This window comes from Lissotriton helveticus, chromosome 5_1, assembly GCF_964261635.1.
Source record: "Lissotriton helveticus chromosome 5_1, aLisHel1.1, whole genome shotgun sequence".
Lineage (NCBI taxonomy): Eukaryota > Metazoa > Chordata > Amphibia > Caudata > Salamandridae > Lissotriton > Lissotriton helveticus.
In genome coordinates this window covers 970,251,660-971,102,398 of record NC_136065.1, presented here as the reverse complement: position 1 = coordinate 971,102,398, position 850,739 = coordinate 970,251,660, and the positions used below count along the sequence as shown (strand labels likewise).

The 850,739-nt window shown below is 43.2% G+C and overlaps 1 protein-coding gene across 1 annotated transcript; it reads left to right on the top strand.

Moving 5' to 3' along the window:
• The first annotated feature begins 37,918 nt into the window (after positions 1 to 37,918).
• JAKMIP3 (Janus kinase and microtubule interacting protein 3) lies at positions 37,919 to 809,244 on the top strand. The gene is made up of 24 exons (XM_078643479.1): positions 37,919 to 38,132; positions 333,210 to 333,446; positions 411,928 to 412,425; positions 521,723 to 521,938; positions 523,449 to 523,568; positions 601,782 to 601,928; positions 616,542 to 616,673; positions 618,051 to 618,086; positions 636,845 to 636,904; positions 650,814 to 650,930; positions 658,920 to 659,048; positions 675,647 to 675,730; positions 676,651 to 676,713; positions 685,478 to 685,576; positions 695,392 to 695,490; positions 695,590 to 695,643; positions 696,263 to 696,328; positions 700,745 to 700,813; positions 700,917 to 700,994; positions 714,088 to 714,291; positions 727,441 to 727,506; positions 738,860 to 738,901; positions 772,147 to 773,457; positions 804,903 to 809,244. Exons 2-23 carry the CDS (start codon positions 333,312 to 333,314, stop codon positions 772,201 to 772,203), a joined length of 2,571 nt encoding a protein of 856 aa, XP_078499605.1. The 5' UTR covers positions 37,919 to 38,132; positions 333,210 to 333,311; the 3' UTR covers positions 772,204 to 773,457; positions 804,903 to 809,244.
• The last annotated feature ends 41,495 nt before the right edge of the window (positions 809,245 to 850,739 follow it).

Below are 850,739 nucleotides of genomic sequence, written 5' to 3'. Positions count from 1 at the left end.
CATGGGTCTGTGACTGGGTCTGTGGTACCTATGGTGGTCTGTGAATGGGTCTGTCTGTGCCTCCATGGGTCTGTAAGTGGATGTGTGAGTGGCTCTGTGGGTCTGTGAGTGGGTGCAAGACTGCCTGCGAGGGTTTGTTAGTGGGTGGGTGAGTGGTTGTGTCAGCCTGTCAGTAGATGTGTGAGTACTTGAGTGAATCTGTGAATAGGGGTTTGAGTGCCTGCATGGGTCTGTGAGGGGGTCTATGAGTGGCTGCATGGGTCTGTGAGTGGGTTTGTAGCTGCCTGTATGTGACTCTGAGTGGGTGTGGAAATGCCAGCATAGAACGAACTGTGAGTGGATGTGTAAGTGCCTGTGAGTGGGTATATTGTTACACCTGGCATCTTTTGGTGTGTGTCCCCTGTCTTTTTGCTTTCTGACCTGCTGTTTTTGATGGTTTGCTGGACTTAGGTTTTGCTGGTTTAGTGACTTTGTGCAATTTTTCACTGCTATTCAGTGGTAAAGTGAAAGCGCTCCTACTGTAAACTGTGTTATGATTGGTTTTCCATGATTGGCACATTTGATTTACTAGTAAGTCCCTAGTACTCTGCACTGTGTGTGAACAGGGCCTGTAAATAAAAAGCTTCTATTGGGTCTGCAGCACTGGTTGTGCCACCCACACAAGTAGCCTTTCAAGGGTCTCTCAGACCTGCCACTGCAGTGTCTGCGCCCAGTGTTAACTGTCATGTTGACATGCCAAGTGCACCCACTTGTCAGGCCCTAACCTTCCCTCTTCTTACAAGTAAGTCACTCCTAAGGTCGGCCCAAGGGAGCCTCATGAGCAGGGTGCAGTTTATGTGAAAGTTAAGACGTGCTGGAATGCTTTACATGTCCTGATAGTGAAATACTAGGCATTTTGCTATTCAATATTAAAAGGCTGCCTTGTAACATTTTACAAGTGTAACTCTCACTTGGGAAAAGATAGAGAAATGGAGTTTAGGTTGCCCGAGCTCAGAATTTAATAACACATTTTCTTTTAGTAAAGGTGGCTTTTAAAATGTGGGTTTGAAAAGCCACTTTAGAAAAGGGGCACTTTCTTACTTACCATCCTTTATGCCTCTGCCTGCCTGTGGACTTAACATCTGATTTTAGGTTGACAGCGGCTGGGTTGGGCATTCACTTAGACACTCACACAAAAGGAGATGAGGGATGCCTTGCATTTGCTGATGAGCCAACCTGGGCTTTAGTACTGGGAGGAGTTGTCACTGACACTTGAATAGGCTTTGACTGCTCTGCACAATACTCTCCCCACCTCTTGTAGTGAAGCTGGACCAGGGAGGACAGACCTGATTTTTACTGAGCAAGAGGGACTTTCTGCATAAGACATCAAAGAGAAAAGTAGTATAACTTTTGGGACCCTGACCCCAGAACTTTATAACTCTTTTGGACTATGGGACCTGCCAAGAAGAAGAGTTGGAAGAGCTGCCAGGAAGAGTACTGCCCCTTTGCTGTGTGTTGCTTTGGTGGGGTGGCCTGCAGTTCCTGCTTCTGTCTTGGGCGGTAAAAGGACTGGACTTTACTTTCTACAACTTATTTCCTGAGTTTCTCCAAGGACTTGAAGTAGAGCTTTACCACTGTACAGGAAGTCTCAATACCAGCAAAGACTTCAAGATCATCTGCTTTAAGCACTGGGAACTGTCTGGTTTGTGCTGCAAACCGAAGAAAATCAACACAACACCATCACCGACGCCACTGCTGGTCCTGTGACCTGAGGGCACAGCAGTAAGCACCGCCCCGCTTTGCACCACAACCATGGTCTCACCAACAACACCACCCGAATCCTCCACCAAGCTGCTGCTTGCACCGTGACTTGAGGGGACCGCACTTCACCATGCCTTGCTTCACGTAACTGCCCTGGTATTTCCAATGACGACGCTCAATGTCGACATCGATGCCACTCCCTGCACCATAGCCTGGGTGCACCACTCATCAGTTACTCGAAGCACTGCCCCATCACACATTGCAGCTTTGGCCCACCGACGCCAGTGCCATTGACTCCAGATCATCAATCGACACCCCTGCTTGCACCACAACTGGAAGCCTCCACATGCCACATTGCCCCATCTCTCACCGCAGCCTTCAGTCTACCGACGACAGCGCTTCAGCAATGATTACTCCGCTGCCTGTGATGAGCACCGCCCCACTTCGCACCGCAGTCCTGGTCTCCCTGCCGCCGCAGGACGCCATAACCGAGCCGCTGCCTGCAAGTGACCTGAGGGTACCGCACCTGGCACCGCTCCACTTCGCCGCAGCCCTGACACCAATGGTGCTCCTGACTTCAACCTCACAGAGTTCGATCTTCAACATATGTGACTTCAAGGGCTGGACAATGCCTGCACCGACCTCCATAGCTGACTCCAATGATGCTTCTCCAGAACTTATAACCAATTCCTCGACGTCCTGAATTTCCATGGTACTGTTTGCCGGTCTTCCTGACACCGTAGCTGGCCCATGACCTCGCGGTCAGCTTAAACTGTTGGATTTGTTTGTTCACTATGCGTGATAGCCCCGGATGGGGCTATTGACTTCACGGAACTGTATTTTAAGTCTATCCTTGCAGAATTTATTTCGTTATTACTGTATGTTGGATTTTTTTCATTTTGGTCTTGTTTTACACAGATCAATATTGGTTATTTTTCTAAAACTGGTGTGGTATCCTTTTGCAGTGTTTTCACTGTATTACAGTGTGTTATGTGGAAATGCTTTACACATTGCCTCTGAGATAAGCTCATGCCAAGCTATCAAGCAGGTAGGTCAGTGCTGCACACTAGAAATCTTCCTTCACGTATTCATTTCTCTGTAGGAGTGCAATATACAGCTAATAACGCAGATTTGTGTCTATAATTTGACAGGTTCTCATTTTTTATTTACATTTTCGAAATTCTGCTGCGGTCGTTACATCCTGTACATTTTTTTCGAATAATGTTTTAATTGTAACTGGGTTTACATCATTTCTGTGCCCTTTGACAGGACCTTGTTGTCTTGTTCTGGTGTGCTTTGGAATCGCATGAGGTGTTACAGACTGGCACTGTATGTTGTTAGTATTCTATTGGCAGTAGTGCATACGGTGAATGTAGTTGCTCGCGTGGGCGTGCATACTTTGGAACAGTGCTTCCTCATTACATGCTGTCAAACGGGTCAGTGTGCGAAAGTGATTCATAGCTGTGTGAATCGTGCGTGCTTAATTGTCTGTAATTAATGCATTCCATGTTTTAGTATTATCATCCCTGTATATTTGGCTAACGCCTGGCACTTTGCAGCTATCCAAGATAAAATATTGTCATTACATGCAATGTAAATTTGTGCTCTGCCGCAAAGACACTACGGAGGCTGGAATCTGCACTTCTGGCATTTTGTGCTGTCACATATTGATGTGCTCAATTCATCAATGACAATTTGCTGTGATTCTGCAGTGCAAGGGGGCGTAAGGCACCTGTATAAATTGACCTGCACCTCTCATGGGGACAAGGCTCTCATTTTAGTTGTCACAGATAGGTGTAATAATTTATTGTAGCCCAGTTGTTAATTCTAAATAAAAGGCAAGGTATCATTTTATAGATATTTTGTTTTCCGTTCATACTCTAATTGAATATGTAATCTTGTTTTTTTTGTCAATCAGCTATTCACGAGTCAGACGTGTATTTTCCAGTTATAGACATGCAGATGCTGTTGGTGCAATTAGAAAGGATATGCATTGGTATTAATTATTCATTGATTAAGTAGCTTATTCTGAAATGATCTACTCTGAGAATATATTTATTTAGAGTGGTTGGAGAATCCACACAAAAAAGAGACCGATTCTGCTGTCAACTCCATCCTCAATAGAACAAACCTTTTCAGAATTCCTGTGAATGGGAAAATATTCCTCTGGAAACTGTTCTGACACTGCCAAAGGTCCATTAAGATGCAGCAATAAATGGCGGGTGTAAGAATCTCACCTTTAATTTCCGCAGGAACAGCATGGATGTAAAGCAAGGTCCGCAACCTCTCCAAATCACCCTATGACACCTGAGATGAAACAAGGAGGCAAATGGTAATCCGAGGAAGAAGGGAAACAAAACAAGGAAAAAGGGGGAAACTCCATGTGGTGATTCAATCAACTTCCGGACTCACCAGGATAAAGTAAGCGACTGTAAAATAGGAAAAAGTCAAGGCATAAGTGTGAGTATAAAGATATATGCTGATAAACTTATTTTTTATTTTGTTCCTTTCCCTACCTGGTAATATCCCTTCCTCTGGAAAATAAGTGATGTATTATTTTTTGGAGCTTGTATCAGGAACAAGAAAAGAAAAATGAGGTAAGTAAAGGACCAATGTGTATGGGCCAGCACTATGTGTAGAGGTCTGAATAGTGCCTACCTGATCACCCCGTGTAATTCTTGACAATATTATTCCATAAACTAAATATAATCTAAAACATTCTCTCCTAGCTTCCAAAAAGCTAAGTGGACCCCCACAGCGCCAAGAAAACTGATCCAGGTGAGTGCCAAATGAATAATCAATATTAAATGTTGGCACAATGCACTGGAGAAGTAAACTAAAAACAATAATACATCTTATTGTATCTTTTTCTCTCCAGGAGGAATATAAGTACACTGCGACTTTCACCGACGTAGTAGAGCAGGTGCCCCAACAAAGTTAGGGCACAAGATCAGGTAAGAACAAACATATAAAATAAAAAAAGGCAGCGCAAGGCGCTGTTACCGCATTTCTTAATGCTGGGATTATATCTGGATATCTTTTCTTTTCATGCAGGTACTCGAGGGGAAAAACTGGAAGCCGAGTTGCCAGGAATGAAGACCCACCACGAGAAAACGCCGGGAGAAATGCTGAGTCCGACGCCAGGAGCCCGACGACCCGTAAGAGCTTCAGGAAAGCAGGAAACTGATGACTAGAATGCAAAGCGCAGGTGACCAGGGAGGGCTGGCTTTAGCTTGCTCAACCTGTTGTAATTTGGCAGCAATTAGGTTAAGCATTAGCAGAAGACATCCTGTATTTAGAGACTATCTTGTCCGTTTTGTAGAATCCATTTTGTATTTCTGTCAGCAATTTTGTTTGCCATGTGCTCACCATGTGCTCTGTCCTACCTTTCTGTTAACTGCTCTTGAAATCTGCCTAGAGACGAGATATATTTAGCATCTTCCACCTTCGCACATGTTCAGTTGAGCTTGCAGCTGCTGAAGTCTGTAACTGTCAATATGTGTCCACCAGAATTAGCAAACTGTTAACTCCTCCCACTTGTTGCCTGTACACTTTCTGTATTACCTTATATGAACCTAAAACCAGCATTTTGTACTTGTACCGCCTTCATTTGAGCCCCTGTGTGGGTATAAAAGGACCAAGCTCCTTCCATTCAGTGTGCTACTTCATACATTACCGAAGGGTGCTGTGTGAATGTAGTTCCACCTCATTGTAATGTGGTCGCTGGTCTTACCTGAGGGAGAATGGTGCCAAAAGGGATCGCGATGTCACAGCTGATGTATATATAGTGATTGATGTTAATTGGTTTGTTGGGGGTGGGGTTTTGCTTGACCAATAAAAGGGTCCTGGTTTGGCCAGGACGATGAACAGTCGTACCTGTGTGTTTGCAGTGATTACTTCCTACTTCCTACATAACATTACTGGCGACGAAGGTCCGGATTTCGAGGCTGTTCTCCTGCCCCTGGTTCTGGCGTGGCGGTGAAGCTGCGGTGCTTCGCTGGGGCGGTTCCTGTGCTGGCGTTTTTTTCTTGTCGTACTGGTGGCGCAGGGCTCCGGTGGATTCTTCGGAGGGCGGACGGTGACCGGCTTGAGAAATTCCTTCTCCTCTGCTCGCTCCGGCTGTGTTTGGGGGCGTGGCCGGAGCCATAACTGAGCGTGAGTCAACGGACCGGCTGGCTCGCGGCCCTGACAACGCGTATGCTGTCAGTTTCTTCACGCTGAAGGATTGGAGCTGTGAGAGCGCTCCAGTGCGATACAAGGAAAGGGGAAGGAGTGATTGTCTTTGTTCTGCTGGGCTTCTCTTGGCAGGATGGCTCAGTGGCCGCTGGTATTCTTATTGGACTTCCTTCAATTTTGACTCAATTTCATAAATAATTCAAAGGTGTTAATAATGTCAACTGTCCCCCCTGTGGAACATTTTTTGTTGGATGGCCCTCCTTCTGCCCAGGCTGCTTGGTGGAAAGAGTGGGTTGATCGCTTGGAGACCTACTTTGAGGCCATTGATCTGGATGAAGAGCGGAAGCGCCCCATGTCATTACATCTTGGAGGGGCGGCAATACATCGGCTGGGGCGGTCGGAGGTGGAAGAGACTCCGCATACTTATGATACATTGAAACAGGCTCTGGCTGCGTATTTTGAACCTCTGGCAAATCCTGATTATGAGAGGTTTTTGTTACGTCAAGCAAGGCAGATGCCTAATGAGTCTGTTGATGTTTTCTTTGCTCGTTTGCGGGTATTGTAATGATGTCTTGTAATGTAATGATGTCTTGAAAAGCGCATGAATCACCCCACATGGGGTATCTCCGCGCTGTAGACCACTGGGGAACCCGTCCTGGCTTTCCCTGTGAGATGGTCCCTACTGGGTATCTCCAAGGTGAAACCAGGCATCCCCGGCGTATGTGGGGGGCCGTTGTGGAGATGAGGCAAGCTAATACCCAGAGTTGCCGAGTGTGATCCCTGGTTAAAGTAGGCACCGAGGCGAGAATTATCGAGTCCGCTGACCCTGGTCAACGACCCTGCCGCTGTCGGGAATTGAACCCTGGTCCCGGGCCGTCCTCTGCTTCCGGGTCTGCCGCCTCTAACCAGTGAGCCACACCACTCCACTAATCTACTGGCCAGTACCTGTAGATTACCTGATGCTGCAGATGAGATAGGAGCCCAATTTATACAGGGCTGTTATTCCAGCAAGCTTCATGAAGCGATACTCCAGGTGCCTAATATGCTGATGGCGGATATGTTGACCCGTGGCCGGTCTAAAGAGCTTTCGAAGGTTAGGGCGGCCCATATGGATGCTGCTCTCCAACATTCTGTGAAGGTGGAACCAGTGAACGCTGTGATGGTTCGAGGTTTTGACAAACAGAAAATGCCTCCTCGCGAGGCCGAGCGACCTCGGACATGTTAAGGTTGTGGGGGTTTGTTTCCTCATAATGGGACTTGTCCTGCGGTTGCGACGGTGTGCTGTTCTGCTCCTGTCCGTGGGTCTGTTCCTGTGTCATCGGCCCAGGTTTATGCTGATCTTCCAGAGCTGGAAGATATGAATGACAATGAAGAGGTCGTTCATGTTCTACATGCTTTACAACCTGGGGGTATAGTATGGAGGGGCTTGCCTAAATGTGATGTCCAGGTGGATGGTCATTCAGTGCCTGCTTCAATTGACACTGGGGCGTCCATTAATGTGATGGCTGAATCCATGATGATGGGACTACCAAATATACCAGTGTTGAGTGGGACATCTATTAAGGTGTTTGCTCTTGGAGCCCGTGAACCCCTTTCATTCGCTGGTGTCTTTACTGCTGTGATTTCTCATGGTTCCCATCTAGTGAAAACGCCTGTGTATGTCACCAAGGATGGTCATGGGATGTTGCTGAGCTGCCAGACAGCTGAGAGTTTACGCCTGGTGGTTTTTGCATTGGCCATCCATCAGTGGACTGTTGATGACTTATTATTACAGTACTCACAATTGTTTAATGGTATAGGTTGTCTGAAGGATCGGATCATCAAATTACATATTGACGAGCCTGTTCAACCAGTGGCGTTTCGTCATAGGCGAGTGGCTTTTCATCTTCGGCCGAAGGTGGAGGCGGAATTAGCAAAGTTGGAGGATGCTGACATTATTGAAAAGGTGGAGGGCCCAACTCCTTGGGTGTCACCGTTTGTGGTTGCCCATAAACCTAAGCAACATGGTGAAGTTCGGATTTGTGTGGACATGCGCTTACCTAACTTGGCAATCAAACGTGAACGTCACCTTACTCCTACTGTTGATGACATTGTGGTGGAAGTTAGCGGGTCTAGGTGGTTTTCCAAAATGGATCACCGTGCTGATTACCACCATTTGATGCTTGACCCTGCTTCCCGGGGAGTCACCACTTTTTCCACACATGTCGGATGATGGCGTTATAAACGTTTGAGTTTTGGCATCTCTAGTGCTGCCGAAGTGTTTCAGAATACACTTCGTGGGGTGTTGGCAGGGTTGGATGGAGTAATAAATGTCAGTGACGACATTCTAGTTCATTCCCCCACTCTGGATGGACATCTTAGTTGCCTTAAGGGCGTATTTCAACGTTTGCTGGATCATGGTTTGACCTTACATAAAGAAAAGTGTGAATTTCTAAAAACTGACATTTCATTCTTTGGTTATCACTTTTCACAAAATGGTGTGTCTCCTGATCCATTGAAGGTGTATGATGTACAGACTGCTTCTGCCCCTGTTAATGTGTCCGGTGTGAGGAGTTTCATGGGTATGGTCAATTACTGTGGTCGCTTTATCCCTGGATTGTCTAATTTGACAGCTCCTTTGCGAGAACTTACAAAATCTAATGTTCCGTGGGATTGGGGCCCTGAACAGGAATCTGTCTTCCAAGCTACTAAAGGGGCACTTTCCGCTGACACTACCTTGGCTTACTTCAATCCGGCACTGGACTCTGAACTTGCTGTGGACGCAAGTCCAGGTGGTCTGGGGGCTGTTCTGTCCCAGCGCAGATAAATGGTGAATTGGCTCCTGTGGCATATGCCAGTCGTGCTTTGACTGCTACTGAACAGCGATATTCTCACATAGAAAAGGAGGCCATTGCTGTGCATTGGGGATGTCGTCATTTCCATTTGTACTTGTATGGTCAGCCTTTCATTGTGTATACTGACCACAAACCACTCATCCCTTTGTTTATGGGGTCTTCCTCAAAGCCTCCGCCTCGAATTGAAAAATGGATTTTGCAGCTGCAGGATTATTGTTTTACTGTGGTTTTTCGTCCTGGGGCGTTAAATCCTGCTGACTATCCATCTCGGCATTACCGTCCTGCGTCTGTTGCTGAGGAAACTGCTGCTGAGGAGATTGAGGAATATGTACGGTTGGTGGTTGAGCATTCTCGGCCTCTCCCAATTTCTATGGAGGAGGTTGTGGGCGCCACTGTTCATGATGGGTGTCTCCAGCTATGCCTGTCTGCTATTGGCACTGGGAAGTGGAGTGGACTCCTGAGTGCCGCCAAGTGTCATACTGATGTTGCTCGATCTACTTTGGCATCTCTTTTTCAGGTCCGGGATGAATTAACCTGTTCTCTGGAAGGATGTCTGCTGCGGGGATCGAGGTGGGTGATCCCTGCTTGTCTACAACAGAGGGTGGTGGCTCATGTGGTCCATCAAGGGGTTGTGAAAAACAAATCCCATTTGAGATCCAAAGTGTGGTTCCCTGGTTTGGACGCTTTGGTGGAGAGCACTGTATTGGGTTGTGCGCTGTGTCAGGCTGCTGGGGGAGGGGATGCTCCTGCTCCCATCATTACGGAAGATGTTCCCTCTTTTCCTTTGCAGAGGGCTAGTGCTGACTTTGGATGTCTACCTGATGGCCGACATATGCTGGTGGTGATCGATGACTTTTCTAAGTATCTTGAGGTGGAGATCATGGATACTACCACAGCATGTCGCACGATTCCTTTGTTTGATAAAATTATGGCGACTCATGGTTTGATTTCTGAATTACGTACTGACAATGGACTTCCTTTTTCCAGCCATGAGTTTTCATCCTATTTGCAGTCCAGGGTAAAATTATGGCGACTCATGGTTTGATTTCTGAATTACGTACTGACAATGGACCTCCTTTTTCCAGCCATGAGTTTTCATCCTATTTGCAACCCAGGGGTGTGTTTCATCGTAAAGTGACTCCTTTATGGTCTCAGGCCAATGGGGAGGTTGAACGTTTTATGCGTACCCTTAATAAGACCCTCAGGATTGCTGTCACTGATCGTCAGGATTTAGATTGTGCTATATTTTTGTTTTTGAAGGAATATCGGATGACTCCACATTCGACCACGAAAGTCAGTCCTATATCTTTGTGTATGAATCGTCCTATGGGTGATTTTGTGCCTGTACTGGGGTCCCCTCCTGAAAGTTTAGCTGTCATGGCAGGGGAGCTGAAGAGTCGGCAGTTGAAGAACGAGAAAGTGGCACTTAGCCCCGGACATTTTCTGTTGGTGATGTTGTAATGATGAGAAATAGGCATCGAAAAGGGAAGTTTAGTTTGCCATTCGAGCCTGAGCCCTGGGTGGTGAAATCTGTCCATGGAACTAAGATTACAGTGGTGAGGGGTGGGGTAACTATCTCGAGGAATGTATCTTTCTTTAAATTGTTCCATAATTCTGGTGATGCTCATGCAAGTGATTATGTGATACCATCAGACACTGTTTCAGTTTCGTCAGATTATGGGGATGTTGGCCCGGCATCATTGCCTCCTTTAGTCCCGGTAGTGGGGAATGAAGCATCTGGACAATGTGATTTGCCATCTGTGTCACCTGCGGCTGTGGGGTCTGTGTCTATTCTTATGTCTCCTGCTAGTGATCTGCTTTCAGGCCCTGAATACCAACGGAGGGGCGCGGGCCGTTATCAGTTGAGGCAATCTCCTGTTCGTTCTACACGTTTGAGAGACTATGTCACATGTTTAAGATGATTCCTTTTTGTTTTGTTTTCTTGTTGTAAATTGGGGAGGAATGTAATGTGGTCGCTGGTCTTACCTGAGGGAAAATGGCGCCAAAAGGGATCGCGATGTCACAGCGGATGTATATATAGTGATTGATGTTAATTGGTTTGTTGGTGGTGGGGTTTTGCTTGACCAATAAAAGGGTCCTGGTTTGGCCAGGACGATGAATAGTCGTACCTGTGTGTTTGCAGTGATTACTTCCTACTTCCTATATAACACTCATGAGGTTTAATAAACTCTGTCTTTTCTATTCCAGTTTCTGTGAAAATTCTTCCTATTGGTCTGTGGACTCTGTGCAGAGAAGGGAAAATCCCTTGCACTGGTAGGCCTTGCTGAGGCTCACCACCACAAAATGACGCTTCCAACGCGGGCTCATCGGCGACTCGGATGCCCGAAGGACTGGTCGAGATGAAGGATTGGAATCTCGCTTAGGGCGCGCTCGCTGCCTGAGGAGACCCGAGTCTTTGCACCCACGGCGTTTTTCCTTTCTTTCTGATCTGACCATCCAGGTGGTGCCGGTCCTCGACTGAGATCTCTTCTGTTGATCCGCCGTGCAGAGACCATTTGATCGATTTGAGAACTTGGCAATTGGAACCTGGACACCATTTGATTGGTAAGAATCGTTCCGCGGCACTTGCTGTATGCCTTGGATTGGTAAGGTAGTTTAGTAACACTTACTGTGGCTTAGATTTGCGTTGGCCAACTTTTGATTAGTATGTATGAATGAATATATAAATTGCAATTTATATAGGCAGGTAATGAGGAGATTTTTCTCTGTCTGAATTTGTTTGAACGGCTTAACGCACGAAGATTACCTTAAGCGCCACTTTGATTATAATATTGCATATTTTGCACTATTTTTGGCATGCCTGTTTTCAGCACACTTTGTAGGATGTGTTGCTTTTGTAGTGGTCCCAATTTGAGACTCGACGAAGCACAACCAGCCCCCCTCAGAGGGGACGGCTAATAGGGACATGTATATTAAGTATGGTATTTCTTCCATAATGTACAGCACATTATGGAACAAATACACTCGTAAAGATCCTGAGTTGCGTTGGCCTATGCATGGGTCATTTGACTTACGAAAGATTCAGTATGTGGAGCAACGAATGTTTAAGTGAAAGGCTAGGCAAGACATGTTTGACTGTGTACGAATGTGGGAAAAAGAAGTGCGTGAGCGAATGAAGCGTGAGCAAGCCTTGATTGAAAAAGAGCATTCATGCGAAAGCATTGGAAATAAAAAATAGGGAAATGAAAGAAATTAAAGAGTGTGAAGATAGGGAAGATAGGGAGCGTCATTTACAGGTAAATGGCCAATACGCTGTTCGTAGACCTCTTTATCCTATTCTTAATAAACCCCAAGATGATTCTCCTTTATTAGATTGTTGTCAACCTCCGTATACTCTTCCTTCTGCTCCTTATGAGTCGCATGAGGACTCTCCTACAGACCAGGACAAAGATCGAGAAACTCGTTCGATGTTATCTGCTGGGCGTGGGTCTGACATTACATCTGCTGCGTGTAAAGCCGTTCATAGTACTACTCCTGCTTCTGAACTTCTAGATAGTTTAAAAAGTTGGCAGGAAAGGGAGCAGATATATTTTACTGAGGTATTTGCTGCAGAGGTTATTGAACGGTTTAGGAAATATTCGGTAGAAATGGAGCCCGATGATGTAGCAAATGATTGTAAGGAACTGCGTGAAGGTCTTTTTGTCTTCTCCCAGGTGGCTGACACGATCAGACATTTGGTTAAACTACGTGTTGAAGCAGCCCGTTTGCGAGAGGAGAAAAAGGCAGCAGACGCAGCTGCACAACATCCCAGATCAGCATGGCATGAACTTCTACTCCTGACACAGATAAGAATATTGTAATTAATGTGAAACCCATGCGGGAAGCCGCACCTTCATATGTTCCTCCTAAGGAAACGGGTACAAGTGATGATAAGACTACAGATGCTAAAGGGTATTTTATTTATAATTGGGTTTACACTCATTGGAATAGAGCAGATGTTATGGCCCTTAAAAATGCATTGTCTGATCCACAAAAGAATCCAGTAGCCTTTTATGAGGAAGTAGAGGGTGCCATTAGCTCTTGTACTATGCCTTTGCCTGATATTGATTTGTTTTTTGGACTAATATTACCGCCTGATATGCGACATTTGGAGCATTGTGGAAAGATTTAGAGCAGTTAGATGAAGATAAAGAACCTGCACAGAAACCGTGTCAGTTAATTTTAAATCTTCCGGCAACTATATCAGTTAAGTTAAAAACGATTATTCCCCCTAAATAGATAGATTGGACAGTGTTAGCGTCTTGCAAGCAAAAGGTAGATGAATCAGTTTCTGACTTCTTCACACGCTTTGAAGAAGCATTCCCCGATTTTAGTGGCAAGTCATTGACAGATGACACGGGTAGACATCTGTTTGTTGATAAATATGTTGCAAACCTTTTTCCAGGAATAGCTAGTCGCCTGAAAGCCAGTGAGAGTTCATGGACTACCTCTTCTCCGGTTTCTCACCTAACTATGGCTCAGTATTATGAACGACAAGAATTAGAAGCTAAAAGTAATGAGGATAAAAAGACTAAAGATTTGAAAACGAAGGTTATGTTGGCCCAAGCTTATGGCCCGCCTTCTAGAGGTAATGATAGAGGTGGACGTGGATCTTATGGTTCGTCCTTTCCTTCCTATACTCGTTCGAATTTGTCTGTTGATGAGTGTGCGTACAGCAAGAAATTTGGACATTGGCTTTCTGATTGTCCAGTACTGCGTGCTCAGCAGTGTCCACGTGGTCGGGGACAAATGAGAAATCGCTCAGGATATTCAGGCCCTAGAGGAAGCATGAATGATCGCACTAGGTTTGATGCTAATACAGGTGGGCAGGATTGGTTTAACACTTTTGATAGAAGGGACCAATATCAAATGACCGACTATGTGCCGCCTGATTTACAAGATTCTGCTTATGCATAGGATTGCCTACGATGGGCTAAGGAATCAGTTGAAGTTCCAGTAGATCAGAGGGGTCCCTATGTTACAGCACATATTTTGGGTTCTACTGATCAGTTTCTGGTTGATACAGGAGCTACTCGGAGCGCCTTGTCTAAACAACTGGGTCCTAGGGCTCCCCTGTCTGGCTTAACGATTACATCGATAGGTTTCGATGGAACACCTTCCCTTAGCCCATTGTCGCAACCACTTGCATTCCATGTTGATAAGTTTATTGCTTAACAACTAACAATAGTATCTGGGAGTCTAGTGGGCCTTTTTGTTGGTTTGGGCTCTAATAATCCTTCACGATTATTGTTTGATGCACGTTTCTTTGATTGTCGAACCACTTTTTTGGGGTATCCTCTTTCTATAAGTTGTTCTTCTAGCTCAGAGGCATATTTGTTAAAGCTATGTTTATCTGAACAGTTCCGTTGGATTCTTAGAAACTGGCCGAAGGGTAAATTGTTACGCAAGGACTTGGGATGGCAACTTTCATAACTCAAAAGGGAGTTACGGGCCATAGGTTTCTTATATAGCTCTGAATGGAGTCCATCTGGTTTTGCTGTAATCAGAAGATCCAGAAAAGGTAATGCTGCCTTATTGTGTTCCACAGTGAATTTCAAATATGGATTCTGAGCATTGAGCTATTGATGAAATAGTAGAAGATTGTCCAAGGTGCCATGCCAGATCACTAGTATGTCATCAATATAACGCTTCCATACTCGAAGCGATTGATGAAAGGGATTGTCAGATGTTAACACAATATTCTGTTCAAAATTGTGGACGTACAAATTCGCCAGACTTGGCGCAAAAACGCTACCCATGCTGGTTCCAGCGATTTGAAGGTACAGGGAATCTTCAAATTTGAAAAAGTTTTCTCTCATGGCTATTTCTGCCAGAGCCATGATGAAAGAGACTGGTGTTATCGAAGATGGTTCGTTTTCTACGAGTAGTTCTCTTACCACTTCTAGTGTTTCTGTTTGTGGAATTGACGTGTATAGAGATTCCACATCAAAGGAAACCAAAATATCAGTGGATTCGTCAAATTGAATTGTTGAAGACAGAACAAAAGTGAAAGTATACAGGTGATATTTTTCCTTTTTTCAAACAGTAGCCAAGAAGAACTAGGTCCTGAAGAAAGCAGTGATAAAATACATCACATATGCTGAAACATGTTGACCATACTGAATAACAGATATTTTGTTAAATCTGTTTGTTTATTCACATTTTAACGTTGGGAACTTTGAGGGAACTGAATAAATACATGCATCCACTCAATAGTTACCTGATTTTAACATTACTTTTTCTCACATTTATTTTGGCACTGTAATTGAGTTACCCGCTCAACAATATCTTGTTAGTCCCCACAACAAACTTTTGAAATTTTCAAAAGGTTCACTACCATTATCCAACAGGTAGTAACACCTTATATATTCTCCTGGGTAAGGAGAGCCCAGATGATGTAGGGCGGACACAGGCGGTAACTGATGGGCACTTTTTTCCAAAAAAGGAGAATTAGTGCACAACAAGACACATAGTCACTTCACTCCAATTACCACACAATATGGTTTTTTGGCTATTTTCAAAGTAGACTTTAGATTGGCCCACTAGACTCCCAGATACTATTGTTAGTTGTTAAGTATCACTAGGGCATGTACCTGGCGGGTCGTTAAACGAGCCCAAGGACCCCATCCTAATGTAATTGTTTTTCTGATAAGTTTATTGCTCCATGTCCGTTTTTGCTCTCTCCAAACCCACCAGATAATATTGTGGGTCTTGATATGCTCAAATATTTCAGGGCTACGATACGATATTCTCCGGAAGGAGTACGGGTTATTTTGAATGACAACTACCCTGTGATTGAGAGATCCTGTATTGTTAAAGAGGACATTTATTTATTTATTTATTTCAATTTATATAGCGCATTATCACCCGGCGGTCTCTAAGCGCTTGTACCAGGCAAACAGACAACTCCATAGAACAGGCAGCTACCCTACAACTCTCCCCAAGCTTCTCGGAACAGTATTGTTTTTAGCATCCGTCGGAATGGCAGCAACTTTGGTTCCTTACGGAGATCTGGTGGAAGTTTATTCCATGCTGCCGGGAGCAGAGTGGAGAAAGCTCGACTGCCCTGGGTCGACAGACGATAGCGTGGGTTAGTCAGGAGCGTGGCCTCTGAAGACCTCAGTGCCCTACCTGGAATGTAGCTCGATACTCTACTTTTTATGTAGTTTGGTGCGTTGCCATAAATAGCCTTATGGGAGATACACAGGCCTTTGAACAATGCCCTCTGTCTAACAGGAAGCCAATGCAGCTGGCGCAGAAGAGGAGATGCATGCGCCTTCCTGGGCTTCCTATAGATTAGTCTTGCTGCATCGTTCATCACTGTTTGAAGCCTCGACAGTTGTTGCTGAGGCAGACCCAAATACAACGCATTCCCGTAGTCCATTCGCCCCAGAATCATGGCTGTCACTGCGCTCCTTAGAGTAGAAAAGGACAGTAGATTGGAGATTTTGCGAAGTTGCCTAAGGAGGCCTATGCATGTACCCACCACTGTGGACACCTGCTTTCTCATGGTCAAATTGCCATCAATGAGGATGCCCAGGCTTTTTACCACGGTAGCTGGAACCGGCGTCCTGCCCAACTCCCTGGGCCAAAATCCATCGTGCCAGGGACTGCCTGCGGTGGTAATTGGCAGCACCTCTGTTTTGTCAGGATTGATCTTCAGGGAGTTGGCAGTCATCCAGTTTACTGTGTATCTCAGGATGTTATGCAAGCGTGCTTGAGCTCCAGGAGTGTCCTCTATTTGAATGATGATCTGTGTGTCGTCAGCGTAATTATAGATCTGACAATCCATCTGATTGAGCGCTGAGATCAGAGGCTGGAGATAAATATTAAAAAGGAGCGGAGAGAGCGCCGACCCTTGCGGCACTCCACAGGTGATGGCCGCTGCTGCTGATACTAGGTCTGAAAGCTGTACTTTTTGCGATCTATCCTGCAGGAAAGAAGTAAGCCAACCTAGTGCGGTTCCCCCGATGCCTAGATCTCTCACACGCGACAGCAGTTGACTGTGACACACAGTGTCGAATGCCGGGGGGAGATCAAGCAGCACCAGGGCCCGGGGATCTTTTTATCAGCTCTACATCTCAATTCGTCCAAAATGGAAACCATCACCAGCTCCGTACTGTGATGTACCCTAAAACCAGCTTGATTTCGCTCTAACAGATCATTGATCTCCAGGTGCTTAGAGAGGTGTGTCAATACATGCTGTTCTAGTACCTTCGCCAAGAACGGCAACTGGGAGATGGGCCCGAAGTTCTTTAAAATCTTAGCATCCGCTCCGGGCTTCTTAAGCAATGGAATCAACTGCGCCTCTTTGAGCATGGTCGGGACCCGTCCCATTTCCAGTGACTTGTTTAGGAGGTTTAGCACATCCTCCTCCATCCCTGGCATGGCTTGCTTAAACACACTAGGGGGACAGGGGTCTACCTTGGAGCCCGACTTCGCCTTCCCCACTAAGTTAAATAGCATCTCCTTCTTAACTAGGGGTATACTATTCATGGGGTCCTGAATTTTAGGCCTGCATGGAATAATTTGCAATGGGCATTCTAACACGGGGGAGCGCAAGATTTCAAGTAAGAGCTCCTCAATTTTGTTGGTGAAAAATTCAAGGAATTTATGACAGTCCTCAAGAGAAAACTCGGGCCTCTGTTCCCTGTTCTTCCTTAGTTCAGAGAGCACTTAAAAAATTTCTTTCTGGGGGTTTTGGGCTGTTGCAATCCTTGTCTCGAAGAAGTCTGCCTTGCGAACAAGGATCGCTCTCTTATATATAGCAAGCTCCTGAACATACAATGAATGTGCCGCCGCATTGTAGTCCCTTTGCCAGGCCCTCAACGCCTTCCGAAGAACTTGCATTAGCTTCACTCCCTAGTACATTGTGGGCTACTTCAGACACCGATGTAGGGCAAATGGTTATTCCGCCAGTGCATATTAGTGTCAAGGAGGGTGCTTCTTTGCCAAGAGTGCCTCAGTATAACATTTCTAAAGAAGGAGAAAAAGCACTTACACGCATTGTTCATGATTTGATTAAAGTGGGGGTTGTGGAAGAAGTTTCTTACAATGTTTGCAATAGTCCGATTCTTCCCATTTTGAAAAAAGATACTGACACCAGGATTTATAGATCCATCATTGATTTAAGAGAAGTCAACAAGATTGTAGTACCGCAGTACCCTGTGGTTTCTGACATAACGACATTACTTACCCTAGTCCCCCCAACAGCAACTACATTTTCTGTAATCGATTTGAAGAATGCTTTCTTCTCGATTCCTATTCATGCTGATAGCCGATATTTGTTCGGTTTCACTCTGAATAATCGATCATACAGATTTTGTAAAGTTCCTCAAGGGTACGCTGAGAGTCCGAGTATTTATAGTCAAGCCTTAAAACAACAACTCGATTCCTTTACTTTGTCTGAAGGAGTGGCTCTCATACAATATGTTGATGACATCTTGTTGCCAGCTGATACGCCTGAGCAGTGTGAAAAATTTACTTTTTCTTTGCTTTCTTTTCTTGCTACACACCATCATAAAGTATCACGAAAGAAATTGCAATATTATAGACCGAAGGTAACCTACTTAGGTCACCTTCTGTCTAAGGAGGGACGTGCATTGACACCAGATCGCATTCAAGCAATTTTAGACACCCCAGTACCTTCCACACAGAAAGATGTCCATGTGTTCATTAGTTTGACTTTGTTTTGTAGGCAATGGGTGTTGGGCTTTTCATACATTGTTAAACCCCTGCTAGCGCTTTTGACTAAAAACACTCCGATCCCCCTTCCATGGACAGATGAATGCCAAAACGCTTTTCGTCAGTTAAGACAAGCTCTTTGCTCTACACCAGATTACACGAAGGCTTTTATACTCTATGTACACGAGAAAGATGGTTGTGCATTGTCAGTTTTAGTACAGACACACGGGGACAAGCAGCGTCCCTGCGCATACTTTTCAGCTGTCCTTGATCCTGTTGCTCGTGCGTTGCCTGGGTGCTTCCGTTCAGTTGCAGCTACAGCTATGTCCATACATCAGAGTGAAGGGATAGTTTTGTCACACAAACTGTTGGTGCTAGTACCCCATGCAGTAGATGCCCTTTTGAATCAGACTAAGACACAACACTTAACTAGTGCTCGTCTGACAGGATACGAACTGACATTGTTAGCACCTCATATTACCTTGAAGAGATGTGCAACACTAAACCCAGCCACTTTTTTGGCATATCCTGTGACTCAGTCTCAGGCAAAGGAGCCTCACGATTGTATATTCCTTACTGAGGTACAGACAAAGGGTTGCATCGATTTGCAAGATACGGCCCTTTCAGATGTAGATGGGGAACTGTGGATTGATGGGTCCTGCTTGAAGTTACGAGATGGCACGATCTCAGCTGCATACGCAATCACAACACTAGAGACAGTAGTGGAAACAGCTCGCATACCACAGAAGTCGGCTCAAGCAGCTGAACTAATAGCTTCGACACGAGCGCGTGAACTCAGCACTGACTTGTGTGTGAACATCTACATGGATAGCCGCTATGCTTTTGGAGTGGTTCAGGATTTTGGCCTGCTTTGGAATGAAAGAGGCTTTCTTGCATCCCAAGGGATGCAGATAATGCACGAAGAAATAGTGCATAATCTCTTGACTGCACTTACATACCCAAAGAAAATTGCTATTATGAAGTGTAGTGCACACAAGAAAGTGACTGATAAGATAGGACAAGGTAATGCCTTTGCATATTGCGTAGATCGAGAGACTGCGATGCAACGGAGCACTACTTCCATGTACCTAGTGAAGTCACAAGCTGAGCGATGGCATGATGCTAGAGAGGAAGTACTAGATGTACAGAGATCAGCTTCTGTAGCAGAACTTGAGCACTGGGCCAAAGAAGGAATATTGGACGATGAGGGTTGTTGGCAAAACAAAGACATGGATAGATGGAAAATGCCTGCAGCCCATTTACAACCTATGGTTCAAATGGCACATGGGCTGGCATATGTTGGAGCTCTAGCAATAACTAAATTGCTTACGCAAGTTTGGGAGCATCCTGAAATTGCCAGCACAGCTAAAAGAGTAGTACAGTCCTGTTTGATCTGTTGGCATTATAATCCTGGAAAAGGGGCACGGACTCCTACAGGAGGGTTTGCTACACCAACCGCACCTTTTGAAGTTTTGCAGATGGATTACATCCAACTTGAACGCTGCAATAATTTGAAATATGTTCTAGTGGTGGTATGTGCCTTCAGCAAATTGATAGAGGCATACCCTACAAAGGATAATACTGCTCTCACCACAGCAAAGGTGCTTCTAAAGAAGTTTTTCCCTAGATATGGTGTTTGTAAGCTTTTGTGGAGTGACAACGGACCTCATTTTATTGGGCAAGTTGTTGAGCATGTCCTGAAAGGATTAGGGATCAAGCAGAAATTCCATGCAGTCTTCTACCCGCAATAAGCAGGATTAGTGGAGAGGTACAACGCTACTTTGAAACTAAAGTTGGCGAAAATACTGGCTTCCACATCTTTGAAGTGGCCAGATGTACTACCCTTGCCATTGTTGTCCATGAGATCAGTCCCACATTCATGATCCGGCCTTACGCCCTATGGGGTGGTACTTGGGAGACCGATGAACATTTGGGGAGTTCCTAAGCCATACATGATGTACCTTGTGTTCTGATGAATGATTATTTGGCACAGTCAACCAACAGTTTGATCTCTATCATCAACAGGTTCGAGAAGCTCTTCCTGACAGATCTACAGGTGAGACCCACGAACTCCGACCTGGTGACCAGGTTATGATAAAGGTCTTCGACAGATCGAACAGTTTGGAGCCGAGGTGGCGAGGACCCCAGAGCAAGTGCTCCTTGCAACGAGGACTGTAGTTCGAGTGGCAAACAGAAAGAACTGGATCCACAGCACACACTGCAAACGTGTGTCGCCTACCTTGGTGGAACCTGATGTGTTGACCGACCATCGAGAGATTCTGGAAACTGAGAAAGGCCAAGCTATTTCACCTGACGAATCTGAAAGAGTCTTCCCGGACCACACAATCGGTGGAGAATCCTGATATCAACTGAGACCAAGGAAAGATTCTGCTTTGCCGAAAGAGACTGGTTGAGCTACCGCCCTGGGTTAGTGAAATGTAACGCTGATATGGCAAGGGGGGAATCAGTCCTTCGTAGTGTAGTGACACCCGTCTTGACCCTCAGTGAAGAAATCAGCGGCTGCCCAGGGATGAGAGCTCCAAGGATTGTTTCAACGAGTTTGTAGAACGATCAATTATTACTGTTGCCAAAATGCATAACAAAAGAATCATTTGTGGATAGGGTTTGTTATTGCTCTGGTGGTTATGGGAATAATCACCTGGTTTGTTGAGAAAGTTACTCCTGCTCGACAGCTTTTTGTTGCAACTACTCCAGTACCAATGGAACATCACTACTTCACGCTTCCATGCCATGAGCAGAAGCATCGACAATCCTACTTGAATAATACCTTTATCCAGATGTTGCATCATACTCATAATGCCACAAATACTACCAACTGTTGGGTGTGTGGGATGATACCTGCACATCAAAAGAAAGGAGGAACACCTTTTATACCTCTTCCATTTTCTCATAATGGTTCTTGTCAAGCTTGGTATGCGCTTTTGTTTGCATCTGGAAGACGTACAGTAGGCGGGCTTCTTTTTCGCCTCAATAAAGTATGCTACCAAGATAAAGATGGTTATCATCAAGCCAAAGGGACCAAATGGGAATGGGAAGAGTATCAACCGGACAATATTTCAACACCATATGTCTTGACAAATATGAGAACTTTTACCAGTAACGTACAATTTGTGATTTCTGTTACCAGAGCTAAAGCAGACCTATGTATAAGTAGTATTGGGAGAATTCCAGTGGGGAAAAGTGAATGTACTGTAATTCTGACTATTGAATGTGTTAATAACAGTAGTTTTATAGCCTCACATAATACTTATTTTATCTGTGATAGCCAAGGATATTATCAACTACCTGCTGGGTGGTCAGGTATGTGCTATGTTTCCTTTCTATTCCCCCCTGTGTTTCTGGCACCTGCATCATATCATCGGGACCATAAATTGTTCGACGATATCTCTAGAAATAGATACAAAAGGACAATAAGTGCTGACGAAGTAGACCAAACTGAAACTACTCTGCAACAATATGTCAATTTTAATTTAGGTGTGTTCTTCTTTGTGGGTCCTGCATTAAACAGTAGGAAAATAAGACTATTGACTAGAGTTGTGGAATCTGTTACCAATCAGACAGCTATGGCACTTGGGAACATTACAGAGGAGCTGCAAATTGCAAGAATTGTAGCTCTCCAGAACCGAATGGTGCTTGATGTGATTTTGGCTGATCGAGGTGGTGCATGTCGCACCATCGGTAGCAGTTGTTGCGTATTTATACCAGATCACTCACCTTCAGTATATGATGCTATCTCAAAACTGCATGAGATTGCTGCAGAAATTCACACACAGACTGGTACATGGACATTTTCGAACTGGATATGGACACTCTTTATTATTTGGGGCTGGAAGCTACTGACTATTCTATGTACGAATCCGCCTCCGCCCGACTCATCCTGGACATCCCTCGACGCAGCCACATCTCCGGCCACCTGCGGAACCTGTACTGGCTACCCGTCAGCAAGAGGATCACGTTCAGGCTCCTCACCCACGCACACAAGTCTCTCCACGACCTGGGCCCCAAGTACCTCAACGACCGCCTGACCTTCCACACGCCCACCCGCCAGCTACGGTCCGCTAGCCTCGCCCTCGCCGCCGTACCACGCATCCGAAGAGCCACCGCCGGAGGCAGATCCTTCTCCTACCTGGCGGCCAAGACATGGAACTCCCTTCCCATCCACCTTCGGCTTACCCAGGACCACCTCGCCTTCAGGAGACAACTCAAGACCTGGCTGTTCGAGCAGTAGCGGCCCCCTTCCCCCAAGCGCCTTGAGACCCTTCCGGGTGAGTAGCGCGCTATACAAGTGTTATGATTGATTGATTGATTGATTGACTGGTGATACTATTTACATGCTGTACTTGTATACAATGTGGTCCTATGCTTTGCTCCATGTGTATCACTGCTTGTACACCTGCCAAAAGAAATATTGCAGAAATAAAAGCACAACAAATGTTAAATAAAGAAATCACTGAGATGATGAGCATCAATGTATGGGATGCGTATCTAGATTACCCCAGATAAACGAATGTCTTCAGCTAATGCTGAAAGGGTCGTCTGTTGTAATTTGGCAGCAATTAGGTTAAGCATTAGCAGAAGACATCCTGTATTTAGGGACTATCTTGTCCGTTTTGTGGAATCCATTTTGTATTTCTGTCAGCCACTTTGCTTGCCATGTGCTCGCCATGTGCTCTGTCCTACCTTTCTGTTAACTGCTCTTGAAATCTGCCTAGAGACAAACATATTTAGCATCACAGACCAGCAGCTCTGCTCCGCTCCTGCTCAGCCCACTCAGCACCATGGAGTACAGCACGGCACACCACACATGAAGAGAACGGTCAGTGGCAAACACGGGGCCAGACAAAAGGACCAGGCGTGGGGTGAGCTTCTGCGGACTCCTGTAGGCTACGGTGGGCTTCCCATCAAAGGCTAACGGCTATCGGAGCAGGTGCGGCTCTGACTGACAGAGAGCCGGCAAGCAGGAGAGCAGGTGAGCTGGGGGCCCGTTTCTGCTCAACCCGCTCGCCGCTCGGCTTTTCAGCGGGCTTCCCGGCAGACAGGGCAGACAGGGCAGGGCAGGGCAAACACGGCTTTGGGGGTCAAATAGCCGGTGCGCCGGTAGCCCATTTCTGCAGCCCGTTTTCTGCAGCGGTGGCTCGACCCGCTCACTGTTCGGCGTTCGGCGTTCTGTTCTGTCGTAGCTGATTGCTGGCGATTGCAACCCTCTGGCTCCCTCTAGCGGCTCTGTGTGCTAAGAAAAGATTGCACTCCTTCAGCATATGTTAGGTCAGTGACAGGTCTGTGACAAGTCCGACAATTCATCTAGCTAACCCTACCTTAGTTATACTATTTCCAGGACAATGTACCACGCCCAAATGTTGCAAATATGTGTATTCCCTTCAATATGATTGGTCAGAAAGACGAGGAAAGGTCATCACACCATACTAAGATGAGGTCATTTTCATTTAATGTAATGGATCAATGTTTCCACCCATGATTTACTTTCCCATGTATTTTTATTCCACCCACAATATTATTTCAATTTAATATGCAAAGTTTAATAAAGTTGCTAGTTGTCTTCCTTTCCCAGGTTATGGGTTGTGGTTCCCAGGCGTGTTGCAGAAAAGACAGTCATTGGCAGCAATTCAATGCTACTGCTCGAGTTCTCCCAGGGTTCTTAGTACATGCACAGAGGGGATTCAGTCTGGCAGTTCATGTCACCCTCCAGGCCCAAATATGAGCTATTAATAAAGTCAAAGAAAAACACATTAGAATACAAAAATAAATGAATGCACTGTATACCACTTATTTCTACTCTAACCCCATTACTTTATTTTAACTATAGCATAAATAGTTAAGCAGTACATTACAAGTTTAGTTCATTGCGATGATGGTGTCTAGTCACTATGATATGCATGGCGATAGCATATTGCAGCGAGATATAACTTTCTGTGTGCTCATTACTACGAAGCACTCGCCAGATGTGATACCTCTTGCTCTTTTGTTACGGGCACTTGTCCGTGGCTTTGTGACTTTGCACTCTTTAGGCACAGACATCAATTGGGGTACGAACTTTTACTCATATGGCAATCACTGTTTTGCCGTCGGTGTTGTATTTATCTGTTACTAACTATATGCAGTATATGCTTCACCGCATAGGTACTCCACTCTAAGATGGCGGAATATTGCAGACGATATGTAACAGGACTTGAATGTTTTCCTTTTCCTGTGTTACCTCTTTTGTGTTTACTATTTTTGTATAACATGCCCGACTTACCAGTGTGGTTCACGTGTGATCAAGACAGAAGGAGTGTCGAAACGCGTAGCGTGTAACTGAAAATAAACCATCTTTGCTGCAAAATTTCCGAGTGCGCATTTTCTTGCTTTGAAAGGAACTATAGACTAATACTAATTTTTGGCTGTGAGAGGTCCGCCGAACCTTATGCGCCACGTGACTAGGGAGAAAGGATCCCGGAAGGACCCTGTTTTGCTTCTTTGGAATATATATATATATTCAAAGAAAAAACCATAGGTTATAGACCATATATAGTTAGGAATTAGCATTTACAAAACCTTGAGATGTCATCAGTGATGTCATCAGTGATGTCACTGACCATGTCATGAATGATGTAATATGTGACATCATCAGCAGTGGAACGCGGGTGCACGATATATAGTTAGTGCAACTAACTATATATGGAGTTTCAATGGTTTTGTGTGAGTAAAATAAGGTTTTCTAAATGCTAATTCCTAACTATATATGGTCTATAACCTGTGGTTTTTTCAGTGAATTTTCAAGGTTTTGTAAATGCTAATTCCTAACTATATATGGTCTATAACCTATGGTTTTTTCTGTGAATTTCATTGGTTTTTTAACAGCTAATATCTGTAGCTGTAAAATGTATTCTTCTTTAAATCCAAAAATATATTTTATATGTTTATGAATAATATTTTTTTTTCTTCGTTCCCGCTTCGCGAATCGGGAATTTTCCCGTTAGCTGACCTTGATGCCGCGAAATAGACCGCGAGCCGGTAAACGTTTCTTTACCGCAAGTGCCGCGTTAGAAAACAACATCGTGACGCCTCCCGTCCGCATGACGTTTCACGTTGTCGCGTGATACGTCATATGACGTGCTACGTTAGCGAACTGGTACGCGAAGCGAGTCGCAAAGCGCAGGTTTCTGGAAGCAAACCGGGAGGCCCTGCAAAGCGCTTAACGTAAACACAGCAAGTCATGTGACTTGGTAATAACACTTTTCATTGGTTCATTTCACTTTTGGTTTCCTAATGATGTAAGACTAGGTCATATAATCTAAAATGAACACTTTTGATTGGTTGAGAACTCTTGTTTTTCCCAAATGATGAAAATCCCTCCTTCTTTCCTCACTCTGACTTTCATCATTGTGAGAGAAAGACCCTTTGTGATCACTGAGCAATGGCTTCTTTAGTAGCTTCAGCTGGTGCTTCCCCACCACCTCCACCACATCCAAGGAAGAGTGGACCACCTGCTCAAGTTATAATTCAACAAGAAGAAGAAGAAGAGGAACAGGACGACGAGCACGAAGAGAGGCAGTTTTTGCCTGAGCAGCCCAGGACGTCTCACCGGAAAGAAAACTTCATTTGGCAATTTTTTTAAATTCCCAAAGGTCAGAAAAAAGTAAATGCAAGATACGTAACTTGCCTTATATGTCAAGATAGACTGTCCAGAGGAACCGAGAAAAAATACAGTTTCGGAAACTACACAATGCATCGCCATATGACTAGGTGGCATCCTAACAACTACAGTGCTGCACAGTTTCGGAACGACCTAGATAATCTCCCTATTATGGCCAGAAGATCTGTTGTACCGGAAGTAACGGGACCAGAGGGCAGGGAGATGGTGCCAAATATACAAATGAAATTTGGTGAAGTAAAACACACCTGCGTATTTTGCGATGGATTCATTTCCTACGGAGAAAAAAGCATCACTCTGATCAACAGAGCTATTGACTATCATATGCAAGTTTGTACGAAACGCCCAAAATAATAAATACTTCTTTTTTTGTTTTGTTGCTCCTGTTGAGCCCTTTACAATGAATCGTTTTCATTGCCCCCTCCAAGAAAACCCCAAAAAAATATAAAACTTCAGAAAAATTCAAAAAAAGTAAAAAAATGTTCCGAAAAATAATAAAAAAAATATAAAACAACAAAAACAATTAAAAAAAAGTTATTTTCAGAACTACCTCCCCGTTAATAAAAAATTGGTACAATATTTGGAACTGTGCCAACCTCTATTTCTCTTAGTTCGCTTCCCAGTTCGCTCGCCGGTACGCGAACTAGAAGCGAACCAAAAACAGTAAGTATAAGGGAAGGAAACAGACACTTATGTTAAAAGAAAGACAGCTATAGGGGAGTAAACTAGAGATACTATTACCCGTAATCCACTGCTGATGATGTCACATATTACATCATTCATGACATGCTCAGTGACATCATCAGCAGAGGATTGCGGGTTTTTTGGCAACGTGCCTTATCCACGGTTTAATAACGCTGCCTTTTGCTTTATATAAGTTTTCAAATTGTATGAAATATATACCAATAGGTCGTTATGAACCTTTAGGTAGTGCTTTTCTTCATGAGGTCTGGTCGCTTCCATACACATACAGATGTTTCAAAGATGATCAAGAAGTTTATCTGAATGGAGAGGAATGCACTGAGACGCCAGATCATTCACTAATGTGTAGGCACATACAGTTACACGGTTCATGCAACAAACACCGACCAAATATGGCTTGCGTGTTGCAAGGCACGCCAGTTCCTGCTATCATCCCCATGTTCAAGTTGTTGGAAAATGGTAGTTATTTGATGCTCAATAATGAAGATTGTTCTGAGTTAATTGAAAAGGGTCTGCACCTCTGTACGGGTGTTCGCTATGTGAAGCACGAAAGTTTCACGGGCAGACTCAAGGCCACCTCTCTCTGAGACAAAAGAGCTCTTATTCTTGCCATGCCGTTGAAATCTGTCCCAAGGTTGGTATTTGTGGCCAGATTGAAAACTCCCTATGTTCATGTGTGGGAGGAAATAGAACATTTCTGCAGCAAATAACCCGTTCACTTACTGTTACGATAAAAGGAATACTTTTAATTCAGATTTGCCTTTCAATTTCAGCAAGATGGTTCCGACTATCTTTAACGCATCCTCCACAAAGACCCTGGCGCACTTTTTTAAAGTTGTTACCAGTGGTCTCGTGACTTCATTTGAGAAAATCTTTGGAGTCATCCCTGCTTCCTTTCATTCCATTTTCTCCACTCCGGTTCGTGGATTGGCATTTTTACTTGCATTACCAGCGGACGCTCTTGTGCTTTTTTACATTTTTAAATATGGATGTCCCTCCTATGCAACCTCCCACCCTGCAGCTGCTGACACTGTTCCGCAATCGCATGCTAGAATATTATGGCACAATGCCGTTGGCGATATTAAGCACGGCATATGGATTATCTTTTCGATTCTCCTACTTCACCTGTGTCCAGCCTGTATTTCACTGCCTGACCTGTGATTTCGATTGGGCCATTGATTTGTGTCTCTGCGGACCGGTTTCTCCTGACGTCGACTTTAATCAGCTGATGACTCCTATCATTACTCACGAGTTGGTTTGTCCTGGCGAAAGGATTATGGCTGTGGCATTGATGCATGGACTACTTGGTCCCTGGAATTTACTGGCGGCAGCACAGTCTTTCTTGGAACAGAGCTTTCTTGAAAACCCACCGAGCTGTCCTCTGATGGTGATAGAGGATCCGGTGCTGGGAGAGCACGTATGTTCTTTTCCGCTTTTAAATTGGATGGCTGAACTGTTTTCGGATGAAGACGGTGACTTCCTATTGGAGGCTGTTGCAGCTTATTTTGCATACACAGTTATGTCATAGACCTTTTTCATGTTTGATATGCTGAGTACTAGCATTTCATTGACAATTCATTGACTTATTTGTCAAGTTTTTATTATTTACCTTGCCTATTGGCTTAAGACTCGATAAAGTACTTGGCTGTTTTATTTTTCTTTAGCATTAAATTTTCCTAGTTTTTAATGCTTTACCTTGCGGACCGTCCACATATAAACTTGCAATCTGCTCTCATGAGATGGCACTTCTATTATCTTATTCAGTTCGTTTCCGGATCATGGGGAGGTGTCATCTAGGTCCTGGATATCTTTACACCGTGTTAAGTTAGCATGGGCTCATTACCGGTTTAAACGCCATTTTTCCTTTTTTGTAACTTCTGCACACGACACTTAGTTGTTGCTTTAGCTTTCCACCTAGTAGTTCATCGTGGTTTACATGAGAATAATATGTTATTGCTCTACTATCTGCTTTGCTTGTTAAACTATATCTGTACAGCGAGTGCTAAAGTTTCAAGAACAAAACGATACAGAATTGTTATGAGGTCTGATCTCCACGACTTCATACTCATAACATAAGTGCAACTTCTGCCAATTCTGGGCATGAGGCGAGTTTTATATTGCTTTGCCGAACACACATACACAACAGTTGATGCGGTTCACATGAAGAGAGAGCTGGTGTATGCTGATGTGATTCCTTCAAATCTAAGACACTAAAGTATGGGCACGCCCTAAACCAACACAAAGAGACCTTCTTAGCAAATAATATAATATGTGTATTAGGGAGGGTGAGATATAAGCAGCCGCGGGCCGTGGAGGGAGTTACGGTGAGGCAGGGAGGCGGGGAGGGGGAGAAGCAGGGTGGAGCCCTCTCTACCTTGCCCCTCCCCCTCCCCGCCTCCCTGCCCCACCGTAACTCCCTCCACGGCCCGCGGCTGCTTATAAGTGTTGCTAACTCTTATTCATTTACAGCATGTTAACATACTGTCACCATTCGCTTTTTATGTACTAGTAACTATGCTGGTAATTTTGCTACTGATAATATGTGTACTTCTATTATCTAAGATACTACGCCTGAGAAGACGGCATTAGTAAATAAACATTTCAAATACACATGTGTTCTTCTTAACTCCATGTTCTGGTTTCTAAGAACTATATAACGACCGAGTGTTCATGAGTTCCACGTATCCTGAGGTACTATAAGTTCATATTCTGGATTGTCTAAACATTGAGAGTTTGTTATATCCAATGTGACACTGTACCTAGCTTGCTAAGGAGTTTTTGATTACTAACGTGAGTTTTGGGACACCCTAATTCGCCGAGGTTCCAATCCTCTGTCCACAGTTCTGTGTGAGAACAGAAACCCTGCGACAGGGGCACCCCCGACCCTTGCTGGAGCTTCATCACACTTGCAATACAACTCCAGCAATGCGCCACCTTTACGGCACAGATACATCACGCATCTGTGCTGTTTTTGCCCCATGATGCGCCGCATTGTAAATGCAGCACACCATAGGTGACGGAACAGCGGCACAGAATGACTAACACATCCCTGGTGATGCGCCAGTCATCATAAATGTATCCCTATGCTTCTTATCTTGTTAGAGATGAACCGCCATATGTATCATCAAAGTTTTTTGCATTTCCTAAATAGCGAACTTTAAGGAATAAATAGCGATTCTTTACCATTCCTAGTTTGCGATTAGCTATTTGCTAATTACAAATTACCCATTCATTTCCTTCATTTCCATAGGGCGGTTGGACTCACTTTTAGCTCGAACGGCTGAATGGATTTCCACGAAACTTGGCAAAATTGTAGGGACTGGTAGCCCGATGTGCCTTTGCTATGTCTCAAGATATATGCTCCAGTGGTTTTTACGAAAATTAACTTTGAAAAATATATATTGGGCTACATTGGCCTATATATATGTTGGAGCCCAAATGTAGCCCAATGTAGCCCAATGAAGCCCAATGTAGCCCAATGTAGCCCAAAGATGGCCGCCAGACACACAAAAAAACAAATGTAGCCCAAATATCAGCCAGATGTAGCCCAACTATAGCCCAGTGACAGAATGACCAATCAGCTTCGCAAACCTCCGTTACGCGAAGCGGAGCGCTGTTACAGATATATATCTTTTTTTGAACGTTAATTTCTCAAAATCCACTGGAGCACATATATTGAGACCTAGCAAAGGCACATCGGGCTACCAGTCCCTAATATTTTGCCAAGTTTCGTGCAAATCCATTCAGCCGTTCGATTATTATTATTATTATTTTTTTTTGCCCCGCGGGGCCCTTTTAAAACCTCCACATCAAACCTAGGGGGTCAGCGAGGATCTACTATGCCCCCTTATAGTTATTTCCCCCTTTGTTTTGACCTCCTCTTGTCTCTCGATCCTACCGAGAGACAAGATGGCGGCCGCTACGGACTTTTTGGAATGTTGACAGACGCCGGAGAACCAATCAGCTTCGCTTCACAAAGCTCCGTTGCGCGTAAAGTACGCGAACCGGAGCGCTGCCTGGTCCGCTGTTACAGATATATATCTTTTTTTAAACGTTAATTTCTCAAAATCCACTGGAGCACATATATTGAGACCTACAAAAGGCACATCGGGCTACCAGTCCCTACAATTTTGCCAAGTTTCGTGCAAATCCATTCAGCCGTTCGGGCTAAAAGTGAGGCCAACCGCCCTATGGAAATTAACATGGGAAAAACGCGTTTTGGGACCCCCCTTTTTTCTCGCCCCCCCCTTGACGAACCCCCCCAAAATTTTCAGGGGCTGCTCAGAAACAAAATGTGCCATTTTCCTGAAAATTTCAGCCAATTCCGTCCACAAACGCCAAAGTTATTAGACATAGAATTTTCAAAAAACCCATAGAGAAAAAATCCTAACTATATATACCTACTGGCGACCGCCAGTAGGTAATATAAACATAGTATTAATAAAAAATATACAATATATTTACCATAGGATAGCGAGAGGGTTACATTTACTATTACCACTCCAGTGAGAGCAACAGTAGAAAAAACATTGGATAGCATAGCAGTAAAAATTACTATTCTCACTCCAGTGAGTGCAACAGTAAGGAAAGCATTGGATAGCGTAGGGGTAAAAATTACTATTCCCACTCCAGAGAGTGCAATAGTAGGGAAAGCGTTGGATAGCGTGGGGGTAAAAATTACTATTCCCACTCCAGAGAGTGCAACAGTAGGGAAAGCGTTGGATAGCGTAGGGGTAAAAATGACTATTCCAACTCCAGTGAGTGCAACAGTAGGGAAAACGTTGGATAGCGTAGGCATAAAATGTACTATTCCCACTCCAGTGAGTGCAACAGTAGGGAAAGCATTGGATACCGGGAAGGTAAAAATTACTATTCCCACTCCAAAGAGTGCAACAGTAGGGAAAGCGTTGGATAGCGTAGAGGTAAAAATTACTATTCCCACTCCAGAGAGTGCAACAGTAGGGAAAGCGTTGGATAGCGTAGGGGTAAAAATTACTATTCCCACTCCAGAGAGTGCAACAGTAAGGAAAGCGTTGGATAGCGTAGGGGTAAAAATTACTATTCCCACTCCAGTGAGTGCAACAGTAGGGAAAGCGTTGGATAGCGTAGGGTTAAAAATTACTATTCCCACTCCAGTGAGTGCAACAGTAGGGAAAGCGTTGGATAGCGGGAGGGTAAAAATTACTATTCCCACTCCAGAAAGTGCGACAGTAGGGAAAGCGTTGGATAGCGTAGGGGTACAAATTACTATTCCCACTCCAGTGAGTGCAACAGTAGGGAAAGCGTTGGATAGCGTGTGGGTAAAAATTACTATTCCCAATCCAAGGAGTGCAACAGTAGGGAAGCGTTGGATAGGGTAGGCATAACATTTACTATTCCCAATCCAGAGAGTGCAACAGTAGGGAAGCGTTGGATAGGGTAGGCATAACATTTACTATTCCCACTCCAGTGAGTGCAACAGTAGGGAAAGCATTGGATACCGGGAAGGTAAAAATTACTATTCCCACTCCAGAGAGTGCAACAGTAGGGAAAGCGTTGGATAGCGTAGAGGTAAAAATTACCATTCCCACTCCAGAGAGTGCAACAGTAGGGAAAGTGTAGGATAGCGTAGGGGTAAAAATTACTATTCCCACTCCAAAGAGTGCAACAGTAGGGAAAGTGTTGGATAGCGTTAGGGGTAACAATTACTATTCCCACTCCAGTGAGTAAAGTAAATACTTCATATATAAATAAAAATAAAATAAATATTAATACCAATTACAAATTAATTAAAATAATGAACACTTTTATATAATATATTAATTAATCAATTAAAAATACAAATAAAAATTAATTAATAAAAATAATTACCTACTAATACAAATTATTTACCAATTAACAATAAATTAATTAACAATTAAGAAATAATTAAAAATTAGATTGAAAAAAGAATGTAAAATGGAATTACTTACAATTAAATTACTTCCCACCCTATTCCCCTTTAAACCCACAACCCACTACAGAAAATAAATTAATAAAATTAACATAATTATCAATTAATACATTAACTAAAATTAATTACCCATTATATTTTAATTAATTACCAATACTCGTTGGACTGGATATAGCCTCGTTCCGATAATGGTCCTACAGGTGGTAACGCACCTAGATGGAGTCAGTCTGAATGCCTCGTGTTTTTGGGTTTCATCTCCCACCCAATAAAATGCTCGAGTCCTGGCAATGGATAGAGGGAACTTCTGAGTGGACCCAATGGCAATGGACTCGCTAGGTGGTTGGTATATTCCCAAACGGAGGTCAGGGCAAATGAGGACAAAAAAATAATAAAAATTAATTAACAATTAATTCAAATAAATACAAATAAATAAATTAACACATTTAATTATTTATAATTAAATAACTTCCCACCCTATTCCCCTATAAACCCACAACCCGCTACAGAAAATAAATTACTAAAATAATCAATTAATTACATTTAATTACAATTATATTTTAATTATTTACCAATTAATAATCAATTAACAATTAATTCAAAATAAATACCAATAAATAAATTAACATATTGAATTATTTATAATTAAATTACTTCACACCGTATTCCCCTATAAACCCACAACCCGCTACAGAAAATAAATTACTAGAATTAACATAATTATCAATTAATCAATTAATTAAAATTAATTACCAATTATATTTTAATTAATTAACAATTATTAATTAATTAACAATTAATTCAAAATAAATACCAATAAATAAATTAACATATTTAATGAATTATAATTAAATTACTTCCTACCCTATTCCCCTATAAAACCACAACCCGCTACAGAATTATATTACGCAAAAATTAAATACCATAAAAATAATTCATTAATATAAATAATAAAATAAATATACACTTTGCAAACATATACTAACATAAAAAACACTTTAAAAATTGATATTAACTTGCTTACCTCAAATTCGATATTTTTGTAGTCTATATTCTGTCCATTCTATATTTTTGTTGTCTATATTCTGTCCATTCTATATTTTTGTTGTCTATATTCTGTCCATTCGATATTATGTCCATTCTATACTTTTGATTCGATATTAATGCTATCCTATTCGATATTTTTGTAGTCTATATTCTGTCCAGTCGATATTGTGTCCATTCTATAGTTTTTTAATCGATAGTAATGCAAATCGATATTAAAAACTCGATATTTTGAGTGTATACCGGCCAGATGGCTTCTGTGACAATGATGGAAACAAAGGGGGTCGATAATAGAAGCACAGTGGTAAAGCACAAATCGAACCTGGACTTTGTGTGTGGTAATCCAGCCTGTGTAAACATTTGCCTACCGGGGGATTTTGAAAATGTATCACTACACAGTTTTCTCTGGAGGTCTTCGGGGAATAACCCAGCCACTGTACCATCCTAACCACCATGATATCATCTGCAAGGTTAGTGGGACAAACAGAATTTAAGTTACACCAATGAGCAGCTTTTTTCTTTAGTCTTTGCCAATTCTCGTGTCCACCCACTGGCTTGGGTGAAACACCTTCAAGAATAATGACACATGGCAAACAGTTCAAGGGAAGTTGCAAGCAATCCACACACTCCTTGGTTGTAACTGGGCTGCACCTAGAGATGGCTTTTGCATGGGAATGGTCCCCATTAGCCAGATCAGATAGACTGCAGATCTGGTAGAGTATGACCGAGGTGGGGGGGGGGGGGGGGGAGGTTGGCGGTTTGACTGGACAGAATTGGTGGGCTGCTGACTGTCACGCTCTTGAGGTGGCAGGAAATTTGTGTGTAGGGAAGACTCTGTGTGAGGCAAGGGGTGAGGCTGGAATAGTTGATAAGATGCTTTTTGAGGAGACTCACTTTGGGTTGTAAGGGCTTGCATTTTATCCCTCAATAACTCAATCTGGGAGAGGATCTCTTGCCAAAAGTCCAATATAAAGGTCTCCAGGCAAGCAAAAAAGAGTTTACAAGCCTCCATTAATGCCTCCATTAATGCAGCCTTAATATCTAAACTGATGATAGTGTTGTTAGCAGAAAGAGAGGCTTCGAACTTTGCTTGAGGCTCCTTGCTCCTACAGAATCTTTTGAGGTTGTGGCATTTGTCTTTTCCTCTTTGCCCTGTAAAGGCTTAGATGCCTGTAAAGGGACGTTGTTTGCACTAGTAATCAAGGTACTAACTGAAGATTCATGAATGATGAAGGGATTTTGAATGACCACAACAGGGTCTATTAGTCTTGCTGGGCGAGTGTTTGGTGTGACCTACTGGTTGGAGCCTAGATGATTTGGGGAGATGACCGCCTCTGCAGTGGTAGGAGACCCTGTAGGATCATTAGTTACCATTAACTTTTAAACAGCTTCTATGCGGCTTTCCACTATCTTCAATTCTGTGGAGATAGCACCCATCGCTGAAGTAAGGTATGAAGTGATTGGAGCAGTATGAATAGGACACATATGTCCAGATTTCCAGCAAATAACAAAAGTCCTTTTCCCCATTATTGAATGTAAAGGTAAGCCAGAAGAAATTAGAAGGCCTACCTTAGCCTGGGCTGCACTATAAAGAAGAGGCTAAAAATGTATTAAAGCCAAAAGCAGAGAGGGGGGCCCGCTAAGCCTCGTCCGGTTGCGAATGGGTGCAGACGGGGACACTCTTGGTCTGGTTTTTAACCAGGCGCAAGAGCGGGCACCTCCTACGCGCATCCCGTGCTGCAGGACAGCACATCACATCCCGCAGGACAGCGGGAGAGGTGTGGCTCCGCGGCCAGGGCGACTGACGCTGGAATCTGGGGATCAGGGTTCGATCCCCGGCTCCGGCGGCAGGTTAGCCCAGCACCATGTGACTCTGGGCAATAGCTCGCTTAATCTTCCCGACGGCCCCCAGCGCCTAGAGACCCTTACGGGTGATTGTGCGCTTTACAAATGTGGATTATTTGGCAGCCACATGTTGGTGAAGTTAGCAGGACTGCCTCCTGGGGCCCTGTGCATGCTGGAAGATGAGGTCCCCACAACAAGAACGATGTGTCCAGCAACCCGCGCTGTGGGACAGGAAGACGTGCTTTACATTGATTTTAGGAGGCACAGGTGGGGGAAATTAGCAGGCCTGCCTCCCGGGGCCCTGTGCACGCTGGTAGATGAGGATCCCCACAACAAGTACGATGTGTTCAGCAACCCACACTGCGGGACAGGAAGGCGCCCCTTATACAGCTTTTGGCAGCCACAGGTGGGGGTAGTTAGCAGAACCACCTCCTGGGGCCCTGTGCATGCTGGTAGAGAAAGTTCCCCACAAGAACGATGTGTCCAGCAAACAACACTGCTGGACAGGAAGACATGCTCTATAGTGCTTTTGGCAGCCCATGTGGGGGAAGTTAGCAGGGCCGCCTCCTGTGCATGCTGGTAGATGAGGTTCCTCACAACAAGAACTATGTGTGTAGCTATTTATTTAAAGTTTTTGATTAAAAAAAAAGTTAAGTGAACAAATTAAAACACCCTAGTGAAATAAGGACGAGAAAAATCAACAGACACAGCAGACACAACTTTGGGCCTCAAGACCCAACTTCCAAGCCAAATGGCTATCACGTCTGCTCATAATATTGGGGAACTGTCTACTTTACTTAGTCACCCTATTTTTCTTAGATTTGTTGAGGATGGAGTCATTTTGAGGCTTGAACAGTACCAAAGCTATAAGAATGGCTTGGGACGCAGCTATTAGTAATTTTTAATGTATAGTGAATTAATATACAACTGTTATTGTACTGAACACTAAATTTGACAAACATGGCCACCATGTGGCAGGCACATGGCAGCGTGTCATCAGTGCAGGTGTTGACAATTGCAGGTGCCGGGCACCGGAAACCACCAGCTCATATTAAGCACCGGGCTTGACCCATCTTTTATTCCAAAGTTCAACAATTCCTTTCACTCATCACAAGAGGTGGTTCTTCCTCCTATGTTGCCTTCTACGACCTCAGCGAAGGAATGTGCCTAGCATATTTTGGACGTTTAAAGAGTGATTTCTATTTATCTTAACAGATCACTGGAATTTAAGAGGTCTGCCCATCTTTTTGTGATTTTTGTTCAAGGAGAAAGAGGAAGGAAAGCCCAGAAGTTGACTTTAAGTGGGTAGATTAAATCTACAGTCATTCAGGTAACTCAGTCTGCTCAAGTTCAGGATTTGGTTCAAGCCACATCTACAACAGGCAGGAGGTCTACAGAGGTGCCATATGAGCCTCAGACAGTACTTTGGTGAGATGGTAATGTAGCTGATAATCAATCAAATGTTGGTGTCTGGGTTTTGAAGTCAGTCATTTCTTAAACATCCTTTATCATTATTAAAGACCGACTTGTCCTTCTTGGAGTCCTTGCAAACCCTCCCAACCTCCCTCATAGCCGTTGACACAGCTTGGTTATTGCAGGAGGGTTCTGGGAATGCTAGCCTATATGTAGCACTCAGGTGGGTGGGTGGGGCTTTACTTCAGAATTCTCCTGCGCTTTTTTTCTTTCTTGGTGGTAGGATAACCTAAAACGAAATGACTGTGACAAGGATGAGTAGCTAAGAGTAATAAAGGTTACCGGTAAGTAATCGTGCACTAACGTGATTGGTTTATACCACACACCTCACTGAGGGAAATCAAAAACAGCACTTTCCTGTGGCTGCTGGGCGTGTGTCGTCAGAAGGGAAGGCAAGCCTCCTTGAACGCACACTGCTACTCCGGCGGCTTCCTTCGGACGTGCCCTGTCTCTAGCGGTGCGTTCTCAAAGGGAGGGATTCGGAGCTCTCTAAGTGAGCGCTCGATGACGCGCCCGCACTCAGCTGCAAGCTGCAGTGACACCGCAATGGCCGAGGAGCGGCTCCTGGATGCGAGCGAATGAGCTCATTCTCCCCGGAGGGAGCGCGGCTTCCGCAGCATCACTGGTCCAGGGCAGCCCCGGCTCGCGCGACCCATCCCTCGCCGCCCCTCGCGGGGGCCGGCCCGCCTCGCCACTTTTGTGGGTGTGTGCATGGGGAGCCGAATGAATCCGCCGTTTGCTGGGCTATCTTCCCTATGAATGCTTGCCGGGATTGTTTTGATGAGTCATTTCTCAGCAGTTGCAGCGGCAGACTGAGGATAGACCCATAATTCTCCGCCGCCGGCATGGACTGGGGGATTTTGACAGAGCTTCGCAGAATAAATTATTGCAGCTTTTTAAAATTGTCGATGCCGTCGGACACCTTGGGACGAGCCCACAGGCTTTAGAATGAATTGCACTGCGTACAGCCACTGGTCCCACCTGCAGGTAAAGCCGGCGAGCTCTGCGCACAGTGATGGATCGAGCCTGTAAGGTCAGTCTGCCCGTATTTAGGATTTATTTCGTGTTTGCATGCTCACCTTTGCAGCAGTCTCTTTGCAGTACCTGGCACGCGCGCGTTGGGTGTGCTACATCTTTTATGTACAGTGTAGGCCGTTCACGTATTACATACAGCCTTACATTCTCTTAAGCGCACAGCTGCACCGCCCTGCTGCAGCTGTGCGCTCAATTCAGATTCCGAAGATACGATGTTGCAGCTGAAATACCTGCGCCTTTGCATTAACATGCACCACGAGATCGCGTGGGTTTTATTGCCTCTGCTGTTCAAAGAAAAAAAAACGGCTTTCGATCTCGCCTGCTCATTAAAAAGCAATGTTTAACGTTTCGCTGTGTCGCATGCGTGTGATGGATGTGCGCGTTGGTTGCAAGGTTAACTTGCGGGACTGTCTCGTTTTAACCTGTTACTGAGGGTGTGCGAAGAAGAGGCTCGTTTTGGCGCCAGGATGCTCCCTGGTTAGCCATAAATGTCATTTACAGCCATTAAAGCTCGTTTTCGGTTAATTAATGTAAGCGCCTTCTATGTTGGAGCAGCATTTAAAATGTAGATTGAAGTGGAAGGAAGAGGGCGTCAGTGGCCGGCCGCCCCTGTGCCGCACGCGCTTCTTGTGCGCTGCCTCTGAAGGGAGCAATCTTGGTCGCTGGGTAAAAGGAACCCTGCAAGTTTTGTACTGAATTAAGGTTTACTTGGTGGCTTATAATTTTTCAGAGCAACAGGGAACAGTTTGCAGTTTATATTTTTGTGTTCAACTGATGCCCCTGCCCCCCCTTGCCAAACAACCCGAAGAACCTACTATTTGATGGGTATAAAAATAGGAGATTTGCACACAATATAATACATTTTAAATAGAGTTACTCAGAATAATATAGGCCTACACACAACCCCTTGCATGCTTATTGTGTGTAGTCAGGAAGCCCGCATGCTTTATAAAACGTACATAGTGCCGGCTAACTAAACAATTCTCGTAAACTGTGGTTTTGTGGTAAATAAATCAAAGGGTTTTTGCAGCACGTAGCAAAGGGAAGGTGGAACAAGTGTTGCGTTGCTGTTTCAGGTGAAGCACAGCCGGCCTTGCATAATGCTTGAGATGCACATGTCTACAATGTGAAACGTGCCGGTGTGTAGGAAGAAGGGTGTGACTTCCTCAGAGGCATGGTTTTGGTGAAAGGTTGGTAAAGTCTTTCCGTGTAAGGCACGCCTGCTGAATGCTCCCTTGGCGATTCTTTTCATTTCAAGTGCAGAGCCACTCCCACTTTTACCCTGTACTCTACGCCTTCTGCCATGGACACAAATGCCGGGACACTGAGCGAGTGTTCTGTTAAACTTGTAGATTTATATGGCATGGATTATCACAGATGAGGAGGCTATCCAGGCGCTGTCCATAAGCACGGGGAGGAGGTTAAGTGATTTGCAGTTTGTAGAGCGACCTGCCGAGACTCGAACTCGGGTCCCCAGCCGGCAGCTTTGTCTGCTTTGCCACATCCACTGCTTGTTGAGCACATGGAGGCTGAATGAGGTGATCTTATGCAGTTGGCTTCAAAGCGAATGTCAACTTTAGGTCTCTTGTTGAAACGTGCATCTGAGGTATCTTTCAATTGTTAAGGCTCCCTTCCCTGACACTGAAATGGACATTTATTTCAGAGATCAGTCAGTGAACGTCAGCGCACAGCTGTAGTAGTGCACAGTGTGTTTTGTTCTGAGGATGGAGACCCAATGTGTCATCGATGACTTAGGAGATGGGTGTGTGCTGTGCAGCAGATGCTTCACAGGCTGCATTATTTCACATATCCTTGGCAGTCTCACCAAGCCCTCCATTTCTCATTCCACATGTAGCTGGATTTCCTTGTGTCTTGAAGAAAGTAAACACTTTACACCCCAGCCCTCCAAACAGGATCACACCTTTCTGCATAACCATACTATGCACATGGCACAATCATCATAGATATCACTCTTGATTGGCTGGCTAGAGCCACTGGGACATTTCATATTATTTTGAAATACATATACTAGCCCAAAAACGAGCATGTAGATCTTTGGAACAGTGGATATGAAGTTTGCTTGAAACACTGAAGCAATTGCTTTGGACCAGAAGTCAGATCACACTATCTCGGACCCATTTGACATACCAATAAGCTGAACTGGAAAGTATGAGTCTCAGATCATGGAAATAAAACCTGCTCTTTCACGATGGGGCTGACTATAGTGATCTGACCTTTTTTCCATGGGTGGTGAATGTGCAGCTTAGATTTGTCCAACAGTGAACACTGGGTTGGATGTCTTGCCCAAGAAATAAAGTAAATCATTTCGTTTGGATGAAGGTAACTTTGAGGGCAGTTGTAAAGACCCACATTAGTTTTAAGATAGGGGCCACCAGTAAAATTGATTTGGTTGGGCCTGAGTGCTTACTTGGTAGATCAAAACTGATCCAAGACTGGGATACATTCTTTCATAAAATGGCTCATGGCTGAATACATTTCCTCTGTGTAACCCGCAAGGCCCTGGTTGTTAAATCCAGCTCAGAGTCACAAGGTCATGGAATCCATGCAGTTGGCCCTGGCAATTCCAGACTGTGAACAACATGCACTTCCACCGCCAGAGGGTCGGTTGGGAGCACATTACTTCTGGCCCGGGATGGAAGACGCCTTGTATGAATTGCCTTGTAAACTGTCCACTGTAATTTATAACCACTTTCATGACATGGTCTCTGATAAATTGTATCTTAATGAATTTCCAAGTCCTGAATGAAAATGGAGATGTCTGATGTTCCACTTTAATATAGGTAGGTCTTGCTTTTCGGATATTGTGGAAATCTACACATGCTCCTTAAAAGTTAAATGCCTCTGTCAGCCTCGAAAAGACGGCGAACCTTTCTCCAAGGCTTATCTTCTTGCAGAGTGTTTAAGAGAAATAAGTTGCACTATTTGTTCTGCCATTTCAAACTGTGAACAATGGGCCATTGCATCTGAAATGAGCCTGTTTATAATGGCTCCCTTGAATGCAGCCCGTAGGACAGTAAAGCAGGGGTTAGATGTTTTTCTTGCTAAGTGCGCCTTGCAGATTGAATTATCTACATGTTTTATTATCAATTAGTAATGAGCCTTTTTAGGTTTCGCCCTGCGAATCGATTGCGAAGCAATCGTCGCAGCGAAACCTATTGTGATCGTTTCTGCTTTCAAGGGGTCAAGGGAGACAGGAGACAAGTGATGTGAACGCGCAACCTTCCGAACTGGGATCAGGTCGCGCGCGCTTCCTGTCTCCCATGGCTCCTTGGAAGCAGACACACACACACACACATAGAGAACCCCCCCCCCCCCCCCCCATGCACACACACATACATACAGAACCCCCAGCCCTCCGGCGCTCACACACACACACACACACATCGCCTACCTTAGCTCGGCGTGTCTTCCGGCGTGTCTTCTCATCATGCGCAGGGACAGCCAACGCGCACGAGCACGGCGACGGCGTCTCCTGCGCTACACCCGTGGTTTCGGTTAAAAAATGCCTACATAACGGTAAGGGCGTGAGCATGTATGACTTTTTCTGTATTTGTTTTTATTGCTTTAATCATGGAAATATTGCGAGCGTTCAGCAGGTAGCTGCACGCATCTCCCGCTAGGGGCACCATTGCGAGGAAAGTGAGCCTGTCTGGCGGTGTGACATCATACATCCAGGCTGGACACAAACTACGCCTCTCGCGGAAGTACGTAGAGGGCTCTCCGAAAGCTTTGCCGTTGCAGGGTTGTTCCATGTACAGCACCGGGCTGCGAGCGGAGCTGGAGGAATACCTAAAGGAGCTCAACATCGAGACCGTCTGCCTGGAACACCCCGAGGTATGTGCTCTGACCCAGGCGCTGTTGACGTGTCGGGAATCCGTCACAGGTTCCACGAAACTTATGCACAGATGTTCGTATTAAACACGTGTCCCCGAGTAATGTGCCTGGGTCTTCACGGCACTTAGAGCCTGTCGCCTTCCTTGGAGTAAGGAGCACTGCCTGCCACGCGTCTCCGTCTATGTTTTCTTTCTCTTTTGGAAGGCGCTGAATGGTTTGCTTCCTATGCTATTGTGCATGTGCTGTCCTGCACGTTTGGATTCTGGTTGAGTTACTGTTATGCTGCATTCGTGTCATGCTTCCAGTGCTATCAGCTAGGTCTTTTAAGGATAGCCCCCTGTTTCCACTAATGGAATCCCTTCTGTTTTTGTATCCGCTGACAAACAAACCACTCATGCTCTAATGGTGCCACTGCCAATCGGGGAAAGTAAAGATTACTTCGGCTGGGGACAGGCCTGCTTGATTGAGTGACAGAAAGAGCTCTAGAAAAGAGGAATGATGAGCTTATGATAATTTTACGTGTTTTTTAACTTCCCTTTTTATGGAGCTTCGTATTTATTTGATTTTATTTTATCTGCATGCTTTTATGTCAACCCTTTCTTAAAACGACTAAATATATTATACGGCTTTCAGATTCTGTTTAAATATGCCATCTACTGGTTTGTGAAACAAGCAAACTTTCAAATGAAAACCAATTATTTAACAACTACTTAAACATCTTTACACTCTGAATAACCTCTAAAAAATCAATTCGAAACGTTTCATTTTTGTTTCCCTGTATTAATATTAACTGTCCTTCAGCATGCTACAATATCCTACTATATCCTACTTCCAAATTAATTACCCTAGTGCAGTCAGTTTCCTCGTCATCAAGCCAACACATCCTTTCTCTCAGACTCCAACATGTCAAAACTTGTCTCCCTAATTCTCCCAAGCACATCTCCAACATAAAGCGTTTGTTGTTCGTCCATATGTGTTTTTGAAGCTAGACTACCCGAGGATGTATGTCGTTACCACATCTGAGGTGCTCTTCAGACCTGTAATATAAATGGCGTCATAAATATCTGTCCCTTTATTGTATTTACCAAACCTAACGGTGAGCCACCTCTGACAAGGAGATCCGTACATATATTAATTCCTATCATATTTATCATGCCCCACACATTTGTATGCAGGCTGCCACAACCAGTGTAGCAGATACCAATGTACCTTTCTACAAAACGTTAGATTGCCTTCACCTAGTCTGAGTTGTATTGCTCTAGTTGGGACTGTTGCATGTGTTTTTATGTTGATTTCCAGAGTTTTACGCCACATTATCCATCTGACTGTCTGATAATCCTGGAAAGGACAACAGGGACCCTCAATAGGCTGCCAGATTTTATTACATTCCTGAATCCATTCATTGATATCGTAATTCGATTTTTATCCTTCCAGAAAGGGGCTCCTCGTCAAACCCACATATTCAATATAACACCGTGTTATTCGCAAAAACGTAATGTCTGAAATATAAAAATAAAAAAAAATCTAGTTCATCTTTTGAACTGTAAATAAGACAGTCTTTGTTCTTCCAAGTTTACTTCTCTTTTTGCTCGTCAGTAGTATCATGTCTTTAGTACTGTGGGTCTTCTACCGCCTCTCCAAATCACTTAAGTGCTTCAGTCGGTATCAGTGGAAAGTTTATGGTGACTAGAAACAATCTTTTGACTTGCACCTCTGTCTGGCCTTTTCTCCATTTCATAAGTGTCTACAGGACAATACTCGAGGCATTTAATTATCACTGGTAACTCAAAGCCTTTACTACTTTGCACTGCTCAAAATTTCTGAAGGTTCATCGACTCTCTTCGGGTAGGGACGTCAAACCAAAAAGGCTTAAGGAGTTAAGAACTGTCGAATGACAGTCAAAAAAGGCAAATGTCCTTCCAGGGCTATAGTATGGATGTACTATAGTTTAATAAAGCATTAACATGAGGACAGAAAAGTAAACCAGATTGCTTCTGTGCCTTCTGGCACTGAAGTACAACACCAAATGTTCTCATAGTGTTACTGTCTGCGGTGGTGCAAAGTACATCTAATTTGTCCACATTAGGCTATGGGTCTGATTTATGAGTAGCTTGTTCATATATCAAACTCTTTATTTCGGTAAAATACCATAAAAGAGCCAAACATTCAGGGTAAACATCTTAAATTCCATTTTTAGACTGAACAAGCCATAATTGTTTAAAAGAGATCTAATTAAAAGGTAACACTGGGTGTCGGGCTGTGACACCGGGCAGTAGGATGCCTAAGAACAACAATTATCATATAATTCATAGCTTTCAGGCCGTCAACAAATCGAAAATAACTGGGCAAAATGGCTATGTCCCTTGTCTAAAGTGCAAATGCATTCATTCAAATGTGTGCGGTCGTCAGACTATAAAATTACATTCATGGACATTACACAGCAAGATTAAAATAGTTATTTAAAAACGTTAGTGTTCATAATAAAAACAGATTAAAAAATGGGTTTGTTATTGTTCAAAGATATAAAAAGACTATTTACATTTTGGAATTAGTGACCATTTATGACAGTTATTCTTGGTCGGGTGGGTCGTCACGTCGATAACTCTCAGGAGTGGGTCGAGAGGGTTGCAAGTGCCCTCCTTCTAATTGCCCAGGAGTGGCCCAAACATTTCGCAGTTGCGCACACGAATAAGGGTCTTCCCTCTGATTTCAGTATGTGCAGGGCCACCATAGAGTCTCGGGTTCCAAGTTGTCTGCAAACTGGGGTTAGCCATTTGCCCCTAGGCTTTGTGTATGCTGTGCAAGCAAAGAGAACATCACCTATTGATTCGTGCAGGCTGGGGCAGCAGGGGCAACCCTTCGGTTGGGCTTTATTGGTCGACCAAGAGATTGTAAATGCATTAATTGCCAGAATACCATGCCTTAATTGAAAGTAGAGCTTCCTGTCAACCAGCACCTCAATTATATATACGTAGCTTTCTAAGGAGTGGCTGACTTTGAAGTCTCTAAATTCTTCAGATAGTCTATCCTGATTGCTAATCGAGTATGTATTTTGTTCAACCCATTTCCAGTATAGTAGTTTGAGCTGTCTTCCGGTATGGTTTGGTGGACAAACAATATTATGTCCTGGTAGGCCAATGCTGGACATAAGGCTTTTAACATATTTAATCCAGCCTATTTTGTTCGTGGTGTCTAAGACACAGACCTCATTGGAAGCTGCAGCATAGGGTGTCTATTCGGTGGTTGTGACCATCCACTGCCAAAATAGCAGGAGGCGAAGGTTCGCTAGGTCACTAATAGGCTTACTATCCATATCAAGCTTTAATGGGCAGAGAGGAGTGCTTTGCAGGAGGGAGACCAGATTTTTGAGGAACTTGTTCTCCGAGACTATGAGGTCTCTTACTCTTGCCATATCCTACAACTCAGCCCCATAAAGGGCACTTCTTACAGCCTTGTAGCTATATAGTTTCAGCGCTGGTGCTATTGCTTAGTGTGAGAGAGACGATGTTCCTTCCTCAGAGCCTCGGTTACCTGGGAAAATTTGAGGTAGGCCTTATTGAGAGGATGTTTCCAGTAGCTTGTTATATTCAAACGTGCCTGAACCTCAGTTTATGCACGGGCCGAAATTAAGAGTTACAGGGTATTTAACACATCTGATAATTATTGGATGTGGTAAATACCTCAAGCTTAGTTCAATTTCGGCAAGACAACCTGCTGGAATTTAACAGGGAAAATTTGGTAATTGTGTAAGGTATTTACCGTACCATGCCGATTTTGGTGCGCTAAAACACCAAAATCTGCATGTTATTACCCCAATAACTCTTAAAGGTGCTATTTAGTGCACCTGATAAATAACGTACACCATGGTATTATTTATCAGGGGCATTAAATAGCACCTGTACTTGAAGGCCGGTTCTTAGTAGGCAGCTAGCTGTCTAAAAAGCAGTAGCATACTACCTAAAGTAGTAGCATACTCCCTTAAACAGTAGCATACAGTCGGAAGCAGTAGAAAAGGACTGCTCACAGAAACATAACATTTATTTAATTATGCAGTACAATATCCTTGGTGAAACATCAACTGTTGCAAGCCTAAACACTTATAATGTTCCAAAGGCGAGACCTATTGGCTATGCCAATGCTTGTTATATCTATGTATCCTTTTGGCAGTCGGTAAAAATGGCTATAAAAGAATGTATGCAAAAACAGGTGGCATTAAAGAGCAGATCGCACACCTCAAAAATCTAAAAGTTCTCATTAGGTAACATTCATGTGCAATAGTTTAACCATTTATGTCCACTGTACTGCCTGATGTTCAGTAATCTATTTTTGCCTCCAACACATCTCTCCAGTGCATAACAAGCTAGGCAAAGGTGTGTGCTATCTCAATTCCTGCCAGGAGGAAGCAAAAGAGGCAGATCCAGTTCCAGAGCAATCCAAAATGTGCCATGAGTAGGAAATGTGCAAAATGAACAATTGATGGACAGAATGCTGAACAATGCAAACATTCACCCCCAGTCACAAAGGTCCGGGTATAATCCATCGTTCTTTTGCTCCCCATGCCACCCCAGTTTGGACCCAGCCATATGCAAATCAGTATTGACCCTATTCCTCATGGGAAGAGTCCAGCCTGAACTGCTGAGCCGGGTCTTCCCTGGATCGGAAACAAGCATCCTGGGACCGATTTCAAGGCATCACCCCATATCAGTCAGGCTAGCTTGAATCCAGTGGTGCAGTGAGTGGCAACAGTGACACCCCCATGAATGAGAACAGTGAGATCCACATGAATGGGAACAGTGACTCCCCCAGGACTGTAAGGAGGATCCCAGAGAGGCTGATGACTTTCTTTCTTGACAGAAAAGCAGGACAAGTTGAAGGAATGGGGAGAGGAAATCATCAGACCTGCGTGTCAACACAGATCTAGTACAATGTGCTGAAGGATTAATTATTCATTGACAAGTTATCAATCCTCTCCAGACCCTCGAGCAATCACTTCATTGACAAAAACACCGCAACTAATTATATCAACCAATGTGTGAGTCATTTCGGTAATCTGATGAAAGATACCCAGGTTTATCCGAGATGTTGAAAGCCCTCTTACATAGCAAGATATCCTGAGATAGAGACATGCACTTCAGAGAAAGTACACATTGACTGTTGTTTCGACACATTTCTGACTGTTATTTTGTGTAGAAGAGTTTTTCAAACATATCAACTCTTATAAGGCATACACATTTTTGTGCTTTGATTATGTCAGATGTGGCCCCTTAAGTAATGTCTTAGCCATACCCTATATAAATGCATAGAGTTTATGGGAACACCAGAGAACATGATTCCTTTTCAGATGATCATTGAGTGAGACTGAGTTTCGTGAGTCCCCCAATTTGCCTTAAGAGGGGACCCCTACTTTGTATCTTTCTTGCACAGATTTGTGTTTCACATTCTGTCATCACTAGCCTAAGAACTCAGGAGGACCTTTGTGGCGTGAGCTACAAATATTCATTATTATTATCAGTTAAGGTCCATGTGGTCCACTAAAAACAAACAACATTACTGTTCTATTGCACATACGAAGCAGGAACGCACTCTCTCACTCGCCTTCTGTGGATTGACCACAACGGCAGAGAATTAGATGATCTTCCACACCATTGTCCTGCTGGATGGCCATCTGCAATGAGTGTATGGCTTGATATGGGATGCTGCAGAGTTTTGTGTAGTGCAACATATGTGAATTGCACAGCTTTCCTACTGTTGTTGGTGTCTTGGACTATGTCCTGGCAGTTCGTCCCCATAAATGGTGCTTCGATAAGGGCTCCGATTCAAGGTTCTTTTCTTAGAGTAATTGCTTTCCTGAACCATGTTGGATTTCTCACAGGGGTAGTGTGGTCTTTTCCATTTTGTTTGTGTATTCTTTGCATCTTTCTTGAAGAGATTTATGGCCTGTCCCATTCGCCCAGAGGCTTGCAAAATGACAAACACACTATTTTTGAGGAAAGCTGAAGTCAGTCATGGTCTCTCCAACAGCCCCCAGGCTTTTCATGGATTGTTCTAAGGGTCCATCTTTGTCTCCCACATGGTCTAGTATCAGCCATTCCCAACTTGCCTGCTGATTCACCCTGCAAGATGGAATTGTTCTTCAGCCTTTTCTTTCTTTTAGGAAGCATAGGGGAGTCAGTCAACTGACCTTTGCCGAGCGCACTCTTTCCCTTGGTGGTTTAAGTGCAAAGCTTGAGGCATCTCAGGCCTCTTCATGTGTAGATGGGGTAGGATTCTTCCTTATTCTGATTCTTCCAGGTCCAGTAGAGTTCCAGTCACCAAGTTGAGTGAAGCCAGAGATTAGTGACGTACCTTGTTGTAATCCAGTAGTACCAGCCATCTCACTTTTGCAGCATTTTCTGTCTTGCATGTCTGCAAACTACCCCAGAATCCTTTTTCCAAGATGGCTCCAATCTTTAGAGCTCCTTGTCTCATCCCATATCCCAGCCTTTGTAAATGATGAATCTCTCCTCTTCCTGAATCCCGTTACACTTCTCAAACCCTCTGCTTAGTTTCTTTTCCTTGCCTCTTAAAATACTCTTTCTCCTTGTTCTGCCTCACCGTCTGTTCCTTTCCCTCCACAACTACTTAAATCCTTACATATCTCATTGAACCTTCTTCTCAACTCAACCTTATTTCCTATCCTCTGCTTCCACTCCTTCCATTCAATGTCTCCCTTACCATCCCTATTTACAGCTCATCCTCTCCCCTGTTCTCCACCTTACACCTTTGTCGGCTCTTTTCACCCTTCACTCCTCTCTAAATGTTTCACCCATTAGTCTAATAATTTCCATCTTCCTCCGATCAATGAACTTTACTGCTGAAAATAGGATGACAGGCACAGTTAGACAACTATTCAAGATAATGGAAAGAATAACTGGATAAAATAAAGACCACAGAGTTTGCATTGATCCTGGTAACCTTAATGTTCAGATTGGTGGTTGAAACTTGTAAGCGGGCCTGAACCAAGAGCTTAAATACAAATCTCTGCTCATGAAGAATGAGGCAGGCTGATGTGAGGTGTCAGAATGAAAAAGATGACGTTATTTAGTTGTTCCTTCCTGGTTGACTAGGCCAAAGATTCAAAATGAGTTTCAAGGTTTTGCCAGTCTTCGATCAGTCTTGCAAATAATTTCCAATTGATGTACAGTTGTAGTATCCCGAAATCCCGAATATAGGCAGTCTAATTTCTTCAAAATCCAAAGGTCAGCAGGCAAGGCCCCCACATTAAAGGCCCTTTAGGGACCTTACCCTTTGTCCTCTGCACCAGCGTCAACTCGATTTTGCAAGACTCTAGCATCAGACATCAGTGGCATATGATATTGCCTCTAGGAGTCGACATCTACCTCCTCTCAGATAAGACTATATTTACTTTAATGCCGTCACCCAGGACTGCTTAGTGTCAAAGAAAATGATATTGGACTACTTCTTTAAATATCATAGTGAGAATATATTATGGATTCAACGTTAGCTGGTTGTAATTAGATTCAGGAATTGTTCTATGGTAATCATTCATCTGTCATGTTATATCAATATAAGATATTTATGGAGCTATATTGAGGTAACCAAAAAGTGATTGCAAGAATATATCATAAATTTCACTTTACTATCAGGATGCCTGTAAATGGTGTTAGTAACTAGTTTAAGGAGTGTCCTTATGTTATCGCTAATCTTCCTCACCAGATAAATATAGAACACGCATGGCCATTATAAAGGGTGGCCAAAATCTTGAGTGTTCTGACTTGTCATCCAGAAGCTGTAGCTCTCAAGTATGTGGAGCAGTTACTTAATTAATGTGGAAGGAAGTTCGTTTATTTCACTCCACCTCATTGTTATATGTCTTCCTCTCTGATTACAGATTGCAAATTCATTCTTGTTCTTTACGCAAGAGATTTTTTTTTATGTTTTGCTCATCACCTCCTTTATTTTGAAACTTTTCAGTCACTGTCAAATGCAGGTCAATAGCTGAGTGCTGCTTTTCTAAAAAGTATATGACTAGTTTTGTTGTTAGTCTATCATATTCAGTACTAAATTGGTTACAGTAATCTGTTTTACATTTTTCTTGTTTTCATTCCCACATATTTCAATTTGCAAGTACACGTCAATAAGTATGTTATGTTCTGTCTTTTGCAATAAGTGAATTATCTCTGTTCTCAAGGTCGTCTTAGTCCCATATCAAGAACTTTGGAACATATTGTAAGCATGTAAACACTGCAAAAGCCCCACAGAGACTGTCCTAACATACTGGGGAGATTCCAGAAGGTTATTTGGGATTAGGGTTCGTCCCTTTTCAGAGGTTTAATATATACCACTTCATCTCTGATATTTCTTACTGTTTCGAAGGAAAATAAAGGTTTGGGTAAGTCTGCTTCATCTATGTTAACGATGTGCCAATGTTGATGTTATTAGACAATGCAGAGAAGGTGGCGGTGTGTGCAAATCTTGATTGTGGGGCCCTCATGGGGCCTTCCTGTGACTACCTTGTAATCCTTCTGTATTACTGTTGAGACCACAAGTAGCCGTTTTCTTGAACACTTGGTGGATATCCACAGAATTCAACTTTTTTTGCGGAGGGATTCTGAATATTCGTCAGATGTGTCTAGCCAGGTCTGAGCTCCTTCTAATACCCAGGAACTGACACCCCCCCCCCCCCAGGAGATTTTCATGGAGTGATTGTGTATGGTAGCCATGGGCACTCAATAGTGGGTTATGATATGATGATTTACTGTTGACTGCTGTATGTAGTGCTTCATCTTTTGCAATGAGATTTTAGTCAAAGAATGTTAGCACCAGTCTGCTCATGTTTATTGTAAGTGGGCATTGTTGAAACTGACACTTTTTGATTTGGCTGAGGTGATGCTCTAGCCAGGCAAAACCTACCACTCCCATCAGTGGTGGGTGATTACACTCACTTTATAACCTGCACTCCCCCTTTGGTACCTTGGCACTGAACAGTCAGGCTTCTCATAGAGGCAATGTGGAAAGCACTGGCACAGCAGTTACTCACAATAAATACACCGGGAGTCACAAAAAAGACTTCAAAAGTGGTGTATGGAGGTAATGTTTGTATTTAACACATACAGTGAGTAACACAGCATGAACATTATGTCTTTCTGGGCATCAATCATACTTGTAAATATTACTAGCAGTACCAGGTCCAACTGTGTTAAAATGACATTAGTAGTATGCACACTTGGAAAAGATCCTATTTTACCCCCCAGCACTCTTATGTGGTCGAATACATTGTCAAACCTAGGCCCACCCTGGCAATTATAATAAAATGCCACAGAGTTATAGGGTGCACTCCAGATCATAATGATATCAGAAATATTTACATATAAAGAACTATAACACTTTTAAGCATCACTGCTGGCCATGGCCTCATGGGTAATGCCAATGTCAAATGCACTGTTCTTCTGGCAAGGAATCAGCTTGTAAAGCAACACTGTCGGGCAATGTCATTAATCATAGGCGGTCTGCAGGCTGTCACTCCCACACACATACACACTCACTCGGCACTGATTTGTGGTGCAAAGGATATCAGGCAGATACGTATTGAACGTACTTGCGCACACACACACACACACACGCACGCACGCACGCACACACACACACCCGTAATGCGATGCAAATGATTTCCAGCTGGTCAGTTGATAGCACACTGCTGACCCTGTGGCCTAAGTCTCCCTCCACCCTCCTATTCGCCCGACTACCTTACATTCAGAGATTGGAGATAACCAGCCTGCCCCCTGGATGCTAGGCTGCACGTTGCCTAAGTCACACTTAGTCAGGGTCCTAGGAAAGAAGGTAGTGGTAGGTAGCAGGACTAATTAGGAGGCAGCCGTCAAATGGGGGTTTAGGCACCACTCGGGAAGTTCACCCACAGTATGCAAAGTAGACCTGGGCTGAAGGCAATATTCAGTCACTCAAAAGGGTTCCACTAGGTGCCTTCTGGCACCAGCCCAGTCCCGCAAAGCACAGGGGTAGGGGGTCACACAGCCTTTTGACCCTCTTCCCATAATTCTCAGAAGCATTCCTTCAACCCAGTCAGTCACTCTCAATATCTAGGCCCGATCTAGGCAATAACACCAGGCAGCACAATGTCAGGCCTGGGTGAGGAGAGGGCAGTTGGTCCACCGCACAGAAGACCCAAAAATAACAATTGATTAATGGGGAATGGAGCAGGACAGCCTCTCGGAAGAAAGAGGCACCCTATCAGGCACAAGTAGATCAGAGTAGCACGCAGGTGATCCAGGAACAACATCTGGTGTGTGGTAAAACGAGTCACAGCAGGCAATTCTAGTTTCACACAATGAACAGTTGCAAGCTTAGTACCTCCCTAGAAATGAGGTACAAGGTCTGGTTTGTGTTGCACTGAGTCTCATCAGACAGTTCCAGTCACACCCAACGAAGAGTTGCAAATTCTGTACCTCCCTGGAAATGAGGCACAATGTCCGGTGCACATTGATATGGGTCACACCAGACAATACCGGTAACACACAACAAAGAGTTGCAAATTTCATACCTCCCTGGAAATGAGGCACTTCTGGTGCGCATTGTTACTTGTCGCACCAGACGATTACGCTCACACACCCAGGCGCAAGTTCAGCAGTGCCACACGAGATAGAATGAGGCACTACTACGGGTGCGCCCTCACCTCCAAGAGTCACAATCTGTGAATCAGATACCGCACACAATAAGCATGTAGTTGGCATTTCGTACAAGAGAGATGCGGCACGATCGATAAAGTGGGCCACGCTGGATCCCGCAACTCGCGAATCAGCCCACCATCAACAAGATGCTTATGTGGGTTGCGGTCCCCACAATGTGGGGGCCCCACTCTTTAGATTTGGTTATTGCTTTTGGGGCTCCGTACAAGGCAATCCATTCACCAGGTTCAATTCTTAGTTCCACACTCATGGAGCCCTACCAGTTGGGATCCAGTAGATAGTGGGCACTTATAAGGGCACCGCTCTCCAAAGTGTCACACATAGACAGTGTGGGTCCCTCGCGGGTGGTCTTTTATGTCTTTGAGACCTCCATAGGAGAACAGGGGCCAAGTCAGCAAGCACTTGGAGAGCACATTTCTGGGTGCCACACAGCAACAGGTAGTCAGCCAAAGCCAGCCACTATTCATGAAGGGCACAAAGTCCCTTCCAATGGCAGTAATCCTTCTTGTGCGCAACAGATTACTTTGGCAGTGTGCACCACTCAGTTCCAGGTTTCTGGTACCATGTCCCCACAAGTATATTTCTGCCCTGTTGAAGTATGGCACCAGTAGTTATACTGTAGTGTGTATCTGAAGTTAGAGATGGTTCAGAGGTTTCCCTTTGAACCACAGATGTCTCCCCTAACTTTCAGTCCTGTCTGCCATGAGGCAGTGCAATGCATATCTTAATCTTTAGTGGGGCCATGATCTGGCTCCCAGAGTCCAAGTGTCAAAGCCTCTCCCTCCAGTCTATCCAGCGAGGCCCTCAAATGGCAGACGTCAATTGTTCCAGGTGCATGCCCATTGTTTATAGCTGTCGCTGGGGAATGCATAAATGTGCTCCCCCACCTGATAGAGCATGGGCTCACCTTCTCGGGATTTTACCATACTCACCTGGGCCCATAAACACATACACACTTTGAACAGGTAAACCTATGCTAAATCAAGATTTTATTTTAACCATTTAGGACCTATACCATTGACTTACCAATCCTATTTATTTTATTAATACAGGATTTGTAATGCGCATGACTGCCTCAGCGACAAGGCGTCCCAGCGCAACCAGAAACCGGCAGAGAGAAACAGAGAGACTTACAAGTGCAGCACATTAAAGAGTATTAAAGAGTTGGGAACAACCATCAGCTAGATTCATCATAGTCACGTTTTGCGAGTCCTTAATAGCAAATATTAAGGAATCGCTATTAAGGACTTGCAAAACGGGATTCATGTAGGAATGGCACAAAATATTGCGATTCCTACATCATCCTTATTTGCGATTAGCAATTTGCTAATCGCAAATAAGGATGCGATTTCAAGGGTGCCAGGGGTGTCCAAAGGACACCCTGTAGCACCCCTGAAAAGCAAATGTACACAGGTGTTGCGCACACACATGTCCAAAGGACATGTGTGTGTGTAACATGCAACTTAGAAAAATGCACTAAAGTGCATTTTTCGAATTTTTCGCTATTTACCACGAAGTCAGACTTCGCGGTAAATAGCGGCTAAAAATTGCAAATTCGCAATTTAAAAATGGTTAATGAATTGCATTTAAGGAATCTCAAATAGAGATTCCTTAAATGCAATTCCTCGCAAATATGCGATTTCGCTATTAGCGATTTTTGCTTTTGGGATGATGAATCCCAAATGCAAAAATTGCGCTTGCAAAGGGCCAGATTCTCAGAATCTGGCCCTTTGCGAGCCGTTTTCGGCTTGATGAATCTAGCTGATAGTTTTTAGCGATTTCCGAAATGTCAGAAGATTGGGGATGGCTTAAATGCTAACTGGGAGAGAATTCTAGTCACCAGTACCTAGAGTCCTAAGAGATCAAGAGTGTTAGCATAATAGGCAGTATATATTATTTGCACTCATAAAATAACCACAGACTCGGGAAAAGGTTTAACACTTTATCTATGTAAATTCTTAAATGTCAGAGTCCATACCAATTCGATTAAAGCGCATTCAATTAGAAAGATTATAATCAAAGCAAGATGATGTGAAAATATTATAGGACCTTCTTTAAGCATTGAAACATAGGAAGGGTAAGAAAAAGGAAACAGCACAATGACATACCCACATGTATTTTATATTTACCTAGAATGGTGTGAAGACCAATCCTCGGCCACGGGCTGGGATAAAAGACAAGACTTCTTGTAGTTCAGATGCCAGTAAGACAGCACAGATGTACATCAGGACCAGTGATGACCAAATTAGGATGGATTCAGGTTGGAACCAGGTACCCTTAGCTAAGTGCAACGCCAGCGTTACACCCCTCACTGCGACTGACAGTTGGACCCCGATTGGGTTAGCGAATCTACTTCCTCAGGAACCCCGATTGGGTTATCGATTCTTCTGACAGAGTGCTCCGCCAGCACCTCTGCTCTCGAATCTTCTGACAGAGTGCTCCGCCAGCACCTCTGCTCTCGATCGCCTATTGAATGCGTTGGGTCAGTGACAGGTCAGTGACTAACTAGCTAAGCCGACCTTAGTTATACCATTTCCAGGGCAGTGTACCACCCCCCCCAATGTTGCAAATGTGTGTATTCCCTCAATTTGATTGGTCAAAGGACGAGGAGAGATCATTACACCATACCAGTTATGAGGTCACTTGATTCAATAATGCAAATTATCTTCCCGCCCATAACTTTAATTTTCGCATGCATTTTATTCCACCCAACAATGAATGCTCTGATAGTAAATACAATGTAAAACAAATTATCAACATGTCTTCCTCTAGTGAGGTCGCGGGGTGAGTTTCCCAGGCACATCTTCAGGCAAGACTGTCGTTGGCATGAATTCAATTCCATGGCTTGTGGACTCTTGAGAGCGCAAGCACATGCGCAGTCGCAGGACTCAAGATGGAGCAACATTTTACTTGATTGGTCCAAACATGACCTAATCGCAAAGTCAAAGAAGAACAGTTTTATAACAAAGAATAAATGAATGCACAGTATACCACTTTCCTCTACTCTATTCCCATTACTTTATTTTAACTACAGCTTTAAGATTTAGGCAGAACGAACAACTTAGTAAAAGCAGCAATGCAAGCGTTAGCACATGAAAACATAGAGCAGCCATCTTTAGTTCTAGTGCGCAGAAGCAAGTTTTCCCACCAAGCTAAGAATACGCCAAGTTGCGTGAGTGTGACAGACGCATGCGCAGTAAAGTTCCCGTGTTGCGGCGGCCATATTGGGTTACTTAAGTTACGATTAGTAAGAAGCACATTGTCAAGCTTCCCCGGCTTACTAGAAATGTTGTGTTCTGCATTGTTAATAAGACAAAACATGTTTTTTAGTGTATTACAATTTATTTCGAGAGGGCTGAGTACAAACAAGTTTCTTTACGAGTGAAACCTTGCTCCATCACACCCTCCAGTGTGGGATTGAGTCAAACTCAAAGGCACACAAAGAGTTTTAGAGCAGAGAGATTCCCTCTTTCTAGAAGTGGTATTTGTAAGCTAGTAATGACAAAACCACCTTTACCATCGTGAATCCAATGATAGGAAACATTAGGAGGCTGATCCACTACAATCCACTATTGCAGCCTGAAGTCATTTCAACCATTTTTCCATGTTAACATATGGGTAGAGCATAGTTCTTAGGTAGTAAAAACACACATGAGTATTCTTCACTGCCTAGGCAGGGTACACACATGAGTTCCTGCCCTGCCTTACACCTAACATGCTCTTTACTCCTCAAGACTTACTCTAGGGGTGCTCTAGTGGTAGTGAAAGGTCCCCTTGGTATGAGCTAGTGATTTAGCAAGCCAGCCTGAGCATAAGTGCAATTGAGCACACACCGGCCTGCATTGGCAGGCTAGACTTATGTTTATAACCACCATAGGTTCCAGTGCTCATACACCAGCCTGCAGTGGCAGGCTTGGCACATATTTAAAACTACCATAGGCGAAAGTGTGTCTACACTGGCCTACAATGGCAGGGCAGGACACATGGTAAAAACCACCATAGGTGTAAGGGTGAACACACTGGCCTGCAATGGCAGGCTGGTGACATGTTTTACAAACATCAGGTAAGCACCTCTCCCTAACATGTGTAGGAAGGGTGCACACACCATAACCCTGCATTTACAGTGTAAACGTGCCCAGAACCCTAAAGTCACCAACAAGAGAATCAACAAATCCCAGGAGGTTTTCTATGGGAAGAGTCAATCCCCTAGGTAGGGAAAACCCACACGGGAAGAGAACATGCCTGGGTACCTACCCGCCCTCTCACCTACCACATGCTCTTCACCCCTCTGGTCTTACCATAGGGGTGCTCTTGTAGTAGTGAAAGGAGGCCCACTCAGGGTTGATTACTGAGTGAGAAAGGCCCAGCTGAGCATGTTACATGTTTGACTGGCTATTCTGATGGGTGGCACAATCAGTGCTGCGTCCCACTACTAGTCAGTGCCCTAGGCATGTGGTGAACCTTTCTAGAGGGTACTCTCAGGTACAAGTCTTAAACCTATCAAGTAAGCACTCCTTCCTGGCATGTGTAGAAAGGGTCTATGCGCTTTCCCCCTGCAGTATAGTGGGAAAGTGCCCAGATTCCTAAGGCCAAGAAAAGAGAGTTAGCAAAAACCAGAAGGACAAAAAGCTAATGTTTTAGAGAAATCCCCTAAGAAGTACTGTGGCCAACAGGCATTCTGTGGGCTTAACCAATTGAGGAGATCAACTACCTCTTGGTCATTCCCATCTTAAATCATTAGGACATCATCAATGTATCTACATCAAATACTGATCTTGGAAGAGTATGGGTTGGATGGATGGGACACAGTATTAATTTCAAAATTATTAATTTAAATGTTGCAAAACTTCTGGTGCCAGAGCGGCCCATACTGCCCACCCCCATTTGAAAATACTAGCCTTCTTCAAACTAAAAGAGGTGCTTGTTAACATTGATGAAATGCATTGCAAAATGACTGCTACTCGTGTCTGTTATTGCCTCCTTTTAACCTCAGGAGTTCCTCAATGGTTTCCAATGTGTTAACATGAGGGATACTAGCATATAAGGTAAAGGTCTTCCAACTGGGACACCTGCATCCCTGGGGGCAGGTTTATTTCCAGGGGATTGACAGTTCCACACAAAATAATTTATTGGCTCTTACCAGTTTTTGCATTTTCTGTGAATAAACACAACTGCGTAAAGAAAGCCACAGCAAGCCTTACCTGTGCAATGGTCTGATATCTGTGCTGCTGTCAATGCGTGGGTTGTATTTATTTTGGATTTCTTTTCATAGCTGTTGTGCTTGCGCTCTGTAAAATGTCTTAGCACTCCTCGAGCACATTGCAGTGCCAGGGACTGAGTAGAAGTGAGGCCAGGGTGTAGTAGCATAGCACCTTCATACCTTGAGAATAAACAAAGACAGCACTAGGAGCTTCCGCTGGAAGCACTGTTTCTCATCTGGTGTCTAAAAGACTGTTAGCACTTGGGAAGAATCACAAACATGACAGGCTGCTTCTGCACTCACAATAATGAGTTACAAAGCCCTACCATGTTTCCAAGGTCCATGTGTTTTTATTCTGGGAGTCCCATTAGCCTTATAACGCCTGGACATCAAGTCCCAGAATGCAAAAAAAAAACCTGGGCTGCAACAGCCTGAAAAAACGTCATGCTACCAACTGATTTGCAGTGACAGTGGTGTGACACAAAAAGTGGAAGTGTGAGTGGGGTACTGATAGATAAAAACAGGAGAGGCAGTTTGTACTGTGACATACAGACAATGAAAGGAGAGAAGTGGGTAGTCATGCAACAGTAGGGCAGTGAAAGGAGAAGGGAAAGTCAGAGAAAATGGTGGTCGGTGAACGGTACTATTGACAGTGTTAGGAGCGAGGTGATATTTTAGGAGATTTGGGCAGTGACAAGAGCAGCAACAAGAAAGGGGTGCCATAATGCCAAATAAGGTTGTGTCAGTAGTCGGGTCTATTAGAGGTTTTATCAGGAGAGAAAAGTGGAAATGAGAAGAGAAGAATACAGTGGCGTGGCTAGAGCTTTTTCCCACCGGGTGGTCCTTGAGTTTCCTGCCCAGTGATAGCCGGTGCAGGTAGGAGCAGAGGGGGGGGGGGATGGGGGGATGGGGGAGTCAACAGACGATGACGAGGGAAAATAAAATGAAAAAAAGAAAAACATTTACCTTAAGCTCACCAAAATTGCTCACCTCACCTGCCGTCTCCAAAAAGTGGCGCATGGGGTGGACCGCCTCACCCCAGCTACGCCACTGGGAGAATATATAGAAAGTAAGACTGAGACACGAGGAAGTCTACATTCCTGTGCCACACATGCCCAAGTAGAGACCCGTCTGTTCAAATAATTTGTTAAACGTCCTCCCCCCTCATCATGTTCCTGAACTTTTTCTGCTCTTCCTCCTGCATGTCAAAGTTCGAGTGGGCAAAAAAATGTTTCTCAGTGGTGTGGTAAGACCCAGCAATTCCAAAGTTTGAAGACATCTTATATTAGTCCGCTACATTCAGGTATGCTACTATTTGATAGGATCAAAGTTGATATCTTTAAGAGTTTAAGGTATCTTTGTGCTTTAAAATAAGACTGCATCCTTTTCATCAGCGCTTGAGAGGAAGAAGTCTTCAAACTGAGCCAGAGGTTCCAAAAGGGACCAAATCCCTGAAACGGTTGGACTCCTGGGAGGGGGGGGGGTTGGGGGGGGGGGGGGGAGTCTTGTTCTTATGTATTTTCAGGAGGCAGTGGAAATAGGGTGTTCTAGTTTGGCAAACAATTAAGAAATTCTTATTCTTGTCGATCAGCCTGGTCAGAGATTTACACCAGCTGAGCCAGCTGAGGCTCCATTTGTATACACATAGTGCTTCCCCTGCCTCTCAATAGAGAGGGGGCATCACAAGTTGGGCAGGGCAGGCGCAATGCAAATTTTCAGCATTTGTCCCACTCAGCCAAACGCTAAATAAGATCCTTTGCTATGGAGGTAGAAGTTCCAGTATCTGCTTCTCTTACATCAATGTATTATTTGATATATCTACGTCTCACATTTTATGAGAGAAAGCTGTAATACGATTTTTGTCTTTGTCACAGAGAAACCTGTTCTCACCACAATTTTCATGAAGGATTCAAAGTATCTTTATTTCTAGTATCAACTTATACCTTAGTAACCTGTTTACTCGCTCATATATGGTAACTGTACAGTGTTTCAGTAATTCGATTTTGTCGACAATTTCAGGTGCCCGGTCCGCCAAAATTCGGTCAGTCCTATTTCACAGTACCTAAGCTGAAAGGCAGAGAAGTTACTCTTTAGAGGTGGCTTGTTTATGGTGCCTCCGATACAATATTTTCGAAACATTCGTTACAAATCCATTGTCCTGCGGTGTGAAAAAACCTCTCTGAAACTCGTAAGGCACGGATAATTTAAAAAAAAAAACACCACAAAAATGTACATAATGCACCCATCATTCCAAGCTATATACAATGTACCAAACCTACTCACACCACACATTACCACAACACACATTGCCAATAGATCCTTCTCACACCATACATCCCCCATCACCCTTGCACCTCCAACGTCTAGGAGTATGATGTGTAGATGAAAAACTCCCAGTAAAGTTACAATTTAAATGAGATACAAAATAAATACAATTTGAATTTCGGAGGAATATATTTATGTAAAGACAAGGGAACATCTATTTATGTATTTCATACTGTTGATGTAGCTTCGGATGCTTGTTCATATAACAAAAGTCATACAGTCATGTTACTCCCTTACAAATGGAGACAGGCACCATAGTCACTGATACAGTATTCGTGATTATTGAGGCCAAGAACTTTTTAGCACGTTGGAACAAAAAAGGATTCTATCTCAGTACCCTTTGTCTGCAGGCACAGTTTGAATGACAGTACATTTCTCGCCATTACAATGGGTCATAACAACATAGGGTAAACCCTATACTACTCAGGGTCGAATACTGCATCTGTCCTGGCTGCCTGAATGCATACTATTCATCTAGTGGAATCAAACAATAACATCTATGTTTCCTAGTAAACAAATCCATTAGCAACATGTACAAGGATGTCTGTGTTCCCATTCTGTAAAGCAAAGCAGTGTTATGTGTGGGTGGGATACAACAGTGAACTACCTTTCTGATAATATGTGACAGGATTAATTTGCAGCAGAGCTTTTATGTGTTGTGTGCATGCCATTAAGAAATTACCAACAGAAAAACACAAGATTATTTATTTCATGTTTTACAAGTATCTCCAGAATGTAAGCTCCAATCACAAAAATGTTTGCTAGTTCGTTCGCTTGTCAGTCATATATATTATGCCTGCAAAGATAAAATAATTATTTGGAGTTGAGTTGAGACACAGAAAATGCGACAAAAATAAGCTAAAAGTGAACCAAATACATGGCACCTTTATATATCACAATAATTCCTGTTTTATTTTGTTTTAAAACAAGAACAATATTAGGAGCAAAATAAGCTTCGAAGCATGTGGAGAAAACGGAATGTTGTAAAATGATTCTAATTTGGCCATAAGGGACAATACAGAGTCGTCTTCCTGTCATACGTAGAACCAAATCAAGCTTAGCAGGTGCCACAAGGTGACAGAGAGCGCCAGTGATCTGAGAGTCAGTACAGATAGAGTCGGCTAGGATAAAAACAGGTTTTTCCAGTTAGGGCTGCCTGTTGAAAAGTAATCTACTATTTCAGGAAGTTGATTTCACCTGATTCCCGTAGGACCTTGCCCATCTAACTCACAACCTCAAGGCGAAACTCTTGCAATGAGTGGTTGTCTCTATTCAGAGCACTTTTGTGGTGTGCACCGTCAATTAACAAGTCAGTGTTGATTGCTGTCAGAGGTAAATGCAGACAGAGGCATCTTAGACCGAGTAGACAGTCAAGCCTAGAGCAGGCATGGATTATCACAAACATTGGCTGCTTCGGCATTTGATATTTTGTGAAATATCATGGATTTTGAAAATGATGAATATTTCCAGATGGTGAATAATCAAAAAAGCAAGATAAATATAGAATAAGTATCACTCTTATTCATTATAGTGGAAAACACTTGAATAATGCAACAAGACAGGATCTCAAATTTATAGGACGACATGCTCACTCTTTTTTCACAATGGATTATCCCAAATGTATTCTATGATAAATTGGGTTGCTGGTTGAAGGGGTGAAACCCTTCTCAAGCGCCAACCACAATCCTTGACAGCGAGAGGCACAAATAAACCCCAAATTAACCTGTGCTCAACCCTATGGTAGCTGGGCACAGAGCAGTCAGGCTTAACTTAGAGGCAATGTGTAAAGTATGTTTTAAAGTGCTTAAAACTGACATAAAGTGAAAATACCACACAAGAAAAATCCCACACCAATTTACAGAAAAATAGACCAAAGTAGAACTGGAGATATGCAGGCTTGAAGATTTTAGTAAAAATAGTGCCAGAAATCACAAAGCGCCAACTGTGGCTATCTGTTATGCACCAGACAGGAACAAAGTCACGAGTTCAGGCCCACCATGATGGAGCAGAGGCCAGCTACAGGGTCCCGGGTATTCCAGCTAAATAAAAGACCTTAAATCCTGGTTGAGAAGCGTTGCGAGTCCCACGTCAAGAATGCGTTGCACAACTGAGACAATGCACCAGTACTGAGGAGCTGCGATGCGAGGTTCTGCATTGTCATCGAGGATCATGCCGATGAGGACTTGTGATGCGAAGTCCTACGTTGAGGATGTGTCGTGCAGTCAAGGTGATTTCTCAGTCCCGAAGAGCTGCATTGCGAGAAACTACATCGCTATCAAGGCTGCCATTGATGAGTGATTTGCGATGTGGGGGCCTGCATTAGTGAAGCTTCGCACAGCGATGTCTCCAATGCAGGCTGTGAGGTCAATGCTGAGTCCTTGCACTGGGAGAACCCCAGCTGAGGTGATGTGTTGGTTCTGCTGGGGATTGAGCTGTGCAGCAGAGGTGATGCATTGGTTCTGCTGGATACACGGATGGGCTGGCAGAGCACTTTCAGGTCCACTTCCAAGAGTCCATGACTAAGATGGCACCACTTGGCATGGTAGGACTCACAGACGGGAGAGTCCGAGTGCTGGGTTCAAGAACCCTGCTAACTAGACCTTTGAGTCATGTTGTGGTCCTAGGTTCAACAGATGCAGGTCCAGCCCTTCTCACCCTTCCAAGAGGGCAACAGGTTAGCACAGAAGAGCAGCAGTCCTTTAGAGCAGAAGTCTAGCTGAGTGGCAGTCCTTCCAGCCGCACACTAGTCCTAATTCCCGGTAAAGTATTCACTAGTCCGGAAGTGTACTGGTGAGTTGGTATCTGGGTTTACACTATTTTTACCTGGCCCTTCCTTTGAAGTGAGTGAAGCTTCTAGAGGTTTTCCATTGAAGTCCACAGACTTCCTGCCTTCCCTGTCCTGGCTCCAGACTAACTACAGGGTGTATGCAGCCCTTTGTGTGGAAGCAGGACACAGCCATTTAAAGTGTAAGTAGGGCTGTGTACATCTTCACCCTCCACTCCTGTCAGTGATGGCCCATCAGCCACACCTACGTTCTCTATGTTTTGTGGCTGTCAGGGAGAAATACACAAAGCACAACTGTCAGCTACACCCAGTCATGTGACCCAGAGACTGGCTGCAGGAATTAAAAGTGGCATTTTAAAAACTGGAATTTAAAATCTGGCTCACCATGTAACAGGATTTTTCATTACCATTCCAAAGACACCATACATGCACTGAATACCTGCTCCCATTTGGGAAATTATCTCTTACTAAATGATTAAATGTAATAAGGTAACTCCAATGTTATCCTATGGGAGAGATAGGCCTTGTAGTAATAAAAAACAAATTTAATATTATTTCACTTCCATGACATGTAAAACTAAAAAGTACATGTCCTACCTTTTAAATACATTGCACCCTGCACCTGGGCTGGCCAGGGCCAACCCCGGGGGTGACTTACTTGCATTAAAAAGGAAACTTTGGACTTAGCAAAATGTTTATTATACAAGGTTAAAATGGCAGTTTAAACCCTCAACACCCAGGCTGCAATGGTAGATTGCAGACATGTTTAAAGTGCTATGTATATGAGTTGCACAATCAGTGATGCAGCCCCACTAGTAGCATTTAATTTACAAGCCCTGGGCACAGGTAGTGCCACTTTACCAGGGACTTTAAAGTAAATTAAATATGCCAATTGGGTATACACCAGTTCTTCCATGTTTTAAGGAGAGAGCACATGCACTTTAGCACTAGTTAGCAGTGGTAAACTCTGCTGAGTCTTAAGCCATCAAAAACTAAGGGCCTAATTACAAGCCTGATGCTCCAAGGACTACCAGACTCACAGGGGTGCATCGGTGGTGTTCCCGCCACCCCTGCACTGGCATATCACACCTTTAGTGGTCGGACCGCTGCTGCACCACCATGCATATTACGAGTTTCAGGACCACCATCTGTTTCATGAAGGTTCTTCCTCCATGAAAAGGCTGGTGGTCCTGAAACAAAGGGGGCCCTACAGGGCTCAATGTTGCCCATTTGCATGGAGATGCATGCAGGGGGGCACAACATGTGCCCCTCTGTGTGCATGCACCCCGATTCCTGCACAGATTGGGCTTTTCGGTCCATGCCATGCAGGAACCTTTTTTTCCGTTCCCATTGCGATGCCCATTTTCAGACTCACCACCATGGGACTGCCAAAAAAAGCCTGCCAGACAGGAGGAAACTCATAATCTGGTGGGCGGTGGGCACAAGGGTTTGGCAGTGTGGGAGCAGGCCACCAGTGGCCTGCTTTCACACTGGCAAACCCGTAATCAGACCCTAAATCTTCAAAGCAGTAGGTTTGAAAGCAAAAAGTTAGGGTGAAAAGCATGCCAAGGATGGGAGGTCTAACACATTCCTAAAATGACCATGTCATGTTTTGCAGACAATATAGGATTGTTTACCATAGGCTACCTTATGTTATGTTAACAGTATTTAACAGTCAGTCAACAAGCTTTATTCGAATTCAGTAAATAATTCATAAAAGCGTACAAGATAAAAAACACAATAAAAGCAGACATCAATTATATTCATTACAAAGACACTACATATACAGAATTAGCAAAGTTATCAACAGTTCATTATACTAATAAAATCATTTTTACACTTCAACAAAAGCAGACCCTAGCAGCTTAGTTAGAGGGAATAGTCATAACATTTTCAATTGAGTCGGTCGCTAGGAAATAGGGTATATTTGCAATTTTATAATGACACATTTAAAAATAAAACAGACGAGAGCCCTCTGTAAACGGATTTAACAAGTCAGGGGACCAGGTCGGAGCCTTTAGAATAATTATAGGCGGGTAGTATGTGCTTACTAAATCCAGGACCACTCCTACCCATACCAAGGTTAATTTATTTGTATGGTTTTGCGGGGGGCAGATATGTAGTACTGGGGTAAAAGTCAAACAGTTCCCATGTTCCAATTGGGCCATCGCCCATTTGTGGCTGCCAACTTCGGAGATGTTGGATAACTCGGGAGTCCCTAAAGTTGACCAAAACCAGGTCTCCCCATATGTCCTTGGGGGTAGATCCCAACCACCCTACCCTTCTAACATTTAGAATCGTTCCATCAATATTGGGTGGTAGGGGTCGATTCTTTGTCAGCCAGAAAGACACCTTATTCAGCAAATTTGCCGGTCTTTCCGTTTTACTGTTAATAAGCTCTGGCACACCCGACAGGATACACACGAATGGAGCTGCCTCCGGCGGTAGATCTATGTGCTTAGACCTTCTTTGCGTGTTATCATGGTTGTTGGACTTCCCCGCTTTCGGTGTAAGTGGTTTGATCTGCCTTTCTCTAAGTGCAGGTTTCTGAGTTATTGGGGGGTTTGATATAGCTAATGTTTTAGATGTTTTGAGGGCAGGTGCGTGAGTTAATGTGATATTTCTTTGTACAGGGAGGATGGGAATGTCAGCAGTAATTAGGGTCTCATCTTGATTATTTCCTTCTATTCGTTTTGTGAGTGTTAGGTTTGCCCTGGTGATTTCCTCTATGGAGCAGAGCCTTTCGCCTATTGCCTCAATTCTTTTTTCCAGTGGGGAAATTAAGGACCTGATCAGGAGTTCAATCTGGGCCAATAGGTCAGGTGGTATAATAATTGCGGGCAACTCCAGATTTGAACATACCTCTGGTGTTATTAGGGTGTTGTTAATCGCCGGAGAGGGATTTTGGTGCAATCTTTGTTTTTTGGCTGATCTTCCCCTCTGATTGGGGCCTTTGCGCTTTCTATTAGGATAGGGTACCTGAGCATTTACTGGCAGTTGTATAGTATCATTAGGTGTTAACAGAGGGGGAGAATCAAGATGGCTTGAGTTTAGTTGAGGTGTGGTAATAGACTGAGGGCTAGAAATGTTCATTGCATGTGCAGAAGCATTTGTTAGGTCATTCCCATTATCAACATTGGTGTACCCGGTTTTACAGAGCATATTTAGTTCCTCCAATAAAGAAAAATTTTGAGTTCGGTACGATAACACCATAGCTGAAAGGGTACTGGATGTAAGATCTGTGGGGAGAATTTTTTCTGCTCTTTCTATGACGGACTCGATTGCCGATGTGGTCCTGATTAGGTAGTTATCCAATGTCCCCTTCCGCTGCCCCCCCGGAGGGTGTTATTTAGGTAAAGACCTTTGTCAGTCATGATTTGAATAGCTTTTCTAAAAATATATATATGATAAAACAATGACAAGGGACTGAGCAAAAGCACACGTGCACTAATTATCTGGCCACGGGAAGGTTAAAGACTAGTTCAGTGAAGGATACCGAAAATGGCAGTCACTTTGATGGAGTTAGTTAGTTCATATTACCTCCCTTTTCCAGTGAGCAAAGGGCGAAGATCGAAAGGGGGTGGCCCGTCCCGTCCTCCTCAGACCTCTGAGGGCCACAGAGGGCCCGCCCTTTGCCCGGGCTTCGCCCGGCGCTCGTCCCGCGACGCGGAGGGAGCCTCCTCTTTTTCAGCGCCTCCGGGCGCGCAGAACCAGAAAGTAGGAAGTGACCCGCTCGGCCTGCTGGGAGCTGTAGTTCTCCTCCCTGGCGGCCGTGCAGGTGGATGACAACGGCGGCGGGGGAACAGCAGCGTGTGGGCCCCAGCAGCGGCGTGTGGCGTGTGGCAGGTAAGACTGTCCCGAAGTGGCCCCCGGCTCCTCAGTGGGAGCCTCCTCTTTTTCAGCACCTCCGGGCGCGCAGAACCAGGAAGTAGGAAGTGACCCGCTCGGCCTGCTGGGAGCTGTAGTTCTCCTCCCCGGCGGCTGTGCAGGTGGATGACAACGGCGGTGGGGGGAACAGCAGCGTGTGGGCCCCAGCAGCGGCGTGTGGCGTGTGGCAGGTAAGACTGTCCCGAAGTGGCCCCCCGCTCCTCAGTGGGAGCCTCCTCTTTTTCAGCGCCTCCGGGCGCGCAGAACCAGGAAGTAGGAAGTGACCCGCTCGGCCTGCTGGGAGCTGTAGTTCTCCTCCCCGGCGGCCGTGCAGGTGGATGACAACGGCGGCGGGGGGAACAGCAGCGTGTGGGCCCCAGCAGCGGCGTGTGGCGTGTGGCAGGTAAGACTGTCCCGAAAGGGCCCCCCGCTCCTCAGTGGGAGCCTCCTCTTTTTCAGCGCCTCCAGGCGCGCAGAACCAGGAAGTAGGAAGTGACCCGCTCGGCCTGCTGGGAGCTGTAGTTCTCCTCCCCGGCGGCCGTGCAGGTGGATGACAACGGCGGCGGGGGAACAGCAGCGTGTGGGCCCCAGCAGCGGCGTGTGGCGTGTGGCAGGTAAGACTGTCCCGAAGTGGCCCCCCGCTCCTCAGTGGGAGCCTCCTCTTTTTCAGCGCCTCCGGGCGCGCAGAACCAGGAAGTAGGAAGTGACCCGCTCGGCCTGCTGGGAGCTCTAGTTCTCCTCCCCGGCGGCCGTGCAGGTGGATGACAACGGCGGTGGCGGGAACAGCAGCGTGTGGGCCCCAGCAGCGGCGTGTGGCGTGTGGCAGGTAAGACTATCCCAAAGTGGCCCCCCGCTCCTCAGGTGGGAGCCTCCTCTTTTTCAGCGCCTCCGGGCGCGCAGAACCAGGAAGTAGGAAGTGACCCGCTCGGCCTGCTGGGAGCTGTAGTTCTCCTCCCCGGCGGCCGTGCAGGTGGATGACAACGGCGGTGGGGGGAACAGCAGCGTGTGGGCCCCAGCAGCGGCGTGTGGCGTGTGGCAGGTAAGACTGTCCCGAAGTGGCCCCCCGCTCCTCAGTGGGAGCCTCCTCTTTTTCAGCGCCTCCGGGCGCGCAGAACCAGGAAGTAGGAAGTGACCCGCTCGGCCTGCTGGGAGCTGTAGTTCTCCTCCCCGGTGGCTGTGCAGGTGGATGACAACGGCGGCGGGGGGAACAGCAGCGTGTGGGCCCCAGCAGCGGCGTGTGGCGTGTGGCAGGTAAGACTGTCCCGAAGTGGCCCCCCGCTCCTCAGTCGGAGCCTCCTCTTTTTCAGCGCCTCCGGGCGCGCAGAACCAGGAAGTAGGAAGTGACCCGCTCGGCCTGCTGGGAGCTGTATTTCTCCTCCCCGGCGGCTGTGCAGGTGGATGACAATGGCGGGGGGGGGAACAGCAGCGTGTGGGCCCCAGCAGCGGCGTGTGGCGTGTGGCAGGTAAGACTGTCCCGAAGTGGCCCCCCGCTCCTCAGTGGGAGCCTCCTCTTTTTCAGCGCCTCCTGACGCGCAGAACCAGGAAGTAGGAAGTGACCCGCTCGGCCTGCTGGGAGCTGTAGTTCTCCTCCCCGGCGGCCATGCAGGTGGATGACAACGGCGGCCGGGGGAACAGCAGCGTGTGGGCCCCAGCAGCGGCGTGTGGCGTGTGGCAGGTAAGACTGTCCCGGAGTGGCCCCCCGCTCCTCAGTGGGAGCCTCCTCTTTTTCAGCGCCTCCGGGCGCGCAGAACCAGGAAGTAGGAAGTGACCCACTCGGCCTGCTGGGAGCTGTAGTTCTCCTCCCCGGCGGCCGTGCAGGTGGATGACAACGGCGGCGGGGGGAACAGCAGCGTGTGGGCCCCAGCAGCGGCGTGTGGCGTGTGGCAGGTAAGACTGTCCCGAAGTGGCCCCCCGCTCCTCAGTGGGAGCCTCCTCTTTTTCAGCGCCTCCGGGCGCGCAGAACCAGGAAGTAGGAAGTGACCCGCTCTGCCTGCTGGGAGCTGTAGTTCTCCTCCCCGGCGGCCGTGCAGGTGGATGACAACGGCGGCCGGGGGAACAGCAGCGTGTGGGCCCCAGCAGCGGCGTGTGGCGTGTGGCAGGTAAGACTGTCCTGAAGTGGCCCCCCGCTCCTCAGTGGGAGCCTCCTCTTTTTCAGCGCCTCCGGGCGCGCAGAACCAGGAAGTAGGAAGTGACCCACTCGGCCTGCTGGGAGCTGTAGTTCTCCTCCCCGGCGGCCGTGCAGGTGGATGACAACGGCGGCGGGGGGAACAGCAGCGTGTGGGCCCCAGCAGCGGCATGTGGCGTGTGGCAGGTAAGACTGTCCCGAAGTGGCCCCCCGCTCCTCAGTGGGAGCCTCCTCTTTTTCAGCGCCTCCGGGCGCGCAGAACCAGGAAGTAGGAAGTGACCTGCTCGGCCTGCTGGGAGCTGTAGTTCTCCTCCCCGGCGGCCGTGCAGGTGGATGACAACGGCGGCCGGGGGAACAGCAGCGTGTGGGCCCCAGCAGCGGCGTGTGGCGTGTGGCAGGTAAGACTGTCCTGAAGTGGCCCCCCGCTCCTCAGTGGGAGCCTCCTCTTTTTCAGCGCCTCCGGGCGCGCAGAACCAGGAAGTAGGAAGTGACCCACTCGGCCTGCTGGGAGCTGTAGTTCTCCTCCCCGGCGGCCGTGCAGGTGGATGACAACGGCGGCGGGGGGAACAGCAGCGTGTGGGCCCCAGCAGCGGCATGTGGCGTGTGGCAGGTAAGACTGTCCCGAAGTGGCCCCCCGCTCCTCAGTGGGAGCCTCCTCTTTTTCAGCGCCTCCGGGCGCGCAGAACCAGGAAGTAGGAAGTGACCTGCTCGGCCTGCTGGGAGCTGTAGTTCTCCTCCCCGGCGGCCGTGCAGGTGGATGACAACGGCGGCGGGGGGAACAGCAGTGTGTGGGCCCCAGCAGCGGCGTGTTGCGTGTGGCAGGTAAGACTGTCCCGAAGTGGCCCCCGTATTTGTATAATACATTTATACCATTTGCATGACCTCTTAGCTCTTTTGGAAGCTAGGGTCCATTTCCTCTTGGTTCTGTGATCTCTAAATTTGCAGTTCCAAAATGTTCAGAAAGCAGGAATATCTTAAACAAAATTTCCTTACTTGATAAGAATGAGTTGGAGATCTAATCGTTCTTGTGTTCTCTATGAATATCTAAAATGGGGTGTTAACATTTAGTTTTTTCCATTTTCTGTGTATTTAAATTGTTCTTTTTTGGGGCACAAAGCCATTGTTTGATCTGCAAGTGTAGTTGAAATTTAAACGTGTAATCAATCTAGGCTGAGGTCTCCAAAGTAGACAGCAGAGTTTTGTATTAATGGATTTGAAGCAGACATTCACACATGACAACAACTATTTCATTGATTGAGTGTAACCAGAGTAAGCAGCAATGCAGAAACCACTCACAGAGTACCCGACCTGGAACATCCACCAAAGGTTGTGGTTAAAGAAACTGATCAAGTGAAATCTGGAAATTGAGTTTCTAAGTGCAAGATTAAGAACTACATTCTCCTCCAAATATAAGTCCACATCAAAGGACACGCACTATTTGTTTTAGAGGTGAAAGGGGCGAAGTAATTACCTAACACTCTCAGGAGGATATGTACAATAAAGAGGCTAACGGCACGCTCCGCCACTTCGGAAACACAAGGCTGCACATTATTTAGGAGAATGTGGTGTAGCCTTGTGTTCCCCCTGTGATGGTGCTAAGTTTAACAACTTAGCGCCAACGCAAGCACCCTTGCACCAGAGTGCAAGGGTGTCTGTGTGCAGGGGAGGATTGGTTATGTGTAAGAAGGTGTCCCTTCCTGCTCATAAACAATCCTAAAATGCCATTTTGTAACTTGCATGAAGCAGCACACATGCAAGTTACAAAATGGCATTTTTTAAAAAGGTTTGTTTATGTACAGGAAGGGACACCTTCCTGTACATAAACAAACCATGGCATTTTGCTTGTTCCATGTGTGCTGCACAAGGCAGCGCACATGGAAAAAGCAAACACAAGTAGAAATAATGCATTTCTCCTCGTGTTGCCAACTTAACACCAGGATTTTCCTGGTCGCCAAAGGACCGTGAAAATCACCAAAGGAACCTCGCAAAAAGTGACGTTCCCATGGCGATAGGGGCTTGCACATATGCTCCTCAGTTCTTAGTTTACTCCACAGTTTCTCTCTTTTTTGGGCTGGAGAGGCATGCTTATGGAGGCAAAGTATATAAGCCAAAACTGGAATCTAGTGTCATTTTGATAAAAATTCTATTACATCCCAGTTTCCTATTCATTGCTATGTATTCACCAGATCACCTCATCTAGGGGCTGTGGGATTCCCGTAGGAGTGCCAGCACCAATGTTTTACCCATTCCCTGTTATATCTTGATATACTTTCATATTCCATGGACTGTAGTCTCTTGAGAAAACAAGGGAGCAATATCTTACACACTTAGTGAGCTCGATGAAATGTGGCGTGGAAATGACTATAATTCGAATCACTTGACATTATTTGTTCTCAGCATCCAATAACAAGATATGAAAAAAGGAAATTTTTCTGACACTTTCACAAGCAACTAAATAAATATGCATTTAAAAGAAAACACATTCGAAAGCAATCCACAACCGAAATATTTTCAGATGAAATGCACATTATAGTGTTAACAACCTGCCTGTTTAACCCTTCTTCTCACACAATAATCAATTATAATCAACCTGTTTAGATTGCATGTAAGAAATTGTAATTGTATGGATCATAAATTCTTCCATTTATGAGGACACATTATCCTTCCATTCATTTTACACTTTTTATTCTATGATAACCACTGGTAATTAATTGTATTCTATGTATTGACATTATTCCCTGGCACAGCTTTTCTAACAGCATCTTATGACTGTTAAATACATTTATAACAAATAGTGATTTTGTATGAGGTAAATTAAGTAAGTGCTTTAGGAAGTATTGAAAACACAAATTAACAATGCTCAGTAACATCACAGAAGCAACAGCAGTATATGTGCTTGCCTATCATAGAACCAACAGTTAACTCATGATATTATATTAGAGGACAGCAAACAAACAATGCAAAGATCACAGGCGGAAGCACACAGACCACACCATAATCCACTAGCCTTTATTCACACGCCACGCTTACATCAAATGGTATTGACAGAGATGAAATCGGCACAACTTCAAATAATACAAACGGCAACAGCAGCAACAACACAACAGACAGAGGGAACTCAAGGGCCCTTTGAATGTGCCAGTGTTGAGAAGCACATCACCACGTGTATGTCACAAGGGGAGGAATGTTGGATCACACTTAAATGAAGATGCACACAGTGACACATAACATCATTGCTTAACTTAGATAAGCGATAAGGTAGACATCCGGTCCAACTGAGCATTTTTGCATGTGCAGGGCGCGACCTGTCATCAGCAAAGCATGCCACTGGCATTCACGTAGAGATGCTGCCTATTATGCACGTGTATAAGGAGCTTTATAAGGCTTGTGCCATTTGACATGACTGAGCCCTGTTGAGTCACATTGAATGGAATTCAATTCAACCGTATAATCATTCATTGCAGACAATCTGGGCTGTCATTCATACATGAAGAGAGGTGACGACATACAGAGGTGCTTGATCGCATACAGTGAAGCGGCCTTCATCCAGCAGGAGATAGCAATGCTGCCTTAAATGCAGCCGGCCCACGGTGAAGAATGACAAGTAGGACCCCGGGGGAGAGTTTTACAACAGTAATCCCTTATATACCCGTCATATACTGGACATTCCCTGTGAGTGTGAAAAGTGAGCAATTTACACACACATCCTGTTTTAGGGAATGTAAAACCATTTTACTCTAAGCAATCGTGCCCCTGCATAAGGCTTTGAGTTTACTCCCAGATGAGTATGCGTAAGATTATAGTACTCTTGGCACCGCTGCTGCCACCAAGCTACCTTGCATAAAAAGACACTCAACATCGGTGCCTCGAAATATGGAAGATGTAAACGTGGTGTTGTTGTTTTACACAGGAGAGGACGCTTTACACATGCTCTCAAGTTTACAACCACGTGCAGTGACTCCTGTCACTGCACATGTCACATTGTGAATCATTTGTACAAAGGAGGGTTAATGTACCATCACTGTATCATTACCATCAGCAGTACATCCGGGTCCGCATGCCTCAACTTTGTTTTCACAGCCGATCCATAGTGCTATGAGGACTTTCAGTGCCAACCTAATCTTCTCTTGGATCCGAAATACTGTCCCTCTTTCCAGTATGAGGCATGTGTGCTCCAGGTTTTCTTATATCTGCAAGTATGGAAATAGATCCTTCGAGTTTGTGCTCATCCACTCTGCACAGTGACATATGTATGAATGTCAATGACTGGAGACCGGATGTCCAATAGGACTTTCTCATAATGTTGCAATAATTCCATAACTCTGACTCCATTCTTGCTTGGTGCAGTCATTAAAGCTACGAGATGAATCCTCCTCGGTCGACAGACTCCCCCTTGCTCCATTTCCTTTCCAAACTAAAAGTTTCGAAAGTTTTGATCTTTGCCCTAGCCTAATTAGGTTTCTATCACGACCACCTGACCAGCCCCCCTACTGTTTTGTTTGTCTCCTGGGCAGGCACCCCTTCTGTTGTGTCAGGACTGTGTTGTTTTCATTTTGTAATTCACAGCAGTGGTGTAACAAAACTTGAGGGGCCTCTTGCAAAGTACATGCAGCCTACCACACACATCAGACCACGTCCAGAACTCTCAGGCCAGGAACCTGCCAGTGCTGGAGCCCCCCCCCCCCCCAAAGCCTCGGGCCCCGCCACACCGCCGGGCTGTGGGGCTTTTGTTACGCCACTGATTCACAGCCCAGTGGCAAGGGTAGCTGCTTTGTTTCCCGGGCTGCCTCTCGTGTTCCACTGGGGCTTAGACCTGTGGTTGTGGTAGGTCACGGGGCACCTTCATGATAAAACAGTGAAGGAAAAAGCCAGAAGAGAAGGAAGATGCGTAAATATGCCCCATATTACGTCAGACCAGGACCAGCAGGGTGGATTGTTATTTGAGGTCAGCATGCTGAATGAATGTTCGGACTAGGTATGAATGGTGACACCGCATATCTCTGAAAAAAGTGGCCTCCTGGTGTCTGCATCTCTGTGGATGTGACAGCACGGCTGGCAGCCCGATCATGCAGTTCCTTCATTGCTGTGCCGGATCACTGCCGAGAACTTCGCTGGTTGCTTCTGTCTCTGCCCTGTCAATCTGACTTGTGACGTTTGATTGTCTCGTCGAAGCACTGAAGTAAATAATGCAGCCACATACATGTGGATGGGAGTTTCCTTTGCATGAAACTATTGCAGAGCATGCTTTCTCGTGTGTAGCTGCCTGTCACCCACCTTGACACTTTTAGTGTGCTTCTAGGCAGCACACTTGATTTGGCTCCATAAACGTTATCGATGTAAACTCAAGGCACAAGCAGGCACATGTTCTACAGGTGACAGACCACATTTAGCACATGAAGATCTCCAAGCGCGTGGTAGCGAAGTTATCGCAGCCTAGTTGCAAAGTTCCATGCTTATATTTGCCTTTTCTTAGGTCATGTCAAGCACTGTTTTAGCGATCAAAATCTGCAAAATAATCTGATTCGGAAATGCAAAATCCTATTCCCACAGTCGTACTATTTAGCTGCCCACAAACCAGCTTTTGTTTGCCCTACAGAGAAATAAGGGGCCTATTAGGATCTCAGGCGGATCTGCCCACCAAATGTTCCTGTGTCACCCCCTGCCATATTAGTATGGCGAGGGGCACCGCAACAAACGTAAAGACCGTCCGCCACCTTTCCGCCGGTTGGACTGCCAGCCAGGTGGAAAAGGCACACATTATACACCGCCATCGATATTATGATGCCTTCGGTGGAATGCCTTTCCATGGCGGAGACTCCGTCATGGAAAGGCATGCGGGAAATCACTGTGGGGGACCATTGCGGGCTCCCAGGGGGGGAGGGGGAGGTTAGGGGGTGGGTGAGTGCACTGGGGGTACCTATGGTACCCCCATCAATGCCATGCACAAGGTGGCAGGCAACGTGATGTGCCTGTCGCGTTGTGCATGGCAATGCACAACATGGACTTTAACATTGCGGCGGGTGCTGCTTATAGTACCGCCCGCCGCAATGTTAAAGTTGAGGATGCGCCCGCCAGTGTGTCGGGCGCATCCTAATTGGCCTGGAGGGACCGCCGCACCTCTAGTGGTCAGTCCCATGTTCCGTTACGGTGGCGGGCAGACAAAGTCCGCCCGCCATCATAATAGGCCCCTTAGTAATATCTCCACTTGCTGAATTGTCCACGGTGTAGTTGGGTGATTGTTGACGAAAGTCAGTTACTGTTAACCCCTTCGCTGCGGTGGCAATTCCGCCACAGCGCTAGGGGGGAGGGGGGGCCGAGTGGCGCTCGCATGCTCGTGACGGAGCCGCTCCGTCACAAGCCGTGGTTGAGCTGTGCTCATGACGGAGCGGTTCCGTCATGGCCCCGCCCGCTCAATGGAACGTCCAGCGCAGGCGCGGAATTCGCGCCGCGCAGGCGCGCCGAGCGGGCCATGACGGAACCGCTCCGTCATGAGCACAGCTCAACCGAGGCTCATGATGGAGTGGCTCCGTCTTGAGCATGGAAGCGGTTAATAAAATCCCTAACATAATGCATTTTGATTCGGGAGGTTTTTTTTTGTCTTTAAAAAACCCATAGAAGACCACACTTAAAATGCGTTTACAACCAGACAGAGAGAGACTAATTCTATATGATCAATTTAGACTATTTAGACTTTTCATGCATGTTCAATGCCGAGATCTAAGAAAACAGTCTGTTTAAATTGTATTTTACCGGTACACTGTTTTAAAGGTTTGTTGCCTACCAGTGTGAAATAGATAAAAACTCCAAATTGACTTCCACAGGGAATGAACGCAACACAACTAAACATGTCATTGCAAAAACATGTACAAATGTACATTTGCATTGTGTGCTGATAGCAAAATAGCATCAACTTTAAAATGTTATAATGACAACATTCTTCTGTTTCATTCTATAGGGATGTAGTTGTTGTGTTTGAATCAAATGTCTATAGTTTCTAAAAGAGCATGATCAGTTATCAGTTACTTACCCACCATCTAATTCTACTAAGAGGCTCTAAAATTTGAATATAACTCCTAAAGAATTGGCGAAAAAAGTTCATTTCACTTGCATAAAATACTACGCCCATTATGTTTTTTGATGCTGCAGAATTCATTTAGCCATGCCACATTATTTGTTCTTTTTTGTCACATAATTATAGTGCTCCAAATATATTGTGTCACATTGTCAGCTGCATGTCAGCAGAATGGCTGTGTGTGTGTGTGTGTGTGTGTGTGTAACCACTGTCATCGCTAATGAAGTATTACGTATTCTGTATAAATCCAAACAATAGGTCTCCTACCAACACAGTACGATTTTCTGTCTGATTGAGTTCCAACTCCCTTTTGTTTCTTCATACTCTTGCACAAACAAATAACTACACCTAAATTCCTGTATTGTATTGCAATATTTATATAGTGCCTAATATTGCAATGTGGGGCACTGAAACGCTTGCCTACATAGATAGCCCGCTACCTGCTGCGGTCCGTGCAGGTAACAGCGGTGGGGCCGTGGGGCCGTGTAAGGGGAGATTCCGAGGGAAAATTGATTATTTATTTAATTTTCCCTCTGCATCGTCCCTCGGAATCCCCCCTGACACGGCCCCATCACCCCACCGCTGTTACCTGTAGAGACCGCGGCTGCGTGGTACACCCTATAGGGTGTGTGGTTAGAAGTGTGTTGTCTTTGTTTTCATCCTGTGTGGGAAGCAGTGTCAGCCCGTACAGTTAAGTGCGGTGTGGAGGTGGGGCGGGATGGGAGTTGGGGGGTGGAGTGACAAATGACAAATAGGGAAAATAAAATAAATACATAAAAACCCACTTACCTTGCGCTCGCCACATCGCCGAGTGGTGAGCGGTTTTATTTATGTATTTATTTTATTTTCCCTATTTTGTCGTTTGTCACTTCCACCCTCCCAGCACCTGCTCCACCCCGCCCCACTGCGCTTACCTACACGGACTGCCACTGGTTGAAAGTATTTCCATGCCATGCGAGATGGCCACTGAAGTGCGCCTCCTGCACATCCTGCCCCCAGGCTGCTAGCTTTCAACCACTGTAGGTATCCAGGGTTCAGGGGCCCAGGATCCAATGCCGGAACCCAGTGGCCACAATAGATCTGCAGTTACCCTCAGCATATGTTTAGTCTCAGAACGTACTCCTGCCTGAGTAAGCTTCACTGCTCATGTACCTGTATCACATTAAACTTGGAAGGCAAGAGGCCCAGGCATCCAAGAAGATTAAGCTTTCCAATGTCCTGCAACAACCAAGAAGCTCTGTATCCAGATCTTTAGGAGATCGAGAACAAAGGCTCTGTATGAACAAGCACACAGAAATTATCAGTGAAATGTCAGATTGACGGTGACACATTCTACACACTTCCATAGGTAATTGCATAGATGAATGACAGGTAGTAGAGATGTACATTTGTCGTATCACTTTAGATATGCGAGGTTAGGCTCAAACCAAAGCTGAAACCAAAAACCAGCCTGTGTCCTCTAGCGTCCAAAACCCTGCCTGTACTTCAAGCAGGAGGATGATAAAATACAAAATTCATACAAGTTGTTTTGTTTTTCCAAGAATCTAGAGAACAATTCTCCTATATATGAACATGTACCTTTTTTCCTCAACAAATATTTTACACCGGGGGGTGGCAGTTGTGGACGCAAAAAGGTTCAAATTAGCTTCAACACTGCTAACATGCTCCATTTCCCATACCACTCACAGTAGCTGTGGACGAATTGTTGTGTATTTTAAGTGATGCGTGGCAGTGACAGTGGTCGTTGCATTAGCTGCTGTGTGTGTGATAGCTCAAATGCCTTTGTGGTCATGAATATGTGCCTTTAAGTGAAGTTCTAGTGTTTATTGCACATGGTTATGAAAAAAGCACAATGTGAGATGTGAGTGTGAGCTCCCCCATCGAATGAGTTTACAGCTGCAGAGGCCTCCACAGTCAAGTTATATACCATCCTACCAAATGTGATATTGCTCCAACCTCCATTTAGCCTCATACAATAAGTAATGGACCCACTTAAAAAGGTAAGTCTTTGGAGGAGTGCAAATATGAGGCCAATTACACAAAATACATGGCCAGGATGATAAGCACCGGCCCCAACCCTCCCCAATATCTCAGGAGTGTCAACTTGTTTAGATACCCGTTGCAGGAAGCACAACTAGTGTTGTTCAACAGTACTGCATGGTTCAGTGGGGGTGTTTTCTCTATTGGGATAACAAGCTCATTCGAGCAAGAACCTGCACTAGCCACTTTCTAAAACTATCACCTCCTACCAGCAGAAGGCACGAGTGCGATTGTCAGTGCCACTGCATTAACCTCACAAACCTCTTAGGAGAATAGGCATCACTACATAAATAAAAGGTTCCCTGGGTAGGTGTAAACTGACACTGTACAACCATGAACGACTGAACTTCCAATTTCCATTACCCTACACCTTAAAAAAGAACCTCACAGTTAATAAAGGGGAAAAAAGAAGATTGACCACAGTTTCACCATCACCATTGCAAAATTATCAGTAAAGTTGATAAATGGTAATAATGTTAATAAATTACTGCGTATGCAGTGCTTAGCAATTTGAATAAGAAGCAACTGTTACCACTCACTTTCCATCTCTGCCCCACATAAATTCTTCTGGTCCTCTACAGCTACATACATGTACCAGATAGATACCATCACAGAATATTAAACTGGTGACAGTGGCGTAGCTAGGCCGCCTTGTAGTGGCCCCTGTTTTGTGCCACCTGCGGCGTCAGAATATAAGAGCGGGAGGGTGCTGGCAGTTCCTGTGGCTCGCGCGCAGGTAAGAGTGGGTGGTGGGGAGGCCACCACACCCAAAACTCATGCCGCTCCCGCCCCTCCCTTGCCACACCACTGACTGGTGATTGGTATAGTCATTTCTCTCACATGACCTCTTTGATTGACAATTCGGAGTGACAAAAAAGAAAAAATAATGGGAGCTTGTATTAATAAGGGTGAGAGGTTAGGGTTTTATTTTGTAGGCCTTCAATATTAAGTAGTTTTGTGTTCCACACATGATCAAAGAGATTCACTTATTATTTTTGATTCCTGTCTGGATCCTGTTTGGTTCCTGCTGGAACTATGACACTAAAGTAATTTCATCACCATTTTGGGAGATGGATTTTCCTGTATACTAGATGCATCATAAATTTGGGCTTATGCTAACCTAGGTTGTGTTTACATTGTCCTCCATCTTGCATCAACGTTACCGACTGTCACTTGTTAACTGTTGCTGTTTTTCATGTTCTAAATTAAGAATTGAGAAGATTCACACTAATAAACAGAGAACGTTCCCAGAAACCTTCCTCCGCTGTACCTATCCAAGGAGATTTTAACTATCCCAGGCTAATGCAATACAATATATCAAATGAATTGCTGGATAACATTTTGAAAATGCCCCAATGCATCACTATCATGAGAGAAACTTCGAATGTACTTGGTAGTAAAATGTTTCTTCAAGCATTTTCCCATTGCTGTACATCCCGAGAACCATGCACTTGTATACAAATTTATGAATGCCTTTGGCTAAATTCCTATAAAAAGACCTGTGGATTTCTATGTACAGGAGACCCTATCGCTCACCATTAGAAGATGAATGTTTGCTGGATTTAATTCAGAACTGTAAACAGTTCTCTGTATCTATGATCTGTATGCTTTGCTACTACATTTACTCATGACATGGTGTATGTGAACTGCCTATTAATTCGCTATATAAAGCTTTGAAACAACAATCATTGTATGCCATTTCTACAAGAACGTTTATCACCTGCTACTGAGCTTAATCATTCTGATACCACATTGGCTCAAGTCTGGAGCACCAAAGTACGTATCGGGACTGCACCGCTTCCTATCCTAGCCGTCGGCGTACCCCATGAGTGGATCTTAGTACAGGTCTGCACGCTGACAGATCTGGTAGCAGAGTATGGTTCCGATTTAGCCAACTCTCAATTAACAAACTGATTGGCTGCAGAACTGAGTACAGCAACCTCATGGTCCAGAGAGTTTCCACCGAGATCTAAATTTACCCAGTCACAGTACGACCCTGGTGCGGGAGAAGATAAAGTGGCCAGGGAAGAAACAACGATTCAAGTATCAAATGGGATTGCATGCAAAATGTGGAGAAAGAAGTTACAAAATAGGTTTGAGAATAGCAGTTATGTGGCCATGATTGCTGAACTTGTCGGGACAATCAGAATTGTGATTTTTATGATATCCTTCAGTTTTTGCGAAGGATGAATGTCCGAGTTGTTATACACATATGGTATAGAGTTATAGAGAGGTACCTCACGTTGGAACATTGATTTGTTGAACTTGCCTGCTAGTTGAAGTGTGCTGTGAGGCGCTATCAGCTACACCAACAGAGAGGTATAACCTTCAAATTTGGTGGTTATTTTTCCTTAGTGCACGGGAAGAGGGCATAATGAAAATAGTGACTTTCTCAGGTCGAGGGCTCACTGTAGTATGTGAAATCGTAGCATTCATATCACCATAGAAACTTTTGTGTAGTCGAAGCAGGCAATATGTGGAAAAGTTGCAGAATCGGTTCACAAGTGGTATGGTGACATTAGAGTGTTGTGTCTTTAGGTTACCGTGCAGGCATTGGCTGGCGGATGTTGTAGCCGTGCTGTGATTGAATGATCTTTGACATAGACATGCTGGTACTCGTGAAAGCATTGTGGGGTTGTAGGTGGGGACGGAGTGAGGAATAGAAGTGAGGAGTGAGTGAGACTATGTTAGAATAGGGTGTCCTTTTCAAAGAAAAAAAAAAGACATGAATAGGGAGGAAAAGTTTCCCCCAAAAGGTACACCAGCCAGGGGAAATAATGGCAAAGAAAGTGTTACACACGTGCATGTGGCTTAGCCAAGTGCATGAATATTCATCCAAGGTTGGGGAACTTTAATTCCAATTGAGTGGCACGTTTTACATCCCTTGAATGGAGAATCTAAGGAGAAAGAAAAATGTACAATTTAAAACCACAGCCTAGGCCCACATAGTTTGAAGCTTTAAAACTTTGCAAGGAAATGGCAACCGAAAATAAATGAAAGAAATTTGAATTAAAAATCTTCAGTAGGGCTCATTCATTGAGAAGTTCGCCAGATGAGGAGAGGCAGAAGAAAAGGTGGATTGAGGAAGTAATTTAAACTGTTGGAGCCTACCCCATGCTATAGAGTGAAGAAAATGAGAAATGAAAGAGGGAAACAGACACGGATAGTGAGAAGGAGAATACCATCATAGACGAACTCCTCAGTGTAAGCATGTCCCTGTACAATGTGACAGCCGCTGATCTGAGCACCATAGCCCCAACAGTGACTGAGATCATATCATGCGAATCTTCCACAGCAGTTATTGCACCCCGAGCTATACAGAAACTACTGTCCCATCTCCTGCTCCGATCTCCATGCCCTAACTGTTAAGCAAATTCCTTTCATCAAGTACTGTAATCACTCCCTCGGTAGAAGAACTTGTCACTACCATGTTGGGTCAATCTCTCCCAAGCATACCTCAGGATATAGGACCGAAGCCTGGAGGCACTCACTTAATACCCCTGCTAGGAAGGAACTCCATCAGTGGTGGGATAGGAGGTCAAACAACTTGCACAGATTTATCAGGTGATACATCAGGCGCAGGGTAGAGCTCACAGCAGTAACACCTCTCTCAGCTGAAAAACGAGTTTGAGGAAATTGTGAAGGGAAATGTGGGGATGGATTATCTGAGACATTATGGAGAAAGTAAATTGCATTACATCAGTAAAGATGCAGAGGGAGTGGCAAGAGAGGCACACCCAAGAATGGAAAAGGTGGGGAATTGATGTGAAGTGGACATTACTTATTAATAGAAGATGCGAAATAATTCTAAGATGGTAATGGGTGAGAAGGAGCTGAGAATGTTAAAATTGAGAGGGTTGAGAACTCATGCGAGGCAGCTGATCAAAAATATTAGGGATGGAGCAATACAATAAGTTTAGAGAACTATGGTCCAAGAAGAAGAAGGTTAATATGCGCCTCCCCGAGGGGGGGGGAGGACATATGGGAATAGCCTTCACTCGACTAAATACCTCACATATTACATCACCCACGACATGCTCTATGACATAATTGATAACATCACTGCAACATCTGAAATTACCTGCATTACAACAGTACTGTGCATGGCATGGGAATGCGTTATAGTTAGTTTAGGGCACAAATTCATTGGTTTTGTTAGTTTAAAATGGTATGTGTTAATTGTCATTTTCACCTAAATGTAACTTCCCTTTATTCTTAGCATTTTGTTTAAGAATTTTGAAGGTTTTCTGTAATGTAAAGTAAAATATTATTAAAATTCCTAACTATATTGGGCAGAGGATGTGCCCTAACAGCTAGGGCGGTCGACCTCGAAGTTGGGGAACTGAGTTTGAGTGTCGGTAGGGACGCTCAACATCTTATGATTCTGGGCAAATCAATGAATCTCCCCATGCCTAGCAAAAATAAATGAATGTGTTCGTCTGTAATGTAACTGGTGCTCATGTAAAGTGCTCCGATACCTTTGGGTCTAGAGCGCACTATATAAAACTAAAGAAAATGAAATAAATAATGTCACTTTAAACCTTGTTTTTTCAGTGAATATTTACTACAGTATTTACTGTTAAAATGAGTGCTGCCAGGAAATAAAATCAGACCCATGTTTCAATTGCATTTCTGTCAAAGAGATTTCAAAACAAAACTGCTAAAATAAATGATTCTTAATTATCTACAGGGCTTCTAAGAGGTAAGAGTAATCTCTAGCCTCCCAAATCACACCCTTAAAAAAATCAATTGACCTCAATGTAGAATGTTCCAACACAGAAATTAAGCCCGGCCTGCATTGTTTTTTATCTGCACAAAAATAACAACTGAAGCCCACATTTCTTTTCTAACTTCACATACATGGAGATGAACTTGCTGCTCTATCTCAGCCCAGAAGAAGGAGGTTACATAGGCTTCTGTGACATATAGTGATGTTGCATGTTTAATACGTATTCATTAAATGGTTTGTCCAATATTTTCAAAATTTCTCACTAACAAATTCTAGGATAAAATAACATGAATAAACCCAACTCAAATCCAAATTAAACTATTTAAAAGAATGAACAAATAAAAAAGCAATTCAAATACACAATTTCAACTCTAATTCTACAAACTATGGGGAAAATTAGTACACTGTATTTGGTGGGGTCACTTTTCCTATTGTAACTTCAATTTAGCTAACATTGGGATAATATCTACATTTAATAGATCTATGACCTTAGCTCCGCTCTATCTAATACTGGGGAATATGCATTCATTGGGGGGTGGAGGCGGAGTCTGGTTCCTTATTCTAACTCTAGTCCAACAAATATTGGAGAAAGTGCATACATTGGGGTGATATTTACTATTCAAATTCTAATCTAACAAACATTAGGTCGAGTGTGTGCTTGGGGAGGGGTGCACACATTTAGTATTCTTTCTCCAGTCTGGCAAATAATGTGAAAAGTAAATACACTAGATGTCAGATGTACTATTCTTACTTCTTACTTCAGTTTAACAAACATTGAGAAAGTACATGCACTGAGGAGGGGTCTGATTTAAAATTGTAACTCTTGTCGGACAAATATTGGGAAAATGCTTACATGACTGGGTCAGATTGACTATTTTAAGGTCTTAGACAGTATTATATGTACACACACACACTATATACTTCATCCCCTCCCCTCCCAAGTGTATGCACCTCCCCTAATACATACATATATATATATGTATATACATACATATATATATGTATATACATACATATATATATATATATATATATATATATATATATATATATATATATATATATATATATATATATATATATATATATATATATATACATGGGGAAGTGCATACACATGGGAGGGGAGGGGATGAGGTTTTCTATTCTATCTGCAGTCTAGCAAACATTGGCTAAAGTGGAAATATTGAAGGAATTACATTTTGCAATTCTAACTTCATACTAACAAATATTGGGAAAGTGCATGCAGTTGGGTGTGGAGCACACTTACCTTTGTGGCACTAGTTGAACAAGTATTGCAGAAAGTACATACTTTGAGCGGGTTACCTTTTCTGTCACAACTCCAGTCCAATCAATATTAGGGAAAGTTCATACATTCGAGGAGCAGGAGAGATTTACTGATATAATTTCGATCTAACAAACTTGTGCAAAAGTGCATACATTCGATGCATTAGATTCACTAGACTCAAATAATAAAAGTACCCTTTAAAATGATTTAAATAATGAAAATAAAAACATTAATTAAAATTGAATTTTATCAAGTCACCTCAAAAATTAAAAAAGTTAATTCGGATAATTTTGCATATGTACTAATATAGCAGAAATTGTTTGAAGAATAGCTTTTTAAATGATTAAATAAACCACTTTTAAAATATATGGTAGCCCTCAACCCCCCCCCCCAAAAAAAAAAATAGACAGGCCTAAAAGAAAAGTAACATCTGTTATAGTCTGTTATACACAATTCTTTTCCATTTTAAAAAAATATATTTTTTTTTAAATGGTAAATATTTTACTTTGAAAGTAACTAGAATGCAGTTATTTATATATATATATATATATATATATATATATATATTTATATATTGTTGTCTACTACTTTGGCACAGGTCGACAAATCTTCAGGAATGTTTCCAAAAAAGGTGTCATAGTGAGTTTTGCTGTGCATGGAGTTTAGAGGTGATCCATCAAGCAAGGGCTGAGAAAAAGTGGTGTAAAAAAAAAGTCTGTTTTGCCACTCTAATTCCCATAGGACTTTTGAGCATGACTATAGCTCGAACTGCTGGACGAAATTACACCAAATTTGACAGAAAGTTAGCTTTGGTCTGCAGATTGTGTTTTTTTTATTTGGTGTAAATTCATTGAGTAGTTGTTGAGAAATGTAAGTGAGTCCAGTTAGTGATATCTAGGGCCGCGGATCTTTCGCGATTAATCGTGAAAAATTATGAGCCTGTGTGTGGAAATGCATAGCTCTGATTGGCTGCCAGCACTTCAACCAGAAAGTGTTGGTAGCCATCTTGGGACTCATCACTAAAAATAAAAAATAAAAAAAAAAACTGACAGGGTAGGAATACACTGACCCCCAAGCGTTGGTCTTGGGATCCCCCTGGAAGCCAGCAAGGCCAAAAAAGCATTAAAAAAATAACAAATTCCTGCGAAATTGTGATATCTGTGAGAAAAAAAAGAAAGCACGAGATCCCGTACGTGCTATTAAGTAATGCCCGGAAGGGCCAGTTCTGAATGCATATTATGAAAATAGGAGGGTGCACAAGGTTCCTCCCCTTCCTAGGGCATATGAAAGCCCCAGGGACCGCCACCTCCCTGAGACATTATTTGTATGTACACGGGGGTGTACTTGCAGTACCCCCTCGCGCCCCAGGGACCACCACCTTGCCCGGGCAAATGTTTTTTAAGCAATGCGGGGGGTACTTTAGAATAACTTAACAACGGGCGGGAACCATGAAATGTAGAGGAGTTCTGGGTGGATTGACTGCCTCAGCAAGGTATGCGAGGCGCTGGGCTTAATACACACATGCCTTGGAGCACTTTGAGTGATTATTATATCACGTCATCACACCCTACAATCAACTTTGACTGACATGAAAATAGTAAGGCTAAAATGCAAGAAGTACATTACTAAAAAGATAAACCTAGGAGTGATATTAAAACCATCTATCTAACGACATCTTGGAATTCACAAATGCCCTGAAGAAGTTCTGCTTACAGAACGAAAAGGGTTGGCTGGTACTTTTCTAAAAAAGAGAGAAAATAAAATCAATAAAGAAGACATCTGAACCATCTCATCAAAATGGACTGGTTATGATTTAAGTTGACTGTATGCGAATTGGAACGTGGTGCAATTTTGATATAAGTTGCATGGTACTTTAGAATATGTATGCAGAAGATTTGTGTGTGTAAAAGCAATGCTGGCTCCCGCTGCAGGCAGGGAGCCGGCAGGGACTGCAGGGCCCTTCAGGCTCCCCCAGGGTCTCAGTGCAGACTGGGGCCCTGGGGGCACCAAGAAAAACATAGCCAGGCCCTGGGGGATGGTGCCCCTGGGGCCAAAATCGGGCTGGGGAGTGGGGCTGCATGACCCCTCCTCCCCATTGCAAAAAGGCTGGACCCCAGGGGATGGGGTCCCCGGGGCTGAAATTAGGTGGGGTAGGTGCTCCACGCGGCCCCCCTCCCCTATTTTAGAAAAATAATTTAAAGGCCGATTCCAGGGGAATGTAGTCTCTGGGCCGAAATCAGCTGGTGAGGGGGGCCATGTGGCCACTCTCCCCATTGGAAGAAGGCCGGGGCACGGGTAAGGGGGTCCCCAGGGCAGATATTGGCCCGGGCAGGGGGTGCCACATTTCAATTTCTAAAGTTATCTGGTGAAGGCGCTCGAGGAACAAACACATAAGTCAGGGCGGTGATCGCAAGCAGCGGAATCTGTTAGATAAATGAAGTTTACTGTGATTTTCAGTGCCGGGTGTTTGTCCGGATTGTGCAAACATTGCAAACAGCACCATGCACGCACAAGGGGACGCTGCTTTCTTTCTGCCGCTCAAGTAGATTTTTTTACTTGAGTGGCAGCTTTCTCAACCCGAATGGATGGTTTCTCAATGTGAGCGGTTGCGAGCATGCGCGCCCACTCGCAATAAGAAATTTGACCGCCTGAGTTGAGAAATCTCAAGGGAGGTTGATTTTCCATGCTTGCGCTCGCCAACTTAATGTTGATGATCGCGAACAAGGAAAAATCTTGCCAGGAGGTGGATTTTCATCGCTCTTGTTTGAGCACTCCAACTTGACATTGACGAACTCGAGCGAGGAAAAAAACTCTGCTCCACGGCGTGGAGTTTTCAGAACCGTGCGAGCTTTGCGTAACGCCGAAATCTCCATAAACTCTGAAAACGGAACAGAGTTCACCGCCCAGGCTTAAGTTACAGACACACAAGTTCACTGGAGACATTTCATCCGCATCTTTTACCCAGCTGTAGTGAGACACACTAGACATTTACCCATCGAGTTAGCACTTACTAATTAGCCAGTAGAAAGTAGTCCACTTGGGTAGAGGTGTTGCATAAATTGGTGGCCTCTTCTTGGATAAATACGCAGGGCATGATTCATTCTGGCATTATGCTCATTCCACAGAAATTAAAACTCAGCAGGTTACAGTTAGGAAATAAAATTTGAAAAACATTTGAAATTCAGTGAAAAAAACAAAGGTTACAGGGACGTTATAGTTAGGAAATAGAATTAAAAAAAACGTAGATATTCACTGACAAAACCAAAGGTTACCGGGATGTTATAGTTATGAAATACAGTTAAAAAACCCTTAGAAATTCACTGAAAAAAACAAAGGTTACAGGGACATTGTAGTTAGGCTCACATTTCACTCGTACAAAACCAGAGAAATTCAGCAGTTTAAGTTAGCTGAGCTAACTATAATTTTTTTCATTTTTATTTTTTTGCAGTTTTTTATTGCGTGTACTCAATGTAAATATATCGGAATGCTTTACATGTGCACCAGTAACATTACAGAAGGTCACTTTTTGTTTTAAAGCAAGGTGAGATGAAGTGGTTTGCCCAGAATCACAGCATGTTGAGCTCATGCCAAGACTCGGACCTAGTTCCCCAGTTCCGAAGTCTGAAGCTGTGACTGTAATGTCACATCCTTTAATACAGTCAACAAGAAGTCAACTGATCCCATATATTGTAAAATGTACCACATCTCCATTCTATATACATGGTACAAGACGGAGATTAAATTCATAAACCCTAAACCTTCCTCTTCACCTCTAAGTTTGAACTCCTCATCTGGTGCACCTCACCTTTGTAGCACAGGGCTCTATTTTAGATTGCTATCTCTCCCATTATTGATTGTGTATTGCTTATCTTGACTACAATGTTCTATAGAAATGACAAATAGCCAAACTTTTTGTCCACAAGTTATAAGCTAATAACCGCATCAATGATCTTTATTGAAAACACACCCTAGCCGACGGGGCTGGACTAGCTATTGTGTGTTTTGATGTGCTGCCAAGCTGGGGGCTGATTTCACTGTGGTGGGGGCTGATTTCGTTGACGGGGACCTGTGTGTGCTTCTAAATAAACAAAGCAAAGCGCAGGTAGACATCAACAAAATCAGCCCCAGCTTGGCAGCACACCAAAACGCCTGGTAGCCAGTACGGCCCTGCTAGCCGATGTCAGTCTTCGATCTCTGTTTTTCCATACTGTAGAAGCTCTTGAAGGTTCGGAACACGCGTATCAAAATAACTAAATAATCTTTATTTCATCCAGCTAAACTTCAGTGTTTAGTATATAAGCTTTGTTTTAGAGATTGTAAATTTATACAGGAGTCTTATCACCGGAAACTGTGTACAATACTGCAAGGTCTTGATGTGTCCTGCTAAGTGTCTATTATTCAGTACTCTTCATTTATTCTGAGCCCACCACAGAGTCTGAAGTCTATATTTCATTTTTGGGTTTGCTCTGGGATAGATATACTATATGATGAATAATATATCAAGAGTCCATGATCCTTCTTAGTGTAAGTAGTCTTAACATTTTCATCATGGTATTAATTAACATTCTGATTGTTATATATATAGAACTATCCAACAAAACAATTTGAAACATGACAGACCATAAATCAATACCCAAAATCAAAGCATACAAAGTGATAATTTCGTATAACATCATCATTCATTGTTGGAAGTGGGGGTCCTCATCCTTCACTGCCGCCACCAAATGCTGGAGGTGGGAGTCCCTGCACCACACCGTTGTTGCCAGGTGCTAGATCCGGACCCCTTGTTTCAACATAATTCTAAGTAAGGACACATTCTTGGATAGCCCTGCTCACCCCTTAAGTAGCTTGGCACGAGCAGCCAGGCTTATCTCCAAGGCACGAGTGTACAGTATGTGCAACCACACTCATAGCAACCCAATGATGTCACCACAAATAGACTCCACACAAGTTTTTTTTAAAACAAGTATTATTATCTTTATATAAGAAGATATACAATATGACCACACAATACAAAACCAACATATAAGAAAAGGTAGTATTCCTTCCGGTGGATTGGTAGGTTCTAATCCCAACCACTGCTTTTAACTAACAGTTAAGCTCACTTCTAACCATTTCCAAAAGGTTAGGCAAGTTGTATTGCTAGAATCACACATGTTGCAAATGAAAAGAAATACTGCAATGCGCAACTATATTCACCTGTACTGTGCAATAGAGAAACAATGCCATACGTACCGCCACAGTCATGTACTTTGCAATAGAAGGAATAATGCATTGCGTATCACTACCAGCATGCCCTGTGCAAGGAAGAAACAAAGCAATGTGTCACGCTACAATCATGAACTGTGCAAGGAAGAAATAATGCACTGCACCACGCTATAATCAGATACTGTGCGATGAAGAAATAATGCATTGCGCCACGCTACAATCATGTACTCTGCAAGGGAAAAATAACTCAGTGTGTAGTGCACCCAGCATGTAGTTCATCAGGCGCAAATAAGGTCAGGCGTCATAAGACAGTTTGATAGTTCGTTAGCAGCAATAATCCAAAGTGTGATACAACAGTTTAGGTGCTCCGTTAACACTGCCCAGAATATGGATCAATGATGACACAAAAGTACCGCTACTCACTCCGGCCCCAGTACTGCCCCTCCGTGGGCCAGCACAGGCCTAGATCCAAGCCAAAGCAACAGGCTCACGCAGCTGACAGAAGCGAGAGGCAGAGAGAGTGTCCCTCCGGGCCCGCACCCCACCCCAGGTGGTGGTCCACGTTACCTGGAGGGGCGCGACCACACTCTCCTCTTCTCCTTCTCCTTCAGCAAGTCGGGTCTTGATCCAGCACTCCGTCAATGGGCATGGGAGCTCGGGCCGGCGGCTCAGCTCCTCCGGGGCTGCCGGTCCGGGCAGCTGCTGTTTCACTCCAAGGGCCCAATGACCTGGCCCTCCTTCCAGCAGTCTGAGACCTGCCCTCAGCACTGTGGAGACTTACTTCGAATTCAGTGCACACACCACCCAGGCACTCCTCACCAGCGTCTCTGGTTGCAACTCGACACGCACTCTGTGTGTCCAAGACTCACCTCTTCTCTGTGCTCATGAAGACCAGGCGCTCTTCACCAATGCCTCTGCTTGCACCACGACATGCACCCTGTGCATCTGAGACTCACCTCTTCGCTCGGTCCACACCACGACCAGGTGCTCTTCACCAATGCGCTGCGCGTCTGAGTCTCAACTTTTCTCTTGGTGCACACAACGACCAGCCGCTCTTCATCAATGCCCTGGCTTGCACCACAACACGCACCCTGCGCATCTGAGACTCACTTCTTCGCTCGGTGCACACCACGACCAGGTGCTCTTCACCAATGCCTTGGCTGCACCACGACATGCACCCTGCGCGTCCAAGTCTCACCTCGTCTCCCTGTGGACACAACAACCAGGCGCTCCCCACCAATGCCTTGGCTTGCACCATGACATGCACCCTGCACGTCCGAGACTTCTCCCGGAAACTTTTATGTTCCTGTGTTTCCAAATAGGGAGCCAGCTCACCTCGTGCCCTTGGGGTTCAAGACACAGCACAATGCACAGTCTTTTCGAGCAGGGGGACCCAGCGCCTGAAAGTACAGTCCCAACAGCCTCTTCCTTGGTTAGAACAGCAAACTGCAGACCAGCCACAGATCATGAAGCAAGGATTGGTATTTCCACAGCAATCTCTTCAGTTGCTCCATCTTTAGCAGTCTCTTCAGTTGCTCCATCTTTAGTGGTTTCTTGACCACAGAATGGGTCCAAGCCTATTCAGTCTCAATCCATTTCTGTTTCATTCCAACGTTCAGTGGTTTCAGCTCTCATAGTTATACCCCTCAATGACTTTGAAGTTCATTTGTGCTCAGGGGTCCCTGCCCCCTCCCTAAATCAGTTCTGGGTTTTTCCCTCCCAGTGTCACCTTTCTCCCTTTGATACTGGGGGTCTGGATCCTTAATCACTCAGCAGGATATGGGTCAATTGGTTGATAACACCAGGCCTTTTCACCTCCTGGGATTCTCACCTCCCTACTCTCCAGATGTAGGTCAGCCTGGTGCCATCTCAACCCCTCCCTGGGTCAAGACCTCCCCCAGCTCCTCTCGCCTTCCAGATCCAGACAGTCAATCCACATTTCAGCAGAGACACACAGAAATGTGTAAAGCACAAAACTCAGCTACTTTCTAAAAGAGTGGTTTCTGAACACACAGTGACAAAAGCACCTTCACAGAAAGATGTGTTATGACACTGTGTGTTCACACATACTAACCTTTAAAACGGACCAGCGGAATAGCAATCAGCCACATGCATCATCGTGAGTGTTTGCGATTCCTTATTTGCGATTTTTAGGGAATCGCAAATAAGGAATCGCAATTTAGGATGCATCATGAAATTCGCATATTTTATGCGAATCGGTAAAAATCGCAATTTTTACCGAATCGCATAAAATATGCGAATTCTCAATTGCGAATTCGCATTTTGCAATATCGCAAATTGCGATATTGCACACATGATGCATCTCAATGAAGGTGCTGCCAGTGAGCCAGGAAAACAATTAAGTACACCTGATGCACCATTTCAAATGCTTCAGAGTGTACTGGCTGTTGGAGCTGTGGTTGTTGGAGGTGGAGGAGCCTGTCTTTTTGTTCCACTGCAATGGATCCTGTGAATGCTTCTGAGGAAAGTAACTCTAGGAAAAGAAAGGTCAAATTCAGTGACCTAGAGTTGGAGATCCTAATAGAGGAGGTCACAGCTAGGCAATATCAACTTTTTGGCAAAATGTCCCTTAAAGTGCCATAAGGAGTGACAAGGAAGCTGTGGCTGGCAATCCAAGCCAAAGTCAACGCAGTAGGAGTGGCACATAGGGACATTACAAATTTGCAGAAAAGGTGGTATGATCTGCGCAGTCGCGCAAAAGAAAGACCTGCGACGCGAATGAAGACGGCCAAGAAGACTGGTGGCGGACCTCCAAAAGACAAGCCAAACACACCCCTGGATGATCTTGTGGAAGGGACACTTACTACAGAGGCAGTCATTGACTTATTAGATATTGACACTTCTGACCTACCAGGAACCTCTCAAGGTAAAAATGACTCATGTTATTTTTATTTACCTCTTTGTCCATTAAAGACAATAGTAAATAAATTACAGTTTTCCCTCCCCTAAAATCTTTCAAAGTAAAGTAAATACTGGTGTTTTTTTATAGAAGCAGCAATGCATTGTGGTACTTGTCGTTTTTGTGAATTGTTTTTTTAAAAAAGTCTCTTGTTCAAAATTCTGAAATCACCTAGTCATATAGTTTTGAAAGACACAATTTTAAAAAGTCGGAAACTTGTCTTTCTTTTTCAGGAGTTCTTTATTTAAGTAATTTAATAAATTGTTTCAAATACACAAAGTAAAGTAAATTCTCTACATTCTATTCTTAATAGATGCTGATCTGGATACCCATTTTATAGACTTTGCAGAGTCATTCACAGATGATTTACTAAATTCTATTGATAATAACTCAGAGGCATCCTCACCAACAGTGCAGAGAGTTAATGCACGTCAAAGAATACGCCAGCTGCCAGATTCAGACAGTGAAGTTTCTCAAAATGAAAATATAGTAGTCCAAGAGGCTCCCCAAAAACAACTCCACTTCAAACACAAGGTCACAGACGCCATAGACTGCAGCAGTTTTTCAGGCGCAGGAGACGTCAGGGTCAGCGTAGATCCAATAATGAGGAGGACATCAGTGCCAGTGCTGTTGAACTTAAACTCCTCAAAATTCACCGTCTACAAGGAAAGGATATTCGCGTTATCAAAAGGAAATTAAGTAGCATGACTGATGATGTGAGTGGCATTAACAGAAGTTTAATGGAGATATCTGCACACATGGATAATGCAAATGAAATGACTGCTCAAAAGTTTGACAAAATTGCAGCATCCATGGACAAAATGTGTGCAAACATGCATGCTCAATCTTTACTGCACTTAAGAAGGGCACATCAGACAGTTTTGGCTTTTCAAACTTGTAGTAGGGTGATGAATAAAATGTGCTTGCAGACTGCACAGCTGATTAGAAATGCAGTAACTATGCAGAAGGGCCTCAGAAAATGTTGTACTAACATTTCAAAAGGTATGTCATCACTCATGTCTTCAACAGAAAAACTGCAGAATGTGTCAATCTTGGACATGTCTGTTGAGGAGGACTGTACTCCAAGTAATGATGATGTACCAATGGAAGGGAGTTCTGGTAAAAATGTAGAACGCCGTAGTATGAGGAAAAATGTGAAAGGTACAATAAAGAACATGGCAAAAGAAAATGTAACAAATAAAGCCTTAAGGGTCAGAGGTAGAAAGAAGTAGGTTGCTTTTGAAATTGAGTATTGTCCTTTTCATTGAACATGTATTTGAGTTTCTGCTTATTATTAAAGTTACAATAACAAATATATTGATGCCACCATGACTTATAATGGTGTTGACATAGATGTTACTTTCACTTCATTTTAAAACATTAATAAAAGCAATTGCAAAATTATCACATTGTCTTTGGCATACCTGTATTAAAAGTAATGTTGTGTGATCTCAGCCCTCCTTCTCCTTCCCTCTGCAGCGTCTGGACCATGTACTCTGGCTTGGGGTTGTGGGGGTTGATTGTCATTTTTGGGCATTCCTTCTTCAAAATCCAATTCTAGGCCTCTCTTAGTTGCAACGTTGTGCAGCATGGCACAAGCAGCAACAATTTTACAGCAAACTTCAGGGCGATATTGTAAGGAGCCTCCTGTTTTGTGAAGTAAGCGAAATCTTGATTTCATCACTCCAAAAGTTCTTTCAATTACATTACGTGTTGATATATGGGCTTGGTTAAACAGTTGCTCTTTACGAGTAGTTGGAGTCAGATAGGGAGTAAGTATGAATGATCTTATTCCATAAGCACTGTCACCTATAGGTCATGATAAGACAGAATAGAAATTAGTACTTTAAATGTAAGAATATTCCTCAACCATTGAAAAGAATTCAATAATGAATTTCTTACCTAGCAAATAACCATCACCAAAATCTCCTGCCAACAGCCTTCCATGAATGGCACTTTGCTTGAAAATGTAGGAATCATGGGCACTACCAGGAAAGCTGGCTACCAGGTCAGTAATGATAGTTTTGGCATTACATATGGCTTGAATATTCAGGGAATGGTAACATTTTCTATTGCGAAAAATGTACTCATTGTGTGAAGGAGGACAAATAGGAATATGTGTGCCATCTATGCAGCCAATGACGTGGAAAATGTGCCAAATTATAAAAATCTAACTTGGTTTGGAGTAAATCTTGTGCAGTAGCTGGAAATGTGATGTAATGCCTTATCCTATGAAGCAAAGCATCTAGAAAATGATTGAAAAATCTAGACAGTGAACTCTGGGACACACCACCAGCAATGGCTATGACACCTTGGAATGAACCTGAGGCAAGAAGGTGAAGTGAACAAAGCACCTGAACATGTGTGGGAATGGCTTGGGTCCTACGAGTATGCTTTTGTAAATATGGGTCCAGATCAGCTATCAATTCCATGATGGAATCACCATTGAGCCTATACTTGTCATATATCTCTGGATCACTCTGCCCCAATAAAGTGATGCGCAGCCTAAATATCCTATCACTGATCATTCTCCTCCTAGCTGCAGCTCTCAATCTCCGCCCAAATATAATGACTGCAGCCATGGCAAATGCTTCTGACATCCATTGGTGTTCCCCTTATATGCCTTTGGAATCACTGTCACCTGTTGTCCTTTTGCAAAAAAAAAATACTACCACCTCAGACCACTTCTTATTTTAAGAAATGCAATTTGCGATTTTTACGAAAATTGCAAATTGCGATTTTTGATGCATGCAATTTTTTCGGAAAAAAATGCGATTTCCACTTTATGCGAAATATTTTAAGAATTTGCACATGACATAGCGATTCCTAAATTTGCGAAAATTGTAAAATGTTTGATGCATCCCAAAACACATTTTTGCATTCGCAAACGGCCGAATTCTGCGATTCGCACCGTTTGCGATTGCAAAAACCAATGATGCATGTGCACGTAAATGTTTAGGGAACTTTGGCCAAAAAGGCCAAGTCTTAAAATCATCATCTTTATTTCGGTTTACAGAACCATAAAAGCAGACAAGAACAAATACAATAATTACAGAAACGCACATTGAAGTTGCAAGCTCAATTCGCTACAATATGCTTACTGGTGTAAGTTCCAACCTAGATTAAATCCTTTAGCACAAATGGTTGATGAATCTAACAGAATACCCTCAATAACATATCTGCATAATAAAATAGAGTGTCAGGAAGCACAAACCTAAAAAGAATCCCTAAGTAGCACCAGCTGGTTCTGTAATGCCATCTGACAAACCAATAGGAGGGGACTCTTGTACATTAATTATCACCAATGAGTTACAGTGCATAGTGCAGATTGCTAAGCAACACAATAGATAAAAGAGATTTAAAAGTTTGTTAGAAATGTTATGCTAAAACAATATTTAAGATAACTAAAAGCAATATAAAACAATAGGTAAAACACCATTTATAAAAAAGAGCATAACAATCTGTTTCTCAATCCCCTGGGCTGAGCAGGTCTGGCCTTACACATTTGGAGACCTCTGGCACCCTTTAATACTTCTGCTTAGGTGTACGAACAACAGTGGCACAAATGCACTTGGACGACCATATTGTATTGTATTATATGAGACACTTATATAGCGCAGCTGCCACCCAACGGGTATCCTGGCGCTGGGATTACCATTAAGAATGCACTGTGCATAGCTGAAAGTCGAAGAATACCTCCAGGCTGCCTGGAGGTATCTTGCAAACAAAAACACCACCAGCCTAGAGCTGTCAGATCTTCAGAGCCTGGTGGCAACCAAGTAACTCCTCACACCCTGGGATCTACACAACGGTAATAGCCATTTTGTCTGCTGCGCATCATATGCTGGGCAGAAGAATAAAAAGTGAGGTAGGTCTACTATAGGCCCCTTAAATGCCAGGCATCTGTACTCTGGTAGATCACATTTGCCCACTAATACCCATAGCTGGGTGACAACTTAAACTCCAGAAAATCCAGAGTCAAAGAACCTCTACTGTTACCTATGACCGTTTGGTGCATCATCTGCCAATAGGCCGAATTAATTAATTAACATTTTGGTACCAGGAGTGAGTTCCTCTGGTGCTTCCCAGAAACTTCTGAGACTCAACTTCCGAGACAAGGACCTAATCTGCAGGAGCCACGATGTCTGATGGATGTCGGGAAGGACTAAAATATCTTGAAGGGTATATCTATAGGCATCCAAGGCAGGTGAGGTTCAAATCCTATGCCAATACAGTAATAGATGAAGATACATTTTCCAAGAAATGTTCTTGAATGCCAGATCTAAGTATAGTGGGACCAATGAAGTGCTCTTTTGGAAAGGAAATAGATTCCTGATAAACCTATTCTCGGAGTAGGAGAGGGCGCTACAGTTAGCATAGCCAAAATCTCTGCTCCGTATAAAGCTGTTTTAAGAGCTTTGCTTTATAAATCTCAATTGCTGGAACAGCTTTCTTTGAAAAAGTTTTATTGTATGTCTTTAGCAGTTGAGACGAATAATGCAATAATGAACAATCAGCTTTGTGGACCTGCATGGACCAATCTAGGTTTGACGTTAGCCTTATCCCTAACTGATCAAAGTATGATACCTGCTCTATTACAGTTGTATCAACAGAGCCTGCAGCTGTAAGATTTAGATCTAGGAGGGATAAAGACCCTACATTTTGTTTTTGCACTACTGAGTTCTAATCCCAGCTCTAGACAGAAAATGTTAAAATAATTGAGCAATTGTTGCAGAACTCGTAATGATTTGGAAATCAGGAGAGTGTTGTCTGCAAAATGCAGGGCAGGCACTCTCCTAGCCCCTACCCTAGGAGCATCACATACATCCCTGTCCAACCCAACCTTCTCACAAGATTGGTTATGTAGAGGGAGAACATGTTGGGGGCCAGTACGCATCTCTGCCTGACTCCCTTCCGGATACTTATGGGTGGGGTGACCTGTCCCCTATCCCCCATCTTACACGGGCATAGTTCTCCTCATGCAACCTTACCAAAATAGCCAGTATATTTGGTGGAATTCTCATCCTATCAAATATTGTCCAAAGCATGACCGTAGGTACTAGGGCGAAAGCTGTGTGTAGGTCAACAAAGGTGACAAACAGTCGTCCCCTGATAATCGTCACAGTCTTCCAAACAAGGCAGGTGAAGTGGTAAATCTGGTCTAATGTACTAGTTCTGCTCTTAAATCCAGCCTAGAACTCGGATAGGACATTTTTCTCCCCTCTCCATTCAAAAATATGGTTAAAAATGTGTTTACAAAAGATTTTCTGGGAGACATCAGTAAGACTAATCGGTCTATAGTTGCTAGTGACTCTATGCTGCCCCTTCTTATAGATTGGGATAATTTCTGCCTGCCTCCAAGTAGCAGGGGTTGGCATGCCTTTCAAGATGGCACTTGAGGGATGGTGCCTGTAACAGCCCCAGATACCTCAGTTTACTTTGTAGATCTCGTTAGAGATCTGGTCTGGACCATGTGTCTACCCTAATGATGTAGACCTAATAGCCTCTTCTGTCTCCACGAGGGTTACTTCTAAGTTTACTTGAACCTTCAGATTTTCCACCAGCTGGTGATGCGCCTCAACCAAGCCCTTGTCAGCCAAACAAGAATATAAGTTACTAAAATGGGTAACCCAATCCTGATATTGTGCAAAGTATTCCACATGTGTCTAATTACCATGAGAACACAAAGCTAATTTGGCCCAAAATTTAACGTTGTCCTTGGTTGTCAGAGGATGTGCCATCTCATCCCAGAGAGAGTATTCCCAGTACCTCATGGGCCTTTCCACCTCTTTCTTATAACTAGCCCTACAAGCCACAAGTTGCGACCTATACCTAGTCTTAATGGCTTGCAGTAGTAGAATTTTGGCTACCCTACATGCCTTAGTATACGAGGTGATTCTTTCTGGCTTGTGTGTGAGTAGTTAATGTCTTGGGCTAACAGCTCTCTTATGTAGTCAAAAAAAGGCTTGTGGGCATTTGCCAAAAACAACACTCTCTCCTCTGTTCAATTAGTCTACATGCTCTGTGGCCATAGAATTTACTACTTCCATGAGCCCGGAATGCCTTTCAACCCAACCCCATTTGATGGCCTTACCATCATTGGAGAGTTACACATTTCCTATTGTGGGACAACCCTGGGCTATTGGGGTGTTAGCTAGGGAGCCCAGCAGGGTCAGATTAAGAGCATTATGGTCGCTGCCCACCCTTTCAAGGGCTATCATATCTTGGACATGAAACCAACTCTTCAGGATGATTAAAAAATAATCAATGTGGCTGGTGTTGCCAGGCCTATTAAAGGTGTATTTGCCATCAATATCAGATATGGTCTGGCCATTTGAGGGTCTTAAGTCGAACATTTAGGGTAAGGGCAAATATCTTGTCTGCCATTGGGGACCACTTTACTGGGGGAAGATCTAAGGTCGGGACTGTACATTTCTGCTCTTACTCTGCCAATAGATCCTTGTCTAGTGAGAAAAGTGGTACAAAAGTAGCATTTAGACCACCTGCTAAATTGAGCTCCCTATGTTCTATAAGAAAGTCCTCCAGAGTATTCAACACTTGGGTTCCTGCATTCCTCCCTCCAACCCTATTGTAAACATTTACCAGCAACAGAGTACTGCTGCTACTAAAATCAAGTCTGACGGCCAGCATATCTGGTGAGAAAGAAGGTAGGTGCCCCACTACACATTGAAGGTGTGCAAATCCATATTGCCAGGCCCCCTGAGGGTCTGCCTCTGAAAGATTTAAGTGCATGCGTGTAAAGAGAAATATACCTATTCCTGATAGCAGACACGTTGCACCAGGTTTCCTGAAAGAGGCAGATATCATAGTTTTCGTTAACAATGTTTTCTCCCATTCTCCTTACAACACAGGCACACAACTTACATGCACTTAATATTGTCATGCTGTACAGGAAAAGAGTCTTTTTTGTAGCCCTTCACCATGTATTGACCAGCACACATTTCCTGTTGTGTTTGCTTTATCTTCTGCCTCTCCCCTTCCCACTCATTCCTGATTTCAGTCTCAAGTATGCATCTAAGGAACCTTTATTTCTCTTTAAATTAAATGAGAACATTTCTAGAGCACACACAGGTCCAGGAAGGAGTGTTATGTTACTCATTAATGTAAAGTACTATTTTGTCACATCATTAGTTACTGATGCTGACACTATAGTAATTTTGGAAAACCGGTTGGGTCCTCTTTTAAACTTCAAAAAACCTGTTGCAACCCAGAAAAGAAGAGGAATGGAGTTTTAAATCTAGGGTGCTTTACAAGACAAGGTATGGCTGCCCTTACAGCTGTATGCCTAGTGTGCACTCGGCACAGGGAAAGGTGCATGGGTTAACTGGTAATCAAGGCATGGGGGTCCTACTGTGTAATGTGTACAACAAATGTCAAACATTACAACAGAGAAACAAATGAGTCAGAGATGGGAGGAGAGCAAAGACGTGTCTCTGGACTCCAGTAAAGGAATGATGACCTTAACTAGAGATCCCAGTCTGCTTGACTGAGATCTCTAAGCCTTTAGTGCATCTGCAGGTGCAGCGGATACATGTAAGGCTTAAAATTCTCAGCATGTGCAATGTTTTAATACTCCACTAAGGACTCTTTTTTCATACACAATCCAAAAGCAGGAGTTTCTTTGAGAAAAACAAAACTAAAGCCGCCCTTGTGTCCTAATCCTACAATATGCGGATGACAGTGTAATACTGGATCATACAAGAGTGGACCTCCAGAGAGCCCTCAGTGCACTCCATGGCTTCAATCAGGGTAACCACCTGTTAGTCAACTACAATAAAAACAAGATAATTGTGGTTGGAAAATACTCAATAAAGAAGCTGCCACATTGGCAGCTGGGTGATTATCAAATTGGGACAACCATAGCTTATAATTACCTGGGGGTATGGTTTTCCCAGAATGCAAGAGGTGGCACTCATCTAAAACACCTATTGGGAAAGGCAGGCCAAACCATCCACTCATTGAGGCAACTGGAACAACGACTGTAAAGTCCAACAGCTGATCCAAAAGAGACAGTCCTGAAAGCAAAACTTACCCGGGCAATTAGCTATGGTCATCTGGCCTTCCCAGATGCGTTGAACAGTTTTATACCAGCAGTACAGGCCAACGCCTACAAATTAGTGTTGCTGGCCCTGTGGCAAGCTAGAAGAGCAAGGATAACACTGGAACCAGGCCTTGGCAGGCCTGAGTTGGAGCTCCAGGGGGATTTAATTAAGTTTGACATCAGAATTTCACGAGCTCCAGACCACTCACTCAAACATCACTTGGGAACTATCTTTAAGGAAGAACATTCCCAGTGGCATCTCAAGCAAAAAATCGGCTGCCTGAGGATACAATCTGAAAGCCTGAAATCAGCATGAAAAAAGTGGTGAAGAGTCAGGCACAGATGATTTCGGCTGAAATGGCTATGACAACAACTCAGTTCAATCCCATCACTGCAGCACTGGACACAACATATATTCCGGGGAAAGCCCAGCCCTATTTACGTGAAGCATTATCAGTTCAGGCACTCAGGAAAATTCTCTTCATGCAGATCATTGCTTTAAGAATCACAGATTTTAACGCAGCATGGGTGCATCAGGGTAAAAAATGCCTCATGCAGGTTATGCTCATACAGAAAAGAATTGTGGTTGCATTTGCTGTGTTGCTGCCCTACCCTGGCCAAGGATAGCCAATGGTTGCGTCACCCAATCTTTAAGGCCAAGGGACTAAGAACTTACAAGGAGGCCTCAGATTTCAATTTCACCGAAGCTGACACAACCAATGCAAGAATAGTAAAGTTAATGCACGTACACAAACTGGCACTTGACGAGCAGTCTTGGGCCCAATACGTTTGGGAATGGGCTAAGACACTGCATGTACTAACTAGCACCAAGCACTTTAATTTATTTGCGTATACCACGAAACATGGCAAAGCCCATAAATAAGACCTAACAATGCACCTAGAACCTGGCCACCAGTCACTACATACTCACAAAAGTCAAGGAATGAATTCTAACAATAGAGAGGTAAATCACGTATTTCAGCAATTAGGTACCATCCCAAGAAAGCTTTTAACAAACGTAGATAGGGGCATTCGCAACCATTTACCCTCCTACGTGCTTGAAGCACTTTACATTACTCTCCTGGTGTCTGTAGCATGCTTTAACAAACCAAAACTTGCGAAATTGCACTTTAGAAGTTTCCTACTTGCTTGAAGTACTTTATGTTTCCCTTTTGGTCTCAGTTGAATTCTTTTAATAAACTTGTTTTTATGGTGGGACAATTTTAATCTAAGAAAAATATTACAAGATCAATTGAGGATGAAACTAATAAGGATTTTGGAAGGTAACAAAAACCTTGTTTTTCCTTCTATGCTTGTGTTACTGTAATGATTTTAATTATTCGAACAGTTAATAACATGTACTTTACTTTGGAGACCATCACATATTATTCCGCACTTTGGGCCACTTTTTGTTTCCCTACATGAGACCATCATACTTTGTATGGCATTCTGCTTTACGCAAATCCAATAGTGTTTGACCCAAGGATTTCAACTCTGGGATCCAGTACTCCTGTGGCAGACACACCACGGGTCAAGGATTTCTCCTGGCTGAGCTGGATGAGGCTCCACTAAAAGAAATACTGTGTTTCCTCTATCCTTAAATCATACGTCCCAATTGTATTGTGGTGGACAGGCTATCCACCATTTCTGGGAGCTGCAAGCCATACGCCAGCCTTTGAATGTCCCCCGTGCCTTTCACTTGTCTGTAAGCACTCTTTTCAATGCAGTATTTGCTACTACGTTTTCTCTACCGTTAGTAGTTCGGGAATTTTGTTACCTTTACATATTTAAGACGACCTTGTTTCTGGGCTCAACATTTGCCTATTGAAATTCAGTTATTTTACATGTCGCAATGGCAAAGGTTTGCCATCAGGCCGGTTAGTTTACTTATTTATGCATTTTAATAATGTACTGTACAAACAGCATATAAAATGCAAACACCTCTCAACAGGAAGTGAGGCACACAATTCAGCAATGCACCAGGAACTAACTTGAGTCATTACAAATATGCCACAGAATACAATTATCAGTTCTGTGAAAGTTGTGAAATGAGAAATAATTAGAGAGAAAAAAGTGGTGAAGGTACAAGCGGAATTAGAAACAAGTGTCATGTGATGCATAGACTTTTGCCAAGGAAGGAGATATAATGGGAGAGGCAGTGTAGGGTGTGTAAGAGGTCAGAGGAGTGAAAGATGAAGGGAGACATATGGAGGGATGAAGGAGGTGGTATCCAAGTAGAAACCACCAAAGAGAGAAAATATCAGAGAAAGAGGTTCATACAATTTGAACAGATGTGCCATCATCAGGCAAATCTCAGGTCTACGGAGAAGGTGCTGTGCCGGAGAAGCATTGAGTTTCCAGTTAATGTGGTCTGTTTTTTTGTTTCTAGACTCAGTTGTATAAACGTCCTGGATGGTTGTTAGCCCCAGATAAATTTAAGAAGAATGCAGGCCTATCTGGACATTTTTGTGGCTATCTGAGGAAACTTTGTAACTGACAAGAAATTGCTGTAACTCATTGAGACAGAAATAAGCCTTGTCAGTGAGTAGTGAACATATTTGAATGGGGTAGTATGATCAGAGGTTCGACATGCACGGACTTGCACTTGTCTTTATATGTTCAATCATTAGATTTTCTCCACCCTTTCGTAAGACAATGGGGGTGTAGAGCGGTTTGATTGCTATTCCTAGTATTGGTTTTCTAAGCAGTGGTATTTGTTAGATATACAAGTTTTTGGGTTATGATACACTAGCTCCTTGAGGGGTCCATTTTTCAAGAAGTTTCTTCTGTGTGTACAAAGTACCTTCTTTCTCCACGCCAGTTTCTCTACTGAAGACATTGATGTTTTCACACTAAAGTTTGTGAGCTGGTCTTTCAAATTGCTTTAAGGTAACAGCATGTGAATGCACTGTGTGTCATTATCATTAATTTGATTGATCTAAATAGTTTATTGAGTGGGAAGGAGACAGACAACACGTTAAATTAGACGATGTGGAATCTTCAGCGCTGACACTGTAGGTCTGGATAATAATATTTAAATAAATACACCCCTTTGAACAGTAGGGATGTTGGTGCACATGAGGTTCATCAGACAGGTATCAAGACTGTGCGAGGCCTGCGAAGAATTCAATTCAATTATAACACCAAGAAAACGGAAAGCAGACCTCGCCATTCTTTACTATGGTCATCATGATTGGGGTTTCTAATCGGTTTGCTACAAATTAATTAAAGAAAATCAATGAAGCGTAGGTCAGAGGTTCAGATGAGTGCAGTAGAAACTCAAATAAGGTACAAATTCAATGGAAAAAAAACAGAACACATATTATGGCAGCCACTGGATCTGCTAAAATATTAACCCTGGTCTTTCCAACACAAGAATATTGCATTTCAAGACTGATATAAGTTTTTAATATTTTATTACATTATTCTTGGTTGTAAGGCCAGTTTTCAAATGCAGACAATAGACTTCTGTTATAATTAGCTCAACAGACTTTTGCTATAAGGTTAGTTACATCAATGCATATATTGAAAGACCTTTGCATAGGTAGGGTCCATTTAAATACAGCCAACTCAGGATTGATTTGATGTGTTGTTCGTACTACTCATTTTCAGAGGCAGTTGTAACAGGGGGTCCTGTTAGGTTTGATAGAATGGATAATCTCCCAGGTTGAGTCCTATACATGTGATATGAATATGTTTCTTTTTTAGAGATCGTTTTCTAACATACTTAAATTTAAAATAGACATTTCACATGACAAAATATTGCTTATTTGGTACAAATCCTGTAATGTGATGTTGGCTTTTTTCTGATATGATTAGTTTCATATTCAAATTAAACCTATTAGGTAAAGAAAATATGTAGCAACTGTTATAGTACATATGAGAATCCAGGTGTCTAATTTAATTTTTTAATGATATGTCCTCAGTCTCACTCTGAAAGAGACCAGTTACTTTTACCTGTATGCAGGAAATATGTGTCTTGCACTGAATTATGCAAAAACAATAGTTGATGGACAGAATGCAGAACAATGTCATACATTCACCCCAGTTCAGAGATCTGGGGCTAAATCCATTGTTTTTTTGCTCACCATGCCATTCCAGTTTGAACCCAGCCATATGCAAATCAGTCTTGACCCTGTGCCCCTTAGGAACAGTCCAGCCCGAATTGCCAAGCCAGGTCCTCCCTGGAACTGGAAACAAGCATCCTAGGACTGGTTTCGGGCTTTCAGCCCTGATCAGCCAGCATAGCTTGATTCCAGTGGCATGGAGAGCACGGGACTCACGTCTGAGCATACCCGTTCCCACTCCGGGTGACAAATGCAAAAACAACAGTTGATGGACAGAATGCAGAACAATGTCATACATTCACCCCAGTTCAGAGATCTAGGCCTAAATCCACCGTTTTTTGTGCTCACCATGCCATTCCAGTTTGAACCCAGCCATATGAAAATCAGTCTTGACCCTGTGCCCCATGGGAACAGTCCAGCCCGAACTGTCAAGCCAGGTCCTCCCTGGAACTGGAAACAAGCATCCTAGGACCGGTTGTGCAACATTCTGCCCATCAATTTTTGTTTTTGCATTTGTCACCCCGAGTGGGATGGGTATGCTCAGACGTGAGTCCCGTGCTCTCCATGCCACTGCAATCAAGCTATCCTGGCTGATGACGGCTGAGAGCCAGAAACCGGTCCTAGGATGCTTGATTCCGGTCCAGGGAAGACATGGCTTGGCAGTTCGGGCTGGACTGTTCCCATGAGGCACAGGGTCAAGGCTGATTTGCATATGGCCATGTCTGAACTGGGGTGGTGTGGTGAGCAAAATAACAATGGATTAAACCCAGATCTATGACTGGGGTGAATGTTTTGCCATTGTGCAACATTCTGTCCATCAATTTTTGTTTTTGCAATTGTCACCCCAAGTGGGACGGGTATGCCCAGACGTGAGTCCCGTGCTCTCCATGCCACTGGAATGAAGCTATCTTGGCTGATGGCGGCTGATAGCCAGAAATCGGTCCTAGGATGCTTGATTCCGGTCCAGGGAAGACATGGCTTGGCAGTTCGGGCTGGAGTGTTCCCATGAGGCACAGGGTCAAGGCTGATTTGCATATGGCCATGTCTGAACTGGGGTGGTGTGGTGAGCACAATAACGATGGATTAAACCCAGATCTGTGACTGGGGGTGTATGTTTTGCCATTGTGCAACATTTCGTCCATCAATTGTTGTTTTTGCATTTATAATGAAATTAGGCGGTTCAATTTTTTCTTCAGGCTGCCACATTGATCTAGAGATTCCTTTACGACTGTTACTAATGGTAGTAAATAAGTAAGGGTTAACATGTATTGTTTTACTTACATTTTATATATTATATTTATGGTAATATGTGTATATCTGTAAATATTGTTAGTGCTTTTAAATTACTAAATAAACTTCAGTCAACCCCCTCCAGCCAAGCTACTCCATACCACGTGGAGCCTGGGGCAGGCGGAAAGTTGGCGGCATGACCTGGCAGGCAGTCAGGCCCTCCGACCAACCACCCACGGGCAGCCAACCTTCACTGTTAACTGCGTTTGCCCATGATCGGTGTGCGGTTGGATGCAGGGCCTGGCCTGTGTTCCCCAGATCTGCATCAAACCCCCACAGGAAGCCATGCCCTGCTAGGGAGGGGTGTTATTAAGCTCTCCCTCCCAAAGCCACTATTGGACCCTGGGGACCCCATCTCCGTGATCTTTGTTGTTAAAGAGGGAGGGGGTGCACACAGCCTCCCCCGAGCCTCTAGCGGCTCTGGGACCCGATCCCCCAAAGCCCATTTCAGATAGAGGAAAGGGGCCACGAGCCTCCTTCCCCTAAAAGTGCCCACATTAGCCCCAGGGCATGGGTTCTCCAGGACCTCCGGTGGCTCTCAGAGAGGATCCAAGCACTCCATTCCCTTTTTAATCACATTGCCCCAGGGGATGAGGTTCTTAGGGTGTAAAAGTAATATTACATTTGTGAGTTTGGAGGGGCATTCTTAGAAGAGGCTCCGACGCCCCCAGTAGAGGCACTGTAAATGATATCCTTAGTACCTGAGGAGAGTGAGTTATGATCTATTGCAGGGCCTGACTAGTTTTGCTAGAAGGCCTGTTATTGCGGAAATGTTATTACTTTCCGGATTTCTTCATTATTCAAGTACGCCCTCAAACACACACATATTCCCCCTGGACATTGGCAGCACATTTCCTCGAACAGGTTCACTCTTTCTGAACTCTTATCGGATCTCGGAGTGGAGATAAAAAATAGAGGGGTATATTCTCAAGAACGTGTGATAACCATCGCAAAAGTAACTCAACGCAACACTCAAGTCCATCACGGGACATTTACGCTGTGTTAACCAAGTATTCACAACACGGGGGTACCATGCGATAGTCCCCAGATAATACGTTAACTGACCAAGTTAAAATCAACCCCGCACCACAAAAATGCGAAACACAAATGCAAAAAAAGTTGCGATGCCAATCGCAAAACAAAAAGCACCGAAAACCAGCGAAAGGCCTGCAAATCCCACACGTCTTGCAGGAAAATGCACCATAAAAGCAGAGGCAATAAACGGTGAGATGACATCGTGCGAGCACAACCCCACAGCTGTGACGCAGAGCAAATGACCATTGTCCAAATCAGATAGGCATTTCCCCACAAACCAGCCACAATGTACATTGATATGCATTCAGTATGTAGCCTGCGCCAATGTGGAAACAAACATGGAACACACTGTGAACCACATCCCCCCATTGCATTGCAGAGGGACAAACAACACCCCCTGCACACCGACGTGCCATGTCCATGATCAAACACGAATGAAAGCATGGTCTAATGAAGGGGCAGTGACTCCCCCTTACGTACATGTCGCCCATGTAATGGGACCTGAGTCACAGGGTGCATCCCTGCATCATGGCGGCACAAATCAGAGCGCAAAATAATCCCTGCTGTCACTTGTAGGCCACAAATGACAGACAAAAGGGAAGGAATTGGGACACATGCCGAATAGTGGGATACGTGACACCATAAAGAGCCTCGCTGCACAGAGGTGACACACCCACCATCAATTAACAAATTCCTAAATTCATAGCCCAACATGTCGCACCCACACTTGTCTGAGTGAAGTGCCTGTACAGATGAGTGACATGCACGCAAGGAATGCGTTTCGGAATGCTTTTATTAGCAATTGCTGTTCTTGTGGTCAGTCAACGTACTGTGCCGTTACTGCTAAGGGCCCACACAAGGTGACGTCAACCAGAGAAGAAATTGTCAATGATGTAGTCCCTATGGGCTATTCCTGCTGCGGCTGAAATGGGGTGTGGTCCACCTGCCTCATTTTCATCATCATCGTCTGGTGCATCTGGCACTCGTATCCATGGTGCTTTGCTGCGTACACGTATGTTGTGCAGCACAAAACATGCAACAATCATCTTGCACACGAGGTCTGGGCTGTACAGGAGCTTACCACCTATGACGCCCAGGCACCTGAAACGTTACTTCAACACGCCCAATGTGCGCTCCACGATGCCCCTGGTGCGTTTGTGGGCAAATTGTACTGCCTCCGGGCCTGTTCAGGGCTCAGAGGGGCGTCATCATCCAAGCGCAGAGTGCATATCCTTGGTCACCTGTGACAGTGCAGAGAGACATGAGTCAAGACTACGTACTGCATGATGTGTTGGCAGGCTCACTGGTTCATTGGTGTGTGATATATGTGACTTAGTGATACCTGTGTGGCATGTACTGCGTGTTGCAAATTAGCATCATCACTGTGTATTACGTAGCCTCACTGCTGCACCCCCCAGCACATTCACTAGTGTGCGCAGCACGATTTCATCACATGCACCCCTACGGCACACCATTGACATGCCTGTCTGTGCATGTCCACATGACTACGCCACAGTGATGATGCTGGGCAGAATTTGGCCAGCCACGTGTGTGTAGGCCCATTGCAAGGACAGGGCTGACACAGATGAAGACTACATGCCTGGCTGAACTCGAAATGCAGTTGAGGGTACATCTTTGGCTCATGCCTCATGCTGCGCCAATAGCTACACAAACAACAGTTGGCATGTGTGATCCCTGACCCCGAGTGGGCATGCCCTCCCCAGTGTACCCCTTCGGCCGACCAGGCACACTGGGGGCATGCCACATAGCAACTTTGTCAATTGCATGATGGGTGGCGCAGACACTACAACAGAGACACACGCATCAGCCACATCCTTGGCAAGGTCCACACTGAACCACACCCAGATTCACATGTGGAGGAGCCACTCCCCTACGCAGTACTGTCGTATGTCTGTCCACCCCGCTTACGCTCACATGGAGATATGACAGGGTTACATGTCCCAGGTCTACATCACTGCCTGCGGTGACATGGTTGCACATGCTGCATACAGCACAATTTAATGTGGAATGTCCCCTGTCCCACATGCATACATAATGACCACTCGGATACACTGAGTGAGTTTGTGGGACTGGCTACGGCCACGTGCGCCGGCCCCTTTTATTGCCACGGTCACATCTCCAGGGACTCCTGTGCTGGATGGGTGTTGGGTAGTGTAAGCCACCACTCAGGGGTTAATTGGTGCTGGCAAAAACCACAATAGTGAACAGACAATCGGCAGTACAAGGTACGGACATCAAGGGTCCCTGACTTGAGCAGCACAGAGTTTGTGGCCCCGGATGCACAGCGGCCAGCACAGGCACACCGCCATGGAACGGTGACTTGCGGTGCACTGAGGTAGGGCCACACGAGCTGAGCATGTACTCTTCAATGTCCAAGGGGAATGTTGCAAAAGGGTTGCGGGGGACAGTGGAAGGTGTCCTTCCAGGGCATGATGTAGAGGGCAGAGGCAAGCAGAAACAGGTAAATGGCGGAGTTGAATGCGACAGAGTCCACCTTGTCAGTATCAGCTACTTGTAGATAAAGACAACCTCCAGCTCAGGGGCTCAGACGCCTGAGGTACAAACAGAGATCGCCCATGAATTTCAGTACACACACTCAGGGGTAACAGAGCTGGAAGGGGAGGCAGTCTGTGATGAGGCTTGTACAATGACATGTCCTTTGCCATGTAGAGAGCAAGACTCAGTTCAAATTGTGTGACCCACTCCACCCCAGTGTGTGCCGGAGGCAGCGTTCAGCAGGGGCCCTCAGCTATGTGTGGTAGGCATGCGCTGCACAGAGTCAGTGGCACCAGTGCAGTTGTTGGTAGTGTCCCATCACCTCCGTAAAGGTGAGTCTTTTCACCTCCAGACTGTAGTGCGTCTTACTCTTACTCCTCTCCTTGCGAACTGTGAAATGTACATTGCCATGAATAAATCAAGCCTTGAATCCAAAAGTGCGACCTAGTTGGCCACAGTGTCGAACGGAGGCTGCGGTCAGCGCGGGTTAACCGCTGTCCAGCCATCTCCTCCTGGAGCTCTACCACACGGTGTTGGAATGGCATCTGGATTCGTTTTGTGGCTGACGGAGGTAGTGGCACCAGAGCTGAGCGGGTGTGCAGCCGGTGATGATGGCGTGTCCTGCCTGTGACAGACTTCATTGGATTGGTGTGAGGCCTGCAGGACCACAGTGTAGGCCGAAGTCAGCAAGGGTCCACAGACACGATTGGTGGGAGTGCTATGCACAGCCTTGGTGGCACCACATTGAAGGGAGTATAGTGACATAACCTCAGCCTTAAATAATGTACTCTGCCATGGTGTAATCAAGACTCAGTTCCAAATGTGTATCCTACTTGTCCGCTGTGTATGCCGTTGGAGTACGTCAACAAGAATGGAGTTCAGCGGGCCTGTGTTGCGGAGGCCATGATGGTCCGAGGAGGCTGCCATGGTCGTGGGCCTCGGGTTTGCAGCTTGCACCGGCACGTGGTGGGCCCTCTTCGACACACGCCGGTGTCGGCATTTGGGCATTGCGGCCTGGGTGCGCAAGGGTGGGAAAGCGGGTTTGGGACCAGTGACCCGGGATGCATCAGGCCCACAGGATCGCAGTCAACACCGCTCATGGCGACAGCACCGGCCTCGTGGCGGGATGAGAGGCGCCACCCTGGCAGAGACTTTGGGCATTCCAGAAGAGGACCACGCCCAGAGTTATGTGCCTTTTATTTGCACCCCTACGCTGGCCTGGCGTACGCCATGCCAGACCACTTTGCTCACGCTTACGGGGGATGTAAAAAGCTACATTTCCTTGATCTCCCCCACTGGCTGGGGTGACATGGTTGGATCCACTGTCTACTACACTCCAAACACCAGCGGTGTGTGTCGACATGGATATTGGTGTGGTCTGCATACTGCAGTCTGGCAAGCACATCCATGCCAAACTTGGCATTGTGGTGTACATTCTCATTCATGGGTCACTTGCCTCCTTCGCACATGCCCAGTTCCCACCTCTCCCCACAATCTGCTATTGTGTGGCTGAGGTGCCATGCGATTGATGGCTTGTGTACATGGCTAGCCCAGCTTACCACAGTAAGTTGTGATGTTGTGTCTGGTGGGTGGGCATGTTGTTTGGCATGTTGTATGTGAGTATGTAACATGTGCATTCCCAGAGTTGTAAGTTGCATGATTGTGAAGTTGAGGTGTGTGGTGTGTTCATTTGGTACTTACCAATGAACAATGCATTTCCGTAGGTGCCAGCCTCAAAATGCTGGTTGATGATGGACTGTTGAAAGATGAAGGAATCATGCACACTGCCTGGGCAGTTGGCGACGAAATTGGTGAAGAGTCCCCGGTGGTCCACTATTGCCTGCACATTGATGGAATGCGTGTGCTTTGTGTTGCGGTAATTGTGTGCAGTGTCGGCAGGGGGCTCAAGTAGGACATTCGTGCAGTCTATTTCCCCCAAGATGTGTGGGAATCCAGCTATGGCGTAGACCCCTTGCTTGGTCTCCAGCTGTTCCTCCGCAGTGTGGGGAAAGTATAGGTACGGGGGTACCAAATCTGATGATGGCATCCAGGACAGGTTTGAGGAACTTTGAAAGGGCTGGCTGTGAGGATCCTCCGACTCCGGCCGGTGTTGGTTGGAAGGTACTAGAGGCCAACAGGTGCAGCACAGCCAGAAGCTTTGTCTGAGGTGGGATGCTGGTTGTGCACTGTGTTGGTACCCTCAGCCTGTGGGCAATGATGTTCAGGATGCAGAGAATGGTTTTCCTTTTGAGCCTGTATTGGGCAATGACATTCTCTGGTGTTAAGTCTGTGAGGCTGGTGCATTTTCTGAAGGTCTGCGGTCTGTGTCTGCACTGCCTCTGTGGTGGTCTGGGGTGGTGGTGGTCAGGGAGGGCCCGGGGGTTGGTGGCGGGTCTGGGGGTGGTGGCGGTGGGTGTTGTGGTCCTTTTGGGGCTCCCAGCTGCATGATCAGTAGCTCCATGGCATCTGTTGTTCTTCTGGTGTGGTTCTGAGCTCGGCTCCCTTTTGTGGTGCAGGCTGCGGTCCAACTTTACAGCATGTCAGAGCAGGTGTTAATTTCCTGCTGCTAACACGCCTTATCACATGTTCTGTGGTCGTATCGCTGATCTGGCTGGTCGTTGAGAATGTTACGGAGTGGTGTTTTTCCGGCTTTTGGCACGGGAATGCCTACTCTGCATCTCATTAGCGATAGGTGCGGGGTTTTTGCGGCTGCTATCGCAGGTAAACTGGTGCTATGGGCTGTTAGCACCAGCTTTTGAATGGGGTGTTAGGTTTATTGCGACTTTGGCTGCAATATAGTGCAGTTAACTCAGCGATAACTCCTGGAGAATATACCCCAGAGAGTCTGACTCTACAACTCTTGAGTCAATAACATTGTGAAAAGCTTGTTTATGGAGAGACGCTGCACTGAAAGGAATAGCTTAGAATTAAATAAACCACTTGTATGGAACTATTCCCTTCTTAAAAACTAGCCCTGGTCCAGAACCTTATTTTATGTATGTAACTAATAACTGGGAAAGAGGCCTACTGTTAAAGGTTAGGGCGGGCAACATATGTTTTATGCTATGTTTTCTGCTTGGTTATTACGGGAATTTTGCAGATAAGAAATGTGCTTTTTTCAATGTTTCTTCACAATTATTCTTTTAGTTTTTGATATATTGCAAGTTGTACAAATCTTTAAGGGGGCATCATGTATTACCTTTACTTCTTATTAAAGCTTACAATTTTAAGCAGTTCCTAGGTTGCCCTCGGATTCTTACAATTTTTGCCCAGCATTGATGCATGTTTAGAGTGGGTAGTTTTCTTAAGGCATCTGTGTCATATCGTAAAAACCTTGATTTCTAAATTGTGTTATTTTTGTATTTTATAGATTTTCAAGAGTGATTCTACATTTTGATATTTATCTTTTATGATTGCAAACGACTTTCGAATAAAAAGAATTGACTGACTGAGTAAGTCAACATTGAGGGTCACATAAAACTGTTATTAACTAGAATGGCAAACACATAATACATTTGTAGAGGGCCCTGTTGAAGTTTTACAAAACTGCAACTAACATGCGGCAGGAAGTAAATAGATTATTCTTTAGGGAACTTCCTGTTACCTATTTACAAATATTATAATGGCATATAAAGAACTGCTTCAGAGAAGATTCCAGATGCATCCTGTACTGCTAATTTGTGTCAGAAGGTTTCTCTGGTTTTCATTTGCTATTGTTCATTTTTTACTGGTGGGCACATATAGGGCATATGACCCAACTGGATTAGTAGAAGCAACAGGCCTACATAAAATTCCACTGACTTTTCATCTGTTTGTCATCACTAAATATTTTAATGAATGCCACTCAAGAAAGATTGCTCCCAAACAACAAACTTCATGTTTGCATTTATTTCTTCATCTAAACCTAAATTCCTACTGTGCCAATTCACTTTTAGGTGACTCACTCTTGATGTCAAAGTGCTGTACTAGGGCACGCTGGTATCTTGCCGCATTACTGGTTCAAGCACTAAATCATATATTATAAACAATATTTGTAGCGTGCGAGATCTTTACTTTATTTGCTTCCCAAATCTTAACCATGTGAACTCGGTGACGGTTCACAAACAGCCAAGTTCACATCCTTGCTGGAGTCAGTGCTTAATTCTATCTGGTGGTTGTAGGTGGGGCTGAAAAGCACTCATTTGTGGGGACCAGCACTTATGTTATTCTCATCAGACTTTGACACAGAGCAAAAAAGAGAAATACATACACGGGTGAAAGAAGGACAAAGGGACAGACAGAAAACTGTGAAAAAGGGAGAAGACTAAGATGAAAAAGAACCAGTTTAGATAAAGAGCCTGGTGGAAGGTGAAGGAGGCATGAGGTGGAATCACAATTAGGCGGCCTTGACATTCAGAAGCCTGATATTTGGTACCCCAACTGTAGACTTCCGAACAAAACGTTTGGCCCGGCATGTATTCTTTTACAAATTAAGCACAGCTGCAGCACTTGTATATAGGTCATGATGTGTGTCTAATACAGGCTTGCATATAAAATGAGCCCTCATAGAGAGTTTAAATCCAAAAGTTGTCTTGTCCTCATTGAACACGTGGGTTAAATAGCTATCAGAATGCAGATCAGAAGTCCCTAAATAGAGGATTACGAATGGCTTTCATTGTTAATTGGGAAAACATTTTGAATATTTTGTTCTGCAAAGACTGCTCATTGGAGAACATTTGCCAATATCACTGATGCCATTCAACTTTAAATCCCAATGAAATGAAATGAATGAAATGAAATTAGGATTTGTAACGCACACTAATACCCGGAGGTGTCTTGGCGTATTCTGCCTCTGCATCCGCATTTTGGGCTCTCATTCTGTTGCCCATAGAGTTAGATTATCATTAGGTTTCTCTATTGAGGGACCCTCATGAAGGAAGTCTTGCAATGTTTCAGCTGGTTTGATACCTGGTTATTCAGATTCTGGTCTCAAGCTGTTTCTCCTTTTTGTATGTGTTTATTTGAATAATTTCTGTAACCAGATGAGCTTCAAAATAGATTGGGAAACACAAGGAAGTCCATGAATACCACTGAGGATCACAGTGAAGTGGTCAAACTTCCCGGTTCTGCCAATTTTGTTGGGTACTTTATGTATTATATCATTTAATGAATGCAGAAGTGGGAATGAACTTCCTGCAAATAAGACATTTTCTGCCAATTCTGTTTGGTACTTCATGCATTATATCATTTAATGAATGCAGGAGTGGGAATGAACTTCCTGCAAATAAGACTTTTTTCCATCAAGAAGAGAAACAACCGTGAATTGGGTGAGAGTGAGACAATCTTGAGAAGCAATGTTGAATTTGAATTAATGAAGAATTGTGGGTAGTACAAGCATCTGGCAAATTTGGCAATTTACATTTTTGGGAAAATAAGAAAGTCTAAAATATACCCTAGATTTTCACTGCTAGCCCACAATTCACAGTTAAAGTATTAGAAGATTTGTGTATCATTCATGGAGAGATAAATGGGAGAATGGGAAGTAAATATTAGGAATCAGTTATTAGCAGAGCAACTACTGGGCATTTTTGATAAATGAGACATGGTGTTATGTAAAACAAACTGGTGAAAATGTTCCTAGAAACTACCTTACAGTAGATCTGATTTCAGGAACACATAAGTTGATCAAACATTAAGTGTACACATAGGGCCTCTATATGAGATTCCTGGATGCAGAGATGTTAACTTGGGATCCTGGCATTAACCATGCCAGGGTCCAGATGTTGTATTCACAGGGGTTTTGGGTTGAACCATGGGTTTTCCAAGAGGCATTAGGAACGGCTAGGAACATTGGTAATTCCAGGCCCAGTTTCTGTGCTGAATCATTATTATCTCTCCCCGCTGCCCCCACCCAGACTTTTCCCAACAGTAGAAATCTCTAGTGGAATCGAGTGTTCTGCAGTAACTCGGGAGTTCTTAATTTCAGATGGGGCCAGTACTCAGGAATTGCAGGCCTCTTGTAATAAGGGCCCAGACGAGAACTTAAGAGCCTTGAAACAGGGAAAAATTAAACACGAGACAATATAGTGTGTGAAAAATGCTAATCATGCAATTCAGATTTTTAAAATTCATTAATAGAACAATTAGTTTGTAGAATCAAGATGCATCTTATTTTTACCCAGTGACATTGCAAATCCTCAATTGATTAAATGCTTGTGTGCAACAGAAGTGCTAATTAGCGACAACAGTAAGCAAAACCAATAGGTAACCTGTCGAAATTCAGGCTGCTATTGACGCTGACATGGAGCACAGATTGACAGAATAGGGACTCGATGAGGATAATGTATGATGGATTGGCATTAGCAATGCCACAGTTAGAAGAGAGAATCTATTAAATTGTTCTACACATCACGGATGACACTTTCCTGGGACATGCAGTGAACAAGCAAGTAGAGGCTGGAGCAATACCAAATGATACAGACTGAGAAACTGAGCAGTGACGGACAGTGACATGTGCAAACAGGGCCGGTGCTAAGCATGGGCAGTGTGGGCAGCTGCTCAGGGCCTCGCACTACCAGCATGGGGCCCTGCACCAGTTCAACACACCAACAGCCCTCTTCAACTCTTGCCGATTCAGTTGAAAGAGAGGCGTCTCTTTGCAATTGGTCCCATGAGAGGGAGAGAGAGGAGGCGACCCTCCCTAGGCCTCCTAGGCATGGTGTCCCAGTTGCAAGGAGACACATTTTGAAGGTTTGTCCTGCAATAAGGCCTCCTGCCCGGCTGCCATTCAGCGACACTGCGGGACGCCAATTGTCCAGCACTTTGGCGTCCCCACAGTTTTACCTCTCAACCCCAAGCAATTCTCACACCTTCAGCCCGAAATGTGCTGTAAAAGAGGTGCTTGTAGGTGGCTAAGAGGAGGAGCTGTGGCCCAGGAGGGTCTGGACACAGCTTCCGGAGCCCTAAATGTGTCACTTATGAAAATTAGAGGGGTCTCGCACCTTCCGTTTTGGTTCAGGATCCCAGAAATCCTGGAACTGGCCCTGTGTGCAACGGTTATGTTGCTCTGGCATGAGTGCAAACTCTAGTACCCACTCTGTGTGTATGTTAAAAAAGGTACCCTCTATGTAAACTATAAGGTCCAAGAGCGAGGGGGAAATAACTATTATTAAGGGGTACTCTTGTCTGAGCAATATTGCTTTCTAAGTGGCCTCCAATAGGCTCATACTCAAGGCAGAAACACAGCACAGCACGTAAACAGACTGATTACTCAAAAATACATTTATTTTCTTTAGTGTACACAATGCTGTGAGTTATACGCCAGGTCCTAAGGGGCGTGCATGAGCATCAAAGCACGACATCAAATGTGCTGATCAGTAACTATAAAACGCATTACTAATACAGTCGCTGCAGTGCTGCTGCCAAGAAGGGGAAAGGGATCTGTGGCCTGGTAGCAAACTCTCTCGCCAGGCCACTGAACGTCTAAGACCATAAAACAATTGCCTTCTGGCTGGAGTCTGTGAACTCATTCTAATCTAGTGCAACACAATAGTTTCAGCACTTCACATTCCAATGGTTGCATCACAAGATACAGCCCTTGTATCGTCCCTGTCGCTGAGTCAAACTGATACATTCTCAGCTCTCCCGGCTTCCCTCAACATTGTAACCACTAAAAGCCTTCAAACGTTTCACTTCCCTCCCATTGTTGCAAGGTTTGGGGTCCAACCGAAGCAAAAAAAATCAAACTTGTAAAGTTCTTAAGGCGAGAAAACAGCTTTGATGACTTCTGTGACAGCCAGTGTGCGCGTGCAGTCAGATGTATGAGTGGGTACCTATACGTAATAAGTGGCATAGTTAGTAAGCTTTTTAATTGGTGAGGAGATGTGGTCTAGTGGCTAACTTGTCTGCTCCTGAACCCGGGTCCAGTGTCAAAATCCTGGCTTCGGCATTTGATCAACAATTTTGTGATTCTGTTTAAATCGCTTTGTTTCCCTCTGTTGTGGTTCTAGACATGTGTAATGTAAGACCATGTAGAGTACATTACCTACACTGCACTGTTCATGCACAGTGCCTCTCAAGGATGGCTTGAGGGAGGTATTTTAGCTCAACGCCAGGACGCCTGTTAGTTTTGGTTCTAAAAGTATAATATAGTAATGCATTAATGAAATATATCTGCAGCTATCCGTGGCTCCTTTCTGTGTAACTATTCTTCTGCAAATAACCAAATGTACCTCCATGTTACTGTGCTCATAGCTTGAATTAGAAGTGCTTTGTTTAAAGTTAAATATACGGAATAAACAACTCCATGTCCGTTCGGATGAATTTACATCAAGGCTGCAAAGGTCCAATGTAATACAGAAATGAACAAGATCAGCAGTGACAGAATGATAGAAATGTGCCTTGTCCAGTGTCTGCACAGAATGTACGTTTCCGGATTGCTGGCTTCTGGGAGTTTTAGAGAATATATCCGGAAGGTTTTTCTTTAACTAAATCAGTCCAGTGTGTGCTTTTAATCCTAGCTATATTCCTAGCTGTCCTGTTGTTTAGACTCCAGCTCACCAGCCTCGGAGCTCGTATGCAGAGCAGGGAGCGGATCCCCTCTCTACAGCCGCGGCCTGTAGTTGGAGTACTGGCCGGGCGGTGACGTGGGGAGGGGGAGGGTCAGGGTGGGGGGTAGTAATGTATGAATTACGGACTTTAAAAGGTAAATAAACATAAAAATAAATAAAACGAATTTCGTTACACACACTGCATTGCATTTGGTGATGCAGTGTGCGCAACGAAATTCGTTTTATTTATTTTTATGTTTACTTACCTTTTAAAGTCTGTAATCCATACATTACTACCCCCCACCCTGCCCCTCCCCCTCCCCACATCACTGCCCGGCCGGTACTCCCACTACCGGCCGCAGCTGCCTCTCTACATGTATTTAAGATAAAATACGTTTATTAGCCATAGCTAATATCAGTGGCGTCACTAGGGTTGGTGTCACCCGGTGCGGGTAACTCATGGTGTCACCCCCTCACGACTTACCGCATGGGGTAAGTGGGCATGTGGGCACTTGAAAGGCGCAGCATGAATGCTCTATTTTCTAACTAGTAACCCCATAACACCGATTTTACCTCCAACAGACCAGAAACCCAAAGGAGAAATGGCACAGCCAGTGTGTACCCAGAGAAGCAGGGCCCCTAACCGAGGGAATCACCAAAATAACAAATCACAAGTCAGCAGAAACACAAATCCACAGCCAAAAGCACAGGGACATAAAAGCTGCCACTGCCTGGATGGACAATAAGGCAGCAGGATGAAGACCGGCCAGCAAAGCAGGCATATTTCAGCCAAAGTAGTTCACTTCATAGTATACGTATGAAGTGAACTAACTGTGAAGTGAACCACCTGCAAGTGAAGTGACGAGTTCAAGGAAAGGCATGGCCTGCTACCTGCCTTGAGCAATGAATCATGCAGCCGGCCTTGAGCAACTGCAAGCACAATGCACTGCCTGGGTCAGGACTAGCCTAGGAGGCTGGAAGGGCGGGGCCGGACAGGGTCTTCCGGTCTTCTATTTATTTATGCGTTTTTATTTAGCGCAGACTTCACCCAAAGGCGTCAGAGCGCTTCACAATAGGAACAGTAATGAAACACGAGGAGAAAATTACGAATGAACAAATTACAAAAGCAAACGTTAAGTTACAAGAGGCAAAAGTGACAATTGTGAGCAAACAAAATACATGAGGTTGCATTACAGGAGGAAAAAGTGACATGTGTGCAGGTTACAAGTGCTTAAAAGTCTGCTCGAGATAACAATTAGAAGAGGTATAATACTGCAGTATATGGTAGACAGTAGTGACACTCAAGCACAAGAACAAACGTTACGTAGGCAATGGTGGCACACTTGTGCAAGTATGTAAAGCAAACAAAATGTAGGAGGTAGCAAACAGAGTGTTATAACAAGAGAAAAGTGACGAGTGCATGTTACAAAGGAATACCAGACGCAGGTAGAAGGAAGGATAATACTGCAATGGCAGACACACACTCAAACACAAAAACAAACGTTACGTTCGTAGGCAATGGTGGCACTTGTGCAATGATCATGTGCAAGTATTAGAGTGACCAGACGTCCCGGTTTTCCCCGGACGGTCCGGGGTTTTGGAGAAGTGTCCCGACACTTTTCTCCAACTTGGAGAAATGTCCGGGTTTTTGGGTAGTGCCTGGGTTATTAAAAGAAATGTCCCGGTTTTTAAGCAAGGGTCGGGTGAACCTGCAAGTTAATTATGTTATGCAGGCTCACATTGCGTCCCGCCCTCCAGGAAACGGCGGCAGAAGTTCAGTTCTTTACCTCTCCTGCTGTGCTGCTTCGCCTCACTTGAGCAGCACAGCAGGATTTAATGAGGTGTGAATCAGGGCTGCAGAGGCCACAGGGCAAGGCCAGGCCCAGCAGTAGCTGGACAAGGGGAGGTAATGTGAAAATACATTTCTTTAAAAGAGCACAACTACATATGTTTGTGTTCTTAAAAAAAAAAAATATATATATATATATATATATATATATATATATATATCCCCGAACTCCTTGACATGTAGGCACTGTCTCTTAACACCACTACCAGACTCCTGACGTCTCCCCGGGGAGGGTGTGACTCGGTGTGACACCTTGACATGTAGACACTGTCTCTTAACACCATTGCCAGACTCAAGACATCTCCCCGGGGAGGGTGTGACACCTTGAGATCGACTCTCTGCTAGTCGCACAGTCTCTTTTCACTGCTGACTCTCTCTGCCAGTCACAGTGCTCTTTCCTTTTGACTCCAATGGAGTTTCACATGTCAATGTTCTTTTCATTTTCCCCCAAACATTTCTCTTTTCATCATATCATATCATTTCTCTTTTCATCATATCTGTCAAATCTCTCCGTCTCACTTGACACAAAAGCCTCTGGCATGCACCTGAAGGCAGCCCCCACACTCTCAAACAACCCCTGCCTCTCTCCCACACCATCCGTGGTGTTTATTTACATAAGTGCAGTCAACGCTTGGAGCAGATGGCGGCCAGACTTTTTGATGGGCATACCCCCCCCACACACACACACACACAGGTACTCATACACACATGCACTTCACCCCCTCCCATCTGAGAGGTTTGGTGACCTTGTCACACATGTACATGGAAAAGGGGCTAGCAGAGTAGTCGGGTGACCATTCCTTTAAGGGTGAAAATTGATGTGAGAAAACACTATGTTTTCGGCTGAAGCTCCCATAAAGCATTCCACCCACTCGCCGGTAAATTGTGCTAAAATAACCCCTATACGTTTTTGTGCAATGCTCACACAAAGGGGGCTACTCAGACACGGAGACAATACAACAGCTGGGAGCGGGAGATCTAATGAGAGGTAACGAGACTCTCTCTTTATAGCGCTTAGAGTACAGTGTTCTCCTAAGCGCTGTACTTAAATTTGATGGTATTTCTACTCGACGCTACTCATTTAACCATCCCAAACGGATGACAAGCTGGCCCGTCGATGACCGACAAATCTCTGCATTTAAGCGCTTATTTGTTTATTCAGTAATGTAAATTATGTTATTTCTCTCTCACCGTCCCAAATTTGAAGGGGAGAGAGATCAAGGTGCAGACAGTCTCTGATGTCGTCGTATTAATTCACCACCGCGCACGCACTCTGGTCTCTCCGACCTCCCTGGTGGGCGCGTGACCGCGCCGTGATGCGTCAGCAGGTGCGCACAGCGCGCGGGTGCTGTCCCAGGGCCGTCATTGGTAGAGCTAAGATTGACGGCCCTGGGACCAAAGTGCTGGGTACGTCGCGGCCGCGCCCGCGCCGCACGCATTCGCATAGCACCACCAGGCAGTGACGAACACGAACATCACAATAATACATCTGGTGCGGTGCGTGCGTGCGTGGTGCGGTGGCATGCGCTTGCTCACTAAAGCAGTGAGTGCACTACACTACACTAGTGGCCAGGCAGACAGGCAGCTGAGCTAACTAACTAGATTGGTGTCACCCCGACACGGGGTGACACCCGGTGCGGTCTGCACCCCCCCGCACCCCCCTAGTGACGCCACTGGCTAATATGGCTAACATGGCTAACAATGGCTTATTATGGCTTTAGGGAGAGGAGTTGGCCTAACGGCTAGGGAGGTCGACCTCAAATATTCCTCAAACACTGTTACTAGATATACCTATTCATGTGATGTATATATTCAATTTGGGCTTCTCTTTCTTATTTGTCTTTTAGAAACTGGGGATTCACATTCACAGTTTTTTTAATCCGATTCAAGTTCTTGTGACTTTTCATTAATTATTGGCTTTAGTCTCTCATTTCTCTTGCTGACAATGCTTTCTTTTGCAGTTTTTTTTAAAATTACTTGTTTTCTTCAGCTTTTTCTTTTGTACCTGTAATCACTTCTGATTGTTCTCCTTTTACTGATGAATTTGAACTTTAGGATTCACTGTGAACTGCTTTCTTCCTCTAGGGTGTTCTTGTGACTCAAATTTTCATCAGAAGTCTTTTATTTTTAAACCAGAGACTACTTCTTGCTGCCAATCATGCCTCTGACCGCAACATTGCAACAGCTCTTCACTCGGATTCTCACTTTAAAATAGGACAACACCACTGATAGAAGTGCCAACATCTTCACCAGCACTTTCACTGATTTGGACTTTTATGACTTCATTTTCTTTCCCAGTTTCATATTCATAATTTTCACCCCTTGTGATCACACATAGCATAACAATACATTTCACAATACGAAACTCAACAGTATAATAACACTCCAGAATCACTCTAAATCATCAAAATCATTTAACCTTATCCATACTTACACTCCAAATCATTCGGGAATAGCACTGCAAATCAGTTTTCTCTGTACAGTCTCCATGATAATCCACAATGGAAAATCCACCAACTCTACGCACTGGGAAAAAGAGGTTTTGGCACTACAAGGAAACCTAGAGGTGTATTCCAACAAAAGGAGGTACTCAGTAACATACAGCCATTCCCTGCTAGCAAACTTGGTGGGATCAAAATGTTACCTGAATCAAATATCCAACATTTACTGTATTGGAAATTATGTTAAACCTCAATTTCACGAGGCAAAGCACTTCCCTAACATCAAAAAGCAGAATTAAAAAAATCATTAGATAATGTATTCCACTCAATAAATGTATTATAAATCAATGAAAAGTTATAGTGTTTTACTACAAAAAATCTAAATAAGCAGTACAGAGGCAATGCCTCGAAGACTCTCAGATGCAAAGTTATAAAGAGTATGTAAAAATCAGAAAATATTCAACGTCCCAAATGATCAACAAAATCAGAAGGAAATTGGGTAACATCCCTAGTAGAATAGGAACGTTTTGTTGTGCCTCCCCAAAATCAAGGTTTTTTTTATACAGAATTATTGCATGTTAAATCAACAGTTCTGAAGATTCATTGTGCTATGAGCAAATATATAATTTCTTCAGCAAATGAGGACACAGAAAATAAACATCATACTTCCCTAGCATCATAGTACAAAAACATTTCTTAAAAACTATTTAGCACCCTCTATGCTAATTTCATCCAGAGATGTACGAACAAAATATGACAATAAGATTTTCTTCAAGTGAATATATCCAGAGTAGGAGGGGAAGATGTGGTTACAATGATCAATTTCACATCCTTACTATGGAAAATTCATCATGAGCAAAACAATACAGGAAAAAAATAAATATGACCTCAACTTGACTGTGTGCTGCTGAGCATATGGGGAGAGGATGTGAGCGAGGGAGAAGCATAAGTGAGTGATGGAGATGTGTTCCGTCTTGTTCAAAATGGTGCTATACATAGAAATGTGGCATAACTAAGACACATTATTAAACACACATGCACATCATGGGAAACTCGTTTGAAAGGCAATTACACTTTATCATTCTGTAGATGTAAAATCATGTGTGAAAATACATGTAACACATTGTTAATGATACACAATAATATATATCCTTAAAATACTACCTCAAATGCATCCTTTAACAACCTACAGCTATATATTCTAATTCCACTTTAGGTGCAGATTGTCTAATCAAGGATAAGATTGCGTATGGTTCAAAACCTGTCCCGAAAAATGGCTCCTGTTGGGCTATGCACCGTAAAGTAGAGATGTGTACTTTGGCAACATTGTCTCAAAGGATAAAACCCATGGAGGTGATCATGGACTATACACACCTAACATTCCTCAGTTCAGCCCAGTGCCTGAGTCCTGGACTCACTTGAGTTGTAGCTCATTGACAGATTCCAATATGCAATCACTCATTGACCTGGTCCATACATTGTAAAGCAGATGCTTTATTACATTTGAAATGTAAACCCTAATACTCCAGATCCCGTATCTATGCTGGTTTCACCAAATGTTAAATCTGCTTTTCAAAACCCTTTTTGGGAAGAATATGTGAAACATTCTAGTAATTGGTTGAATATGACACAATTCGAGTGGACAACTCAAACATGTACTTAGGACCTTAGAATTTACTGAATTGACAAGAAAATTGAGGAAAACATTGTGGTCATGTTCAGCAGGGCCAGACTGGGAACCACAACCGGCCCTGGCAAAGGGCTCGGCCGGCACCCCCTCCCCACTCGGGAGGGGGGTGGGGGTTGGAGGTGGTGCCGCCGAGCTCTTTGCCGGGGCCGGTTTTCGGCCGATTTTGGTACAGGGCCGATTTTGCAAAAACTACCCTTTACCAAAAACGGCCCACAGGGGCCCAAAACCGGCCCCCCACCCGTGCGGCGCACCGAGGGGTTTGCCCGGTGCCCGCTATGGCCAGTCCGGGCCTGATGTTCAGCATTGTTTCTTCATCACATATACCAAGTCCATGGATTACCTGAGACAGACATTACAGATCGTTACCAACCCCCAAGACATCCTAGATACATATCTCTCAGCATTTAAATTTAAAATGAACGGACAGACCAAGTGACCCAACAAAATATTAGAAGCAAAGGTATCAAAACTTAGACAGATGACTGAAGATGACAGCTGAGTGAATCTACAGGATGCTGCAGCTTCCTGGCATCCAATTGAAATAAAGAACTTGTCTTGAAACCATAATTAGTCCCTGCAAAAAAAAATTCAAATCAGCTCAGTGCACGAGAACATGACTAGAATGTGGCCCTCGGGGCTTTTTTGGATGGGTCATGGCAGTCCACCCATCTCTAAAAGCAGCCCTTTAACCTGCAACTCACCGGCGAAACGCCTGTGTGCCATTCCGGCCCTGATCAAGAGAATTACAATGTATTATCATATTCTGGAGATCCAAGCCGCTGTGCAAAAGCCCCTGGCAGCACTCATGCAGTTTAATCCGCGAATTAGCTCATGCAAATCTGCTAAACTCCATGTTTGAATGCCTGCCTTGCCTTTTTCCGCTGCGAATATTCCCATTCAACACTCTTTTCGTTTTTTGTACATTTTACAAAGCACGCTCAATAAGAGGCTTATCGCGGTACCACTTTAACACTCTTTTGCAAACTGTATCCAATTCTAATTTCATACTGCAGCATGTGCAAGGGGGTGCGCAAAATATCATTTGCATTTATTTGCTTTAATTAAGAGCATCCTCATCGGTAAAAGGTCTCTGGGATACACACTTTATGGAGGTGGAGAACGACATAACAAATATGTCGAAGGTGAAATCCAAAGTCCATGAGAGGTGCCGCAAAAGAATACTTTTTAAGAATGCCTGTCACCTTTCCGCACCTCCACATGAGGCGCCTCTTTTCCTGTGTTTGTTCAGTCCGTCTTCGAAGGGTCTATTAGTGTTTCTTCTGCTAACTATCACTGCTTATCCTCAGGGCCGGACTGGGAACCACAACCGTCCCTGGCAAAGTGCTCGGCCGGCCCCCCCTCCCCACTGGGGGGGTTGAAGGGGCCGCCGAGCTCTTTGCCGGAGTCGGTTTTCGGCCGATTTTGTTGCAGGGTAAATTTTGCAGCTATGCTGCAAAAAACGGCCCTGTAACAAAAATGGGCCCCAGGGGCCCAAAACCGGCCCCCACCCGTGCGGCGCACCGGGGGATTGCCCGGTGCTCGCTATTGCCAGTCCGGGCCTGCTTATCCTGCAGGGGACAAGGATTCTTCGTGCCAGGAATGTCTTCTCATAAACTGATGCTCCCCCACTTAAAAGTTAAGTAACAACAAGACAATGTTCCACAGTTGTTGATTTTCTGCTAGTTTTGGTGTAAGAATAATCGTGATAATTTATTTATAGTACATGTGTACATAAGTAGTAGTAAAAGAATAATGAAATTGGCTACAAAATCTTAGTATGACGGAAGGGAAGAGGTAGGAGAGGAGATCCTGGTCTCTGTCCCAGTCTGAAGGCTGCAGCTTCAGTACCCAAATTCTCATAGAGTTTTGACCCTGAGAAACAGGCAGCCAACAGCTGTTCTGTATAACCCTCTAGAGCCTGGGCTACCATGAAATGTAAAATAAACCAAAGGAAGCTCTAGCTGGATGGATTATGAAACATTCATTCTCAACAATAACACTCTGTTATTGGCTTTATTGTAACCTTCAAACATATATTATTTCAACGATATTACTTTTGATGAGGATATCATGCTTCTAGGCACCCTTTAACATAAACACTAGGACACTTTTTTGTGCAGACGTAAGTCTTTTAGCATAAATACAAATCTCAAAGATCAACTAAAATTGTGCAGCATGACTCTTGTATACATGTACCTATGAATGATGATGGTAATTTGTAGAATTGTCCATTATGACCCGCTGTTAGAAATGGGGGTCTCTAGTTGGTAGAGGTAGGTACCTTTTGTCCAAATAGGGACCCCTGCTTCTAGTCAAGGTAAGGGGGAGACACACTTTCGATAACCCCTGCTCACCCCCTCGGTAGCTTGGCATGAGCAGACAGGCTTATCCCAAAGGCAATCTGTAAAGTATTTGTATCAACACTCACAGGAACACAGTGAAAACACCACAAATGGACACCACACCAGTTTAGAAAAATAAAGTATCTTTAACTAAACTAAACAAGACCAAAACGACAAAAATCCAACATACACAGTTAAAAATATGACTTTGAAAAGATTTCAAGAACTTGAACCATAGAAAACTATGGATGTGTGACATTTACACAAAGTACCTGAAGATGCGTCAAAAATCACAAGGCCAAACAGCCGCAGAGAAAGGAAGCGTTGGAAAACACAGTGATGCGTCAGTTCCTGAGTCCTTGGGGAGGAGAGCCGACAATTCTGCTGCAAAGACGAGAAGTGATTTGTCGAATCCGGACTGTTGGGGGAAGTGAGGCATCAAAATCCAAAACAGTTCTCGTCTGCAGGTGATGCGTGGAAGATTTCGTGCACAGGTACAATGTGTGACACACCGGAGGTGAGGCGTTGCTCTGCGAGGCATTCGCCGTCTGGCGTCGGTGCTGGGGACTGCGCGGCGAAACTTTGCGTCGCCCGGAGAAACTCGTCAAGGCTTCACGTCATCCGGCACTGGTTCCGATAGACTTTGCATGGCTTCGTGATGCTTCGCGCTGGTACTAGCAGAGATTAGCTGCAAAACCCACCTCTGATGTCCTATAACTGGAAAAAGGAACCTCATGCAAGGGTAGGACTCATAGATGGCAGAGTCCAGTAGCACCAGCAGATTTGCAGTAAGACTTTTGTGTCCCTGAGACTTCAGAACAGGAGGCCAGCACACTTCAGGCCCTTGGAGATCACAAATCAATATATGAGGCAATAGGCTAGAGTAGTGGTCCGCCTCCTGAAATGATGGGGCAGCCTAGAGGGCTGGGCAAACATTTGTGGATCTTTGGTAACACATAAATGACTGGACCTTGTGGGTGTTTTATTCTATGTTGCTGATCCACTCGTTTGTTAGCGCCTTTCCTGTAATAGACCAAAATGTATGTTTTAACTCCAGAGTCGGTTTAGTGGAATGTGGTCGATAGTGTTCGTTATTATTGAATTGCCTCAATACCTCTCTATCATATTTGCAGCTGTCCATTATTACAATCCCCCGCATTTGTCCGTGGGTTTGATTATGATCTGGGAGTTTTGTTATAAGGATTGTAACACTTGTAATGCGTCACTTGAGAGGTTCTGTGGAACTAACACATTTTTTTTTCTGCAACTGATCTAATTCACGGAAGAAAGTTGTTAGACCTGTCATCCTTGGCGTGGTTTGCCCCTATCTTTTTGCCTCTACCTCCTGTATTTTTGATGCTGTGCTGTTTTCGTGTTTGCTGGTTTAGATGCTTTGGGCACTCTGCCACTGCTGATCAGTGTCAGAGTGCAAGTGCTCCCTGTGTAGATTGTTATTGTGATTGGATATACATGATTGGCATATTTGTATCACCAAGAGGTCCCTAGTAAAGTGCACTGGGTGGGCCAGAGCTGGTGATTCCAATGCTACTAGTGGGCCTGCAGCACTGATTGTGCCACCCACATGAGTAGCCCTAAAACAGTGTCTTAGGCCTGCCACCGCAGTGCCTGTGTGCAGTCTGTGAACTGCCATGTCAACCTGGTCAGTGTCCCCACTGTCCAGGCCTAACCCTTCCCTTTCTGTGCACATTGGACACCCCTATGGAAGGCCCAATGTACCCCCTTGGGCAGGGTGCAGTGTATGTGAAAGGTAGAGCATGTACTTGTGCAGGTGACATGCTCTGGTAGTGAATTTCAGCCATTTTCAATTTTCACTATTGTAAGGCTATCTTGCCCCATAGGCTATCATGGGGGATGCTGGCTACAGTGGCTACCAGCATATCTTCCCATAGGAGCAAGATAGGACATAAAAGTCTGGTATCCTTGAACTCAGAATTAATAACACATCTTTTCGGAAAGGTTGTTTTTAAATCCTGTGTTTGAGAACAGCACTTTTTAGAAAGTAGCTGTTCTCTTGTCTGACCTTTCTGTGTGCCTTGGCCTGTTTGTGAATTGACTGTCTGGTTTGCGTGTGACAGGGGCTGGGGAGCCCCCAGGAGGCTGGCTGAGTCAGCCCTAGGCTGAATGACTGCATCTGCATCTTGAGTGGTGGGAGGGGATATCACCTGGGCCTGAATAGGGCTGTGCCTGCCTTCCACAATGCTGACTCCACCTCCTGCTGGGTGGCTGGCGACCCTGCCCCTCTCCCCGAAAGGAAAGGAGAGGCCAGGAAAACAAAGTGCTCAATGAACACCCAGAACTGGATCAGACCGGGCTCAGAGCCCTCCTGCACAAAGGGAACAAAGACTTTTAGGGGTATAAGTACAGGACCCCTGACTACAGAAAATTAGATCATCCTGGAACCAAGAAGGAACCTCTGCCAAGTAGAAAGCTGGAAGACTGCAGAAAGAAGGACTGTCCTGCTGTGTAATGATGGACTGACCTGCAGTTGCTTTGCTGCCAAGGAGAGGGGAAGGACTTTGCTTTGTGCTGTGTCCCCTTGCTTGAAGGAATCTCCAAGGGCCTGATAAGAGCTGGCTCCCTGTTTTGAAGTCCCAGGAACAAAAGGACTTCACCCCAGCTTCCCTGAGCTCTGCTGAGAGAGCTCTGTCCTTCCTAGAGTGCTTGGGCCAGTTGTGATGCCTCTGGAAGTTGTACCTGTGTTGGGGAGCTGGAAAATCACGCTTTTAAAGAACTTTCTGCAAGTTTGGTCACAAACCCGGCCAAGCGAGAAAATTCCCACCGCTACGAAGACCGAGATCGTCGCGGTGCCTGTCGCCGCTGCCCGAAGACGTCTCACCCTTCGTTAGCGGGAAAATTTCCGTTGCTGCGAACCTCATCGCAGAGCCTGTTTCCGCTGGGTGAGATCACCGCATCACGTCGCTGCGAGAATCATCGCAAGGCCATCGCATCGAGGAGCTGCGAGAGGAAGATCGCCACTGTACCATGCATCGTCGCCCTGGAGATCGTCGCAGCCCCCGAGAATCATCGCATCGCGCCTTTGCGGGAGAAAACTTCCTACGGAACCTACACACCGGAATCCATACAAGTCATCGCCTTCCTCCCCATACAGAACGGATTCGTCGCAACACGTCCGCTGTTGCAGCGGGGCTGTAGCTAACGCCTCCCCAGGGTCTCAGGAGCAATGCATTGCTTGTTTTCCACCACTACAGCTTCTGTGCTTGGAACTTTTTATCGCTAACAAAGGTACTGTGGCTAAACGTGATGCAACTGTGAACTTTTCACGCAACTGTGGATTATTTCAACGCTAACATTAAGAACTGTTTTGCAACCATATTCTTGAACTGTGTAGGTTGGATTTTTGTCGTTTTGGTCTTGTGTAGTTTAGATTAAATACCTTTATTTTTCTATACTGTTGTGGAGTCAGTTTGTGGTGTTTTCACTGTGTTACTGTGAGTTTTGGAACAAATACTTTACACATTGCCTTTGATAAGCCTGACTGCTTGTGCCAAGCTACCAAGGGGTGAGCAGAGGTTATCTAAAGAGTGTTTCCTCCTCATACTGACTAGAAGCAAGGGTCCCTATTTGGACAGTGGTGCCTACCTCTGCCAACTAGAGACCCCAGTTCTAACAATAGTTTATTAAAAAATTATCATGGAGGATATCTGCAGAGGGGGGAGAGTAGTTGGATTTGTTTTTGAGGCCTGTCCTACTTTCCTGGCTTCTGTCTTCCTTATTGGAAAAAAAGACAACTGTTTTTTTATCCGTCCTTCTAAAATTTATGTTGCTTTATTTTAACAGTGCAGAACTCAGCCATCGTTTTGTGAAAGGTATCTCAAGATTCAAACATACCCATCCTATTCTTTCTTAGTTACATTGGCTGCGGATTAAACAGAGGATCCAGTTTTAAGACTTCACTTCTTGTCCACAAATCTTTACATATTAATGCCCCTACCTTTATTAGGGAAAGGATGACGCATCATCTTCCTGTGTGAACATTGATACCTACAAACCTCCATTTGTTAAAGGTTCCTAGATTTTGGAAAGTTAGAGTAGGGCTGCGTTACTTTTCTGAGGGCATGCCTTAGCAATGGAATGCAGTACCTGTCCATCTACGCAGTGAACCCTCCTAGATGAGATTTAAATGGGGCAGCAAAACATGTTTGTTCAAACTGGGACACCAGTGTGGTCTAGGGGTCGGTCTCTGCCTTTCTAGAGACTGTGGTGATTGACCAATATATACATTTCAGGGAACAATAAACAAAGCATGTTCCTCCTGAAAACACAGGCATTTTTCTCAACTGCCTGTTTGTTGTTACTGGATGAGGGCGTCACTCTATACATTCAATGAAGGTCACACAACTGGCACCAGTCAAACAATGGGGAAAAACCTGCCACACACTATTAGGGATAGGTCAATAAGAAAGGAGAAAATAAAAAGGCGGCCAATTACTTGATTTAGAACATGGTCAGAAACGTAGCAGGGTGTAGCCTAGTCAGCAATGACATAATCCTAATATTTTAATGTGACCTGACACGTTCACCCTTTGCTACAAGGTCATCTTCCAAAATGTATTGAAGCATATTCATGACAGGAGTTGCATTGCACGTGCACCACGCAACATAGTGCATGCGCGAGGCAACTCCAAAATGCACTTTATGAAGCCCGCAAGGCCACTTTGCCTGGCCCTGAGTGGCTTCATAAATCTGGAGTAAGGCAACGCTGTGCAAATCGCTGATTTGCATTACTGTACCCTGGGAAGGCGTGCCATGGGCCTTGTGTGGGTGTTCCCACGCAATTCCCATGGGTTTTGATGCAGTCTCAGATTTACCATCACTGGTAGACCTGGGATTGCGCCAACAAGATACGGATGTATGTCGTTACAACGCATGCTTTTTCCACGCATGCCTTTACAACGCAGGTTTTACAACGCAAGTCGTTACAAAGACTTGCGTTGGGGGCGTTGGATAGTGAATAGTTTAATTTACTATTCCAACTCCAGTCCCCGTGGATAGTAGGAAAGGTTTTGGATAGTAAATTAAACTATTCCCTATCCTACAACGCCCTCCAGTGCAAGTCGTTGTAACGGCTTGCGTTGTAATTCCTGCGTTGTAAAGGTACTGCGTGGAGAAAGTTTTGTTGTAAAGGATGTTTACCACAAGATACGCCACCTCAGGAGGTGTTACAGGGAAGAATATATTTATATCTCAACGGAGGCACCCTTGCAGTATGGGTGCCTGCGTCGGCGCTAGGCAGCCCATTGGGCGCCAGCGCTGGGGAAAGGAATGCACTGTATTGTAATAAATACGGCACATTCCCGCCCTTTCCCTGTAACGCAGATTATTCTTTACCTTGTGGCAAAGATCACTGCAAATTCATGAACCAGGAGTCTTCCATTGTAGAAGATAGCAGCAGTCCTAAGGTAAAGATTCTAAACCATATTATACCACACCATACCATAACCCAGTTTTTAAACCACATCTATTTTCAAACTCTCGACTTTGGTTTAAAACCCCGTCTTTTGTAACCATCCTCCAGTAAGAATCTGCTTCCGATTCATGTCACGTAACTAAAGCTGACAGCGAGACTAAAGCGAGAAACCTTTCCTTGCTGTTAGCAGATTTAACACAGGGCTCCATGTAAGAAAGATGCTGACACCTTACCTCTGCCAGAGGCAAACCCCTCCAGACGTTCCCAAGTCACTGCAACTCATCTCACAGAACTCAGCACCCAGAGTCAGACAAAAGAAACAAATCATTCCTGCCATCAGGAGCACTCAGCAATGAATGGCGTGTAGCTCTTACTGGCAGAGTCTGAACGGACACGCAAGCATCATTCTTGGACAAGCCTCAGAATTCGAATAAACTACAGCAGTGCCAGTCAACCCACCAATGAACTGAAAAGATGAAAGACTTGAATGTGAATTCAAATTAAATGAAACCAACTCCAAAGACAAACAAAGCAGTGATAAAACATGGGCGTGGACAAGCACTACATAACCACGATAAAGTAAACGCATCTCCCGCTGCTTTAAATACAAATATTTAAAAAAATAAAAAATAAAAAAAGCATGTATAAAATGTATAAACAGGAAGTATGTAAATGTCTGACTCTCTTAAAAAATACCCACCAGCCCTTTTGCGGAAAAATTGTGTGCTATAAAGCAACCATCAAACTACTCGCCGATACATAATTCAATGATATTTATTCTTCAGCCTGGGAAGAAAATTGAAGCTCACACTCACGGGTCTAACAAATAATAAACAGCCAGAGTAACATTTGGGAGTCTTCATAAAGATTTGAGGCGGAAAAACCATCTGTGGAGACCTAATCAGTCATTGTCCACCTTTTCGATGACATCTAAATTAGTCTAACTTGTTTATTCCCCTTCACAATATTTCCATCACAAATACTAACATCCATAAGTGGATTTTTCTCTTACTTTCACGATACACTAATGCTGATTTTAAATCATACATGGGAACTTAACGCGCACTTGCTTAACTCAGCTCCACCTCTCTTTACTTCCGAACACATACTCGAATTTTCAACCGGTGTACAGATCTTCAGTCCAGTTATTGTTTTGATTTGTATTATTATCTGTATGTAACTGCATCATTTATTTATGGCTTCGCAATTGTTTTTATCATTTGTTCCTCGTTATAGTTGTGTAACATCACCACTCTACAAGAAAATGTGTATCTCTTATTCTTTTTTTCTGTCCACTGTTTGTTTTCTGAAAATGTATAATAAAATCTTTTGACCTGGAAATCTAACTTAGAATTCAATTTGCAAAATGAGTTCCAAAGAGAACACTGGCACAAAGTACGCAGATGTAGACATTGTGCAAACCACGGACAATAATGAAGAAAGAATATTTATTGACAAAAATCATGCAATAATATTCAATTCTCAGGGTATTAATATGTGCTAGAAAATGACCGATAAAATAAATTCTCAGAAGAAACAGTATCGAAATCCTGTTTGGATTTCTTTCTATGTGAGTTAGAGAAAGAGAGTAAAAACCCTTGTCCAACACATGGTGTAGAGTAGCTTTTAATATGCTTTCCTCGAGAGGGACATTATAGAAGAGTTTTAGCAATAAGACGGCAAGGACTATGGGGCATATTTACAAGCCCTCATCGTCACCGGAGCATCACTTTTTTTTTGATGCTCCAGTGGTGCAGCCCAATTTTCCATATTTAGAAGGTAGCACTAAGCCTCTGTGTCTGGCTTAACGCCACCTTGTAAATATACCTCTTTCTACCACAATTCTCTGGGGAAAGGGGTGTTGATGTGGGCATTCCCCTGCAATACCCATTGCTTTTTGACGCTGTCCCATGTTAACAAGGCTGAGGCAGAGCCAATGCCATGTAATACCAGACATTAGAGTGGCCGAACGAGGAAAAATTATTAATTTCTCCGTATAGAAGGTGCAAATCGCCATTATTGATTGTTTATGTGCAGGAAGGTCTCCCATATGTGTGTCAACATTTCAAGACCAGACAAGCAATTGTGACTAAATTCTCTAGGCCACTGAAACCAATGCCGCATGCTCTAGGCCTCTGAGGCATAATCATGCTTCTTTATGGACTACTAGATAATCGTAAAGTATGAGAGTAAGCCAGCAGTGAGACTGCGCACCCTGGGTGTCTCTCTCTGTCAAAAGGGACTGGCAGGAGGTTCATTCATGTTGCCATTAGCTCGCCTATGTTGGAGTCAGTCAGTTATCTACTATCTTCTTTTACCCCACCTCATACTCTGTGAACATGTTTGGGGCTTTTTTGGGAAACATCCTTTACAACGAAACTTTTACAACGCACTACCATTACGACGCAACTTTTACAACGCAAACTATTACAACGCATAGCGCTTGGGGGCGCTCTAGGATAGGGAATAGGTTAATTTACTATCCAATAACCTTCCCTAGTGTCCACGGGGACTGGAGTTGAAATAGTAAATTAAACTATTCACTATCCAGCACCCAAAAGCATTATGCGTTGTAATGGTATGCGTTGTAAAACTTGCGATGTAAAGGTAGGCGTTGTAAAAGTATGCGTTGTAACGTCATACATCCGGCTTTTTTACATCACTCTGGGGCACCCTTTGTCCAACTCCAGTTTCTTTGCAGCCTATATGGGTTTCTGGCCTGACGGTGAGGGGGGGCCACAAATTAGGCTGTACCAATGGGCCCATATGGGGTGTCATATCATCTTCTGAATATTGCTCCTCTGCTTTTCTGAAAGATATTGTCGCATGCAATGAAAGTAAACAATCTTAGTGCAATTTGGCATATTGACTTTAAGTATTATATTATATTTCAAAACCCCAATAACTTCACCAGCATTATCAAGTTGCCAAATTTGAAAATATTGGGTGAGACATTTGCAAACATCTGATGAGGCAGATGAGGGTGCTGCCTATAACCAAAATCAATAACTTGCCTTAGTGAGAGAGACAGGCATTGAGTAGTACTGGCATCCGGTATGTGCTGCAACTGCTGCTGTACCTTGATGCAAGTACGTGAGAAAAGGATGTTTCGATGAGTGAACAGGAATAGAGGAGGTGGGAAAAAGTATCAGGTTGGTATGAAGGTAGATGGAACTGAATGCATGTGTGTCTCGTGTGTGTAAGAAAGTAAGATAGCGTTTTGAGATGCAGGAGGGGTAAAAGTGAGTGAATGGAACGAGCAGAGTCAGAGTGATTAGGCTTTGAGGTTGGAGAAGTTGTGGGAGAGAGAGGTCCAGTAAAAGGAGAATTTAGGTGACGATGGAGGAAAGGAGAGAGAAGATTGCATGAGAGGGAATGAGTACTGAAATAGGAAGATGTGAGTGAATACATTGCTTCTATCAAGCCATTTAAAATGTTTATTTCCTAAAAAGGACTATATACTATATGAGCTAAGAAGTCAAAGTATGTTAGAGGCAGCACTGTGTATGAAAACGACTTCCAGTCTTGCTGCCTTGGAAGCATTCTTAACTGTTTGGCTACTTAAAGGGATGCCCCTTAAATATCTCCCTGAACCGCTCCCTTAATGGCATCAGTTAATGTAGGAACTCTTCCAAATCCCATTAACTGCTTTTCTTCACTTTTCATCTCAGAATTAACAAGCATACGTGAGAAGAACGTGGTCTGACACAACACCTGACACATCAAGTCTGACCAACTTCCATTATTTGTGTCATGGAAGTCAGTTATTCCCAGGATATATGAATTGAAGTATTTCGACATCCCAAAAAGTATCCCCAACTGTAGGTATGGAACTTCATGACTTGCCTGTTTGTGTGGGGTGGGTCATGGGTTGGTTGGGGCTGTGAGAAAAATACAATCTTAGTGACAGTAAGATAAGGTATATGAAATAAATTTGTGAGAGGAGAGTATGAGAGAAGATGCTGAGAGGTGGCTGAGATATAGAGAAAGATTTGTGACGTGGGCTACAAAACGTGAGATGGGAGAGCGTGGGGAGGCAGAGAAAGAAACAGACATGAAAGATGAAGGAGTAAGGTAGGCACATAGGGGAAGATTTGTGCTCGAGAGAGAGAAAGAGAGAGAGAGGGAGACCGAGAGGCAGATAGACTGATAGAGACATTATGGAGAGTCTAGAAAGAACATAGGAGGGCGGAAAATAAGGGCGAGGAAAGCTCATTTTAATGTTTGTCTTGTGAAGCATTGTTTCCTTGAATTAACCAAGCGTGGTACAGGGCTCCCCTTTTCTGTCCCTTTCTCATCCTCTACAAGTGATGTTCTCTCCACAGGAGTAACAAAGGCTCCAGACTTTCAGATCTTATGCTAATTTTGTGTAACATTAACGTGACTGTGCTGGCCATGTGAGTCCCTGTACAGTGATAGTGTCACCATGCTTCAGGTTTGCAGTATATTGACAGAACTGTCTGGGAAACCCTTTATTGACACCCGAGATCATGGATACATTTAATCAATGTGCATCCATTCTAGCCAGCCCCATGTGCTGATCTCCTGGGGCTGAGGCGCATGATATATCTTGATACCGATATCTTAGTAGTGCGAAATTCCTAGCACTTGATTTCCACCATACACCACTATCCAACTCCTGAGACAACCACTGAGTCATGATAAGTTCTCTTAAAAAGCACCTCTACCCCAATGTCTCATACACGGCTGTCTAAGTAGTGAGGCATCCACAGAGCTGTTACAAAGAAACACCTCTGTTCTAACAGCTGGCATTAAAATAGCGTCGCGATTTAAGATCCTTCCTGCAATGGTGTGTGTTTGTCTGTGAAACCTCTAGACTTTTTGTTAATTTATGTTAATTTTTTAATAGAGTGTGAACTTTCAATGGGGTGTGAAACTAACTCGGATGAGGACTGCACGCTTTACAGGGAACATCTGTGTGTCTGAAGGAGCTTCGCATGCGTGAGATGCTATACATAGAAATCTGGTGTGTATATAGGATTATTCTCAGAGATTTCTCCAGAACACTCTTTCTTCCAAAGAAACTTTGCGCAAGTAACAGTGTAAATAATGTTTCCCCCAATTATTTCCTAAATTAACAGGGTCAGATAGGAATAGTGAGAAAAGCCTGCTGGTAATTCACCAACACACTATAATGCAGAATTGGGGTTGCAATGGTACCAAGGATTCTGCTGAAGGTGAGAAAAATGGGCCTCCTGCCCCGACTTTGTTATTAAAAGACAACCATAATCGGGGTGTGGTTGCCCCGCGTCTGTTACATCTGCAGCAGTACCGAAAGCTAAGCACTTCTAATGCAGGAAGAACCATGGGTAGCTCAAACCCATGCATTGAGGGCAGGGTCTCATGAAACAGGTTGGAGGAAGGAAGTAGTAGGTTCTCTGAGCCTGTGCCAGACATTCTTCATTCTGTGCCCTTCCTTGGTAGGACGACTGTTAAGGGGGTCCTTGGTGTCTTTCTTATATACGCTTTCTAAAATATTTGACAACTAATTTCACTAATATCTAGCATATTTAGAAATGGCACTCTATGTGTGTCTTTTCATCCATCAGTCATTGGATCTGAGTCGCCCACCTCAGAGTATAGCAGTCTCACTCTCGACTGGTCTCCGCGAAGGTTGACCTAAATGGATACTTTAAACTCTGGACTTCATTTGGTTTGTCTGATGTTGTAAATTTTGGTCTGAACTTCTGATATCTCATTGCCTTGGTCCACGAACTTAGGAGACAATTTAGTAACTTTTCACAAATCACAACACTGCATCCAAAGTTGCCGTGCTGTGGGAAAGAGAGAACACAGTTGAATGAGATATCTACTGAGATATGGAGCTACTTTGTACTACCCCTGCTCTAGTACACTTTGGGCTGCCATGCTCCATAGTGCAAGGGTGTGTACATTCTCTCACGCATCGGTGTTGTAATTGAAGGGGACACTTCCAGTACACAAACTATGTTTTTGTACATTCCCCACTTTGTTTGTGTGAGGTACAGAGCAGTACACATGCAAAAGTGGAAAAATTTAGAGAGTTTGAATACATGGTCAGTACTTATGGCTCCCTCGAGGAGGCATAAGGTGTAGGCGCAAATCCCTGTCTACAACTATTAGTAGATAGGGATTTGCCTCAAATCCCATGGTTGGTTGATCTGGAGCGTTAATTTACCCCAAATGAATCACCCCCTTGACACAAAGTGCTATTTTGTATTACTTTGACCAACTTTACAATGCAACAGAATTTGGCACAATAACTTACAAAAAAGCAGTATAACAACACACACCATAGGGGACAACATAAAATAAAATTCAGATCAGAATGCAATACAACAATGGCAGTACAACAGAATACATTCACATTGCAATAATACAGCACAAATGTGTAGTGACACAAAAACCAACATACCACGTCTCCAGCACAACAAAATGCCACACAACAAATATTTACCGACGAAGCCAAAAGCAATGATCTCCCTTTCCTGGACCTTTCATTACAGGTTCAAGATGAAAAAATGGGTACATCCCTATTTTGCAAACTCATGGAACAAAACATATTACTCCTATATACCAGCAACCACCCAATGGGAATCAGAGGCAGCCTAACCTATGGACAATTCCAGCATATTTGCAGAAATTGCAAATGGAAAAAAGATTACTATAGATAGGCAGCGATACTATAAGAGCAACTGGTCTCCCAGGGTTATCCTAGATGGTTGGAATCAAGCTCAATCAGACACACATGGTTCTGCCCCAGGGAAACACTTCTCACACTCAAAACCAGAACTGAAAACAAACAGATACCTTTTTATCCCCCTTCTGTCCTGCTAGTAACAAGATCAGTAAAATAAATAATCAATTTTTTTGGAACCACAATTATTTTCCTATAAGAGGGGCAGTATCCATAGTGACCACATGTCTCACACCTTTACATGGACACCTAAATCAAAAACTAATTGATTATGACTGCTTGGGGTCTCCTCCGCGGTGATATGTCATTTCAAATGGCAACATTGTACAGTGTGTCCATAGACTTAAAATACCAAAACAAAAAATTTGACACAGGTATTAACACATACACTTTGCAAAAATGTGAATTAAATGGCAATTTGAGAATGCTCAGCTGGTTTCCCTCTTTAAGGCACCTAACCACACAGAAAATGATTTCACAAGGTCAACTGGTGGACCAACCCACTTTACCAACCCTCATAGGTGACCGCTCACAACTGCTGTTATGCTGTGAATGCTGTTGGATCTTCTGAAGTAATTATGTGGGCAATGGTCTAAACACTACAGATGAATGAAACAGTACGGTCTCTACTTGAACCCTGGAAACTGGACTGCCCATTTTATACTGAGACGCCTGGGACCTTGATACCTCTAACCTAATGTGTGCCCCCCTCTTGGACAATATTGAATATGGTGCACATTAACTGACATATTTTGTATATAATGATTTTTGGTATCTTTTACAAGTCCCTTAAAAAATGTTGTACCGGCTTCATTCTGTACTTCAGCTTTTATATAATTTGTCCATCTCTCCCGTAAGGCAGTAATCTTCTCACCTTTGTCACCATTGCCATGATGATGACCTCAAGTCATGAAGGTTGAAATGCCGTCAACTTGTACCAGCTCAATTTGGAGTCTATACTATGACATGATTCTGCATTATTTCTGTATTGCATGCATAAGATCTAGAATATTTCCAATCGTATCGTATTTTTCATTGTTCACGTGTTTCACTTGTGCTGTTAAATTATTTCTTCATGAGCACATCGTGCTCACTTTGCACTTAGTGCACAATTGTAAAGCATTGCTGCAGCTGCCTTGTAATTTATGAAACATATTTTGTATGCCTTTACTGATAATACAGCTACATCTCATCTTCAAATTGAGACCATGTGATATTGTTTCCTTTGTAATTGATTTATTTGTAATTTTATATCCCCCCCCCTTGATTCCCATTGAGACATTGTTGCATGATACTACAAAACAAATATGGACAGACAATCCTGTAACACAATACCATCAGGGCCGGACTGGCTACCGGGCAGTTGTGTGTGCTGCCGAGCATGGGGATGATTTTGTTGATGGGGACCTGTGTGTGCAAAACGAAATTCGTTTTGCGTTTTTTATTTCAAAGCGCACGCAGGTCCCCATCAACGAAATAAGCCCACACCACGGAGAAATCATCCCCCTGCTCGGCAGCACACACAACTGCCCGGTAGCCAGTCCGGCCCTGAATACCATCCCCAGATTCATGTTTTTATAATATTGTGCTACAACTTAGCACCAAGGACATGAAACAGCACTAGTCAAAAATGTTTTGTGATCTGTCCTTAAGTTTTCAGGTGCATCATGCTGGCTGTCCCTTGTGAATTGTGTGGTCTCGCTGGATCTTGGAAGCCAGTCATTGTACCTGCTGGTTTTTCAAATGGAACATGTGTACAACATTCTCCTTCTTTGCGGCAATGACCTAGTATGGCTGTAGGAAAGTGGGTTATTAGTTGGTGGAGGTATGCACCTTCAGCTAGTAATAATAATACCACAAGCACTAAGAAGGTCCACTCAAGTTTCCATAAATGAATCTTTGCTCAACCCCTGGTAGCTTGGCCATGAGCAGTAAGGCTTAACTTAGGAAACAGGCAAGTAAAAACACAATTAATATAACCAAAATGTACATAAGTAAAAGGAACAAGACAATAAAAACCCAACACCAATTTATAAACATCAAGAATATTTATATCTTTAATATGACACCAAAACAACAGAAATTCAATGTAGGGAACCAGAGATATGAATTTTTAAAGATGACATCGAGAAATATTCATTCTAGCACCAAAAAGCTTAAATTGGCACTCATGGCTATCTGTTTGCATTGGACAGGGACAAAGTCAAAGTTTGAAGCTGACCGTGATGGAGTGCGGGTCGGATAAGTTGAGCAGTAGGTCCAGCTCAAGATTTTACCTTTTCACTTATTCTCTATTTTGAGCATTTCTCTCGACATCAAGCCCTCAGGTTCCTCGGATCTGTATTTTGCATTAACAAAGACGGCCTACCAAAGCACAGGCATTGGTGGACCCTGGAAGTCTTTGCCCTCGGCGTCAATGGCGAGGAGCTCTGGAGCTTTGAATACAAACTAGCGCGGTCAGGCCCATTCATGAATCGATGACAACGGCTGAATTCTCAGTGTTCAGACATTCTTTTTCTGGAGCTTTCCACCAAAACTTTGCAAAAAGTTTCCAAACTTTCAGAAGTTATTCTCTGATGGATCCTTTGTGCAGGAAAGTGTCCAGCAGCACCAGCAACGGTTTCAGAAGCTCTCAATTTCTTCTTGGTATCTGGGATTCAGTTTTCCGCAATGCATCTGGGCATTCCAGGAAAATTCAGTCATAGCTGGTCCGCTGGAGGAGTTCTCTCTTGGGCTGCGGCAGGTGGATTCTTCCAGCACTATTCTACCTGTTGCTGCTCAGATAGTCCAGTCCTTCTTGGGACGGCATTTGGAGGTAGTCAAGGGTCGCAGCTGTGACCTATAGCTTGCTCCCTGCTACTCCTGACATTTCCTTTCTGACCCCTGGGCTTAGAGAAGTCAAATGTTTGCCCCCTCTGAGGCCATAGTTCATAACACTCCCTTTTGTACTGTAGTTCACTGAACACATCCAATGCATAAGATCTATTCTAAGTTTGTCTAGGTATAGGAATTTGTACTGGAAGGGTATGCTTGAAAGCACAAGTATAAATGTTATGCTAGACAGCGCACGCTCACCTCTGCAATGCTGTGCTTTAGAGCAGAAGCACAGGGGAGATAGCAACAGCAAGACAATCATAATAAATATATGACTTTGCGCTGTATTTTCACCTTTGCTTAATACAGAGCAGCACATCTGGTTGCTGCATTGTATTAAAATGTGTTAACTCTGCTCCTAAGTGCATAGACCCCTGAGATGAAGTGATGAAGTGACAAAGAGAGAGGGTGCCCATTGACAATTTCCTTAAATTGTAGTGAGATGTACCAACTCAATCTGGCACATCAGTCTACACATTTCTGAAAGAACAATGAGCATCTCTTCAGAGCATCTCATTGTGTCCTGGTTGATGCAGCACAAGTTCATGGCGGTCCCACATCTACTCAACAATCATAAGTACGCAAAAAAGAACAACTGGGATGGTATGCCCTATTAACTGCTGCTCTGATGCAGGGAAGGTGCCCACCTCAAGGTGGTGGAAGCAAGGTAACCCATTCATGCTCTCAAAGTAAGGTAGTATAGTGTTCACAAAATGGAAGGATCACGTCCCAGGATGTATACCTTGCTTGCTAAAAGTGTATAATTAGCAGCATCCTATTAAGGGGATTGTGTCCGAAAAAGGCCGTTTTGTAGAAATTGTAGTATTCTGGTACAACTAGAATCTGTCATATCAGATTACAAGGAGAAGAAGAGTGCCATAGTGGGGTTGTAATTGCATGGGCAACGTTCTGCAAATGTGTTGGAGGTAAAAAAACAGTTACAACTTTTATATTAAAAAAACATATGGACAAACAGAGCAGGGAAATAATGGGTAATGCTGTTTGGTACTCTGAGTATGTGGCAAATGACTTTAGCATGGAAATGGGATCTCAGTATGGGTCTCACGTGCACTATGTGCTCTCTAATTATTTATTCCTGGAACATTTACATTTTGCAGTTGCAATAAAAAGTGACATTTACGATGTAATTACATGCCATGAACCCATTTGACCCCACTTCCTCTTTCTCACACTTACATCAGGTGACTCCACAAATACAATACTTTCTGTGGCACAAACCCCGGTAGTTGTTAATAATGCATGGCCTGCACGCAGTGCTTAAATATTAAAAAGAAGCATCTTGTAAAATTCCTCTGCTAAGCGTCCAGAGTGACCTTCATTCCATCCTGATTATGGATTCAAAACATGTAAAACTCTGACTCGTGCCTTCCAATGTTTTCACATAAATTCTCTCTGTTCCATATGAGGAGGCCAGAGATCAGTTTCAAATATAGATCTCACAGACATTGACATTACTGGAGCAAAGATCATGCAGAAGAGGGCATATGATACTCCACGGGGAGCCATTTTCACACCACCCATGTAACACTTTAAGTAAACAGTATTGGAAGCTCACATCGACTGACGGTACCAACACAGAGGCATTGATTGGGTTCTTGCTAAAGTGCCCTGGGAAATGATGTCTTTAAGACATTCTCTCTGTGAGAGAGAAACAGGACACCTGGATCAGTGAATAGACAGAGCCCATAGAGAGAATATAAGCATTAGGCATAGCAAACAGCTGGATCTAAAATGTAAAGGCCTTCAAAGGCGAGTGTAAAAAACATAAAGGTATCCAGTATTACGGAATGCATTTTTTTTTTTTTTAGTTCAGTAAGACTATATTGAAATTTTAAGAATGATGAATCACATAAATACATACAAAAAAGTGAAGAAGGATTTCATTAAAATACAAAGAAGCGAAAAGAACTAATCATAAAATATACAGTCTTCAATAAAATACATCGCAAGAAAAAATTAGACATTCTAAGGAGAAAAAAGGAGGGGAAGGGCGCAGGGAAAGGGGAAGGGAAATATATAATTCATAGCATAAATACTTATACAAGTAGAGTTACCAATACAATACAGTAGTAAGGAAGAACAACAATAGTTATAACTGTACATATGAATCTATAGGAGACCAGAACGATTGAAAAGTAGAAGAATTATGATGAATACCTTGTAGTGACAATTGAGCACCTCTTCTTGTAAAGATAATCCAAGACCACCAAGCATGGACTGAAAGGGAAGTAACATCCTTCCAACAAAATGTGATGGATTTCAATGCAGCCGATACCAAAAAGTTAAATAGTTTAGCTTCATTATCTTCAAGGGGTACACTCAAAACAACAGATTTGCATATGATTAAAGTATAAGAGGGTGAATCTGAAATAGGTAGAATTTTCTGTATTACAGTCCATACTTCAGACCAAAATTTCAAAATAAGCGGACATTCAAATAACATATGACGTAAGGAACCAGGCTGCAAATTGCAATGCCAGCATACATTAGATGGTAATAAATGAGCTTTAAATAAACGCAGTGGTGTCCATAAGGAATTAAATAAAATATAAGCATTAGTTTGATAAATTGACACTGGTAAGCAACCAGAAATAGAAAGAGTCCATATTAATGACCAAGAATCACTTGGCAAAGATAAAGATAGCTCATTGTTCCAAAAGGTAGAGAGTGTATCAATATTGGAACCTAAGGATATAGTGAGCTTCTTATAAAATACAGACACCGCTTTAGGGGATAAAGACACAGTATTAACATATAGCATAAAATCAGCTGTCATTTTAGAAGGAATGCCATGTGGGAAAGAATCTAAAATAGAATTACAAAGGAATTGATATTTAGAAAGATCAGTTAAAGGCAGATTAAATTTTGATTGGAGTTGATTAAATGGAATAAACGCTCCATCCATGAAAACATCTCCAAGATAAAAAATACCTTTAGCAATCCATGAAGACCAAAACGAAATATTCTTATTTAATTTTAACAAGGCACTATGCCATAAGGACAAATGTACCGTGGAAAGTAGAGGGGATTCAAAATTGGAGTCTAAATCGTTAAAAATTAATCTTGACGATTTAATTATGGAGGACGAGTGTACAATTTTAGATACGGGAGACATGGTTAATAGGGATAATAAAGGAAAAGGTTTAACAAGGGAAGTCTCTATATGATACCAAATAGGGGGTGTAAGCATAGGAGATATATTAAACCATAACGAACTCTGTTTAAGGATAAATGCCTTATGATATAGAAGAAAGTCAGGTAGGGCAAAACCAATATTACATTTGGGAACTTTTAATTTTTTATAAGCTATACGGGGAGGCTTGTTATTCCATAAAAATTTTGATAGAAGTTTGTCAACATCTTTATAAAATTTGAGTGGAAATTGAGTTGGGATCATTGCAAGGGAATAGAATATTTTAGGTGCAATAGTCATTTTAATAGATTCCATTCTCCCCCACCAGGAAAGATGAAGGGAGGACCATTTGGAAGTTTTTTGTTTGATATGTTCTAGAATGAAGTCAGAATTTAATTTTAGGGTAGCATGAAGGGATGATGAAAATAAAATACCAAGGTATTTCAATTTATTCTTTTGCCAAACTATATCTGGTGAGGGTAGCATATCAGGAGTACACAACATATTGAGTGGAAAAAATTCAGTTTTAGTAACATTTAACTTATAACCTGACACAATAGAGTATTTAGAGATAATATCAAGCAGAAAAGGAACAGAGGAATCAGGATTGCTAATAAATAATAACACATCATCAGCATATGCTAGAGTTTTAACAGTAATATCACAAACAGTAATCCCTTGAATGTTTTCGCATTTACGAATGTAATTAAGAAATGGTTCTATACCAAGTAAAAACAAAAGAGGGGAAAGGGGACAACCCTGTCGAGTGCCTCTGAAAAGAGAAAATTGGTTAGAAATCTGACCATTAATAAATAGTCGAGCAGTGGGAGCATAGTATAAAGCAGAAATCATACGAATAAAGGAAGGCCCAAAATTAAAGGATAACAAAGTTTTAAACAAAAATTGCCAATGGATTTTGTCAAAAGCTTTTTCAGCATCTAATGCCATAACACCAGCAGGGTTAAGGATAGAGGAGCTTTGCTCAATAACATGTAGCAACGTTCTCGTATTGTTAGCAGAATATCGATTTTTCATAAAACCAGATTGATCAGGGTGAATAATTGAATGAAGGATAGGGGCTAACCTGGAAGCGAGAATTTTAGCATATAGTTTACAATCTTGATTGATTAAGGAAATGGGACGGTAATTAGCAACAAGGGTAGGGTCCTTATCAGGTTTGGGAAGTACAACAATTAAGGCTTCAGAAAAAGAACCTGAAATAGTACCTGATGAGGAAAAATGAGAAAAAATCTGATTCAAAAAAGGTAAAAGGTGATGTTGGAACTCTTTATAAAATTCTGCGGGGATACCATCAGGACCAGGGGATTTTTTCTTCGGAAGCAATTTAATGGCTGAAAGAATTTCCTCATTAGTAATGGGTAAATCTAATTTAATTTTGTCAGAGGCAGAAATGTGAGGTAAATCAGAGTGTTGTAAAAAGGAATCAATTAAAGAAACATCACAATAATCAGGTTTATTATATAAAGTAGAATAAAAATTCAAAAACTCATTGACGATCTCATTATGAGAAAAAGCAATTTTACCTTGAGGACATTTGATAGATGTAATCTGAGTTTTATCTCGTTTAATACGCAAATAATTAGCCAGAAGTCTACCAGACCTATTGGTATTAAAACGAAATTTGGCATTGGATTTAGAGAGTTGGACTCCAGCTCTAGTACTGAGGATTGCATTGAATTCATACCGCAGCTTTTGCAATTTTACTTTATATTGGGGATCACTAGATGAAACAAATAAACGTTCAAAATGAGCAATTTGTTTTTCTAGAGATTTGATATGTGAATTAAACTTCTTATTTTCATGAGCCATAATAGAAATAGTAGTACCCCTAATATAAGCTTTAAATGCATCCCAGCGAGTGGTAATGGAGGTAGACCCTTCCGAATTAAAAGTAAAATATTCTTGAATAGCTTGGAGTAACTTAGGCTTATGAGTATCGTTAAGGACAATGTCAGAATTCATGCGCCATCTTGACTGCTTAGAAAATGAAGATGATACATTTAATACAAAGGAAATCATAGCATGATCTGAAATGTCGATGGTACCAATGATAGGATCATTAGCAAATTGAATAAGGGAAGGGGAAAGGAAAAAATAGTCTATTCTGGAATGGGAATTGTGTGGGTTGGAAAAAAAAGAAAAATCTTTACCAGTTGGATAGTGCAATCGCCAAATGTCAGCTATTTTAGTAGTTTGAAGAAAGGTCTTAAAGGCATGAAAAGTCTTGGACGGTCTAAATCGAGATGTAGACAATCTATCTAACAAGGGGTCCACAAACATATTTAGATCACCACCAAAAATCAATGGAGCATTTCCCAACTTTAAAACTTCTGACGTAACAGATGTCCAAAAAACAGGATCCTCTGACGTAGGACCATAAACATTCATCAAATAGAAAATAGAATCATGAATTTTAACTTTAGCTATAATATATCTACCATCAGAGTCGGAGATCTTATGCAAGACCTGACAATGTAACCTTTTGGCAAAGAAAATAGCGACCCCATTTTTTTTACCTGCAGCAGGTGAAGAAACAATAGAATCCACCCACTTTTTGTTCATATAACTTAAAACTTTATCATCAATATGAGTCTCTTGGACAAAACAGATGTCAGCCTTAGAATTACCTAAATAATCCAAAATTTTTAAACGTTTCACCGGATGTCGTAAACCTTTCACATTAAGAGAAACAATTTTTATATTATGAATGTTAGCCATTAGGATATAAGAGAAGAAAAAGACAGGAATAGGAACAAGAAGAAGGTAGGATAAGACAGATTAATAGAGTAACTCTGATCGAAAGATAGGAAAGGGAGAAACAAAAAAGAGAGAGTAAGGTACGAACATGCCACATAAATAAAGACAAGGAAACGCACACCCGTTCACCAAGCATGGCCAGTTACCGTTGGAGCCCATGAAGAAATTTAGTAATAGACCTGTCACAAGAAACCAGCGATATGAAGTCAAGAATTAGGGTCTTGTGTATCCATTGATGGAGGAGCCTGCTGTTCAAGGAAAAGACGAAGATCTTCAGGACGTTGAAAAGATTTAGAGACATTGTCCTTCCAGATTCGCATTGTAGAAGGATCAAATAGTCCATACTTGAAGCCAAGACTCCTCAGATGCGGACGAAGAGATGAAAATTCTTTACGAATAGCCACTGTTTCTTTCGCAAAATCCTGATGGATGAAGATTTTGGTTCCATTCACCACTAAAGATGGTATTTCACGAACAGCTTTCCGGATAAGGACCAGGTGGTGATGGCGCAGGACCTTAAATATCATCTGCCTTGGCTTAGAATGACGAGGATTACGATGTGACGGAACTCTATGAGCTTTATCAATTTCAAATTTTTCTGCAAACTTAATATTCAGGAGACCAGGCAAAAGAGATTCAAGATAAAGGCGACAATTGGTCCCTTCAATTTCTTCAGGCAAATTAAAGATGCGCAGATTGTATTGCCTATTGCGATTTTCTAAGTCCAGCAGCTGAGTATGCATTGGCATAATTCTAGTCATTAAAGGTGTAAAAGCATCCAATTTATTCTTATTATCTTGGATTTTAATGGTATTGTCTGACACCTTCATGGACATAGAAGCCATATCTTTACGAACATTTTTAACCTCTGAAGCAATGGAGTCAGTATTCAAACGCAAGGCTTTAATTTCCTCCAAAATCAAAGACAAAGAAGGCTCTGAGGATTCCACCACTTTGGATTTTGTGGGAGGAGGAGAAACCTGCTGCTTCCTTTTATTAGCGGAAGGATTTTTTGAATCCATTTTGAGGTAAAAAAAATATGACTTAATGTGAAGAAAAATAGAGTGAGACAAATAACCTCAAAATATGAGGAAAGGTATTGTAAATAACGACAATTGCTTAAATAACACTGATAAATCCCAGGTGCAGCAGCTAAACAGGACTGTAGGCGGAGCTAGGCCCAAGCCAGCCTCTTTCTTAAATGACACTCCGCCCCCAGGCTCACATTCTCGGCAGTACCTCGATGGAGAGCTTGAAGCAGAAGTCTGTGAGGTGAAGAAAAATAACTCCGTCGTCAAAAACGCTCCAAAACGGACTCACAGGTAGGTGGAAGGTTCATGAGGCAAGCGCCGGTATTTTCGCTGGGTTTTTTGCCGGTATATCGTCGTAATTAGGGCTGAAAGCTCTGGGAATCACGGAGCTCCGGTGGCGGCGGCCATCTTAGGTAACGCGCTCGCGCGTCTCCACGGAATGCATTTTTAATGCTTCACGGTCAGTGTGAAACTTCTCTCAGTAATTTAATTCTGTAGTTCACCTTCGCATCTATAATTAGATATGCATGAAATATGCTTGGGTTGTATTTTGTTTGTGTGTGACCTTCCAAGATTTCCTATGCTCACAGACGCTCTTTAATGACTGTCACTCAAGCTGCTCGCTATTTATCATTTCTCATAGAGCTTGATTGATTGATACAGGTCAACCTATGCATCACCGTACTTCTGAAGGTTTTCAATAAACCATTTGCTGAAGTTGAAGAAATTGCTGTATTCCGGGTCGTACGTTCAGGTTTGGAGGGGCGACGCGAGCAAGCGTTTAACCTCTGCTGTGAGATAGCTCACTTAGGGCCATATGTATGAAGCCAAATTGACTTCGCAAACGCCGAAATTCGCAGAATTTCGGCGTTTGCGAATGCAATTTGGCCTAATAGTATGTATCAAGGGAATTTGCTAGCAAAATAAGGAATCGCAAATTTTGCAATTCCTTATTTTGCGATTGCATTTAAGGAATCGCAAATTCTGCGATTCCATAAATGCAATGTAAGAAGCCAAAAATATTCGCAAATTGGCCTTAAGGAATCGCATATTACCACCAACTTCTAATTGGTGGTAAGTTGCGAATTCCTTACAAAATAATTTTTTTTCATTTTTCAAAGTGCCATGTGATGCACAGACATGCCCTTAGGGCATGTATGTGCGCCACATGTGCACCCATGCAGATTTCAGGGGTGCAACAGGGTGTACTTTGGACACCCCTGCACCCTTGAAAATATTCACAATTTGCGATTAGCAAATTGCGAATTGCAAATTTCCCCTTCATTCCTATGGGCCTCCTGGCCCATAGAAATGAATGGGAAATTATTCCTTAATTGCGATTAGCAATTTGCTAATCGCAATTAAGGAATTTTAAGGAATGACCAAAAAATTGCTAATTTCTTGATACATACCATTTTGCGATTTCTAAATAGCGATTCCTTAAAAATCGCTATTAAGGAATCGCAAAAGGGTATGTTGATACATATGGCCCTTAGTTTGCTATAACGACCTAGACCTTGTAAGGGGTACATGTGGGTTGTCAAAACACCAATTTCCAGCCTGGATCTTGAGATATGAGCGTCACCTGAAAGCCCGGCGCTCACATCTGGGTAGGGAATAGTTTGTCATTTATCCTTCTGAAGTGGAGAAAATTAATACGTCTAGGTTTGTTATTAGTAAGTTGAGGCATTTTAAAGGGAAGTTCAACCAACTTTGACCGTAGTCGTGCATGGATGGTTAATTGCAGCTGGAAATGTTTAAAGTGAAGTTGTAATGATAGGCTAGTAACTCTGGACGACCTGTTGGATTGGGATATATCCCTTCTCATGCCACATGTGGTTCACTCAGCCTTCCTTTCTAATGTTGATAACATGAGAGCAGTTCAGTTGGATAATTCTAAATTATGCGAGTTATTTTTCATGCAGCAGTTCATCTCTTAGTTTTTCTGTATCTCAGTGCTGTAAGAAACGTCTCTACAGAACCTGGGCCTTCGGTGGCTAGTAGAGGTCTGTACACAGAGCACAGACCAGCTAGGCGCAGCTCAGCCAAGCAAGACCCAGAAAAACCGAGCTCAACCTACCTAAAGCAAGGACAAAAACAACAAAAATCCAATAAGTAGAACTTGTGATATGATTTTTTAAAGATTAAATCAAAAACAGTGCTTAGAAGTCAATAGCGCTAAAAGATTACTTGAGGTTGTGCTAGAACGGGCAAATCCAAAATTCCAGGCTTACCACAATGAAGAGCAGGCCAACAACAGGGACCGCTGAAAAAGTACCTTGAATGGATGCGTCAGTTCCACTTCCTACCCTGCCCTCTTATGTCCTTTTTTGCTTTTATTTAGGACTTGGGATTGAGTCTCGACTCCTATGATGGCTGCCACTACTTCCTGGTTGCGGTGGTGGCAGCTAATCAGATATCACTTTGAAATCTGTAAGGATCCACTGAGCCTCCGGGTCCCTATATATACAAAGTTTTTTCCATTAATTATTCAAAAACTACTGAACAGATTTACACTAAATTCAAAGAGCACTCTTTCTGGATCTATGGGGAAAGCTTGTTTTGGATCCCCTTTCTTCTCGACCACGCTTGACTGATCATCCCGAAACCTTTCAACCACAAGATAGCCAAAACAGAGCACTTTTTTTGAAAGTTTCATGGAGATTCGTCAAATGGCACCAAAGGTATTAGCAACACAAAAAATGAATTTCATATGGAAGCACAATCTTACTATACCCATCCGGGGGCGACCGCCATAGAAATTCAGCAGTTATAGTTACAATTATCTCAAGGAACTATAACTCATGCCCTAAAGTAACCTTAACTCACGCCCCCTCCATGAACAGTTCTCTCATCAAGAATTTTGCACCAAATGTAGAAGTGATTTTATAAATGATCTCATTGGAGATGTTATGAGTGATGTAATAAGTGGGATAATTATCAGTGCATGGCGAGGGCTTGAGTTATAGTTACCTTAGGAAATGAGTTATAGTTGCTGAATATAACTGTAGCTATGAATGCTGAATTTCCATGGTTTTGTGTGTATAAAATCCAATGTCCGCTGTTGGAGTTGGAAAGTGGTGGGGTGAAAGAAAAGGCCATTGATCCAAGTTAGTGAGTGAAGTGAATAAGCCCCATGTCCTTGAAACTTGGGGCCCTTGCCAAGCCCTGACCTGTTCTCAGGCCGCACGTTCAGCAGATAGTTGCAGCTGTCAGGTCGGACCATGGGTCCCACGACCTCCTCTGCTGGGCCCTCCGTGCTGTTAGTGGACGGATGTCTGCCAGGGGCTGGAGCCCGCTTCATTACTCTGCAGGTGCAATCTCAGGAGCCCCTCCCTCTCTTTACTATTCAATGCTGTGCACCCCGCATCCTGGACCTTACCCAGCTCCTTGCCCAGGCTTCCACAGCAGCAGATATACTAGTATTAAAGAGCCCTCATTTCACTCTTGTGTGCCAACTGAGAACTGGTAGTGGGTGGGGGTTGTGGGTATTTATTTTTAGCGCAGCTCTCCAGCTGGGAACACATGTCCTGTCAGAGGAAAGCAGCCCATGTCCTCCCTGCACCTACTCACCGGTCATGATAAATACATCTAGAGGCCGGCCATTAGTAGGTCCTACACTGCACCTATTCTTAGAAGTGTCAGAAGGTTGAGTCGCGAGTCCCAAGATGTCAGCCACCTTCCTGGTTGAAGTGGAGGCAACCAATCAGATCTCGTCTTGAGATCTACCCGATCTGAAGCTCTGTGACCCTAGATATACATAAATCTTTTTCCTTTAATAACTCCAAACTATTGAACGGATTTACACCAAATTGCAAAAAGCACTCTTTCTGGATTAAGATTTAGGGGCATATTACCAAGCAATAGCGATAATTATCGCTATTGCTTGGTTAGAGACAAAATTTTAACGCTGAGCTGCGGCGATTTTTATCGCAGATAAACCTTGGCATTACCAAGGTTTATCGCGAATGCGATAAAAAACGGCCGCAATGCATGAATATCGCTGAAAAGTCAGCGATATTCATGCATTACCAAGCTAATGCTTTTAGCCATGTTATCCACCTCCCATTGGATAACATGGCTAAGAACTGCTCAGGGCAGGTGTTAGCTTGTGGAGATATTCGCGCTTAGCGTGAATATCTCCAAAAGTTGGTAATAGGAGATAGCGATGTTAGCGACTGTTTCCAGTCGCTAACATCTTGGCACGCCCACTTTGCATATCATCAGTGATAAATATCACTGACATGCAAAGTGGGGCCCAAGATGGTCGCTATCTCCTACTAGCTGTCGCTAACTGGTGTTAGCGACAGCTAGGTAATAGGGAGATAATTTTATCTCAGCTTTCTTGGCTTTTAAAGCCAAAAAAGCGGAGATAAACCCCCTTGATAATATGCCCCTTAGTTCTCTGCCAAATTAGGTAAAATTCCGTTAGGCGGTTGCATGTGATAAATGTGTTTTGCCACGCCCCCTTTTTCTTGGACCCCACTAGACGAATTACCCTGAAACTTTCTAAACAGCAGCTGAAATGAGTGTCATACTAGTTTTGAAAATTTCGTGAGGATTCATCAGACAGGGCCAAAGATGACGGGGTTTGAAAATATATTAAAAAAACACACTTACCTTTTCTTATAGCTGCATCTCTCACCTGCTTCTCTGCTCTTCCTGACTCCAGTCCGGATGAAGATGCAGGAAGCACCCGGGCACACAGGCTTATTGAGCCAATCACAATGCTGAGTGAGGGATGTAAATGTTTGTAGTAGCCAGTGACCACAAGTCTTCTATGAGTTTACATCATGGTAACATTTTTTATTCTTGTATCGATATTTCGTCTTTCATATCAAATACAGATGCATCAAAAATTAATAATTACATTTCTCGTCATTAGAAACTTGTCTCCCACTGGCGGTCGTGTAACTAGTTAGCATGGCCATTCTTAGTTGGTCGAGCGATTTGTCTGGTTAATTCCGATAACGAATGAGACTCCTCCATGCTAACTAGTTACACGACCCCCAGGGAGAGACACGTTTCTAATGACAAGAGATTTAATTATTCATTTTTGATGCATCTGTATTTGATATGAAAGACGAAATATCGATACAAGAATTAAAAATATCACCATGATGTAAAGTAAACTCACAGAAGACTTGTGGTCACTGGCTACTACAAACGTTTAGATCCCTCACTCAGCTGACTGGGGGTCCTAGGCGGTGCTCAGGGGGACGCCCCCTAATCCAGGGGACGCTACCTATACTCATAATTCATCTCATTCAATGATCAGAGGGTGATACACCTGAAGCACTCAACAACGCTTTAACTTTGAAGAACATACCTCGCTGTGCGTGTTCTACTATATTATTGCAATCACAATGCTGCAAAGTACGCATGTCTGCTTGGCCAGCCAAAATGGACAGCCAAGCAGTCATGTGCATTTAGTGTGCATAGTCCACTCCTCGTCCTTGAGCCACCATCCTGCCCTAACTCAGCCCCACAGCAACGACAAATAAAATACTAATAAGATTCAGTTATTATCATTTTATTTTTCCCTCTTTCACTGCTCTAAGAGCAGTGGGGCGACGTTCCTCCGTCTTAGCGGAGTATCCACCACTGATGTTGCTGTATTTCTATTCCTGCACTTGCGGCTCTAAGCAAGAAATTATCAATAAAACAAAGCAAAGTGTGCATTACAATAAATTACATTGATTGTGATAACATGAAAGGGTATAATTCTGTCAAAAAATTTCATTGGCTTACTAAGCCATAATTGCTATCAATTTCTCAAATAATATTAATGGAGCGGAAAGAGCTCAAGCAGCCAGGGCATTTAAAAAAAACACGTCTGCCAGACTGTTCTTCAGGAGAGACTTTGCTTCTCTCTGAAGAGAGTAGACCAGGGGCCATAGTTATCCCAGTATTGGGTAGAGAGCTCGAAAGGGGTTGTCAGTGGAAGTTGCCAGTGAGCCAAACAGCAGGACATGGCAGTCCAAAAAAGGAGGGCCACTTTCCAGGGAAGCCATCCTTCTTATGGCTCTTCTTATGGCTCTGAAAATTCTATTCATGCTAGTAGCCAATTATACCATGGATGATTCCCAGCTGTGATCAAGCTAAAGTGAAGTCTTGGAGGAGGTTGCTGTCAGAGGTAGCAAAGCAGTAAAGAACACATCTACACTAAGCTCTCGAGTTCCACTCTCATTTATAAAGAGTTGAAAGGTGATGGGAGAGCAGGAAGGAGCTTTGCTTACATACGATCAGCTCATGCCACCACACCCCCACACAAAGAAACTTGCCTTAGTTCTCGGCATATAGTCGATGTATCGGTTAATTTATACATTGGAATCCTGGTATGTGGAAAAAACTAATTATCCCTTAATTCACTCAATCAACAAGAACCACCTATCAATACTGGAATTCTTAATTCATATAAAACACATAGATAAACTAAAAAAAGATCTCACTCAAAGTCCCTGAAACACTCAAACAATGATACTACTATAAAATGCAGTGCAAACAAGTCAATTTATTTCTTTAGTACATGTAAATATTATTAAAACACAAATGTTATAAAAACACCTATATTAAAACACAATGCATCATTTCAGCATAATTCGAAACAATACAATTCATCAGATCAGGACATAACATAACATCTTATGACACTTTTACCACATAGAACCCTAAAAATTAGGGAGGACGAACAATGATAGATAGTATGCTTTGTCTTTTAGCTCAACAATTCCTTGGGAATAATTTTAGCAAGATTAGCCTGGATACATATACTCTGTTTTGTATCTACAGGTCCAACTTGTCCTCGGGATAATGTATAGAAATACGTTGATGCGTTTCGATGGGTATCTGGTTTTCCATCTTTATCAAGACAGTCATTATGTTCACTTTTCTTTGTGGTATATTTGATTTTTATACCCTGAATGAAAGGGAGTTGATATTTGCACTTATTCCTGTACTTCTTTTGCAGAGTCGAAGAATGGTTTATTTACTGGACCCCCTTCTTAAACCGACTTGAATAATCCCTGTTTCCCAACTGCTGTATATTCTTGAATGGTTCAATCCGGAACCCCAGATTTCTAGTTTTGTGACCAAGGGGTCTGCATATGAGGTCCAAGGTAGAGGGGCTTTTAGTACATGCACCTCTTCAACTGCCGATGCGCTTACGTTGTGCTCATATTAGCTCAGGGATTCCACAGGTACAATGCCTGCAAGGTCCGCAGGCTGCCAAGAAAGGCTTGCCGGGCCGCTGGCGGCCCGCGGGCCATACTAAGAGTACCCGTGCTTTAGATATATACCTCTGTTTCTCCAGTGTCCAACTAAAGATGTGCTTTTGTAACGCCAGCAGTTTATAGTAATACACATCTGATTGGTCTGGAGCAGTCTGAAAAATGGCTTTAATCTTGTTTTGTTAATCCTGATATTCAGGGTCTCTTTTATCCCAGTCATTAATCCATGGCTCGAATCGACCTGTTAGTCATAAACCCCAGCTGGAGTGCCTCAACGTCAGACTCCATATACTCCCACAGCCCTGCTACAGTTGTAAACACTGAAGATTGAAAAAGTGCCTTTTAAATGCACAACAAAGCAATGCAGAATTTGCATCTGCAGCAACTATTCATCACTTTGTTGCATGTAGCTGCATTCATTGGAATGACTTCCCTTTTCATGTTTTGCTGTGTTAGCCAAGGTAAAGTCTACGAAGGAAATCATAATAAATGGGGCACACATGTGGCGCTCTCATGTTAATGCAGTCTGACACGTGTCCGTGCATGTCAATCTATGTTTTCATGGGCATCGCTACCAAATTGGAGACTGAGATTCATTAATACCAGCGCCAAACATTGTAGCAGATGTGAAAAAGCTGAACCACTAAACACCCACTGAAAATATCCACTGTGCGGAAGCATGTCTAGGGTCTCCCACAGAGGCGCATAAGCTGCAGTGTTCAGCAGTGATCATGATGGACGGCCTCTGTCTTCAAATGTATTGATCTTTTTAAATAAATTAGATTTTGCTTTCCCTGGTTCCTGTTGAAGAAAATGAGCATAATTGTTGTTTGTCGTGAGCAATGAGGGAACAGGTTTCCTTCGTAAATAAACATAAGAATTGAATTCATCAGGAGCAGGAAGCAATGCAAAAGACTTGGGAAAAACCAGATTCTTTAGGGTGTAAGAGGACAAATCATTCTCCTGGTCATTCGAGTAGAAAAAGCATCAACATTCTAAGTATTTCATTGTACAGTGACAAAGTCGTCCTATGTTAGTGTTGACTAATTCTTGGCCTCGGTGTCCTTCCTGGATGTCTGCCATTAGCAATGCCATTGTCTATTCAGATGAAAGGAGCTTGCAGAAACAAGAACATCAGACTTGTAAAATAACACCCGGTACTTCTGTTTATTGCATCAGTTCCTTAGGAATGTGACAGGAGGGCATCTCACAATACTATGTAACACAAATCACCTCACAATCATACATATCACAAGCATAGGTTGAGTAACAAAAAAAAGTGCAATTGAAGCTGCTGTTACATCCATCATCACACTGAAAGGACAGGGTGAAAGTCAAACAGACCTACAAGGCCACATATTAGAGAATGAATGAATGAATGAAAATGCTTATAAAGTGTAACATCTACACACCTAGGGCTTCTCAGCTTGGTTGCTGCCTCCTTAAAAAGTAATTTGGAGGACCAGTCAAAAGCTGGCCTGGTATGAAAAACATAAAGGAGATGTGGAGGAAACGAGAAGGCGTGAAGAAGTCACAGGAGTGTATTGACTTTCGACTTTGAACATATGTGCTGCCTTCAGATATGCTTCCTTGTTTAGTGGGTGTGGGAAGCCTATTGATTATGTATTTTCTGAGAAATGTTGGGATTGGCTAGCCTGTGGCCTTGCCATATCATCAGAAGAGACGGTGGATTGATATTTTCTTTAAATAGAACTTGTTAGCGTCTCCCAGCAATATGGTTAAAATAATTCCTCCGATGCAACCCTCCAACTCCTCGCTGTTTAGCCTTTTTCTGATGAGCAGCATAATTTCAAAGATACAGTATAGCAGGTTATCATAGTAGGTAGTACAAGGAATAGTGTTAATCCTGGACTGAGGATGGACTGGATATTTCATCAACTTGGATTTATGCAGAAGATGGATTGTAAAGTCACGTATGTGACTATAGGGTACTAAAGAAGGATCATTCCAGGGCCAGGCTAGTTGTCATGTTACCAGTGGTTTGCAGGTCTGATCTCTAAGACTTAATAAAGTGTCTTTAGAGAGCGGGAGGACGTAGTCTAGAAGAGTGGGACAAAGTTATCATTGACAATCGGGAGTGGCCATTCTTAAGTAATAAAAGGTACAACATTGGCATTGAGACCAGAGACGTTAGTGACTGAGACTTACCACACAGATATCTGGACCTCTGTTGGAGATCCAGAATCAAGACTAGGTGCCAAACTCGTGACCTTGGACTTATATTCAATGTCTTGTAAATAGGATTTACTGAGATGAAGGGTCATGCTTTTTAATTCTTGCAGTTCCATTTTGGATCAGTTATCCATGATGTAGTTCATGAACATTCATTGCTTCATTTACAAGAGAAAGTTCTCTTTGTTTAAATATTGGTAAGTCTTAAATATTTAAATATCTTTGTGTCAGTGTTTGTGTGATACTGCAGTTTGTGATTGTTAACACTCTCTTTTTTTAGAAGCAGAGGCAAAGGTGAGCCTTGATGGAGGCCACACATCACCTAAAGTGAAGCAGAAATGAATGTGTTTAGTTTGATTTTTTGGGACTGGTTACCAGGAGTGAGGCGTACGATCATTAAGTCAACAATGTGGTGAAAAAGAGGCTCAAATGTATTCCTACATTCTAGTAGAATCATAAGTGAATTTTACTGACTTTTAGGTAGCTTTTCCTGTTCAATGATCTGAATTGAATCCTCACTTTAGGGAGTAGATTTAGGATTTACAAGTAAGTAGTATGATTTGTATTAGCCATTGGGGTGTAATGGCAAAGGAATGAGCTACAATAACATTTATCATCCTAGATCTGTAGTACCCTGGGGATTATTAATCTCTGAAAGAGTACTGTTGATCTCTTATCAAAAAATAGATTACAGATAGATATAGTCTCTTCATCAAAAGTAATTTTAGAGAAAACAATGCACAGAAAAGTGCATATCAACTGTAGAAGTATCACAAATTGGGCACATTCCAGCTCTCATAATTGATCAAGATGAAGGACAGAATACCACTCATTGTTACTCTTAAACAGTAGCTATATATGTTGGCTCTGATCTGAGAGCTGAAGCACTATTGCATATTTGAATTTTACTAAGATGTTTTAGCTCCCCTAAGAAACTATATTGAACAGGAATATGAGCATAAAACCGGCTTAATGTTGTACGGCTTTGGTTTTTGATAGACTACCACCGCGTGAAGATGTCCCGCGCTGCCTTTTCCGACGGGGCATGATTCCGCCTCGAATGCGGTGGGTGTACTCATATTTTTCTAAACTTTGTAGGGGGGTTACCTTGACTACCCATGGTGATTGATATTCTCCACTTATGAGTCTCATAAATATAAATACCATCCTAAGCACTGCAATTTGTCCAACCACATCGTTTTATAATGGTAAAACGCACTACTCGCCATGATTGACACAATCGAGGTAGTGAGATATGCTCGCCACATCGTGTGGACGGGCAGTCTATCTCATTCAGGTACAATTAAACTCTCGATTTGGGGCAACACCCCGTGTCCTGGCCCGATACTACTTAATTTTGACGCCATAAACTGTAATCAACAGTGATCAGATGTGCGTCTGACAAAAGAAAATTATTGGCTAATTTCTTTTCATGTATGTTTGTCTGTCTGTCTCCTTTTCATTTACAGGTTTTTGTATTTTTCACTACTGAATTTGTAGTGAGTAAATCAAGAAAATTTCTTGATCCTCATCACTGTAAATATTTTTTCACACTTCGAGCCTGCAGGGAGGGTGCGCCTTAGCGCGCGCACACCACCGGAGGACTTTGGTTAAGGTCCTGACGAATGCTGAGCAAAAAGCAACTGACAGCAGAAACATGTTGACCATTGTTTATTATTGACCAGGATCCCGGTTCCTTAATTCAGAACCCGCTGGAATCTGCCCACTCTGTTTTTATGCGATGCAGGTTGGTCTATATTAAAGACTTTTGTAAAGGCACAACCTTGCATTTTTTAATACACTCACACCTTCACTATTAGTCACCTCCTAATTTCGGCACTGGTACACTCACCACATCCTGCTCCGCTGTAATCAGGCGTTGTAGCACGCTGGGGGGACATTCGGTCACCCCAGCGGGGACCCGATGATGAAGCATGTCACCAACTAGTGGTGAGTGAGGGTCCTTCTAAACAAATAAGGATACTCTTTGTTTTGAGCACATGGTGACTTTCAGGCCCTTTTGGTTTCTTCCTTCAAATAGGAGCCATCGGGCATACAAAGGGAGACAGCTTGTTTTCTCCTGCTGGGTGCCAGCATGCAAGTGTGAGTTTTGACCACATCTGCGACACTAAGCGAGACAACATCACTTTTATGTTTGCTATATATCTCAGTCACTCCTTTGTTGCTAATACATAAAACTGACTTGTCATGCTGATTTATAACAGGGATTTTTTTTACAGTAATTCATTGTTTGTGATGTTTACAATGTAGTACAAATATCAACATGGTTAATGTTTGTGGAAGCATGTTAACCCGTTGGCTGCTTCCGCTTTTTTGCGGCAGTGCAGCGGTCGCGTGGGCCATTGGCCGACGGCAGCAACAGCGAGGTAGTGCTGCTGTCGGCCGATGGCCAACGGCAGCAGCCAACGGGTTAAATGAGTTGATATAAATGAATACAGCAGGTAGTTCATATTGAATTATGTACATTGACAGTTCTTAATGCCAGAAAGAAATGAAATGGTGGAAGAACAATACTTGTGTTTAGCATCATGGCCAAGTGGCTGTGTGGGTGTGTGACTGTGTGTTTAAGTGGTGTACTGAGTCCCTGAGTTAGTGTGTGAGTGGCTGTGTGGGTCTGTGAGTGTGTGTGGGAATGGCTGTATGGGTGTGCACATGTGTGTGAGTGGGCTTATGAGTGCCTTTGTGGGTCTGTGAGTGGGTGGGTGAGTGGTTCTCTGGGTCTCCGAGTGGGTGTGTGAGGGGCTGTATGGGACTGTGAGTGGTTTTCTGGGTCTCAGAGTGGGTGTGTTAGTGGTTGTGTTGGTGGGTGAGTGGTCCTGTGGATGTGTGAGTGAGTGTGTGCGAGCGCATGTGCAACTGGCTGTTTGGATCTGTTAGTAGGTGTGTGAGTGGTTTTCTGGGTCTCTGAGTGGGTGTGTGAGTGGCTGTACAGGTGTGTGAATGGGCATGTGAGTGCCTGTATAAGTCTCTGAGTGGATGTGTGAGTGGTTGTATGGAAATTGCATCAGGAAAATACGTTTTGTGACCCTCCGAACTATAACTAGTCAGTAGGTAGTATATATATATATATATATATATATTACCTACTGGCGGTCGCCAGTAGGTAGTTATAGTTAGGATTGTTTTCCATAGGGAAATCGCAACATTCTATTGGGAATAACTTTGGCGCTGGTTGAGGAATCTGCCTGAAATTTTCTTCAAATTTGCCTCGCGGCTCTCCGCTCCATCCCTGAAAGTTTGGGGGGGATTCGTCCATCGGGGGCCGAGGTAAAAGGGGGGTCCCAAAACGTGTTTTCCCCATGTTAATTTCCATAGGGCGGTTGGACTCACTTTTAGCTCGAACGGCTGAATGGATTTTCACCAAACTCGGCAAAATTGTGGGGTCTGGTAGCCCGATGTGCCTTTGCTATGTCTCAAGATATATGCTCCAGAGGATTTTGAGTAATTTGGGTTTAAAAAAAAATATATATATCTATAGCCGCGCACCGGGGAGCGCATCGGGCGCGCTACGCGAGTTCGCGCGCAGAAAGCTGATTGGCTCTCGGGTGTCTGTAAACATTCCAAACAGTCCGGAGCGGCCGCCATCTTGTGTCTCGGTAGGATCGAGACACAAGAGGTGGCAAAAAACAAAGGGGGAAATGACCAAAAGGGGGCAGGGTACACCCCCCTGACCCCCTAGGTTTGATGTGGGGGCCATAAAAGGCTCCGCGGGGCAAAAAAAAAAATTCTGTTTTTTTCGATTTTCGCGGGGGGAGTGCCCGATACGCGCACCGGGGACCGTACCAAGGGGAAAACCCAGTGAAACAGTAAAATAATAATTTAAAGTGCTTAGAGGTAGGGTAGCTCTGCATAGAGTTGTTGTGTTGTTTGGGTGTTTTAAGTACCAACATGTATGTACCAATGCAGAGTCTTAAATTCAATGTAGACCGTCCCCTCTGTAGATAATTTGCATGTTGTTACAGAAGTTATTGTGGTATATAGAATCCATATCATAGTCTGTCAGGAAAGCAGAAACAACATGGAGGCAGGAGATGAAAATGAGATGTCAAATACACATTGGAGATAATAAAGTGGGAGAAAGGAAGTAACTATGAGCAAAATTACTATGTAACACAAAAAAGTTGCACAGTATACTATAAGTCTGACTTTATATTATAATCAATTTGGTACTAGTTTATGAATTACATATAAAAATGAATACTGTCTCGAACAATTTTTGATTATTAAATATACATTTATTTTTCTGATTCTTTTTCAAAATTTAATAAAACTTCTAACAATATATTGTCTGGAATGTCCTCATTTTCATTCTGTGATTCTATTGCTTCCACACACTGAACTAATTCATGGTCCAGTGACTCATCCATAAAATCAAAGTCATCATTCTCATCAATAATTTCTTCAGGGTTGTTCTCCAGAACAATTTTGAAATAAATATTCTGTTCTCCTTCCATTTTTTTGCTGTAAATTGAATAAAAAATATATATATCAGTAGAGATAGGGCACTGTTGGGTTTAAGTTCAGACAGGTAGTTTTGATTTTTTAACAGTGAAGTTATCTTTGGGCAGTATATGGTATGAGGCTGGAAGTAGAAATATAAAAAAGTGTATGTGATAAAGCCTAAGTAAATTCATAATTATACCAGAGAAGCCTAACTCCATCCATAACTATAACAGAGAAGCCTATCTCAATCTATAACAATTACAGAGGGATAGTATATAACTATCAGAACATGTTTTCCAAATTAACTTAAAGTGCACAACATACTTCACTTTCCAAAATAACAACTTACCTTTGAGAAAGCAGTTGAAGTTCTCAGTGAAAATCCTTTTCAAATGTACTTCAGGAAGTAGTAGTCAAAATGGCTGTGTTTCCCTCTCTTTTTTTTATATATATTCATGTACATAACCAATCAAATGTCAGGAAATAATAGTAGAAAATGAAAGTAACATTTTAATTGGTTGTAAATTCTAACACTTCAGATGTGTTTTTGTCATGTAATTTACCTCAGGATATTTAGACAGGGCTACAGGCCAAATGGCTCAATGGAATTCCACCAAATTTGGGAAAATGTTAGGGACTGGTATGTAGTATTGCCTATTCTATATTTGGTGAACATCTCTACAGAGGTTTTTATGTAAATTAACCTTTAAATTTTTTTGGGAGTGCTTACCGGTGCGCGCCCCGGTACGCGTACCGGCAGCGCAACGGGAGTCCTCCATTTTGTGTTTCGGTAGATTTGAGACAGAAAATGGAGGACAAACAACGTTGGGAATGGGTATAAGGGGGCACGATAGGCACCCCCTGACCCCCTAGGTTTTCTGAGGGGGTCTTAGGAGGCCCATATAGGCCAAAAAAAAAATGTTACATTTTTTGCAGGGTGAGCGCCCGGTACGCGCACTGGGAAGCGTACCGGGGAGCGTACTTTGGTGAAAAATAGTGAAAAAAGTTAGAAAAAGATAATCATTTGGAGTGATCAGAGGTAGGGTAGCCCTGAAAAGAGCTTTTGAGTTGTGTGGCTGATTTAGGCACCTACAAGTAGGTACCAATGCAGAGTCTTAAATTCAGGAGGAATATTCTATTCCCCTCATCTGAGAAGTGTACACCATCTCCTCTGTAGATATCTTGCATGTTGTAACGCAAGTTATTGTTGTATATTGAACCCATTCCATAGTCTCTCATGTAAGCAGAAACAGATTTATTCACATGTTTCCGTGCTTTCTCAAATTGTGGACAAAATTGGTTGGACCACTTCCATTTCTGTGTTTGGCATATATTGGAATATACCAAGGCAGTTTGAGGAAAAAGTGCCATCAATTGCTCAATGGTGTCCTTTAAAAGCATTTCCAGACCTACCCCAGTCAAAGTGCCTAAGTCATTTCCACCGCAGTGCAGAATTATGAGGTGAGGGTGTGGCAGATGCAAAAAGGTTTTCACCAATGGTATCAATTGATGACATCTCAATCCTCTTTGGCCAATCCATTTTATGTCTACATTTGGTAAGTCAAGGTTGTGAAAATTTTTGGTAGCTGCATACCTTTGAGCCCAGTGGATATAGCTATGTCCAATAATCCAGACAGAATACATGGTGAGAGGAGGTTCTGGTGCAGTCAGATGAAGTGTAGGAATAAAATGGCAGTTGGAACAGTAGGAGTTTGCAAAAAAAACTGTGGAGTTTCAGTGCTCTTGAATCATAAGCAATGATTGGTGGATTCAGAAAGTTGAAAACTGAAAGTTAGGGTGCATGGTTCTGTTCTGTGAAAGCAGTAATTTGAATGTTTAAGAAAAAGTCATTTAAAGAAACATTGCATCTCATAAGCTGGGGTATTGAGATGTCAAACATCCTAGCTGATTTCATTTGCAACATTGTAGAATAAACTTTTAACCCTGAGAGCTCAGTGAGGAGGGAGTTGCTATGGTAACAGGTAGAAAGGGCTGAGGGGGGGAAGGGTGTTGGTTTGAAAATAGAGAGGGAAGAGTTTTAATTGGTTAACAAAAAGGGATATGTGTGTAGAATTAGAGGTTTTCTGTGCCATTAATGGTTGCAGTGCCTGGAGAACATACCTTTTGCTCTGCTAAAGAAATATTGGTGTGTGTGTCTGACACTGTTTTCAATCTCCTAAAGCATTTGCAAAGGTAAGTAATGATTTATTTAATATAGATAGAGAGATGTATACTGTATGGAGAATGTTTGGAAGCATATTGTGGTTTTTAAATGTTGTTTGTGTCATACTTTTTCATAATGGTTGGTAAAAAGTTTGTACTGCATAGAGGAATTGTATTTTGTAAAATTGTGAAGTTTCAGTAGTGACAGTACATAGGACCTGTGCTGTGTTTCTTAAATGTGAGGTCAAAAACGATTTTGGGGAAAATGAATGGCTTTTATATTTTTGAGAAGGAATAAATAGTGTCTGCATGCTGAAAGAAATAAATTTGACCTTTTCACAATGATGTTACCTGTGTTAACTCAGTGTAGGAAGCACACTGAGTTTCTTTGCATAGAGGAATTGTATTTTGTAAAATTGTGAAGTTTTAGTACTGACATGGAATGCTTGTACATAGGACCTGTGCTGTGTTTCTTAGATGTGATGTCAAAAACGATTTTGGGGAAAATTAATGGCTTTTACATTTTTGAAAAGGAATAAAAAGTGTCTGCAGGCTTAAAGAAATACATTTGACCCTTTCACAATGATGTTACTTGTGTTAACTCAGAGTAGGAAGCACATTGAGTTTCTTTGCTGTTGGTTTGTGTCATGTTTTTGAGAATGGTTGAATTTCAGTAGTGAAATTGAATGCTTGTACATAGGACCTGTGCCCTGTTTCTTAAATGTGATGTGAAAAAAGATTTTGGGGAAAATGAATGGCTTTTACATTTTTGAGAAGGAATAAATAGTGTCTGCATGATTAAAGAAATATATTTCAACCTTTCACAATAATGTCACCTGTGTTACCTTAGATTAGGAAGTAGATTGTGCAGATGAGGTGAGGCATGTCCAGAGTGACAGAGGAGGTGAGGCCTGTGTTCAAGACTGTAGTGGGAGAGAGGCCATACCTGGGGAGCGTAGGTGGTGAGGCCTGTGTCTAAGAGTGCAGTGGACTAGGCGTCATGAATCCTATCCCCCACTGCAGTCTTAGACACAGGCCTCACCTTCTTTATACCCCTGGACAGACCTCTCTTCCACTGGACTCTTCAATATAGGCCTCATCTCTTCTGCACCCCTCATGCCTCACCTCATCTGCAACCCTGAATAGACTTCAACTAATCTGCATCCTTAGACAGGCCTCAGCTTATTTACACCCTTGGACATGCGTCACCTCCTCTGCACCTAGTTACCATCAATTATACTCAATACATTGAGGCCTGTCCAGCGGACACAGATGAGGTAAGGCTTGTCCAAGGGTGAGAGGAGGTCAGTCCTCTCCACTGTACTCATGGACACTGAATGCTTGTACATAGGACCTGCACTGTGTGTCTAAAATGTTATTTAAAAAACGATTTTGGTGAAAATTAATGACTTTTAGATTTTTGAGAAGGAATAAATAGTGTCTGCATGATTAAATACATATATTTCATCCCTTCACAATAATGTCACCTGTGTTACCTCAGATTAGGAAGTAGATTGTGCAGATGAGGTGAGGCATGTCCAGAGGGACAGAGGAGGTGAGGCCTGTGTTCAAGACTGTAGTGGGAGAGAGGCCTTTCCTGGAGAGCGTAGGTGGTGAGGCCTGTGTCTAAGAGTGCAGTGGACTAGGCTTCATGAAGCCTATCCCCCACTGCACTCTTAGACACAGGTCTCATGTTCTTTGCACCCGTGGACAGACCTTTCTTCCACTACACTCTTCAATACAGGCCATACCTCTTCTGCACCCCTAGACAATCCTCACCTCATCTGCAACCCTGAATAGACTTCAACTAATCTGCATCCTTAGACAGGCCTCAGCTTATTTACACCCTTGGACATGCGTCACCTCATCTGCACCTAGTTACCATCAATTATACTCAATACATTGAGGCCTGTCCAGAGGACACAGATGAGGTAAGGCTTGTCCAAGGGTGAGAGGAGGTCAGTCCTCTCCACTGTACTCATGGACACTGAATGCTTGTACATAGGACCTGCACTGTGTGTCTAAAATGTTATTTAAAAAACGATTTTGGTGAAAATTAATGACTTTTAGATTTTTGAGAAGGAATAAATAGTGTCTGCATGATTAAATACATATATTTCATCCTTTCACAATAATGTCACCTGTGTTACCTCAGATTAGGAAGTAGATTGTGCAGATGAGGTGAGGCATGTCCAGAGGGACAGAGGAGGTGAGGCCTGTGTTCAAGACTGTAGTGGGAGAGAGGCCTTTCCTGGAGAGCGTAGGTGGTGAGGCCTGTGTCTAAGAGTGCAGTGGACTAGGCTTCATGAAGCCTATCCCCACTGCACTCTTAGACACAGGTCTCATGTTCTTTGCACCCGTGGACAGACCTTTATTCCACTACACTCTTCAATACAGGCCATACCTCTTCTGCACCCCTAGACAATCCTCACCTCATCTGCAACCCTGAATAGACTTCAACTAATCTGCATCCTTAGACAGGCCTCAGCTCATTTACACCCTTGGACATGCATCACTTCATCTGCACCTAGTTACCATCAATTATACTCAATACATTGAGGCCTGTCCAGAGGACACAGATGAGGTAAGGCTTGTCCAAGGGTGAGAGGAGGTCAGTCCTCTCCACTGTACTCATGGACACTGAATGCTTGTACATAGGACCTGCACTGTGTGTCTAAAATGTTAGTTAAAAAACGTTTTTGGTGCAAATCAATGACTTTTATATTTTTGAGAAGGAATAAATAGTGTCTGCATGATTAAATAAATATATTTCAACCTTTTACAATAATGTCACCTGTGTTACCTTAGATTAGGAAGTAGATTGTGCAGATGAGGTGAGGCATGTCCAGAGTGACAGAGGAGGTGAGGCCTGTGTTCAAGACTGTAGTGGGAGAGAGGCCTTTCCTGGGGAGCGTCGGTGGTGAGGCCTGTGTCTAAGAGTGCAGTGGACTAGGCTTCATGAATCCTATCCCCCACTGCAGTCTTAGACACAGGCCTCACCTTCTTTATACCCCTGGACAGACCTCTCTTCCACTACACTCTTCAATACAGGCCTCATCTCTTCTGCACCCCTAGACAATCCTCACCTCATCTGCAACCCTGAATAGACTTCAACTAATCTGCATCCTTAGACAGGCCTTAGCTTATTTACACCCTTGGACATGCGTCACCTCATCTGCACCCAGTTACCATCAATTATAGTCAATACATTGAGGCCTGTCCAGAGGACACAGATGAGGTAAGGCTTGTCCAAGGGTGAGAGGAGGTCGGTCCTCTCCACTGTACTCATGGACACTGAATGCTTGTACATAGGACCTGCACTGTGTGTCAAAAATGTTATTTAAAAAACGATTTTGGTGAAAATCAATGACTTTTAGATTTTTTAGAAGGAATAAATAGTGTCTGCATGATTAAATACATATATTTCATCCTTTCACAATAATGTCACCTGTGTTACCTCAGATTAGGAAGTAGATTGTGCAGATGAGGTGAGGCATGTCCAGAGGGACAGAAGAGGTGAGGCCTGTGTTCAAGAGTGTAGTGGGAGAGAGGCCTTTCCTGGAGAGCGTAGGTGGTGAGGCCTGTGTCTAAGAGTGCAGTGGACTAGGCTTCATGAAGCCTATCCCCCACTGCACTCTTAGACACAGGTCTCATCTTCTTTGCACCTGTGGACAGACCTCTCTTCCACTACACTCTTCAATACAGGCCATACCTCTTCTGCACCCCTAGACAATCCTCACCCCATCTGCAACCCTGAATAGACTTCAACTAATCTGCATGCTTAGATAGGCCTCAGCTTATTTACACCCTTGGACATGCGTCACCTCATCTGCACCTAGTTACCATCAATTATACTCAATGCATTGAGGTCTGTCCAGAGGACAGAGATGAGGTAAGGCTTGTCCAAGGGTGAGAGGAGGTCAGTCCTCTCCACTTTAGTCATGGACACTGAATGCTTGTACATAGGACCTGCACTGTGTGTCTAAAATGTTATTTAAAAAACGATTTTGGGGCAAATTAATGACTTTTAGATTTTTGAGAAGGAATAAATAGTGTCTGCATGATTAAATAAATATATTTCATCCTTTCACAATAATGTCACCTGTGTTACCTCAGATTAGGAAGTAGATTGTGCAGATGAGGTGAGGCATGTCCAGAGGTACAGAGGAGATGAGGCCTATGTTCAAGACTATAGTGGGAGAGAGGCCTTTCCTGGGAAGCATAGGTGGTAAAGCCTGTGTGTAAGAGTGCAGTGGACTAGACTTCATGAAGCCTATCCCCTACTGCACTCTTAGACACAGGTCTCACTTTCTTTGTGCCTGTGGACAGACCTCTCTTCCACTACACTCTTCAATACAGGTCTCACCTCTTCTGCACCCCTGGAGAATCCTCACCTGATCTGTAACCCTGAATAGACCGTTTGCCATTGCTTTGTTGTTTGGTAATAGTGGTCTATAATGTGCTATTTTTTTCTTTAACACAGATTGAAATCAAGATTTCAAGAGAAAGGAAAGATGCCCTCAAGGCAAAGAAGAAGGAAAGATGATAAGCGGAAAAAATCAAAAACAGCAACGGAATTACAGCACTCCTCCACAACAAATACTTCAAAAAACAGGAAAAAAGCTCCTGGTAAGACAACTAAGTCTTTCTTACGGAACATATGTAGATAAAAAAAAATGTTGGACAGCATGTAGAAAAAGAGAAGGAGAGAGTAAATGTGAAAAGGAAGAAGAGGCCCTCAAAAAATCTTACTACTGGAGCAGGAGAGAATAATATGTATAGGAATAGAAGGCAGAATCAATTTAGGGACATTCGTAAACGAATGTTTCGCAATAGGGTGGTTTTAAATTTGTTAAAAAACATTAGGAAAGGTAAAAAGAGAGCTGCTTTTTATAAGAAAAAGAAAAGTGTAGAGAAGATTGTTGATCAGGCTTTTGAAGTTAAGAAAAAATTATTTATTTTAATAATCAATAGAATTAGGACACTTAACAAGACAATTGATGTTTTCAAATCAAACAGTAGATGGAAAAGAGTAATTAATCGGACTAATTTTTGTAAAAAATTTTCAGGAGAATGGATGCACAGTTCAAGTTGTGAGCCATTTTTTAATGAGGAGAGTTACTTCCAGGAGAGTGATTTAGTGCATGCAGTTGACACCAGGGGTCGAGCATATGAGGTGAAAGACGGTTGTCTGATTGAAAAAGAGAAACTTGTGCCTAGAGAACCAGAAGAGGTGTTAACTGATGAAGTTTTAGGGAGACGTACTAAGGGTCCAGTGTACACTTGGAAGTGCAGTAGTATTTGTACTGTGCGACAGGAATCAATTGATTTGTTTTGTAATTTCTTACGTACATATAGTAAGAAAAGTCTAAAACAAAAAATGAAGTTGTTGCAAGACTTAGATCCTTGCAGAGTGAGAGAAAACACAGGTTTTCAAGGGCATTCACTGGCTTGTCTTTCTAGAAAAGTCTGTCAGAGTGTTTTTCATCATTTTAGGATGTTAGCAGTGCATCATACCAAAATGAGAAAATTAGTGAGAATGTTGTATTATGCAAAAAGTCCAGCACTTAAGCTTAAACAATTAAACAGTGCTCTTTTGCATGGAACTGAATTAGATGTGAAGAAGATTTGTGAAGAAATTGAGATTTCTTATTTTGGTGAAAAAGAAGACAGTGTAGAAATTGACACAGAAATTCAAGGTAATGTGGAAGACAATGTACAGATTTCAAGTACAGAAAAGTTTGACCAGGAAATTACCAGGTTTAAGGTGAAATCAAGTGAAAGGCCGAATTTTACTTGTGTGTGTTGTTGATGAACTCATTATAAGCATCAAACTAGATTAGTTGATTTATACGTAAAAAGTGAAAAGATAAATAATTATGAGTGGAAGAATTTTGCAATTTATTTGTGGGTGGAGAATTGTTTTGATTTGAGTTCTGATCAGCGTATTTGTAAATATTGTTATGATAAATTAAATCAAAACTGAATGCCTGCTAGAGCTGCTCATAATAATCTGGAGTTGGTAGACATTCCTCCTGAATTGATGGATTTAAATACATATGAGTCTATTTTGATTCAATGTGTCCATCCTTTTCAGGCTATTGTTCGCATGGAGCCTAAGATAGGGAAATTGCCTCCTTCAGATTTACAGAGAGTATTAAAGGGAAGAGTTGTTTATTTGCCTCTAGATTTCAAGAAAAATATTGATACAATTGGTGTAGAGAAAGTGGAAGAGGAACCTCTGGTTATTCTAGTTAATGGGGTTCCGACAAAGAGTAAGAAAATCTGGCAAGATTTAGTGGATGTTAGGAAAGTCAAAAAGGCAATGTTGTATTTGGTCAAAAACAATGAGTACTACAAACATGTATGTGTTGAAGCAGAGGAAACAGCTGCAGATGAAGACAGTGATTGTTCAGCTGGCCAAATTGAAAAAGTTGATGTATCAAGAAGTGAAGAAATATATGAACATTATACTGTTCATCCTTTGCATTCCAAAGAAGTGATGGGGAATGCAATTGACTTGTTTCAAATGTAAGCAGCAAAAGGAAGTCCCATTAGTGTATGGGAAGAAAGTTTGGAAGCTCGTTGTTTTCCACATTTATTTCCAACAGGTCGAGGTGGACGAAATGACGATCGACCACTTCAAATTCATGCATCTGAATATCGAACTGTAAGATTATATGCTGAAGATCCAAGGTTTCGTCAATGCATTCCCTATTTGTTTCATCTACTGTATGAAAGTGACTTGTCTGGGCTTTCTTATGCAGTAAACCACATACTGAAAAGTGGAGCACATCTGCAAAATGTTTCGGCGAGGGACTTTATGGAGAAAGTGAATCTGCAAGATAATATTTTGGAATCTCATTTAATCAATCTCATGGGATGTCAGCGTGGTACAAATGAGTATTGGTACCGTCGTCATGGGGAATTGAAATGTATGCTAAGAAACTTAGGAATTCCTACATGGTTCCTCACTCTTAGCTGTGCTGAGTATGCATGGGACGACTTACTTCAATTTCTAATATACAAAATATAGAATTCAAAACTGCTGGAGAACTGTGTTCTTTGGATCCAGTGAATGTATGCAGATATTTCAATCATAGATTTGAAGCTATGATGTCTTTTATTACCAACAAAAAAAATCCTCCCCTTGGAGAGGTTTTGGATTTCTTTTGGAGAAAGGAGTATCAAACGAGAGGTGCTCCTCATATACATATGTTGTTGTGGATTAAAGATGCACCCAAATTTGGAACAGATTCGGATGAGACAGTGATGAGCTTCATTGAAGAGTATTCAACATGTGCTGTTCCGAAAACTACCGAAGAAAACAGTTTAAGGCAACAAGTTTTACGCTTTCAATCCCATCGTTGTGGAAAGTACTGTCGGCGAAAATTCAGAAACAAGGACAAGTTCTACACAAAATGTCGTTTCGGCTTTCCATGACCAGTGATTTCTAAAGGAAGAGTAAATAATTTGATGTCTTCTTTGCGACATACTGTGACGAGGAAATCACCAAAAAATACATACAATTTAAAAAGAAACGAAGAGTCCAAGTACATCAACGACTACAACCGAGTGATTTTGTCCATGTGGAATGCTAACATGGATATTCAATTCATTGCTGACAACTCTATTGCTGTGGCTCGATATGTGACGTCTTACATCACAAAAAAAGAAAAGACAGAGCTGAAGGAAATGTGGGAGGACATTTCACATGAAAAGAGTCTAAGCAAGAAATTATATAGTTACAGTCTGAAGATGTTGTCGCATCGAGAAATTGGAGCATATGAATGTTCTGATCGATTGTCATCAGCAAGTCTCTATGCCAAATCTAGAGCCAAGTCTAGGACTTGCTGCAACACGAAACCGAGTTTTGAAATCTGTACAAGAGATAGAGTATTTGGCGGAGAAAGAACCAGAAAGTACAGATATTTTGAAGACAAACATGTTGGATACATACTATCCAAATAGAAGTCCTCACCTTGAGAACGCTTGTCTCTAAGAAGTTCTGCAAAGATATATTTATAAGAGGAACATCAGAGAAGATATCAATAATGGAATATATGCTGTCATTGGATGTGAAGGATGTCTAGTGAAACAGAGAAAAGGTCATTTGATTAATCATCGAAAATTGAGTTGTGAACATCCAGACAAAAGAGAATTTTACTATTTGGCTCTTTTGCAACTCTTTAAACCATGGCGTACAGAAGAGGAACTACTTGGAGATTTTCTCTGTTATGAAGACTCTTTTAATGCAACCAAGGATACCATAGAATGTCCTGTTTTTCCAAATTATCTGCAAATGTTGAATGAAGAAATAGAGCAAGAAGCAACAATTGCTGCAGAGATTGCGAGAGACAGTTCTCAAGACAGTCAGAGTTCTGCTTCATTGAGTCAGGATCCACTAGGATGACCAATTATCCAAAATGAAGCTGCCACTGCCATGGATGAGGTGGAAAGAGCTATGGAGCAAGCTCAAGAGGATGTAATTAATTTAGAAGATTTGGTGAAACAATTAAACCTTGAGCAGAAACAGATATATGACGAAGTCACAGAACAGGTTGAACATGGATTCAGTCATGAGAAGAAAGAGTGCTCATGTACATCATTTAAGCCTGTCCAACTGTACGTGAGTGGAGAAGCGGGAACTGGAAAAAGTTTTCTGATTAAAGCAATTGCAACTTATCTGCAGAAAAGGACTGAATCACCGCTGTCTTGTGTTGTTATCGCTCCAACTGGGCTGGCAGCACATAATATTAAAGGGATTACTTTACATCGTTTACTGATGCTGCCAGTGGAGCATGATAACAAATTGCAATACCACAAGCTATCTGGAGATGCGTGTTCCGAAGTTTCCAGAGTCCTGAAGAAAATGAAACTTCTTATCATTGATGAAGTAAGCATGGTCTCAAATCTAATGCTTGCTTTTGTGCATTTGAGAATGCAAGAAATTCTTAGAACAGACTATGATGTCTTATTTGGAGGAAAACACATTATTGTTTTTGGAGATCTACTGCAGTTGACTCCAGTGAAAGGACAACCAGTGTTTAAAATGGTCACGCATGAAGATACCAGGAAGTGCCTAGGAAGCATTGGAAACGTTAATATATGGTTACATTTCAAATATGCAGAACTACTCCAAAATATGCGGCAGGCAAAGGATGAAGATTATAAAAATATTCTACAAGATGTAAGAATTGGAAAAATATGTCAGCATGGGAAAGAAGCTTTACATGGACGATTAATTTCAAATTTGTACCCAAATGAAAACATTCTTCCAGAGAATATTTTTAAGAAAATTAACGAGAAGAAATCTGGCATATGTTTGATGCCTACTCTGAAAGAATGTTCCATGTTCAACAACAAAATGTTAAAGTTAGAAAATGAAGAGCTAGTGAAACTGGAAGCTATAGATAAAATAGAGCATATGGGAGCAACAATTATTTTGTCGGAAAATTTGAAATCAAAATTGGATTCATTAGAGAAGACTATATCTAAAACTGCTGGTTTTGAAAAGACTCTGAATGTGTGTTTAAATTGTTGTATCATTTTGAGAAGGAATTTAAATGCTGAAAGAGGTCTGGTAAATGGAGCAATGGGTCATGTTGTTGGTTTTGTGAATTACAAAAATAGAGATGGAATTGAAATTTTAAAAATTAAATTTGATGGCATTGACGAAATAGAACAAATTTGTCGTTGTTCAGCTAGATTTTTGCTTGTGAAAGACTTATATGTTCGCCGAAAACAGTTTCCTGTTTGATTGGCATATGCAGTGACAATTCATAAATCTCAAGGTTTAAGTGTAGATAGGGCTTTGGTGAACATTGGAAGTTCTGTGTTTAAAGAGGGTATGGCATATGTGGCATTATCACGAGTCAGAACTTTATCAGGGTTGTACTTGATTGAGTGTGATGAAAAAAAGATTTGTGCTGATCTAGATTGTGTTAAAGAATACAATAGGTTAAGAAGAGAGTATGCTCCACATTTGCCTCAATATCCTCTGTTGGAAAAACGTGTGGTAGGCCGAAAAAGAAGAAATGAGAATAATTGCAGTGAGGTACTAGCAAAAAGACAAAAAGTAGATGAAACTGTAATTGTAAGCAGAAAGAAAAAGGATTCTGTTGAAGATGTTATTGGATTTCAGTTTGAAAACAGTTCTGGTGTCAACTGCTATGCTAATGTAGTAGTTAATGTTGTTTTTTTTCTTCAAAATTTACAAGAACAGATTGTTGAAAATCGGGATCAAACATTCTGCTGTTTATTGAATTCTGTGTTTGAGAAATGTAGCAGTGATAGAGCAAAAATAGAAAGTGTTTCAGAAATTAGAAATCTTCTAGACATATGTTCTGGTCAAAATCAATTTTCACAGATTATTCAGCAGGATTGTCAGGAATTTTTAATGTATATGTTTGATGTATTGGAAGATGAAGGAGTAGATATAAAAAATCTTTTTAGCCTTTCTTATCAATGGCAGCATGACTGTGACAACTGTACTTTATCAAGTAGTACTATAATAGACCTGAAAGATTTATATATTTGAGTTTCCCAGACTGCAAATCAGTGCCTTTTAATAATCGCGTTAAAGCAGCGGATCACAATATGGTGTGTACCCAATGTAAGTCTGCAATGCTGTCCACATTATTTTTACAAACTTATGGTAAATATGTGATTTTAATGTTCCAACGATGTAGACCTGATGGAAGTAAATTGTCAACTTCTATTAAAAATTTTGTGGCTTCTCAGTTATCAATTTCAGGAAGAACCTTTGCAATTGTAGCTATTATTTATCATGACGGTCCTTCAACAACATCAGGGCATTACACATGCTATTTAAAAAGTTGTAAAGGTTGGACCCTTTGTAACGACACTCATTTGAATTTCAAACAACGTTTACCTTTTGACTTAAAAAATTCATATCTAGTGTTTTAGAACCAAAATGTAAGTAAAGGTAATTGGCCTATGAAGACAGAAGTAGTTAATAAAGGTTAGTTTGCTGTTTAAAATTATATTTTGAGTTAAAGAGATCAAGATAATATAAAAAATTGAGTTGTCATATAGGTACTGTAAGTGGATCTCATAGTGAGTGATATCAGTATTATAGGAAATGATAAACATGAGTGAGTCCGAGATGGAATTACGAAAATTTAAATATTGTGAAAATGTTGTTTGAGCCTTTCTTTCAGAACGTCGGAAAAACGGTAATTTTAGAGTTTGTTTTAATTATTTTGAAAATATACTGATACATCTGACACTATTTGGCCTTAAGGAATAGTGAAGGAATGAGCAAAGAGTTGTGACTGAACAGAAGGAGTATATGAAAATATTTCAGATGTTCTTCAAGGTTTTCTTCTAGAAAGTCGATGAAATGGAATTTTTAGAGAACAGCAGAGTACTTTCCAACGAAAAGGACCTTCATGATATACTATTTGGCCTAAAGGAAAAGTAAGTGAATCAAAGATTAGTGTACATTTGTTATTTTTAAGTTTAGATGTTTTTTTTAAAAACACAATCTTTTTGATTGTGTTTTTTTCCCCGCTGTAATATGATGAGTAGTTTGAACTCACTTTTTTAAGTAAAATTCAATATATTCTGAGAACAGAAAAAATATACTATGTAACATGTTGTACAAGTTAATCTATAGTTTGTATTCGGTAATTAAAATATATTCCCATTGTCTCACACTCACTTTCCTTTTTCCACCCTCTTTCAGCTCTTTTTACTCACTTATAATGTCTTTCTTTCCCTCTCTTTCAACCCCGTTATTTTACTCCACTTCTTTCACAACCCCTCATTCTCATTTCAACTGTCTGCATCCCCTCTCTCCCTTGCATAACTTTTCAGCTTTCAGTCTCTCTGCTTTACTTCCCTTTTCCGTATTTTCCTCCTTTGCTCTTTTAGTAATTCCTCTTTACTCAGCAGTATTGTCGCACTCTATCACTATAAATCACCCACTCTCCCTCGCTTATCTTTGTTTGCTCCTTTCTTTTGACCTCTTCTCTCAATTTTTCGTTCACTACCTCTATGTCCTCAGTGCCTCACTCTCCTTGTGTTATGTTCACTTGTGTTTATCTACCTTCTATCATTTCTTTTACAACAACTTCACTGCTCCTCTGTCATCGCTCTTCATCCCATTTCTTTTACTCTGGTTCCATTCCTATCCCTCATTTCCTTTCTTTCAATGTCCTTCTCTTTACTTTCATCACCAAATTATTTTCTCTCAGTACCACTGTTTTAGTCGTCTTCTCCTCTCTTTCCTTTTTTTGCTCCCTTACTCATTTCCTTTGCTCACTCATTGTACTCCACCTCACTCAGTTTTTCTCTTAGTGTGTCTGTCTACTAAATTCCTCACTCCATTTCCCTCAATCGTTGTATATTATCCTCTTTCCCTTCATCCCTTCACTCTATGACTGTTCTTCACATACTCTCAGTTATCTTCTATTCCTCATTCTTCTAAATGCATCCTTAATTAGACTCTTTTCCGTCTCTGTCATTATCTTTTTACTTACTACTGTTTCCTGATTTAGTTTTGCTAACTCACATTGTTTTAGTATCTTTCTTACCTTCAGTTCATTTCTCTGTTCTTCTCTTCCTCTCTGTCAGTGAATCTATATGCCTTACTCTTAGTAATTTGCTCTCCTTCTATTTCTTTTTCTCTCTTTTTGTCCTTTTACCTTACTTTATTTCCCTTTCTGTGTCCTTCACTCTTACTTTATTTTTAAATACATTGTTATGATTTTTAACCTCTTCATTTGTATGTTTTAATTTAAAATACATATTTTACTAATTATAACTTATTTTTTCTTCTCTCTTTCACAGATACAAAGTGTAGTAAAAAAATTTAATTAAAGTTACATTTATTATATGGTAAGTGTGACTAAAAAAATGTAGTTTGTCATCACCCTTTGCTTTAACCTCACTAATATTTTCTCAACCAACCTCACTCCTGTTTCTTTACTCTGCTTCCCTCACTTATTCGTATTCTCCATGTTTACTCCCCTTTCCCTATTTCCCCTCTCATATTCAACTTCTTTCAGTCCCCATTCTTTACTTCACTTACCCTCTGTTCCCTTCCTTTGCTTCTTCACTCATTCTCTTTTTCTTAATTATTTACTTCACTCCTACACACACACCTCATCCCCCTCCCAACACATACACACACCTCTGACATACGCCCCATACACACACCACACACACACCTCATACACACACACACACACACCCCCACACACACTCCTCACACACACACACACATTCCATACACACACATACATCCCACACACATACCCCCCACACCCACACACCCCTCACACATATCTCACACACCCTCACCTCCACCCACACCGAAACACCCCACACACCCACACTCACAGACACACCTTACACACCCACACTCCGACCTACACCCACTGACTCCCTATAAGTCACACACACTGCATTACTTACCTTTCTTTGCTGTTTCACTCAGACCCATTCAGGCACTATTTCCTTTACTCTTTCTGTCCTTTCTCTTTGTCACTCCCCATATCTTATCCTAATTCAATTTTTCACCCTCTTTCACCCCTCTTTACTTACACTAACTGCTCTTTTCTCACCCTCCCTCACCGTTGTTCATTTATCCCGGTTCTGCCACTACCCTTCATTCCCCATTTTTTACTGTCCTTTCTTTTTCTTTCAACACCCACTCACATTCTCCCACTATCTCTACTTTAGTCTTCTTCCTCTCTCTTCCCTTCTTTCGCTCCCTTATTCATTTTACTTTTCTCACTTTCACCCTATTACACCTTCTCTGTTTTTTACTATGTAATAAACAATTCCTCTGTGTTTCTCCCTCTAGCTCTCTTTCTCTTAACATTACTCTCTTTGTGTTCTTCCCTCATGCTAACTCCTTCATTAATTTTTTCTTTCTTTTTTTTGGGTGCGCGTCCCGGTGCGCGTACCCTAAGGAAAAAAATTGACAGAGATTCTTTAAAAATATAGGTTTCTTTTTATAAATTGAAGGTAGTTCTAAAAAGAACTGTTTTTTTTCTTCTTTTTGTTGTTTTATATTTTTTTTAATGTTTTTTTGAACATTTTGTACTTTTTTTGGCTTTTCTGAACAGTTTTATATTTTTTTGTATTTTTTATGGGGAGAAACAAAAAAAAAAAGGGAATTGACAATGGCTCAACTGGAGCAAAAAACAAAAAACTGAAAAAATGTGGGTTTTTTGGGGCAATTGTGGTTGTCACCAGCAAGGACGATGAGCTTTACGCTCTTTTCACCATAGGAGATGAGTTTACCACAATGAATACATGTTATGTTATGTTATGTTATGTTATGTTATGTTATTTTTGTGCTTGTATAGCGCACGGCCACTCCAGTTGGAGCATCCCGGCGCTTTTTCGAAGGTACCCACTAAAAGAGGGAGAAACATAACACTGAAGGGAATTGTAACACACGCATGAAAGAAAAAAGAACAGCAGCGGTCTAAGGGAAAAGCCATGTTTTAAGGGCCTTTCGGAAGACATCAGGCTAGAAGCCTGTCTTAGAGAAATCGGAAGGTCATTCCAGGCACGAGGAGCTAGATAACGAAAGGACCGACCTCCTGCTCTGGCGCGCTTAATAATGGGAACCCTCACTTTGGATAGCGCAGCAGATCTAAGAGATCTGGAAGGCTGGTACCAAGACACACGATTGGAAATATATTTTGGACCGATGCCATGTAAGGCCTTGTAGGTCGTAGTCAAAGTTTTAAAAAGAATCCTTTTATCAACCGGGAGCCAATGTAAGGTCGAAAGAAGAGCAGTGGCTCTAGCTCTTCTTGAGAGACCAAAGACCGCTCGGGCTGCAGAATTCTGAGCGACTTGAAGACGCCTGACCAGGTATTTAGGAAGCCCCAGAAATAAGACATTGGCGTAATCCAGTCTGGATCCCACCAGTGCCTGGACAATAATTTTCCTGTGCTCAATGGATACTAAAGGTAGAAATTTACGTAGCATCCGTAGGATGCCAAAACATTTCCCAGTGAGAGAGGAAATATGTGGTCCAAAAGAAAGATCATTGTCAATGATCACTCCCAAATTTTTGGCCTTCTGGGATGAGCTAACTGGGGGAGACATCTCCTGCGGCCACCAGGGTTTCCAGTCCGGCTCGGAGGTGCACCCGAAAAAGAGCAGCTCCGACTTGTCGGAGTTGCATTTCAGTCCATGGTGTCCTAACCACTCGAAAACCGCACTCAGACAACCTCTGATCTGCTCGTCGTTAAACAGACCGTTCCTGTTGCTCACAAACAGGAGCTGGGTATCGTCAGCGTAGGTGACAATCCGGGCACCAAAAGACTCCGCGACCGCTGCCAGAGGAGCCATAAAGATGTTGAAAAGGAGGGGGCTCAAGATGGACCCTTGAGGAACCCCCACTTCTAGCAGCGGCATCTCAGCGGAGTACGGAGGAGCCCAGATTGTCTGTCGGCGGTCGGCTAAGAAGGATTGAAGCCACCTCCACACCGTTCCCTGCAAGCCAAAATCCCAGAGTCTAGCAAGGAGAAGCGCATGGGGAACGGTGTCGAATGCCGCCGACAGATCAAGCATGACCAATACCGCCTTTCTTCCAGCATCCAGCTCCTCCCGGATAGCGTCTGTGACTTCGAGGAGCGCAGTTTCCGTGCTGAAATTCGCACGGAAACCGGATTGGGTGTTATGTAACAGATCGTTTTCCTCGATGAAGTTAGATATCGATCTGTGAACAAACCTCTCAGTCACTTTCGCTAGAGCCGGGAGTAAGGAGATAGGTCTGTAGTTGGCATGGACCAGAGGGTCGAGTGCTGGTTTTTTCAGGAGTGGCAGGATCATGGCGCTCTTCCAAGCCTTAGGAACTACCCCAGATAGGAGTGACATGTTTAAAATGGGGTTGACCAAGTCATTTAGCACAGGTGCCAAGTTCGCTAAACACTTGGCCGGGCACGGATCCTGTGGAGATCCAGATTTAAGGTTGGACAGAATGGCAAGAGAACTTGCATTGTCCAATGGAGGAAACTCACACAACAGAGGACCATGATCGGACATGGGACACCCCAGACTCACCGGTTGCTGCTGGAAAGAGGAAGAGAGGGAGTCTTGAATAGTAATAATTTTCTGTACAAAGTATACAGCCAGATCCCTCAACCAGGATTCAGAGTGCGTGTGGATGGGGGTGTACGCAGAGGGAGAAGTAAAGTCTTTTACCACCCTAAAAAGTTCTTTACTGGAATGCTCCGCCTCATTTATTCTGGATTCTAAATAGGCTTTTTTCCCCGCCCAGATTGACTTATGGTAAACTCTCGTCAGAGTCTTAAAATTCTGTTTTTCCGAAAGATCATAAGATCGTCTCCAAGCTCTTTCAGCTTTTTGATGTAATTCGGAAATCCTCAAACCGTGGTTGAATGCAAGGGATCGCCTCCCTTGTCTCTGGTCCCGATGGAGTGGGTTGCTTTCTTTTGGAGGTGGTACTTGAAGATTGGGGGAGGTTACTGGCCAGTTCCCTCATCTCTGCAGCAGAATAATTATTCGGATGTTTGCGGTTCATGTGTCTAATCATGGTATTATTACCAAAATAATATTTCTTGTTAGGGTTCCCCCTTGAAAGTTCCATGCCACAGATTAGGCAAGTCACCTTGGACGCGTTGACTTTTTTCTTGCCCTCTGGGATAGAAAAAAACTCCCATACAATGTGTGGCCTTGGCTTGTATGGGGTATTGTCTTCATGCAGCCATCTTCTTCCCTCCTCCTCTTCCTCTTCCTCCTTCTCCTCTTCTTGACCACCAATGTAATGTTGTGGTGGTCCTCTTGGTGGAGGTGGTGGTGGTGGTGGTGCAGATGTTCCAGCTGCTGCTGCTACTGTAGCCATTTTAAAGTACAAAATATTTCTCTAAGTTGTTCAAACAGGTCTTCCTCAGTCAAAGGACAAAGTCAGAATAAGGAAAAAAGGTGGGGTCTTTCATCATTTGGAAAAAAAAACTGTCCTGAACCAATGAAAAGTGTTATTTTCAGGTCACATAACCCGGGCTTTCATCATTTGGAAACCAAAACTGTTCTGCACCAATAGAAAGTGTTATTTTCAGGTCACATGACCCGTCGCACTTACGCTACGCGCCCCGGGGCGCGCCCGTAGTCTCGTACCGGGGCGCGCCCTGGGGCGCGTAGCGTAAGCGCATCAGGACGTCGCGCGATCGTATGCGCTCGCGTGCTTCCGGGTGCGCTTGCGCTGTGCGTCATATGACGCATCACCCGGCTACGCGATACGTCACGATGTTGTTTTCGTTCGCGGGAATAGCGCTACCGGGACGCTCACCGGTACGCGCCCCGGGGCGCGCCGTATTATTGCGCTTACCTGTGCGTTCACCGGTACGTGCCCCGGTAGTGCCCCGGGGCAAAAAAATAAATAAATAAATAATAATAATATTTTACATAATTATAAAATATAAAATTGGTTTTAAATTTTTTTACTTTTTATACCTACAGAGATTTGCTATTAAAAAACCATTGAAATTCACTGAAAAAACCATAGGTTTTACACCAGTTATAGTTAGGAATTAGCATTTAAAAAACCTATTAAATTCACTGAAAAAACCATAGTTTTCACACCAGTTATAGTTAGCTGGAAGTTTTACTCGCATAAAACCATTGAAATTCCCACGTTATAGTTAGTTGGACTCCCTATAACTTGTGCGTGCAATGCACTGCTGATGACGTCACATATTACATCACTCATGACGCAATTTCTTTTCAAAATGAATCCTGGGTAAGTATAGCATTAGAGTTAAACTGTTACATTATTAAATTTTGAAAATTAGCATTTCTAGATATTGCAATACGGCCCATGTGGGCTTTCTCTTGCAAACATAATAATCGCAGTTATAAGCAATTGTCACTCGAAACAACTCATCAAAGTGATAATCATAATTCCTCAAGCGAATTTCATTTGCCCTCTCAAACCGCACTAGATAAATGTCTACATGATTCCAAAAAGTCTCAAGTGAGTAGTATATACAGTGCATAAACTCAGACCGCTCCAGGTTTAAATATCTCAGTAGAATTTCTTCCTGTGCACCATAAACCTTTCAATACCTTCAAGTGAGACATAAAAGACAGAGAAAGTGGACTAATCAAAATACTGATAAATTAAAGCATACCAAGCTGCCACCATCATTGAAATGAGTCAAAAATTGAGTCAAAAAATGAGTGAATTAAACAGTGAAACATACAATTAAGATATTGGTTAAAATCACAGACTGCGCTACGAAGACTAAGGGTCCTAATACATATCTCAATGGGTAGGATTATCTCCTGAGGAACTCAGTGTATGCAGGTTGCCTATACCCTAATCCCCCAGGTGCCATTTCATCTCTTCTTCAGAGTTCAGGCCTCTGGGTATACCGAGGAAAAGGCAGAGGAAGAGGCAATCCTGGAGGAAATACACCAAAAAACAACAACCAGTCAGGAGGGGTGGCTGGAATAAGCGGAAGCACGACAACCCCAGTGGGGGTGGAAACACGGGGTCAAAAGAAAATACGAGGAAAATGAATCAAAGTAACGTGGTAAATCTTTCCTCTCATATTTTGTCTAAAATAGAATATGATGTATTGCAATTTGGCCTCTCCTTCTGCCCTTCGGCAAACTTTAATTATTCCCAGGAACGAGTAAACTTGTTCAAATTTACTAGAAAATTGCGGCTGCAAAAATGGAATAAACTTAAGGTGAAAAATACAGCCAACATTGCTCCTAGTGTCATACCAGCTAAAGAGACCATTGAGGAAGTAGAAACATTAATTGCCATGAAAGACTTAGAGTTTGGTACTCCTGACAATACTCCCAATGATGCCACTTCATTGGGTTATAGAACGGATCTCAATTGTCCTAATCATTTTAAATCCAAATCTACATTTAACCCGACATTACCTGCTTGCAGCATTGATACCTTTGAGACATTGGTTATAAATGACTTTAAAGATCTTGCTAAAAGAAAATGTTGGTCTAATGATAACTTAACTAAAGCAGAAAGATCAGCTATTAAGTCCCTGGAAAACGACCCCTCTATTGTTATTCGACAGTCGGACAAAGGGGGGAACGTGGTATTAATGGATGCTGGTAACTATATCAATGAGGGCATGAAGCAATTAAATGTAAAGGAATGTTATGAACTTTCCTCCTTACAGGCGATTGAACAAAGTAACATTACCTATTATGAAATGCTAAAAAATTGGCGTGAAAGTGGCATCATTGAATGGGATGAGTACTCTTTCTTATTAAATCGGAACCCAAGAGTAGCTGTCCTATACTTACTACCTAAGTTACACAAAGACCCAGTAACTCCTCCTGGGAGGCCAATAGTATCTTCTATTGGGTCTCTTCTGGAAAATACATCGAGGTACATCGATTTCTTTTTGAGATCCTTTGTTGAGAATGTTCCCTCATATCTCAGGGACAGCAGAGACTTCATTAATAAAATCTCCAATTTTGAGTGGAAGGAAGGTTACCTACTTATCACGTTAGACGTGTGCAGTTTGTACACGTCTATCAAACATGAAGACGGCATAAGAGCTTGTCGGAAATTTTTGAGCTCCAGATCAATCTCTTATCTAAAGCATTCTGATATGATTGTTCAGATGATGAGATTTTGTTTGGAAAATAACTTCTTTGTCTTTAATGATGTTTATTACAAACAACGACAAGGGACGGCGATGGGAACTTGTTTTGCTCCCAGCTTTGCAAATTTATTCATGGCAAGCTGGGAGCAGCAAGTGGAGAAGACTCACGAGATGTACCGTAGCCATGTGAAACTATGGCTACGATACATCGACGATCTGTTCATTATATGGGAGGGTACACAATGAGAAGCAGAAAGTTTCTTAGTGGGCCTTAACAATAATGACCAGAACATCAAACTGGAGGGCCACATGGATACTCAGAGTATGGTGTTTTTGGATCTGCATGTGAAGGTGTCAAAAAAGAAGTTAGTGACCAGTCTATACCGCAAAGAAACTGCGGGGAACACCTTACTACACGCGGAAAGTGGACATCCGAGGGCCCTGATCAAAAGCATTCCCTGTGGTGAATTTCTCCGGGCTCGGAGAAATTGTAGCACTGAAGAGGACTTTGTGGCTGAGAGTGCATGCATGGAAAAACGCTTTGTTGATAGAGGGTATCAACCTTCAATCATAGAAGCTGCACGGACTAAGGCCAGTGAAATCAGTCACCAATCTCTGCTAGTTTCCAGTGAAGTCCTAAAACCAGGAAATACTAAAGAGGTAGTTAGATTCATCTCTACTTACCATTCCAGATCTTGGCAAGTGTTTAACATTTTCAAATGTCACTGGAATGTGTTGAAAACTGAACCTACCCTGATTGAGGTGTTGCCTGAAAACCCTAAGGTAACTTATAGGAAAGCTCATTCTCTGAAGGACAGGTTAAGTAAGAATGAAGTAAGTCTGACTGCAACGAAAACGAGTGACATCAAAGGTTTTTACACCTGCATGAAATGCAAAGCCTGCAGGCATAGTCACAACATTAAGAGAGTCTTCTTCCCTGTCGAAGCAACCGAAAAGACAATCAATAAACACCTTACATGTCTTTCAGAGTACTGTGTGTACGTCTTGACGTGCCCATGTGCTAAAAAATATGTGGGAAGCACTATGTTTCCTGCGAAAAAACGTGTTTTAGAACACATGAGATCTGTTGAGAATAAAGACCAAACCTCACCAATCGCACGTCATTTCGAAGAATTTCATAAAAGCAACAGGAATCTGTTGAAATTCTTTGTAATCGACAAACTGCCTGACATGAAAAGAGGAGGCGATAAAATTCGCAAATTAAGACAAATGGAGAACAGGTACATTCTGGAGCTAGATACCCTAATACCCAGAGGCCTGAACTCTGAAGAAGAGATGAAATGGCACCTGGGGGATTAGGGTATAGGCAACCTGCATACACTGAGTTCCTCAGGAGATAATCCTACCCATTGAGATATGTATTAGGACCCTTAGTCTTCGTAGCGCAGTCTGTGATTTTAACCAATATCTTAATTGTATGTTTCACTGTTTAATTCACTCATTTTTTGACTCAATTTTTGACTCATTTCAATGATGGTGGCAGCTTGGTATGCTTTAATTTATCAGTATTTTGATTAGTCCACTTTCTCTGTCTTTTATGTCTCACTTGAAGGTATTGAAAGGTTTATGGTGCACAGGAAGAAATTCTACTGAGATACTTAAACCTGGAGCGGTCTGAGTTTATGCACTGTATATACTACTCACTTGAGACTTTTTGGAATCATGTAGACATTTATCTAGTGCGGTTTGAGAGGGCAAATGAAATTCGCTTGAGGAATTATGATTATCACTTTGATGAGTTGTTTCGAGTGACAATTGCTTATAACTGCGATTATTATGTTTGCAAGAGAAAGCCCACATGGGCCGTATTGCAATATCTAGAAATGCTAATTTTCAAAATTTAATAATGTAACAGTTTAACTCTAATGCTATACTTACCCAGGATTCATTTTGAAAAGAAATTGCGTTTCAAATTTCAGTATGATTTTGTTTAATAACTGGGGTTATTATTTCTTCATTATTTAACAATACTGTTTCTAGTAACAATGAAGTGAATTATTACCAGAATCGCACTTGATTGCATCAAGTTGAGTAATGGCAAATTGATGCTTTAGGAAAGTTATGTGGAAGGCATAAGGCAGAGATTTATTGTCTGTGGACTATCTGATTTATGAGAAACATACTCCTTTCCAAGATGGCCACGTTATTGATGCAATGTTTTGAGTCCTTTTTTGATTTTCGTTACACTCAATCACGTGAAACTTTATTTAATGTTTGTTCACTGTTTTGAAACTACCCGTGACCAAGGCGAGTTGTCTCGCCGAAACGCGTTGGGCTGTTTTCATTGTTTCATCACGTTGCTGCTTTGAAATAAACCAATGAATCTGGAAGAGCGCACTTGATATTGAATCATTTCGGGAGTTTCTCAAGGGGAGTGCAGGACCGTAGCGTTGCTACGTTTGTGGACCTGAGTATTGTACAGGGTTTCCTTTGCCCCTGAGCTGCACCGCTGTCTTGGTGTCCTGGCGCCGCGAAGGATGTGGACCCGAAGAATATATATATATATATATATATATATATATATATATATATATATATATATTTGCTCCTTCTGCACCTTTCTCAGCAACGGGGCACTCCCAGGCGGGTGCCGAGAACACGGTGGTGCTCCGTGTCAATATTACTGCTCCAAAAGTCCCCTCTCCCAGCCGGGAAAGAAGCACGGCACTCGCGGGGTGATTGTCAGTTACTTCTTTATTTACAACGCTTGCACAGACGCGTTTCGGGAAACTCCCTTCCTCAGTGTGTTCACAGAATGTGAACCGAGGAAGCATGTATTTATAAAACACTGTCAATCAGGAAGTCACAAAAATAGAGGCAGGACTGGTCACCATTGATGTTTGGTGAGCGCCATCTTGAAATGTGCAAATTTGACATTATAGATTCTAAAACAATGTCCAATTCTCATCAAAAATTATTAATTCCAATAATATTATTATATACACAAGGATTATAATCAATCATTACATTGCACATAAATAAAAACACAACTTGCCGTGGATCGGCGTTTGGCGGTTCCATGTTTTGGAGCCGCCATATACCCTCTACCATTAAGCCGTGTATCGGCATGTTCTAAAATACTTCACAATTGATTACTGTTAAACATTTAATTTACAGGTTCTCAATCTAAAAGGATGGACTAGTTTCCTAGGTGGACTGCGAGTTCTTCTCCACTATTCAGACCCCTAGGATTTTTTGTTTGCAAGTCAATAATGAACCTGGATTCCAGCCTTCTGAGTTTTAATGTCATATCCCCACCTCTTATATGTGCCGGGATGTGGTCCAGTCCAAAGTATTGGAGCAGATCTCTGTTACTTTGATGTTTAATTGCGAAGTGCCTCGCCACTGGGTATGTTAGATCTTTATTGGCAATGGCACGCATATGCTCCAAAATTCTCAATTTGACAGCATTTATCGTGCTCCCTATATATTTTAACTTGCAGGGACACAGTAGACAGTAAACCACGTGTGTTGTTTGGCATGTTATAAATTTGTTTATTGGCCTTCTATCTTTTAGGCCTGGAACCTCGTAACCCAATACTCTTTTGCTACATGTACATGCTTTGCATCTTCCACAAGGGAAGAAGCCTTTCATTGCCGCAAGTGAGTTTGATTTAGCTGGGAGAGTGTCTAGATGGCTATGGACCAACTTGTCTTTAAGGGATTTTGCTCTCTTGAAGGTCACTAAGGGTCCTGATGGAATGTCCATACCGATAATGGGGACAGTCTTCAGTATGTGCCAGTTTTTGCGTAATGTATTTTTCAAAAAATTAGTGTCTTGATTACTGTTAAACATACTGTTAAACATTTACGCGACGCGAGTGCCGTGCTTCTTTCCCGGCTGGAAGATGGGACTTTTGGAGCGGTAATATATATATATATATATCTATATATAGCGTGATCAAGGCTTAATCGCCGAAACGTGTTGTTGTTGCCAATAAACTACTATTTGTAATTGCACAAGAAAGGTGTCCGAGCAGTCTGTCTTGAGAAACGAAGCTGAGTGTGGAAATTGTGTTCGGGACTTCCGGTGCCCTTGCTCGGACCGCCCGCCGACAGCAAGTCCGACCTTACGGGTAATCGCGGAGAGAATATATATATATATATATATATATATTCTCACAAGAATTGACCTCTTCAAGTTGATCCGCAAACTAAAGTTCCAGAAGATATTTGCAATGAAACCGGCAATGACTACAAACATAAGTCCTACTAACAGTAACAACGAGGAGACGGAACTCAGAGATAATGATCTAGAAACTCTCATGACGACGCACAATCTAGCTGGCATATTGATATCCCTAATTTTATGAATACTCTGAGGAGGGAAGAAATAAACCAGAAACGCGATGCAAGCAACTTACAGAGGAAGTCACGGGTCCTTCCACATGCCACATATGGTGCAGTAGATGTATTCAACGATGCAGTTCTACAAGATCTTCAGAGAATGGCAAATAACACTGTGGACATAACTAGGAAAAACTCTAATATTTCAAGGAAGGAGTGGGAAGCTATACAAATCGGACACCACAATCGAAATAAAACCCTCCAATAAGGGTGGCAACGTGGAGATTTTCAATAAGCAGAAATATAAAAGGGAAGCCATGAACCAACTGATGAACAGAGACTGCTACATGACGATTACGAAAACTGACTATATACAATGCACCCTTGAGTACCAATCACTACTAGAAGGTTGGAGAGATGAGGGAATGATAAATACAAATGAATTTGATTACCTACAGTGTGAGAATCCTGTCATCCCCACTTTCTATCACCTTCCCAAGGTGCATAAGGACATCAAAAATCCTCCTGGGAGACCAATAGTCTCTTCCATTGGCAGCCAGCCAGAAAACACTTCCAGATTCATCGATACCTTTTTAGCTCCCTTTGTTAGAGACCTTTCATCTTATGTAAAGGATACCCAGGACTTTCTTAGGCGAATTGACGGCATCGAGTGGCGAGCAGATATGCTCCTGATCACACTCGATGTTTCCCCAATTTGTACACTTGTATAAATCACGAGGATGGCATCCACGCAGTACAATGGTTTCTAGGCAAGAAGCCGTTGAAATTTCACCAACACAATCGCATGCTTTTGTAAATGACTAGATTCTGTCTCGAGAATAATATCTTCCTATTTGCGGGTACATTGTACCGTCAGATTAGAGGGACAGCGATGGGCACGTGCTTCGCCCCCAGCTATGCGAACTTATTCATTGGCTGGTGGGAGAAGCACGTGGCCTGTGGCGGGAACAATGAAAAGTGGCTTGACCAGATCATGATCTGGGCCAGATACATCGATGACCTGTTTATTGTCTGGCGCGGCGACAGGACCTTGGCTGAGGACTATGTGGCCGCCCTAAACAGTAACGGTCTAAATCTAAGATTCACCAGTACCATCAGTGAGAGCTCAGTACATTATCTGGACCTAGAGGTTTATGTAGTTGGAAATACTCTACAGATGAAACTCTACGGAAAGCCCACAGCAGACAATACTGTGCTGCATGCAGCCAGCCATCACCCTAAAAGCATGATCCGCAACATTCCGTTCGGAGAGCTGCTTCGCCTGAAGAGGAACTGCTCAGACATGATAGATTTCGTACAAGCAAGAGATGACGCAATAGGTAGATTTCAAATAAGAGGCTATTCCAGATCTTTGCTTACCAGTACAGCAAGCAGAGTACACCTGATTGACAGGAAGGACCTCCTGAAAGAGAAACAGAAAAAAGACTCAGGGGGGGTCACACGGATGATCACCAGATACAATATGAGATCGAACAAACTGATTCAGATATTTAACAACAACTGGCACATCTTACAAACTGATGCCGTTCTGAAAAATATCATACCACCACGCCCATCTATAACCTACAGGCGCTGTCAATCATTGAATGATCATTTATTGCAGAGCCACTTCAAGGACCAGCCCAAACCAACTAAGACCAATCCCATCAAAGGCTTCTTTCCCTGCATGCATTGCAAAGTTTGCAAGTATAGCAGGAAAAGAACGAAATATGAAGGAAGGCCTAATGATCCCCACCCATCTAGAGAAATTCTGAAATTCCTAAACTGTAATTCTGATTTTGCAATCTATTGTTTAGAATGCCCATGCCATAAACGATACATTGGCAGTACAATCATCCCGGCGAAAAAAACGCATATTGGAACATATGCGGGCGATAACGAACCACGATATGAGTTACCCAGTGGCACGCCACTTTGAGACCCACCACAATAGTAATCGTGATCTACTTACCTTCTTCTGCCTAGACCAGAGAGATAGAAAGGAGAGGGGTGGAGACCGGGTTAAGGCGCTTAGAGTGCTGGAATCAAAATACATTATCGACCTGCAGAGCAAACATCCTATAGGGTTGAATAATGACGAGGAACTATGGGTTCATCAAGAATGAGTCAAGGAGACAGGGTCAAATAAGAGTAAGCTATCCGGTACCCCTCTCAGACATCCAGATACTAAAGTAGGACATGAGATATAGGCCCATAGAGGGCACAATGAGTAACACTCATAAACACAAAAGATAGTTAGGAAAGGAGTCGAAATTGCCCATTCAGGGCCTAATTAGTTCAAATATACCATTACACTAAAAAGTTATTGATGGAACGAAAGGGCGATGAAAATAACAGCGCAAACCATAGACTGCACAAATAATGACAGTGCACCACACAACCAATAAGGTACACATAAGGACAAGATGTGTCCGGTATTAAGGTACAACCTCTCATGGCCTTCAATGTTCATTGCAGTGGAAAATGTTGAATTGTAAATATTTTTCATAACCGAAAAGGGTAACAACACTGCTTTAAATAATGGATATGGTATACACAAAAATAATTGTATGAAATGATTTGCGAAATGCTTTTAACCATGCACTTGCACTTTTCGAAGCCATAGTTTTTAATGAAAATGCTATTTGTAAATTTCTACCCACCGCTCCATTGTAAGATGGCCACTGCTAAAACGTACGGTGGGTCAGTCCATTCTCACTTTCTATGGATAATGTCGACGTTATAATGGTTTCCTTTTCACACACTCACTGACACTGACGAAGCCCAAAGGCGAAACACGTCTGTCGGATGGGGCAGGGGGCCTGCCAATAAATCTTTTCCACGAACACGACCTTGGTGTGCTGTCTGTTTTCGTTTGGAGGAACGGAAGTGTGGAAGAATATATATATATATATATATATATATATACATATATATACATATATATACATATATATATATATATATATATATATATATATATATATATATATATATATATATATATATATATATATATATATATATATATATATATATTCACTGAAAAAACCATAGGTTATAGACCATATATAGTTAGGAATTAGCATTTACAAAACCTTGAAAATTCACTGAAAAAACCATAGGTTATAGACCATATATAGTTAGGAATTAGCATTTAAAAAACCTTATTTTACTCACACAAAACCATTGAAATTCCATATATAGTTAGTTGCACTAACTATATATCGCGCACCCGCAATCCACTGCTGATCATGTCACATATTACATCATTCATGACATGGTCAGTGACATCACTGATGACACCACTGATGACATCTCAAATGACATCACTGATGACATCTCACATGACATCACTGATGACATCATCTAGTGTCTGTGTGTTTTTGTAAAGTTTAAATATGTTTTACATATTGAAGAATGAGTGGATGTATAAGTGTCTGGATGAAGGATTTAGTAGGTGCGTGACTGACTGTATGAGTGAGTGATTAAATGTGTCTCACTGAATGCATGGGTTAGTGACTAAACTGTCTTAATTTGTGCATCATTATGTCTGTTGTTCTGTAAACTGCTGCATGTGTTGATCATTAGCTATACGAGAGGCTATATGTGTTATTAATTGGTTGCCCAAGTATTTCTATGGGAGATTGAGTTTGTGTAGGGGTGGCTGGAAGGTGTGTGACTCTATGCATAGATGTGTGAGCAGTTTATTCACTAGGTGTATGAGTTCAAGAGTGCATGTGGAAACAGCTACATGGGCAGTTGACTGTGTGCATGAGTGTATTGATGAGTGAATGGATATCTCAATGCTACATGTCATAGTAAGTACATATGTAAAACACAGTACATGTGAGAGTTGGCATATATAAATAACTGTGCATGAGAGCCACTGAATGAGTGAGTAGTTGTATCGATCATTGTGAACTTGTATCAGGGATTGTATAAGAGAGTAAATATGTGTTAGTATATGTTTCAATAAGTAAGGTGTGTTTAACTGTATAGTTGAAGAAATGGAGGTGAGATTGTTTCTTTGCATGACTGACTGGGTGTGTGAGTAACTCCATGGATGAGTGGCAGTGTGTGAGTGTCTGTATACACTGAGTGTATCTAAGGTTATATTAGAGTCTGAAGAGGTTTATCGTATTAGCACAAGAATGATGTCAAATGAGATGTCATCAGTGATGTCATCAGTGATGTCATTTGAGATGTCATCAGTGATGTCATCAGTGATGTCACTGACCATGTCATGAATGATGTAATATGTGACATGATCAGCAGTGGATTGCGGGGGCGCGATATATAGTTAGTGCAACTAACTATATATGGAATTTCAATGGTTTTGTGTGAGTAAAATAAGGTTTTTTAAATGCTAATTCCTAACTATATATGGTCTATAACCTATGGTTTTTTCAGTGAATTTTCAAGGTTTTGTAAATGCTAATTCCTAACTATATATGGTCTATAACCTATGGTTTTTTCAGTGAATTTCAATGGTTTTTTAATAGCAAATATCATAAGCTGTCGAATGTCAAGTACGTGGTAAGTGAAAACATTTTCGTGTTTATGCACACTGATCTGCTTTGAATGGTGCCCCCCCCCCTCATTTCTATTAGGAGTACTCTCTCTTTGCAGATAGTGAAAGGTAGTTAACGCAGGCCTTTGCCCCCATTGTAATCCGTCGTGCCTGCTTCTCTCTCCATTTGATTGATTGTTATCCAAGTATTTACTGTTTTAGAATTAGTTCTCTTTGGTTCATTCTCTATTTACAAACAAACACAGAGTCGCAATACTCTGTTTAGTCTTTGCAGATAACGAAAAATCGTGTAAAAAAAAAGAAAAGGAATCGAGCAAAATCAGTAGGCCACTAATGGGATCTCTTTTTGACCTCGCTAAAATAGAAACATTAGGAACAACCCCTCATGACAAATACAAAACTAGTGAGATGAACTGAACTCCACACAATGATGGCTGCAAAACAGCTCGGCTCCGCCACCCACCCCGCCCAAAATAACGATAAAGAACGGCTGCCATGATTGGTTGCGGAATGACCACGACGGAGCTACGAAATTGTGCTGCTCTCATGCTAACCCCAGCTTCAGTCTGAAACATCCAGAAACACTGTAGACTACCAATTCGATCAGTTCCGGTAGCGCCCCAATGTAACCCGGTAGAGAAGAACTAGCCCTCCCCTCTTTGACTGATGGTTCTTGTTGCCTGTCCCTTCTGTTGTCATTTAACAGAACTATTTAGCCTGCTGAAAGGGGTTGTGTTCCGACCGCTGGTTGGTGGAGACATTTTGACTATATTCTGTACCTGCGTTGTCGCGTAATGCGTCATATGACGCGCCGCGTTAGCGCATCCGGAAGTCATCCGGGGCGCGCAGCGCGTAACGTAAGCATAACAAGTCATGTGACTTGTTAATAAAACTTTTCATTGGTTCATTTTACTTTTCTTATTGTAATGATGAAAGGCTTGGTCATATGACCTAAAAATTACGCTTTTCATTACTTCCGAACATTATTTTTTCTTAAATATATGTTATAATGTTCCAGGCTAATGTACTTTCCCAGAAATTTTACAACTGTCCTGCAAGTAAAATATATTCTTTTTTCGAGAAAAAGAGCGTTTCTTCGTCCCATGACGGAGCCGTTGAGCAAAAGAGGGTCGACCTGCTGTCTTAGTCGCCGATACGCCTGAATATGAGATTCTTATCGATCACTTTATGTTGCAGGAATAGAAAACACAACAGCCCTTGACCATTTATCTTTACTGCGTTCCTTCGTATTATACCTTTTACCCTTCATGTAATTGGTCTGCTTTATTTCACTTGCCTTTTAATGATTCTAAAACAGTCACTATTATTAAAAACTTTACCAATGTATATACTACTACCATGTTTTCTTTTAAAAACCTTTATTGTGAAAATTTCATTATACAAATACGAGCCTATAACCACGTGGGCCTGCCACAGAGCAAACTGTAATCGTATATGATGAATAGACATTTACACTGTAGAGGAACGTAACGGGCGGGCCATTAGGTTGCAAGAACTAAGGTGTCTAACAGTTACGGAATCGGTGGACGTACATTTTATAATTAAAATACGACAGGGCCAGTTACAATAAAATTATCTAGATATACATTTGCGGGCAAGTACCATGGGTGACGTTAATTCGAACTTTCAATAGTACAGTAATCAATAACACATCAGAACTTAATATCAATAGGGATGTCGAAATATTCAATCAATTCTCGTCCCCGCCCGCCATGTGCTTCAAAACTGCATACGTATCTCGTGATTTCAAGGTTCTGCAACCAGTACACAACAAGGAGTTACGAGTCCCATTTATTCCGGCGCCATTTTGGGCGAGGACGGGCAGGTCCAGGATATAGTCAAAATGTCTCTACCAACCATCGACTATGATGATGTTCATATGCTGTATTTATTAGAGTAACACTCATCTGTCCACATGAAATTAATTTGCCACAATCTAAACATGTCATTTTAATCTTTCCAAAGTTCTTCTAAATATTTGGGACCGTTTCCCTTGCCTCTGAAGCTCTCAGTGCCACTTCTTTGATGAATGTACTAGCAGGTCAGGGGTTCTCCTCCAAATCTCTCTTTTATGCAGCACTATAATTAATTGGTGCCACCTCTCCATATGACGATGCATGGTATAGTTACCACAACTATATTTTTTTTCGGTTCCTCTGGAGAGTTCATCGTGGCAGATGAAGCGTGTAACGTACCGGGCATTTACCTTTTTTTGCATGTACAGGAAAGGAAAAAAAAATCGAGCGTCCGAGTTCTAAGGTGTCCCAGGGCCATTTTAGTGGACCAGGCCCAAATCCAAAGAACAGGCCGCCATTTTGAGAGTCCTCTTGCAGCCGCCTGTTGCTGTAGCATCAAGAGCAGCCGAAACTCAGCTGAATGGCAACTGAAACGGTAAAGGGGCGCCCCACTACAGCAGACGAGCCTCCACCTAGGAAGGCCCATTCACGCCGGCTCCCCCCCCCTTCGGGCACCCCACGCCGTTATTCGGAGCAGTATTGTAGGATGGCCACACCAGTGCGGCAACTTGCTAGACATCACCTCGGTGGTAACCGAATCTCAACGCCTTGTGGTGTCTCCTATTCAGAAAACATTGTTATGCTGCCTTCGACCTATTCGCCGCAAGTGCGCACACAACTCAACTGCATAGCTTGCTAGACACCACCTCGGTGCCATCCGGATCTTGGAATGTCAGCACCTTTTGGTGTCTTCTCTTCAGAAAATATTGTTGCGCTGCCTTTGGCCCCATTCGCACATCGGTCCGCTACTGACGCCATCTCACAGGCTAATGGGGCGCCCCACGCCGAGTTTCAGCATTGTAGAATAACCACACCAGTACAGCAACTTGCTAGACATCACCTCGGTGCCATCCGGATCTCGGCGCCCCACTGCAGATGAAGTGCCTCTCAACTATGAAACCACCACGGTGACATCCGGATCTTGGCGCGTTGTGCTGCCTTCGGCCTATTCGCACATCGGTCCGCTACTGACGCCATCTCACAGGCTAATGGGGCGACCCACGCCGAGGTTCAGCATTGTAGGATGACCACACCAGTACAGCAACTTGCTAGACATCACCTCGGTGCCATCCGGATCTCGGCGCCCCACTGCAGATGAAGTGCCTCTCAACTATGAAACCACCACGGTGACATCCGGATCTTGGCGCGTTGTGCTGCCTTCGGCCTATTCGCACATCGGTCCGCTACTGACGCCATCTCACAGGCTAATGGGGCGACCCACGCCGAGTTTCAGCATTGTAGGATGACCACACCAACTTGCTAGACATCACCTCAGTGCCATCCGAATCTTGGCATCTCAACGCCTAGTGGTATCTTCCATACAAAAAATATTGTTACGCTGCCTTTGGCCCCATTCGCACATCAGTCCGCAACTTAGACATCACCTCGGTGCCATCCGGATCTTGGCATCTCAGCGCCTTGTGGTGTCAGTCAGAAAATATTGTTGCGCTGCCTTTGGCCCCATTCGCACATCGGTCCGCTACTGACGCCATCTCACAGGCCAACGGGGCGCCCCACGCCGACTTTCAACATTGTAGGATGGCCACAGAAGTGCGACAACTTACTAGACACCACCTCGGTGCCATCCGGATCTTGGCGCGTTGTGCTGCCTTCGGCCTATTCGCACATCGGTCCGCTACTGACGCAAACTCACAGGCCAACGGGGCGCCCCACGCCGACTTTCAGCATTGTAGGATGGCCACACCAGTGCTGCAACTTGCTGGACACCACCTCGGTGCCATCCGGATCTTGGCGCGTTGTATTGCCTTCGGCCTATTCGCACATCGGTCCGCTACTGACGCCGCCTCACGTGCCAACGTATTTTCTCCGCATTTTATACCCTATGCCGCATAACAGGTCATGTGACTTGTTTATAAAACTTTTCATTGGTTCATTTTACTTTTGGTTTCCTAATGATGGAAGGCTTGATCATATGACCTAAAAACAACACTTTTCATTGGATGAAAACTTTTTTTTTCCCCCAAACGATGAAAGCCCCACCTCGTTTCTGGATGTTTCAGACTAAACTGGCGTCAGCATGAGAGCACCACCATCTCGTAGCTCCGTCGTGGTCATTCCGCGAGCAATCATGGCAGCCGCTCCCCACCAGAAGCCTGCAGGAGTCGGGGCCCCCAAAACTTTTGATGAATTCTCAAGGCGGAGGGGACGCTTTCGAGAATGGGGTCCAAGACCTAGCAGACAAGCGTCCGATTTCCAAGGTGTCCCAGGGCCATTTCAGTGGACCACGCCCAAAAAGGAAAGAGCCTGCCGCCATTTTGAGAGTCCTGTGGCAGCCGCCTATCGCTGCACCACAAGAGTGGGCGCAACTCAGCTGAATGGCGGATTTTGACACAGTGGACCAAAAGCGGACGGAATGGCAACTGAAACGGTAAAGGGGCGCCCCACTAAAACAGATGAGACTCCACCTGGAGAGGCCCGTTCACGCCGCCTCCCCCGGGGCGCCCCACGCCGTTATTCGGAGCAGCATTGTAGGATACCAAAACCAGTGCGGCAACTTACTGGACATCACCTTGGTGCCATCGTTCTGCTGCCTTGGAACTATTCGCACAACAGTTTGCTACTGATGACCCACCCCCCGCGACGCCCCACGCCGTGATTTGCTGGGTGGCAACTTACTAGACATCACTTTCGTGTCATCTAGATTTCGGCGCGTTCTGCTGCCTTGGAACTATTCGCACAACAGTTTGCTACTGATGACCCACCCCCCGCGACGCCCCACGCCGGAAATCTGGACGTTGTGCTGCGTTGGGACTATTCGCACAGCCGACCGCTACTTCGTTGTTTTTCCCTAAAAATGTTTATATGTTATTACTATTTTTGTTTTCTTGTATATATTTATAAATTATTAAAGTTTTATAATCTTACTACTTTGTCGGAGTGCTATATATTTTTAATGTGACACATAATTGTAAAAACTTTGATGTACAAAGAGTCATCCCTGGAATCTTCCGCTTCACGCTCGGTCCCCTCCCCAATCACAATACAGGATGGTTTTCAGATAATAGCAACGCTTCTGCTGTGACGGATCTCATCGAGTGTGGGCCTTGATCTACTATAACTCCTTTGAAGAGGGGTGATTCTTTACAGCTGTGGCCATAAACTACATCTGCAGGGCTAGCTGATAGCCTAGGACCGGCCTGGACAATCGGACACAGAGGAAAAGGAGTGTCAGAGGGTGCGGTAGTGAATAGGGCGAAAGGGAGGTGTCGGGCGGGCACAGGGTGTGATTCTCAGGGAAGAGCAGCGCAGATGGGGGGAGGTTTATTACCCATGCATAAGACAGAGAGCGGGGGTGACCACTGCCTGGGTGAGATGCTTGCGAGGGTGGGGAGCCATGCTAAGGATCGACAGCGTGCACAGAGTGGGTCTGGTCAAGGCATCTAAAATGGCTGCCGTGCACGACAAAAGTGTGGCATTTGAAAAAAGACAAGATGGCGCACACAATGTTTTTCAACAATTCCTGATTTCCTTCGAATCGAACATTAACAGACGTTGGGGCATATTACCAAAGTTAAGCGATATTTATCCCTAACGATGCATTGCAAAGATTTTTTTACCGTCAGAAATTATCGCAGATAAACCTTGCTATTATCAAGGTTTATCGCAAATACGATAAAAAACGACCGCAATGCATTAATATCGCTGAAAACTCAGCGATATTCATGCATTACCGAGCTAATGCTCTTAGCCATGTTATCCACCTCCCATTGGATAACATGGCTAAGAACTGCTCAGGGCAGCTGTTACTTTTTGGAGATATTCGCGCTTATCTCGAATATTTCCAAAAGTTGATAATAGGAGATAGCGATGTTAGCGACTGTTTCCAGTCGCTAACATCTTGGCATGCCCACTTTGCATGTCATTAGTGATAAATATCACTCACATGGAAAGTGGGACCCAAGATGGTCGCTATCTCCTACTAGCCGTCGCTAACTGGTGTTAGCAACAGCTAGGTAATACAGATATAATTTTATCTCCGCGAAGCGGAGCGCTGTTACAGATATATATCTTGTTTTTGAACGTTAATTTCTCAAAATGCACTGAAGCACATATATTGAGACATAGCAAAGGCACATCGGGCTACCAGTCCCTAGGAGATAGCGATGTTAGCGACTGTTTCCAGTCGCTAACATCTTGGCATGCCCACTTTGCATGTCATTAGTGATAAATATCACTCACATGCAAAGTGGGACCCAAGATGGTCGCTATCTCCTACTAGCCGTCGCTAACTGGTGTTAGCAACAGCTAGGTAATACAGATATAATTTTATCTCCGCGAAGCGGAGCGCTGTTACAGATATATATCTTGTTTTTGAACGTTAATTTCTCAAAATGCACTGAAGCACATATATTGAGACATAGCAAAGGCACATCGGGCTACCAGTCCCTAATATTTTACCAAGTTTCGTGCAAATCCATTCAGCCGTTCGATTATTATTATTATTTTTTTTTTTTGCCCCGCGGGGCCCTTTTAAAACCTCCACATCAAACCTAGGGGGTCAGCGAGGATCTACTATGCCCCCTTATGGTCATTTGCCCCTTCGCTTTGGCCTCCTCTTGTCTCTCGATCCTACCGAGAGACAAGATGGCGGCCGCTACGTACTGTTTGGAATGTTTACAGACACCGGAGAGCCAATCAGCTTCGCTTCGCAAAGCTCCGTAACGCGAAAAGTACGCGAAGCGGTGCGCTGTTACAGATATATATCTTTTTTTGAACGTTAATTTCTCAAAATCCACTGAAGCACATATATTGAGACCTAGCAAAGGCACATCGGGCTACCAGTCCCTACAATTTTGCCAAGTTTCGTGCAAATCCATTCAGCCGTTCGATTATTATTATTATTTTTTTTTTTTGCCCCGCGGGGCCCTTTTAAAACCTCCACATCAAACCTAGGGGGTCAGCGAGGATCTACTATGCCCCCTTATAGTTATTTCCCCCTTTGTTTTGACCTCCTCTTGTCTCTCGATCCTACCGAGAGACAATATGGCGGCCGCTACGGACTGTTTGGAATGTTGACAGACGCCGGAGAACCAATCAGCTTCGCTTCACAAAGCTCCGTTGCGCGAAAAGTACGCGTCCTGGGCCGCTGCCCAGTCCGCTGTTACAGATATATATCTTTTTTTAAACGTTAATTTCTCAAAATCCACTGGAGCACATATATTGAGACCTACAAAAGGCACATCGGGCTACCAGTCCCTACAATTTTGCCAAGTTTCGTGCAAATCCATTCAGCCGTTCGGGCTAAAAGTGAGGCCAACCGCCCTATGGAAATTAACATGGGAAAAACGCGTTTTGGGACCCCCTTTTTTCTCGGCCCCCACTGGACGAACCCCCCCCAAATTTTCAAGGGCTGCTCAGAAACAAAATGTGCCATTTTCCTGAAAATTTCAGCCAATTCCGTCCACAAACGCCAAAGTTATTAGACATAGAATTTTCAAAAAACCCATAGAGAAAAAATCCTAACTATATATACCTACTGGCGACCGCCAGTAGGTAATATATATATATATATATATATATTACAATCCAGCCGGTAACCGCGCCAACGTTCCAAGCGCAGAATCCAGCGCGTGGACACAGAAATACGCCAAAGCCAGTCTTTAGATGTTTGCTGCTTTTATTAAATCATAAAGTGCAGGGTGAAAAATGCCGAACAGACGCGTTTCTTTCCCCCGTGGGGCGTGTTTTCCTCGCGCACTCTCCAGTAAATAATAAAACGATGTCCAAATAATATATCCAGTTTCAATTTCACTCTTTATTAACAGCGACCAGCAACAACCCTACGCGTTTCGGTCTGTACGGAGACCTTGCTCACGGAACTGGTTATCATCAGTCCCGTGAGCAAGGTTGAGTAGTGTAGGGGGTCATGCTAGTGGTAGTGTTTTAGGTTTTAGGGTAGTGCAGTGGTGTTTGGGTAGTGTAGGCGGTCGTGCTAGGGTAGATTTAGGGTGTAAGGTAGTGCAGTGGTGTTTGGGTAGTGTAGGGAGTCGTGCTGGGGTAGTGTTTTAAGGTTTAAGGGAGTCGCTACGGTTGGGAGGGGTAAGGGGTAGTGCTGGGGATAGTGTTTTAGGGTTTAGTGTAGTGCAGTGGTGTATAATATTTACAATAGAGCGATGAGAAGCACTAGGGAAACCCCTACCCTGAAGCAGTTTATGTCACACCAAGGATACTTCGACACACACGATCCCCTGATTGTTGCAGGGTATTTTAACACAACGTTTGCACCACTAGACTCTAATGGTGAGTCCCCTAAGGAGGCAGAGAATGGTGACTGGGGTATCCCTGCCATAGCCATCCCTCCAGTGAAGCAGCGCACCGATACGGCATACCAATTGATGTCCTTGTCTTTGCTTTATGAGCTTAGGGCCTGCAATGGCTACATGAGATCTGACCCCCAAGCCATACATTTAACCGCCCAGGACACTCTAATAGAATAGATTATGTCTTTGTCGCTTTGCCCTTGTGGAGGTTTGTAAAAGATATGACGGTGATTGAAATGCAATATTGTGACCATAATGCCTTACACTGTTCAGTGGGGGATTTTATAGCACGCTTGGAAGCTGCCCCAAAATCATTAAGTAGGGATATAAGGTCAGACAACAATTGGGGCACTCTGAACTGGGGTAGAGTGCCCTTTAAACCTGATAACCTGACGTCTACAAAAAGGGCACTAAACATTTCCCTAGAGAACATAGACGGTCTAGACAATATCGAGACCAGAAACCTTGTCATCCCTGATATCCATAGTGCTCTTTTCCATGAAGTGAGCGAATGTTTTCACCAAGATGCCAGGAAGGCCCATTCCTATACCAAACAAAGTTCCTCATGGTGCAATAAAGAGTGCAGGGATGTAATAACCAAAGTGCTTAATGCGCTTAAAACCCCACATAGGTGATCTTAGAAGGCTAAATAGGGCACAATAGAAAACAACCTAGGTGTAGGCTTGCCAGGCCTGGGATTCCAAACATTGGTATCAAATATCTGACAACATAAAGAAATAAGAATGCGAAAAAAATTCTGGATGTTAGTGGCCGATGGAGGCCAGTGTAGAAATACAATTTTAAACAATTTTATTCAGCCCAATGTATGGTGGAAACACGTCTCTGACCTATACGACACAGCAGGAGAGGATCCCTCTGACACTCATGGCTGGATAGAGATAAGGTGCTCCCAACCAAACCTGAAATATTTATAGACCTTGCAGCCACTAGGACCGCCATCAATAATATCATGCCAAACAAAGTGGTAGGACCGGAAGGGATACCAGGGGATCTCTTTAAAGCTGACATAGCTAGATGGACCTTATATTTTAACAAACTTGAAAATTCAATAGCAGAAGGTGCTCAGATCCCCTCCTCCTGGAAAGCAGTGGAAATCATACCTATCCACAAAAAGGACCCAAAAGACTCACTTCTGAACTATAGACCAATCAGTATTATAGATGTATCACAAAAGATGTCCTGTAGGCGGATTCTAATCGCCCTAGAAACTTGGATCGAAGATGTAGCTGTTTTGTCGGACCTGCAAGCTGGGTTCAGAAAACGTGACAGCACCATAGACCAGGTGTTCATATCTCTGTCTATACTCTGGAAAACTATGGTCATCCAGAAAGCCCACTTACATGTAATCTTTGTGGATTTGAAAACTGCTGTTGGCTTAGTCCCCCGTTGCAAGCTCTGAGAGACGCTAAGTCAGATGTGGACCCCCCCCTATCAATACTTGACATTTTAATCCACCTACATTTAGACATATGCACAAGTGAGCTAGGGGCAGCAAGGTGAGCTCACAGAGTGCATTAGAGTTGAGAGGGAGGTGAGACAGGGGTGTGTGCTTGCGCCTATCCTGTTTGCCTTGTACCTGAATGAAGTAGCGGCAGAAATGGTATAGAGCAGGATTGATGGTCCAGTGATCGCAGGTTATAAAACATCAATACTCCTTTTTGCGTATGACACTCTGTTAGTCTCCAAGACTATGTTAGGTCTTCAGACCCTGAGGGATAAATTTGCTGCTTTTTGTTAAGATGGGGGAAAACTAAGTTAATGTGTATAAACCCAACCAAACAATTCAGAGGATCTATCAAAATCATTGGTCAGTGCCTGTAGAGGGTGGACGATTTCAATTGTCTGGGCATTAGATTGACTTCCAACATGTTAAGGTCTCCCCAAATTAGGAAGAGTGGCCTAAACATGTATTAAGCCCTCCCATGCTGGTGACGGAACCGCTCCGTCACCAGCCACGGACGCGCTGTGCTGATGACGGAGCGGTCCCGTCACGGCCCGCTCGGCGCACCTGCGCGGCTAGGATTCCATGCCTGCGTTGGACGTTCTGTTGAGCGGGCGGGGCCGTGACGGAACCGCTCCGTCATCAGCACAGCGCACCCGAGGCTCGTGACAGAGCAGTTGCATCACGAGCACGGGAGCGCCGCGCGGCCCCCCACCCCCCTAGCACTGCGGCGGAATTGCCGCCGCAGCGAAAGGGTTAACATGCATCTTGTTTGTGCAACCTTTCTAACTCCTCATACACTAGACAGATATCCCCAGCCCTCAATATCTAGCTGATAAAGGCAGTAGCAAGCATTCTACATGGAGCCGAGCTTTGGGGTTCCACTGGGATCACACCATTGGCAACTGCTGAAAATAAATTCTTAAGATTCCCTACTGGAGCTCTCCCTGAGTATCCCCACGCTGCTTTTTATGTAAGACATGGGCATGAACCCAATCATGAACAGGGTCAAGTTACATCCCATCTTATACTGGCGGAGACTGAAGAAACGCCCCAGCCCTGGAATACTACCTATGTGCCTTTAGGAAAATTGTTGATTTGGACAAGGGCAGGAAAATTAAGTGGGTAGCGAGCCTAAAGGCCTCTCTTATATCTCTGGCTCTTGATGAGTACTGCGGCACAGAGCCCCAATCAGTTCCTTTAAGCAGAGCACAACTGAAAGAAGCCTAATGGGAGCACACTTGGACTTCGGAAGTGAGAAGACCAAATTTGGTTTCTATTACCTCAGGTTTTATAGATATTAAAAAATGTAGCAGATTTGAGGATTTTCTGGACTATATTACGGTCCCTTTAGCCAAACAGCTATACATAAAGTTTCACTATGAAATCCTTCCTGTCAAGAGTTCCACCAAAAAATGGAAGGGCACTAATGAGCATAGCATTGATTCCCCAGTTTGCCTCAAAGCTGATGAATCCCTTACACACTTATTTTTCTTTTGCCCGGGTTATGATGAACCAAGCAAATGATGAATAATTCCAGTTTGTAGGCACACAGGTTTCTGCATGCAGATACCACTGAAATGTATGGTTGTGTGGTTACTACATTTTTACATCAAAGCTGGTTTATAAGATCAAATGCTATGACCCAATCATAACAGGCCTTGTGGCCCTATGTGGTGATTTACTTAGCATACAAACCCAAATAGGTCCTTTTGCCATTTGGCCCGCTTCCTTTGCGCTTCCTCCTGTACACCACTATGGGTAGCTACTGATAAAGGTCTCGACTGGCTATGCAGGCCATGATGAGGGGTATATTATATCCCTAAACACTCTACAGCCTTGGTAGTCCCTCCGCTAGTATTCCATTCATTGTGTGTCTGTATAATGAAACTTTCATTACGCACATTTATTTACTGCTAGATGTTGCATGCACATCAAAAAATTACATGTATTGGACTTATTTTATCAGTACTTTTATGTTTTTGCGGACTCAAGTCTATTATGATGAAACCATACCCAAACAAGAACAGTAGGAGATTCTGGGACCATGGGGGTAGTCTGACCCCTTAAACATCACAACCGCCTTGCCGGGTGGCTACGAGATCATTCACAAGGACCACATCAACAAATCGGGTGGAGGCATCACCATGGTACACAAAAGAATCCTCCGCCTCACCACCCACACGGACGACCACTTGACCAACAAGGAGAACCTCCACTTCGAGGTCCAGACCACCCCAAACACCACCCTCCATGTCACCCTCATCTACAGACCCCCGGACCCTGTCCACCCTTCAGCGACTCCATCATCAACTTCATCACACCCCATGCTTTCGCCTCCACAGACTACATCCTCCTCTGCGACCTCAACTTTCACCTGGACAACCCCATTGACAAGAACACCTCATCCCTGCTGGAGACTCCTCCGTTGAACTCAAGCAACTGGTCACCCACTCAGCAGGACACACAGTCCACCCCATCTCTCTACCAGTGACAACATCACCTTCAGCCACATCTCCAAGCTCCTTTGGACAGACCACTGCTGCGTCTACTTCTCCTTCACCAAACGCACCATACAGCACCATGTCCACTGCTATCCTCAGAGAAGTTAGAACAAGATCACAGAAGAACAGCTCACCAACTCTCTCAGCAAAATCCCACCATGACTTCTGCAGATGCTAATACCTCAGCATGCAACTTCCACCGATGGATCTCCAACTGCCCTGACACACTGGCTCCCCTCAAGAAAGTCCCGGGCAAGTTACACTCCATGAAAGCCAGCTGGTTCTTCCCCCGTCCTTCATGAGTCCAGATGCACCTGTAGACAGCTTGATAAGAGATGGAGGAGAAGCAAGACCCCGGGAGACCACTCAGCCTTCAAAACCAATGTCACCACACACCACAAACACATTAGAACAACAAAGAAAGTGGCCCTACAAGAAAGGATCAGCATCAATACATTCATTAGCAAAGACATTTTACCATGGTCAAAGAATTCACAAAACCCAGCACAGCAACAGCAGGCATCCCACCCTCCCAAGACCTCTGCAACAACCTCAGCACCTTCTTGCAAAGCAAGATTAAGGAGATCTGTGATTGCTTTGACTGCCTTGATACGAAGACCCTCTTACCCTACCGCAAACCACTGCACCCAATAACACTGGATGCCAGCAGACCCTACTCAGCTGGACTCCTCTTACCGCTGATGACAACCTCAAGGTAATGAAGAGCATCTACTCCAGAGCATCCTCTGACTCATGGCAGCACCACATATTCACATAACATAACCTCCATCACCCCCGAACTCCGCCGCATCATCAACTGATCCATCAACTGCACCACCTTCCCAGAAGACTGGAAACACGCAGAGATCAACGCCTTGTTGAAGAAACCCTCTGTCAACCCAACAGACCTTAAGAACTTCAGAACTATTTCTCTGCTCCCCCCCCCCAGGCCAAGGTCATTGAGAAGGCCATCAACCCCCAACTTTCCAAATTCATTGAAGTGAACCACATCTTGGATCTCTCCCAATCCGGCTTCCGAAGCAACCACAGCACTGCGACTGGCCTCTTCTCTGCCACAGATGACATCTGCACCCTCCACCACCGAGGCGAAACTGCAGCCCTCATCCTCCTGGAACTCTTGGCTGACTTCAGTACCATCTCCCACCGCAACCTATGCACAGGACTCCATGCCGCCGGTATCTGCGACAAAGCCCTGAAATGGATCTGCTCCTTCCTCACTAGCTGAACACAGACAGTCGGACTTCCACCATTCTACACCAAACCCACTGAGATGAGCTGTAGAGTGCCTCGGCTCCTCCCTGATCCCCACTCTATTCAATATCTACATGGCCCGCTCACTGCCAACCACAGACTCAACGTCGTCTCCTACGCCAACAACTCCAGGCTGATTCTCTCCCTCACCCACGAACCCACAGTAGTCAAGAACAACTTTCATGACGGGATGAAGGCTGTAACTACCTGGATAAAGGACAGCTGCCTCAAGCTTAACTCAGACAAGACCAAAGTGATCATCCTGGACTCCATCCTCTCTGCCTGGGATGCCTCTCCATGGCCTGCAGCACTTGGAACCCCCCCACACCCACAGACCATGCATAATACCTCAGCATCATCCTGGACTCCTCGCTCACCATGAACTGACAGATCAATGCCGCCTTATCATCCTGCTTCTACATGCTACGTCTGCTCCGAAAGACCTTCAGGTGGATCCCCACCGACTCCAGAAAGATGGTCACCCATGCACTCATCAGCAGCAGACTAGACTACGGCAATGCAATCTGCGCCGGCATCACCCAGAAACTCCTCAAGAAACTGCAGAACATTCAGAACGCCTCTGCCAGACTCATCCTCAATATACCCTGCCACAGTCACATCACCCGCTACTTGAAAGACTTTCACTGGCTTCCAGTCAATGAAAGAATCAACTTCAAGCTCCTCACACATTTCTACAAAGCCCTACATGAGGTGGGACCTGCGTACCTCAACCACGGCCTCTCATTTCACTCAGCCACCAGAGACCTCTTCTTCGACCTGCTGGCCTTGGCCACCATCCCACGAACCCACAAGACCACGCCGGAGGAAGAACCTTCTCCTGCCTCAGATCAAAAGCCTGCAACACCCTGCGTCTCCACCTCAGACAATCACCGTCACTGCCCCAATTCAGGCAGGACCTCCAGACCTGGCTCTTCAACTGAACCACAGTGCCTTCAACAGATCAGCATGTTACCCCTCCCCCAGCGCCTTGAGTCCCTTACGAGTGAGTAGTCGCACTGTACGAGACACTTGATTGATTGATTCATTGGACCATGTGGGGCAGGCCCAGAGGGCCCCCTCATTTTTCAAATACAAAAAAAAATTGGATAACCGCGATAGTGGGAGCTTCATGGGACCTGTGCATAGCACTTTACAGAAAGTGCACTCCCAATATATTGAGCAGCTCCGTTACCTGTGCAAGCCTCTACTACATACAGCCTGTGACCAAAACTTTTTTTTTTTAATTGCCACGAATTTGGGTGCATTTCCAGCCCCCCCACCAGCAATCTATTGAGCTGTACATTTGTCATTATTCATATTTTGATTCTGCCCACTCCTTGCAGCAGATTGCGCAAGGGGGCAGCCAACTTTGCCATTAGTTCTCTCGTATCTCTTGTACTGTGAGCGATGAAACCTTCTCTTTTCACAGGTGTAAATCTGACTAAAAAACTGCCCTTAACGGCCAGGCCTGGGTGGCCATAGTTCGCTTTGTCAATGTTCCTTTTCTTTAACCTTTTGTATTTTTTCTGTAAATGCTTTTGTGATTAAGCCATGTCTTTAGGTAGAACAAAGTTATCAACGTATTGAGCCCATAAGAATCACATTTTATAGTGCCAGACGTTAAATCTAAAAAGGGACTTACTATTTCCAAGAATACCTGCCTGCTTGTAATCTTTAAACCTCTGAATTAACATAATATGCAATGGTTGTTTTTTAAATTTTACCTTTCCATTGCAAGGATGTGGCCACAAGGTTTAGGCTGCATGCTTTCTTATTTTCTTCTTTTTATTTTTGTGGCCTTTACTTGCAATAAAAAACAAAGACCACATGGATTTCTGATTGATTGTTTAGAGAGTATTTATAATATTTTATGTAGTGTTTTAAGCTTATGTCCCTTTGGATATGACATTTTGTATAAGGTAAAAGTATTTTGTAAACTCTTACCTTCTTGTCTTGACTTTGCCTGCAATGCAAGTATTTATAGGGAATGAGCAGGTCTTCAATCTATTAAGGGGAACGCAGCGCAGCCCCCCGCGAGACTGTGCTGCATTGCACTACAGGAAGGGAGCAGGGGCGCTCCATATCTTCAAAGATATGACTCTCTCCTCCCCTTTCCCTTGCGCCAGCGCTGATTTCAACTGCCGTAGCGCTAGGGTGTGTGCATGAGTGTAGCATAGGTTTTGTACAGAAAGGGTACCCTTTCTGTACAAAATACTATGCTAGACACGAGAGAAAGATTTTCCCACTTTGTATGCGTACTGCACAGTTTAGCACGTATGCAAAGTCGGAAAAGGAAGGAGAAGCATTTCTCCTTCCTTGCTCCTAGTTGAAAAGAATGCAGTTTTCTCACACTAAACTCAATCTACTGTTTTTAGTAATTTGGGTTTAGCGTGAAAACCTTGGGTGGTTGCATGGGGACGCCCATACACCACCCTTGGCACGCCCCATTGAGCAAAGTAATGCGACGCAGCGCAATGCATTGCTTTGCATTACTTTTACGTTATTTCCAGCGCTAAAGTTAATTAGGAAAAAAAAGAATTTGCGCCGTTTTGCGTCACTTTTGTGACGCAAACACAGTGCAACATCTTAGTAAATCTCCCCCTAGTGTTCCTTTATCAGAGATTGCTGGGTGCAATGAAATCAGGAATATGCACCCTAACAAAAGCATATTGATAACAGTTCAGGTTCACCTTCAGCTACTTTTAAGATCAAACTTTCACCCATATACATGTACTGCACAGTGGCGAGCGCTTTCCATAACAGCGTCAGCATGACATGAAAGACAGGGACAAGGGCACAATGAGGAACACATTAACCAGACTACTACTATGTGGAGTGGTGTGGCTCACTGGTTAGAGGCGGCAGACCCGTAAGCAGAAAACGGCCCGGGACCAGGGTTCAATTCCCGACGTGGCAGGGTTGTGGACCAGGGTCAAAACGGACTCGATAATTCTCGCCTCGGTGCCTACTCTAACCAGGGAACACACTTGGCAACTCTGGGCATTAAGCTTGCCTCATCTCTACAACGGCCCCCCACAGACGCCGGGGATCCCTGGTTTCACCTTGGAGATACCCAGAAAGGCAACATCTCACAGGGAAAACCAGGACGGGTTCCGCAGTGGTCTTCAGCGCCAGGATACTACATGGAGTCGCAGTGCGCTTTACAAGTACACCCACATTTACATTTACATCACAGGTGAGCTGCTATTCTTGGTAGCAATATGGATGTCGTTTATCATTTCAAAGATTTTATCGAATGCCACATGTTTTGTTCTACTTTTTTTTTTGTACTACAGATGTTTTAGTGTTGCTTGAAATGGACATAAAGCTCACAAAAGAATCTTTTGCAATAATATTAGTTGCTAGGCGACATTCAGATATCTTGAATTGGGGCGTCATTGACTTCGTTATGTGCAAGTTAGTGCTCTCTAGTCTGGAAGGGCTACGGCTACAGATATTTAAAGGGCTATCCGTGAATTATATCATAATAGTTTTCCAAGAATAAGCTGACATCAAACAATGCAACAATCTAGAACTCCTGTTGTTGGTGATTATTAGTGATGAACGACTTGATAAAGAGAAATTTTCTACACCAGATGGCTTCTTTAAACCACATATTTGTATGAGGTGGCAAAGATTCTTTGTTGGGCCGAAACGTTAGGTCTCTGCCACAACGGCGTTCCCTAAAATGGGACATTAACCTCTTTAAGAAGTTCTTAAAACATGGGTGGATCACAAGGTATTTAAGTTACAAATTGATATTTTAATACAAACTGTACGAACCTTTTTGATAATTATTACAAAATAAAATAGTCTATAAAAAATATAAAACGACGTGTGCAGTCTCTGTGATTTGTTGTTTGATTTGACATAGGTGCAATTGCACATTAAACTCATATGATCCTTAGAGTAGAAAAGGGTATTTCCTGCACAAGGTGGCCATATTTGAAACAGTAAATAGGTGCAAACTCACATAGAGGACGCCTGTTTTCTCCTTCAAGCATTCCTTGCATTTCCCACGCTGTTAATAATCCGGAGATGCATTTGGAGAAAACACTTTTAAATAACATCAGAAATGCCCATTTGGCATGCCTTTTTAAGATAAAGCAGCAGGCATTAAATTGTTTCTTCAAATACATGTGATCCAATTAATTTTGAATCCACTCAAAATATCTCCCTTTTCAGACGACTGTAGTGTAAGCATTCAAAGGATGGAGCCAACGCAATCCGTTGATAACCAGCTTAGCATCTCATTTGCATGAACGGAAGGCCTGGGTCACAAATGAGACTTCCTTAATGACGCTGCCACGTGCTCCAATTCGGAGCATGTCGCGCGGCACAGGGCCTTCCCATCTCTGCCGCGTTGCTTCCTAATATGTAGGATTAAGGAGCGGGATTTACAGTGGAGACAAATGCGTGCACAGATGACATTTGGTTTTGTGAAATATTCATGACCTCTAATGTGGCCTGCTGCTGGGGGAACAGCTGGCGAAGGCTTAAGCAGGCGATTATGATCTCACACTGAAATGTCAAGTCACCCTCAGCAGTGGTGTGCTCCGTGTCGAGACCTCAGCGGCCTCGAACTGGGCGTTTACCTGTGCGACTCGAGAGTGAAAAGGATCAAGGATTCAATATGAAATTCGACAATTGCTTCTGATAGAAGAGTGTTTAAGGGAGGGATGACCTGGCGTTCTGATTTAGCTGGGACAGTCTCAAGATTTTTTTTACCATACGTCACAGCTGAACATAGAGCAAGCTAGGTTTTCATTTATTCCAGTAGAGGGTTAGCCCTTAGAAAACAATTTAGTTAGGCACAGATTGGATGTATGTCACTACAACGCACACTTTTACAACGCATACCTTTACAACGCATTTTTTAGAATGCAACATTCATTACAACGCATTCCATTACAATGCATGCCATTACAACTAAAATGTAAAAACTACATTTACAACGCATTCCATTACAACACACAATACCTTTACAACACATACCATTACAACGCATAACATTACATTGCATGATTTGGTAAGTTTTGGATAGTGTAGGGGTAAAATTTACTATTCTAACTCCAGGGGTGCAACAGTAGGGTAAGTGTTGGATAGTGTAGGGGTAAAAATTACTATTCTAACTCCAGGGGGTGCAACAGTAGGGTAAGTGTTGGATAGTGTAGGGGTAAAAATTACTATTCTAACTCCAGGGGGTGCAACAGTAGGTTAAGTGTTGGATGGTAATGGTATGCGTTGTAATGGTATGCGTTGTAATGACTGCGTTGTAAAGACATGCGTTGTAGTGTCATGCGTTGTAATGGTTGCATTGTAATGGCATGCGTTGTAATGGATGTTGCGTTGTAAAAGTTTCGTTGTAATGGTAGTGCGTTGTAAAAGTTGCGTTGTAAAGGTTGTTTCCCCACAGATTATATTGTTTGTTCTCAATATAGGTGAGAGTTTTCTATTGTCATTATGTGCCCCAAGGTAAACATTTTAGTCCAACTTCTATGTGTGTGGAATGTCCTGGGCCGCTCATTGTGACAACCACTAAAATAGCCTTTTAAAACATGTCTTAGGGCTTCCATTACAGACTGTAGAGCAGTTTTAATGTATAATTTTGACCTGGCAAAATAACCTTTTGTCAGGCCTAAATCTTTCTTTTTAATACTTATAATTCACACTTAAGGTAGGCCTTAAAGGCTCATATGGCAGTGAGCAATGTATTTCAAAAATAGGCAATGGGTGGTTATGTTCCACATGCCCTGGAAGTGAAACACTTGTAAACTCGTTTTTCACTGTTGCCAGGCCTATCTCTCCCAGTGACTAACAGTGGGTTGCCCTATAACATTTAATAGGTGATAACTTTAGATTGGGAGCAGTTAGAAATATACAGTTTACACTCAAATGAACTGTAACTTAAAACCATCTTTAATGGTGAAGCCAGATTTTAAGTCACATTTCTAGAAAGTTTGTATTTTCTTGTCTTAACAATGCGTGCCTTCTGCCAGTGTCCTGGGTCACATGACTCTCAATGACTCTACTGTTGGGGTTTATGTATTGCTCTCAGACAGTAACACAAAGGTGTGGACAGCATGGGACATCCTGCCAGGATGACTGGGAGAGGTTGTACCCAACCCCACTTTCATTTCAAGGGCTTTGCCTCCTACCTACTCAAAGAAATATGACACAAGGCATGCCTGCCTTTTGTCACCTCAGACAGTTTGGAGCCTTGAGAGGGGAAAGGGAAGAACTTTCTAGGACCAGATGTGGGAGTAGGACAGGTGTACCCCAACCCAAATGCTGGTACCTGTTATAAATAATGGACCTCCAAAGCCACTCATCAGAGGTTGTATGACGTTATAACACATTCTGTTGCAACGCATGCCTTTACTACGCATGTGTTACAACGCAAATGCTTTTACCACGCATAACCTTGACCACGAATATGCCTTAACCATGCATGCCTTTACAACAATTTTCATTGTAAAATCATGAATGTTATAGGCATATTCGTAGTAAACGTTTTCCCTGCCCTCTGTTCTAAAAACAGACCCAGTCCTTCTAAAAACTACCCCTGCCCCAAGCCCTAAAAGCGGACCCCTGCACGAAGCACCCAGCCCTTCTAAAAACGACCCCTGCCCTAAGCCCTAAACGAGGACCCCTGCACAACACCCTCAGCCCTTCTAAAAGGATTCCTCTCCAGCTCTAAACTGTAAACCCATAGCCCCTGTGTGGAGGACCAGGACATCACCCTGCCGGTAGCCCATTCCAAACCCCTTAACGTATCAAGAATGCCTGTTGCTAGCGCAGGTGCAGTTCGGAAAAGGTTAACTCCTCTCGACTCCTCTTGTGTACAGGACCAGGAACGCCCCTTTCGATACGACGCCCAATCACAGCAGACTCCAGAGGTGGAGACTCGCTGAAAACCCGGAAGATGACGAAAGGAGGGCGCGCGAAGGAAGAACGCCGTAGGAAGGAGTTTGGGGTTTTGCTGACAGGACGGAAAGCCGTGGCTAGCCAGGACGAGAAGCAGACGCGGAAAGCCATGTCCAGCCAGGACGAGAAGCAGACGTGGAACACATTGGCCTGCCAGGACGAGAAGCAGACGTGGACTTCTCGCTGAATGGAGAGAGAGACAACGTAGAACAGGAGGAGTGGTCCGAAGAGTGGTGGACACCCCCGGAGCACGCCTCAATGCCGCCGCAGCTCAGGAGAACTGCGGCCACTGCGGTACGTATACAGGGTAGGGGACGTTGCGATCAGGGGAGGGGGAGGTGAGTCGGAGAGACTCAGGGGACACGGGGTAGTGCGTCTGACACAATCTTTCACGGACCCTTCACCAAACCCTCACACCCCTTTCACTACTCCACACTCAACATAGAATTGTATAGCACTTGCACTGGCCTATTAAAAGGACAATACTTGCTACGCGTCAGTGGTACGAGACTATGTCAGTAACCTTTTTGGACATTGACGTGCTCCTACTTCATTAAGGAGGCTTGAGATAAGGAAGACCCGGATAAAAAGAGGTCACTCCCTTTTGTTTTGCCGTATCATAGAAATCCTTCTTTTCCTATAAGTTTCACCTGTTCTCCATGATCTTCCTCCAATTCACTCCCTTCGTGGTTCCATTAGACTAAGGTGGTTGAATGTGCGTTGTCTCACGTTAGTCTTTGCTCAGGGGACAGATTCATTGACTGCCTTTTCTCCTTTTTGTTCCCACCGAACACTCCGGGGTTGTGCCATATCATCGCCCTGCAAAGAAGAGAGAATCCCCCATCACATCAAGGAAAGAGGAAGTTGTCAGAATCCCATCATACTGGACTTTTCTGTTGAATTGTTTTCTGTCTTTGGATATATTCTAATAAATGAAGTCATCATTCAGCCACAAATAAGACCTCCTCGCTTTATTTTCCGCCCATCCCTCTCACAGCCCCCACCCCAGGCCCAATTCACCTTACCTCTCAATGATTATACCTCCTCTGCAGCTCTTCTTTGGCACGTCGTACGTTGCAAAGAGGAAGGGCTAGGGTTTCCTCTAACGATGCCGAGTGGCGGATGGGGGACTGGAATTCCACTCCAAGGTAAGATTTCCCATTTCATGTGCTTTAAGCATACATGCTGCCACACATATACCTTTCCCATACATACCTTTAGAACATAATTCGATGTAAAGACATGCGTGGTAAAGGCTACTCGTGGTAACGATGTTTGGTTTGTAAAGCATGAAGCAGTGCCATTGTAATGGCTGTTTCCCCTCATCAGAACACTCCTGGACATGTGGACTTTGACAAAGAACGACTGCTCTGTTGCCAGAGGACTGCCCTGCCTTGCTGTCTGAGAAGGAAGACTGGACGTGCTTGCCTTCATTCCTATCTAATTTGAGTGACTACAAGGTTCAGTTGGTTGACCTTATGTGTGAGCTACAGGGACATAACAGGCTCAAGGGACCTATCTGCAACTGCCCACCTGACCTGTTGCAATTAAACCAGCTGGACCTGCAGCTTGACCTGCCTGAGCCCTGCTGTCCTCTGCTGCAGTGAGTTCCATGATCACCAAGAGGTGCCACCCCAAATCCTGAACCCTTGGCAGCCATCAGATGGAGCTCCTCTAAAAAGAAAAGGTGAATTCCTGAAGTTTGGGCTCTGGCAACAGCAAATATACATCTTCTCTTCGAGACTCTGCCACCCACGATGGCCGCCAACCTGAAGCTCCATTAAGACCTGCTCTTCACTGACAGCGACAGCCAGCCACATAAGGCAATGCAACATCTGGACTCTGCACTACAGCAACACCTGTCCGCAGTGACCACCAACATGAAACTCCAGAAAAACCAGTCAGGATGCCTGACAGGCTACTCCACAGCAAGCTGAACTCTTCACGACAGACTCAGAAGGCAACTCTTCAGGGAAACTGACTTTGTCCCTGTTCTAACCTGCAGTCAGCTTCAACTTGTGACTTTTCCAGGTCTAGCATGGCTAGATTACCGCAGGTGGCGCTTGTTTTTAGGTGCTATTTTCACTAAAAACATTAAAATTGAATATCTTCGGTTCTACTGATTGGAGGTTTGTCATTCTGGTATCTGCTATAATCTGCTATGTTTGTGATGCATTTTGTGCACACTTCCATTGTTCTCTGCTATGCTAAGCCAGTGCATGATGTCATGGAATGTTGGCACATGACTGGAGGTTGGTTGGCAGTTATATAGAGTGGGCTCAGCAGAGAGGATGCTGCACCTGCTGGAGTACAATACTATGTAACCTGTATGCTTTTCAATAAACTTGCAACCTGTTAACTTCCATGAACAGGCTACCTGACTCCTAATTACAAAGAGAGATCCTTTAATTACAACAGTATAATTTTAGTTCTTAAAATGTATGCTACTTTTCAAAATTGGTTTGGGAATTTTCTTGTGTTGCGTTTTCACTTGATTATGGATTGTGTGCTGCTTAAATACTTTACACATTGCCCCAAAGGTAAGCCTGATTGCTTTGGTGCAAGCTAGCAAAGGGTTAAATATAGGTTAATTTAACGAAGTTTGTGGCTCACCCTGCCAAAGGTGGGGTTATTGCCTGAGTGAGACATCCAACCCCCCAACCAATAACGAAATTTCTTACCTTAGTAAGCAGAAAACAACTGACTACAGCTCAACTCTAGATTATATTTAACGGCATAACTCATTACTATGAATGGCCTCTGAATGTCAGCAGTGAGGCATAGTATGATGTAAAAGGTTTTGGTACATCATTGTCTCTAGGTTCAATGGCAAAGCACTCTACTTTGCTCCCTTTTCTTACCCTGAAAATCTGCTTTGAAAATTATTTGGAATGTATACAATCTGGGATTTACAACAGTGAGCTGTGAAATGTCAATAAGGTAGGAATAAATCGTACAGCTGCAGCTAGCATGAAACAACAAGGAGCTGAAAATCAATATAAAAGTCTTGCTATGAGAAAAAGGAAAAACAGCAAAAGGAGAGAATTGTACTCTGTGGAGCCCAGCCTATTTAAAAAAGGTTAAGAAAAAACGCTGCCGGACATTCAATCCTGTCCCCACTTGTGTAATTTCAACATTTTATGTTTCATTTCATCATATGGAGGTCAAAAAAGATTTATAAGAAAAATATTCCCTTTCCCATTTGTATGTGCCCTCAGATTATCTTCCCTATTTATTTTCCCTCATGGTTAAACTGTTGAAATTGTAGTCTAAAGATAAATGTTATTTATTAAATAGGCTTTTATTGCTCCCCTTCCACTGCAAGTTATTGGCATTTTGCTTTCAGTATTAAAATATTTCCCATGTTGTCTGACACAAAATGATTTTCCTTGTCACAAGTACACCACTGCACATGCTTGACAGAACAGTTTACTTGTATTCATTTATTTTTCATTCATGTATTAATTTATTATTGAGTATTATAATGCACTGTGTGGCTCCTTATGGTCGGCCCATAGCACTGAAGCTTTGGTGAAAGGTCTTCTTTGAATGAGATGGTAGAAGTTACAGTACCATCAGGTAAGGTGCCTTTATCACATCACGCAATGCCTTTACCACACCTTGCCTTTACCATACACACCTTTATAACAAAAAAGTAAGTATATGACATAAGTGAAAAAGTGAAATCCATATATATATATATTTTCCCCTATTGACCCCTAACCCATAAACTCACTCACCCCTAAACCCTAAAAAACCCTTACCACCCAAATACCCTTACCCGCCCTAAACTCTAAAAACACCCTTATCTCTCAAATACCCTCTACCACCCTAAAGCCTAAAACACAGTTAATACCCAAATACCTTTATCCATCCTAAAAACACCTTTACCACCCATATACCCTTATCCACCCATAACCCAAAACAGCCTTACCACTTAATACCCTTACCCACCCTAAGCCCTAAAAACATCCTTGCCTCCAAAAATTACCTTACCCACCCAATACCCTTAAAAATACTCTAACCCACCCTAACCCTAAAAGTACACTGACTACTCAAATACTCTTACCGACCCTAAACCCTAAAAATACCCTTACCACCCTAATACCCTTATATACAAACTGGTGTTGGGCATAATAAATCTTTAGAAACACCACGAATTGGGTCTCGTCTCGTCCTTGTCAGAATTTGGCTGTTGGCGCTACGTACCGCATATATATATATATATATATATATATATATATATATATATATATATATATATATATATATATATATATATATATATATATTCACTGAAAAAACCATAGGTTATAGACCATATATAGTTAGGAATTAGCATTTAAAAAACCTTATTTTACTCACACAAAACCATTGAAATTCCATATATAGTTAGTTGCACTAACTATATATCGCGCACCCGCAATCCACTGCTGATCATGTCACATATTACATCATTCATGACATGGTCAGTGACATCACTGATGACATCACTGATGACATCTCAAATGACATCACTGATGACATCACTGATGACAACATCCAGTGACTGTATGTTCCTGTAAAGTTAAAATATGTCTTACATATTGAAGAATGAGTGGATGTATAAGTGTCTGGATGAAGGATTTAGTAGGTGCGTGACTGACTGTATGAGTGAGTGATTAAATGTGTCTCACTGAATGCATGGGTCAGTGACTAAACTGTCTTAATTTGTGCATCATTATGTCTGTTGTTCTGTAAACTGCTGCATGTGTTGATCATTAGCTATACGAGAGGCTATATGTGTTATTAATTGGTTGCCCAAGTATTTCTATGGGAGATTGAGTTTGTGTGGGGGTGGCTGGAAGGTGTGTGACTCTATGCATAGATGTGTGAGCAGTTTATTCACTAGGTGTATGAGTTCAAGAGTGCATGTGGAAACAGCTACATGGGCAGTTGACTGTGTGCATGAGTGTATTGATGAGTGAATGGATATCTCAATGCTACATGTCATAGTAAGTACATATGTAAAACACAGTACATGTGAGAGTTGGCATATATAAATAACTGTGCATGAGAGCCACTGAATGAGTGAGTGGTTGTATCGATCATTGTGAACTTGTATCAGGGATTGTATAAGAGAGTAAATATGTGTTAGTGTTTCAATAAGTAAGGTGTGTTTAACTGTATAGTTGAAGAAATGGAGGTGAGATTGTTTCTTTGCATGACTGACTGGGTGTGTGAGTAACTCCATGGATGAGTGGCAGTGTGTGAGTGTCTGTATACACTGAGTGTATCTAAGGTTATATTAGAGTCTGAAGAGATTTATCGTATTAGCACAAGAATGATGTCAAATGAGATGTCATCAGTGATGTCATCAGTGATGTCATTTGAGATGTCATCAGTGATGTCATCAGTGATGTCACTGACCATGTCATGAATGATGTAATATGTGACATGATCAGCAGTGGATTGCGGGTGCGCGATATATAGTTAGTGCAACTAACTATATATGGAATTTCAATGGTTTTGTGTGAGTAAAATAAGGTTTTTTAAATGCTAATTCCTAACTATATATGGTCTATAACCTATGGTTTTTTCAGTGAATTTTCAAGGTTTTGTAAATGCTAATTCCTAACTATCTATGGTCTATAACCTATGGTTTTTTCAGTGAATTTCAATGGTTTTTTAATAGCAAATATCATAAGCTGTCGAATGTCAAGTACGTGGTAAGTGAAAACATTTTCGTGTTTATGCACACTGATCTGCTTTGAATGGTGCCCCCCCCCTCATTTCTATTAGGAGTACTCTCTCTTTGCAGATAGTGAAAGGTAGTTAACGCAGGCCTTTGCCCCCGTTGTAATCCGTCGTGCCTGCTTCTCTCTCCATTTGATTGATTGTTATCCAAGTATTTACTGTTTTAGAATTAGTTCTCTTTGGTTCATTCTCTATTTACAAACAAACACAGAGTCGCAATACTCTGTTTAGTCTTTGCAGATAACGAAAAATCGTGTAAAAAAAAAGAAAAGGAATCGAGCAAAATCAGTAGGCCACTAATGGGATCTCTTTTTGACCTCGCTAAAATAGAAACATTAGGAACAACCCCTCATTACAAATACAAAACTAGTGAGATGAACTGAACTCCACACAATGATGGCTGCAAAACAGCTCGGCTCCGCCACCCACCCCGCCCAAAATAACGATAAAGAACGGCTGCCATGATTGGTTGCGGAATGACCACGACGGAGCTACGAAATGGTGCTGCTCTCATGCTAACCCCAGCTTCAGTCTGAAACATCCAGAAACACTGTAGACTACCAATTCGACCAGTTCCGGTAGCGCCCCAATGTAACCCGGTAGAGAAGAACTAGCCCTCCCCTCTTTGACTGATGGTTCTTGTTGCCTGTCCCTTCTGTTGTCATTTAACAGAACTATTTAGCCTGCTGAAAGGGGTTGTGTTCCGACCGCTGGTTGGTGGAGACATTTTGACTATATTCTGTACCTGCGTTGTCGCGTAATGCGTCATATGACGTGCCGCGTTAGCGCATCCGGAAGTCATCCGGGGCGCGCAGCGCGTAACGTAAGCATAACAAGTCATGTGACTTGTTAATAAAACTTTTCATTGGTTCATTTTACTTTTCTTATTGTAATGATGAAAGGCTTGGTCATATGACCTAAAAATTACGCTTTTCATTACTTCCGAACATTATTTTTTCTTAAATATATGTTATAATGTTCCAGGCTAATGTACTTTCCCGGAAATTTTACAACTGTCCTGCAAGTAAAATATATTCTTTTTTCGAGAAAAAGAGCGTTTCTTCGTCCCATGACGGAGCCGTTGAGCAAAAGAGGGTCGACCTGCTGTCTTAGTCGCCGATACGCCTGAATATGAGATTCTTATCGATCACTTTATGTTGCAGGAATAGAAAACACAACAGCCCTTGACCATTTATCTTTACTGCGTTCCTTCGTATTATACCTTTTACCCTTCATGTAATTGGTCTGCTTTATTTCACTTGCCTTTTAATGATTCTAAAACAGTCACTATTATTAAAAACTTTACCAATGTATATACTACTACCATGTTTTCTTTTAAAAACCTTTATTGTGAAAATTTCATTATACAAATACGAGCCTATAACCACGTGGGCCTGCCACAGAGCAAACTGTAATCGTATATGATGAGTAGACATTTACACTGTAGAGGAACGTAACGGGCGGGCCATTAGGTTGCAAGAACTAAGGTGTCTAACAGTTACTGAATCGGTGGACGTACATTTTATAATTAAAATACGACAGGGCCAGTTACAATAAAATTATCTAGATATACATTTGCGGGCAAGTACCATGGGTGACGTTAATTCGAACTTTCAATAGTACAGTAATCAATAACACATCAGAACTTAATATCAATAGGGATGTCGAAATATTCAATCAATTCTCGTCCCCGCCCGCCATGTGCTTCAAAACTGCATACGTATCTCGTGATTTCAAGGTTCTGCAACCAGTACACAACAAGGAGTTACGAGTCCCATTTATTCCGGCGCCATTTTGGGCGAGGACGGGCAGGTCCAGGATATAGTCAAAATGTCTCTACCAACCATCGACTATGATGATGTTCATATGCTGTATTTATTAGAGTAACACTCATCTGTCCACATGAAATTAATTTGCCACAATCTAAACATGTCATTTTAATCTTTCCAAAGTTCTTCTAAATATTTGGGACCGTTTCCCTTGCCTCTGAAGCTCTCAGTGCCACTTCTTTGATGAATGTACTAGCAGGTCAGGGGTTCTCCTCCAAATCTCTCTTTTATGCAGCACTATAATTAATTGGTGCCACCTCTCCATATGACGATGCATGGTATAGTTACCACAACTATATTTTTTTTCGGTTCCTCTGGAGAGTTCATCGTGGCAGATGAAGCGTGTAACGTACCGGGCATTTACCTTTTTTTGCATGTACAGGAAAGGAAAAAAAAATCGAGCGTCCGAGTTCTAAGGTGTCCCAGGGCCATTTTAGTGGACCAGGCCCAAATCCAAAGAACAGCCATCTCACAGGCTAATGGGGCGACCCACGCCGACTTTCAGCATTGTAGAATGACCACACCAGTACAGCAACTTGCTAGACATCACCTCGGTGCCATCCGGATCTCGGCGCCCCACTGCAGATGAAGTGCCTCTCAACTATGAAACCACCACGGTGACATCCGGATCTTGGCGCGTTGTGCTGCCTTCGGCCTATTCGCACATCGGTCCGCTACTGACGCCATCTCACAGGCTAATGGGGCGACCCACGCCGAGTTTCAGCATTGTAGGATGACCACACCAGTACAGCAACTTGCTAGACATCACCTCGGTGCCATCCGAATCTTGGCATCTCAACGCCTAGTGGTATCTTCCATACAAAAAATATTGTTACGCTGCCTTTGGCCCCATTCGCACATCAGTCCGCAACTTAGACATCACCTCGGTGCCATCCGGATCTTGGCATCTCAGCGCCTTGTGGTGTCAGTCAGAAAATATTGTTGCGCTGCCTTTGGCCCCATTCGCACATCGGTCCGCTACTGACGCCATCTCACAGGCCAACGGGGCGCCCCACGCCGACTTTCAACATTGTAGGATGGCCACAGAAGTGCGACAACTTACTAGACACCACCTCGGTGCCATCCGGATCTTGGCGCGTTGTGCTGCCTTCGGCCTATTCGCACATCGGTCCGCTACTGACGCCATCTCACAGGCCAACGGGGCGCCCCACGCCGACTTTCAGCATTGTTGGATGGCCACACCAGTGCGGCAACTTACTAGACACCACCTCGGTGCCATCCGGATCTTGGCGCGTAGTGAAGCTGCAGCAGCTGCAAATAAGCTTCAGACAGTGTTACAACCGCTGCTCAGAACTCTCAACTATGACACCACCTCGGTGCCATCCGGATCTTGGCGCGTTGTGCTGCCTTCGGCCTATTCGCACATCGGTCCGCTACTGACGCCATCTCACAGGCCAACGGGGCGCCCCACGCCGACTTTCAGCATTGTTGGATGGCCACACCAGTGCGGCAACTTACTAGACACCACCTCGGTGCCATCCGGATCTTGGCGCGTTGTGCTGCCTTCGGCCTATTCGCACATCGGTCCGCTACTGACGCAAACTCACAGGCCAACGGGGCGCCCCACGCCGACTTTCAGCATTGTAGGATGGCCACACCAGTGCTGCAACTTGCTGGACACCACCTCGGTGCCATCCGGATCTTGGCGCGTTGTATTGCCTTCGGCCTATTCGCACATCGGTCCGCTACTGACGCCGCCTCACGTGCCAACGTATTTTCTCCGCATTTTATACCCTATGCCGCATAACAGGCCATGTGACTTGTTTATAAAACTTTTCATTGGTTCATTTTACTTTTGGTTTCCTAATGATGGAAGGCTTGATCATATGACCTAAAAACAACACTTTTCATTGGATGAAAACTTTTTTTTTTCCCAAACGATGAAAGCCCCACCTTGTTTCTGGATGTTTCAGACTAAACTGGCGTCAGCATGAGAGCACCACCATCTCGTAGCTCCATCGTGGTCATTCCGCGAGCAATCATGGCAGCCGCTCCCCACCAGAAGCCTGCAGGAGTCGGGGCCCCCAAAACTTTTGATGAATTCTCAAGGCGGAGGGGACGCTTTCGAGAATGGGGTCCAAGACCTAGCAGACAAGCGTCCGATTTCCAAGGTGTCCCAGGGCCATTTCAGTGGACCAGGCCCAAAAAGGAAAGAGCCTGCCGCCATTTTGAGAGTCCTGTGACAGCCGCCTATCGCTGCACCGCAAGAGTGGGCGCAACTCAGCTGAATTGCGGCTTTTGACACAGTGGACCAAAAACGGACGGAATGGCAACTGAAACGGTAAAGGGGCGCCCCACTACAACAGATGACACTCCACCTGGAGAGGCCCGTTCACGCCGCCTCCCCCGGGGCGCCCCACGCCGTTATTCGGAGCAGCATTGTAGGATACCAAAACCAGTGCGGCAACTTACTGGACATCACCTTGGTGCCATCGTTCTGCTGCCTTGGAACTATTCGCACAACAGTTTGCTACTGATGACCCACCCCCCGCGACGCCCCACGCCGTTATTTGCTGGGTGGCAACTTACTAGACATCACTTTCGTGTCATCTAGATTTCGGCGCGTTCTGCTGCCTTGGAACTATTCGCACAACAGTTTGCTACTGATGACCCACCCCCCGCGACGCCCCACGCCGGAAATCTGGACGTTGTGCTGCGTTGGGACTATTCGCACAGCCGACCGCTACTTCGTTGTTTTTCCCTAAAAATGTTTATATGTTATTACTATTTTTGTTTTCTTGTATATATTTATAAATTATTAAAGTTTTATAATCTTACTACTTTGTCGGAGTGCTATATATTTTTAATATGACACATAATTGTAAAAACTTTGATGTACAAAGAGTCATCCCTGGAATCTTCCGCTTCACGCTCGGTCCCCTCCCCAATCACAATACAGGATGGTTTTCAGATAATAGCAACGCTTCTGCTGTGACGGATCTCATCGAGTGTGGGCCTTGATCTACTATAACTCCTTTGAAGAGGGGTGATTCTTTACAGCTGTGGCCATAAACTACATCTGCAGGGCTAGCTGATAGCCTAGGACCGGCCTGGACAATCGGACACAGAGGAAAAGGAGTGTCAGAGGGTGCGGTAGTGAATAGGGCGAAAGGGAGGTGTCGGGCGGGCACAGGGTGTGATTCTCAGGGAAGAGCAGCGCAGATGGGGGGAGGTTTATTACCCATGCATAAGACAGAGAGCGGGGGTGACCACTGCCTGGGTGAGATGCTTGCGAGGGTGGGGAGCCATGCTAAGGATCGACAGCGTGCACAGAGTGGGTCTGGTCAAGGCATCTAAAATGGCTGCCGTGCACGACAAAAGTGTGGCATTTGAAAAAAGACAAGATGGCGCAGACAATGTTTTTCAACACTTCCTGATTTCCTTCGAATCGAACGTTAACAGACGTTGGGGCATATTACCAAAGTTAAGCGATATTTATCCCTAACGATGCATTGCAAAGATTTTTTTACCGTCAGAAATTATCGCAGATAAACCTTGCTATTATCAAGGTTTATCGCAAATACGATAAAAAACGACCGCAATGCATTAATATCGCTGAAAACTCAGCGATATTCATGCATTACCGAGCTAATGCTCTTAGCCATGTTATCCACCTCCCATTGGATAACATGGCTAAGAACTGCTCAGGGCAGCTGTTACTTTTTGGAGATATTCGCGCTTATCTCGAATATTTCCAAAAGTTGATAATAGGAGATAGCGATGTTAGCGACTGTTTCCAGTCGCTAACATCTTGGCATGCCCACTTTGCATGTCATTAGTGATAAATATCACTCACATGCAAAGTGGGGCCCAAGATGGTCGCTATCTCCTACTAGCCGTCGCTAACTGGTGTTAGCAACAGCTAGGTAATACAGATATAATTTTATCTCCGCGAAGCGGAGCGCTGTTACAGATATATATCTTGTTTTTGAACGTTAATTTCTCAAAATGCACTGAAGCACATATATTGAGACCTAGCAAAGGCACATCGGGCTACCAGTCCCTAATATTTTACCAAGTTTCGTGCAAATCCATTCAGCCGTTCGATTATTATTATGATTTTTTTTTTTTGCCCCGCGGGGCCCTTTTAAAACCTCCACATCAAACCTAGGGGGTCAGCGAGGATCTACTATGCCCCCTTATGGTCATTTGCCCCTTCGCTTTGGCCTCCTCTTGTCTCTCGATCCTACCGACAGACAAGATGGCGGCCGCTACGTACTGTTTGGAATGTTTACAGACACCGGAGAGCCAATCAGCTTCGCTTCGCAAAGCTCCGTAACGCGAAAAGTACGCGAAGCGGAGCGCTGTTACAGATATATATCTTTTTTTGAACGTTAATTTCTCAAAATCCACTGGAGCACATATATTGAGACCTAGCAAAGGCACATCGGGCTACCAGTCCCTAATATTTTGCCAAGTTTCGTGCAAATCCATTCAGCCGTTCGATTATTATTATTATTTTTTTTTTTTGCCCCGCGGGGCCCTTTTAAAACCTCCACATCAAACCTAGGGGGTCAGCGAGGATCTACTATTCCCCCTTATGGTCATTTGCCCCTTTGCTTTGGCCTCCTCTTGTCTCTCGATCCTACCGAGAGACAAGATGGCGGCCGCTACGGACTGTTTGGAATGTTGACAGACGCCGGAGAACCAATCAGCTTCGCTTCACAAAGCTCCGTTGCGCGAAAAGTACGCGTCCTGGAGCGCTGCCCGGTCCGCTGTTACAGATATATATCTTTTTTTAAACGTTAATTTCTCAAAATCCACTGTAGCACATATATTGAGACCTACAAAAGGCACATCGGGCTACCAGTCCCTACAATTTTGCCAAGTTTCGTGCAAATCCATTCAGCCGTTCGGGCTAAAAGTGAGGCCAACCGCCCTATGGAAAACTCAATGTTAAAAACACGTTTTGGGACCCCCCTTTTTTCTCGACCCCCCCTGGACGAACCCCCCCCCAATTTTCAGGGGCTGCTCAGAAACAAAATGTGCCATTTTCCTGAAAATTTCAGCCAATTCCGTCCACAAACGCCAAAGTTATTAGACATAGAATTTTCAAAAAACCCATAGAGAAAAAATCCTAACTATATATACCTACTGGCGACCGCCAGTAGGTAATATATATATATATATATATATCCAGTAGGAAAGCGTTTTTTGACTTGTCTATATGTTTGGCACATTTTGAAGAATCTTCACAAAATTTTGCAAAAGAAAGTGTGCTGGTTATTTTTTTTGCATATGGAAGGTTTCGGGGCAATCCATCAAACAGGGGTCGAGCAAAAGGGGGGGCAAAAAAAGTGTTTTCCCCATGTTAATTCCCATAGAGACTTATGTGGTAACTACAGCCTGACCCTTTGAACGGGATTACACCACATTTGGAAAAAAGGTTGCTCTTGGTCCAGAAAGAACCCTTTTTATTATTTGGTGTAAATCCATTCAGTACTTTTTCAGAGATAGAAGAAAAACCCAGGGCTAGATATAGGTAATTGAAATTTACCGAATTTTACCGATTCGGTATTTTAGAATCGGTAAATGCAATGTAGCTAAAAATTCTGTATTTTTTATCGATTCGGTAAAATTCGGAATCTGCCATTCGGAATTTACCGAATCGGTAATGATTGAATCGGTATTTACCGAATCGCTATTTACCGAATCCGTATTTCTCATTCATTCCTATTTTGGCCCATAGGAATGAATGGTAAATACCGATTCGGTAAATACCGAATCGATAAATACCGAATCGGTAAATACTAAATCGGAAAGCAAATAAAAGTGAAACTGAATCTGGCAGCCAATCAGGTGCTACCACCCTCCCCCTCTCTACCAGGAAGTGGCTACACAGGCAGCTGCAAGTAAGTAGAAGCTTCTGGAGAGGCAGTTGGAGCTGAGCTGAGTCCCAGAGCCACAGAAAAAGTTTTGTGCTTTTAAACTGTGAAAATGGCAAGCAGCAGTGAAAAGGAACAGCCAGAGAGGAAGAGTAAAATAAAATTTAGCACCATGGAGCTGCAGGTCCTTGTGGAGGAGGTTGTGAAGGAACACCAGAAATTGTTTAGCAAGCTGTCCCTGACTGTGGCTGAATCTGCCAAAAGGAAGAGTTGGCTGGACATTCAAGCAAAGGTGAATGCTGTAGGAGTGACTCCAAGGGACATAGATGACCCGAAAAGGAGGTGATATGACCTCAGGAGCCTGACCAAGAAAGAAATTGCTGAGCAACACAAACAGGCATACAAAACTGGAGGAGGGAAGAACCGTGCACCCCCCTGACTGACCTGGAGGAGCTGGTGGGATCCACCATTGAACCAGAGAGCCCCTGTGGACTGGGAGATGCAGACAGCTCAGCCAGAGCTGCCGCCAGAAAAGGTAAGATGCATGCACAGCATTCATCCCCACCCCATCAGCCTTCCCTTTTCCCTATGTGGCAAATTTAACCCCAGTCCAGTAGAGGTAGCACTATACAAGAGCAATGCATTATGGAACATGTAGTAAGTAAATGAAAGACCATGTCATACAGCACAGCAAGCAACAAGTTCGGCAAATCATGTCAGACATAATCAAGCCCAGGCGACATGTACAGTGTTTGAGTGAGAATTATTTAATTGTAGTGGCTGTGAGGCAGTAGCACCGAGCTAATGTACGCTTATATGTCCACAGGCAAGACATCTTGCAGGCGTACCAGGGAGATGGAAGGCACTGCACCAAAGAGGGATGACAGCCAGGAGCCAGGAGCCAGGCCCAAGTGCAGAAAATGTCACAGAGGACACAGGTGCACCAACTACACAGCCACCATCCCAAGACCCAGAAATGTCTCCACATCTGCAGGCATCCCCAGAACGTTCAGGATCCCCTCTGCTACTGTCCTCACCTGAACTGCCTGCATCACTGCCTTTAACAACACCTGCATCACAAAAGAGCAGGAGGCATGTAGTTGCCCCACTAGTCCAAATGGAGTCATCAGCAGGTGACATGGAGGGGGATGACACACAAACCTTGGCTGGGGAAGGTAGCTCTGCCACACAAGCAGTCCAGTGCAGAGGTTGGCCGTACAGGTACCAGATGCCGCAGGCACAGAGAAAGCATTGTAGCAGCACGTGTGGAGGGTCCCAGTGTCTTCTGTGGGCTTGAGGGTAGCATGGTGAAAATCCAAAGGATGCAAGGGAAGGCCATCCAGTCTGTGCAACGCCAGATGAGTAATCTAAACACAAACATGGAAGATATAGGGAAGGGCATCAGAGAACTGGTTGATGTGAACAAGGAGATGGCTGCAGGGATGCGGGACATGACACAATCGTTGCAGCTTCTGTGCAGCAAACTTGACCAGGACATGTTAGCAAGGCGCAAGGAGAGGCAGCGTGCACAGCAGCAAAGTAAAGCAATAAACCGCCTGCCGCAGCCACTTCCCTGCTATGCAGACGATGCATTAACATGCAAGAGGGACTCACACACAACACCATTGAGGTGTCTAGTGGCATTGCTAGGATGACCAGTGCTGTAGAGGTGCTGATAAATGCACAGACAGCACAAACTGCGGTCCTCGATGTACCAGAAAGTGAGGAAAGCACCAGTAAGAGCAGCATGACAAGCCCCCTTGTTGTTGAGACACAGAGGAGCAGCAGGCGCCATGGTGAGCCAACAGCCCAAACGCACAGTGAAGAAAACCAGCCATTTACATCTGGCACTGGTAGGCATGGGCGGAAATGACTTGTTCAGTAAGTGGGGAAGTGACCCAGGACTACCATTATTAGATGGATGACATTTGTTTTGCACATTTGTGCTTTTGAATACCTGCGTAGTGCCAAATATTAAACTATGTTGGGTGCAAACTCCACCTGTCTGTGTCTCTTTACTTACTTAAAGGTAGTTGCGTGTGATCTCTGCCCGTCTGTGTCTGCCATCTGTTGGTGTCACAACTCCTGCTGTGTTGGGTTCAGGCAGTGCATGTTCATCATCATGGTCCTCATAGTCGCTCAATTCCACCTCGGTGCCCTTCTTAGTGGCAAGGTTGTGCAACATTGCACAAGTTGCAATTATCTTACAGCAGGTGATTGGTGTATACTGGCGTGCCCCTCCACTTTTGTGTAGGCAGCGGAACCTGCTTTTTAATAGCCCAAAGGTGCGCTCCACAATGTTTCTAGTAGATTTGTGTGCCTTGTTGTATCGCCTCTGGCTGGGGGTTGAAGGGTTGAGGTAGGGTGTCAGGATGAAAGAGCAGACGGCATATGCACTATCCCCTATTTGAAAAGGAGAAAGACATTACTCACATGCACACATACACATACATCTGCAATATCTATGAAGGCAGTGTCACAAAGTGTTTTACATAGCAGGTACCCTTCGCCAAATTCCCCAGCTATCAGGCGTGTGTAGATCCCACTGTTCTGAAAGATGTAGGAGTTGTGGGTACTTCCTGGGAGCTTGGCCACTATGTCCGTGATAATGTAGTTTGCATCACAGATTACCTGTACATTGATTGTGTGAGTTGACTTCCTGTTTCTGTAAATGTATTCTGTGGCAGCAGGTGGGCATATTGGGATGTGGGTGGCATCAATACAGCCGATGACGAGTGGGAAATGTGCAATTTGATAAAAGTCAGTCTTGGTCTTGAGCAGTTCTGCGTGAGCTTCAGGGAAGCTGATGTAATGATGCATTCTCTGCATCATGGCCTCTAGGAACTTCCTCAAGAAACGGGACAGGCAGCTCTGGGACACCCCACCTATCACAGCAATCACACTCTGCTAGCTCCCAGAGGCAAGCAGGTGTAGGCTACACAGCACCTGTACATGGGGTGGGATGGCGTGCGCCCTTGGGGTTGGGTGCTCCAAAAGTGGGTGGAGGTCCCTGATCAAGTCCAGGATGGTGTGGGGGTGTAGCCTGTACCTTTGCAGGATCTCTGCCTCAGTTAGTTGAAATAGCGTGATCCTCTGCCTGTACACTTGCTCCTCCCTTCTCCAGACCCTCTCTCCTGCTGCCTGTAGCCGTAGCCGCCCCGCTATCACGTAGAATGCTGCCATTCTGCTCACACTGTTGCATTTTGGGCCCTTTTTTATAGCCTGCACCTGGTTACCACCTGCTTTCAATCCGTGGTAAATACCGACTCTAAAAATACCGAATTTCATGCAAATTTGGTATTTTAGAGGTTACCTACATCTCAAAAGTAATTTTTTTCCATTTCTTATTTACCGAATCTGTAAATTTACCGATTCGGTATATTTACCGATTCAGTAAATTTACCATTCAGTAGTTTTTTTGGCCCCTACCTCTCAATATCCAAATACCGGTATTTTTGGCTGTTACCGACCGGTATTTGGCTACCTACATCTGCCCCCAAATTTGTACATATAGGGGCTCACAGGCTTCGCAAACTCTCCTGATCTAGTGCTGACATCTGATTGGCTGCCAACACTTCAACCAGGAGGTATATCCCTGGCAATGTTCATCTGTGATGTAATATGTGATGCCATAGGCAGTGCATTGTGGGGGGCGTAAGGTATAGTTAGCTCAGGTAACTATAACTTCTGAATTTCACTGGTTTTGTACGAATGAAATCTTAGCCTACCTATAACATCACTGTAACCTTTTTTTCAGTGAATTTAAATGTTTTTTTCAATTATATTTCCTAATTATAACATCCCTCTAACCTTCGGGTTTTTTCACAGCCAGTCCATGCCGGGTTTAGTGCAGTCCGCTGCGAGAGTGAATTAAGTAATTAAACATGTGTACACCATGTGACATCCCAACACTGCTGGCTATGATAATTACACTTACAAGGCAACTCACTATGGGAAACCTTGCTGGTAAGTGTCTGTTCACCTTTCGCAGTAAAATACTGTGACCTCTCTTCCCAAGTCACAGTAAGATCACAGTGAGCATTCCATCATGTCATGGGAGGGGCGACACGCTCTATTTCCATACACAGTCTAAAAAAGTACAGCCCAACCGCGCGTTGCTCCAGACAGAGAGTGTGTGCCGGTAAACAGTGTCTGCCACCGGTAACACATCAGGTCCAGCACAGCCAGGTGAAGAAAACAGACTTTATTGCCATAATGACAGGCATATTACATGCAGATGATACAACGGTGAAACGCCAGGCAGATGCGTTTCAGCCTTACGGCTTTCCTCAGGGCCGGTTCCACCTTGCGCCAAGATGTTATCACCCGGAGAAAGGGTTAAATCCAGAAGGATCCACTCCCATTGGAGTACGTTGTTCTGCCCATCCTCCAAACTCGTGGGTTGGCGCTCCTCCCACAGCCAGTCCATGCTGGGTTTAGTGCAGTCCGGTGCGAGTGTGAATGAAGTAATTAAACACTCGTACGCCATGTGACAACCCAACATTGCTGGCTACGGTAATTACACTTACACGATAACTCGCTATGGGGAACCTTGCTGGTAAGTCTCTGTTTGTTCACCTTTCACGGTATATATATATATTTATGTATGTATTTATTTATTTATATTCACTACCTACTGGCAGTCACCAGAAGGTTCCCCATCAATTTCCAATATGGATTTTAGGCATGATTACATCTTGAACCGCTGAACAGAATGACACCAAATTTGGAAGAAATCTAGAGCTTGGCCCAGAAAGAGTGCTTTTTGTAATTTGGTTTAATCTGTTCAGTAGTTTTGGAGTTATTAAGGAAAAAATATTTAGTATACAGATCCATCTCAGTGGATATTCTGATCCACACGCCAACAGCAATGTTGTGATTGACTGCCACCACTTCATCCAGGAAATGGTGGCAGCCATCTTGGGACTCAGACAAAGTTGAGTCCCAAGAAAAAAGGGGAAAAAACCACAAGGGAGCAGGGTAGGAATACCTGATCCTCTATGCCTGGTGGTGGGTCCCCACCCTATTTGGGGCTAAAGACCTTTTTTTAATTAAAAGAAATTCTGTGAATTCACAGAAAATCTGTGACAAAATAAAACAAGCATTGGCATAGCCAATAGGTCTCGCTTTTGGGACCTTAAAGTATTTAGTTATGCAGCACAATATCCTTGGTGCAACAACATCAACTGTTGCATGGCTAAACACTTATAAGGTCCCAACGGCGAGACCTATTGGCTATGCCAATGGTTGTTTGCTATCTAATTCACTACTGGAGGCCACGTTATTTTGGTGGACTGGTCTATTTTCTATCCGAGACCATCCCTGAAAGCAAATCTTAGGGTACTATCTAAATATCACTCTTTCTGAGACAAGTACGCACTTATTCAGTAACTGCTGACATTAAGGTATCATAGGATCATAGACTTTAAAAACCTTTCCCAAAACTATCTCTTGCTAACATGCCCTAATTTCCTTATAACAATGTTCATCCCATCTGAATACTGTTCTTTTATGCAATAACTTTGTTATTACCAGGTTTACACATGATTCCCTTTAAAGAGCCTTGAGCAAAGCACTGGCACACCTGTTTCTCAGCCTTTAAAGGAATAGCTGGCTTTGCTATTACAAAGCCTCTTGGAGGTCGAAGCCTTTTATGAGTTATGCAGAGAGTACTAAAGATGCCTTAGGAAGTGCTACCACTGTCCTGTTCAGGAATGGCAATGAAGTACTAGTGTTACCTTGTACAACGTTTGCAGTGACGTCAATGAAGTGCAGGCACTGCTCCTTAAAGTTCCTGCAAGTGCAGCTCTGTCCTTTACTTTTCATGCAATTATGTCACTGAACTGCCTTTCAAAAGTCATATCTGGCGCTGCCTTTATAAAATTCCTTCAGTGTAGGAACTGCCCTATAAAGAGTTTACGTTGAAGTGCTGGCACTTTCTAAAAGAGACTCCTGAGAGGGTTTCTAGTGATACTCTTTAAAAGCCCCCAGAACTATACTGACATTGGCTCTTCAAGAATGGGGTAGGAGTGGGGAGGGAGGCACGCCTCTCTTCATTATGTCAATTATAGAGCAAAAGAGGCAAATATGTTTATTTAAACTAATTGTGCAAGACCGCTTATTTTCAAACCATACAATGAGGCAAAAAACAAGAGGAAAAAATGTAAGTTAGAAACACAGAAAATAAACACAAGAAATTAAAAATTGAATCGGATATGATGCAGTATCGATTATCAGTATAAGAAATAGTGTAATTAAAACACATTTCAAAACATTTTGCGTAAACTGGGTGCCAAAGAAAATGTTGCATGCTTTGTGTGTGTTTTCGGGGAAACCCATATTTTCTTTATGGTGCACTTTCACCAGCGGCTTTAATGGAGATAAACCACCGGCCCTATTTAGAGGCTGAAAATGCGAAAGGGCTTGTAAATTTCTAAAATCAGTTCCTCGCGCAAGTATGTGAAGTGATGTTTTACGGCGGCGGTGACCTCAGAGATGTCAGCATAATTCCGGGCTTGACTGAACCACCGCAGACGGAGGGAGGGTGGAGACGCTTCATATATGGCTTCAAAAGGCGCTCGGGTGGTGGACAGTAGGAAGGGAAGCAAAGCTTTGACGTGCCCCAGCGACAGCTTAGAAAGTAGAAAGGGACCTATAAGAGAATCAGGAGAGGGACACTAACCAAAAGGAGCTATGTATTCACTACGTACATCAATGAGGAGAGCTGAGGGGCTCAACTCCACTAATATCTGGCATTTCAGCGAGCGACCTCTGTTTATGTCCTGGGAAGCTGTAAAACGGGACGATCACTCAGGGGCAAGTATGTGTCTTAATATCGTTTTTGTCTAGCGTGCACAGTAAACCTAGAGCCCAGTGTAATCTATTCTAAGCCTAGTTGCGCTTATGTCAGGCAGCCAATGCGCACGTGCTTTTATGTGACAAAACTCGTCTGGGGTTGTTTGTGTTCAGCGGCCGAAGTGCGTAAAAAGTTTTGCCATGGCACTGTGATCCTGTGTGCAGGGAGGGCAGGGTCACTGAGTGTCGGGTGGGACCTGGCAGGACAGGGGACTAAAAAGAAAGTAATATTCTGTAACTATTATGTTGGCCTGCTTTCACCTACAGGGAACTTTATATAAAATGTAATACCCAGATCTTGCATTTAACAAGCGCGTTTCCTTGCGGGAGCAAGCAGGGGCACCAACTGTTTCACGATAATTGCAAACAGATGGTGCTGCTGCTCGCTCCTTCAAGGGAAACGCCAAACGTGCATGAGTGGCAATAGAAACCAATGAAAAACATGCATGAGATTCAAGCAAAGTCCTGAGCGATTCCAAAAGGTCCCCTCCTAAACAGCGCTTGCGCGCTGCGTAAGCGAGGCCAAAAAAAGCAAGCACTGTCTCCTGTGCTTGTTTTTTTAAATACTTTTTTTCGCCCCTTGTTGGGTCAGGTCCCAGGAGGAAAATAGATATATTTGGGGTAGGGGGCATGTGTGGTCCCCCTACTCAGGCTGATTTGGGCCCGGGGACCCATTCTCTGGTGCCTGGCTGATTTTCAGAAGGGGTGAATTTGGCCTCAGGGCCCAACCTTATTAAAAATGGGGATGGGGCATGTGTCCCCCTCCCCGGGCCAATTTTGGCCCCAGGGACAGCATCCTCTGAGTCCCAGATGCTAAATAATGGGGGAGGGGGGCACATGGCCCCCCTCCCCAGGCCACTGTCAGCCCCAGAGATCCCTGCCCCGGGGTCCAGCTGCACTAAGAAAGGGGGGCACATGGCCCCCTTCCTCAGGCCAATTTTGTCCCTGGGGTCCCCATCTCTCAGAGCCCAGCCATGCATTAAATGGGGAAGGTGCCGTGCAGCCACCTAGCTATTAATAGCCCTGAGAATCCCATCCCCCATGTATTGGTCAGGCTAAGTCCCGGGAAGTCCACCCCGCGACATAGTAATTTTACTGCCGGCTCTGTCATGGGTATGGAAACCTGTGCTTACTCTCCCTTGGTGGAAGCAATTTTAAAATTCCTGCCAAGCGGGAGCAAACACTGTGTCAGCTCCCAGCGGGTTGAGCATGAAAATTGCTCCAACCTACAGGGAGTGGACTTTTCATCTGTTTCCCTGCCCACAGTGAAGTTGGCAAGGAAAAAGATTAAGCAATTACTCCTGCTTGAGGCAGGGACTGGCTGGGGCTGAGGGGCCTTGGAGCTCCCCCCATGGTTCCCAAACATAATGGGTGGGTGCCATGGGTGGGCACTAGAGTACCCACCTTTGTTGGCCAGTCCGGGGATGATGGGTCCCTGAGGGCATAATCAGCCTTTTATCGGGGGTTGCGTGTCCCCCCCCCCTTTCTTATTGCGGCTAAGCCCCAGATGATGGGGTCCCCGGGGCCCCCACCCCTTTTTCAGCAGCCCTGGCACTGGGGGATGGGGTCGATGGGACCGAATTCGGCCCGCAGATGGCAGCCATCTGCCCACACCCCCTTTCATATTATAGCCAGGCCTGGGGAAAATTCACAAGGCTGCAGATTATGGAGTCCCCGGGGTCAAAAGAGGCCCAGGGAGGGGACCTGCGAGTGGGCTGCTTATGATAGGTTGGCCATAGGTGTGGCTCTCCCCACACTTATGCACTCCCAAAGGATTGGCTGCCAACGGACGTGCATGGCATGAGGTTGGCTGCATGTGGGGTATTAACTGCTGGGTAGGCTCAGTGGCCAACCCCCTGTGGCAGCAGTTGGATTAGCTTATGGTATTTAATTACTTTCCTTTAAAAATAACCTAGCAATTCACTGAAAAATCCATGGTTACAGGGACATTATAATTAGGAAACAGAATTAAAGAAAACATGGAAATTTACTAAAAACAAAGTTTACAGCGAGGTTATATAAAATTTCAGATTTTACACACACAAAACCATAAACATTCAGCAGTTATAGTTATCTCAAGTAACTATAACTCATGCCCTAATGTGACTATAATTTGCACCCTCGCCATGCACTGCTAATTACCCTACATATTAAATTACTCATGACATTTTCTATGAAACCATTGCTAATATCACTGCAACATTGACAGGGAAATTATTGATGAGACAACTGCATGGCGGGGGCGCGAGTTATAGTTACTTGAGATAACTATAACAATAACTGCTGATTTTCTATGGTTTTGTGTGTGTGAAACCTGAACCTAACTATAACATCCCTGTAAGCTTAGTTTCAGCAGTTTTAGTTACTTGAGCTAACTATAAGTTATGCCTCCGCAATGCACTGCCTATGACCTCACATATTACATCACCATTATATTGTCTGACTATTGCATTGCCCAGCATGGTCAGGAGGACCTCCATAGGGGACTTGTGGACACTGTTCCCGAAGGCAGTCAGATGGCTGATCATGAGACGATGCTCCCACCATGCTGGGTGGAGGAGCCACTGAGCATTGGTGATATTGCAGGGGATGAAGCCCCACAGTCACAAAGGTTCATTTGGCGATGCAGTCTGGCACACTCAAAGACAGTATTTGCCCTGGGAGTCAACTCATCTTTCATTTAGCCACTGGTGAGAGGCTGATGGGTACTTTGGAACCACTATAGTTGTCTACTTGGGCTGAATAGACTCCTAGACAAAACTTCAAGACTGTTAGTTCCAGCTGTTCTATTAACACATTTTTTGCTTTTACTTACTGAAGTTCTACTGTACTTTTTAGGTTTTGTTGTGTTTGAATGACTCTTTCTTCCAAGAGCCACCTCCTGCGCTTTCCAGTGGCATACTTGGTGCCCATTGGAACATTTTGACCCCCAAAAGAATTCCAGCCATTTGCTCTCAAAGGGAGTACCTTTTAGGACACCTTTGTTGCAAAATATTGCTAACATGTAGCCTCTGATAATAAAGTCCAGTGAATTCCAAGATTGCTGGCCCCTGCACTCTTCACCCCGAATGCATGGCATTAGCACAACTTTGTGTGTGTAAAATGGAAGATGGCTGAATACCCACAGAAATGACAAGCACAAAACATCCTTCGAAGATGCTGTCTGTGTTGAATACAGAAATTGCCCTGCTACAGTAGCTTGCTGAAAATGTTGCCTGCATAAATGCACATAGCTACGGGAATAGCAATAAATGTTGGGAGCAGGACAGGCTTGCTTGCCTGTCAGCAACTCTGCACTTTCAACTTTCTGGGTGGCAGCTGAGAATCCACATTTCAATATTTTTGGCTTTTAGGCGGCAATGGCAATTTTAGGGTTTAGGGTGGGTTTGGGTTTTTGGGTGGCAAGGGTAATTTTAGGGTTTAGGGTGGTTAAGACTTTTGTGTGGCAAGGGAATTTTAAGGAATAAGGGTGGGTTTTGGTTTTTGGGGGGCAAGGGTACATTTTTTGTGTAGGGTGAGTACGGGTTTTTGGGTTGCAAGGGTAATTTTAAGGTGGGTTTGAATTTATTGCTGGCAAGGGTAATTTTGGGGTAAGAGGTCCACCGCAATGCACAGAGGGGGGATATGGATGCAGGTCACGGCCTGGCATTGTGCTGACTCCACCCAATCTTTCTGCTCCTGCCCCCCTCCTTTTCATCTATTGTCCAAGTCTATGCCCTTGCTTCCTGTATAGGCCATTGTTCAGACAGCCCTAAACTGTTAGCTTGCTGCCCCATTCACCTCCTCCCTACCCTCTGTTGTCTGAGTCATGCACCAGCCCCCTCCTTGCTGCCCTGCATGGTCTGAAGTGCTGCTACTGCCCTCCATTTAACTTGATATCCCTGCCCACTCTTCCTGCCCTCCATTGCCCAATTCTATACCCGATCATTGCCCGCCTGCTTAGCCTCTGTGTTTAGCTTCCTGCCCAAACTCTACCCCCTTCTCTCCGATGTCTGTGTGCATGTCCCTGCGTTCTCCTTTATGACCACCATGTTACATGGCCCTGCCACTGCCCCTTCTATCTACTATGAGTGTTCTATTGAGCTGCCACTGTCCCTCCCACATGCCTAGCATGGGCAGATGGCCCCAACCTTCCATTGGCACTTCCACCCTACCTCTCCAAGTTCCATGCCCTTAACTCCTCCCTCCTGTCCTTCATGGTTCATTTTGCTCCCACTCCCATCTGTCCTTCATGCTCTGTTGTGCTGCAACTGCTCCTCCTGCCTGCCCTGCGTGGTCTATTGTGAAGCCCCTTTCCCTGCCCACTCTCATTAGTGTCCAGCCTCTACCCCTCCCTTGTGTCCTCCTTGGTCCTTTATGCATGCTGCTGCCCCTCCCTCTTTCCCACCATGGCCATTGTGCTGCCACTAACCCTCCCACTGCATGCTCTTCTATGATGCCACAGCCCCTCCCATCTAAACTGTGTAGTCAGCTTGCTGTCTCTGGCCTCTCCCACCTTTCCTCCGTTGTCTATGTATATGCCATTATAGCCTCACAGTTGCCCTCCATGGTATATTGTGCTTCCAGTGCCCATCCCACCTGCCCTCCATTGTCAGATTGCTGCTACTGCCCTCTTGCCCCCTGCCCTCCGTTATCCAGGTGCAGGACCCTATCCACTCCCTCTTATCTTTTCTGGTCCATTGTCGTGCCCCTCCCCCTTTTCTCCAACCCTTCACGGTCCATTATGCTGCAACTGTCCCGCTGGTCTGTCCGGTAAGGTCAGCTTGCTGCCCTTGCCTATTTCCCCCCTGCTCTGTGTTGTCCATGTGCATGGTCCTATCCCCTCCCTATTGCTTCCCATGGTCCATTATGCTGTACTGCCATCCTGCTTGCCCAGTGTGGTGTATTGTGTTGCTGAAACCCCTGGGAACTGTCCTGTAAGGTCAGTTTGGTGCCCCTGCCCATCTCCCTCCTGTCCTCTGTTATTCAAGTCCATGTCCTAACCCCATTCCTCCCGCCCTCTGTTATCCAGTATACCATACGTGCCAACATTTTGAACTTGGTAAGAGGGAGTTTCTGAAAAAAAAATCTGGGGAATTAATTTTCCCCTTTGATTTGCATTTAAAAAGAGGGGGAGATTTTAGGCAGAAGAAAGATAAAATAAAACCCTTTTGGGTTTAAAAACCTCCTGCCTGAATCGGTGTTGTTGGTATGTATGTTTGCACTGACACTTTCTCTTCTTTCTGCCCTCAATGATCTGTTATGCTGCCACAACCTCTCTTGCCTGTCCTGTGTGGTTGGTTTGCTGCCCCTGTACCCTTTTCCTCTGCCCTTCATGGTCCGTTGTGCTGCCACTGCCCCTCACGCCTGCTCAGTGTGGTTAACTTATTGCCTTTGCACCCTCCTCCCTGCCCTCAATTATCCAAGTCTATGGCCCTAATCTCTGCCTCCCCAGAGTATTCGCATGAACAACTAGATTGCTAGCATTCAACGTTTATTACAAAAGTGCTGCATGCCTGATGTCATCTCTAAAGCATTTGCTTTAGAAATAGTAAACATGAGAGGGTCTTATTCCTATAGAAATTATGGTAAGTGCTCTAAAAACGCTAAAATTAGGACATATTTTCTGAGTTCTCAAACAGCGACAATGGACTTTTAAATCATTTGCTATCTTCATGTTTTTTATCCACGTGATCACTTGATTATATGTTACACAGAGAATGTGGCGTTCCGGCAAGAGCTGCAGACTTTGGAGCCTGGGAACCGGCTTCAAGTTTCGGCTTCAGCTCAACATCCTGCAATTCTGGGCAAATCACTTAATCTCCCCATGCCTAAAACCAAAATGAATGTGTCCTTGTGTAATGTAACTGTTGCTCATGCAAAGCACTCCAATACCTTTGGCTCAAGTATGCACCATATAAAACTGCAAAAAAAACAATGAAGTGGGCTATACTTGTGCTACATTTGAGTTACATTTGGATTACATTTGTGCTACATTTAGTCTCTTTTTTCTCTGGTGACAACCTTGGGAGACTTATTTGTTATGAAACTCCCTAATTTTCTCATTTATTTCAGTATCCTCAGTAGAAAATGCTTTCAGTTTTCTACTTCGATTCGATCAAGATGGCGTTCAGATGTGCCACACTTTTGGCAGTAATTCAGAATACAAGCATTCTAGTTGCTCATTAGAACACAGTTGTAAAGCTGTTGATCACCAGGGGAATTACTGACAGTCTGCTGCTGGTGTTTAAATTGCATGTTTGAAATAGAAGAGGAAGATATTTGAGAACTCAAGATGTGTCCCAATTTTTCTTTCTACATCACCGATCATAATTACTATGACAAAATGTACCCCCTTGTTTTGTTACTTTCTAAATTAAATGTTCTTTCCAGTTTGATTCAATCAACATGGCTTCAGGTATGTAATGCTTTTATCATACGGAAAACTACTCTAGTTGTTCTTTAGAGCACTATGGGAGTTGGCAGTAGAACACAAGGGAATCAACTGACAGACTACTCCTGTTGGAAGTGCATGTTTTAATGAGAATGTCAGACTTAATTTTCATATGGCTGGGAAAGATAGTGGAATTCACAGAAAATATGCTCTCAATTTAGCTTCTGGAGCACCTTCCATAACCTCTATGGGAAAAGCATGATTAAACAGTTTTCTTTCAAACATGATTCATGAAATCCCAGTAGAAGGTTTTTACAGAATATAGGTAATTCTATTTTACCGACTCATAAATACCGAATTTTACCGATTCGGTATTTATGAATCGGTAAAATAGAAGGAGGGAGATTTAGGTAAATTCGGTAATTGAATTACCGAATCTGTAAAAATCGGTATTTACCGAAAATGCCCATTGATTCCTTTGGGCCTTGAAGCCCATAGGAATCAATGGGCAATACCGAATCGGTATTTACTGATTCGGTAAATACCGAATCCTGCAAGATTGCAGGGGGTGTCACTTTGACACCCTCTAGCACCCCAAATACAGGCATGTGTGCCATGTGGCACACAAACATGCCCTAAGGGCATGTCTGTCTGTCACATGGCATAGGTGTGCATGCACACATGTGCATGCACACCTGGTTTCGGTATTTCACCACCCAATTGGATTGGGTGGTAAAATACCGAATCTGTAAGGCCTTTGGGACTCAGAAGGGTCCCACCTACATCTTGAAGTTACCGAATCGATAAAAATAGCGATTCGGTATTTTGCCGAATCGTTAAAATAGGGCCCCTACATGCCAATTCCTAAATACCGGTCGGTAACGGCCTAAATCGGCTGTTACCGACTGGTATTTGGGCTCCTACATCTGGCCCAAAATCACCTCAGCATGCACCACAATTCCTGAAATTAGTATGATACCATCAACAAATGATTTGTATTGTAACTAAAATCAGTTTTCTCCTCTTTTTTGTGGCCCTCAAAACCTGCCCTTCACTATAATGCAATTCTAAGGGTTGCTATCACTTATTTTGCTCCCAAGATGGCTGCCTGCACTTCCTGGTTGAAGTTCTGACAGACAATTAGATCTCAGCATGAGATCTGTTCTTAGGCTCTGTCCACATATACAAATTTAGATTTCCTTTATTATCTTGAAAACTACTGAACAACCTTTCTGCCAAATTTGGTGTAATTCCATCCAGCGGTTCGGGCTGTAGTGGTGTCCAAACTCTCTATTAGAATTAACATGAGAAACACAGTTTTTTCCCCCCATGTTCTCTTGGCCCTTGCTTGCCGGTCACCCTGAAACTTTCTATGTACTTCTAGAGTCACTGGCACACTTTTTTTTTTAGAAAACTTCGTAAGGATTTGTCAAACCGCGACAAAGATATAAGCAAGTCCAGAAATGCTTTTCCTCTGGAAACACAGTCCTCACTATGACTGCTACTGATGACTGCCAGTAGGTAATATATATATGGCATATACTATACTTATAATATACTTACTTTTTCATTGTAAACGCATGTGCTGTAAAGCTTATGCATGGTAAAGGCTTGTGTGGTAAAGGCTAAGCGTGGTAAAGGCATTTCGTAGAAATGGATGCATGGCCAAGGCCTTGCATAGTAAACACCTCATAGTAAATGTTGTTTCCCGTCATGAGTGATGTCATTAGTGATGTCATCAATGACGTCATTTGAGATATTATCAGTGATGTCATAAATTATGTCATAGAACATGGCATGAGTGATATCATATGTGAGGTCATAAGCAGTGCATGGCGGGACACATGTTATAGGTAATGCTGCTAACTATAACTAGTGAATTTTTGTGTTTTTTGAATATATGAGATATCTACGCAAACCATTTCTTAGCATGTTTTTAGTGCGATGTTTTTACATCGCAATACCATTACTTCGCATGTTTTTACTGCAAATGCTTTTACGTCGCAATTGTATAGTAATCTGATGAAAATGTTTTTTTCCACAGAAGATTAATACGCATACCACTACAACTACTTCCTTTCACGTGTTTATTTAACTTATTTTTTAAACTATACCTGATGCTAAATTCACATGTACGTACTTCTTTTTGCAACCTTACTTTTTTCTTTTTTTCTCTAATTACAATATGCTACTTTTCAAATCTACACTTATGAAAATATCCTCGCATTACTCTTCATCTACTGATAAGTACCTCTACCAACAAATAATATACACATCTTAAACGTCTTACCTGTAGAACGTTCCTTCCATACTTCTCGTCCATTGCCCCTCTATTCTCTAAATGACGTAATTACATTTCACATCACATATTGACGTTGATGCTTGTACGCATGTACATTTGGATCTTTCCCAGAAATTCAAAACTGACAATTGTTTCCATTTTAAGGCGGTGAGTCTGCCTCACATTGTATGCTCGCATAGCGGGGCTGTGGCAGCTAGCCATGTCCGCCTAGTAGAGCTGGGGAAAAGTCCGTCACCTCCATAGCGCTGGAAAGCCACATCCTGTCATTTGTAAGTCCGATCGCCAGGCCTGGTGCTTCCTCAGACAATAGCAACAGGCGATATTGGTATATTGTACGTTTATTTATATAGCTGTTTCCATAGCGCAAGTTACTGTGAAGCCTCGATATTGTATGTTTATTTATATAGCTGTTCCGTAGCGCAAGTTACCGTGAAGCCTCCCTCTCAATTAATACTCACACATTTGTAAGTAATACTCCATTACTTACAATGTATTTGCGAAGTAACGGTAAGCGTACTAGAAGCATGCGAAGTAAAAGCATGCATTATAATAGTTCCTGCGAAGTAAACCTATGTGTTATAAAAGTTAATGCGCTGTAAAAGATGCGTAGAAATGTAAATTCGTTGAAGTGGGCGCGTAGTAATGGTAGATTATCGCTTTTTTAGTTCAAAACCTTAATGTTGTAATTGACAAATTCACCCAACTGTAACATTACTTTAACCTTTGGTTTTTCAGTGTATTTCTACATTAAAAAAATTAAAAAAGATCTTTTATCACACCTAACTTTAACATTACTTTAACCTTTGTTTTTTCCAGTGAATTTCTAGTTTTTTTAACGAAAAGTAATATTTTATTGCAGAGGTTGGCAACAACAGGTTGAAAACAAAATAACACACTGCATTTGATCATGCAAGTAATACTGAGAAGAATAACAAATGTGTTGTGCTAATTGGTGTAAAACAAGATCACATTTAAAGCAAAAATAATTTATTAATTTCAAAATCCTTATCCATAACAATAATGAGGAGGCTGCAAAGGGTGGCGAGGTCAATAAAATGTTCATTGGCTTATAACTTTGGCATTGTTTGGTGAATCTGCATCATTGTTACAACCAGTTAACAAGCTACCCCCCAGAGAAGGTATGTCATGGTTTGTGAAGTTCCAATGGGGAGGTAAAGTTAAAGGGAGGGAATCAAAATAGTTTGATTCACTAAAACCTTTGCTCCTTTTTAATGGATTTGCATGAAATATGGCAGAGACTTACTACATTTAATCTCTTGCTATTGTTAATTGGCTAATAACATTGTGTGAAGAATCTGTAAACAATTTGACAGAAGTTGCAAAGGACTGGTTTTTATGACTGTGTTTTATTGTTATGTCAAGTTTGATGTCAGTCCATCAAGGTGGGGGGCAAAGCTAAAGAGGTTAAACTAAATGTTCAATTGTGTATAACTGTAGTGCTCTTTGATGATTCTGCACCAAATGTGGCTGGCAGTGAGGAAGGCACACCCATTGTAGGTAGTTTAGGTTTTCTGCTTATCAAATGAGTGGGTGAGTTCATCTTTGATTTATAAATAACTTTGGCACTGTTTGCTGGAAATGGCACCTATCAATTAAGCCCAGTTCAAGTCCAGTCAGGTTCTGTGACTAACCCTTGCTGCACACTGCAAAATGATGGATAAGTGCTGGGCCTAGCTGAAGTTGATACACAGCATATAAAGGGTACATAGTAGGTGACTATGGTATATCATAAAAAGTCCAGGAAATCTATTGAAATAGACCTATACTAAAAGTTAAGTTAAGGCTCAGAGAATGCAAAACAGAAAAAGCCCTAACATGTGATAATTATGGTATGCAATGCACTATGCACAGCATACGTTACACCTCCACCATACTCAATACCCCTTAGCTGATGGCAAGTTATAAAAAAGCTGTTGACAAAGAGCAAAACACAAGGCAGGGGCATGAGTCATGGTGTGCTTTTCTGAAGATATTGCCCTTAGACCGTTACTCCACTGGCGCCGCTCATGGGCAACCCCGGAATTGGCTGTCTACTGGGATGAGTTAAAGGCGGTTCTGACAAGGTGTTGGGAAAATGCTATGGTTAGCTTATATTAGGGACATCCTCCAGAATATACTCAGATCGAGCCTATGGCACAGCCCAGAGGAAGCACGTGTCTTAGTTTCTCGCAAGGAACTGGCGCATGGATACAGGGAAGATAGACTAGCCAAAACACGGGGGTGTTCGGTGGCAGGCTCCTTGGCAACCTCGTTCATGAGGGTCAAAGATCAATATAGCCTAGAACCTGCCCTGGATGAGATACAACCTGCGCTAGCGAGAAAACTCTATGTCCAATTTAGGCATGGGTCCCTCCCACTTCACGCCTTCAAAAACAAATAGGCAGGTGAACCTGTTCCAGGCAGTGCTGCCTGTGACCATGCAGAGAAATCAGAGCTACATGTCTTCTTTTTTTGCCCTGGTTATAGTAATTCCAGGCGCCGGTGGCTGATCCAATTATGCAGAAATTTGGGCACCAGACGTTGTGTGGAGGCTTTTATACTGTTGAAGAACAATACTCGAACTCCCATTGTATTTGGGGTATCACGCTTTTTTATTATGTATGTGGTGTGTGCGCAGGTCGCTTTTAAAATAATTTCATCACCCCTCTTTCCTCTCTGAGTTGCCCCCCAGGTGGTTTTTATTTATGTTCATTTCATGTTGTAGATTGTGAAACTTACCTACACTGTAGTGTACATACTTTTTATATAGTTTTATCTACAAGCTTTACTGAATTTTGCTGTTGTATTTGGGGAGTGGATAACTGCAGAATTTCGGAGTTGTAACCATTGGGCCTTCGGGGTTTTAAGATTATCTATCTGGGAATATTTTTTTTATCAACATGTTGCTTATTTTGCACTTTTATGGTCTATTGACCACAATAAAGTTGTCTTTGATTAATTGATTGGTGTGCTTTATAGGTTTATTTTATTCATGGAACCACTGATCAATAACCATGGTTTTTCCGGTGAAGGAATATCTCTTATACAAGATATTTTAAAGTCAGAAAAATACTGAAATTCAAAAGCTATAGTTAACTGTAGTAACTATAAATTGCACCCTCATCATCAACAGTAAAGTCATTAACAATGTCCATTCATATTAATGTAATCCATTAAATCATATAACATATCATAGGTGATCTACTATATGAGTTCAAAAGCAGAGCGTGGACAGGGCACAAGTTATAGTTACTTCAGTTAAATATAACTGGTGATGTTTGCTTTTGGAGTTTAAAATGTTATGTTTTAACTGACATTTTCACCTAACTATAATGTCACTTTAACCTGTGTTTTTTTCTGTGAATTTTCGAGGTTTTTAATAAATGTTAAGAAAGATATTAATACCAGACCTAACTATAATGACACTTTAAGTGTTGTTTTTTTCAGTGAATTCCAAAGGTTTTTATAATGTACAGTTAGGTATTATTACCAGAGCTAACAAAAACATTGCTTTAACCTTCAGTGAATTTCTGAGGTCTTTTTTCGAGAATGCAAACATATAACAGGTGTTATTTTAAGTAGCACAGACCTCATGGCTTTGTCAAAGGGTCAGAACACCTTAATATAAAAGGCAGACCTACTGGCTTTATCAGGGGGTCAGCACAACAACAACCAAACCACAAAGGATCTATGCACTCCTGAGCTGTAGATAAAAAGCTCCAACTTTTGAGTGCTTTGAAAATAATTAAGAACTCTCGTGGGTCATGAATTTAGTGACCAAGAATACTTTTCAGTAGTTTCTTAATGAGGTGGCTGCTGGGCCATCTGTAGCCTGAACAACACTTCAGAGGTACCTTTGTAATGCCTTTGTCACTCCATGGGGTACCACAACAAGATAGAAATTAACCAACAAGCCCTTGCAGGGCTTTTTGGGGCACTCCCTCATCACAGCAGTGAATTTTAGAGCAGCGGGCTTGTCCTGTTGCTCTTTACAAATGCGGCTTTGTCCAGTATGCACTTTTTAATTTTTTTTATTGGGGTGCTCTGCACCCACACTAGCACAAAGTCCTCATGTTGGGGCACCGTGGGGAGCCCACTCTTGTGCTACTTTGCTGGCTTCCAGCCTGACTGGCAATGCTGTTTGCTGGCCCAGGAGCCAACAAGTCCATTCAATCTGCCAACTACATATGGGCAGGGTTTCTTTATTACTGTAAGATATTACGTTACTAGTTGAGGGAGGGTGCAGCCCTACTCAAGAAGGAACCACATACCTTATCAGGGTGAAGTTACTGGCAACCCTACATTAACCTGTTGTCAACTATCTGGTGACTTGACACAGAGCATACAGGTTAGGCAATGTGTAATGTATTGGTGCAACATTTCAAACAGTAACGCAGTGAAAGTACAACACAAAGGATGCCACACCAGTTTAGAAAAATAGAGTAATGTTTAATAAATAAAGCAGCGCCAAAACCAACAAAAATCCAATCAGTAAAACCAGAGATATACAGGTTTGAAAAGTGGTGAAAATATCACCAAAAAGCACAAAGGATCAGCTATAGAGATCGGTTTGCACCAGACCAGGGCAAAGTCACAATTTCAGGCCAGCCATGATGGAGTGTGGGTCGGATTCAGGAAACCAGTCACGCCGCAGAACAATAGTACCTTAAATCTTGGTTTGCAGAGCGTTGTGAGGTGATGCAGAGCTGCAGTACAAGGTCCTGTATCATTATCAAGGATCCTGTCAATGAGAGCTTGCAATGTGGAGCACGGTGTCGAAGATTTATCAATATACTGAGGAGCTGTGAGGCTGTGGTGCAAGAATCAATCAATCAATCAATCAATCAGGAAACTTGTAAAGGGAACTACATACCCGTGAGGGTCTCAAGGCGCTGGGGGGGGGGTGGAGCAAATCAAATATGCCAATCATGGAATCACCAATCCATAAACACAAGTTACAGGGAGAGCATATGCAATTTAGCACTGATCAGCAGTGGTAAAGTGCCCAGAGTCCTAAAACCAACAAAACAAGGTCCAAAGCAGGAGTCAAAAAGCAAAAAGTCTGGGGATAAACCCGCTGAAATGCCAGGTCCACCACACACATATATATATAGTTTTAATAGTGCATACAGTTAAGACTAGTAAATCTGTATTACCTATACATCTATATATGATTACTGTTATGATATTCTGGTACTCAATATACTGTGCACAATATTTTGGCAGGTTGATATGTTTGTGTTATTCTCCATATTCTGACATACATTTTGACACACAACCAAATGCACATATCTGGTGGCCATTATTGCCAAGTCCCGCAGCAGGCCTAAAGAACCTCACCTTTTCAAGTAATCCCCTCTTTCTCAAGAATATTGCTCAAGTATTACCCAGAATATAAAATTGTGAAAAGCATGTCATTGGTTAAAATAAATTATGGTAAATGCTACATTACTAGAACGAACGCAGATAAATTGGCTTAACAATAACCAGTTGGGCTCCCTTGCAGATCTGAGAATGTAGCATTCTGTTCAAATACTAGAGGTTGAATGCGCCCCTCAAGCGTGGTAAGTATGTTTTAAACTCAGAAAGTATCAGCTCGCATCCGGAAGAATGTCTGGGGAGGAGATGACTCCAATACTGCTTACCACTCTGCAAAGCCCAAGTGCATAAAAGCGCAAAAAAAGCCACATTTTTGCAAAAATCGTATAGTGAAACCTTACTGAATATTAAAGACTAATATTGGTTGGTTTTCTTGTCAATCTCACTTTATTGTGTCTTATTTAGTGGCTTTCCTTCTTCATAATGTGGTTGCCCATCTCCTGGGGCACAACGTCTTTACTGTCCTTTCGATAGAATGACTTGCATCCTTTTATTACTTACATGTGAGGACATACTTTTATCTTCCAGATCTCCATGGCAGTTTATGTGTATCATTGCTCTCTCCCTCTTGTACTGTTTCCACCCTTAAATATCCTTAACCCACACATAGTCTGTTTTGCTTCCTCCACCACCTCCATAGCTCATCCGTTGTATCCCCAATCTGCTGGGCATATTTATTGGTACATAATATTTTTATTTTTCTCCCTCCCAGCATAAGCTCCTCTGTTGTTCCCTCGACCACCCCACTTCTTTTTTCTCCCCGAGCATTGACTTCTTCCAAACCTGCCTCTCCTCTGTTGCCCTCTTTTCTCTCCTGTAGAGGTTGTCTAAAACAAATATATGAGAGCCAAAACATCAAAAATTGGCTGACAATTAATACAGCATTATTTCTTCTAGTTACACTCATGCCCACCTCAGGCTGGCTGCAAAGTGTTGACGTCTGAATGGGAGTCCATGTATGGTACTTTAATTTTTAAAGAATACTGCAATCTACCCGAAGTACTTTACTTCAGGGTGTACCTCTTGTTCATTTAAAGTCACACAAAGGGCATCATCTACTTCACCTTAAGGTGTGAAATCTGGGAGTCCCTCTCAGTAATTAGCTGAAAGGAGTGCATGATTCCTTTGCAATAATGAATCTGCATCTTCAGCATCTTTTCAATTTTCAGCCTCAGGAAATGGGATCTTGTGAAATCCAACTGCAGCTGATCTGCATCTACCTTTTCTTCCAGCTCACTAATGCAACACTTTCAACCAAAGAGCATTAAGCATAACCATAACATAATCTACCTGAGCCCTCGGAGATGACACATGCTCAACTGATTGATTTAACCTAGCCTTCATAACTTGAACACTGTCCTGCTATTAAAATAAAGAATATTCAGCAATTAGTCCTCCTTAGTAGGGTAATGCTCAATTAAACCACAAAAGCTATTTGGTAGTAGTCACCATGTCATATCAGCAGACTTTATGTATATGGTTACTGTATTCTGGCTGAAAGGCTGGGAAAAAATCATTTTGATTTTGAGTTTATCAATTTAACATGCAAACCTCATATAAGGGTCAAGGAGTTAGCTTGATATATGCTTAACTCTAAGCAATTCTTTTAACCCCAAAACTCTAAATGATTCCTATAAAATCAATTAGCAATGAAGAACATCAGACAGATATCTTCAAGGAAAACTCACTCCTGGAATTTACTGTGGTAATCGAGAAGTAACTGTGTAACTTTTTTTTAATTTCTGTATTGATTTGGCATTTGAACAAAGCTTGGACAAGCCAAAAGGTGTCAGTGTGCTTTACATTGGAGTGTTTTCCCATGTTAACATTGAAAGTTACTAATCTCACAAAGGATTAGACAACTTTGTCCACGGTTAATGGGAAATAAAATGTAACACATAGGATTGTGCTGGTCTTTAACCATGCAGATGATTTGCAATTAATTTTCAATCTACACTCCTCCAGTTCATCTGAATCCCACCTATGTGATACCATGACTTATATTAGCAACTGGATGAACCTGAACCATCTCAAGCTAAACCCGAACAAAACAGAGTTGATTTTGACTGGTGGTAACAACAGTCCTTGGAACTCCAACTTTTGGCCTTTCCACCTGGGATATCCCCCCGCCCCGGCATCAGCGGCGAAGAGCTTGGGGACCACGATAGGCAAGGATTTATCTATGAACCCTCAAATCAACTCAGTGGTTTCGGCTTGCTTCTTTACGCTGCGGAAAATAAAGAAGATGATAAGATTCCTCTCGAAAGAAGCAGCCACTTTGGTAGTTTAGGCGCTAATTATTTCCAGACTGGATTATGCAAATTCCCTGTATGCCGGCTTCCCAGCCTATCAAGTGCAACGCTTACAACTGATACAGAATCATGCAGCCAGGCTTATCTTCCAACTTTCTTCTCGCCACCATGTCAAACCCCTGCTGCAACAATTACACTGGCTCCCTGTGAGCCAACGTTGTGCATTTAAATTAGGCTGTATTGTCCACAAAGCTTTGATGGTCACCGGCCCGGCATTCATATCCAGCAAAATTAAGAAATACAGTCCCTCCCGCACCCTTCGATCGTCCTGCCACTGCCTCCTGAGCGCCCCAGGATATAAACGAAACAAACATGGCGGGCTGTGTTTCTCAACGCTGGCTCTCCAGTTCTGGAACTTTCTTCCTATTTCCTTACGTCTAATTGACGAATGTCTGACAAAATATCGAGATTCACAATATCGACGTACAAAAATATCGGAGCAAAAATATAGAAATCAAAAATATCGGGTTCCTATACTTAACTAGATATATACACAAATATCGATTTTTTAATATCGATATACAAAAACATCGTTTACTTTTATATCGACTACATTAACATCGGAAAACAAAAATATCGCTATCTACAAAAAATAATGACATTAACTATAATATCGACATTAAAAATATCGTGCACTTCAATATCGGATTATCAGCTATATCGACTTTTTATATGCATCTGTTTGCATAATTAATTAACGTTTTATATGTTTTCACATCTAAATAAACACACAATACTTAAATTAATACTATAGACACACTATTAATTTGTCAAAAATATCCTATTGGTATAATTATATCACCTACACATATAAAAATATTCTATACTACTTTGTATAATTTTATACTTTGTTTTTGTTTTTCACTTCTATTACAAAGTAATCACAACTGAAATTCAAATATACTAACTAACCAATCACAAACCTAATTTTTTAAATGAACCAATAGCAAAGTAATTACTACTGACACTCCCCTATATAAACAATTAAAATCTAAGCACAAACTACTTGCCAAAAGTCACTGAAGGAGATTCATCTCTATCCGAATTGCTGCACAACAACTAGAAGAACCAGACTATCAACCTACTATCACATCTTCTAAGTAAGTAAATAAAATAGAAAGTGCATTATTTGCTAATACTACTTACTTACCTGCTAAATACGCAGTGCCCCTTTGCTATTCATACTACTTAACATGCTAAATAATTATATGAAACTATTTTTTTTAGATACAACGAGTACTGAATATTCTACTCAAAATAACTGTGAACAAACCCTAGGAATACAGATTCTAATAACTATGTAAGTAATTTCACATTGTTTCATTATGTGCACATAAATCTAAACACACAGAAATAATGACTTTTGCCCCACATATTTCTTTTTTTCTGTAGATTATACTACTGAAAACTGCACTACTAATGAACTAAGGACATCAGTACTATTTCTCCAATACATTTTACTAAGTAAGTATTATGCAACTGAAATAAATGTGGAAAAACAATACAAACATTTAGAACTGTTCTAATTATGTTCTATTATATATTGTTTATTTACAGAGCAAACACAACGAATAGATATACAGACATAATACAGAACTCCACATTCTGAATAATACAGATAATAATCACAAAGTAAGTATATTAAAGAACATAATTACCAGATAATCTATTAAAAAACATACCAACATGGTGATTATTCTAATACATATGTTCCTTTTTTATTTAAGATAACACTACAAACTACTCTCCAGAAGCTGAAGAAACAACTATACTGGCAAAGACCAACCTAAAAAAATATGTAAGTATCTTCACAATGTGAATCATGAAGATACACTTTTGTAGTAGAAATGAGCTCTAACATTGCAAATGTACCGAAACATTAATTAATAATATACTACTTTCATGTTTTTCATAACAGCTACAACAACATCACAAACAATTATCCCCAACTAAAGAAGCAAGCAGCTCCTAATTTTGCTGTAAATTCTAAAACACGTAAGTATAAACATTCCTACTTATCACTAACATAGATTATTTATCACATTTAATTTGACATTAACTATTATATATACATTTTATAGATATACAAAGTACAAAATGACCGAAGGAGCCGAATTTGTGACCAGCCAGAAAGGAAAACTATTACTATGCTACATGGGTTACACTTATACACAAGAAAAGCAATATGGCATGCAAGTTAATTGGAAATGTTGTAAATATTATTCTAACAAGTGCTATGGCAGAGCAACAACTAAAGAAGCTACAGTACTGTATACTAGGGAACACAATCATCCACCTAATGTTACTGAAATAGAAGTTAGAACAGCTTTGGAAAATATAAAAGAAGCTAGTACAGGTTCCCAAAAGCAAACAAATGTCATTTTAAAAGAAGCCATTCCTAAAATCCCAAAAACTGCCACAACTCAAATGCCAAATATCCTCTCCTTAAAAAGAACTATAGCACGAACTAAAAAAGCTACTACTTCTACAACACCATCTCCCAGAACATATAAGGATATAAATTTAACTGCTAACCAAATAATAACTTTAAATAAACAACCATTTATAGTTTACGACAACGAAAACAATGACAAAAGGCTTATAATTTTTGGTACCAGTATGAATTTAGTTAAACTGCAGCAAAGCCAATATTGGATGATGGATGGAACATTTAACATCTGTCCCAAACCATTTTTCCAATTATACACAATACATGGCCTCTACCACAACTGCAACATACCTTTGCTATATGCACTATTACCAAACAAAAATAATTCCACATATATGGAATTAATAAATATAATTAAACAAAAAACTAATGATTTTTCTCCTGAAAGTATCATTCTTGATTTTGAGCAAGCAATGCTCTCAACTATCATAAAAATCCACCCCCATACCTGCATTCAAGGCTGCTATTATCATTTAAACCAGTGTTTATGGAGACACCTTCAAAAAACTACCCTAAGTGTCGAATATGCTACAAACTCATCTTTTGCTTTCCAAATTAAAAAACTCATTGCACTTGCTTATGTACCTGAAACAGACGTAGCTGAACACTACAACATTCTTATAGACAGCCCCTTCTACAAACAAAATGAAGCTAAATTAAGTCCATTTCTCGACTACTTTGAAGACACCTGGGTAGGCAGACTCCACAGATCTGGCCACAGACGAAATCCCAAATTCCTCATACCCTGGTGGAACATTTACAGAAGTACCCTTAACGGAGATTCAAAAACTAACAATGCAGTGGAAGGTTGGCACAATGCATTTGTACAATCAACTGGCAGAACCAAACCTACTCTAGAACATTTCATTAAACGCCTACAGAAAGAACAGAGCTACCAGGAATTTAGAATGGACCAATCTGTAACTGAACTTGTCCCTAAAACATCAAAGCAAAATAAACAAATGCACAAGTACCTGGAAGAACAAGTTAAACTTTACCCTAGTACAAAAGGCATAGATTACCTAAATATCATTGCCAAAACACTACTCTAATTAATTCCCAAAATGTTATAAAACACTAAAAGTATCACCTAAGTATGGAAAAATATGTAACGTGAGCTTCTAAAGTATTTAATGTATGCAATATATAGAGATATTATTATAATATATGCACACATTAAAACTAAATAACAAGTAAAAAACTATTCCATAATAAAAATAACATTACCCACCCACACAAAATAAGAAAGCAAGGACTTACCAATCATGTTGTCAATCCAATAACCTCCTTGTCCACCAAAGTAATCCAGGTAGTGCAAAATTAACCCAAAAACAAATGTAAAAATACAACTGTTCCAAAATTAAGACATCCACGTTGTCCAGAGCCATCGAATAAGCATAAAAAACCCGAAAAATTGGAAAAATAGAAAGAATCGCTCCAGCAAAACCGAAAAATGTAAAGAAGTGTTTGTAAAGCAGTGTTGAATTAAACAAACAAACACTTCCTTTAAAAAAAAACGGAACTTCCGATGTAGCGTACACTTATGATAAAAACATAGAAAACAGACATTCCCACCCACATTAATTAGCTAGTAATTAGGTACAGACATATTAAAATAGATGATTTCACTTGTAGATATACCGTAAAAGACTAAAATTCACTCTATATATAATGAGTTAACTAACTAACACTACGTGTATATAACATAAGTAATTATCTGTTTTCGAAATCTAAAACATACCTCCCTCACATTCAACAACACAAAATATAAGGTCAGTAGTCTCAAAACGACCTAACCCGGTTACAAAATAAAGCACCCAAATGCAATAAAATAGTCCCAAGTATAAAATATAATATATATACTTCACTAAATATGCAAAAATTAACATTAAGTTTCTATTATTGTAAAGAAATATTTACTTTAATCCTACAGTGATTTGATTAACAAATATGTAAATGAATGCAATAAATACATATTATGAAAAGAATAAAATTTATATTAACAATGTCTAGAAATATAAGTACATTGTCAAAAATTATAATAATAGAAAAATGTGTTAAAAATATGTGACTTATATAATAAATATTTTATGTGTTGAACTATTTGTATCATTATCTTACTATAATGTAACAATCTTATCAGAAATTTTGCACTGTATATTAAATGTGAGTATATGTTGGTCTCTAATAATTTAATTATTACTATACCAAATCCAGCGTACATTAAATTAAAACTGACCCTGAACCCAAAAAATACCCCTTTACCCAAAAAACTGAAAACTGACCCTGAACCCTAAAAATACCCCTTTACCCAAAAACCCAAAACTGACCCTGAACCCTAAAAATACCCCTTAACCCAAAAACAGAAAACTGACCCTGAACCCAAAAAATACCCCTTTACCCAAAAACTGAAAACTGACCCTGAACCCTAAAAATACCCCTTTACCCAAAAACTAAAAACTGAGGTCCCTGACAGCCGACTTGGGCGCTGCCTTGGGGAATCCTCCCTCGCTGCCGCCATCCATCGCGAGCGAGTAAGCTCCGCCCACCTTGCAGGCCACGCCCCCCCCTTTTTTTCTCCCCTCTTTCCCTTGGATCCTTGTATAAAAATATGTGTTTAGGCCGGAGGCGCAGCGGACGGGCGCAGCGGGCGCGACGATGGCGCGCCGAAGGCGCGCCAAAGGCAAGCCCGTCTGCGCCCGTCCGCGACAGTCCGGGGCTAGGGGCATGTCACTCTGCCCCCCACATCATCTATACCCCTGACCAACTCTACCACCTTCAGGGACCGTGGCCCATCCCAGCCCTCACCTATTCTCATATTTCCCTTCTTGGTCTTTCCCTAGCTTCTGCCCCTCTTATTTCCTCATCCACAGTTGACCCCCTATACTCGCTTGAAGATACGAACCCATCGACAACTCCCAAAGCCCTTACGGCACTCTATCTTAATACCAGATCCGCTGTCGCCCATGCGCATGAACTCTCGGTCCTGTTGGACCTCCATGCCCCAGATCTCCTTTTTCTAACGGAGACCTGGTTTTGTGATGACTCTCTCCCCGCCCTTTTAGCCACCCTACCGGCCCAATATTATGCCTTACGAGCAGACCGCTCTACTGGCAGAGCCGGGGGCGGCGTAGCGGTCATCGCTCGTACTGACCTCCCCTTCCAAATTTTATCTCTTCCTGGCATCACGACCTCTGAATACTTGATCATTCGCACTACCGCTACTACTCCCTCTTTGACTTGTTTCCTTACTTATCGCCCTCCCCAATCCCCGCTACAGTTTCTTCCTGATTTCTTGGAAGTGCTGGCCACCATCACTGTTAATAATTCCTCTATTTTACTCCTTGGTGACTTTAATTTTTGGCCTTCTGACCCTGCCGAGTGCCCTTCCTCAAAAGAGTTTTCTGAAACCCTTCAATCCCTTAGTTTCGTTTCACATGTTCATTCCCCCACCCACATTAAAGGTCATGTACTTGACCAGATCTGGTCATTGAACTGCCCTGTGGAATCTCTCTTAATCTCCCCTTGCACTTGGTCCGATCACTATATTGTTTCATTCTCTCTCCCTGTGCACCCCCCTGCCAAACCCCCTCGCCCTAAAAACATCTGGGTTCGAGCTTGGGGCCGAGCCAACCTGGAAGATCTCTCCTCCTTGCTTACCGCCTCCCTCCCCTCGTTGCAGGGTTTATCCACCTTCTCACAGGTTAAGGCCATAGAACAGTGGCTGTCTTCAGGTTGTGACTCTGTGGCACCGCTCAAATGTATCACTTCTAAGCGCGACAAAGACGCTAACCGTTGGTTCAGTAAAGAGCTTAAGGCCACCAAGTTAGCGGTACGGCGCGCCGAGCGGACCTGGAGGAGAAACTACAGCCCCACTTTTCGTCTGGAGTATGTTACCATCTTGACCCAGTACAAAAAAGACATCCTGGAGGCCAAAACCACCTATTTCTCCTCCAAAATACTGGCTGCTGAAAATCAGTCTAAAGAAATATTTGCCATTGTTCACAACCTGGCGTTCTCGGACAGATCCTCCCTTAAGCCTGCCCCGTCCGAGGAACTCTGTCGTTCCCTTAACAATTACTTTATTCATAAAATTGTGACCATCAAGGCCAATATTCCCCCTCCTTCCCCCTCTTTTGTTGACCCCCAATGTCCCCTTCCCAAGGGCAAACTTACTTCTTTCCCCCTCATGACTAGGGAAACCTTGTCCGCCGTAGTTCCCTTGGTTAAGTCCGGCTCTCCACGGGATCCTTGTCCCGCCCATGTTCTCCGTCACATTTTCACCTCCTGCCCTGATCCTCCACTTCACCTCCTAAATAGTTCACTTGCTCAAGGTGTGGTACCTGACCCTTTGAAATCTGCGGTTATCGTGCCTATCTTGAAAAAACCTGGCTCGGACCCCTCTGTGCCTGCCAATTTCCGCCCCATCTCCCTCTTGCCATTTTTGGCAAAGGTGCTCGAGCGCCACGTCACCTGCGCTCTGAGCTCCTTTGTGGAGATGCATGGAGCCCTTGCCCCCCGTCAGGCCGGTTTTCGCCCCGCACACTCTACGGAGTCCGTTGTCATTTCGGTCTTGGACAGCCTCAGGGAGGGTATGGATACTAACCAACGCCAGGCCCTGGTGCTCCTCGATCTCTCAGCCGCTTTTGACACGGTGGATCATACCATCTTACTCTCCCGTGTCAGGGCGGCGGGGATCGGGGGGACGGCCTTGGTCTGGCTTTCCTCCTTCCTGAGTGACCGCACCCAGGCTGTTCGCCTGGGTGAATTTACAGCGGACGTCCGGAAAGTTCAGTGCGGGGTCCCACAGGGCTCTTCCCTTTCTCCCCTTTTATTTAACCTTTATATTGCTCCCCTTATTTTCTCCCTGCAACAAATGGAGGTCGCCGTGTTTAATTACGCGGACGATCTCCAGCTGGTTTTTGATTTGTCTTCTTCTCCCTCCTCTGCTCTCAACTTTCAATCTATCATGCTTCATATCCGGGACTGGATGAGCCACAACCACCTTAAACTCAACCCTGACAAGACCGAGTTGGTGTTGACAGGTGGTTCATCCAGCCCCTGGACTCCTCTGTTTTGTCCCCCTTCTCTTGGTCCCTCTCCGACTCCTGCTACCTCAGTCAAAACCCTTGGCATAAAAATTAATTCCCAATTGTCCCTTCACTCCCAAGTTAGCTCTGTGGTTTCTGCTTCCTTTCTTGCACTGCGTATTATACGCAGGGTGTCCCGTTTTGTTTCCTTTTCTGCCCTCAAACTTATCATCCTGGCCATGGTGGTGTCCCGCCTGGACTACGGTAACGCCCTATATGCGGGCATCCCTGAATATAGTTTACGGCGTCTCCAACTCATACAGAACCAGGCGGCCCGCCTGGTCTTTAATCTCCCGAAGTTTCACCACTCCACCCCCCTCCTGAAGTCTCTACACTGGCTGCCTGTACGAGCCCGGGTCCAATTTAAGATCGCTTCTATCGCCTTCCTTGCTCGCCTAGGTTCAGCCCCAGCTTTCATCTCTTCTGAGATTACCTCTTATGTTCCGTGTAGAGAACTCCGTTCATCCTCCCAGGCCCTTCTCATGATTCCACGTTTCCGAAGAAAGAAGTGGGGAGGCTCTAAATTTGCCACTCTGGCCCCGTCCCGGTGGAACTCTCTTCCTCTGGAAATTCGATCCCTCACTTTGTACCCACAATTCCGGAAACAACTCAAGGCCCATTTATTCAAGAAGTCCTTTGAATAATCCCCCACGGCCCCCTGCCTCCTTTCTTCCTCGGTAGTTTGTTAGTTGTAGCGCCAAGAAACCGCTGGTGTACGAGCGCTTTTACAAATAATTTTAAACTCAAACTCAAACTCAAACCCAAAAAATACCCCTTTACCTAAAAACTGAAAAACTGACCCTGAACCCTAAAAATACCCCTTTACCCAAAAACTGAAAACTGACCCTGAACCCTAAAAATACCCCTTTACCCAAAAACTGAAAACTGACCCTGAACCCAAAAAATACCCCTTTACCCAAAAACTGAAAACTGACCCTGAACCCAAAAAATACCCCTTTACCCAAAAACTGAAAACTGTCCCTGAACCCAAGAAATACCCCTTTAACCAAGAACTGAAAACTGACCCTGAACTCTAACAATACTCCTTTACCCAAAAATAATTATTATTATGTAATTACAAATTAATTATTAATTAACAATAAAGTTAATATATTAGCACATTAGCTGTAAAGAAATAAATTTAATTATTAATATTATTTTTTCCAAATTAATTTACAATAAGTAAAAAATATATATTAAACTAAATGAAGCTAATTAATATAATTAACTAATTTATATTAATTAATTACCAATTAATTATTATTTAAAAATATGTAAAAAATTATATTAATTAATTAACTAATTAATAATAATTAATTAACAATTATTTATTATTTAAAAATATATACAAAATTATATTAATTAATTAACTAGTTAATATTAATTAATTACCAATTAATTATTATTTAATTACCAATTATTTATTATTTAAAATTATGTCCAAAATTATATTAATTAATTAACTAATTAATAATAATTAATTACCAATTATTAATTTTGTACAATTATGTACGATATTATATTAATTAATTAACTAATTAATATTCATTAATTACCAATTAATTATTATATGAAATAATGTACATAATTATATTAATTAATTAACTAATTAATATTAATTATTTACCAATTAATTATTAATAATTTTTTTTTACAAATATATATTAATTTATTAATTATTTTTAAATTACTTCCCACCCTTATCCCCTATAAACCCAATAACCCGCTCCTAAAACTATATATGTTTTTTTAAAATATTTTTATATTAAATATATTGTAATTTTTTAATATAGACCTTTTTATCAAATTTTTATTTACAATTATTATATTTTTTCCTATACTATTTATTTTTTCCATTACTACACGATATTTTGTATTGTCGATATTTTGTCATACGATATTATTTTTTTCGATATTTCTACTTACTTACCTATTACGATATTTTTGTATCCGATATATTTGCTTCCCAATATTTTTTACCTTCGATATTTTAACTTCGATATTTTGTCTTTCCGATATTTTATTTTCGATATTTTGTCTGTGTACCCTAATGGACAACCATCTTCAATTTAGGAAGCAGCTTAAAACCTGGCTTTTCACGTCTGCCTACTCCATCTAAACCGCCTTTGTGCTGCGCCCTGTCCCTTAGCGCCAAGAAACCTATCCGGTGTATGTTGCCCTATAGAAATAATTTTTAACATAACATAACATAACATCGTACAGGAACAGTACCAGTTACAAAGTAAGGATTCTAAAAGTTTGTGTGTACTGTATAGACTTAGAACACTGTATAGACTTAGAACCTATCAAAGTGATCAGTCTGGAACACCGTTTTTGAAGAATTGAGATAGCTATATGTATAGGTGGTGTTGGAAGAACAGGTGTTTCAATTCCAATTGAAATGGCTCTAATATTGTGTGCAAATCTCATTTGTACCCTGAAAAAGCCCCATTGAAATGAGAAGCTAGATTTTTGTCAAACGATTTAGCAGAGTAATGTTAATGAAACCTTAGAATCTTATGCTACCCTAAAATAGAATAAAATAGCCATGTATAATTTAACCGAGCAAAAGCTGATAATCGCACCTAGGGTTATGACTTATCTTTTCAGTTCAAAATAAGCTTTATTGAAAGTTTTGAAAAAGTCATATACACAATTTAAATACACGAAAGCATGAACTTGATACAGAAAGAATAAATGAAACACATGAGAACAAGAATCAAAAATCAAAAATAGATAAGAAAAAACAGTTCATATGAGATAAGTACAAAAAGAAAAAAGAAAAATACCAGCTACGAGATAAAGAGTAATACATTACTTTTAATGTTTAGAGACCCCCGGGTTATAACGCGCTATATTAAATCGAAATAAATAAATAAATAAATAAATAAATACTTTGATATATAATAAGAAACAACATAGCAATATGACTTATCTTTAGTTCATTACGAACACTGCCTCTAGTTCTGAAATTTGATGTGATAAAGTAGTGAATTATGGACTTTTGGTTGTTTTAGTCTTGTTTTGTTTCCTTTGAATTTATTAGATTACCACACCTGAAACCCATGGTTTGCAGGTGAAAAGTTCAGGACTGAAGACAGTGTCTCTAAAAACCCTGAGTGTAATGATTACCTTAATTGTGCCTGATGCTATTTTCTATACAGTATTCAAAGGCAAAGTGGCCTATATAATATTTAAACACTGACATGTGTTTATTGTTAATAAGGAATACAGTGGGTGCCATGATTGCTTATATTCTTAAACCAGACATGTATCACTATTTTTACAGTTACACACCCACCCCATTGATAAACATATATTGTAAATTCCTTGTAAAACTTGTAGCACAACACATTGACCATTTTCCTCACTCTGTAATAAGGTCAGGTAGGCCTACTTTCATGAAGACTGAGGTCTTCCCGTCCTAACACTCCAACATATTTGTCAAAATCCTGTAATATTTTTCTGAGTTAGTAGTCACTTCTACTATGTTTCAGTTTAATGCTTCAAAAGGTAATATTTTGCAAATTAAATAATTACTCCTTCGATGTTCTTGTTTAGTGCTTCAAAAAGGACATTGTCACAATTCTTAAATTCACAAATATTTCCTATGGACTGACTCTTCCAACCACAATATGGAAAATACGTTTGGTAGGACTTCATCTTTGGTGTCCTGCCAAAATTGAGATCTTGTTCAAGCCTCACTCAAACTAATTTTGTATTTTGGCAAACAATAAGAGCTGTGCTTTCTGTGTACTCATTTGACAGCGAGAAAAGTATGTCTGCCCTTCACTCTGATACATATACTATCATGAAGCCTCACAATCTAAATATGTTAAAACTGACTGCATAGTATTGTCTAAAACATGTTCCACCAATTTTCCTCACCCAGTCATGGTTTCTATAACCCTCTGTCAACTTGGGCACCCACTATCTAAAACTCATGTTCAACATGCTATAACAATATTGTTCTCTGTAATGTGCTTCACAGCTCTTTGAGCTAGGCCTTAAGAGCTAAATATTCAAATAAACTGAGATCAATAGCTGAATAAAAATCTTCAATGGAAGATCCATTAGTGCAACTATTTCTAGGAGACTTGCATTAGATGAACTAAAATGAAAATATTTAAGTTTGGTTAGCGATGACTTTAGCTGTCAGGCTTATGCAAGCACAAAACGCAATTAAATGCAGTAAACAGATTTGAGCTTTGTATCCTTTTTTTGTTCATTTTCTTATTTATTGACACTTGTTTGGGTAACAGTTATGTTAGACCAGCTATGAAATTGATTCTTTCTTCATAACTGATAGAGACATTGGGAAAACAGACCTATGTTAAATATAGTAGGAAGGGGCTTGGCAATCCACAGATGTGTCGTATGCTTAGGAGTATATTTACAAGAAGATTGCACCACTTTTTTTGATGCACCAGGGGCGCTTTCTTTGCTCCATATTTTCAAATTGACGCATCTAGGCAGATGCTTCACTTTTCGTCAGAATGCTTAGTTTTTTCCTTCATCGGAATCGGCAGCATCATGTTAGAATTAAAATATGAAGGTAGGCGTTCCTTCATAAAATCCCCCGTAAAACTGACGCAGTGGTATTTATGGCTTTGTCCAAAAGTTGCGCATAGTTGGGAAGTGGGCTGCTGCACTTGAGATGCGTCAAAATTCCTACTCCTCTAAAACCCCGGCGTAGGTATGAGGCATTGGCTGTTGCAGAGAAATTTGACCAGCTGAATTGACTTGAAACAGTGTAATCTACAAGCAAGTCACATCCCCTCAACAGATAAGTGCACACATTAGGTAGGTAACACAGTAAATCACACATTACACACCATTAATGACTTATGCTACACATACGTAGGCATAGTGAGTGGTACACATAAGTAAAGTAAGCCCACTTATATGCATGACATGCAGGACCAATGTAATAGGTGCAAGTGAGTCACTTTTTGACACTCTATTACAAGGATCTATACTAGCATTACTGAAGTCACAGTAATTCCTATTTACCAAATGACAAGTAACGAAAATGCTCACTTTATTTTCTATTGATGCCATCTCATCAAATTAAATACTCACTGCTGATCTTGGTGTACTCTTCGGTCTGAGTGTGAATCCTCATAAATCCGAGCTATCCTTTTATCCAACGATAACACGATTATCATTAAATTGAGTAATACTCACACGTTATGTACAAAGCTTAGAAATGGCTGAACTATGATGTATCCTTACCTAAAAATAAAATAATAATTTAATTTTTAATTGATGGCTCCGACTACTACAAGTTATGAATAAATTAGATGCATTTCTTTTAATTTACAGGTCATGACAGAAACGATATTTGACACAGTAACTTTAATCAAAGATAATATAAATTTTCCTTTTGGATCAAGCAGAGGCAATTAAATCCTAACCGGCTACTTTTTAAAGGTACTTTGTCAATGTTTGAAAGCCAGATTTGATCAATAATGCAGTCATCAACTGTTGTGCTGTTTCATGTCAACCACACTTTCAGTTTGTTGTGGCAACAGTTGGGGCACTAGGCAGTACTCTCTCTATGGATCTTCGTAATTGATTATGGTTTAGAATGTTTGTAGGTTTAAAATGCCTCAGCTACTTTCTTTTTCAGCGGTGTTCACTCCTAAAAACAGAGAGGCTTTTTGAAGAGTGACTGCGTGGTACTTGCATTGGTTAGTAGTGCCCTGTTTTCTGATATGTAATATTATACAACGTTGAGGGGACAACTAGGTGATTCTTATTGTGGAGGATCCAAGGGGTCCAAGTCGAAACAAAGGACCTTTTCCATCTCTTGCATTGGAAATGTTGTTATTGTAAATCAGAACTTTTAAATTTGATAGTAATCCAAAATAATTTGTGTAGCCTATTTTTTTCATTGATCTATTCAGCAGGAAGGATATATAAGGGTACCTGCATATTTACTAGTGATAAAGCATTACATTTTTCCTGGAGAAACATGAACTTTTCTTTGAAATCCATTGGAGTGGATAACTATTTTTAAGGGTCATAAAAAGATGAAGTATATAATGTCGCAATTGTGATATGTATGCACAATACGAATAATTTCTGGTGGTGTTACAATGATTTTAGGTATATTAGATATTTTGAATTTTAAAGTGATTTCATTATGTCAAAAATTTTGATCTCCATCATGGATTCATGCGTGAACATTCCTTTGTGAAAAACATATTTCTTGCAATATAGTTTTATTGAAAGTACGAATTGTGGTCCAGTAGGTGGATGCTTATTCAATTTAATAATTTCAGTTTTATTTGTGCAGTATTTTCTAGAACATTTTATTATTTTCGCTTTTAGGCTAGGATGTGCAGGTAAAGGAAAACACAATTTTTTAATACATTTTAATACTAGACTATAACGCAACAAACGACTGCTCTGAGCCTTGTAGCAGCAAAACCAGAAGACCAGACATATCATTGACTTCACTAGATTGTTCATTGTGATATAGGTCATATCGCTGTAAAGGATGAATGTTTTGCTTATGCATTAAAAAATATTTCAAATGTACAGAAGTAACAAGACAATATGTTGTAATTTTATGGAAGCATTGCTTGGAAATTAAAATTGGTTCCCTCATCCGAATTCTTATCTATCAGCCACTCAAACAGAAACTCTCCCCATGCTTTGAAATGGATCTACTGAATTTGGGTTTATCTCTATCGTATGAATTTTCTTTGCTTGAGGGTGTTAGTTTTGGGCATGGCATATGAGAAAAAAGGGGGCAGAAAGTCTGAGTGCTTCATGGTACGCACTCCACCCTACACACTTTTGAGTGGACCGACAGCAAAGGTTATCATTTAGACTGTATTTATTTCATAGTACACCATCTCACTGCATATCACAATTTAATTATGTCCACAATACATTTATGACTCTAAATAGTTTTTGTCTCTAATAAATACCCTTGTTCTTACAGCATTCGTGTTAAATGATATCTACTAAAGCTACCTTCGAGGTCATCATAATGATCTTTTATTCAGCTCCATTCTTCCAGTTCATAACGTTGTGATATTTCTTATAGTGCAACCTTTTGATACCTCAGACTCCTGCCACCTCTTTCTTGCTATTTTAGAGCAAAACAAAATAGAGAATTGTTTACTATGGAATATCCGACCCTTCATGAGGGACCACTGCATGCTTCCTTTAGAAATCACAGCTAAGGGTAAGGTTCTCTCTAGAGGTGACATTCTGGGCTCTAATAAAGTAATCCTTTGGAGCATTATTCTTGATTCAGATATTCACACAAAAAGAAGTCTTTGACTTACTGAAATGAATACAAAGTCAGAACTAAGCATTGCACCACCCACTAAAGATCAATGAAGCAAGCTTCACACATTTTACATTATCAAAAATTACGTTTAGAAACGTTAGCCTTCAAGTGCTTGAGTGCTAGTTAACAAGCCTTCGATAGGCCACTACACTTTCAGTTTTCTAGCAAAATACAATGTAGCTGAGTGGCAGCAAGAACCTCACCAGTTGCTCATACGTTCAAGTTTTTATAACTTCCTGTGTTGAGCATTTTATCTCCTATTCTTTTAGGAAATTCTGCATGTTTCTATTAAAGTGGGCATGCCAAAAGTATAATTCCAATAATCCAGTCATAATTAGGTCTTGGAGAACTTTGGAAGATTAATATCTGAACAGCGTGAGACTATAAATCTATGGGCCCGATTCACAAAGGTAAAGTGAGATGAAAGTTTAACTTTACGAATTTCGGTATTCACAAAGGACATTTACTACTCGTAAATGCCCTTTGTGAATACTGAAAAACGTAAAGATAGACCTTTGGTATTCACAAAGGGCATTTATGAGTAGTAAATGCCCTTTGTGAACAGTGAAAGTCGTAATGTAAGACTTTCATCTAATTTTACCTTTGTGAATTTATACTGATGTAATCAAACCTTGGAAGACTGGCTGCCATATATTTTAACTGGAAATAATGAAGAAAGTTTAACCAGCCAAGTTGGTCTGTCTAGAGCAGGCTTTTCAAACAAATAGCTACTTGTAAGTGGCTCTCCTGTGTGCATTCCAGTCTACTATATAGGAACCTTTTCTTTGTTGAATTAATGTATGTATGCCAAACTTGTGTATTCAAGACAAACATGTATTTTCAGAGCTCATAAGCTGATGTTTGGAGAAAAATGGGTAGATTCCAAAAATATATTTAAATCTGATTTGGTTGGGATAAATCATATGAGACTACTTTCATTACTTTCATGCCAGTGGCTCTGCATCTCTGGCAGTTCTGTATTACCCTTGTAGAGGCATTCCAAATTGACAACGTTTTTTTACGTTGCTGCTGGCAACCCTCCTGATGGACTGAGGTGATCAATGCTAGTACGTTTACGTATTGTAGCCACTAACGCAAGATTGTCTGTTGTGGTCACTATTACAACATTAAAAATATTAGTAGCTCACAATAATTTTTATTTAACAGAAGTAGCTGTTATTACACAAAAGGTTGGATACTTCTGTTCTAGACATTTTGAAATCCCTCTGCAATTGGAATTATAGACCATACAAATGGGGTAAGATTTTGGGTCAGACATCACTTATTTCCTTAGTGAAAACATTCCCTTACCAAGTATGACATTGACTGATTCAGTGGCCTGTAGTCCATATCATAAAATAATTACAGCAATTGATTTTTATGAAAAAGAGACACTGCATTTGTTAAACAAGTTCTAACAATGTAGTTATTCCAGTTGTTTCAAGATCTCTCCTAAGAGCAATATCACACATCTCTTTGCTATTAATCTCATTCACTTCCTAGTGTAAGAACATTTACAGGACTCCTCTACATTAATCACCCACTACCTTTAGTACTTAGAATGGTCTTGGGTATTCATATAAATGGAGACCAAAAAGGTTGATGCACATTCCACTACTCATGTATAGATTAATCATCATTGGGACATACCCTATACTACAGGAATATGTTCTATAGAATGTTCCTTGTTTTAAGAGTGCATTATACACTTCTGTCACAGTGATTCTATGTATGAAATATGTTCACAAGATATGCTGGGTAGATATATGTTGTTCATAGAGGCCCTTAATAGCTCATTTTAATACAAGTCAACTGTTTGCAATTACATTGCTGGTACAACTGTTTCTTCATTACTGCTTATTTGTCTGTGAAGATCCGTAACATTAAAGATTTGATTGATACTTATTAATGCCAATAATTGCAATATAGGTCACTAAATGCATAGAGATTCAAATTATAGTATTTTGCTATGTAAATAATCCTCTTTCTGTCCATTTACTCTAGTCTTTGCCAGTAACGCAGGCTCACGAGGATTATTTGGTTGCCCTCCTCTTTCCTTATTAACATCCCCTATGGGGTCCCTAGAAAAACATATACTGTGTAGTAGAAATGGGGTTTCCCCGGTGTATGCTGCCAAGACCACAGCACAATTGACAAATTGTCCAATAAAATAATCTACATTCAAATAATGACTAGAGAGAAACAAGATATTCAAAGTTGAGGCCAGGCTACACAAAAACACGCTCATATAGTGTCCTATGACATGCATATTGGAGGGTAAGTTATACATTGGAGTGTTTGGCAAGAAGTATGGATGAATACTATTAGTCAAATAATTACAGACTAGAGCCCTGAACCTATCCCCTTTGCAAGAGGAATTTTAATTGCAGGAGTCTCAGAGGCAGAAATGCAGGCAGCTAAGTCATTGCCTCTGCTATAGATTCCGCACACCTCCCTGGGAGGTACTAGATTCTCTAGTCCCACACTGCACAATGCACAATAAGTACCTTCAGGGAGTTATGTTAGGCTTTTTCAGTGTTTAGTGAGTCTCTCCTGCTCAAGAACACTACAGGAACATTTGTGGATCAAATAGCTGACAAAGCTTAATCATGATTATGGAAATGATAATTGGTCACAGGTACTGGAGTTACATGACATGAGTATTAGAGAAGGTCAATTAAAATGTATTAATCTTATTATACTCAAAGACTAGTATTGATCCGTGCATAAACTGAAATAGGGGTGTCTCCTGACACACTCTATGTGCTGGCAATGGACCTATGGACCTGCCAAAAGGTGTCTGACATTTGAGCAGTTGTTTGGGCTGCATTGAGTGAGTCAACTTGGTGTCTTGTCATACCATCTAATGGGCCGGAAATCTTGCACATCACTAGAGACATACCTGTTAACTCATGACATAGCACATGCTGGCTTTCAATAGCATTAGCAACAGCTAACATATGCATCTTGAGACATTGGCATGCACTACTCCTCTCTTAGTAGAGGAATGAATAAAAGAAATGTACAAGGTGCACATTGTCTACAGATTTCAGGACCAGGTGACTGTGTTTCTGGAGTTAATATCCCTATCTCTTGATTGTGAGCAGAACAATGACAACATCCACTGATTTGGGCCCACCTGGTTGGAGTATGCACACATGATCAAGAGTCATGATCTAGTTTACAGCTTTATTGAGATAACTGCACTTGTTGGGATAAATCCAAGTTCTAATTTTCCTACTCCCACTACACTCCTCACCCTCCTGATACTACATTTCCCTTAATACGCTGCCTTAGCCCATCTGCAGTCATTCTGATGGGTCTATCCTTTTATGTTGGGAGTTGCACTTTATGAGATGACAGACAACGTTTTCCTGTTTTCAAACATTCACAACTTGAATCTATAAGTTCTTGATTATCCATATCTACTTAGCATAGAATTAGGCAAAGTTGTACAGGTTGAAAATGGCTACTTCATGAGACTTGCTTGATCCTATATGATGTGTGTTGATATGCTTTCTTTCTCTTCCTTGTGTTCTATGTACTTTAATCTTTTTAATTTGTCTTTGTCCTTTTGCTTTTTTCCATGTTATGAAGGCATTTCTGTTTTGATGTAATTTACACTGATTTATGACGGAGCACATGTTGGTGCCAGTAGCCAATTCTGTGTAGTGGACTGTTAGAATGATGTTGGTGTTGTAATGTGTATGAAATGTTGTCAGTGACCAAGATAAAATGTCATAAAGTTTTGAATCCCAAAGAAAATGTTTATGTTACACATACCGAATGGCAACTTGGAGGAACTCAAAAGGTTTATCCCTGGCAAAATGCAAATCAGAATGCAATGTATCAATGGGTTGTGTCCCCAATTCCATGGTGCAGTTACAGACACCTCAAAGGTGGTAGTTAATGATTCAGAAGAGAAGTAGGAATTCCTTAGGGTCCCAACAAACAATTACCATTTATATTCAAACTAGACTTGGTCCTGCTTCAATAGGAACAGTCGAGCTTGAAATCCTAGACCAAATGTCCTTTCAATGTGAACACAAGATCCCCAGACCAGTTTTAGGTATTTTTGGATCTCGTGAGTGAGGTACAACTTAAACCCATTGTCACAGTAAGTATGGGGTCTATGTCAGGGCATATTATTCACACTTTAGACATCTCACTGGAGTAGTGATGACTGTAATACTTGTATTTATGTAGCTGACTAGTAATTCCTCTGGCTGAATTTTCTTTTGACTTTTTTGCTCATTGTGTCACTACAGGTAAGAATCGACCATATACAAATAAGTCTTGGTCCTACCCAAGCTCCTTGGCCACATGACCACTGAATGGGAACATAAGTAGTACTGGACTCGGGAAACAAAAGCAGCCATGGCACAAATACTCAACCCATCCTCTCTGACGTTCTCTCCTTATGCAGACTCTCTCTTTCCATCCATTCTATCACTCTCTTTCTCTTCTGTCGCCCTTCTCCCTCTCTGATTGCTTTCTCTTTACCTTCCCCCTCCCTGTTTCTCTTCTTCTCTCCTGAAGCCTCCCTGTTTCTGTTGTATTTAACATTGGGGAGTTGGGGAAAGTGTCAGAAGCACCAGGATTGAACCTCAGCTTTAAAAATTAACCTCCAAGGGCTCCATCCCACTGGGAAAATGTCCAGTGGAATAAATGGCCTGTCTGGCATTGGAAAAAAAACATCTATGGACAATGTTGGCCTTGTTTACCTAATCAGTGAGGTGCAGCTTGAGTCCTGTGGAACAATGAGCATGAGACCCACATGTGGGTAAAGCCTTTGCACCTAGTGCATCATACAAAGTAGAATGCTTGAATCAGTCTCAGCCACAAGTAATTAGTCTGATCCATATTTCAGTCCGTCACTTTTTTGTCCATTGTGAAACAGAGATACTTGAGAACACTCTAATATAAAATTGTGCGTCTTTTGGGAACCATATCAGGGTTTGACCTTGCTAAAGCTGCAGTAAGCACTCTTGTCACTGAGTTTAATAATATTTAAGATGTGTAGCTAGGAGGTGAGAAGAGACACTATTCTCACAAGAGCCAGATTAGCAACAGCACATGATCATATGTTTAACATTTGAAAAAGTAGTGTAGTTTATGTAAGTGTGTCTACTGAAGCTCAACAACATATGGGGCATATTACTATCTTCTAAACCCCATTGGTCCAGTCACTTTCCCATTTATCCTTGTGGGTATACACCACCTGATGTCATTCAAAGGTATGTTTGGTTTGGGATTCTCCACATTTATCAGACCCATCACGAACCACTCAAAGTGAAAAACTCTTACATTCGTTTTTCACTACTGCAAGGCCTGCTTTACCCCATTGGATAACATTTGGTTAACTTCTTACTGCATTTTATAAGTGATAACTTTCAATTGGGAGCAGGTAGGAATATTGAGTTTGGCGTCTAAGGAATTAAAATGTAAATCCCTCCTTAATAGGAAAGTCAGAATTAAAGCCACACATCTGAAAATGCCACTATTAGAAAGCTGACATTTTCTTGCTCTAACATGGGGTGCCTACAGCCTGTATCCTTGGTCACATGACTAGGTGTATCTGGCAGTTGGTCTTTGTGCATTGCTCCCAAACAGTGAGACAAGGGGGGGATAGCTGTTGGCAGGATGGGCCATCGTTGAATTGATAGGGGGTGGAGCTGTCACCACCATGCTTACATAACACAAAAGCTCTGCCTCAGAATACTCACAAAGGATTTCACACTAGTCATTTGTGCCCCCAGACAAGCTTAGGAAGGGCAAGGAGGCAGAAAATTCCAGACACCTCTGGGGGGGGGGGCAACTCCAGATCCATTCCTTCTTCAAAGTGGGCTCGAGGTATAAATAGTGGACCTTCAGCCCCAATTCTTCAGTACACCTCTGGACCTGTGTAAGACTCAGAAGGACTGCTGCACTGCTTCCGGAGTGAGAAGGACTGGACCTGCATGTTGAACCCAGGACCAGTTGGCTGGCCTTCTGATCTGAGATTCAGGGACAGAAAAGGCTCCAACCGTCTTGAGTCCACACCTGGGCTCTGCCTGAGTCTTGCCCCCAAGTGAGATCATCCCAGTTCAGCACCCTTGAAAGTGGGCCTGAAGTGCTTATCCACCCAATGACACAGTGCAATGCACTGCCCTGCAGCTCCTCATAACTGCCTCTGTGGCACGCATCTTATTGCAGGACCTTGCAGCCCAGCCACGCAGCTCCTCGCAACTATCACTGCCCAGCATATCTTGACACAGGGCCTCACATTACAGCCCTTTGCCCATTGGAACCACCGGGGCAGGACACATCCTTTGCGCAGGACCTCACAACGCTCCACAAACCAGATTTAAGGTACTTTGTTCAGCTGGCCTAAAGGGGTCCCTGTCCCTGGCCTATGCTCCATAATGGTCAGCCAAAACGTGTGAATTTTCTCTGGTCTTGATTGACCAGATAACCATTAACCATTTGTGCTTCTAAGCACTGCTTTCACTTACATCTTTAAAACTGCATAACTCCGGTTCTTCTAATTGGAATTTTGTCATTTTGGTCTGAAATAATTTATTACATTTTACTCTATTTTTCTAAACTGGTGTTGACTTTTTCTTGTGTTGTGTTTTCACTTCATTACTGTTTGAAGTGCTACATAAATACTTTACACAGTGCCTCTAAATTAAGCCTGCCTGATTTTGAGGCAAGCTACAGCGGATTAAGCACAGGTTTATTTGAGGTTTGCTTGTATTTCACCTTTCTAATTGTGGTTGCTGCTTGAGTAGGTTTTCACACTGGCACACTGAACTTCCTTTTTATTCTCAGTTATTAGTGAAATAGTGCGCTATACTTGCCACTGTCTGATATGTTGGCTAATCTATCCTACACTTTGAATGCTGTTAGATTATGTATGTAACCATGTTCTTAGAAGAAAGTCAGTACCCTTGTACCTAAAATGGAAAGGACAGGTATTGTTTTTGGACTTCCTTGATCTTGACTCAGGATGATAGGACTAATATAGAGTTTTCTGTCGGGTAAAGGGGTACTTTTGTTTGCTGTTCTATTGTTATAAAGGTACCTTTATAATCCGTGCTTAGTTTGAGCCAGTGGTTTTGTGGCACACATTTTTGGGGACGGGCACTTATTTTATACATTTACCGGGTACAAGAGAGGAAAAACCATACAAAAAAAGAAAGTAGGAGAAAGCGAAAGACGGAAAACCCGTCACACTGGCAGAATGGAGTCAGCTGCCCCGGCTAGATACAGTGGCAGGCAGTGTCTGGTAGTGGTTTATAGAGGCCTGAGGTGGATTGGTGATTATACAGCCTAGGTATTCTGCATGATAATGTTTAATAGTACGCCAGCGGGATTCTGGGAGAACGTTTCGGTCACTGCCACTCATTCTTTCACAAATTAAGCACCGTTAACTAATCCCAACTCGTCAATGGTACCATTTGCTTGTTATTTATTGTGGATTTACCTATTGCAATTTGCCTTTCAGGTTTCACATGCTCACTGCTAGATGCAGACATACAACCTCCAATTTTGCTAGAGATCCATATGAAACGCCTCTCTACATACTATTGGGCCCTTTGAAAGATCGGCTCCTCAGTGTGTTACAGACAGTTTTTAGATGGCGAACACAGCATCAAGTAACTTAGCACCGGGATTACTTTTTGTTGTTGGGGCAGCCCGAGGTATCCTGTCAGTATTTTGGTCACGAGGCATTTCCATGTACTTGTTGGGATGTTACCTAATATGCTTTCAAGTCCGTGCATTGATGAAATTAGTTTTTACATCTCTTCTGGGGCTGGCTTGGGAATGTTACCAGAGCGGTTCTGTTTGTAACTGGGCGTTAATTTTGCTGTAATTTATTATTTTCAGCAATACTCTTTCAGAGTTACACATGTTACCAGAAATGTGCTTTCACACACTGCATTGTGTGAGCTACTAAACAGCGTGGCAGTTGTATTTTTAGTTTGTTGGCACTCCTTCCCGAGTTCTTCTGCCATGTACAAGGGTAGGGTGGCTCACTAGGAGGTCTTCTGCCTTAGTGCAGCTGTCCTAAGCACTCCTGGTTGCTGTCTCCCCAGCATGAGCTGAAGTACGAACGCAAAGCACTGCCAGAGGGAATATACACTGTACCTCCCCAACACCCCTAAATCAACACCTACTGACCCCTTCTGCTATTGCATGTCAACTTTTAAGGTACTACAGTCAGATATGTGTAAACAACATTTTCTGGGGGCGTTCTATTCCAACCCAAAACCTGTGTTAGTGTGGAGGTTATGACGAGCATTGAAAATTTGCTAATCCCTTTCAGGCAAATAAGTGGAAATTGTTAGCACGCCTGTGGCTCACATATTTGCAATCTGAGTAAGTGCAGAAAATGGCATAAATGTAGAACATATTCGGAACGTACCTTCATAAAAAGCCACATAGGAGCAGCCTTTAACATTTTCATAGCAACCATTTTCTATATTTTCCTTTTGACATTTTAAGTTGCCAGGGTTTCTTTACTGCCATTTCCTCTTAGAATGATTACTCACATCTTCCCCGCGGTGGTGGTCCTTGGTTCTGAAAGGGTGTATAACAGCTGGATTCCCGGCACCAGGTTGCTCCCTGCACATAACCCATTTATGAAGTGGTGTGTGACACAGTTATTATGGTCTGCGCGACCTACTTTGCACGTTTCAAATGGGCACATGGAAATTAGCGTAGAAAAGTTAGTATTCACATATCTCTATGACATTCTATGAACATCTGCTTTGTTCAGAAAATTTAAGGTCTCTTAAGCACACAATACCATTGTTTTTAACAAAGTCACTAATGTTAAAGCAAATTTAATAATTTCCAATTTTAATCTGGAAAATACATTTCAACTGTGAGGTGCAGCTGACTATGCATTTTCCATGGAACCTTAGCTCCATGGTATAACTTAGTTGCATATGCTTAGTTCTTAACTGAATATTTTATTTTCTTTATTACATTTTATCGAGTTGCATTTATATACCAAAAGATACATCACTATAATCTTACATACGTATATATAAGGTAACGAACACTATATGGTCATCATCATCATAAATAACTTTATTCGATTCGAAAAGAATCATAAAAGTATACATTTTTAACATACAAATTCACAGATGGTATTTCATATCCAAAGGTTCAGACGTACAACATACAGGGAATCATAAGCACATTATCAATAAACATTATATTCTGTGTAGAAAAGCAAAAAACTCTTAAAAATCATTGCAATAGATCTGAAGATAAAATTACATTAAAAAAGGGAAAAGACAATTTATGATTATCTATTACTCCAAATTTACTGAGATCTTCAAATATCAAATATACCTCCAGAAACATTTAAAAGTTCTGTTAGACATAATCTAACAAATATAGAGTGTGCTGTGCAATTTCAGACTGTAATATTGCATATATAAGTTGGTTAGCCTCTCACGCCAACCAGCTTAATTTTCATATGGATTATCAGTTCCATAGATTTCAGTAGCTTTCACTAGAATAGGCAAAAATATCAGGAAAAGGGTACATACTAATAAAAAGCATCTAAAAACACAATCTAACAGGTATAAAGTGCACTGTGCATTTCTAAATTACAATATCACATATATAAGTTGGTTAGCCTCTCACACCAACCTACTTAGTTTTACAAACTTTAGTTGCATATTTGCCAATTTTGTGAACTAAAGAGACTGATGTAAAACGTAATATTCATTATCAAACTACGGCATTACATATGTCAGAGGGTTAGCCTCTCACACCAACCCACTTAGTTTTTGTAAAGTAGCTGCCAAAGCTGAGTGCAAATAGAGTAAATGTATTCATATAAATTATCAATTTCATGAATTTCAATTTCTTTCAGTTTAAGACACAGGGTATCAAAATAGATAACATACTATCAGTAATGATTCCTAATTAAAAGTGCCAATCTAATGAAACTAAGCATAGCGCTACATATGGCAGAAGTTTGTAACAGTCTTAAATACTCAAAACCTTCATTAAAATTACAAGGTCTAATTTCCCTTAGAATGGGTTTAATAAATCGATCTCTTGGAGTTTTATAAAGAGTGCAAAAAAGCACAAAGTGCAAAGTGCATTGTTGGGCTTCATTATCACATGGGCAGGGGGGTAGCCTCTCACACCAACGCCCTTGCTTTGGGAAAGCAACTAGAAAGTGCAGTGCCTTTAATCGAAATCTGGTCAAATAAAAACGCCATTGCGTATGTGTAGTAAACAATAAATAAAATTGGTGCTGTGATTTAACTGCCTGGTGAAATGGTTGTTCATCATTTTTTGGCGATCCCAAGATATTACGGTATGCATTCTTAATCACCATCTTTGTATCTAAATTAATAGAGTCTGGGTTATCATAAAAATTTCCAAGGCCAATTTCACAAAAAGTTTCCTTCACATAACGCAACCATGGGATCTGCATAGCATGATCCAAATGTACACAATCTTTTCGGATTTATTTTGAAAGCTGCAAATCCTCTGAGGACCACATTTTTCCCCATAGGAGTAATGGGGACACATGAATGATGTCACTCACGAAATCTAAACCCAACTCGGTGTGACAAAAAATGTTTGGAGAGCTATTCGGAACTGATAAAATACGCTTTAAAAACTTGTTCTCCATAGCTTGTAATTGAGCGCATTTATGGTATCCCCATACCCCCGCTCCATAGGTCACGACAGGGAGGCACATGGATTTATACAATGTCTTCAGTTCGGCAATAGGTTTTTGGCCTAGTTTACTTGCAAAACGAAAAAGGGCCTCTATTGATCTTGTGGTCTTCTGTACTTGTGTTGTTATTAGTGGATCCCAACTCAGAGTTTTGTTAAAAAGATTTCCCAAGTAATTAAAATTAGGGACTTTTTTTCAATGATCAAATTATCTACAACAAATCTACGAGTTTTTGTCCCACTTGGACCGCAGGCCATTGTGAATGATTTTGTAAAATTGACCTTAAGGTCTAAACCCAGCATAAATTCATTAAAAGCATTCAAACATATTTGCATACTGTTCGCAGTTAGGGTCATTAACACAGTATCGTCAGCATAGGACAATAAAGGTATTTGTTTGCCGTTTATTTTGGGAAAGTCTGAACCTTTTTCCAATAAAAAAAATTCTAAACCATTTGTGTAAACTAAAAACAAAAAAGGGACCAGGATACAGCCTTGACGGACACCTTTGGTTGATGAGATAGGCCTTGTCTTTTCGCCCCCAGGGCCATATCTAATGGCCACAGAAGTAGCAGCATGTAGTCTGCGCAGCAGGGTGACCAAGGATTCCTCAAACCCCATAGCCTCCATTAGCAACCACAGTTTCCCCCTACACACAGTGTCGAAGGCACTGGATAAGTCCATGAAGGCCAGGTGTATAGAAACACCCCTGGCCTTCATGTACTTACCCATAATCAGGGCCAAATTGAGACATTGCTCCGTTGTCCCCCTACCCTTTCTAAACCCATACTGTGAGTTCACTATAAGGCCAGAGGAATTTGCCCATGTCTCCAGACGGGCCAATATTACTCTCCCCATTAACTTGCAATAGGAGTCTATTAAGGAAATTGGCCTATAACAGCTAGGGTCGCTTTTTCCACCTTTTTTGAAAATTGACACAACTACTGCCTCTTTCCAGGATGACGGGATACACCCAACAATAATTGCCTTAAAGACATTAAGCAGCAATGGTGCCCATACATCCAAATTATTTTTAAAAAGATCCAATGGTACAGCATCAGAACCTGATGCCTTAAGGGGAATACCTTTTCTCAGTGCCTCCTCCACTTCACCCAGAGAAAGTGAGAGACTGAGTTGTTGTGCAGTTTCAATATTAAAATCAATTTCATCCTCACCTTCATTTGTCATAGTGGCTCCCGTTGGGTTAAAAATCCTAGAGTAGTGGGTCTTCCAAGTCTCCCCGGTTATATGGGCAATCATGTTTCTTTTTTCATTACTAAGAAAAGGACGATTTATTACTTCCCAAAATAATCTACTATCCCTCAAATCAGAGGCTTTCTCAAGGTCATCCCAGGCTTGCTTTTTTTATTCCAATTTCCGTTTATCAATGGTTTCCTTATAAGTTCTTCTTGCCTTTTTAACCAATTCTTTATCCCGAGGGACTCGGTGTAGTACCTTCTTCAATAATGTTTGTGCGGCGGAGCATTCAGCATCAAACCATTTGTGCTCCCGGGTGTCGCCCTTCCCAGCAGGTTTAAGAAGGTATGTAGCCACATTCTCACAAAGGGCTTCAAAATTCTGAACTATCAGTTCAGTCTCACAGGTACTCGTTAGGCAAGTATCCACTTGTAAATGATTAGCACTAAGAATGGTTTCCTCCAATTTTTTGGAATCAACCCTATCCCATTTTAATCTAATACCATGGTTTTGACTGTATTTCATCGATTGTTCAGAGGACTGCTTCCTGTCAACAACAGAACTCAACATTAAAACAAGAGGATTATGATCACTAGCAGGATTTACTTCTATTCTGAAGTCATCAATAAGATGAACATACCTACTAGAAATCAGTACAAAATCAATTACACTCATTTGACCCCCAGTCCCTTGGAAAGTTGGTATCGGCACCGATGGGGTACTAGTCGACATATCTAGCATACAAAGATTGTTTATCACGATATTGTTATTCAGTGCGTCTCCCTGTGTGGTGTGCTTAAAATGTGCGAGTGGTTGCTCATTTGTATCTAGTAAGCCACATGCCTTAGTACCACTTTGATGGCATGAGGTGCAGTTAAAGTCCCCTAACCACATAATACACAGGGGTGAAAAGCTTTCGGTCACTTTGGCTTTATGAACCTGTAAACCGTCCATAACAGATGTAGTATGAGTGTCAAAAATGTTATAATACCAATTTATTAAAATCAGAGGGACAGGAAGCAAGTTTGCGATCAAGATCAATTGATACCATGGGGAGACCACTATTTTATGTGTTTTCAGTAAATTATATTTTACTGAAATAGAGGTAATTAGGCCACCTTTTGCCCTCCCTGCCAATGAAGGTTCAGCATAAACAGGAAATGAATAGTATCCATCCAAATTTTGGTCATTTCTGCTCCAGGTTTCTTGGAGGCAGATGATGTCAAAAGTTTTTATATATTTCATCCATACCTCAACCCGCAATCTTCGTGAGATGCCTGCCACATTCCACGAGATTAGACGGAAAGTACATCTATCAGGTTTATTGCTTATTATTTCTGGATATTTACTTTGTTTACTTATGCTAAACCCTTCCCCCAGTTGATCAACATCTATCATATTATGATTATCCTTAGAAACAACAGTCAATACCCGCATATTGTCTATATTATGGGACAACTGTAGATCTCCATCTTCCCCCAAAGTGTCAGTAAATAGTGTGCACTCCTTAATGTCCTCATGATGTACTGTCATGTCTTTTACATCATTTCTTATTGGGGTCCCAATTTGTAGTCAGTCAACCTCAGCTAATGTGCTCAGAGGGCCAAAACGATTTACGTGATACCATGATGGACACTCTGGTTGCTGGTTTACTTTATTTTGGCACTCTGTTCTTATTGGGTTGGATTGCCAGTTGGGGGGCTGAAAAAAGAATCCCAATGGTAGGATCATAGCTTTTGATTTCTCCATGATTTGACCGTACATTCTGTCAATTATGGCTCTCACTAACCCTGGGGTTCTAAAAGTTAGAACTATGCAATCCCCCTCCAATGATTTCTTACTTGGTCCAACCCATCCGACCCTTCGAGCCATGATAAGTTCAGGAAACAAGACGTTACAATTTATTCCTGTCTTGGCAATAATGAGGTGCAACTGTTTTTCAAGGACAGCCAGTCTTCCCCTTCCCCTGATGTTAATGGGCATACGTTTGCTAAGACAACAATATAGGGTGTAGTTTGGGGTGGCACTATATGGTCCAATCTGACAGCATTACAATCCCAGACTTTCGTACCTTAGCTTGATCAACAAATCCCTGTACTGTCATATCCTTCCCCCGCCTCTTTTGTCGTGGCTTGGCGAATAAGGTACGTCTGGTATGGACCCCAGATGTTTTTGGGCTTGCAATGTGTAGGTATCAGAGCATTAAAATGATCTGATTGTGTATTGCAATAGGACAAATCAGTGCACCATTCCTTTATTGTGAGTGTAGGGCCCTTCATCCACTTAAAGCAATCCTCTGTTTTGCTAGCAATATGCCCAGTGCTAATAACTTACATGTTCCTTCTTTAACATATCCCAGAAGGGCCACTAAAGGGGTCATAGTCAGCCTCACTCCTTCAATATCCTGTAGCGCAGCATTTACAGCATTTCAAAATTTCTGGATTCCAGGGCAGTCCCACGCAAGATGTATAAAGTTTGCCTCAGTAGCCACACATCTTACGCATCTATCATCTTCCCTAAGCCCACATCTATATAAGCGAGCAGGGGTGTAGTACACTTTTTGTTGAAATTTAAAATGTGTCAGACGAGGCCTGCCATTTTGTGAGATGGATTTCATGCCTGCACAGCAGTATATCCATTGTTCTTCTGTGATGTCTATATCTAATTCAGTGCACCATTCTTGCAATACTTTCTTATTAAGGGAGCTAATGCCCGCTTTTGAAAGCGTGCACAATATCGAGATTACACGCTGTGGGAATTGGGCACGTAGTAAGTACGTTAAGGGAGTGTATTCGCGTGGTTCAAGTATTTCCTCTTCCAGAGTCACTCGTAACGCTTGCCTAGCACGATGAAAATGGAATTTTGCAAGCATGGGAGCCTCTAATGAATCTGTTTGCACCAGGTCCCACTGCTTGACCACCCCCTCATGGAATTAATTACCCATAGTGCTAATACCCAGTGAATGCATAGTGAGGACAAATGCCTTCTCGGTTACATTGTCAACCACAGTTCTAGTGGTAATTTTGGGAATTAGAGTTGGGTAATTCCCTGCATACCAGCGTCCCTCCAAAGCAGGCTTCCAATGCTCCAGACTGGATCTATTGTGTGGTATCGTCTCTAGATTACTGAGGAGGTACAGCGACAGAGATGAGGGACACACTGACTCGCTTTCAATGTGCAAGTGTGGGAAACCCTGAGCACCATGTAGCCAATAGTATGCATACATCTATTGCTTTGTTTAATAGTACATCTCAAAAGACCCCCTGAGAAATATGGTTTGGTCAATGTTTCCCATTGAACACAAGATTGTTTCCCGGCCCAAGCGAGCCGGATCAGAAGGGACCTCAATGTGCGAAAGAATGATTTTGGTAATAATATGGGTATATTAACAAACAGAAAGAGAAAGCGTGGGGGCACTATCATCTTCATGAAAGAAATACGCCCCAGCAATGGTAACTGCAGACAGATCCATTTCTCAATGGTCTTCGAGAGCTTCTGTATAGCACTCCTGTAGTTCTTGCAGACCACCACGTCGGGATCAATATGTATCTGCACACCCAAATAGTGCGCGGGATCTGTTGTCCATGCAATAGCGTAATCTATCTTGAATGGGACGGTATTGGAGGTGAGGGGGAATGCGAGCGATTTACACTAGTTGATACGCAAGCCAGAGTGTCGTCCGAAACGCACTACCTCCTGTAGAATTGGCGTTAGATTGTGCGCTGGGTCATGGACATATAATAGCGTGTGATCTGCATATGCCCTAATTATCAGATTATACTGGGTGAAACATATTCCACGATGCCCATGATATTCCCACAGAGTGTACACCAGAGGTTCAGCAGACAGCGCTTACAACAAGGGGGACAGATGGTACCCCTGCCTTGTACCTCTCGTGATCGGAATTGGTTATGATAACCACCCATTCATGCAATATACCCACCAACTTAATGAAAATCTCCCCAACCCCCACACGTCTCAACACTGCCCTCTAAAAACGCCACTCAACAGAATCAAAATCCTTTTTGGCATCAAGAAAGATTGCCGTGGCACACACCTCTGGGTCGATTCCGGCGCTCATACCGAAAAGCGTACGGAGGTTATATGCCAGTGAGCGGGTGGGCACGATTCCAGACCGCTTTCGGGGCCACCACTATCGGGAGTAAGGGAGTGAGCCGATTCACCAGAATTTTGGCAAATATCTTGTGGGGGCTTATCCATCTTTAGCAGAGTAATCAGAGTGGCCTCACGCATACTGGGAGCATTATGCCATCTGTTGCCATTTCCTCAAATAGGTTGACTAGATGCAGAACTAGCTGATGCTGATAGGCTTTATAGAATGCTACAGTTAACCCATCAGATTCAGAGGCTTTGTGATTGGACATGGTTTTCAAAGCTGCAAATGTCTCAGTAGGGCACAGGTGCACCATCAAGTGCTCCCTATGGGAGTTTGACAGTCACTTCATTGCTATTTATGCTAGATAGTCTTCATCAGATTCCTCTGAATCCGAAGACCATGAGGTATAGAGCTCTGTGCAATAATTACAAAATCTGTCTGCTATCTGCACTGCACCATTTAGTATGGTACAGTCATCGTCACACAGCTCCAGCACTTCACTTGACCCTCCCGCCGGCTGGGTCAATGCAGCCAACGTAGCCCTGGGTCCAGTGGTGGCTGGTGACATATGAAAGTAGTGAGGCGTAACACAATTGTCGCACTTCACTGCGGCAAGCTGAACCTCCTATGGGGGGTTCAGGGGGTTCGACCCCCGAGAACATTTTTAAAAAAAAGAATAGGCAAATGGTGCATTTTCAAGCAAATCAGAAGGTGTGATAACACACATACATTACCGATTTTTCTTTGGAATACTTGAAATACGAGGTATTTGTCACACTCACCCTACAAAAAGGCTAAAAATATTTTCCAGGTGCAATATATAACTCACACCATCACCCCATCAGCCCTCAAAGTCTCATGATTATAAAGGATAAGCTATACTGCAAGCACAGGAAGACAAAAAATGACCAAGGACTGGATCAACTGCTCATGTTTGGAACAGGACTGGGCATTCAAGATTACACATACTCCAGCACCTGAACCCCCAACACTCTTACTCAATAGAGCTATCCAATACCTATGAAAAACACCCAGAATGGACATAGACAAAACAATGAAATGGACAAACCCACCCTGCATTAAAAAACAGAATCAATGCAGGTATGGATTGCACATTTGATTTTTGTATATTAGTAGTTCTCATTATGAATGCGTAACTTGTTTTAATTTTAAATGTAGTAATAAAAAAAGGAGATTGCAAAGGACTAAAAAACCAGGGTGGCCTCACACCTGACAGCAGCATCAAACATCAACATTTTGAAAGCAACATTGATTTCCCTCTTTGCCAAGAAGGTATACTTGTACTTTTTAATGTTGTTAAGACAACGCAAACGTCAGTAGTATAAATAGTTCTCCCAACACCTCGGCCCCTAGTATCTGTACTCAAGCGCCTTAGCTTAGGCCAGCAGTGTATTTAATGCTGCCCGTTCCCTCAGTTTCCTTCCGGAGCATCCCATCACTCAGCATTACAGCACCTCATCCCCTTAGCATTGATAACTCCACTATCGCCCCCTAGGCCTACCGCAACCTCCATATTAGAAGCAGCTTCTTATTTTTTGCCTCCCCCCCCCCACACACACACATGCATACATACAAGCAACGGTGTTCTCACACTTATAATCTGCAGTCTGGTATTAGTCACACACCATGCAGACTTGCATTTCTTACATAGGACTGCCCCATAACACAGGCATGCAGACTGACCCAGTCGTCATGCTTATATAGTATGCATTCCGGTATTCGTCACTCAGCCGTGCAGGCTAACAGCACTTACTCCCATAACATGCAGTCTAGATCCTACCTATAATATGCTAGCGCGCGATGCCCAGTCCCACATATCATGCGAGGTTGCTTTCTTTATTCACAAAAATATAACACGCAGGCCGGTTTATTTTACACAGGCTGGCACTACCATTAGGGTGACCAACTGGCATGAGTGCAAATTCAGGACAGTGAGTGTAAAAATTCAGGACAAAGGGTCAAAATTCAGGACAAAAATTCAGGACAGATGGTCAGAATTCAGAACAAAAATTCGGGACAAAGGGTACGTTTTGCAGACACATCAGAGGAGGTCGCGCAATAATACATAAGTAAATAGACAACCAACACAAGTACAAGTCAAAATAAGTTTATATTAGGCTGAGAGAACTTTGGACTGCTTCTGTAGTGTGCTGGAGTGAAACTTAAATACCAGAGCTTGCATATTCAAAACAAAAAAATGAAGAAAGCGATCAAAGCTGAAGGCTTCTCAGATCTTACATGCCCCCTCTTCCCCACTGGAAAAAAAACACCTGATCTGATCAATGATCCCAGGGAAATGTGATGTGTAAACGCTAAAAGGGCTCGGAGGGCCGGGGTAAACATGAAAATAATAACAGCACAAAAGCAGAAACTTTGCACTGTTGGAGAAAAATAAATAAATAATAAAGGACAATTGTATTTGTACCATTATCATTGCTTGTGTGACAGTTTAAGAGGGTAACAGTGGATGCACCTGGGTAACATGCACCTAAATGAAACCTCCACCTTCCCAGAGCTTGGGCCCTAGTGAGGTGACAGGAGCCCCTAAACCAAAGCAGTTTGCCATGCTCTGGGCTCTGGCAGGAGGAGGCCCAGCAAATGCTGTCACTGATATGGCTCGCACAACACGTGCACACTCTCATCACAATGCTTCCCCCTTTCCAGGGTGTCTAACCTCATACCAGCGCCAGCCTTCTGCGGCCCCGCAGAGATGCTTGTACCAACAGATGCCACCAGGACTGTACTGCATGTGTGATCTTCGGCACCAGGCGCTCACGATCCCAGGCTGGTTCTCTCCATTGTTGTGTTTCAGAGCTGCGAGATAACAATGTCCTCCCAAACCACCCGCCCTGTCAGGTGACCTCTGACCTTAAGCTCCTCTGTGTAGGAGTAGGCCCGGCTCCAAGGTTCTGACTCTGGGAGGGCCATGAAGAAACATGGGTGAGCCAAGATGATGGATGTGGTGCAGGCAAAAAATAAAAGCATTCAGGAAGATTGTGAGCATTGGGGAGAGAATGTAGCCAAACGGCTAGGGTGGTCGACCTCTGAGCTGGGTAACCGGTTTCGAGTTTCTGCAGGGACGCTCAACACTCTGGGCAAATCACTTAATTTCCCTGTGCCTACTAAAATGAATGTGTTCATCTGTAACATAACTGGCGCTCATGTAAAGCGCTCTGATACCTCCAAGGCGTAGTTCGCGCTATATAAAACTCCATACAAAAAAAGATCTGCTGTTTTAGACACTGACAACCTAGGCCCACTTTTCACAAGTCTGCAAAGTGAAAGATGCATATGTTTACTAATGTTTGGCCTAATTGAACAGAACATTGGCCCTTCTCAGTACCCAAATTGTACTGTTTGCAGCGGTACTGGGCATAAGGCATGGCTGCAAACCATACCCTCTGAGCACTGCTGCAGGAAGTACCAGTTTGGATGCTCATGACACTTGTTAGAGGGCAAGGGTAGTGACCATGCTCAAGGTCAACTAAGCATAGCCAAGCCTAGACATAATAGTAGGGAACATATTTTTGGCTACATTGCATGACTAAAATGTATGGGTTGCAAAGGTGGAGGTTCTCTGTTACCATAACTGACCATACTCTTTGTGAAAGGCAATGTTTTTAGATTGTGGATCATTAGTTGAATATCCTTTTAGCAGCAATTTCAAAACTCATATTTCACAGAAATAATGTCATAGTGATTAATTAATTATTTTATTATCTATATTATTATTTATTACAGTATCAACCAATAATAAGACCAGAAATGAGTGTAATGTGGTATACTAAAGTGGTGAAATGTAGTGTTTTCTAGGCATATTTTAATGTTTTAAAAACATGTGATGTTAAAAGTACATAACGTAAATTTATAGAGTTCTAGTGAGATTTACAAATCACTCTTTCATAGTTGAATATCATGTAAGTATGTATAAAAATGCAGCAATACAAATTATGATCTTGCTGTTCCTTTTGCATCACACCCATCCTTTGCCCGAAGATGTGCAGGGAACGGTTTTTCCTGCGGCCATTAAGTGCTGAGAGCCAGCAGGGAAATGAATAGCATATCTCACCTTAACTTACACTGCACGGCAAGGCCTGCCCTGGACCACCAGTACTCAGGAAAGGGAAGTAAGCATCTCATCAGAACCAGTTAGATAGGGTTGCCTAATGATATGATTACGGCCCCGTACAACAAAGGGATCATTTTGAAATGCTTTGTCAGCTTCATACTTCACAAATCTCGAGAAGTTTAAAAAACATATATGCAAAGGACTGAGATTTCCAACTCTATGGATCCCTTTATGGAACCATAATACCTAATTGTTGAGTATTTATACTCTATATATAAACTTATAGGGCTGTATTCTCAAAAGATACATTCTGTCATAAACATAGGTTTATGACTAAATGTACCTTTTTTACACCTGCAAGGAATTCATAAAGGAACTCCTGACAGGTGGCTATGCATTTAATACTGTGGATTATTTCTCCACCAAGAGTGCATAGAAATCCCTTATAGTAAATCTCACTTAAGGTGTGAGAATTGAGTGTTGTAAGGTGTGATTCACCTTAGTACTTTTGCTCCAATATTAGCTGGTGCTCGCGTGCCCGTCCTCATGTTTGCGGATGACACGCTAATACTTTCACGCACCCCGTGTGGTTTACAAAAGGCAGTCAATGCATTTGGCGAATTCTGTGAGATGCGTGGACTAGAATTGAATGCTTCCAAGACAAAATTTATGTGCATGAACCAACGGACTATATTTAAAGGTGTAATTACTTATAATGGCACTCCCTTGGAACAAGTAGAAGCTTTTACCTATCTAGGTGTGACTCTGCAGGGCAACATGAGATGGAATACCCATATTGATATGGCAGTTCTAAAGTTTAATCAGTTAGCAGGCGTAGTAGCACTTAAACATCGTGCCTCTCTGACTAAACCAGTAAATTGTGCCCTGGAGATTTACAACATGAAGGTAATTAGCGCATCCCTTTATGGCTCAGAACTATGGGGGTTTTCAAAACTAAAGGATCTTTCACTAGCGGAGAATAGATTTCTACGGCGGCTAGTGATGGTACCCAAAAGTACTCCTATAGTCCCTTTACTGCTTGACCTGGGAAGGAAAAGTATAGAGGACCTGGCTCGACTGCTTCCTCTGTTATATTGGAGACGTTTAATGGTGACTCCTGAACTAGCCCATTATGCTGCAGCACTGTTTGATGTCATCACTATGGACCGATTTCATACAATCCCGTGGTTAAAAGAACTTCGGGGCTTGCTGGTTAAGCTGAAGTTAGATCACCTTTGGGGAAATCTGGATATGTCATGCTTTCCCACAAAGGCAATTTTGAAGAAAATATATTGGGAGATGGTCTATTCCACAGCTTTTCATTCTGGATGCAGTTCCAACCTAACTGGTCGCTTTTTAGATACAAAAATGGTCCCACTGTGTGAAACATATTGGGACATTATTGAGAAGCCACACGACAGAAAATTATATTTCCAATTTAGGATTGGAACGCTTCCAGTTAATGCATTCACGAAACATTGGTCAGTTACAAGGGATGAATATTGTCATCATTGTAAAGATCAAACTGAGAATGTCTCTCATTTGTTGTTTGTTTGCCCCATATATGCAGGCCCACGCCGGAAATGGCTAAAACCAGTGTGTCGTAATCTTGGGACTCGTAGGCAAATAGTTGCAGTTAGAATATTAGAATCAGATTGTACACCCTATTTTGCAATTGCAGTTGCAAAATTTCTTGGCTGGGCATGGTCAATTCGTACACGCACGCTATTGGGCAAAGCAACTTAATGATTTATGATAACCAGGCTTCTGTTTTTTGCTAAGATTTTTCTACAGATTATAAAGGAATGTTTTTATATTCACATATGAAATTCGTCAGCATCAATTGTTTAATACTTGTCTTATCAAAAATTCATGGATTGTAAAGGAGTGTTTTTAAATCCTTATATCAATCGCGTAGCGCTAATTGTTTGAAATTGTTTTTTATGTAACCATTTTAGATCTAGTATTTATTGTATAGGGTTAGGGTGAAAATGCTTTTATGACTGCTGTCGAATAAAGCTTTGAAAAATGAAAAAAAAAAAAAAGAAATGCCTTGTCAGCTTCATACTTCACAAATCTCGAGAAGTTTAAAAAACATATATGCAAAGGACTGAGATTTCCAACTCTATGGATTCCTTTATGGAACCATAATACCTAATTGTTGAGTATTTGTACTCTATATATAAACTTATAGGGCTGTATTCTCAAAAGATACATTCTGTCATAAACATAGGTTTATGACTAAATGTACCTTTTTTACACCTGCAAGGAATTCATAAAGGAACTCCTGACAGGTGGCTATGCATTTATTACTGTGGATTATTTCTCCACCAAGAGTGCATAGAAATCCCTTATAGTAAATCTCACTTAAGATGTGAGAATTGAGTGTTGTAAGGTGTGATTCACCTTAGTACTTTTTAGGTACACCCACAAGCATATACATTTGTGGGCACCTTCAAATTCTTCTTGGTAGCAATTCCACTCTGAAGATATTGTGAGTAACAGTACTTCCAGGAAATGATGGGAAACAGATCCTCTGAAATTTTCTCCTCACAGTAATAAAGGTGAAAACAGTGCATTTGCACAGGAGCCTCCATCCCCCCTCCTCTGATAGCATTCCTCTCGTCCACCTGAAAACCTCTGCCTGGTTCACTATCAGCCATACTATTGGGATTGTTTATTAATTGATTTGGGAATCAATGGCTGATAAACTTGACTAAGGCAATCAGGATTTAAGATTTAGCAGCTGATTCTGTCAACGGGGAAAATTCCAAGCCTGTACCTCATGCTATTAGCATGGGTAAAAATGACTGCCCCATTCTGTTTTTCAAAGGCTAAAGTAAGGATCTGTATTGTTCAGGCTTGTGCACAGTATTAATCTTTGGACTGTGGTATTACCATTTTACTCGGATTACCAAGATCAGGCGCATTGTTCAAGGTCAACTACTTACAAGGGCCTTGGTCACTGGGATAATTCAATGCATAGTTTTTAACAGGAGTTCAGGGTGAAATCTGTGCAGGCTACAACACAAAAATGTACCTCAAAGGAATTGGCATACATACATTGTATAGTGACAAAAACACACAGTGATATACAGAAGTACTCATCAATAAGCAGAGACTTCCTGCAATAATCACAAATAGATACAATAGTTGTTTATACTAAGATGTTTTAAATCTTCAATTATGTGATTTAGTACTTTTGAGACTTGTTCTTTTTTGTGTTGCAGTTTACATTAAATTTTACCTTCAACTCACACTGAAACTTTTATTTTTTTATTGAACAAATATACAAATGTGTCTGATAGTGCTTGATATAATATATTCCGTCATAAAATATATTTAGCCACATTGTACCATTATAAAGCATCCTAAATAGCAAGAATTTGTATTTGTCTAACCAGTGACTTCCATTTCATCAACTTCAGAAGGATGAAATGCTGAGAAATCCATATTGGTATTCAAAACAGAGTCCCGCAGGTTACACATGACTTCAGCAAAAGTCACAAAAATGCACTTATAACTATCTAAATTCACATGCATATTATGTGCACTACGCGGAATGGTCCATAAAATGTTCTTTTATTAACTGTCACAAAGCAACATTTTTCTCATTTTGGAAAGGCCCTACTATAGAAAAAAAAAGAAAACAAACCACTACTAAAATATATATTCTCTAAGTTTTTTCCCTGAGAGAGTGTGTGTGTTTGTGTGTGTATACACTTGTGACATTTCGCTGCCTCATTCCCAGTTGCTATGACCGCTTCCAATCTCTGTATTTTGCTGTTGTGGGAGTGTCAGACACTCTTGTGTTCTTTTGTGTGTGGGAGACTTCGACATCCATGCCTGCTGACTTTCACACCTTTGCATGCTGATACTTTTAGGAGCCTAAATCACCATCATACAAGTGAGGTGATTAAATAAAGTGTAAGGGCACACAGACACCTGGGGGGGGGACGAATTGACACTATTTGCTTGAGTACAGACCTAGAAAAAACACAAAAACACCTGATCTGATCAATCATCCCCTGGGAATGTGATGTGTAAACGCTAAGGGGGCATAAACAAAAGCAGTTTGCCATGCCCTGGTCTCTGACAGGAGGTGGCCCAGCAAATGATGTCACTGTGCAGAGGCCCATTATCATTCTGTATGTGATAATTAGTCCGACATACAGAATGATAATGGGCCTGATAGCAGTCTTTTACTACGTCAGGGAGGGGCGGTTACAGCCCATTGATCACAGGAGAAGCCGAGCTGGACCCTGCAGTGAGAGTTACAGAACTCTCAGACTGCTTGCAGGGGGCAGCTCACTTCAATGCCTGAAATTACGGACAAAAGTCGTCCGTGAAAGAAACCCTCACAGACAACGGACAAGAGGCCCAAATTACAGGCAGTCCGTGTAATTTTCGGACGCTTGATCACCCTAACTACCATCACAAGCACACAAACCCCGTACTGCATACTTTCTGGTACTGCCATTCACACACAACAGGTAACATGTTGGTTGGCACTTCCCCAAAAAATTATGGACTTCCCCCTCATACGGACATGCCATCAAGTCTGCCACGAAGCTGCATTTACACAATAAAATGCAGGAGGTACCCTTTCACACACTAACACCATGAATGCTGCCGCCTAGTACGCTCACTTATGCTATACGTGGTACCACCCTACAAAACATACACCCGCTACAGAAGACAAGCAAACTCATCTTTCGACCAGTCACAGCTCGCAATACTCGAGGATGGGTCGCACTGTTTGTTTTTTTTAAAGTTTAAAAAAGAAAACGTACGTCATCGCCCGGGTCCGCATGGTTTCTAGTATGCGGCGCAACATGGTCTTGGACTGCCGGCCACCTCCCCCCTTAAACACTGACTGAATTACCCAATTCAACCAGTCAACACATGGGGGTCTTTGGAAGTCAAGGGGGGGTACGGGCCCCCCCCCCCGGCCGTATTTATTAAAATATAAAACAAATCAAAAATTTTAATCAAATAAACATTTCTGACAATTATTAAAATGCACACTTTTCAGAAGATTAGATTGACATCCGTTTCGACATGGTATGATGGGCTAACCTTAACAAATAGCTAGTACAGCGTGTTTCCTAACGTAATCTAATCATCCTGAAAATTAAACTGCATTCTAATATTTTTTAATAAAGTCCTACGGCAAGGTCGCCAACCGGTGTCAGATCCTTTTACAGCTGCGCTCTCACGTTGAAGATGCGCATGCGCAACCCAGGGCACGTTACACCCACGTGCGCTCCCTGAACTCCATTTAACCATAACAGGAGGGCCCAGACACTCGCGCACCTTAGTGACGTCATAGTGTTGTGAGGGGTGGCTACCAGCCTGAGGAAAGCGTAGACTCCCTCCCCCGCACCCTTTAAATTACTGGATATCATATCCTGCCCCTGAAGTTCTGAGAGAGACCAATGGCCCCTCCCGCGGGCGGCCCCTTTCGTGAATGGGTCCGCCCCCCCGTAAGGACCTTAAAATGCTGCTCACCGATTAATGACCTTACCGCCAGACACACATAATAAATACGACATTGCTATTCTAAAAGGAAAAAAGGCCTAAGGAGAAAATTGTTAATACACAGCAAAGCACAAAACATATACATATACAGATACTCCTGTAAGCGGGAAAAAAGGCCTAAGGAGAGAATTAGTTAAATATCACGGCACTGCACAAAATGTTTACATCTGTTCTACCTTCCAGTAAACGGGAAATTCAGGGCCTACTGGATCAAGCACCCTAAACCTATAGTCCGGCACATTGACAAACCTGATACTTACCATTTGCCAGGCCCCAAAGTCTGCTAACAAGGGATGGAGGGTGGGGAAAATTACACGGCCCCACGGTGGGGCGAGGAGCGAGCCTGGGAGCGCGGGCACAAAGAGGCCGCTTCCCGCGCTCCCCAGGCTTTTAACCCTTTCGCCGCCGCGACCCCGCCCCCTCGCCCCGGAAGCACACCAGTACTTCCGGGGCGAGGGCGCGGTGCAAGCGGCCCCGAAAGGGGACGGGGTGTGGGAGGGGCCGGGCCCCGCCATGCTTGCGTGGGGGCCTATTGGCCCCCCCTTGTATCATGGTCTTGGACTGCCGGCCACCTCCCCCCTTAAACACTGACTGAATTACCCAATTCAACCAGTCAACACATGGGGGTCTTTGGAAGTCAAGGGGGGTACGGGGCCCCCCCCCTGGCCGTATTTATTAAAATATAAAACAAATCAAAAATTTTAATCAAATAAACATTTCTGACAATTATTAAAATGCACACTTTTCAGAAGATTAGATTGACATCCGTTTCGACATGGTATGATGGGCTAACCTTAACAAATAGCTAGTACAGCGTGTTTCCTAACGTAATCTAATCATTCTGAAAATTAAACTGCATTCTAATATTTTTTAATGAAGTCCTACGGCAAGGTCGCCAACCGGTGTCAGATCCTTTTACAGCTGCGCTCTCACGTTGAAGATGCGCATGCGCAACCCAGGGCACGTTACACCCACGTGCGCTCCCTGAACTCCATTTAACCATAACAGGAGGGCCCAGACACTCGCGCACCTTAGTGACGTCATAGTGTTGTGAGGGGTGGCTACCAGCCTGAGGAAAGCGTAGACTCCCTCCCCCGCACCCTTTAAATTACTGGATATCATATCCTGCCCCTGAAGTTCTGAGAGAGACCAATGGCCCCTCCCGCGGGCGGCCCCTTTCGTGAATGGGTCCGCCCCCCCGTAAGGACCTTAAAATGCTGCTCACCGATTAATGACCTTACCGCCACAGGCCAGGTAGTTAACCGACTATCTGGCCCCCCCCCAGAACACCCCCTTCTAGAAAGATCATACTCTCCCTGCAAAAACTTCCACCCATGCCAGGATGTTTCTTATAAACAGGGCATTCCCCTCCTCTGTTAAGTGAACCCCGTCCCGCAGGTAGAAGTGCTCCCCCCAGATGCAACCATGAGGAATGGTCTGTAAGACCGGAGTTCTAAATAACTTGTCCAGCTTGTTGTTGACCCTCTTTAACGAGCTATTCAACGCGCTGACTGAGATTCCCCCTCTCAATTGCATTCTTGGTATCAGTTGTGACCATACTACAACACTACCTGGTAACCGCTTCGCTAGCCAACCCGCTGCTGATATAATTTCTTCCAGGAGGACCCTTCTACCCAGACCTGCCAGATCATTCCCCCCTAAATGAAGGATCACCGCCGAGGGAGGTGTAGTATGTCGTGCTAGTAAGTCCGACATATAGTCCCTGAACTGATTGAGGCGGAGCCCCCCCCTGCCATGGAAGGAGACCGTGCACCCCCTACTCTCCACCCTCTGTTTGCCTGATCCTGCAAGAAAAATTTGGTTAGCACGCTTGACATATGAATGCCCCACTACCCAGATGACCACTGTCTTCTGTCTGTCCTCCTGGTTCCTCCATGATGTCGATAAGTTGCCTTGATGATCCATGGGTAGTTTCCGTCCTGCGTCACAGGCCCGTGAAACTGTAAATAACCAGAAAAGCAGCAGGTATTAGCAATACTCAACATGGCGGCAGCTCTCACAACATGTGCAACCGCACGTAGCGTTTATAAGCGCTTGAGGACCATCTCCCAATCCTTTGCACACTAGTTGTGGTCAAACCCCTGGCTGTTGCTTCCGTGGCTGCCCCTATCCGGAAGGAGTGCGTCCCAAACTCTTTGTGGTTATAACCAGCTCTTGCCATACTCATGGCTAGTACCCTCTGGAACTTAAATCTGGTCAAAGGAGTCCCATCCCCATGCCTTAGCAGTGACCCCACAGACTCCTGCGCCCGCTGTCTTATCAGTTCCTCAACATGGGTCACCGGGCAGCAGGGATTGTTCCTCGCCCGATGTAACGCCAGGCTTTGGCCCCTAGCTTCCTGATCAGTTTTAGATTTCCTGATGGTGATCCACATAGTGTCGCCCTTTATGCTGATATCCCGCAGCTGAAGGCCGCCTATCCTATCACCTTTGTTGGCCGCCACGAGTTCACCTACCCTGAATGCCCCATAAAAAGCTAAAGAGAAAGCAGCTTTAAAGAGGCCCACCTCAGACGTCGAGCTGCATGTGTCCGGTAGCGCGAGGAGAACAGCTGATAGACGTTCAAAACCTATAGGTTTCCTAGAATCTGTGGAGGGGGGCTGCATGCGCCGCCATCCTTTTAATGCCTTCTGGGCCTGGAAGCTGTTCGTAGGGTCCCTGCCCCCTTTTGCACGTGCGAAAAGGGAGATAGCGGCCTTGTGCCTGTTGGCTGTCGCCACCGTGCGCCCTTCCCTGTGTAAGTTGCCTAAGTACCCATTGAAGCTAGCCTCCATAGTCCACCTACTCTCCCAGCCCTGTCCCAGAAAGTGACAGTAAGACCTGAACGCCCCTTCGTATGCCGTCCTGGTCTTGGGTGCTAGGCTGGCTGCCACGAGGTCATGTAGTTGGGGGCACCAATTTGCCAAAGAGTCGCCGGGAAGTGGGCCGGCGTTGTCTCCGCCTCCGGCAAGTGATCCCTGAACACCTGCATCTTAAAGCGAGAAAGGGCATCAGCTGCATTGTTTAACACCCCTGGGACATGTTTTGCTCTGAAAAGTACATTCCCTGTCATGCAACACAGCACAATCTCTTTGATCAGGCGTAAAATGAATGGACACCTTGCAGCTTGCTGGTTGATGCATTCAACCACTGTCATATTGTCTGACCAGAATATTACCGATCTGTTGGCCAACTCCTCGGGCCAGACTTTCAGTGCCACCCAGATTGGGAAGAGCTCGAGGAAACCAATGTTCACCGTCAGCCCGCTCTCCTCCCACCAGGCGGGCCACTTCTGTGCCACCCATTTCTTGCCAAGGATGGCACCAAACCCAACACTGCCTGCCGCATCAGTCCATAAACCAATGTCCTCCGAGGACACCGTGGGTGCACCCCACAGCACTCTGCCATTGAAATCCGCCAGGAATGCAATCCATATCCGCATGTCCTGGCGCACCTCAGCAGATAGCCGTGTCCGGTGATGTTTTTCACGAAGACCCCTCATGGCCTGTGCAATTGAGCGTGAAAAGGGGCGTGCCACGGGAATTACTCTTAATGCAAAATTCAACTGCCCCACTGTCTGCTGCAACAGTCCTAAATTCACTTTCTTCGCTTGCAAGCACAGTTCTAGTGTCTGTTTGAATTTCTGGATCTTTTCCACTGGTAACCTAAAACAACCCTCAACAGAATCCAGCTCAATGCCTAAGAATTCGAGGCATGTTACAGGTCCAACTGTCTTCCCCTGCGCCAACGGGACCCCGAAAGAGCGCATGAGCACGCAAAATTCCTGCAATGCTGACGCACACTCCCGTGAACCTGCCGGACCCAGAAAAAGAAAATCATCCAGGTAGTGCATAACCCACTGGTGACCCGTACGCTGTCTTAATGCCCATTCCAGAAAAGAGCTGAACTGTTCAAAATATGCACATGAAATTGAACAACCCATGGGCATACACTTATCCATGTAGTACTTCCCCTTGAAGGAGAAACCTAGAAGGTGCTGGTCCTCTGGGTGAACCGGGAGTAGTCTAAAGGCTGACTCAATGTCTGACTTAGCCATCAGTGTTCCCACGCCCAACCTCCTCAGCATGTCCGCTGCCTGATCGAAGGACGCATACTTCACACTGCAAACTGCATCATCAATAGCATCATTCAATGATGTACCCCTAGGTGCAGACAAGTTGTGGATGAGCCTAAATTCCCCTTGTTCCTTCTTAGGCACCACCCCCAGAGGAGAGCACACAAACTTCTGCGTGGGAATAACATGAAATGGTCCCGCTACCCTACCCAAACGCACCTCTTTACCTATTTTTGTCGCCACCAGTGTCGGATTGGCAAGAACTGATAGCTGATTTCTGCACTGTGGTCTCCCGACATACCCCCCAGCAGGAATTCTGAAACCATGTGTGAAACCCTCTTGCAATAACCTAGCAGAAGTGTGATTAGGGTACCTGTTCAGCCAGGGGATCATAGCTGACAACTGAATGGGTGAATGCGCTATTATGGGGTGGATCTTACTATTCAGGTTTCTTCCTACCCCTGTTTCCTGAACCACTGTTCTTATTGCGGCATGTTGTTTCTGGGTGGGAAGGGTGCCCACATATGTTGCACGCGTGCCTGAACTTACAGGTACCTGGTGCCCTGTGGCATGTCCGCCTGTTGAAGTCCCAGCATACCCCCTTCGCCCCTCCATTTGTTCTCTGTTTTTGGGCCGTCTCCCCACCTGGTGCTGATCGAAAGGGCTGTTGGAACGGCTGTTGCGGCCTGGGGGAATAACTTTTATTCGCAGTAGCGCTAGTGCTTGCTCCCTGACCCTTCTCAAATTGATTGTGCCATGAGATAGAATCCACCTTGTCCCATGACAAAGTCTTATCAAATTCTTTGGATTTTCTGAAAGCGACATCATATTCCTTCCATACATCCCCTGCATGATTCTCATGGTACATTGTTATTCTACTCTGATAGCAGTTCATGGCAGGTTGCATTCCCTTAAAGCGTTCGCCCATTACTGCGCCGTACACTGCAAAAGCCCTCACCCAGTTGATGATGTTTTCCTCCACCCTAAATTTGTACAACTTCGCTCTCCATTCGCTGGGCAACAACATATCCTTCTGTGATTTTGCATATTCCCATTCCCTGTTATCTATCAGCAATGAAAAAATATTCACATACTTGTCAGCCCATATCATTTCCTTCACACTTTGTGACACATGCTGTGCTAAGCACTCTCCCCTAGAGGGCAATGTTCCCTCGCCCAGCAGTGGCTGGGCAATCTCCTTACCATTGTTGTTGGGTAACGTTGCTTCCGCGGTCTTGGCACCGCCTCCATCATTCGCTGGACCTGTTTGGGGAGAAACTGGTGCAGGCGGCGTGGCGCCCCTACCACTAGCCAACAATATCTGAGTCACTAATGTTTGCTGCTCCGTTGTAAGGGCCGTATTGACCGGCAACGCACCCCCCCCTAACCACGGGAGGACAGCCGCCACCTGAGCTGCCAGGTCTATGGGCATTGGCCCCGACGCGGGGATGGGAGTAGGGGCCGCACCCAGGGGCACCGGAGCATTTGGTGGCACGGCGGGTGGCGCCGGTGCTGCCACCGGAATTACTGGCACAATTGGTACTGCCACTGGCATCTGGGGCACCGGGCCTGGGACGGCCAACGGGACCTGGGGTGGCGGGATTGGGGCAGCAGGGGGTACCTGGGGTGGCGGGATTGGTGCAGCAGGAGGTAAACTGGGGGTAGTACTCTGTGGCTGACCCCCCACCCTCTTATTTCTTGCCCGCCTGGGTGGTGTCACAAAGACGCCCCTTGGCTTGGGCGGTACTATCGTCCGCTTAGGTCTTCCAGATGGGCCGGCCTGGGCATCCACCTTAGCCCCCAACTCCGCTACAGTCTTATTCAATTTATCAAACTTCCCCCATCGCTTATCCATTGCAGACATTCTGCGCATCATTTTTTGGAACATTAACCCCACATTCGCATGGCCCCTTCTTTGAGACATATTGATGAGCACACCGTGCTCCGTACCTGACCCAGTTGAAGGTGCCCGAGCTGGATCACACGGACCTAGGTCCTAGGCTTGCTTCCCTGAAATTAGAAAGTACGTTATATCCTAGTCAAGCAAGCAATACAAGCAATCAGATCACCCTTGTCAGCAGCACAACCAAACTTAACTGCTTTGCTTAAGGACACTTTGTAATGAGAAAGGTAAACACAAAATACCTCAGAAGTGCCTCTTTTTCTATGATACTTCACCCCTCAGAGTATCTTACTATTTGATCACAAACAATAAACTTGCAATTACCTGTTTAAGCTGTCCCTGAGACTTACAGATCACTTATAGATCAAATTGCCACATTCCCCCCGCACTCAAAGAGGTGTATACTTCTTTCACATGTAACTCAGTAGAATGCCACTACAACAGTTAAATATCACCAAAACAATTTAAATATTGCTCGTTGTAACATTTGTTAATATTGAAACATTTCCCGCCACACTGAAAGGGGTATCTCCTCCTTTCACCTGTAATTCATTAGCATGCCACTAAACAGTTGAATAGCTCTAAAGTAACACTTTCGATATATGTCAGTTATAACCCTCTCAATCTCGCCTATTGTCAGAGTGAAGACCATTCAGTGTTTTTTATCTTAAACATACGCTTTATTAGCCCGAAAAACGTCTCCCTTTAGCCAGACCCTCTTTGGTCTCCCATCCACCCTGTGCCCCAGCTGTCCCTGCTTCGCTTCGCGTTAGACCCAGCGTCAGCTTCACACAAAGCAGGTTATGAAAATCGATCGCGTTTCCACACAATCACACAGCGCTTCACTAACGATCTAAACGGCACAAAGCAGGTTATGAAAATCGATCGCGTTTACCCACAATTACACAGCGCTTCACTAACAATTTAAACGGCAGGCAATATATACGGGCTCACGTCCACGCTACCTGAAGCGCTCCTCCTTGCTGCCTTACCTAGCTTACTATCACCGATCGTAGGTGACTGGCCGCCCGCCCGCCCCGAAAAATACCTTGTGCTCCGGTGCCTCACTCGAGCGCAGCAACTGTCGGTCGGCGGTCTGATGCTTTCCCGGGTCCGCTTCTATCGCGTTACCGCTCTCCCTGTGCCGGCTCCGTTATGCGTTGTCCAGGGATCCCCGAGCTCGCCGAGAGCAGTCCTCTACCGCGATCCGTCCTCCGCAGCTAGGGCTCCACAGCGCGTCGGGGTCAGCAAAACGCAGGCAATCCGTTCTCCGCAGCTAGGGATCCACAGCGCGTCGAGGTCAGCTACACCGCTACCGCAACCACACCTGAAATAAAAACAAAGAGAAAATTACACGGCCCCACGGTGGGGCGAGGAGCGAGCCTGGGAGCGCGGGCACAAAGAGGCCGCTTCCCGCGCTCCCCAGGCTTTTAACCCTTTCGCCGCCGCGACCCCGCCCCCTCGCCCCGGAAGCACACCAGTACTTCCGGGGCGAGGGCGCGGTGCAAGCGGCCCCGAAAGGGGACGGGGTGTGGGAGGGGCCGGGCCCCGCCATGCTTGCGTGGGGGCCTATTGGCCCCCCCTTGTATGTCTCCTCCCAGCTCTGTCCCAGAGGCGCCCGCCTCCCCCGGATCAGTATTTGCCCCATCCTCCCTCAACCTGGATGATTTGCTCTGGTCAAAGTGCAATTCTGATTGCGTTTTATCTGGCTTTCCCATGGTGTTGTCGTAGGCAACTTGTTTGCTCAGCACCTGGAATTGGCAGACTTCTAGGTCGTGCTTAAAGGAAAGTCTTTGCCCCAAGCGCCTCAATCGATCACTCTTAGCTATGAGCCACTGGGGTTGGTGCCGCCACCACTCAGAACCACAGTCCTTGAATTGATGCCAGCAGAGCTGCCCCCCCCCCCACCTAACAGGCTCCGGTGGCGCTACACATGTCTTGATATTGCTCAAATGGCTCCACTCACCTGTTCCAATGTGCAAATTCGGAGCTCCCCGTACTTTGTGCAGGTAAATCACCACAGGGGCACCAATGGCATCAGACCAGCTGCCCAGCCAAGGCCCCTCGCATTGCAGCCAGCCCCCCCCCCCCCAGTAGCATGGATGCCAACAGCAGATTGAAGCAAATCAGGTGCATTCGACCAGTGCCTGCCCGCCAAGATTGAGCTATTCCGGCAAGACCCAGTGTTTCAATGCTTAAACATCACTGGCCAGGTGACGGGCCAAGTAATCTCCCCCCGTGCCCCTGGGTACAGTAATTGGGGAGAAAGCCCCATGCAGGCTGGCTTCATCCCGCCGATGCAGCTCGACTCAGCCCCTCGATCTGGTGAAGCTCGGGCGCAGTCAGGCAACGGGCCTCCGCTCACTCACCGCGATCTCCCTCGCACATGTATGTGGTCCAGGCCCGCCTTCGTCCGGGAGGCAGTCTCCTCCAGCAATGCAGCAGCGCTGCAGTACCCCAGGACCCGACAAAAAGGGGCCGCCCGCCCCCAGGGCCACCGCTGAAACAGAGACCTCCGCACGCCGAGCTCACTCCAACGGGGCCTTTCAAGAGATGACGGACACTCCAGACGCCAAGCAGGCCTCACCACCACCTCCAGATCGAGTCCACGATCCGCACCGTCTGTGTGCCCACCACGGATTTACAGATATCGTTCGGATGCTGGTGCCCAGTGCTGTCTGTTACACCCTTGCAACGCCGTCTACAGCCACGGATTCAGCAAGAATATTCAGGATTGCCACAATGTCGGCGGGAACACTATTACATTGTGGCCATCTTGAGGCCAGACAAGCTCCACCCTCTCCTGTGGAGGCAAGTTCCATTGGTACTCTCTGCCAGTACTCATGATTATGTGATGTTGGGTTGGGGGTGTTAGTGCTTGGCATCTGACAGCTGGGACCCTTGGGGGCATAGGTTCCAATGGGTAGGAGGACAGAGCCAATTAAAAAACTAAAGGGAGGAAGGGCTAGATCCAAATGATATTCAAGGGCAACAAGTTTTGACACAGTTGTGAAACAGAGGAGTATCTGTCTCGATGTGTGGGTCTATTCACACATGTAAGGACAGGGACGAGCTAAATGGAACAAGGGGCATTGTGATGCCAGGCTTTGGGACAGTTTCCTGCTGGAATGTGCCATCCGCGTTGGCTTCAGTGCAGGGACCAGGCCCTGTTTCGAACCCTCTGTTGCACATAGCTGAAGGCCGTTAGGTGATGAAAATAGATAAAAAAATACCATTTAAAACACAAATAAACACTCAAATGTAGTGACAACAGTAGTACTGAGCTAACTATACCGTTGATCCCCACCATGCACTGCTTATGACATCACATATTACATCACACATGATATGTTAAATGGCATCATTAATGACAAGCATGCAATTTGTGGATTTGGTAAAAATAAATCTGATTAATAAATATGCCCAGAATCATCACATTTGAGTTGACTGCTGCTCTTGCTTTCCTCTCTTGTTATTTCCATGCAAAATATGGGAACAGGACTGGCAAACAATTCCAGATCCTCTTTTTATTTCCACATTATTTTAGAGGCACTCCTGTTTGCAAATCAGAATAAATACCGGTGTGCCAGCTCTACTTCACATTTCTCTGGCATTGTGGGTATTCCATAACTGTACGCACTTTTCAGAAAGGTGTTTTCTTATTCCTGTCAAGGTAGTTTTTTAAAATAATTTCTCACCATGACAGTCAAAGGATTTCATCCAAACCATCAGCCACACAAGCTATGCGTGGAAGCCATAGAAAAACATTCATAGGTTATGATCACATGTGCAAGCAAAGGTTTACCACTTAATTGATCTATGTCCCCCGTAGATAATTATTTTGAGCAACTTCAGTGGGAGGAGTATGACAATTAAGTCTTCCCCTCCGCTAAGATCTAAATTAAGCTCCAAGTTACTCTAGTTCAATATGTTCATTAGGTGTGACCTCAGACACATCATGGATCTACAAAGAAATCTTAACCCTCAGTTCTCAAGAACCCAGTGTTATGGAGATTAAGGGATCAATGTACACAGCTATTTTCAGGTTGTAAATAATGTGATTTGAAAAATCATGTGCTTTGCGACTCGGAATGAGATTTTTTGGGAAGTGTACCAAGTTACTCTGATCTGGCAAACTCATTTTTGTAACCACTTCACAATTGCAAATATGAGCGGGCATGAAAGGAGCGATCTCCTCTGATTTTCAAAGGAGTATGTCATTGTATGTGCTTTGTTAGCACAATTATGGCCGCAAACCATTGATCAGTTACAGGCCCCTGAGTTGGAGTGGCAACTGATTCACAAAGGAGACGTGTCCCCTTGTGATAGCTTCCCCTTTGAGAATAGTATCGTACAGGGTTGTACGGCTTTACACCGCGTGCTTTTACACCGCGTGCCGTTACAACGTGTTTTTTTCAACGCAATTCGTTACCACGACTTGCGTTGGAGGGGTGCGGACGTAGGAATTTTTTTATTTACTATTTTAATACCAGCCTACGTACAGTAGGGAAGGTGTTGGATAGTAAACTAAAAAATTCCTTGTCCTGCAGCGCCCTCCAGCGCAAGTCGTTGTAACGGCACGCGGTGTAATAGCCGCGTCGTAAAGGCTGTTCCCCATCGTAGAGCCTCGTTAGGAGCAGAGATCCACAAGATGACTTTGTGTTCCCCAAAGTCAATCATTCCAAGCGAATTTAAAACCTGGCTGTTATTTGAAGGGATATGGAATGAGGTAAAACAAAGGTTCACATGGAATGAATGGAAATGTAGAAAGGGACATCTGCTGTCCTTTACAGGCTTGCTTGCCTGCATTCACAGTTATTTGCAGGGATTCTTAACCTGAGTTCGTTTTCCATTTTAATAAGGCATACATAGCATCTCAGAGTATTTTGACTATTTTGATATTTAACCTGTCAATCAACAGATTGCCCTTTTAATAGGCAGTTACTGAGATAATGAACTATTTGTCATTTCACCTTCAGTGCTACACTGCATGAGATGCCCTTTCTTATATCTGTCTCTTTTCTGAGGAGATGCTCTCTGCTTGGTCTACTATCATGAGCAGACCTTCTTGGTACCTGTAAAGGTGCATCGGTTACACATGCTTCTGATCTGCCTGCATCAGATCACGTCATATGTCCTTCATAGAGCAGACCCTCAATCCTGTACAGTTCTTTTTCATGTGGATGAAACAAATCATCACATCAGTTACAAGATTTAAATAACAGCGGCATTGCAATAAAAAAAATCATTGTCCATTTCATATGAAAACGAGACCCCAAAAACTCACCATCCCTTATCTGCCCATCTTATGCTGACAAGATCGTAGAGTGTGTCTGCTTATTATTTATAAAACTCATTACTGATGTTTGAATATTGATATGAAAAGTGTGTTGTAAGCGGTTGTCATTCTGTGGAGGTGGGGGGAAGGGAAAGCTGACCTATTAGGGTTTTACCCAAAAGTGTTTTTTTTTGCAGTTGCCACATAATGCTCATGCTCATCCAGGTCATTCTGAAGAATAAAACATAAGAAACCAAACTGGACAAAATAGTTATTTTAATGGCGTTGGAGAGAATAGATCTGAATAGCTCTCCAAAGAGCCATCAGCTCCCTCCAAGTGGATGGCCGTTTCATCTCTAGCATAGTAAAGCTCTGTCGGTCCTTCTCCCTCAGCTCTGGAATGAGCTTCCCGCCTTCCTGCAAGGAGACCCAGGGCTCTTGTCTTTCAGAAAACAGTTGAAAACTCATCTGTTTAGAAAGACATTCCCCGCAATATAATGGTCAGGCGGTGAGGAGCTCTTAGTGGCAGGGTGTTCTGTTCCCTCTGGAATGCGCTTAGAGACCAGTGATGATTTGCGCTATACAAAAACAAGGTAACATAACATAACATACACCACATTCCTTGAATAGCTTGACTTTCCATACCAGACCCTCACCCTACACTGATGGCATCTGCATTAACACTGGATTGGTATAATTGAGCATAGTCCCATTTATTAGAGAAGATAGAGGTATCCACCACTGTAGACTGTCATTGACAGTGGATTACAGGAATTAGGTGTTCATGGTCCTGTAGGTGAGGGTCCCAATAGTTCAGAATATGATGAAGCATGTTTCCCAGGTACCGGTGTGCCCAGGTAATGATGTTGAAAGTTGTTGCCTAGAACAAAGAAGTAAAGTAGACAGAACTCAGTACAATAAAAGGGCTCCTGAGATCTAGGTAGTTAGAAGAGCACAAGGAAAACAATGAGGACAATATTTGCCTTGTCCCCCTGGACTCATAACCATTCACTCGCTGGAGTCTCCTAACTGGACAGCATATCTGCTAGTTAAATCTGTAACTTCATCCTTTTGACTTTTGGCAAAAGGGGTGTTGAATACTTCTCCTATGTCCTCCGGGTTCTGGCATGGCACTAAATGGGACTGAGTCCAGTTGAAAACCCAAAACTCTGGAGTGTTTGATATGTAGTATCTATATCCTTCAACACATGCTCCAGAGTTGGAGCCTAGGTGAATAGGTTGTCGAGGTAAGGATGGACCATGATCCCCTGAGAATGTAACACTCTTGGTACTGCAACCAGAACCTTTGTAAAGACCCTTGAAGATGTGTCAGGCCAAATGGTAGAAGCTGGAATTACCAATTCTGGTGATTGAGAGAGAATCTGAGACCCCTTTGATTTAAGGACATGATAGAGATGTGAAGATGCACACACTGGAGGTCTATCTTTCACACATAGTCCCCTTTGAAAAATAGTGGAACTACATGTTGGAGGGTATTCATCTTGAAGTGAATCTTTGAAATAAAGGTATTGAGGAACCTCAGATCTATTATCTTCCTATAGTCCACGGTGGCCTTTTGGATTAGAAAGGCACAAGAGTAGCATCCCTTCCTACTCTCCTTTGTGGGAACTGGAATGATGGAAATGTTTCTGGCTAGAAAAGAGAGAGTGCTGGAAAGATATTTTGTCTCTTCCATGTTCTGATGCCACCGAGTCCTTACAAAAGGCTGTTCCTGGAAGAGGGGTAATACTTTCATGAAATAACGTTCTGAAATAATTTTCCCATTTATCCAAGATCAACTCTTTCTTTCTGCCTTGTAAACAAAATTGCGACCTCCAACCAAGATTGTGGTCATCTAGGCAGAGTCAGGAACCCTGCTTATGTGTATCCTTGCCTCCTGACTGATGAGAAGAGGTATTCGAATGATCTCTTCTGGGTTGAAATCTTTAACGATGGTGATCAAAATTAGTTTTCTCACTGTTGTAATTGACATACTTCTTTTTGCCCCCTCGTCTGTTTTGGGGATTTTAAAGACTTTTCTAATACTTCTTTCAATTCTTCCCCAAACACTCTATTATCAGAGTAAGGTATATATAAAAGGCAATTTGATGCCTCTGCCTTCCAGCTCCTCAGATATAAATGATGCCTGGCAGCCACTGCTCCCACAGATGATTTAACATTAACTCAGAAAGGTTTTGACCTGAATCTCCATTCTTCGCAGGAGCTGAGAGAAATCATCTTCGTGGATGGTTAAAGAGAGAGTCTGAAAAGCCCTTAACACGAGATTGAGAGGTATACACTGCATATATCTCAGATCTCATGGCAAAGCCTAAGCTGGCATTTGATCTTCTGAGTGCATTCTCAATCTTCTTGTCTACTGGTTCCAACAAGGCTAAGTCTTCTGACAATGGAGAAGGTTTGCCATTCAGGCTTGGTAATAGACGGTCAACTGTTATATTTGAAGGCAGCTCAGTTTCATCCTTAGCTAATGTATAAAGACTACCAATGAACCTTGGAATGGAGACTCGATGCTTTCACTCTCTCCTTAAAAGTTGGAATAAAAGGGACCTTGGGAACAAGAGGTTTATTGAATTGAAGAAATCAGTCACTGCAAGTTCCCTGTTGATCTTCCTCCATGGGCAATTGGAAATTAGATGATATGTAAGTTGTTATTGGTTTAAGATCCTCCTTTCGTATATACTTTCCCCTAGGAGTCGGAGGATTGGCCACAAACTCTGCCTCTTCATCATAGTAAGTAGAAGCCCAGGAAGAGGCAGATGTTGGAGAGGAAACTAAAAACATTGACCCTCAAGACGAAGCATGAGAAATGGGAAAAGAAGGAGAGAATCTGTGCCAATTATATGCCTCAGTAACACATTCATAAACACCCATAAACCAGCGGAAGAGTCATTGTAGCTCTTCAGGAAAGCCCAGACACTCGATGGGCACAAAGAAAAACAGGAAGCGGGCTAGTGTATGTGGAGTATTTAGAGCAAAGCCTCTATGAGGCTATAGAAAGTGAAGAAAGCTTTGGACGCGGTGAGCAAGTGTCAGTAATACTCCAATATGTGAGGAATGGGTGAGGAAGGTGATGAGAAGGTAATGCAGAGTTCGCTTTGTAAGTCAGGATTTTTATTTTCAGTGCCTTCACATTTACAATCACAAATGGGATTAAAGTTATTTTAATGTTGTGGAATCAAAGATCTCTATCATGGTGTATTTTGTTACTGATTTTGTCCACCTGGGAGACACATAATAGCTCGGGACTATTTCCCTAATTCACTCCTCCCAAAGGTCTGCTTTCAGAATTAGTTATTTTCATGCTTACTTTTTAGCTCTACTAATAACGTGCCCATAATCTGATTGTGGAAGAATATGAAACAAACACATATACCGGTTACGTTTTTCAGTGTTCAGAAAACGCTGCTTACTTTATTTAAAAAAAACGAATACTGAGAGCACTCAAAAACAGTTTCTTTTATATCCCTAAACACCATATGTTGCACAGTTCCAAACCATTCCCTCGTTGAACAGTTGATAGAAAATATGCTTGACTTTCATTTTTAATTCCTACAGCACTGAATGTTCAGGTCAAAAGAACGTGTCTTCTTTATGACATGCCCTTGATCTACTGACAACTACATTTCTACAGAACAATTGCATGACATATATAGGCTTGAAATGCCTTTCTGATCAGATCTTCAAAATGGTGCCTACATTTAATATCCCAAGGTTGTGTGGAAGAGTTTAACTTATGTAATTATTATTCAGGAAAGCTAGACGTGTTGTTGACAGATGCTATATTTTTGTCTGTTTTTGGTAGATTTAAAAGACCTATCCCCCATTTGATTGGATTCAGAATCTCATCCTTGTTTATTGCGTTTCTTATGCGAATCAATAATATGTAATCTTCCGTGAACAGAATTAACGGTCTGCCCATAAAAAGCTGACATGAAATTATGTTAGAGTTATCGTTTTCCATTGGTTATTATAGTCACATCAATTTAGGGACATCTATATTTACGTGATTATCACTGTGAAAATCGAAATGCTTCAATTAGATTTGTGTCTGTGAAATTAATTGCCCTCGGATTAATTGCAATCTGCATGTGTGACCATGCTTAAAATAAATAGTGTGACTGGAAGAGCACTCCTCTTTTCAAATTTAGAGAATCACGGCCACTAGCTATCTATCTAGAAGAAAGTACCAGAATATGGTAGGTTAAGCATCAGATTTTTATCGATCCCATTTCTATCTTCAATGGCTTATGGCGCTGCCTGTATAAGCAAATAAGATCCAAATTACTTACTTCCATAAAATCAGGAGTAAATCACACTCACAGTGGAACAAGCTTTTGAATGGTGCCTTGTGTGGTTAGGGTTGACTAGGTTATTTGGGGATCAGCGATTTTTTAAGCTGCTTTTTATCCTGGTTTAGGGAGGTAGAGAGTCCCACTGGGCAATGGGGAGCACAGTGACAAGCAGCATCCATGCCAATCGGGTTTTAGGAATTGTCAGAAGCAAAGCGCTCCAAGATCACAGGAGCAACCTGAGGAGACAGGTAAAGAGTTTAATATAGTGGTGTGAAGAAATTGAAGGCTTACTATGCTAAAAAAGAGAGTGTACCCGGAAGCCAATGCAGAGAGTTAGGGTCCCGATGATGTTCATCCATCACAAAGCATGGTGTTGAAAATGGTAGCTTCTGTATAAAGCGGAATAGATCTTTAGGAAGCCCATACAGTCCAAAAGGTCATAAGGCATTATTGCGAAGTTAGGAGATATGGGCACTGCCTATCAATGACAACTGCTCTAACTGCCAATCGTGTGGTTCCTTTTTCTCATTTAGAGATGGAAGACCAGCAATTTTTTTTCTGGTGAAGCTTCAGCTGCTTTATCTATAGAAACTCTTGACATGGCACGCCACCATCACTGGCTTACCAAGGCACAGTAATGCGGCCCTATTCTACTTAGGGCTGGACAACCATAACAGATTTTCCCAGCCCAGGTCGGCCATCGGAAGCATGGCTCTTCCTGGTAGTGATAACTAACAATGACCCTGAAACAAAGGAAGAAACCCCCTTGAACATCTCACTTTTTTGTTTTAATGAAACAAGTTCCCCTTTTGGGAGTTTGCTTGAATAGCACAAAAAATATGCCTAGCAGGTCAAAAAACGTGCTGCTTGTTAAGCATACATCTCTATCTGCAGTGCATTCACCACAAATTAGCAAATGCCTGGGAGTCAGCGTGATCCCCGCAAAGCACATAGGGAATTGAAAATGCAGTAGACGATAGTCAGGGTGGCTGTAGCCAGGGGCTTTGTCAGCCTGCAGGGGGGTGGGATGGCAGTCCACCTGCCAGGATCTAAAACGGGCCCACCGTAATTATACCTGTTATGTCATGCAAGGAGTTGCTTTCATCAAATTCAGCAGCAGGGACATCTTAAGGATTTTGGGGGTTCTAGGCCGAAGGTATTTTGTAGGCCCCTCCAGAACAGCTTTGAAATTATGATCACATTTCTGCTCTTTCATGTCTTCTTTGGTCAGGTCACTGACTGTGCACAGACATACTCTCCAAATGCTAAGTGTGTTTACGCCTAATATTCAGGGATAGCGAAGTGTGTTTTCAATATTGTACCACAGCGGCAGCTCACTAATATTATTGCAAATAATCTATGTGAGACCTCCCATTTCTCATATCTGAGGTTCTGTTTTTTTCTAAAAGAACCTTTTTTTATAAATGTTACATGAAACATAAACACAACACTTCTCTACAAAATGTATGCAATAGACTTTCAAATATAACCCACATTAAAAATAAAATGAAAGGAAAACAGTATTTAAAAAATCTGTTCAAGAATCATTCAAGATCATCAGGGCAAGACACTGCAGACCAGAGCTGGTGGGGGTGGGGGGGTGGGGGGGCAGGGGGCTGAAAGACTGGGGCCCTGGGCCAGAGTCCACTTTGCCCATGCATTAACACATCTCGGCTACTCAACGTGGGCTGACCTGTGCTGTGGGTCGTTTCTCTTGCCTCGGCTTCTGCTGCCGAGGCGCTGGGACTTTGTTTGCTGTGCTGCCTTGGGACGCGGCTCTTGACCCCGAGCTGCCATCGTTTCCATCAGGACCCGCCCTCCGCCCACACCGCTGCGGGACTGCGAGGCACTCCAACACCTGAAGCCTCTTCCCACAGCGGCTCCGCCCCCCGCCCGGTGTGTCTGTATAATTTTCGCAGCACCCGCTGCGCGGGTGCTACTCAACGTGGGCTGACCTGTGCTGTGGGTCGTTTCTCTTGCCTCGGCTTCTGCTGCCGAGGCGCTGGGACTTTGTTTGCTGTGCTGCCTTGGGACGCGGCTCTTGACCCCGAGCTGCCATCGTTTCCATCAGGACCCACCCTCCGCCCACACCGCTGCGGGACTGCGAGGCACTCCAACACCTGAAGCCTCTTCCCGCAGCGGCTCCGCCCCCGCCCGGTGTGTCTGTATAATTTTCGCAGCACCCGCTGCGTGGGTGCTACTCAACGTGGGCTGACCTGTGCTGTGGGTCGTTTCTCTTGCCTCGGCTTCTGCTGCCGAGGCGCTGGGACTTTGTTTGCTGTGCTGCCTTGGGACGCGGCTCTTGACCCCGAGCTGCCATCGTTTCCATCAGGACCCGCCCTCCGCCCACACCGCTGCGGGACTGCGAGGCACTCCAACACCTGAAGCCTCTTCCCGCAGCGGCTCCGCCCCCCGCCCGGTGTGTCTGTATAATTTTCGCAGCACCCGCTGCGCGGGTGCTACTCAACGTGGGCTGACTTGTGCTGTGGGTCGTTTCTCTTGCCTCGGCTTCTGCTGCCGAGGCGCTGGGACTTTGTTTGCTGTGCTGCCTTGGGACGCGGCTCTTGACCCCAAGCTGCCATCGTTTCCATCAGGACCCGCCCACACCGCTGCGGGACTGCGAGGCACTCCAACACCTGAAGCCTCTTCCCGCAGCGGCTCCGCCCCCCGCCCGGTGTGTCTGTATAATTTTCGCAGCACCCGCTGTGCGGGTGCTACTCAACGTGGGCTGACCTGTGCTGTGGGTCGTTTCTCTTGCCTCGGCTTCTGCTGCCGAGGCGCTGGGACTTTGTTTGCTGTGCTGCCTTGGGACGCGGCTCTTGACCCTGAGCTGCCATCGTTTCCATCAGGACCCGCCCTCCGCCCACACCGCTGCGGGACTGCGAGGCACTCCAACACCTGAAGCCTCTTCCCGCAGCGGCTCCGCCCCCCTCGTCTAGGAGGTTATAATCAGTCTACTTGTCTCGCGCAGCGGGACGCGCGCGGGACGTAGCTCGGAGCGAAGCCCGGGCAAAGGGTGGGCCCTCTGAGGCCCTCGTAGGCCAGAGCAGGCTGGGCTGGGCCCACCCCCTAATATCTGCTGTTTAGTAGCCTGTGCCCTGCCACGTAGAATATGTCTACAGAAGAGGAAACCCCTGGAAAAAAAGGAAGGTTACGCAATGGGTCATTGGATAATTATTTCTCCAAGGTTCAGAGTGAGGGTGAAAAGGACTCTATTTTAGCCGAGCGTAGGGCCGAGCGGCGCCGCTCAATTGAGAGCATGAAACACACACCCCTTAGTGACAGCTCCCTGATTGTTGTGACCCGGGAGGAAGGCTCTGTAGATTTGAGTGGGGACAATGCTAGTCAGGAAGGTGTTCCTCTTTTGTTTCGTGATTTTGTATCCACACCTTGCTTGCCCTCGGATAACATCATAACTGTTTCTCCTACCCCTAGTCCTAGTCGCATCACTGCCATAACTAAGCCTAGGAAACAGAAACCTAAGCATTTAGTTGCTGCCCAGATTCATTGCCCGCCACCTAGTAAAAAAAGGAGGAAACTAAGGGTGGCACCAGGTAAAGCTAAAATCTCGCATACTGAATTTGGTAAAGGGGCAAAAACCCTCAATACAACTAAGATTACCCTAGCAGAGGAGTCGGACTCTACACCAGCAGTAGTTCCACCACTTGTAAATAGTTCACTAGAAACAGTTGCACAGGCTGTGGTTCCTGTCAGCAATGCTGGAGCCACAGTACCAGCTACTCCCCCTCCCCAAACATTAATAGGGAATTTGGAGTTTTTGCTGAGATCACTCCTATTACCTATTAACCCCTTCGCTGCTAGGCCTTTTCCCCCTCCTGTGCTAAGGCTTTTTTTGGTGTTTTGGGGTAGTGCGCGCTTAGGCCCTTGTAACTTTTTGACCACATAAGGGATCCGCGCCAAATTTGCGTCCTTTTCTTCCAACATCATGGGGATTCTAAAGGCGCCCAGGGTTTGTGGATTCCCTTGGAGGGGTCCCAGAAATTAACCAAAATATAGTGTTTTTTTTGTTTTTTTCAGAAAAATGGGAAAAACGGGCTGCAAATGAAAGCCTCTGGCTTTTTCCCTGAATATGGTATCAAAAAAGGGTTTGTGGGGCTGAATTCTCCATTTTCTCAGCTTTTAGGGAATGACAGTGTTTTGTCAGAGAACCGAAATTTTTCACTCAGTTTTGGCATTTTTCTGGGACAAAGCCTATTTTTGCTATTTTTGGAGCTTTCCACCTCCTTCCAGTTAATGGTAGAAATGAGTTTGAAAGCAATAATGGATCCTGGAAAGCTTTACATTTCCGAAAAATAGACAAAATTCTGAATTCAGAAAGGGGTCATTTGTCTAAATCCATGAAGGTTTCGTTATAGAAACTAACAGTTAGATATTGGAATATTTGAAAATGTGTTGAAAACAACGGCCTTTTGTCTCAACGTTTTCACCTATAACTTTCTCTAATTTTGACAGCTCTTGGAAAGCAATATACCGTTACATCCGTTAGACCTTCCTGGTTGTGGGGATATATGGGACTTGTAGTTTCACCAAGAACCCGACGAACCCAGATCCAAAAACTGAGCAGCAACTTGCAATGGTATTTTTTCATTTACTGGGTATAGTGCACTTTGTCTTGGAAAATGTACACATGGAATAATCTGCATGAAAGACACCTATGTATGTATGAATTGGGTACAAATTATAGAGTTCAGAAACAGTATATAATTGCACATTTTCAAAGTTGGGAATACTCATACTAGCATGAGAATTATTGGTCATTTTTCATAAAGTTTTTTTTTCTACACAATATCTTTCATTCAAAGGGAGAAATGCAAGAAAGCTCAATTGGTAATAACAGTTGATTTACAAATCTGAATTACCCCAAGTGTCCCGATAAAAACGGTACCTCACTTGTGTGGGTCGGCCTTGTGCCTGCGACAGGAAACGGCGCAAAATGCAACGTGCTCACACCTAAATTTTGCAGTTACAAATTGACCCTTTTTTGGCAAAGTGCCTACCTGTAGTTTTTGCACCCTAGTTCTTCCGGCACCTAGGGAAACCTAGCAAACCTATACATTTTTGAAAAGTAGACACCCAGGGGAATTCAGGATGGGATGACTCGACTGCCTACCACCAGGTTTTGTTACCCAGAATCCCTTGCAAAGCTCAGATTTTGACAAAAAAACCACATTTTCCTCACATTTCTGTGGTGGAAAGTTCTGGAATCTGCGTGGATCAACAAATTTCCACCCACCCAGCGTGCCCCCAGGTCTCCCGAAAAAAATGGTACCTCACTTGTGTGGGTCGGCCTTGTGCCTACGACGGGAAACGGCACAAAATGCAACGTGGTCGCTCCTCAATTTCCCAGTGAAATCTTAAGCTCTTTGGACAAAGAGACTACCTTTTGTTTTTGAGCCGTAGCTCAACCAGCACCTAGGGAAACCTAGCAAACCTATACATTTTTGAAAACTAGACACCCAGGGCAATTCAGGATGGGGTGACTCGTCTGCCTACCCCCAGGTTTTGTTACCCAGAATCCCTTGCAAACATAAATATTTGACCAAAAAAACACATTTTCCTCACATTTCTGTGGTGGAAAGTTCTGGAATCTGCGTGGATCAACAAATTTCCACCCACCCAGCGTGCCCCTAGGTCTCCCGAAAAAAATGGTACCTCACTTGCGTGGGTAGGCATAGTGGCTGCGACATGAAACCGCGCAAAACGCAGCATGGTCGCATCTCAATTTCCCAGTGAAATTTAGCACGATTCGGACAAAAAGACTACCTTTTGTTTTTGCGCCGTAGCTCTGCCAGCACCTAGGGAAACCTAGCAACCCTATACATTTTTGAAAACTAGACAACCAGGGCAATTCAGGATGGGGTGACTCGTCTGCCTACCCCCAGGTTTTGTTACCCAGAATCCCTTTCAAACAAAAAAATTTGACCAAAAAAACACATTTTCCTCACATTTCTGTGGGGGAAAGTTCTGGAATCTGCGTGGATCAACAAATTTCCACCCACCCTGCGTGCCCCCAGGTCTCCCGAAAAAAATGGTACCCCACTTGCGTGGGTAGGCATAGTGGCTGCGACATGAAACAGCGCAAAACGCAGCATGGTCGCACCTCAATTTCCCAGTGAAATTTTGCACAATTTGGACAAAAAGACTACCTTTTGTTTTTGCGCCGTAGCTCTGCCAGCACCTAGGGAAACCTAGCAAACCTATACATTTCTGAAAACTAGACACCCAGGGCAATTCAGGATGGGGTGACTCGTCTGCCTACCCCCAGGTTTTGTTACCCAGAATCCCTTTCAAACAAAAAAATTTGACCAAAAAAACACATTTTCCTCACATTTCTGTGGTGGAAAGTTCTGGAATCTACGTGGATCAACAAATTTCCATCCATCCAGTGTGCCCCCAGGTCTCCCGAAAAAAATGGTACCTCACTTGCGTGGGTAGGCATAGTGGCTGCGACATGAAACAGCGCAAAACGCAGCATGGTCGCACCTCAATTTCCCAGTGAAATTTAGCACGATTCGGACAAAAAGACTACCTTTTGTTTTTGCGCCGTAGCTCTGCCAGCACCTAGGGAAACCTAGCAAACCTATACATTTCTGAAAACTAGACACCCAGGGCAATTCAGGATGGGGTGACTCGTCTGCCTACCCCCAGGTTTTGTTACCCAGAATCCCTTTCAAACAAAAAAATTTAACCAAAAAAACACATTTTCCTCACATTTCTGTGGTGGAAAGTTCTGGAATCTGCGTGGATCAACAAATTTCCATCCACCCAGTGTGCCCCCAGGTCTCCCGAAAAAAATGGTACCTCACTTGCGTGGGTAGGCATAGTGGCTGCGACATGAAACAGCGCAAAACGCAGCATGGTCGCACCTCAATTTCCCAGTGAAATTTTGCATGATTCGGACAAAAAGACAACCTTTTGTTTTTGCGCCGTAGCTCTGCCAGCACCTAGGGAAACCTAGCAAACCTATACATTTCTGAAAACTAGACACCCAGGGCAATTCAGGATGGGGTGACTCGTCTGCCTACCCCCAGGTTTTGTTACCCAGAATCCCTTTCAAACAAAAAAATTTGACCAAAAAAACACATTTTCCTCACATTTCTGTGGTGGAAAGTTCTGGAATCTGCGTGGATCAACAAATTTCCATGCACCCAGTGTGCCCCCAGGTCTCCCGAAAAAAATGGTACCTCACTTGCGTGGGTAGGCATAGTGGCTGCGACATGAAACAGCGCAAAACGCAGCATGGTCGCACCTCAATTTCCCAGTGAAATTTAGCACGATTCGGACAAAAAGACTACCTTTTGTTTTTACGCCGTAGCTCTGCCAGCACCTAGGGAAACCTAGCAAACCTATACATTTCTGAAAACTAGACACCCAGGGCAATTCAGGATGGGGTGACTCGTCTGCCTACCCCCAGGTTTTGTTACCCAGAATCCCTTACAAACATAAAAATTTGACCAAAAAAACACATTTTCCTCACATTTCTGTGGTGGAAAGTTCTGGAATCTGCGTGGATCAACAAATTTCCACCCACCCAGCGTGCCCCCAGGTCTACCGAAAAAAATGGTACCTCACTTGCGTGGGTAGGCATAGTGGCTGCGACATGAAACAGCGCAAAACGCAGCATGGTCGCACCTCAATTTCCCAGTGAAATTTAGCACGATTCGGACAAAAAGACTACCTTTTGTTTTTGCGCCGTAGCTCTGCCAGCACCTAGGGAAACCTAGCAAACCTATACATTTCTGAAAACTAGACACCCAGGGCAATTCAGGATGGGGTGACTCGTCTGCCTACCCCCAGGTTTTGTTACCCAGAATCCCTTACAAACATAAAAATTTGACCAAAAAAACACATTTTCCTCACATTTCTGTGGTGGAAAGTTCTGGAATCTGCGTGGATCAACAAATTACCACCCACCCAGCGTGCCCCCAGGTCTCCCGAAAAAAATGGTACCTCACTTGCGTGGGTAGGCATAGTGGCTGCGACATGAAACAGCGCAAAACGCAGCATGGTCGCACCTCAATTTCCCAGTGAAATTTTGCACGATTCGGACAAAAAGACTACCTTTTGTTTTTGCGCCGTAGCTCTGCCAGCACCGAGGGAAACCTAGCAAACCTATACATTTCTGAAAACTAGACACCCAGGGCAATTCAGGATGGGGTGACTCGTCTGCCTACCCCCAGGTTTTGTTACCCAGAATCCCTTACAAACATAAAAAGTTGACCAAAAAAACACATTTTCCTCACATTTCTGTGGTGGAAAGTTCTGGAATCTGCGTGGATCAACAAATTTCCACCCACCCAGCGTGCCCCCAGGTCTCCCGAAAAAAATGGTACCTCACTTGCGTGGGTAGGCATAGTGGCTGCGACATGAAACAGCGCAAAACGCAGCATGGTCGCACCTCAATTTCCCAGTGAAATTTTGCACGATTCGGACAAAAAGACTACCTTTTGTTTTTGCGCCGTAGTTCTGCCAGCACCTAAGGAAACCTAGCAAACCTATACATTTTTGAAAACTAGACACCCAGGGGAATTCAGGATGGGGTGACTCGTCTGCCTACCCCCAGGTTTTGTTACCCAGAATCCCTTACAAACATAAAAATTTGACCAAAAAAACACATTTTTCTCACATTTCTGTGGTGGAAAGTTCTGGAATCTGCGTGGATCAACAAATTTCCACTCACCCAGCGTGCCCCCAGGTCTCCCGAAAAAAATGGTACCTCACTTGCGTGGGTAGGCATAGTGGCTGCGACATGAAACAGCGCAAAACGCAGCATGGTCGCACCTCAATTTCCCAGTGAAATTTAGCACGATTCGGACAAAAAGACTACCTTTTGTTTTTGCGCCGTAGCTCTGCCAGCACCTAGGGAAACCTAGCAAACCTATACATTTTTAAAAACTAGACACCCAGGGGAATTCAGGATGGGGTGACTCGTCTGCCTACCCCCAGGTTTTGTTACCCAGAATCCCTTACAAACATAAAAATTTGACCAAAAAAACACATTTTCCTCACATTTCTGTGGTGGAAAGTTCTGGAATCTGCGTGGAGCATCAAATTTCCACCCACCCAACGTGCCCCCAGGTCTCCCAAAAAAAATGGTACCTCACTTGCGTGGGTAGGCATAGTGGCTGCGACATGAAACAGCGCAAAACGCAGCATGGTCGCACCTCAATTTCCCAGTGAAATTTAGCACGATTCGGACAAAAAGACTACCTTTTGTTTTTGCGCCGTAGCTCTGCCAGCACCTAGGGAAACCTAGCAAACCTATACATTTCTGAAAACTAGACAACCAGGGCAATTCAGGATGGGGTGACTCGTCTGCCTACCCCCAGGTTTTGGTACCCAGAATCCCTTTCAAACAAAAAAATGTGACCAAAAAAACACATTTTCCTCACATTTCTGTGGGGGAAAGTTCTGGAATCTGCGTGGATCAACAAATTTCCACCCACCCTGCGTGCCCCCAGGTCTCCCGAAAAAAATGGTACCCCACTTGCGTGGGTAGGCATAGTGGCTGCGACATGAAACAGCGCAAAACGCAGCATGGTCGCACCTCAATTTCCCAGTGAAATTTTGCACAATTTGGACAAAAAGACTACCTTTTGTTTTTGCGCCGTAGCTCTGCCAGCACCTAGGGAAACCTAGCAAACCTATACATTTCTGAAAACTAGACACCCAGGGCAATTCAGGATGGGGTGACTCGTCTGCCTACCCCCAGGTTTTGTTACCCAGAATCCCTTTCAAACAAAAAAATTTGACCAAAAAAACACATTTTCCTCACATTTCTGTGGTGGAAAGTTCTGGAATCTACGTGGATCAACAAATTTCCATCCATCCAGTGTGCCCCCAGGTCTCCCGAAAAAAATGGTACCTCACTTGCGTGGGTAGGCATAGTGGCTGCGACATGAAACAGCGCAAAACGCAGCATGGTCGCACCTCAATTTCCCAGTGAAATTTAGCACGATTCGGACAAAAAGACTACCTTTTGTTTTTGCGCCGTAGCTCTGCCAGCACCTAGGGAAACCTAGCAAACCTATACATTTCTGAAAACTAGACACCCAGGGCAATTCAGGATGGGGTGACTCGTCTGCCTACCCCCAGGTTTTGTTACCCAGAATCCCTTTCAAACAAAAAAATTTGACCAAAAAAACACATTTTTCTCACATTTCTGTGGTGAAAAGTTCTGGAATCTGCGTGGATCAACAAATTACCACCCACCCAGCGTGCCCCCAGGTCTCCCGAAAAAAATGGTACCTCACTTGCGTGGGTAGGCATAGTGGCTGCGACATGAAACAGCGCAAAACGCAGCATGGTCGCACCTCAATTTCCCAGTGAAATTTTGCACGATTCGGACAAAAAGACTACCTTTTGTTTTTGCGCCGTAGCTCTGCCAGCACCTAGGGAAACCTAGCAAACCTATACATTTCTGAAAACTAGACACCCAGGGCAATTCAGGATGGGGTGACTCGTCTGCCTACCCCCAGGTTTTGTTACCCAGAATCCCTTACAAACATAAAAAGTTGACCAAAAAAACACATTTTCCTCACATTTCTGTGGTGGAAAGTTCTGGAATCTGCGTGGATCAACAAATTTCCACCCACCCAGCGTGCCCCCAGGTCTCCCGAAAAAAATGGTACCTCACTTGCGTGGGTAGGCATAGTGGCTGCGACATGAAACAGCGCAAAACGCAGCATGGTCGCACCTCAATTTCCCAGTGAAATTTTGCACGATTCGGACAAAAAGACTACCTTTTGTTTTTGCGCCGTAGCTCTGCCAGCACCTAAGGAAACCTAGCAAACCTATACATTTTTGAAAACTAGACACCCAGGGAAATTCAGGATGGGGTGACTCGTCTGCCTACCCCCAGGTTTTGTTACCCAGAATCCCTTACAAACATAAAAATTTGACCAAAAAAACACATTTTCCTCACATTTCTGTGGTGGAAAGTTCTGGAATCTGCGTGGAGCAACAAATTTCCACTCACCCAGCGTGCCCCCAGGTCTCCCGAAAAAAATGGTACCTCACTTGCGTGGGTAGGCATAGTGGCTGCGACATGAAACAGCGCAAAACGCAGCATGGGCGCACCTCAATTTCCCAGTGAAATTTAGCACGATTCGGACAAAAAGACTACCTTTTGTTTTTGCGCCGTAGCTCTGCCAGCACCTAGGGAAACCTAGCAAACCTATACATTTTTAAAAACTAGACACCCAGGGGAATTCAGGATGGGGTGACTCGTCTGCCTACCCCCAGGTTTTGTTACCCAGAATCCCTTACAAACATAAAAATTTGACCAAAAAAACACATTTTCCTCACATTTCTGTGGTGGAAAGTTCTGGAATCTGCGTGGAGCATCAAATTTCCACCCACCCAACGTGCCCCCAGGTCTCCCAAAAAAAATGGTACCTCACTTGCGTGGGTAGGCATAGTGGCTGCGACATGAAACAGCGCAAAACGCAGCATGGTCGCACCTCAATTTCCCAGTGAAATTTAGCACGATTCGGACAAAAAGACTACCTTTTGTTTTTGCGCCGTAGCTCTGCCAGCACCTAGGGAAACCTAGCAAACCTATACATTTCTGAAAACTAGACACCCAGGGCAATTCAGGATGGGGTGACTCGTCTGCCTACCCCCAGGTTTTGTTACCCAGAATCCCTTACAAACATAAAAATTTGACCAAAAAAACACATTTTTCTCACATTTCTGTGGTGGAAAGTTCTGGAATCTGCGTGGATCAACAAATTTCCACCCACCCAGCGTGCCCCCAGGTCTCCCGAAAAAAATGGTACCTCACTTGCGTGGGTAGGCATAGTGGCTGCGACATGAAACAGCGCAAAACGCAGCATGGTCGCACCTCAATTTCCCAGTGAAATTTAGCACGATTCGGACAAAAAGACTACCTTTTGTTTTTGCGCCGTAGCTCTGCCAGCACCTAGGGAAACCTAGCAAACATATACATTTTTGAAAACTAGACACCCAGGGGAATTCAGGATGGGGTGACTCGTCTGCCTACCCCCAGGTTTTGTTACCCAGAATCCCTTACAAACATAAAATTTTGACCAAAAAAACACATTTTCCTCACATTTCTGTGGTGGAAAGTTCTGGAATCTGCGTGGAGCAACAAATTTCCACTCACCCAGCGTGCCCCCAGGTCTCCCGAAAAAAAACGGTACCTCACTTGCGTGGATAGACATAGTGGCTGCAACAGGAAACGGTTCAAATCGTACGGTGGTGAATTTACATTACCTTATTGCAAAACTACCTTGATTTTGGGGGGGGGGATCTGAATTTGTGGCCCGGGGCTCGGTGGTATTCTTTGCAAAGTAGCAAACCCAAACAGTTCTGAAAACTAGACACCTGGGGGAGTCCAGGGAGGTATGGCATGCATGGGTCCCCCAATGTTTTCCTACCCAGAACTCTCTGCAAACCTTAAAATTAGGTAAAAATTGCCCTTTTCCAAACTTTTTGGCGTGGGATCGCCGTGCCGGCAAAAAAGTCGTACCACCCTGCGTTCCCCTTGTTCTCCCGAGTAAAAGGATACCTCACTTGTGTGGGTGCCCCAAAGCAGAACACCCCAAAAATGAATTGTGAAAAAAGTAGTTTTTACTCACATTTACGTTTTACAAATTAAGCACCCCAGCCTAAGTCACTTGCCTTTGGCCCACCCACACAAGTGAGGTATCATTTTACTCGGGAGAACAAGGGAAACGCTGGGTGGTAGGACATTTGTTCCGGCAGCGAGATCCCACCCAAAAAAGTATGGAAAAGTGGGTTTTTGGACCAAAATTTCAGGTTTGCAGGGGTTTCTGGGTAGCAAAACATTGGGGGACCCACGCATGCCATACCACCCTGGACTCCCCCGGGTGTCTAGTTCTCAGAACTGTTTGGGTTTGGTAGTTTCCAAAGATGCCTGCCAAGCCCCGGGCCAAAAGCTCAGGTAACCCCCTCAAAAAATAAGATTATTTGGCTAAAGGTAATGTTTTCGTCTCCACAGTATGAATTGGGCCTTTTCCTAAAGCAGCCGCTATGCCTAACCACGCAAGTGAGGTACCATTTTTATCGGGAGACCTTGGGGAACGCTGGGTGGGAGGTAATTTGTGTGAGCCCAGTGATGCCACGCTTGCCCACACTAAAACGTGTGAAAAAACTGATTTTTTCCAAGCAAAAAATGAGGTTTGCAAGGGATTCTGTGTAAAGGAACGTTGGAGGATCCACGCAAGCCATACCTCCTTGGAAGCCCCCGGGTGTCTACTTTTCAGAAATGTGTGGGTTTGGTAGGTTTCCCTAGATGGCTGTCTCGCACGGGGCCAAAAACCCGGGTAACCCCTCTTGCAAAAGCTGGTGGACATGAATTCTCCAGCTTTTGCAAGAGGGGTTACCTGGGTTTCTGGCCCCGTGCGAGACAGCCATCTAGGGAAACCTACCAAACCCACACATTTCTGAAAAGTAGACACCCGGGGGAGTCCAGGGAGGTATGGCATGCATGGGTCCCCCAATGTTTTCCTACCCAGAACTCCTTGCAAACCTTAATTAGGTAAAAATAGCACTTTTCCAAAAATTTTGCCGTGGGATCGCCGTGCCGGCAAAAATGTCCTACCACCCAGCGTTCCCCTTGTTCTCCCGAGTAAAAGGGTACCTCACCTTAACAGAGTTACTCAAAAGTCAAACATTCAAGCACGGCTATCTATTCCTCAAAGACACACACATACAGGTTGGATTTGGCACGAGGGCGAGTGATGGTTCAGTATATAAAATTTTATTAACAAGATATTTCAAAAAAATGAAATGCTCTGTCAATAAATAAATGCATAAAAACCGAACCAGTGACTCGCAACTCGTGAGCTGTAAAGCCACGACAAGGCACCAACCGTTTTACAGGCCATTCACGCACCTTTCATACCTGATACAAACAAGACCACTGACACCATCTGGAATAAAAGCAACACATTACAACAATCACAATAAGGGACAAGGTACACCCTAATGCAGAAAGAGAAAAAAAAACAATTATTACTGCACACCCATCTAATCCGCAAGCACACACACATACTGGTTGGATTTGGCACGAGGGTGAGTGATGATTCAGTACATACAATTGTATACGCAAGTAATTTCACAAAAATGAAATACACTGTGTATAATTGCAAGTATGATAAACTGAACCACTGACTCACAGCTCGTGAGCTGTAAAGCCACGTCAAGGCACCAACCTCTTTACAGGCCATTCATACACCTTTCGTACGTGTGACACATTCAAAACATTCACAACGCCAGCCGCGGACCCATCACATTTCAACACTCACACCAGCAAACAGCGCCATTCAAGGGCCCATCACTTTCACACGCCCACATTTCTGACACTGGAACTACACAAATTGATGGACTGCGTGGAGTGTCACTCAACAAGCAGTGTGTGCAGTGACCAACAGAAAGTAACTACTCACACACCGCCAGCCGAGCGCCAGTCCACCCACACCAACAGCCAAGCACCAGACCATGCACACCGCCAGCCAAACACTCAGCGCACACCACCAGCCAAGCGCCTCTCCACGCACACCGCCAGCCAAGCACCACTCCGTGCACAGACAGCTAAACACCGCTCCACGCACACCCTCCAGCCAAGTACCACTCCACAAACACCACCAGCCAAGCGCCACTCCACACACACTGCCAGCCAAGCACCATTCCACACACACTGCCAGCCAAGCACCACTCCACACACACCGCCAGCCAAGCAGCACTCCACACACACCGCCAGCCAAGCACCACTCCATGCACACCGCCAGCCAAGCACCACTCCATGCACAGACAGCCAAGCACCACTCCACGAACACCACCAGCCAAGCGCCACTCCACACACACCGCCAGCAAAGCACCACTCCACACACACCGCCAGCCAAGCACCACTCCACACACACCGCCAGCCAAGCACCACTCCACACACACCGCCAGCCAAGCACCACTCCACACACACCGCCAGCCAAGCACCACTCCATGCACAGACAGCCAAGTACCACTCCACGAACACCACCAGCCAAGCGCCACTCCACACACACCGCCAGCCAAGCACCAGCCGGCACAAACCACAAACACATTTAGAATTCTTTTTTTGAAAATAACACTAAACAAATGGAAATACCTACAAATCAGGTAACACAAATTCTTAAAATAAAAACTTTGCACTAATGCCAATCCTTGAAACAAACTAAAAATGTTTTACAGAATGCAGACCAAGCAATTCACTTTACAGCTCAATCAAACTCCCAATAGTTCTTTTGCGTGTGGTACGATTTAAAACAAGCTGACATACACAATGCAGGCTTAGAAGGACAGTCAGGACAGTATATACGAGACTCCTTCCGCACGCCTCTTCGCCAACAGACTCTGCATCTTCTAGTCGGAAAGTCTCTAGCAGTAGTGGAAGGAATAGATTCAGGAAAGTGGCGATCTTGCAATCTAGCCACTTCCTCCACCACTCCAAATCTAGGAACACTTGCCTGCTGCACAAGTACAAGGCTGCCTATTATAGACTCCTGAAACTTAAGAAAAGTCATCTTCGTCCCAGGACAAGACTTCTGGTACACAACGAAAGCATTAAATGATGCCAAGTGGAACAGATGGATAGCCAACTTCTTGTACCAAACGTAAGCCTTTCGAAGAGCAGCATAAGGTTCCAACCTCTGATCTACTCTGTCAACACCACCCATGAACTTATTGTAAGCTACAATGCACACAGGTTTGCGCACTTCAGCACCCTGACCCCAAACAGGCACAGGTACAGTACTTTCATCGTGGATAGTAGTCAGCATGTACACATCTCTCTTGTCTGAATACTTCACAGCTAAAAGCTCCCCACATCGCAATGCCGTAGACTGTCCCCGCACAAGCCTTTTGCAAACAAGTTCCTTTGGGAAACCTTTACGGTTACTGCGCATTGTGCCACAAGCAACAGTGCCCACTTTGGCCAACTCCTTGAACAACTGCACACCAGTGTAGAAGTTATCTACATATAAATGATGGCCTTTGTTAAATAATCCTCTACCTAGTTCCCACACAATTTTCTCAGTTACTCCAAAAGTAGAAGGACAACCAGGAGGGTTAATGCGGGACTCCTTACCAGTGTACACCCTGAAATTGTAGACATATCCAGTCTCACTGTCACACAGCATATACAGTTTGATTCCATAGCGTGACCTCTTACTAGGAATGTATTGCCTAAAAACCAAGCGGCCCTTGAACAACACCAAAGACTCATCCACTGCAATTTCTTTACCAGGGACAAAAATCTCAGAAAAACGATCAACAAAGTGATCAAGGACAGGCCGAATTTTAAACAAACGGTCACAATCAGGGTGATCGCGTGACAACGCTAAACTATTATCAGCAAAATGCATCATCCGAAGAAGAAGCGTATACCGATCACGACTTATGACTGCTGGAAATACAGCTGTTACCATCAAGGGACTAGTGGACCAATATGAAGTAATTGATGACTTCCTTATCAAGCCCATCAAAAAAGTTAATCCCAGAAACTTCTTCATCTCTTCAACATTGGTGGGAGTCCACCGGATTGCTCTACAATAGGGCTTAAGGCTGGCACTGTTGGCCCTCAAATATTGTTCTGCATATAAATTGGTTTGCTCAACAATCTTTTGCAAAAACACATCGTCAAAAAACAACTGAAAAAAATTAATTGGCAGAAAATTCTCTGTATTCACTCTACACCCAGGAACACCAGTGAACTCTGGCAATGCCGGCTGCACCAAGCCAGGGGGAACCCAGAGGCCATCCCTATCAACGGGGGGAGCAGCCACCCCAGCCTGCAGCACCGAAACATCTTGCTGCTGTTCTCCAACAGGAAGCCTAACAGCCACAGATACTTCTGGCTGCACAACACCAACAGAAGACGTAGCATCCCCAGAGGGCTCTTCCTGCACTACACCAACGGGAAGCCCAGCAGCCTGAGATGCTTCTTGCTGCACTACACCACCGGGAAACCCAGCAGGCCCAGATGCCTCTTGCCGCTCTACACCAATGGGAAGCCTAACAGCCCCAGATGCCTCTTGCTGCACTACACGAGCAGGAAGACGAAAAGCACCAGATGCCCCTTTGCGCACCACAGCAATGTGAAGCCTTTTGGGTGCAGGCTCCAGCCCACATGCCTCTTGCCGATGTAAAAAGAAAGGAAACCTTGCGGCCCTAGGCAGCAGCACAGGTGCCTCTTGGCCCACTACCGGCAACACAATGTCCTCCTGTACCATAGGCCCTTCATCAGCACTAGAAGAAGAGTCATCATCCGATGATGATGATTCCATGCGAAGAGAAAACTCACTGCCTGAATCTTCTGCCACTTCCTGGGAGTCCGAATCGGACTCAGACTCTGAACCATGGTCCGAGGAAGACTCAAAAAGCAAACCAAGAACCTGCTGAGCAGTAATCCTGCGACTAGCCATTATCCTTACAAAGCAAGAAGACTGCACACACAAGTGAACAACAACCTACACTGTGCAAAGTAAGAAGTAAACAAGGTAAGGCTTTCACTAAAAGATAAATACAATCCAAAACAATTTCACTCTTACAAAATATAGCTACACTCACCAGCACCTACTCTGTTGAGACACAGCGAAAAGAAATGAAATCCCACTAGAAAGAAAAAAAGAAATGACATTAGAAAACAAAGTGCACATCAAACACTAATGCTGAAAAAAAAACACAGAGCCACACAAACTGCTAGAAGTACAACCTTTTTCAAAAAGACAAACATCAAGGAGAAGTAGTACAAAATACATTCACTTACCAAGCACAAGCAACTACACAAGCTGCAAACAGACACGCAACCTACAACAATCCAAACAGCAAAAGCCTGGAACAAGACAAAAATAGAGAAGAAAAAAAAATTACTACCACATTTCACAAACAATATAACAATTAAAAAAACAACACACAAATTTGCCCCCCAAATTAAAATTCGGCCAGATGGGCCATCAATTAGGGCTTAGACCAAATGAGATTAGATGAGGTTTAACATCAAGACACTGGATAATTTTTTGAATTTTTGTAAAGTGCCTGACCACTTTGGTGCCAGTCAGTCTTTTGCTACTACCAGTACCCATATCACACAGGGGCAGTAAGGACATTCATACACCTTTTGTACGTGTGACACATACAAAACATTCACACCGCCAGCCGCCCATCACTTTCACACGCCCACATATCTGACATAGCAACTACAGAAAATGATGGACTGCGTAGAGTGTCACTCAACTAGCAGTGTGTGTAGTGACCAACAGAAAGTAACTACTCACACACCGCCAGCAGAGTTCCAGTCCACCCACACCACCATCCAAGCACCAGACCATGCACACCGCCAGCCAAACCCCACTCAGCGCACACCGACAGCCAAGTACCACTCCACGCACACCATCCAGCCAAGTACCACTCCCCACACACCGCCAGCCAAACACCACTCCCCACACACCGCCAGCCAAACACCACTCCACACACACCGCCAGCCAAGCAGCACTCCGTTCACAGACAGCAAAGTAGCACTCCAGCACACCACCAGCCAAGCGCCACTCCACACACACCGCCAGCCAAGCAGCACTCCGTGCACAGACAGCAAAGTAGCACTCCACGCACACCACCAGCCAAGCGCCACTCCACACACACCGCCAGCCAAGCAGCACTCCGTGCACAGACAGCAAAGTAGCACTCCACGCACACCACCAGCCAAGCGCCACTCAACACACACCTCCAGCCAAGCAGCACTCCACGCACACCACCAGCCAAGCGCCACTCAACACACACCTCCAGCCAAGCAGCACTCCGTGCACAGACAGCAAAGTAGCACTCCACGCACACCACCAGCCAAGCGCCACTCCACACACACCGCCAGCCAAGCAGCACTCCGTGCACAGACAGCAAAGTAGCACTCCACGCACACCACCAGCCAAGCGCCACTCCACACACACCGCCAGCCAAGCAGCACTCCACACACACCGCCAGCCAAGCAGCACTCCGTGCAGACAGCAAAGTAGCACTCCACGCACACCACCAGCCAAGCGCCACTCCACACACACCGCCAGCCAAGCAGCACTCCGTGCACAGACAGCAAAGTAGCACTCCACGCACACCACCAGCCAAGCGCCACTCCACACACACCGCCAGCCAAGCAGCACTCCGTGCACAGACAGCAAAGTAGCACTCCACGCACACCACCAGCCAAGCGCCACTCCACACACACCGCCAGCCAAGCAGCACTCCGTGCACAGACAGCAAAGTAGCACTCCACGCACACCACCAGCCAAGCGCCACTCCACACACACCGCCAGCCAAGCAGCACTCCGTGCACAGACAGCAAAGTAGCACTCCACGCACACCACCAGCCAAGCGCCACTCCACACACACCGCCAGCCAAGCAGCACTCCGTGCACAGACAGCAAAGTAGCACTCCACGCACACTAACAGCCAAGCGCCACTCCACACACACCGCCAGCCAAGCACCACTCCGTGCACAGACAGCAAAGTAGCACTCCACGCACACCACCTGCCAGGCGCCACTCCACAAGCACCACCAGCCAAGCACCACTCACCGCCAGCCAAGCACCATCCAGCCAAGCGCCACTCCACACACACCGCCAGCCAAGCAGCACTCCGTGCACAGACAGCAAAGTAGCACTCCACGCACACCACCAGCCAAGCGCCACTCCACACACACCGCCAGCCAAGCAGCACTCCGTGCACAGACAGCAAAGTAGCACTCCACGCACACCACCAGCCAAGCGCCACTCCACACACACCGCCAGCCAAGCAGCACTCCGTGCACAGACAGCAAAGTAGCACTCCACGCACACTAACAGCCAAGCGCCACTCCACACACACCGCCAGCAAAGCACCACTCCGTGCACAGACAGCAAAGTAGCACTCCACGCACACCACCTGCCAAGCGCCACTCCACAAGCACCACCAGCCAAGCACCACTCACCGCCAGCCAAGCACCATCCAGCCAAGCGCCACTCCACACACACCGCCAGCCAAGCGCCACTCCACACACACCGCCAGCCAAGCAGCACTCCGTGCACAGACAGCAAAGTAGCACTCCACGCACACCACCAGCCAAGCGCCACTCCACACACACCGCCAGCCAAGCAGCACTCCGTGCACAGACAGCAAAGTAGCACTCCACGCACACCACCAGCCAAGCGCCACTCCACACACACCGCCAGCCAAGCAGCACTCCGTGCACAGACAGCAAAGTAGCACTCCACGCACAACACCAGCCAAGCGCCACTCCACACACACCACCAGCCAAGCAGCACTCCGTGCACAGACAGCAAAGTAGCACTCCACGCACACCACCAGCCAAGCGCCACTCCACACACACCGCCAGCCAAGCACCACTCCGTGCACAGACAGCCAAGTACCACTCTACACACACCACCAGCCAAGCGCCACTCCACACACACCGCCAGCCAAGCACCACTCTGTGCATAGATAGCCAAGTACCCCTCCACGCACACCGCCAGCCAAACACCACTCAGCGCACACCGACAGCCAAGTACCACTCCACACACACCGCCAGCCAAGCACCGCTCCACGCACACCATCCAGCCAAGTACCACTCCCCACACACACCACCAGCAAACATGCCCAAGGGGTCGCTTCCTAAAAACTTTGTGTTAGTGGGCATTTTCCGCCCCCCCTGGGGGCAAAACGGCAAAAAAAACAGGCCGATTTGCCCCCAGGGTGGACAGAAAAACAAAAACACAATCATGTCCACCTGGAAGCGACCCTTACCCAAGGGGTCGCTTCCCAAAACAAACACATTGCCCCAACAAAAATCCCTGGTTCTAGTGGGTAATTTCTGCCCCCCCTGGGGGCAAAACGGCCGAAAAACGGGCCGATTTCCCCCCAGGGGGGGCAGAAAAACGAAAACATACTCAGACCCCACCTGGAAGCGACCCTTGCCCAAGGGGTCGCTTCCTAAAAACTAAAATTACATCCCTGGTGTCTAGTGGGCATTTTCTGTCCCCCCTGGGGGCAAAACGGCAAAAAAAAAACGGGCCGATTTGCCCCCAGGGGGGACAGAAAAACGTAAACAAAATCAATGGCCGCCATCTTTGTAGAAATCTATATCCCTGGTGCTAGTGGGGAATTTCTGCCCCCCCTGGGGGCAAAACGGCCGAAAAAACGGGCCGATTTCCCCCCAGGGGGGGCAGAAAAACGAAAACATATTGCCAGCCAGCCTGGAAGCGACCCTTGCCCAAGGGGTCACTTCCTAAAAACTAAAAGTATATCCCTGGTGTCTAGTGGGGGCATTTCCGCCGCACAATCGCGACGCTGTGCGCGATCGTGAGGCAGAAATGCCCTGCAAAGAGACATCAGGGGAAAGGAAAATCTCTTTCCTCTCCCCTGATGCCTCTTCGCTGCCCCCAAACCCCCGCCAGCCTCGAGAAACCTACCTTCTTTCCCAGCGCGCAGGAAGCAAATGGCTTCCCGAGCGCTGGGAATCCCTGATGATGTCAGCGCGCGCTGTGCGCGCTGACGTCATCAGGGATTACCATGGGGGGGGCGGGGGCGGCAGCGGAAGCTCTTCCACTGCCGCCCCCAGCAAAACAACGACGATCAGAGAGCCTCGGGGGGAGCGCCAGCGCTTCCCCCGAGGGTGGGGCTGATGACGAGCTGGCCTTGTCATCCGCGCAGGACAGGTAAGCGCGATGACGAGCCCAGCTCGTCATTAGCCCCGAAGGGGTTAATGAGTCCATTAAAAAGGTGGAAATCAGACTGACCATACTGGAAACTGCCATATCTAGTATGGTTACTATGACTAAAACTCAGGGGAATGGGAATGGGGTGGAACACCCTACACCTATAGCCAGGCCCCCTTCTACCACCGTTCCAAAAAATCCAACTGTATCAGCTCAGGCGGCCAAAAACACCACGCATCAACAGGGTAGGGTTGATTCCCCCTCTCAAAACCCATTTCCTCCAAAACAGTTAAATGCACCTGTAATTGAAAAGGGAGGTGACCCAAAAAAACCAGGCCTAAAGGCCCCGTTAACTAAAAACAACCAGAACGACCATGGGGTAGGTAGCTTTAATAGAATACCACGGAAAAAGGTGCCACAAGTGGAGATTCCCCCAGAAGCAGTGCCCTATGTGGTAGTTTTGACTGGGGTCCCGCCGTTAGCAGAAAACAAGAAGGAGGGATACGCAGAACTCAAAAATAAAATTATCCATTGGTTGAGGACTTACAGGCCGATAGCGCCCAATATAGATGGGGATATAGTGCACGTCAGACGGCTTAACTGGCTGGGGAGTAGAATTAAAGATATAGAGGGAGACCTAGTGGTGGTCACACTTCAGAGACCCCAGAGCATCAGACTATATCTTAAACTGGCCACCTGGAAATGGGGAAACTTGTATTATCCCTCGGGCCCTAACTTATTTCTATCCCAGGACTGAGGCTATTCCTCCCAAATATCCAATTAAGTTTCAAACATACAGGCCACCCCTCACCGTGCCATACAGCAACAATTATCCCCAGTATGGCCAACATTTTGCTCCGGTGCCTGAACAGCACTCCGCCTGGTCTACGGTGCCTTATAGACACAGGTTGAACCATGACAGCAGGATGGAACATCTAAGACCCTTCACTCCCCTGGACACTTACAATCGGTTTTCGCAGCTCTCAGGGCTGGAAAATTGCGATTGAAGTTTAGTGCCCATGGGGGTGATTTGCGAACATCTTGGGGAGGAGGCCCCACGTCTTTGTGGCAGTATAGATGCAGGGCAAGTTAGTCCACCTCTAGTACAATTTGCCATTACTAACAACATTACTGAGGCTCCCATGATAGTCGAGTCTATGGCCAGCACTTCTAGCTGTCCTGTAGACCCTACTCCTTTGGCCCAAGACGGGGACTGCTGTATGACCATGGTGGACAATGAGGGTGCGAATAAGGGGGAACACACCATAATGCCCAAGAGTCGGCGGGTAATAAACCTCCTATCCTGGAATGTTGCGGGGTTAAAAAGGAAGTTAGACTTACCAGAGTGGCACACGTTCATTGAGAGGTTCGATGTGTGCCTATTTCAGGAAACCTGGAGCCTATTACCCTTATATAAATCAGGGTATAACACCTACTTTTTACCTGCAGTAAGTAAAGGAAAGGGTAGACCAGCGGGTGGCCTCATGGTTTGGATTAAAATAGAGCTGGACTGGGCGGTAACACACCACAACTTGGAGTGTAGGGACATACTCCACCTCTCTTCTAGAGGGAATGCGGAGAGTGGTAGGCTAGACCTCTTTAATGTTTATGCCAGAGGGTCATCAGGGGACATCGCCTCCTTAACTTTAACAGCTCTGGACTCTGCCCTAGCTAACTGCCCCCTCTCTGCAAAAATTATCGTGGGGGGAGACTTCAATTGTACGTTTGAACCTCTCCTCGGGGACGACCCCCTGGGTATTGAAGATGAAGATTCAAACTGGTCCATCCCAACTCTATCCCTGCCCCCCATCAGGAAATGGTCAGCTAGGGCAATTCAAATTAATGCATTAACTAGGGACCACAAGTTAAGAGCCCTTAATGGCAGGACTATATCTGACCAGGCAGGTGCACTGACCTTCAACAGACTTACTGGGCCATCCCGAATTGACTACATCCTAATGGATGTTAGTTTTTGGGCAGACCTTATTGATATGGAAGTGCTACCAAGTCAGGATAGTGACCATAATCCCCTGTGTTGCAAGTTTAATTGGGGCATCCTTAAAGATAGTGGTGTGAATGCCCCACTAAAAACAACTAAAGAGTTTATCCCATATAACAACAATCGTAGATTGAAATGGGATAAGGCTAACCTGAAGGAGGATGACCTAGGGGCAATTAAATTCCTGGTAGAGGGCCTGTCCTCTGATCTGGAAGCCTGGGTCTGTGAAAATGAGATTAGTACGTCGCCGCACTCTTCCCTCGACTCAGCTTACAAGGCTACAATAGATCATGTCAGCCAATTCTTTATCGCGAATGGTAAAAGTCACAGGAAACTGATTACACCTCCCACTTCTAAAAAACCCTGGTATACATATCAATGTAAGGGCAAGAGGAAAAATCTGACAAAAGCCCTGCTTTCTGGGGATCCTTTGCTGGTTAGAGCGGCCAGGAAGGAATACCTAAAAGTACTATCGCTGGCTAAACGTGAGTGGGAGGAACAGCATTGGCAGGACCTAGCCAACGCCGTGAACAGAAGGAACCCGAATCTTTTTTGGGATCTGATTAATAGAACAAGGCAGAGGAAAATGCAACCATTAGCAGCACACATAACCAGCCAGCAATGGTTTAATCATTTTTCATCCCTATATGGAGGCAATGATGAACTAATCAGCCCCGGGGTAACTGGCTTTGGAGCTGGGGATATCCTAGGGGTGGATGCCCCCGATTTTTCGACCACCGAGGTAGAGAGGGCGATTAAACATCTAACCCCAAAGAAGGCGGCCGGGCCGGACGGGATCCCTGGGGACCTGTTGATCGCTGAGCCGCAGGCTTGGGCCAAGCTAATTGCCACAATTATGAATTTGATAACTAGGGGTCATCAGGTGCCAGACTCATGGAAGGGGGCTGAGGTGGTAACCGTTTTCAAGAAGGGGGCTAGAGATGATCCTGCGAACTATAGACCTATCAGTTTGATAGATATAATTCAGAAAGTGGTCGGCAGGGTCATCATCTTAAGGGTAGGCGATTGGATGGAGGAAGCCAGCATTCTCTCCCATCTTCAAGCTGGCTTTAGAAGGAAGGTAGGCACGATGGGCCAGGTCTTTCGCTTTTTTGTCATCTATTGGAAGGCAGTTACCATCAAGAAAGGCAGTTTATACTTGGCCTTCATAGATCTCAAAACGGCTTTTGACCTGGTCCCTCGGGCAAAAGTATGGGAGATCTTAGGTGAGATGGGATTTCCCAGTAGGCTCCTGAGTCTGATCGTAAAGCTCCATGAGGGGAATTATGCGAGGGTCAGATGGGGATCCCAGGGACAGTTAACAGATAGGGTCCCTGTGAGGAGAGGAGTACGCTAGGGCTGTGTTATGGCTCCGACCCTTTTCTCCCTATTCGTGAATGGAGTGGTGGACCATCTGAAAGGGGAGGAGACGGATGCCCCATCCCTGGCGGGGGAAAGAGTTCCGACTCTACTCTTCGCCGACGACACCTTACTGATCTCCAAATCCCCAGCGGGACTGCAAAAACTCTTGAACCGGTTTAGTTCTTTTTGTACCAACCGAGGCTTAATCATCAACACCTCGAAAACTAAACTGATGGCATTTTCCCCCTCTAAAAGATTTAAAAACAACTTTTTGCTTAATGGTGCGCCCCTGGAGATGGTCAACTCATTTGATTATCTTGGTGTCCGGGTAAATAGTCGAATGACATGGAAGGACCACTTGGCCAAAATGTTACTCAGTCACCAAAGAGCATCCGGGGTGACTCTGAGAGAGCTCCGTGAGTCAAGCAGCAAACCAGTTTCCCCTGTTATGGCGATTTATGAGGGCCAGATTCTCCCGTCGGCACTATATGGCTCCGAACTCTGGGGGTTTGAAAACGTCTCAGATCTATCGTCAGCGGAAAATATTTTCTTAAGGAAGGTGGTGGCCCTTCCTGCTTCCACCCCGCTGATCCCCCTGAGATTAGATCTGGGCAGAAGATCTCTAAAGGACTTGGTAAGGTTACGCCCATTGCTCTTTTGGACTCGTCTAAGAAGAACTGAGGAGCTCGCAAAATATGCTGAAGGGTTGGACGATCTTCTTTTGATGGACACGGGGGGAAAAATAGGATGGTTGAAGAAATTGAGAGACCTGGTTCTTAACTTGGGTCTAAGGGATGCTTGGGAGTCACAAACGCCGCCACCCAAGGAAGTGTTTAAAAAGTTATATTGGGATTGGGTTCAGAGTATTGCACTGAGGGTCTTGGATGGGGGTTCACTCACGGACCAATTTCTGTTAATCAAATGGGTAAAAAAACTGGAACCCTTCCTTGACCTGATAACCAAACCCTTAGATCGAGCGCTATATCTAAAATTGAGATATGGGACGCTTCCGGTGCATGACTTCACGGCGAGGTGGTCTAACTCTGGTGCCGCCCAGTATTCGTGCCCTGGATGTGCAGCTCCAAAGGAATCTGTGGCCCACCTATTCTTTGCCTGCCCCGCATACAAAGTGGCGCGGAAAGTCTGGCTGAAACCAGTGTGTAGGGAATTGGGGCTGAGGTGTCATAGCCAGGCATTACGTATACTCTCTACTGACTCTTCTTCCTCCTTCATGATTTGCGGGGTGGCAAAATTTCTGGGCAGTGCGTGGGTGACGCGCTCCCGTCTACTGAAATTGCACATGAGGGGACCGACGGCCTGATGCTTGAACAGCCTGTAGTAAATTATTACTGCGGAGTATTTCTTCCTTTTTATCTGTATTTTTAAAGTTTTACCGGTGAATTAAAATGTTATGTATATGTATGCTTTTATGGTGATCAAATTGCCGAATAAAGATATTTACTACATCTCTGCAGCAGTGATCCTCAAGTAAGGTACAGTGCAATAAACACTGAATCCAGCATTGATTTCAGGTTCCGTAAAAGTGGTATCCATAGTTGATCTGCACATTGCTATAGGCCTGATTCACATTTCTTGTTAGTAACTTTTGATTTATGTGTGATTTATTTCTCAATTTCTGGGAGTAAGCCAAGGAAAAAAGCGTTGTGACTCTTGTAGCAATCTGTGTGAAGTATACTAAAATATCCAGATCTCTTCATCATTTCTCTGCCGCATGTATATACCATATTAACGATTATAAAGAGCACCCATGAGGGTGTTACTGGAACTGTGTCTCGTTTCCACAGGGCACCTAAATGCTTCATGTACATCATTTAGGCTGATGGCCAAATGGGTCTGATCTTGGCTGTAGTAAGCCATAAATGTACAAAAAAGCAAATATTTTCCTAAACCAGCTCTTCCTGACACTAGTGCCAAGCACTAAGGACTCTGTTCTGATTCTCAGTTTATTTTATGAGTTCCTAGTGAGTGTGGACATGATGGTCAAAGAGAAACATATATGTACATTTCTATGTTGTAGTGCATCGTATCATATAAAAAGGAATTGCCATATAAAGCTTATGGTTAAAATTACATGACTGATAGTGGAAAAGAGGTATCTCTGCTGTGTATATCTGCTGTGAACCGCACACAGTTGTCATTGACAGTGATTACGTCACCACTCACTGAATATACAAGTAGCTCCTATGTATTTAAGAGTTGACCAACAACATTTTTCAAAACTACGTACATTTTCTGTCCAGGATCTGATTTACTTTCTGTCAATCTCTTTTACACTTTTTTTTTTAAATGTTAAAACGTACAAACCAATGGTATAGGTATTTAGCATGTATTTGAAAAAGCTGATCTCAGACACTCAGGTCTCAAAGGAAATGTCATTTACCTCTTTTTCAGATGAGCAAGAAAATGTAGCAGGAAGGTGCCCGCCAGGAGGAGCCTTGAACCGGGAGGATCTCTCTGCTTGGGAGTCTGCTCTGCCAGCCTCACCTTCTCACAATGTCCAAGAAGGGTGCCAGCAGCCGAGCCAAGGGAGACAAACCTGATGCTTTAGCTTCTCTGCAGGCCGCCAACGAGGAGCTCAGGGCGAAACTAACAGACATTCAAATTGAGCTGCAGCAGGAAAAGAGTAAGGTGGGAACCCTTCCTTTCATATATTTAAAATGTTATTAGTGCTATAATCAAGCCCTGAGTGTTGTCATATATTATTGCCTTATGGCCCACTACCCAGGGCTACATTGGTTGTTATGGCTCTAAAACTGAGTTATGGGCCTGCGGTGCAGGCAAGGGCCTAGAACCAAGGAGATAGCATTTAACGACCAGTATATGACATTCGTCCCACGAAGGACAAGATGTACAATATTAAAAATGGAGAAACAGATTGACAAATATTGGAATTTTGGTGAAGAAGGAATGTTCCAGACATTATTAGCCCTGAGCAACTCCATTGTCTTCAGCAAAACTCCTAACATGCGAATGTTCTAATAAATGTGATTGCTTGGATGTGGATGCTCATAAATTAAAATGCGAGGGTTAGTGGAAGTGACACCATGCACCACCCTTGACCCCAGAGGGTTGACTCCTTACACTGCTCTTCATCCCCTACTCTCTCTTATCTGCTACCGAGGGGCTATGATTGGGGCAAGGAGTGTAAACTATAGAAGTTAACATGGCTCCATGGACACTGTGTATCTTAGGGTCCTATGACTTCCTTCATGCCCCCCTGAGACCAGGGGGAGCGGCTGCTACTCCTGGCTACGCTTAAAAGGCATGTGTGTGTTTATGGTCAGCCTTGACAGTGCAGTTTTCACCAGACAATTATGTGAGCATCACCAGAGAGGGGCTTTGGCTCTGCCCTCATGTTGAGGGCCATAAGTACATAATATTATTGGGCAGAAGCTGTGTGCTTCCACAAAAAAAGTGCTTTCCCTCCACGCAACTGTGATCATTTGTTTATTTATCCTGCTGCTCAGCGTACACTTTTAGGGGCACACGCATGCATTTGTAATGCTATTAAAGTGTCCTAGATAACCAGATATTTTTGTTGCTTTTCTCTAGCAGCAGCACAGATGGGAGGAGGGCAGTCATGAACCTACATAGATTTTTAGGTGTGGCTTGACAGTGCAACTATTACCTGACCTTTTAACCTACACCAATCTTGTTCTAAGTTATTTGTTTCCACACACATACATATCCAATCCTTTGCTATCTATGTGTAACGTTTCACGTTACTATATAACATTCCTTTAAGCCAGACCTCTTGACATTACCAATGGTTGTTGTAATTTTTAAATTAATTGGCAAAGAAATCCAATGAAATTGTTAAAAATGTCAAATTTCGTATTTAGATGCATACATATTATTTTGCTATGAACAGCTTATGGGCCTGTCTTTATGCATAGTACAAGAAAGGATCATAACTCTAAAAGACAACTAAATCTTCCTCGTGGCTTCTGTGTTTCATTGGCCATCGGGGATCACAGACAGGTCTGTCTGCCTTAACTACCATTGCAGAAATTGCTTCTTAGCCCCAGCCATGCTCATTGGCTAAAGAGGTGCAGCAGCTTCAACAGGTATGGTGATATAGACCAGTAGCAGTAACAAGTGACATGCATGTTACATAACCCTCCCGCAGAGCATACAATGTGAATGGATGTATGACGTTTCAACACATGCTTTTACAACGCATGCCATTACGACGCAGGTTTTACAACGCAAGTCGTTACAACGACTTGCGTTGGGGGGCGTTGGATAGTGAATAGTTTCATTTACTATTCCAACTCTAGTCCCCGTGGATAGTAGGGAAGGTGTTGGATAGTATATTAAACTATTCCCTATCCTAGAGCGCCCCCCAGCGCAATGCGTTGTTATAACTTGTGTTGTAAAAGTTGCGTCGTAATGGTAGTGCGTTGTAAAAGTTGCGTTGTAAAGGATGTTCCCCAATGTGCATGCCTACTTATGGCACTTTGCTTGACCATTTAGAGCTTTTTCATCCCACCGAATCGAACATTTTGCAATCAATACAACACTCTTTCGCTTTCCTTTTATAATGAATTACCAGAGCCCATTACTGGCACTGTTCAGATCCGTGGGTTAGGTTTTCATTTTTATGTTCTTTCAGTTGTTTAACATAAAGAAAACGTTATGCTCATTTTAACTCAAATGGTTCATTATTCCATGTTCACCCAGGTAATATATTTGTCCATAGATTTTGTTCTTTTGAATGAGATGCCCTCAAAAGAGGAAATTGGCAATAAAACATGAAACACAAACCAGGGTATTTATGGCCTGACCTTCAGAGCAGAATTGTTTTGCTGGAATTAGGAAGATGGAAAGCTACACATCAGTTTTTAAAATTAGAACAGTATTTTCAAAGCCTCAGCCAGGCCGGAGGAAACAAGATTCTTGTCGAGGGTGACTCAGTCCAGCTCTCACAGTTCATTTTGTGAGGCGTGATGGAGAAAGAGGGACGAATGAAGCAGGGTCAGCATCACTTAGAGCAGATCAGCATTGACAAAATGTTATATAATGTAAATGGTATATGGTTTCAAAAGTTGGAGCAGTAAATATTTTTAAAATTCAAATGTGCCTGCAGCAAGGGTGCCATGAGGTCTGATGAAAGCAAGAATACTGTTCTGTCTCAGTTGGATGGACAATTCATCAACCATTAGGGTCCAGAGTGCCTGTCACACCCTTGGGGACTGATGCCATACCAATTTCTGCGCTATATCCCTATAGCTGAGTTTTATTAAATGAGTCGAGCACCAGGCAAAATTTGGTGAGAACCCAATCCAGAAAATTATATAGGCTCGCACCACCACAAAACCTCACAGAAATGCAAAGCACCGTGGACCTCTGAAGAGTTGGGACCTGCCCTGCACAGTATATGTTATGTCCCTGCCCGCATTTCACAGGGACCCAGCTCGAAAGCTCCCCTGGTTCCTTAACTGACTAAAGATATTGGCAGCAGGCTATCAGGCCACTGCAATTAAAAAGCAACGAGGGCCCAATTCACAAAGGTAAACATAGACCTGAAGTCTAAGGGCCCAATTCACAAAGGTAAACTTAATCTGATGTTTAAGGTCCCAATTCACAAAGGTAAACGTAGACCTGAAGTATAAGTTTTCCTTTGTGAATAGGAGAGACCAGTTGCAAGATGCAAGCCAGTGCTACACTCATGTTTTGGGATAGTGATGTGTGGTTGAGCAGTTATGCCACGCTTGGCTGCAATCTCAAGGGCCATGTCCATTTTTCATAAATGAGTGAGGCCACTATCAGCCCTAAGCACTAGCTAATGTTAATGAGACGGCCTGTAGTGTAGTTCCTATATTCCCAATAGGCTCTGCACATTGGAATAATATAAACAGCAGTGTAGACGTAGGACTGAGGTCATCTAGGTCTCTACTGACTATATTAGACTTAATTAGTTTTGCCAGCTAGCTCAGAGGTCACTAGAAACTTTCTCGAATGTTCAGAAAAGAGTTAACTCTCCTGATTTAGACAAGAAGGGATTAGCTTCTGACAACCGCATAAACATGACAACATTGCTCCCTCAGAATAAAGAGTATATCTCTAGAGTCGTTTGAAAACAATAGACAACTATTTCACTCAGTCAATCGTGCATAGTTAGTTTCACCAGAGTGCAGAGAAATAGAGAGACAGGTGTTTTCAATAAAAGGTGTTATTTATTGAGCAGTCTTCTTTCTCATGCGAGAGAAATGAATTGCCACATTTGCAATACTTATCCTGAAGTAAAGTGCGTACAGTAAAAGGAGTATTATGAAATACTACTGTAAAAGCATTGATATGGTTTCTTAGCCATATGAAACTTTAAAATGGATAAAATATATACATACATAAAAACATTGACTAACGTACTCAACTGGTGCTTCTAAGATACGCCTACCAAGGTGTACCTGACCTAAGCCTAATACGTGGGAAGGAGTAAGTAAGTTGCAGTTTAAGTTAAGTTGTTTTTTTGCCAAGAATCTGAATCAAGAAATCTCTTAAGGGTTTAGTCAGCTCCGTACCTTGGTTCTAGAATGAAGGAGGTCTTGTATCTCGTGTCTCAGGACTCGATCTCCCAGCAACCCGCAAGGGTGACTGGAAACACCGGAGCTGGATTTCTCGGCAAGAGAAAAGACAGCGTCTCTCTCAGTGCGTCAAGGGTGAGTCGGCTTCCTTCGGCTCCCGCATCAGCTGGGCTTCGGGCAAGTAGATAGCCGCTCTGCTCCAAACCACCACTGTGTGTTTGCTTAAGGCAACGTTGGTATATTTATACCTGAAAAGTGCCGTGTTTGACGTAAGGTTGGACATAAGACACCAGGACTCCAGGAGTTCTTGTGCAAATCAAAACAAAAGCAGGGGGAATTCCCGGAATGCTGGAGCTTGGTTTGTTTAAAGAACGCGTTGTACTTTCTAGGAGTCTATGGGAGTAGCCTTGCCGTATTTGGACTGCATGGGCTATGACTAGATATGGGCATGATTCCTATGCCTTTATAAGGATATGTTTTATTATAACCACATAAGGGCATGAATCTGGGATATCTAATTAGGGTCCTAGATAGATTCACAACAAGCCAGCTTGTCACCATATTTTTCCAGTGTTGGAACACTGGAAAAATATGGTGACAAGCTGTCGGGAGGCGGGAAAGCAATGAGGATGTAACAAGGTCCTAGGAATGATGATAGTTGCATTTTTAAATAGTTTGGAATAATCATGCCTAGACTGATAGTGACTGGATCTGCTACCACACACTTCATAGTTCATGCTTGAATCCTTGAGATAGGATTCCAACGAAGCTCGATAATTTTTTTCAAGAGATCTTTTGATCAGATTAAAGAAAGAAATATTAATCTTGGAGCCTTGAGGAAGCGCTGCTGGGCGAAACACGCGTCGGCTGCTGTGTGAATCTGGAATAAAGCTTAACTATTGAAATCTAGACGTGGATTTGGACCATTGCTTGGAGCTCTCTATTATTTGGCACAGTTGTTGAATGGACGCAATAACATTGAACAAAAAATGTCTTCATATTGATCAAGATCTAAATATTTGAATAACTCCGATGGTGACTTTGCTCTGGTGTGCTACAGTGCTTATTAGGTAACTATGTTGAATGTTGGGTGGCAGCAGAATCTCTGTAAAAAGATGAAGGTTACTTTGTAGGGGATCCAGTACATCTTCTGCTTTGGCCCCTGATGATGCTGGGTACATCTGCCTTTAGCAAAAACTGGGACTCTTCAAATGCCCCACTGACTAAAAAGAATTCCCTCTCTCTTGTTTCCCCTCCTCTGCATTCATGAGTGTACACGTTGATGTAACAAAATTTGACTTTGTCACGGATCTATCCATATTTTTGGGTCAATAGTGGCAGAAAACCGTAAAGATGAAAATCTGAAAACTATCAATTCTCCTGAATGTTTTTCAGATTAGTAGACAACCCTCTCTACACTCATTGGGCTTTATTATGCAAACATTGCTATCTAATTATTAATAAATGCCTGAGCTGTGACTTATGTGATCGCTGCTGAGATCTTATGCCACAAGTTGGATTCCAATCGCATTAGACTTTAATCAAACTACTTTCAATAAATCCATTATCAATAAATTGTGGAATTTTACAAAATGTGATTTAAAGTAATTATAAATGACAAAACTGTGGTGTTAAGGACTAACTAAATAGATTATTTTTTATAAATGATTAAACAATTTATTGGAAATAATGAATTACCTGCAACCATTTAAATTCAAAGCATCATTAACGTTTAACAGTACATCAGGAGAAAAGTTGTGAAAAGTGACTTTCAATGCAATTGCGAACCATATTTCTATGCCAAGCACCATTTGTTGGACGTGGATCTCTGTAAATGAAGAAAATTATATGGATGGAGCATCGACTTATAGGAATGTCCCTACTCCATTATGGCTATTGATGTCCTTTATTTATGATATCTATTTCTTTTTGTGTAAATTGGTCTGAGGAACTTCTCAGCTACTTCTAACTGCTTAGAAAGTGGCAGGGTAAGAGGACAAGCTAAACAAGAGAAATATGAGAGATGTGAAGAAAAATGACTCTACACTTCATCAGTGATGACTGGACTGTCTGAATATCCAAACTTAGAGGTAGACTCCATTTCAAATTCATAAGGTACGCTGGGTGTTAAATATAACAGCCCTTATGATAGTCTTCTCCCAAATGTGTTGCTTTCTCTCCTCCTGTTCAATTAAATTTGCTTTTGTTAGCCTTGGGGCTTTGTGCACTTTACCACTAGTAACCAGTGCTAAAGTGCTCATGTTCATGCTCAGTCCTCTACACATGGTAAAATTGGCTTATAACCAATTTGCACAATTAATTTACTTATAGGTCCCTAGTAAAGAGATACAACATGTACCCAGGGCTTGTACATTAAAAAATTACTAGTGGGTCCGCAGCACTTGTTGTAACACCAATTTAATTAGCCTTTTAACCACATCGATGCTATGCATTTTCCCCTCCTGTGCTGAGATTTACTTATTCCCATGTTTCATGACGAGCTGGGCTCGTCATGAGCGTGCGAGGAGGCTACCTCATGACGAGCCCAGCTCGTCATGAGCGTGGAAGGGGTTAAAACGTACCTCAGGACTGCCATCATAGCCTGTGTGCAGTTTTAAACTTGAAATTCGACCTAGCAAAATAATCCTTTTTCCAGGCCTAAACCTCCTTTTTTATTACCCCTAGGGTAGGAGGGTAGGCTCTAAACAGCCCATTAGACAGGGTGCCTTGTATTTAAAAAGTTGGGCATGTACTTTTAAGTTGTAAATGTCCTGGTAGTGAAAAGCTACTAAATTAATTTGTTCACAATTGTTATGTTAAGCAGATTTGTAGAGCACACTATCACCTGGGAGGGTATACTAGTTCTGCACATGTGTAAGTCTGGCAACACCTAGGGCCTTGTGGGACTACTTCAAAAGCGAGGTCTTCAGCTTCTTGCAGAATTCAAGAAGAGCGAAGGAGGCTTTTATGTGCACGTGCACGTCATTCCACGCCTGAGGAGCAATGTAGGAGAAGGCTTGACCGATGGATCTCCTTTTCCAAAGCAGATGTGATTGCTGAGGTATGCTGGGCCAGTGTTCTATGGTGGCTTGAATATGTGGATGAGGAGTTTTTAATTTTGATAGTTTGTGAACGGAAAGCCGGTGAAGCTACTTCAGGTGTGGTGTGAGTATGGCGTGGGAGGCTGAAAATGATTCTGGCCTCGGAGTTCTGAATGGTCTGCATGCTTCCGGTGAGTTTTTTGGGGCTCACTGCATAGAGGGTGTTCTAGTAGTCCAGCTTGCTTGTGACCTGAACATGCATGATGGTTTTCTGGGTGCTGATTAGGAGGCATTTGAAAATCTTCCTAAGCATCTTTAGGGTATGGAAGTATGAGGCGGTGATAGCATTGACTTGAGCGGTCATGTCAAGTTTGCTGTTGATGATGATTGCGAGGTTCTTCGCATTGACGGTGGCTGTTGGCCACCAGGTGGAGTCCCACGGTGATGCGCTTTTCGCAAAGGTCACAATTTTGGTTTTGTAAGTGTTCTGCTTGAGACAGTTGGTCTTCATCAAGTGGGTGATTTCAGTTATGCAGGCATTGAATTTGATCCTACCCCTGCTCATCTTGTCCATGAGGGAGAGAATGAGTTGTCGGTCATTGACATAGGAGTGGACTCTAATATTGTGAGAGTAGATAATGCTGGCTAGAGGGATCATGTATGCTTTGAAAAGGGTCAGGCTCAGGGAGGATCCTAGAGAAACGCCGGCGATGAGGTTGCAATTGCCTGAGGTATATGGTGCCAGGTTGACTGACTGGGTCCTTACTGTCAGGAGAGAAACAGATCCATCAGAATGTGTGACCTTGGATTCCAATGTTGTGTAGGCATTGAAAGAGGATGGGGTTGGAGACTGTGTCAATGCTGCAGAGAGGTCCAGGAGACTATGAGGCCTACTTGTCCCATAGGATAACATTGGGTTACCTTATTACATTTAATAAGTGATAACCTTTGTTTGGGAACAGGGAGAAATATCATGTTTACCCCCAAAATAATTGCAGGTTATAATCTCTTTAATGGTAAAGTTGGATTTTAAGTCACTCTTCTCAAAATGCAACTCTGGCATTTTCTTATCCTAACCATTTGGTGCCTGCATCCCGTGTCCTGGGTCACATGACTGTGATTTGCATGGTAGTTGGCCTTTGTGTATTCCTCTCAGACAGTGAGACAAAGGGGGACGAGGTGTGGGAAAGATGGGCCACCCTGTCAGAATGTGGTGCAGAGCTGTTCCCATTCCCACTAACATTTCAAAGGAGCTGCCTTAGCACACTTGTAAAGAACTTGATACTAGCCTTTTGTCACCCTTGACCTCTTGGAGCTTGGGCAGGAAGGCAGGAAATTCCAAAACCATATGGGAGGAAAACTATAAAAGTTTTTCGGACTTCAAAGCAGGCAAAAAGTATAAAAATAGGATCCTCAGACAGACTCTCCAGAACACTCCTTAAAGACCGCCTGGTACTTCAGAGGATTGCCCTGCTGCTACCAGCTGACTTCCCTGCTGCATGAAGCCCACCTTGCACCCTCAGAGGGCTGCTCTGCTGCTTCGGCCTGCCTTGCTGCTTGCTGCCAGGGTTAGTAGAGTGACACCAAAGGCTAGTTGGCTAGCCTCCTGATCTGAGCTACCTGGTCATAAAAAGCTCCAAAAACATTGAGCCTGTCTTTAGACCCTGCCTAAATTGAGTCCTAACATCCAAGTGGTGCTCACCCCATCCTGGACCTCTGGAAGTTGTACTAACTGTGCAAAAACAGCCTAAAAACAAAACTTTGAAATTAGAAAATTTTCCATCAGAAGTGCGCTGAGAACCGACAGGAGACAGGGATCTACTTGCTTCCCTATCTGTGAAAGCTGCATGGCCGGTGAGCCTAACTTTGCAGTGGCTCCAACTGTGTTCTAGACAGCAGCAAATCTTGCTCTCAGCTCCTTCTTTTTTGAAAGAACATCAGGCCTTGTTGAGCCCTCAGTGGCTGCAGCCTGCAGCTTCATCCTGCTGAAGATTTTCAACTTCCAAAAAAGTGAAGCCCAAACGTAGAAATCTTTACCACAAATTCATTGAGTGGTTTCCCGACGATGACGCCTCCTCCTCAAATACTGTCAGCTGCCTTCCTCTGCTGAACTTTACCTTCTCAGACTTTTTCTCTGAATTTTCTTCTAAGTAAGTGGAACCCAGGCACAATCCACCTTGTGTAATCCAACCGCGCTCTATGGCCTTTGTCCATAACTTTCGGCTTTTCCCCTGTCTCGCGTGACTAGATGTCCGTAGTTGGCACATTGATCATTTTTACTGAACTCTAATTACCTCCAGTTCTACTGATTGCATTTTTGTCATTCTGGTATCAAATATTTTATTAAAAATGTCTCTATTTTTAAATTGATGTGTTTTTTTTTGTGATGTGTGTTCACTTTATTGCTGTTTGAGTACTGCATAAAAACTTAACACATTGCCTTTAAGTTAAGCCTGAATGCTTTTGTGCCAAGCTACCAGAGAGTTATGCACAGGATTGTGGTTTCTGCTTGAGGGGTTCTCATCTCCTTAACAAAAAATCAAATTTCCTTCACTAGAGAAGCATCACTCTTGTGGAAGGAGGCTCCTATCCAGTGGTGTCACACTAGGGATAGATTGGGTCTGGTCAAAAGCATTTGCCAGGCACCAATTTATGATGTAGGCCTATTAAGATAAATATTATTCTACCGTCAAACCATGAATGATCCAAAAAAGTTGGTCATTAGTGGCCTACAATATCTAAGGATTTGTGCTCTACTTTTACTTTCTCTTTATAGGATCTTCTGATATTTTAAGCCTTGTAAGAGAGTAATCTATCTCTAGATTGCCTGCATTTGATCATGAAATTTAATAGGAGAGTGGGGCTAAAAAACATTGGATAAGAGTTTTAAGAACAACCTACAGACTACTTTCAGTTACACACATGGAATTGCCACCATAGTTTTATACTGTATGGTGAAGGTAATTCTACTCTAGCATCAGCTTTAGAAACACTCTAAAAACACAAAACATTTTTGTTCCCAAGCATTAGCTTTATGTTAGTTGAACTCACTTGTATTTTGGTCATGTAATACGGAGCTCCAGCTGGCCGAGAACTCCAAGATGGGCCCCAATGTACGCCCGGCAGCTGTAGCGGTCGGCGAACGAGATGTGCCATCTCCGTCAGCAATGATATCAGACGTGGAGCAGGCCGATGGGGAGAAAAGGGAAGCTAGGAAAAGCGAGGGGGTTGAAGACGGAGAATGAGACCGGCGAGGAATCCGAAGGAGCAGCAAAGAAGAGGAAATGGAGAAGGTGAAGCGGACCAGCTGAAAAGTCGGAGAAACATGGAGAGGAGGCGAGACTGGTTACAGGGAAGACGCTCAAGTATCCAGACGTCCCAGAGGAACTCAGGACGCCACGATACCCCTTGCTGCGGTCCTGGAGGACCGTGGCTCCAGGCAAGTGCCTTAGTTGCAATATTTTAAGAGGTTGGCAGGGAGGGGGGAAAGGGGGACACAGTGTGACCGAGGGCACGGGCAATAGACACGAAGGTCCTCACCCCCTTTCCCTCACCTTTGGTGCCATGTAGCATGTTGGTGATGGGTAGCACACTGGCGAAGTGAAACAGGAGACTGGCCACATTTTTGTTCTTACTTTCTTTCAACCCCACCCCGCTCCCTGGACGACTGGAGTATCCCTGGAGCCCAGAATGTGAGATGCCCCAGGAGAACAGAAGGACCTGACAAGGCCCCCTCAGCAGGAACTGGGGCCCCTAAAGACTTTTATGATAACCCTGACACTCCGCAGAGACTAAGACCGCAGGGACCCTTATCCCTTGTCTTTTCCCTTTTTTGCCAGTAGTTGTGTTGATGTGAACCAGCAGGAAAGACTGACTGTTCTGTCAACATTCCAATTAAACAAGTTAGACCTGAAAAAGCCTCTTATCCCTAACCTCGGGTTTCATTGTGTCTTCATACTGAGACTTGTAAGTCCCTTGCAAAACCCCCTCTCTCAAGGGCCGGAACTTACAACAGGTCACAAATAGTTGCTTTTCATTTTGATAAAGTAAATGTAATTCATCCAAATTCGTGCCATTTTTGGAAAATATTGTCCAAATTTTTTATTTTTTATTTTGATAAAAAAGACACATTTGCTGTCTAAACATCTCTTTGCCAATGTCATCAAGTAATTATGTACAACTTCCCTACATGGGCAGAATCTGCCAATTTTATAATATGATTGGCCACTATATTTAAAATCAAGTCCCTCAGTATGCCAGGCATGGACACCTTAAACAAGGGTATACAAAAATGTGATGGATAGAAGGCTTGAATTAATCTCAGCCACTGGTAATTACTCGCACTTCATCCTAGGCCATCATTATTTTGCACACCATGCCAACTCAGTTTGGACCCAGCCACATGCAAGTTAGTCTTGACCCTTCTCGAATGGGAACAATCCTGCCCATACTGCCAGGCCAAGTACTCCCAGAATCAGAACAGAAACAACCCAGGACCAGTATCACCCTAGTTAGGGCTCACCTATAACTTGGTTAAAGTGTCACAGTGACCACAGAACGTCTGGGCATATCCGTCTCACTTAGGGGGACACACTAAAGTATATAAAAAAGTGATGGATAGCCTGCATGAATTAATCTGAGCCACTGGTAATTACTCAGGCCGAATCCCAGTCTATCATTATTTTGTACACCTCAATTTGGCCCAGTCTTTTGCAAATCAGTCTTGATAGTGGGCCAATGGAAACAGTCCAGCACCTTGCGCTAAGGCCACCACTGTGCCTCAGACCAATGGTTGCACAAAATAGTTCAAAGAGGGCCGTATTATATAAGAACCTGCCTTATTCCAGGTATATCTCAAAAGGAGAGAGAGGGGCCACAATAATTCAAAAAATGCCCACAACATGACTCGGAGGCCCCAATGATGTCAATGACATACACCTAACCTTTACAGAGAGCCATCTATTGCCAAGCATGTCTACAATATGTTAAGGAGGGCTATCAATTTGCCAAGAATACTCAACATAAGGTCTGGGAGACTTACGTCATGGTAGAGAAGGGCATCTTATGACAGGGCCACATGATATTAGATGAATAAGGCAAAATGGTCTGCCTTATGCTAGGGAAAGTATTATGGCAGGGATGACAATACATTTAAGGCAATGTAGAGGAGTCCCCCACGTGCATACATTACACAAATATATGCAAATACGCACACAGAGACAGTTGCTTGTGCACACAGACATGCACAAACAAATTTGCCCCCATTAGGATTGAAGAAAACAGATATTCAGTTTTTACTTTCTGTTATTGTTTCTAGTAGTACCATATATAATCAAGGGGTGCACTCAATCAGTGGAAATTCTGTGTTCATTATGATAGGTGTGTGTGTGTGTGCCTGTGTGTCCGTGTGTGTGTGTCACGGACAGTGTGGATGGAGCCTGAAGTGCCAACCACACACACAGTGTGAGTAAATTCTTACCAACCTCCCAATCTTGCTGGCCTTTTGTGCATGACAGGTCAATCTCATGCTACTGAATCACTGCCTGTGATACCACTCCCACCTTTCTGACAGAGCCTGAGTGGCCCCACCTCCAAAAAGAATAATCTGCATATATGTGACAGTAGTGTCAGCATTAAGACTGGCACTGTCAGTCAGAGGTGTTTGAGCTGCATTTCATCGCTTTCACCACTGTTCTGAAGGCATTTGAAGCACCCCTTATTGACACCATTCTGCGTCAAGTGGAGCTCCACGCAAATGCACTCAATCAGGAGCTTCCAGTTATGAGCAGTCATTGTGCCATTGACAGACGCCATTTTGGTGTATCCAGTCTGGAATGGGCTTCAGACATACCACCACTTGATGAATCTGTTTTCTTCAGAGATGCAATATCCGATGAGATATGTACAGTTTAGACTTTAGATGCCTCTCTGTCTTTCACTCATAAAATTAACCTTTCTCTCTCACCTCTATCTATTCCTAACTCTAAGTCCCAATCTCAAGCGACCCCCCATTCTGCACCTATTCTATTAGTACTAATGCAACTTGACAAACTATTTGGCTACATATAATACTACTGTGCTTGCAGACAGAGTACAGTAGACGTTGTATCAAAAACATATGGTACTTGAATAGGTGTTGGCTCTATAGGGCCATATGTATGAACACATTTTCCCATAGACACAGAATGGGTAAAACTCTTTGATACATCTGGCCCATATGTCTTAGCTGATGGCTGATTTACTTAAACATACCCACACATGTATATGCCACCACGTTGCCACTCTGCACATCACATTCTTCGGAAATTGGTCACATAAGGAAGGCAACAAGTTAGAGCTGGCAGCAAGTTGTGTGTGTGTTCATTGGTGACGACACTTGGTGAAATGATCAGAGATCTGATAGGCCGTGTAGCCTGTTTCTGCTGTCACATCCTATATATCTCTGGTCTCAATAAGTGGGCGCATATCAGATTTGGAACATGCTTGGTACGGATGTGCAACCTGTGCTGTCACATTCATTTTACTGACAGTACTGTGGGTGCCTTAGACCCTGGATGCATCCGAGTGGAGCAGAGAGAGGCTGTCATGAGTGATTCCCATCTGTGTACCGAGCAGGGAGGGCACATGTACCGACCTGAAATAGCTCAGCACATTTTCCTCCGAGTGTTTCAAATGTTCTTTTTTTGTTATTTATCCATTTAGTGCATTTAGGGCTAGAAACATAATGTCAATCTCTGAAGAATGTTCAAATCACATTCACAATTTGTTTTATATATTACTTAATACAGTGGTTTTCTCAGTCTTCTCAATGCTGATGCTATTACGTGTCAGTATACCCAATTCAGTGGAGATTAGTATATTCACCTCTTAAAAATGAAAGGCCTAGATTCAAAGTCACGACATCTCTCTGGTGCGGTAGCAATACTGCCACGGGGTTAAAATGGGTGATCCTTTCCAAATGAACAATTCCGTTTCCAAATGCACAAGAGTGTTCTAAAGTAGCCACTAGGTGATGTGTAGAAAATGCTTGAAATAAATAAACATCATTAAAGTTCACGTCATTAACCACTGCATTTCAGTTTAACACTTATTACATAACAATGTATGAAGAAAACCCTAACAAGATGTAGTGTAATAATACAAATATTAACAAATAGCGCAAAGCTTGATAAAGGTTCACCAAGATAAGTCTACTTTCAATTGAGAAAAATTGAATAAATGAGCTCGTGATCAGTCGTAGGTGGATGGAAATCATTTCCCCTTTGAGTGGGTGCAAGCACGCTTCACAATTAGGGGTGACTATTTGAAAAATGTTTACCATGTTCACATTTGTGTTCCACTTCTTTCACAGCAAAACGAGTCACCTAGGAAAAATGTATTACATATGAATAACCCCAAACAGAGGATTTATTAACCCTTGGATTAAAGAAAACGAGGTTATGTAAACACATTGGGCCCGATTCACAAAGGTAAAGTGAGACGAAAGTCTAACTTTTCGACTATCGGAGCGCGGTTCACAGAACTAACTTAAGACAAAATCCTAAACTTACTACCATTTTGGTATTCACAGAAGACACTCCTTTTGGTATTCACAAAAGGCACTTACTCATTTTGATATTCACAGAAGGCACTTACTCATTGATGAGTAAGTGCCTTCTGTGAATACCAAAATGAGTAACTTACTCATTTTGGGTAACTTACTCATTTTGGTATTCACAGAAGCACAATGAGTAAGTGCCTTCTGTGAATACCAAAATGAGTAAGTGCCTTCTGTGAATGCCAAAATGGTAGTAAGTTTAGGATTTTGTCTTAAGATATTTCTGTGAATCGGGCCCTCGGTATTCACAAATGGCATTTACTACTCGTAAGCGTCCTTTGTGAACACTGAAAGTCGTAAAGTTCGACTTTCGTCTCACTTTACCTTTGTGAATCGAGCCCTTAAACTGCTGCTGAACTCAGACTCAACGGGTCACCGGCAAAGATGAAACCACAACCTCTTCAGTTTTCATATCTCATAATTTTGGTAAAAGATGGAGTGCAGTAGGTTAAGAGGCCCATACAAAAAGTATTTTTAGACAATGCCCTTATTTTAAGATATGATCTGTGCTACGGGTTGGGCTGATTAACATATAAAGTTGTAGAACTAGATTGGTGGTATTTTGGCATCCTTGGGGCAGGGGGTGATAATTGTTTGCTTGCACTGCCTTTCAAATGTTTGTAAGGAAAACTTGATAACACAACGTAGTAGAACACAACAGCACAGTAACACGACACAAAACACAACAAAAGAAAAAGGCACAAGTTCGTAGCACAATACAAAAACAATGCAGCAGAAACCCACCACACTACACCGTAAAAAAATAACAGAATAGGGATGAACTATTTGAACCCTAATTTTGAAAAAGTTCACAGTCTCTTTGCAAGGAATTCAATGGGAGGAGCTTTGGGATCCGGGCCGCATAGACAGGAGTGTCTTTTTGTAAGAATCAATTATTTCTCCCCTGGAAAAGAAATACCTTTGTATTTGGATACCTAGGTATTATGAGCTGTCTTCCAAAATGCTACTCACACAAGATTTAGCAAGAACACAGGCGTAATATTGCAGACTGAATCAATCACGGGAAATTTGGTCGGGAGACAAGTTCTGTTTTCACTCGACCTAGTTGGCAACTTGGCTTGGTCTTCAGAAAAAAAAACACCTACCTCAGGAGCTGCTCTTCAAAACTTTCTGTTTAATTTTTTGAGCTACCATTCGCAGGATGACATGGACATGTTGAGAAGGATTGCTTCTTTGAGCCATGCTTTGAGAAACTGGCCTCTTGAGGCATCTATCACATTTCAGTCCTGAGAGGTAAAGAGGTGGGATAATCTTTGGTATAAATCCTCAGAGAATATGCCTGTGGTGCTGCGTGTAACAATACAACCAAACAGAAATGCAATTAGGATATATACAATGTAAAGGCCCAAACAATCTTTAGGTAAATGGACAAGAATTTACAAAATGGTTGGATGGCACCCAACAACCAGCCAACCTTGAAACACAGAAGGACTTCCCTTATCATCATCTGACTCTTTGGATCCAAGTCCACAGCTCTTTTTAAGACTACATTTTCATCAGGTGGTCCACTAAGTGAAGCATTCTCTGGTTTAGCACCCATTATTATCTCAAGAACCTTTACACAGCTCCTTGAAGCAGAGTCCTTTTAGAGAGTAGGTTTGCCAGAGGAGAAAGGTCCAAATTGACACATAGATAACTTCAGGAAACTACTTTTTACAATCCTGTAAACACATTTTTTGCCAATAGAGGTAATGCATAGATCCACTTTTTCTCTAGTCTCCTGTTAAACATTTGAGGGTCCCTAAGTAGTCAGCTGGTGGATGTGGATTCAGTACAAATGGTATGTTTAGCCAGGAAATCCATAGCCATTGATTTTGTATATTTAATATTTAGAAAATGATATTATTAGCAGTTCCCCTCGCACAGGATGTTAACACATGGGAACAAGGACCCAGAATGACAAATGCTGTTATCCTGTACTCCTCCTGCTAGCCTTTCTATGCTTTTTTTTATTACTCTCACATTCAGATTTCCCCTCCAGACAAATCTTGCCAGCTGCTAGCTTTCCCTAATACCATGCAAATATGTCCAGATTTCTATAGGGTGGGCTATTCTACAACTAGTCAACAGAAGATACATATTGCCGTCTGGGGAGCGGACCCATTATTTCCAGTTGTCACGTATATCACAACAGATTGTTTACAAATTTTCTCAGTTGGGTCAAAGGAGCAGGCTAATGCAGATTTAATAAAAACAGGGACACCGTTAGTAAGTCAGCCACTCAGACATTTTGCCACATTAGTTGTAAACGCAGCAAAACCAGGAAAGGACATGGGTTCAACCAGCCAAGTCTATAGGAACATTAGAATTGAGTAAGCTGCCACACTTTCATCCACTGGATTCAAGCAAGCCAGGCTGAAGACGGCTGGAATGCCAGAAACCGGTCCTCGGAAGCTTGTTTCCGGTCCAGGGAAGGCATGGCTTGGCAGTTCGGGCTGGACTATTCCCATGAGGCACAGAGTCAGACTGATTTGCATATGGCCATGTCTGAACTGGGGTGGCAGAGTGGGCTAAAGAACGGTGATGGATTATACCCAGATCTGTTGACTGAGTGTGAGTATTTGATTGGTTCAGATGCTCCGTCCATCACCACCCCCTTTTGTAACACTTTCATCAAAGCACAATATTTTATCCAAAGAGCTAATGTTCCAGTAGACCATACTCCAGCTTCCAATCCCCACATTCTTTCTAGGAATAATATGGAATGCCCAAGGGGAAATAAACATCTGTCACCTCCCCAACTGCTACCCTCAGCTGGGCCCTAAAAGTGAGCTAAAAGTAACTTGGTTGATTTTAACTTCACCAGAAATTTTTGAAAACACAACAGGTTCTAGATCAACTATTGACTGGGCGGGCGTAAGGAGTGTGCGCTGGGGAGTGGCGTGCATTTTCTGGGAGCATTTTCTGGGAGCATTTTCTGATTTTAATAACAGTAACCATGCGAGGAGACATATTGGCAGAAAAGAGCTTTGCTTTTGGTCTGGCACTTGGGTATCTCCATTTTCTGAAACTAGCTTTTTTTTTTAGGTATGGCAAATTAAGGAAGTGCTTGAATGTGAATGTGAGTATGCACCATTCAAAATTTGCATAAACCCTGTTCTGGTCCAATCTGGGGTTAATATCCTCAAGAAAGAACTATACCTGGGCAAGGATTAGGTTTTCATAAGAAGTTTTAGAGGTGACATATTTTCGGAATATATTCAACTGCTGCTCGTCATAAAATATATAACTGTGCTATATTGGTTCATGCGAAAATGGTGTAACTTCATTCTCAGGAAAATATTAGAAAAAAGGAGAAACTGATTTATTGAGCATGCTTGCAGTTGTGTCTTACTTTTAAAACATGATTAACCTTTGATTCACACTCTTCCAATAATGTAACATTATCATTCAAGTCGTAGCTCCTAGGTCAATATTACGCCCATGTGCTAGTGCTAAAATCGTGCAAACACAAAGTTTGGACCATTTTTAGCTAGTGCAAGCAATGTTTGTTTACATTTGCATCTATCAGAAATTGAGTGCACATCGTATTTACTCCTCTATCTGCATAGCCCTCCAATGCAAACAATGGCAGTTGAAATGGGGTATAAACAGCTGCAGGCAGTGCAGGTAAGGGTCGTGGGACGGGGTTGGAGGAGGCGACAGATGACAGAATATAGGAATTTAAATAAATATTTCAATCCTATTCCGTCGCCTGTCGACTGCCCCCCCGCCTCACCGCGCTTACCTGCACCGGCCGCGGCTGGGTACAAAGCAAACTTCTACTAATTACATTGGTGCCTGTTGCTCCCAATGTTATCTCACACAAATTACAAATCATGGCTCATAATCGGCAATATCAAATGAATACAATAAATATGTCTCACCTTGTAGACATTATTCATTAAGATTTTTTCTGAAGCCCTAAACTCCAATTTTACGATAACTTTGAGACACCATGATGTTCAACAATAAGAGAGCAAGGCATATATTGGAAGACATTTATAGACAGGTAGTTAGAATCTAGTCAGTAAGAGTTTTCTGTTTCTACGTTTTTCACTGAGGCATTAGAAATGTGATTTGCTCGTGAGTGTACCCCCAGGGAGGACTGGGTGATACCTAGCCGCACAAACACAAGTATAAGTTTGGTTGGTTCTCAACTCCTCATAGGCTCTTGTTCTAAAAGGGACACAGATCACCTTTTCACCTAGTTTGTTATGAGTATGTGCATCTACATGACCTTATAATCTGGTATTAGTAAAACCTAACAAGGCTTAATCCTACCTTACGAAATACTTTATTACATACCAGTCGCGGTCGGCACAGGTAAGAGTGGTGGGGCAGGGTGGAGTGGGGGTCGAGGAAGTCAACATATGACAGGATAAGTTAAATTAAATTTAAAAAAGAAATAAAACCACTTACCTTGCGCTCGCCGTATCGCTGAATTGGCAATGCGGCGAGCACAAGGTAAGTGGCTTTATATAAAAAAAAAACATTTAACTTATCCTGTCGTATGTTGACTTCTCTGATCCCCACCCCGCCCCACCGCTCTTAGTTGTGCTGGCCATCATTGTTACATACAAGCTGGACCACTGGAGTTATGTGACAAGGGAGGGCCAAATTATGTGACAGGGCTGACTAAATTTTGTGTCAAAAAAGGGCATTTTATGCAGTTTAACGCAGCACATTTTGCGATAGTCTTACTTCAATACTTTGTCAGTTTCCCCAAAAATGTAAATACATTCTGGGTAAATATTTCACCTCATAAGTACCCGTTTAGCACCTAAATCCAGCATTAATCGAAAGAAAATTGAGCAGTCAACATTTGCACAGGGACTTCCACAATGCGGCAACACGAGTTTCTAGTAAGTTTTGATCCGTTTGCGCTAGAAACATTATTATTGGAAATAATCTGCAGATTATGCAGAAAGTGGTGGATTATGTGGCAAACGTGACAAATCCACAGTTATGTGGAGAGTGCTGCAGCCGCAAAATTGCATTATTCCAGTGACCCTGCATATGTTACTGTTATGATACTAGGCTTTGTGTTTCATATTTTTCCCAGATGCCATTCTCAATGTTATTTCTCATATATACTTGCCACTCATTTGTGTAATGCATGTTGTTTTGGCTTGTTAGATACATTCAGAATTAATATCCCTAACTACACCAGTGTGTGGGTCACCTCACATCAGTACTGTGGTACTGAGCGTCTTCTAAATCTACCCATTGGTGTGCTTGTCTCTTTGTCATCAGATGGACTGTTTCTGCCTGCAGATGTAGCCGTGCTCTGTTAAACGTGCTGACGTTAAAGAGGCTCATTGGTTGTGCATAATGCAATCACCACCTCAATTAAATATTGGAAACCACAGGAGTGTTCACAAGAGAGAGCACTTTACCCTTTGTTAGTAACAGTAGCAAGATATTGCGTTGATATAATGGGATAGTTTGCATAGAAATTATAATTTACGCCTTTGTAGCTCAAATAATAGGGTATTGCTTCATCAGCCACTATCCAATGCTAAGATTGTACGCGGGAAGAGTATTTAATTTTACTTAGACATGTGTGAAGCACGTTGACCCAAATGAAGCGCATTGTGAATTCTGAACTTTAATTAAATGTCTTTTTCACATATAGATGTACCAAATTTGAGGCTGGGGATTTGGGTAATAGTATTCTCTAAATATTATAGGCCGGGCACAAGATGGGGGTAAACGCAGGTAGACACCGACTACCCACTATTTTTACAGGGTGGATGCTATCCTCCTGGTAAGAAGTTGGGCCTCAGTGAAGTAAGCCGAATTTGTCGACGGGACACATTCAGTTGTGCCTGCACTGTTGGCTGCCGCTGACCAACAACCTTCAGTCGGTGGAGGAGCTGTTTTATTTTCCCCTCAAGCTGGGCCCAAGACAAAGGGCTGATTTAGAGGCCATCTACTCACCTTTTGTGCGAGTACAATCCTTTCTGGGAACTATCTGCAGCCTCACACCTAGGTGCTAGAGCAGTGGAGGGGAAACAAAGGCACACTGCTTGTTATCACTTAACCAGCAATTAAGAAAAAATATGATTTGGAAGCAAGCTTTGACTTTGTTCAATTCTCATACAGTGCGATATTTACAAGAATGGCCAATTAAATACCTATTTTTTATTTTATTCTTTTACAGATGTCACGTATTGTGATGCTACGTGCAATGTCATTGGTAGTGATGTCACGCATCGTGATTTCACTTGCATACTGTCTAACTTAGTTAGCCCCCTGCTTCTGATTTATTGGGGACTTGTCCTCTGATTATAGGTTTTAGTTCCTCACAAACAGGATGGCATATATGCTCTTGCAATACCTGCCACCTTGAACAAACATCTCACTCTGTGAGGAGGGGGCAGGGCCTTGGAGGTGGCGGGGCCTTGTGCAGTGAAGTATCTAAGCGATACAAAAGGGGGTGATGATGGACGGAGCATCTGTATCTAAGAGCCCTTTTGATCCCACCCTGCCTCAAGCCCCTTCTCCCCCCCAAAAAAAGCAAAGCTTGCTAAAGCTGGTGCCGATGTCCTGGGCTGTTTTCATACCCCTTAATGGATGTCGGCAGTTTGAAGCCTTGGGAGATGAGCTGGAAATTCAGTAATTACAGTGGTTTTCAGCTCGCTTTTCCTACCAACGTGTGATATCGGCTCCTCACCAGATGACTGTGTGGTGGGAAAAATATTTTGTGTCATACGGTGACACCTTGTGAGTTGGCAGGTCTGTCTTCTTTTATCTTTGAGGTGAATATGAGAGTTGCCACAAGGTTTTATGCAGTGTGGCATTGTATCCTCCCACCATCCAGCAAAGGCTGTAGTGAGCATGCAGTGTATCATCTGCACAAATCACGAGGTAACAAGCTGTTCTCTATTTTGTGTACTTTGCTCATTGGTGGCTCCTCCCTTAAGGTGGAGAGGAGTCGCCTCACTGCTCTCTGATAATAACACACTGGTATTATCATTTTATTTTTCAGTGCTGAGCAAGGACGGGGCTGGGCTGTGCTATTCTGATGAACAGCAGCAGCCAGCAGGGAGGAAGAGTGGCGAGCACCATAAGCATGCATGATTGTTTTGGCTGCTGTCTTGGGACGGCCAAACCATCATGCGCACTTAGCATTTCTCCACAACACTGTGTGGCACAGCCGGTTGGAGAACAGTCCCAGGCTCTCAGGCTCCTGAGTGGCAAACCAGGCCACTCGGGTCAATCACAACTGCTGTCATGCTGGTAATAGAGAGGAGAGGCTGCGGCCGTACTCAAGTAGGGGGACTTTTATTTTTTACTCCCCCCACTCCCCGCTGCCTCACCACTTCTGGTCGCCAGCAGCCGCCACTGACTCTACTGTCTCCTCTCCTGTACTCTGGTGTGCGGCTAAACACAGTGACAGCACCCACCTTTAAAGCAGACTGTTACTTTGCAATATGGTGCATGACAAGGTATCACAAACTGTGGAGCCTTGTGCCATGTGCACACCGATCCTGTATGTCAGCTTGCGGATTCAGGTTTCTGGCAGGTATTTTGTGCATCTAATGTAAAACCCACTTTTTTCTCATTAGTACCAGTCCTAGCAAATATATCCTAATAATTATGCCTATGGTTTTTGTTAAAGACAAACAGATGATGGGAGGAATGCAGAGCAAATCAAACATGCACCCCCAGTCAATAGAACTGAGTTAAATCCATTGTTCTTTTGCTCACCGTGCCACCCCAGTTTAGACCAAGCCATATGCAAATCAGTCTCGACTCTGTGCCTCATGGGAACAGTCCAGCCCAAACTACCAAGCCAGGTCCTCCCTGGACCGGAAACAAGCATCCTGCAACCGGTTTTGGGCTATCACCCCATATCAGCCAGGCCAGCTTGGTTTTTGTTAGGCTCTCTAATGCACTTTAGAGCACTGGCAAACGTTCCAATGAAATAAGATACATTTTTGACACATAGGCAAGGGCGATCTCTCCTCTCTCCCTGCCCGTCCCTTTCCTTATCAGCCTTATCATCTGCTTTCCTTACCAACCCTTGCTAACAAATATCTAAACCAGAGAAACATCAAATTTAGAAAAAAAGTTAAAGGGGGAGAACAACCAGGTGACAGTGATCCCTAGGGCCTCTTAGAAGGTCATGGCAATAGATCAGCATTCACAGGGATGATTAAACACAGGCATTTATTTCCAGCAGTAAGCGTCTGCAATAAAGCACAGCGCCGCATCTGCCAATACTTATTGGCAGGTGTATCCGATCTCAGTGCAGAGTTTACTGCTAAATATAAAACTGTACATGAAAGCACCCTGATGCTCGTGAAGTGATGAGATTGTGATCCTAGTAGCCTCAGGGGGGGCATGACTACTCTATTTTTAATTCGCATAATTGTCCTAGGAGGAAAGTGTCTTGAAGCTGATTTTCTCTTTTGACATGTGTGCTTGACGGGTGTTATTTGTGGAAATTTTTGTACGATGCATAAAATATTAAGGTGTTATTGTGTACCTTTTTAGTACTGCAAAATAATTAATTCAACTGTTAGCGGGATTAAAATACATTAGAAAACAGATTTTGGGCATCCGATAACTAATTACAGAAATGACATGCTCGGCATCGGACTGAATGTAAATAAAGAACGTGTTTGTGGCATTCCGACTAATTATGTAAAACATATATATATATATTTCCCTTAGTGCTCTTTTGTTTGGGTACATTCCTCTGAACACACCAGTATTTTTCCTTGAAGTATTTCTTACAACTAAGAACACGTGTTACCCATACTTTAGAGAGGCACACCTACCTCGTGGGGTATACTTATCTCTATATAAAAAAGAATGTATTATTGACATGCTGCTCCAAAACATGAACCCCTGATTGGATAAAAACATAAATGGATATTAAAAAAGGACTCAGTGTCTGAGTCTGAAGGATTTTAGTGAAGTTCATAGCAATGCTGGCTGTCTGAGCCAAGACCACCTGAATTTTTCACTCGGAACTGGGATCACAACACCTTCCATTGTGACTTCCCTAAAATTTGAAGCATCTTTTTCATTTTCATGTTCACAAGAGTTCAGTTTCATACAGGACTCCGTATCCTGACAGGCCACAGATTCTCCCATCTAACTATTTGTAAGCCTTGCTCTTAGCAAGGCCGGATGCAACACCTAAGGAATGCACACTGTAAGTTGTGTTTGATTATCAATGAGTCCTCCTTGTGGCCCAAACCCTTTTAGATCCACAGTGAGTACAGCAATGAAGCTCGATTTGTGCGCTGCGAGCAAACAAGAAAACATTGGGATTTATTTCTGAACCATCCAATAATACTTTAGCCGTCTCCAACAGCATACCTTCTTTTCCTACCACATAATCGCAGGGTATTAGGAGCATTATGATGGTGTCACCTGTAAATATTTACGTATTTATTCATGAAGTGATTTTTATAGCACGTGGGCGTCACCAACGTCACTTCAGAGTGTTAGCCTATTTGCACAAAATGATCTGGTGTGAAAGAAGTCTAGAATGGGCTTAGTAGTAAGGCCCAGAGTAGAGGTGCTGCTGGCATTGCTGTATAAATAACATCCACTGACTTTAAAAAACTTTTGCTACATAATTGAGACCTATCCTCACTCACCTCTACAATTCCCTTGGTGAAACTGGCACATTTACTGATACCATGCGGGAGGCCACTGCCACAGTAATCCCTAAGACTGGAAAGGACCCCACCCTTTGCTCCTCGTACAAGCCTATCTTGCTTCTTAATATTGAAGCTAAGATCTTTACCTGCATCCTAGAGGCCTTCCTGAGCCCCTATATGCAAGGGTTGGTTGATCCAGACCAGGCACGATTCATTCCTGAAAGGGGCTTAAGCAACAATACAACACAAATTCTGCATTGCACTGATAAGATGCGATACTCTTGGATTCTAGCCATTCTTCTATTGATATACTCTGAGAAAACATTTTACCGTGTACATTGGTCCTTCCTCCAACTTGTATTAACTAAAGCAGGATTTGGCACCTGTTTCCGAAAATAGATATGGTGTAACTACGCAAACTTCATAGGCACAGTATGGGATAATAGAAAACCTCACAAGCCCTCCAGATTGCACAGGGGACAACACAGGGCTGCTCCTTATCTCCACTCTTATTTGCCCAGTATATGAAACTCATTGCTGAACAGGTCTGCCTGCATTCCCACATTACTGATATCACCATGGGTAGCCAGGAAAATAAAATTGCATTGCACGCAGATGATGTAATGCTTGCACTCACGCAACTCCAAACCTCCATACCCCCCTACACACTTTAGGAGCTATAGGCCTTTGTCACAGCTTCAGGCTTCAAGGTTAATTTACACAACTCCCAGGCCCTTAATCTTAACATCCCTCAAAATGATAAGTGTTAGATCTGGCATCTTTGGCATGGTTTCCCCTGTTTTTTGGCCTCTGCCTCCTGTATTCTTGACGCTGTGCTGGATTTCGTTGTTGCTGGTTTAGATGCTTTGGGCACTTTGCCACTGCTGATCAGTGTCACAAGTGCAAGTGTTCCCTGTGTAAATTGTTATTGTAATTGGGTATCCATGATTGGCATATTTTTATCACCAAGAAGTCCCTAGTAAAGTGCACTGAGTGTGCCACTGGTGATCCAAATGCTACTAGTGGGCCTGCAGCACTGATTGTGCCACCCACAATTGTAGCCCTAAAATGGTGTCTCAGGCCTGCCACCGCAGTGCCTGTGTGCAGTCTGTGAACTGTCATGTCCTCCTGGTCAGTGTCCCCACTGACCAGGCCTAACACTTCCCTTTTTGTGCACATTGGTCACCCCTATGGAAGGCCCAAGGTACCCCCTTGGGCAGGGTGCAGTGTATGTGAAAGGTAGAGCATGTATTAGGGCAGGTGACATGCTCTGGTAGTGAATGACAGCCATTTTCGTTTTTCACTATTGTAAGGCTACCTTGCCAATAGGCTATCATGGGGAATGCTGGCTACAGTGGCTACCATCATATCTTCCCATAGGAGCAAGGTAGGACATAAAAGTCTGGTATCCATGAACTCAGAATTTAATAACACATCTTTTAGGAAAGGTGTTTTTTAAATCATGTGTTTGAGAACAACACTTTTAGAAAGTTGCTGTTCTCTTGTCTGACCTTTCTGTGTGCCTTGGCCTGTTTGTGAATTGACTGTCTAGTTTGAGAGTGACAGAGCCTGGGGAGCCCCCAGGAGGCTGGCTGGGTCAGCCCTAGGCTGAATGACTGCATCTGCATCTTGAGTGGTGGGAGGGAATAGCACCTGGGCCTGAATAGGGGTGTGCCTGCCTCCCACAATGCTGGCTCCACCTCCTGCTGGGCGGCTGACGACCCTGCCCCTCTCTCTGAAAGGAAAAGTGAAGCCAGGAAAACAAAGTGCTCAGGGAACACCCAGACCTGATTCAGACCGGGCTGAGAGCTCTCCTGCACAAAGGGAACAAAGACTTTTAGGGGTATAAGTACAGGACCCCTGACTACAGAAAATTTGATTATCCTGGAATCAATAAGGAACCTCTGCCAAGGAGAAAGCTGAAACTGAAGAAGGAAGACTGTCCTGCTGTTGCTCTTCTGTACTGACCTGCTGTTGCTTTGCTGCCAAGGAGAGGGGAATGACTTTGCTTTGTGATGTGTCCCCTTGCTGGCAGGAATCTCCAAAGGCCTCAGAAGAGCTGGCTCCCTGTTAAGAAGTCCCAGGAACAAAAGAACTTCACCCCCAGCTTCGCTGAACTCTGCTGAGAGAGTTCTGTCCTTCCGAGAGTGCTTGGGTCAGTTGTGGGGGGGGGGAACATGCTTTACAACGCAACTTTTACCACGCAGTGCCTTTACGACGCAACTTTTACAACGCAAACCATTACAACGCATTGCACTGAGGGGCGCTCTAGGATAGGGAATACGTTTAATTTACTATCCAACACCTTCCCTAGTGTCCACGGGGACTGGAGTTGGAATAGTAAATTAAACTATTCACTATCCAGCACCCCAAAGCGCTATGCGTTGTAAAGGTTTGTGTTGTAAAAACTGCGTTGTAAAGGCATGCGATGTAAAAGCATGCGTTGTAATGTCATACATCCGTTGTGGGGCCTCTGGAAGTTGTACCTGTGTTGGGAAGCTGGAAACCAAGATTTTAAAGACTTTCTGCAAGTTCTATCGCATCGTTCGCTTGCGGAGCGCATCCCCGTCATTGTGAGGAAATTTCCGCCGCTACGAAGGCCGAGATCATCACAGCGCCTGTTGCCGCTACCAGAGTCGTCGCATCCTTCATTTGAGGGACGGATCAGTCCGGTGTGGGAAGTTTACCATCACTGCGAGTATCGTCGCAGAGCCTTTCGTCACTGGGTGAGATCGTCACACCGCTTGCTTGCGGGCCGCATCACGTCGCTGCGAGAGTCGTCGCAGAGCCATCGCATCGAGGGGCTGTGAGAGGAGAAGATCGACGCTGAGCTGCGCATCGTTGCCGCATCGGAGATCGTCGCCGCCCCGAAGATCATCGGATCGTACCTTTTGCGAGCCGCTTTCACCTAAAGCTGTGCACCGGAATCCACCCAAGGTATTGCATCCCTCCCCATATAGAGCGGAGTCACCACAACATGCCCGCTGCGTCCAGAGGGGTTGTCACATCGCCTCCCCAGGGTCTCAGGAGTGACGCATCGCTTGCTTTTCAACGCTAAGCTTTCACTTGGAACTTTTGTCGCATCTAAAGGTACTGTTGGCTAAAATGTGACACAACTGTGGATTATTTTAACGCAACCTTAAGAACTCATTTGAAACCATATTCTTGAACTGTGTATGTTGGATTTTTGTTGTTTTGGTCTTGTGTAGTTTAGATTAAAATACCTTTATTTTTCTAAACTGTTGTGGAGTCAGTTTGTGGTGTTTTCACTGTGTTACTGTGAGTGTTGGCACAAATACTTTACACATTGCCTTTGATAAGCCTGACTGCTCGTGCCAAGCTACCAAGGGGGTTTGCAGGGGTTATTTAAAGAGTGTATCCTCCTTACCCTGACTAGAAGCAGAAATCCCTATTTGGACAGTGGTACCTACCTCTGCCAACTAGAGAGTTCTAAAAATAAGCATCAGCTAGAGCATCTCATCCCCTTCCCATGGTCTATGCTGGGGGTCCAAAACCTAGGGCTTCACATCTACACTACAGTAGAAAATACTGCAGAGCCCAATTATGCTGCCTGCTGACACCAACTTGCTCTGACATACAATCCTTTTTTTTTTTTTATTATATTTTATTTTAGATTTCAAAAGAAAGCACACATTACAAAACAATGCAAATACCAAATATTGCCTCCTACATATGTTTGCCCAAATATTGCCGGAAGCTTTAAATCAACTACACTTAAGCATCATATTATAACATTTCTAAGAAACACAATCATGAAAAATAAAGAAAAACCCCAGCAAAAAAGAAAAGACAAATTAGCAAATTGGCAAAATGGATCATCCTATTCCTGTTCTCCATTTCTCCAAAGGTCCCCATATCTTAATACCTCGAGCTCTCCCTACCCTACCCTTCCTTGCATATATATATTTCTCTAAGTTATGTATAGCAATAAGATTTGATAACCACACTTGCAAGGTTGGGGGATTCTTATCTAACCATACCCTTGCTAACATTAATCTGAAGACAGCTGCTGCCATAAACATAAACATTACATCACCTGAATCCATTTGGACATTTCCTGCGTCTACTCCCAACATAATTAAGCTTACTGTAAAGGTTGTCCTTATCTTTAATGAGTTGACTAAAAATTGTTCGATGTCCTTAATTAACGTATAAAGTTGGGGACATGTAGCAAACATGTGAACGATATCTGCCTCTGTAGAATTGCATCTCAATCAATCAATCAATCAATCAGGTCATTTGTAGAGCGCACTACTCACCCGTAGGGTCTCAAGGCGCTGGGAGGGGGGGGGTGCCGCTACTGCTCGAACAGCCAGGTCTTGAGCTTCTTCCTGAAGGAGAGGTGGTCTTGGGTCAGGCGCAGATTGGTCGGAAGTGAGTTCCAGGTCTTGGCGGCCAGGTAGGAGAAGGATCTTCCTCCTGTTGTCGCTCTTCGGATGCGGGGGACGGCGGCGAGGGCGTGGTTGGTTGATCTGAGGAGGCGCTTGGGAGTGTAGAAGTTGATCCGGTTGTTGAGGTAGCTCGGGCCTTGGTCGTGTAGGGCTTTGTGCGCGTGGGTGAGGAGCCGGAAGGTGATTCTCTTGTTGACCGGGAGCCAGTGCAGATCTCTCAGGTGTCCGGAGATGTGGCTGCGTCGGGGGACGTCGAGGATGAGTCTCGCCGAGGCGTTCTGGATCCGCTGGAGTCTCTTCTGGAGTTTGGCAGTGGTTCCGGCGTAGAGGGCGTTGCCGTAGTCCAGTCGGCTGGTGACGAGGGCTTGGGTGACCGTCTTCCTCGTCTCGGTGGGGATCCACCGGAAGATCTTACGTAGCATGCGCAGGATGTTGAAGCATGACGAGGAGACGGCGTTGACTTGTCTGGTCATGGAGAGGGAGGAGTCCAGGATGAAGCCCAGGTTGCGTGCGTGGTCCGTCGGTTTGGGTGCGGTGCCCAGGGCGGGGGGCCACCAGGAGTCGTCCCAGGCGGAGGGCGTGGAGCCCAGGATGAGGACCTCCGTCTTGTCTGAGTTCAGTTTCAGGCGGCTGGTCGTCATCCATTCGGCTACGTCTCTCATCCCTTCGTGCAGGTTGGCTCTGGCGGTGGCGGGGTCGTTGGTCAGGGAGAGGATCAGCTGGGTGTCGTCGGCGTAGGAGATGATGTTCAGGTTGTGTTGGCGTGCGATGGCCGCGAGGGGGCTCATGTAGACGTTGAAGAGGGTTGGGCTCAGCGAGGATCCTTGGGGTACGCCGCAGATGACTTTGGTGGCCTCTGACTTGTACGGTGGTAGGCGGACTCTTTGTGTTCTTCCGTCGAGGAAGGAGGTGATCCATTCCAGTGCCTTCTCCTGGATTCCGATGTTGCTGAGGCGCTGTACTAGGGTGCGGTGGCAGACAGTGTCGAAAGCCGCGGAGAGGTCCAGGAGGATGAGGGCCGCTGTTTCTCCGTTGTCCATCAGAGTTCGAAGGTCGTCGGTGGCGGCGATGAGGGCGGTCTCGGTGCTGTGGTTCGCTCGGAAGCCGGACTGTGAGGGGTCGAGGGATCCATTCGTCTCGAGGAAGGCGGCCAGCTGTTTGTTGACGGTCTTCTCGATGACTTTGGCCGGGAACGGGAGGAGCGAGATGGGACGGTAGTTCTTGAGGTCGGTGGGGTCTGCTGTGGGTTTCTTGAGGAGAGCGCTGAGTTCGGCGTGCTTCCAGCTCTCAGGGAAGGTGGCGGAGTCGAAGGAGGTGTTGATGATGTCCCGCAGGTGGGGTGCGAGGACAGCGTCGGCCTTGTTGAAGACGTGGTGAGGGCAGGGGTCAGTCGGAGATCCGGAGTGGATGGAGTTCATGGTGCGGATGGTGTCTTCGGTGCTGATCGGGGTCCAGGTGCGGAGGGTGGTGGATGGTGGCGTCGTTGCGGTTGTGGCTTGCGTTGGTTGGTTGTTGAAGCTGTTGTGTATGTCCGTGATCTTGTTGTGGAAGTAGGACGCGAGGGAGTTGCAGAGGTCTTGCGACGGTGTGATGTCGTTGTTTCCGGCGTTGGGGTTGGAGAGCTCTTTCACGATGTTGAAGAGTTCCTTGCAGTTGTGTGCGTTGTTGTCCAGCCGGTCCTTGTATGCATTTTTCTTGGTGGCGCGGATCAGTTGGTGGTGTTTCCGGGTGGCGAGCTTGAGGGTGGTCATGTTGTCCATCTGGGACATATAATACCCTCTGTACCCCCCCATTTCGCAATCCTGGCTGGAGTATGGTACAGCGAGAATAATGTTTTGTAGTGCTGGGATTGCAAGGGGGCAGAACATAGCATGGACCGCCCTAATTCCATTGATTCGTTGAATGATTCAGGAGCAGCCTCTATCCTATCCTCCCATTTGGCCCTATGCTTATCCAAATCATCTGCACTAGTTTTTGTCAGTGCAGCATATATTAGCCTAATGGAGTATTCCTCCCCAGTACTTAGCCCTTCCATCAAGTCATTTGTGTGAAAGCCCAACGGCCCCCCTTGTTTATTCCTAAGAAAACTCCTAATCTGAAGGTATTTGAAGAAGTCCCTTCTATTTATTTTATATTTTCTAACCAGTTCCTCAAATTGTACAATCCCCTCTGAGTTTAATAAATCCCCAATTTGATGTATCCCTTTATTTTCCCAGCTCGCCATCACTGAATCCGCAAAAATCTCTTCCGGGAAGGATTTATTTTTATAAACTTTCGTGTACCTGTTGAATCTACCCATACCTATCTTTTTCTGAAAAGTACTCCAGATTTTAAGTGCGGCCCTAAGAGTCTTATATGCCTGCCTTCTAAGATAGCCCAAATCCGTAAAGTACAGGAAGCAGTTTGCGGAATTTGGTCCTAGTACCACTGAGTAGGCTTCGATTGACATAGTGACGGCCTTTGATGACCCCACACCTCCTCCTATTATTCCCTGCATATACTGGAGAGCGGCAGCCAAATAATATAATCTGAAATCTGGAGCACCCCAGCCCCCTCTATCCCTTGGCAGAGAGATAAATTTGTAAGCCCTACGGGTTTTTCCTCGTGCCCAGATAAATCTATTAGCTACGCTCTCCAGCCTATTGAACCATTTGTTCTCAAAACTTAAAGGTATTGATCTGAATAAGTACAAAAATTTAGGCAAAACCATCATCTTCAACACATTTGTGCAACCGACCAAAGACAGATGTAGATTGTTTATCCTTTCCAGATCGCTATTAACCTTTGCTACCAGTGGTTCCATATTGCGCTCAACTAACTCCTCCAGTTTTACAGATATATCAATCCCTAGGTATGTTGCATTGTTAACCACCCTACTATCTGAGCTTGTAGCAAACCTATTAATGATAATCTGGGTTTTAGTTTTATTCAAACAATATCCTGAAATCAGCCCGAATGCCTGTGCTTCTGCTTCTACTCCCACCATGGCTATATCCGGATTTGGGGTCAATATAGCGACATCGTCCGCATAGGCGAGAGTTTTCACAGTACAATTGTTTAGTACCATAGGTTGGATATCCCGGTTTCCCTCTAACTTGCGTAATAGTGGCTCTATATACAGGGCAAATAGCAGTGGGGAGGACGGGCAGCCCTGGCGAGTCCCCCTTTGTATATGTATTAACTCAGTATGCCCTCCATTTACTCTAATTTTAACAACCGGGTCTCTATACAGGGCTTGTATTGCTCCTATATACCCTGGACCAATACCACACCACTTCATAACTTCCCATAGATATTCCCAGGCGACCCTATCAAAGGCTTTCTCAGCGTCTAGAAACAGTGCTGAAATAGGGTCGCCTGTGACTTCTGCCGCATCAATCATGGTGATCAGAGTTCTGACGTGCTGTGCCGTGCCCTTCCCAGGTATGAAACCATGCTGAGATGGACTCACCAAGTGTTCTATACAGCCTGTTAATCTCTTTGCCAACATCCTAGAATAAACCTTGCTGTCTGAATTCATTAGTGTAATGGGTCTGTAGGAACCAGGAAGGGTTGCGGGCTTCCCTTTTTTAGCTATAACAATTATATCAGCCCCACGCCATGAATCTGGTGACTGCCCCCCTTGTTGTACAAATAACATAACCTCAAACATATAAATTAACAGATAATCACGAAACACTTTATAAAATTCAACCGGAATTTGATCGGGTCCGGTCGCCTTCCCTGATGGTAAACTATTTAGTGCATCGATACATTCCTCCAGCCTTAAGGTAGATTCTAACATTTCTCCTTCTTCCCTTGTGACAGAGGGTGAGCACATACCTCTAAGGTAATTCCTTATTTCAACTATTCCCTCTGTATCTTCCTGTGTATACAATTTCTCATAAAAACTTCTAAAGACATCTCTGATCTTATCTGAGTCTGTGACAATGACACCCATTGGATCCATTATCTCTTTTATCTCCGCAGCTGCCCTCTGTTGTCTAACTTTAACCGCAAGTATGTGGCCCACTTTCTCACTACACTCAAAGGCCTCTTCCTTCTTAGCCAGGTATTTTTCTGCGAGTTTTTTCGAGAAACTTTCTACTGCGTCTGCCCTCAATGCTACTAGTGCTAATAGTATGTTTTCCAAGCTAGATTTGGATTGTACTGCAGTAACTAGTTTTGCTTCCTCAGTAATTATCCTTTGTCGGATAGCTTCATTCTTTACCCTCTCTTTCTTGTGTCTGGTCAGCACATAACTCAATGTCTCCCCTCTGACACCTGCTTTAAAGCAATCCCAGGTTTGCCCTACAGAGGCAGTTCCGTGATTGATCTCCCAATAGGACCTGATCCACCCTTCCATGTATTTCCTATACTCGAGGTCTTGAAGAAGACTCCTCTCAAATGTCCAAGTGGGCCTCTTACTCTGTACTTGTGGGACCTTAACTGTCAGAATTAGTGGACTGTGGTCAGAGATAATCCTTGGCTGTTTTTCAATCTGTGTCCCCAGAATCAAAGACCTTGAAACTAAAAAATAATCTAATCTCACCAACACCCGATGAGGTGCCGAAAAGAAAGTGCTTCCATCTAACAGTGGGTGCTGCATTATCCAAGGGTCTTCCAGGAGATTGTTTTTAACCATGTTTGCAATAGCCCTATTTACTTTTCTTTTTCTACCATTATATGCCACTCCTATACCCGTAAATGAGCTTGTAGGGTCATGCATGTTAAAATCACCACAACATATTACTGATTCGGGCCATTGTGGTAGTTCAGTATCTAAAAACTGCCATATCTCTGGATCATCCTCGGTGGAACCATATACATTTACTAATGTTACATTGAGGCCTTTAATGCTTAACTCCACAATAGCCCACCTCCCCCACCGGTCTTCTTTCTTTCTTCTAACCCTCACATCCCTTCTCCTCCCCAGTATCGCAACACCTCTTGTCCTAGATCCTTGCCTGCTGGCAGCAAGTACATCAAACCCTAACTGATTCATCAGATAAATCTGCTTTTCCTCTATATGGGTTTCTTGTAGGCATACTAGGTCCACTTGTAGGGTTTTTATATAAGCTGCTACATTCGCCCTTTTCCTTGAATCATTCAGCCCACATACATTTATAGAGACTAACCTACATGACATTGTGTATTAAAGAAAACAAAACCATCCCTTCCTAACCCAGCTGTTCCTTCGCTCCTTCTCTCCCCCGCTCCAAACTTTCTCCCTCTCCCTCTTCCTTTACTCAAAAATGTAGTCAATGAAAAAAATAGATAATCAATGTGTGCTATCTGCCATATCCAAACCATGCATTTCAGCTGCTTTTTGGTTCCCCCCTTCCCCCTCTCCCCCCTCCCCTGTCTCCCCTCCCCCCCCCTTCCCCCTGCAGGCAAATAGGTCAGCAATGACCTATGTGTGGACGCTTCCTGGTTGTGTTAGCCGCACCCCTCTCCCATCATCTCCAGTGTGCCCCCCCTCTCTACAGTCTAATAACTATCAAGTCCCAAAGTCCCATAGCGATGCCTTTCCCCTCAGTGCCCCTCTTTCTTCGCCCTTCTTAATTCCTGAATAAACTCCTGTGCTTTCACTTCTGACATAAACATCCTGACCCTGCCCTTTGTAACAACCTTCAGCCTGGCTGGGAATAGCAAATACGCCTCAGATCCTAAAGCCTGAAACTCTGAAATCATTTTCCTCAGCCTCCACCTCCTTTCTACTGTAACGTGGCAAAAGTCAGGCCTTGTAAAGAAAGTAACACCCTCCGCCGTTCTTCTGCTGTCTGGTCTGGCTTTCTGGATAAGTTCCTCTCGGAGTAGAAAGTTGCCAACGTTCACTAATATTGCGCGGGGGAGTGGCGCTTTTGACCCTCCTTCAGCTCCATATGGTTTTCGCTGGACAAAGGGGAACCTATGTGCCCTCTGTACCTCTGCCTCCCACTGCCACTGGGACTCCGGGAAAGCACCCCTTAGTAGCTTGACCACAAAACCCCTTGGATCTTGCCCCTCCAGCCCTTCTGCCACACCCAAAATTCGAACGTTATTGCGCCGCTGGCGGTTTTCAAAATCCTCCATCTTCCAGAGGATATCATCCGCCTTTTTTTCCTGTTGTATTTTGAATTCGCTAAAACTGCGAAAGTCATCCTCGATCTTGCCTGTTCTCTCCTCCACCTCAGAAACTCTCCCAGCCAGCCCTTCATACAGTTTATTTGTCTTCCTAAGCGTCGTTTGAATTTTCTTGAAGTCTTGTCTCGTTTTACGACTTGTGGATCTTGCTTCGGATTGTATTTGTTTCAGCATACTAAATACTTTCCCCAAAGCATCATCCTGATCTAGACCTGGTTCTGACTCCTCTTGATATGTCTGTGATGTCGCCGAATAATCCCAGTCCAGCTTCCTCTCAGCACCTCTTTCGTGCCTTCGTCGCAGAGACTGCTTCTTTTTTAATGTAGATTCTTTGTCTTTGTCTATGTCGGTCTCAGAAGAGGTAGAGGCCACCCAGGATTCATCCTCCTCCTCTTCTTCAACCTCCTCCTTCTCCACCTCTCCTTCCTCCTCTGAATCTGACATCTCCCTCTCCTGCTGAGTGGAGTCAGAGTCCTCGCCCACTGAAAAGAAGTGTTCCCCCTCCACCGAGCATAGATCCTCCCTCTCTTTCTCCGTGTGGTGTCCAAATGTTAGGTTGTCAGCCACCAAGCTAACCGAGCTCCCCCATGTGGGATTAGGGTTTTTAGCACTTAGTTCTGCCTCCACCTGCATTATAGCCTGTAGCATGTCGGCGTTTTCCTGCCCTTTCACACCACTTGCTTTTTGCACATTCTTACCGTTTTCACTGTCCGCGGTAGTCTTTTCTGTGGGGAGACCCCTCATGGACATTTCCTTTAATCCCCTCTTTCCAGCGCCCATCTCCGCTCCGTCTGCTGCCTCCTGGTTGCTCCTGCTGGCGTCCTGCATGGGGCTCGTGGGAAGCGGAGAAGTCAGCCCAGCCGGTCGCTTGGCAACCGATGCCTCAGCGTCTCTCGCGCTCTCAGCTCCTGTCTCCGCTGCTGGCGCTGCTGTTGCGTCCACGAGGACGTTCTGCTGCCATCCTACACCCTCGGGCTCCCCCTCTGCTCCTGTAACACCGCGGGCACCGGAGACGCATAGACTTCTGCTGGCGGATCCTTCTGGGTTGCCTGGATTACCCGGGCGGGCGAAAGATTCTGGTAAGGTGGGCTGTCTAGAAGGGGTCCCTTTGTTTTTATTCATCCCAGGCTTTTCGTTCCTTTTGGTGCGCTCTCTCGCCGTAGCGCTCTCCACTCTGCCGAGCTGATCTCCTTTTAGATCCGTCTTTTTTCTGACAGCGGGCTCGATCACCTTCCTTATGGCACCAGGGTTCTTTGCCGGTAACTGTGATTTCTGCATGTTAGAAGTCGCTGCAGCGGCGGGAGTTAGATTGCTCGCCTCGCTGGGATCTTTCGCTTTCTTCTTATCAGACTTTACAGGTTTTACAGGTTTTGGCGGCATTGTGTACCAAACGTTCCGCTCTTTAACTGTCAGTGCTGCTCTGTTCACCGCACTATTCACTGCACTGTTCACTGCTCGCTTGAGCAGGCTGGCTGCGAAAACTCTCAATCTCCACGTTAATCTCCTGGCCAACCTCCCAAGCTCAGCAACCACCAGGTCTCCGAGGTCATCCGAGTACCTGATATCTGTCCATGCCGTCTCTAGCATCTCATCGCCTTGATTAATGGGACCCAGTCTTGCATTCCTGTCCGTGCAGAGTTAGGAGCAAAGTCTAAGAATCAGAGCCATCCGAGGGGGCTAATACTGTCGTTCCAGCGCCAGCTTTCTCAAGCTAGCATGTCAGATAGGAGAGAGGTTCTGGTGCGACTGCTCACCACAACTCACCCGCGGCCATCTTGCCTCCCGGGAATCGTTCTCTGACATACAATCCTAGTGGAGAGGCACCATCTCATGAATGGGAAGGATGATGGCTATTAAGATGACATTTCTTCCAAAGATTTTTGACATTATGCAAACGCTTCCCCTCCCATCCCACTAGTTATCATTGAGACACTCCAGACACTGAATGAAACTTATATTTGGGATGGTAGAAATGCTCAAATGGCCAAGAAGCAGGCTTATTTATCAAGAGGATGGTCTAGGTGTTCCCCATCTGATCTGTTTTTCCTAAGCAGCCCAACTTAGATATATGGTGGAATGGAGCAGGATACGCAGCGAAAAACAATGGTGCTTTATTGACCAAACGATTGCTGGCATACATGTATAGAAAACCCCCAGGCAGCTTAAAAAACACATTCCGCCTGGGATCTATTTTTCTCCAGTAGTTTAGGCAACCATAGGGTTTAATTGGCAAAGAAGCTCTCATACCCATGTTAGAAATTGGGTCTGAAGTTGGCAAAGGTGTGCACCCTGTACAAGGAGGGACCACAAACCTAGTCAAGGTAAGCTAGATACACCCTAAAAGATAACCTGTGCTCACCCTCTGGTAGCTTGGCACAGAGCAGTCAGGCGTATCTAAAGAGGCATTGTCTAAAGTACCGGTGAGCTCCTGTCCAAGCACCATAGGTTCTAGCGGAAGCTATCCTAGACGAAGGTCTGATTACGGCCACTCCCTCTTTTGGCAGGATCAGTAGGTCCACATGCCTCTGAGTTAAAATGCTCACTGTGAAGGGTCAGTAAGTAAACGATCCCACCACACTCACAGCGCACTTTAGGACGTGCACTGATACTTATACCTTGAGCGGCCGCTCCACTTTTTAGCAACTTTCACATTCTTGGTCCTGAAGAAAGCCTCACAAATAGGGTAGAAGGATGAAACCAGTTGACCTACACTTTGTAGGGATATTGAGGCACAACTTTTCACCTCTATTGTATACCGCCTATGTTTTTAATCAAGTCCTAAGACCCTTTCATTAAAACTCATTCAAGGGCATTTCTTAGAGACATTTTTATCATTTAGTCACATCTCACATAGCACTTCACGTCATCACAAAAAACCTGCTCCGCTGTAAATCAGGCGTTGAAGGACAGCTGGATTGCATTCAGCAATCAAGCTGGGACACCAATGATGAAGCATGCCACCAACTAAATAGGTGGTCGAGGGGGTCTTCTAAAACAACCACTGGCTGTCTGTGGTCCTTCTCAAAAAGGGCACAGATCATTAACTATGACTATACCCCTCTACGGATTTGTCCTTGTTGTTTATTGCATAAAGTATTTGTGCAACACACACACACAATGAAATTGCCACAAACATACTCTGCACATGTTTAGAAAAATAGAGATTAATGTTATGAGTAAAACAAGACCAAAATGCCAAAAATCCAATAGGTAGAACCTGAGTTATGAATTTTTGGAGATCAAACCAGATTGGTGCTTAGAAGTCAATAGCGCTAAGCGGTTATTTGAGGTTGTGCTAGACCGGGGTAAATCCAAAATTCATGCCCACCATGATGGAGTGCAGGTCACAGGACTCACGCAGGTCCAGTGGACAAAGTACCTTGGATGGAGCTAGCGTCAATATTGATGACTGCTGAAGTCGAGGAGGTGCTGCATTGTTGGCGATTCCATGGATGGAGGCGAAGTGTCTGCGTCTATCCACAGACTCGATGAAGACTTCAATGTCGAACCCTTTTACGATGTAGGTGCTGCGTCGATGATGAGCTGTGCTGGCCCTTGGCGTCGACCCGCGCAGTCCGTCGAGGCAATATCGTCGATCGGCTACTACATCGACGTCAAAGGGCAATCTGTCAGTTCTGATCAATGCAAAGTTGTCACTGCATCGATTTTGATGGTTCTGGACAACAGAAATAAACTTTAAAGGCCTAGGACTGGATTGGAATCAACTGGCAGGGTAGGACTCAAAGATGGGAGAGTCCAGGTGTGGTTGTAAAACTGAAGGAAGTATTTGATGGCCCTGATACTTCAGAACAGGGGGCAAGCCAGTAAGCGCTTTGGTCACTCACGGTTCAAGGAAGATGGGTCCAGTCCTTGTCTTCAGCAGAGAAGAGATCAGCAGAAAGCAGTTTTTTAAGAGCAGCAGTCAGGCAAAGTTTCAATCCTTGAAGCACAGCAGTCTTTACTCCTGGCAGGGTTCTTCACAGGTCCAGTAATGTGCTGTCTTGGTTGGGTCAGAGCCCCAGTACGTATACCCAAATGTGCCTTTGAAATGGGGGTGATTTAAATTTCTGGCACTTGAGGTGCACAGGTCCCCTTACATACCATTCCTGTCTGTCAGGCTATTTGTGTGTGTGTGTGTGTGTGTGGGGGGATGGGTAATCAGATCTTTGTGTAGGAACATGACAATGCCTATTTAGGTGTAAGGGTCAACTCCCACGCCCTCTTCCTGCCCAGCAAGATCTATCAGAATGTACATGAATGCAGATGAGTTCTCTGTCACATCCACCCTTCCTGTGTTTGTTGCTGTTTATATGGAATGCACAAAGTGTAGCTGTCACCAACTACAGGCGTGCATTGGAGACAGGCTGCAGGCACACAAAGCTAAGTTAAGAGTAGGGTAATGTCGACTTTCTAAAAGTGTCATTTCTAAAATAGTAATGTTAAATCCATATTTACCACTAAAGAGGATTTCTCATTACTGTTCCAAAGATGTGACACATGATGTAGCTACTCCTATCTAATCAGGAATTATGGCATAAAAGTGTTTTAAGGATGTCCCAGTGCTAGACTATGAGACGAGTAGGCATCACAGTAATGAAAAACGAATTTGGATGTTTGTCACTACCAGAAAATATAAAACTTAACAGAATATGGCCTACCTTTTAGTTATTAACTAAAATACAGTGAGAGGAGCCCCCCGGAATCAAAAAGTGACAGGGCGTCGCATATGACTCAATGTCAAGTGTATAATTCCCTTTGGGTGCATAAATTAACAAACACTCCACATCTAGTAACATACATCCAACTAGAAGCAACAGGTGCAGAAATTGAAACACTTATAGATTCAATTTAATAAACAAAGTTCTTTATCACAAGTACATCAAATTAAGAAGTGCTAAAGACATGGATCTTACATGTTTCATAGTATAAAAATGTAAAAATCGGAAAGGACTACTAAGAGACAATCACATTTGTCATCAATGCATTAATTTGTAAAAATACATAAACTCAACATAATGCAAACAACCAATTCTTTGTCAGAATGTAGTTCCATACAATACAAATTTAACAACAACAGAAGGCATCAACGCGTTTTGGTGGGTTTCAAACAATGGAACCACCTTCCTCAGGACAAACACTTATATCTTGTCCTCTCCTATTTTAATCATAAAACCGGTCAACCACTCATTGAGGTACCGTTTTTCGTCATGCGTGAATTGGCCGCAAAGTCATCTATGACCTGTTTCGTAAGTTTCTAGAGGACGATTTTTATTGCGTGCAATACGATATGTATAGATGCCAAATGTCATCAGCCCCTTATCCTACAGTTCTCAGTAGTCTTGTTCTTTTTAATCAAGGCCTGCTGTTAAAGTAGATCAACATGGACTTGTTCAGGGAGTTAAACAACTTCCCAGAATTATTTCAAGTTCGGCAGGGGACTTGTGACCGTTAGTCATTTAGAATGGCCCTTCGCTTCTGGGTCAGGCGTGTATGCGGTTGTCGGGATTCTGCAAACCTTTATATTTTTATACTATGAATTATGTATGATACATGTTTTTAACAATTCTTAATTTGATGTACTTGTGATAAAGAACGTTTTTATTAAATTGAATCTATGAATGTTTCGATATCCTGTCAATTTCTGCACCTGTTGCTTCTACCTTTTAGTTACACAGCACCCTGCCCTTAGGGCTACTTAGGGCCTACCATAGGGGGTGACTTATGTGTAATAAAGGGGGGGTTTAAGGCTTGGCAAGTGGTTTTAACTGCTAAGTCGATGTGGCAATAAACTGCACATACAGGCCTTGTAATGACAGGTCTGAGACAGGTTTGAAAGTCTACTTGTGTGAGTGGCCCAACCAGTGCAGCAGGCCCACTAGTAGCATTCAGATTACATCCTAACAGACAGGGGCAACTCCCCCGCTAACATAAAGGAGCGTCTCCCCACTGCTCTGTGAGCAGGTGAAAAGAAAAAAAGAAAATGATAATAACGCATTGTTATTATCATTTTATTTTCCCGTCTTTGCTCTGCTGGATAGGGGCTGGGTGGGGCCGGCCTGTGTCAGAGGAACGGGAGAGGAGTGGTGGAACTCTCCTAAGTGCGCATGAATGTCTGGCCGGCCACCTCTGGCTCGTCAAACAGTCATGCGCACTTTGCATGTTCTCCATCCAGGCTGCATTACACACTGGAGAAAATGCCCAGGCTCCCACTCCCTCTCTGAGCACCGAACCACGGTGCTCAGACCAATCACGACGCTGATATTGGCAGCGTCGTGATTGGCTAGGGAAGTCTGGAAGCCTAGGTGTTTCCTGTTCCTGCTTCCTGCCCCTAGAGTCCTCGAAGTGGGTGAAGAGGACCGAGAGGCAGATGCGGCACACAGGTAGTGTTTTTCATTTTTTCCTTTCATTCCCTCCCCCACCAGTGTTAACAGACCACTTAAACCATTTAAAAATGTCTCCTCAGCCGCCGCAATGACAAGAGCATTCTCTTTGATATCTATAACTTTCTGAATAGCACTGTGGCCACCAATAAATTCCTGCCCAGAGGAGATTGGAGTATGAATATAAGTGCAGATTTACTCCCAAAGAATGGTCCAACTTTTTACGCAGAACCAGCACTTCCACCACTAGTGCTACTGGGAAAGAGAGTCTTCTTAAATTGACACATTATTGATACTACACCCCAGCAAGGGTTGTCAAATGGAAACATAGTGCGACTGATAACTGTTGGTGCAATTGCGGCCACCCAGACATGTTAACCCACTTTCTCTGTCACTGCCCTAAACTACTCCTCTATTGGACAGGGGTACTAGCTGATATTAAATATATGTACGACACAGACTTCCCTATGTTTTCCCAGCTACATCCTGTTAGGGGACCCTAATGCCTAACTTACCCTCTGCGATCACTGACAGGGAGAGCGATAACCTTAGCCCTCTGTGTGACTAAGCAAGTCCTCTTGTCCAAGTGGGCACAGAGACAGTACATATGCACACCGATTGGCAGCATAATCTATAGGACTTATTAGGTATGGAAAAACTGTCAGCAGTGGTGGTTCACAAACTTCCACAATTTGACAAGATATGGGGCCCATGGATATTATTCCTTTCCGGAGTTCACCTCTCTGGCACACCTCCACATACTTTGACTCATGACGACAGAGACTCTCCATGCGTGACTGAGAAAGAGCGCACTGAAACTACTAAGATCTCCCTGCCACCTAATGCTGTTGTCTACTCAAACCAGCTTGTCCTTTCAGCTTTTTTCCCTCTCTTCCACTGTTTCACAGTCCAATGTCCTTTTCCCTTCCCCATTACAATGGACTGTACTCACCTGTTTCCACTAAGGTTTTTCCCATCCTCTGCCCCTCCCTGATTTATCGCTTTGTCCTCACCTTCAAATAATCCTCATTGGCCGATGGATGTAGATGAGGTATATGTTTGATTTTCTACACTTCTTTGGAATCAATTAAAGAGATTTCAACCTAAATTGCATCCAAAAGGTCTGGACCCAAGCTTGGATGTGCCCATCAGAAATACCTACAATGCCTTGCTTGCACAGAATGGCCAGCCACTGGATTTCTTTTCTGTCAGCTGTTCATATGCCAGAAGCGAGCTAACACCTTAGCCTTGGGGATCACCTAGACTTTGTCCCAGAGCGATATGGTAGCAACCAGAAGTGATGGTGTCATATGCTGCAAAGTCTATCATCGACGTTCAGCCTGTGAAGGCCTGCGGAGTAGCCTGAAGGGAGGCTGTGAGGGTGTAGTCACTTTTTTCCCTAACCGCGTTCTGGTTTCAAATACCTCACTTCATCGATTTTTTTTGTCAGTGTTGCGATATGTCTGACAGAATGTATTGGAAGTCACATAGATGGATGAAGCCACACCTTGCCTTCAGACTCAGCAGCACAGCAGGTAGACAGATATATACAAGATGCACCTTGTGAGTCACTTGTCAAGTTGGCCAAGAGATGAACAAAGATGTGAAATGTCTTACTTGATAAAGTGCACAGTGGAAACGGAATTCATTTTTAATATTAGGTACTCAAAGGTGATGATTTTTGTTCATCAAACTTTGAAAAACAAAGACATAAAACATGTCTTGGAAGTTACATGCACATAGCCCACTGACCCGTTTTCCTAGGAGTGGAACTTGCATTTTCTGAATGAATAAAGTTAGAATTATTTTGATGGTGTTGTAATGGAGAAGGAAGTGCAAGTTGTAGTTTTCAATGAAGACTTATTCAAATGTTGTCATAACCTGAGAGCCACAGCAACTGCCATGACAGCAATCACATTTCAACCGTTCTGGCTATGGAATGTTCTAAACCCACAAAGAGGGAGGGGGAATATGAGGGGAAGAACCAAGTGAAACATTTGATACAACAATGAATTGATCGCGCATTGTTTTCTGATACAGATATAATAAATACAGGTGCAAGAATATGCCATATAATATAAGCATACAAAGATAATCATAGCAGATGTCAAGCTATGCTTTTTGCTGCCTGTCAATTTAGGCATCGTTATTTCCCTTTTCCTCGTTTAAAATGTATTTTTTGTCCTGAAAAGCATATAGGAATTTTTACTCTGTACTTTAAATGATCCTGGAATATGCCCCGAGGCTCACATAAGGACTTCAGTTGCTTTCAAATGACTGCGGTGTTTTTTTAGCTGCAGCAGCAGTGTTTGTGCCACTTGCAGTGAGAAATTAATCAAAAGAGGCTCAGCAGTTTCTACCAACTGCAAAGCAAATAATTAGCGTGGATCTATCTAGGCCACACCGCTGCACTACAACAGACTCGGAGCACCGTCTGAGACAAGCCCTGTTACGTAACTCACCCTGTAAAATCAACGCTTCCGGGGAAACGGAAACAACACTTACCAATTAGAGACTCTGCCTTCTGGCTTACAATACATGGCACTCCATATCAGAAAAAGTACCAAGAAAATTGAATGATCTTTCTAGAGAACGGCCTTCTTACTGAAAAGGAAACTGCATGCAAGGAGTTCTCAGCAATACAAGATTTATTTCAGTAGGTTGAAATAAGTCGTGGGAGTCTGGTTCCAAACAAAACCCATCTGTCAGTTTAGGTGTCTCATCCTGGTCTCTTTTCTTTATTTCTTTATTTACAGTCTTGGATCTTTGAGTGTAGCAGGTAACCTTGACATGACTTTGGTCCACTAGTTGTGTGTACAGGGAGCGTAGGTCCAACACAATTTACCAATACGAGCCGAGGGAAAAGAGGTAGCATGGCCTACTTTCTGGAACGTTTGAAGGCTAGAAGGAGAGCTCTAGATGATTTGTAATCCTGCCAGTAGTAGTTGGTGAGCTTGTGGGACAGGCAGGGCCTGGTGTATTCCCATGAAGCAAGGTGGCAGAGCCTGAACTTTAGATCTAGGCACCCGCAGGTTATCTCAAAAGAAAGTATTTCAGTTCCTTCCTGGTTGCTCAGGGCCGGTCAGGTCTTTTATTGGAATGGGTCGGCTTTCCCCCGGTGGGCTAGGGCCCTTGGAAACCGATTTCGAAAGCCCAAGGGTGCTCTTGGTGTCTATATACCTTTCCACAGCACCCCGAGGTTAACTGTAACAGGCAGGGAGGCCTAAAGAGAGAGGGCGGGAAGGTAAAGATATAGAGAAAGCAATCAGAGACATAAGAGAGGGAACAGAGAGAAACAACGTGTGGATGGAAAGGGAGTGATTGCACTAGAAGGCGAAGGGAGTGGGGGTGTGGGTGGTTTACTCGGTTTTGCCATGGCTGCTTCTGGTTCCCCAGTCCGGCTCTGTGAGTGCAATGTGAATATTTTGGGATCTGGGAGCAAAAACTGGATTTACATAAAGGAAGCACAGGAATAACCTGATGACACATTCTGGTTTTTAGAGCATAATCATGTTCTGCAACTTGAAAGAACTTCCCATCATGGCAGACCCGTTGGCATAATGTAACATGCAGGTTACTTTTGAAAAATACAGTGATGGGTCCTAGAGATTCCCACCAGCCACAGTATACCTCCGTAACCATAAGTCTGGTTCCACCTCAACCATAAAATAAGCATCATCGAGCACCTTCTAATGTAAAGAGCCATCTTTCATAGAGTCCCAGCAACAGGTTCACAACCCTCCCTTATTTGCAATTATACATGCTATTTTGCGCAGGGTGAACCCCTTTTAATATTTTAATGAGCATCACTGCTCAGTAGCAGTCTGTTGTTCTTTATTGATTCATACACTGAGTGTTGCATTGCAAATGTATGCCCCCTTCTGAAAACGCGTTAAGAGATCTACCGTTCTGTGAGTAACGTCCAAACTGACACACTAAAAACTCAGGGCCTAGAGGTAAAACCAGTCTGTGTCTTTCGTACACCAACAGGTTTGTGACCTAGATTTTATTTTGTGATGTGACTGCTGTAGTAATAGGTAACATTGCAAAGGGCAAATTTACAGGATTGCACATAACCTCTTTTTTGTTGCAATTGTTTATTGAGGGTTTTAAGTCATTAAGTAATGAAACCGTGTATACCAAGCAATGGTTACAGAGGCACTCGGAGTGGTTAGTGGTAATGCACATATGGTAATGAACAGGTTTACAATGCATAAATCAAGTTTGCGAGAGAAAATGGGAGGAGCAAAAGAAAATAAGCATGAAGAAACAGCCTAGTGGCTCCAACAGCACCAGTAGAGGGTACTGGAGAGACCCTAGTGCATGCTAGGTTTTTGGAAAATCTTTAATCCACAAAGAAAACAAAATACAGTGCCCAAGAAGACTGTCCATGCGAGGGCCAGATGGAGCCCTAGCGAGTTGCCTTGGCACCCACGATCCGTTATATAGATATCCATCATTGGTTTGGCTGGACTGCTGCCCGAGGGTGGGCTACAGCTAGGTGTGTACTGGGGGGAGGTTGGAGGTAAGTAAGGGGGAGTGAGAAGAGAGGAAGAGAACAGTGCAGTGTCGACAAGCAGTTCCTTTCCAGACATCCCTTTCAGGTGTGCATGGCACCTGCACGTAGCTCATAGAGGAGGTTGGCTCACTCCATCCCGTCTGATCCAAGTAGGTAACACGGTCAGAGTCGGGTGATTTCCTTTGGTTGTGCGGGATGGAATGCAGGATAATGAAATATTAAGGGCTATGAGGAAATGGCGGGAAGGTGAGGCCGAGTGAAGTAGACTGATAGGCTGGGGGTCAGAATAAAATCGGGTGGGTCATCCCTGTTCACGGGCTGTCTTGAAAGAAAGGTGAGCATGTGTGATATGTTATGTTAGAAGCTATTTCTAAAGTGCATCATTCACTCAAAGGTTTTTTGGCATCTAACAGGTCACAAAAGTAGCAAGCGAGAGGAAAAAGAAACTAAAGCTCTCTGGAGGAAGACCTGAGCCTTATCTTGCAGATTGTAGAGAAACTTCTCATAGGAAGCCATTTGGTACATCTTTGTGTGCCATTATTCATGTGTGGGTGGGTGCATGGAGCACCAGTAGCATAGAATGCAGAATTTAGCCACGGTGAGGGCTGTGTAGAGTAGACAACGTTTATAGTTGCACAATGAGGGGGGACCTACTATGTCACGGAGCATTCTCAGATGGTTTGATATCGGGTGGGGATCTGCTTAAGATAAGTCCCACAGCATCCCTAAGGGTGCACACTGTGGGGCAGGCATGGAGCATGTTCATCCTTGTTGCAAGTTTTGTCGTAGCAGCACCAGCAGTCAGAATGGTAAAGGATGGCCACCATTTTAAGTTTTGCGGGCGTTCAGTGCTTGTCTTTGAGCATTTTGAAAAGGCAGAATTTCAACATGTATGTCGACCCAGTCTTCCAGCACATATTCCACCTGGAGTCAATTTTGCAATTTGGTACGTATCCTCTCAATATGTGTTCAGGAGTACAAGTGTCTTATCGAGAGATTATGCAGGCCTGATATTACTGCTTTTAAGCACCCCAGGTGTTGAGATAAGTCATCACCTGGGATGCCGGAAGTACACATGGCATAGCCCCCAACCTATGGTAGAGGCAGTGACGTAGCTGCATATATCTCCACCTCTGGTTTAGTCATACTCGAAATTCCTTACAGAGCATTGTTAGAAATGGGGGTCTCCAGTTGGCAGAGGAGGGTGCCTTTGTCCAAATAGGAACGCTTGCTTCTAGTCAGGGTAAAGGGGATACACACTTTAGATAACCCTTGCTCACCTCCTGGGTAGCTTGGCATGAGCAGACAGGCTTAATCCCAAAGGCAATGTGTAAAGTATTTGTACCAACACTCACAGTAACACAGTGATAACACCGCAAATGGACACCACACCGGTTTAGAAAAATAAAGTATCTTTATCTAAACTTAGCAAGACCAAAGTGACAACAATCTGACATACAAGTATTAAGAAAAATGACTTTCAAAAGGTTTTAGTAAACTGAGGACATATAAAACTATTGATGCGTGGTAACTTGCAAAGTGCCTGTGGTTGGGTCAAAATTCACAGAGCCAAACAGCTACAGCAAAAGGAAGCGTCAAAAAACAAAGAGATTTGTTGGTTCCTGAGACCGTCGTGGATGTGGTAGCGATGCCTCAGGTCCGGTCTGTAGGGGGAAGTGATGCACCGATTTTGGGACGACTCCGATCCTCGGGTGATTCGTCGGGGAAAACATTTCGCACAGGGAGGATGTATGGATATCCGGGATGGGTCGGTGAACAATGCGCGGCGGCGAGTGTCGCTGCTTTGACCTTTTCAGCCGTGATACCTCGATGCATCGATTGTTGCTGTGGTGACAGGCGCTTCATCGGTTTTGGCAGAGGCGCAGCGATGCTGGGAGATTCTTCTCGCACCACAATGTTGCGCTGGAAAACTGTCACAAGAAGAGGGATGCATCGATTTCCTTGTTGTTGCGTTGCTTTTCCAGCTCCCAACAGCAGAAACAAACTCCAGAGGCCCAGCATCCTCACAGGCACCTCTTGGCAGCCCAGAACTCCCAGCAAGGAAGTCCAGGGGAGCTGAGGGTGAAGTCTTTGTGTTTCTGAGACTCCAAAACAGGAGGAAAGCTCTACTCAAGCCCCTTGGAGACTATCCTCAAGCAGGGGACACAGCACACAGCAAAGTCCTATTCCTTTCCTTGGCAGAAACAGCAACTGCAGGCCAATCCCAGACACACAGCAAGGGCAGTATGTCTCCTCAGTTTCTCTAGCTCTTCTCCTTGGCAAAGGTTCCTCTTGATTCCAGAAGTAGTCTAAAGTTCAGGGGTTTTAGGTATAATACTTATACCCCAGAAATATCTTTGTTTTCTTTTTGCAAGGGTCTCTGAGCCCAGTCCAAACCAGTTCTTTCCTCTCTTGTGCAGCTTCCTGGCAGGAGATGTATAAGGCAGACAGGCCCTATTCAGGTGCAAGGGAAATCTCCTCCCACCATTCTAAATGCAGACCGGGCCTATTCAGGTGCCAGCGAGAACTCATCTCGAGAACCAAGAGAAAATGGGATATAAGTATCAGACCGTAAACCCCTGAGAATGATATGACTTATGGACTCAAGAGGAATCTCTGCCAAGGAGAAGAGCTGAAGAGCTGTAAGGAGGAGTACTTCCCTTTTGCTGTGCGTGCTTTGCTGTGTTGGCCTGCAGTTGCTGCTTCTACCAAGGAGACAACAAAGACTGAAACTCCTGTTCTGAAGTCTCAGGGCCATAAAGTCTGCTCCCCACGCCGCACAGCACCACCTGTGTGTCCGTGCCCCACTGCTGCCGTTTCTGTAAGTTCGTCGCTCCCCTCGGCTCTGCCAATTTTCTGCCTGCACCTGTTTATTGTTACCTCTGTAATTTGTTACCTGCTAATTGTATTTTTTGACTTTTTGCCACTTCTATTTTTGCTGCCTTTTCTTCCCTCTTTGCTTTTTGTAACTTGTTTTTCCCACCGTTGCTCCCCTGTGGCCCCTCTCTCTGCTCGCCCTCTTGCCGCCCGCCTCCCAGCCGCTCCTCCCTCCCACCTCCCCTTATATGGCGGCACGCAGCGGACTCGCGCAGCGGGCACGCCGCTGGCACGCCAAAGGCGCACCAAACAAGCCCATTTGTGCCCATCCGCTCATGGACCGTGCCCAGCGCCAGAACCCCTGGCCCCCGCTAACACCACGACACCCGTCTCCGTTACGACTCCAGCACCCTCCACGCACTCAACGCCGGAAGATCACGCACCTGCTGCTTGGCCGCCTGAAGCGCACCCAAAGACCCTTCTCCTGCCGGAACTGCAACTTCACCAGCTTCCGGCCCGCCAAGCCACCGACCAGAAAAGAACCCAACTACCTCAGATGCATTCTATTCAACACCCGCTGCGCCCGCAAACACGCCGTTGAACTCTGGGACCTACTCGACTCAATCTCCCCAGTCGTCGTCTTTCTGACGGAGACCTGGCTGAACCCCTCCTCGGCACCTGACATCGCCATATCTACCCCAAAACGCTACAAGATCACCCGCCGGGACCGCACCAACGGAGTAGGAGGAGGAATCGCCATCGTCCACAGGAACTCTCTCAGAGTCTCGACCAACACCGACGATACCCTTAGCACCGCCGAACACCTGCACTTCCAGATCCACACCGACCCCAACAATACCCTCAGAGGAACCCTCGTCTACAGACCCCCCGGACCCCGACCACTGTTCAGCGACTCCATCACCGACTTCGTCAGCACCCCCGCCCTCGCCTTCATGGACTACATCCTCCTCGGGGACCTGAACTTCCACCTCAAGAACAACAACACCACCAACTCCACTACCCTTATCGACAATTTCGCCAACCTTGGACTCAGACAACTCATCACTACACCCACCCACTTCGCTGGCCAAACACTTAGCCCCATCTTCTCCCCAAGCCTCCACCTCTCCTTCAGCCACACCACAGAACTCCACTAGATTGACCATCGCTGCATCCACTTCACCTTCCGAAAACCCACCATGCATCACCGCACCTAACAGGTCCCTCACCGCTGATGGAGCAAAGTCACCGAAGACCAGCTAACCACCAGCCTTGCCCGAAGCTCCCCGCCGACCCCACCGACCCCGACACCGCTGCCCGCAACCTCAGACAGTGGATCAACAACTGCGCCAACACCCTCACCCGGGTCAAGAAACCCTCCAACAGCCACACCAGCAAGAAAGCCAGCTGGTTCACTGAAGACCTCCAGGCCTCCAAGCAAACCTGCCGAAAGCTAGAGAAGAACTGGCACCATGAACGAACACCGGACAACTATGCAGCCCACAAGAACGCCACCCGGAGACACCACTACCTCATCAGAGCCACTAAAAGGGCCTCCTTCAAAGACCGCCTAGACAACAACGCACACAACAGCAAGGAACTCTCCAACCCCAGCTCCAACAGCAACGCCATCCAACCCTCGCACGACCCGTGCGACTCGCTTGCCACCTTCTTCCATCACAAGATCGCTGGCATCCACAACAGCTTCAATGCCACAGCCGCCCGACAACCACGGAGACCTCCACCCCCACAACCAACATCCGCACCAACCACCTGCTCTCCTGGGCCAACATAAACGACAACTACACCATCAAGACCATGAACACCATCCACTCCGGATCTCCGTCAGACCCTTGCCCACACCACATCTACAACAAAGCCAGAACTGCCATTGCACCCCACCTCCGGAAAGCCATCAACATTTCCTTCGAGACTTCAACCTTCCCGGAGAGCTGGAAGCACTCCGAGATGAACGCCTTACTCAAGAAACCCAAGGCGGACCATAAGGACCTCAAGAACTTCCAGCCCATCTCCCTGCTTCCGTTCCCGGTGAAGGTCATCAAGAAGATCGTTAACAAACAACTGACCATTACCTCGAGGAGAACAGCATCCTGGACCCATCCCAGTCCGTGTTCCGCAGAAACCACAGCACCGAAACTGCCCTCATTGCCACCACCGATGACATCAGGACCCTGCTAGACAACGGAGAAACCACGGCCCTCATCCTCTTGGACCTGTCAGCCATCTTCGACACGGTCTGCCACCACACACTATGCACACGACTCCAGGACGCCGGGATCCAAGAGAAGGCCCTGGACTGGACCACCTTCCTTCCTCTACGGCAGAACACAAAGCGTCTGCCTCCCCCCCTTCTACTCCAAAGCCACCGAGATCATCTTCGGCGTACCCTAAGGTTCATCCCTCAACCGAACGCTGTTCAACATCTACATGCACCGCTCGCCCACGTCGCCCGACTGCACGACCTCAACATCATCTCTTACGCCAGTTACACCCAGCTGATTCTCTCTCCCTCATCAAGGACCCGCACACCACCAAAAGCAACCTCCACGAAGGAATGAAGGCCGTCACCGAATGGATGAGGAAGAGCCAACTGAAGCTGAACTCGTACAAGATGGAGATCCTCATCCTCGGACCCACCCCCTCGGCCTGGGCCGATTCCTGGTGGCTGACCACACTTGGAACAGCTCCAACACCCACCGCCCACGCATCCACATCACACCCCACCTGAGAGACCTGCACTGGCTCCCCGTCAACAAGAGGATAAACTTCAAGCTCCTCACCCGCGCACACAAGGCACTCCACAACACCGGACCAGCGTACCTCAACAGACGACTCAGCTTCTACACTCCCACCCGCCAGCTCCGCTCTGCCAACCTTGCCCTCACCACAGTCGCCCGCATCCGAAGAGCGACCTCTGGCGGCAGATCGTTCTCCCACCTCGCCACCAAGACCTGGAACACCCCTCCCCCCATACAGCTATGGCAGACCCAAGACATGCTGACCTTTAGAAGACTCCTCAAGACCTGGCTTTTCGAGCAGTAGCAGCATTCCCCCTCCCCCCCTCCCAGCCCCTTGAGACCCTCGTGGGTAACTAGTGCGCTTTACAAATGCTATGATTGATTGATTGGTTGAAAGAAAGTGGTAACAGGGTCCAAAAAGGAAATGTTATAAACTATACAAATTAAATGCTGGCTAGGAAAATATTTGAATGGTAATGATCGAAATGGCAGAGAAAAAATTGAAAAAAGCAAAATGAGAAAAATTAAAGAAAGCAGAAGGGACAAAAAAGTCAAATTACAGAAAAATACATGAAAAGCAAAAGAAAAAGAAGAACAAAAGGAAATGAGAGAAAGGAAAGGAGGTAGAAGGGAATGAATGATGGAGTAAGATAAAGATGGAAGATTGTGGGAGAAGGTATGAGAAATGGGACGGAGAAGGAAGCTGTCAGAGAGCGGGCAGACAGTAAAAGATGGAGTGAACCACTCCCTGCAAGGTTTAGGAGAAACAGATGGTAGACCAATGTCCAGCATCGTGGGCCCTCAACATTTCACCACAGATTGCTTCTCCGTGTTTAAGTAGATATTTCAAGCCCAGAATATTGAGGCTAGTTGCACCATTATATATTTGATTGTAAAAGTATCTGAATAAGGTGCTTTGTCATAACCTTAAACAACATTAGGTGCATGTTGTAGCATTGTGGCAAAATGGATAGAGAACAATTGGTAGTATTTGTGGTATTGGGTGACAGGGTACTCAGTCAAAACGTGGCACAAGTTTAGGATAGTTTGGGATTTATGATAGTGTATTAAGATGCTTGTTTGCATATGTATCATGCGTATATCATATATAACTTTTTATACCGTTACTATGTAGTGTAATTGCTGCTGTGCTAACTCTGTAAAGCACTCTGATGCCTTCGGTCAACTTCGCTCTTTACAAATTCGATGAATAAGTAAATAAATAAATAAACATGTTGCGTCATTGCTAGTGAGTGGTAAAGACAAATGTTCCTGGAACTAGGGTGACAAAAAATTATTGTGCTGTCCCTAGATAGTGTAGAGCGAGAAAGAAGAAGAGTTGAGGGGGTATGAGGATGAGGGGGTGAGAGACAAGAATTAAAGAGTGAGGAAAAACAGAAGGGTGTGACAGAAGTTGTGTGCTCTAGATGGGAAACATCCATAATAACTCAGGCATTACCCCGCACTGCTATTACAACGCTGCTATTACAACGCGCTGGAGGGCGCTGTAGGATAGGGAATAGTTTAATTTTCTATCCAACACCTTCCCCACTATCAACGTGGGCTGGGGTTGGAATAGAAAATTAAACTATTCCACTATCCATCGCTCCCCAACGCAAGTCGTTGTAACGACTTGCGTTGTAAAAACTGTGTTGTAATGGCATGCGGGGTAAAAGCCAGCGTTGTAATGACGTATAACCCTATAGATTAAGGTGGATTAGAAGAGGGTGAGAGATCGGCAGATGTGAATGAAGGAAAATGAGATTGAGAAGAGAGAGAAGTGTAAGCTAAAGAGGTGGACAGGGAGGGAGGGAGAGAAAGAGAGACATAGAGGAAGGGAGAGAATATATAAAACTAGAGACTGAGTGAGAAAGAAGGAGAATATCCAATTGAGAGGGTGGTATACAGACAAAAGGGGCAATGAAAGGGGTGAAAAGAGTAGCAGAGATGTGATATTTTTTTGTGGTTTTTGCCATTTTGTCCTTAAATGGCCATATTGGGAACATGCCTCCATCCCTCCATCCCATTTACCACTTCGAGTAGGGGAGGACTCTGTATTCGCATAGCAAGGACCCAGCCTTTGAGATCTAGTGGTGGTATTCTTTCAAAAATGTTATCGCTTATGATGTTATCGTGTGTACATTTGATCTAAGGAAATGTGAACGTATTATATTTATTTTATTAGAATTGTAGTTTTATCACTCTCTGTTCTTAATCTATTTTGTATTGCAATGGTTTTAAGTAACTATGCCAAATAAAATTACTTACTTACTTACTTAATGGTGACACAGGTGAAGATGAATGGAAGCAGTTTGTTCTACATGAAGTGTTAGCAGAAGACTGCAGGGTATGATAACAGGAGTTACACAAGTGTCAACAGGACTCCGAATAAGAGCAGAAATGTAGGCAATGAGGCGACATACCACCTAAGCAAAAATTGAGTCAGAACTCACATAGTCACTTTCTCATCCACCTGTACATTACTTTCCTAGAGTTAAGCCCCACTGGCAGAGATCTGTCTGTGATGCAATTGTAATTGTCACTCTCATGCCTTGACTGCACACATTCTGTGAGTGATTAAAGCTTGCACTAGTCTGCCCTGCTGAATCTGGTCTACGGGGAATGGAAGACTGCACTTTTGAGAGAGAAGGAGGCTTGCTTTACTACTGCCAGGCACATCGATCTTTGCTCGTGCTATTGTGCAGTGATGTGCTTCTGATTATTGCAAAATGTGGTTAGATGTATTATCACTGAAAGAAACTACAAGGCTTTGTCTGTGTTCCACTTTGCCCTTTTTTCCAAAATCTATAATTACTGGTTTCTATAGTGATGGAAAAGCCTCAATGCTTGGAGGTGGAGATAATGATGTAGCCTGTCTACCATGGTTGAGTCAATTACAGTGATTAAAAATTATTTCTGAATTGGGAGCTTCTTTCGCACTCTTTGTGAATGAAATGAATTCATGCCATTAGATGTTTTCGTTGCCCCCCCCAATAAAGCCTTTGCATTGCAGTGGAGAATATGTTAATTGAGCCGTGCAGAAATTCAATCTAGAATGCACATCAGCTGTATTTGAGGAGCTTATTCATTGCTGCTTGAGGTCATAAGTGTTGTTTCCAATCAAGGGTTCCAGAGACTCGTAAGAGACACCAGTGTAGTGCTTATTGGGACGGCTTTAGGGCGGTGGGGTCGGTGTCACACTGAGCTCCAGGCGCTGTGTTTTGAAATATATTAAGGGTTTAAAACCACCTGCTGCAGAGTTCCTTGTGTGTCCTGCACATTTCAAGCAAAAATACAAATGTCAAGATAACTCTGGTGATATCAGAGTTTTGCACAGTGGCGGTTTTGACTATTTGTAAAGTAGCACAGAGCCATGTCATCTGTGCGTAATATACGTGCTGCAAATCACGTGTACCATGCAGATTACAGAAATGTATATTACTGATGTAGCTCAGTAGGTTACTGCTTTTGTAACAGAGATTCTTTTGTTACTCACTGTTCCAATCCTAATGTAGCATAGTGGGCTATGAACTGTCATGCATACAAACTGCAAGGTATAGCTTAGAACATTATATTTCCCCCCGTCTTTCATGAATCTAATTCTGCTACAAATGGTTTGTTTGGGTATAAAAAAATGATTATCAATAAAGCCAAGAAGTGTTTTATTTTAAATCTTGAGTTTGTGCTTCTCCGGACCAATTTCTCTTAAAGTATACTGTCTATCAGTATGGAAGACACATACTCCTACTCCTTGTAGTCCTCTTTGTCTTACTATACCCAGATTTACAAACGTATGATTCATTGCCTCTGTGTAGTGTGTGTGGTGTGACGTGCTCTGACACCTACACTGGTATTAGTGCTAATAAACAAAAGAAATCCATGTGAGAGAGGGGCTATGGAGGGGCACTGTTGGAGGATGGTAGTGAGGGAAACCGTATAGAAGGAGGTCACTGGGGGGAGGGCCCAACAAAGAATGTTGCTCCGGGCACCATCAGCACTAAAGCCGACCTAGAGTGTTTACTTCAAGACTTGAGCCTAAAACCCGACCATGTTAGGAAAGCGAAATCACATGGTCAAATTTTGGAGAGGAATAGGGCATGATTGTCTGGGAGTGAAAGTCAGGGTGCCCTGTGCACCAATCTTTTTTGGTGCCCCCAATAACCTTGTGTTCCACATATTTCATCACAACTCCCCTTGAACGGCGCCTCTCATGTCTCCATGGCCCTCCTCTCACATTTATTTGATATTCTTATACTGCTGCTTATACCAATATAGGGTATCAGAATGTTCTATATATATCACAAAACTATTATACAGAAACAATTAACTATACATGTACGAAAATCAATGTGTTTCACTCAGAATGTCTCAAGCTACCAGCCCGCGGGTATCGCCAGTCTGGCAGCCTATTTTACACTGTGTGAAGCCTTGTACTGTATGTAACATAAACTAATGATATACAAATTCACAGTGCTTTCTGTCACAGACTGGGCCCTCATAGCACTATACATTTGTATCACTATCCACCAGGGAACCAATCAGAGACCCTGTGGCAACACACACAGACATCTGAAGGGACAATGACCACATTAACCATCTGAGCTTTCCTAGCAGAACAATGCATTGGCCACTGATAAGTCTAACTTTCATTTAAGGTGTACATTACACACAGTTGTCTGTTGGTGAAAGACAAAAAAAATGGTTACAGAATCTTTTCTTCTTTTTAGCAACGTCTGAGCCCCTCACCACACTCACTGAACCTGGCCTATTGTACTGATGATCACAGGTCTCAAACGTTTTATGCTCTTCCGCCACTGCTGACAAGTCAATAAACTGCTCTAAAAAAATGGGACTTTTTCAAATCTATGCAGCAAATTCCAATGAGTGGCTGAGATAGGCTGCACCTAGAAGACGAGCCATACCCTGAGTCCTCGCACTTTCCTCACTGACAATTTACCAGGGCGCTGAAGGTCTGGCAAATAGTGTCTCCAGGGATTTGTGCCTGGAACAGTGATGTTTTCAGCAAAATCATAGACGGAAGGGAAGTGACTTCAGATGTCCTTTGACATCTGGCAACATCACTGAGAATGTCATTGAAGGGTCTTAGATGGGATTCAAGGTCCAGCGTACAGTTATCTTGTAAACATTATTTTATACATTGAAAATGTGACCTTCTACCTTCTTATTAAACAATGATTGATTTAAATCTCTCAACCACCTTCTTTTGGAGAGTGGACCTCCACCAGGAAATCCGTTTCATCTCCTGAACAGGCCAGATGCTTTCAATAGACGATACTGTGGTCACCTGACCTCCAAACCTTCCTCACCTTCCAAATAATTATTCTCCATTTACGTCAATGACCCTACCCGCACTAGAAGCCTAACTTCACTCTTCCTGGAGACTGAATAGGTTGAGCGGTGTGGGTGAATAACAGGTAAAAGCAACCAGTCACTAAACCTGGCAACATCTAATTGAATTGCTCCCTTAAAAAAAAAAAAACCTTATAGGGCAAAACACATGTTGGTTGTATTTACAAGGCAGAACCTTCTGACAGGTTCAATTTGCCAAGGCTTTTGATGATGAATAAAATCATTACCGACTGACCTTGAAGATACTGTATTTTGTTGTGGGTCGCAAATTGTCTACTGATGCTTAAACTGCCCAACACAAATGAAATCCCAGTTCGACCTTCGTGACGTCACACTTCATTTAGTTCTTTTTACTGCCATTGCCGGGGAAGTAGGCCCACCCCTCCCAGGTAGTGTGTATTATAGTACCAGACCCTACAATTAGCTAATGCATTGTGGGATTCAGGGGCTGGGGCCTTTGTACATATGAGTTCAGGTCCAGTGGCAATCTGAGGAAGATGAGATACTGATGAGTATTTTCCAAGTATTTATGAAAATAGATAAACATTTGGACATAAGAAAGGATAAATGTTTGAAATATTTTTAGCAGTCGTACCCAGAATGGTTCAGGTATGTTCAATTGTACTCTCTAGTATGGACACTTGGCTCTCAGCTCTGTCATCTGTGTGCTACAACATTTGGGGTTGCATCCTGAGGAGCCTGTACTGCCTCAATGCAGAGCCAAGCATGGCTTTGTATGCCCTTGCTGTGTTTAAACTTCTCGAGGTAGTGCATGAAAAGGAGAGAGAACAAGTTCTGTCGAAAGTCATGTATTAGTCAGAGAAGTTCCGAGTTATATGTATGATCATTAGACATCTCAAAGGCACAAACAGGCACTCGGCCCTGCACTGGGCCAATGCTCTGCCTGCGTAATTAAGAGTAATTAGCATTTTCTTCTTGCCACGAGGCCAAAAAACCCCAATCTATTTTCTTTTCTTTTATCGCTCCCTCACTTGGTCTTCCGACGGATCTTGCTCATTGCATTGAGGAGTGAAGGAAACTAGGGTATCAATCTTGGCCACTCAAGGAGGACCAGAAATTGGTAACCAACTTATAGAGTTGTAAGCAAATTCAGATACATTACTCTCAGTACCGTACTGTAACTGTACAGGATGGCAAAAGGAAGTCTGAATCTTCTGAAGAAACTTAAACGGGCCTGGATCACACAGACTACTAACTCTGGTGTTGCTATTCAAAACAATAATAACAGAACCTGGTGTTCTTTAAACTGTTTATAACTATTTCTGTTATAAATTTAAAATGTAAATACCTCAAGCACAATCCCTGTGGAAATAATGGTTATGTGACTTAAAATACTCAGGGCAGGAGGTACGACCCTTCCAACTTGCAAGTCGCAAATTGCATCATTTTGCAACTCGCAAATAGGAATTTACAACAGTGTTTCAGACACTGTTTGCGTCCTAATGGGGTTGCAAATTGCCTGCCTCCTTAATATTCATGAGGAAGGTCACAATTTGTGACCCATTGGGCTTGGCCACCACTCACAGGGTTGGTGCCCTGATGAGGTCAGCAGAGCACCATATCTGTGACTGCTTTTCAATAAACAGCTTTTTTTTTTTTAAATGCAGCCCGTTTTCCTTTAAGAAAAATGGGATGCATTTAAAAAAGAAAAATGAAACATTACTGTTTAATTTCTTAAGAGTAGGCAAGGGTCTGTGGGACCACTGCCTGCTCTTAAAAAAATATTTTCAATGCCAGTCATAAAGGTGAAGGGGTCCCCTGGGACCCCTTCCTGTTTGCGAGTGGCATACCACCCATTTGAAATGGGTGGTAAACTATGAGTGTTTTGTGGCTGCAATTGCGGCTTCAAAACAATCTTATATTCAAGTGCGAATCGCTATTAGGAAGGGACAGTCGAGTCATAAACCCTATTTTGCAGGTTGGTAATAGGTTACCTACTCTCAAAATAGGGTTTGTAAATAGCGCAGACCTATTTTGCAGTCGCAAACCAGCCGATTTGCCGTTTGCGTTCGCAAAAAACGGTTGTACTTCTGGCCCCCAGTCATTTAAAGATTTCAATTAACGTTTATTATTTTAACAAATGTAATCAATGCATCAAAAATCATTTAAATAGTTAATTTATGAGTCTCAAATAAGTCACTTACAGGTGTATTTTAAAACTACACATTAATACAGAGTCTAATGATAAAGTTCTCAAAGTCCCTAGTAAAGGATAGATAAAATGTTCATAGTAAAGGAGTCTACAAAATAAGCAAGTTCAGAAGAATTCTGGACAGGGCATTTCGAAATATGGTTTGGCCAGGAGTCCAAGGCAAGTCCGCTAGGCAGGAGGTTCCTGCCTTTGTAAGGGCAAGAAAGAGTCTGCATAGTTCCCTGCATCCCTAAAGCAGGACAACCAGCAAGCCAGCAAACCAACCCGCCCAAACATCAGCAACAGAAGAGAGAGACCCCATTCCTTCACGGATCATTTGATAAAATAGTTCATCATTCCAGATGTAACACCCTTTGTCACACCACCATCGGCCGACATCCATGAGGTAGTCTTCCACTCATAAGGTGCAAAAGTGGTAACAAGAAGGAATCCTCGCATACCAGACATGGGAAATGATTGTCTGTATCAGGCACACCGGTTAAAGACAAAAGGCCATTCATTGCTAGATTTTTCTCGTGTACTAGTCACAAATGTTTGCTTCACATGGATGTATCAACATTTCATATAAAAAGTAATAAGACTCCCAGCTTCTCATGGGAAAATACAAGAATATTGCATGAACATGTGTTATCATAGAATTCATTCTGACTAGCCTCATGAGAAAATAGAGGCCTAAAGAATGAAGCCAAGGTAATTCACATTAAAGGCAGTACCACAGAATTAACACGTTTTCATTTGAAATAAGCAAATAATTTCATTAATGCAATTGTCTATGCAGTCAAGTGTCAAAGATTCTCATAAAGCGTGTTAAATAGCAAATATAGCCTGCTGCTACGAACTAGAAAATATATACACGTAATATATGAGCATACATTTAGTAACCATTATCGTTTTAGGAAATTTGAGACTCCACTTTTATGAGGCAACATGTCGAAGCATAGCAGATATACACCAAAATTCGGTAGTACATTTCAGAAAGAGTAGAAGAATAGCTTTGCGAGTATTTCAATTTTAAAATCAGCATGTAAATCATTATAGTTGTGAGAAATGCAAATTATGTTTTTATAACTGTATCTTACATACATCAATTCTTGTTAACTATTTAATTACGAAAGGTTCAGTTTGAAAAGTAAATGCACAGCTGTTTTAGAATTTTTAGCATACTTCAGACTTATTGGAGAATCAAGTGTTAGACATTTTAGATACACATCATATATTTTTCCACTAATTCTACAATCTGAGCACTATTTTGCAGTGCATGTACCTACATTTTCTCATAATCATTGGCATGTTCTAATATGTGTGCAAGGTGCACATTCAGTTTATTTGGCTGTCATCGTTCTCATTGTAGATGTAGGTATCGTGTAAAGGATGATCAGTTTTTACACTGCATCAGCAACACTTCACTGTATGGCCCAGTAGCCCAGACGTTCTTACTGTAATAAAAACATACCTCTGTGAAGTTAAAGAGGGATTCCTTTCATGGGCAGAAACGTCTAGTTTACTGATTTTGATTAGCAATAGAATATATCTTTTATGGAAATAACCACTGATAGTGCAAATAGGTGTGGCTTATAATTGAAATCAACTATTCGGTCAATGGTGTGCTTAGGCACTCAACACATTCTCATAAATTAATTCTGATCAGCATCTTTGCACCCAGGCACTCATCAATCCACCGTCTGACTCATTGTAATGCTCATCACCGCCCCCTCCACTGTAAAACACACACAAATTAACAAGCATATCAAAGATACATTAGAAGAATTAAAATAGGAAAAATGCTATATATTATACATAGTGTATTATTGTTTTACACTTTTAATATGCTGCCCACGTTTGGAAGCAATGTGCTGGCCATCTTAGAATGATAAACAGTTTCCACGATGGACAAAAAATGCCAAGTTGGCAACCCAGTTCAGAAGCAATGGCCACATGGGATGCGGCAGATTAAATGAGCTGCAAGAGGGAGTCTCCTGTCCAATGAGTTGTATGTACAGAAATAATAATAATATAATGAAAAAGGAGAAGTAGAGACAATTATGAGGACCTATAAAAAGAGAGAACGGGAAACTAAATGACTAGGCCGCCAGCCGTTGTTAGGATGCACACACATTTTCAGGCAGAAGTGCACATATGATCAGGTAAACTGTCTTTACTTATAGGAAAATAGAGCCAGTGGATGAAGCTAACCACTGTACCACTGCTATCATGGAAGGAATGAGATTGACACTCAGATCGACCAATATCAGAAGAGGGCTGAAGCAAAGTCGCTGTATATATGTATGTATAAATCGATGTACATGCATGTGTGTATGTATGCATGTATGTATGTGTGTGTATGGATGCATGTGTACAATAATGGATGGATGGATGGATGGAGGAATTACCCTACATTCTCTGTGATAACTCATGGGGCTGATGTGTGCATGAAGTGTGAGATGTGTAAATGCAGGATGTATGGTGTGCATGTATACTTACAGCTGGAGAGGTGTGAAGGGAGAGTGGTGTCAATGCGAGTGTAGCTGAGTGGTGTCTGTGTGAGTGAAAGAGGGTGGTGTCTGTGAGACTGTAAGGTGCATGGTGTCGGTGTGCGTATGCTGTCTTTGTTAGCCCAGCGTGAGCTGTATGCTTGTGTGAATGCAAGAGGAGAGATGTCTGTATGAGTGTAGAGTAAGTTATGCCTGTATGAGTGCCGGGTTGGGGGAAGTCTATTGCAAGTGCAGGAGTAGTGGTATGGCATGAGTGCCAGTGAGCAGTCCACTAACCCTGTCTGCATACAGGGTTATTGGACTGCCTGTTTGCTTGTTTGCAGCCACAAAGATAGGCATAGTGAGAGGTGTTGTCTGTGTGAGTGTAGGGTAAAAGATGTGTCTATGCGAGTGGTGTATCTGTGTTTGTGTGCAGGGTGACTGGTGTGTCTGTGTGAGACGTGTGTCTTTATCAGCGTAGGGTGAGAGATGTGCCTGCGTGAGTCCAGTGTGCCTGTGTGATTCCAGGGTGTATGGGTGGAAGGGAAGAGGTATCTGTATGAGTGTATGAGTGTAGAGTGGGTGATACGTGTATGCGTGCAGGGTAGGGTGTCAGGTTAAGGTGTGTAGCTGTATGTGTGCATGCTGAGAAGTGTGCTTGTATGATTGCAGTCGAAGAGGTGGGCAGGGTGACTGGTGTGTTTACGTGAGTGCAGGATGCAAGGTGTGCCTGTTTGAGTGAAGGTTGTGTAATGAGTCTGGAATGTCTATGTGAGTCCAGCATGAGTAGTTTGCCTGTTTGAGTGCAAGAGGGAGTAATTTGGATGAGTGTATTGTGAGTTTTGTCTACATGAGTGCAGCCCCTGTGAGAGTGGTGGGTGCCGAAGTGAGGAGAGGTCCTTTGGGTGTTCGCTTGTTCCTATGTGCATGCTGGGTGAGTGGTGTGTATGCCTGTGTGAGTGCAAGGGGTGAGGTGAGTTTTTAAGTGCAGAGTGGGTTATTCCTGTATGTGTGCACGATACCAGGGTTAGGGGAGTTCCTAGGTAAGTGCAGGATATTTCATTGTTAATGCAGTGTGAGTGGTGTGCCTGTTTGCATACAAGCTGAGCGGTATGCTTGTATTAGTGCACTGTGAGTAGTGTAGGTATGCTTCTCTGGGCGCAGAGGTAGTGTGTGCCTGTGAGAGCAGGGGAGGGGTCAACCTCTATGAGTGTAGCATGAGTTGTGCCTTTGTGAATTGATGGGTAGTAGTGTCATTGAAAGCGAGTTGCGTGCCTGTGTAAGTTCACGGTGAGGAGTGTACCAGCGTGCATGGATGGTGGGGGGGGGGGGTCTGGCTTTGTGAGTCAAGGGTGCAGCACAATAAAGTCAGACCTATGGGCATTACCAATGCTTATTCTGTCTGATGGACTACAACTGTGTCGCACTGCTTGTTTGCAGAGGTGCTGCACCCCCTCAAATGTCCACGTGGGCAAGCCCACGCATCAATCACCAGCCTTCTTCCTTGTTATTCGTCACTTCTAAAGTTAAGGAAGGGGGGGGACGCCTACACCCATTTAGTTTTCTCCTTTAATTCTTTGTTTGGCAGTTAAAATCAACTTACATAGCTAGAAGTGTAACTAGAAATGCATCCTTAGACGTTTTAGATATTATTATATTCTGGCTGATTTTCCCTTTTGGGTGGCAGCTTAATTTCTCTATTTTTAGTCAGCAATACTTCTTTAGTCATTTAATGTAACGTAGCATAAGATGACATATCATAACACCTATTCTGTTACCAAAAATGATAAGGCCCACGGCATCTTGCCCTATTATCAATGAGAAAAAATGTATTTAAGGTCCTCTTCTCCTTCAAGGTCACTTCCGCATTTACTTTAAAAATGCCCTTTGATTAGGCAGTTTCTGCAGCATGTGTTGAGCCTTGTTCATGATGGCTTATAACTTATCTCAGGATTTATATGATGTCTTAAGCGATAGGTGGAGAACAAATGGCTAGCTTTCAAAGCAGCAAAGTCAGAGTGGCATTGAAAATCCGTCATAAGTCTTACAACATGACATCCAATCTCTTAAGAAAAAAACGCAGTTCTGTGAAAGAGGTCGTCACATTGAAAACAAATTGGGATATTGGACAATTTCGAGCCTTACGCATATTTTGAAAGCAATTCTATCTAAAACCCGTTCATCTGTTTGAAAAATAAAAGTTTCTCTGGGGCGTTTGATAATGTTGATATTCCGTCGAGGTTTATATATCTCCCCTTTTGCTAACCTTTTTTTTAAATATACATATGTTCCCATCTAATACTCTTTATTTATAGATAGGTCAACTTCTAATCTCCACCAAGAACCTCATATCTAGAGGAACACTGCCTGATTAAACTGCTCTTTTTAAAATTATCACTGACATAGTTTCTCCTCACACTGTTGCCCTTTGCAGAGTACACTGTGTTCATTTGCTACACGTTAACTGGCTTTTTCTGAAAGCGGTTATTTCCCTACGCCAGTAAACACATGCTGTCAAGTTCACAAGAGAACAAGGCCTAACTGATTTATTGCACATTCTATGGTCAAAGTCAAAGCTTGCATTAATAGGCAATAGAAAGCACAAAAGAGGGTCCTAAAAACACTTTATTATTTAATTCCATAGCACTTAGTTTCAGGGTAGTAAAGCTATGCTATTTAGGTGCATATTTCGATGTCGGACACCGTTGCAGAAACAGGACTGACCGACCTCCGGTAAGAGGTCCCGACCACCTAATCACGATGCATGGTGCGGTTGCATACTCCCATTCCTCTATGGGAGCCTGTGTTATGGCCATAAACCGTCTCTAACACAAACTCCCATTGAGGAATAGGATTCTGTGTTCATCCTTGCACCCCGTGACAGGCATCTCAAGGTGCCTGCCACAGGGTGCAGGGATCAACAAGGGGACACCTTTGGCGTCCCCTCGGCCCCCAACCAGATGCCGAAAACAGAAAGAAGCCCTGCTTGGGCCCCCAAAGATGCTTTCCGACAAGATTTTATGTCGGAAAGGCCAGCATGGACATCCTGCTGAAAACCGTGCATCGTAATCCAGAAGGCAGAAACACCTTCCATTTGGATTACAGGCCGGTCTCTGGCTGGCAGACTGGCTCCTGGAGCCCGTCGGGAGCAAGCCAGAATGACCGGCCAGTTTCAATTCGGACCGGCTGTAACATAATCCGCCGGTCGGAATTTAAACCGATGATGAGTGTTGGAAAGCCTCCGACATGAGGTCGGAGGCTTTCAGATACTCATCGTAATCAGCCCCTTAATGTTGGTATGATAATGTATTTTAATGTTGTTTTGGAAAGTAATGTTATGTATTTTATCTAATTTTATTATTATTTACTGTTGCTTTGTTATATAAATTTGCTATTTTGGGGAGGAGCTACGCTAGCAACCAAGATGGCCGCATAAGCTCCCGGCTCCGCCGACCTCCGCCAGTTGCTCATAAATCCTGACGATTATCCTGATCGCTCACCGGACTCCCGGGCAGCTGAAGTGTTCCTGACTCTAAAGGTGGAATCCCGGAATTTCTAGCTGCTTGAATAATGAAGATACGCCGTGTTCCATTCTCGGCCTAACCCAGAGTTGAAGCCGGGGACTCGATTTCTAACCCAGCCGGGTTGGAGTTGAATAACATCGGCCGTGGGACGTGGGTGGCGTAAGTCTCCTGAAGTGGAGTGTTTCTTGTCCGTTTTGGATGGTGGTTCGGTGGCAGTTTTATCTCGCAGCTATGGCGGCGTGTCGCATCGTTTGCTGTGGTCAGGGATCCGCTGCTCGGAGGCCCCGTTGAGCTCCCGGGGTCGCTGGGCTTGGTTCCTCGCTGGCGGCGACGGTGTTGAGATCGCGCTTTTGAGAGTGCCCACAGTTGTCATCGGCTCTGCTTGTGCCTGGTGCCCCGGAGTAGTCGAGCTGCGGGGTTCAGAGACCTGCTCGGTCGCTTCGTGAGGGGCGATGGAGCGGGTGGAATGTATACCGTCGCTGCATACTGTCCTGGCCGCCATTGGGGAGCTCCATTCACGAGTCACCGACATCGTCCAGAGGATGGTCGTAACGGTCGCTATCATCTGTCGGAGACCGGACTCCGACCCTTTGTTGGTTCTGGAACAAGCTGCTTTACCCGCGGGGCAAGCTCCGACTGTTACAGAGGGCCCCGCGCTGAAGTCGGACTTTGTATTCTTCTTCGACTCCCGAACTGCAGCATGCGAGCCCGGGACTATCACAGGTGCATCCTGCCCTACGCCGAGACCGCCCAAGATGGATATGGACCATCTTTTATTTCAGAGTGAGTTCTCCAGTGACTGTTGGATTGATACCTCGCCCTTTTTCTCCCAGATGGTTCAAACACGCTCTGGCGACCTATTTCTGGGTGGCAGTGAACTCCGTTTGACTTTTGGATTTCGTGTACCGCTATCCTGGTCTCAATCCTTCCGTACTGACTTTGAACTTTTTCTATATTTTGATTCTCCTATTGAGATGGCGGTTCGAGTGGACAGGGCTCGCATAAAGAATCGTAGCGGCCAGGGTTGACTTTCACTTTTACTGGATGGGTTTGCAAAATGACTTCATTTGACACGGGATTTGTATCTCATAATGGCGCGGGAGAGGGGTGGTTCTTACGAGCTTCCCCCCGTTGGATTTTACTCGTTACATTCTATTATTCTGGAGATGTGTGGGGTGGGTTGCTGCTGGCGGGGGGTAAGGGAGACCGGGGGCCTGTTTGATATGCCCTCCTCCACTCTTTTTTCCTACTTTTAGGTCTAGTTCCGGGGCGACAGGCACACTGCTAGTGGGGATGGGCCGTAGCCATTGCAGGGGTGCAGGGTGGGGGGAATGGGGAGGGGTTTGTTATTTTACCTTTGTTTAGTTCTATGGCCTTTTTTTTTCTCTTTCCTTTCTTCTTTCACAAGAGATGGGTCGCTTCTCCTGCACCGATTTTCTTACTTAATCGGGTGTCTAATTTGGTCTTCATTATCCTGAATCATGGGTGGGCGAACTTTGCAGGCTGTTGTTTTGTCCGATTGCTGATCGTTTCTCCTCTTTAATGTATATATCGTTGCTACAGCTACATACTTCTGCGAATTGATTTCTATGCATTGGTATACTCGCTCACCTATCGTTATATTGTATTCTGTGTATGACACCCGATTTATGTAAATTCTCTTGTCTTCTTCAATAAAACCCTTAAAAAAAAAAAAAAAAAAAAATTTGCTATTTTGTAGCCCTTGCTTTCTTTGTGCCGCCTGTGTTATTTTTGCACCTCTTTGAACCTTGCCCTCCCTTTGTGTGGCATTTGCAGCTGTACAAGGAGAGTATATATTTGTTTTGCCACTTCTATCACAAACACAACCAGGTTATTTTTACAAAACTGATATGATTTTGGATTTAGTGGATTTCCAAAGGATGCCCTTGGTGGGCGTAAGCGCCCAGAAGGCCCTTCCTGTTACTCTGACTTACCACTGTCTTGGATAGATTGGGGCAGGAAGAAGGAGGGCAAAGGCTAACTGAAGGTATTTCATTGGTTTGCTGATTGTTCCTGAGAACAGGGATCCATTAACATCATATACCTACTGGGTGAAGGAGAGTGACTTTATCTGGACATGCTTTTCCACGGTAGAACAGTGGCAGTCAGCAAGAATTGAGGATATGCGGGTTTGTATTGATGGTATAACAATATCCCTGGATGCTGCATATTGAAGTTTATTCAGCTACTTTAAGAGGAATTATGAACAGATGACACATGGGGATGGGTCGACATATTGGGTATTCAGTTCAGCAAAGTAAGAACTGCATGCACAAAGTAGGGGAAGGGATAGTATGTGAACATTCTACTGATGACCTTTAGTCAAATAATGTATGTCTTCAACACCGAGGTAATGTAAGGTGCTTGTGACGTCTTTGCAGACAACATTTTTTACACTGTCTTAAATAGTGTGGGGCAATGTAGTCTCCTGACCCCACGGCTTGGGGTGTCTCAGCTGAGTCAGGCACTGTAGACCTCTGCTTTTTGCTAGGATTAACTGTAATCTGTTGATTAGCCTCCACTTATCGACTACTTAGTATATGCCTCAGAGCTTTTTAAAGATGTCCTTGGCTGGGTATTTGATATGAAGTGTGACTGCGTGTTATCCTTATGATTGTGTTAAACCAGTCCAAAGGAGCTAATGCAACTGATCAATGAGATCGGATACTGAAGCTAGGGCAGGGTGTTGTGATCCCCAGAGCATCATTCTTTGGCATGAAAGCAGAAGGTGACATTGCCTTCTTGACAGAAGGGAATGAATCAGAGCCAAAGTGGAACCTTGAGTCCCAGTCACGTAGAGCCTCTGTAAAAAGACTCAGTGACTAACAGTGCCGAAAGCCTCTGACTTATAGAGTCTGTAAGGGTCCCAACACTATCCTTGTGACCATTGTTCCAACTCAGTCAGCAACACTTTCTGTTTTTTTCTAAATGGGTGGAGACCTGCTTGAGAATTGTCCATGTCATTGCCACCTTACAAGAATTTAGTCAACTCCTCTGAAACAACTCACCTCACTAAAGACAATGGAAATGTCATGTTTGATATGGGAATGTGGTTTCCTGGATCAAGTTGATCGCGGTTTGTTTTTTCTAACACTAGGGTTTCAGCTTCGGACGTAAGGTTTTCAGTTACCAATCTGAATGATAGGAAATATTTAAGAGTGATTCCTGAACAACTCTCCACAAGACTCATTTGCAAGGTTTTTAAACGAGATGTGGACAAGGTCTAGATGACCATGCCGTGTACTGATATTTACCAGAATAAGGTGTTCTTTTAAACGTAATATTTGGTACTGCAAAGGAGGTCAGTTGGTGCAGGCACCACGAGTTAAAGGCAAGCCAGTAACCCAGCAATTTGATGGCGTCTTCCTATGGTGAGCTCCAAATCTGATAGCAGTGGCACAGCAGATCACTGGTATTTTAAATGAAGTATATTAAAAATGTATCAGTTAAACATTTTAACATCTGGCTTCATTTTTGGATCATTCAACTCTCTAAAATGTCAGATTATAATTCATTTATTTTAGACGGGTATGTATCCTGCAGACCTTGTTGTTGAAGTGTTATGTATTATTGTTGCTGGTATATACTTTGTAATAAGGTACATGTAACATACACAAAAGGTGACAGGAGGAATGCTTGCAATATGTCCAACCACTGTTAATCACTTGGAGACTCATTCCAACTTTTTGTTCTTTTGCCGACCATGCCACCTCAGTTTGGACCCAGCCATTTGCAAGTCAGTATTGACCCTGCTTCAAAAGGAACAGTCCAGCCCAAACTGCCAGGACAGATCCTCCCTGAACCACAACACAATCAACCCAAGACCTGTTTCACCCTGATTGGGGCTCATCAGTCTGGGGTAGAATGGTTGCATTGGCACATGAGCAATGGACACACGCCTGGGTATGCCCTTGGGGTGTTACAAAAAGCACGTAAAGGATCATGGGAGAAATTCTTGTAATTTGTCTTTTGGTGGGAAAAAGAAGGATGAATTGAAATGCTACCCCTAGCAATTGCCAATGGTTGGCAATCTGCAAGCATTCCTCCCATCATTTTTTGTTTATACGATATATGTGATATTAAATAATGTTTGTCTTCAAGATAGTAATTAAGCCACCATTTTGGTTCTAGTTGGTGTCTCTATTTACTGTTTGTTTCAGCTGCTTTTGAAAAAAATGATGTGTCAGGATGTTCTGAATCTGTTTTATGGCTTGTATTCATAGGCAATACAATATCAAACATATCTTTCATGGACTTCTTCCGACTGAGACGCTGTATGTTGGGTGTGGGTTAGATTTTGTCAGGCATGCCAATGACGATATTTATGCTATCACCCTTACATGAGTTTTAGTTTGGAATTTGCGAAAATATTTTGATTTTACTAAAATTATACTGATAATATACATTAGTATTGGACTTTCAGCCATCCCTCTTCGTCTATCGCTCTGTTATTGTGCCATTCACATTTTTACTCCTGCCACTACTTCAAACAACATGGGGCAATGGGCCAGCCCATGTAAGCCATTGGCTTACTTCACTTGAGTTATGGCATTCTCCCTTTGACAAGGAGCACATCCACTATAGGAAGGTCACTGTTTTTGTCCTGATCACCTCTTTGTGTCACTGATGTGGTGGTTACTGACTCTGAAAGAATCCTGGGCTCTGCTAACCGAGCCCAGGGCCAGTGCTCTGTCCTCTAAAGGTATATGCTAATTGGCAAAGACAATAAACCTGAAAGTCCTTCGTATATGGTAGGGCATGTAAACATAGAGACCATAGGCGACTTAATGCACTTAAGTGTCCACTGCTGTGGTGTCTTGTATCATTTTAAAGCCAGGCCTGCCCTGCAGGCTGGTTTTAAAATAAAACAATGTTCAAATCCAAAGTGGGAATTAAAAGTATTTCCAAAGTCCCAAAACTACCCTTTTATTATATTTAAGTCACCCCTAAGGTTTGACCTAGGTGCCCCAAGGGTAGGGTGCATTGTTATTAAAGCATGGACAATATAAAATATGTTTTATATGCCCTGATAGATAAAAGTAGCCAAAGTAGTTTTCCCTATTGTAATGCTGATAGCCCCATAGGTTAACATAGAAAGGCTTTATTATACTTAATAATGTCTAACTTTTGATTGGAGCTTTCTAGATATATCATTCAAAGTATCAAAATTATGATTACAAAAAGTCCAACAACTTACCAAGGTCAGATTCATTATAACTATTACAGGAAAGTATCTTTAGAACCTGCAATCCTGAATTACCTAAAGCAGCCCTGTAGCAGTCTTTTCTGATTGGTCAGCATTTTACAGCCTGAGCCAAGCTGCTACCTGAGTAGGTGTGAGGAGGCCTGGGGCTGAAACAATACAGCCATTTGTTTGGAGGAGATTTGCTTCCTGGAAAAGCCAGGGAGAGAATGGGGCTGGGAAGATTAGCTGACATCAAAGGCAGGAGATCAGATGTCATAGTGTTAGGATCTGAGTGTAGTCCTATGTTTGTGGCTATGTATGAGTATCAGGTGACCGGCCAGGACAGGGATAAAGGTTAGTCCTACCTTGATATCAGTGCTTGATATCGATAGTGTGTGGGTTCCTGTTTCCTGGTGATGTTCCTGAGATGGCTGTTTTTTCCTTGCTTTTTGGTTGCTCACGGGCTCGTGAGTAACTCTAGTCCCCTTATAGGATTTTTTCCTTCCCTGATTATTGTGTTTCCCGATTATCAGTCTCCCGTTCTTTCCAGAAGTATCAGTGGGTCCCTTATTCCGCCCTTTCCTTCCCAACTTGTTTAGGCTGAGTTTAGTTCCCCCCTCCCCACCCCGTCTTCCGTTTTAGCAAAAGCATTCCTATGGGAAGTTCATTCTGAAAACATTGCAGTGTTCGGAAAGACGCTGAGGACACGAACTTTCGGGTCGTTTCCTTGCGCGTCTTTCGTTTGCCTATTCCTGTCGTTTTGTGCGGAAATGACGTTTCAGGTCATTCCGCGAGTCCGCTTTTGAGCTTCCAACAGTGGGGTTACGAGTCTCCTTGGCCCCGGGTTGTTTTGGTCCTGATCTTTTAATACCACAAGCAATTGCAGTTTTTTTTTGTATTGGCCTGACTTTAAGGCATTCTTTTTCCCCTAATCACGAAGGAGACACTTTTTGGACAAATTAACATGCTCCGTGATACTCCGTATACAAGAGGAGTTATCTTGTTTTGGAGTGTGGTCATTGGTTGTATGCCACCTGAAGATTTCCCGAAGCTAACCCTGCATTGTTGAATGGTAGGAGTGATTACCATCACAGCTTTACGATACTTTCTTTGTTGTGACTCTGTTGGATGTTTTTCTGAAGTGTGCTTTTGTTTATGTAGGTGCAGAAGCGTGGAAGAGGGTGCTGTGTCCATATTGCTCTAGCAAGGGTGAAAGCGGACTTGGTGTCTCCTAAAAATTCTTCCACCCCCTTTTCTGGCTCATGTGCTTACTCATAGTTACCTCTTGTGAGTGGTACAGGAGTTGGGGAAGTGGATTGGTTTGTGCTTCGTTCCTGCAGTGTTTGGGCTGAGTGGACGGAATCCAACACATAGGACCCAGGCCAGCCCCGACTTCATTGATCCCCAGCCAGATGGTAGCCCCACCCAATTAAATTATGATCGCTAGAAGGGGAATGTAGTCAGATGTTAGCCGCACCTCTTGGTTGGGTTACACAGACACACACACACCAAGGAGATAATTTCTATGTTTATATTTTTGGGTCAAAAATATGCCAAACAATGCAGGAAGTGGTCATAGCATAGAGGGATAGCTTTACCCCTAATTGTGGGGGTATTCCACCTCTTGCCAGCCCAAAATGGTGGATATATATGGGAGAGCTGCAGGAGCTCCTCAGATCACTGCGTGTAATATCAAAAGAAGAAGAAGGACTGCCCTGTTGGACCCTTGGACTGCATCACAGTAGGCTTGCTCACAGAAGGACTGTACTTACTGCACTCACAAGGCTCCACAAATAAAAGACTGTGCCTGACTCAAATTAAAGAGAGTGGATTCTCTGATCAGCCACAGATACAGCAGAGCTGGAAGAAGTCACCTGCAAGAAAAAGAGAAGATCACCCCAGCTGACCAGTTGCAACTGGATTTTTTCTGGACTGTGCAGGTGCATTGTGGCAAACTGAGTTCTAGCCCCAAGACGCAATCCAGAGCCTCTGAACCCATAACTGGTGGTACCGGACTTCAGTTTTCCACAAAGGAAAAAAGAAACTCCAGGATTTAAAAGTTTGGAAACTTTCTGCAACGTTTTGCAGAGAAGCTCCAGAATGATATTGGCTCAACGTTGTGAGGCCAGACACCGACCTCAACTTGCCGATCGGCTCGACCTTGCTGGTTTGTCACGCTGAAAAGCTCCAGGCGGAGCCCAACTCAACTTCGAGAGGGAAGCCGTCGACGACCACTTCGAAACCCCTCTCGCAGTCGAGGATTCAACACCCATCTGTGACTTGACCTTCAGATCTGAGAAACTCGAGGACCTGCCAATAAGCCCTTCGTTGAGAGAAAAGCCCCAAGAAAAAGACCATGTCCAAAGGTAAACTTTTGACCGGGACCTACCCCTCTGAATATCTGACCATGCTTCATCATGGTTGCCCTAAAACCTTGACTTTGCCCCGGTCCAGCATGACCAGATAGTCGTGAATGGTGCTTTAAGCTTTTTGATGCAAGAATGCACAATCTTTGGTTTATTCTTTGAAAAATTAACTCTCTGATTTCCTACATTGGATTTTTGCCATTTTGGTGTCACTTTAAAGATAACATTTTTAAAAATGTTGTAGATTGGTGTTGGATTTTCATTGTGTTGTGTCTTACTTACTTGTGTCTTACTTATTTATTGTTTTGGTGGTATTAAATGCTTTACACATACTTGCCTCCTAAGCTAAGCCTGACTGTTCATGTGCTAAGCTACCCAGAGTTGAGCAGGGTTTAATTTACTGAGACTTGACTGAACCTATTAGTAATTGTGGTATTATTACTAGATGAAAGTGTTATAACTGCTCACATAGGAATTTGGTCAAGTTTCTTGTATACAAAAGCATATTAAGCTGTGAAAATTCGCTTTAAAGAGGGATCTCATGTGTAGGTTATTATGCAGATTGGCATAGGTTTAATGTGTGCATTTTACATACAATATTAGGTGTTTAATGATGAGTGTATCCAGATAGCTAACACTGAAGGCCAATTGAGTAGTGCAGGGCGCTGAAGCAAGGATTTTAGTGTGTTGATGTTACTCCAAAATTGTGTCTGCAAAAGAATCACAGCAGGGCTTAGTGAACAATGAACTAGAAGAAAGTGCTAAGTATGTAATGGCACAGACTTTAGTCCACCGATATCGATTCACCATTGTTAAAATTGTGAATTGTTTGGTTAGAGATATGTGAATTGTACACTAATTAAGTTGAGACTGTCATAGCATCAAAAGTGTTTTATTAGGATTGTTCTGTTTGTTTTGGGGAAAGGCATGAAATTCTGAGAAATCAACCAACTAATATATGAGATTGCAATAAATGACATCTTGGTATTTTGCCTTGTAAGAGTGTCATAGCTCTCACTTTTACATTTTACCAATGCCTGGCTATTAAACATTGTACACTAATTATGCCTTTGTTATGTTTCCAAAGTGGTTCTAAAACATGTTCTGGGTGGAGGGGATGTCTTTTTCTGAACTAACTTGGGGAATATTTTGTGGAAATGCCCAAAGATTAAATATGCTGATTGCCTAAAGTGACTAAAAAACAATGGATTAAACCCAGATCTGTGACTGGGGGTGAAGGTTTGATTTGTTCAGCAATCCGTCTATCATTTGCTCTTTTTGCTTTTGTCACCCTAAGTGGGAAGGGTATGCTCAGATGTGGGACCGTGCTCTCTGTGTTACTGGAATCAAGCTAGCCTGGCTGATGAGGGCTGCTACCCTGAAACCGGTCCCAGGATGATTGACTCTGGTTCTGGGATGACTTGGTCTGGCTTTTGGGGCTGGACTGTTCCCATGGGGAGCAGGGTCAAGACTGATTTGCATATGGCTGGGTCCAAACTAGGGTGGCATGGTGAGCAATAAAACGATGGACTAAACCCAGATCTGTGACTAGGGGTGAATGTTTTGTTTGTTCAGCAATCCGTCCATCATCTGTTCTTTTTGCTTTTGTTACCCTAAGTGGGAAGGGTATGCTCAGATGTGGGACCGTGCTCTCTGCGTTACTGGATTCAAGCTAACCTGGCTGATATGGGGTGATACCCTGAAACCGGTCCCAGGATGATTGATTCCGGTTCTGGGAGGACTTGGCCTGGCAGTTGTGGCTGGACTGTTCCCATGGGGAGCAGGGTCAAGACTGATTTGCATGTGGCTGGGTCCAAACTGAGTTGGCCAGGCGAGTGAATTAATGATGGATTAAACCTAGATCTGTGACTGGGGTGAATGTTTGACTTGTTTACCATTTCGTCCATCATCTGTTCTTTTTGCGTTTGCCTCAGTTGACTAGGAGCACTATGTTGTACTAAATGAGACTGCCTTAAAGGTATCTCCAACCCTGGTCTGGGTGTGGGAGAAGTGAATCTTCACCGGGCGGCATGACTTTGGCATGCTAACTGAATGCATGTGCAAAAATGGACTGTTAGACATTACATATGGTATGAAGCCACCTTCTCCTCCCTTCACTTGTCACCCACCTCCTGACCAATGATCAGTGAAAACAAAGTATTAGACGAAACTAGTGGAAAAAGTTCATGAGTCTGCAAAAGGAAAAAAGTAACTTAACTAAAATTGGCAGCTTCAAAAAATTGAAGCCTGTATCAAGATTACCCGAGAAACATTAAGGAACTCCAAAGGTACCTGCATGTCTGACCGTAGAATCTTGTTGATCTACCTTGCAAAAAAGTAAGCAGAAATATCAAATATTCATCTGCACTTGATTGAATGAATGCAGTCTGTATACAGTTCTGCAATAACCATCCTGTGTGGTTGATACAGTTGGACCTTGTACTCGCATGCCTCAGGTTAGTGTGCTTCTCATACTGGCTATGTGATTACTACTTAAGTAGCTGATGAAAGCACCATCATTGGTTAGTCCATTGTACTATGTTAACCCTCTAGAGATAGCCTGATGCTACAACCTATCCATCACATCCATGCGCTAATTCTGACAGTTCTCTGCTTTCATCTTCCTGGACTGAAGGTGGAAGAGCAAAGTTTTCCAAGCTTCAAATTGTTGACTTGTTGGCAAACACCAAGTCTAGTATTGGTGGTCTTGCTGTTTGTTATGCTCAACTAGGAGCCTCTTCACATGAACTTCCTTGTCTGACCCTCTCTGCAGGCTGAGTGGGTGTGTCTGAAATGTTGCTCGTCATTTTTCTTTGTATTTCTACCTACAGGTTGAAGTGGTATTGCCTTTGCTCTATCTATAGTTTTATCATTTGTTTGTTTCTAGGTGGTCCAGGTGAATCTATGCCTACCCATGACTCTGCCCATGACACTTGTGTGTGCCTTGCACTTGACAGGCAAGCTTGCTCCTGTGTCAGCGCTGAGGATACATCAAGGCATCAGATTTGGTGTCAAAGAAACCAACTCAAAAAAGCACCCTAACAGGGACTTAAACTTCGCTAGTTGCTGGGATTTCAGATAGGGAGATTTGAATGCCCTTGAAGAAGCGCCCTTGCTCAATCCCTATAGCATTTCAGATAGATACTCACTCTCTTTTTCTTCCTTATCTGAAGTGATAAGGAGTACTATGAGTTCCTTTTGCTGATGGTAGAGTTTGGCCCACTTTTACATGGAACATGACATGGGGGTCCGTAGTGGCCCTGATATGAAGTATATCATTGGCATCATTGATTTTTTTGAAGAGTTTAGGTACCAGTCCATTTCTCTTCTGAAGCATGTCTCTTTATAGGCTCCATGGGGAACATTACTGGCATTCCATATACACACTCAGAGTTTCCTTTTGATCCTACAAATCCATGCTGAACCCCTGTCTTGCTTGATATTAGTCTTGGCTTTATGCACAAGCTGGACTATTATCTTTCAAAATCCCACCATAATCAACCACTGCACCTGTGGGAGATCTTGGATTGCCTTCTTAATCCTCATTAAAAAGAGTGAGGAGACCTCAAACATTGTGACCAAAATTCAATTTATAGGTGCTGATCTCATCGCTATCTCGTGCCACCTCCCTGTTTGTAAAAGCAGACATAGAAAGAGGATGTCTCGCTTCCTCCTTAATGGGGTTTCCAGATTTCCTATTATGCTCCGAGCATTTTGTTCAAATGTGCCATAAATTCAGTCGTTCATGGGTGGTAGGAGATGGAGAACCTGTAATTCTCCCCACACTCCTTTTATAAGGCCTTCATGGATGTGGACATCAATATTGTTCTTTGGTCTAAAAGGTCTTCTTGTCGCAAACTGACCAGGTTAATGATCCCCAACTAGCAAGGTCCAGCAAAGGAATGGTAATGCTTCACGGAATGTCTCATGGCATGGTAAAACATAACAAGCATGTACTTGATAGAGATCAATGAACAAACATTTCCCCTTAAAAAACACAGGTACAGTGATCACTGTTTTCTGACCTTGAGACTTTCCAGATTAACAAGTGGGGAAAGTGCAGTAAAAAATCACCAGATTCACGCCAGTGCTGAGCTAGTAGAAGATCAAAGAGAGCCTTTATTTGTTCATTTTAAGGTCAAAGTGCGAGCAAGAATTACCTCATATGCCAGCCTCATCACAAACTTCTTGTGACACACTGGCACAATCAGCCTCTTGCTAGTTCCAGGTTCATAATGGACGCCATGTGATGAAGCTGAGGAAAAGGGAAGGTTTGGGACAGGCAAGCTGCACTGCTTAGTACTGCTCAGACATAACCTCTGCATCAGAAAAAATATTCAACTTTCTTCAAACAGGATGTAGATTATATTCATGCCACATCAGGTGTCAACACTGTCTTAATGTTTTGAAAAAGTCTCCCAAAAACTATTCATTTAATATTTGTTTATTTTTGGAAGCGGGAGTTTCATAGATTGTCATATACACTTTGGAATTGTAGCTTCGACTATTCGATGAATAAGTGAGTACACACAGTAATTTAGTGAACAAAGAGCACCCCTCGCCAGTCTAATACAGTAAAGATGAAACATCAGCATGCAAAAATGTTTTGTATTATGCAGGCTATTGGAAACAATTGTTGCCTTCCTCTAGCTAATGCCTGTGTTACCTGTGATAAATTAACTAGACCCCCCCTAAAAAGGGAACTACACAAAATAATGAGCAAAAGTGGGAGGCAAACAAAGGTTTCCACAGTACTTGTCCGATTACTTTCAAGACGGACCCGTATATAAAGCTCCTGCAACAAATAATTGAAGACGGAAATCAATAATCATGTCCTATTGATTGCTTAGTATTTCCCTTTGTTTGAATAATGCATGAAGGGTGCATTGCAATGAAGTTGCTTGCAACGTACATCAAAAGAGAAAGAAAATGATCTCACTGCTATGATTTATGTTGTAAGGTTTTTCATGGCTAAGTGTCCATAAAACTATTCCATAAAACCATAATAATAATAAAACACTTGTGAAGCAATTGTGTACGTGAGAGACAGTGTCCCCGCCCACTTCTTGAATGGAACCTGGACTACTCCCTTGCACTGACAATGCTGGTTAAATAATTACAAAGACCATGAATTTCTGAGCAAATAAAAGGCTACGAGGCCCAGGCTCTAGTTACTTACACGGACTCATACTTAGGAAAATAATTAGGTAATTTTATTAAGGTGAGAAGAAGAGACTGCATTCCCTTCCCATTTCCGTAAAAAAAGAATCTAATCTGCTTAAATTCAAGAAGGCCCTGAAAACCTGGCTATTTTGGTTCACCTCTTCCATAGCACTGCACCTCTGCCTGTACACTTATTTTCAGCGCCTAGACACCTTTGGGTATATGTAGCGCTATATAAATCCTTCATTTCATTAAGTTCTTTATCCTGATTTAGTGTTTCGCAGAAGGGTACTCCATCACAGAGGTGGGAGATATCCTCTCTATCTTACTAAAAGTGTTATAGAATGTAATGCACGTGAATTAATGCGGACGACAGTCCTATTGCGTTTGTAATGGAGTAACCTGTCCGCTAAACCTTCATTGAGGCCCTTTGTGTCATTGCGGGACAACCTTTCAGCTTTAGAGATAGTGTGGTGGTGCCCAGATTACAAATAATATTTCACAGAACTTAGAAACAAATATGTACCTCAAACATGTACCAAATGTGGGTGTGTCCCATGAGGGCAGTTGATGAAATATTTATTAAGAATGGGTCATTAACTTGGCTCCAGAGTATTCTGATAGCTGCACTTCATCATTTTCATTCCTTGCAGTTATTGTTAACAATGTATGCAGTTGTTACCTACATACTGTGAAATCACCATCATTTTTGGTTTATTTGCAATCGTTTCTAATAACATTTCCAGGCATTGTTTTTATCTTGTGAAATCTCTTAACACCAGTATTTACTGCTCATCCAAAGAGTGTATCTCTTTACTTTCAACAAGGGAGCACCCTTTAGACACTTCCTTCATCCAGGTGCCAGCACACTGTGCAGTAATTGTTGATATCTTAAATATGTTCACTTTTTCTTTTCTTTGCATTAAAGTATGGACACCCTCTTTATTATACTGTTTTACAGAATAAGTCACTGGGACACATGGCTACAATTTAACAGATTTGTACAACAACCATATTGCTCATACGAATAATTATCTTCACTTGTTGTTTTAGGCCACCAAGTTGGAAAGGGACAAAAACCAGGAAGTTAAGCAGATCAAAGAGCACGAGCAGCACAAAAATATTGTGTTGGTGACAGAACTTAAGGCAAAACTCCATGAAGAGAAAATGAAGGAGCTGCAAGTTGTAAGAGAAACCCTGTTGAGGCAACACGAAGCCGAGCTTCTGCGGGTCATAAAAATTAAAGACAATGAAAATCAAAGGTTGCAGACCGTGGTGAGTGCCTTGCGTGATGGTGCACCTGAGAAGGTCAAGACTGTGCTTTACAGCGAAGCCAGAGAGGAAGCCAAGAAAACCTTCGAATTAGAGAAAGTCAAAATGCAGCAAGAAATTTCTGAGCTAAAGGGTGCCAAAAAGCAGGTGGAAGAGGCCTTGACTGTGGTTGCTCAGGCTGATAAAATGAAGGCCGCAGAGATCAGGAGTGTGTATCACCTGCATCAGGAGGAAATCAGTCGGATCAAGCGGGAATGTGAACGAGAAATACGCAGACTGGTATGTGCTCAAATTATTACCTTTTTGATAGCAAGATATTTGTTTTCATTTCTTTAATACATTGCAAAATTAATTTTCTTAACACCTACTGAAACATATCACATTATTAATTCATGCCCTCTGTCTGTTATAGTAAACTAAAAGATTCGTGTTATTCTCCAAATATTTTAAACCAGTTATAGACTCTAAAATGCAGCATAATGTGTATATTCATCTGTTTTCGGGTGTCTGGATTCAATGAATTTGACCAATGGCTTGATGTAGCATTACCTCAAAAGTAAAAGTAAATGAGAATCTCACAAATATTCTCACATTCGTAAGTGTGCTGTGATGAGGGGTTGGGACAATAAATACGAAAAGTGTTGGGATGAAAGATTGTTTCAGATCCGAATCACTACAACAGTCCTAAATATTGAGGTGTAGGCGGGTGCACTCGGATGTATTTTTATTTTCTCAACGAACAAGTGACAAAGTCAGTTTTAAAAATAAAGGGGCATATTACCAACAAGTAGCGATATTTATCGCTAAATAGGCTTAGAGACGATTTTTTTATCGCGATAGCGGCGAAATGCGTGAATATTGCTGAGAATACAGCGATATTCACGCATTAGCGACGAAATGCTCTTAGCCATGTTATCCACCTCCCATTGGATAACATGGCTAAGAACTGGTCTGGGCAGGTGTTAGTATTTGGGGATATTCACGCTTAGCGCGAATATTTCCATCACTACGCCTGCCTTGCTAATAGGCGATAGCGATGTTAGCAACTGTTTTTAGTCGCTAACAGTTTGGGTACGCCCACTTTGAATGTCATTAGCGATAAATATCGCTAACATGCAAAGCAGGCCCCAAACCGCTCGCTATCACCTAATAGCTGTCGCTAACTGCTGTTGGCGACAGCTTGCTAATAGGTCAATAGAATTATCGCCGCGTAGCGGCCGAAAACGGCCTCTAAAGCGGCGAAAATTCCCTTTCGCCACCCTTGATAATATGCCCCAAAGTTTGCAATTTAGAGCTGTTTGCTGGGATAGAGGGTAAAGTTGGAAGAAAAGCAATAGAATTAAAACCTTTTAGTGCGGACTGAAACGTTATTGTAGCGCTAATTTTCGACGTATATTGTGGACCCCATCCCTGCCTGAAAGCATTTTAGACAGCACTTTTATTTTTTTATATTAATTGGATCATATGTAATTTTATGCCAAAATTGCAAATTTGTGTACAGAAAACTGAAAAAAATATTTCTTCATGATTTGACATTTGAATAAATTATACACACCATCTATAAGCCAAACAAAAACTGTCATTGGTTACTAGACAAACTTAACAAAATACAAATGTTGTGCATACGTACACGGCAACACTGATCAAGACCCTTCACTGATCATCCTGTGGACCATAAAACCGACTGCTAGAGATGCAATGGCAAGTACCATTTACCTCCTAAAAAAGAAACCAACCTCCCCATAACAGACATGGGCCACAGATCAGCATACACTAAATTCTACCATAAACACAAGACTAAACTATTGAATAATGGTGGAATGGGTAAGTGGGAAACAATAGTTGTTGTGGGCAGCGCCGATAATGCCATTGGCAGCAAGAAGAATAAAGGGAAAATTGAAGCCTAGTTGCAGATCTTTTACTTTGCTCCTTGCCCACCTCCCAGAAAGTCACTACACCATCCGAGTCGCTTCCAGCCACGTCATCGCTGACCCAAAGTGCTGTATGTCGTTGGTAGAAGCTATTAATGTTCCTGAAAAATTGTGGTCAAGTGTTCTTGGGCCAACAGGTTCAGCATAATCACGCTGTCCTTATCAGGAGTCTGCTCTCATTGACTATGAACCTGGCAGGATTCCAAGCTCCATTTCTGCTTCAAATATTTGAGACCATGCTCATATTGTTAGCTGTCATTGGGCAGTATTTTCTACAATCTAGAATTGATAAACCAGATAAAGAAAATTGAGTTAAATAATGTCATGATTAGCATTAAAATGTCATGAAATATTGAAGAAACTCTGTACACCAGAGAAAATCCTCGGTTTTTATATGGACTAAAATAATAAATGCATCCACCTTTAGCATTCAAGAGCCCATAAACTTCCCAAACATCCATTTAGACGATGGTCCTTGCCAGCCATTCAATGTCGGACACAGGCCCAGACCTGTCCTTTCTGTTCTACAAACTGAAAAAGCCTCAGTCAGGGATGAAGGAGTCTGGGCCCCACTACCCCGTCAAAGGAAAGGCTAAATCACGTGTGAAGGAATGGAAAAGTTACTCATCTTCTCCAAATATTGACTGCCATGTTTAATAAAAACAAAGGAAGATAATAGAGGTCTTCTACATTGCTACAAAGACATGCATGCTGTCCGCCATTTATCATCCACACCCAGCAAGAGATATATTTTTTATTCCATGAGTGACTGACATAGTACCCCAGCTACGACAAATATTAGCATAAATTGCCCTGAAATATTCATGTTTACAAAACAAGTGATGATGTATGCCCCTACTGACTTGTCCTTGGGTCAAGCAAGAACTGCATACAAAGCATCCGGAAGCACTCCTTGGCAAGGCGCCATTTCAGGCTCCTAGACCTGTCACTGCTCAAGAGAGGCTAAGCCAAGGCATGGACCACACCCACACTAGTGTGACTTGAGTCATAAGGCCTCTATGTATTATTGTACTTTAAATACTATATGGACCTCGTAATAAGCTAGCCTTGTCACTCTTATTTGTACAGTTAAAATGCTAAAGTAAATGGTACATGCGCGGGCCCCAAAAAGCAGACTAGATTTTATTCTTTTAATGAAGTAGCTCATATAAGTATACTTGATTGCCATGTTTTAAAATCATCTTAACGAAGCAGTGAATGAAAATCTCCATTCTCTGATGCATACGCTAAGAATATAAGATGATACAACGCATTCCATTCCTACGCGGTGTGTTACATCGCGGTTTTTACTTGGCAAGTCGTTACAACGACTTGCGCTTCGGGCGCAGGACTTTGAAATAGTATGATTTACTATTCCAACTCCAGTCTGTGCGGACAGTAGGGAAGGTGTTGGAATAGTATATCATACTATTCCTTAGTGTACAGTGCCATCCAACGCAAGTCGTTGTAACAACTTGCGTTGTGAAAACAGTGATGTAAAAGTATCACGTTGTAAATGTTGCGTGGTAAAGGATGTCTCCCATAAGCTACAAATGAACACGGCCTTTACGAATGAACACAGCCGGTGAAATATGGCTACAAGAAGAGATGACTTTGTGTGCTCCTTGATGGAAGAAAAGTAGCTGTAAGCTTCTGGGAAACACTTTATTTTGAACAAGAAGCCTTGTTGAACATCTTATGTAACGATGCAGGAGCCCCGTATGAGCAAACCCATCCCCTCCAGTATATAAGATAGCGGTGTAGAGGTGGGGTTAGATACATGGACCAGCTGCTGCAGGGGATGTTGAAATATGGAGCTCTGACTTCAGATCTGATAGCACAATAAGGTACGTGGGGATGCTTTACATGTTGACACATTAGGAGAGCAATCATGCTGTTGGATGGTTGGGTATAATTTAGACAGGTTTTAGACTAATAGGATAGGGAAGCGTGATGAAATATGATTGAGGCCTATGTAGCCTTTGCCTCAATTAGAACAACATCTACCGAACTGTTTATACAATGTAAAGCAGTTCTAATATGAATCATTCACAGTTCATAGTGTATAATAAATAGTGCTGAATACTGATTTTGGGTACGGATGGGTTTATGTACATATTGACTACAGATGAGAGATTCTATAACAAGTATGTCTGACCTCTGACAGAGACACCTACCAGTTTATTTTCTTCAAAATGGTTACATTTTCCTTAGACGTTTACATTTTGGAGTAACACGACAGGTGGGCCATGATCAGATGTTGTTCTTAAAAAAACTCATTCATGTGGTCTCAAAGTGGCACTTTGGAAGGCACTTCCCAACAGATGACTCCATCAGGTATACAGAAAGAGAATCTTTAACGCACAGTTTAAAGCTAAAGTGTTGGTACAAGGATGCATGTGGGAAAGATGAGAAGATCAATGATGATGTGTACACACACAGCCTGTGTTGTATCCTAGTTTTATCACTGTTGTGTGTGCTCTCAGGGTATGTACTCCATAGTACACGTCACACTGATAAATATAAGCGTGCACCTACTTGGGGAACGTCCCCTGGGCCTTACGATGTCCCCAGCCTGGGTTGATCCTCCCCGGCTGGGGACATCGTAGTGCCCAGGGGACGTTCCCCAAGTAGGGGCACGCTTATATTTATCAGTGGAAAGAAGAGAAGGGCATAGAGGACCATTTCTCAAATGAGAAAGATTCACTAAATATTCAAAGAGTGTATCAATATTCAACCTACATACGTAGAGTTAACTTTTTGCCGTATTTTGAAATTTGTTCAATTTGCATTTCTTACATAAGAACTTTCTAACTGCTGGTCCATATTGCATTGCTTTTGTACTCACCCTACATCCTTCCTCCTGGTTTCTGCAATAAAGTACTATAAACAATCCTGCATACTTTTGATGTCACTTTAAGGCTGCTATTGCTTTCTTTTGGAGTATCAATATTAAATATAAACTGAGTGACTATAATTTGTTGGTGATTGGGAGTGTATTTTCGAATGTAATTGAAAGAGATCACCATCTTCATCAGGGCTCAGGTTTGAGATAATCTAAATATTAGGACAACTTCTGTGTCTGGCAGACCACTGATAAGCATTTTTGTTGTAGTAGTGTTAAGTTGTGATTTTTGGTCTGAAGTAACCTTTAAATACAGCATCTGCCATTAGTAAAGTGTGACTGTAATTCATTTGCAGAGCAAACAGTTGTTTATTTTCTAATGAAAGAGCATTGTTAAGCGTGTTTGGAAGTGCTATATCCTGGTACTACACTGTATAGAACTTATGCAGTCAAGTTGCTACATGTGTAGTTGACCATTTACAAAGTGGTGAAGATTTCTAAATGATGTGTGTAACGTCCCCTTCCAACACGACAGGACACTCATGTAGGTTGAGAAGTATTTGGTAGAGGAAAGCAAGAATGCACGTCTGCTTCTTCTCCCCTTCCACTCAGTCTGGCTAACTGACAGTTCACATTCCAGAACCCCCCATGTCCTTGGTAACAATTACTAGGGCAACCTAGCTGCATTAAGTGAAATACAGATCCCACCGTGTGTTATACTGCTGTAAACGAAATGATATTCCTTAAAATAGTGCACCATAGCTCGTATTTAATTAAACCTCACATGGATAGCTTGCTTGAAATCATCACCCAACACTGTTAATGTAGTGGTATGGTTTATACATTGAATATCTTTATTTTGGTGCCAGATAATAAGGCTAAGAAGGTATGAAGAGACACCTGTATTTTCTAGTTTTAATTTAGGGATTCAGAATAAATGGATGGAGTCTGCTGTTGCTTTACAGACTTCCGGTAGGAAAGTGATCGTGTCTGCAAAGTATTGAGACTGGGTTATGGGGAGTCTGGTATGTGTTTCAAATTTACTTGACGTGTGCATAATTAGCCACATAATTCTGTGAAATACAGCTGTAGATCAATGAGGACATGAACAGCAACCTGTCCTCATCTCTCTCTTTAGGAGGTCACCAAGAGGTGTTCCAATGCTCTCAGCGGTCTTAAATGTTATCCACATGTATCACTAAGATTTTTCTTGAATACAAATGACTGGAATTAGGTCTATTTTTCTCCATCAATTATAAAAACGGGCAAGTAATTAGCTGTGCGCGTCTGCTGTGAGGTTGGTTTTAGAGCGGTAGTATTTACGAGGGCTTTGTTACTGATATAGTCAAGCGGCCTATTTCAAGATACTAATTGACTGTAGCGGCTGTGTGTTGGCTGGTTGGTGGACTATAGATTTTCTTTTGTGGTAGGCAGCCCTAAGTTCCTAATTTCTTTTACAGTGTCCTCCGGGATGACTTGAATGAAGATGTTATGTCAGGCAAACGTTGTTTCTGATGAAGAGACAACACTAAAATGTTACATTGTATCGTTCCAATTTTAGGCATGATGAATGTAAGAACATGAGGTTTTTTTTGGTGAAAAGTGTGGTATCTTTTCGTTTTTCAAGCACTCTTTGACTATATGATCATCTTAAAAAGGCACATTTTAATTTTATATGAGAACTGGAGTTTGTTGAATTGAAGGTGGACTTGGCCGTGGCTCTTTATCAGAGAGAACAACTTACTGTTTTACTATGTCTCTTTTCTAGGGGTTCTTGACTTAGAAAGCATTTAGTTGGTTATTTTATGAAGTTGTTTTCTCCTCTGAGCATTTATCAAGGCGAAACTGAAATGTTTTGTAGGATACTGCTAAAAATGGCAGAAGTTAGCGTGTATTGTTTTTTGGCATGTGCTGACTTTTGGGTTGGGGTAAGGCATTGTCAGGGTATATTGAAGATTACGTGTGAGGCTGAAGTCTGTGTCAGTTAAAATGGCTAGATTGGGGTTCAGTCAAGTTGAGACTGATGCTGACGAATTTGCCAGCTATGTCAGTCTTGTGTTTTTGCAGATATAGGTCTTTCGCAGAAGTTTGATGTGAATTAGCAAACCAAATGTTTAGGCCTCAAAAACGGAGGCCATTGGATGTCTTTAGCATTAGCAAAGTGCTGTATTTAAGGAAGAGTGGGCAAAAGGTCATAAGGTGGTCATGTTGCCTGTCTGGGTTGAGAGTACTGATGAAGGAGGGAAGAGACAACTTTCAGGTTGCTGGAATGTGTTCAAATAAGGTAGCAGCCTCCATCTGAAAATGCTTGTTCCTCTACTGGAATAAGTCATTGTAATCAATATACTGATTACAGATGGGTGCTTTGATCTAAGGCCAATAGCAAGTCTATTTGGAAGTCCAAGGGCTTGCTTTGACAGAGCATATTGAGGTGTTGTGTTCCTACATGACCTTCTACCTTCTGCTAAATGACATTAGAAGATGTACACTTGGAGTGGAATTGCGGGCTTCAGCAGCATTAAAGAAAGAGGAGTGGAATAATTGTTGGGTGTGTCTGTGTATTTTGTATATCTTGCAGAGGGAGTGTAAGCAATTGTTTTTGAAGGTTGTAGTGGGGCACAAACTTGATACATATGTACTGGTCATGGGCATGGTACCGGTATTTTTTGGTTTTAAATATCATGTTATAAAAATATGGTGGCAAAAATATCAATAACGTAAGTATGTATAGGTAAGCATAGATTTGCTATACATTTCCACATATATGTACCATGATAATATATATCTTCAGGTAAGGTAGATCTGGTGCTAAGAATAGTAAATCTATATATTTGAATATATAATCACCTCCACTATATATTGATTATTGATAGGCTTGCTGCAATATTCCAGGAGCAAGATATTTTAGTAGTCAATATTGTGACATATAGCTCAATAATATGTATTGTGTCTAGCTGTGTTGGTGAGGAGCTTGACCATTTAGCATAGAAGTTTTTAGTGGTACCTGAATGATTTCACTGAGGCTGTTGAGATCAATTAAAGTAGACGAGACGCAAACCTTGACTTTGATAAACATGTTATTGTAAAGGTGAATCTATTAATATCATTACCATTGCCAGTTTTCCCTTTGTCATCAGAAGTATCCACAGCCAGATGCAGGTTTTTATCTAGCAGCACTCTGCATTAAGGACATTGTAGTTCTAGTTTTACAAGTAAAAGTATGAAGACACAAGTCTCTGCTTGTAGATTGCTGCTGGAAATATCAAACAGAACTAGCTAAGAGAGATATTGAATAAATTGGAAATTTCTGCAATACTCTGATATTCATTTAAGACTAATGCCTTTCTTTAGAATGTAGATATCCATCATGTTTCAAATTTCCACAGATACAGTTTTTCCGCATTCATTTGTGCTCTTGAACATTTGTGCACACCTATTAAATGTCCATTGAATTGTTTTTACATATTATGGTGACGATACCACCTGATATCAAAGACTTTACTGCCTGGTTTATGGTCTTTATGTGTGGGAAATTGTAAAATCAAAAGGTCTTGGCTAATACTAGACCTAAAAATGCATACATGCCTACATATATACATCGCAGAGGTTTGGGTCAGCCATCTTCATATATTGATCTGTTCAGTTGCCATTCATATTTTGCTGCTACCCATCACAGCATACAGTTTATTGCAACAGATCTCCCACTTCTTACTTGATCACATATGCGCAACTACCTTAAAAGAAGTAAACTTCAATGTCAGGTCTGTTGGGACAATAATTAAACTTGCCAATTCATTTTCATTCCAGCCTTCATTCAATTTTTTATTATATTATTTTGATCATCCGTGTCTGTTGAAACTGTGTATGCAGAAATTCAAAGGCAATAGAATATTTTCTTTGAACAAAGAATTATATTTCTTCTGATGCGCGTTCAAACTAACAATTCCTGCTAGAAAGAGCCCAGCTGTTTTATTATAATTTTAAATTTGTTTTATGAACCAAATGAAAAGCTAGTTGGGTTTATTAGAGTCTGAAATATATTTGGTCATCCAATGCACTGCCTATGAACCTTCAGCTTATGAACTGTCCTTCTGAAAATACGTCCCCAAGCATTTTTTAATGTAGTTTGGGCATAGTTTTATACAACAAACATTTGGATGCAATATAATAAATACGAAATATCAAACAGAAATATCAGATTGATTCAAGCTAACCAGATTCATAGGAAGCTTGTACTTACGATGACATCCCTGATTACCCCAGAGTTGTGATAGAAAAGAAGTTACATCTTTGTTTTAGTCTTTGAATTCCAGCTCAGTTTTAACAATTCTGCTGGATTGTTTGCCACTTGCCCTGTACGAAGGCTATCTGGGGGGTGATTTAAGATCTGCAGACATCCCTTTAATATCTGGGTCAGATGTATTGTGTGCTTGAGATCGTTTCACAGACTACAAAACATATGTGAGGCCTCCATGATAGGGTTCCCACTATTTTAAGATGCCTTTAATTGTTATTTAGCATTCTGCCACATTGATGGGTACAAGAGTAAACAGACCACTGTTGGAATACAGCAGCCTCCACAAAGTGTTGATAGCGCATTTTAAATATTGCTGGACCTATAGCACATTTCAGGAATAGTGTCCCACAGAGTTTAAACAATGCTACCATGATAGTCAGTACTGGTAGGATGTGCCAGTGATAGCAGTTGCTGTGAGGGTGAATAGGTATGTTGTCAGGAATTATGTATATCTTAGAACCCATTCAAGTAACATTCAGCACAGACCTATATTGACCAATCATATCCACACTGTCAGCTCACCATCTATCACCTGACATATTCAATCACAAGCTGATAGTTGAGACTGGCAGTGATATTTCCAATAGTCCACAGAAAAAAATATCTTTGGGCCCCTACTCTAGCTTCTCCTCCTACTGTATTACATACTATTGCGTGTGCCTTGGACTTGTCAAAGGCTTGGATGCTGATGGGATCTCAGGCAGTCTGTCACACCCGGGACTATCAGCACAATGGAACTGTAAGGGAACCCCATCAACTGATACACGAGTATGGTCATGGGAGCATAGGGGTGCATTTCCTGCAGACTATTGCCATACACCAAGTCCTCTCAAGATCTAGCTGGATTGCACCTAGGGCCACAAAAATTACATATCAGTGCTAGTCCTCGGGAACTAAAGGTGTCTGGAAACACAACAGCTAACAAGATAACGGCTGCCCTGGTGGTAATGAGCAAAATGTCTGTCTTTATATCTACCAGATGCTTAGCTCTTTCTCAAAGTCTTTAATTTCTGGGATAGGTAACCCTCCAGGCCTGGTCATCTGCCAATCTCAGTCACTGTAATGTCATATGGACCTATGTCGTCAAGTATCAATCAATGCAGAGAATCCTCTTATGACATGTGATACAGTCGCAGCCGGCATAAGTAATAACGGTGGAGAGGTGGGATGAAGGTGGGCGGTGGGGGGAGTGGACAGACGACGGAATAGGGAAAGTAAAATTTAAAAAACTTTAAAAAACCACTTACCTTGCACTCGCCGCATTGCCAACTCAGCAATGCAGCAAGTACAAGGTAAGTGCTTTTATTTTTTTTTTCATTTTACTTTTCCTATCCCGTCATCTGTCCACTCCCCCCAAATGCCCTTCCCCACCGCTGTTACCTGTGCCGGCGGCGCCCGATGCAATATGAAAAGCAGGAACTGTTTTTTTTACCCCAGATGTTACTTAGATTTGGAATCTTAAAATGTCAACCGGCTGATGGATTATGATCTCCCCATCGGTGATCTAGAAACTCAGCTAATGTCCAGCCAGTTTTCTGCCAGACACTTGTTCTTCCCAGAGAGTTTAATTTTGACTTTTGGCTGGGAGCATATTGTTTCTTATCAGCATTGTGCATGTTATGAGCATTTTAAAGAAATTTTAATTGCTATAGTGACAGTGTTTTTAAATAAAATGACTGTTAATATAGAAAGGGTAGAAGGTGCAACCATGAACATGGGGTACAAGTAAAAGATGCTCAAAAAGACCTAGGAATATCAGTGTAATAAATGCGTCAACTTCAAAACCAACTATCCAGACCGGAGATCTCAAAGCTATAATATCTGACTAACTAGCGTGGGAAATAAGATATACAGGTGGGAAAAGATGCGACTTTAAATTAGTGAAAAATTTCAAAACACCATAATAGCCATAAGAAAATACCTGCATTTTCATGTAACTCTAAGAATCTCAAAATGCTGGACTACAAGAGAAGGCTAATTCAACAAGATCCAAGACAGGAAATGCAAACATAAAGGAAAGGTCTTCTGAAAGTTGAAATAAGAATGAAAATCAGGCATCCAAATCCTTCCGTAACTGCACGGGAGAGTGTTACAAACATGAAATTAACCTCAATACCAACATGCCCAGACAAATAAAACCTCAATATTCAGGGGGGACATGTCTATCTATGTAAGATTGAGGTAGAAGCTAGTGGCAGCTGCAAGACACAAAACAGACTAGTACTAAGCACCTAGATACATGCAGCAGATATAATGTTACCTTAAGTCTAATTATGTAAAGTCTATTTGCTGATTAATCAAGCCAGTCTGCATCCCAGTGTAAACCACAGATGAAGCCGAGTTCTGAAAGTCAATGAAGTGCATGACCTTAATAGCCAGGTCCTCTTACATGTACCACCAATTGAAAAATTGCTGTAGATAACTATCAAAAATACTTGCAAGATAAAAATCAAAAGAACCAGGTTGCAAATTCATCTTGATGAGCAATAATCATGGTGTAAGGAATATTATCAAGGGATATGTTTTTTCAAGAATTGATCCAAAACAGTTGTTTTGACATGAAACATGGCTCTGCAACTATAGAAGCTCATTGCTCTTTTTTCCACATGTTTCTAATATTTGAAGAAAAGGAGAAGGAGGATATCCTCAGGTCTTCAGATCACCATGGTACTCAATGCCTGCAAATGTTTTTCTAGGGACAGTAGTACAACAGTGAACCTCATTTACATCGACAACATCAAGATGAGAAAATGGAGAGGAAAGGTAGAGGAATATTTGCAAATTAGCGTGGTTGCTCACATATAGATCCAGGAACAAACTTTTTCTCAAATATATATTAATTGGTTAATTAGCAGATATCTGTGCCAAGGTAGACCATTTCTCATTCTCCAACACAGTCACTAGGGAAAAGGGATTCCACATCCATACAATGCATAGAGATTGTGTGAAGAAAAATATATATAGGAAGTGCCTCACACGACAACCATGAGCCTGTTGGCTGATACACACCAACTGGCATGCTTTCTCATCATTGGCAGTTTTCCTATAAAATGCCGGAGGGACCAACATGAAGACTTGATCTAATAGCGCTATTTGTGTGTACCTCTGTCAAGTCAAACACAAACATCAGCCTCCTAAGTTCCTCATAAAGGAAAAAAATGACTGGCCTATTGTCCTCACAAAAATGTGTATATTACAAATGAATTAAATGTGGCATCTAGCATATGTATTTATTCCCTGCCCATACTCATGATTAAAACCAAGTCAGATGTTTAGACCATTTTATTGTGAAAGGCCAACATGTTTCATTGCCATTCAACAATTTACTGGCTAATTCATCAGGTCACGAGGACCAATAATCACCCAGTTATGCACCAGACCATATGGCCCCAGGTTGAATGCCTATCAGTCGGCAATAGGAAGAGCGTATCTGGACTCAAAATTGTGGTTGTCGCCAGTGCCTCAATCTCTCTGTAGAACCACCGCTTGCAAAGCACGAGTTAAAATCCTGGCAAGCCAAGCAGGCATTTTTATCCCATCATTCTTATGTCTGTTAAGATTTAAAATAATAGAGGTGAGCCTTACTGTGGTACCACAAGAAAAATGTAAGTATGTTTGACTTCTGAAGTTAAAACACTAGTTCCATTAATTTATTGTGCAGAGTAAAAGATCACCCTTGCTGCCTGTTCCCCTCTTTGGATGCGGATAGAGGAAGCTGTTAGGCAGCGTCTTTTAATGCATCCTCCAAGATAACAAGGAAGGCAAATTGCTGACTAAATTGAAACAGGGAATAAATAATATGCTGTCCAAAGAAAGACTGATACACAAGGGGAAACATTGAAGTTCATCATGGGTGAAAAGTCCTACATAGATCACAAATTGTGGTGCAATCCATAGGGAAATAGATAAAGTATCTCCATTCGACGAAAGTCAAGTCATTGTAAGCTTGACATTGACGATGGCCTTCATGCATCTCCCAACCAGAACAAACAAGGCAAATATTAATTCTACCTGTGAACAGAAAGGAACATTTATTACATGTATTTTGGCAAAGCTGGATCATTAACAATGTTCATCCTAAAGGACTCACATAAATGATGAAAACAAAAAAAATCAAATTTTTATATCGGCCTGCACTCCACATCAGCTGTTCAATATAGACTACCAAAACACTGTCAAGGTAAGTAGTTGGGCAGTTGAGAAGAGTAGATCTAACTCCCTAGGCATGTTTACTTTGATAATCTGTTAGTGTCCTATATTTTGTGTCAATACAAGTTAATTTCGAAATTACCGACCTGGATATTTTGATACGCAACCCTAACAAGGTTCCAATTCAAATTCACATACTTTTTTTGCAACAATTCTTTATTGGTATTTCAGTGGCGCCATGTGCCTGATACAATTTACAAAGAGTATCAGAAGTAAAGCACACGGTGCAGAATAATATATAACAAAACCCCAGACACTCGGTCCACCCAGACAGAAGCAAATACAACATTTCTATAGAGTAACACTACGCAGGGCAGTCCAAAAGGAAACGGACAGGACAAGGCTGTCTCCTATTATTTGGTGGTGATAGCTGTAAGATGTATGGTGAAACCCACTCCCATTCCTTAAACGTTACTGAGCTCCCTCATCCGTCAGGGTGTCTGAGGGTGCCCCTATGAGTAATAGGGTTCCCATACCTGGTCATATGCTTCCATGTGGTTGTTTCTCTTATAAAAAATGTTTTTGCTTTCCACAAACTTGGACAATTTGGAGAGGCAGTATGTTCCACTAGGCACCGTAGGTTTCCGCCAATGGCATAAAGTGCAGAGCTCAGCTGAAGCCAGGCCTGCTGCTAGCCAGTGTTTCCCATGTTTTGTAGGGATTTCTCAGTCAGACTTATCATGTAAAAGAGCCAGCTTGGCCAACAATGTCAGACCAACTTTTTCCGAGCCACGAAGAGTCATCCACACCACCGACCAGTAACCAGAGAACATAGGACAAGACTACAAAATTAGCTCAATGTCACATCCCCCTGTCCACAATACCAGCAGTCTTGATGTGTTATCAGGCCTGCCCAAGGATCAGTTCCTGGGAAGGGTGGCAAATGATTTGAATGAGGATCCAGAAATCAACTGACATGAGTATGCTGCACTCTCTCCAGGATGGCCATTCGACTACCTGGCTAACCGATTCATATGCTTCCATTGTTCCAGATAGAGGATGCTGTATGAAACCTTAGGTCCAGCTTGAGAGTCTTGTGGACCTGTTTACAGCTAAGGAAAATATGTACAATGATAGGGTTGGTGATCGCCCGCATCCCTGGGTGTGCAGCATACAGGGCATCCAAGGTAGCACCACATTGTGGTATGGCACTCTCAATCTTACATCAAATCAGCGGGTCTGTAATTCTCCCCAACCAGCTGGTAGCTGTGACAAGTGGTGAGCTGTGTAATATGTGCTAACATGGGGAGGCATAACCTACCCCCCTCCGTATGTGCATATAGCTTGGACATGCAAAGGCTGGGTTTATCCATCCCCCATATGAAGCCCTCAATCACCGAAGCCAAGAGTGAACGGGTACACAGAGCAGTAACTTCCCCAGTACAAATTTAAACCATGGCGCCGTCACCATCATCGTGGCCTGTATATAGCCTCATTGAGACAAACGGAGATGGGTCAATTTTGCAAAATCCAAACTAGTAGAGGCCAATAAAAGGGACAGTGTGTCTTGTGCTAGGTGTAGCAACCCTTGGGATACATAAATGCCTAAGTATTTTGGACCCATCTGCACCCATTTCCCTCCCACTCTCTGAATGCAGGCTTGCGTGTTAACTATGGACATCGGCATTGCCTCACATTACCCCCAATTCACTCTGTATCCAGAGAAGACTGAAAACATTTTTTACCACGGCCACCAGAGTCGGGATAGATGTTCATGAGTGGGAGACTATCATTAAGATGTTTTCCACATAGAAGAATGATTTAATGGACCCCTCTGCTGTGGGTAGGCCCTGTATGAGAGATAATGTCTGATCACCAGTAGCTCCAATGCCAGGAGAAAGAGTAAGGGGAGAGCGGGAAACCCTGGTGAGTGCCTTGCCTAATCCGAATCATACAGGCTCAATGACCCCCACATTTGACTTACACTGTGGCTTGTTTTATATGCATTTGACTTTGCTGATAAAATCCTGGCCCGACCAAAGTTTTCCAAAACTCAGAATAGATAAGACCATTCGCTGTGGCTGAATGCTTTCTCTGCATTCAAGCACAGTGCCAGTCATTTGTCATCCACAGTTTGTGAATCCCACAAAAGGTGGGCCACTGTGCTCATATGGTTGCAAGAAGAATGCCCACGCACAAAGCCTACCTGTGATGGGTCACTGTCTTGATACTATTGACAAGGATTTTGGCTATAATCTTCATATTCACATTCAGTAAGGAGATCGAGCAATAAATAGCATCCACATTCAAGGGGGTCCTTCCCATTCTTAAGGAGGACTGTAATAATGGCTTTATTTAAAAGAGGGCCCAGGTTCACTGTTGTGATCTCCTCCTGAAAGGCACAGTGTATGAGTTGCACCAGTTGTGATTTACAAGCCTTATAAACTTTCCGAGGGGTGCCGTCTTCACCTGCCGATTTATGCCTTGGCGGATTGGCTTGGCCTCCTCAATTTCATCATAGGAAATATCTCCAGCCAACAAAGCTCACCCTTTGATAAAACAAGGAAGTGAAAGGAGGACATAAACTGGTCTTCAGGACGGATGAGGTCACTGCCATCAGACTCATAGAGTTGTTCATAAATGAAGGCAAATGCCTCTGTGATGTCTGTGGGATGTGTAAGAAGGCAGCCAGTGAGGGGTCGGATAGCCAGTATAGAGAGCTGAGCCTAATGTTGTCGAAGCTGGAAGGCTAAAAGGTCACCAACTGTTTCACCCCTCTCATGGGGCCACATGTACGGCACGTTTTAGCGGTCACAAACGGAGAATTTGTCATGTACCAACCTTATTTTGCGAGTCGGTAGCCTTATACCAACTCACAAAATAGGGTTTGGGAGTCAATATTAGGATGGGGTGTTTCAAGGGGGTCCCTTTCTAATAGTGAGTTGCAGAGGCATATATGAATGTTTTGTGACCAGAATGTGGTGGCAGAACATTCATATTATACTGACTCCGTAAAGGAGGTGGTAACACATTTACAAACGGGAAGCGGTCAAAAGGACCCCTTCCCCTTTGTGAAAGTAGGTGCCAACATTTTTTAAGAGCAGGCAGTGGTTCCACGGACCACTGCTTACTCATATAAAATGAAAAGGTAGCTTTTCATATTTCTTTTTTAAATGCATCCTATTTTCCTTTAAGGAAAACAGGCTGCATTTCAATAAAAACATATGTTTTATTTAAAAAGCAATCACAGACTTGGTGGTCTGCTGACACCAGCATGCCACCATCCCTGTGAGTACAGGCCAGTCTCAATGGGTCGCAAATTGTGACTGGCCTCATGACTATTAATGAGGCAGGTCAATTGCATTCACCATTGGGAATTGCAAACGGTATCTGAAACACTGTTTTACATAGCATTTTGCAAGTTCCTAATTGGAAGTCGCAAAAAGACGCAATTAGGAACTCACAAAATTTTTCTATCGTACATATGGCCCTAGGTGTCTCCATTTAAGCTTTCAGAGAGCCTTTTCCACAGCAGTATGAAGTGCATTTTAGTCCAGTTTGGCAACTTGCAGTTTATAGTGATTAGCTAGTGCGCATACACATGTTTGTATTTGAGCACAAAAATCACTCCCCTTGTATTTATCTCTTTTTTTAGTATTTTTAAGTTAAGGAAGCAGATCAGCACAGAACGGGCTTTGTTTGGGCCCTAGTCACTTAAAAAGTAGTAAATCGGCACCCGTAGATTTACTTCCACTTGTGAATGCAAATTACTACTTTCTGGATTCACCTATTCTGATTGGAATCAGCATTTCAAGATGTGCCTGGCATAGTATTCCATACAGATTCTAATGGTATTAATGTGTTTCATTTTTTTTTACATTCTCTCTCAACATAGTTTTACCTGATGGAGAACACCTTTACAAGGGGAATGGATTCCCTCATGCAAATGCACTTTAACATTTTTTTTTTCCATGGGGAAAATATATTACCCCCATAAATGTTCTCCTCGCCATAGCCATGACCTATGAGGTCGACTCGCCTCCTGACAGGGAAACACTACCCAAGCTTTCCTTTATTTCAATTAAATTGAACCCACCAAGCATGTAAAATGCACCTCCCCTTAACCACTTTCTGTCCCTTTATCTTCATGACAGAGAACTCTACGGTATATGGCAGTAAGGTAAACCGTAATTCTTCTTCATTTATGCATTAATTTAGCGGTTACTTGTTTCCTACCATTTTTGGTGCTGCCGATAGGACACATGCTTCCCATTCAGGTGCTTGAGCTGGGGTGGGGAGCTTTTCCACAGCATGTTCTGTCAAGAATAGTGCGGGATGGGAAGTAGATTGCACTCCGGCTCACTGGTCTCAGTGCTCCCATGCAAGCGTGCATGGATTATAGAGCACAGGCACCAGTGCATTCTTGAGGAATTTGATCTCGCGAGGTAAGATTCGGTTGCTTAGCAACCTATTTATACAGAAAGGCACTGCTACAGTGTGTCTTTCTGACACAATGGAGCTGGTTCCCAGTACTTCTGCGGCAGGGCACTCTGCTAATGAAGAAGGCTTGTCTGTCTCATAGAGTTGCAAACTTCAATTGATGAAGCTGTTCCCTCAGCATTGGTTCAATTAGTGCCCAAATAGCAAAATCTGTCTCCTGAGGAAAGTGAGGATTCCGAAGTCGCCCGCAGGAGCAGATATGTGCAAGGTCCTCAGTTTCAGATGTGTTGAAATATGTGAGAGAGATGTTGGGTTTCCAAGAGAAACAGCTTGTGGAGGACTAATTCCTCTCACAATACAGAACCCCAGCAGTGTGTGACTTTCCCATTCATGAAGTCAGTGAATGTGTGTTCCTAAAGGACTGAAAAGACATTGACAAAGCTGGCTTTCCACACTCTTTGGCAAAAAGATATGTTATGCAGTCATTCCAGGAGAAGGTCCCACAGCAGCCTAAAGTATATTAGATTTTTTTAAGCGTCTTTGGCCTCTGAAGGGGCATCTTTGGTAGATACTAATCATACAAAAGTGGAAACCTCATTGAAGAGGGCTTACACTGCCTCTAATTTTTCTATTTGGGCTGCCACCTATGCAGCCTAATGTTCTCAAACTTTACTAAAGGATTTCATGCTTTTGTTTGATGTGCTTCAGGAGCAGAGGGACACTACACAAATTCTAGCTAATATAGAAATATTTGCGCAGTTTTTACCAGATACCTCTTTTGGTCTTCTGCTACAGCAGCAGCAGCCTCTATTGATGCACAACGTCATTTGTGGCTCAAGTTTTGGAAAGTAGATCAATCCCAAAAAGTGCTTATTCTGCGGCTGCCTTTTACAGGGAATAAATTATATTCTGCGAAATTCAAAGATGGTAAGGAAGGATGCTAAGGACATAAAGATTCTACAACCATTTCGTCCTTACAATGTGAAGAAATCTTCTATCCAAAAGATACATAATCAAGATCTTCGAAATAAGCATCCCTTTCAAGGCTGCGCTCGTGTTTGGAGAGCTGCGATGGGAGGAAAACCCCGGCTGCAGCAGAAGTCCCAACGCCAGCATCAAGCAAACAAATGACAATCAATCAGATATGGTGGGAGGAAGAATAGCCCACTTGTTTCCAAGTTGGCAAAACCTAACTTCATACAAGTGGGTACTCAACATTTTCCAGTATGGTTATCAAATACTTTTTCAAACTCCCCCAGTGGAACCATTCTTTGTACAGACACAGCTGCCAAGAATCAACTGAAACTTCAGCAATTCATCTAGTGGTGATGAACATGCTTCGAAAGTGTGCAATAATTCCAGTTCCACACCACCAACATCAGTAATGGTACTATTCAATTTCGAAAGATTCTGACCTATCCTAGTTTTGAAACAGCTCAACGCTTTTGTACAATACCTTCCATACAAAATGTTGACACTGCAGCAGACCATCCCGGCTATACATCCAAGATCTCAGAAATTCCTTTGTTTCACAGTCAGAGGCAATGATTTCCATTTCAGAGTGTTGCCTTTTGGCCTCTCCCCCTCACTGAGAATCTTCATGATGTTACTAGCTCCAGTAGTAGCGCACATGAATTTGCTTGGGGTGCAATTGTTTCCATATTTGGAGGATTGGTTAATTGTCGCATCTTCTTTTTCCAAGGCTCAGGAAGATATACAGTGGACCATTCAATTGCCGTAATCTCTAGAACTGGTTCTGAACCAGGAAAAATCACATCTAATCCCAGTGTGTCAAAGACAATAATGTGATTAAAAAAAGTGAATGTTTCTCTGCCCTAAGACAGAATGGAGAATCTCAAGTCCAAACTCCAAAAATTGTTAAAGCAGACAACAGCTACAGTCAGACAATGATTACAACCCCAGTGTCTGACGTCCCTATGCACAGCTTTTGTTCCATTGTCAACGCTTCACCTCAAACCATTGGAGCAACGTGTTCTAGCTTACTGGTCTCCGATTTCCCTAGATTACAATGCACAAATCCCGATTACACCCATAATTATTCAAGTACTCCGGTGGTGGCTGTCACAACAGAACTTTCTGCAAGGACGCACATGACAAATTCCCCTCCTTTGATCTTTATGACAGACACTAGTCAATGTGGTTGGTGGAGGACCCTAGGTTCTCAGGAGGTACAACGGCAGTAGTTGGAGTCAGAAAGCCTCAACTCCTAAAAATAGAGGGAGTTAGCAGCAACAAGCAGGGCATTGTTGACTTTGAGAATGTTCAGAGGAGGGAACCTGTCTTAGTCAGACCAGACAACCAGGTGGCAACGGCTTATATAAACAGACAGGAAGAGACATGATGCCTGACTCTTGCATCCCTGGCCAGGGAAATCTTGACTTGGGGCGATAAGAACATGTACTCTATCAAAGCAGTATATATTAAAGGGTCATCCAATGTCCAAGCAGACAGTTTCATCCTGAATTCCATCCTCCATAGACCTCCACCTATTTCGCCAATCCTTCCAGCTGGTGACAAACTAGTTCGGTCTTCTTGTCTTGGACCTCTTTGCATCCCCTTTGAATGCTCTTCTCAGGTTGTTCTGTAGAGAGACTGCATGACCACAGGGTTGTGGCACAGATGCTCGGACTCTTCCAAGGCCATTGCATTTACTTAATTTCCCCTCCTCTAGAGGCTGCTTCAGAGGATTCGGAGGGAGACTGTCACAGTTTTTCTTGTGGCTCCATTCTGACCACGTCGCTATAGCTTCCAATTCCGATTCAGCTTTCTCTAGAACCCTGCCTTTACTTTCCTCTTCCTTTTCAATTCCCGGACCTACCATTAGCCAAAATCCATCGGATACATTTGCCGGCTTGGAAGTTGAGTGGTCTTGAGAGGTCTGGATTGCAAAACCCTGGTTGCTCTAGAGAAGTAGCATGTGATAGCCAATCAGCAAATAGATTCCATATTGAAATCATATGCAAAACACAGGAGACACTTTTCTTTCTGCTGTTCTGTAATGGGCCTGGATCCAGTGTTAGAGGATCCATTTAAATTGCTAAAGGCTTCTCTCCTTCTGCCTTAGCCTCCCAATGGGTGGCCATAGCATCCTGCAGGGAAACTAGAGGAAATATTGTGATATTCTCCCTCTAGTTACAAAACTTTTTCGGGGCAAGAAAACCTTTCATGTCCCCTCCCTTGCCTTTCTGGGATCTTTTGGTGGTTTTGAAAGGATTACAGAAGGAACAGTATGACCCATTGGAGCAAGCTGAAATGCGTTGGTTGTCTGCAAAAATAGACTTTTTGTTGGCAATTACTTTGGCTTAAAGTTTCATTGAGCAGTCACCTCATATAATTACTTATCCATACTTAAAATTCTGTCTGGACAAGGTTGTTTTACATACAGTTCCAGCACTGTAGCCAAACATCCTATCAACTTTCTATACAGATCAGGAAATAATTATTCCTGTCTTCACTTCTGATCAGGATTTCCCATCTTCACTGTATGTGCAAAGGACCAACCACATTTATTTGGATAAGACTAAACATTTCAGATCCTCCCATTCCCTGTTTGTCTTTTATGTGTTGGCTTCAAAACGGAAAAAGGCTTCTTGGACAACCATTAGTAGATGGCTCTGCTAGGCCGTACAAAAGGATTATGAAAATCTGGGTCTGACACTACAAGGAAAAGTATTGGCCAGGTCTTCTAGGACAGAAGCGGCTTCATGGGCTGGAGCAGGCAGTGTTACCCTTGAGTAAATGTGTTGAGCAGCAATCTGAGCTATATCGCATACTTTTCTCTCTCAATATAAATTGGACATTTTGTCTGCAGACACTAATAATTGTGGTTTTTCTGTGCTAAAATCCGCAGTGCATTCATTTCTTTGAATAAATATTTCAATTTTTGCATCATATATTTGTGTCTGTTATTTATAGCTTTGGTCGATACTCATGGGTCATGGCTATGATGAGAAGGACATACATGGGTTAATGTATAGATTACTTACTGGTGATCTTCATTACCCTTAGGATAGTCCTTCTCATCGTAGCAGAAGCCCACTCCTGTCCGTTCCTGAGACACATTTATGTTTGGCCTAATAACATACAGAAAGTGATTAGGGGGAGCCGCCTTTTACCAGATAGATGGGTGCAATGTCATAGAAAGAAAGGACACTTGGGAATCATTTCTTTGTCAGGAGGCGAGGCAGCCTCATGGGACCTGGCTATGATGAGGAGCACTGGTCTAAGGGTGACGTAGTTCACCGGTAAGTAATCTGTTCATTCTCCTGGAGAAAAAGCATTTCCCCTACATTCCTACCTAAAGTGGGGTGATACATTCTAATTCTTACCTTGGAAGGAAAGTTAGCCCAGCCCTTTGATGGATTAAATCTCCAATCATTTCCAGGGTATTAAAGAGTTGGACTGTAATTTGAGAATGCAAACAAACTTCTATGCTTGTCAGTGTAACAAAACTTTCAAGACAATCCATGTTGTGAGATGCCCATGTTCCTACCCCTCTAGTAGATTTATGACTGCGGTGATATCCACTCCACCCTCGTAAATAGCCTGCCCTGAAACCCATTGTGAATCATTCACAGGAGTAGAAAAGGTACATTTACCTTTGTGATTAGGGCCCTCAGTCTTAAATGACTTGATTGTAAATGTGATATGTGTTCTTTGATGGCCTCGTTCAAACATCAAGGACTTGCTGAACTGATCTTTGAGCTTAAACTTGCAAGGCAGAGTTGCCTATGTTGCTTTTATTTGTAAGTAATTATAGGGCGTCACATGTCACACTGAGATGTATGAGCTTACTTAACGTAGATGTTACAATAGAGCTAAAAACCACACAGACCTTTGTGCCAGTAATCCGGTGTGTTTGTGCACCTAATCAACAGAGTGAGGTCAAAGGAATTGAGTAATGTTTACAAATTTGTTTCATATTGTGGATAACAAAGCCCTCCATTTGGAATGCTCCCATAAGACTAAATATAGTTTTGGAGAAATGTTCCAACATTTTAGGACTCAAAACGAATCCCAGGAACACTGGAAATCTACACCAGTTGTGAATTGTCCACGCATAAAATTCGTGAATCTGGAATTTCTCCAAAAAGTAAATTCCACATGTTTGAACTTGCAAAAAAAAGAGCATTTCTCTTGTATCTTTTGTACTACATATTAGAGTTTTCTTTTTTTTAAATACTAACCATATATATCTAATCCGCACAGCTCTCCACAGTAGCAGTGATTTACAGCGTCACAGACTCTGGGCCTCACTAGGAGAGATCCCTTAATTGCCGAGATAATCCTGCACTCAGTAAATACAGATACACAGATTCCACAGAGTGCAGTATTTACCAGGTGTGATATTACATTGCCTTACAAGCATCAGGATGGTGAAAACCCCTCTAATTTCATATTTCTACCCAAACTCTGAGCTGACCTATTCCACCAGGCATTAGCTTCCTAAATTTGAAGGGAGTCAAATGTGTGAAATGTCTGCACGCCTTGTAATCGCTGCACAGGCGCAATATCTTATTTACCACCTACTTTGAATTACTGGTCCTCCTTAAATTAGGTCCATTTGAAGCATTTACAGTAAAAGTAAAGTTAACTTTGTGATTACAATTAACTGATTTATGTGGAATGCCTGTTAAAAAGCATATGATCCTGTCCCACGGATGCCAAAGATTCGCTTGACAGTGTGTGCCAAAAAAGACGTTAGTAACTTATAAAAAAGCCATGAATTTGCAATAGCTATTTCGCCTTACCTGTGATTAATGCTATTGTGAAATACAGCGTTTCACAGTACTTTCATTTATTCTTCAAATTATTTCTATTTATGTTCAGGAAAATTACATCTTTAAATAAAATTGCAACTCCCACCACAATCCAGCTTTCTCTTGGTTGAAACATATTGACATTTGTATGCATGTGTAATAACTTTTGCTCAAAGGGACATTCTGTTTTCAGAATCCGTTATAAAAATAGTCGTGCATCTGAAAAAGAATTTCTTACATTTACTTACTTCGCCTATTTGCTTTTTAAAAAAGTTTACTCCCCAAACTAAACATGAGAGCACAACAGATATAAATATAATAAGATGCCATAATATTATTTAATCACTTTTAATTTTGAAGAGATATTTAAACAGGAATTGAATTGTGAAACAGCAATAGAATAATTCTAAAAACAAAGTAACACATTAAGATGATAGGTAAATATCCTAGTTCTCGTCCATGGACTCTATTAAGCAATTTTACACCAAGATATTCAAGTTATGAATGGAAGAACAAAACCAATCAAAATTTTAGCATACAAAGTGTCCCATGTAGAAAGTCCTTTGTGGTCAGAAACTCTCAGGTGTTGTGACCACAAAAGGGCATTTTACTATGTACAAAGGTCCTTTTATGAGTCTACCAATTCATAAAAGGGCTAAAATGACCATGCCCAAGTTGTAAATGATAGGGGCCATGAAAGGCGCATCTACAAGTTACAAAAGTTTGTATCAGTGGTTTGTCACTGCAATTGTATTGCAATCCATTAGTCAGTTTAGACCATCTAGTTGGGGTTGTAAGTGATTTGCAAAAGTAAAGCTGTCCTGCAGATGCAGTTTTCCTTTGAGAATTGTGTTATGCATGCTCAGAGACAACAGGCAGTGAACTAGAGGGCCCTTGCCAGCTCCCCCACAATGTCTTCCTAAGTGGGATTTTCTTTAAAGCAGCTCCTGTTCCCTTTTGGAATGCTGACAGAAGAACAGAGGTTTGCTGTCCATTCCAGACCACCATCCATGCGCTCGTACCCAATAGTTATATCTAATATAGTGACTTGCTTAAATAATATTCATCAGACAGGTTATTCTGTGAATGGCCATTTTGTGAAGTGACCTATTAATGCAATGACAGACAGGTTTCAAAGAGTTGATGCTCAATTTGAACCTACTATTTACACCTGCCGAAATCTTCTTTTAATTTGTGACTAGGAGCCTTTAGTAATAATAATCCACATTTGTATAGCGCACAATCACCCGTTAGGGTCTCTAGGCGCTGGGGGCCGTCGGGAAGATTAAGCAAGCTATTGCCCAGAGTCACATGGTGCTGGGCTAACCTGCCGCCGGAGCCGGGGATCGAACCCTGATCCCCAGATTCCAGCGTCAGTCGCCCTGGCCGCGGCGCCACACCTCTCCCAACCTAAGAGAGTTGTGATGCAGTCTTTATTTACCAAGCTACATTTTGTACACAAAATATACATTTATTGATTTAGATGATAGAAGTTTTCACTTATGTTCGTTTTCCTTGTTTGACAGGATTTACTAGCCCTTGCTAACAGTATTTTCTGCAAAGTAGATATTAAGCAAACTTGCTTAAAAATGGATGCAAAACACAAATGTGAAGACTGCCCAGAAGAAAGATAAGACACTGTTAAACAAAAAGATTCCAGCCACTGGTGCATTTTCAGGGGTTCAGTTATCTTCATTCACCCACTAAAGCAATCAACTATATGAATAAGCAAATTAGCATCAGCATTGGTTCAAAGTCTGGCTTATCTAAAAATGTAAATACCTTACTTAAGTCAAAGAAAGTGATTAATAATAAAGAAGGATGGAAATTTGAAGATTTAGAGCATGATTAAAAGTCACATTTCTATTGCAGTGGGACCGTAATAAAGGATTCTTCCAAATTCCCCTTTTCAATTATTTGTCTTAGAATGGAAGCCAAAGAAAAGCTACTAAAAGTATAATAGAAAGAAACTTTATTGCATGATTTGTTAAAACCCTTGCAAACACTACAAATAAAAATTTTACAATATGTAAAATTAATAATAAATCGCAAGTTCCTGTAGATATAAAACACCCGACTTCCTAACATGTAAAACTCTATTACAAGTGCCCTATCCATAACTCCTATAGTAGTGTTCCCATAAGGAGACGGCAGACCTAATTTAAAATAGCATTTGAAACCCAGGTCAGCTAGTCAATGAACTACTCCCCTTCTGATGACAATTTCATTTTATGTCCAAAAACAGTAAGCGTGTCGCAAAAGGAGTTAGTTCAGCAGCTGATACAGGTTAGTAAGGGGTCTAGGTCTCAGGCCGAGGAAGCGTTGAGCATCTCACCTCCGCTAGTTTTTTGCAAAGCAATCCATGAACCTAACCAAGGCACAATTTACGATGGTATTCCTGGGATCAAAGCAGGCCAACGCTGCACCTCTACATGATCTGGCCTCCTTGTCGATCCAACCTCTTCGTAGTAGGGCCCTTCTTTTCTTCACGAGGTTAGGACACAAACACAGTACATGCAAAAGATCTTCCCTGTGTTGGCCGTAAAGCTTACATGTTTCCAGGGCACAATCTCTTTTCCATTTGGGAAGATGGCAAATCATTGGAATCACCCCCATTCTCAGTTTTAAGAAGTGGAGCTTGGTGCGTGCACTGAAGATGAGAGTTAGATAACTTAGAGGTTTCAACTGTGCATAAGTGCTGAGAGTCATCCAACCGTGACTTCTAGCAGAGAGGCCAGACCTGTCTTCTGCTGAGGAAAGTCTTTTCGCGCTTAGTTTTGCTAGCCTCTTGAATTCATTTTGGCTTGCATGTAAGTCCCAGAGCTTGTCGTGCAGGCCTCAGCCAGACCCGCTAGTGCAAGGGGTTCGCCCTTCTCTGCACATAGTCCTCAGACTCACTTGGAAGAAGTTGGCACAGAAACTGGAAAATACAAAACATAACGTTTATTACACCTCATGAGGTGGTGCTACAATTCAAACAGTACCCTTCGGCATTGCAAGAAGTAGCAAAAAGGGCTACTGACGCATGGTTTATTTATACCCACACAGGGGCTCAAAAGAAGGCGGTACAAAGCACAAGAGCACATTTTATGTCCATATAAGGCAATATTGAGAAGCACGATCGATCAGTGGGAGGAGCTAACAGTCTTGGGGTCTCGGCTAACACATTCCAATCTAGGGCTAATCACTAACAGATGCGGACCCTAACGGTCAGCGGCAAAACAAGGGAACACTATTAATAGCCTGTTGCCGGGCAGATTCAAAGGCCATGAGCAGAAAGATAGGACAACGCACATGGCCGACACGAGGTAGCGTGTGGAAGACAAAATGGCTGCCGCGAATCCAAAATGGATGCCGCTAAATGTCAAGATAGCGGCTAAGACTAATATGTCTTTCGCTAACGCTCAACCTAATCGCTGCTAAATTACAACAGACAACCCTTTTAGCGTTAGCTAAAGACATACGCTCTTTTAGGGTAATCTGTGCACTCATCCTGTACATCTATGCACATTATACTAGTCACTTCTTTGTCCAACATGTGTTGTGCTTTCATGGCATTCCATTTAGACGGTATACAGGCAGTTATGCACATAGAACATAGCATTGGGCCACAGTGGATGCACATACAACAGGTGAAAATCACTGCAATTGCAATACATAGAACAGTCTGTAATTTCCAACCCCAAGCAGAAACTAGAGCCCAAAACCATCTAGCAAAAGTCCAGGTGCCATTTTTAACATGAATATCTGCAGCGATTTTATGCAGTTTAAGAATTGCTTCATATACTGAAGGCAAATTATCTGGGATAAAAACACAACAACTACTTCCGATAACTTTACATGCTCCTCCTCTGTCTGCTAACATGACGTTTAATACCATCCTGTTTTGGAGAGTTACAATTCTAGCAACTTGCAACTCTTCATTAATATTTCCAAGGGCTACAGCAGTTTCATTAGTGATAGCCTCCACAACTCTAGTCAATCGTCGTATTTTCCTACTATTCAATGCAGCACCCACAAAAGTAAACAGGCCTAAATTAAAATCAACATATTCCTGCAGACTAGTGTCTGTTTGGTCTACATCATCAATTCGTATTGTCCTTTTATAGCGGTTCATAGAAATGTCTCTAAACAATTTAAAATCACGGTGATACGAAGCAGGTGCTAGGAAAACAGGAGGAAATAGGAAAGAAACATAACATATACTAGACCACCCTACTGGTAGTCTATGATACCCATGACTTCCACATACTAGATATGTGTTATGCGAAGCCAAGAACGTACTGTCATTTATTCCATCTATATTTAATACAACAACACAATCACTAGTTCCAACTAGAATTCGTCCAGTACTTTGTACACAAAGGTCTGCTTTTGTCCGTGTAACAGTAATGACAGATTCATTGCTTGTGGTAGAGTCTCTCGTATGGGTGAAAACATATGGCGTAGAAGCATTGTCCGGTCGGTATTCTTCCCATTCCCATATAGTTCCATTTGCTTGGGGATACCCATGTTCATCTTGATAACACTCTATATTCAGACGAAAGAGAAGTCCACCTACTGCAGGTTTTCTGTTCGCAAAAAGAAGAGTGTACCAGGCTCGACAAGAACCATTATGCGAAAAAGGAAGTGGAATAAACGGTGTTCCACCTTTCTTTTGATGTGCTGGAAGCATACCACATATCCAGCAATTTGTGGTATTGGTTGCGTTGTGGGTATGGTGGAGCATCTGAACAAACGTATTATTCAAATAGGACTCTCGATGCTTATACTCATGATACGGAAGAGTGAAATGCTGATGCTCTTCTGGGGCTGGAGTAGTAGGAACCACAAAAAACTCATGAGCAGGAATCATCATTTCAACAGACCAGGTGATCACTGCTATAATTGTCAAGGCAACAAAAACACCTAACACTCCTAAAATCTTTTTCTTAGTGGTCATCATAGTCACAGAGTCAATTCTCTTCAATCTAAAAAATAGAAAAAACAAAATAGTCAATGAGCTCTTCACCCTGGGCAGACGTTGTTTTCTTCACCAGGGATCAAGACAGGTGTCACTACACTACGCAGGGCTGATCCCCCTCCCTTGTTATATTGGCATTCCGTTTCCACTACCCAGGGCGGTTGCTCAACCTGTCTCTCAAGAAAAAACTGTGGATCACTTCCTCGATCTCAAATTGTATCGCGTTGCTCCAGGGGTCGTCTGGTCCGGGAAGAATTCCGCAGATCCGTCAGGTGATACAGCAGGGCCTTTCTCCGTAGTCAGGATGTCTCGATGATCGGTCAGCACAGCAGGTTCCACCAAGGTCAACAATACCTTCCGACAGTGAGTGCTATGCAGCCAATTCTTTTTGTTGGTGACTCGAACTGCCGTTCTCGTGGCAAGGAGCACTTGTTCTGGTCCCCGCCATCTCGGCTCCAAGCTGCTTGATCTCTCAAAAACTTTCACCATCACGAAGTCACCAGTACAGAGTTCATGGCCCTCACCTTGTGATTTATCGGGGAGCGCTTCTCGAACCTGTTGATGAATAGAAACCAAGCTATCAGTTAATTGTGCCAAATAGTCATTCATTAAAACACAAGGTACATCATACACAGAACTCGGTTTCGGAACTCCCCAAATGTTCATTGGTCGTCCGAATACCACCTCATACGGGGTGAGACCCGTTCTAGAATGTGGTACTGATCTGATGGACAACAGTGCCAATGGCAACGCATCTGGCCAAGTCAAATTCGTGGAAGCTTGGATTTTCGCAATTTTCAGCTTCAGAATAGCGTTATACCTTTCCACCAATCCTGCTGATTGTGGATGGAACACAGCATGAAATTTCTGCTTGATTCCTAATCCCTTCAGGACATACTTGATAACTTCCCCAACAAAATGAGGTCCGTTATCATTCCATAAAAGTCTGCAAACACCAAACCTCGGGAAAAACTCCTTCAGTAGCACCTTAGCACTAGTAATAGCAGTATTGTCTTTTGTGGGGTATGCCTCAATCCATTTACTGAAGGCGCAAACCACCACTAAAACATACTTCAAATTATTACACCGCTCGAGCTGAATGTAGCCCATTTGCAGGACTTCAAAAGGTGCAGTTCGTGTAGCAAAACCTCGAGATGGAACTCGCGTCCCTTTTCCAGGATTGTATTGTAAACAAATCAAGCAAGACTGTACTACTCTCTTAGCTGTGCTAGCAATTTCTGGATGCTCCCAAACTTGCATAAGCATTCTCGTTATTGCGGAAGCTCCAACATGTGCTAGCCCATGTGCCATCTGACCCATAGGTTGTACGAAAGCTATACGTAGCTTCCATCTATCCATCTGCCTGTTTCTCCAACAACCTTCGTCATCTAACTCTCCTTCTTCAGACCACTGTTCACGTTCTTTGTCAGAGGCTGTCCTCTGTACCTCTCGCACTTCCTGCCTACCATCGTGCCATCTCTCAGCTTGTGACTTCACTACGTACATAGGAGTGGTATTTCTCTGCATCGCAGCTTCATGTGCCACGTGGTCTACAAAGGTATTTCCCTGTCCAATCTTGTCACTTTCTTGTGTGCACTGCACTTCACTATGGCTACTTTCTTGGGACATGTCAATGCAGTCAAGAGATTATGCACTAATTCTCCATGCATTATCTGTATTCCATGAGATGTAAGAAAGCCTCTTTCCTTCCAGAGTAGGCCAAAATCATGCGCTACTCCAAAAGCATAGCGGCTATCTGTGTAAATGTTCACACACAAACCAGCACTAAGTTCACATGCTCGTGTCAAAGCTATCAATTCAGCTGCTTGGGCCGATTTCTGTGGTATGCGAGCTGTCTCCACTATTGTCTCAAGCGTGGTAATTGCATATGCAGCTGAGGTCGTACCATCTGGTAATTTCAAACAAGACCCATCAACCCACAATTCACCATCCACATCTGGAAGGGGCGTATCCTGCAAATCAATGCAACCCTTTGTCTGTTCCTCAGTCAAAAATATACAATCATGCATTTCTTGTGACTGAGGCTGAGTCACCGGATATGGCAACAAAGTAGCTGGGTTCAAAGTTGTACATCTCTTCAATGTAATGTGGGGGGCTAGCAATGTCAGTTCATATACTGTAAGACGAGCGCTAGTTAAGTGCTGCGTCTTTGTCTGATTCAAAAGGGCATCAACAGCATGAGGTACTAATACTAACAATTTGTGTGACAAAACTATTCCCTCACTCTGTCGTATTGACACAGCTGTTGCTGCAAGTGAGCGAAAGCACCCAGGTAATGCTCTAGCAACAGGATCAAGAACTGCTGAAAAATATGCACAAGGACGTTGCTTATCGCCATGTAACTGAACTAAAACTGACAATTCACATCCATCTTTCTCGTGTACGTAAAGTGTAAAAAGCTTTGTATAATCTGGTGTGCCTAACACTGGTGCTGAACAAAGGGCTTGTCGTAACTGTCGAAAAGCACTTTCACATTCATCTGTCCATGGACGGGGTACTGGAGTATCTTTAGTCAGAAGCGCTAACAAAGGCTTAACAATGTGTGAAAATCCCAAAATCCACTGTCTACAAAAGGAAGTAAGACTCAAAAATGCACGTACTCCCTTCTGTGTGGTAAGAACTGGTGTGTCTAAAATTGCTCGTATGTGATCTGATGTCAATGCACGTCCCTCCTTAGACACAAGGTGACCTAGGTAGGTTACCTTTGGTCTACAATATTGTAGCTTCTTTCGAGAGACTTTGTGATGGTGGGAAGCAAGGAAAGAAAGCAAAGACAGAGTAAATTTTTCGCACTGTTCTGGGGTGTCGGCTGCCAGCAAGATGTCGTCGACATATTGTATGAGAGCCACACCCTCGGGCAATACAAAAGAATCAAGCTCCCTTTTTAATGCTTGACTATAAATACTCGGACTCTCAGTATAGCCTTGAGGAACTCTACAAAATCGATACGATTGATTATTCAAAGTGAAACCGAACAAATATCGGCTATCAGGATGAATAGGGATCGTAAAGAAAGCGTTCTTCAAGTCTATCACAGAAAGTGTAGTGGCAGTCGGAGGAACCAAAGTAAGAAGTGTTGTGATGTCAGAAACCACGGGATACTGTGGTACGACAATCTTGTTCACCTCCCTCAAATCAATATTAAACCTGTAAACTCGTGTATCAGTGTCTCTTTTCAGAATCGGAAGAATCGGGCTATTGCAAACATTAAATGGGACTTCCTCAACAACCCCAACTTGGATCAAATCATGTACAATTCGTATGAGTGCTTCTTCTCCCTCCTGTGAGATCCTATACTGTGGCAAATTGGGTAACACAGCTCCCTCCTTGACACTAATCTGAACCGGAGGAATGACCATCTGACCCACATCAGTGTCTGAGGTAGCCCATAGAGATTCAGGAAGTGAGGCTAGTGCAATATCTTCCTTAACAAGGCAAATTTTTGCAGGCTCGGAATAATTATCATTTAAAATGACACGCACCCCTTCAGGAGAAGATCGTATCGTGGCTCTAAAATACTTCAGCATGTCAAGAACCACAATACTGTCTGGTGTGTTCGGAGAAAGCAAAAATGGACATGGAGCACTAAATTTATCAACATAAAATGGAAGTGGTTGTGACAATGGGCTATGGGAAGGTGTTCCATCGAAACCTATCGAAGTAATAGTCGTGCCAGACAGGGGAGCCCTCGGAACCAATTGTTTAGACAGAGCGCTACGAGTAGCTCCTGTATCAACCACAAACCGATCAGTAGAACCCAAAACATGTGCCGTAACATAGGGACACGTCTGATCTACTGGAACTTCAACTGATTCCTTACCCCATCCTAGGCAATCCTATGCATGAGCAGAATCGTAAAGATCAGGCTGGACATAATCAGACATCTGATATTGGTTTTGTCTATCAAAAGTGTTCTGGCTATTCTGTGGTCGTACATTTGCGTCAAATTGGGCATGATCATTCACATTTCCCCTAGGTCCTGAAAACCCTGAACCATTTCTCAGTTGGCCCCGCCCCCTTGAATCCTGTTGGGCGCGCAACAATGGGCAATTAAGCATCCAATGGCCAAACTGCTTACAATATGCACATTGATTGATGAACACATTCGTACGAGGGTAAGGGGTATTGAAAGATTCTCGTCCTCCTCTATCATAATTTCTATCACAGCCTCTATCATCACCTCTAGAAGGCGGACCGTAAACCTGGGCCAACATAACTTTCGTTTTTAACTCTTTAGATTTCTTGTCCTCATTCCCCTTCGCCTCTAATTCTTGATGCTCATAATATTGATTTAAACTCACACAACAGAGAAGTACTAATACAAAGAAAAGACAATAAGTCCTACTTCTTTAAGAGAAAGAGGGTCAATATAACATTACATCTAGGCCCACATAGACACAGTGTTTTTGATCTTTTAACACCTTGAGGGTTGACAACACATGTCTTAATACTGCCCTCACACACTTTGCAGTGTCATGCTTCAGCACTGGGCCGCATCATACACCCAGGTGCAGACCAACACACTGAGTGGAGCGCTAGATATTTTTAGATGAAGAGCAAGTGGTGAAATTCAGGGAAGTAGAAATGTGGTGAAAACACATACAACACGAACAATAAAGTGACGTACTAGACAAACATCAAGGTCAGAGGGCGGGATAATATTGAGCCATCGTTAAAGCAGAGGCCGGAGAGGACGTAGTCCAAGAACTTTCACTAGCTTTTAGACGGCTGGCTATCCCTGGTAACAGATTCGTAACATATTTATCGACAAACAAATGCCTGCCGGTATCATCTGTTAAAGACTGGCCGCTAAAGTCATGAAAAGCTTCCTCAAAGCGTGTAAAGAAATCAGAAACTGATTCATCTGTCTTCTGTTTACACGATGCTAAAACAGTCCAATCAATCTTTTTAGGGGGAATAACTGTTTTAAGTTTAGTCAAAATTGCTGCAGTAAGATCTAATATCAACCGATGCAGCTTTTGGGCGGGCTCTCTATCCGCATCTATTTGTTCCAAATTTTTCCATTCGGCACCAGAAATAGCACGATCATCAATTTTACGAACAGTCCTCCACATATCTGGGGGCAAAATTAAGCCGAAAAATAAATCTTTATCACATAAGGTCATAGTACAGGAATTTAGAGAGCCTCCAACTTCCTCATAAAAGGCGGCTGGATTTTTACGCGGATCAGGCAATGCTGCTTTAAGCGCCATTACATCTGCTCTATTCCAAGGAGTGTACAACCAATTATAAATAAAATATCCTGTAGCATTAGCAGAATTTTTATCATCCTCATCACCCGTTCCTTTAGGAGGAACATACAAGGGCGCGGCTTCCCGCATAGGTCTCATGTCAGCAGGTTTTATCTTATCTGTTTCGAAGACAGGAGACTGCGAATCTCCGGGCAGATTGGACTGTGGAACGTTGTCCGCAATCTTTTTCTGCTCCTGCAGGTGGAACGCCTAATTTCGTAATTTAATCAATCGTCTAATCTCGTTGTCTACCTGGGAAAAAACAAAAGAACCATCACGTAGCTGTTTACGATCATTTGCTATATCATTAGGTTCTAAAACTGGAGAGTGTTTTCGAAACTTTTCTACAACTTCATCAGCAAATGTCGCGGTAAAATATAACTGTTCCTTTTCCGGCCAATCCTTCATAATAGCGAAAAGAGCAGGGACAGAATCATTATTACGTAATGCTTTACGAGCAGCTTTTCTAATTTCGGCTGAACGCTCAGCAGTCAACATGGATTGAGTGTCCCGCGCTTTTCGTTGGTCCGAGTCAGAATCCTCGTCTTCCCCGGACAGAGCGGACGGAACGGCATACAGAGGTGGAGGTCGATCAAATAACAAAAAATCATCTTGCTGTTTATTAAGGACAGGATAGAGAGGCTGATGGACAGGATATTGGCCAGATACCTGCAATCTACATTCTTTCTCCTCTCGTTCCTGCAACTCTTTCGCTTCTTTCTTTCTCAATTCCAGCGCTTTCTCATACACATTCTTTCGCTGTTCTTTTTCAATCAACGCTTGCTCACGCTTCTCTTGCTGTCGTACTTCTTTCTCCCACATTCGCAAACTTTCAAACATATCTCGCCTAGACCTTCGCTCAAACAAACATCGTTCCACATACTCAACCTTTCGTGCATCAAATGACCCATGCAGTGGCCACCGTAATTCAGGATCCTTTTTAGTGTATTTGTGCCACAACGTGCTGTACATTATGGCAGAAAGACCAAACTTCACATACATATCTCTATTAGGCGTCCCTTCTGGGGAAGCCGGCTGCGATTCCTCAAGTCGTAAACTGGTACCATTACAAAAGCAGCACAACCTTCGAAGTGCGCTAGAAACAGGCATGCCAAAAATAATGCAAAATATACACTATTATACGTAAAGTAGCGCTTAAAGTACTTTCTTAATACGTTGCGCCGTTCAAATCAAATAGTTGAGGAAAAATCCTCGCATTACCCGCCTATATGAGTTGCAACACATATATTCAAAATTCAAATGCAAAATTCAAATGCAAAATTCAAATACAAATACCAAAGTAGACTAGTCTATTCCAAATACAAATATGCCACAGTTAGTGTTCCTAAAACTACCTTACCATACAAGGGCATCCAAAACCTACAATAGGTGCCGCAAACCAGCTCTTACCAATCATAGGCTGTCCAGGTTCCAACTGCCAAGTTCTAAATTCGACCAAACGGTCACTGCACGGCAGACCAACAGAAGAGATCTCAGTCGGGGACCGGCGCCGCCTGGATGGTCAGATCGGAAAGAAGGGAAGAACCGCCTCGGGTGACAAGACTCGGGTCTCCTCTGGCAGCGATCGCGTCCTCAGCGAGGTTCCAAACCTTCGTCACGACCAATCCTTCGGGCATCCAAGTCGCCGATGATCCCCACGTGTCGGTCGCCAATTTGTCGTGCAGGCCTCAGCCAGACCCGCTAGTGCAAGGGGTTCGCCCTTCTCTGCACATAGTCCTCAGACTCACTTGGAAGAAGTTGGCACAGAAACTTGAAAATACAAAACATAACGATTATTACACCTCATGAGGTGGTGCTACAATTCAGACAGTACCCTTCGGCATTGCAAGAAGTAGCACAAAGGGCTACTGATGCATGGTTTATTTATACCCACACAGGGGCTCAAAAGAAGGCGGTACAAAGCACAAGAGCACATTTTATGTCCATATAAGGCAAATTTGAGAAGCACGATCGATCAGTGGGAGGAGCTAACAGTCTTGGGGTCTCGGCTAACACATTCCAATCTAGGGCTAATCACTAACAGATGCGGACCCTAACGGTCAGCGGCAAAACAAGGCAACACTATTAATAGCCTGTTGCCGGGCAGATTCAAAGGCCATGAGCAGAAAGATAGGACAACGCACATGGTCGACACAAGGTAGCGCGTGGAAGACAAAAAATGGCTGCCGCGAATCCCAAATGGATGCCGCTAAATGTCAAGATAACGGCTAAGACTAAGATATCTTTCGCTAACGCTCAACCTAATCGCTGTTAAATTACAACAAGCTCACTCAGGCCAAGAATGCTAAGCCCACAGGACAAGTAGCGGTGCCCCTCTGGCTATCATCTTGTGTTCAGCTGGGCCCATAAGCGGTGAGCCAAACTACCTTCCTTTGACGCCCTCAGCTTGTGACAGCTCATTAGAAAAGTCGCCATTCGGCCCATTGATTGTCTGCAGATGCCGAATTTCAGCTTAATTTGGGCCTGTGAAGTGTGGGAAGGTAGCTGGAAGGTTGTTCTAAAAAATTTTGCGACTAATTTGTCTAGTTGCCCACTGTCTAACCCTTTTAGCACCTCACTTCCGTAGGTTAAAGTTGGAATAACCTTTGCCTGGACCCCCTGAAGGGTTGGAGCGAAAGTTGGGCCAAATAATTTCTTGCGAATGGAGCTGAGTGCAAATGTTTACGCAGTTCCTTTCTTTTTTGTTCACCCAATTGGCTCTTGTATCTGCCATTATTATTAAAGAAGACTCCTAAATACTTGTGGCAGCTGGTTTCTTCTAGTCTTTCCAAGTTTAAAACCCATGCCAGCTTCTTGGGCCTTCCTGAGTGAACTGCCAGGATTTTAGTTTTCTTGCTATTAATCTGAAGCCCATTCCTTGAATATGCAGCGGTTGCATCCAGGAGATGTTGTAGTCCTATCTTTGTGTGGCTTAAAAGAACCACGTCATCAGCATACATTAGGTTTGACAGGTGGAGACTACCTATTTTGGGTGGGTGCGAGTTAGCTAGATTCAAGGCTTCCGGAAGATCAGATAAAAATAAATTAAAAAGTGTGGGAGCCAGAACGCACCCTTGCTTGAGGCCTTGCGTTGTCAAAATTGGTTGTGACAGTCTTGAGCATGCTTCGGCCCATGCCCAAAGGGAGTTTAGCAGTATCCCTGCAAAGTACTTTGTTTCGTTATCAATTAAGGCGACCAACCGATAGTTGCGTGGGGATTTTTTATCTCCTCCTTTAAAGATTGCTACGTGGATTGATCCTTGCCAAGAGGGCGGAATTATGTTCTTTTCTAAGATGGTAGAATGGAGCGGAGCTAGCTGAGTAGCCCAGAAAGCAGGGTCCTCCTTAAAGAGGGCTGAAGGAATGCCTCCTGGGATTGGGGCCCCATCTCTTAGTCCCTTTTCAATCTGCTTTTGGATTATTGGTGCTGTATGGAAGTGCTCAAGAGGTAAGTTGCCCTCAATCCAAGGTTGAACCTCTGGAGCTTTGCTGCCCTCTGTACCAGTAACCTGATTGTAGTTATGTTCTTGTAGGTCATTGAAATGACTGTGCAGGAAGAGGTACCACTCGGATTCCAGTATGTTAGATGAGGCAACTTTGGGTACTCTGCCCCCTAAACTATTTATAGTGCACCAAAACTTTGCAGAGTTGTTTGACCTTATATCGTGGTATAGTCTGGCCCAGAAGGAATTCCAGTAAGTCCTTCATTGTTCCCGTTTGGCAGCCTTCAAATATCTTCGGCCTCTCTTAATTTGGTTATAATTAGTGGGTCCTTTGGCTTCCTTTTACGTTTCCTCCATAGCCGATTCATGTAACGCTTGGCAGACCATATCATAGGATCCCAGGGGGTCGGCTGTTGGGACCCAGTCACTTGTGTGTACTTTATTGGTTTTACGTGCCTGGCTATCAAGTTTTCGGAGAAAATTATCCAGTTTACGATTGGTTCCTAAGTTGGCCTGAAGGCGTTCCTGATTATATGCTTTGCTTCTGTCGCCAGGAGCTATAGATTACTGACTGAACACTTGATGGGTTTTAAGTTGATAGTGGAGCTTTCGAAGGCTTGGGCCACTGCCTGATCATGTTGCATCAGCCTAATGCTGAGGGAAATTTCTTGAGGGCTGTGATCGCTGTCCAATCTATTGCCAAACCCCAAACCAGAGACATAATTCAATAGGGAAAGGCTGACAAAGAGTAGTTGATCAGAGACATGCTGGTTTTAGATAGAAATGAGAGGCAGGCGGCTTATCAGGAAGAAAACTCCAGTTAGGTGCTCTAAGGCCAAGATGTTCCAAATTACCCTGGAGGGCTCAGCCCTTTGGGTCCTCCTTGCTCCACCCAGGATGATCCTGCGGTGGTATGGCCCAGTTGCCTTCCTGCAGCTTTTTTACCTCGATCTTTGTGAAAGTGTGTATAATCATGCAGTACGAAACTCCACATAAGGGGTGGAGGGGGAGATCAAAGCATGATTTGGCTTATAAATTTGTAAATACCCTCAAATTCAGTGGCGGCTCCTTAGAATGGTATAATGTTACTCATTGGGGGAAATGTTTTGATTTTTGATTCCTAAAACTAATATGAACACAAATATATGCATCTCCACACACCCGTTCAGAATCAAAAACAGGTCCCAACTCTCTCAGGTTCACTCCACCAGTTTATTGTGGCTTGAGGTAATGTATAATATATAACACATGCATGCACGCATGCGCACACACACACACACACACATATCACCTCCAGATAGATAGAGATATGGCCCGAACAAGAATTGTTAGAACATTAATGAAAATGGGTATGATGACAACGAATACCTGTTGCAGATTACTAGTTAAAGATGAGCATATACAGACAATAAAAAGGAATTGGTTTATTATGAAAACATGGACAGGATTTCATATCTGTCTCTGTTAATAATCCTGTGGAAACTTTCTACCACTGTTCATAATTTGGGTCCGGTAAAATATTTTCTGGTACAATTTTAGCAAGAGAAATTCCTTAATGCTATTTCCAGATAAAAAAAAATGGACTAATTACTGTTACTTATGAGGTCCTGACCACCTGAACTTGGACAATGTGGCATTCTCGGATGGAATTCTTCACTGCCCAATTATAACAGGCCAGGGGCCGTATTACATAAAGTACGCAGCGGGCATTGGGGCTGTTTGGTATTACAGAAAGGGCAGCAGATGTGTTTGCGGCCCCTTTTGTAATACCGATAGCGCTGGTGCACATAAAGCGCCAGCGAAATCTGCGGGGGGCATTCCCTCATTTGTATGGAGGCATGCTCCACGCAAATGAGGGAATCCCTTTGCCTCTGAGCCCATGTCATATTACCGACGCAGGCATAGAGGCAAAGAAGCCTGATTCGCACTGATGGTGTACCATCTAAAAGGTGGCGCACTACCAACGTGCCCCCTGATGGCAGCCCTCTGGAGGGGGGAAATGAGGTCCCATGAACCACCAGACATCCCCTTGCAGGCGGGTTCATTCATTGACTGCATCCACCTGTAAGGGGATCTCTAATGTCCTTTAAAGTGCAGGCGGGTTGCCGCCTGCACTGTGAAAATATGGATGGGCTGTAAAGCAATCACTCCATTTTCCACAGGAATGCGCTGCCTCCAGGATGAGTTTGTGGCTGTCCTGGGGCCAGTGCATTAATGGCAATAGGGCTCTTTTTCACTGTTGGCACCCAGCGCGCCTTTTCAAAGATGCGCCCTGCACAAACAAGGAAAATGCGCATTTACCATAATAAGAGCCCTGGTGTCCCAGCTCCCAGATTTCCCAGGTGTATGAAAACCAGATCTAGTTTTGCCAGCTGGAAAATCCAGTCAGTTTATTCACATGAAGTTTGGGCTGCAAGCGAAGGTAATTGAGGCCCCGCTCTGTCCGCAGTAACCCTGGCAGGAACCAAACCGATGGAAGCGGGGCCTCAATTACCGAGCAGTTGCCGGGTGAGGTGAGGCGTACTCCCACACAAAGCTGGGAAAGAAAATGCACCTCCAGTGAAAATGAAAATTAATGTGCATCTGCGAAAAACAGGTTCTGGTAGGGTGTAGCGTAACAACTATTTCCATAATTTCCTATTATATTTATGTTTTTTCTCACACAATTCTGTAGAATTTTTGGCAGTAGCGTTCCCTCCTCTTGGTCCTGACGAAAGCCAGGTTAGTGACACCTAAAAGACTGAAACATGTCGACCTATGTCCTATTGCTATAGATAGTTATTTTTTCAAACTATCAGCTTGTGTTTTTAATCTTGACACTAGGATAGCTTCTATTAAATTCTTTTTTTGTGTCCCAGTAGTCATTTTTATCTTCTCACTTTTACTTTTCCTTTGCACTGCAAATCATCAGCACCACTGTCTGAGATTTCAATTTCAATTTGGCCGGATCGTTCACTGGTTGTGAATTAAGTGCAGCTTGGTTCCCCCTGGAGAGGTGTGGGCTGTACTAATTTGTATAACTATGTTCATTCCCAGATGACGATGCTCCGCCAGTGTGGTGGGCTGACGGGATTCATCTCAATACAGTGTGACTGAATGTGTATTGCTTGTGTCCTACGATTTTCAGTGTCAGTTGGGGATCAGAGACTATTGGGTCGTTAAATATAATATCCCTAGGACCCTCTCTTGTAAATATGTGTTTTGGCTTGTACATATGCCCCAAAGTTCTCCCAGTAAAGTCTAAAGTGTATTCAGTAAAAGAGTAGAGAACTACCCGATATGCTTTACAATTTTGCTTCATGCAGTAAAGCGTATCTTCCTTGAGCACAGAGCACGAAATCTTAGCCTGCAGTTGTGAAAAGTTCCAGCTTATTCATGGCTAATATTTGCGTTCACAGAAATTGAACCATCGGGCGAAAAATAAAATTCCTCTTTGTTCTTTATTCCACGCAGTGTATCTGCTTGTAAAAAAATTAATAAAATACTTTGAAATCAAAAACAAATCACTATATCGTTTGCAAGTATCAAAACATTGCAATAAATATCATATCTTTAAAATGCATGTTTCTTGAGTCCAAACTAGTTCAATTGAAGGCAACACTCATTCATTCTCCCTTCTTACGGATTTAAAGGCTTGTAACGTTTCTGTTTGGTCGGTCCCAAAGGATTCAGTTGGGGGAGTTGGTGTCAGATAAAGGCATGCTTAGTTGTGGAGTCCCTCAATGCTCAGCCCTGTCCCCACTCATTTTTAATGTCTACCTGAACCTTTGGTAGCCGCTTAAGCCGACATGGGCTGTAAAATCTTCAACTACGCAGATGACACCCATCTTCTCCTGTGTGGAGTGCAAAAAAACGATGGATTTAGTCCCAGATCTCTGTACTGGGGTGAATGTATGACATTGTTCTGCATTCTGTCCATCAATTGTTGTTTTTGCATTTGTCACCCAACTTCTCCTCAGCATTGATAACACCCCTCATGCTCAGGACCTGGCACAAAATGTCCTTAGATTTGCAGTGAGTTGGATGACATCAAACTCACTGAACATCAATCCAGACAAGACAGAGGACCTGGTTATCCCCACAACAGACTTCCCTTGGAGTGACCATTTCTGTCCCCAAGAGCTAGGCCCCACCCCCGACCCATGCCGGTCGTAAAGAGCCTCGGCATAAAAATTGGTTCTGAGCTCTCCATGGCCAACCAAATTTCTTCTGTGGTCAGTACATGCACCGGCCTGATTAGGCAATTTTTGAAACTTGTCCCCCTTCTCTCCACCACCTCACTCCAAATGATAGTGTGGCCACTATCGTCTCGAGGCTTGACTACGGCAATGCTTTATACATTGGCCTCCCACAGAACCTGGCTAACAGACTGCAGGTGGTCCTGAATGATGCAGCCAGGCTGATCTTCAGGCTCCCTAGAAGGTCTCATGCCACCCCTTTGAGGCACAAAATTCACTGGCTCCCTATTAGGCAAAGAGCTAAGTTCAAGGGCCTCTGCATCACCCACAAAGCGATCTATGGCCAAGCCCCAACCTACATAAAAGAACGCCTTGAGGCCTACGTTGCGGGTCGCACACTGCGGTCCTCCGAGACCTGCCACGTTACAAGACTGTATCAAAAGGGGGCAGAGGTTTCTCTGTCTCAGTCCCCAAGCTCTGGAACCAGCTACCTAAGCAACTCTGAAAGGAATCCAATCTACTCCAGTTCAGGAAACGCCTCAAAACAATCCTGTTCAGGGAGGCCCTAAGCACAGTTTAACACTGTTCCATGCTCGATTTTGGTTGTCTTCTATGCAGCTACGCCCACTCCCTCCCGAGCGCTAAGAGACCTGACGGTGATTTAGCGCTATATAAATATCAATTAACAATAACAATAAGAATATTGCTTCAGATCTTGTCAAGAACAATGTGGTCTTATGTCTCCCTTTTTTAAAGAATTCTCTGCTTTGAAATTTGGTATGGCTAGTGTCAGAATCCTTTGGAATTAAATGGTGTAAAGCCAGTTCTCCGGATAGGGTTCATACATCATTCAAATACGATTGGTCATACTGGCCCGATAATAGAGATGCCAGTCAGGGAGTGCCCATCCACCTTCGGTTATTGGAAGTTTTCAACTATTTAAAAACCTCTGCTCTTTCTTCCTCTTCCAAATAAATCTTGACACTGTAGAATCTACCATTTGAACATATCCATGAGGGACTTAAAGAGGCAGTGACCGAAAAAGATACAGTAGTTTGGGAAAGATATTCATTTTAAGTATGTTAATTTGCCTTATTAGGGAAATAGGTAAATGCATCCATTTGTCCAACAGTAACCTAATATGCCGTAGCTGTGTAGTATAGTTATACTCAAAGCATTCCTTAATGGTAGGTGCCAAAATAAATGCACAAATATCTCCCTCTGATCGCAGCTGACTGCTCCCCCTGTAGAATGAGTTGTGTTTTATGGGCATTTAGTCTATACCCTGAAACTTGGCCAACATGTGATGCTAACCATTTGACACATTGGACTGTAGGTTCTGAACAGTGGGAGAATATTAATACATCACCTGCATAGCCTGCCAGGGTGGGAGCAAGCATTAGGATGGATTGCTGGGCTTGCTTTTATGAAAGAGCCTGATGTACGGCTCCATACATAGAGCATAGAAAGCAGGAGAGAGTGGGCAACCTTGTTGATTGCCATGTAAAATAGGAGTAGAAGATGTTAGTTTCTGATTTATGCTGATCTGAGCTCTCTGGATCTTATGAATAGCCTTAGCTGGATTAATAAATCTGGATTCTAAAATTGAATTTGGCAAGTATTTCCCAGAGACATTTCCAGGAAAACTGGACAAATGCTTTCTCAGCTTCGAGTAGCATGATATTTAGAGGTTACTGGAGAATCTTGTCATGTTATATTAGAGGAGAAATTAAGTTAGTATGAGAGGGCGTATCCTTCCCTGGAATAAAGCCATGTTCGGGTGATACAAGCTAAGCGATAATCTTATTAACCATATTTGCCAAATTTGGTAAATATTTTTGAATTGGCGTTGAGAAGTGAGATCGGCAGAAAGGAACTACACTCTTAGGTTTTTGTGTTTTTAAGAAATATTGAGATGACATCTTTATTCCAGGAGGATTGAACCCCACTGGTATTCCGAATCTCTTTTAGCACTTCCAAAATAAGTGGGATGATTGTGGGTGCTAGAATTTTATATACTTCTGATGGAATAGCATCTGACCTTGGTGCTTTTCCTGATGGTAAACTAGTGATAACCTGTCTTAGCTCACTCGCTGAGAATTCCATATCCAACATATCCTTATCACTTGTAGCTAGTTTAGGCAGGTCTAAAGGGCCCAGATCATTTCTAATATTGGCAATATTGCATTCCATCTCCTCCTGGTACAGCTTAGAATAATAGGCCATAAAATTAAAAGGGTTCTCAGAGTGAGTAGAGCAAACCTTGCCTGCGAGGTCCTGAATTTTTTCAATCACAGTTTTTGGCGTGTCGACCCAGCATAGGCAGGCCAAGAATCTCTCTGATTTCTCTCCCAATTTACAGTTCCTGGCTTGTTCTTAAAAGGCTTTTTTGTTTGTACGAGCCATTATTAAGGCAGAGATATGACCTCATAGGTGTGTTGCTTGAGCGGCTACTGAGCGGGTTGAGGCCTTTGCCATATGTAGTCAGATTAAATTATTCAATTAGCCCCCAAGGGCCAGATGTAGGAGCCTAAATACCGGTTGGTAACGGCCGATTTTGGCCGTTACCGACCGGTATTTAAGAATCGGCATGTAGGGGCATATTTTTACAGAATCGGTAAATTTACCGATTCGGTAAATTTACCGATTCTGTAAAATACCGAATCAGTATTTTTACCGATTCGGTAAATCTCAGATGTAGGTGGGACTCTTCTGAGTCCCAAAGGCCCTTCAAATTCGGTATTTTACCACCCAATCCAATTGGGTGTTAAAATACAGAATCCAGGTGTGCATGCACATGTGTGCATGCACACCTAGCCATGTGACAGACAGACATGCCCTTAGGGCATGTCTGTGTGCCACATGGCGCACATGCCTATTTTTGGGGTGCCAGAGGGTGTCAAAGTGACACCCCCTGCACCCTTGCTGGAATTTGGTATTTACCGATTCGGTAATTACCGAATCGGTATTTCTCATTGATTCCTATGGGCTTCACAGCCCATAGGAATCAATAGGAAATACCGATTCGGTATTTACCGAATCGGTAAATACCGAATTTTAACGATTCGGTATTTCCACATCTGGAAATACCTACATCTCCCCCCTTCATATTTACCGATTCATAAATACCGAATCGGTAAAATTCGGTATTTATGAATCGGTAAATATCATTTACCTACATCTAGCCCTTAAGTGCATTATTCACTTCACTATCTGCTTCAGAGATCTGCATAGTAAATGATTGAGAAAATTCCCCTAATATAGGCTTTCAGGGTGCCCCCGGCCACAAAGGGATGAACTGTTCCCAGATAAATCGTAAGAAATTTCTATCCATTTTTGTTCAATCGCGGAGTGGTCCGAGTGAGGCAGATGTAAAATCTCCGCATTACAGCTCAAGAGGATTGAGGCACTGGTCAGACAGAAATCCATATCCCAGTATTGTCTACGAGGTCTAGAAAAAATACATATAATTCCAATGATCGGGGTTAGTCTCTCTCCAAATATCAAACAAATTCTGTTCTGATCCTACCCTGCCGAGAACTATTAGTCTGTAAAGCGCTGGGTTCTGAATAAAATTAAAATTGCCAAATATAATGATAGATAGATGAACATCACTCAATTTGAACATCATATTAGTGAAAAATGTGGTTCTGGTTATTGGGTGCAGATAGGTTTACCAAAAGAGAATTACTTTTGCTTTGCTGATCGACTATTTCAACTCTAGTCCATCAGCCCTCACAATCTACTTCAGGTCGTAGGGCCTTAAAAGTTTAATAATCATGATAGAAAAGACTCCCTGTTGACCTGAGCAGTATGTGTCATTAACTAGATTGTATATTCCAAGAGCAGTATAACCTTGGCAGCATTTAGATATACAATGAACATCAGCTTCTTTTTTGGTGAGATGTGTTTCTTGAAGGACTCAGATATCCAGTTTAATCGGCAGGTTTCCAAAAATATCTTAGCTTTCATCTTTCTGCCTTTCAAACAATTAACATTCTATGATATAAAATTAAGCATCTTTCTCTTTTTTTTAGGTCAACACTTCAACAAAGTATGTGGCAAATAGTTTCGAATGTAGTCCAAGAATTTCTATTTAAGCAAGCAACTATTGTTAAAACCTTGTCAGGATAGGCCATAGGATACTCACTTAGCAACAGAACATAACCATTAATTGTTCTCATCCTGGCTTAACAGGGACAAGCCAAACTCATGTAGACAGCCAGCACAAAGTTTAAGGGAGTGTGCTAGGAAGATGTGCTGTGGACTAGATCATTTTCGAGAAGGGAAAATATTTCAGTCTTCTTCTTGACTCATAGTATGAAGCATATATCTGTACTTGACTTTTAGAGGTAAATGTGTAAGAATTGTTTGTCTTACCAGCAGTCTGTGTATCTTCATGCCTGCAACTAAAAAGGAGCACTGCTCTTAGCTGATGATGGAGGAAAGGAGGGACAATAAACTTTATAAATAAATATATATACATTATCCTAGTATCATACTGGTCTTCTATATCTTTTTTATTAACAGACGTGCACCTGCATGGGTGCTCCAAAAGTGTCTTTTGGGGTTAGTCTTTCAATATGTTTATTTCTTCTGCAAATAGTGCGAAGGCCTTATGTCAAGCCTCCTCAGACACTTCTTGATAGCCCATATGAGTGATTGGGTTGACCTGTTTTCAGACTGTTACATGGTACCATGGAGTTGCAAGCCTTCAGATTGCAAAGAAACTTGATATAGTTCAAGTTTCTCCAGAAAATTATACTTTTAGTGGACAGACAAGCTTAATATATTTCAATCCTCTCAACAAGCTTACTAGACTTGGTAAATAATAGGTTGCTTTTCACATTAATCTGGCTTTAACCTACTTCAACAAGTAATAATGCAGTTGTACTTCACACCTTAATTTGGTACAAGGGATGCAATTCACCCAAAGTTCCCCACCTACCCAGCACGCAAGTGGCATGCGCAAAGTCCTGAATATTTATTCAACAATGTCTCTCCACCACATGAACAATACAGTCTAATTTTACTAACCTCTCTCATCTGGTACTATTCACTGTCAGCATACACAAGAGTCTGGGAGTCGAGGGAGCTAGAATATTCCTCCAGCGCTGGTTTCTGCTGCTATTTCAAACAGATATTGCTGTTGACCAGAGGTGCCAAATAGCAGGAAACACTTAACATGGCTGCAACTTGCCGCATACGTGTGCTCAAGCAAGATCCAAGGTGGCCTCTATTCTGCAAGGCGCAAAATTCAATCCAAAGAAGACACTGCATGGGTAATTTCCAACCAATGAGGAAAAGAACAGAGGAGGGCTCTGACAGACCTGTCCAAGGATCTTCTGTTACATAACAGTGGTGCTACATCTGTATGTCACATATAGACAGTGAAACTCATAAATATCTCTGTTGTTTTTTTATATCACATATTTCGGAATTTAGACATGGATAGTGATTTACCAAATTACCAGGAGTAGTAAAATTGACATCACACACCCTTTGATACCTAATGATATACCTGAGTTGACCCATAGTCCTATGACTCGTGCCTGGACAACCTCTTATTTGCTACTAATGTGCTAAAGTAAGCACAAAGAATATATTCAACAGAGTGTAAACAGGAATCTTACAGCCCTGTTTACTTTTTCTTCTTCTGTTGCCCTCATCACCCCTGAGACTTGTGGTGGCAGGAACAGCCCTAAAGGCATGGTAGGGGCAGCAGCTGCGATACTTTGCTAATTGACAACCATGTACACAGAGAGAGAATATCGTATTCCTTACCCCATGAATGCGTTGCTTTTTTGGGCAGGATTTAAACTAACTGCTTGTATAACCTCACATAAACTTGGACTTATAAAGGTCTATAATCATCGGGTAGTAAAAAGATACATTCTAATACATATTATTTACTAAACCTCTCATAACTAATTCCCTGGATTTAGATGCTGATATCACTGCATCTAATTCTGGGGATAACAAGTTATGTTCCCCAGACGGAGGTATGACATGCATATCTAGTGATACTCCTTCAATTTATTTACGCGTTCCCTATTTCGGGAAAATAACATGCCTAAGTTTGTATCTATTTATCAACTGGTTAGAGCAGGTGATAAATCGATGTGGGAGGGATGAGATGCGGGCTGTGGGGGAGGCCCGAGTAGCTGAGGGGAGGGCTGGTGGGAGTGTTTGCTCCATTCCCATTGTTCAGGAGGAGGGTGTATTTGGGTGAGGTGCAGCAGTTGCCCAATGCCTCCACAGTACTACACAATGCTTTGGGTTCAGTGTGTCCAAGCCTGGGATTTCCTGTTGCGGTATTTGTGAACCTGGTTGACAAGAGGCACGGGGAAATCAGGAAAGTTTAAATAGTCCAGTGCCCTACTCAGAGCCACTAGTACTGTCTCCTGTAAACCACTGTTGAACTTAATTTAGTGAATTCTCAAATGTTTCATTTAAGATGCCATCTTAGTAATTAAGAAGCATTGAGTGGATTTTGCCATGTACAACATAATGGCAAGATTTAGTTGGAAATCTAGTCTCAAGAGTGGTTATGAAAATGCATGGAGGTTTGTGGATGTTCACAGAAATATTGCATTGCTATTCAAATGCTGGAAATGCTTGAAATGCTCACCCCAAAAAGGCTGGAGGAATTGTGAATCTGAGTCGGGTATAGCAATGGAACATCCCATATATCATTGCTGGGAAAGAGAATCCAATTCTGCACAGTACTATATTTTGCCTGTGTGACTGATATTCTTCCAGTGAAGAACACACCACAGTAAAAGTACCATATGTAAATGTACATTTCTGCCATTTTTATGTACTCCTGGAAATCTGTGACTATCATATACTTATTAAATGTGTGTGAACCCTTTAAAGGCAACATTCCACACCAAATGTTGAAGGCAATTTTTGAATGTAGATTCGTAACTTCTTTCTTTTTTTTATTGGCATTTTTAACTACGGAAATAATATTTTTTTTAAACCCGGACCACCCACCCAACCCCTCTGACCGTATACATTTACAAGAGAAATTTAGCCAAATATTAATAGGCTAGTAACTTAATATTTGCTTTTCGAATAAAACGGTCACAAAAATGACATCCATTCATTACGGTGACATAATAATTCCACATATAAAAGGCCCAATATATATCTTAAAGTGACCGGTGATTTAGAATACCACAATAGTTTGTTCTAATAACATATAGATCATACCGGAAAGTTGACCCCCCTACCCATTAAAGTCACAAGTGCATTTCTAGCCGAGTACAAACTAGGGACACCCCTAATATTCTCTACTTCGCCAATTGATTAACCCACTTAGTCAGACATTTTCAAATTTCCTGTCCCTTTTTCCTAGCTCGAGGGCCTTTTCTTGCATAAACCGCTTTTTCCAGGTTGTACACTAATTAAAGCCGGGCCAGCCATTGCTGAAAAGAGGGAGGATTAACATCGAGCCAGGCTGAGGCGAAACATAATCTAAAAATAGCCATAGAGACACGAAGCAAAACCCCTCCTCAATCTGATCTTTCTTGAACTCCCAACAATATCAAGGGGGGTTAAAGTTACATGCAGGAACAATTGATCTCTTAATTGCATCAATCACAGAGAAAGGGAGCCGCAAGTAGCGAAAAAATGGACAATATCAGCTCCATACAGAGCGCATCGTGGACAATTACTTCCTTTACCTTTCCCCATTTAGCAATCCTGTATAGAGTGTAATATAAAAAGAAGCAGGTCTACATTCTATTCACATCCTCATAAGAAGTTGGTTAGATTAGATTATTTTTTTGCAACAGAGACTATATTGGGTGGGGCTACAATAAAAACTTACCCTAGGATTACATCTGACCATTCTCCTATAGTGCTGGAATTACAGGGGGGTGTGAATAATTCTAAGTGCTTTAATTTTACGTATGACCGGAAGCTGGGTTTGAATAAGGAATATAAGGTGCATATGGATAGTTGGATTCAGTCTTTTTTGAGCTATAACAAGGGGACGGCTAACGTTTGCACAGTATGGGATACATTTAAAGCGGAATTCCGCGGTGAATGCATGATTTTTTTATTCTGGCAGCAAAAGACATTTGAAAAAGAGCTCGCTATGCTATATGACCAGCTAGCAGAGGCAGAGACCTTATTAACGAGGGAAGTAGTTAGCGGCCGGAAAGAGTTATGGGAGTTAGAGAATAAGGTGGCTAAGGCCAGGGCTAATGTTCTTGGGTTTTGGAGTACTGAGATTGCCAGAAAGTTCTTAACATCTAAAATGCAAAGTCATGAGTTTGGGGAAAAAATTGGGAGAAGGCTCGCGGTTCGAGTGCGGATGAAGGAGTCAGCTAGGAATATTCAAGCAATGAGGGGTGGTGAGGGGGCATTACATTCGGAGCCACAGCAGATTCTTAATATATTTCAGAAGTTTTACTCTGAATTATATACCCAGCATGATGGGGATGGTGTGGGCTCTGATTGGTACGAAATGTTGGAAGTGGGGTTGAAGGTACTCGAGCCTACGCTAGTAAGTCATTTGGATTCTCCTATAACGATGTCTGAACTGGAAGTTGCCGTTAAGAGTCTGGCAATTGGAAAGGCGGCTGGCCCTGACAGAATTCCTGGGGAGGTATATAGACAGTTTTTTTATAACATTAAGGAAGAACTGTTAAGTGTAATGCAGATGGCCCAGCTGGGAAATCCCCCTAGTACTTGGTCGGACGCGACTATTGCGGTATTTTGCAAGAAAGGCAAAGCCCTGACTTGGTGGGATCTTATCGGCCTATATCCCTACTAAACGCCGACAATAAAATGTATTCAAAGATTCTGGCCAATCGCTTATCTGAAGTTATGGCATCTTTAGTATCTCAGCAACAGCACGGTTTTATACCTAAAAGAGGTACGGTAGATCAGATAAATAAAGTTATTACTCTATTTGATACTGCTGCTGAGAATAATAGAGAATTAGCGCTTATTTTACTTGACGAGGAAAACGCGTTTGACCGGGTGCATTGGGGCTATACGTGGAGACTTATGGCCAAAATGGGATTCGGTCAGAAATTTATTGTATCAGTACAATCCCTTTATTCTTCACCCAAGGCTAGGATATCTGCCATGGGATTACTCTCAGACTCTTTGAATATTACCAGAGGGACTCGCCAAGGTTGCCCTTGTTCCCCGTTATTATTTGCCCTGTATATTAATCCTTTTATAGACCAATTAAGCCGGAACATACTTATCCCCCATATCATGTTTTTGATTATTCCTTTTCTGTTTTCGCGTATGCGGACGACATCGCTGTCGTAACAGTTAATCCGGGAACAGCCATTGTAGAGATTGAGAGGCTTGCTAAGGAGTTTGGATCTGTAACAGGGTACAAACTCAATGAATCAAAGACCCAGATCTTGTGTTCAGAAGCCTTAGCATGGGAAGATGAAAGGGTGGTTAAAGAAGTCATCTATTTGGGGATAGTGATGAAAGTTAATATGACGGAGTTAGTTGATGCTAATTGGGACGATTTGTACGTTAAAATTAAGATGTCTCTTGATAGGTGGGAACGACTGTATTTTACTATTGTTGGTCGGACTAACATTATTAAAATGAATGTCCTACCTAAGGTTTTATACTTGTTTAGGTCGATACCTTTGGAATTCCCCAAACACAGGATACAGGCCCTGCAATCTTTATGTGGCAAATTCATCTGGAGTCCTAGAAAGCATAGGCGGGCGATGAAGTATATGACGCTACCACTAGAGAGGGGGGGGCTGGCGGTCCCGGATTTTTTTCTTTACTATGTGACTTGCTTTTTATTGAAAATGAGGGTATTGCTTACAGGGGAGACAGTCACTGATACTTTCAACAACCCATCTATTTTTGAAATTGTACTAGGTTCAAGTGCGAAGCAGAGTTTATTTATTGAAATAGATGGAAGCTATTATAAACGCACACGCTTCAAGGTCCTGCTGGGTGCATATAAGGTCTGGAGATGGCTTGCCAGAATAATGGATATAGGGAAAATATCGTATTATACACCTTTTAAAGCACCTGGGATACTGCCTACGATATTGTCAGATGGAATGTCACAAAACTGGCAGAGGATAGGGGTGAGGTGGTTGGGGGATATTTGTTTGGAAGATGGCACGTGTAAATAATTTGATCAGTTAAGGAACAGTTTTCTTTTCCTAGAGCTTATTTTTTCAAATTTCTGCAAATACGGGATTTTTTCCATAGACAGAAGTTAACTCTGCAAATTAACAAAGTAGTAGAAGGGGTTAACAAACAGCTTAAAATAGTTTTTTTGTATCAGATATTGTTAAGGGAAAAACTGATGATCTTGAGAAAGTAAGGGCAAAGTGGGTTAATGCTCTAGGAGATTCAGATATTGTGGTGGAAGATCTACTTACGCTGTCAAAAGAGGCATTAATGTCTGCGAATTTAAAAGCCCAATTTTTTAAGACGATGTTCGATTTATATTATACACCCGAACGCATGGCTAAGTGGGGCGAGGGATATGATGGTAAATGTTTTCGATGTAAGGCTGACCATGCAGATAGTATTCATATTTATTTCTCTTGTCCCAGGTTACATTGCTTTATAGGAGGAATTGAAAAATTAATTTCATTAGTTATTAATATCCCTTTAACTATCACACCTGCTATGATGCTTTTGGGGAAAATACCCATAAATAGTTCCTTGGAGAGTTTATACCCACACCGCTACTTTATTTTTTTTTCTATGACAGTGGCACAATTATGTATAGCTAGTGAGTGGCAGGTCTTATAAAACTGAGCTTGGAAATTTGTGGACATTAACACGGATTGTGCCAATGAGAAGACTTGATAAAATACTGAATCCGTTATACCTAATTTAACTTGCCACTTTGCAGAGTAGATCATGTTTCAAAAAATATTCAGATGATTGTATATTGTACCGATTTGGGAAAATTCAAATCTGTAAATTTCTCTATTAGTAAAACATGTTTTAAACCTGCCAGCCAACCCCCTTTGCATTGCAAAAAAATCCTGATTTGATGGTACTTAAAAAATTCCTCATGATTAAGATCAAATTCTATTCTGAGATCGGCCAGTTGAAGAATAAAAAGTCCTTAATTTATTTATTCTGGCATTTATCCATGTGGTCATATGAAAGATCTCTGGTAAAATTCTTATTACTTTGAAGGGTCTTATAAAAGTTCAGTCTGCCTATACACAACAGTCTGCGATCTGATGTCCAAACCTTAAAGGCACAAAAAAGTGTTTTAAAACACACCCTTTTATAATACCGTCTGGAGCGTTCCTGCAGAATAGTGGTGCAGTGTAGTAGGATGGTAGCCCAGTAATATAACTTAAGGTTAGGAAAAGCCTACCCTCCCCCCATATCTTTTGGAAGTGACAACATTTTTATAGATGTTCTGGGTCTTGAATAGGCCCATAGGAATCGAGAAAAATGGCTGCCAAATTTCTTCAAGCACTGATTGGAAAATTCTAGTGGTATGATTGTAATTAGGTACAAATGTTTAGGGAAAAATATGATCTAAACTACAGTACATCTACCCACCAGGGATAGATGTAAGTTGTTAAGCCTACCAAGTGCTTTTTTAGTCTTATCAGCCAGGTGGGATAAGTTTTCTTTAATGATTTCATCTATGTTAGCAGTTAAGCTAACACCCAAGTACACAGCGTTTTTCACAACTCTATAATCCCCCACGGGTATCTTCTCATTGATAATGATTTGTGTCTTATCTTTATTAAAAGAATACCCTGAGATGTCTCCATACCTTTGGGCCTCTTCTTCAACTGTCTTAATAGACATATCTGGAGGGAGGGACCAGAGCTATGTAATCGAGATCTTAAATTGTTCTGTCATTTCCCCAGTCATGGATATGCTAGCATCGGGTGGAACATAAAGTGCTTTTACTGCTCGGGTGAAGCCTAACCCTATCTACATTCTCTGCATGATCACCCTGTGATAGTGCCAGGCAAATGTTTTTCCGCATCAAGCAAAATCAAGGCCATAAGGTCTCCTGTCAATTGCGCAGCATCAAAAAGAGAAATAACGCTTCTAATGTGGACTGTTGTGCCTCTCCTAGGAATAAATCTGTGCTGCCATTTAGAAACTATATTGTAATTCACTTGTGATGAGCGTGTAGCTAAAACCTTTGAGTACATTTTCAAATCCCCATTGATTAGGATGATCAGGCGATAGGATCCAAGCTCTCGAATAGGTTTGTTCTTCTTAAGGAAAACAATCATTTAGCCAAAGACCATGAACTAGGGAGAGCTACGCCTTTGAAAGTTTGCTTGAAAAGCGTTGTAATAATATTCTTGAGTAGACCCGAGAATATTTTATAAAATTAGGTAGGTATAGAATCTGTACCGGCGGCCTTCCCATCAGGTAAGCTAGACATAGCCAGAAGAATCTCTTCCCAGGATAGGGGCCCATGTAGTAACTCTTGTTCCTCCCTAGTCAGTTGGTTCAACGGGGTGGAATCTAGATATTTGGAGATACACTTCTGTATCAAATGGGCCTCCCTTTCTGGGCCCTCGGAATATAATACTGAATGGTAATTCTGAAAGGAAGCCCTTATCTTAGTTGGATCAGATACCAATCCGTATGTTGGGTCCCTTATCATGCGTTTTCATTATAAATGGTTTCCTGTCTTGTTCTCATTGCTAGATGATGTCCTATTTTTTTCACTGCATACATAGGCTTTATCCCTGTGTGCGGCTAATTTAACTGCTGCTTTTAAGGCAAATATTTCCCCTATCACGGCGTTGGCCATCATCACCTCCATCTGGGCCTCCTCCACCTCAGTCGCCTGGTGCACAGCTGCTACTGACTTCTCTTTTGCCCGAGCCACGTTATTGTGATGATCTTGCAGAATGCGTTTTTCCTTTTTCCCCACTTCAGAGAGAACTGTATGTTTTCCCCCAGGATACAAGACTTCAGGGTATCCCACACAAGTCCTGTTGGCGCACTACCGACATTCCGTCTAAAAAACTCAGGGATCCACTATTTCATATGTTCACAATATTCATCATTGTGTAACAGAACCCTTTCAAAGCTCCAGTGAGAAGCCGTTTTGTAAACCCCTCCCCCTGAATCTCAAATATTAAAGGATTATGATCGGATGAAAACCAGGGGGGGGTAATGCTCAATCTGACCATCCTGTATTAGGGACGAAGATACAAGAAAATAATCCAGTTGGGCATGAGACTGGTGTGGGGCAGAACAAGATGTATATCCGGCGTTCCACAGGTTTTAAACTAGACCATTGATCCATTAGCCTATGATCCCAACATAAATTCTTCAAAGATTGAAATACTTTTGGCTTTCTCCCCGTGTACCTCTGGTTTCCTTCTATGACCGAATTGCCAAGTAAATTAATATTCATATCCCCACACAAAGGATCAGCCTGCAGAGTCTCGGTCCAGCCTGGAAGGAATTCTCCTCTGTGTCTGAAAGGAGGAGTGAGGGTCTTTTATATTAAAGTGGTCAATCCAAAGTTTTTCTAGAATTGATATGTGCTGAAAACATTTTCTAATCCCCTGCTAATCCTTTTCTAAACAAACATGATCATGCACAGCTCGCTGTTGGCCATGGATGAAAAAAAGTGGTGACCCTTATACACAATAAATCTACCGTGCATGCTTATGTACGTCAGGTACAGGGATTAAGATATGGTACCAAGAGCCTGATGTTAGAGAGACAGAAGTAAGCTACTAGGTAAAAGATCACGTGTGTAAGACCGATTTGTCATGCGGCTGGGACACAATGTATGTAATTCGGTATGTACACGATGGGACTAACCAAAAGGACATGGCAGTTGCCCAGTAGTACAGCTGGGAGCGACCATCCACCTTTATTCTTTGGGAGAGATAAAAACTTTATAGATCTTCTAGGCTGAAAATAGGTCCACAGAAACTGTACAAAGAGATTATCAAATTCCTTTGTATTTGGTTCAAAAATTGTAAAGGGATAGCTCTAAAAAAAGTATACAATTTTCACAAAAAATATAATTTTTAAAACATTGCATCTACCCACTACAGAGAGATGCAAATGATTTAGCCTATGTAATGACCTCTTCGTCTCCATGGCTAGAAGAGCTAGATTTTCTTACACAATCATGTTGATATTATACAAAATGTTCACCCCGAGATATCTATCCTTGTTTACAACTCTAGGGTCAGCCCATTCAATCTTCTCATTCAAAATAAACGGTGTCTTTTCTTTATTTAAAGCATAACCCGAGACATCCCCAAAGCATTGAGCCTCTAATTCAATTGCAACAATTGACCTTGCCGGAACAGGAGTTACAAGCACTATATCATCGGCATAAGCCATAATTTTTGTGTTGTATCCATACCTATGTATTGGGCGGATACAAAGATTTCTTTCTAGTTTCTTGATAAACGTGTCAATATACATAGCAAAAAGCAAAGGAGAGCAAGGGCACCTTTGGTGAGTCCCCAGTGCTATTGGAAATCGCTCTGGCAGTACCCCATTTGTCAAGACACTAGCCATAGGTTTAAGGTATAGTGCCTTTATAGCCTGAATAAATCCTGGCCCGATCCCCATTTTCTCCATTATGGTCCACAGGAAGAGCCAGGAGACTCGATCAAAGGCCTTCTCAGCATCAAGCAGAATCAGCGCCATAGGGTACCTGTGACCTGCGTTGCATCAAACAGTGTGATGGACCTCCTTATATGAGCAGTGGTGCCTCTTTTAGGTATAAACCTGTGCTGCCATTTAGAAACCAGTCTGTCGATTACTTGCGATAGGCAAGAGGCTAGTATTTTAGAATACATTTTGGAGTTCCCATTAATTAAAGTAATCGGGGCGATATGGGCCCAATACCTGGAGTGGTTTATCTTTTTTAGGGAAAATAATAATTTTTGCAAATGACAACAAAAGAGGAGGAGCAGTGCCACTAAAGATTTGCTCTAACTTGGGGGCCGATTATGATGGCGGTTTTCCCGCATCCTCCGGGCCGGCGTAAGCCACCGCCGGCCCGGAGGATGCGGGAAAACCGCTGCGGACTGAAAAAGACCCCCGCCAGATTAGGATGGCTGGGGGATCATTTTTCAGTCCACATCTTTTCCGACCGCGGCGGAAAAGCTATAACATGGCTGGCGGTGTCTATCAGACACCGCGAGCCATATTATGATGGAGTAGAATGTATGCTTTTCCACAGCGGCTTTTCCGCTGTGGTAAAGCATACGGACCTTCACTTCGGGGGCCCGTTGTGGGCCCCCTGGGTGAAGGGGGTGGGGGTGCACATGGGGGGTACCTGTGGTACCCCCCAGCATTTGCATGAACAAAGCAGCAGGCACCGCGCGGTGCCTGCCGCTTTGTGCACGCAAATGCGGTGCATGCATTTTTAACATTGCGGCGGGTGCAGCTTGAAGCTGCACCCGCCGCAATGTTAAAAATACAGGATGTAACCGCCAGCGTGGCGGTCACATCCTAATTTGCACAGAGGGACTGCCGCTGCCCCTGCGGACGGTCCCTCCTACTCTATGGTGGCGGACGGACTCAGGTCCGTCCGCCATCATAATCGGCCCCATAGTTTTTAATATCTCCTTCATTTGGTAAAAAAAGACTTCATAAAATTCGACCGGTATAAGATCAGAACCAGCGGCTTTCTCATCTGGTAGACTAGTCAATGCAGTAACAATCTCGTCCTTTGATGGGGGCCTTCTAAAAGTTTGCAGTCCTCCTCATTCAGTCTGGTCATCAAAATCGCGTCTAAATACTTATCAATACTTTGTCTGGTCGTTACATCACCGAACCCTTTCTCTGTATACAATGCTAGATAGAAGTGAAGGAAAGCAGCTCTAATTTTGTCCGACTCTGTTACTACCCCAGCAATCAGAACTTTAATTGACCGTATCTCATTATTGGTAACTTGTTGTCTAGTTCTCAGAGCCAGGTGATGACCAATTTGTTTGCTGAACTCAAAAAACGTTTCCCTGGAGGTGGCCCACTTGGAGGCAGCTTTCTCAGCTAAGATTTCTCCAATTGCTAGCCTTAGCAGTCGCAACCTCCAACTGTGCCGAATCCACTTCTTTCTTTTGCCGGACTGCCCAAATAAGCTTTTCTTTGGACCTCGCTTATTTGTTATGAAGCTCTTGTAACACATGTTTGCTTTCTTTGCTCTTCCTTAATTAGAACTGAAGCGTTTCACCCCTTTTGTATGCCTTTAAAGTGTTCCACACCACCCCTATTTGTGCAGAGCCTGTATTTCTTCCCAGAAACTCCAAAATCCACACTTTCACGTGGTCACAATATTCCTTATTAAATAGTAAGGCTCTCTCGAAGCTCCAGGAGGAGGTCTTTTTGTTAATGAAGACCCCCTTGACCCCTTGAATTAAAGGGTTGTGATCAAACATGAACCGGGGAACAAGCTCGATATTAACATCCTGGACCAAGAGGAAGCTACTAAAAATATAATCTAGCTGGGCATGTGACTGATGTGGAGCAGAATAATAAGTATACCCATAATTAAATGGTCTTAAACGAGACCATATGTCAATATGCCCATGGACATGACATAGGGTTCTAAGAGCCTGCAGAACTTTGGGTTTCAGATTTGTAAAAAACAGTTGACCATCCATAGCCCAGCCTCATGGTAGATTAATATTCATGTCTCCGCAAATTGTGATAAGTAGGGGCCAGTGTGCCAACTCGCCTGTGATCCAGTCCAAAACCCCTGGGTCATCTGCGGTGCTACCATACATTGAACATAGACTTGGATAAAGGCCTACATTCAGTTAGAACCCATCTCCCGAGGGGGTCCAGCTTGGTTTGAATAGATTGAAGTGAATTACTTCGAGTTAAAATTGCTACCCCTTCGATATGTGCACACTGTGAGGTCCGCCCTCTCAAGGTATAATCCAACATGTTTAACAGACCCAGCTGTGCCCCTTCAATGTGTGTCTCTTGGAGGCAGACTAAATCTGCCCCCTACAGTCGCAATCCCAGTGAAACTTTCAGTCTTTTCCACAAATAGTTTAATCCACATACATTAAGGGTGGCAATTCTAAGATTCTCTATATTTAACATTCTGACCTATCTGGGTTTCTCCCTGCCATGCAGAGAATAAAATTCAAAAAGCTTCCTCTTGTCGCCGAAAAAAAACAACATAACCGAAACAAAAAAAGAAGACCTACTACATAGGTATACCTTCTTCATTGTGGGCCCCTCCATCTAGCCCCCTGCCCTCCCTGATGCCCTTATCCCCCAGGTTCCCCCCACACACACCCAACAGAACTCACCTGAGTGTTGGACGCCTAACTAGTGACCCCGCCACCCAACCCCATAGGGTTACTCAAAGAAAAACATTACATCTTTTGACATAACAAGACTGCTTTCAAATTGACCTGGATGTTTTAAACTCTTTTTTCTTTTCCTCCACCCCCCCCCAAGAACATAGAACATGTTAAAATAAAAAGAAACCATAGAGCCTACAACATCAGAATTGAAATCTCCGAGGGGGGGGGGGGTTTAACATTGCCCCGTTTTTTTACTTAATTTCATTGAGATATACCTGAGGCTTGGTTTCAGAAGTAAAACTACAAGAGAGGCCATTTAGATTATTTTAAGCTTTGGCACATTCATCAGATAAACTGGGGCCCCAATCTTGTGAAAAGGGACAAACATCTGGCAGAGGCGCCATCTGCGTTCAACTATTGCATGACTGTCGTCTGGTTTAACAAAAAATGACACCGCTTCAAATGTTTTTTTTTAGTTCGGTCGAGTATGCTCATAAATCAACTGTCTTAGTGAAAAGTTTTCAAAATAGACCAAGATGACTCTAGGTTTCTTCCCTTCATTTGATGGATGCTTCTTGATCATGAAAGGAAATTGATGTGCCCGTTTTATCTCTTTATTCGAATTTCAGTTTGGGTGGTCGGGGAATGCACCTTTCAAGAGATTCACCATAAACTGTTGGGGGTTGTCCCCTCCTGCCCCTTCGGGGATTGCAAGGAATCTGATGTTATTCCAGCACTTCCTGTTCTCCTGATCCTCCAACTTCCACATGACGTCAGTCATACAGGCTCCTTGGGAGATACTGTGCGCTTTTAAAGTGCTGACTTCTGCTCGAAGACTCTCAGTGCGATCTTCTATCTTAGTGACACATTCGGCAATGTCTGAGCAAGTTTTGTTCAGCTTCCTGATCCCCCTGTAGTTTCTTGGCCGTACCTTTTGCTTGGCTATTGTCACTCTGCACTTCTTCTTGAAACTGTTTGATTCAGTGAAAACTACTGGACAGAGAGGTTTCTTCCGTGTCCATCCATAGCTTGCTTCTGTCTGGTCCAGATTGTCTAAATGGCTCATCCCCATTGGGAAAGGTAAGCTATGTGCCGGAGAAGTCCCATTTTAGATGGCTGAGGCTCTTTCCCCGTTTGTGTATTCTGGGCTGATTTCCTTCGTTGGTGGTACCTGCCTCATTCGTGGTGCGGCTACAGTTTGAGTCTGAAAGTGCATTGTCGCTTGAAGACGGATTCCCCACTGTGGAAGAGTCAGCTCCGTCAGTTTAGGAATATACATTTTCTCCAGCTAGCTCAGGAGAGGGGGCTGCTCGTAGTTGCAACCCCCCAGCTTTAATCCCATTTTCATGTGCTCGAGTTATAAGGGTATCTTCTTCCCGCCTGCCTTTTTTGGAGATCCTTCAGCTGCATCCTGGATCTTAACCCTGTCTGACACAGTCACCCTAGCTTTAGGGGCCTCCTGTGTCTGGGCCACCATATCCTCCATAGACAGATCCAACTGCCTTTCCAGGTCATGGCTTGGCAGAGGTTCCCATCTAACGGCATAATTAGTGGGTATCCCAATGGCAACCCCAGCAGTGCGAGAATCATCTGCTTTCCGCCCTTCGGAGCTAGCAACAGAAGAGGAGGGAACAAGTTCACAAAAGAAAGTTGGCAGCCTCCCCCTTCTGTGTGCACGGCCCAACAGTCCTGCATTATACTGCTTTCTTTCCCCCTCCTCCAACATTCCTTTTACCAGATTCATTGCATGTGTCCGCGGGGCAGTGGAAGCCGCACCAACAAATCCCTGTAGTTGTAGGGGGTTGTCGCATCTTAGTGCCCTGTGCCCCTCTCATTGCCATAGCGATTCTTTGTGGTGCGCCCGCAGCAGCAACCTGCCCAGATTAGTGGGCCATGAAGAAGCACAGAAATGATGCCGCGGCAGCCACCACCAAACAATCTAGCGAGGTCGGGCTGCGGCACACTGACTCGCAGCCACGGAAAGAGCTACAGCTACCGCCCAGTGTGAAGTGCAGCAACTTTCTCAGCCGAGATGAAACCTCAAACTGTATAGCTGATGGCTGATTCACAGAGCAAGACGGTGTGGGCGGCGAGCAGCACAGTGAAATACTCAGCCGTCATTTGGTCCTAACGAACACCCCCATTGGTTCAGTTTTAAAGGAAATGTTTTATAGTTTACATCTTTGATTCAATCAAGATGGCATCAGGACTACCACACTTTTGTCATAAGTAAAAATGTAAGTGCTCTAGTAGTTCATCGGAAACCTCTGCTGCTGTTGGAAGTACGTTTTTCTCAGTCTGTCAGATGTTATTCTTACATGGCTGAGGAAGCTAATGTGAATTCTATTAGATTCTGTAGCAACTTTCATAACCTCGATGAGAATATCAGGAGAGAAATTTTTCCTCTCCAATGCGTTTCATCAAATCTCACCGAAGGATCAACATTTTACAGAGAAGAAAATCAGCTTTGAATATACCACAATACCTAAAATGAGTATTGTACCATCAACACATGATGTATATTATGAATAATATCTGTTGTCAAATGTGTGCTCCCTATTTTGACCCTCAGAACCCGCTGTTCAATACAATGTATGTCAGTATGGACCATGTCTCAGAATCCTGTAATGGCTGTCACAAAGTGCCACAAAAATTTCTTTGTACATATGGCCCCTAGCTTTCTGACAATTTGGTGTAATTCCATTCAGCCATTTACACCGCTTGATGAAGCACCCTGTAACTTTTCACAAAGGAGCAGAGGTAGATGAAACTTTTTTTGTAAAGTTTTGTGAAGATTCATCAAACTGTGCCCTAAAACTTGCCCTCCCGCTTCCAAACTGCTGAAAATGTGAAATTCATACCATTTTTAAAGAGGTCTATGAATAAAATTCCACAACAACGTGCATCTGCTGCTTTCATTACTTTTAAAAGCCAATAGTTAGTTGCCCGTGAAGGTGTGATAATTCAGGCAGCTGTTTTATCGTTAGGAGGGTTGTACCAGTCCACTTAACATTCAGCTGCAGTTCTTTTCCCAGTGAATATTCTTTATTTAATGAGCCACTTACCGTAACAACTACTTGCGTTAAGGAATTAGGGAAGAGGGAAAAAAAGAGCTGTGCAAGAGTTGATCTATATTTTGATAAACTGTCCTGTCAGCATTATATACATGAATGTGTCAGAATCTAAATTATTCTATTTAATATGCAACATTTTGATTTCTGAACTTAGAGAGTGATCCACTGGACTACTTTAAGATACGAGAAATTAAAGTGAATTTCAATACACAAGTCCCTCAGTAAGAGGGGCCTCTTAATAACAAGTTTTGGGAAATTGGGTTGTTGGTTGAATGCAGGGTGACCCCTGTTTAAGCAACAGCCACAATCTTGTCAGGGTGAAAAAAAAAAAGTCACAAAATTAACCTGTGATTAACCATCTGGTAGCTTAACACAAATGAAGTCAGGCTTAACTTAGAGGCAATGTGTAACATATTTATTCAGTACAGAAATAGTAATAAAGTGAAAACCCAATAATATAATACATTGTAATAAATAATTTGACACCTAAGCAACAGAAATCCAATCAGTAGAACCAGAGTTATGAATTTGTAACGTTTTTTTTGTAAAATCTAGTCATAAAAGTTCAAAGTGCCAATGGCGTACATCTAGTCGCCCAAGAAAAATATAACCTACTGTGATGGGGCAAGGGTGGGATATGAGAAGTAGATTGGGCCCAGTTGATGCATTCCTTCGGACTTAGAAGACATTTTGAAGAAAATGTTCTGAGAAGGTAAAGTTCAGTGGGGCAAGGGGGCAAGCGGTGTCAGTGGGGGCCTGGCACAAAGCCGTGGTAAAGATTTCTATGTTCGGACTTAGTGTCTTTTTGGAAGTCAAAAATCGTCAGAGTGCTGAACTGGAAGCTGTAGCCAACAAGAGTTCCAGGAGGCCTGATGCCCCTTCGTCAAGGCACCATTTGGACAGGATTTGATGCTGCAGGGAAAAATGTAGTGCGAGCTACCATGAAGTCAGGCCGACCTGCGATGCACCCCAGGCACATCGACAAACAGGTTGGAGCAGGTCTTCTCTCAGTTCACAAAGCCATTTTCAGCCCAACAATGTTTAAGTCCCAATTTCTGAATTTTGACTATCTGGGCACCTTTACCACCACCAATGGACCAAGACTAGATGGGCACCACTTGGGGGTTCAGGACTTACTCAGGCTGGGTCCAGATGCGGGCACAAGTTGATGGGGGCCTTTTATGTCCCTGAGGTTCTGATGAGGAGGCCAGCAAACTATCCCTTGGATTCACTCTGGTAGTCCTGGGTTCAAGTGATGAAGCAGGACTCAATCTACAGGGAAGGCCTCTGATGGTTCAAGGCAGACTCCAGGTAGCAAAGCTGTCATTCTAGGTGCAGCAAAGCAGTTTTGTGGAGCACACAGCAGGCCACAACAGCAGGCAGTGTTCTGAGTGTTCTTCCATAGGTCCGGAAAGTGAACTGAAGAGTGGGTTTATGGGTTCTATTTTTATACATGGTGCCTTCTTTGAAGTAGGTGAAATTTCCTGAGCATTCCCTTTGAAGTGCGTGAAATGACCTCCCTCCTCTGCCCTGGTTCCAAGCTGGCTGCAGATACAATGCAGGTGTGAGAAGTCCTTTGTGAAAGCAGAGCACAGCCTATTCTGTTGCAAAGGGTGCTGTGCCCAGCTCTGACCCTTTCCTAATTGTGCCAGTTGATGGCCCATCCAGGCACACCTAAGCTCTCTATTGTGTGTGGCTGTCTAGGAGGAATATACAAAAGTTCAAATGTTAGTGACACCAAGTCATATGGCCCAGAGACAGGCTACAGGCATTAAATGACTACGGACGGAAAATGCTAACTTTCTGAAAGTGCAAATAACAAACCCGGGTTTGCCCTTAATCAGTAAGGCTCGACCAATATGTTATGTTATGTTATGTTATATTTGTTTTTGTATAGCGCGCGGCGACTCAAAAAGAGTATCCCGGCGCTTTAGCAGCGAGACCTAAGATGAAATAACACAACACAGCAGTAAAACAAAAGGGGAGGTTCAACATAAAAAGGAAACAGAGCCTATAAAGTAAACAACCAGGTCTTCAGACCCTTCCTAAAAGCAAGTAAACTAGTGGCGCCCCGAAGTGTCAGCGGCAGAGAGTTCCACAACTGTGGTGCCAACAGTCCAAAGGAGCGACCTCCAATGCGGGCTTTTTTCACACGTGGCACCACCGCCAAGAACTGTAACTCCGATCTGAGAGCACGGGCCGGATGATAAAAGGCCAGTCTCCTTTGGAGGTACTTGGCACCCCCGGCATGGAGGGCTTTGTAAGCCAGAGTCAGCGCTTTGAAAATGATCCGCTTGCGGATAGGCAGCCAGTGTAAGGCCTGCAGGAGACCCGCGACACTGGCACGCCTATTTAAGCCATAGATGGCCCTCGCCGCGGCGTTCTGCACGACCTGGAGCCGTTGCAGCAAATACTCTGGCAGGCCCAGGTAGAGGACATTGGCATAATCCAACCTGGACCCGATCAAAGCCTGCACGGTCAGTTTCCGATGTTCTTCCGATAGAAGGGGAAGGAACTTCCTCAGCACCTTGAGGAGGCCAAAGCAGGTACCCGTCACCCCCAAGATCTGGGCTCTCATCGTCAGACCCATATCGATCTTGACCCCCAAGTTCTTAGCCACCAACGATGGGCGAGATGGAGGAAACATGTTGGTAGGCCACCAGGTTTGCCAGTCAGGATCCGACGCACACCCGAAGAAGAGGACTTCAGACTTCTCAGAGTTGCACTTGAGGCCACTCAAATGAAACCATCTAAAGACAGCCTCAAGGCAATCCCGGATGCCCTCTCCATTAAAATCTCCTCCACTCTTACAAGAGAAGAGGTATGCAAGAAAAAAAACACAAAGAATGCCAGTACAGATAATCATTCATTCATCCTTTCGTACCATGATCAAACAGACCTAATGAATTTGATCTACAAATGCTTTTTATTTTGTTTATTTTTAATTAATTTCGGTCTTTTTACCTTATTATGAGAAAAAAGATTTTTTTTTTAAATTTTTATAACATAAACATTTATGAAAATTAAGCATACACTAAAGACACAACAACATAAGACTTTGTGTGACACAAAAGTGTTGTCAGTATACAAAAAAAATCATAACACCTTACAAACATATACTATACATTTTTTGCTCTGGTTCTGTCTAATTTTTAACGACAATTTTCATAAACCAAAATGCCTCTGAGTGTTTTCTATATTAATTGTCTTTCAAATTATTTCAGAGGCCAAGGCCAAACGGTGTCCCTACTCTGCTCACTTTGTATTTATAACAATTAGAAAGTACAGTATTTGGTGAGAATGAGTGGTATCCTATTTACATGAACACCGATTTGGTCTGATAGTAAAACAGTCGACGCGTTTCGAACCCACTGAAATTATTTGCCGGGTTCTCCTCTGGACACAGAACAAAAAGAGCTCGGTCTCTTTAAGTAATGCTTCAATCTCCTTTTTTCACCATCCGGTGACGCTTGCCACCAAGGGCAACATTGTGTAATGGAAATGGAGACCTCAGTCTCACTCTCGCCTTATCTTGTTCAATTTTCTCACCACTTTTCCTTTCTTTCCACTTAATTCGCGCACGACGCTGTTACTCCAAACAATTCCAGATTGCGAGTCATAGGACGAATGAATGAGTATCAGTACTGGCATCCTTTGTGGTTTTTTTCTTTTTCACAACTTTCTAAAAGTAGCATTTTTAAAATTCTAATTTAAAGTCCAACTTCACCATAAGTTAGGATTTTTCATTACAATTCCAAATACACCAAACATGAACTGGTTACCTACTCTCATTTGGAAGTTACAACTTATTAAAGGTAATAAGGCAACTCCAATGTTTTCCTGTGGGAGACGTAGGTCTTGCAGGGCTATCAGTGCTCCAGGCCCACTAGCCATTTAATTTACAGGCCCAGGGCACCGGTAGTGTGTCTTTACTAGGGACTTTGATGCAGATTAAATATGCAGATTGAGGATATGTCAATGTTACCATGTTTTAAGGAGGGAGCACATGCACCTTAGCACTAGTTTGCACTGTTAAAGACGAAGAATCCTTTGGCCAGCAAAAACGAGATCAGCAAAAATAGAGGAGGAAGGCAAAAGGTTTTGGGGAAGACCACCCTGAGACTGACAAGTCACAGCATAGATTTACTCCTTTCAATCTTACATTCTGTCCTTTTGAAATTAGCTACAACAAAGCGTCAGACACATAGGAGAGTATAAACTTGGAATTTCAGAAAGGCATGTCAGAAGGAAACGGTCTATCTTAGTTCTGTTTTGAGAGTACCTAACATTGTCAGCATATCCAACCCACCCAATGATTTAGAACAGGATTACCCTAAGAAATCCAAACAGAACAGGGTCAATTATAAACGGACGAATACAAATAATACAACAGCGTTTACATAGTATTTGCGTCAACATTTTGTAAGGCAGCCAGGGTGGAAGGAATTACCCATGGCAATCGTACGTATAGGTCAATGTCTAATCAATGACAATTGAATATTATGGAACATGGCGGTTGCCATGAAAACAACAGTATAGCAGTGAAACAAATCCGATCTGTGCAGTTTGAGCATTCAAGTCACATATATGAGACCGTCTGCAGCGCGGCACATTACTAAGGTAATGCAATTGTTCCCAAAGAGCTGAGTTGCATTTTTAACATCTTGCTCTGATATTTTGTCAGTAAAAGCCGGCCAGTACAGCCTGTAAAGCAATTCACTGCTGATGAATTCGAGGGATAAACAGATTATTTCTCTCGGATTGCTATCGCAGTGATTTGTGGCTCACAAAAGCTTCCCTTATTATTGAACCCCCTGGATTTATTGACTCTATGCAAATCAAGGAGAAATGCGAGTTGCAGTACAATTGATTGATCAGCTAAGGCAGTTTATCCCTAGATGAAGCATAACTGAGATCAATCATCAATATATTCTCCTGGGAACTTCCTCTCATCAGAAACTCTGCCAGGTTCTAAAAGTCTGGTGTCAGAATGTAGAGCCCCAGCAGGACATCAGCACACAATACATCAATCCGCTCAGTCATCACTTCTAAGCTGTTAAAATGTATGTGTTCATGCAATTTCCAGTTGAAAAAAAATTAACTTGACAATTTCAAGACGTAGTTTCTGTTTTGCTTATACTGTACTTAACTCCTTCATACTAGAGGTGTTTTATCGGCAGGCCCCGTATGGGGAGAGGGGGAGTGGGGGATGGACACTGGGACAGATTCTATCACAAGTGTGCACACATATCAAATTACAAAGATGAATCTACTTGATATATACATTTGTAACTACATAAGGCTGCATGTAGCCAGCATAGGAGCGGTGAGGAGGAACTATGCAACAAGCCCTTGTGTGTCTCAGGAAGCAGGTGGGCTTCCTGTTCGGCAGGCATGGTGAGGAGAAGTTGAAGGTAAATGTACTAGCAAAAGGTGCATAGGGAGTTAAGCCCGCCAAATTGGACAAAAACTTTATATGGTGTCGAACCTTTATTGCAAAATATACTGCAGGTCTCCAATAAGTGTGTATTGGTAAATTTCCCGTAATAAAGGGAATTTGCAAGCATATTAGACCAGTGACATCGTTGAAAACGTTTATAGGATTAAAAGGGCACTTTACAGGATAGTTTTGAGGGATCTCTGCCAATGCTTTTGTGAGAATTTAGAAACAAACTGCGATTGAATGCCTGTTACACCAATAAGACTCGTTAAATGTCAATCGGTTTATTTATGTACACATTTATTTGAGCAAAATGAGCATTTTTGACCACAAATGCTATACTTACCAACAGCTGCAATTTGGGTTGTAGCCCTATAGAGTTTGTGCAATTTATTCATTCTGTGTAATGGTTGAGTGACAATATACAGACATCAGTAACGTATTGTTTTTATATCCAGATTAGCATCAGAAACAATTGGAAAGGCAGAGGATTGCGAAATTGAGACATCTTAATTTAGTGTTGACTATTTCCCGGGGTTAGCAACAATTTGACTGGGAGGTAGTTCCAAGGGTGTGGTCCGAGCCGCAAAAGGCAGATCCGCGAGGCAGTGCAGGAAGTGTTAGGAATGGTAATAAAGTTTACATTTGACATGTGAAAGTTGCGTGAGGACACGTATCATGTTAACATTTGATACGGGTAGGTAGACAATAGTTTGTTTATGACTTTAGAAACAAGAGTTAGCAGTCAGTACTTTGCTCTGTGTTTTTGCTGAGAGGCAGGCCATTTGCAACTAATGGTAGGATGTTGGGGGTACTTAGGAGCATTGTAAAGAGTCCTACTGGCAACGTTTAGACATTCATCCAGTGGTAAGAATGAATAAATGTGGAAGACCAACGAATACGCCGGTGCAATATCTCAGGATGACTGGAGAGAATAGTGGTTTACCAGTTTGAAAGGTGGTGAGAGAATAGATTGGTGTCTGGTCACCTTAGCTGTGGTTGAAGTCAGGATTCGAAGCTCATGGTTAGTTGACATTTGCAACAATGTTTTGGGACGCAGGTGTGCGGATGGAAGTGCCTGGGGATACAATTAGGAATCTGAAGATGTAGCAAGAAAATAAATTATGTCAACTTTAGAAGATTTTCTCACGGCGAAACAGATTCCATCCAGTGTAAAATGACTGCGAGTCACACAAAAACTTTGGTTTGGATATCAGGAATGAATGTTAGAAGACACTGACCTGCATGAATCTTGCTGCTGTTTGTGTTTACAACAGGTGAAGCTGAGTTCTGGCTATTTCCTGCTACTGTGAACAAACCCAAAGACCCTGCCGAAACAATCTTGGCCTGCCCTGCTGACGACCTTTCCTGTACAGAGACCCACAGTCAGAACAAGATCGTTAAAGATGCTGACTCACTGAAACCCTCACTACCCCAGATAAAGATTGCACCTGAAATGGCACCTATTTATTCAGCTGAGAGGTGACTCTTCTTGTTGTTTTGTTTTTCATAGACCCAGAACTTTGTTTGGGTCCCTGCACCCAGGTGTCCAGCTTTCTTACGAGATGGTGAGGCTTCTGCATGGTCCAATCTGACATCTTGGTGCCTGTGACCTTTTACTTTATTGCAGATCAGAGTGCCGTCTGCTCTCAGGTAGTGTGACAGTCCAATTTTAAGGGACTACACCACTTAATCCTCACTCAGGTGATGGGGTTACCTTTATGCTCCAGCAGCTAATTTCCCTGCACTATGGGATATGGTTAATTGTGTTTGCTGGTGCATTATATTTGCACTGTGTTTTTATGTGTCACTGTCGTGCTGTTTGTTTAAAGAGTGATCCAGTGTGTGAGATCAGTAAGTGAACTCGAACTGTATTGCTTATTAAAAGGGCCTTGGTTTTATTTCTGTATTGTTAGGCATTACCCTTTTAATTTGTATAATGTTTTCTGTGCTTTATACCATTGATCCCAGTTTTTACTACAAATATATTTATATATTTGAGATGTTACTGAAGGGCTCTGTGCTAATAACAATTCAAAACTGCATCAAAACGTTACCATCCTCTCTGCAACTGTTATAATTATGTTATACTGTACCTGGCACAACCCTTCACCACCCCATTGAATTATGGGCAACATGTCTCAACATTTGTAATAGTGATTACAGTATTGCAATTTTCAGCGAATCGCCATTAGGATATCGCTATTACAACTCCAAGAGTTTCATATAGTGATTTGTAGGAGGTTGCAAATCGAGCTACCTCTTAATATTAATGAGGTAGGTCACAATTTGCGATCCTCTAAGAAACGCTAAAATCCAGGGGATTGTGGCCTCCTGGGGTCAGCAAACCACCCTGTCCATGATTGCTTTTAAATAAAGCAATCTTTTTTTTTAATTGCAGCCCGTTTTGCGTGGCAAAATGTGAATGTTTTGCGACCCCATTCACGGTCACAGAACATTCATAGATACCGTTACGATTTGGTATTTGGAACAGATGCCCTAAACATGCCCCTTCCAAATACTGAATCACAACCCCATTTTGTGATTCAGTAACAGGTTACCAAATCACAAAATAGGGTTTGATACATGTGAAAAGCATTTTTTGCGTTCCCAAAGGGGTTGACTCTGAGAATTGGCCCATTTGCGAACGCAAAAATGCTTGATACATGTGGACCTTTGTCTCGACTGTTTATTTACATCCATCTGGAAAGTCGAGGTGGCTTGGGAGGCCAGTTCTCAATGCAGACTGAGTACGTAATGTCTGGGTTAATAGAGAACTCACCTTTGATAGTGAATTACTGTCCCTGCAACAGTAAAAGCAAGGGTTGGGAAAAACTTACAAAGTTGCATACCCATTCAAACATTCCACCTACAAAGCTAATGTGGCAATTAGAAATCGAAAGAAAGGTGAAAACCTTCCCCTACTTTAAAGTAGGCACCAGGTATAAATAATGGTCCCTCAAACCCAACTCTTCAGTCCAGCTCTGGACCTGTGGAAGACTCAGAAGGACTGCTGTGCTGCTCTGCAAGAAGGATTCTTACTCTGTTGCCCTATTGTCCTGCTGCCTGCTGCCTCAGTGAGAAGGACTGGATCTGTATTTTGAACCCAGGAAATCAGAGTAACTCCAATGGCTAATTGGCTGGCCTCCTAATCAGAGCCTCATGAGCAGGAAAGTCTCAAACCACCTTGATCAGCACCTGGACTCTGTCGGGTGTGAGTCCTACCACTCAAGTGGAGCCACTCCAGTCCTGGGTCCTTGGATGTGGGCCTGAAGATGCTCTGCCAGTCCAGCTGTGGTCCTGTAAGAAGAACCAAAGCAGAGTGACACAACTCCTCACAGCCGCATTGGAACTACCGCAGCTCCACATATCCCCGACGTCGGACCTCGCATTGCAGCCAACAGTCTCCTCAGAATGGCTGCTACACAACACATCCTTGATGCAGATATTCGCATTGCAGGTCCCTGGTCAATGGCATCCTCAATGAACACAGGACTTATATTCGCAACCCTGCAGCTTCTCCAGAACCGCTGTTGTGCGACACATTTTCAACACAAGACTTCTCATCTCAAGACACTCATGAACGGCATCCTCAACAATATGGCAGGACTTTGTATCGCAGTCCAGTACCTTTCTCGAACCGGAGCTGCACGATGCATCCTAGATGTAGGATCCCATAATGTTCTGCAACCAGGATTTAAGGTACTTTGCTCCACAGGCCCAACTTAGTCCAGGGCCGGCACGACCAGATAACCATAGTTGGTGCTTTGTGCTTCTAAGCACTATTTTCATGTAAATCTTTCAAATTGCATATCTTTATTTCATCTGTTTGGATTTTTGTTGTTTTGTTCTGAAATACTTTATCAAATTGTACTCTATTTTTCTAAATTGGTGTGGGATTTTTCTTGTGTTGTTTTTCACATTATTACTGTTTGAAGTGCAACATAAATACTTTAATCATTGCCTCTAAGTTAAGCCTGATAGCTTTGTGCTAAGCTATCAGAGTGTTAAGCACGGGTTAATCTGGGGTTTGCGTGTGACTTCACCCTAATAGAAACTGTGGTTGCTGCTTGAGTAGGGTGTTACCCCCACCAACCAGTAACTCAATTTCCTGCAAATATCATATTGACGACATGAAATAATTTCCTATTATTATTATTTCATGTATTTAAACATATAGATTGTCGTAATAATAGCACACATGTATTATTAAAATTTAGAAAACAATGCTGCAATATTTCTCTAAAACAGTAGTCTTTAAACCCACTTCTGGGTACAGAAATCATGCCCATTAGAACTACAACACCCCCCACTAGAAACATTAGATTGCAAACAAAATATTTTCAGTACCAGTCTACTTTCCAAGGATTGGTCTGAAGAAACCTGCAATGGTTTTTAATGATGTCACAATTTTAGCAAAATATTGAACTTAGTAGATGTAGAATGTGTTTAGAACTGGTAAATATTACAAAGTAAACTAAACATAACATCATTACGGCCTAAAATATGCTGTCACTGCAGTGGGTATGTTCCTGTTGTTAAAGAAGAAATAATGCCAACTGAGGCAGCTCCATGATTATAACTGAACAAGATTCAGGATATGTAGAGTTGGTCTATCATGAGGGATGGGAATGTAATGTGTTCCCTTGAGTTTGTGGTAGGTAGGAGCTTGTCACTCTACCTCGATGTCGGTTTGCCGTTTCACTCAGCCGTGACTGACCGCTTTCCTTTGTCAGTGGAACAAATGTCAATATTTACTTGTGGGCTTCATATTGTGAATCAGAAAGAGTAAGGGCGACCTGTATGTACCTTTTTTAAGGTCACAACCAAACCGATTCGCAGAATCTGGCCTTTTGCGACTGGAAAAAAGGCTTTTCCTATGTACCAAACCCTATTTGCGAATTATCTATTACCGAATCGCAAATTGGGTTTATAATTCGGTATTAGGAAGGGCGTGTTTAGGGCATCCTTTCCAAATTCTAAATCGGAGCAGTATGTAAGAATGTTCTGCAGCCGAAATGCGGTCGCAAAACATTTGCATTATACCATCAACTTAAAGTTACTGGTAACCCTCCACAAATGGTAAGGGGTCCCCAAAAGACCCTTTGCCCTTTGTGAATGGTAGTAAAACATTTTTTAAGGGCATGCAGTAGTGCCATGGACTACTGCCTGGTCTTAAAGAATGAAAAGAAAACTTAACATTTTTCTTTTTTAAATGCAACCCATTTTCCTTTAAGGAAAACGGGCTGCATTTAAAACCAATTAGCGCATTATTTAAAAGCAATCACGGACATGGTGGTCTGCTGACCCCAGCAGGCCCCCACCCAGTGATTTTAGCGATTCCTAATGGGTCACAAATTGCGACCTACCTTGTTAATATTCATGAGGTAGGTTGATTTGCGACCCCCTAGGAATTGCTAAATGAAACTCATGGAGTTTCATACATTCGGACGAGCGTTCACCTAATTTCGATTCACAGAAAATTGCAATTAGGTAATCACTATTCCAAATATTGATACATGTGGCCTTAAGTGAATTATTTATACACTTAAGGTGCCTGAAGTCATTTGCCTCTCTGTGAAAAAAACATAACGGTATTTCAAATTAAAATTGAGTATAAGTTTCTTGTCGTGCCATGTAGTCTTAAAGGCAACTTCAACAAAGAACGCAAAAGGGCAGAGTAGGAAGAAAGTGGAGGGTGGTACTATTTTCTGCCTTCTAATTAATTGGTACGTAACCACTATTTAATGTGGATCAGTCGCTTTCCATAATGGAAAAACTTGCGTTAGTTATATATGTACAATTTAAAACACATTGAGACACCTCCCAACTTCCTCTCAGTTTTGATGATATCAATGGGCAGAAAAGGATCTCCAGACTCTTGATGGCAGAAGACCAAGATCAACCCAGACATGGTGATCTCAATGCCAAAACTCTACAGACACCACCTTTAAGGAGGAGGATTTCCTCTGCAACCATATGTCTTGTGGGGTTCTCTCACTGCGCTTGAGGAAAGAGCTCAAATGCACAAACAACAATTGATGGACAGAATGCAGAACAATGTCATACATTCCCTCCAGTACAGAGTTCTGGGCCTAAATCCATCGGTTTTTTGATCACCATGCCAATCCAGTTTGAACTCAGCCATATGCAAATCAGTCTTGACCCTGTGCCCAATGGGAACAGTCCAGCCTGAACTGCCAGGCCAGGTCCTCTCTGGACTGGAAACAAGCATCCCAGGACCGGTTTCGGGGTTTCACCTCTCATCAGCCAGGATAGCTTGACTCCAATGGCATGGAGAGCATGGGTCCCACGTCTGGGCATACCCGTCCCACTCAGTGTGACAAATGCAAAAGCAAGAATTGATGGACAGAATGCAGAACAATGTCATACATTCACCCCAGTACAGTGATCTGCACCTAAATCCATTGTTTGTTTGCTCACCATGCCATTCCAGTTTGAACCCAGACATGTGCAAATCAGTCTTGACCTTGTGCCCAATGGGAACAGTCCAGCCCGAACTGCCAGGCCAGGTCCTCCATGGACTGAAAACAAGCATCCCAGGACCAGGGCCAGCCTTAGGCATGTGCAAGCTGTGCACCTGCACAGGGCCACCACACCCCAGGGGCCACCACGCCAATATATATCCTTAATATATTAATCCTCTGAGGATGGATACATATTTGCGTGGTGGCCCCTGGCAGGGATTTGGCGGCCTCTGGCTCTGTTCTACTTCTAAACACCCTGACCCCCTCCCCTCTTTACTGGCCTGCGCGCTTCGCCCCGCCCGGACCCCCTCTTCCGGGCCCCCTACCTACGCTCCCTGCCCAGGGCCACCATTAGCCTAGAGCCGGCCCTGCCAGGACCGGTTTTGGGGTTTCACCCCTCATCAGCCAGGATAGCTTGACTCCAGTGGCATGGAGAGCACGGGAACCACGTCTGGGCATACCCGTCCCACTCGCGGTGACAAATGCAAAAACAACAATTGATGGACAGAATGCAGAACAATGTCATACATTCACCCCAGTTCAGAGATCTGTGCCTAAATCTATATTGTTTTGCTCACCATGCCATTCCAGCATGAACCCAGCCATATGGAAATCAGTCTTGACCCTGTGCCCAATGGGAACAGTCCAGCCCGAACTGGCAGGTCACTCGATTCAAGCTAGCCTGGCTGATGAAGGGTGTTACCCAGAAACCGGTCCCAGGATGCTTGTTTCCGGTTTAGGGAAGACTTGGCTTGGCAGTTCGGGCTGGACTGTTCCCATGAGGCACGGGGTTAAGACGGATTTGCTTATAGCTGGGTCTGAACTGAGGTGGTGAAGTTAGCTAAAGAATGATTATGGATTCATCCTAGATCTGTGACTGGGGGTGAGTGTCTGAAAGGTTTCTGCGCTACGTCCATCTCATTCTTGTGTTTGCTTTGAGGAAAGAACTCAGCCTGTTCCAACTCAAAAACAAACTAACGACCAGTCACTTCCACCTAGCATTTGATATGTCTCCAACTCAATATCCTTAAACATTTCTGATATGTGAGCCATTTGAACTCCTCCCTCAACAAACCCTGTGTGATGCTGCCCACCCTACACCATCAATATCTTCCTTTTCCCTCCCATTTTCCCCTTCCACTGGCCACTGCCCATTGGTCTGTCCCTGCTCTTACCCTACCCTCCCCTTCTCCTCCCCTCCACACACCATCCGCTCCCCTTTAGTTCTCTTCCCTCACCTTCCCTTTGCCTCAGCTATCCTCCCATCCCCTCCTGTTTTCTCTAAACGAAGTCTGTAACACAGGCCATTGCAGGGGGCCCCCAAGCCTTCAGGTGATCCAGTCCTTCAACCCAAGGCCAATGAATATCCGTGTGATATGGGAGACTCAGGGGCCCTTTTTCACATTCTTCAGGGTGCCCTAGCATTTTGCATTAATGTCACTGCTCTGAGCTCACATTTCTACAAACACAGGGTGCCACAACTGATCTATAGACAACCAAAGAGATGATAAGTCAATAAAATAACAGCATGTGCTAGTCGTTACAAATTAAGTGCCACATGCATGAAGTAATTTTCCTATTGCAAATGGCCCAATTCGCAGAATCAGCCCATTTACAACAGGGGAAAAGCATATGGGATGTACAAAGCACAGACTGCGATTCAGTAACTTGTTACCGAATCGCAATTTTGGTTCTGCGATTCAGTATTAGGAAAGTGCATGTTAAGTGCGCTCCTTCCTAATACCAAATCTCAAGGGAATGTACAATGTTTTGTGACCTGAAAAGAGTTGCAAAACATTCGCTTTTTACCACGAATTTCATTTTGGTAGTAGCCCATTCGCAAACAGGAATGCGTCCCCAGGGGACCACTTTCCCTTTATGAATGCATGCAACAAAACGTTTTGTCCACTGCCTACTCTTAAAATGTGAAATTGAAATGTTTCATTTTTAATTTTTAAATGCATCCTGTTTTCCTTTAATGAAAACGTGCTGCATGTATTAAAAATTGTTGCTTTATTTAAAAGCAAGCACAGACATGGTGATCTTCGGCCACCATCCCTGTGTTTTTAGCGATTTCCAATGGTTCGCAAATTGCGACTTACCTCATGTATATTATTGAGGTAGGTCTATTTGTGACCAACTGGGAGGTGCAAATGAAGCTCTAAAGAGTTTCATACATTTGAAATTGCAATTTCCTAATTTCGATTCACATGGTATCGTAATTAAGGACACGTAATTTCAAACGTTCGTACATTGGTCCCTAAAGCTCTTAAAGATAAAACATATCACCTTGGTGTTCTGTTATTTGATCTGAAAACAATATCACATTCTGAAGGGAACTTGTGCATAAATTGTCCAAAGTTACCGGAGTTCTTGTGATCTATAGGGCTGTGAGCTTTGGGTAGAAATAACAGGGTAAATAAATAAAACAACAAGCAGTTGAAAAGAAAACGATAACAATAGCTGCAAGAGGGATGTTTAAACGAGACATGGCAAGAGAGGAAACCAACTAGTTCGGAAAGGATTGTTCAAGGAAGAAATACATGTACTCTGTTCTGATTTGCATCAAGTAGGAGCACGCGAAATAGGGCTGAGACCAAAAGTAAGCAGGAAACTGGGCAGACAGCAAGCTCATTGATGCACAGACTTGGTACTGCTACCCCTATAACACGTTTAATAATAACTGTTCAGCCGGCCCCAAGCGCATATCGCTCTGCATGTGTTAATGTGGTTCTTCGTGATTCTGCTGTCAGTGCGCGCGCGCTTTGAACACTTCTGAGAGCTGGCAGCTTGGCAGTGAGGAGGACGCGCCCCACTGACAGACGAAGGAATACCTGGAAAGAGCGGGAAATGAGCCTGGCTGGAGCAGGGAGACGGCGCGTGAGAGAAAGGGCGGAGATGAAAGTGAGGAAAAGAATAATGGGGCGAGAAGGAAGTGTAGATGAAGGTTGACATTTTCCCTTCCTGCGTTTAATCCCTCGGGACCCAGAGAGGTTTAAATCTTTTCACCAAAAATATACGGAGAGTCCTTTTCTTATAAAACTACCCACCTATCAACAGGACTAATGTTGTTAAAATCCTAATTATAGGAATCTATCGATGTCGTGAATTATGTTCTTCTCAGACAAATTAATGACATTCTGGTACTCAATATTCTAGACATGATCTTATGCAGGTAAAATGTTTTGTCAGTCCAGATACTGTGATAAAGAACGGGTTGCATTGGGTTCGGTTGTGTGTCTGTTTTACTTCCTTTGTTCCCTTGTGGTTGGATGCACCATCACTGGCGTAACGAAAATTGAGGGGGCCTCCCTGCAAGGTATGTTAGGAGCTCTCCGGACAGAGTGCAGTGTCGATGGGGCCCCCTGGAGCTTCAGGCCCCCCCGCACCGCGTGGGCTGCGGGTGCCTGTGTTACGCCCCTGTACACCATGACTCCAAGAGGTCGCTGCAGTCACATTTAGGTTGAGTTGTAGAGACACAAAGGATTTGAGTAGAGGACAGGGGTTCTTTGTCGTGAGGCTGCGTGCACCTCTCACCTCAAAGGGCACGGTTCCTGTATCTGGGTCTCTCCATCTGAGCTGGAACACTGCAGGTGAACAGTACACCTGCATCATGGCAGGAACAGGGAAACAATTTTGAGAATGCAGTCATGGATATTTGGGCGTCCAATACTGCTTGTTACTAAGGCTGGTGCACACTTTACTGTTGCTGGAAATGAACAATATGGATTGATCATGTGGAACGCTGGTTCCAGTCTAGTACTACTTGTAAAGCCACAAGCCCACATCTCCCCTGCCTTGAGAGCCCTATATTGGTTACCGGTTGCCAGTAGATCCACTTTAAACCTGCTTTGTATCACACATAAAGGAATACATGGACAGGACCACTTTTCATCAGGAATAAAATCACTAAATACATTCAACAAAGGAACCTACGATCCAGATTGGCACCTTTCCTCAAAATCCCCCCATACAAGAAAAAACCCATAGGTGGCACATCCTTCTCTGTTCAAGCATCCACACTATGGAATTCATTACCCCTATACACAAGAACCTTGGATAACTATCTTACCTGCAGAAGACTACTCAAGAGTTGGCTCTTCCCTACATAACCAATGTACTCAAACACAAATACACAGTATATACCTGTGTGTATAAGCATTTAACCCCTTCCGTGCCGACGGGAGCACTCCCTTCCCAGTGCTGCCGACGGCCAACAGCCGACGCAGCCCCGCCCACTCTTTAGAACGCCCGCACCGCGGCAGAAAAACCTCCGCAGTTAAGGCGTTAATTTGATTATATGTGTGTATTTAGAGATATGTATTTCTTTGAATAAATATGTATAATAATAATGTTTATAAATATAGAGATATTCTTTAAGTCTGATTAACAAATGTACATAATACTTATATTATTCTATGCTTGAACTGTATATTGTATTTAACAACAAGGGGTGGTGATGGACAGAGTTTCTGAATTAAGCAGAATACTCTCACCCAGTCAAGAGATCAGGGCTAGATCCAACACCGTTTAGCTCACTGCACCATCCCAGTTCAGAACCTGGCTATATGCAAATTAGTCTGTTCCTGTCCCAGTGCATGATGGGAACAGGGCAAACCAAACTACCAAGCCAATTCTTACACTGGGAAGGAAACAAGCTTCCGGGGACCGGTTTCTGGCATTTCAGCCGTCGTCGGCCCGGCTTGCTTGAATCCTGATGGTGCAATGAGCAAGGGACTCACATCTGAGTATACCCTTCCACGCTTAGGGTGGACAAAATATTTATCAACAAGGGGTGGTGATGGACAGAGTTTCTGAATTAAGCAGAATACTCTCACCCAGTCAAGAGATCAGGGCTAGATCCAACACCGTTTTTTAGCTCACTGCACCATCCCAGTTCAGAACCTGGCTATATGCAAATTAGTCTGTTCCTGTCCCAGTGCATGATGGGAACAGGGCAAACCAAACTACCAAGCCAATTCTTACACTGGGAAGGAAACAAGCTTCCGGGGACCGGTTTCTGGCATTTCAGCCGTCGTCGGCCCGGCTTGCTTGAATCCTGATGGTGCAATGAGCAAGGGACTCACATCTGAGTATACCCTTCCACGCTTAGGGTGGACAAAATATTTAACAACAAGGGGTGGTGATGGACAGAGTTTCTGAATTAAGCAGAATACTCTCACCCAGTCAAGAGATCAGGGCTAGATCCAACACCGTTTTTTAGCTCACTGCACCATCCCAGTTCAGAACCTGGCTATATGCAAATTAGTCTGTTCCTGTCCCAGTGCATGATGGGAACAGGGCAAACCAAACTACCAAGCCAATTCTTACACTGGGAAGGAAACAAGCTTCCGGGGACCTAAATAACGGTGATGGATCAAGCCCTGATCTTTGGACTGGGTAAGAGTGGTCTGCTTAATTCAGACACTCTGTTCATCACCACCCCCTTTTCTGAATAGTTTTTGGCCACTATAGGTGTGGCAGGGTATACTCAGACATGAGTCCCTTGCTCACTGCTCCATCAGGATTCAAGCAAGCCGGGCTGATGACGCCTGAAATGGCAGAAACCGGTCCCCGGAAGCTTGTCTCCTTTCTGGTGAAGAATTGGCTTGGTAGTTTGGTCTGCCCTGTTCCCATGATGCACTGGGCCAGGGACAGACTAATTTGCATATAGCCAGGTTCTGAGCTGGGATGGGGCAGTGAGCTAAATAACGGTGATGGATCAAGCCCTGATCTTTGGACTGGGTAAGAGTGGTCTGCTTAATTCAGACACTCTGTTCATCACCACCCCCTTTTCTGAATCGTTTTTGGCCACTATAGGTGTGGCAGGGTATACTCAGACATGAGTCCCTTTCTCACTGCTCCATCAGGATTCAAGCAAGCCGGGCCGACAACGCCTGAAATGGCAGAAACCGGTCCCCGGAAGCTTGTCTCCTTTCTGGTGAAGAATTGGCTTGGTAGTTTGGTCTGCCCTGTTCCCATGATGCACTGGGCCAGGGACAGACTAATTTGCATATAGCCAGGTTCTGAGCTGGGATGGGGCAGTGAGCTAAATAACGGTGATGGATCAAGCCCTGATCTTTGGACTGGGTAAGAGTGGTCTGCTTAATTCAGACACTCTGTTCATCACCACCCCCTTTTCTGAACTGTATATTGGTCACTGCATAGTTTTCATATACGTTATTTGCTTAGATACTTATGGTTCTCCATTTATCTAGCTATTACCATATGCAAATTCTATCATAACTATTTATCTACAATTACTTCACTATTGAATTATTGAAAAAAAACATGCACACAAATAAATTAGCTTAACATACAGCAACACTTGAAAGTCTGAGTTTAATAAATACAACCTGGATCTTGATATATTACCTTCCTTATACATGTATACCTTCAATTTACTTATGTATCTATACATTTATTGCTTTACACCTACTGTTAAAAAAACAACAAAAAACTCATTTGTGTCTCTCCAATGCACTACCCTAGGTTTTACCCTATCCCTCTAGGTATATCCACTACCTCCACTCTCTGACTCATCCCAAACCTCATTCTGCTACTATGAGCTCCAAAAATAACCCATTCCACTACTATGATCTCAAAAATAACCTTTTCTGGACTCATCCCTCCTCTGTCTTTCCCCAAATCTCATTTTGCTACTAAGATCTCCCAAACAATCCTTTCTAAATTCCTCCCTCATGTATTCCTCCTTAGACTCATCTGAGGCCTCATTTTACTAGTAGGACCTCACTAATTAATTTCTAGAGTTTTCCCTCCTCCATCTCTCCTTTTCTCACCCCAAACCTCCTCCTACTACTATGATCTCCCAATAAACACTTTGTAAACTCTTCCCTCTTCTATCCCTCCATTATCCTTTTCAATCCAACTAACAAATTCACATGTCCCACACTCAAATGAATTCATATTTTCCTATACTAATTCACTGCTAATCCTTTTTGGGTTCCGTAGTAGCATGCTACTAGCTGAAAAGCGCTTCAACGCCTCACAAGGGGTAGTAAGCACTATATCAATACACTTACAATAACAATGTCACTGGGTTTGTTATTTTTTGGCTTTGTTACCTATTGCCAATTATCAGTTTTTCCCTAATATTGGGAAATATGTAGCATTTGGTGCCGTTTGCCCTAAAAGACCTGTAGAAAATAGCGAGGGTTCAATATTTATCGCACCTCGTAATTACCCCACACATTTTCTCTGAATTCCTCTTAATTCCAATATGTGCAGTGACAGAATCAACCACACACATTGGATTTCACTGAGTCACACATAATGAAGGCTGTAATGAAAGGGGTGTTCAGAAAATATCTCAGACTGAATGCTCTTTAAAGCAGGGCCACAATGGAAACCAAAATTATTAATGTTCTTACCAGCTCCATATAGCAGGAGGCTACAACTAGAATGGGGCTACGGGGACAATAGGTATTTCATGGTAGCCAATCCTGCTTTGAAAACAGATCCCTAACCTATCACCTAGCAATGAGGTTACAGAGCAGTAGAACGGCTAGTCCAACACTACTTTGAATCTGTTTGTATAGGACAAAAATGTTCATCCTCTTGGGAACAAACTGCTCTGAAAGTAGATGCTTAAAGACTCAAAAGCAGACCTGGAAGATTGATTGATTGATTAAAGCCATTTGTAAAGTGCAAACAGCTACTTTCAATGAAGTATCCTGACGCTACATGGGAAACTTTCATAAAAATCGAACAAAGCCAAGAAATCTCAAAATTTAACAAAGAGGAAACCCCCACTGAGTATGCCAGTCCAAGGCTGGAATAAAAGTAAGCTATAATTGTGTGTAAACAAAAAGGTTTTAACTTTTTTCCTTAAAATAAAAAGATTTGATTGTGACCGAACGGCTAGAGGAAAAGAATGAAAAAAAACAAAAAGGAGGGAGTGAAGAGGTAGCATCCTAAACGGGCACTGGAGGTGGTTACGTCCTCCCCTAGAAACATATGCTAAACAAAAGGATCAACCTATAGATTGGGTTCTATCAGTGGGAATGCTCGGTAACATAGCTAGTACAGAATGGATCAGTTACAGTCCTGATAAAGAAGCCCCAGAGCTTCGAAACATGTTGACTTAGTTAGGAGTATCCACACATTACACGCAGGAAACCTCTGACCCACTGCTTTTAACAGGACCAGCTCCAGGGAATATTAAAGTTTCATAGTCCACAGGGGTCAGGTTCTTTTTGAACTTCACTTGTCTCACTCAACCTAGACCCTTCCTCTCACGACTCCTACCCCACACATAGTACTAAAGATCAGTAGTCGCAGAACGTAGCATGCCCCGTCCCGCAGCGGGTCGAGAAGACCCCCATGATGAAGCATGACAACAAGGGCCCTTTTGATTTGTAAGGTGTATTTAAGCAAACACTGTGTGCTTCCAACCAATGTAGGAAATACACCTTTGACAAAGAGAGCATTCCCACTAAAAGAACCCAATCTACAGGTGGATCCTTTTGTTTAGCATAGAGGAAAAGAACTACGTGCCCTCGATATAATCACCCCCGATGAGCGGCCACCTTGTCTGACTTTCCTAAATCTGTGAGTTTTAACCAGTAAAATAAGTTTAGATCATAGGTCTCTGAAAGGAATCTGTCTGGCAACTCTCTTTTGGAGCAGCTGTAAACGCTGAGCAACATGCTTCTCTTGTCCAACAAATAGGGAGTTACAACAATCCATACTATATGTAATAAGTGCTGGGCCTAAGACTTTCTTTGGCAGAAGAAGTTATACATGTGGGGATTTATCTGATTTTATGTAGAAGATGAAAAACAGTGGTGTAAATGGAATTGACGTGTTCTGAGAAAGTCAATTCATTGTCAACCCTCAGATCATGTGCAGAGAGCGATGATGAGGGCTCAGTTCCCAGAGTTTCAAGACACGACTCCTTGGCAATGCTGTATTCGCCCTCAAGACTATTGGCCAGATGTATGAACATTTCATTTTGCAAGTCTGTAATTGTGATTTTTTGTGACTCGCAATTAGAGACTCGCAAAATTAAATGTACAACTGGGTCGCAAGGGGCCTGCCTCATCACTATTCACGAGGCCTGTTGCAATTTCCGGCCCATTGGAAATGGGCAGTAATACAAGGGTGGAGGCCTGCTGGGGACAGCAGACATCATCTCTGCGTTTGCTTTTTAGTAAAGCAACTTAAAAAAAATGCTGCCTGTTTCTCTTAACGGAAATGGGATGTGTTTCAAAAAAGTAAAATCAAAGTTTTAGTTTCATTTTTTAAGGGTTGGCAGTGGTCTGCAGACTGTGGGACCACTGCCTGCTCTTAAAAATTATTTTGCTATCATTCACAAAGGGAATGGGGTCCCATGGGGATCCCTTCACGTTTGCAACTGGCTTACCAACTACTTGACGTAGGTGGTAAGCTGCAATTGTTTTGCCACTGCATTCTTATTGTACATCCCCCAGGGGTTAGTACATAGAAAAATGCATTTTAATGATCTCAAACTGCCCAATGGGCCATTTGTGACAGGTAACATTTGTCGTACATCTGACCATATGACTTTTGTCTTCTCCGCACTCAAATACAGGGAGTTGACGTCCATTCACAGACCACTTCTTGAAGACAAGCAATCTCAGATTGAAAGCCGCTTTAGTTGTTTCATGATCAAGTCTGACAATCAACATAGGGCCTGAATACGATGTTGGGCAGTGGGACCCACGGTCCTTCGGTCGGCGGTCCCGACCGGCTAATCACAATGCGACCGAGCACTGTTCGGTCGCATACTCCCATTTCTGAATGGGAGCTCATGACACAAGCTCCCATTGAGAAATGGGAGGTGTTGTTCATCCCTGCACCCCGTGGCAGGCACCTCAAGGTGCCTGCCACAAGGTGCAAGGATCAACAGGGGGTGCTGCGCGCACAAGGAAGCCCTGCTGGGGGCCCTCAAACATGCTTTCCAACATGGTTTCAATGTCAGACAGGCAGGCATGGAAACTATGTCAGAAACCATGCTGTCGTGATCCCAAGGGCGGAAAGGCTTGCGCTTTGGGATCATGACCCACCTCCAATTGCGACGGCGTAAGTCAGCAAAAATGACCGCCGCATCATAATGTGGCGGTCAGAAAGTAAACCGACCGGCCCATTATGATGCGGCCAGGAAGGCTATGACTGTCGGTCAGTGCCTTTATGGGCAGCATCATAATCGGCCCCTGAGTGTCTTTGGCATAGGTGAACAAAGAGATGCAGAAAGTTTCAATCAGTGAGGCGAGGGGGTATAAGTTAAGACTGGGACTCAGGAGAGGTTCCTGTGGAACTCCAGAGATGATCAACTTGGGCGCGATAGTGTAGTCCGCCTGTGCAGCAATTTGGGTTGGATCTTGAAGGAATGACGCAAACCACTTTGCCCGAATATCCTGATTGCCTTTAATCGGTTGAGAAAGATGGAGTGGGAGATGGTATTGAATGCTGCTGATAGTGCTAAAAAAATCAGTGACCATGCCAGGATCATTTCTGAACACCTTTTCGAAAGCCTGACTTGGCCTAGTGCAGATCCTGATTCCATTCTACAAAGTTAGTCAATTGTTTGCTAAAGAAGGGAGGAGGTGAAATGACATTAATGAGTCTTGGTGAGGATATCAGGAGGGCAGAAAGCCGCTGAAGATCAGGTGAGAGCGCATTTGGAACTCATAGCCCATGATACACTTGTTGAAAATGAAGCTCATTGACTAAAAAGTGCTCGGGCTAAGACTAATGAAATTCAAACATTTCTCATTTAAATAAAAACATATCTTGTCACGTTACTTTATTTTTGAGTCTCTTTGGTGATACATTTTGAGCTAGGCAAATTTAAGAAACACCTGCGACTTAGGAACATATAAAAACTGTTCAAGTGACTATGAATTATTTGTGTATCCAGGGAGATCCATTATTAATCTGCCACTGCTTCACTACCACATTTTGCCTGACTTATAGCACCCTTGCGACCACAGCTCAACTGTGCACGCCGTGAATGGCGCTGACCAGCAGTGTTTCTATTTGTTTCATATTACATCGAAATTGAAGTGGTAAATCAGGCCTACTTGTCAGGAAGTGAGAGTAAACAAAGGAGACAAATGACACCTTGAATGTCACAAAGGTGCAATTGCCAGACGTGAGCGAGACAAATGGATTAATAATAGTTTCACCATCTCAAGGATTACAGGTATTTGGTAGAACGTTGTGAGAGATGGGTCTGGGCTAGAGATAGTTATATAGACAGCAAGGAATTATACCTTATTTCCGCCGTAAATCCTGAAGTATAGGATACCCAATTTAAAAGACTTTTATGTCCATTGAACAAATGAGGCAGTTGTTTTGTAGCAAGAAGAAAATGTAACAATATGTCATTGTTTTGGGGGTTTGTATTTTGCCTCTTCATGGTCAGACAGCAGAGACAGGCCATGAGAAAGCACACCTTCAGGCACAGAGAATAGACTATGCAGAGATTCGCATGCAGAGTGGTCAATGCTAAGCAGGCTCTACTGAGTATTTTATTCAACAAAAAGGTTAACCAAATAGGGTGTTAAGTCAGAAGTCAACACACAATTTACGAATAGTGGACTTTACTCATATGCTCCTTCATCAGCTACGTGGTAAGTTTAAAAATGTAACAACTCCTATCATTCATAAAGTCATCCAATTGAGCTTCGCCTTTGAACTGCTCAGTCCAAGATATCCGTGTCTACTGCAGCGGCCATGTTGAGGGGATAGAGGAAAAAAGGAGAAGCACGGTAATGCACTAAAATGCACTAAAAACAATGACAAAGTGCTCAACGTAAACAATTCTTAGAGTAAAAATGTTTTGTTCTTTGTTTAGTATTTGAAGGTTAGGATAGTAAGTCAAAATAAGAGAAAGAACAATATTTACTTACTTGGGTAGTGTAGGAACATAGTAGTTGGGAGTAGAAATATAAAACATGCTTTTATGAGTGGAAATGTCAAAGTTCTGTCTTCCTTCTATTTTATTTGATGGGCAGCAGTATGTTTTAAGAAACACTTTTCTTTTTTGATAACCCAGTTCTGCCAATAGGAAGACTGCACGTTCTGTGTTGTCCATGAAGTTGTTCATGAAGTCATATTTCTAAAATAAATATTGATTTGAGGCTTCCCCAAAAATGTTACATCATTTATTTCTTAAGTGGTGCCATCCCTGATTTTATCAACTGAGAATTCAGCTGTTAAAGATAGAGCCACCAATATGTGCTAAAGGTTTTACCTGTGGTGTTTTAAATGGCTATGAACATTGCATTTGCCCAAAAATAAATACTAATGGGGGTGGGGGTCTTTTGAGACCTGTTGGGATGGGAGTGTTATTTGCATGGTGCTGCCCTTGATGCCTTACTGTGAGTGTCTGGCGAGTGTCTGGCGAGTGTCTGGTGAGCTGGGACTGCAGTTTCTAATGGGAAGACAGAGTCCAGGTGCTGTTGAAGGAAGTCTTTGATGGCCCTGAGACTTCAGAAGAGCGGACAAGCCAGCAAGCCCTTGGAGTCACTCTGGGTTGAAGTGAGATGGGTCCAATCTTTATCCTCAGCAGGGCAGGTAGCAGGATAGCGCAGCAAAGCAGAAAGACAGTTATTCCAGAGCAGCAGTCAAGTAGAGTGGCAATCCTTGTAGCACAGCAGTCTTTACTCCTGGCAGAATTCTTCACAGGTCCAGTAGTGTACTGTCTTGATAGGGTCAGAGCCCCAGTGCTTATACCCAGTTGTGCCTTTGAAATGGGGGTGACTTTAAAGCAGGCTCTTGAAGTGCACAGGTCCCCTTCCATCCCAGCCCTGGCTCCAGACTATCAGTATGGCGTAATATTTGTGTGGGAAACAGGACAATGCCTGTTCAGGTGTAAGTGTCAGCCTCCCCTCTTTCTTCCTGCCCAGGAAGAGCTATCAGAATGCAGATGAATGCAGATGAGTTCTCTGTCATACCCAACCTTGCTGTTGTTGTGGCTGTCTTGTGGGAATGCACAAAGTGTAGTTCCTACCCACCCCAGAAATGTATTGGAGACAGGCTGCAAGGCACAGAGGGCAGCGAGAGCAGAGAAATGACCAGTGGCTTTTCTAAAATAGCAATGTTAAATCCAACTTTACCATCAAAGAGATTTTCTCATTACCATTCCAAAGACATAAACCATGATGTAGCTGCTCTTTTCTGATCAGGAATTACAGCTTAAAGGTGTTTTAAGGAATTCCCAATGCAAGCCTATGAGTGGATAAGGCCTCACAGTAGAAAAAACGAATGTGGGTATTTGTCACTACCAGAAAATGTCAAACTTAAAAGTACATGTCCTACCTTTTAGTTGCACAGCACCCTGCCTTTAGGGCTACCTAGGGCCTACCTTAGGGGAGATTTATGTGTAATAAATGGAGAGTTTAAGGCTTGGCAAGTAATTTTAAATGCTAAGTCGAGGTGGCTGTAAGGTGTACACAGAAGCCTTGCAATCGCAGGCCTGAGACAGGTTTGAAAGGGTGGCACAACCAGTGCTGCAGGCCCACTGGTAGTTTTAGATTGTAGTCCCTAGGTATATGGTATACCACTCTACAAGGGATGTATAAGTAAACTAAATATGCCAATTGTGCATACATCAGTGTTACCATGTTTAGGGGAGAAGTCCATGCACTTAAGCAATAGTTAGCAGTGGTAAAGTGTTCAGAGTCCAATGGTCAACAAAAAGATACAGCAAAAATTGGATGTAAGCAGGCAGATGGTTCGGTTGCAAACCACCCTAAGGATGACAGGTCTAACAAGGACTGCTCTGTCGAGGCCTGGAAACATCCAGGTCAGCTGGGTGCTCAACCTAATGTCCCTAAGGTTTCTGTTACTATATGACTAGTTTTGAAATAATATTTACAGAGGTCTAACAAGGACCCACTACAGGCGTAACATAATGAGAGGGTGTCACCAAAGGGATAACAATACCCAGTATATTATTATTCTGATGTACACATATATCATTTAGTAGTGTGTGTTTAATAAAGTAGTTTTCCTTTTTTAAAGAAAAGGCACTGACAGGACAATGGTTGAGGTTTGTTGCTGCATATCAGTTATTAGCTCATACCGCCTTCCCTGAGTAGGCCACATTTCTGCAGTGAGATTGGTCAAGTGCTACACGGTGGTACTTGGTTTCCAATAAAAAGGCAGTTGCACATATATTATTTGTGAAGAACTCAAATCATTCACAACTAATAACCAATTTCTTACAGTTATGGACAGGTGTGGGCACACTTCTTTGGTCACAGTGTCGCGGACAGCTGCAGGTGCTACTCTCTGGTTACAGCAGCATTGGCAGATGCAAATCTGCTATTCCAGCCCCTGAAACACCATCTAAATGAGTTCAATGTCCACCAACCCCTGGTCAAGCAATTGCTCTCCTCCATCCTCATTCCACTGGAAAACCCCACCCGCACAGCAGTCTGACTGCTTCTGGGTCTTCCTAGATAGTCACACCTCCTGAAGGGTTGGCTGGCTCCTTCACCCTCTCAGCAGGCAGGTTGTGGTCTAGGATCGTCAGATCAGAAGAACAGCTTATTCCACCAAGGCAAGACTTCAGATAATGTCTCCTCGCCCCTGGGAAGCTGGCTATCAGGATAACACCAACTCTTGTTGCAAAACAGTAATCTGAGTACTCTGTGGAGCATTCCTTTCCTTAGCCATAGGCAACATGAAAGTGAAATAAAAAGTAGGTCACCAGCTCTCAATTTTAAACAGTGAAAGCAGGCAGGAGATGTGGCTCAACTGTCTCCACTTTCAAAACCCGTTTAGAGTGGTTCATCTTTAAAGTGCCCTTTCCAGGCTGCTCTACAGGCAACGATTTTGTGTAGAGTGAAGCTCCTCACAGGAGGATAGTCTCCAGCCTGGACCACCTACAATAGAGGTACAAGGAAGAGTGAGCTGATCTTTCTGCACTTGCCTGTCACCTGCCTCACTGAACAGTGATCAGGGGAAAGACAAAAGGCTGGCTTCACCTAAGGGTACTGGTATTGGTATTGACAACCACTATGAGACAAGGTGGATGGTGGAGGGTCAAGGTGAGCTCAGACACGTCAATTTTCCAGGACATAGTGTAAATTCTGGGGTGGTCTTCAGGTGCATGCATGGGACAGCGCCTTCGAACCAGGGGGCAGATTTACTACTCCTGGCGCATCTCTGCTAATCAGCAGGGATGCGCCAGAAGAGTTGCAGTGCATCTGCCCACCCGTGCGCCACCACAATGCGGCGCACCATGGCGCACAGTGGGGCAGATTCGTGTCACATCCCCCGTCGGAAAGGAGGCGCATTGCTGGAGTTGCGTCACAAGCGCGACACAGCTCCAGCAAGGCTCACCTTTCCGACGGGGCATTGCTCCAGCAAGAATTGTTGCTGCGTCAATCCTTAGGACTGCTTCAAGCAGGTGCAGGGTTTTCACGCAGCATGGCCTTAAAATTGACTGAGTGAAATCAGTGCACATAAACATGCACTGAATTTGCTAATGAGTGCTGTAATGTGTTCATCAATTTAATTGTTCCATTTTAAGTTGGTGGGTGTTTACATATCATATGTTTTATATTGTATGTGTAGTTTATGTATGGTGCAAATGATTTGCACAAACAGGAATAATGCTTTATGTTATTGCATACACTGCTGTACTAGGCACGCATAGGGGCCTTTCTGAGTTTGAAAGCATTGCATATAGTGAAGCGATGATAAGGTTTTCAAATCATAAATACGGGTAACAGGATGTGCTTGAATGTTGCACTGCTTGACAGTCACCCAGAAAAGGGTCTAAACAAGCACTGGGCTTTTTTTTCGTTGCGAGAAGTATCTTTGCCCCCTCTTAGGTAGCTCTGCAGGATTCTAAAAGCTACTTTCTTTTAGAGCAGAATTTAAAACTTTCTTTCATCGGGTTTACATCCACAAATTGCATGCAAGAGATCTCCAATTTCTAAATTTCTTAAAATCCAGCATGAAAAATTGACCGTCAATGGAACTTTTTACTTACTTCGATCCCTTAGTTTTTAAAAGATGCTCCTCTACTTCCCTTCTACCCTCCGCATGCCTCTTCTGCATATAAACTACTCTACATCTGATGCTTGTTTGTCTTAGCTCTTTTTGGGAACCATAACAATATCTATATATTCCACCAAACATTTGCTTCTCCCATAGCCCCTCTAATGATCACATTACACAAAAACGTTGAGAACATTTACAGAGGTCTACTGTCCTCAACATGAGCTGTAGTGGTCATAACAATATGCCTTACGATATTAATTCAAATATGTTTAAATAAGTAATATTCGTTGAAAGGACTTAGTGATAAAGTAGAAAATAAATAACTCCCCGATAAAGTCCTTTCAATTGCATTTTAGACAACAGTAAATGGAATAATATGGCTTTTTATGAGAATCTAAGCCTTTTTATCACTTTCTTTTGTGTTGCTTCTGTGCTGTAGTATGCCTAAAGCTTCATTTACTTGCATTCATTACTGACTTTTTTTTTAACATAGTCTAATTTTATGCACAGACATTACGCCTATGGGGAAATGTATATGCCGTGTAGCACTTGCAGACTGGCACAGAACTTCTCATTTGCAATTTAATGCTGTCTCCGGGGATGGCGTCTGCTTCCTTAACACGAAGATTATTGGTTTCACGGTCAGCATTTGCTCGTGGGTTGAACGGTACGAACTATATTACTTTTTTGTATCATGTAACCATGCTAATACTCGCATTTGATGAAGGCATTATGCAAATTAACCATTTGCCAACAGACAAAAAGAGACATTTAAACATTATTGAATCTTTTTCTTGCATTCGATTTTTTTCCCCAATCAATGCTGAAACAATTTAGTGAAGGAAAAAAATAAAAGCAATAAATACTTTTCATTTCCAGTTCAGAGGAAAAGAGAGAGTCTAAACTTTTGATGTCAGCACCTTTACCGTAATTGGTAGAGTGTGAGCTCCTGGTTGTGCTCCCGGGTAGCTTATTCATTAGCACTATAACATGAAAGTGCACTTTCTTGGGAGACAGACAGCCAGCAGTGACATGAATATCCACACTCCTGCGCAGCGCTCTTCGCGGTTGCTGATTGGATACTCTGCTCATACATATTCATTGCTCATATTCCACCAGCCTCGCATCCATTCTCTCGCGTAACAAGACACAAACAACAGACGCGGTATAGTAGCCATACTCATGCAAGTAATGCGCGCGTGCATCGTAAATGCTATAGCTGCTGTTTAAACAGCGATTCTTTTTATGAAGGCACAGCAGGAAATTGGAGCAGATTCATAAGTAAGTTGTTTTATAAATATCACGTGCCTCTGTTGAGTGTTAGACGTTTTTGTGCGATGTATGTTGTATATAAAGTTAGTGATTTTTTTCTGTAACAAATGTATGAGTTGATCCACATATTATATCTCAGGATCTAAGTCAGAATATAAATTAATCATAATTGCTACTTGAAGAAAGAGTAAATACGACCCAGGGCTGCATGCGTGTGTTATTTTCAGGGGTTGGCTCTGTCCATATGCATCTCAATTTCGAGAAAAATTGAAATGATATGTTTTCAATTTCCAATATTTGTAACATGGTTGATACAAAAAAGATTTACGTGAAAGTATAATATGCCCCCCCGTCCATGACATTCCTTGTAGGGCAGTCCTTTGCATCTTTCCTGCAGGTACATTCTACTCTCTGCTACACTCTTCTCTTATTTCACCCATTTTAAAAATTAGAGTGAACAAAAGGAATCCTTCTGCAGGGAGTAGCTTCCATTGCTGCAGCAGGAGCAGTGGCACCGGAGCACAGAGGCTTAAGTGGCCCATTGTACCCTAATGATGGCTATATTTTATCATTCAAACTGCAGCCAGGGGCCCATTTGCTTCCTTGGACCAGGGCCCATGGCACACTGGTTATGCTACTACCCTTCAGGCGTTCTAATGAATGATCACTGCTAACCTCTGGGCACCTCTATGCCTTTTACCCAACAGCAGGAAAACAAGGGAGGGGATCTAATGTTAACATTATTTAGACCTAGAAGGGGTGACTGGGCTGCCCAGAGAGTCACGTGGTAACATTAGCAGCAGCAGCATTTCACTGAACACACCATCCTAATAAATTGTAGCACAAAACGAAGGCACTGGTTCTCTTTGGTACCGGGAGCTATGTAGAAGGGGAAGTGCACTGAAGTAAATTTTGAATAACGCAGTAAAAGTAACGTTTCACACTGCTTAAAAACCAAGGAAAGATACTCATAAATGTAAAAGAAATGATGGTTACATAGCAGTACCAGACATATTCTACCTTCATTGCAGCCTAAGGCTTTGAAATATAATGAATGGTGTATGCAAATAAAGCACAGCAAATTAATTAAAATGCATACATTTCATTTCTTTATATTAACAATGGACACATATATAAAAATATGGTATCATATACTAATATATGAAGTTTTGTGAGCATATCTACACACAGTGAAGTGTGCTCTACTGCATGCAAGATGAAAGGTGCCAGGCCACCTCTTTAGTTCCAATGATCAATATATGACTCAAACTAGCCCCTCTACATGTCGTCTGATTCACATCAGCCTTAGTTTCTTCATCAGATTAGGACTGGCTGAACATAGGCACCCCGCATCACGCATGAAGCTATCATGCATGACATTTATTTGCAGAGAACTGAGCCCAGTACTTTAATCGAGAGTTTAACTTCAATCATATTTTTCTTGTGCATCTTAATCCCTGTCATTCCAGAAATGCATCCATGCTAGGGGTCGAGGTGTAAGGGGAATTTGGATATTGCAAGAGGGAAGTAGACAGCCTTCACAAACTCATGTCATGGCCTAGATGGCCTAGATTGCACAAACAATTTAGACATCGGTTTCGGAAAGATCAAGTGCTCTCAACTAGCAATGTATTTTAGTATTCTTTTTTTTATATATATTTTTTTATTGAGAGTTTATAAACATTACAGCATACACAAATATCATATATAGCTACGTATTACAACATTTCAAAAGAAAAGAAGATTAGATTAAGTCTACAGTACAGAATATTACAGTATTTTAGTATTCTTGTGAGATATTAATGGAAATCCAAATTTGTATGCCTACGACCGGGATGCCTTCGCAAATAATGAGGAAATTGAGCAGAGATCACCGAGCTCTGATTGGCTGGGATTCATCTTCAGTCAAGTCCACGGTAGTTTCCTACTAATAAACAGGATAGGGTGTTCTAGATTATCATCCCCTATTTGTGATAGTACAGCTCCCAGGCCGGTGTTGGAGGCATCAGTGGCCAAAACAAAAGGTTGGGGGCGATCAAAACGGGACTGGTAGTTATGGCAGTCTTAAGGTTCTGGAATGCCTGTACTGTCTCGTCTGAGGGTTTCTGCAGGTGTGGCGGTTTTTTCTCCTTTTTTAACAGGTCGGTGAGGGGGCTGGCTATCTCAGCGAAATTGTGTAAAAATCTCCTATAATAGCCTATTAGCCCTAAAAATGCCCTCAAGTCCCTTTTAGAAGTTGGGAAGGGAGTGTTCAGGATGGCTTTTATCTTTTCGTTTTGGGGGGCTATAACTCCCTCGCCTAGCATGAAACCCAGATACTTGACTTTGGCAAATGCGGCTCTTGATTTTTTTGAGTTGATATGAAGCCCTGCTGTCCTCAAAGCTGATAGGATCATCCTAATATGTTCTAGATGTTCGGTCCAGTTGTTGCTGAAAATAACTATGTCGTCCAAATACACGGAACAGAATTTAGTATGTGGTTGTAGAACGTCATTCATGAGACGCTGAAATGTTGCTGGTGCTCCATGAAGGCCAAATGCTAGCACGTTGAACTCGTATAGTCCATCATCCGTGGAAAAGGCTGTTTTGCACTTGTCTTCTTCTCTTATGCAAATAGCCCTTGGTCAGGTCAAGGTTTGTGATAAATCGTGCTTCCCCTATTCTTTCAATTAGTTCGTCCACCCTAGGAATGGGGAAGGCGTCGAAGGATGATATGGCATTGAGAGCGCGGAAGTCCATACAGAATCTGGTCGACCCGTCCGGTTTTGGTACCATAACGATTGGCGACGACCATTGGCTTCTAGAGGGACGAATTACTCCTATGCGTAACATTTCCTGTACCTCTCGTTTTACGTCTTGTCTCTTGGCGGCCGGAATTCTTTAGGGCTTCTGCTTGACACATTTCCCCTTCTCTGTTTCTATCGTGTGTTCAATTAAATTAGTTCTCCCGGGAATGTCGGAAAACATTTCTGTGAAGGGTTGTATGGTCTCCACCAGTTCCTTCTTCATTTCCGTAGTAAGTTCCTCATTTATTGGTAGCAGGTTAAGCGTAGAGGTATTGGAACCCACTGGAAGTACACACTGCGCCGACTTGGGAATGGGGCCAAGCCACTTCTTCAAAAGATTTATGTGGAAGCATTGCTGTCGGGAAGGCAGCATTTGCAGTCTATAGGTACATTTACCCAAGGTTTCAACAATGGGGTATGGTCCCAGCCATTCACTCTGGATTTTTTTTGTTGATGAAGGGAGCAATACTAAAGCCCAGTCTCCCACTGACAAAGTCCTCCACCTCTTTCCTTGATTGTAGTATTTCTCTTGGCGTTGTTGACTTATCTCCAAGTTGGAGTAAGCCAGGTTTCTCAATTTCCCTGGTCTACTTTTCAGTTGCTGTGTGTATTCCAGGAGAGACCTTTGTTCGTTCTCTTCCTCTCTTTCCCAGGCTTCTTTCGTTATCTCAAGAAGACTACGGGGCTGGCGTCCATATAGTAGTTCAAACGCTGAGTATCTCAAGCTACTCTGTACCTGTGCTCTCAATACATACAATGCTAAGGGTAGTAAACGATCCCAATCTTTGTTTTCCACGGATAAAATTTTTTTAAGGGCGGTCTTGAATGTACGATTGTATCGTTCCACTAAGCCATCCGTTTGGGGGTGGTAAGCTGATGTGCGTATGTGGTGCATATCCAACGTTTTGCAGACTTCTTTCATAAGGCGTGATACGAAGGGTGTTCCCTGGTCGGTTAAAATTTCTTTGGGAAATCCGACTCTTAAAAATAGTTCCAGCAATTTCTCTGCGACGTTTTTCGTGGAGGGGGTTCTCAGTGCAAAGGCTGCAGGGAAGCGGGTGCTGTAATATACAATTACAAGGGCATAGGTGATTCCTTTAGTGGTGCGGGGAAGTGGCCCTATTAGGTCCCTACCCACCCTCTCAAATGGAGTCCCGATTATAGGGAGGGGCTGGAGGGGTACTGCTGGGGGTTTGTACAGATTCCTCTTTTGGCAAATTTCGCAAGTGCTACAATACACACTGGCCTCTTTATATATACCTGACCAGTAAAAGTGTTTAAGGATGTTTTGTGTGGTTTTCTCGGGCCCTGAATGTCCTGCAGTCAGATGGGTGTGGGCATAAAAAGAATTTGTTCCCTGAAGACCTTGGGCACTAATAGTTGTCTAGGCTCATTGACTCTCCCTTCTCTATACAGTAAATCTTTCTCGATCACAAATCTCGGATATGTGTTGGTAGGGGTTGTTAGTGCTATGTGGGCCATTTCCCATGCATTAAAGAGGTTTGGATCGTTAGATTTGGAAAATCTAAAATTGCGGTGTAATGTCCATGGCTCAGCTGTTACTAAGTCTGCCCGGGGAGTAATCTTTTTAGACTCTGACTGTTTCACTCCAGTTTGGAACAAAGACAGAAAGTCCGGATTGTCTACCCCAATGATTAAATCTTTAGGTAGGGATTCTACTGCTCCTACCTGTACAGTACATGGAGGTCTACCTACGGGGTGTATTGTTACTAGGACTAGTGGGTAAGGTTTCACGTCCCCATGGACGCATCTTACGTATACAGTCTTTTTTGGGAGTATTTGTTGAGAATGGTTCAGTCTTTTCTGTATGACGGACTGCCTACATCCTGAATCTAGCAAGGCCCTTATACTCTTACAATTGACAGTAACACATACGTAGAATGAAGGTCCCATTTCGGAGGTATACATCACTGCTTTCGGGATGTATCCCACCTCCATTGTTTCTTCCGTTGATTTCTTACGAGGGCACAGGCGGGCAAGGTGGCCCCATTCTCCACAATCGAAGCACTGCAGTCCCCTCATGAGAGGCGGTTCAGGGCGGAGGGGCCTATACTTTGTTGGCTCAGTCCCACCTTTGTTCTTTTTTTCTTGTTTAGGGGGTGGAGTGGATTTAGATGTCTTGTCCGTCTCCCATATTAGAGCACGAGGTTGAGCCCGCGTATAATTAGCAGCCATTTCTATTGCTTGAGCAGGTGTCAGACCCGAATGTTGCTTGAGCCATCTTTGAGTCCCATAGAGGAGAGCCTCCATAAACTGCTCTAGTTATATACAATTCATAATGTCCTCTTTGCTACTATTCTCCGGTCTTAGCCATTTGTCTGCGGCAGCTTTCAAGCGGAAGAACAGGGTTTTTGGGTTCTCTCCTTGTATCCCTTTCTCCCTTTTGAATCTAACCTGATACGCTTCTGCGTCGAGTCCTAAGTGGTCAAGGATTATGGCTTTTATATCCTGGTAAGGTGTATCCCCAGCTGCGTTAGCGACCTGGTTGGCCGCTTGAGCCTCGTTTGACAACAATGGGGCGAGAAAGAAAGGCCACTTTTCCTCGGGCCATCCGCAGGCCCTCGCTGCCCTTTCAAAATTAGTCATGAAAGCGTCCGGGTCTTCCCAACCTACATATTTTTGCAGGGACACTCCTGATGGGTGAGGTACTGGTGCTCTTTTTTCTACCAAAGGAGGAGCCCCAGAAACCTGTATCGCTTTTTGTAGCCCCTCTATTTGTGCTGCTATGGTGTTTTTGAAGACTTCTCGGTCTGCATCGGCGTACTATGGCCCATTCCAACTTCTCCTGCCCCTTTATTAAATGTTGAATGATCTGGTCCATCTTGAGTGACGGGATGGAAGTGGCAGATCCCACTTCTAACACCAGTTGTGGCAGGGTTGAAGAGAGGGCTTGGAGACTAGATCTTGCTAAGTAAGGTTTTATTTTGGTAAAGGTTCTTTTGCTCCTTGAGGAGAGTCTCTCCCGGGAAAAGGCAGCGGGATCCGTGGTGAGAGGTTCCCCCTTCTGGGCGTCTTCCTTGGCCTTGCTCTGGTCTTGGTGAAGTCCTCTTCCACTTCGTCCCGATAGAGCATGCGGAAACAAAACAATTCAATGGGTCAGGACACCGTCCTCTGTGTATTATTGCCCGTGGGGAACCAGGGGGTGAGAGGAGCACCGCTGACTTAGTGTTTTGTACAACTTTTATCTACACGGGCGGTGCAAGGGGAGAAGTAGTGAGGAAAGCCTGTTTTGAGGAAGGTATAGGGGTAGGCCGGAAAGGGTATTTACAAGGTAGTCAGAGGTTATAACAGTCGGGTATCTACTAGCGAGACGAGTTTCCCCGCCTCCCCACTTAACCTGTAACCCGCTGACGTACCTGCTGAAGCCACACTCCTCCAGCAGCGTGGCCCAGCGGCTCGTGGTGACGTTGGCCTCCTGGCACTCCAACACTCTCGCCCAAGCAGCTCGTCTCTCGGTTCGGCAACCCTTCTCCTTCCGCCTCCTGGATTCCGCTTGCCTCACGGCTCCGGTAATCTTCGTACTCTCTTTCTACTACGCTATTCACGACCAACTCCTCCGGGGTGATCTCACACGCCAGGCCTTCTCCTTCCTCCTTTTTGGCCAATCTGACCAGCAGCGCGTCCTTCGGGGGCGGACCTTCCTCTTCGGCACCGTACGCCCAATTAAAGGAGCCTAGTCCTAAATCTTCCTCTTGTGTGGTCCATAGGTGTCGTTTATCGTCTCTCCATTCGCTCTGGTTAGGTTGTGGAGAGGGGGCATCATCAGAATCAACGGTCCAGCATTCGAGAGGAGGGGGTCCCTTACGTACCCGTTCATCCACCCCGCTACATCCACCCTATGCCACTCCAATATAAATTACTATACTTCACTCTATGCCACTGTACAACACTTTACTCAACTCTTTGCTGCTCTACGCCACCCTGCTTCACTCTACGACACTCTATACATCTGCCATTCCACACCCTTTTACTCCTCTCTACTCTATGACATATTACTCCACTCTGCTCTATTGTACTCCACTATTCCACTTTTCCCCACACCACTTTGTGCCACTCTATAACTTTCCATTCTATGCCACTCCGCTCTACCACATTCTATGACACTCCACTCTGCAAAGCTCTCCACTGCTTTATGCCATTCTACAACACTCTACTCGATGACACTTTTCTCAATGACACTCCACTCAACGACACTCTGCTCTATGACACTCCACCATACTCTATGCCACTTCACTCGACAACACTGTACTCCACTCGACGACACAGTACTCCACTCTAAATAAAATATGGTATCACTTTAGTTGTCTATTATTAACTTACCATCTACTGTGAAGCCACCATAAGGCACATGTTTAACTTACCTTACTCTTAACATTTTTCTCTATATTAAATACAATTTTGTACCTCTGATACCTGAAAATATATGGTTAATATTGGTTACACTTGCTAAAAGATCTTATCTTCAAGATGTTTTGTTAATTCTGAAAATAACTTTATTTTCTTCTTTTCTTTTTGTAAAATTGTTCTGGAAGTTTATTTTTTTCAAAGATCAACATGATCAACCTACTAAAAAAAAGTTTTGAAAGCAAACAGGAGGACAACAAAACAAACAATTAATTAAAGATGTTGGGGAGGACACTGGTGAGCCATGACCAGCTCCAGGTTTATGGTCATATCCCTCTCTCCCACAGCAATGACACTATGGTAGAGGAGACAGTATGCTGTGGTAGGGCCATACTTCTTGATAATTTTTCTATTCTGCCCTAACAAATGGATTGGATCTGCAGTAGAACGAGCAAGAACTGATGCAGGGACAGATGCACTGGATGGTGGTGGTGGGGGAGATATAGCAGAAGAAGTCCAAGGTCCTACTAGAGGGACAGATGCAGCAGGTGGTTGTTGAGATACTGAGGAAGCGGAAGAAGTTAAAGGTGTTGAAGTAGCTGAAGAAGTGGCTGCAGCCAATGTTTGTGCTTCAAGCTCTTCAATCTCCTTCTGACGCCTTCTTTCAGCAACCTGGTTGAATGCATTGCCTGTAGGCTTTTTCTCAATCCTGTGGTACCAAATGAGTACTACTTTGCATTCCCACAGGAGATTACATTGTTGCATAGGTTCCAGGTTACCAGTTTTGGACTTCACCTTTTGCCATCCAGATTTCAATGAGGAAAAGACCTGCACAATTGGGTCCATATTTTGAATAGAACATAATTCTACATTGCAAATATTAGGTTAAAATGTTCCAGAGGTACCACTGTACTATCAAGGAACTGCCATTGAAGTTCATATTGAACTTTGACCAATCTCAAAAGTATTGCTCTAACACAAAACAAGTAAATAGAAACAATAGCATAATAAACAAGATTATATGATTAGAAACACATTTAAAAACACCAAAGGTTGAGGATAAGTTATAGTGGGAAAACTTGATTATTTATTTGTATACAAAAAACAACTTAAAACAACACAATCCATAGAAATTCAAAAGTTATAGTTAAAATGTAAAGTTATAATTCGTGCACCATCCAAAATTTAGCGTGACCAATGTACACATTGTTATGAACTAGCTAGGCAGGTTAAATAAACTATAGCGTGTGCATTCTCCAAGCACCGCTATCATGTTGAAAGGAACTGCGGTCACAGCAGTTCCCTTCATGGTGTAAAAAGGTTGTTAGATGGCTACAATTGGTTTTGACGGCAATTCACCACATTTTTTACTTTATTTTTAGAAGCAAACTCCCAAAGCAGGAGTTTGTTTCTGAAAAGCAAAAAAAACTAATGACCCCAAAACCCTGGGTGTTTTCTCCTAGAACCTGGGGGTCATTATTTTATTTTCTGTGCCTTACTTACTAGGTGTGGTGGTCAGAAAAAACATTACACCATTTGTTCTAAACAGACCAGGCTGTGTAATGGCTTTACTCAGCTGACCCCTGCTCTGTCGGCCCCTGGAATAATCTTACAGTCAATGGACTCAAAAGGGGCTCTGCCTACAGAAAGATTATGGTCCACTGGGTTTCCCATTGCGTTTGTGACAGTGTGCCCTGTTGACCAAGCTCTAAATATGCCATTTGGTTACTTTTCCAGAGTAAAAACTTCAGCAGTGGTATGGGTTAAGAAGTTACATCCAATGAGGGTTCTACAAAAAAAGCATACTGATTTGAAAATCACAGTAAAAAGGAAAACACAAGTTGGAAAGACTTCACTGGTGGTTCATTAGCTTTGTACTTTTGTCTTACCATTCAGGGTTATTACCAGTATTGCTGAGCAGACAAAAAAAGTTATCCATCTACACAAATAAGAGTCACTGAAGTACTCAGAAATTCAACCTGCCCCAAAAAAGAAGAAGCAATCTGTTAGGTCTGCTTTCATCTCACTGGTACCTGTCACATCCTGGAAGACATTAAAGTGTAGGAAGTAGAAAGGACCATGGGCAAGTAGAGTAACCCACTGGTCATGGAATAAAATTGGAATTTGTTGTTCCAGCAGCCGTTGTCAGTATCAGGACAGCTGATCTCTGGAGAAATAATATATTTCCATATGTGGACAATGAGGGCCTCAATTATGGGCATGTGGCTTAGGGCAGCGCAATAAGTCACCTTGTTGCGTAGCCCTCCATCAAAGTAAAAGGGCAGGAATGAACCATATTTATCTAATATGGTGCATTCCTGTCCTTTCCCCCAGTGCCGTTGATGTTTCGGCAACCTAGCACCAACGCAAGCACCCTTGCACCATGGTGCATGGGTGCCTGTGTTTTCGGCAGGATTGTTTTTGTGCTACGTATCTTAAATGAGTAAACTGCGCATAGCCACAATTAATATCTGTGGCCTAAATGACCCCAAAAAAGACAGAAAACTGCATTTGGACTCCATTTATTGAAGGCCGAAATAATCTGAATGCAGGAAACACACATCGAAAGGGATCAGATACACTAATTGGAAACACTCAAGTACACATTGGTGGGGGGCACAACACAAAACTCAAGGACAGGCAGGGTTGCAATTCTGACATCTAATTTTTCCCTACAATTCAGGCGTACATCAGTGGATTAGCTTGGGAGATGGGTAATCACTGAATGCCGCTATAATAACGGAGACCTACTCACCATATGCTCGATTTATGGTAGCACCTTAGACGATCCAGCAGTGTTTCTCCATATAAATAACAAACTAGCTGCCTGGCCACTCCGTATAATTATTTGCGGGGATATTAACATAAACATACCTGCTGATAAGAATATAAGCTTAGAAACCAGCTTGGTATATAATGGCAAGAAACCGAAGGTTTTTCCGGCATTAAGGGCATTAGGTCTAGAACAGTCGCTTTCCGACCTTTGGAATTGGCAAAACGCTTCGTATCCTGGTTTTACAAATTTTTGTTACCCCCACCATAAACATGCAAGATTGGATTTTATATTTGTATCTCACACTCTTCTTCATGAATGCTCTATTGAGAAAGCCCCACATACACTGGCTGATCACAACCCACTAACGGTAGAGATTAAGGGGAAAGCGCCAAAAGGTGGTGGTGCTATTACATGGAGTTTTGAACAAGCTCTCCTTGTCAATAAAGAATATTGTGATCATATAAGGGAGTGGATCCCTTAATTTCTTAAGGAAAATTTAGGCAGTGCAGAAATCGAAGTTGTGTGGGATACATTGAAAGCAGCAATACAGGGGGAAACCCTTAGATTTTCACTATCTCTGAACAAACAAAAAAAGCGCTCTTTGATAAACGATATACAAGACACACTGGCCGTTGCTGAAGAGGAACTGATAACAGTGCTCCAGACTGGGGGCGACCCCGCAGAAGCACAGGTAAAAGTGATAGTTGCTAAGTCAGCAATTATCGAGATAACAGCAAAAAGCGCTGCAGTTAAACTTGCAGTCTGGCGGGAGGAAGCACACGAGTGTAGCAAGCAGGTCAGGCATCACCTGGCAATCAGAGCTAGACAAAAAGCGACTTGGAATATAATACTAGAAATTAAAGATCCCGAGCAAGGGATGATCACAAACCCAGATGGAATCTGAAATGTGTTTTACACATACTACCAAGAGTTATATCGTGAAGATACATCTATAAATCTGGGAGATGTTGTGGCATATCTTAACTCCATTCCAACGGAGGAATTTTCTCAGGGAGACCATCTACATCTGGATGAACGTCTGCAATGGATAGAGATGTTCTTAATCATCAACAGTCTCCCCAACGGTAAGGCCACAGGTGTAGATAGTATACCCCTTGAGTTCTAGAAGAAATTCTCCCCGCATCTGAAAGATTGTATGACACAGCTATTCAAGGATGGAAGATCACCTGAATCCTGGTCACAGACCAAAATTGTAGTCTTTCTTTAAAAGCATAAAACATCATCTGAACCCGCCTCATACCGCCCTAGAACATTAATCAATAGTGATAGTAAGATTTAGTCTAAAATCCTTGCTAATCGGTTGGCCTCTGTAATTCACACAGTTATTTCTATCAGGCAACATGGGTTCATACCAGGGTGGAGGACGATGTATCATATTAGATGGATTATCTCACTTCTGGATGCTGCAAACATCTCCATGGACCCAAAGGCACTAATTTTGCTAGATGCAGAAAAGGCCTTTGACAGGGTCTCCTGGCTTTTCTTATCAGAGACCCTGTGAAGGGTTGGAACTGGAAAAGGACTCCTACAGGCCTTCAAAATGCTTTACTTTCACCCTACTGCAAGACTTTTTGTAAACGGAGCACTCACGGATACTTTTAAAATAACTAAAGGTACCCAGCAGGGATGCCCAAGCTCGTCGCTGCTATTCGCAATCTATATAGACCCCTTCTTACGCCAAATGAAAAGCAACAAGGTTATTAGGCCTATCCTAACCCATGGTTGGGAATCCAAGTTTTTGGCATATGCAGATGATATTGCTCTAGTGTCTTCCGACCCCGAAACTGCTATAGCCGAAATCGAAGTGGAATCGGTGAGATTTGGGACACTCTTAGGGTACTCCCTTAATCGTAGCAAAACAAAAATTGTGAGCAATGAGAACTTAACGATCAATGATACTCGAGCAGTTAAAAATGCAACACATCTCGGTGTTGATATCTCTGCAAATATTGACAACATTGTTTAAGATAATATCGAGCCACTAATCGCTTAAACTAAACCGGACCTGCTGAGGCTACATAATTTACATCTATCTATTATCAGCAGATGTAATATCACTAAAACTATATTTTTCCCTAAGTCTTTATATTTTTTGCGTGCAGTCCCACTGGAATTTACCACTGATTGTCTAAAAAGAATTGAATAACTATTTTCTCGATTTAACTGGGCATATATAAAGCCAAGAAGGGCATATAAATATTTCTCTTTATCTAGGGAAAAGGGAGGACTGGCTCTACCAACTATAAAACTCTATTATTGGGCCACAACACTACTATAAAACCTAGGGCTATATTATCAAGAAAGGGCGATACATTATCGCTGCTTTCATCGGCAGGAAACTGCCTCTAAAGAGGCGATAATGGGCTTGATAATATGCCGTTGTGAATTCCCATAGAAGCCCAGGTTAACACCAGAAGGATCAGGATATCCATCGAAGATTAAAACATAAAACCAACGAGCAACATCCAATCCATACTCTGTAAATGCAGCCAAAAATAAGGATCACTTCAATGGAATCACTCTTGCGATAAATGTCATTCAGCACGCCCCATGAATCTCCTGTTTTTTGCTATTTTTCAATGTTCATCTGTGGCATAACTCTTCAGTCCCAGTAAAAGCTCTAAATATTCGGCAGTGACAATTAAATCTGATAATGAAGCCCACATCACTTCGTGCCTACCTTACATGTTCTATTGAATGAAGGACAGTCTTTCTAAACAGAAATAAAACCTTCATTTGGTAATGGGAGGAGCATAATCCAACTCACTGTCCTTCTTCTGGCCATGAGGCCTCAAATAACATCTTTAACTTGACCACGGTCCTTTAAAGGTAACCTAGAAACTCTTTTTGACTTCTTGCTCTCCTCTGACCACAAATCAAAGCAGTGGATAGTGATATCAACATGCTTCTCTCACTCCTCCAGAAAAGCCTCCCTCTAGTACTGAGTGGAACTCAAGAAAGCCTTGGCATTCCTCCATTACTGTCATAAGCAGAACTCAAGAAAGCCCTAGCCTTGGCATTCCTCCATTACTAACATCAGCGGACCTCGAGAAAGCCCTAGCCTTGGCATTCCTCCATTACTAACATCAGCGGACCTCGAGAAAGCCCTAGCCTTGGCATTCCTCCTTTACTATCATGATAACTGGAGTTTAATTATTCATTTGCATTTGTTACATAATTATGGTTACATAATGTGATACCGTTAATTGATTGCAGACTATAGGGAAGGGATAGAATGTTATGTTTAACATACTTTCTGTACTCATCAAATGGTAGAAGGATGAAGATAAGGATACACGTTGTTTATTGCCTGCTACTTGTGAAGAATACATTCACCTTCTGCTTCTTAATTTTTAAATGTGTATGACATACATATCTTAGTTTGCTAAAGACTTACCTACACTATAACTTTAAAGAACCTCGTCAATAACCTGCAGAGTTTAAAAAGTCAGGCTTCTAGACTGTGCTTGAAAATAATGAAGCTGCAGGTGACTTCTAGAATTGCTTCTGGCACATGGGCCCAGAATACCTCCACAATTGGGTCTCCCGTTCCATGCCAACTTACACGTGACGTGCACATTTAATGAACACACAAACCTTCAGATGACTGTAAAACCTTTCAGGTTCTTGGATATGCAGAGCCCAAACATGTGGAATGGATGGAACCCACAACAGATAAATAAATCAAGCTACGTGCTGTTCAGAAATCACCTAAAAATAACTTTTGTGCAAGAACTCGCAACAGTAGTAAGGAGCCCTCTGCAAGGGAATAGTGTCAAAGTACGGTAGACTTGTTGACACTTGCTCCTCGCATACACATGTGCAGCAGAGGCGCTGGGGCATGATAGATGAGAAGCTAGTTACTGCCCACTGTGCTCATCTGGGGCATTGCAGCAGCACAAGCTGGGGTGAACAGATGCAGATTTCAAGCCAGGCGCAGAAAGACAGTTCTTTGCAGACTCATTCTAACATGCCATATTACTATAAAATTATCACACTAACAGGCATTTTCAAACTTTTCATGTTAGTATCAATTATTCTTTAATAAACAGAAAAAACTAGCATATTGGGCAGGTGCTCTACTTTTTAGTAGTCTCATGAGGGTGAAATATGATCAAACATGATTCTTTAGTCACCACCTGCGTGATTTTGAAGCAGTGCTGTGGGTCCTTAGTACAGAGGACTGCACTGTGGAGCTGTAAGCTCTGGGCGGAACAGAGCAATTCTGATAGTATTCTGCACTCTTTCCTGTCACTAGAGGTTGCATTTGACAACTTTCTGTTTCAGTATTTGATTCACTGCAGAAGTAAAGCCCCCACGTGACTCAGAAATGGGTTGCTCCTTTGAGTTTGTGGCGCCAAACCCTGTGAGTACAAGGTATGATGTAGTACTGTAGTGTATACAGGGCCGGATTGGCTACCGAGCGTTTTGACATGCTACCGAGCTGAGGGCTGATTTCAATGCGGTGGGGGCTGATTTCGTTGATGGGGACCTGCATGTGCTTCAAAATAAACAAAGCAGAACAAATGTTTTTCAGCACACGCAGGTCCCCATCAACGAAATCAGTCCCCAGCTCAGCGGCATGCCAAAACACCCGGTATCCAGTCCGGCCCTGAGCAAATAGCAAGACAGAATTATTACTAACAAGAATGTGCTTTGAGTTAAGCTCATAGCCCAGCTCTGACTTGCAGCAGAGCTGCTCTGCTTAGTCAACTCTGATGTCTATCCTACGTGAGAAGTTGTCTGTTTCTAGGCCTGGGTAGAGTTCGCGGAGTTCTGCAAAGTGACCAAAAAACTAGTCTGTGCTTCGCGGAGTTTGGCAAGTGGTGGGGTCCGTTAGAAAGCTCAGTTCACACTGATTTTGTCAAAGCTGAAAAATCAGCAAGAATGGGGTACACGGAAGCTCTCAGACTAGAGGAAACATAGGCCCTCGTTTACAATATTTTGGCGCACAGCAGCACTGCAAGGCCCCTTGCTGCTCTGCCCTGCGTCAAAAGAAAAGGGCTGAATGCTCCATATCTATGAGATACAGTGCATTTGTGTCCTTTTAAAAATGCTGGTGCAGAAATGGCTGCCATGCAGCAACACAGGCACCCTAGCACCATGGCACAAGGGTGTCTGCGTTGAAATCAGGTTGTTTTGTGCAGAAAGGGACACCTTACTTAACAAAAACAACCCTTAAGCCACCCCACAGCAGGCGCAGGGCTTTGACACATTCCCAGTATTATACTTTGCTGTAAATCTGTGAATGCGTCAAAAACCATGGGCCTTGAGTGGGAACACCCACCACAGCGCACATGGCACGCCCTCCAGAGGCACTTGCAACATATCTACGAGGCCATGAAAAGATACCCAGGGTGGTTTTGGCTTTCCGTGGCCTCGTGGATATGATTGAGAAGCCTGTGCCATTGAAGCATCATTAAAACTGATGCTTCAGCAGCGCAGGCCTCTTGTAAATGAGGCCCTTAGTATACAGCTGAAGAAGCTTAAGGGGCGCAGTTGAAACTGAAGGGTAGGATCCCCCACTGATAGGTCCACACCATCTAGAGGAAGAGAAGCATTGAAAATAAACTATTGATTATTACATTTTTTATTATTGTTTCAAAGTAATATTGGACGATGTTTCTACTTGCTAGTAGGAAATGTGGTCTAGCAGCCAGAGCTGCCAGCATTAGAACTGAATACCGAGGTTCGAGTCCTGGACAAATCACTTAATCTGACATTGTCTTAAAAATAAATAAATAAAACTGACCTTGTGTAATGTAACGTGGTGCTTATGTAAAGTGCCCTTATGTATTTGGGGAAAGTTTGTGATACATTGAACTTTAAAAAAATTGCAAACATATATTTTGATATATCAATTTTCTTTTTGTGAATAAAAAACACAATGTTTGTACTCCAGTAACAAATCCTAAAGCATGATTTATTTTATTTATAGTAATGCATTCTCTTGCCTTAGTGGGTATTTTTTAGTGGATACTCTTCATTTATCTACCCTTGCTGTATCAAGTCTAGGAGGTTGGGCGAGGAGGGTCTTCATCTTCTAAGTGCTCAGCATCTCAAATGATGGGAAAGCCTTTTGGGGGGTCTTTTTGAGAAGTACAACAGGCGATCATTTTGCATAATCTTTGAGGGGTACATGTAGACCTCCTTCACATATATCTGCTCTTCTCTTTTAGTAAATTGAATTGGGTTTTAAATCCATCAAAAACTAAAGAAAACACAAATAAAATACAGTTGAACATTTTTTACCAACAGGTTACATGTGTCTGTACTTTCATGAAATCCCAACCAGTCCCAGTTCATAATGAAACCCATAAAATGGTAGATATATCTCACAGTTTGTCCATTTCCCCCAGCTCTCATTGTGTGTAATACCACAGCAAAGTGTAACAACAAAATCATCGATGCACACTAGACGCTTCATGGTAGTCGATTATTCGGGGGAATCTATCAGTTTAGTGAGCATTGCTTCCCATTCCTCCAAATCCTCTGTCAAACGATTATCCCTCCTTGAGCTCCTCACATGTTGCTCATCTACCACCATCAATTCAAGTAGATCTTTCTTTTCTGGTGTGTGCCCTTGTGGATGCCCAATGGAAATCGATTCTGCACTTATTCAAGATGGTACCAAGAGCTACCATGAACGTCTTAATTTTTTAGGAGCGAATGGAAGGAAAAATACACATCAAGCATTGTGTCATTGAGTGCACCGGTAGGCTGCTGCTGATAGTCTGTAAGTATTCCACCACCAATTCCCAGAATGGTACCACCCGGGGCAGCTCCAAATCATGTGAAAAAAGTGAGCCCTCAGCTTATCGCACCTTGGACACGCTGAGGACCTGCCGGGATACATTTTAGCTAATTTTCTCAGGGGTGAAATCGATCATAAGGAGGAAGTGAAATTGAATACGCTTAAAGTGAACATTAGGGGAAATGGTTTTTCCCACGCCTTCGCCCAGTCTGCATCTGACCGTGCAAAGTCAGAAAAGAAATGAGAAATAAAAACATTTCTCCTGTTAGCGCCTCCTTTGAAGTGGCGTTAACGTTTGGTGCAAAACCCTGTCTACAATTCTTTGTAGATAGGGTTCTGCATCAAAATTCATGGGTGGTTGCTTGGGAACGCCCATGTACCACCCATGTAACGCCCCCTTGGTGCTAAGTGACGCAAAGCAGTGCTTCATTCTGCTTTGCGCTACTTTTAGTACTAAGAGGAAGGGGTCCCAGTGTGAACCACAAGGAATAAACACAAATCATAAAATAATCATTCACAAAACAATTAATATCCACACTGTTTTAATTCACAACGGGATAGAGTGTATTCAATACACATGCAAATTATCATGAAATATACGGCGGTTGCAAGGTGCCCAGGAGGGGGAGGGGCACCACATGGTGCCTGCCAGGTAGTGCATGGCAATGCTGTGCACAGTCCTTTTACGTTGCGAGTGGGTCTGCAGCCAGAAGATCCACCCGCAATGTAAAAGGCCCAGAATGCGCCCGCGAGTGTGGCGGGCGCATCCTAATACACATCGCGGGACCGCCGCAACTTCACATTCATTATGCAGTGAAGATACAAAGAGATGCCAGCCCACCCCATCCTAAAAATACTAGACGGGACATCTTGCTGATTAGAGTTCCCATTTTTCGTTACCAAATGTTGTTTAAAGTTTAATTTCTGTTGTAACTCCCTGATAAGAGAATATGCCAGTGGGACAATTTGACTCAGGGAATCGTTTTCATGACTGCAGAGCATAAGTAAATGACATATATGGGGTTGCCTAGAGATTTTGAATTTCTATTGCTAATCTTAGACTCTCAAATAATACAATGTTAATGATTCATGTTGATTCAGACAGGCATTGCACTAGTTTATTTGCATGTACAGTTGACTAGTGGTACCAATACCTACCGTGTATCAGTTATGATTCTCGTGAATATCACTTGATCTGATATGTTTATACTTGGGTTGTGTTGACATATGAACTCAGAGCTGTAAATAAACTTAGCTAATCATAAACCTTTCTAATTCCACTTACATTGATGAATCCTTAGACTGTTAGTGGGAATCCCTTATCATCTAAAACTGAGTGAATGGTAAAGAGGTCTCTTATTCTCACTAGCTTCCCTCTTACACGATCATTTAAATGATTCAGGAAATGTACTCAGTATATTCTAGATGTTGAGTCAAAAACCTGTAGGGCAGAATCCTGTCTGGGTGGGTTAATTTCCATATGTTTATTATTGTCTTTGAGTTATCTATTACCATGTTATGTAAGACCATCATATCCATAAAACTGCATCACAAAGAGAGGTTGAAAGGAAGTTTTTTTGGGAAATAAAATATTTATTGTTTTTCTATACAAAATGAGGTTGCCAATGTTAGCGAGATTGGCTGGAAAATTAAGGTAGTGGACCATGGTTTTCTGTTGTCATTTCGCTTTGCTTTAACCTACATCACACTCAACCCTGAAGCCATGTTTTGTTACAACATTGCAGGTACATTGTGACAATGCTCTTGTCTTGTATAGTTTTGTGAAAAAAACATTTTCACTGCATTTCTGCTTTAAGAAAGACAACATGCAAGCTTGACAATTAGTTTTGAAGAGCACAGTTGTTGCTTCATTTACAGGTGCAAAATCTTAGTATTCATGCATTTTAAGAGCTGTTCTTCCAAGTAAAATGATTGTGAATCTGTTGTCTCGTCTAGATGCTTCAGCTTCAATAGAACCTCAGACTTGTGTACAAATGCATGCCTGTGTGACTGTGTTTTGTTCTCCTTATAGATGGAGGAGATCAAATTAAAAGACAGAACAGTCTACGTGCTGGAAAGAGAGTTAGGGGTGCAAGCCGGGCATGCTCAAAGACTTCAGCTCCAAAAGGAAGCTTTAGATGAACAGCTTTCCCAGGTCAAAGAATCTGAGCGGCATCTGAGTAGCCCCAAACGGGAACTTCCCTTTGCAAGTGGTGCAGGAGACACTTCAGATCACTCAGGAAGCCCTGTAAGCACTTTCACCTGGTATTCAACTTAAAAACCACAAACGTTTGATGAGTGTGCAAGCAGGAGCTTTCCCTGAGCAGAATCTGGAAAATGGCACACATGCCTTTGGTTGCATATCAACCATACTGATTGTTATTTTCAAATTTACCAATACAAAGCGTTGGCTTGTTTTGTTTTGATGGTAGGGTGAAAACTGCATAATATTAAAACACTACTATTGTTTTATTTCGCTTTGGCAAAGACTCTCTGCTTACAAATCTTAAGACGTTTTATAAACAGAAGTTGATGTGTATGCTCTAGGGTCCAAATGATAATGGCAATTAAAAAAGTGTATTTGTGAACATCTAATAAAGTACTTTTCGAGTGCAATGAAGTGGTCAAGCACCATTATTGCACATTAGCGGAGTACTGCTTGAACTTGTTTTTTTACTTCACATTGTATATGCTAAGTGCTTTCAATATATTGATCTAAGTGCTTCTGATTGATTTAAGTTGAAATACTTTTGCCATAGTAGTCTTCAATACTCTATAATGTTAAATCCCAAATCTGTTGGAAATTCAGTTTTTTTAATATAAAACTGACATTAAATTTTGTCAGATTTTTACCTTATTTTTAACTTTTTTGTTCATTTGGTTCCATCAAGATTGCCTTTGAAGAGGGGCTTGAATGTGTTTTATTTTTGCCTTAGAGATTAATACACTGTGCACACTTTAAAAGAAGCCTCTCCTGCACCTTTTGATTGTGGAATCCCAAAAATGTCTTGATAGCTATAGGATCAAAATTATTAATTTGTTTTGTAGTTTGAAATTTCTTCTAGAAGAAACTATAAAGATAAGCTAGTGTAGTCAATATTTATAAGAAAACATTCTTAATTGAAAATGACGTCCTTTGAGTGAAGAGTTAAAGTGATTTTTATTACTGTGCACTTTATCTCAGGATAAAGTTTAACAAAATCTAAAGGGATTTTCCACAACAAAGCACTTAGTATGAAGGTACATATTTTAAACACTCAATTCAATGGTAGCATCTTTCAGCTGGAACATTGTTTTGTTTGACTACTTTACTACAATTTAGGAGGTATAACATTCATACACTGTTCTGTTAATTTCATACTTAACAGTAGAGCATTTAGAAGATGATCATTTTGTTGCTAAAAGAGAATGACACCCATGTGCATTATTTTGAGTATCACTGCTTTTGAGAAAGTCAAAGCAGAAAGCTACTTACAGATTTACAATGTGAAGTTCTCAGAACAGCTTTGTCCACGCTAAGCTTGCATATTTGAGATGTATGCAATCCAGTTCTATTTTACATTGAATTTATTCGTTAAGTTTGTTCCATCCCATCTCTTGGTTATATCATCCCGTTTGCTGTGTTTTCATTGATTTCAGCTTCCAGAGTCTTCATGTGGGCAAGGGTTTTCTTAATATTAGGGGTGCTTTTCTGATGCATGACTGTTGTGTTTGAATATTTCTGATGTACAGTTATTTGCAGTTAATTTTTGTTTTAGGAACAGCAGTTAGATGAAAAAGATGCACGTCGCTTCCAACTAAAAATTGCTGAACTGAGTGCAATCATCAGAAAACTGGAAGATCGCAATGCCCTGCTCTCTGAGGAAAGGAACGAGCTTGTAAGTGCAGAAACTTAAATGATCAATGTTTATTTTAGAATAAAAGCTTTTCAAAAATTATATTAGTTAAATATTTGATTTGTGTGCATTTTTAATGACTACCACCTGCCTTTAGCAGAATACAAAAATTAAATATTCAGCGAGATAAAGGGAATAATTTGCAATGGGAATTCTCAGATCCATGGTTCATTACTCCTGTAGCAAGGAGTAACTTGCACTAGTGTAAGGCACACTGCATTTAGAAAAGAGTACTGGCATAAGATATTGAAATAAAAGTACATACCTTGCTTATGTATATGTAAATTATGCGCACTCACATTTTCTCTTAGGTTTCATTAGATTGTCAGATGCTTGCTGCACATCTATTCAACTGTAACTGTTTCAATGTTTATGAACTATTTGAAAGTGCTGTTCCCCTTCTAACCTGACCACTTCAGTTACAACTGAGAGATCATGACAATACGTCATCAGAAATGTGGAAAGAAGAAGCAATCCCTCTAGTTTTCACTCAGGGGATTAGAGGAAGAATGGAGAAAAATTAGTTTAAGTTAGAACAGAAGATGAGTGCAAAATATCCTAGGTTTTCTAAAGAAGCAACTGTTACTTGGTAACAGATGCAACCATGGCTTTTAAGTAAGTCCAATGAATCTAAGACTTTTCCTTATGGAAGTGGCAAGTTATGTCTATTTAGCAAAGGATGTTTCCTTAATACTTTCCTTAAGGAGGTGTAACTTAAGAACAGACAAGGAAAAAAAATGTATGAGAGTTAAAGCAGGTGTAACGTAAGAACAGACGAAGCAAAAACATGGGGACATGTAATTATATAATATGAACTCCGTGGAAATACGTTTTTTAAAATTTCATGCAATTCACCATGGGCAACTTGCACTTTTGTTTACATAATTGCCATATCTTATATTTTTTTCTGCTTATATATATGTCCATATACATTACATAATTTGCCTAATTCCTGAGTTTCAAACTGACAAACATTTTTTATTTTGGAAGCGAAATGTATTCCGGTATCATTCCTCGATATGCTTCACTTTGGGTTTATCACTTTTTTCTTGAAAATCATTAGTTAACTCCAATGCCCAGGTCCTGTTCATATGGCTGGAATACACTTTGAGGTGTTTTAAAGAACCTAGGTGTTAAACATGTGAGTTGTAGTCACAGATGTTCAAAATAAACATCGTAGTTAACTCAGCCATTGAGGTTCTCAAAGATTTCTTAGTCACCACCTCAGATGTGGATACCCTGGAGAAAAGTACTTTTGTGCATGGAGCTCAATCTATGAATCATTGAAAAAATCAAGAACCATCTTTGGTGAAAGAGTAAGTATATAGTTGCATATTTTTATAAATTCTAAATTCTGTTACTGTTATTGGGAAGATACTATTCACTTGTTACAATTATATTGAAACTAATACTTCTGGAAATGTCTTGAGCGAATAATGCTTTATTGTAATGTTGGAACTAAATGCATGATGTTGAACCATCATTTTAGGAATCTTCGTTGTAATGATATCATCTGCATTATCTTCTCTTTCAAAGTTGGTGCACTCTAAAACATGCTTACATAAAGTTCCCTATCGTGATCTCAAATTATGTTTTGTTCACTGTATGAAGCATCTGTCCCTGAAATACATTGCTAAGTTATTAATGTTCAGAAACATCCAAAATACCATTAAACTCTACATTCTCCATGCATTCAGCTGTTTTGCTGTGATAGTTTAACTCACCATTTGCTTTTGAGAAGAGGGTAGCATAGAAAAAGCATAGCATAGAAAGGAGCAGATGATTTGAATGTAAGTTTTCTCAGGGAAAATAACTTTGATTGTCTACTCTATTTACACATTTCACCCTTAAGATCATCTGTTAGATGTGTCAAGTTGCACGAAAATACTCGTCTAGCCTTGGATTTATTCTGGAGGAAGGATCACGTATACTGTATAGAAATGTACTTTAGTCTTTCTAAGACATTATCTCTGGAGAAAATTTATGAGAGTTTCAACAACCAACGTTTACGGTTAGATTTTGTGATCTAAATTGTTGTCTGCTGAGATATTTGAAAGTGCCCAATTAAGAAGTATGGTCCTTCTGTCTCATTTCTCCAGAATGAAAGTAAGTCAAACGGTATGTTATAACCTGGAAATGCCTTTTATTGGGAGTCACATGTATATATAAAAACAAAAAGATACATTTAAAAAATAAGGAAAGCATTCAGGGTCATAATGTTATTGCAAAAGTGTAAGATCCTAATGGTTTATTAATTATCTTAAGTAATGTTAATTGGTGAAAATAGGGCTGTAAACAGTGCTGATGTCCTGAGTGAAAGAAGAGTGAAAACAGATTCCAATAATTTTCATGAAGTCATTACTCAATTTCGTAAAAATCCACAAACAAGGAATTTTGTTTAACTGTTTGTGATGAGAACAGTTGACATTGTCAAAGTTGGTTCATAGACATCCTCCTTTAACTCTTGAAAGCAGTATTTTATGGAGGAAATGGGTCACAATGCCATGGACCTAGGTGAAAATGCCATCCATGCCTGTGAAGCAAAGGTGCTAGAAACTGAAAATAAACATTTAATAAAAGATGAAGAAAGCCTGCATCTTGTGAGGTTTTGAGGAACTAGGAGGGACGTATATTTGAAAAGGAGAATATTCTGCATGTTGCTCTTTGATAGCTAGCAGTGATTCTTAGCAAATGCTTATTGCCTTAGGTATTAGAGGAACGTTAGATGGTCACAGAATCAAAAGTCACTAACAACTCTAAAGTATTACTGTCCTGAAAATGCATTGATCAACACCCACCAACTGACATCAAGCACAGGTGTTAACATGGACTCTGTGCTCATATTAGGGCAAATCCAAACTGCAAATACTATGGTCCAGATTAACTATTATTTGACATGAAGCAGCACCCAAAGTTGATGCACTACCTTGCTTCAATTGGAAAGCAAACCAGTGCACAATGTCTACTAAGTTATGGTCCATTTTTTTCTCTTCCCCAGCACTGGTGTTGTGTCATAGTGCAAGGGTGGGTTCATTCTCTAAATCATATATTTTGTAATGGAAAGGGAGCATTCCAGTTATAAGCTATCCTTTCAGACCATTCCCTCTTTGTATGTGTGCTGCACAATGCAGCACACATGCACTATTCGAAAATATGGAGAAATAGAAACAATTCTCCTTGTTATGCCTGCTTCGAGGAGGCATTATGTTTTTGCACAAATCCCTGTCAAGGGATGCCCTTAGATAAGGCTTTGATCGCAACCCATGGGTGGTTGCATGGAAACCCTCATTTCCCACCTATGAGATGGTCCCTTGATGCAAAGTAGAGCAAAATAGCGCAGAGCGCAACTGTGTGTTACTTTGGGGAGCTGATATTGTTGTATTGTAAATTCCACCCCAACATTTTGCGTTGGAATTGCGTCAGTTAAGTGATGCAAACCCAGCGCAAACTGGTAGTAACTCTGGGACTGAGGCTTAGGAGGTGACATTCAGCAGCAATTGCTGTGCTGATTTAACTGGATGAAGACTGTTAAATAATTGACTGGATACAGGCCTTTCAAATAAAGTCTGTTTAAAACTAGATGTACCATTCTCAAGACAAAGCCTCTTTTATTAAGTAGTTTACGTTTGAGCTACATTGTGCGTTTTCTTTACCAGCCAGGCAATGTACTGTTTCCCAGTGCGGTCCTGTGTGTCTGAAGTGGTTATTTTCTTGGCCAAATATGTTGGGTCATTGTTTTTTAAAAAATATCTTCCAGGTGATTCATATAGTTTTGAATATGATGCAGGCCTACAGAAGTAGCAAATCCAATTCCTTTGGTGTTCAGGTGGCAAGGGCAACTTTTTTCAAGCCCTTGTTAAGGCATTCCACTAAAATACGATGACTTAAAAAAAAGCAACAGAATGGTGTCGGATAGACTATTGCAAGCAGCATAGCTGCTGTATATTTCGTGTGTAAGAAAATCAAAACTTGCCCTGTTATTCTCATATCACATCAGAAAGAAGGGCTTGATTTGTATCTGTCCTCTAGTTGGTAAGAGCTATGAGGATTTTTTGAATTCAGTTTGGCTTTCTAGAAGGAGAATTGTCTTTCTAGCTGTGTGCATTTTAGTTTATCATTTTACGACTATAAGATGATTTGTTATTGGTGTGATTTGGCTTATGATACTCTGTTGCTTTGGTAGGAACATTGATGCCTAAGGGAGGATAGAGGTTTTTGTTTTTAGAAAAAAGGTAAGAGACAACGGAAGATTTTGAGATGCTGACACACCTTCTAAACTGACTGTCTGCAGCGGACTGTCTGCAGCGATTCATGCTTCAGCTGAGATCAGCCTTCAACTATGAGTAGGGTGCTTTGTCTGTGATACCCTTGTGGCAGTTGGAGATAAACAATATTTCACATTGATGCCAATTCCTCAAAGACAAGGCCCAGTTAATGGTTTAGAGGTCTCGAGTCAATCTAGTTCAGATGAAGGAAAACGAGGCCCAGGATAGGTACCCAATACCTTTCACTTTCAGAACATTTTAAATTGATTCGGAGCAGAAAGAGATACTCAGTGACATTAGTTGAATGAACTGGATGGATATCAAATAGGGCAAAACACAAAAATCTAGATCTCAAAATCTGCAGTGTTCCTGATATAAGAGGAGTTATGAGACATACATTATGCTACGTAGTACAGAAACAGTGTAAACTAGATTACATGAAACCAATTTGCCTGCCAATATTCAGTGGCTTTTAGTCTTTCACGGTTCTTTCAACTGGTCTTTTTTCAGATACATGCATACAAGGCACAAAGTGAAATTAGCTCTTTGAGGAAAGAGCAACTCACTGTAAGATGCTATTTGAATTTGTTAATATTCCACTTCTCATCTACATAATTTCTGTCAATTATCATGATCCATTGCTGCTTTGACAGTTGGAATACTCCATCCTTCTAAAACTGATAATGAGTCCTATTTAAAAAATGGTAATGGATTTAAACAATGGGGTTCATACATGCATAATTTAAAAAGCAATGCAAAGTCAGACAGATTAGTAAAACATTAAATGTGCTTGCAAGAGAATGCAACGTGGAATTCCTTTAAACCCTCAGGACTTATTTTTGGTGTGCTGACAGTCGACTAGTGAGTGTGGGCTCTTCTGCCATGCTTTGGGTGCAAGTCTTGTATTGGGCCAAGCAGTCTCTGCACAGTCAGATATAAGCCACAAAAGTATCTCCGGGGCTGGCTATAGTAGAGTGCCATTTTGGCGTGCACCAATACCAAACCAAGGTGAGACCAACACCTTCAGAAGACTGCCTCCCTGCCACCGACCACATTTGCTCCCTGTGACTACATGGTCCACTCTGAAAGGAAGTAGTGCATGCAAGTACATGAGAGTAGGGACCGCGGTAGAAGGTTGTGGAGATTTTAGAACTCCCAAGTTTCAGAGAACAATATTTGACCAATGTAAAACATTGAGCCAATCACAGTAGATAGTGGTTTTCGTACTGTTTTACACCCTGATGTTTGTGGCACACCACACAGGCAGTAGTTTCATATAGTCTAAAGGATTCAAGGAATTTCTACACCATTCACTAGCTCAAGAGGGACCAGAGAGCCTTAGTGTGCATTGTGTAGTTTTGTAATTGTATGTGTTGCATTTTGCTGTGTGTGACTTCAAGTATTTTTTATTTTTCCAAAGTAAAAGAACCGACTTAATTTTCCGTATTATTATTAGAACTGTGTTGGCTGAGTTCTCAGTGTAAGCCTTAGAACTACTCTGCCTCACTAGCATGAGGATCAAGTCCAAACTGATAGTGAACCACTTCTTGTTCTCATTAGGTTCAATAGTACAGTGGCACCTGGACACTGGATATAAAATACTCCAGTTGTCACATTTGGAACCTAATAACTCCTGATAGTCCTGGGATCCCTCAAGCCTATTACTTGAATCAACTTGTAAGATTCTGGGCTAGAGTTTGATTAATCCACAAAGATAACGTAGGTTCAACATTCTGCCAGTTAGGAAAATAAAAACCCTCCACTTCATGTCATACTAAACAGCAACATATATGGTCATTCCTTTCTACAAATAATTCCATGACAAATAGGACTCTTTTTTGATGTGTGCCAGTGGGAAGGAGGAAAGACAGGATTAAGCCAAATGTGTCACTTACTTCACTCCACTCTTTATTTTGTCGCTAATGTGTGTGTCAGGAGATCTATTAATCCAGGGAAACTTTTTCAAAGCAGTTCGAAGGCTTTATTTTTAATTTATAAAGGTAAATGTTTCTAAAATTCTAAGTAAAAAAAAACATCAGCACACAAGTAATTGCAGTGACAGATTAAATATATTAAAGACTACCCAACCTTTCCACCAATACATTTGATGGTGGTAGGGATTTAGATTTAGAAAACATACCAGGAATACTGTCCTCAGACAACAAACTGTAAAAAAAATTAAAATCCTCAAACTACAATGAAAGTGTTAATCAAAGTAATTGGCAAAAAAGCTTTATAAACAGATCAAGGACCAACACTCTATCACATATTGTCACATATTTGCCAATATCAATATTAGTGTTAAAAACCAGAATTGCAGAATTGGTCACCCGCCAATAAATGTAGAAAAGCCCTTTAGGGATGATGAGCAAAGAACTTGCACATTATACAGGAAGATATTTCAACAAGGATTTTGAAATTATAATAGTGTTGTACGTCCTAAAAGCCACTGACTCCATTTTAACATTTCAGTCATTGTGACCTGTATGCGATGCAATTGGACTAACTCTATTTTTTAATAACTCAACTTGGGTATTACTACTGGTAGGCCTGTGCTTGATGGGTATAGAACACGGTAACTTGAATCAACATGTTCTCAGACCACTTTTTTGACAGCAAACTCATTCATTAGAATTTTGAAATATGTAGGCTGAGTCTGGCTGACCAGTCAACTAAACATGGTGAAAGGGGAGGCGGACTATCTATTGACTGAGAAATAGATTCATAGTTCAGGCTTGAACTTTGAACCACTGTGCCAGACAATCAAGCAGTCATTGAACTGAAAAAAGTAAAGAATTCTGCTGCGAAGAATGAAGAGTGCCACATTGAAGAAATCAAAACTCCTTCTCAGGGGTCTCACTAATAATTGGTCCTTTTAACAAAAAGAAGTTGTCACAGAACTGAAATACAATTGAACATCTTTATTTAAACTCAAATGAGTGTGACTACGTCACACAGAAGCCGTAGCAATTGAATGAGGTAGTCCAAAGAGTACAGAACACTGGGGCCTTGTATATGTGAGGGTTACAAACTCAGCATAAAAGTAAGGGGCAGTCCTAGCTCATGCAAGCATGCAAAATGCCTAATATGGACATGCAAGATCTGCCAAATATTAGCCAATAGGAAAACATTCAAAACAAGTCATCATGTAACCAGAACGTCCCCCTTGAGTCGTGTTTTTGCCCAACCCCATAAGTCAATCTATGACAGCACCTATAGGTCTATCAGTAATGGCAGGACATGTTTGTGTGCTTCAAAGGACAACTTGCAAAATAGGATAATGCGGGGAAGGAATACCGAAGGCCAACAGATAGTTGGGACAAGGATTAGTCAGTCTAGACAAGGATTAGTCAGTTTGGCTAGTTCCTGGAATTGGCTTCACAACAAGGAAGGGGAGGTTATTTGACACGTGGCAGTACAAAGGGCAAAAACACTTGGTTTACCAAGCTGCCTGAGTGAGGGCAACACAGAATGGCGACGGGATACAAAATGGAGTTGAAACTGAATTACCTCAACATGAAGAATATCTTCGAGAAAGTGACATCATAAATGTGCTACAATTCTTTTTCCAATTCGGATAGTTGATTTATCCTGTTATCCCTATTCAAGCATATACTTTACTTTTTTACTAAAGTGAGATCCACATATCGAGTCAATATTGACTCCAAAAATGTATTGGATGCCGCTCCAATTTCGTGCATTGGCAACGCCAATAGTCCTGGTCTAAGGTGCTAGCACATACAAGCAGCATATGGGCATGCCTGTTTTTGCATGTGTTAGAACATTAAAGCTTGGCCTTTTGACTTTACCAGTGCTTGCTATACTGTTTAAGTGCAGCTGGCACTGAGAACGTACAGCATTAGGGGTGTGTTTGTCCATATCTATTGTAGAAGGGATACACTTTAAGGTGAAAGGTCGCTTCTTGAAATAAACATACCTTCACTTTAAATTATCTGTGCAGGTGATGGTGGATATGTGAAAACTTCCATCACACATAGAGCATGCATAGGCACAGCCTAGATAAGAAAAGATATCTGGTCACATCAAAAAAATGTTCCCCAAATGCCCATGCCTTAATATGTCTCTGAATGCAACTAAAAACATAGGTGGAACCATGGATGCTCTGATGCAACAAGGCATTCGCTTTATTGATTAATGGACTGTCTTCCACTACTTAAATGTATACACAAAGTCGAGGGAGTACAAGATTGTTTGGAATAAAAAGGGTCTTGGTGGTTGACCATTGGGGAAGATATTGGGTATTTGAAGGTTTGAGAAGTGGCGAGTAGAGGGAGTGAGGGCACAGGGAGTCAGGTGGGAAAAGCATCACAACGTGCTTTAGGTCTAAATTCCTCTTGATCTGCCACAGATTAGACTGTACATTTGCATGTGATAACATTTTGACAACCTGGCCCAACCAGCTATATAACTACACCATTGTGGACTGACAGTACCATCGACCCTTGCAACAGTACCCGCATAACTTCCACAAAGCCGCACATGTACAGAACTTCAAAACTGTTTGAAACAGTTGCACGAACTAGGGACTGATCCAAAAGAAGAACGGCCACCTTAGAAGAAGTATTTCACGTCTGAATGCAACTTAGGAACATGAAGGAATTGAAGTCTTCTAGCTTTGCTATAAAAAGTAACAATGTTTTGCTATTGCCAGCATTTTCACAAGATCTGTTATAGATGGACAAAAGTGAAAAACGCTTCCAATGTATAATGTTTACTTTTCCACTCAAAAAATCCATTTGTCCTTTATAACTTTATTATAGTTCGTTTTTTTAAAATTCAATTCTAATCAACTGAATTAAATATAACTCACTCCAAAATACGAGAGTGTACAAACTTGGCTCAAGGAGTACCTTTCTGTTTACCTTATCCATTTTATGTTATGTAATATTGCTAAGACCCAGATGCACAAAGCCATTTGGCATTTCTTACCGGGCCAAATCGCTATTTTGACCTGTTAAGAAATTCTAAATTTCCTTTTTAGATATACAAAGGGCCAAAACAGGTTGCAATTTGCGATATATACACTGTAGAAATTGCATATTACGACTGCGATTTAGGAGTCGCAAATAGGAATTACCTAGTTGCGATTCCTAAAGCACATGTACAGCGCATTTCCTAAATGTGAATTGAATATTTAGGAAATGCAATTTCGATCGAATTCAAATTGATGGTAACCATGTGCAAAATAAAAAAATACATTGAAAATGCTCTTTTTTTATTGTGACATGAGCATATGTGAGCCTACATGTGCACTAGGAAAGCCGAGATGCTTCCAGGGGGACCTTAAGTCCAGAGGCACCCTTGGCTTCCTATTTTGCCCATATGCTGGAATTTGATAGCATTTCCTATTTGTGATTCCCTAATAGCAATTCCTAATCTGTAGGAATAACTATAAGGGATTCGCACATTTTTTACATATCCTTTTGCATTCCTTAAATAGCGATTCCGATAGAGTCGCTATTTAAGAAAATGCAAATGAGAACCTTGGTACATCTGTGCAGCATACACAAATTGTTGGCATGCTGTGTAGAGATAGACCTTAGGTTGCGAGTCATTCAGTGGACTCCAGTAGGGCATTTTGTTCCTGATAAAAACATCAATGTCATTAGAAGGAGTGGGTTAGCCTCAACAAGGTGCTCTGTAGGGGTGCAGAGAAAGATGTCTAGAGGGCTGTGATTCTGGATGGGATGACAGGACAGGAGGGAGGCAGCAAAGCTAGAAACGGGAGCAGGAATGGAGACGATGGAAGCTGGAGACAAAAGAAAGACAGGGTGCTGGCCTGGAATAGCTATTGTACCACTTTGAATTCAAAGGAGATGAGATGCACACCATTTTAATCCAATTTCTCCAACGATTTCGACCAAGTTTATCTTTCAAACAATTCTGGCGTGCAATACTTTCTAAGCGCTTAGTCCCGTTGGGCTGCAACCATAACTCCACCACGAAGGGAACCAACTTTGGTTCCACAAAGCTGCACAGCCCTGTAGTAGCTTGAATCCAATGAATTAAGTTCATATACTTTTTTAATGCTTTTTCACAATTTTATCTGTTCATTTTTTATCTCTTTTTTGTTCAATTAATTTTTATTCAATCCGTTTTGACATCCATTTTCAAAAATAGCTCAAGAGCATATGGTGAATTTCATGCCATGATTTATTTTCCAAAGCCCAATGCATTTCGGGAAATAACACTCCCTATGTCAGGGGCATCTAGGAGTACAAACAAAATATTTCATTTAATTCGAATATTCCAACAAAATATGTCATAGTCACTTAACAAAGCGCGAATATCAGCAAAAACAAATATGATTAAACTTTGTATAAAACTCTCAAAGCTGACGACTGTTTGCATTCCTGAGGTTTACCACCATTAATATTCTAACAATATCCATTAATGCTAACTAACTCTGTATTGCTAAAACTGGGTACACCCCTTAACTCTGTTACAAGTACTGCTTAACAAAAATAAACAACCAACTCTAAAATGTGATTTGCTTACCATGACATACTAATAGATCTTAAAACTTCAGGTAAACGTGTTCCGTAAAACCTCAGCCATCTGAGAACAGTGACTTTGTGTTTCCATTTCATAACCAGCCATCGCACGTCTATTTCGTTTGCTTACAAAAATATTCTACTTTCCTTAACTCAGTGTTTTATAACTATCACCGCCCTAGATAAGGATTTACAGGTGACTGGTTCGATCTATTAGTGACGTGAACGGTTGTATGTTAAAGCTGCAGAACAAGTGTGCTGTGTGATTAAGTGGAGGCTACTCAATATCCCAGAATGCACTGCCATAAGTAATTATTTGCCTGGAGGATAACCGTTACTGCTATTTACTTTCCAAGCAGGTCTGTTCTAACTTCGAGATCACTATGTCACCCCCTATGAGGGTCACCTGGTCTGACCATGCCTTACTTCGATTCACCTGGCCCTTGGGTCCTAAAGTGCTGAAGGATTTGCCTGCCCCTCAAGCCCACGCCCAGAGAATAAATGTAACCACCTTTTCTGATTCACTTGTGGCTAATCGGCCAATGTTGCCGTTTAACCTAGAATCTGCAGTGGATGGATTCAATGCCTGGGTTAAACATAGTGCTGCTGTGCCCACCAACAAAGGGGGCTGCAAACGGGTTAGGTCATCACCCTCTAAACCCTGGTTTTCTCACGCTCTCAGGGAACTCAAAGCCGGTTGCAAAAAACTGGAGCGAGCCTGGCGTCGTGAGTTCCGCTCTGATCTGAAGATCGATCTGCGGAGGGCGCAGAAGGTTTACTACGCAGAAATTAAAGCTGCCAAAAGTAGGTACTTCTCTGACAGGATAGAGAGGGCGGACAACAATGGCAGAGAAGTCTTTGCCATCGTTCAGAGTTTTCTCTCTCCCTGTGCTGCCTCCCCAGTTTTTCCGGTTTCTGATCTCTGGTGCGAAGAACTGTCCTGTTTCTTTGACAACAAAATCATCAAAATCCAAGAGGAACTTCGGAATTCCTGCGGTCTTCTGCAGCCCGCGCTACCCTTCGCCAGTTCTGGGGTGAAACAAACTACTAGCCAACTGTCCACTTTTGAGCCAGCTACGCAAGCGGACGTGCTGGCCATCTTGGAGTCACTAAAGTCGGGCTCACCCTCTGACCCGTGCCCCGCTAGGGTTCTGGGGGGAGCTGCGAGCTTGGTCTACCAGGAGGCCACTCATGTGGTCAATCTGTCTCTGGCCTCTGCCTCTGTGCCCCTCTGCTGGAAACAGGCGAAATTGCTGCCCCTCCTTAAGAAGTCCGGCCTGGACCCCCTTGCCACGTCCAGCTATCGTCCGATATCGCTGCTCCCGGCACTGGCGAAGGTCTGTGAAAAGGTGGTCTTTAGGCAGCTGAATAATTTTATTGAGTCCTCCCAGGCCCTGCACCCGGCTCAATCGGGCTTCAGGGCGGCTTTCAGCACCGAGACGGCTCTGTTGGAAGTCTCGGAGGCCATCAGGGAGTGTCTGGACGGAGGCGGCAGAGCGGTCCTGGTTTTGTTGGACCTGTCTGCCGCCTTCGATACGGTACCCCATGCTTTGCTGCTGAACCGGCTGGCTGAGGTTGGACTGTCAGGCGTGGTTCTGGCCTGGCTGTCCTCATTTTTGTCGGAACGGACGCAGCAAGTTTGGATGCCTCCCTACGCCTCGTCTCCCAAGAAGCTCAGTACAGGGGTCCCTCAGGGGTCGACGTTGAGCCCCCTGCTGTTTAACGTTTATATGACCCCGTTGATCCATCTGGCTGAGCAGTGGGGGGCTAAAATAATGGCCTATGCCGACGACACACAGCTGCTGTTTACCTGGCCTAAGAATAGCTTAGATGCCAGTGTCGTCGGCTCCTGTCTATCCAACGTCTTCCGGTGGCTACTTTTAGCCCAACTTAAATGCAACGAGGACAAGACTGAGCTGTTGTTCTATGGCAACTTTCCGGCCAACTTTAAAGATCTTATTTGGCCGTCTGATTTTGCCTGTCCCAGCTCTTTTGGAGGCCTGGCAAAAAACTTGGGGGTCTGGTTCGGACAGGATCTTAAGTTTGAAGCACACCTAAAAAAACTAACGGCGACCTGTTTCTTGACCCTCAAGTCACTAAAAAGGTTCCTTCCACTGCTCCACAGGGAAGCAAAAGAGACGGTCCTGCGTGCTCTGATCCTTTCAAGGCTGGATTATGCCAATGCTCTTTTTAGCGGTCTCCCTAAATATCTCATCAACCGAATGCAGATTATTCAGAATGCGGCGGTCCGACTTCTTTTCCATCTTCCAAGAAGAACTAGTGCATCTGTCCATCTCCGAAAACTCCACTGGCTTCCTGTGGCCCATCGCATTGTGTTCAAATCTTTGGTCCTGGCCTTTCGTGCCTTGCACCAACAGGGACCACAATATTTGCACAAAAGGTTCATGTTCTATACCCCTCGCCGTGCACTTCGATCAGCTAATCTCCTCCTCATGGACATGCCGAAATTCAGGTTTGTGAGATTGGGTGGTCAGTCCATTTCTGTCCAAACAGCCCGCTCTTGGAACACCTTGCCGCTCTCTTTGCGAGCGTCAGCGACACTGACAGAATTTAAAAAAGGGTTAAAAACTCACCTTTTTAAACTCAGTATTTAGTTGCTCTTTTTTTCCCCTCTAGTCAGGCCCTGTTCTAGCTCACATATCGCGCCAGGATACTCTGTAGTAGCAGAGCGCGTAATAAAATATTTTATACATACATACATACATACATACAAGCAGTGAACGTTAAAAACGAGGTAAACCCACTATATTAAAAGGACACGCTCTATCTAATATATGGTACAAAAGGGGGTGGTGATGGACGGAGCATCTGAAACAATCAAACACTCACACCCAGTCAACAGATCTGGGTTTAATCCATCACCGTTCTTTAGCCCACTCTGCCACCCCAGTTCAGACATGGCCATATGCAAATCAGTCTGACCCTGTGCCTCATGGGAACAGTCCAGCCCAAACTGCCAAGCCATGCCTTCCCTGTACCGGAAACAAGCTTCCGATCAGTGGCGGTTTTACCATTAGGGCGTTTGGGCGTTGCCCCACCTATAATTATCAGGCAATTTATTCGAGCGGCGCGTTAATAAAAGTTTTATAAATTAACGCGCCGCTCGAATAAATTGCCCGATAATTATTGCCCTGCGGCCGTGGTGTGTGTCATGGACATGGACAGTATGCACTGTCTGACACTGGGTGGCGCTGGACTGACTCTGTGCCGGCAAAACGGATTGAATAAAATGAATTGAACAAAAAAGAGAGAAAAAATTAACAGATAAAAATGTGAATAAGCATTAAAAAAGTATGTGCACTTAATTAATTGGATTCAAGCTACTACAGGGATGTGCAGCTTTGTGGAACCAAAGTTGGTTCCCTTCGTGGTGGAATTATTGTACCACTTTGGCATTTTCCTAGTGATCTGAAGGATGGGGGGGGGCTGCTTCAATATTAGGGTTGGCTACTATGACCCCACCAAGCAAAAAATTATTTTGGTTTCAGTCCATCCATGCCGGGCACATTAAGTCCGTAGAGGGGTAAGGCAGTGGAGCTGTAGAGAATTCATATTTCATATTTAATTATTAATTGCATAGTTACTTAAACCCTGTTAAATAAAATGCAGTGACGTAAAACACAAAATACTGATTCTTATTATGGCTACACGTAACCTCAGTAGATGAATTAATCTTAGTTAAAAGCCTGATACATAGTAAACAGGCCCCATAATTATAATTAGCAGTACAAGGCCTAAATATCATACTACTGATTATAAAATACTTAAACATTAAACTGTAGATATGTGCTCCACAATCAATAAGTTAAAAGTGGTTAGCCTGTCATGAGGGATCTAGTCAAATTAAAGCTGAGACCGCGTGTGCAGCCAGTGTAGTGAGATGGCAGTAGACCAAGACGCCCCCTCAAGTAAAGTGCATAGTGCAAAGACAGAAGGAAAGCACCTAGGGGTCCAACAATGTGTGAAAGGGAGGTCAGGCCTCTGAGGATCACCCTCACCCAGTGTCCAAAGCCAAGCAAACCTTCCCCCTTGATCACAGCAGAACAGTGTACATAATTTGGTTACTGCTAGCCCCGACAGGGCCATCCTCATGAGAGATATCATTCTTATCTAGCTTAAGTCATTGTTGGCACCCGTGTAGCAATGTGAATAGGTGTATTGTGAGGCATCTTTCTTCCCACCTTCAGCAAGAATTTAACTAAACAGCAGTTCATCTGTGGGTCCCCTGGATCAAAGCAGGGCAGCACAACCTGCCTCCAAATATGTATGCCTCTTTGATTAAAGGGGAATTTCAACGGCTGTCTCCTTTTGCCCAGCAGTGCTTCATAAGAGCAGACAATGGGGAGTAAGTCTTCATTCCAGAGCCACATAATCTGCAAGTGCCAGGTAGGCCCTCCCACAGCCGGGGGGGGGGGGATTAAATTTTGAGGGCAACAACCCCAACCAGTACCTCAGAAACTGCTCTTTGACAAAGGCAGGGTACCCAGTGTTAAACTATTTTTGTGGCGCAAAATTCTTGCAGTTATTTAGTATCGTCCATCTGTGGGCTCTGCACGTCAGTGAAGCCTTATCTTCGGCGAGCAAGCAGATTTATTATGCTTTCCAAGCTAGCTCCTTGAAGACCTGATGGCTAGTAGGCATATCCCAAAGCCGTGCAAGCCCAATGATTGCTAGTGATTCCTGAAGATACATTCTTGCTGGTGACTTGTCCCTGCCCTGCATCTCCTTCCATAGGAGGTAGTCCAGTGTGCTGGACTCCGCTTCTCTGATTTTGTGCCAGCATTTTATGTAGGCTTCTTGCCTGGCCAGGGGCTGTTTTAGCAGGCCAAACTCCAACTCAATCTGTGCCGGGAGGTAAAGCACGGAAGATGATTCTGTATGAGTGCAAGTTTACGTTGTCCAAATCTCCAGCATCTCTGTATCTTAGTAGTTCGCTCTGGTAAGAAATCATCGGTATAAGATTAGCTTGTACTACTCCAAGAAGGGGTGCAGGGGAAGGCCCTGCCAATTTCCTTTAGACAAGTCTTTCCGCTTGACAATGGAAACTGTCAAGAGCTGGAGAGAATAAAGCACATGAATGGTGAATCAAAGTTAAAAGGTAGCACTGCAGGAGAGCAGGTGAGGCCAAAAAGTTGTGAAGGTGCCAGGTCCTCAGAAGAGAGAAGCACAATAGGAGAAATGCATTGGAATGGGTTACTGGAGAGGTGAGGCTGAGGGGCTGTAAGAGATGAAGGGGTGGACTTTGGATGCAGCAGGGCTGGTGAGGAGAGTTGCAGCAGACAGGGACAGGTGGCAGCAGGGAGGTAGTAAACAAAGTTTGAGGGTCAAGGCTTAAGAGAGGTAGGTCAGTGGAAATTGGTTAAGGGGTGCAGCAAGCTATGATGCAAAAAATGAGCACAACAGAAAAAGTATGATCAACCAGAATGTTACAAAAATATATGGTTTTATAGTGTGAAGATATTGCAAAGGGGTCCTCAGAAACACCACTTTACTGGGATAAGACACATGCTCATTCGAATATTCCGTTAAAGTGAAGGGAAATTGTGTGTCCAATCAATTAGCAGAGGGTCATATATGCACTACAATTTGTTGATCCCTCATTACAAATTACTCGCTTACTCAAGATTCCAATGCCTTACTGGTTCAGAAATGTGTTGGACCGTTTTCATATGTATTTGCCAGCTCAACTCTGATATTGGCCTTCTTCCACATCTGGCTGCAGAATACATATCTTAACTCTCATAGTAGAGCCCACTAAAGTCAGATGTGCATTGAAAAACAGTTTACAGCACATAACCCAGTGCTCTGGGTATGTCTGAATGGCACTACACGTAAGCAGAGCTCATGCCTTGTTTCTAGCTGTCAGTCCAAGAAAGAATTGTGTGTTAGGTAGCAATATATTAATGTACTCTCAAATTTCAACATTACTATCACTGTGCCACCGTATAGGAACCTCCACGAAAGTCGATCGAAAATAAATCAATACAGTGGTGGTTTACCTGGGACATGCTTTGCATATCACTTCTGAAAGCGAACGTGAGAGTATGTGTCCAGAGCAGACGTTCTCTGGGGTAGTACTGAGTTCTCTTCAGAGAGCGGTGAATCAGGCAATGAGGTGCTTTCCATCAATTTCTTGCCTAATATAGGGGCTTCATCAAAATAATCATCTATTACTTTGTAGTTACGCCTAATTGTCAGGAATTTACTGTAATTAAGATCTGGGATGGTAACTTGAGTCCTGCATTAGGGTGTTTCTTTCTGTCAGTTCCTATATAAAGTTGCATATAATAGATTATTACCCATCTTGATGGTCAAGTCAAGGAAGTTAAAAGTATCTCTTCTATAATGTGAAGTGAATTGTAAGCCTGATGCAAGTTGAATGAAGCCAGTACAGAAAATCAGTAAAATTGGATTCAGTACCCCGCCATATCATAAACATATCATCCATATAGCGATTCCATAAGACTTCTTACAATTCCACAATAACAATTTCTCTTCACTATGTAAGGACATCTCAGTGCTCACTATAAATGTAATTTTCTCCAAATAAAATCACCTTTATCTTTAAGCACCGTTGACCATGCGTAAGCCCTTCCTAATGTTTCCTACAGATTTTGTTGCAACGATTCAGGACAATAACGGTTATCTTCATTTTTAGTTAATTTTCAACTCAGCTGCTCAATATTGTTCAACAACTATTGAGTTCTGTTTCATAGCAAGTTCATACTGCAATAGCTATGCTTGCAATTAATTCTAATTAGTATTCTCTCTTACTCATTATGCATATTTGAGCTATTCTGTAAATATCTCTACAAAATGCCTCAATTCACAGAGTGTCCACTTCACGTGCAACTCTCACCTTACCCTAACCTATTGTTCTTCCACTTTTTTCCGCATGAGGGACCCTTGGCCTTCTATGTGAGCGGCTTGGTGGTAAACCTGTGGCAGTTCCACATTTTATGTACCAAAAGTAATTTTCTCTCCTTATTGCTGTTCCTCGGGTCATCCTTCTATCTGTTTAGTCCAGGTTGTTGCTTATATATATATATATTTAACCTCAGTATCCTGGATAGCATTGAGCACACTCTTATAGACATAACACTACAAATACAGTGCAACCTTATTACCAATAAACCTACATATTGTGTGCTTGTAAACGCACCAAGGAAAACAGTATAGAAATAAGAAGTCAAGGTAAAAAATATAAAATTCTTGCCACACAGAACTTACTTATCCCATTGTGGACTGAATTGTTTCTCTAGTGGTGTGATGTTAATCATGATTTGTACATGGAGAGAATGACATATCTTTATTTTATGGACTTCGAGTGGGCCAGAGTCATCATTGACACATCTCCGGTCAACTTTAATTGCTGAATACACAGACCCTCATTAGAAGTTGGACTCAATTAGGTGGGGTATTTACCATCCATGGTAAATACAATTTCTCCAGGTTAAAGTATTTACTGTGTGAAGTAAATAACTCCCACGGCAGGTTTTGTACACGAAAATGGGGAAAACCTGCAGAATCGGTTACCGGCACACTGAATTCTGAAAGTTTTACCTGTGTTCCTAGTCTTTTTCCCCTATACATTTCAGCAGTTTGACCTGCTGGAATCTATCTGGTGAAACTTGTCAGAGTGCAATAAATACCCTACAACTTGTTACTCTTGTTTGCACACGGGACAGACTATAGCCCTGCACTTGGATTGCGGGTCTTGAAATACATCCCCGGCTTTACTGTAATTGCACTGTCATATTTCACACATCTCCATGACCCATACAAGGCACTGCTTAATTGGGTGTGCATCACAAGACATGGCATGTGGCATAGGGTGAAGGAAAACATGGCGGCTGCAGGCTAGCGCAGTACGCACGTCTCTCCCATCGCTCCTACTCTGCGGCACCTGATTGCGTGTTGAGCCGGCAGAGACATATCTGAGTACAGCCGATTATGGCTGAGTAACACGGATACTTCGAGTGGCAAAAAAACTGCAAGAATCCTTTCTGAAAAGTGACCCCGGCAGACCAGTAGCTTGAAGAGCGAGACATACCTTTTGAAGGGGCGACTTCACTTTCAGCAGCCCGGCACCTAGGATTTCGGAATTCGGCCGATTTCTGACCCCGCTCCGCTTGGACTTAGTGGCGTTTTTTTCAGCGAACTCTGAAGCGGGAGCCGATGTGCCTGGCTCCAGCTGAGAGACCCCACCCCCCCGCCTACCTTCCGAAGTGGAGACAAGCAGGCGTGGAGCTAAGGCGAGGTCGCAGGGCGGCGGCTGCGGGCTCCTACATAGAGGTTTGGCGGGAAGAGGGAGGGGGGGAGACCGTTACGGTGGACGGCTAAGGTAATGCGGGGGACCCCACAGCGCTTGCATTTGATAGGGGGAGCGGAGGGGGTCTGTGTGAGACAGAAGGAGACAGAGAGGATGGGGGAGAACCGGTGGAGGGGGAGGCAGCCACAAAGCTGATTCCAAGTCAACAAATACCGAAGGATACACCCCCGAAAAGCAAGGCTAAAAGACAGGGAAGAGGGAAGGGCATAAGAAGCACAAAAGGTGGCCAAAAAACCATAGCCCCTGGGGGGAAAGGAGAGGTGGAGAAACCATTGAAGATAGCTAGCGTGGTTAAAGATAAGGCTGAGGCAGGTTGGGTTTCAGATAATCCCGGGGATAGTGAGAACGATAGGGGGGGACATGTGAGTAAGAGGTTGGAAAAAAAAGAAAGTGCAAAGACAAGAGTATACAAAATAGCGCGGTGTGTGTTACCCCGTCACTCCGTTCCTTTTTCAAAGTGCGTTCCCAGGTCCTGGCAATCAGCCCTGTAAAATCCGGTGACCCAATAAATCAGTTGAGTATGACTGAGGTTAATCAGCCCGAACCAATTGTGAGTCTAAAGGAAGGGGGGCCAACAAGTAAGCCTCTTACCCCCGCACCACCCCCGTCTTTACAGGCTCCCTCTCCGGGGACATCGGCCTCTTCTCTCCCCTCTCCTCTTATCTCTCTTATTCCTCTTACCTCTACCTCTACCACTACTACTACCTCTGCCCCTCCTGGCACGAGTAATGTAAACCATGTTCAGGACAAGGGGGGTAAAAATCCTACGACGGACACCGGCACGGAGGAGGAAGCAGGTGGGGGAGGGGAGGGGGAGTCAAATAACTCTCTAGAAACTATTTTGATTGCTATGTCAACTATGAGGGAGGAGATCAGGAGCGATTTCGCAGTATCCAAGGCAAACCAAAACGACATAAGAGCGGCCTGCGAAATTCTGGATAGAAAGGTGGATGGATTGTATGAGAGAACGGAGAGTTTGGAGGGGGGAGGTGGGGTCTATAAAAGCGAATTTGGAGGTGACTGAGTCCAAGATCCAAACTTTACGGCGGGAAGGAGAAGCTATGAAGGGGAGGGTTGAGTCGTTGGAAAACTTTTCATGAAGGAATAATTTGCGGATTTTGAAAGTTCCTGAGGCAAAAGAAGAGGATGATATAAAAGCTTTTGTGGTTGCGCTTTTGAAGGTCTCTCTAAATTTGGATGAAACAGTCGAGTTACTTGATAGAGATATCCAGCGGATCCATCGAGACCCCTTCCTCCTCAACCCTGGGAGAACCAAACCACGAAAAATGTTGGTAAATTTTCAGACATGTACACTAAAAGAGAAGATCCTAAACCTCGCACTGAAGGCCAAGACACTGAAGGGTACCGATTTTTTGTGTGAAGTCAGGTCAGACCTCTCAAAAGCTACATTAGACCGGCAATGGGAGTTGGGTCAGAGGATGGAAAAGCTCAGGGCAGCTGGGGCCACGGTCCAGATGCGATTTCCCGCCTTACTGCGAATAATGTACAATAATAAAATGTACAATATCCGATCCCCCTTTGAGGTGGATGAGTTCTTGGAGAAAATGGGGGAGAGATCAAGGGGGGGGGGCTAAAAGGATGGGTCAGCTGGATGCTTTTGCTTTCTTAGTAGAAATATAGTAAGGCACCGGGTGGGTTAAGGGGTTTAAGTACTACCTATTCAAAAAAACAAAAAAAAAGGAGACAAAGAAAAAAAGGAGATGATAAAAAAAGGGGGTATAGAAGCATGGTATTAAGGTGATTAAAGAGAGACAGTGATATATTACATATCCTATACTGTACCAGCTGACTTAATAGGTACACACTGACATCTGCATATAATAGTAGGGGAGTTTCTCCTTAGTTTTTTTGTCTTTCAGCAGTCTCTATAGAGGGATGAAGGATCAAGGGATGAGGGATTAAACCGGCATCTATTATTCACTATTATCAACTATTTAGAAAACAGGTTGCACTGTAGGGTAGGAGGGTGTGGGATGGGGGGGACGTAAATCTGGCCATACACCTGGCTAGCGTAAGGAAGGAGGGGTTTTCCAGGAGTGGGAGGGAAGTAGGGGGGGCACAGGGGGGAAGTGGGAAAAACAATAACATTCCTCAGGAGTCAGACCTCACAAAGGTTAGAAGGTTAGTTTGCCTTACAAGCCTCTATCACCAGATAGTTGTTATATTTCAGATTTTTGTAAAGTTGTCCCTATGGCAGAGGAAAAAAGTAGGGGGAGAAGGTAAAAAAAATAGATGATCCCTATAAAATTTTTATCCTGGAATGTCAATGGCCTGCGAGTAAGGAGTCGAAGGTATAAAATCTTACAATATTTGAGAGACTCTCCTGGGCAGGCCATCGTCATTCAGGAGACGCATTTACTTAAAGCGGAGGTCTGTGAGATGCTAAAGAAACAGAAATGGGTAGATAAGTTTTCATGCACGGACCAAACCGCAAATATAAGAGGGATCTTAATAATTTTCAAAAAATCTGCAAAAGCTCAAGTCTTGGAATGTAAGGAGGACTGCAGCGGGAGATGGCTAATTTTGAGAATTTTAGTGGATGGCACGACTTTGACGTTGGTGGGGTATTATGGGCCGAACCAAGACGACCCCTCTTACTTGAAAGCAATCCAGAACCACCTCATCCTCTCTCAGGATCCAGTTATCTGGGTCGGAGATTTTAACATAGTACTTAACCCCATTGTTAGATAAGTCTTCCAAGTCAAGAGCGCTTATACCATCTAAATAAAGGCTGGCTCTGTTAGATATAATGGAACATATGGGTCTAGCTGATGTATGGAGGGAAAGAGCAGGAAACAAATTGGGGGTTTCCTTCAAAAACCTTAAATACAAACATAAGTCAAGAATTGACTACGCCCTTTTTAGCTATTATTTAAAGGCCTCGTTTAAGGAGTTGGATTACCTTCCCTCACACATGTCGGATTATATGGCAATTGTATTTGATCTTCAAATGGGTAATCATAAAAAAGACTCCCCTTGGTCTTTTGACCGTACGATTCTTTTAGAGGAGGAGGAAACTAACTTTTTGTTATCAGAGGTGAAGTTTTTTTTGGAATCAAATTTGGACTCGGCAGATATTAATATAGTCTGGGATGCCATGAAGGCCTATATGAGGGGCTGCATAACTAACAGAGCCACGTATAGAAGGAAAATGTACTGGGATAAAATCAGAAATATTGAGCAGGAGCTGGCCAAAATAGATCAAGAGTTTGGTTCCGCTATGGCATCCCCGGGTGTGGCAGAAAAACAGGCAAATCTGAGAAGTCAGCTCGAAACTATACTACAAGAACGGTTAACTAAAAGGTGGGAGGCGAGCAAAATCTCGCATTTTCAATTTAGGGAAGCCGCGGGAAAGGTCCTCGCATGGAAAGTCAAAGCTGACCAGGCAAAAAACCACATCAAAGAGATCAAACGAGAAGGAGAGACCGTTATTAGGAGCTCGGACCGGGAGATAGGAATTGCTTTTCAAGAATTCTTTCAAGAAATATATAAGGAGGAGGTCAGGAATGATCCAGAGGCTAGGCATAGGTGGCTAGATAACATCGCCTTACCTACCCTGCTAACATCACAGAGGGTCCACTTAGAGAGGGAGATTTCAGAGGAGGAGGTGGGAAAAGCGATAGGTCATTTGAAGAAGGGAAAAGCGGCGGGCCCGGATGGTTTACCCGGAGAATTATATCAGGGGTTAAGCTCCGCCATAGTGCCAGCATTGACGGCCCTTCTTAATGGTATTCTTCGGAGGGGGGAGAGCCCCCCGGATTCCTGGAATGAAGCTACGATCATTCTCATTCCTAAGCCAGGCAAAAACCCGGTGGAGTGTGGCTCCTATAGGCCAATTTCCCTCCTAAATAACGACTACAAAATTTTTACATCTATTTTGGCAGCCAGATTGGGGGAGGTAATTGGTTCAATAATCCACCCGGACCAAAGGGGGTTTATAAGGGGGCGCCAGCTGGCTGATCACACTCGAGACCTGGTGGGGGCGATAGATATCGCAACCACCTTTTCTCTCCCACTGGTCACTCTGACCTTGGACGCCACCAAAGCCTTCGATAGGGTCAATTGACCCTATCTGGTGGAGGTGATGACAAGGCTTGGGTTGGGGGACGTGTTCTGTCGGGTCATTGAGACCCTGTATAGGGCTCCAAGGGCTAGATTGCTAGTTAATGGAGCCTTAACAGATCCGATAAAAATCACCAGAGGCACCAGACAAGGCTGCCCGCTCTCCCCTCTCTTATTTAATCTATACATTGAGGCGTTCGCCCAAGTGTTGAGAGAGAGGAAGTAGATATTCCGCCATTTGTATTTGTTGAGTTGGAGAAGCGGATAGCGCTCTATGCAGACGATATTTTGATCTACACGTCTGATCTGGAAAGAGCTTTCCCGACTGTAATTAAAAAGGCAGAGGAGTTCGGGCGGATCTCTGGCTATGACATCAACGCCAGTAAAACGGAGATCATGTGCTGGAACGTTCCTAATTTACAACTAAAAGTGGCAACATCTATGAGATATTGGGGAATACGAATTACCCAAGTAATAGGCAATATGGCCCAGACCAATTTAGATCGGGTTGCCACTGAGTGTAGACACTTTTGAAATCTTGGTCGTTCCTGCCACTTTCTATTCTTGGGAGAATAAATCTAGTTAAAATGTCCATCCTCCCAAAGTTTACTTTTATTTTTAATTCCATCCCCTCGATGTTTGATTGTAAAAAATTGGAAAAAAGCCAGCGTGAAATTGATTTGTTTATATGGAATTATAAAACAGCCAGGCTGGCCTGGAAGAAGTTGAGAAGGAGGAGGGAAAAGGGAGGGCTGGCACTACCAGATTTGTTATATTATGCATGGGCATTCCAGCTGACTCATTCTAGGATGCTCCTTAAAACTCCACTAAGATCATCTTTGGGGGTTATGTTCAGGTCCATGTTAGTGGGAGTGGATATTCCACCGGACGGATTTCTATTCAAGTTTGGAGATATGAAATACTTCAAGAAAGTGAGACTAAAGACCTTACAGTCTGCCATAATAAATTGGGTGCAGATTAAAAAGAAAGTCGGATTACACTATTACTCTAATTTTGCCCCGGTGTGGGAGTCTCCAGGGCAGCCACCTTGTATGCAGGACAGTCTGGCAATTCCTTTAAAGGAAGCTGGGATACTCAGATGGGGAGAGCTATTGGTTGATAGGAGGGCACAGGACTGGGAGGGGTTGAGGGATAGGGTGGGCCTGACTTTTTCTAGGTTCAAATTTATACTGCTGGACAGTTGGACTCGAGCAGTAAGTAGGAGGGGTCCCCAACTGGGGAAACACAGCTACCTTGAACAACAATTGGTAGAAAATCGAGAGGGGGGTAAAGGGGTGGCAACCTGGTATTGGAGTATAGTGGAGGAGGCGGATGGAGATTTAACTTTGCCAGACTAGCTATGGGGAAACAAGTTGGCCCTTCAGTGCGAGGATTTATGGACGAGATCCTTCACTTTCCTGTACAGAATAGTGAAGCCAGCATGGTTAAGGCGCAATCATTTGTTCACTCTGCATCGTGCTTACTTTTCACCCTTAAGGCTCTCAAAATTTCTCCCGGGGAAGAAATGTAATAAGTGTAACCTTGTGGCAGCTTCAGACATACACATGTTTAAGGATTGTCCTGCTATTACGTTCTTTTGGGAGGAAGTAAAGGCTACCTTGGAATCGATCTTAAATATGTCCCTGAACATTACTCTTCCATTAATAATTTTTGGATTGGAGGAAAGTGTAACTGACCAGGCAAAGACTTTTCTTTTTTATTCTATTATTCTGGCAAGACGGCAAATATGTAAATATTGGGTGGATTCTAATGCTCCATCGCACGCAGCATGGTTAATGTCGTTGTATGAAACCTCAAAGACGGACTTGGCCAGATCGTGTAGTAAAAGAAATCTGTCCTTCTGGGATTTGTTAATTAACTGGAGATAGGAATTCCGTTTTTTTTCCCCCCAGATCCTATGATTATGCCGATTATGCTCTAGAGACCTTGGGACGTGGCCCCCTCCGAAACAAAATCCCGGGTCTGTCAGGTTGAACACCGTTGGCTGGAGCAAAAGGGCTGCGCCCATCTCTCAGTTTCCACCTTTGAGGCCTGGTCTCCCGCCTATCAATAAATCGTGCCTGGGAAAGGACATGAAGGAGGAAAGATCTTCAAGTTTCTCAAGGCAGACACGCATGGTGGTTGGCTCGTCTTTGTGGATGGGGGTTATGGCAAATGAGGACAAAAGAAAAAAAAAAGACATGGCATGTGGCACGTGGTGAGAGACATACTTTACATCGCATGCGATACATTGCATGCCGTTACAACGCTGTTACAACGCGGTCGTTCCCTACTGTTGCACACACTGGAGTTGGAATATTAAATTATACGATGTATCTCATGCAATGTAATATCGCATATGCCATGGGGTTTATGTGTAGCAGCTCCAAAATGGAGGGCCCTCCCTTCCGATGCGGTGCGGAGGAGGCGGAGGTGCTGCTAACTAATGTAACGTGGTCGCGGCTGTGAGATTCTGCAGTCCTGTCACTTAATCAGACTTCCCTAATTCCTCTAGAGAACTTTCAAGACTTTATTAAATTAATCCCATAATTGAGTGTTCAAGAAAACAAAGCTGCTACACTGCAAAAACAATTATGATATCGCTGTCGTTCCCCAACTGGTGTGTATATCAGCCTTGGTAAATTCTGTCATCTGACGGCAGCATAAAGATTTCTGAAAATCTAACCTCTTGCAAGCATGAACCTCGTCCTTTAGACCAATTTCGGTTCTGTGAGTATTCTGCAAAAAATGGGACACAATTGAATACCTCATGCCTCTATCAGCTTTAGCGGGTGCCTTGCCAATGCAGAGAGGTAAGTGAGGCCAGAGAGGTTTGCAGGCAGCATACAATAATGTAGTAAATTGAAACGACATTTTCATTACAGCTGGTTGAGGGAGCAATTTGAAGTTTTCAATTGGTTTGTTTTTCATTGCTTGTAGCTGTTTCTTTACTCAGCATTTGTCATTGCTCTCGATTATTTTGCTCATGCTTCTGTTGGTACCGTGTGTTGGGTTTGGTTTCAAACTAGAAATCTAGAACTGTCTTCCTCGTGATGCCTTTCTAAACGCGGCTGTTAATGGAATGTTATGTGCAGGTCGAATGTGTCATAAATTCTAGATGACAGAAATAGTAAACTATCGTGGCTTTACAGAAAAATCCATACAATATAAATTTACTGATCGTTTGAGACAAGTAAATCAGCAAAAAACATGGCACAGAATATAAAGTATCAGATAAATCAGAAGCACCACAACTTTTAGCTGTTTTTAGAATGAGCTTGTGACTGGCTTTTCTGAATTATAGCCCATAAGAAGCAGTGTACCCAATGGACCGGAGTCACTAAACTTCCCAGGAAAAAGTCATATATTTGCACCTGTGGGTTTTCTCCTACTAATGTGGCAAATTCTCACCTCTTTAGGAATTCACAAACAAATTCAGGATTATTGCTGGGAATCTGAAATCGTTGCAGAGTAATGAGGTTACTACCTTATACATACATAAATGTTACAAGCATACATTTGCACACAAAGAAATTTGACTATAAAATGCATTTGCGGTCATTTTATAGTTTCTTCATGGGAATATGGTTTCTCTGTCTGGAACCTCCACCCCCTTTCACCACCCGAAGGGTTTTGATAGGACCTAGCACCAGCCATCTGAGAATGGTGTAGTCTTGATGAGATCTTTCTGGGACCTGCCCCCTGGATTACATTTACATGCTTAACTGTAAATGTTCAACACTTGGATTCAACGCAAGGAAGCCAGGAGCCCAGTGGCATGGGGTAATTTGACTTTTCACTTAAAACAGCACTCTGATTGGATTCCAGGCAGACTAAATTTTTATTAGGTTTTGGGATGGACTCAGTGAAGAAGACTTCTGAACGCCAGGCAGCAGGTACAAGATCTAGCCCTTCATTACAAACTGCATATTACCATGTGCTATAATTAATGTGCCTGATCAAACCAAACGCCTATGGGCTTTGTATTTATTAGGTGCATGTAGGAAACTTAATATTACCATGTCCCTACAGTGACAAGGCCCTAGGCATTATTTTCACTGTCTTAGGTAGAAAACCAGAGTACACAATAAAATATGAATACTGTATCTCTGGAATGGGACCAGCTAGAAAAATAATTAAACATCTATTTTTATTAGTCACTAATACATCAATTCAATGGTGAAGTAAGATTTAAATAAATATTAAGGAAAAAAACTTTCAGAAAGTTCCCAGAAGCTAACTTACATTGACTCTCCAGCTTCTCCCAGCAAATGAATAGTCTTGAATAGGTGTATGAAAGCTGTGAAATACCTCACTGGACCAAACAATAGGGTGACTTGAATGGCAAGAGATGACACCTCTGAATCTCAGAGAATATGCAAGGTGGGGGCTGTGAAGTTCCTTTTTTGACACTACAGTGTCAAATCCCGCTTGACTGTCAAATCCTGCTTAACAGGTCTGTTGCATTCACCTATACACGTAGGGCGCACTTGAAAGAGAGGGAATAGGATGCCAAGGCAGTTCTTCTGCATCAGCTGTTCGGTTGTTGAAGGACCCTGATTTTATCCGACTTGACTTTGTCTCTAGGTTTGCTGTGGGTCTAGTACCTGCTCCAAAATTAATTTTAATGTTAGATTTGGGCGGTCACTGGGGTTATCAACCCACAGACAGAGTCAGCTCTGGGAGCCCAAGTTTGATGTGGCCGAAGACATTTATAACCTTGAAAGTGCCCTGATATTGCATTTTGCAGTGCGATAAACAGGAACTCCTGAAAAAGTGGGTAGAGATGGCTCTGGTAATTTTAACAAGTTAGGTCAACCCCTGGTAACTATTGCACAGAGCAGAAGGCTTAACTTACGGAAATGTGTAAAGCAATCAGAAGTATCGAAACAGCTGCAAAGTTGAAAACACAACACAATAAAAATCCCACTCTATTTTATAAAAATCTAATCATTTAATGAACAAAAGGATACTAAAAAAACAAAAATCCAATAAGGGGAACCAGAAATATGAATCTCTAAATTGTTTAGTTAAAAAAGCACTAAAAAGCATTACTCCCCAATACAGATCAACTGGCCAGGATAGAATGGGACCTAAGCTTGATTTAGGGCAGACAAAGTTGGAGCCCTTGACCAATACCCATCCAGGTTTTATAAAGTCGGAGGTTTTACCTTGGCAAGTCACCATCCTTGAGTGGGGCAAGGCCCAGGCTTCATCTGAGAAGGGCTTCACAACGTCATGAGGTCTCAGTGAAGCCATTTGTTTAGCCAGGAAAAGCTCAGTGGCAAAATTCTAAACGTATCCCCATTGAAGTCCTCTCGCTTACCAGATACTTTTGGCGCATTTGCCTAGGCATGATTTCTACATTCAGGCTATGTAACATTTTTGGAGCTCATATTTCTCTAGTGGGATAAGTCTATACGATGTAGCCAAAGAGGGTTTCACAAGGCCAGATACCTTCTCTGCAAAGTCCCACAGAAATGGTTTTGCTCCAGCAGAAAAGCTCCAATGAGGAGAAACCTGAATCTTCAGCCCAGTAGCAATACAACTTGGTCGGATCAGCCTAGCAGGTTTGTACCAGCTGCTAGGCTGATCAGCCGACATAGAAAGAGGAAATAACTAGGAGACATAAACATATTTCTCCTTGTTATGTCTCACCTGGGAAGGTGTTGCATTTCGATGCATTCCCAGGTTTACTACTCTAGGAACACCCACACTCTTCCCATAGAACAGCTTGCCAGGGTTGAGTAAAGCAAGGTAGCAACTTGCTCTGCCTTGTGTTACTTTAGATTTACTAAGCCACACAGAATTATGCAAAAAGGCTTTGCATGGCTTAGTAAATCTCACTGAAGCCTTTGTGTTGCCTTGTGACCCCTTGCGTGATGCAAACACAAAGCAAGAGCTTTGTAAATTTGGTCCTAAATATTCACCATTGAAATACATTGCTAGAACAGCCAAATTATTAACTTTATGCATTTATATTATTTTTTGTGCTATTGCTCTATGGGGTATAAAAGTAGATTTGAAGCGTAAAATTGTATCTTTTATTTTAACCTTGATTAGAAGTGCAAATTAAATTTCCCTTGATGGAGGAGCTTCAGAATAAAATTTCGGTGATTTGGAGATAAATTGTTGAAATTTCGAATTTCAAGAACATTGAACAATAATAAAACAATGATATATCTTATGTTACACATTATAGCATATAAACAACGTCGGAGGAGGGGAGTAAGCTCAAATAGCACATAATATAATACATTGTGGTGATCAGGCACTGAGAATCAGTGATCTTTACCATAGGAGTTACAGTTGTGATATACAATACAACATGGGAAGATGGAAAAACAAAAGCGGCAGTACAATGGCATATATAGTCACATTGGCGTGACATCGCGCACGAGTTAACAGAACAGTGAATGGGGACCAGGGGTCAACAGAAAAACCCATCAAACAAATAAAATACAGGTGCATATTTATAGACATGTGCAAAAAACACAATTGATGGACAGAATGCAGAACAATGTCATACATTTACTCCAGTACAGAGATCTGGGCCTAAATCCATTGTTTTTTTGCACTCCACACCACCCCAGTTCAGACATGGTAATTTGCAAATCAGCCTTCACCCTGTGCCTCATGGGAACAGTCCAGCCCGAACTGCGAAGCCATGTCTTTCCTGGACCGGAATCAAGCATCCTAGGACCAGTTTCTGGCTATCAGCCGTCTTCAGCCAGGATAGCTTGACTCCAGTGGTGTGGAGAGCATGGGACTCACGTCTGAGCATACCCATCCCACTCGGGGTGACAAATGCAAAAACAACAATTGATGGACAGAATGCAGAACAATGTCATACATTCACCCCAGTACAGAGATCTGGGCCTAAATCCATCGTTTTTTTTGCACTCCACACCACCCCAGTTCAGACATGGCCATATGCAAATCAGCCTTGACCCTGTGCCTCATGGGAACAGTCCAACCCGAACTGCCAAGCCATGTCTTTCCTGGACCGGAATCAAGCATCCTAGGACCGGTTTCTGGCTATCAGCCGTCTTCAGCCAGGATAGCTTGACTCCAGTGGCGTGGAGAGCATGGGGCTCATGTCTGAGCATACCCATCCCGTTCGGGGTGACAAATGCAAAAACAACAATGGATGGACAGAATGCAGAACAATGTCATACATTCACCCCAGTACAGAGATCTGGGCCTAAATCAATCTTTTTTTGCACTCCACACCACCCCAGTTCAGACATGGCCATATGCAAATCAGCCTTGACCCTGTGCCTCATGGGAACAGTCCAGCCGGAACTGCCAAGCCATGTCTTTCCTGGACCGGAATCAAGCATCCTAGGACCGGTTTCTGGCTATCAGCCGTCTTCAGCCAGGATAGCTTGACTCCAGTGGTGTGGAGAGCATGAGACTCACGTCTGAGCATACCCATCCCACTGTTCCCATGAGGCACAGGGTCAAGGCTAATTTGCATATGGCCATGTCTGAACTGGGATGGTGTGGAGTGCAAAAAAAACAATGGATTTAGGCCCAGATCTCTGTACTGGGGTGAATGTATGACATTGTTCTGCATTCTGTCCATCAACTGTTGTTTTTGCATTTGTCACCCCGAGTGGGACGGGTATGCTCAGACGTGAGTTCTGTGCTCTCCATTTATTAATATTATTTATTTATTTTATTTTGGGCATTTGTATGGCGCAACAGCTACTCTGAGGGTTTCCCGGCGCCTTGGATCTGTTTGAGGGAACTGAAAAATTAGAAAGAAGGAGAGTTACTGATTAAAAAGCCAAGTTTTCACTCCCCTGTGAAATTGGAGGTAGTTTGGTTCCAACCGCAGTTTAAGTGGAAGGGAGTTCCATAGGACAGGGGCCAAATAAGAGAATGAGCGTCCACCTGGACGTGCTCGCTTAAATCTAGGGACAACAAATTTAGCTTGTGTCATGGATCGAAGAGCGCGTGATGGTACATATTTCTGGGCCAATCTACATAAATAGGAAGGTGCCTCATTCACACTGATCCTAAACATGTAGCAGAGTGCTTTAAATTTCACTCTGTTGGCGATTTTCAGCCAATGCAATTTCTTCAGGTGCTCTGAGATGCTTGTGCGCCCTGGGAGATGGAGAAGCAGCCTAGCTGCGGCGTTCTGTACAATCTGAAGACGGTTAATAGTGTCTTTATTGGATCCTAGGAGGAGAATGTTTCCATAATCCAATCGAGACACTATTAAGGCCTGTATTACTGTCCTCTGTGCCCCATCAGGAAGTTGCCAAAGTATTTTCCTTAACCATTTAAGGATAGCAAAGCAAGTTGCGGCCGTTTTTGTGGCATGTGCACGCATTGATAATTTGTTGTCAATTATTATTCCTAAGTTGCGGGCAGATTGGACCGCAACCGGGGACGGGCACATTTCAACCGGCCAATGAGTGGGGCCCAAAGATCCTTGTGATTACCAAAAATGAGTAGCTCTGTTTTTTCCGCATTCAATTTTAATTTATTATCGTAGAGCCAGTCAGCCATTCTCAGAAGTCCAGAGCGGAGAGGGGAAAAATCTGATTTGTCTGTGGATGCAAGGGAGAACACTAATTGCGTGCCATCCGCGTAGGAATAAATAGTGAGACCCATCTCTTCCGCAACCTTGGCTAATGGGGTAACATATATATTAAATAAAAGTGGGCTCAGTATAGAGCCCTGAGGTACCCCATACAAAGATTTCTGAATGTCAGAGGAGTTATTTTTGGAAAAGACTTGGAAGGTTCGGTGTAAAAGAAATTGTTCCAGCCATCTCAAGGCTCCATGCCACTGGAATCAAGCTATCCAGGCTGATGAGGGCTGAAAGCCCGAAACCGGTCCATGGATGCTTGTTTCCAGTCCAGGGAGGACCTGGCTTGGCAGTTCGGGCTGGACTGTTCCCATGGGGCACAGGGTCAAGACTGATTTGCATATGGCTGGGTTCAAACTGGAATGGCATGGTGAGCAATAAAATGATGGATTTAGGCCCAGATCTCTGTACTGGGGTGAATGTATGACATTGTTCTGCATTCTGTCCATCAACTGTTGTTTTTGTATTTATAGACATGCACAACACCTCAGCCCACTCCCTCCGGGACTATGTGGCTTTCTGACTGAGACTGCTGTTCAGCTGTGATCTTAGCAATGTAGTAGCGGTATGACCCCCAAATATCAATAGGACGGGACGGATTGGGGACCTGTGACGGGTATTCCACGTAATTAATATTGCAAAAAGCCATACTCCTGAGCCAAGACTTCAATCTCGGAGGCCGTCTATCACACCAGAGTAGCGCAACTTTCCTCTTTGCCAGCAAGAATCCTAATGCTGCAAGTTTACGGACAGTGCGTGGGAAGTTGGAGACATATCCCAGCAACGTTATTTCTGGGGTGGGGATCAGGTTCAAACATAACATGTCGCTGAAAGTATGGTGTACCTGAGACCAATAATCGTGTAAAAGAGTACAGGTCCAAGAGAGGTGGGCAAAGTCAGCCTAGGGGGCCTTGCACTTGGGGCACTGGTAGGGACGACTAGGATCTATTTTGTGTGAACGTGCTGGAGTGTGATATAGCCTGCAGAGTAATTTAAAATGGATGAGTTTGTGTCTACTGTTTAGGGAAACTTCCTTCGTAGCTCTGCAGCACTTTACCCATTGATCGTCGGATATGGGTTTTCCCAAATCCCCCTCCCTCGCAGCGTGTACCATGGTGTCCAGAGTGGGAATTGAGGCACTGCACATTCTATATAATTTAGAAAGTAGGTGTGTTCCCGATTGGTGTTGGATGATGAGTGTAAGCGGGGGGGCGGCCTCAGAAGTGAGTGGAAATGTGGGAAACAAAGCCCGCAGCATGGATCGTAATCTAGTCTAGACAAATGAGTCCATGAACGAGCGGTCAATGAAACGTTGGTCTTAAGACGTAGAGAAAGCGTGTCCCTCAGGGAAGAGGTCGCCAATGGCGTGGATGTGGAATTTGGCCAATGTGTGTTTGACTCCTGCTTCCCCGGTGATCGGGGCAAAAAACACAGTTGATGGACAGAATGTAGAACAATGTCATACATTCACCCCAGTACAAGGATCTGGGCCTAAATCCATCGTTTTTTTGCACTCCACACCACCCTGGGTTAGACACTGGCTATATGCAAATCAGCTCTGACCCTGTGCCTCATGGGAACAGTCCAGTCCGAACTACCAAGCCATGTCTTTCCCAGACCGGAATCAAGAATCCAAGGACCGGTTTCTGGCTATCAGCCTTCATTCAGCCTGGATAGCTTGACTCCAGTGGTGTGGAGAGCCTGGGACTCACGTCTGAGCATACCCAGCCCACTCGGGGTGAAAATTGCAAAAAACACAGTTGATGGGCAGAATGTAGAACAATGTCATACATTCACCCCAGTACAAGGATCTGGGCCTAAATCCATCGTTTTTTTGCACTCCACACCACCCTGGGTTAGACACTGGCTATATGCAAATCAGCTCTGACCCTGTGCCTCATGGGAACAGTCCAGTCCGAACTACCAAGCCATGTCTTTCCCAGACCGGAATCAAGCATCCAAGGACCGGTTTCTGGCTATCAGCCTTCATTCAGCCTGGATAGCTTGACTCCAGTGGTGTGGAGAGCCTGGGACTCACGTCTGAGCATACCCAGCCCACTCGGGGTGATCGGGAGCCAAGAAGCATTGGGCAAAGGCCAGAGAATACAATTGGTCCAGGCCAAGAAGTCTGCACACTCTCTCCCAGGCCCAACAGGTTGACAAGACAGTCTGTATATCCAGCGGATCTCGTGGGAAGCCCCTAGGAAGAACAGGGGACAGGAGTCCAGGGGGGACTAAATCCGCTTCAGGTTTCAAATACAGAATACGGGCATCAGGGTGAAACCAAGAATATGCATATGAATAAAGATAAAAATCAGGAACACCAAAGCCGCCCCTTTCATATTGAAGAGTTAAAACCCGCCAGGAGACACGCTGATTTTTGTCACCCCAGACTAATCGCAATAACAAGTAGCGCAGTTGGGAGGAAAAAAATCTTGGTGAGAGGAATTGGGATGTTATTAAAAAAGATATAAAAAGCGAGGAAGTACAACCATTTTAATTATGGCAATCTGCCCGGCCATAGCTGGAGGGAGGCGGATCCATCTCTCAATCTGGCTCTCTAATAGACCAACCGCACTACCATAATTTAGTCTAACGATGGCTGCTGTGTCCAAATGGATATGAACCCCCAGATATTCGCTGAGTCGTGACTCCATTCAAGAGGGAAAGAGCAATTCCACACTGTAGTGCTCGGGGTGAGCGGAAAGATGACTGACTTGTGCCAATTGATGTGAAGACCAGAAAATTTGCCGAAGCGAGTTATTTCCAGAATTAGTGGTTCAAGATTAATGTGAGGCATTCTGACATATAAGATCGTGTCATCCGCCTACAAAGATATCAAAAGAGGACCAGTACGGAACTGGAACCCCCGGTGTAGATGTTTTTCTTGAAAATGGCGGACCAAATGGTCCATCGCCAAGATGAAGAGCAGCGGGGATAGGAGGCATCCCTGACGTGTGCTGCGTGATAAGGAAAACTGCTCAGTGATGGTGCCATTAAGGCGCAGTCTGGCCGTAAGTGCGGTGTATAATAGTGCTACTGTAGAGACAAAACAGTCCGGCATGCCCATGCGACTCATGATGAACAGGAGGCCACTCCAAGGAGTCAAATGCTTTCTCAGCGACAAGAAGGATTGGGGTCTATTCGATGCAAAACAGAAAACAGGGTCCTCAGGTTCAAAGAAGTGGAGCGATGTGGGACAAATCCAGACTGTGCTGGGGATATGATAGACTCCATCAGCAATGAGAGCCGAATGGCGATAACCTTAGCCAAAATCTTGTAGTCGAGATTTAATAAAGAAAGAGTCCTGTATGAGCTGCATAATGTGGCATCCCTGCCTGGCTTGGGAAGGAGAATGATGACCGCCTCTCTGAACGTGGGAAGCAGACAGCCCATCTCAAGTGCCTCCGCGTATACTTCCACTAATCGCGGGACTAAGGCCTCTTTGTAGGCCTTGTAGAACTCGGCAGAAAAGCCATCTAGGCCTGGCGCCGAGGAACCCTTCAACGCCACAATGGCTTCAACTATGCTGTCCTGAGTGATGGGTGTAGCTAAAAATTCCTGCATGTGTTTTTCAAGATAGACCATAGCAATCTCATTTAAGTAGTCAGTCAGTGCCCTCCCGGGAAATCGCCACTGTCTCTCATATCCACCCAATCTGGGGACCTTCAATTTAAGAACTATTGGAGAGTGGTCTGACAGCGTGCGCGGGAGTGTGAGAAGGTTCTCAACCCAACCAGCGACCCCAGGGGAGAGGAGCCAATAATCAATTCTGGTCCAGGTATTGTGAAACCCAGAGTGGTGGGTATAGTCAGGAAGCTGTGGGTGAAGCCGTGCCTCGATGTCAATTAGAGAGAGGTGTGTGCATATATCAAGCAGAACTGGGCGGGATCTAGCTTTAGTGTCGGGGGAAGAGGACGTACTGTCCCTAGTGGGATTCATCAATAAATTATAGTCCCCTCCAACAATCAACAATCCAGGATTGAGCGTGAAGAGGTGCACCTGTAGATCTTGGAAAAAAGAAGGAGTATCGGTATTGGGGCCGTAGATCCCGACCAATGTGATATTGTATCCCATAAGAGTTCCGGAAACTATCAGATAACGACCCTCTTTGTCAGGGATACTATTGGAAAAAGCAAATGGCATTCGCTTATGTATAATTATGGCTACACCTCTTGAGTATCTGCTATAATGAGAAAAAAACGATGAGCACCCCCAGCTTTTGGCAACTTGAGAGGAGTCAGAGGGGGCCAGATGTGTTTCCTGTAAAAAGGCAATGTCAACATTGTGTCGAGTGATATAGTTGAAAACTTGCTTACGCTTTTTAGTATTGTTCAGTCCCCGAACGTTCCAGGACATCAGTGAAAGCCCGGATGGCCCGAGCTGAAGGCCTAACTTGGCCATGTGATAAACAATATCAAAGATAATCTGGACTGTGTGCTACTCCAGCTCAACTAAAAGGTATGATAAAAGATGTAACAATCGTAAATGAGAAAAAACAAATACAAACCTCGCCCCCACCCACCACCCAACCTCTTGTCAACCCCCAAGAGGCAAACCCATTGCAATCTTTCAGCAAAACTTAATAATATACATGACACTGACCAATTGAGAAAGAAATAAACAACTTCGAAGAAACCCCTAAAAAGCAAGAGAACAAAGGCATCCGCCATGGGGGACAGCAACGCCACGCCAGTCAGGCATACCCGTATGTCAAGACATGAATAAACCAGGAATGTACATAATCATGCAACACAAGAAAGGCAAAAGGATATGCAGTAATGGATCATCAGCCAGTCCCAGGGTCCGTGAAAAGTTCTACGCTGTCTTGTGAATCGCCATGAACTGGAGAAAGCGAACCAGAAGCAGTGGCCGCACTCGACCCCTGTTTTTTATAGTTCTGGCAAAATTCCTGCACCTCCGCGGGGGTGTCGAAAATGCGGAATCTGCTGGCAACTTCCACTTTTAGTCATGCTGGATAGAGCATACCGTACTTAAGGCCCAGGTTCCGCGGGGTAGCCTTGACACCATTGTACTCACGTCGTGCCTCCTGGACCATAAAGGTGAAGTCAGGAAAAAGAGACACGGTGCTGCTCTGCCACTGGATCTCTCCCTTCTCACGCGCAGCTAGAAGAGCAGCATCGCGGTTATGGAGATTCATGAGTCTAGCAATGATTGGGCGTGGAGGCAGGCCAGGGCAAGGACGGGGACCCAAAGATCTATGGGCTCGCTCCACCACAAACCCCTGCGTGAACACCTCTCTGCCGAACAGGTCAATGAGCAGTTTTTCCACGAAGATACCCATGCGTCCAGTTGATATCGTCTCTGCCACGCCAAGGATGCGGATATTGTTGCTTCAGCTACGCGCCTCAAGGTCCTCGTTCTTGATGGCTACTTCTTTGAGGATCTTTTCGGTATGCTCCAGCCGCTTCAGCGATTTCGATGCGCTGTCTTCTATGTCCAAGACTCTGGACTCTACCACATCTAACCGTCGGTCGTGGGCCTGCACCTTAGACCCCATGTCAGCCAGTTTTTGTTTGTGGCTGTCGAACCGGCTGTCCAGTGACTTAAAACCTGCCCTCATCTCACTCAACATGGCGGTAACCAAAGAAGTCGCGTCATCTCGTTCAGTAGACTCCATTACGCCCGTGGAGGAGCTAGACGGGGCATCAGTGGTGAGGAGGGAGGCTTTATCGAAACTGAGTTTACGTTGGTTTGGATCCCTTTTCCCCATGGTGGAAGCTGGTGGGTGAAAGGCAGCGGTGAGGCAGCAACGTGGCAGAGACCGATGACCTCGGACAGCAGGGGGGGTCAAGTACCAGCGAGGGAGTACTCACTATCACATTCGAGTGACCGGCAGAGGCAATGGTAGGTGCTCCGTCAGCCAAAATGTTATCAAGGAAGCCCCTGTGATAAGGCAGATGCGATCAGCACCTAGGACTGTGGTTTATCTTGTGACCAATCAGGAGACGTTTATGGCAGAGAGTCCCAATATCGGAGGCCAAGCGGCAGCAGCAAAAAGCTGCGTCAGACCCTGAGGCGATTGTCTCGTGACGCTAAAATAGATCCGTAGTGCGGGGGAGCAGTCTCACCTCAACACAACTCCAGGACAATCACCGAGGTCTCCCCAGGACTGAGGTGGTCATAAGCAGTGTTCACTAGCTGGCCAAGTCCAGGGAGATCAACAAACAAAGCCGTGTTACGTGACCGAGGAACCGCAGGGACCCGGCAGTCAGCCCACTGCAGGAGGTAGGCGCAGAAAAGAGCGTCGCGGCTGGGGGGGAAGGCAGTGGGGGATAGGCGGGGCCGCCACAAAGCAGGGGGGCACCAAAACCTGCAGCGACCGCCGCCACGTCCCACCGAGGCCCACAGAGCGCCCAGCCCCGACCTCCCCGCCCACCGGGCAGGACCGCAACTCGAGACCCAGGTCCGGGACTGCGCCGAAGGCCCGAGAGCCGTGAGCATGTCCCAGGAACCCAGAGCAGCACACCCGACCGAGAAAGGGACCGGGGAGAGAGAGAGGGTGCACCGTCGCCATACGATTGGTGCCTGAAGCACATCATGGCAGCAAATAATGCACATGATGGGCTCGGTCAACTTGCAATGAGGGAAAATACTGCTGTTAGTGTGTTATTCCACATGGTGAGATCCAAAATTCAGAATGATGCACAAAAAGGGCCCTAAGTCTATATCACACAAAGTTGTAGTTGAATTTTCTGGGTGTGTTCTTACCAACTGGAACTGTGCTCCAGTTATCGAGGCCTGGCTGTTCCCAATAGTATTTTAACAAGTACATGGAAAGCTGCACACATTCATCTCCATCACTAGCACCAACACAAATTACTCTCTCACAAGCCCTTTCGGTTTAAAGTCTACTTGGCTGCTAAGGCTTTTCTCCTCCTGTGCTGATTGATTGATAATCCCATTATACATGACGAGCTCACCTTGTCATGAGCACAGCTCCAGTGTGCCTCATGACGAGCTCACCTTGTCATGAGCATGCAAGAGGTTAAGGAACCTCCAATTGGTTTGGGCTAACTAGCTGTCCACCAGTGATGTAATACGGGCCCCTATATCCACTGTGGCTCATCGGAGCCCCCAACCCTCCTGGGGGCTCCCAACCAGTGGCAATTTCTGAGCAAAGGTGTCGGTGCTCCACCTGCTTGGCTTTCACTCCCCAGGGTGTGCTACTGCCAATATCAAAGCAAACTCTTTAAAACTGTTTTATGTTTATATTGTGCACATACCTCTTGCTTGGGCCCAGACTTCTGTTGCTGTGATGAGTCATGACACACCGCCAGTGATGCTGATGCATTCCCTAACCAGCTGCCCGTGGGCAGGTCCAGAGTCTACAGTATTTGCCAGCCTGCCTATCTCACACCTCTGAGGCCTGTGAGGACATCATCAGCACAGCAAAAACATTGCATTAAGGACCTGTCTCTACCCCCTGATGTGGAGTGAGGGTAAAATTAGCCCCAGGCATTTTAGACTGAAGCCCTGTAACTCTGGAAGTGTGGAAAGCCTTTTCCATCTCATCACAGTGTAGGGGCAGCAGGCAGAAAGGAAGCAGAGAAATCAAGTCTCCACAGTTTGTCATCAGGATTTATGAAGACACACTGCGCAGACTTGAGGTGTCTCCTTCCAGCACTGCAGTTAATTGCAGGACCATGTGGAGGCCATCATTCAAGCTCCAGTGCCAGTGTCTGTGTCTGTGTTTCACTGGCAGCTAGGAGCCGAGGAGCAGACAAGGTGGTGTGTACTGCAGGTTTGTGTCGGCATCGCCATGAAGCTTCTCTGACTAGCGACAGTCCTGACGGTTTCCCACAGCCCCCAATCTTGTGAGCAGACCAAGTGGGTAAGTAAAAAAAAAGCTTAGCAATTGGCCCAGCAAAACTCACGTATTGATCATGGCACTGGAACCCTGATGCCACTGCTAGACGAATGCAAAGCAATACAATAACAAGCATTTGCAATGCAATCGGCCTTGCATTCGAGAGAGTTTGAGCTATTGGAATTGTAAACGGCAATGCCTTTTATTTATGTGTTGGTTTTGGAAACAGATAAATAAAAGGCGTCATTTATAATGCAGTTAGCTTAAACTTTCGCAAATGTGAGAACTATTGTATTGGAAATAATTGTTTTGTATTTCTCACCCCGAATGGGACGGGTATGCACAGATGTGGTTACCGTGCTCTCCATGCCACTGGAGTAAAGCTATCCTGGGTGATGAGGGGTGAAACCCTGAAACCGGTCCTAGGATGCTTTTTTGTGCTGCAGGGAGGACCTGGCCTGGCAGGTGAAGCTGGACTGTTCCCATGGGGCGCAGGGTCAAGACTGGATTGGTAGGGAAAGCAGTAATAACATCATGGGAGGGGGGCTAAAAGGGACAGGGGCAAATGTGAGCGTCTCGGGAAAGCTTGAACATAGGAGGCACGGGGAAGCAATAACGCAGGAGGGGGTAAGCAACGGAAGTAGTGGCTGTAAACAATGCAGGGGTCAGGGAGAGTGGAAGGACACTGACCAAAGAAGTAGTACTTGGGCCATGCTCCAGCGGAGGGGGAACACCTGAAGAGGAAGGGAAGCCAGCATTCTCACACCAAAGAGGAGCAAGGTAACGAAAGTGATGATGAAACTAAGAATGCAAAGCAATGGGCAGGCTCCCCTGTAAGTAAACAAATTGTGCGCTGTCTCAGGTGAGACCTACAACAGAGGCAGAAGCAAAGTGGTTTTAAGGAAGGGATATAGAACAGTCCATAAAAGCTAGAGAGGACAAAACAAAGTGTCACAGGGAGGAGAAGGGATAGTGCATGGGGAGAGAGAAGCGAAACAGCAGGGAGATGAGACAAGTAAAAATGAACAGAGTGCACGGGGAGGATAGAATAAAGGCTGAGGTATGGGAGAGAAGAAACAGATGGTACAGAGAGTCTAACTAGCTGGTGGGAGGAGAAAGAGGAACGGGGGAGCATGGAGAAAGCAGAGTTTGTGCCGGGTGCAGGAGAGAATGGAGAGGGTTGTAGGGAGAAGAACAAGGAGAGAAAGAAAGGATAGAGGAAGAGGTCAGAGGACATAACAGACAATAGAAGAACGAGTGCATAGAATGGCTGAAGAGAGGGAGGGCAGGTTTTGTAACAAAAGGGAGAGAAAAAAGCGGGAGGGGCGAGAGTGCTGAATTATGCTGGGAGGGGGGAAGAGCAGAGGAGGCACTGTGTGAGAAACGAGTAGGGACGGGCTGACAGAGGAAAGAGCTCAAAGGACATCCGGTAGTGGAAGTGCGTAAAGGAGGCCCTGTCTGGGTGAATGGAATTCTGCTGTCCTGGAGTGTCGTCTTTCAGATGCCCTAAACTCATCGAGATCGCGTTGTACTAACATACATCCATTCTGTGCTCCTGTCAGTCCTTTAAATAGACAGTTCCTGTTGGGTCTGGTACTGAGGACCTGAACTGCTTTCATTTGAAAGGGAGAGTGCCAGCTCTCCTTAGTTACAAAAGGTACTTTCCAGGGTCGGGAGCATCCGCACCGATGAGTTTAGGGCATCTGAAAGACGACACTCCAGGACGGATGTATGTTAGTACAACGCGATCTTTTAGATCGCGGTACATGACAACGCTGCCATTACAACGCAAGTCGTTACAACGACTTGCGTTGAAGGGCGTGGATTGTGGAATATTATAATTTTATATTCCAACACCAGTCCACGTAACAGTAGGGAAGGTGTTGGAATATAAAATTACAATATTCCTTATACAACAGTGCCATCCAGCGCAAGTCGTAGTAACGACTTGCGTTGTAATGGCATTGTTGTAAAGGCAACGCGGTGTAAACACCGCATTGTAAACGATGTTCCCCGGACAGGAGAGGTCGGATGCGGGGTAATTAAAAGACGCAGTCAGGGTCTCAAGGCGCTGGCATTTCTGGCTGCTTCACGGTGCTATGTTCTTTTCCAACAGTACTGGGAACAATGCTTCATTGCAAGCGCTTTGAGTCACCGATCTGTAAAGTGTTTGAAGATGGACTTGCCGATGTAAGACCTGTGTAGAACTGACCTTAACTAGGAGCGAGAGCACAGATACAACTCATGGCCAGTATGGCACCGAGCCGGCCAGATGCCCCATTGCCTCCTGGTTGGGTAGTAAAAGACAACTAATATCTGTGGTGCTGTCATAGGCCCCGGTAACTGCACCTGCTGCACTTCTGGTTGTTTATCAAGGAGAACCTCTTGGATTTGGTTAGAGTCTGCGGCTGGCCCCCGTCCCTAAACAAACTGTTGCACACAGAGTGTATGCCAGCAAGTGCACCCTCCTGTGCCCTAAGATGGCGATCTTCACCCTTGAAATCCACTCCCTTTGATGCAAAGCGCTGTGTGGGCATCTTCATCTGTCACCTTGGCTAAGAGAGGAAACTGGGCTTCACTCGTGGCTTCCGGCCCTGTGCCAGGGACACGCCCTCCTGTGCCAGACGGGTTTTTTGATGGCTGCAGATGGAGCTGGCAGCCATCCCCGACACTGCCTACGCCAGTGCTGAGGGCACAAACTGCAGTTTAATGCACATGAGTAACCTATAGCATAAGAGAAGGGGGTCACTGGTCACTGCAAGGGTCAGGGTGGGGGTGATTGTAAGCATTAGGGTGAGGGTAACTGCAAGCGTCAGGTTAGGGGTCACTGCAAGCGTCAGGGTGGGGGTGATTGTAAGCATTAGGGTGAGGGTCACTGCAAGCGTCAGGTTGGGGGCTCACTGCAAACGTCAGGGTGGAGGTGATTGTAAGCGTCAGGATGAGGGTAACGGCAAGCGTCAGGTTAGGGGTCACTGCAAGCGTCAGGGTGGAGGTGATTGTAAGCGTCAGGGTGGGGGGTCACTGCAAGCGTCCGGGAGGGGGGTCACCACAAGCTTCAGGGAGGGGGGGTCACTGCAAGCGTCCAGGAGAGGGGTCACTGCAAGCATCAGGGAGGGGGGTCACTGCAAGCTGCAAGCGTCAGGGAAGGGGTCACTGCAAATGACCCACAATATCGCTCTCACGTGGAGGTGGAAAACTAGAGCCGGTGAACTTGTGATAAGTGTGCACAATAGTGCCCAGGTGTGCTGCCGGATGGGTTCAGTGCAAGCACTGCAGAATGCAACTGAGGTCGCAGTGTGTGAGGAGCACACACATACGAACAACGCGCTGTGTGAGGGTATGCACGGGCGACTTCTGGTTATGGGCTTTTAACGAGAGCACGGACCTTATGGTGAATGCTGTGTCGACAAGTGCAATGGAAGATGTACAAGGGCTGTGTGCTGCATAAACATGTGACTAGACCGTCGAAGATGTGCACAGGCCATCTAGTGTGCACCGCATGAACATGTGACTGCCGTGAAACATATCTAACCGGCCTCTCAAACCTGCTGGCACCACAACTCGCTTCTTTTCCTGCTCTGCTGGGTGGCTTCCTGGGTCCTAGTTAACACCTTCCTTTTCGTGAGCAGGACTGTCTGTATAGCGGCTGCTGGGCGATGCATGCTTAATATAGCCATTTGGACAGGTCAGGCAAAATATAGTGCAAACTCACCCAGTCAATCCCAGGAGGAAACAAGCATTTACAAATGCAACAGGACTCGTATTTACATTAGACCTATTGCATTTTAAACAAAAGTGCGGGCATCCAAAAACATACGAACAGGAGGGGGGGGGGATGCAGAGAAGTTACAAACTGCGGGAGGGAATGGGGGAGGCAGGGGAACAAAAGATTTTTTAAAGTAAAGGGACCGATAGCCATGGAAGAAGAAAAATGATGACATGGCTGTTAGGAGGAGGGACAAACAAGCCGAAAACAAGTCAGAATGCAGCATTTCTGATTTAAGCCAATGAAAAACATGAACGGAAACTGGGCGGAGCTTCCCCCCACTATACTGTATATTGCATGTCTCGCAAAGCGAACAGCGCGTTGCACTGCAACGCTGTATGCAAGACCTAGAAATCACTGAAACAAATAAATTGATAGAGTATCTGATGAGAAAGTGCCAGGCACTCTGCACTCGTTTAGCTGGACTACCGTACCCTGAAGATACTGCTGGGGCCATGTGTTTGAAGAATATTTGTAAATATTCCATTTGTAAGCTTTTCAACACAACAAACACACATCCACAAAGCATGCCTTTAACTAGAATTCATTTCATATACTTCCTCTAGGATGAATAGAACAGGCACAGGCCTTCCTATCCCTTTAGTGCCATGCATACATACTTAACATGTTGCTCTGTAGTGCTAAAGCAGAGCCAGTACTGTGCCTCAGCATCGAGTTACTTGCTAAACCAAGTATTGTTTTCACTTCCGTGAAAGGAAATGAGCTAATGGGCTGCGAAGTGCAAGCCCCTCTCAGTAAAAGACTAGGCAGTGGAGTGGCGGGTGGGGTGGACAGGCGGGCAGAGAGGAAGTCCACATCTAAATAACACTGGCCGTAAATCAGCTCCCAGAACGGTTGTTCGGCCATGGTTAGGCTCACAGATGGCTCGCTGCTCATGTCTGTCAGGGCCAGCAGCAAAGGGCGTGTGCCGAGAGGGGAAGTTCCAGCCCTTCCTACATTTTCTTTTTACATTTTGCTTGCTTAATTTTGTATACTGCCTAATGGTTCTTAGTGCAGGCATACATTTGTCTCTAGTAAAAGACAGTAATCAAAACAAGCATGGGGTGGAGCCTATGTGCTACATTTGGCTAACTAGGGGGGTAGGTTATAAGCATCTTCCTTTTATCTCTAGGAACATTATGAGGGTGAAATACATTGTCATAATTTTCTTTCGCAAGTTTTATAGTAATTTAAGATGTGATTTAATGTTGGACAGGTTTACTGGTCCCACTCAGTCAAGGACCAGCATCTGTCACAGCTGAGAGTCTGAGATCTTTCAAGTATGGCTTCAGGCATCTAAGCCTTCTTTCACCAAAAATCCTCTAAGATCTAGGTTTTTGGGGATTGATTCGTCAAACCCAGAATGCAATATTTTTGTGATATAGTGGTGCCTTCCAATATTCAGAGCTAGCTGCTTCCTTTAAGCAGAGTTCTGGAAGGATGCTAGCTGGACATGTTTTGCAGTGCCAGAACTTCTGTTTGTATGCACTGAAATAGGATTACATCTACCTTCTAGGCAGCCATATCAAAATAAGTATCTTAGTTCATTTATGTCAACACGGCCAATAAATAATGAATTTTAATGTTTCATTCGAACAGGGCAGAGGCATTATTAAGCACTCCATATTTGCAGGCATTCACAGTGAAGGCCATGTGTGTATCTATAGCGCTGGGACGCTCTCGGGCAGCCATGCGCTCTATAAATCCAGTTTCATTTCATTTAATTTCATTTCATTTCATCCCAAACCCTGACAATGTAAATTCATACCAAATGTTCTGACCCTCACAAACGTGTGAAGTTATCCAGGTGGTTAATGTTAATGTATTACCTCAGAGGAGTGACGCCTACATTTGCGCTGCAGGGATAATAATATCCAGCTCTTGAGTTACAGGTGACGTTACCAGGCAGTATCCAGTGAATCAGTAAATCTCCAAACAGTTACTTCTCCCATGAGCAATGCAAATGTTGCGTGGTGAAGACACGCCCACCAGCAATGGAGTAAAAAATAGTGGTTTGCTTTATGAAGTGATCGTCCGCTGGTGTACGGCTGAAAGTACCTTTTTAGAGACAGTTGTTTCTGAGTCGGGTGGGATGATGACTTGTTGTGTTCACTATTGACATCACGTGCTCAGTTTGTGCACTCCTCCCGACCCTACTTACCGACCGAACCACCAGACAAACCACCAGGAACCATGCCTGAGGGCATAGTTCACGGTCTAAACACCTTACAAAAGTGTATATTTTAAGAAAATAGTCCTTTTATTTTTAGCTATAATGGCGTAAGAGATGTGATTACATGTTAGGTGTGCTGCTAACTTAACAAAACAAACAGAATTTTTATATCACACTAGACAGTAGACTTAAGATAATATAATTCATACCAAACGAAAAGGAATATTGATTAAGACATGATAAAAACGTTACAATTGGCATCTTTCTCATGAGGAACGGTAAGAGGGGAAAATATCACCCTTGTCTGTTAATGTGTTCCCAAAGATAAGGTCTATTCTGATATGCAGAACATATCAATTCACTACCACCACCGCAGAAGGATTCAAGCCATTGAAAAAGGACTACAAAGGACTCGGAAGAATTTTCCAGAAGTGTGTCTAGGTGCAGCCTTGTAAGGTCTGAGACCAAGGTAGCCTTGGCCCATCAGGTCTAGGATGGAGGGTCAAGTTGTTTTCTTGAGGGGAAGACAGAGTCAGTGTTAAGGAAGTATAGCACCTCTGTCGATTCAAAGCACGGTACCGAAGGCCCGTGTGAGAAGTGAATCCCCAAACTTTTAACCAAATCCGCATTAATTACAAATTCATTTATGCGCATGCACGCAACTCAATTTGCAGGATGTGCTATGCAAAGCTCATTTTCTCTACCAGCTATTGGCTGTTTTTCTAACTGTACAGAGCCTTCCTTCTGCTTGCTATATTCTCAGTGCTATTAGACCACAAGTTGAAAAACCGGAAGATGCATCAGTTGGTTGCACACCTGCTGCAGAGATCAGTGTGTCACTATTATGAAGACCATTGCCTTGGGTAATAAACCCCATTCTTTAAATATAAAGTATTCAAGTTTAAAAAGTACAATTATTGTGGATTAACAAGATACGATTAGAAAATGCATTATAAACAGTTGCGGCCCGAGGAGGGAGTTCCGTGGGGCGGAAAGGCGGGGCGGGGGAGAGGGGCAGGGTGGGGTGCAGTAAACACCTGATTATGGATGATTGGATGTAAGGACACAAAAAAAAACATTTTATTTATTTAATTGTTTACCTACCTCCAATCATCCATATTCTGGTCTTTACTACCCCCCCCCCCACCCTGCCCCTTCACCGCCCCACCTTTCCGCCCCACGGAACTCCCTCTACGGGCCGCAACTGATTATAAAGCATAATAAAAATGCAATTGAGCAGAACTTTTCCAGTTTTTTTATTGTTTTTTGGTATCCCAGAGCTAATAACAGATCTAATATTTGTATATCTATTAAAACATGCTCCCAATCATCCAATGAACTTACTAAGAAAACATTAGTATTAGAAAAAGGAACATGCTACTGACAAATTGCATTAATTTGGTTCCGGATCTGCACCAAGAAATTATGAAGGACATGTGAAAAATTTATGGTTATGATCAGTGTGTTTTGAGGCACATGACCAACAAGTGTAAGGGAGGTCTACATATATTTTGTGCAATGATGAGGGCGTTAATAAAAGCCTATTATACCTATGAAAATGTGTGTGCGTGGTGTTTGCTGCATGAGAAGTTTTCCTAATTTTTGTCCACATTTTCGTCCAAAATAGGATAGGCCAATTCATACCTAAATCATATTCCTAAAATAATTAATTGCCTGTTTTATTCCTATCAGCAGAAGAATGATGTAAATGTGAGTATATATTAGAGGCCTTTGGAAGTGTAGGTATGGGATCTCTTAATCTATTATTGACGGTGGTGAGGTGAGTTGAGTGCTGGACTGAAAAAGTTTAAAAGAAACATATATGGCTTCTTGTAACAACTAAGATGTATTTTGAAATGATGAAGGGAGCACAAAAAGAGCTTGAGCTTGTGTAAAAGATAACAAGTTGTCTTCAGAAAATAGCTGTTTGATCCAAATCTTTTCCCCGGCACGTATTGCAATAAAGAGGCCTAGTATTAAATGTTAAAGAAGTATTATGCCTAATAGTAGATTGAAGAAATTAGTATCTGTGAGAGAATATGATATTATAGGTTCCAATAATTTGCATAATAAGAACAAATGAGATTGCAGAAAGTTTGTGGCTGCTGAGTAAATGTTATGTACTACCGAAAGGAAAAAGGGGATAGGGAAGTTTTCTCCAGATCAAATGGGCAGATTGTTTCAATATAAAAGCCATGTGATATTTAGGAAAGTCAAGAACATTTACACCACCCTCACAGTTGAGATTCTTTATTTTCAGTAGAGACATTCAAGGTTTTTTTAATATTCCAAAGAAAAGAGGAGAGTATGGAATTAACCTTTCTAAAAAATAATTGACAGGAATATTTAGTAGAATATTTGAGATAATGTAAACAATAATAGGAGCTAACATCATCTTGATCGTGTTGAGACGTCCCCACCACAAGAGATGTAAGGGATGCTAATGACTAGTTAATGAAGTTATCTTTTGTATGGATTAGTCCATATTCAATGAGATGGATGTCTTAATGGTATTAGTGAAATGTAGACCAGGGTATTTAGTTTGTTGATTTTTCCATGTAAAGTTGGTAGTTGGTAGTTGAAAAATTCAGCTTGAAAGTAAGTTTATTTAAAGGCAGTAACTTGCACAAATATAAATGCTTAGAAAGCAACCTCCCCTATAAAAGCCTGGAGAGATGATTGAATTTGTGAAATGAATAATAAAATGTCATCAGAGTATGCGGCAAAGTTAACCTGTTGAGAGTTGCAAGTAAAACCATGCAGGTCTTGCCTATGTCTGAGTTGGGATATGAAAGGTTCCAATGCTAGACTGAAAAGAAAGGGTAACCTCGTCGAACTCCTTAACCCAAAGTGAAGTATGGAAAGGTAAACCCATTTGCAATGATAGCTGCTTGAGGTAATGAGTAGAGAAGAGAAATTGGATAAATATGTTTGGGTACAAAGCCAAACCATTTAAGAGTATGAAAAATGAATGGCCAACACACTTTGTCGAAAGATTTTTCAGCATCTAAAGTTATTGCTGCTAAACATTCGGGATATGTTTTGATTTACATAAGACATCAAATATTGAGCGTGTATTATCAGATAAATACATTCCCTTAGCAAAGCCCTATTGTTCTTTACCTAAAAGATCAGGAAGAAAGGATTCTAATCGTCAAACTAATGCTTTTGAAAACATTTTGTAATCAATATTAACAAAAGATATGAGTCTATAATTTTTGCAGAAATGAAGAGTCTTTTCCCTCTTTGAATATTAATCAAAAAAGCCCATCTAAGAAAGAACCCAATGATTTCTTTAAGTGTGAGAAAGAAGTTACAAAGATATTGAGTTGAGGAAGATGTAAGGAAGAAAGATATGTTTATAATTCGACTTTGATAACATCAGGGCCTTGAGCTTTATCATTCTTAAGATTATTCTGTGCAGTATCAAGTTCAGTTTAGGTAATTTCTGTTTCAAAAATGGGAGATATCAAGAGGAGTCTCAAAAGATTTTTGAGTAGTTGATAGATAATTACATTTTTTAGAATCCGATGGGGATTCCTCCAGCATTAATAACTCTTTGTACAATTGAACATATTGTCTGGTGATTATCTATAATGGATTCAAGTCTCCTTTTGTTTTGTGTTACCTTTAGGTAGTTAGCTAATATCTTACCTGACTTATTATGGCCTCTATACAATTCGGCACTGGCTTTAAGAATGTATGCTGATTCATGCTCAGTGGATAATTTATCATATTGAAGTTTAGCTTGAATAAGGTCTTGCAGGCAATCTTTCGATCTGGATGTAAAGTAAGAATGCTTTAGTTTCTTAATTTTTACAAGCACTTCTATAGTGTGGGTAAGAGATTTTTTCCTCTTCTGAGATATATAATTAATTATAAAACCATGAACTGATGCTTTGAAGACCCTGAAAGTCAATATCTCCTCTTTGGTTAGGACAGAAATATTCATGCAAGAAGAAGGTAAAGGATGCATTAAAAAAGCATGTAGTAGAAGTGAATTATTTAATCGTCATCGCTTTGCTAAGTGCAGAGACTAGAGCAAGGTCTGAAATTAAATTAGGACCTATATCATCAGAGAGTAAGTTTGGGACAAGTCAGGTGAAATAAAAATGAAATCTATTCAGGACTGAGTGTGGTGAACTGGAGAGAAGTATGTGTAATCTCGTAGGGCAGTATTACAGTCTCCAAGCATCAATCAAATGTCTCTGTTTAGGAGCATGGACAAATATTTTTTGTGATTCATTTGGAATCTACTGAGATGTAGTGTTTTTGTCAGTAAACGGATCAACAATTTGATTGCAGTCTCCAACAAAACTAAAGTTATCATCAGAACATTGCTTAATCTTTTGAGCAACATTAGACCAGAATTGACAATCTGTGGTACTAGGACCGTATACATTAAAGCCGAAATGTGGGACTTTATCAATCAGCAATTTAAGAAACTACCATCTTCCATCTTTATCCTTGTCCTGTGATACCAAATGAATAGGGATGGTTCTACACCATAAACCCATGACTCCATTCTTTTTACCTCTTCCAGAAAGGAAGTCTTCGCCAACCAATCCTCTTTTCAATGTGATATAGTAATCTTTTGTAAGATGTGATTTTTAAATAAGTGCAATGTCCGCACCTAGCTTTGTAAGATGCCCCTGTATTGGATAGTTAAGACCTCTGACAATCCAAGACACAATTTTAAACGACATAGGGCAGAATTGAAAAGAATAGATAAGTGCAATACACCAGTAAGAAGCATAAATGAGAACCATGTACACATGAAGGAATACAATAATGCAAATATGAGTTCTTGAGGAATAAAGGAAAAGAAAGTTGTCGCATTGTGAAGAAATATGATAGAAATCAAGTAATAAAAGGAAGTTTATGAAGATCTGGAATGCAAGTAAGTATGTTAAAAAAATGAAAGTAAAAATAAAGAGAACCATACCTACAAACATTTGAAAAAGGATGGAGTAGGTGAGGCCACATGGAGGGATAGCACATCTGGGCTCTGGGGCAAAGATTAAAGGAGAGCTGTGGAACATGAAACAAAGAACATGCACAAGTGTAGAATATGAAGGCAATACCTGTAAGAGAAAGGCAAATTAGTGGAGAAACACTAAAGATGTAATAAGCACTATTATTCATTCAGCAATAAGGCTATGCAACTATATCAACTCTATATGACTAATGTAAGATGATTAATGGAACTGTTATGGAGAAAAACAAGCAATATTACAAAGAAAATGAAGAATGAGGAGATCTTGAAGTGTCCTTGCTTTAAACTCTGTCTCTAGAACACTTTAGAATTTAATAGTGTTCTGATAGGTTGTTGTTTTGTTTTTGTGAATTACTTTTAAATAAGCAAGGATAAAATACTTCAAATTGGGCACCAAGAGAGCGAACCGTTGCCCACATATTTAGAAATTCTCAGTGTGAATCTGCAGTAGCCTTAGCATAATCTTGTGAAAAGCATATGAAGTTGCCTGACCTAGAAATCTCTTTAAATAGCTTAGCTGCAGAGAGTACTTTAAGCAAGTTGATATATTTGAGGTAGTAAAGAATCACTCCTCTACGTTTGTTGTAACTAGAAGACACGTTACGTAGATGACCAAATCGGTGAGCTTGTTCAATATTGAGCAATGGTGATGATGATATATTCAATAATGTAGGAATGAAGAGTTTGAAGAAGACAACAGGATTAGTACCTTCCGAACCCTCATGCAAACCATAAATTGTTTTTCTTTTTTCTGTTTTCTAGGTCTATCACTTGTTCTTGTAAGGTAGAAACCTGTAATTGAAGTGTGTTGACTTTGAGGGTAATATATGTAAAAGTTGTGATGTGTTGTTTAGCTGATGAGAGGTGCTCTTACATGTGAGACCACTGCGCCTCTGGCCTGGTCGCCCCCCTGCTCCTTGCCGCGCCTGCCTCTGAGCCCCTGCTCACCTGCATACCGAGTCCCTCCTCTCCGACGCCGTCAGCAGCGCCCCAGCCGCCGCTGGGCCGCCCGCTCTGCCGGTCCCGTTCCCGCGCCTCCTGATTGCGGCCCCGCCCCCTCGCCAGACGATTGGGCACCCCTTCCCGCCTCCCAGCTGACCCGCCCTCCCTGCTCCCCTCTTATGACGCCCCCAGAGCGACCGCGCAGCGGACACGCGCAGCGGGAGCACCGAATGAGCGCCGAAGGTGCGCCAAAGGTAAGCCCGTCTGCGCCCGTCTGCGCCTGGACCGCGCCCAGTGCCAGGACCCCTGGCCCCACCGCCGGAAGCCGACCCGACGGACCTACGACGCCACCAAACTCAACGCACTCAACACCGGTCGAACCCCGGGTTGCTACCGAGCCACACCGAGACGCACCCACGGACCCTTCAGCTGCCACTCCTGCAAGTTCACCTGCAACCGGACCCACGCCACACCAGCTCCCACCAAGCCGAACTCCAGCAGCACCCACCTGAAGTGCATCCTGCTCAACACCCGCTCCATCCACAGACACGCCGTCGAGCTCTGGAACCTGCTCGACACCACAGACCCAGACGTCGCCTTCCTCACGGAAACCTGGATGAACGCCTCTTCCGCGCCCGACATCGCCATCGCCATCCCAGAGGGTTACAAGATCACCCGGAGAGACCGCGCCACCCAGACAGGAGGAGGCATCGCCATCATCCACAGGAACACCATCCGCATCACGACCAACACCGACGACACCCTCGCACCCGCCGAACACCTGCACTTCCAGATCCACGTCAACCCCAAGACCACCCTCAGAGGCACCCTCATCTACAGACCCCCGGGACCACGCACACAATTCAGCGAGGACATCGCCGACTTCGTCAGCCCGCACGCCCTCCCCTCCGCTGACTACATCCTCCTCGGGGACCTCAACTTCCACCTGGAGAGCAACAACGACCGCAACACCACCACCCTGCTGGACAACCTCGCCAACCTCGGACTCAAGCAACTGGTGACCACCCCCACACACTACGCCGGACACACACTCGACCCGATCTTCTCTTCCAGCAAGGACATCGCCTTCAGCCATGCCACGGGACTCCACTGGACGGACCACAGCTGCGTCCACTTCAGCTTCAGAAGGACCACGCTCCACCACCACCAGCAACAGGCTCCCCGCAGAAGCTGGAACAAGATCACTGCAGACCAGCTTGCGACCTCCCTGAGCAAGAACCCCCCCACCAGCACAACTAACCCCAGCCAAGCAGCCACCAACCTCACGAAATGGATCAGCGACTGCGCAGACGACCTCGCCCCGCTGAAGACCCCGCCGAGCAGACCCGGCAGCAAGAAAGCCCCATGGTTTAACGACGAACTCAAGAGCTCCAAGAAGAACTACAGAGCACTCGAGAAAACCTGGCGCAGAGACCCAACACCGGACAACATGACTGCCCTCAAGCTCGCCACCCGAAAACACCACCAGCTGATCCACGCCACCAAGAAAACCGCATTCAAGGAACGACTGGACAACAACGCACACAACAGCAAGGAACTCTTCAACAGCGTGAAAGAGCTCTCCAACCCCAACGCCGGAAACAACGACATCACCCCTTCGCAAGACCTCTGCAACTCCCTCGCCTCCTACTTCCACAACAAGATCGTGGACATACACAACAGCTTCAGCACTCAACCGACGCACGCCACGACCGAACCACCACCCCCCACCACCACCCTCCGCGCCTGGACCCTGATCAGCACCGAAGACACCATCCGCACGATGAACTCCATCCACTCCGGATCTCCGACAGACCCCTGCCCCCACCACGTCTTCAACAAGGCCGACGCTGTCATCGCACCCCACCTGCGGGACATCATCAACACCTCCTTCGACATCGCCACCTTCGCGGAGAGCTGGAAGCACGCCGAACTCAGCGCTCTACTCAAGAAACCATCAGCAGACCCAACCGACCTCAAGAACTACCGCCCCATCTCGCTGCTCCCGTTTCCGGCCAAAGTCATCGAGAAGACCGTCAACAAGCAACTGGCCGCCTTCCTCGAGACGAACGGCTCCCTCGACCACTCGCAGTCTGGCTTCCGGGCCAACCACAGCACCGAGACCGCCCTGATCGCAGCTACCGATGACATCCGAGCCCTGCTCGACAACGGAGAAACAGCGGCCCTCATCCTCCTGGACCTCTCCGCGGCCTTCGACACTGTCTGCCACCGTCCCTAGTACAGCGCCTCAGAAACGTCGGAATCCAGGAGAAGGCACTGGAATGGATCACCTCCTTCCTCGACGGAAGGACACAGAGGGTCCGCCTCCCCCCGTTCAGATCGGAGGCCACCGAAGTCATCTGCGGCGTTCCTCAAGGCTCCTCGCTCAGTCCAACCCTCTTCAACGTCTACATGAGCCCCCTCGCTGCCATCGCACGCCAGCACAACCTGAACATCATCTCCTACGCCGACGACACCCAGCTGATCCTCTCCCTCACTAACGACCCCGCCACCGCCAGAGCCAACCTGCACGAAGGGATGACAGACGTAGTCAACTGGATGTCGAACAGCCGCCTGAAACTGAACTCGGACAAGACGGAAGTCCTCATCCTGGGATCCTCACCCTCCGCCTGGGACGACTCCTGGTGGCCCCCCGCCCTGGGCAGCGCACCCAAACCAACTGACCACGCACACAACCTGGGCTTCATCCTGGACTCCTCCCTCTCCATGACCAGACAAGTCAACGCCGTCTCCTCGTCATGCTTCAACATCCTGCGCATGCTACGCAAGATCTTCCGATGGATCCCCACCGAGACCAGGAAGACGGTCACCCAGGCCCTCGTCACCAGCCGTCTGGACTACGGCAACTCCCTCTACGCCGGAACCACCGCCAAACTCCAGAAAAGACTCCAGCGGATCCAGAACACCTCAGCACGACTCATCCTGGACATCCCCCGCCGCAGCCACATCTCTGGACACCTGAGAGACCTGCACTGGCTCCCGGTCAACAAGAGAATCACCTTCCGGCTCCTCACCCACACACACAAAGCCCTACACAACCAAGGACCAGGATACCTCAACAGCCGCCTCAACTTCTACGCTCCCAAACGCCAGCTTCGATCGACCAGCCACGCCCTCGCCGCCGTCCCCCGCATCCGAAGAGCCACCACAGGAGGAAGGTCCTTCTCCTACCTGGCCGCCAAGACTTGGAACTCCCTTCCGACCCACCTCCGCCTGACCCAGGACCACCTCGCCTTCAGGAAGCAGCTCAAGACCTGGCTGTTCGAGCAGTAGCGGACCCCCTCCCCCCAGCGCCTTGAGACCCTCCGGGTGAGTAGTGCGCTATATAAATGCTTTGATTGATTGATTGATTGATAGACCAACTGTCACTAAGGGATTGTAGTTTTGTGTCAGTCTCTTCCATATACGGAGGTAAGGCTTTGATTTCTTCCAGAAAAAGACCCATAGAGACAGGAGGAAGAGATTTAGCAGGTGAGAGTGGGTCCTTTTTGAGTTGTTTAGTTGATGCTTGCCCCGTGGTCAATGGTGGTCCAGTAGCTATGGCAAATGAACTGGAGTCAAACGCAGCACTTCTCTGTGGGGATGCATACTCATCCTCCATCACTGGAGATCGAGACATTGTGGAGGAGTTCCTAGTACGCCTGTGAGAAGGAGGTTTAAAAAGTTGTTTTGATTATTTTCGATCTGTCCATTAATTGAGGAGAGAGTGTAAGTATTGTTCATTGACTGAAAAGAAAGAGGGAAAAAATAATAGCAGACTTCTTGCTATGCCCAAGACGTTAGCTTGGAAGATGCTTTAAGAGACTATTGTTGTGCCAAAATGGGTGTCAGTGAGGGTATATCATAGATCATATGTCCATTTGAGGAGAAAACAGCATAGAGAATGGATTAGTAGACAAGAAAAAGCCAAGGTGCCAAAATGAACTCAGTGATAAATAGGAATTCCGGTGAAAACTATCTTTTTCTAAGAGGCTTCATTGTAGAAATAGCACAGAAATGTGCTGGCAGTTTAGAACAAACTGCAGGCAAAAACCCTCAAAAGGGTGCAAACTTGGCAGTCCTTCTAGGTGTCTCGTAATCCTCCCCGTTATGCCAGTGAATTAAACTGGCAGCAGCTTCTGAGGAGAGAGAGGCGTGCCGCCATGAGAAACAATAGAATGTGACAATCAGCTTCAGGAAGAAACACTCAGTGCTTGAAGAGAATCACTGAAGGAAGACTCCATTGACATAGGCAGACCACCCCAAGCAACATCTTTCCTACACCATCCCATGGGGATTCACATGTGCTCGCCATCTTGCGTGGGCGCCTAGCCATGCCTCTAAATATAAAGTATTAATAATATTAATGGTGCTAAAAGCTGCTCCAGTGGATAAAACAGATTTAAGACGAGCTTGGGTGTGGTGGGCTTAGAATATTCAGTGCTGAAAGCCTCAGGTGGGCTCTCAACATCAACATGTATGTATTTATCTAGGTAAACACTGGATTTGAGGTGATTACTTCATGTGAGCACAGATTGTTGAGTTAAAGTATGGACCATTTATGCTATGTAATGTTTTGTAATGATTTATATGAAAACCTTTGAAAGATATTGCATTTTATTCTTTGATTTTGAAACAAATATGCTGGAAAATATACTATTTTTTCCCATTGTTTTAAAAAAAAAGATTTGCATGGGAAATGGAGACGTCTCAAAGATGCTGTGCTCCCTTCTGGTGAACCCCATCGACTATTTCTCACCCCTGCGCCAAACTCGGTCTCACCGCTTTCAAATTTCACCAGCTGCCACTGCCCGCCTAATGCCAATGGATATCTTTAAGATATGGGAGACTGAGGGCTCCTCATCACATTCTTCAGGGAGAGAATCATTTTGCGTTACACCACTGCAGACTACGATGGTACTGCAATTCTTGTTCGTACTGTAAAATATACATGAAATATGAGTAATTTCTATTAGTAAGCAATCAAATGGAAGAAGATATTACCAAGGGAACTAAACATATAGTAACAACTGCTATTTTAACATTTTAACATTTTTAATATTAGCGTGTGCCCCCTCTAGAGATCTCATGATGACATTCTGTATTGAAGATTATACACAATGTTCAATGACACCATTGATATTTTCTATGAATGTCTGAGGGAAGGTGCACATGTAATGTCAAAGGTCAATTCTTTATGTATGCTGCATGTGTATAGAGTGAAGTTATCGTGAAGTTTACAAGTGCAGGTTGAAGATTACTGAACCCATTCATTTTATTGAAAGGAAGAGCAGTGCAATCTGTGCAGGCTACTCCACTACTAGAAGCAGTCTTTCTTTTTTTTAAATCTTTTTTCAGTTGAAGTTCATACCAAGTCATTCATTATGCTACATAGAAGATGGGGAACACATGGTCAGTTAGATAACTCACAGGCTTAGGCCTTTATTGAAAGATATTCATGTTATGCTTAGGATAATGTCAATTCATGAGTGTGGTGGTGTAATGAGGATGCCATGGGCCTTATTGCTCAGGAGGAAAATACCCCATCCCCTGTTTGGACAGTAACAAAACTGCTATAATTGTAGTGCGTTTCGTCTCTTGCACCCCTGGGCCTTGATGTCCATGAACAGGGCCACAAGAACTATATGGCAGGGGAGGAACACATTTTCCAGCAGATGTGACTAAATTATGCACCAAAAAAAGGGAAATAATGCTGCATAATGTGCTACATTTTGTGATAATATTACTTCATTATTTTGTCGACCTTTGTGAATTGCCTTCCTCTGTATGGGAAGACATTGCTAGGTTTACAGCAACTTCTAATCGGATTACTCTAGATTGTTTTCTTCTAAAGTCTATATATTATGCTGATGATGGAATATGTGGCAAATGCAGCAAAAACATAATTATACGGAAAACACCATGACCAAAAATCCCATAATTCTAGGGTCCCTGAAGATGACTCAGTCTTCTGCTAGTGAGATGTGCTACACGCCTTTATTTTTTCACCAGCCTGGGACCAGAGGAAGATTGCTGCCCTACCTAACAATTTCAGACTGCTAGAAGTAATTGTTATCTGAAGTGAAGACTAGTTGTGCTTATCTTGAGTTAAATGTGAAGAGTCCCTGCAAACACTAAATGAATAAGGCCCCTAATGGGGCATTTATTGATCATATAAGAGTACACATAAAAAATGATACGGAGTCATCTTTAGCACAGAGGATAGCAGTACAAAGTTAATATCCAGGAAAGATTATCACAACTTGGAAGTTCATGTAAACAAAAGGCAGAAGCTTGAGAAGTAAATATTCTGGATCTTTAAGTTGTGATCACGCCACATCAAAGAGACATTGCTGCTTGCTGTTTCAAAGGCAAGATTTGGTGACAAACATGAGTCAGATAATACAATTGGTGTAGATACTGTGATGAAAGACAACTGTGAGATGGGAGTCTTTGACACAGTTGGCTATCGCAATTTACATCTTGGAATACCCATCCCACTTAGTCTCCATTTCAGTTCCTTTACCAAATGCAAATTAATATTGGCCCCTTCTTGAAAGTGACAGTCCAACTTGAACTTCCACTCTACATCCTGTCTGCACGGGAGAGCAAGCAATCCTGGACATTTTATTGCCTTGTATCGCCTCATTGTGTATCTGCAGCTAGAGTCATATTGCACAGTGAGCAGAGGGAGCTACATCTGGGCATATCTATACTGCTGATGGATACTCATTGATAAGAACACAAAGTAATGTGTGGAGTACTCAAATTAATCTCAGGGACTGTCAATAAATCTAGGCAACATTTCATACTACCACTTGTACACAGTAACCAACCATATGCAAATCACCATTGGCCAGCCGCAAAGGTGACAGATCAGCCCAAAATGCTAAACCGCACCCCTTGTTATGGAATACATTGCGTTTCATCGTTCCCTGCTTGTTGTGGCACAGAAGAGCTAAACATAATGGAATGGAGTGCATCCAGAGTATTTACCAATGGTTTAGATTAAATCAAGTATTTTCATTCTAAGCTGTTTTGCTGTCAGAGGATTTGGAGCAACCTGGAAGCACAAAGTTGGACTGCTGAACTGGTGTACTATGAAGACTGCCAAATTTATTTAACAGCTAGACAAAGTGTTGGTTGATCCCATTCGTAATATGTCAAAGAAAGATACCTTACTGTAGTGTATTTCCTATATTCCCAATAGGCTCTGCGCATTGGAATAATATATCCTATAGATTAGACGTAGGACTGAGGTCGACTAGGTCTCTATCGAATATACTAGACGTAATAGTGAGTGCCAGCTACCTCAGAGGTCACTAGAAACTTTCTCGAATTTACAAGAAGGGATTCGTTTCTGACAACGCATAAAAATGACAACTTTGTTTCCCAAGAATAAGAAATATGTCTCTAGAGTCGCGGAAACAATAGATAAGTACTTCACTCAGTCAATCGTGCATGCTTCGTTTCAACAGAGTTGTAGAGAAATAGAGAGACAGGCGTTTTCAATAAAAAGGTTTATTGAACAGTCTTCTTTCTCATACAAGAGAAGTGAACTACTACAATCGTTAAGCAGACTGCAAAGTAGAATGCGTACAGCGAGAATAGTATTATAAAATAATACTGTAAAAGTATTGTATGGTTTCTAAGCCATATAAAATACATACATAAATAACATTGACTAAAGTACTCAACTGGTGCTTCTAAAAACGCCTACCCCAATGTACCTAACCTAAGTCTAGTACACGGGAAGAAGTAAGTATGGTGTACCATAGGTTTAGTTGTTTTTGCCAAGAATATACCAAAGGTTTCTCTAGGTTCTAATCAGCTCCATACCTTGGTTTAGAATGAAGGAGGTCTGGTATCTCTGTCTCAGGACTCGATTTCCCAACACCCTGCTAGGGGAGCTTGGAAACACTGAAGCTGGATTCTTGGCGAGCGAGAGAGACAGCCTCCTGATCAGTGCGTCAGCTGGAGGGTCGGCTTACTTCTGCACTTGCTGTAGCGAGCTGCGTCGGGCAAGTAGATAGTCGAACTGCTCCGAACCACCGTAGTTTGCCATAGCAAGTGAAGGTATATTTATACCTTGAAGGTGTTTAGGAATGCCATAGATTGACGTAAAGTTGGGCATAATAACGTCAGGAAAGAACCCCTAGGGAGTAGTTGTTCTTTGTAAAGTACATGGGTTCTTGGACAAATCAATATTCAACCAAGGGGAAGTTCCCTAACTGCTTAAGCCGATTTTCCAAGAAATTGTTGTGACGTTTGGTACGGGTGGAAGTAGCCATGCCTGTATTTGGTCTGCATGGGCTATTCCTAAATAATGGGTTGATTTCTATGCCTATATAACGGCAATGTGAATTGTACCTATAAAAGGGCATGAATCGGTAAAATTCACTTGGAGCTCTAAACGCCACACAACACCCACTCAACTTTATTATGTACGACATTACTAAGTTCTAAACACATTAAACATATCTAAACATGATGTGTTAAAACCCACCCAAAAATACATAAAAATGCATTGGTATTGTTTGTACACGAAAAACATTTGTGCTGTACGCATTTAAAGCAATGTCTCATTCAAAGCATATAGATGACATTTGAAAATGATACCCGAATGGATCAAGAAAATACTTTTATGAAATGGCACTTAATCACAGAAGAAAAAGTCCAGAACATTCCATGGCAGATTATATAAACTGGCTAAATGTGGACAAGGTCAAATATTGTCTCTGGAAGTTTTCAAAGAATTCTAGTTCGCTATGAATAGTTCTACTATGAGCAGATTACTTTGTGCCAAAAATAAAAAAATACGAATTTGGAAAAACAAAAGTTTGATCATAGAAAAAATAGTTGCAAAGTTAGAAACTTGTTTTGAAAAATGAAGGTCGAATTCAGAGTCTCTCAGAACACTGTGTGCCAATTCAAAAGTCAGTGTTATTGTTTGGAGAAAACATAAAATCTTCTAAGTCTGAAAAGAATACATCTACCATTGTGGGTGAAAGTTGGATTACCTCGTTAAGAAGATTAATTGCACAAAGATGTGAAGCATCGCCGCCAGCGTTGGTCACGTTAGCAATGTTTGAATTGGATGGTATCTGTGTGTCGTTTTCCTCTCGTACCTCACTGTCAGCATTTTGCGTCTGTGAGATCTCAGTGCATGCCTTCATCAGAATTGGTAGCCGCTGGGGACAACACTGCGCATGGGTCTTTACTGGGTCCAGCAAAGCATCAACATCCGTTGGCATGACTGATGGGAGTGTGAGACATGTCTAACACACATTCATCTCCACATAGCAGGCATCGCAGAACAGATAAGATGCAATCTTGCCAGATCGGTCTGAATGACATAAACCATGTGGTATTTAATTCTCTTAAACAAGTTAATCCCAGAATTTGGACTATGTGCTCACAACACTTCATCGCCAGAACAGTGTTCTCCATGGTGAACTGGGTATCCCTTGTGATTTGGCTTGCCATATCGGAGGAAAAGGAGCAAAAATAGTATTCCTGCTGCGAGTCCCAAAACGAGAGGCAGTCCACCAAACACAGAGTGCACGAAGTTTGGAAAAATTCCTAGGACTGGTTCAAAAGGTACTAACAGTCCCGAAAAAATCATCTTAAATACATGTACAACACCACTGGTATCAGACCTAACATTTCTGAGATATGTACAGTGCAGTTTGTAGTTAATAGGGTGCGTATCTCTGCAGAAGTCCTTGCGACTTGCAGATCATAGGTTTCTTTGGCCGAGGCCAATGGCACAGTTTTTTGTAAAAGAATTGCTTTCATTCTGCTCAAAGTATCAACTCATATAGAAGAGATGTTCAGTGAAGGCCATAATGGCGACTCCTGGTCTGTCTTGGTTTTTGGAAACAATACTTGCATACAGCAAGTGACCCTGGCTGACACAGTTACGAGATAGGCTACACCTGGTAACATGCCACAGCAGCTGTGATCATTCAACATAATGTAACTTCCATTAGAAAGTTGCCTAAAAATTGGATAAATCACTGCAGCTGGTGAACCTTGCAGGTGGCAGGATAAGTTGTTCGAGGAACCATCGCAGGCCCCGTGTAAGTTTATACCCTGACATAGGAGAGAACCGCTTAGTGCGTTTTCACCATTATTACCACTAAGAAACTCTTCTTTCCCCCAGTTCAACATCTGTGTGTGTAAGGTAATTCCCAGGATGTCTTGATGTATTCTTTACCCAACATTTTTCAGCGAGTGTAAATGGCAATCTTTCCAGTTTTTCAATGCTCAGCACCATATAGTCTGCTCCCCACTGTGCCAATTTGATCTGTTTATCTGTGAGCATAAATTCATAAAACAGTGACGTTGTGTTGATTAAACACCAAGGTACATAGCCTGAACAAAGGTTTTGTAACGTCCAGCCTAATAGCATGATAGAACGTCATTGCGACTGACCATGTTGCAACATGACAAAGTCCTGTTCCATTATGTCTATGGCAGAGGATACTAAGCTTTCCAAAGAATATATCCTGGATGACAGAGTCGTTAAACCATTGTCAACTACAGACAGAGATTTCTCTAAATTAATAAGATCAATTTCTCGTATTCGTTCTGCAGTCTCTGCGTGCGTAATCTTCCATGCTTCATTATACATGGCACAGATACCGGCGTATATAAAACGTTTATGACGCTGTTTTTTAGCTCCTTGTAAGAAGTCCCTCAGGTCAGCGCCATCTTTAAGTAAAGATAAGTATTGTTTTACCTCCTTCAGTGTAGACTTATGTAGCCACTCAAGGCACAGAATCCCTACACTGTATGATGTTACTATCCCTGGATGCTGTCTTTGAACATATCTTGGATCTGGCCTGGTGAATGTGAACCCTTGGGTCTTTTTCAGAAATCTATCTTGACATGTGTTTGTGTCTGTGGGCCGGATTAACCATGTTTTCCATTCAGGATCTGTTCTGTTGTGAAGCAAAAAAGTATGTATGTCGACCTCCCCCTCTGAAGTGTTATTACTATCAGGTGTAGGTGTCGGTATGGACGGTTTGTTTAAATCTTTTATCTTGGCTAACCCAAGACAAGATGTCTGCTGAACAGTGTCATTCAAAAACATTATTTGGTCTGGGATGATGCAGGCTCTAAATAAAGCTTCTAATCCCTGCACTTGCCAGTCTTTTGTGCCCCAGGCAGTTTTTGTCTCAATGGTGTCTTTCCAAAAGTCAAAACCTAATGTGGACATCTGAGCATAAAGGCCGCAGAATAAATTTGCTTTGTATTTGTCAACATACTTTTCATTCCTGTCCTATTAACATTTTTAAAATAAAATCATTCTGGATTTGAAACATTATGCCCTGAAAAGTATGGAAATTTGCCGTAAAATGTTTTTGAGCTACCCTTTGGGGGCGTGGGACAATGTTCCCATTGCTTATAAGTTAATACATTTCTAGGATTTGCAGATTTGTGCAAGAAATGGTGACCATAGTGATTAAAACAATACATTTGTTCATAATCCGATGAACCTTCTGAGTATTCATGATCTGTAAACTTTGGAGACATTTCTAAGTCTGACATCATATTATTAACAGTCTCGAAGTCCCAATCATCAGAAAAGGTACTAGATGAAACAAAGTCACTCCAGGAAATCTTGAATTGGTGTAGTATTTTCAACAGCTCCGCCGGACCAAGAATGTCATATTCAGTTCTGTCCCAAGCTATACCACCAGGTATAGGAACGGCTGGTATGTTTATTGATGACAAGTCTCTTTGTTCACGATTAGATGATTTGTGTTACTTGCTGTGTCCTTTTTAACATATCTTCCATTCATCAGCATTCCCAAAGTAAATACAAGAGTCAACCAAAGTAGAAGAAAAAGTACACCCAACACAATCCAAAGTTCAATCCATGGTGAAACCAGATAAGTCTTTTCCAGTTGATGTAAAAGTTCTGTTGCTTGTTCATTGAAAGTTCTTTTTACTGGCGTCGTTTCAGGTTCGCTGGGATCCTCGTAAAACGTATCAAACTTGATGAAATAGCCAGAGGCAGTTCTGTTAATTGTAGGGATTGTATCCGAATTTGGTGAAATCGCTGGAACCGCTTTATCACTTGTTACATTTGTATAGTCAGTTGCTATTTCATTGTAGACAGGTGTTTCTTGACGAACTGTTATTTGGGTCTCAAGAGGTACAAGTTCCATGGCTTTGTTGCATAGTCCTTCTTTTCGCACTGCAGATTCTTCAAAGGTGATGAGTCTCTCTGTTTGAACTTCTGGGATAGTAGCCAGATTCGGGCGTCTGCTACATCTTTGGAGTCCACTTGGCCTACTACTTATGATCAGCCACATGATGTGGTTTGACCAGGTTGATGGACACAAACCTGTTCTCTTTTTTACCAGCAAGGGGCGGCACTAATACTGTTCTTGATCCGTGGATGGCTAGGACAGGTACTGGTTGTCTGTAAGAAGGCCCAACTTCCTTCTTGTCCGCGATCTTTTCTCTGACTAGATCCCCAATCTTTGGAATCTAGACAGGTCTTGCTGGGATGGATGGTTTATCTTCAGTGGTTGTTGGCTTCAGGGGTACATTACTTTGTCTGGATCTTATTTCATTTAAGTCCTGCAAAACAGCCAAAAGATCTTTGATATCAAAGGGTGTGGGGGTCGGGTCGGGGCGACAGGGGGAGGAGTCACCGAGTCAGAGACTTTGAGTAACGATTTCAAAGATGGTTTTATTTTTATATATGCCTTTCTTCTCCTGCTCGTCAGTCTTTCTCGGGCAAACACAGCTGGGTCCGTCTTGGGGTTCCTTGGGGACTCCAGATTGTATCCGGCAGGGCGAGGTGGGAAAGGCACTTCGTCAGGGACCGGCACCACAAAGGAAGAAACAAAGAAAGGGGTTAGGGGGGCGTCCGGTTTGAATACTATAAGGGGCGGGAGTGAGGGAAACCAAGTGCACAAGTGAGAGTGCTATATACAGGTTTGTGGGACGTGTTCCAGTGCTCGTGGTGGGGAATGGTCGTAGACTGTACAGTGGTCTTTAAATATATACAGCTGGGCTATTATTCGGTAGGTTGGTAGCGCCTTCCCACCCAACCCGCTACTGTGCCCCGTACCTTGTTAAGCCACGCTCCTCCCGCGGGAGCGTGGCGGGGCGAATCGCAGAACCGTTGGCCTCCTGGCTTGTCGAGGACGTCTCCGGTCTGCTGTACACGGTCCTCCTCATCTTCTTCGTCCTTAGTCTTCGGGTTCTCTTCACTCCTCAGCTCTCCGTCTCCTTACTCCACCTCCGGGGAAACGCCGTTCGCCCACTTCCTGGTTTCTCCCTCATTTTGTGAACCTGACGCGATGACGTCCATAAGGGGAGGAGTCTCGTCATAGTGGAATCCCCAATTAAAGGAGCCAGGGTTCATTTCTTTAGCGGCTTCCCATCCATCCCGTATATATGGCCAGTCCTCGAGTGCATAAGGGTTGGACTGCAGCTGAGAGGGGATAGAAGCAGGTGAAAGGGGAACAGCCGACCACCAATCGTTACCATAGTCCTGTCCATCTGAAGGGCATTCCACCCCGTTACAAAGGGTTTTTGTTCCACCACTGAAGTGTGACAATCGAGGTCCTGCACAATCATTCTAGTTCCAAAAAGGATTTCATATGGAGTGATACCCCCTAGAGAACTTCTTGGCAGATTGTTAAGACTACGTGAACACTTATTAGATGTTTGACCCACCCGTCACCCGAGCCTAGTACCGTAGCTGTTATAGATTGCTTTATGTCCCGTTTTTTTCTCTCCACTACCGAATTTCCCTCAGGATGGAATGGACTAGAGTACCGCAATGCAACGCCCAATTTGGCCATGGCTTCCTTGTAAGCTCGAGAGCTAAACGCAGGACCCTGGTCAGAATGTAGCGTGCTGACTGCGTATGGTCCGATAAAGACTCGCAAAACAGTTCGAGCGTCAGCCGAGCGCTGAGGCCACATCCAAATGAATCTTGTCTTAATATTTGTCGGACCGCATTTGTCCATAGGGACGTCTGCATGTAGAAAGTCTAATGCTGTCTAACAATGGTGTCTGTACTGGGCTTGCTACACTGTAGTCAGGTATCTGGCGGCGTTCTCTGCTGCGATCTCTGTTGCAGTCATGACAATTAATTGCAAATGTGTGAATGTGACCATTCATCCCTGGCCACCAGTACGTCTCTTTTAATTCTAGTATAGATTTAGAGATCCCTTGATGCATCAGACCCTCTCCCAAGTGTGCCTCGTGTATCAAAGCTACTCTACGCTTCCTGTTTGGAATTACTCTATCCCCCACTCCAGGGATTCGAGCAAAAGGAACAGAGTTTGCGTCAATTATGTATGAATATTTGAGTGGATAGTTTTGAGGTAACGCTGCACCGCTGCCTTTGCTTGTGGCATTGACAGCTAGCATTATTTTGCCGTCTATTTTCATTTTTGAATGAGTGATTGCAGCTACGGAAGCCGTTTGCACACCTGTCTTCTTGGCTTCATCAGCCAATGAATTCCCTGCAACGTGAACACCATCACGTTGATGACTCAGTGTATGGATCACGTGAGCTTTTTGTAGTTCTTAACGTAACTGAACTACTTGTTCCCAAAGCAACTTATGCTTGATTGTGCCACCTTTTGCATTTTTTAAACCATTTTAATTCCAGTTCTGCAAGTATTCATTGTAAGATTGAACGCAATAATATGAATCGCGATCAGTATTTTCAAGCGCCATCTTGAATGCTTGTAGTTCAGCTCGCTGAGCTGTACAATCTCCTAGAGATTGTGTTTTAGTGACCATTGGTCGGAATTTGCCATCTCCCCAGCGACCTTTAACGATTGTACACGCAGCACTATAAGCGTGTTTACCCCAAATAGCGGGCTGTGCTGATCCGTCAGTATAAATGATACATTCATACTGTTCTAGAGGCAGAATTTCAGAAGGCATAGGACATTCCTGTTCATATTGTAGAAATTCTTGTGTTTTCAAATAAGGGTTGAAAACGTATTCAATGTCTGTTGCAGCAAGAGAACTAACCCATTTTATCCATCTTGGATGTAAGCCTTAGCATTTGGAATGCTTGCTTTCGTCACTGCCTCTAAGGCAGGTACAGGAGTAACAACCATTATGCGCTTACCCAGTGCAAGGGCTCTCTCTTTTGCTACTGCAGTTTGAACTGCTGCCAGAATTGTTTCTGTTGAAGTAAATTTCGTTTCTGCTTGTGTGTACAAGTGTGACTTGTTAGCTATTGGTATTTTTTCTCCATCATTAAAGGTTAAGTACGTGAATCCGCATCTTCCTGGGATGATTCGGATCACTAAGTTGCATACGTTTACGCGTGTTTGCAAATGTTTTGTTGTCAACATGTCCGTTTGGACTGAACGCAAAATTTCTGTGTGTTTTTGAGTCCAATTAACTGGTTTGAAATCAGGTATGATTAATTAGTAGAGAGGTGTAACCCTTTCTGTGTAGTTTAGAATGTATGTTCTTCCAAAATTTAGGAAACCTAGAATTGACTTTAGTTATTCAGAGTTTTTGGAGATTGGAGCAGCGCACATTTCTCTAGAAAGTTTGCTGCCAGGCTTTTGCCTTCACTTGATAATTCGTATCCTAGGAAAAGGACGTTGAGGTGGGCAATTCGTGATTTCTTAAAATTGAATTTGTACCCTTCAGAGGCAAAGCCCAATATTATGGTGTTCACCCTGGTCAAGGCCTATCCAAGTCATCTTCTGTTAGATAGATATCATCGACATATGATAATGCCTCATCATCATAGGTTTGTAGTGACTCAGTTACTCTGGCTGAACATAACCCTGGAGTATTCTTGAATCCCTGGGGGAGACAACAGAATGATGCTGTGTTCCCATGATTGAGAAAGCAGTCAAATACCTACTTTCATGTGCAATGTTTTGACAAAGAAACCGTTAGAAATATCTAATGTGGTTTTGTATTTTTTACGCACAACGTTATTCATTAGTGCTGCACTGTGGGCATTTTGTACTGCAAAAGTTTTGCAACAAGAGTTTAAATGTCTGTAATCCAAAACTAGATGATATGTATTGTCTGGTTTGGAGGCAGGAAACAAAGGAGGTGCATGTTTCAATCACCCCTTGATATTCAAGTTGATCTAATATCTCCCTGACCTGTTTTTAAGCTTCTTGCTTAACTGGGTACTGCCTTTGGGAAGTTGGTTGATTTTTTAACTGGATTTTATGTTGAGGAGAATCCTCATCCCATCCTACATGATTTTTATATAATGCAGGAGCCTGGGCTACTGCCCATTTTCTGGCATAGGTATGCTTTTTTATGAATTGGAATATGATTGGAGAAAGCTGGCATAATGATGTTTTCGCCATGTGGGCACTCCCTGACAAATTCAAGTGGCCAGTCTTGTTCAGCTAAAAGAATGTCATAACCCTCAGCGAGCTTCTCCCAAAAGAGTGCTCTTATTTTTCTAGTTATGTCCCCCTCCATCCGGAGTGTTACTTCATATAACTTATGTGGGACACTAACCCTGGTATCTGCAGTTTCAACTTGGATGTACTCATTCAAGTCCACTGTCTCCAGATGATCCTTCAAGTTCTTGCGAGCTATGATGACTTCTGCTGCGCTCTTCATCATCGTTTGAGCCCATTCCCTGTTCTTGAGTTGTGTCCTCAAGATCCTCGGCATGTCTAATCTTTAGACCTGCTACCATCTTTTTGGTGAATTGAGTTTTCTTATTTTTTGGTACGTGTTGATCGTCTTTGGACTTCACTTGTTCTTCTTTTTTGTTCAGATCGTCCTCTTCTTTCTGATTTCTGTGAGGAAGTCTGAAAGGTACGTGAGTAACGTGTATCAGTATCTTGATATCTATCAGGTTTTCTCAAATTATCCCTATTCCTGAGGTTATACCTCCTTTCAGAGGGCTCCTTTGGAGGAGACCTACCCAATGTCAGGGTCAGGTCTGTAGTTGGCTAAAGCTAGCCATGTTGCTCCTGGTTTACCTAGTGGACCGAGCCTGGTAATGTGATGTGTATGTTTTAGGGTGCCTTTAAACCAGAGCGCATGCTCTTGGTATGTTAGTGGAATTTCAGCATCTTCGAAAGGATTGTATTCCTCCGGAGCTTCCTCTTCTTTGTAGAAGTGAAACACTTTTGTTCCTGGATTTGCTTCAGGGAAGACTATCCATGAATAGAATACCTCTGTCTGATGATATTCATGTGCCTCTATCACAAAAACTACCCTACGACCTCTAGATGATAGGCCATTTCTTATAAGTTTCATAGTGATGGATTTCCTTAAAGTTTCTGGAATGCTTATAGCATCATCGACGGTCTCTTGGAAACCTGTAAAGTTTAAAGCTTGTACTGCATTGCTGCCTGTAGCTCCACTGGCCTCGGTGTTGTCATTGAGTGACATTTTTTTAAATGAAAGTTTGCAGAGCAAGTTTCAAGGAAACAAAGATAAGGTGTACAATATTTTGGAACACTGTATCCTTCAATGTTGAACAAATCAAAAACTAATACATAGGATTTTCGTCCTACTCCGCTATGGCGGATATTTTATCCCTTTACCCACTCCAGACGTCTATTGGAGTATTTTGCGGGAAAAGGGGTCTCTGAGAAAAGCACGACTGAGTTACTTTAGTATCTAGCGTTAAATTAGTGCCTTACCAAACGTTGGGTGCCATGTAGTGTAGTTCCTATATTCCCAATGGTCTCTGCGCATTAGAATAACATATCCTATAGATTACACGTAGCACTGAGTTCGACTAAGTCTCTATCGAATATACGAGACTTAATAGTGAGTGCCAGCTAGCTCAGAGGTCCCTAAAAACTTTCTCGAATTCACAAGAAGGGATTAGTTTCTGACAACCACATAAACATGACAACTTTGTTTCCCAAGAATAAGAAATATATCTCTAGAGTCGCAGAGACAATAGATAAGTATTTCACTCAGTCAATCGTGCATGCTTCGTTTCAACAGAGTTGTAGAGAAATAGAGGGACTGGCGTTTTCAATAAAAAGGTTTATTGAACAGTCTTCTTTCTCATGCAAGAGAAGTGAACTGCTACAATTGTTAAGCAGACGGCAAAGTATAATGTGTACAGCGAGGATAGAATTATAAAATAATACTGTAAAAGCATTGTATGGTTTCTAAGCCATATAAACATAGATACATAAATCACACTGACTAAAGTACTCAACTGGTGCTTCTAAATACGCCTACCCCAATGTACCTAACCTAAGTCTAGTACGCGGGAAGAAGTAAGTATGGTGTAGCATAGGTTTAGTTGTTTTTGCCAAGAATCTACCAAAGGTTTCTCTAGGTTCTAATCAGCTCCATACCTTGGTTTAGAATGAAGGAGGTCTGGTATCTCTGTCTCAGGACTCAAATTCAAATTCATAAAGCTTTATTCGATTTGTAAAAACAGAATCATAAAAGCATACAGTTTAAAAACAGCATGATAAAATGCCATTGGCATATAAAAATAGATACATTAAAAAATAGCTAAAAAGTAATAAAGTACTCGGGACACTTACTCACAAAGACAAAATAAATTGATGTTAAAAACAGATAATAACATTTGCTTATCTAGTTGTTTACCAATTGTTCTAAGATTGCATCGAGGTCCTGACCCTGACAACCGCTTTTAAATAAGTAGATACAACTTTAATGACATATGCATTTTCTAGGGTTTTCAATTTATAATAGGCCACTCTGCAGATTCGTATGCCCCAAAACTTCAATAGGGGTTTCAAGAAACTTTCCCTCGGGAGCAAATAGAACCTGCAGAATAATATGCAGTGGATATTAGACTGGGGTGAGATGTTATCACACGGACAGTTTTCTGTATTTCTAGTCCAATTGTTACATTGTGGGAAAGTGACTAATCTAAAAAAAGTATCGGTGCGAAAGCGGGTCAAGAGCATACCAGTGAAGGGGGATGGTTCTAAGGTTAAGTACTGTTGTAACCCTTCAGTGTTAATGGTCAATCGGTGCTCTACCACCATACGCTTACCCTTTTTTACAGACCATCTGTTACTATCCAGGTGCTGTAAGACCAATTTTTTAAGAGTAGCTCTGGGCACGGTGTTCATGGTTGCCGGGTTAGAAAAGAATTCCGGGTGCCCGATGTCATTGAGCGTATTTCTCACGTTTTTAAGCCACTTGATATTATCAGCACCGGCCAAGCTGAGACAATCTTTTATAACTTCTCTGTTCAAGCTAGTCTCCTGCTTTGCCCAGACATTGTGCCACAGTAAGATAGGTGAGGAATTTATGGTGTCCGTAATATATGTAAGACCTAATTCACTGTGGACCACATATGTTGCTGTGCCCCGGGGGGCAGCCAGTAGGTAACGAAGGAAAAGGTTCTCGGAGCGTTTCAGACTATCTGCGTGCTCAATCCCCCAGATCCCAGCTCCGTAAGTGTTAGTTGATATGCATTTGGTTTTATAAATCTGTAGGAGGGCCCTAACCGGCCTTCCTCCCAATGTTTTCGCAAAATTAATCAGTGCGCCCGTAGCCCTAGAGAACGCTAGGCCCCTTGCCATTACGGCTGCCTGCCAAGTGCCCCTTCTATTAAAGTTGATGCCAAGGTATGAAAACCTATCTGTGTTCTTCACTTTTCTACCGTCCAGGAAAATTGGGCATTGTTTCTTTCTAGTCCCAGTTCCACAGGACATGGTAAAAGTTTTGGAGACATTTACGTGTAGACCTCTATTTTTCATGAACTCGGTGAACTTCCCTACTGCCCTTTGTAGTCCTACCCTTGTTTGTGACATTATAGCGGCATCATCCGCATATAAAAGTATGGGTATTGGAGTCCCGTTAATGGTGGGGTAGTCGTAGTATGCCCCGTTGAGATGTTAACCAACTGCATTTATGTATAGGGTAAAGAGCAGAGGTGCTAAAATGCACCCCTGTCTTACTCCTCTGCGGATCTGGAACTTATCAGAACACTCACCCCCTCTTCCGTATCTGACTCGTGCTCCTGCCCCCCTGTAGAGTTCTTTTATGAACAAGAGGATATGTTTATCTATGCCGATCTCAGAGAGTATCGCCCAGAGCAGCTCATGGTCTACGCAATCAAATGCGGAACTTAAGTCTACGAAGGTCACGAAGAGGTTTCCTTTTTTTGCCTGAGAATATTTGGCTATTATTAGGGCTAGGTTTAAGCCTTGTTCTTTGGTTCCTTTGCCTGCTCTAAAACCATATTGTAAATTCGAGATAATATCGTGCTCTTCTGTCCACTCCTGTATTCTGTTTAAAATAATCCTCCCGGCAACCTTCATCAGGGCGTCGAGTAGTGAAATTGGATGGTAACAGGATGGGTCAGTCCTGTCACCTTTCTTGAAGATCGGCACTACAATAGCCTCTGGCCAGGTTGAGATAAAGCCGGAGGTATTTAAAGAGTTATCACGTTAGTGAGCAGGGGTGCCCATAGGTCAATCATTGATTTATATACATCTATGGGGACACAGTCCAGGCCGGGGGCCTTCCTCGAAGGGCTTTCCTTTAACGCCATAAGGACTTCCTTGCATTCAAATATGATGCCTAACGGAAATGCACTAGGTATTTTATGCCCTGTGGATGCACCATAGTCAATTCTCTGTATGTTCCCAGAATCCATAGGTTCCGCTTTATCGTATAAGCTGCTAAAGTGTGTGACCCAAGTGTCACTAGATATTACTAAGTCTATTTTAGCAGCCTGCTTACTTTGCAGGAAAGGAGTATTTACTGCCTTCCAAAAGGCTGTGTTGTCCCTCCTGTCGGTTGCCTCCTGAAGTGCCAGCCATGCATCCTTCTTTAGTTGTTTTTTCCTGCTTAATAAAGCAGCGCGGTAAGCATGCCTGGCTATCCGGATTTTTACCTGTGATCTTGGGATGATATGTAAGGCCTCTTTTATTGCTTTAAGTGCCTTAGTACAGCTCTCCTTAAACCAGCCTTGTCTGTTTTGTAAAGCATGTCTAGGAGCCCTTGTCAAAAGTCTTTTTATCTCTAATAAGATTTTGGTAAACGAGTTAATAACTATCTGGTGCTCGTCGTTTGTCGAGAGGCATGTCTGAATGTCCTCATAAGTATTTTTAACTAGAGTTTGTAGAAAGTCCGCAGGCACCACTTTGTCCCATTTCATACAGTACCCATTGGTACTAGCAAGTTTTAGTGGCGGACTATGTGAAATGCTATTCATTTTATTTGATAAGTCATTAAAGTTTAAGATCACAGAAATGGGATAGGGGTCACTGAAGGTGATATCTAGTGTATCCCAATTAAGTATTGTCCCTGAGTACCTTGATGATAAAAGTATATAATCAATGGTTGAATTGCATCCTCTCCCATTAAAAGTGGGTCGGAAGGGCTTAACTGGGGAGCACAATTCATTAACATATGACAGAACAAAATGGGAGGTTAGACTATTCAGAAGGGCCCCTAATTTAGAGTGACAGAAATGCGTGGGAGCATCTTCCTTGTTATCTTCTAATCCACAAATGCCCGCCTTGCCCCGGGGACACAGAGGGCAATTAAAATCCCCCGCCCATAAAAGGGCCATGTCTCCGTCCATCTGCTCCTCTATTTTAGATAGATTTAACCTTAAGTTGTTAACAACTATTTCAGTCAATGAAGTTGGAATATTGTTATAGAAGTTTACCAATGTGAGATTTTTTAGCACTCCCCAACAGGTGACAATGATTTGGTAAAACTCTGTAGATGTAAACTTTACATCTGTGGGTCCTATATTAGTTGAAATATATGTACATAATCCCCCCTTATGTCTGCCTTACAAACTAAGTGTGGCTGGGGTATGGAGAGTCTTGTAACCCAAGAGGTGAAGCTCATTGATTGTCCATGTTTCTTGTATACAAACGATACTGTGTTGGGTCACGGTTTCCAGCCATAGGGGATTAGTGATTTTGTCAGATAGACCCGCCACATTCCAACATAATAAGTTGTTAGTAGGTTGAGCCACTGGGATGGAGACGGGACTATCCGCCCTTGCTATTAAACCCTCCATTGTACCCGGGGCTGGAGGGGAGCTAAGGTGTAGTTCGTGCTCCTTATGGTGTGTTAAGGACTTGATTAATGTGGTGTTAACTGACGGTAGGGTATTCGAATTAATAAACTCACAGATTAAAGGGGAGATGTTAGTACCCATATCTGAATCCTTGGTGTTGACAGGATCCTTTTCCTGTAGCTCGTATGATTTAATCAATGTCGGATTAAACTGTATAGGTTGTTGTACCATCTTACTTGTCTCCCTCAGATTAATTTTTCCCACAAGTTCGTCATAAGTGCCTAAGTTCATTGCCAAGTTGATGTTGGGCAATGTGGCCTTATCTTTGTGGCTTATGTGTTCTTCCCTAACCCGGCTCCCTCCCTTTAAGCCATCCCGTTCAATGGATTTTGTTTCCACATGCAATTTACAGAGATCCATTGGTTTGATCTGTTCACCTTCATGTCTACCCTTTGGGGCCGCTCGCGTTTCTGAATGTTTGGGTGCATAGCGGTCCATGAGCGCCAGATTAAAGAGTCAATCTACTCCTTCCAGTCCAGAAAACGTGGCAAAACGATTAAAGGTAGGAATGTTAAAACTGGGGCCTGCTATATTACACATGTATGGAGTCCGGGGTCTTAGAGGATTAGTCAATAAGGATTGGGGGTAGAAGTAACTTAAGTCGTGTGTCGAAATTCCTCCCCCACCTCTCTCAGTATACCAATCTCCAATATGTGTAATTACCCTGCGATCCCTAAAGTTGATAATAATAACATCCCCTTGTATGTCCTTCGGTTTGTGCCCCACCCAACCTAGTCTTCTTACGTGCAGGATTTCACCATCAATATTGGGGGGTAATGGCCTATTCTTTCTCAGCCAGTATACTACTTTGTTTTTGAGTTCTAGATATCCTTCTGTTTTCCCAGCTACTAGTTCCGGGACCCCGGTAAATACCACAACATAGGGTGCCGCCTCCGGTGGCAGATCTATTTGTTGTGGAGTTCCCCTTGGGTTCTTATCAGAGGGGAGCATCCTGACAGTGTTTCCATGGGTATTATCTGGTTTGAGAACTTTTCCTCCCGCTCTTTCTCCCCTATGGGTCGTATGGCCTTTATCTGTTATCGAGGGTGCCAGTATGTTTTCATTGGATGCGGGTAATAAATCCACGCTATTCGTTACGTTAGATGGTTTCAACCCTGTAAGTATTGCACATGTGGGCTGTTTCTGCCTGTGGGTTATCAGTTCCCTGGTTAATTCGGTTTTGGTTGCAATTGCTTCCTCTATGGACCCCAATTGTTCTGCCATACTTTTCACCCTCTCCACAAGTGGTAGTAATAGGGATTTAACTAGTTGCTCAATGTTTCCCATTAGATCTTGAGTGGAATAAGAATGTGGGAGAAAATGATCAGGCAGGGTCTTCCTTACAGCTGTTCTCGGGCCCTTTAAGGGGCTCGGGAGTATTTTAGATGTTTTTGCGCGCCTACCATTTTGACTGTTCCCCCCGCGCTTTCTTTTTTTTTACAAGCCCTGGGCCCAATGATTTATTTTGTATTTTCTTTCTTGGGGTGGGCTTAGGAGGTGTTATTGATATAAGCTCCTCGGATGCAATTTCTAATGGTGGTTCTGTATTTTAGTCATTGGTGTTATGTTCCCTGTTTAATTCAGTTGATACTGTTAGGTCTTGTAACTGTAAAGGGACACTGGTGTCACTAATTAAATCTTTTTCCATACGTTCATTTGGTGGGGTGGTCGCTAACTGGATGGGGCCCAGGGACGAGCGTTTATTATACAGGAGTTCTGAAGACAGACGATGCTCAGTGATAGCTATCTCACTTTCTAACACTGAGGCGGCCCTGGTTATAAACTGATCTAGTGTTCCTCTAACGGACCCTCCCACCAAGTATTTCCTGCCTTTGCTAAGACATGAGTTCATCTTTCTGTGACGTACATTTACAGGGCTAGAATCAGATACAACAAAAATCTCAAGATCACGGAGAGTTAATTATAGTAGTATTGTTGCACAGTTCGAACTATTATGAGTCCAGTAAATAATGTCACTAATAAAATACTACAATCTTACAGTAGGTGTCCCGAAGAGCAGATGTAAAGGGAGGTGGCCCAGCCTAGCCTCGTCTGGCCTCGGACGGCCACAGACGGCCCGCCCTTTGCCCGGGCTTAGCACGCGCGCGGTCCCGCGACGCGGGGGCTGCCCTCCGATTAAATGCGCCTCCGGGCGCGGAAATGGCGTGGGCGGCTTCCACCGTAGAGGAGCCTGGGATTAGTAGTCCCCTCCTCCGCTCGGCGGCCGCGAAGAATGGAGCTGCGGGGGGGGGGACCGAGAAGACCAGCGTCCACAGTGAAGAGCAGGTAGGTAAAGAGCTTGCCCCCGTAGGTATTTTCAGAGCGCTCTGTCTCAGGACTCGATTTCCCAACACCCCACAAGGGTAGCTTGGAAACACTGGAGCTGGATTCTCTGTGAGAAAGAGACAGCCTCTTGATCAGTGCGTCAGCTGGATGGTCGGCTTTCTTCTGCACTTGCTGTAGCGAGCTGCGTCGGGCAAGTAGATAGTCGAACTGCTCCGAACCACCGTAGTTTGCCATAGCAAGTGAAGGTATATTTATACCTTGAAGGTGTTTAGGAATGCCATAGATTGACGTAAAGTCGGGCATAATAACGTCAGGAAAGAACCTCTAGGGAATAGTTGTTCTTTGTAAAGTACATGAGTTCTTGGACAAATCAATATTCAAGCAAGGGGAAGTTCCCTAACTGCTTAAGCTGATTTTCCAAGAAATCGTTGTGACGTTTGGTACGAGTGGAAGTAGCCATGCCTGTATTTGGTCTGCTTGGGCTATGCCTAAATAAGGGATTGATTTCTATGCCTATATAAGGGCAATGTGAATTGTACCTATATAAGGGCATGAATCGGGAAAATTCACTCGGAGCTCTAAACGCCACACAACATTACTATTACTTATGGGAAACTAAAAACTGCCTACTGCCAAGTGGGGCTTCCTAGTGGCATCTAAAGCAAACAATAGAGATACCTTAAACTGCTTACAAGTGGAATTTATCAGGCAGATAATGGAACAGTGTATATTTAAAAGGGGCAATATTCAAATTGCTTTTAAAAATCAGGAACATGTCATAGATGTCATGGGGGAACTTACTGTTAACGACATGGTACTGTAAATGGTGTATAGGTTGCAGTGTTGGTGCGCTGAGAAGGTTAGAGTCTTACAGTATAAAAAAACTAACTATGCACAGGTGAAGAAATGCATAAAAATATCAGAGTATTTAAAAGAAATATGAAGGTTGTAGTGAAGAGAGGAAGGGTAGCACTGGCACGAAATGAAAACAAAGAAAAGTAGAGCAGATAAAAATATTGGCAGAACAAAGTGCAGGATTAGATCTTTAAAACTGAGAGAACAAGTCTAATGCTGAATTGCACTTCTTAATATACTAATGTTATTTTCAAAAAGTGAATATAATTTTCTGTGTGGTCAACATATTTCGGATACACACAAACAGTGCATAAGGCCTGTTTTGTGTTAATACATACCCAGTAAGCCATTTGGAAAAACGTTGCACTCTATGGGGATTTAATAGCAAAACCCCCATCAAATTACATCTATTCAAACCTATTGTAATGTTTTGTTTGGTCAAAATATTTCGGATATGCATAAACAATGCCAATTACATGGCCAAAAAACATTTTTTGACAGACTGGTAGGGGAAATAGGAGTTCTCTTCTATATCACTGTACACTGTGATCTGGAGATTTCCAATATTGAAATGAAGTGCAAAATATTGTAGTGCATAAAACTTCGCCGTTAAAGTGAAGGGGTTTCAGCGTGGGGAGGGGTGGCACTGGATTACCATTTATTGTTACAGCACAAAGGAAACCTTGAGCCATTTCGTGTGCCTTTTGTGTAATATAATCTGGTGGCCGAAGCTGAAAGCAATAGAAAAGGATGTAATTATTAGATTATTAGCGATGGGCAAGTCTTGTTGACTATCAAGGAATAGACCAGGTAAGCATGGTGCATTGAAAATGAGATAGTAACAAAAAATAGTTCTCTGCTGGATTTTTAACGCAGAAAATGAGATGAATTTTCGTACTTTGCTATGCACTTTTTTTTAGGGAGAAATGACTATAATTAAATATTAACCCTTTTAGCTGCATTTACATTTTAGGATGCTTTAATGGTTCCAATGTTAATGTATATTTCATCATATATAGATTCTTCAATTTTGTTATTTTGCTTTGTGAATTACATTGCCTTACTGTTTAGCATTTTGTAGCATGTTAACTAATGGCAGAGGCATCACTTACTAGTCGCCAGCTGGCACAATTATGAACCCTCTACTTCCCCTTCCAGTATTCACCATGCGATTAACTGATTATGTTAGTATATCAGTGTTTCACTTATCGTAGGATTTTATTTTTCCTCAATCTCTCAGATAAAAAGTGGTGTAATGTCGCTTGCTGTAATACCCTTGCCTTCTAAGGTCATGTGATGTCAAGACCTTATGTATTACCAGGGCTTTATAGTATAGGTTACATAAGTCCATTAGCTGTATAATTCAGTTTAAAAGACACCATTGCCTTTGCATTCAAACTATAAGTGGGTTTTATTATAAACTGGCTCAGTCTTTTGTATATAATATTATCTGCAACTTGACTTTGTTTTTACATTTCAGTTAAAGCGCCTGAGAGAAGCAGAAAGTCAGTATAAACCTCTTCTGGACAAAAATAAACGTCTCAGTCGAAAGAATGAAGATCTGTCACATGCCTTTCGCCGAATGGAAAATAAGTTGAAATTTGTAACACAAGAGAATATAGAAATGGTACAGTATTTTTCACAATTTTTCACGTAATTGTCATTGTTCAATTTGCATGGCACATTTGCATATTCGCGTAATTTATGCAGTTTCATATCCTGCAACCATAGTAATGAGGAACTTTGAACCACGAGCACCAGTTATTAGTTATCTGCACCTGACCATGGCACTAATGACAACTGTCACTATAAATTAATGTACTTTAAAGTACTGTTAATTAGTTATCTGTACTTTGCTCCAGATAGTAATCCAAAATGAATGCAATTAAAATTAAATAAGTTACCGTATTTTATTAAAGTAAATGTTTATTTTTAACACGAATCCTAATACTACACATAGCCCTAACGTATTTAAATTGAAGAATTATCCTTGGTATAACTTTTACACCGGCTCTAAGCCATTTACAATGAGTATTACACAAGAGAGCTATACAAAAGAGCGGACCTGTATGTTAATTAGGAGAGTACTATAGCCTAAATACCTGCTCGGAGGTGGAGGCTTAGGCCAATAAGTTACTCTGATCACTAGAGGTAGAAATAACAAACAGGCATCATAGTAAGAAAGGCAGCACCACGAATTACAAGACTGTTGAAAATCCAACATATCTTTAATAATGAATGTAAATTAAATCAAATAAGTATACCTTAACCTAACCTTACTGTTAGTTTAACTCTTAACTACACCCATTTCACTAAATGATACCCCTCTTACTCTTTCTATTTCAGTAAATAACATGAAAGTAACCTTTTTTCTCTTAATTCAATGAAATACATTTAATTAATGTTATTATGCTTAACTTAATCGATGTAGTGATCACCTCTGTAGTGGCCATTTCTCTCTTTGTTACATCGATGCATTGGCATTAATTTTGTGCCATTGACTTTTTGGAGGTTGTGTTTGTACTACTTTAACACACTGATGGTTGTACATTGAAAGGCGTACACACTATGGGGCTTATTTACAAAACATGGGTAAAAGGGATGCACCAGTGCCACAGGGGGCTTGTAAATAAGCCCCTATGTACTTATGGGACAGAGGCATGAAGAGAGGGTTCAATTTAGCTAGCCAGCATCAGATAGCTTACCACAGGTCCCAGGATTTCAAAGGTGCCGGTAAACTTTTGCAATCTGGAAATCTTTCATGTCAGACAACTTTGACCTTCTCATGGGGTCTCACAGCAAAAGGCAAGAGTCCATGGTGGTCTGCAGGCCAACATCTATATTTCTCTTGTCATTGCCCATCTATGCAGGTCTATTGAGAATGGGCCAGCTGGGTTGTCTCTTCCTGGGATGCCTCTTCGCCTGCCAGTTTGTCCTGTGCCAGCTTTGTACACTCTTAATATGTGCTATGCAAAGGTGCTTGTGAGGACTCAGTATTTCATTATGTAGTGACTATGAGGGAGAAGCTGTAGCACAAAAGGTGCCCTCCACATCATAGCAGCTTTAGAAAACGTTGCTTATATAGGTTTTACTGTGGAGGGATGCAGTAAAGCGTCCACAAACCAGAAGAGGACCAGCCCCAAATCTGCACAGGATCAGCCCCAAACGTTTTATGCCACAGTCGGTCCTTCAATTGTCAGATTGAGGTAATGCCAGTATGCCACTAGGGTGCCCCCTCTTCCACACAATAAAGCACTTAGGGGCATATGTAGGTAATTTCCATTTTGCGATTCTCAAATAGCGATTTTTAAGGAATCGCTATTTGAGAATTGCAAAATGGAATGTAGGTAATAATTCGCAATTTTTTTGTGAATCTCTAACATTCCTTAATTGCGATTAGCAAATTGCGAAACGCAATTAAGGAATGAGTGTCCCATTCATTCCTATGGGCCAAGAGGCCCATAGGAATGAATGGGGATGCATTCTCAAATTGTGATTTTGTATGAGAAAATCGCAATTTGAGAATCGCAATTCCAAGGGTGCCAGGGTGTCCAAAGGACACCTGTTGCACCCCTGGAATGTGCCTGTAAGTACATGTGGCGCACATACATGCCCTAAGGGCATATCTGTGCGCCACATGGCACTTTGAATTTGAAAAAAAAATGCATTTTGACAGGAAATCGCAAAATTCCATCTACTTGAAGTAGGTGGTATTTTGCGATTCCTTAAGCCAAAATCGCAATATTAAAAGCACCCCTACATAGCATTTAAGGAATCGCAAAATTGCGATTCCTTAAATGCTTGAGCAAATTAAGGAATCGCAATTTTTGCATTTCCTTATTTTGCTAAGTGGCACCTACATACAAAAACGCCGTTTGCGATTCGCAAACGCCGAAATTCTTCCAATTTTGGCGTTTGCTAATCGCAAACGCCTACCTACATATGCCCCTTAGTCCATTTGTTGCAGTCTAGTGCCCCGTTTCATCCTCTTGTCGAGACATCTTGAGGCAGCTGCTTATGATTGTCTCACAGTAACAGCGGCCCAGTTTCTGCGTCTCGGTGAGCGAGCTGTATGTAAGACTTTACCATTCCCCTCATGCCATGAGGGTTAAAGATTGCTCATTACCTTGTCGTTACCGTAGTGGAGATGAGCCAACAGTTCCCAGGAGCTGATGGGTTTGGCAGAAATGAGAACGGGCAAATGGATATCACTTGGTTTGTGAGGATCCCTTCATTTTGTCAATAAGACAATTGGCATCAAGACTCCGGCTCCGTGGTCAAAAAGTCAACTGCTGTTCAAAGAGGCCACATCCCCTGTGGGAGGACTGAGCCATGTTCCTGTCTGAGGGCTCTGTCGGGTATGGTCCTGCTTGACGTTAGCAAGACAGCCATCACATTATAAGCATCTCGTTTCTTTTATTGCATTGACTTTTTTTTTAATGTTGTCTTCTTTGGTTCTTCTGGGACGTCCATTAGCAGGGTTCTTATTCCATTAAAACCTCTGCACAACTGTTTTGATTTTTTTAATGATTTTGTGTAATACAGCTTCCTTATGCTGACCTTGGCGCCACATGGAGTGTTGTAAAACAGTGCTACTGCACTACTGACATGCGTGTGCTTTGCCCTGTACAGGCATACAGTTCAGGATACAGTGGATGTGTTATTTTTCCTTCTTGTTCTTTCTGCTGAGGCTTAGCAGTTACAAAATGCGTCGTAAATCAAAGGCACCATAATTGGCCCCATTATGCAAATGTAAGCACTCAAAAAGAAGTCTCCAATGCTCAGAATATAGAGTCACATTTCAGCACCTGATGGCAGGAAACGTCTTTTCCGCACTGTGTGCGGCTTTTCCTTTGAAGTCTCATGTCTTCTCTGCACTTTGTGCGGCTTTTCCTTGGAAGTCTCATGTCTTCTCTGAACTATGTGCAGCTTTTCCTTGGAAGTCTCATGTCTTCTCTGAACTGTGTGCAGCTTTTCCTTGGAAGTCTCATGTCTTCTCTGAACTGTGTGCGGCTTTTCCTTTGAAGTCTCATGTCTTCCCCGCACTGTGTGCGGCTTTTCCTTGGAAGCCCATGTCTTTTTCGCACTGTGTGCAACTTTTCCTTGGAAGTGTCATGTTTTCTCTGAACTGTGTGCCATTTTTTCTTGGAAGGCTCATGCCTTCTCCGCACTGTGGGCAGCTTTTCCTTGGAAGTCTCATGTCTTTTCCGCACTTTGTGCAGCTCTTACTTGGAAGTCTCTTGTCTTCTCTGCACTGTTTGTGGCTTTTCCTTGGAAGCCTCATATCTTCTCTGAACTGTGTGCAACTTTTCCTTGGGAGTCTCTTGTCTTTTCCGCACTGTGTGCAGCTTTTCCTTGGAAGTCCCATGTCTTCTCTGAACTGTGTGCCGCTTTTCCTTGGAAGCCCAAGTCTTTTCCGCACTGTGTGCAGCTTTTCCTTGGAAGTCTCATGTCTTCTCTGCACTGTGTGCAGCTTTTCCTTGGAAGTCTCATGTCTTCTCCGCACTGTGTGCGGCTTTTCCTTGGAAGCTCATGTCTTTTTCGCACTGTGTGCAACTTTTCCTTGGCAGTCTTATGTTTTCTCTGAACTGTGTGCCACTTTTTCTTGAAAGTCTCATGCCTTCTCCGCACTGTGGGCAGCTTTTCCTTGGAAGTCTCATGTCTTTTCCGCACTTTGTGCAGCTCTTACTTTGAAGTCTCATGTCTTCTCTGCACTTTGTGCGGCTTTTCCTTGGAAGCCTCATATCTTCTCTGCACTTTGTGCGGCTTTTCCTTGGAAGTCTCATGTCTTCTCTGAACTATGTGCAGCTTTTCCTTGGAAGTCTCATGTCTTCTCTGAACTGTGTGCAGCTTTTCCTTGGAAGTCTCATGTCTTCTCTGAACTGTGTGCGGCTTTTCCTTTGAAGTCTCATGTCTTCCCCGCACTGTGTGCGGCTTTTCCTTGGAAGCCCATGTCTTTTTCGCACTGTGTGCAACTTTTCCTTGGAAGTGTCATGTTTTCTCTGAACTGTGTGCCATTTTTTCTTGGAAGGCTCATGCCTTCTCCGCACTGTGGGCAGCTTTTCCTTGGAAGTCTCATGTCTTTTCCGCACTTTGTGCAGCTCTTACTTGGAAGTCTCTTGTCTTCTCTGCACTGTTTGTGGCTTTTCCTTGGAAGCCTCATATCTTCTCTGAACTGTGTGCAACTTTTCCTTGGGAGTCTCTTGTCTTTTCCGCACTGTGTGCAGCTTTTCCTTGGAAGTCCCATGTCTTCTCTGAACTGTGTGCCGCTTTTCCTTGGAAGCCCAAGTCTTTTCCGCACTGTGTGCAGCTTTTCCTTGGAAGTCTCATGTCTTCTCTGCACTGTGTGCAGCTTTTCCTTGGAAGTCTCATGTCTTCTCCGCACTGTGTGCGGCTTTTCCTTGGAAGCTCATGTCTTTTTCGCACTGTGTGCAACTTTTCCTTGGCAGTCTTATGTTTTCTCTGAACTGTGTGCCACTTTTTCTTGAAAGTCTCATGCCTTCTCCGCACTGTGGGCAGCTTTTCCTTGGAAGTCTCATGTCTTTTCCGCACTTTGTGCAGCTCTTACTTTGAAGTCTCATGTCTTCTCTGCACTTTGTGCGGCTTTTCCTTGGAAGCCTCATATCTTCTCTGCACTTTGTGCGGCTTTTCCTTGGAAGTCTCATGTCTTCTCTGAACTATGTGCAGCTTTTCCTTGGAAGTGTCATGTCTTCTCTGAACTGTGTGCAGCTTTTCCTTGGAAGTCTCATGTCTTCTCTGAACTGTGTGCGGCTTTTCCTTTGAAGTCTCATGTCTTCCCCGCACTGTGTGCGGCTTTTCCTTGGAAGCCCATGTCTTTTTCGCACTGTGTGCAACTTTTCCTTGGAAGTGTCATGTTTTCTCTGAACTGTGTGCCATTTTTTCTTGGAAGGCTCATGCCTTCTCCGCACTGTGGGCAGCTTTTCCTTGGAAGTCTCATGTCTTTTCCGCACTTTGTGCAGCTCTTACTTGGAAGTCTCTTGTCTTCTCTGCACTGTTTGTGGCTTTTCCTTGGAAGCCTCATATCTTCTCTGAACTGTGTGCAACTTTTCCTTGGGAGTCTCTTGTCTTTTCCGCACTGTGTGCAGCTTTTCCTTGGAAGTCCCATGTCTTCTCTGAACTGTGTGCCGCTTTTCCTTGGAAGCCCAAGTCTTTTCCGCACTGTGTGCAGCTTTTCCTTGGAAGTCTCATGTCTTCTCTGCACTGTGTGCAGCTTTTCCTTGGAAGTCTCATGTCTTCTCCGCACTGTGTGCGGCTTTTCCTTGGAAGCTCATGTCTTTTTCGCACTGTGTGCAACTTTTCCTTGGCAGTCTTATGTTTTCTCTGAACTGTGTGCCACTTTTTCTTGAAAGTCTCATGCCTTCTCCGCACTGTGGGCAGCTTTTCCTTGGAAGTCTCATGTCTTTTCCGCACTTTGTGCAGCTCTTACTTGGAAGTCTCTTGTCTTCTCTGCACTGTATGTGGCTTTTCCTTGGAAGCCTCATATCTTCTCTGAACTGTGTGCAACTTTTCCTTGGAAGTCTCTTGTCTTTTCCGCACTGTGTGCAGCTTTTCCTTGGAAGTCTCATGTTTTCTATGATCTGTGTGCCACTTTTCCTTGGAAGTCTCATGTCTTTTCCGAAATGTGTGCAGCTTTTTTTTGGAAGTCTTATGTCTTCTCCCAACTGTGTGTAGCTTTTCCTTGGAAGTCTCATTTTTTTACGCATTTTGTGCGGCTCTTCCTTGGAAGTCTCAAATCTTCTCTGAACTGTGTGCAGCTTTTCCTTGGAAGTCTCATGTCTTTTCCGCACTATGTGCGGCTTTTCCTTGGAAGTCTTTTGTCTTCTCCGCACTGTGTGTGGCTTTTCCTTGGAAGTCACACGTGGTTATCGGGCGAAGGGCTCGACCAGAAGTGAAAAAGAAGAGGATAGTTGCGCTGGCATGAGAAAGGGTGGTTACTGGGCAGTGAGAGCAGAGGTTACTGCGCACACACAGAACCTGATAACAGGATGCTGAGGGCACAACAGAGCACTGCCTTTGTGAGGACCTTCATATTACGTCATCAGCTGTGCACTGCAGTGCATTGACAATGTCACATAGATCTACAACTGCACCATCCGCCTGTAGACCACAGTTGCCAGGCTATTGATGCCTCCCAAAGGCCTAATATCATCCCAAGCACTCAGCCATTCTACTCCACCCACACCACCAGCTAGAGAGGAAAGTGAATGTGGACTGTGATGTCAGGAGAGTAACTTGACACTTAATAATGAGCCCCTACACATTCTGTAAAGAAACGTAGTGTATATAATTTAAATGATTTACATTTGCCTTACGACCTGCACACCTTAACAATGTAATTGTATTTGTATACTGCTTACTACCCCCGACGAGGCGTCGAGTCGTCTTGGTGATTTTAGGGTCCCTGGGCAAGACATGTTTTGGGACCCCATTTAGTAACATATTTGAGATTTATTATTCTACTTTGAAGTTTATGTGTCAAATGATGCCAAGCTAACTTTCAGAAACGGAGTTCACACAAAAACAGCTGAAATGTAGCTTTCCAGGACCCCCCCAAATATCCTTTCGATGGCACTGGAGAGACAGACTCATGTAGAGGTAGGCAGATACGAGAGAGATTGTGATATGGAAATAGACAGAGGTGAGCTAGAAAGAATGTTTATTTCCCAAAGTGCCTCTTCGAATGTGGGGGCCCTGGGCAATTGTCCACTTTGCCCATGCCTTAAAACATCTCTGAGCTTCGATTAAACAGTAAGGAGCAAACACAACACTTACAATGCTAAGAATGCAGTTTAGATTATGGAGTATGATAGAGGTACCACAGAATAGCTGGTTAGTACAATAGCACACCTTTGGGATGAGATGTGGTCATAAAGCAAGAGATATCCAGTTGAAGGTCTTACTACATAAGATCAATGAGATATTCTGGATTTGTCTCAATTTTGTGTCCGTTCTTCTAAGCAAGATCATGTTTATGAAAGTACAGACATTCTTTATGTACTGTCACTTCCAGGACCATATCACATTAAGTGCTAATTTAAGACACAGATATATTGCAGGATTTACGACACAGTGGGACAGATTTACCAGTTTCTCATGCTGCACAGTGCAGTAGCCACAAATGGTGCACTGTGTGAGAAGGATGCCCTCTTGGACCTAAGTAATGCATTTCATTAATTTCAAGTGATTTGCCAGTGTAAAAGAAGTTTTAGGCTGCAAAGTAAATAGGTAACAAATGATTTCGCAATGAATACATCTCTAAATCTTAGTAAATAGACCCCAGGGTCTGCCACCGTTTTGGGTGAGTAGCAGAAATGAGAGGTAGAATGAACATGAGGAAGTTGAAAAATTCCAGATGCCTGCAACAAACGAGTAGCCAGACTACAAGCACAATTGTGGTACATGCTAGACCCAGGCCAGATCCTTTAGATAGTGTTTGATAAGGAAGTGAAACTTTAAGGAAGCAGGAAGCCCTCATCTATGCAGGTGGTCATCTTTGATATCATAAAGATAAAAAGTGAGAGTCTTAACAAGAACAAAGACCGACAAGGGTCTGTCTTAGCTTCAAAAAACCAGAGCATCATCCAGGTGCTCGAAGGATGTTTTCCAGATTTGTGAGTTCATCTCAAGCAGGCACCTATGTAATGAACTCAAGTTAAGAGACTTGAGGTTACAGAAGTCATCTCCTGGCTTGCACTCTCTCCTTGAAAGACAATACACAATACTCCTAGGATAGAGGGGCACGACACAGCTTGGGCCTCATTTATGAAAAGTGACGCATCGCTGCGTGAAGACAGCGATGCGTCACTTTTCATTGCGCCCTCCTTGCCACACCAATGATGCGTCATATTTACAGTATGACGCATCATGTCGCAAGGAGTTACAGATACGTCAGTATTTCTGACGTATCTGTAGGCGCAAAAGTGACGCATTGCTGGAGTGTGTCACAAAAGTGACGCAACTCCAGCAATGTGTCCTTTCACATGGGGCAAGCCTCATGTGAAAGGGCCTGCGCCAGTCTTACGCCTGCTGTGAGGCAGGAGTAAGAAATTGACGCATTTGCGTCCTAGAAGTGGCGCAGTGAAATCTTATAGATATAAGCACAGGGTCAGACTGATTTGCATATAGCCATGTCTGAAATGGGGTGGCTGAGTGGGCTAAAGAATGGTGATGGATTAAACCCAGATCAGTTTACTGGGGATGAGTGTTTGATTTGCTCAAACGCTCCGTCCATCATCCCCTTTTGTATCGCTTTGTATGAATATAGACACTCTGCTGCTCATATGAAGTAATATTGCAAATAATACATGCTATGCGAATTGCTGTTCTTCCCAAACCTGCTTTAACTCCTAGAGGTAAATTGTTTGAGTTGGAAAGTATGCAATTACGTGTATGGGTGTAGTGCATTAAAATACAACAACATTTATTTTTAAAGTGTTCTTATTGTCATATGTTATTGTATTATTATTAATATAGTTAACATTCGTATTTATATGTGATATATTATTGCATATTTTATTATACGTATTATTATTATTATTATGAATAACAATATAATTTTAATAATTATTATTACTGTTGTTATTATTATTATTATTATTGCAATGTGTTAGGCCCATAGCAACTTATGAAGGTCAGGCAAACATAGTAAAAAAAATTACACGAAATCATACCCATGGAAGCATTTTATAAATATATAAATACGATAACAATTGGGGGGGTCTTGAATTTTCAGTGAACTATTGCCAAAATAGACAGTTTTGATGCCGAAATGTTTCACAGACAGCAGGAGAATTTAAAAACTGTTAAAAATGACAGCTTGTCTTTATGTTACGCTTTCGTCTGTAATCAGCTGCCAAGATTAGTCGGTATTTAATATCCTCATTTAAATTAACTATATGCTTAATTTTTTTTTGCTCAGTTCGAAAGATATATAAGTGAGAATAAACTCCATATTATCTTTTTTTCTACAATTTCTAAAAATATCAGTGCGGCGATGGAGAGCACAGCGGACTAGCACACGTTATGTTTGCGCCTTTGTGTTCATGCTACTCAGTCCTTTATTTACATAAGGACAAGTGTTCAAGTGTGTCTCCAGTGCTGAGGGAGCGAGCTTTGCAGATGGTCCCCTGCAAAGCTCACCTCAGAATATGGCAGTGAAGCAGATGGCGCGTGCTGGTCCAGCCAGCAGCCTGTCCATGGAAGCAGTGTGCAACATCATCTCAGCGCCTCAAGCTCGCAAACATAAGGGAAGGAAGATATATGTGAAATGTGGGTTAATTCATTCACTGCGCCTCCACTGATAGTGTTCCGGCGCCGCTGTTCAATCAGCAAGATTTTATGTAATTAAATTACACAAAGCAGGGTCATTAAAAGGATCATCTACTAAGGGCAAAATGGTAAAAACCTGGTACAAATTCCTTAAACGTTTCCACTGATAACCAGATCAAATAATGGGAAACCTTCAAAGTTTCACTGCATAATTAATCATTTTACAGTTGGTATTTTATTATAGTAGGAGGTGGGATGAAGAGCAACTTCTCGATTATCTCTGCTTAACTAGGGTTTCTATGATACTTTTATTTCTGGGCCTAGCTGTGGTCTAGTGACAGACGTGGGTGCTGCTAAATTGGGTACATTCTGAGCAATACTCGCTATACAAACATGTGCTTTGGGTCCACCTTGTGGTCTGTGTGGGAGAGGGTTTGCATCACTGCTCAGTACTTTTTGGGTTTCGCCTGCCGAAGGCTGCGCTCTGCGCAGCTCTTCAGCGCAGGTGAAATCCTATGTCGTCAATAAGGACTCCTGGAACGTCCCCAGGCCCTCATTGGCTAGCTCCATAAATGGAGGCTAGCCATTGAGTGCCGGATCTGTCCATCAAGGCTGGACCAGATTCGGGGGCGTTCCGGAGATTTTTTCCCAGGGCGGAGTTACGTTTTTTCCCGTTCCCTCCCCTTTCACTGAAAGTGAATTCAGATGCGCTGTCCATTCCCGCCCCCTCCGTGTGCCTTTCCGCCCCCCTCGCTGTCCTGTGCACGTTTCCCGCCGTCCGTGTCCTCTCCCGCCCCCTCCCGCCGTTCGTGTCCTCTCCCGCCCCCCTCCCGCCGTTCGTGTCCTCTCCCGCCCCCTCCCGCCCCCTCCCGCCGTCCGTTGTCCTCGTAGGTGCTTGTTTATCACTCGGCTCCGGAGGGGAAGGCCCGGGGGTCGCCAGGAGGAAGCGGCGAGGCTATGTCCCCCTGATCCGGCTCAGGTAAGAGGCACCGGTGCTGCCGCCGCTTTAACTCCCGCCTGCTTCCTCGACCGGGGGTTCGGCTCCCCTCTCAGCCGCTCCCCTCGCCACCTGCGCCGGCCGCCCGGCTCACGCGAGGCCCCGGCTTCTGGCTGTCCCAGGCCGCGCGAGCCTGGCTCTGCTTGCATGGGAGCGCTGCTGCCGGGGCAGCCGGCTGTCCTTCCCGCAGACATCCCCTGGCCTCTGGAGGTGTTTACAACCCCTCTCCGCTCAGGTAAGAGGCACCGGTGCTGCCGCCGACAGTAGTGCAGTACAGTGTTTCCTTTTTGTCAACAATTACTGTGTTTTAAACAACTGAAATCTTTTGAAGTTAATTAGGACTACAAATTCCAGAACGCATTGGTTTGTGGCACGGATATCTTTAACACATACATAATAAGTTACATGTAGAAGTCCCTGCCTGTAGTTTTCATGTACACCTCTGTTTGCGAAGAGCCTGTACTGGGAAATTGAGGAATCAACAGGAACCTCTTGCGTAAAATAAGTGCATTTTAATTTAAAAACAAACTCCTTGCACACTCAGGTCGGTTGGCTGAGCTGTTTCACTGGCACCTCAGGGGGCCATTTAAAGTTTAAGATTAGTGCATGAAGACGGTAACCCCAGTTAAACAAGCAGCATGAAAAGGGGTGGGGTTGGTAAAGACAACCAAATAACAAGTGGGTGGGGCGGGGGGATAAAGAAATATGAACAACGCATGGGTGGGAGTGACAAACACAACAAGCATTTACAATGCAACGGTTTCGCCTTTGGAAAAGTCTGTCCTGTGCACGTTTCCCGCCGTCCGTGTCCTCTCCCGCCCCCTCCCGCCGTTCGTGTCCTCTCCCGCCCCCCTCCCGCCGTTCGTGTCCTCTCCCGCCCCCTCCCGCCCCCTCCCGCCGTCCGTTGTCCTCGTAGGTGCTTGTTTATCACTCGGCTCCGGAGGGGAAGGCCCGGGGGTCGCCAGGAGGAAGCGGCGAGGCTATGTCCCCCTGATCCGGCTCAGGTAAGAGGCACCGGTGCTGCCGCCGCTTTAACTCCCGCCTGCTTCCTCGACCGGGGGTTCGGCTCCCCTCTCAGCCGCTCCCCTCGCCACCTGCGCCGGCCGCCCGGCTCACGCGAGGCCCCGGCTTCTGGCTGTCCCAGGCCGCGCGAGCCTGGCTCTGCTTGCATGGGAGCGCTGCTGCCGGGGCAGCCGGCTGTCCTTCCCGCAGACATCCCCTGGCCTCTGGAGGTGTTTACAACCCCTCTCCGCTCAGGTAAGAGGCACCGGTGCTGCCGCCGACAGTAGTCCAGTACAGTGTTTCCTTTTTGTCAACAAGTACTGTGTTTTAAACAACTGAAATCTTTTGAAGTTAATTAGGACTACAAATTCCAGAACGCATTGGTTTGTGGCACGGATATCTTTAACACATACATAATAAGTTACATGTAGAAGTCCCTGCCTGTAGTTTTCATGTACACCTCTGTTTGCGAAGAGCCTGTACTGGGAAATTGAGGAATCAACAGGAACCTCTTGCGTAAAATAAGTGCATTTTAATTTAAAAACAAACTCCTTGCACACTCAGGTCGGTTGGCTGAGCTGTTTCACTGGCACCTCAGGGGGCCATTTAAAGTTTAAGATTAGTGCATGAAGACGGTAACCCCAGTTAAAAAAGCAAGCAGCATGAAAAGGGGTGGGGTTGGTAAAGACAACCAAATAACAAGTGGGTGGGGCGGGGGGATAAAGAAATATGAACAACGCATGGGTGGGAGTGACAAACACAACAAGCATTTACAATGCAACGGTTTCGCCTTTGGAAAAGTTTGAGCTATTGGCATTGTAAATGACAACATTTTATTTATGTGTTGGTTTGGAAAACAGATAAATAAATGGCATTGTCATTTTCATTGCCAATAGCTCTAACTTTTCCAAAGGCGAAACCGTTGCATTGTAAATGCTTGTTAGTTCCTCTAATAGCCCTTGTCTCTGTGGGTGTTTTGGTGGAAAGTGTAAATGTGGCTGTGGAGTCCTTTCTACCTCCTGCAATGATAATGCCTTTGAACTTTTGCTGGGCCTTACAAGGCCACTTGTCTGTGACTGGTCCACCAACATTGGCTCTGTCTGCTCTGTCTACATGTGTGTTTTCATCATGTTGTCCTTCACAAGCAATTTTCACATTGTTGACATTGGGCTGATCAGAAAGCTGGTCAGCAGAAGTGCTCTCCATTCATGAAGCTGAGAGGCGAGCATGTGTAATCCTATATGCACTAGTGTTGTGATGTCACTGTGCTGTTACAACAAATCATGATCTTTCTAGTAGGGGCAGGATCATCAAATGCAGGGGGGGTCTAAGATCCTCACATCAAGTCTTGATGGCCACTCACAGAGTTTATTGGGTTAAACTGCGTGCACTTCATCTTAGAGTGGATACTTTCAGGTGGCACACATCATTTCCGTGCTCAGCTGTACAATCATGGAAGATTCTGCACATCGCTTTCAAGGACACAATTCTGGCATGGCTACCATCTACCATCTAATAGTAAATGCTGTAAACTTTGCGGTGCACCATGTAATGCTTTCTTTCCCAGCATTAGGCACACGTTTTAACTAAAAGCTTATGGAACTTTTCTTCTCTGTGCTCCTATCACAAGAAATTCCACAAAAGCACATTTAAAAATGAATGAGAAATGTTGGGGTAGGGTAGAAATTTTCGTTTTGGAAAGTGCCGCTTATACCTTCAAAAAGTTATAAAATTCTATAGGGTCAAGGTGATAGGGTTGTTGTGCTCCAGAATTCACCGTGGAAATCTCGAATTAGAGATATATGGCTCTCTCTTGACATATACTTTGACACTCACCGACCACCTTGACTCCTCCACGGGCCCGACAGAGGGGCTATACATAATGATGTTCCTAGCATTAATCAGTATAATAGCTGTCTGATGTATAAATACTACCACCATTTCTTCTCCACTACAGGCTCTGCTGTCGCCAATTACTCTGTACTTAAATAACTTTGAACTAAAACGACACATATTTAGTTTCTAAGACACACGGTATTTGTTTTATTTGCTTTATTTACTTTATTCATTACATCTGATTTTTGTCTCGTTCGATTTATTTGATTATTATATGATGTATGTAACACTATGTCTTTCCATTATACATTCCACCATTTACGCCACAGATGTTGCATTCAGACTATGCTTCGCTCTGTTTTTACATTTTAGGTTTCTGTTGTATCTGTATGATGTATGCTAGGTGGAATATTATTGTATTTTATCATCCTTTTTTGTTTTCTTTTCCTTTGAACGACCAATAAAAATGTATTGAACTAAAAAAAAAATAAAAAAAAAATAATAATAAATAAATAAATGAGAAAGTTTTCAGAGCTGACCATAAAGGGGCCAGTAGGAGTTGTTATATTAAACATTAATTATACACTACATCTGTATAATCAGGAGCGGCCGGCACAGGTAAGAGCAGTGGGGCGGGGTAGGGTGTGTGGAAGTCGACAGACGAAGGGGTAGGTACAATTAAATAAATAAATAAAACCACTTAGCTTGCGCTCGCTGCAATCTCCATGTCGGCGATGCGGCGAGCGCAAGGTAAGTAGTTTTATTTATAGTTTAGTTTAATTTTACCTTTCCCATCATCTGTCGACTTCCAACCCCCCACCCTGCCTGCCCCGCCCCGCCCCACCGCTCTTACCTGTGCCACCGCACGTGTGTATTACACATATGCAAATCAATACATTCTGAGTGTCTAGGTTGTTAAACACGCCTGCTAAAAATGAAATCATTTATTTCAGCTCCACAAAAACTGTCGATCTTCCATGTAGTTATATAAAATGTTATTACTGTATATTTAATTACACTGGTCTGTAACTGAAGTCAAACAGATAAAACTGGCTTTTGTATGGAAATATATTGTTCCCCCTCTCAAAACATAACTTTCACTATACTATTGTTTAGAGACAAAAAGTGGGAACCATCAGGAGACCAAGCTCTTTAAATGACCTCGATCAAAGTCAAGAAGAGAGGGAAGTGGATTTTTTGAGGCTCCAGGTACTTGAACAACAAACTATTATAGACGAACTTTCCAAGGTACGTATGCAAAAGCGATCAGTACAGTCTTAATGTTTCCAAATTGTTTGCTTCTCAAGTCGAAAATAGTATCTCCTAAAACTAGCTCAATGCTTCTTTAAAAACATATGAGTACCTGTTGCTGGGATCAGGGTCGGACTGGCCGTAGCAGGCACCGGGTGTTTCCCCGGTGGGCCATCAGGGTGAGGGCCGGTTTTGGACCCCTGGGGGGCATTTTTGTTACCAGGGGACGGTTTTGCAGCATATGCTGCAATATCATCCTCAGCCCCCGTACCAAAAGCTTTCCACTAACCCCCACCCCCTTCTCGGGGGCTGGTCAAGCTATTTGCCAGGGCCGGTTCCGGTTCCCAGTCCGGCTGTGCCGCGATTTTTATTTTTAACAGACATGAGGATTTTTATGTGCCTTAATTGCATACGGGTGTCTTGAAGAATAATTTCAGGCTGGCAATCCAGAGTTCCAGTTTCGCCAGCAGGGACTGAAAATTGGCCTGGGCACCGAAAAAAGAGTGGCCTCCTTAAGCGAATCAAACAGCTAATAAAATGGCCCACATTTGCAAACGGGGCCAGTTATAAACTTCTAAATACATTCTGTGTAGGTGTTTTGCAAGATATGAGACCCTGCATGTTTTTGAGCTTGCTGCAGGCAATGTTTGTGGTAATATCAGACAAAACAGCAGTAAAAACTGGCACCAGACCTTAAAACAGGCCCACAAACAGTCAGAAAAAAGACCCACAGACTGATCTGTGAGACTAGTCCTTCTGGCACTGCCAGATTGCCCTATGGGCCAGTCGGGAACGGCCAAAACGGCTCTGCTCAGTTCCCTCTTTTTCCATAATGCCTCAAGAATTTAAGTCAGAAAATCCTATCATTGAGCATATTGATTTTTTTACATTCTATTTCCAGATATAGATATTCAGTAGAACAGCAAACATGTATGATGTCTCATGGGTGTGTTTATTATTGTCATTCCTAATAGAAATTGCAATATTGAGAACTTGATAAGATTGTCAGATCACTTAAACATTAAAATGCTGTTAGCCAAAATTACAATGTTTTCAATTTGTAAAAGGAAATTGATAGTCTGTGGGTGGCCAAGGGAGCAGTTATACACTGCTTTAGGAAGCTCAGCGACTGCGCCGAAGTTTCATTTTCGCTATCCACAGGGGAGCTAAAATCAGGTGCAGAAAGCCTCGAATGCTGAAATGATACCAACAATGTATACAAGGAGGAATTATACACATAACGTGTTTAGATAGTGAAGCACAAATTATAGAAACAGAAATGAAGATGAAAATGCTCAACGCAAGTCTGTGATATTGTTTGGCAAATGTGATGATTTTTATACTAATTCATATGTGCTACTTTATTTTTCTTAGACACTTGAAACCGCCGGCTACGTGAAAAGCGTGATAGTAAGTAGCATTTTTGACATTTCTTTTTCACACTCTGTCCATAAAAAAATCCGAGCGAAAAATAATGATATGTAAAAACATTAATACTCTCCCACTATCCTGTTATTAAAAATATTTGATTCAATTAAAGCAACTGTAGGCTGTAGAAACCAACGAAAATACAAGATTGGCACATCGCGTGGCTATGTAATCTGGGTACATTTTGTTGTGCAGTGAATAACAACAGATGGTTGTGTGTGTGCGACGAGGGAGCAAAAAGTAATTAGTTTCAGAAACAGCAATCAAAGATTCTCGAATACGCCCCAATCATTTCTTCATTTTCTCAGTAATTGCTTATGTTGTTGATGGCAAGACCCACTGTAATGTAAAATCGCAGGTCAATTATGAACCTGCAAGTCATAAAACACTCCGATGCGATATTACACCACACCATGTAAAAGAGTATTATATAAGTCTGTGCTTACTTCAAGATCTGCTCATTAAAACCGCTCACAATCATGTCATTATTCTCACATGCTTGCATGACATTAAAAGAAATACCTTTACCATGCATTGCCTTTACCACACAAGTCTTTACCAAACATGCCTTCACAATGAAATGGCAAGGATATATCAGGTAAGTGAGACCACTAAATATATATATGTGTTTCCCCTCACATGGTATGGATCTGTCATTATCCCCATATATAAAAAGGGGAAAGGGATAACCCCTCAAACTATAGGCCTATTAGCCTGTTGGATAATTCACAAAAGATTTTTTGCAGGCATGTGTTATTTAGGCTCCATGACTGGATAGAAGAGAATAATATTCCCGAAGACACACAAGTGGGTTTCAGGACTAAGATTTGTACCTTGTATAAGGTCCTTCGCTTCAAGGTGATATCTTGGAGATATGTCACCAAGAGACGTCAGGCTCTATATGTTGCTCTCATTCTTCTGAGAGCGGCATTCAACATGGTCCCCAGGGAAACCCAATGGGAAGTCCTGGTCGGTTATGGAATCCTTAGAGACTTGCTATGGATTTTGAAGACACTCCATACAAAATCGCATGCCAAGGTGGGATGGAATATGGCAGGAGATTTCACAGATAGAATTGATGTTAAGCTAGGGATGAGACAAGGTTGTGTTCTCGCCCCCACACTTTTACCCTGTATATCAATGGAGCTGTAAAAAAAGTTGGCAGATTGTAGGCATGATGCCTCTAAACTAGCAGGAGTGTCCAAACTGATCTTAATGTTTGCGGATGATACTCTGCTAATATCCAGAACACCAATGGGGCTTCAATGAGAACTAAATGCCTTTGCTGCCTTTTGCGAGGAAAGCGGCTTAGAGATCAATCCAACTAAATTTAAATTTAGGACTATAAATCCCCATCAGTCGCACAGACGGAATGTAACAATAGAAGGGATACCCCTTGGGACAGTTTCACATTTCAATTATCTTAGTGGTAGTCATTTTACACAAGAAAGCATCTGAAATAGGGAGGAAAAACAAAGCTGCCTCTGGGGGTGCAGTGTCTTCTGCTATTACTGTATATAAAGTCTTGATATTAACAGCAGCAGTCAATGAAGCGGAGATATGGGGATATGTCACATCAGAAATTTTAACTAAAGTTGAGAATACGTTTATTAGGGCTCTCTTTAAAATCCCCCCAAGTTCACCTATCACACCACTGAGACATGATCTAGCTATAACCCCAATACATTGAATAACATTACTCAAACCTTCGTTGTATTGGATTAGACTTTGGTCTACCCAAGAGTTAACAACCTATAGGGATTCTGTAAAGGAATTGCGAGCTCTTTATAAGGATGTGAGTACTCCTTGTTTGAATGTCATAAGGAAAATGTGTAAGAGAATAGGATTGGGAGAATTGTGGACAGCAGCAGAGCAGATCCCTAAAGCAGACACACAGAAAGTCAAGCATTTACATTGGGAGAAAGTTCTGCTGCAAACATGAAGAGTCCATCAGGAGGGTTGCATAACGGGCCAGTTCCTGAAACACAAATGTGTCCCAAGGCTTGAACCCTATATGGATAACATGTTTCCTTTCCAGGCCAAATGCCTATATGTGCAGTGTAGATGTTGCCTTCTTCCGCTGAGCGATCATACCTCAAAATGGTGCAATAGATCTACTAACTTAAAATTCTGTCCAAGTTGGCCACAAACTGTTGAGACGGAAGTGCATTTTTTTGTTTTTCTGTCCTCTCTATAAGATAGCACACAAGAAATGGATAATTGCTATGGGAATTAGGCACTAATGGGAACCTGCAAGTCTATTGAAAAGTGATTCAAGAGAACAAATAGTTTTTGCGGTATCTCGGTAGCTTTCTTGTACATGGAACCAAAGAAAAAAGGCCTTTACCAACTCCAAGCTTTGAGTAATGAAATTTTAGTAAAGGTTTATTTTATTAACATTTGGATGTTTTTTTTAATGTTGACATGGGAACCGAAGACTTAAATTATAGGTATATTATTATTTGTTTAACTGTGGTGCACACATGATCCTACTGACTGGCACTTGTATTTGAAGCCAATCAAATTTATGCCAAAGCGGTATCATAGCATTGATATGAGTTGACATTAGATCCACTTATCTTTTTAAACTTATTTATAGTTTTAAATTGTATACATAGGATTGTTTATAATATTCAGTCAATCAAAGAAGCTTTATTCGACTATGCATGTCATAAAAGCATTGCAGATAAAAAGTTAAAAAACAGTACAAAAGTTGAAATCTAAGTTAAAACGTTTTTGCACAAAATGCCAAGAATGGCGATCGGAGCTATCGCTATATAAAAAAAATTATATGACATAACAAGATTAAAACATATAAAGTACAGACAGTCTCATAAGCCTTTACAATTGTGTTGGGCCACACAAGTCACATTATGCCCACATGCACCTACACGATTTTAAAGGATTTTATCATTATCCTTTTCCAACCATAATTTGTTTGGAACGAATGTGCCACATCCACCTCATGAATTTTGCCACTGGGGTTGCATACCTAGGCGATGGATCAGAGCAAAGAATTTGCAGGGCTATGGTGTGTGATCGTCTGCCCATATTCTTACAGAGCTGCGCCAGCCAAACTTTACCTGGGCTGGTGTAGGCAAGGCAGGCTAAAAGCAAATGCGAATATGATTCAATATATTTGGGACATATATGATATTTGTTGTCCCCTGTGGAAGACCATTTGGAAGAAAAACACTTCAGGGGTAAAGATCCTGATCTGAAATGGAAGTAAAGTTTTCGGTCCATAAACTTTTTGATGATATCCCAATAGGGCTTGGGCATGATTTTATCTGAAAAAAGAGCCCCGAGAGTGAGAGGGGACATTAGTGCCTAAACACTTAGGGACCAATTATGATGGCGGACGGACCTGAGTCCATCCGCTACCATAGAGTAGGAGGGACCGTCCGCAGGGGCTGCGGCGGTCCCTCCGTGCAGATTAGGATGTGACCGCCAGGGTGGCAGTCACATCCTCAATCTTTAACATTGCGGCGGGTGCAGCTTCAAGCTGCACCCGCCGCAATGTTAAAAATGCATACATTGCATTTGTATGCAGCAAGCGGCAGGCACCGCGCGGTGCCTGCTGATTACTGCATACAAATGCAGGGGGGTACCATAGGTACCACCCATGTGCACCCCCCACCCCCCCTTCACCCAGGGGGCCCGCAACGGGCCCCCTGGGTGAAGGAAATCCCGCCGTGGAAAAGCATTTCTTTTTGGGCATCCTAATATGGCTGACGGTGTCTGAGAGACACCGTCACCATATTAGTGCTTTTCCGCCGCGGTTGTAAGCCAACCGCGGCGGAAAAGCTGTGGACAAAAACCAGGACCCACCAGCCATCCTAATGTGGCGGTGGGTCTTTGGTGGGTCCGCTGTGGTTTTTCCGTATCCTCCGGGCCGGCGGTGGCTTTGGCCGGCCAGGAGGGTGCGGAAAAACCGCTATCCTAATCAGCCCCTTAATGTGAAACCATATCCCAGTAAGTTTATTTGAGGCTGTTTTTTGACGGGAACATTAAGGTAGATCGGGAATCCCACAGGTGTGATAAGCCCATTTTCTTAATCAGACTTCTCAGATCTCGCAACCAGCTGACTTGGGGAAACAATTCAAATTGATGATATCCCTTAGGCCTCTGTATATGCTGCCAGTTCTCGTGTACACCATATTCTACGCCAGTATAGAATTGGCCGTAGCCTGGCTAGATCCATCAGGGCTTTCCTGCCTAGTTCATTCCTTAGGGGGAGGGTAGGTGTACTCTGTGGCAGACTGGTAATCGCATGCAGAAATGCATTCTTGGCAATTGTTAGCTGGGTCAAATTCTCTAGGCCCCACAGCTCAGTCCCATGAAGGACTGAGCGCACCACGTTGCTGTTATAGATTTGAAGTGCCGAACTAAGGGGCTTTGTCAGAGAGGTTTTAAATTCCTTTCTAAGGGTGCCAGCTAACTGCTGATGCTTTAGTGCCATGACTTCGATGTGTGGCTTCCACCCCATGTCCTTCTGCAGTTTGATGCCCAGATAAACAAAAGCATCAACCTGCTCAATGGAGAGCCCATCCATCATTGTTTTCCCCTTGAAGGATCTATGCTGGTTAAATGCCATGAACTTTGTCTTGACTGCATTAATTTTAAGACCTCTCAGGAGACAAAACTCTTCATAACGATGGAGGGCATGCTGCAATCTATTTGGAATTTTGGAGATTATCAGCTTGTCATCCGCATACATTAGAATGGGAATTTTCCTTCCAGCTAAGACAGGATAATCAGTGTGGATGTCATCAAGAAAGTTTGCGACTCCGTTTATGAAGAGAGAAAACAATACGGGAGCCAAACCACATCTTTGACAGACACCCTTTCGCACCGGGAAGGGATCTGTCTTATTTCCTGCCAACCCCCAACGTATTTGTGCATAGTTTTCCTCATGGAGGCGGGCAATCAATGAAAGTAAATCGAGTGGCATCCCCATCTCCTTCAAGACCTCCCACAATTTATTCCGTGAGACCAGGTCGAAGGCGGGTTTGAGGTCGACAAAGGCAGCATACATGCTACCCTTGCCGAGAATAATTATCCACCAATATATAAGAACAAAGCAAAAGACCTGGTCAATTGTGATAATATGGGCCCTGAAGCCTGACTGGAGAGGGGTGAGAATGGTATTAACATCAATCCAGGCCTGGACCTTGGCCCGAACAAGCCTGACCTCCACTTTCTGTATTGAATCTATAAGGATTTTTGGCCTGTAGTTGCCAGGCATGGATTTGTCTCCTTTTATATATATGTGAATCATCTCCGCCCGCCAAGTGGCCGGGATGGGTGCTTCTTGGGCTATGCCATTAGTGAGTAGTAGTATATAGTTGGTCCATTTTGGTCTGTCATACAGGAAAATATCGGCAGGGATACAGGCTATCCTCGGGTCTCTACCACCTGTTAAAGCACTAAGTGCACCACTGACATCTGCCTCATCAAATATCCTGCCAGCAGGGTAGGAATAGATTGTGAATGGTAATTTATCTTCTGCTTTGTCATCAGCGTATTGAGTGGCAAAGTGGCTACACATCGGGGTCAAATGATTTTCCGGTGAATGTGCTACTCCACCCCTGCCCCACTTACCCATGCTCCAGAACCACTTGGAGATGTTACTGTCGCATGAGCATTTCAATTCCTGCCATCTGTCCTCATCCCGAGATTTTTTGGCGCAGTGGATAACATTCTTGTAAGTAGACCTGGAAGTCCAGCCACAACACCCAACTTAATTGCTTCACCAAGGGCTTTGCGGGCACATCTACATTCATGGTTATACCAGTGATGTTTAGACCTGGTGTTTTTTGCCCTAGCCTTGCTCGGTTTTTGAAAGTTTCCACAGATTTTTAAAAACAGTGAATTGTGCAACTGTGTAAATTCTTTGGCTGATTCATGGTTAAGGAGGCATGACTCCATCACTCTAACTGTGCTTTCCAACTCGCTATTATAATATTTATTATATGTGATTGTAAAACTATCATGGCTAGGTAACTCAGTCACCAGTAGGTAGTTCTAGTTAGGACCTAGTTTCCATATGATAAGTGTTTTTTGTTTTGCCAATAACTTTTGTGCCATTTGATAAATCTTGCTGAAATTTTCCAAATTAGTATGACAGTTAGTTCAGCTGCGGTCTTGAAAGTTTTGGGGTAATTCGACATGCAGGGTCTGAGAAAAAGGGGAAGACCCAAAAAGCTTTTTCCCCATGAAAATTCCCATAGAGATTTTAGACACGACCACAGCCCGGAAGGAATTACACCAAATTTGGCAGAAAGGTCTTGCTTCTGAAAGTGACCTTTTTGTTATTTGGTGTAAATCCGTTCAGAAGTTTTAGAGCTATTTATATAAAACCAAATTTGTGTATTTCGGGAGGCAACCCCTCCTCGAATCCTCCCCATCTCGTTCAGAGATCTGATTAGTTACCAACACTTTAACCAGGAATTGTTGGCAGCCATCTTGGGACTCAGACTCAGCTGAATCCCCCAAAAAAGGTTAAAGAAAAAAGAAAAGGGGTCAGGGTATGAATAACCTGACCCCTAGCCTTGGTGAAGGGGTCCCCATAGAACCCTATCAAGGCAAAAAAGCATTAAAAAAAATTTGCTGCGGAAGCTCGGTGGAGTCACAAATGCACGGCAAATTATTTTTTAAAAACAAGCGTGATCAATCGCAGTCTCCTGCACTTGTTAGTATTTCAGCTTATCATACATTATGAACCGCCTCATGGCCGATATGGGCCCCCCGGGGACCGCCACCTTCCCGGAGCCATGGGCACAACAAACACAGTACGCCAGAATAAAAAGGGTTCCCACACATTAGAGAACTTGAAAAACTGAGTCCCAATGAAAAGCATTTCAGAAGAGCTCTTGTTTCTTATCCTTTGGGATTTTGTGAAACCCCTCACCGACATTCACGCCCTGCGTTTCCATCTAGGTGCATTTGCTGTCCTGGAGTGTGCCTTTCTTCATAAAATCATCGGCAATGTTTTATGACCCTGAAAGGGCAAGAATAACTAGGAGTTGATGCAAAAGAAGAAAAGACGGTGCTGGGGCTGAATTTCAAAGGTCGCCAAAGTATCTGATAATTTACTCACCATTCATAGGCTTCCCGTGTTTACTATCAGGTGCGTACACTTTATGATACAACTTGACTCATCTTCTCCATGTTTGAAGTGAGCCTGTGCGCATGGTTATAGAAGACACAATAGTTCCGCTATCCGCTAATGAAAGGGGTGGAAATTAAGAAAGGGAGTGGCGTGAAGTCAAGGAGTGCAAGGAGGTATTAGGGGGAAATGGAGAAAGAGCGTGCATTGGAGGACAGAAACAGAAGAAGAGAGAGGAAGGGAAGAAAGACAGAATGACAGAGAGAAGCAAGAGAGACAGAGAAGAAAGAAGTGTTTGTGAGGATGTGGGAGAGACAAAGAGAACAAAGTGGGTGAGAGACAGGATGAGAAGGAAATATGGAGAGAGTGAGTGAAGGGTTTAAGGCAGTGGAAGAAAGAACGATTATGAAAGACGGTGACAGATGAGAGAACTGAGAAACGTACCGTGAGAAAGAGATGAAAATAAGTGATACAAGAAGAGATTAAATATGTGTGTGTCTGTTTATAGGTTTGTATATGTATATGTGAGTATTTGTTTATGTATGTGTGTGTATGTATTTATGTGCATGTGCAAATAAGTATGCTATGTGTGTTTGTGTGAGTTGATATGTATGTGTGTGTCTGTGACATGCATTTGTGTATATGTGTGTGTGTGTGTGCGCACAGGGATTTTAATGTGTTGTGTTTGTGTGCATGTATGTAAGTGTGTATGCGTTGAGAGAGTTAGAGAGCGGTGCAATGAAGAAGAGATAGCAAGATCGAAAATAAAGAGGTGAGAGACACCAAGATCTGAAAGGATAGAGACATTCAGGGAGGTCTCGGTAAGAGAGACAATGTGACAGAGAATGAGACTAAACTGGAATCTGAGTATGAGTTTGAGGTAAGGGGGAGCTGAAAGAGAGCAGCAGAGGAGAGAAAAGTACAGTGAGATAGAGTGAGAAAAAAAGGGAGAGACAAAGAAAGCCAGAGAGACAGTACGAGACGAGAGAGTGAGAGAGATTATAAACATATACAAGATTTTAGGGATATGCTGAGGTAAAACCAATATTTTCTTTGTAATAACCAATTTACCAAAATAATCTACCTGCACTCTAACGTTAATTATTGAAAATAGCTTCTAGAGTACTTTGTTTCCGAAAACCTCCTTCCAATCACAGAAAGCACTGGGAATTAAAGAAAATATATACTTAAAGCCTTATTTCCTTAGCAAGTGCCATGTCAAACAAGCTCTTGGGGTTCCAGTGCAATGAAGCAGCACCTTCCTGTGCAAACGTGATCCAAGCCCTGGCTGGGAGCAGGAGTCTACCTGCTGCACTGCAGTAATTAGTGGCATTGAGGATGATGACTCTGCAGGCTGGGGTTAGAAGGGAAGGCCGTGGCAGTAGGGCGGCCATTACGCGGAGCCTGGGTTAATTTACCGAGATGCGGGGACGTCTTTCCAGTCTGGTCTACCCCTGGTGCAGTAGGCTTGACTGGAGCATTCTCTGCTCACATGTCCTCTTGTACCCACTGGCAGACGTGGCCAGTGACAGGCCATTTTGACTACTTCATTGCTTGGAAAAGTGCCATAATCTTGATGCTGCTTTGATAGCAGGCGACGCCTCCTTTCTCCACCACGCTGCAAACGCAGCTCCTGACGCACTACTAGTTGGGGGATGAAGTCCTCTTTGCTATTGAGAGTCCTTGGGGGCCAACTACCCCTCCTGTTACCTCCAGCAAGTCCCACACAGTGGGTTTGCTGAGAGGCTTTCGGTGGCCACACCCTCTCTCCTCCACTCTGCAAACGCGCCTCCTGGCGCCCTACTATTTGGGGGACAAAGTCCCCTTGGCTCTTGAGAGTCCCTGGGGGCCAACTAGCCCTCCTGTTACCTCCAGTAAGCCCCACACAGCTGGATTGCTGAGAGGTGGTCAGAGGCCATGCTCCTTTTCTCCGCCGCTCTACAAACATGCCTCCTGGTGCACTGCTGCTTGGTGGATAAAGTTCACTTTAGTCCTGAGCCCTCAGGAGGCAAGGGGACCTCATCGCACCATCAGCAGTGCGCAGAGAGGCATGTTGCAGAGTGGTGGGAAAAGGGGCATGGCCTCCAACCACCTCTCAGCAATCTCACTGTGTGGGGCTTACTGGAGGTAACAGGTAGGATAGTTAGCCCATAAGGACCCTCAGCAGCGAAGGAGACTTCATCCCCCAAACAAGAGTGTGCCAGGAGGCATGCTTGCAGAGAAGTGGAAAAAGGGGGCGGGCCTCCGGCGAGTTGCCGGGTTTTGATTTGTTTTTGTCTTTTAAGGGAGTAGGGCTGCATGGCCCCCCTTCCCTTGATCCGGTAGTGCCCCGGGGACCCCATCCCCGGGGCCTGACCAATTTTTTTTTTCCAGTAATAAAGCAGTGATCTCACTGACCCTGTCAAGAGTGATGTAATATGTGAGGTCAGAATAAGCAGTGCATTGCGGGGGCACAAGTCTGAATTTCTCTGGTTTTGTTCGAGTGAAATATCAGCCTAACTATAACCTCCCTGTAACCTTTGTTTTTTTCTGTGAATTTCTAAGGTTTTTTAAATGCTAATTCCTAACTATAATGTCCCTGTAATCTGTGTTGTTTTTTCATTGAATATATATATATTTTGTGTGAGCAAGTCAGGAGACTCTGCCGAAATGCGTTACAGCAAGAAATAAAGAGTGCGAGAATTATACCAACCTGCTGTGTCAGTGGTGTCCGGTTTTGGAAACGGGAAACTGGAAATTGTGTGTCAGTATCTGGTATTGGAACAGGGGAACTGGAAATTGGAATTTATATATATATATATATATATATATATATATATATATATATATATTCACTGAAAAAACCATAGGTTATAGACCATATATAGTTAGGAATTAGCATTTAGAAAACCTTATTTTACTCACACAAAACCATTGAAATTCCATATATAGTTAGTTGCACTAACTATATATCGCGCACCCGCAATCCACTGCTGATGATGTCACATATTACATCATTCATGACATGGTCAGTGACATCACTGATGACATCACTGATGACATCTCAAATGACATCACTGATGACATCACTGATAACAACATCCAGTGATTTTTTGTTTCTGTAAAGTTTAAATATGTCTTACATATTGAAAAATGAGTGGATGTGTAAGTGTCTGGACGAAGGATTTAGTAGGTGCATGACTGACTGTATGAGTGAGTGATTAAATGTGTCTCACTGAGTGCATGGGTTAGTGACTAAACTGTCTTAATTTGTGCATCATTATGTCTGTTGTTCTGTAAACTGCTGCATGTGTTGATCAGTAGCTATATGAGTAACTATATGGGTTATTGATTGATTGCCCAAGTATTTGTATGGGAGACTGAGTGTGTGTGTGGCTAGCTGGGAGGTGTGTGACTCTGTGCAGATCAATGTGTACTTGTATCAATGATTGTATAAGAAGGTAAGTATGTGTTAGTATATGTTTGAAAATGTAAGGTGCTCTATGTTTAACTGTATAGACAAGAAAATGGAAGTGTCATTGATTCTTTACAGGACTGACTAGGTGTGTGAGTAACTCCATGGATGAGTGGCAGACTGTGAGTGTCTGTATAGGTGTATGAGTGCATATGATAGTGTTGTAAAGATGAGTGATTGTGTGTATGAATGATTGTATGGGTGAATGAGTGAATGTGTGTGTAGACATAGGAATCAGTGAGTGCGTATGTAGTAACTAGTATTGGTGTGTCAATGGTTTCAAAAATTATACTCTGTATTTAACACTGGGTGAAACAGAGGTTATATTAAAATGTGAGGAGATGCATTGTATTGTCACATGAATGATATCATCAGTGATGTGGTCATTGATGTCAAATGAGATGTCATCAGTGATGTCATCAGTGATGTCATTTGAGATGTCATCAGTGATGTCATCAGTGATGTCACTGACCATGTCATGAATGATGTAATATGTGACATCATCAGCAGTGGATTGCGGGTGCGCGATATATAGTTAGTGCAACTAACTATATATGGAATTTCAATGGTTTTGTGTGAGTAAAATAAGGTTTTCTAAATGCTAATTCCTAACTATATATGGTCTATAACCTATGGTTTTTTCAGTGAATTTTCAAGGTTTTGTAAATGCTAATTCCTAACTATATATGGTCTATAACCTATGGTTTTTTCAGTGAATTTCATTTGTTTTTTAAAAGCTAATATCTGTAGCTGTAAAATGTATTCTTCTTTAAATCCAAAAATATATTTTATATGTTTATTAATATTTTTTTTTTTTAATTTTTTTTTTCTTCGTTCCCGCTTGCACTGAGACGCCAGATCATTCACTAATGTGTAGGCACATACAGTTACACGGTTCATGCAACAAACACCGACCAAATATGGCTTGCGTGTTGCAAGGCACGCCAGTTCCTGCTATCATCCCCACGTTCAAGTTGTTGGAAAATGGTAGTTATTTGATGCTCAATAATGAAGATTGTTCTGGGTTAATTAAAAGTATTCCTTTTATCGTAACAGTAAGTGAACGGGTTATTTGCTGCAGAAATGTTCTATTTCCTCCCACACATGAACATAGGGAGTTTTCAATCTGGCCATAAATACCAACCTTGGGAGCACATTTCAACGGCATGGCAAGAATAAGAGCTCTTTTGTCTCAGAGAGAGGTGGCCTTGAGTTCGGCCCGTGAAACTTTCGTGCTTCACATAGCGAACACCCGTACAGAGGTGCAGACCCTTTTCAATTCAGATTTGCCTTTCCATTTCAGCAAGATGTTTCGGACTATCTTTAACGCATCCTCCACAAAGGCCCTGGCGCACTTTTTTAAAGTTGTTACCAGTGGTCTCGTGACTTCATTTGAGAAAATCTTTGGAGTCATCCCTGCTTTCTTTCATTCTATTTTTTCCACTCTGCTTCGAGAATTGCCATTTTTACTTGCATTACCAGCGGACGCTCTTGTGCTTTTTTACATTTTTAAATATGGATGTCCCTCCTATGCAACCTCCCGACCTGCAGCTGCTGACACTGTTCCGCAATCGCATGCTAGAATATTATGGCACAATGCCGTTGGTGATATTAAGCACGGCATATGGATTATCTTTTCGATTCTCCTACTTCACCTGTGTCCAGCCTGTATTTCACTGCCTGACCTGTGATTTCGATTGGGCCATTGATTTGTGTCTCTGCGGACCGGTTTCTCCTGACGTCGACTTTAATCAGCTGATGACTCCTATCATTACTCACGAGTTGGTTTGTCCTGGCGAAAGGATTATGGCTGTGGCATTGATGCATGGACTAATTGGTCCCTGGAATTTACTGGCGGCAACACAGTCTTTCTTGGAACAGAGCTTTCTTGAAAACCCACCGAGCTGTCCTCTGATGGTGATAGAGGATCCGGTGCTGGGAGAGCACGTATGTTCTTTTCCGCTTTTAAATTGGATGGCTGAACTGTTTTCGGATGAAGACGGTGACTTCCTATTGGAGGCTGTTGCAGCTTATTTTGCATACACAGTTATGTCATAGACCTTTTTCATGTTTGATATGCTGAGTACTAGCATTTCATTGACAATTCATTGACTTATTTGTCAAGTTTTTATTATTTACCTTGCCTATTGGCTTAAGACTCAATAAAGTACTTGGCTGTTTTATTTTTCTTTAGCATTAAATTTTCCTAGTTTTTAATGCTTTACCTTGCGGACCGTCCACATATAAACTTGCAATCTGCTCTCATGAGATGGCACTTCTATTATCTTATTCAGTTCGTTTCCGGATCATGGGGAGGTGTCATCTAGGTCCTGGATATCTTTACACCGTGTTAAATTAGCATGGGCTCATTACCGGTTTAAACGCCATTTTTCCTTTTTTGCAACTTCTGCACACGACACTTAGTTGTTGCTTTAGCTTTCAACCTAGTAGTTCATCGTGGTTTACATGAGAATAATATGTTATTGCTCTACTATCTGCTTTGCTTGTTAAACTATATCTGTACAGCGAGTGCTAAAGTTTCAAGAACAACACGATACAGAATTGTTATGAGGTCTGATCTCCACGACTTCATACTCATAACATAAGTGCAACTTCTGCCAATTCTGGGCATGAGGCGGGTTTTATATTGCTTTGCCGAACACACATACACAACACTTGATGCGGTTCACATGAAGAGAGAGCTGGTGTATGCTGATGTGATTCCTTCAAATCTAAGACACTAAAGTATGGGCACGCCCTAAACCAACACAAAGAGACCTTCTTAGCAAATAATATAATATGTGTATTAGGGAGGGTGAGATATAAGCAGCCGCGGGCCGTGGAGGGAGTTACGGTGAGGCAGGGAGGCGGGGAGGGGGAGAAGCAGGGTGGAGCCCTCTCCACCCTGCCCCTCCCCCTCCCCGCCTCCCTGCCCCACCGTAACTCCCTCCACGGCCCGCGGCTGCTTATAAGTGTTGCTAACTCTTATTCATTTACAGCATGTTAACATACTATCACCATTCGCTTTTTATGTACTAGTAACTATGCTGGTAATTTTGCTACTGATAATATGTGTACTTGTATTATCTAAGATACTACGCCTGAGAAGACGGCATTAGTAAATAAACATTTCAAATACACATGTGTTCTTCTTAACTCCATGTTCTGGTTTCTAAGAAATATATAACGACCGACTGTTCATGAGTTCCACGTATCCTGAGGTACTATAAGTTCATATTCTGGATTGTCTAAACATTGAGAGTTTGTTATATCCAATGTGACACTGTACCTAGCTTGCTAAGGGGTTTTTGATTACTAAGGTGAGTTTTGGGACACCCTAATTCGCCGAGGTTCCAATCCTCTGTCCACAGTTCTGTGTGAGAACAGAAACCCTGCGACAGGGGCACCCCCGACCCTTGCTGGAGCTTCATCACACTTGCGATACAACTCCAGCAATGCGCCACCTTTACGGCACAGATACATCACGCATCTGTGCTGTTTTTGCCCCATGATGCGCCGCATTGTAAATGCAGCACACCATAGGTGACGGAACAGCGGCACAGAATGACTAACACATCCCTGGTGATGCGCCAGTCATCATAAATCTATCCCTATGCTTCTTATCTTGTTAGAGATGAACCGCCATATGTATCATCAAAGTTTTTTGCATTTCCTAAATAGCGAACTTTAAGGAATAAATAGCGATTCTTTACCATTCCTAGTTTGCGATGAGCTATTTGCTAATTACAAATTACCCATTCATTTCCTTCATTTCCATAGGGCGGTTGGACTCACTTTTAGCTCGAACGGCTGAATGGATTTCCACGAAACTTGGCAAAATTGTAGGGACTGGTAGCCCGATGTGCCTTTGCTATGTCTCAAGATATATGCTCCAGTGGTTTTTACGAAAATTAACTTTGAAAAATATATATTGGGCTACATTGGCCTATATATATGTTGGAGCCCAAATGTAGCCCAATGTAGCCCAATGAAGCCCAATGAAGCCCAATGTAGCCCAATGTAGCCCAAAGATGGCCGCCAGAGACGAAAAAAACCAAATGTAGCCCAAATATCAGCCAGATGTAGCCCAACTATAGCCCAGTGACAGAATGACCAATCAGCTTCGCAAACCTCCGTTACGCGAAGCGGAGCGCTGTTACAGATATATATCTTTTTTTGAACGTTAATTTCTCAAAATCCACTGGAGCACATATATTGAGACCTAGCAAAGGCACATCGGGCTACCAGTCCCTAATATTTTACCAAGTTTCGTGCAAATCCATTCAGCCGTTCGATTATTATTATTATTTTTTTTTTTTGCCCCGCGGGGCCCTTTTAAAACCTCCACATCAAACCTAGGGGGTCAGCGAGGATCTACTATTCCCCCTTATGGTCATTTGCCCCTTCGCTTTCGCCTCCTCTTGTCTCTCGATCCTACCGAGAGACAAGATGGCGGCCGCTACGGACTGTTTGGAATGTTGACAGACGCCGGAGAACCAATCAGCTTCGCTTCACAAAGCTCCGTTGCGCGAAAAGTACGCGTCCTGGAGCGCTGCCCAGAGCGCGCTTACAGATATATATCTTTTTTTAAACGTTAATTTCTCAAAATCCACTGTAGCACATATATTGAGACCTACAAAAGGCACATCGGGCTACCAGTCCCTACAATTTTGCCAAGTTTCCTGCAAATCCATTCAGCCGTTCGGGCTAAAAGTGAGGCCAACCGCCCTATGGAAAACTCAATGTTAAAAACACGTTTTGGGACCCCCCTTTTTTCTCGGCCCCCCCTTGACGAACCCCCCCCAAATTTTCAAGGGCTGCTCAGAAACAAAATGTGCCATTTTCCTGAAAATTTCAGCCAATTCCGTCCACAAACGCCAAAGTTATTAGACATAGAATTTTCAAAAATCCCATAGAGAAAAAATCCTAACTATATATACCTACTGGCGACCGCCAGTAGGTAATATATATATATATATATATATATATATATATATATATATATATATATATATATATATATATATATATATATATATATATATATATATATATATATATATATATATATATATATATATATGTATATATATATGCAACCACAGTCCTGATGCCAGTACGCCTTTCCTCCTCCCTTGGAGACGCTAAATCAGGAACAGACCAACCACACGGCAAGTTTTTCAAATTTCAGAGCTTTATTCCATAAACAGCAGACATGACACACACTTACCTGATATATACTTACCTTTTTGTTGTAAAGGCATGCGTGTTACAAATACATGGTGTTCAGTGTTTTTACTGGGCCCTATTAACTTGTACTTCCACTTTACTTAGTGTATTTTATCTCTCCTTCTGTGGTCCTCTGATGGATCTTGCTCATCGCATTGAGGGGTGGCGGAAATTAGGGTGTCAATGTTGGCTACCCAATGAGGACCAGGATTAGTAACCAACTTATAGATTGATAATTAAATTCAGATATATTATTCTTAGGACCATACTGTAAAGTCCACATTTGTAAAGCGCACAATCACCCGTAAGGGTCTCTAGGCGCTGGGGGCCGTCGGGAAGATTAAGCGAGCTATTGCCCAGAGTCACATGGTGCTGGGCTAACCTGCCGCCGGAGCCGGGGATCGAACCGTGGTCCCCAGATTCCAGCGTCAGTCGCCCTGGCCGCGGCGCCACACCTCTCCCTCTCTGTGAAGATACAGGATGGCAACTGGAAGCCCAATTCTCCAGAAGAAATTTAAACGGGCTAGAATCACACAGACTAACAATTCTGCTACCGAAATACAAAAGAGCAACAACAGAACCTGATGTTCTTTGAACAATTTATGACTATTTCTGCAATACATTTGGACTATCTCAGACACAGTCCCTGTGGAAAGAACGTTTATGAAATTTCATAGACTCAGAGTTTAAATTAAAGTTTAAAATAATTAGTAATGATGAACAAAGCATCAGTCGACATTTAGGAAGCTGTGTTATGAGTCTCAAATAGGCAGGTTACAGGTAGGTGTAGTATAAAATTACACATTACACAGAGTCTACAGGTAAAGTTCTCAACGTGCAAAGGAGGATAGTTCATTGAATGGATCTTAAAATAGGCAGCTTCAATTGAAATCTCGGCAGGACATTACGAGATATGGTTCTGCCAAAGAGTCCAAAGAAAGTCTGCTAAGCAAGATGTTCCTGCCATTTGCACGGACAGGACGGAGTCCGCAAAGTTTTCAGTATAAGCATGGGGTAGGGTCTGAAAGCCGTCTGATCGTACCATGAATCAGAAGAAGTTGCATTCACTTCCGTCCTAGCCATTTGATAATATATTTCATTCAGTCCGGATGTAGCACCCACTGTGTTGCACCATCACCATCCGACATTCATGAGTTCATCTTCCACTCACAAGATGCAAAAGAAGCAACAAATGAGAATTTTCCCTCAACAAGTATGGGAATCGACTGTCAATCTCAGGCATGCAGGTTAAATCTCAAAAGACCATTCAAGGTTGGACCTTTCTCATGTACTAGTTGCAAATGTCAGGTTCTTATAGGAGTATCAATATTCTAATATAATATGTATCAATTTTCCATGTGTCTTATGAGAAAGTACAAAAACGTTACATGAGTGAGAGCTGAAATAGAATACCTTCTCACAGACGTCATGAGAAAGTGCAGGCCTAAAGAATGAAGTCAAGTTAATGTATTAAATGGCATGGCAATAAAGCATAATTGATATATGAGTGTATCTTTAAACATAAGCATCTGAAAATGCATTAATGCATTTGTCATGGCAGTCAATTATCATAGATTGCGTCATGAAACTGTTCAATAGCAAGTATTGCTTATTACTACATTGAAAAACATATACATGTAATATATGTCCATACTTTTATTTTTTTTATTGCTTTAGGAAATTTGAGACTCTACGCATATACAGATCACATGAGGAAAGTTTAAGCTTTCTATCTACTTGGATAACAGTTTTGCACCAACTTTTCATAATTCAATAGTGTATTTCAGAGAGAAAAAAAGAATGGCTTTGTGACTAATTTACATTAAAATTCAGCATATAAATCATTAACATTGCAAGTAAAACCTAATAATGTAACATAACTATAGCTTTTATATATCAATTCTTATCAATTGTTTAATACCAAATGTTCAGTTTATATAAGTAATACTTAACTACTTTAGAGTGTTTAGCGTGATTTAGACTTATACGAAAATCAAGTGTTAAACATATTTAGACACACCTTATATAATTGCCCCACTATTTCTACAATCCGAGCACTCTTTCAGAGTGCATGTACTACATTTTCTCATAATCATTGTCATTTTCTAAGATGTGTGCAAGGTGCACATTCAGTTTATGAGCATGTTATTAGTTTCATTCTCATTTTAAGTTTAAGTTTCATGTAAAGAGTGAGTACCCTTTAAGTTGCATCAGTGGTAAAGACCTGCATAGTAAAGGCAATGCATGGCATTGCGTGGTAAAGGACATATGGTAAAGGCAATGCGTAGTGAATGCCACGTTGTAAAGACTGTTTCCCTTCTCACACTGATCTGTGACCAAGTATGCTTGCGCCTCTTTTGCTCCTTGCATCAGATTATGCTTTTATGTACGTTAACATGAGATCGAAACATCTGAGAACCATATGCTGACGTCATACTGAATGATCATACTTTGCCGCATGGGTGCCTAAAAAATAAATAAAAGAGGTATGCAGTTGTATAGTGAGACCCAATCAGAAAATAGTTTTGAGGTTTGATCCATTATTCAACAATGTAGTTCAAAACCAAACCGATTTCTGACTCCATTAACCTTGGAAAGCTCTTTTCAGATGACATATACTGATTTCCAAAGCATATTTCACGAGAGGAATATGACGTAGAAGGCACTGTTGTAAACATTTTTGAACAGTTGCTCATCAATCGTTCCTTTTAATTGTTTTATTTTCAACATAGCTTTTTGCATCAATATCCTAATAATTAGTTATCTCCAAATGATAAATACAAGACACAGTATAACACGCTGTATAGTTAGGTCTTGAGATCATGGCGAATACTCTTGGAACCTCACGTGAAATATGTAAAATAATACCAGGTGAAATGCATACAGTTAATTTTAACTATGTATGGACTCTAATATTTTTTATTTTTTTTAATTTGATGACTGTAGGAAAGAGATAAACTTTTAAGATACAGAAAACAACGGAAGAAAATGACCAAACTCCCAAAGGTAAGCAACTACTCTAAAGCGAGGATGTACCGCAATGCATAGCACGAGTAATGAATGAGATATGGTATCCCGCTAAATGAGGGAAATTTGATGAAACATACATTAATGGAGAGAATGTACACATTTAAAAAAAATGCTTGAGAAACTGCACACAACGTTGAATAAGGAGGGTCACCTATTAATGTATTATAAACTGTTTATTCACTTTAAAAATATCAAAATACATTTTGCAACTATCTAAAAGGGTGGATTGATATTCATATTGATGGAGCTCGAAAGATCTGCATCGAGAGCCTTTATTGAAGTAAACTATTCTGCTCTCACTCACAGTAGTTTATTTTGGATTGATGGTAAATCAGAGAGAAGCAGAACATGGCACATTTTTTAAAAAGGCTATTGGAATGAGATCAGCCCAGTGTTCCCACCAGGATCTGTGAAAGTAAAATAAAACATAAAGAAAGCCACTTTGGCTCCTGTAGTGTTAAGGGGAGTTGTAGTGAATGATGCCACACTATATCTACAAATCCAAGCTGACATCATCAAACAAAGCAGAATTCTAGAATTCATATTGTTGGTGATTATTAGAAATGCAGAACTGGGTAAAGAAAGCTGTTTTTTCCCTACACTGGATGGCTCCTTTATTTCATTTTCATGCCTAGATGGGTCTTACATGTATGTCTCAAACGGAATTACATTTTATTTCCTCTAGCCAAGGCTTTTTCAACTCAGGGAAACAGAGAGACAGCATGTGCCTAATAAATAGCTGGATAACTTCAAGCTACATCTCCAGTGAGTTTTATTCATCCACTGACTGGCCGCTTTTAAACAAGCCGTCCATATAGTGAGATGTTGCAGCTAATTTTAGACCCACTTTGTTGTTGCTGTTTCCAGTAAAACCTATGGAGAAGTCTATTACTTGTCAGCTGTATGGATTTCTTATGGGAAATTCCTTGCTTCACCTAAAACAGGCTGGTTGGTATTTGGCCAGGTTTGGCTGTTGAGGCTGTGATTGTTTCATTTGTACATAACTGCACACATTTGTGGATGAGAATGTTGTTGGCTCCCTGATTCTGTTCAATCTGTCGGCAGCATTCAACACCTATAAAACAACATATTCTCCTGGTGTGCCTTACAGAGCCACATCTAAATTGTACAGCTGTGATTCGATCCATCATACTTTTCATAGGGACATTCCTTGGTATACTTTTTTTTGGTTATGTTTGAAGTGGCGGCTGCCACCCACAAAGAGTAGTAAGGCAGGGCAAATGAAGGGTGGGTGAATTTGGCGAAAATTACACTGACAAAATTGCCAACATGCATTACATTTTTGTAACTTTAAAGTTCCATTTTTGTAACTCTAAAATGGTAATGTAATGCATGCCAGCGATTTATTGCACATTACCACACACATAAAATATATTTAAAATATAAAAACAAAATAAAGTTCACTTACCTGCTGCATGTCCTTGCTCCAGTCTACTGTCCTCTCCTCCAGCATGGCCCAGCCAACTCCCTTAACCAATCCTGGCGCTGCTTTCATGCTGCTAATCAGCATGAGAGCAGCACCAGGATTGGATAGAGTCAGCCCTCTCAATGCTCCAAAGATCACTGGAAGCCTTTGCTTGTTCTCAGCCTAACGGTCTAAGGCAGCTGGATCCAGCAGTTTGAAGTGCGTACGTCTAGCTGGCCGTCGTAAAACAGCTGGACAAGGAGACATGTGCACTTTAAACTTAAAGTGCCCTGCACATCACTGCTCTCTTCTGCTGCCAATCAGCAGTGGCCCGTCCTAACACTCAGCTTGGGATAGGGTTTTCGAAAAATAAAATGGTAATAAATTAACTTTATCACCATTTTATTTTTCATCTCTGGGGCATGGGGACATTTAAATTGATGGAGTGAGGCTACCCCGCCTTAATTGAGGAGCCGCGCCTGTATGTTTGTTCTACCACGCCTGGTGTAATAGCCTTTAAGAAAGAGGGTTCCCAGGATAAATAGCGGCAGGAGGTCTGGTAAAAACTGAAATCCTAAATAACCCTAGAAAGGGAGAATACAACCTGCCTCTGATAGAATAAAGCAGAAATATCTCGCTATAGTAAAATAATTATAACACAAAATGGATCGAGAAGGTTCATAATGTTAATCATGTATAACAGACTTCTAATTTTTTATATAGTTTCCTTGCACAAGAGCAATAAGGTCAATGTACTTCTAAGAAATAGCATTCAAGTATTCCTGTTACATTGTGCCGACTTGCGTTTCGGTGTAGGCCAAGATGTAGCCAAACTTTCCTCAGTGCACAGTTAAATAGATTCTTAACTTGATGGAGCGTTTGGAAATAGAGGGGGAATGTAAAGGAATAAAAAAGTCCCAACAAGGTTGTGTCCTCTCTTGTTGGAAATAACAGAAGGGGAACAACCCGATCTAATGGTCCAGGATCTATTTAAAGAGACCGTCTCTGGTTGTCCTCAAAAGTCGCAGCACTTCATCTGATTCCAAGAAATTGCATTCCCATCACAGTAAATGGAATTTTGGCATGTCATGAAGATTTCACTGGTAAAACAAGCCTTTTCTTAAGACACTGGCGTTCGCTGGGGGTACCGGCAACCATAGGAGAGCTAATCCAACCCTCGTTGTGTCCATCCATAAAGCTGCTAGCGTGCTCTTGTGCAAATAAACTATGTAAAAAACTGGAAGTATGTAATACATGGTTAACATTATGAAACCTATGATGTCTTGAAGTGTTCTTTTAGTTTATAAGAGAACCCCCTTATGAAAAGACATGTTTAAGACCTCAAGCTTTAGATTTTTCGCTTTGATTCCTGTTTACACCTATAAATGTTAGTTTGTGTGTACTTTGAGTATGCAAGTGGAATGAGTTGATTTTGAATGAATGGATGCGGAGTTATAGGAGAAAGAGTTGTATTTATTACTATATATTTTTATATTGTTTCAGCATTGGTCATAATATATGTATGCAAGGTTTTTGCTACTATATTTGAATAAATATCAAAGAAATTAGACAAAGACATGTGACAAATTTTTGTGTGAATTTGGGATCTCGAGCCATTTTGTAATTTAATTCTTTTTCTATAGCAAAATATTTCCGCTTTATTCTATCAGAGGCAAGTGGTATTCTCCCTTTCTAGGGTTATTTAGGCTTTTATTATCATCCTTTGGCCTACATCCTTAGAGCCACTCATCTTATATACCCATCCATCCCATCTTTTAAGCTAGTCAGATGTGGTGTAGTTAAATGTCTTGTATTTCTGCAGGGAGGTTAAACAGTATTGATTGATAAAACATTATCTCAAGCAGTGAGTTATCTTGATATCAGTTTTTTCTTTAATGTTGTCTAGAGACCTACCTCAGAGAGTGTGTGTTTGAGCACTAAAATATCCAGTATAAATACAAAGATCGAAAGTTACCTTAATCACAAAAGGGGACCAGGGATCATTCTGTGGTCTAAAATCTGTATGCTAAGAGTAATACTCTCACACAATTATAATAACATGTACAAGCATCACATTTTTAGTAGTTTTCCAATGTTGTTATTTTTTAACACACTTGTACATAGTGCAGTGTTGCTAAGCATGCCTATGGTTGGTTTTGAAAGTGGCCATGGATATAACTGACGCAATCGGGTGGTGGTTTGATCCAAATTATTCACTATTCCACCAGGGACAAATGGGTCACGAGTGAACGTTTTTTTAAATTATAGACATTGTTTTGATTCAAGTACAATTAACTAATACTTGCATTATAAAAAACAGAGTTAAAGTTTAATAAAATAGGATTTCCAGTGAATTTACAGCATGCAGTGAAGCCTTGATGAGGACTCTACATTCTTGAAAATGTTCTAGGTATGCAAGTATTTTTTTTACCTGGACAAATCCAACCTGTGTATCTGACTGGCCCTCCATTATGGTCAGCTGTAATCTTAACACTTGCTTGCGGGTGGCACTTTTGCCTTTTGGTCCTATTTTTATTTCAAACTTTAAAAACTCATATCTCTGGATTCCCTTTTTTGATTTTTGTTGTTTTGGTTTCATTTTGTACATTAAAATATTGTTGGAGACAAGGAATCAGAATCTATAATGTAAATAGTAAACAGATGGCAGTCATCAGTAAATGAGGTGTAACATCAGCTAAACATGTAGATTGCTGTTATGCACTTATGTTTTATCTGATTCTTGTTTGTAGTTATCCCTTAGGAAAATGCCTTATTGAAATTATTAATAAGAATCCATGCCCTGTCAAGTCTCACCTGAATCAGCAGGTGCCAGATAGTTAAACTCGGGGCCAACATGCTCTCAAAAAAGAGCACTACTCAGTCCTTTGTCTCTAGATTCTTGCGTCCCAGTGGAGTTTACATCATTCCAGCTGAGGGACCCCAAGAGGGACATGAGGCTTGCATAGAATGACTGAGAATGCATCCTTTGATGTCAACATCAATGTGTCAGAAAGTCTGAAGCATTGGGGTTTATGGATAATATATTGTCCTCGGTTGCCATAGATACCATGAGTATGATGGTATCTTTGCTGGCTAATTATATCAATTTATAAAGATAATAGGAGTCTCTTATGTACCAAGAATGAATTTTTTTTAAAGTCTCATAACGCAACATGTGAATGGGTTGGTGCATATAGGTCATGGTGTTTACTGGGTAAAGTAATTATCTCATGTTCTGTAGGTGCAGGGAGTGTGAGGCTCTCACTGAGGGGTAATTATAAAAGCTTTCCAAGGCAATGGGAGTCTCTGATGTCTCAAGAGGTGTGATTTCTTAAATTATCAAGAAAACTCAATATGGAGTAAGCCTTGGGACAGTCTAATCTCTGACTACAAGTATCTGGTTTCGAATCCCTGATTCTTATTGTATTTGAGGGCTTGGTGATGTAACACTCACAGTTATCCTAAATATGTATTTGTGTTGCCCCAGAAACGATATAACCTAGTCTATTGCAACATCTATATCAACAGTTTAATAGTAAATTACATTGCTGTCAGAGTTAGTTATTTATGGGATCAGAGATCATGTCGTGTCAGTGTGTTAATGGTATATGTTGTCCTTAGATAGCCATTAGGCAGCATTTTTTAGAACTGGTTCTTGCTTGCCCAGCCATGATAATATGTCAGTGCACACAGCCATGGGAGGTCTCTATTACAATCTCTTCATCTGGGTTATGGATATCCATGGTATCTCATCATTGAGCCCTAACTTATCCATGTGCAATCTGCAAATCCAGCATTGTTCTCTAATAAAAGGGAAGTTGGATTTGTCTTTTGGTGGCCATAAAAATCTGGTTTGTCAAATACAGTCCACCTCAACTCATCTTCTGTGTATCTATGTTGTATAAGGTGATTAGTTCATTACTTTACTGAACATTTACATCTGATATATTTTCTGTGTTCAATGAATCTAGGGTAGACCTTTCTATTGATAACTTCTCTACATCATAGAAGGCATGGACATCTAATCAAAGAGATAACCCTTTAACTATGGCAATTTGTCTGGTGCTGTAATTCCCATGGTGTCTTCAATGGTTTTCACAAAAGTAGCAGCTTACAAATGTTCTTAGGCCCTATCCATAACATGTTTTAAGACAGAGATTCATGTGTGCACCAACATGTCATACAAATTCTGTCTCCATTTGAAGGCAAATAATACTTTTTTTAAAGGCTATTTGTCCTGAGCTTAATGTGATCCAGTGTTTCATCATCAATTTCTTTATTTTGTTGAGAAAATTTCAATATGTGGCCACACACACTATCCTATCAGAGGGGGATTTAGGATGTGTTTTAAAGAGAGCCTAGCATGTGTGCTCCTATATGCATTACTTCGTTATGATGGACATTAGGCTCTTTACCCTAAAAATGATCTGCATTGTGTTTCTTGTTTTTGACAATGCTGGCAGAAATTGGTTCATGGTTAAAGCCATCATCTCAGGCTACTTCCCCGTGGAAAGCCTATACTCATATATAATATTTGTGAATCCTTTGGTATGTATTGTCAAAGCTTTATTACACAACATTATGCACCTTTCCTCCTCTTTTGGCGGTGACAGAGTATTGTTACAAGTGACATCCTCACTTGTGTTACAAAGTATTGTCACACGTGACGCCCTCACACGTGTTACAAAGTATTGTCAAGCGTTTGTGCTAAAGCATGTAAATTAAGAGCCAAACTAGTATTGAAGCTGTATCTACACCCTAGATGATTTAATGTGTAGCATCGCAAGGACATATTTATTTGTAAAACTGTAGACACTTGGAGGCGGTATATTGTTTTGCGACACTATGGCGCAGTAGTAAGAGTCAGACATTATTGATCCTTAAATAACTGCATGTAACCTGTGCAGCAACAACAGTGAGACTCCATGTCTGGCTGATTTTGGAACTGGCAGTTTCCTATGAAAAGTAGGCCATCTGCATTATCATTTATTTTCACAACATTTAGTTGAGGAAAACGATCATTAGTACAAGATGATCCATGCCTTGTATTTTAAATCCCAAGCATGAAGTGTTCTGAGATATTTAACACGAGTTGCAAAACACCTTAAATAGAGTTAAACAAAGTTAAAGAGATACAGGCTTTCACAGTAGAAAACGTATATGTTGTAATCTTTATTTGGATTCACCTACTCAATTGTAAAGGTATGAAAAATGTAAAATATATAAAGCAAAGTTCTAACAAACAATTATTTAGAGATTTAGAGAACAAAGCTTAAACAAAGTTTTGTCGCTCCCGATATAAGTTTCTGAAGCAATAGTGGATAAGTTCACACGACTTCAAGAAGAATACCAGTTCTCCTTGATGCATCTCTAGATGCCTTTGAAAAAATGTGAGTTAGTATGCTTTTCCCTGCAACACAGCACTATTAAAAAATTGAAGAAAGCAGGATATTATACTCTTGGCAAATTTTTACTAGCTGGGCAGAAAAAAACCGGGGAACAGTGGCAATATTTAACTGATCTTGCATTTTCCTACCTTCAAGTTCATGATCATCTTCGGGCTTATATTCATATGTCCAGTACAGCTAAGGACCATATTAGTAAAGTGCATTTCTGCAATAGATGTTTCCCACCTTGTCTGATAAATGGTTTAGATGTCGGCTTTGCAAGGGGACAGAGCCATATAGGGTCCGAATGTCTATTTGATTTTGGAACAATAATATGGCCTTCTTGGGTGAAAAACTGCAAGTCAAAATTGAACCTGACTTGCAGGGGGTGTTACTAAGGATCCTGCTCCCCCCAATTGTCACCTAAGGTTGCAACAGTAGCTGTACTTATTTATTGGGTCCGTTGCAAAAACAGCAATAGTACTTTTTTATTAGGTTATTAGTTGCAAAGTTGTTAATTCTCCAAAGGTAGAAATTCCCTATTCCCCTTATATTCGGAAGCTAGATCACTAAAATGGAGCGTGTTCGGACACTAGAGGAACTGCATGCTTAGAGGGTAGGCCCGGTAAAGAAAGCCAAGGGAATTCAGGACTCTACCAGGGAGGCAGTATCATATAAATAAATGAATTGAGTGTACTATTCTGTACTGGCAACTTGTCTAACAAATATGAATTAAGAGGTTATATTATAGATGGGCAACATAATGGGTTGTTTTTCTTTCTTGTAAACGCTTCCCTTTGTATATTTTAAATCATGAACGTGTTCCTGATTATCAATAAAATATATTTAAAACGTTTTGTCACCAAACTCTGCCCTTCTGATCAGATTATACCTTTAAAGATGCTTTGGCTTTTATTCCTAATCCTAATACACATCATACTCTGCCTCTGCTATGTAGCCCTCTTGGATAAAGTTGCAGACTTTATAATTCTCATACTTCTTCACTGTTCTGATTTAGCAGCTCTTGGTGATTTTATGGAAAACATGAGCTCCCAACAACTGATACGTTCCTTGGTTGCCTTAGCTAACATACATTTGGTGCCTGACATTACTTTTAATTGTGGCTGCACTTGGTAATCAATATTTGCTTGATGTAAAGTATGTAAATGTCTAACCCCTTACTAATTACTAGGGTAGATCATTCTCAATTTTTCTTATACATCCCTCTTTTCTTCCCCTTCCCTATGTCATGAATTTGCCTATTAGAGACCTGGTGCCTGGTTTATTTTTAGACAGGCACCAAGCAAACTGTCATTTTGAAAGCATTGGCAGGAACCACCAACAGAGCGGTTCCTGTCAATGCTGTTTATAGTTTGGTGCACGGCTCTGTCAACTTGACAGAGTCGTGTACCAAACTGTTTGTTTTTCAAAAAATAAAATCCCAAAGTGGGATTTTCCTTTTGAAAATTAAAATAATATGATCCTCTTGCCATGATAGTTCTCTCCCATGGCGATGGGAACATGTAGCAGTTTTTACTGTCCCTTTCCACCCAGGTTTTTGTGGCAATGACAACTGACTTCTAATTTCAGCACTCTAAATTAGGTGGGCGGAATTAGAGGTCTGTCTCTGATAACCCTTACACCATAAGGCCGTTGGAGGTCTTTCATCATGGTGGAGACGGAGTTGGAGGACCACAGTCTTGGTGGTATAGATACTCTGTTACCGCAGTGATGGAGTATCTATACTGCCAAGATATAAATCGAGCCCTTAGTGTCAATTGCTCCTGAATTTCCAGTCATGATTCAGAAAAAACTCAAACCACCAACAGAACAAGTATGGCATAGCCATAACCCTATCATAGTGCCTCAGCCTCTATATCACTGAGGCTCACTGAGCTTGTGGCATCCATTTGAGACTCCATAACCAGTTTTTTTTCAGAACAATAATTCTGGAAGATATTTGGCATGCAGAACTTTTCACCTGTAGGTGGTGGGTCCACAAATATTTATATACAGCTGAGAAAATATAGCCTAGCAAAGTTTTCTAATTCACAAAGCTTTTTCTACAAATAGTTATGTGTTACTCATGTATTAGATGTTATTTATACCTTGGCTATTCAGTACTTATTTATAAACCATTTCCTTTTAGCATTTGAGTCTCACTACTGGCTGATGTGTGAATTACTCATACATTTCCAGGGGCAACACATGCTCCTTCACAAATGGGAAGGTGTCCCAAAGGGACAACTTCTCCTTTGCAGATCAGTTACCATCACAACTTGGGGAATGGTTACTTATCAGGGGGTTGTAGTTGCAGCCGCGGGCCGTGGAGGGAGTTACGGTGGGGCAGGGAGGTGGGGAGAGGGAGGGGCAGGGTGGAGAGGGCTAAAAACCGGCACATGGATAATTACAGGTAAGTAAACAATTTAAATAATAAAACGAATTTCCTAGCGCGCACTGCATCGCAAAATGCGATGCAGTGCGCGCTACGAAATTCGTTTTATTAATTAAATTGTTTACTTACCTGTAATTATCCATGTGCCGGTTTTTAGCCCTCTCCACCCTGCCCCTCCCCCTCCCCACCTCCCTGCCCCACCGTAACACCCTCCACGGCCCGCGGCTGTGTAGTTGCAGTCACAAGCAGGGTGCCCCTGAATAGCAAATCAACAAAACTGATGGGGCAGAATATTGAGGACAGAGTATTAAAAAATATTGACAGGTAAGTAAGTCTTAATTTCTTATATCTAGCTCCAAATATGTGTTCCCAGGTAGTATTTATATCTTCAAGCTACATAGTTGTAGAGTTAGGAATTGTAAATCTATACTTTCTCTATGCACTTACCTTTCAATATTTTGTCCCTTGATATTCGGTGCTTGATATAAGTAAGTCTGAATAATGTCTATATTGCGTAACACCATTGTTGCAAACCATTGATACATTCCTTTCCAAATTGCAGAGAGTATGGGAACACCCGTTTCCTGCCCCCTCCTATTTTCTGCTTGGAAATGTCTGCAAAAGCCCTTTAACGGCTTTTGCACATTTTGGGGTCAGAAACCCTGTGGCTTTTGCAAATTTCAGGGAGTATGGCTGTAGAAGGGCTTTCTCCATAAATCCCCAAGTGTGGAGTGAAAGCCAATTCTCTGTACCTGAACATTGTGGGTTGATTCATAAAGTGTTCCCATTTTTAGCAGTTTTTTTACTACTGTCTTATATTTGAATTACAACTTAATATTAAAATAACTTTATCCGTAAGCATTTGTGCCATAACTCAGGCAAAGGTGTGACCTACCTTTTGAATTTCCAGGTGAAAAGAATAGCAAAATATCCTTTGCCTTACTATGGTCTGTGGCCTCAGCAGGAGTAGGCCAGTGTTTTATTTTTAAACAACACAAGTGCCAGGTCTCACGGTATTTCTCAGAAGGCCTCTAAAGCTTGCACTATCCATAGTCACTGACAGCGCTGAGAAATGCCAGTATGGGCACTACATACCAACCATCACATTCCAAACAATTCTGACAAAGGTGACATTTCGGACTATTACTGTTCACCTAAAACAGTAAGAATAACCTGGTCACACTAGTATTATTCTTTTTAAATGTTTTTTGAATTTTAAAGACCTGCTTTGTTTAGAGTTAGACAGACAGTGTCAACATATGGAGGAAAGTCAAACAAATGTTGCAGTGTTAAGCATTAAAACACTTAACACTGTTGATAGCTGGCAAAGTACTGTATTGTCACCATTCACAGTGAGTCACAATTTGTAACCTGTCTAATTATTTTTTTTAGGCCAGTGGCAGCCGCTAGCAGGGGAAATCGGTGGGACAGCGCAGGGGATAAAACACATAAAAACAAAACTTGCCTGCATCTTGACGTCTATCGCCTTGCCACCTCTTCAGCTCTGACCATGCTCATACAGGCTCCTAGATTCACCTGCGCCAATCCAGATGCTGCTCTCCTGCTGGTATTAATCAGCATGAGAGAAGCATAGGCATTGGGCAGAGCGGGTTGGTTCCACGCTCCAGCAGGGACTGGAAGCCTCTGCTCCTGAGCCCTGCTGAATTCTCCAAATAACAGCCTAGCGATATCCAAGAATGGCTCGCCAAACCCACATGCGCACTTACAGTGCCCTGTGCCCACCACTCTTCCTGCTGGTGATGGCCCTGCCTTCAAAATTCGGCTGTGGCTCTGGAGTAAAATATAGTGATAATAAAGCAGTTTTACTAATTGCTTTATTATTATCTTATTTTACATGCGTCTGCTGGTTCCAGCAGTGGGGCGATGCTCCTCCACCCTAATGGAGGAGCCGCCCCTGAGGCGCCCCTGCTTTAGACAGGTCATTTTCTGACCCTCTGTGAACAGAGAATTTTCAATATATAGGTTGCATCACAAGTTGTAGCCCCATTCACAAACCAGTCAGTGTGCACAAGCCCATCTCTAGATTGAGAATATGATTGATACATCTGGCTTTATATTCGGAGCACCTTCAGAAATGTCTTGCAGTTGACACAACCTCCATAACGTGAGAAAGGAAAGTACTGGAAAACTCAAAACTAGGCCTTCATCACTTTATGTATTATGATTAGGCTTTCCTGTTTTCAGCTTCTAAATGGTGGTTATCAGTGGTTTTAAATTTTTGCGCCATTAAAAACTACAGAAACAGTGTTTTACCGGTGTTTATGGAACGTTTTGCTTTTATTATTGCTTGCTTTCTGCACTGATAGTGCATAGTATATAGACAGTAAAAGTATAGTGTATATGAGGTCCAAAAAGATTTTTTAAAATGTAATTTATTGTAGTACACCATACAAAACTTCTTCAGTGAGTGTTTGGTCATGTGTGTTCGCTCTTTCCTTCCCATGTAAACGTCTGTGAAAAGGCCCTTTCAACATTGGCACTTGAGATGGGCAACGCCAAAACAGCCAGTACACAATTTGTTAACTCTAGCCACTGACATACCTTTCCGTGCCAATACTGGTTTACTTGAAGATTACGATTCTCAGGGCAGGTTCTGCAACATTTGAGCTGAGTTGATGGATGGTGATGCCCTCAGAGTTATTGAAGCGGTCAAAAATAAAGCAGCACTTTTGAAACTATGGAGGAAATTTCCCTTCACGGAAGGGATCTAGAACAGAGTACCACAGTGAGGTTTCATTGACTTCAAATGCCATTGGTGGGGAAGGAACATTTCTTTGCATCATTGCAAGTCATTTCTCATACATTGTAAAATAAATGTTCGTGTATTGCTATTCACAATTGCTTTGCTTACCAAGTGGCAAGCACCCTAACATGGGAAACATCCTTTACAACGCAACTTTTACCACGCAGTGCTTTTACATCGCAACTTTTACAACGCAAACCATTCCAACGCATTGCGCTGGGGGGCGCTCTAGGATAGGGAATAGATTTAATTTACTATCCAACACCTTCCCTACTATCCACGGGGACTGGAGTTGGAATAGTAAATTAAACTATTCACTATCCAGCACCCCAAAGCGCTATGCATTGTAATGGTATGCGTTGTAAAAACTGCGATGTAAAAGCATGTGTGGTAAAAGCATGCGTTGTAATGTCATACATCCCCTAACATGGAACATGTTGCAGTGCCAAAGTCACTAAAGGTGTGCCTCAGCCTACTCTCAAGGAGATATTTCACATCTATACCAATTATGCTGAACACTTGGCACACAAGGGTGTTTTCAGACTCTAGTTTTTTTTTATTATGTCCACTACAGCAGTTATGTTTCCCTGTAAAAAATCTTAGAATGCAGTAGAGTGTACTTTTTTCACATCACTGGCAATATGTGACCAAAGATCCTCACATTTCTTGCCTTTGGCATCATCACTCAGCAAAACATTAATTCTGTAAATGGTTGCCACCTGGATAATATAGCATTCATAGCCCCTTGGACTGAGAACCATCAGCTAAGGGACACAGTTGTGAGGACTCTTTCTTTGATGCCACACAAAGCACAAATTTATAAATATTTGCATTTTAGTTCCTGTGCTTAAGAAAACAGTGCACCAGACTGGATTAAAAAGTCAATAGCATTCCTCATTAACTCTGAAGATTGTAAAGATGCTTTCAGCATACCAACTAATAAGTGGCAAGGATCTCTTAGAGGAAAGGACTTCAGCTCAGGTATCAATTTTGACAGGTCATCACACAACTTTTCATATACATAGCTGAATCACTGCAAATACAAAAATTATCACTATAATCTTTGTTGAACTTGGAAAGAACCTTTTTTACAGAGCATTCCAAGTGACACTGCGTTCCATGTTTTCCAAAAGTCTGGTGTCATGTTTCACCACTATCCCAGATGCTTGGTGATAGCGCTCTTTTCACATATGCTTGTCACTATACCCTGCATTGAATGTTCAAAGCCCGAGGTGTTGGAAATTCACCTACTATCAATACTTACTTACTACAAACTGGGGGCTGATGTATTAAGGGTTTTTACCCATTCTCTGTGGGTAAATGTGATGACACATATTAGGAAAGATTCTTATGAAACCAGCCATTTTACCTATCAGTGAAAGAATCAAACGCAGCCAAAATATCAAATATGATTTTGATATTTCCTGTTTCTCTACAGTTAAAATAATTAAACAAGACCTAAAACATGCTTCTAAAGCCTACATCTTTAGACCAAAGACCACAAAACTGAAAACACAATAGGAAGAAGAAACAATATTTTAGTGGCATCCCTAAACAACAAAACCCAAGCAGAATAATGTTAGCCCAGACTTTCTTACTGCTAGCTTGTATAACAAAGTGACAATGTATTGGGCCCATCATGAAGAAAAACATGACTTTCACTCTCTTTTTCCTTTCTTTGAATGGCATTTAGTTTCTCGTTGTGCAGGTGTTTTTTCAGTGTTTATATGTTTCACTGGTGAGGGCTGTTTCGCTTTCAGTGGGGTTTTATTAGTTATTTTATGTTTAAACCTAAAACTGGACAGCCTAATTATGATCCCATTTCACTGTATCCTGGTATCTTTGTATGTATATTACATATTGATGCATTTATGCTGTTTAGTGTCACTTACATATTACATTTTGCATTGCAGCCAGTCGTAGAGACATTCTTTGGATATGATGAAGAAGCTTCCCTCGATTCAGATGGTTCTTCCATTTCATATCAAACTGATCGAACTCCCTGCACTCCAGATGACGATGTTGAAGAGGTATTGTTTGAATTTACTTGCATAGTATTTTGTATGGATTTGTTACGGCATGCAGCATCATAGTAAATAGTTGTCATAGTTGCATTAAACATACTTGTTGAGGAGCACAATCAATCCCAAAAACATATACCCTAAATTCAAATAATCAAAGTTAATTACACTGGTAGACCCGCCATAAAATTATTCGGTTTTGTTCATTTAACTTAAATTAATTTGAGATTTGGATGATCTATTTAGCCATACACCAATTAATTTAGATTGTTCACAGCCTGATAGGCAGGAAATCTAGATTTAATTAAAGACACGGAGGCTAAGATGATGTAAATCTCCTTTATTGCCAGCTCACAGCAGCAACAATTGAAGAATACAGAACTTCAGCAACATTCTAATTAAAATGTATATAGTACCCCCGCATGCAGTGTTCTCCTTCTTTGGCATTGCAAACAAGGTAACTTCTAAGAACTTTTACTTCCGAACGTAAATTCAAAACAATGGAAAATCTCTTAGTCTGAATGAAAAAACCAACATATTTTGAGATAAAGTAACTTTAACCTCACTAGGGAGGGTAATAATGTAGCTGCATAATTTTAGCCTCCTTTTCTTTAATAAAATCTAGAATTTCTGCCCACAAGGCTGTGAAAAGTCTAAATTTAATGGCATGACACTCAGCGTCTTGAGACCCTCACTGGTGAGTAGCACCCTTACAATTTATTGATTGATTGATTGATTGATTGAACATTATGCAAGTTTAAAGTGCATTTAACACATTATCAATTGTGCTTGAAACAGGTCTAAAATAACAACTTTTAAACACATTTTCATTGGACCAATATGCAGCCCTAAGGATATCTTGCGGACCTCCCCCCAATATGAATGCTTTAGAAGCTGAAGCACCCCTAAGAGTGTGTGCTTTAAACTTGAGACATCCACACCGGCTTCTCTGATCACCTCCTTCAGCCAACTTGCTAAGGTGGGGGGAAAACAGCTCTATGCGGCCATCTATGGGGTATTAACATTTATTCTATATTTCCTCCTAGACTCTCAGTGCTCCTCTCATATTCCATTAAGTCTTTCATTCTGTGTAAATGGTTTTTGTTCTCCTTTTCAAATAAAAACAAACCCCTTCAAGTTGATAGGCCCTGGTGGTGATATCCAATGCCTTCACATCTGAAGTCCATCTAAACGATACCAGGCAGAGTAAAACAGTAAATTTATGAGAGATAAGTTTCAGCGATAGACCAGTATTCTCAAACCAACTCACTATGACCTGTAGAACATCCCTAAGTTTCCATAGACCATTGATTTCACAGTAGGTGGGTTTATTACCCGCATACTTCACATGATTTTCTTAGTCGCAAAACTCTGACCTACAGAGATTCCGTCCACTAAACAATGACCTGCTGCTTTAGCTGATCAGTAAACATGAACTGTTCTATAGGAGAGACCTGACGAGAGCAATTTTGATAAGTTATTAACCACATGTTCTGAATCAGTTAAAATTGGATTGTAATTCTGTTGAGGACACCACCAAACTCATTTCTCCCAAGACAGTCTATTTTCTTTCCTTGTGCCAGTTCCCATGGCTCCGATATGAGTGTGAAAGCATCTGCAGAAAGGCCTGTAATCTGCCACTGCCTCCTGAAATCCTCCAGGTCATCAGTGTCAGTAATCCTTGCTCTACAAGAGTGTGTGTCTCTCCTTCTGGGCCTATTACGACTTCCATGAAAGTCGGAATTATGATTGGTAAGTCTATGCTCATTTCTAGCAAGATTGGGAACCAGGCCTGTGACCTCCAAAGAGGTATTATCACTACTGTGATTTCTTTATTCCGGCGTACGTGTAATAGTAGCCTTGGTAGCATGGCAAACGGAGGGAAAGCATAAGGCGCTAGATCCCTCCAATTTTGAAGGAAGGCATCCATTCCCCAGGCCTCAGGGTCCGGCCTCCAGCTAAAAAATTTAGATAGCTGAGTGTTCAGTCTGTCTGCAAAGAAATTCATCCTGAAGGGCCCCCATTTCATCTGAATACTGAGGAAAGTTTCCCTGTTCAACTTCCAATTGATGGAATCTCTGAAATTCTGTGAAAACCAATCTGCTACACCATTGCTTAATCAAGGAATATGTTCTGCCACTACCAAAATTCCCTTGCTTAAGCAGCAACCCCAAAAGACCATAACTAAATCCACAAGCCCCTTGGAGTGAGGACCTCCTATCTTGTTGACGTATATAACCACAGCTACATTGTCCATACGTAACATCACAGAACACATTAGTAAGTTCTTGGTGAAGCAACAAATTGCAAATGAACCTGCCATCAATTCATAGCAGTTGATCTGCAACCCCTTCTCCTGATGTGTCCAGCGTCCCCCTGCTGATGAGTTGCCACATCTCGCACTCCATCCTTCTAAACTTGCGGCCGATTTTACCACTATCTCTATGGCTCTGCCATTCCATGCTTCTATGATCCTTAGCCGCCATAATAGTTACTTCTTTGAGTCCGGGTCCAAAGACAGTATTTGAGGTTAAGATTGAGTTGTTCTCAAAGTTCTTGTTTTGAGTCTTTGGAGTGCCCAATAATTATTGCGACCTGGATAAATTGCTTGGATGATCGAAGACAGAAGGCCCAGGATGCTTGCTAAAGCTCTCAAGGGAAACTCCTTCTTCAATAATATTTTCCTCAATTGCTTGCAAAGCTTCCTTAGCTTTTCCCCTGGTAATTTTAATTCTGCCTTCATTGTGTTTATGACAAAACCCAAGAACGGTGTCTCCTAGCTTGGTACCAGGCTAGATTTTTTCCTGAATATAAGAAAATTCAGGTGTTCTAGTAAGTTTAGTATAAGGTCTGTATGACGTGAAACCACCTCTCTGGAGCCATTATTACAATATTGTCGGGGTATATAACTAGTCATACTCCCCTTGCCCTGAGCCACACCACTACAGGACAAAGAAACTTGGTGAAACACCATGGGGCCAAGGAAAGCCCGAAAGGGAGAATGCAAAACTGCCAAAGTTTGCCCTTCCAAGTAAATTGAAGAAATTTGTGACGTGAGGGCCAAATTTGGATAGTTAGATATGCATCCTTTAGGTCTAACAGAGTTAGTCAATCGCCTTTTCTTAATACATCACTTCTTTGGTGTACTCCTTACATTTTGAAATGATGGTATACCACACATTCGTTCAGCTCTTTTAAATTTACCACCGGCCTTAGCCCTTTGTCCTTCTTCTCCATTAGAAAAATATTGCTGACAAAACCTTACTCTGTTCCCACTCGAATTACCCATTTGGTCAATAAATCCTCTACCTCCTGTGAAACTAGGATGGAATCCTCCTGTAAATAAAACATTTTCAGAGGAATATTCATTTGTATTGGTGTACTTATAAATTTGATCTTGTATCCCTTGACTGTGTTCCAGACCCAAGCATCATAAATTCCACTTTCCACAAAATTGGGCCAGTCTGCCTACCACCTCTTTAGGGGTATTTGAAGGGTCTCTCATAGCCCTTACTTGTTGAACAACCTCTCTGTTTTTGATCACCTCTGAAGCGTCCCCCATGAAATCTCTGTTTCTGGGTGTAGAAGGTTGAAAGAGTGGCGAAAGGTGAACGCAGTAACCCTGCAGCACGGTCAAGCTAGGGTCTTGATGAAGCTTGGCCACGGCCAAAGAATGAACCCCGTGTTCTCTCAGCCCTGGGATTTGTGTATTGATCTAAAACATTCCAGGTACTTGGCCATATCCCTTATGAAGTCATCATCAAAGAGTAATCCCTGAGAGGCAGGTCCTCCTTCCTTGCTGGCCAATTTGACTAGTTAAGGGTGGATTTTAAGTTACATTATTTTCTCCACTCATTTGAGAGTGCGGTATTCGTGCTCCGTACGAGGCAGATGGCTGTCTGTGCCCATTGGGGCAAATCCTTAGGGTCAATGAGGGAGTCTTCGAGATGAGCTACCTCAGCCATCTCAAACATCTTTGTAAATGGGCCAGAAATATCAAGAAGACAGTCTTGGCAAAACTTTAAGACTTTGTCAAGATCTTTTCTAGGGTTCTTTCCATCCTTGGTGATGAACGCCACCACCTTTGCTCCTAGCTCTGGCGTTGAAGTGATCTTATTTGGGAGGTAGCGGCCTTGGCACTCAGATCTTAGACTAGACCTTACCTCTTTCGGAATTTCCTTCTCAAGCCAAAAGGAAAGGTACTCGGCAATGTGTTGAGATGGAGCCATTTTGGAGACAAGGGATGTTTGATGAGAAGGGGGTCAAACATGCTTTCCCCGAAGAGGCCCACAATGCACATTTTAGAGCCAGAGGCTTTTGATGCCTCGTCAGTCATTCCCATATTTCTCACCTCCATCTCTACAATATAGGAATAGGAAGGTTAATTTTGCCCTACAAACCTTCATCGCTATCAATGGGAATGAGAATATCTGGATGTTTTTCTTGCCCATCCGTAGTGCCCCAGGCACCATCCATTTCACCGCCTTTGCGGGTTGTCTTTTTGTTTGAGTCTTTGGGCTTTTTTACTTCTTTATGCAGGCTTTCCCCTGCAGCCCTATTTCTCTGGGCCTTAACTGCCCCATCTGCCCCCTCAGGGTGTCCTGTGCCAGCATCTGCCCATTCTTTCTTAGAGAGCACTTCCACTTTTGTATTAGTTGTCTCATCCAGTGACCCTATTACCTTATCCAGGGTTTTGTTTATAAGATCTTCCAAACTATCCTCCACAGTGCTTCCTACATATTCAAGGGGCATAGTCAATGGATAACTAATTATCAAATTACTGGGGCTCGGAGGCAAAATAGCTGTTCCCACAGTTGGTTGGACTACAACTGCCAGAATTCCATTAGATTGCCCAACAAGTTAAAATGGCCCCACCAGTGTGTTTGCCAGTTGATCCCAAGCTGATAAAATGGCCACTAGAATGCACAGAGCCTGCTTGGCCGTCTGCTTAAGGCCTTTCCTTCACTTGTAATGTTCTCCTTCTATTTTTATGCCCCTATTTTCTTCCCTTTTTTTGGTTGTATTAATTGGCTTTGGGTGGTGCATTCGCTAGGTGTCGCACCGCTGAACTATTTTGAGTAAACTGGCAGCCACTGAGGAGGGAGGGCTGCTGGCAGCATCTATGGGGAAAGAGGGGCTCCGGACCGAGGCTGTGCAGGTAAGCCAACAACAGCGAGGTGACTCCGCAAGGCGACTGCCATGAGCTGAGTCACCTCAAATACACGACCAGCCTTAGCAAAAGGTGTCCTCTGCGTGCTGGTCTTCAAGGGAAAACATCTTGTGAGGAGGGATTACCTCACAGAGCGCAGCAATAGGAGCGCGGGCCCAGATTTTTCAAAGAAATGCAACCCGCTTTGAGAAAGAGTGCGGGACCGGCTTTTTCAAAGAAAGCTGGCCCACTGTAAACACATTTTTATCGTCCATAAAGAGCAGAAAGAAATACAAGGGTGTGTTGGGTACTGAGGTGGGAGAGCCTCAGGCCCAGTCATAAATAAAAATGCTACACATAGGAGAACCACCCTCCTCCCTAGAGAAAAAACAGTAAGGCAGGTATTAACTCAATAACAGATAATTGAGATATCAATGAAAAGAAGCTATAGGTTACTCTTCCTGAAAGGAGAGGGAGGGGGGGGGGGTAAGGTACAATTAATAAAGCAGATAAGATATTACAGTAGAAAGGACTGTACTTATCTTGTGAGCAGCAGTTTTTTTTATACCTTATTAGAATGCTTTCGAAGTTCTATATTCTTCACTTGTTTCTGCTGTGAGCTGGCAATAAAGCAGATATGCATAATTTAGGCATCTATGTCTTCAATAAAATCTATTTTTTCTGCCCATCAGGCTGTGCAAAATCGAAATATTATGCTAAATAGATCATCCATATCTCACATGAATGTAAGTTAACTAAACAAAAACATAATAATATTATTAATTTTCACATGGCTCAACTTTTACAACTTTGTGCTTTAAACTTCTCTTACTGATTTAATAACACTGTACATTAAAAATTAACTTGTCCCCAGCTGTGATAGATCAAGTAACTCACCATAGTACAGGTTATTAATTTGATAAGAATGCATCACTAACTTTACAGGACATTACCCTTTTGAGGCACCCTCTAGAACTTGTAAGGAAAATTATCTAGTTCATTCATAATGACATTTTTATGTGATTAATTTAATTCATTCCAAAGCATAAAAAATAAACTTAAGTCACAGAGAGCCACCTGTGACAGAATATAAAATAGCATTATTCACAGAATGACAAAGAAGATAGTAATGCTGTATAAAAATACATTCATCAAGAAGGTGCACAACATTTTACAAAGCTAATCTTTGAATGAGTGAAAACGTTTTGAAAAAATACCTTGTTGAATGTGGATCAACTTTCTTTGTACATTTCCTAATTCAAGACAAATAAAATGTTAACTCAGTACATTTTCTAGAGCAGTGAACAGACTCTGACAAATGCCATAAATGTATAGAAGTTCTATTTCCTTAGCAGAACCTATACAGCATTGTGGATTACCCCAACTTTTCTATGTCCCAACTGAAAATTCAAGAGTGGGAAAAACAGAATCTGAACCTGACACTTGCCCTTCTGTTGTAAGACATTGTAAGGCTCAGATATGTCCAGTCGCGGCCCGTGGAGGGAGTTGCGCTGGGGCAGGCAGGCGGGGCGGGGGAGGGGCAGGGTGAGGAGTGATAAAGACCGGAATCTGGATGATTGCAGGTAAGTAAACAATTAAATTAATAAAACGAATTTCGTAGCGTGCCCTGCATCGCATTTTGCGATGCAGGGCACGGAACGAAATTCCTTTTATTAATTTAACTGTTTACTTACCTGCAATCATCTAGATTCTGGTCTTTATCACCCCCCACCCTACCCCTCCCCCGCCCCACCTGCCTGCTCCACCGCAACTCCCTCCACGGGCCGCGGCTGGATATGTCTGTCTTTGCTTAAATTATGATAAGGTCAACAACATATGCTAATCTATTATGTCATTTGATAATCTTTACAATACGAAAATAATTTTGCTTGTTCCATGAGCAGTACTTTGGTAGTTGAGTTTTCCACAGGTCATCAGGATATACGTTATGGATTGCTTTCCCAAATATGCCCTCCATGGGTTGTGTTCAGATTGCTTGATATATTCAGTTCTGGTAAAATTTTAATTTAAAACATATTAAAAATGTGGGAAAACTCTTATGGTATCTTTTTGCTCATATCCATGAATCGAAGAGTCTAGTTCTAATCATGTTCTTTTTGAGCATGTATTGAATACTTCAGAAATGCTTCGTTCCAATAAATTCCTTTTAAAAAATGCTAAATTGGATAAAGGTGTGAAAGGATAATATTTAAAAAGAACTCAAAATGTGGATGTCCACTTCTCAAGAGCGTGAAATATAAATTTTCACCAATTCCAAAGCTTCACCTAGCCCAAATAGTACCTTGACTGGCTGATTGCCAAAGCTTCCATCTACTGGTGAATTTGAAGAAAAAATTCTGAGACAAAAACTTTTCAGGTTGAGTGAAAACTCCTCTTGATGTTCTGTAGCTGTATAGTTTCATGGGACCCCCTTTGGAAAGGCACTAGGTTTCCACCAAACCATCGCCATTTGCATAAATAAAATCAGTTTTAATGCCTCAACTTGCCATGCTTCCCCTTTCATAGAAGGAATACATATATAACCAATAAACTTTCATAAACATACGGTCATTATTCAAATGTATTTTATTGTGGCATAGAATATGGTTTCAGGTAGTTCCTACAAGTCACTGAGACTGAATTTGAATTTTGGTCTACAGCCATGTCATGTATTGATACTATTGTATGCTGTATCTCATTACTAACTAGACATTTATGGCCTTCTTTGAAGGGAGCCGACAGCTAAGGTGTTCATGGTTTTTGGTTGCAAGGCTTATTTATAGGAATGGTGTTGGTTTTCAAGGAAATGGCAATGGTTTAAAAAGTATATTTTGATTCATACTTTACAGGGAATGGCCAAAGAAGAAACAGAGTTGAGATTTCGCCAATTGACGATGGAGTATCAGGCACTTCAACGTGCATATGCTCTGCTTCAGGAACAAGTTGGAGGAACGCTAGATGCGGAACGAGAAGTTAAGGTCCAAATGGCTTAAATTACCTGATATAAATCAGCTTTTAAATGTTATATGCTATGCTGCTCAATTAACAATCAAATGTGTGCATGATCTTATTTTTCAATGTAATACTCTAGCTGGTTTTGGTACAGATAAACCAGAAAATTAGGAATGATTGGTGAACCGCAAAATAGATTTTTGTTCTTGAGTTGTACTAACCTAGTCTGTATCTGACCTGCACTCCATCTGGGTCGGCATGAACTTGTGACTTTCCCTGATAGCAACCAGATGACCTTAAGTAGCACTATATTCTTTAGGTGCTATTTTTACTTACAACTTTAAAATTGCATATCTCCTGTTCTACTGATTGGACTTTTGTCATTCTGGTATTGTTTTATTTTTCTAAATACACCCTATATTTCTAAATTGTTTTGGGATTTTTATTGCATTGTGTTACTGTTTGTAGGCTGCATAAATTCCTTACACATTGCCTCTTAGTTAAGCCAAGCTTCACCCTGACAAGATATGTGGTGGTTGCCTGAGTGGAGTTTCCACCACCTCAACCAATAACTCAATTTCTTACATTGGTGTTCAGTGGTGAGATCCAGTACTTGTGTTTGTGCAGTGCCAATCAGGGGTCTATGACGATGTTGGTCAGATGAGCATCCGACCGACACTGTAGAAGGATGGAATCAACCCGACTAGCTGCAATACAAAAATGGATGTTTGTCTGCAACACAGTGCATTGATATTTGGCCCCCAGGCCCCATAGCGGAGGCCCTGGGGTGATGGGGGCCCTGCTAGGGGCCCCAAAGTCACTTTCCACCTGCCTTTTCATGGCAGGTTGACTGCAATGAAAGGGTAGACAGAAAACAAAATTGTAATCGTGACTGTGGAGCCAAGGCTGCCTCCACTGCCATTTGAGGAATATCGTTCCGGCCGCCAACTCGATGGGCTCTGTGAGCCCGGCAGAAGCTGTGCGGAATTCCCCCCGTGATTCGCTCCAACTGCCAGTATCGTAATAAGATGGTCGGACGGAAACCTCTGATGTCGGGTGGAAAGCCTCCGACGAGCTATTGGATGGCTTACTGCCCAACATCATAATGAGTCGCACAGTGATTTGTGCAAAATTCCTTTATAAGTAATATAGCATCAGATTCAACATTTAGTTTAAATTCTCCTTGATTAGCTATCTTATTTCTTTCTCCAGAATCTATTCCTGACTTTCATTTGTTTCACTTGTGATACCTGCTTTAGAAGATGGATTTGGAGCTTAACAGCATTGAGAACCTTCAGATGGCAAAGTTGAGGAAGCTCTGCTAGCATAGGGGACTAACCGTGAAGAAGGGGTCCACATATGTAGACTTTCAAATAGCCCTAAAAGCTTTTGAGGAGGTCTGCAGGACGCAGGCTGCACCCAGAGGGCGGGATGGCAAAAGGCCTGAGTAGGAGAGGTGAATGTGGAGGACCAAATTGAGGAAGAGAAAGGAGATGACATGACCACAGGCCCAGAGCTACAGCACGAAGAGGAGGAAAACCTGCTTACAGAAGCAAGGTCCCCTGCCTACCTCTTACCTAAAGAGCTGAAGGACTGAAGGGCTGAGAAGGAGCTTAACCTGCAGCTAGCTAAAGTGAAATTGGAGGCAGCCACGGAGAAGGATGCTGACAAGAGGGCTACAAAGAAGGCTGACAGGGGCTTGGAGGAAAAGAAACGCTTGTTGGCTTATGAAGTGAGACTGAAGGATCTTTAGCCGAAAGCTAAACAAATCTCAGGTTCTAGCAGGTTGGGGACAGAAGTTTGGCCCAAGGGAGGGAATGGGCCACATCACCTTAATAGGTATGGTGGTATTGTCGGCCTAGTGGGGTGCACCTGTGAGTAAGTTAAGACCAGGACCTTCACTGATGTGATCCACAGATGAGGAGAAGGGTTCCCCATTGGCTAGTGTAGTAACCCCAGAGGATTATGCTTGAGGGAATACAGGATGGGGATAGAACTGACAAGTGCCACTGCTAACGAGGGCTATTATCCATGTTCTATTGCCTAAGCAGGGAAGTCCATCATGGTATTGATTAGCTTACCCTACGTTTTGGCTTAAGTGGGTTCATGTTGGACCTGGCCCTTTTTGCAGGGTCACCACCAGCTTTTTTGTTGTTGTGGTAACTTTAGATTGGGAGCAGATACCGGTATGCTGTTTGCACCCAAACGAATTGTAACTTACAATCGCCTTTAATGGTGAAGTAGGATTTTAAGTTCATAGGTTCTTAAAAATGACACGTTTAGAAAGATGACATTTTCTTGGCCTAACCATATCTGAGAATGACCCTGTTGTTGGGGTTTGTGCATTACTTCTAGACAGTGATACAAAGGGGCTTAGGTGTGGAGAGGGTGGACAATCCTGAAAGAATAACTGGGGAGGGGCTGTACCCAGCCTCATTTAGACTTCAAAGGGCTTTGCTCACAGCAGACACAAGGGAACCTAACACCAGACCTGCCCTGCCGTTTGTCACCCCCTGACAGTTTGAAGCCTTAACCAGGGGAAAAATATCCAAACTCAGTTTTGGGTGTAGAGCAGGGAGCCACCACAATCAAAGACATGCACCACATATCATTATTGGATCTCTAGCGCCACTTTTCATCCATGGACCTGTGGCAGTTAAAGATGAAGGACTGCTGCCCTGGTGCTAGAAGGACTACCTTGCTGTGTGAAATGGAAGATTGGACCTGCTTGCCTTCATTTCAGGCTACTCGGAGTGACTCAAATGGTCAGTTGACTGAATATTCTGTGAAAACTACAGGGACTCAGCATGCTTAGGAGGCCTATCTGCACTGCCATTTGCCCTGGTGCAACTGGACTGCAGCTGTCTGAAACCTGCTACTAGCCTCTGCTGGAGGGAGTCCTTATCTATAAAGGGTTCCCCCCCAGTTCCTGTACCCTTAGCTGGCATTATAGTGACATTAAGTGAAGGTGAAAAACCTGAAGTTTAGGCTGTTTGCGATGCAAACGGGCTGCTCAAGTTGAAACTCTGTCACCCGCAATGACTTCTAACGTGACGCTCCAGTTAAACCTGCTCTTCCTGACAACAATGAATGTTCGTGGTGACCAACAATAAGAGTGCTGCATTTGAGAGGAGGAGCCAAGATGGCGATCGGAACAGTCGCATGAACGCTTCGCTCTGAGGTCCCTTCCTCCCCGCTTACCTATCCTGTCGATAATCCTGTTCGAGGATTTCTTATTTCTACTGCTAGAGAAAATCGCTCACTTACCGTTTGATTTTGGGGCTCCAACGTGCAGTGGCTCCTGCGATCTGCCCTTGTCTGCTTGCTGGCCTTCCCGGCCCTGACGCCGGGGCCTCGAGTGCAGCGCCTGCCCGGCGGTGTTCGGAGTGTTGGTGGCCCTGGTCCGGATGAGAAGCCTGTTGGTGGGAGCCTGAGAGCCGCGAGCCGGGAGAGATGGAGCGGACCCACTCCCAATAGTGGGTCACCCCGTATGCCCGAGCAGTTGATGAACCGGAGAGAGGCCGTGTTGTCCGGTTCCCCTTGGGTGGGACGCCCACTCTTGTTAATAGTCCCGTCCGGGAACCGGTGCCTGGCTCCCGGAGAGCTGCTGGGAGCACACCCGGCCTTCTGGTGACTCTCCTTTCTTCGCCGGGCGCCGACCGCCGCTGATCGACTGTGGGTCCTGTTGCCTCTGGCGGTCATGATGGACTTGGAGGTGGAGGGGATAATGGCGGCGAACGATGTGCTCAAGATGGCGGATGGCCCCTTGGAGTGTATCCCTCCCGGAGACTGTGACACTGTTGCATTTGAGACCCCCGGACCTCGGTTACTTGGGGCGGCGCTTACACGAAGTCATGTGCTGCTTGCGCTGGTTACTCTGCGAACCGATCTGCTCTGGAAGTCCCGGGACTTGGAGTTACGGATCGCTGCCATTGTTGATCCGCCATTTTGTACCGTAGTGCCTTCTCCCCGAGTTGGTCCTGTTGATTCTCCTCCGGTTGCTGAGCCGGGGTCCCTGGATGAGTCTACGATTTTGAGGGAACAAATGGACCTGGCGCCGGTGCGGCAATGTTTCCCACATCCTGTGTTCTCCACTCCGTGCTGGGCAGACCTGATTTTGGACTTGGCCGCGTTGGTGATTGGCGTACTGTTGCATTCTGGCTGCTGCCATGTATCGTTGGCTACTTCTTGGTGGCTGGGACAGTGTTGTGCGAAGATGCCGCCTGCCTTACCTGACTGGTATGGACTTTTTGTGTCGTACTGTCTCCTGACTGCACGGAGGTTTGGCAGTTCTACTATTCACAGAAGTGGCCAGGGGTGACCTTGCCTAGATCCTGGCGGGACTTTCTCTTAGTTAATGGCGTATCCGGGACTCGTCTTGTGGACTGTTTTTGATTGCACCCTGTGCGTTGGCTTTTCTCTGTATTCTTTCTGGCCTCGATTTGTAAGTTTTCTGTTGCGGGGATGGGGGGGGACTGAGTGTTTCCATCGCCGGCTCCTCTCCTCATTCTTTCTTTTTCTCCCTTTCGTTATTTTTCTCTTCTTCTTCTTTTATTTCCCTTTTTTCGGGTGACTCTGGGGCGACAGACACGCTGTTAGTGGGGTAGGCCATAGCCATTACGGTGATGTAGGGTGGCGGGTGATGGGGGGGGTTTGTTATTTTAATTTGTTTTGTTCTATGGTCCCTTTTTCTCCCCTTTCAAGGGGGTTGGCTATGTCTCTCTTTTTTTTTCTCTCCTTTATTTATCCGGTGTCTGCACTTGTCTTTCTTACTGTTTGGGGCAGGTGGGCTTTCTACACGACGTCTTGTTAAATTGCTTGCTATGGTTTGTCCTTTACTTCTGGCCCACCTTTGGTGGGCGTAGGGTGCATTTGGCCCCGTTCCTTATTATTGCTTTCTGATTGCATGGGGGGATATACCCCTCCCGTCTCCTTTTCTCTGACTGTGTTGCATGGCGCCTTGGTAGATATAGCCGCTGCCTCCTCTTAAAATCATAAAAATGAAACCTTTTTTATCCTTGCGCTTCCTGTGTTACGACCACATCTCACGGCTATACTGTACTTACTTTTTACCATACATGTCTAACCTGCTCTGTTTTTGATCTCCTGATTTTGCGGCCGGCCCCAGTGGTTGTAGGCCTGCGCTTGTATTGCTCTGCTTATATGATTAAAGGTTTTAAAAAAAAAAGAGTGCTGCATTTTGCACTACGATTCAGAAAAGGGGGTGGTGATGAACAGAGTGCCTGAATTAGGCAGACCACTCTTACCCAGTCCAAAGATCAGGGCTTGATCCATCACCGTTTTTTAGCTTGAGCTGGGATGGGGCAGTGAGCTAAATAACGGTGATGGATCAAGCCCTGATCTTTGAACTGGGTAAGAGTGGTCTGCTTAATTCAGACACTCTGTTCATCACCACCCCCTTTTCTGAATAGCATTTTGCACTACAGCACTGACAGCTAGTGACAACTGCCAACACATTGTTGAAGCAATGACCGTCCATGGTGGCTTACTGGCTCTTTGTGCTACAGCGATGACCGTCTGCTATGCCTGACCTGCTTTTCACCGTACAGCAATGACCGTCTGTGATGCTCAGCCTCCTTCTCTTGGCCTCCACCAACGCAAATTGAAGTCATTGCGCCCAACTTTGAGAATGTAGCTTTTCAGAGGGACTAACCTGGTCCTTGTACCTGACCCGTGCACTATTCTTGTCAGACTGAACGTGTGGCATTACCCGGTCTAGCGCAACCAGATGACACTGAGTCTATTAACATCATGTGTGTTTAGTATAAGGTCACACATATTTAGAAGACACACCTAGGGAATTTCTCTTCAATACTTGTATTTTCCCTGCCCTAGGAACCCATATTAGTAGCAGGGGGTCCTTGTATTGACATTAAATGCTTTGTGCTTTTAGGCACTATTTTTACTTACATTTTAATTGCATATCTCCGGTTCTACTGATTGGATAATTGTCATTCTGGTATTGTATTATGTATTAAAATGAATCCTGTTTATCTAAATTAGTTTGAGATTTCTATCGTAATGGGTTTTTACTTTACTATTTGTGCACTGTATAAATACTTTGCACATTGCCTCCAAGTTGAGCCTGACTACTTTTGTTTCAAGCTAGGTCAATTTAGTGTCTTTTTTGGTTCACCCTAACAAGGATTGGCGAGGGCGAGCCTGGCGGAGCGGAACTGGCGGGTGGGCGTGTGGAAGCTGAGTCTGCTGTTCAGGTAGGCTGGTCCGGCGTTGTGGAGTGCTTTGTGTGCGTGGCTGAGGAGCTTGAAGTTGATCCTCTTGTCGATGGGGAGCCAGTGTAGGTCTCTCAGGTGGGGGGTGATGTGGCTGCGGCGGGGGACGTTGCCGATCAGTCGGGTGGAGGCGTTTTGGATGCGTTGTAGTCGTCGTAGGTGTTTAGCTGGGATTCCTGTGTAGAGTGTGTTGCCGTAGTCCAGTCTGCTGCTGACGAGGGCCTGTGTCACCGTTCTTCTTGTTTCGGTCGGGATCCACTTGTAGATCCTGCGGAGGATGCGGAGGGTGTTGTAGCAGGAGGAGGAGACGGCGTTGACCTGCTTAGACATGGAGAGGGAGGAGTCGAGGATGAATCCTAGATTGCGTGCATAGTCGGTGGGTGTTGGTGCTGTTCCCAGTGTGGTCGGCCACCAGGAGTTGTCCCAGGCTGAGGGGGTGGGTCCGAGGATGAGGACCTCCGTCTTGTCCGAGTTCAGCTTCAGACAGCTGCTCCTCATCCAATCGGCGATGGCCTTCATTCCCTCGTGGAGGTTGCTTTTGGCGGTGTGTGGGTCCTTGGTGAGGGAGAGGATGAGCTGGGTGTCGTCAGTGTAGGAGATGATGTTGTGGTCGTGGTGGCGGGCCACTTGTGCGAGGGGGGCCATGTAGACGTTGAACAGCGTTGGGCTGAGGGATGAGCCCTGGGGACGCCGCAGATGATGTCGGTGGCTTCGGATCGGAAGGGTGGGAGGCAGACGCTCTGGGTTCTGCTGGAGGGGAAGGAGGTGGTCCAGTGAAGAGCCTTCTCTTGGATTCTGGCTTCTAGGAGGCGTGTCTTTACAGTGCGATGGCAGACCGTGTCGAAGGCGGCTGACAGGTCCAGGAGGATGAGGGACAACATACTATTTGAGACATTTAAAAAACATAAAAATACTAATTCTGTAAGATTTACACAGTTTTAATTCATAAGCTGCCCTTTATCTCATTACGTTATCTACCGAAAACTGCAAACAAGCATTGAAAAACCAATACATATGCCTAATAACTGAAATTGAAAGCCATACCAATTGGCTTTGTCATTCTTGTTTTATAAAATCTTTTTTAGGAGATTTTTAATCTGAGGGCACCTTTACATTCACGCTTCTTTGATTTTCCAAATTCCCTTTCTCCTCCACCCAACCTCTTGGCTCCCCAGTGCTTAGTTTGTGACAGAATGGGTGATGCTGCCCAAAGCACTGCTCAAAAGACAGAGGCTGGTGCAAATAAATGTCCATGCTCCAAATACAAAGTCTGGGTTGACCAGAATCGACCTCATATCTCTTTATTCCATTGCCGGATGCTCCTTGCCCCTTTATCTCACTTTTGCAGGCTCCTACTTTCTCACTTGTTGACGGTTTTTGATCTTCTTGTCTTTCTTCTTTCCTGCTTGTATGTTTTCCTCTCTGTTGCACTTGGGGAATGCCTGATAAGGAAAAATTAGTCCTGGTAGGTCCCACCAGCAACCACCAGCTCAAATTAAGCACTATGCCTCCCCACCCCCTATTCAGGCACAGGCGGCACAGGTAAAAGCTGTGGGATGGGCGGGAGGGGGAGGAAGTGGACAGATGACGGGATAGGGAAAGTAAAATAAATAAAAGCACTTACAAGGTGAGTGTTTTTTTTTTACTTCCCCTATCCTGTCATCTGTCCACTCCCCCCGCCCAGCCCCTGCCCCACCCCACCAATGTAACCTGTGGCAGCCACCAGTTGTGGCTCAGCATGGGTCGCAGGTGGGGGAGCAGACACAGGGGGGGTCGTGCAGGTAGGAGTGGGTCACGGGGGAGGTCACACGAGGGGTTTAATTAAAAAAAATCATTAAACTTACAAGGTGCAGGCAGCAGGCATCCAGGCTCTCTCCCCTAAGCCAATCACAACAGTGAATTCAGCGTTGTGATTGGTCGGGAGGGTGCCCAGCCAGGGGCTTATGGGGTGGGCATGTTCTCCATGCAGGCTGCATTGCATCCTGCATGGAGAACAGTCTTAGCGCACTTAGGAGTGGGCACACCACTCTGCCCTTGCCCTGCTTGGGAGAGCAGAGCAACAGCCCCACACCACAACACAAATATAAAATGGTAATAACTAGAAGTTATTGGCATTTTATGTTTCTGCTTCTCGCACTGCAAGAAAGCAGTGGGCGACACTCCTCCTCCATAGTGTAGGAGCCGCCACTGCCGGCCGCGTCTGTCCCTATTTTTTAAATGCTTCCGCCCAAATGATTTTACTAAATAAACCAAAAGGCTGCTGTGACATTGTACTCATTATGTGCATGCATGTAGACATGTAGACATATGTGCTCTCATAGTCTCCGAGTATGTCTTAACGCATATGCCTGACATATGTTGCTACTCGGAGTGGCATTCTTTTTTCGCTCATGTAGTTTTATTGTTACAAAACGCTCAGCATCCATGTTAAAACAGTAACTTAAAAGGCACTGGTAAAGACAATACTTTGGCACTCATCTGGTAAAAGCGAGACCGATTGGCCTTGCCAATGCATTTCTTTCTGAAACAATCTTGAATCATCAAATTTGACCTTTCTAGCCTTCTCTGGTGCTATCGACAGTCCTCAGAGGTCTTAACTTCAAAGCAGCACACATGAAATGAGTAAGTGCCTCTTTAACATGCAGGAAGGCAGTGCCTCTCTGCGAACCGTCTGCTTTGAATACATAACATCCCTCGCGTGCAGCTTGGAATCACGAATTTTGATTTATGGCTCCTAACCCGACGTTTTTCTTCACTCCCCGAGCGACAGAGCTGTATTTTGTGTTCAGCTATATTGCATTTGCATTTTTATACCCCCAATCAGTTTACCGGGTTCTAGCAGAATATTTTATGGAAAACCCTTAAAAATGAAACCCTCTGTCAGTCAATCAACAAGAGTCTTAACCACTTAAAGGCCTGGAATGTAATTCCTTTTGAATCCTTTAAGATTACACACAAGCTGCTCCTTGGCATTGTGACGTGCTCTCAAGTTAAAAGGAGAGCGTCTCCTAATTGATGTGCAAATTACAGTTCATTATACCACTTTCTGTTCTATCTCGACATGAATCTTTTGAACAAGTGACAGGGCTGTGCCCTTTAAATTGCTCAGCACATATATCCATTTGTTCAGGTAACTAAAACCATGGCTGATAGTTTTTCACAGGACTCGCTGCCATACGTTATGAATGTGTTCTTTATCAGACTTAATCAAACACCTTTCAAGTAATCTGCAGATCTATAAATGTACTTACAAAACAAAAAAAAGTACTTAATATAAAGCTCTGAAGAAGAGTTATTATTTTCCACTTTTTTAAATTATCGAATGTTGAATCTTTCTGGATATTCACTGTAGGTAAAATCTATTGCCATCATTACTATTCATGGTACCAACGGGGAAGGTGCGAATCACTGCCCTTCATTCACAATAGTGCAGTATTTGTAGCATACCATTTAAATTTGTCAGGGCTTTGATTCACCAAAATTCCAGGGGTAGCAGAAATTACATCATATGTCCTTTGTTAATGGATGACATCACAGGAAGTGACATCACACGACCTCTTACCTGGTGACATCACGTGTACTCACCTTTGACTGCCAGAGAACAGCCTGGCTCCCAGAAAGTGTTGAATTTCAGCTTATGCCTGCAGCCCAGCTATGCCCTTTCTGACACAGAGCAGGCCCACATGCAAGCCGGACTTTGCAAGCTGTGAGGCAGTGAGAGTGCAAGATCTTGTGGGACCGAGGAAGATTCCTGCTGGTCTAGGCAGCTAGCACTCCACTTCACAAGCATTAACTTGCTTGTAGGCAAGGATGAGGTGTTCCAAACTTGGGTTTTTGTTTATCTCATAGACAATTTCTGGGAGCTGTGTTCCAGATTCACTTCAGTTGATTGACCTGAACTGAAAACAATATTTTGTACAAGAAAAGTCCTACTTTCTGAGCATCATCCTTTTAACAAGCATTGGCAAAAGCTATTGGCAATACGGTTTTGCCATGTTGTACACTAGTGTGGACTGGGGAGTACAGTGTTATAGACTGGATTTATTGAAGAAGAGTGTTGCAGAGTGGAGTAGGGGGAGAAAAGTGTTGTAGAGGTGAGTAGAGTTCAGTGGTTCAGTGGCAGAGATGTTCGCAAAGTGGAGTGTCATATAGCGCAGTGTTGTAGAATAGATTGGCAATAGAGTGGATTAGCATAGAGTGGAGTCGAGTGGAAAGGAACAGGGTGGAATGGGTTAGATTGGATTGAGGTAGTGGGGTGGATTGGACTGGAGTAGATTGGGGTGGATTGGATTGGACTGAGTGGAGTGGGGTGGGCTGAAGTGGGTGGACTGGATGGGGTGGATTGTATTGTAGTGGGGTGGATTGAAATGGGGTGAGTTGGATTGGATTCAGATATATTGCAGTAGTGTGGAATAGATTGGATTGGGGTGGGGTGCATTGGGTTGGGTTGGCGTGGATTGGATTAGAGTAGAGTGGTTTGCAGTGGGGTGAATTAGAGTGGAATGGAGGGGTGAATTGAAGTGGTCTGGAGGGGTGGATTGGATTGGAGTGAGGTGAATTGGAGTGGATTGGATTGCACTGGAGTGGGATGGATTGGACTGGAGTGGGGTGGATTGGAGTGTGGTGGGATGAATGGATTGGATTGAGTGGGGTGGATTGGAGTGCATTGGAGTGGGGTGGATTAGATTAGAGGGGGTGGAATGAAATGTGGTTGGGTGGGATGGACTGGATTGGGGTGGGGTGGGGTGGATTGGAGTGGAGTGGATTGGAATGGGCTGGCTTGGATTGGACTGGGGTGGACAGGATTTGGGTGGAATGGAGTGAGGTGGAATGGGGTGGCGTGAATTGGTGTGGGGTGAATTGGATCGGTGTGGGATGGGGTGGATTGGAGTGGAGAAGACTGCATTGCAGTGTGGTGGATTGGATTGAGATGGATTGGATTAGGGTGGGGCGGAGTGGATTGGTTTGGGGTGGATTGGAGTGGGGTAGATTGGATTTGCCTGGATTGGGTTGGATTGGATTGGTGTGGGGTGGATTGGATTGGAGTGGGGTGGATTGGATTGGGGTGAGGTGAGGTGGATTGGATTCGGATGAGGTGGATAAGACTGGAGCGGGGTGGATTGGAGTGGGGCAGATTGTTTTGGATTGGAGTGGGGCAGATTGTTTTGGATTGGAATGAGGCAGATTGTTTTGTATTGGACTGAGGCGGATTGTATTGATTTGAAGTGAGGTAGATTGTTTTTTTGATTGGAGTGGGGCAGATTGTTTTGGATTGGAGTGGGGCAGATTGTTTTGGATTGGAGTGGGGCAGATTGTTTTGGATTGGAGTGGGGCAGATTGTTTTGGATTGGAGTGGGGCAGATTGTTTTGGATTGGAGTGGGGCAGATTGTTTTGGATATGAGTAGGGCAGATTGTTTTGGATTTTGAGTGGGGCAGAATGTTTTATATTGGAGTGGAGCAGATTATTTTGGAATGGTGTGGGGCAGATTGTAGTGGGGGCAGATGGGGGTTGGGTTGTAGTGTGGTGATTTGGGGATCCAGTAAGGTGGATATGATTGGGGTGAGCTGGATAGGACTGGATTGGATTAGATTGGGCTGGATTGGGGTAGATTGATTTGATGTGGGGTGGATCGGATTGGAGTGGGGTGAATTGGGAAGGAATGGATTGAACTGGGGCAGATTAGAGTGGAACAGATTGTTTAGGATTGGAGTGAGGCAGACTGGAGTGGACTTTATGGGAGTAGGCAGATTGTTTTGCATTGGAGGGGGAAGATTAGAGTGGGGCATACTGTTTTCGATTGGAGTAAGGCGGATTGGTGTGGAGCAGCTTTAAGTGAGACATATTGGTTAGGGGCAGATTGGAGTGTGGCAAATTGTTTTGGATTAAAGTGGAATGGATTGGAGTGGGATGGATTGAAGTGGAGCAGATTGTTTTGGATTGATTGGGGTAGATTGGGATGGGGTGGAATGTAGTGGGCAGATTGTTTTGGATTAGAGTGGGGCAGAATGTTTTGGTTTGGAGTGGGGCAGATTGAAGTGAGGCACATTAGATTGTTTTGGATTGGAGTGGGGCAGATTGTTTTGCATTGGAGTAGGGCAGATTGTAATAGGGTGAATTGGAGTGGACAGATTGTTCTTGGTTAGAGTGGGGCAGATGGGAGTGGAGTAGATTAGAGTGGGGCGGATTGGAGTGGGGAAGGTTAGATGGGCAGATTGTTTTGGATTTAGTGGGGCATATTGGAGTGAAAGGGATTGGAATGGTTTGGAGTAGGACAGATTGATTTGGGTTGGAGTGGGGCAGATCGGGGTGGGGTGGAATGATGTGGGCGATTCTTTTGGATTGGAGTGGAGCAGATTGTTTTGGATTGAGTGGGGCATATTGTTTTGGATTGAAGTGGGGCAGATTGGTGTGGGGCATTCTGTTTTGGATTGGTGTGAGGCAGATTGTTTTAGAATGGAGTGGGGCGGATTGTTTTGGATTGGAGTGGGGCAGATTGTTTTGGACTGGAGTGGGGCAGTTTGTTTTGGACTGGAGTGGGGCAGATTGTTTTGGATTGGATGGGGCAGATTGTTTTGTATTGGAGTGGAGCAGATTCTTTCGGAATAGAGTGGGGCAGATTGTTTTGGATTGGAGTGGGGTTGATTGTGGGGGTTGGGTTGTAGGGTGGTGGGTTGGGGATGGAGTAAGGTGGGTTTGATAGGGGTGAGCTGTATAGGACTGGATTGGGTTGGATTAGATTGGGCTGGATTGTGGTAGATTGATTTGATGTAAGGTGGATCGGATTGGAGTGGGGTGGGGTGGGGTGAATTGGGATGGAGTGGGGTGGGGTGGGGCATATTAGAGTGGAGCAGATTGTTTAGATTGGAGTGAGGCAGACTGGAGTGGGCTTGATAAGAGTGGGCAGATTGTTTTGCATTGGAGGGGGGCAGATTAGAGTGAGGCAGACTGTTTTCGATTGGAGTAAAGCGGATTGGAGTGGGGCAGATTTGGGTGAGACATATTGAAAAGGGGCAAATTGGAGTGTGGCAGATTGTTTTGGATTAGAGTGGAATGGATTGGAGTGGGATGGATTGAAGTGGGGCAGATTGTTTTGGATTGAGTCGGGTAGATTGGGATGGGGTGGACTGTAGTGGGCAGATTATTTTGGATTAGAGTGGGGCAGAATGGCGTGGGGCAGATTGTTTTGGATTGGAGTGGGGCAGATTGAAGTGAGGCAGATTAGATTGTTTTGGATTGGAGTGGGGCAGATTGTTTTGGATTGGGAGGCAGATTGTTTTGCATTGGAGTAGGGCAGATTGTAATAGGGTGGATTGGAGTGGACAGATTGTTCTTGGTTAGAGTGGGGCAGATTGGAGTGGAGTAGATTAGAGTGGGGCGGATTGGAGTGGGGAAGGTTAGATGGGGCAGATTGTTTTGGATTTAGTGGGGCAGATTGTTTTGGATTGAGTGGGGCAGATTGTTTTGGATTGGAGTGGGGCAGATTGTGTTGGATTAGAGCAGGGCAGATTGAAGTGGGGCATATTGTTTTGGATTGAAGTGGGGCAGATTGGTGTGGGGCATTCTGTAGTGGGGTTGATTGTGGGGGTTGGGCTGTAGTGTGGTGGATTGGGGGTGGAGTTAGGTGGATTTGATTGGGGTGAGCTGTATAGGACTGGATTGGGTTGGATTAGATTGGGCTGGATTGTGGTAGATTGATTTGATGTGGGGTGGATCGGATTGCAGTGGGGTGATTTGGGATGGAGTAGATTGGAGTGGGGCAGATTAGAGTAGAGCAGATTGTTTAGGATTGGAGTGAGGCAGACTGGAGTGGGCTTGATAGGAGTGGGCAGATTGTTTTGCATTGGAGAGAGGCAGATTAGAGTAAGGCAGACTGTTTTCGATGGGAGTTAACCGGATTGGAGTGGGGCAGATTTGGCTGAGACATATTGGAGAGGGACAGATTGGAGTGTGGCAGATTGTTTTGGATTAGAGTGGAATGGATCGGAGTGGGATGGATTGAAGTGGGGCAGATTGTTTTGGATTGAGTGGGGTAGATTGGGATGGGGTGGACTGTAGTGGGCAGGTTGTTTTAAATTGGAGTGGGGCAGATTGTTTTGGATAGCAGGGGGCAGAGTTGGGAGGGGCAGATTGTTTCTGATTGGAGTGGGGCAGATTGAAGTGAGGCAGATTAGATTGTTTTGGATTGGAGTGGGGCAAATTGTTTTGGTTTGGGAGGCAGATTGTTTTGCATTGGAGTAGGGCAGATTGTAATAGGGTAGATTGGAGAGGACAGAGTGTTGTTAGTTAGAGTGGGGCAGATTGGGGTGGAGCAGATTGGAGTCGGGCAGATTGGAGTGGGGCAGGTTAAATGGGCCAGATTGTTTTCGATTTAGTAGGGCAGATTGTTTTGCATTGGAGAGGGTCAGATTGGAGTGGAATGGATTGGAATGGATTGGAAAAGGGCAGATTGATTTGGATTGGAGTGGAGCAGATCGGGGTGGGGTGGAAAGATGTGGGCAGATTGTTTTGGATTGGAGTGGAGCAGATTGTTTTGGATTGGATTGGGGCAGATTGTGTTGGATTGGAGCAGGGCAGATTGAAGTGGGGCATATTGTTTGGATTCAAGTGGGGAAGATTGGTATGGGGCATACTGTTTTGGATTGATGTGAGGCAGATTGTTTTAGAATGGAGTGGGCCAGATTGTTTTGGATTGGTGTGGGGCAGATTGTTTTGGACTAGAGTACGGCAGATTTTTTGGATCCGAGTGGAGCAGATTTGAGTGGAGCAGATTGGGGTGGAATGAATTGGGGTGGGGCAGATTGTTTTGCTATTGTGTGGGGGCAGGTTGGAGTTGAGTGGATTGGATTAGGTAGATTGTTATGGATTGGAGTGGGGCAGATTGGAGTGGAGCAGATTGAAGTGGGGCAGATTAGAGTGGGGCAGATTGGATTGGGGCAGATTAGATGGGGTAGTTTGATTTGAATTTGAGTGTGGCAGATTGTTTTGGATTGGAGTGGGGCAGATTGGAGTGGCGTGGAATGGTGTGGACAGATTGCTTTGGATTGGAGTGGGGCAGGTTGTTCTGGATTGGAGTGGGGCTGATTGTGTTGGACTGGAGCGGGGCAGATTGAAGTGGGGCATATTTTTGGGATTGAAGTCGGGTAGATTGGAGTGGGGCAGACTGTTTTGGATTTGTTTGAGGACGATTGTTTTAGAATGGAGTGGAGCAGATTGTTTTGAACTCAAGTGTGGCAGACTGTTTTGGATTGGAGTGGGGCAGATTGTTTTGGAGTGTGTAGACAAGTTTGGATTGGAGTGGGGCAGAATGTAGTTGTGCAGATTAGAGTAAGGTGGGTTGGGAGGATTGGAGTGTGGTAGATTGGTTTGGGGTGAGTGGTTTGGATAGGAGTGGGGTGGGTTGGACTAGTCTGGGGTGAATTGGATAGAGTGGGGCAGATTGATGTGGGGTGAGGTGGAGTGGATTGGCATGTATTGGAGTGGGCAGATAGGAGTGGGGTGGATTGGGGTGTACTGCACGATTATGTGTTAAAGCATCATTTCAGAAATTACACATAAGAAAGAAATTCTGTCACTTTCCAATTCTGTAGTCACCAACAATCAAAAATAAAAGAAAATATGTGTGCAACGTGAAAAAAGAAGACTTGTCAAAATAAAAGAAAGATAACTATAGAAAATAAATCTTTGCTTGTCCTGCTTGGCATATTTTTGCCAGTCACACGCCTGTTTGCAGGGACACTAACATTTAAAATGAATACAATAGTACCTCAATTACATCGGGAGCAGCTGACAGGCACAGATTATGTTGAATTGATCAGTACTTGGCCCCTGTGCGACAGAGAGGAACGGAAATTATGTTAGGCCTGCCTTGATGAATTATGAGGCTGTATAGAAGAGTGTCATGCAAGTCAACAAATGGCAAGCAATGGGCCGGCTTCAGGCACTTTTCTGTATACAAGAGAGTCTCGCAAGTGAGACATGTGCTAGTGCATGCTGTCACAGGCTCAAACCAAAAAAGGGACTTCTCAACAATCTCTTATGTCAAGCTTGACGCTCCAGTATCCATGGAGGTTGACTTGATGGTGAGCTTCTGCCCGACCATGTGCATAGACTAAAGCTGCAATATGCCGTGACCTGGGGAGTTGCTCTTTACTGTAGTATTGTAAAATGTTTTGTGAATTACAGCTAAGTCAATAATGACTGTCTGTGTCTGACTTTGCCCACACAATAAATACTTTACCCACAAATAAGGTTTTAGCTTATATATTTGCACTACTTTCATGGCTTCACATTGATCCATAACGCACTTACCCACTTTAATATGTATTGTGTTTTAAGAAAGTTTAATGCGTCTACCCTCATATCCTACAGACTCGTGAGCAGCTGCAAGCAGATGTGCAACGGTATCAAACGCAAATAGAGGACCTAGAGAAAACTCTTGCAGAGCAGGGGCAGGTATGGAAAGTGTTTTGCATGCATCATGGAAATAGTGCTGTTCAAAGACCCATAGTGATCTAAATTTTCCTTTATGCTCATGAAATGGATGGCCATACACTACGTTTTGGAGTGATTTCTCACAGGGATGCTATTATTATTTGTGGAAATGAATTCACAGAATACAAAAATTGAGGGACCTTGTTACGTAACATGTGGTAGCTACCATACTATATGGAGTCTGGAGTCTGGAGTAGTGACAGGCGGGAACCCTTTTGTGGGAAATTGCTGCCACTGAGAGCTCATGGTGGGTAGCATTATTATGCTGTCAATGAAGTTATGGCCCATCACAACATCAGTTCGGTATAGTTAACAGGTATTCCAGAACCAATGCTCAGAATACATAGTCGGCTATGTTTAGGTAAAACCATTCGATAATATTAATGTGGGTGGCATCACCACCCTGGTGAGTGTGGACCCCGTGATGCTCAAGAAGAAGGCACAGAGGGGCCCCACTGCCCACCCTTAGGAGGGACCACATTGGCATCCTTGGAGAGATCTCAACTTTTTCTCCTGGCTATTCTGTGGAACGGAAAACAGTGCACTAAAGCTTTCCCTGATGCCTGATGACTCTTGTAGAGAGGGGCTACATTACGTAATCTCTCTCTGATAGAGCATCAATTCTTGTGGCTGTATTATAGAAAGTCCCCTGGGCAGAATGGGCTTGAGCACCTGCTGTGTACCCCCCCCCCCCTCCCAGGGCACTTTGGTATCACAGAAGGGACTGCAGACGCTTTTTAGTTGACCACTGTTATGTTAACAATGTTCGTTTTCTTGCAGTTGTATTAGTTCGCTTGTAATTGTATTTATTGTTCATCAGATGTTGTCCATTTAATTGTTATCACATTTTTAAGACTGAATGATTTTTGTTAATATTTCAGGACATTAAATTGATTGAGGAAAAACAAGCACTATATAGAAGAAACCAAGAGCTTGTGGAAAAGGTATTTGTTTCAATAATTGATTATTTCTAAATGTTCAACATTTTCAGCGGTCCAATTGATGCAAATCTGTTTCGCGCATGACAAGTTAAATTCACTTTTCTGGTTGCCTGCAAACTGTAGAGTAAAGGTACATTACTTGCAAAATATTTTACTTTAGGTATTTTTTACCTCTACATTTGTTTATGAAATTTCTGTTTGCGGTTTCAAAATGCAGAGAGGCCCAGGAGTTATTTTCAAACTGCCCAATTTAAAATTGCTCAACTGTACCTTTGTAATGTTCAAATAGGTATACAAAGCAGTGCCAAACTAAAGATCCAGATTTCCAATCTCTCATGAAAATATCACAAACTTAAGCCTCTTGAGGACCACATGAGAAGCCCTGGTCTATTGGACTGCCCAACATTTGTCACATGTTTGTGGTTTGGGGGATTTTCCTCCCTATATTTGGTTGTTTTGACCCACGATTGCCACCAGGTGCTAAGGAGATCCCTGCAACCACCTCATGTGATGCTGCTGAACATGAAGGTGCTGAGAGATAGAGGTGATCTGGATCATGTATCAAAGAGTTGTATCAGAGGGTGATTGTAGGAGACGCCCGGTGTGGGAGCCAACTTTCTTGAGCTGCACAGTGGAGACACAACCACCATATTCTTGGCCCTCTCAAAGGTCATGATGTGATGCTATTCTGACTAGAAATATATGCACCATAATCGCTTGGGCAAATAACCCATAAATGTACTAATAAACTACCAACGATGGACTTTGATCCTTTTAACTCAATATTGTTCCTAGTGGGAGAACTAAAAGAGCAACGTGATGGTGATATGCAACACTAGCACAGGATTCAACGTAAGCCCATAATACAGATCTGCATTGTGAGAAGCAACCAATGAACCTGTGCTCAGTTGCCAAGGGAGAGAGCGGGCCATCTCTAGGGCTTTGAACTGGCGCAGTTTGGACATTTATACAAAATACTTTCACATTACATATATCGAAAATGACAAGCAAAATATTAAAATTTGAAGGTAGAATTGTTTATTTGCCCATGAGAATCAAATGCAGTCTAATCAAAGAATTCTCTTAAACTAATTTGAGACAAGATTATGAAGAGCAGATTAAATTACCTTGAAATCTATAAAAAGGCAACATAAAATATGGAATTGTATCTCACTACACAAGCTAAATTTTAATCTGCGCAAAGGAGACTTTTCAGCAACTATTAATTTCCCGGGTGTAATCTCATGAAGCCTACAGTTCAGAAGGTTGTAATTGCTAGAGACTGCAATATGTGATATGGTCTGGGGAGTTTTTGGGGCTACAACTGGCAAGAAGGTAAAGAGCTCTAGATTATGAATAAAATGGTCCCAACTCCCAGATCTTGAAGACAAATGTTATCATTTAAAGACAGGAATTGTGAGACTTGCTGGGGTTGTGGAGGCCGCTGTGTCTGTTTGCCCCGCGTCAGCCAGCCCACCCAGTTTTTAAAGATCCCAGCTGAATGGGTGGGGAATACAAATTTGAAGGTGCTAGATGACCCGCTTTATAATAGCAGTCTGGTTGCCATTTCTGAGGGTGTTTTCCAGAAACAAAATACAAGAAGAGGTATTCTCAAAAATGAAATATTGATGACTCTAATGAGCTGGTAGTTTTCTGTTAAATCATGGTGGACATTGTTGCTTTGTTCTGTCTGGGGCTGCCATGGTGATACCAGGCAGGAACAAAACAGTACCTGTCAATGGATCTAGTCGTTTTCTTACAGCTGGTCTGTCGGAAGGTGCTCCTGCTGGAAGGAGTTCCTGCAGTGAGTGCACATCTATAAATGGTGACTATCTGCAAAATATCTTGTTCCTTTACCACCCTCCCCCAGTTGAGACCCTGAGTCTCTTTTTCTCTAGTTCAACATTCCCCAGCATAACATTCTGAAGCCTTGATCCAAAGATGAACCTACAAGCTTGGTTAAAATGGTTGCTTTTGAGTTTGATATTATTTTATAGAATGTACGGAGATCTTTACTCATGAACAGGCTACTCCACCTGAAAAGAGGTGAACAGCGCCAATTCCCTTGGTTATATTTTCGGAGCTCAGTGAGGACGGGTTTGTGTGCAATGGTAAAACAACATCCTGCCATGTTGAGGTATGGGCAAAGCCAGAGAGGAAGCCTATCCCTAGTTCATTGCAGAGACTAACTTACAATCTTTTAAAGGGTCTCAGAACTTTTTAGATTCTTCTGAAGTACTGAATATATATTTTTCAGAAATTCTACAGTTACGGTTTTGCAGACATTAGATCAAAAAAGGTAGGCACCATGCAGCATCACAAATTCATATTCTACCACATGCAAAGCTTCATCTAAACAGGTACACATCACATCTACCAATGGTGCAAGTATACTCAAGGTTTCTTACGTACTGCTGTTAATAAAAGACTCCTTATTGGTCTCAGTAGCACAGTGAGAGAGAGCAAAACTAGTGTGAGCATAGAAAATACAATAGCTAATTATGGTAGTGAGTTGGAGCAGGGTATATGAAGAAGGGAGAGAACATATAGGGGCCGATTAGGATGGCGGTTTTTCCGCATCCTCCGGGCCGGCGGAAGTGTCCGCCGGCCTGGAGGATGCGGAAAAACCGCGGCGGAGACTCCAAAGACCCACCGCCAAATTAGGATGGCTGGTGGGTCTGGAATTCCGTCCGCCGCTTTTCCGCCGCGGTCGGCTTCCGACCGCGGCGGGAAAGCTATAACATGGCAGGCGGTGTCTATGAGACACCGTCCGCCATATTATGATGTTTGTGTAAATATGCTTTTCCACGGCGGCTTTTCCGCCATGGAAAAGCATACGGACATTCACTTTGGGGGCCCGTTGCGGGCCCCCTGGGTGAATGGGGGGTGGGGGGTGCACATGGGGGGTACCTATGGTACCCCCCTGCATTTGCGTACACAAAGCAGCAGGCACCGTGCGGTGCCTGCCGCTTTGTGCATGTAAATGCAACACATGCATTTTTAACATTGCGGCGGGTGCAGCTTGAAGCTGCACCCGCCGCAATGTTAATAATAGAGGATGTGACCGCCACCCTGGCGGTCACATCCTAATTGCCATGGAGGGACCGCCGCTGCCCATGCGGACGGTCCCTCCTACTCAGGGGTGGCGGACGGACGCAAGTCCTTCCGCCATCCTAATCGGCCCCTTAGTGTATATACACATAGTTTGGGAGTAACCTCCTTTAAGAAAGAACAACGCAGATATTTATGGAAAGGGGCAAACACAAAGGGAATGAAGGTGCTAAGGATATGAAAGTGTTGGTTAATAATTGGAGCCACAATTATTTTAATCAGAATGATTGTCAAGCCTAATATATATGCGAAGGAAAGAATTCAAGGGTTATATACTTATAATTCGGTTATCTAGTGTATCTTGTTCTGCCTGTGAAGTTGAGAGTCATTGCTGCCGAAAAATGATATTATTTAGGTGGCTGACGGACGACAAAAGCTATGTGATCCAGGAACACCAAAGTAGGAAGGAAAGTGCTGAAAGAAGAGGTCTCGACTTTATAAGTGACTTCAAAATGAGTAATGCAGTATGGCCTAAATTCGGTGGGGAGGAAGACATTTCTTTCTACATGGCGCTGTATTTGGGCTCTAGAATATCATTTATCTACCTGCACTAAATATATATTTTATAATTCAGTATAAATATATTAAGTTCTAGGTCAGATAGATCCAGTTTTCCTAGTTATTTTAGGTAGCGAACTGCTGTTTGCACCTGTTTATGGTGACAACACACGATGAGCTATTAAGGTACATGCTGGAGCCTGTATGATATGAGTCTGTAAAAAGTTATTCTTGCTAAATTGTACTGGAAATTTTTAAGATATTTTCACCGACATACAACTACGATGATTAATGTTCTTCCTAGAGAGAGATGTGAGTTTTGTCTAGTGGAAGTGTTGACTCATTTTAAGGTAGCGCAGAGGGTTCATTAATGTACCTGCTGCAAAGAATTGTACCACGCAGATCAGAAAGTGCATTTAATGTAAATAGGTCAGTGGGTTAATGCTTTTGTCAGTGAAGCCCTATTGTTATTTGCAGTTTATACGTTAAAATCCTAATATAGCTCAATGAGCTATTAACTGTTGTCAAAGAGTTGCACCCATACTGCGGGGTATAGATTAGAGCACTATGATTTTTTCCCCAAGTCTTTCATTATCCCAATGATGCAAAAAGACTATCCCCCAGATTCATCAAAGTCATGTTTTGCGAGTCCATAATAGCGAATTTTAAGGATTCGCTATTAAAGAGTCGCAAAACGGGATGCATGTAGGAATCGCAATATTTTTTGCGATTTCTACTGATTCCTTATTTGCGATTCGCTAATTGCTAATCGCAAATAAGGAATGGCTTTCCAATTCATTCCTATGGCCCATAGGAATGAATGGGGAGTCATTCCTTATTTGCGATTAGCAATTAGCGAATCGCAAATAAGGAAGCAATTTCAAGGGTGCCAGGGTTGCACCCCTGAAATGCTAATGTTCACTGGTGTTGTGCACACACATGTCCCAAGGACATGTGTGTTTGTAACATACAACTTAGAAATATGCACTAAAGTGCATATTTCTAAGTTTTTGCTATTTACCACGTAGTTAGACTTCGCAGTAAATAGCGGCCCCAGATTGCGAATTCGCAATCTTGGAATGGTTCATGCATTGCATTTAAGGAATCGCAAATTGCGATTCCTTAAATGCAATTGCAATTTGAGAACTCGCAATTATTTGCGAATTCTTAAATTGAGAGTGCATGAAACCATGATGCATCTCAAATGCAATTTTTGCAGGCGCAAACGGACGAATTTTGCGATTCGCACCGTTTGCGCTCGCAAAAATGCTTGGTGCATCTACCTGTCTATTTGGCTAGAAATCGATTCTTATTATTAAAGAGAACCCCCCAACCATCGTGGTAACTTTTAAATTCTGAGTGTGTGCTTCTCCAGACCAAGCACTATTAAACTATACTGTCTACTAGTATAGATGACATGTGACTCCTACACCTTGTAGTACTCTGTCTTATGTCACATTTCCTATGAACTAATTTACACATGTATGATTGATTGTCTCTGTGTAATGTGTGTGTGATGTAAAGTGGTCTGACACCCTACACTGGTATGAGTGGCACTATAAAAGTAATTTAATGCATCTGAGAGAGAGTGGTTATGGAGACTTGAGGGGCACTGTTAAAGGGTGGTAGTGAGGAAATCCATGGCAGAGGGGGTCATTAGGTCACTTGGGGGGCACCAACAAACATTGTTGCATGGGGCGCCACCAGCACTAAATCTGGCTCTGTATGGTGGCCAAAAATATATAACAAGCCGTAGATGTTTTATACGTGTACTCAAACAGTTCGACTAGTGCACTTTCAGGGATGTAAAATAATAGTGGGTGACTAGAGGAAGATATATTTAAGAAGCTTTGCTTGAATTTACATTTAACTATTGCCTTTCTAAGTGCCACTCATTTTATTGACCTCATAGAAACATAACGTCAGCCCCCGTGACTTTACCTGCGTTTTGCAGACTGTGCAATAGTTTCTGCAACAAAGTCCATTATTCCACTCAATTGTCCTATCCAATATGTCTTATCACCCAGTTGATGTTATGTAATGGAAGGGATGTTTTTTTAACTTTATGTTATTTCATGTCATATTATGTTATGTCCATTTGCATATCACATTCCCACCATTTATATGACAAAAAAAAGCTTAAATATGTACACTGCATGTGGCTGGTATCACAATACATCTTTCATTCTATAACCTTTGTAAAAGATTGTAAGGAAGAGGTGTGCAAATGTACGTGATTTTGAAGCTTGCATGCTTTCACTAGTGGATGCTTTTAAACTTAGCAAATCCCTGGAATTGGTGCGCCACCCTGCCTTGAGTTCTGGGTAGGTATGGTGCCCCGTAAGGGTGACTGAAGCCCTAGCCTGGGGGACTGGGCTGTCCAGGCAAAAGTGTCACCTTTACCCTCCTTTCACAGGGAATTCTTAGAGCTGGTGGGCCTGAAGAAGATAGAGACTCCTCCCAGGTCCAGTGTCAACCTACCTTGGCATGGAAGGTGGTCCTGCCCAGTGAATAGAGCCCTGACCTGGATCAAAGGGCTACCCAGGTGAAAGAACTGGCATCACCTGCCTTTCACTGGGGATTCATGGAGCGTGTTGGCGCGGAGGAGACCCAGACTCTTCCTGGTACAGGGCCACCCTGTTCCGGGGTAGGGAAGGTGGATTCTTTTGTTGCTTGGATTATGTTGGGGTGAGGAGAGCATGCTGCATGTTCCATTCTCATAATGTGTGTCCATAATTACAAGCCTCAGTATCTAGTAATTGCCTTTCCCTGTTTAACATTATATCTCAGTGGACTTCCTGCTTCGTGAACAGAAATAAGATGTTAGGTTTAAGAAAGTTTTCCACCTTTGTGTTTTCAGCGACTTCAAACAAGCCCATAATTTGTAAATGAATCCTATAGATATTGTTCTGTAAGTCACTAAACTGGTACTTTTATTGCTGCTCAACCACTTAAAGGTCCCTCAATACTGTTGTGTGCTCAGTTGTCACATCGTCCAGATATACAAACCTTCTGTCTCTTCTTCTGTCACTTTATTCCACAGCTAATTATTGAAATTAATGCATTTTCTCATTAACCTGTTTGTTTCATTCAAGATTAGATGTTTCATGTCCATGTTTTTTTTTGCATCAATACCACCTGCCACCACTTCAGCCATCATCGGTCTGCTGATCAGTAAACCTGCTTTCAATGTTGTGCTCTTGCTTTCTCTGTTTGCCACCAATAAAAACCAAGAAATGGTTACAATGTCTATGCAAGCAAGCTTGATTTATCTTAATTTGACCCTCAACACAGAGTCCAGAAATCCCAAATACCTCGTACAGAATCTCCCTTCACTACATCCTGACCCAGGACTAGTACCGCACGTACGAGATGAAAAAACAAATCTGTGTTACTGCTGTTTCACCAATTCCATGACCTTCTCAAATCATCCCGTTGTAGAACAGGTCCTCAGCAATATGCAACATGATGTAAAAGTGAAGTGGTGCTATCTTGTCAGCCTTATAGCTGTTTCAGAAGGTGTCAAACATTACTGCAAGGGGGTGAGCACAAGTTAAAAAAACAACTATAAGTGTGGTTCACGCCAGTGATCATTGTTATAGTTGCAAAAAAATACAATTAAGAAAACTCAGATTATTCACTTCCACAAGTTACTGGCAAACTGGTTGCCAGGAGTTCCAGTGTGTAAGTTACAAAGATGAATCATTCAGATGTATCTAGTGAGCAGATAAAATATCTACCACACTTTCTCACCAATGCAACTTCTGATGCTGTCCAATTGGCTCATCCATTAATGTCTTTAACCACATCAGCGCGGCGCAGATTCCTGCGCTGTGCTGAACGTTCTAATGAGCCAACGGGCTCATGACAGAACGGTTCCGTCATGAGCGCAGCTCAACCGACGCTCATGACGGAACTTGCTCAACTTACAAGACCACTAAGGTAGAAGACAAAAAAAAGTACAGTAATTTTTCCATAGTCCATTTTGGGATACAATGGATGCAAACTAACTATTAGCTGTACTTACATTACTATTAGCAATCTTCATTGAATACCACTGGCAATCTTCATGGCCCTTGAAAACCTCCATTATGGGAGTTATTCTGCATAAAATTGATAACATTTGTTTTGCATAAATTCATAACGTCTTAACTGCTTATAAATTAGGTAGTAATTTACCATCTTGTTCAAAGTGAGTAAATGGCTATTTGTGGTGACGTAACCTTACAATAAATAAGCATGAGTGGTAGTCCTGATAGGACCCTATCATTAACCTTCAAATTAACACTTTTTGGCACAAATTAACATTACTGTTTGATTTTCAGTGTTTGTTGCCCAGCAGTAAATCTACACCTGACTGAGTTTTTGTGCTTGCTACACAAAAGGAAATATATGTACTGCCAGTAGTATATGTCGTCACCAAGTGTTTGTACATATTTATTTTATACCACGATTACTATTTAGCAGTACAATAATCTGAGCCACGTTGCCATGTTTAATTTTAGGCTGTGGCAAATATAAATTATGTAAAACTTAATTTTTAGGTTCCACTCCAAGGTTAGCTTTAAGCCTTAACCATGGTAGTTTAAATTCAAGAATTTTCTCTTGTATCTGCAGAGTAATAAAAATATTGCTTGTGTTTTCACAGTACCACATGTCCATAAACTAGGTGCATGTGCAAGGAGCCTTAGGTCTATAATGAAACCAAAAAAGATAATGAAAGAGCCAAAGATGAGGTGCACTCATGAATGCCCCATCGGAGTAAAGCTATCTGTGTACTCTCAATTGAGTTATTGGCCTATGGTGGGTATTAATCTCACAACTTAGCTAATAGGTATAAAGACTTTTATTTAAAATTATATTTAAGAAAGTGAACTTTATGACTTCATTGAACCCTTAACAGGTCTTTTTAAAAATGAGTACAATTATTTGATCTTTTAAAGAAAGGAGATATTTGCCTTTCAGTGGTTTCTACTCATAGCTCTGTGGTATTTCCGTGCGAATCAACTCTGATTCTTCTCCCTGATTTCTCTAATTAGGACTGTGCAATATTAATGTAATTCAAGTAAATGTTTCAAAACTCAGACTTTCACTAAAAACCAATAACTTACAAAAGTCTTTAATATGTTAATAAAAATGATACTTTTTTGATTTGCAGATTAAACAAATGGAAACTGAAGAAGCAAAGCTCAAACATGATGTGCAAGATGTCAAAGACCAAAATGAACTACTGGAGTTCAGAATTCTAGAGCTTGAAGTAAGAACCTACTCGGAGTGAATGTTTTACTCTCTTTCATATGAAACACTTGCTAAAACCCTTTTTTACATCTAAAACTGAACTTCATTATATATCTTTAGAAATGGATCTATTTATAATCTTGATTGCCATATTTCTCTTGACAATACGTCCTTAGTTTATGGTGTAGAAAATGCTCCCGGGACCTGGATGGTAAATGCCACCTGTGCACTGCAGCATCTATTGTTCCTCCAAAAAGGTGACCTGTAAAATATGGCTTCAGGCCTACCATGTGCAGCCTGATCGTAGCAGTCTCAAAACCTGCTGCCAAACCTGCCAAAATAACACTTTTTGAAAGGTGGACAAAATTGCTCTTAAATATTAATATCAACTCTAAGTTCACCTTGCTATCCACAAGAATGGGTGCCTGACATTTTAAAGTGGGAAGAGAATAAAGTTGCCATGTTCTTCCATTAACTACTCTCAAAAGCTATTCCCACTGACAAGGCTGCAACTGGATCCAAGATAACATCAAAGTGCGGATTATTAGAGGGGGTAGGATGTTTCTTTCTGCCTATAGAATCTTTTCCCACGATGCTCCAGAAATGCAAGCAGAAGTGAGATTTGGTATCCCTTACCTCCATTTTCTAATGCGGGTGGTCACGAGTGGTCATGGTCAGAGTTCTGCTTCTCAATAAATTTCTACAAAAAATGGCAGCAAAATCAACTCAAATGACCATGCGCTCTTGCACACCTCATGGTGCCATTCATGATGATTTTTCAACACTGCTTGCACTACTGGCACTAAATTGCAGCAAGACATGCATATTTCCGTCTATTTGTGGGACTCCGCAGCATCTCATTGAATTTTTATGTAACTTTGCGATATACCGTGGAATGAAACTCTGCGAGTTCCACCCAACTCTACAGATAATAAACTTTATTCTACAGCGTTTGGCATGAAACAGAAATCAACTTAGCTGTTGAAGTTGGATTTTTATTAAAAATGTGAGAAAAGGAAACTGTTCAAAGTTAATTTTTTTCCACCTAAAGTTCCTGGATGTGAATTTTCATTAACCTGCCAACAGCTGCCCAGCCAGTGCTTGACATCAATCAGGTGTGAAAACTGCTCTCCGAGCAGAACAGGGGCTTAGGCCTCATGACAGGATGTGCTGGGTGTGGGGCAAATGATCCCTATGAATGACAGTTGGGTTGGGACCAGGAACTTCATTGACTTGAAAAGGACAAAGGGAAATCTTAGGAAGGGAAAGCCTTTGTTCTCCAAGCCCACGTTGGCAAGGTTGGCTCCAAATACAGTGGGAGAGAACCCTCAAAACCAGTTTGGAGTGAACACAGAGGTGGAGGCTGCACATTTTCCTGGCCACATCTCTGGGTGGAAACAAAGGCTCTGCGCAAGGGAGGAAGAGTTGCCCTATTTTAGAATTTAGAAGCAAGGTGAACTACGGGATTGCTTGTCACAGGGCAAACAGGAACTGCTGAAGAAGTGAGTAGGGTTACCTCTGGAAACATTTATCATATTGTTTAAAGAGAGGCCAGGAGGCATGCCCAAAGACTTTGCAACACATACCATAAATGTGGCTTACCAAGGAACTCTCCTCAGAATACTTAGTGAAGCTGAAGAAAATCAGATGAAGACTGGATTCGTTTTTATATAAGCTGAGAGGAACATTGAAGGCACGACCTGCTCCCCATTATACACAGGCCAAGGAAGTGGATTCCAACTGTGAGTTGGCTAAGTTCCTGAATGACTATAGTACACAATAGGCTTTAAGGGGCCTTTTTCCTAAAGTGGTAGTTCAAACAATGGGGTAACCCTGTGTCCCTCAGAACCTGGGTCGTATAGACGTTTAAAGCAAAAGTGGTTCTGTCGGGTAGACCTGTTATTACTTCAAAATACAATAAATGTAATACAGAAATTATACTCTCTACACACACAAAGAAGAAGGGAAAAAGAAAACTAGTACTCTTTAAGCCTGTGCTCAATATTTATCAGAATTAATTCATTCAGTTATGAGCTGTTTGATTGTATCAAGAGAACACAAATCATGTACAAAATACTGTTTAGTGACAGTTGTGCATAGTGAAACAGTGACAGAGTGCGCAGTATATACAATGTCAACAGGGTTTTATATCTAAAATTATTTCTTTAGAGGAGGCCAGAGTTTTGTTTGGAACCACAGTTTCATCCTTGTTGTGGAAACTGGGTCATTCTGGACCTAAAGATTGCGTCGACGTTTTGACCCTTCTGTGCCCCTGTTGGTGGTCACGGCGGGTCTTTTTCAAGATGGGGAAGCGGGGATTATATGTACACTGTCTGAAAATGAATAACAAAGTGTGAATGAATGAATTAATTCTGATAAATATTGAGCACAGACTTAAAGAGTACTAGTTTTCTTTTTCCCTTCTTCTTTGTGTGTGTAGAGAGTATAATTTCTGAATTACATTTATTGTATTTTGAAGTAATAACAGGTCTACCCGACAGAACCGCTTTTTCTTTAAACGTCTTTTTCCTAAAGTGAGCAGTTGACCAGCACCAATTGGACATGAAGAGACCCTTCTGGTGGTCTCTGCTTGAGTGAGTCCTTGATCTTAAGTATAATCCCTGAGGTCCTGGGAGCCTTAAAAGTGACCCAGAGGAGCTTCTAAAAAAAAAAAAGAAAATGTAAGACCTAGAAAATGATTGGACTTCAAAGATCCTCAGAGCACAAATGGGACCTTACAGTAAAGGGGTCCGCTTTTGATAAAACTTCATAAGATACAGCTTCAGGATTGCCCTGCTGGAGGATTTTGAACTCCATAAAACAGAATAAGTCAGAATATAAATGTTTTGACCGTGATGAAATCGCTTGCTGTACCCATCCCGTGCCTCAGAGTGGTTGGCCTGAAATTGCATTTAGGCCCTGGGGTACTGATTCAATTGGCCATTAGTGCGTCTTGGACCTATTTTTACTTAAAACTTTAAATCTTCATATCTCCGAATTCCCTTATTGGATGTTTATCAATTTGGTTTGTTCTTTTTAGTACAATTTGCTGTAATTGGATTTAGGAATTTCATTGTTTAGTATTTTGGCTTTATTGCTATTTGGTTATTGCATAAATAGTTTGCACATTGCCCTAAGTTAAGCCTGTCTGCTCTGTGGAATAGCTACCAGGGGGTTCAGCTCCAGTAAATTTAGTGGATTTTGGTATTATTCCTTGATGTAGATGACTGCTCACCCCAAATAATAGTACACTTTTCTAAAGGGGAGCAAGAATTCTGCAAATATATGTATTCTCTCTATGTATACTGAAAGAGTTTTGTTAAGTTTCCATCTGGATCTCACATAGTTTTATGAGTGATGGTGATAGAGCGCGGGTTCACCTGCCCAGAATTTTTCACCATACTCACCTGGGCCCATAAACATACACACTTTGAACAGGTACACTTACACTCAACCAGTGATTAATTTAACCTTTTAGGATCCATACCTTGACTTACCAATCCTAGTCAGTGGTACCTAGAGTCCTAATGGATCAAGGGAGTTAGCAAGAAAATAGGTAGTAAATAAACATTTGCACTCATAAAATAACCACAGACTCTGGAAAGATTTATACACTTTATCTAAATAATGTTTTAAATGTCAATGTCCATACTAAATTTATCAAGGCTTGATCAATCAAAAATAATATTGAAGTACGATGATGTGAGATTATCATCAAATGTTCTTTAAGCATTGAAATATAGGAAGGGTAAGAAAAGGGAAACAACACAATGACAAACCCACACAACTTTATATTTACCTAGAATGGTGTGAAGACAACCCTGGCCACGGGCTGGATAAAGGATAGGAACCCCGATAATGCAGGTGCCAGCAGGATAGAACAGGTGCAGACCAGAATCAGGATAAGTACGGACCAAATTGGATCAGGACAGGACCACCGCAGGTCAGGACCGGCACCCACAGCTAAAGTGCAACGCCAGCGTCACACCCCTCTCTGCAGCTAACAGTCAGACCCCGATTGGGTTAGCGAATCTTCTCCCCCAGGAAACCCCGATTGGGTTATCGAACTCCTTCCCAGAACCCCGATTGGGTTATCCAATCTTCTGACAGAGTGCTCCGCCAGCACCTCTGTTCTCGATCGCCTATTGAGTGCGTTGGGTCAGTGACGGGTCAGTGACAGGTCAGCTATTCGGACAAGTCGGACAAACTAACTAGATAAGCTTACCTTAGATATACCATTTTCCAGGGCAGGGTACCACCCCCCAATGTTGCAAATGTGTGAATTCCTTCAATTTGATTGGTCAAAAGACGAGGAGAGGTCATCACACCATACCAGTTATGAGGCCATGTTCTTCAATATTCAGATTTACGTTCCCGCCCAATATTTTATTTTCTCATGCACTTTTATTCCACCCGGCAATGAATGTTTCGATAACAAATGCAATGTATAATTTGACATCCTCTTGGAGGTTTAGGAGGTCGAGTTCCCAGGAACATCTTCTAGCAAGACAAGACCTGGCAGGATTTCAATGCCAGTGCTTCAGGAGTTTGAGCTTCTCTGCACAGGCGCAGTTCCTCCCAAGATGGAGTTCAGAAGTACATGTCAGGCCCAAAATACGGTACATGTAAAAGTAGAAAAGAAACAGTTTTAGAACAAGAACTAAATGAATGCACTATATACCACTTATCTCTACTCTATTCCCATTTCTTTATTTTAACTAAAGCATTACCGTTATGCAGAACGAATAACTTAGTAAAAGAAATGGTGCAAGTGTTAGCATGTGAAAACACAGCGTAGCCATCTTAGTTCTAGTGCGCAAAAGCAAGAATTTCCCTCCAAGCAGTAAGTACGTCATGTCACATGAGTGTGACAGACGCATGTGCAGAAAAGTTCTCGCGTTGCGGAGGCCATATTAGACCACTCGAGTTACTGTTAGTAAAAGCACATAGACTAGCTTCCCAAGCTTACTAGAAATGTCGTGTTTTGCACAGTTAATAAGATGAAACATGTTTATTAGTGTATTACAGTGTATTACAGATTATTCGGAGAGGGCTGAGTCCAAGTAAGGCACTTTACGTGCGAAACCTTGCTCCATCAATGGATGTCAAAGGGTGGGTGAAATGGGAGTTTTGTCTCCAATCCGGTATTTTTCTAGGAATGAAGAGCAGATTCAGACCTTCTGACCTAAATGAATGTACACAATAATGAGGCAACAATTTGATACTGAGGTGAATAGAAACTATCTCACTGATTGCCTTTACTTTTAATTAATCCAATAATGATAATCATATACTTACTTTCTAAATCTTCCTCCCGCCCAAACTAATACTACTATTTTATCTAACCTGGAAGAGTGGAATACTGAGTTGGTCTCGCTCTGTTTCAGACCTATGATCTACAGCTCACAAAAATATTTTTGGAGCAAGTACACTGAATTGCTTTAAATGATGAGAACACCCATGCAGGGAACATTCTGTAACAGTAGAATTGTAAGCAATGCATTCCAACTGGGGGCAAGTATGTAAGGTGCTCACTTCCAAAATGTGCACAAAATATAGACTATCACAGCACACAATGCTTGTATCCATAAAATCAGTAATTCATGAGATCTGTATGTAAGTGTTATTATTCACTTTGGTGAGAAAAGCTTTTAGCAGAAGAATTCACATTTTGCTTCCTTCTTAGTCCTCTTGTCAGGTTGATACTTTTTGCTCTTTCGCCTGAACAAGATTTGTACCTTTGGCCATAGTCTCTTTTTCTGAGTTGAAAATTCTCCAGTGGGCATGCCTGAAGGTGTACCCAATTAAGTCCTTTTGAAAGTGGATACCTTTACCAGAAGGTCTGGCTGAAGCTTTGGAACTCCTGGACATCCGAAAGTTTGTCCCAACTTTTTACACTTTTGAAACAGCTCCTCTTGGTCACTTTTAAGGCTAGCAGGGCCTAAAGGACACCATGTATGGCCCAAGCCCCTCTCCAGCAAAGTCATCAGTAGACTGTAGTCCACATCCAGTTGCAACAGCTTGTTGAGTCTATTTCATAGTCCTAGGAGCAGATGAAGCCCCTTTGGTCTCCTTATAGATCACACACAGCAGGTCCAGTCCTCTTCTGTTCTCCTGCAGGTCCAGATACTTTCTGATGAGCAGAGGATAATGTGTCACTATTGTGAGATTCACTACCCAATGGGTGGGGTGACTTTTGGACAATCTCTAAACAATGAGAAAAAATCCTTAACGTAAAAGCTTCTACTTTTGAATCACGTCCTCTTGGTCTTACTGAAATCTATCTCAAAGGTATTATTCTGAATAAAATCCAGCATGCCTTGGAGATGGCTGCTGTCACAGCCAAGGTTGTGTCTTGGAAAATTGGCAGTCCCCTCCTCATCAACCATTCCAAATTGGCTCTGGACCACTTCCCCCTCCTGCTGGTCTGATGCCAAGCTGCTGCAGTTTGCCCTTGAAACAAAATCTTCTCTTACACTTAACTATAAATGGGCATCCTGGTTCCCTTCAAGTTAAAAATGTTCATAAATGCTCATTATCTGCCGTTCCTGAACTGTGATGAATCCCATACCTCACGCCCAAGTATTCTTTTTTAAAGGCCCACACCACTGTTTTTGCTCTGGTATCAGGTTTCACACCTTATTAAAGAGAAAGCACTGACAGGGGGCAGTTGCTGGCAGGCTAATATTAGTTAGCCTAATGAGGCTTTCGAAAGTAAAAGTGTAACATTTTAAAAGTTACTTTTCCTTATCAAAAGTCTAACTTCACCTTTGAATTGAAGTTTTCATAATTATCAAAAACAGAGATTGAATAATTTCTGTATCTTATCCAAAACCAATATAGGAAAAATAGTAATGTATCTGCACTTTAGGTTTCCTTATAGGAAAAGGTACGGTCATATAAAGTGAAGATAGGGTTAGGGAACTAGTCACTGAATGTACATGCCAACATTAAATTCTTACGTCTCACACTTTTAATTCCTAGGCAGCCAACCTTGTGGGCTACAAGGGTTAATAAGGTGTGACTTATTTAATATTTAAAAGTATGTTCATTCCTGTTAAAAAATGCTACTTTGACCAGTTTGCTTGCAAGTTTAGAAAATGTAGCAATCAGCTACATGCATAGGATTCAAGCCATGTTTTTCTTCGTCAGCCCACTGGCTGGCACAGTAGGTTCTATAGTCCACAGGGCACATTTAACTTTCCATGCTATTTATTTATGTACCTGCACCATGGACTATTCAGGACACAATATTTCTGTCATTTGATATTTTTGGCACAATATTCTGTTAGCATACCAGAAGATATATTTCTCATAGGCTTACAGTTTGCTACAGTGTATCACAACATCAGTTACATATTTCTTGTAAACAGTGTTCTGGATTACAAACAAAAATGTGCACCTAAAAACTAAATTATGCTTTTAAAGTTAATTCTGATTTGGGAAGTAGTTCTAGCAGTAAACCCATACTATGCATTACTTTAATGTGATGCAAGACATAGCCAAAGTGAACGATTGAGTTTGTTGTGAGACTTCACTTTCAGAAAAGCAAGCATATACCAGATTAAAGTCAAACAACCAAGCTATGAAGTGCATACTAACACCGATGGCATATGCCTGACTAATTCATCTGCATTTTGAGAACAGAGCTTGCATTAAAATAGTGCATTGTTGAAACAAGTACAGTCTCTAACACCTAAAGTCTATTTAATCCTCCAGGCAATAGCATGCATTAAGCCTAAAATGTAACAACTTTAAAGCAGTGAAGTGTCATTATACCCATGTACAAAAAGGAACAAGAAGCCAGACCAAACTATCCTAATTAACACCAAGAAATCAATCCAGTAGATGGGAATTGAGTGAGCTGCTGGTTGATGACTTTCTTGAGACCTTTGGCCATGTAGGGGAGTATGGAGATCGGATGGTAATTTTTGAGGTTGTTGGGGGTCAGCGAAGGATTTCTTTAGGAGGGGGTCTGACGTCTGCATAATTCCAACTGTCTGTGAAGGTTGCTGTGGAGATGGAGGTGTTGAGGATGCTGGTGAGTTGTATGTTGATTGGGTTTGTTGCGAGGTTGCAGAGGTGGTGGGGGCAGGGGTCTGTGGGCGCCCTGGAGTGGATGGAAGACATGATGGCTGAGTTGGTCAGGGCAGTGAGCGGTGATGGTTTGGCTGGTTTTAGGTTGGTTGAGCTTGTCGGGGTCAAGGGTGGCGGGTTAGATGTTGAAATTGTTGTAGATGTTGTTGATCTTGCTGTGGAATAGTTTTCGAGGGTGTCGCAGATTTCTGGGGAGGGGTTCTCTATGGTTGTCGGGTTGGAGAATTCTTTGACTATTTTGAAGAGTTCTTTGTGTGGTTGGCTGCAGAGTCAATGAGGGTGGTGATGGCTGCTTTTGTAGCTTCTTTGATGTACAAGGGATAGATGCTGGGGGTTGTTTTGTGAGCTGCTCTGTCGACGGGGTGCCATAACTTCTCCAGTTGGTGACAGTTGTGCTTGGTGGTCCTGAGTTCTGACGTGTACCTGCTGGCATATTTGGCGATCTTGTTTGATTTTGTACGTTTCAATGGGGCGACTGTGTCAGCGCTGTCAGTAATCCAGGCAGCAAAGTTCTGGATGGCCTGGTTGAGGTCTGTTGAGGTTGGATTTCAGAATCAGAAGAGGAGAATAAATCATTTGAAAGAGGCGTCTTGAATTCTCTTTTTAGTTTGATGGTCTTGACATAGTGTTATCTTTTGTAGATTGTTCTATGTTTGTCCAGCTTGGCACTGTGAAACAAGAGAGATGGGTGGCAATTAATTAGATTCGAAAATATTGGAAGAATACATTCAGCTAAAGATAAGCTGCTAATAACTCCCTTATAATTGCGTCAGCGCACAAATTTCGTTGCACGCACTGCATCCCCAAATGTGATGCAGTGCGCGCAATGAAATTAGTTTTATTTATTTATATGTTTACTTACCTGTAATTGGCCGTATCCATAGTTTACTACCCACCCTGCCCCTCCCACTCCCCACGTCACCGCCCGGCAGCTACTCCCACCAGCGACCGCTATTGGCTGTAGCTACTAGTTTTCACATCTGAAATTAGCAGAATGCTCGAGATAAGCCCATGTGCTGCTAGATAAGGCTCTACAAAACACTGATCACCCTCCCCAGAAGGTCACCTAAGACCAGCACGATGAAGGAGAATGCATCTCTTCCTCTAAAAATAGCTTATGAAACTCACAAAAACTACAGAACGTTTGTGACTGTTTCTGAATGTATGCTTCATAAAAAAAAGTGGCATAGTAGCACTGACATGTTGAAACACAATTGGCCCAGTATCCAGAACTCTTTCCTCCATCTGAGTCAGTGCAAATTAATAAAAAAACTATTGTCTGCATGTGCAATGTGCAATTTCTTAGTGTGTCAAGAGCTGTGGCTTATACTAATTTCAGCCTATCTCTCAGCTGTTATTCACACGTTTGCACTGAAATCTTCACCATTTGTTTCCGCTCAGTGGTCAAGCTCCTTCTGAAATGTTTTCTAATTAAACTTCTTTTGGACACTAGACGTGCATGATCTAAAGTTGGATTGAGAGACCATGTTGCTGGGCCATAGGATTGCAGGCCAGGCCACACATTATTTGATGTTGTTTCAGTTGAATAATCTGTTCAGTCCAATTATGGATTCTATTAAAGATTGTATTAGTTAATAGACAATCAGCAGTGTACAACATTTGGTGGATGGACACTCAATAGTTAGTCAATTTGTGGTTTATAGAAAGTCACTAGTATATCAAAGACCTTGTAAAGCATTATGTGAACTTTTACTTACCTAAATATATGCATTTTAGGAGCGGGAACGAAGATCACCTGCTATCAATTTCCACCACATTCCTTTTCCAGAGGGAAAGAGCCCTCTTCAGGTGTACTGTGAGGCAGAGGGTGTCACTGTAAGTTTCCCTGTCATTTGCCTCTTATGTTGGCCAAAGCTGCATGTATCACTCAGGGAACTTGACGGTATTCTCTATGTTTTTCTTTCACTTGTTTAGGATATTGTAGTTGCAGAGCTAATGAAAAAATTGGATATCTTAGGGGATAACGCCGTAAGTGTATGTTCCTTTTCTAAATTGTATGAGATTTTAGCAAAAATAAATTTGTAAATAAATGATGATAGGCTTGATATTAATGAAATTCCTCTAATGCCACTCCAATGATAGGGCAAAGACACCAGTCTGACAATGAGCACAATGTTGACGTTCCATAATATCTTTCAGGTATGAAGGGGCTATCAATCTGCCCTAATTTGAACTGTTTGTGTGAATGCTGAAAACATTTAAAATGTGTTGCAATATTTATTAATTAAATCATATGCATTTTCAAATGAAAATGATAAATTTGTTTTGGTATCTAAACTTATTATGCTCTCAAAAGAATGAGAATTGGTCTATAAATGATCAACTATTTTTATTACACCTTATTTGTGATCTTTTAGCAAAATCGTAAAACAGAAAAAATATAATGAACATTTTGCAAAGCTTAGCAAATAAAATTGTTACTAATAAATGCGCAGACAGATATCTTTATCGCTTTTGAGAAGACAGAGTTATGCCAACCCTAAATATATATGTCAAGTGTAAGCCCTTTATGTTGTCAAAAAGTAATTTAATATAACACCATAGGTTGTAAAGTTCTGTTCACTGTGAATATTTTCTTTGGATGCAGAACTTGACTAATGAGGAGCAAGTAGTAATTATACAAGCCAGAACTGTTCTGACCTTGGCTGAAAAGGTGAGTAGTCTCCACTAATTGCTCTACTATTGCTGATGGGTAGCCCATTATATGTGTACTTGTCTTCTGATATTAATTATGGTACATTAACCATCAATATATAAATTCCACATACACCAATATTTAATCATTTATTAATAACTTTATTTTTTATTTATGAGTTGTTTATGTGGCAAAATGTTGATTTAGACAGCATGCAGATGGTACAGTCCACCAGATGACTATACTTTTACACAGGACATATTAGGAGCTCAGATTGGTTTTTAACTCTGCGATACATACCTGGGTTGGAGTTTTGGGGTGAGTTCTGGTTAGGAAGTTGGTTGAGGAACTTCCTGAAAGCATAGGTTTATTTCAGTAAATTATTCTCTATTCTCAATCAGGCAGTAGACTTTACTTTCTGGCAGTTCCATTCTGGAGGGCTCAGTTCTTAGTTTTCTCGTAATGTATAGGCTGTAACATTTTTAAAGGTTAAGTTGGGGGTAGGTTCCAGGATTTTTTAATTGGCGGTAGGGGGCACGAGGATAAATCATGGGTAGGAGGGTGGTTAAATGGCAGGTTTTTTTCTGGCATGTACAGGTATTTGTGTATAGTGTGAACATTGCTGTGCCACATGTGAGACCCAAGCAGTTGAGGGGAGCCCTGAAACAGGATTAAAGATCAATTAAAACAGGGTATCTACTGTCTTAGATACTTTGAACAATTTTAATAAATGTGATGCTTACATTAGACTTATCTACCAAACACTAAAACCATGAACATAAAAATCAAATCTTTTTTATATTTTTGTTGTTTTTCTACTCTAACTTGCACTTCAGTGCTAACACAATTGGCATGACGAAGTTCCAGGTATAAGTTAGTGAAAAAAACGCAACACAATTCAATGCATTGTAGTATAAGGCACAATTTGTAGAAGTACATAGCAGTAAAAGGTATTGTGGCCAATAGAAACTTCAAGGCAGACTAATCAAAATCAGCTTTTACTCTGAACAGTGAACTTACCAATGAATATGAGGCATGATCTCTGTATCATACTGATTTTTATTAATGTTTTCTTGGGAAACCCACTGCTTTTTTAAGAGCTTGAGAATGTCTTTTTCTCTCAAACACAATCTCAAGAAGAGAAACTGTGTTTTCAGTCCTTGATTTACTCATGGGAGTTCACTGATTTCACTCAGTGGATGGTTGAACGGGAGTGTGTGAAATCCATGCTCAGATTTCCCCTTTTCTCACTTACTCCCAGTTCAGACAACAAAGCGTTCCAATGGGAAATAAAGATCTGCTTCCTGGATGGGAAGGAAAGGGGCAGCTTGGGCATTACCTGGTAGTGCAGTGTCTTTGGAAAGGAAAAACATCTGTCTTAGGAGAGCAAGTGGTATGTCAATGTCTTCTAGCATTAAGAATGAGCTCCAACCTTGCATATAGTAGTGAAGAGGACTACTCTCCCCACTTGTAAATGGAATACTCCTGTATTAGGGAAAGCCAAAGTAGGAGTAAACCCTCAGTGGGAAAGGAACACAAAGACAAGACACCACACTCAGGAGGATTTGTCAAAATACCTATAGTGTCATGGTTTGTCAATTTGTGCATTTATTCAGTGCTGTCACTATTGTCCTGCCCCATAGGGCTCAGCTGTGTCATTTTTTTTTAATGAATTCAAATATTTTAATGAGTTTTGTGAAGTGCTCCTACGGTTTTTAACAAAGTGTACCATCAAAGTACACAGAATGCTTAAATGTAAAACAAATTCCAAAAGGAAGAACTGACAATATTAAATACTTAAAAGTATCGGCGTGATGGTTGGGAGCCAAATCAGTGGTTCTATCACCATACTAAATTCCAAGTCTGTGATTAAAAGTGAGAATGAATAAGGTGAGGTATGTACCATATGATGTAAATACATCCTATTCTGAGTTTTCAACTTAAAAATGGGGCATAACATGCGGAATTGATTTTTAACTCATTGAATTCTGCCTGTTATGCCTTTTTTGTAGGCTTTTTTCCCTGATACATTTTAGAATATTTGACAACTGCTGTGCCTCTCTTCATAGCTCTGAAGATTTGCAGTCATGTTTAAAATGCCCCCTAGCAAACTTTGTGATTGAGAAAATAAAGTCCTAAAGCTGAAGTATATTTTCTCAGTATAAAAAAAATTAAATGTCCCCAATGCACGCAGGGTTTCCCCTTGGGAATGGGGGCCATTCTACCTCTCCCTGTTCTGTGTCCACCATGCCTTGAAGGGTAGCCATGGACAAGTAAAAGGAGTGAATGTCGCCCAACAATAAAAAGAACAGGAAGGACGTCACTGTGACCTGGTGACTCAGTGATGGCTATTCCCCAAGGTCATTGGTTTACACCGCAGAGTCAGTGGTGACCCCATCAAAGTAAACCTAGGACATTACCCACATCAAAATCTAATAGGAGAATAATAAGTAGAAAGGATGAGAAGGCAGCTGAATTCCAGCACTTCTCCTGGCCTGCCAACCTCTAAATCAGCACAAAACTTGAACTGAGCCAACCTCTACTTTTTTTGTACTGTAAATTTGGTCAGCGTTTTTTTTTCTTTTTTGCTGTGAAAATGTTCCTTCTTGAATTTGAATGTTTATCACATGTAAAGACACTCACCTGACTTATTACCACAGACTTCACAGAGCAAACTTACCTGCATATCTACATTATGTTGTGCATACAATTGAAGAGTGCTACGTTTTTAGAGGTTAAAAGTCTAACTTCATTATGGACTAATGATGTCAACCATAGCTATTGAGTCTGACTATATAGAAAAATACAATGTGGGCCCATTGTCAGGATGAGACTTTTGTCCTGATTACGATCTTGGCGGATGGTATACTCCGTCACAAATGGAATGATTATCCTGTCGGCCATATTACAAGTTCCATTATATCCTATTTAAAGATTTCACATAAGAAGACTTAGATTTAGTGTTAAGATTTCCTGAAAGAAATCATGACATTTCTTTCATTTTCTTGAATACTTTCCCTTTTGGTGTGTATTCCCCACACATTGCAAGGTATGTATAGGAAAATGTCATATGCATGTTGTGTATTGTGGCAACCATATTATTTTAACAGGACATTTTTTTAATGTACAGAAAAAGCATACATGAGTGAAGCCCTATTCACTCACTCCACCTCCCTCAGGTGAACCCTTCACTCCTCCACTCTATAAAAAATACTCGAATTCTGCCACCCTTCCCCACCACCCTCAGGAGACCCCTTCCTTCATTTGCCCAAGGAAACAAATAGAAAAGTTCTTCCCCAACTAAGCCCTCCCCTCCACAAATCCCTGAAAAACAATGTGTGCTACCAGCATCCTGATCCACCCTCTGCAGCACCCTCACCTCATCTACCTGCCCTACTCTAAAAGATTGGCACCACCATCCTCACTCAGCACTTCTTTGGAAAATCCTCCCCTTTTCAAATCTCAAAATATCATATCTACCTTACATCCTGCCACCTTTCTCATTCACTGTCACCTTCTTTCCTCTTTTACCCATAAGAGATGCCTGGAGTTATGCTACCTCTCTCAACAGTCTTTGTGCTTTCCTGCACTCTCCCTGTCCTAAACCTCTTTCCACTCTCAATGTGAGAAGTAGAGCAAGTGCCATGCTGAGAGCAAATGCATGTGGGAAAATTGGCAGCGTGGCCTCTTTTTTTCTGTGCAGATCCACAACTGACAGAGAATTGTGCAGTTTGTAGTGCAGGAGTGCCACCCTTGATCTCCTGCTTTCCTCTGGTCTCTGGAAGCACGGGGTGGGTGGTAGATTAGCTGTTACCACAATGTCAGCTTCAGAATCTGATGATGGTTCTCAGTTAGACTCATAAACTACTATCGTTATTGATGAGGGCACAAAGCTGCTGAAATATCAAAGAATATGATCTCCAAATATCAACCCTTTTGCCAGACTCTGCTCCTTTTATAAACTTTTTTTTAATCCTATATATTGTATGAACAAAAGCATGATGTATATTAAATTCTAAACAAGTACATTAGTGGCATATGTGTAAATGTATGAAAATGTAAGCGTCATATAAAGAAATATATAATTGCTTCCAGGAGCAGAGTGTGGATGTCCATGCTAATAAGCTCTGAATAAAAAAAAGGATCTTTAAGTTAGGGTAATTTATAATGCGATGCAGTACTTTCTAGGGTCAAATTATATTCAACTATGTTTTTATGAACAGAAAATGGGACAAACAATAAAACAAGATACATATGTGTATGGAAACCTTAGTTCTTATCTTCTTTGACTCTACTCTAGATACTCTAGTACTTTCCCCCAGCTCTTCAAAGTAAATACTAGACCAAGAGCAGGTTATGGACAATAATAGTTTGCATCCATCATCCTCTTTCCCTCCAGTTTTGGAATTAAACTTTCACTCTCTCCTTCTTCAGTGGCTACAGCAAATTGAAGTTACTGAAGCGGCGCTGCAGCAAAAGATGATAGATATTGAACACGAAAAGGTAAAATTGACAATAAAATATTCCCATTTACCAAACTGGTGCATTTAAATTTTCATCTTAAAAAGAAGTGCTAAACAGTGCCTCTTCCACTTATGTTTTTTAGGAGCTGTTTAGTAAACAGAAGGGCTACTTGGACGAGGAGCTTGATTACAGAAAACAAACTTTGGATCAAGCACACAAGGTAACATTAATCTATATGTAGCAGTACACCCAATAATCTGCTTTATACCTGATTTACCAACTTATTGTACCATCGCTTGAATGTGTACGATAAAGCAAATGCTAAATAGTGTCTATTTCAGCACTCTGTAAAGGCGTAGGTGATCTTGTTTACTCAGTGACAGCCAGTGTAGAGGACTACTATTTCTGACTGGTCATTCATACTTCTGTGTCAGAATGAGAAACACTGCAATGTGCATGTGACCTGGAGATGGGCAGTTACACAACATTGCCATCATGCAACTGTGTTCTCCTTGAATATTGTCGGCCTAGCTATTCACAAGCCTTTTAGAACATGTAATGCGGTACTCTTGTAGTACGTTTTAAATACTCTTACTTTGAGAATTCCCCAAAACATCTAAAATGGGAACATTCTTTGAATATTTGACTACAAATAGCACAAATGCAAAGGACCATGCCGCTTCGCATGTTTACTAACAGGGAGTTGGATGTTAAAGTCCTGATTCACAAAGGCTTGTAAGAGTATGTGAAAGAATAACTACTCATGTGCCCATAAATGTTTTTGTGAATTGACCCCATTGTATAAATGAATTCTGTTTAAATGGACACTACAGATTCCTGTAGGGGGAATTTGTTAATTAATATAGATGGGGGAAGAAAATGAGTGAAAGAGATATTGGGACTCAGTAAATCAACATTGGAAGGAGACAGGACGCTTGTTATAATATCATTCAGTGCATCAAGAGACATTCTACTTTGCAGTTTACCTAGGCTAGGCTGCTGCCCACACTGGTCTTGAGATATTGAAAATGCACTAAGGGGTTATTCACAATTGCCTTGCGCTGCCAGTATGTCTCTTTTTCTCATATTAAAAGGGTCTTGTAAATAAGCCCCTCAGTGAGAGCACTGTTGTGGGAAACTCAGGGGTATATCCACAAGAACGTGTGATAACTACCGCAAGAGTAGCGTAAAACAACTTTCAACATCACAGCCCATCGCGGGAAAATAACCCTGTGGCAACGTGGAATTCACAACACGGCGGTAGCATGCAATAGACACCAGACAACGCAGCAAATGTCCGCGTGAAAATTAATGCCACGCTGCAAAAATGCGATACGCTAACGCAAAAAAACATGCGATGAGGTCAACCGCGGTACAAAAAGTAGCGAAAACCGGCCACAGGCCTGCCAATCCCACGCGTCTGGTGGGACAATGCACCATAAAAACCCAGGGAAAAACACACCAGAGACAAGCTAAAGCATGTAGCAACATGGCTGCACCCTGACCCAGCGCAGAGCCCAACTCAAACCCCACAACCCCCACAGACTACCAGCAAGGCACAACGGGGTCGGGGAAGGCCAAGGAGAAGAGGGAGAGGAAGACAGGGTGCAGACCAAAGAAAAACAAGACCAACGTCAAGGAGGTGACAGAACACTACCAGCAACTGACCCACAAGCAGAGGAATCTAGCAGCCTCCGAACAATGTACACCGCCATACAGTCTGCATGCAAACTAGCATAATGCACCAACATATATGCCAACACAAAGGCAACACGCACCTCCCCTACACATCGCAGAGGGGCACACAAAACCTGCAGCAGAGCACATAATACAGCGCATCAGTGATGCCGGAGAGGACCAGCAGACCCTTGACACTGACGCTCTACAACAGCCCATGGACATCCCACGCAACCCCCCACCAGGACCTGGACAGCCAAGAGACCCAGAGGAGAACACCGAGCCTGCAACAGACCACACATAAGGAAGCACCTGCAGGCACAGCTGGCTTACGACACTTCACCCACCCACACATGGCACCCCAAGGGCATGTGTCAGCACGCCAAAAGGAGGTGGCCCAACAGGTGTCGGAGGGGACCGAACCCATGGAATGAGAAACAGGACACATACATAGGGGTCTATCACCCTACAGGGCACACCCACACCCCAGTAAGGAGACCCACGCTGCCATAGAGACACATGCAGATGCACATGCACAGCACAGAACCACGTCCAGGGGCGCGCAATTAGCAGTCACACACCCATGTTGGCTCTGCGCACGATGGCCCTGGCCACTCCCCACAAGAATGGAATGGGCGACAACAAAACTACATGTCCAGGCCCCAAACCGCTGCCTCCGGTGACATGCCTGTATCCATGGTACACCGCACAATGTAAAGTTGTAGTGCCCAGGGACCACATGCATACTACAAGAACACAGGGACACACGCAGAGATCATGTTGCACTGGCTACAGGCACTTGCGCCCTGTCCCTTTATTGGCAGGGCCACACGTACAGTGACCCCTGTGCTGGATGTGTGTGGGGTGAGTATAAGTCATTCCACGCGGAATGTCTGGTGTTGACAACCACTTGGACATTGGACACCAGTGCAACGCAAACAGAAAACACATGAAATACAGTCATCTGATACACAACGTGGGTTGATCCGGTTAAAGTCCAGAGGACAGCCAACATGCAAACAGAAGTGTCAGTGAGTTGCAGTACACTGGGTTGTGGACACTAGAGATGAGCGAACTCATCTGCACAAAAGTCTCGGATTGTGTCCCTACGATATATTCCTGATGCAGATGCAGTGGGGTGTGTCAGACCTGCATCATCTTCACCATCAACATCTCAGGGCCCCCACACTGTTTGAGGTGACATGCCTGGGTAACCGCTCCAGAGCACAAAACACAATCAACTACGGACAATGGCCTGGGGTGCACTGAGTCACTGACACCTGGAGTGCTGAGCAGGGTAACAGGCCGATGATGGCAGCCACGACAGGCCTGAGCAACCACGAAGTCTGTCAGGACCACCGCTTCAACTATGGCAGATGGCGTTTGGAGGTGGTTCTTGCGGTGGTGGCGTGTGTCTCCTTCAGTGATGCGGCGTTCAAGCCGGTCTGGACTCACTTCGGTGTGTGAGCCCTGGTGTGGTCCCGGAGGCTGCGTACAGCGCAAGGCCACAGAGTCATTGCTTTGATGAGCCTAAAGGTCCATGCCTCAGGGCCCAGCCTATGTCTCCGGAGAAGGGGTCACGGACTTGACCAGCACAGAGTTAATGGCCCTGGATGCACTGCAGCTGGCACAGGCACCCAGCCATGGGACAGTGACTTGCGGTGCAGTCAGATGGGCCATGCGACCTGAGCGGGTAACCATCATTGTTCGAGGTGTATGGTTCGGAGTGTTTCAGGGGACAGTGGAAGGTGTCCTCCAGGTCAAGACGCAGAATGTTTTGATTTTATCCGTAAGCAGCAAATGGAGGAGTGGAATGCGACAGCCCGATACCACCACCAATTCCGTATCAGCTACATGGGGGTGAAAACTGCCCCCTAGTCCATAGGCTCAGACGCCACCACTGTTGGACCAGGGAGTGTCCATGAATGTTGGGGAACAGACTTAGTGGCACTGGGGCTGAGTGGGGAGGCAGACTGCGATGATGCCTGTACACTGATATGGACTCCGCCATTGCTGAATCATAACTCTGTAACCTACTGGACCACAGTGTAGGCCGTAGGCAGCGGACAGCAGTGGCCCATGGCCACGTGCCTTTGCCTCGCGATGCATAGCGCTAGTGACACCAGGGCAGTTGTCGTAGTGTACGAACACCTCCGTAACGATGATACTTTTGTCCCCACCAAGATGCAAGGCGACATCCTCTTAGGCCTCCCCTTGCCTGCAATGATGTGTAATCAGCCTTAGCACAGTTCCAAATCTTTGGCCTACTCGAGCACAGCCTAGGCCAAGAGCAATGAGGCAGCGGACAGCACAAGCCATTTACCGCGTGTCGCCGGCATAGGTTGGTAGCCCCACCGGCCAGCGTAGTTCAGGTTCAGTGGCACCCCGTGTTCGGTCACCTCCGTGACTGTGACCCACCTTTCATCCGGACTGAGCCACATCTTCCTCTCCGTGCGTCCACTTTTGTGGACTCAGCCAATCGTGATTCGTGACTAGGTGCTGGATGTGAGACCTACTGGTCCGCAGGGTTGTCCTGGTCCCTCATCCACAGTTCGCCGGATGGTGTTGGACAGAGTTTGTGGCAGCAAGGCTCGCTGGATGGCGTTGGACAGGGTTTGTGGCAGGTTGTGTCGCAAGAAGCGCATATGGCACTATGCCTCACTGATCGAAGGGAATCTCTGGCTTGGAGCTTACGCTGGCACGTGGTGGGCCCTCCATGACACACTCCCCTGTATCGGATGCTGATCAGTGTGGCCTGGCTGCGTGGGTTGGCCCTGACGGGTTTGTGCTCCAGCAGACCGGGGTATGGCAGGCGCACAGGATCTCAGGCAACTCCGCTAACGAGGACGGCGTTGGTCTCTTGGTGGGGTGGGAGGCGCCGCCCTGGCAGAGACGTTGGGCTTTCCGAAAGAGGGCAACGCCTAGGGCTACATGCTTTTTATTCACACCTCTACGCTGGCCTGGCATACGCTGGCCCATCCCACTCGGGTTGCGCTTACGGGTGAGGCATAACAGGCAACATTTCTGCAGGGACCCCCACTGGCTGAGGTGACATGGTTGCGTCCACTGTCCGCTACACTCCATTTACCAGAGGTGTATGTCGCTGTGGATATGAGTGTGTTCTGCATACTGCGGTCTGTTTATTTCTTCTCCGCCACTCTTGGCATTGTGTACTCTCACAACCATGTTTCGACTGCATCGTTCACACATGCCTGGTTGACACCTCTCCCCACATTCGTCTATTGTGGATGCTGAGGTGCCATGCTAGTGATGGCTCATGTTCACGGCTTGCCCAGGTTACCATTGTGAGTTGTTCTGTCGTGTCTGGTGTGTGGGCATGTTGATGTGCATGTTGGTTGTGATTTTGTGACGTGTGCATTGCCAGAGTTGAGGATTGCATGGTTGTGGAGTTGAGGTGAGTGGGGTGTTAATTGGGAAGTTGACAAGGGGCTGTGCATTTCCCTTTGTGCGATCTTGGGAAGGCTGGTAACTGTTGAACTGTCGGAGGGTGAAGGGATCATCCAGACTGGCTGTGTATTTGGAGGCGACATTGGTGAGGGTCCCACGGTGTTCGGATGTTGCCTGCACATTGATATGTGACGTGTGCTTCATGTTGCGCTGATTGTGTGCTGTGTCACCAGGGGGCACAGGTGGGACATGTGTGCAATGGATTGCCCTCTACATGTGTGTGCATCCGGGTTTAGGCGTATGGTCCTTGCTTGGTCACCAGCGTGTCCTGTGCATTGTGTTGTCGTACAGGGACTGGGGTGCCAGGATGATGGTGATGTCCAGGACAGGTGTGGGGGACTTAGATGTGGCTGGCTGTGAGACTCCGCTGACTATGGCGGGTGTTGTTTGGGGTGTGCCAGGGGCCAACAGGTGGTGCACAGCCAGCAGCTTGGTGTGGGGTGGGATGTTGGTTGTCCGCTGTGTTGGTGCCATAGGCTGTTAGGCGATGATGGCCAGGATGCGTAGGATGGTTGTCCCTTTCAGGCTGTAGTGGACAATGACATGGTCAGATGTTGGGCCTGTGAGGCAGGTGCGTTTCCTGGGGGGCCGCTGTAATTGTCTGCGCTGCCCCTGTATTGGTCCTGGGGGGTGGTGTGCTGGGTGGGTGTTGTGGCCCTCTTGGGTATCCATGCTGCATGTTCAGTCCATGCCCTTCCGATGACGCCCTGGGCATGGCTCCCTTTTCTGGTTCAGACTGCCGTCCGACTTTATACCAGGTCAGAGCAGGTGTAAAATTCCTGCTGCTAACACACCTTATAGCATGATTTGTGTTCTTATCGCCGATCTGTCTGGTCGTTGTAAATGTTTAGATGTGGTGTTGTTGCGGGCTTTTGCACGGGAACGCCTACTCTGCATCTCATTAGCGATAGTTGCGGGAGTCCTCTGTGGCGATGTTTTTTCGCAGCTGCTATCGCGGGAAAAGTGGTGCTGTGGGCTGTCAGCACCTGCTTGTGAATGGTGGGGTAAATCTATCACAAATTTGGCTGCGATAAAGTGCAGTTAATTCCGCAATAGCTCCTTGTGAATATGCCCCTCAGTGACTTGCGGCTGAGACTGCATACAACTGGGCTGCATGAGCTGATCTCCGTCCAGGTGTAAACGCTAAAGAAATTTCTCAAAGTGCGAGGGGGAAAGCCAGAGGCAAGGCCATGCATTATCATGTTATTCATTTCGTGTGTTCATTATAACTAGATATAAGTAACAAGGAGAGAGATAGGGAGAGTATACTGACACTCTTGTTCCCCGGTCAATAGTCAATGATCAAAAGAAGAGTGTCTAAGGAGGTTAAACCATCATTGGGAGCACAAAAAACAGCCACACTGGGATGTTGAAGAAGGCCCTCACTCACCACCTAGTGATGACATGCTTCATCATCGGGCCCTACCAAAGAGACCGAGTGTCTCTTTGGTGTGCTGCAATGCCAGATTTACTGTGGAGCGGGATGGTGAGTATAGGGCGTGTTGATTGCAAAATGAAACTTAGTGAGTGATGGGTGAATTAAAATGGTCTGTAGTGTATCTGAGATAATAATTTTATTAAATGATCACTAAAGACACGAAATGTTAAAATATGTGAGGAAACAGTCCACTATAATTGAGTGGTAGGTTCCTAGATGACATTGTTTATCTGTAGAGGTATCCACACTTTGAGAAACCAGTGTCAGAGTTTTCTTCATGAAGGCATCATTTTGCTTCACTCTTTTTGAAAGTAATCCTTTAGCTATTTGAGATAATAATTGCTATGTAGAGCATACAGCCATGTTAATGCTAATGAAGTCAGGCTTCACACTTTTGAAGTGCTCACCGTATTGATAATTGTTCAATACCCTTGTGACTCTGAGGCACCCAGGACGATTGAGAATCAAAGATATTAAGATTCTCTCTGAACTTAAACACGATCTTCTATTCTTCAACGTCACTAGTTGATTTATTACTCCCTTTGCTTTTTATCACTGTTCACAGAATTATAGTGCCTAAGTATGCTTGTATTACACTACGCAGTTACAGCTAAAGCCAAATGTGATTGCATTTTCTATGTTTCACGTTTGTGTTCGAGGTGTGAATGCATCTAGGAACTGAGTCACATGCTCAGAAGTGTAGTATTGTTGGTTGCACAATGTCTCTATTAAGGCTAGGTTTAGATGGTAAGTTCCAAGGAGATCTTTAGTAAAGAAGGATGTGGTGGTTCCAATAATCACAGAAAATAGATGAGAGAGAAAAAGCTGTTTGCGTCCTTACTTCTAAACTCTGGAATTCTTTTCCCTATGAAATTACAGTCACTGATAACAATATTCGTTTTAGGACGCTTATTATAACGTTGCTACTTTCGCCTCGAAGTTTGTGAGAGTCATTCCTTGCTATCAGGAACCGTTTTTCCTATTGTCAAGATGCCTATATGTAAATGTTGAGCTTTGAAATGTCAGTCATCCATTAGTTCATAAATTCATTCATTCATGTGTTTAATCTCTGAGAAAAGTTTAGAACTGAACAAGCAATTGCATACAATGTTACAAAAAATAGGCTGCAGGCATCTAAATAAAATAAGACAAAGTGGAAGGATGCTTGTAACACGGAAAATAATTTGAAACTTCTTCTGTAAACTGACGAGTAAATGTGCAACTGAAAGTTTGGTCTTTAGGCCAGAGGCAGGATTATGGAAAGAAGAGGAGTAGCCAGAAAATTAAAATGCTCCTACTTTGAACCAAGGCTCTGATGGCATCAAGCAAGTGAAGCATGGGAGCCTGACCGTCCATAGAAGAGCTCCCTTGTCTCTTCCATCCAAACATCCGTCCATTCATCCTTTCACTTTTCCATCCACCTGCCGATATCCACCATTTCACTTTTACGTTCTGTCGTCCATTTGTTCTTCAATCAATCAATCAATCAATCAATCATAACATTTATATAGCGCACTACTCACCCGCCAGGGTCTCAAGGTGCTTGGGGGAAGGGGTCCGCTACTGCTCGAACAGCCAGGTCTTAAGTTGTCTCCTGAAGGCGAGATGGTCCTGGGTCAGCCGGAGATGGATGGGGAGGGAGTTCCATGTCTTGGCCGCCAGGTAGGAGAAGGATCTACCTCCGGCGGTGGCTCTTCGGATGCGTGGTACGGCAGGGAGGGCGAGGTTTGTAGAACGTAGCTGGCGGGTGGGCGTGTAGAAGGTCAGGCGGTCGTTGAGGTACTTGGGGCCCAGGTCGTGGAGAGACTTGTGTGCATGGGTGAGGAGCCTGAACGTGATCCTCTTGCTGACGGGGAGCCAGTGCAGGTCCCTCAGGTGGCTGGAGATGTGGCTGCGTCGGGGGATGTCCAGGATGAGTCGGGCGGAGGTGTTCTGGATGCGTTCTTTAATCCATCATTCAGTCTTTCACCATTCTATCCATCCACTGGCCATTCTATCCATCCATTCATATCTATCCATCATCCATCCATCCTCTTAGATTTCCATTTACTTTGCCATCCACCCATCCTCTAAAAATTTCCATGTACTCTGTCATCCTTTTACCCACTAATCCATCCTCTGAGATTTTCATTTTTCCATCCATTCATCCGGCCATTCATCCTCTCAAGTTAAATTGTATCCATCCATCCATTCATCCATCCATCCACCCATCCATTTATTCATCCATCCACAAACCCATCCATCCTTGCATCCATCCATCATCGAATTTCTGTTTACGTTGTCTTCCATCAATGCATCCATCCATAAATCATCCATCCATCCATCTATCCATCCATCCCTCCAGATTTCAATGTATTGATTTATCCATCTTCTCCGATTTCCATTTACTCCACCATCCTTTCATCAACCCATCTATGCCTTATCTCACTCACTCATGCATACATTCTTTCACCCAATCATCCACCCATCCTCTTACCCACTCATCCAACCATCCTTTTATTCACTCATCTATCCATCCACGTCAATATAACAAATGTAATATTTGCAAGAAAATGCACAAACCAGAGTATTGGAAAATGAACACAAATACACCTGTAGCAACCAACTGTAGCATTGATAGAACAGCAAATACAGTATTTAAAGGAGGACCACTGGGACTGACCACAGCCACACAACTCCTCACAAACGGACATCACCATATGAGAAACCTACATCAACCCTGAATTAATCCAAGCCCAACTCACTTCTAGGATAAATTATAGTCCTATGAAACATGGGAGCCTTAATCAATGTACAAAAACATGTTCATAATTGTCTTGTTACAGTATAGTTGTGACATCACTAGTTGACTGCTGTAAGAGAATGACATGGCAGCTTTACAGTCATAACCATAAAAAGTGAGTTGTGATGTCAAAGGCTTGCTGCCAGAACCAGCAGACTGTGTGAAGGGAAGGAAAAGTAGCCAAATTACAACTAAGATTTAAACATTGAAGACAAGAACTGACTTTTTAGCTCTGCTGAACTGTTCTCCTGAAAGTAAGAAATTCACAGAAAGGAGAGAGTTAAAGCAGCAATTTTATGTTTTGCACAGCTATAGTGCATTGCAAGAAAGCAGAAATGTGTCTGTTTCTTACCACATATTGTAAATAATGGCTTTTTTAATGTATTTTTGCAGCAAATTACTAGTTGTATTTTGGTCTGCTTAATTTCGCACTATTTGCATTTTACATTTTCCAGCAATACTTGTTCATGTGAAGTCGCTAGAGGCCAATGACCTAAGATGTTTGTGGGAAAGTGTTGAGATGGGATGGTCTCTTGCATGACGTACGGTCACACCCTATGCCCAGTGTGCTCAGATTGCATGTTTTTTCTGATATTTGGTCATGCCACACAGTACTCCCGTGCATTTGTGTTGACCTGGGCCTAGTCTCTGACAATGATAGGTTATGGACCTTGTGCTGAACCGTAAGGGACCCACCAAAGGCACCCTAGTAGTGGCAGGGGACTACCATTCCTGTCATGGGTTTTATGCTTGGAGCACGGTGGTGGAAGTATACCATGTTTGGTTGATTATTGTTACAGGCTGTTTTACTTGTGAGACATGAATCTGCGCATAAAGGCCCTTTCATATCAAATTTTGCTGCTCACGGTCAAACCTGGAATGCTGATTGCAACATCCCATGTGTTCCATATGTGTGTGTGCTAGACGTGAGAGCTAGCCAAGCATGAGTGATTCAGACATGCAGGTTCCATTTTGGAAGTCCACAGCCTAGACCAGACTACAAGATGGAGGAGATTTGGCTCTCTCCAAACAGCATATATATATATATATATTGCTGACAGCTCTTAAATTGTAGGGGTAGTACCAAACACTATGGTGAGGAAAAAGAAGACAGACTTTCCTTAGAAGTGCCAGGGCCCTTCGTTATACAGTGGGCTGGTAATGACTCTCACTGCAGCTGCCACTAGGTAGATGGCATTGGGTACAGAATGAGGTCTGCAGTATCTGTTGTTAGGGAAAATAGCCCTTTAAAGGAGCACAGATTATTTTCTCTCTTCCTATGAGTAGGGTTTATAAAAAGCAGGGTGCAGCCTGCTCTCAAAGATTTATACTTTAGTGGTGGGAATTTTACCTGGAAACTGCCCTGCTGGGCAGAGTATCATGGCACGCAAAGGCCAGGTCTGGAAGGTGGACTGGTCAGAGCACATGGAAGGAGAACCAAAGCAAGCCGGCTCCAAGAAAGCAGGCCTGGAATACATATCCTTCTTCTGGGAAATCCGTATAAAGATTGAAGCCAAGACCCATCGGTGTTTGTTATTGTGGCCTCTTCTACTGAGGAGGAGGTACTCAAAGACTACTAGGTAGTCAAGAGTTGATGTCATACTGACAGACAATTTTCCAGGGGTGAAGGAACATCGCTTGGAGTCTAATATAAAGGAGGAATAATTGGACTATCCTGGGTGCCAATGCATCCTGCCTGTGAGCGAGTGAGGGAAGGAAATGGCAACCCCGCAGGCAGAGTTGATCGTGGAAGGAACTTCTGTAATTGACCCGGTCACAGGGTCTCTCTGACAGAGACTCATTAAGCAGCTACATGGAAGTAATTGCAGTACTGCTGGACTGGGCATTGTGATCTTTGACCTTAATCCCTGTCATAACACCTGAAGCTCTGTGCCAGAGTGGTAGGCCTGATCAAACCAGGTTAAACGATCTGCCTGTGGTCCACGGCCCCACAAGAGGATATCCAAAGTGCGCTGTTGGGTCAGGACCAGTCCTGTTTACCAAGTAATGTGATAGAAATTACTGGAGTGCTCATAAAGAATTGAGGTCATGGCCTTGAGGCACTGCATGCAGAAGATAGTGCCCTGTGACCTCCATGTTCAGGAAGTCCAAAGCACTCACCGGAGTGCCCAAATGATCTACACCATGAGCTGAGATGTAAAGAAACCGGCCCCTAACAGAGGCAACCACTCCTGTTGCAGTGCTCCCAGCAACATGCTGTTCGGCTGGCTGCCACACAGTTTCCTTGAAGACTGTTGTGTTCTGCATGGAAACTCCCTGCTACTGCGAAGGTCCTACCTCTGTGGCAGCCTTGTGCTGCTCCTGTGAACTGGTGGAAGACTAAAATAGCCTAGGCCTGAACAACTGGGTGCTAAGTCAAATAGAGGGCAGCACAAGCAGTATTCGTAGGCAGTACCTCAAACACTGGACCTGGGGGAGGAAACTGATTGAAAAGAGGGGAGCCACAATAGGCAGGTATAGGGGAAGTGGAGATAGCCGTATAAGGCCCTTGGAAGTATAAAGACTCGCAGCTGCAACTCAGGTGTCCTTGCATTATTGTATGTGAAGATTTTCTATGTTTTCTGTGTTATTTTTTATTTATATTTCATACATAGAGAAGCACTGGGAGTGACAATAACCTCATAACACTGCTGCAGGGTTGGTGTTGATTACTGAGGCTGATTACCCCCCCATTAACCTCTCTGAAAAGCCTGTGATTGCTCACCTTTGCTACCACTGACAGTCAAATGCTGAATGGTTGCACTTTGTCCAGTTTGCAGAGTCTTAGAGCCTGATTGCGAGTGGTACGCAATATTCGGACCAATGCGTAAACTCCTGTTTACACATTGGTTGGAATTATGAGTTTCAAGGTATTTACCGCATCCTATAATTATCGTATGCATTAGGTACCTCAACGTTCATTAAATTTGAGCAGGTCTAACCTTCTCAAATTTAGCAGGAGAAACATACGGTATTGACCATAACATGTATATTTATATGCCTTAAGCACCAAAATCCACATATTTTTCCCCATGAACTTGTAGGTGGTATTTATTGCACCCAATAAATAAAGTATCCTGCGGCATCGTTATTCATCAGGACGGTAAATAAGGCCTTTACTCGTATTCAGGCCCATTGTAGGGCCAGCTCTGGGACAGCACTGGCAGAAAGCATCAACACCTATGGTTGCAGCCCAGTAGTCCCTGCATGCCCCATGACATCCTGAACGGGGTCTGACAGAAGAGTAATGGTGTGTACCTACAAATAAAATACTCCCTGTAATATTAGTTGGAAAATGTGCATACAATTTGACTGTCATGTGAAAGAATAAAAAATGCATATACCCTAATCTCTTCTTGCACACCCCTCTGTCATGGTTTACATGAGTGGGTTGAAGCACGAAGGGGGACCTAGGCCCACAAAAAGATCAAGTAGTCCGCAGTTTGCAAAAAGAGGGTGGGCAAATATGGCAGATGCGCAATGCTCTCCAATCTCAGAATTTGTCTCTATCTGGACTAAAATCCATTGTGCCTCACAAACATGAGGTATGGCATGAAACCCACCAAAAGACAGTTCAGGTGGTGGTGTGTGCTAGGTAAGTTGTAAGTCTGATTATAAGATATTGGAAGGAGTAATTTGAATTAGTGACAAACCTAAAAGCTAGGTATTGTGAACTGAAAATATATTTTTGAATTGTGTGAATAGAAATATGCAACCACTTAGGGGTTGACAACAAATGCCTCTTAGTAACTGACGGGCTATGCGGGGTTAAAGGGGGAGCATTGGGACGACAAACCTAAAACACATGGCATTCCTAATACCTCAGAATGAATCTCACTTGCACAAGTTCTCTATGACCCAGATGATGATGACAGAAGAAAACTGTGATTCACTTGGTTTAGCAGCACTGCACTCTAGCGGTGATATATGCTTCTTTGCATCGAGCAGCATATTCTGGAGCTGGAGGCCATGCTCTACGATGTTCTACAGCAAGAAGCTGGGGCCAAGATGTCCGAAATCCTGTCTGAGGCCGAGAAGGAGAAGCTGAAGTGTGCGGTGGAGCAATGGAAGCGTCAGGTTATGAGTGAGCTGCGCGAGAGGGACTCCCAGATTCTGCGCGAGCGCATGGAGCTGATCCAGCATGCCCAGCAGGTAGGACCTTCAATCATATTCATGTGACGTAGTATTTCTTCCATGTTTTCCAATCAACTGTTTCTTCCACATGCAGCACGCGGACTTCCTTGTGAGTTTACTTGAAATACCAGTTTGCTTTACACATGACACTCTCTTTTTGACACTATCCCAGCAGCATTTCAAAATGCCATGTTCTTGCCCGTTATTTGCTGGCTAGGGTTTTTTATATGGATTTATCAATGACTTCTATTGGGCGAAGCAATTTCCCTCATCCAAGATTGCAACCATGCCTTACATGATGATGAGTGATGTTTGATTAGGGTTGACAGCCTGAGTCGAGCTGTGTGGGATTGTTGCCCAATCCTGCAGGCCAGACCGGAACACCCAAAGACCAGTAGAATGAACACAAGGCAGTCACAATACCATCTCAGAGATGTTGTGATCCCAAGTGGGATTCCAAATGGTAGCATGAGCCCCTCCCCCTAAACCACACCTATGCCCATCATCACACAGTTTGGCCTGGCATCACTGTGTACCACGTGAAGATCAAGCACCTAGCCAACACTGTCACACCAGAAGAGCTGCTACAGAGCGCTGCCAGTCACTTTAGTGAGTGCCACACGAACAGACTGACAACTGGTATATGTGGTATGAGAGCGTGCTTCCACTTAAATTAATTTGGCCCTGGGAGAAAGGGGTCCAGAAGAGGCTCAGGGAGGGGGGCCGAGCACCCACTCTCCTTTTTTAAAGAGATCAGACTTGGGGATGGGATCCTCTACAGCATTGATCAACCCACCTTGGAAATTAGTCGCCCTTGGAAGTGGCAGCATACTGGAAGCACAGAGCGGGAAGCTCAGCACTGGAGTGTGCTCAGTATGCCATCAAAACCTGTGCAGGCACACTACGCAGACTTCAGTGTTCAGGTTCCTGCCTTCACTCTCAAACCCCAACCCTAGACAGTTCATCACAGGGCCGGGTGGAGCCAGTGCAGTGCGGCTAGCTAACCTCACGCCACCCTGTAACGAGCAGTGAAAGGGTGGCATGGCTGAAATTCCGTTCCCTGATTGACAGAAAGTCTCTGGCGCTGCAGGGCTTCTGGCTGAAGTGCCCTCAGGGGGTGGAGTTCTGCACACAAGGCATTGGCTTGTCGGGATGATGACATCACATGCCTAAGGGCTTTGTGAAGCTTCAGCCCAGCAAATGTATTGCAGCTGAGATTAATGCTCATGCAACAGAGCCCAGTGTTCACACAAAAGCAAGCATGGCTGAGAACGACGGCAGCCCTCAGCTAGTGTGGGTGAACTTGTACATTGATTTCTTAATCATATTGTTTGTAAAATATGAAGACATTTTTTAATTCTGTGGGAAAATGAAGTGGGCGGAACCCTGACGCTCATTTTAGGGAGCCGCCCTAGACACACACAACACATAGACATAAGTGAGGTGCCACAAGTTACCTGAAAATCCCTGCACTCAGGAGCAAAATAAAAAGAAGTAAAAACATATATATATGTAAAAAGATCTGCATGCCTTTCGCCGGCAACGATCTAATACTTGCTTACCCCATGAAAGCCTTCAGAGAATAATAGTTCAACCTCTGCCCCCAACAAATAGGTCCCCAAAGAGTTCTAGGACACCTTCACCCAATCATGCATAGTTCATAGGGTCAAATGCAAGTCCATCAATAAATGGGTCACTAAACTTGAGCAAGAAGTCCTTGCTCAAGCAGGCTTTTGCCTTTTAAATATGCACATTTACCTTCAGATCATCGGAAAAATGAAGCCAACATTCATCTTTGTTCTGCAGTCTTTCACCCGCCTGCAAATGGACTCGAGGCAGGATGTTGCGAGATGCAGAAGGCTCTCCTCGCTTTCTTTTGTAGTATTTGGCTGGCTTTATAATGAATTTGATACTTCTTCCTTAGACCGATCTGTAGAAACTGGTTTTGGGGTGTCTACGATCTCTATTAACTCTTTCCAAATAGATCCACATTGTTAGTATGCATGGTGTGCTGCCTTCTTTTCACATTTTATTTCCTCTGCATGTGACAGACAGTGAAGCAGGAACGGAGAAGCTAAAAAAGTGCCCATATAAGCATTACATTTGGTTATAAGTAGCCACATTTTTCTGATCTTTGCAGGACAGTGGGATCAGTCACTCTCTCAGATAGATTGCATTGCAGCTTGTTTGTGCTCTTTACTAGAGTCCCAGTCCATGGGACACGACACATCCACAGGAGAGTTTGAGGAGTGTAAGCGGAGAGACAAGAATAGAAACACATACTGTGAAAGAGAAGCAAGAAAGAAGGTTTTAGAGAGGGGAAATGACTTGATAGGAAGATAGTGAGAAAAGTGTGAGAATAGTAAAGTGAGGTGTGAATGGCATATATTAAAAAGAAATATATGAGGGAGAAGGAAAGAGACAGAGAGAAATGAGGGTACAAGAAACAAAATGTGAATGAGACAGAGGGTTGGAAACCCTACATTCAATATTTTCATGGGTGCCCTTTAGGGCTGTCTGCCAAACCTGTAGTGTTATTGCAATGGTATTTTAATATTGTAACTGTAAAAAGTACTATTTGGGCCATTTTATGAAAAATATATAGCGTCTCCGCAGAACCCACTGAGGAAAATTGGGCTTTTTTTGTCATGCTCATTCGCTTACTGCAATTAATTTAATCAATTTAAGCCTTACCAGTCTGAAAATTCATCAGCCGCCACTAGTAATGTAGTGTCTTATTATGTTGTAACATTTTATTTTGTTAGTTCTAGGCTAATAATAAATATCGTATTTTTTTTATATATATATGCATCTCTTTAACCCACCTTTCTGATTGGTGCATTAGACAAGAACCAGGAGGTTGCTCTGGGTTTACCAGCCCTGTCTACCATCTTTGATACACTTAACCATTCTGGGTAATTCAAATTTGATACCAAATTTCAAGCTCTTACTTGGTAAAAATCATATCTAGTGAGTAGTTCTCAAGTCATCCATCTCCTGCATTAGTGCCAAGTTTAGGGCAGTTGATCAGGGGGTGCCGCAGGGATCTTCTTTATGCCTTACATTGTTCAGTTTCACTCTTAGACATTTGGGTCTTCTGGTCAGATCCCATGGCGTTCTTTTTATGAATTATGCTTAGTACGTTCTGCTGATCTTAATATTTCATCACCGCATGACATCTTCACTTGAAAACTTTCACAACTGCATGCAAGATATCTTCAACTGGCTTGGCACTCACTCACTAACATTTGACAGTGATACAACTGAAAAAGTCTGCTGCTCAACAGCCACAGCTTTTTATGCACATCCAGCAAAATTCTGCCCTATAGAGCATAACGTTCCTCCTTCCATGACAAACTCAGTTCATAACTTTGGTGTCCAAGTGGATAGGGACCTCTCCCTCACGTTACCAATCGCTCATCTTCCTGCTTTTCTTCCATGCGGATTATCAAAAAGATTCTACCTTCTCTTCCTAACCAATTTCGTTCTTTTCATTGTGCATGCTGTTATAGTCAGTTTATTAGACTATTGTAATTCAATGGGTTTAAGAGCTCCAGATTACCTACTGAACAGACATGTATTGCATTCAAGCTGCTGCTGCCAAGCTAGCCCTTTGCCTGCCTCGGAAAGACTCTGCATCTTTTGCACTGGACTCTCTTTACAGGCTTCCTCTCTCAAAGAGAATTTTCTTTAACCCTCTTTGAATAGCCCATATAGCATTTCATCAGATTAGCTATCTGGTCTTGCAGTCCAAATCTGAGCACTATTATCCTAAGAAAGCGTTGTGCTCGCTCAACGCAAATTTGCTGAAGGTATTCAAGTTTAAAATGACACGAGCTGGAGGAGGGGCCATCTCAGTTCAAGCTTCCTGCCTATGGAACAGCCTACCTTCCTCTGACCATTCCATTAGTGATCTCTCGGCTTTTAGGGAAACTCTGAAAACTTGGTTATATACTCGCTAGACCTAGGGTGTACCACTTCTCCTCTCTCTGTGATAGCCAGTGCCAGGATACCTTTGGAGGTTAAAGTTTGTGTTATAACAATAATTAAAATAATAGTAATAAAAATAATAATAACAATAATAGTTTCATATATTTCTAACAGCCCGACTAAACAGTTTCAATGTACATAGGGTAGCACCTACATGAGTAGGCACAATACAAGCATCAAATTCATAGTTGGGAATGAGGAGAACATAGGTTGTTTTCTCATTTAATTGCTATTCATTATTCAATTTGCACAACACAGATCAGGCAAACCTTCAGGAGACTTGTAGCTGTTTCCAAGACAAAGTCAGAGTGATCAGAATAGATCCAAGACATTTGGTGACAAAGGCTTAGCAAACAAAGGGCCCGCTTCACAAAGGAAACTGAGATGAAAGTCTAACTTTACGCTTTCGGGATTCACAAAGGGCATTTACTACTCGAAAATGCCCTTTGTGAATACCGAAAGTCATAAAGGTAAACTTTTGCTATTCACAAAGGGCATTTACGAATAGTATTTTACCTTTGTGAATCGGACCCAAAGTGTTATGAATACAGCTAAATAATCCTCAATTGCAGACAACACCAAACAAATGCTTAGGTTCTGTTTGTAGCTGTGGCAGTACTTAATTTGCCCTCCTAGCTGCTGATTAACTATGACCTCAGCTAGATATATCTACTGTAAAGTAAGCAGGTGTTTCCCCTTAATCCATGCATGAGCTGATTGTGGTGCAGGGGGGAAACTTGCAGGCTTTTTCCTAGTAAGATAAAGTCTGAGATAAAACGCTTGTTTGGTCCTTTCTTCCCAGCAAGCACAAATAGGTATTTTTGTTTGTTGCAAGGTGTGAAATGCTGCTTAAAAAGGTATATTTGGTGTACATATGCCACTGAGTTACCACAGGAAGTACACCTCTCCACACATAAGGAAGCTATCTTGCCTCTGGGCTCTGCTGCTTATTTGAAGTTATTGTCGTAAGTCAAGTTCACCTAATTAACACCTTTGTCATGTTGCAAACTGGTGCTGACCAGAATACCCAACTGAAATGGAGCTGGCATGCCAGCAGATCTCACACTAACGGCTGTGCTTCTTATGGCCCTTGGACCAACTCTAACAGAAACTGCAATCTTCTCTCATTGATTCTTTCTAGCTGAAACCACATTGGCATCCTCTACTTTAAGCATCATTAGATATGCTCTATTAATTCTGATGGAACTTTAATTACTACCACCATACAATTTGCAGAGTCCACAATTTTACTACAGGCCCAGTGCCTTCCTCCCAGACATTTCACCAGCAAAAAACAAAACAAATGAAAAATGAAGTACTGGAAGAATCAAGCAAGACATTTCTGATTACCCCATCAATTCATAATTTCTTAGGGATCCCAAAGTGTCACACTTATAATCCCCCATTAACGTTGTCCCGGATGTTATAACCAGTATCAGTAACTTCAGATTATACTGGGTCTCACAATGATACCCTTTTCTGAGGCAAGAATGTCATTACCATTATTAGCACATTTGACCCTTTCAACAACTGGGACAACTGAGTCTGTTAGAGGCAAGGGTGACTGCATAGACAGGTCTGTCCCATGGGAAGGTGAAAGGACTACCCCTAAGTTACTGGTACTGAGGGAATATTAGCTTCTTGTATGATTCTAATCATAAATGGTTCACACACCTAATGAATGACACAGGCTGGCCCTGACCGGTAATATATACATTAAAATTGCTTATCTACCTACAGTAAAGCTCCTAACTAGAAGGCTGAGGATGAGCAAGCATTGGCAGAGCTACAAGTCACACTTCTATTGTCAGTTATAAGCCTGGCCTACATGCTTTGCCCATTCTTGTTTTATTACAGACAGCGGATATACAATGGTAGTAGTAGTCGTTAATAATGTTGATGATAATTAGGGCTCCTGTGTTTTTGGTATTTATTTTTTAACATTTCCATCTGAATTTATCCACATTTATTTTTGGACCATCTTATTAGTACATATCCATATTTATTTTGTGTTCTGAGAATAAATATAATCATAACAGGGTATATTTGCACATTTATTTAACTGATAAACATGCACTCATACTTTGCTGCCTGTCGCGTTTTAGCAGACTAACAGCCAGATTCGTCATTGTCCCGTTTTGCGAGTCCTTAATAGCGATTATTAAGGAATTGCTATTAAGGACTTGCAAAACGGGATTCATGTAGGAATAGCAAAAAAAATTGCGATTCCTACATCTTCCTTATTTGCGATTAGCAAATTGCTAATCGCAAATAAGGAATAACTCCCCATTCATTCCTAAGGGCCTAAAGGTCCATAGGAATGAATGGGGAGTTATTCCTTATTTGCGATTAGCAATTTTCTAATCGCAAATAAGGATGCGATTTCAAGGGTGCCAGGGGTGTCCAAAGGACACCCTGTAGCACCCCTGAAAAGCAAATGTACACAGGTGTTGCGCACCTGTGTAACATACAACTTAGAAAAATGCACTAAAGTGAATTTTTCAAATTTTTCGCTATTTACCACGAAGTCAGACTTCGCGGTAAATAGCGACCAAAAATTTTAAAATGGTTAATGAATTGCATTTAAGGAATCTCAAATAGAGGTTCCTTAAATGCAATTCCTCGCAATTTTGCGATGTTGCTATTAGCGATTTTTGCATTAGGGATGATGAATCCCAAATGCAAAAATTGCGCTCGCAAAGGGCCAGATTCTCAGAATCGGGCCCTTTGCGAGCGCAATTTGCAATGATGAATCTGGCTGTATGCAGTCAAATATGACCAAACCTTACACCCACAGGTAAATATCAGTATTATAATACAAATATATGCTAAGACATGCCTGTATTCAGAGAAATTTGAACCTGCTTTTTAACTTTCCATTCTGTTTATCTGCTCAGCCGTTGTCCTAGAAAGCACGGAAGAAAGCATGGAGAGTCACCCACAAGAAGTATCATTTTCTGTATTTTTCCGCTTTTAAAAATTAAATAGAGACAGGAAACACATGTTTTTCTGTCTGTATTTATCTGTAAAAATCTGTAAAAACATAAAACTGGGAGCCTTAATTATAATAAAGGCAGCAATGTGAGTGGATCTTTTTGTTGGTGGTGATGATAGTTGTAATAGTCAGTCTGTGTAATTAAACGTTGTAATTTGAGCTTTACAACAGCCATCTACTATCAATGGGAGTGCAGAGACTGTGGATTCTGGGGGCTCGAGGTTGGATTGTGCATAGGGTGGGTGGTGTGGGTTGCTGGCAGGGCTTCAGGTACTGATCTTTTGCATTTAGATTATATGAACAGAGTATATTATCAACAATGGCAGGGCATGGTGGCAGGCAATGAGATTACTGGATTTTTTATATGAGGTTTGGGGAGGGCTGGGTTTTTGGTGATGGTCTTAGGAATGGATGGCAGGTCACCAAGTTATTTATTTCAAGTTTATATGAGACAGAGGAAGGTAATGCCAGATGGTGCTATGGGCAGAAGGTTAGCCAAAAGCCATCCAGATTCCTCTCAGAACTCCTATTGTTCAGAACTAAGGCCAAACAATCATGGGCGCAAGGCTAAACAGATGCGTCCTGGAAGGTTTAAGTCCCCTCTCCTTACCTGCAGACCATGGATCTGTCTATATCTCTAAACCTAAACAAATACATAACCCCACCCCTTTCTCTATCACTTACCTTTATCTTAAACCTACTCATAAACTTAGAACACACCCCTTTCCTAACCCTCACCCTTATGCTAAAGCTAAACTTAACTGTGAGAAAGGAGCACAGAGCCTATTCAGTTGCAAGTGGGACTGTGCCCAGCACCGCCTCCCATCCTGCTTGTTGATGGCCCATCCAAGCACACCTAATCCCTCTGTAGGAGGTATAAACAAAGTCCAGCTGTCAGTTATGCCCAGTCAAGTGATCCCGGAGCAGAATTCAGGCACCAAATAGGGCAAGCAAATGTCAACTTTCTAAAAGTTGATACCGTGTGGAGATAGTCAGCGACTGATGGCGCTCAAGCTCCTGTAGGTTGAGATATTCCGACCTCCTGAGAGTCTACCAATTAACGATTCTCTACCATGCATTTAATGCGGGCCCTGCAGAATTTGACTACACGGGTCCTTTTCATTGTAAATGAACCCCTCGTAATCCTTTGCGGGGTCCTTCTCACATTCCTTGGGCACCATACTGCACTCATTAGGTGGGTTCAAAACATTGGGCATTACCCACATGACCTTGTGAGGGTTGTCCCATCCCTGTTTGGCCCACTGTCCTGAAGAAGACCTGTGTGGTTGAGGTCAAAATGTCCTTCTGCCGCCGAGTCGGGTTGAAACATCAGCACCACACCCCCTCCATTTTGGAAAAATTCCTTCACGTTTCCATTTGGAGCAACCCTTTCTCCCCCTCCTTTTCTTGACTGTCTTTGAATCCTATGATGATCTTTTATTGTATTATAAATACATATGTGAAATAAAATATATGCCCTTTTTTGAAAAACTGTATTGAAAAGATTATGCTTGGTGCAAATTTGGTTTTTGGTATTAGTTTCCTGGTATTGTGAGTGGACTTAATAGTAGATCCTAATGAGAATATCAGTACCTTCAAATTAATTTATGGTTGAATAGGTATTGGTCCAGGACCATTGTTTTCTTTGCTGAATGTGATACCCAGGTCCACAGACTTTAGTTGGGTTACCCCATTTAATTAATAACTTCCTAAAAGTGACAATTTCATATTTGTAACTTAAAATCCAACTGTACCATTAAAAAAGAATTTTAATTACAATTTCTCAGGGACCAAACAGGGAAAGTCTACCAGTTTCCAATCAAAGATTAGCACATGTTAAATGTAATATGGCTACCCAGTATTACGTCATGGAACAGGTAAGCCTCACAGTAGTGAAAAACAAGTTTAGGACTTTTTTACTACCAGGACATGTAAAACTTAAAAGTACATGAGCAACCTTTCTATTACAATACACCGTGCTCTAAGGGCTACCTAGAACCTACCGTAGGGGTGGGTTATATGCAATAAAAGGGTAGTTTAGTGCTTGGCAAGGGGGTTGTATTGCCAAGTCGAATTGGCAGTTTAAAACTGCATTCAGGCTGCAATGGCAGTCCTGGGACGTGGGTTAAGGGGCTACTTGAGAGTGTGGCACAATGTGTGAGGCATGCTCACTAGTAGCATTTGTTTTACATGCCTTAGGTAGGTGGTATACCACTCTACAAGAGACCAATAAGTAAATTAGATATACCAATGAGGTGTAAGTCAATTTTACCATGTTTGGTGAGAAAGCACAAGCACTTTAGCACTGGTTAACAGTGGTAAAGTGCACTGAGTCATAAAGCCAATAAAAACTAATTTCAGTAAAAAGTGAAGGTATGAAGGTGAAAGGTTTGGTGGAAGACTACCGAAGGCTGACAAGTCTTTCCTCTGCTGTATTTTGACAGTTTTTTACGTTTTCAAAATGTTTTCAGACTCTCTGCTTTTTTCTAGCTTTTTAGTTTTCTATCTTTGGGTTTTTCTAGCTTCTAAATTCAAAAGGTTGGTTTTCTCACTTTTTATTTTGAACTTTAGACTTAATCTGATCTGTACATCGGGTCAACAGAGGGCGGTCAGAGCATAGTTGCATCAAAGATTCTTCACAGGTAAATACATGCCTGAAATAAATAGGAGCCTTCAAAACATGTTCAGCAATTTACAGTCATTTTTTGTTGCATTCCCAGACCGCTCCATGATAGAACACCTGCATCACGCACGGTTCAAGTAATGCCTCACAATTGACATCTAAAAATAAATAGTGTCAGGGGCACTACTCAGACTTTTCCTGTATGCGTCCAACCTCCAGAATGGACTAGACCCTGACACACTAAGGCTCACATTGTCAAATTGGTTTATTGAAAGTCGGGTGTCATCAGTTACATCCTTCTTAAAGACACCAGAACTGGTCTAGCACCACAGTTTAACTGAACATCTAGTGCCACACTCACTGACATCTAGATTGAATCAACCTTTCTGGTTTTAGAGCACATCCTTAGGTTGGCTCAAGCTGACATGATTGACGTAGATTGAAATCTGGCAAATTTGCTTGTTGTATTTGCACTTCATTGGTGCATGGCAACTAAATTCCTTGAGTTAAATCACTCAATATCCCCAAAAAATTTGACTCAAGGAGATTTGTTGTGGGATGCCAAAATCTGGCATGCACCTATGGGAACAGGTCTCACACTCAGCTCCTAGTTAGAATTTTGTAGTAAACTGAATCCTTTGCCCTCCAAACTGATGCGATCAATGTGGAGCAAAGCATACCCCAATGTGACATAATATTTCTACAATGCTTCCTATCATCTTGAACTGAATCAGTGAATCTGGGATATAGCAATGATAAGGGAACATACTCGTTAACAGCTGCATCCCACAGGAGGCTTAACTAGTCCTGATGTTTCAGCCAACAGCATCAACCATGATCGGACGTGTAGTCTCAGTGTCATTATTGGCCTTCAGGTTGCACATTGCATTGGATGGTTCGTTTAAAAAAGCAGGACTGGCTAAAAGTTACTTTCATCCAATGGCATTTATTGGTAAGAGGGTGATACACAGCATTTTTGTGTCTGCGTTCCCAGCAATTCAGTTTATTATCTTACATTTTAAATGTTACAACTTCATTACTCAATGTCCTCAAAGCCAAGTCCTAGAGGAATAAAGTTCCCCATCAATATTTGTTCCTGCTAGCTACTTGTTTTGCCTGGCAGATACGATTATTTATACAAAAAGATACAAAATAAATTGAAATAAAACAAGGCAACACTAGCCTAATAGCCTCTGGTGGCAGCCAGTTACAGAAAAAACCTCAAGTGAGGAACTGCAGAAAGACAAAAACAGTAGAAGGTACAGACTAATTTACTGGTGTCCAGCTGTCCTTGTCTTTCCTGTGGAATCTCTGTATCTGGTAGTCTGGAAGGGGAACACACTATCACTTTATTAATTAGATGTTTTGCAAACAAAGTAGCTGCCCTACATTAGTCATTTCCTGCACCACAGCATGAGGACAGCAGGACCGACAGCCTAGATCCATTTGTCTCCCGCCACTGGTTATTTAGTTATAAAGACAAAACCCACCTTTCTTCCATCAGAAGCTCGACACCACCTCCTTTCTCCACCATCCTTAATGCTCTCCACATGGTACTGTGCAGCAAGGGAAAAACTCGCTTTCGCGCTGATGTGTGTAACAATGTGCTCACTCCCAGAAAGACATAAGAAATATTAAGAGAAAGTAGGCTACATGTATTCACATGTACTCAGCAGAATCGTAGGTCAATTCCAGCAGCCACACTTTCCCAGCAGTACATCCACCACAGATCGTCAGCCTTTAATGCATCAGCAATCCTGCTCTGGCCCTCTCTATTTGGCCAGGCCATCCTAAGCAGATTTTTCATGCAATGTGAGCATAGCGTATCATGGTCGAGAAAATCAATAATGGACCTATGCACAGGAACAATTGTGTTTGTTTTATCCACTTCTGTAATTTCTCAATTATTTTTGTATTCTTTAACTCAGTTGAGTTACTCTACTGGCTTTAATGTATATGTTTTTAAAATATATATAACAATAAAATCATATATATGTATCATTTTTTCATGTATTTCTCTTTCGCATTTAGATGCCCAAAATTAGCAAATGCATCTTGTCAGATCTTTTTAGTTTGGCTAGTAACCATGCATATATCAGCTGTGAGACATTCACAGGCCATTGATCTCTGTGCATGTGACAATTTAAAGCCTAAGGGAGGTGATAGTTTGGCTTGAGATGAAGAAGAAACTCTTAGCACTCTGCTTTCTTGAAGGCCAAGACAAATCTCTTCCCAACCACTTATGAACAAGCGGATTTTTTGCGGAATTCTTCATTGCTATAATGTTAAAGACTTTTCACACCTGAGAATGATCTTTTGACTTAAGAATTTAACCCTGGCTCACCAACAAGAATCATTCACCTTGCACTCTGATGACTACGTAAATTATCTACGTTGAAACTCATTTGGATGGCTTGTCAGTGTTAAGAGATATGTTGCAGTATTGAGATGTGTTGCTTGCGATCTGTGTATATTCCCAAAGATCCTCTACTTTACAACCACTCTTTAGTCTTCAAAATAAATTCTTTAGCCTCCAAAATAAATAGGAAGCACATTGATAAACTTTTAAAGCTCAGCAGGGTTCTAAGTGGGGATCTGGACATCTCTACTAGTAATATCAGCCGATGATAAAAATAGATCAATAGCATTGCTTTAAGATGTCAAAGTGTGTCCTCCCTATTGTGCCCATGAATTCATTTAGATGTCGGTGGGACGGACAGGCCGTCAGCGGTGGACCCACCGGCATCCAGGCTATTGGTCCTACTGCTACATTATGATGCAGATGGCTGGACAACAGCGGTCTGAGGCACAGACCGCTGCCTCTGACAGGATCAAGAATCCTGTCGGGTGGAGGTCGGACTCCAATCCCTACCATGAGGGCAGTGCCTGCGCAGGCATTGCCGTAGGGATTAAAATGTCACTTTCCGACTGCCTTTTCATGGCGGTCTCACCGCACTTGAAGGTAGCTAGAAAGGGACTTTGGGGTCCCCAAGCTGGGCCCCTGTCCACCATGGGCCACTGCTAAGTGGCCTGGGTGGCACATGTAGCTGCCCCCCACATAGCCATGCACTGTGTGCCAGGATCCACAAGGGGCCTGGAACACAGTACATGAAAGTGTAAAAAGTGTCTTTTACTACTGCAGCTTGTGCTGTGGTTCTTTCCCTGGCCTGCAGTACAAGCCGCAGTAGAGAATGGCACTTTCCAACTGCCTGCATAGTAGTCTCAGCATAATAGGGCGGATTGCCTGGCAGTCTCCTGCCTGCTACGATGGCGGTTGGACACTCATTCAACTGCCTTTGTAATCAGGCCCTTAGTTTGCTAGGCACTGGGAGCCTTGACAGCTGACCTCAGGTCTAAATTTGCTCTGAAATTGCGATTATAAAGTTCTAGGCATATTTCTTTCTTAGAACATTCTCTTAAGACCATGCATCCTACTATCTGATCTTTGAATTGCATTGTGTCACTGTTGTTTTTTGGGTCATAGGTTTATTGCTGCCTTCATTAAGTCGAGTATTATTACAAATGAAACTAAGTCTTTCTAAAATGTTTTACTTTTCAGAGAATTAAAGAACTAGAAGAAAGAATTGAAGGTCAGAAAAGGCAAATAAAAGAATTAGAAGAGAAGGTAACTATGGTGATTTAAAATAGATTATATTTAAAATGTAGTCAAAGTAAACGATTGAACACTTTACAATAGCATGTTTATTGTTGCAGAATAGCCTTTTGTATCAAATTTCATGAAAGGTTATGAATAACTTGATGCAACTTTGGATAGGCTTACTGTTTTCTTTCTGTATCCACCCGCGATTATCCAAGTGAGAAGGTTTTGTGGCAATCCATAGCATGGCTACCCCCAGGATATCTCTTTTGCGAGGGGTATATAAATGGAATGCCATTTTCTGGAATATTCAAACAATGATACCACAAATTAAGGCAAAAACACGAGCTACTGTGAATCATTTGCTGCTTCAAATCAAAATAAATCATGCATTATTGACAAATAGTTTCAATTGTGTGTTGATGTTTGTGTTCTTGGCACTTACAGATATGATGTCTTTGGGTCCCATTGAAAGATCATAACAGTCTCAGACTAACATTTAGTCATTAGATTAGGTTCAACTAACCCTGCTTACATTTCATTACAAACAACATATCATTTTGGATGCCATGTTATCAATACGTGTTTGCTTTCAATAAAGAGGTTTGAAGTGTGTTAGAGATAATAATATAGGTTGGGAACATACAGGTAAAATTGTCTATAGGAAACTCAGACCCCTTGATTCTGGATGGCGTCAGCCATTTTCTAGTATATGTTTTGTATGGTTAATCCTTGTCTCCACCTATGTCTAAACGATGTCAACAGATTTCTCACTGGTGGCATTGCTGGGTGTTTGGATGCTTAACATATGAAATGTTGTATATATACAATGGGGGAACCCAGTGTCCCTCAGAACCTGGGTGAGTATATAGGTAAAGCTACAGTGGTTATTTCGGGGAGAAAACAATTACTTTGCAAATGCCATGAATCTTGTTACCAATATTTTATATGACTCACTGCTTAAGCAATATGCCAAAGAGTAATTTTGGGATAAATCACAGCAGGCAACAAGGTGAATATAATGGAACACAACAGTACAACAGAAAACTCCAAATTTGTTTGCAAAAATTATTATTATTATTTGATATTTTTTAGTTTTTCACAAAACATATTCAAAATAAATTTTTCAAAGGCTATCCAGGTGAGGCATAATTTGAAAGTAACAAGGAATCTGATATGTTGTCCACCTTCTCCTCACAAGTGTTGACCCTTATCACTCAAATAAGACCAGGCCCCCCTTTGGATCCCTGCCCCCCCAAAAGTCATCTGCTTAGCACCTGAAATCTTCTCAGTACATTATATGAAAAATTTTAACCAGGTACTTAGTATGGACTATTTTCCACTAAAGTGGAAATTAGAAGCAATTCTTCCCCTCCTCAAGAAGCCAAATCTGGTTGACTGAAATTTTAATAATTACCATCCTATTTCCCGTCTCCTATTCCCTGAAAAATCATTAGGAAAACTATTAATTCTCAACTTACATCAGATCACTGCATCAGAACAAATCAGACAGACCGTTGATTCAGGAAGAAACGCTGCCTTGATTCTTTCAGATCTCTCAGCAGCGTTTGATAGCATTACCCATGATTTCCTCCTCGGTTGTCTTTCTTCCATCGGTATCAAGGATCAAGCATTTGCCCTTCTGAAATCCTTTCTTTCTGACTGAAAGCAATTAGTTGCAAATTAAGATTTTAATTCCCCTCTTTTTACTTTACAGTGTGGTGTTCCTCACGGCTCCTCCCTGAGTCCCAACCTTTTTAACATCTATGCAGCACCATTAGCCAAACTGATCAGGTCCTTTGGATTTTCAGCAGTATCATCACTGATGATACTCAATTTGTGGTTTCTGGGGCTAGCAACCCGATAAAAACGGCTTTGTGTTTCCATGATTGCATGCTTCAGGTTGGAAATGGATGGCCCACAACTACTAAGAGCTCAACTCCGGTAAAACAGAGGTATTACTTTTTGGCAAGAATACCACCTTGTGGTCCCCTTCAAGGTGGCCTTTGGAACTTGACACACTCCCCAACTCTATGCCTACCTCTAAGGTCAAGAACGTAGGATTGGTTTTTGACAGTAAACTATCTTTTGAGGGTCATATAAACTCTATCACAGCTGCTTCATTCTTCACTATTAAATTTCTTAGGAAAATCTTTCTCTTCGCCCCAAAGTGACTATTCTCTTATCCTCTCCAGAATAGACAACTGTAACGCTCTTTTCATCAACTTACAGAAAAATGCATTAACAAAATTCATATCTTAAAAAACTTGCCTGTCCAACTTCTCTTGGGTATTCCCAAACGTGAATCTGTTTCTTCAACGCTCACTCATCTCCACTGGATCCCAGTTAAATACACATAGCGTTTAAAGCTCTCTGTATTGCCTTGAGGCTACATGGCTGTGGACCAAATAATTTAGGCAAAATTATCATTGGTACATTCCATTGAGGACACGTTGCTCTGCCGCAGCATATAACCTGGTTGTTCCCAGATTGAAAAAATTACATTGTGGTGAAAGGCTCTTCATCACCAGCACTTCACTAATCTGGAACTCTCTTCCTGTTGAACTGAAAAAAACAACTGATCTGTTTTTATTCAAGAAAGCTTTAAAACAGGGCTATTCAATCATTAGTCCCGATACTGTCATCAAATCAGCCATCTACCTCCTTTGAGCTCAGCGCCTAGACACCGCTGGGTACTAGTGCACTTTTACAAATTTCACTTTCAATTATGGTAGAAAATATTGTGCCAGCTGGTGTAAAGTTTCTAGCTGGGCTCAGTATTATTGCTACCAGTAAAGATTACTAATAGGTCAGTTCATAAAAATCCAAATCATAGTGGGTTGGAATCTGACCTACCTCATGAAAATTAATGAGGTAGGTTACAGATTGTGAATCACTATGTTTGGAGGAAATCGCAGGGATAGTGGCTCGACATGGTCAGCAGACCACCATGTCTGGGATTGCTTTTTAATAAAGCAAACCTTTCTTTAATGCATCCTATTGTCCAAAAAGAAAAGGTTACTTTCTTGTTTGTTTAAAAGAGTTTGAGGACCACTGCCTACTCTGCAACAAAGTTTTTGTTTGGATTTTACAAAGTGGAAATGGTCCCACTGGGGATCCCTTAGTTTTCGGGAATGCATTACCATGCCCAGAGATGTGCGACTGGATTTTGGTAATAAAATATTGATATATGAGATCAACATGCTCCTTCCAGATATTGAATCAGTATCCTTTTGGAAACCCTATTTTAGGAGTTAGAGAAACTTTTCCCACTGTTGAAGTACATAGGAAAAACATTTTAAGGGTTACAAATGCTGAATTGGGGGACTTGAGACTGTCAAGATGCTAAGTACATCTGGCCCCAAGTTGCTTTTTAGTAATTTGGAAATGTGCTTCATTCATATCTCTCTAAATTATTGTGGAGCAAATTCACAATTGGAAATGTTACTTAGTGGGCTCTATTCACAAACATTTTGCAATTACGGTTGTAAATCCAGAAGTCTGATTTTTTAATATTAGTTATGTTATTTCTTTCCTTAAATTGTACAAAGGTGATATTTAACATGAATACAACAAATTTTGGATTGTAGTAATTTTGGGGTTACTGTTAGAAACATGGAGAGTCTCTGGAGATGGCTACTGAAAATATCAATTATTGAAGTTTTTTTCAGATAAAACTATATATTAAAAGCAACAATAAAATACTTAATCATAAGTTAACAATGAATAAAATGGGTTAAAATATTGCTGTATGCACTACTATACAGTGAAATATAATACCTAGTCAGTGGATAGCTTTCATTAAGTGGGAAGTATTAACTATATTACTACAATGTCATTACATAGCTATCTATGAATTAATTCACTCTAGAATATAGATGAGGTTGAACAATACAGCAGGTTTTAAATCGGTTTACATCTGATAAATTTCACATTCAAAATAAAGGATTGGAAACAGAACCAGGCTTATGTTTAAAATCTATTTAACTCAGGATGTCATTATTGTGATTCTTCTGAAAACAAGCCAGCACACTTCTTTAGGGCTGTATACATTAAATTAGATAATGAAAAAATTAAAATATATATCTAATACCATTTTAATAATATGAACATACGCAGCATACATAGACATACCTCAAACGAACAGTACATTTTGTGTAAATAACAAAATGCTCTATCCTAAGTAGTTTACAAAAAAAATAATTATTCTAATCAGCATCTTCCAAACAGAGTCAAATAATTTGTTAAATATAGTTTTTGGGAATTGCAAAATGGTTGGAAAGTAACATTAGCAAAAATGTAGAATTCTGAGTATTACTAGTTGTGTTCATTAATAGAAAATAGCAATAGCTCTGCTATTCCCCTTACCTTATAAATATTTGTTTAACTATCACTGGTGTAATGTCTAGGAGCATGTAATTCATTCTTACATACCCCTCTTTTACTGCATTTCATATTAAAAATCTACTACCTTAAATGCAAAGCAGAATTTGGTTGTTTGTGTAAGCAAAAACCACTAGTTATGTGCCAAGACCACGGTAACATGGCAAGCCTCCCCTCTGTTTTGTGCGGACTGTGTTTGGTCCCGCTTTACATAAGTGAACCTAATAAAATGGGAGCCTGCTAGTGCAGTTTCAGACAGACACCTGGAATGAGAAAGCGTGTGTGCAGGTGATGACTTGTGTTCCCAGCCCATGCACCCATACCAGTTGTTGCCTAAATGTGAAGCAATAGCTGGAAACAAGGAGGTATGCTCACTCCATGCTACATGTCTGACTCCAGCTCTCCCACTCTACCTCATACCTTTGCATATCTTGATGAATGTGGTCATTTACAGAAGGGGTGTTGGAGCTTCATGACCGGTCCAAGATGCCTGGTGAGCTGCTTGACACCCATCCATTGCGAGGCTCACTTCTCAGCGCCAAATGGTGGTCAGCACTGCTACGCCAAGTGGCTTCACACTGCTGCATTGTGATCTGGTGGAGGTGACGTGGCGAGTGCCGGAATAAGTGCACCACGCCCTCCTGAGCAAAGGTAGAATAATACAAAACGAATGCAAGCATGTAAACACAGAATCCGGAGAACTAATTCCAGAGACTACATAATCCAGATGCCTAGGTCAAGAGAGAGAGGAGAGAGTAATAGTCTATTTGACTTCTACCTATGTGGTGACGTAGCACCAACCCAGCACCAGGTCCATCACCACACCATCAGACTTAGAGGCTGCCCAAATAGATCAGTGAACAGTGCAGGTAGACTAGCTGGTGTGACCCATGTGCACTCAAATCAGAGCAATCTCACCAATGGCATCTGACATTGCCTTTAAACCTTTCAGTGTTAAAGAGTCCCATCATGCCTAGAACTATTTTCAAAATGATTCACGGAACACCCTCTTCTACTTCACTCAGCCAGGGCAGGTATTTATCAAGTATCACACACTGTGCAAGAATGGGGACCTCTACACACATTTAATTCCATGACCATGTTGCTAAAAAACCATTTTGTGCCAACGGCCAATGCAGACTATGAAAGTTTCTGCTGCAGCAAGCTCGACATATCACTGAGAAGTCAGTAGGTAACTTCAAGGCCCAATTCTCCTAGAAGAATTCCATCACCATTTTTAAGGCATCGGATGCCTGAAAGAAACAACTGCACAGCTAGACATTGATAGGTCTGTATAATCAGTTGCGGTGAGACACAGCAGGATACCATTCTACCTCCATCTGAAGGTGGAAGAGCATCTTGAGTGCCACTGAGGTATTTCAAAATGCCATAAGAGCGGTACTGTCAAGAGTATTCAACGTAAGCAACAACATAATAGTCTATGTCAAGGCCCTGAAATAGCATCACACTCAGCTTCGAATGGTACTCCAAAGGTTCCAAGAAAATTGCCTGACACTTCACCTAGGAAGTGAAAAATTCTCCTGTGTGAAGTTGCATTCTTCTGATACTGCTTCTCCAGAATGGGAGTTTCTATAGATCTTGGCAAGGTGTAGGACATCCAAGCAACAACAGAAGTGTTGGAGCTGACTTGGAATGGCCAACTATTTTGGCCATGCATAAACAATCTGGGAATTCTCATAGCCCCGCTGTGTGTATTCATTAAGTTATCTGTCACGTAGGAGTGGGGAGAGACACAGGGGGCAGTGTTCCAGGACACCAAAAGAGCCTTGTCAGCAGGCACCACCGTGGACTATTTTGAACTTCTGAAAAGAATCAGACCTAGCTGTGGATGCCAGCCCTACCATACGAGAAACATCACTGTCACAACATCAACCATGTGGAGAGTTTTCTCCAGTGACATGTGTCAGCAGGGCGTTCATGCCCATGGAGCGATGGTACTTGCAAATTGAAAAAGAAGAAAACGCCATACAATGGGTGTGCTGGTCGTTTCACCAGCCCCGATGCAGCATCCCTTTTGTCATTCACACATATCACAAGCAGCTGGTCCTACAGTTCCAATGGTTATTATTAAAGCCTCCCATGAACATAGAGATTGAGTGCTCTAACTGCAAGAGTACACCTTTAGAGTGCAGACCAAACCAGGATCTCACAACCCATCTGATTATCTCTCTCGACATTTGAGGATAGTCACTTCTGAGTCTCAGCCTCTGCCCATTGCTTTGGAAGAAACCGTGCTGGCCACAGCACACAAAGGCGGTTCACAACCTGGCCCTCCTTGAAAATACACCTGACCTACAAGTTCCACAAGCAAGGCAGTTATTGGAATCAATACAACATGAGCTGGTGATCTACAAGAAAATCATACAGTTAGCCAATGCAGGGCAGCCTGGGATTGTAAAAATAAAAACTCTGACTCTAATGGAAAGTGTGGTTCCGCCAGATCAACAAGGTATTACAGCAAGTGGTAAAGGAGTCTGTAGTGGCTGCCTCGGAACAGGGGTGGTGGGGTCTCTTCTCCGACCTCACCAGCACCGGAAGCACTCAGGCTCCTGGGCACTCCTAGCCAATCATGACACTGCAGTGTTGTGATTGATCTGAGTGTCCTGTTTGAGAGCTCAGGCATTGTCTGGGGAGCCTGGGCACCTTCTCTACTGGGCTGTGCATCACAGCCTAGTGGAGAACATGCCAAGTGCGCATGATTGTTTGTCCGGCCCTAGAGGGCTGACCAAGCTGTTATGCGCACTTAGGGTACAAGTGCACACCACTCCTGCTCTCTCTGACAGCAGGAAACCTACCCCCGCCCAACCCGACTTGGCTGGAGTCCCGCAAAGAAAAAGAAAATGATAATACCTTCTTCTTATTATCATTTTATATTTATTTTTCACTGCTCAGTGAGCAATAGGGGGATGATCCTCCGCCACTAAAAGGAGTACAACCAGTTCAGGATGCAGGAAATCCTAATCCTTAACCACCTGTCATCACTGAATCCATACCGGCTAAGCAATGGATAAGAGCAAGTTCAGACTTCTGTAGTCTTTTAGATAGATCTCGTATGTATAGTTTTAGTGGATGACTTCTTAAAATACAGGGGGATCGATATTGTCAACCTCACCTCAGCCAATGAAATGATACCAAAACTGGAAAAGATAGTTAACACGCATGACCTCCTCAAGGAGTTCTGAATTGACAACAGACTACCCTTCAGGGGGTAAGAAATAATGGTGTGCCTATAGTCCCTGAGAGTCAAGCACATCAAGGTAATACCCCTGTGGGCACAGTAAATAGGGAGGTAGAGTAATTTAAGCGCATAATCACTAAAATGATCCACATTACCACAGCTGGCCATCAGCACTTTCGGTAGGACATCCACTTGTTCCTGTGGCAAACTCCTCACACGACTGCTGGACAACCCACAAGCCAGGCCTGCATGGTGGACCTATCTGAAAGTCCATAACACACCATCCCAGTTGAACATCAGGAGTTCCAAACAGTGACTGTGTCACCCAGTGTTTTAATGATATTGTGAGTTGCAAAGAAGCATGGCCACACCCTGCAGGTGGGTGAATCAGTGTTCATAAGAGATAGATATCAAGGGAGTAAGTTCTGGTTACCGTTTGAGTTCCTACTGCCCAAGTAACACAGATAAAGGGCACCATGGTGACTATTTAGATAAATGGGGAGGAGATATCACTGAACTCATCAGTTTCAAATGACTGACAGGACCTAAGCCTGGCCACAAACAAAAAAAACAATGAATAGGGCTCTGGCTTGTCCTAGAACCCAAAGGAGTAGATCCCAGCTTCAAGAAACAGTATGGAATCCGTGTGGTCAGGACAATCACAAGTTCAGAAAGGTTGTAGGACTTAGGAACACGAATGGAAGCAAAGAGTTTACCGGCTGTTGTTGCTCCCTCGCAAACGCAAACACAAAGGGTTGCCCATCTTAGGTACAACCTCTGCCCCCATCCAGAGACTTCTCAGAGGTATTGAAACTATGTGGTGAAACCCACTTTTTGTGAGACGTGTGTGTGTGAGCATGTATTGTTGATCTGTCAAATTGTTTTTTTTTGTGTTAAGGGTGGAAGTGGTATTTATGTGTGCTCAAAGTCCCAGTGATGTGGGCCAAGAGCCGAATCTTCTGACAAGTCACTACTCTGTTTTGTATAGACTATGGTTGGGTCCATGTGACATCAGTGATCCTAATAAATGGAGGTGCCTATGCAGTTAGGGCAGATACCTAGAATGAGAAAGCCTGTGTTCCGATGGTCCCTCCTCTATTGATGAAGAACAAATCTAAGTATTTAAATGGTCTAAAGAAAGTAAAATAGTATTATAATAAAGGGTTCGCAATAATATGTAAACACTAGGGCTTTATTTAGAGTTTGGCAGACAGGGTACTCTGTCACACATGCCATGATCGATGGTATATCAGTCTCATTAAGAAATGAGTGGACCATCAGCTTTCTGTCAGTGAAGCCTCCATGGGTCCGCCAATGGAAAGTTCCTCAGATAGGCCGATAGAGATGAGACCATGGCAGTAAAGCCACGAGCGGGAGGAAATCGATCATTTGCTTACCTTACTGCCAAATTATAGAACTCTCTTCCTGTCCAGCTCAGGTCAAATAACAATATGTTAACACCTTAACCGCGGCCGTTATTTTGCGGCAGTGCGGCGGTTTTAATAAGTGGGCGGGGCCACGTCGGCCGTTGGACGTTCGCAGCACCAGCGAGGTAGTGCTCGCAACGGCCAACGGGCGACGGCAACAGGGAAGGGGTTAAGCTTCAGGAAGCTGCCAAAAACCCATCTTTTTAGATAAATCGTTTTAGAAATGTTGTTGCTTATCCTTCTGCCAGCGCCAGGAAGCCCGATCTGGGCAGCTGTGTGCTCTATAAAATTGATTAACATTACATAACACTGCCAACTATTGGACGGTTTGATTTTTTTCCCAGCTGTCACAGACTGGAATAACGTGTTGGTGAGGGACAGAAAACAATAATGGCCCCACCACCCTAGGTGAAGGATCATTTTTTTTTTTCAATGGCAGACTCCAATTATGGGAGTTTGTTTCTGAAAAACAAAAAAGTGCTAAAAGTTTGGTGGACAGCCATCAAAACCGAAGAAGGGGTTTCTGTCAAGGTGCAGCAATCACCACTGGGCCAGTGGTGATCTCAATTTTGGAGGACGGTAAACCGTAATAACTGCTGCCTCCCTGATGGACAGAGTACAGTCCGTCAAACCTTAGACTGGTCTTCAAAAAATATACTGAAAGACAGGGATAATATTTACGAAAACGGATTTTGCAAAGGGCAGTTAGAAGTGACATTATTCCAATATCTAACTGATGGACTCACACAGGAGCTCCTATCTTGTAGCTAATTATGCAACATAAATTTAATTACGCCAGACATAAGCGAGAATGTTCTACAGATAGGTGACCTCAATAGAAAGCCACACAGAAGTGTGGAGCTTCCTTGGAATGGTCATATTTTATGTGTATGCATAAACGATCTGACTATCCTCACAGCCCCACTGTGTGTTCCTAGACACCAAAAGAGTCTAGAAGTGCTGAACGAGTTAAAAGAACTATGGTGATGGCGTTGAACAGATTAAGGATGTATCGAAAAAGTAATTTTTAATCTGTTTATCAACATAACCATTGCATGTTTTTACATTTATTGCTAAAAGAAATTCCTACCTCTTGACATGTAGCACTGCTATGAGATGGGTTTTAGTCTGTGCAGGGCCGCTGGCATATGGTTAGCAACATCTGCCTTTCATTTTCCTAATAATCATCTGTATCACACAATGCGTCAGTTTAATATGCAATCTAGTGGTGCCTCGGGCATAATCTGTAACTACTTCCTAAATACAATACAAGTGAATTGCATAGTGCGATTCAGCATCATGCAGTTGTTAAGTACTGTGATGTTATATATGGGAAGGTAATTGCTTTTCTATAAAGGTGTTATGCCCCAATACCCGATCTTACTCCCTGATTAAATATCAAAGCTCTCTACTGTTTAATGCTAGGGGAATTGAAAAAAGTGATATTAAAACAGGAAGTGCATCAAAGCCTCTTTCTATCTATATTTGCCACATTTCTTATTGTTTTCTACAAACTGTCCATTGTGGTCTCAGTGGGGCTAACAGGAACATGCTTCCTCTAAAATTAAAAATTAGGACTAGGTAGAAAGTAGTTCAACAAGATCTAAATATTTCTCTTTGCCTAAACTGACCTTGGACTCAAGGTGCATGAGTGCTAATCTCGGCCGGGTCCAAAATTTAATTTATTTGTCAGACTCAGAATTTCACCTTGACTAAGTTTTCTGGCACGTTTTCATCCAGCTGCGATTTCCCAAAAAAGATGTCCTAGAAAAACTACAAGGAAGGAAAATTATCAGGACAATTTAGAACATTGACGTAGTGTTTCTGGTAGGCATTGGTTGGTCTCATGTAGCTTTCTAACAACTGTTGATACATAACGTAATAACTGATGTTAAGGAATGTAAAATTTACAAAGAAATCATGAAGAGGATTTATATTGCCAGTTTTGTAAAATGGCACCAATTAAATGACTGTGTCAAATAAACATAAATTAAAATAAAAAAAGTAAAACACATTTGCCAACTGAACCTATTGCAATTGAAATATGTGCTTACTAAAAATAACACAACAATGTCCTTTCTATATAACCTGCTACAGTGCAAACTATTCAAACAAATGGAATTCAAGAAATGTAGATGTAACTATTAAAGAAAGGTGCAATAAAACCATGCTGGTTTACAATATACAATATGCATTGTCATTAGAGCTGGAAAACAGATATTGAACTCATTTGAAGGTGTGACATTTAACATACTTAAATAACAACTGAAGCCAATATGATTTGTTTGCTAAACATCCTTGTTTTTCTGTGTCCCCTTTCTCTTTCTTTTTCGTTTTCAGTTTTTATTTTTGTTTTTATTTTTTTCTCTAGCATTCATTCTGTGGTCGTAGTTTTGCCTACTGTCTTCAAAAGGTGAGCATTATATTTGCCTCACGTATATGAGGTGTTTTGTTTCTTTCTTACTCAACTATGGTTTGACTTCTGTGAAAGAAATAGGACTGCATAATGAAGTTTACCATTGTTTTGGGTGTTGTTTGTAAATAAACAGAAACAAGTAAATCAAAGGGTGTACCATACCAGACAAACAGTAGTCGAGAACACGCCGTCACTATTTGTATTTCAAGTGATAATTCAAGATGATCCTTGAGGCAAATTTAAAAAGACATTTATAAATATCAATATGCATAATATACACATCTGTGGGGTGGTAGTTTGCAATAGCTGGTTTAGTCATAAATAATTCGGATTTACTAGTATTCACCTTGCAACATCGCTTGTAGGATGACTACGTCTCTGAGCTGTGGCTGTCATCGAACAATGCATTTTTTGGATATAGTTTGAAGAGCAGCTTCTGTTTGAGGAAACTCTGGGGCATATTAACAAAAGCATTCCACCACTGGAGTGTCAATTTTCCGATGTTCCGGTGGCACAATGCCCTGCTCCATATTCACAATGTGGCGCTAAGCCACTTTGCATGGCTCAGTGCCGCTCTGTAAATATGTACCCTTTCACGCAGGTATCTGTGTGAAAGGGGCGTGCATTGGGTGTTGCTGAGGGCATTCCACCCCAACACACATTGCATTTTGATGCTCCTGATTTACAACAATCTCTGAATCTGAGGCAGCGCCAAAAACTAACGCCAATATAAAGAAGGCGTTAGAGTGGCGCAATGAGGAGAAATACTTGTATTTCTCCTAATTTTTTGCTCTCTGTATGTGTGCTGCATTCTGCAGAACACATAGAAAGAGCAAACACCCATTACAAAGCATGGCATTACAACGCATATGCCTTTACCATGCATGCCTATCCAACGCATTTCGTTGTAAAGACAAGAATGGTAAAGGCATATGTGTTTTACATGAAAGTATGAGGTAAGTATAGGGTTTAGGGTGGGTTTGGGTTTTGGGGTGCCAAGAATAATTTTAAGGTTCAGGGTGGGTATGAATTTTGGGGTGCTAAGGGTAATTTTAGGGTTCAGGTTGGATTTGGGTTTTGAGGTGCCAAGGGTGGTTTTAAGTTCTAGGGTAAATATGGGTTTTGCGGTGCCAATGGTAATTTTAGGATTCAGGGTGGGTATGGGTTTTGTGGTGCCAGAGTTCATTTTAGGTTTTCGGTTGGTCGGGGTTTTGGGGTGCCATGGGTAATTTTGAGGTTCAGTGTGGATTTGGGTTTTGGGGTGCCAAGGGTAATTTTAGGGTTCGGGTGGGTATGGGTTTAAGGGTTACATGGGTAATTTTAGGATGCAGGGTGGATATAGATTTTGGTGTGCAAAGGGTAATTTTAGGGTTCAGGGTGGGTTTGGATTTTTGGGCTGCCAAAGGTAATTTTATCGTTCAGAGTGAATTTGGGTTTTGCAGTGCCAAGGGTAATTTTAGGGTTCAAGGTAGGTATAGGTTTTGGGGTGCCAATGGAAATTTCAGGGTTTGGGTGGATTTAGGCTTTGGGGTGCCAAGGATAATTTTATGGTTCAGGTGTGTGCATGAGTTTTGTGGTGCTAAGGATAATGTTAGGGTTCAGGGTGGAGTTGGGGTGCCTAGGGTGATTTTAGGGCTCATGGTGGGTATAGGTTTTGGGTTGCCATTGGTGATTTTAGGGTTCATGTTGGGAATGGGTTTTGGGTTGCTAAGATTATTTGTAGGGTACAAGGTGTGTTTGGGTTTTGGGATGCCAAGGGTAATTTTGGTGTTTAGGTGGGTTTGGGTTTGGGGTGCCAAGGGTAATTTTAGGGTTTAGGGGGTGTGGGTATTGGGATGGTAAGGGTAATTTTATAATTTTAGGGGGGTATGGTTAATGGGGTACTAGGGGTAATTTACCACGCATGCCTTTGTGTTGTAATGGCATGTGTGGTAAAGGCATATGTGTGGTAAAAATGTATGTTGTAATGGTAATGCATTGTAAGAGCACTTGCGTTGTTACAACCGTAATGTAATGGCATGCATTGTGTTAGCATGCGATGTACACTCATATATTCGTGTTTGTGTTGGTGCTAGGCAGCATTTTTAGCCCCAGTGAGGGGAGAACGCAGGGGTGCAATGCCTCCCTTCACTTTTCAAATGACAGTGCAGCGCTGCTAAATAGATTGCGGCGCCACACTGCTTAATTTCTTTATAAATATGCCCCTCTCAGTCCATTATGATATGAATCAAGTATAAGTCCAACTAAGTGCCATTTGACTTCCTGCAGGCACAACATACATAACTTTCCAAGACACCCCATTAATGTGAGTCAACCAGAGTGCTATATCTAGGTACCAGTAATGAGATTTTATTTTTAATTATAACCATTGTGTCTTAATACCGATTTGCTTGGCCGATGACTTCTTATTTTATCACTACATTGTAATTTTGCTATTAAACTTAGAAATTGTAAAGTATTCTTTAAAAAATTCCAGTTTATATAAAAGAACAACATATGGTGACTATGGGGCACATTATGATGGCGGTTTTCCCGCATCCTCCGGGCCGGCGGAATCCACCGCCGGCCAGGAGGATGCGGGAAAACCGCAGCGGACTGAAAAAGACCCCTCGCCAGATTAGGATGGCTGGGGGATCGTTTTTCAGTCCGCAGCTTTTCCGCCGCGGTCGCCTTCCGACCGCGGCGGAAAAGCAATAACATGGCTGGCAGTGTCTATCAGACACCGGCAGCCATATTATGGTCGCGTAGAAAGTATGCTTTTCCACGGCGGCTTTTCCGCCGTGGAAAAGCATACGGACCTTCACTTCGGGGGCCCGTTGCGGGCCCCCTGGGTGAAGGGGGGGTGGGGGGTGCACATGGGGGGTACCTATGGTACCCCCTGCATTTGCGTGGACAAAGCGGCAGGCACCGCGCGGTGCCAGCTGCTTTGTGCACGCAAATGCCGTGCATGCATTTTTAACATTGCGGCGGGTGCAGCTTGAAGCTGCGCCCGCCGCAATGTTAAAGATTGAGGATGTGACCGCCAGGGTGGCGGTCACATCCTAATTGCACAGGAGGGAACTCCGCAGGCAATGCGGAGGTTCCCTCCTACTCTATGGTGGCGGACGGACTCAGGTCCGTCCGCCATCATAATCGGCCCCATGTTCTTAGGGCGTCATCTACAACAAACTAATGCACCACGGCATTGCAAGCCATTTAGCTGCACCGTGCTGCGTCAATTTAAAGCACAGTGATGCATCGTATTAACAACAACGCGATGTATCACTGTCCTTTTCCCTTTGCTGGCGCAGAATTGGCTGCCAGGCGCCAGTGCAGGCACCCTTGCGTACTTTTGTAAGGGTACCTGCACTGCGGGGACGATTGTTTTTGTGCAGAAAGGGACACCTTCCTGCACAAAAACAATCATTAATGGCATTTTCCTCTTTATATGTGTGCAGCAGAATTCAGCATGCATACGAAGAGAAAACAACTAGGAGAAATTAAAGTATTTCTCCTTGTTGCGCCATTCTTATGTCTCCCCTGGGGAGGCGTATGATTATTATAAATCTGGGAATGAATCGTGTTCCATGGATGTTGCGTGGAAACATCCACAGCAACACCCATGGGTCGCCCTTTTCACGCAGAGTAATGCATGAAAGGGGCTCATATTTACAAGGCCATGAAAAGTCACACAGGGTCGCTTTAAGTGGCCTTGTAAATATGGGCAAGCCCTTTGCGCAACCATGGCGTCAAAAAAAGTGATGCACCTGTGGTGCTAAGGGCTTGTAAATAAGCCCCTTGCTATTTTTATGAAAAGACAGTCTTTTCTAGTAATAAAAAACGTTTATGTAAGACGTCTTTGGATCATGGAATTCTCTTTTTTCCATCCAGTGCTTTTGGATGATACAATACAAATGGCAGAACAGTTCTCTCTCAAGTATGTAAAATAACCAAACTTTACTCTTCTTATAATTAGTTACTATAATGTTTGGCAAAAAATTTGAAAGGACCCTCTGAAAAGAAAAATTATTATTGTATTATTGCTATACTCCTCAAATTCCACTTGGTGGCAACCTGTGATCATCTACTGCGATTTGTATGACCCATTATCCCTGATCGTTCCCCATTAATACCATTTACAACAGTATGTTGTATATTGCACACATAATGTCACTTCAGAATTTGCAGTAACACATCACACATTTTCCAATACGTTGTCAGTCAACCTCAGGTTTGCAGAAGAGAAACGTGGCGCTCTGCATATTTGTCTTACCTGATCTTTTGGCTGTTATAAATTAAAAATGTACCTTGCTTTTAAAATTATTGTGAGCATTTTCAGCAAAGAGAATTGCATGTTGCTATATATACTATTCCTCATATGTACGGAAACTATGCAACGGCACAAGTGTGTCTTTTTGCTGGCTTTAATTTTAGCGGAATGTAAAGAACTAGAGAAATCTTCCATCCAGTGAAATTATTGTTAGCACTAATTGTTATTAGTGCTGCTTGCGATTAGGTACATATCAGGGGGCATATTTACCATTGTGTTGCGTCGCCCTTGCGCCATGCAAGGGCGATGCAACAACTAAGTCAGATTTATCAAGCCACGCAAGGCCACCTTGAGGACTAACGTAAGGCAGCGCAAATCTCTGCCTCGCATTACTCTGCCCAAGGGAAACGTCCATGGGTGGCCCGTGGGTGTTCACATGCATCCATCCTCCCATGGATTTTGGTCCATTCCCAGATTTAACATTAGTGGTAAACCTGGGAATGCATCAAAATGATTTGCTTCCCTAGAGGAGGAGTAACAAGGTGAAATATCTTTATTTCGTCTCATTTTTTCTTCTTTCAATGCATGATGCATTCTGCAGCACGAATAGAAAAAGGAAAATGCCTCTCAAGGTTATTTTAGTGCAGGAAGGGTTCCCTTCATGCACAAAAACAATCCTGCTTTCAATGCAGGCACCCTTTCACCATGGTGTAAGGGTGCCTGCGTTGGCATATGGCAGCCAAAAGTGCCAGGTGCATTCTAGCCTTTCCTTTTCACTCAGCGGCGCACAGAAGGGTGGCTTGCTGGGGTGCGTTACATGAAAGTTTGTTAAGTATGCACCATGAAGTGTGGAGAGGTGAAAGTGGGGGCGTGCATTAAATAGGCCTACCTTATATCATTCAAGTGAGCCAGATAGAACATAAACATTTCTGCCCTGATGCAACAACAAAAACACCACAAAATATGAGCACTGCTAGGCCCGGTGAAGTTGTAGCTACGTGATGTAAATTTCGGCATTTCACATTAGGTTTTTTATGCAGAATTACGCTACATTACTCCATTATGCCACTTGGTGTAGCTGGGGGTTACTCAGGTAAAAATTCTATTTTGGGAGCACCATAAAAACACAAACCGACAGAACAAGAGCAGTTCTGATTTGGGGCACTCGTGTATTTTGCCCAATTTTAAAAAAGTACTTCCTTGCTACAAAATGTGTGAAAAGATTCATTTTGCAGTAACATATTACACAAAATGCCAGAATTGATTTTCATGTAGCGCTGCATATTTTTTTATCAAACTTCACGTAATTACTCAAAAGGACTTCATGTGAATTTTACATTCAACTTACATTATAAAAAGGCAGAGAAACTCCAACCGTACAACATAAAGATCTTGAAATCACAGTGAAGTTTCTTGGCCATAGGAAGGAGGTAGCAGCCCGAGTACCTTTCCAAAGTCAAATAACTCAGAGGTGACCTGCAATATACATTTTCGGTACAATATTCCTTACAATATATGTTTTTTCTTCCCATAGTTGTTACAGTTTTAGGTAATCGCACTTTACAGCTGGAATCTTTTACCTTAAATTTGCAATTCAAACTATGAGTTCTGCAACGCAACATGATCTTCGATAAAAAAGAGAAGTGATTGAAGTTGTTGCATTTGACATTGAGCCCTTGAAGCTATGGAAAAATAGTTTTCAAGCTCAAAAATCTTGTCATCTGATAATACAGCTGATTTTATATCTGAAAACATGGCCTCATTTACAATATTTTGACGAACGGCAGCGCAGCAAGCATTCCTGCTGCGCTGCCGTGCATCAAAATAAAAGGGCAGGAATGTGCTGTATCTACAAGATAGGGTGCATTTCGTTCCTTCTCCCCAGCGCCGGTCAGTGCTCCAGGGCAAATACCCAGCGTCATTTTACAAGGGGGCCTGACCTTAGGGAATGATTGTTTTTGTGCAGGAAGGGCCACCTTCCTGCACAAAAAACAATCATTAACAGCATTTTCCTCTTACTACTCATGCTGCAGAATGCAGGACGCATAGTAAGAGGAAAAGTTGAGGAGACTTAAAAGTATTTCTGCTCATTGCTCAATCTCAATCTCAATACTCAATCTTTCCAGGACTCCCTCCGTCCTGCTTGCTCTTTGTCGGCTGTCAGCTGTCGCTCGCCCTTGCCTCTTTTGGATGGTGATGGGCCTATTATGTCTGAATTTCCTCCTATGACCCTTATCAATTCTTTGGACCTTCTGTCCAGCTTGAAATCGGGCTCACCGCTGGACCCTTGTCCGGCGAAGTGTCTGGGGAGAGTGGCGTCAGCTGTTAACATCTTGCTGAACCCACTTCTTAACTCCTCTCTGTCCACTGGTGTGGTCCCTCAGCCATGGAAACGTGCCTTGATCCTACCATTGATCAAAAAGCAAAACCTTGACCCTCTCACTCATGCCAACTACAGGCCGATCTCTCTCCTCCCGGCGCTGGCTAAAGTAACCGAGAAGCATGTACATCGGTCGATCTCGAATTTCATCGAAGAGAACGACCTTCTTCATATGTCTCAATCTGGTTTCCGTGCAAATTTTAGCACGGAGACTGCTCTTCTCGAGGTTACCGACGCCATTAGGGAGGTTTTAGACTCTGGTGGTAAGGCCGTGTTTGTCATGCTTGATTTGTCGGCGGCATTTGACACCGTCCCCCATGAAGGCCTCCTGTTAAGACTCTGGGAAATCGGCCTAAGGGGGACGGTGTTGAGTTGGTTCAAATCCTTTCTGACCGGCCGCCGGCAAATGATCTGGGCGCCTCCTTTCTCCGCTGATATGCCGCCGCTAGAGGTGGGGGTACCTCAGGGTTCCATTCTTAGCCCCATGCTGTTTAACATCTTTTTGGCCCCTCTGGTGGCGGTTGCGAAATCTTTTGGCGCCCAGATCATATCCTATGCTGACGATACCCAGCTTCTGTTCACGTGTGACAGAGGCGGGATTTTCGATGGCATACGGATTAGGGACTGTCTCGAGGCGGTTTTCGAGTGGTTTCGCTGTCAGGGTCTTAAATGCAACTCCGACAAATCGGAGTTGCTTTTCTTTGGCTGCACTCCTGTTTCCAACTGGAAGACCTGGTGGCCACAGGACATGTTTCCCCCGGACACTGCCTCTGTGAAGGCAAAGAATTTAGGAATTCTGATTGATTGTGACCTATCCTTTCGGCCCCATGTCATCGGGCTCTCAGGGAAATGCTTTGGCATTCTCAGGATGCTTAGGAAATTTCTTCCTTTGCTGTCACTTCACCACAAAAGAACCATCGTGCAGGCATTAATAGGGTCGCGTTTAGACTATGCGAACGCCCTCTATTTGGGTCTACCCAAATATCTTTTGACCCGCCTGCAAGTGGTGCAGAATTCTGCGGCCCGAGCTATTTACGGACTTTCGAGACGGGCCAACGCTGCTGAGCTATTAAAAGCTTTGCATTGGTTGCCCATCTCTAAGAGGATCCTTTTTAAAAGCCTCACTCTTGTTTTCAAAGCCCTTCATGGTATTGGTCCCAAGTATATCGGGAAACGTTTTTCTTTTTACCAGCCTAGCAGGGCTCTACGTTCTGCTTCATTGGCCAAAGTGGCTGTGCCGGTCATTAAGCGCTCCAGAACTGGAGGCCGGGCATTTCGTTACCTGGCCTTGCGGGGCTGGAATGAGCTCCCTTTGGCTTTAAGAAGGGCAAGTAATCTTCTTGTTTTCAGGAAGGAACTAAAGACCTGGCTCTTTTCTGTATAGGGTTTTCTATTTTGGTTTCTTTTCTTCTTTCAGCTTTTAGTTGTTATGTTTGTCACTCTGCATAAGTTTTCTTCACTAAAGCGCCGGGATGCTCCTTTAGAAATAAATAACATAACATAACATAAATTGTGCCTTGATGCGCCTCCCCTGGAGAGGCATAAGATTCTGATGCATTCCCTGGTTTACAAAATGTTGTAAATCTGGGAATACATCAAGTTCCTTGGATGCTGCATGGGAACACTCACAGCAACACCAATGGAACTCCATTTTCACGCATTCATGCGTGAAAGGGAAACATATTTAAAAGTTCTGGAGGGTTAATATGAGGAAGCCAATTACGCTGCCAGTGTATCAATAAAAGTGATGCACCAGTGGCCCAATCGGTTTGTAAGTAAGCCCCACAGTTTGCCTGCCTCTAAAAATAATGGAGCAAACACAAGGAGATGATGGACGGAGCACTGAAACTTTTCAGACACTCACCCCCAGTCACAAATCTGGGTTGAATCCATCATCATTCTTTAGCTCACTCAGCCACCCCAGTTCAGAACCAGCTATATGCAAATCTCAGTCTTGACCCTGTGCCTGTTGAGAAAAGTCCAGTCCGAACTGCCTAGCCAGGTCTTCCCTGGACCGGAAACAAGCATCCTGGGACTGGTTTCGGGGTAACACCCCTCATCAGCCAGGCTAGCTTGAATCCAGAGGCAAAGTAAGCAAGGGACCCACGTCTCGGCATACCCTGCGAACTTAGGACAAACAAAGCAAACACAAGGAGATGATAGATGGAGTGCTGAAACTTTTCAGACACTCACCCCCAGTCACAGATCTGGGTTGGACCCATCATCATTTTTTAGCTTACTTCACCACCCCAGTTTAGACCCAGCTATATGCAACTCACTGTGAGGATCGCTGTGCCACTGGATTCATGCTATCCTGGCTGATGAGGGGTGAAACCCCGAAACTGGTCCTACGATGCTTGTTGTCCGGTCCAGGGAGGACCTGGCTCGGCAGTTAGGGCTGGACTGTTCGCATGAGGCACAGGGTCAAGACTGATTTGCATATGGTCAGGTCTAAACTGGGGTGGCATAGTGAGCAAAAGAATGATGGATTTAACCCCAATCTCTTAACTGGGGTTGACTGTTTTGATTTATTCTGCATTCTGTCCATCAATTGTGTGTCTGTTGCTTTCGGGCCCTAAGTGCACTGGGCATGCCCAGACATGGGTCCCGGGCTCACTGTGCCACTAGATTCAAGCTATTCTAGCAGATGAGGGGTCGAAACCCCCGAAACGGTCCTAAGATGCTTGTTTCTGGTCCAGGGAGGACCTGACTTAGCAGTTCAGACTGGACTGTTCCCATGAGGCTCAGGGTCAAGACAGATTTGCATATGGTCAGGTCTGAATTGAGGTGGCATGGTGAGCAAAAGAATGATGGATTTAACCCAGATCTCTTGACTGGGGTGAATGTTTTGATTTATTCTGTATTCCGTCCATCTATTGTGTATCTTTTGCTCTATAAATAAGGGGGAATGTTTAGAAGCCTCTTGTGCCACCAAAGCGTCACTTTGTGTGAGGTGTCCCTGCACACAAACATTCATCCCTGCAACGCAGGCACCCTTGCACCTTGGTGCAAGGGTGCCTGCGTTGGCGCTATGCAGCCTATTTTGCGCCAGCACAGAGGAAGGCACAGGGATGCATCATATTGTTATAAATATGATGCATCCCTGCACTTTCATAATGACGCAACAAGATGGCTTGCAGCGCAGTGTTGCATCATTATCTTGTAAATATGCCCCAATGTTTTCAATTGATCATCTAACCCAAAAAATAAAAGGGAAACATTTGGGTAGAAATGTGACCATAGCCAAGTGCTGCCCTGGTGGTCTTTTTATTTTCGAGTCAGATGAAGAATTTTCATTAAGGCATCTGCACAAATAAAGTGTTTTATTTCTTGCTGTGCCTTCTTAGAATAGTGCTTTCCATTAGGAAATCTCCATTGGCTAGGCTCTGTTTTTAACTGCCTGATTTCCACGCAGAGCCGAGCCAGATAATAGCTGTCCATCTTTCCTCACTCTTTGTGATGGAGAGAGCGTGCAGCCATTATAATAGAGATGCTGTGTACCAGAATTGGGAGGAGTTTGTGTATCTTTCTACCTGCTTTTGAACTCAGTAGTGTTCTTGGACGGCGAACTCCATGCCTTTCTCAGTTTCTGAAAGGCACTGACGCCCTTGATTTGTGCTTCTGTGGACTGCAGGGCACAACGATTTCACTACTTGTGTGAAATAATGTATTACTAGCTTGTTCTTACAGGCACCTACCGACATTAAAACACCACTGCATTCAAAATAAATTAAGAATGAGAGAGTATGGCAAAATGATGGTTGCCAACATACTAGATAGCAATTAAACCATTTGGGAACATTGTGAGCCACAGCTTTAGCTATTGCCCATTGTAATGCTGCTCAATTTATAGATCTTTAATAACCCCTTCTGCGCTCATGACGAGCTCAGCTCGTCATGAGTTACGACGCTCGTACGCTTGTACGCTCATGACGAGCTGAGCTCGTCATGTAACGCGGCTTTTAAAAAAACGCAGCGCACAGCGGGAAAACCGCTAGCGCGCATGCGGTTATGAAAAAGGGTTAAGTTGACTTATAACTTATGGCGTGCTTATCGCAGCAAGAATTCACGCACCGAGTCATCTCTCTCACCCAGCTTGTCATCAACATGTGCAATTAAATTTGCTTTTTGTAGAAGTCCTTCATATCTATAACAAAAGCCTGCAAGTAAAATGCGAAACTGTCAAAATGTGCTAGTTACCTATTTTATACACACTGGTAGCGTAGGGATTTCGTAACCTCCATATAGGTTTACTTATGAGTGCCTAACCACCTTCAGCTTTATTTCTAGGTGGCTGATGCAGTGCTCCCAATGCCAGCAGTCACCTTGTTTCCAGGTTAATGCAATAATTTATAGGTTTAATGAGATTATGATATACAAGTGCCTAGCAGAAATCCAGCCAGATTCTCCTGGGATCAGCAATAACCTTTCCCTCTCAAAATGTTAAGAGGATGCGTGGGTGTTATTACCTTTCCTTCTGTACGTATTTTTAGATAGCTTGGGTGGTCGCGAACCTGGTCTCACCACATAGAACCACCAATCTGCTCATTTTCCCAATTTGAGTTTATTTTCTGCCCAGACTACACCAAACCACAGGGTATTAGGAGATATTATCGGCCTCTATATCCAAGATAAGGTAACGTCCAGTTCTTTCCACCCATGTTCATTACGTGGAAATCACGTCTACTTCTGTCAATAGCAAGAGAATGCTTTGAGCCAATTTAGGTATTTATTTATTAATTTAAGGTATGTATGAAGTCATCAGTCATCCCCTAAGGGATATCCCAGCGGTAGACCTCATATTCACCAAACTCTATACGCCGCAGAATCCATTAAGGTGGAAACTGCCAAGTCTTCAACATCCCCCAAAAACTTAACAGATCCCAAGTCAGGCATAGATTGAGAGGCATATATTCCAGTAAGCTGCCAGAAAATGTAAAGAGTGGCCACCCATTATAGAAATTCATAATTCGCCTATTCTATACCAGAGCCTGTATAGAGGAGCAGAGAGCACTCACTCGCTTATGGAAAGTGGCTGTGTTGGAAAACGAGGCAGTGTCTGTGAGTCCTGCACAAATAACATGCCTACATTTGTCCTTCACTGGGAACCAAAGACCCCATTGTAGCGCTTGACTCTCAGAGGATAGCGTTGCAGACCAGTATAAGGCTTACTCCAGGGAGGTGGTGTGGGCTAGTAATCACCATTTACAGGTACGCAGAAATAACACTCAATCATTTAATGTCCAGACGGTACTTTGCTTATATAAGGACAAGTACATTTATTACACACACACACACTACTCAATACTATGCATCAATTTACAAATATACATAGCTGTTGGAATTACTTCATGATATTGCACAACAATCCCACCCCTCCCGCAGGGGGGCTGGGGACTAGTATCACCACTTCCATGTATGCGCATCATCTTGCCCCCTAATGAAGTAGGTTGACCATAACCTTGAGTGAGGGCCCTGCCGACTGGCACAATCCCAGTGGCGACCCACCCCATTATCTCAACAAGCATTTATAACGGGAACACCTGCCATAGTGACACATAGCCATGTCTGAGCATCTCATACTGACCATACAGTATACACCCCTGAATCACAGTGGCAGTAGAAAGAATACATGTCTAGCATCTCTTTAGAATGGCCGCTACTTATCATATCCGATAACAGTTAAAATGCATTGCAATTAAATCCCCTAAAAGGCATCACAATTATATTCACGGGATTAAGCATGTATAGCCAGACACCCCCAATTTGCTTATCATTTCACATTACACATGTGATTTCCAGTAGCCAAAAGGAACACCATTCATAAATGCACCACCTGTGCAATTACACCTTCCCACCTCTAGAGGATATCACCTCAGTGACAATCCATGTTTGACCCTGCACACTTTCGTGCAACCCTAAGCTTATGCTCCTGGCTGTTGAACAAAAGTTCCAGCATGAGGTAGGTTTAAAAACACAGATGAACCTTTGAGGGGTAGTCTCCTTTGAGACCCCCAGAGACTGAGGGTGGGGACTTTCCATTTTCGTGCTGGGGGAGTCGGCATTGCTCCTGCAGCTCCTTCCTGCCCCTTATCAAGCAATTAGTGGTGACCCCATCTCCCTGGGGCCATTACGCGCTGAAGACTGGGAGGTTCTGATGCAGGCCTTCCTAGGCCCTGCAAAGCATTATGGGGTGCTCTTCCCCATCTCATGCATATTATATTAGCACCTCCCCCGCTACTCCAGGGAGAGTCGCGCTTCCCACAATGGTGGCCTTGCACCACATTAGCCCTTTGTTGGGGACCCAGTCCCACCCAGACCGCTTTTGTGCAGGTGAGTTTACTTGCAGCTCGGGGAGCCCATCCCTGGCTGCTCCAGCCAGCTCCCCTTCTGGCCAGCAACCTTATTTATTTATTTATTTATTTTTTGCATTTGTATGGCGCGCAGCTACCCAACAAGGGTTTCCCGGCGCCGGTGACAGAAATTAAGCAAGTTTATGAAGGAAGGTAAGTGATGGTGGATTATTTCTGGAAGAGCCAGGTCTTTAGCTGTTTTCTGAAGATGTTATACCTGTCTTCTTTCCGGATATGGGGGGGGAGTTTGTTCCAAAGTGTGGGCCCTATGACAGCAAAGGATCTACCTCCCATTCTTGCAAATTTGAACTTTGGGATGGAAAAGTTTGCAGCATTTTGCGAGCGTAGTGCTCTCGCCGGAGTGTAGGGAGTGGCGAGGGTTTGGAGATATTTAGGGGCGGTACCAGATTTGATCCTAAACATATAGCTCAGGGCTTTGAACCTAATACGGCTTTCAACCCTGAGCCAATGTAGGTCTTTTAGGTGGCTGGATACACTGGAGGTTTTTGGGATATTACAGAGTAGCCTAGCCGCTGAATTCTGGACCACCTGCAATCGGTTAATGACAGCTTTGTTTGAGCCCAAGTAGAGAATGTTGCCGTAGTCAATCCTTGATGTAATAAGTGCATTGACTACGGACTTTTGGGTGTCGAGGGGCAACATCCAAAGGATCTTCCTTAGCCATTTTAGGATGGTGAAGCAGAGGCCTACCACTCTGTTTGCCTGCTGCTTCATGGACAAGGTGTTATCGATGATGACTCCCAGATTTCTCACTTGAGTGGCGGGAGTAGGGATGGAACCGAGCTCAGAGGGCCAGTGAGAAGCGTTCCAGAGGTCTTTGTTTTTCCCCAAAAGGAGGACCTCGGTCTTGTCTCCATTGAGTTTCAGCTGGTGTGCGGACATCCAGCTGAAGATGTTTTGGAGACCTTGATTAAGGCGAGATGGAAGAAGTGGGTTTGCTTCTGACAGGGAGAAGATGATTTGGGAATCATCAGCGTATGTCATGAGGGTGAGGCCAGATTCATCCGCTAGATCAGCCAAGGGCCGGAGGTAGAGATTAAAAAACAGAGGGCTTAGGATAGAGCCCTGTGGTACTCCATGGGGGGCGCTCATTTTATCCGAGCAGGCTATTGGGGATGTGATTTGGAAGGTTCTCTGTGACAAGAAGGACTCAATCCATTTTAGTGCCTTGCCCCTGATGCCATTTCTCCCCAGAGTGGCCAGCAGTTTGGCGTGGGAGATGGTGTCGAAAGCCGCACTCAAGTCTAGTAAAATGAGTGCGACTGTCTGGCCTTCGTCCAGGAGTCTCCTGATGTTTTCGGTAACTCCTAGTAGGGCGGTTTCAGTAGAGAAGCCGGCCCTAAACCCAGATTGCGAGGGATGGAGAAGACCGTTTTCTTCGGTGAAGAAGGTGAGGGCAGAGTGAATATGTCTCTCCAACAATTTTGAGAAAATAGGGAGGAGGGAGATCGGCCGGTAGTTTGAGGGGAGCTCCGGGTTTGCAGTGGGTTTTTTTAACAGTGGACTGACCATGGCGTGTTTCCACATCGAGGGCACTACTGCGAGTTGAAGAGAAGAATTTAAAGTTTCAGCAATAGTGGACAGAGCAGGGACGTCCAGGATTTTAAGAATAGAAGTGGGTACCGGATCACAAGGGGAACCTGATTTAACAGTTTTGAGGGTGGAGACTAATGACTCTATGGTAAAAGGAGGCCAGGACATGGCAGCTGCGGGAGCTGGTGCTTCCACTCTGGTCTGCCCACTCCTGCGGGCAGACATGGAGGCTGCTGCTAGTCTGGCGAGGCCTTGGTGGAGTGAGACGGCACTCCCCCATCCTTCCTCCTGCATGGGGTAGTGTGGCAGAACTCCCTGCTCCTCTCAGCGTCACCGGGGCCGGAATTGGGGGTCTCGAGCCCCTATGAGGTCTTCACAGGGAGCGCAACGGCACTCCCTGGCTTCGGCTTCCCTCGCTGCGGGGGAGTGCAATGGCACTCCCCCTGCCTTACCGCAGCCACCGGGGCCTGGAGTTGGGGGTCCCAGGCCCCAGAATTCTTCACGGGGAGTGTGACAGTGCTCCTCAACTTCACCTTCGGCGGGGCCAGGAGTTAGGGGTCCCTGGCCCCTGGGGATTCCTTCTCAGGGGAGCATGACATCGCTCCCCGACTTTTGCTTCTGCGGGGTCCAGGGTAGGCTTCTGCCCACTACCCCAGGGCACTTTCACGCTGAGCCAATAGTGCTCCCCAGCTGTCTCTTACTCTAGGTGCAGCCCCCAGGACCTGACCCACCCTGGGGGCACATCGAAGACCGCCGGCGGAGCCCCACCTGCTTTGTCATCGGTCAGCTTAGAAGTCATAGGTCGCCTACCTTCTGGGGGACATATCTCGACCCCCTGGCGGCCGATTTTGCAATCTTGGCCTCTTCTCGCTCCGGGTGGCCAGCCCTAGCCATCTGGAACACTTTCCGATGCCCTCCTGGTCTCCTACCTGTGAAAGCCTTTCACTTGGGTCTCCTTCTGGGCCTCTCTTCTCCTTGGGCAGAGGCCCAGGTTTCTCCTCACTGGCCCTGGACTCCCTCAAAGGCGCAGTCCAGGGTCCTGTGACAGTCAAGGGGTTCCTCCTTCCAACTGCCCATGGCTCCATGCTCCAGCACCAGTCTTCCTCAGCAAGTCCACACCCCAGAGAGAGCTCCTCTTTCTGTGCAAGACCTTTTAAAATAATTTGCAGGGGCCTTGCAGGAAGGCCCTTCTGCTGTATCCTGCAGCTCACATCACCTCTCTGCCCCTGCTCCCTCCTTCCTGCACAGTCCTCTGGGATACTTCAAGATGGCGTCGTCCAGGAGTCTCATGCCTCATGGTCTCTGAAAAGCCCCCTTTCCCTCTTGCTGACTTCATGGCCTGGGCCCGGAGTAGGCCTGGTGCCTGGCACCGCGTGACAGCTGCTGATGGATAATCTACAACTCCACCCCATCTCTCCCTCTTGGAGAGAAGACCTTCATCCTTGGAATGCTTGCAGTGAAGGGCTAGGCCTCTGATGTTACAGCTTGGGGAGGAAGTTAATTAATCCTGCCTGGCAGGGTCACACCCAGCCAGACTCTAGTTATGAGCTGAGTCAGAGGAATGTGATATTTCTGAATGACCCATAAGCAGTACAGATATGGCTTTGGACTCATCAGAATACTTCTTTTTACACATGTTACAGTGTACTTTGGTGTGTGAAACTACCCCATGTGTTCCCCATCTTCATAGGAGAGTAATGGAGTGTTCCTATAGTGAAAACAGTAAAGCACACTGACTTTCCCTTATATGTGTGTCCCCATATTATAAAGCCTATTCCATGTCACCACCCATTTGTGTATAATTCCTGCCACACTATTCCATCTGTACCTGCTCCTGGGCTGCGCACTACAGTAATCTCCCCTGTGGAGCCCTTACAAGTGTGAACAAGCTTATGCACACGTGTCTACATGTAACCAGTCTGGTGCCCCTTACCCCGGCTGCAGTGCATCGGCCTTCTCTCACAAGGGGATACCGATGCAATCCGCATGCTGTCTGTTTCATCATGAGTTCACTAGCGGTGAGTCCCAGCTTATGAGGCTTTCCCACAGTAAAAGCTAAAACATTAGGTGTTCAAAAAGCGACAAATCCGGACAGCTCAGATAATCAGAACCACCTTCTAATAGACTGTAACACAGAGTCGTTGGCCCTGTGTCATAAAGTACTCTGTGCACGTAGCAGAGTAGTTTGAAGATGGCTCTCTTACAAACTTGAAACCAGTGAAGAGACGTTAAACAAGCGGTAGCCAAACTCCTGCTAGGGCTATTACAAATCAGTCTTCCTTCCGCATTTTGATTCTATTGAAGGCGCATGAACTAAAACTCAGCCATTCTGACATACTTCATATTGTTATAGTCTTACTTACTCATAATCAAAGCTTGTACAACGTTCCTCTGCCACGCTACCAGGATCCACCAAAATAGTCTGCGAAGAGTATGTAGGGTCCAAAATAGCTCCCACACACAGCATTTTCCTGGTCATGCATGGAAAGAGAGTCATTGATTGGAAAGCCCACATTTTTTGTAACAATCTTTGGCCTTGAAGCAGAACCTAACAATGAAGGCCACCAGAAGTCATTCCAAACTTTGCAGGCCCCACCAAAGAGCAGAATTTCAGTTTTGTCTGCATTAAGTTTCAGACAGTGTGCCTGCATCCAACTTGCAACTTCTGAAAGGCAGCATATTAATTAGATTCCATTGTGTCTCAGTTTGCCTACCCACAATAGAAAAAAATAAGCTGCATATTGTTGGCATAAGTAAGGATCTTAAAACCACAGGCTTTGAGAATATCCACCAAGGGGGACACATAGACATTGAGCAATGTGGGTCTCAGGCAAGACCCCTGAGGAACCTCACAACGTATCAGCCCTGGGCTAGACTTTAAAGGGAGCAGCTCTACCCAATTAGATCTATTGCTAAAGAATGGGCCAAACAGCTCAATGTAGTAAGAGTGCAGGCCGATTTCATGCACCCTCTGTAGCAATAGGTGGAGGGACACAGTGCCGAAAGCAGCATACTGATCTAGGAGTATGAGGGCTGCGGATTTACCTTGATAGACCAAGGACCTGTTGCTCTCCAATATCGATAACAGGGTAGATTCAGTACTGTTAATCTCTAAACCTGGTTTGAGAGGGATCCAGGAGATAGTTACTCTCCAAACAGTGAGATAGTTGGATGTTGACTAATATTTACAACACCTTTGCCATATAAGGTAATGGCAAAATAGGGTGGTAGTTGGACAAAATTTAAATATCCACGCCCAATTTTTTCACCAACAACAGGACCACCATGTGCTTCCAAGCTGGGGAATACTCCATTCTTTGAAATATATATATATTTTTTTAAATTAAATACAGATTTAAAATAAGGCAAGGGTCCAAAGGTGAGTCAGATTTCCCCTTTACCATTATCTTTTCCACTATCTCCAGAGTTAGATAAAAAAAACAGCCCTAATTGGAGGAAGGCCCAGAGTGAGGACTAATATCCTCTAAAAGGTCCTCTTCCATTGGCCATTGATTTACAAAGGCTGAGTAGATAGTATCAGTTTTATCATTAAAAAACTTAACCAATTCCTCAAAAAGAGGGGCTGAAGCTTTCACTATCTTATTCAAAGCTACTGGCTGAGCCAACTCCTTAACTATTTTAAATAATTCCCTAGATGATCCTCTGTTTTACTCAAGTCTCCTTACAAAAGGTTGCCTCTTTTCTTGTCTGAGTTGTCTATGATAAGCTTTATGTACATTTTTATATATCAACCGGTCTTCTAAAACCTTACAGTGCAGCCACCAGCACTCAAGAGATTTGCATTCCCACTTTATTAACTTATTTTCTACAGGGGTTGCTCTCCTTCTGAGTGGCAGAGGCATCTATGGCCTTGGTCATAGATTTCGGAAGCTACGTTACTTCTGTTTCCGCTGAACATTCCTCTCTAATCATAAGAGGTCTGAAATTCCTAGTACAGGAGGCAAGATTTACTTGCCTCCAAGATCTCTGTAGAATAAAAGTTGAACTATATCTGGCTGGAGAGCCACTTGATAGTCAGAAAGAAAATGTAATTACAAATTATCCAACCAAATGATAGGGCTGATTGACTGTACAATCACTGTGTTTATATTGGTGAATAATAAATCGAGTGTGTGCCCTGCCTTGTGCCTAGGACCTTTTATCCACTGATTTGACTGTAGAATCTGCATCTCGTTCCCCAGATTCCTACTCAATGACTCCAAATGTTTTTTCAAACTGAAGATTGAAATCACCAATGAGATGAAGGCATTCGAACTTTGCACAAATGGGGACAACAAAGCAAATAGAGATGCTGCCAACTGAGAGTTATTGCAATGAGGTATAGAGGATGGCCTCTCCCAATGTAGCCATTTTGCAAAGGGAAAACTGACCCATACAGCAACTCACATACCCACTCACAGACCCATACAGTCACTCATATACTTACTTACCAACCCATACAGCCACTCACACACCCACAAAGCCACTCACCCACTGACAGACCCATACAGCCATTCACACACCGACTCACCAAACTATACTGACACTTACACACCCACTCTCAAGGGTTACAGGTTACAGTGAGGAATTACAATTTAAAAACCTCAGAAATTCACTAAAAAAGCAAATGTTACAGACACATTATAGTTAGGAAATAACATTTAAACCTTTGCGATGTACTGAAAAAAAAAAGGTTACATGGATGTTATAGTTAGGAAATATCTTTAAAAAAAAATTAAAAATTCCCTGAAAAAACCCAAAGGTTACAGGGACGTTATAGTTAGACACATTAGATTCATAAACCCATAGAAATTCAGCATACGCCCCCTCTATGTTTTGTTGCTGCTATAGCTTATAGAGCGCACATCCACCAAACGGTCTCTTGACGCTAGGTAACTGTCTCAGCATGACTCAGGATACTTACTATAGGTTTGCTTAAAGAGCCATGTCTCCAACATTTATCTGAACTCTCCATTGTTTGAGGTGGTCCCAAGTTCCAGAGGAAGGGCGTTTCAGGCACAGGGACTAGTGACTGAGAACCTGACTCCACCAGTCCTATTCGTCTTAAATTGGGGAATCACTAACTAATGTAGATGAGTGAATCAAAGATCCCTCGTGGGGGGTACTTATGGATCTGATATTTGATAAAAACTGCACTTTTCATGTGCAAAGCCTTGAACATAGTGCAACATGCTTTGAACATGGATCTCTGTGCTACAGGGAGCCAATTTAGATCTCTGGTCCCTTTAGAAATGCTGTAATATTTGGGAAGTTAATAGATCAGCCAAGTAGCCTTGTTTTGACTCAACGGACGCATGAGTGTAAGATGTTCAGGGAGACTCAGGTGGAGGCAATTGGCATAGTCAATTCTTGACTTGACTAAAGCAATTGTAACTTCAACCAAGGCATCAGTAGTAAGAAACGTCTTTATCTTCATAATTCTACAAAGTTGGAAAAAGCAGGAAGATATCACTGAATCAATCTGCTGTTTTAAAGTTAGCTCCTCATCAATAGTGAAGTCACAACTTTTTACCATCTTCGTAGGAAAGGGGGGTGGGCATCTCATTTGGCCAGAGGAGGGAACTCCAAAGGCCCAACCTATTCTTGGTGACTACTATCTCTGTTTTGTTCCATGTGGTTGCTGTTCATATAATCCCAGATGAATAGCATGGTGTCTTGGAAATCCAACTTTGAATTAGGGGTATTACCAATCGTAAAAAGGAGTTGCATGTCATCAGCATAATTAAAAATATTGACTTTCATGTTTTTGAGAGCGTAAACTAGAAGACTGATATAGAGATTAAAGAGATGAGTGGAGACAGAGGAGCCTTGTGGCACCCCACAATTCAATTGGAATTCAGGAGAATTATGACCTGCTTATGACCTCACATGTTACATCACTCATGACATGGTCATTGACAACACTGATGACATCATTGATGATATCTCATATTATATCACTGATGACTTTATCCACAGAGCCACTGATACCCCCACTCACCAACTCACACAACCACTCATGCACCAACTCACACACCCATACAACCACTCACACTCACTCACGTACTCACACATACACACCCACAGATCTATACAGCCAATCACAGACCCACTAACACAACCATATAACCACTCCCACTCCCACACCCATGCAACCACTCACCCAGCTATACAACAACTCAGTCACCCATTCACACACAAAACTGCTCACAGACCCATATGATCATTCACACACTCACTTACATACCCAAACAAGCACTCACACAGCTACCCACACACCCACACAACCACTCGCATACCCCCTCACGCACCCATAAACCACTCTCACAACTACCCACTTATACATACACCTATTCACACATCCACTCACTCACCCAAGTAGCCACTCACACAGTCACTCACTCAGCCACAGAGTCACTCATACAACCAGTTACTCACCCATACAGGTACTCATATACCTGCTTACCCCCATACTGCCACTTCCACACCCATTCTCTCACCCACAAAGCCTCTCATAGAGTTATTCACTCACCCTTATAATCAATCACATGCCCAGTCACTCACCTATACATCCACACTCTCCAGAAAAGCTACTTGCACACAAGTCACTCACCTCTACAGCCACTGAATTAGCCACTTAGTCAACCAGATAGCCACTCACACACCCACTCACAGACCCATGCAGCACTCCACACCCACTCACCACACCCACTCACTCACCAATACAGACACTCACACACCCACTCACTCATCCATACAACTACTTACACACCCACTAATTCACCCTTACAGCTACCCTCACACCCACTCACACATGGATATACACAGTCACACAGCCGCCTAAATAATACATGCTAGAAGTAGCATCATTATTAGTACACAAAGTATATTAATTTAACTTTTGGAGCAGCTTAGTATATATGGTTAACAGTCATAAACATTTAGAAACCACTCACAGTCAAAGGATGATGTCATCAGTGATGTTACTGACAATGTCTTGAGTGATTTATTATGTGAGGTCATAAGCACTGCCTTGTGGGAGCATACGTTAAAGTTAGCTCAGGTAACTATAACTGCTGAATATCGTCACCTTCAACTCCTTCGTGGAGAAAAAATGAGTGTGGACCGCAATTCTGTGCAAGTATTTTTTTTTACATTTATGTAACTCCGTCTGCCATAACGCATTTTGGCAGTTGCGGTCCTTGATCACATGACAATCAAATAAATAGATAAATAAATAAATACATTATATATATATATATATATATACATATATATATATATATATATATATATTCACTGAAAAAACCATAGGTTTCAGGTCATATATAGTTAGGTATTAGCATTTAAAAAACCATTGAAATTCACTCAAAAAACTATAAGTTTTAGTGGTGTTATAGTTAGCTGGACATTTTACTCATACAAAACCATTGAAATTGCTCCTATATAGTTAGTTGGACTAACTATATTTCGCGCACCCGCAATCCACTGCTGATGATGTCACATATTACATCATTCATGACATGGTCAGTGACATCACTGATGACATCACTGATGACATCTCAAATTACATCACTGATGACATCATCCAGTGACTGTGTGTTTCTGTAAAGTTTAAATATGTTTTACATATTGAAGAATGAGTAGATGTATAAGTGTCTGGATGAAGGATTTAGTAGGTGCGTGACTGACTGTATGAGTGAGTGAGTGATTAAATGTGTCTTACTGAATGCATGGGTTAGTGACTAAACTGTCTGAATGTGTGCATCAGTATGTCTGCTGTTGTGTAAGATGCTGTATGTGTTGATCAGTAGCTATATGAGTGGCTATATGGGTCATTGATTGGTTGCCCAAGTATTTGTATATGAGACTGTGTCTGTGTGTGGGTGACTGGGAGGTGTGGAAACAGCTGTATGGGCGGTTTACTGTGTGCATTGGTGTGTTGGTGAGTGAATGTATATCTCAGTGCTACATGTCCAAGTAAGTACATATGTAAAACACAGTTCATGTGAGAGTTGGTATATATAAATGCCTATACATGAGAGCCAGTGTTTATGCAAGTGGCTGTATGGATCAATGTGTACTTGTATCAGTGATTGTTTAAGAGAGTAAGTATGTGTTAGTATATGTTTGAATAAGTAAGGTGTTGTGTGTATAACTGTATAGATGAGGAAATGGGAGTGTGATTGATTCTTTGCATGACTGACTAGGTGTGTGAGAAACTCCATGGATGAGTGAAAGTGTGTGAGTGTCTCTATAGGTGTATAAGTGCATATGATAGTATTGTATTGATGAGTGACTGTATGTATGAGTGATTGCATGGGTGAATGAGTGGATGTGTGTGTAGACCTAGGTTATATAAAGGTTATATTAGAGTGTGAGGAGGTGCATCGTATTATCACATGAATGATATCATCAGTGATATGATCAGTGATGTCAAATGAGATGTCATCGGTGATGTCATCAGTGATGTCATTTGAGATGTCATCAGTGATGTCATCAGTGATGTCACTGACCATGTCATGAATGATGTAATATGCGACATCATCAGCAGTGGATTGCGGGTGCGCGAAATATAGTTAGTCCAACTAACTATATAGGAGCAATTTCAAAGTTTTTGTATGAGTAAAATGTCCAGCTAACTATAACACCACTAAAACTTATAGTTTTTTGAGTGAATTTCAATGGTTTTTTAAATGCTAATACCTAACTATATATGACCTGAAACCTATGGTTTTTTCAGTGAATTTCCAAGGTTTTTTAAATGCTAATACCTAACTATATATGACCTGAAACCTATGGTTTTTTCAGTGAATTTGCAAGGTTTTTTAAATGCTAATTCCTAACTATATATGGCCTGAAACCTATGTTTTTTTCAGTGAATTTCAAAGGTTTTTTAAATGCTAATTCTATTAGCGGATAACGTTTAAATATATTAATATCCTAGTGGGACCACCTGAGCAGCCCTAAGGGGTCAGGGTGTTTCTACCCTGCCCCCTTTTTGTGTTCTACACAATTGTTTTTCTGCTTTCTTGTGCCTAATTCCTAACTATATATGGCCTGAAACCTATGTTATTTTCAGTGAATTTGCAAGGTTTTTTAAATGCTAATTCCTAACTATATAAGGCCTGAAACCTATGGTTTTTTCAGTGAATTTGCAAGGTTTTTTAAATGCTAATTCTATTAGCGGATGACGTTTTTATATATTCAGACGTCTTTTTAATGCTAATTCCTAACTATATAAGGCCTGAAACCTATCGTTTTTTCAGTGAATTTCAAAGGTTTTTTAAATGCTAATTCCTAACTATATAAGGCCTGAAACCTATGGTTTTTCCAGTGAATTTGCAAGGTTTTTTAAATGCTAATTCCTAACTATATAAGGCCTGAAACCTATGGTTTTTCAGTGAATTTCAAAGGTTTTTTAAATGCTAATTCCTATTATTATTATTAATTAGCGGATAACGTTTAAATATATTAATATCCTAGTGGGACCACCTGAGCACCCTAAGGGGTCAGGGTGTTTCTACCCTGCCCCCTTTTTGTGTTCTACACGTTTGTTTTTCTGCTTTTTTGTGCCTCAGTCTATTAAGACCCAAGATGGATACCAACACTTCCTGGTTAGAAGTGTTGACAGCCAATGAGCATGCAGCTTTCTCTGGAAGGCATGCTGATTGGCTGTCACTGTCTGTCAACACTAGCACAAGATAGATGCCAACACCTCCTGGTTAGAAGTGTTGACAGCCAATGACCATGCAGCTTTCTCGGGAAGGCATGCTGATTGGCTGCCACTGTCTGTCAACACTCAAAACCAGGAAGTGTTGGCAGCCATCTTGTTCCTTGTTAGAACCAAGGCGCAAGAAAGCAGTGACACAAAGGTGTGAAACTCGCAAAGGGGCCAGAGTAGAATCACCCCGACCCCCTAGGCCTGCTCAGGGGGTCCCACAAAGACCCCAAAGGCAAAAAAAAATAAATCTTTTTTTTGTAAATGTCGGGGGCGCGTACCCCGCTATTTTTTAAAAAAATATATATTTTTTTGCCTTGGGGGTTCTTGTGGGACCCCCTGAGCAGGTCTAGGGGGTCGGGGTGCTTCTACCCTGCCCCTTTTTTGAGTTCTACACGTTTGTTTTTCTGCTTTCCTGTGCCTCAGTCTACCGACGCACAAGATGGCTGCCAACAGTTTCTGTTTTGGAGTGTTGACAGACATTGGCAGCCAATCAGAATGCATCTCGAGCTCAAAAGGTACTCTTACAGTAAGCTTACACGTAAGCTGCTATAGATATATACATTTTTTTGAACCTAAATTACTCAAAATCCACTGGAGCACATATCTTGAGACATAGCAAAGGCACATCGGGCTACCAGTCCCTACAATTTTGCCAAGTTTGGTGAAAATCCATTCGGCCGTTCGAGCTAAAAGTGCGACCGACCGCCCTATGGAAATTAACATGGGGAAAACACGTTTTGGGACCCCCCCTTTTATCTCGACCCCCGCTTGACGAATCCCTCCCAAACTTTCAGGGAAGGACCGGAGCGCCGCGAGGCAAAGTTGCTGAAAAATTCAGGCAGATTCCTCAACCGGCGCCAAAGTTATTCCCAATAGAATGTTGCGATTTCCCTATGGAAATCAATCCTAACTATATATACCTACTGGCTATCGCCAGTAGGTAATATATATATATATATATATATATATATATATATATATATATATATATATTTATATATATATATATATATATATATATATATATATATATATATATATATATATCACGAAATCCAACGACTCCCCAACCTCCTGACTGCGATGGAGAGACACACAAACTCCACTTCCTGTGATTTAAAGTTATTCTTTATTTTTCATTTCTGTATGCAGTGCTCCCGCAACCTGTCATTACGCATTTCGGCCAGCAAAGCTGGCCTTGATCACATATATATATATATATATGCTTCTGCTGAAAGAGTTATTATTCAAAATCCTGCGCAATGAGTTCCACTCATGGTGGAGGGTGCCATGAGGAGCAGGGAGAGCAGTGTCTATACTCATCGATGTAGCGTGAAGAGCAGTCCAGGTGTCACAGATGGTTGATGCTGTATTGCGAAGATCCTGTTGGGTGTTGCGGACAGTCATTGCTGCAGCTTCATGTTGGTGGTCACCATGATGCTGTAGAGTGAGTGCAGACCTCGTGTTGCCAGGTCTAACTGACGCAAGAGTTGGGTTCATTGGAGCTTTGTGTTGCCAGGCAGCACAGCTGGCAAGATTTTGTTATGGCAGTCACAAAGAGCCCAAAACTTCAGGATTTCTCCTTTTCTTTAGAGAGGAGCTCAATTGAACTCACTCCAGCATATGCCAGCATGGCTCAGGCAGGTCCAAGCAGCATGTAAAAGTTAAAAGTACATGTTCAACTTTTTAAATACACTGCACCCTGCCTTGGGTGCTTTATTGGGCCTACCCTGGGTTAACTTACATGTATTAAATAGGCAGGTTTAGACCTGGCAAAAGGTTTATATTGCCAGGTCGAAATTGCAGTTTAAAACATGCATAAAGCCACTGACACAGATATAACTGACAAAGCCTCGGCTAGCATCCTAGAACTTCCCAAACGGGTATCCCGTAATGCGAGACTTAAATTTATACAAACTATGGTACTACATAGGCCCTACTTTACCCCAAAGAGAATTCAGCGTATGTTCCCAGAGGCCCAGCACTGCATCCCTCGATGCATGGCAGAGGAGGCGGGCTTTATCCATATTTTTAAAGCATGATGGATGGCGGAACCTTGAAATTAATGCACCTGATACAAAAATATACCACTTATATAGGAAGATTCCCCTTATTTTAACCCTTAGGTGGGGATCATGTGCACACTGATATGACACCCGCCAACACAGTGCCAGTTCAAACAGAACTAAAACAGGAGATAATCAAAAGCACAGGTGCACCATAAAACAAACAGTTTTTCAACAGTCACTAGGTAAATATGAATGTCCAGCAAGTCCGTTTTGTTCAAGATGATTTATTTTTCAACAAAGTGAAAATAGAACAGCCGACGCGTTTCGTCCCAGCCGGGACTTCTTCAGGGCAATGGAAAATTCAATGTCCAGAATGTGATGACAAAAACCAGCAAGAGTTGTTGGAACCAGCTGTGTGGCAGACCGCTCTGTCAATCCCTATATACAGTAAGAATGGTCAGTGTCCATATGGATGTTCAAGAGACGGTTCAATCATATGCGGTCATGTATACACGGGGTCTTGGTAACACAAACTATAAACCTACTATCCAGGTCTAGAGAATAAAAAGAAAACGTGTCCAATTCTTCATATGTAAATAAATATTCAGTGCACCATACATACGATGTGCACTAAAATCTCTGGTTGACCAAGTGCCCCTTATAGCGGATATCCTGCCATCAAACGATCAGGCGTTATTCACACTGAGGGGACCTTTCGGTTGGGCGGTTATTCTCCGCTACATTTCTCTTCTCCGAGAACTACGGAGGTGGAACCACGAAGATATTTTGTTTGATGGCAGGATATCCGCTATAAGGGGCAATTGGTCAACCAGAGATTTTAGTGCACATCGTATGTATGGTGCACTGAATATTTATTTACATATGAAGAATTGGACACGTTTTCTTTTTATTCTCTAGACCTGGATAGTAGGTTTATAGTTTGTGTTACCAAGACCCCGTGTATACATGACCGCATATGATTGAACCGTCTCTTGAACATCCATATGGACACTGACCATTCTTACTGTATATAGGGATTGACAGAGCGGTCTGCCACACAGCTGGTTCCAACAACTCTTGCTGGTTTTTGTCATCACATTCTGGACATTGAATTTTCCATTGCCCTGAAGAAGTCCCGGCTGGGACGAAACGCGTCGGCTGTTCTATTTTCACTTTGTTGAAAAATAAATCATCTTGAACAAAACGGACTTGCTGGACATTCATATTTACCTAGTGACTGTTGAAAAACTGTTTGTTTTATGGTGCACCTGTGCTTTTGATTATCTCGGGCTTTATCCATATGTTATGGGCTTGCCCCCACCTCAGTGCCTACCGGGTAGGCGTCCTAAGAGCACTCGGAGAGGTTACACAATTAACAATACAAGACAACACCCTGGAATGTCTGCTGGGTCTCCGCAAACGTACCAGCGCCCTGAGGGTCCAATTGCGCTTCCTAGATCTAGCCCTTATATTAGCCATAAGAGTGATCACCATGAGATGAAAATCTCCTAGATGCCTCCCATTGACTATGTGGCAGGAAAATGTGATCCGATGGTGTGGGGCCGAGAGCACCGCACTTAGACGTGAGGAGGCGAGAGGGCTAAGGAAACATCCCATTTCCATGGAAAGGGAATGCATGCTAGAGGATTTTAGACAGATAGACCCTATACCTGGGCCCGTCACCCCTACTCCATAATGTATCCATTTCATTACATAACAGGCGACACATATTTCTTATGAGCCACATTAAAACCCAAACCGCACACCACCAGCAACTGTTGGCAAGAGTTATCTAGGCAGATGTACTGTATTAGGCTGAACGTCATACAAAAAAAAAAGGGAAAAAAAACAACGGCAGACCAGAAGGGATGGTGGAGGGAGGGAGGGATGGGGAAGTTCTAGTTAATGTAACTGTTCTAAATGTTTTAAAAAAATGCAATCATTCCAAGCGATACCTTATATGCATGCAGTACTTGTTTTATTAATTGCAGTGAATGTACCATGATGTATTGTTATCCACACCTAGATGGATTAATCTGCAAATAAGAAGATATTTGTCTAAGATGACAGAACAAAAAACTAAAATGCCGTAATGTACCTGGCAAAAAAATATTGTAATCACTTTTTGGTGCTCAATGAAGTTTGTTAAAAAAAAAAGAACATGTATAAAGGAGCTACTTATGATGGTGACACAATCAGTGCTGCAGGACCACAAGTAGCATTTAACTTACAGGTCCTGGGTACATGTAGCACCACTATACTAGGGACTTACAAGTAAATGTAATGTGACTATTATGTCATACTGTATTCCAGGAAGGAGGGAGTAAGAAAGGATACAGGGCTCTATAATCTTTCCAAACATCTAACCATACAAAAACAACAGGAGGTAACCCTTCCTGTGCTTAGCCAATCTCTACATGCCAGTCCGAGGGAATCACCCTATGGTATTAAAAGGACTCTCACCTACTGGAATTTCAAGTGGCATGCTTCATCATAGAATCTTCATCCAGATACCTAGTGTATCTGGATGGGCTCAACCTTGGCAGCCAAGGGAGATTTTTGGTTATTGATTGAGATCCTATATTTAAAATAGCATAGGGTGCCCTGAGTGTTCATTTTACTTTCAAAGAGCACCCTGACGGAATTAAAAACAAGTGGGGATGCCCCAAGGAAATTTATATTACACCCAAAAGCTAAACAGATTCATTTTAATACCTTATGGTGATCTCCCTTGGACTGGTATGGAGAGATAGGTTAAGCATAGTAAGAGTTCTCTCTTGTTGTTTTCCTATTGGGTGTAAGCAAAATTCACCATGCTTTAAGCAGTTAGCATGCATACAATTTAGCAGTGGTTAGCAGTGGTGAAGTGCACAGAGTCCTATGGCCAACAAACATTAGATCAGCAAAAATGGAGGAGTGAGGTAAAGGTTTGGAGGAAGACCAAACTAAGGGCCCGATTAGGATCGTCCGCGACCCCTGAGGAGGAGGGAACGTCCGCAGGGGCTGCGGCGTTCCCTCCGAGCAGATTAGGAGTGACCGCCAGGGTGGCGGTCACATCCTCTATCTTTAACATTGCGGTGGTTGCAGCTTCAAGCTGCACCCGCCCCAAGTTAAAAATGCATGCATCGCATTTGCATGCACAAAGCGGCAGGCACCGCGCAGTGCCTGCTGCTATGTGCACGCAAATGCAGGGGGGTACCATAGGTACTCCCCATGTGCACCCCCCACCCCCCCTTCACCCAGGGGGCCCGCAACGGGCCCCCGAAGTGAAAGTCCGTATGCTTTTCCACGGCGGAAAAGCCGCAGCGGAAAAGCATGTCTTTCCCACCATCCTAATATGGCGGTGGGTCTTTGGAGGCTCCGCAGTGGTTTTTCCGCATCCTCCGGGCCGGCGGTGGCTTCCGCCGGCCCGGAGGATGCGGAAAAAATGCAATCATAATCTGCCCCTAGGGTTGGCAGGTTTAAATATTTGTAAAAGTTTCACAAGGTACTATGATGTTGGCTGGGTTGCCCACCCCCACAATGTCAATATTCTATAAGGAATAGGTGAATGACCCCTAACATTGTCCAGGATTTTTTTACATTTGAATATGCCACTTTTACTTTTTTAATACATTAATAGTCCTGTAGACCAGACAGAGTTCTGACAGTAGGAAGACACTACATGCCCTGCATTACTTTTCTTTTAAATACATTATGTGCTTATATGATCACTGCAAAAAAACATCCTGTTCTGTAAACACTGCAAAACACTTCGTTGTCTATTGTTTGATAATGGCAGCTAAATAAACATAGGTAAGTACTGATTTCAAAAGTATTGACAATCAATGCAAAAACATACTGAAATCGACCAAAAATAAACACTGAAAAAGGATAGCCTAGTCAGAGCTAATGCCTGCTTATTGGACATAGGTTGCATCCACATCTTACAAAGACCCAGTGGAATGTTTTTAATCATTGAGCTCAACCACTATTTCTTATTCCTTTATTGTACTAACAGTTGAAAGAGAGCAATGCTCATCTGCCACCATGTGTGCTACTTAGGCACTAATGCAGGTACAGTTGCAAAGATTGAGGGATGCTGTATCAAACTTTATGCTGAGAGTGGTAAAGAATCCCATTATGTGTTTTGCAAAGAAGAAAAACTAACAGTGTTATAAGTACTACTTGACAATTATCAATACTGTTAAATTTGAATACTGAAAAGTTGTTTAGAAGCAGTGCCGCATTTGAAATGGTAAAAAGTGATTTGGGTTCTTGCAAATGGTACTTTTTTAACATGGATGTTGTGTGGATATGATTTGCTGTTGGGATGGAAAAGTACCTTGCATGGTGACAGACGTGAACCCCTGCACTAAGTGCCTCACCTGATTGAATATTAGGATCCTAGTGACTGATTATTGGTCATGAGTGAGCATGGACCATCCGTGTGCACCCTGACCTAGGCCTCGTGGTAATGCAGTCTTGTTAAATGTGGAGTGGGGCATGAAGCGCTACCCTCATTGTGGAAGAGGGCCGCTGCCCTTACCTGGAGTTAAGTGCACAACAAAGGTGCCTTTGATTCCTGGAAGGCTCAGGATAGTGGGTCTTGGGCTCATTTTCAGGGAGATGGTGAACTGATAATGCTGGCACTGTGTACCAGGGAGCTTGACAGTGGGGAAGGGTTAGGCCTTTGAAACTTTGTGAGGCATATTTCAGAAGACGCTGACAGCCAGGTGTGATCCCAGGTTACACCTTTCCCTGTACTGAGGATTAATCAGAATTCAAGCCACTTCTGCTATGGCAAATAGTTTCTTTGACAAAAGACTGGGTCAAGGAGAAAGCATTTCAAAGGGGGAAACATCCTTTACAACGCAACTTTTACCACGCAGTGCCTTTACGATGCAACTTTTACAATGCAAACCATTACAACGCATTGCGCTGGGGGGCGCTCTAGGATAGGGAATAAGTTTAATTTACTGTCCAACACCTTCCCTAGTGTCCACGGGGACTGGAGTTGGAATAGTAAATTAAACTATTCACTATCCAGCACCCCAAAGCGCTATGCGTTGTAAAGGTTTGCGATGTAAAAACCGCGTTATAAAGGCTTGCGATGTAAAAGCATGCGTTGTAATGTCATACATCCCTTCAAAGGAGCTGACACCCAGAGCCCAAATTTCGAAGGACCAGACAAAATATCATTTTTATGTCTGCATTTGGACTTTAAAGGTGGGAGCTAGAGTCCAACACTTTGTTCAACAATACTGTTCATCAGGAGAAAAAATATTGCCATGTCTGTGACCCTAAATGCCAGGAGGGGGTCGCTGAGATTGTTCCAGACTTGGACGTGCACTGCTAGCGAGGGCAGCACCTGTGGGGTCACCTCTGTGGACTCAGTAGGGACACATTAGTTCATGTGGAGGAGGCGTGGGGAAAGGCCTAAATCTACTCCAGGGCACTATCCTGATGCACTTGATATGTTGATGAATTAGTGTGCTGTGCTTTGTGTGTATGAATAAACGCTGCTTTTCTTACCAGAAGTAAGTATTGGACAATCCTATTAATGACTATGCTATGCATAGTTTGAGTCTTGAACCTTTGCCTACTTTTCACCTACCTGTCCCTGAAGAGCCTTGAACTACTCATCCCGAACTACCACTGAGAGTCAAGTGCTGAAGGGGTGGTACTTGGATCAATTACTCAGGACCCATAACCCCATTTGTGCCCATTAACTTTTGGTTGCCCCATGTCCCTCTGAAAGGGGTTTTTACATGTACCAAATTAAAAGGCCCACAAAACCCTAAGCTTATACTCTAAACTTAAACTTGACAACTAAAGACATTTATAATTCGTGCCTCATGGAGCCTCCAACCAGCCTTTACAATGCACTGTAGGAAGCCTGATTCCTGATTACCATATGGTATTCTGCATTCCATTTTAGGCAAAATGTTAAAGGGTGTTGCCCCCTACTCTAGATACATAGATCAATGTCTTCTTTTGTTGAAATTGAACAGATATGTAGAGGTTTCTATGAGACTAGGTATGCTACATTTTTGCCCGATTTCTCTGAACTTGGTCCAAGTGTTTCATTGGGTAGGTCACAAATCTCCGAACAGGGTATGCAATATGACCTGCTCACTTCTAGGAGCTGTGCCACATGCATCGATCCTGTGCAGCGCAAAGCCTGGGAGCAAGGATTCACAGGAATGCAGTTGCATTACATTTCATAAGGCTAGATTTGCTTCTGTGAACTCCTGAGACTAGCTGTGAAGGCAGAGATATTGGGTTGCAAGGTACAGCATACATCCATCTGGTTCTACTGTAGAACCAAAAATACCACAATTCAGCTGGAACCATATTGTTTCTTCAACTCACTGTATATATTCATGCACTAGTTACCTTGCGCCATCTTTGCTGACCACATTGTCACTTGCGTCGCCACCGTGTACATCCCTTGCACCACTCGAGCACCAAGTACAATTAGAGTTGTATTAATTGAATTGTTTACAGTGCTGATACAACTGTAACTTGACCATTTCCTGTTTTGGATAAATATGATGCCATGAGCACATTTATAACTACGAATGAGTGTCCTTTTTTCCTTTCTGATAATGTTTTCAACATATCCTTTGTAAACTGTCTTTAAATAATACCAGTTGGGATACAATACAAATATAAGTGTAACACTGCAAACGTAACCTTACCAGCAGCATGAAGAGGTCCAGGACACCGCTGTCTGCTCTCCTCTACTACATATGTCATTCAGAAAGTAGACCCAAATACACTGCTTCAGCCATGTGAATGGTTACCAACTGCTTATGCATTTTTTAAACCTTTTAATGCATTCTGATAACAAAGAATCCCAATATTTATATTGTGTGTTACAATGTCTATGGTATTCATGTGATGAAAGTTACTTTGAGCATGAAAGTTGATATTCCATAAGAATCTCATCAGATATGTTGTCCTCTGATACATTTTCTTTATTTTACAGATTAACTTGTCTCCGCCCAGTAAAAATGAAAAGCTGCTATTAGACATATTTTACTAGCAAACTCAATTTTAAAAAAGCTTTGAAGAAAGCTGGATAACCGCATTAAGATTGACATTTAAAAAAGTTGACTTTTCCGATGAAGAGAGGAAGTTTTGCTAATACAAATTCCTCAACCTGTGTCAGGAATTGGAAATTTTCTGAAGACACATTGTGTATCCTCAAAGAAGAAAGCCAAAAATGAATATGAATGAGATTGCAGGCTTTTCTACACACTGCCAAGACACTGTTACTTTCGACGGCTATAGCTTTACGTGAAAAAGCAGTATACTAATTCAGATGAAATTAATAAAGTGTGCTTGCCTGCTAAGCAGGTAGTAAACTGCTTCTGTTAAGAAGTTTGTAATGATGACCTTATGTTTTATACTTCACCCATCTGATTTCTTATGCACATTTTGGACAATATTGAGATGTAAAAGAAGTGTGGTGATGAACCAGAGTTGTACAGAAGATTCTGCTGAAAATGTGAAAATGACGAAGGACTATGCATTTTTCAATGAAAGTGGGGAGCAGAATAAGCTAACATTGGTGGTTTTACAGCTAAAGAAAAGTATCTTTCTTTTCAATGACACAGGGTATGTTGCTGATATGGCAAGCGGAAAAGTCCATACATCAAATCATAAATGAAACAAAAGAGTCCAGGGCCAATTCCTCATAAGGGCTCCCCTTTCAGCTTGGATGTCAGTATCACATGTTGTGCAACACTTATTGGATAATACCCCAAGGATGTCTGATGCCTATGAAATTCTTCATAAAAACAGAGTCCACTCTGCCATTTTCCAGTTATCTACTGTGAAATGCCAAAGAGAGCTGGAAACATGATTCCATGTGTTCAAGGGTCAACAGCAGCACAATGACAGATAAAAGAACAACATGGAATGAGAAAGCACAAGGGAATGAGGAGGAGATCTGAGATGAAGTAGTAAAGGCAGCACCCTTTATCCATAAACCAGGAACTATAAAAATTATTACAACATAAAAATAAATATTTGAAAACTTGATGATTCAGCAAGAAAGCACACAAATGTAAATCACCCAAAAATAGCAAAAGACTCTCACAAGCACTGAAGGTATTAAGTGCCAAATAAGGACACAAAACAAAATATATACGGAACAATGACAAGAAGTCAAATTTTATTTTTTCTGAAACATGTTATACTTTGAAAGATCAACACATGATTTGGAATTCAAAACGTAATATTCGGATGTTTTGTAAATACAATGAAGACATCCTGTTCGGAAAGGTGCTAAAAGGTAAGCAAGATGCAATAATGTCCTTGGGAATATGTGAACATTTTTAAGAATGCTGATATCATGTGACTGATGTTTGGGAGAGAACTACATCACTGCCCTATAGCATATGTACAGATTCTTCTCAAATATGATAAGGTGTACATAAACACCATAGCACTCATATACTTAGGGGCAGATTTACATGCCCCTTGCGTCACCGGTGCATCAGGTTGCGTGACGCACTGGCACCGCAACCTACTGAGTGATATTTACAAGCACACATAAAGTCACCCTGCGTGACTTTACCTGCGCTTGTAAATATTGCCCCCTTTCACGCAACAATTTGCTTGTTAGGGGCGTGACATTGGTATTGACTTGGGTGTTTCCACGCAACACCCATGTTTACTGATGCATTTCTAGATTTACGAGCAATAGTAAACATGGAAATGCATCAGAATGCTATGCCACCCTTGGGTGCCGTAGCAAGGTGCAACTAGGAGAAATGTTTTAATTTGTCCTTGTTTTTTCCCTCTTTCAGTGCGTGCTGCATTCTGCAGCACACATTGGAGGAGGAAATCACCTCAATTCATTGTTTTTGTGCAGGAAGGTGCCCCTTCCTGCACAAAAACAATCTCCCCATGATGCAGGCATCTTTGCACCATTGTGCATCAGCGCAGAGGTAAGCACAGAGATGCGACATATTTTCAACATATTGTTGTAAATATGTTGCATCCCTGTGCTTCGAAACTAACGCAGCGCGCGCAGCAAAAGGACTTGCGGCGCTGAGTTAGTTTCTTGTAAATCTGCCCCATAGAATATGAAAATGTCATCAAAGTTTCATATTGAGGGTCTCAATACAAGTGTAATCTATGGAAATGTAGATAATAATTATTATAAATAATACAAAATGATATTTACCTTTTTCATTTCAATTTAAAGTATTTTATTTGGGTTTTTATTAAAGCGTGAACCTTATGAAAATGATCACTACCACTCTACAATTTTCAATGGCAACTCATTAAAAAAACTAACGTCAGATATTAAATGAAATCTGTATTTTTAGTAAACGAAAATCCCCCTCCCTCTCCCCCTATCCCCCGCCGGGTTAGATTCCAAGAACAAAACCACTGACACAATCAAAATGTGTTCAGTGTGCTGCTGAGTGATAGGGTTAGGTCTGTGGTATGTATCCAAGAGTTAGTACACTGTTTAACCAGCAGAAAAAAGCACAGAATACAAATGTAGAGCTGGAACAACCTGTGAGGCCTTGGATTCCGACTCCATGTCGACTGACAGGGTGTTCTAAGCCCGTGCAACTCAGAAAGAAAAGTTATTACTACATCTTAAGTTTACTTTCCAGTACACGTGTTCACTCAGATTTAGAGATGCTTGCACAGGTATGTCCTGTCCAAATGTTTGGCACTGCATATTTGCAAAAACTGCACAGTGCGAAATATGTTCTTTCTGAAGAAGATGGTGTACATATGCCAAAGTGTGCTTTGCAGGGTTTGCTGCTGACTCCCTCATGAATATTCAGGAGCTGGCTGTGAATTAGACCCCTGCATATCCTTTTTCAGATCATGTTGCATGTGGCAAGTATTGCGAGCTTCTGGAAAGATTAGCTGTATTAAAAGTATCATAGTGCAAAAGACCGTATATGCTCGCATGCAACACTTGTGCCGGTTGGGTGTTAATTCCTACATATGTCTGAAGTGGGTTTGTGCACAGGCAACACATTCCTGGAGAATCAGAAATAAATAAAACGTTTTTTCTCCAAGACAACACCCCATGCCTCTCTCATACCACATGTTGTTAGAGGTGCACCACTTGCCACATCTCAAAGACTTGCAATCACTAACCCATGGGACATATGCGACATGGGCTGAAATCAGATTGTGACTGGATCAAACTTAGCAGAGAGGCACCAAAGTGCATTCTTAACAGGAGTTGGTTATGAGAGAGCAGTAGCTAATAGGCTGCATATTGTTTCTTTGCCTGTATGACAAAATGACTTGAGAGTTATTGCCTTGGGTTTCAGGTCTAGGTTTGTTTTATTGTTTGGTGAGCTCTTCTTGCAATATCTGCAGTTCAAATCTCATGATCATATATGATGTTTTGTGCCATTTTCGCATGTTGCAGTCACTTGATAACAACTGTGATGTTCAGTGATGTAGACCCTGCTAAGTGCAGAAATCAAAAGTAGGGCTATGTCAGTACTGTAGAAGTGCTTAGGAGTAAAGGCACTTAGTTAATGGAGGGATTCTCATGTAAGTATCTGTGAACCCACTTGTGGATAACATCTGTAAGTGCATTGCACAACTACTATTAGCCCACATTCTCCCCATGTCATTACCTAATTCCATAATGATATTCCTAATGCAACAGATCCAGTGCAGTCAGGTGGACTGTCTGTTGGAACCACTTTGGATGGTGTGGGAGCAGAGCTAAGAATGTTCTGACTTGGAGGAAAATTGTTGGTTAGTGTAAGGAAGTAGCTTAGGTGAAAAGAGTCCTGGTAGATCAGAGTAGGAGTAGCTCAAGAAATCTGGCTTGGTCAACATGATGTGACCTGGATTTAAACGGGGGCCTTCCACATGTATCCAGGGAGGACCTGGCCTGGCAGTTTGAGCTGCACTGTTCCCATTGGGCGCAGGATCACGACTGAATTGCATATGGCTGGGTCCAAACTGGAATGGCATGGTGAGCAAAAGAACAATTGATTTAGGCCCAGATCTCTGTAATGGGGTGAGTGTATGACATTGTTCTGCATTCTGTCCATCAATTGTTCTTTTTTGCATTTTCCACATGCATTGAGCACCAAAAAAGCCATGTGTCATTTTTGTCATGTTGACAACATCAGGATAAGACTGATTGAAAATTCTAGAGTGTGCCGCTACCTCGAAGGGACTCCTGATACTAGGAAACTTTGCACATGAAAGTCTTTAACTAGAGCCTGAGAAAATGGCCTTTGAGCTGCTTATGAAACATAATAGAAGAGGGGGAGATTCCAAAAGAGGTGGGAAGAAAGATCTAGGCTTTGGCAGTGAGGCATACAAAAGATTTGCCTGTCTGGTACATTTACACTAGCATTTGGGGCTGTATAACAGAGTAAATTATGAATGAAGATGTCTGGTCAGATGATAGCTAGTGAAGAGTTTTTATATGCAGATACGACCAATTAAATGAAAAGCAAAGCACTCTACAAAAGACTAAGAGATCTGAAAATTCATTTTTCAATGTGAATATGTGGTGAGATAATAAAGGGGAAAGATGTGACAATGTACCTTCAAGCTACATTTGGGTGATCTGAACGCACTTTACCACGTCCTTAAGTAAATCCAAAGTAAGAGGCAGGACAAAATGGACACTTGGACTACTGTGTTTCGAAAATGTGTTGGAATATATGGAAAATGTTATTTAGGGCTTTCAGAAGAAAGAAACAAGTGTTAGAGAAAATTATAAATGTGATCCTTAAAGGAAAGAATAGAAACAAAGATCACCCATAGGTTACAGACAGTAGGAACTTAAGTAGGTGCAGAGCACAGCTCGACAGGCCACAATTTAGAATTCCAAACCAAGGGTGCGCCAGTTATGAGAACCTGTGTCTTGGAAGAATTGATGTGTGGTGAGCTGGCATTCATCTAGCAAACAATTGCTGACAGACAAGCTTTGAATTGTTGTTTGAAGGGGCATAATGTCTCCATCAAACCTCAGGATGAGTTTGATGTTGTCAGCATATGAGAGAAAGCTTTGTTGGGATCAGCAAAGCAGAGAGCCCCAATACAGATTAAATAAGGTATGGCTAGGGATTAAGCCCTGAGTAGCACTACACCTGATATATTTGACAGCCAATTGAAAAGGAAAGAGTGTAACCTTCTATAGATAGAAAGGATGAGAACCAATCTAGTACATGATCATCCAACCCTACCTCTCCCCAATGAGTCAGAAGGGTGCAATAGGAGAAAGTATCAGAAGCAGCAGAAAGGTCAAGCAAAGTCCTGTAGCTACCAAAATCAAGGCACATAGGTATTTTATTACACACAGTAACCAAGACAGATTCAATGACATAAGAGGGGCTAAAGCCATATTGATGGTTGTCTAGTGATTGGAAAGTTGTTCAATGAAAAACGATTCAATAATTTAGGTAGATGGAGAAAGGAGAATTAAAGGACAAGAATTTGATACAATGCTGGGATCAGAAGAAAGTTTGGATCCAGAAGCATCCATTCTCCATTTTCCATACAGAGAAATGGGAGTGTCTTGATAAGTGGGACATTTTCTCTCTAAGAATAAACTCACTTTGGATACTCATCGATGACCTTAACAACTCCAACACAGCCATCCTCCTCAAAAGTGTGAACAACATCGGCCTCACTCAGCTAGTCACCAACCCCACGCACAACACAGGACACACAGTAGGCACAATCTTCGGTGCCAGTAACAGAGTCAAGTACAGTCATTTCACCAAGTTCAACTGTACAGACCATGCCATCAGCATTCTCACAATCGCAGAATCCCCCAGCACCACCACGAAGCCGCCCTGCACCTCACACAACAGCTGGAGCAAAGTATCAGAGAGCCAGTGGACCGACGACCTCAACACCTATCACCCGACATCGCAACCGACCTAGAACAGGCTGTCAAGAACTTCTCCTCCAGGATTCCCTATTGCACTGACAGAGTGCCCCCCCAACAAGCCCACCAAACCCAAGAGATCCACCAAACATGCCAGTTGGTACACCAAAGAACTGAGAAGTGTGAAAGGCAACTGCAAGTGAAAAGAAAGGAAATGGCGCACCAGCAAGGAGTCCACAGACCAAACGACCTTCTAGACTTCCCTCACCCAATACCACCAACTCATGAAAGAAAGAAAAAGCAGCTCCCTAGCTGACCGTATGGAATCCAGTTCTAAACGAAGCAAGGAACTCTTGAACATCATCAGCGAGTTCTCCAACACCTCAGCCACCATAAACTCCCCTTCCCAAGAACAATGCGACACCCTGGCCCAATTCTTCCATGACAAGATCTCCACCATCTACAAAAACTTTGAACTCCAACCCCCTGCCTCCAACATCCTCAGCCTCTTCCATCTCACAAACGCTAACCACATCCACTTGCTCACCACTTGGGATCAGCTCAACACAAAGAACACCACAGCCTTCATGAACTCCGTCCACTCAGGAGTACTCTCAGACCCCTGTCCACACCATATTCTCAACCTTGGGAGCAAGACAATAAGCAATGGGTGCAGCACCGTTTTTATTATATCCATCACCACTGCCAACTTCCTTGAAGAACAGAAACACACAGAAATCAAACCCCTGTTCATTAAACCGTCCGCCGATCCCAGAGTCCTCAAAAACTAATCTCTCAGCTCCCCTTTCCTGCCAAAGAATCCAAAAAGGCCATCAACCACCAACTCACGAAAACACCTGAAGAACAACAATTTTCTGGACATCTCCCAATCCAGAGTCTGCACAAACCACAGCAATGAAACAGCCCCCGTCGATGCCCCAGACAAAGGCAGAACCCTCCTTGAGCAGGGAAAAACAGCTTCCCTGATCCTCCTTGCTGTCTCATCAGTATTCAACACTGTATCCCACCACACCCTTATCAAGAGGCTTCATCACATTGAAATTCTAGGATACGCCCTCAAATGGATCACTTCCTTCCGCACAGGAAGAACCCAGAGAATTCCCCTACCACCATTCACCTCAAAACCTAAGACCATCATTTGTGGCATCCATCAAGGCATATACCTCAGCCCTGTGCTGTTCAACACTTACATGACCCCCCTGACCAACATTGTCGGAACCCATGGACTTTACATCTTATCCTACGCCGACCACACCCAGCTCATCCTTTTTCTTTCAGAAGACCCCTCACCATGAGGTCAAAGTTCCACAGGTGCACAACTTGCGTCACCACCTTTATGACCATGAACTGCCTGAAGCACAACACAGACTAAACAGAAGTGGTGATCTTTAGGAACAACACCTTCCCATGGAATGACCTTGGTGGCATTCAGAACTAGGACCCACATCCGCTCCGACAGAACATGGCAGCACCCTTGACATCATCAATGTGTACGGCAAGCTCATCATGAAAAGCCAGATAAACGCAGTATATTCCACCTGCGTACTCACTCTTCGCATGCTCCACAAGATCTTCAAATGGATCCCTGTCAGCACCAGATGAACCAGCGCGTCTACAGTAATGCACTCTACATCGTAATCACCACACACCTCCTGAGGAGACTGCAGGCCATACAGAATTCAGCGGCTGGACTCATCCTCAACCATCCCAAACTGACCTGTATCAATCCACACTTCAAGAAGCTCCACTGGCTCCAAATTCAGAAGCTGATTCACTCCTACAAAGCCCTTCACAAGCAAGGACCTGCATACATCTACCACCACATGAACTTCCACCAACCCGCCAGACACCTTCACTCCTTCTCCCTCCACCTTGCACCCCCCCACATCCACTGAATGAACAGTGGAGGTCACTTCTTCTTCTACCTTTCTGTGAAGTCCTGGATCGAGCATCCCCTTTAGCTCAGGATCTTACCCTCTCTTCTGGAATTCGGGAAGGGACTCAATACCTGAATGTTCAACTGAACCCTACTGAAGCAGCAAGTTTCTCAATGCCTGGATACCCTCGTTGGTGATTAGCCACTCTTTACAAATCCTGCTTGATTGATTGATTAATGCTCTTCATCATTCAATGAACTTTTTTTCTGTACATACATTTGGAATAGCTTGTCGATATACTGTTTCTGCAAGTAGTACTACAGTGAGACATACTATCATATGTAAAATTCGGTTACAGCACCTTACAATGCGATATAAAATATCAGTTGAATATAATAAATGTGCAGGACAACATGACTCTTTATCTCAGATGTCTATGAGAAGAGGGAACATTTAGAATCATCCGGGAGTTTTAAACATAATACATATTTCTTGATTCACAACAGAATAGATATGATGCCTGAGGATTAGATCTGTTTGCATAGTTGGCATCCTGCCATTTAGTTAATGTTATCTGATGCCCTCGTCAGACGGATTAGGATTAAAATGGAGAGCAGTTTCACCCGCTCATTTATTTCAGAAAGTGATTGATGAGAATGTGTCAGTAGTCATGACGTATCTAACTGAATCAGATACCACCTACTCTGTAGCTATGGCATTTATTAAGCACTGTTCTTTTATCAAGAAAGAGCTAATTAGACCTATAAAACCAACTGTTAAACCTAGATGGTTTAATCACGAGTGCTCTATTACTAACTGCCAATTGCAAAGGGCACTCACAACCACTCCGAGGAATCCTCAAGTGGTGGCCGAGTTATGTAAGATATATAAACAGGTCACCACAGCTAGAAAAAATGAAGTACTAGACCTGCAATGGGGCTCATTAATTTCCGTGACCAACAGTAAGAATAGCAAACCTTTTTGGTCAGCGGTGAAAGAAATGAGACAGTTCAATCAGGTAGTGACCACAATTAGCTGTAACATTCCTAGTGAGGCTTGGGGATTGCATTTCACTAATGTCCATGTTCCCATCTAAACCGATAGTGAATATCTGTCACGATTCGCTCCCTGTGCTCTCGTGCCCACCACCAGGGGGCTGAATTGTGGGGCTTTACAGTGTTCTAATATGCCTCCAGACACTCCCCTGTATGCATATCCTGACTTCCAGGCATTTGGACATCATTTAGGAATTGACATCCATTCCCAATCCATGCCGGGTTTTGTGAAAGCCAGCCTGCTTATACTTGAAGCCAGCCTACTTATGCCTGAAACTCCATTACCCAGAATTCCCTGCTCACTGCTTTGTCTCCACCCCTGCAGGCCAAGGATGGGTGGAGGAATTCAGCTCACCTGTGGCTGACTGCTGCTAGCCTGCTCACACCTGATACATATGATTACTGTGAGCTCTTTTAAGCCCCAGCTCCCTTCAGGCAAAGGTTGGTCATTGAAGCTGTTTACCGGTGAGACCAATCCTTGTTTCCAGTGCTCCTGAGCTTTTGCTATTCTTGTTTCCTGAGCTTTAATTATGCCTTGTTCCTGATCTGCTGCTGTTTTCCTTGTTCCTGAATTAGCACTGCCTGCAGTGCACCCTGACCCCATAGCCTTAGTATTCCTTGTTCCTGAACTGCAGCAGTTTCCCTTCTCCTCAATTAGCACTGCCTGCAGTGCTACCTTGTTTCATGAGTTCCTGAGCTATAGTTGTTCTTTGTTCCTGGGCTTAGCTATTTCTCTTGACTCCTTGTTTCCTGAGCTGTAGCTATGCCCTGTTTCCTCGAACCAGTATTGCCTGCAGTACTACCTTGACTCCTAAGCTCTAGTAATTTCCCTGTTCCTGAACTAGCACTGCCTGCAGTGCTACCTTGACTCCTGAAGCTTTGGTAGTTCCCTGTTCCTGAACCAGCACTGTCTGCAGTGCTGCCTTGACTCCTGAGCCTTAGCTCACTTCTTGTTCCTGCCCCAGCACTGCCTTCTCTGCTACTTTGTTTTCTTGATTCCTTAACCTGCACTATTCTAGTATACCCTTGTAGCCTCCCCTTCTGTATATCCGTTTCCAGTCCATGCCTTGCTTCCCATTTCCTTGGTTCCAGTTCTAGTCTGCTGCCTTTCTATTCTGCTGTCTTACTTCTGTTACCTTGTATGTTTGTTACCTGCTTTCTGCCAAGTGCGCCCTGTCATTTCCTTCCTTTCCTGTTAAGCACTCCTCCTTGCTAGGTCCTTGTCTATTGTGCTTGTGTTTAGTTCTACCCCTTTGCTGTTACTGCCTTGCGCGTTCCTGTTTGATCGCCAGGATCCGTGGGCTCAGCTGACTACCTAGGTGGTGTTTCTTGTTCACTGTGAGTTGTCTTTGAGTTACATTTATAACATCACTATAGGTATAAGCTCCACAGACCCTGCCTTTGCATGCATATCCGACATGTGGGTATTTGCAGTCAGTATCTGTAACAGCAATTGCAGGTAAGAAACTTACTGAGCTTCAGTCTTATCATGTTGAGCTCCTGAGTGCTTTACCCCACCCCCCCTTTATTGTTAATGTTGTATTATATATATGTCTTGCACGTCCGTCCTCGGTGTAGTTAGTCTGAATGCTAAATTGCCTTGTGAGTGCCCTTCCTTTCCGAGTCTTACCCATCTTGTTCACTTGTACAGGCTTCCCCTTTGGATCCCTCTTTCTCCTCTGACTCCCTGTATGATCCTGGGCAGCATTGTACTCCTCCTTTCTGTGTACGTCTTCTACCCAGTTCCCACTCCTTGTCCAAGTCCCTGACTGTGTTCCCCACATCGTCCCGGACAGTCCCTGACAATATCCTGCCGCTCCAACTTATGCAACAATGCCTCTGACTCTGGGTGAAAGTGAAGATGCAATAAACCAGAGTACTGGGGGAAGGCACCCCGCCCGGATGTGGTACCGATAGATCTTTTAAACATAACACCGAATTCTGGGCTCTGTTATTTTTAATAGTTTTAAAGAGTTTGGCCCATTCCCCTCTACCTAGTACATGGTCAACCTCAATTATAGTGACTATTTTTAAAAAGGGTGATTGCTCGTAGTCTAGCTGTAATAGTCCTATTTCCCTAACAGATGCCACCTTAAATTTTTTTGGCAGGGTTCCATATGATCAGATAAAGGAATGGGCATAAGAGAAGTCCATCCTTTACTCCTGTCAGTATGGTTTTAGATCTAATATAAGCATAGTCAAGCTGTGTCTTAACCTCAACCTGCTAATTGGCAAATATATCTAGCATTTATGGATTTGACCACAGCATTCAAAAGTGTTAATTGCTCGAAGCTGTGGTCAATTATTTTAGCCTTTGGGATGGACAACGCACTGGTGCACATTTTAGCATATTTGCACAGGGACATGAAGGCCAGAATAATAATCAATACCCTGGGTAATTTACCGATTTCTTAAATTACCGCTTCGGTAAATTACCGAATCCTGAAATGTGGCCTCCTACATCTAAAAAGCCTAATACCGGTTGAAATTCGGTAATTTCGGCCGTTACCAACCGGTATTAGGCTTCCTACATCTGGCCCCTAGTCTCTGTAAACCTGTTAGGGAATGCATGATTGTTGAAAAGGTAGATTCAACTATATAGTTATCATTAACGAGAATCCTTACAGAATCATTTTTTTGTATTTTGAAAAATACATTTGTTACTTCGTTAATTCTGTTCTCCTTGCATCATGTCAATGCATGCTGTGTGTCAAGATATATTAAAGGGTTGATTTATTTATAATCCTAAATGGAGAAGTCATTTTCTGCTGAAAGATTTATGAAATTCATGAAATGAGCATAGGAGCAGATTAGGCCATAACCAGTGTTTCATTGGTAAAAATAAGAGCAGGGACACAACGTTTTTCTTATGCGCTCACTACCAGCGCCATGGAATGCCAGGCTGTTTACCTCATGCCCCTTTCTTCCACCACCCTTCGCTTCATTTCACTCACTCTTGCAGGCTTATTTCATCGTTTTTTCTCATTTTGTCAATGTTTTCTATATCTTTTTCTTTCCTCGTTTACAGCTTTAATCTTGTTTGTGCTGCATCAGTCCGATGAGGAAAAATAAGTCTTGGGCCACAAATATGGATGCCAGCCACCAGAACAAATTAAAACCTGGCTTTAGCAATTCATAAAAAAAAGTGATTTCTACTCTCTAAAGTGGCCAGCATAATCATTTATTCACATTACCTCATATCTTTCAGCCGAACTGTCCTAGTAAAAAAAGGAAAAGCAATGTCTGCTCTCTATAATGTATGAGATATGGATATTTTCCCAATGACAGATTCCGGTTATTGCCTTGTAAAATGTTAAATGGGATTTGTATTTAGTTGAAAATCCCATAAAGTTTATGGTGATGTAATAAACACAAGTGTTTCCCAATGCTGACCTGTATTTCTGTGCTTACCTCCTGTGTAGTTAAACTGGTGTGCTGGAGAGAAACACTTTGAAACCATTACATTTTTCAGGGTTATTAGAATTGACATCTTTGGCATGGTTGTCTCTTCGAATTTTTGCCTTCACTAGTCTGTTCTTTCTGAACTTATTTTTGTTGGTATTAGGGCTCTCTGCTCTATACCCCTGCTTACCATTGCTAAAGTGCTTGTGCTCTCTCCCTTAAACATGGTAACATTTGTGACAACGTAATTGGCACATTTATTTTCATATAAGACTTTAGTATATGGTACTAACTGTTCCAAGGGCCTATAAATTAAATGATACCAGTGAGCTGTAGTACTCAGTGTCACCCTGTCAAGTAGCACTATGAAACGTCTCATGCTTGCCACAGTGCAATTTTAAACTACTATTTTGACCATGCAAAATAAACATTTTGCCAGGCCTAATCCTTCTTTTTTAATACATATATGTCGCCCCTAAGGTAGGACCTACCAGCTCATAGGGAAGGGTGCATGCTTCTTAAAAGGTAGAGCATGTTTACCTTAGTTTCTCATGTCCTGAAAGTGACAAACTCATAAAGTTGTTTTTCGCTGAAGCAAGGCTACCACTCCCATAAACTAACACTGGGTTGTCTTATTACACTTAATACGTGAAAACTTCAATTTGAGAACAGGTAGAAAAAAACATCTTTCATTCATTGGAATTATAATTATAAATCCTTCTCAATGATAATTTTGAGTTACTATTCTGAACATTTCACTTTTAGAAAGTTGGCATTTTTCTTCCTAAATCAAACATACCTTTCTGTCAGTGTCCAAAGTCACATAATCGATAATGGCTGTCTTGTGTGATGTGTATTACTTCCAGACAGGAAATAAAAGGCAGTTGTGGGGAAGGGTGTTCTCTCCTGATCAGGAATGCCTGGGGGGGGGGGGGTGTCCTCTGCTCTTCCTGAGCTTCAAAGGGTATACTGAGGGCTGTACCCAGCCCCTTCCTGACTTCTGAGGCATTCTGCTCTGTCACTGACAAATGCAGCTGCACGATGGACCTACCTCTCCCTTTGTTACCCTAGACAATTTGCAGCCAACCCAAATGTAAGAGGCAGAACTCACCAGAACCAGTCAAGGTGTTGACAAAGAGAGGAACTCGCACACACAGACTGGTACTGGGTATAAAGCTGCACCCTCAGATTCTCTCATCAGAAGACTCCTGGAACTGTTGAAGATTTTAAAGAAGGACTGCCCTTCTGTCTGAAGAAAGAAGACCAGACCTGTTTGCCTTGAACCAAGGATCCTCAGATGTAACTCCAAGGATCTCAGTTGGCTTTCCTCCTGTTTGACCTAAGGGACTCAACAATATCCTAGAGGCCTTCCCTGCAACTGCCCAGATGACCAGCACCCAGTGGGCCTACCTGAGTCCTGCTACTTGCCTCTGCTGGAGTGAATACTGATCCTCTAGATGTTCCCCACCAGTTACAGGACCCTAGGCCGGCATCAGAGTGTATTCCTCCTACTTCAAGATGGCAAAAACTAAACTGAGGATGAAAATCCAGTTGTTTTAGGCTCTTCACGACTGTGTGAAGTTGTGGGTTTAGTTTGTGGAGGAAGAGAGATCATCATTCATCCTTCTGGGGCCAGTGATTTGGTTACATTTTTCGGATAAGGGCAACGTTACTTTACTTCTAAATGTTCTGCCACTATCAGTCTCTTTGCCAAGGCCTTCATGGTTTCAGATCCAGGCAGCTTGAAACATCTCTCTGTGTCCTTTCTTGGTGATTATGTTCCTGGTTTGCCACCTTCATCATCACTCCTGCAAGATTACGGGGTCTCAAGGTGCCAGCAACTTTCTGTCTTATAGTTCATCTCTCTCCCTACCTCGACTCTTGATTTGGCTGCCGCTATGTGAGCCAGAAGGCTTGCGATGTACTTGTTCTGTTTCTTCGTAGGCTTTTAGTTTCTTCCCATTGTTGTTGGGTACCTCCTTCTGGTGTCACCTGTGCAGTAGCGTCTTGTGTTAAATAGTGATGGGGCCACATACCACACATCTACAAGCCGCATTAACACATGCTCCTGTACTTAAAATGTAATATATCTGTGCAAAACTGCCTGGTTTGAAGTCCGATGAGGGCCAGGTAGCCAGGCACTTGCAGGCCAATTCTCTACATTCGCACACACTGAGTGTTAATGTCATTACACAGTACTTACATTTTTACAGCCCTTCATTCCCACTAAAAAAGGTGGTGCTGTAGTGTAGCTTGGCGCCGATGTATTGAAGCCTGTCCAGGCACTGCTGGCTTAAGAATGTAACAAAGGGTAGGGGAGGACAAGGATCAACTGTGATCCAGTAGGGCTTTGATTACCATTCGGAGAAAAGAGAATGGAAAGTCCAGCCGCAGTCGTAGCCCCAGATATCAAGACAACAAGAGAGATGACTGGGCTGTTCCTAGGGGGAGAAAGAAAGAAGGAGAAGGTCACTAAGGTATAAGGGCTAGTTCTCAATGGAGGACCACCCCTGGGTATCCAATTTATTGGATATAATGGCCTCACACACCCTTGCGAGTGTCATGCTTCATCATAGGCAATGCTCCTCGTCGGGCAGGCGGTGCAATGCCCAACGGGCTCACCTCAAAGAGCTGCTCTTTATCGGAGATCTTTTATCCAACTGCCTATGGGTGAAGTGGGGGTGAGGGGCCAGGACAGAGTAGATAGTGCGGGTGAGGATAAAATGTGGTACAAGGTACCGGAAAACAATTTTATTCTGGTGGTCCTCTACCACAATAATAGTTGGATAAAAGATCTCCGATAAAGAGCCCCTCTTTGAGGTGAGCCCTTTGGGCATTGCACCCCCTGCCCGACGAGGAGCATTGCCTATGATGAAGCATGACACTCGCAAGGGTGTGTGAGGCCATTATATCCAACAAATTGGATACCCAGGGGTGGTCCTCCATTGAGCACTAGCCCTTATACCTTAGTGACCTTCTCCTTCTTTCTTTCTCCCCCTAGGAATAGCCCAGTCATCTCTCTTGTTGTCTTGCTGCTGGCTTAAGCTCTTCAAGATACGTCATATGACATGCTCCACCTTTTTCAAAATCAACATATTCGCCCATTCCGAAGTCTGCTGTGAAAGTTTACTATAACACTGGCTGTCAATTAGCACATTTGGTGTCCTGTAGGTGATCAGTGGTCAGCAGTGCTTTTCCTGGAGATCAGCCGCACCTTCAGAGGAAACAAAGCACCCTCCGGTCAGGATGCAACTTTGTTAGTAATTATTTTTCCAGCTGCTCAGGAGGCCTACTCATTGGTTTCACACACCCAATACCACCACACCAAGTATGGCTGTCTGAGTTCCAACAGATTTGAGGATCACAAAAGCAGCACAACTTCTGACACAGTCTAATCCATGAGTTAACGTCACTAATACACTTGCTGCTGACATCTGTTGTGATCTGCGGGCTAAAGGTGGAATCCCCGTAAGGACAAAGACACCTTTCATCCCAGTACATTTTATTTTGGAATCCATAACATGTTATTTATAGCGCTAAGTAATGGTAAAACCTGTTATGAAATACTATACCAAAGCATTCCACTTGCCTTGTCCGAAGATGATGAGGAATATTCTTTGTACATTTATTACATTTATGCATATGGGAGTAGTATTTAGTCTTGCAAATACATAGTGCTTCAGAGACAAATTCAGAAGTATTGAAATATTTCAGAGAGACAAGTGCCCGTTCAGAACTGCCTTTTAAAACAAACTATACACATTCATACAGTTTCTTTGGGAAATGCGTTGTCTAATTCACCACAATGCTTCTAGTTTTAAAAGACTCTGGAGGCGAACCCTCTTGATGATCCCTCCCAGCCCTCTTTTTGTGAGTGCTGGCATTGGCCACTTAATGTAATACCTGCTAGTTATTGCCCTACCATTTTCAAACGCCACCAGCTGCACATGTGCCTCCACTCACTTAGTTGACCTTATCTATCTACTAAAGGTTCTCTTTTCTGTCAGCTTTGTGTTCATGGGACTGCATGTTTTTGTACTGAAATGTGAGGGTCTGAATATTTGGTTATTGGCTCTTCTGTCTTCCACCACTTCACCACAGCATAATGGCACAGTTCTCTTTACCTTTGCTTTCTGCTCCTCACTGATTGGATCCTTTTGTTTTCTTTTTCTTCTTTCTTTTCTTCTAGTTTGACTGCTGTGTGGGAGAGTTCTTGTGGTCTTGTGATTGTGGCATTGGACTTCTAATGAATTCATTGCCTGCTGCCACTGTGGGCCTGACTCTGCTTCAGTGGTATGTTTTTTCGGTGTTTGCTCACTTCAGAGGTGTCTTTCCCCATGGTGTCTCTTACTGCATTTTTTATTTCCGGTCGGATCCAGGCTCCAGTTGCAACCTGAGTCCTGACACTCTGGCCAGACTGGATCATTGACAGTTTTTCCTCTTCTTTTCCTCTTGTACTTTGGCTGACTGCAATCCTATTGGATTTTTCAGGCCTCATCCAAGTCCTTAATTCCTCAGGGCATACCCATTTTCCCTATAAACAGTTCCCCCTTCAGCTGTGCTCTGGTATTGCCATAAACTTTGCTTTTGGGCTCTCTGTTTCTCCCATTTTGGAGGTTCGCAGTAATTTACAGATTTTTGTGTGCTCAACCATCCCTAAAGTGTTATCGGTCTGCAGTCCACTCCCGCTTTCCAGTCTCCCAATGTATCTCCAGATGACTAAAGGCTGGTGCTTCTGTCACATCCTGGTCCATGTGTGGATCTGGCTTCCGGTCATTTAAGTGTGTCATCTGTTGCGCAGTTCATCTTTTTTTATTGTTGTTTTTCAAGCATGTGTTAGTCTTCTTTCCAACTGTCCCTTCAGTAGTGTATCCTGCTCCTAGGTTGGTCTTTTTCCTCTTCTGCGGTTGAGGTTTCTATGGTTCTGTGGCGTCTTCACTGTTGGCCTGTTATCAGGTTTGTTCTCTGCATGGATACATCCTTGCATCATTAGGTCTGGTATGAGGAAAATGGACGACGAGGTAGTGCCCTGATTGATTACTTACTGATAATCTTCAGTACTCCAGTTCCAAATCTTTATCATCACAGCCCTGGATTCTCCCGCCCAGGTGCCTTTAACGGGGGCAGAAAGTGGAGGAACGACGTAAAGGGAAAAGATTGTTCTCATCGTCTAGGCACCCCTCACTTAGCTAAGGCTGTGACAAGGAAGGCTTGACTTGGACTCAGAGTAAATGAGATTACTGGTAAGTAATTGGAGCTTTAAAGAGCATATGGTGAGGTATAGTATGCACATGTAGGGGCATAGCTACCAATAGTGTAGCAGGTACAGTGGCACTGATGCCCCTCTTGCTGTGACTAGACCATTCACACAAATTTAAGAAGTATTATACAAGGCAACCAGTAGCCAGAGAAATCATTTCCTTGCTTGCACGAAGGCCCACATTATACAAGGCAACCAGTAGCCAGAGAAATCATTTCCTTGCTTGCACGAAGGCCCACATTATACAAGTTTTCATGGGTTTAGGCTTATGTGGGTTTTGGACGTATAGGATTAAAATAAGCCTTATTCTGCATCAAGAATGGTGCAACAGAAAACAGAATTGCCAAATCATAAATGAGTTAAACTATTACATCTGGTCCCAATTTTTCAAAACTCTAGTTCTGCAGCTTTCATAATCTTTGAACAGAAGTGGCACCCAATCAATTGTCTACATTGTCCACTTGTAAAAGCAGCCTTTGATTCTACGCACGAGGCACCTGTACATGCAAAGCTCAGGTCATGCTGACATCTGCCCCCATGGGCTGGCCAGTCTGAGATGCAGATGGTATGTACCCATGACAACGGATAAGCGCAGGCATTCGATTTTCGTTGCTAGGAGGTCTCATCACTCTTCTAATTGTACATCGACTGGTCGGGTCCCTCGTCCCCTATAAATACAGGAGCCAGTCCATCACCTTGAGTTTACAAGCCACCGTCCGCTTCTAGTAAAAGTGTAATGGAGTTAAAAGCATGAAGTCACTGCCGCACGCGCTGTCTGTTCTAGCCCCGCCACCTGAGCCTGATTAGTACCAGATGTGACTGACTGAGTCAAGAATGAATGCTTCACCCGCAGGTGGTGTCGAGACAGCCCACGGCAGAGAGGGTAGGGCTAGTTCTCAGATTATCATCAGAGTAAGGTCCTACTATAAAAGCGCGATATGCAGCAGCGTGACTTGAATTCGTGCGTTTGGTTTGTGACACCGAGATAAAGCTGTCGTTTAGCTGTGGCGTTTGACACGTTTGCTTCTTTAATTTGAAAACTACTGCCCTCCAGCGGATTGAAAAGTAGGGAAGATACTTTTGTATTTTAATATTAAACATCGTTGCAATAAGTAACTTCCTCACATGTGATGACGCTTGTTTTTCATGGCTTGCAGAATTTTGGCTGTTCACAGCCATAGAGGTCGATTTTTAGAGGCACTTCGAGGAAAGCTGTTTTTAAAACACCCATCCCACTTACATTTCTAACTGAGAATCAAGGACAATAGTTTTCGATTTTCAGTATTTATGTCAATAAACAGCAGAACTTAATAATACATCATCATTAAATAACAACGAGTAATCAAAGAAATAATACAGTATGTACAATGATACCACTGATGATCTCAATGGTATGTTGATTTGTAACGTCACCAGTGATGCAAATGATGTAACTTGTGACGTAATCTGTCGCACCACGTGTGAGGTCATGAGGAGTCCAAAGGGGCGGATACATTATGATTTTCATGGAGAGGATACAAGTTATGGTTTGTGGCGGTAACCCTAAGTGACCAGTTTCGGTGAGCTTTTAGCTTTATTTGTAATCCTCTCTACAATTTAACTGTGTTAACAACATTTGTGTGTTTTATGAGCAGGAAAAACATAACTTACCCTTTCATACCGCGGATCCCCGCTGTGCAAAGCTGGCGTAGAGCGTCATTATTGTTCATATACTGCTTTATGGTTCCATTAACTGATCCTTTTCATCACTGTAGAGTATATTTATGAAGAAACGCTCAGCATGGAGGCTCTGATTACAACATATCTCCCTGGGGTTTGCTAAAACACAAAGTGCAGATGCTCCTGCCCTGCTCTAATGGCAAGGTCTTCTTGTATTTGTGAAATCGCCTTATTCTTACAGACATTGACTATTAGAACTTTACATCAGTAGTTCTTCCACCAGCAGTTGCCATCAGCTGCTTAAATAAACGTTAAATGTGTACATTCTCTATATTGCAATTTGTACATTACTCAAACAGCTGAAATTTGGATGCAGTCAGTCAGTTTTTGACTAATATCGGAACTTGTGTTCAGTAAATTGGAGAAAAGTGCGAGCTATGGCCCCAGCCACTTAACCCCAAAGCTCATTGGAGCCATTGCATAGCAGGGCTGCATCCTGGCACCTGCTACTTTGTTATGCATGGAGGGTACGTCTCAGATTGAGAGCACATGCGCAGTCTTTCCTGCTGACCTTACTGCTCACTCTATGGGCCATATGTACAAACCATTTTTGCAGTAGGAAACGATCCAATCAGGCCATTTCTGACCGCAGAAATGTTTTTTCTTATGCACATAGAACAAATTGCGATTTAGTAAAACATTACCGAATCACAACTTGGTATAGCATATGTATACCGTTTTGGTATTTGGAAGGAGCATGCTAAGGGCATCTGTTCCAAATACAGAATCACAGTGCTATGTAAGAATGTTTTGTGGCTGTATTACTGGGGCAAAAGATTACTTTTTACTGAAACCTCAAGGGGGGTGGTAACCATTCACATACGAGAAGGGGTCCCCAAGGGACCCCTTTCCATTTGTCTGTTGAAACAAATATTTTTTAAGAATAGGCAGAGGTCCAATGGACTAATAATTACTCTTAAAAATTTAAACAAATGTTTTATTTTATTTTTTGAAAAGCATCCCATTTTCCTCTAAGGAAAAAGGGCTGCATTAGAAAAAAAAGATTGCTTTATTAAAAAGCAATCACAGACATGGTGATCTGCTGGCCCCAGCAGGCCACCATTCCCGTGATAGCTGCTATTCCCAATGGGTCACAAACTGCGGCCTACCTCATTGATATTCATGAGGTAGGATGATTTGTTAGCCAATGGGAATCGATGAATGAAACTAAAGGAGTTTCAAACATTAGGGATAACAATTTCCTAATTGTGATTAGCAGAGAATCACAATTAGGAAATTACTATCCGTAGAACCTGTACATATGGTCCTAGCTCCTGATTGGGAACTGCGACCTGAAGTGGCATGTGGTATCACACTTCTGTGAATCAGCATCGGTGGTTGCAAATTAGGGATTGGGATAGGGATTACGCTTCCCTCCCCCCCCCCCAAAAAAAAATAAACGTCATCAGTTTCTCTCCTAGTGAATCTGGTGAACTATTTTTGTAACACCTGAAGTTGCAAGCTGTTAAAGTGGAAGAGGCCAGCAAACCATGACTGGTATCGTTGAGTCTGGTTCAGGATCTGCTTAACCAACTGGTTTATAGTTCACAGGCATGTTTTTGTAAGGAACCTTTAGAGTACAAAACATCAGTGTTGGTATTAAGTTCATACTGAACATAGGAAAAGGGTATTGGTCTCAGGTAATCATCCCAACTCCACATTCCTGGTATTTTGGCAGGTTCTCAGGATTGAAGTTATAACCTGTTTGAGTGGCCAACACAGTTTCAGGGCTGGGGGATTAATTTATCCAGATTTCTATCACAAAAACAAAATTGACAGCAAATTCACTGATGAAATCGTGAATCTCTATTGCATGATTTATTGACAAAAAATAGTTAAGGATTACAGAGAAAATCTATGATGGTACTGTCAGAATTTGGTTTTGAATCGGCAGTTCTGATAGAAATGTATGATGTTACTTAGCATGCATTTACATAGCATGCTTTTACTTTGCATTTTTTTTAGTACGCATGTCATTACTTCACAAAATTAGTAATAACATTAGAATTTGCTTTTCTTAGCGGTCCCTTACTTCGCATGTTTTTACTACGCGTACAAAGTGTTTTTATTATTATTTTTTTTATTTGTAACCTGACCACTGGGATGGGATGCCAGGGAAATAGGGGATTTGGGTGGGTAATTAATGTAAAACATATTTGTTAACTACAGCACTACCCTAAAACCCTTTACAAACCACCCACTACACTACACATACACTACAACACTACCCTAAACCCTAAAACACTACCCCCTACACTACACATACACTACAACACTACCCTTAACCGTAAAACACTACCCTACACTACACATACACTACAACACTACCCTAAACCCTATAACACTACCCCCTACACTACACATACACTACTACACTACCCTAAACCCTAAAACACTACCCTACGCTACACATACACTACACCACTACCCTAAACCCTAAAAACACTATCCCCTACACTACACATACACTACAACACTACCCTAAACCCCCTACACTACACATACACTACTACACTACCCCAAACCCTAAAATACTACCCTACACTACACATGCACTACAACACTACCCTAAACCCTATACCAGTACCCCCCTACAATACACAACACTACCCTAAACCCTATAACACTACCCCCTACAAAATATCAGTTAACTACAGCACTACCCTAAAACCCTTTACAAACTACCCCCTACCCCCAAAACACTACCCTACACTACACGTACACTACAACACTATCCTAAACCCTAATACACTACCCCCTACACTACACATACACTACAACACTACCCTAAACCCTAATACACTACCCTACACTACACATACACTACCCTAAACCCTAAAACACTTCCCCCTACACTACACATACACTGCAACACTACCCTAAACCCTAAAACACTACCTCCTGCACTACACATACACTACAACACTACACTAAACCCTAAAACACTACCCTACACTACACGTACACTGCTACACTACCCTAAACCCTATAACGCTACCCCCTACACTACAAATACAATACTACACTACCCTAAACTCTACTACACTACCCTACACTACACATACACTACACTACCCTAAACCCTAAAACTCTTCCCCCTACACTGCACATACACTACAACACTACCCTAAAACCTTAAACACTACCCCCTACACTACACATACACTACAACACTACACTAAATCCCAAAACACTACCCTACACTACACGTACACTACAACACTACCCTAAACCCTAATACATTACCCCTACACTAAACATACACTACTACACTACCCTAAACCCTAAAACACTACCCTACGCTACACATACACTACAACACTACCCTAAACCCTAAAACACTACCCCCTACACTACACATACACTACAACACTACCCTAAACCCACAACACTACACATACACTACTACACTACCCCAAACCCTAAAACACTACCCTACACTACACATACACTACAACACTACCCTAAACCCTATACCACTACCCCCTACACTACACAACACTACCCTAAACCCTATAACACTACCCCCTACAAAATATCAGTTAACTACAGCACTACCCTAAAACCCTTAACAAACTACCCCTTACCCCCAAAACACTACCCTACACTACACGTACACTACAACACTATCCCAAACCTTAATACACTACCCCCTACACTACACATACACTACAACACTACCCTAAACCCTAATACACTACCCTACACTACACATACACTACCCTAAACCCTAAAACATCCCCCCCTACACTACACATACACTACAACACTACCCTAAACCCTAAAACACTACCTCCTACACTACACATACACTACAACACTACACTAAACCCTAAAACACTACCCTACACTACACGAACACTGCAACACTACCCTAAACCCTATAACACTACCCCCTACACTACAAATACAATACTACACTACCCTAAACTCTACTACACTACCCTATACTACACATACACTACAACACTACCCTAAACCCTAAAACTCTTCCCCCTACACTACACATACACTACAACATTACCCTAAACCCTTAAACACTACCCCCTACACTACACATAAACTACAACACCACACTAAATCCCAAAACACTACCCTACACTACACGTACACTACAACACTACCCTAAACCCTAATACATTACCCCTTACACTAAACATACACTACAACACTACCCTAAACCCTAAACACTACCCCCTACACTACAACACAACCCCCTACACTACACATACACTACAACACTACCCTAAACCCGAAAACACTACCCTACACTACACATACCTAAAACACTACCCTAAACCCTTAAACACTACACATACACTACAACACTACCCTAACTACACTGCCCCACTTACCTCTCTCTCCTCGTGGTCCCTCTCTTCACCTTCAACCATAAATAATTTTACATCTTTAACATTAATTTAAAAAAACGAAAAACAAAGTAAAATAACGCGTAGTAAACAACATTGCGAAGTAAAGGCATGCTAATTAAAAACATGCGAAGTAAAAGACAATGCATACTAATAAATGCTAAGTAAAACACCTGCAAAGTAAAAGATACGAAGTAAAGGTTGCTTCCCTTCTGATAGATTTGAGGGTATGTTTGTAGAAAATAGAAAGAAGGGGACCCCCTGAGTACTAGTGGCGAGTTCCTAGGTCTGGGCAACAATATTTCAAATATAACAGTTCCTAGGCAACTTGAGGGTCCTGAAAATTGTCAGGTACATCAACACACATTGGATCAATCTGACAGTGTACTGAACAAAGAACGGCAAATCAGTTTAAAAAATATATTGTTCATTTATTTTTTTTGAAACATATACACATGAAAGTTTAAAAGCCATATAAGGTGGCAAGAATACAATGAATGGCAATAATGTCTGATACAATATAAAGCATCAAATAATGTAAATAAAAGACATATATAAAATTAAATAAAAAAACTAAACAACAAAACAGTGGGTAAAAGGTAATCTCTACGTGCGTTTCGGCTTACACACGCCTTCTTCTGGAGAACCACTGGAGGATTCTAAAGAACAGTGAAGCATGGGCGCAAGGTGACGCCAAAGAAGAATTTACAGATGGGTGAAAGGAATTCAAAAAGGTGTGCACTATTTTGCATGTGCCAATGATAGATGGCGCCTGCAAAAGTTGATGGATTAAACCCAGATCTTTTGACTGGGTGTGAGTGTTTGATTGATTCAGATGCTCCGTCCATCACCACCCCCTTTTATATTGTATCAGACATTATTGCCATTCATTGTATTCTTGCCACCTTATATGGCTTTTAAACTTTCATGTGTATATGTTTAAAAAAAAATGAACAATATATTTTTTAAATTGATTTGCCATTCTTTGTTCAGTACACTGTCAGATTGATCCAATGTGTGTTGATGTACCTGACAATTTTCAGGACCCTCAAGTTGCCTAGGAACTGGTATAGTTGAAATAGATTTGAGGGTATGGACATACATTTAGGGGAGGCACAGTTATTGTTTTGAGCTATTCTGTGTTAAGTTGAGCATGAGTGAAATTCCAAACACATATGATGTCAAGAAGGGACAAAGGCCAGGTGTTTGGAAATTGAAAAAGTTGTCATAAATTGCGAATCCAGTGAGATTTTGAAAACCGACCTATGTACTAATAGGACAGTTCGTAAAATCACCATTCGGAGTTGGTCGCAATTTGATCTACTTCATCACTATTCACAAGGGAGGTTGCAAATTGTGACTTACTCTGATTGGATACCATCAAACAAATGGTGCCATGCTTAGGTCAGCAGACCACAATGCCTGTGATCACATGTATATAACATTTTGTTTTTAATTAAATGCTGTCTGTTTTTCTTAACGTAAACGGTTCTGCATTTAAGAAAATATTTTTTTTAAAGTGTGTTTAAGTGTTGGCTGTGTTCTCCTGAATCACTGCCTACATCCAAGCAAACTTTTTTTACTATATATATTCAGACACAAGGTAGGAGATGGTAACCTATCAAATGGTTTCTGACCAAAACTGCAGTCCAAAACCATTGAAATCCCAAAGCATTCCAAATCTCAATTTTGGACTGGATTTCCTAAACATGGCTCTTCCATATTGCAACTTAGTTTGCATTTCTAAACCCATTTTGCATTTGGGAAGTACTTACAGAATCATAAAATGGATTTAGTAAATACTAACCATGGGGATTATTGAATCACAGAATCTGAGACTACTAAGGGCCATATGTATCATGCCCAAATGCGTTCGCAAACGCTGCGTTTGCGAACGCATTTTTGCAAAATGGCATGTATCACACAAATCTGCATGCAAAATAAGGAATTGCGAAATTTGCGATTCCTTATTTTGCGATTGCATTTAAGGAATCGCAAATTTTGCGATTCCTTGAGTGCAATGTAAGAAGCCAAAAAAAATTGCTAAATGGCCTTAAGGAATCGCAAATTACCACCAACTTCTAGTTGGTGGTAAGTTGTGAATTCCTTGAGAAATGCAAATTTTTGCATTTTTCAAAGTGCCATGTGACGCACATACAAGCCATTAGGGCATGTATGTGCGCCACATGTGCACCCATGCATATTTCAGTTGTGCAACAGGGTGTCCTTTAGAGACCCCTGCACCCTTGAAATTATTCTCAATTTGCGATTAGCAAATTGCGAATCGCAAATTGAGAATAACTTCTCATTCATTCCTATGGGCCTCCTGGCCCATGCAAATGAATGGGAAACTATTCCTTAATTGCAATTCGCAATTTGCTAATCGCAATTAAGGAATTTTAAGAAATCGCAAAATAAAAGCGATTTTGTACATACATACCTATTTGCGATTCTCAAATAGCGATTTCTTAAAAATCGCTATTTGAGAATCGCAAAACTGGATGATGATACATATGGCCCTAAATGGCTTCATTCATCTTGCCTAAAGTCTCAATAAAGTGATGAAATTATTGAGTAGCTAAAAATTCAGCATTTTCTGCCCTCTGCCTGGATGGTGCATGGATGGATTAAATAGGCTTGCCTTTGGCATCCCACAGACTTTCCCACTGTGTTGGCAGGGCCGGACTGGGAACTGAAACAGGCCCTGGCAAACTGCTCGGCCTGCCCCCTTGGAGGGGAAGGGGGGGTGGACGAGCTGTTTGCTGGGGCCGGTTTCGACCAATTTTGTTACAGGGGGCCAATATTGCCGTACCCCAGTAACAAAAATGGCCGACCAGGGGCCGCAAACTGGCCCCCACCCTGGCGGCCCACAGGGGAAATGCCCAGTGCCGGCTATGGCCATTCTGGCTCTGTGTGTCGGGCAACATTTTATAGTGATCATGAGGTCAACACATAACCTGATCTGCAGCACTAAAATGTAAACTCCATCAATTAAAGATGAGATATGTATTAGGGAAGTCTAAAGTGACAGATAGAAGTTTGAGAAACTACCAAATACTGAGAGATTGGTGGAGAAAGGTGGCCAGCAGGAATTTTCTGAGACCTCAGCTTACATCCATCAAGAAGCAGGTAAGAAAAGAGAAATTCACTGTGACAGATTCATAAGGGAAACACATAGGGGACTATTAGGATGGCGGACGGACCTGCGTCCGTCCGCCACCCCCGAGGTGGAGGGACCATCCGCAGGGGCAGCGGCGGTCCCTCCGGTGCAATTAGGATGTGACCGCCACACTGGCGGTTACATCCTGTATCTTTAACCTTGCGGCGGGTGCTGCTTGAAGCATCACCCGCCGCAAGGTTAAAAACGCATGTTTTACATTTACATGCACAAAGCGGCAGGCACCGCGCGGTGCCTGCCGCTTTGTGCATGTAAATGCTGGGGGGTACCATAGGTACCCCCCATGTGCACCCCCACCCGACACCCTGGGGGTCCGCAACGGGCCCCCAAACACCAAAGGCCACATGCTTTTCCACAGAGGAAAAGCCGCTGTGGAAAAGCATGTTACACCACACATCCTAATTTGGCTGACGTTGTCTTGCAGACACCGTCACCAAATAGCCCTACACTCACCGCGGATCAGCGGCGGACGGACCTGCTGTCCGCCGCTGGTCCCACCTCAATCCCACCGCCATCCTAATCTGGCGGTGGGTGTTTTTTGTGGCCGCGGCGGTGAATCCGCATCCTCCAGGCCGGCGGTGGCATCCGCCGGCCCGAAGGATGCGGATTCACCGCCATCCTAATCGGCCCCTAAATATGGCACAGAGATAGATTGTCAGTCTTAAAGTGCACTAAGTGATTAACACACACTAAAGCATAAGTAAGTGGTGACACCATTAATCTAGAAAAAATAAATGTTTTTCATTAAGCCAAACAAATAGCACCCTGAGATCTTAGGTTAATTAAATTATGACGCATTCAAAATCATTCTAAATTCGGCTACTACAGTCGCTCCCAACCCAAAAAATGCCTTTGTTACTCACTGTAATGTGTTAGTAAAATCACTTTTCCAACTAAATATATCAAGAAGATTTTCCAAATATCATATCTCTCATTGATACATTTTGTGTCCTATTTGATAGTATACTATGCTTTGGAAACATAAAATTGTGTGCATCTTAGTTTACTGATCCCGATACCAAGCACCATGCAAATCTGACCTTGCCTTGCAATTTATGGCTTTCCTTCAATTTCATATTGACTCAAACTTAGTATAAGTGGGAACCACCTTAGAAAAAACAATTTTCATTTCAGCTCCTAAGGGTTAGTATTTGTACCTTTTCCCCTTCATTATTTGAGAATTCCTGTACAGACCTGAGTATGAAGGTATGATTTGCTACAATATTATCTGAGTTAACTGAAATGATAGTTTGATTGTTTGAGGTCCCGTTGAGGAGAAACACTTTCTTCTACCGATGCCACTCTGCTTCAATGTATCTGTTCCTGAATTAGGTACCTTCAACACCTTTAAATTGCACAAACAATAATATTCATGTGTTTGCATTGTTTCTATATACAATTTTGAAAATTCTCGTATTTGAATTTTTTAACTGAAACTTTATCTCTTTTCATGTTCTTCACAGCTTTGATTTTGTCTTCATGTCCCTAGGAAGACAAAAAGTGAAATTCAATACACAGGACCCAATGCAAAAAGTCATTTACAGCTGTAAGCCTATGTTTATGGCTCAAAATAGCTCCATTTATACCTCGCACCTAGTCACAAAAAATATACGTGTTTGAAGCAAGGTATTGTACTACTGTGTAAGTCCCCACTAAGAGCTCATTCCATCATATAGTAACAAACCCCATGGAAGGGATGGGAAGTGTGAGGCATGGTGTGCCTTGTTGGTTTGTGAATTTGTGGTTATGTACATACTCTTCCCTGGCCCTTACCAACCTGGATATGTTTGGTGCTTTACTCCAGCAAAAGGCTGGTGTAATTTCCCTTCTTTGTTGTAAGGGAAATGGAACACCCACACTTGGTGGTGTGTAGGAGCAAGGGTTTCTCCTTAGGGTAAAATATGTTTCTGTAGGAATCCGGCCCATGGTCTGCATTTTAGTGCTAGCTTTGCAAAAATATTGGACGTGGTAATTTCCAAATCCCAGGCTTGCAGGAATAACTTGGGAAATGGCAATCACCTTATTTTTCCACACATATTTTCAAAGATATTATTATATGTTAATAGAGTTTTGATGTACAAGACAGAAGAAATGACCTACCACACGATGTAGCTGTTATTGTGGGTGGATAGGTGCAGAGTTTAATTTCAATCAGATTTGCTCTGTGAGTCCGCAAGGTAAGCGTAAAATCTATTTAATCCAAGTGCTTTCAGATCATCAGGTGAGAGATCAACATAGCCCACTCTGAAAACAAATGTAGACTGTTGATGACCCCTGTATGTATATTATCATGAATTTGGATCTGGTAATCGGGTAATAGATTATTATTCAGACCTTATAACCCCACTTCTTTATCTGCACTTGTTGCAATTTGGTTGAGAAGCATTTCCATAGAACTGAAAAAATCTTTTCCTATGAATTTTGGCATGCACCAAAATATGCTATCCAATTATGCATGCCGATTTTGTAGATGTAGTGACCAGTAGCATTAAGGAAATATGAGGATGGGACTAGCAAGAGTCTGTCTTGCAAAGAAAATATAGTTCAACGTTTTGAATGATCATATCTACCCCTTCATCATTTAGACTATATTTCTTGCATGTTTGAAGCAACATCTTTGGAATTCGAATCACAAGATTTTATGTGAGTTGATAAAGGGATGGTGAGACTGGGTTATCAGTCATTAGTTAGAAAACCTAAACCACAAATTAATTTATAATGTGTTTTTTACATTGTAGACATGTACAATGCATTTTCATGTTATCTAATTTAAAAGGCTTTTACATGCATTCGGTTACAACACGTATGCAATGTAAACATACTTTAAATTACCTAACATTACAATAAGCATACATGTTCATTTATCAAAACGATGTTAAAGTTTATAAGCCTGAGCCCTGCAGTGCTCACTCTTTTTTTAATTTAAAATGGTGTAATCATGTTGGTTGTCACTGTGATGCATTTTCAAATGATTCTCATGTGGTATCTTATTGCATAGAAGCCAGCGGTGACCCGTCCTTATGGGCTGAGTTGTTCCACCCTCCACTTTTTTGCAGGCATGAATGCTGTTGGTCAGGCTGAGCAATGGTCAGCCTTACAGACAATCTTTATGTCCAGGCAAGGCAACCTGAGAATAAACATGTGCTAAATTCACAGGCGCCTGCAGCCTCAGTGGATCTTTGCCTGGCTGAAGATGTCCAGCCCTGTGGGCATGGCCTCCTCAGCTCGGTAGAGTGCCTCAAGGTACTCTCCCTCAAGCCGAGGTGATGTGTCACTGATAGCCTCTGACCTGGACGGTTCAATTTTAAACCTGAAGTGCCCAGGACAGAGAGTCTATCACTGATACCTGATCACAGAGTGGTTTGGGGTGAGCAGTCTCACTAACCTCCTCCCACTTTGTGAAGAGTAAGGGACCTCACCACCTCTCATTGGCTGAACTGAGGTCAGCCAATGAGAGGATGCAGCGGTCATCAGTAACTGCTGATGCTTTCCTCCAGAGACATTGCAGCTAGTAAGTTTTATGTTTTTAGGTCAGGTGTTAGCCAAGACCTTTTGATTTTACTAAAATATCTATATTAAACTTACATATGGGGCTTTTAGCCACCTCTCATCCTCCATTAGTTTGTTGGATCTTTCACATTTTGCTTCTGCCCACTACAGCTACGGCATGGAGCAGTGGGTCAGCCTGCTTAAGCACTGCTTAACTTCACTTTGAGTGACTGCATTTTGCTCTCTCACAAGAAGCACATCTGCACACAAACTAATTTCCTTCAGTGCCAGTTGTTTTGTTTTTACTTTAGTGTTTCCTTGGTGTTTAGAGCCTGATGTGATAGCAGAATGCTTCTGATGCACATTTTATCTGTTACAAATCCCATCTCCTGTAAATGCTGTTATAAGTTCGTTTTGGAGTGTTTTGCTTTTCTGACTGCTGCTATTTCACAGCTTACCAGATCAGATGGTGTCCATTTAAAACTGTCCTGTATGAAGATAGCCTCTCTTTACTTTCCTTCATCTCTTTTCCTTCTTTCTTTCCTTCTTTGCTTTTTTTATTTATCAGTTCCTTCTTTTTTCTTTCTTTATATCCTTCTTTCATTCTTGCCTTCTTTCATTCTTTTTTCCTTCTCTCTTTCTCTTTCATTCTTTCATTTGTTCTTATATTCTTTCCTTCTTTCTTGCCTTCTTCCTTTCTATCTCATAGGCAAGAGGTTTACAGCAAATGCCAGACTGATTGACTTTTTTAAGTATGTATCAGCCACGACCTTTTGATTTTACTAAAATAATGTGTATAACATAGTTACCTATAGGATCAGACTTCATCCATTAGTCTGCGATTGATGTCATTACGCTTTTTCTTCTACCCACTCAGCATGCATTAAGGGTAAATGTATCAGCCCACTTCAGCCTATGAGTTAGAGCATGCTGCCCTGTTACAAGCAACATATCCACACACAAAGTAGTTCCCACCAGTGCCATGGAGCACTGTAATAATGTGTGGTTTCATTGAGACCCCAGAAACGTTTTGCCTGTAACACATTATTGTCTTTTAGATTGATGAGGGTCCAGTATATTCCCAAACAATAGCATTTTGCAAAAACCATGACAAAACAAGATCTGCCAAAAGACTGGAGGCTAATGCCAGACCTATTGGATTTGCCAATGCTTGTTTAATGTTAGGTGCGTGCATGTGTATGTATTAATGCAATTATGTGTATTTGTGAGTGAGTCTTGTCAATGGTGTGTGCGTGTGTGTGCGTGTGAATGCCTGGTTGTGACTAAGTGTGCTTGTGTACGTGAGTAGCCCACCCACCCCCCATCCCTGCTTGAATAACCAGCTGCCACTGGTAGAAGCAGTAGGCTGAAGCATCTCTGGCTGACCCAGTTGTTATAAAACAATTTTAGATAAACTACAAGTAACCAGGGAATGTTGGGGAAGATTAATGCCTGCAACTGTGAGTCCCAGCAAAGGAAGCCAGATTAAGCCGTATTAAATCTTGGCAGTTTTAGTTTTCAGTATAGTTGGTTCCAGCTGCCACCTAGTGGGCAAGGACAGATGGTATTCTGCAGAGGTTCTTCTACGTACAGAATTACTAATGATCCTTTTCAGAAATTTGCGTTTGCAATCCTTTTATAACATTGCATATTCATTTACAACGCATGCAAAGGAAAGGCATGCGTTGCAAATGAGTATGTGATGTAAAAATGGATTATGAAAGCAAGTAATTGAAAATGATCGATATCACATCTAATATACCATTCTAGGAACCTATTAGTGCTTATTAAGATGTTGTCAAGCCCATTTTCAATTCAAGTAATAACTTTGAAAAGAAATGTGTCATCCTTTTATACTCCAATATTTCCAAGTCTTAAGAGTGCAAGGATTTGCTGAGGATTATGAACACATATTGTCATGAAGGAGTAAGACTGATCTACAACCCTTCATTACTTGGCCAACAGAAAAAAGGTCTTTAAAGCAGATAGGGGCAAGGAGGCCCAAAAAATAAAAATGAAAACCATTTTAAATTTCAGGGTATACAGAGCTGATTGAGGAAAGGGACTAATATATAAATCAAAAAGTATTCTGAAATTATTATTTCCCAGAGTAATCAATATGCTCCAATTTAGTAATGGTAATTACTGTGGTTTAGAGTGAAAATGACACTACTCTCTGACCCTGCTGTACAACTTCTCCATAGGGGATTATGAACGCTGTTTACCGAGGGTGGCTTGAGTGTTCATATGGTGCTGTGCAATTTTGCGTTGCACTCGCAACTTTTTAAAATGGTAAGTAAATTAGTGCAGTGCTTTGTGTCACGTTATGGCACTTAGTACTATGTGAGCACCTGCACAAATCCTTTCTAACTAAAACACAATCATCACTACCCTCCTGTAAAACAGGCACTATGTGCATCTCTTTCTTGTGCATTCACTTGAGGAATGTACATATTTTTTAAGTTTTTTTTTCTTTTCAAATGAACTCAATTCTTGATTATTTTCTTTGTTTATTTTCAGGTGGAAAAATATTAGATCGTGATTTGATTCTCTCAGCCCCAACCTCAACTATCAACCAACAAATAGGAATGACCCTCGAGCAAAACTCTATTATGTTACTAGTGCATCATATTCATGTGTTGTTTTCCTTAAATTGCCCTTTTTAGTTATGTACTGGTCACTAAAACTAATACCTTATATTGATATAAGGTATCAAACAATAACCCATAAGTATTCAAATGATAAGTGAATGTGTAATGCATAGCAAGGACAGCACTTGAATTTTCAATATTTCAAAAGAATTATGAACCAAACCTACTCTTCAATTGTTGTGTGTGCTCAAGCAAGAGGTTCTCCAATTTTCTCTTGTACTTGTTTCAAAATTAGATATCAAATTCAAATGATTATGTTTTCTGTGGTGGATAATTGTATGGATGTTTACATGTACTTAAATGTTTCTTGTAGGCGCTTTATTTTTCTATGACCTAAAGTAAACCTTTGTTTTGCATCTTTTTAATTGCGAAATGAATACATTTTAGGAACACAAGCATATAGCAAGACATAGTTGAAATGAATATCATCTTGTCATACCGTGCGTACATGTGTGATGCATGGCAAAATAGACAACCAGTGTAATCATAAATCAGTCCAATTAGCGGGCATTAAGAAGAGTGACGGTGAGGGTTAACAGTAATCATTTATCTTTCTTAATTTAAAAGAATCAGCACTTAAACACATCATCAAAAAAATGCAAAGAGAAAGTTGTACCCCAAATTATCCTATTTGCCTTTATCAACTAACATGTTGTTAGTGGTGTGTAGATGGTTCAGGAGATGGTAAAAGTTAACTCGTTTTGTGAAACAAAAAGCTTTAAAATGTGAATACATTTAGTACATGCAAAGAGAAGGTTCTTGCAAACAATGAATTCACATTATGCCACTGGTTTGACAAAAGGTGTATAGGTGTGGTTGGTTGAGTAAATAAAAAGATGAAACTTTGCAATGTATATTAAATCCAAAATGCAATGTGATCTGTCATGTTTTGTACACAGAAACTGTGTATTTGCTCCATAAAAAACTTTTTATCACAGATACTGGAATCATTCCAATGTAATTCTTAAAGAATCATGCTCATATAATTGTATCACTTTTGAAGCTTTTATCATATTGCTCTTGGCAAATCAAAACAATGTTGAAGACAATTGTAAGTTATGTTAAACTCTTGAATTAGAAATATAGACTCAGCACTATCTTGCTAACCACTTCCTAATCTTAAAATATAATATTTAATTTGAAACTGCTTCTACTAGAAAATTTGAAGATACTACGGTATTTCCTAGCAATAATTTATGAGATAACTGTTTCTCAGTACAAATTTATCACCAAATGTCACATTTTGAGAAAAGCATGTGGTCGTCATTAAGGATGTCACCGACAATAACCTTATCCAGTATTCCCCTATGCTTGATGATGTCAGGTTGGCTTTCTGAACATTTTGTTGCATAATTTACCACATTTCCCCTACAGTTAAACTCCTTTCAAGTGTTCGCCTTGTATTTCAAAGTAGCTGTCCAGTAAAACCAATATAAATGTGACAAATTAACAATACCTAAAGGATAAGTGCATTGTTAAATATGATTGTGGAATGTCTAATGAATGGCATACTTCGTTATTACTTAACTCTGTAAATTATTGTACTGTAATTTTCAATTATGATGGAACTGTGATAGAAGTTTCTATGCAGGCATCTAAGAATTCCTTAATTTCAATGCTTGATACAATTCTGTTCTTGCTTACGAAGGCAGATGCTGCTGTTGGTATATTTTGGTTTGCATGGAAGAGTACAATGCACCACTGTATAGCCAAGAAGAAGTTGCTACTTTCAAAACATGCCCTTATGCCATATTCATACATGTGCATGTTGTATATATGTCTAGAACTCCCATGATTCGTTTGCCTAAAATTAACATTTCAAATCACAAATTCTAAACATTAGCTGTTGAATGTACAGAATGTTAACACACGTAAAATGTGTGACATTTATATTTTGAGTGTTTATACCAAAACATATAAAGCTGTGTATGTAATATCGACTAATGAATGAGTTATAAAGAGGCTCATCACACAAGAGTATCATTATATGCTTAAACCAGTTTTTGTTTTGCATTGCTAAATTGAAATTAACTAAAATTAGGACACTAAAAAATATCCCATTAGGCTACTTTCTTTACATGAATGCAGAATTATCCCATGTGTTACTGTTCATGTGTCAGGTCTGTATTCAGTGTTAGAACTTTGAAATGTAGTCTTGAAGAGGAGCGTGTCCTCATTTCAGGTGGAATTCATATGTTATGTTCAAAATTAATCACAAATCTTCTCCACCTGAAATCCATTTGTCAAGGCAGACATCAGAACTGGTTTCTCTGGTCTTCATTGCAATGGGAACACATAAAATATCCAGCAGTTGTATGTGGTTGTGGAACAAAGTTTTAAAGAGGACATGGTGCTATTAGTCCCTGACACATATATCAAACCATATGTGTTGTATAAGCCAAAATATGATTCATGGAGAAGTCATGGGAATTTTGCATTTTTATGTTTTTGTAGCACCTCTTTTCATTTCAGTACAATTTGGATTGGATTGTAAGGCAAAAGAATTGACACGCATTTGTCGGCGATCACCATTTTCCTGTCACACCTCTTTCTGCAAATATGCATGGTACATGTTGTCATTGAGCCTTAAGACAGACTGTTAGTTCTTTAGAGCATTTAGCCAAACTTGCTCATTACTGGCACACAAATGTGACTGTATTATCACTGCCTGTCAGGTTCCTCTGAGTACCCTGCTTCATCACCATCTTGGAGCAAGGTGGCACCACAGATTGTGGATTTAAAGTCTGGTCCAAGTTCATCACATTGCTAGAAACAGCTAACAGAAAATGTCAAAGCTAAACAGGTAGGGCCAGATGTACGAAGAACTCGTACGTTCACAAATTACAGATTCCTAGTGGGTAGCAATTCAACCTACCTCCTGAATACTAATGTGGTGGGTCACAAATTCTGACCCACTAAGATTCACAGCCATCACCAATATGGTAGCCTGCTAATTTAAGCAGACCACAATGTCCATGATTTCTTTTAAATAAACCAATATATATTTTTAATGGAGCCCATTTTCCTTAAAGGGAAATTGGATGTGTTTGAAAGAAAATAAAAAGTGTAAGTTTAATTTTATAAGAGTGGGCATAGGTATTGGGACCACTTGTTCCTCCTAAAAAATGTTTTTGTCAACATTCACAAAGGGAAAGGGGTCCCTTTAGGACCTCTTACCATGTATGAAGAGCTTACTACCTCCCTTGAGGAGGTGGTAAAAGATTAACATTTTGTGACTGGAATTTGGTTGCGAAACATTAATACATACCAACCCTACTTATTATATTGAAAGGGATGTCCTAAACATGCCCCTTCTAAATATCAAATTAGTATTGAGTACCAAACATAAACTGTAATTTGGTCATGTGTTACCAAATCTCTGTTAAATTTTGTACTTATAACAATGCCCTTTTGCAGTTGTACGCAGCCCAAACCAGTGAATCAGGCCTTTTGCAACCACAAAAAAGCTTCGCACATCTTGCCCATGGTTCGAAAATTCAAAGGAACATTAGCAAAATTGCTATGGAATGGTGACCTTCCAGATGTTTTATTGAAACTAGTAGTAAAATTTGGAGAACCAAATATTCACAATAACTTTTGTGATGATTGTCTTATTCATTACTACAAGGAATTACATTTTCCTACCTGGAACTTTAGGTAACAGAAAGTGAACAGATACACTTCAAATTTCCAAACAACAACAACAGTTGAATTAAGATGTGGTTATGTACATCAGCACACTAAATGTGCCTGTTGATCACCTGGGTTTTGAGCAACACAAATGTTTTGCGCATGTCTAAACTAACATCCATTGAAAACACAGTCTAACTTGCTGGCAGAATTCCCTCGTCTATGTTGAATATTTCAGGTCCACAAGTCTTGTTCAAGCTGTTGAAGGATCATCTGTAATATAAAATCTTTTGCAAGTAGCTGCAGTGTTCAGTGCATCCCTGAGTGCCTTACACAGCTTGTTGACACAACCACACGTAGTTTTTAAAGAAACAAAATCCGGATAGACATTATGGGATGGATAATACCAAATCTATTTTTGAGTGAAAAATATTGCCAACAAATTCTTCATTGGACAAATGTGTATTAGCACAAGAATGGGTTTAGTTTAGACTCAGGAAATCATATTGTGAAAATATTTATGAAGCTATGTATTTATTTGATGTACATTTTATATAAAGAAATCTATTGTAAATTATTATTATTATAAAACATGTAAAGGTTATCAAATGACTATGTTAAGACAAATCCGCCACAAGTTATTAATGTTTCCCAAATATATCATTTCAGTAACCATAACTAAATATGTAATGTCTGGTTCAGTGCTGGAAGAATATTCTGCAATCCTAATATTGGATTAAATGTTAAATCAATTACAAATTTTACACATATTTTTGTAATCTGATTGATATAATATATATATATGTATATACATCAGAAAGTTTCTATTCATTTGTAAAATACACAAATTATTGTAACTTTTTATTAAAAAAATGATTGTTTTCAACTAATACTTCTGGTGTCCACTGGTCTATAAGAAGAAATGCAGGTCAAAGAATACATTGTATGAAATCCTGTATTCTTATATTATCACACAAGCATGTTGCGTTCGTTATAATCAGGGATTGGATTATACCTATAAATTCACAATTGTACTCATTAAGATATCTATTTGCTTACGTTGGCCCTACCTCCTCCACATAGCAGTACGTATTTGTTCTTCGATTGCTCCATTGTAGAGGAGGCCATAAATTGTTTCAGTCATTAAGATGTGTGTCTGGTGGATCTTGGCCTTTTCACATTATTGTCAAATGTCACTATGTTCTATTTAAACCGCCCTTGGGGAAAAGCATGGTGCCAGTTCCAACTTCTTATCACACTTTTCTTATATTCTTCGTTGACTGCTGATTAAACCCTCCACTCTTCAATATGTGTGGTGTCCAACACTTCCCAAGCATCTGCAAGCTCTGCCTTGTCAAGCAAAAACTGAAAACAAACAAGAATTTTATACTGCACTGGGCAGGAAGAACATATCATTAGGTTAAACGTCTTTGCATCAACTAACAGACACACTTTGATGTACAGGGAGGCACAAATTGCTCTTTAGGACTGTAGGAAGAGTGGGATGAAGAAGATCTTCAAAATACAAGGGGCTTGTTCATATTAATCAGTTTGCATTTCCTTGCTTCCAACAACTGTAAGCTAAATGAAGGGTGAGAGGAGTCTGGTCAAATTTAGGGAGAAATAAACATCATGAATCCTCTGTGCTTTGACTTTAAAACCGTTGATGGAAAAGCTATGCCATTAGTAGCTAGAAAAGTGAAAATCACCTGCTGAAATATTTTATTGGCCCAGGTTTGAAAAATCATTCTTTTGCTAAAGAAAAACATAAGCTTATAGGCATCCTTATGGGAACATGCAAGTATACACTAACCCTTACCAGACCTGGAAAATCTGGCCATCATTGCACAGAGACTTGGCAATTGGGCAAATGCGACAATGATAAGAAATTATCTCAGTGCACATACGTTAGTAAATGAATGGCTCCCTTTTTGGAATTTATTGTTTGGGTTTTGTTGTGCCCAAGATCTTTCTCTTTAAGATTCCTGGCAAATATGACTCCACCGCTACTTAAATGCCATTTTCAGGCGACACCTGTATGAAGCTCCTTCCATACTTTACACCTACAGATGGGAACTAATTATAAACAGAATGGCTTGATGAAGATAAACATGATGGAGACACTCGATTGCATCTCGTACATTGCTCCCTCTTCAGTGTACTGGTTGTGTGGTGGAAGAAAAATTAAAAACATGTGCAAGTAGAACATGTAAGGTCTGATTGACAAGGCTGTTGGAAATCCTTGCCGACATAGCCACATGTCTGTGACTTGCATAGATTTCTGACTTTTATCCAGGTTCAGAGGTGTTAGTGGTCATTTTACAAGAAAGGGGTTGGGGGGGCACACATGCACACATACACACTCTCTTACAACCATGCATTCACACTTGCACACACACCCAATCACAGCACTCACTCAAAATTACTCATACATACACGCACACACACACCAAACTTAAAAAACAAATAAAACTTACCTTAACTGCAGCTCTTTGAGAGGGAAACCTTGAAGGTACCAGGAGGGTGGGACTGCTGCCTTCCCTCATTGGCTGACCTGAGTCCCTCCATCATCACAGAGTGGGATAGGGTCAGTGATACTTTCAAATGTGAATGCTGGCAACCTCTTGGTCCATAAAGCATCAATGTTTTTCGATGGTGTGGCGGTTCCATTTCACCATAGAGCGGAGTTGCACTGCTGCATAATAGTGAGATAAGCAATACAATCCCAAATCTCCCTCCTCTAGAGGTCCTGCGTTCAGCCATGCAGGGTTTCTTACCCCCCCCCCCCCATATAAATTGCTCTAGGCACCCCTGCATATTCTATTCAACGATTTGCAGTAGATGGCACTCTAACATAAGGAATAGTATAATTCACTATTCCAACACCTTTCCTACTGTTGCGTAGGCTGGAGTAGGAATAGTAAATTATACATTCCTAATGTTTCATCGCTATCTACTGCAAGTCGATGTAATGACGTGCATAATAATGGCATCGCGTTGTAACAATGCGGTCATTGTAATGACCGCGTTGTAACCTACCACGTAGTAAAAGCACGCATTTTAACGTGCAAGATTCCCCCTGACTGACTTAAAATGCAGCATATTCCTGTGTACAAGTGTAGATGTTGAAATGGCAAGTATACTTAGTGATGATGTTCGTAGATAAACATTCCCCCAAAAAACATTACAACAGCAACAAACTTGATTCGTTCTTCCCTCCATGGAGCCTTCAGTCGCTCAATTCGGCCCACTAAATGAGCTCAAGGAGTCTATGTCCAAGTCAATTCTCCATCCCTGACTCAAATGCTCCCAGCCTCCACTCGCCACACTCTGCATTCATCTTACCATTATCCGCTCCCTGGCCATCCCAGGCTCCTTTCTTTCTAATTGGATCTGTCAGAAGTGCCACGGTGCCAGTGCTGCAAATGATAGCAAATAGCTTCTGTCATTCCAACTCCACTTTGTTGCCTTGTTGATATGCAGCTTACTTAGGACCACTGGCCTCTCTTTGTGTATTTCATCCCAGGAGGGGCAATACCTAGACAGTTTGGTCGGCACCACAACCCATCTTCCTTGTTTCCATCGTTCCGGCATTCCCAATCCATCGGTCGAGGCCATCAGATGGAGGGCACTCTGATGTATCGCCACAGATCCAGGACTGATTGCACTTCAGCCAAAGTGTGGATTGTGTGTGATGTGCAAAATAGTGAGATTTAATGGGAAGCCGCAACAATCCTTAACACACCTTCATTGCAGGATGTTTAGGAAGAGGTTTTGAGTCCAGTGGATCATGAACTTCTCAAAAGACATTGTTCCAGTTGCCCAGGCTGCGGCCATGATCCCCTCTCTTCGATTAAAGTGATTGACACAGGTAAGTGAATCTATTTGGATTCTCTTGGCGTATGACAGCTTGCCAACTCTATGTGTGTAGTCAAGACAAACGTCCTTCTGTGCAAGTCCAGGGAGAAAGTGATGGAAGAGTCACTTCACATAGTCTTCAAGTGTATTTCTATCTTACTGGGGATGCCATGCATACAAATATTTTATCTGCCTTATCTGTTTATCAGATCATCCAGATGACACTGGAGATCGATAATCTGGTCACGGAGTTCAAGGACCTAGTGTTTGAGCATCTCAAGTTCCTCTTCCCAAAAGAATCATTGACTCAGGTCCCCCAGTTACTGTTTCACCTCTGTAAGGACTTAGGAAAAGTCCTCACACAGGGTAATGATGTTGTTGTGCAGCTCACCAAATAGCTCCTCCATAAAGGTGTGGGTGAGGGATGCCACAACTACAATTTGTGCCACTCTACTAGTTGAGGGTTTCTGACTCCAGTCCCAGTTACCTTAATATCTTGGCCTCCTTCTGCTTTTTATGCAGCCGCCGTAGTGAGGATGTCCTTAAAATCTGTGTCATTCTTGTGTTTGGCAAAGGCCATCTTTGGTACCTAACTGTTGTGTTGGGAGGTCTAGTCCAGCTCAATGGGCCGCTCCCCGTGTTAGTGCTGTCTCATATCAAATGGAGCTTGCCCCTGCATTTCCTCCTAACCTCAGGTACCCCCCTCGTCTAGGTCCTAATGCCCACGATTCACCCAAATATATGGTGGGATGTGGAAAGGACGGTTCAGAGGGCGACGTATCTGCGATTCTAGTTGAAGGTTGGCAGATGGTTCTGTTCGCCTGAGGCCTGCATTGTCTTATTGCCCAAAACAGGGCACAAATTCAGACCTCTGGTGTGAAAAGCTTCTCAGTGTATCGAGAGCCAGATGGTCACACATGTAATTGGTGGCCCAGTCCACTTTCCAGCAATCTTGCCCTGGCCCGTCGCCAGTCTGCGTCCGCTGGGGCAGCAGACTCGAAATTAAAGGTGGGTATCAAGAGTCACGATCCCCTAGCACTGGCTCCTTGGTGCTCGGAGACTGCTGACTGGAGATCACTAGACTGGTGCCAGTGCGGCACTGCAGTCCCACTCAATACAATTGAGGAGACCTTTGCACCGCTCAGTCCAAGCTAAGGGAAACCAGCCCCTCGTCACTCCTCAATGGTCGCCAGGGTGCTGGAGGCCAAAAGTTGCTACATCTGTTCAGGGCCCCTTAGCCCAAATCTTCATTGGGTCTGGCCCTAGCCTAAGCCTCAATGACATCAGCTGGTACCCGACTCGGCGACCTGGCCCTTTTCGTGGGTCTCAGATCAAGCCCCTCTGCCACCTGCCACAGTCTAGGCCTCGACCTATCTGTCACCGCCGGATGCCTATCCTGTCTACTGGTGGGGGTGGAGATTTGATGCTCTGGGCAATGATTACACCCCCTTCCACATACCAACTCGACTCCCTGGACCCTGGCATGTGTATGGGGGCCATCAGAACTGCTTTGAGGGCCCAGGATAGCAGGCGTGGGGAAGTTTCCTAAGGCGCGGCATGGAGAGGAAGCTCCTATTCTGTTGCCATCTTGGACATGCCCCCCAGGAACATTTATTTTGCAGGTCATTTGTACATAGGGATTTACAAGTAAATTAAATGTGCCAATTAGTGGTATGATTAGGGGTATGATATTTCTAAAATGTTAAGAGAGGAGAACACAAGGACATTACCCTTGGTTAGCAGGAGTAGTGAGTAGAGTCTTATAGCCAGCAAAAATGGGTTCAGCAAAAGAAGACAAACATTTTGAGGGAATAACATGCAAAAGATCATCTTTTCCAACATGAGTCCCCGAAGCAGAAAGCAGGAAGAAATGCCCACTCTAATGTGAGTACTTATCACTAAGGTAGAAAACTTTGAAAGACCATCAGAATTGGTGGTCAGTCCCAAGATGATGTTCCATCTCAAAATCCATTCCCTGGAGATGGAGACCCTCACCAGATTTGGATTCTTACACTACATTTGCAAAAGCCATCTGAGGGGTCTGTGGTCTGTCTGAGCTCATGAGTCCCAAACAAATATGGTCTCAACATCTTCAGTGCTCATACCACTGCAAATGCTTTCCTCTCAATTGCATTACACCTCTGTTCCCTGTTAAGTATCCTCATGCTGATGAAGACTACAGGTTGGTCCAAGCCCTCATCATTTAGCTGTGACAAGACAGACCCAGTGCCATGATCTAAATCATTCATCTGAACTAGGAATTCCTTGGAGAAGTTGGGTGTCTTGAGCCCTGGCTATGTACAAATGGCCTCTTTCATGATATTAAAAGTGTTCTGTCACACCTATGTCCAGATCATCATTTGAAGTTCTTGAAAGTCAGCTCAGGTAAGGAGGAACCTTAAGCTCACTATACACAAGACCAGTCTTTCAAAAAACAAGTTGATGCTGCCTTGGCCTTGATTGTAGCTGTATGTACTCAAGACCGGGGTACTCCTTCTACACTTTGCAAAACTCTGCCTGGGATACCACCCATTCAGTTTGCCTCCCAGCCAATTCAGGTAGGTCTTCCACAGCAACAATGTTTTCCTCTGTAGGTTTTGGGGTGTCACCCTCAGGAGCAGCCTCCTCCCGAAATGTGGGAATTTCTGGGGCAGGTTTCCAATATCCCCTGCCTTTCCTCTTTGTGGCATGCATCTAGGCCACTTTTTCAGACTTCAGGACCTTCTGATTCCTCTGATGAGTTGTCCTGGACCACTTGCTCAGGCACACCCACTCAGGGAATCCTGACATCTCCAAGTGAGACCACTGAGGAGATTTGTTAACTACGCATTAAACTGAAAATACGGTGAGGAAGTTAGCGACAGCACCCACAACCCTTTGATAAAACAACTTTACTTTTACATGCTAAAAAACATATAAGCAATTCAGAAAAATGACCTTTGAAAAATATCAGGCAATGGGACAGGTGATGATTTTGGGGTCCCCCCCTAACCTAGGGGGGAGGACCAAGCCGATGCCTTGAACACAAAGAGCATATCATGCTGAACGATTCGTTGGAAATCCCATCCTTCTAGGACCACCCCAAGCAATGTTATGGGCAAAAATACAATGCCAACAAAAGGCCCAGCAAAGCATTATGGGGCAAGATTCATTTTTTCATTTTCTTTTTTAAATGCATCTCGTTTTCCCTGAAGGAAAACGGTCTGCATTTTAAAAAAACTGCTTTATTAAAAAAGCAGTCACAGACATGGTGGTCTCTTCTTTATCTTCATGAATCTCTAACATTCACATCACCCTTTCTTTTAACATTTCTTCCATCATTTTCTCCTATACCGCTTTTTGCTTCCTTTCTACCACTGTTTCCACCCTTTATTATTTTGTTCCTCTAGTTTTTCACCAGTTTATCTTCTATCGATATCTATCATCCTACTACCTTCATTGTTACACATTAACCCTGTTTTTTTACCGTCATAATTCTCTTATTTCTGTTCACATTCTAACCACTTTCCATTCTCAACATTATTATCTTTTTTTATTATCATTTTTCTCCCACACCTATACTATGGATTGACTCCAGGTTGAGTCTTATTTCCCGTCAGTCTGTTTGTTACGATATTATTGTGAGTCCGTTGTTTATGTCGGGCGCACAAACTTCTCCTGTGAGTCCGTCTTTTATATCACCCGTCTTGCATGCCGCCGTATTCTACCATTCTACGTGAACGCGGAAACGCCACATCACTTGCTAAACGTTTGATTTCGGGTGAGTCTGTACCTGGAACTTTACACCGGATTGCATGCACTGCCAGAATAATTGCGCGCGATAGTGTTTCGTTTATTGTTTATTTTTAGTATATTTACTTTCAGCACTTAACCTTCGCTTTACACGCATGTTACCGACTTTTCGATATGCTAACACTACTACTCGTCGGCTCTCACTAACGCCTGGTTATTTCACTAGCTCTATTGTTTCTCACGTTATCCACCGACCACTCCATGGTCAATTATATCACCCTCATGCTCATTTTGCATCAGCAGTATGCCCGTTTAAGTATTTAGTTTCTCCACGTTGTTCAGTCACTTCACTCGTTCTCTTTGCATAATCAGCATGCTCACTATCTTTTACCCGCGATTCGCGTTAATTCCTGTCCTCGCTTTTGACCCACGAAGCCACTCGCTATATCACCATGGGAAGCACGCACTTTCCCCTTTGGATATGAATGTTGAAATGAGGTTCTCTCCCCTGCTCCCCCTCTTATACGATGTTTATCTCCTTCTAGATCCCCTGATGAAGGGACGCTATGTCCCGAAATGCATTGGGATTAACTACGGGATCAACTACTGTTTGAAATTTAAATGTTGACACTAATGATACACCCACGGTGGTCTATATGATGTATAATATACAACCACTCGGATATAATTGGATCAATAAATAAATTCAGATTTAAACCTGAGTAAAGTCTGATATTCTCAAGGCTAAGACCTTTTGGTGCTCCTCGAGATCCAGCGTGGGATTTCCCACGCCCCCTATGTTATAGTGACCCCAGCAGGCCACCATCCTTGTGAGTGCTAGCAATTACCAATGGGGTTGCAAATTGCGACTACATCATGCATATTAATGAGGCAAGCAAATTGCGACCCTATTGGGAATCGCAAACAGTGTCTGAGACACTGTTGTACATTCACTTTTGCGAGTTGCAAATTGCGGGTCGCAATTCGACGCAATTTGCAGCTCACAAATGTGAATGTTCGTACATCTGGCCCTTAGTGGGTTAGTCCACCAAATCCACTCAGCACTGGTTAAACAGTGCTGGCTGTCCCTAAACTGTAAGCAGAGCTCCTATGGGGTATAACCGAACTTGACAACAAGAGCTTCTATCATGGGAGCATACCTTATCCTGTCAGCTTTATCTAGGGTTGTTAGGGTATCCCTGCTGGTGACTGGCATATGCTTCCAGAAATTACCTCCCAACCCTCCTCTGGAACTCTGTACATGCACAAAGGTATCTCATAGATTTCAATGACATCCCTCACCAAAAAGCTAGGCACCAGGTCTTTGGCAATATGGAACCTTTTAGATCCTCTAAGCACCTCTGTGTCGCTGCCACCATCTCCTATAGACTCTTTGCGTCTTCAGCTTTCAGGTTTAGCTCCTTCTGTCTCATCTCTTATGCCAGCAGAATTGTATTCTCCTCTAGAGCCAACCTCTTTTCCTATAAGGCTCTCTTGGCTTTGGCCTTTTTCTCCTCCAAAGCTCTTGCTGCAACTGTATCACGTTCCTTCTCTTCCCATGCCAGCTTTTTCTCCTCTATAGTCAGACTGGCCAGTTGCTGCCACAGCTCTCTCTCTCAGCTTACCTTTCCTCCATCCCTGTAGGGGTCGGGATGTGGGAGAACGTGCTGATTTCAGCCCTAGATTAGGCAGGGTACCTCTCTCCTGTGGGCCCTTCTCTCTCCTCTGACACTGAGGCCATTACCAGGTCATTCTCTTCCGCCTCCTCTATCTCATCCTCATCCTCCTGCCCCTGAGATGTACACTGCAACATGCAGACTTCTTCCCAGGCTCTGAGGTCTAGCAGTTACTCATGGGTGTTGGAGCATTTTGTTTTACCTTTAACCTCCTCTCCTAACACAACTTTTTCAGCTCTGCCACAGTGAAGATTTCATTTTTGCTGTGATCCACCAAACTTCTTCCTATAACTACAGGAGCAAAATATGAGGATAGGAAGAAATTTTGGAAAAAGTTAAAAATGGCCAATTAAGAACAATGGAGAATTTAAAATAACAAATTGTTTTTGATGTCAGAATATAACAAGGGATGTTTTTTCTTCACACAAATCACTGAGTTGGGATTGCAAATACACAAGTACTGAATCCTACTGCTCAACACCAATATAGTAAATTTGAGTATTAGTTGGAGGGGAGGTGAGAATGCACCTCAAATATTACTCACAATCCTTGGTAGAGTCAACCACAAAAGTCCCTAATTAAACAAGTACTTATCTTCAGGTAACATGGAGCAGATCAGTGCGGCTGAACCTAGAGGCAATATATAAAATACTCATGCAGTACTCAAACAGTAATATAGTGAAAACACAACACAAGAAAAATCACAAAACCAGTTCGTAAAATAAAGCAGATGTCAATAACCAAAATTATACCAAAATGACAAATGTTTAATAAGTAAAACCAGAGATAAGAATGTTTTACCTTTGAAATACAAATAGTGTCAAATATCACAAAGCGCCAACTGCTATTATCCAGTTGCACTTCACTATGTCAAAGTCAAATGTTTCAGCCTACCGCGATGGAGTGTGGGTTAGATATGGGGACAAGCTCGGTCCCAGTAGAAAATGTACCTTCTGACTTAGAATCTGGTTCTTTAACCGTGCTCAATGACAATGGATTGGGGTACCGGTGTGGTCATCGACACAGGCGGGAAAGCTCTGAGCATCCAAAGGCTGAGCTCTAAGCCCAAGAGGGTCTTGATGTTCGTTGGTTTCATCCTCGAGAAGGGCTCAAATCACATAGAAGATTGTCCCTTTAAGGCGCAGGACTTCCTTCATTACATCACGGAGACCAATGAACCAATGACAATATCGCCTCGTTGGGTGAATTTTCAAAAACCCAGAAAGGGAGAGAGAAACAAAAATGTTCAGAGAGGGGAGATAAAGCCACCAGCAGATGAATGTAGAGTAACAGACCCGTGTGACCCTTTTAGGAGAAACAGCAACAAAAAATCCCAATCGCTGGATTCAGAAGAAAAGACCCGCTGTATCCGTCCTCGACAAACAAAGAGACGCCCATTGCAGAGTCGTCGGTAGAACCCAAAGAAGGTGAAGGAAGGCAACGGTGTTGCAAAGTGTCCCACCATGTTCCTAGAGGAGTGTGGCTCTCCCAGGTACGCATTCATTTACGGGCCTGACAGGGAGGCAGGAGGAAAGAACAAGCAGGTCCTAAACAAAAGGGGGCAATTGGAAGGAAAAATGTGTGATAATAACTAAACAGTGTGACTAGTAACTGGAACCCTCATATCACTGGTAGAGTATTATTTTTCTTTTTTTGTGTGTCAGTGAAATTCCCCACTCCTCTTTCCCTTAAAACGATAGAAAATAAAGAGAGCTGGAACACTTACCTGGCTCAGTATTTCTTTCCAAGGCGCAAGTACCGTTGGGCAAGAGGGAGAGGAGGAACCTACACAGACCCTAGAGGAAAACAAAAAGAAGAAAAAGAGAAACAATTTAGTTTTGAGGCTCGAGGTTTGTTCTCTATGAAATAAAAATATTGTGAGACAAAACACCACTCGCTCCCTGCCTATTTTTATCCTGACAATCTCTTACACATGGAGGAGAATGTAGGCAATCCTCCATTAGACTGGGACTATGGAGAACCTTATTCATCAGTTAATAAAAGGGCAGGAAAAGCTGGAATGGTCCCTAGAAAGGCCAATGACTTTGGCACAGGCTGACCGAGACTTGTTCAAGGATTCCACGCACCAACAAGTAGAAAACATGCATAAGATAGCGGAGGTTAAATAACTGCTTTGGAAGGGGAGTTCGATTTGGGGGTTACCCAAGATAAGCTGCACCTCCTTAGTCTTAAGCAACTTGATTATAGAGCACTGGTTACTGATGCTGCGAAAGTAATGAGTAGAGAGCAGCAGGGACGTCTGTATGATGTGGGTGACAAAGCCGGGAAATTGCTTGCGTGGTTGGATAAGAAGGAGTGTGCTAGTCGTGTGGTTCCGGTGCTTGAGAGTGCGAATGGAGCGAGAATCACTGGCCCTGTTGAGATTGTGGAGTGTTTTGCGGAATATTTCCGGGATGTCTATTCCCCAGTGTCGGATAGACCTGAGCAGGATTCTCGGCTACTTTTGCGGGATATCGCGTTGCCTTGTTTGTCGGACCCTGAAAGGGAACTCCTCAATGCCACGCCTACTGTCGAGGAGGTGGCGAATGCCATCCGTGCTGTTCGATCGGGGGAGGCCACGGGCCCGAATGGACTCCCCATTGAGCTCTACAAGCTTCGCCCCGATGTGATAGCCCCTTATCTTAGGTCGATGTTTTTGGAGTCGTTGGAAACGGGTTCCCTCCCTCCTGATCAACGACTGGCTTCTATTGTTGTAATACACAAGGAGGGGAGGCCGCGCGACCGCTGCACCTCATATAGACCCATATCTCTCTTAAATGGCGAGCCTAAGATCCTGGCCAAATTGCTTGCTACTCGCTTAATAACCGTCATCGGCGACTTGGTTCACCCCGACCAATCCGGTTTTATACCACATCGCAACACGGCACTGAACCTCCGGCGCCTGCACGGCGCCCTCGGTAGGGCGGCGACGTTACGTGAGCCGGCCATTTTGGCTTCCTTGGATGCCACAATGGCGTTTGATACGCTGGAATGGCCATATCTTTGGGCGGCCCTCGCGAAGTTCGGTTTCGGCCCGGTATTTATTAGCTGGGTGAAGTTGCTTTACACTGATCCTTTAGCTCAAGTGGTGGTAAACGGTCGAGTTTCCGCTATATTTACCCTTGGCAGAGGGACGCGCCAGAGCTGCCCCTTGTCCCCGCTTCTTTTTGCTCTCGCCTTGGAACCCCTGGCAGCCTGGCTGAGGTGGGAGCCGTCCTTGAAGGGCATTCGATGGACTTCAGACTTTGAAGACCGTGTGTCATTGTACGCGGACGATATCCTGTTGTATCTCACGTCCCCTCGGAAGTCGTTGGTGGTCCTGTTTGACGTCCTGAACTCTTTCCGTAAAAATTCTGGTCTTGTCATTAACTGGTCCAAATCTTGTATCTATGTTCTCTCGGGCGACGCTCCCCTCTTGCCTCGCGGATGTCCTATACAGGTGGTGCGGGAGGGATTCAAGTATTTGGGGATCTTTATCACATTGGACCCCACACTCCGTTATGAGCGTAATTTGTTGCCTCCGCTTCAGTGCCTCAGGTCTGACGTGGCCGCCTGGCGTAGGCTCCCCCTCTCCCCTCTAGGACGGGCGGCATTGTTTAAGATGATGTCGCTGCCCCGGTTCCTATATGCGTTGCAGAACACTCTCGACACTGTGCCTGCTAGCTACTTTCGGGAGGTCGAGAGTCTACAGAGGCAATTGCTATGGGGGGGTCGTCCCCATATTGCTCTCGCGAAGATGACGCTCCCGTGGTATGATGGAGGAATCGCGCTTCCTGACATTCGTCGTTATTATTGGGCCTCTCAGATGGGGGCGATTAACCACTGTACTTATGGTCCCGCGCCAAATCCGGCGTTTGAGATGGATGAGTGGTTGTTGCCAGGTGGGGACTACGATAGGGTTCTGTATGCACGATCCGCGGGGAGGGCACTCACGGGCCCCACAAGGATAGCAGTACAGGTATGGTATCGCGCCACGGCTGCCCTGGGTTGGACGGACAAATTGACTCGAGCGACCCCGTTGTATGCGTCTGAGAGACTGGGGTCTCTATGGAAAATGAAGGGATTCGATAAGTGGGACGTAATCGGTATTTGCAGGGTAGCCGATGTGTGGACCAAAGGTAGGGTCAAGACGTTCGAGGAACTGAAGGTAGAGTATGACTTGAATGCTGGGGAATTTTTTCGTTACGCGCAAATCCGTCACGCGTTGTTATCTGTTTTTCCTGTGGGTGCGGATATTCCGGAGGCATCCCCGCTCGAGGACCGTATACTGGACGGGTATGTCCCAGACAGCACGATTTCGCTAATATATAAAAAGTTGATAAACAACAGGGTGGACCTCCTATGTCGCCTCCGAGAGGCTTGGACTAGTGATGGCTTGGAGCTGGATGATGAGGATTGGCAGGCGGCGGTGTCTTCTCCTAAGGAGGTGGCAATTCCGGCACGCCTTCGGTTTGTTCAACTCAAAATTCTTCACAGAGTCTATGTTACAGGGCCGCGTCTGGTGCACATGGGATTTTCTCTGGATGGGCTGTGTAGGCGTGGTTGTGGCCTCGTGGGTACCCTTTTTCACATAATCTGGGAATGTCCTACGGTGGCACGCTATTGGACTCGTGTGCATGAAGTTATGAGTGAGGTCACAGGTGTGAAGGCGCTGCCTGAGGCTAGGCGGTGCTTGTTGAACGTGTGGGAGCTGAATGATTACAATGTGGCGCAGCTTCAATGGGTAACCCTGGGCAATATGATTGCCAAGAGAGACATAGCCCAATTATGGGGTGCCCAGAGGCCGCCCACGGTTCTGGCATGGAAACAAAACATGGATTGGTGCATGTTCAGAGAGAAGACGGTGTACGTTGCCCGTGGCAGACCTCGAAAATGGGGGAAGGTCTGGAACCAATGGAATCCGTATCGTGGTGGGATATGTACTCCCCCCCAAGCGGACTTAGACACTGAACTGCTACCCTCCCAACCTGATGTTCCCTCTGCAACCCTTTAAGCATTTCTCCTGTTTCAGATTCCTCTCCCTTGCCTCTCCCGTGATTATGTCGATTGAATTGCATCTGTATGTCCCTATCCTCGCATTGATGTGACACATTTCTGTACGTACTGCCTTGTACTGTTTTTTCTTACATGTTCATTTGTTTTTTACTTTAATAAAAAGAAATATTACAAAAAAAAAGATAGCGGAGGTTCAAGTACAATTAACTACACAACTTAGGACTCCCCACAGAGGACACACCGGATTTATGAGCATAGCCCTCCAGAAGAATACACTGGGGGAGGACACAGATGCCTTTCTATTGAATTTTGAAAGAGATGCCAAAGCCTGTGGGTGGCCAGTAATCAAATGGCCATTTTTTACCTCCACTTCTAATCAGTGAAGCCCAAGCCACGTACCAGGTAGCCAACGCAGCTGGTAATAAGCCATATGTAGCGATCAAAGGAATTATCTTGGATCACTTAGGTATGGATACTAAAGCCTACATGGTCAAATTCCAATAAGAAAGATAATCTCCAGGAGATAACCCTAACACTCTTTTTTTGTAAATGAAGACACCTGCAGACAAGTGGCTAAAGCCTCAGGAAAATAGCAAGGAGGAGAGAATGGCCCTCATTTATTTAGTCATCACAGTGGTGGTGTGCACACCATTTGGTTCTACTTGCTTACTCAATTGTTTATCATAATCAACAGGAAAGTGCGTGCGTTGCTGGATAATGCTTTGCCCTGGTGGCATACCAATATAATTCATACTGTGGGGAGTGAAGATTGTTTCTGGGTAATGCCTTGCCCTTGTGGCATACCAATATAATTCATACTGTGGGGATCATTTATTTAGAGCAATATTTAGAGGGTCTTATTTTTCCCACTCAATGTTGGCTATGGCAGCACACTTATCTAACCTTGGAGCAAGCCATAGATATTGCCGCGACCTTCGCACAAGGCCAACCCCGTTCTTGCCCTTGGGAAAATAATATATCTCATTGTTACATTAGTGGAGCTGGTAAAATAAAAAGGAAAAACCCAAAGCCTCTGTCTGAACCAGTAAAACCCTGGAACATTAAGCCTGAAACCCTTCCATTCAGGGGGACCGCAACGGTTTGATTGTGGGGACTGGTGACATATGGCTCGATTTTGTCCCCACAAGAAAATAACGAAGGAACCGATGGTCGTCAGCTATTTCCTCAATCTATCGTATACACAGAAGAGTTAGGATCTTGCTTCTATGTAAGTGTCTTGGTTCATAAAAAAAGGGGTCACATCCCTACTAGACTCAGTGTGTCATCAGTCGGTCATCCAAGGGGGACTAGTAGAAGAGACCTAAATCATTACTAGAAATTAAGTCTCCATACGGTGTGTCCATGGTAATGTAAAAAGTTACCCTTTAACAGAGGTCCCCATTAAAACCCCTAATGGGTCTACTATTATTGTTAAAGTAGGAGTATGGAGAAATCTATCAGAGGATCTTATTTTAGGAACCGATAATCCTGCTTTTTTAGGATTATTCATAGAGACTATACAAATCCAAAGGACCGAACCTGTAGTCCACTCAGATGTTCTTGCTCAGGAATGCTGGCCCTCCGAAAGGAACTTTCATTATACCCAAATTAATGACCTCACACTTCGAATCGCATGGCAAGAGGCTAAGAAAAATTACTCTCATCCCCAACATCCCTATCCCTATTTTCAGGTTAACAATGGCCTACTCTTTCGAGTAGGAAAAAAAGATGATTCACCCCAACTGCTAGTACACATGAGCTTCTGTGAACAGATTCTGTTGTTTGCTCACTCACATCTCCTAGCAGGATATAATGGGGCCATAATAACCACCCAAAACATTCTGAAACATCTCTACTGCCCTAGCATTTTTGTCAACATTGCGAAATACTGCCAGGAGTCCGAGATATGTCAAAAGACGAATCCGTACAGGGCCCCATCCATCCCCTTACAATCTCTTCCCATCATAGGGAAACCGTTTGAAAGACAAGGTATGGATCTCATAGGGCCTCTGCCCAAATCAAAAAGAGGAAACCAATATGCCCTAGTTGTGGTCAATAATTCAACAGATATACCAAGGCTTTTCCCTTCAGAACTTTTACTATTGCCAATATAGCCGAAAAAACTCATAGAGCTCTTTTCTAGAGTGAGATTTCACCGGGAAATCCTAACAGACAAGGGAACACTGTTTGTATCACGTCTTATGGGTCAGGTCTATAAAATGTTGAGCCTCTCCCACATAAAAACCTCAATTTTTCACGCATAAATGAATGGCTTATGTGCGAGGTACAACAGGACTCTTGAGTTGATGCTTAAAAAAATGTTGACAAGCGAAGGAAAGAACTGGGACTTACTCTTGCCCCTCGCTCTCTTTGTCATTCAAAGCCAGGTTCAAAGCAGCCTGGGTTGCTCCTCCTTGTAGCTTCTTTATGGCCAACAACCCAGGACCCTATTGGAGATGACGAAGGACGCCTGGGAACAAGAAAAACCAGAAGAGACCAAGTATTTCTTGGAATAAACTCAGGGACTAAAACCTTGTATACGGAAATTACGCAAGCTAGCCCATTCAAACCTAGAGAAAGCACAGGTGAGACAAGACATTCTACAATAGAGGGAAACAATGGAGACACCTACAAGTCAATGACTGGGTCCTAGTCCTCCTCCCCATGTCCCTCTCAACAGTAAGGTCAGAATGGAAGGGACTATATAAAATAGTAGACAAAGTTGGTCATACGACCTATGAAGTCCAGATATCTTCTGGGAAAACCCAAACATACCACATTAACATCCTGAAGAAATGGTTACGTCGTCTTCTAAAAACCACCCACCTATTCCTCCCTGAGCCCAACCCCGATCGTTCCACTCTGGATCAGCTGGTTATGAATGATACCCTAAACATAGAACAAAAGAAATCTCTTCAGGAGGTGTTACGCCCCTTTTCTTCTATATTGTCTAGTCACCCCTACAGATGAAGTAGTAAAGCAACAACCCCACAGGACACCTGCCTCTAGGAGACAAGTCAGTACCACTGAGGTAGACAGCATGATGAAAATGGGGGTAAAAAAACCCTCACAGAGCTATTGGTCTTCTCCCATAGTATTGCCCCCATAGCCAGACAGATCCATAAGGTTCTGAACTGACTTCAGGTCTGTCAATTCTATATGCAAGTTTGATTCCTGCCCTCTCTCCAGAATCGATGAGCTAATTGAGAAATTAGGAGAAGCCCAGTACATATCAACCCTAGACCTCACGAAGGGGTACTGGCAGGTACTGCTTAGATCAGAAGATTAGGAAAAGACCGCCTTTACCACCCCAAATGGCTTCTATGAATTCACTGCCCTTCTGTTTGGCCTACACAGAGCCCCGGCCACCTTTCAGAGGCTCATGAACAAGGTACTCTACAATCCCGAGGTGAACACTGGTGAGCCTATCAAGATGACAATGTGATATTCAATCCATCATGGGAACAACATCACACCCATTGTCAGCAGGTTTTCAGGCCCTAAATCACTGCTTGGGTTGCATGTCAACTGAAAGAAATCCAGAATGGGTTTCAGCACATCAAATACCTGGGATATCTCTTAGGAGATGGTGTAATAGCGCCCCAATAAGAAAAAACAAAGGCTATCCTGAACACCTCACTTCCAACCACAAAGAAAGAAGTGAAAGCCTTGCTGGGGTTATTAGGATGCTACCGGAGGTTTGTGCCGAGATACTGTGAGATTGCAGAACCCCTCACCAATCTCCAAAGAGGGAGGTGAAAACAAAAGACATAGAAAAACCATCACTAGTTGTACAAGATGCATTACAAGAGCTCAAGAAGGCCTTAACCTCTAGTCCCTTTTTGGTACCCCCCAACTTCATCAAACCCTTTAACCTACAGACTGACACCCCTGAAACCGGGCTAGGAGCTATTTTATCACAGCTATCCAAGGAGGATATTGAATTCCCCATATTATTCATCAGCCGCAAACTATTTTCCCGGGAACTAAAGTATCCTGTAATCGAAAAAGAGTGGCTTACCATCAAATGGGCTGTGGAAAAGTTGCAGTACTATCTGGAAGGATCTCCTTTTACCTTATACACAGATCATACCCCTTGTTGTGGATAAGCTAGCTGAAACAGAGGTAATAAGTGTTGTATCCTTTGCTGGTTCCTCTAACTCCAGCCATTTGTGTTTGAAGTTAGGCACTGTAAGGGCTCTGACAATGGGAACATGGACATCCTCTCTTATATTTCCTGTTTCCCTGATTGGGAAAAGATCCACTCCATGGTGTAATTGAGAAGGAGAAGAAAGCCGATCAATTCTCTCATTACATCACTTCTCTTCTTTATTCACAGCCTCACCATTCACATACCATCATCCCCGAGAAGTGATCAGATCACATAGAAGACTGACTCTTTAAAGAATAGTACTTCCTTCATTATTTCACGCAGACCAATGAACCAATGACAATCTCTCCTCGTCAGGAGGATTTTCAAAAACCTGGAAAGGGAGAGAGAAACTAAAACATTCAGAGCGGGGAGATAAAGCTGCCAGTGGAGGAACATAGAAGAACAGACCTGTGTGACACTTTTATTAGTAACAGTGACCGATAATCCCAATTGGACGTACTCCAAAGCAAAGACCTGCCATATCCGTCCTCAACGAATCAAGATACACCCATTCCAGAGTCTTTGGCTGAAGCCAGGAAAGTTGAAGGAAGCCGACGGTCACGCAAACGTTCCTGTCATGTTCATAGAGTAGCCTGGCTCTTCCAGGTACGCAAGGCCGTTTCTACCATTAGGCAGGACTAGGAAGCCGCCTAGGGCAGCAAAAGGGGGAGGACGGCAAAATAACCTAGAAACGGCCCTGCGTGAGGTGCAGAAGAGGGCAGGGGTCGCAGACGTTAAGCCCCACTCTCAAGGTGCAGGGATACCCCACCACTGCGAAGGGAGTGTACATGTGTGGCGTGGTAAGGGGCTCTCCAACTACGCCACTATCAGAGCGCAGGGGCCTGGTCCCTCAGACCGGCCAGGGCGGCAAAGTGCTTGGCAGAGGTCTTCTTCCGGTTGTGCTCCTCGCACACGCGGTCAGCCCGGGGTCCCTCTTTTGTCTCAGTTATTCGCATTCCTTATTAAAAGGGGCATGTAACAAATGTGTCAGAAATCTGGCACAAAAGTAGGTCAGTGGCCGGGAGAGGTGCCATACATCAGGCTCGGGACAGACGGGGATGAAAGAGCTCTGTGCCACCCTGGTGCTGCGTGGCATTAGTAATTCAGTGTGCCAAGAAGATTATACCAGTGGATCAGGAGTGAGGAGCCAGGCGCTTGCTACGGGTGTTTTCTGGTTTTGTGGCGCTGTTAAATAATGTTAATAACATGTTACTAATTCCCAAATGGTTTTAGCAAGTAAGTGCTTATCCAAACTTTGGCCAAGTATTGTAGTTTTTGCATTAGGTGGAGATTGTTCGTGCTATGATTAAAGTAAAGTAACTTTTATAGCGCTGTTCTAGGTAGCACCCAAAATTACCAACTGTGTAATTTCCACGTATAATGTGATGGAGAAACAGTGTAAAGGTACCTTCAGAGTGATAAGAAGCAATATATACACGTAAAAACATGGTAATTGCTTAAATAATTATTAAATAACATGTTATGATACTTTTATCATAATATTAATTACAAAGGAATACAAAAAGTGTACAAACACGATTTGTTAATTCTTTTAAAAAAACAGTGTAGCAACACTTTATCGAAATATGTTTATCACATCCCCAGTACTGAGTAAACTATTACTTTTATTGTAAAAATAGTGTAAAAAAATGGGAAATTAAATATTTTTTAATTCTAAATTATTTTCTAACAAAAATATCAAAGTATTTTATTATGACGAGAGTTATAAAAATAACAACGTGAAAGTACATTTGATTGTAGTAACTTTAACACAAAACCAATGACTAAGTTGGGTAATACTTTTATTAGCATACTATTAAACAGGCGAAAAGAAAATCGGAAGGCAGGATTTTCGTAAGAGCCACAGCAGAGTAAAATTCCACTTTCATTGAAAGGAGCAGAAGATATTCTCTGTCGGATACTTGATAGAAGGCATCGTGTGTAAATAAATATAATATTCACTGATGCATATACAGCCTTAATTATTAGTAATAATATTAATTAATTATTCATGCTCGCCTTGAATACATTTCTCATTCCCAACTTGAATATGAAAATTAAATTTTACTGCATCAATCTATTTACCCATTGCATCTTACAGTAAGTGAATTCATACCTCAAACAGAAAGTGCCTTGTGAAACCCAAGTTCAGGCAAAAAGCGTCTTAGGCTCTGCAACCTGGCTTCCCATGCACTAGCGCACTGACTGAAGCTATTTTTCTTGGTCACTTGATCGAGCGAAAACTATATCATGTGATGTCACAGAACGCTGCTACACCCACCAACCCAACCATCCCCCACCCTGTCCTTCTGCCACCATGCAAACAAAAATAATACAGTTATTTTCATATGGCGCTTTTCACGATGCGTGTACAGTTTCCAAAGGCTGCAAATAACAGGTGCCACGATTGCTCTATTTACCTACCTCTGTAGGATGGGAGGCCGAGTGAGCTTAGCAAGGATTACGAAGTTGTAGCTGATGAGAGATGGTAGTAAAAGGGAGGTGGCTGCATTTTTCAATTCTCGCCTAGGGTGGCAAAACACCTAGAAACGGCCCTGCCGGTATGCACTCGTTTACGGGGCCTGGCGGGGAGGCGGGGGGAAAGGACAAGCAGGTCCTAAACAAAAGGGGGCATGGGAATGGAAAAACGTGTGATATCAACTAACCAGTATGACTAGTAACTGGAACCCTCATATCACTGGTGAAAGATTCTTTTTCTTTTTTCTTGTGTGCCGGTTGAAATTCCCCACTCCTCTGTCTCTTAAAAAGTTAGAAAAGAAGGAGTGATTAAACACTTTCTAGGCTCTGTATTTCTTTCTGAGTCACAAGTACACTTGGGAAAGAGGTAGAAGAGGAACCTTATTGGACCCTAGAGGAAGAGAAAACGAAGAAAAAGAGAAACAATTTCGTTTTGAAACTCGAAGTTTGTCTGCTATGAAATAAAAATAGTGTGAGACAAAATACCATGTGCTCCTTGCCTTTTCTAATCTTTTACAGTAACCAAGTGTTTTTCTATGGGATAGCCAGACTTTCCATAGTGAAAAATTACTTTGGAGGTTTGTCACTGCCATTAAATGTAAAACTTTCATTAAACGTGTCCTAATTTTCAGATACCATGCTGCTTTGCCCTATGGGCATTTAGGGCCTGACTTAGGAGTGAATTACAAATTATACAAATGAAGGTTTAGGCCTTGTAAAATGTTTATTTTGTTAGGTCAAAAAGGCTGTTTCAAACTTGGCTTACAGTGCTACTTTAGTGGGTGGCAGTGAGTGCTGCAACCCTTGGGTAGCATTTTATTTACAAGGTCCTGGGTACATGTAGCGCCATATACTAGGGACTTATAAGTAAATTAAATGTGCGAATTCGGAATATGTCAATTTTTACATGTTTAGAGAGAGCAGCACAAGGACTTTACTATTGGTTAGCAGGGGCAAAGTGCACCAAGTCCTATGGCCAACAAACAATGAGTTCAGCAACAGAAGGAAAACATCTGGGGTACCCTGGAGAAAGGGGACATTTCCAACCATTACCAGTAGGTATTTGGAGCATTATATGCAGTAACAACTCTGTATGCAGCTATAGTTCTGTACATGTTTGAGATATATGACTTCTTCCAGGAAGATTCTGTAGGGAAAGTACCCCTTTTTGTCATGGCTACCCCCACTTTTGCCACTAGTACTGAGGCTTTTCAACTGATGTGCATTGGGTTCCTGCTAACAAGGCTCCAGCACCAGTGTTCTTTTCCTAAACGAGGTAAAATGATCTCATTGTAACATAATTGGCACACACTTTGTAACACTGTAAGTTCCTAGTAAGTGGTGCCCCTCATGCCTTGGGCATGGGTACCAAAGACGGTCCCTAAGGGCTGCAGAATGCATTATGTCACCCTAAGAGACCCCCAGACAAATTGCATGCAGCCTGCCATTTCAGACTGTGAGTCATGGTGCAAACCGTGAGTGAAAACACGACATTGTGTGCCATGCCAAAGTCACTTCATGGAATAAATGCAAGTAACCCCTACAGCAGGCGTTGGAGCCCTAAGGTTGGTTGCATTATATATTGGATACTATAATATTCACTGCCCACTGCTAATCTCGTCCCATAACGCTTTGCAGGGCCTTTGGTTGGGATTGTATTTTTGCCCATAACTGTGCTTGGGGTAGTCCTAAGAGGATGGGACCACCGCTGAATTGTTTAGCATGATATACTCTTTTTGTTCAAGGCATCTGCTTTGTCCTCCACGTAGGTTAGAGGGGACCCCAAAATCATCACCTCTCTCATTGCCTGATATTTTTCATTTTCAAAGTTCACTTTTGTGAATTGGTTATATGCTTTTTTGAAGGAACTACATGGAGGAATGGAGTTTTTGCCTGAAATCCGTGTTTTTAAAGGAATGCGTAGTTGCGGACCTGTACCACTCTTGAGAGCGTGAGACAGCATGCGTCTGACCAAGAAAAGGGAGATGTCAGTGGCTCCCATCTAACCTATTGAGAGGAGGGACTCCTGTATTCTGAGGCCAGAAACCCCAAACCTCGTGCCACTAGGAGAGTGGTTGTGCCACAGCAGTACAGAGAGTTCTTACTTTCATTAGAATATGTCATCATCCTAGCTGGGCATCTAGGCCAAAGACTTGGAGTAGGTTAGTCACTCACTTCTACTGGTCAGGTATGTCCAAGAAAGTGAAGGAATTTTGCAGCTCCTGTGTACCTGTCAAGCCAGTGGCAAGACAAATAGCAAACCAAACCCCCTAATCCCACTACCAGTGATTGGAGTACCCGTTGACAGGGTAGGGATTGAAATTGTTGCTCTACTTGATCCCCAAACGGCCTCGGGAAACAAATGTGTGCTGGTGGTAGTGGATCATGTCACCAGGTATTCTGAAGCAATTCCCCTTAGGACTGTCACTACTCATGCAGTTGCCAAGGCCCTCCTAAGTATTTTTACTAGCGTAACTTCACTAAGGAGGTGGTTTCATACAGAGGTAGTACCTTCATGTCGGCTTAACTAAAAGCCATGTGGGCTGAATGTGGGGTGATTTATAAGTTTACTGCCTCATATTAACCACAAACAAATGCTCTGATTGAAAGATTCAACAAGACCATGAAAGGTATGATCATAAACTCCCTGAAAAACTCAGAAGGAGATGGGATGTCCTTTTGCCATGCCTGCTTTTTGCTTACAGAGAGTTGCCACAGAGGAGAGGGGAATTTAGTTAATTTGCACTTCTGTATGGCCATCCTGTGAATGGTCCACTAAGTCTGGTAAGGCAGGTCTCGGAGAATCCTCTCATAAAACTGGACTTAGTAGACTATGTGCTTGGCCTTCATTCCAGAATGGCTGAGTACATAGAGAAAGCTAACAAAAACCTTGAGGCAAGCCAGGAGCTCCAGTAGCAATGGTTTGACCAAATGGCTGCACTGGTGGAATTCCAACCAGTGCAAAAGGTATAGGTACTAGAACCTGTGTCACCTAGGGGTCCTCTAGGACAAATAGAGTGGACCTACCCTATCCTAGAAAGAAAAGGGGAGGTCACCTATCTAGTGGACCTTGGCACCTCCAGCAGCCCCAAGAGGATTATCAATGTGAATTTCCTTAAACTCTGTCATGACAGCGCTGATGTCACCATGCTGATAGTCACTGATGAGGATCAGGAAGGAGAGAGTGAACTTCTCCCTGACATCTTCTGCAACATTCCTCAAGATAACTCTGTTGAGGAAGCTCTCTTTTCAGACACCTTCACTGCCCAACAGCAGAATGACTTCATGCAAGTCCTAAGGCAATATGCTGGGCTCCTTTCTTTGAGCCATTGTCAGACAACCTGGTGTACACATAATATGGACACTGTGGATTGGCTACATGTCAAAAACAAAATATACAAGCAGTCTGAACAAGTCAAAGAAAGCATCAGAGATGACGTCAGCAAGATACTGGAACTAGGGGTGATTAAACGCTTTGAGAGTCCCTGGGCCAGTCCAGCGGTCTTAGGCAATAAACCTCATTCCAAGGGCGATAACCCAGGGCTGAGGTTTTGTGTGGACTACAGAGATCTAAATGTTGTTAGAAGGTTATAGGCACACCGCATTCCAAGAAAAGACAATCTAATTGATATGTTAGGGGTAGCCAAGTTTCTCAGTACTTTTGATATGACATCAGGCAGATTGGTCTGACCCCAGGAGCAAAAAAGAAGTCAGCATTCTCCACATCAGATGTGCATTACCAGTTTACTTTGATGCCCTTTGGTTTATAGAGTGTCATTGCCACCTTCCAAAGGCTGATGACCAAGGTCCTGGTTGGGCTGGAGTTGCTTAGTGCGGTACATCATGATGATATTGCTGTGTATAGTTCCACAAGGTACGATCGCCTGGTCCACCTTGGAAATGTCCCTGAGGCCCTGTAGCATGCAGGACTCACTATCAAGGCAAGGCAAATGCCAGATAGGTGGAGGCCAAGTTCAGCCTTTACAGCCTAATATCCAGACCATTCTGAACTGGGAAGCTCCAACAACCCAGACTCAAGTCACGGCATTCCTTGGCTTGACACAGCATTACAGAGGTTTGTGAAGGGGTATTGCACCATTGTGGTACCTCTCACTGAATTGACCTCCAAGAAGCAGCATGGGATGTGGCAGTTCTACCCCAATTTACGATGATGGCCAGGACCAGCTTGTCGATTTTATTAGCAGGAGGTTACTCCCCAGGGAACAGCATTGGAGTGTCATTGAGAAGGAAGCCTTTGCTCTGGTTTGGTCCCTGATGAAGGTGAGAGCCTACCTGTTGGGGCTCACTTCCTTGTTCAAACTGATCACAGGCCTCTCAGATGACTGATACAAATTAGGAGGGAAAATCCAAAAGTGTTGAGATGGTCCATCTCTCCACAAGGAATTAATTTCCCAGTGGAACACAGACCTGAGACTGAACATGCAAAGGCAGATGGCCTTTCCAGGTTTTCCCACTTAGACAATGAAGACTATCTTGGGAAAGGTTAGTCTCATCCTCTTTCATTTGGAGGGGTTGTATAGGAAAGTGCCCCTTTATGTCATGTCATCCCCCCTTTTTGCCCCAGTACTGATGCTTTTCCACTGATGTGCACTGGTTTCCTGCTAACCAGGCCCCAGTGAGAGTGCTCTTTCCCTAAAATAAAATAAAATGGTCTAATTGTAACACAATTGGCACACACTGTGGCACCCCATAAGTCCCTAGTAAGTGGTACCCCTGATGCACCCACGGTGTGGGTACCAGAAAAGGTCCCTAAGGGCTGCAGCATTTATTGTGCCACCCTAAGGGAACCCCATACAAACTGCATGCAGCCTGACATTGCAGACTGCATGTAATGGTGCAACCATGAGTGAAAATATGATATGGCACACTCATGTGCCATGCCAAAGTCACTGCTTGAAATATATGTAAGTCACCCCACCCCTAAGCAGACCTTGTAGCCCAAAGGCAGGGTGCATTATATTATATGTGAGGGCATATCTGCATGAGCAAATATTCCCCTGTGCTGTCTAGTTCAATCGCTAGATGGTACGAGTGAGCAGGGAAGCCACCTTAGTATATGTACTAGACACTGGGCATTACGAGTTCCCCAGTTACATAATGGCTTTAATGAAACCTACGCTGTTTAGTATCAAACACCTCATCTTAATAAATCTGTACTGTTGCCAGTACAAGATTTATTTTGACATGCACCCAGAGGTCACCTTAGAGGTGCCCCCTGAAAGACCTAACACTACTAGGTTGCTGACTGACTGGTCTCAACCCAGCCAGCCACCACAGACATGCCCCTCACCCCCTGCAGGAGAGAGCCAACAGTTAGAACCAGTGCTCCAGTACTCCAGAGGAAGGTATCTCCACCTCCTCTAGCAGGATGGCAATGATTTAACATATCAAGGCCATGGGCATCGAAGTCCCTATTGCCTTTGATATGTGATCATGGCTTCCCCCAGACCAGAGAGATGCCACCCCTTGTCCTGAGGCACAAGGACAGGCAGGAATTTAGCTATGCAGTAGGCGTGTTGCACCACCAGGCTAGTCATACTCCTAAAGTGGGATACCTGAAGTGCTCCACGAAATAATAATTCCACCACCTTGTTTTAGTGGGATTGGGATCTCTGGGACAGGGTTATTTCCACTCCCTATAGGAGGTTGTCATTTAGGGGGTGTAGTGACCTAAAGGTTAGTATCCCATTGACTACTACCCTACACTCCCCTTAACACCCCTATATTTGGTACTCCCTTGAGTGGAGGAATCATTTGCCTGCAGCCTGCAGGCACCAACCGCATCGACCCTGTACACTGTTCTTCTGACCGCTAGGTGCACTGAGACAGTAGAATCCCAGGTGGAGGACTATGTGCTCTAGATCATTAGATCCATCTCTCTGCCAAGTTTGGAGATGCCAGAACCGCTAGGAGCCACTCTACTTTAATATGCGACGTACCGGATAACTTGCAGCAGCCAAGGCTTGTTTAGTATCCAGCCCAGACACCAACATTGACAAGACTGACCTGCTGAAGTCCCCAACCTAGCAACATGGTATATCAGCACCAGAGAGACCATCCTCAAGAGTGGCCCTGCCAACCTTTTTGTCCCCATCTCGTGATTGACCTAAAAAGTAAGACCCTCCAACGCAAGCGACCCATCAGACAAAAAACTTCTTCACCAGAGCCCCACAGCCCAAGTCCAAGCCCAGCAACAGTGCACCCTTGCTCCAGAGACCCTCAGGAGCCGAGCCATCTTTAGGTTCTGCCAAACTTGACCCCCAGTCCCCACTTGCAGCCTCTTTCCTTTTACATATAATCCCATTGACTTCAGTTGTAGTGTTGGAAGTTACCCTTGCGATCAGCACCCCTGCGCCCCGACACACCAGGGCAGGTAAACCAAAATGACTGGTGGTTCAAATGACCTTGGCCCCTACTTACAATAAGCCCAGAAGAACAACCCTGTAACTTGATTGCAAGTTTCCCTATGCAGTGTTTCTGCCATAGGATACCATTACCTCATTAGCGGCTCATGCCTCAAATCTGACAACTGTATTTTCTGTGTTTCTTAAAATTGCTAACTCAAAAAGTACTTACCTAGTCTCGTAAATCTTGATGTCTCAATATTGAGTGTGTGTCTCATTTATTGGTCTGTGTATGTAACAAATGCTTAACATCCCTCTCTGATAAGTCTAAGGCTGCTCCGCCACATTACCAAAAATAGAGCACCTTGGGATTGTTGCTGCAAGCCCCTGTACACTAATAAGGGATACCTGAACTCTATGCACAGTGCACCTAATTTTGATAAACTATAGAGAGCCAGCTTCCTACAAATCCCTACTCTGGGAATAGGTCAGAATGAATTGTGTACATAATGGTGAATTTGCAAACCCGTATATTTGTCTTTGTGTACTTATAAAAGTATACATTCGTTTTAGATATTTTAATTGGCAAAAATATGTTAATTAAGCATCGTGGTTTTCTGATTCTGGGGCTTGACATCATAATTGATCTAACGTGACACGATTTATCGATATTAACTAAACTCAGTGCCAGTTAGTCAATACAGAGGAGCCAGGAAACTGTAAGAGGTTTCATAGAGTAAAGGAGGGCGTGATGGTAAAACGACTTGAAGCGCTGTCCAAAAGGTGACAGATGCGGCTGGGTCCTCTGGGAAGCGTATTGAGACTGCATCTGGGACTCGTGTTTCAGAACCTCCTCCGGGGGACAGCTCCACTGGAGTCAGCCTCGTTGACAGGGTGCCCACTGGTGCCCTCGCAGCAGTGGCAGTGGGCGTGGGGCGGGGTAATCCGAGGCTTGAGACCTCCCAACAGAGACTGCTGCTCCTAGACCCCGGACGGTCAGACACCTTCAGCCTCCAGTCCTCCTAAACCGACGACCTGTAAGCAGCCCAGCTATGGCTGCACTGAAGAAGACCGATACCCACCAGGAAGAGGGGGGTGGCTGCTTCGCGGGGCTGGGGTCAGGCAGTCCTAAACCGAGGCAGAAGTACGGGGGCATGTTCTGCAACGTCGAGGGGGCTTTTGAGAATAAAACACTGGACTTTGACTCGCTGAGCGTGTGCAGCCGGCGGAGTGGAGTCAGCAGCCTCGAGAGGGGGCGCCCGAGCATGAATGGTGAGGCGGACACAGGCCGGGAGAGTGGGGCCAGGAAGAGTAAAGGCAGCTGCCTGGAGAGGGGGCGACCTGGCATAGATGGCATGGCTGGCACATGGAGGGAAAGTGGCACCACGCGGAGGGAAGGCAGTCACCTTGAAAGGGAGCGCCCTGCACCCGATGGCACTGCTCACCCTGGCAATGAAAGTGGCAGCATGGTGGAGGGGCTGACCCTGGTGGAACCCGGCACCCACAAGGCAGGAGCGGCCACGGAGCAGGAAGAAGGCATTTCGAATCAGGTAACCATGCACTAGGGTCCTCCAGGACCTCAAAAAGTAACCTCGACTTTTACACCCAGTCTGTTACTATATGTAAGGTTAAAGGTGCCACAATTACGAGAAGTTGTGTCACCACTTCAAATGGGGTTACTGCACGTGCACTGAATACTGTTTCCAGAGTATGGTGTCCCAAGATGGCGTCATGAAAGCTTTCTAAAATGTTTTTTTCAAACATCCAAAAGTGAACTGTGCTACTCCGTGATATTTAACGAAATGTAGGTGCTTCCCGATTCAGACGTGGACCGCCCGCATGCAGCCCAGCTACTGATTATTGAACTGTATCTCACAATATCTTCCATGTTTAATGACCCCTACAAATGCTCTACGATGTATGTTTAGGTTTTTTCTTAACGTCAATTTGCTTAGGATTTTTCCGTTCGTTATTTCAGTGTGTTTGTTGCCTGCCATTCCAGTGACCGTCATCCCTTTCGGCAGAAAGGGCACCGGCTGCTGGTCATTTGTGCCAGACTGTAAAAGTGTAGTGCCCCTCCCCCTCCCTTGTGGAATGCTTGGGCAGTACTGTCACCGCACCCATGAGAATTGAAAAGGACTGACTTTTAGCATCGGGACAGATGGTCAGATAGCGCCAGATGAGGTCGGTGCTCCTGCACCAGCGTTTATGTTACTTCTGGTTGCTTTGTACAGTCCAGTGTAGTGTGGAGGAAGTGCAACGGGCCCTGGCGCAAGCGAGAAAAATACCCTCCCTCCCCTTGTCCTGGTTGGGTGTTGAAAAAGAATAGATGAGGGTTCATTGAGCCCCTGCAGGAACCGGTGCCACAGCACCAGCTGCACAGTTGATAGTTACGCCCCTGCTCCTGTCTTAAAGTTGCGACTCTCGGAGCTCGAGACGTGTGTTCGTGCTCCAGCTTTCCAATTAGGCCACGTGCTATAATCACATGTAATCTCTCCATGTGCCTCTCTTCCCTGTATTGCAAAAAGAGGGCGCCTAAAGGTCGGTGAAACAACATTCATTCACCATAAAAGAAGCAGTACTCAGCGGATATTTCCATCAAGCACATATCACCCCATTGCCACTTGGATTCTTTGCACCTCTCACGTGGGTGCATTTTCTATTAATTACAATTGCATGATTCTCTCCCAGTTGTAGTGAACAGTGCAGTTTATCTGGACCGTGCACATTTCCTACCGGGAATCTCCGCGGAGACTGACCGATCCAGTCAGGTGTTAAATCTCTGTCGGATCGATGGCCTACGTTCGCCATTAAAACCGTTTTTACAGCACTGGGAGCGTGTTAAGAGTACACATATCCTGGCCATCAGTAACATACGTTGCTGGCTAGAAAGGAAACAGTACAATGTTTCCAACTATGAGTCACAGTCCAGTTGAGCAGAGTCGCGTTAACAATCCAAGAGAAATGCGAGAGGCAGCTGTGAAGAACTGCGGACATTAAAGAGGGTCCCGAACACACATGAAGGTGAAGTTAGCAATACCTTCCCGTGCAGTGAATATGCATCACGTATAGGGGGGCAGGGGCGTCGCTTCCATTGGTGCAGCAGGTGCAGCGGCACTGAAGCCCGGAGGCCTGATACCGGCCACTGCTCCATCTTTATTGATGTGTCCCGCAGTCCACACAGCTGTCAGGGGACCATTTCTTTCCTCAAACTAGGGTCTAAGACGCACTGTCTTCTCTGCCACTGCTGGTGGTGGGGGTGGATAGGCTTTCTCTCTCCACCCCTCCGTCCTGCCCTCCATGTGCTTCAGAAGCACCTTCCATTGAAATAGCTTATTTTAGGCTTGCTAATATAGTTTCCAGTTCACCGTCGTGCATTTTGCTTTGGTCACTAAATATCTTTACAACTCTAAATGTAAAGGCAGTCCTTAAATTACAGACGTGCACAATAGTTACAGTTTGTATTTCTACCTCATGTGTTTTTTTAATGTTTCTCTGATCACATCAGTCAGTGCTTCATTATAACTATATTTCTGTATTCTCCCACCCCTCTCCCTCTGACAGTTTTTTGTTAGCAGTAAGCGCGGGGATACACAGTTGTGCAGCCATGCGCTTTATAAATGCCCTATTATTATTATTATTATTATTAAAGGATGAGTCTCGGTCCCAAAGCTCTGCTGGGGGGGTGGGGGGGGGGGGGCTAGTCGCGCCGAATACCAAGTCTGCATAGCATTGGAAATCACCTCAAGCCTCTGCCACCTTTAAGCCACTGCCAGACATTGTTGCCCCTTTATCCGACTCTTGCCTGTCTGCGTTCTCCCTTTGTGCCCGTTTTCCCGTCTTTCTCTTCCTCCTTCTTTCCCGTTTGTGTATTTTCTCTCTTCTGCAGGCAGACAGGTCCCCAAAAATGAATGCAGTTGGCCCCCACCAACCACCGGATCAAATTCAGCACAGCACCCCCCGTATAATGGACAACAATGCCATTAACATGAGGCAGCATCTGTGAGAAATATGTGATTGGATATTTCAAGATCTCTTTCTAATGTCGAGGACATACATTTAGCTGGATGGAAGCGAACCCTTCATACATACAATTTCTGCTGCATCGTTAATACTTTAAACAATGTTCGTCAAAACACGGGCATGTTAAGGCTTCAAGAACTTTCCCTTCTTAATTGTGTTAAAGTGTCATTCAGTGAGTAATGTCACATTACATCTCCATATCTGCCAACTCACACAGTGCTGCCGTGTGTCACACGAATTCTGGTCCCTTCACATAGTCACCTCGTGAGGAGTTAAAATCACCCGGTGGCAGGAAGAACGAGGCTGAATACCACTGCAAACAGTGGATTATCAGCTCGTTTTCGGAGGCTGTAAGCAGCCGGTGTCTATTCAAATGTGTGAAAACACCCCAGGACATCCGTGCCAGCAGCCTCAATGACCCTTTGCTTTTATTGTCAAGGAGAGGCCTGTAGCGGTGAGGCGTAGGTAGTTCTCAGCATGAGGCCCCGCCCCCTTTAAGGCCATGCCCCTCCTCACAAGGTGGCATTAGTTTGTAAGTTGGCAAGTATGCGCCTCAACCCCACACTCGATATCATCACATAAATCAACTCTCTAGAATGCCTACTGTTAGAGGTTAGGCACAGACAACATTTCCAAGACGTCGGTAAAATCCTGCATAATTCCTGACATTTTATGTTATGCTTGTATCTCCAATTCTGAAGCTTATGCCATCATACCACAAGGCTTAATTTCAAGTCCATGCGGGTAAAATCATACTGTGGGAACACAGGAAAAATGCAAATGAACTAGTTCTACGCGGCTATTCTTCACAGCACTTGTGGTTTTTTGTGCTAGTTTTGGCATGAAACGCACCCCCTCATACAAAAAAGAACACACGGGCGTAATTCATGCTACAATATAGTACTAAACGTCAGATAAGGATTCCAGTTAGATTTGAATAATTTTGTGTCGTTTTTCCAACATTTCCCATGAATATGCACATGGAAATCACACAGATTTAGCACACCTCTATTAGAAATGCGGGATTGGGTAATGCTAACTGTTTTTTCCCTAAATTGAATGAGCCATTTTAAGATGTAACATAGGCATAAGTATGGGTGAGTAATCAAGTTTATTCCAAGAACACTTGCCACCATATGCGAGCAGAGAAATACGTGGTACGCTTTAGGATCTTTTCTCCCTATCCTTGCTCCCGGAATCTTCTCTTCTTCCACGACATTCCATGCTAGACTCCTAGACTTCCCTGCTCCTCTCCTGCTCGGCATCTCAGCAGAATACAACTGTCTGGTGTTAGAATAGGTCAGTGGCGTCACTAGGGTTGGTGTCACCCGGTGCGGGTAACTCATGGTGTCACCCCCTCATGACTTACCGCATGGGCTCGAGTCTCTGCAATAACGCTGAACATCCTGTGATTCTACGCAAATAACTTAATCTCCCCGTGCCTAACAGAAAATGAATGTGTCTTCATGTAATACAACTGGTGCCATGTAAAGCACTCGGATGCCCGATTCGGGTCAAGTTCGCGCTATATAAAACTCTTTAAAATAAAATAAATAAATAAAACAATGCCGCATTACTTCTGTCGGCTTCCACTACCCCGCCCCCCTGCTCATACCTGTGCAAGCCGGTACTGGGTCTAACTCGTAACTGCACAGTACGTCCACATCTGGCAAACCGCTGCAGGAGTCCTACTACTCTTGTACGTTGAGCCCGTGAATAATTCTTATTTTGGCCTGAGTTCCCTCTCTTTTGGATTTCCAGGAAAAGTGAAATTTTTGCTAGAGCAGTACCGATGGTGTCCTCGACGAGCGGCCTCATCTATCAGACTTTGCTCCTTCATCTTGGACAAGTATATTTATAAGATGTGGGTAGTTGCTTCCAGAACATGTTCTTTGTTTTGTCCCACCTAAAATCTCCACTTGCCGCTGACGTATGCACATAGCAAGAAAAACACAAGAAGCTTGTGAACCTCACATCGACGGTGCTTAGGTCATGCACGGAATAGTAGACAGTCTGTCCCTACCACAAAGGTGACCCTGACGGACATTACAAACATTGAGCACTGGCAAGGGGACCAGTCACCAGCGTCCATTTGAAAAACTGATTACAGTCATTGATATGCGGAGGTACGTCATTTTAGCGTGATATTATGTAGATTAGCTCAGAGCAGGAACTTTTCCAATGTGGCAACTCAGGCACACTTTGGAAAACAGTTAGGGACGCATTTACTTTGTTTTTACGCAACGTGGCGCAGCAACAGAACTTGCCGTGCCGTTCTGCCTGAAAAGAAGGAATCTAAATGTCTCCATATTTACAAAGATATGCAGCATTTATGCTCTCTTCTTGCTCTGGCTCCCCGTGAGCTGCCTAACTCCACTGCAGGCACCTTTGCCCATAGAATAAGTGTGCCTGTATTACAGGCAGGATTGTCCTTGCGTAGGAAAGGAAACCTTCCTACACAAAAACAATCTATACATGGAAAGAGCAATTAACAAGGAGAAAAAGATATTTCTGCTCGTTACGTCTGTTGGGTAGGTAAACCATTTTGCCGCAAAGTCTTTGTAAATCTGGGTTTGTGTCAAAATACACAGGTGGATGCAAGCGAACACCCATGCTGCACCCATATAATGCCTAAAAGACATAAAGTAGCGTAAGGCAGCACTTTGCGCTGACTTGCGTTACTTTGTATTTACTAAAGTACTCAACCACGAATCTGATGTAAATTTGGGGCTAGATGCAGTTAACTGTTGTGATTCACACATAACACTATCCAGAAAAATAGACATTGATGGGACATTTGAAAGTCAGGATGCTCTCTATGTTTTGCACAGCAGTTATTCTGATCTCAGATGGTCAACAAAGGGATGTGGCAGAGAAGGAGAGGCAGATTGGCAGGGTGGGCGATGCATGCCAGACAGAGCCTTGTGTGGTGGACACATTGTGTGGTGGTCAACAGTTCAAATAAAGCTAGCATCTGCTGTAAATGCTTCGAAATGCGCCCAGCGCTGATGATCTGAATGCGTTGTCCTTGTATTTTGGCACACAATGATGCTGTCTAATAAAGATAATTAAGAAAACTGTTTTTCTACATCAATCCCTTTGGAAAAGGCATTATTTAATCCAGAGCAACCCCTGTATCGAGGGCCCGTTTGTTATTAAATTAAAAACGGCACCTTAGGATATGTTTTTAATGTTGTGTAATCGTAGAATCTGGTCATGCATTGTTACCTTTTCAATTTACATGTGCTTTTATTTTTGTATTGTTGACGAAGATTTGAAAACTTTTATGCCATGTATGCCGTAATAAATCTATTTACTACTTAAAAAAAAAAAATGTGCACTGTTGACCAGCTATGTCCTGCACCAGGAAAAAGCAAGGATTATTAACTCGGTGCAGCCCAGGACACACGTCATGAATGTAAAAAAGACGGGCCTATTGTTATAACAGGTTACAGATGCGATGCTTAAACTAATGTCAGTAAAGTGCCTGTGCAGAGAGGTTAGCAATGATGAAAATGATGTCTAAAAAGGCTATCAAACATAATGACACATGTTGTATTCGCAGGCTTACAAACAATAAAATCACAGTCAATTCAAGGGAGACTCACAAATATATACATCGCAATTAATTGGGCTAGGTCTGAAATGCAGCAAATTGTTGGTGCTAGAGTCCAACTTAATTGAAATCCAAAAAAAAAAGGTTGTGCAGTGTGTTATAGATACGTAAAATTCACTTATGGGAGTCATCCAGCCAGCCATACTGCATAATACTTAAGAAACAATCACAGGTGCTAAAGACTCACTGTGTGTCCAAACACAGATTGAATGTGGAATCCTTGACAGGTGGCAACATTGCTAAATGACTGAACTAGTGTGGTAAGGTGCTTGTGCAAGTAGTTATGTATAAAAAATACCTGTCTACCGTGTTATATAATATTGAACTTTCCCACATGAGAAGCGCACATTATTTTCAAATAGGTTAAGGAGTAGTGAAGTCTCAAATCAGTTCATTGTGCATTCACTGGAAGATTCATCACAGTGAACTTGATTGACATTTCGTTGTGAAAGTGTAAGAAACCAAATGATCTAGTATGAAAAAGTGCTTGTGCGATTCTTAAAAGGTACCGGACGGTAACTGGCTAGAGGGAACTGTCCACCTTTATTGCTTGACACTGAGGTCACCAGCACATATTGAAAGGACACCCTGAAATTCTCAGGTCTCGCTATTTTTCAAATATCAGAGCAAATGCAGAGAGCATTCCCGGGTGAAAACATAGGCTGTGCTGACATTTTAGTGTAATAAAGTGCTCTTATCCAAAAAGTGCTGGTGCGCTTGCTCAGAGCAAGCAGATGCGATCTGATGTTGTGTGCCAGTGCCACATTTCTGAAAGTAAAGTTCATAATATAAATATTTCTCACCTCGGCCTCCAGACCCAATACCGGATGAAGGGGAGAGAGACGACGGCCGGCGCGTGATATCAAACAACGACCGACAGAGGTGACAATTTATAGCAGAGCTGTTGCGCACGCACTCCCTGCAGAGACTGTCTTTCCACGACGACGTGGTGCTGGTGCGCTACCGCCGCGACACGTCAGAGAGAGGAGCACAGCGCGTGGGGGCTGTCCCAGGGCCGTCATTGGACTAGCGCTAAAGATTGACGGGCCTGGGACCCACAAACTGGGCACGCCGGGCACATCACCACTTTTATAGTAGGAAGTGCTTGTGTGCGTGGCGACGTGCGCTGTCTGCACTGACTGCTGTATTTTAATTTGTAACTGGAAGGTGCGTGCACTGCACACGGTGCGCTTGCACTAAAGCAGCAGAACCGAACGGACTTGAGGCTGCACTGCAGTGCAGAGCTGTGTTTTTGTTACACAGCGAGCCAGCAGTGTAACCAGATTGGTGTCACCCCATGATGGGGTGACACCCGGTGCGGTCCGCACCCCCCGCACCCCCCGCACCCCCCTAGTGACGCCGCTGGAATAGGTCTCCTTAACCAGCGGCGTCACTAGGGGGGTGCAGGGGGCGCGGACCGCACCGGGTGTCACCCCATCATGGGGTGACACCAATCTGGTTACACTGCTGGCTCGCTGTGTAACAAAAACACAGCTCTGCACTGCAGTGCAGCCTCAAGTCCGTTCGGTTCTGCTGCTTTAGTGCAAGCGCACCGTGTGCAGTGCACGCACCTTCCAGTTACAAATTAAAATACAGCAGTCAGTGCAGACAGTGCACGTCGCCACGCACACAAGCACTTCCTACTATAAAAGTGGTGATGTGCCCGGCGTGCCCAGTTTGTGGGTCCCAGGGCCGTCAATCTTTAGCGCTAGTCCAATGACGGCCCTGGGACAGCCCCCACGCGCTGTGCTCCTCTCTCTGACGCGTCGCGGTGGTAGCGCGCCAGCAACACGTCGTCGTGGAGAGTCAGTCTCTGCATGGAGTGCGTGCGCAACAGCTCTGCTATAAATTGTCACCTCTGTCGGTCGGTGTTTGATATCACGCGCCGGCCGTCGTCTCTCTCCCCCTCATCCGGTATTGGGTCTGGAGGCCGAGGTGAGAAATATTTATATTATGAACTTTACTTTCAGAAATGTGGCACTGGCACACAACATCAGATCGCATCTGCTTGCTCTGAGCAATCGCACCAGCACTTTTTGGATAAGAGCACTTTATTACACTAAAATGTCAGCACAGCCTATGTTTTCACCCGGGAATGCTCTCTGCATTTGCTCTGATTTTTGAAAAATAGCGAGACCTGAGAATTTCAGGGTGTCCTTTCAATATGTGCTGGTGACCTCAGTGTCAAGCAATAAAGGTGGACAGTTCCCTCTAGCCAGTTACCGTCCGGTACCTTTTAAGAATCGCACAAGCACTTTTTCATACTAGATCATTTGGGTTCTTACACTTTCACAACGAAATGTCAATCAAGTTCACTGTGATGAATCTTCCAGTGAATGCACAATGAACTGATTTGAGACTTCACTACTCCTTAACCTATTTGAAAATAATGTGCGCTTCTCATGTGGGAAAGTTCAATATTATATAACACGGTAGACAGGTATTTTTTATACATAACTACTTGCACAAGCACCTTACCACACTAGTCCAGTCATTTAGCAATGTTGCCACCTGTCAAGGATTCCACATTCAATCTGTGTTTGGACACACAGTGAGTCTTTAGCACCTGTGATTGTTTCTTAAGTATTATGCAGTATGGCTGGCTGGATGACTCCCATAAGTGAATTTTACGTATCTATAACACACTGCACAACCTTTTTTTTCTTGATTTCAATTAAATTGGACTCTAGCACCAACAATTTGCTGCATTTCAGACCTATCCCAATTAATTGCGATGTATATATTTGTGAGTCTCCCTTGAATTGACTGTGATTTTATCGTTTCTAAGCCTGCGAATACAACATGTGTTCATTATGTTTGATAGCCTTTTTAGACATAATTTTCATCATTGCTAACCTCTCTGCACAGGCACTTTACTGACATTAGTTTAAGCATCGCATCTGTAACCTGTTATAACAATAGGCCCATCTTTTTTACATTCATGACGTGTGTCCTGGGCTGCACCGAGTTAATAATCCTTGCTTTTTCCTGGTGCAGGACATAGCTGGTCAACAGTGCACATTTTTTTTTTTTTTTAGTAGTAAATACATTTATTACGGCATACATGGCATAAAAGTTTTCAAATCTTCGTCAACAATACAAAAATAAAAGCACATGTAAATTGAAAAGGTAACAATGCATGACCGGATTCTACGATTACACAACATTAAAAACATATCCTAAGGTGCCGTTTTTAATTTAATAACAAACGGGCCCTCGATACAGGGGTTGCTCTGGATTAAATAATGCCTTTTCCAAAGGGATTGATGTAGAAAAACAGTTTTCTTAATTATCTTTATTAGACAGCATCATTGTGTGCCAAAATACAAGGACAACGCATTCAGATCATCAGCGCTGGGCGCATTTCGAAGCATTTACAGCAGATGCCAGCTTTATTTGAACTGTTGACCACCACACAATGTGTCCACCACACAAGGCTCTGTCTGGCATGCATCGCCCACCCTGCCAATCTGCCTCTCCTTCTCTGCCACATCCCTTTGTTGACCATCTGAGATCAGAATAACTGCTGTGCAAAACATAGAGAGCATCCTGACTTTCAAATGTCCCATCAATTTCTATTTTTCTGGATAGTGTTATGTGTGAATCACAACAGTTAACTGCATCTAGCCCCAAATTTACATCAGATTCGTGGTTGAGTACTTTAGTAAATACAAAGTAACGCAAGTCAGCGCAAAGTGCTGCCTTGCGCTACTTTATGTCTTTTAGGCATTATATGGGTGCAGCATGGGTGTTCGCTTGCATCCACCTGTGTATTTTGACACAAACCCAGATTTACAAAGACTTTGCGGCAAAATGGTTTACCTACCCAACAGACGTAACGAGCAGAAATATCTTTTTCTCCTTGTTAATTGCTCTTTCCATGTATAGATTGTTTTTGTGTAGGAAGGTTTCCTTTCCTACGCAAGGACAATCCTGCCTGTAATACAGGCACACTTATTCTATGGGCAAAGGTGCCTGCAGTGGAGTTAGGCAGCTCACGGTGAGCCAGAGCAAGAAGAGAGCATAAATGCTGCATATCTTTGTAAATATGGAGACATTTAGATTCCTTCCTTTCAGGCAGAACGGCACAGCAAGTTCTGTTGCTGCGCCACGTTGCGTAAAAACAAAGTAAATGTGTCCCTAACTGTTTTCCAAAGTGTGCCTGAGTTGCCACATTGGAAAAGTTCCTGCTCTGAGCTAATCTACATAATATCACGCTAAAATGACGTACCTCCGCATATCAATGACTGTAATCAGTTTTTCAAATGGACGCTGGTGACTGGTCCCCTTGCCAGTGCTCAATGTTTGTAATGTCCGTCAGGGTCACCTTTGTGGTAGGGACAGACTGTGTACTATTCCGTGCATGACCTAAGCACCGTCGATGTGAGGTTCACAAGCTTCTTGTGTTTTTCTTGCTATGTGCATACGTCAGCGGCAAGTAGAGATTTTAGGTGGGACAAAACAAAGAACATGTTCTGGAAGCAACTACCCAAATCTTATAAATATACTTGTCCAAGATGAAGGAGCAAAGTCTGATAGATGAGGCCGCTCGTCGAGGACACCATCGGTACTGCTCTAGCAAAAATGTCACTTTTCCTGGAAATCAAAAAGCTCAACGTACAAGAGTAGTAGGACTCCTGCAGCGGTTTGCCAGATGTGGACGTACTGTGCAGTTACGAGTTAGACCCAATACCGGCTTGCACAGGTATGAGCAGGGGGGCGGGGTAGTGGAAGCCGACAGAAGTAATGCGGCATTGTTTTATTTATTTATTTTATTTTAAAGAGTTTTATATAGCGCGAACTTGACCCGAATCGGGCATCCGAGTGCTTTACATGGCACCAGTTGTATTACATGAAGACACATTCATTTTCTGTTAGGCACGGGGAGATTAAGTTATTTGCGTAGAATCACAGGATGTTCAGCGTTATTGCAGAGACTCGAGCCCATGCGGTAAGTCATGAGGGGGTGACACCATGAGTTACCCGCACCAGGTGACACCAACCGTAGTGACGCCACTGTCCTTAACCCCCATGAACATCCTTCCGCCCTTTTCCTCAAATGTTTATTTAGAATGTTATCTTACAGTACATTTACCGTTTGCGTATTTACTTTTTTTCATGCTATTTTCATGCTCGTTATACTTGCTTTTTTCTGAAATTTTGAGGATTTGTTTACTTTCTTTTATGTATTTTACATTTATTCATGTTCTCTCTTTAAGTTGTATTTTATTGCCTTATACATTTTCCTGTTTCTTCATTTATACCCCCTCTCCCCTTTGTTCATTTTTTCAATAAAATCAAACAAAACAAAAAAAAAAGAATAGGTCTCCGTAGAGCTCAGTGGAAGCGATGCTGCATAGTGATGTAGGTAAGTAAGGAAGTAAGTAACTTGTTTATTCTACAGTTAATGAAAACCTTTACAAAAGTTGGCCGTCTCTTATAAAACAGTAAAACATCAATTTAAAAGGCTGATAGCCACAGTTAAGAACACACTTAAAATTGCAGAAGAAATCCACTCCCCCGGCCTTGCTGACCCATAGTCCAGTTTCTTCCTTTTTTGTTTGCAGAAATTTAGCAGCAGTTCATAAGGTAGAATTACCCCCCTGGTCAGAGTCTTGGCAGCAGAATGAGGGTGGGCGATTGGATAGGGAGATGCCATGCAGGGTAGGATTGGGATCACAATTAAGCACAGGCACACCCCAAAAAAGTGTCCCACATTTCCAAATGGTTAGTATTTGTTTGTAGCTTTATATAGGGCGAACTCAGTACGAAGGCATTGGAGCCGTTACCATGAGCATTAGCAACTTTCGACATGATCAACTTCATTTTTATTTTAGGTAGATTAAGTGAATTGGCCAGAATCACTGGATATTGAGGTGATGGCAGATCATGAGTGTGCTTGCTCAGTTCCAACATCAGCAGCTCTGAGACCATAACCTACATCTTATGTGTTTTTTTCCCTCTGGGACAGTGACCTCACATCCAGGCCTATGCAAATATTTCCCTACTTCTACATCAACGCCTAAAAACACTGTGACCGAGGTGACAACACCTGCCCCTAACGAGCCAACTTCTCTTACTAACCCCCTCCCCCATCCCATTATTGACTTAAGGTATAATCTGGCAGAGGAAGGGGTCAAAAAGGCACCCGGTTGATGCTGCTACTCCAAGGGGGGCTTAGGTGGGGCAATGGCAGTGCTATGTGGCCGGCCAGCTTCAATATGCAGGGGGGTAACGCGAGAATGCCCTAAGGGCCAAAACAACACCTAGCCCACAGCCTCAGTTTGACAGCATGGCAGGAGAGTGCCCAAGATAATGGCCACACTTCACAGTGGTTTAGCGGGGACCAGGGAAGATAGTATGTTTCTGCTGGTCTGTTCACAGAGGCCCTAAACATCCGGCCTGCATTCCCAATCCGACCCTGATGCCATGCTAGACTGTGGCCCAACTATGCCACCCGGGGCAGAGCTTTTTTTTGCTATCCTATGAAATGGGGCTCAATGGAATGCTTTTCTACATCGATGAGCTTGTGTGACTCTCCACTGATGACTAGTGATTGGGTTTTTAGAAGGGAGGGATGTGCTGCATAATGAAGGATCTAAGAAAATCATGGGTTGTCAAGTGAAAAAGGGATCAGGATGCCCCGTTCAGGGATGTAGCTACCATCGGTGCAGCAGGTGCATTGACACGGCACCCAGAGCCCTAAGGGGCTCAGTATATTATGAGACCAACACCCAAAGGGACAATTTTTCTTGCCAGACCCAGGGCCCATGGCATCCTTGCTAAACTACTGGTTGGGTTAGGGTTGGAAAGTGTTCGGTGGAGAGGAGTGGTACTATTTCAGTGAGTGTTGGCAGTAGAGACAGTGCTTGGTGAAGAAGGAAAATGAACTTCTTTGTTAGGTAATGTGGCTGCCTACGTCGCACGCAGGGCGACACATTGAATTTCACAGTGGAATGTTGTAGAGTGGAGTGACATACTGTGCAGTGGCTTAGCAGCTTAGAGCAGCATTTCCATGACACGGTGCACAATTCCGTCCCGGCTTTGCTACGCCCATAAGAGTTCGCGAAAGGGCTTTCACCTTGCGACGTAGGCTAAAGCCAACCACAAGAAGCAGCCCAAAGGGGGCTTCGTGCCAATACCCCCGGAGTCTGGCAGGACCCAGAGATGAAAGCGACAG

Coding starts and splice junctions, on each gene's coding strand:
- JAKMIP3 (XM_078643479.1), top strand. CDS start 333,312: ATGTCCAAGAAGGGTGCCAGCAGCCGAGCCAAGGGAGACAAACCTGAT. Junction 685,577..695,391: donor TCAGAATTCTAGAGCTTGAA/GTAAGAACCTAC, acceptor TATGCATTTTAG/GAGCGGGAACGAAGATCACC. Junction 695,644..696,262: donor ATATCTTAGGGGATAACGCC/GTAAGTGTATGT, acceptor CTTTGGATGCAG/AACTTGACTAATGAGGAGCA.